The sequence below is a fragment of the Megalopta genalis genome, chromosome 5, assembly GCF_051020955.1.
Source record: "Megalopta genalis isolate 19385.01 chromosome 5, iyMegGena1_principal, whole genome shotgun sequence".
Taxonomy (NCBI): Eukaryota; Metazoa; Arthropoda; class Insecta; order Hymenoptera; family Halictidae; genus Megalopta; species Megalopta genalis.
In genome coordinates, this window is record NC_135017.1 from 16,821,063 (window position 1) to 17,895,881 (window position 1,074,819).

A 1,074,819-nucleotide genomic window follows, 5' to 3' on the forward strand; every position below is an offset into this window, starting at 1 on the left:
TCTCTCCCTTTGTCGCGTTTCTCTATGTTTGTAGTTCTACCAACCCCCTTTCCTCTTCGCGTCCCTCTCTCTCTCTGTCCCTCCGTCGATAACGTCCCCGTTCGCGCTTTTTCGTTCGCTCGTTTCGCTCGCGCGTTCGCAGACGCTTCTGCTACCTGTCCTTTAATCTTCCTCCGGTGCCGTTCTACTCGCAGGTGTTTATCCGGCACCGCCGTTTCCGCGTTCGTTCCTCCGCGTTTGTTTCGGCTCCGAGATTCTGGTTCCGCGATTTCGTCGTCGCAGGCTCGCGCAGAACGTTCGCCCTATATTTCGTTGCAGAAAAAGCCGTCGAATTTCGTTGTCGGACCGATCCGCGAAAACACGGCGCGAAAGAATAGCTCGACGGCGTCGGCTCGGCGCGGTTCGCCTTAATTCCGGCACTCTGGTTTTTCCTTATATTTCCACTCACGAACCGTCATCAGTCTCCCCTATCTTGTCTCTCCCCCGTTCTCACCTCCTCCGATGGCGGCGGGTTCAAAACTTCCCTGGAACGATGGCTCCCCTTCGTCTTCGTGACGCCACGCCATCGCACCGTTGCGTCGAGCCGCGCCGCCTCGTGCTCCTTGTTCCCAGCCTGTCGCCCCGTCGGCGAACCTATTTCTTTGCTAGTTCCCGTCGCTGGTTTTCCTCCGTCCCCCATTCTCCTAATGGGTAACGCCGATCGACCGTGAAACCCACGTTGGCCGGTCGTTTGTCGCGTCGTTTCTTTTCGGACGGCTCTCATTGTCGCTAAGTGGTGGAACAAAGAATCAGCATCGCTATTATATTATTGGCTCGTCTAGAGCACTCGGTCTTTATCTTTCAATTTAGCTCCCGCGCCGTTATCGTGGTCTAGTAACTCTTTGATTGGACCGTTGTTCGCGCTGTCGCGTCGCCTCGCTCGTCGGACGTAGCCGTTTTTTCCATCGGTCCTGCCGCCTTCCTTCGAAAGAATTTAAAGGCAGTTTACCATTCGATACCTCGACCGTCGAATTCTTCGCCGGATCTGCACGTGCTTCCGCGTCTTCGCAACACCATGATCCATCGCGTTCCCCGTTTCTCCCAGGCTTCTCTCGAGATCGATCCTGTCTCGTTCATCGGACAGCTCCGGTCCGTGCCGATAGCAGCTTTTAAAGGATATTTCATGAGAGAGTAAGTCAAAGGAAATCCGGTTCCAGCAACGCGTCCGCGGACGCGCGGGTCTCCCTTAGACCCGTGACTCCTGTTCGCGTCCTTTCCGTGTGCTTAGACTCGCCTCGCTCTTCACTTGAAGTCTACTTCTGTTCCACCCGGGTCTACGGATTCACCCTCGTCAGCCAATAACCTCTTGCTCCGGCTCCGACTGCATCCTTTTTAAATCCCACGACTCGCTCCCTATTGGCACAACACTCCTCCTCTACCAGTCTGCATCCCTAATTCAATTCTTTCCCGCCTCGTTTCTTCTTTCCGCGCTCGAGCAAACTTCCACCGTTTAATATTATTCCGTTGTCCGGCGTATATCGTTCCTAGCACCCCTATCTCGAAACTTTTCCCTTCGCCCCGAGTCCTTGCTCGTCCACGTACGCGTAGGTTTGCTTCGTTTCATCCTGAATTTTTATTTCTTCTTCCCTGGCCGGATCTCGCGCGCATCTTTCTTCTCGTTCTCTCGAAATCCATCCCCTATCGACCATCGAACCTCCTTCTTCTCGTTTCTTCCTTATATTCCCGGTTTAATCAATCTTCGTTCAGGATCTACTGTATCTCGCAACCCGAAACTCGCTGTCTCCTCGCTATCTTCTCCTATCAAACCCACCCCAGACTCGTCTCTTAAACCCGAAAATGTAATTTTCTTCCTTCCTCTTTTCATTTTCCTTTCCCATCTCCCCTACCCCCTTTATGTTCCTAGACTGACCACGCTCCCACTTCGCAACCGAACCCTTCCCATCGCTCCCAAACTCATTTTCCCAAGCCTTACAACCTTTCCTCCGTCTCCTTCCCCGTGTTCTCAAACTCGACCATCCCTCCCTCTCCCCCGCATTCCCAGACTCACCTCTTAATCCATAAAACTCCTCTCTCTCTCTCTTCCTCTGCATCTCTCTTTCTCTCGCTCTGTTTTTCTCCTCGACGCTCCTGGACTGACCTCAGCCTTCATTCAGAATCTCCTCCTCACGCCCGCGCACCCTCTCGCAGTCTCCCTCGTCCGACAACAACCCGACTCCGCGCTCTCTTTCCGAATTCTTCTCTGTCCTTGTTCCCCTAGCCGGGGAACTCTGTTCAAATTTGCGATTAGTCGCCGAACGACTGTTGTCGAAGTCTTCATTGTCGCAGGCCGCTTCGCGTTTACGAAATTATCGGAGTTTAAACGTCGAAACAGGATTCGTCGCACGATTCTAGCACAATGATTTCACGTTCGAAGCCTGTCCGGTGCCACGGCAAATTTTTATTTATAAAAGTTAACAGTTCCGTTCGATCCCGGCTCAAACTCACCCCCTAGAGCTCCCCACCCCGACACTCAGAATTTCTCTCCCTGAAACTTCTCCGCACACATTCCTAATTCCAGCCTCCCTTCGACCTCCCCGCCCCTCTGCTACGCTGTCCCCTCCACCCACTCCTCGTCTCACCCTCTTCATCCCTCTGCCGGCATCGTCGCTCCCGCTCTCACTCTCTCTCTCTCTCTCTCCCTCTCTCTCGTTTCTCTCTCGGGGATCCACTCTGCTCCCCGCCGCCGGAAACAGCTTCCGTCCTCGTCTCTCTCCCTCTGCGACACGACCCCCTGGCAAGGTGGCGGTCCAGCGCGCAGATCGTGTCGGCCGCACGGGATGCTGAGTCCGGCGTAGGATCAGTCGTACGCCTGGCTCCCACCCGTCGACGTCTGCCGGGTTGTTCGTCGAGTGGTCGAGACGTCGACGATTCGTCGATAGCGTCCGCGTGCCGACTCGCAGAATCTCCATCGTCGTCTCCTCGCGTCGCGGTCCTCGTTCGCGGTTGTCGAGGGTGCAGAGGGACGTTCGCGCGCGCCCATCTCGTCTCCGGCGGCCGAAAACATCCCCCCGCGACTCGTCCTCGCGGTTCGCTACGCCGCGGCCGTTTAGCCACGTCCAGAGAAAAACCCGTTCAACCCCGGTTCGACGGTGACTCACTCGGACTCGCAGCGAATCGAACCGCCATGGAGATTCTCGCGTGAGAGGCGTGTTCTTCCGGGGGTAAGTCGCCCATCTCTTCTACCCTACGACTCTCCGTTCTAGAGGAGGCGGAACAGTCTATTCCTGTGTGTTTCGACCCGCTGGATTTCGGGCACTCGGGACACGCAGGACGCGCGACGCTTCGCATCTGTCCGGGGTCTCGCTACGGGGGTGGGAGTGTCGTTACTTTGGCAAAAGGGGCTCTGTGGTGACGCTGGTTTTCGGGAAGATTGTTTTTGGGAAATTTCGTCCGCGGAGAAAGCAGTTTTTAATGATATCGCGAGAGCTCGCGGAGGATCCTAGAGTTTGTAGAACGGGGGCTTGAACGTCGACGAGATGATTCTAGGCGGACTCTTTTCGATCTTTTCTATCGAACGCGTCGAAGGGAGGACGTTCGATATTCGTATCGAGCGTTGCGAGATGTTTGCGACGCATTGGAGGACGAAGAGATCGCAGTGGCCGTCCTAAATGATTTTTGAAAAATCAGGGTGACGAATCTTGCGAAGAACCGTGGCGTTTATGGCGGGGCTTAATGATCCACTCGGGGATGGGGTGAGTTACGACACGGTGGTCGGGGAAGGGATTCGATTTCCTCCGAGGACGCGTTCGTTCGCTCGTTGAAAACTAGGAAAATGTTGGCATCTGGCGAACCGTCGCCTAAAAATGGCAGTGGTAAACCTATGGGGATCCGGTGGTGGTGGTGGTGGTGACAGAGACGACGCGAGGCGCGACCTAGGGTGCTTTCTTTTCATTGGACATAGAACGGTGTATTGTCTCTAGAACTTTATCGCTATATTGCCTTTGTCTCGAATCGAATTCAACGAGCCGAGTTCGCAAAGGGAAGTAGTTTTGTTTACGCTCTGCAGGGGGGAAATATTCCGAGGGGTTCGTCGATGAGCACGAGGATCGATGAAATTTAAATCCAATCGGAAGAGTCGATGTTTTAGTACGGAAGAATCGAAGCACCGTCGGACGCAACACCCGGTTTTCGATAGACTCCGGAATAGGTAACTTCTCGAACGACAAAAGCGTTCGCTCTCTTTCGGGAAAATGGAACCCGAGAGGAATCGAATTCCCCCCGCAAGAGCCCGCGAGAAACTAGCTTGCCCCATGAATAAAACGCGAAAGATACCGCTCCGTTCGCTAAAGAATCAACGAATCGTTGTTCCGGGAGGAAACGGCGCAATGGGCCAACTATGGGCCACAATGGGCCATAAATAATGAAAAGCTTCGGTCGTTCCTTTAAAACAAAACAAAAGCTATCCGCGCGCTCCTGTCGCGAGAAAATGTAAACGGGATTTCTTTTCACCGAGAAGAGTGAGCGAGTCTTTGCGAAAGATCTAATAACGATCTACGAACAGGCGAAGAGGATCTGTTCAACCGAGCACGTCCGCTTCTTTTTCTTCTGAAAAGAAAGCTCGAAATGAAATCTCCGTTACGCTGTTAAATTCTACGCTCGTTGTTCGAACGAACAAAAGTCTCTGTTTCGCGAAAGTTCCACGAAGAGCAAGGAAATGTGGAGAAACCCGTCGAGTACTCGATTCGTAGAGGAAAGCCGCGTCGATTCGAAAAGCAGACGTTCGACAAACAGAATTTGGAAAAGCTCTTGCTCGGAGCCGGATCTCGAAATCCGGCATTCGAGCATCCCGGTCGACTCGCGTGCCCCGTTCGCCATCGATTCGAAAATCCCCTACTCGGCCGGAAAAATCCCTAAACGGAGGAGAATGCCTCCAGCAGAGAATGACCAATCGTCGATCGAGCATTCGGCCCGAGGCACGATGTTCCAAGGGACCCGATTGTTTCTCGCTCGTTTCAATCCCGGCTCGAAGTAACAGAGACAATAACCTCCTCCGCTCTTGCCCCGTCCTCCCGCGACGGTTCCGTCTCCGCCGAGCCAAAAGATCATCCGCGATCGAGGATATCTTTTACCGGTCCCGGAAAAACACCGGAAAGAGAGAGAGAGAGAGAGAGAGAGAGAGAGGAAGGGAGAAAAGCGGAGGAATGTTACGATAATCGAGCAGCCTGGCGAGCAAATTTTCTTCGAAAGGAAACAGACCGTCGGGTCCTTAAACTTATTCCCCGGACGAGTCATTTAACCCTCGACGGCTTCTTCGTCCCTGCCGCAACCACCCCCGCACCGCTCCTTAATCTCTTCAGAGCCGCTCTCGTAGTGTACGGTCTCTGAAACGCTTTTCATCCATTCCAATTCACCCGCGTTTTCTACAAATTTATAACGAGACTCCTACTTCCTCTCTCTCTTTCTCTCTCTCTCGCTCTTTCTGGATCTCGTTCCGGTTCTCTGGCCCGCTCCCTCCACCGGTATTTATTCTCTTGTCTTCGCGGTCGTTTCCGCTCGTTAATTTTTTTCGTTACACTTAATTAGTGAGCGATTTCAGTAACGAACGACCGACCCCCTGTTACCACCGCCCGCTTTGTTCTTGGACAATTGTACCTGAAACGTTTACGCGCGTTACGCAAGTTTTATCGTGTATTCTCCGGTTTCTCTGTATTTCTCGTTGCGGCCGACCGTCGCTGGAATAAATCCGCGCGACAAAAGTCGAGCGAACGAATTCTAGCTAAGGAAACGTTGCAATTCTGATTGCACTTTGCGCAATTCTGGGAGCTCCGTTTGTCGGATCGTCGAGATCTTTCGAGGGGATTGCCGGAGGACGTTTCTATGGTCGAGCAATAAATATCGAATGAAAACGTAGCACCCTCGAGTCCCCTGGGAACGCTGGGAAAGCGAAGAAATTAGCTGGTAGACATTCCCATCGAGATCTTTTGCTCGGTTTCGACGACGCGACGCCTTGGCGACGCTGCGATTCTTGGACTTCGAAGCGAAAACAACGATCTCACCGTTGTAGAAGAGCGAATCACGAAATGAGCTGAGAAGGGCCGTTGGACCGGCGTAGCCGATGGAAGCGTAATTTGAATCGGGGCCGCCTTATCCGTGGCGAAGATGGATCGGCGAGGAATCGATCGTTCGCGCGGGGACCGATCGGCAATTGGCAGCGGCGCGGCGCGGGCACGGGTTAATTTATTGATTGTCGGTTTTCCGTGTTTGGAGAGTTTAATGCGATGCCTCTGATTGGGGCAGAATATGTAAACACCGGTCGTGCTCGTTTTAATTGGTTTGTAAATGAGAACGATGAATCGTCGGCGGATTGGAAGCCCGGTGGAAAAAGGAAATCTTGATGGCTGGCAGATTCGAATGGGATTCGTTTTAACCTTTGCGCCTAGCGCTGCCGCGTGCTGCATACATAATCCTCTAGCATTTCGTTTACAGTCGTTTTAACAGCGACGACCGAATAATACGCCGGCAATCGATTCGCCATTATTACGCCGCGCCGACCGAAACGTTATGCATTTATGACGGCATAGAAATGCTCTTTGGACATTATGAAACACACGGGATTCGATCAAACGCGACGCGATTCGATTTGCTTTTTTATCTACCATTAATATATACCAGAACAATCGCGAGAGAGATCTCGATCCCTTCCGACTCGTTTAGGAAAATGCAACTTCGCGCAGAGTTCTTTCATCGAATGGCTGTGGGTTTGTTGTTTTTATGAAATCCATGTTCGCATCGGGTTCGCCTGGTTTTCGGCCCACAATTTCTATTCAACGTTATTCAAAATGGCGTGCGTCGGCCTCGCTCTCGCGTTTATTTCGACGCTGTACCGTTCGCTCGACGCGCTCGTTTTCCGAATTTACACGCGAAAGGGATCACCGTTCTCCGAGCTTTTCGATAAATAAGGTTTTTTCTTCCGGATCCGACACCGCCGATTACCCCGCAACATTTCCCACGCGAAAAAGGCGCTCGGCGACGTTTCCCCGCGAGTTAGGCGACGCGTCCCGTCGTCGCGAAATCACGAATTTCAAACGTCTCTGATTGCAGAAAGCGCGCACTTTGCCTCGAAGTTACCGAAAACCGAGCTCTCTACCGTCGCCTCGGCTCCCGAAACACGTGTTTCCCGATGCGAAATGTTAACGAGTTCGCTTTGAAATCATCGGCGAAACTGTCGTAAATGGATTTCGAGCTCCACGGTTGCTGTTTCTACGAAACCGTCTAGGAAATCGCCCCGTGCCGAGTTACGCGGTTGAAACGCTGGATAAACGTTCCCCAAGGCTATTTCCGAACTCGACGATCTTTCGTTTAAATTTTACAGATCTAGTTGCTGGCTTCGGATTTTTATGCACGCCTGTACATCGAATTTATTTCGGTTCCTAGAACATTCCTCTGTTCGCAATTGTTTCTGAACAGCTTTGAAAGAAACAGAAAAAAGAACATTATTCGATGCACCGCAGACGGTATTTTATACCGAATCCGATCGAGGAACGATCCGTTTAGCCGGCTATCAAGATTCCTCCCGATGAAAATAGAGCAAAAGCGCTATTGATTTTTATTACCGAACACGTTTCGGTCGCAAATAACCTCCGCCTCGAGTATTAAAAGCGATTAAATAACCGCGGGTCGGTGATAAAACTGTTCGAAAGATATAATAGTTGTTGGATCGACGTAAAAAGAATAGGAAGACGGAAGCTACGCTCGTTTCGACCGTCCAAGGATCCCATAACTTTGCGTTCTAAATCTTTGATACGACATTAAGAGCTTCTCGAGCTTGCCGTGCAAACTTTCATTAAAACCTACATTAAAACGAGACTTCCAGGATGGCTCCCGACCAATCCATCATGGTCGACAGCCTCCTCGGAGGCTCTCGGAATCGTCGTGCTCCGCGATCCATCGAAACAGCCGGCAATTTCAGCCGGACAATCGGCTCTGCGTGGAGATCGAACGGACACCTCTGAAAAAACGCGAAAAAAACGCGAAAAAACGCGGGAAAACGTGGAAAATCCGGGGAAGCGAACAAAAGGAAAAGTTTGGCGGGTCGATTAAATCGAGACGATAGTCGGCGTAGTTTCCCGTCGAATGGGAACAACCCGAGCCTTTCTAATTTCTCGCGTACGGCTTTTTTTTCAGACCCAGCCGACGAGCAAAAAGGAAAAAGCGAGCGGCCCCGATACAGAATTAATAATGCCGAGGGGTAGGAGCGGTGCGGAGGATCGGCTGAATTTTACGTGAGTATAGCAGCCTATCCGGAACCAGAAAACCAGAACCGGAGAGGTCACGACCCGACGACCCGACGACCCAACGTGTCCGATATCTGGGCCACACTTGAATTTTAATCCGCGCTGCAATTGCCGCCGCGGTCGATTAGCTCCTTCACCGTGTGCTCTCTCTCTCTCTCTCTTGCTCTTTCCCTCTCGGCTTCTCTCTCTCTCTCTCTCTCACTCTCTCTGTCGGTTGCTTCAGCTCTCTTTTGCTCGACGAGTTTACCGAGCTTTAACTTTTGCCCCCTTGCTCTCTCGCTCTCTCTCTCTCTCTCTCTCTCTCTCTCTTTCCCTCTAGGTACAGTGTCGCTGACTCTTTTCCCGGTGGCAGCGTGCCGGGACAACACTCGCCTCCAACCTCCAATCTTCTCCTCCTCCTCCTGCTCCGGTGAAAACGATACCCGAAACTCTCCAGCGAATTTTATTGGACACCGCGCGATCAATACTTTCACGCCCGGAGCGATTGTCGCGGGCCAATTGAAAGCAAATTCTTTCAACGGCATTTCGACCGCATGCGTTTCGCGCGGTACAAGGATTCTATTAAAGGACAAATTGTTCGTTAGGGCCGAAGGGTCGAACGAGAAACGATTCGGCGGTACTGTTCGGATTTTCTCTACTGAAAATTATGCGATAGAAAATTGAGAGGGCGAAGCGTCGCGTCGGTTAGCTTTCGCCAGAGGGTAGTTCTCGTTCAGGGAACAGGCGCAGTTCTCGCCGGTGATTCGTCCGCAGTCATTATCCCAGGTACCGATCCGTCGACGCAGTTGATTCACGTGTCCGCCGAGTCATCGAGAACGTCGCTCGCGCGGCACGAGAGGTCCTCGATGGAAGAACACAACCGCGGTATCACGATTGTTCTGTCGATACTGATTACGCCCGCCGGAAAATTAGTGTCGAGCGGATTCCAGCAACTCGAACCACCTCCATCCTCTTCCCCCAATGTCCCTCTGTATCTCTCGCTTTCGTCCTCCTCTTCCATTCCGCCGTGTTCCTCGGGCCACGGGGGTTCCGTCACGGTTCTCCTCGTCCGCGAGACACGCGCGCAATTACAAGCCCGTCCTCGTCGCGTTGTCACCCTGTTAATTAACGATTCTCCTTTGGCGCGAGCATCGACAATGCCTTTAAACTTCCCAAGGAAATTACAATCGCCCCCGGGGGGAATCCCTCGCAGCTACGCGGAAACGTAATCCTATCGCCTCCGCTCTCCGCCGCGGCGACAATGAGAGAGAATCGGCTTGCCGAGGAAATGATAAAGTAACTCTGCAGGTCACACCTTCCAGCGATTCGAGAATTCGTCCGTTCAGCGATTCGGATTCTCTTCGTTGCCAACCGGTCGATCGTGGCAAGCCGATTTTTCTTTCAATTTTTCGCAAGCTGTCGCGTCGACGCGCGACGGCCGCCAGAGGGTTGATAACAGCGCGAACAGGGCAGTTTTCACGCAACGAAACAAGTATTGACCAAGGTCGATACTCGATACAGTAATGTCTCTCTAATCGACGCTCGGATTGTCCACAAAAATGAACAATTTGGGAGGAGGAGACACGATTATTCGTGTTTAATCGTGATTAATCGTATCTCCTCTTCCCAAATTGTCCATTTTTCTGCACAATCCGAGCGTCAGTTAGGATCGTACTCGATTCATTGATCCTATTTTATCCCAGGCGACGTCCACCGACCCTCCGCGGCGATAATTTTAAAATAATCTTACTTCCAGCTTCATTCGTTCGTTTTATTTATGTCGCGGCTAATAGTAACGGAACGATTTTATTTTTATTAATTCTATCTGAACTGTCCGGTCTAAAGATAAAAGGCACGTGGGCGTGACTGCGATAAAATTACGATTCGAGACCCCGGTTGCTATAAAATCAATTGATAAGCTCACGGTTCTGCCGACGCTCGAAACTTTCGCCGTTATTTACGGAAAATTGCTTGGAAGTTTTACAAAATGGCAGAGCCAGCTGTACCGGTCATTATAATTCTTCCGTTTAAAATTTCTAATCGCGTGAAATTCCACAGAGACCGTGGATCGCGGGAGAAACGACTCGGAGTTGCAACAGCCCCGAGCGCGAAGGGTCGATCGCGTCCGCCATCGAGGCGCTATCGCGAATATAATAAATAAATCGAGGTTCCAGGCGTGTACGAGCGGACCATACGTTTCCACGATGCCTCCCTGTTCTACCTGCGAAACAATGGAACGGAAGCGGAGATGCTTACGGTTCGACGCGACAACCCCCGTAGCCGCTCGAAGCGCGGCGTGTTATAATTAGAAAACGGCGTTGCGCGAGTCGGTGTGAAAAGAGAGAGACAAAGATGAAAGAGAGAGAGAGAGAGAGAGGGAGAGAGAGAGAGGAAAAAGAGAGAAAGAGAGGAAGGATAAAGAAAATATGCTCGGCGTAACTAGTGGTGGTGATTACAGTTACAGGGGATCACAGGGTTATCCCAGACGAGGACAAAAGTGAAGCCGCAGCGATGGGGGTGTACGTGATAGGGGTGGTCGGCGTGATCGTGTTTTATCTGGCCGTGCTGGGTGTCGGCATTTGGGCGGCCGCCGTCAAGAGGAAAAAGGCACGAGAAGTCCAGGATGCCATGATGCTGGCGAATCGCGGCCTCGGCCCGCTTCTTGGTATCTTCACCCTAATTGGTGAGTCAAAGAGCAACCCCGTTCCCCGCCCCTCTCGCGCCATCCCTTTGATCTTTTTCTTCGCTCCAGCAGGCCAACAACGCCGGACAGAACCGGGGTACGCGAACAAAATCTGTTTCTGCCGATCGCGCTTCGATCTTTCGTACCACCCCGTAAAGCCTTTTTCCTCCTTCTCTACGCCGTTGCTATTTTTTGTTCTCCTCTTTTTTCGATTGTGACGCACTCGCGGCCGGCCATTGTTCCGCCATTCGAGAAGCCGGTCATTCTGGACGCACAAAGAACGTCGGCCGAGCGTGCAGGCGAGCCCCGTTTGATGAAACTTTCCACGGAGTTCCACGCGAAAATGCTCGTCGCGTTGTTATTTTTTTTTTTTTTAGCGACCCATATTCGTGTTAAGGGGGTGAAACCACCCTGACGCGGGTATTTAAATGCGTGGAGCGAGCCGAGCCGAGCCGAGGGGACGGAACGGAACGGCGAATACAAAAGTTTCGCGGTCTCGCGCGAAGAATAATCGGACGGAAACTGGATTTCAGGGGAGAGACGGGCGTCGTTCTTGGGATTAGTTCCCTACTCGTTCCCGGGGAATATCTGTGCTGCGACAATTTGTATTTGCAAACTCGTTCGTCTCGAAAACCAAAAGTATTCGAAGAATACTCGGCCGGCATCGTGCATCTTGCGTTCGAAATCGTTGTCGAACCCTCTCCGTCGACGTATTCGGGATAACGAAACGATATCTCAAGATCGATTCGAGTAAACAAGATGTTATAGCTGGACGTCGGAGATTGGATCGAACAATCGCGATTAACAGCAAAGCAAAGAGACCGCGGCAGAAAATATTGAAAACCTCGGCGAGGTTATTATTAAAGTAATAAAAAGACCGAAGCGAAGAGTATCGAGGAGAGCGGAGGGTTCCGGGCGGAGGATATTGAAAGGAACGGAAGAGTAAACTACTTAGCAGACCCCATCAGAAATGAATTAAAAATCTCATTAAAGAGACCGAGGCTGCTCGCGTTGCCCGGCGATGGAACAGAATTCAAGAATTCTAGCCTGGTAATCCTTGTCGGGCAAACTCGGATCTAGTTGTTGCTCGTCGGCCGTGGCCAAGTATCCCGAGGGGGAAATTTCCAAATTATGCTCCGATAATCCTCTAAATTGGACGATTCGAGATCGGGCGGGTTTCTCCTTACGTGGATTAGGAAACTCGAGAAGCTCGAGAAAGAACGAGCTCCTGATAATCCTAACTGGCCTCGTCAGACTGCTGGCATTAGACCGAGACCCGAGCCGAGAAGCTTGAATTACTGCGGTCCATTAGAGCCGGCCGACGTTATCGCAACGCTCCTACAGAAATCGATTTGCCGGCTTCTTTATTCGTTCGTTGCTCGTATTTAACCGCGTTCGCCGCTAACGCTAACGCCGCGCGCATCGAGAATTTAGTTCGTTTGGAATGTCTACGAGAAACAAATCCGGGAAGAATAATCGCGAGCGAATAGAAAGGATCGGTGGCGAAAGAAACGCGAGCAGGAATCGAGAGGGCGCGGAAAGAAAAGAATCGACGGTAAATAGAATCGACGAACGCGATCGCTCGTCCATCGGAGAAAACCGAGCCGAAACGAACCGTGAGTCGAACGATTAAGTTAGAGAACCCGGCGACGCGGGGGTCGTTGGGAAAGAGTTCCAGGCTAACGAAGAAAATCCGCGGGAATCAGTTTTTCCGGCGCGTTCCTATTCTCCCATCCGCTCCGAACCGCTCGGCTCGAACGTGCACAGAGCACACGCGAGTTTTATCGGGGACAGGCAGTGGGACACCGGGGAAATCCCGCTTTGTCGCCCCGTCAATTGCATTTCTCGCTCGACCGTTCTTCGCTCCGAGCATTTATTCCTGCTTTCTCGCTTGTTTCTTTCTCTCTCGCTCCCTCTCACTCTCTTTCTCTCTCGCCTTTCTCTCCGACGTTTTTCCTTTTTCGAATTTTTTCCACCCCCTCCCCTCTCGTTCTTCCGTTCCGTTTACCCGTCCCGCTTACAAGCACCGCGTTCCGCTCGACTCGATTCAACTTGCGATTCATCCGCGCTCTATTTCTGCGGTGGAAAATCATTTTTCCGTCCGTCCATTACCTTAATGAACGCCCCGCCGGGGAGGGAAAAAACGCCGCGGCCATAATTATCTTCTCTTCCGACGCCGCGCCGAGCCGCCTCGATGGCCTCGTATGAATGGGAGGACCGATGCGATGGGAGGAACGCGTTTCGAACAAGTTTTCGCTACGCGATTGCCGAGCCACGCTCGGTCACCGCGATCTTGAGAAATATCCGCTCGTGGCTTTGCATCGCCTCTTTCGCATCCTCGTCGGCGGATTCACGGGATCAAGGCGATGCGATGCGGGGGTTGCTTTCCTCTTTCGCGTTCAGCCCCTCGCTTTGTCGCGATCTCGCCGCGACGATCGTTTCGAGCGGAATTTAATAAACGCGACCGACGTTTCTTTCGACACCGTTTCCTTCTCTTACCGCTTTCTCGGCTTCGCTCTCCGACTTTCGAAGAAGCGGATGCTCGAATCGTTCTCGGCGAGACAACTCGCGTTCCTCTTCGAACCGGTTGAAGACGATATAACATTTAGCGATTCCGACACAAAAGATCCAACGTCCGGTAATTCGCGAAGGCTTTCACGGATCACCGGATCACCCGGGTCGGTGTAACATTTTCCCGCGAAAGAGCGATTATCACACGCTCGACCGACGGACTAATTGCGAATACCCGTTTTCTGCTTTCCATGGGAAGCCACGTGGGTCGGCGGCGCCTACGTGAACGGGACCGCGGAAGCCATGTTTACCAGAGGACTGGCCTGGTGTCAAGTGCCCTTCGGCTACAGCCTCAGCCTGCTGTTCGGTATGACCTTTCAAAATATATAACGCCACCTGCTAAAAATGAATACGCCTCTCTCCTATTGTTCCAGCACGTGGCATGTTTAACGTCCGCAGCCTGCGAATACGGTGAAGCCTCCCTAATCGACGCTCGGATTGTACACGAAAATGGACAATTTGGGAAGAGGGGACACGATCGTTCGAGCCTTGCAGTATTAGTTTTTATAGTTACCGATTGTCAACTATTATAAAAGCGAGGCTCGAATAATCGTATCTCCTCTTCGCAAATCGTCCATTTTTCTGCACAATTTGGGCGTCAATTAGGGAAACATTACCGTATTATTTTTGATTATCGTTTTCGATCATCGCCGCGTCGGTCGAATTGTTCGGAGAGAAAATGAACGCAGCTGCCGTATCTCGCTTCGACGGGCGAGCGGACCAGCGATTCCGGATCGCGAATATCGAATATGCGAAATGGCGCGCAGCTCGGGGTGCGTCCTTCGCGCCCAAGGTTTCCGATAACGCGTATCAACGTCGATTGCAACCTTAACCCTTTAACCGACACGCACCAAGGATGAGCATGGCGGCGGAGGAGGCGACGCGCGACGGGGGTGGAAGGGTACAATTAGATCGATGTAGAAACGCGGTCTCGCTGGAAATTGCCAAGGCCGAGGACGTCCGACGTTAGGTAAATTTATCCTTGGCGGACAGCGTGCACGACGCAGCTTTCCGTTTGTCCTAGAGCTTTTATCGGCGACGTCTCCGCGAAGGCTGATCGAAGACCGATCGATTCGAATCCGTGGTCGACGCTCGCGGACGACGTGTCTAGAAACAGCTGACGTAGCGTCTGCGGAACGGAGGGTAGCGAATAATGGGATTCGAGACGGATAGAAGCATCGTGTCAACGATTTTATGAAAAGGCGAAAGACCGGCTTCCCTTATTCTCGCCTTTCTCTATTCGAGCTAACGGGAATCGATCTCGGGCCGCCCACGGACACCATTTTGGGTCGTTAACGCGTTCGTCGTTCGAATCGCGGCGGAAATCGCGCCTTCTTTCGGAAATCTACGGACAATTTCGTAGACCGCCTCGAGTCGGCATTTCGGCTCTCCCGGAGCCGTCCCGTCGGCAAATAATTCGAAATTATTCAAATAATCGGCCGAACCGCGGCGTCCGCTTGTCCGCAGGGCAAACAGAAAGTTCCATGAATCATTCGATTACCGCACTCGGGGTGCGGGGGCGGGAGAGAAAGAGAGAGAGAGAGAGCGGGAGCGGGACGAGTAATTGGCATCGAGCCCTTTTGCCAGCAACTGTCAGCCTCTGCCAAAAGCGAGGAGGATGGATGTCGTCGCGGGACGACACGAGAGGCCGATCGAACTCCAATTAATGAAAGTTCCACGCATTAGCAGCAGAGAGTTTGCGTTCCACTCGAAAATCGAATTAAAAGCGCGATCGAACGATCGAAACGCCGTTGATCCGTCCGCGGTCCGCTCCTCCTCCGCGCCGCAATCTCGCAAAGTGGACGATGTAACGAAGAGACATTGGCATTTTCCATGGGAAAACGATCTTTCGTCGCGGCGACGCGCTTTTTACGGTCTACGCTCGCTGTAAAACAACGCGCACGGAGAATCATTTCAAGAGATAAATCAACGATTCTCTTTCAATCGTCGAGACGTCGTTTGAATCGAAGATAACATCGCGAGGAAGTATCGCGGACTTCCCCTTTGGTTCTTAATTTTTGATTTTCGACGAGCTTTTAGCAAAAGGAGAGAGATTCGGAGACTCGCCTAACCGTGCGCGGATCTTTCTGAGAGTGACCTTGGATCGCAGGCGCGGTGCTGTTCGTGCGACCGATGAGGAAGGCCGAGCACGTGACGATGCTGGATCCTTTTCAAGAGAGATACGGCGCCGGGGTCGGAGGTCTGCTGTTTTTGCCAGCGCTTTGCGGCGATCTGTTCTGGTGCGCCGCGGTCCTCAGAGCCCTCGGCACTTCGTTGGCAGTGGTCGCCGGGGTTGATCCTAACATCAGCGTCTGCGTGTCCGCTGTTTTCGCGGTGACGTGAGTACCGTGTCGTTTTCGAGCGTTTTCGAGCGTTTTCGGAGCGTTTTCGAGCACCGATCGAGAACTTTTTGAACCAATGGCAAGCGATACATACCTGTGTTGGTTGGCGAAGGTACACCATGTTCGGCGGGCTCTACTCGGTCGCGTACACGGACGCCTTGCAATTGGCCTGCATCGTGGTCGGCTTGGGAATAGCTGCGCCCTTCTCCGTTCTCCACCCCGCCGTGTCCTTCGAGAAGAACCTGGCGACCCGCGAATGGCTCGGCGAAATTAGGAACGAAGACTTGGGGGAATGGGTGGACGGAATGCTGTTGCTGATATTCGGCGGGATACCGTGGCAGGTGCGAATCGAGCTAACAGCTTCCAGATATGTTCAATGAGAGACGCGAAACCACCCTCTTCCGCGTCGTTAAGAATCTGCAATCCGTGTCGCGTTTGTTTTCGTTCGTCCACGATTATCCTCTGGCTACCGGAGGATTTATAGTTTTTTCTACGTACCTTGCGATCGAACTTTCTTCCAGGGCTACTTCCAGCGAATCTTGAGCATGAAGAGCACCACGATGGCGATGACGCTGTCGATAGCGTCGATGTCCGGCTGCATGATTCTCGCGTTTCCGTCGGCGTTGATCGGCGTGGTGGCACGTGCCACGGACTGGTCGTTGGTCGACGGATTCAATAAAAGTTGGGCGGCACACGACCCGAACGCTGCGATGCCCATGGTGCTGCGCTATCTGACACCGCAGTGGGTCTCCTTCGTCGGTGAGTGAAGAAGTTCTTCTCGTGCCTCGTTTATCTCGATCGCGTCTGCTAGCTCGGGAACGATTTGTAAACTTTACCGGGAAAAAGGGAGAAAGACGTTTCCCGATGCGACGATGATTTATGTTTGAACGAATCGAAAGAAATTCGACCGGGGTCGAAGAGATTCTACGATTGAATCGAACGAGCCCGTCACTGTAAAAGAATGAATACCGATCGATGGATAGATTCGTCGTCGAATGAATTTAAACGGATCCGAGAGAATCCGACTATTCGTGATATAAATATTTATTCGACGAACTGTGTTCGAATTCGATATCGAACGCGCCAAGCGTCTAAAGAGAAGCGAATAAAAATTTGGTCGAGTCGGTTCAAGCGAAGTCGCGAGTCCAAGAGAACGTAATTAGCTCTCTCGGTGTTCCGACTCGTAGAACACGTTTCAATCAGACCGGAAGATCTCGAAAGAGTAGACGCGGAGCAGCGATCGATAGAGGTAGAACGATTCGATATGCCGCAAAGAAGCGAATGCAACGAGATTTACGAGCACTCGAGATCGCTTTGTTTCCTCGCATTTATACTTGGTAATCGGTCACCAGGGTTGGGAGCGATCTCGGCAGCGGTGATGTCGTCGGCAGATTCCGGCATATTGGCTAGCAGCTCGATGTTCGCCAGAAACGTTTACAGGCTGACTCTCAGACCGAAGGTGAGTACCAAAAAGAAAAGGCTGTCGCGTTCGCCGAAAGTCTGCCGTCGCTGTTTTTCGCAGCGTCCGCATTCTTGGCCAGCACCATCCCCTAAAATTCAAATCCGATCCAATCTCGTACGAACGTATCGCAACGCTGCGGAAAAAGTTCGATGTTTCCATGCTCGTTGTTCCCGCGATTCGCTTCGAAGCCGCGATCCAATTAAATCGTCGGACACTGTGAAAAGAAACGAGACGCGGCGAGACGGGGTAAGATACCGAAGCGAACCGTTTTGCTTGCAGGCATCCGAAAGGGAGCTGAACTGGATACTGAGGATCACGATGGTCGTAATCACGGTACTGTCGACCGCGATCGCCCTCACGGTGGACAGCGTTTATTATCTGTCGTGAGTAGAGCCTTTCGACCGTCCCGGTTCGTTGCTCGGCCACAATTCGAAACGGACCCGGGGGCCGGCGTAATTAACCCGAGGACGTTTCTTTCAAGGTACTTGTGCTCCGATCTCGTCTACGTGATACTGTTCCCGCAATTGCTGGCTGTCGTCCATTGGCCCTCCTTGGTCGACACTTACGGATGCCTGGCGGCCTACTTCGTCGCCGTTGTCTTGCGTCTTTGCGGTAAGCTCGTTCCGTTCGTTTCATAGTCTCGAACATCGTATAGTGTTCGATCGTCGAGTCGCCGTTTGTCCCGCCTTCGAACGATCTTCGCGAACAAGATTACAAAATCGCGAGCGCGCGCGTTCGTCGACCCTCGTGCACCAACGTCGAGAAATTCGGGACCAAGATGATTCTAAGACCGCGTTTTGAAGCTAGGCGATGCCAAGGAACTGTACAGCCATCGAGCAAGCGCCCTTTCATTCTGATACGAGACCGGCCAGTGCTCCACGAGGGTGCGCTCGGCGGTGGCTGATAATAGTTTGAACACGTTGTGTAATCGTTTAGCACTCGACGCACACGATCGTTTACGTTGGCGCTTGCATATTTAGGCGGCGAGAAGGGCCTAGGAGTGCCGGCGCTGATCGAGTACCCGTTCTACGACACGGAAACGCAGACACAGAAGTTTCCGTTCCGCACCGGCGCCATGTTGGCAGCCCTCTTCACTCTGCTCGTCACGAGCTTCTTCACCAGAAATCTCCTCGGGAAGGGCTATTTCCCGCGTTGCTGCGACGTGCTCAGCGTTTACTCGCCCGGAAAATCGAAGGACCAGTCGGGGGTGGTGCAGAGCAGCTCCGGCGCTGCTTTAATGGACACTTCTTCCGTTAATGTGAGTCGCTTTTCAAACAAAACATCCCCGGCCCGTGAGTGGAACGTGCCCGCGATGCATATTCAACGGGAGCCTCTCGAATATGTTGCTCGGCTATCGACGCTCCGATTCGAAGTGTTTGAAATGTTTTCCGCGACCGATTCACATGAATAATTCCCGCGATTCCCTCCGCGGAGGCGGAGGGTCGTCGAGATCCGGCGAGTCTTTGCTGGAAAAATCTAGCTTCCGGTTGGCTTCGTTCCACCGATCGCCGAGCGAGACAGGCTTGCGCTAACTCTCCGTGTTCTGGTGACCAGAAATCGACGTCGGGGATGGACTCCTGCGACGGGATCGGGACCGGAAGCTACGACGACGACAGGACGACCACAAACTCCGTGGAGGACGTGACGGACCGCGACAACAGCACCCTGGGCGGTGACAGCTACGACAAAGGGACCCCGAAGGTGAACAACGTGGTCCAGAAGGCGAACCAGAGCCTCCAGCATCTGCACACCCTGAGGAACTCGATACACCCCAGGCCGATCCCCACGCCGACCCACTACGCGCCGATGCAGGCCACCGACCTCTCCAGAGCTCAGATTTTAGGCGTGAGAAACCTGCGAGGCTCGATCGGCCAGATGCTGCCGGTGATCTCGACGGGAAACACCGTCACCATGGCCGCGATCCCCATGAACTGTACGATGGCCGCGCCCGTCGCCCCCGGGCCACCTTACGCCAGGGTGGCCGACACTGCTATGGGCAACGAGAAGATCAGGGAGAACGAGAGGATCAGCATCGTCGAGAGGAGCAACGCCGAGTTCCAGAACGCTCCCGACAGCATGCTGACCACCATAGGGATCAAGAAGAACGTGAAGGGGGTGAAGCTGGTCGGCATGGAGGGTGGCACCCTTCGGAGACCGTCGTTGCAGGTGAGCGTGCAGGACGTCGCGTCTTCGTAGCCGGCCCCCGATTGTCCTGTTTTCGTTGCGTTTACTTTAAGTTTGTTTCCACCTTGTTACGTTGTTTCGAATCATTTTATTAAACCGCTTGCAACAAGTTTGATTTTCATTTTATTGTTTTTATCGTTGATCGACCGATGGAGACATCCCAGTGATCCCGTCCTTAGAGATTAGGAGGTGCCTTCTCGCAGCAGTTCCCGCTGTTTTTTTTTATCGTTCGTATTATTTTGTTTCGTCGTCGTCGGCGATCGCGAGAAACGGATCGGTTCATGGTCGGCCGTTTTTGGAACGTTGGTTCGATGGATTCGTAGGGCACGTTCTCGCCGACGCCCTCGGTGGAGCTCGTTCACATTTTGGACAGAAGACAAAGCAGCGGCTCGTACGGGCCAGGCTCTCTGTCTCCCGTTCCCATGGGAGTGGAGGCCTGCAAAACCCATGGAACGGCTCCGGAGGGCCAAGGCGGTAACGAGCATTGCAGGATCAAGAGGGGCATCGTCAGGCATCACAGGTATCTATAATAGACGGCTCGTTTTCTTCTTGTAGCGCGTTTTACCGCGGCAGGGACTCGAGAGCCACTTGGAATATCGACGAATTGCTTTCAACTCGGTAATGTTACTACATCGCCGGTGTACGAGTCCGTGCCGCGGCGAAACTAGGGCCCACGGTAGCGATAGAAGCTTGCTCGAACATGGCAAATTAGATCGACCGCTGTTCGCAAAATAATATGCTGCGTTGTTTAAAATTCTTTCGTAGAAGTCGCCTGGCAAACTTAGGAGCTTCGCTTGATCGATTAGTTATTAGTCTAGAGCTTTGCAAGATGATGATGCTGGACGCGCGTTATTACGCGTTCTCCGTAGCCCGTGCTGCCTCTTTGAATGCTCCGAAGCCGAAGCACTTAACGAGACAGAGCAACATCGTTCCTACGACATAGTATTTTGCGATTCGAGGACGAAATTTTCGAGTTCGTCGAGTCAACGGAGAACGATAGCGCGTTTTGCAAATTACCTCCGCATTCCAAGGTCTTCGAACACTCTCTCCGATCATGGTCTCAAACGTTTGCGCAGCTTCAACGACACCGGCGACCGCGCGCTAACCACCTTGGCCAGGCAGCCGACGTATCCTTCGATGCCCTTGCGGCCGGAGGACTGTCGGATGACCTTGGCCAAGAAGGACAGAAGGTCGTCGATCGCCCGACACGGATCCGTCACCACCGAGAAGGAGCTGAGCGGCTGCACCACCGGATTGGTCGTTTGTAGTCCCACCTACAGCATGTACAGCTCGGCCGTCAAGAACTCGAACTACTTCGTCACCGACGACGAAGCGGTCAGCAGGTTTTGAAGAAGCTGCCTAGCATGGCAACCGGGACAACCACAGTGACCTCGTTTCACCCTGATCGATCTTGTACGCGCAAAGGTTCGGCCGGACCTTTCGTTCGCTGCATTTCCCGCGAAGGCTGCCGATTCGACGAACATCTTCGACGTCTTCTCGAACAGCTTGTCTCCGATTACTCGATCGCTCTCCGTTGTACGAAACACCCGCGAACGTCGGCAGCCAAACGTCTCGGGACTTCGAACTTCGCCGACGAGGACCTTTTGTCAACCGCGTGCACGCGTGTTTCCATGTCACACTGTGGTTGTTCCGACAAGGTGCGCGAGCAAGGACCACGAAGAACCAAGATCGTACAATCGACAATCGAATCCCGTCTGATCAGTCGCGCGAGTCCGACCCTTTTCTACCCCCTCCCTCAACTATCGTACAACTCTACCACTGCCCGTTTTACGCGACTTTCGAAAGTTATCCTGGTTTTCTATCGAAGATTTTAAGACGCCGCCTCGAAACGGCCGAGCGACGCGTGTCCACCGGTAGACGATTCTCGGAGAAACATCCGACATTTCGTACTCGTCCGAAATTTCCACTGCAGTACCTTGACCAGAAATAGCGCGTGCTTCCTACGAGTACCACGTTTCTTCGTATTCCAGCCGAATCTCGTCGTCGAACAGCTGCGGTCACCGGTAAATAGAGGCACCGTGTAAATGTAAAGTAAACTTATCGTTAGCGTAAACGCGTTTGATTCGCGAGCAAACGGACGACTTCCTTCGCACTTAATTGTAACGCACTCTCTTATAATCTATCGGGCGAGTGCCCGAATCACCAGATTCGGTCATCGACGACCGGTCGATCGTGTTTTCGCCGGAAAATCTGTGCTCCAAGTCGCGTCGCGGTTCCCGATGCTCGTGTCTTCGGTTGGAAGAGAACCATGCCGCGTCCCTTCGATCTTCGATCATGGCAGAGTCGGCGGCAGAACGACTCGAGGATGGATCGATCGTCCTGGGTCCCATGGTGTCGATCCCGTTTTTCTACCGCGGCTGATCCGCCGAGCGAGTCCGTCGCGAACCGAAGGATCTCTCCCTACTTCGAGTCAAGAAAGTTTATTCTCTAGGAACGGAAATGGATAGCAGGAGGCGAAAGGATTCGTTTTCCGGATCGACGATCGGCGATCCCGAAGGGACTCGGCCCTGGATCGGTACAAGTTCTCGTCCCCGGTCGAGATCCTGTTCAGACTGATTCGCGAACCCGATAAACCCATTCACGTTTCGGACACGGTGATTCATTTTTGTACAAATTACGGAGCGGGCGTCTGTTCGCGCGTGCTCCGTTGTAGATAGAACGATCGATTCGCGGAATAGATCGAGGACCTTTGGCCAGTTTCGTCGTGTACAAGCCAATGATACCTTTTAAGGGACACGATTAAGCACTAGGTAATTATCTACGAGATAGATTAGTCGATTAGGTCGTATAAATCGTTAAGAATGGTGCACGCTGCTACCACTTCTGATGTCCAAAGAGAACGCGAGAGAGAAAGCGAGCGAGCGAGAGAGAGAGAGAGAGAGAGAGAGAGAGAGAGAGAGAGAGAGAAAAGATACGAAATTGATACACGTAGCTGTGAAAGATAGAAGCAGCAGCCTGAGCTTCCATACTCGGCGCCATCTTGTCGGCGTTTCCGGCGGGAAGAAGCATTCCTTCGCTCTAGATGTCCGTTGCAATTTGTAGATCAGTCGTCCAAATTTTGGGGACATAAGAGGTTCGAGATCCAGCGAAACTCTATACCTCGTATCCCCATATACCATGAATCTCCATACCTCGTAGCCTCAGCATCCCCTAATACCCGGATAGATCTTTGAATCTCGAAATCTCCATCCTCGTCTCAACTTTGAATTCCTCGAATTGCTAAACTCGCATCCTCCATGATTCCCAAATGTCTGTAGACGCATCTTAGGATCGACAAATCCTCGAATCTAGGTTTTCGAATCTTTGTTGCCACCGGAAACGCGCTATGGGAAAGAGTCGTGGGTATCCGTTGGTCGAAACAATTTTCGTATGCGTAGGGAAAGGTTAAGCTGCTGGATATAGAACGTCCAATGTATTACGTGCAGATTTATGATATTCCGACAACAAAATACGATATTTTTCCACCGATTATACGTCTAGTCTGTAGGATTACTGTAGCAGTTACGTGTACGGAGGTCTCCGGGTAAATCGATTGTAAAACGATAGGGAGATACACCATATAGTCGCAGATAAAACCTCCGTCGGCTCAAATACCACGTGACAAAGTATAATATAAAAGAAAATGAAATAAAATATCTTAGAGTATCTAGTAGCCCCTCTTGCACGATCTACAGGCGGTTTCCGAAACGAGAAATAACATTTTCCAGAAGTACGTTCCATTCGATCTCCTAACTTTTTTGCTAAATCAGACTTTTTTTTTAAACATCTTGAAACCAAAGTTTCGAACACTCGATCGTTACGTTGGGCAGAATGTGCTCTGAAAGTCAATTTTCTATTATTTTTAGCAGCTCTGATATTCTTTGCAAAAGTCGAGGTCCAATCGTATATTGTAAAATAGTTAGGCAGCTAAAGATTCCTCCTGAATTTTCCGCGTACCGTTTCCGTTGATGTTTCCCACGGTTTCTTTTTACAGAGAAATTGTTAACGAGAAGATCGTAAGCGTGGAATGAACGTCGAAGACCTATATCAGTATTACTAGTACTTAAACGGAGGACAACCTCGTGAAGGACTAACACCCTTCGTAGGGATACTTAATCGATAAGCTAGAATTGTTTCTAGACGATTGTCGGGCTCTGTGTTTGTGGTCCGAATAGCGTCGCTTCTTTAATTTCGTTGCTCACTTTTTCGTTCGAATGTATAAAGCTCTAGTTCGTAACGGTTCAAGATTTGTATATACTTGTTATATCGGCTCCTTGAACTTCCATTTGCAAACTGACTTTATGTCCGAAATCTACCGAAACGATTTTCCGAGCCTAATTAAGACACTGTGTGTGTGTGTGTGTGTGTGTGTGTGTGTGTGTGTGTGTGTGTGTGTGTGTGAATCTCGGTTTTACCGTAAACTATTTGAGATCGACCAATACAGAGTCGCGACCGTAGCAAACTTTAACTCTGAAACTATCGAACGGTCTCCCCGATTCTTCGTTGAAGAAACATCGACGAAAGCTGATTTCGATCGAACAAACCTAGGTAATAACGAATGGACGTTCCATCGACGATCGTGAACGGAAGAATCCGATCGATTCGATAGTTTCAACGTTAACGATTTCGTTTCCTTTACCGCGCTAAATAATTAAATTCCAGTAGCGTGTAGCTTTGTAACATGTATCTTGTACTGCATTAGAACAAGTACAGAAGAACTTTCGTTCGGTTTCGTTCGAGTTCTAACACAATTGAGAAAAATTGTGTTTCCGTGAATCACGTGCCAAATCCTAGGATTAAACTGTATATTAATTAAACAAGCGTATCCCCGCGATATGCGGGCGATTATCTAGGCTTGCCTTAACATAAGGACCGTTCATTACGAGATAAGAATACCCGAATGCAACCCTTTTAGGGTGTAATCAAACTTCCCTGATTCGCGTCAGAGAAAGAGAGTGAATGGGTGTGGGTGTGCGTGTGCGTGAGCGTAAGAATGAGAGAGAGAGAGAGAGAGAGAGCTACCAATAAATTTTTAAAATGTTGTAACACACAAAGCTCGCAAAACTTACCGATTTCAATTTTCTTAGCAAATTACTATTTTCATAGCCTACTTTCTTGAATTGTTTTCCACGATAATAGCTAAATGTTGGCTTATTCCGAACACGTTTCAGAGTTATTTCCAAAATGTCACATTCCGATTCGATGATCGAGTTACGCGAATTATGTACAACCCTGTACCTTCAGTTTAGAGGGTAACTTTGTGTAACAAGCAATTAGTCTTTCGATGATGATCGAACGTCAAACAGATTTCGTCCCTGTCGCGCGATTATCACGAGCAACGACTATAATCGCAAAGAACGACGCTCAATATTAATCGAGACTGTGTCTACACCGTTGCTCGTTACAGTCGCCCCGACTACTTACTATATTTCGCATCGAGTACGGAGATCGAAGGGTCCTTCTGCTCCTATTTCTATCTTATTAAGAAAACTTGTAGGATTAGCGGGAACCGAGCTGTTAGACCGTGGACGTCCGTGCAAATTCTCATGTTCACCGACTATTCACGTCTCATTCTGTTTTGTACATTTCTATACGCCACGAACGCAGAAAATTGACAATGTTCCCAACGTTCGCCTTCAGTTCCACGATTTTACGCGTCTCGATCCTCTGGAGCAGGAAGACCCTCTTAAAACGGCGATCACTGTAAAAACAAAAGCAGTAAAAAAAACGCTCAAAGTGCCGAATAAAGGAGACAAGCATGTAGACAGTGTTTGCTTTACTTTTAATCGCATTCGATCCTTCCACTTACCTCTAAAACTCTAAACGATCGTATAAATCAGTATTCTTCGACGCAAATATTGCAGCTTAAAATATGAATTACTTGCTTATGACTACGTGAGAACGGCAGCAAAGAACACTATAGAATATTTTCATTTTACAAATATATTTTCAGATGTACCTACATATACGCAAGAACTACATACTTCGAAATCTCCAAACGATCAACTTTCTCAGAGATTCTTTTATAAAACTTTTTTTTTCACTTTTTAATGTTGCTCATTAATCGATGCATCAAACTTCTCTCGGTAAATCGTACCACATTGTCGGGTCTATTCATTCATATCCTAAGAATTATTTTCAAAGGAAATTATGCATTCCGAAATGTTGGACAGTAGTACGTAGTTTGACAGCCCCGACAGTGATACGATCAACCGGCGCATATTACACACTAGCGATAGAAGTGTTTAAAAAGGAAGGAGGATTACAAACTTTCTCGACCAAAAATAAATATTTTTAGTCAAAAAATATTTATCGTACAAAACAGATGCTCCTCGATCAAAGAAGGATAGTAACTTGTCAAAGTTTCTATAATACATATAATGGAATTATATAGACAAAACGATGGATCTAATTATAGATGCTACATACGAAATTCATTAAAAATTCTTGGCGAAGAAAACTACGAACACGACATGATTAAATAACTTTTTTCAACGTGTACCTTTTGAGTATAAAAACTTTGAATGTGTATAAAACGAAATATAAATAGACTACATATTTACAATTACTTTGAAATGAAATGTTCTATTAAGAATATGAAGTAATGAGAACCGATAAAGAATGTGAACATACGTCTTGAATCGATACGACGAAACGAAAACCTTATATCTTAATTTTGATGTTACTAAAACCATACTTCGGCATAATACATATATTAAACTGAGGACATTCTAAGCCGACATAGTCCTTGTAGTTTAGCGATAAACTATTCATAAAAAATATCATTAACAATATGTCCTTGGTATTTAAGGTGTCAAAAATAAAATGCGTAAACATTCCGTAACATTTCTCCATACGGATGTGTGTTACACGAAATCTTTCCTAGTAATGTCGTAGTAACAATATTATTAATGTAATGGCAAAACTGTTTGGAAACGCAGCGCCTCTAAACGTTATTCTTAACAATAATCGGTGGAACTAGCGATATACTACTTTTGTTCAGTTCAACACGTGTTTCATGTTATGGACCCTCAAGTCCTCGATACGGTAGAACGACGAAGCGCAAATCTCGCAAACAAAATTATGGTAAACGCTCATATGTCTATCGAATGAGTCTTGACTCACAAACGAAATGGCTAGTGGACAGTAGGCGCAAAAATTGGTTGGTACGGTTTGCATCGACGCATTGCAGCTGGAAACATTTTCATTGACCGGCTCTGTGTACTCATTCGGTGTTGCCTGATAAATCTCATTGGTTCCGGTGTAATCAAGAATTTTCTGCGAATTAAACAGTAACAATGGAATTCATCTCTCAAAAAGCATTCATGGTTTTAGCAGATTTTGAATAACGCAATATACCTGTGACTGCGCTACATAAGGGTCTACCGAAACCACTGGATTGCTATAAACTGGCTGATACATATGTTGTTGGTGTTCTTGTTGCTGTCTCACGTCCACTGCTGGCAAACCTTGCACGGTGGGCGAATTTTGATTGATTACTATCGACATACCACCTGATGTAGGATTCTTACAATAAAAAGAAGGTGGTACGTTTCTCGCTAGTGTGTGATTGGGTACCTGCTGCACCATTTGCTGAGTATGTACGGGCCCCTGAGCATTCCCAGCGTAAGCAGTATTAGAATTGGGATAATAATAATACATCGTTGTGGGAGAATTATTCGTCGTGGCTTGGTTCTGAACGCTGTGCGAGGTCTGGATATAGTTGTGGGCGCCGTTCGTGTAGTTCGCATTGTTGTAGTTCGCATTGTCGTAGTTCGCATTGTTGTTCGCTACAGCACTACCGATGCTATGACTTGCAGCGACTTCGATCTTTCCATTTTCGTCTTGGGAATACGTGTATACAGTCGAGACGGGTGGTGGGGTGGGCTTAGGATAAGTTTTGTAACCTGCTTGTTGATTCAGGTACTTGTTCTTGCTCATAGCAGTAGCTATGTTCGCCCTTACGGGGACATTCATTCTATAAGGTATATACGAATTCGTTTTACCCTGCTGGTTTCCAGTATTAGAATCAACTCTGAGCGCCGTTTGAAGACTCTGCGCATTGGAAGAACCTCTTTCCACTGCCGTGGAAACCTTACCACTCGTTTGGTTACTGGAACGTGGTACAGTTAATTTACGAACAATATTGCAAGCCGGCAGATTCTTATGGTACGCCGTTTTTACGGAAGCCTGTGAAGAAGAAACAGGAGAATTATGCTTGGCAGTTAACAATTTCACGTTGGTCGCTGTTCCCGGATAGAGATTGGACATGACTGGAATCTGGACAGTCCGTGCAGTCACTGTAAGTCTCCCTTCATTCTGCAGAGGCTTTTTCTGTTCGGTGGATATTGCAAGTTGCTGGGAAGCCTCCTCAGAAGATACTTTCGCTTGTTCTTGAACTGCGTGAGTCAAGAGATGTTGCTGAAGTTCTTCAGCAGATCCATAACTATACTTGCACACCTGGCATTCATGCAAGGAGCTTACATCTTCCAGAAGATCTTCTAATTTTTTCACACGTAGAAATCCATGCCTTTTTGAATTGTTTGCCTCCATTGGTCTGTTTGGAGGTGGAGTAGATTGTGAAGCAGGGTTTAACGTACCTACCGTGCCGGTAGTTACAACTTGCTTTTCTTTAGATCTGTCTGTTACTGCTAACTCGTTCTGTAACTCTGTACGATCTGCCAAGTCTATTACCAACTCATTTTCGGAGTCTTCCTCCTCGTTGCCTTCCAATATATTGATTAATCTCTCCTTTTCAATGTCAGCCTTAGACTTTGAACACTGTGTAGTTTGTTCCTGTGTTACTTGATTTCTTGTATCAGTCTTCTCTTTCGTAGCTTGATCTTCTTTGTCGATCTGATCCTCTGACACGTGATCTTCTTTAACAGCCTGATCCTCTGTCGATTGATCACCTTTATCAGCTTCTTCCCCTGTGTCTTTATCTTCCTTAGCAGATACCTTATCTATCAGTTTTTCACATAATCTAGAATTCTCCGGAGTCGTCGCTTCGTTACTATTTCCATTATTTATACTACTTGTGTTATGTATAACATTGTGCTCGTTTAACAATTTCTCTGAGTTGAAACCAATATAGCATGGTTTGCAAAGGTATTTAACTTTGCGATAGTGTACCTTACAAGATATCGTAATTATGTCGTCATTTGGTGTTGTCACATGCTCCTTGATGTGTCTTTTGAAAGTATCCAAGCTCTCGCTAGTTTTCTCACAATATGGACAATCGAAACATGGTTGGCTCACATAGTGATCGAACCAGTGCTCGTTGAACTTATCGATATTTGCACTGATCGCCATACAAACATTGCAAATGAACGTTTTCGCCATATTTGTAAGGGACACACATACAAATTGGGGATCTGTGGCGAATTTATGCGTGTTCTTCATATGTGCATACAACTTTGCTTTGTTTGGAATAGTGCTATCACAGAGACTACAAATAAAATGCAACTTTAGTAGCATCACGTCTGTAGTAACATTGGACTTCGCATTCGGACTTTTTAACACACTAACTGCTTTACAATTCTGTTCGTGTTCCTTTAAGTGGTCTTCTTTATTGAAAGCCATTTTGCAGTTCAAACAAACATGTTCTGCAACATGAATGTAATTGTCTAGCCATTTATAGATAACAAATTCACCTGGATTAGATGCTACACCCAGCTTCTTGGATTTTAAGTTCAACACAGAAATTTTGGGAAATGATTGTTCGCTGGCTACCCAGAATGGATCCTTTGTATGGTTTAACCAATGACGATAAAAGAGAGGTCCGATTCCAATGAACATCACTTTGCAAATGTTGCAACGAAAGTCCATTGTGCAGTCTTTCTTATAACGTACATGTATCTCTAGATGTTGACGCACATCTTGAACCGAGCTAAATATCATTCCGCAGGTAGCACAGAATAAATTTGGAGATCGACCGCTCTCTGGCCGATTCTGATTACAAGCCGAATACTCAGGAAGACGATAATGAGTCTCGAAACACTCCATGCTTCGAAATAATACTCCACAAGTGTGACATAGGAGAACTATCTCAATTTGTAAGCAACTAAAGTTGGTGTCTGCTGTGTTATGGCACTGACATATTGTAAACAATGTTTTATTCGTCCCGCTTTTTTTACTCGTTTTTACTTTAGCTACATTATTTGCCACAGACGAAGTTTGACCATTAGAATTACTTTCTCCATGGGTTAATTTGCATATTTTTGGAATGTCATTTAGTTTTTCATCTATAAATTTAACATCTTTTGGTACGTGTTCCATGCATTTTTGCATAGTTGATGCTTCTAAACTACTACTTGTGTTGCTCTCATTGGAGTTCATTGAAGATTTTTCAACTGAATGAGTAGATTTTGCCACACAATCCTTTGTCTTCTGAGTTTCTGATGCTGCAATCTTAATGTCATTCTTCTGCAAATTTAGTTTTGCAACTTTATATGCTTCTTTCAGTTCAGTTTCCGTGTGCAAGAAAATATGAGCTGCCAAATCTGCTCTTGTTGCAAACTCATGGAAACATACGCTACACTCGTTCGTCAGTTTAGACGGTTTACAAAGTTTGTGCTTCTTTGACAAACTCTGTTTAGATTTCGCGTCCTTTATTTTTTTCTGTGGACTTATGTGCTGCGACTCTTTTTGATCTGCATTGATGCATGGGCTACATGAAGATGCAACTTGAGAAGTGCTATCTTCAATAAGAGACTGTTGTAGGTCTCTTCTTTCTAGTGTGGAAAGTTGAGATTGTGATTTTTCTTTAGCATCAGCATGCTTCTCTGAAACTATAGCCTTTTGCTGACTTTGCATGGTTTGCTTTGTGTGCGTACTTAAATGTTGTTGCAAAACAGAATAATCCTCGAAGAAAAGATCACAAACAATGCATTTATAAGTACTGGAAACTTCCTTGGGTTTGATAGTATCTTTCTTCTCTGCAAGTTTTTTATGTTTTGTTGGGGAAGTTATGGGAACCCATAACAACATGGCTTTCTCTCCATCTGTCTTATGATTGCCAATGCTTATATCTTCCAATTGATCTATGTTTGGAGAACTTGTGTGACCTAAAACATGAAGTTGTTTTGCAACATTAGTTTTTATGTCAATAGTTTCAGAAGTATTAAATTTTGCTTTCTTAACTGTACTTTCTGTGGATTTAAGGAATAATTTACTAGGCTTTTGTGGAGCAGTAGAAGAGAGTGTGTCTAATTCTTTGATAGATTGTTTTGGAAGATGTGAAGATACAATACCATGTCCAATGATGCTGTCGGATATCATTTTGTATATTTTCCCTTTCTTTGAGGTCATGGATTTACTAGAAACATGTTCTCTTTCTACACTTCCTTTCCTCCCTCTTATAATCTTGTGTGAACAAACAGGTTTGTCAAGTTTTGATTTAATAATCATATTCTTTAAACAAGACATGCCTGAAATTAGATCATTTTTAGTCATATGTGTAAAATTACAATTTGGTAAAATATTTATGTTCTTCTCAGTTAGTTTTTCAACTTTCATGTCTGAACATGTATTACCAGATGGTTTTTTGATACGTTGACAATCCACCAATAAAATCTTCGGCTGTTTATACAACTTGTATTTTTGTATTAACTGATTTTCAGATAATAGTGGTTTCAGTATATGTTGCTCCATCTCTGAATTTGTATAAACGAATTCATCTACAGAACATGTACTACATTTTGGAGTATGCTCAAAATGTAGTTCTGAAGATAACAAGCTGGAAACAGAGTCTTCTGTGGGGCTCTCAATACTTTCTTGAATTTCATTCTTTGATACATCCAAATTATACTTTTCATTTTCAGTCTCAACATCAACTTGTTGACTTTGAACACCTGCTTCTTCATTTTCAACATCAACTTCCTCCTGTACTTCAACATCCTTTATGTTCTCAAGATCCATTTCTTCGTTTCTGTTATTTGCTTTTACATTTTGAATGTCTAGATCTCCTTTCTCAACATCTACATCTTCATTTTCAACACCTACACCTTGATTTTGAACATCTGCACCTTTGTTTTTGACATTTATTCCTTCATTTTCAACATTTACACCTTTGCTTTCGACATCTACACCTTCGTTTTCGACATCTACACCTTCATTTTCGACATCTACACCTTCGTTTTCGACATCTACACCTTCGTTTTCGACATCTATACCTTCATTTTCGACATCTACACCTTTGTTTTCAATATCTACACCTTCGTTTTCGACATCTATACCTTCGTTTTCGACATCTATACCTTTGTTGTCGACACCTATACCTTCATTTTCAACATCAATATCTTCATTTTCAACATCCACATGTTCATTTTCATCATTTACTTTTTCCTGCACTTCAACAACTTTTAAGTTCTCAAGATCCATTCCTTCTTTCCTGTTACTTATTTCTGCATTCCGAATATCCAGATCTCCTTCCTCAATATTTACTTCATTATTCTCAACATTTACTTTTCCATTATCAACAAGTGATTTTCCTTTTTCAGTGTCTGCTTCTATATTTTCTTCACTAGGAAGTACATTTAATTTACAAGAAACATTTGATTCTCGAGATGTTCCAGCCTGAAATGTTAAGTCTTTAGATGTTAGATTAAAAGTGTTAATATTTTCTTTCTCTTCAATATATTTATCGGAAGTCGTTGCAGTTTCCTTCTTTGACAAACACAATTTTAATTTTTTCGTTTCATACCATACATCATTATCAGATTCATCACTATTGGAATCATCAAAGATTCTCTTTTTCCTTTTAAATTTGCTTTTAATTTGGGATATGTCATCACTGTCTGTTTCACTAATATTATCAGCAACTTCGTCATTCTGAAGACAATCATTCTCATTGGTGCTTATCAATAAAGGTTCTGACATCAACCCAATTTCCTCAGTTTGAGTCACAGCTATATATTGTTTGACTGCTGGCTGTTCCAATGTATAGCATTGTTTATTCGAAGTTACTCTTGCAAATGATTGTGCTAACTTATTAATTACTTCATCTATTCTATTTAATGCTATAATTGGCTGCTTAATAGTTTTAAATAAATCTTCTTTACGTTGTTCATGGTTGCTAGATTTTTGTACTTTGGAAGTCACTGTATTATTTAACTGACGTTTTTTATATAAACGCTTAGGTCTATTTCGTGCTACTTTTTTCTTAACATTTTTCTGTACATTCTCATCAACACTATTATCTACATTTTTATTAATTTTATTACTCTTTATTCTTTTCTGGATTTGTTTACCGTGTTCTTCTATACTAATAGTATTTTTCCTTTTTTTTGTTTTATATCCATAAAACTTATAAAGTGATCTATCCAACGGAGCCCTTCTAACAGAGGGAATTTTAGATGACACTTTTGTAGTCAGTTTCTTCAAGTCTGAGTCTGTTAATCTTCTGAGTCTCACGGACATTGGTTTACACACTAATTTGCAGAATTCACTTAAATAATTACTTCCATTTGGTAACTGATTCACACTTTCAAGTCCAGAATTCTTTTTTAATTCATATAATTTATATCGTAATCTTCGACGTCTAAGATTTTTAGGATTTTGTATCGCTGATTCTATATCCATTGTATCTTTAGACGAACAATCAAGCGCATTCAAATCTGTGCTCATCAGTTCTTCATTAGTATTCATCATTGCTATTAAATAAAAAAAAATTATTATTATTACCTTTGAAATCCCTGTGTAAGATCTCGCATCTCTTACATTCTTACACTTTTGTAAGAAAAACTATGTAGTTGTAAAATTTGAACCATAAAATTGATTCAATATTCATAAGGATTTCTTACAAATCAATGTTGAACAACTTTTACAGTCTTTGTTATTAAAATTAAGTCATAACGGTATAAGAATATGTATAAAAAATACCAATATTCTAATAATAATAAATGAATAATAAATGAAACTGCCAGTAATACAATTGTTCTCATTTAATAGTATATACAAATAAAACACATATGATTTACATAGTATAACATTTAAATAAGTTCATCAAGTTTTCTTATAATTTACAAATCTAATAATTAAAGAGAGGTAAGAATAATATTGTGTATAAGAAACAAGATTACGTACCTTCGTCGAAATGAGAATAAAGTCTTCGTAACCAGATAAATTATAACGGTATTTCAACAATAACTTATTAGCCTTCGTATTATTTGGAATATTTATACTAATGTGGAGCGTTCCTCATAATAATTAACTTTTATATATTGCGAACACATAAATCACCGTTATTCTTATGCGAAGCGCACGGCGCACGTAACGAAACCCAACGAAACCTGACGCTACGCATTGCATAGCAGCCATTAGCGACATCTCGCAAGCGTGTTCGAGCATGCGCATTGCGTCGCGAAGATGAGTCAGTTTTATGTATGTATTAATATTTGTTTTTCTATATACATATATGCATATGTACGTTTTTATTATTTATATGTTAGAAATATTATTATATCAGCGAGCCTCTTCAGAATTGATCTTATTCTTACCAAGAAAAAAATTAAATATTTAAATAAAGTCTAAGCACAGAATTATGGCGCCTATACGATAAGACTTGAATTTTGCAAGTTAAGATAAGCACGTATTATGAACGTATCACGTTTACAATTTACATTGTTGTAAAATGAAAAGGCCAGTTCATCTAATACATGTGTTTACTGTGACGATAGTCGAATGACTTTCGGTGAATATATTTATACATATTCGCAAAAATAAACTAGTCGTGAATTTGAAAATTCTAAAAAATAATGTGTTTAAGGAGAAGTTGCGAATAAACGTAGTATATAATCGAATAAAAAAATTGAAATCAACAATTCTCACCGGTATTGTACGATGTGGAAACTCCGAATATGTAATCCGAATGGTCCAGATAAATGAAACATCCTGTTTGTACCTTTTATGGTTAACGCGCATTGGACACTTTCACCCAAGCGAGAAGACGCACGCAATTGGATGAGCCTCGTATGGAGCATTCTATCCGCAAATAGTGTGCATAGCATTCCCATTCAAGCGGTGACGTCATATCTTTTGTTACGTCACATGTTTACATGCTTACATATACATATGTATACTCCATGATGCGTATGCGTATACATATGTCGAAGGTTTCTACAGGGCCACCTATTTACATACATATATGAGAGCAAGCCTTCTTGCGTTGCGTGTTGCGTGTATCTGAACACTGTGTGCTGTGGCGTGGCACGAGCCTTCTACGTCTACGGCAGGTTCTCTGCATTAGAAAACAATGTCGAGGATTCTCAGGTGTTCGCCAATATTTCAACTTGAAATTTCCTATACGTATTAAAGAAAAACGCGACAAAATGGGAAGTTACGCGAGTCGAATTGCATCGATGTCAAATAGTGCAGTGCACTCAGTGTACCGTGGTCGTAAACGAAAGTGCATCGAGGAAGATGACTTCGATTCTGAATCAGATTACATTGATCGTACCCTACAAACGCCGAAAAAGTACGTCCACAACAACACTACGCTTATTTTTATTAGCAGCAAGTTTACTTGATGACATTATTAATATTAAACATTGCCAGTCCAAGTACCTCCGTTTTATGTATTACTGACGTAGCAACGTCAACGCGTTTCTCTCTTTATGTTTCTTAGACATTGTTATTAATCATTCGTTTTGTATATTTCTAGGAGAAAATTGCTGACAACAGCACAGTATATATATAAAACTCTATTTCAAGAAGAAAAAGGCAGTGATATAACTGTGCTCATGTTAGGAAAAGCATGGAGATTACATAAAGTTTATATTAGCCAGGTAATGTCATTGGGTCGATGCTTTGTGTGAATATAATGCTCTTGAATCGGTTATATTGTGGTAGAGCTGATGAATACTGAAGAATTTACTTCATTCACAAACAGTATTTCATTCTATTGTATTCATGAATGTACATTCGTGATATTTATACAAATATGTTTCCTTATATTTAATTCATTGAACCTATTTTAACTATCCTTTTATGTAATTTCTTACCTCTATCATGTTGACTATTGCATTTATCACAATCAACATTTTTAAAATATAGACAGTAACACAATTTTTATTTAAACATTTGGTAAGGATAATATTATTAATTGCCCTAGCAACAACAGGTTTCATTTAAAATTATATATAATAATCTTCATAGTATTTATATACAAAATATATATATTTTCCTTTCAGAGCCCATATTTTGCAAGTATGTTTTCTGGATCTTGGAGGGAAGCGAATGAGACAGTTATCAGTGTGGAAATTGCAGATCCCAACATTACATTAGATTGTAAATAGCATTCGTGGAAATATTCATAAACGTTTTTCTGTGATCAAGGATAAATATTTGTATTAATTTGAAATACTTTCAGCTCTTTTGACAGTCTTTGGTTCCTTTTACCAGGATGAAGTCAGTCTGGAACCAAAGGATGTCATATCAATTTTGGCTACCTCCACTTTATTCCAATTGCAAGGGTTGATCGACCAATGCACAGACATCATGGTGGAGACGACAAACATAAAAACTGTTGTCCCTTATTACAATGCTGCTGTATCATATGGTGTACCAATGGTAAAGACAGCAGCCAAACGCTGGCTGGAAGTAAATCTTTTAGGATATGGATGGCTGCATCCAACTTTCTTGAAAGAAATCACACCAGATCTAATGGCTGAGTTAATTGCTAGCCCTGATTTAATTGCTATGCAAACTGAGTTCTGTATATATATGATGCTAAGAGTATGGTAGGCAACAGTATATTTCCATCGAACAACTGTTTCTACATGGCTCTTGTATATTACAACAAATTTTGTTTCAGGCTCTTCGTTCATGTACACAATAAAGAAGAAACATTACAAATCGATGAGTACTTCCGGAATCACAAATGGACAGAGCCTTTTCTTATAACGGAGGAAGGCAGGGAATTCGCGGCGCCTTTCAAAGCACTGAGAATGAAGTACCTTTTATTACATGATCAAGATGTTAAGATTTTATACAGCGACAATCTGATACCACACGAATGGTTGCACAATGCATACAAGGAACAATGGTTACATTTATTAAGAATAGACGCGAATAAAGATCGAGGGTAAGTTAGGAATTTGCATGTTTCTTAAATATATTCCTGATCTATGCTTAGGACAATGGACGTAGTAATGTGCCTCTCGAAAATGTGCCTTCTTTTTTCTTCCCTTCCTTTTTACATCCAGCTTCGAGGACAGAATGTTCACTCTGAAAAACCTACTCTCTTGTTTGTCGATCTACTTTAGGTACCTATGATAACTACTCTACAAGTAACAGAGCGATGGAATGGCAATCGGTGGATGACAATATCGTAATAATATATTTTTTAATGATTTTAGACCAAAACAAATGAGTGAAGAGGAATTCGCACGCGAATGTTTCCGTTGCGGAAGATGTATTGAAAAGGTCGGTGAGCATACTTGGAGATGGACAGCGTTTCACTTTGGATTAAATTTGGTCGTGTGTTTGGATAGCACTACTTTGAGGATTAAGAGAAATCATAGATTAGACACAGATCTTATTAAAGCTAATCACAGCAAGCACAATATAATTTTAAAGTGAGTACAATCACAAACTTGTTCAAGAGCTTATACAGCACCTTACGCTTTCATTGCTAACTCTACATAAACACATGTATCTTCAGGGTAAGTTTAATTTCATTGGATGAACAACGTCAAGAGAAACACATACAGAGTTCCGGTATGCTTAGGTTATTACTCCACAAAAATGAAGAGGTAAGCAAGCAACTATTTAGATTGGTTTTATATATATATACTCAAATTTCATGGAGATAACATATGTGTTTAATTTTATAGAAACTAGTGATGTCTTTGGACAAAGAACTTACTTATCCGTTGTATATATCGGTCAACATGCAAGTTGTGACACCGTTTGTATCCACGGAAGAGGAAAAGTCGGCCGACATAGTCATATTCTCAGATACTTAGCACTTCGAGAGTTCAAACATACCGAGTCCTGACGAATACACGCTTGTTTCATATACTAATCCAAGCGTTCCAATTTCTTAACACTTGATTACGAGTAAGTGTTATAATGATTAACGTTCTTTTTTTTATTTTTTACTTTTACTCAGAACCATTCGAATTGAATCTTTTTAATATGCATTTTGTTATCTGCCCGCATAACGTTTATATTATGGAAATATTGATTTTTTAATTAAACCTTCTACACAAACTAGTGATCTAGTCGACTAAATATAATCGCGGCATTAATACGAGACAAATATAACTTGTTTCGTTAGTACTTTTGGACCAGTGCATATTTAGAAACTTATTTTTTTACAACAAGTAAATTTGAAAAACAAGCTCAGAGAAAAATCATTAATTGACGTTCGGTAAAAAGTAAAAGATCTTCAAGAGAGCTTAATTGTAATTCTGACTCAGCATCAGAATGCAAGTATCATACAAAACGCTACAGTATTAAAGCAGTCGTTTGCTTTCACTGTCGTTGATGCATTTACATATTTATATCGCAACGAGGATATTGATAATCAATTAGCCTATGAATTTGAAGTTGAGAAATTTCATATGTTCACATAAGAGAACACGTAGTAAATGTAAGAGTGAAATTATAGACACGCTGATCGAGTGATTCTGTGTCTTCCGGTCAGCTATCGATATGTCGACTTTCGTGCCTTCTGAATATCGATTACGAAAGAGTATTCTGTACAGAATATTCTATTATGACAAAAATAGCGTCAGCCTTTTATACGGTGTTTTTCATTTTTGAAATATTTACTGCACGATTACATTTTTTCAACCGATCATCGCGCAAAATACTCACGTTCCTTCGATTCCAATCTATTCTACATGGTGCTATCATTCGATAAGTAAACAATTTTTATATATTTCACTTAATAGAGACTATAACATAAGAACTTACTTCAATTAGTGATTAAGTCTTTTCTACATTTAACGAGCGCTCTTAATTCCTAATTAACCTCTTGATAGAGAAATATAATGTGTTCTAACGTAGTACTTGCTGTATTATTCAGTCCTTACCTCTACTTTAGTATTTCGATTGGTAGCTAGATAAGAAATAACATGAAATAAGTGATAGTAAACAAAAATATAGTATAGATTATTTTCGAATGAAATGATACCGATTTAATACATGAAAGAAGATGCACTTTTTTACATTTGGACTACCAATATATGACGCTTTGTTTAAATTTCATGTCATCTCCGAATCATGATTTCTATTTTCTTGTTTTTTTGGTAACCATTCAATACTTTATTGGCAGAATATTCTCTGTACATAGTGATTGACGCGTACAATGTAATATTGATATCATACGATAATAAATATTACGATACAACTGAACAACATTGACGTGGACATTGTCTTGATGCCTTGCAGAGGATATCTGGTGAATTTTGCTAATGAAACGTAACGTGTACATTATATCGTAACGAGATTCATGTCAAACTGATAGTGCAGTCCGAATGGAATTATGTATATGCGATTCCCGATTTTCCTTTCTCTTTCGTTTGCTTTCGCTTTCTATGCTTTCTCTCTCGCGTTCGATATGCTTGAACAGGCGGCAGTGTAGCCAAGTGGCATCATTATGTCGAAGTATGCCTTGTAATCGTGGGTGGACGATATGTATGAAACGAGTTTCGCTAAAAGTTCCCGCGTGCGTTTCGAAATAGGAACCGGAACTAATGGTTTCGTTACATTCCGCTGTTTATGATTCACTACGGACTATAGACACGCGCCAGAAAGGAAATGGAACGTTCAAAAGAAAGGGATGTCATCATCGTTTAGTTTTTATTGGTTAGACGTAACAGTTTTTCTATGGTCATCGTGGATCACGTTACATCGATAGGACAAGAGGTTTTCGCTTATGTTTGCCTTCTATGGACGTATCACGATGCTTCGTACGTTTTCTTGTTATTTTATTGTTTATTTTTTTTTTATTTTTTGGCGGGTCAATTTTACGTTTGCCATGCACGCAAATTCTGTATGCAGTAAAGGGAAAAGATTAGTAAGTACAGTCGGATCCGAGTAATCACTAGAATAAGTGATCTCATCCTACGATTTTAACGAATTGCATTACACGAGTATAATAATCAGATTACCGGCATTTATGCAAATGTAGATTTTTCGTGTAGAACTATACAGATCGTGGAACTTGGAACGGCAGATATAAATTCTTTTGCTTCTAGCATACAGGACTGTATAGGTTACGAGTAAAATAAAAACCACATGATATTTTCTTTACACTTTGTACTATATTGAATTTTAGACGATCGAGTATGCTATAAATGCATAAAGTCCACAGTTTGATAATAATATGTAACGTCGAATGCATCTTTCTCTTTCTTCTTTGTATTTGTATAACTTTTTAAAACTCAATCACTTTTGTTTCCTTTTTACCGTTCTCGTTCGATCTTCCCAACGAGACGACGAAACGACGAAGCCTGACCGGCTAATTATCTTTTGCCCTTACTTATTAGTAAAGTAACTTGAGACGGAGTTCTAATCTTACGAATCGGCTTAAACGTTACATACAGACGAGCAACTAGTAGTTACATTTTTTTCTTTTATGCCACGTTTATCTGACGTTTCAAGCAAAAATAAGAAATTTCAACTCTGAAAGATCACTAGGCATGTTTAGGATATTATTATGTACCTTTTTACCATCTAAAACAGCCAGACGATCAACTAAACTAATTGAGCGGAACATAACGAAATTCTTCCTTTTCGGCTAGTTTTTTTCGTCTTTTATTCCGTCTTTCGTCTGTTCCCTATCCGTTGTTCCAGATTTATGACTTGAACAGGGCAGTGCACAGTGGAGCCCTTCGTTCCACGGATACACATGTCATTCAGGATCTAATTATTTTTCGTTAATTGTACACAGGCATGGGTACGATTAACCGATGTATCGCTCGTTTAGATTACGGGCACATCTGTCATAACAAAGTCACGTGATTAATCCGTTTGAAAAAGGGAACGTCCTGGTTCTGGTACAAGTTTTACTCGATGATTATATCGCTAAGAAATTTTCAGAGAAATTTTCTTCGGAGGTACTAGAATTCTTGTTACTCGAAAGACCAGAAAAAAAAGGTTCTACGCCCAAGTTTTTCGCAAGTAGGTACGTTCCTGCTCTATTCGAACCGGGACAATGAGAGTTCGGTCACGTGACGCAACCAACTGTGTTCAACATTCGTGAGTCGCGGTGAACTTTTAAACTAAACGAGCAATAGTAACATTATCGCAGAAGTCTTCACCTGTGATTTGCGTATCGCATAACCTCTGTTAAACAGGAGTGGAAGGTGAAACCATGAATCATGTGTACATTACAAAACACGTGCGAATTCAGGGAATCCAGTGTATACTCGTGGTCGCAACGGATAGGGAGAAAGAAGTACGATTCGACGTGATTATACGATTACATCTTCCCGCGAACACCACGTTTCTGAAGCAAGCCGCGTAACGCGCGTGCAACTGGGGACTTGTGTATCAAAAAAATGCGAGTCAGTGGTTTCGAGTGGTTTCGAGGATTTCAAACTCCGTGCTTGATCCTATGCTCATCCGCAGTCCAAGGTATAAGGTAATTCGAAATTTTATCGGTAATAAAACGCATCGGTCTCTTTCTGGCATTTTGGGGCTTCTTCTAACGAACACTTACGAATCAGACCAAATGTAAACTTGAAAAAGTAAACACCCATAACATTACGACGTTGTTCTTAAAACGAGAGTAAAATCGAATTTCCATAAATGGCAGCTATTAATTCTTAGAGTTCTCATTCCTCGAGAAATTCATGTTTTTCCATTTAAAACACTAACAATCTGGACTCGCAAGTGGTCGCATGAAAAAATCTCTACGTACAGATATCTCTATTCTGTCTGGCGGGACGTTCGTCCACTGTCCATAGTTGCTCTTCTAACCATTGTTTAACAATCATAACAGTAACGATAAAAAAAGAATAACAATGACAACAGTAACGATGTTGATGGTAACAAGAAGTTGGTAATTCCGACAGTAGTAATATTAGTAATTAGTAATAGCGGTTGTAATAATAGTGTAACAATGGTGGCGAGACGACACGGTGATAACAGCGGCAGCGGCAATTAATTTAGGTACTGCGGTGAGACATGTGTTTTTGATGTTAATGTTGTTGTTGTTGTTGTTGTTGTTATTGTTATTGTTGTTGTCAATAAGCATTCTACGTTATCCTCTACTTTCTCCATCGACAATTCTACATCTTCGTTACGGTTTCGTTACGACTCCTGTGTGTACGTTTTTTTTCGTGTTTTTTTCTTCTGTTCTTAGATATATATATATATATATATACATACATACATATATATGTATATGTATATATATTTTTATTAGTTCGACTATGATCGAAGTAATAGTAACATTTGTTTACTTCTCGAGCAAACTATGTCCGAGTGTTTCTGTCTTCTTTAGCATTCCTTCCGCGCGCGTTTTGCACTCTCATGCGCACACACACACACACACGCGCGCGCGCGCGCGCGCGTGTACCAAGCACTCGCGCATGCGCATGCATTCATAGGAACGGTCATACGTCAGACACACACATGCACACATCAGGTTTTCATTCGCGAGCCTCCGCTACCATCTATCATTTACGTACAGCATTTTATTGCAAAAATCAGCGGAACACAGGTCGTGATCGTAATGGCAGAAACCGTCGTTTTTGTTCTCCTTCTTTCGTTTTCCCTCGTTTGTCCGTCAACGAAATGCAAAATATAGACGTACGCGACGATATGTTTCCCTTTGATCACCGTTCTCTCTATTCGACAAAGCTCGTTACACGACGACCATGCGCATTCACGAAAACGACCCGATGTTACTTTTCTAAAAATAAGCTGTAATATCCTTCTTGCGTGCAATTCCATTTCTGCTTCCTCCCAATAAAATATAATATATATATTTATTTGTTTCTCTCTGTGTTTTCCTCAGCAGTAGCGTACAAACGTGCGAACGTATTCGCGATACCGCTACCATATGCATATATATGTATACATATGTATATATAGATTCTTTTATTTATTATATATATATGTATATACATATATACATATACAAATATCTTGAGGTTTATTTCAATTTATTTACTTTCTACGCTTATGCGAGAGACGCCGGTTGCTTTCACGCGGAGGCCATAGTCGTGTATGTGTGTTTCACTTAGATTTTTTCGTTTTCATTTCAAATCTTCCATTTTTTTGAATTTATCTCGGGGAAGCGTACTATCCGATGTACGATCGATCTCGCGTATCTCTGGCAGTTTGTATCACTGTTTACAACTACGTTTTTTTTTGTAATTCAACTATGAGTATTGTTGTTTCATTTTTTTTTTATTTTTTGTGAATCGTTCGTGCCCCGGATCACGTGTGTTTCGGTGTATTGTGCACTCTTACTCTCTCTCTCTCTCTCTCTCTCTCTCTCTCTCTCTCTCTCTCTCTCTCTCTCTCTCTTATTTTTTCTCTTCTCTATTCCCGACAATGGAAAACATCCCGTTTGGAAAAACAAGAGCGACAATGTTGGCCGTAAACTGTAGCCAACTCGTTGACAATCTCGCGTTACCCTTCTTTACCGGCAATCGGTGCGGGTCCGAATAGAGGAATGAAAGAACTTTTGACTCACGGGAACGACGAAACTGAAACCTCTTTCTCCGCGATTATTCCTGTTTGCTAATTCCTGGATCGCTGATCGATTAAAAATGGAACAGGAGGGGAACGAGTTGGCCCGGGTGCGAACGGTCGCTATTGAATCGTTGACTCGGTTTAGGCGTCGTGTATTGTGTCCGCTAATGGCCGAAAATAATCATTTTAGGCTATGGAGAAGTACGGCGAAGTTAAGACAGATGCTGCGAGCGGGTACGAAAGTAACAGACTCGGCAATGCCAGAACGACCGTGAACAGGGACGTCAACGGCAGTAAGAAGGACGGCGTGCGGCTTTCGGCCGAGTTGCAGAGATCACCGGTGCATGAGCAGTAGTGTGCCTGTACGTCGTGAGTGCCCGATCTCTTCACGCATTCCGCGTTGTCCCTCTCGTCCGTGATGTATCCGCAGCCTCTGACTACCCTGATTTTCCCGTACACTGAAATCACAGAAACATTCGAATCATTCCGTCAGGAGCTCCTCGCTTCGTTTACTAGGTCTGATCACAAGATTTCGCTCGATTGTACTATCCAAAGTATGTAGTTTCTTTAAAGAAGGTAGACGTTGTCTTGCATTGCTTTAAACAATTCGCTCGTTTGTTTCAGCGGGTCGAAGTCGACCTTGAACTTGAACAGTCCAAATATTTTGCTACTTCCCTGTTACGGGACTATTTTCAATGGTTTGCGTACTAATTTCATGCACGAGTGCGCGTATGACCGATGAAACGTTTCCGTCTCCGCCGTCGCGCCGGATCAATTATGCATATCGGTAACGAGTTCGATTGCGAGAATAGAGTGGCGCCGAACCGAGGCGTAAACAGTTACGATACGTCGCAGACGTATCTTGAAAGAATCTCATTCGGATTAATCGGATTCTGAATCGCGGAACGGGAAACGATGGGAACAGAAGATTTCGAAGATGCACAGTTCCGAGTTTAGATCTCGAATTGAATGCGACGGTGGAGCATTCTCAGAACGGATACAGTCGTTAAAGACCACCTGCGCAAATTCCTCAAAGACCTATCCCAACGGATAGGTGGAGGAGATTGCGAGGGGGGATTATGCAAGCACAGTTTGAGGAAATTACACGGCCGCGGCCGGCGCCGTGCATCTCGGTTAATATCGTTGCGAGCTTAAAGGGCACGGATGCACGGTTGCACGGTTGCACGTGCTTTTTCTCGGCACGATGGTTAGGGGTTTTAGGGCTACGAGGACACCGCAATGCAGGCGACCGTGCTAGATGCCGCAGGATTAATCCTTGAATTATTGATGCCATGGTCGTGCAGATACAGAGCAGACTACTTACTATTGTTTCGTGAATCAGAAATAATTCATGTCATATCGATGACAACTAGATCGAGCAGCGTACCTTTTTGGCTGATCTTTCGGCAGATAGTAGGTTCTAAGTGGTTCAGGTGCTCCAGTCGTGGTTGAAAACTGCAGTTCACGGTCCCAAGAGTGTACGGATCGAACGGATCGCCACACCTTGGATCGTATTCGCTGTTGCATTGATAACATATTATTGCTTCACCTGGAAAACGAATTTCGTGTTAATTGTCACGATCGTTCCGACGATACCGAGCGATCAATGGACGAGAATATTTCGGAAGAATCGGCCACGAGGTGAGCAACTCAAATCCTGCTGTCTGAAGACTAAACTACAACCATGATCGCGACACGCGTTAAGCGATGACTTATTCATGTGCACTTGACATACGGTCTAACCGAAACGTTACAATTCCAGCCTAAACTATGATATAACCATAGTCTACGGCCTACGGACTCGGGCCGAACTACTCGGCCGACTCTAATCTAAATCCGACGCTCCGTTTAGTCCCAGATACGTCGACGACGACTTTATAGGTGGAGTATAGATTTTAGTGCGACCCGAAGGGAAGAGAAAACGCGGCTTCGCGAAAGAGGAAGGAACTTTGAAGAAACAGGAACTGGCTTATAGCGACATATCACGAAACGCCAGGCTACTCTATCGATTAGGATAGCTTAGGTCAGGAGTCAGGACTTCGAAGAACAGCTGGATCCATATTATAAACCGCGACTCCTTGTGTTCTCCGCCCTTATCGCATGCCGCAATTCTCTGAAAACTGGGCCACTAATATGCACGTGCTTGTCGCTAACTACGCGTGCAATTAGTCTGTTGCCGTTGGTTATTAATTTGGAGATCCGCGTGGATAGAGACGCTACGGAACAGTCGATGGTATCATCGTGAATTCGCGTTGTCATTATCATTCCCCGGATGGTTAATCGAGCTCCAGGAAATTGTAGCGCCATCGAACGTTCCGCACACGCGATTCAATTATTTTCCATAAATGGCTGCAGGAAGTCTCCGTTAATGGCTCCGAGATACCAAGCATTCGATTTTCGGAAAAATGGACGATCAATTGCGAAGACAGAGGGTTAGTAGTTCATAGTAATAAGAAGTATCGTTGGATCGTTGATAAATCGTTGACAAGTAGAAAATTTCAACATTCCATTCGTTTGTTTCCATTGCAACACGGATTCTATGTATTTATCAGAGAAAAAAAAACGGGAAGGTGAAATTTCAAACGGTTTAGCGATTAAAGTGACAAAATCGTTAGGTCTCTTTGATCCCTTTTTTCCCCCCGTTGATCTCGTTGATCGATAAGAATTGAATTATTTCTTTTTAGGCAGGCGTCCGGCTTATTCGATTGTCGAGAGTTCGTTTCACGGTCCGTCTGGCGGGGTGCCGGCGATTGGCTACGGCCCTGCCGCGTTGTGGCGTCACGACGCAACCCCATTCACCCTCCCAGCGAGTCCGGTTACGGCACCAGCTGATATCGAGCAGAAAGACCTAACCCAGACCAATGCGCGCGATGACCTACTGATACACTCGCGGTAAAATAGAGCTCGTGCATAGGCGAGAACGCCGGATCCGCGGCGAACACATTTTCTAAAACGCCGTCTGCAAATTGTCCGCCAATATTTGCCATTCGCAACTATTCGGCCAAATATCCGGCCGGAACGGACCTATGAATTTACCTCGTAAACGTTCTAGAAAATTCGGCCGCACTCGCGCATCCCCGATTACGTAAGTATGACGACAGTCTGCGTTCTCCAAGGGATGGCCGACGTCTCATTGGTTTCTCGACGAAATGCACGAATCGTTCATTTGTTGCGTGCATTTCGAATCGAGTTTAAAAACAAGTCGAACTTGACGGTGTCGCACAGGGAAATCTTTCGAGTAACTGTTGGAAAATTCAGTCGGGAAAGGCCGATTAAATTGGCAGTCGACCAGGAACGCACAACCTCGAACAAAAGCTGGAATAGAAATGTTTTCGCGGAAAAACATCGAACTCCCAGAACAGCGGATTACCGTTAATTGCATTAGATTCACGAGCGAGGAGATTAGGTTCAATACCGATGTTCGTGTTTAACAGGGGCATTTTTAATAACAAAATTAGCCTACTGTGGTAGAACGGTCGATTTGCAATCTAATGTTGTACAACTTTTTGTTCGATGCTAGATCCCTCCGCGCAGCGAGCACAGCGAATTTTCATGGTTCTAAGCAGAAGATTGTCGGTTGGATAAACGAACAATGGTAAATATTGGCAAGGTTATGCAAAGAAGGGTCGGAACGAAAGTGTTGTTGGCAGGTTATAGTTCGCTTAAAAATTAGCCCGAGTCAACGATGCACCCGTCGTATGCATTTTTAGCTCTCTAAACAAGATAAATGCGCAACGGCAAATGTTAGCGACGTTGTGCAAAGAAGAGAAAGAAGGGAAGCTATTTAACAGGCTCTAATGCGTGTGTTGACGTTGCCAGCAGTGTAATGTTTGGTTTCCTCGCAGAATGCAGCGTAAATTGTATCGACTGACGGGCTTGGTTCCTTCACTGGCTTCCCTTCCTCGGATTCGTTGAAAGCAGCGCCACGAAAATATAGCGGCCGCGGGGGTGGTTTGGCACCCTGACCTTGGACAAGTTCCGCAGGCCGTTCCCGCCCCTCTGTTCCCGTAGCTCTTCCGTATCGTTAAACATTCACGGAGGCACAACTATCGTCGCGGCGGAATAATCAAGAACGCGGCCTAATCGATTCATTGGCGATGACTCGATCGTACGATCATTGCTTTTATCTTCGATGCTCTTTGATATAACCCTGGTAGAAGAATGCAGAACTTCGTTCTCCAGAACACGGTTTATGTAACGATTCGTTTGCACATTCGGTGATTTCTCGTATTCTCGACTCTGTCGGCCGGTTAATTCGTCGTCGATATTTATCGACTTTTTTCCCTTTATTTATTTACGCGCCAGGCCGGGTTATCTCCGGCCAGATGGCCAGAGATATCAGCTTAGGGGTCACGAATGGTTGGTTCGAACGGCATTCGCCCAAATCCCGCGTTTTCGAATAGAACTCGTTCGACTTCCCTGTCCACCATGGAACGTGGCATACTAATGGCATGCTAAAATACCGGACAGATCTCGCAGCAACCACCGAGTCGGCGGGGTTTGAAGAGGACAGATCGAAGCGACGCGACGGCCTGCCCGGTGGTTGTCTTCGTTCGGCGTGAAAACATTCGTCGGGATTGTACGATGCGGGAAAAAGCAGTTCTCAACGACGTTCGGGAACGAGATGTTCGATCAGCGGTAAATAGGGCGACTGGCTGGCAAGGCACACGGGAGCAGAGCTGATCGCAGAACAGAACTAGGAGCAAAAGTTGGTCGCGTCGCGTGAGGAACCGACGAAGGCTGCGTGACATTGCGGATCCTTATGTAATCAACGGGAACTGGAAACGAAAGGGATCGAGCTCGTTCGTTCTCGTTCGTCCTCGTTCGTTCTCGTTGACACGAATATGCCACCGATAAGGTAAGGTAAGGGGAACGGCCTCGAAGACCATTCCATCGCGATTCTTCACCCCCGTTCAATCGAGATACGAATGTTGACCCACTAACGCTGTCTCGATTTTTTCATCTTTAGAAACAGAAGTCGATACGGTGGAATCCGGAATCCGGTTAACATCCGTTAATCCGTTGAAGAAACTAGAGGAATCGACCCCTCTGTCGCGGTCAATTATCGGACATAGCGAATCGACGGAATAAAAAGCTCGAGCATTCCGACGGTGGAGCGTCCCGAGGTTGTACCATAGCTTCTCTTTTAACTCTGGTTTAACGGTAATTGATTCTGCATTAAAACTCCGACGCGTTCCAGCCCGTTATGAGAGAAGACGTTACGAAATAGGGCTCAACTATTGGGATAGTAGAGGGTTAACGCTGTAACTGCCTTCTCGTTTAGCTCTGGTTAACGGTAATTAATTGAGCCCTTAAAGGCCGTTAGCTCGATCGTCGAAACTACAGAACCAACCCCTTTGGTTACCGTCTATTATGAGGCAGGCGTAGCGGGCACGCAGTGATCAGAGCTTACACGGGACAGAGCTTAATTATTACAGTGACAAAGGTTTGCAATGGCTAGTTATCCAGTTTCCGCTTTGGACGAGCGGGGCAGCGCCTTCGAAAAATCGACTCGATCGAGCCACGATCTTGCAAACATTTCAAATGTCACCGGTTATTTCTGGGTTTCTAAAAACCAGCGACATTTAAGTAGATCCCCGGTGGCCAATCTGCCGTTTAACATTATTAGGCCAGGGTTTCATGCCTCGTAGATAGCCGTGTGGTCAAAGGCATTTCCGGACTGCTAACTTTTTGGTGGATCATAGACACGTCGAGTCGCAAAATAGCGTCGGGTGAAAACGAAACGGCCTGGATATTTTTAGCGGGCCGTAACGTAACGAAAAGTCTTGAAAATGTCTCGTTCGATTATCGGTCGGACGGTGCAACGTCGAAGATACGGAAACGCTTCGAAGCCCCGCGCTTTTGTTGTTACTCGGCTTAGCGGACATCTGTCGAGATTTCTCTTCCCGACGAATAAAGCTTCCGGTGTTCTCGACGATGATAGGTGTCATCGCGGCGGAAGGAGCGTTTTCCAATGCATTTGCTCTCGCGCACTTGTCACAGACGAATCGTGCCGATCAAACGTTAAGTGCTTCCGCGGGAGCACGGCCGAAAGTTTAAGCGTATTAACCCTCGAGCGCCGACAATCGATGATAATATTTCAACGTTTTCGCGCCAGCTTCGTAAACATTAATCGTTTTTGCAAGAACGCGCCCATAACGATTCTACCAGGCGGCATAAACGATTCGGTGTCTCTCCCATGGTTCTCGGAAACAATGTACCATCGTTGTAAATAGCTAATTGCAACGCCGAGTCGTAACCAAGTTCGACGAAGTTGCTCGCTGTTTCGTTCGACCGGGAAGGTATACGGTTGCAACGATCGTACGCGTTCGCGTTTCGTAACGAAACGCGTGTCCTTTACGTCGAGCGTGACAAAGAAAATTCAAGGAAACGAGGCGATATTGTATTAACGGTTCGAAGATCTTCGGTCGAAGAAAGCGCGAGCCGGATAATTGCAGCAGATTATTCGCGAGAATTCGATTATTCGTGAAAACAACGTCGTCGAGGAAAACTGAAACGCGTCGTCGAGCCGAGTCGAACGAACGTTGCGAAAGTTTCGTAATAACGTAATTCGCGTGCGGGGGTCACGGTAATCTAGGATTAAATAAATAAGAGGAGATGGTGCGGGACTCGGCGGGACGAGGGACGGGGGCGAGGCGACGCAGATTTTATTAAAAATTCGTCGATAAGGCAAGGTTAACGTCGAGAAACGTCCCCTTGGTCACGGTACCACGCGGTGCAGGGAGAATAGAATTCGGTGAAGGAGAGTACGAGAGAATGCAGCGGGAGGGAGGGGAGAAAGTGGGTCGCTCGATAACCCTGGCGGGGCCAGGTTCTACGATCCAAAAATTCTAAATTTCCAACAAACTGCGCCGATCCCGATCGATCCCAACAAAAATGGCCACGGCCCTGCTCTCCTCCGCGAAAACATTTCTTTCCGCGTTTCGGCCTCCGCTGCGGCAGCCTCGAACCGCACGTCGAGGTCGCGGTCGCAGTCGCGGTCGCGGTCGCGTCGAATCGCAGCCGAATCGCGCTCGAATCGCACCCGGCCGAATTTTAAGGTCACCCGGTAACGATTCGGCCTGCACGCGTCGCTTACGTCACCTCCGGGAAGTTCTACGCTTTCGTTTTCGTTTTCATTTTTGTTCCCGTTGTTCGGCGTTCGATCCACGCGTTCCTCGGCTGCGCGGCCGATAGAAAAGTTCACCGCGGTTGCGTAATCTTCCCGATCGCGATCAATTCATCGAAAAGAATGCAGTTTTTGCGGAACGTCGATACCGTCGCATCGTTTCGTATTGCCGCATTGCTTTAAGCTGCGCGCGAGTGCTCCTTTAATGGTTCGCGCTGTCCTCGAAAGCGTGCCCGTTCCTGCCGTACACACCCTACCGACCGTTTTCCTTTCAAATTAGTCGCACGTTTTTGCATAATTCGTCGCGATTGCTGGGACTATCGGGGTCGAATTCGCGCCGGGACCGGACAAAGCGATCTCGGCGAATCGATCGAGGCAACGAACGATCCAGCAACAGTTCTCGTTCGTTCCGCACGGTTCTGAAATCCCATCATCGAGCATCGTCTCCAGTCTCGAAACGAGAATGTCGGGTAGCAACGGATCTGCTTACGAAAGCTCTCTCGCGAAGTCAGCTTGGAGTCCTCTTCAGCCGTTTCTCTTTCAGCACCTCGGCACCTGGTTTCTGTAAATACCGAGCACAGATCGCTCGAGGAAACTCCTCTCTTCTACCCTCGCCGAGTGTCTCGGCCCGGGAATCCTCTTGGTTTCTTGATTCGTCTTTCCCGCGCCGACAACTTCCGGCCGACCCTATTCCTTTCGGGACGCCGTGCGATTTACTTTTCTAATGAGATTCAATTTAGAAATTGAGTACACTCCGGTTCCGTGCAAGCGCCGCGGAAGTACCACAAGTGCGAGGCGTCGTACGAGTTCCCTGACGAGCATCTGGAACACCGTAATCCTCAACGGGACAGGATCCAACCAGCCCGTCCTGGCTGCGAAGCTAATTGCCCTCGTTCCCGACCATTCGTAATCCAAGTCGCCGTTTCGACCAAACGAAAATTCCTCGAGCCAGGAGCTATCGGATACCGTTGCCAGCGAGCCGAACCTCCGGGGGATTTCGCGGCACGAGCCCCGCCGTCGAGCTGCGGACGCTACTCGTAAAATTCTTCTCTTCGGACAGAGTCCGGTAAACTTTTCTAAATCGTTTCCGACTTCCTGGTAGAATATGGTCTGCTACTTGTGAAAGCAGATCTTTCAATTCTTCCTACGTGGAATCGTATCGATGCGCTTCCAATAAGTACAATCCGGGCGAAGAATCTTCGCGAATCGATAGAAAAAGAGACCAGCACGCGATTCTAATATCTGTTAAAGTATCGTGCCTCGATGTACGTTGACACATTCGATCGTGTCAACGATAAAAGGAGGCGGAAGACGATTCGAGACCGGAAGGAGACCATGGAGGCTCCCGTCGTACTCTTTATGTAACCGAAAATCAATATCGTCTCCGTTTCGACGGGGCCCGCGAAAAAAGCATCCCGTCCGATTTTCCCTGGGCCGATAAGCTCGAGGAATTCGCGAGGAATTCGCGGATGCTCGTCTGCAAAAGCGAATCTCGTTCCGAATCGTTCGTTCTATAGATACGCTCGGTTTTCTCGTCACTACCGCATTGCGCTCCGACCTGCAACGCGCGCGGCTCTTTCGAAAAGTCAATCGTCCCGTCCGATCGTTCTTCCGTTTTCGACGAACAAAGATCGCCGGCCATCTCGTACACCGATCGAAAGGTTCTTCGTTTCTCTCTCTCTCTCTCTCTCCTCTTAGAGACGGGTGCAAAGAATCAGCCATAGGAAAGAATGCCGTTTCTACGTCGATTTGCAGTTGAATTTCATCGAACGGGAAAAATACGTGATACGATTCTTATTTCCGGACACATGCGCGCGCCTCGGTTAGGAAAATCGTGACGAAAACTATACAGCGGGAAGAAGAAGCCTGTAGATCGATTGGTGATTCAGCGTAGATCGGAAACTGGGTCGCTAAAGTAGGACACGTCGTCCCGTTCCGCAGATCGGTCTTCTACCAGATGAAACGATCGTTTACGACGGTGATTGGGACAATCGACTCTAAAGCACCTAGACGCCACCGTCGTTTTTCTTTCTCTCCATCGGCATAGCGCGTCCAAACAAACGTTTACCGACAACATTTTCACGAAACACTCTACGGTTTCCTAGGTTCTCGCATGTGATCTACGCGATTATAGGAGCGTCGCGAACGCGCGATTCGAGGATAAGGGATCTCCACTCACCGTGATCGACGGACGACAGCAGGACCACAAGGACGAGGGTGACGATCGGCGCGAGACGGTTTCCAATCATGTTCACGATTACCGGACCATGTGTTTCAGCCAATCACGTTGCAGTCAGTCACTTCGGACGTGTTGCCTCCACCCTCGCTGCATGGAAATCTGGCACGCAATCGGCGGGCCCGATCGGTCGGACAGTTCCCGTGTCGCAAATCGGCAAAATCGGCAATATCGGCAAAATCGGCAAAATCGAAAAAGTCGGCAAACTTCTTCGGACTCGTCTCGGGAGAAATTGTTCTCGGTGGCAGTGTGCTCGACGATCGGAACGATCTTCCCCGTTTCCCACGTCCGAAATGACTGAACGAACGCAACGGGGCCTTCCTCTTTCTCGCGTGGTGCACCGTGCGTGATCACGGACGCGTCGCGTCTGACGAGCACCCGACGAGTTTCCGTCGGCTATGCGGCAGATCTGCCCCCTCTGGTTTTTCCATGCGCTTTGCGACCACCCACAATACCCCACCGAACCCCTCCCGTACGCCCCCTCGAACCCCGTGCCCCGTGCCCCTTGCCACGCCACGGCCACCGAGCCAATTTTCGTTATCAAAGTATTCTGATTTTCGCTGTTGTTGCTCTTTTGCACACACCGAACCTCTTCCCGTCACAGTCTTCTTCGAAATGGTTAACGCGTCGACCGAAACGGTCGAAATCACGAATTTGTTGGATCCTTCGTTTCGAAATCATCCAAACCGTAATGCTGTAACAACAACGCTTTATCGGACAATTGTCCACTTATCCCGGTCAATGTCTTGAGAAATGCGACTTTGTTGCTTTTCCAACGGAAACGAAAACTAATCGCATTTGGTCGTACCGTTAGTTGCAACGTTAATCGTGCAGCGCGTTAACAATTTCTCTTCCATTCGAGTATTCTGAAATCTATGTTTCTAGGCAATCTCGAGCTACGTCGGATTTTAATTTATAAATTTTCTAATTTGTCAAAATCTCGGCTGTGTGTGTGTGTGTTTTTTCCCGTTAGGACTTGGGAAGACTTTTACAAATTCACCCCGTCATTTCATTTTCTAATTTCTTGCTCTCGCACGCACCCGATCTGTTACCAAGCCAATTTTCATTATCATATTGTCTCCTTGTTATTGCTCTTTTTCTGTCGAGAACATTATTTTTGTTGCCGTTTTATCGATAACTTCGTTCGTTCGAATGACAATTTTGTAATCGATATTTCCGTCACGTGTGACTAACGAACTACACATCGGTCTCTTGTCACACTTTTTGGATTTCTCGAATATCGGTGTGCGTGTTCTCTTCCGACACCGAGTGTTTCGGAAAATCTTTTTGACAATTTTAGAGACGCTTCTCGGTTCGGTTTGGAACGGTTTTTGGACGTCGGCAAGATTTCGATTTTCCTTGGAGAATAAACTCGAAAATTATGTAATAGCTTCAACGATTGCCGATACTAGTCACTGTAATTTTCTGCGCAGTTTCGAATGGAAACGTAACAGATGCTACATTTGCATTCGAAATACGGGATAGATGGAAATCATGCCTGTGTTCTGTCTTCTCACTGAGAATTTCTAGAGCTGTTAGTGGTAACGGTCAGTCATAGTCGCCTCGTATACAGTGGTAGATGATTGCTACGGTCAGACGTAAGGGGAAACAGATTCAAACATGAATCGTGAACTGTAACGCTAGCACGATATTTCGCCTATTGTCGCACGTTAATTTATCAACGGATTCTTTTTTTATCGATTAGAATATAAAAAGCGGAACAAAATTCACTTGTAAATCATAATTTTTCATTTTCCAATTATATGTTATACGTTTAACAGACACTTCGAGCGCCATCTATAATGAACATCGTGAATTGCTTACCAAAACTTCATCTCTATCGTACCACGGACTGAAAAAGCAATTTCTTTTCTGAATAATTGAGAAAATTTGATAACTTCAATGAGATTTCACTTTAACAATACGTTTGGATAAAAAGATTTATTTAATAGGTTTGTTCTCGACATTCAATATTTTATTGTAAATACACTATATATAAAATAAAACAATAATGACAATGTACAGCGTAATTATACATATGCTTGTAATTAGTTACTAGATCTCTATACAAGAATTTAAGGCGGATATCATGAAATTAAAGTATTTTCTTTTTCATTTCAATTTTCTGAATTTCTTCAAAGGAAGAGGAATGTCTGGCAACGTTACTAACAAATAAACATATAACACGTCTAATGCGATTAACTATTTCTTATCGAGATATACACGGTATCTATTAAGATGATCGTCTCTCGTCGGCAATCGTAAATCAATTTAGCTAAAAGATTTGTGTGACACCATGACACGATACTTGTACAGGCACGTTCAGTATAAGTACTAATCCTATTTCCAGTCTCCTATAATAAAAGATATTTATAATTCCTTAACAAGTGTATCTCTCGTTCAACACAAACTATATTTATTTACGAATTACCATATTTGTATATATGTATATATACACGTATATATATAGATATATACTTTCTTTTTTCTTGAAGTAAAACTACAAAACATTGTTTAAGGCCAATTATTTGTTCAGGAACTAGTGTGCCAGATTAAAAAACAATACAGTTCCAGATTATAAAATCGAAAACTGCTGTGTAGGGTCGGATCACTAAATCAGTCTACTTAATGTAATTATTGCCAATATAAATAATAGGAAAACGTTGATAATGTAGTGACAATAGATTCCATTGTGAATTAATCGGTCAATAAGGTTCCGAGATTGTTTGAATTCGTTTCAATTACGAGAAAACTAATAATGACAGAAAGAGACATCACAAGTGGACAGAGTTAGTGGTCTACCCTGTATTCTGATTAATTCTAAAAAAGCAAATGGTGCAATTATTCCTAATATTCAAGATCGTTCCTATATTAAACAAATAATTGCATCGGTTGCTTTAATGAGAATCGTCTTGCGTATCTTGTACATAAACGCGGAAATTGCCTCCGATTCGAAGCGCAGCTTATGATACAAGAATCGTTTGGCATTTTAGAGCTAATAGTAACTCGTGTAACTTAATTCTCATGTTCGTCGGGATGATCCGTTTTAATATGATGCGTGAACATATACTGTGTCGCGAATCGCGTTTTACAATAAGGACACTGGTATGGCATTATCGGATGAGCAGACATCAAGTGTGCAACTGCTAATTCTCGCAAAACGAATGGAGATTGACATACTCCACATCGGTATCTAAAAAACAACAAACGACATGAACATTTTATTAGTTGAACTATCTTTAAAACTGAATATTACAAAATCCTACCCGCCAGTTGTTCTAATGAGAGTTCGTTTAATAGGTGGCGGCGCACTCTCCTCATTAATTTCCACCTTCGGTTCAATAGGCACTGAGTATTCCAATGATATTTCTGGACTTAATTTTGGCATAGGTTCATCTTCTGACTCGAGTTGCACTTCGTCATCTTGGACCTGTGCGACAAAAAGAGAATTCGAATTGTTCAATATATAATTATGTTTAAACGGAACGAAGACAATTTATAAATATTTAAATTTACAAAAATTACCGCTGAATGCGAGCCTTCGGTGTGCACCTTCATATGAGAGTTCTTCGATTGAAAACTGTTGAAGGTTGCATTGCATTTGGAGCATTTGTACTTTTTACCAGTACCCAACGACGTTAAGGATTTTTGTGAGGGCTTCGTGGAGACTCCCGACGTGCAATGATGAGTCAACAGCGTCACTTCTTTGAAAAATATCTTATTACACTTCAAACAGTGATATGTTTTATCGACAATGTGCGTTTTCTGATGTACTCTGTACAAACTCTTGTCGGAGAATGATTTATCGCACACTGAGCACGTGTACGTCATACAAGACTCGTTGCGTTTATGAGACGTCTATAGTTTAAAAAAAAATTAAATAAAGTATAATACAGCAGCAGAAACGAGGAGATGTTACACAGATGATTAACGTGTACCTCGTGTCTCAACAACTGCCATTTCTCCTTGAAAGACTTTTTACATATGTGACAAGCGAAGTTCTTGCAGGTATGGTTCTCCGAGTGCGTTTGTAAATGCGTTAACATTGTAGTATGATCACTGAACCATTGGAAACAGATGCCACATCTCGCCACGTTTTTAAATTCATTGGAGGCCCTTTTTTTTGCAGGTGGTTCTTCGTGATTCGTAGTGTTTTTCCTCTCCGTCTTCTAAAAATTATAGTACTTTAAAATAACTTCCAGTTACTTTGCAAACAATATTCAATGTCTCTAAGCCCACCCGTACTTCCGAATATGTTCTGCTTCTTGCACGAGTTCTAGCTTCCCGTGCTTCTCTTTCAGCATTCAATGCTTCTTCTTGCTCAACACTGGCCATTACTGGAGATATCGAAGGATGCTGACTATGCTCGCTCATTCTATGCGCTGCTAAACGTATGAGAAGTCCGAAACATCGTCCGCATATATCACATTTGTGTTGTTTAGGCTGATGGGTACGCATATGATTCGACAACGCGCTTTGTTGGGTACAAACCTACTCATAGAAAATTTCAATTGGATATGCAAACTGTTTTCATTAGATATTTTCAAAGTTTCCTACCTTTCCACATGTAGGACACGCGAGCGATTTGGTAGCTTCAACAATATGCTCTCTCTTCGCTTCTTTCGGAGGTTCCTCAACATTGATAACTGGAGCTGTTTGTTGATCTGCCAATTGCGACGCTCTAACTGGCATATAATTATTAGTTTCATGTAACTGAGTATGACTTTGATAATCATCTATACTTGGGAAGAATCTAAAAAATATAGGGAATGTTTAAACAGAAAATATGGAGATATGCCGTAATAATCCTAAAACTAGTACCTGTTGCATAATGAGCACCACGTATTGGTCCCGATATCAATCGATTCGCCCAAATGATCGCGTAACCTGTGTTGTTTCAGCATTTCCCAACTCACAAACTGCCTGTCGCATTGATCACAGTCTTGAAGACTTCTGTCAAAATCTAATGTCACTTTTAGATGGCTAGTAGCTTCGTGTTTAGCTAAATCCTCGACTAATTCAAAACATACAGCACATTTTCTGCAAGTGTACTTCCGAGGGCAGTGCAATTGCATGTGCATCATTAAGCTCTCCTTTGTTCTGTAACAAGTCATTAACTATAGAGTTGTTGCAACCAATGTATCGTTTAATCAGTGTTAACTTACTTATAGTAACTGTTACAAGGAGCACACCACCATTTAGAAGACAGTTTTGCCTTTGAATTTAATTCCTTTCTATCGCTCATCGTTAAACTACCCGTTAGTACTTGTTCCAAAATACTTGTCTTTTTTTCTTCCCGCTTCACCTGTATCTCTTTTCCTGAACCATCATTATTCTCTTTCAGCAAACTTTTATTATCATCCGCTATTATATCTGGCTTATACAGTTCATTTTCTACATTGTTTATACCCGAGGATTCATAAATACTAGCCTCAGTTACTAAGATTGGGTCTGCATTCATTTCCTTAATCTCCACTTCACATGGTAATTCGGGCAATGATTCGATACAAGTATTCGTATGGTCTTGACTAATATCTATTGGTGTTGATGGGTTTTCAACTGGCAGTGAGGCTGGCAAAGGTACTAGCGGTGGTGGTGCTCTGGCCTTTTCCCTCCATAATTGAGCCTGAAAATTATGATGTTATTATCTTCATTAGAGCGATCCTAGCCCTATCGTACTTGTTTCATTTCATTTTATAATCACAGATATTCAAACTACCTTCGATACATAGGCTAACCGAGAACAGTTACCTGACAAGGGTCTGGAGAGTTCTTCATCACGTCTAAGTAAATCTGAACAGACTCTGTGTCCTTAAACGACAACAGTTTCACATGCATGCTTTTGTAAACGCTCAGACAGTATTCCCTAAACTCATAAACATCGTCGAGCCTGGCGGCGCAGAACTGACATATTTGCTTTGGCAGTGGATCGGTTTTGTACACTAGTACAGGCAAGCAAGCTCGTAATTTTTGCGCGACTTTACGCTGTACGCCTTCGTTGCCGAAAATCGGCAGCATCTCATTTCTCTCCTCCGAGCACAATCTGCAAACATTCTCCCACTTGTTGGGCACAGCCATTGTAAACAAAGATTCCGTATTTAATTGTCAGACCCAGTAGTTTTTCGCGTCAACTGCTCGATCGTCGTCAGGGAAACGATCTTACAGTATCCGTTTCCTTTCTCGCAGTCGCACCAGATGTACAAAATCGTGTGTACGATCAATCTCGAATGAGGTTAGTCAGCAACTCGCAGCGATCGTCGTGCTGGGTTGCGAATTCTTGGCCGAGCAGCCCGTGCATCTTCGTTCCGGCTGTCGCGATCCGTTCCACCCGTGAACGTGAACCTCAACAAGATATTTTCGATTCCCGGGCACGGCGATTTTCTTTTATCATTCTACTTTCACCTTGCGACGTCTCGTCCTGTTTGAAGCTAGCCTTTCAAGTGTAACGATTCAGTAGAACCGGTTCTCGTAAGCGTAACCGCTTATGTGCATGGATATTGCTTAATACCCTCGTCGTCTATCGTGTTGTGTATGCACATTCGACTGCTTCGACACTGTCTCTGGTCCTGTTGCTGTCGCTCGCATTTTTTCCCTCTCGCCTCGCCTTCGACGATATGTTCTACCTCGCGCGGTATGTTTTGTTTTGATATCTATTCCAGTACCCGAGAACCCGTCCCAGTCATTATCATTATCACCGTCACGGACCCGAACCGATCCGTTGCCACTACGGAAACGATTTCTTATTTGTACGCACCGCGGCAATCGCGACTCATCGTTGTTGTTCCGAAGAGCGCGACGAACCACGTTTTTAAAAAATAGTAAACTGTTGATTTTACGGCGTGGCTCGATATTAATGGCGTGCTCCTCGGGATCATTGATCGCGGTCAGACAGAATCACGGGCAGGTAGCGGTAAACGCGGTCGATTTGAATCCACATTCAAGATATTCACAAAATCATTGTCAAACTATAACATGATATATGTACATAATGTCTGAAGGTCGTCAAATGCAAAAAGATTAGAAATTACGAAAATGATTAATGATTGTTAGGAATCATATGGTACTCGGTTGAACTTTAATTTATTTTATAAATTTACATTATTTCAACATAAGTATATGTATGCATATCATTAATTTGCATCTGCTAAAATTTTCACAATCTCATGTTTTACAAAGTCTTGGATCATTCGAAATTGTAGTAAATCTTTTTTTGCTGATTTAAACAAGAATAAGAAAGAAAAAACCAAATGCGAATACTATCATTATTTGCTTTATATCAAAATGTTTCATTAGATACTACATACGTTCGTTTCATAAATTCATTTGCTAAAACTTCTTAAAATTACACCGGATCTAGTAGAAGGCTTCAACGAGCGATTTCGAATATTTCGTAAGAGACATAGCATAATCCAGCTTGATTATACAATGTTGCTGAAAAAATTGGACCATTACGTTTAAAAGAAATGCAAATGATCTTTTATAGAGCATGTTTTACTTTGTACTCAATGAAACCGTATTAACAATCGAAAATTAAAATATACGCAACTTTTTTAACAAAATCTTAAATTGAAACATCGATCTTTTGGATACACCTCGTAGATATAACAAATGCATATGAACATCCTACTTTACGAATTATTCACATTGCGTATATTAGATAACTGATCGGTACACGAATGCCTCTTAAAAGGAAGTAACAAATGTTGCAATATTTGCGTAACAAGCATTAATTATAAACTCTCATAATACTTGTTTGCATACAATGTTTCTTTCTTATTTAATTTTCTTTATCATCGAATCGGGTATAGTGTACAATTAATTTTTACGTATACGCGTTTAGTTTTAATTTGTTTCACATCTAATGAACGTGAAACAGCAGAGAAGAAGGCGATAGTAATGTATCAGCGATTACATAGCAAATATACATTATATACACGTATTTATGTATATTGTATATATATATATACATATACACATTTATATATACATATACATAGATACACATATAGTTAAAATGAAAATGGCAACGCTAGCAGATAAATATTTCATAAATAAGATTTATAAATCGTTCATAAACTTGCATGTTGAGATTCAGAATCTGTAATGTTTGTATATAGAAAAATAATTTCACAGCAAGTTCTTTTTCCTCGTATTGATTTCCTCTTAATTACGTGGAAGCTAATAAATCACCTGAGTGAGGATTATTGATACCTTTAGTTTGCTGTGTACATCACAGATGAATAATACATACGATGGAAACACAATATTTCTATGTTTTTGTCAAAAAAGTATAACTGTGTAATAAAAGATTTCATGCAAAACTCAATATTCACACAGGTGATAGATATACAAACGGATTTACCGTCACATTCTTTCATATACAACATTAACTTTATGAATAAAATAATGTTATTGTTCCCAAGAACAATTTCTACCAATTCTTGTATTTTCAAAATCATGTTCAAATCACAACATTCAAATTATAAAAAAAGATATAACGAAAATAAGAACCTTTATATAGACACATTCTAATTTGCATCATGTGTATAATAGACTTGTTAAAGTTGTATAGAATATATGCTGTATGGCATCCTTTACGAATTGACATGTGAATTCGAAGGAAATAATTGAAATATTTCTTCACTTCCTTGCATTATCATTGCATCACCAACTCTTTCTTTTTCTCTTTCTGTTATTCCATGACATCAAGTAAGAGGTACATACGCGACAAGCACGGAACAGATAGTTCTCGGAACAGTTGAAAAAATAACAATTTGAATAAAACGTTATGTTACACTGTACAGATATTTTCTAGAGATACAATTCAGCTAGGCCCTGGCCTGGTGTATCATATATTTCGATAACTATTCACAACCGAATGAGGAGACAAGTTACAAGCTTAGCTAATCAAAATCAAATATTTCGTTCGATCGTTATTATACAGTATATACGTTCTATGTTTAATTAATTTGCAATGTACAAGTTTGCGATCAAACTGTACTGGAGTAAGAGAGTATAATCTACTGATCATAGTTTTAAACAAAAAATTCGTCCTTGGCTTTCTCGTACGTGCTTGTTCAGTTGGTGCATTAAAAAAGATATCAAAGAATAAAACATTTTCAGATGCCTCTTCCATCTCTCTTCCTTAGCAAGTGGCTCTTGTCTACATTGTTGAGATATTCCTATTATCTTGACGCTGGCATCTTCTCAAGAAAATCTTGTTCGATCACTGTTTCTAATTGTGTGATATTTAACGGTGTTTGAGTGTCGCTCGATCTACAACTAAGTGTTGTAAAAAAATAATGCAAATCTTGCAATGAACGGATGCTGTTTGAAGTCAGTAGAAGCTCTCCTGGTATTGCTTTTGCAGACCCCGAATCCTGCTTGTACTGTAAAAATACAAATATTAAAGAGTTAGTGGCTTCAAGTTGAGATTTAATTATAATAAAGATATTGATTAACAATAAATGCAACGTTGAAATTCATAAGATGGGGCAGATATCTTTTTCTAACGTTAGTAAAATTTTTTATGTAAAGCAGTCCATAATTTTCATTGTACGTTAAATATAATTCAAGCACTGAACTTTTAGGATACAGGGCTATTGGCACAGATTCAAAAATAAGCTATGTATATATGTTTCGTATGATGCCAAAATAAGTATTTCATCAGTGAAAGCAGTCAAAAGCAGTGCACAAGTTAAAGAAACTGTCTGAAGAACAAAGGAGCGATAGAAATAGAAATTGTACACAGAACCTAGTTTCATCCTTTATAATACCGAGCAAATCGATGTAATACAAACTGCTGTAATCCATGACATGAGCATACACGATAGAATTACCACTTTAATGTAACTTAAAAGAAGCTTAATTGTGTTTAATTAGAGACAGATGTGCAAGTGAAGTTACACAGTGCTAATTAAATACATTTGTATGTAATAATAGTAAAAGAACGTAGACAGTTCATTGTCAGTCAGTTTGACAGTGGCCATGGCAGTGACTGGACTAACAACAGTTGCATATATTATTCTTTACCTTACAGTAGCAATAGATGCTCGTAAGTGTTGCATTCAATTAGTATATTTTTCAATATTACAATTATATATGTACGTGTTTCAAAATATCCACTGAAAAGTATAATACATTTATTTAAATTACACGGACAATATTTTTTATGTCAAGTGTGTATTAAAAAGATACTTGAAATAATTTTCCAGGATATGTAACTGCAGTTTTTATTAATTTTTAAAACGTCTTAAAAATATTAAAACTGTATGTTCTGTTTAACTGATTTATATAAAATACGTCAAGTGTTTATTATCATCTGACAATTAAACATTATTTAATATTCTCAACATTTTTTAAGACATAATATAACATAAATGAGGATGTAGCCAACAGTTGTAACTATACTTCTTTCAATGAGTGATTAAGTGGGCTAACTGGTAGTAATGAAATGGAATTAGATGACATAAATCAGGCACCAACAATTTGTCTTCAGTTTGTTCGCATAATCTTACTAGTAACTATTTACAACAGTCTAATTTTTATGTTTAATATTTTAGAATACTCAGATGACTCTGATTACAAAGATTTCGAATTTTATGAAGAGGTGCCGGTAAGTTACGTTGGGAATTTTGAGAATGATCATTTGAACATTGTTCAAGACGACTACTACATTTTGAATGATTTCGAGGATGCTGTTCCTCGTGGACGCAGATGCGATGTTTGTCCTGAGATGCACGACAATGTCGATTTATCTTTCAAGATCATCGACGAGGTTCCCAAAAAAGAAAGAGCACATGACGTGCAATTAGACTGGTATAAACCACAGAGAATTTATCGGTACACTAAGCATAGAATTCCGGGCTACGATTACGAGGAAATTGATCATGTGTTCGCAAGAAATCCTCAGCAGTGCGATGAAAAATCAATTTGGGCTCATTGCGTCTGTAGGTTCACTTGCACCGAACCGGATGTGGTAGATTGTTATTCACCGTGCAGAAGCGGATGTGAGTGCAAAGAAGAATACGTATTCGATGAGAAAACAAACAGATGCATGTTGCCAGAAGAATGTCCAAAAGACGAAGACTATATTGATGTATAAAAGTATTTATGCTTTTGTCAAGCCATCTACGAATCATCTAATCTTTCTTTTAGTGTAGAAATCACAAAATTCTATAAAATAATGATAAAACAATATGGAAGAAATAAACGTATAAGCATACAGATTTGTCTCGCACGTGAATTGATATATGAAATAACAGGTGCATTGTTTTGAATGCACTTTAAGCGTCTATACTTTGTCAACATTTTGTATAATAATGCAACAGGGTATTGAATTTTCATTTTAATAAAGTAATGAATTCTTACCTTGTTGTCCATCAATTTTCCTATTCTTGTGATGTGTGGTACGAAATCTGAAGACAAGTTGTTATTGTCTATGTTCCCTGCAGCAGAATCTCCCACAAACGCCCACCTATACCTATAGAAACATTAGATTTTTATGGGATCTTCTATGAGCTGCATTCTACGGTAGATGAATTCTAATTTACTTACATTTGGAACTGAGGAAGTCTATGAGCGGGCAAGAGTAATGCCAAATCTAACAATTTAGCAGCTGCAAGCTGCAGTTGCAACCAGTGTGGGTGTCCATGCGCCTGGAGTCCATTGCTAGCATTCACAGCCCATGATGAATCCAAAGCAGAAAGAAGTTTTATGTGTGAACTGTATGAAAGTGAAAGTATAGCTTCAAAAATCGCATTCTAATGGAAAACTATACAGCATTTCTTAAGAAAATAAATTCCAACATCTTGCATTGAAAGCGAAAAACAAAACAAACACAGAACCCTTCGAATCATTGTAACTACTAGTCCTGAATACTACAAATTGTTTTGAACAGACGAAACAGTATCTTTCAAGGTCTTTTCAATTCGAAGTAAGGTACCTAAGAATCTTTTAATTACTGTGTATATCGTATTATGCTCAAACTTGTGGATTTAAACGTCCTAGATACATTATTTCGAGATTTAAATCTTATATGATGACCGTTAATATGCAAGAAGCATTCAATTACCTGCCATGACGACTGATGTCCCAACACCAATCAATTTATGGAGGCATCATAAATTCCACCAAATCGCAGATACCGAAACAGAGCCAAAAACAATATGACATTAGGTACTGTTAATGTTAGTAAGGAGTAAATACAAACAATTTGATTAGAGCATAGCACATTGTATGCTGAGAAAGGGTTAACAGATACGTTAAAGAATAACTAAAGCTAAATGATAATATGTATCTCTTATTGTTCAGACCATAATAGTGCAAGAGAATAAAAAATCTTTGTTGCGTAGCACGTTAGAACTGTCGGTTCTGTTGTATCTAGTTAAACTGATTTATATTTTCCCTCATTGTGAATTATATGATCTTTTGTAACATCATCTTGTCTTTCTTGTTTAACAATTTTTCAATCGAATCAGCTGATATAGATCATGCATAGAAAGCACCAAACTCCCAAAAGCAAAGAGTAGAACCAAATATACTGGAAAGATAGATTGTTACTATACCTAAATTCCTCGCTATCTGTGTTTAATTCTTGTTCAATATACAGGAAGACTTGAACAAGTTCACTGACTATTACCGGCCACAAAGATGTAGCGTGTTGCGGTGATACTCTCAAAAGCAACACCCGGAAACAAAGAAAGACTTGCGCCTGAATAGACGGGATCACTTGTGGCAAACGTAGACTGTCCGCTAAACGTTCTAATTGCAAAAGAGTATAGAAGGTGTAGTTTCATATATTCACTGTAAACATGATACTCGAATTACTCTTGCCATTATCATTAATCTATTAATTGTTTTCTACCTTGAATCTCAGGCATATATTTATGGTACTGGTCCGTTTCACTGCAAAGTATAACATAGGCTAGCCTTTTCAACAATTGAGCCTTCTGTTCGTATTCCTGCTCCTTCGAGGAAAATATACTAATGCTACTACTCTGTGCCATAGAGACGCGATCTACAAGAAAACAATATAATAAATGATTGTTTATATACAAGCCACACGGTAATCAATATTGAAATTATTCTATAGGACAGGTACTCATCAAATCCCGGAAGGTTGTATTGTCATGTGTCATCAAATTATCTATAATAGTTCTCCAATAAGGTAAACATGCTGGCGTCATCTGGAAGAAGGCAGGATCTAGTAGAAGGTCCAGTACATCTTTGCGCCATGCTTTTCTAGTATACTGATAACCAGACAAGGAACTCAGTAACTGAGAACAAGCTGTGAATGAAGCGATATTTTTCGTCCTGAAAAAATTGCAATGAGATACAATCACTACTATATCAAACTGATCCTCTGTTAGTATTTTAAACCATAAAAAGCCTTACGAATGATTTTTTAGATACGGCGTCACGTTGTACATGAGATTAGTTAACAATGTTACGACTCGTTCCTTTTCTTGCGAACCGTAGCTAACGTCTAACAAAGGTGCCAGTATTTCTGCCAATACTGCTTGAGCTTGTACGCTAAACGCAGCGTTAGGCGGTGTTCCGGGTGTAACTGAAACAATAATATTTACATCGATAATTTCTCTATTATCAATCGTACCGTGCCAGCACTGTTCCATTCAGACAATATCGCGCTAATATAAAGAAACTAAACAATGACTAAGAAATTTTTAATAACTGAAATATTCTAAAAGAAAAGCATTACGCACCAGCCCCACTCTTGCCTTCTTTACCTTCCGAAGATCCTTCAGCGACTTCGAAAGCGTCTTCTCTTACAGCCAAGTTCCTTCTCAACCATGTTGTCTGTTCTAAACATGCTCCGGCTATTTGTGAACATACCTCGACCAACTAGAACAACATCTTCTAATTATCCATCTCCTATTCTAAATGATCGTCAAATGTTATTTAGAAATACCTTAGCGGACACATCCTGCAAGTCTCTTATGTCCTTCTTCTCTTGCATGGGAGGACATTTCTGAACATACTCGTTCAAGATTGCTAGCAAAAGGAACTGAGCAGGAGCTGTTAAGGATAGACCGTCCTTCAGCAAGCCGAGCAAAGATGCCCATGATTCTATAACGGACTGCGACGTGTTACTTTGCATGTATACATATAGTAATTCCAACACAGACACCTCCAACGAGAAATCTTGCTTCACACCATGAATAGGAGGTGGAGACTTTACAACTTGATGGACAGTCTGAACCAAAGTGTCAATAGGCATCACGCGAATCGCGCTTACCAAATGAACCATGACTTGCTGATTAGGACAAGCTTCCGGAAGTACCTGAATAAAAATACGATTACTTCTAGTGGGCTGCGACAGAAGCAAATCATTAAACAGCTTACCTTTTTCGAGTTGCCAGACGGCTGTCGCCTTTCGTGCCAAGCAACAGCAATGGCTGCCAGAAAGTTCACTCCGTGATGGAATGATATGGGGGACAGAAGTTCTAAAAGTTGATGCTTTACTATTCTCGGACTACCCACTACGCAACTGGCTTGTTCGCTAAATTTATGTTAAAAGAAAATAAGGTTCGTCAAACGCAACTTTCAAGCGATAAGGAAAACCAATTTGAAATGAAACGAACTTGTCTTTTGTTGCCAACACTGCTTGCCATAGTGTCGATAGGGACGCGATTATCCTTGGCAGATGGCTCAAAGCTGTCCTTCTAGCATGCTGTTGCAATTCATTCGCAATGTTTTTATCCTTCGACGTGTTAAGGTCCTATGGATGCAATCAAATTATATATAGATTGTTACACCGAAGTGGGACATCGAACTAAGCGAATCTATAGCTTACTGGAGTAAGTGGGCTGGGCATAAACACGTGGATAAGGTTATTGAATATCTGGCCTGGATTTGCTCCGGGGATTCCAGTCTGGATTGTACTGCTGAAAGGTTGGTTAAACGAAAAGCCGATCTGTTGGGACGTATCCAATAAGCAGTAGTGAAGTAAGAACGTTAATGCCTCTAGGTGAGTGACAGTATAATCCGCAGGAAGGCAACATTCGACTGTACTTATGTCCTGCAATTTCGTTGCCGTCGATGTTTCTTCGTTAATATAATAAGAAGCTAGGTGCTCGATGTTGCAACATAATTGGTGTATAACCGATGTAACTATTCCAGTCAACGAGGACCCCATGAAAGGAAGACTCGAGGTAACGAGGGTCGTCCAAAATTGGTGTAAGTGTCTCATGTGGTCCTACAACAAATAACATAACATTGTACCGTGTACGAAAAGTTCCACTTTTTACTAGTCATTTTAACCGATATAATCATTTAAATATGTTACATACCAATTGTAAAGCACTGAGTATGCTAGCAAGGAACATTGGTTGTTGAGGAATTGGTGCACCAGGTACATATTTCAAGCTGTTCCCCGTGATATTAGGAACGGTTCGTGTGGGAGTACTTGGCGTCGACGTAGTCGTCGCACAAATATCCTCGCCTTTTTGACTACCGCATTGGTGCTCCAGCATAATTAAAGCTAATAATAACCTAGAGCATCGACAAATATTTTTAATATTATATCTCTCGTTGAAAATGTTTAGCACTCTCTGCTTGATTTATTTACCTGAGCAGCTGTATTTGGAAAGCTTCCGTGTGGTCGCTCGCTCTAAATTTGCACTTGTTCACATCGTTATCAGCTACAGGGTCATTGAACAAAATGATTTCCTCGGTGAACGTGGACACCTCCTCGTTCTCTTTGTGTGCGTTTTTCATGTTCATAACGCTCGATACGAGACAATGCAGCGCAACCTTTTGTACTTTACATTTCGTTAATAAATCGACAATGTAACAACTGAACCCTTTCCCCGAATCACGGACAATAGGAATTAGTTCGGAGAATATTAGCGTTAATAATTCAGTGCTAGCTAATTGCACCTATTCAGAAAGAAATAGTTGTAATACATATAGAAGACAAATGAAAGCATAATAACGAAACAAGTTGAAAAGACTGCTATGCCGTGCTACAATTTCAATTTTAAATCTCAAATTCTCGTTTTACAATCAATCTTTTCAACTCCCATCAACGTTTGCAATAAATTACCTGTCTATTTCCTGATATCTCTTCGTGGGTGAGTCTCATCTGTCCCAGATTGGGATAATAGCTCCTCGCGAAATAAAGGCACACACTAATTAGAACTTCCAGGTACATGCTACTCCTATAAGCAGCTATAAATTCTGTATTAGCTACGTCCCCGTGAAAGTTTCTTCCAAATACACTTTTCCGATGTCTGGCTAATAAATTTAACAATGTTGTGTTTTTCGTGGTGTTGCATACACCGGTGGTCGCAGCACAGCACAAGAACATTCTAGTGTTCGTCAAGAGTTCGTTCCGTAGAGTTCGCAATGCGTACAAAGTTCTGGTCGAGTCGTAGACTCCACAATAAAGTAACATATGGGAATGAAGATTGTGAACACCGACTCCATAATTGCGACCGGTTTTTATATTCTGATCGGCGGATTCATCGGTGTTCTTGTGTATTGTCTCGGTAACGTCACAAATTTGCATTACACGGTCGAGCACTTCGTTCAAGATCTCCTCTACTACGCTAGTACCGCTCGAGTTGCTGAAGTATTCCTCGGCGGTGGTACTGGCCTCAAGGTCACCCTCTTCATCGTCCATCGTCCAACTTGGTATCTCGACGCTTGCTTCGAAACTTCCGACATCGTGATCGTAATTCGTCATGAATTCATTTGTACTGTGGTATTTGCCCTTGATGATGGTACCAGCGACTTCTCTGGAACTGCCCGGCATTATGACCGGTTCCTTTTTCAATTTCGCTTGCTTGTTAGTTATCTCGGGGCTGCTGGAATCAAAGCTGTTAGTTATAGAGTCCAACGAGGAGCCAACCTCCCCATTCAGCTTTTTGAACCCAGCCTTATCTTTCGTCTTGGAGCTGGAATTTGCAGATTCGAAGAGACTTTCGTCCAGGCTGGCAGTGGAGCCTTTGTCAAAGTCTATTTTCTTGAATCTGGTTGCATTTTTTAACAATTCTGTTGTTAAGTTAGCTTTTTTTACGCTGGGCAACGATTCGTCCTCGGTCAGTGAGTCGTTCGAATTTTCGTTGCAGTTCAGTGACAGAGGATTGACGAACACAGAGATTTTCCGGTTGCCGGATATGCTCGGCGGTACCTCGAGTTCCTTCATGAACTGGTTTCTCTCGGTTACGTACTGGTTGCAATTGTCACCAGCGGCCAGCGTTGTCACGGCGAATATCCTTTTCACCTTCACCGGATTTATAGCTTTTTTCTTTTTCTTTCCTTTTCGCCATTTCTTGTCCTCGTCCACGTTATCGCTGACATGGTATATTACGTTCCCGTCCACAGAACTGATGGCATAAATCTTCGCGGCGCCTTCTGTGTCGTCCTGCACCTCGGATTTCTCCTCTATCGGATCATTCTTGGTCAGAACGGTGTTGCTATGCTGTATGCTAACGTGGAGTACGCTCATGCGACATGTAGATGGGTCCAAAAGTATTGTCAGCAGCGGATCCACTATTCGTGAAATATCGCCTCGCATCAAAGAGTGAAGCAACCAAGACTGGGCATGCAGCTTTAGAGGTGAGTTATCTCCGAGTTGTAGATTATCCAATATTTTCAACAACGACCTGGAAGCGTGTTTGAATTAGTGTCGAATTTATTTGAAAATGGTATACAGGATCTATCCTAAGATGTAAAAGCTGTGCAACTCACTGGTCGAACGATTTCATACATCCGCGCAGTCTGGGATTAGTTTCGATCTCTCTACCCAAGTGCCACAGTGTAGCGAATCGGTTGAATGCTTCTATCCTCTTCTCAATATTTTCTGCAGTCAGTGCAGCTCCTATCACATCCTCAACCGCATCGCAAGATTTGTGTAGAGCGTGGTGAAGCTCGTGCAATAACTCAACGCATCGCATTCTATATTTGTGAGCGGGTAATTCGCCAAGATGGTGCCATAGGGAATGTGCCAGTACCTTCAAAAAAGTAGATTTTTTAAGTTCTGACCTCTGAATCTTACGAATATTAATAAGCAGATATTATAACCCTTGAAACACTTCTTGCATAGTAAAAATAAGTAAAATACCTGGAACACATTGGTATATTGCATTAGATATGTTATGTGCCATTGTTTCAGTAAAGGTACCATGATCACAGCAGTAACTCCCTCTCCGCATTTCGTGTAAGTTTCAACATCGTTGTTAGCTTTTAATAACGCTATTAAATCTAACAACGTAGCAATACTGGTTAATTGAAGAGCGGGTTGTTTCCCTAACCAGCAGCTACAAACCACCAACACTTTCAACCAATCCGGTAGAATGATATTTCCCTTTGGTTCTTCTTCTACTAATACTCCATCTCCAGGATGAAAATATTTAGGAAACGTAGACAGTTCGACGAACAAACTGGAAGCTATTCGCACGGCTTCCTCCCATTCGGCTTGCGCTATAAAGTCTACATATAGATTGAGAACATCTAGTCGCTTGGTATCGTCTATCACGGACACATCTTGGCTGAAGAAACCGGAATCCTCCATATTTAATCTGGAGTTTAGCAGAAGCTCCAAATAACGCATCCTTTCGTCGAAACTCTCTCTCGGCATGGGAATTATCAAATTATCATACATATCCTGTACCATTCTTTCTTTGCTCAGTACCCTGTTGCTAATTAGTTTAACGTAAAAAGTCTCATACTGTCTCAAACATTTCTCTAGCATTGTATGCTGCGCTTGAAATGCTGGAGACGGTCCTCTGCCCAAGGATCCTGTAGAACCCATTGCACTGCTTCTGCTTGACTGCTTCAACGTAGTCAACTGATCCTTAGACGGAGAACTAATACTACTTGCTTCTATGCAACCGCTTTTTATGTCGTCCATGCTTTTATTTCTTGGTAAACTTTTCGACTCCTGGCTCACCACCACAGATATGCCGGCGTTGCTAGCGTCTTGCGTGGAATCGGTCAGCTTGGAGGTGCTTTTGCTAGACTTCTTTTTCGATTTCTTGTCCGATCTTTTAGCAGCACCGCCCGAGTTTGCTCTTCTCCTCGGACTGGGACTCTTCTCGGAAAACGAGCCGCTCGACGTATCTGGTTTATTTAATTTACTATCGGATTGACTCTTCTCTAGAGGGATCGCAGCCAAGGAGTTCTCGTTTGGTGCTGCGCTGGTGCTAGCGTTCGTGATAACTTCAAACTTTGTTTCTAATTCGCTCTTGTCCGTGTGAGTGGTCACCACAGTGGGCTGCACTTTGGACAAGATCTTCGCGCATAATCTAAGGCTTCTCGAGATCTCCATAGGAGATAGAAGATCAACGTAACACAAAAGCTTACTGACAATTTCGTGGAATAAGCCAGGTAGGTGCTCGGATGGAGTATCGATAAATGCATCTAGCGACACCGTGTCCAGGAGGAATTCGGTCAGTATACATACTTCCATGAAATTTGGTACGCCGCTACCTACAGGTCTTACGATAACATCTTCTGCCTCGTTTTTACTGTTCGCTCTATCTTGACAAGCCTTCTCAAACAAATGTCCGCAATGGATCCAAACGTAAGACGGTTCTAACGTTGAAAACAATAAGTTCGCTGATTTTACTACCTCGTTAGTTTTTGGTACTCTGTTTGATTGTCCACAAGCGTTGTAAAAAGTCCTGTTGCAAAACAGTTAATGATACTATAACGTTTACGTTAATGATATTTCATTTTTCATTTGGATGTTCGATGTTGCTTACCTAAAAACTTCAAATAAAATATCGTCCAGAATCACTGGCCCGATCTCTGTCTTTTCCAACAACGAGACCAATATTCTATATGGTTTTAGATCTTGTGGATTTTCCTCGCACACATTTTTCAGTAACGCTTTAATCGCCTCTATCAACATCTCTTTCGAATACATATCAAAATAAGTGGGTGTATTTTCTGTGGTTTCGGAAACGGTACTAACCGTTTTTCTCTTTAAAATAGATGTGCTTACTTCTGTACCCAAAAGCCAAGCAAACAAACGCCTACGATCAAACGTAAATTTAATGCGTAAGACAACAAATCAGAGCAGATTTCATTCTATGCGTACTGTTTACTTCTTTTAATTTACCTATTCAAGCTCATGTCTCTTCTTAATATAGTGACAAGAGCGGCTGTGACTAGTGATATCATATGTACGCGCGTTAATTGACTATTATGTACAGGAAAACCAACTAGCAGCAAATCCAAAGCACTTCTTTGTACTAACACTGAATTGTCTTGTACCCCAGCACAAAGGGCTGTAACCTATGCCACAATTTAGATGATTAACGAACAAAAGTCGATTCGTTTTGATTTAAATGCAGAACTCATTTACCATAATATTAGTGTCTGTGCCCATGATGAACCGTTGTTCTTCCATTGGCAGTTTTTTATTGAAATGTGTTAACACAAACGATATAGCAGGCAATCGAATTCCGGAATTTGAAGCTAAGCAATCCCATAGACACGCGTAAAAGTGTTCTGGACCCACTCCTTCGCAAACTTTTTCGAGCAAGGAATTAGTCCTGAAAAAGATTTTTGATTATCAACTTCGCTTCTTTGTTTTACCGATAGAAATATGTAATCAACTAGTACCTATCAAAATGATCGGAACCATCTTCTAAACCAAGAAGAACACCACTTAAAAAACCACTCAATCCAGGCCGTAATCTCTCTCCAAGAGGCACAAAATGAGTTTCGTATACTGTGAGCAAGGATGGTCTCACATTCATAGCGGCATGACCCAACAATGGAAACAAACCTATACAAAAGATCGATAGAAAATTATTCTTGTCGTATTTTTGCTATTCAAAATCTTGCCTGCCGATTTCAACTTACCGGCACTGTATATGAAGAGCTCGTGACTCAGTCGGTTAGTGCCCATACATTTAAAAATTATGTCATAGGTTTCTAGAGCTTTTAAATGAACACCGGATGGCAAAGCAGGATGCATACATTGGGCTAATCTTTTAGATATTTTAATTCTTCTAGGAATAACTGGAAACTTCATATGACTTAGTAATACTTTGTTTAGTTTTCCTAGTGCTGAAATTAAGTCTGCCCATTCGCTGGTGTATTCGAAGCTCTTCAGTGCTTTGTCAACGGCAGACACGTAGCTGTAAGAAATATTCGGTACATTTAATTCTGTCTACATAATTAGCGAAGAAAGTCAAATTATGTGGTAAAACCCTAGATAACTCGAGTCGACTGTTCTAATTGCATAATTATTTATAGATATTATAAACATAGTTCCCATTTATCGAATCTACCGTTTTATAACAATAAATTATAGCTCGGTTTCTATTCTTTACAAGTTGTAGTATGTTCTACTTACACTCTATATTTAGAGTCTTTCATAAGTTCGTACTCTTCCAAGGCGATGGAACCCATTGTTGCTGTTTGGTGTTGCAATTTACAATAAAAATAGACTATTTGTTACACACACACAAGCGCGCGCGCACCGCCTTCCGATTACATTATTCCAAAATTGATGGGCATCACAAAAATGATTCATATGAAACAGGTTCCATCGAAGAAGTCCCTTATCAAACGGCACATCGCCTTTAAACAAGAGCAGGTACCTTTATCTGGAAAAAAAAAAGATTCGGTAACCTATTGTGTCGCACGATCAATTTCGATCATGCGAGTACGTCTGTGTACACGTTCTCGAGTATGTATACACAAAACGTCCAGCGGAATCGTGTTTCACGGATAAAAATACACGTTGGTGTGTACAGATATTGACTTTTTCTTCGACGACTTTGTAGTCATCCAATTGATTCGGTGTTATCTATTCGTACAGAACCGCTAAAAGACGATAGCATTCTCACCATATGATCGGCGGCGGCTATTATTCTCAGAGCTGGGCAAACGTATGCGCTTGAAACGAGCCAAGAATTTTTCCCGTTCGCGGCTATCGAAACACTGAGACCGATTTTTCACAGAGAAATTTTTAACGCGTTCGGACGCAGTGGTTTTTTTCTCCGTCTTTCTTCGTCTTTTTCTCTCCCTCTCCCTTTCTTTGTGTTTATACGTTCACGGTTACCCACATCGAAAGGATGGATCACCGTGTTGTCCTACATCGAAAGCTGTTGTTCGAAAAACTCGATTCCGCGTATCTGACAACGTTTCCGTCATTCGGCGAGGTTAACGATCAAATGCAAATATAAACCAGAAGAACTAACAATTGGGATTAGACTGTAGCGTGATTCTATTTTCTCGTTCACTGGGTATCGAGAGGCAGCTCACCTCCTGATGTTGACATTTCGAATTTGCATATGTTTGTTGTCAAGGGTGAAGGTAAGAAGAATCTGACAGCCACGAGTCTTTTTCTGTTGTGTTCGCAGTGCTCATCGAAAAGGACTGGCTCCTGGAACCTAGTCCTGTACGGATACGGTTCGACGATCTTTGTGTTGTATTTGTGACGAATCGCCACACTGGCTTGCTACCTGTCTAACACGAGTGACACGACACAACACACGATCCTCGTCGTAGTACAGTCCAGTGTCCAGTACAGTCGTCGTTCTCGCTATCTTTTCGATCTTCCTAGTGCGTACTGAAGTTTGCCATTTGCCATGCTCGGACGGAAACCGAGTCAACCGCACATAGCCAAGCTAAAGCTAAAACTAACCGCAGACTTATATAGGGTGTCTATAGGAGAACGCGGGCCGAACAGGAAGGGTATTGTATTCGTTAAGTTAAATAGCTCGAATCCTTCGGAAGAAAGTGTCGAGGGTCCAAGCTTATGACGCGAATTACTGTTTCAAATATAAAATCGAAAGCGTCGGTGTACGTTGACTTCAAACTAGGAGGTATAAAACTTCGTCGACTTGGAAAAGATTTTCTAAAATATTTTCCAAATAATTTTAAATGTATAGAATTCTTTTTACCATTAACTACGTTCTATTCTATGTATGTACATAGAATACGTTTCGTGCCCAACATTGTATGCATGCGTGCATGCAACGACACACGTATGACGTAATTTAAAAGGAGGAAGCTCATTTGTCGGTTTTTGATCGATGGTAGCATAAATACGTTAAGTTGCCGCGCATGTGGAATCTTGTTTCTTTTCAATCGAACTTCAAAGGCACCAAACCTTTCTTTTATTTTGAATTTTGTTTTACCATTTTCCTTTTAATGACGAACTGCTTGCACCGTTCCGTTCTAGGATAAATCGATATTATCGGAAACGAAAAATTTGTATGATCATTTTTGTATAGAATCTCCGCTTCGAGATCAATTCCTGTTCGGTAAAAATTTGTTTCAGCATTCGATAAAAAATTAATGCAACGGTAGAAGATTAAAGAATTCCGAGTATATGCATAATTTTACATTTTAATCTGCTTATTTTTTATATCGTCGACCTTCATACTGAACTCTCGCGTTATCATCACCCAAGGCGATCGATTTTCACCTACTTGTTTGCGAGAGTTACATTTCTGCTATTTTTAAACTCGTATGTCCCTAATTTATTTGGAACAAAATTTAAATATTACTTAAATGGCTCTTCGCGTGTATAAAATTTGTATAAAATAAGAGGGTGGGTTATTTTTCGAACATGTGGTTTTTGTAGGATCCACATACTCGTATGTACTTATCTATCCTCTTGGTCAACATTTGCTAACCGATAGCTAATCGTAGGATAAATAATCTTTATCTGTAAGATAGCCTTTTGTTTCGTTCGACATGAATCAATCTATCGTTCCTTAAAATTTCACTAATTTTTATTATTAGTCTCGCATTTCCGAGAGTCCTTATCACTTGTACTTTTCGCATTTCCATGTGTGTATAACTTTTTTCAATAGTTTAATATTCCTCGCCGGTTATTGTTCATTTATAATTTATGCCCAAACAATTGAATTTGATAGTAAATTGAAGAGCTTACTTACTTTATTGTAGGATGCTTTCATGCTTGGCGTATGCTTGGCGCAGATTTAAATAAGTTTTATAATCGAATTTTTTGTGAAAAATATTTTCATTTACTTATTTGTTTAAGTTTCGAGTATACTTGCGATTTATTCGAAGACTTATAATTATGCTCGATGCGTACAGTATATTTTTAGGTAGGGTGGGAAAAATCGTTATTATGAAATGTAAAAATAGGAGAAATGGCTTCACAAGGAAATTATATTGCCCTATCCTGTACAGCTTTTGCTCGTGCTTATCATTTCCAAGTTGGTCTTATCTGGTTGGAAATACGGTAAAGTCAGTTCGGTCATATACTTTTTATCGACACGCAGTACCGGGTGGTACATACGTCGAAAAATGGCACGGTCATTTATTATCGCTATTCGGTCTAATGACCATCGCCACTTGCATATTTTTATGAGTTAAGGTGAACTTACACGACGTTGCATGTTGAATATGTAAAAAAAATTATACAATTGGTACTATAACATACTTAACACCACGATTTATTTTGTATCACTAGAAACTAAACGAACATAGTTTAAATTTTGGAGCCATGATAAAAATCACCGTCCTTTTATAGCATTAGTTGCCTATTTTCATTGCAATATCAGCTCCCAGTAAAATCATAATATATTTATAGATATAGAAACTGTTTAGATTCTGTTAAAAAATTCAGAGATCGATACATTGTAAAGATTAAAAAATTGTTTTCGATCAAATTAGAATGGAAACAGAGATTCTAAACAGCATTATGTTGGGCTATTTACACGGAATGCTTTTAAATGCGAAGAACATTTCGAAAATAAAAGGCAAATATGTTTTTATCGTTTTACAAAGAATTCATATAAAGACCGCACAAATTGCACACATGAAACCGCCCTTTGCGTTTGCGTTATGTCGTAATACAACATCGTTAAAAGTAAAAATCCATTGCTTCTCACAATGTTAAATACTACTACGAGCTCGTCAATTGAACAGCAAATAATAGTTTAAATGCATCATATGCAGCGTATAATCAACAAACAGATGAGAATACAAATCTCAACGCTTTAAATGAAATATTTCCGCGGTATGTCTGCTCTGCATCATATAGTTGAATAAAATGTACAATAGAACGTAACAGTTACCGATAACGTAAATTATAATACTCTTTGATTTCTTGGCTTTGTACGACGTTCCATGCAACGTCGAAGAATTCTTATGCATGGACGTCGATAGATAAAAATGTATGATCTGTCATAAAAAAATGTTACGGCCGTAATCTTTCTCATCAAGATGTTAGTTTTGCTCCTAATGGCTGTGGTCTGGAATTACGTTCGAGTCTCTTTTGTTGTTGCTCGAACAGTCTCTGTTCTCGTTCCTGCCTCTTCTGTTCTCTCAATGTTTTTATAGGATCTCCAAACTCCTTCGATGTTTCTTCCTCCCAGCCAACGGTATTGTCTTCCCATTCTTCGAGTTCGTTCTATGTAAATATAATCTTATAAAACTTTTTCATTATTAAGTTACGAATGCTTAAAAAGTATTTGAACAGTTCTCGCGGAATATATTAACTTACAGATAATATAGGATCATTAATTATGGCAAACTTCGAAGAATTCCATGAAACAGTTTCTGACTTCTTATCTTTTACTAAAATTTTAGTTTGTCTGGTAATCCTCGGCGTCATGTCCTGAGGAAAACATAAAATATTAGGTCCTTATATGCGTTTGTTAGTCCTTATAAATTAAGCGTGCTGCAAATTACCTCGAAGAAATTCGCTTGTTGCTCTTCTGGCTCGTCGGTCGGCTTAGATGCTTGCTGTCTATATTGCTCGATTTTAGCTTGTATCGTATTCACTGGTTTGTCTGGCACAACAACAACGGGATTTTCCTCCCATTGATCCCACTGCTCTGATTCCTTGAGCAAGCATCTTCAGTGATTACTATTATCGAAGTTAGTGGTACAATAGGGTTTACATGATCTTGAAATCGTGAGATACAATAAACAGAGGATAATGGCAATGTATGAAACTCACTGCTGTGTTGTTTGTAGTACTTGGAACCACACCGACCGCTGACAACGGGATTGAATCGCAGGATGATCTACGTCGACGTCGAAGACAACACATGGCTCGTCTGAATATTCCCAGGAGAAGTACTACAAGAGCTTTTAGTCGATTTATTATAAACTCCATAGCTTTTTTCTGTGGCTTATCGGTATAAACCTAACCCCTTGTTTTAAGGCTAACAAAATATGTTATCTAATACGAGAAACCGAGACAGGGTGGACGTCATCTTGCAGAGAAACATTAAAAATAATGGGATTCCATGCTTATGACACTTTATGCTACGTTTGTAAATAAAATCAAGCCTAAGATTTCACTCCAGTTGTACCTCTAGGCTAACAACAACGATGTTATCGAAAAGTATTGAATCGAATGTGATCTACCTCGTCGATACTCGACTTTCAACAGGTTGCAGAATCGTTGTATTTAATGTTCAATTTTTCCGCGGCAAACTGTTTAAAGGAATAATTTTACATCGGCAATATAAGATTTATAGATTGTTACAGCGTATTGAAACACGAATGCCTTACATCGTTAATCTTTATTTATTGTATACATTTATGTAAGAATAAACTTTTTGTTACATTGTTAAATTCTGATTATTGTATTTATTCAATGTACGAATACATTACTCTCTTCTTGTATTGCAGTTTACATTTTACACCGCTACAGTAAATTTCTGAGAAGCCAATTTGTGTGTGTGTGTGTGTGTGTGTGTGTTATACTATTTCTTCATAAAGTTTCAATTCGAGTTTGCCATCGTAATTATTATCAATCCCTCTTTTTTCCAAATTTAATTAATAGTCAATTCATTATCGATTAATTTTCGGTTCAGACGATTTCTTATAAAATATTCTTTTGTTTTTTGAGATATTATCAACAGTCCATTCTAACCATGACTTAGAAGAATTTATTATATGTACAGAATATACGATAAATTCGTCAATAAGATTGTACAATATAAAATGCGACACGAATCATTTTGGTGTTTTTATAAATTTAAAAATAGCGCCCTTTTCGACGAGTGGCGCCTCTCGCGGCAAGTTTTCGAAGTTGCTTTCGGGGTCCGTACAGCGCCAATTAGTCGGGTGGCAAAACGCTGAAACTACTAGCCAAAATTTTGGCTAACAGTTTGAGCGTTTTGCCACCCGACTAATTGGCGCTGTACGGACCCCGAAAGCAACTTCGAAAACTTGCCGCGAGAGGCGCCACTATCATTCGTATATACAGAATGAAGAGTTTTCGAAAATCATTATTTATGGCAAAATTAGGATACAATTTTTCATATTAAATTAATGTATGCAAAGAGGATATATGCCAACGAACACTATATCTGGAACTGGGTCTTATAAAAACTTCCTTTGAAGTTTTTTTTTATTATTATTACATTTATGTATGTAATTTGGAACTCTACTTTAATAGAATAGATAAACATAGCACTATTTACATTCAAGCTTGAGCAGGACAATGCCGAGAAAACGTTGATCGTGCTTCTTAAAGCGGGCTATGAAATTATTAAATTGTTGAAGAATGCCGAAACGTGCGTGTCCATTTGAAGAAGATTTATCACCACAGTTAAAGATACACGTAGAAGAAAAACATGTCAATAATGGCATTTGCCAAGAGGAACGAATGAAGAGCGTTTACGGTATAGAGGTCTTAACATGAAATAAACAAAACGTTCGTTTTTAAATTTCTTGCTCTGTTATTTCACACAGGTAGAACAATGGATTTATTGAAAGAAGGTGTTAAATCGTTATCTCGTAGACTAAATTCATCTATGGACATGAATTCGATGGATATTCATTCACCGAAAGTACCATCTCCTCGTAAAAATAAACAAGGACATAATTCGAAGCAAATGGTACTAAACAGTAAATTAGAATTATTAGGAACGGATAAAGCTATAAAGGTAAGCTCTTTATTTGCTTCTTCTGTATCTATTCTATAGAATTCAAATGTATTTATTAAAAACTGTCTTATATTTTGTTAAAGAGAAATTTCAAAACTAATCTAATTTTTATTTAAAATATTTTTTTAAAGGATGTTCAACCGAAGTATGACCTTTGCGGATGTACTCGTGTTATAGAACAAAATACACGTAATAAATGTTCTTACTGTGATCAAGTTTTATGTAATTCATGCTTGTTCGAGTGCATCAGTTGTTCAGAACTATTTTGTCAAAATTGTTCTTTGCCAGTGTAAGCTATTTCATGCTAAATATATTTTCATTACGTTAAACATTCTAATATATATTAGAGGCTCATTTTGTTTATTTTATTTTAGGTATGATCATGAAGAGAAGAACAAGTGCCTTAATTGTTATAAATAATTTTTGGAATACTTGTGTATCATCTTTTTGTGGTTCATATTTATATTTCGTGTTGTCATTATTTAAATATATTTTTTTATTACAATCAAATGAAAAGCAAGCTGTATTTGTATGGTTCTGTATAAAAAAAGGAAAAACTATCTTATTATATTTTCCACAAAATAAACAAAATATTTTGTATATGAACTTATCTTTGTTTACAATCCCCTTCTTATTTTTTAATCGCTTAACATCTTTAATCGTTGAGTACTAATTACAATAAATGTGTCCAGTTCGAACCGAACTACAATGGTGTTCGAGAAAAGTTTCCTGTAAGGACAGTAATAAAGAAAACAAAACACTATCGCGTTTAGAATTTCCATCAGTCTTATCGAATCACACACAATAAAACGTTACCATGATTTCGGTGAGTCCACGAGGATCTTAAAAGTCAATATTTTCTTCATTTATATCGAACGCGCTATATCTTTGGATGAGAAAAGGGATAGCACCAATCAGTTAAGAAAATTCACTTTTGAAAAGAGAATACAGCGGCGCAAAAGAAAAGTATTACAGAGAAATTCATTGCTTCTAATTAATTGCAGTTCGAAAAATTGTTAACAGTAAATCACAGTTTCTTTGTTCATACATTTCCATTATGTTTTAATTAACTAAAACATTTCCATGTGAATATTATATTATGCTTGAAAAAATTTGATTTATTATTCAAATACAATATGGTTAAAGGAAAGAAAGAGTTTAAGTCACAGATGCAAGTCAGTGGAAACAATAAACAAGTAGATGCTAGCAGTACCCTGAAAGATGGCAATAACTTGGTAAGATATACAAATATTTGAAAATACTTAAATACTAATACAGAGTTACAGTGATCAGAAAAACGAACTGATTTATTTGCAGATCAAAAGTAAAGTAAAAAATGTAAAAAGTAAAAAACGGAAGATATTGATGCAACGTCACAATGCAGCTTTAGAGAAGAAATCCAAAAATATAGAATATCAGCAAAATTCTAAAAATTCCAATTTATCGTTGAACTACAACAAAGATGAACACGAATGTCAACTTGGATCGTCGAATTTGATGTTACAAGATTTGTCACACTATCCAACACTTACACGAGATGAGTTAAAAATGTTATTTATTAAATATAAGTTGGATGGACATTTTGAAGTAAATGAAAATTTGCCATCGTTTTCGGTTTTTCTAGATAACAAGTTAAAACATAGTTTTGATACACAATATTTACACTATAGTGACAATAAAGATACATATGAAAATTTGTATTGTAATAATGTTAATGAAAATCAACAGAATTTCATAGATAATGTATACAGGCAAGAAGAGAATCATATCGATGCAATGTGTGACATAGGAAATCATTTTCCAAGTAATGTTTCCAATATCAAAAGTTTCCAATATGAAAATAACAATTTTCCATATAATGTTCAACATGAAAATTTTCAAAATATCAGTGAAAATTCACAACAATATAATATACAGCCTATTGATCAGCCATCGAATTCAAATATATATTATGATCTTGACACAAAAGAGTGGAATGGTAACATGTTTTTAACAAATAGAAATGATAATAAAACTAGTAATTCTGAGATTCTTCCGGAACAAAATAATTTGTATACATACAGCCCAAATGTAAATTCATATATTCTGATAAATAATGAAAATTCTGACTATACTGCTACTACTAATCATGACTATCAACAGGAACAAGGATCATTTCTTTCGTCATTCACGAATGTTGTTAAGCATTATATTTAAGACATTTTAATATTATATCTATTATTTGAAGGTTTTGTAAAGGTATAGAAAGTTATTAAATTAATTAAAGTAAATTTATCATAGTATTTGCATGTATAAAATATTTACTATACAAATATACAGTTTTATGGTAAAGATGTGGCACAAAAAATATAAGTATATACATAAGTTTAATATTTTCTGCTAGGAAACTTCAACAATATATTAAATATATGTATATATGTATATTATGCTCTTAAAAAACGAACTAACATGATCATGTAAAAGATACTCTACTTGTTTTTGTTTATAAAAATGCCGATTAAAATTTTTATGAAGAATTATGTTCTGACGGTAAAAATATTTACGAAAAATAAAAAGTACAATCAATCGTGATTATTTGAATAGACTCGTCAGTCTATAATTTTTACTTGGAAATAATCAATAATATAATATATTTAGTAATGTATGTTATGTTGTAATAAACTTCGTGTGTACTTCAAGTCTTGTACATGTATTTGAACCAAAGCATGGTCCCCCATAAACTTTTTACTTTGTATAGCAATCGTTTAAAATACTTTCCTTTGTATTTAAATATAACAAAGTCTTTCAACTTTTATAAAATAATAACTACAGTTTTAGTGTAAATTCCGTTAAGTACAAAAAGTATAGTGAAATCTAGAAAATTATAAGAAATGTCTTTTTCAATAACAAAAGACAAAGTATCACAATACTAGTAATGTCGCAGCTCATATAAAAGTGATGAATCATTTTGCCGTATAAAGGTATCATTCACGATTTTTGTAACACTTTTTGCTTGCAAAAATTACGGTACAGGTTGAATTAACAAGATTTGCTATCGAAAATAACTTTTTTCTCCGTAATGTTAGCAAGGAACGTTTCAAATAAATTATATTACACTTGATGTGACAAAATATAGCATAATTTGTTTAAAATATTTCTTGGTACAATCAGAAGGAGATGAATTATTTTAGGAAACGGTTCTTATTAATTCACTCCGTATATGTAAGAATGTAAGTCCATAAATTATTGCCAAAGAAAATTTGGATATATAAGTTAAATATTTAAAAAACCGTATCTTACGAGTTATAGAGGAGTTATGTTTGTACGATCCTTTGGGTTTTTGCAATAGCCAGAGAAATCCGTTGCTAAATCAATTTCGTCTACATCGTCACCGAGAAGTCGACCCTCTACGTCATCTTTAGATCTTCTGAACAGTCTGTAATGAAAGTGTTATTATAGAAAATAATGGTTACACTTAGTATGGAACGATTAAAGCGCAGGTAGATGAATATTAAATATGTATTACCTTGTTAACCATAAAAGACAGTTTAGTTTAAACATTTAAATATTGTGCAACTATACCATATTTTCTATACGTTTCGTTAAGCTATGCACATGATGTATTTATACACAAAAATGTACTCGGATCATGACATTGGCATAATAAAAAGATATATCTTCACATTGAATACTTGTTACAAATGTTATGAGAGGTAATACATCTCTCATGCATTGCATTAGCTATAAAATTGATAGCTGAATTAGTCACAGCCTATTTTACACACCAATACTACTAGCTGAAAGCAAATTAAAGCGGGCACGCTGTTCAAAATAGTATAAAAATGAAAATCTATACAAGGAAAATTACTCATGAGATTAACTGCGGTTTTCTAAGTAACATCTTCGTCGAACGTTGTAATATTATGAAATATCACAACATTTCAAATCCACGCATACGTGTGTAATGAGAAATAAATGTTGTATAGACATGCAGAATAATATACAAACCAACAACCAAAACGGATGCTTATCTTCAGGATGGGGTCACATGTCTAGCACGTAATGTATCTATTTAAAAAATTATTAGTATTTATTTACAAAATCTCTTTGTACAATAATCAAGATAGACGTACAATACTAATTAAGAGTAATCGTGTCTTTTTTTTTTAACATCACAGTATCTATTTGCATTTAATACAAGTATATACAATTCGTTAAGATTTTAGAAACATTGTTGTACAAGTCTTTTCTCGAAATTACTTATAATTCTTTCAAAATTGTACATTGTTCAAAGCATTACCTCTTTCACGAATAAATTTTTCCATTCGATCTTCTATTAAAATTCTGTTACGTGTTACAGATATCGTTTGGACAGAGGCAGATTTTTTAAGTTCACAGCCAGTTTTATTTGCACCCAAGACATTTTAAATTCCAATAGCAATAGGAAATATGCTATCTCTATTGTTAATTACATTACGATCAAGCTAGTGCTTTTATATACAAATTTGTATTAGCAATATATATCAACGAACGATATTTTAACGGTCTTTGTTAGTATATTGGTACACTGTCGAGAATAAAAATGAAAAAGAAAAACAAGCAAGGAAGATCAAATAAAGCCGCCACCTTATTATTAATTACAATTAAAGGGATAACAACGTTGGTGTTACAATTGTTTCGCTGTAACTCCGTCAAGCAGTGGGATTATTATAATTTCGTACATACTTTGAAAGCATAGTAGTCGTGTTTGCATACCTGGACAATGTCGAGGCAGACCTGTGCATAATTGGCATTACTGAATCATCCAAACCGCGATGAAGGGAAATTGTATCGAGGTCGAGCATTCTCGCAGTGGAATGGGCCCGCATTGCTGTCAAATATTCTGCAGTTTCTAGTGTAGCCTTTGTTGGTTTACGATACCTGGTAAACAAACGTTAAAAAGTCAATCTTCAATCTTTTTTATAGTTTGGAAAACGTTTACTTCGGTCGGCATTCTTACAATTTTAGCAATAAAGAATTTCCAACAACGGACACGGAACTTAAAGCCATGGCTGCCGAAGACATCCACGGTTGTAAAAAGAATCCGATAGAACTGAAAATCCCAGCTGCTATTGGAATCCCCAATAAATTGTAAACACTGGCGAACAAGAAGTTCGATCTTATCCGACAAACCGTTTTCCTCGATAGATCCAAGCATGCGATCACATCCAAAAGATCGTTCTGCAGGAAATTTAATACATTATTTCTCATTAAACACCAATTCTTTTTTTTTTAATTAAAAAATGGCTTACTAAGTGTATACATTACGAGCTTACCCTCATGAGGACCACGTCCGCAGCTTCTACGGCAACATCCGTGCCAGAAGCTATTGCGATGCCAACATCCGATTGTGCAAGAGCTGGACTATCGTTAACACCGTCTCCTACCATTGCAACCCTCCAGCCTTGGTCTTGCAGTCGCTGAATTTTTGCTACCTTATGCGAAGGTAACACCTCTGCGAAGACTCTGGTGATACCAACCTGTACATTTCAAGAGTGCATGCATTTTAATTACTGATTTGTATAACGTCGAAGATTATAATATTCTTTACCTGTCTGGCGATAGAAGCAGCGGTCTTCCTGTTATCGCCGGTCAAAAGTATCACCTCTAAGCCCATTTTCTTCAGCGTGTAAATCGCCAGATGGGCTTCCGGCTTGACCGTGTCGGCCACGCTAATCATGGCCACTAAAACATTATTAACTGCAGCCAAGACTGCCGTGTGACCTAACTCTTCTTCGGTAGTCATCCGCGTTTCTACCTCCTGTGGTATATTCACACCGTTTCGCCGCATCCACTCTCTGTTGCCGATGCAGATCTCGTACAGGTCCTCCTTATCGGCTTGGTCACCGTGCGAATCCGGGCTTAATAATAATTCCAAGTTCAAGTTCCGTCTCTCTTGGGTTGTGCTCGAAATCGACACGACGTCGATCGGCACGCTATTCAAATTGTACGATCCGGAAGACAATTTTTTCGTATGGTTTACATAGTTGACGATTTGCTCGGATTTGATAGCTTCGGACAACGTGTTCGAAATGTGGGATACCTTGCATTTGAGGCCGCAACCGGCAACCGTTTGAAAGTTTGAACACTGTCCAGTCGATTCGGAACCGATCGTATCTTTTACGAAACGGACAATTGCTGGAAAAAGAGCAACAAAAATGTAGCGGAAAATTGGTGTAAACACAAAGAAAGACGTCTACTCGAAGAGAGCTTACCGGATGCGATCGGATGCTCGCTGTTAGTCTCGGCTGTGCAAACGATAACTAGGAATTTCGCCAGCGAACAGTCTTTCTCGTCCACGAACAGACCTATTTTCGTTACCATCGGCATGCCGTGCGTAATTGTGCCGGTTTTATCGAAGACAATACATTTGATTTTGTGCGCGTTCTCCAAAGCCTCGGCACCCTTGATCAGTATGCCGTTGAGAGCTCCGACCCCGGTGCCGACCATAACGGCGGTCGGTGTGGCCAAACCTAACGCACACGGACAGGCGATCGCCAACACGGATAGGGCGCTTCGAAAAGCGTACTGGAATATGATCTCTTCCCTGTTCATGCCGTGCTTGTTGATGTGATCGTTGTGCGATATCGGCAATTTCTCTATATTTACATGTCCTACTATTATCCAAATAATTAGAGTCACTATGGAGACGGCGATAACCATGGGTATGAAGTAGCCCGCAATCTTATCGGCCAAGTGCTGGATAGGCGCTTTATTGGTTTGCGCCTCTTCGACCAGACGGACGATTTGTGCGAGCGTCGTGTGCTCGCCGGTGTGCGTTGCGGTGACCAACAAGGGTCCATTTTGATTGATCGATCCACCGATCACCACCGAGCCCTTCTTCTTCGGCACCGGCATGCTTTCCCCGGTGATCAGACTTTCGTCGCAAGTCGAGTGTCCCGTGAGAACTCGACCGTCGACGGGGACTTTGGCACCTTGAACTACTTTCAACACGTCTCCGCGCTGCACCAGATCTACGCTAATTACACGCTCCGACAGTATTTCGTTGTTCGGACCTATGGTAACCAGCACCGCATCCGTTGCTTTCAAGGACAACAACTTTGACAATGCCTCGGATGTTTTGCCCTGCAACGACAGTATCTTTGTTAGAAATTTGTTCGTTATAACGTGACAGCTATACGTTGCTCGTAAAGTACCTTCGCGACGTGTTCCAACCATCTTCCTAAACTGATGAAGACCAACAACATCGGAGGAGTGTCGAAAAACGTTTGAGGACTAACGTGCTCTTGCATGATCATCGCAGCGGCGAGAACGGCGACCGAATACAGGTAGGATATCGTGGTGGTCATAGAAATTAGAACATCCATGTTCGTCGTACCGTGCTTCAGAACTTTGTAGGCTTGGACGTAGAAGTGCCAGCCTCCGAAAAACTGCAAATATTATTAGTTGACGGATAAAGAATATTTCGCCGTTCTTTCGAAGATTATCGACGATTACCTGGACCGGAGTAGAAAATATAAAAAGAATCAAATTCTCCCACGAAAGACCCGGCACCACGCAGCACATGTCCTCGTGCGTCTTCTCGCCGACAGACATGACCACCATAAAGTACGTCATGGCCAACATGCACGGTATGCCGAATATTAAAGATACCAGGAAAGCAGACCTCCACTTGTTTATCTCTTCTCTGCGTAAAAACATGAAACACGTAGAGAAACATGTGAAATGGAAGCACCGTGCAGGAACGGGTGGTCCCGATCGCGGAGCTCACCTGTGGTTCAAATAGTCTCTGTTCTCTTTATCTCTATTACTAATTACAGTCGCTGTGAAACCTATCTGGTTGATGCATTCGATGATATCCCTGAGACCAGTTTTATCCGCGTCGTACTTGAACTTGCCACGTTGCGTCGACAACGCAACTGCAGCCGAACGAACGCCTGGCAGTTTCTTTACAGTCGATTCTATTTTATTCACGCAAGATGCACAGGTCATGCCTGCAATCTAATCGACGAACGGTACAACACACATTCCATAGAATAGCTCGGTGTCCCATGAAATCAACCAAAAAAACTCACGTTCAATTCGATCTCTCCCTCGCCAGATCCCGGTTCCTCGATCAAGGTTGTAGGGAAGCCCAACTCGGATATGCTGGAGGCAATATCCACCGCCCTTATTTTCTCCGGGTCGAACGCGACCTCTGCCTTGGCAGCCAACAAAGCCACCAAGATGCTGTTTACGCCGTACAATTTTTTACAGTGTTTCTCTATGGCAGCAACACAGGAAGCGCAGGTCATTCCCTTTGGAAAACGAATCGACACACGGCGTCAAGGCAAGCACGCAGATCAACGATGTAACGATAACACCCGTGAATTCGAGGTAACAAAGAGTACTTTTGAGCCCATCCCCGCGCAAACCTCGTCAAAGTCGGCTCGCGTAACCCGGACATGTTCCCATGACATAATACGAATCTGGCGCGTCGAATATTTACCGTTATGTGCAGACAACATTTCGCCAGTTGCGGCTGAACTTTTATGTCTCCGGCACCGTTCATTACCGGCGGAACATCTCCGTTCGCCACGTTATTGTTCTTCGACGTTGCGTCCGTCGCCGTGGCGTGAATCTTGCCGTTCACCTCCTTCACGAATGCGTCGAAGCCCATTTGTTCTATTCTCTCCGCTATTTTCTCCGCTGTTAGATCCTTCCCATTGTAGACCACCTTTGCTTCTTTGTTCTCCAAACTGACGTTCACTTCGCTTATCCCGGGCTGTTCCGACAAGACGCCTAGAAAACGACAAGGGGAACGAATGAAAACACAGGCACGAAGTGTATCGGGTTATGTTAAAGAAAGCATTGTGTTTCAGGAAGCTGCGACTTACTCGTGATGGTCTTCACGCAGGACATACAAGTCATGCCATCGACGTGTATGTTGCACACGTTGACCGAAGGTTCCGGCTCGTTGTCAGCTTTGGACTGGTCCAAAGGGTTGGTCCGATCGTTGCCGAGGGATGCAACGAACCCCATATCCTCTACAGCTTGGACCAGGTCGGCGGCAGTGATCTCGTCGGGCTTGTAATCGATGTACCCGGCCTTCTCCCCCAGCACCACCCTTATTTTCAGGACCTCGGGTCTGCCGCCTACCGTTGCCTCGATGTTCCTCACGCAGCTCTGACATCGCATGCCCTCGATATTAATCCTGACCGTGGCGGTATTCGAGGAATCCGCGGCTCCGTGGGAGCGGGGCACGCGGACCAAATGCGTCGTGCCCTCGAATCCGGCGTCCTCGTCGTCGTCATCCCTGAACAATGAACATCGATAATCGGGTCGGTCGTTTGTAACAAAAAATTATTAAAATCGTTATCGGACGAACGATTAGGTGACCTAGACGGGACGATGCTCGAGAACGAGAGAGAACGATCGAGGAAACGCGTACGCTCGATCTTTCGTCGACTCGAACGTTGGTTTTGCTATAAATTCGCGTTATCTGTTCAAAACTTGAAAATGCGATCGGGCGCGCGCGACCTAGACGGCCAGTTAAACAAACTACCGAGATTATGACCGCGCGTGCAACGCTACTTGTTTCTTCCGCTCCGTTTCCCGTTAGCATAAAAACCATCCGCTCACCCGGCCTTATCGCGCGGGGAAAATGTTTTTGAATTTATCGTGCTTATATAACGTATGCATTCGTTGCCGATGTCGCGATCGTTGTAAAACGGCTTATCGTCGTTTTATGGGTCTATAGAATTTTTCACGATTCGTCGATTCGACGTTAACTACGCGTTATTGCGGCATTAGCTGCCGAGGACAATAATTGTCGAAGCACTGGTACGTTCACGGCGGCGATAGATCCCCCGAGCTCCGAAGTATAGGAAATAAAATCGAAGGTATGCGCGAGGCACGAATTATCCATAGATTATCCTTTGCCTTACGTCTTACACTATGCTGTACTATTTCTATTTTTTCGATATTACGGCGACATTCTGCTATGCGCATTCACGGTGGTTCTATGTATATTTTCGAAGAACATAATAGGAAGATGTTGGATGCACATAAGTAGCTGCAGCGCGTAATACTCGAGGTCAAGTAGGATCGCGCCACGTTCAACGATAAAAAGAAAAGCTGCAAAATGAATCGAGAGAACGAACCGCGTCGAAAAGTTGCATACAAATCCATTGTCACGTACCATTTGTCTATAAAAGGTTGTCTATCGTCGTCGAACATTCTAGAGAAATTCTAGCGAAGCTTCGAAATCCGTAATAGTTCGATCTAGTTATGAAATCGACGGATGAATCACTGTTCCGACGATCATCTAGGCTACGAGCACCACAACCGACTATCCGACACCCTTAAATCGAGTCCCGTTGCCAGGCTTTCGCGCGCCCGCGTCGCGTCGGGAAGACGGCAAGAAGAGGGGTGCCTTCGACGGGGGAGGTATTTCGGACGCGATAGTCGCGCGAAGACTCGCGAGATCGTGGAAACCGTGGATCACGAGAGATCGTACATCGTGGACCACCGCCAGGCGTCTAGGAAGTCGTCGACGATCTTTCTGCTGACGTAATTGATAACGATAACGACGAAGATGACGCGTCGCAGGTCGCAGGGGGCTTGTTAGCCTCGTTATCGGGCACGTAACCAGGTGAAAAAAGCTCCGGCGATGCACGGATACGTAAATGGAGCCGTGACGATCGAAGATATTTCGAAAAGCGAATCGATAGCGGGTCCCGCGATCGGCGAAGAGGGGCGATCGTGACGCGACGCGAACCGTGTGCTCGAATTGATATCGGCGGCAGACTGATAGTTCCTGTAATCGTCTATCGGTTAGCGGCCGGTTCGGCTGCTTTTCTTGCGCACCGATTCGATAGCACACGAAACTCGAACATTTCGTCTGGCGATACGCGAGAACGCTCGCCGGTCTCGCGCACAGCTCTCTTTTTGAATCGATCTAGTCTAATCTGGATTCTCCACGCTCGGGAACACACTTTCGCTACGGAAATATTACGGAATTCCAATCTTTCAATTGGTCGTTCGTGGAACCTCGAGCTATTTCAGCGATCCTACTACAGTCGAGTGCGCGTACGCTCGATCTTGCCCTTGAATCTTCGAGGAAACGGGGACACCTGTCCGTGATACACCGTACGGCGAAAAGAGAAATGAAGATTCAACGAATGGTCACACTTTCTACCCTCGGCACTTTCATTGGAGACGCGTGGTTTTCTTCCGACCGAAGTTCTCGGATCGAAGGTCTTTCTAGACACCTTTTTCGCAGTTTAGGGGATGAACACTAACCCGATCAGTTTTCTGCGGCCCTCGTAATCGATGTTGCTGCGAGTCCGCGGCCAAGAAGAGGCTCCTCCGCGAATATTTAGCAGATTTCGACCCGCGGATCTCGCACGGTGCACGATCGGCAGAACGTAGTTCGTGATCTTAGTTCGATCCATCGTCGGATAAAATTTCACGGGCAGAGTTCTTCGACATCGGCTCGTTATCTCGACGAGATCAATGTCGCGAAGAGAACGGGGGACAGTACCACTGTGCAAACGCGCGACACGCAAACTTCGTGGATCGAGTCCTCCTTATCGGACCTCCGAAACGGAGTCAACTTTCCTGCTGGTGTTTCAATAAACTCGACAGAGGCTGGCTTTGTTTACTCTATTCTTTCGTATCTCTGAGACGCGCGACGTGGCAAATTTTTGTTTCCCATTGTTCTCCCTCGGAAATCGAAGGGTCTATTCGAAAGATGTCTATCACGAATGCCGGTCTTTCTCTGTAAAAGTTCAACAACCTGTTGATTCTCGCGATCTATATATAGCGGTATATCCATGTGAAACCATATTTTTCGGCAATCGACGAACACATCGTTACGAGAAACTGCCGTTAACCGGTATCATGACTCGACGGAATCTCCTCTTCCTCCGTCTTGTGTAAGGCACTATAATTGTTCGAAGGCACGACCATGGAATAATTCGTGGCACAAGGAGACTCGAAAGAGCAAAACGGAACCCGCGACACGTTGAACCAGTGGCAACTGGTCGCGGAAATCGGTCTCCTCGGGACTAGTTACACCGAAGAGAACGCTTTCGAACGGTACGCGTAGACGAGGGAGAAAGGACTGCTCCAGTTAAGCGTGTTACACGTGCATGTATGCATACGTGTACACGTATAGAGCAATAAACGAGACAGGATTTTCGTGGAAACGCTTCGACGGCTCGTCGTCGTGAACAAAAGCTTTTTCGGAAATGAACTTACCCGAAGTTTCGTGTAGGAGTCAGCAGTTTGTACTTCCAAGCGGAGTAGAATTGCTGCATCTTGCGAACCGGTTTCGCGTACATAGTTTTCGGAGATCTGAACGCGCGCTACGTGTTTTCGTTTACAATCGCGAACGTATCTCGGAAAGTGCATCAAAAAGCAACTCGACGCATTTACGACCGGTTAAAATATGTTTTATAGAAAGTCGAAAATATCATCTTGTTCTTCGGTGGAACGTCCGCGATTTACAAACGTCGAGTGATCGACACGGCGAAAATGCCGATGGCATAAACGCGAAAACGAGTGTTTACGCTATCACGAGCAACTGTATTACGACACAAGATAAAAAACGAACAGGATAGAAAATCGCGCGAACCGTGCGCACTGCGCTTCAATAAGAATTTGAGGGAGCACAGTCGCCCGGCACCAACGATCAATAGGAAGGTCGTATTTCGGAAGTCGATCTAGCTCCCATTTGTTTGATTAGTAAATACGGCCGTTGTTTGAAATGCCGATTGATCGACCGATAACGTTCCTCTGTTCTCCACGTTCTTCTCCCGGTGCGACGACGTGTGTCGACGAGCGTGGGCGCACGATTTTCAAAACACGAGAACGAACGAGAATTTCTGTCCTGCATTCGATTCGAATCGAATATATATTTACGCGCTCTTGTTCCGTTCGATTCGAGTGCGATGTCTCCGCTGTTGCACGCAAGTGTTAACGCGACCGTGTTAATTAATAAACACCATTCTTCGGTAGGCAGCTCCGGTTGCGCTTTCGATAACAAATATCCTCGTTTACTAGGCGAAGTCGGAAACGTTCCAACTTACAATATGTAGAAACGGTGAGTTCAAATTCTTCGGAAAAAGCCATCCGACCTTCGCTGTTTTCCGATAGCGCTGTAATTACCGATAAACGATAGCAATACCGGCGATACTTTGTACGCATATGTACATACGGGGTGGCTCGGTTGCTCGAATCATCTAATTACTATACTCCAAATATCTTAATTTGAATATTGTTAAAAAATCGTTAATAATAATAAGAAGAATAATAATGATAATAATGTAAATCTAGATTGCCGTATCCGTGAGATACCCAGTGTATATAAACATTTAAATTTAATACCCGATCGCCTGTCCATTTGCAGATAAAATGATGTATGTAGATACTACCTATTGTTACATTCTTGCCGATTACTGTATGTAATAGATTGCTTAGACCTTGGATTACCTAAGAAGTATAAAGCAAAGCTTTGAAGCCAGTCGTTCAGCTTTGAATTTTTCGATTCTGTTTCAGTGTATAAATGCCAATAGCAGAAAGGCACTCACCTAATTTTTGTCGATAATGCTTCTTCGCTTGCTATGGTTGTCCTGTTTATTTGTCCTGAAACATGAATATTTTTATAGAAATTAAACAGCCTTAAGATCGTGACGTTCGAAGGACATTCGAATACCTGTATTTATTTCACCGAGTTGGTAATTATCTTCTGCCGGTTCCTTTGTGTCGACTGCCTCCATTTTCTCCTGTAAAATAAAAATACAGAATAGATGAGGGTATAAATAAACGTTTTGAAACATGGACGTTTTAACTATTATCGTGTAAAAGTAAGTCCTATTTGTCTATCTATCGTTATCCAACAAATAAGAAAAATACACGAGAATAAACTATTGGATGTTAACAATGGAATCGACAATTGATACTTCTGATTCGCGCTATTGTTCGTTAATATGGAGCACGCGATCATCAGCTAACAACGGTGAAACAAAATTATCACGAGTGCTCGTGTGTCTAAACGTGTTATCGAATCGTGAAAAAACTGTAACAAAGATACATACCAGTTACGGATCGAATGGAGTACTTTCATCAATGCAAACAGAAGTTTTGACTTATTCACTGATTCCCACGAAATATGTGTCATAGAAACAAATGCTTCGATCGTGGGACTTTCTTGTTTGTCGATCGCAATGACAGTTGTCGAGATACACTTTGCTCTGAATTCGCCGAACAAGAACTACACGTACATACAGTCATCGAGAACTGGGGACGAGATTCGGTATAATAAATTAGGTTAAAAAGCTTTCCTCTTGTCTTTATCTTCTGTGTACCTGTCGGGAAACGTTAAACAACCAATTGTAAAGGTGTCATTATGTTACACTTTCTAATTCGGAAATTTTAGGTGTATCGGATGAGGAGTCGAGATCAGGCCACCAGATGGAAACAGATGTGTTATGGTACGGTCAATTACGTTATTGGCGATTGGCGAACCACGTACACAAGCGCACAATCGAGTCCGCGCGACAACCGAATGACTGATCTATCATGTTCCGAATCTGGAGTGATCGAATTGTCAGTATAATGTGTAACCAATACTAAATACCGACTACCAAATTTCAAATTATTTTGTGATTGATTCCCTGAAAATAATTCTAATAAATTTAAATCGATGTTTCTTTTAGCTTGTGCTAAAACTTAAAGAGTAATTTGCTACGTGTAGCCAACCTTTATTTTTCAACTTAATTTATGACGAAAATAAATGATTGCTCTGTCGAAATCAATCACTGACACTTTATCAAAATTAATGTAGCGATGAAGAAAATAATTAAAGATCGTTTGACTTACTGATAGTGAACGCGGGTCGCCAATATGAATATGCGCATCGGAGATTGATCTTTTTCGGAATTTAAAAATAAAAAGGTGGGTTGACATTTACGAAATATTAAGGTGACTGCACAATGGCTATTATGTTATATGTTATTCTATAGATGGCACTTGCGTATTTGCCTAATCTCTTTGCGTGTTTGCCTACCTCATTCATAGAAAATCTATGCCCGAAGCAACCAATCAGATGACAGGAGGTTCAAATTCAAATGAAAATGAAACATCTGTAATGGAACATAATAAAAAATGTATCAGCCACGCAACGCGCGAGCAAACATAATTTATTTTAAAAATTATACAGTGCACTAGTCAATATGTGATAAATAAAATTGGTATAGTTTTTATAGACGTAGTGTATAAAATTATTGTTATTAAAAAATATTTTACTCAGTATATTGCTATGTAATGTACAAAATTATTTCATGTAATTGACGTGAAAGCGTTAAAGTAACTCACGATTCGTTAGGCTTTGCTTTTTTCGTTTTATATTTAGGTGCGAATTTTTTCGGCCTCTTCTCGCCAACTTTTTTCTGAAAGAGATCTACAAGAAAAAGCGAGTTTATTAATAAGCTTGGTTAATTCGATTAATCGAAAGCCACAATGTCAAACAATCACCTTTATCTGGTTCTTCTCCTACTTCATCGCGATAGTACTGAGCATCATCGTCCTCTTCCACCGTGTTCTCTTCAACCGGTTCCTTTGCAAGCTTCTGCAATAATATTTCACTTTCTTTCTTCTTCTGTATTCCTTTTAGCGATTTCTCTTTGTGTTCTTGCTTCTCTTTATCTTTTCGTCTTTTGTTTTGTTCTTGAATCTTTTTCCTCTTGTCTTTCAACTGCTTCCTTTCTTCTCGTTTCTTCTTTATCAGCAATCTTTCTTCTTCCGACTTGTGAACATATTCGTGGAAAAGTACTTCACCATCCAAAAGTCCGTCTTCAATTTTAATTAACTAGAACAATTTTTATCAGTACGAGCGCTAACTGCCAATCGTCGACGAAAATAGATCACCTACCTCTAACGTTAATCTGGGACCTAGCTCGGACAATCTAATTGCACTTGTATTACTCGCGTGATTACCACGGGAAGACAGTGTTTGCGGTAGCGTGACCTGGTCTGCAGGATCGTCTTCACCTTCGCTTTCGGAAACGGTTCCTTTTGTCAAAAACTCAGAAAAATCATTGCATTTGGACAAATTTGGTATCTTAGCTTGTACTATCTTCTTAACACCTTTCGATAGACCAACAGGCACAACTCTGATAGCGTAATGTCTGAGATCGATTGTTTTCGATGTTGGATTATAATTCAAGCACAAACATCTGCGAATTGTACTTAAATTTACCTAAAACATTTGAAAATAGATATTACCTTAATAACGAATTTGGTTCAGATAAATTTCTTAGACTTACCGAAGTTAAATTTATTGTAGGGAACATATTTTGAAACATAGAAGCGATAAGCTTCAATTGCATACCTTCTCCACTAAAATTGTTTAATACTACTAGCGGAGAACTTTTGAAAAGTTCTTCGAAGACCATTTGTTTTTTCAACACAGATACCACATCGCGTGCTAGAGAGAAGCTGTGTACTTTAAACGATAGAGTCGGTCCTCTTGGTAATCTGTAACATAGTTTATCCATTAGCCGTGCTACAGTATTTCGTATAATCGATACAAATAGTGTTTATACCTGCATAGTTTAAAATACATTCCTTGTTCTGCTCTCGTGAAAATACACATGTGCGTAACATGAAGCAGGCTCGAAACAGACAAAAAGTCTTTGATAGTGTTTCGCTTCCTTTCTTTTAACGATGCAGCTGTAAATGGCTCCATAATTTTACGGAAATCCCGAGTGAGCTCCACTATGTTCTCTCCGGGTAAACCGCGATGAATAACAAACGAATGCGGTGCCTTTACCAAATCTGGATTTTCTTCCAGATTAATATGTTTATTTTTTTTTACACATCGACCCTGTGTAATGTTTGTTTATATTCATTAGTCTTAATCCTAGCCATACTTAAAAGATTCGAATTCATTTAAACTTTAGGCGAATACAAACCTTTTTACGGCGACCCATAGTGTAGCTTTAAAAAGTCGAGGTTAGGTTGTATATCACGTGTATACAATAAGCTACCGTGAAGTTGCCGTTATCATGAACGCAGGTTGACCACAATAACGAAGTGAAGATACCTTCAAGAAGATTAAAATTATTACCTAGTTATATTTTTCTCATAATTTGGCAACTTCTGTTAGTAATAATTTTTTAAATTTAAATATATCCAAGATATCGTTTACATAGATGTGATAATGTCCCGTAACAAGAAAGTATACCATATTTTTAATTACTCGATATCGATCATCGAAACGAATGATCACATTCTCTATTTTCTAGCTGATTTTTCAATATTATAAAATTCCTGATATATTACTCGAAGGTAGCACCGAAAAACAAAGGCTTTGAAAAGAAATCGACGAGTCAGAAAGATAAACTATGGTGTACTTGTTGTTCGGAACCCTATGGGAAGGCCCTGCCGTAGATCCCGTAGAATAGAAGATCGCGAAACCATGGGGCTTCCCTTCTCATTATGAATCCTGGAAACGGCTATGGTTATTCACCGCATGGAAGGAACGATTCATTGTCTGGAGGCGCGGGAACTTCGATGCGCGACTTGTTAAGCGAAGAAAAGTCTTCTCACGGTGCAAAGTTCACGGCCAGCGCGTCGATCTCTATCTACTACCCAGCCGTGTCTCGGTTACCCCTCCGAGTCGTTATACGCTGACAAATTACGTAGCCAATGACGGGGATTTAAGGCTCTTCGAGTAATCTCCAACCTTCGGAACATGCCCTTGCCTACTTTGTAACAAGCAAATACAGTTTTGTTATCGATACCAAGAACCAGAAAATAATTACAGAAGTAAAAGAACAATCTGTCCGCAGTCTGCATAGCTGAAGGCCCCACCGAGCGGGAAAGAGCTTGATCAGCAACCCGGTAGGAAGCATTCGGTTTGAAGAAGATCTCGGTCGAAAGGCCGGCAGGACCAGTGTTCGAAGCACACCCTGACCTTTGCCAATCGATTATGTCCCGATGGTTTATCGGTAGACGATACGGCGAGTTCACCGTCTGCTGGCCCGTTCCGCATCCTTGATCCTCGGGCACGCTTCGGCCAGCGAATGGAAGTGCTACGAACGCGTCGCGTTATAAGCCTTTAAGCCAACGTCCTTAACGACAATAAAAGATCGCACGCGCGATTAATTGTGCCGATGCCACATACGATGCAGTTACGTGGAACCGTTCAATGCGCCGGTCTTGGTCCCTAGAGACGAAGCAGCCTCGAACGGGGTAGCCGGGGAGACGACGAAGACAAATTCCTGACGGTAGTTCCGGCTTCGTCCTCCGTCCGTGGCCGTTACGCTTTGAGCACCGTGTGATTCGTTAATGGCGACGCGAATAATAGTCACGCGGTACGGTGCACCGGCTGCGCGTCCCGAGGTAACGTCTGCCATATGCCGAGCTGAAAACCGGCCGTGATTTTTGCCGGAATCTCGCTGCATCGCGCCAGAAGGAAATCGAAATGCAGAAACCTGCCTACGCAGACCCCCCTTCTTGTTACCTTCGTCAGCGGATAGAGTACCCAACGGCGACCATCGTAGAAACTACGAAAGTATTCTGGACCCTACGAAAAATGGTTTATCATTTTCCTAATTCGATCCACCCCTGTTTTGAAAATAGAAAAACACACGGAGCCAACAGCTTGCACGGAACAATGGGAAGGACTGACTATTGTCCTGTGACCCACATAAGAGCTCGTCAAGTTTTCGAGTAATCGTGAACGAGTTTAGTTCTCTTACGGTTTATGGAATCGAAGAACGGTTAGATGCGTGGAAACTTGGCTTTAAGGCGCACCGTTGCACCTGTATTCGCTGAATGCCCTCCGCTCTGGCACTCCTACCTTACTGAGCTTGCCTGCAAAGTACCAATAATGCCTTTGAGCGGCGCAGCACGTGCTCTGCACAGGCAAAGGATGATTTTCGTCTGCCCCATTCGTCTTTCATCGACGAATGATCCGCAGCATTTATTTAAACGAGTCGGTTTCAGGAAAAATCAAAGGAACTGGTTTCGCGAAACTTCGTTTTCGCGCAGAAACGTTGCTCGAAGCCGCGCCAGTTGCTTTACTGCCATTTTGACATTTCTTCGTTTCGCAATGGGAATTTCTGCTAATCAAACGATTTTTAGTAGGTACAAAGTTGTTTTTGTATTAAAATATAATCATGTTCTTTCCAACTATTCTCTCTAAAATAGAAGGACAATTAGATTTTTCATCTCTCGATGGTTTTCGAGACAATACCGCTCGTAGATTCGCTCGTAGTTTCGCTCGAATCGGAAGACGTAGAGCACGAACTGCAAGAAGTGCAGCTGGAGGAAGAGCTCGAGTCGCTCGAAAGGTTGACCTCGCCTATAACGATGTCGGGAAACCGAGTTTTAGCGGGAACAGAGGGTGTCGCGTTCCGACATATGAAGGTACTTGTGCTGCTGTCGCTAAGATTCGTCACCGTAACGTCAGGCGGCATATTCAGTTCGAAAGGGTCGCGATTAATCGTTGTCGTGCCGCACATTCCGGAAACGATTTTCCTTGGTTTCTTTCGGATCCGTTTCACCTGCGATACCCCTCCTTTTCTTTTGGTTCCACGCTTCTCTTTCAACAAATGTTTGCTTCTAATTTTTTGCAAGCGAGGAGCATAATAGTTCTCAACGAGTTCCCTGGATCTGCAACCTTCGGACGAAGAGGTGGAGTACGCGATGCATTTCTCGACGATCGAAGAGTCATCGTTGTTGTCCTCTGCTGTAGGTTGTCGATTGTTTCCCACGATCTCTATCGCATTGTCCGAAGTAGAAAAATTCACTTCGAGGAAATCTAACGTGTTTGTGACATCCTCCAGTGCAGCTTTGGATATTTGAATTTTGTCGCAGTCGTTGCTCGCTACGAAATGATACCCAATTTCATAGAATGCTGATTCATTGGCCAAAAGTGTATCTTGTTCGTTCATGGTATCTGGGACCAAACTGTTTGTACAATTAGTTTGATCGTCGTTGATCCGATCGTGTATATCAACACCGTGATACAGCCAAGCAAAAATCTCTTTCTTCGATTTCCGAAAGTTCGATTTCCCGTCATCTTCGCTTTCCGATGATACGATCATAATAGGTTGGTTGTCTATGTCGTCTGTGACAATCTGATTTTGTAATTTCTGCAGAAATACAGTTCCGTAAGTAATGTACAATGCACGCGTGCATTCAAAATTATTATCGCCTTGCTACAGGCTTAGGACCGAAACATATTAGCGGACAGTTTCAGGCTCGCTGAAATCCTATCGTGTTTCGTGTACATATACACTGTATATACGCTAGTGTGTTTCGGTCCACAAATAATAGAACAAACGAAGCAATACATACCTACTGACATGAGACTATAATACATTGTGTTCACTTTATTATGCTTGGTTTGTGTTTTTTTATTTGACAGACGATCGTCGCCACGAGGTCACGACGACACCACGAGTATAAATACAAAATATTTAGATTAAAAAGTATGTATAGAATGTTTACTTACAACATTGGGAAAACGTTGAAGCTTGATATGACGCGACACCGGTCTCGTCCAAGTGGAACAAAGTGACCTCAAGTTAAAAAAATACGTTCGATTCGGATAACTTCTCGATTCGCATTCTACCCAATTGGTGGTTTCTTGAAATTTGCCGAATGCGTACTTCGAGAAATCTAACGAGTCGCCGACACACTCGGGCCTGCTTGTTTCTTCCGATTCCATCTTACCGCGACAAATCAATGTATAATGACCAGTAAAACACCGATGAATCAATTGCGATCTATCCTGTTTACCGCCACCGTGCAGCATGCGTACCATGTGTGTAGCAGAAACTATGTAACGTGTAGCAAACGATCGTTAAACGAACGGTGTAGCGCCATCCCACAGCTATCGAAGTAAGAAGTCTGAATGAAAGGTGATCGAGACGTATGTGGATCGTCGTTATCGACGCGACGTGCACATATCCATTTTGATCTTACATTTGCATATTCAGTGATCTTGGTTGCGGCAGGAATACCGGCACGACGCACGATCAGGTAAACAAAGACGCCTTGAAATGATTCAATTAGTACGAACACAAAAATGGACGATTTGGGTAGAGGAGATACGGTTATTCGAGCCTCGCGGTTCGTTTTTATAGTTACCGATTGTCACTAATTATAAATACTAGGTGCACGGCTCGAATAATCGTTCTTCTCTTCCCAAATTGTGCATTTTTTTCGAGATGAACCTAATCTCTCAGTTTTCTGTTTACTAGTTTAATTAGGATTAAGAATACGACGCAGTCAAAATTGAAACAATTAAATTCAAAGTTTAAATAGTCAAACCATCGATTCGCTAGATTGTTAATTAGTGGAAATTCGATTTACGACATAACGGACATTGATTTGATTTCGTAAGTTTTTTTTCAGATGGCGATACCGAAGCTGCGCGTACTTCCGGTTCATTTAGTCGGCCGCTGCGTATTTTGAATTACATATTACGCATTACGCGTCGCGAGTGTCCCATCGTTACGTTCAATGTTCTCTATTTGCTCAAAGTTTAGACTGTTGTTGTACGAGTGTAGCGATTAACATACTTCGTTAATTTGTATTGCAAATCCGGTGTCAGTGTCAAACGAACCGCACGGAAGTTCAGCAGGGAGCAGGCGTACAGGTATGTACTATATCTATAGAAGCCCGTAACAATTGTTTGTACTTGATGTTTCCGTTTGATCGTATCAACAAAAGGCGAGCAAGATTCGAATCTTGTTGTTCTCGTTTGCTGGGAGAGCACACGAAATCGAATCAAACTTCGCCTTGCTCAACCGTCGAGCTGATTTAACCTGTAAATTAGAGAAGTCGCAGAAACCTTCGAGGCGACTGTTCGGCTCTTTATTTATTATTATTTAACAATCAGAGATCGATGCAAAGAACATAGCTTATCGTTTAGTTTACAATCTAAACACATAGAACGTCGATACTTTGAAATCTTCGTGTAGCAGTTACGCTGTAAATAGTTCACAGGGTTACGAATGCGCGCCAATTTCGTCGATCCCCAGCCGCCATATTGGCAATCACAATTCAAAGCGTCTTTTACAAATTTCGATCGAATCTCGAAATCTTCAGGCGGAACAATTTCCACTTGCGTTCGAAACATACCAACGACGAATTACCGAAAGTGTTTAAACAAAATGCTGATCGCATTCTGTGTATCGTAAATGTTTCCCGCCAGAAATTGGCGTTTTAAACGGCTAAACGCGTTGTCGTCCGACGGTGGAACGTTGATGAACGATAATTGGTCTGCGGTAATTCCAAATGCCGGTTTATGAAAATTGCGGTAAAGCCCGGCTAGCAGTCGTTGGTTCGCGAACCGATGTGTAACTAACGTGTCGGAAGTGATTATCGTAACGAGGAAATTGTATAATGTTACGCGTTAGCCGACCGAGCGGAGCACGCAATGCGAGCAAGTGTACGCGTATTCGAAATTATTCGAAGTTATTCGAAAATATTCGAACCGCATGGGTACACCCTGCTGCGCGCGCTTTTTGCATTTTCTTCCATTTTTCCTCGCCAAGACCACGGCCTCGGCCGATAAGAGTGCCATAACGCTCGATCCTCGAGGATATCTCTTTCTCCGTTCGATCCACGCGACGTTCGGATAATACGAAAATTCGAAGTGTTCGCACGTAGGCCAACGATGGGCTCGTGAAACGGGCCACGAGGACGGGTCAGCTACGAATAAAACCGCTCCTCGAAACGTTTCTTCTTCGTTTTTCTCTCATTTTCTTGTTCTTTCGAACCTTTTCCCGGAAGGAACGTCGACCGAATGCGTAATGGACACGCATCTCCGTGAACGCGCGCGGTCTTCGCGAGGTGAATTACCTTGGAAAGCCCGTCGCATTTTTTCCCCCCGTTCCTCCGAGAGCCTCTCCGTCGATTCGATATTTATTTTATTTTTATTCATGCAGCTGGACTCTTTTGTACGGAACCAACCGCTTGATCGTCGTCCTTTAATGTCTCTTAACGCGATTCTATAATAAAATATTACGCGCGACGATCGCTTTTTCTCCGCTCGGATTCGCTTCGAAATCGTTTGGATAGCTGCGTTCGCCGCGCTACGCAAACATAGTATACATAAACATTTCGGCTCGCCGTCTCGCCGTGGATCATATCGAGTTCACCGAATGTGCATTCGATGTTGCTAGCGAATTGGATAGAATGGCTCTTTCTTCGGTAGATAAGAAGAGAGAGCGAAAGCGAGAGAGAGAGAGAAAGAGAGAGAGAGAGAGAGCTGGTCAACGAAATTCGATATTTTCCTTGTAGTTCGGCACGACCCGCGTGGCGACCCGCGGGGCTAGATAGTCGATAGCCGGCCCGGGCCTCATTGTAAGGCTAAAAGAAATTGGTGCACCACCCACGGGGCGGGAGTCTCTGCTCCGAATTTCTCTGCGTAAATAATCTGTTCGGAGGTTTCCAAGGATGCTCGTAATTTACAACGACGCGCAAGCAGGCGAGCGAGCGAGCGAGCAACCGGTCTCTGTTTTTCTCCGGCTCGTTTCGTTTTGTACGCGACTTCCGAGGTCCTTTGTGCGCCAAGGCAGAACGAACGGATCCTTGCGCCCCCTCTGGAAAACCGTAACGAACGCTTGTCCTTGGTTTGCGAATGCCTCGTCTTCCAGGCGGCTCGCGGCTCGCGGCGGTCCTTGCGGCGGGCCGCTAACAAGCGATAATAAGCCGATGATCCGTCGCCTCGGCTCGTGTTCGGTTCGTCACGATCTGCGACAATGCCGTAATTGCAGGGCATTCGCCGGCTAGAGAGAAAAGAAACGGGAGAGACGGACGACCGACGATAACGAGCACGATACAGAACGGAGATATCCTGATGAGACAACTTATTAAAGCGTTCAACGGATCGGCCAGACTTGCTAATTACGCTGAGAACGCTTCTCAGCGTATCCTTCCGAGACTATCGGGATTATGAGGCGCGCGCGCGCGTGCAACGCGATATTAATCCGATTAATTGAAGTCGTTGCGCGTCGGTAATACTAATCAATTTGGAAACGCGGGAAAGGATGGCGCGTATATACAGTTACCGTCATTAACATTCGGACACGGCAGCGCCTCCGCGATTCGGGGTGCCGACCGCCCTTCGACGAAACACCCTTGAAAATCGCTACGAAAACGGGATCAACTTTCTACGGAGTCTCGCCTGCAAGATAGGCGAGACGCTATCGAGCAACGGACTCATCGTTTTCTGTTGGCTGGCGACTCGGAGGGCGGTGACAAAGAAGACTATCATTAGGCGCGCCATGGCGGTACGCTAACGAGGGAAAGCTGCGCTGTTAAGCGCTATTAAGGTGAATCCCGGGACCTTGCGTCCGCTCGTATTCTCCTTTTAGAAGATATCCGTGGTCCCGGTCGCGAGGGATTTTCCCCTTCGTTGGACGTACGGTCCCCGGAGGTTGTTTCCGGTAAAAGACCTGTTGGTCGCGTGGTTATCGAACCGGGCTGGCACGGTGCGGCGTAACGTGTTGCAAAACCTCCTAGCAACGAGTTACGAGCTGTGCATTGCACGCACTTGTCCGCCACCGGAGAGAAGAGCAAGATGGTGGAACGAGGGGAACGCCAGAAGAGAGAGAGAGAGGAGACGAAGAGGACGAGGACGGGAAGAGAAGTCTGCCGGAATGTCTCGAGAAGACCCTAAAGATTCTCACCGAGCCGCCTAGGCGCGCCTGGAACACTCGAACACCGTGCCGGGATGCTTTTTTTTGCGGCGCGATAAAAACTATTGTTGGTTTCTTTCGCGCCTAGAAGAGGAACGAGATCGAGCAGCGGGCGCTAATAGTAGCCGACGGAACGGCCGGGTGTCTTGGACCGGCCTCGTAATTCGAGAATTTTTCGAATCTTTTCTATCGCGATCCTCTTTTTGGAGATCCCTGGGATCGTACAGCTGGATCTACGGTTGCGGGATCGAAGCGCGACGCTATCGAGGCAGCGACCCGCGTTCAACGATACGATTATTAATCGCGATTCGCTGTATTAATTGCGACCGAGAGCTCTGGGAGCCCTGGAGGATCCTCGCGCGAAGGATTCTCACGTGCAGGCGGATTGATCGCGGGAGGATGGTGCCGGCTAAAACAGAAATTAATAACGGTATCCGTTTCTTTTGAATGGCAATCGTGTACATCGAAGCTTAACATAATGGAAGATGCATCCGAACGCATCCGGGTAACCTCCGCGAACCGCGTGCACGCTATCGCATGCGGCTGCGGGGTGTAGAGGAGGTATCGCGAACGTCGAACAGATCGGACGATGACGATTGAAATATTTACAACGATGCGTCGTTTTAACGATTCGATCGATGCTTCTGCGATCCGTACGCATCGGAAAGAATTCTTCGTAGAATCTTCTTCGAGACGAACGCTCTGCTAAATTCCCGCTTGCGACTGGACGCGAGGGATCGTCCGGCATACGCGCGAAACCCTCTTCTCCACGTGCCCCTGAACATCCCCCCCCCCCCCCGCCGTGTACATTCAATCAAGAGGATGGCTCGATAGAATCGTGATCGATCAACGTTTGAAACGGGTCGCTGAAAACGCAGAGTCACCGCAAGGTAATCTGTTGCCAGCCGCAAAATAATGAAGACGGATAAGCGAGTGTCCGCGTGACTTACGGATATTCGGAAGCCGAAGTCGAGCCAGCCGGGAACAGATGGCTCGTCGCGGATCGCGTCGGGCTCGAATCGAAGGATTCGCGGAGTCGATTAAAAGCGGATCAAAGTTTTAATGGCCAGGCCCTGATCGAAGAACGTTGAAGGAGCGCGATGCGGTCGTTATCGCCTTCGACATGGATAGGGTTAAATTTCTCGACCGGAGTCGAGCTTGGATACGCGAGTGGCGGAGCAGAGATTTGCGAACCGCGCGATACTAGTTCTACCTACGATATTGCGACGACGTCACGAAGAGGAGGACGGAGAAAAGAAGACGGAACGAGTTGAAAGAGCCGGCGATGGGGAAGGAGAACGTGGTGGAAGAGGAGGAAAAGGAGGAAGAGGAGGAAGAGGAGAATGACGAGGACCATCGAAGTTGATGGCGGCGATGGTGGTGGTGTGGACCGTTAGTTGGCCCCAGCTCCACGGGAGCGTTGTCCGGGCATTCCGCGTTACTATTCTCCGTCTTCCTCCTCCTCTTCTCTCTCTCCCTCTCTCTCTCGCTCTTTCTCTCTCTCTCTGTCTCTCTGTCTTTCTCTCGTTGGTTGCTCGTTTCTTTTTACCAGCTTTGTCCCACTCTTGGCGGTTTCTTCGGGGCCGTTCCACCGGCACCGGCATTCCCGACGGCACCGCCATCGTCGCGTCCGCGTCCGCGTCCGTCTCCTCGACCGGCCACCCACCGACCACCAATCCTGGCGCACCCCCTTTGCATCCCCATTCCCCATGTGCTAACCATCGTTCCAAAGAAACCGACTTGCCGTTTCTACTTTTTCCTTCTGGTTCCTCCTTCCTCTCCTCCCCTCTTCCTTCCTCTTGCTACATTGTTATTCCGGTTATTCCATGACCACGCGAACGGCTTAAAAAATTCTGAAAATATTCGCTCGTCCGTCTCGAAACCTTGCAACTGTGATATTTACTTATTTGTTCGTTCGTTTACCGGAAAAAGTCTATAATACGCAAGGAAAAGCGAAGCAAGAATTAGGTATACGAAAGAAAATATGATCTTTTACGAAGATCAGTGAAATAATTATTATACAATTCGGGATCAGCACGATCGATCATTCTGTTTACACAATTTTAAGATCCATATGTTGCGCGGTGGTTTACAGAATAAAACAGAGTGCGATCCCACGCGCGGTATTACCGGTTCTACACCTGTAACATCGTCATCGGGCTACGCTAAAAATAAACGCCGTAAAATATGTTGTTGGCTTCGAAGTGGAAGTTGATGGTCCCCGACGAGTTGAACGCGTTGAGCGGATGCGTTTGCGAAAGTCTAGCGACGCGACGTTTCGGGGATCGGACTTCGGACGATCGACCTTCGAAAAGCGTGCGATAGATCGCGGATAGAATTCGCCAATTAATTCGACAATTATGACCAACGATTTGCGAAAGCACGACGGTTTTTAGCCGACACTGTCACACCCGTTTTTCGACAACCTTCGTGTTTTTTCGTTCGAGCGATTTCTTCGACCAAGGAAGAACAGTCCCGGAGATCCTCGATCCTTGGCCAGGCGCGCTAATTTTACCGCTAACGACACGGAGCGGTGATTTCGACCGCTCGCGAACAAAACGCGCGCACTATGGTCATCCGACGACGAAACGACGATGCGATCTCGAGATCCTCGAACGTCGGGCTGTCGACTGTCGACGAAACGACATTGTTCAGCGAACTGAAAGCCGGGTCGATCGCTGGGCCACTAGGTCCCCTGATGTGTTCCTCGGCGAGGATAACAGTTCACGGGTGTACCGTTCGCGCTAACGTTATCCTTCGGCGTTTACGTCTCGTCTCGTCTCGTCTCGACTTTGCATCTCGCGGGCGTGATCGCGACCAACGAAAGCGAGAAAGTGAAAGACGCTGCTCGGTCGACGAAAGCGAACGAATCGTTGCTCGTATCTCGTTATCTCGGCGCATCGTTCGCCCGTTCCGTTCGCGTTTCGCGAATCGCCGTTGTCCGAATTTCCATATCCGTCGAACCTCTCGCGGCAACCTCGATCTCGACGGATCCCCCGTGGATCTCGACGACGAGACGACCATTTGCAACGCGCGATCCGTTCTCGATTATTTATTTTTAACCGATCGATTCGTCCGAAGCGTATCGACTGGAGTCGTCTATCGATTATCGGACGGTGAAAATTGAGTCGAATCGTTTCGGGCATCGTTGCGAAGATACTGGTCGCGTGCACGAAGAGCGTTCGATGTTATTAGCTCGTGGGAGGACACGCCGAATGGCGGAAGGCCGTCCGTTAGTCGGCTGATACGGTCCGGCCACGGCAAAAGTGCCGGGAGGCGCTTCTTCTCGCCGACGAAAGTAGGATCACGGTTGATTTTCACTCTCCGTGTTTTCGATTACGTAAGCGGCGCGGTGGCGGCGGTGGCCGAACGAGAAGAGGCAGCTTACGGTTTAATAAAACAGTTACGTTCGCCTACTTGCCGTAATGGATCATTGTGCCGCGCGTGGTCGCGTGGCCGCGTGGTCGCGTTCCGCGACACCGGCGAACGGACGATTTCACCTGCGACACTCGCCCTGTCGAAAACTCGATCCCCGATATCGTTGATCCTCGCCCTCGAATGTCCGTCGAAAGTCGAAACGAAGAGAACTTTGTCGCTGCTTCTTAGACCGCCGGGGTTTGGATCGATCTCGATCTCGATCGATTCTTCTTAGATCAAGATTTTTGTTCGTCGCGATGCCGAATGGAACGAAGAATTTTCTCGGTACCGAATGACCCGAAAGCTGCAATATTTCTCGCAGAAATTAGTTTCGGATTTCTATTAATCGGACCTTGAACAGTTTGCTCGCGGATACGAACCCGTTAGGATGCATCGCGGCGCGCGATGCGAGATTTCGATAGGGTCGACCTGGCCGAGTAGCGCAACCTTCGACTCGGATCGGTCCCCAAGGTGTTCGAACTTTCGCCCACCAGGAACGGTAGATGCTGGTTGTCGGTCAAACGATTACGTCACCGTATGCGTAATGCACGGTACGCCATTATTGTGACCCGTTAGCCCGTTAGGCTGACCCTACTGACTCGATTCGCCATTACGGAGCGCGCGAGACCAGTTTGGCTCGCAGAGAAACGGATCTTTGCGTACGTCGTGCGAGACCACCGCGACGACACAGTCTTTATTCATCGCGAAACAATCTCTTTCGCGGTCCGCTCCCTCCCACGCTCCGTCGCGTTATCGGCCCCCCCCCCCCCCCCGAGGCCCGGACGAAATTTTAGTTTTCAACCGGCCCGAGCTCGATCGCGCGAATCTTCCGCTAGAATTCCGAGGAATAAGGATATTTACGCGAAGTAGAGTATCGGCTCCTAAAATACCGGGAAACGTACGGAAAGGTGATCGAATTGTGATTTTATTGGGAGAACGAGGACGTACATATATTTTCTCTCGATTCTGATATTTATAAAATAAGCCGCGAGCTTGCCTGAAATAAAGACCCGCGGTCGACGAACAAGGCGCGAGTTTCTTCCGTTCGAGTCTGTTGCGAGACAATCAACGAATTCACCGGCGAACGATACGCGTCTCGGAGCGCGGAGAATGTTTCGTTTGCGGACGGTCTTGTGTGCTTACGTCGAGCAAAGTTCCGGGAATCTCCGGACAGGGGAAAACTTTGAGAACGGTCTACTTTCGAGCAAATATTTGCAGGGATCGGTTTCTTCCTAGACGACGGAGCGTCGATCTGTGCTCTCGGTGTTCCTCGCTCGCTGGGAACCTCGCGCGTCGTCGCGCCGCTCGTTTAACCGGCAACCTGTTCGTGAACCGTCTAACGGTTCCCTCCGGCGTCCTCCTCTTCCGTCCCGTTCCCTCCTGTTTGCCTAAAAACGATTCGGCGATTATCTAACGGCGGTTGTGCAACCGCGATTGTGCAACACGAAAACGTAATCCGTAAAAGTGTTACGCCGACGCTGCGGCACGGCGCGGCACGGCACGGGACGGGACGGGACGGGTTGGGACCGGGACTCGGAACGTTGGGACGCGACGGGACGGACGGATGCCTCTTCGTCCTCTCCCCTCCCCCGTCGAGACGTCCCTCGTGTCCCTCCTTCTTCTGTTCTTTCCGCTCTTTCTCCTCCGCGGCCTTCTCTCTCTCTCTCGTTCTCTCGCTTACCTCCTGCTGTCCGCGATACCACTCGGTCGCCGACGCTCTTTCCGAGAGTTCTTTCTCCATCGCGAACGGCTGCCAGACCGGGACCGTGCCAAGACGGATCACACTGGAACTTTCGCCACAACCTTGACCCACTAAACCCGGCAGCATCTCGATCCCGAATCCCGCCGAATCTCGAGACCCGCTTCCTCTAGCCAGCCGGACAGTCGATGCTCGGGACCAGCCCCCGACGACGACCTTCGAAAACGCCGCCGAAGCGTTCGTAGCCGCGTGCTCTCTTATCGGTTGCCGATCCTCCGGCCGCTTCTCGCCCCTGTACAAGGTGGACAATCGACGCTCGGAGCCCGCGATCCACGGTCGAGAGTTCCGAAGACGGAGAAAATCGTATTACCGATATTATCTAACGATGGAAAGTAGCGCAAGGCCGCTTTCTTCTTACTCAACCGACTATTACAGCTGAACGGCGTAACACGTCGCGCCACACCGCGTCGCGCCGCTGCCCGGAGAGGGGCTAACTCTTTCTCTTTTCGTCGTCTCCGTTCGCCTCGCCTCGCCTCGGCTGGCCTCACCTTGCGCCGCGTCACCAATCCACGGAAGCGAGAAATTAATGCGGTCAAAGACGGCGTTCCGATATCACTGATTTCTTTGCCCGAGAGCATTTCGACTCGGAGGAATACTCGACTGTCTGCAAGTTCGACTCGTGCACAATGTGCACAATGTCCGCGAAGGGGCGAGAAATTTTGTTGTCAGGCTCGCGAGATACAAGGCTCGACGCGAGCAGCCTCGTCGATTCGCGCGTATCGAAAGGGGCCACCGGTTCCCAGCGAACAGGCGATTAAACGAGATTATCTAGGATCGCGCGAGATCATCACGACCAGTCGGAGATTACGATATAGTTTACGGGCGAAGCCGGTTTTCGACGCCGATTTCGACCGTGTCGTAAATACGTCGCTTAGCGTTCGATCGACTCGCAAATCCGATCGCTGAATTAATTCGTCGCGATAGTTGACACCGCGACAATGCTGCGCGCAATTAGCGGTGCGATAGTCGAACGGTAACGAAGCACGTTGTTACATCGTCGTTTATTTTATGAACGATGAATGTGAACGATGAGACTCTCTCGAAGAACAACGCTGTCGTTCTCCGTCGTTCTCCGTCGTTGTTCGTTGTGGACGTTTTCGCGGGTTCCACGCAGCGAACAGATAAGAGAAAGAAAACGAAAGAGAGAAAATGTATGAGAACGCCCGTGAAAAATAGAAGGAGCCGCGTTATTTCTTGTTATTACACGTGTCTCTCCTCGGTAACGGGACAGGCAACCAAACCGACCGACCTACTTATGCACGGACATTCACGTTCACGTTCACGTTCACGTTCACGTTCACGTTCACGCACCGCTCCGTCCCGAGAGAGACGCCTTAGGACTGCTGCCTTGCATTCGGCCGACCAAATTGTCTAGAACCTACAGTCAGATTTCACGGTACAGTAATGTCTTCCTAATTGGCGCTCAGAAATGACGCACAAGAATGGACAATTTGGGAAGAGGAGATGCGATTATTCGAAGCTCGCGGCTCGTTTTTACAGTCACCGATAGTCAACGATTATAAAAACAAGGTGCAAAGCCGGAATAATCGTATCTGCTGTTCCCAAATTGTCCATTTTTCTGCCGAACGTCAATTAGAGAGACATTACTGTATATGGAGTAGAATCTCGGCTACCGGAATCGAGCAAGGGTAGACGAGCGTTCGGATGGTAGAACAGTCGCTTACGGTGCTGGATTACGTCTTTAATAGTCTGTACAATGAATCGCGATGTTGCGAAACGTGTTTAGGACGATGTAGAATTCCGATATCGGAGGTTCCTACGGCCGGCATTCGACGGTGCCGCGTTCCGTACCAGAGACAACTCGTTGAGGTCTACGGAGCTTTACGACGTCGCGCGATGCCAGCGTAGAAAATGAAGAAACACCGGTGGATGCGTCCATTTATCCACGGCTGAAGCGGCATGAATAAATACCGGCGAGTAAATAAAAGATTCCGTGTTGCAGCGAGGTTAACGTTGCTCGGCCGGCTCGTCGATTTTGCACGCACAAAGGACCGGTCCTCATGCGTATTCAATCCGCGACTCTTCCTCGTTGGCCAGGGGCCCGCGCGCGGCATTCAGGCATTCGAACATTCAGGCATTCAGGCATTCAGGCACCGAGGCACGTCCGTCAACAAGGAAAATCTAAGGTCAGCACGCCGATAGCCGCTCGAAAATCCGCGATAAGATCCGCGAGCGGCTCCCGCCGAATCGTCGCGACCTCCGCCTCGTTTCTTTCCGATCGAGATTTCGAGCGCTTGGAACGTTGCCTCGAGGGATTAACACATCGCAGCGTCTAATTTATTACAAGTTGCTGTTCGCGGAGAATTCGTCGAGAAGGTTTGGACAGTCGATCGGATTGGAAGCTACGAATCGAGAGAGGCGGAAGGAAACTCGTTGAACACGAGGAGATGTTAAAGTCGATGGTCAGTCGATCGAGACGAATTTCGTTCAGGCACCGCTCGTTTAGCCGAAATGGCTCGATAGGAACGGTCAGTGCACTGGCCTAGTCGTTGAGATTTACGGCCGTGGACTCGCTTGAAATACTTGCGAGAATATCCAGAATGGCCGACAGGTACGCAGAGGAATTTCGCAATTTGTAGAGCCGGCAACGTGGCGGCTAACAAGAGCGGAGTTACCACGCTCGTCGAGCCGAGCCGAGCCGCGTCGAGCCGCGTCGAGCCGCGTCCGCTGGATACCAATTCGCTTCTTCTTCTTGGACCGAGATCCGAGTAAAACAAAACGCTCGATCGTTTTACGTTCGATACTCGAAGAATTTCTATCGCTCCGCGTCGTTTCATCGACGTCGACCCCTTCCTCCGTCATCTTACCGTAACCCCTCGGCGATAAATGAACCCGATAAATGAAATTTTTCAGCCTGTCCGTCGATTTCTAATCGCAGACACGCGCGCGGTTCGTTTTATCCTCGCAGCGTCTCGAGCATCTCCTTCCGTTTGCAAAAATATCGAGGGATACATTCGACCGCTCGAGCCTCGATCGCCGATTCTTCCGGTTTCCGAGTCGAAAGTTCGTCGACTTCTTTACCAAATTTTGGTACCGTGTTTCCGTTTCGTAATCCCGCCACGTGACTCGACAGCGTAGCTCTTCGTGTTCTTTTCGGGACGCTCGCTCACGCACTCGCGCATGCACGCACGCACGCACGCACGCACGAAGGCAGAAGACAGAAGAGACAGAAAACCGAAAACAGAAGACACGACGAGGCGGATACGTGGGCTGGCCGAACGCGTACACGCGCTCCTAGCCCTGTGCTTCCTACCCAGGCGTTCGAATCTCTCGCGATACGTCGCAGGCGGGACCAATTTCGAATCTGTTTCGCCGATTAGCGAATAGAAAATCGTCGGATTCACGGTCCTCTGAAATCGCTCGTGGCCCGCGATACTCGCAACACGTGGCTAAACAAGTGGTATACCCTGTACGGCGACGATAAACACTGGAAACGCATCTTTTCCGCGTGTCCCCTGACTCGTTGCGCGTCGGCTTGAAAGCAGAATCGTGTAATTCCAGCACGCGTCGTTCCTTCGGTTCCGATCTGCGAGCGTGGCCCGTGAAGCCGCTAATTATTTTCCTGGCGAACCTTCCTTCGCTGCGCCAGCAATTGTTCAAAGTACAATATAAAAACGCTTCGCGTCGCGATCGATCGGACTCGCGTGTAAACAATCCGCGAGATTATCGCAAATTCTCGGAATTCGATCGCGAAGCGACTGGAGCGTGTCGATTTAAGTCCGTTCGCGGGATTATTTCCACGATTGGTAAGCGTTAAATATTCGATCGTTCTTCTCGTCGACGAACTCGCGACAAGAATTAATTATTATTATGGAGAACGGTCGCGATCCACTGTTCCGGTACCTATAAGAGATTGTATCGCGTCGGTTGCCGGACGTCGTAAAAAGATGCCGCAGAAACGCGTTTTTCGCGTTGGTAATTATATCGGACAGACCGACACGCCGGACTATAAATAGTTCCCAACAGCGTGGTGACTCTGAGAAAAGCGAGACGATCGGACGGTATCGGCGCTCCTAATGTTACCGCGGTCGGCCCGATGTTATCGTTGTTGTCGGACCTGTTATCTAACTGCGATCACCGGCTATCGATCCGTACAGCAAACGAAAGAGACGTTCCTCCGTTCCTGCGTTCCCGGAACGGCGAGCGCACCTAGTCCTGGAAGAGAGATCCGCGCCTAAGGTGCCTAGCTGCGTCGATCGGGAATCGACCGTAGTCCGCGAACCGACGAAAGACCGACAAAAAACGTTCCCCGATCTCGACGGAACCGGGACAGGCGAGTCCTGGCGATTCTTTGCCGGTCTCGGCGAGTCTCGGTGCCACCGTTGCTGTGACGTGGCTCGACGAGTTACGAGTCACGAGTCTTCAGTCTCGCAAGCCTGCTCGGGACTCGGGACCTTCACCGTGAAGATCTTGAACCGTGGTTGACGCACCGACCGGTACCAAGATGGCGACCGAGGAGGAGCGAGCAAGCGAACCCGACGATTGTGTAATGGCGGCCGCGCGAAGCCGGCTTTTGCTCACGAGTCCATAGAGGAAAGGTGAACGTCCTGCGATGCCACGTTCCCCTGTCCCTCTCCCTCGCTCTCTCTCTCTCTCTCTCTCTCTCTGCTTCTCTTCTTCTTGCATCTCCGGTGTCTCTTTCTTTCTCTGCCTCCTACAATCCCTCTCTCTCTCGCTCTCTCGTCGCGCGGAGTCTCTCCGACTCGGTCGCGCCACCGAATTCCTTCTCCTTCTCCGTTTCCTCGGTTTCTTTCTGTTCTCGCGCCGTTTCTGGCCGAGTCAACCGAGTACACCACACTCTCTGCCTAGTGGCTAGCGCCGAGCTAGCGAAGGCTACAAGTTCCGTTGTCCCGTTGTCCCGAACAAGTTGCTCGCGACTCGCTACTCGCTGCTCGCTACTCGCTACTCGCTGCTCGCTGCTCGCGGCTTCTGCAGCTACGTGGAAGCCTCGTTTCGGACAAGTGTCATCGCCCTCTCCTGTCCTGACTAAACAACGATCGACCGCCCTGCCGTTTCCTCCTCGTTCCTAATTCTCGTTTGCTCGACGCCGACCGAGTCGTACCTGTAACCTTCGCTTTAGATGTTTCTCGCGATTTTAGACAAATTGGAAGAAGTTACTCCTTGGTTGGAAAATAATCGAGGGCTCTGCGACCGATTTCTCGATAGCCACAACACCTCCGAAGACAATTCGCCGTTCGGTCGATCGATCGGGTCGATCGTAATGGGCACATCGACGCGAACTCGTTCTCCTTTCCATGTTAGGCTCCGCTCGGTTCCCGGGCCCTTGTCTAATTCGAAATTTATATTCACCGTGGCGAGACGTCGATTAAGTACCGATTCGAAGGCCGCTCGTTCGATCGGGTTCTCCAGCGTTTTGGCCCTAATCGACGAACGTTATTCTTGCCGGCCGTAAATCGGCGCGAAATAAATCAGGATTACATAAGCGGACGCCCGGTGTTCATCGTGTTCGATTAATCTTCGCGGCGAGAGAGATACAGAAACCTCAGATACGCACGAATGGGATTATAAATATTCAGTTTTTAGGCGAGACGTTAATATGCATGATCCGCGGGGAGCCCGGAGAATATACGCGACAGATTTATTTTTTCATCGATATATGAAAATTCGTACTTCGAGAGGAAGGCTTTGCAAGGGCCGTCGCCGCGATCCACGATCGCGGGTTCGATCGATATTGTTCGCCGGAGAGGTGGGATCGATCGGAAAATGAAAAGCGCGCGGAATTGTGTAATTCGAATCGCGGTGAACGAGTCGGGAAGGCATTCGGGTCGGTGCGGTCTCGGTGGAGAACAGCGTACACCAAGATGGCGGCCAGCGCCTGCCTCGTGGCATGGAATCTGATATTACCTCACCGTAGCCCTGGCAGTGACAGTGGCCCTCTCTCCGTTGCCCCCTCTCGTCTCGCGAGCCGCCGACTCGTCTCGCTTCTCGCCTCTCGCCTCTCGCTTCTAGCTTCTAGTTTCTAGCTTCGTCTTCCCTTCTCTTCCCTTCTTCGAGTTCTCCTTTCCCTCCTTTCCCATCCTTTCCTCCTCCCGGGCCGCCTCGACCGTCGCGTCGCGACTAGGAAACTCCACGACCGCTAATTACACGCGGCCTCTCATTAGATTTTCCATTCCCAACGATGCAGTAACTCTTCCCGTCGAACGGCCGCGCTTGCCCCCTGCCGCGCCTCTCTCTCTCTCTCTCTCTCTCTCTCTCTTCGTCATTTCATATTCTGGATCCTACGATCTTCCGCCGGTTCGATCTTCGAGCCATTCGACGTCTTCCCCATGTAATGTACTCCTTCAGGGACAACACGTCCGTATTAGCTCTGTTAGTCCCGTCGCTCGCGTTTCAAGCGCAGAGTCTCGACGAATAAGCTCCGTCGCGGCCTTTGACTCGGCTCATTCACCGATCATCGAAGTTGTTCCGTCTCGAGCGGTATTCTTGACAGGCTATTGATCCGAGTCCGCCAGGTGCACGTCCACCTTTTCAACGGTAGCGTACGCGCGTTTCGGTACGAATGTTGGAGGCTCTAGGCGTAAAACTCGACCGGCGATGTGGTCAGTTGTTTTCGGATGTTGTGTAGGAGATTGTGACACGAAAAGAATTCGAACGTGCCAGCGCTCGAATGAATGAGTCACAAGTGTGTCGCGCGTGAACCGCACTCCCGATGAAATAATCGCTTCATCCATATTAAAGAGTCATTTTTATTGCGAAAATTGTGTCGAGTCGCCGTCAGCGGCTCCGCCGCGAGCCGCGAGCCGCGAGCCGCGAGACGCGAGACGCCGGGGCAGCTTATCCGATGCATCGAGCACAAATGTTATATATATATTTAATCGCGCGCCGCTTTCTGCGATTACGATCTCGCAGGACTTGTTGCCCGCTTATACGAAGACGCGTGTATGCATGCGCGACGAATGTTGGGCGGAATCGATTCGAAAATACGGTGCAACTTTTCTGCACAGTCGTTCGTAGAAGCCTGGAAGTCGATCGCGTATTCACGCTTCCTTCTCGATGACGAAACACGACGGACCGATTTCCGGTCAAGTTTCGTTTCCGGTCGGAGACCGAATTAGTATGACCGCCGCGGCGCCGCGCGCCGTCGCGGCAGCCGTAATTGTCGGAAGGCGACGACGATTTAAAGCGTTATAGGAGCAACGTACTCGTTCCCGCGTGCTCGACGCACGGCCGTCAGCTTCCTCAAGTTCTGGAGAACGTTCGTTGAACAAGGAAGAAGAATCGTACGAAGTGGTTCTCGATTCGAAAGAACCGAACGCCGACATTCGAGGGGCAATCGAGCCGCGTCGCCGGACATTTGCCACGGTCGCAGGTTATTTCCTGCGAAGACCCAGCCACCGGTCTCCCGTCGCCGAGCATCGCGAAACGAATCTCGTAGTCGGTCTCGGTTCCAGTTCAACGAATCGGAAACACCGCGTTTCTATCGCGTCCGGTTGCGCGGCCAAACTTGCCCTCGCGTTTCGACGGGCCAGGCGACTGCGAATGCCAGAATCGGTCCCATAGCATCATAGTATTCCAATTTTGCGATCGGCGATATTCAATCGACGAAGCGCACTTCTCCGCGATTCGAGTTTTTCTCGAATTTCGCGTGAAAGCGGGAAATTTGCATAAAGATCTATTCTGTCGGTTTTGGTTCGGTCGCTCGAAAAGTTGAACGGAACGACAAGGGCGGCCCTGAATCGAAGCGGAGAGGAGAAAAGGCTCGCGGTCCAGCAAGGACTTTTAAGGGGAAGGAAACGGGATCGGAAGGTCGCAGTCGCAGTCTTAGCCGCACTCGCGGTTGCCCTGTTCTCGGCGTGTACCCGCGTTGGCTCGTTAAGAGCTCCGCAGCCGCTACAACGGCTGTACCTTCGTCGGCTGCCGGTCGCCCGGTACTCTTTCTGCCTCCTTTTGCCCCGTTCTGCCTGTTCTCTCGCTTCACCCTTTCTCTCCTCTCGCAGCTCGCTCTGTTCCTTTTTGATCGGAGCTCGCTCCTCCGCGCGTACAGATACAGATCGTTGGCGAGCCACCGGTGAAGAGGAGGGACCGGAGCCGGGGAGCCGGAGCGGTTCGTTCCTCTTGATTCTCGAGAGTGGTCCGCTCCGGCTCACGGTGTCCGTCCGGTAGGTGGGTGTGTAGGACATAGCGGACTTGTGCAGTCAAGGACACGTTCCGCTTGCTCAGAGAATTGCGCGCGCGAGCGAGCAAGCGAGCCGGCGAGCAAGCAACAGAGCATACGAACCGAGCTCCCTCCGGTCTAGCGATGGGACCGACTCGTGCGCGACGCTTTTATCCTTGAAAAAACTTCGAGATTCGAGCAGATAGATATTCAAGGAACATCGCGTGTAGGAGCGATCGATGGCATAGCACGTTTGCGCGAACCGTCGTCGCTTCGTGTCGGCTCGATCGGAAGAACCGCTTGTCTTGGACGATTCTTGAACTGTTTTTTGGAAAGGGGCGAGCACTTTCGGACGAAATTCCTAAAGGATATAAAAGTTTCGGCTTCCGATCGGCCGTCTCCGGTAATCTAGTAATTGGACGACCACGCGAGCCGAGTCTTGGCTTACGACCGCGATCGCAATTAAGATCCTGAGTTGCCATGGATACCGAGGCGTCCAGGATCGATCGATCGATCGGTCGGCCGCGGGGAGGCGATCGACGGGACGTGACCGACCTGATATAATTCTAATTTCAGCAAGGTGTGGCTGTCGCGCGATTATCTCTCTTCCGACCAGGGCTATCAGCCTGTAGGCTCTTTTTCGTCTCTGTTTCTCCTTCGCATTCTTGCATATTCTTGCATATTCTCGCATTCCTGTTCGGAGACTTGTCGATTTCTCTGCGATCCGAACCGCGGCTGTTCTAGGTGGCTCGGCAACCGAGAACGGCCCTACGGTACGTTTCAGTACCGCAAAGTCGCCACCAAAGATGGCAGTCGCACTCAAGGACACGTTTATCCTTTATCCTGTTAGCGAACAGGAATGCCCGGTTCTCGTTTCAGGGTGCGCGGCGAGTTCTCGCGTCGCTCGAACTTTCCGATCCATCGAGCGAGCCGCGCGAATTCCGAACTTTGCGCGACAGAGGCGGATTTCGAATAGCCGAGAGGTTCGTTAGAATTTCAATTTGGCACAATTTGGTGTGCCGCGATCGACGCAGAGAACGTTCGTTCCGAGGCAATCATTTTTGTTAGCGACCGAAGGCAACCGAGAGGCGGTTCGAGATGACATCGAGAGAAAGAGAAAGAGGAAGAGAAAGAGCGAGAGAGGTGGCCGAAGGGTGGAGAGGGTAGCTGCGGCAGAGGGGCCAGAGGGGAAGAAGGAACGAACGAAAGGAAGAAGAGAAGAACGGAGGGGCCGGAGGAAGCCGAGTGAATTAGCGAAGGTATACGACCGAAAAGGAGGCCACGATCGTCCGAGTAAACAAGTGTCTTGTCCGCGGCTCCGAGACCAGTTCCACCTTCCTCGTCTTGTTCCGACGTTCCGTCGCCATGGCCTTTAACGCGCATAGGTGCCACGCATCGCCTCGAAATTACCTGACGTCACCGGGGAACGCGCACCTCTGTCTCGACTTCGCGATCGCCGTATAATCGTCGCGAAAACTCGAACAAACATCGTCCCGCGTGTTCGTTGGTTTTCTCAAAGGAGAGCACAAACGTTTCTATTCGCTCGTAAACTCCTATCCCGAAGGATCTATTTTGTTTCGGCGTTGGCAAGACAGCGGTGGCGCGTCCGGCATCGGAACACGTGGATCGGATCGCGAGAGATCGGTCTCGCGTGGCTTCGATCATTCGCGTTCAACGTGATCTCCACCGCTTTTCCACTCGTCCGTCGAGCTTTTCCTCCGTCTCTGTCGCTCCCCCCCCCCTCTCTCTCTCCATCCCTGTTCGCCGAGCTATCAAGATCAAGGCCTCGCGCTTCATATCTGCACGATCGTCGAATAAGAAAACAATCTGGGTTAGCGAGCGACGAGCGCGCGTTGCTGCAGTTGCAGGCGCTATTCCGCGTACCTGCGACTACTGCAAATTCTCTATCTTTATTGTTCCGAGCGAATGCCACGCGGGCTCGGTCAACTCTATCGCCGTGGATTCGGATAGATTGATAGGAGACGTTCGTTCGATTTCCAAGAAACGCGCAGAACCGAATTGCGATCTCTTGGACCGAAGTATACGAGACGATCTATGAAAATGAACGGTTAATCTCGTGTTAATTCAATCGGGTCTCCTTGGTTTGGTTTCGCTCATATTGTCCACAAAAGTCGACAATTTGGGAAGAGGAGCCTTGCGAATTCGATCCTTTCAACTCGTTTTTATAGTTACCTGCAAGGCTGCAAGGCTCGAACAATCGTATCTTCTCTTCCGAAATTGTCCATTTTCGTGGACAATCCGAGCGTCGGTTAGGGAGACATTACTGTAGCTATTTATAACGTAACGCAGCAGTCCGATTAAAACGACTGGTTCGATCCAACGCGATACGATACGATACGATACGATGCGACACAATGCGGGATACTATACTATACTGTACGATACGATGCGATTCGAGGTGAGCCAACGCGAGGCGGGGCGTGCATGTGAGTCAGTAAGACGTTCGTTCGGCTTGCCACGCCACACCCCGAAATGCATTTTGCATTCCGCGCGTTGCCGCGGCGGCGGAGCAGCGGTGCAGCAGCGAGCACACGCATTCCACGAGGACCTGCGATCCGCTGGCTTTCGCTGCAAGGTGAAACACTTCCGCCCGATAGGGGGGCTAACGTTGCTCTTGACATCGCGGATACCGTAGCCGAGCCACGGGGAAACTGGTCTTGGATGCCTCCGAGACCTCGTCTTGTTCGTTGTTTCGCAACTGCACTCGACGCAGCTATTCTCCTCTTTTTCTTCCTCTTCTTCTTCTCCTCCTCCTTATTCAACCCTCGCTCGGCGGCGTCCGGGATCGCTTTGCCCCTACATTTCTGTTGCCAGCAAATTATACCGCGTCTCTTACCGTATCTCTTTGCAGTTCGTTAGACAGCGTTCGAACGAGCGAGTTTGTGAAAAGGTATCGGTTTGGTCGTATCGCCGAAGAAAATGGTTTCGGGTAGCCGAGTCGAAAGGTGCCGTGTAGGCTTCTGCAAGTCGTTCGATAAGAATTTGAATAAACGATCGTGCCGGCGATTCAATTTTTACGGTAGAAAAATGTTATGCGCGCCGAACAACGCGTGTACACGTCGCAAAGTTCACGAATAACGAAGTCTCGAACACGGCGTGGACGCCGCGCCGAGCCGAGCCGAGCCGAGCCGAGCCGGTGCGTGCAACCGTGCACCGTGGTGTCACACACGGAGAAAACGGTCAAGGCCATCGTACGTGTGGATGCACCGAGCGCCGCGAGCAGCGAGCGCGCGCGCGTAGCACTCTAGAAAGCAGCTCGCTGCAGTAGTCGCCGCTGCTGCATTTTCCGATCTCCGCGGCTAGACCGGCCTTCGCCACTCGACTATAACCAGGAGAAGGTCAGGACACTCGGATCACTGCTTTCCCCCCTCGGCATAATCGAGCGCTCCGACTCTCTTTCGTAAATATTATTCCCGGTGCAGCGGTCGCAGCTTGTTTTACCGAGCCGCATATTTTACAGCGACCCGATGCATCTTAAATAGACGGATACGAAATTATCTCGATCACGCCGACAGGCCGTTCGCTTCGAGATTCGTTACCGATGTTCACGAAAGCACCTGCAATCTGGCGTTTGTTTGTGCAACCTTTCGGTCCGCGACGTCGAAAACGCTTGTCGCGACCTTACGACTCGGTCAGTTATATCGACATAGAAAAAAGATTTCAGTTTACGCATTCTTGATCGACGTCGAAAAATTGGTTCAACCCTTCGACCTAGTTTCGGCGGTTGGGTCAACGCATGCGTAAACACGCGAGTCAACGACGTAGGCGCAGACCGGTCTAAACAAGGTTCCACGATTCGGAGCATTCGATTCCGACGTGAAATCGAATCGGAGAGCAGCCCGCACGATGACAGAAAGGTGGAATGGCGACGCAACTGGTCGGGGGTGGCCTTAAACGCGCGCAAAAAGCCTCGAATGCTCTCCGAATGGCTAGGTCGGGCGGAATTACGGTAAATCGGCGTGCACTTGTCGCGACAAATTCGACTCGGGGGCCTACGCGACGGGTCTAGGCGTTGCCTCGATCGAGGATCGCCGTAGCGATCGCGAGCGTTATTCGCCGCGCGACGCTGCGCGATCGAGCGTGAAGCGATCTCCCGTGATCCAGCCATTATCGTGGTTTACGATCGTTAGCGACGCGGCTCGTTTTTTCCATAATCTGTTTATCATCGGCACCGCATCGGAATATCGAAGTCTCCCGGCGCGGACTCGCGATGCTTGCGGCACGGAGCACGCGAAGAACGCGTTCTCTGAGCGCGATAAGTCCTAGCACTTTTCGCATTTGCATGGGACAATTGCTCTCCGATGTCGTAAAACGATGACCGTCGCGTCGGAGCGAATCTCGCTGGTCTCTTCGGAGCGTTTTCCGTCGTTTTCGCGGCAGATGCGTCGACAGGAAAATCTGGGTCGCCATAATAACGCTCGTTCACGCCGGGACCGTGGCCGGAGCGGAGACCGGGACCGGGACCGGGACCGGGTTGAAAGGGGTTTCGTTCGAGACATTTCCAGTGGCGAAGAAGGGGGATCGTGAATATTGAATGGGATTCGTTTTCTATGAGCCGTTCGACCGTGTTCTGAATGGGCGCGGCGTGTACGAGAACCAGATCGGTTTCGTGAGAAAGAAAAATCGTCGGTGCCGAGGCACCGGAGATCCGAGCCTTTTGTCCACGCCACTTCGTCCTCCGTTTCAATCCGTTTGCAATCGAATCGTCGCGCGTCATGCGAATAGACGGTCGAAAACGGATGACCAATTTTCGCAAGTTCTCCGATCGCCGACGAATGCAGCTGTTAGTTCGGAAACAGAGGTGGAACAATTACAGCCGAACCGTTCGCATTCGAAGCGATCGGTCGATTTCTTCACTTCCGCTTCGCTTCGGGCACCGAAAGGCCCGCGGCCGCGTAGACCGGAAGAAGTGGAAATCAGGTGGCACGGTATACGGAGACTGTTACACAATATTGCGTCACAGCGATGCATTCGTCTATCCGTGTCTTCGACGATTTCCACGTTGCTCTCGTCGACAAATTGTAGGACGCTAGCGTGGACGCAGGTAACGCGTCGACCCATTGCCATGCAGTCCGACGCAGGTAACGTTTCTCCGTCCTGCAGAAACAAAGTCCGAGGGTAATTCAGAAATTTCTCTACCCAAAAAGTAGGCGGGCCCTCGATTATGACTATGATTTGCTGCAATGGTTTACACCGGCAACGACTGTGGGACGGGGAAAAGGGGCGGAGATGAATTCGAAGGACACGTACACTTAGGCAAAATTGAACGTAATTTTATTGCGGTCCTTTCTGTAGGAAACCATTAGCATACCGTAAACCGAGTTGTAAAATAGTGTCATTATCTTCCGAAGGCCAGGGACATTGTGGCAGGACCCTGTCCTTTAAATCCTCCCAGGAGTTGTAATTAGGACCTCTCTCTTTTCCTACCTAGGTTTACGGCAGTCGCAGTTGATCCGTGATCCAATTATCGACGCGAGGGTTTGGCACGACCACGAAGGGAAAGCCACGAAGGGCTTCCATAAAATAATTTCCATCGTGCAATTCGGCCTGCGCGCTCGCCGCCGAAAAATTCTGCCAACGGACAACCGGTTTGCGGAAATTGCTCGTCGCGTCGCGCAAACGAAACCGTAATGAGCCGGTCGGTCGTTTTAGGATCGGGTCCCGGTATTCCCGACGATTTCTCGCGACAATTGGTTTTTTTATGCGTTTATGGCTCCCGTTCGTAATTGCTATGTAAATTGTGCTGGAGCGCTAAATATTTTAGCAAGGTCTGCCTCGGTTACCTTTCGCGCGAGCAGCTTGCGGAAACGAGTTTTCCATATTGTTTCGCTCTCGGAGAGCAACCGTCGCGAATGTTGTCCTGCGAGTCCGATGCCTCATTGTCGGAAGCGTTCGCACGTGTCGCGAGAGAATCGCCTTCGCGAAGAATGTTGGCTCGAACTCGCGCGGTTCGTGCCTTCGTTGAATCGCCTCGAGCCTCGGGCCTCGGGCCTGTTCAATGGACATTCTGGGCCAGAGAACGGCGACGGTGGCGAGGTTCGCGGGCACGAGTCGGTCTAATGGCTCGCGTCTAAAAGCGCGATTCGCGGCAGAAGAGGCATCGAAGCGGAAATGCGTGTGGCACGAACGAGCGTCGGCCACGACACGACAGTGTACCTGCTGCAAGACCGGCGACTGTTGGGCCTCTTCCCATGACCCGAATGCATTGTGCGTACGTTTTGTCTCCGCTCGCATTCATCTCGGCCGATGCCGTTCGGCCCTCGTCGATGGCCCGCACATGTTATCCCCGAAAATAGGGTGCGTGCACGCGCACCCATACGAATACGATTACGAATAGGAATGCTTCTCGGCCTCTCGTCGACGACGATCCGCGGAAGCGCCTGGAAATTCTCCTCCGAAAATCGAGTTTCCGGTTACGTGGAGCAGATCCGATACGGCGAACCGCCCGACGCGATTAATAAAGTCGTCCCTGGAGATAGCCGGCGCGCGGCTCGGGCTCGGCGCGGCGGGATTGTTTTTTCGAGAGGCGCAGAAACGAACCGAGAGGAGGTAAAACCGCGAAAAGATGAAGGAAACGAGAAAGACCAGGGAGGGAGAGAGAAAGGCTCGTTCTCGAAGGTGGAACGAGCAAAAGCAGAAGAAAGAGATGGAGCGGAAGCAAGGAGGGAGAAGGAGATCGCGAAAGAGGCGTCGGAGCGGCTGTCCTTGGATGCTCGCGGATCGGTGGCCACCGGCAGTCAATGACCTAACAACGCTCTTGTATCCACGTCGGCTGGCTCGCTTCGTTCGCTTCGTCCGCTTCGTTCGTTTCGTTCGCTTCGTTCGCCTCGTCCGCTTCGGCTCGCTTGGCCCTGCGCCACTGCAAGCTCACCTTCGGTTGCCGCTCTCTCTCTTTTCCTTCTACGAGAGACAGGGAACGGGAGAGAGAGCGGGAGAGAGAGCGAGAGAGAAAGAGAGAGAGAGAGAGGGAGAGAGAGAGAGAGGCAGCAGAGGTTTTCTGGCGAGTCTCGAAGGGCTTCGTCTCGCTCGGACACGACTCGCGCGGCTCATTACCGGCTCTTTTTGCCGATATTTCTGATCGATTCAGGCCCTGGCCACGTTAGTCACCGTGCTGTGGGCCCGCCGAGATCTGTCGCACCGTCTGCGAAAACTTTGGGCTCGAGGACCACGCTCTCCAGAGGATGGTGGAGTAGAACGTTGGCCTAATCGATGCTAGCGGTCGAAGATATTTCGATGCCTTCGAAGCGTTACAGATTCCGAAAGGATAGGTGGAAAATGGTTTCGAATGTAGGTTCGTACGAGGAAAAGGGAAAAGATGTTGCGGTCTGTCCGGTTCGCTGGCGCGTCAAGAATGCTGGCCATCGTCGCGGAATATCTACGATTCCTCGTGTCCACGGTGCAGATCGGCCCTCGCTCGTCCGATACCCTCCGCTGCCGATCGAGGAATGCGGAGATGATTTAGCTTTGGCTGGATTCGAGACGGAACGCTGTGCTGCTCGCGGGTCGCATAATCGAATGGGCTTTATGCGACCGTGATCTCGCGGTCCTCTGCTTCGTCGAGAGAGCTGGTTCCTCGGCGAGTTTAGCGTCAGGCCATTGCGCAAATCGGCTCTCGATTTCCCAGATATCGGAGGATCGAATCGATTTCCACTCGACCGTTCAAAGAAATTTCTTCGATTCGGGCCTCGAAACGTTTTCCCTCGGATACGCGACCGCTCGCCGAGCGCGCGTAGCAACTCGGAGCTAGTCGAACGGCATGGTCGTCGCGTCGCTTCGCTTCGGTCGCAGAAGTTACGCGAGCAGGACAACAGTCGCGGCGAAACCTAAAATTACGTGTTAACCGCGGCCGAACCGAGGAAACGGGAACGAAATTGCAGCTATTGCAGCTATTACAGTGGCTAGCGCTTCTTGCGACGGCGGCGCGCCGTGACATTGACCGTGCCGCGATTTTCACGACGTTTCTTACGACGTCGACGTTACCTCCCAGCTTAAGAGAATTCGATCCAGTATCACCTTTGCGAACCCTTTGGACCCACGATCCTCGGGATTTTCAAGAACAATAGAGAATCGATCGTAAATTCAATCGACCGTTTGCGAAAGCGATTTCGTCAAGTTTCCTGCCGATTTCCGGCATTCCGGATGCCGGCTGTCTCGAGACCGATGAAATACGATCGGCACTAGATTAACACGGAGTTAACCGAGCATCCTTGCGGTCGTTGACAATGGCACCGACTGCCACCGAGACTGACTGATTTATTGCCGGAACTTTGTGGCCATAATTTATTTGCTAAATTATTGACCCAGCATGAATCGTCCTCGGACAAGCTCCGAAGACAGAGTCTCAACCCTTTAGCCCCGCTTTATTTCAACGCTGACCAGTAATCCTCTGCGAACGGTCGGTGAAATGCTGCTCGTCGGATTTCGTCGTGCGCTCGTTCCAGGGGATAATTATCCGTTGCTGTCGTAGAAATCGTCGAAACAGCGTCACGCGATTTTGGCTTTCCCTTGACGGCAGAATTCCCCAGAAAATTTGCGTCGCAACACGGCCCGAGAAGGTTCCTTCCAGGTATTCGTAACGGAACTTGATTTCGTCATTCAGGATTCCGCGGTCGTTCGTACGCGCCAGGTTTATTTTTAGAGACGCGGTTACGGTCATCTTCTGGCCGCGACGTCACCTGCACAGGTGATTCCTTCTCGCGCCTACCCTTCCGAGTTCCCTGAAACCGTGGTTACCGAACGGCGGAGACGAGCCGAGCCCTCGATTCTCGACGATTCGTCCGTTCCGCGGGCTGCGATTAATTCGAGGCGAACGAGGCGGCGCGAAGTTCGTCGAAAAATTGCTGAAAAAGGAACGGGCCGAGAACGGATCGACGAGCAGGTTCTCCATAAACGATCCTGCATCGGAGACCGGGCGTTCTCAAAAGCGAGCAACGCGATCGACAGGCTGTAGCCGATGCGAGTAGCCGATCATGCGATGCTCGGATCGATTATCGACCGAATTGTGCGCGAATAAGCTTTCGATTCCGGCGATTCGCCGACAGTTTTTCCTCTCGGTCGAGCTGTCGCGAAACCGTGAAGATGGATTTTCCGGTGAAACCGATTCTCGAGAGTCGAGGCGCGAGGATGTTGGGCGGTTTTGGAAATCGATCGCGCGATCCCTTTTCCCCGAGTCGGTCGAGATAGATCCACGGGGGAAGCTTTCCCACAAGGTGTGTCTATGGGATATGGAACAGAAATATCGAATATACGGTAAGGTGCTACTGAACGGCGCAGGATACCTTCGGTAGGATATCTCGAGCCACCTGTCCCTCACTCCCACGCTCTCCTATGCGATGGACTCGAGCGGCGAATGCACGGACGGATGGATGGATAGCTCCTAATGCCGGGACCTACGGGGATCTCGAATCTCGAGCGAGGGGACCGAAAAATAGATCCAGTCCCCTCCTCTGCCCGCCCCTCTCACCTGCGCCTTTTCTTTTCCATTACTCTAGGACAAAGGTCGAAGCTCTGCGGCAGCAGGAAGGAAGTCGCTTCTTCTCGAAAAGGAATCGATTGAATTTCGATCGGGATACACCTTTCCGAAGCTTCGACGACGCTCGCGAACCGTGTGAATCTCTTCCTCGAATTTTCTACCCGCTATTACCGGATGCATCCATCGAGTTGTCGCATAGTAGACATTTATTCTTTGGTTTCGTCGTTGACAAGCTGCTAACTAAGAATCTCTTAATTCTCTGTCTACTTTGCTCGGTTGCGACGATCTTCGATCATTTTTCATCGGAGACGAGAACAGAACGAAGATGAAAGACCCGAGAGATCATCGCGTTGTCCCGCTGTCCGGGCAACACACAGGGGTCAGCGGGACATCCAACTTGTTCAAGGTGCAAGCTAAAATATCGGATGACTTCTTTGTGCCGGCAAATATTTGTTAGCCGATAGTGCTCCGAGGCCGGAAGCGAACGCCGCCCCGAGAGCCTTTCTTCGTTGGTTAGAACAGATTTCGTTTACCACGGAAACTACCGCGAAACCGGAGAATCGACGAATTATCCCGTAACCTGGGAAAGTCTCGCGCTCGTGGGCATTGTCTCTCGATCCCGGTCCTGGTATCCAAGGTCAACGAAATTCTAAAACGCCCGTCTTCGCTCACGGAACCGTTCGAACGCGAAGCGGGGTCTGCTCGCACTTACAATTTCCCATTATGCTAATCCCTGTCCGACCATTCGCCGGGATTCATCATCGGGGACGTTAATGCTTCTGCGAAACAAAAGTGTACGAATATAGCAGGGATTACTGAAAATTTACTGCAGGTTGTAAAGTCTAGTTAAAGTCTGTTCGTCAGTTTCCGTGGCCAGACATCGGGAACGGAGAGGCGGAACGGACCGCGACGAGGACAATAAAGGCTGTAAATAACGACCGTTCCAATTTTCGGACGTTTCTTTCAGGTAAACGCATACCTGTGTCGTGTCCCCTACAATCTTCGCAGTTGCAATCGCAGTCGCAGTTGCGTATATACTGTGTATTTTTAGTGGGAACCCTGCAACGGGGCGTCCACAGTCAGACTCGAAAGCTAACAACAGCATTTTTAAGCCTTGCCTACTATCCCTAACGGAATCGGCGGTTTTTTTCTGACAGTGTTCCCCGGTCGCCGGGAAATCTTGCCGAAAACCCTTTTTTTTTTGCTGAATTTTACGGCGATTTTTTTACAGCGTTTTTCAATGGCCGGCGTTTATTGCCGCACACCCATGGCTGCTTCCATTCGTTCCAAAGTTTCGCGAATTTACGAAACGGTCTTTCACCTCTCCGATCGCCGTCCTCTGTTCGCGCGTTCAACCGTTTATGGCACTCTTTGAGCCAACGACCGCCGAGTCAATTTTTATAAACATTTTTTATTCGCGCTTCTTTTGCAGTCGTGCGCGCGTTTTTGTTGAAATCACGAGTCAAGGGAGCTCGGCGAGATTCGTATTTGACAGAAGCGTTATTACCGGTTGATGATGGTAACGAGCGTCGATAGGATCTGCACCGCGAAACAGCAGAACGCGAACGATTATTACATAGATCCGAGATTCACGCCCCGTTAATCGTCTTAGCCTAGCCTGTAGCCGAGTCTAGCCCATTAACGACGCGCCGAAATAGGTCTCGTCCTAGCCAGCAATTATTCCCGCCACAGTAGGCAACTCGTTATCGCGAATACAGAATCTATTCCGGTGCTGTAGCTGTTCGTCGATCGGAATGTGTCTAGGAGCTAGGAATATCGGTCGAGCAAACCGCCTCGCTTGTTCCACGCTCGAGACAACGAGCGATCAATTTTCGAGACTTCGACGACCGCGGAGGCGCGATCCTCTCCGCGATAGCGTACCTAGGCGTATACGTAACTAGGCGAAAAAGCGACCAAATTTTTGGCTGCGCTGTCGCCATTAATTCGGCCCATCGACGTCGCGCCGGCCGAACAGGTCGTATACATTCGTCATGTTCCATTAACCTTCACCTTTTTCTTATCGTTCCCTTTTTTTCGCCGAGTGTTTCTATTTCCTCGAAAACCGCAGGACATCTCGCAACGGATGAAACAAAAAAGTGACTTCGATTATCGGATATTTAACTTTTGGTTTCCGCGTCGCGAAAAAACTTGTCCTCGGTAATCCGACATGAATCCGAACGATAGAAAAACCATCGGAAGAAGCATCGACCGCGCGGCGATGCCAGGCTCGAACCACAAGTCGAAAGCAGTCCGGAAGAAAACAAATTTGACTCTGCGCGCTGCACGGAGGATTAGCTCTCGAGGCGGCAATTATGTCTTAGCACAATTTACGACGTGTTTTCGAAGGGTTAAACCGGCGGGTCTCTGAATTACGGTTTCAAATCCGCAACCCTACTTACCATTCGGTCCCATCCCCCACATTTTTTGTCACCGAGCTCGAGGATTAGCTGGAGCCCCGGTGACGGCCAATATTTTCTGTAAACATCTGAAAAACCCTCGGCTCGTTCGCGCCAGCAAGTGCGTTCGTAAATACTTACTCGCAGGACAGACCCGATGCCGATTAGTAGTGTCGAAGACACGGCAGAGGAACATTGTTCCGGCACTTGGCATTCTCGCGCGGTTAAATCGGTTTACTTGTCTTCGATCGGTTTACTCGTCTTCGATCGATCTCTTCGGATAAATTCTCACGTAACCGTATCAACTCCCTCTTTTTTTCGAACCGTGAGGGGAAGAAAGAGTGGGATAAATTTTCGTTTTCGCGCGAGGGTAGGGATTTATGGTGTCTTTGGAAATTCAAATAACCAGACTTTCCGAGTTGCGCCGTCAGTGTCGTGCCGGTAAACGAAGCAAAGGGTAGTGTCGATGATCGCGCCCTTAACGACGGTCGAGTTTGCAGAATGCTGCAAGGGTTATCTCGGGACCATTCCATAGACAACCGAGCGCGCAGAAGAACCGTTTCAACCCGAGCCGCTGAACCCTCCAACCCTTTCGCCGGATTTCAGAAGCCGGCGACATTGTATCGGAGGTGAGTGACCAATTAACTTTATATTACTCGACCCTCGTCCCTCCGTGTTGCGTCGCTTCAACATTTTTACAACTTATATCGAACAGGGTGTCCAAAGTTCTCGGTCGAAAAAGAAAGATCGCGTCGTCGCGGTCGAAAAAGTATAAATCAAAAGATTCGAGATTCGCAGCGAAGCGTTAAATCGCTATCGGAACTCTTCGATTCGACGAGAAAGTATACCATTTACGCGGAATTTATCTATCGCGAGGCGATGCTATTCGCGCATATTCTGTGCTCGAACGAAAACTGGTCGTCGCGTATTTTCGCCGGGATGCAATCAACCGCGAACGCTTATTGCGGATATGAGACGGCCGACGCGACGGCATAATAATTAGCGGTTAATGCACCGTGGATGCCGGCCCGGCCGGCGCTGTCATTTGTCCCATTAGACGGTAAATTGCGACGCGCGTATTTTACTACGAAAACGTAATTACAAGGGCTGCCCCGGAACAGATAGCACAGTTCCATCCCGCTAATGGTCTCGGCAATTTCGAACCGCTACACACCCCCCTCCCCTTGCACCGTCGATCGCACGTGCTCCATCAACGATGTAATCGTAACAACGAGCGAAGCTCTTCTCGATGAAATTCTTTCGATATAGAAAAATTTCGATAAATTCTTTCGATATAACAAAATACTGTCCGAGCGATAACCGAATTCTTGAACGTTAAATCTTTCTGCTGTCCAACATCGAGTCTCGGTGGCAGCGCGTCGGGTTGACGTAACAAGTGGAACCGCAAAATGGAGCGGAGAAAAATCGAGAGAGGACCGACGGCAGGCCTTGAAGAGTGAAAAAGAAAGAGAGAGACATATATGTTGCGATGCCAGCACAGAATGCGTGTATCCTTGATAGTTGCCGCTCGTTGGTCGTCCTGCGGAGGCCGGTTCACTGACACCGCGGGTACCGTCAACGAGTCCCCGACACTGTCAAGGTCCGCCGCTCCGCTCCGCTCGGCTCCGCGCCGGTTCTCCTGAATGGCGTCGCTCTGTCACGCGATTTGCCTACGGTAATCGACACGCCTCGCCGCGAACCACTCGGTCCTCTCCTCTCCTCTCTTCTCTTCTATTCTCCGCGGCACTCGTCTTCTGCCGGTCTCGAGTCGGTTCGTCGCATCGTTCGCGTTCGAAAATTTCGCGGTTGTCTATGGAACCGATCCCAAAGATTTCCAGGGAGGAAGAGATCTTGTTCGGAGGTGGGGCCCGGAGACCGTTCGAGGACTCGGGGACGAAAGTCCGGTTCAGGCGTCGCGTCGTTACGCCGGTGTTAATTATCGAACGCTAATTGCTAGCCGGCCGCGTCACCGACGTGCCCGGAACACACCTCCGTAATCTCACGACCGTCTGTCCGACGGTACGCTCGTCCCCGGTACTCCTCGATCCCCGATATTCATTAGCCGATGACATTTCTCCGGGACTTTGCATACCGGTCGCGCGGCCACGGTCTATTCGACGGGTTTCTATAGATTATGTCCCGTCGACTAATCGTAAAACGCGAGAAAAAATTGCCGCGATACCATTAGATCGAATCGCTGTTATTATCGTTAATTTATTATACGCGAGGGGATCTCGGGGAACGATAGAAAAAAAAAGAAGGATTAGGCAGGAATGCCGACGCGTCGACGTCGAAGGCAATTTTCTTAACTGCCACTGGAAATTTCGAAGCAACAGACGCGAGAGAGGATCCCGTCGTCGGACCGTGAGTTAAAAGGTACGTTCCGAGAGAGCGCGATCGCCCATCTGGACGGAACATATGTCGGCTGGACCATCCGGGAACAGAAAACGGCCAGGCAATTTATAGCCCGGAAATCAAAGGTTTCAAGGCCAGTTTTTTTTTTCTTCGGCCAGGTACTTGGTCGCGGGGTCCCATGGGGTCCGGTCCCGGGTCTGGTCGGATGAATTCTTTCCATTTTTTTCTGGCTTTTCTATCTTCGAGCTCGTCTGCTCCGCTATCTATCTCGTCTAATTAGCCTCGGTCAGCGGGCGAAACGCCTAGCTTCCGAAAGATTCTTCTTGGTTCTTTTCTCAGCGCGCGCGCGCGCGAAGCAACCCTCCGAGATTGAAATTTTTTGTTGCTTTCCCCTGCTATCTTGGGACGCCGGATTGGGTATCCGGCGGGGACCCTGCACGAATTCTTTCGATAAAGGAAAAAGAGAAAAGGCGGAGCTCGCGGAGAATAAAGGCAACGAGGAGAGCGAGCTCGGTCACGTAGACGTAAGAATTGCGTCATCGGGGAAGCGTACGTGGACTGGAAGGGAGATAAGGATCGAAGGAACTCTCGGCACGGCGTAGATCTGCCTCGCAGAAGCGGAGAAAAAGGGAAAAAGGAGATTGCGAGAGAGGGAGAGAAAGACTGAGAGAGAGAGAGAGAGAGAGAGAAGGGGGGAGGGAGAGGGAGAGAGCTGGGACGGAAGGGAAAGACAAGTATCGGTCGGCGAGCATGCATGCTCGTAAGAAGATCGATTCTCGAGCGATCGGCCGAGTGCGTGGGGACCGTTCACTCGTTCACTCGTTGACTCACTGACTCTTGACGGACTTACCGTTAACCAGCAAAAGTGAACCGAGCGAAGTCGTGTCTCTGGAGCTTGCGGTATACGTACACCGATTGTGCGGAGCCGCGCCGTTACGTGTGGGACGATTCGGCCATTGTCGCCGAATCGACACCGAATCGACACCGAAGGGCCCCGAAGAAAGTGCGAGCGACGATTCGACGCAATCCGATCCGTCGTCCGACCGGTCTTTAAAACCGTGACGCGACTTTTACTGATCCCGCAATACCGATCGTGTAATACTTTTCGCGGAAGCATCTTCGCGAGGCCGCCTCGATTCTTCGAAAACGAACGTTTCTGTCCGCTGCGAAAGAAATCGCTGTACGGACCTCGAAGCAATCCGGCACACATTTTTAAGCCTAATTTCTTCGAAATTAATCTTAATATTTATCGCCTTATGACTACTCGGCTGTACCGTCGATCAATTTTTCTATCATTCGCGAACTCGCACCCGTTAATTAATAGCGATAATAATAATAACAGCGATAGTTGGCGATGCTAAAATCAATTTGGGTCTTTGTCGCTCTGATCGAGCAAGCAAGAGAGGCTCGGGATAATAGCAGGAGAGATGAAAAGAAGAGCGAGCGACGCGACCGCCGCAACAAGTCGCCGCGACGCGCGTCGCGTCGACGCGACCGCGAGATAACTGTATTCTGCCTCCACTATATGTTTTGTCCTTTCTCTCGTCCTCCCTTCCTCTTCTTCCTCTCTTCCTTCGTGTCCTTTCGCGCTTCCTCTCTCCACCTCGCATCCTTGCTCTCCTGACAATGAGAAGAGAGGATGCCTCGACTTCTCATGCGGCAACGAGTTCGTCGCTCGTTTTTGCCGTTTTCGTTTTGCTCGTACCGTATCTTAAGCGGAATAATCTCGTTTGACGTCGCTCCGTCGAATCGATCGCGGAATCGCGGCGATGAAAAATCCGAACCGAGAGGAAAGAAAAACAGCGTCGACGTAGGGCATTCGAAATCGAATGCAAGCTCGCGAATGGTCATTTGAAATTGTCTCGTTTTCGAGTAGGTTGTTTACCTCGAACAGGAGAATAGGGAATCGACGCTCGTCTCGTCTCGTCTTGTCGGACGAATAATCGAGGCGTCAGACGCTCGCGTTCCTTACGCAACACCGAAACATTTCGTTCTCCGCTCGCATACTCGATAGCGCGGCTCCTCGCTGCCGCGTAGGGCATATACCACCGAATTGTATATGTGCCAAGGATTATCCCAGGGTTTACTGGCCGATGTTACAATACTCGGGCCACGAATTTATTTGGTATCGGCCCGGTATTGGCCAAGCCGTTTATGAAACATCCGAGCAGCAGATGTAACAAAGAGATCTCGTTCGCTTTCCGAACCGGTTGTGTCACGCGCTACAGGGACTCGCCGATTTTATGGTTTCGTGGCGTTCGCGAACGCGCCCGGCCGTAGGAAACTTTGAAGTTCTCGAAAACTGCACAATTAGTCGCGAAAACGTGCAGATTCCGTAACAGCTCGCAGCGAAGAATAACGTAACCGAAACGATGTTCGCGAGTAACATTAAATAAGATCGCGGTTTCGGTTAGCTCGGGGCGTTCCATTCGCGGAATGTCGTCTCCTGGATTCGTTTTGCACCGACCGCAAGACGAGAACGAGGCGGCGAAACACCGGAGAGCGCGACTCGGTGCGCGCGATGCAAGCCGAATATTTCTTTGGAACAAGAGAGAGAGAGAGAGAGAGAGAGAGAGAGAGAGAGAGAGAGAGAGAGAGAGAGAGAGAGAGGCGTTCGGGATAGCGACGCGACAAGATGCCGCTCGGGGAAACGTAATCGAGCGAACGTGTATCGCGGAATAAATCGGGACCGAGGAGCGAGTAACCGGACACCGTCTGGCCGGCGAGAAATTAACGGCTAGCTACGTAAACGATACGACTCGCAGATGAGAGAGTCCGCCGTTTTCCATTTCACCCGGCCGGCCGCGAACATAGCGAGCATAGGTGAGCCAAAACGAGCAGACCGAGCAGACCAGAATCTCCCTCCGGGTTATTCACTTTTCACCTCGGCCAACGAGCGCGTGTGACCCGCATCGGCTATCCCTGTTATCACCCGCTAGAACCCGCACTCGAGGCTCTTTCGGCGTCGGCGTCGGCGTCGCAGTCGTCGCAATCGCGACTCGTTATAGTCGATGTCGCGTCGATCCCTCGATAAAACGCCGTCGTCCAACCGTGACGGACGTATCGACGAAAATATTTCCCGGTGACGAGAAATTTCCGCCAAGACTGGCTCTTGCCTCTTGTTTCTCGCTCGTCCGAGAGTTCTGGAGCGGCGCGAAACTTCAAGGTCGCGTCCGCAGTTTCGTAAGTAGGCTTCATTCGTTATTCGGGCAGATCGCAATCGGCTCCACGGAATTACAATGTTCGGGCCGGAAGAGCAGATTTCACGGCCCTTGCTCCCTACCCTTTCGTTTTTAAACACGTAATTCGTTCGCGTGACGATCGAAAGGGGCATCATAAGTCGTAGCTGCAATTATCGCGCCTATCCGTGTTCGTTTGGAAAAAGAACGATCTCGAACGATTTAATAAACATTTACCGCGCCCGCTACAAGATCATTGCCGTTAAAGGCCAAGAAAAAGCATTAAATTTCCTTACGGATCGCGGACTTGCACAAGTTCTATCGGGGATACGCAATCCGGTGATTAGAACGGATGGAACGGCGCCGCGTTCTCTCTAATCGTTTCGCGTCTGTCCTGAGTCGATCTCGATTTGCATCCTAAGCCGCGCGCGACGGGAGCAACTAGTTGCTCGCAACAGGATCCGACGGTGAGGTCAGCAAAAGTTGTAGTGGTGCGATTAAAGTCCAACAAACCAAACTCGAACGACCCAATTTCCGGATACTAACCCTTTCCTTCTCTGGGGAGAGAGAGGGGAGAGCGATGACGCAACCTGGCCGAGTCCACCGTGCTTCCTCGGGCCCCGCTTACGGGCCTCGCTTACGGGCCTCGCTTACGGGCCCCGCTTACGGGCCTCGCTCTCGGGCCCCACGAGGATGTCGAGTAGTCCCGAGTCCTCGCCAGGAAGAGTGACTCACGAGGCCATCGAGCACGCAATTTTGTAGAAATCTTTTCCAGCAGTCGATGCTCCTCCAACGGCGAAAACTCGACGAATCTTCGAATAGGTTTTTTAAGTTTACGAGATGCTTCGAGCAACGCGATCCGCGATCCTCCTTTTCGATGTTGCATCGCGATCGGGAAACTTGTGAATAGTCTTCCGGTGGCCGGAGCGTCGAGCAGAATAGTCGTCGAGCAAAATAGTCGTCGAGCAAATAACATCTCGCAAAAAGCTTCGCTTCCGTAGCGTTCCTTCGCGATCGTCGCTTGGTAGGCCGCGTCGACCAATGGAAGCGCACCGCTGTATAACGCAGAATTATATCTCGTCGCATGTCGAAGACGTTTGCCTCGTTGTTGATGTCATTGTCGCTGCTAATTTCGATAGAGGCGTCGACGATTCGTGATCCAGTCTCGAGAGGGTTATTCGGGGGGACATCGACGCTGGCGAGCATCGGCAACGACAACAGCAGGAGGCAGAAGGCTCAAAGGATAGGCGGTAGGAGGCAGCAGAAGGCGCATGAAACGGACACAAGGTAAGAATGCGTGTTGAGCAGGCTACACGGGCCGTGCGAGGCTGAGAGTGGGTTCATCGGACGCCAGCGGCCGCGGATTTACCGTTAGCTCTTCTTGGCGAAACCCAGAGTCCACGCTGCCTCTTGCTTCTTTATTCCCCTTATTCCTCCGCCTTCGCCTGGCCTTCCTCTCTCCTGCCCTCTCTCTTCTCGCTCTCCGAGCCTCTCTCCTTTGCTCGTCTCGCCGCTTCTCTCTCTCTCTCTCTCTCTCTCTCTCTTTCTCGGCTTGCCCTTGTGTTTCTGCCACTGAATTCCAGCAGCCTTCGCGGCGAAGGCAGCGGCGCGCGGCGTTCTCGGCCAGAACCGGAAACGCAAATGTCTCCCGGTCGAAGAGGCAACTTACGAGGTTCGCTGATTTTCCGGGTCACGGAACCAGTCGGGTTCGCCGGGACCGGAGCATTCCGCGAGTTTCTCGACGCGGCTGGAACTTTTCGCCGAGCACGGTGGTGCCTCCGATATCCGTCCGATCGCGAGACCCGTCGCGTTTCTAAGGGTTAAAGGATTAAAGCAGCGAGGAATTTCCGACTGTCGCGTTCGAATCGGAGCGAACAACTTTCTGGGAACGAAACGAAAGACGGGGAAAAAGAGACGAGTCGACTCGGTTTTCTCGGTGAACGGGTTAAAGATCGAGTGAAGCCTCCGACTCGAAAGATTCGAAGGTCTGGGAGATAACGTCGAGGAAAGCCTCGAGTTTTGGGAATCTCGGAGGTCGTTGCCCTTGCGTTTGGTTTTCGCGAACGCGGGATATACCCGTGCCGTTGAATTTCGTCGCGTCGGCGTTGTTTGTCGGTGTCGAGCGAACGTGTCCGTTCGTTGCTGGCCGTTTCTACTTGCCGCGAATTTAGACGCGAACGCGGTCGATTCGGATCGTCGGTTGAGGAATGCACATTGTTTTTTTCGGAAGAAATCGTTCGCGAAAGAAATGAAATTCGATGTCAACTCGTTGGAATGTTATCTATGAAAGCGCTTATTCGCATAAATCGTCTATTTATAACCGATCTGTTCGCTGCGAATCGTTATGCAAATTCGTGTTTTCAAGGACTGCTTCGTAGAAGGTGGAAGTACATAGATAGGAGTCTGTCCTCTCATTCGCTCTCTCTCTTTCTCGTTCGCGTTCATCGAAATCTTTATCTCGCGAGACGTTCTCGAGACTAACCCAATTTATCGATTACCGGACCGATCGAATTCGAATCTCGATCGTCGTTACGCTTTCAGCGAGGAGAACGAGAATTCGAACGACCGTTTTAGGCGATCGAAGATCGGCGCCCCGAACGACCGGATCGAGAGGTTACGTCAGGCTTGGCAAATATTCATTTCGCGCGTGTCGAGAGTCGAGGAAACGTTGCTTCCTGGAACGATGATGAATGTCCACGAGTATCGCGGGGAACGCACGCTCGAGTTCGACGCATCGGATGAAAACGCACGTTTATCCGTCATTGAATCGAATCGCTTTCGAGTTGTTTCATAATGAGTCACGGTACATATTTTTCAATTTTTAACGCGATTCGCCGTTCGTTGCGAAGGAAACGCGAACGCAAGTTCGAAAGATTTTACGGCGATTCATCGTGGACGTAGCAGCCGAGGATGTGGGTGACGAGAGACCGGGCAAGGGTTAGCGAGATAAGACTTCAAAGTAGTTGGCAAGGGGACAGGATCCGTTGCTCGATTACAACCGCGGCAGGCGCATCGGGATTGTTTCTCTCCGGTAAACAAATTCCGTCGCGTGCCATTCGACGGACCTCGAACTCGAACTCGAGCTCGTCGAGGCTCGATGTTTTTCTCGACGCGAGGCAAACGCCAGCTGTGCGCAGGTGGCCCCCCAGCCTTCTACTTTACTTTCTTCGCGGGTTCCGTTAAATACCCGACACCGAACGCGATCGCAAATCCAGGTGCGGAGGTCAACTTGCGTCAGGTTAGGGTTCTGTGCGCGTTTCTCCCGCTACTCCTCGCTTCTCTCTCTCTCTCTCTCTCTCTCTCTCTATCTCTATCTCTCTTTCACTCACTTTTTCTCTCTTTTTCTCGGCGTGTTCCCTTCTGTCACGCACGCTTCATGCACGCTCGCGCTCGTGTACACACGAGGAAAGACGCGCAGGTGTGCGGCTGCTCGGAGTCCGGGTCCGCTCCTCCTCGTCGCTTCTTCTCTTCGACAACTCGAACGAAACGTTTCGCCAGCAGCTCCGGCTTCTGCATCTCTTGTTCCTTGTTCCACGTTGCTCGTTGCCGCGCGGATCGACACCTCGACATCTCGAAGAACCGTTTCTCGCGCGCTCGACACCGCGCGCTCTGCTCGAGAGTGAAACCAGTCGTTCCGATTTCGATCGGACTTTCCTAAGATGTCAGAGCGAGCCTCTGCGCGAGCCTCCTTTCATTTTTATCATCGTTGCTCGCGTTACGGTCCTCTTCCGACGAGAAACCGTCGCCCCCTCGACTCGCGTCGATCCGGAACCGACGTCCACTTGCTTTCGCGACGGTTTAGATTTTTCCTGTTATCTCCGCGTTACCCCGAAGTTCAGAATTCGAGTAGAAAGAATGAAAATGGAAAGGATGGAAGAAGAAAGGTTCGCGGTTCTCTCGGAGCGTGTCGGCGCCGAGGCGCGAGCCCGCATAGTTTCCCGTTCCGCGAAGACGAGGCGCAAATAAAACGCGGCCCGGGAACGCGTTGTAAATCTTGGACGATGGCAGCTGGGGATCGCGGCTCGAAAGACCGACGACGAGGCATCGCGAGAACCGTTGCGAGGGAAGCGGGCTCCGACTGCAAAAAGGCGGCCCGCGAAAAAATGATCGAGGGAAGACGACTTTTACGATCGAGAGCAACGGTAAGGCGGCAAAGGCGGACGATCGCGCGCGCTATCATGCTGGTACCCACTTCTAGGCGACTTCCTAGCCCATCGTTTCATGCTGGCTCCCGAGAGACCCGGATAGGGCCCGATAACTCGATCGATCCTAGGAAACGGGTCACCAGATGCTTCGCTTCCGGTCGACTTTGCATTTCCTACCTACCTTCGGATTTGCTAATCGGCTACCGGGTTGTGCAATAAGGTCGCTGAAGTTACTCTCGAATCGCCGTTTATTTCATAGGCCAAAGGACTCGAACTCGCGATTTCTTGTTCGCTATGGAAGTGTTCGTCGGTAGCGTTAACCAAGTCTGCGCGTTTCTTTTGCTGGGAGGAAGGGAACAGACGGGGGGAAACAGAAGGAACAATGCGAGTCGGCGTAGGAACGGTAATCATTTTTCCGGAGACAGGAAAATCGTTTAGGAGACGGAAAGGAGAAGGTGGAGGCTCACGGTCATGGGAAGAGACCATTAGAGGCACTTCCTCCGTGGAAGCGAGAGGCGAGGCGAGGCGCGAGAGCAGGGGAGAGGAGCGAACCCGGCGTGAAGAGGAGAGGAGAGTGTTGCAACTCGGGGTTCGTGGCAACCGGAGAAGGGTTCTGCTTGCGTGTTCGAGCGGAGGAGAGCAGGTAACAGCGTTCCCGTGTTACCGGTCCGCGGCCACTGTAATTTATTTAATGTAAGCGGCACATCGTCGTATTCTCAGAGGCGCATACCTCGCGCCCGTACCTGTGCACGCACCTCCATTACGCTCGCTACCGGCCCGGTCGCCTCTGTACCCGTCTCCGTCTTTGTCTCCGTCTTCGTCTCCTGCCCGTCCTGCACCCGCTCCGCGTCCTTCTGCCGCGAGCCTGCCCCGTTTCAAAGCCGAGCGCAATCCTTTTGATAAACGCGCTGCGCCGAGCTCGCTTCGAGCCGAATCCATCATTTCGCGCCACCTTGGTCGGCCATTTTATTCGAAACGAACCGGGACGCGGCACGAATCGAATCGCAGATTGCGCACAGCCATTGAATTATTGCGTTTGCCGGCCGCGTCGTCGCCCCAAAATTCCGCAACTACGAAGCAGGTTCAGGAATTATTTCGGACCAAGGATCGTATATCTTGCATCATCGAAAGAAAGCGCCCGATCGAACGGGTTGTCCAGCGTCCAGCTACAGTAATGTCTCTCCAATTGACGCTCGGACGATCCAGAAAAATGGACAATTTGGGAAGAGAAGATACGATTATTCGAGCCTTATAGCTCGTTTTTTATAGTTACGAATTGTCAAGATTATGTCAAGGTAACGCAAGGCTCGAATAATCGTATCTCCTCTTTCCAAATTGTTCATTTTTGTGGACAATCCGAGCGTCGCTTAGAGAGACATTACTGACCGCGACAGAGACCGTAAGTAGAATCAGCCGGCAACGATCGGACGGAGCTAGCTTCCCTTTCGATCGCCGAAGTCGAATTCTTCTGCTACCTCGACGCTTCCGGTTCCCATGGCGTGGCAACGATCGACGAGAGATCCGACAAATAATTTCCAGGAGAAAAGCACGTTCGCGGTTTGCTTGGCTCGGTTGGCTCGGCGCGCGTGACAAATGCCGGACAGCTGGGAACGTTAGCGGAGATTCATTGGCGTCGCGGCGCGAATCATTTCTACCTTTCAAAGCCGCCCCTCGGGAAAGTATCGGGTTCCCAGAAATTTGCATGCGCGGGCGGCCGCTCGTATCCCTGACAAAGTCGCCAGAAAAAGGCGAACCGGAGAAACGTAACCGGCGAGTCCTGCCGCGCGATATGCGCCACTGAATCCTCGGCCCTTCTCCTTTTCCCACTCGGAGCTTTCTCGCTTTATCGCTTCTCTCTCTCTCTCTCTCTCTCTCTCGCTCTCGCTCTCGCTCTCTCACTCCGCCTCTCGCCTTCCTCTCCCTCTTTCTCCGTTCCCGGTGTTTTTTCTGTTTCGCGAGTTGTTGAGGTCAGAGCCGTGATCGTGCCTCACCTTCCTTCCCGTTCTTCGGCGTCGGGCATTCATTGGCCTCGCCTTCGCGGATCTCGAGGTTACGGCGTTCCCCTGCGAAGCCGTAACAAGCGATAACTCCGACCTTCTCCGATAACGCTCCGGTTCTCACTGCAGCGAGTTCGCGCGCTTACACGCTCGCTCGCTCGCTCGGCCCAATCGTTTCCGACGCGTACACGCCCAGTCTCGGGATCGGTCTCGGTCTCGATCTCGTTAACGGGCTCGAGAATATAACCATATTTTCTCTCGACTCGCGGCACAAGAAGCGCTTTGTTGCTTCGGGGGATGGACGGATGACGGTTAAGGGGGGTTGAATCGCTGGTCTTTGGTAACAGAGACGGCGAAAGAGGCTCTGGAACGACGCAAGGTTGACGGATGGTTTTTATCGGAGACCCTCTTATCGGAGCGCAGGACGTGGTCGCGGAATAGTAAGAAGGCAAGAGGACAAGAAGGAAGAGAGAAGAGAGGTAGACACGACACGACCGTCGAAGAGCTCGGCCACGGAAAATTACGTTGTTACGAGGGGCTGGCTTCCGAGCGAGCAGCGGAGCAGAGGAGCATCGCTTACGTTCGCGCTCAAGCGAACGCAACACATCCACCGTGAAGAGGCCTCGACGGAAGAGGCCCTTAATTGGAGAAGCCGGCACGCTACCGCGGCGCGGGAAGTGTACGGGACCCGAAGACGTGTCCCCTCGTCTTTTTCGTCGCGATTGCGTTTGCGTTTGCCTTTGCGTTTACGCTCGCGTTTGCGTTTACGCTCGCGTTCGCGTGTTACCAAGCTGCACGCACAGCCGCGCGCTGTCCTCGGCTACGCTTCGGGCGTGCACGCGTGCACGCGTGCCTCCGTAACCGCGGCTCTTCTTTTTGTCCTGTCCTCATCGTTCCTGAAACGACGAAACTCGAACAGCGCTCGCGCGGCCGGAAATCGCATCGGCGTGGCGCGGCGCGCGTTCGAATCTCGAATCGGATTTCGAAGAAATGCGAACTCCAACCGTCTCGGGAGTTGAGATTCCGCGATATAGATTTATAGCAATTACGATGACATTCGTCCCGGTTGACGAATAACCCAGAGACGCGGGCGAGGCGAGGCAAGGCGAGGCAACCCGCGACGGGGCGACTCGGCCCCCGGTGAACAGGTTCGCCGAGCTCGCCGCCGATGGGATTCGTTTTGTCGTAGCGGAGCGACGAGCGGACAAAAAGCCGCGGATCTAGGGAATTCGAATACGCGAGCTCGAACTCGTGCAACGTTGCTTCGCGAATGTCGTCGGGACGGTTTCCGAGTAGTCTCGTCGCAAGTTGTTATACCGTTAACGTGGCTCGGCTAGAGGCGCAGGATGATCAACCGGAGAGACCGAGACAACCGACTTCGCTTCTTTTGTTCCTGAAACTCTATTCTTCCTCTTTCTGTTCTGTCAGCTCCTTCTTTCTTCGCGGCTGTTTCCTTATTTGTCCCATTGTCGAGAAGAAAAGCACGGAGACGCGGCGCGGCGCGGCGCGGCACGGCGGAGCGTTTCGAGCGAGCAGAAGAATGCTAGGCACGAGATGGTTTCACGGATGTGGAAGACTGCCGATCGCCGTCGCGGGGGTTGTTCCTAGGGGGGAGCTCGCATTATCATCGGTCTCGATGTCCCATCGGTGGTTACCGGTTTGTTGGGTGGCCAGTCAGTCAGGCCTGTCGCTGCTGGCTACCATGATTATCGTGATCATAGCGATCGTTGCACGTATCGCGGGTCGCATGCGATGCCGCTAAAATCCGGTCGGTCGTTAGTCACGGAAAGCAATCTTCTTCGAGTTTTCACGGCGACACGTTCCGCGACGACCGACGACCGACGACCGACGTTCGGCCGCGTATCGTCGTCGTCGTCGTCGTCGTCGTCGTCGTTTCTTTTCAAGTTCAGTGCCTTCGTCTCCTTCTCCGGTCTCGGGCAGCACGACAGTTCCGGTCGTTGCTCGTCGCTCGCGTCCCTTTCGTTCCGACGAACGTCCGCGACGCCTTGTCTTCCTGTATCGTCTCGTATCGTACCGTCGTGGACACGTACCATGACTCGGTCGCGTTGCGTAATCATCGAGATGCGCTTCTTTTCCTTTTTCCTTCGCGCTACCTGTCGCCGTCGCCCCTTTCTCTTAAATACCCGTCGACTATGACAGGTTGTGGGAGCTCCGTCCGCGATTCTCACGCCCCTCCCGTGGCCCCGAAGACTCGGGTATCGTCCTTTGACCTCTCCCGAACTCGCTCGCTCGCGTCGAGAAGCCCGAAACCTGCCACCGAACTCTCAACGAAAACATTCTCAACACAACATTCTCAAACGGACACTCGCCAGTCCGTTTCTGGAAAAGACCGTCGATCGTACAAATTAGTTTCGAGCATAATTGGCCGAACAAAGGATGGCCCAACGAATAATCTCAGTCGCGACAAGAAGGTGCGAACAATGCTCGTTTCCCCGAGCCCAGAAACGACGGCTATTCTAGTCTTCGTCACCGTGAAACCGAAAGAGTTTCAGGCTCGGCTGGATTATTAGCGACTCGCCGATGTAACGCGGCAGCTGGAAAACAATCGCAGGTTAAAATAGACGTGTTTATCTGTTGCCCCGGGGTCCTGCGGCTCCTAGGGGATTTCCTCGAGGCGGCTAACATGCCTCTATCCAATTGTCGGCGTCCGCGGCTGCGGCTGCGGTCGTGCCCGCGTCCGGGGCGTCTCCGTCACTTTCGAGCCTTCGTTCGCATTGTGATCTCTGTTGTCTGTTGTCGAGCCGCCTCGGTCGAACAATGCCTCGAGGCGAGCTGCTTCGCAGCTTTGTTCGTGCACGCAGCATGGTGCCGACCCGCCGACGACCGAAGGATTAAACCTGCCAATAAATTTTCCGAGGATTACGAAAGAGTCGGGGGCGCTGTTAAGTGGTCCGCGTCGCAATTCGAACGATCCCTCATTTCGGGTGCCGTCGCATGTCCCTCTCTGCACACGACGCAGAAATCTCCACAATCCTTCGGTAATCGCGGTCGCTCCCCGTCGGCTTCCTGTTTAAGTTCGTAATGTTGCCGGTCGATGATTTATAACGCGGTTTCCAAATGGTAGTACTTGCTTCGCTCGAATACCAAAGAGCACGAATACCTGCAATTTGGACGATTCCTCCGATTCGTTCAACGTAAAACTGTGCATGTAACGTAGGAGAGTCGACTGTACGACGAGCGGTGCTGTAAGAAGCGTTCGGCAAAGAAAAAGGGGGAGGAAGAAGACGAAGAGGAAGAAGAAGATGGTTTGGTAGCGCGAAGAACGTCGACAGTGCCGTTCCTCGGAACGCGTCTCTCGCGGAGTCAGTTTTCCCGGGAATACGTAACAGTTCTTTCATACCTGTCTCGTCTGGTCGATGCAGCCGGTCACCGGTGCTGCAACGATCCGCCTGGCCGCAGCGCGCCGCACCGCGCCGCACCGCTTTGCACGGCTCGGCAAAGTTGCAGTGGCCCCCACCTCTCTCCGCGAGGAAACGTTTGCGGAGTCCGCGTCCGCGTCCGCGAACAACAGCGAGCGGAGCGGTTGCATAAGGTGTTTCTCTCGCCTCGATCTCGACCTTGACTTTGACTCTTGATTACGACCACGATCACGATCACGATCACGACCACGACCAAGCGGCGTCGCCGAGCCGAAGCAGTCGAGGCGAGGAACGGTTTCGCAAGTCCTGCGTGTGCACCGCTCGCTCGAACGATCGGCCCGCGAGAGAGCAGGAGCATGCCCGTGGGTCTCTTTGCGTTCGTTCGCGTTACGTGTTTCAGGCGTGCAGCAGCGTATCTGCTCCGATTAAATCGCGGCTAGACGCGAGGACGAATCGACGACCGCGTTGCGCTACGATTGCGTAATCGAACGACGCGGGGGGGGAACGGCGACGATTTTTAATTCGAACGAGGATGGACTGGAATGCGATTCGTCGTCGCTCCGGCCAGAACCCCTGCCTTTTATGGCCGCGGCGACCGAGGGGATCGTTTTATCGCGACAAACCCAGTCCCCCGGACCTCCAGTTTCCCGTCGTTTTCGAGCCTCGACCGGGAAACCTGTACGAATCCTCGAAGCCGAGCCGGTCGACGCCGATAACGACCGCGACGAACTGCTCCGAATCGCCGCGATTCGCGCCCTCGCCTGCTTCCAAAGTAATCGAATCGGCGTCGAAACGTTGTTGCGTGCAGCCGAGCTGCCGGGAAATGCAAAAACAGTTTGGACGTAGGATGCCGTCGCGCGACGATCTTGTTAATTCACGGATCGATTACCAACCGAACGGAACGTGTTTCGCGCGTCGCATTTTTCGCGGTTTCATCGCGCAATTACAGCACGTGGAGGCTCGCTTCGGAACATGCAAATCGTCTCGGCTCGCCAACCGGAGGAAACACAAACGGACGAACAAATCTTCTCGGTCGGATGGATTATTAATTCGCGGTTGGCCAAAGAGAGAGAGAGAGAGAGAGAGAGAAAGAGAGAGATGGAGAGCGAGAGAGCACCGCGCGTCGATTTATAACGCCTTTGCGCTTTACATAATTCCTTGGCGGCTGTAAGAGGAAATATGAATCAGTCGTTGGAACGAGGAAGAAGGAGAAGGAGATGCAAAAAGGAAGAACTATTTACGCCGGATAGTTCGACATGGAAAATATAAAAAGAAGCGTTACGCAACATCGTGCAATGCATAATTTTTCTTCTTATTCTCCCGCTTTCCATCCAGCATCGAGTCGCGTCGCGGATGTCGATCTCTCTTCGACCTCTTCTTCGAGTTCATCCTACCCTGCCGGATCTTTCACTCCGCGCTGCCAGAACTTTTCATTTTTCTACAACCGACTCGATTAAATCGATCGAATCGTTATCGCCCCGGACGATGTAGTCCGCAATACCACGGACGACAAGAAAGCGTACCTTTTGGTTTTTGCATGTTTTCGAGTTACGTTACGTGCGTCGTTCGTTCTTCTCTGTTCCCTCTGTTCCATCGGAAAAATCCCGTATAATCATTTCCATTGTGACTCGCAGGTTGGTCGACTCGTGGTCGTCTATCTTCGAATCAGTTTCTCGAGCATTGTTCGAGGATTCTTCCCGAGGCTGTCCCAACATCGGCTACCTGCCTTTTACGTCTCACTTTCATAAGGGCGACCCGCGTGTCACCGCCGCGCCTTCGAACCGCAACCTGTCCCTTCGAGAGATCTCGACACACCGAGTCGAACTTTCTGCCGAATCTGCTCCGCTTGCGTGGCATCGGCATAATTAACGAGTCGAACAAATCCTGGAAACGTGTAGCAAGGAACGGGGCGAGTATCGATTTAAACGGGTTGCTAGGAAATCGCTTATCCCGGTGCGCCGGGAATAATCGAGAAGCGTCCGTGGCTTTTCGTGAACCCTCGTTCGGAGATCGTTAGCCACCTGTTCGAATGTCGACTTCGCGCTTTGAATTATGGGCCTCGCCTCGGATTCACCAGGTATTTCCCAATCTCGCCGGATCTCGTATATGGAGAAACGAGGCGTTTCGAGGAAAATCCACCGTTCACCGAAACGTTACGGCCATCTTCACGGGGGACTCGAGATGGAATCTCGGACGACCCGAGAGGACCCAGCTTCGAAGATTTTCACCCGAGATTTTCTGCAGCACGCCGAAGCGAGTCTCTCTCGAATCCGAAGCGTGCGGACGCTTCGATTCCTCGCGAGATACATGGATATTTCTTTACCTCCATCGGACCCGTTTCTCGTCGAACGTTTCCTGCCGCGACGAAATTCGAGCAAAAAGCCCAGGAAACGTTACAGTTTCCGTGGGAAGCCGCGAGAGCGAACGACTTCGATCGCGGTTCCAGCACGAAACTGGCGTAACCCCTTGACTAGTCGACGACCGCGACAGCGTGTTAGTCTCGTTCTCATTAAATTAGAAGTCACGTCGCCGACTCGAGATTGTCGCATTATGGCGTCGTCGTCTGAATTTCAAAGTCGGAGGCCGAACCAATCTCCGTCGAGCATCTCCGCGTTGCGAAGTAGAGCCGCTTGACCGGCCAGGAAAAGAACTCGTTAGCGTCCACGAAATCCTGCGGCCATAATCGTGAACCTGTTGCGCCGCTAGAATCCTTCCGATCGATCGAGAGACCGCGCTAATTAGCCCTCCGCGCGTCGTCGTGAGAAATGTAAACTTCGACGCCGAGCGCTGTTACAACGGAAGAACAGCGATCGCGAAATAGTAGTAAAACACCGGAAACAATCGCGAGTCCGACATTCGCGGTGCAACTGGACTGCGGGTAGAAGCTATTTCTGTGTTCGCCGCAACAATTTCGCGACACGCGAAGAAACCGGGCACCGCTTGACTCTCCTCGACCCATCGTACGGGACGTCTTTCTCGAGATTTGCTTTCTGCCCGAAAGAAGCGAAAAATCAACGGGCAGCAGCTTCGTCGACGCTCGGTTTCGGTAAAAACCGAGTGGAAAAGAACCATTCCGCCGGCTCGGCGATATATAATCGTTGCGCGCGGACGAATGTTTGCGCGCAATTCTTTCCATCGAATCGCGAAAACAGTCTGCGTGTTATCCGGCATCAAAACACCGCGTTCATTATTCATCGGCCGGGCGTTAATCGATTCTCACCGATCCGCGGAATGGCGTCGCCGTTCGATGCGAATATCTATTCTTGAACAGCCTGTACGCGCGCCGCACAGGCGTAGACACTCTCGTATTCGTGCTCGGAGTTACGTGGCACGATTCGAACTTACGCTACGTGTATATACCGCTTGACAGCATAACCGACATAGTGGTTAGAGACCCAGCGAAACCTAGCCTTAACCGTGAGCCTAAGCACCGAGCACCCATCGTAAACCAGTATGTATCTGGACACGTACCTACGTACACTGTCTAGCAGCGTACATACGTATGTTTACTCGAGAACCGTGCGTGCCGGTGTAATCGCCGAGGATCGCACAGGTGGCGTAGATCCATCGACCAGGGATCTTCCGTGACCCGCGCATGCCCTTTAGATCCGCGATCGAAAACATCGTTCGATCGTAATCGACTTCAAAGGCCCTGGAAAATCGTGGGACGTCGGGCAGCATTTTCGCGTATCGAACGTTCGAAGATTCTCTATACGTGAAAATATGTATAGAGTCCGAACGATTATTGTATTCGAAGATAGAACAGGGCCGATCGTCTACGTTGTTGATATCATTTTCCATGGTTGCTATAGATCTAAACTTGTACCCTCGGAATCCTCTGCGGAGAATGCTTATAGGTAGCGCACTACAGTAATGTCTCTTTAACTGACACTCAGATTGTCCACAAAAATGGACGATTTGGGAAGAGGAGATACGATTATTCGAGCCTTGCGGCTCGTTTTTATAATTATTGACAATTCGTAATTATAAAATCGTATCTCCTCTTCTGAAATTGTCCATTTCTGTGGACAGTCTAGACGTCACTTAGAGAGGCATTACTGTATATCGACACGGAGTCTAGGGGACGTAGATTCGATGGCAAATGGTGCTGATTTGTTGCGAATAGGAGTAGGAGTCGCAGCTCGACGCGCGAAAAACAGGAAAACCGCATGAAAAACACGAGACTGCGTCTCACACGGCCAGCGAACTAGCTACCGGTAAAGACAATTCTCGCCACCGGGAGAAAGAGAATCGGTAAAGCGAACGAGGCGAACACGAACAAGAAGAAGAGAAAGAAGAAGAAGCAGAAGAAGAAGAAGAAAAAGGAGAAGAAGAGGCACTAGGATGAGGAGGAGAAGAAGGAAAAAGACTGAAGTCTCCGTTAAAAAGAGACGCTACGGCGGTGGGAGAGCTCGGGAGCGGAACGGGAACGGATCGGATCGGATCGGATCGGTAGTGGGGGAGAGGAGGGAGGAGAAAGACTCGCACGCTTCAGCACACGTACGATGCTCCGTTAGGCGCATGCGCCGTCCGCTTTCCGTCGAGCGGTTTCCATCTCTAGCTGTTGGTCCGCGGCTCTGCCGGGCTCTGCAGCTCGGCAGCGCGGCGCTGTTAAAGCGACCAAATAATCAGGATGGGGTGTAGCGAGGCCCGGTGGTGGGGGACCGCGGGCCAGTCAGCCGGAGTTCTGGGCTCGGGGCTCGGGGCCAAGGTAAAAGATAGGAGATGGAAGATGGAAGATGGAGAATGGTGGGGGCTGGAGCGGGGCATGCCGCATGCCCGAGAGCGGCGGCGGAGGCGCGGGCGAGGGCGAGGGTGAGGGTAGGGCCGGGGACTAGGGGCCCCGGCCGCCGTCGAGCGAACGGAGCCTCAGTCGTTCACCAGAGCTCGGGCGTTCTCGTGTGCGTTCTCTCGATCCACGACCTCCCAGGATTGTTCAGGATAACTGTAAATCCGAGACAAGAAAAAGAGAGAGAGAGAGAGAGAGAGAGCGAGCGAAGGACCTTGGACCGAGAGATAGAGAGATAGACGGACAGATAGATAGATAGATAGATAGATACGTGCATAGAGAGACAGAGAGAGAGGACAAAGAAGCTTATCGATAGGTTTGCGTCGCACGATCGCCGCGCGATCGCCGGGCGATCGCCCGCGCTTCGATCGTTGACAGTGAGACTATTCGCAGTGCGACCGGTGCGGAATCATCGATTCATCGAATCGGAAATCGATCGGTACGTTGCCGCGCATCGAGTCTCTATGCTCGCGGCGCGGTGGTGCACTTAACCGGGGATGAGAGCCGCCACCTGTCCGCATTGACACTCGAGTGACCGGATCGCGATAATCGCTCGCCACCGCACAGACAGTGGATGATACGACCGGAGCAGACGAGCGTTTCTCATTCGGGGAACTTGGAGAGTGCGAGTTTGTTGATTGTTCTGGTGTTGATGGTTCCGAGGGCCGCGGCTACGCCGGCCGTGGGAATGACCGTGGTGGCGTGAAACTCTCTGTAGGGTGAAGTGTGACACACAGTTAGTAGTTAGACAACTCCCGTCAGGATGCCGAAGATCTTCTTGATTAAAAACCGGCTGCACCAGCAGCAACTCAGGTTGCTCGAGGCTCAACACATCGGGAAGAGTCTGCCACCGTGCAGCGGCAAGGAAAGCCCCCTCGGTACATCGGAGCCGCTCAGCCTGATAGTCAACAAACACCAATGTGAGTATCTGTCGAAGCTCTTTATTCTCTAACACACCTAATCTTTCGTTTACTCGAGCTTCTCGCCTCGGAAGTCGGCTTACGTTCGATATGGTGCGCAGCTCTCGGTAGGAAACGGAATCTGTCATTGGAATTGGTTTCACAGTGGTTTCACGATCGACAAAGGTATACGATAGATTCAGTTACTCGGTACGTTTACCATTAAGCATTCTCCCAGCATCGCTCCAACAATTTTACAGAGCAAGAAGGACCGAATAATATATTTCTTTCGTTTGTGCGAAACATCGATTCGTCGTAGGTTCGTTCTTGAAAATTCTAGAGTAGATCTTCGATATAGCCAAGAAAGCGGTACTCGATTGTCCAGCGCATCGAATACGGTCCGATTCGAACGCGACAAAGATCGAAGTCACGGAGAAATTCTAGTTTGCGAGAAATTGCGAGAAATTTTGACGACGACGTTGGTCGGGATAAGGATCGATGAACCGCGAAGATTGCGAGAGCCGGTTCTTTCGGTGGCTCATTAAAATTCTCGGTCTCCGTCGATTCGGGGAGGATACGCCGTATACTGCACCGCGCGCTCGTTGCACTCGACGGTCTCTGAAAAAGAGTGCGTGCGTGCGAGAGTATTTCGGGGCTGATCCGCAGGTGCAGAGAACCCGAACGGCACAGGTGCCATTGCAATTTAGCAGGCCGCGTTTGCAAATTTCATTGGCAATCCGCTCGTTGTCGGTCGCTTCGCGCAACTCGCGTGACTGCGATGCGCCGAGATAGATCCCTGTGTTCGTCGTCCTCGACGTACACGAATTCGCCGAACGTTTCTTTTTTCTCCTCTACTTTCGAGCATCCCAGAACGCGCCGAACTCCGTTCTTCGTTTCCCGACACGATTCAACCGTGTTCGAGACGCAGTCGTCCCGAAGACCGTTTCCACCGCGATATTTCCGAAAAGATCCGAAGCGACAGTCGGCGAACGGAACGGTCCCCGTAACACCGATTGCATAACACAACCGATTCATTGATGTCGTGGCACTTGTTCTCGGACAACGGTCGATCCTAACGCGACAATCGTCCGCGAGCAACGGTATTGTGCGTATGCGAGCGGCGAGCGATTTTTTAATCGGACGGTGCGCGTGGCGCACGGAAACGCGACTCTGTAAAAATGAATTCGCTCGCGAGCCGGCATACTGATCGAGCACGATCGATCACCAGGTAGAACGGACAGCGATGGATCGGTAAATTAGCAACGTTCTCCGAACATTTCGTCATTCGATCGAGTAAGACGCATCGAGATACGAATCCCTAATGCGGACGTAATATTAGAAATCGTATTGATGCGATGCGGATGCAAATGCGGACTTTTTACGCGGTTAAGAAAAACGACGATTAATAGGATCGGTATGTTTTCCGTTGAAAAAGTTGATAAACCGACTACGGCTCCCGTTTTTTCTTCTTCACGTTACACGTGATCGTCTTCCCTGTGTTCGTTTTTATGCGCGACCGTTCATCCGCGAGTAGAACCGTTGGGAAGATGCACGTGTCCTGTATGATGCGTTTCAATGTTTTCGTTCGTGCGAGTCAAAGCGTAGTTGGAAGGATTTCCGATGGAATGCACCGGCCGAATTCGAATCCGCTGGTCGGATGATAACGGAGCCGATTCTCAGTTACGCAATTCGAATGGATGACACGTTAATTGGGTTTTCAGCTGAACGATAAGCCGGGCACGGCGCGGCGAGGGAGGCAAGGCGAGAGACACGGCAAGGCGACGCGGTTCTTTTACAACGGTATAGTGAGTAGACTGGACCAGGCGAAGGTGCTGGGTCCTAAACTGGTTTAGAAAAATGGACAAGAACCGGTTCCCCTTTCCCGACGTCCCTTCTTCGTCCTCCCCCTTTTTTGTTGTGCTGTCCGTGCTGGCGATCGTTCGTTTCGAGGAGACCGAGAGTCGATGGCCCCGCGAGCGAGCGAGCGAGCGAACGCGCGCGATTAACGCGCTCTCTCGCAGGTGCAAATTTCATTTACCACGGTGCAACACTCGTTAATCGAGGCTGTCCGCGATCGATATCTCAAAATCTTGGCCGATTAGAAAGGAAAGTAGGTGCTCCGCGTCTCGTGAACCTGCATTGTACAGTCATTTTTGTAAAGTTCCAATTAGTTTGCTTTTCATTTTCGTTTTTGCTCGATGAATAATTCATACGATTTGTCCTGTCGGCGCGGCGGTGCAAACCGCGTTTCTTCGTAATTAAAGGATCGCTCGGCTAAAAGACTCGAAACAAACGAATCATCTACTCAATGTATTTGTCCGTAGTTGTATATGTATTGTCAATGTAGTTAGTTTTTTTGCAAAGATAAGACCATTAAGTATTACAGATTCGCGTCGGAGATTGCAACGCGCGTTTCTTTCGTAATGTATTCGAGTGATAAGAACGACGGTAAAGAGCAGCGCTAGCTCTCTCGATCTAAAAGCCTGCGCGCAAGCTGCCGTGGCAAGATGATCCAAGACTCCTCCTGGATGGATCGTCACGCGATAAACGATGACGGTGCACGGGGTGGCAACGTTCCGTCGTTTATTAGCAAATTCGGTGCTGTATCTCCGACGGAATCGAAACGTCTCTATCGCGTAATGGTATGCGCGACCAGGACAATGACTGGCATTAAGCAAACCGACAGGTTCGGCAGGCACGAGGAGCGGCACCTAATATCGTGACTCGAGCACCGAGATCGACCGATAGAAAACACGCGTGCCAGCCAAAATTTCCGATTCAAATACGAGATTAGGATCGCGAATCGAAATTGCCAGTCTGCCGCGCGACGGCTGCACCGCGCCGTTTTTGGCAAAGCGTCGTTTTCGATGGTTCCTCGACGGAGCAACTAAAAAGTCGGCCGTCGTCGTTCCAGCAGAGCCCCCCCGACATACGTTTGCTCGTTCGAAGCGATCTCGTTCGCTTTTGAAATTTCTGCGATAATCGTCTTTCGCTGCATTCGCGATTCCACTTTGTTCGCAAAGGTCTCGTCGCCGACGACGACGCCGCCGAGACGGAAGAAACCATTGAATATTGATAAGCGCGAAGTCGATGCACTTCGCAGATTTATTGCGTTTATCCGTTAGATGCGATTCAACGGGTTATCCCGGCGTTGATCTGCAGAAACGATTGCTCACGATTATAAAAGCGATTGACGCGATCGTTTTTTCTGCGTACCGCATAGCGAAATCCTTGCGCCTTGAAACGCGAATACGATCGATTCTCCGAAAGTGTCCTCGAGCTTGTGAACAAAAAAGAACAATTTGGAAGGAGGGGACACGGATTATTCGAGCCACGCGACTCGTTTTTATAGTTGCCGATTGCTAACAATTATAAAAACAAGCCGCGAGGCTCGAATAACCGTATTCCCTCTTTTCAAATTGTCCATTTATAGTTTAGACGATAACGATAATAATTATACCTCCGAAATATTCGTCGCATTCGATAGCGTTTCGCGCTACGGGTCTTTACTACTCTCGGAGACTTCAACGCGGGATCGGGCCGTACCGGAGACTTCGATGCTGCATAGACGCGATCGCCGGCTCGCGTTTCCACGGATAGTCTCGCCGCTTCGAATCCCTTCGCTGTTCGCGGTAAATCTCTGCTCGTGGCAGATTATAAATAAATTTAGCAACATAGACTCTAGAATCGACGTCGAGCAAAAATCGATTGGCGGGCCGTCGATCGTGATCACGGTGGTTCCAACTGGATCACGCGCTCGTTATGCGATGTTACGCAACGCGTAGCCGTTACCACAACAATTTTCGAGTTTCGCACGATTCTCGATTGCGCGGATTGCGCAATCGGCAGTCCGAGTCCGGTGTTCCGCGATCTATCCGCGTGCCGCGTTCTGATCTCCGCGACGACGGCCAAGGCGAACGCGAGAGGTATTTGAATCCTGTCGTCGAGTCGACTCGCGTCGGCTCGGTGAAAGATGCTGGAAGCAGAAAGACGGAGAGAGATAGAGAGAAAGAGAGAGAGAGAGAGAGAGAGAGAGAGAGAGAGGGAGAGAGAAGCTGGAAGGTCGCGACGGGCTTCGAGTCGTAAATAGAAATGCGCGACCGGGTCTCCAGCCTTCCTCGAATCGGGACTTTCTTGTCGATCGAACCTCTTTAAACGATCGTTCGTACGAAAGGAACGATTAACGTAAATTGCGAGCTGTGCTCGCGATCGGGGAACTCTCGGCCGTTAGTCATCGGTTTTCAAAAGTCTATTAAATAATAATCGATTACCTAAGCGGAGCAAGCCGCTGCGAACGATCGCGCGATTCGTATAATTGCTAGCCGATAAACCAGCGGTGGTCGTAGCTCGAAGAAAGACGTAACTGCTGCGAGCGGTTTTGCAGTGCGATGCACGCGCATTCTACTTAGAAACCGTGGCGAGCCACACCAAAAGAGGTTCGCAGTGTCGCGGTGTGAGCGGAATGCGTTAAATTCGACGCGACGGACAGCGACGAGCAACGACGAGACCGGCATCGCTAAGAATTCGCGCCGCGATACGCAATACGCAAAACCAAGAGGAAACGCGCGCGCGCGCGCGCTTGACACGGAAACCGAGCGTTCGACCGCGAGTTTAGCGCCTGGTATCGCCGTCGTTGACCGTCACCGACAATTTCTACGAATCCTACACGCCATCGGTAATCGATTCCCGGGCACATTCGATCCTTGCAGTCGCGCGCAATCTCTCCGATGCGCGTCTACGTATGCAAATACACGATTTTATGGGCAGCTTTAAGCAAACTGGAAGCTCTAACCTTCGACTCGCCGTTTTAACACCGCCATCGAATATTAGATCGAATCTCCTCGCGCGTTCGATGGAAATTATTTATGGTACTCCCTTCGGAACGATCCAGTCGATTTTTCAAAGACGTCGATCGAAATTCATTCGACGAGGTTCTCTCGAAATGTGTCGCTTTCGAAACTCGAGCCTGCCGCGGGCTAAACGCGAGTCTTATTCCGAGTCCGGGCTCGAACTCGAACTCGAACAACGCTCGACCGTCGTTGACACACAGGTAATCGCGCACCTGTGCCAAAGGCTAGTACACCAGGATGTGCAGCCATTGTGACGAATTACAATGCACCGCTCGCGGTGCTCATCGTGCGTGCATTTCGTTGCGGCGCGGCGACCGCTCGGTCGTTCCTTGCGTACCGCGTGCCCCTGTGCCCGTGTGCCCGTGTGCCCGTGTACCCGTGTACCCGTGTACCCGTGTGTCCATGGCCGTGTGTCTGTCTCTGCGTGTCTCGACTCCCGAGTTCCCGAGCGACTCTGCGAACGTTCGCGCGCATTGGCATGTGGGTATCGGGCGCTACGGGTCTTTACCAGCAACGGGAATGACAGCCTAGGGCTAAGGGTTTCGCGATAGCGACTTAGACGCTTCACCTGCGAACGCGCGATCAGGTGGCGACAACGACAGAAGTTTATTCCGGCGATTACCACCATTCTCGATGCATTCGAACACCGAAGATACAAAGGGAACGATCTTCAAGAGCAGGAGGGTGTATCGTTCCTTCCTGGATCCTATCGTCGCGCGGACGATATTCGACGAGACTTTTCGCTTCGTTTTCCGTTGCGACGGCTAACGGCGAGTGAGCAACGAGTCGGTCTCGTTCGGCAAACGAACGAATAAAAATAGCGCGACCGGGGAGACGTTAGAGGACAGGGTGAAAGCCGTGCTAGGTACGTGGTTTGGCTTTGAAACGACACGCTGGACCTCTGGCAGCGCGAGGAACAGGTTCGGCTCGTCGTCGAAAGCGCCGTAAGCAGGTAGAACGAACGGAGCGAGCAGGCTGCAACGTGGTCGTGAGACACGGGTACGGGCACGGGCACGGGCACGGACTCGCACACGAACAGGTAACACAGGTAACGCGGGCTCGGCTCACCTGTTTGCGGCCAGAGGTAGACACAAACACAGACGCGAACCATGCACGCGCACGACGATCCACGCTGCCAGCACAGAAACAGCCGCATTAGCGACTACCGTGGCGCGCGGAGGCTAATGGCGCAAGAGGGCCGTGACCGAAATTCTTTCCGAGCAAGGGGGCCAAGTGCAGAGAACGACTGCGAGACGAGATAAATTTTCGCGTCGACTGCCAACCACCGCGTGCGAACATACGCGACCCGTTCGTTAATTGTTCGAACCCTTTCGTCGATCGTAATTCACTCTACGCTCCATCTTTCTCCGTATCGCTGGCACACAAACATAGTTGATCCGCGCACCGATGAAAATCGTAAAAACCTCCCGGTGCGGCGGTGCAACAGTTTTCCTTCGCTGGAAAGAAAGAGAACTGGAAAAACCAACAACGCGATAAGCGAATCGCCGATGATTACACTCGGCGGATGCTAATTAGGAAGCCGCGGCGCGTGCACTCGCTCGCGTTGCAACTTGCAGCGCGTCCGATCGGACGGCTTCGTCGATTTCTCGTTCGCCACGAAATCGAAGGCCGTCGTTCGATAACCAAACCGTCTCTTACCGATCGCGTCGACCGCGACGGATGCGCAGGGAACGCACGAAAACGAAACTTTGCGCAAATTCTGGCATCGCGTGCTATCGCAACGGTTGTCGTCGGTTTCCTCGCGACTTTTCACCGGTGCGGCAAGGTCACCGGTGGGGAAAGTCACCTGGCCGGTCACCGAGCACCGCGATCTTCCGTGCCGAGCCGAGCCGAGAAAAAGCTGATCGCCGCGACAACCGATCCATGTATCTGCCTCGCGGTTTATCGCATTGTCGTATTTTTATATCTTCATATTTTCGTTTATGCCGCGAATATGCCTTCACCGGGCGCCAAATCTGCCCTTCTCTGTTGAGACGCCGATGGAACCCGATCCGAGAAAGAATCCTCAGAAGTTTGTCGTAGCAGGCCAACGCAGGGTTAACGGAAGATGAGTCAAGAGAGGAGAGAGAGAGAGAGAGGAGGGACAGTGTGCGCCGCCATTACGCAAGGCCATCGAGTGGCTGCGTGTACGGTGTCACCTTGCTGTTCGCGATGCTTCTGCCCACGCACGATACCGCTATGCAAACGTTTGTCTCCGCACAAGCGCGTTCGCATACGCATACGCATACGCGTTCGCGTTCGAAACGCGGCGGGAATTTGGCGTCTCTGCCAAATTCTCGACGCTCCGTTCATTCCGAAAAATTCACATCGTTCACAATATCCTTTCGGCGCGGTTTCTCCGTGACACGCGACAAGCTCGTTGCCACGTAATCTGTATATCGTCTTCATACGTGCGAGTTTTCTGGAGGCTCGACATCAACGGATTATCGACGTGCTCGACTTTCTCGATAGTCTATGCTTCTTTACGCTTCGTCGCAATTTTTCACAATTTTTTCCTTTCGAATGCCGTTCTTCCGTTTGTCGGTTCGGATCGGAAGACGTTCGCGATCGAGGAAAGACGATCGAATCGAACCGCTTCGAGACATCGGAACGAGTCGTCGGTCGGGTTGCCGTCCGCGATTCTGCATTCTTGCATAGTGCACAGTGCACAAGCAGTCACGCCCTGTCGATGACAGTTGGCGACTTCGTATTGCGTCAGACAGAGACAGTTCCCTTTGCATTTCGCGTGCGTCGACTCGAAAATTCGACGTCGGCTCGTTGCTTCGCCAGAGATTATCTTCCTCCTCTAGTTAGCATTTTTTTTTTTATTGCGGAGAACCAAGGCTCCCCGAAGGTCGTCTCGAAAGAGATCGACGGTACCTGTCCTCGAGAATGTCCCGAATGAACAATTGCCCCTTCGAGTCGGCCGCAGCAAACCCTCCTTCCTCGATTCCCCCCTTTCGACCGCGTTTCACGGTAGAAGGGTTGATGCGCTGGCAGGTTTTCGCGGTCGAACCTGTCGCATTACGAGACAGACCCATTAGAAACCTATTAGGGACGGGTTACGGGCCGTGTATTCCCGTAATTATGGAACGATTACGCGAAAATTCTTTCTCGCGCTAACGAGTCGATCGATTTAAACGAAGCCAAGTTTCTTCGCCTCGTAAAGTTTTCGAGCTTCTTTCTTCCACCGTTCATTTTAATAAATCGAACGACAACTCTCTTCAGTGGTACCTACGGTGCGTTAAACGGTTCGTCTACTCATTGAGAGTAATAGGAATGTTGACGATACGTCTACGGTGGCCGGTCACACCTGCATCGTTTATCGTCCACTCTTGTCCGCTCCGCTCGCTCTGTCCGCTCTTGCCACTCGCCTCGAGCCCAAATCACAAGTGCATTCCTCGAATTCATTCAGACGCTCGGAAACCTGTCCCCCGATCACGAATGGGGCCTCGATCCTCGGTTCCAGCCGTTTATAATTCACAGCCGAGGGTTCGTCGACCCTGCAAATAATAGCCCAGGTTCCTCCGCAGTCTATTGCAATAGTATTCCCATCCCGAAGGCGCGCGAACTCGTTCGCCGGTGTCGAGATTTTCTTAGCGCACTTTTTCTACCGCGTAAGTAATGCGCACGGTTTCTTTTCGCGATGCGGTTGCTCGGTCGAATCTGTAGCTGAGAAAACGTCGAGAGATCGTCGACGATGGTCTATTACGCGATCAACGTAATGGCGAAGGTTCCTGCCGGCTTCGCGTCCGAAACGAATGGAAAGGAAAAACCTGGAGGGGAAAAAGGATCCGTGGGAGTGGTCGGGACCGTAAGTAGGTCGACCGACGCCGAGGCTGGTTCGCGTTCGATCGAACAGCCAGCCGAGAACCCCAAGAGAGGCGAATGGCTGATCGTTGGGTAGCTTCTCCCTCCGTCTCCGTCCTCGTCTTCGTCACCGATCTCGACGTTCGACCAACCGGCTTCGCGAGTCGATGAACCGTAAACGGATAAAACCGAAAACTCGCTATCGAGATCGGGGGACGCTTCGAAGATCGGAAACGGCCCGATCTCGGATACGCGTCGACGGGGGACCAAGATGGCCGCCGCTGGCTACCACCGAGCCGTTCGACTCGGAGCTTTTCCGAAGCGGTACCGACCGCGGAAAGACGCTCGCGAACGCTACGTCACGGTAGTCGTCACGATTCTCCGTTCAGCCCGTTACTTTTTAATGTCGAACCCCGTTCGGACGATCGTTGTTCGTATTCTCGCTCGCCTTGGACCATATCTCCGCGGCGATCGAGTTCGCGGGGCCCCGATTCCAAATGGCACCGTCCACCGAGCGCGCACCAACTTGCACCTTATTATTGCGATCTCTTTGTCTCGTCTCGTCTCGTGGCCCAGTGATTCCGTCGAGCGAGAGAGAGAAAGAGAGAGAGAGGGAGAGAGAGAGAAGAGAGGGAGTCGGGATTTATGGGACGGGATCGAGCGAGTGCGATAGAAATCGAACGGCGAGACTCGGGCTCCGCTGCACAAGCTGCACTTGGCCGTGAGCGCGCAATGCCACGCCATACCATAGCACAGCACAGCATAGCACAGCATAGCATAGCGTGGCATAGCATAGCACACCACGACAGAGTACAGCCCCGCGTCGCGCGGCAATTGCAATTTCGTTCTCCCGGGCCCTCGCATTCCTCCGTTCTCGTGATTCCATCCTCGCCGAACGCTACCAACACCTACGGTTATCTTCGAATCTCCTGCTCGTTAGTCGAAACGGAGGTCTCTCCGCGTTCCTTGACTCTTACTCCCCCTCGGACTTCTCGAAAAGATGCTTTAAAGATACTCGAGGAAATCCTGTGCGGACGCGCAAGAGAAAGGAAACCTTACCCGACGTTTCCTTCGATGCACCAATTAACACCTTGGGGTCGAAGCGGCCCCGCGGGTACCGTAGTCGGCAAATTGCTCTTTTTTCCTTTATTCTCGACTCCATCTATATGTCATACGCAAAGAAACGAGAACCATTCGCCTCGCGGGTTCTTCGTCGACGCCGCACAGGCACCGTGATCCTAGAGTTGCGTAATCGGGCGATCGATTTAAAGCAGAGAGCATCGAAGAAAGAGGAGACCGACCGGTACACCTCCGTGATTATTCCCGTTCTCGAAAATCTGTGGGCGCATCGGAGGTTCCCGAGGTTCCTGATCCCCGGCCGACGATAACGCGGGCCCGAGGTGGCGACCGGTTACAGTTGACCGGTTGAACGGTTGAACGGTTGAACGGCTCGAAACCTCGACTCTTATCCACGGACACGGACACGGACACGAGCACGAACACGAGAGCACGGACACGGACACAGGCGCGAGCCGGGGGGCTTGGAATGGCCGTGGTCTCGAGTCTCGAAGCTCGAATCTCGGCGGGGAGCTGGGAGCCGAGAGCTCGTTCCTGCCGACTCGACTCGAAGTACCGGTTCTTGCTTCTTTTTCTCGCAGTCTTCCTTTCTTCCTCCGCGCCGCACACCGGGACAGAACCGACGCCGATCGAAAATCGATTTTCCTGATTTTTCCAATCCAAGAGATGCGACGATTTTTCCTCTCGAAGAAAGAAAGAGAGAGAAAGAGAGAGAGAGGGCACCGTTACGGTTCGCGAAATCGAATCCAACGTAGAAATAGATGTTCCCTGGAATGAGTTTACTTGCAGGATGTCTTCGATGACTCGCCAGAGTATCGCGAACGATGGCAGAATGCTATATTTTCGATTGGATCCTTTTGTCTCACCGCGCGCTTGCAAAAACGAAAACGCTCGGGAACGGCGGAGCGGAGGGACACGAGGAGAGAAGGACGAGTGTCGAGGGACAGAGAGAGAAAGAGAGAGAGAGAGAGAGAGAGAGAGACTTAGTGCGACCGCGATCCGAGCAAAGAAAGACGAAGAGGGAGATCGGTACGCCGGTCACGAAGCTCCCGCCGGTATTTATAGCGCGGCCCCATGGTCGGACCTGTTCCAGGGATTTCAGAGGAGAATCTCACGTACCGGTCGACTCTTTTCTGGCCGAAGGTTGCTCAACCGCGTGGAACCGCCATTTTGGTTCCTCTCCTCCGCGCTGCTTACCTGGGTTACCTTAGCTCTTCGGCTTGGACGAGGTGACGCAATCGCTTGCGTAAACTGTAAACTGTAAACTGTAAACGCGGCGACGCGTTAGAAGCGTGCCGCTCTCTCGAAACTCGTGGCCACCGATCCCGAATCTGATCGCAGCCGGCGGAGCTCGTCTCCGGCTCGCTTCTTCAGGGTCGAGAGACTTTCGCGAACTTCTCTAGCTGTAGCCGATCTTTCTCGATGCGAGCGCTCGCGAGGCGACACTCGAAGGCGTTGAAAGTCTTACACTTCGAATCGGATACGATGAATGCTCGAACAACGCGCCTCAAAAGTCTCGTCCACCGTTCGAACGAGAAGAGGGAGACGCGGAGGAAGAGATGCGACGTGGAAAGGTGTGGGCAATGTGCGTGCACGTGCTCGCAAAAACGGCGCGCGGCGCGACTCGGCGTGTCCTCGCGCGGCCGGTTTCCTGATTTCCGCTCGAGCGGCTCGCCGCGTTCGCTTGTGTTCGCCGGTCGACACGGTGTCCTCGTGCTCCATTCGCGAACCACCCAGTCTGTGTCAAAGTCAAGAGAACGCCGCTCGGAGAAAATTGCACGCCTTCGGCCGGTTCAGCCGATCCGGCCGATTCGAGAGTACGATGTAATTGCTCGTCCGACTGTCCTTGAGGGGCGTTCTCCTCTCGTCTCGCCGCGCCGCGCCACACCGAGCCGCACCGTGTTTTACCTTGTTCGTACCTGCGACTGCACGCGAATCACGGAGGCCCTTCTTCGCTCCTCGAAGGTCTCGTTTCCGGCGAAAACAGTTTCCTCTGAATCCGATCCACGGTTTTTCAATTTCACTCGTACGATAGAAACCGGCAGGATCTCCTAGCTCGACGATGTCCAGAGAATCCGAAGAATTTCGAAATTCTCGTATACTTGTAGAAACTGCTTCCTTCTCCGTTATCTCGAAACAATTCGAATTTACCGCCTCCGATTAACTTGTCGCGCCTCTCGCGGGAAGATCGAGAAGCTTTTTCGGGGGTCCGTACAGCGCCAATTCGTGCAGTGGCAAAACGCTCAAACTGTTAGTCAAAATCGGCTGTCGGTAATTTGGTTAACGGTTTGAGCGTTTTGCCGTTGCACCGATCGGCGCTGTACGGACCCCTAAACAAGCTTCGCGCTGTCGTCGCGGGTGCATCGATGGCGGTAAATGTCAATTATTTTGAACCAAGCGAACTTCGCCCGATTGTTTTCGCCCCTGCTTCGACGCGCGATAGGAAACGGAGACGGTAAAGCGAGGTAACGAAAGAGGTAGGGAGGATAAAAAAGGCGTAAATAATCGTGCCGGTTCGAATTCGGGGAGATCGAATCGAGCGTCCTTGACCAGCCACGGAAGCAGCCGGTTTGTCGAGGTCGAGACCGAGCTTCGACTGTGGATATCTTCGGCGAACGGAGGACGAATTACGCGGCTATGCGTGTCGCGCGGAGGATGAGCGAAAAGAAACAGCGCACGGTGGCCGGGAACCCTCAAGGTTGCTCGTAAATTCAGAATACCAGCGACTTGTCGCCGGTACGTGTATCCGTATCCATGCGCGTGCGTCCAGACAATCGGCTCCCGAATTCGACTTAGACTTGGACTTATTCTCGATACTTGGTGTTTTCAGCGAAATTACGAGAAGACTAGACACGTTTGAAATCTCGTGTCTCTCCGTCTTCTCCTTTTTTTTCATTTCAATTCCTTTGATCTCGTCATTTCAGCCATGGAGTAAGAAGCACAAAGGATAAGGATTAAAACGTCTGATCTTTTGTGGACATAGATCGCGATAAAACGGAAGATGACCGAGCTACTACACCGGAATCCTTGCGGAGTACAAGTCCGGCCGTGTCGCCACCCCCGCAATGGCAGTCGAACAATACTAATAGCAGCAGCTGCGTAAGCGGAGCCGGTAACGGTAGCAGTAGTGGCAGCGGCTGTGGCAGCGGCAGTGGCAGCGGCAGCGGCAGTGGCAGCGGTATCACCCCGGCCCCGCAATCCAGTAACACACCCCCGCGCAGATTCATCTCGAGCATCCTCGGCGGAGATGTGCCCTATGGCAGCAGAGGTCACGTGCTAACCAGAGCGGAACGGAAAGAGTACAGCAGTCCGCCGATTGCTCCTTCGTCGAGCGATGCTACCCTCTTCATCGGAAAATCGGAGAAGCTGGTCTTGCCGCGGCCTATCACCCCTCCAAAGACGCCTCGAGTCGAACCTCCGACCAGAGTCTCCGTCATCCAGAGGGTCCCCCCACAGAGCCAGTCGACGTCCCGGAGGGAGGATAAGGTGGAGATAGCGCAGACGCAAGAACCGGAGCAGGTAATTTCGCGTTCGACATTCGCATTCTCGGCGATCTTGATGATACGAAAGGATCGGGATTAACCGATTTCTCATTATTCTCGACAGGACCAGCCAATCGATTACGCTGTGCCCAAGAGAAAAGAGGAGGACGAGGAGCGTGGTCGAGAAGGCGCGAAGGTGTCGCGCATGATCGGCAACTCGATCGCGAGACCTTTGCTGGCCATGAGATTGTCCGGTGGTCCACAGGTGGTACACGCAGCAGCCGGTCACGGGAGATCCGGGGGCAACGGTGGCTCTGGCTCTGGGTCCGGTGGCGGCGCAGCCGGCTCCGGGAATTCCACGTCCTCGAACTCGACCGGAAGCGGTGGCTACTGCGGCGGTGGCGGAGCTGTCACGGGTGGTAGTGGGGGCGGTGGGGCCGTGGGCGGAGGTGCCGGTGCCGGGGGCATGAATCCCGGCGGGAACGGCGGCAGAGGTAACTACGGACCCAGCTCGCCACCTACAGGATCGTTGCCGCCGTTCTACGAGTCCCTGAAAGGGGGCAACAATCTGGCCAACTTCGCCAACCAATACAACAGCACGCAAGGTAACCAACCATTTCTTTTCAAGCGAACTCTGACGAGAAGGATCTCGGCAGACTGTAACGTTCCGACGTCGGTTGTTCAGGTAACGGCTACCTGACGCCTTCGCCAACGGTGGGCATGGAGTGCGACACGGGCCAGCAGGACGTGAACTCGCAACATTCGCAGTATAACGCGCAGGAGGGGAAGCAGTATTCCCTTCTGCAGAACGTCTGCGCCACCTACGGCCTAACGCTCAAAGAGGAAGAAGACCTGTCTCCCTACAAGATACAACCTAACGACATGTTGCCGGGACAATACAACACCTATGACATGACCGACGCGGGGATGATGGTGGACATGGTGACCGGCGCCGTGGTCGATCCCCTACAGTTCACCGCAACTCTTACGTTCAGTTCGCCAACAGACCACACGGCGCTCTTGGAAAGCTTAAGCGATGCCGCCGATCTTTTCCTGCCGAGGCTACCGGCCGAGGACGGCGGCAACGATCTTCTCGAAGAATCGCTCCAGTCACCCGCCTCGGCCGGAAGCGGGATAGGCCAAGACGCTTCCGGGCAGATGAATGCGCCCGTCGAGCCCAGCGTCGACCCCTTCCCCGAGCACAGCATGGCTCTTTCGCGGGGTTTCGACACATCGAGGTAAGTGCAACGTCTGCCTTCGCGAGCCTCCAGACTTGCGATAGCGATTAGCGGTTTAACCCTTTTCCCTACAACCACGTCTGAGAGACGCGGTCAGGCCGACCTTCGTTGACGCGTTTCTGGTACACGCTATTGAAACTTAAATCGTCGGACAAAGACGCGGAAAATGGGTTGCCCGAAAGGTGTTGCCATCGACTCGTTCGTCGTGTCTGCGTAATTGCGAATGCGAAATGTCTCTGTTCAGGCACTACACTGGAGCTCCTCATCATTTCAGCACCTCGAAATTAGGACTGAGCTACGGGAATGAGTCGAGTTATCAGACCGTGTCGAAGGAGCGTACCGAGCTCGGACTTCACATCAACCAGAATCACCAGCATCAGTCCGAGCCACAGCTGCAGCAACTCCAGATACAAGTACAGCTGCAGCAACAGCAACAGCAACAGCAGCAACAACAGCAACAGCAACAGGGCACGGCTCCCTCGCCCCATCAGCAGCAACACCAAGGACTGTTAAGTCCGGGATTGAGCTTCGCAGGCAGTGGTTAGTGTTTCCATCGTTTTTTCCCTAGGCCGGAGATCGGACCCGCGACAGGGCAAAGATCCCCGAGACTCGAGTATGCGTTTAAACGATCAACGATATTGATTTCAAGGTCTGGAACTAGATTCAGGTAGCAGCGTTGGCGGAAGTCTACCGAGTCCTGGAGCAGCTAGCTGTTCGTTGGACGCGGCATCGAGCAGCACGTCGCCATCCTGCGCATTGATGGAACACGCGGCCAGCCCAGCTGGAACTGTGTCTGCGGCATCGGTCAACTCTGTGCAACAGCCCGGTCCGGTTGGAGAACCGCCGCTGACGCAACGGGTCGGTGTCCTACAGCAAAGGGTAAGCACCCGAAATTGATCCAGGCAAACGCATATCTTTTGATCTTCGACGGTCGCACGCCGCCGTCCCTCGTTCTCTATGACAATGCTTTCCGATCGTTTTCTTTCGCTCGGATACACTTGTAGACGCAGCATTGTCACACAGACGTTGAAAAATCTATAAATCGTAATGGTTAAATCGTCTAACTATGCAATGCCCAATCAAATTGAGTGCTTCATCCACAAGCAATATCGACGATCTACTCGCAGCCACGTGGCAAGGGGGGTCCGATGGTATTCACGTTGATTTTTCCTGGTTTAGCTTGGCTTGCCGGGTGACTGTCAAATCGAGTTCGTCAACGGTGGCCATGGGATTAAAAATCCACTGGCGATCGAGGGTCAGAGACAGGCGGCGGCTAATCGCGACGAAGAGAGGGCAGCGCGACCTCCACCCGGCAAGGTAAACGTCATTCTGGAACGCCTTTCCTCGCCATACGTCTTTATTTTTATCGTCCCTCGAGGCGTGATCTTTCGCATTCTTTGATTTCGAACTTTTCGATTAGATTAGAATAGAATGTTCCGTTGACGCAACAGCTGCTCCGAGATTACGAATAATTGGTTCGTTTGGTGTTTCAGGACGACGATCCCAACCGCTTCACGTGTCGCGTATGTAGCAAAAACTTCAGCTTGCAACGGCTGCTTAACCGGCATATGAAATGTCACAGCGACGTAAAACGTTACCTGTGCACGTTTTGTGGCAAAGGTTTCAACGACACCTTTGACCTCAAACGTCACACTCGAACGCACACAGGCGTTAGACCGTACAAATGCAATCTTTGCGAGAAAAGCTTCACGCAAAGATGCTCATTGGAGAGTCATTGCCTGAAAGTTCACGGCGTTCAGCACCAATACGCCTACAAAGAACGGCGCACAAAGGTACAAGTAACTTGGAGTTTCCTTCTGCTTATGCCTTTCTGTGTATATCGAGATATTGGTAGCTAATTCGTTCCTGTTTTGCATCGTCGCAGGTATACGTGTGCGAGGAGTGCGGTCATACGACGCAAGAGCCAGAAGTTCATTATCTACACCTGAAGGATAAGCACCCGTACAGTCCGGCGTTGCTCAAGTTCTATGACAAGCGACACTTCAAATTCACCAACAGCAATTTCGCCAATATGCTGCTCCAGGTGCGCACGTAGACTCCATCTAGAGTAACGTTAATTCGGTGACAGCATCGATTTCGCAAACAAACGACGTCCGTCGGTTTTTCAGAAAGAAAAAGAAAGAGAGATAGAGTGAGAGGGGGAGGGGGGGGGGGAGAAAATGAGAGACGCGGTCGTCGCGAGTTAGGGTAGGTCGGGGATGTAACTAGAGAGCAACACGGGGACCCCCACAACAAATAGCTGCTCGCGTCGAGAACGTTAGAGAGTAACGTGAGAAAAAGGGAGAGCGAAACGAGAGAAAAAAGGCAAAAGAAAGACCGAGAGATAAAGTCGAGACGACAACGAACAGAGAGATATGAGACCACGGAATTGTTCTTGGTCATGTAACTCTTCAGGGTGGCCTGTTGCAACGGGACTCGCGGGACACACGGGACATACGGGACACGGAGAGCTGCGTAAAATCTGCCTCGAAGAGTCTCCAACCGCCCAACCAACGAGCACCGACGATGTCGCATTTGGGCCGAGCATCCAGCATCTGATGAACAAACGCCGCCCCCGGCCACGCCGACAGAGAATCGACCAGGGAGGTTCTGCCATTCCATTCGTCGACGGAGTGGCATTCGATCTGGGTGGGTGCACGTCTGCGAGTGAAAGGGCGTTAGGAAACGTCGCGCGAAAAGTACCTGGACGCGGCTGTTCTTGGTGAGGAATCCGGTGATACACGGATTTCTCGATAAACCCTTCATCCGAGGGTCGATTCATCCTCCAACGACGTTTTTCACGGCAGCGTATCTTCGCTTCGGCAGAGGACGACGACAGGTCCTTTCAGAGTTGCTTCTCTTACATTTATTCGTCGGACAAATCGTAGTATCCGCGGAGGTTCGTTTTGCTCGCAATACTCGTTGTCCTCGATCGTGCTTAATTTATTAACGTTTCGTTTCGTTCGTGAGACTGCGAACGCGTTGGAAGGGGGGGGGGGCGATCGCGTAAAGATACATCAATCGGTTAACAGATCGATCGAGTACACGCGATCCTTTCCGCGTTACTTACTATCGATTCTCGATAAACATGTATGTATGTATAGGCACGCGTACGTATGCGTGGAGACTAGGCTAATTTAGATTACTGACGGAAATCGTCTGGCAAGGGGACCGCGCGCGACCATTCGACATTTACCGCGTACCGCGACACTAATTTATCGATCATTTTTCAGCCCACTGACGAGAGAATCACTTCTCGAGTTGGCTAGATGTATGCGGCAGAGCCGACCGGATGTTATTTCGCAATTCTTGCGAATCGCGAACAGAACTCCGGATTGTCCGTTTATTTATTCGATCGGGAAGCAGCTTGTTCGATAACTTTGTTGAAAAAGAAACGAGCGGAGCACCGGAGCTCTGGTCGCGAGCAGAGTCACACGCTTCACACCATCACCCGAAGACTCGGATCGAACGTTTCAGGATGGGCGGTAACGCCTTCTCCTCGCGAGGGAGTTGGAACGCACGAGTTGAGTTCATATTCACGGAACGATGTTTCTCTTCGAGCAATGCACGGCCAGTTACGTTGCTTTCCGACTCGGAGGGTGCAAGAACGACAAAAGCGAATAGAAACGGTCGATGTCTTGGCAAGAACGACATCCATCGTTTCTCGGACCCGCGTTATCGCGAGAGACAATTGATTATATAGTAGGACAATTCGGCGAATCGACATTTTACTATTTCATCGATGGATTTTCAGTTAAATTACTTGGACAAATTGCAAACAAACATCATTTATATTGTCTCTGAATAATCGAGTGCTCTTCCAAGGTAAATGTCCTCGCGATAACCGCGTCTACATCGTCTTTTCCTCCCCACCCACTCCCGTCGATCATTGCGTTCCTCGTTGACTGACGCGTTCGAGGAACACACCGCGTAGATTCTTCTTTTATAATTAATAGACGCCTATCTTGTACGCACCGTGGGAAATCTGTGATATGATAATACACATTCTATTTTTTTTTCTTGTTTGTTTTGTAACTCGCTCCTCCGCGCACGAGATTTCGCTTCTAGCACACGTTGGTTTTTTCACGGGGTCACGCACCGGCTCACGGTGGAGTGAGAGATCACACACGCACACACGTACATATTTTCGTAGGTACAGCGACTCGCGGATTTGTTTAAACGTTGTTGAGGATAAATTTGTGAGCCGCTTTCCGTACGATCACACGCAATCCAACAAATTCCGAATTCTCGACCGACCGAATTTCCGGGTTTACCGTGAAAATTGGCGGTCGGGGGTACACTCGCAAGGCAGATGCAAAACAGAAACACGGACAAAGACATAGGAGGCAGAGACACAGACACAATGGGGTTTCGTGCAATTCTACGGTGATAGGACATTAATTTTAATTGGGTCGACGTGTGGGGAATCGGTTCGCGACGCGATCCAGTCGCCGGATACGAGGAAAATGGAGAAAAAATCGAACGAGACCGATTCTCGTCGGGCGAGCGAAGGATCGCGACCCCATAAGCGAACAAATAAGCAAAAATCGTGTATGTATAGATAACAATAGCGGCGACACGACGCTGGCAAACTGAATTACCGTCCACGAAAGCGGCTAATCGCGTACATACTTTTAAAAGCGTGAAACGATCAAGAATAAAGCTGTATCGCGTTCGCAGCAACGACTCATGGATCCGAACGAATCGCCGTTATCAACGCTTCGACTATTGACACGTGCAGCTATATTCGAATCTCTCTTCGCGTATGAATCGTTTAAACACGTGGGCTATTAGAAAATTCAAATTTAGTGGAGACGTTCGTAAAAGAAAATTCGATTTACAAAACAATTCTTGGCGCTATCGGCGATCGTCGGTAGCTCGAGTATCAACGGCTCCACTCTGCAAATGTATATTTGAAACCGCGAGCGGCTGTATCTCGCGCTAAGCTCTCGCGGTTCTTGTAAATAGTAGTTCTGTTTGTAGTTAGACGTAGATCAATTAGGATAGGCTGAATCGACATCTTGTCGCGAGCTTCCGACACACGGAGCCGAGATAGAGCGCGAGAAATTTGTACATAGAATTGTAACGTTAGTCGGATTGCGCGAGATGAAACACAGTCTTAATTTACTATTCGTAATCGATATCTTCGTATTATTATTCTCCGGTTCCTTTTATTCCCGCGCCAATGATGTGCGCCGAACTTTTGTACAGCGATCGCATAAAAGAAAATAGAACGCTCCGTTGGCAATACTCAAGAACAATGGTACTATTCGTCGCAATCTGTTTAACGTCGATATTATTTTATAGCTAATACTATTATATTATTTTATTATATTATACTATATGATAATATATATATATATATTATAAATATTATATGTATTATTGTCGCGATTTTTATCGTAATCTTATTTAATTTACGTCCAGTATTGTCTGAAACAGTAGCACCTAGATGTTTTTATTATCATGAAGTAATAGAGAATCCCGCATTTATACATGCTATCGTTCCACAATCATTATTCACCCAGACAAAAAGATTTATCTATCCGTGAACTCTATCATCCGCTGGTACTACTGCAATTATTAATATTATATATATATATAATATTTATATATTATATATATATATATAATTATCGATATCGATATCGCTGCTCCATTAATGATTTTGTTTATTGATTAATATATATATATATACATATATGTATTGTACACATAGAAGAGATATGTATATCGTCGTTAATTCCTCGTCAACAGAAACGACCTCCCTTTCCGTCTGTTGCGTGGAAGATGGAGACGGCATCGTGCGTTTCAGTTGAATCGAGTACGACTGTCGCGAGAGTGCCTTTCGCTCGTGCGTATGTTTATTTTTATCTACGTGCATGTGTATACCTGAAAGTGCAACAGAGATGCACAATCGTCTAACACTACGTTTGAATATACTGTGTATATCGTATGTGTTGATTCGGGGGAAAAAAACCTGAAAATTTCGAGTAAAACCATCGTCCTGAGGTCGATCCATTTCTTAACGCGATCATCATGAATCCAATGCTGAACCGCGCGACGAAACGCGGATACGCACCGTCTGTATATGTAGAAGTGGAAAAAGACAATAAATAAAATGAAATATTACACGCATCCGCGCGATCTTGTTCGTTCCAAATTCACTCGAAATATTTCAACTTCTCGCGTTCATTGAGGCAGGATTGGAAAATAGAATCTCAAAGGTTCTGCATAAATACGTTATATTTCCGTGTATCGAATCTCGTGCTTGATAATTGATCGCGAAGTACCGACTTCGCTACCACCGAACAGATTGCATTAATATAATGCAGTCTACGGTGTCACCGGATCCTTAGACGCGAGAGTCTGTAAACGGCGAACCGCAAACCGGGTTTTCTCGACGATCGGCTTCCAACTAGGGCGGAAACGTCGACGGATCCGATCCATCCGTTCGAATCGGCCGGCAAAACGGAAAACGGCGTCGATCGGCGCGCTCGCTCAGCTGCAATTGCAAAATGATAAGAGACAGACAGAGTGTGCTACACACTGCTACGGGTTAAACTACTACTCCAGGATGCGTTTTATCTGCAACAGAGAATGACGCCTTTTTGATGATGCTGATTCCCACGGGACTAAGGCGGGGCACGTGCGAGTTATAGAGGGTGGGGCAACGATCGCAGGGGGATGACTCCTCCGCGACGCCCCAGCTTTTTTCGCTTTCGATCTTTTATTTCGGTTCGTTTATCGGTGATCGTTGATTCGGCTCGCAGCGCCGATGTCGGGCCCACGATTCGAGCGCCTCGTCAACGATATCGCACGTTGTTTGTTTGAATTACTCACTGATCATCACAGAGCTGAACGACATGTATCTGGGTTGAACCGGCGGCGGCGCCGCCTTCGTCGGTGCATCCTTCCGGCCACGCGGCGGCTTCTCGTCGTTAGCGGTAAGAATTTTCACCTGAGAAACGGAGAACCGCGTTTCTAGACACTCTAGAAAAATGGTTTCGGAATCGTCGGTAACCGAAAAGAATCACCTGTTCGTCGATCGCGTTGAACTGCCACTTCCACGCGTGGTTGTAGAGGAACGGTCGGTGATCGAATCTGTTGTCGTCGGGACTATAGGTCTCGGCGTGGCAGGACGGCGTCAGGATGGTCATCTTGTGCCGATTGATGGCGTAACACCTGTAGAAGTGTTTCACCTTGTCCGCAACCTGCAACGAACGCCCGCGTATATCAACCACCGGGTGAACCGTAGAATTCGATACGCGAAGTTGCGATCGTACTTCTTCCGGAGAACACTTGTCCCACATGTGGACCAGCCTGCAGAACATGGAGAAGGGCCCGGCACAGTCCTGCTTTCTCAGGCGACCGAAGGTGCCGAGCTCGTGGTAGGTCATGCCCATGTCCACTTCGTCGAGCTGAGCGAGTTGTCCGCCTTGGAGCGGCTCGAGTTCCGCGGTCGGCAGAGCGTTCAGGATCCCGTCCAGCGCCGATATCGAGTATTTTCTCCTGAAACGGACACGGTTCGATCGTTTTCTTATCGTTACCGTATCGGAACGCGGCGCCGTCTTACCTGAAATAACCGAGGAACGATTTAAGGTCGTTCTTCGCGATTCCGCCGATCGGATTCACGTCCGCGCTGCTGCAGTCGTATTTGGTGAAGTATCCCCGAAGAGCTTCGTCGACGTTGCTGCTGCCGAGCACGAGCAGACCGCCGGGTCGACCTCTCACCCACAGCATCAGCTGAGCGAACAGGTAGGCTATCACCATTCTCAACCGCGCCTTCGGAAACAATTGCGAACGATGAAAAAAAGGAACGATATCGCCCGAGTCTGGCTATTTATCTAACGAATATCGAACTTGTATGTTCTGCAGCGCCAGATTCTCCCTCGGAGATCCTCCCTGAACCTTGAACCTCGGCACCAGCTTGGTCACTTGTTGGAAAATGGTCAGGATAGCCGTGACTGCCACGTCGATCGCTATGCTGTGATGGTACGAGCCGATCTGACTGGCCAACTCCGCCGCTCGTGCCTTGGTCTCCGCCGACGAGTTCTCGGTGCCCATGTAACAGGTCACGAGGATCGTGTTGCAGAGCTGCTTGGGATCCGTCGGCACGTACTCGCAGTCGCCGACGATCTTCCGGATCTCCGAGAGCACCTGGGCATCTTTTCAAAAGTATCCCCGGTGAGAATAAAAAACGTGAATCGCGCGATATCTCGGCATCCCTCGCGACATATACCTCCTCTGTTCACGGAATCGACGATCATGTCGCACATCGAGTAAACCATACACGCCGAGGAAGCAGAATCGACCCCGCCGCTCAACGGCAAGAAGAATCCGCCCTGGCAGGAACGCCTGTCGTCGAACAAGAATTATCCGAGTGACGAATTTTCGAGACTCTCTCGCGAAGGAAAGAAGAAAAGTCGAGGAACCTGAGGTAGTCCCAGAGCCAGCAAGCAGGCGCCATAGATATCTCCTCTTCCGGCGTGTGGTGGACAAGCTTCTCCGTCGGGCGATCGTTCTCGTAAGGGCCCAGGTCGACGTCGATCGGTCGATCCGGCGACCTCGACATCAGATTGTCCGAGGTCAGAGCGAAGTTCGCCTTGATGCGCGGGTAGCTCGGCGATTTCGCGGCAGCGTGGGTACGGGACCTGATGTTGTTTCTGTAACTCCTTGCAACACCGGCGGTCGCGTTTTCAGTGGCTCGCTCGGCCAAAAGGAAGTTACGGTAGCGCCTCGACAGCCGTCGAAGCGTTACCGTACAGTAGCTTTGCGAAACCTTATGTCCTCCAGGTCGAACGTGGCGACCACGACCTCCACGTCGTCCAGGGCGAACTGCTTGCCGCGTTTCAGTATCTGTCCGTTCAAGGAGACGGAGGATCCTCCGTTGAAGTAGAGCCTGCCGCCGTCGCAGCCGCGCAGATTGCTGAACATGTAACAGCCGCCCGACTTGAACGTGGCCGACTTGACCAAGTCCACGGTCACGTGTCCCTTGCGAAGTTCGAAATACGAGCCGCTACCTTCGAACGAGAACGAATCGCGTGAATTCTATGTAGATCGCGTCCGTCGTTGTTGCGAAACCGACGACGCGTATACCGTTCGAAATGATCTCGACGCCGTCCAAGCCCATGGGGATGTGGTTGCTCATAGGGTTCCAGAGCTCCTCGCAGATCTCGAAGCCCACGCAGGTGTCCTTCGTGGAGATCACGGCGTCGCCGAACGGCACCGTCCATTGCCTGGTCACCTGAGAGACGATTCGCGGCAGATAGTACAGCTCCACGGTTCGCTCCTGCGAAGAAAACGAGAGGCGAGATTTCTGGTTGAGAAGCACCCTCCGCGCGCGAACGTGTTACAATATATCGGAACGCGGGCGGAGACCTTGGTCCAAGCGGAGAACCACCTAGATTCCCTGTAATTCCCGTCCTCGCACATCCGCATCTTCGGTCTGATCAGCAGGATGCGCTGGTTCAGGAAGACCACCCTGCAATTGTAGGTGACGTTCTTGTGCATCACCGGCATGCCGACGTCCACCAGGATGTTCTCCGCGACGGGCGACTTGACGATCGTCGCGAGCGCTTCCCAGCTGTGCAGCAGAGTGTCCGGCTCGTAGAAATGGTCCTCGCAACTGTAACCGCTGCCGAACCAGAGGTCTCGTCGGTCAAGCCCGTCGTTTCTATCGAAGACGATCGCGTATAGCGGACCAAGATCCGTCTATCTACCATATTTCGAGTTCCGGGCCGCTCCTGTAAGTAGCGCCGGCTTCCTTAGCCTCCTGGATGCTCTGCAAGATCCTTCTGGAGTTCCCGCTGAAGTCCATCGCCCACTGGTTCAGGGTGCAGGCCGCCACCGTCACCGTCCGGCCCATGGTTCGAGCTTCTCGTCGATCCTCTTCGAGAACTTTGAAGCCCGCGCGCGCGTCCCCTGAACACAAGCATGCGACGAACGCGTCGAGTTTTACGAACCGGAGAAAACGTCTTCGAGTCGCGATCGAAATTCCACGCGGAACGGAGAACCGTCTCGGCCGACTCGCTGATCGATCCCGGGCTTTCAATATCACGGACACATTGATCGACGAACGTAATGACGGTGGAACAGACACCGTTCGCCGGTCCGCTTCGACGAACGTTGATTGATCAATAATTTTCAGAGCCGGGCGAACGAGAGCGAGAAGGACGGACGAAACGGAAATCGCTCGACCGGGTTCGTGCAACCACGCGAAGGAAGGCATGCCTGCGAATCCGCGAACGAAATTCCTAGCGAATTCCTTCGGATTAACGCGATTCTCGCGACAAGCTTTCCGTCGCGGGCCGACTCGAATTCTTTTCGAGTCGCAGCCGTAGGCCTTGGAACAGATTTTCTTGTAGAATCGAGAGGCTGAAATCTTAATCTAAACCCGGCTGCATAAACATCGTCGACCATAATATCGTAATATCGTAATCTCTGCCTCTCGGACCGAGTTACCCTCTCCGCTCCGTGGACGGCGCGTGCCTCGTTTAAAAAAGCAACGCCGAAACAACGAAGGCGGATACGCCCGTCCATCCTCCGCGATCCCCCTTCGCGAGAACTTAATTCCCATTTTTTGCGATCGATTTGCGAAGGGTTACAGGGGGGAGAGAGAGCGTGAAGGGTGAAGCGGGGAGCGAGAGATCGATAAACGAACGCGTCGCGATACCTTAGCTGCGTGCAGAAAGGGACCGGGGGTAAGAGGACGACGAGTCACGGAAAACGAGAGGGCAACAAACAGCCGCGGAGTCGACTGGCTCCGCCCACGCGTCGGCTTCTCCCCGTCGTCGTCGTCGTCGCCGTCGCCGTCGCCGTCGCCGTCGCCGTCGCCGTCGCCGTCGCCGTCGCCGCCGTCTTCGTCGAGTAATCGACGGGTCGGCCTCGGGATCGGGATCGGGAAACGTCTTTGTTCGCTGCTCGCAGTCGCGGGTCGTGGCAGCGTTCGCCGGTGGATCCGTCGAGCCCGAGGGACCGGACGAATCGAAGGGACCGACGCGGGCCCCCGATCGCGGTGATGCGCTGCTGAGCTCGAGGATCGAGACCTCGTAGCATCGTCGACGCGCGAGGATGAGAAGCGCGACAGCGAGCTGCGTTCTCGACGGTGGAATCCTCGAGGACGCGGTCGCCGATGGGACGAGCCGAGACGAGAGTCTCGACGACGACTCGGCGAAGAGGGAAGAAGCTGCAACGGAGGCGAGCAACGACGGAGAGAAGACCAGGCGGGAGGAGACGGAAGTCGAAGAGGACGACAGATAACGAAAGATGACGGAGCTCGTGGCAGCCAGCAGGGTCAAGGAACTTCAGACCATCCTGTTCCCGGTTCAACCGATCCCCGGTGAGATCGCTTGAAGTCTCTTCCCTCTTCCCGACTCGTGGTAGAATCGTTGGCAATCGTTTCGTCGCAGGCGGCGCCCTGGCGAACTTTCAGCGGCTGCAGGAGCTGCGACTGCTGCAGCTGGGACGGTACGAGGTGCAGCGTCGGGAAACGGAGTTTCTGCGAATCTCGGCGCCGTTCGGCCTCAGGAACGATCAGCCGTCGAAGGAGAGCCTTCGAACCGCGCTGGACATCCGATGCGCGATCGACGGAATCACGCAGGAGGCTGCGAGGTGGCCCACCGAGTGCCAGGTAAAGGGTGACGACGGGCGGCTCTCGGGACTCGACGATTCAAAGTTTCCGGGGAAACAGGTGCTGCCGGAAAGAGTGCGACACGTGGAACAGGCCCCGAGCATCCCGGAACCGTTCTACGCGCCGACCGGGAAGGAGCCGCGGCCGAAACCGCTCTCGGACGAGTTCGGAACGGTGGTCTTTCGCTACTATCCGACCAGTATCGCGAACTACGTGAGTCCGACGCCTATTCTAGCGAATTCTCCGCGAGCCCGACGATGTCTACGAACCGTCGCGATAACAGTTCAGCAGGTCCTGCGTGGGTGGTAGCACGGTTCTACCGTTCGCCGCGGAGTTTCCGGCCGATTCGATCGGTTTGCCGAACGATCGGCGGGTCGTCGACACCGACGGCAACCTTTTCCTCGTGAGCCGAAGTGCCGAGGTCGCGGAGAACAGCTCCGACCTTCGGTTCGAGTCGCGTTTCGAGTCCGGGAACCTGTGCAAGGTCGTCAAGATCACCGACACCTACTACCAGCTCTACCTCAGGAAGGATCTCTACACGCAGAGGCACACGCAGTGGTACTACTTCAGGATATCGAACACGAGGAGCAGAACCACGTACAGGTCGGGCTATCGGTTACATCCCGTTTTCGAAAGGTGGCGAGAGCGCGACGACCGTCAGCACTTTAACGATTCCAGATTGTCGATCGTGAACCTGAGCAAAGAGGAGAGCCTGTACAACGAGGGTCTGCGGCCGCTGCTCTACTCGACCGAGGACGCCAAGAAGAGAGCCGTAGGCTGGAGGAGATGCGGCGACAATATCGCTTATTACAGGAACGACTCGTCGTACGTTGGCTGGCTTGCAACTTTATCGTACCCATGATTCTCTATCGGCGACCGGGTTTATTGTACCTCGAATCGATTTCCAGAAGCGACGAGGAAAAGGAAAGGGAAAAGCACACGCTGTCGTTCAACGTTTCCTTCCCTCACGACAGGGACATCGTTTACCTGGCTCATTGTTATCCGTACACGTACTCCGATTTACAGGTGATCGCGTTAGCGGTACGTTTCTCGAACGGTAAGAACGTTTCTTATACACCCGGCGCGAATGTTTCAGGAGTATTTGGCCAAGTTGGTCGCCGATCCTGTGAAAACCAGATTCACGAAATTACGGCTACTGTGTCGGACCCTGGCCGGGAACGGGGTCTATTATTTAACGATTACCGCACCCAATTACGACGAGGAGGTGCGGAGAAAGCGCGGCATCGTGATAACGGCGAGAGTGCATCCCGGCGAGACGCCATCCAGTTGGATGATGAAGGGGATCATCGACTTTTTGACCGGAGAGTCGAACCAAGCCAAGGTAACACACTCGCGGAATGCTAGCGGGGCGTGTTTTTCTCGTTCTTCGGTTTCGAACGATTCGAATTTACCGCCACCGATGGGCCGATGGCGCCTCTCGCGGAGACGATCCGAAGCTCCTTTCGGCGTTCGTTCAGCGCCAATTAGGTCGGTGGCGAAACGCTCAAACTGTTTGCCAAAATCGACCGTCGGTAATTTTGGCTAGTAGTTTCAACGTTTTGCCACCGGACTAATTGGCGCTGTACGGACCTCGGGAAAACTTCTCGATCTTGCCGCGGGAGGCGCTACGAAGCGGAGACGGTAAAATTTGAATCGTTTCGAGCCGATGGGATGGGAAAAGCGGTTTCCAGCGTTTTGCGGAAACTGGAAGCTGAAAACCGAAAGGACGCGGTTCTCGAATGGTTTCGACAGGCGCTTCGCGAGAGATTCGTGTTCAAGTTGGTCCCTATGTTGAATCCGGACGGCGTGATCGTCGGCAACAATCGATGCTCCTTGTCCGGCAAGGACTTGAACAGACAGTACAGAACCGTGATGAGAGAGAGCTACCCTTCGGTCTGGCACACGAAGCTGATGATACGCCGCTTGTTAGAGGAGTGCGGAGTGGCTATATATTGCGATCTACACGGCCACTCGAGGAAACACAACGTGTTCGCTTACGGATGCGAGGGCAAGAGATCCGGTCCGCAGACCAGACTTTCCGAGCAGGTGTTCCCGTTGATGCTTCACAAGAACGCTGCCGACAAGGTGAACCATTTCTCGATTACTCGACGATATCTGACAACACCTGTACGATACCTAATCGATTTTCAGTTTTCGTTCGAAAATTGCAAGTTCCACATGGAGAAGGGAAAGGAGGGGACGGGAAGAGTGGTGGTCTGGTCGATGGGGGTGCAGAACAGTTACACGATGGAGGCGTCCATGGGAGGATCGGTGATCGGATCCAGATCCGGCACCCACTTCTCCACTCAGGACTACGAGCAAATAGGAAAAGTTTTCTGTGAAACGCTGCTCGACTTCTTCGACCAAGACCCCGTCAAGGTAGCTGTCTACAGTAATGTCTTCCTATCTACACAGTAATGTCACAGAAATGGACAATTTGGGAAGAGGGGATACGATTATTCGAGCCTTGCACCTCGTTTTTATAACAAATCGCATCTCCTCTTCCCAAATTGTCCATTTTCGTGGACAATCCGAGCGTCGATTAGAGAGACATTACCGTATCTTGCGCCACGATCTTTCGGTCGTTTAATCGTTCTCCGATAAACCCGTAGGAGAGGCTCCGGAACAAAATCATCGGCAGATTGGTGAAAGAGGGATCGAGCGCCGAAGAACCTACCAACATCGATCTAACCGACTACTCGAGGTATCGATACCCGGGGGGTTTCATCGATTCGATCGCGTGAAATCATACTTCGATCCGATTTTTCAGCGACGAGGGCGACGTTTCGATCGGTTCGGACCAGGACAAAGAAGAACTCGACTCGACGGAAGGCTCGTGGGACTGGGAGGAGGATTCCGTTGGTAACACCCGGTACCTTTGCGCTCCGCCGCCTACCCCCACGTTCGTTGCGTCCCGCAGCTTCGAATCGACCAAACGAAGAAGCAAAAAGGAGACGGCGACGAGCAGACGCTACTTCCAACGCAACAAGAGGCTATTGGTAACGGCTCGGGGATAGTTTCGCCGAGCATAGCCGACGTAAAAGCCTCGTACTCTCCCTTCATAAACCAATTACGATTTGCAGACCAAAAGAGCGGTGATGGATCTGCCCACTACGGATCCAGGCAGCGACCTGTGCGACCCGTCGGACTCCGCGGACGAAGGTCCGCCTTTCCGTTCTTCTCTTGATTTACATTCGCAAACGATGATCGCATTGGTGTTGTAATCGTTGCGCAGGCACTTCGACGAGGCCCGCGTGTCTGTCCGGTCACGCGGCGGCCAGAGATACGGATTCGAGCGCGAAGAAGACGACCCGCGACGATCTTGTCCTGCCGGAAATAGCGAGGCCCTGTAGCGTGTCCTTGGACGAGAGATTCGTCGCGAAGCAGGAGAAACAGGACAAACGGAAAGCGAAGAGGAGATCGCCTTGCCTGCACTTGGTGAGGTAAATTTCGAGAACGTCGATGCGTCGGTGGCGCGATAATTTGATTCGCTGACGATCGACGCAGAGCACCGAGACATCGATCGCCCGTCCCGTTGCGGAATCAGGACATACAGATCAAGCTGAGTTCGCTGAGACAACAAATATGGATGGGAGTCCCGCCCAGTGAAGACCAGGCCACCGGGAAGAGACCGAACCGTTCGTTCGTCGCAGGGCCGCTTAGCTGGGGAGTCTCCAGCATGGCGTTAACGCGGAGTAGAATGGACAGCGACGCGTTGCTCAAGTGCGTTTGGCCGAACGCCGTTCGTTGTTCGCGAGAATTTATCACCTTATATATTTCTCTGCTTTCAGGTCGTGCACCAAGAGATTAGAGTCTCTAGGCTACATGGACGACAATGGCAACGAGCGGAGGCGCAAACACGAGAAGACCGCGCGTCCGAGGGAGGTCGTCCCGGAAGAGGAAGAACAACGGCGCGCCGTCGAGCGGAAGCCGAGGAAGAAGAAGTCGCGGCTCAAGTGGCAGAAGATAGTGAATTTAAGCTCGAGACTGAAGGAAACGTGTTACGGCAAAACGTCGTTCCTGACGATCGACGCGGACTCGTTGAATCTGGTCACGGTCGAGATGCCGTCGAAACCGCAAGCCAGACAGCACAGAGTCGAGTCGAGGAGGATGCATCGGAAGAATGCTTGCGCCACCCTCTCGAACGCGACAACGACGCCTACGATCGCGAAACCGAAGCCATCGAAGCCGTCGAAACCGTCGAAGCCACAGACGTCGCAGTCGCGTCCGCGAATGCAGTTGCAACCGTTGATCGTTCCTCTGTGCGACAGTCTGTCGTCCGACAATGAGTCCATGGACTCTCGTAGACAGAAGGCCTCGAAGAAGAAGCAGAAGAAGAAGAAACCGGCCACGAAAAAGGTCAAGACTACGCTCGTGGCCGGAACTGGCAGGAAGAAATACGCCGGAAGCGCGACCTCTAAAATATTCGTTGGAGGAGGTTCATCCTGAAATCTATGTAACGGTATCCTGCCTAACTCGAACACTTTGCATATTTCACTTGTCGTCGACCATGGGAAAGATCTCGGTCTAACGGAAGACCGATGCGGCGTCTTATAAGATCGCTATCTTTCTACAAGAAATTTTACTGAAAGTATTACTTTGATAAGGTTGCGAGCACGACGAAATATGTATTTGTACGCGTTCGTTCGAACTTTTCTACATTTCTAAACGCAACTTACGCACGTGTACGCGCAGGAAATCGACTCTCGAGAAACGTCCGAGTTTCACCTCTTAGCAAATACCGTGTGGTAAGACCGGAAAACGGTACGATCGACGACACTCCTCCGCGACCACTATCTTTATCCGTCGCTGTGTTATATATAATTTGCAGCAGTTAAAAGCAAATAAGAATTAAAGCGGTCATTATGTAACGGAGTTCTGCGAGATAACGAGGGACAGCGACGAGACGTTCGGCGCATACGAACACAGACACACATACTTACTCGCTTACCGTTCCCCGTTGGTCAGATCCGGAACAAAGTCGAAGGAGGACAGAAGCAGCGAGATGGACGAAGGAAGGAACACAATGAGGAAACGTTCGCGTCCGTTTTTAGACGACCGTATTAGTGGCGCGTTCTTCGAATGACATGCGCGTAAATCGTGTCCACCACGTGCTCGTCACACACGATCGACGAATCTTGATTCCGACTCCAACATAACCTCATAAACCGATTGCAAATTCTTTTTGAACGTGTCGCACTGGTCCCGCAGCAGACTTTATCGGAACAAGCATGCGCGAGTCTTGAGAAATGGACAGCTGTTTCGCGAAAACACTGTCACCAGAGAATCGATCGAACGTATCGCACTTCCGAACTGTTCGAAGGTTCTTCGATTGTCACTCTGATTCTCGACGCAAACACCGTACAACTCTCAATTCGATGTTTCACCTAGCGCAAGCACAGCCAAATACAGCTGTTTATTTCCCTCAGAAATTTTGAATTACAACGGAAAAATTGAATCACGCGTCACGAATCGTTATCGAGACGACAGCTACTGCCTGTTGCCTGTTGCAACTTGCGACATTATCTAAACAGACATTTATTTATATATTATATCGACGCGGATGGCGCCACGAGTTCGCGGTGAGAAGTATCAGTGCTCTACCACTGATAGCGCCACTAGTTCTCGGCGAGAGGTTCCAACGCTCTGCCACAGATGCCGCCACTAGTTCTCGGCGAGAGGTTCCAGCGCTCTGCTACAAATGACGCCACCAGTCCTCGGCGAGCAGTTTCAACGCTCTGCAACAGATGAAGCCACCAGTCCTCGGTGAGCAGTTTCTAGCGCTCTGCCACGGATAGCATCATAAGTTTTCGGTGAGAAGTTCCACCGTCTTGCCATAGATGGCGCCACCAGCTCATCATCCTCCAGTCAGAGCCTTCTGCTTCTTATTTGCCTTGTTCTCCTATTCGCTTCCGGTCTACAATAATTTCTCGACATGAACTGCGTGCGTGCGCGCGTGTGTGTGTGTGTGCGTGTGCGTGTGCGCTTGTGTGCATTTTATCGTTAGCTAAGTAAGTCCTCGTTGTAAGAAAGGGAGTCACACCGAATACCAGCTTCGCTGCTCTGACTCCCTTTCGTTATTATAAAATGATTGTAAAATAGATTAAGAACTGTAATATGTTTAAATAAAAGTACTATAAAACATAATCAAACTGCCTCTTCATTTATTTATTCATTAATCCCTTTCATGTCATCCACTCACACACCCATTCTCATAGTTTTATCTGACTTTCCATTGACTTAAACTACTTGCTAATTGTATCAGGAGAACATGATACTCCTCGAAGAGGTATCTCGAAATTCTTTGTCTGGCTTGTGATTGACTCGTACTACTGAAATTTCGACAAAACGAACTCCTACGTCATGTGCTCCTGATACAAATTTTCGAAATTTTCCGGAAATTTTTCGGGAAAAGTAGTACGAGTCAACGTCAGGCCAGACATTCGAAAGAATACCTCCTCGCACATCATGTGCTCCTGATACAAAATCCGAAATTTTTCGGAAAATTTCCGAAATTCTATGTCTGGCCCGACGTTGACTTGTACTGCTTTTTCCGAAATTTGTATCAGGAGCATATAATATGCGAGGAGGTATTCTTTGGAATGTCTGGCCTGACGTTGACTCGTACTACTTTTTCCGGAAATTTTCCGAAAAATTTCGGATTCTGTATCAGGAGCACATGATGTGCGAGGAGGTATTCTTTCGAATGTCTGGCCTGACGTTGACTCGTACTACTTTTCCCGAAAATTTTCAGAAATTTTCCGGAAAATTTCGAAAATTTCTATCAGGAGCACATGACATAGGAGGAGGTATTTCGTTTTGTCGAAATTTCAGTAGTACGAGTCAATCACAAGCCAGACAAAGAATTTCGAGATACCTCTTCGAGGAGTATCATGTTCTCCTGATACAATTAGCAAGTAGTTTAAGTCAATGGAAAGTCAGATAAAACGGTCGTCGAGATACGTAAAGGATTGCGTCGGGGTAGCGATAGGGATAGGGTTGAAAGGTTTTGAGAAATGTATAAATGAGAAGACGTTTGGATTAAGTTTAAATATATTTTTATTTTCACATATGGTACAATACAAGCATGGTACAATAAAATCATTGCTTTACTACCGCAGCGATGAAGCAACGATGTCGCGAAGTAACGTAGAAGAAGTATGAAGAAAGTCGTCGTGCATCTGTCCTAAACAGAAAGATAGAAATTATTACTTTAAGATATGACAAATTAGATTATGTGTAATATCGGGAACGCATTGACATATTAAAAGCGCCGGAATCGTGACAAAAATGAAAAATCAAGAAAAAACCTGCGGATGGAAGGGGAAATTCGAATGCATTTTAAGCTATGTTTCCGATGGGCTATGATGATGCACATGTGCTTAAATGAAAGCTGGAAGTGTCTAGTTTAGCATCTCCTAAAGTATATCGGATGACAATTGCGAGAACACTTTGAAAAATTAGAAGTCGAAGAATTGTTGCTTCGCTATATTGTCGGCATTCGAACTTCCATACAGCGCCATTCTACGCGGTGGCGAAACGCTCAGACTGTTAGATCCTAAGTCTGCTTACAGGGTTACAGTTGATCGTTTTTACCATAGATGGGAAGATCGTCTGCGGGTTTTACCCTCTGACGATGTTTGCTTACCAGTTTCAGCGGCAGATATACATATATTGGAAATTCTAAGTAAAATTGTTTCTAGAAGTTGCGCGAGACTTTGTACTTGCTTGGAAATTAGTAAACATGTTACGCTATTGCATTTGCAATAATGATAGTGACGTTGATATACATATGTAGATTATATTATATGTATTATAGATAGCAAAGTGGTTAATAAATGACAACGAGAAAGTACGAATGAGAGAGAGAGAGAGAGAGAGAGAGAGAGAATGGATGAGCGAAGGAAGGCGAGAGGATGGAAAAAATAGGATAATTTGTAAGACAATAACGAAAAACTGAAGAATCTAGAACGAGAAGAGGGATGCGCGAATTATAGTTGAAATTCAAAATTCATGGAGACCGATAGACCCGCGTCGAAGTGAAATCGGTTTCGCTGTCGAACTTTGATAACCTGTCGCTCCAAACTGCCTTGTTTCACGTTTCGCAAGAACGTTTTCTTTTCATAGGAAATAACCACTTAGGCGAGTAGCGGCGAGCTCTCGGCTCGAGAGTCGGGCACGGAGTAATTATTACGAGAGTTGCGAGTAATGAATCATCCAAACGGGCTGTTCGAAACCTTTCTTCCTAGAAGAAGTTCGATTCCACGGAATCGTAGAATTCGATGAAACGAAGTTTCATCGTTGTCTCGTTGTCTTATCGTTGCTTCGCATGGATCGAACGCGCGAGTCATCGCGCGAGCGATTTCAGGAGCGACGGCAACGGATCTTGAACTTGGAAGGTTCAAAGATCGCACCCGCGCTTTCCGCGCCGGCGAACCGATCCTGCTCGCCGAGTCCGTTCCCGATAACGGACACCTGTAATCGCGCGCTCGCGATCGCGACGACATTGCAACGACGCGATTGCGTGTGTCGGAAAGTGGGGTCATCGAGCATCGACCTGGATGTCCGGCGATTGTAAGCGTAAAACGCGCGCGTGTGCCCCGTTCTCACGAGCATGTCGGGACACGCCGTTCGCGAAAATGCGGATCGCCTTATGTAAGGAGACATTTCGTGCGCATCACTTCCGGAATTTAACGTGACAAATTGTGTCACAGGTCGCGACACGTTGCACAACGCAACGACCAAGCGATCTCTATTTCGCGCGTATCTCGCGTTTTCGCGCGTACACGCGTGTAATTAATGTTCGCGCGCGTGTCTCTTTCGAGCCGCTTCTGGTTTCGACGCGCGGCTACAGTAATGTCTCTCCAATCGACGCCCGGATTGACCACGAAAATGGACAATTTGGGAAGAGGAGATACGATCGTTCGAGCCTCGCGGTTTATTTTTATAGTTACCGATTGTCGACGACCATTTGAGAAACGAGTTGCGAGCTCGACCGTAGAGCAACGTCTCCCTAATCGACGCTCGGATTGTCTCCCTAACCGACGCGGCGATTGCCCAATAAAAATGGACCGATCGTCCACAATTATAAAAACGAGCCGCGAGGCTCGAACAATCGTAGCTCCTCTTCCGAAATTGTCCAATTTTGTGGACAATCCGAGCGTCGATTGGAGGAGACATTGCTGTATCCATCTTATTAACCGTATTAACCCCGATCCGTAATTTCGACCGATCGGCATCCCGAATTGTCCGAAAATATGGCGATCCGATTCGCAAGAGACAGGAAACGTAACGTTCGCGTTACGTAAAGCGAAAGAGTTACTCAACAAAGACAAACATTTCCTAGGAAGCGGAATGCATCCCGAACCGGGCCGCTCGTTCGATTCGAGCAAGAAGATTGTCTCGTCTTGGTCGAACTCGACGAATTTCACGTCAAGTTTAATTCCCGAAGCCTAGCTTCGCTGGTTCGCGCGAAGCAATTTCATCGGAAATTTTGATAGGCGAACGTCGATAGCCTACGCGATCGCACAACGCATTGTTTGCAAATGACAATACCGGCCGACGAGTAAAACGGCCGACTGGGTCAAGGCGGAAACGCTTCTACGCTTCCGATGACTCGACGCAACCTATGTTGTTCCCAACTTTAGATCCGTGCGCGATCGCATGATCGGGCACCTTTCCACGCGCCGGCTTTTCCAGGCCCTTCGAGACGCGCGATCGCGCCGGTTCGCTTCTTCCCTTCCCGGCGTGGACGAGCCTTGAACCGAGCACGCGGGCCTTTCTAGGATCGACGCGCCGATTTCTTCCACCGTGCATCAACGAACAATGAGATCGTTCCATTGCTCGAAACTCGCGCGCCATATGTTTCTGCAACGAAAGGGCGACTTTTCGCACCACCCTACCCCTCGCTCTCGTAGATCGGACGATTCTCGTAGACGCCGCAGAGCCGAAGCTCTCGGAGAGTTTCGGTCGTCGGTTATTCGAGCGCGACAAATTCTCCCCAATTTTCCTTCGGGGACTGGAGATACGGCAACTGTAAAAATGTGCCTCGAGGCTCGAACGATCGCATCCGCCCTGTCGAAATTGCCCATTTTTATTTGGAAGCCGAAGCTCTCGCGTCGGCGCCCAAAATTTGCAGCCGCGCCCGGGAGATTTCTCGCGGCGTATCCACGGCAAGTTTCGTCGTCGGGCAACGAGAACGCGTACCCCGATGCTGGCTGCCAGAGTCGACGGCGACAACGGGAGCCGATCGTCGGAAAAATAATCCGAATCGATCGTTTCGTCCGCGAAAGGACCGCGACAGGGTCGGCTGTTTCCGGCGCGTTGAACGAACGTTGCGAGAGCCGAACGTTTTCGGGGACGAGACGAACGAAACGACGAACGAAACGACGAACGAAAGAGGGAGAGGGAACGGGGGGCGGTCAGGGTGCGAAGAGTTCGATCGCGCGGTAATTCGATGAATTCTAATAGAAGCGTGTCACGGCTATTAATTAGCGCCGCGGACATTCGAGTAGGGGTGGCCGTAGAAAGGCCTGGTTATAAAAGGGATCGCGGCAAGTTGTTCGATCAGTCTGGTAGTGGTTCATCGTCGAGAAGTCGTCGTGTCAGTGGTGCGAAAGAGCAGATATAGGTGGGTGACCGATCCTCGATTTTCTATTCGTTCGTCGGCGTCGCGGCCCGTGATGGACACGCCGCGACGCCACCTCCGTCGACGATTCTCCGTCCCCGGGACTCCGAAGTGCTTGTGAAACCGTCGAGTGACTCGTCGAAGGACTCGTCGAGTCGTCGAACTCCATGCGACGACGCGATCGAGTTGAGATTTCGCTCGATCGGCCGCGATCGAACGTCTCCGTTTTCAATCGTTTGCCACGCGCCTCGGTCGGGACGCGTCTCCCCGCGGCTTCTGTCCGAATCGCAGGCTCGTGTCGCCGATCGAGAAAACAAGAATCACGATGCGGGATTCTCTCTTTGCTTTCAGAAACGCGCGAAACATGTCTGCTGCTGGGCCGGAAATAGTCGCCGGATCGATGGCGGCCGCCTCGGCCACCGGCTTCTCGGCCACCACCGTCTTTCTTTCCCTTCTGATCCCCGCCGTCGTACTCTACTACATCTACTTCCGCATCTCCAGACGCCACATGATCGAATTGGGCAACAAACTGCCCGGCCCACCCGCATTGCCGATAGTTGGCAACGCTCTCGAAATGCTCGGCAGTCCCGATGGTGAGCGGTGTTCTCGTCTCGAACGCGACGCCTTATCCTGCCGGAAACTTTTCGACTTTCCACCCTTCTCGGCGATCGGGTAGTTCGCTCGCGTTTCATCGAGATAGAAATCGAGATAGAAATAGTTCCGCCGACGATCCCTTATCGACGCACAGATTGCGCACAAAAATGGTCAATTTTGGAAGAGGAGATCCGATCGTTCGCGCCTCGCAGCTCGTTGTTACAGTTCTCGACGCGATTCGTAATTCTAAATACGAACCGCGAGGCGCGAACGATCGCGTCTCGTCTCCCCAAATTGTCCATTTCCGTGCACGATCCGAGCATCGATCGGAGAGACATTGCCGTAACGCGAATCGGAACCGTCTTTAGAAAGTCTAGATTCTGGACGGATCTACGAAATATCCGCGATCCAACGAGGAAAGTGTTTCGGCAAAGAAACGACGTTTAACGCGCTAAAACGCTCGGCGCGAGTTCGCGGTTACGTAAATCGAACGAACAGACGGCCGGACGCGCGGAAGCTACGTATAACCGGTGCCTCCGTTTGTCGCGATCGTTGCAGCGATCTTCCAGAAAGTCTACCAAAGGTCGTACGAGTTCAACGACGTGGTGAGGCTCTGGGTCGGACCGAAGCTGTTGGTCTTCTTGACGGATCCGCGGGACGTCGAGGTGATCCTCTCCAGCAACGTGTACATCGACAAGTCGGCCGAGTACAGATTCTTCAAGCCCTGGCTCGGAAACGGTCTCCTGATCTCCACCGGTAAGCATTATCCCTCGCTCCTTCGAGCTTCCCGTAAAAATCCTTTTTGTCGCGGCGCGGCGACAACTTCCGCTCGGAGGCTCGCGACCGCCCGGCGTTTGCTATCGCTCAACGTTCCAACGATGTTTGCTTCGCAAACCGATTTCACCGCCGCTCCTCGGGAATGCCTTGAAAAAGGAAAACCGGAAAATACTTCGCGTCTCTCCCGGGTCTCGGCTCCCGAGCCCGAACGGCGTTGTTGAGTCCCGCGAATCGCGGGGTGACCCGGCACCGTTCGACTCGGTCTAACGATCGCGCGCGCGTACAACTCGCTATCGTTACTTTCTCGCCGCGTCGAGATATCCTTTTTTCCTACTTAATCGTCCACGTAACAGGGAGCGGCGACACGTAACCGGTCGAATCGGCACGCGTGCATCGATGGGCGCCAAACTTTCATCTCTCGTCCCGACTCTCGCGCGATCTTCGGTTTCCGCTTCTCAGTTTTATCGGTCGTTTTATTTCGGTTTCCGGTCGACCCGACCTGGGAAATCGGTCTCTCTTTTTCTCTGGAAAACCTCGCGAACCAGCCATCGGCCGGTCGCAAAGTCGCAGGCGATCGCTCGATGGACGATCCTTCCCCTCCTTTCGCCTAACCGCGCCGGTTAGGCTTTTTTCTCGTTTTTCTCTCGCGCTGGAAGCGCGTTTTCTCCCGCGTGTCTCCTCGGTCGTTCGAACGACCGCTCGTTACGACTCGCCGCGGCGTTCCCCTTTTCTGCCACCGCTCGGAACCAGCGCGGAACGCGCGCAGAAAATTTCGCGAATACATGGAAAACGGGTGGATCGAGCCGCGAGAGTTACACGCGGCGTGGCCGTGAATTGCAGGTCCGAAATGGCGCGCTCACCGCAAGCTGATCGCCCCGACCTTCCACTTGAACGTCCTGAAGAGCTTCATCGACCTGTTCAACGCGAACTCGCGCGCGGTCGTCGAGAAGATGCGCCAGGAGGGCAACAAGGAGTTCGACTGCCACAATTACATGTCCGAGCTGACGGTCGAGATCCTGTTGGAGACCGCGATGGGCGTCTCGAAGAGCACCCAGGACAAGAGCGGCTTCGAGTACGCGATGGCCGTGATGAAGTAGGTTTCCTGTTTCTCCTATCGTCTCGATTCGCGCGCCTTACGCAAACGCTTTCTTCCATCGGAGAAAGTCGGCTCTCGTTGACGGTGCTCGCGCGTAATATCTCGTACCTCCGCGAGTATATCCGATGCGGTTGCGTAAGGAACTAGAACACGCGGCGGCCGCGTTTCCGCGCGCCTCCGCGAGCAATTTCGCTGCTCGAACGGAACCGATCGATCTGTTCGCAGGATGTGCGACATCCTTCACCTGCGTCACACGAAAATCTGGCTGAGGCCCGACTGGCTGTTCAATCTGACCAAATACGGCAAGGACCAGATCAAGCTGCTCGAGGTCATTCACGGTCTGACCAAGAAGGTGATCCAACGCAAGAAGGACGAGTTCAAGAGCGGCAAGCGCAACCTGATCGACACGAGCGCGCAAAAGGTCGGCCAGCGGACCGTCGTTCCGCTTCGAATTCGCCGCGATCGTCGACGAGATCTGTTTGTCAACGGGGTTCTCTCGTTACAGCCGGAGAAAACGATCGCCGTGGAAGGCGTCTCGTTCGGTCAATCGGCCGGCCTTAAGGACGATTTGGACGTCGAGGACGACATCGGCGAGAAGAAGAGGCAGGCTTTCCTCGACCTCCTGATGGAGGCTGGACAAAGCGGCGTGGTGCTGACCGAGCAGGAAGTCAAGGAACAAGTGGACACCATCATGTTCGAGGTAAGATCGGTTGCTCCTCGATCGCGCGTTCGTCGGCTGGTCGCGTAAACGAGCGCGCGCGCGCGCGCATATCGTTTTTTAGGGACACGACACGACCGCTTCCGGATCCAGCTTCTTCCTCACGATGATGGGCTGCCATCCGGACATCCAGGAGAAAGTGATCCAGGAAATGGACGAGATCTTCGGCGACAGCGACAGGCCGGCCACCTTCCAGGACACCTTGGAGATGAAGTACCTGGAACGTTGCCTCCTGGAGACGCTTCGCATGTACCCGCCCGTGCCAATCATCGCCCGGCAGATGAGCACCGACGTGAAACTGGGTCGGTATCGTTTTCGACTACTCCCGTCGGATCGACGGTTCGAACGACAAGTTTCGCGCTGACTCGAGATCGTTTTATTCGCGATTCCAGCGTCCGGCGATCACGTTGTGCCGGCTGGCGCCACGGTGGTGATCGGCACGATCAAGATGCACCGACAGCCGCACATCTACCCGAACCCCGACGTCTTCAACCCCGACAACTTCCTGCCGGAGAACACGGCGAACCGCCATTACTACGCGTTCGTCCCGTTCTCCGCCGGGCCGCGATCCTGCGTCGGCCGTAAATACGCGATGCTCAAGCTGAAGATCGTCCTCTCGACCATCATGAGGAACTTCCGCGTCAAGTCGAGCGTGAAGGAGTCCGACTTCAGGCTGCAGGCCGACATCATTCTGAAGAGAGCCGAGGGATTCAAGATCAAGCTCGAGCCGAGGAAGACGGTGGCCGCGACCGCTTAAAAGTCTTAGGGAAATTTTTTTAGACGTCGCTGCGTTGATCTTTTAACGTTTATTATTAACTCAGGAGAAAGAATAATATAGAGGGCGACCGCCTTCTATGAGAAAAGAATAATCGAACAGATTTCCTATTTCGCGTCGAAGAAGGTCACTCGGAACGTTTATTATTATTACTATTATTATTATTATTATTATTATTATTATTACTATTATTATTATTATATAATTACTTACGTTGAAATTTATCTCGTACAATAAATTATACGAACTTTCAGCTGCGAAATCTGCATCGCGAAGTTGTCTTATTACCCGCCAATATATCAAATGCTGCCGTTAAAATAGCAAACGTGTGCCACGTATAATTTTGGAGCGGAGAAATGATACGGAAGCGAGAGGAGATAGCGATGCGAAACAAAATTGCGCGATAAATGTAACAAAATGGCTGTTCGAGACCAGCGAGTCGAACGGCACGACGTCGTAGATCTTTTAAAGAACGACGACTACGACGAATGGTCGAGCGATTCGAGCGACAAGGAAATCGAACGCATCGTGTATCCGGCGGATCTGAAGACTCTGCCCCAAGCAGAATGGCACGAGGTCAAGAGGGTTACGATGGAATTGAAGGCCGCGTTGCCGAACTTGAATGCCGCGCGAGTCAGAAGGTCTTTGCCATCGTACCCCTTGAACCCCCTTCGGGGGTGGCCAAAGCGTCGGCCGCGGAACTATTCCTAGTTTAAAAACTTATTTTTGGCTTTAAATCTCTACTTTTCTTACGATCGCTCGACGTATACGATGCTGGTAGACCGCCGCCTATAATTTAAAAAACAGGTAAACAACAGGCTCGTAGCGATCGAACGCTTGGCCACCCCTGACCTAGAGCTACGATCGATCCCACGTACGAACCGATCGAAATTGAAACTGAAAGCGACACTGATCGCGAGCAGACACCGTATACCGTATCACCAAGCGATTCTGCTCGAGCTCGAGGAGAGAAACTTCGAGGACGCGGCTCGTTGGATGAAAGAGCTGTTGAAGATCGACGAAACGATCACCGAGTCTTCGGTGGGTGCTCTGCTATGGAAGAAACCGTCTCTCAAGGATCGGAAGGACTTCTTGGATCGGTTGCAGGAAGGACTGATCTCGTACGAGAAAGCGACGAGGAGGAGTACGTTGTTCTCCGTCGAATTCGGGTTACTTTAACCCGAGACCGTTCCTCGAGACCAACGATTTCGTGTTCTATCGTTGTTTCGACTCCCGTTTGCAGACGATCGCGTGTCTCGAGCAACGGCCTTCTTGGACACCGCGTTGTTCTTCCAGAGGAAAACTTGGGAATGGTGGTGGATAGCCGAACATCTCTACAAGGCAGCCCTCTCGGCCGCGGAGTTGGTCGAGGACGACGATCGTCGGACGATCACCCTGGTCCGATATCTGTACGGGCGATTCCTTTTCCACGAACGTTAGTAGCACGAAACATCGGAGAAACCTTGGACTCACGATTCTTGAAAGCACAGTAATGACTCCCTAACCGACGCTCAGATTCGGCAGAAAAATGGACAATTTGGGAAGAGGAGATACGATTATTCATGGCTTTTATACTCGTTGACAATTCGTAACTATAAAAACGAACCGCAAGGCTCGAATAATCGTATGTCCTTTCCCTAAATTGTCCATTTTTGTGGACAATCCGAGCGTCGATTAGAGAGAAGTTACTGTATAGCGAAAGATTTAGAGACGATTGCGGTAACAGTGCAGAACTCCGGAGAAGCTTTGGTCTATCTGAACGAGGCACGCGAGGCATCCGAAAATAAAACGTGGAACGCTTCGAAAGTGCTCGGAGAGAAGCAGGGCGCGATCTTTCGAGAGTGCAACGTTCTTCTGTACAAAGCTCTGCTGATCCTTGCGCGAAAGGAACGAGCCGACAATCCCGACGCGGCTTTGAGAGCCTGCCTCGAGGCCCTCGAAAGAGCGACAGACGGTAGATCCCGTAGATCGAATCTCGATGTATCCCGAATGTGGTCGAGATCGTTTGAAAATTAATCGAACATCGAACCACAGCCGAAGCCGCGGAATATCTGAACGAGACGCTGCACGAACTCGGCAAGTGTTACATGGCTGTGAACGATGCGAAAAGCGCGTTGAAAACGTTTTCGAAGCTGCTGGCTTTGGCGAAGAGGGTTCCCGATCCTGAAGGTGTTTGCAACGCGCACACGGAACTGGCGTTCGCCTACAAGGTAATAAATCGAAACTTTGGTTCGACGCTATTCGAATCTCCCGCTGCCGATGGACTTTGCAGCGCCTCTAGCGGGGAGACCGCGAAGCTCCTTTCGGGATCCGTACAGCGCCAATTGGTCCGGTGGCGAAACGCTCAAACTGCTGACCAAAATCAGCTATCGGTAATTTTGGCCAGTAGTTTCAGCGTTTTGCCACCGGACGAGTTGGCGCTGTTCGAACGCCGAAAGGAGCTTCGAGATTTCGCCGCAAGAGGCGCCACTGTCGCCCGCATTCGCAGAACGCATGGTCGCCGAAAAATATTAATTAAGGCAAAAATAGGGCATAAAACGATAAACCAAGGGCACGGATTTATAGAGGAGCGTCTGCTGCGTCGATTTCGCGTGAACAAAGCGGCCGACAGCGCCAATTAATCCGGTGGCAAAACGGTGAAACTACTAGCTAAAATTACCGACAGCCGACTTTGACTAACAGTTTGAGCATTTTGCCACCGGACTAATTGGCGCTGTACGAACTCCGAAAGGAGCTTCGAAGTTTCGCCGCGGGCGACGCCACGAGTCGATCGGTGGCGGTGAATTCGAATCGTTTCGAACCGGAGAAAGGAAAAGCGTGCTCTTACATGCGCGTACGCGAACCGGGTCCGGCGGAGGATAAATTTCGCGATCGGATCGAGTTCCTGAAAACGTTTCCTGATTCGAGATTATAAGAATTCCCAAGATTTTCAAAATCCTCGAGACGGTCGCGAGAGCCGCCGCAATCGTTCGAATCGAGGCCGACGCGTTAAGCAGAAACGATTTTTACGTGCGAACAGCAATTGGACGACGATGCTCGCACGGAAAAGCACTTGCGGATGTTACGGGAGACCGCCGAAGAACTGAGTCTCTTCGAGAAGCTCGCCGACGCGCACTATTACACCGGCGAGCACCACCTGAGCAAGGTAAACCGATGAAATGATAACACAACACGTTGCTACGCTAGCTAACTTATTTACGAAAACGTCTACAATGGTACAAAATAGAAGACAAAAACATGGTGAGCTGGGTCGCTACGTGTGAAAATAAAAGTGAAAGAAAAATTAACGAAAATGTTGCGACGATCCGTTGGATCGAGTCGGACGCGCGTCGATACGATAGTACGTATCGACGCGGCTCTTTCCGAGACGAATATACAAAAGAATCGGCATCGAATCGATCGTCGTGTCGACGAATAAGATAAATATAATAATTATTTTATTATACAACATGAAGATTTAACCGCGACGGAAATAATTTGCGACTCGATCCAACGATTCGCGCGCGCGCGCGTTTATGTTCGATCAGGGCAAGCTGGACGTGTCCACCGTTCATTTGGAGGAAGCTCTGAGATTGTACAACGACCTCGACCTGTCCGGTGAAGCCGACCGAGCCAGATGCGTCGCCGGAATCTCGAAGGGTACTGTTCTACAGTTACGAAACTAAAAGGAGAAACCGAACGTGGCTCGACGCTAAAACCACCGGTCCTTTCGCGTGCCGTTCGACGATAGCTCGCCTCTAAAAGCCTCTACGGGAACGTTCGCGACTCTAAAGCTATCGCGTTTACATATATATATATATATATAATTACAATAAATCAATTTATCGTTATTACAAAGCAATCGGCTCGGCTTGCTCGAGATCGCGATCGATACGGCGCTAAGCAAATTCGATCGTTCGCGAAACGACCACGGTGTTTCTATCGTCGTCGTCGACGGGTAGAAGAGCGGGGCTAGCTAGTTTACCAGCTATTCTTTATTCTATGTTACAAATGCACAATTGTATTATAGGTAGATATCGACGCGACGCGAGGAAAACGCGCGCGCGTCCTGCGGTGGGGCTACAGAGCTAGACTTAAAACGTACAAACGGATAGGAATTACGATACGCGACGCTCTATCTTCTCGCCTCGTTTCCCGTACGCGTGTACGTTATCTAGCCGTCTTTCCGGCAAATATCGAAGGACGCGGATGTCGCCAGCCGCGTCCGTGCAAATGAAATCTGTGCCGTCCGCTCGGAGATGTGTCGACGGTTCGATCGCGTTTTGCCGAACTTAACGCGGCTACCGTATGAAATTAAAACCGACCGTCTCACGATCGAGAAGCGCATCTTGCCTCGCGGCTTACAAACTAGAAAAACTAGAAATAATCGAGAAACGAGCGACGAGCGCAGTCGCTGGACCGTGGATTCTTCCGATCGAACGGAAATTTCACGAATTTGATCGCGTTTATGGCATTTACCGGTTCTCCCACCGGAACATTGATCGATCGTCGGCGTTTTCCACGGTCTAGCTTCGACGGCGTGTATCCATTTCGGCGAACGAAACAAAGATATCGTCGAGAACGAAGATGCTAAGAAAGTACAGTTGCAAAAAAGAAAATAGATAAACGCGCGACTACCGCGGTTAGAAAGGAGCGTTAAAAAATTAAACAGGCGTATCGATCGTCGACGAAGGGCGACCGTTCAACGTACGAGCCTGACGCGTTCGCGCGCCTCTGTGTATCCGTAGGACAAGAGAGGATCGAGAAGTACTGGGATCTGCTTCTGCGATGCGGCGCGTACGATCGATCCGCGACCCTGGCGATCTGTCGATGGAAAAGCCTGAGGGAGCCGTTTTGGCACTGGGAGACACGCGGTAATTATGGAAACGACTTTTCGACGATCGCGCGTTTCTCGCGTCGCGTCGAGATCTCGCGAACCGGTTTAACCCTCCGACTTAAAAAAAAAACTGTGCCGATTTAAAAGAAAAAACTCCGCCGTTCTCCCGTCTTGGTCCCGCGACTTCCAATTGTCCTCCGATCGTTTCGGCAGAAGAAATCAAAGCTGAACCGAATTCGAAATTTCGTCTCGAAGCGCTCCCGCTCGAAATTTTGTTCGATCCGAGATTCGAACCGACTCGAAACCGAGATTTCGATGCTCCCCTAGATCGGAAGATCGATATTCCGGGCGAATGGCTCGACGCGATACGGAAGAAACGCGACCGCGCGTCGATACTTTCGATCGGATCTAGTCCCGCGTGATCGTCGTTTCTCTTCGCGGACGCGAATCGCGAAATGCGATTTCAATCTTATGTACACGGCAAACTCGTTTCGCGAACCTCTGTCCCCCGAATGTTTTCTTCGTTTCGTGCGACGTTATATTCTTTATTCTTATAATAATACGTATGCGTGTATACGCGAACGTGCGCTGACTGTGTTGCAAATGGCCACTGCGTTTCCTCCTACAAAACTGACGGATACTCGACGACGATTCCCGTGGGATCGCGAGACGTTACGCGGACGAAACCGACGCGATTATTTTGAGATAAAATTCTTCGAGTCGACGATCCGAACGTGTGAATTGCGGCGCGTACTTGCCCGAACTCTTCTCTTTCGGTTTCAGAAGACGAATCGTATTCGGACACGCGGCACGAAGCTCCGGAAGATACGATCTCGTTTTTATCGTCGTCCTCGCGAAGCTTCGACGACGACGGTCGAGGAGATACGCGCGGCCGCGAATGATCGAAGAGCGTCGTCGCCGGTTTCCGGTTATCGGCTCGACGCCGCAGGTAAGTTCGGGAGAAATTTCCAAGAATCGGAGCTGGATAGAAATGAACGAGAATTCACGAGGACGTAGACGGACAGCGATGGTATGCCGAGCAAACACGATTTTCATACATGTTGCACGATTCTATCGATAAGCAAATCATTTAATTGCTTCAATAACAAAAGACAAGTTTACAATTTGGTAGATCGAAAAGAAACTATTTTGAATATTTTGAATATTTAAAACAATTCTCGCCCTCGAAGGGCTAAAACTTCTTGCATCTCGCATTAAATATCTATAAAATTCGAACGCTATAGACGCGCGTGTTTGCGAACAAGACGAGAAGAGATTGCATGGCTTTGTTGTTCTCGCGGGAATTAGGTATTCTCCTGGCTCCGGACCTGGCCGAACTGGTCGACGATTGATCGTACAATACCCCGATTCGTTTCCCGAAACACTCGAGTCTACTACATTGCACGCAAAAACCTGTACAACTTTCAAATATGTCGTAGGGAACGTATACGTTATACAAGAATATACAAACACGCATATTTATAATGATCATCGATATTCACCGCGGCGCGAATCATTCGTTCGTGTAAAACGTTGTCGAAGAAGAAACGGTGATGTGGGATTCGTTCGAAAATGAACAAGCAACTACTACTGGTTGAAATCAGACTATTATAACGGTCGTACATACGAAACACAAAATGACATCGTTCATAAGAATGATATAAAATTACATGGCGCGAGCTCCGCTGTTTAAACGAGACACAGATCTTTTGGCGCGAACCTCGAAACGAAAAAGTATCGGAGAGAACGAACGGAACAATTTTCGAAGCATTCCCGCGACTTCTTTGAAGTGGACTAACCAACCGTAAATCGTCGTACGAGATGCCAACGATTGTACGTGCTCTATAGTTGGATTCTATTATCCGATGAATTGGGCCAATGGAAATTTAATTGACAGCGATTTATGAAGGATCGATCGTCGAGAAACGAGCGTGCGATTCTCGGGAGTTCGCGTCACCGCCGTTTTGTACTTCTCTTGAAATATTTTCCAACGTCTCCGCGTCGTCGGAGTCGTTTCCATCGGCGACCTCGGTGACGTCTTGTCGCTTCTGGATCTCCGCGCTCGCCAGATCGAGAACTTCCTGCAGAATCTCGGCCGCCACGTCCGCGGAATCGGAAGCTGGCACCGCCGCGATATCTTGGTCACTTTTTTCAGCGCCGCTGCTCGCGCTTCTGTCGGTCTCGTCGGGAGGATTCGTCTCTTCTATGCACTCTACCTCGTCCTTTCGCTCGCATATTTCCACGACGTCGCTCGAATTTTCGTCGTTCGAGTCCAGCACTTCTTCCGTGTCGTTGACACTCGGCCTGTGGTCAGGCTCTTTTTCGGACACCTCCATAACGTCGTCCGAACTACTGTCCTCGTTAATTTCGACAACTACGTCCGCCTCCGCCTCGACGACTTTCTCCCCTTTGCTCTCGTTTACCTCGAGTTTTTTCGAGGAATCTGACCTGTCTTCGGGTTTCTCGGAGGCATCTGGCTCGCTTCCGGGTTTCTCAGCGGAATCTAGCTGGTCCTCGCGTTTTTCAACGGACTCGGACTTTTCCTCGGGTTTCTCAGGGGCCTCTTGCTTATCCTTCCCTTCGGACTTTGTAAAGCTGACCGATTTATTACTCTTTCTCGTGACCTTTTTCTCTTCAGGCTTGCTCGACTCGTCCTTTTCTTCGTATTTCTCGGCAGAATCTTTCTTGTTCTCTTCGGTCGTGGCGGACAAAACAGACTTGCTCCTTCTCGGGCTCTTTCTCTCCGGCGACTTGCCAAGATTATCGGGGGAACCCGCCGCCTTCTCCTTTCCTTCTTCAGATTTCTTATTCTCTTCGATCTTTGAATGCAACACTGTCTTGCTCTTCCTCGTGCTCCTCCGCTCCGGTGAGGAAGTAACCTTGTCCTTTTCCTCGGAACTCTCGGAGTTGTCTCGTTTGTTCTCCTCGAGTTTCCCTAAGCTACTCGATTTACTCCTCCGTGGGCTCGTTCTGCTGGGGGAACCCGTCGCTCCCTGAGATTTCTCGGAAGAATCTAATTTGTTTGTTCCTTCGGCTTTCTCGATCTCGGCTTTTTCGATTTTTCGGCTTTTTCTTCTGACTTTTTCCTCCGCAGGTTTGTCGCTCGATTCCGCCGTTTCCTTCTCGATAACATTCTCTTGGGACTCGTCGGAAGAATCTCGACTTATCTCCACCGACTTATTCTTTTCCTCGATCTTCTCCTCGGGCGTATCGAAACTGTTTAAATCCTCTTTTCCTTCGACTGGATTTTCCTCAGATTTTTCAGACGACTCGACGTCGCTTTTCTCCTTGCTCTCATCTTTCTCGTTGCTCTCGTCTTCATCGGGTTTGTCTTTTTCTTGGTTCGCATTTGCTTCAAGTTTCTCGGAAGAATCCAATTTATCGACATCGTCGTCTTTGTGGACATCTTCTTCAAATTTCTCTTCGCTGATCGTTACTTTCGGTTCCGCTTCGTCGACCGCGTCTACCATCGTATTTTCAGACTCGGCTTCTTTTTCCTTCCCTTCCATTTCTTCTTTCTCAGCGCCTTCGCCGACTTCCTTTTCTTCTTCTTGATCATCTTCAAGGTTGGTTAGCGAAATATCCTCCACGTCTTCCTCTTCAACCTGTTCCGAGACGTTCTCGTCGTTGGTCTTGTCATCGTTGCCGCTCGGACTTCTACTCGCGCGGCCCTGAATACTCTCTTTGTCTTTACCGTCTTTTTCAGTTGGCTGATCGTTATCGGATTCTTTGAAGCGGACTTCTGTATCAACGGTGTCCTTCGGTGCCTCCTCCCCGGGAGAAGCAGCAGTCTCTTCCGCGCGAGAACTTGTCTCAGCGTTGTTCTCCAAGTTATTCGCTTCCAACTCTGTCTCCTCTTCGTCGTCGTCGTCCACGGTGATCCTTATACCTTCCGACTGATCTTCGGATTGTTCGTCTGCTGCTTCGCTCGCGCCCACTGACACCTCCTTCGATTTATTATCGATTTTCAGTTTCTGCAATTCCAACTTCGGTTGCTTGTAATGCGACAATCTATGCGTCAGGAATACGACTTTATTTTCATAATTAACTCCACACTCTTCGCAAGAGTACGTTTCAATCTCTTCTTCGACGGAAGAATCCTTAGACTCGGATTCCGAGGACTCTGTTTTTCCCGACGACTTCTTCGCCAAGGCCGATTTCACGATTTTCTCTCCTTTGTCGGCGGTTCGTCTCGCCACGTTTCTTTTAGGTCTTCCACCTTCGTCGGATGTATTCGTCAGATCGATGATCATAAGTGGATCGTTCGTGAATCTTAGTTTCTTCTTCTTCGACGGACCATCGTCTGTATCTTTCGGAGTATTTTTTTCGGCCAAAATACTTCTCAATCCTTTACGCGCGCATCTGTTCGGTACACGTATCTCGATTTCCGCGTCTGACGCAGAAGATATAACAATTGTCTTGTGCTTGCTTGGAGAACCCTTGTTGGATTCTTTGACGTTGTTGCTGTTCACGAGATAATCGGAATCGGACTTCTGACCAGTACCTTTTCGTTTGCGCGTCTTTCTAGATGATATCCTTACGTCTTGGTCTGAGAGCGATCCCTTCGAGCCACGTTTTTGTCTTTTGCTTGGTATATCGCTGTTGTCAGTATCGTCGATATTCGCTGATTTACTAGAACGTTTCTGACTCAATTTTACGACGCTACTGTCCGAATCCCTGAGTATGTCCCTAAATTCCTTGGGCATCGCTTTTGGTCCTGGTTTTTTCTTGTTTTGATTATCTTTCTCGACTTCGTTCATCTTCTTCCCCTTCTGCGTTGCCGTTTGGCCTAATACATCTTTGAGGAAAACTTTGCAAACTTTTGTTTCGGTCGAGCTCTGATGTACTTCGGTGTCTTTCGCATTGGAACGGTTACTCTCCCAACAGTCGTTACACACGCTCTTCTGACCTGTCCTCTCATTCACACGCGAATCGCTATTAGATTTAACAGGATTATGACATTCTACGCAGAGTTGTTCGTCCGATATTGCAACGGCTTTATTGTTCACTCTATTATCTTGTACTTTAGCTTTAGATCTCGTATATATCTTCATGTTGGAATCGCCGTTTGTATTCACTCTTGATTTCAATGTTGCTTTCTCAGACTCTGTGATGGTAGTTTTGCGACTGATAACAGTTGTTTTGACCTAAAACGATAATAGGGATATTATACTCTGTCGATGGATCGCGATTCGTTATACTTTCTCATCACCTTTGGAAACCTTGAATAATCGATGTCTTTCTCAGTTTTCTTGTCCAATATAGACCCAATTTGATTCGATAAACTTTTTAAATCGAACAACACATCCACCGTGTATCGACAGGACAGACATACAAGAACGATGTCTAATTGAATCTTACCAGCCTATCAGCATTCAATAGTATCAATTTTGAGATTGTATTATTTAATTAATTAGATCGTGTAAAAGCATACAATTATTTCATACCTCAACGTTCACGACTTGTCGTATTTTTTCGATAGACTTAAATTGTAAAGAATCTTCTTTACTAAGATAAAAGATGTATTCATTTTTTGGCATTTGAAAACATAAACTGCAATAGGGTCTCCAATCTTGAGGTTGTTGCTTTAAACTCTTTTTATAGTTTTGTAAAAAGGTACTGCACTGATTTAATTCGTACACACATTTGTGACAAATTTTAGTTTGCGACTTGCTAGATATAGATACCTACAAAAAGTAAACTATGTTTAACACGTGAGTACAAATAATTTTTTAACTATAAGATGCTTAATAATGGCGATAATAACATAAAATTTAATGCGAGCTATATAATGGAAAACTCAGAAAACTCGGTTGTGTGTTTTACATTGTGTGCACGCGTATCGATAAACATATCCATAGAAAACAGAAGATACGGTTGTGCAAAATTAATCTGTTTTATTGTTTATAATTTAGTATATGTACATAAATATTACTTGAGAATATGTGATAGAAACACTGTTTAAATAAGGAGATAACAATAAGAATTTAATTATTGAAGCATAGAACAGTGCTGTGTGTACAAGAAAAAAGTAAACCTGAATACACCTAAAATATTTGGGTGTAAGAGAAAGCAGAGGTTAACGACAACTCTTTCAAAATTTACTAAACCAAAACGTGATGTATTAGTTCTTGAATAAATAATTTAATCAACGGTTGCCTTCGTAGTTTTCTAATAGAAACAAAAGCCGGATGTTGTTGGGCTTCACTCTTAAGAAAAATAATGGAAATACATAAGTAGAAAGTAACGCGTTTCTTTTGTCCAATATCGTAATGATTATATAACGAGGAGATTCAATTATTTCCTTTTTGGTTAAAGAAAATTAGAAAACGTAAAATTCGAATATATCCTGGTGATAGAATATTGTTGTTGCTAATGTGCGTCTTACGCGACGCACGCTCAGATAAATTGAAGCGAATCGAACAAAAAGCGAATGTAGAACCGACTATATGCAAGTATTTGGTAAACTTACCTTAACCAATGAACAAATCTCGAATTGTGTACGAAATTTCTGTATATTTTCAGTGGTAATATCCACGAAAACTCCTTCGTCGCTCGCACAGAGAAAACAATATTGTGTTGGCATACTGGATGTGTATGAGGTAACCAAGAAAAACGTCAATTAACTACGCGTGATGTGCATGAAGCATCCGCAAAAAATTCGGTATTAACTGAACAAAAAAGAAAGCTCGATTTTTCACGGTTTCCCGAATTAAACAACAAATACAATATGACGCATTATATTAACGGTAACGGGCGCGAATTCATGATCATTCATGATGGCGTCGGTTATATATCGATATTATATCGCAACGCAACGTACTTCTCGCATATCTCGTATACATGTATATATACATATACATATACATATATGTATATATCTCGAAACGTTACGTTTGAAAATTACACTGTACTTTTCAAACCGTGCATTCCGTTATTTATACTTTTCTCGACGGGACGGGGTGGTATCGATGATGTATAATTAGTTTACAGTCGTATCGTTATCATTACTTTTTTTTAATCGAAACAATTTCACGATATTGTACATTCAGAATGCACGCGAGTATCAATATAATTGTTGACTTTTGAATCGAATTGTGTGTAGCTTCGAATGCTTGGTATTTGATACACGATTATCGACGGAACGTTAATGCTTCGGCAGTTTTTCATTGATCGTTTCAGTTATTTGCTCCACCTTAGTCCACTTCAGTAGATTCGACAAAGAAAATAAATCAAGGATAGACTGTTGTTGGTTTCGAAATTCTTCGAAACGAGTTTTCAACTCCTGAAGAAGCAACCTACGACAACAAATGCAAACGGCGTTATTTCAAATTCTCGTAAAGACACGCACCATCGTTCAAAAGTATGCGAACACTTTCGAAAATGCAGTGTGTACCTGGAATTAAATTAATGTCTTAATTTACTAAATGTAAAGTTGCTGGAATACAATCAATATATTTATTGTACATGTAATCTATATTTTATGTGTTGCGAATTCTTTAAAAATTGCAATTGTCCACATACTTTAGAGCGGCAGTGTGCATAATAAATATCGAATTGTCGATCCAGAGAAATTATATCGATTGCACACTGATAGATATATCGATCACCTGATAGACTCCATCATGTCTTTGGAGAACTCGAGACAAGTTTCCACATAATTATTGACCTTAAAATCTGCGAAACTTCTTTTAATTAGGGTATCGTGTTGTATAATCTCCTCCTTGATTTCTTTCACTTTTGGTTTCTCCGTAGGGTCTTTGGTTCCAGTCATCATACTGACTTGCTAAATAAAGTAAAATTTTAAGCGCATCGAATTATTCACACACATTTCACAGAAGAATTCGTATTCGTATGAGATTTTTATTCTGCATTTTATCGATAGATTTTGGATCTTTATTATTTAGAAATGCGTAGCGACAGCGATTGACTTAGCAAATAACGAACAGTTATCCTATTGTACGCTTTCAAATAAACCGCGCAAACCAAACGCATGAACACGACGCTAAAATGATTCATGCCGCCCGAATGGTGCATTACTTTTGTATACACATCCTAACGATTGCTGACAATCACTGGATGCATCTAAGCACGTACTCTGAATGTATTGCAAACACCGGTAATATGTTTCAAACATAATTTACATACTAAATTCGACATGGTATACGGTTAGACTAAAAAAATATTTCGACATATACGATACGATGTAGCGCATATATGCGTTGTTGTACACAATGCTTTATGACATAATATGACTCTTTCTCTAGATGATTCTTAAAGTATTTCGATGTGAACAGCAATATAATATTTTTAAATAATTCGTTTAATCTTGGTTTTTCTTTCATCGATCGAACGATAAGGCAAGAGGCGTTTCGATTACAGACATTCACACGAGTCATCATCATCACAGAACTGTCATGTACGAGCACACTGCTAATATACAATCTGATCTTTCTAATCGCATTTGTTGTTGATATATACGCACACGATAAGCGATGCACACGAGAGCCGATGGCATCTCGGTGTTGCTTCGAAGAGGGGATGAATTTTGCATGATCTGGACCACTCGGAGGCCCCGTAAGTCGCCGAGAACTACCACGAAGGCCGAGCAAGGACGCAGCAACGTCACCTGTCGCGGTTCGTGTTGTGCCGCGATTTCTAAATTTAGCGACCGCTTCTCTATAAAATTATTGTTTTCGTCAATCCGGTAGGTCCAACATACGGACTGCGGATCGAACTCCGGATTGTATCGGCTACTGCGCGTACCCAAGCCCTAGCAAAACCATCGACGCGCGCATTTTCGCGCCCAATTCGAAGCCAGCTTGGGAACGCGGGTGAAAGAAGATGAAATACAATTTTATCCGTAGTAATTGGCACACGTAATCGTTTGAGAAAACGAACCACAAAGTGTCCACGGTATATACGAGCAGAAAGATGGGCACGCCGTCGAGGTTATCGAGGATCTTTTCTCAGCCAGTTATTTTCTCTTTGATCTCATTGGCTGTTGTTTCGATACCGACGGAACTTGACGTTCCCTTTTACCTACGCATCACCGAACACGAGAATCGTCCGTTTGCTCGTGCCTATCTGCGGCGCCATCTGCGATAGAACGATCTATGGTGTATTTTAATATTCTTTCCGATTCAATCGTTTCGACAAACCCGATGATGCTCTATGCAAGCTAAACACCGAAGGCTAATACAATATATTACAAAGAATATTTATAAAATGTTTTTTTACCGTAACAGCATAAATAAACGTTAGCTTCAGCGTATCCGGTAGTCACATTGCCGCTGGGTCGCCATCTTGTCGCTTGTTGGAAGAGCTTCCTAGTCCTGGCTCGCGAATCAATTTCTGAAATTGTTTCTCGAACAAATTTCAGCGAACAATTCCGACAAGTCAAACGCTAGACTCGTAAATGACAATTTGTACGATCGGCTTTTTATTCGACTGCGAGTTGTTCGCCGTTGCAGCGATATCACGGAGCACAGCCTCCACCGCTTCCTCCCATTCTTGGTCCTTCGAATCCGTGCGGTTGAAAGAGGCCGACCATTTCAAACGTGGCATCGACACCACGGTCAACACTTTCCTAAAAATTGAATCGATCGATATAAAACCGACACGCGACGACGAAGTCGTTGTTGTTGCGAGACCGTTATTGAAAATTCTATCGATCGTGCCTGAGATCCGAATGGAACGCGGACATGTCGCCGCCAGCTTGCTCTCCCAGTCTTCGAATAGCCTCGGCTAACGGTCCGCTAAGTCTTTGGAGCCTCCTCCACGATTGAGTATATTGGAGCCTGACGAGCTCGATGATGGTGCTGGTCAACGCCAAACCGACCAGAATGTAAAGGGTGCACAGTAGAGTGTACTTCGGCTTCTCTACGTACGATCGACGATACGAAGCGTGGCTATAATAACGTATGAACACGCACCGTACGGACAGAGACACGAACGTGTATCCGTCTGGCCAAGATAGACGTTGCTAGCCCGAGAAAAACGAAACTACAATTGCTAGACGGGCTGTTTTCGTGTTCTCGTTCTGCCAACGAATCCCGGTATCGTATGCCTCGTTAACTTACTCGGGACCAGGTCTCCGAATCCGATGGTGGTCATCGTCACGAAGCAAAAGTAAAATCCATCGAAGAAATCCCAGTCGTCCTCCCACAGCATAAACATTCCCGCGCCGCAGGCAAGGTACAGAAACAGGAGAGCGATCGCTGCTAGAGCTCCTACAAGGATACGCGAGAGAATTTGGTAGCCGTTTTTGTACACGCCAACTAATTAATATTTATTGTTGAACTAAACGATTCTGTTTTCCAAACCCACGTCTCTATACCGTATATCGGTAAAGCTTACCGAGGGATCGCCTCCCCGCCAAATACGCCGGAAGGCAGGACAGCGAACAGCGACACGGAAGCTTCGACTTTACCGCCAATCCGGCCTTAACCACCGCACCGGCGAACAGTTTTCCCCAATCGGCGATCACTATCAACGTGAGCGGTATCCCAACGAAAGCGAAGAAGATGCAAAAGATCTTCCCCCAGCTGGTCGAAGGAACGACGTTCCCGTACCCTAAAATAGAAATATTTAAGGAGGAGCTTAAATTAGATCGATCAACTACTATTCGATAGCCAATGCCTCGGTTCACTTCCTGCTTCGATCGATCGGGTTAGTCGCGAGCGGGAAGGATATTTGCGAGTTTAGACAAAGTACCAATGGTGGTGAGAACGGTACTCGCGAAGAAAACCGCTTGAAGGACGCTCCATCTTTCAGTGACGATTGGCGGTAGATCCGCCGTGCCACGATCGTTTTGATCGATCGTGTCCGCCACGAAGCCGACCGACAGACCCCCCTGTACAGCTTCTTGAACGACATCCTCGTAAGCACGCAATTTCACCCTCACCTGTAACTCGCATATATACCGTCTCGAATAGAATCTTGCGACAGGATATACCCAAAGTTTCGGACTCTTACCAAAGTTTGCAAGTTCGACACGTCCGTGTTGTTCGAGATAGAGTCGACGAACGAACGTCTCTGGTTACGCAGATTCGTGCGCAATCTTTCTAAACGCGCCAATTCCGCCGGAAGCTCGATGTGCCGGAACACCTGTTCTCGTACGTGTAACATGCGCACAGAATAAATTCATATATTACTTTAATACTTTAACGCTTTTTCCGAATTAAAAGTAATCCAGATCTACCGCCGTTGATAGATACGGTGGCGTCTCTTGCGCCAACATCGAGAAGCTTTCTCAGAGGTCGGCATAGCGCCAATTAGTACAGTGGCGAAACGCTCAAACTATTAGCCAAATTACCGATAGTCGATTTTGGCTAACAGTTTGAGCGTTTTGCCACCGGACTAATTGACGCTGTACGAACCTCGAAAGGAGCTTCCAGCTTCTGCCGCAAGAAGCGACACTGTTTGGCTAGCAGTTTGAGCGTTTCGCCACTGGACTAATTGGCGCTGTACGGACCCCGATAAAGCTTCATTTTTTCTCCAAAAGAGGCGCCGCGATCGCTCCCATTTGCGCAATACAAACGCGCGCTTGAAAATATTAATTATGGCAAAATTAGGGCATGAAAATATAAACCAAGGCTACGTAATTGTTCAGGGGAATATACCGCATCGATATTATATTAAAAGAACGAATCGCAACATTGTGAAACATAATTAATTGCTTTTTTAAGTTTGATTCGCTTTCATGTTAATTAATTAGATCTTGTAATTAGATCTTTCACACGGCTTCGATGCGGCAAATTCTCCTGAACACTTCCATACATGTTTATTCTACAATCGTGCGATAATTAATGTTTTTCTGCGACACTGATGACTGATGATAGAAGAAATCTAGTTCGGACGTTGACCGCTATGCGGTGATAGTGTTTCGATTCCCGTGGGCGGGCATTTTTTGAGAAATGAAACGACCACGGAAATTAACGTCTAAAATTTAACGATCTTGGACTGAAACTGTTCGTAACGATCTCGTAACGATTCGTACGGTTCGAGTCGGACTAAGGTCGGGTTAGGCCGGGTCCCGAAAGCGTTTTATTGCTCGCAAGATATTTTTGAAAACACCGCTGGTCCCGAGATGTATTTTCGATCCGACCAGACGCGAAAATTACGGATTCTTGTACACCCGTATGCGTATACTGGTGCAAAAGTCATCTCGGATGGGGTATCGTATTTGCGAACCTCTCGAGTCTCGAATAGCCGGAGTAGTAAAGTATACCCACGTGTTGGTCGACATCGACATTAATCATTCCGCCGTCTACGGTTGAAGTGTAGCGCGTCGTAACGTCGAGATAGGTTTTTCGAATGGAAGAAATTATTTTCGACCGTAAAACACCGAATAGGCACCGGGGAGAATCGTAACGGGTCCTGTGCGATTGGCCCACCGCTAAAAATAAAGATGCCGATTGGAAATCCGGTCTCGCGATGTTATCTCTATAAATATTACACGCTGCATAAAACCCTGTAACTAAACAACTAGACACGTTTCGGTTCGCTCCGGTGTGTACACGGAACAGTGACGGACCCCCGAGAGTTATTATTAACATTTATTTGCAAACGTCTCCCCACGTTTCGTAGATTATCGCTTTAATTTCCATAGAACGAACGAATATCTGTGTGTTAAAAGGATATAATTTCGAATAGAAGCGTCGAAAATCTTTCAAGCTGGATAATTTATTCCGACTTGCCGAGGATAGACTCTCGAGACATAAATCTAAATTACGCTTTGCTTCCGAGAACCCCAGCTTCGGTTCAATATCTTATTGTATGTCTGCCTACAAGTGTAGCTGTGTACGCAGAGCGAGATAGTAAATTCGGCTGAACTGTGACACTATGATCGACGTCTCGAAAGGAAAACGAAAAGGGAAACTGATTTCTAAGGGGGATGATGAACCGTGCGGAACACCGAAGTCAGTCTTACCAAACCGCCGATCGCCGTGTAGAGCATCAGGATGATTAGCAGACCAACGTGACCGGTGGCTGCTTTGATCTTTTGCATAAATATCTGTCTCTTCTTCGCGGATTCGTCGACGTTGTCGCACGGCTGATTAAACTGCACGGTCAGACTCGACTTTTTACTCGTCATTCTAGGACCTCGTTTACTTTCCCCGTCCCCACGTAACCGCTTCCGACACCCGAGCTCGACTGATTGGGTTCGCTCGAATCTTCCACAATATCGCTCCGGTTATTTCCGTATGGAACCGCGATGAGATGGTAGACCGTTCGGAGCTCTTAAAACTCTAACTGGAATTCGATTTCCCGTGTATCGCGACCTTTATACAAAGCATATCTGCTGTTCGAATCGCACACCCTGTTCACGTATCGCTCGTTTCACCGATTTCCATAAATTACCGAATAAATTGCTACGGTAAAAGAAACTTCGTTAATCCTCGCGTCCATTTAATAAACAAACTGGCGGCAAAATATTTCATTCAATGCTTTTTTTTCCATAATCTTAATTATACGTTGATTACGAAGTAGTTTAAATTTGTTCTTAAATACATAAAGATGTAAATGAAGAACGAACCGTACGAAAAGATTCGAATTACGAGCCATTTCAGGGATTACGGGGGTTTTGAGCGATGCGGGTTAATTCAGAACGTGCGGCACGAAATTCCATATGATGTCTGGTCTACTTCGATGCCTTGTCCGTGGTAAAATGTACTTGCACTTTTACCCGCAGCACTGTGTAGGTAATGCAGGCTTGCGGTGAAACGGTAATTGTTAGATTCGAATAAAAGTCAAGATCGAAAAGATAAAAAGTTCAAGCAGGAAACAGTATGGCCGCTAGGTAATAAAAAGAAAATTCGGAAGATCCGCTGCAAATTAATTTGATGATCGTGGTGAACGGATATCCATCGTAAGTATTGTTAGTAAGCAACGATTGACAGGTTAGAGATTGTTTCTTTTGATCTCACAAGTTCAATTGTGAATTAAACGATATAAATAAGGAACATAGAATGCATTGCGCATAGAAAACCTGGTATTCGCTGCATTATATAAAGAATTATTTAAAAAATTCCATGTTAGAAAAGAGAGACTATTATTTGGGTCCACGGTGTTTCTTAATATTCTGTTTTAGGTCATGACAGCGATTAAAGTTCACGGAGGAATCGATATCCTAAGACTTCCTGTTAATCAAGAAGAACACATCTTCCCTCCTTGGCATATCAAATACACAAAGTCGCATATATTGCATTCTAAGTGCTCCAAAAACGAAGACGGCTGCAACGACAAAGACAGTCCCTGCCAATTTTGCGTGTACGTTCTGTGTTTCATGGATCGATACGATACTATGGCATGCTTATACTTTATTACAAACTCTACAGTTTTAGCCGTACCTTGGAACTACCGCATATGCCTGATATGGTATTTCCAAACAATATATTAACTTTAAAACATCAGGATGGAGCATACTTACAATTCAATGCGCTGGATGCATTGAAAACTGTCTCCAATGGAAAAATTCATGTTCAACTTGCTTGCGCGGAAGTGTGGAAGGAATCTAGGCATGTACATTAGATTTTCTGACCGATTCGTTCATTAGGTTTTACATAAATATTGTTTGAAAACAGATCCGAAAACAGTGAATATTTAGAAGAAAAAATAAAACCGTTCGATTGGACTTTTACTACCTCCTACACCGGCACAATGAATAATTTTAAATTCGAAGAAACTCACGAACGAATCGATATGGATAAATTGAAGAGAAGGGATAAAATTTTATTTTATCACGACTTAACGCTATTCGAGGATGAACTGCATGATAATGGAATAGCTGTTTGTTCTGTAAAAATTGTGAGTCGGCAATCTTACGTACGGAGTGTCCCGGTACTTGTGGAACAACCGTGAAGAGGATGTTTTTAAGTCCTTTTTCCGGTTGTATCATCGACGTTAGAGGACACCCGGTATAGCACATATAATTGTTAGCATACAATCGCTGTGCAAAATGTGTAATTGGTTTTCTTTAATTTTAAACAGCGGGTCATGCCTAGCAGCTTTTTCATTTTGTTAAGATATTTCTTAAGAATCGATAACGTAATGATAAGAGTAAACGATACTCGCATTTATCACGAGTTCGGTCAGGACTATTTGTTACGCGAATACACAACAAGAGAAGCTAAGGTGTCGGAATTGCGAGTAAGTAGGGTAATGAAATAACGTTGCATTCTTCGGATCTTAATGAATTCTATATTCTTTTAGGTACCCCCGCACTTGTTCTGCGAACCTAGCGAAATAGCGCCACATTTGCCGTTAACTAGCTGCCATTATCATAAACTAATAATACTATCGAATAAAGCTCCGTCTGGTGCAAGTAACGAGCTAGCTAACGAAGCGGTAGCAGATGATATTGCTGTTAATACTACTGTAAACGAAACAGATAATTCTGTTACCTAAGGATCATATACGTATTTATATCATAATTTATGATAATTAGCGAGCATACTCTATAAAATAAGTATCTGCATAATTTCATGCAACAGAAAGAGTTTCAAAATTGTTTGATAACCCACCAGAATCGCGCGCGATTCGTTTAATTTTGTTACGCAACCGACAGTGGAGAATTCTTGATCTTTATCTTACATGTGACGTTAAACATACGAATAAAAAATATACTAAATGCTTAACTGTTTATTTCTAAATAAAAATTTTTCGATACGTGTTGCGATTTATTCGTCGTCTTCGTCTTCGTCTTGGTCTTCGTCTTCGTTTTTGAGCCAGGACTTATAATCTGGAACGAGTTCCGGTTTATTCGGATCCTCGTCGTATCTGATCCGTACGAATTTGTTGATCCACATAAACAGTTTGGCATTGTACGCATGTTCAGTTATGCAGGATACATTCATTGCAAAAAAGGTTATTTTCGAAAGAGACAAGTCTTTCAAAGTTATTTCATCTGTTGGTTTTTTACGGAACATAAAGTCCATGTTACAATAGCCTACCGCGTGGACATAATCGCGACGGCGTATGTATTTGCCCAACAAACCATTTTTTGTCTCTAACGACCAGTTATGTTCTAAAATCTGTGCAGCAATGAAATAAATTTTTATGCCTATTTTTTCGATATTATAGATTACAATTTACTATATAATCTCATACTTACTGCCTTATTACGGATACTGGTATGTTGAGGATAATTAAAATTTGGACGAGGATCGGGAAAAGATTTTGGAAATTCTTTCCCCTTAAAAGCTTCAAAATTTCCCTGCGACGCATAAGCCATGTATTTTTCGTCGATCGTCTTTCTTTTCATATTATCATTTGCAAACTTTTTCTTATCGTAATAAATAGTAATCGTACCCGTTCCATCGTCAACTGAAAATATTCTTTTACGATTAATATTTTCTTTTGTTACGACTCACGCGTACGGAATAAAACTCGTATCAATTGTATTTCACCTTGATATTTGTGAAATCTAACGTCTTCGGCGACAGCAACGACAAATCCCATTATTTCAATTCTACCTATTATGATACCCGGCATATTCAAAATGTGAAATCTCACATAATTGTTATCCAAGTAAGGTACGAATCTGTTCAATTCCCTGATCAAGAAAGGTTCGGTTACATACATTCTACCTAGAACAATTCGTAAAATATAACGGATACCAACGAACCTCGATAAAAGTAGAAATTCTTTGATCGCGTTCATGTACCTTTGAAGTTTCTTTTATGGACCCATTCTCCCTTCTCAGAAATGTAGTGCGGATAATCGTAGTCCCCGGGGATCGAAACGAAAGTCGAATCGATTGACTCGGGTAAATCCGTCCAATGCTTTATATCCAATGAATTCGAGGCAGACATTTTCAATGCTGCACGTTGTAATACTGGAAAATTCACGAGGAAACTCGAACGATTACCTACGATGAACTAAACAAAGCGGTGATTCCTTGCTTCTCCCGCGTTTTGTTATGATACGATTAGAGGACACTAGACGACGCCGGATTGTTTTTGGACAGCGTTCTAACGGATTTCGACCGTTGACGCCAGGGTGCGTTGTTTCTCGACGAGTTTGAAAATTGCCGCGCAGTTTAAATCGAACGCGCCTATGCTCCGTAGGTAGCGTAGATATTCAAATTGAAAAGAAAAGCATTTCGAAACAGGGCGAGTCGAGATATCGAATAGGGACATCGGAAACATTTAACGATACGTCGATAACAGAACCATTGGTCCAAAAGGTCTCGCGGAGCGAATATAATTAAGTCGATCGGATAACGAAACTGCAGATTCGAAGTAGATTAGAGGAATTTAACTGTCGAACCACATTAGATTCTACAGATTCCAATGAAATTAGGTTCGCGCGAATTTGTAAAATTCTCGAACGATTTTAGAAACGAATTTTCCCGGTCGACGATCGTTGATCGGAGATATTTGCATCCGAATTAGCAACGAATCCCTCGTTCTCGGCCCAGCTGAGAATGGTCGCAGAAACTAACAAAGCGTGGTTCCGTTGAGACACCGTAATTGCTGTTAGCACAGTTGTACTGTATCGCCGCGTACTAACACGGATCGGGTCCCGTGTTCATTGTTCCTTTACACTCCGACTGACCTTGGGAAGGTCACGCCTGTTACACGCACCTTGCATTCCTCGAATCCCCCGCGTTCCATTCTTCGCGACCGCGACTCTTATTGCGATAAGCAATAACGTCTTATTCCCGAGTCGCGGAGCTAGTCGGTTGCAATAAACAAACGAACCGTTCGACGCGCGGCTTTAATCGCGACGCGCGATCAAACTCGACGAGACTCGCGACGAAAAATCGCGTGTCGAAAATGCGACGAAATACGTGGCAGACGAATAAGACGAACAACCGTATCTGGACCAGCGAAATAAAAAGCGGAGCGAAGGGAAGAAGCGAAGCGAATCGATCTATCTTCCGAAGTTGTCTCGGCGAGACTGTGCCGTTGTAGAAGACGTTCGCGCAAAAAACTGTCCGGCACCGTGACACGGCAGGAGAGAAAAAAGCTTCGACGTAGCCAGCGATAGTGTCGAGATCTCCTTCGGTCGATAACATTCAATTAATTCCGCAGCGGAAACACGTCGGATCTGTACATAATCGGTTGCAACTCTCGGATCGCACCTGGCTTGGCAAACATCTAATTATCTACAATGTTTTCTGGGTCTCCCTCTCTTCTCTCGTTGCTATCACACTCATTGCTGAATCCGTAATCAACAACAGCAACAACTTGTCTCCTCTACTCGTTCGGATACGAGATCTAAGAGTTCGCTGGACGTTGTCTTCGCTCCTGTTGCAATCTCTACTTCTCGTCGACTCTGCTTCATTTGTTTACCGAATGAAAGAATGAGATACGGCGGCTCTCGTCGTGTATGCAACGATGCAGAATGCCTTGCAACAATTTCATAGCACGCGAAACGAACAAGGCTCGCGAGAGAATCGTACCCGTCGCTAGCAACGTTCGCCTCGTTACGGTTTACGATTGCCGAAATGAAACGAGGGAGGGAAAAATGATCGATATGCTCGGAAAGTGGGATTTCCGAGGGTGTTCGGAATCGGTCGATCTTTCGGCTATCGATAGTCGATTCGTAATCGTCGACCGACTGTTCGAAGAAGCGTCTTCCTCGTGGCTCGAAGATGGACAACGACTTTGAGACTCCTAGCGAACAAGATGCCCGGATCTTTTTTGCGATCGTATTTTTCCGTTGGACCGGTCGAAGTCCTTCTCGAGCGACTCGCTCGCTTTTTGCTCGGCGATCGAGGTGCGCGAGGTCCGCGAGCGGCTCGTAGCCACCGCTGGGCATCGCTACCTCGCACGCTACCATGATGCGTAGGTGTTTCCGGCCGGCTGAAGCACGGGCATCTGCCCGGTCTCTCTCCGAGCGCGCAACAACCACAAAACAGAGCGAGAGAGAGAGAGCGAGAGAGAGAGAGAGAGAGAATACCGGGGATGTTCGAGAGAAAGGGACGAACAACGAGACGGAGAAACAGAGAGATAGAGAAAGAGAGAGAGAGAGAATACCGAGCGGGACGCGAAGCGGTGGAGAGCGGAGCGACGAGGAGGGGAGAGGAGAGGCGAGGAGAGAGAAACGAGCGAATAAGGGAGCTGGGCGAGCAAAGCGAGAAAAATAGAGTTTGCCTGGCGGGCGAGCGAGTGGAAAAGCAGGATGCGAGAGGAAGGACGGTGGATAAAGAAAGCGCGACTGGATAGACAGGGACGGAGAAAGGGAGAGCGAGAGCGAGAGAAAGAGAGAGAGAAAGAGAGAAGGAGACGGAGAGAGAGAAAGAGAGAGAGAGAGAGGGAACGCTCGGCCGGAAGCAGTTACTCGTGCGATGTAACGAAAATATCAGGCGTCCGTTTCGCAATCGGCCTACCCGTGTTCGTCGAGTTTAATATAGAACGCTCGCACGCCCTGTCGCGAAAACATCACGCTAACGTCGCTACGCGCACGCCGCTATCGCATCCGTCCTCTTATATGTACATATATCGAAAATCGTTGTTCCACCTCGACCTCTTCGATCCGATTCGATCGCCGGCTGTCTTTCCAGACACCGAAACCGCTCGGTCCGCCGGTCCCGACGAACCCTCGATCGGCGACCAAAGGGCCTCCGAGACGCGTCGAACCGTCGTCGTCGACGAACGAAAACTTCGGGGCCGGGCCACTTGTTCTCCAACATGCTCGAAACCCGTCAAAGGGCGGCATGGTTTCCCAACGCGGACAGCACTACCACCCACCGGCGGCCGCTCGGGAAGTTTGGAGGCCGTTCAAAATTTCGATGCTTCGCCGGTTGTCCTCTTTATTTGACTCGTCCTCTTAAAATCCCAGCCACCTTTTCTGTCGTCGACGACGATGGGACGACGTGAACTGAGCGACGAGGACGTCGGCCACATCCCTTCGACTCGAATCTCGCGAATGACGTTCCGTGACCTCGGTCATTCTAATCTCTCCCTCTCCCGCTCCCTTCCTCTCGCAAAGTCTCTCTTGCTCTTTCTCTCTCTCTCTCTCTCTCTCTCTCTCTCTCTCTCTCCCGCGTTAATAAATTTTCGCGCAGCGTATCTGCGTGGAACGTGGCTTAATCTGCCCTGCTAGATCGTAAATCATATTCGTACAGCCGATGGGTCTCTCTCGTCGATCCCTCTCCTTGTGACCTTGCTTCCTCCGCTATCCTGACGCGATAATAAATTCATACGGCGGATCTCCGTAAAATCTCTCTCATTCCCTCTCTCTTTCCGTTTCTCTTTTTCTGCTGACGCGGGCACGAACGCCCCCCTCTCTGCCTCTCTCTCTCTCCCTCTTTTACTCTTTCTCTTTCTCCCGTTCGCTTCTTCTCTCGGTTCTTCTCCCTCGTCACCGGATATTTCGCCGATTTAATTCGCCGTCCGATAAACCTGACCAACCGTAAAACCGTTCGGAGGACGCGGATACCTTCGCAGGTTGCGGATCCTTCGAACCGCACGATTACAACCGTGGCTCTGGACTCGGTTCGCGTCGGCGGATAAGCGCGACCGACGGCCGTACTCTATTCGGTTCGCGCGATACACCCTATTACTCGATTATCGTTCTTCCGTCTTAATTAGCGTTCCTTTCGCTCGCGGCGAATGCTCGATTTCCAACAACGCGCGCTCTCGCAGGCCGCGACTCTCTTCGCCTCTATTCCGGCGCGCACGCAACATTTCTTTCCGTACAATATTCTCTCTGCTCGCTCCTATAAACACGCCCCTTTCTACTCGTCCAACCTTCTCCCGCATCTCGCGTATCCCTAATCTCTCCTCGTTTAACCTTCTGACTCTACTCGCATAAGTTTCGCTCTCTTCTTTCTATTTTCTCCGGCTACTCGCGCAACCTTCTTCTTCCTCCGCTACGGCGAACCAGCTCCCGTCGTCGCCTCTTCGCTCCTCCGACCAGGCCGACGGACACTCTGCTCTTCCCCGTTTCCGTTGCAATCGCTCCGAATAACGAAACAACAGTGTTTCTCTAGTCTGGTTCGCGTGTCATCACCGGTTCCCGCAATACAATCGTTTATCGCGTCGGCTCTACCTCCGGGAGCCTGTCCGCGGTAGCGAGCCGCCAATCGATAATGAGATTAATAAGACGTTCGCGGAACGACACTGGAAATATCCAAGCGGTTCTCGGAATATCGCGGCCGTTCCGGGAACGGTCACCCTATCAATCTCGATTCCTTCCCCGGCCCCGTATTATTCGCCCCGGGATTTTTGCGTTTCCGGAACGATGCGCTCCGCGGATGCCTCGCACGTACAATGACCGTCTCTATTAGGCCGCGCGCATCGTGAACCGTGCACCGTGCATCGTGCATCGTGCATCGCGCGTCGAGCTCCGAAACCTTTTTGTCGATCGACGGGCAAACCGATCGCGAACGACGCGTCGACGCATTCCACGATGCGAAGACCGATTCGAGAACGTGGTCGCTGTTCGAGGATGTTCGACGATAGCCGTCGATAACGTCCGCTCGGATGGAACGCGCTTCCGATTCGGTCGACGGTCGACAAACTATCGTATCGAGCACGATAGGGCCGGATCTAGGCCAGATTCGGGCAGGGTGTCCCGTCGAACAACCGGTCCCTTGTCGTTCCAAAGGCGTCGTCGCGATTCATCGTTCCCGATGTTGTACAGAAAGCCATCGGTCGACGATGCTTTCGTTCGAACGACGACGCGTGACGCGATCGCTGCTTCGAACGGACGGAGCTGCCGTTGCACGGGTTCGCGATAGAAACAGCGATGCTTGGGCGAGGTTCAAATATTCGTAAAGCACTATAAAACTATTCTTGTTCGTGAAAAATCCGGGGAAACGGTGAAACGCTCGCGAACGCTGTCGCTTCGCCACGATTCGCCGGCGTACGTACGATTCGTTCGCCGTACACGATTCCGCTCGCGCTGTCGCGACCGCGACTCGACCGTTTTCGACGCGTGCCGACCGATTCGTTCGTTGTACAGTAGTGTCTCCCTAATCGACGCTCGGATCGTCCAGAAAAATGGACAATTTGGGGAGAGGAGCCTCGCGAATTCGAGCCTCGCGACTTGCTTTTATAGTTACCGATTGTCAACGATTTTAAAAACATGCAGAGCCGGAACAGTCGTATCTCCTGTTCCAAAACTGTCCATTTTTCTGCACAATCCAAGCGTCGGTTAGGGAGACATCGCTGTACAACCGAACCGTCTCCGCGGCTCGTATTGTTCCGCGGCCGCGCCCATTTCTCAGGTTAAATCACGGACTCGGTGTACGCACCCTTTGAGCTCGCCGTTGTCGCCGATTCGCGTTCGTAAGAAAGCAACCGAAAGGAGACAATTATGGCACGGTTATATAGCACGGGTCGAACAGGTAGCAAATGCGAGAGGTGAAAAGTTTGCGCCAGCATCGCGAGGTTAAATTCTAGGCGAATGTACGAGCGCGTCGCGCTTCTCTCGGAGCCGCGAGCTTTCCGAAATCGATCCGCGGCAATCGGATGCCAGATTTCTGTGGGATCGTTAACGAGGCGGGTACGCGAGCGTGTCGCGCGCGGACTAAACGGTGCCCTTATCTTTCGCGCCTTTACGACTGTTCTTTCATTAACGATCGCGTCGTTATCGGAACGTATCGAGCGGAAGGCACGGCACCGGCGAACGATCTCGCCTGCGCTGCGGGGGGATACGACACTTTTTCGTCGGTTTCTCCCTCCCGGTTTCGATCGCATCCGCTCTCTGCTCCGCTCGACGCGCATCCTTCGTCGAAAGCGATACGATAAGTAGCGCGTATCGCGCGGTGTAGCTCGATGCAGTTTGGTGCAGCTCGGTGCAGCTCGGCGCAGCGGCCTGCCGGAGCCGAGAGCCGATTCGCACCGTGAAATTATCCTGTCGCTGCTGCGCGCCTACATTGTATCGGCCTGGAAACTAGTTTCGAGCGGAAAAGGGTTAAAGGACGTCACCGGTAGCGTTGACTTCTTCGAACGTGGTTGAACGAGTCGTTGTGGCGAGGAGAGACGAGACGAGACGAGACGAGACGAGACGAGGCGAGGCGAGGCGAGGCGAGGCGAGGCGAAGCGAAGGCAAAAGCGAGCCAGGCCAATCTTCCCTCGTTGATGCGTTCGTTCGAGCGAAGAGGAAGGGATAAGTAACCGGAGATAGCGATGGCTTCGAGTCGCTGCCGAGCCCGGTCGACTCCGATTTACCCGATCACGGAGTTGTCTAATTCCATTCGATCAACGTTACTCGACAGCTACTTTCTTCCACGATCGAACCGTCGACCAAGCGAACACCGTCGCGAGTCTCGCGCGATCGAGATCGAGCGAACGCGGCTGTTCGCCGAAGCTTTTCCTTTCGGCTAGATATTACCGCGAAACGTTTTAGACAATTTCGAAAGAGCCGCGATACCGTGTATCGGCCACTCGACCCGTCGGATCGATTCGTCTAAAAGTCCTCGTCGATGCTCCGCGATTCGGTCCCATCGCTACGCCTCGCCTCTTTATACAGCTAAATCGCTCGCAAAACTCGCAACAGAGGGAATTGAATGGCCATCGCTAACCGGATGAGGCCGATGGCAAGAGGGGGGCACCGAGGGGGAGGGTGGGGGATCCGTGTACAGGTCTCGGCATCGAAGGTGGAACCGAACGGTGGGGAAGAGGCCACTTCCGGTCACGTGACAACACTGGACCAGCCAGCCTGCCACTTTGCTCTCTTCTTATTTTCGGCTCGGTGATCCCTTTCCCCTTTGCCTCCCTTTGCCTCCCTTTGCCATCCTTTGCCCCCTTTGCCTCCCTTTGCCACTCGGCGAACCTCGCGAAGCCCTCTATGCCCCTTTGCGAGTCCGAGCCGAGCCGAGCCGAGCCGAACCAACGCACCCGAGAACGGAGAGCCGCAGCCGCAGCCGCAGCCGCAACCGCAACCGCTCCTCGGCGTCGGCGTCGCTCTCTTTTTCTTCCTCTTCTTCTTGATTAACGCGAACCGTCACGAATCGGTCACGAACAAGTGAAACAGATGGCCGGCCGTGTTTTCTTTCCTTTCTCCTCCTCTTTCACGTTCGTTCCTCGCGCGTCGCATGGAATGTTCAATTTATGCGCCGACGCGCTAAACTTCCGGTCCGGAAGTCGTCCCAGAGAACGTTCCTTCCCCGCTGTCGTTCCCGCTCCTCGCCCCACGCCCCGCGAAACTCGCGCCGCTGATTCTCCGCCGCCCTCGTTCGATATGGTCGTCGATCCCGAGAGACCGTTTCGCGACGTTCGGCCGATTCGTCGAAACGTATTTTCACGCGGCAAAAGAAAAAACGATCGCGACACCTTCGATCGTCGGATCTCCGGAATACAAATGGGGAATTTCTCCGTCGAATACGTACCCATCGATTATCCGTCGGGCTTTTCGTAGGAGAGCATTCGTTCCTCGACCCTCCGTCTAACCAGCCAGCCCTCCATCCCCCTTCGCCTCTCGTTTTCAGCTACTCCACGTATACGTGTACGTGCACGTGTACGCGTCGACGCGCACGTATATCGCAGTTACGTGGATGTTAACCGCTCTGTGTAATTACGGCTTCCTGAAATTCAGCCGTGCCGAGGAGAGCCGCACGGCAACGTTCCCGATGTCTAACGGAAGGCGCGCGATTCTCCGACGTCGGTGTGCGCGTGTGTTCGCGCCGCGTCGGGAGCCGGGAGAGACTAATTGGAACCCGACGGCGGCGGCGGCGGCGGCTTCTTTCCGCGTTTGCCCGGTAGAGTTTTCGTCAAGGTGATCACGATGATCCCGCGACGCCCGCGATCGAGCCTGGAAAAGCGTGTTCGAAAAAATTCTCGTCGCCTCGAACAGAGAGCTCTACACGATTTCGAAGCGCCTCGGATATCGCCCCAGGGTGCCGACGCGCGTTCCTCACCTACAGCTCGAGAATTATAGTATCGGTCGACTTGGCAGAACGACGATAAGGAACGCGCTGCTCTCGGTGGACGTGACTGCGTGAGGGATACGATACATGTATTCGCAATTTAATCTTTCCTGGTAATCGTGTTATTATTCTTCTTAGCATTATTATAATGATTATCGATATTATTGATATTATTATTATCATTGTTGTTGCTATCATAGTTGTTACCACTATTATGTACAAACGGAAACGACGTAGCAGGCTGACGACACGGTGGAAACGAAACGTAGTGTAAGAACGCGTATTTGGTGCGAATACACGATCAGCCGGAAGCGGGATACAGTAATGTTTTTCCAATCGACGCCCAGATTGCGCACAGAAATGGACAATTTGGGAAGAGGAGATACGATTATTCGAGTCTTGCGGTTTATCGTTGTAGTTATAAATTGCCCACAAGTATGAAAACGAGCCGCGAGGCTCGAACAATCGTGTCTCCTCTTCCCAAATTATCCATTTTAGTGGAGAATCCGAGCGTCGGTAAGAGAGACATTACCGTATCGTAGAGGTATGCTAATCGGAATGCTATCGAAGACGCTGCGAAAAGACGGACGATCGCGGCGCCGACGAGGGAAAGTAACCTTTGTCCGGGTGAATTTCGTGCGAACGTCGCCCACCGCGCTCCGTTCGAGGATCAATGGAACGCCGTGCAAGATTCTCCGCGTCTACAAGGAAATAACATTTTATTTGAAACATTTCTCTGTACAGCATATATAATCCAAGATGTTTGACCAGAATTACTTCTTACCCCGCACCATTCACGGGATATACTATTTACATTCGCCCTATCATCGAGTCGAACGGATTCGCGTTGCGGAAGTAGGAACGCGGCTCGATGCTGCGCGTCCACAGGAAACGCGTCGTGCTCCCGAGAAATGTATAGTTTTCGCCCGCTTCTCCGAGTCTCCCTCGAGGGTAGAGGCCGACGAGCAAAGTCCGAAGGGCGACCCTGCGACGAGCGCCCAGTGGGCGCACACACGGCTTCGAACTCCTCGACTCGCCTCGAATCGATCGTGTTGGATCTCCTTTCCCGAGACGAGTCCGCGAAGATCGGGCGGGGACTACGCGTTAGCGATGCGGCGAGTCTGTGAACAGAGCTTTGGCGTCGTATGGCAGAGAAACATCGTCGAAAGCTAACTTCTATTTAGCTCCAAAGTTCCGCTCACGGTCCCGCAGGGCGCGTCGTCGCGGCGGTTTCGAGCGAACGCGCGGCACCAGAGCTTCGTCGCCGGATTCGGACGGGCCCGTGTCGCGTCGTCTCGGATGTTTCGACGTTCGGATGTGTTAAGGTGTTTCGATGTCCTCGCGGTCCTCTCCTCGTCAGGGTCCCTCTTCTCCGTGTGTCCGCGTTTCTCTCAGTCTTCGACGGCCGTTCGCTCGCGTAACCAACCGCGCGCGTACACACGCAACACCCCCGTGTTCATTCTTGCCGCAGGGAGACGACTCTCATCGACGCTCGTTATCTGGATCTCTCTCTCTCTCTCTCTCTCTCTCTCTCTCTCTTTCGCTCTCCTCCTCAGTCATTCTGTTGCGTCGCGGTGCTACCGATACGCGCGCGGCAGCAGCTCGCGAAAGCGTGTGCACGCGTATTCCGTGGATCGAGACCGGAGGAAAACGCTCGGAAACGCGGACAATGCTTCTTTTCAGAGCATCCTCTTCTCCCCCTCGCCCTCGCCGTAACGACTTCCTCTGCTCGCGTGTTCTATCTTCTCTCTCTCTGTCGCTCTCTCGTCCTCTCGCACTTTCGTTTGTTCCTCTTTCCCCGGTTGTCGATTGACGCGCGCGGGTCTCTGCTATCGGACCGTCAGACAAATCGAATGATTCTTCGAATACTCCTCCCTCGCACTCTTTCTCTCTCTCTCTCTCTCTCTCTCTCTCTCTCTCTCTATCAACCCTCGCATTCATCACCGACCTCTCCTGCTCGCCGTCCTGTTCCTGCTGCTCGATCAAACATCCTCGCCCATACGCTACATGCGAATATTCTATTTTACTCGGCGATGCAGCCATGAATAAATTAACCGTAGAAAAGTTTCCTCTTTATACAAATGTAATATACAATGTACATGTCTATAGATCTACGCGTATACAGGGTGTTCGCGTTGCGGTCGGCATCGCGCACGTTTTTCGACATTGCCGCGCCTTCGGTAAACGGGGGGAGGGGATGTTCCCCGCTTGCCGAACGCGGGCACGTGCTCCAACCATAATCGTTTGCTCGCGATCGCTCGAAGCAAACCGGAAGAGGAAGAAAAGATCTGACGGAAACCCGACGCGAAACGCGAGCGCGCTCTCTCTCTCTCTCTCATTCTCTCTCTCTCTCTCTCTCACAGTGTCTTCATCTCGCGATTCCGACATGTCTTTCTGATCGTGATAAGGCACCTGACGCGCTGCGCAAGCGAATAAATTAATTGGTCGTCGATCGATCTCGAGGAAAGAGAGCCGACGCAACGACGTTCTCGTCGTCGCGTCGCGTCGCGTCGCGTTGGGTTTGCTCTAGAAAATGGCGGAGGTTCTTCCTCTCCTGTTTTCTTCTCGCGGCGCTCATTCACGAGGGACGCGATGGGCGACAATAACGCGGACACGCCGTACGCCACACACATACGCGAACATAGATTCACCCGGCGCATCCACGCACATGCACACACGTAGACGCGTTTACACGTACTGGTACGCGTACGCGTTCGCTCGCTCCGATTTAATATACTTTAGCGTTTCTCCTATTTACCGTTTTCCCCTCTCTGTTACTCGTGTTCTCCCACTCGCTCGCAGACTTGCTAGTTCTCTCCGTGTGTGCGCGTACTATTTATATATTTAATCGTGTACAGACCTATCTATACATAAGTGGTATGTCTCTGCGTAATACGGACGCTCGCGTACCTTTCGTCAACCTCTTTCTCGCCCGCTCTGCTACCCCTCTCTCCAATCTCTCCGGTTCCCTCTGTCGTACCGTCTCTCTCCCATTACCCTCTTTCGACCTGTTTCGCCCCCTATGCTTCGCGGTCTCCCACTCTCGCTCGTCGCTCTATTTCTCTCGGAAACGCATACTCGATCACGCACGCAAGCACGCTCACGTTCACACACGCTCTCTCTCTCTCTCTCTCTCTCATTTTCTCGTTTCCATTCTCATGGAAGAGAATAATAAATAATGAAAACACTCGCGACAGAGCCGGACGCCGGGAAACGCATCCCGTCCGACTTTTGCTCCAACGTGTACATAATATAATCGTTTCTCGACTTAAATGCAACTGCTTGTACTTGATGCGATTCACTTTGCTCCCTTCTCGCGCGCCCCCCTCTCTCTCTCACTCTCTCTTTCTCGCTTCATCTCCCGCTCCCCTTTCTACCTCAACGATCTCCCTCTCTGCCGAGAAAAAGTCAGAGTCCTGACGAGACTAGAAGTCTAGAGAAAAAGTCCTAGAGTTCCGGTGTTACCGGGTCGAGCAACCTCTTCTCCGGGTCCCTCGAGTCCCCGATCTCGTTGGCGATCGGATGATGCCTGCCTTGGCCGGCCGCGTTGTTGCCCATCGTGCTCGGGTTGCACCTGCACCCCTGCGCGGCGTGCCGAGCGTAGCAGAGCTCGCAGAGGGCGACGCAGCCCTTGAACGGCCAGTAGCAGAGCAGACAGGGCATCAGGAGGGTGAGGGCGCCGAGGCAGGCCCACCTGGAAAGCTTCTTGTTGCCGGTGCAGGAGCACGGCTCGTCGGCGCACCCGCCGGCCGCCTCGCCGTCGATTCCGCCCGGGCCGCTGCCGTCCACGCAGTGATAGAACAGTCCCTTCACGCAGCAGAGGCAGGACGCGTAGTCGAGGATAGTGTCCGCGGAACAGAAGCACTTGTTGTCGCACAACCACTTGCTGGGCAACGGGGGCGGCTCGCGGCAGGATTCGCACCGGCACCTGCCGCAGAAATTGCACATGATCGAGAGGCCGGCGGGGTCGTAGGTCCTCGAGGCGAGGCTGTTCGCCGGCTCTTTGGTGAACGAGACCGGCTGCTTGGTCACGGCGTTGATGCCGACCGGGCCCGTGGTCGCGGTGGACGCGCCCGTGGCCGCGTTCGCGCCCGACCCCGCGTTCGATCCGCCGCGAAACGCTTGCAGGTTCCTGATCGACTGCAGCCGATGATGGGTGCCGGCCACCAGGCCGTCGGACCCGGCGAGGCCCTTCTGCCGTTGCTGCCTCCTCTCGATCTTCGGACAGTCCGCGGTGGCCAGCCGTTTCTCGTCGTCGAGCCGACGCCGCTCTTGGTTCAGGCAACAGTGCTTGAACGGCGCCTCGACGTACTCGTTGATGGTCCTCTCGCCGTCCGGTCGCGGCACGGTCAAGCTCACCTCGCCGATCGGACTCCTCGGCGGTGTATCGTTCGCGCTGCTCGACAACAGAGCCCCCGATCTCGGACCGGTGGTTGTCGTCGCCGTGGTCGTCGTCGCCGTCGTCGTCGCCGTCGTCGTCGATATCGTCGCCGCCGCCGCCGTCGTCGTCGTCGTCGTCGCGGTCGGCGTCTCGTTGGACGCATCCGCGTTTCTAGGTCTGTTCCGGAAGGTGCTCGACAACGGACTCAGCGGCGCGGTCACCGCCAGTCTGGGATTCGACGACGGGAGGACGTTCGGCGAGGAAACGTTGCCCGTGGCGGTCGGTGGCAATCGGGGCGGCGGAAACGGCCGATTGTGATCGTGCACGCGAACCGACTGGACGATCTGGTGAACCGTTCGTCCGGAGGACGCGTGCGCGTCCCCGTCGTCGGCATTGTTGTTGGCGGCGGCGTCGGTGGTTGTCGCGTGGTGGCCGTCGAGACCGTTTCCAGGGTTGATCGCGTTCGCTTGCGAGGAGGGTGGCCGCGAGAGCGGCGGTATCGCATTGTTCTGCGACATCGGCCGACCGGATCTCAGCCCAAGATTCTCGGCTTGATAGCAAGCCGCTGCGTCCACGAGACGGTTCCGGTGCTCCTCCTTCTTCTTCGCCTCCAGCTCTTCCTCCTCTTGCCAATGATTCGGAAAATGGACGCCGGCGGCGAGCCCACCCGACGTTCCTTCTCCTCTCCTACCTCCTCCTCCTCCTCGTTCTCCTTCGGCTCTAGCTCCTCCCGATGATGCTGCTGTCGTCGATGCTCCGCCGATTCGACTCGACGACGAGAACACTCTACCGGTCGATCCTGCCCCCGCTCTTCTTGCTGCTGACGAGGATGGTGACGATGGTGACGTGGGACCGCGAACCGACAAAGCCGACGACGACGATGCCCGCTCGCTAGCCCATTGTTCGACGGCTCTCGATGTATCTGGAGTATGCTGCTGCTGCTGCTGCTGTTGACGATGATTCGTTGTTGACTGAGTTGGGGTAGTGAGTGTCGCCTCGTTGATTCGCACTGCCCAGCCCGCGCGAGGTGGTGGCACTCTCGACAAGGGCGTTCCATTAGCGAGGATGGTGTTCGGTAATGCTCCGCGTCCGCTTCCTCTCGCCCTCGCGACACGCGCTTCATCCCCACCTGAAAACGGTAATTCGTCCTTTAATAATCTTTCCTACCGCCTTCCGACAAACATTCGTTAATTATGGCTACGCTTAGATTTCTACGAGCAGGGGGACGGGGGGGGGGAGGCCGTGTTCGGGTCGCGACGTCAGCGGTGCTCCGGGTGTACCATTTCGGAGGAGCTCTCTCTCTTTCTCTCTCTCTCTCTGCGACAACGATATTCGGATCACACCTTCCCGAGCCACGAACGATGCCTAATACGCGGCTGGCTACCTACCTACCTACGTGGCTTCGAGGTAGGTTCGGTCCGAGAGTACGTGGGCGCGAGTGCGAGCGCGAGCTCGAGCGTTCGCGCTAGCGCGACGCGAGTGGGCCGCGCACCGCAGTTTCTTGATTCAGTGGTCACCGGCCCACTCGGAGCGCCCACAGTTCTGGAAGAACCGAGCAGCGTTTTGTTCGACCAATCGCGTCCTCTCCGCCTATCGGCGCTGCCTCGACGGATTCTTTCTCTTTCGAGGTGTCCTTCTAGGAAAAAAGTTCAACCCTCGTCCATCCTTATCGCGAGCAACACACACAATTTTCATTCTCGGCCCAACGATTGGTAAAGTCTATCCGTTCTTCTCTAAGGGCAAAAGGGTGTCTCGGTCCTGACAACCGTTCTTCGTAACCTGGGCCACGTTTCGACAGCAGCGGACAGAGGCGGGGGGAATAGGCGACATCGCGAGCGCGCGCGCCCGGTGACATTAAATCTGCCTGGTAATCCGTTCGACACCGGCACTCTCGACCCACTCTCCGGGTGCCTACGGAACTGGAAGAAACCAACGACAACGCGAAGGACCGATCGCGGCCGTCCTACACGCATCCGCTGTGTAGGTACCAGGATCGTGCGACGATGCCGGAGCCGAGCGGAGCGGCGCCCCGACGCTTGCGAAAACGAATACATTAACTTCCTGTGCTCTGCTATTCGATCTTCCCCCTTTAGGAAGCGAGACCCGCCAATTTACCCGGTTCCGTTTCGAGCCGTGCGAGTAATCTCCGTAGAAACGATCGATGGACAGAGAGCGACGCGCGACATCGGTCGAAAAAGAAAATCGCATCGCGTTCGATCGCGGCGAGCACTCGCGCGCCTCGAGCACGTGCGAGCCGCGAGCCGCGAGCCGCGAGCAGCGAGCACCCAACGCTCGCGTTCGAGAGGAAACGGGCAACAGGCGGCCCATTCAGAGGGGAAGGAATGCGCGGCCTATCGGCGACCGACTGCCATAGGTCAGAGAGCTTTTAGCGGCCGTATACGGCCGAGCGGAGATAAGGGGAACGTTTCGCGAGCTTGGGCAGCCGGTGTACACCATCGCCGAATCTCCTACTCCCCTCCTCGGGGTGCCGATTTCCTCGTTGCTCCGATATACAGAGGCTTTGTACCCGCTCGCGCTAATGGCCCTCTCGAAGAGGATCGCGACGAGTTCGCAAAGAGACGTCCACGGTTTCTCGGCGGGCTCTCTTCGGGACTCGGCCGAGGCTCGCATCCGGAGGACGCGATCTTCGGAAGAGGAGGAAACGAGAGGAACGTATCGGAGGGCGACGAGGCGAGCGAATTTTCATTGAAAACAAGACCGAGGTGAAAGGAAGTTCCTCGCAGGCGCGAACAAATCGTTTTGTCACGGTAGCCAAGGCATTCGTGCAACGGTGCAGCGTTCCGAGAAAAGATCGCGCGCGCATGCTTGGCCTTGCAGCGCGGTTTCGCCTTCGCCTCGGAAAGCCTCTCGGCTAGGAGAGCGAATCGGCCGAACCAGAGGCGCTCCGGGCTCGCAACGCGCCGCCCTAACGGGCCCTTCTTTCTAGTCGCTCGCCTCTCGACGCCCTTGGGGACAGCACCCTGGATTCTTTGCGCACCGTAACGTTGCTCGTTTCTAGACAATTCGTTTCTAGAGGATCGAGAAGACTGGCCAACGTTCAAGGAACAATGCGTTGCCTCAGCTTTTCGACGACAATGCCAGCGGGGTCTGTCGCCAATTCTTCGCGGAGGCCGAATCGTCGACGTCGAAGTCGAAGCGATCGACCGAGTTGCGGATCGGCCTGTGGAAGAGAGCAGCTCGAGGAAATTTGCTGATCGCGTAATTGTGACAGGACGCGATCGGTTCGGCAATGTCCACGCGCCTAGTCACGTCTTCGCGACGCGATGTACCGTCATCGTCCAATATTTCGAGCGCGCGGTCACGTTCCGCGTTCGTTCAGCGTTCCCGATTGTCTCGTCGCGCTTCGAACGATAACGAGGGGAGCGCGCTCGCTTATTGTTTTCCGCGACGGCTCGATCGCGGACACGAAACAATTTATTTCTCATCGATAAGCCGCGATCCGCCGAGTCGCGACGAAACCGCGTTCGCGATTCGAGGGCAGCCGAATCGATCGGCCGAAAAGCGGCGTTCGTATCGACGAGTTCGTCGACCTTTCCGCGGCCGATCCGACTCGACGAATTCTTCGGAATTTTTCAGCAACGTTCCGGTACAGATAGGCTTCTATTCGCGACGGAAATGCTCGCGATAAGACCGGACGTGCTTCCTCGCCGCGACACGTTTCCATCGGATCGCGCGTTGTCCGGCGAACCAGCGATAACACCGTTCACGCTTTCCAGGAACCCGAGATCCTCCAAACTCCGGAGCCGGAGCCTCTGGATCGTCGAGAGGAGATCCGCCGTTTTTCGAGCGTCGAGTCGCTTCGCTTTGGCACGCGGACTTTGCGATTTAAATGCCGAAATCGCAGCGCGCGCGAACGCGTTATCTCGCCGGTCCAGTTCTGCGGAACGAAATCTAACGCAGATACGTCTCGCGAGTAACATCCTCGTTACAATTACAACCGCCTGCTCTCGGACTCGATGCGTAATCTTTCGAAGCTTATCGCCGGCTCGCGAGTCTCGTCTGCGCTCGCAGCGTGTGCTGCGCGTAGGACAGGAAACGATCGAACCTCGTCGCGGACGATTCGTTCCATTCTCTTTCTTTCGGTGCGATTTGTTATACCGTTCGAGGGCTTCGCTAATGAAACAACCGGGCCTGCACCGCCGGCATTCGTCCCGAGAAATGTTCTCGGCGCCGAGATTCGAAAGTCGAGCAGGATGGAACACGAGCGCTGGTTCGTCCGGTGCAGAATTTCTTCTGCTTCCGGCCAACGCGGTCTGCGCGAGCCACCGTCGAATTTCGACGGAGCAAACGTACCGACCGATCTACGGTGAAATAGCTAGTAGAATTTTTCGGAAGGGTGATCGAGGAACGTGAACTTACTGAAAATTCATGGGACCAGCGAAAATCCAGAAAAGAAGACAGGCTCGTCGAGGTCCAAGGTCGGGACCAGAGCCGGAGCCGAGGTTGCCGATCTCGGGGGCGTCTCCGGTGTTTCGGGAGAATCGCGCACCACCGGTACACGTCGACGTACAATTTCGAGAGCCGTCGTCGCGAACGGACGTCTATCCGGGAGCTTCCTCCAGATCCAAAGGGACGGGAGAGCTAGCCAGCGTGGTTCTCATCGGTCGCGTCCTCCCGCTCCCGTGCTCATTTCCCGTCCGCTAATGTTTCCGGAGAATCGGGACAGGACGATATCCTCCCTCTCTCTCTCTCTCTCTTTCTCTCTCTGCTCTCCGGTAAATTCGCACAGGCGTCGACACGACACAGCACGAAACGAAACGAAACGAAACGAGATGAATCGAGCCAAGACGAGGCGAGACGAGACGAAACACAACGAGCCGCAGAGTGCGGGAAGCGTCGCACGCACCGTCAGACGACACCGATGACACAGACGAGTCCGACGGGACGTCCGCTCGAGGCCGTTACACGCATCTCTCGGCGCGTCCGTAACTTCCGGCGGATATCGTGCGTCTCGCTGCCTCCGACAACGGGACTTCCCCTCCAGCGACGCGTTCCAACTTCACCGGTGGGCGGGGAGCGATCTCTGAGAATAGAGTGCCGGTAGTCTCATCGCCCGATCAGCCTCGATTCACGGAGCAACAGAGGGAAAGAGAAACAGAGGAAGCGAGAGAGATAGAAAAAGACAGAGAGAGAGAGAGAGAGAGAGAGAGAGAGAAAGAGAGAGAGAGAGAGATCGACCACGAAGCAAGCCAGTTGACAACGACAGCGACAACGACAATGGCAATGACGTCGAGAACGAGAACGACGACGACGACAACGAAAGAGCAACGGAAGCGTGAGCGTGAGCGCGAGCGCGCGCGCGCGCAACACGCGGCCAACGATGAATGGACGTGTCTCGAGGTTCGGGCCGGGCCGGGTTGACTGATGTCGGCGAGACACGTCAAAGAGACCGAGAGACACGCGACGACTGCTGGCGAACGACTGACAACGAGCTCGCCGTCGCCGTCACCGAGACGAGGTGCGGAATCGTCGGCGAATAGTGGGGCCGACGAGACCGGCGACGATTGGCCGCGAGCGTAACCGGGCCGCGGGGTGGGGGCAGCCATTAATTGCGCGAGGGGGCTGGCGGCCGGGGGCCGAGGGGATCGGGGGGCGCACGCGAGACCGAGGGGACGAAAAGGGAACGACCGAGCGCCGAGAGCCGAGAGCCGAGAACTCGGAGTCGAGCGAGAGTCGAGAGCCGAGAACCCAGAACCGAGAGACGAGAGAGACGAGAGAGACGAAAGAGAGAGGGAGAGAGAGAGAGGAGAGAGACCAGAACCGAGAGCCAGTAGGACGAAACGGTGGGGGAGGGCGGGGAAAGCAGGAAGAGAGAAGGTGGGAAGGAAGCCATGAATGGCGACGGTCGGGCGAGGGGTCGAGAGGAGAAAAACTGGTGTGCGTGCGCGCGTCCGCGCGCTTACGTGGATTTCGATGTGTACGCGACACCGAGAGAGTCGAGTCGAGCTCGAGCTCGAGATCGAGAGAACCGAGAGAGTCGGGAGAACCGCAGAAACCAACGGGGAGGGACGGAGACCGATGGAGAGGGCAGGGAGACGAGAGACGAGAGAGAGAGAGAGAGAGAGAGAGAGAAAAAGAGAGAGAGAGAGAGAGAGGAACCGAGGGCCGGTCGAGTTCGAGTTCCGTGCACGGTATGCCATCTGGCGATATCGTGGCCAACGACTCGTTCGCAACACGAAGCTTTTTATGAATGGGCGGAAGCTATCATTGAAGCTTTAGATTGAATGAAAACATTACCTATGTCGTCACACCGTGTACACCACCGGCGGCGTCGTCGCGGCGACAGTGACGTTCCGAGGACGTCTCGCTGGAGACCTCGCGGTCTCGTTCCCCGTCTTTCTTCTATCCTTTCTGTCTTTTCTATCTTTTCGCGTTTATCTCCATCGTCCTCCCGCCGCCCCCGCCTCCCTCCTTAATCCGCCCATCCGTCTATCTCCGCACGACTAGACCTCTACCGTCGAAAGCCGAACGATCGCACGCCGGCAAGTTCCCGTTCCAAAACCGATCCGCGCGTCGCCGATCGATTTTTCGCGCCGATTCCGCGCTGCCGAGCGGTAAATGCCGAGTCGCCGAGAGACCGCGACCGACGGAAAACTCGGCCGGAAACGAACGCGATCGTTGCGTCCGATCAATGCGACAGCGAGTCCCCGCGGGAAAATAGGTCGGAGATCGATAGGAGCTCGTTTTGCGAGCAACAAAGGCTGTTCTTTGCGGAACTGGCCCGTCGAAAACGGGCCGAAGGAAGCGCTCGAGACTCGTTTCCGCTGGCAGGATCGTTCGCCGCGGCGGACGATAAATAGAAGAATGAACGGGGTAGTACCGTTACCGTTTAATAGCGATATCATTCCGGAGCCTCGGGAATCGTTCGAGAGACTCGTTAATTAATCGGCTCGCGTCGCGCCGGCGATGCGATCATTCGATCGATCGCCGTCGTCCACGCCCACGCGGCGTCGACGCCGATACCGATATCGATACCGAAGCGTGGCCAGTTTCGTTGGTTGGAACGCGTTATTGGGCCGATCGATTAACGCCGCGATTCGAAGGTCGATTCCAGTTTGTCCGGATCGGACACGCTGTCAGTCATTCAACGTTTCTCATTCAACGAAGCGCGCGCCGTTCGCCTTTCACGCTCGACGATTAGGTCGTGCTTCGACCTGAGTCGACTTACTTCGTTCGCGGAGTTCCGTCGGCGATCGAAGCATCGGGGAACAAACGGGTTCGGTTGGCAGAGAAAGCTGCGCGTCGAAACGGCGTACTTTGTCGCGAGTCGACGCGCGATTCGGAGGTCTGTACGAGAATCGTTGCGACGAATCCGAAAGCGGTTCACAGCTGATTTCACTGTTCCGCCGTCGAGTTTCTAGCACGGAAGGAAAATCCGCGAAAGTCGCGCGCGCGCGTTACCGTTTAAAAACACCGAACCGAGCGGAACGAGCGCCTCGACGCGACGTCTCTCCCTTGTTCTCTCGGTCTCGGACTTCCGTTCTCTTGCTCTCTCTATTTTCTCCGCGGTCCGCGAGCTACGTCGCCGATCTCCGGTGAGAACGTTCCGTGGGTCTCGGTAAAAGGCGACTCGCGATTCCGTAATCGCGCGTTCCGTCCGTCGACTTCCTACGCGACGCGATCGCTGCTCGGTCCGGGAAACTCTTGGGATGGCCGATCGCCTCGATTCGATTACGATACGAGAGAAGCGGAGGAATTTCAACGAGACCCGTTGCCGCCCCGTGGTTCCAATAGAGGTTGACAATTTGGGAAGAGGAGATACGATTATTCGTGCAGCTGGTTTTTACGATTACCGATCGTCGACGACTGTAAAAGCGAGTACAGCGAGGCTCGAACAATCGTATCTCCAAATTACCCATTTTTGCGCGAAATCCGGGCGTCGATTGGGGAGAATTCACTGCATTTACGCGCAAGCGTAGACCGTAGTACGACGAGTCCTTTCGTTCCATTTCGTTTGCTACCTACCTACCTACCTACCAACCTACCTAGCCGAGCAGTCGCGTTCGATCGCGAACAGAGTCGGCTAGTCGACTCGACTCGACTCGAGTCGAGTCGTGTCGAGTCTCTTGGCCAGCGACGGACGCAGCAGGGCGAGAGGGAAAGAGAGACGGGGAGAATGAGAGAGAGAGAGAGAGAGAGGAACAGAGAAGAGAGACTGCAGATAGAAAAACGAAACGAAACGAAACGAGAGGAAGGGATGGGCCGTCTCGTTCTGCCGCGTTACACGCTTCTATATTTATCCCACTCATTAATTCTATCCTCGTCGTGCACCGTTCATTCATTCGATCCTCCGTCTCCCCTCTATCTCGTACCTGCCGCGTTCACCGTCGTCGTCGTCGTTGCGTCTCTTTCTCCCTCTGCCGCGTACGTACGTTCATTCAGCTCCTCTCTCTCTGCCCGGCTACTTTCTATCCGTCTCTGTCGGCCTTTGCCGCGTTCTCTCTCTCTCTCTCTCCCTCTTTATCTGTTTCACACGCCAAAAGGAGACATCGCAAGCTCCCCCCCCTCTCTCTCGTTCTCTCTCTCTCTCTCTCTCTCTCTTTAGCCGGTTGCGAGCAACTCGCCGCGACTCGCCTCGCCTCTTTCCCTACGACGACGTCCTTCTCCAACCTACGTTCTGCTCTCTCGCTCTGTTTCCTTCTCGTTCTGGTTCGTTCACTTAGTCGCGCAACTAGCCACGTCGCTCCCACTCGCTCGTGCCACCCTCCTTCCCCCCAACCACCGACACACATACGCCAGGAGCGTAGCAATAGCAACCGCTGGTCTCTCGACGACTCTTCGATTTCGAACCCCTCGCGAAATCGAAATTTGGAACCCGCGAACGCGACGGATCTCTGCTGATTTTTTCAGCGATCTTTTAACGTTGAAATACGTAGGATCGCCGTCGATTCGGCCGGCGAAGGGAACCGGCGGGGCTCTGGCAACGTTATCTGACCGCGTGGCGATTCTCCCGGGGTCGTCGGGCTCGCGGGGTCCCCGCTCGTGTGTCAACGGAGATCCTGATCGCGTAATGCCGCGCTTCCGGAACGCGATGGTCCCGCCAGGCGAAAACTAAACAGCGCGGATAAACGGCGGTATCGCTTCTTTCGAGCATCGAGCCGCGATACGTATCTTCTCCGCCGCGTCGGTGTCCGCGAACATCGTGGAATATTACGACCGCCGTCGTCGACTCGGTCGCTCCCGGTTGCGGCCGAGTCCGACTTCCGGTCTAGAAAACGGTCGTCGAATCACCGTTCGTTCGATCGGAGGTTCGCGAGCTCAGAAATTGGAGCGCGCGTCCTCGCCGCGAGGATCGCGTCCGCCTCGAATCTAATCGCCGAGATACCAACCAGAATCGCTCCCCGTTCGATGTAAATCGGTGTCGACGCGGTGCGCACAGGACGGACGGGGAACAGGGTTCTACGATTCGCAGGATACGCTACTGAAAGCGTGGAAAGACAACCGCGCAGGAACGTTGAGCGAAGCGGGCGAGCGAGAACCGAGAACCGAGAACGGAGAACCGAGAACCGAGAACAGCCAAGTAAACTTTGACGAGGGCTTGGCTCTCCTCCGAGCAAACATCTGTGCGCTAAGAAATTTCTATATAAAATAAATTCCGATCCGCGGCCGAGACGTCGAGCCGTTCTCGCGCCCCTTCGGGCAAGAAGAAGGTGCATTTTTCGATGCGCCGCGCCGTTCCATCTACGTGCATAGGTACATTCGTTATTTATACCTGTTGGTCGGATTCTTCGGAACTTCGCGGAGAGCACGATTCGCGTAGATCGCTTAGATCGCGTCGATCGCCGGTGGGAGAAGAAGCGCGGATCGATCCGGTTGCAGTTCCCTAGCGCGTTAATGGATTCGGGAACGGTTGACACGGTCGCGAGAACGAATGGCGCGTCGAGTCAGCGAACGTCAAAGCGGCCAGTTTATTTCGAGCGTTTCCGATTCCTCGAGTCGAGGAGAGCGAGAGACGGCTGGTGTCGGTGCTCCGGGGCTGCGGCCGCGACTCGCAACGAGACTGCGGCCCCGGCCGGGGGCCGAGGCTCTGGGTGCTGGAACGCGCGCATCCGTCGAAACTCGATCGCGGAATGATCGCGCGATCGAGGAACACCGCCGGTCCGCGATTCGGGCCCGCTTCGCTCGGCCGCGATCCGTTCCGTTTCGCTCGCGGCTTCTCGCGGCTCCTCGCGCTACGTTCCGCGTCGGACCGGAGCGAAACGGTAAAAGTTTACGACCGCGCTGCGCTGCGCCGCGAGAAGTTGACAGCGGTCCAAAATATTTTTCTTTTAGCGTGCCGTGTCTGTCACGAAGCCCGTGCACGCGAGCCCGGTAAAATTAGAGGCCGCGCTCCGTCAAGTTATTTTAATGAGAATTCTGGTTCCCGCTGTGTCAAGATCGCGCGATTCTAAGCCGGTGCAGTGCGGCGCGGCGCGGCGAGGCGTGCCGTGCCACGTCGCGCCGCGACGACGACTACGAGACGACGACGACGACGACGACGGCGACGCGTCTGCTCTATGGTCGCTCGGTGCAACACAAAGCTGTCTCCCCCTCTCCCCCCGTTCGCTGAACACCTATTTGGCGACAAAGTCGGTAAACACCGCGCGAAAAAAATGATTCGACGACGAACTCGACTCGCGAGGCGACCACCGTGGAAGTCGAAGCGTGGAGGAGCTATTGGAAACTGTAAACTGGAAACCCGTTTGTTTTGAAGTTCCGCGACGATTGCGATCGCTCGCTGACAATGGCGACCGGGCAAACACGCTCGCAGAGGCGTGTCGATGCGAGCGCCGGGCATTGTTGAGATCGTTCCCCGTTTCCGCGAACCGAGGATCGCTTTCTCTCGGGTTTTCAAAGGTTTTCACGACGCGGCGAGCATTCCTTCGGGCGAAGTCCCGCGGGTTTCGCAACGAACCGATCGAGACCGGATAAGAACGAGGGGGAGGAGGCGAGGCGAGGCGCCTCCGTGATCGTAATTCGTGAGGGGGAGTCGCGACGCGTTTCCAGGTAATATTCTACCGCGAACGAGAGACCCTTGCCTCGTCCTGCCCTGCCTTTCCTCGCCTTCCCTTGCCCTGCGCCTCGCGGCTCGCCGTGGAAAACGCGACCCTCTCCGCCTCTCCTCGGAAAAAGTACGCGTCCGAACGAAATAGCTTTATTCTCCCTTCCCTCTCCCCGGGGCGACTCTGAAAACGCGGTTCTCCTCGGCTCGGAAAAGGTGCGAACTCTTTCCAGTATTTCGCTCAACCCCGTTCACACAGTATTGTCCCGAGCTGGAAACGCCGAGCGCGTTTCTTTTTTTCTTTCGCGATTCTTTCCTCAACTTTCCGCGCGTTTCCACAGAGAAATGTAAATCGGCCGGAGGTTACTAAACGCGCGATCGCGGTGCACTCGCAATTTCTTCATCGCCGAGGTGTGTCCGAACGCTCGTCGGCGTCTTCGCCATTTTACGATCTCGAACGGGACCGTGCGCGCGCGCGATCGCAGAAACGAGAAGCGGCGAAAACGCGAGCGGAGATATACGATAAGGAAATGAAGAAGCACGCTCGCGCGTAGCCGTTTTCCAGGATGTTGCGTCTTTTTGTCGAGCTCGCGACAGGGAACGACGCGAGCACGCCCCACGCGGCGTAAACGTTGCGACAGATGTGTGCTCTTCCTCGAGTTTGTTCGCCGCTCGAAACGCGGCGACGAAACCGATCGAAACACGCGAGCAGCTTCTCCCGGACGCGCGTCGTTCGGTCGGTTCGCAGAGCGGAGTCGATCGGCGCGTCGAGATGAACGCGAAATCGAATTTCGCAGGTCCGAGAACGATTTATTGGCCGGACGATTGCCTCGCGTTTGGTTACAGACGCCTCGAAATCGATTGCCAAAGGAAACAGCCCGAAAATACGAGGGTCTCGCGCTTCGCCTCGCCATTCCGCGCCGGCTCGCGTCGACGGAAGGCCGGACGGACACGCGCGACGTTTCCGGTTTTCCGTGAAACGCGTTCTCTCTCGAGACTCTCGTTTCCTCCGATTCGTGGAAATGCGTTTCGGGCGCCGCGCCGCTTCGTTTCTCGATTCTTGGAAGGCACGTTCCGTTCGATTCCAGAACCGGATGGGTGCTTCCAGACTGCGCCATGGGAAACGGCCACCGATCGATCGTTTACGAAACCACGGATATATCGGAAACTTTGAAGTCGACGAAAGATTCCAGCATCGGAGAGAGATGCTCGCGATCAGAAAATAATTAGAAAATAATTCCAAAAGAGCACGAAATCTTTGAGCGTACATTTGAAACGTATCGAATCCGAACACGAACACTTTGGGCGCTCGGGCTAGCGTTCTTGGACGACGAGGACCCGTTTGCTACCGTCGCTCGAAGGATTCGAGTCTCGGCAGGCAGCGAACGACTACCGACCATCGACTGTCCGGTGTCGAGTTTCCCCCGAATCGCTGAATGATCCTGGACATCGATCCCCATGAATGAGACAATCGAGTTTTATGAGCGTCGGCGGTCGGCGGTCGGCGGTCGGTCGGCGTCGCGACGGATTTCCTTGAGGAAGAAGAGAGAGAAAGGGAGGAAGAGAGAGAGAGAGAGAGAGAAGAAGAGAGAGAGAGAGAGAGACCGGGAGCGGGCAGTTTACGATGACACGAGGGCTCGCCGTCGGCGACGGGCAACAGCGTAGAAATTTCGGGGAACCCACCGGAACGAGTCATTTCCTGACAAAGGGACTCGCTGGGTGGGAGGGGGAAGACAATGGTAGCCCTGCGAGCCCTAGTCCTCCCCCGCGCCGTTCCCCGCAGGTTTCGCAGCCACCTTGCGTTACCTGTTCCCTCGGGCCTTAGGTCGTCGCGTACCTGCAACACCGGCTCTCCTCGCGCCCATTACCTTTATCCGGCATCGGTTTCAAATTTAAGGCGCAATAAAATCATTCGGGACAGGCATCGGTATCGTTCCAGAAGAAAAGAAGCGCGACCGGCTCCTCCGTGATTTACGGCAGTGATTAACCGGACAGGTACGCTTACAGGCGCGCAAACGCGCACGCACACAGAGGCGCTCTGTCTCTCTCTCCCTCTCTCTCTCTTTCTTTCTCTCGCTCTGTCTCTCGAGAACGCCTACGGAGGACAATCGATCACTTATTTGCTAAACCGGCCTTCTCCGGCCGGCGGAATTTGTACATCGTCCGCTTCGTCTCCTACAATCGCAATTTGCCTACGGTTTTCGCGTGTCCGGCGCTGCTGGAAAGATTCGCATTGGTTCGACTCGTCGAATAAGCTTCGTTCGGCGAACGAATGTGTTCGCGAGTCGGAATACGCGTTGCGCGTATTCTCGAGCGCAGCGCGGCGCACGAGAAATGGAATGTGGACACCATATGGCCGGAATGTTACTCCAACCACCCACTCGTGCCCGTCCGGAGCGCGTTCGCGGTGTCCGTTGGTTCCCCTCGGATGTCGTCGCGAACGTCGCGAACGTCGCGCTTTTACGCTTCACGCTCGCGCCGAGGAAAGTTCGTTAGCGATTTCAGTCGTAATTGCACGGCTCGCGGAATGGAAATTTATAGCCGGTGTTACCACATTCGCGTCACGTGAAATCATTCGCCGGCCAGGAATTCCGATTGTGCGTGCGTGCGAGCATACGGTCGACCGATCCAGCGATCCAACGATCCCGGCGAGCTTATTCACGCGAGTCGCCTAAAAGAGTCCATCTCTCGATCGATCTACAACTTTCCGGGCGATTTCATCGAACTTCGACGCGAAAGAATTTCATATCCGAGGTCAAGATCGCCGACGCGTTCGGCGACGGCGTTTTGGAATCTTCGAGGGGATCGAGGCTCCGAGAGAATAAAAAGAAGGGACTACCGGCAGCAGAGTCGTCCACGGAAAAGGAAGGAGAAGACGAAGAAGCGGTATAGAAGATGGGGGAGGAAGAAGGGTATTACGACTGAAAAGGCGCACGGTTGTTAATAACGGGGCAGAGGAGGAGGGTGTGCAAGCCGTTCCGGAGCTCGTCCGAAAAATACAAGGCGACGCGTTGAATATTTTGCGCTGAAAACGGCTGGCTGATTATCCGAACGTGGGCCCAGAGAAATCCGGATATCAAATGCGCGGTCACGTACGCGAGTTTACGTGTTCTCGCTCGCGCGTACGTATAAATACAAGCCCACGCACGGCCGACCCACACTCCGGCGTCCACCGTGGCTTTTTCGCGGCCGTGTCGTCGAATGCCGACCCGGGGTCTGACCCGACGAACCCTTTACGGACCCATCGGGCAGCCGACGAAAACCGATATATCGCTTCTAGGTCGGCCGATTTTTGACAATTGTCGCTTCGAAACCGGGAACCGGACGACGCGACGCGAGTCGAGCACGGAATTTCGAAAAATTCTTGACGAAAGAAGGAAGAATCGACTATACAGTAATGGTCACCCTAATCGACGCCAAGATTGACATAACCTTGATATAAACTCGTTTTTATAGTTATCCATCGTCGACGATTATAAGAACGAGCCGCAAGACTCGAACAATCGTATCCGCTCTTCCGAAATTGTCCATTCTCGTGACCGATCCGAGCGTCGATTAGGCAGACGTTACTGTACATGCACGGGCGTACAACAGGTAATTGTTGCGACATTATGCGTATGGGAGCAGCCAGCGGAGTCGTCGGCGTCGGGGAGGGGAGAGAAAAAAAGTAGCGTTCGACATCGATCTTGCTGGCGTCGCATTCTGAATGAAACCACGTTCGCTCGGACGGCCGCATGGACGCATGGACGCATGGACGAGCGGACGTACGGGCAGATGGACGGTCGAGAGGGTCAACGTTCCCTTCCCTTCAAGGACGGCCAGGGAAAAGTCAAAGAACAGTCGAGGAGGCGTAGGAGCAGGTCGAGCCGCGGATCGGAACGGAGACACGCCGCGTCTCGCGTCCCTCTTCTCTCTCTCTCTCTCTCTCTCTCGCTCTCTCCTCTTTGCTCGCTACTCTCTCTCGACTCTCGAGTCTCGTCTCTCCTCTCTCTTCTCTCTCTTCCCTCGTCTCGCGTCCCGCATCACCCGCCGCACGGAGAAAGAGGATCCGAGAGCTATTTCGGGACCACGAATTTTCACGGGAGTAATAATAGTAGACGAGGCGGAATAGATAGCTCTAGGTATTCCGTGCGTTTCAGTTTCGACCGCGCCAAGCCTTCCCGCCGTGCCGTGGCGCGAAACGGAGCCGAAACGGAGCCAAGCGTACTCCCGGTCGATCGGAAAAATTCGCCAACGTTTAGCCGACATCGCACGGTCTCGAAATTTATTCGTTTCTCGCGTATCGACGGGTCGTTCCCGCGGAAGAATAAACAAATAAAAACGTCGTGATCGACGGGTATTTCGAACAACGCGAGAACGATCGAGTTCGACTCGGAAACGCGGCGAAACCGTCGCCGGTAACATTCCGAACGATTCCGATTACGAAACGACGCGCTTGCGTCGGGTGTTTACGGAACTTTAAACGGAAAGCAATACTCATCGATCTTATTTGCAATTGTCCACGCAGGCGATATCGGCCGGCGTAATCGCGAGTCGAAGAGCCGGTTTCCGGTGTTGCGACGATAACCAAATTCCCGACTTCCTGGACTCGCGATTAGGATTTACGGCGCGATCTTTTCTTCGGCGCGCGCGAGTTGTTTTCGCGAACGTCTCGATTAAGTACACGTTTCCTGCAACGTCATCGCTTCCCGAAAACAAGTCGAAGAACGGAGAGCGCGGCCGAATATCTTTGATCGCTCGAGAGCGTCGCGACGTTCGCCAAAGTTTGCCAATGAACCCCGCGCGGCACGCGAAACGGGACGAGTTTCGCGGGGCGTGCGAACGATGGCCCACGTGCTCGCTCGCGCACAAGAGACACGGAATAAACAATGAAAAAGAGAGACGGAGGGAGAAAAGAAAAGTAGGCGGAAGAGCAAACGGAAAACCGGAGCGGGTACGCGGCCGCGTGGCTCTCTTTCTCGGCTCGACAGAGGTCGCGCGCCTCGATTCCACGATCCAACGATACAATGATTCAACGATGTATCGCCGTCCCTTTATCGGAGCTATTCGTAAAACCGTCGACGAGATAAGCGGCTCTCGGTGAAACCTAGGCCAAGCATGTGGGTCAGAGAGACTGACCGAGACCGCGCGGACACCGCGGAAAAATTCTTTCGTGCTCCGGAGAGCCGAGACTCGCTTTTAAATGCCTCCGAGAAAGAGACATCGACGGAAACGCATCCGATACACGCTGGACACAATGGCTGTGCCGGCAACGGATGTTACACGCCTATAGCTGAAACGAAGCCACGCCCGACGGCATCGCGCAACGGGAGCAAAACGAACGGCCTCTGCTCGTTTCAAAAACGATCGATCCGACGATCGCGATGATTTTCAGACGGTTCTGGAGAAGAGGGTAGACACCGGGGGAATAAAATGGGCGCGGGCTGTCGCGTAGATCGGTCCGCGGTAGCAGAATAGCAGAAGCCTAGCAGCAGCAGCTTGCCGGCAACAAGACCGAAAAGATTACGAGCTGGTTGTTCTGCTCGCGAGCGAGAGAGGAAAGGACGCGGGGAAGCAGGCGGTGGAGGAGGAGGAGAGGGGAACGAAGAGCGATCGAGCAGACCGGATATGACGCGGCGACAGCACATAACGATGATCGTAGATTGCGTTCGGTGCTTGTGCAAAAGGCAGCAGCCGAGCAGGAGCGAGTTGATGAAACGACAGCGAACAGGGGAGGGTAAGAGAGCACGGGTGGACGGAGAGGAGAGGAGAGGAGAGGAGAGCGGGCCGCGCGATCCGTCCGGGATCGAGCGAGACCGACGGAGAGAACGAGAGAGAGAGAGAGAGATAGAGGACCAGCGAGACACGGGAAAGCGTGAGAGGAGATCAAAGACGGACGGAACGAGAGATAACGGGGTTGGCAAACACCGAGATAGCGTAGCGGCGGTGTTCTTGTATTATGAACAAAGAGAAAGAGAGAGAATCGAAGAGCGAGAGTGTCCGAGGAGAAGAGACAGAGAGAAAGAGTGTGGGAGGTGGCGCGACCCAAGCGTTTCGAACCGATTCGATTCTTCTGCTTCGAGAAGCGCTTCGTTCGATTCCGAAACCCGAAATCCGAAATTCCGAAATCCACGGCCGGATCCATGGGTGCTCGCGGCCTGCGACTTGGCACCCGAGGAGACATCTCCGCGGGACACCCGGATCCAAAAGCACTTGCCACCCGAGCTCCCGTGTACGTTCCCGATCTCGTTGGATTTCAACGGGCGAAGCGCGATCCGAAAGAGAATCGACGGCGCTACGTCGCGCTTCGCCTCTTTTTGGGAATTCAGCGTCCGGCCAGGCTGCTCGAGAGTCCGGTGAAATCAACTCGAGAAGACAATCGAGTCGCGTCCCTTATTAGAGATTCGATCGCGACCTTATTACGCGGCTGGAGCGCATCGGGATAGGTCGACGAGCTCGAGCCGTTCGCGATCGTTACCGTGTTACGAATATATCTGTTAGCCAACTCGAACATAAGTACCGCCGATCCGCAGTCTGCTTTCCGTGTTCTCTCTCTCTCTCTCTCTTTCTCTCTCGCTCTCCGATCTTTACAAGGAAACGCCGGAAGCCGATCGCGTTGCAAAATAGAATGTACGCGACAACCATGTTCCGCGGAAGATTCTCGATGGATCTGTTGAAACGCGAGACAGACGGCGAGATCTCGAACTTGTAAGTTCCGCGAAGTCAATGGAAGAACGCGTTCCGCAATGAAATTCTGTGGAGAGTTGCGAGGATGTGGCCGGGAGAGCGAGGATCGCGGATCGAGGAGGAGAAGGATGCGCGAGCGATGCGCAATCGGAATGCCTGGGCGATGAGCGAAACACCGCGCGCGCTGCACCGTGTGCTGCACCGAGCTGCGCCGCGTTGCGCGTCGGCCACTCCTTTCGCGACTCTGCTCATACTCCTTCGATTCATTATTCCGGGCACATGTCGCTCAAGGACACGGGGTGCTCGCGCGAAGACGATCCGCGTGCATTCGCAACGCGTTACCACACATGGGCGAGGCGAACAGAAGAGCGGCGAAGGGAGAGAGGAGAGGAGAGGAGAGGAGAGGAGAGGAGAGGAGAGGAGAGGAGAGGAGAGGAGAGGAGAGGAGAGCAGAAGCGAGGCGAGACGGGACGAGGCGAGGCATTACATAAGAAACGGGCGAGGAGCCGCTCGAAAACGCGCCTTCGATCCCCCGACGTCCTGGGTTCAAAGATTGTAGAACGTGACCAAACGCGGAGCGGAATTTCACGAACGGTCGAGATCCGAACGTCGCGCGTCGGCGACGGTGCGCGTTGTTCCGAGTGCAGCAAGACGAGGCGCGGCGAGAGCCGTCGATAATCGGATAGCTCTTTGCGCAAGAGAACCAAGAGAGGCCCCCCGTTCGATTCGTGAATGAAATCCGCGCGCTATCGAATTCGCGGCGTCGTTTTCGCGGGTTCCCGTAAATTACGTAAATATCGGCTGTTCGGTCCGTAGAAAGCGTCGCGTCGCGACTTCCATTCTCTTTCTTTCTCTCGCGGAGAGAGTAGTAATCTTCCTCGGGAATGCTCTCGAATATATTTATTCGATAACGCGATATCGTGCGCTTCTTTCCTCCGGCCGCGGCCGGTCTCTGTTTGAAAAACAGAAGCGAAGCCGCGGCACGTTGCGCTCATCGATACACTTCGTCCGCGAGATAAACGCGTCGGTATTATCATCGAGAGAAGAGTTACGCCTACCTAGAAAATTCCCACCGGACGATTTCGACGATGGGAGGCCGCGGATTTTCATTTATCGCTACGATCGATTTTCCGGCGGCCAACGGGGACGCGACCGATCGTTCGAAACGCATTGGCTGCCCGTGATCGCGAGCAATCGATGGTTACTTGCTTCGAGGATCTAATTTATAAAGCACAGGCCGTCTCTCGGTAAGATAATCGGACACGGGGATGCGCCCGAATCCGAGCAATTTTCCATTTCGAAGGAAAATCCGATCGCCGCGGTATCGACGGATCTCGTATCGACGTTTATCGGAGGCCCGTATCGTTATCGAATTCAAAAGCAAAACAGACAGCCTGCTCGGCGTTGTCGGACCTTATCCCCCGACGGGATTCCATAGGGCGTCGCTCGAATCCTGACACGGCACGGAGCGAAGCTAGTTTCTCGTAAAATGTCTCGCCGCGGCGATCGCGGTACTTCTCGGTTCGTACCATCGACGAAATATAATGAATATCGCATTGTCGCGTATCTCGGACGCGGCTCGAATTATTCAGCTCTCCGAGGATATATCGGAAAATCACGTTCCTCGTTGCCTTTTACGTCATCGGCTTCGCTCCCGTCCCTTTGCAGGAAATGACGCGCGCAAACAGAATAACAAAACGGAGCGAACGCTGAACGTTGGCCGCCGATATTGCCTCACACCGTCGTCGAACGTTTCCAGTCACGGAAGCCGTAACATTTGGCCGGACATCGAGACGGAAAAATTGATCGAGGAACAAACGATTTCATCCGGGTTAACAACGATTCGCTTCTACGTGTCGGCTGGAATCGCGAAACGTAGGTCAATTCCCAAGTTCAGATGAAAAGTTGCGTCACGCGGAGTGCGTGGGTGTCGCGGAGCACCGAGGCCGATAAAAGGGAACTTCGGAGAGAACGAGAGAGAGAGAGAGAGAGAGACGAATCGATACGAGCCTCCGACGACGCGCCCAGATCGGTCTCGCGCGTTTGCGAAACCGCTGCGGAGCGCCGAGTACAGTAACGTCTCTCTAATCGACGCACAGATCGTCCAGAAAAATGGACAATTTAGGGAGATCCGGTTCATTTTTATAGTCACGAATCGTCGACAAGTATCCCAAATTGTCCATTTTTCTGCAGAATCCGAGCGTCGGTCAGGGAGACGTTACTGCACACCGAGCTCCGGGTGCGGAGAACCGAGCCAGTCGAACCAACGATTTACGAATACAACAGGTGTGATAACGCTTACCGGTCTTCATTGATAGCCGCGCGAGACCGCTGCACTAGCTGAATGAGAGACTTATCGATCGGCGCTCGATCGAGATGCAATCGGGTCGGACAGCTTTCGGTATCGCTGATTCCAAGGCTCCGTGAACCGTTGATAGCGAAATCGCTATCGCGATTGCTTCAACCATTGAGAAACACCAAAGGGGGAAAAAAGTTCGAGTGTCTAACGGCTCCGTCGGTTTTAATTGTCCGCAACCTACTTAACGATCGTATTAAACTTCCTGCTATACCACCGCAACGATTCGATCCGTCCACTCTCTCTCTCTCTCTCTCTCTCTCTCTTTCGCGCACACTTCTCTTACCGTTCCGTTCAATTTTCCGCCGATTCGCTTATCTCAGCCATGCCCCGACCCGTGGACTCGCAACGATGATAAAGTTAAATCAATTTCCAGTCGCGATCAATCTCGACGCCGCGATTTCTCCGCGCGGAGCACGAAAGCGACGAAGCGATCGGAGGGCGAGCAGTCTGCGCGTTCGATCTTTCCCGATCGACGAGCCGCGCTGCGAGCAACGGAACGTCGACGTTCGACTCACCTACCTATGCGCCATGCGTGGAAATCATGGCTTCATTCATGCCAGACCGACCCTGACTCGCGTGCGTGTATCTGTGTCACGATACGCGAACGCAGACGCGTTCGAGCACTCCTTACTCCGCTTAGAAGAGAATGTCGCGCCGCGTCGGAGGATTCTGCGGCTCGCTTGTGCCAACGAACGAACGAACGAACGGCTCTGTTCGTCTTCTCGATTTCTCGCTGCCACGATTCCTCGACGCTGTTCGAGTCGCGGCAAGGTACGCGTAGGTTTCCGATTCGGTTCGCGTAGCCGCGTCGACCGCGCTCGATATCGGTGACTATCTAATCGGCTATCCAGCTATCCGATCGGATATCCAGGTGACGGGCTGTGGATCTCGATTCTCGGTACTCTGAGTAAGCGATTCCGAGTTTGTCGAGATAGTATCGGCAAAGGTCCCCCGATTCATCGGGATACGCGTCAGCGGGCACGCGCGCGCGCGCGCTTGCGTGCTCATCGGATTTCGTGGAAACAGGCTACTCGGCGAGGTCGCGAGTCACACCGATTATTCTCTCTCTCTCTCTCTCTCTCTCTCTCTCTCTCTTTCTTTCTCGCCGTGTCTCGAGCGTAAATCGAATCGGCCTAGTCCGTACGTACGCGATTCCGAGACCGAGACCGAGACAGAGTCGAGAGCGAGTCGGGAGAGAACGGCGGAGGCAAAGTCTGCAGGTACGCGAGACCCGCGATTGGCATTCATTCCTATTGCCGTCGGAGCGAATGACGCGTTCGTGTTGGTGAGGCATTCGAATGCTCGTGCGAGCGCGCGAGCGCATGCGCCCGTACGCGGCCTGTACTCCGCTCGAAGAGAGAGGAGACCGAGAGACCAGCGATGGGACCGATTCGATCGCCGCCGCGCCGTATGGAAATTTTCGAGCGGCGACACACCGCCTGTCGCGCACCGCGTCGCCGCGATTCGCCAACATTTTTAGATCGTCCGATCGCCGATCACCGATCGCTCGTTACGCGTTGCACGGCGAAACCGCGAACCAGTTTCCGGATCCCTCTGTTACGCGAAATGGGACCCAGGCACTTTTCACGGACGCGGCTCCATTGTTTTGGTTCGCTCCAAGATAAGCAGGCTCCGAAGCGATTATTAGAACTAGAACGACGACTTCGGAGCGATCGGTCGATTAGATTTTCATCGAGATCGACGGGAACGGACGCTTTATTGTGCGGAAGACGAGAGATAAAGAGTAAAAAAAATTGTGAAACAGATAGGAAACAAAAGAGCCGGGTAATAATACGGTGCGAAGAAAGAAGGAACAGATTTCGAACGATAATTGAAAAGACGGAGAGAAGGCCGATCGAAAGTCGATCCAAGATTTACCGCGGACAAGACAAAAGGTAGCTCGAGAGCCGACTTCGATGCGACATCTGGCTTTCGTTGATTTCGAAAACGATCTCGCTTCATTTTCCTCGTTTCCTAGAAACTCTGAATGTCACGAGCGAGCATTATCGCGGCGCGGTGTGTGCGCGCCGCGCGATTTCAACCTCGGCATTACCGGGCTGAGAAACGTGGAAACCGGGATCGCGCGGCGATAGGGAATCGATGATGTTATTCGCGCGAGCAAAACTAGTCGACTCGGCTCGACTCGAGCGGAGCGGAGTGCTCCCTCGGAATACCATTCACACCCAGGCGCATTCATAAGCAGTCGGAACAAGGCGAATACTTTCCGCGAAACTATGGACGGGCCCGCCTACGAGGTCGCCGTTCCCCTCGCCGATTGCGAGCTGCGTTCTGCGTTGCTGCGTTTCTGCGAGAGTGGAGAGAGACGGACGAGAGAGAGAGAGAGAGAGAGAGAGAGAGAGAGAGAAACAGAAGAGAGAGGCCGACCCCGAGGATCCGAGGTGGAAAGAAAACGCGGCTACACGCTCGACGACCACGTCGGCGTTGGCGTCCGCGTCCGCCGTGCCGCGCGCGGCTCGGAGCAGAGCGGAGCGGAGCGGAGCGGGCCGAGCCGTCACGAGCGGAAAGGTGGCGACCGTGTCCGGGGGCGACTTTCTCGCGCGCAACTTTCTACACCGGTAAATTTCATTCACTACTCGTCGGCCCGTGCCAGCTCGCAGCTCTATGAAAGCGTAGTGTGACTCAATCCACGCGACGAGTCACGCTCCGTGGATCCTCGATCGCGTTTCCCTTCCGAGAGGCCCGCGAACGAGTCCGTCCGGCGTCGATTAAACGAGGGTTAAATACGCTTTCCTTTCGGTTAACCGGCCGTTTCCGAAACGAACGCGCGTGCAACGGAGGGAACCGGCCGCAGCCTCCGATGTCCCGTGTCCCATGTCCCGTGTCCCATGGGCACACCACCGTGTACCGTGCAACCCTCGAAGCCGTGAAACCTTTTGTACGCGCCTTGCCCCCGACTGGTCTGCGCGCGTATTAGATTCCAGCCGAGACAATGGGGAGAAACCGGAAGCAGCTATACGCGAGCATCGATTCACGAGAAACTGGAAGACCGGTGGTATAATAGGAAACGGTTGGCTCGCGAGCGGATTTCCTAACGTTCAACGGAATTTTACTCTTTTTCTTTCACCGCGCGCGAAGCGACGATCGAAGAACGCGAGATTTGTCTAACAACGGTTCGACAGATTTTACGCGTTCGCATACGAGAGTTGGAAGAATAATTTGAAACCGTCGAGAAAGATAAGGAGAGTTCGCTCTCGCGGCGGAACGTCCGCCGTCGCGGCGATGCGTCCGTGTATACACAGCTGAACCGGAGGCTTTATGAATGGGATCGAGTCTGCGACGTTCGGACCGATCGCCGGCTGTGTTCGCGCAAGCGAAGTGCCACTTGGCGGTAGTTTCGATAAGAGAGCGAGCAGCGCACGGGTACGCGTATCCGGAAGCGCTTTCCTGCGGATAAGTGGAGCGCCGCCCTTTCGGCGGCTACGGTTCCCCGACTACGCGGCAGGGAAGACGAGGAACCGTCGCGCGGAGAACGCGACTTTGCTCGGTCCTCGGCGAACAATGCTTATAACTCGTTCGAAGGAACAACGAATAAATAAATATGTGTACTCACCGTTTCGACTAGGGGGCCGTGGAGGCGCAGGATACTGGGGCGGCGTCAAGGGTGGCGGCTGCGGCGACACTCGCGCAGACGAGGAGGTCGTTGAGCCTCGGAACGCCGGTCTAAGCGTCGTCGACGTGGTAGTCGTCGTAGCCGCCGTCGCTGTCAGCGAGGACGTGGTGGCGGTGGTGGTTGTGGTGGTGTTGCTGTTGGCGATGCGCTGCTGGCCGCTGTACCTCGAGGCGGTGCTGCTCGAGCTGTTCGACGGCCAGGGCGGGCGCCGCGGGGGCACCACCGGGGGCAGCTCGTAGTCCAAGGTATCCACACTTTCGGCACTTCCGGTTCACCTGTACCCTGCCACAGCGAGCTTCCTCTCTCTCCCTCTCTCTCTCTCTCTCTCTCTATCTCTGTCTCGACCGATTCTCCCTTCTCGACCGCTTGCTGATTTTTCCCGCTCACCTGTAGCTCCGGTATACGGGCGCGCACAAATTCATTCAACGTCTGTTCCGACGGATCAACGAGATTCCTCTCGTTCGCGCCCGCGAAACGAGCTTTCCCCACTGATACGTTTCACTGAAGCGATGGCGAAGATAAATCTCTCTCTCTCTCTCTCTTACTCTCTCTCTCTTTTTATCTCTCTCTCTCTCCCCGTCGCTTTTTCTCACTTGGTTCGCACTGGTCACCGGTCACCGGTCACACAACAACACGTAAACACAACGCTCGAGTTGTCGAAGCGTGGCAAGTTGACGCGCGCTTTAGCGAAACGGAACGAAACGGAACCGGCAACTCGTGTATGAACCGAGGAACAAGAAACTCCCGGTGGTCGATAATAATCCTGATGGCGATGCGGAGCACGGAATTTCACGATCGATTTCCGTGGCCGTGGAACGAAAGGCGGCACCCGGAGCAGACGGTGTGGCTCGACTACCGGCCGTGTACGAGAGCCCGGTCGAGAAAAACACGCGGCACGATGCGAGACGAGACGGGAGGACGCGAGGTTAGACGAGGTGAGGCGATGCGAGGCGAGGCAAAGGCAAGGCAAGGCAAGGCGAGGCAAGACGAGGCGAGGCGAGGCGAGGCGAGGCAAGACGGGACGGGTTGGAACGGGACGAGACGAGACGAGATCGGACGAGACGAGACGAGACGAGACAGAAGGACAAGATCGGTGAACACACACCGCGGCTTCTTCTCGCGCACTGGCCACACACGGGGCTCTCTCTCGTCTCGTGGCAACGTATGCTGCTGCTGCTGCTGCTGCTGCCTTGCTTGCCTGCTTGCTTACTCTGTTCCTACTCTGTATATCTCTCTTTCTCTCTCTCACTCTTCTTCCTTTCTCTCTTGCATCCGCTATGGGATGCGTACGACGAGTCAGAGCGAGAAACACGTAGGCTTACCGACGGAGAGAGAGAGGAAACCGAGGACCGAGCCGCGGCGGGAGACCGAGAGAGAGAGAGAGTGAGAGCGCGAGAGAAAGAGAGCCGTCCGAATCTCGCGTAGGCTGTCTGCCAGTAAACAGGCTCCTTCATTCACTGCTTATTTTATACGGGCGGCCCCCTATATGCTCCACAGAAATAGCCACTTCTCGGTCTGTCCTTGTCGCGCGCACATGCCACGACCGGATATATGCTCCCGCTGCTGGTGCCGCCGTCGTCGTCGTCTCCGTCGTCGTTACCGCTGCCGCTGCTGTTGCCGCTGTCGTTGCCGTTGCTCTCCACCGGCGCACGGATCTCCTTCTTCCTCCTCCTTGCCTATCTCTCGGTCCCTCTCTCTCTGTCCCACCGCCTCCTCCTCGTTCGTGGATCCCCTTTCTCTCGCACTCTCGCATTCGTGTCACGCGGCTCGCACCTCCGACAACAGTACTGCCCTCCGTGCAAAACCGAAGAGTAGGAGGCCCACACCGGCGTTCTCCTTCTGGCGCATCCTTCTCTCTCTCTCTCTTTCTCTCGCTCTCTTTCTCTCTCGGTCTCGCTCTCTCTCTCTCTCTCTCACCCCTCTTGGTCCGTCCGTCTGTCTCTGGTGCGTGAACGCGTTCCTCTTGTTCCTTGTTCCTGTTCCTGTTCCTGTTCCCCTTCTTCGGACGTAAACTTTGCAGAACCGGATGCACACGCCTTCTTTCGCTTCTCTCTCCGTTATTTTTCGGAGCGAGACATCTTGCTCTCCCTCTTTCTCGTGTCACTGTCTGCTGCTGCTGCTGCTGCTGCTGCTGCCGCGGCGACACACGCGCACAGCACCGCGAGGAAACAACAGGTGCGTGATCGATAACCGGTGTTGCTGGCTTGCTGCTACCTTCCGCCGTTCGAGTCACCGCATCGGGAGAACACACGCCGACGGCAACTTTCGTTGCGACGGTCGCGTCACCGTCTTGCGGGAATCGCGTTTTCGAAATGTCCCACGCGGCTGGCGCGTAAATACCTCGGCACACACTGGTGAAACCCGAAGAATAAGGCGCTCGATTGTCGTCGGTCGATCCACGGCACGACGATGTTTCTCGATCGATCGGACGCTCGGCACTCCCGCGAACAACGAACGGATCCGTCGTGCGCCCGTGTTTCCAGTTACGCGCCCCGTAGTGCTCTCACTCGAGTTCACTGGTTTTCTCGAATGGCAAGCCTTCGCTCGTTCTCCCCCACCCCCCCGCCACGATCGCTCCGGCGAACACGGCGCAACTCACGTTCGCGACCCGCGCACAACCAACACGTACACACTGTTTTCGTGCACGCACACCGAACGATCTGGGTATTCGTGGCGCGCACGGTCTCTCCTCTCTCGTGTTAAGCGGAAAGAGAGTTGGAACGAGTTGGCTGGAAGCAAGAAAAAAAGAGACGAAACGACGAGACAGCCAGCTGGGGGATACGCAGGGGGATCAGGAGTCGAGGGAGAGGGGCGGAGAGAACAGAGACGGACGGAAGGTGGAGGGGAAGCGTGAACGACGATAGAGGGCGAGAGAGAGGGAGTGAGAGAGCGAGCGAGCGAGCGAATGAGAGAGAGAGAGAGAGAAAAGAAACAGGAAAGAAAAGAGAGAGAGAGGAAGAAAGACGGATAGAGAGGGTGGGAGCAACGATCGTCGTGCGAGAGAGAGAAAGAGGGAGAGAGAGAGGAAGAGAGACGAAAAAGTTCAGCTGGCCTCGGCGGCCATGCCGGTGTAGATCGTGCGAGAGCAGGCCAGGCGCGTACTATCCGAGCAACGGGGCCACCAGTCAATCGGTACGCGTCTTCTTCTTTTTCTTGTCTTTTCCCTCTTCCTCTCTCTCTCTCTCTCTCCTTTTTCCTGTTAAATTCCCTCGTCTCCGGATCACTTGTCTCTTCCTCGACGTATATACTCCCACGGGAGTCACAATAGTATCACCTACACGACACGATCCTCCTGCCGGCAACGGCGTGCGTCTCTCGATCTTGACCCGACGGCCGACGGATGCGATTCTAACCTCTTTCCGTCTCTTTCCCGCTGGTGCGTGCGCGCCGGGCGCCGGTTCGGTTGTCCGTCGCGTTCACGTCGGTGCGTGTCCCTGCGCTGCCGGTCGACGCTCGGAACAATTACGCATCGTGATGTATATCCACCGGTTATCGGCTGTGTTTCGGTCGGCCCAGCCACCGCACACGACCAAAACTACTCTCTCTCTCTCTCGGAGTCTGAATCGGAATCGGAGTCGGAGGCCACGCGTTCAGTTGGCACGAGCGAGTGTCGCGCACATTCGAGACGCGATCGAATGGACGCGTTTCCTCGCGTCTCGGGATAACTGTCTCTGGAGTCTCGATTCTCTCGGCTCTCGGCAGCGAGTCCTCCTTTTTTTCAATTTTTTTAAGCGGCAGAGAGAGAGGGGGCGGGGGCGAGGGGGTGTCCGGATTCCGGAGGATTCGGCGGGGACGGGGGCGACTCCTCTCGTCCTCTCTCGCGTGCGCGTGCGACGGAACAGAAGGAAACCGAGCAACGACGCGCGCGCACTCGTGCACCTCTTTCCTTCCCTGTGTTGTGTATTCTATTCGGCAACGTGTCCGCAGCCCGGCGCTCGTTCTCCTTCGTTCTTTCTTTGCTACCGCGAATACCCGACTCGTATACCGTTCGTTCGTTGCAGCGGGAACGGTTGTGCGGGTCGTCGTATCTCGTCTCTCGTTTCGAGCCGAGACCGGCTGCGCTCACGCTGCTGTGGCGTTCTAGACTCTCCGCTCACCGCTCGTTGTCGTTACAAACAGCAAACAGCGCAGCACGGAGGAGCAGCGGCCTGTCGTATCCGTGGGTGGGGTGCCTCGAACCGCGCATGCGCCCCTCGATCCCTCGACCGCACTCGCGTGTGCGCGCCTACACTCGCGTGCACGCACACACACGGTCGACACCATCCTGCCGTCGCGTCGCGTCGCATCGTATCGCATCGCGTCGCGTCGCATCGCATCGCGTAGCGTAGCGTAGCGTCGAGCTACGGCAAGCACGTAAGTAAATGCGCGGGTGCGACACGGACGAGCTGCGCGCACGCAAACATACGCGACACACGCAAACGACACAGGCAAACCCACGCCGCAACCTCACCGTCACGAAAGCACCATGACGCCTGCTATCTCTCCGCCCAACCCCACCGCCCCTCGGCCTATCGACCGCCGCTCACCGCCTCTCCCCCTCCACGCCTCGCCCTCGTATACCGTACCCCCGCGAGCCAGACGCGATACTTCATTCATGCTCGTATTGTGCGACCAGGGCTGCTTCTGTTTGCTCCGGCCCCACGCGCTTTCCGCAGACTTTCCACCGCGCGACACGCGACATTTTCTCTCTCCGCGCTCTATCGTTTCCTTGGAAAATCTCTGCATTTCTATCCGGCGAAACATCGAAGAAGATTATCTCGCAAGCGACACGAATTTTCTCGTGCGAAACATCGATTTAACGGATTCGTTACGGATAATAAACACGCGGATGACAGCATCGCGGAGTCGAACGTGAACGTCCGGGTGGTCGCGGGGCGGACTCCGCGGAGAGGATATTACGAAAGCAAAAATTTCTGCAAAGGCGGAACGCGTCTCCGCGACGGCGGACAGTTTTGTTCATTGAAGGATGGCGAACGACGGCGACCGCGTTCGCGTTTATGTTCGCGTTCGAGTTCGCGCTCCCTCTTTGCTCCGCTGTTCACGCGGCGCTTGAAAAATCTTCGTTCAGGTGATCGAACGTCGTAAAACCGATACACCCCTCTCTCTGTGTGTGCAGTACGGGCTCTCCCACATGTCGGAGAGACTCGGTTCTCTTCGTAAAGTCCGCCGACTACATCCTCTTTCGTCCTTGTCTCGCCCGCGATCCATACCGTACCTCTCTCCCGGTCCTTCTCTCTCTCTCTCTCTCTCTCACTCTCCTTTCTTTCTCTTTTCCCCCGTTACCACTTCGCGAGTCTCTCTCTGTGTACACACGTTATTTATGCGGCCGTGTGTGCGTGTTCCTCCTCCCACTCCCTGTCGTGAGCGAGACAGTGAGCATAAACCAGGTTGTCCTCGTCGCTTCCAGTCTTTTCTACCATCTCTCTCTCTCTCTCTCTCTCTCTCTCTCTCTCTCTCTCTCTCTCTCTCTCTTTCTGTTTCACATATTCCCCGACACATACGTGAATCGAATCGAGCCGCACCAGTTCGGCTATTAATCGGACACGCAAGTCCTCGGAATCACGAGCGGGATATTGTCGAGATAAATCGACGAGACTCCTGCAAATAAAATTACCATAAATACGCGGTTGGTTGCATCACGTCGTGCTCTTTCCGCCCAACCGGACCCGAGCTTGCTCTCCCGAGCTCCGACGCGTAGCTGTCCCCGAATCGACCCGACCGCGGTTGTATCGTCGACGGTTTCCCGCTCTCCCGATTCTTTGCTATACACGCTGCACACACCCGGATCATCGCCGATGCTCCTAAACCGCAGCCGATTTACTCGAATTTGGGAGATCGGACCAGGCCGTCGATGCAATATTCATCGCTTCGTTACTCTTTTACGCTTCGCGGATCTACAGTTCTCCTCTCATGCTCGTACATACACACGCGGCTCGCTATTTCTCTTTTTTCTTCGTCGACGCACTCCGAAAGCGTTAATTCCACGTGTTACACGCTCGGAAGAGTCGCCCCCACCTCCCGAGATATCGCACCATGCGAACGGGTAACCTTTCAAATACAAAATGGGAATGCTATCTCTTGCACGCACCGGCGGTATCTGATGGATGCGAGTACAATGTAACGTAATGTTTCATAAAAACTACATAGTTTGCAGCAGGCTTCTTGCGCCACCCGACAAGCCGCGTCGCGCCGCGCCACGCCGGCTCTACGTGCACACGTATACGTACTGTACACGCAAGGGTGGTGGTGGACAGTGCATGACTCGATCACCTTGAAGAAATTCTTCGTTTGTGCGGTGCACGAACAATTGTTGTATGAAAAAGTTGCGCGATCGCGAGAGGGGCGCGTTGCACGTTGCGCGCGCGCTCTCTTTTACGGACGAGATATCCGAGGTTTTCGTCAACGTCCCCGATACGTGGCTGTGGAAGGAACAAACGTTGCCGAAAGATAAGCGAGCGAGAAAGAGGAGCTCGCGAAAAATACGCGACGCTCGTAAGAACGCGGGGCGGCGCGCGGCACACGCATCGCACGCGCGTGCAGCGGACGCATCAGGTGTGCCTATAAACGGCGGCCGCTACGAAATAAACGAATGTTCTACGGAAACCTTGAACGTCTGTTCGGCTGGCCGCGTGTATGCACGCGTAGGGAAGGCGGACGATTCGCGGCACCGACGCGTCGCGCGACGGGCCCCGGGGCCGGTCGGTTTTCTGGATCGCGCGCCACCCGCGCTTATCGTTTACCGGTTTTTCCGATCTCTCGCGATTCGCGGGAATATCGTGGCCGTAACGCGAATTTTTTCGAATAATCCAAACGCGCGGTCCGAGGCGTGACGATGCGAATCGCGTGCACCACTTCCCTCGGAAGGATATCCGGTGTGGAAACGCTTCGTCCTACTACTCACTCTCTCTCTCTCCCTCGGCCGGCTCTTTTCCCTCCTACGTTCGACGATCACCTTTCTCAGCGTAGTATTCTCGTTTCGGCGAGCGTAGACTCGTCCCACGATTTTCGCCAGCGCATGCGGGCCCATTAACGGCTCTCGAGGCTTCCTCTTATGGTCGACGGAAACGAGACTCGCGTTCGAGAAACGTAATCGCGGGGACACGATCGGCGGGCACCGGCGAGCATCGGCAGCTCCAAATTTGCCGGAACGGTCGCTAACGAGAACGTGGAGAGAGAGAGAGAGAGAGAGAGAGAGAGAGAGAGAGAGAGACCCAAGGTGCAAGGGGAAAGGGGGTCGTCGGAGCAACAATGTGGAGCGGAGAAAAGCGGAGCAGGGGTGGGAAGAGCGTTGCGAAAACGAGGGTAACTTTCGCCGTCGTGGTTCCACGAGCACGCCCGTGGCTGCTGGCTGGTCGCTCCTCGCGGCCGCTCGACCGCCTTACTTAATTAGACAATTAACCCTTGCTTGCAGCCATTGAAACCGATGGCGCAGAAAACGGCCGAGGCCGGGACGGACCTGCCGGAGCCGGGCGAAGACCGTTCGGGCCGCTTCTTTCGTCCTCCGGAATAATTGGAATTTCAGGTTGCCGGCCACCTTCCTCTATCTCGGTCGTCGCTCGCGAAGGCAGACGCGCGAGTTCGCCTTCCTCCGGCGCGCAGCGGCAAGGTTCAAGTTCAATCGAGACTAATTCTTGTCCCTAGGAAGTTGGGGACTGGCGGCGGCGGGTGCCTTAACCGCGGTTTTCTTCTCACGGTGTCGTTTACAGTTTACGCGGAGGCACCCCGTGCCGAGAACCGAGAACAGAGGATCCGAGAGTGCCGAGCGAAGAGACGCGAAACCGCGACGCGAACAGTCGTCGGCCGGATCTAAATAGGCCGCGTGAAATCGCCACAGGCTGAGAAACACTGGTTTAGCCTATATTTAAACGCGCGGCACGCCGCGTATCTTAAGCGCGTTCATTAATGCGCTTACGTGTGTGCACGCCCGTTTAACCTTACGCCTGTTTACAGTGCTCTCGGTTGGACGATTTGTAACCTACGACATACTGAGACACATTTCTGCCTCTCGTGGCTGGCCTTGATTAAGCTGTTCCGAGCGCGGTTGCTAGAACCGTTCCGTTCGCGGCGGTTTCGCCGATTCTTACGTCGCGGACCGTCCCGCGGGCCCGTTCCGATCGTCGCTCGCTAGAATCGACGACAGAGAGATCTTCCACGGAATCCCGAGGGTGGACCTTTCGTCCTTCGCGCAGATATCGGTCGCGATTTTCGTTGCGTCGCGGCTGATCGCGAGAAGGCGCGGCTCGGCGAGGCTCGATGGAAAGAACGCTCGGAAACCGGGATAGTAGGTGCCAGCCGGACCCAGTGCGAGCGTGTTCTTCTTTCTCGGTTACTTTGTTATTCGCCGATGCGTAACTAAGCCGATAATACTGTTATTACCATGTATGCGAACGATAACGCGGAACGCTCGTGCGAACGCGCCGATCTTACTCCTCGCGAACGCGCGGATCGCAGCTGCGGATTCGCGGTCTTTGCGATGCCAGGGCCAAGCGGGTGAGCCGAGTGTGTGGACAACGATAAGATTCTCCGTTTTGTCAAATACGACGCGGAACGTTTTATCGAGTCGATCGAGCGAGAATCGAGATCGTTGATTCTTCCGCTGTCACGAAAAGTATGCGAATCGCTGGTCGAAGCATCCGAGTGCTACGGGCGGAAATTGATCTCCGTTCCTCTCTCTCTCTCTCTCTCTCTTTCTCGGTTCCATCGGGCTCGGCCTTGACAACGACGACTCGAGGAACGGAAATCGAGCGAAACGGTAATCACCGTGGACGAACGCGCGGAAGAAGATAGAATCATCGTTATCGGTTAGAATCGATCGGAACACGCGATAACAGAACGCCTCGCTCGTCCGCGTTTCCTTTCGCTGCACCGGCCCCCGAACGACCGCGACTTCCTGAAATTGACACGCGCGATTAAGAGTTTAATATTTCATTTCCTGAAACGAACACGCGGCAGATTAACAGCCTAATAATCTACTTCCTCGAAGCGGCGGATCGCCTTACCGCGACCTATCGCGACGACACCGCCGGACAATAAACGGGCAAAGCGTTTCCTTCCGAGCAACATCGTCGCGTCGACGACCGAACGTTTCGCCGACGGCCGCACCGTAGACCGGAAGTAGCTCGGTATCCGAAGCGGAAACGAGGCCGAGCCGCCGATAAGGATAAACCACGACGCGCCGTCTCTCCGATTTCGCGGAGCTCCCAGTTTTCTCGTATCGATTGAAAGAACGCGCGCGCGCAACTCGACGAACACGCGATCCTTTGGGAAAACAAATTACGCAACGGTTTTCATAGGCGACACGTAATCTAGCCGTAGAAGTAATCGAAGAACGAGTCGTTCGATCGACGCGCTGTTACGTATCGGGTATTTTGTAAGTCGCTCGTCGACTCGCCACGGCTCGACGCGGAATATTACAATCGATAGCACGAAATACAACGAAACCACGCCCTCTCCGGGCGGACTTTAATCTCGGAAAAATGGAAAAATGCGTGTTCCGGCGAGCGAGGAAACGGCGGACGGGAATAATTCGCTGTCGGAGAGCGAGCTCGCGTCGCGCGACGAAACGTCGTCGGTGGAGAACAGAGGAAATTCCAGGTGACCGGCACAGGAAGCAGCACTTTTTCCAAGAAAAGCGAGCGCTACGTGGACGTGGACACGATAGCTACCTCGCTTCGCCTCGCCTTGCCTCGTCGCGTCGGGCGGCGCCGCGCCGAGCCGCTTGCGAGGTCATCATTCCCATCGCTAACGCACACGCAGCCACGTGCGTCGCGTATGGACGCGCGAGGACAACCTGCAGATGCATGAATGACTCGAAATGACGTGTGTTCATTGAGCGCGGCTCGGCGTGCCGACTTGCTGCTCTCGGTTGCTCCCAGCAAGGACACGACATATTTTCTGACTCGCGTAGGAAAAGATTCGAGCCGGCGCGGCGCGGCGCGACGCGGCCCGCCGCAAACCGCAACGAATCGCGAGTAGCTCTCTTCTTTCCACGCTTCCGTTCTTCCGTTTCGCCGACCGACCGTTCCGACACGATGGAAACTCCGGAAACGGATCTTCGTCCGGAAGAAAGCGATCGCCGAACCGACGTCCGGGCAACAATTTGACTCGTCTCGGTTTTCGTAGGATCGGATAGAGACTTCTTTCGGTCTCGGTTCCTCGTCGGAGGGTCGATTTCACAGCGACGGACCGGAAGTTGAGCAATTCGGATCGGATGACGGTCGACGCGCTAAAGTAGAGCTACCTGTGAATTACCGGCCGCCTTCGTAACGGAGTTGTATTACCGTCGAGGAGGAGGAGGAGGAGGAGGAGGAGGAGGAGGAGGAAACCAGCTCGCTCGTGGTCCGAGGAATATCTTTTCTTCGCGACGAAGGAGGCACTCGAGCGTGAAATAGAGAGGCCAGCATCCGAGGCGGACAGCGTCCGGCGGAATAAAATCGCGAGAGATCGATTTGTTCGTGCCGGACGTTCGTTTGAACCCTTTGACGAGTGGAACCGGGAAAGTATCGATGACTCGGGAGGGAGGGGCGCGGTGGTATCGGCGGAAGGGGGCCCGAGGGGGATCGTCGAGCCGAAGAGAGAGGAATCGGAGGAAACGAGCGAGTGCTCGCAGTCGCACTCGCGCAGAGGAGCGTGCGAGCGAATATGCGTGTGCGGCGACGGCGAGCGCATCGGTAAACCGATTAAACGACTTACATAAGCGGCGGGGAGGCTACGAAGACGCGCGTGGATTCGGTGGAAAAGGGGCTCGGCGTCTACAAAAACGGGGAAACGGAGAGAAAGAAAGCGAGAGAGAGAGAGAGAGAGAGGGGGGGGAGAGTAGAGAGAGAGGAGAGACAAGAGAGAGAGAGAGAGAGAGAGTGAGAGAGCGCGCGACGAAGCCGCGGCCAGCCCGGCGAACGAAAGAAAAGGAACGCAGCGAGCGCATCGTGGTCGCCACCGATGCATTTCCTGCGAACTCGAACGCGAACGCTCGTTCGCGAAGCGTCGAGATAGCCTTGTTTCGAGCCACGTCGCTAATTATATTTCAAATTTACCGATCTGCTGCCGAGAGAAGGAAGCGGAACAGTTATACCTACCATTAAAAAGTTAATGAGACATGGTATCTCACCGGGGAATTTTAAGTATTCCGGATTCGGCGGTCGTACTTCGCTTGCCTTCCGGTATTTCATCGCGCGATGCCGAGCCGAGCTCGTTGCCGCGCACGTACACGGTGTCCCGGAAAGCGGGATCGTCGATCGGCTGAGAAAACGCGCGTGTACCGTTTCCTCGAGATACCGATAGCCCCGGATAGGGGCCGATCGTCGATGCCGCGAGGAACGCGATTCGTTTCGATCGCGATCGAGAAGGAAAAGGCTCGATCGCGTCGATCCTCGCGACTTCTCGCGATCGGCGGAAACAAAAACAGGAAGAAGGTTACGCGGATACACTCGAGTGCAAGTGTCCGGCCAGTTCTCGTTTCTTTTCTTCTCTTCTCTTTTCTTTTCTTTTCTTGTGAAACTCTCGTAGTCTTTATTTCGATCGTGATAATTCCCTCGATTATCTTATACAAAGTGGGTACATATACAAAACACATTCGAGGCTCGCGTCTATATATTCGTTCTCTATTTCTCTTTCTGTAACGACGCGATGGAATTCTATTGTACTAATTTTTTAAGTGGACATTTTTCTCTCTTTCTCTCTCTCTCTCTCTCTCTCTCTCTCTCCCTCTCACACTCTCATTTTCTCCTTCTCGCTGATTCATTCGTTATCTTCCTTCTGCTCGAGTATCTACACTTGCGCTTCTCTTTCCCTTCTCGCTCCTTCCCTTCCCCTTTCTCTCCTTCTCCCTCTCCCTTTTTCGTTCGCACGTGGGTTCTCGACGACGACGACGAAACCGGAAACACGTTGGAGACTTTATGCGAGACACGCATCTGCTTCCACGAACCGATCCTGCCCGAGGCCGACACCCGGACGAGTTTATCCGTCCTGGCTCGCCCGGTTCGCCACGCGCGATTCCGTAAAATTCGTCGCGAGCAGCAACCCTTTCGTTCCGTCGGACCCGTCGCCGAAGGCCGTCGTAATCGGCGTCGGATTATCGCGTTCCGAGGCCTCGAAACTTCGTTCCCGCGTTCGGCATTCGGCGAGACCCGAATCGGACTCGGTCCGCTCCGCGGTCGGCTTTCGGAACGAAAGGGTTGCCGACAGATCGATCGATCGTTCGCCGGTGTTCGCGCTTGGCGAAGATCGTTTTTCCCCGATTTTCCGCTCGCCGAGCCGGCCAGCGAGCTCTCTCGCGATCGGTACGACCGAGAGCAGCGGCGCGTCTCGCACAGGAACCGGAGACGACGAGACTCGAGACACCTGCGATCTGGGACACCGATAGCACAGGTGTCGGAGGCTTGTGTCCCGGCTCCCAAGAGTCGAGCCTGCTCGTTACCCACGAGCGACATTCTCCGCGTTTTACGAAAGCTCGTTAGAGAGAGAGGACCGCGCTCCTCCCGGGAGAACTTCCCGAGCCGAAGGCATTGTCGCGCGCTCTCGTCTGTGCGCGCGTTGCATCGAGATCGAAAACGCACCGATCTTAAAAGAATTCGTCCTCGACGAGGTCGCGAGCGCGAAGGGTCGACGAGGAGGTGTCCTGGTCTAGTAATAGCTCGGTTTCGTTTCTTTCCGCCGGAACTTCGCGATCGAACCTTCGATAGCGTAAACTAAAATATCTGTTCGATACTAGTTTCTGTAAATTGGTCCGTAGAAATCTATGCTTGCACCGCGCGCATCCGCGGTGTCCGGTTATCGTGCAGGACTATCGTACGAGGCACGGTTGAACCAATCGCAAGGACACGTGCAACGAAGAAGAAAAGAACGAAGCGTGTTACAACGTGACGAAGATCGTCCACCGCGTACTTTCGTATTACAGTTGAAACGTCCGAAACCGAACGAACGATCGAACGTTGTTCCTCGAAGGGAAATGAAATTGCACCGGTGCGTTTCGACGTGCGCCAAGAGAGACGGATCGTCGCTTCCGTTTCAGCGGTGCAGCGCGACGTCGGCTGTCAGGGCGCGGCGTCGGAAACGGCTCCGGTTCCGACGTCGCGGCCTGCGACGCGCGCAAGGTGTCCGCGAACGATCGATATTCCCATTTCGGAAATAAGAATCGTAAAACCGTGCTTAAAATCGTCCGCCGCCAGTGGGTGGTCGCGAATCGAAACGAGAGCGTCGGCGTGCGACGACGAAACGCTTTCCGGTTCGACGACGATCGAACGACGGCGCTTCCGTTTCGACGCGTCGTCCGTAATCGGATCCGGGTACGGTGGTCGTTCGCGGACACCTTCTACATCGAATCGTTTCGTAGGATGCTAGAAAGTTTCGTAGAAATCAGGATGCTCGGACTCGGAGCCGCGCCGCGAAAGCGCTGCGAACGCGAACGCGAACGCGAAGCTCTGAAAACGCTGCCAACGGAAAGCTGCTCTTCGCTCGCGATCGCGCGATTCCTTTTAAGTCCCGTGCGTAGCGATTAGAAAAAATAATTTGTCGACGAGGCATCGGCGTCGTTGATCGACAAGAAGCAGCGACCCGCGTCGTCGATTCCTTCGTCCGGAATTCCCACGGGGAATTTGTTCGAAGCCCTCCGATCCTAAAATTTTCATCCTAATTCCGATCCTCGAGAGCGGCCTCTGTCTATCGTACATCTTTAAACTATCAATTATTCAACATGCGTAGATCAACTGTCACGGGCGAATTCTTCGCCGACTTGGAGCGCCTCCGATATTGCAAAGGAAAAATTCGTTTTCGGCCCCGTGGTTGTAATTGCAACAAATTGCGCCGGAAGACGATTTCATAAATTGTCGCGCGACCGAGAAAAAGGAGCGCGGCATCGACGCGGGACCGGCGAACCGGTTCTGGTTCTAATCGTGGGCCGCGAGAGCCGCGAGTCGCGAGTCGCTTCGTAAGAATCGGGTTTCCGTGGCGAACGAAACGACGAAAGAACGAACGAAGGAACTCGACGAAGAGGGATGGAACAGAGTCGAACGCCGAACCGCGAACGGTTCTCGCAGAGTCGCGTCGGCGGGTCGTTCGCCGAGGCCGAATACCCGCGGAACAATGATACCGCGACTAATGCGTGTACCAATTAAAATTACCAATCAACGCGCACCTTAATTTACCTCGGTGCGGAGCAGATCCGCAGAACGGATGCGCATCGACTAATTACCGATGATGGAACGAACCGTATTCGTTCCTCCCGGTTCCTTTTCACGGCCTATAGGCGTACTCGGCTTCTGGGTTGCCGTTTAAGGCCGCTCCGACCTTAACGAGAACCGTCTCGAACGAGCAAACCGCGACGCGATCCAGTCGACTAAACTAAAGATTAAGGATACGAAAAACGATTAGTTTTGTGCTGTTCTCGGCCGAACCGACCGGATCTCTGCTCTCTGCGAGCGCGCGTCCGAGGACGATTTAAGAACGAGACCGCTCGCAGATATCGCCGAATATCGGTGACGAAACGGCGCAGAGATCGGAAAGTTCGACGTACGCATATATTACAAATCGGGTTGTCGAACGATCGACGAGCGTGCTCGTCTCGTTCGCGGATCGTGGTCCACCTAGCCGAGGCTCCATCCGTTGGCCGATCGCGATCGCGATCGCGATCGATTCGCCACGCCGCGCCGCTGAATCCTCACGGTACCCACGCGACAACCGATCCTAGAGTATCTGGAAGAGCTTCTTTAGTTCCACCATCAGCTGCCAGTCCGTTTTCACCAGGTCATCCCGGAAGTACTCCTTGCACGCGTCTATGCTCTGTCTGCTGATCTGTAACAGAACAACCATAACCATGGAACAACGCCCCTTTCGATTACCTCCGCGTCTCTTAGCCGAGAGACGCGAGACTTTGGAAGCAACGTAAACGGCCGAGTATCGCGATCGCGAAAGCAACGAGGAATCGTCTTCGGCGGATCCGTCGGTCCGCGAAATTTCGCGGACAGAGGCGAATTGTCAGCGCGCCAGGTCTCGGAGGCGAGAGAGGCTGCCTCTCGTACATCGATCGTCGTCGCCGTCGTCGTCGTCGTCGTCGTCGTGATCGTCGTCGTCCTCGTCTAGGAATAATTTCCTTGAATCGGTTTTTGCGAGGACAGGCACATGCTCGCGCACACGGTCCATTCACTAACGTAACGCTTTACAACTGTTTCCGCCCCCACTCCCGGCCGGAAGTCCCGTTTCATTCATGGATCGGTCACAATGGTGGTTTTACGCGGCTATTGAGGACGCCTGCCTCCCGCCACGCCCCTGCTGCTTCTCTCTCTCTCTCTCTCTCTCTTTCCTTCCTTCTCCTCCTCGTTCCCTTCCTCCCGATCTTTCTCTCTCTCCCGCTCTCCTCTCTGTTACACGTGCACACGCGCACAGAGCGACTTATATTAACGATATATACCGACTTTAAGAAGCCTTTCGACTCTGTCCGCCACGCCATACCAATGGCTAAAATTAGCTGGATATGGAGAATCGCAGGGTGTCTTTTCCTCGTACGATTTCGGGGCTTCGTCTCTAATAGATTTCGTACTATTAAGTTTGTACGATTCGAGTTATAGTAAGTTACTATATTTCTCTCGAACGCTCGTGGTTCTCACCTCGGCTCTCTGCATTTAAATCTTTTCGTTATCGGCGTATCTGCTTTCGTTATCGTCTCTCGTTCCTCTTTACGCCGACGATCGTCAGGGTCGGTGCGGCGTCCGGTAGTTTCAAAGGACCGCTTTTCTCGATCGAGGGCGAGCCGTTCGCTCGACGAACACAGAAGCCTGTTCGCTCGAAAACAGTGGCCGTCGTCTAAAGTTAGGCTAGCGGAAAGCCGCGTCCCAGAATCCAAGAAGGAAGGGAAAGGAAAAGGGAGAGGAAACGGCGAGGCGGGGCGAGGCGGTGAGACGGCTGTTCGCGGGGTACGCGCGAAATCGTCGCTCCACAAATCATCGTGGGAACAAGGTGATTCCGGAGAATCGATTCCACGAAGCAAACGGTAACGACGACTTCCGGTCGCAACGAGCCGAGCCGAGCCGAGCCGAGTCGGCAGTGTCGGCGTCGTCGACGGCGTCGGCACAGAAATCCGCCGTCGCGAACGCGGACCTATCGGTAGCGATGGGATCGAGTTAAACGCGTTCTCGCGAGTCCGTGCCGATCTCGACGATCGAGTCGGTTGCTACAATTTATTGTCGGCGACGTTGGAAAAGGCTTCGCACGTTCGACGAACGAACGAAGATAGAGCCACCGATAACGATCGAAATGAAATCGAACGACGGGCCTCAATTTTTCGCGCGGACGAACGCGTATGGAATCGATCGATTCGCAACCGATATCCGAAGCGAAAGACGGAAAAGAAAGAAACGATGCGAAGGGCAACTCGAGCTACGGCGCGTTGCGGAGCGGCGCGGAACGGGACGGAGCGGGACGGAGCGGGACGGAGCGGGCCGGTGCGGCGAAGAGGAAAGGAAGAGGAGCAAGAGGAGGGGGAGGAGAAGGAGGAGGAGGAGGAGGAGGAGGAGGAGGAGAAGGAGTGGCAAGAAAGGAACGGAGGTTCTGCGAAGAGCGGAAGTCGATGGTGGACGGCTGATCGCTGCCGGATGTGCATCTTCCTTTTTCGACCAGAGTCTCGCATACTAATAAGGATCGTTTCCGTCTCGCTCCCCACTGATTTTGATGAAATTCCAAAGTTATGCGAAAGAATCGAGCGAAAGAAACCGAAAACCGAGGCACACCGAGAGGCTCGCCGTTCTTTGCTGGAATTTCGTCAAAGTCCGCCGGGACCACCTGTCGATCGGATTCCTTCGGCGCAGCTGCTTCTTCCAACGGAACTCTCCGTACCCTGTCGCTCCCCTTCTTCCTTTCCTCCCTCTCCCCTCGGCCCGGCGACCCTCTGGCGCCCTTTTATTTCGCGCTCGAACGGCTTTATCGCGCGCCGAGTCGATTCGAACGTGCCCGATCGCGGGGAGACGGTTTACCTAGAAGTCCGATTCGGTCGCCTCGGGCAGTCGTTCGTTCCACGGCGAGGAAATCACATCGGCGCGTTGCGAACGTTCGTTAACAAGTTCCGGAAAATACGATCTTACCTTGCTGATGACGAAGTCCTTCTCGTCGAAGTGACGGCCGTACATCTTCGGCGCCTCTCCCGGAATCGGCTCGATCTTCACGCAGACCTCCTGACCCTTCCTCGCCGACTCGACGGGCTTGTGATTGTATTCTATGCTCGTGACCATGCCCAATTCGAGGAACTGCAACAACGAAACGACGCGAAATTAGCCAGCGTTCCCGTGGCTTCTCGTTGGCCCGGTCCCAGTTCTCAGGCTGTTCGGTGTACTCGCGTTCGATCCCAGCGGGGATCGACCGCCGCCGAAAGCAGGACAAAATAGGGAGCTTTCGCGATAGAATTCCCATGGGGTAGAATCGGTCTCGCAGCGATCGGAGCGCCTCGTCGCGTGGGCACAGCTCCGCCTATGCATTCCTTTCCGCGACCGGAAGTCGAGAGAAAACCGCGTGCCCGAGCATTGCGCGTCGCCAGACCCCGACGCGGACGCATAGGTGGCATATAATGCGTTTTCGTCGCGAATATCGGTGCGGCGCCGGGAATCGGTGAACCGAGAGTAGGCAGACGCGCGCGACCGCGACCGCGAGCTCCGCGTAGGCCGGTGGATCCTGTGGGCCCCGGAACGTGGGCCTTTTTCTCGATCGCCTCGGAAAGTCGAAGCCGATTCCACGCTTTCGCGTGGAAAAGGGGAAACCTTCGTACCGTCGCAGTCGCGCTGGGACCGAAAGATTCTCGAGAGACCGGCGAGCGTAGCCGGAAGGCGGTCGGCCGCGCAAAAACCGCTCCGGTCCGCTCCGCGGCGATCGATGGACAATGACCGGTCGAATATGCCGGGCCCCTGGCCGAAACCCACGCCGAAAGAGCAATATGCCCACACGCGGCCGATCCTTCTCGCTCCGAGCCCTGTTCCGCTCTCTCGCCCTCCCATCGCGCTTTTCTCGACGCTGGGCCGCCGTTCCGCGCCGCTCCTCGTCGCGAGGCCACGACGATCACCGATTTTCGACGTCGAGCCAATATTTCTCGAGCAAAATGTCCCATCGATCGCCGCGAGCCGCGTTTTCTCTCGCTACCCGGCCGCGTTATCTCCGCTCTCGAGCGAGCATTGTGTGCACGGTGTGTCGCGCGAGCTGATACGCAGCACCGTTAGCGAACTGCGCCGCTGATTAATACCGACGTTTGTCGCCCGATATATCCGGTGATTAGCGGCGCACTTCCCGTCCGGAAGCGATCGCTCCACAGGGCGCAGAAACATATTCGCTTCCTGCGATTTAATTAGTCTGCTCGGGGAATTTTATGAAGGGGACTACTAGCCTGGTCGTGCTGCCCTGTCTACGGTCGCGAAAATGAATTTTCGAGGCGGTAACGAGCCACGAACGCGACCGAGTAGAAGATCGAGCGATCGGAGCGATCGGAGCGATCGAGCAGCAGCCGGTGACGAGAGATGGACCGTGACGAGCCCGTAACGGGGATCTCCGTTCGGTCGAGCTCTCCTCGATGGAGACGGTTTTTACCGCGATCGTCCAGAGGTACGCGGGGAACGGAGCAGAGCCTCGGTCATCGGTGCGATTGTTCGAGAAGCGTGGCGCATCGTTCGCGCGGCACCCCAGCACCCCGGCGACCGGGGCCCGCGTCGGTTTCACCCGAGGGTGGTAGCTGCGACGAGGGAAGGTGGTACGCAGGGTGCGCTCGAATCGGCGAGCCACGCCGACGACACCGACGGTTCGCCGTTAGCCGCTCGGGCTCGTACAAACTATAAAGCTTTCTAAATCGGTGCGCCTCACGAAAATAGACTTCCGGTTCCCGTCTCGCGCGTTTGCTCGCCGCGCCACGCGTCTGCTACCGAGTATGCCAACACCCCGACCCGACCCGGCTCGGCCCGGCCCGACCGACCCTCTCCTTTCCTCCCCCTTTTCACTATTTTTCTTTGTTCGTTCTTCCACGGAAATCCGTCCTGTTCGAACGAGGGACGCGACCAACTCTCCGCTTCGACGTCTTCGTCGGAGACGCGAACGATCGAAAAATCGGAAACGACGATAAATCGCCCGATATCGGGCGATCGCCCCCTCGATCTTCCTAAGATTGGAAGCATCTTGGAACGAGAACCGAAGCAAGCGGTCGCGAATCGGCAATCGACTAAAAAGCGAACGCGCTTCGAACACGAGCGTCCTTCGTTTCGGATCGTTTCTTCCTCGAGGACGTTATCGCTTAATCAACGCGTCGGAAAAACTTTTCGTAAACAAATAACAACAACGATAAATAATAATCGGGAACAACCGGTTTGCCAGCGGACAGACGTTGCGATACCGTCGGCAGTCGGGAGAGCTCGACGCGAACAGGGAAGAGAGAGAGAGAGAGAGGGAGAGCGAGAGAGCAGTAATTGACGAGGCTCGCGTACAACCGAAGGCAATCACAGTTTTTTGTCATCCGCAGCCGATCGGATCAATAAGATCGAGATAACTTGTTTAGCGGTCGCCAACGATCCGCCGGAGATTGTTGCGCGTATCGGACCACGATATCGAGCCACGGCATCGAGGTTAATCGCTAATGGTCGGTCGAGGGCTGTGCACGCCCCGCCGAAGAAACAAAGTCGCACACTGCCAATTAGCTTTCTACTGTTCCGATTCTACGAGTTTCGATATCCACGGAAACACTGATCGATCGAGAAAACGTTCGCGCGTTAGAATTTGTTCTCTCTCTCTCTCTTTATCGTAGTTCCGAATGGAATCCGCGTCGAAGAAAGGGTCGCGGATAAGAGAGCAAAGTGAACGCATTCGAGGGGTGCAACGTGCAATAGGGACGCGAGCGAGAAGAATTTCAGGATTTTGAAATATTCTCGATCCACTGTTCCCGCGAGTCCCGTGTGTCCAGCGGCGTATCCGATTCGTCACGGTTTGATTTCGTGGACCGGAAGCGGAGGAACGCCCCCCGATAAGCATTCCTTCGCCGACGCGTTTAAGCGTTTATCGTCGGCATTCGTTGTTGGCGAAATGAATCGCGAGCCCGGGTAAAGCGATCTACTCGACATTGGAAACTCGACATCCGGTCGGCACGCTTTTCTCTCTCTCTTTCTCCCCCCTCCCCCTCTCTCTCCCACCACCCTTCGACTCTCTCGTACACGTTCTTTCCTCCGGCCTCTTTATCTCTCTTATCCTTCGTTCTCTCTTTCCCAAGCTATTTCTCCTCTTTTTTTCGTTCGTTCGCTACGATAGCAACGTTAACCAGCTGCCTACTTAGAGAAACACCGACGAGGCCGAGAGAGAGAGAGAGAGAGAGGAGAGAGACCGAGTTAGAGGCTGCGGCGGCGCGTCGGGGAGGGGGTTCCAGAGAAATAGAGGAAGAGAGAGAGGAACAGATAGAAGGAGGTGGAAAGGGAGAACGAGAGGGAGAGAGAACACGTTTGCACACCAACACGTGGACGCGGACGCGGACGTCACTTACTCGGCAGTCGCCAACCACATCCCGTCTTTCGGCCTTCCGGCTCGCCTGCAACTTTCGTGGAAACGCCTCTGGCTTCCTTCCGGTCGGTTATCGCTCGTTAGACGCTCGAAACGGAGACACGCGCTGTCTCCCGTATCCTTTCCCACCCCTGCCAACCCTTCGGATACTCTCCCCGCCCCGTCGATACCGCGAATACCGAGTCTCGTCTCGGCGTTATGGCTTCGCGCTCGACGACCTTGCTGCGCGACGATTATCCGCGTATCATCGGGCAAGGATGCCTCGGTGTTGTCTATGCGATCGCGAGGGTGCGAGATCGGGAGCAAAGAAGGAAAAAAGAAGTCGCGCGAACTCGTTTCCTGTTTTTGGACTGGATCCTCTCTCTCTCTCTCACCGGACCGAGGATCGTCCGGCCACTCTCCGGTGCCCTTCCTGCCTCCAGTTTTCGACCTTTTCTCTAATATTAGCCATCCGGTCGGTCGTCGGAAGGTTGTCCCGCCGCCGCGCTTCGGTCTCTCGGAAGTCTCGAAGGCTCGGAAGCTCGAAAGCTCGAAAAATTCGGACGGTTCCGTTCGCTCGCGCGTCTATTCGAGGACACGCGATCGGATTGCGCACGCGTTCTGGCCGCGCCTCCGCCTCCGCCTCTGGCCCAAAAGCCCGAAAACCGGAAAGCCCGGAATTCTCTCGATGAAAAAGTTTCACGGCTCGGCCGTTATCGTGGCCCGATCGCAGTGCGCGAACAGGTATCGCGTTCCGTTCACGTGCTCGTTAATTAGCTTCCCTCGCGGGAGAGCTGCCGCTCGAACCATCCTCCTCCTCCTCCGCCTCCTCGTTCTCCTCGTCCTCTTCATCCTCCTCCCCCTCCGCCACCGCCACCTCCTCCTCCTCCTCCTCTACTCGTCGACGTTTTAATTTTCTGCTCCCGATCGGCAAATTCACGAACAACCTCTGCCTTTCCCCTCGCGATGGTCGAACAAAGAAGGAAAATCGGGCCGGCAAGGGGAGATACAAAGTAGAAGGAAGAAAGAGAACGCGGAGGCGGAGGCGGAGGCGGAGGAGAGGCAGGAGAGGAAGAACGTTACGAGCGGCCTTCCGCCGGAAGAGGACTCATACACACCACGGAGTTTCTAGTTCCTGTCACTCGGGAGCACCGACGATGCGGTGCGGAGCGGAGCGGTGCCGAGCGAAGCGGCGATGTAACTCGTGGCGATTTCGCTCGAAAATCTCTCTCGTTCGCGTTTCCTTGATATAATTATCGCCGTACGTCGAACCGACGCGACGACCGGAAGCCGCGTTTAAATCTGTAACGCCGCCGCGCCGGTTCCGCTAATTATGCTCTCCGCGTTCCCCATTATCGCGTTGAAATAATACGACCAGCTCTCCGTCGATGGATTCGACGACTCCGTCGCGCGAGAATCGTCGCGCGTCCGCGTCCAAAATATTTCGCAGCGGTGCGTGCGCGTGTGTGTATAACGCAGAATATAACGCGGCAAGCCGGAAGCTACAGCGGAAGCTGAATTTCTTATCTCGTTTCCGCGATCGGATGAAATATTTAACAGCGTTCGCTGGCCGTTCGCGTTGCCGAGAGAGCAGCTTGCCAGAAAGCGGAGACCGAGCGGAGAACCCAACGGGGCGTTCCCTCTCCCATCGAGACGTTTGCCAAAGTAATCGACGATTTCTTCGTATCCCCGCGTTACCGGTTAATCGCGTCGATTGTCGCGCGGCCGATGGAAATGGAAGGTGGTGGCACCGATGGGGAATCGAGCGATCTCCTCGAGACCGGTGTCGTTATCGGGCGTGTACGGCTCCGTTGCGCAATGGCCTCGATAGGCGCTTTAACGTCGAGCGGAAATCCGGCGGATTCTTTTAGCCTGCCGTTTTCTTGCCGTTCCACCGTTCGTTCTCTTCGTCTTATCCCTTCGCCTCTTTCTCTACTCGGCTCGGTCTCGGTACAGCTCGGGCTCGGGCTCGGCGCAGTGGCCGGCGCGTTGCCTGCTAACCGCTCGATCATCCAAGAGAGCCTATGCCTCGTTCGAGAAACGCTCGACCGTTTTCCACGGCCGCTCTCGTGCGTCGGATCGATTGTCCAAACACGTCGAACCTGCTCTCTTAATTAACGCTTTCCGCGCGCAGCCTGTCCGGAGCCATCGATCGACCCTGTCGCGGCCGACGATCGGATCGCGCGTTCGAATTAATGCCTCGAGATCGACGCAGAAGCGATACGTTCGACGAAGAGAACGATTCCTCGGGCTTCTCGGCTCGTCGGTCGGGGATCGATTCGCGCTCGCGATAAAGAACGGTCGAGAAGAAAATCGAGCGTCGATTCGCGTCCTCGTTCCTAATCGACGACGCTCGCCGTCCCGATCGCCGAACGAAATTCGCCGGCCGATTGCGGAATCACGTAGAACGCGGCGTAACCCCGGCCTCCCTTTTCCGACCGGGTTCCCGTCGCTCGTCTTTCTTTCGCGAGCGCTCCTATCTCGCGCGGTCTACGCCTGACCTAAGCCAACTAGGTTTCGTGATACGCGACATCCGGTCCGGATCATCGTTTGCCAATAAAAAGGCGCCGTCGCGCGACAACAGATACCGTCGTCGGCTTCGCCATTCAACGACGATCCGATCCGATCCGATTCGACTCGACCCGACCCGATTCTTTCTTGCGTAACACCAGTCGCCCGTATCGCGCGTCGAACGGCTTTCAACGTTACAGATTTCAGAGCATTCGTCGCGCCGCGCTGGTCGTTGAATTTTATCGAGCGATCCAGGCATATCCGGGTGGCCGAAAACTTCGAGAGAATCGACCGCGGACGATTCGTTCCGCGCGACCGTCGATTTATTTCGGAACGACGAGCCGTTCGCGAGGCGATAGCGGCGTGAAAAACGGCTATCCGGCCACTTTCTACCGGCGGAATTTCCGTCGAATTCCAAGAAAGGCCAAAATGCACCGACGAAGCAGGGTAGGGCCGAGAGGAGTGTGTGCACGCGCGGCGCGGCGCGGCGCGGCGCGGAGCGGAGCGAAGCGCGTGGGCCAACAACGTGGTCGGAGCTGCTTTCTACGCGCGGGCGAGAAATCCTCGATCGCGCACGCAGCCGAACACACCGTGGATACACCATGCAACGATCCAATCCGGACCGATTCCAATTTTACACGCGTCGTCTACGATCACCCACATGCGGCTCCGGCATTATTTAATCGCGTTATTTATCGGCGAGCACTCGCCTCTGGACGCGACCGTTCCGACCGAAAACGGCTCCGCCGAGACCGGACGCGTTTCGCGGCCCGTTTTTTCTCCCGCCTTTCCCTTCCTGCTCGCGCGTTGCACCGTGAATTAGTCGGACTCTCGTAACTTTGCTCTCGGTGGTTCGACGCCGAAAACAACCGCGAGCGACGCCCACCGTCGCCTTCGCCGATTCTTCACCGCGCCTCGGTCCCTTTTCTTCCTTTTCCATCGATTTCGTCGGCATCGGAGAGATACGCGCGCAACGGGCCTGCGAAGAACACGTGCGAATTCCTATCCGATCCGCGAAAACGATCCGCGAATGGGCAACAGGTGTGCCGCTCTACCCGTCCGACGAGTCCTTCGATCGGACGCCCACCGTTCCTCGCCCTGTCGCGAAACCACGGAAAGGAAAACGATTGGCCGCGACAGGCAGCCTCCGGTGGACAGAGGCGGATAGACAAACGGCGAACGGACGGATAGGACGGATAGACGAGCGGGGCGCGCGAGTTTGACGATGTAATTGAACGCTGTCGAGCGAAATCGCCGGCCCTCCGACGAGACTTCCCGATAAATCAACCGCGCGTTCCCACGCGCGCTACGAAAATCTTCTTGGATCTTGCGCAAATAACGCGACCATTCGGGGGCGAGCCATTTGCCTGGTAAATCATCTCCGGAGCTGGACTCCGGCGGAGGGAAGAGAAGGAGAGCGCGAGAGGAGAGGAGAAGGCTAGGTCCTCGGCGCGTGGGCGTCTTTCACGAGAGCGTACCCGGATGGAATTTTTGTTTACCGGGGAATTTGCGGGCTGCTAATGGCATCGCGACGCCTACGAATCCCGGGCTAGGCAACCTGTAGCTGTCCGCGTGCTACCGCGTAAGGCGAGGCTGCAAAGAACCGCTCTGCCCACCAGTTTACTCCTACGAGAAAGAGAACGAGAACCGAGAAACGTGCGCCGACGCCACCGACACGCCGCCGTTGCTTCGAATTTTCCAAAGAACGATCGGTTCGACGCGTCCGATTGCACCGCGATTTACAGAGCGATCCGCGAGTTTCCGCGGCGACGCGCTCGCGGTCGGCGTTCGAGACGCGTCGCGAGACGTCGAGGAGCGCGTTCGAAATCGCGAGACGAAAGCGTGTAAAATCGATGCGAAAGATACCGAAAGAGAAAGAGAAAGGGAAAGACGCTGGAAGAAATCGAAGAGCTTGGTCCGAGCGATTTTCTACGCGTTCGTCGGGTCTCTCGGTCGCTCGATCGGGAGGTGATCGATCGCAGGCCAACTGGATCGCCGCTGTTTCCCCGCGAACGAGTTCACCTACGCGTCGACGAGTCGACGGCTGGACCGAGTGGATTACCCGAGGAGAATTCTCCGATCGAAAACTACCCGATCACCGTTCTTTCGATCCGTGGCACGCGAAAGCCACCGTCGCCGCTTTCCAAGCGAAATTTCGGTAGCGATCGAGAAAGCAGCCGAGACCGATTCCGGGGCCAGGGTTCGAAAGATGGGAATCGTGCAGCGATCGCTCGGTACGAGGCGGCACCGCCTACCTCGCCGGATAGGCTGTCGCGAGAAAACGAGAACATTCGAAAATACTCACGTCTTTGCTGGGCACGCAGAGAGGAGTTCCTTCCTTAACGATTCCCGCCTCGACCATCACGCCCATCACGATAGGATCGCGAGAGTTGAAGATGTGCTGAAATCGGGGCCAGTGGTCGTTTAAACGGGTTAAAGAAGAGCGCCGAAGCGGAGTCTCGCGAAGCGGAAACGCTGTCGCTCGATTCCCGCGTTCGAACGATAATCGATTCGGGCGACCGTACCTGCGGCAAGATGCGAAGCTTGCACGGGAACACGGCGATGTGCTTGTGCTCGTCCCGCTTGCGCTGCTTCAGTTCCTCCCTGTACGCGGTGAACTTGTCGAAGAGGTGGTAAATGATGTCCGCCTGGAATATCTTCACCCCGAGGGTGTCCGCCAGCTCCTGGGCGTCTCTCTCGATCTTCACGTCGAACGCGAGGATCGTGGCGTACCTGCGAATCGAGAACGTCTCCTAGGAATACCCTTTTTATAATCGCTGGTTCCTTTTAAGCTGAGCTTTCGCTGCTTTCGAGGAAAGTATCGAAACTTTCGATGCGTGTATGTACTCACTGGCTGTCATGTTCCAGCATGATCGAAGCCTTCATCACGTCTTTCTTGACAACGGGGCCGATACGGATTCCCGCGTACTGTAACAGAGAACGAACGCTCTTCGTTAATTATCCGTTGGAAGGATAAGCGCGCGACGGACACGAATTGCCAGGTTTTTCCGTGATTTTTGACGATCGGCGAGACCGCCTCGATATCGGGCTCGAATCGAACACCCGCGATTAGGCGAGCGTGTCGCGTCGCGTTCGCGTCGCGGCGGTCGGTTGTAGGTGCGTTTATTTCTACGTGTCGCGTCTCGTTGCACCGGGCTGGCCGAATCCGGACAGCATGCGTCACTAGTTATTTTCGCGGCGAAACTGACACACACGCTCGCGCGCATACCGTTCCCCGTGTATTTATGTTACGGTGACAGTGGTTTATGTTTTATCTTAATATTTTGTTTTCCTTCCGACTACGGAACTACGTCGCGCTCGTACGCGAACGCGGTCCCGTTCGAACGCCGCGGCGGCTTCTTTCGCGGCACGCGGCACGCGGCACGCGGACGCGTTCGCGGAGTCGCGCGTCCTCCGTTCGCATTGCCCATTTTTTTTCGAGCTCGCGCTTTCTCGCGAAACACGTTCGGCATAGATATTCGATGATCCATAGATCGAAACCGAAATGGAACGGGCTCTGAAAAATAAACCTTCCTCCGACCGTCTACTCTCCTCGGAGACGACGACGACCGCTGTAAATCGTTAGTTCGATTGCTTTCTTTTTAAATAACCCTGCACTCGCGAAGCGACGAGTGCGAGGCTCGAGGACGCGCACGGGGAATCAAGGAAATTATATAAGGAGACTCGTAAGTTCGTGAAATCCGGGGTTGCGAGAACCGTGGTTTCGACGGGTCGCTGTGAACGTATCTCCGAGACGAATACGAGACCGCCTGGATAAAACGGACGCGAGGCTAATTCCCGAGGCGAAACAGTCGGTGATACAAAAGAGGACGGTGGAGGGAGGGGGGGAAGCGAGTTCCCGAGCATTTTCGGAGATAAAGCTGGTTTTTAAGACTTCCGGTTCGGTCGACTGCCGGCGCATTCGGATATTAGAACAAGATACGAGACCGGTCCGTGGTTTTTTACTCGGACCACCGTAAAACACCCTTCCGACGCGCAACACCGTACACGTGTCCCGCCCTTTTTCTTCTCCCCGACGAAACTTATTAGGATAATCGACCCTTCCCTTCCAGTCCGAAACGTTTTCTCCCTTTCGAACTGCGTTCACAGAAAAGTTCTTGCTCCCGAGCGTTTCTATCGTCTGAAAACGATCGCGAAAGTCGCGCTCGCATCGTTAGGCATCGTTCGTCGTCGTCGGGCGCGAACCCGGTGAAACTCTCCCGCGACCTTTACGTAACGAATGAACGAATGAATGAAGAACCGGTGCGACGCGGCGAGGTACGGCGCGGCGATGAACGGCGGAGGAAAAAGGAAAGAAAAACGGGGGAGCCAATTAGAAGGCACCGGCGCTCGATAAAACGAGCCTACTCACCGAAACACCGACGGAGAGCTAGTCATGTTTCATTGATGAACGGCGAACCGTTCCGCTACCGCGCCGCACCGCACCGCACCGTGCGATACCATTTGCTGGAAAAAGGTAAGAGGACGCCGCGCGCCGGTCGACCGGATCAATGAAAAAGAGAGAACGTAAAAAGGGTGCAGCGTGGGAGGAGACCGGTCAAAGCGAACGAGGGAACGCTGACCGAACCGGCCGAACCGTAGGCACGGCCGGGCGGCGGATCGACGTTCTTCGTCGTCGACTGCGCGCGGTTCGCGTCCCGCGGATCGCCGAAGTCCGATCTTTCGATGAAGCGACAAGAGACCTTGTCGCGGATCGGAAGGAGTCGGTCAAAGTTCGAATCTGCTCGCGAAATGCACGAGGTCGTCCCTGGCAGGCGTCGAAGGGTGGAGGGGGCGGAAAATAGAAAAGAAGAAAAAGCGGCCGGATAAAAGGGCTGCTGCGTGGAAACGGGGAGGAGAAAGCGAAGGGAAAGAGACGGAGATTCCCCGGAGAAAAGACGAACGACAGATGTTGCCAGCGAAAGAAATGCTGGTACAAATGGGAGAGGAAGTCGAGAGAGCAACGGAGAGAGAGAGAGAGAGAGAGAGGCGGAGGGGACCCTCGGAGAGAGAGGGACGCTTCCGGCATTAAAAACCGGCCCGCGGGGCACGGATCCTCTTCGGCCTCTCGTGTCATAAACCGCGGAGCATTTTGTAGAACGATTTTGTAGACCACCCTGTGCATCGAACGCGACGAACAGCGACGCGGATCTCCCACGATTCTTCTTCGGTCGTCGCGTATCGTCGCGTATCGTCGCGAACGCTGTTGACGGATCGCCGAGAGGTAGCAAAAGCGCGTCGGATCGAAGGAGAATTTGGCACGCGGGGATTTCTCGTCCGTCCCCGAAGAGTCGAGGCTCGGTTCTGGTGCATCGTGGCATTCGTGGCTCGTGACGGCCGGACGTACGAACGGGACGGATGGACGGACGGACGGACGGACGGATGGACGGACGGAGGTGCAGCTCGCTCCTCTTCTGCAGCAGGAAAAGATGGCTCGTTTCCTCGCATTGTTTTTAACCGCGGTATATAAGCAGCTATACCGGGACATGGGAGCGGATATGCGGAGCGCGGACACGCGAGTATACGCTCTGTCGGCCCTGTGCTGCCGGCATCCGACGATTCTACGCGAGCGTTTCCACCGACAGCGAGAGAACCCGCTTCTCCGGCTGCGAAGTCGACGCGAATCCTCGTCGATCGGTTCGCCTTCCCCGGTAAATAGGCGCAAAGATGGCCGCGAGCGGAGAATCGTTTCGAAAAAACAGGTCGGATATCGAGTACGTTGCAAAAGCTTTCTCTCTCTCTCTCTCTCTCTCTCTTATTCTGTCCGGCTCCGTGTTCCCCGGCGCCGAACAAGACCGAAACGTTGCTCCGTACGTGGCATTACTACGAAAACGGCCGCGGTTAATTGTTAATCGATACGCGTGGCCCCCGGCTCGTTCCGAGAAGAATAGCGCGTGTCCCGGTTAAACTATTTGTTCCGATCTCGCTCGCCTAAACAGGACGAGGACAGGAAGACGCTCGGCGAGAATCTTCGATTCGCCGACGCCATCATAATCGAGCGAATATGCGCGCGTACGCGGTTCGGAGCCGAAGCGAAGCGAAGCAGCTCGCTTCGCAAATACTAAGCGCGGTCCCCCGCGCTTCCGACGACGATCGGATCCACCGGCCCCGCATAATCACCGAACGCGACCAGGCTGCTCGATCCGCTCGCGATCGAAACGATTTAACCATGGTCGAGAGCGACTGTCGCGAACCTCGGGTCGCCGAGGACCCGCGACGGATTTCGCGAAGGGGCCCGGTCCTTCCGAAAAGAACCGTGCGCTCGTTTCGACCAACGTCGATCTTTTTAGGGACGCGTCGAGCACGGCCCGCGCCTGTCTCGCGCATCCGGTGGATTTCGATTTCGGGTACCGAGGCACGACCGTGAACGGCCAAGCGAAGAAACGGGGACTATCCGAAAAGGAATCGCGAGCAATCGCGTCGGTTGGAACGAGGCCACGAGCCGACGCGCGACGCGTGCTGGTTCGATCGAACGGGACCGAGGTATCGATAGCCGGTCGGCCTCCGCCGCCCACGCTCCGCCGAAAAAAGAGACCGAGAGAGAGAGAGAGAAAGAGAGACAAGTCGATCTTCGACGAGGCATTCCTGCTCGGGAGTCGGGTGCTGGGTGCTCGCGAGCTCGGGAGGCCGGTGCACGGCCGCGCAGCACTCGCAGCACTCGCAGCTCGTCCGCGTGGCGCAATCATGCTCGCACGCCTTATGGACACGAGGACGCGCGCCGAGCCGAGCGGAGCCGAGCTGCTCAGGGCTACGGGATCGCGTCGGATCGGGTACGTCCGCCCGTTCGTCGATCCGTCCGTCCACCCACGCCGCTTTTGCTCCGAGTGTGGGCAGTTTCCTGTACGTTGGTCACGTATTCCTTTTTCCAGCCCACACGCGTCCGTGTGCAAGCGTCGCTCCGTGTCGCCCGCGTTCGCGAATGTCCGCAAACGTTTGCAACCGCGGACGATCGGGCCGCTTCGCCGAGAAGCCGCGAGATTCGCGAGCTACCGAAATCTATCTCGGCGAATCCGGGTCCGCGCGCCGCGCCGCTCTTCTCCGTGACGCTTCCAGACCCACATTTTTCTTCTTTCGCGCGAATCTAGGCCCACGTGGAACACGGTTCTAGGCCCATCGGTCGGATTTGCGAGTCGCGAAGAGGCGGGGGCGAGCACGGGAGCTCGGAGGATCGCGGAGAATCGGCGAGCGAAGATAGGAGAGAAAGAGCGAACGAGAGGAGAGCCACCGTCTCCAGACTTCCCTCGCCTCTCCTGCGAGTTCGCTCTCTTCTCTCCGTGCACTCCCTCCTGTGTGCCGTATGTAAAACGCATAGCCGCGATGCGGTGCGGTGCGGTGCGGTGCGGTGCGGCGCGGTGCGGCGCGGCGATGCGGCGGAGGGACCATACTTACGGCCGACTGCGTGCGTGCGTGCTCGCTTGCTTTTGCTCGGTTGCTTGCATGCGTGCGTGCGTGCGTGCGTGCGTGCGTGTGTCGCGTATGCCAGCGATAAAACCTGACGTCACGAGCCACGTGATCGTACGATACGGTGGGGGCAGCCCATTCATAATCCGAGGAAGGACAGGCTTAAGGCCGTTTCGGACGTTACCTCGAACCGAACGACGTACCACCTTTTTTTCCTCTTTCTTCGCCTTTTTCTTTCCGTTTCTCTTTGTCTCCCTTTTTCACTCGATGGTTCTTCGACCACGGCTGATGCACCACCGACAGCTTCGAACACCGTCGAGCCGTCGAGGCGGGATAATGCTCGTCGTTGCGAACCCGCGCGACCAACCGCGGTCGTCTCTCGGAACTCTCCCGAGAATTGTGCCGAATGCTTCCTTCCCTAAGACCTAAAATTTCGCGCAGGAGTCCCGGTCGTCGTCTCGTCTCTTTCGCTTCCGATCCTCGAACGTCTCCGAAATCTTTCGATTTCGCCGCGGAGAAAGTTCTCCGCGTACGCGCGCATCGAGCAACGCGTCGCGAGAGTGCCTATCGTTGTTACGCGCGTATCGTTCGTTCGTATTACAATAATGTCTCCGTAACCGGCGCTCAGATTATGCACCAAATTGTCCAATTTCATGGAGAATCCGAGCGTCGATTAGAGAGACGTTACCGTGTACCGTGGTATGCCTGCTTCGCGCGAGCGACCGATCGTTCGAAGAATCGAAACCCGTTCCGACCGATGTTTCGCGTTCGGCCAGCTTTCCCCGGAGGAGAGCATCGAAAAAGGGAAAAGCTTGGGCGACCAGAACTTTAATTGTTCGCTGCTCGACGAACGCGCCGCGACTCGCATTTCGCCGAGGCCCTCGAACGTCTCCCGCTCCGCGCGCGGAGGCCACTTATCCGTCCTCTTTGCTTCGCCAATCTTTGCCAAGTGACGAAAGATCGTAGAGGAACTACCATTCATTCGCAAGGCTATCTCTCGTACACAATTTAACGTGGACTATTTTCAACAGACCTCTTTCAAAATTTCATTGTTTACCGTTTCCTCCGGATTTCCTGTTTGGCTCGGCCACCAATGACACACCGCCGTACACGCCGCTCGTTTTCCGTTAACAACGGAACGTAACGCGTAGAACCGGAGAAAATGTTCGCGCGTTTCGTAAATCGTAATCTTTCGTGCTTCCGAATCGTCCGGTGAGTCTGGTTCACCGCGTGATCGAACGCAATGTCATCTGTATGTCGCATTTCTTAAGCTCTTTTACGGATCTACCGATTGTTTCGAGTCGTTTGGACGAGCCGCATCTTTCGGGCCCGATTTCGACGACATCGATGAGAAAGGGTAGACGCGAAATATTTCGGAGAGTTCTACGGCGTCGTGTTCGTTGCGAGGAATCATTTTCGTGGAGAGAAGTTTCCGAGCGTGAAAGATCTCGCGACATGCAAGACACCCTGTGGAAACGTGCAAGACGTGCAAGGCGTGCAAGGCGTGCCCACGGATGCACAACACGACTGATAGCTCGATGGATCACAACCACAAGCACCGTATGCTACCAATGAGTCGTATCCTGCTAAACTGTTAAGAAGGAAGTGGTTCGTTGCTGCCTCTTCTCTCTCGCTCGCCCTCCCGTTCCACACCTCGCCGGTCTCTCTTCGGCGAGGCTCGCCTCCTCTCCTCTCCTCTCCTCTCCTCTCCTCTCCTCTCATCTCCTCTCCTCTCGTCCAGCCTCCCTTTCTCTATCCGCCTCTCCCTTTCTATCTCCTTTGCTGTCTATCTTTCTGCCGATCGTACTATTCGCTCCCGCGGTTACGCTTCGTTCGAGATGCTCCGCGGTGGTCCATCATTGAACGTAAAGATCGCGCGAAAGATCGACGATGGAACCGTCGACGACGGCCGATCGAACGCGTGGCCGCAAGCCTTTTCGAGGACCTGTCCTTCCGTCGTCGATTACCGTGCATCGTTCCCTTTCCGGTTGTCCGAAAGGACAATCGCTCGCCCGATTGTGCGGATAACAATCGTGTCGCAAACATTGCTGGTGTCTACTTTAACTTTCAGTTCGGTATCCATGATACCACGATGAAATGCGAGACTCACCGGTATTTTGCTGCTCTTCAAGAAGTCCAATAACGCCTCCAACGCGCCCAAGGTCGACGCCTGCACGTAGACGCCGCGTTCCGCGAGACGTATATTGCCTAAAGCGCTGCTCAGCTCTTTCGCGATCTCCTCCTTCAATATCTCCACTTCGTCGGGCTTCTGGGCCACTTGAAGATTCAGCCCTGTCCAGAAAATATGAAATCGTACGATTATTGCACCCGTTACATTCCTTACCGTGGAAGGAGGTCGCGACAGAAAGTACTCTTACCTGCGATCGCCTTCTCCAAGTCTTTCGCGGCGATCTTCACTCCCTGAGCCGCTTGAACTTCCCTATGTTCGATGTAAGCGCTCTGCGAATAGCGATAAAAGACCAGTTTTCGTTTACACTTATTCGAATAGAGAGAAAAAGAGAGAGAGAGAGAGAGAGATTTCATAGAAACTATTGCATCGTCTCCGGTCGATTACCTTGACTCTAAGCTCCTTCAACGGCTGCGGCATAAGGAGCGATCGTATTTGAGTGACTATAGGACCGTCGGTACCGGCAACTATCATCGTCTCGCCTTCCCTTAACATTCCATTGACTAGAATACAATCTATCGTAGTACCCAAACCCGGTAGCGCTTTCACTTCCAAAACCGTCGCTTGGAGCTCGTCGCTGTACATGAGTCTCTTAGCTAGCGGACCTTGGCAGGCGTCCACTATCAATGACAACAGGTTACCCATGCCCTCGCCTGGACGAGAAAAGTTCCTTTATTTTTCATTGAGAAAGATGCGACGCGATACCTTGTCGGCCGTCGACGCGTCTAACATATTCGTTTACCTGTGATGGCGCTGGTAGGAACGAGGGAGACGTAACCTCTGGGATCGGGATTCTCGTAGAACAAGGCGGAATTCAGTCCCTGTTCCGCAAATTGCACAATTACTTCCTTCGAACGCTTCTCAAATTCGCGTTGCGTATTGGGAGCTTGACTTTTTACAATATCTTGTATATCCTTCCGGTTCATCGTTTGCCAATCGTACAATCTACGAACATTCTCGATTAGCGATGCTGCCCGACAAAAGTTTCCATTCTAGAAGCGCGATCGCGCATAGATTTACGATACTTTACCTATCTATCTTATTTAAAGCGACGATGAACGGACATTTCTTCAATTTCAGTAGATTTATACTTTCGATAGTCTGTGGCTCTAGTCCGTGCATAATGTCTACTACTAATATCGCTATATCACAAAGAGAAGATCCTCTGTTTCTTAAATTACTAAAAGATTCGTGGCCAGGCGTGTCTATGATCAGGAGTCCGGGAATTTTGAATATTTTATCGGCAAACTGAAAGAAGAATTCGTAATGTCGGTCGTGCGACAGTATACATCGAAGCGATTGAAAAACCGAAACTTACTCCTTTAACGTGTCTCGTTGATTCTTGAATGGCATCGATGGGTACGTTCGTTGCACCGATTTGCTGTGTAATACCTCCTGCTTCGCCGTCCTGTACGTTCGTTCTTCTCAACTTGTCCAAAATCTTGGTTTTACCTGTGTCGACGTGACCCAACACGCAAACTACGGCAGCCCTGAGATTCTCCAGCGACTTCCTTTTCTCCGCTTCTATCCTCCGACATTGTATCCGTACTTTGGCTCGCTCCTTCTTCCTCACCGCGTCCGACACTTTGTCTTCCAATCCGCTGTCATCTTCGCTCTCTTCGGAGTCCGCTTCGCTAGCACTCTCGCTCTCCGATTCGCTTTCCGAAGATTCTTTATTGATTTCCTCGGTTCGTTTCGTCTTTCCAGCTGGGAGAATCGTCTCTGTTGCCTTGTCCGGTGTTTTCGGTACGTCGTCCGACTTATCTAATAAACGATATGCATTTTATTTTTAAAAATTCTAAAAACATTGCTCAAATATTGCTACAACTACGATATACCTTCTTCTTGTTCTTCTTCGCTGCTCTCAGCATCCCACGAATCTTTAACATCCTCGATCTTCTCCTCCGAATCTTTCATCTGTTGATCTACAATTTCTACTTCAACTTTATCCGCATCCGTCATGCTGTCGTCCACTTTATCGTCATCCTTTTCGTCGACACTCGCTTGTTGTTTCAATTTATTCGGCCTTATACGCGTTCCTGAATCAAAATCCTGTTTTAGACGATTTTCGAACTCGACTAGATCCTATATTACGCAGATTATTATCGATTACCTGGCCTAGGCTTCTTTTCTCCTACTTCCGGCAAATCCAAACCTTGAGCTTTAAGCGCGGCGATCATGGCTTGCGCTCTCGCTCTGTCCTGCTTTTGTTTCGTCGTTAAAAGCTTTCCTTCCGCCTTCAGTCTCTCCTTTCTTTGCTTTTCCTTCAGTTTCTTCCTTTCTTTACGTTCCTGTTCGAGTCGTATCTGCTCCAGTCGTTGCTGTTCCCGTAACTCTTCTTGCTTCAGTTTTTCCTCCTGTTCACGCTTCATCCTTTCCTCCTCCTCCTTCACTTTTTTCAATGCTTCCTGCATCGCAGCGATGGTCTTCTTTCCAGGGCCTTTGCCTATTGCACATATCTAATTATACTAAATGTGGACGCAAGTTAATATTGTATCACGACGAATCCATAGCTCGTACTGTATTTACAGTATCGATAGAATTTTACCAAATTATGCGCTACCTTTATCCTTGTCTTTAATCTCCGCATCTTTCGCTCCTTTCTTCTTTTTCTTTTTTCCATCCTCGCCTTCGAGTAGAACGCCATCCGTTTCGGCAGCTTCTGGTATCTTCACCTCCGGTTCTTTGTTCGATTCCTTCTTCGCTTCTTTTTTTGTTTCCTTTTTCGCTTCCATCTTGTTTTCATTGGTCGAAGGTTCCTCGTCGTTCTTTTCATTGTATTCTCCCTTCTTTATTATTTCCTGTTACAATTAAAATTGGATACAATAAATTTCATTTTCTCTTCGATATGTAAAAAAGGCACCAGAAGATGAATTACGTACCGCTTTCTTTTGGGCTAATTTCTTTTGCTTTTCCCTCTCTTTCTTCTCTTTCTTCTTTTGAGCAGCCGTTTTTACGGTGCTAACTTCGATCTCGTCGTCCATATCGTTCTCTTCTAGACCCTCCGAGGTCTTTAGCTCTTCTTTAATATCGATAACTTCAGTCTTTTCCTTTTTCTTACCTTTCTTTTCCTTTTTCTTTTTATCCTCTTCAGCGTCGCTGTGTTGCTCGACTGGTTCGTTCGGTACTTCTTTCTTTTGTCCAGAGTACTCCAATTCCAATTCAGCCAATACTTTGTCGATATCCTCGTCGCTATCATTGCGCTTTCTTCTTGCTGATAGAGAATAAGAAACTCAGAATTTACAGAAAACAATTTACGTTGAAAATGTTTTACTAAGAATGTTTATATAATTATTACGAATACAAGTAGAGAGAATACATACGAGAAGTTACGATATGAAAATAAAAATGTAACATGCAGATTAAATAAAAGCATATTTATTTATAAAATTAAGACATAGGTAGTAATGTCAATTTATTTATTATCGAATAAATTTCATTCTGTTATGTAATAACAATGTTGCAATCATGTGCAAGCAGAAAATTAACACTTGACTCATTGGATTATTTCAATTAAACTGAGTTCCAACGTGACATTAAATTTTATACAAGTTATGAAATCACCCCCTGTCACTCATGGTACATACTTTCACTATCTGGTTCACAACTGGGCAACTTTCACTTTCCACTAGTTTTGACAATGCAACAGTATATAATTGTCAAATGTATATACGTCGTAACGTTAAATGCACGGATTAGAGTGTCAGAAATTTATTTGTATACCATAAAGAAGAATATCTTGTAAATGTCTACTCCGAACACGTACAGTACGTATTCGAAAACCAAAGTACAATTATAGAAATTGTCAAGCTGCAACGGGGAATTTAATGGTGTTCGACATTGTGGAAGAGAGCGAACAATTCGCACTTTCGCTGGACACACTGCGAACGCAATGGGTCAATTAAAAATACATTATTATGTTTTCCGTATGCATCGATGTAGTGGTTAAGTTTAGGTTATGTTAAAGCAGACGACATTTATCGTGTGAGAAAAAATCGTGAAAAGTGTTTCAGAAGTAATAAAGTTAGAACAAATAAATTTGAAATCGGACTGTTTTCTTCTTGTGCTGCGATCCTGAAGATAAAAATGTGACGAAAGTACTGCTGTTTCCTTACCTTTCTTGCCTCTCTTCGGTTGAGCTTCCTGCATCTTGATCCGCTTTTGAGAATTTCCTTTCGTACGTTCAGCTTTTCAGTGATATTGTTACCGTGGCACCAGCAAAATTCTTTTCTCAAAACAATAATTGTGCTTTTCTCTTTAACTGCGGATAGGTTCGAATGTAGTCCACGTAAGTCACATGAAATCTTGAAATTCCTGTCTCTCCCTTTGACCCGGTCTGCACGACTATGTGCACAATTTAACCACATATCCTAATATTTCAAGATGCGCAAAATCATTGCCTCTACTGCGTATTATCCCTAGACAGTTCCTACAGCGACCTCTAACTTCTGTCACGCGGGAAATATGCGAACTAATAAACAGAAATTAGTATATACCAACAAGAATCAGTTCGAATATCAGTTCGATTAAGAATACAATATCTTAATCGAACTGATAATAAAGAAAGAAATGGAGATCTCTCTTCCATGGGCAATATTACCAGCTGATCTTGACTAATTGATGCTCTATAGATCCCTAAACAGAGCTTTGAAGTTTTGCCATATGAAGCGCCATTATCAATCGTCTATGCAAAAATCATTCAAAAATTGGAATACATATGTTAGTTCGTTCGAATACAACCTTACTTTCTCCTTATGATTTTTCAGTGGTTTAGGACTCAAATTAAAGCTGAAAGAATGCATTTACACGTTCGACATACAACGGAGCAAATAATAAATACGAGGACATATATATTGAAAAATTAAGTTTTCCTATTCCTGAACGCATGCGCATCAGAAATTAGATACCAAAAAGCGCTGGAGTTTTGCTTCTGTAAGAATTAAGAATGCCCAGTGGCCTCTGAAAAAATCCTGTGTCCCTGTGTAATTTCTTGCATACACATAGTGAAATCTCAAATCAGGCAATATACATACTTGTAATTCTAGATACTTATTGACCTCAATCATCGTCTTCGGATCGCTTTAAGATCCATTGGTTCAGACTGCGGACTGTCACAATCACGGAAATTCAGGTTGAGAATGACAATGAGACCAAGACCGTGTTCGTCAGGATTCTAAAGCGCGACCGTATGATATTCGAATCCTGCGTTCTGCGCATTGTTTCATTATTTCCGAACGCCGCGGATAATTTCATTTCGAACTTCTCTCGTTTTAATGTCACAAAATTAATGTCTATTTTTCAAATTCCTTTATTTCGATGCTAATCAAATTATCATATACAATATACAGATAATAATTCTAGGAAAGGAAGTGTCATTTAATGTTATGTAATAAGATAGCCGACTCATGTACACGAAAGAAACTTGATATGTGCAGTTCGAATCTACAAATAGTTCGGAATCTACTTCGTTATGCATTAGCCACCATATAGACTCTTTTAAAATGATAATCATGGGAACCGCGTGGAACCATATCGTAGACAAAATATTACGCATCAGATCGAGTATATTGGTCGTCCGATTTATATTATCCGCCTATGACATTGTAATTTGTAAGTAATAATAGAGCCAGCTGACAACGTAGAAAATCTCCTTTCTTACATGCTTTCCCACGAGAGATTGGACGAAGGTCACTTATTACAATTTTGGCGCAATTAAATGTTTCTATAAAATTCTTTTTTATAGCTTCGTTAATGCCGTAATCGCTGCAGTAATTATGTTATCCTATGCATACACCTGCACGATGAACCGCCTAACTATTTTCTTCTCTCTTTCGTCGTATGGTACTTTTGCGATCGTGGAAGGAATGTAACGGAGTTTTACATATGTTTCGTATGATAAATCAAACCGAGTATAGGTGATAAGAGAATTTATATATGGTAATAACTTTGAACATTAATACTGTGCACTGCACGCTTTCCTACACGACAAAACGAATCTAATTCAAGTTCAAGCGTGTCCTTCTAATCAATTTAGTCGTTAAAAAGTGCATCCGATCGTTTAACATTGAAATTATGCGCGAGGAAAAATGTCCATGCAACCAACTCATGCTTTTCGGCTCAACGTTATTAATCTTAGTATATATTCCTCATATAATTCATATGCTTATTCTGGCGAGACTGAAATTAACGCGTTGAGCGCCGCATGTACTATAGTTTGCGAGCGGATACTTTTTGAAATCATCGGAAACTTGTACAGTATAACTAAATATTTTAGTTGAAAAAAGGAAAAAAAGAGACTGAGCGATGCACAAGTGATATACGCGATTGAATTTTGCCGTTACGCTCAACGTGTTAAGGCTCAACGATTCATATACTTTCCTCATTATCTACATTCTATATTTAAGGAGGTTTCAGTGTCACAACTGTTTCTGGCAAAATCATCGCGCCATAGTCAACATTTCAATTTGTAATCGCACCATTATAAATAGTGGCATAAATAACACGGCAAAATTTGAATTAGCATTCAAATTGCACCAGCATTTATAAAATTATAGAGAATACTTTAAAAATCACGTTTGCCCATTCGATTATCAACAATTCGGCTGCTTTTTTCTTGTACAACTATAACGAGACGTGAACGCTGATAATATTATGAGTAAATGAATTTTGCCATGTCCATATTATCATATTATGCCCTTCAATCTTATTGTAGCTTGAAGTCACGCCTACATTCGGTAAAATAAAATATTAATAATTCATACTTCTTGCTCGGATCCGTCGTACACGTTACACGCGATCGATACAGTATGAAATAATTTACAGTTCTGAGTATAGGACAAACAATTGAAGTGGTCCGTATAAAAATTTCATAGGGGACCAAGACTGTTATCGTTCACAAATTTGGATGCGAAGAAACACAATGTATATAGTCTCATATAATATGCGCGATGCTCTTCGATTCATCCAATAATAACTACACACGTGTAAATATAATATACACCTATCTACAACAAAGTTCTATTCAATTATGTAGTGTTGCTATGCTCTTTGCATTTCTTGTACTTTCTTACAGGAGGGTGTATCGTAATTTTTAGCTCTTAGAAATAATTCATCGTCTTCAAAGTTCCTTGCCTTCCATAATAGCGTTTCTCCTAAACATTAAAAGCCATTTATGTGGAATATCTAATGGTATACTATTTTTCAGGAACTATAAATATCATTTTTTTATTTTTGCCTTATGAAAGGTTGAATAATACCGAGTAAAACGTATATACTTACTATAACTTCTCTCTCTATAACAGGCGTGTCGCAAATTATTCAGGTACTCTTCTTCAACAGAAATTTCTAGCCTACGTAAGCTGCCTTGATATTCAGTGTGAAAGTTTTCTTTGACATAGTATGGCACCTTTAATCCTTGAGTTGTTCTCGGTACAGAATATTTTCTGCGCACAAATTAAAATGTGCATATAATCACTCTCGCACAAGTCATTTAATAAATTTAACGTTTAGTATATACCCGGAGGTTACAGCCAAGAAAGTAAAGCACAAGCAGTAAAATTGAAACATTCCATGAAAGTATTAATTAAAACTAATTTATTTGCCATTATACGTCATAAATACTGTGGCGTATGGAGACACTTACGCGTTAGAATGCAAGCTATATACAGGATCTGATATAAAGAAACTGCTCATCATAGTTAATAATATTAATAACAGTACAGGCAACATCTGAAGGAATGTGGTATATCCATTTGCTTGCTGCAAATACAAGGTTTTTTTAAACATTATTAACCGTTGTATATGGTACTTAATGTATTTGATATGTATATGTCATGGTTATGGATTATTATTATACCTGAGAATGAGTGTGTTGAGCTTGCACATCTTGTTGTCTCATCCATCGTCCACCGGAACGTCTCATGTAAAATTCTTGTTGTTGGAACCCACCACCAAAGAACATACTGAACAATTCTTCCGCAGTGATATCGGCTACGAAAATTTATTAAAAAGTTTGGTTAACAAAAAGTTTATTAACAATAATATCCACTAATAGTCTAATGAAAATATCAATTATATATATTATAATATTACTTTCAAATCCTCTTGTATAGTTGTAATGAGCATGATTTTGACGACCTGGTACATTATGGCTTATTTCCTCTTCAGGGCCGTACATATCATATTGTTTCCTCTTTTCAACATCGGTGAGGATAGCAACAGCATTTCCAATAGCTACGAACAACATGTAGTATGCGTTACGTTATAAATTTTTACTTTCAAATACGACTGTAGATGTAGTACAACGATCGATGCTCACCTTTAAAGGCTTCTGCAGCACCTGGAGCTTTATTTTTATCTGGGTGTAACTGAAGTGCTAATTTTTTGTATGATTTTTTTATATCGCTATCAGTAGCATCTTTGGTTACGCCCAAAATTTCATAATAATCCTTGCATTTCTTAATCCTGTAATTAAATACATTAAGATTATCGTAACAATCTCATTTTCCAAAAACAATATACCTGTTCCCTGAAACTTTTCACTCAAAATACATAAAAACATAGAACCTTGTTTACATTTTCTTATCGTAAACTTCTAAAATACATACGTTAAAATGTTTTACATACTTTTATTTACATAATAAATATTTAAAATCATATATAAGATTAGTCCATTGACTTTCATGTAAATAGCTCTAATACTTTGTGGAGCTTGATCGTGTCTTATACCTTTTAACATGTTCGAGTTGATCCTTTGTATACTCGGTGGAGGTTTGAGTGAACGTAGCTTCCTTGGGTGCGGTTTGACGTTTTCTAACAGTAGGTTCGGACTCAGACTTTTGATTTTGTTTTGTAAGCATTGTCACTTTTGCTAACACATCTGTGAATATAAGTTAATTACGTCAAAGTGTTCCACAATTTCACGCGACATCGTGCGATTTCGTTTTTTCTAGATTTTCATACGGATTCATGTTTTTTCGAAAGAAACTCAACAACGTTTGGCGAGAAATTTCAAGTCTATATGCGAATAGAAAGTGTATGTTACTACAAAAAAATGTAATTATGCGTGTCAAAATTATTTCCTCGAAAGTGAACGGCAGACCTGATTAGCTTGAAGTACTACCAATCGTATGCAAAACGACGAATTATATTTAACAGCGATCACAACTTGGAGGATCAACGATCGCGTGTACATGGAACGAGATATAAACGAAAATTGACTAACTAGTCACGCATAGAACACTGACGTGGACTTTCGGTTCGCTTACCTTCTGCCTTCTTCGTTGGATAAAGTTTTTGTGCTTTACGTACAAACTTTTCGGCCTCCTCGTATTTCTTTTCGCGGAGATATCGTTCTACGAGTTCCATGCATCGTTCCGCTTCATCTTTATTGCTGTCCATGGCTTGTTACCGGAGGCCGAACGAAACTTTATCCCAACAGAATGACGGGGCAGAATAGTAAATAAATTCAATCACTCAACTCTTAATTCTCCGCCATAGCAATTTAATAAGTTACGTCATGAACGTACTGCATTGTAGAGCATGCTTCCACGAACGTAGGGTATATGCAAGTTTGTGCATTGTGAACGTAGCAACAAATATAATATGTATGTATTAGCATCTGAACACGTTCATTTTTAATTACACGCACATACAATGTATATATGTACAAAATTAATCAATTCTGATGGATTATTGATTTTATTATTTCTTTCACCGAGCACAGAATTGTTCAGAACAAACTACTACATCGATATCATGTGTAAAAAGCAAGTGACAACATTACAATATGTATATTGTATTGAATTAACATAATAGTTAATTAAACTTCAAAAAGCAATTAATTATGTTTCACAATGTTGATGTTTGTTTTTTTTATATAACATCGATGCAGTGAATTCTGCTGAACAATTCTGTGCTTTCGGTTTTGTTTTTTATGCCCTAATTTTGACATAATTATTGTTTTTCAGCGAACCTGCATTTGACAAATGGGTGTGACAGTGGCGCCTCTTTCGGAAAAAAAGATGAAGCTCCGAACGAGGTCCGTACAGCGCCAATTAGTAAATGGCAAAACGCTCAAACTGCTAGCCAAACAGTGGCGCCATCTGCGGCGAAATCTGGAAGTTTTGTTTTGGCTAGCAGTTTCAGCGTTTTGTGTGTGTGTGCCACCTACTAATTGGCGCTTCACAGATACCGAATGGAGCTTCATTTTTTCTCCACAAGAGGCGCTACTAACGCTCGCATGTGAATAATAACTTTTGTTTACATATATGAACAGTAAAGCATATTACAATAAACAAATTAAATTACGTTTCTACATGCAAAATCAATACATTTGAATTGTTTAATAGTTATATCTGCCAGCTAGTTTTAATCGTGTATTTCTTCGCTACAGTGCACAAATAAGTCGATTTGTGTATTCATTGTGTATTCATCATCTGAAATAACTTAAGTAATTAACAAATTACGTTAAATGAATTATTATTTAATATTTTAGTTATCAATTTAATTTATATTTCTCATAGAAGATGCAGTGTTCAAGACAGGGTATGCAATTGATATCGCATCAGTTTTCTGGTGTAAATATTTCAAATTGTTTATCTGGTATGCTAAAGCCATTAATTGCCATTTCGTCTCGTAATATACATGGATTTTCTCCTATATTATGCGGTATTGGCAAAATACCTGAAGAATTCACAAACTACAATAAAAAAATTTTTCCTCCACAAAAACCAGGTGAAGAAAGAAGACCCGGTGTAAGTTTCCTTTAAGAATGTTATACTTACACAGTAGGATTTCATGTTGACTGCTCCTATGTATGTTTACAGTACGTATGCCACGTGAAAACAAATATAAAATATAGCCCACTGAAAATGTGGTATGCGGCTTGTTTCGTGAGAGGAATGACTATAGACGAAGCTATAAAACAGTGCAGCTTCATACCACAGAAGGGTGGAGCTATTATAAAAGAAACATTACTAGAAGCACAACGTATGGCTGTAGAAGAACATAACATTGAATATAAGTCCAATCTATGGGTTGGTGAGTATATAAACTATTATTAGGATTCGAACAATTATGTTTATCCAAAAGCTTGTCTTCGATACTTTTCTTTTGTAGCTGAGTCTTTTTCATCGAAAAGTATAGTGATTAAAGGCATACGCCGACATGCTAGAGGACGTGCAGGGGAAGTACGTTACAAATATTGTCACTACTTTGTACGATTAGAAGAAGGGAAACCACCGAAAAATTATTACCTGAAGAATCCTCCAAGCGGTGAGGAATTGTTGGAAGAATGGATGACAAAAATGAAACAACGTAAAGTGTATAATTCATTGTAGTGCAATAGTTTTATGAGATAATAAAATATTGAATTTGTGATTTGTTTGAATGAAAAACTCGGTTACATGTGTATCTCGAATTTATTTAAGTTGATTAAAACATGGTAAGAAAATTAAAGCAAACAAATTAGAATTAATTTACAGCTTCAACTTAGTCCTCCTCCAATGGCGTCTCTTAGCATTGTACCTGCAACGGAGAAAACAGATTATTATTTAATGATTTCCCGATTATTATGAAACGATTAAAAAATATCCCATTCGAATAAAAAACACACAGACTTAATATGCAATATATTAATGAATTCACGTAATTAAGATATAAAAACGGTTAAATATTTCGTTACTTACCGAATTGTGTTGCCAGTACGCATTCTAACCCATTGAGGAATTGGTCTGTTCTGCTTCAACTTTTTGGCAAGCTTTCGCTTAATAATAAACGTTTTGTGAGCCGACTGAAACAGATAATAAAATTTGTAAATACTTTAAAACTAATTTTCTGAAGATCACTTTGTTGTAATAGTTAGGATGTCAAAGAATTTGTCAGATTTCGTATTATAACCTAAACATTACCATCTCGCTGGAGTTGCAATCCGCGAAGTGAACGACTAACTCACTAGGTGTTGTTTCCTGTACAAAAATGTCACTAGAATGCGTACCGAAAAAACAATATTACTAAATCTTTGAATTCCCTAATTACTTTACATATGTATTTAACATTTTTTTTTATTAAAAATCACGTCGTGTTAACGATGAAATAATATAATATTATATACCATATTATTATTTTTCTTGTATCAATATTTGTATTCGTATCCTTTAAAAGATGTTTTACACCTTTTATAAAATACTCTTATAATGTAGTATGAATATGTATGCATTTATTTAAAAAAAATAATGCATCACTTTTTATAACATGTGTGTACATACATATTTCATCATATGTAGTATCAATCTATTCCACATCAAATATTACACCTCTATAAAGTAATAAATGGAAGGACTTTGAACTCTTTAGATAAGGATACATTTTATTTCGTTATTTAGGAACTGATTAAGATATAGTCTTCTGAAGTTACAATTTTACAAAATGTTTGCTACGTGTATAAAAACATTGCGTGTTAATAATAAAGTGAGTATCGAATATTTCGATTTTTTTTCTTGATCTTCATCTGTTTTATGTACTAACCAATCTACTTGACATTTACAACCTATTTTAATCGAAATATTTTGACGTATTATATTGTTAACCATATTATTCTGTTAATCATACTAATTCTTATTGATGTGACAAATAAACATTTGTTAAAAAATACTAACATTACATAGAATATATGTTTCTTTTTATTTCTACAAAGAGAGATAGAGAGAGTTGAAAGTAAAGCTTAATTTAATCACAATTACAATTTATAGTTTGGTATTCTAACACGTTATGAATCCACATTGGTCATCGCAGAGCATAACAATGAAGTATTGTCATCTGTTACCTGCAATGCACTAAGTGCTGCAAAAAAGATTGGTGGTGACATAACTGTATTGGTTGCTGGCACAAAATGTGATGCAGTCGTGCAAGCTGTTAGCAAAGCAAATGGTGTTTCCAGGGTTCTGGTTGCAGAAAATGAATCGTTCAAAGGGTTTCTTCCCGAGTCATTGACTCCTCTTATTATTGCAACCCAAAATGAACACAAATTTACTCATATCATGGCTGGGGCTACAGCTTTTGGTAAAGCATTACTGCCAAGAGTAAATACATTTATTTAAATATTTTACGCGAATGTACTTATTGAATTCATATATAATAATAACATTAGATTGTTTTTTGAAGGTTGCAGCTAAGCTAGACGTGTCTCCAATAAGTGATATTATCGGCATCAAATCACCGGATACATTTGTTCGTACTATTTATGCAGGTAATGCGATTCAAACATTAAAAAGCAAAGACAACGTGAAAGTAATATCGATAAGAGGAACATCGTTTGAACTATCATCTTTGGAGGGAGGCAGTGCTAAATGTGATCCTGCACCGACTGGTGACTATAAGACAAGCCTAACAGAGTTCGTTAAACAGGAATTGGTCAAATCTGATAGACCAGAACTAACATCTGCAAAGGTTGTTGTTTCGGGAGGAAGGGGTATGAAGTCTGGAGATAATTTCAAATTATTATACGCGCTGGCTGATAAGCTTAATGCGGCTGTTGGTGCATCTCGAGCCGCGGTCGACGCTGGCTTCGTGCCCAATGACTTGCAAGTTGGACAAACTGGAAAAATTGTTGCACCTGTAAATAAATTTGCTTTCGTATTTCTGCATTTTTCAAATGTTTTACATTGTAATATACATTTTTTAGGATTTGTACATTGCCGTGGGTATATCCGGAGCAATTCAACATCTTGCTGGCATGAAAGACTCAAAAACGATCGTCGCAATTAACAAAGACCCGGAAGCGCCGATCTTCCAAGTAACCGATTATGGTCTTGTTGCTGATCTATTTAAGGCTGTGCCTGAACTTACGGAAAAATTGTAAATCTGAAAAATATTTTTATCATATTTTTGTAAAACTTATACATACATATACATGAAGAGTTTATTGAAAACACAAAATTTTTACATAATTAAACACTGATATTCCATTTATAATCATCATTTGTATAATGATATATGTGTTCATGTAAATTAGTTATATACAGAGTGTCTCATTTGAAGTCCCGCATACAGTTATCTACAGGATTATTCGTTATTAAGAAATACCTATATTTAAAAAATCAAGATCACAAGATAATGTAATAATTTCAGGTATTTTCATTCTGTTTGATTTTTCAATGCGTGTTATACACGCGATACTAGTAATTCGCTTCCTGAATTTGAAAAGGAGGAACCAGTATCATTTATCGCGTCGACTTCAGCGCCATCAAGCACCACGGGACAAACGGTTTATTCAATTGTTTCGAAGCGTACAGTCACTGGCATATATCTCGTACATATACACATGGAATGGCTGCCATCTTTGTTGTTCCTTGGCGTGGTGCATAGCCGGCTAGAATTCGGATTTTTAAGTACATGATCGTATTTATGTGTTTTGTGTCTTTGAGTGTTGAGATTACATAAAAAGTTGAACATGAGCACGGACAGTATTGAGAAGTTATATAAAAATTTTGGTATTCTTGCTGACGCCAAAGATAAAATGGCAGAGGTAATGTACAAACATGGTTATACGCAATAACCACGTTTAGTTCGTTGGAGGCGCGATATATGCTCGCATAGACAAATTAGATGTTTTGTTTATTAAATTTCTGAAATTTCAAATAGTCACAAGTCCGTCGATATGTAGCGCTAGGTTTATATTTTACAATTAATTTAATAGCTTACATGTATAATTACACGGAGAAAGTTATAAATTGTGTACATATGCGTTTGTATACTGATCTAAAGTTTGGTTTTTTTTATTACAGCATGAAAAGGAATACCTGGAAATTCTTACAGCAGTGAAAGGTTCGCCCAAGGAGAAGCGATTAGCCTCACAATTTATAGCAAGGTTCTTTAAATATTTTCCAAAATTGGCCGATCAAGCTATAGATGCTCATTTAGATCTCTGTGAAGATGAAGACATGGCTGTAAGTTTCACTGGTTTGTTTTTGTGCGATGCAATTGTCATAGGTTATTTGTAGAATTTTGTATGATGTATATGGGCAAAACATAGGCATTGTACCCAATGTGCACATACATACAATAATGCAAATATATGTAATTTGTGTATAGATTAGAAAACAAGCTATTAAAGACCTTCCCGCGTTATGCAAGGATAACAAAGAGCATACGGCAAGAATTTCAGACATTTTAGCTCAATTGCTCCAAGCTCAGGATCCATCGGAATTAGCTGTAGTTCATAATAGTGTTATGTCACTTATGAAATCAGATCCAAAAGGTATACAAAAATATTATGTCTTTACTAACTAATATTCGCTATACGCATTCATCGAATTTATATATGTATATACATATACATATACATATAGATAATCAATATTATAATATATTTTTAGGTACGATAAGTGGATTTTTCAATCAAATTATTAATGGTGATGATGGAACACGTGAGCGTTGCATTAAATTTTTAGCAACAAAACTGAAAGCAATAGGTCATGATGTTATTACCAAGGAACCAGAAGACCTATTGATTTCAGAATGCAAGAAAGTATTACAAGTAGGATTGACAGAATTATATGCAATTAGAATAAGGATGTTTCATTGTTTCTTTTTATGTATGAATACTAATTGAATTATTACCTCTGCAGGATGTGACTGCTGACGAGTTCCATAGTATTATGGAAATTCTTGCCTGGACTAGATTAGGTTCGACGGTAAATGGGCAACAGGAATTAGTAGACATTACGGTCGAACAAGCCGAATTATCTGAACCATTTAAACATACTAATGTTGAACAATGGAACAGGCTTGTACAATGTATTAAACATGCACTTCCATTTTTTAGCGTGAGTATCATCGATGCGTATCTTTTAACGGAAAATTCGTTTCTTTTTAGACATATAATGTGCATTTACTTTATTGTTATAGTCTCAAATAGATTCATCGCGTTTCGTCTCCTATATATGTGTACAAGTTCTACCGCATCTCTCTTTGATCACTGCGCCGGATGGTAGAGATGTTCAATTGGAATTATTAAAGCTGCTTGCCGAGCTAGCTGTATTTTGTGGTACAATTGATAAACCGGATGAGAAAGTGCAACAACTTTATAATACACTTATAGTGAGTTACAAATGTTTTTGCAGGTACACGCTTGAACTTCTCTCGTGGCAGATAATAATTATAATTTATTATTTTTAGACGTATATGCCACTTCCACCGGCCACTGAAATAACAGAGGTACCAAAATTGCAATTCAGTCATGTTGAGTGTCTTATGTATGCCTTTCATAAATTATGCAAACAAACGCCCGAATTTTTAATAAAAGATCCGGAACAGCTCAAAGAATTCAGACTAAGGCTACAATACTTTGCACGTGGTATTCAAGGTTACATAAAAAAGTTAAGGGAAGCGATTAGCGGAAAGTCAGAGGAGGAATTGAAATCGGAGGAAAACCAATTGAAAGTTGTCGCGTTGAAAACAACCAATAACATTAATACTTTAATTAAAGATCTATTTCATTCACCACCTAGCTTTAAGAGTGTTATACATCTCTCGTGGAAGACGTCTGTCGCCGATAAAAAGGTATCCACAAATTTCATTTTCAATCTCTTGAGCATACAGTAGTATATACGCAGTATATAGTTTATTAAATTCATCGTATTCTCCCTTTAGAATGAGAAGAACTCATCTGCCCAGAAGAGACATACTCCGATCACATTTGGCAACGACAGTAATTCGAATAAGCGTAGTAAAGAAGACAAAAGTAAGAGAGAAATCTATACTCCACCTAGTGGCAAATACAGTTCAAACATATCATCAAATTATGGTATTTAAAAGGATCAATTAACATTAGATGATACGTTGCTTGGTGTGCCGTCAACGTGATTCTCGTTTTTGTTACAGGTCGAGGTAGATTTAGAGGAAACAGGTCAGGCGGTCGTGGCGGCTACAGGCCTAGAGGTCGCGGTACATGGAGAAAGAACTTTTACTAACCATCCAACTGGCTACGTTGTAAGCACAAAATGGCAAGAGCTGCAATAACAAGAAAGACTGTACCAGGTAAAACCATTGTAAAATGTACATACATACAAATGATGATTGTAAAAGTGATTATTTACAAAGAGTGCTTTTAAGGGAACTGACGAAGAAAGTATACTTTTTTTCGTTCTATAAACGTAACGTAAAGGAAGCGTTCGTCCGTGCCGGTTGACCGTTGTGTAGATTTACTATGGTGTCGCAGGTTTGTTGGTGAAGATAAGGGTTCCATGGATCCATGCTTTTCCTTTAGAGCTGGCCAACGAATGATTAAACAAATGTACCGAATTGTCAAGTGATCTAGTAACTACAGTACGGATTTTCCACGTCTTGGGGTTAGTGGAATACAAAGCATCGTAAAAATAAATATGCGATTTCTTCGTCGTCGAGGCAGTAAGTCTAACATACTGTAGTAGCAGTAACATGGTTTTCTCTGTAGGTTCAGTGTCACCGATTAGAGTATCGTAGTATCGGTAACATGGTTTCTCTAGTCAGAAAGTCACCTCTTAGGGTTTAAATTTGATTATCGTTCTTGATTACTAGCTTACAATTTACATTATATATTTACATAGTATGCAGTCGTGTTGTAGTTTCTTCCTATTATTAAATTGACTCGTTTCCCTAATAAGAGTCGTGCTTCTTGTGTGTCTTGCACATGGCGTTCTTAGTCTTTCATCTTTGATAAAAATTTCTCTTGCTCTCTTTACACAAGATGTGAAAAATATTTCTATAATTTCAGCTGTGCGTTTCCTCCTCTAAAAGAAAAGTTCTTCACAAAGTATTCATTATAATTCCAAGTGATCCCTTGCCGAAGAAACTTCGTCCGAGACAATTGAAACATTATTTTCTTTAATATTATCGTTCCTCAGCATGTGTGAAATGTCTGCAAAAGTTGGATAGGCTGTATGATGAATGAAACCTCTATTCTTACATTATCAGAAAAACTTTCCAACTCTCGATTTAGTATCGTGGATCTGGTAGTTACTATTAAGTAGCAGTAGAATATAATCAAGTAAGAAGAATGGAGAGAACGGGGAGATTAAGGTGATTTTATTTTATCAAAAATTGTGGCACTGTTTGTTGTAACATCTAATGCATCTTTGCACACTTTTGTCTTTGTTATTTTACTTTTTGTCATTAATATATAGTTTACGAAATTCACTGCATTGCATTTGCATCTTATTTCGTTTTTGTTCACTTTCAATAAGTGTGTCCTAATCTTATGTTTTAGTAACGTGTACAACAACTTTTCTTGTAACACCATGTGTGTATTATGTCACACGAACGCTTTCTTCTTCCAGTGTGTAAGTGATCTTCGCTATGTTAGTTGAACAACTGACCTTGTGTATCACATAAAACTTGTACATGTGCTTGAAGCTTTTACAAAAACACTAAAATATAAAGTGCAAGCTGATAAGTAAGCAGTAGTCCAACTTGAATCTTGCGACTTATTGACTAGAGAAACCATGTCTTCGCTTTAAGGGTACTCTAGTCGAGACTATCGAAGCTGCAGTGTAACCGTGTCGCCATCGCTATGGTACACTGGATCCATTACCTCGACTACAGAGAACTGTGTAATTACCGTTACGGTATTCTCTGTTTCACCTATCTCGAGACGTGGAGAAACTATGCGGTAGTCGTTAGGTCATTTGATAATTTAGTGCAATCAGTTGATTGTTCTACGTTCATCTTTTAAAACGAAACATGGAGCCTTCAGGATCCTTTGAACGACATCAAGGAATCCGCGACATCATAGTAAAACGTACGCGACGGTCGATTGGCACGGACGAACGCTAGTGTCCTTTTCCTATCCACCATCAAACAAAAATTTTGTAACAATAATAATTCATAAATATATTATCATTTAACTTAATAAATATCACTATTGCATAATACACGTTGTATTTTTTATGCCCGATAATATGAGAATAATTTTACATGCAAGTCATTTTTCAGTTTGTGAGAACAATCTTATAGTATCTACTAATTCGTACATGTTGCAAGCCGGTATTTAAACACAGATAGTTTGTAACGTTTACTTGTCGATTGTGGAGCGATGTGGAAGCATGCTCGTGTATATTAATGTACTGTAACTTTTGGAAAATAATGTTGTCAATTACTATATCGTTCCAAACATGTAAACATTACTTTATTAGATTCAATACAAATATAGCTAATCGAATAAAGATTATTTATCAGAAATATATTGTGTTTCTTCTGTACGTGTAATATTAATATCTTGAAAATCATAAAAATGATTTTACTTTGTATCGTTTAATAAATAAAACTAGCAATATTTATATAGAACTATTATCATTACAGTGTATCTTACATTTATAATTACAGCGTCTTTTTTTACAAGATAACATAGAAAGTAGATCTCTATCGATACTTTAAAATAGTCCATTCGATGAAATCATATCGTCGATTACTTTACACATAATACGATCGCTCGGACTGCACGGATCCGATGTTTGTTGTTCAGATCCTAAGTTATCGATCGATTCCATAGCATCTGTGTTTATTGCTAGCTTGGAATCCAATTCTGACGTGTCTGGTAACATTTGTAACGCGTGTTGTAAAATTTCTTGAACCTGAAATGGAATTCAAGAATATAATCGTAATTCTTCCACTTCGAATATCTATAGAAGATCGCTAGTACCATACCTTCTCTAAATGCTTCTGAAACCTAAGCGCAGTTTCAATGCGTTGTCTGCGCTGAAGCTCCATCATGACTCGTAATGTTTCTCTAGCTTGGTGAGGTCTGAATTCGTTTAGCAAATGGTGAATATGAATAAAGAGAAGACTAAGATCTTCTACCTACGGATAGTAAGAAAAAAAGGAGAAAACAAACGTTTAGAATTATTCTTACAGACACACGCATGGCAATCAAGTACTCACTTTCTCGGCACGTCTCGGACTTTCAGGACATTGCACAAGAAGATCTATTAGATCCAGGAAATTGACGAGCAACGAGTGATTAAGTTTCTTCAATTCCCGTCGACGATCGAAGTGTTGGGGATACAATCTCTTGATGCCTTGGGCCTCGAGTGGTCGGATAATTGTGTCGTCCGCGTTAAATACGTTTCCAAACATTGAGTAAGTGTCGTGTATCGGCGGCGGCGGCCGTGGTGCTCTCCCTCGACGAACATTTTCGTCCGTGTACACATTAATATACTGTACCGGTGGCAACGGCAACGAACTAACTTGTATCGCCTCGGGAGCAGCCATATCTAATATTCAGAAACACAATTACAGAAACACAGGGAACAATGTCACTCGAGGCGTGATACACTACTGCTACTGGCCGAAGCATGCAGCAGGTTATGTTCGACGTTCGACAACGCTGGCAATGCTGTTGTCGTTGTCAAACTGATCGGAGCGCTGGATTGTACATACTGCGCAGACGCGTACTTTCGCGCTCATCCGTCACTTTTTCTTCTCGTTAGGAATTTACACTCAGCTTATCGGAGAATGCGTACTCGGGTCTAAATCGAATGAGTATTCAAGTACTCGGATACAAATGGTAATTGAAAACATAAACATTTAATATTGCTCTTGCCTGCTATCTGCCGTTTACATTGTTATCTTTTGTTCTCGGTCGATCGTTTTGGACAATCCATTGTTTGCACGCTCGATTCATATATATATGTATATACATACGTATAAACAGTTTAAAGAATTTCGAAATTGGTTAAAAACAGAATGAGAAGATATTGGACTATCTAGAGAACGATCAGAGCATAGCAAGGAGCTTTCCGCTTAGTTTTACCTGCTACTATTTTGGATCTCAAACCTAACCTATTCCAACGTGACCCAACCTTTTCTGTTATCTCAGATATTTACCCACCACTGTGTACATACTTCAGAGTTAGGTTTCGATAGAAATATTTTTGAGTAACAACAAAGTGGCGGGCATAGAACAGGATTAGGTTAGGTTCGAACCATTGTTCCGAAATAGTGGTTGGTAGAGAACAGGATACGTAGAGATAAAGTGGCGAGCAGATAACAGTAAAGACCCCATAAACGCATTGTATTATTAGAACAGTCGTGTTCGTGCGTTTGAACATCGAACCGTGTACGTAATTCCGTCTTGCAACGAGAGCGCCTAGGTTATATCGATTCGATTCTTTCAACGATCACGACACGTCCGTTATTTGTTTACTCGACAATATATGTACTTCGGCCGGTGACGTTCCCTCCGGAATCGTGTAATAGTTATCACTGTGTGTTTAAGAGAAGCAAACGCTGTCCGTGCAAAAGCAAAACAACATGCAAGAGGCAGCCTGCGAGACCGCCATCTTGTTTTTTTAAAATGAGTCAACAGGTATTCCCTGTCGGCCAAGTTAACGCGTTAACGCTGCCAGGACGTCGAACTCCGGCCGGGAATTTTCGTTGTTCGCCGAATAAATCGTGGCCATTGAGACGCCGAAAGTGTCGCTCGATTTTACAGTACGAACCGCTAGAAGGGCGCGCGACGTTTCGGGATAAACGCTCTACTAACGTAGTGAGGTATTTCCTGCTATCTCGTGAGTTTCCAACGTCTTCGTTTGACAGATTGTCGGTGTGTGTATGCGTTCCGTTCCACGTGAATTCTTTGTTTGGGCACCGGTCATGTTTCTGACAAGCATTAAAACTGCGGCGTGGTAGCGGCGAGCTCGTACATGGTGAGTTTCATTCTTTCTTTCGTTTTGCCATCGTGATCCCGTTGTTCTCGCGAGAATCGTCCTTGCACGAACAGAATCGCGCCGACACGAGTGTCAGGATAACCACAAACTAGCCGCGTAATTGTCGGTCTCGTTGTCGCTAGTATTTTTTCTACGATCACGATTTTAATACGTTCGCTGCCCCCGTGACGCATACACCAGTCGTCTAAGTCGCTCTTAAGAATTTCAAAATTTAATCGTTCTTCGCTGCTAGATCGAACGTGCTAACCGAATTTGGTTAGGATCTACGAGCTACCGACAAATCTTAACAACCACGATCAATTTTGAATTCTCGGTTCTCGTTTACGCGTTCAATCGTTCAATAATTCTCTTCGATTTTATGGTATTTTTCTTTCAACACGTTAAGTCAATTCTTGGCGCTTCCTTTTGGTTTTCCCTGGTCACGATTACGCAGAAACTCGCTTAATGCGTTGTTGAAAATGCGATATCTGCTTATTGTTTGCTATTTCAAGGTCAAGACAGTATTGTCAAAAATTGTACGATAATATAAATTAATTACTCACACGTTTTTGTTTTTATACTTTTCAAAAAGCAATGGTACTTAGGTTCATGATATTTTTCCTCCATCATTTTTTTTTTAAATTTCCTGTCAATTAGTAAACGCGTGACAATCGTTTATAAAATCGGTATAAAATGTATAGAGGAGACACGTATCGAATGTCAACATATTTATTATTCTGTTAAGATTTTTTAGAATGTCCATTCCAGCGAAATCAGATGTACGTGTATAGTCTCGAATGTAATATCTTACGTGTTTTATTTCACCGACACATCTTTAGTACGGTTAAGGAAAACTATGTTCAATATATTTTTAACTATCAAGGACAGCTTAGTGCAATTTTATGCATTTTGTTGTATCGGCGCATCGATATCGATGCAAGTGTGAGAAGATGAAAGCGCTTTCTATGGTTTCACGTAGCTTCGGCACGTGTTTTTATCGAGTCACCATAGTTTACCATAGGATATAAAAACCTACAGTTCGTTGTAAAATATTCTAAGCTTCTCAATCGACGCTATACTCGTTTCATGGATCGTTAAATAGTTCAAGTTTCGAAAGAGATTACATGTTCTCGATAACAGATGCATTTAATTACATTTATACGCGGTAGAAACAATGGAATAAACCATTTGATTAGCAACTACGCGCATTTACAATTTGTTCAAATCAATTTCATAATTTTCAATCAAATCATAATTTACTTCTGCTCGCTTATGTTACTGTTCTCGATAGATTGTATCCTAATCATTTTAACAAGCTTATATATATATCTAAATTTATTATCTAGTTTGAACATTTGATTACGCTAATTGCTATGAAAATTGCGACAGTAGGATTGTCTAGAAATATGTAATTGTTTAATATATAAAAATGAAAAACACAATGCGACGAATTCTTATATTCGGTAGATTTATAATTAATTGAGAACGTCTCGAAAGTTTTACGTGGTGAATGGGAACGTTTTATGTTGTTGCCTTCTGTAGTTAAAAGATAGAATTCATTGTCACCGAATGGTTCGAATAAGAACGATTAGTATCGGTAGGTCAAGTGGAAGAGGTTCTCGAGGGCGTGGCCTAAGCGAGTTAGTCATCCTCGATTTTCCATTACCCTTTTCCAACGATCCACCTTTTGCCGATCGCCTATTTTTTAAGCGGTCGACCATTTATACGAGACAATAGTCGTCGGTTCGTTCCTCCGTTAATCGATCCTTTCGCGTATAATTTCTTCGATTCGCAGCTTTCTCAAAAGCTCTTGAACGTTCTTCTCGGAAGAACTTGCGAGGCTACGATGAGCGCGGTCGATCGGTAACGGGGAAGGTGTGCAAAATGTTTTGCGACTCGCTGTACACTTCGACGGGGATTCCCGATACTTCCGGAAGCTGAACCGGAAGGAACGTGGCGCGGGCACGTGACCGTGCACGCAGCTAACGCAATTTTCTCTGTGGTCGCGTGTGCGTATGAGTGGCGCGACCGCATCTGCGTTACATCCGTTCTAGCTTCGAAACCATGATAGAGAGTTAGCTCCGCCGTATTAAACGGTCGCCGCTATTTACTCGATTTATTTACAGCCGTAATTTTACGCCAGATGTTATACACCCTCCCACGCGTTCTCCGCTCCGTCCCGTCCTCGCCAAAATTAGGGGCCGCGAACGAAGCGATCCTCGCGAATTTTTCCGTTGCCGCGGCTCTTTTTATCGTCGAGCTCGCGAAACGTTCGTCGGATACAACGTCGTCGATTATCCCCCAACAAAACCCAATGACGAGTCAAACTTGTAATCTCGTTCAGTGTCTAAGAACAAATCTCATTTAAATCGTTTCATTAACCGCTCAACCGGCGCGATGGTTTTTCCGTCGCATTCTTCTCTCGGAAGCAACGCCGCGAACGTACGATCTCGCGGTGGGTTTATTCAGATATTCTCGACTACGGATTCGCCGCGATAATAAGCTGTTTTTTCTTCGAAGAATCTCGCGAGAATCAGCGGGAGAGGCGGTTCGAACCGATATCCTACCGGGGATTCGATCCGGTAGGATAATTGGAAGTTCATCGGGGAAGTTGCGTAATTGGCTTTTAATAAAGTTTCCGTTCTCGAAGAAAAGCTCGGGCTTGTTCGAAAGAATCCGGAAAGCAAACGATGTCGATCGGTCGGAAACAGTTAATGGAACTCTCCGCTTTGGAAATTGATCGTGGAACGATACGGGACACGACTTTCGGAATTTCTTTCTTCTTTTTTTTTTTCTCGAACGAAACCAAGAAACGGGTCGACTGGAAAGTTTTCGGACAAATCTGCCGTAGTTCGGAGAACGGCGAGAAAATAATTGCACGCGAAAATAAGTAGAATTCCGTGGTCAGCGTCGCGCTCGCGACTCCGTCAGCGTTTTGCTGACGCGCGAGTCTCGCCGATAAGATACGTTACCGATAGGTTTTCGAACGAGACGCGACGATAACGGATTTATTGTTCCAGGGTGGCCCACCGTCGGTGATGGCGGGGAAAGATGGGAAGCTGGAGCCGAAAAGCGGGGACGTGGTGAGGCAGGGGTTCATGGTGAAACGGTCTCAGAACAAGAAACGTTTCACGCCCGTCAACTACAAGCAACGCTGGTTCGTTCTGACCAGGCGCTACCTCGTTTATTACGACGGCGATGGAGAGGTACGTGCTCTTCCCATTGTCTCATTAACGCTTCCGCTACACTCTGCCGCGAATCGACCGCAGCGTTTCGCGATCGAAACGCAACGAATTCCGCTGCGCCTTTCGAGGCGCGACGAAACTTTGATAACAAAAAAATCGTACCTCGAGTTTCACGGGTTCGTCGTAAAGAGCGGACACCGCTGCTCCTCGATGCGACGGCAGTTTCGCTCGCTCGCGAGAACATAGTACCTCCATTTCATACGATTTCTCTCCTTCGACGCGTACCAAATCTAGACGCAAGTTGCACCCCTTGAAACGCGATCCGAAATAACCGATTAGTCAGGGACCAGCGTGGACGAGCGCGATCGAAGTTCCCCTGGCGAACGCTTCGAGTCGTAGGTACGCGTTGCACGGAATGTTCACGATAATCGAACGCGACCATTGGCCATCCGGTTCGGCAAACAGCCCGGCATTCCCGTGAATTAGAAGCCTAAGGATGCTCGCGACCGTAGCCGGTCGGATGGTCGTTAAACGGGCTCGATTACCGTCCGAAGCGTCCCAAGATATAACGTCGACACGGTTCCTCCCCCGAATCCTCCCTCGCGACCTCTCCGCGGACCCTCCATCTTTCTCCGTTGATTCGTAGTCGGATTCGGTGGTAGTCGGCTGCGTAGCTACTACGCGGAGAGCTCGTCGAGCCCCGCGGACCGGCCAGTTTCGGGGTGAGTAGTGGGTGGCAGGCTGCGCTCGCCAGGCTGGACGAGAGGAGAGACGAGGGTGGTGTTTCGGGTGGGACGCGGGGGTGGTGGTCGGGTATAACGTGCTCGTAGACCATGTGTAAAATTGGTAGCGCAGGCGCCCGGGGCCGCCACCGACCGCCACCGACCGCCACCTTCTCTTCATCCTTTCTTCCGCTGGCTCCGTCGCGAGTTCCTGATGCTCCGCGGCTCAGTCGGTGGTGATCGTCGTCGGGGTCGCACTCTCGCCGTGAATCGCGTGCATCGCGTACACTCTCAGCCCACCTTCGATCCCCGCGTACAGCCAGCAACCTTGGCCGCATCTTCGCGAGTGACACCTTCGAGCGAGACCCGTCCGCGAGAAACGAGAGAAATCGAACGCGCGACCGCCTCGATCGCTCCCCAGCACCCAGCTGCCAGCTCCGGCCCTGTCCGGATCGATCGATCCCGATCGCGATCCCGAGCTCGGTCTTCGATCCACCGTGTCTATACGCGATCGTCTCTCCTGCGAGGACCTTCGAAGACTCGTTCTCTCCGGGAGAACTCGCGTCTCGATATAATATTCCGGATCGTTTAGGGAAACGTTCGGGACCGAATGGTTCGGATCGTCTGCCCAGCAAGTTCCGCGGCGCCGAGTCCTTTTAATTAAATCCGCGCCCGCCTCTGTCTATCCGAGCTTGTCGGAACTTGCCGAATCGTTATTCGACGGAAAGTTCGTGACCGCCGAGTCCTTCCGGAGAGTTGCGCCGAGGGATCGCCAAGAATCCATCGGCAAGAATCGCGGTCGGCAGGCCGCAGAGCCTGCTGGTCCCCTGTGCAAGGAAGCATCCTCGCGTCCTCCAAAGCGTTCCTCCACGTGGGGAGGATCCAGTTCACCGTTCTCGGCCCGTCGCAGCCGCAAAACATTTCCTGCTTCCGGCCCCCAACGTGCAACGTGGAGGTAAGACCCGTAGTTTCTCCTCCGAGCACCCGACAAATCGCTTTTCACCCGGCGACCATTCCGCGAATCGTTTCGCGCACTCCAAGGGGCCGAGACGTTGCGACGATCCGGAAAGTAGGTTTATTCTCGGATCGAGCTTCTTCCGGATATTTCTCGCCGATACGTGCCGCGTTCGGCGTACGCTCGATCGAAAAGAATCGGCTTTTTAATCGGTTCAAAATTGGCTCGAGCAATCCGTCGACGTTCTCTTTCCGATGAGCCGCTTCAAATCCTTCTACGATTGTAGTGTCAATTTTCCAAGTCTCCTAACGCGTCTCAACGCTTTATCGACCGGAAGCCCGCTAATCGGCTTTTTGTTGGCAACGTTTATCGACCGGCAGAGCCTAAAGCCGCGTCTTCACCGGCACTCTCCGTTCGCGTTCTTCTCGGTATTTTCGCGTTTGCTGTGGTTTATACACGATAAAAATCCACGAATCGAATTAGCCTCGTAAAATCAATTCCCATCCAGAGGAATTGTTCTGGGAACGCGGAAACGACAAAGGTTGCTCTCGCCCCCCGCGGAGCTCTGCTCCAGCTTCCTCGAAATCGCGAAACAACGAGACCACGCCAATCGGGAAGAATCCGTACAGAGGGAGAACATGAAATAGACGGTTCTCGTCGCTGTTGGTTGCGAATTCGCAACTCCTGGAGCTTTTGTCGGCGGATGACTCGTCGGAGATTAGAAAAAAAAAAAATCTGTTCGACTCGTTATCCGGCTGGAATGTCCCGAATAGGCGTGGTTTTCTCGCTCTCGGCTCTTTGCTCGGGCTCCCGCGAGCTCTCCGACTCGAAATGATCAATCCACAACGGTTTCAATTCCGCGCCCGTAAAGAACAGGCAGCCCCGGGCGTTCTCGTTCAAAGGGTCCACCCCGTAGATCCGGGCTACAATCAATTTCACGCGTACAACGGTTTCAAAGAGTCGGACTACGAGGTTCCAGAGGCAACGGAACACGCTCGAGCGAGATCGAGGCATTCTGTTCTCGCGAATATCCGAGAGTGGCCTCTCTTCGGGCGCAGTGGCCGTTATCGTACCCCTCCGATCGGAAGAGGAACAACGGATCGGGACCGATCCCCTCTCGATCATATTTCCGCTCCGAAAACCACCGTCCGCGGCTTCGATCGGTTCCTCGAGACGGTGGTCGTCCGTCGTCCGTCGACGTCCGAAAAAGAGCGTTCCGGCGAAAAGGGCACGGCATTTAATCAAAGCCAGCCTCATTATTCGTTGTTACCACCCCTCCCTCGCGAGTTGAAAGGAGCCGAGTCGAGCCGACCAGCCGCGAACCGACCGGCCGATTCAACGGGAATTTCAGCACGAAAGCGGATTCAAGTGGCATCCCGAGGAAACCGAGGCAAAAAAACGGTTTTTCCTTTTCTAGATTTTTTCCGACGCTCTCCCGGGATCGTTAGGTCGCTCCGTCGGATATTTTTCTTTTCTCGTTTCTTTTCCGCCCCCTCTTTCGTGTTTTTCCTCTCGCGATTATTATTTGCATCCATCGAGTTGTCGAAACTTCGATTTTCCTTCCTCGCCTATGCTTCTACATTTCGCGAGAACTCTTCGCGCGTAGAACGCGTCTGCTCTATTCCATCGAGAACAGTTCGATTTAAAAATTGCTCGGGGAAATGTACGAGAAACTCCAGAATTAAATAGCCCTTCGATCGGAAGGTTGCCACCTTCGCTTCGAAAGCTTCCTGGCTCCGATGGAATGTGCGGGTTTGAGAAAACGTTCGAGACAGCTTCGAGATCCTCCTTTGATTTCTCCTTCGAAAGTCGAACGTCTCGAGAGCCCTGGGCGCCGAGCAAAACGATGTTCGAATTCGTACTCGTCGCGCACCGGTCCGCGAGAGTATTTCGACGGCGTAATTATTTATCGAGCACGAAACCCGTCGCGACGGTCTTTCGGACGGAGCTTTCGGTACGCGACGCGACAGCCATGCGAAGTGCCGGCAAGAATGACGCCAGTAACGAAGAGAGCAGGCACCGGTAGTCGGCGAATCTAATAAAGACGTCGTCGCACAGGAGACCGCTCGCGAAAGCCTAAATGAAATTTCCTCCGTTGCGGCGGCGTTCTTTCCGCGCGGCCGCTGTTCCGGCACCGGCTCCGGCTCCGGTTCCGGCCAAATAACGAACGCCGGTGCTTCTTTCCTCCGAGCTTATTCCTGCCGGAGGAATCGGGGCCCGGGCTGTCTTCCGATATCGATCGATCCACCGCCCCGCCATCGTTTTCAGCCTCTTTCTCAGCTCGAATCGCGGAAAATTCGACGATACTCGTCCTCGACGGCCGTGTACAACTATAAAACATCTTCGAGATACGGTTCAGACATCTACGGATCTCGGAGTACAGTAATGTCTCTCTAATCGACGCTCCGATTGTCCAGAAAAATGGACAATTTTGGAAGAGGAGATACGATTGTTCGAGCCTTGTGGCTCGTTTTTAATGGTTATCGATTGTCGACAACTGTAAAAACGAGCCGCAAGGCTCGAACAATCGTATCTCCGCTTCCCAAATTGTCCATTTTTCTGCACAATCCGAGCGTCGATTAGGGAGACATTACTGTATTTGTTCGCGGACAATTTCGAAAGCTAGGCTGGCTTGAAATTCGCCGGAAAATTATTCGATATAAATTTGAAGAGGGTCGTAAAGGGGATAAATGCGAACAATTCGCGCGCGGCATTCCCGTCGGGGGATCGCGGAAACGTCTGTACGCGAAAGGAAAAAGCTAGTTCCGAAACGCGGGGAACGCGGATAGGGAAACGAACTGGACAGATGGGGGATAACGGTGTACGTATCGCTCGGAAACTGAAAAATAAAAACAACAACGGAGCCCCTATTAAAGGGATGGGAGCACGGTTCTCGCGCGCCGTCGCGCAAAATTCCCCGGTCGTTCTCTCGTCACTGAATTTATTATTCAACGAAAATATCCGACGCTTTACACCGTTGCCCCTTGTTGTTTTTCGTTTCCGTGCCGGATAATTTCCGTCACCTGTTCCCACGGCACGGCGGCGCTGCAAACGTACTTTTTAATCCCGGCTAATGGCATTAAGGGGGCAACGGTGAAACGCGCGACGCGATTTCGCCGAGCACCGAAGAACGACCGATAACCTGTTGAGAGAGCCACGATATCGGTTGCTACACCGCGTTTTCCTCGCAAACGACACCCAAAAGGCTATTCTTCGTCTCCCGAAACAGCCCGCAACTTGTAATTGCCGCGCGAGAAGGGAAGAAGGGCGAACCACCGCGTCTTACGAAAGAGGTCTTACGAAATCGATGAGGTAGTTTTTAGCAGTTTTAGCAGGGCGCGACGATTACAGTAACGTCTCTCTAATCGACGCTCGGATCGTCCACAGAAATGGACAATTTGGGAAGAGGAATGGTCGCGTCTCTTCTTCCCAAATCGTCCATTTTTGTGCGCAATCTCAGCGTCGATAAGGGAAACATTACTGTACACGGTCGACGATGCTACTGTTTCAAGTGGAATAGCCTCGCGATGGACAGACGCTATCGATAAGTAGAAGATCGCCGAATCGAATCGTATCGAGGAATGATAGGGACCACCGCCGGGATAAACGGTGCTCCGTGTACACCAATATCCTTCCGACGGTCCGAGGAAACTCGATTTGTCTGGCCGGATTTCCGGCATTCGAAAGGAGCCACCCTCGGCCATATCACCGGTTACGCCCGCACACGCCATCGTTTGCGCGCCGAGGCGAGGCAACCCCCATCCAGGTTTTCCAATAACAGCCACGAGGGCTAGACGTTGTTGAATTTGTCGCGCGCGTGGGTGTAGACCGAGCCGTGATTTGTCTCGGCCGTGTCGGCGAGCTGCTCGAGACGCTTGACACACTCCTCTCGAGTATCATGGTGCTTATGGTGGCTACCCTCGGCCACCATCGGCCTGGTCGACGAAAGAAACGGCTGGCTCCTCGGATCTAGACATCCCTTCGTTTCTCACGGTCCTCCCATTGTCGCGGCTCTCTTCGCGCGCTCCAGACTCGAACTCGCGCGAGCCCTTTCGAAGCAGTCTCCTCGTCGTCCCTAAAGAAATAAGCGAAGTTAAACGGCGGCGGAACGATAAAATGTGCCGGGTGTGTTCCGACTCGGAAGTCCGAGTTGGTTTTACCAAATGAAATACGTATCGTAGCTTTCGATTCGATATCCTGGGGACGTCGGATGTTCCCAAGATTCGCCATTCTTATTAGAGAGCGGAGCATGGTCCTTCTCCATCGTATTCCTCCTCTCGAACCCTTTTCTTTTCTCGGAAAGATCTTTTTACTTTTCCGTAAAATCGCGGCCCGCTTCGCCTTCGTTCGTCAGAGCTCGGTCTTTCGTTTCACGGTTTCTCTATTAATTCCCCTCGTCTTCCCTAAGTGCTTTCCTTCGTTCGCTGTCTCTGGTTCCGCGCGCCGCGCAGGCCCTGCCTTCCCTCTTCCGTTTCCATCGATGACAAGAGCCGGAGAAAGGGGATTTGAATCCTTTGACCTCGTTACGTCTTCGCGGCGAACACGGTACACACATCCTTCCCGGGATTTTCGAATTTCATCCTCGTTGATGGCTCGAAACAAGGGTGAATTAACTACTCCGAGGAATCCTCGCCGGACCAACCGTGAACTGGCGAACGCGAGAATCGCGTTGCCGAAGATACGGTCGGACGTCGGCGGTGTTTGTCTAGACGTCCGCGTCTCGAGGAGTAAATTAACACCCTCTCGGTTCTCGTTCGGTTCGGTGAAACCTGGCAATTTCATTCGAATAGAAAAGTCGGGTAAAAGTTCCCCGATCGATCGAAGGGAACGCGTCCACCGTCGCATTCGCTGATTCGAATTTCGCTCGCCCATTCTCGTCGCAAACGCGTCAAATCCGCAGTCCGACGATAACGGTCCGAAAAAATGGCACGCCGCTGCAATAACTTCAGCGTCCGGTTCCGCCGAGCACCTCTAGAGATCGTCCTCGAAAAAGTCGTCGGTCGAGCGCGACGGAGGTGGCGCAAAAACCTGTAAAAAATTACAAATTGCAGCGATATTATATCACTTTAACTGCGACCCGTCACTGTCCCGGATCGGGCCGGCGCGGGCGCGTTTTCGCGTCCTCGAGCTTCGGTCGGCTCGTAAATCATTCGGGGCTCGGTTCGGGCTAGCTTCGGAAAAAGCCCGGGTCCCTCCTGCGAGGCGATATCGCGCCGTTGAAACGCGTTTTTATCGAGGCGGCGGAACCACCGCACTGGCACGGCGACGAAATAATGAAGAACAACTGTAGTCGTAGATTCGACGCGGCCGGTTTATCGCGGCGGGACACGGCGTTTCATGGGACGCTAAATCGCGGCTAAGAGGACACCCGTGTCTCTCGGTTTCCCGCCGGGGAAACTCGTACCCTTTTCCATCCCCGGCATCCACCGCCGAGTGGTTCTCGCCATTACTCTTGCCCTCGGCGTCGTTTTTCTCCTTTAATTCTGTCGGAGAGAGCCCGCCTTCCGTTCCTTCGGGGACATCTGGTCAAACAGACGGGGCTCTGTTCGCCGGTTTCGAAACGGGAGATTCGTCTCTACGCGACGAACAACGTGTTCGCAACGACGTTCGGCTCGTCCAGGTTGTTCGCGGGCTCGGAGAACGCGATTCGCTCGCGCCGCAAATCGTTGTTCAACCGACGCGATTCCTCTTCGATCTTCTCGAGCATCGAGATGGAAAATTTCTGCATCGGTTCTTCGACGACGTCTCTCTTTCTGCAACTATTTGAACGAGCGGACGCTCGTCCAATCGTCCGTTCGAAACGGCAGCAACTCGTTGTTCCGATAAACGCGCATAAAATCCGCGGTCGACCGATGACGAAAACGATGCCCCCGTGTCTCCGCACCAAAGTCAACTTATTTATCTCGAGTACGCCGTAGCGCAAACACCGTTCCTCGAATCGAAATGTTGGGAGTTGTAGTGGAAGCGGGCCGCGACGTCCCACGGCGCATCAGCGAGCCCTTTCTATTTCAAATTTCCGTGAATCCCGACTATCCCAAACACTCTATTATCCAGCGTGTGTTCCTTGGAGCAGATCCCCGTCTCGGCGGGCGCGATCCTGACACGCGCGTCGAGAAAGGTGTATCTCGGGGATCGAGGCAAATATTAGCCGAGAGGGGACGGGGCCGGAAGGGATCCTAAGCACCGGCTGCATTCCGTTTAGCCAAACAATGGGTCCGTGGCTCTCGGGGTTGCCTCGGAATTGGATCCGCCGTGTAATCTTGATCCGCAGTTTCGATAACGCGGACGCAACGTGACGGGAGCCGAGCCACGTTTCTCTCGCAGCCACCCTCTCGCGTCCCGTTTTCCCCGACGTATCGGATGTAGGCGAAAAAAAACAACACAAAAAAAGAGCGAAACGGAAAAGAAATCGAATGGCGCTGTCAATCAGCGCGTCGACGACGCAACGCGGCCGACACGCAAAACCGGCTGACAAGCTTGCGCAAAAGTGTAAATATCCCGCGGGATCGTCGGCCGGACGGCGTCCGCGTGAATTTTCGTCGTCGAACCGACGCCTTTATCGATATTTTATTTTTCCGGCGATACGCGAACGTTATTTTTGTTCTCGCCGATAATTGCGTTAGACTCGTCGACGTTGATTGGCGGCTGTCCCGCCGGTGGTTCATCTCCGGGGCTTGTAATCGCTCTGGCCCGATTTTTATAAAGCTCCGACTTCTCGTTTTAATCGAGAACAATTTCCACGCGACGTTTGACCCGCTCCGCGACTTTGCGCACGCAAAATCGATCTTCCCGGGCTCGCTTTGGAAAGTCGAAGCCTCGATTTTCGCTTCGTCGACTTGCCGTTTTTTTTTTTTTTTTTGGAAAAAACGCATCGACGTCTCGCGTCCTCGCGTAATCGATGGTTCTATCGATGCTCTCTCGATTGTCGCGCGAGGTATCCTCTGCACCGTCCCGTCGGCGGCATTCTCGAGGGCGGAGGGCGCGGAGAGGGCGCCGGAAACCGTTTCAAGAGCCATCGCGCGGTGACTAAAATCGAGTGATAACGCAAAGAGCAAAGTCCCTCCTTTCAGCTTCGACTGAAAAAAGGAAAAGGTGAAACCGGGGAGAGAAATGACGAGAGCGAGAGAGAGAGAGAGAGCGCAGGAAAAAGCGGAAAGAAAGCGCAGGTATAAAACGTATAAACGTTTTCCGGCGGAGACGAAAGGCGGCGCGGAGCGCCGGTCGCGCTTATATCCGGGCCCGCTTTCCGGCCACGTCTCGGCTTCTGGTCCCGTTTTTCATTTCTTTTCACTCTTTTTCTCTCCACTCGTTGGCCGTACACGATAACGAGTCGGGACGCGGTTGTTCTCCATCTTGGCGGCACAACGAACGAGCTGGAATCTCGGTCGATTCCAAACCACCGTGGAATTCAAAGACTTCTTCCTCCCCCCTTTATAACCAGCCCATCAAACTCGGCGCGCGATCTCTCGAAAAGGGGATCTTTCCCACTTGCTCGTTACCTTTCGCGAAGGCGACCCGGATAAAAGACAATTTCGGAGGACGAAAGTGCGGGTTTTCATCCCTTGAACGAGTCCCGGCAGATCGTCGTCCATTATTTTGTCTCGGAAAATTATTTCTCGAGAAAGCTATTCGCGAGTCGAACGCGACGGCCGAAGCGAAGGCAAAAGCGAAGGGGCGAACGCGAACGTCCAAAAGGCGCGGCCATCGCGCCCTTCGAACATCGGAATCGTCTTTCCGTTGTTTCCTCCTCGAGAAAGACGTTCGAAAGCACGCCGACGAGAATTTCTCGGCGCAGAGGGGCTCGAACGAATGGCACTAAACTCGCAATAAAGGATTAATTGGATGGAAGAAGGCCGCGTCTCGGGCCGTGGTCCCGTTTCATTTGTTCCCACTGTGTTTTCTCTGCCTGGCACTCGTTGCCCGGACAGGGGACGTACAAGATAACGAACCGGAGTTTGTTCTCTCTGTCGCAGCGGCGCAAGGAACGAGGTAGAATCGCGGTCGAGAGCGTCCACGTGGTTGAAACGGCGAGCCTCGGGAGCAACGCCGGCGGCGGCGGCGGCGGAGGCGGCGTCGGTGGCGGCGGCGGCGGCGGCGTCGGCAGCGAGATGGCCGGCAGCGAGGCAGGTACCGGCGGAAGCGGAGGCGGCGGAATACCACCTGGGCTACCCTTTCAGGTGGGCTATCGAGAGGCCGGCCAAGAGTACACGCTCTACCTCCTAGCCGCCCGCGAGCAGGACCGCGCCGAGTGGATTCGTGCGATCCGTGCTGGTGAGTTACCCTCTATTCTCTCTCTCAATTATCTTGTCTCCGCGTCCACGGCTCTCGCGACTGCGATTCGTTACCGAACCGTTCGGGAATCGACGAGCTTCAATTTTGCTTCGCTACGCGAAATTCTTCGAATATTCGTTCCGTGCCAAAATTGCCGGCCGCCATTTATTTCCGCGAAACGATAAACGACTCGGATCAGAGCGCTCTCCGAATATTGCGAAGTCGTCGCGCGCGCGTCAGCTGCGAATCAGTGCTCGCTATTTGTCCGATCTGTCTCTGGAGAACGCGCGGAGGGTGTCCGCTCGCAGCCGACGTGGAAATCGCGCTCGGCTCGCTCGCGAAGCGTTAATAAAGACGCGCTGCTCTCTTCCTTTTTCGCGCCGTCGTGAACGCGAGCATTAGTTTTATCCCTCCCGTCCACTATTTTCAGCGTGGCCGATCCCTGAACAAAGATGTCACGGTGAATTTTCGTGCGCGTCGAGTTTCCCCGTGTTCGCTGTTCGGAGCTCTTTTTTTATTCGTGCAACGACGAGGCCAGCCAGCCGGTCGGCTGGCTGGCTGGCTGGCTGGCTGGTCGTTTTCGGGTCTCGCTCTCGCGAAATTTATTTGAACGGAGAGACTACGGCCGCGACGCGGCCGAGTTTCGCGCACACCGGTGCTCGCGTGCCACCCCCCGCCAAAGTGTGCCGGACAATATTAAATATTCGCCGAATCGAAGAGCCGTGCGGGAACTGGGTTAAAACGATATACAAGCCGTGTTTCGCGGTTTCTATTTCGCTGGGACGCGTTGCGCCCGTTTATCGGACGGCTGTCAATCTTTTTTGCAGCCGCAAATATCCTGTAACACTGAAAACGCTAACGCGCGCGCTGTATATTCTGTTTGTCGCGCTTCATGGATACGTAGCCAAATGCGATTCGCCGGCCATTTCACTTTTGTCAACGGAGGAAATTCCGACGATAACGTTTTGGCTGCTCGCGACGGCGTGAAGCGAATCGGACAAGTTCGTCGCGTTTAAGACGACGGAGGAGATCTCGCGCGCCAGCTCTGCTCGTCGCATGAAAATTCGAAGGACGAGCCGGGGATCCTTGTAATCGTCGGATGAGGCGTTAACTTTGTTTCTTAAGTACTCGGCGAAATCGAGGAGGACCACCCGGCCGGCGCGCGTCTTTTCGTCGGCGATTGTTCCGACGGACAAAGTTTTCCCGGCAACGACGTCGTCCGCGTCGCGACGCGAGACGACGCGAGGCGACGCAGGAAATTGCGTCGAGCGAAACTTCGAGAAATTACACTGCGAGAAGCATCGAGTTTCAGAGGCTTTCCCCGGCTGGCTTTTGTCCATGATACGTCTACTGTACGCGCTCGGATACCCTATTCATCAACTTCGAAGTCCCGTCGAACTTGCGATCGTGCTATTCTTACGGCAGGGCTGCTCGCAGGGGCTTCGATCGTCCGGCAATTACCGCGTCTTTGCTTGTCCTCGTTACGCGCGAGGCGTCCCGTGCAATTTTACAACGCGAACAATACCTTTGTGGAAGAAATAATATTACGCGGTCGAACGTTTTATCGAACGTTGTCCTTCGCCGTCTTCGTTCGATCGACATCGACGCCGATTTAATCAAGATTTTCGCCCGAACGATTTTCGTCTGCGGAGCAGCGGAGATTCGCGAAGCTCCGAGCAATTGTTCCGCCAGAAATGCAGCCGCGATCGCGGGATTCGTGGCGAAACTTCTGAGCGTGCTCGCGCTGGTTCCTCGGATTCGCGCTCGGAAATCGCGCGAATCGATCGCCGATATCGCCGACGTATCGCGATCGGTGATGGATTTGTCGTTGCGGAGGGACGCTCGAACTTTTAACGAGTTTCCAAAGAATCTCGTCCTGGGTGATCGGTTATTATTCGCGGCCGCGCGGCACCAGCCGGAAATGGAATCCTCGACTTCTGCCCGCGTCTGCCGCTTCCAGTTTCGCCTTTTATACGCATCCGCGAAACTTGTTCCGTCTCGAGCACTTTTCTTCGCTTTCCTAGACAGTTTTCTCCACCGTTCTGCATCCTCGTTCGATATTTTTTCAACTCGATTCCTGCGGTGTCGAGATTAGTTTATTCGAAACTGCCGACGAGCCGCGTCGGACTTGCTTCCGACAAATTGACACGCCCCTACGGAAGATAACGAATATTTTTACGCGGCTCGAACGAACGCGGATCTCGAGATCGAACTTTCCTCTTTCCAACGAGCTCTCGAACTTCGGTGTATATTTTCCGGACGTTTCGTCGCACTCTGAACGCGAACCGAGCTCATCGGCGGAAGATCGTCCTCGGTTTTTCAGCGCTGTACCAACTTGCAGAAATTCCACCGATAAAAGACGATCTTCGGGGTCGAAAGCGGAGGTGTCGCCGTTTAAAACGAGTCCGGATAGATCGTCGTTCGTCTTTTTTCCGCGAAGTTACCGCTCGCGGGAAGCTCGGCCATGACGTTCGAGAGCGGAACTCGCGCGATCGCCGACCTCGAAGCGCTCCGACGATTCCTTCCTCGGGCTTGGGAAACAATTAGGCGAGAAAATACGAAGCGTGAGAAAGTAATCCTCTCTTGACGTCGCGGTAATCTTTTCGAAAACCGTGCGTTTCATTATTCGAGCCGTCTCTCGTTCGAGCAGACGTGCCCCAGCAGTTTAAACACACCGCCCGCGCCCGCGCAGTCTTTCATTTTCCTGGCCCTTGATCTGTTCTCCAATTTCCCGTCGCGCGTGCCGTCCGCAATTCTTCCAAAGAAATAAATTCTCATTTCCCTAGGACCCGCTGGTTCTCTCTGGAACGGTTTCCCCTAGGAATATCCCACCGTCCGATTACATTATTCCAGCGGAAATTCTCGAAGACCACGATCTTTTTTTCGAAGTTTCCCCCAACTGCTCTTCGTTCTTCCCTGCGGGGCGAAACAACCGCCGAACATTTTGGAAAACCGTGAAATCGCTTCGCGCGAAATCGGAATTCTCTACCGGCCACGAATGAATTTTTTTCGGCGAGAAGTTCGACGCATCGATTCGAGGAACTTGCTCGATCGAAGTCCGCGCGCCCGGTCGACTGTCGGGACAATAGCCGCGACAATAGCCGCAAATTCTTGATGTTCAGCGGAACATCGTTCGTGGGCGGTGCTGTAGAGCCGGTGGCATCGGCTGAAGCCTCTGACCCGTAGACGTGTTCGGGGCTGGAGGGGCGTTTTACATCCGAGCTTGAGAACGAGAAGTGGTTGCTCCTCGGAACACGTGAAAGGCTATTCAAGCTTCTTGCGCGCGGCAATGATCATCTTCGCGAGAACACTGCGGCAACATTTGAAATGTATGCGAGCTTGGCTTCTCTCGCATGAATCGCCTCTCTCGCTCTCTCGCGCTCTCTCTATCTCTCTCGCTCGCACTTCGGTCCCTCTTCTTTTTTTTCCGGCCGCTTCCTCGCGGAATTGACGTCGCTCGTCGTCAAAGAGACGGAATAACCGTGCCTCCCGCGGCCCGCGGAAACAACTCGTGGCGTCTCGCTTCGATAATTGGATCTTCCGGTGACAGTCATCGGCCAGAGAGTTTCCAGAGCCGCTCAACCTAAAGACACACGGAACAGTCCGGGAAATTTGTTGAACGCGTTCTGTTCATCGGTTTCTCTCCGGCTGTTCTCTCTCTCTCGCGACCGTTGCTATCTACCGAACTTTGTCGGACGAAATCGTAATTTCTGGGTCGCGTTTACGGCTTTCCCGACCGACGAAAGGTTCGCGATCGACGCACGGTCTTCGGCTTCGACGACCGCTGTCGACGCGCCGTACCGATTATTGTTCTTTTCCACGATTAACGGAGCGGTATTAACGGGGTGTTTGATCGCGTCTCGAAATTCAGCCCCTACGCGTTATGAATTTCGTAATTGCGTTCATAATGAGCTATGTTAATGAGCGCGCGACGATTTATTCGAAAGTCCATGCTCGCTAATACGCGATCCATCCCCGGGTTCCATCGAACCGCGATTATCTTTAATTATTCGCAGCCATTACCGCTGTACCGGACTTAAAAGCATATTATTGACACATGCTAGGTTAATTAATTTGGAAATTTACGGGAACCTGAGGGAAGGACCCTGGTGAACCGTGCCGGATCCACGTGGAAGCTTTCGAGAAAATACGTTCTTCCTTGGCCTTTGCGTAATCGAGAAACAGTCGAGTGTTTGTCGCAGGTGTTCAAGGGGTCGTTCGCGCGTTTCTACGGGGATCCACGAGTTGTCAAGGGTTAACAGAACCTTGCGGACGATCTTTGTGGCTCTCGAGATTTCAAGGGAAAGGGTTCTCGAGATCCGTCAGGAGTTTGCTTAGAAGTCCTGTCTAAATCAAAGATCCTCGGACGCTTCCCAAAAGGTCTTGGATTGGCCCGAGGTGGTCCCGAGGTTCTTTGAGATCCCAAAGGAAATTCTTCGAAGTCATTGCGAAGGCTCCTCGAGCGGTCGAGGAGCCATCGGCAGGCCATCGAGAGTACGTTGTCTTCCTCGGAGGGACACGATGCCGTTTAGATAATTTCTAAAGAAGCCGAAAGATCTTTCGAGGATCCCGATGGCCCCTCGACTCCGCGGAGGACCCTGGGAAGCTTCTTGAAAAATCAAGAAGTCGTCGGTAGTCGTTAGCGCTCGTCGATAGCGGAAACGCTATTTCGGTCATTTCGGAAGAAGCTTTACCTTCGAGCTAAAACGTCGCCGCCTTCGTCGGAAGTTCCGGCAAGAATTCAACAGGATTTTCGGATGTTTTTTACATAGCGCCAGCTCGTTTCGCTGGAAGTCCTGCAAAGGCTCCCGCGAAGAGAAATTACGAGGGGAAAAAAACTGGCGAGAGGAAGCGTAACTACCGGTCCGTTTACATGATCTTTATTATCCCCGACTTCCGAGCGAAAAGTCTCGAGGCTTCTGCATATGGATTCGCCCGGTAAAAAGTACCAGCACCGGTTTAAAAGGTTCCGCGATCGATACCGGCCCTCGAGCAATTTGTCGGGGAGACAATATCGATGAGACCTATTGTGCATGACGGCTCCCGCGCAACCTCTCCCAAACGAAAGTGCAAAGTAGTCTGGTTCAGCTTATTTCTCTTTATCAGGCCGGTTCTTTAATTATCCGCCTCGTCTCGCCTCGCGCTCCGTCTCTCGCCTCGACTATTTTCGCCTCGTCTTATCTCGTCTCGTCTCGTCGAGCTCGAACAGGGAACAACGCGGTTAATCGTCTCATTATCGTTCGGGGGTCAGTGAATTCCCGTGCCGCAACCCTCGCAGCCCTTGTTCCGCCATTGTCGGAGACCCGTCCTCGCGACTTCCCGTCGATTTTTCGTTGCGGAACACCCACAGCCACCCACAGAAGCCCGCACGAAACGCCTGGAAAACTTGCAAAGTACTTCGATGAAAAGAAATAATGTCTATTTAATATAAACAATATCGAGGCTAATTAAAAAACGCGTCAACTCCATCTTTAAATGTATGCGACCGTCGCCGTAAGGATCTCGTTCTCCATGTATAATGTAATATATACAACAGTATTCATAATTGGACTTGTAACGGAACAATTTGTTTCCCGTCGATCGATCGAATGAAATAAATGAAATGGCGCAGGATACGTACGAACGAAAAATAGATGAATTCGCGATTCGAAGCAAAGATACCGTGGCAGCGATTTAACGGGATAACGAAGAAATTGATCGAATATTAAACGTGCTTTAATTCCGGCGAGATATTCGATCTCGCTGATTTTCCGAGCGACGGCGAAATTTCCATCGCATCCGTCAAATGAAATCCCCGATCATTTTTTCAAGCGATATTTGCCGGGCGCAAGTTGTTGCAACAGGAGGTGCAGACTCGCGTGCTGTATCGGCGCCGTTATATTTGCGCGATATAAATACGTAACAGGAACATGTTTTCTTTACAAACGCGTAAATAACTCGGGGAATGCGGGCAAACGTCCGCCTCGCCGGTGCAGCGCCGGTGCAGCGGTGTATAGGTAATTGATTGCTTGTAACTGCGTTCGCGGGATCGAAATGTCCGTGCCCGAAATTGAATAATTCTCGACACCGGCGAATATATTGTTTCGAGATCGGAAACGAAGCTCGCGTCTTCCTTGTTCGATCGCCGAATAGCTGGTCGAAGGGACCGCGATTAACGCGTCGGTCGGAAACTCTAATTGGCCGAGCCGAGTCGAGCCGAGCCGAGCCGATCCGAAATTAATGGATTTAATTAGGTCCCAACTAGAATCTAATTCGGGACTCGCGTGCTGCGAGTAGATCCGGTTCGAATATAACCGAAACTTGTCTTCGGTTCTATGAATCGCTGGTAGATTTAATTAGAATCCGGTTCTAAACCGGGCGGAACGTAACCCGGATAACATTTAAAACTCCCAAATTGCATCTGATTTAATACCAGGCCAATATTAAGGTACAGACAATATTGACCGTGCGCCAGCGAATCCGAGCGCGGCGCAAAGTTTATTCGAAGCTAGCAACTGCCGAATAACTGATAAGATCCATATTTGATGTTTCGACTCGCGGCGAGAGTAATTTACTTACAATTAAATACGGAGCAGCGAGAATCGATTAAACGCGCGAGCTCTGAGCGACGCGACTCGCGCGCGCGTTCTACTCGCAGCGGCCGACGCGATGCGCGATCGAACTACTTGCAGCGATGCAGTTCGCGCTCGCCGCTCGAGTCCTCGATCCGTTCCAAGCAATATCCCGAAAAGAAGACCAAAATAAATAGCGATTCTGCAGGCTGCACAATTATTGCCTCCTCCCTCGGATCGCATTTTAACGAGCCACTCGGATTAATTAATTTTTAGCCCTCCGCCAAGGGGCTATCGTCCCTCTTGACCCGCTATTTCTTGGACGAAATTGGGCTGGGCTTTCTCCGCGAATCGTTCGTTCACGATCTTGGAATATCGCTGCCAGAATTCGCGGATTTCGTAGGGATCTCGTCCTCCGGTTTGTTAAGACCGCGCGAAATCCACCGTCGGAAAAGGAAACAACGAACCGGTTCGACAAATATCTTAAGAGAGCCTGAAAACTTTTATCGCCTGTATCGAATTTTAGCTTCAGCCGTTTTCTCGTACCGTCGAATATTTTATAGCTCGGTTTCCACTTTATCGAATATTCGGTCTTTTCAAGTTGCAGCCGGGGTGCTTATCGATCGGCCTTTTATTTCGCATTCGGCAAACGATGCTCGAAAGATTGTCCATTTTTTCTTTTTTCTTCTTTTTTCGTGGGCGGTACAATTATTCGAACAATGGGGACGGGGCAGAGCGAATTGTTCGAATTCCGGAAAAATTTCCTTTCCGAGCAACTTGCCGCGAACAAAAGAACCACTTTCGCGATTGTTTTAAAATCAGTGTCTCCCGCCATCCGACGGCAGATCCGACACGATCCTTGAGTTTTAAGCGCCCGGAGGAATCGCGCGTATTTATCCAAGCTGTATTCAGTTTCACGGTTTCCGAGTGAATTCCCGAAGAAATCCGGGGACGTGTCCGGCCTGCGTTTCCCAGAAAAATGGCGAGAAAGATGCGGAAAGCGAGAGAGAAAGAGAGAGAGAGAGAGAGAGAGAGAGAGAGAGAGAGAGAGAGAGAGAAACGCCGGCAAGCGTAGAGAAAAACGCTCGCCGCGGAAACCCAGTTTCTCGCGTCTCCTTAACCGCGTCGCGTGCCGTGGACGCGTTATTTCGCGACACCGATACTTTACGTGCAAGGTCACGAATGAGATGTCTCGCGACGAAATAGCGCGATGCCACTATTGTTGTATCTCGCGACGCAATAGTGCGATACCACGAACGTAGTATCTCGCGACGCAATACTATTCGCGCGGTTAAATCAGTGCCGCGGCGACGAGTAAACACGCGCGCCTGTTTTTGCTCCGTCTCCGTCGCTCAGCTCGCTTCCGCGGCGCGTCAATGGAACCAAACTTTATTTCGTATTATAGCTCTTAATCCGTGAACGTAGTACGTCGTGTTTACGCGTCTGCTAATATAATCGGGGATTTCGTAGATCGACGTCATCGAGGACGTGTACGGGGGTAATTATTGTGGTGGTTTTAATGGTGGGGGCCTGTTTGCCGACAGTGTGCAGCGAGAATCCGGGGCTGAGCGGTCGTTATCACGCCGGACTCTGGAGTGGAAAGCGCTGGTCCTGCTGCCGGTTGTCGACACGCTCCGCGGAGGGCTGCGATACTTGCAGCTCCTGGTCCTCCAAGCCGTTAAATACAACGAACCCGTCCTCCACGTCCACTTCGAGCTTCAACTCCGCCGCCGGGACCACCGTCGCCACCTCCACCACCACCGCCGCCATCACCGATCGACCGCAGACGACAAACTCCGAGGCCAATAACAACCCCATCGTTCACTCCCAGGCTCGCTCGACAATCGGTTCGTACACGGTTTCACATTATTTTATTGCTTTGCTTTTATTTGCTTCGCTTTGCTATACTCTTCTTTGCTTCGCACGTGCCTCCACTCTGCAGCAAACCGGTCGCGCGTCTCGATCTCGCTTTCGGCGAACACTCGCACCGCTGCACTTGTCTTTGCGCGCAGCTGCACCTTCCTTCGATTTTTCTTTCCTTCAATATGTCAGCGAAATATTTTGTGACGGCTGAAACGATCTTTCAGCAGATCCGACGCGAACCAACGACTCGTCGACGGTTATTATTTTGAAGGAGCGGCATTCTTTTTAGCTCGTTAATAGGACGGTCGTTGAGAACTCGGTTAATAAGCTCGCAGTACTTAACGCGTTAATACAACGCAGATATACCGTTGCCGTAGCGTTGCCTCGGCCTTAGTTACTTTCTTTTAAGACGCGGCAGGGGTTGAAAACGGCTCATTACTCGCTGCGCGAGGGTTAATTAATCCCCGAGCGTGCTAGTTGCCGCGAGTTTTACGCTCGATCCGCGTGCCCGTACTTCTCTTACTTCGTCGGCCGGACTTTGCGTCGTATTTCCTGCTTAACAGCTGAATCTCGGAAACCGCCAGCGTAATCTCAAGATGCAGTCTCTTTCTCTCTCTTCCTCTCTATCTGTGTCTTTTACGCGTACACACGTATCTCTGTTTTATAAACGTCGCGGTACATAGCACAGAAGTTCGTCAGGCTTCCGGCAACGGCTTTGAAAGTTCGATCGGTTTCCAATCGGCGAGTCGCACTTGGTCCGAACCGACCGCTTCGGCAGCTGTTGGCGAGTCGCTTCTCGGCCGAGAAAATGTTGGGGCTCTCGCGTCGGCAATCCTTTGCCAACCTGTCGAGGCCGACGACAAAACGATCGAGCACCCTTCGCAGGGACGGCGAGACATCGATTCTCTGTCGCGTCTCTCTTTGAAAATTTGCAACACGCCGAACCCTTCGATCGCCGGTCAAATCTTTCGCGCATTATTTCTCGAGTAAGTTAGCTCCTTGAAAGTTGCTGTGTTCGGTTTCACGAGTTGGTTCTCGGTCGATTCTCGAAAACAAAGAGTAAACGAACGCGTGGTGTCTTAAAAAACGATCACAGTTTCTCTCGAAGCGTCGGTTTAAAATGATTCGCCAGGCTAATGAAAACAACGGCTCGGAAAGCGGTTGCCAAGTGGAAAGTTGCTCGGAACTTTTTAAGGACGATCGAACGGATATTTTGGAGAGAGTAAACCGTGCACACAGTATTGTTACGACTCGATCGGAGCCGAACGCAGTATATTCGCCGGGTAGTTTTCGAGATTCGACAGCGTCGATTCGAAATTCTCGTTTCTCTCTCCGGCACCGGTATAGACACGGACGTAAAGATAAATTGTTGTCGAATTGACGCAGCGTCGTCGATACGGGGGGGCCATGCGCGTTCTAGAGGAACACGATATATTTCCAGAAAAAGAGAACGATATTTGCGAAAAATTCAGCTGTTTTTTTCGCCGTTCATCTAGATCTAGATCTGCGTAGCAAGCGCGGATAATATTTGCGCAGAGTCACGCGGGATTCGTCGACGGCAGATAGACTGCGCGAACGTTTGTTTATGACGCGTCCGCCGGTTCGAAACGGTTCAGGCAAAATCCCTCGACGCTTCAGAGTTCGGATCGCAGAGGCCGATGCGAAAATTGTAAATTTCGAGCGACGAAAATTCCGCGATTTAGCGAACGGTGTGAAACGACGCGACGGATCGATTCGAAGTCTTCCATAGCTGCGATCGGTTAAATCGGTAAAAAGGGAGCGAATTTCGAGTATCGTTTCGAACGACGTTTCTGCAAGAAACTAGGGGGACGCTGCAGGGGGGCCGTTCGCGTGCCAATTCGATAAGGGAGAAGCAATGGGCGCGTTTGGCGAACAGAAGATGATAGGACACGCGGACGGTGCGGCGCGCTGCTCCGCGCTGGTGCCGGCGGGTAATTAACCGACTGTCGTTTTACCTCGTTAAACATATAGCGGTCCGTGATAATGAACCCATCCTCTTCAGAGCCGATCGATATCCTGTTTGCCGTCGCATTTGTCTCTCGCATTGACCGCGAATGGGACCGGCTCTCTCTTTCCTGGAATCTGGTCAACGACGCGATTGTCGCGCGAGCCGGCTAAAATCGATCCCTTAACTCGATAATCCCGCGCCGCGATAACTTCTGGCCGATGCAGACTCCGTCTATGACCGCGGAAAGGATTCGCGTTGCTCCGGAATCGAGATCTCCGTTGCCCTCGTTCCAGAGATCGATCGTTCGTCTTTCTCCCCTTCGACTCGTCGAGCCCGTTCGACGATCGCTAAATTCGTTATCACCGATCGGAAAGCGGTGCATCGAAGTCGATCGGAGGATGCAACACGGATGCGTTCGAGCACGATCGACGCGTTACGCGGACGTCTTCTTAGAATATTCCGGCTATCGATCGTCGAACGGTCTCTCACGGTCCGTCGGCCGCGAGAGAGAGAGACTCTCTCTCTGTCTGTCATTTTCTGGAAAGCGTTTTTCCACGGCGCGTTGTCGGTTCCCAAATAGACAGTCTCGATGGGAAATACGAGGGAGCAGCAACGCGTCGTCGCTCCCGGCTGTTTCCCATCGATTTGCGAACGAGGCTTCGAACGAACGAACGAGCGCGGGATTCTCCTCAGCTTCGCTTCCGGTGGATGTTAATTATTAAACGCGGTCGAAGGAACAAAGCCGGAGAAAAATAAGCCGGCGAGACGCGCGAGCTACGTCGGCAATTCGGTTCGCCCGTTTTCGAGCATTGTTCGCGGGATTTTGCTCCGATGAGCAACCGTGTAATCAGTGCTCGCTAATCGAATTTCCCCTCGCGAAATATTAACGATCCTCTAGCGGCTTTGATCCTGCGTTCGTCTTTGTTCGTCGGCGATATTTTATCGTTGCAACGATCGTAACGCGGAGTTTGACCGCGTCCGGCGCGGATTTCGAAAGCTCCGCTCGCGAAGAAGCGGCGTTCGACTCCGAGCGGATCGAAATATCGCGTGCAAGAGAGCACACCGTGTCTTCCGGCGATATTCGAACACCGGTATTTATTTGGTTAAGCAAGTACGTACTTAGGAGCTCGGGCAACTCGAGTTCAATGTCGGAGGAGTAATTCATTCGATTACTTTCCACAGTTGCCTTCTCAAATAGGCGGTCTATTTGCCCGTAGCGGTTAGGCAGAGTTTCTGCCTCGGAAGTTGGCTAGCTTCCTGCGAGCGACGCTCCGCACGGTCTGGTCTAACCGAATTAACACGGGGTTTAGCGTATTTCAAAACTTTGTCCGCGCGTCGACGTGCACCGCGAAGTATTCGTTCCCGTAACCGAATCAACCTGCTATTCAATTCCCCTATAGTCTCGACGCTTCCGCGACTCGCGTCGATACGGTCGCGAAACGCGAAAATCGGTGGAACCGAGTTGCTTCTTCTCGCCGTCGATCGAGACGCGGCCAGAAATTCTTATCGACGTCGTTCAACGAAACGTTCCAGCATATAGGATAACTATCTTAATTGCGGATCGATTTCTCCTGGTTCCGATGTTCGGACCTCGCGAACGCGTCCGACTTAAATTCTCGGATTTTCGAGTCGTTCGACCGCGGTCCGGCGAATCTCTCGATCGCTCGATTCGGCTTCGCGAATTTCCCACTCGTGTGTCCCGGCTCTCAGGATCTTCTGGCCGGCCAACTCGGATCTCTGTGCCCTCTAATCGTCCGATTCGATTCTCGCGACAGACCGGCTCGGCTCCATCGTGCACCCTAATCTTCCGAATCGATCGATTCTATAAACGTCTAATTTTCGCAAAGACGCGACAGACCAACTTGGCTCCATCGTGCACCCTAATCTTCCGAATCGATCGACTCTACAAACGTCTAATTTTCGCGAAGACGCGACGAGATGCTTGGGGACTCGTCGAACGGACGGACGAGGAGACGGTCGAAAGGGACAGAAGCTCGAAAGTAGCAACGGAAGTTTTCGGTATTATCTATCCGTCGCATCGGCGAGAACTAAATGAAACGCTTCTTCTCGGCCTACTTCTTGCCGGGGGGATCCGAAAGTCTTCGGATCCTCTTTTCGGCGGCGGCGGATGTACGCGGAAACGATCGACAAGCGGTGTTTAAACGAAGAAGTTTCTAACGGGGTTCGAGGAGAACTCTCGATGGCTGCACGATGGAAAAAGTTGAAACGGACGTGCAGCACGCCTCTATTGCGAGCTCCAGTTCTCGAGTATTTGATACACGGTCCCGTCTCTCGTTTCTGCTATTTCTTTCTCGGCCGGGTCCCACCCCGCGCCTCCTCCGCGCGCCCTGGCATCGTCGCTGCCGCGCCGCCATGCCGCCCGGAACTTCCATATTTGCGGATAGAAGCCGGGAAAACCCGGTAGATTTGCCTTTCGAGCGTGTATATTCGTCGGGGCAAATATGGCGGCGCAGCGAGCGCCGTGAAAGTTGTTCAATTTTGTAGGATCCCGGGGCGAAGGGGAGGCCAGCCGTGACCTAGCCTCGAACGCGCTCGAAAACCACCCCCGCGAGATCTCTCGAGAGATCCGCCGCTCTTCTGGCCACGGCCGCTGCGCTTTAATTCTCGTGCCGTGATTGCTGGATCATCGCGATACAATTGCCGCTGTTTCCGCGTTTATCGGACCGGCGAACAAGTTTGATCGCGTTTTTCAAGAATCCTCCGCGAGAGCCTGCGGGCCACCGCTTTCTCGAATCAAAATTTTATCGAATCGCCGCGCCGCGCGTTTCTCGCGCGAGCTTTGCATAGAACGTGTCGAATTTTCCTCGCGACCGCGACAATTTTTTCCTAGTTACTCCCTGCGACGCTTACAGGTTCTACAGATATTTCGTGAATTTTTCTCCAGCCTCTAAATTCGGCGTCGGCGTTCCTCCGAGCGCCGTTCTCCGAAACGGCTGACGAATAGGGCGGCTCTAGATTCCCCGTTGCCGTGAAATTTAAGGGGCGCAGGATTGGAACTGTGACAGGGTAGTTAAGGCTCGCTCGCGCTACGTTTAAATGGTAATCGATTCCCTCGGAACGGGCCGAAGGTTGATTTACAGCGGCGATCCTGCTTCCGTCGCGTCGAGCCGCGCCGCGTGTTCGCTCGCGTCCGTGTGCCTCCGCGCGCGGGTCTCCCGCTTGTCGGTGAGCGTTCGAGTCTTATTCGATTCTCTTGGTACGGGCCGTAGCTTATTCTACAGCGACGATGTGTATTCACGGTACAGTTACGATTCAATAAACCATTCAGCTTTCCCTGAATGGGACAAAGCCTTCCTTACGCCGGAGTTATTACGTCGTTGAAATATAAACGATGGCGAAGCGAATAGAGATTTCGCTCGGACTCCGAAGATCCTCCGTTCTGTTCTTCTCTCTTTTCTCCGCGATCCTGTTCGAGGATAGAGTCCTCTCTCTCTCTCGATTTTTCTATCGGCACAGCTATCGGGCCGGCGATCGTTTCGAGAACGACACGCTTCGACGCGAGACATTTATTTATTTCGCGAAACCACCGAGAGATCGTTCTCCGACTAAATCGCTGTCCCGGGAATTTGGGCACGGATTAGACAAAAAGGGGGGAAAACGTTTCTATTTTTCACAGTACTTTTCGGAGTACTGTACCGGAAACCGTTTGTCTTTTCGGCGACAAAAGTAACGGAAGAATTTTCGCGCGCGGATTACCGAGAGGATAACGAGAGGAAAACGGCGAAACGATTTTCGCAACAATCTTCCCGGAGAAGGTTCCGACGTTAGGAAGCGTTTATCTTCTTATTAGAAGATGTCGACGCCATTATCGACGAAGATTACAGCCAAATTGCCGTCGCAACGTCCGCGTAAATTCCCGATAATTGGTCGGCGGCGTATCGCTCGTAACGACAAGCGATCGCGGCGAGCAAACGACTCGAGTGTTTGTCATTCGGCTTCCTCGACATTGAAATTCCTCGGGATACGACCGACTCGTTCGAGTTTGCTCTCGTCGAGCCTGGCACGGGATCGGGACGGACCGAAAACGAGCTGGCCGCGGCCGATTTTGCCCCGGTGCTCGGACGTTTTATCCGCGCAGATAACGGCGAATCGATATTCGTCGGCCAGTAACTCTTTAACCGACGGCATAAAACGCCGATAAGACTTTATGCAATCTAATAAACCTTGAAAGGGCCGCGATAGATTTTTCGCAGGGGCGGCGGGGAACTTAATGGCGCGACGAGCCGCAGCGAAACCTTTATCGTCCTCCATTCTATTTAATCGCGCGACACTCTATCTACCCTTATCGTTTTCGGTGCAATCTCGTCCGGCCGATATCTCGAATCGTCGCTCGAAGCTATCTTTGGAAATTCGTTTCGAAGGTCTCGACGTATTCGATTAAAAATCGATTACGATTTACTTTGTCGTTGCCGCGTCCAAGATATTGCTAATTGTAATCGCTCGGGAATGGAGGGACTCGAGGGGCTCGCTGTCCTTTCGGCTCGAAAAATCAGCCGTCGAGCAGAGTCGGCTTCCGATCGTCGATATCCCTAACGAAGATGAGTTTGCACGAGCCGTGTTCGATCGACGCTAAACACGCGATGGATGGGAGCGCGAGCGAACAGTGGATGGGCGTCGGGGCTCGGGGTCAGGGTGCGCCGAGAGAGGCGTTCGCGATGTAGAAGTGTCCGTCTAATTGGGTACACGCCGACGGGTCAGCACGCACCATATCACGTTCCCCGATTCGAGCTCAAAGGTATCGAATACGTCGTTGATTGGTCACGAGGATCGATCGAGAGCTCTATCGGCGCGAAAACTGTCGCCGCGCGCGATCCACCGCCTTTCGATGTTTCTACGCAACTTCATCCACTCCGAAAACGCTTTGCCAATTTCCGTCGCTGCCTCTGTAACCTAAAATCGGAAATTTCGATTTTTCAAGGGTACCGTACGCGTCTACGAGTACGATATACAGCAATGTCTCCTAACCGACGCTCGGATTGTCCAGAAAAATGGACAATTTTGGAAGAGGAGACACGATTGTTCGAGCCTCGCAGCTTGTTTTTATAACTGTTGAAAATCGGTGACTATAAAAACGAGTTGCAAGGATCGATTTCGCAAGGCTCCTCTTCCCAAATTGTCCATTTTTCTGGACGATCCGAGCGTCGATTAGGCAGACATTCCATCAAGGGATCGACCGGTGCCTCGACGCATAATGTCACAAGTGCGGCACAGCGAAATCGTCGGTAGAAAAACGGAACGAAACGGGGCGAAAGAAACGTCCTAAATCTCTCTCTCCCCGTATTTATTAGAACGTATGCTCGTATTCGGAGATCGATTCAACCATTTGCCACGAAATGGGTCGTTTCCGACCGGCGCGGTGGAGATTCGGCGTTGAAGGATTAACTCGTGTTTCAGCGAACGTATGGTCGTTGGCGCGGCACAGATGTAGAATTGTCAGGAGGAAGACGGATGATAGGAGAACAAATTCGGAAGAATCCGCGACGGTTGAAAGGGTTCGCCGAGCAATCGCGCCGTAGGCATCAAAGCCGTTACCCGGAACGAATCCGGTCCGTCGGTATCATCCTAATTGCTATCGAGCGCCTCCGTTAATCCATTAGCGGGTGCGCGGATGGCCTAGATCAGGCCACGTTGCTTTGGTTCGTCCCACGGCAACACTTCCTGTTCTTCGGAAATCTTTTCCCGGTCGTATCCGGGCTCGCCGCGCCGCGCCGCGTCGCGAGAACCGAGGCTACCTCCCGGATATCCCGGGGAATTAGAAACGCGAGATCGATCGAATTTCTCTGGGCACGCCGACGTCGTCGGATCACCGATCCGTTAAAAATTCCTAACCGATGCTTCGATATTCAACGGTTTAATCTTGTTCTCGCGATCGTTAATTCGCCCCGGGAATGCAATCTTTTCGGACAGGCCGATGGCGGGATCAGAGCTACGACGTCGTAAATCTCTCTCGATTTTAATATGGGCCAGCCCGCTCTCTCTCTCTCTCTCTCGTTTCTCTCCAATTTTTAACTCGTATCGCCGCGCAGTTCCGTAGGAAAATAATGGCGTTAGCCGTTCTCGGGGACGCGTATTGTTCGCCGAGGGAAATATCGACCCTTCGCGCTCGGAGATCCGTTAACGCCAGCCGGTTCTTCCGATCGAGAATCTTTCCTTACTTCACAATTTTTCTGCTTTTCTACGTTGGCAGCTCATCGAGTACCGATCCGTGTTTGTCGGACCCACGCGTCGATCGCCTGTACTCGACGATCGTAAAAGCTCCGATGCGGTCGAAACGATTTATTCGATAAAACGAAGACTGGGTTGTAAAAAGACCGACTCGCGCACGATTTGCATACGCGGCGAGGGGTTAAGAAAAATTCTTGGCAACAGCCGGGCACTGGGAAAGAAAGCGAGAATCGGTGCGAGATAACAAGGTCTCGGTTGTATCGGAAGACTCTCCGGGTCCGTTCGCGTCGGTTTGCGGGGGCGATCTCTCGCCCTCGCCCTCGTCGCGTCGGTCAAAGGAAAGGAGAGCCGCGCGTGGACAGGTTAATCTTCGCCCCGGGTGATACGGTGTCCTGTCTCACAGTTTGCTTTCACCGCTGGCCGCAATTAGTTGGTCGGCGAGAAGGAGCCGAGGCGAGCCGAAAGACAGCCGGGATAGTCCTTGATCACAGAGAGCTCGTCGACGACAAAGAGAAAAAGACGGGAAGAAATCGGGGAAAGAGAGTCTCGGTCACCTGTAATCGAGCCGCTGTCTCCTCTCTTCCGGTCGCCTCCCATTCGCCGCGATCAAATATTTAAGGAATGCGATTCACCTGTTAATTACGAGCATCGTCTTCCCGGGATTAAAAGCGCGAGCGTTTCGCGCGTTCGCTTCCGAAACGATTGGTCCCCCTTGTTCGCGCCGGGCCCCATTAGCATACGCGTCGATACCTCTCGATGTCGCATCCCACGTGCGGCAACGACGCCGCAGAGTTACCCCATAATTCACCGCAACCCCCGTGGGACGCGGGAATCCGCCGCTAAATAGAATTTACCGGCCGACTCGATGACTGACGCGTTTCACGCGTTTCTTGCGATCCCGCCGTGCCTTGCAGTTTTATCGCGTCGATCTTATCGTTCCGTCGACTGCGATACACTGCGCTGATTATATTATTCGTACGTATCGATCAACGAGCGCGTACCGATTTTCTAGGATCGGCGGTGAACACGTTAAATTCCTCCGACGCGTTCAACGTTTCCCGTTTCATCGGAAAACCGTCGAGTTATTTAATTACGGCACCGAGAAATGATTCTCCTTTGCCAGTCGGCGACTCGCGTACAATCAGCTGTAATAGGAAGCCGCGGCTCGCATTGTCTTCCAACAAACCAGACATGCATTTATGTATGCAATACCCTGGTCGGATCTCGGTGCTTCCGACGCCGCAGACGCGGCCGCGGTCGCTGCCGCGGCCGTTGCCGCAGCCGCTGCCGCAGCCGCAGCATCGCGACGCCCTAATACACCGTTATAATTTATAGCGCAATGCGGCTTCCCCTACGGTTTTAGATACATCATCGGGCCCGGCCCGCGCAATATTGATCACGCCGAAAATGAACGGCGCCGGGGATCGATGCCGCGTTATCCAAGACGCGGCGCGAGAAAAATCCTCGCGCGATCCTTCTTCCGTTATTAAAACCGCTGCTGTAACGCCCTACGGCTTCCGAAATTCAATTATAAACAGAATCGGCCCTTGTACGCGAAGGTCATACATTTTTATAACCCGCGTTTTGCAAGCATAACGCGTTCTCGGGAATTCGGAATAGGAAAAGCCCCGGCGAAACGTTGGTCGAGGAATCAACCCTTCCACAGAGTGCGGTAAAATTACGAATTCTGGTCCAAAAAATGTCTAGTCTTTTCGCGTTTAAAGTAATCTTAGAAAACAGAGGAAGAAAGCGTCGATCATCGAGTGTCTCGATAGGTTCACCGCGGGCCGCGTTGTCTCTCTCGAACTCGAATTTCGCAGCCATTATCCTCGCGTCCTGGAGCTGCTGCTTCATCGAGGATACCACCGTTTGCTCGGGTGCGATCGCGGCCGGATAGTCCGCGAGCCGAGCCCCGAGGGAAATAGACGGCGAAGGAGGAGAGAAGGAGAGTAGAGAGAAGAGAGTTTTTCATCGATGGAATCAAAGTTCCATCTGGCCCTTTTTACCTCGATCCGACGACGGTCTTCGAACAAACTTAGTTTCTAAACACCTCGACATCGAATCCTCCCGGCGACTGTCTTCTCTCGGCTGTTCGAATCCGGGCGGATGAAAAATCCCACCGGTGAATGATCGAGCCGTTCGATTCCTCCTCTCGACTTATAATCGAGCGAAACGGGAGCCGAGAACCAGCAGAAATTCTCTGTTTACGTTTATCTCGAGTGCCTTAATAAATAGTTTAGGGCTCGTCGACAGCGTTAAGAGGAGAGCTTTGCGAAATTCGGGAGCGACTTTTCGCGGAAAATAGCCGCGAATCGGAGCGACTTTTTGCGGAAAATAGCTGCGAATCGGCGCGACTTTTCGCAGAAAATAACGGCGAATCGGAGCGACCGTGCCGAGGCCACAGGGCGCGATTTACAATCAACGCGTCCACCGGGTTTTCACGGCGCCGAGTAAAAATCGGTGCGCAAACAGCAGCTCCCCGTGCAATCCGCGCGTCAGCGAAATGGAGGCCGCGAAAGAGCTCGGCCCTCGGCGAGCACTCGGACACGTGGAACGAGACAACAATCGACGCGGCGGGTCAGCCAGAAATTGCTTTGAATTCCAGCCGGCACTCCCCGGGGGTGGCTGGAGGCCGGCCAGAGGGACGAGGGTGGAAGCGTTTAACGACGAGGCTCGACAAACACCGGCCGCGATTCATCCGGCAAGGACGACGAGGCTCGAGAAAAGGGCGGGCCCGGAGGATGTTGCTCGCCGCGACTCGTTAGAATTCGGCCGCGCGCGCTCGCTCGCTGCCGGCTGTCGCGCTTCGTCGGCGTCGCTCAAACACGCGGACTCGTTAATTGCATCCCACCTCCGTTAATACCGTGCGCAACTGTGTCGGAGAACGATATCGCCCGTCGAGGGCGAAAAGTTAAAGGGACTGCGGAGGAACCGGCAGGTTGGCTGGGCCCCCCTTCGACCCTTCGACCCTTCGACCCTTCGAAATCGTCGAGCTCTAAAATTTCGGAAAAAACTCGAGACTCGAGAATTTATGAATATTAACGAAGGAGGGCGCGATCCGAACGCCCCCGAAGTCTTTCCAGGAAAACCCGCGAGTCGAGAATTTGCTGGAATGTTAACGAAGCGGACTAGGATAGGTGCCAGCGTTCAGAACGATGCTCGCGGCGAGGGAGAAATTGGCGAGGTCGCGAGCCCGTCGTATCTCGCGCGCGACGTTTCACCCTCGAGCAGCCAAATCGAATAAACGTTATTACGATCGCGGAAATAACGATCTTTTCTTTTCCGAGCGTCGTCGCATAGAGCGTCGCGAGACGACGCGAACGCGAGAAAGACAGCGGTCTTTCAAGCCTTTGACGACAGGCAGGATCTGAAAGTTTCATCGGCGTAGCCCGTTTTTCCTCGGCAGACAAGAGGAGGTGAAAATCGCCGGCGCCGTGTTTGCCCGTATCATTTCCAGAGGTCCGTCTCATTTCAGACGTCTTTGAGTAGTTTTCCTTCCAGTCTGGAAACGAGTCTTGAAGAGGTCCTACCGTCACTGTGTAGCGCCTGGGCTCAGAGAGGAAGCAGGTCAGCTTAATAGGCTGCCAGCCGCACGACGGAACCGTTTCCCGCTTCCTGTGTCGCTTATTTGCTTGCGAAATGCAGCGGCGTGCTCGCGATTTCTCGATTTCGCGACATCTCCCGATTTTACGAATTCACACGGTTGCCTCGGCTAGAGATCCTCGACCGTGCGAGCCGCGTCGCCGTTGGAATCTCCCCGCGAGGAAATCGTTCGTAGGTTCGCGGAGACTGGAACGGTTCGTTTATCCGGGAGGGACGGAACGACGGTCGGGGTTGTTAATTAGGCGCGAAGCGTTCGATGGAGCGGCGTTCCACCGAGGCTTCCGCTCGGCGATTTCGATCGGTGAACGCCGAACGCGCCTGGGAGAAGTAGGGTGGTTTCGGTAAATAGCGGTGCCGGATAAAACGTTCCAGAAAAGAGTTGTTCAAAAAGATGTCAAGGTACTTCTGGAACGCGGGAAACTCTGGCGAAATGTCACGCGTCGAACTGGGTCACGGTGCACGCACCAATGTCATAAATAACTCCTAATAACCTGCCTCGCTGAAACTCTACCGGAAGTACAAAAGAAGGCCATCCCGTTCCCTGGCAAACATATTTCGTCTCGTTAAAAAATATTCGAGTTCCGACTTTCGCGAGCAATTCGGCAACGCTTTTTTAACAAGCCTCTCCCCCCGCCGACCGTTTCGATTCGGCAACTTTGCACCGCTCGGACCGCTTCTTCGTCCGCGAGATCGTCGTCGTCGTCGGACGCGACCACCGAAATATCCGTTTCCCGGAAGCCCTGCCCAACCTGATCGCACAGCCCCGGATCTCGTCGGTTTCTCTATGCAGCGATTTCTCGAAAATCTCCCCGTCCTCCGAAGTTTCTCCCGGCTTCTCCGAAAAATTCCGTTCTTCCGAACGGCTTTACCCCTGAAACTCTTTGGAAGTTCTCTCAAAGGAATTTCTCTCTCCGGCCTCCTACGGCAAACTCGAGATTCCCGAATCCCCCGAATCTATAAATTTGCTCCGTCTATCCGGAAAGTCCGATCAGCCGGATTACGAGGCGGCGCAACATCCTTTGTCGAGCCGCCGCCGCCGCAGACATTCGTCGTCGCGCGGAACTCGCAGCCGCGACACCCCGCGGAATTTTAATATCGCGCCGGTGCCGCCGATCAGAATTCACGGGGCGGTTACGCGCGCAGTCTCGGCCGGATATTAATCAGAAATTTCTCAGGCGCTCGAGTCCAGCAATTTGCCGCGGCATTCAACGTCGTCGGCGCAAATTGCTATTGTCTATGGTAGCGCGACCGCCTCGCCGCGTCGCGCCGGTGAATTCACCGCGCCGCCGCCTCGCTGATTCTGGAATAATAAAGAGGCTGGCTTCTAAGCTCTCTCTCTCTCTCTCTCTCTCTCTCTCTCTCTCTTTCTCCGGTTCTCTTTTTCGTCGCGTCCTGCCTTAGATTTTCTCGCATCGCCGTCATAATTCTTCGGATTTGCCCGACGCGGTCGTTTGAAAAGCGGCCGGCGAGAATCCGCGAGCACGTTCCTCCCGGATCCCCCTCGATCCTCCTTGGCCGCCCAAGAAAATCCTTTAAATTGTCGCGATTCACCGGCCACGTTTTATTATTCGTGTCGGGGCTATCTTAATAATCGCGACTGGTCGGGTCTCGGTGTAAGCGTCTCCAACGGCTCCGACGTATCCGTTCCGAGCACTCGAGGAACGAGTCGCATCTTAATCGCCGAGCCAGCCGGAAAATAAACGCGAGGCGGCTGGACGAGGCGCGAGGCAAACGATAAAGAATTATACATTCCCCGGCTTCCGCTCGACGCCGCTCGGAATTAGCCGCCGCGATCGCCGTCGCGATCTCGCGGAATTGAGCCGCCACGATGTCACTCGCTCGACAGATTGCACCTGTTCGCGTCGCGGAATCCGCGGTTCGGCTCGCTGACAGAGCACCTTTCGTTTGGAATTCGACCGCGTCGATCGTCATTTTCTCTCAGAGACTTTTCTCCGATAATCCCGGAACGGTGTCTTTTCTAGACGATATTCGCGAGTCGGTTCTCCCCGATAAATCGTTCAGTTGCACCCAACGTTCGCACGATTGATCCATAAAGATCCAGCCTCGCATCTATTTACAGTCGGAAGCTCTATCCGGGAGGCGGAACGATAACCGAGCATCGAAGGAGGGCCTCTCATCAATTTCTGGCGCAACCATAACCCTTGTACGATTAATCCAAGGTTCGGCGTTTATCGTTCGCCCGGCCTCTGCGGCTCTGCGGCCCCGAAGTTCATCTCCATGCACGTGTGTACGGGACACACGAGCACGCTGGCGCGCTAATATTAAATTACCGGCGAAATTATGCACGGTCCACCGGCTTACACCGTGTTCCTCGACGCAGCGGGCGAGAGCCGCATATCAGCTACCCGAGTTTTTCGTCGAAACTCTGGGTGCCAATCTTGCGTTATTGCATCCTGGGCACCGAGACCGAATGATTTTTCCGCCGACCGAGCAACAACATCCGACGGCTCTATGCTCCACGCTCTATCTATGCCGCGTTCGGCAAACAAACGTGTGCAGGCTCGCAAAGCCACTCGTGCCATCATCCGCGTTTCTCTCTCTCTCTCTCTCTCTCTCGCTCTCCCTTTCTCTCGGTTTTCCCTTCGCTGCGAACAATGCCGAATCGGTTCTCGAACCGCATAGTCGCGAGGAAATTCGAGAATCCCGGGTCGCAGCGATCGATGAAATCTGAAAATGATCCGAATTTGTGGTCCGATCCGATCGGAGAGATCCGCGTCTACACCTGGAGGTGAAAATCGCGCGGAACAGCGGTGTCGCTCGCGGCGATTCCGCGCGGAAACTAAGAACGGAATCGAACAAAAGGGTAACGGGCCTCGGCCCGTGAGGAGTCCAATAGTCGTTTTCGGCGCCCGTTTCATATTGGATGGCTTTCAATTGGCCGCCTTATTGTTGCCGATTCTCATTCCGCCTCTTCGTCCCTCTTTCTCTCTCTCTCTCTATATATATATACTCTCTCGCCGTGTCCCGAAGTCACCGGATAATAAAACCGAAAAAAAGGAACAGCACGGATATAAAGCTCCGAACATAACTTTTCGCGATACCTCTCGCCCATTTTCCGAACCCGTTGCTTTCTTTTATTCGGCCTGGCCCCGGTCGAAAGGTTCGCTGCGCATTCGCGGCCGGAAGTGCCGGATTCTTAATGGAAACGAGAAATACGCGCCGAATCGAGTCGAGTCGACTCGACTCGACTCGAGACGGTCTCGTTCCCGATTACGGGCTCGTTAGCACGCGCGCGGGTCCTCGAGAAAGTTACGTAACTTTTCGGGGCCTCGACTTTGTGCAACATCAATTACGGAAATGAACCGCTCCGGTCCGCCCTCGCCGTCCTACTCCGCGTCCGCTTCCGCTTCCGGTTCCGCCTCGAGATGCTCGAGCGCGAAATCGTCGAGTCGATGCAGCGCGCGTTTCGACATCGTGTTCTCCCTATTTCTTCGCGATTTTATTTTCGGGAAAGCACGGGTCGGTACTTTTCGAAATTTTCCGGATCATTTGTCGCGCGTTCGAGGAGCGCGTGCCAATATTTTGGCGAAGAAACATCCGACGGAAACGGAAATAACGACGTCGACGTTTCGAACGCCGCGGCGGCGGCCACCTGTTCGGTGGTCGAGGACAATCGGGAGCCGCTGTCAGCGTCGCCGTCGGACGGCTTTCAAAGCGGGAAAATTGTCGGAAAATGAGTTCAGGAGATCGGAGGGTTAATTTAGTTTCTAACAGGATTCCGAAACGAAACATCGAAGTAAGCGCGCGAGCAGCCAGTTAGCGGCGTCGGATTTAGCCGACGGGGATAATTATTCGCGCTCCCTCGCGATGAATCTAATCAAACTCCAGCGTCGACTCCGGACCCCGCCGCCTTTCCTCCTAGCCCTGATTCCCATTAAAATTCTTCCCGAACAATGCCCGGGATATCGAACGATCCGATCGACTCTGCGCGATATCCGAATCGTCCCGATGCTCGAACAGAGAAACGTTTGCTCGACGATACAATCCGGCGTGAGTTTGCTCGGATCTCCTTCGGATATCGGTCCTCCGGTAACTTAATCTCGGGGAAATTAGGTTGGCTACGAGCGATTCCGTTCCGGTTGGATCATCCGTCGAGCTCTCGATCCTTGGCAGATAAGTAGGCAAACTCTGGAGTCAATCTCTGCAGGTAATTTCGATGCAACCTAAAACCTGTTGGCGACACGGGTTTAGGATCAATTTTCTTCCGATTTCGAGTCAGGCTCGACTCGATCCGATCCGAACCCGAAGGTCCTGGAGAACGTGGTCGGCAAGATCCGGTCAGCTCCGATCGCGCAGAATTAAATCTACGTTAATATCCGATCTAGGGTCGAACTTATTCTAGAGTCGATGCAGTTCCAGTTAGACTCGACGAATCCCATTTAGATAAAGCTAGACCCTCGTCAAGATCCGACACGGATCTCGCTTAGCGGTGATCCACTGATCTATACTTTCTCTGGAATTCTACTTGCTCCAGACTCGGTCGGACCCGACCCGGACCCGCAATTTCCCCACGGAAATACGCCGGCGCGAAATCGCCCAACTTCTCCCCTTCGTCTCCGAAATAGAGTCGAGTAGAATATACGTTTACGCAAACTTTGTCATCGTTTCCAGTTCCCGAGTCTACCTTCCGATAACCATAATGCCCCATAAGTCATCCGCATCGCGCTATCCTAACAAATTCTGCCGAGTCGATTGCCTCGCGTTGCCCATTCGACAGGGTCCATCGAGTCGAGTTTATTCGCTAAACACCGTTCAAACTTTTCACATCTTGTCTACGGGGAGTTCGACGATGGCGCGATCGATTCGATCTCGGGAATCTTAGGCTCTCTCGTCCCGAACACTGGAAAAGAACGCGCGTAGGTGTGTACGTCCGAGCCGGACCCAATTCCTAATACAGCGATGTCTCTCTCTAATCGACGCTCGGATTGCCCACAAAAATGGACGATTTTGGAAGAGGAGATACGATTGTTCGAGCCTTGTGACTCGTTTTTTATGGTTATCGATCGTCGACAACTATAAAAACGAGCCGCAAAGCTCGAGCAATCGTATCTCCGCTTCCCAAATTGTCCATTTTTCTGCACAATCTGAGCGTCGATTAGGGAGAGACGTTACTGTATCTCCGAGACCGTGCTGGAAGCAAAGTCAGCCGAGAAACCATCGACCAACCCTCTCGGTCTAATAACGACGAGAACGATCCATTCGCGATCTACTCGCGGTCCGAGACTACTAAAAGCGTAAGGGTCCTCGCGATCCCGGTCTCATTACCTCGAGCCGCGACGAGTGTCCTTAATCTCGAGGTTACTGGATCACGTTGCCGGGTTCGATATCCGCCGGAGAACATCCCGTGCGAGGGAAACGCGACGTTGGACGTCGAGGCGACGGGACGACCGTCTCGCGGAACGGCTTTTCTTTGGGACCCTCTTGAACGGCGTTTCGGGGCCGACGACGACGACGTCGAGGAAAAGTTTTTCAGCAAATTGTACGGCGGTAAATCACGGTATAGCGCGCAGTTGCAACGGCCGACTAGCTCGTTGGGAAGATAATGATTCGGGACGAGACGAGTCCCGTTTTATGGCATCGTTATCCACGGAATCGGTCGGAACGGCGAAATCGCGCGGCAATTCTACCCGGCGATGGCTCCTTCGTTCGCCGTTTACTTCCGAAATCCCCCCACGCTCGAATTGACGCATGCCTCTCTTCTTTACGGTCAATTGCAACTACCAACTCCGAACTTCTGCAGGCAATGGCACTTGTTATTTCGGACCGGCCCGGCCCGGCCCGGCCCGGCGATCGCCACTTCGGCTCGAATCGTGCCACTCGGCGGCATTAAGCTTTAACGGGGATCCGAGCGAATTTTTTTTCCATAGAAACGGACGGTTCCTGGCCGAGCATTTTTTTATGGAGCTCGCGGCGACTCTCGGACGCGTCGTCTGGAAAATTCTGGCTCGCGGAAATTAGTACTTTTCGAGCGATCTCGGTTTAGAATAGACGCGCCAGATATCAAATGTTGCGGGAGCATCTTCTCGTTGGTACGAAGCGGAGAAATTTGTAAATCTGCTGTGGGAAAGTTTCGTTGCGAGCACGAGCATTAAAGAGAGCAGGGTTCTTCTGCTCGCATAAAAATCCTGTAATCCCAGCTGCCACATAAACTCAATCTTCACTCCAGTCTTGGCGAATGAAGTTCCGTTCGAAGCACCGTCGATTGCGGGATCTCGAAAAAAATGTCGGTCGAACTTGAAAAATAATGGTTCTTGGAGAAATGACGAGCACAACTCGGTCGATGTTCGGTATTAGCCGCGATCGAGACGGATAAAATAAATACCTAATTCCAGCGGGAAAGTTTCCGCGAAGCTTCGGTCGCCGAGTCTCCCTGGTCCGGCGCGGGTCGGAAAACTTCGCGACGTATCGCGTGTTCCGGGCCGATTTTCCGGTAACGTTGCCGGCGCAAAGCAGCCAATGTATATTTCAGAATATCGGGGCACGGGTGTAGCGAGGAAACTTTCGAGCTTGGGAACTTTTCAGCCCTCGCCTCGCCTCGCCTAGCCTCGCGCATAAGCGCGCGAGATATGCGAGGCTCCTTCGGGCTCTCGCGTCGCTGACCAATCGCGAAATATATTGTCCCGAACTTTGAACGGATATGGAGCCGAGAGAGAGCAGTTCGTTTGAATTTTCTTTAAAGAAGACGCCGGCGTGCCTCCGAACTTTTTAACGGGTTTTCTAATATTTCCGCGTGTCCGATCAATTTCAGTTCGATACCATTTGTATCCGGCGCGTCCGGAGCTAGTTGCAGCAATTCGACAGAAATTACCCGCGGGTCGTCGAGCGGATGCCGCGTATACGCGGCGCTCGGCGCGAAAGGGTTAAGTAGAAAAGCCCGGCGATGGTCCGGCATGCCGCTGTACGCGTTCGCTCCGTACAATCGCTGGTACACGTAATCTGCTAATTTCGGGAAGGTGAAATTTCCCCTGGTAACATCTGTTGCTCGCAATGGATATTCGAACGGTGCAATTTGTCGGTCGAGCTGCTAAAACTGATTCTCGCGAATTAACTAGACAATAGCCGGGCTACCGTGTTACCGTGTAGCCAACAATTGCCGGCAACGGAACCGGGCGCTTCGTAACCGATAAATCAAACGAGACTTAGAAATTGCGAGCGCGGAACGGCTCCTCTAATAAAAGCACAATTTCGAATACTCCCGAACGAGCAAACGGTTCCCGAATTATCCACTTAACCGTCCGATTGCCGGGAACGTTAGAGAATTCATTGTTCCCTCGGAGCCGCGTAAACAGCGGCCGGAAATCCCTCGCATAATGACTTTAAGCAGACTGCATTAAATTACGGCGGCGCAACGGTTAGCCCGGAATCTGGGAAATTTCATTTTGAACGCGGACCCCGCCGGAAAAGTTAATAACGTCTCTCGGTTGGAAAACGCAAAAAGATGTCCGAAAAAAGAACGGGAAAGGGCGGGGCAGAGACAGAGACAGAGACGAAAAGATAGCGAAGAAACGGAAAAGGAGAAAATTGAAACCGCTGGTTGGCGCGAAGTTTAATTCGATGCCGACCGCGCACGCCGTTGACGCCGCAATCCGTGCCGACGGAGGAACGTTCTGCTTGGAATTCCGCTGCGGGAGTATCCCACGCAATCTCTCGGAAGATGAAACGCGTTGCCGAGAGTCCTTGTTCTTCGTTCTTGTCCCGGCATCGTCGCGAGCAGCCAATTTTCCTTTGGATCTCCGCCGACGAGCTCGTTCCCTTATTTGTCTCGCGCGAACCATTAAGGACCGAGAACAGCCGATGTTGCGCTAATGCGACAGTTCCGTCGACGCTCGATTCTCCAAACTCTGTCGTCGATTTGGATATTTCCGCATCGTGCGCGTTCCTGTTGCAATTTTAACGACCAAAATCTCGCGATATTTTCGACGATGCGTACGAACGCAAGCGCGAATCGTGTCACGTCGCACCCTCGTCTCTATTCCGAAGCAAAAGCAAAAGCTCTCTTCGTAGAAACGGCGTTAAGATACTTTGTAATCGGTTCGTCGAATCGTGAGATGCTTGTGCGAAGACGGAGCAAGAAGAATGTCTCGGGTGCGCTCCGTTTCGAGGGTGTCAACCGCGAGAGATGTTCGCGCGGGGTTGGAATACCGCGACGAAAAATATTATTCGCCGGATAATTCAGCGGAAAATAAACCGAAGCGGTTTGAACGCGTCTCGAAGGGGACCGGCACCGCGGCGAATAATTTCGCTCGCGGAACACGCGCGCGATTATTCGCTCGATGGGAACGGGAACACGCGCGCGGCGGGCGCCGCCTCCTCGTCCCGCAAGACTGTTTTACATTTAAATCAAACCGGCTGTCTCGGAATCAATTCGCCGAGATACACCAGATTGGACTGTTTTGCAATTTAAATCGCCGCCCCGAGCAAATAAAAAGAAACACGATCGTAAAGCGACCATTAAGTTCCGAGTTAAGTCGCGCCCCCTTCTCCGCGACGATAAACTTCCCTTGTCCCGATTATCTCGTCCCATTGGCTCTCCGGGCTCGTTTCCGCGTGCAGAACCGTTTTACGCGTGTTTCGATCCATTTTCTACCGTTTCGAGAGACCGTACGTCGACCCAACTTTCGCTCTCGAACGTCGTCGATCGCGATCGATGTTCGCGCGAGATTTCCTTCGAAACGTATTCCTGCGGGAATTTTCGAACCCGATTAGGCTCTCGATTCGGAGCATTCGTCGAACTCGATCGTTCTCGAATCGAAGCCGAAAGGTAGCCGCTTTAAGACGGAAGTATTCCGGAATAAAACGCGAGATCTCCCGTTGACGGATCTCTGGATCCGTAGCTCGGTAAAATCCCGATTGGCTTTTAAGAGGTAATCGAGTAGTTTGGAAAGCCGGCTGCAGGCAGGAGCTCTCTCTCTCTCTCTCTCTCTCTCTCTCTCTCTCTCTCTCTCTCTCTCTCTCTGTTTATTAGCGCACGACTCGACGGTAACTTGGAGTGGTCATAAGTCTCGAGTAGTTGCCCGTTAGCGACATAATGATGGGGTTGGGGCGGAAGGGGGTGGCTGGAGGAACGATGCGCGCACGAGCGGCTTGTCCGTAATTTATTTCTTCTTGTTTCTCAACCCTGTGCTCCGCGTGCAATTTGCGCTCTGTTATTATCCGTGCGCGTTCGATACCGACTATGAATTGTGTGCAAATAGCCATTAAACGAGCCTGCATTATCGAAAAGCACGCAAACGGGACACCGGCTGGGAACCGCGCGAACAGAGATAGAGATAGAGATAGAGAGAGTGCACCACTTACATCACAATTGCACGCTCGTTCGCGTCCGCGATTTCAAATGGCAATTTCAACGGCGCGGAAGGACATTATCTTGCGTGGACAATGATTTTCGAGCTTCGATTCGCAACCGTTACCGTCGCGTCTCCGATACGCCCGATTAACCCCTTGCCAGGTAATATCGACCCTCGCGAACTACCGTACCACTTCTCTACTTACGAATCCCGTTTCAACTCGTTCGAAATCGATACGAACACCAAGACTCTCCTCGAAGCATTTTTGTAGCGACGAAAAATCGTAGGACAAGGGTTTGGAGAATGTCTTAGGATGATATAGCGTCGATATTCCAACCGTGCACGCGTCGCACCCTTGGAACCGTCCAGCAGCACCCAGTGGGCTATAACCATCGGGAAAACCGTGGACGACGAGGGCTCGAGGACCGTTGTCCTTGGCAAGAAACGTCTGAAATTCCGTTTTCGGCGTCTTTGTGTCTGCGAAGTGCCCATCCGGCCGCGTGTCCGAACACTGGGGACCTCGTTAAAACTTGATACCCCGTTCCACGGTCGGCCCTGGCCTCTTCTCGTCCTCCCGACACCCTCTGCCCTCTCGGCCCCTCGCTCCTCCGGCATTATGCCTTTTCGCTTCCGTCGATGTCACGACTCGATGTCGCTTCGCGCCGGTCGCGCGCCTACTGGTAAAAGGTGATAAAAGGAAACTCTCTCGTCTCCTCGCTCTCTTCCGCACTCTTCGGCTCTCCCGGCGACGGACCGACGCGATGCTACGACGAGGATAGATAAACGCGTTTTCAATCCTTCCCACGTCCACGCCCCGGCCCGCCCCTCGGCCGCCTTCGCCGCCCATCGACTCGCCGGTTAAGTACCCGGCCTATTTTGGAACTTTCTTCTCGGCCCTCGTTTCCTCCCCCATCGGGGTCCTTTTCACACGGATTTCGTTCTCGAGTCGCGCGATCGGGATCGGCGCTTCTTTTTTCGGCGACTCTGTTCTCTCCCCTTCTCGGCCTTTTTCTTCTCCCGCGCGGCGCCGCGAAAGTTTGATTGGCTGGTTAATAGTCCGATGGATTCTCCAGCGAGTTCAGGATGCTTCTTGGAGAGTTCGCGAACGAGATGTTAATGCCGAAGATTCTGTTCGACGGTGTCTGTGTGCGCCCGCGAGAATAGCTCACCGATGCTGCAACGTTACAAAAACTGTTCGAAATCGAACCGATATTCGGTTCGCGAGGAATCAACGAGACGAATAGCGTGTAGGAAAGAGAAATTAGCACTTCGCACCGGAGAAGCCAAACCCGAGTTTCGACCCTCTCTTCCCGGCGTCGGCGCCCCTGACAAACGTAAACCGAGTTGAAAAAGGCCTTCTAAAATTCCTTCGTTTCTGTTTCGACGCTGAATGGCCTCGGCGCATAAAAGCTGCACAAATTTCGTAGTCTACTCGGCCAATCCACTGCTAGGCAACGTACGCGCTCGGAACTAAGAACGGCGCCGCGGCGGCTCGCGATTCATTTGATAAAAAGCGTTTGGGTAACGAGCGACGGAAAAGCATTAACGACATTCATTTCTGGACGGAAGATCCTCGTAAAATCCATTACAGTCTCTCGTTCCGGGAGGAAAAAGACCACCACGGCCAGGAAGAGGGGGGACGAACAAAGCCGAAAAAATGAAAACGAGGAAAGAAAAGGAAGAAACATAGACGCGCGCGCGCGCGCGGACCGATGGACAAACGGACGGACGACCGACAGGTGGAGAGGCGAAATATACGAAATGAAAAGCGCGCATTACACGAAATACCGCTCTCTCGCTCTCTCTCTCGCTCTCTCTCTCTCTCTCTCTATTTTAACGAACGGCACACGGAACTTTTTTAATGCGTGCTCGCGGCGCTCGTCGACAAAATCGTCGCGTTGTTAACCCGTCAAACCGTACCCGTCCCCTGTTCCCCGGCTCCCCGTTCGCCATCCGCCATCGCGACATTTATTCTAAACGAAAATCCCATCGGCAAACATGCTGCGCTCCCGTGGACTTTGTTCTTCTTTTTCGCTCTTTTCTCCCTTGCATTGCTTACTCGCGCGCTCTCTCTCTCTTTATCGCTCTCTTTATCGCTCTCTTTCTCGCGGTTCTGGCTCCCGTTTGTTCGGTGCCTCGACAACGAAGGCGCGGTTCGATCGGACAGTCATAAATAAGCTAGAAGAACGCGCGGCAAATTGTTTTTAATAAAATTCGCTGTTTCGAAGCGGCTTGCCGCCGCGGTCCGAGCAAAGCTTCCCTCCTCGGCTTTTCTTCTTGCTTCGCAGTCGCGCATTACCCTGAAAGCTTCAATTTTAATACATTTACATTCGTTTTCTGTTCCAGGTGAGTACCCATCGGGGCAAATCGAGTTACACGGCAACGGGTGAGTGGTTTCCCGAGCTCGTTCCGCTCTTCTGATAAACCCGCGCGCGCGCGCGTCAATTGTTTCGTAGAACCATAGATACGGGCTTTGTTTCTGTTAAGCGGAACGCGATCGTAGAAATTCCGCTCCGAGTCGCCGGAAACTACGAGGAAAAGCGGAGAAGAATTGTTGGCAAACCGATGTCGTTGTAGGCAATCTTACGCGCATCGCGCAAAATATCAGAGATATCCGTCATAAGCCATCGTCGTTCGTTCTACGCGATAAGATACCGAATTCTTGGATAGAAAATTTCGTTTGTTTACGATTCGCCGCCAGAACTTGGAATCGGGAAACGGATATTATTTCCCCGACGGTCCGAGGGAGATCGATTCGACAAATATCAGCGGCGCTAGCTCTAAAAAGTTTAATTAGCATCGTTACGAGCCCCGCGAGCAAATAATTCTCGTTCAGAATTGCTGCTCGCTTCCACCGGGCAACTTTCAAAGCCCGAACCATGCCCGATACTCGTTTCTCTCGTTAAAGGCAGCGGACAGCATTAAAATATGTCGTTGCAGCTTACTCGGCGCTGCGACAGCCGCGAAATCGGACCGCGCGAAAAAACTATAAATTCTCTCGATCCTGGACGAGACGATGCGAGTCCTGTGCAACGCGCGGCGCTCGGAACGATAGATGCCGTTCGCATTTTGCCAAACGGAAAGTTAATCGAGCTCCGGCGCGTTAATGTTCGCGCCGCGGCAAATATTTAGCCGATGGCTGGACGCGCTCTAATTTGAGAAATGTCCTCAAATATTTATCCGAACGGCGCACAGCGATTGCAAGCACGCGGCATCTTCGCGCTCCGTCACCCTCGCCTCGAGTCTCTTCGCTCTCTGCCGAAATCGAGGGAACCGGTTTAACCCCCTCGCCCTCGAGAATCTAATTGTTATCGTCATTGGTTGCGTCGTTGAACCGTCGTCGAACCGTCGTTGGTTCGCAGTTCGTTCGAACGATCGACGAAAGCGCCGGCGGTCGCGAGAAACGTCGAGGAGAGCGATCCGGTTTTTCGAAGATCATTTTTCCTATCGGCGTTTTTCAGCCAACGTATTTTGGATTTTCGCGGAACGATCGAACGCGCGAGGCATTAAACGGGAGTGCCGCGCGACGCTCGACGCTCGAGTGGCGAAGAATTCGGTGATACGGTGATATTGTGCGAGATTCGGTGATTCGCAGCCGGCTCGAGTTATTCGCGTGCAGTGCGACGGCCAAGTGTAATTGGACGCGTGTTGCCGTTGAAGCGGCACTGCGGCAACCAAAGCGGGAACAGCCTCCGCAAACGGTAAGTGTGTTTAGTAATTTTTTAATGGAGTGGACGATGTGTTGGGGCTCTAATTGTGAAGGGAGAACAGCCTCGCCCGGCGGAACCGGGTCGAGAGAAGCTTTTTCATTTATTCAACTTTTTACGCGACTAGCGCGGCGTTTGTTGGATCTTTTGTCGGCGATTTTTCGTTTATTTTCGGCCGCTGCCGGATGAGATTGCGGGGCCGTTCTTTCGAACGGAATTCCGCGAGCTCCGGGAATTCTCGATGTTTCGCCTTTAATCGCGAACATTCGGTTTCCTTTAATTCGCTTCGGCCACCCTTTGTCGCGCGAACGATCGAACCTGTAATTTCCAGAACGCTAAGACCGTAATTCGGGCAATCGAACGGCGATCAAAGCGTAATCGGAACACGATCCACGCTCGAATATTCCGGGAAATTATATACGCGTGCCGGATGCCTAATAATTCCGCGGGGAAGTGCTCGTGTGCCACGGTGATCGTGTTTTTTTTTTCTGTTTTCATCGACGGCAGGTTGCACTCTCGCGGTGCACCGGTGTTTAATATCGGGTCGCGAGGGAGCTCCGCGACCGGGGAACCGCGCGGTGTCTGTAATTCGCTTTGAAATCGGATCGTTAAGCCCGGCAGTATCGAAAAACTGTGCGGAACAAATAATTTCGCCGGCGACGTAAATCCCGCGGATTGTAAATCCGCAGCCGGTGATCGATCCGCGAATAATAGGTCGTCGGATTGCTCGCGACGCTTCTAACCGGATTTTTCGCGAATAATTCTGCTGCCTCGAGAACTCTCGATCGCGCAACGATCGCGGCGATCGCTGCCGCTGCTCCAGCCTGGCACCCTCCGCTAAACCGACGGGTTTAATCGACTTCCGAGATCGATCGGCGAATAGACCGCGCGTTAATAGTTGATTACACGAGGATTATGCGCGCCGAGATCATTTGTTGCGACGTTTACACGGATCGTACGTCCCGAGTCCTGCGCGTTGTGATCTATGGACGGGGCCAGGGGTCTTTGGACGATTAATCCTCGAGTACACACGGATTATGGATCCCCGGACTATTTATCGTCACCTAGAGCCGAGTGCCACGGCTCGGGGGCTGTTTATCATCCGGACGGATCGCGCATCTCGGGGGTCGTTTATCGCACAACCCGCGGACGGATCGCGCATCTCGGGACCCGTTTCCCGTTGAAACGTGGATCACGCGCTCGATCGCGGATCCTTCGTAGCGACCCATTGATTTCGGACGCGATTAACGCGACCCGTACGCGACTCGCAGTTCCCGCGATCGTTTGTCTTCATTTCCGCGTAGATCGACGACTCGGGCGACAGCTGATCGCAATCTACGCGCGTGGGACGTGATCGAAATCTTGCGACGATTTCTCGGATCGCGCCGTGGGAACCGAGACGCCGATACGGCGGAATTTAAACATTAGGCAATTTGAGATCTTCTAGAAGAAGATCTCTCGCGCGGTCTCCGATTATTTGTTCTTCGTCGAATAAGAATCGACCAAGGAACGGATATTCGAAGAGGTTCCTCGGTTTTGCGGACGACCGAGGAAAAAGGGGCGCCGCTTCCGGGCTCGCTCGCAGCCAAGAGACGGCTCCCGGGCGAAATAAATCGCGGCCCGAACGAATTATACCGCGTTGCCGCGCGACACCTTTCCCGCGTCAAATTGCCGCGATTATTTCGGCTTACGGCAATTAATCGGGGACGTAAACGGGTCGCAGGCTGCGGAGGAAGAGGAGGCGGAGGCGGAGCCGGAGCAACGCGGTTTGATGCACGAGTCGCAGCCGATCGTCGCTTCTCTGAAAACGGGCCCGCCTAATGCCGCCGATTAATCACTGCTATCCGGTTCAACCAACTAATTGCTCGGTGCTCGCAGCGTTTCCCTCGATTGTTGGGTACACGAATAGCGGAAGGGAAAGAGAGAAAGAGCAGAAGCGGGAAATAAAGAGAGAGAGAGAGAGAGAGAGAGAGAGAGAGAGAGAGAGAGAGAGAGAGAGAGAGAGAGAGAGAGAGAAAGTCCAACGAGCCGGGCACGATAAAAAAGGGGCGAAAAAAGGGAAGAGAAGTCTGGTCCGCCTGCACCGCGTCGATAAGTCCGATATCAAAGCCGCGTTCATTTACTTCTCCTGATAACTCGATCGGTTACGTTCGTCTGACCCGGAGCGTCGCGTTAATCCGCGCCTGTTGATGCATCGATGGCGTTTGTATCTCTGGCTTTCCACGATTCTCGTTTCGCCGCGTGGGTGGCATCTTTTTGCTCGAACCAGTCGACCCTCGATTCGCGATGTCTCCCGTTGCTCTCCCGACCGACCTCTTCTCTCGACTGAACCAAATAATCGAATAACAATATATTTATACCGTGAGTCCCAATTGGCCCCGCGAGTCCGCGTTTGGCGCCCTCTCGGAGCAATCGTTATGTTCTCCAAGAGTTCCCTCGGTTCTTTAAGACTCCGTTTCATAGTTGGCAGTAGGGTTTTCGACGCGAGAGGATGAAAATGTTTGGAACAGGGTTCGGAGAAGCAAGAATTATTTCAACGTAAAATCGTCGGATGCGAATTCCGGCGACGCGACGCGTCGGTTCCGCTGTAAATCGGCGCGAGAACCGAGAGCTCTCCGCTCTGCTCTGCTTTACATTTCGCGAGCGAGGATTCTTGCCGGTTATTCGGTAATGCACCGGTGACAGCCGAGATCGATATCGTCCGCTCGGTTTGCTCGAGGATTTCGACACAGTTGGCCCCCCGTATTTGTAGGAAAATCGTCGCGCGGCAGCCGCGCCGATTGATTTTATTCATGACCTTCGCCGGGGAGAAAAGTACTTTGGATGCGCGGCGAACGCGCGGGCCCCGCGGAGGAAAAATACCGGAATGTGTTTTCCATTTCAGATGGCGCGCCGATAAAAACCGGCACGTAGAAACGCGACGTGCCTGATCGACGCGTCTTCCCTCCGGGAACCATCAATTTCTTGTCAACCGCTTCTCCCTCTCTCTCTCTCTCTCTCTCTCTCTCTCTCTCTCTCTATCTCTCTCTCTCGTTCGAAATCGTTTACTAGATTCCGTTGAAAGGCTTCGGAAGAGGCGGACGAAGGAGATGCCAGCTCCTTCGCTCCCCGGCGAATTCGGCACTTTCTTAACAAACAGGATCGATGGCGCACAGTTAAGTTAATTGCGCATGCCATGCGCGCAGTTTATTAACGTCCCGGTCGACGAAATTCGAGTTCGCGAAACGACGAAACAGCGGGGCGAGAATTAATTTGCAATGGGTTCGATCGCCGTCGACGTCGAACGCGAATTCCGCTACGGAACGCGAAACGAAGCGGTGTTCGAAATACATCGACGAGAAATTTCTATGCTCGGTGCATTTCACCGATGCTGCACGGCGCGACGAGAGGCGACGGATCGAGGCTGTCCGGGGATGGAATATTTCAGACGTGACGTATCGCATCGCCGTGTACTAAAAATAAAGGGGAACATCCGGCTCTGTATCGCGGATGCGCCGCCGACAAGTACGTCTGGCGAATGCACTTTCGCTGCTTCCATTTTTAAGGAAAATTCGCTCGGCTCCGTGAAAGGGCTTCGCCTAGCAGCACCAGAGACAGAGAAAGAGAGAGAGAGAGAGAGAGAGAGAGAGAGAGAGAGAGAGAGAGAGAGAGCGTTGTCCGCGAATACGCGAATCGCTCCAGCCGAATGTGAAACATGGCGGGCGCACTGCATATGCACGTACATATACACGTACATATGCGCGTATAATTCTCATACTTCTTCGCGTCGCCAGTATTTTCGTGACTCGTTTACCATTTTCAATGGTGAAGCATTTTTATTGTTCGGCTGTTTTTCAACAGACATTCGCGCGCCGAGTGCTCTTCGCTGGAAAGCTTCCAAGATGAAATGCTACGTTCGAAAGTGGCGGGAATACCGTTTGGATTTGTGCGCTTCCAAGATATTTTCGAGTTTGTTTCTTCTGTACCTATCACACGAGAGCGGCGAGTGTCCGATCTTCGGATCGGCGAGCGCAAATTGGCGTTAGCTCGATCGGTTAGCATCGCGTCCGAGGGATTTCGTTCCAAAGCCGGCGTTCCCGGGGATTCGGCGTCGCAAAGATGCACGGTTCTTCTCGAAAGCATGAAACATCTGCGAAGGGTCGACAGCGGCCGAAGAAAGCACCCGAGAAAAGCAAGGGGTCGCAATGCCGCGGAGGCACTTTGGTATGCAGCCCTTGGGGTGTCCAACGGAGTTCGGTCGAGCATCCACCGGCTCGCAGAAATTGATGGCCGGTGGTTCGCCAGGGTGTCGAATCCGTCGCATTTCGAATTCCGGTTGGATCCGAGGTCCGCGCTGGTGGAGGATACCGCGTGTTCGGGGATGCGGTTTAAAAAACGCGGAGGGACGGCACGGCACGTCGCGACACGGCAGACCGGCTGCGGAATTGCAGCGTATCTCGGGGCCGACGCGGTGATCTCGCGGGATCGATGGCGGCACCGAAACTGCGCTCGACGAGGCTGCCCGTCGAGTGCAACTTATTGAAAACGCTCGGATGCACCCGACGCCGTGCGTTTCAGGACTCGGGCTCTGCTAACCCTGATCGCTCCTCGGTTTTCGTCCGGCGCGCGGTCACGTAGCTCGGGCTCGTTCCATGCAGCCGGAAATATCGGCCGGCTACCGATCCGCCATTGTATTTTATGTCCCCGCGGTGTTTCACGGATCCGAGGATCGTTCCTCGCGTGCTCTTTCCTCGGGACTCGTTCGGGCCACCTGCTTCTCATCGATCCGCGTCGCCGATTTCGCGGGTCGAAGCAAACAAGAGGACGGAAACGAGCGCATAAACGGCCGATCCCACGGAATCTCCGGCTCGTCCGACACGCCATTATCAATCGGTGGATTAATCCGCGGTGGGCTCGATTCCTCGTTGTCACGCGATCCTTTTTTTCCTCCGAAGCGACGAGGAGCGATTCCGACGAGCGGGGAACATCGAGCGGGCCGTTGAACGAGCCGTTGAACGGGCCGGCATTAGGGTAACGGCGCACGTCCGCCTGTCTCCGTATTATGCAAATGCTGGGTTAGATTCGCGGCCGGTTACGTTCTACCTCGGCAAATGGTTAATAATACGTCTGCCGGTAATGGGCTGCGCCAGTTCCCGTTGACTTAGTTGGCGGGCGCGCGGTGTCACGGCAGATTAAGACCCCTGGAAGCAGCCGGGGACACGGCTGATAGCTTCGGTTTTCTTCCCCCGGCAACCTCGAGCCGAGGCTCGAGCTCTCCCCGAAGGCCCGGCTAGTCTGTTTGACTATGCATCGGGTCTGATTGCGTTCGTTCTCATCCCTGGAACACTCCCACGCTCGGAATCTCGTATCCCGTACCTGGCAACCGAACGACGGTCCTCCGTAGAATAATTTCCCGCCGACTCGTTCGACTCTCTCGAATTCTGCTTTCCCCCCATCGACCGTGTCTAATAGCTCGATCCCTCGGCTATCCAATTCTCTCGCTAACCAGGTCGGTGCGATCCTTTTTTGTATCCGTGCCAGAAACAATGCCCGCCGTTGCATCGGCGGCGCGGAGTTCGCCCGCGCAAGTGGTCGGATTTCATCGGGAGGCTCGCTTCGATTCGAAATCGGAGAACACACGCTATCGTAGCGAATGAACGCGTCGGTCGGTGCGTCGTTGTTCGTGGAAGGGCACGGAAGAGGATTCGTCGAGCCAACGGGAGAGACGATGGACGGTCCGACGAAATCGCGTGGCTCGCAGAACGAGCGAGCGAGCGAGCGAATCGTCGCCGTTGTTGCAGAAATTCGATAGGAACGATCCCGCCCCGTCCCGCTGCCAATAAACCGTATTGCAGTCGGTATCCAGCGGGCCGAGCCATTAGCCTGTCGAATGGTAATGCCGAGTGGGATTATTAAGATAGCCAGCAGCGGATTTCGAACGTAATGGATCCTCCGCGATGCAGTCGTCCGACTGCCCCGCCGGATTTCTGAATATCGCAACCCTCCTGCGCCTTAGGGATATACGGTTTCCTTTTGTTTGCGTTCACGGTTAATCCTTTTCGTTCCATTATATTCCACGATATATCCTCGGAGAACAATGCGCGCGCGCGCGGATCCCGGATCCTGATCCTCGGATCCGAAAGCAAAGTGAAACTACGGCGCCGGTTAACGAGAAGACTGGAACGGCGACGATCGATCGTTTCGACCGGAACAAACTTGCTATCCCGCGAGCAGATTGGGACCCGAGGTTCGTCGGACTAATAGATCGAGCTCGGAATTTCACTGAGAAAATTGTGTTCCGCGTTCGATTGTAGCCGCGCGTTTATCGAACGCTGAAAGCGCGGCGGAGAAACGACGATCGAGTAGTCCCGGACGCTTTGTGGCGAGATCGTTGTCTTTTGCTTTCGCAGGAAAAGATAAAAAAGATAAAAGACAATTTAGCATTCGTTATTGTTATTATCATCGCTATTAGGCGTTTCGGTATCTTTGATATCGCGCGGAACAGCCGAAAAAGTACGGCGCAACGATTCAACGATTGTTTCGCCAACCGCGTCCGCGCGATGCCTCTGAAATACAAAAAACGGCATTTCCAGGCGACGATGCAACTCTGTTCGGTGTTTGCCCCGGCGAAGACAGTTCCAGCAACGTTTCCGAAGCGATGCATCAATCGCGATCCCGGTCCGTTCGCGCGGGCTCATAATCTGCTTGTTACTCCGGCGGCAATCGATCACGCCTCTTACGCCGACCGCCGTTATCAATCATTCCGGTTCGACAAACGAACCACGCTCCGCTGAAAGGGGCTCGGACGATGCTCCATCTATTTCTCTAATCACCGTAAGTTTCTTGTCCGATCACGGAGATCCCCGATCTACTTACCGCCGCTCCCTCCGTTCATCCATATTCCGCGCGGCTAATCAGCCCCGACTTCCTGTCACCCAATTAAGCCCTCGCGCGTCCTCTCGAGATGCCGTCGCGGCGTTTCGCGAATTAATTACGATATCGAAGAGAAGCCATTCGGCGGACAGCCTCGCGATCCCGCGAGCGGCGCGTCCGCCAGATTCCCTTCGATCGTTGGAAACTAAAACGTTCGATCATCGCGCGTGTTCCGTCCGCGAACGAACGCGGTTGCAATCCTAATTTTCAACGCCGTCGTTCGTTTCTACCGCCGCGAGTTTTTGGGACGTCCGTCTTCGCAACAAAGCCATCCGTCTTGCCGTTCGTTTCGATATCCGTTCGATTCGCTTTCCGCTGGCACGATCGAGACGTCGCTGTCGTTCGGTCTACCAGAGGACGATCCGTTCGGTTCCAGGAACGGAACGAAACGGAACGAAACGGAACGGAACAAAAAGAACGTTGGCCGCGAAGCGTTCCGTTCGACGATTACCGTCCTTTCAACTCGCAACGCTTTTGACGATTATCGCGGTTCCCGCTCGCAACGCTTCTACGTTTATCAGCGCGTCCTTCCCGTAACCCTTTGACGATTATCGCGCTCTCTACTCGCGCCGTTTCTACGCTTATCAACTCGCTCCTTTCCGCGTCTGCTTCTACCTTCGCGTTTCCAACTCTTTCACATTCGTCGCGGTCGCGGTCGCGTCGCCGAGATAATCATCGTCTTCTTCTCGTTCGCAACTTTTCTCCGAAACTCTCTCGCGACGATTCCACGCTGTTCGCGATAATCGCCGGCGAGCGGCGTTCCAGCTTCGCGCGACGAATCCGCAAAGTTTGTTCGGTCTTTCCGGCGATATGTTAACGCGAGGATCTTAAGAGACCCCGCAGAAGCGATTAATCGAGCTGAAACCGGAGGAACGACGGTGCCGCGGCCTTTGAAATATTCCTCGTTATTGTTCCGCGAAGGGTGTACGTTCTTCCTTGCGCGCGGGTTAATCGTCGAACGATTAAACGGTGACGAGAAGAAACGGCGAACGAATCGCGGGCCGCGTCGCAAATTCTGTGGAAACCGATTTGTCCCCTAAAAGGGACGCTCGTTGAACGATCCTCGGAGCGTCTGGCTGCGTAAAGATACGATTCACACTTGGAACGGATGCGGGACCCGCAGGGATTCCATCGTTTTCAGTTCGTTTGCCGTGTTCCCGCCTCGACGGTCGACGAGGCTCGTCGGTGCTCTCGACTCGTCGGTGCTCGGGTCAACGATTTCGGTAAATTAATGCCGACGGTGTCGCCGCGGTCGTGCCGAGCCATTCCGGCGAACGAGCTTCTACCGAAGGACCGTTCTTTGATCGTTCCGCTTCTCGCGATCGGCCAAACATTCGCCACCGAACTTTTCGGACCTCTCGCAACGATCTCGCTGCTCTCTCGGTTATTTCGGACAACCGTGCCGACACCAAACTCCTCTTGTCACCCGCTCGCTTGGGTGACGCTCGTCTCGACGAAACGCGTTTGTCCGAACAAACTTTCTCGCCGATTCGAACGATCTTTTCCTGGCAGAAATCACGATTCGTCTCTTCGGAGAACGTTCTTCGTTCGCTCCGCGTTCCGCTGAAATACGTTTCGTCGATCGAGCAATCCGCCGAACTCGTCGGAGAAATGTGTCTCGATTAGGATTACAGTTCACGCGGACCTCGTGCTACTTCGCCGTTTCCGATCGTTTGGGCAATCTCGAGTCCAGGAGGGACAATTTTTCCAGATGCCAAGATCGCAACAACGGCGGCCAATTAATCAACCATGCCGCGCCGGAATTAGCCGTTTCCTGCGCCGTTCGGAATAATGTTACGATTCGGACAGTTCGCGGTGCCATTGTTGCCGCCTAGCATACAATGTAGCCGTCGGGACAAACGCATGACACAATGGTAACGTCTGTAGATCGATGATTTCGCTTAGCCGGTAATGAGCGGACAATTACCTCCTGCGAACTGCCAACCTATGCACTGCCGAAATTACTCTGGAATTAATATCTTGACGCTGTCTCTATCGTCGCGCGTAGAATTTGATGTTCCTTGCTGGAACGTTGTTCCTTCGATTCGACGTTCCTCGGGGAACGAGAACTCGCGTGCACCGTTCGCTTCCAAGGGCAGCTTCTTTTTCCGACCATATTCTCGACTCGAATATATCTCGCGTCCTTATTCATCGTTGCGATCGGCCACGGTGCTGGATCGAATCTTGATCGATTTACGGCAACGTATCGCGTCGTCGCACGCGGATTGCCGCAGATGGAATCGTGGTTGGCCCGGCAGGTTCGGGGATCGGACATCGGAGACAATTCCGAACGAGTTTTAAGAGCCGACAGGGAGAGGAACGAGCAGCACGGGAATCGTCTCGCGGAAATTTCTGATGCGTCGAGCGGAATCCCCTTTGGATTACCCGGCCTGGTTACAACCCGAACCGGGGGTGGCGGCTGGAGGATGGCATAGGAGGGTTGGCTCGGCGCAGGGAAGGGAGGAAAACGCGGGGCGCTTTCCAGAGGAAATTGTGGTTCCGTGAATGCCGTTTGGATTACGGAAGAGCGTCCAACCGATGGCTGATTTCGGCGCCGAGCATTGCGGAGCGCGGTTCCGAGCGAGTTTCGAGCCAGTTCGAAACGGGTTCGTTCGTTCGCACGCTCTCTCTCTCTCTCTCTCTCTCTCTCTCTCTCTCTCTCTCTTTGGCATTCCGTCTCGTTTGAACGGCCGCTCGGAACGAAGGAGAGACCGCCGCCCTCGAGGCTCGGATGGAACTCTTTAGCGGCGCGGCATGGCGGCGATGGCCCTCTTCGAACTCCGCGATTAATCTCTCTTAACCGGCGCAGCGTTGCCCGTTAGTTGAATATCGGCGAATTAAACGGGGATCGTTCGCGGTCTACCTTGGCTCGCGATACTCCGCGGGATCCGCGGGGAGGACTGCCGGTCGAGTGCCGTGTCCGCGATCGCTGCGCGATTTCTCCGCGGAGCGGATGGATCGGCGTTCGAGTGGCTGGATATTGCGCGAACCGGGATTTTCCCCAGGAATGTTTCGTCGATCCGCCGCCTTATCGGAAATCATTTGTGCCCGATAATCGTTTCCGCGAAACGCCGCGGAGCAGTAATTCTCGCGGCAAGGTGCTCCGTCTCTCCGCCGTGGCTACACTTATATTTGTCCATCGGGTTTCCCGCGGCTCCCGACGCGCGTCGTCCTCGGTGCAATCAAAATCGGAGAATCGCGTCCCCGTGCATGCTTTCATCTTACGAAACCACCCTCTCGGCTGAGACGTTCGTCCGGCTTTGTGCTTGGCAAAACCCAACACGTTCCACTCCGTCTTTCGCTCTAAGACGTTGATCGCGCGCGCTCCCAGCTCGAGCCGCTCGACATTCATCGCGCTCTCGGCTCGCGGCTCCGAGACGTTCGTCGCTCTTTCCGCTCGCTTAAGGATGAAATCAAGGCCCCGGAGAGCCCTCGACGCTCCCCGGAAACCCATCCGAGCCCATCCGAGCCCATCCGCCGAATGCTACCGGGTGTTATCGCGAAATTTCTGATGCACCCGGCGAGAATCCCTCGAGGATTACCCGGCCGGCCTGGTTATGGAAGGCGCGCCTAGAGCAGGCTGCAGTCGAAACGGTCGATAACGGAATAACGATTGACCGGAGGACGGCCGAAAGTTACTCTCCCGTGATGTCGTTCGAAATTTTCATATCGAGACGAACCAGCGAGGAGACGCGAGCGACGAGCGACGTCGAACAACGGAGCAAAGGTATCGCCCGATCGATGCCAGGCACAAGCGATACGCGGGAATCACGATGGAATACTTTTAAGTGACTCTGAAAACGGTGCAGCATCGATTCGAAAGAGATTCGACGAACCGATAAGGATAGCGAGGGGCGCCACGGGGAGCGAAGATTCGTCTGCTCGCCTAATTCTCTGCGGATTCGTCGCGCCGCGTCCCGTCGCGCTTCATCGATTCCGTTTCATCTCGGAAGCATCTCGGATCGTCTGTCAGCCGAATCCGTTTGCAGGATTTTATCTGGTTCCCGTTCAATTTCTTCGTACACGTCCGGGCCACTTTTATCCCGAACGTAACCAACTTTATATTCTCTTTGTCTGTGCCCTCCCCGCTCCGCCCCATCCCCGACCGGGGGTGTCTCCGGATGCGATTCCGAGCCGAGGCACCGCCATATTCCGGTGAAACTGGCGTTGCACCTCCTTCTCTCCCTTTCCTTCTCCTTGTTCCACGTTATCGGCGTCGCGCCGTATCCCTGATCGGGGACGGTAATATCCGCTTGAGGGATCACCGAGGAAATACAGGCTGCTCCTTGTTTCTCGTTCGTCCGCGAAGACGTGTCCGATTCTACTTTCGATCGAATATTCCTTCTACCGCCGTCGTCGTCGCCGCTCTATCGGCCATTTGGCTCCGAAACAGGGTCGAAAGCCCTTCCACCGAAGCGATCCTTGGCCATCGAAACGTTCCCGAACCGAACGTCTCGGTACGTTGGAAAAATTACCGTTCGATTTCTGCATCGAAAGCCTGATCACGGGACATAGAAGCGTCGAGGAAACTTATACAACTCGTTCGGCGATAGCTCTCGGGGGAATACCGATCGTTTCGCGCGATGCTCTTAATCACCGGCTGTTGTTCTTCGGTTAACACGTGACCGAGTCGAATTAAAATGCGCGCGAAGATGTTGCAGAATTCGATCGTCGATTACATTGTGCCGCGATCGAGTCGGTTCGGCCAGGGAATTCCAGGGATTTAACGCGTCAACAAGAGAACGCGACGGAATATCGTAACAGACGCCGTCAAAGGTCAACAGATAGGCGTCATCCGACGCAGAGGATCAGTGGTCCAAAAAGCTCCGCGAAGCGTGCTATCGAAAACTACTCTGCTCGAATGCAATTACACGTGGTCGAACCGGCTCGGGAAAGTTTGCGAAAACATTGCGTAACGTTATCCAGAAGACAATGATATCTGCGTGCCGGCGCCCGCTCGCGATCGACCGGCTGCGAAAGGTCGGCGTTTAATGAAATCTGGAGGAGGAGGTCAAGGGTGAATATAAATGGCAGAAGTGTAACGGATCGCGCTCGTCGCAACCGACGTCCGTAGTTCAGTCTCGAGCGTCTCGATGCGGATCGCGTTCGATGCTTCCGTTGCACGTTCGACGAGTCCGAGATAATTAATCGGCGAGGATCAGCGAGGATCGGAGACCGTTCAACGTCGGATCCGACAGCCGGCAATCGCGAGCGTTCGAACGACGAAACACGCGCGATCGACGACTCGACAAACGATTCGGACAATCGAGGTGACAGAAGAAACCGGAAATGAAGAGCGTCTCGTCGCCGTTCGTCGCTCTCGCGATCACGGCGCATTTCGTTTTCGGGTTCCAAGACGTCGCGGCGTTCGACGAGGAAGACGTAAAGAATTTAGAGTTCGCCAAGGCAAACAATCGGAGCGTCACTCTCGGAGGTGAATATTATTCTTGTTTCGAGAATCGGTCATTTCTCTCGCGCAACGTTCTCGATTAGACTTTGCGTGCAAAGTTTTTCGCGGTGCAAAAGCTCCGAATATCGGCGCGATTAGAACTGTAGGACGCTCTCGGTTGCAGAATGCACGGCCGAAAAAGTCACGCTGAACGGCGGAAACAATTATCACGCCACACAACAGGTATTTTATATTAACGCGAACCCGCAGACGGTATTCCAAGGACCGAGGGGCTATTGCGTGACCACTTTGGACAGGAACGATTATATTCCGAGACCGAGAATAGGGGCCCAGAAGCTTTTCAAGCACAAGGTCGTGTGGAACGAAGCTCGAGAGATCTGCATGGCGGAAGGAGGTAATTGAACGAATCTTTTCCGCTCGCGAGAGCTTCGCGTCTCGCGCCTCGCGTCTCGGAAGCTCGATCGTCGGTGAACTTGCTCGACGGAATCGAGTTTATCGGGAACGGCCGGGTCACCGTTTAACGCCGATATCGAAACAATTAGATAGCCGAATATCGCTTATATTGCGCGAACGCGAAACGTGTTATCGAGCGAAGCCGAAAAAGAGTCGCGAGCCGATTCTTGTTTTCGATCGAAATTGCGAAAGCGGGGGACGAGAGATAAACGAGGACGATCGTCTTGCAGGCCAGTTAGCCGTGATAGACTCGGCGGAGAAAGAGGCGGTGTTTCGAAACTGGATGACCAACGAGACGATCGACGGCATCTGGATAGGCATTCACGATTTCTTCGAGCAAGGGTCGTGGCTCGATCTGGCCGGCGAACGGATCGCCTCGACGAGCTATTATCCGTGGGCCAAGCACCAGCCGAGCAGCGAGGACAATCATCGCTGCGGCATTCTCTGGCGAACGCGAACGACCGCAGGAATCAGCAACGCCCGGTGCGATATCAGGGAGTCGTTCATCTGCGAGATCAGCTTGTGCGATGCTTCGAGGCTCGTCGGTTCGCTCGAAAAATATACGACGCTGTCGTAAGGCGGAACAACGATTACAGCAATGTCTCTCTAATCGACGCACAGATTGTCCAGAAAAATGGACAATTTAGGGAGAAGAGAGACGATTGTTCGATCCTTGCGGTTACATCGCGAATCGTCAACAACTATAAAAACGAGTTGCAAGAATAATGGCATCTCCTCTTGCCGAATCGTCCATTTGTCTGCACAGTCTGAGCGTCGGTTAGGGAGACGTTACTGTACTTTTCGATTATTTATTACAACGGCGTGCTCGCGATCGAGCGTACGCTATAAGATCCTGTAGATTACTCTGTATTTCATGTAGCAAAACCGTTGCGATCCCGTTCGCGTCTCTTTCGTTCGAGCGGGCACCGTTTTCACGAACGTTGTAGCTCTTATGGAGTTTGTAAAACCCGCGCGAGAGTGTTCCGAGTGGGTTGCGCACGTTTTCGCGATGAAAACGAGCACCGACGCGACCCCGTTCGGATCGGGTCGAATCGCTGGTGCATCGGTCGATGCACTTCCGTACTCGAGAAAGTAATAGGTTCGTTGGGCTAGAAAGACCCGAGGAAGAGCGGTGCTCGAGCTCTTCCAGTCTTTTTTCGGGGGGGACTTTGAAGATACAGCGCTTTAAACATTTTTCTTATCTTTCATCGTTCCCTATATCGTTCTCCTTCCGCAATAAAAATTATCTGGGATCGTTCTCCGTCGCAATTACAATCGCTCCCTGTGGCCAGGATTAACGATGCCATTATGCGGATGGTGTTTCCCTTATCTTTTATCGCTCCCTATCGTTTTTCTTCCGTAATCAAAATATTATCCGTTCGCCGTTGCGTTTACGATCGCGCGTTCGAATTAGCCTGCCTCGTTTAACGGCCAGTTTCAGTGGCTCGTTAATTCGGAAGGAAAAACGATATAAGAAGCCGCGCGAGAAATCTAACAGTGCAACAACAGTCGGTGTCGCGATCGACGCGCGTCCGCCGAATTCGATTCAACGGGAACGTTTAACCGAGCCGACGGAAGAATCTCGCGGACTTCGTCTTATCGTCCGCGGAAGATGCAGAAGTTCTCGCTGCCGTTCCTGGCTTTTGCCATCGTCGTCGCGTTCTTCCCGTCCGCCGAGGCCGACGGTTCGGTAAGGGGCGGCGAGTGTTCCAAGAGGAAAGGTGATTACAATGTTACGGTCGTTTCGCGAACGTTGCCGGTCTATCGGGGATTCGGGATACTCACCTTGGTAGCTCTCGATTCTAGTATGTTCGTTGTCGGACGTCAGCTTGGACGACGACGAGCTCGGCAAGCGAATGTACGTGATCTCCACGTCCGTGAAAAACGCCGGCAAAATCTCGTGCGCACCCTCTTTGAAGAGGAACGATTACGTTGTCACGCGAGGCTTGGGCGCCCACAAGCTGCAGAGGGACAAGGTGTCCTGGAACGAAGCGCGAAAGGCTTGCATGATGGAAGGAGGTACGACGCGCCGAGGTCGCGCGCAACGGCATGCGTTTTTTTTCGAATCGGGGAAACGGGGTAAAAAGAACGTTTGCGTTTCCAGCTAACTTGGCCCTGTTAGATTCCGCGGAAAAAGAAGCCCTGTTCAGAGGCTGGATGGACAAAGAGTCGTTGGCGGGTCTCTGGTTAGGCTTCCACGATCTGTACGAGGAAGGCTCCTGGACCACCGTGACCGGCGAGATGGTCGACGGGTTCGCCTATTACCCGTGGGCCAAGGGCGAGCCCGACAATTGGAACAGACAGGAACATTGCGCCATCCTCTGGGCGCCGCGTATCAACGAATTCGGGGCGGACGACTACACGTGCAATCACAAGGCCGCGTTCGTCTGCGAAATCAATTTGTGCGATTCCTTGGGCCCCCTTGGCCTTTCCGCCGCTAATTCGACCCTGCCGTCAAGGCCCGATTCGCATTTAAGCGTGTCTCGCGATCCCACGAGTCCCGATACCAACGATGATAATTCGTTCGGGTAAGAATTTTCGAGTCGCGTCAAGATTTTATGCACTCGGTATCAATTTTCGATAATCATACTTCAGGAATCGATGCTTACTTTGATACTTCAGAGATGGTACATCGATACCTCTGTAATACCTTACGGAGACATCGATGCCCGTTCGATAGCTCTGCGTAAGCATCGATACAGTAATGTCTCCCTAACCGACGCTCGGATTGTGCAGAAAAATGGACAATTTCGGAAGAGGAGATACGATTGTTCGAGCCCCGCGACTCGTTCTTATAAGTCGTTGATATATTTCGTAACTATAAAAACGAACCCCGCAAGGCTCGAACAATCGTATCTCCTCCTCCCGAATTGTCCAGTTCTGCGGACAATCCGAGCGTCGATTAGAGAGACGTTACTGTACCTGTATTTGTGATACCTTACAAAAAGTATCGATACCAGTTTCAGAGACTTTTACGAGAATTTCGATATCCGTTTCGCATCTTTCGAGATGTTCGATACCTATTTGACGTTTCGTTAAAACCATCTATATTTATCTGATATTCAAAGTTATTCAAATAATAACAGCAATAACATTAAACTGATGTAATCGTTTTCATTCTTCGCGTTCGCCGGCCGTGCTCGTAGCATCGCCAGCGATTACCGCAACGATTTCGCACTCTATCCTCTATTTTACAGATTCTCCGTGTAAATGATTCGATATCGTCGTAGATACGACGACTAAAAAGTTATGAGATTGCAATCGGTTGCAACACCGTTTTAAGAGGCGCGCTCGAATACTATCGCGACTCGCGGTACGTTCTTTTCGCGTCGCAGACGGAATCGGAGGCTATGAAAAAATTACGCTACGTCCAAAGACGGTACTCGAATCGAAGAGGCCTCCTATCTTTCCTCGTCGTATCGTTCTCCGATCGAAGCTATCCGCCTTTTTCGTTCGCAATCACGCGGAATCGACGATTACCCGTTTCTATAAATGCGTCGTCGATTCGAGAACAAGAAGTATAAGAGAGCGTCTTCGCCCAGCGGCGATTAGTTCATTTCGAAATCAAGATCCAAATCGATAGGACCACGATCGAACAGATTAGATCGCGGCTCGTCGCATCGCGCGGTCAAAATGCGGAAGCTTTCGCAGTCGTTCCTGGCTTTGGCCGTCGTCGTACTTTTTCTCGGGGAATTCCCGCGCGGCGAGGCGAACGGCGCGGAAATCTTAGGATCGTCCAAGGACGCGAGAACCGAAGGTGAATAATATGCTCGTTTCTAGAATCGCTTTGTTATCGGTCGATTATCCTCGATAGCCGAGACCGACGAGTCCGGAGAACCCAGCGACGGAGCCTGTCGTTGTCCCGCTTCCGAAAAGGACGATTACGTTGTTACGAAGGGCGCGGAAACTTTCGAGTATCGTAAACTTCCGATGCCCGGGGACGAACCGCAAAAGTCTGGCGCGATCGACGAAGGTATGACGTGGCCGTGTTGCTAATCGAGGGAAGAAGGTAAAGGGCGTTCGTCTCGCGGGTCGGGTGGCTGTGTTAAACTCCACGGAGACGGAAGCCCTCTTCGAAAGCTGGTTAACCAGAAAAAAGACCTGTCCGCATCTCGTCACGATCTGTTGGAAAAAATGATGATCGCCAGCCACGACGAACAGAGCACTGTGGAAACCCCTCCGGTGGACCCTCCGAGTGCAGTAGCACGAAATAAATAATAATAATTTCTTTTGTTTCTATTCAAAGTAAAATCGACGATAAATAACAACGATAAAGATATAATTTTTTGGGTGCGTCGTCCGTGAAATCGCGCTCCAATAAATAATATACGGCGCATTATGGATTTTCCGCATTTCGTTCTTCCACGATTAGAATTATTTACGTGATTTCCCCGCGACGCACGGGAGGTCGGCCGCGCGTCAAAGGTCAACGTCGCGACGATTTATAGCGCGTAATTTTTAAGCGGAATTATCAATTCCCGGAGAACGAGAGAGATTCGTGCTCGAAGAGAAACATCGACGGTAGAACTATAAAAACAGCGTGCGACTGCTATCAAACTCGTCAACCGGTTCAGTTCGAGATCCGGCATCGCGGTCGACGCGTCCGTCATCCGAGAAAATTAGTCGACGATCGGCGAGAATCGGGCTAGTCATTCCGAGATAAAGAAGCGTTCGGATTGTCAACATGCAGAAGTTTCCGCTGCTCGCGTTCACCATTGGCGCGTTTTTCGTCGCGCAGTTCCCGAGCGGTCGGAGCGGCGAAAGATTTCTTTTACCAGGTTTATTAGAATTGCCCAAGAACAACAACAACACGGAAAACACAGGTGAATATTACAACTCCGATCGGGAATCGGCGGAACGCGCGAATCGTCGCGAGATTCTTATCGGGAAGCTCCGAATTCCAGACGATCCGCAGTCGTGTCGACTCGCCATGGCCAAGACCAGCTGCGCGACCTCTTTGGATAGGTGCGATTACGCGATCACGCCGGGCATAGGAGCCCACAAGCTCCATAAACGCAAGATGACGTGGAACGAAGCTCGAAAGATCTGCATAATGGAAGGAGGTACGCCGAGATCGCCGCCGGGTTCGCGGATAAGGGAGGAGAATAAGGGACGGTTCGTCTTGCAGGTCACTTGCCCCTGTTAAATTCCGCGAAGAAGGAAGCCCTGTTCAAAAGTTTGATGGCTAAGAACTCGTTGAACGCCGTCTGGATAGGTTTTCACGATCTGTTCGAGGAAGGCTCCTGGACCACCGTGACGGGCGAATTGGTGGACACGATGAGCTATCATCCGTGGGCCAACGACGAGCCAGACAATTGGAACAACGAACAACACTGCGGGATCCTCTGGGAAAAGTTCAAGGACGGCGGGGTCGACGATTACAAATGCAGCAACACGGTCCCGTTTATCTGCGAAATCGATTTGTGTCCTCCTTCGAATAACCTTATTTTTCCCAACGAAGGCGTGGTAGAGCTGCATTAACGAGACGCGTTTAAAGCACGATCGCGTTCGTTTTGTAATAAAGATAGTATTTTTCTAATAAAAATAGGTAGTAATAAAAATATTCAGACGCGATAGCGATGTTTCGTTCGTCTGCGAAATCGACTCGTGCATTCGTTGGAAGAAGTTCCTCCCATACTGTTCCCAATAAAAAGTCGTCGAAACGGCATCGATAAGAAGTCGCCTTTGAAGCACGACTATCGTACTGTACCCAGTATCTTCGCGATACTTCCGATTCCGATTCTTTAACGTGTATTTCGAATAAACGTTCTTCGGCGCGATGATAATAAGAAGCTCGCTGCATTCGCGCAGGAGCATTTCAAGGTTATGTCAACCGAACTGCGCGTATTCTAGCGAAGAGAACGAGTACCAACACGACCGCATTCGCGGCGCTTTTCGATCTCGAGCGCATCGATCGAAGCGCTTTTTTACTTGACGCGATCGCGCGATCGAACGACAAAGAGGCCCGAACGGGGCCGTGTCGGGACTCGTTTTTCTCAGGAGAAGCTTGCGATTCCGTTGGTAATGGTATTGCGGAGCTACGGCCGAGATCGATCAAGAACGATCGAGACGCAATCTCGAGGTCGCGGAGAAGAGATCGGCGATATCGTAGCGCCGGTCGCGCGACTCGGCGAGATTTTCTCGCGTTATCGATCACGCTGATCCCCGACCTCCGATCGACGCCGTTTCGTTGTTCGTCGAACGAACCGCGCGAAGGTTACGCGGTAATCGCCCGGGGAATTTCAGTTTGCGCGGAGCGTCGGTCGAAGGATAACAGGAAAAATTCGCGTCGCGAACGATGCAGAAGAGGTGCCGACGAAATGCAGTGGAGGGGTATGGCGAACGACGGGGACACGGATGCACGGAGGAAGGATGCCGATGGAAAGAGAGGAGCCGGGCGTTCGCTGCGAGCGCTCGGCTCGGCTCCGCTCGGCTCAGTCGGGCCTCGTGTACCACGCGCGTTGCATCCGTCGCGAAAATTAGTCGGCGAGAGAGTCGAAAAAGCCGTCGTACGCGTCGAAGCACACCCCGATGGTGTCGCGAACCGTGGCCAATTGATCCGATTGGCCGATTGAACGTCGACAGCGTAAACGCGACGCGGAAAGACAGCGGTGCGACCACAGGCTTCTTTCGAATTATTCCTTCCCTCGAGATCGAATTGTTCGAAGAGTCGTTCGATCGTCCCGCGCCGCAGAAATGTGCGACTACTCGTCGATCGCCGTGCTCGTTTTCGCGTCCTTCGCGAGCATCCTCGCCGAAGGAGAAACGATCGGCGACGCGACGTTCGAATCGTTGTTGAGATATCCGAGGGCCTTAAACCTGAGCAGCCGGAATCAAGGTGATCGTCGTTCTCGTTCCGAGATCCGAGCGGTTCGTCGAGATGGAGCGCAACAAACGTTCGAATCCGATGACCGAGAATCGGAACGTTCACGACGATAACGGAGGGCACCGATGTCTCATTGGTGAATCGTTTGTCTTCAGGTTCGCCGCAGCTAGTCAATATGAACGGCAATTTCAATTATCAAGCCGCGCAACAGGTGTTTTTTGTAACCGGGGCATCGCTGGCGCGCGATTTGTTGTCGAGCAAAGGGCCGAAGGGCTGCGCGACCTTCCTCGACAGGGACGATTACGTTCTGAAACCGGGCATAGGAGCGTACAAGCTGCACAGGCGCAAGATCCGGTGGAATCACGCTCGGAAGTCTTGCGTCGACGAAGGAGGTAAAACGCGCGAGTTTCTCGAATGCGAGAAGAAACTCTCGCGCGACCGGTTTTTAGCAGCCGCCGGAATAAACGAGGATTGTCCCCTAGGTAATTTGGCGGTGTTGAACAACGCGGAGGAGGAGAAATTCCTCGCGGAGTGGCTGCGGAGAGAGAGCGTCGACCGTGCCTTCTTAGGTGTCCACGATCAGTTCGAGGAGGGCGATTGGGTGACGTACAACGGGGAGTCGCTCGACAGCGTCGGCTTCGAGAAATGGGCCACCGAGCCGTTCCCGAATCAGCCGGACAATTACGGCGGCGAGCAGAACTGCGGGGTCCTCAACAAGGAAGGCGGAATGGACGACGTCCAGTGCTTCCACCTGCATCCCTATTTATGCGAGATCACCTTCTGCTAAACGTCTCCGTTTCGCCGCCGATAAACGATCGTCGAGTCTCGAACGATCGTATCGTTCGTCGTGGAAGATCGCGACACGATTACAGTAATGTCTCTCCAATCGACGCTCGGATCGTCCACGCAACTGGACAATTTGGGAAGAGGAGTTCGAGCCTCGCGACTCGTTTTCGGATAATCGTGTCTCCTGTTCTCAAACTGTCTCTTTTCGTTTCGAAGCCGAGCGTCAATTAGGGAGAATTCATTGTACTTCGAAGTCTTCCATCGTTTCGACCGAAACAAGTTCCTACAGAGAGTCGCCGCGTCGTCGCGCGACGAAACGGGTTCCGCTTTCGTCGAACTTCGTTTTAATCTCGAGAGGATTTCGCGATATTCGCTGACAGCGGAGCGGCGCCAAGATCCAGCGAATCGATGCGCGAGAAAACCGGGTCCCGCGTATCTCGAAACGCGATCCGAAGGTCGCGAAGAAGAGACAGCGGCGCGTCGAAGCGAAGGTCGCGTGAGTCATTCGATTATTCTCGCGCTATCGACGACGATGACTCCGAGCTCCGTCTTTTTTTCTTTCATCTTCTTTTTGCACCGCGCGACGGCGAGAGAGAGAGAGAGAGAGAGAGAGCCCGTTGTCCGTCGAGCGAACCCAATCCACGAAAAATAATCTCGTCGCGGCCAGACAATTCGCAGGCCGTGCCGCGATCGTGCCGGGAATTCCAGTTTGTCCGGAGTTGCTGGCCGACCGGCAAGAGAAAAAAGCGTGCTGCGAGCATCGCGGTTGGCTCGGCGGCTCGCGAGGGGATACGGAGGAAGGACGCCGACGGAAAGAGAGGAGCCACGCGCTCGCGACGAGCGCGCTCAGTTCTGCCTCGTGTACCACGGCCGTAGCGTCCGTCGCGAAAATTAACCTGCGACCGGCAACGATCGGAGACCGTTGTTCTTACGTGTCGGATCTTTTCCGACGGTGTCGCGAGTCGTCGCCGTTCGATCCGCGTTGGTTACCGTCGCGGCCGCGTCCCGGAAAGGGTAGAGTGCGTTTGGACGGAAGGGCTCTCCTCTCCCGAGGAACCCGCCCAGATAGTTGACAAAGGCTTCGGCGAGCTCTGGGTAGATCCGATCGGGCACGAAGAGAAAATCGTTCGCTGCGTCGCACCCATCGTCGCAGAAATGCGCGCCCACTCGTCGATCGCCGTACTCGTTTCCGCGGCCTTTTGCGCCCTGGCCACCCTGGCTCGAGGACAAACGGTCAGCGACGAGACGCTCGAATCGGTGTTCAGGTATCCTAGGCTCAACCGGACCAGCCCCAATCAAGGTGACTATCATTTTCGTTCCGAGATTCGTCGGACCGATAGAGCGCGTTCGCGACGGTGGACAACGGCTGGCCGGTTGAATGCGATTTCATTGACCGGCGGTTCAAAGGTTCACCGTGCCCGCGATAGCGATCGAACGTGAATCTCGAACGACGGTCCGCGTCGTTTCTTTTCCGCGTTTCATACCGTATTCGACGGATCGTTCCCGACGATCCCCGACGACGTGCACCCTTATTGCATTTGAACGATCGACGGAACAACCGGAGATCGCAGCGACGTATTTTATTTGTTACAGTAATATTTTTGTTTATAGTTGGCAAACAATAAACACGCCTCGTTCGTGAAAAACGTGTGTATTTTAATTGCGATGTAATATAACAGCTTTTAGATCGTTGGGTTTCATTGGAGAGCGCGACAGAGAGAGAGAGAGAGAGAGAGAGAGAGAGAGAGAGAGAGAGAGAGAGAGAGAGAGAGAGAGAGAGAGAGAGAGAGAGAACGAAAAAGAAAAGAATGCGTTACACGATGTAAGATCGCTGGGGGGCAAGATAGAGGAATTGTACGCAACGTAAATTTTACGTACGCAAATTTCAAAGATGCAAGGCTGAAATAAACATAAGAACGAGCTTACGTTCTGGCTACGCGACGCGACACGATAGACCCTCCTTCCACGAGTTTCAAACGCCCAGGCGCTGCTTCCTTTTGTTCTATCCGATAGAATTATTCCATCCACGCGCACTAGAGCGATCTACGGAGATCGTCGAATCGCATCGTATCGTTGACCGAACCTTAGATCGAAACGCGACACGGACGCTCGCTCGAGATTCACGTTCGTAAGTTCGGCGATCGCGAGAAAGGCTCGGTCGTCTGATTTGGAAGCGTTTGTCTCCAGGTTCGTCCCAGGCGATCAATATGAACGGTAATTACAATTACCAAGCCGCGCAACAGGTGTTTTTTATAACCGGCGCATCGCTGGGAAGTAATTCGTTGTCGAACAAAGGGCCGAATGGCTGCGTGACATTCCTCGAGAGGGACGATTACGTTCTGAAACCGGGCATAGGAGCGTACAAGCTGCACAGGCGCAAGATCCGGTGGAACCACGCTCGGAAGTCTTGCGTCGACGAAGGAGGTAATCGGAAGTTTCGCATTCCGCGAAAATAAAGAACCGCGAACGGCGGGGGAGGGCGGGGACGGTTTCTGTAAGGAGCTGGAATGAACGAGGATTGTCCCATAGGTAATTTGGCGATTCTGAACAACGCGGAGGAGGAGAGATATCTCGCGGATTGGCTGCGAAAAGAGCGCGTGGACCGTGCCTTCTTAGGTGTCCACGATCAGTTCGAGGAGGGCGATTGGGTGACGTACAACGGGGAGTCGCTCGACAGCGTCGGCTTCGAGAAATGGGCCACCGAGCCGTGGCCGAACCAGCCCGACAATGCCGACGGTGTGCAGAATTGCGGGGTCCTCAACAAGGAAGGCGGAATGGACGACGTCCAGTGCTTCCATCTGCATCCCTATTTATGCGAGATTACTCTCTGCTAATCGTACCCGTATCCTCCCGTCGTTGCCGCTAAACGATCGTCGAGTCGCGAATTTCGTCGAAAAAGGTGGCTCGGTTGTCGCCGCAACCGCGCTATCGTTTCTCAATAAAGATCTCTGCACGCTCATTCTCCGTCTTCCATTATTTGCCGCGTCGGCGCGATACGCGCGAGCGAACGTCGTCGTCGAATTCCGACTGTTCGCGCGACGAGGACGAGCACCCTCGAGAGGTCGTCTCCTTCGGGCCAGTTTTAGCCTCTCGAGCGCATCTCGGGCCCAAAAGCGTTTCCCTACTAGTGCTAACAAATTTGTCCGAACGGTGTCCGCGTTCGGGCACTCGTTTTTCTCGTCGGAGCGTCGTCGTTCGACGTCGCTGGAACAACGGCGTAATTTTTCCTCGCCGACAGAGCGGGGCCCAGACTTTCGAACCACCGGATCCACTTGGAAATTGCTGCGACACGCGTCGCCCGAACGTGTCGAACGCTATCTTATCTTGACGTCCGAAGTCGCGACAACGCGACTTCAAACACGCGCGACAACAAAACTCGTATATTTTCCCGCAGCGACCGGTATTTCCTGTATATTCGCTCGATTCGGCGGCGGAGAAAAACCATGTCGTTGTTCCGCGGTGTCACGATATCGCGACCTCCGCTTATCGCAACCAGGAAAGTCGTCTTTCCGAAGTTTCGCTACGAAGAAATCGTGCGACAACTCTTTCCCAGTACCGAGGAACGATCCAGTGGCAGCGAAGATCGCTAGAGCAGTCTCGGTCTCGACCGCGTTCCGCCAAATTTATCGAAACCGTCGGGAAATTCTCGGAGGAAATTGCGTTCGCCGATTCGGGGAACGGCGAAACAGGGCAGAAATTTCGGGATTCGAGGATCGTCGCGTCCGCGGTCGCGGAGACGGCGATGCTTGGTATCGTCGAACCGGGTTCTTGCAAAAAAACGACGGTTTCCTCCGCGGGAACGCCGCGAGGAGAATACGCGATCGCAATTATCGCTCGATAACACGTGATTTAGCCAGCGTCTGCCGGTGCGGCGACGATGAATGTGGAAACGCGTCGATATCGCGTGCCAAAAAACGCGATCCGACGACGCGTTTCCAAACGAAATTCTCTCGCGGACGACGGCGAAGCGAACGAAACGATCGAGCGCTTTATCGCACGGTCCGCGACCCGTTTCTCGATCCGTTCGATCGAAATCGACTCCGACATCTTCCTTGGTCGTTCGAACGCTCGCTCGACGAGCATCGGCCGGTGGGGCGCGTCGGGTCGTCGGATTCAAGGTCGTCGGTCGTCGGAGAAGGAGTCGAAGGCGGCCGTTGCGGAATGCTGGATTTCCAGTTTGGTGGGATCGTTCCGCGGAAAGAAGCAACAACCGCAGCGGTAGAAGGGCGGTATCGATATTAAGACGAACAGGGGGCGTTGCACAGACGATTCCCCGTCGAGGCGGTCCGCGGTTTGCAGTGCTTCCACGACGGTGCATTCGAGCGAGTCGATCGTTACGGATCGCAGTGATCGCAGCGAACAACGCCGCATCGGCGTTCCCGTCGTCGTTTACCGCACCGCGCACGCACATAGAGGTATCTATCGACGCAGTTGTGTTCTCTAGAATTATTATGCGCGATGAGTCACCGAACCTGGCGGCCTTTTTATCCTTCCTGCGGAAAACCGCGCGATCCGGACGAGTCAGCGATCGAAGACGCGCGGAACGCGCAACGAGAGCCGGTAGAAATCGCGCGATCGTTTCCTTAGCGTCGCGCGTGACTCGAGCCAAGTATCGTCGATCGACGAAATCGATTTCAAGATCAGCCGCGCTGAAAAGTCGTTCGTTCTTCCGAAGGTCGTCGGGTTCTTCTTTCCAGTTCGCGCGGCCGAGCTCGTTTCGGCGCGAGCCGAACGAACGAACGAACGAACGAACTAACTCGATTCTCGAGAACGCTGTTAAATTGTTTTTGTTTTTCTTTCCCTCGACATTTTCCTCGACAGATCGCTGGTGAATGTTTCGTGGCTGAGATGAACAAGGGCGTGCTAATTCTCCTCGCTCTCGCCGGCGTACTGTTTCAGTTGTCAAGTAAGTACCACCCAGTCGTCGAAATGGAGTTTCGAGTTGGTACACGACGCAGCGCGTAAGCGACGCCGCGAAATTTCAGGAGTTTTCCGTGAACTTCGCTGGGAAAACGCGTCGACGGAAAGCACGGGCGCGCGTATTCCAGGCCGAGGGTGCGGGATAGAATTGTTTGTTCGCGTTTCGCCTCTCGGAGATTCGAGTATTCATCTGGAATCTTTGGTAGTCGAGACCGTTTCTCGAGATCTGCCGAGATTAATTTACCGAGATCGATCGACGATCGTTTCGAACGAATCCGAGAAGAAGATCTTTCCTCGCGACGTTGTTTCTCGGCATCTTGTAATTTCGCGGCATTATTTAATCGATCTAGATCGCGCAATCGCTCGACGTTGGAACAGGCACCGACGAATTTTCGTTTGCAGGCGAGGCGCGAGCCGACTCGGCGAAATGTCAGACCAGCTACGACGCTGAGACGCAGTTGTTTTACATAAACGGGCAAAAAATCGAGAACAACAATGCCGCGCGGCTGAAGGAGGGATACGTGGTCACGGCCGGCGTCGGCGCTCACAAGCTGTATCCGAGGAAGATCCCGTGGAACACCGCCCGCAAGGCTTGCATAAAGGACGGAGGTGAATTCAAGATCAATTTTCTCGATCGCGAGCTAATCTCTCGAGCTAATCTCCCTCTCTCGAGCGATTCTCTCGAACGATCGTTACGCTTCGCGTAATTCACCGCGATCGCCGCGGAAACGGTTCGCTCGTGTTCTAACGATCGCTGTCCGACAGGTCACCTGGCCATCGTGAACTCCATCGCCGAGGAAAGGATTCTGGTGAACCTGCTGCAGTCGGCGAACATGGTCGAGGCGTGGGTGGGCATTCACGACCAGTACGAGGAAGGCGATTGGATCACCCTGACCGGCGAGTCGATCGAGAAGGCCGGCTACGACGTGTGGTCGACGTTGTGGCCGAACGAGCCGGACAATTTAGGCGGAAGCCAGAACTGCGGGGTGTTCAGGAAGGAGGGTGCATACGACGACGTGGTGTGCGTCCTGCACCATCCGTACATCTGCGAGATCGACGTCTACTAAGCGATTCGCAGGCGTCGCGCCGAATCGACGATCGATTCGCTCTCTAGCGCTAATATTAATGTTGTATCAATGCGTCGTTCATTAAAGCCTCTGTCGGGACAGCTCGTTGTTTCTTCTCCGAACAGAGCTCCAACGTGTACGGCGATGTCTCTCGGATCGTGCAGAAAAATGGAGAATTTGGGAAGAGGAGATACGATTGTTCGCGCCTCGCGTAACCTTGACGTAATCTTGACGATTCGTGGATATAAAAACGAACCGCGAGTCTCGAACAGTCGTATCTCCTCTTGCAAAAATTGTCCATTTTTGTGGACAATCCGAGCGTCGATTGGAGAGACGTTACTCTATTTCGATATGGAAGTTGTGCGACCAGCAACGAGGAACGAACGATAATATTTTAATCGAAGCGAATAGGACGGAGGGATGCGATTGTATCGGCGCGTCCCAAAAGAGAGAGAACAAATTAATCCGTCGACGATGAATCGCGGAGAACGATCGCGCGTCGGCAGACTTTTCGCCGTTTCGCAACGAGTTCTCTGAATTTCTCGGATCCCGATCCGCGTCTCGGAGAAACGAAACGGACTCGAGAAACGGCGCAAGCCTTGCCTCGAACGGCGAATCGAAGCCGTCGGTAAAATGGGAAAAGAGTTAGGTGCAGGTCGGAGGGAAATTCGGCGTTTCGTCGGACATCGTCGTTCCGCCGTTCTCGATTCCGAGGTTTCCACGGCCGCGCGCGGGGTTCGCACGGTTCAAAGTCAACAGGGACGCTCGATTTTTGAAACGCGCGCATAATGCATGCGGATACGTAGGTGGTTGCCAATTTGCCGAGGGTTTTGCGTTCGGCGTCGCTGTTATCCCATCGGGAGCCGACATCGGCCGTCGTTCCGTAAAAATTGTCCGGTCCCGTGCCGCGGGAAAGCCGCAAAACCGACAGCACGAATTTCACCGAGTTCAGCAGTTCCGGGCCGGGGGACCTCTGAGAACCCCGAACGCTCGTGGATTTCGTGGATTTCGTGGATTCCGTGGATTTCCTGGATTTCGTTCTCGTTGGATTGTGTTCCGGGTCGATTCCTTTTTAAGAGGGCCAGCTTTTTCGTCCCTATTGGCTCCGCCGTACGTTTTTACGCCCCCGATACCCTCCCCGCGTGCCACCCCTCTTCCCCTATTCCCGTTCCGTTTCCCTCGCCACCCTCCGTCGCGCTTTTTCTGTTTCACCGAATCGAACGTCGCGTTGTCCACGTGCTCTCCGCGCGCAGCTCGTACAATTTTTACGAGCACCGCGGCGCTCGATTCGCCGATATTTGTACAGGCATTCGATTATTTTAATGCAGAGGGAACGAGCCGCGCGTTCCGCAGCGGCGCCGGTAAATATTTCAAACGGCTCTTCGCAGATCCGATGGAATTTTTACGCTCGCGAGGGAAATTATTAAACCGTGCCAGGCAGAACTGGCAGAGTCGGCTCGCGGATGAAATTACTGTCGCCGTTGAACAATTTATTCGGAATTACTCGTTGTGTCCGCAACCGTGCGCCGTTCGTCCAGTTTGTAGTAATCTCGTAGGTGAACGATGGAGAAGCGGTGGCTAATCGAACTCGGTACCCAGCTGGTTCGTAAGTAACGCGAATTTCCTCTCGTATTTTTCGAAAGGTGAAACGGCGACGGGTTCTCTCTCGTATTTTCCCAAGTTTTCGTTGCTTATGCCATTGCTCGCGCCGGACGTATTTATAGCGTCCTCTATTTAGCGGAGAAGCGTGGGCCGATGATCGATACTCTGTGTATTACTTTGTACTTTTTTTGTTTTGTTTTTTATATACCACCTAACACACGACCCCGCTGCAAAGCATCGTCGAATCTGTCCTTTTTTCGGCGGAATAGAATGTGGGTCAATGATCGATACCTTTTTTCTTTTTTCCATTCACGGTCCCACGCGTCGCTCCGAAATGTTCATCGTATCTTCGCTTTTCGATGAAACAGAATATGGGACGGTGAATCGATACTTTCCATGATTTTTTCAAATGCATGATTCTTTCCGGCGCTCTCTCTCTCTCTCTCTCTCCATCCCATTTTGCGCGCATCAGCCAATTACGAAGCCGAACGGTACCGGGTGTGCTCGATATTCGCGGAAACAGTCTCCGATCCGGTTACTCGAAAAAACTATAAAATGTTCGCGCGGTCGTCGCACCGTCGACCAATTCGACGAGGAGAACGAAATAGCTGAAACCGCGGAGCGAAAGGGTTTCGGGTGGGACGAACGTTCTAAAAAAGCGCGCTCGATCGAGCGAGACGGATGATGGCTAAGCTAGCCGCGCGACCCTCGCGGCATCGTTTAACCATGGGTTACTCCGAACTTGTCGACTCGTTTGTTAACGCGACGTTTAATTGTGTCAACGAGAGCGAGACTCTCTCTCTCTCGCGCGCGCGAGAAAACGTCGTCGGTTCTCGTCGTCCGAACGATCAATTTTTCCGCCGAGGGTCTCGACCAAGTTCCGCGGCGAGTTTCGTACGAAACCGGCGACGGCCGCCGCGTTCCATTTACTTTCATCTCGAACAACCGCTCCTTCGTCCCGTCGTCGCGGCAAAAAGTTATTTGCGCGGAAGTTGCCGCTTTTTCCCGGGTACCGTCGACGATTCGCAACGACGGAGGGGCAACCGCGTTTCGCCGGGAAACGACCGCTCGGCCGTGCCAGCTAGAAGCGTTAGGGTTTAACCGTTGTTTGCCCGGTTCACTGGATAACGCGCGATTCGTGCCCTCTACGGCTTCGAAGCGACGCGGACGCCGCTTTCCGGCCGCGATATTCGCGACGAAAACCGTGCCAGGCGATCGATCGACCCGCCGTTCGACTAAAATAATTAATTGTTACGCGTCGATGGATCCCCGTCGGAGCAGGATGGCTCGATCGGCGAGATTCTCGCGAGGAGAACGAGCCCGAAGGCGGCTCGCCTCCGACGTTTTCGGCGAGACAACGCGGAGGCGTTCCGAAGGCTGTCCGAGCGATCGAAACTCGTCGGGACCGTTTCGCGCACGAACGATCGAGATCTTCGAATCGCGTCGTCCCGATTCGTCCCGGGAATTCGAAAGTCGACCTACGGCTTCCCCCGGACGGTTCGATATCTCGATTTTTCGAGCGTCGCCGGCGAATACATCGGCCATCCGGCTCTCCGCTTCGGGCTCGGCCCGGCGATAGCGCGGCCCAGGGGATTCGCGACCGCGCGCACCGCAAATGGAAAAGCCCCGTAAAAAGCGGCGCGACCCGGTTCCCCGGTCTCGCGAGCGCGATCGTTCGCGGCCGGGGAATCCATTTTTCTTCCCATTCGCGCGGTCGACCCTTCCGCGCGGCTGTTGTCTTCGCGCGTGTCTCGATCCCGCGGAAGCGATTGAAACGCGCGCGACGAGCCGCGTCGAAACGCGTCGTCCCTCTCCGTCGGCGTCGCGACGGTAAAATACTTTGCTCGACTTCGCTGCGAACGCTTCGCGGAACGAAGTTTGAAATTTTTCCGTTTCTCGTCGCCGGAAGACGGGGCGCGCGATCTCGAAAAGCGGCGAGCAAAAAGAGACCGATTCTCGCGCGCGCTTTTTCCTCTTCCCTCGGCGGTGGAACTTCTTTCCGATTTTAATAGGATCTCCGCCAGATTCGCTTTCGTCGCTGATCCACTCTCGGAGTCCGTTTCTCGACGGTCGAGACCTTTTTACCGCGTCGCGGTGACGGATGATGAATTACGGCGAGGAAAAAAAGCCAGCCCGAACCATTAACGACGCGGCCGGAAATTTTTGCATAAAAAAGCAAGTGCTCCGCATTCGACGGGACAGAGAGGCGAGCGGCCATCCATCGCGAGCACCCGCGTCGTCTCGGGGAAAAGGAGCGCGATTTTCTGGAAATACCGAGATCGTTTACCCGGCGCGTGTCGGAGCTGTTCCACCGGTGGAAACTCCACGGACTCGCCAGCGTCTTCTTTCTCCTTTTCTTTCCACGGGCCAAAGCGTTCGAAACGACGATCGATGCCTCCGCGCGCGGCGTGCAACGTTCGATACGCGTCTTCGGCATTTCCGGCGCGTTCGCGATATCGTCGCGCCTCCAAAATTCGATGCAAGAATTCGGCTTCTACAAGGCGTAGTTTGCTCGGCCGATTAATTACGCTCGAATAGATCGCCGATCGATCGAAAGCTGTGCACGCGGAATATTGACCTTTTAGGCACGACGCGCCGCTATAGTGGCTTTCGCAGACGTCGTCTCTCTGAACGACGCATCGCTATAGCGGCTTACTCTAATAGCTCGCTCGGTCGTCGTTTGAATGAAACAATCGTCTTCGTACGCATCGTTTCACGCTTCTTTCGTCTTCGCATCGATTTACAACAGTCTTAACAATATATAGAATACATATACAGAAAGAAAACATATACATATGCAGAATATACAGACAATCTGTACAGTAGATATCAGACTCTGCCGTCCAGAGAAATAGCCTCACGCAGAATTCAGCCGTACCTAAAAAGGTTAAATCGATGATTCGAGCCGCGCGAATCGCCTTGGCCGGGCGAAACGATTCGGGGATCCCTGTGTCCGTCGGCCGATCCGGGATCCAAAGTTCCGCAGCTGGGCGGCCGTTAAACCGGCGTTAAATGAAGCGGCAGCGTTCAACGCGCCGCTCCGCGGCGGAACAATTCCCGGATAAACGACGGGCCGACGCGTCGCGACGCGTCCATCCCGACTTTGCGAGCTACAATTTCCTCTAATATCGTTCCGGTTGTCGCGCGGCGCGTTCGCCGCGTTGCTTCGTTACACCGTGTCGACGAGCCCCTAACGCGACGACCCCCTTTAACCGTCGTTCGCGAGTCGCGAAATTCGATCGACGGCCGCGGCTGTCGGATTTTTTCCAATCGACGCGTCGCACGCTTCGCTTCGCCGGCGAACGAACGATGCCCGCGTCGAATAGCTTTGCGAGAAAAAAGCGGCGGTTCGAGCCGAAATCCGGCGTACATTTCCTAGGAGGAGCTCGCGTCGGAAGGGTTGGCGCTCTCGAGAAAACGTTTAACAACGCGGAGACGGTCGCAAAGATGGGCGGATACGTTGGACGCGAATCGAACCCCTCGCCGGGGCACGTATCGGGGACGCGACAATAGGCGCGAAGCCCGCTCGACATCGGTAATTAGAGAAAAGAGGGGAAGGAAGGTGAAAAGAAACGGCAAAAGGCTCGGGGCTCGCCGATCCGAACGGTCTCTATTTAATGAACTCTCGAGAAGCGGAGGGGGAGTGGGCCGAAGAAACAGGGTGGAAGAGGGCCGCTGGATGGATAGAGAGACGCGCGCGTTCGGTAACGAGTGCGCTCCGCGAAATCTGGGCCTCTCTCTCTCTCTCTCTCTCTCTCTCTCTCCGCTCCTCTCTGTTCCGGGCCTCGCGTAATGAGGAATTCCTCCTAGGGACATTTGGTCGGGCGCGCATCCTACGCGGCTTTGTGCCGCGCGTGTCGGGGCTCTATCGTCGCTTTGAGCTCGCACGAGCTCGCGCGCGCAACGGTTCCTAATTAGGCCAGGCAACTCGCGCCTCGCCGCGACCAGGTTTACATGCCGCTTTCTTCGACGACACGGTTACGGTTTCCGCGGCGGAGACGGTCTCGACGACGACGGCGGCCGCGTTTCGCGGACTCGGCTCGCCGCGACACGCGCCCGTCTTCCTTCCAGCAAGCTCGCCGAGGGGCGGAGCAAGGAGGGGGTGGACGTTGCTCGCGAATGAAAAGACCGAGGATCGCGTCGAAACGCTCCAGGCGTTTTTCAATTACCGTCTCGTTGCGAGCACGGCCCGAAACCAGCGCTCGTTCTCTGCCGAACGGAGGAACTGGGCGAGCGAGATCGAGTCGAAAATCTGGCCGCCGTCGAAGAAAGTTGCTCCGATCCGTTGGATCGCTCTCGCGTTGGATCGTTGTTTCCGCTCGCGAAGGTCGCGCGACCGTCTTCGGAACCTCTTCGCGACCCGTTGCGACGGAATCGCCGAGACTTCGCGTTTCCCCGCGATGATTTTTGAACGCGGCGCAGGAACGAGGATCCGCGCCTCGACGAATATATTCTGTCCTCGACGCCGGGGGGGATTCTTCCCCCGCGAGACACGGGGGATTGCGGCGGTTCGAAAAATAGGTCGGACGAGATCGGTTAAAAATTTGCTGAGTCGGTGTGCCACCGGAAGGAGGAGGGGGCGTGTGACACCCGGCCGCCGCCGATTCCCGTCAGTGTTATCGGCGCTGGGAGAGGGGCGCGGAGTGGGCTAACTGGGTCACCAGGCCAGAGGTCCGGTATAATGAGGATGACCGTAATTTCAAAGGATAAGCTACCTTTCCACTCCGGCTGGAGCCACCCACTCGGCGATTCTGATTCTACTTTGAGACCGGTTTCTCTCTCGCGCTTTCTCTCTCTCTCTCTCTCTCTCTCTCTCTCTTTCCGGGCGTCCATTAAAATTCTACCGGATAAGGGGAAGCTCGAGCCGATCGGCGATAGCCCGAGCCTCTTCCCGGCGCGGAACGGAGCGGAACGGAGCGGAACGGCGCGCGGAATGGCTTTAATCCAATTTCGATTGCGCGGAACAACGGATGTTTAGCTAAGATCCGCGGAGTCGGCTGCTCTCTCGGGATAAGTAGGTTAAGGGTCCGCCTCGGTTCTCTCTCGGCTGCCCCCGGGTGTCCCCGGAGCCGACCGAGGCGGCGGCAGCAGCTACGCGGACGTCGGAGCCGTCGACGGATCGCGCGTATTGCGACGACACGTACCGGCCTAGAGCTTGCGAGGGCTCGCGAGGGTGCGCGCGGATCCGCGCCCTCTCTTCCCCTTTTTACAGTGGAAACGCGCCATCGGCGGCGTCGATGTCATCTTTTCGCGTCGCCAGCCGTTCCTCGACCTCTGCGGTTCTCTCCGCTGGAAAACGCTTCCTTCTCCGCCGAAACAAAGGCCGCTGTTCGGAGCACGCGGCATCGAATCGTTCAGGACCACCGATTCGCTCAGGACCGATTCGCTTTTCATAATTCTCCGGCGATTCCTCGAGCGTTGTTTCGGCGTCCACGTTTCCGCGGAAACTCGAGGCGCGGGCGTGTTCGAAACGGCAGCGCGGCCGAGAGAGTTGCTCGGCTCGGGATCTTTGCGCAGGTGTTCCGGGCCAGAAATCTCGTCGCAGCGACCCGCTAAATCTCCTGTTAATGGACCCATTAATTCGGAGAGCTCGTTCGCATATTACCAAATCGATCGTTGCAACGTCTGCGGTCGGCCGGTGTCGGCAAACGGAGCGGCTCCCGGCGCGACGGCGAGCTCGCCGGCTAATCGAGCCGAGCCGAGCCGGAAGTTAGGACGCGCGAGTCTCGCTTCCGTCGGCGTTTACGGTAATCCAGCCCTAAATTCGCCGTCGGTTTATGGCGCACCGACGACGACGATCGCGACCGCGACACCGCAACCGCGTCGGACCGCGTCGTTGGCAACGCGTTCAACCCATCGATCGGCGACGCATCTTTCGTTGTCGCGACGACTCGCGTTGCCGACTACCGTACCGTACTGTAAGGGATCGTGCTCCAGTTACGGGATCGATCGAACCCGTGCGCGGCCAGCAGATCGCTGTACGGCTGTCCACCGTCGGACGGATCGCCGTCGACGAGATCTCCGCGGCGTTGATATCCGGGAACGAGATCGCGCTCGAATCGCGGAGGTGGCTGAGAGAAAAAAGCAGCGACGAAAGAAAGAAGAGAGGAAGAGAGAGGGAGAGTCGGCCGCGCTTTAAATTCCTTTCACAAGCGGACACTCTTCCGAGCCGTTTGTCGCGCGGGTTAGAGACAACTTTGCTCGTAGAACGCCTCGGAATATAAAACTCGGATCGTTTCGGAGCCTCCCCGGCGAACTTTCGAACTTTAAACTCACCCGTCGCGGCTGCGTCCTGTTTTTAATTAAGCCATCCCCGCGACGCGGATAATATCTCTTCCGATCCCGTCTCTCCGTTCGACTCGGCTTCGGTGTCGGCTTCGATCCGCTTCCTGTCGCGACGCGCGCGCAAAAATTCCCCGCTTTGTCGAGGGAATTCAATGGGACAACAAATAAAACCGCCTTCGTTAAGGCTTCCTTTCTCGCTTCGATCGGGAAGTTTGATCCGCGATTTCGTTTCCTTTTTCTCTCTTTCTTCCTATTTTTCGGCGAAACTTGCTCGGCGAAGTTCCTTCGGCCGCTGCGCTAATTAAAACGCCGCGCGAAATGACCGTAGCCCGGGCTCTCGTCCTCAGGCTTTCTACGATCCGCTGCAACGATTTAGATCTTCTACAACGAGATCGTTGCGCTTCCTGTTTCGTCGTACTTTCGATCGCGCGACGAATGCTTCGCCCTCGCGGTCGTGTTACGTCGCGATACTCTTCACAAAGTATGAACAACGGTACAACGTCGTAATCGAGATATCTCGCGACGTAATTCCGCTCGCGATATCGTGCCAGGTTCGCGTTATTCCGCGACGCAGTTTCGGTCGCGCCGTGTCGCAGAAACGAGCAAACACGCGCTCCCGTTTCTGCTCCGTTTTTGCGGCCGCTTAGCTCGCTTTCGCGTCGCGTCGATGGAAGCAAACTTCTTTCGAATCGAAGCTCTTATTCCGAGAACGAAGTACGCGCCTTTACTCGTCTGCTGCGACGCAGCGCGAACGGTATCGCGTCGAGACACAACGCGTTCCCGACATCGCGCGAGTAGCATCACGCGGAGCGTCGCTGATAATTCAACACCGTCGCGTTAAATTCGAGTCCCGACGACGACCGAATTTATTGCGAAATCTCTGGTGCTTCCTTCGCCGGGCAATCGGCCGGGTATTTCCGATCGACGTCGTCGAACTCGCGTTTCATCGAAACGCAGGCGTCTCGGAGAGCCGAGCGCGCGAACTCCGCGCGCAGACGAGTCGCTCGCTTCGCAAGCTCGATCGTTTCGGGCGAGCAATTCTGGCGACTGATCGAGCAACCGAGAGAGAGAGAGAGAGAGAGAGAGAGAGAGAGAGAGAGAGAGAGAGAGAGCCGTCCTATAAACCTAACGCGCTCGCAGAAATTGGAACGTTCCGCTAATTTCGTTCCGCCTCCGCGGGCTCTTTTCCCGGCGAAACGACGCGTTCCGCGGGCGGTTTGCATAACTGCATAACCGCGTAAAGAAGCTCCCGGGCCGAAAATAGTTTCGGGACGCGCTCGTGGCGAGTAAACGCGCCTCGTTCGCGCGCGGACTTTTCGCATCGGTCGGCTCTCTTAATAATGAATCGTCGCTCGCGGTCCGGCTGGTTAGAAGCCGCGGGCCAACGGAATCCTATTTTTCGCGCGAAAGTCGCCCGACGCCCGCCGAAGCCGTTCTTCGTCGCCTGGACGTCCTCCGTCGCCCCCCTCTCGTCGCGAATTGTCCATTTTCGTGGACAATCCGAACGTCGATCGGAGAGACGTTACCGTATATTCGAACGATAATGATTTCAGACGACCTATTCTACACGCAGGATCGCTGTAACGCGGTTTTCGCATTTCTTCCGTCGCTTCTTGTTTCGTCAAATTCGTGTTTGTTGAAGCAAGAAGTAATTTCTCGAGTCTTGGAAAGCCTCCACATCCTGAAATGCAGGCTTTCCATATACCCGAGGAGAGTTACACAGGTATAAAAACATGCGTTGTCGGCCCAGGCCTCTGAGGTTCTTCCGTACTCTCATACTTCGCGCTTCTTCACCGCGTATTTCCTTCGCTTCTTTCTTAAATATAGTTATTTACGCGCGTCTCGTTCTACACCTTTTTATTTCAAATAACCCCCTCAACGGTGTTAATCAACGACTTTGTAATTACAAAGCGTCCGCGCGACCAGAGTGCGGTCCTAGTTTCGGTTTCGGTTAAATCGCGCGTGGAACGCGTGTCCGCATCGGCCGCGGCTTTGCGACGCGCTGCTCGCATTGCGCGAGAAAAACGAACGACGGGAGGACGAGAAGAGCAGAGCAGAGAGAGAGAGAAAGAGAGAGAGAGAGAGAGAGAGAGAAAGAGGGAGGGAGGCCGGATAAAAGCGGCCGGGGCAAGGGTCTTTGTCGGGTCTTGGGCATTGTCGCGGGCGCAACTGGCGTCGAGAGGGCAGATAACGAACAGACCGAGCTCTTCCCGGAGCATTGTCGCCGGCGAGCTTGCATCGCGTAAATACGATGCGCCGGGCATCGAATAGAAAATGCAAGACGCGTGGGCGCGGCAGCCCCGCGAGATAGGCTGTTAAACAACGAAGAGGCGTCCGTGCGTCTCGGAGGAGTTTATCGCGGAGAGCTCGGCCCCTCGGCCTCCGTTTGTCGTTCCAGCAACGGACTCCGACCGGTCGCTTCGACTGCTCGCGCCTTCTTTCTCGAGGTGCTGCTCGAACTTCCTCCACGGCTGCCTTCGCCGGGACCTTGTTGTCCCGGTTAATAAATTCGCATTATAAATTCGCGCGCGCGACAAAGGAGTTTCCCGCTCGTCGCGCGTCCGAGTCGGCCGTTGCGATCGTCGATGTTTCGAGCCGATCGCGAGGGAAAGGAGCGATTGCCCGCGTTTGCTATTAACCCTTTCGCTATGTGCGCCGGATATATCCGGCATCCGTCCGACGACCGATATGGACGAGTGCTGTAGGCCCTTTACAGAATGTTTACGGGAAACGTTTAAAGAAAGATTTAGAAACGGATCGAGCACGGTCGTCGCTTAACGCTTAAGAAAATCTTCGTACGAAAGTGGACCGACCCTGCGTTGCGTGCGCATTTTCGGCGCGGCGGCACCCCGTACAGTGGGAGTGTCACGGCGGACAACGCGCTCGTACCGAAAGGGTTGAGTGAACGCGGCGACGTCAAAGGCGAGGCGGCTAGCACCGGCGTGCGTCGAACGGGGCAGATCGAATTAGGCGCACGCTGCGCGTGTCGCAGCGATCGTCGGCAGCGAAGGAATTAATAACGGGGCAAGATTAATTGCAGGTCGCGCGTATAATCGATGACCGATGTCCGAGCGCGTCTTACGCATGTCGCCGATTTAATTAGCGGGGACCGTGTTCTCCCGTGTCCGATTATCGTAACGACGAGGAGTGGCCGCGGTAAATTATCTCGGCGAGGTACCGGCCCGCGCACACCTCCGGCGAATAATTCGACGGGACGCGCCATCGATCGCTGTTTCATTCGTCGAAGCTGGAAATTCTTCGGCGTTCCTCGGACGCATCAAGATTTATAATCGCAGCGGTCTCCGAGGAAGAATAAGCAGCCGCATTCCCGACGTCGCGGCCGAGAGACGAAGTTGGAAAATAATCGTGGACGAAGGACGAGCGGAAATTACGAGACGGCGTGGCGCTGCCGAGGAAAACATGAATATTCCCGGAATAATGTACGCGCGAACGGAGAGAGTTATGAATACAAAATTCTGATGCTCCAATTAACCCTTTAAATGCAAGGAACACGCAGACGCGGCGAATGAATCGTACACCGGGCTCCGCCTTTGTAAGACGAACCGCGTAACCCTGGATCTCATGCATAAATCGCGCGTCCCGTAATCCTTACACGAGGTGTCGTGTAATCCCGCGATTTCATTCGGCCGGTGCCCACTGGTAACGCGATTTTACGTAAGAGCATTCCGATCGATAAATTCGACAATTTCGACGCGTTTTCAGCGGTCTTTGCGAAAGTCGACGGAATCTTCTCGTTCGAAAATTGTCGCCAGATCCCGCAGGGTTTCGAGGGCAGCTTTCCCGAATTACCCGAGGCGCTGACTCGTTCAACGTATGGAGCATTATTGCGTTAGCTTCGCTTGTTCGCGTCTCGTTTTTGGCTCCGGCACAGTATGGTGGTCCTTGCTCGCAGTCTCTTGCTTAAGTCCGAACGCATCTCGATGTTCGGCGAGTCGTTCTCCTGGAAAGGGTCTCCCTTCGCTGTTTTAACCAGTCGGAGCCTTCTCCTCCGATTCCCTTCCGGTCTACGATACTTTCTCGACATGTACCGCGTGCGTGTGTGCGTGTGCGTGTGCGCTTGTGTGCATTTTATCGTTAGCTAAGTAAGTCCTCGTTGTAAGAAAGGGAGTCACACACCGAATACCAGCTTCGCTGCTCTGACTCCCTTTCGTTATTATAAAATGATTGTAAAATAGAATAAGAACTGTAATATGTTTAAATAAAAGTACTATAAAACATAATCAAACTGCCTCTTCATTTATTTATTCATTAAACCCTTTCATGTCACCCACTCACACACCCATTCTCATAGTTTTATCTGACTTTCCATTGACTTAAACTACTTGCTAATTGTATCAGGAGAACATGATACTCCTCGAAGAGGTATCTCGAAATTCTTTCTCTGGCTTGTGATTGACTCGTACTACTGAAATTTCGACAAAACGAAATACCTCCTCCTATGTCATGTGCTCCTGATAGAAATTTTCGAAATTTTCCGGAATATTTCTGAAAATTTTCGGGAAAAGTAGTACGAGTCAACGTCAGGCCAGACATTCGAAAGAATACCTCCTCGCATATTATATGCTCCTGATACAAATTTCGGAAAAAGCAGTACAAGTCAACGTCAGGCCAGACATAGAATTTCGGAAATTTTCTGAAAAATTTCGGATTTTGTATCAGGAGCACATGATGTGCGAGGAGGTATTCTTTCGAATGTCTGGCCCGACGTTGACTCGTACTACTTTTCCCGAAAATTTTCAGAAATTTGTCGGAAAATTTCGAAAATTTGTATCAGGAGCACATGATATAGGAGGAGGTATTTCGTTTTGTCGAAATTTCAGTAGTACAAGTCAATCACAAGCCAGACGAAGAATTTCGAGATACCTCTTCGAGGAGTATCATGTTCTCCTGATACAATTAGCAAGTAGTTTAAGTCAATGGAAAGTCAGATAAAACGGTCGTCGAGATACGTAAAGGATTGCGTCGGGGTAGCGATAGGGATAGGGATAAAAGGTTTTGAGAAATGTATAAATGAGAAGACGTTTGGATTAAGTTTAAATATATTTTTATTTTCACATATGGTACAATACAAGCATGGTACAATAAAATCATTGCTTTACTACCGCAGCGATGAAGAAACGATGTCGTGGAGTAACGTAGAAGAAGTATGAAGAAAGTCGTCGTGCATCTGTCCTAAACAGAAAGATAGAAATTATTACTTTACGATATGGCAAATTAGATTATGTGTAATATCGGGAACGCATGGAAATATTAAAAGCACCGGAATCGTGACAAAAATGAAAAATCGAGAAGAACACTGCGAATGGAAGGGGAAATTCGAATGCATTTTATACTATGTTCCCGATGGGCTATGATGATGCACATGTGCTGAAACGATAGCTGGAAGTGTCTAGTTTAACACGTCCTAAAGTATGTTAGATGACAATCGCGATAACCCTTTGAAAAATTAGGAAAGACTGAACCATGACGAAAATGAAAAAACCTGCGAATGGAAGGGGAAATTCGAATGCACTTTGCGCAATGTTCCCGATGGGCTATGACGATGCATTTGTGCTTAAATGAAAGCTGGAAGTGTCTAATTTGTCATATGGTAGGTTGGTTGGAAGATGAATAGGTAGGTAGATGAAAATATATACACGTAAAAATTAAATATGCATATGATAAATGAATATCATTATAATAGTCCGACGACGATGCAGCGTGGAAATCCATGTTCACCGAAATTCGAATTTTCCTGCTAGGTATCGTCGTTACAACGCACTTAACATCGCATCGAATCGATCGATTGCGGCACCGTGTTCATCCATCGTGTAGACATTTGTCGGGAACAATCGAACGTCTCGTGTCTGATATATGCCGGACCTAATCCTCTGCGGCCAGGATATTCTGTGATCTACCGCTTGGGAAAACGACCGCAAAATTCCCCGAATCGTCTTCCGATAACGCGTCGTAACAACGTTAAAACAGAATTCTCGAAAGCGTAGATTTCATTTCATCGAGAACTTGCAGCAATATTTCCTAATATGATACTATCCGTGTTATGAATTTTTCTGGACTTCGCGATCGCGTTGTATTAATTTTCAAATGTTTCGAAGCTTCTTAGAAAACGATCGATCTTACTATAGTATGCGATCGAAATTGCAGCGTTCAACGATCGATAATCGTTGTCGCAGAACTTGCGATAAAGTACGGTCTAGCCGCGAAGAACATTTATCTCCATTACGAATTCAACGAATAGCTGCACGCGGAGGAGCAGAAAAAGTTGCGCCGCCGTCAACCTCTTGACAAAGCAAGAAAATTAACGTTTCTTACAGGCTTGCTAACCATGTAGACGAAGAAACGCGTGACCATTTATCTTGCCCTGTACGTTTACGAAAAGAAGACGATATATCCTCGCTGCTTTAAGCGGGCATTAGCTCCGAGTCTGTTCTATGGCAGTTCTAATCCCCTGCGTCCGAGATATCATACGGACATTCTACTCGAGAGAACGATTTATGAAGCGATTTACAGCTCGCTCGTTTTCCAACCACGGTCGGTTTTTCGTTGAATTTTTCAACGAACGTGTGTGTTGTCCATCGGCGATTAAATCTCGACCGGTGCATTAAAAATGCGGGACGTTCCGTCTCCGTCCGACCGTGGCCGGTCCGATCTCCTGCGCGCGAGATATTATCGAAAGGCTACGAAATTACGATACGAATCACATTTTGTTGGAATCGAACGAGCGACAGACTCGCTGTGAAAAAAATTGCAACAAGAGAAAAATCCTGCGAATGCAAGGGAAAATTCGAATGCATTTTAAGTTATGTTGCCGAAGGGCTATAATGATGCACATGTGCTTAAATGAAAGCTAGAAGTGTCTACTTTAACATGTCCTAAAGCATATTAAACGACAATCGCAAGAACACTTTGAAAAATTACGAAAGCCTGAACCACGACGAAAGTGAAAAATCGAGAAAAATCCTGCGAATGGAAGGAGAAGTTCGAATGCGCTTTAAACTATGTTCCCGATGGACTATGACGATGCACATGTGCTTAAACGATAGCTGGAAGTCGGACTCGCTGCGAAAAAAAAATTGCAACAACATTCTACGATCGTGGAAAAGTTGCGGAGATAGCGAAAGAGAAGAGTATATCCGGATCGCGACAGCACCGACATTCTACTGTTCGCAGGATCGCGTGCAGCGGGATCCGAGGGAAAAAATTGGAAGTAACATCCGTCGCTTGGTTGTCCAGGAAGTTCCCCGCGAAACGGGGCAAGAATCGTGCAAGACTCTCCGACTTAGTTTCGGCCGAAGGGTCGCAGCTCTTCGCGAGTCGCGGTCGGTATCGGGAAGAGGAACGTTCAATTTCCTTAAAACCATCGAGAAAATTGCGAGCCGGATTGCGAACAAACCATGATAGTGGTGGGCCAAAATAATAAATGAAGCGATTCGTTTGGATCGACGAGCCGGGCGGAGCGATACACTCGATCCAATCATGCTAACGCCGCGCGGAGCCGAGCCGCGCCGCGATCTTTCGCGCGCCGAGGATTGCATCGGTGTGCATCGGGCCTGGGCCGGCGAGCGACCGTCTCTTTAATTCGCAAATGAAACTGGAGGAACTGGGTCAGAGCCGATTCCGTCTCCCTCTTCTCCCCTCCTTGCGACTCCCTTTTCCGCCCCGCGAAATCGCAGGAAGGATCTTCGACGGAGGAGGTAATTTTAATACGATCCCGATCGAAGGGCGCGTTCCCGATCCTCCGCGTCTCCCTCTCTCTATCTCTCGCTTCCTCTCTCTCTCTCTCTCAGTCTCTCCTTTCTCGCCGGCTTTCTATCGGCTCCGAGCTATCGAGACGAATCGTCCGCCCCTGTTCCGACCGGTAATGGATGTCTAGCCGATTCGATTTAATCGAGCCACGGATTGATCGTAATGTCTCCCGATACCGCGCGCGACCCTCGTTAATCTGATTTAATTCGCGATCCCAGATAAGCCTTTTATCGTCCGATTCCCGGTTAATTCGATGACGCGGCTCTGTCCGATCCGAACAAATAGCCTGGTCCGCGTGCGAGGCCGCTTTATAGAGCCGGCCCGATTCGCGATACCGCCGAAAGAATCCCGATCCGCGCAAATTCCACCGAAAATAACGCGGAGAGCTCGGCGATCGTTCGCGGATTTACCGGCCAGAAAAAAAAAATGCGGCAGCGGCGGCGGTTTCCAGCTTCGCGATTATTTTTCAGCGAGAAAACGTTCGATTTCGAAGCGTTTCGATGCCCGGATTTTCAACCGGTCGTTTGATTTTTTTTTTTTTTTTTTTATTAAGAACGTTAACTTCGGAACGCTTAACCCCATTATTTCGGCCGCGACACATACCGGCGCGCTGTGTGTACCGGAGGAGGAGCAATTCTTTGCCGCTGTCTCGCGCCTCCGCCGGCAAGAATTTAATTACCGGAGAGCGAACGGTTGAATAAATTTCAGCGTAAGGCTAGCGCGCCGAGAGACGTTCGTTCGAATTCTCCGCTTTAATGGCGCATCGGGGCGCCCGGAATTTCTGCCCTAATTTTCTTCATCCGCCGCTAGATTTTGGTTTCGAACCGCGCCGAGGACGCTCGCGTTCATTCAACGTTTCGGCAGGCATTTTTGTGACCCGGAAAGCCGGACATTTTCAAAGCTTTTCAGCTTCGCGAGCGCCGGCGCGCGCGGCACCTGTATGAAAAACGTGCGGGCTTTTTTTCGATTACATTCTCGATTCTTCGGAGCACGCGAACGGATACCTCGAACGCGAACGCGCGTTTTCTTTGTGCTGGCACGGTTTAACGAGCGTATCAGACGCGAGTAGAAGACAACGGGAAGAATTTAAACTCGATAAATTGTTTATCGTTCTCGACGAGGTCCCTCGTGCGCGACCACAGTCTTCCGAAAGCTTAGGAAGCGTTCGGAAAATATTCCGAGGATATTCTTCGACCGAAAATAAGAATAACGGCAAACGAAAGTTCGAATGCATTTTAAGCTATGTTCCCGATGAGCTATGACGATGCACACGTGCTTAAATGAAAGCTGGAAGTGTCTACTTTAACATGCCCTAAAGTATATGAGATGGTAATCGCGATAACCCTTTGAAAAGTTAGGAAAGCCTGAACCATGACGAAAATGAAGAATCCTGCGAATGGAAAGGGAAATTCGAATGCGCTTTAAACTATGTTCCCGATGGGCTATGACGATGCATTTGTGCTTAAATGAAAGCTAGAAGTGTCTGGTTTAACACGTCCTAAAGTGGATTAGATGACAATCGCGAGAACACTTTGGAAAATTAGAAGAGCCTGAAGCATGCCGAAAATGAAGAATCAAGAATAATCCTGCGATGGAAGGAGAAGTTCGAATGCGCTTTAAGCTATGTTTTCGATGAGTCATGATGATGCACATGTGCTTAAATGATAACTGGAAGTGTCTACTTTCACATGTCCTAAAGTGTGTTGGATGACAATAGCGAGAACACTTTGAAAAATTAGGAAAGCCTCAACCATGACAAAAATGAAAAATCCTGCGGATTTAAGGGGAAATTCGAATGCGCTTTAAGCTATGTTCTCGATGGGCTATGACGATGCTCATCTTCGGAAAATATTCCGAGGATATTCTTCGACCGAATATAAGAATAATAACAAACAGAAATCGTCTAAATTCGCGATTCGTCGATGCGCCGGATAATTCTCGAAGGTTTCGCGGCGCAGCTCGGGGAGCTGGTCCGTCCCGAATAATTCAAGACGAGAGTTTCCGTCGGTTTGCTTTCCGGTTATCGGACCGAAGGAAATCACGGTGTACCACGATCTCCCTTCCGAGGCAAACCCGAGCCCTGATATCCTCGTGATAGATTCACGAGCATCTGGAATACGCGATCCGGCGGATCGCCGCATCGAAAACAGAGTCGCGATCCCGATCGCGCGCGCTATCCCGGCGGCGATATGCTGGCATCGTCCCATCGACGAGCGTCGGAAAACGCGGTTAATATTTAACGCTCGGGGACACGCGTCGGTCCGATCCTGTTAATAACGTAGTGATACATTCCCGGTATGGTTGCGCGCGATCGTTTCGCCAAGAACCCGTAATCCCGATACGGGCTGCTGCTTCCGATCGCTCGTTCCTCCTTTGTTCGTCGCAGCTCCGATGAAAACCTTCCGTCGCGACGACAGCAACGAACCGTCGTTCGCTTATGCTACTTTCGATCGGTCGTTGAAAATCCGTTGAAACTTAATAGCACGAATCCGGAGACAATTGCTACGGGAAAACCGGCGGCAGCCGCCGCGTCGGGGTCGGCGACGGTGTCCTACTTGCGACGAGAAGCGACGAGAGTAAATTCTGGTGGGACTTTCTTTTCCAAACGAACGGTCCGACCGACTAACGAGAAAATTACGTTTAATTCCGACGTAATGGCGCTCTCCGCGATTCGCGTCCTACACCGAAAATTAATCCTCGCGGCTGAAACGGCTGCGCGAGGAAGACGACTTCGGAGGGCGAAGCGATCGATTTTGCGACCGGACCGATTAACTCTTTCCGGTTGGAAAATGTTTTCGACGCGGCGTCGAAGCGGCCGTCGATAGAAAAGCAGCCAACTGGACGGTCTCGAAGGAGATTAGGAGATTATTGGCCGGTTTCCGGCGACGCGAACGCGAAGATTACAGATACTCGCGCCGCGCGCGTTCGATCGTAGCTCGCGCGCGTCCATATCGGAAGCTGACGTTCCGTTGAAATCGTAAAACGTTCCCGGCGATAAGACCCGGGCTCCGCTGCAGCCGCGGTTTTACGGTTTCCACGGTTTCCAGCGAAACGCGGCTCTAATTTGACCGCGCGTCGCCGTGCAACGCTTTCCGCGACGAATCTTGTAACGCGCGCGCCGTTCTCCCAACGCCCGTGAAATTCTCGGATTTTTCTGCCGGCGCGTCTCGACTGCAATTCCGACGGAAACGCGGCGCGGAGCTGCGAAAAGAGATGGAACGAAGAAAGGTGTCCGCGATGCTTCTCGCCGGCCGGCGGAACTATTTTAAAGAGAAAATTGCGTTTCTAATAGGAAAACGCGGCATTTCGCCGCACGCGGGAGACGAACGTCGTCCTCGAAATTGACCGATATAATTGTTGACTCGTAATCGCGTTCGCGGTTTCGCGAGAAGTTGTTAAAAAATTTCGTTATTTTTCTGTTACAGGTGAGTACAATGCGGCATCGCGGCTCGTCGGACCGGGAACAAGTAAGTCGATCGAGTCCCGAACGGGGTTCGTTCCGATTGGCTCGAAGATAATTTCATTCGTAAACTTGGCCGAGGACCGAGACCGATTACAGTAATGTCTCCCTAATCGACGCTCAGATTCTGCATAAAACGACTCGTTTCTATAGTTACCGATTTCCAACAATTATAGAAACGAGTCGCAAGGCTCGAACAATCGTATCTCCTCTTCTCAAATCGTCCATCTTTATAGACAATCCGAGCGGACAATCTCAGCGTCGATTAGGGAGACATTACTGTAATTCGATTCGCGACCGTCTAGAAGCTCTAAACCCGGAGCGAAACGCGTCGACGAAACGGCCGGGCAAAGAATCGATTAAAAGGCGACCGATGGATCGGCGATTCTCGCGATCACGGCCGCCCAACGATTTCGAGCCCGATGGCTCGAGGCTCGGCAACGGGGAACCGGTCTCCGCACGGTCGTCCCTCGTCTCGCGCCTCTCGTCGCCGCCTGATAAAGACATTATCGATTCCGTCGCGCTCTGTCCACTCCCGTCCATTCTCGTCCGTCGTCGTTAAGAAGTCCGCGCGCATTCTTGATCGGTCCCGTACTCGAGACACGCCGGATTATCGATCGAGAGTCTCGTTTTTCACGCGACGGAATCGCCGTCTCCCGCTTCGCTCGGTCGTCCGAGCGGAGGAACGGAGAAGCCTTCGACCCGGCCCTGAAGAGCTTGTCGTTATTTATTCGATGTTTATTCCGCGGGATAAAGGAATAAGCGAGCTCCTCGTCTCTGCTCGTCGAGGACCCGATCTCCCGATCGAAGGAGAAACATTGTTCGCCGTCCGAGAAACCGGGGACAACCGGAAATCTGTCTACGAGGCGCGTCGGCATTTAACGACGGAGACGCGGTTGAAAAGAACAAGTTGCTGCGTATATGGAGAGCTTTGTAATAGTAGCAAGGAATTATTCGTTTCTCTTCGATATCTCGAACTCGACGTTTCCGGTAGCCTGTGATTGTACGCTGACATTATTCTCGCGCTCCCTGCTCGATCAGGCTCTGCGGCTCTGTTCGAAACGGCCACCCAAATCTCTACTCTAAACAGCCTGTGCTCCAACCAGATTCGCGTCCCTCAGCTTCGACCGCCATCTTCTCTTTCTTTTTTGAGAAGAACCTGCGGTTGCAACGACGGCGCGAGCGAACGTCGATGTTCGACGTTCTTCGAATTTTTGCACGAGGTGCTTCGTCCCTTGTGTCTCGAAGAAAGCCTAAACTTTACGCTCTGAAACACCCTATTTTATACCGGCCCCACGGTCGTAAAAGTTCCAATGGGAGAGAGAGGGAGAGAGAGAGAGAGAGCGGTGCGAAGCATTTTTCATGGGATTCCTTCCGATCGATCTTTGCGCAAACGACGAGCCAATTTACGGTCGCGACCGCGACCTTTGAGCGAAGATGCCGCGTCGTTATCCGAGAATTTGCAAAAGCGTGTAGCTGCGCTCCGAAGACTCGGAAGAAGCAGCTCCGGCTCGAGGCAAGAGATGCGCGCATCGTTGTCGCGCTCTCGGTGCAGGGCGCAGGGTGCGAGGCGCGGAATGCGCACAGAGAGAGGGTGCAGGACTCGCGCACTCGCGCACGCGTGCACACGGCCATCATCGACTCTCACTCGGTCTGGTCTCTCTTCGCGTACGAGCCACACAAATAGCTCATTATGACCGAAGCGTGGTACTCGGACCCGTCGTGCGCACTACGTAATTGGGGTTAATGATCGTGTGTACGTTCGTGCCCGTGCCCCTGCTCTCTCTTGCTCTCGCTCTTGCTCTTGCTCTTGCTCTTGCTAGTTCGCGAAGCAGTAGGTACTCGACAACTTGGCCCGGACCAGGCATGCCACTCTCCGCCCATTAGCGAATGTAATGCCAGTCATGGCAACACCTTGCTTTTCCTCCGGCCATCCCCCGAACTCCCCCGACCACCCACGCCCTCCGCCAACCACCTCCTCCTTTTCCCATTCGTTCCATCCACTGCGCGCTTTGCCGCTCGTCGCTCTCCCGACTACTTTGCCGGCTTAATCCTGCGGGATCGATGCTCTGACCCTGGCACAGGCAACGATGCCCCGGGAGCACCGGCGGGCTCTAAGAACTCTGGAGAAAAGAGCTCGAGTACGCCCGAGTACGGTAATATCTCCCTAATCGTCGCCCAAATTTTGACAGCACTAAAAATAGACAATTTGGGAAGAGGAGGCTCGAACAATCGTATCTCTTCTTCACAAATTGTCCATCTTTGTGGACAATCCGAGTGGACAATTCGAGCGTCGATCAGGGAGACATTACTGTGTATCGTTGAACCGACTCTCGGAAGATCGCGAGGCGTCCTTCGATCGAGAGACGACGCAATTAAAAGAAATCTTTCCTCGAGTCGCGTATCGAGTTTTATGAAATCGAGGACGCTCGATGTCGGAGCAAGTATCGCCGGACTTATTAAGCGGACGTGTCCGCGAGAATGACGTCGAATGGGGGAGCTTCTCGTCTCGACGGGAAATGCCCGAGGGATTTTTCAAAGTTTGCCGCGAGAGGTGGCAGCGGCGATACTTAATCCTGGTCCTAGTTTCATGGATCTGCTTAGCTGTAACGAACTCGAAGAAATTTCTTGCTCGCAAATTGGTGTTCGCGACGCCAAGGTGCGCTCGTCCTTCTCCCGTATCGGTCGATCGTTTAACGGGTGAAGCATACGCGCGGCAAGCTGTACAACGATGTCTCTCTAATCGACGCTCGGATCGCGACGCTCAAAAATGGACAATTTAGAAAGAGTAGATACGATTGTCCGATCCATGCGGTTCATTTTTATAGTCACGAATATTATAATTATATAAAAACGAGCTGCAAGCCTCGAACAATCGATACAACATAAGAGACATTGCTGTAGATCGGCAATTCGACGAGACCCGGGCGCGAAGGGAAATATTCGAGGTCGAGAGCAAAATTCGGGATGAAAAATGTCTCGGCGCGAGGAGAGAAGCACGGGGGAAAAACGTGTTTGCAGTTTTTTGGTAAACCGTTTCTCCGCGTCGCGCTGATCAACCCTTCTGCAAATTCGGTGGATCGACGTTCGTCGCTTTTTTTCCGCGCGCGGATCGGGATTCCTTTGACAGCGACACCGGCGGAAAAAACTGTTCGCGCTAACGAGGCCGTTCGAGATTAGATCACCGAAGCCCGATAGTCGGACGAAATTCGCTATGGGATCGACGTCGTTCGAATAATAAATAAGATTCGATTTGTCGATAATGCAGCCGACGCGCTGCTGCCGCCGCGTTGGAATTCAATGGATGACGTTTTCATTACAGGATTTTAAGCGAAACACTTTCCACTTCAATTTCCTTTGTGACCGTTCTCTCTCTCTCTCTGTCTCTCTCTGCGCTGTAACCGGGCCGGGCTCCCGTTCCGTTTTTCCCGTCGATCTCTATTTCGTTACGCTCTAACCGAGGTAGAAATCGACGAGATCGATTATCAATTTCAGACGTTCGGTCATCGCTTCGCTGCCCGATTTATCTTCTTTGCTACGATTAATTATCTTTATTCGTTTCACGGCTAGAGTACATTATATTAATAATTTCGCTCGGCTCATTAGTCGGCCGCCACACGTTCGTTTCATCTCATTCTGTCCCCCTCCGGTTTTAATTAATTTCTCCGGTGTATTTTTTAACGAACGCGTTCATAGATTAATTAAACGAACGCGCCGCGCGAACCTTCCGTCACGGATTTTTAACTAATTTTTCCGGATTCGAACGCGTCCGCGGTTTCGAAACGAAACGAAACGAAACGAAAAGCTGCGGAATATTTAATTCGAGCTAGCGATTACAGAGAACGCGCGGAAACGACTGCTCGAGCGTAACAAAAAAAACTGTGCGTTGTCCGCTTCAGAAAATTGCCAGATCTCTCGTCGGCCGTCGGCCGTCGACCGACCCGATCGTCGACCGAAACACCGTCTGTGTTTCGCGAAACCGTCGTCGATCATCGAGCAGAATTACGCAACGTTTCGCCACCGGTTGCAAATCGACGCGTTTCCACGTAAAATGTTTCTTCCCTGGTCCGTCCTGTTTCTTTTCGATAACGCAACAATGTTAACGAGCGCGCGCGCGCGCGGCAATAATTAACGACACCTGTATAATTAACGAGGACGCTCGCGCTCGTTAGCCTCAAGTAATTAGTTCCTGATCACGGTGTCGCGTCGTTCGCGGGACCGCCGGAATAATCGTCGTAAAACAATTTCTTTGTAATTCGACTTCGCGCTCGGTTTGTCCGTTCTTTTCGAATTTTTAATTCCGCGCCAGATGAGCTCGCGAACGCTCGCGAGCGCGCGTGCACGAGCGAGACGCCTCGCGAGCAATTACCGTGCCGTTAATTAGCGGGTGATTAACGACAATATAGATCGGCGTGCCCCGCTACCATTATTGCCGGCAACGATCGATTATCGATCGCGGTTCTTACCCGAGGAATTATCCACCGTAAACCGGATTCTTTGATGCGCTTTTTTATCGTCCCTTTTGTTTACTGTTTCGGCGTTATCGGGCAGAAAAAAAAGGGAGCCGGGATCCGTCGTTGACGGACGATAATTAATAATGATAAGCCACCGCATCGGTTCCACGGTTACCGTGTTTTGTTAATGATCGGCCGCTAATTAGCGCCGCCCGCGACGCATCGCTCGTTTCTCTGGCTGTATCCACTGCTCCCCGAGTACAGCGGAAGAGAATTTTCTAATTAAAGAACACTCGAATCATCGATTAATCGACGATCCCGATTCTACGCGTTCGCGGAGCGTTCTTACAGCCGCGCGAGACAAATAATTTATAGGAGCAATTCAATTCGCGATTGCGTTGCTTTCTATAATAGTTTACATCGGCTCGTTGCTGCGATGGACAATTAATTCGTCTTAATATCTAGCGATCGTTCGGCTGCGCTCGATCCTCGCTCCTTTGCGTCCGCTTGCAACGTTCCCTTCCCGAAAGAACGAAGCTCTAAACGAGAAGCGAATCTACGAGTTCCGCGTTGAAGAACGCGAGCGCGAATTTATTTATTAACACGAATGTACGAACGAGACTGGTCCTCTTCCTCAACTATTTCCGAGCAGCAATTCTGGGAGTTTTCTTCTCCGAAAATTGTGCCGAGATTTTGGCAAACGAAAGCAGAGAGAGAGAGAGAGAGACCTCGGCGACGAGAAGACGCCGACGAAAATTAATAGATCTCGATTTACGGAGTCGCGAATTAGCCGCGAACGAGAAAGTGGTTCGAGCGCGGCCGAATAAATAAACTAACGGCCAAACACCGGGGTTCGTTTGCGCGGTCGGACGGGGCGGGGAGGAAGGGTAAAAAGGTGGAAGGGCGGCACGTTAAATCCAAACAAGAACTATCGATTAGACCCGAGGCACGCGGTTATAGCGTTTTCGACGGGCCGCGATTCGATTCGATTCGATTCGATTCGACTCGACAACGGGCTTAATCGTAAATTCCTAAACCCGAGGCTCGGCGATACACGCGGCCTGGATGAAACGAACCTCGGTCTACCTGGACCGACGCTCTCGCCAAGTGCAATCTAATGTTAATCGAACGACGTCTCTGATACGTAAACCGCGTGTGCACCGTTTAGAAGGGTTGCTCGTTTCACGGGGGAACTATCGGTCTTCGGTGCTCGACGAGCTCGGCGACCGCTTTTAGGTTGCTGACGGAGGACGGACGTCGATTGTTCTTGCGGATCCTAAGACTCGGGTGAACTTGCGTCGACGTTGTTGCTTCGTTAGGTGGTCCGAGGATCGACGTCGACGGTCCGTAGATACCAAGAAGTCTTCTCCAGGTTCTTCTGCAAAGTAAACATTTCAGTGCGTTAATTGAAAGAAAAACTTTGTTCTTTCTTCGATCGTTTGAACGGTCTTTCGCGACCGGGAAATCTAATGATCCGCGAGAGTACAGCAATGTCTCTCTAATCGACGCTCGGATTGTCCACAGAAACGGACAATTTGGGAAGAGGAGATGCGATTGTGTCGAGCATTTGCAGCTTGTTTTTATAGTTCTCGACACGATTCGTAATTATAAAAACGAACCGCAAGGCGCGAATAATCGCATCTCCTCTTTCCAAATTCTCCATTTTTGTGCCGAATCTGAGCGTGGGTTAGGGAGACGTTACTGTACCCGGTTCGAGAGCATTTATTCGTTGGTCGCCGTGCTGGGACATCGGCGACTCGGTCGGACGATAGCGCGGAACAATTTCTATTTGGGAAGTTTCTATCGGGCCGGGCTTTCATTCGGTAAGTTTATCGCGTTAGAGCAGACAGCGTTGTGCCGGTGATTAAAATGCCGTTCGACTGCACTCGATTTTGGCGGAACAATCGCGGCGGTCCGCATCGGTCGGGCTTTTCGGAAGTATAAACAATGAGGGGCGGGGTTTCTGCGGCCCGTTACGCCGACCCCGCGCCGTTCGAATATCAGGGAGGACACAGAACGTTGCCTCTCTCGCATTCCGCGGCCGCCAGCTCATTTTCCAGCCGTGTGTCGATATTTCTATCTCGAAAGCGGATTCTCGGTCGCATCTTATCGTGGTTTCGCCGTCGCGCGGTGCCGAGCCGAGCCGAGCCCGAACCGAGGCGAGCGGAGCGGAGCAGAGCAGAGCGAAGCGGAGCGAAGCCGCGGCCGCGATGCTCCGTAATTGAATATCGATTCTCGTCGGGGCTTTCCACCGATCTTCGCCGTGCGATACGATAAATTGTTTGCTAATGATCACCGGGGAACTCGAGGAACAACGTCTCCGAGGCCGAGACGCCTGCTTACAATGCTCCCGCTTTTGCTCTCGCTTTTGGACCCGCTTCTGGCCTCGCTTTTGCCAGCGATGCAGCTGCTCCTGCTGCTTCTGCTGTTACCGTCGCGTTCCGATATGCTTAAGGGCTTCGTTAGTCTCTTCCGTGCGTTACGTGTACTCGCAACAGAGAAGTTACTTCGCGGAGGACGCGTCGCGAAACGTTCGTTCGACGGTACACGCTGCCGCGGCGTTTACTCTGCGAGCCCAACTCGTCGGCGCAGTTGTAAATTCTGGCCAAACTTTCCGGTGAATAGGCCGCGTTATTCTATCTTCTTCTGCTCGCGAATCAAAGTTTCGGACGGACCGCCGGCATTGGTCTAAAAATCCTTGTCGTCGATCGTCCAAGCGAACGGCCGGCTTTCGCTTTGCTCGCGAAAACGTTGTCACCCGGATTCGAAGAATTGGGAGCTCGGGGTGCCGAAGGGAGCTCGGAGAATCGAAAGCGCGAAGCTTCGGAAGCTTCGTTCGTCGACCGGTCCGAGGAGTCGGCAGCTCGCGCTATTGAAAAGTTGAAAAATTCGGTTCTCGACGAATGCGAAGCTTGAAAAATTGCAGGCATCGATAAGCGATCGCCGGATACTTCTTTGCTGCTGCCTCGGGTGCGATTTCCGGCGAAGAAAAAGACCCGTCTTTTCCCGTTCCGCGCGCGTTGTTTCGGGCTACCTAGAAATTCGTCTCCGAACGCCCGGAACACCTGCCGCGGTAATTTATCGAGCCTCTTTAACGCGAGTTTCGCTCGCGAAACTGGAAAATCTCTCTCTTTCTCTCTCTGCGAAAATTGAACCGTGATATGGACGACGCCACGTCGTTCCTGTTCGCAGCCGATTGCCTCGTTTCTCCTGTTCGGCTCCGACCGACGGTCTCCACCGCGCGCGAGGAACAAAGCCAGCGATTTTCTTTTCTTTTCGCTCGCGGGTCAAGGAACAACGCCTACGCGAACGCGGCCGGGCCAAGGTATCGACGCGCTTATCGAACGCGAAGTCAATTTGCGGAGAAACTTCTCCTCGGCGCACTAAAGTCTCCGATGGATGTTGGCCCCGAAAGCTGTCGGAGCTCCGCGTCGACGAGAAGAAACTTAGCAGCTCCGCGGTGTTTACCGTGCGCCGACCGTTTCTTACCGAAAATCTCGACTCTCCTCTTTGGCCGGGCTGTCTCGAGAATTTTCGGAACTCGCGAGGACAGTTTTCTGACACGCGGCCGGATTAAAAGTGCAATTCCGTGCTTCGCAGCTTTCAACTTCTTTTCGCGTTCGAAAAACGAGGAGGAAACCGGGCGTCGCGAAAGTCGAACGTTGCTCCAATCTCTCTTGACCGGCCTTTCTCGAAATGACGCTTCTTACCCCCCCCCCCCCCCCCCGGGGGAAGAGAGCCGGGGCAACGCGATAGAGCGATAGGGCGATTTATAAAACGTCGATATACTCGTGGAATACCTGAAGTTTATTAGCGTGGAAAACGGATCCGCTGATTCGTTTGTTTTTAATAACCCTTCGACCGCCTCGGAGAGACTCTACTCTACTAGACCGAGGTTTCTGCTGGCCAAGCAATTTTTATTAAACGAGCCCCGCGACGTGCGAGCAAGAGAGTACATTGTTTGTCGCGAGGACTACCACTTCGCCCCCCTATCGAGGTAAAGTAGTTCGCGAACCCTAGCTATGAAACCGTCCGCGTCCGCCGCCCCTGGATATCGCAACTGCTGACTAACACCGTGTCGACGAAACTACATTTTTCGCCGCGAACCATTCGTCGAAATTCTTTCAACGACGTTCTGGTGCTTTTTTTCTCCAGAAAATGCAGTCCAGTGGGCTCGAGCCCATAATATATTTATATCTAGTATAAAGATGAAATACGAGCGATAAACAAATTCATGCGCGAAATATCGCGGAAATCGTTGTCCCGTCGCAGCAAAAATCGCTGGCTCTCGAACCGGTGGACACCGAGCGGAGGATCGGGCCGATTAAAGGCGTCCAGATTTGAATAAATCGCGCTAATTCCAAGCGCCGCGATAGCGGCCACCTAGAGCGAGCGCCGTGGAAAAAAGGAAAAGGGTTAGAGGAAAGAAAAAAAAGGGGGGAAACCACCGAGAGCAGCAGACTCGTCGCGGATGTCCTATTTGGCGGTAGAATAGAATAGCGGTGTTCCAAGCCGAAGGGGGTTTTCGGAAGCGTGCGAGCGTGCGAACGAGCGAGCGAGAAAAAGGGCAAACCGCGTGTACCGGGCACGCCGGCCGCTTTTGTTGTCGTTTCTCACGGCGTAATTAAAATTCTACAGAGGCGGCCGGAAGTTTGGACCGGTTCCAAAAATCCTGCGACGGCTCCGACGAATCCAGAGCCAATCCGACGCCGGCGCCGACGCCGACGCCGACATTGTTCGGCCGTTGGAGACGCGGCCAACGAAAGAGCCGTCGAAAATCTCTCCAACGCGTCTCTATGTACTTATCTTTGAGCGACCTGGCAGGGTTCGCTACACCGCGAATCCGAATCGCGTTTAAATTGCGAACTCGACGGAATTTTACGGAACGGTAGAGACGGGACGGAAAATTAGCTGGACTTTCTCGACGTTTCGAAATCGAAACGGATCGAACGCGGATGGACGCTGGATATCTCGAAGCATCGGAAAACACCGGCGTCGAAACGAATTTCCCGGCGCGCCGTTGCAAGGCATTAATTTTCCACCCCCTTGTTTCCTTCGTTGTCGAAGTAATTAATTCCCGTCTGCTCTCTCGGAGCGTTTAAATACATGTCCGACGACTGGATGGCGGAGGATGGAATGCATTCCTGGAAACACAGGATCCGCGAACACGGCGCGCGAAACTCGTCCGGAGAGAGAGAACCGCGGGCAAGCGTCGCCGAAAACTCCGCGGACTATTTCCTGCGGCGCTTCGAATCCTCCGATTCGCCGTGCGAGAGGAAGAAACAGTCGGCAAATTTAATTGGACGTTGACGATGCATTATTCCGCTTCCGCTGCGCCGAGTCGAAACGCGCCGCGCCGGTACGAGCCGAGTCGAGCCGGGCGTTCCATCGGCCACCGCTCCCGCGGAAATATTCCTCGATTTACTCCCCGCGCGCGTCGCCCCCCTTTCCGTCGCTCTCCGCCCTCGATCTCCCTCGATCTCCCTTCGTCACCCTCCGAGAGTGGCATCTTTGAATTTCAATTAAACCGAGTGAAATATTCGCCTGGATCGCTCCGCGATCTGTGATTGCACCCGCGAGCGATATCTCCTTAAGTACATCTTCCGAACTGCCGACAGAATGATCTAATTCAGCCTAATGCACGCGGAGGGACCGGAATTACCGAGTCGCTCGATTCGAGCGGGTTACCTCGATCCGGAAACCCGCACAGCGAGCCGCTGCGACGGATTTCCACGGTTCTTTTTCTTTTCGATCGAGCGCGCGACGCGATCGCGCTGTCAACGGCAGACACAACGGGACGGTCGAATTCGGCTGCAAATTTTCTGCCCACGGTCCGCCGTGCACAAGCGTCGACTCTAATAAACGATAAAGCGGATCGCGTTACAGCGTTGTTAACGCGCGCGCGCGCGCGCCGGTCGACGAATAAAAGATGCGGCGAACGCGATTAATTCCGGCGAATCGAGTTCTCGTTGAACGCGGCCGAACGACGGGAGCGAGAATTTTCGGTCCGCCGATCGCTCGAGCGGAATCGGCGCGTCGTTTCGACTGAAAAAAAATGCGAAGCAAACACCGCGCCGCGCCGGCAAAAAGCACGATACCAGTTCCGCGCGATCCGGAATGCAAAGACCGCGGCCGGAACAAAAAAGTCGATTGACTCCGACAAAGGGTGGAGCGGAGAGAGAGAGGAGAGGAGAGAACAGAGAGAGAGAGAAGAGGATCTGGTCCATTGTTGCGTTTCTCCTGCGCCGCGGAATCGGGCGAACGAATCTCTCCTGATCCGAAATCAATGTCCTTTTGTCCCCTCGAGGAACGCTCTTCCGCCGGAAACGACCGGAAGAAGAGCCGCCGAGGACACGGTCGACCGGATATGTCCTGGAACCAGATTACGGGATCGAGTTAGGCTCCTTCGAAACCCAGTTCTACTTTTTCTTACCGAGAACAACGTCGGACCTTGCGCGAGCTCTCTCCGTTCGTTTCTGTCAAATTGCTGTGGAAAACGTTGATGTTTCTATATTACAGGTCCAACGATAATTAACCCTTTGCAGTCGGAGCTATTTCAATTCGAAATCCAAAAGATGTTTTCTGATCTGCAGTATTTTCGTTTTATATGATTCAGTGCAATTTATGCATCCGAAATTGTGCCTATTGGCAAGTACAATAATTGCAATTTTAACAGTTCTTTAAATACAACAAATCGGGTACTGTTACAATTATTCCATGAAAAATGGTGTAACAATTTTTAGTGGCGCCTCAGACTCGCCGCTCGAGTGCAAAGGGTTAATTTACCGAAATCAGAGCCGACGCTGAAGTTGTCGTAATCGGAATAATCTTCGAGCGCGGAACAAACTTTTGATCTGTTGAATCGAATGAAACCGGCACCCTCGTCTTCAGGGTTCCGTCGATTTCACTCGCGGGAATTGTTCTCGAGAGAAACGAATTTATCCGTCTGTCCGAGGATCGCGGAACGTTTCGCTGGACGGGGATGAATCGGTCGCTCGATTGGCCGTCGACTTAATTCGCGAGACACCGGTATAGCAATTTCCCGAACGAAGACGTTTTCCCGAAGAAGGAAAAGTTCTCGAACGGGAGAGGGAGACGTTCGGCCGAACCTCTCTCGCCTTCGCCGAGGTCGCCGGTCACCGTACGACCTCGGCACGGTTAATTGGACGTTGATGAGAGCGGAGAAGATAGGTGGTGCTCTCAAAGTGCTGAGTTCACGAGACCGTCCTCGATGAGTCGGTCTGAGAAACGTCGCCGGCCATTTTCCCGGCAGCCTTGGAACTTCCATTCGACGCGATCGTCGAGTGTCGATGTCGGTTCCACCGGGAAGGGCCGAGAGACGGGCACCGAGAACTCGAAAGCCATTTTGTCGGATCTTTTCTTCGTCCAAGATATTTCTTACACGGCAAACCTATCGACGGGACTGTCGCGCGCGTTGAAGATAAATTCCGAGGAAAATCTGGCATGTCGCGATTTCAAGCAACTCGTAGAGTTGCGCGAGCGGTGCTCGACTTTCCGCGGCGAGAAAAAGCAACAAAGGAGAGCCCAAAGTATCGATGACTCTCCGCGAAAGCGTCCTACTAATTTCGATATCGGTCGAGTAATCGAATTCGCTGCTTCTCGGCGGCTTCGGCGTCGATCCGAGAAATGCGGCAGCATTTAATATCTTCGATTCCGACGGCTCGAACGAACGCGGGGAACGCGTGGAATTCCGTCGGCTACTGTTCAGAATGCGAAAGAAAAAAACTCGGCGGTGACACGCGTATCTTAAACTCGAACGAAGCGCGGCGAGTGTCGCGTTTAGAGGCGGAAACGCGGACAGACCGGGTCTCATTCGTCGAGGAGATCGAAAAGCGAGGAAACACGGGCCGGGCCGGGCCGGAGACCGTTCGTGCCCCGAGATCATAATCCCCGGACGAAAACGTTACACGAAAGCGTCGCCCCGTCAGCCTCATGAAATTCATGCGGAACCGGAGCTGAGCGGAGAACAGCGAAGCGGCGAGGAGCGGAGCGGAGAGCACGCGAGTATTCATCGGGTTCCGAGCGAGCGACGCGCATCCGTTTTCAAAGGAAATATTCAAGAATCGTATCGATAAGCGCCGAGCAGGATAAAAGCTACCCGGCCATGAGAAAACAAAGAGGGTCTGCCGGAGTTTCCCCGCACAAAGGCAGAAAGATTCGAAGGCGTAGCCAATCTTCCTTGAAAGGCTGTTACCTCGCGCTTAGGTTCGACTCACGGTCCACGATAGTTACCGACTAGAATTCGCGTGGACCTTTGGTCACGGTCTTTTCTCCGATAACGTAAAAATCTACGTAGCTTCTAACGGAAAATCTGCGCGGACTCCGAACACGGTTCTTCGAGTTCGATGACAGAAAATGGACCCCGGACTCTTTGTTTGCCGGCCCTCTGCAAGTCGAAGGCGCTTCCTTGTTATTTTGAAAAGGGAACGCGAATTGATGACGCTCGAAAAGATCGACGATAAAGAAAACGTCGAAAATATATACGTCGCGGAGAGTTCACGGATTTCGAGACAAACCAAGGAAGTTGGAGGATCCGCCGCGGGGACGTCGCGGCCGAACGGTCGCGATAATAGAAAGAATTGCGTGGCCGACGATCGTTAAGGGAGTTTTTATCGCGGGTAATATACGCGGAGGAAGAATTCTCGGGTCTAATCGTTTTCGAAAAGTTTCCCGAACGCTTTTACGAACCGAAGTTCAACGCCCGAGGGCGCCCGTAGCTCATAATTCCATTTGCGCCGCATGCCTCGCTGCCGTATCGCATTATTCCCCACCCACGCCGCTCCCCGGCAACTTCGCCGAGGTCCGCTGTAGTCCTGGAAAATCGGATAATTGGTCCATCGATCTTCCGCTAATTTTTCTTCGCGAAGATCGAATTTACGGCGGAGGCGGCCGTAGAGAAGAACGAACTTCGGAAAGCAAGCGCGCCGAGCTTTCTCGCGAGAGATTTTTCGGCGAATGATATTTTTAATTCGTCGTTCCGTTGGAGAGATCGTCCGTTCGTCGGAATCTCGTTTAATTGAAATCGCTGGCGCACCGAGTCGAAACGTTAGAGTAAGCGATACGAGGGAACGAGACTAGAGTTTACGCGCCGATGGCGAAGTTTCGAGTTGCACGGGAGGGTGTTCTCGTCGCCGTTTAAACTAATTAAACTGGGACGACGCGCGGACGACGAAGAAATCGAAAGCGTTGAACTTCTCGGAGGTGGAAGAATTCCAAAAGATTCGCAGTTTCGCGGCGATCGGGGACCGAGCGAGCGCGTTCGCGATTTATCGAGGGAGAGAACGCGTCCGATTCCGATCGAATCCGGCCAGAATTTTTACGCGGAATGTGTCCGCCGCTGTTCTCGCCCGGCTCGAGCACTATGTTCCACGTGTTCTTTATCGCCGACACGGGGGCACGGACACGACACAGCGCGCACAGTATCGCGGATTACCGAGCAATAAGAGAAATCGAGCGTCGATTCATACGGACGAAGCAATTCGCGTCGGTTCGTGCTCGGAAAACTTGAAAAGACTATTGAATTTTCAAGTGCGACCACTTTGACGGCGCCGCCAATGCGGTTCGAGCCTCGGAGTGGGGACACCGGGGCCGTCCAATCGCGACAGATCTAGGAAAGTTCTAGAGGCAGAGGAACCCTCTCGGTTTGATTAAGCATCGAATAGCTTTCCCGTTTTTGTGGCTTATTCCTAATAACAATATCGAGTTTACGATCGGCGGTAAAAGACGGGAACGATTGCCCGTCCATGCAAAGTACGGTCGATATGTACGTCGTGGGAAAATTTGACGCGTTGCCCGACGGAAGATCGGAGGCGCGGAGACACCCTCGGCCGGTTTTTCCACCGTTGACCTTTTGATAAATATTTTCGGACCACTCGATTTCGGTAAATTAAATCCTGTCGCAGCGGAACCGCGAGTTCGGTCTAGTTTTTAACGCGTCGACCGACGCAGCGATGCCCATAAAAATCGTGGAAAATCGGATCGACACGTTTCGCGATGCGAGAACTCTCGAACCTTTTTGATCGACTCTGATTTATCCAACGGTTTCCAAGAAAAATTGAGTACGAAATTACGTTGTCCCGTCACCGGAGCGGCGATGGAGCTGTTAAAATATTCGTAGAAACGGTAGTTAGCTTATTCGACGAGCAGGTAGGACTCGATCGGCGATTCCCGGTGTCATCGACTTCCGTAATTGGCCGAATTGGCCGTCGCGGAAGGGCCCTGATTGTCGACGAGGTATTCCCGCAGCCTTCGCAGTTGGAAATTTTGGGGATCCGGCCGGTTTACATAATTCGTTTTGGCCCGTGTCAAAGCGGCTCTCTGGCCGAAGGAACAATGTTCCCGGTGCACCGTCGCCGTGGCTACAGCTCCACGTCAAAGTTATTGTTACACCGAGTTGGTAACAGAGGCTGGCCGAGTCCCGGACAACGTTACAAATCCTTGATGAGCCTGATTGGCCCCGACCAGCAAAGTGTTTGCCTTTACGGTCGGCCGGCGTGTGCGTGAAACTTGATTCGACGTACCGTTTGACCGGAGCGTGGCTCGCAGCGGAACAGGTATCTTATTAGGTCGACGACAGGTACACTCTCGGGCCTCTCCGTTGGACGTCGCGCCGCCGCCTATGTGTCCCCGTGGCGATCGACAGCGAGCAATTTACCTGGAAACGGCAAACGGGAAACTCGCGATATAAACTCCGAAATCTTCGAGCCCGTGATCCGGCTCTAACCAATTCCGTCGCGTTTTATTTTCGTCGCAGCTGGGATCGACCGGACGGACTTTCACGGGCTTTCGTCGCTTCCCTGGCAGAAAGAGACACAATTTTCATTTCTCGCGTGTCTAGATTTACTTCCGTTCTTCGATTTTGAGGCAAGAGTCGATTCTTGTTTAACGCGTCGGTCGCGCATTTGATATTTTCTACGGCAATTTTTCACTTTCCGGTTCCCGTTTCGTCGATTCGACGGGCTTCGATATTTCTCGGCACTCGAGGCGTCGAAAGAAACGAATTCTCGCACCCGGTAGAAATAAAAGAAGCGTGGTTGGGATCGAAAGCAATGGCCCGAGCCGATTACGGAATTCGAACGGATCCCGGCGGTGGCTAACCTTATAAGCCGCGCGACGCCTAATTAACGCAAAATTCCAGCGTTACGGTTTCCGTCGCGATTTTCGTCGAGGTTTTTTCTCCACAGCCTCCCCCCTTGCCCGCGCGTACACGCTCGAAAAGGAAATACCCCGTTTTCGTAAGTATCTATCCGGAACTCTTCGCTCGTCTAATTGCGCGCCAAGCAATTAGCCCTGTTAGAGAGGTGGTTCGTCTGGCGTCCCGTGTGCCTCTCGCAGTTTCGCAAAATAATTTCGACGCGTGCACAAGTTTCAGAGCATCCGCGCGACTTTCGACGAAGTCGCGGAACGCGAAATCCCGCGCCCCGAGCTTCCACGAAACTGTTGAAATTCATTTAGAATCTCCGACGCGGTTGAACGATCGCTGCGCGCGGATCGACGGAAATTGAAAATGTCGAAATTTTATTATATTTGCCGCGAGATTTTATTATATTTGCCAGCGAATGACCGAAGCCTGAACGAGAACCCGTTAGGAATTTAACGAGAACGACTCGGGGAAACATATTTGTCTGCCCGATTACGCTGTTTCGAATCACCGATTCTGTTTCCCACGAATAAATTTCGAAAGATGACCTTCGCGTCCGCGTTTCTCTATCTAGAATCAAATTTCTCATCGCCGCGATGGTTCCCGGAAAGCACCGCGGTTCTTCGGATTCGATCTAGGTCGCTGTACGTAGTTGGGCCAGCTCGCCTGGCAGTCCGATGATCGCGAAGCCATAGGCGTAACGCTCCAGGTCATCCCCCTCTAGCGAAGAAATAGAGTGGATCCGTCGGTGTCCGACACCTACACGCTCAGCGTCGTTCAGCTCCGTCCGACTCGGCTCGGTTCGCTCGCTCGCTCGCTCGCACGCGGGAGCCAACACTTCCGTGAAGGTGAAACTCCGAAGAAGGCCGAGGAAGAAGCAGAAGAGGGGCACAAACCTGGCCAACAGGCTGGCCGACCGGTTGCCGACTGCCTTTCGCGATCTACGCGCTGCCAACTACTTAGTCGTGCCTAGACGACAGTCGCGAGCGTTCCGTATCGTTCCGTTCCGTTCCGTTTCGTTTCGTTTCGTTTCGTTTCGTTCAATTCCGTTCTGTTTCGTGCCGCGTCACGACCAACCGGGATCGAAGATCCAGCGGAGAAAATCGCGGATTCCTCGATCCGAACAACACACGCCTCCTCCGTCCGTTGATATTCTCCCGAGGCGAGTTTCCGCGCGCGGCTCGCAGCCGTCGATCAGCTGGCTCCAACGATCGCCTTTCATGGCCACCTCGATCTCTGGACGATCGGTAAATTTCCGGTGATCGTCCGATTTCGGAAGGAGAAGACGCCGAACAATAGCGATTCCGGCTGCCGCCGTCGAGAGGATTGTGGACGCAGTGAATTGTCTTGTGGGGATCTATCTTGCGATACTCTGTGCGTTTCGATTTTCTCTATCGCCGAGATTGTTCGGCGACTGTGGTCAGTGGGATCCGTCGGTCGTATCGTCGGTCTCCGATCGTCGAGCGAATTTCAAAATGTAAGCTGGCCGTGTCGCGACTCGTTCCGAGAGAGCAGATCAGAGTGGCACGTTCGCGACGACGATGTTCGGATAGTTCGGAGACCGCGATCGATGCACTGAACGATCCGTCCAACGTCCTGTGATATCGGTGATTCAATTGTGATAGAAGACATGATGGTGATAAGCGCGCTGAAGCACGTCGCGAACGCTGCGACGAACGCTGTCCATTCGGCGACGAACAGCACCGCTGGACATGGACACGCGAATTCCGGTAGGTTAAATTCTGGCTTATTACGGTGGCTGGGATCGCGGTGTTCGTGCTCGACACCGTGTCCGCGAGCACGCGATTCGAGATAATGCGAGAATTCTTCGACGATCGTTCGCGGCTTGAAAAGCCGAGACGCGACGCGTTCGCGTCGAGAACGCTGCGCGCGGAGTCGGGAGGATGCAACGTTATTATCAACGTTGTCGAGCTCCGTGCAACATACTGGAACGTAACTCGGAGTTCCTCTAATTACGTAGACGCGTTAATTGGACCGTGGCCGATTCGATTTCTTTTCGTAAGAGCGGTCGGACTCGCGACTTCTTCGGTAATTCGTACGAATTCTCCGGAGGATAGAAGGCAGAAATTCTGTTCGCATGCTTCTCCCTCGGCCTCTTCCCCAGTTCGTTTCTATAGAAAGTGCAGCACCGCCTTTCCAAACAATAGTTTACGCGCTCGGACGATGCGCTCGAATGATTCGTGCCGGCCGGAGCGTGCGTTATTTAGCCGGCGCCGGCACGAATCACCGGGAAATCCCTTTTCCCGTGGCACAATCACGAACCGTAATTATCAACGCCGTTTTCCGCCGTCGGGTTGTAAAATACTGGTAATCGTTCTTGAAAATTGTTTAACAACGCGCGCGTATTATTTCCGAACGACGCGGCGGCGGCGGCGGCGGCGCTCATTTTCCGCGAATAATTCCCGTAGCCGGGGAAAATCTCTCTCTACGCGAAAACCGATTGATCGTTGTATCGGAATCGATTCGCCGGTTACCGTTTCGATTCTACTTGAAATATTCGCACGAATTCCTCTATCAAGGAAATCTGCACGCGAGAGCCGACCGGGGAGGGGCAAAAAGTGTTTAAATAGGTCGTGGAACTGGAATCGCGTAATTAAACGATTAAAATGCACCAGATTCTGCCGTATTGATTGGACACTGTGCGATAGTGAGCGGTGATAAAACTGTCCGAGGCAGTCGTGAAAGGTCAGCTTTCTGTCGCTATTAACAGGAAACGTTACCGCCTGAAATCGAATTTCTTTCATCGCGGTAATTGATCCATAATATCGTTTCATTAAGCTCCCCCCGGATATAACTACGAAAGACGGTTCAGAGTTCTTTCTTTTTTTTTTGCCACGCCGCAGCGCGCTAACGTTCTCGTAATTTCCATTTGTTCCAAGAGCCAGCCGAACACGCGCGTTCGAAGATGAAATTTACTATACCACTGCTAACGCTGCGTGGATTAAATTAATGCGAGTGCGACGCAATAAATGACCAAAAATCGCTGTGACTCCGAAATAAATCACGACGCAAGATGCTCGATCTCGGGAGAGTGTTGCACGCTTCCTGTTTTAACGCCGGATACAATAACCAAACCCGGCGAAATGGCGCGATCGCGGATTCTTTATTTTACAATTATCGATGCAGTAAAGAGATGTCTTTTCGGGTAATCGCCGAACGCGGCTGCATCTCGCGATAAGAATCGTTTCCGAAATAGAACACCGGTCGCTGTTCGAGCTAGGCTGTTCTCGAGCTAGGCCGTTCGAGCTCGGCTGTTGCAGCGTTAAGGATCCGAATCGAGTGGAGATAAAATGTCGGAGCGGAGTCGATAAAACTTGGCGATCGAACGCCGAGAAGAAGGTGGAAGAACGGGACCGGAGGTGGAAAGATTCGTTGATTCAGCGGAGGAAAACAATCGGCGCGGCATGGCGCGGCACGGCGCGGCGGTCCCGTGTTTCGCCTTTTTCGGTTTGCAGCCGTGGGGAAAGCATCCACGGACGGCGATTGTATTCATATTGAAATATCGGGTTGCGCAAAATGGAAAAGGTTACAGCGGACCGGCCGGAGCACGATCGAGCCGCGCAGCCGCTCGGCGATTCGTTTCATAAGAAGACGTTGTTCTCTTCCCCCGGACTCTCGTGCACGTACTCCGAACACTCCGTTTTACTCTCTTACTCGTAACGCTCGTAATGTCAGACCGTGGTAATTGGCATCGATCGACGGGACAACACGTACCACGGCGTCGATGATAAACACCGAGACGGTGACACGGACAGGCGTGACTTCCCTCGAGCAATTATCGAAATCGTACTACTGCCGCGTCTAGAGCGCTCTACGTGCGCACCGACCGCGAGTGAATCGAATTGAATCGAATCGAATCGAATCGAATCGAACGGAAGACATTTTCCATCGACGGGGATCGTGATCCTCGAGGATCGGCGAACGCCGTCGTGTCGCAACGCCGCTGCCACGCCTAATGTCAAGATCGCAATTCCATTGTCTGCGATGACTTTTCAGTCGCCTCTGGTCAACGGTTCACCCGCGATCCTACGGGATTGCCGACGAATTTTGCGTCCGTAAAAATTTGCCGAAGCGCACCTTCGATGTACGATATTGTCGCGAATCGCTCCGTTTCTCTCGCGTCGCGGCATTTTATTTGCAATGAGGAATATAAACTATAATACAACTCGATACAATTATATTTCAGACCTTTCAATTTGAAATGTTGCTCGTCCGATCTCGACTCTTCGATCGTCTATTGGTAACATCCCTATCTTCGATTATTTTTTAAGGAGTTGCTCGCAACAGGGCAGTTTCACGTTACAGCGACTTGATTTGGACAAGTCGCCGTAACAATATAAAGACCGCGATTATAACGGAAATATTCCAAAGAAGCTGAAGCACCTCTGCACTTTATGGAACCGATTCGGCGGCGTTGAAGCGAATCGTTCGAGCATTTAAAATTCAAACAACTAATAGAATTATAATGCGCGAAGGTCGATCGAACGGAGAAAAATCTGTCCTGCCAATGTAGGCCATTCTATGTAGATCGACACGCTGTTTCGCGACGAACGTTCGCCGAGCTGAAAATTCTGTCCGGTAACCGAGGAGACGAATACTATTAAAATTGACCGGAGTCTTCCGTTCTCCTGGATAATTTTCGCGAAGCCGCAGACACATAACATCCGCAATCCACCGATAATCATTACGCAATCGATGAACTTGGTAGCGTAGGAGGCTCCGCGAAACAGATGGTAGATTGCGAGCAGGCTGCGAACAGCTCGCGGACTCGCGCCGAGGAATATTCGCGTTGCGCGCGGAGGCATCGATGAACCGAAGATAAAGTTCGATGGAGATTAATCGATGCCAACGAGGAATGAAATGGGTACACCGTAGAACGACACGGTCCTCGTTTCGTCCGCGAACCTCGCGTACGCGCGACTGTTTTCGATCGCGACGAACAACGGCCGATGGATGCGTTTCATTTTCCTAGCGGAAAACGCGTTATCGTTGAACGCGCGATATTCTAAGGGGTCGCGGGGGCACGGTCCCGCGGAAAATGGATTTTAATTGCGAGCCGCGTAACGGGCTGGCGCTGCTCCCTCCGCGATAACTGTTCCGCGCGCGTTATTATGTTCGCCGCGAAAACGCCGACAACAAATCGTACGCGTGTCGCGCCCAACGGCGCAACTTTTCTCATTTTCGAGACGGCCAGCCTCGATTCAGCTCGGTAAAACTGCGCTCGGACTCGCCGCGGAAACGTTCTCCTATGAAAATGATTTTCTCGAAAGTTCCGGGTCCGCTTCCGGACGGAATTGCGCGCGGAATTGCACGGAATCGGGCGCGCCGGATTCGAGAAAGGTCGGCGAACTCGATGCAATTTCGTTTCTACGGATCGAGTTAAAGACACTCCCGAGTCGGTCAAGCGACCCTGGAGAACGTAACAAGCCTGTAAAGAATCTCCCAACGACTTCCGAGCTCCCTGGAGACCTTTAAAAAAAAGCTCAAGGACTCCCGAGCGTCCCCGACATGGCTCCGGAACGCCGTGAAATGTTTAAGGATTTCTCGACGACTTCACGGCCCGCTGGCAAATTCCGGGAGGGCCCCGAGGACCTCCACAGGACCTCTAGAATATTCGAAAACCATCGTAATTGTTCTACTCGGTGAGCCGACACTGCTGTGAACACTGCCTCAACGTTTCTCCGAGATCCTAGGGTCGGCTAAAATTGTCTTGGAAAAATCTGAAGGTTCGGTCCAGAGGACTCCAAGGACCTGGACTGCGAAATCTCTTGGAATCCTCCTACTGTCCTCGGGGATCGACGGGCCCCATTTTTCCTTCGAAAATATTTGACAGGGTCCTGCGACTGCAAATCCATAGGGTTTCCAGAAAGTCCTTTCGAAACGGAAGCTCCGAACATTAGAATTCGTTAAAGAACGGATCGATGTTCGTTTAGATCGAACAGGTACGAAGGTTGATCAACGTTCACGAGCTGGCGGTTGCTACAAAAAGCAAACAGCGATTCTCGCCGAGCTTTTTCGCGAAAGCGTTTAAAGGATTTTCCTCGGCGCAAAGATGAGCGTCTATCGTTTCCTTCGAGCCTAAAGGAAAAAGAACCGGACGTTCGGCTCGCCGTTATAGGATCGTTCCTGCACAAAGCGGATGGCACCGCGAGGAATCATTTCTGCGAGGGACGTTCTATGAAAGAAACCCCATCGTCGGGTCGATATCCTGCGAGCGAGCGAGAAAGAGAGAGAGAGAGTGAGAGAGAGTTTCTTTTCTAAAAAGAAGTGGTTGATCCGCGGAAGATTACTCTCCTAACTGTGTTTTCAGCGGCGAAGGTAGAGGAGATAGAAAATTCCCGGTAAAAAATTAAATGAGCCGCGATAATGCCGTTGCCGAGCGAGGATTTTGAATATTGAAAGGGGCGAGTGTGAAATTCTGATAAAAAGCTTTTGATAACGCGAACGAGGATCCGAAGGAATTAGCCGCCGCCTGGGGAGTCTCTTGCGGAAGAAATTATCCTCCAATTTTGTAGATAGGATCGCTGGTTCGACGCGGACCGCGTCGATGTCCCACGGCCGTAAAAATTCGCGAAAATTCGGGCACAGTTGTGTAATAGAGAAAATTCGGCAAACAGTTGTATAATACGAAACGTAGCCGGCCGAACACCGGGGCCAAATTCACGCGGAAACTCGGCGGCAAGGTCTAGCTACCGGAATAACCGTCGCTATTTCACGACGGGTGCCATTTCCATTGTGGAGTCGTTCAATTTCTGAGCGTGTCGGCGATTTCTTCGGCGCGGTTCTTGCTTCAAAGTCACACTCCAGTGAATAGTTTCGGCACGGTTTCCCGACGCGAGAGACTGCGGCCTCTCCTCCGATACGCCTCGCGTTTCCTCTCGGAGGCCGGTTTTTTCCTCCCGATTCGTTTCTCGCGGAGGAGCTCGAACGGAATTCGAGCAGAATAATCCCGTCGCTTGCTGGTAAACAGCGAAAAAAATCTGCGCGACCGATGATGGGAGCTTCCGCGAACTCGTTCGAGATCGTGCTCGCCGAGGAAAAAAAAGTGAAAGTCCATCATCGACGATCGCGCGAGAAGAAGAGCAGAGAAGACAAGACAGGAGAAGAGGCGAGAAGAGAAGAGGCATTCCGCTCGAGGAGAACGCTCGGCGACGCGTTACGAGTTACGAGCCGATCGCGCGGAATCGCTTCCGCGTGCTCGCTTGCGAAACACGCTCGCTCGGCTTCGACCTACGAGGCTGCCACGCCATGCCACGCCATGGCGTGCCGCACCGCCATAAGAAACCCAACTGCCTCGTGAATGTCAGAGCCAATGATCGCGCGCGCCGCATGCTCGACGAGCACCGATTGTTCCGCGCGATTTTATTCGGCGGTGCCTCGCAGTCGTTTCTCGCTTCTCGCCGGCTCTGGCAACGATTTTCTTTCGATCGGAGAACCTGAAAAAACGGTCCAAAAATTTGGTGAACCCCCAAGGTTGCACGGAGAACGATGAGAACCGATAGAGTTTTCCAGGAAACCCGCGAACTATCGCGATCATGGTCGCCAACGGAATCGCGGAATCCTTCGGAGGCGAATTTCATTTTCCAGCGGTCCCCCCGAGAGGCCAATAGAATTTTCTAACGACGCCTCGGAGTCCGACGTGATTTTATACCAATCCTTATACGCTAAAAGCATTTTCTGGCGAACATTGTGACCCCTCGAAACCGCTCGGTCGCGCGTCTGCAAGGACGTTTAAAGATCCCCGAGAGTGCGAAATAATTTTCCGGCGAACATCGCTGCGCGGAACTACGCGCGAAAAGTTTCTACGCCATCGAATTATTTTCCAATTACGCTGGCATAATCTTCGGACTGCCACCACCTCACCGTCCCCTTGCCACGGACATCGCGTATTGTTTCGAACGATGCAGCTTCTGCATTGTCCAACGTCGGAGTTACAATTGTAAGTGATACGCGCGCCGAGAGCCCGGCGTATTTCGAAACACGCTATAATACCGAAAAGGTATCGAATGGTTAATTACAGGAGGCTCGCTACGGAGAGCTCGCTACGGAGAAACAATAAACTGTTTGCCACGCGATGAACATCTGTCGCTTTTGCAGCCGGATAACAAGCCTCGGTGTGCGCGTCCTCGCATTACAAACGATATTCGCAAGGCCGGCCACGGGCTTATTACGTGCCCTTCCAGCTCGAAAATGCGCCGATCGAACACAGACGAGGACGCTCGTCGCGAATTACCGAATGAATTTTAATCGGGACGCGCGACAAAAAGAACGTGTCTGTCATTTCGTATCAACCGTCGGCCGCCTAAACGGAGCTTATGCCTCTCGGGCACGATCGAAATACCAACGGAATTATTATCGGCGTCTATTCGATGTGCCTAGTAATTTCAGAGTCGCTGGCTAAGCGCTAAAAATATTGCTCGATTAATAGCGTAAATTCCGACACTCTGATTTCACATCAATTCGGAGAATTTACGAAAATGTTAAGATTCTATTTGCGAGAAGAAATGGGATTACTCTCATCTAGATCGAGTTTGCAAACAGAATTTGCGATTTGCCGAGAGATTTTTGTTTTCGTAGAAGGGATAATCCGATGAATTTGGAGAGAGAAAAAGGTGTTGAACAATAGCTTCGTGGCTGCATAGCCAGCGAGTGGGACGCTCGCAGTCGTTCGATGACCTCGCAGGCGAGAGGAGAATCGCTCTTCTCGGGTTTTCACCGATACCTTAGAAAGTTACTCCGGGTGGGAGTGAACCAGGCAGCCTTGAAAATCGTCCGCGGCGCGCTCGAAAAGATGTCACGGACGATATGCCTCGAATTTCGAATGTAAATCGAAAAATATGGCGGGTGTCGTCGAATATCAATCGCTTCGGGTGCCCGCCGCGAACCGAATCGATCGCGTCGAAAAATTCTCCGTCGTGATTTTCAAAGCGCCTCGGAACTCCAAAAACACCATTATAAATTCGCAAATAATTCGCCGTTCGACCTTTAACATCGTTCGGCACTCGTCCCCTTCCGTCGACGGCTGCCGCAAACCTCGAGATCGATCGAATCCGAATTCTTTTCCGTCGATTCCACTTTCGGAAGCACGGCGGGAAACTTCGTTCTAATTAACGGTCGAGACAAAACTCTCGCTGAAAAATCGCGAATACGATTTCCGATCGCGTCGAGCATTGAATTTTACCCCTTTGATTTCGGCCAATCGGATTTCTAACAAACGAATTCCACCCCGCCGCGGCTTTAAGAACCGCGAAATGCAACGAACACGTAACATTCGAAAGCTTTCGACTCGCTGAAGCCTAACGCTCGCTTCGACAGCGACAGTCAAAGACCGTTGGATCCCTTTTTACGGTGGAAATGGGTTAAACGTTCGGTCACAAAGACACGGGAGAAGTTCTGATGTCTTCGACGCGTGAAAGCCATCGAAGAGCCCTGTTTTGTTTTGTTTCTCGTGGCCGCCCGACGTTTCTCCCCGTTTTCAGTCTCGAATATCCTTCGGGAGACGCGTTTCCCGAGCTTTATTTTCAAACAGCTCTTTTTATACCAACGCAGCACTCGCGTCGTCTTTTTAGAATCGTTTCAGCCCTTTCAAAAATTACTCGGCGACGAGGAAATATTCGTCCGAATCGTTCGATCCGCGTTGCAAAATATTCGAAACACCGGCGTTCTGCTCGGAGATCGTTTTTAACAATCGAGTTACAGTAGCTTCGCGTTACGACGTGCAAAACGATGCAATTTTTTTCCGCTTATGTAGATCGAAGGGATTTCTACGAGACGTTCTCGCGTTTCCCGCAATTTGTCCGAGAAATATTGCATAAATGACCGCGGTGTAGGTACAACGCTGGAACGACTTGGAAACCCGACGGAAGAGACCGAGGCGAGGCGAGACGTTATACAGCGAAGATAACGCCGGGTTAGGTCAGACAGGATGATCCCGCCATAGCAACGATCCGCAAACATCCTCAGGGACCGGAAGCAGCTGGTCCCCGAACGAGTTTCCTCCTCGAAAACGCGTTGCTCGTAAAGCAGAGCCCGTCTTTCGCAGCTTATCGAGCGAATCTGGCGTCTTTAATATCGCCGGCAGCCGAGTCGAAATCGATCGCGCCTCTGGAAGGGCCGCAGAGGGCTGCCCAGCAATATTAGAAACCGTCACGCTAAGAAAATATCTCCGGTATCTACGTATGTATCTCGGCGACAACCGGAAATTTATCGGCGATATTTTTCCCCGTCCAGAGAGAGAGAGAGAGAGAGAGAGAGAGAGAGAGAGAGAGAGAGAGAGAGAGAGAGAGTATCGACCCTCGGTTTTCCATTGGGAGACGCGGTGTCTCGCCCATTTCGCAGCCGTTCCTTTCCACCTTCTTCCGCCGGCACCATTCTCCTCCTTTCTCTTCGGTTCCTTTTAATTTTTCTGCCTCTCGTTCCGCGTCCCTCGCCCCTCCTTCCGCCCATTGTGTTCCGGTTTCCTCTCTCTCTCTCTCTCTCTCTCTCTCTCTCTCTCTCTTTCACTCGGAGTTTCCCTAACTCGAACGCGAAAACGATTTATACCGGTCCCCTTTCTTCCCTTTTCGAGGCGGAGAACGGTCACTCGAATAATTAGCCCTGTTTCGGGGTCACTTAATTACCCGGGAACGACGCGGGCCTCCGGAGAACCTGCTAGGAAAATGGGTCGTTCTCGGAAAACGCGGAGAGGGATCGCAAGTTCAGGGTCGTTGCTTGGTACCTCGAGGAGACCGAGTTAGACGGGGCTGGATCTCTCTCTGCAGTTTTCTCGGTGGGGGCAGGGGAGGGTCGTTCCTTCCACGAGTTTGCCCGCGTTTCTTCCGCGCCGAGTCGAGAGGACGTGTCTACGTTCGAAATGGTTCTGCCATTTGTTCGACGCAAAGCCGACGCGACGACCCGCAAATTCATTCTCGGCTCAGGGGAACCTGGCCTAAACGCGTGTTTGCCTTCGATTCGGCGCCGCGTACGCGTAAGTGCAACGCGAATCCACTTATGGTAAAACTGGACGTGCGAAATATAGAACAGCGAAAACAGAAGAATGCCAGAATCTCGTTAGACTACTTTCGGTCGACCGAGTCTACAAGAGAAGTAGGCGCAGCTTTATTCGACGCAGGCGAGCTTTGTTTAGCGCGAAGGTTCGCAGACAGAGCAACGAGGCGCCGATCGCTTTATCTGGCAGCGGCGGAGCGTAATCGGGCCGAAAAGCGCGGAGGAAAGTTCGGAGCCTGTTATTCCGCTCGAGTTTGCGGCCGCGCGGCCACCTCGACGACGTGTCATCTTTTAGCGCGACACCCGATATTTATTACAAGGACTAGCTCTCGAGACGCGTAGACCCGTTTCATATCGGATCGGATCGGTGCGAGAGCGACGGATACGGTGCCGCGCGACGGTGAAAGTGCGGCTTTTAAGCGATTCGCGCCGAGCGGGACGCGTATATCGTTTCAGAAAGCAGATACTTGTGCGAGTCTCTATCCCAGAAGCGGAGTGCTGAGAGACACTCGGAGCTTGATTTACAATTTACAGAGTCTGCTCGAGACGACGGCCACGATCCTGCGCCGCGGCGCCACGGAATATACCGGCCCTCGTCGACGTCGTCGTCGTCGTTGCATTCGAATGGAACCCGCCGACCGTCGGCGACGCGACGCGACGCCCGGCAACGTGACCCGCAAGCCGAGCGGTTTGCGTTAGGGAATTTGAAAAGCGTGAAATTACTCGGAACTTTGTAAATTACAAGCGCACGAACGGCCCCGCCCACGCCGATGCTGATCGCGGATTATTCGTCGCAGAGAGCGTCGTTTGTCAGGCACAAAAATCACTTTAGCGCGTTCGCCGCTTATGCATTGTCCGGCCGCGTTGTCGAAACGTTTCATTAAATGCGAGTTTTGGAAATTGTTGGATTAACTTTATTGGTAAAAAATATTCTGCTTGAATTTAACCTCGAGCCGCGTAGACGCTTTAGCACACGAAGCGGAAAGGTGCGCGCACAGATTGCTTCGCGATACGCGCTGTCTTCGGCGGTTGCAAGCCGAAAAGTAGGCAACCTTGAGCTACGCGTCGTTTTTTATCGAAACCCCATGAAGTCCTAATGCCTGCGCAGATACCGTCTGGTGTTCGTATCGGTCATGTTATTGTTATCAAGATTGATATTCTTGAGCGCCGGGAGTCCCAAGAACGCGTCAGGGTCCACCTGACCGATCCTGTTGTTGGACAGATCGATCTTCTTCAGCTGGGTCAATCCGGCGAGCCAGCCAGCCTCGACGCGAGTCAATTGATTCTTTCTGAGGTCCAGCTCCTCCAGCTGTCCCAGATCGGCGAAAGCGCCGGCTTCGATGCTGGCGATCCGATTCATCTGTAACTTGAGAATCCTGAGAGCGGTCAGACCCTTGAAGTCCTTCGCGGAGACGCTGGTCAGCTGGTTCTCCTCCAGGAAGAGTCCGTCGAGCTGACGGAGGCCCTTGAAAGTGCCGGGCTGGATGGACGTCAGTCGATTGTTCTCCAGATGAAGGCGTTGCAAGTCGGGCGTGTGGCCGAAGCTGCCGGGCTCTATGTTGGCGATTTTGTTGTCGTTCAGCCAGAGGAAGTACAGGGAAGAGGTCAGCCCGGACAGAGAGTCTTTGGCGATCGCTTCGATGTCGTTGTGGCCGAGGTACAGCCACATCAGGTTCCCCAGGCCGGCGAACGAGTCCTTGGGAACGGAATTGATCTTGTTAAAGATCAAGGACAATGACTTGAGCTGCGTCAGCTCGGCGAACAAGTTCGGCGACAAGGACACCACGTTGCTGTCCATGTCCAGCCGCTCCAACTTCTTCAATCCGGCGAACGACTCCCTCTTCAGCACGGAGATCTTGTTCCCCAGGCCGAAGCTGAGGCGCCGGGTTTTCAGGTTCTTGAAGGCGCCTTCCTTCACCGCCAGAAGGTCCAGGTCGTCGATCTCCAGTCGGTCCTCGGACTCCTGCTGAGTCACGTCGACCAAAACCCCTTTGCGGTGGCAAACCGTGTAGCCGCTCGGATGGACGCAAGTGGGATCCTGATCCGTCGCCCACGAGACGCTCGCGATCGCCAGAACGATCAACGACGATCGAACGATTCCGGACATTTCGAGCACGGTTTCGCTTGTTCTTTACAACGGCTGGCTAAAAACTGAACGATCGCCGGACAGAGCACAGTTTTATACGCGCCGCTGTTGCCGCGGACTCCTCGGCAGTTGATTAGATCGGGGTTGCGACCTTTCACCAGATTATCGACTAACGGGAATTCGCGACTCTCGCGATACCGCGGCTCTCAACATTCTGGAAAATAGTAGCTAGTCGAGGCTAGAACCGAGGCATTTGTGGCAGTCGCTTGTTGAAAGGGTGGAAAGACTTTTTCACGACGTTTCCAGCTTATCGGAGTTGCTAAAGGAAGCACGAATTTTCTGCTCGTTCCCGTTTGTTTAACCCTGGAGCCCTGGATCGACTATGTTCACGAAGAATGTCGTCGACGCGTTTCCGAGAATCGTGCGACCAGCCTTTCCTCGTCGATCCATTTTTTTCCTACGACCGCGTATCTTCGCTCGATTAACGCGATATCTGAAAAAGCTCGGACGTTCGGTAAACAAGACGGCTCGACGAATTGAACGTATCGCGATGTCTTAATCGGATCCGATGGCCCGGAGATCGATTCTAGGAAGCGCGTCACGGTCGAACGAGCGTAATAATTCGCGACAAAGCCCTCGATCTATTAATCCCGGTGCTCTTGTTCGAGAATCAGCGCCGAGTGTCTTACACGCGTGTATGTATACCTCCGGAGCGGAGCGTTAACCGGCCGATGCAGATTTGCTTCGTCGAGCACCGTTTCGTGCGATTAAATCCACCGTCGCCTGTATCTTTCTTTCACCGGTTCAGTGTCCTCTGTCGTAATTCCTTACTTAACCCATTCGCTCGCCGCCGGTTCTCCTTTTTATCCGGCCGCCGGCGACGTTACGAAACGACGCGACCGTCGATCGTCGACCGTCGGGGATGATCTTCGCGTCCTCGATCTTTTTCGTTTTTACACGCGACAATTTCGAAAGTTTCCGGATAGTCGCTCGCTTCGCGCGTGTTCCAGAAAAGTTGAATGCTCTTCCAATTACAGCGTTCTTTCTCGCGAATTTCATTGGCCGGCTTTAAGCGCGCCACGATTTTTGCGTCTATTCGAGAGTTCATTGAGAAACTGAACGATCGTAAAAAGCAGGGACAGAACCACGGATATCGGAGTGCGTCAATAGCAGCATGCCGTTTTATTTGTAGTAACTGTTCTCTGTTCGCAACCTGCCGAACAGGTTGAAAACGAGAGAGAGAGAGAGAGAGAGATCGGCCGGTTCGATTGTCGTTCACGGACCGTTGGTTCGATCGTCTGTTTCGGCGAGCAATCGACACAATCGACGGTGACTCATTATTGGCAGCGGTTTTAATAAGAACGGTGTCAACCCGGCTCTCCCCCCGATTTTTCGCTAATCGTCGACAGAGGTAAAATCGAGCCCGGCCAACGGAACACCGCGAACGAGTTTCCGCGCGGAGACCCTGCAACGCGCGCCGCCGCGTCCATTGCCCGAAGTGGAAAGCAATATTTCCAGTAATGAATCATTTTCGAGGGCCGCGAGAGGCGGCACTCGCGCGTTTTTTAATGAATTTAAACGGAAAGAGTTGCACCGCCCGTAGCGGCTCTCGCGGAATCGCCTCTCTCGGAAGCTTATTAAAGTTTAAACCCGCGAATCGCGCGCCGTGCTTTATCCAATTTGATCCAATTGAAATTAAACAAACACCGCTCGGACCCCGCACTTTGTTGCGGGTTCGGGCTCGAATCGAATACGGTGTAATTCACGGCGGAATGCACCGGCGATCGAAAGTTCCAATCGGCGATCCGGTTTCACAAAAGTTTCACGGCGCTCTGGCTCGCGATTTTATCGCTGATCATTGTACTTCTTTATTTTTCCCGCCGCCCCCCCCCCCCTCCCCTTCTTTCATTATTTATCGCTGAATCGCGGTTCGATTGTTCGGCGTCTCTGGCACCTTTGATATCGTCGCGGAGCGTTCGATATATCGAGATCGTATATTAATATTTATAAATATCGAGTTCGAATATATTCGAATATTTTCGCAAACGTTGTTCCGGATTCTCGACGAATTAAATCGATGTTATCGATTCGAGCTCCGTTGATATAAAGCGTTTCCGTGCAGCCTTCGCTGAATCGTCCGCGTTGCATTTCGCCGGAGCGTGCAGTTTATTATTTCGAACAAAGTCAGGCGTCTATTACAAGCGCATCATGATCCACGCTCTCCGTTTTACGAGGAGGAACACGTATCGCGTGCCGCCCACAGTTTTCGCGTGTAATAAACGAAGAAGGAACAGTGGACGATAGAGAACTACCGTAAATCCTTCTCAAAGGTGGCTCCCAACGTATCTTCCAGGTAGTTTAACACCGTTCTAGACAATTACACGCGTCTCGTAAAACTCGTTCTCGCCGCGGCGATACTAATTTCGAGCTGCCATGTTCCGCCACCGGCCATTCTATCCTCTTTCCTCGACGCGATGCGTGCTATTATACCGTCGAGAACGAATCTCATTGCTCTAATTAGGGCCAGGGATCGCTTCTCGCGCGTGTTCCCGTCTTTCAAAGAAAATTACTGGAAGCTCCGTGCTCTCTCCAAGCTCTCGATAAAGCGACACGACAAAATCGTACGCTGAAGTTCGAGGGTTCGTTGTTACGGGAAAACTTCGATCTACGAATCCACGTGGATGCCGGTCGCGAGAAAAATTGTTCAATGCATTTTACAGACGTCTCGATTCGTAATCTTTTTCCAGCGTTACGCGAGAACGTGTTGGAAGAAAATTAACGACGCCTAGAGCAAAAGTAGAAGTTCCGGGATTTAAAATCGGTTCAGGTTTATCGCGATCCTCTGCTTCGTGATACTAGAGCAGCTTAAATATCGACGAGTTGTCGAAAATCGACGATCAGCGACGATAAATCGCATTCGGCGATCCGAGACGCGTTCGATTCCGAAATAAAAGTATATTAAGCACTCTTCGACGATCGAAAAGAGCAAGTCCTGGAGACAAAGAGAAGAAACAGCAGCGAGTCGACTGGCTGTCGACGCGGCAGCCGATAAAACGAGCGAACGTAAATGGTAATAAAGGTGAGCCGAGCAAGAAGCCGCGATTATTCGAGCAGACGGCGGCTGTTTGTCGCGTGTTTAACCAGCGGTTGCTTCGTCCCCTTTTCCCCTCGTCCCCCTCGTCGCCGCCGACCACCCCCCCCCCCCCGGCTACCCCGCACCGCGAGATGAACGCTCGTTCGCGGGACAAAGGGGATCCGAGGACAAAATAAAGGAAGGATCGGCCAAATAAAGGCCGCCCTTTCCTCCCCCCGACCCCCCGTTGCTCTCCCGTGCACCTTTATTTTCTAATTTTCGACGAGCCCCGTCCTCTGCCCGCCTGTCCGTGCCTGTTCCCTTCTTCTTCGTCTTCTTCTTCTGCTTCTTCTACTACCGCTATTCCGTCGTCTCTTACACCCCCGCAGTCGACTTTTCCAGCCGGAAGTTGTTGGCTGCGCCGTGCATCCATCATCGCGCCACGAACCCGTGTTACCTGGATGTATCCGTGGCCGAGATTGCACGGTAATTTTTCAGGTTTTATTGGCCCGTCACGTCGCCCCGCGCTTCCCAAGAAACATTGCGCCCCTGGCCGGACGTCGACAGAAGCCACTCTACAGGGTGGTTTTTCCGTGGAAACGTTCGGACAGACAATCGTCCGGACAGTTTAATAGATAAAACAATGCACAAAGATTCGCGAGGATTTTTAGTAGCGCGATCGTGGACGTAACTATTATAATTTTTCAAGAAATTAGAATTCGATGGCGGTTGAACTTTCGTTGCAGCTTCGTTCCCATTTATTTTCCACCTTGTGCACGACACCGTGTTTTCTCGAGACGGCGTCGAGAAAGATGCCGCGAACGCTTTATTTTCGCGGATCTGATAGTTCGGACAGTAAATAATAATAATGGTGTTATTCATTGCGCCCCACGGAACGGTAATAATGTCTGCGCGAAAAAAAGCCGGATAAAGGATAACAAAAGGAACGTACAACAGCGCGGCCGTAACAACGTTTCGCGAACGAACGAACGAACGAACGAACGAAACGACGACTAGAGCAATCTAATCTAAACTTTTTAAATAACTCTTAAACTTCGTCTACTCCGCGGCGACTCTAATCCTCGTTCACGGAACATTAAATTGAAATGTGCTCAAATTCGAATTAAATTAATCCCGTTCGTTTAATACGTTTCGTTGAATTGAAATTCATGTACATACATTAAGTTAATGTCATTAAACTTTAATAGATTTAAATTCGATCGATTAAAATGCGGATTGGATTAAAACTTACCGAAATTGAGGTTGATGTTTGGGGGGGGGGGCGCGCGCGCCGTTCGCGTAAATCGTTGCACCACCGGGGTCCTTCTCCCGCGTGAAAATTTCCAGAACCTAAAACAAGAGGAAACGATCGATTTATATAACGTTATACGAAGCATGCATAATAGCTGACGTTATTAAATTTTGAACAAAAACGAATTCAAGCAGAAATCGGAATGCCGAAGTTTCGCGAGCTCCCTGTTTTCCCGAAATCTTTTTCACGCGAACGAGAATAATTGTATCGCAACGTCGAGTGCGAAGCGAAACGCGTGCTCCGAAGATAAAAGATTAATAATGAGAAAGGAGAAACAACGATTGCAACGGTTCTGTGCGAACCGCAGGAAGCGACGGGAGTTCTTCGAAGATAATTCACGTGAAAACGGTCGAGCAACTTCAATAATAAAATGGAGTCCGTCCGGTGAAGGAGCCGGAGAGAAAGATTGCAACAGAGTATCCTGGAACCTTTGTCGGGAGATTCTCCGATAGAGAGAGAACGGAGCATTCATTTTCCACGAGACCTTAAGTACCGAAGACGTCCGATCGAATCGAAGCCCTTCGCGATTTTTCCGCCGGCCTGTCCTCCCACCTCTCCCCCTGCTTCTCCGCTCGCTGTCCATGTCTCAGACATTAAAGTCCCCAAGCAAGCGGAAAATTGTTCGCGATTTCTCGCTCGCGCTGAATTCGCGTTGTCGTTCCAACGGAATCGAATATTACCTCGATTTCAGCTTCAGTATTCCCGGGGGGAAAAAAAAAGGAAACACTCGGAGACTGTGCAAACAGAGTCGGGCCGTGCCGATCGATGGAAATAATTGATTCGCGAGAGACGCGAAGAATTTCGAGAACATTAAATCGGAAACGTAGAAATATTCGTGGAGGGCAACGCGAAACGAATGTTTCCAGAGGCCGAGAATGCCGGGTTCGATCCGAGCAAACGATTCGAACTTGAACGTTGAAACGTTGAACGCTGAAACGATTCGTATTCGCATCCGATCTTCCTGTTAATTATAGAAGCGATAAGTCTAGAATCATCAAGAACGACAAACGCAAGACGTAAACAGAGAAGTGTGTCAATGTTCACGCTGCAGTCGTATCGCGAATTCCACCGAGAGATTAGATACGTCTGACTTCTGACACGAGCTGCTGACACGTCTAATTAATTCATAGAAATCGCTGAAAAGTGGTATACCGGACGAGATTCTCGTTCCTAGACTTTGACGTAACGACCGAGGAAAATTCTCCTGCTCTAATACGGACTTAATTTCCTCGGCGTTCGACGTAATTTTTCCGATTGTCGACGAAAGTGAAGCGAACGCGCATGGCTCGGCTCTCTTTCTTTCTCTCTCTCTCTCTCTCTCTCTCTCTCTCTCTCTCTCTCTCTCTCTACGCGAATTTACGGTAAGACGAAGAAAATAAATGAGAACAATTTGTAAAACGTACTTTGCGATATTTGCGCACTCGCGACAGCCCGAGCGCAGCTTCGATCCTTCTCGTTCGTCTGCCCGTCTCCGTTTTCCACGGATCGTACGCATACACATTCAAAATAGGATACTCGAGAAGTAGATCACCGGAGCGGAGAAAGGAATATGTCGATACATTTTGTAAACGAGAACAGACGATCGCGTGATGTAGATCGGTCGCGATATCGGTTTCACTCGTCTATTTATTGCCGCACAGATGAAGTAATTGTCGTAGGAGAGCGAACCGAAAGGTCCCTGGATATCGTTGATCCCGATCCTGCCTTGGCTTCCCGTACAACATATCGTCGGTGCTCGAAACTGTTCCAGCAATCCTGAAAACGAACAAGTCATCGAGTAACTTATCTAAACGGTTACACGATTTATCAAATTAATCTTCGAATTCATCGAACCGCGTTAATATTATCATTATTATCGTCGTATTCTAGCTAGACGGAGATTTATTTTCGAAACGGAATTTTGTCGTTGATCCTCGCGCGATTAAAACTAATCCGAACGGGGCCGCGTTTCGAGGGTTTTTCATTGAAAAAATTTCGCGGACGTGTTTGGCCACGGTTTAGCATCGTATTCAACGAATTCCAAAGGAGGAGATTACCTGTTACGAATAGAGGAAAATGATTTGGTGTACGCGCGGCGAATATTACCGCCTCCGATATTTTCCGGCACGACCGGAAAATTCATAGAGGCACTAACGAGCCGCTGGAGTGGGTGCCGCGTGATTACTTTAATCAGTTCGCCAAACAGCGATTAATGCGTCCACGTGAAATCAGCTCATTTATGGTGGCCTTTATGCGCGCCCAATTTTAGCGGGACGTGTCAAAGCGATGCATGCAGCCCCCGGACCCGACCTATTAGCTTACCAAATGGTTCATGATTGTTTAGAGGCTGTACAGATTAGTGTTGCAGAGAGCGGTCCCCAAGTTTATCGAACGATCGAAGCCGCTTCGAAAGCGAACGCTTATCTTCTACGTTTTCTCGACGACTGTCGTCTTCCGGTCGCGCCTTCGTCCCCGCTAATTATGTCAAGTTTATTTATACGCGAACGTTTAATCTCTATACAGGCTTCCGTTTTTATCTCTATTTTCATATTTATATTATTCGGAACGCCCGGAATATTTTCAGTCTATCGTTCGAGCTAAGTAACCTCGATTCGGAAAGGGCAGAGTCTTCGAAAAAACAGAGTTTCGTAAACTAGCATAATTCGGAACGGTACTGCGCCGGACGTGTCCGGCATCGTTTTCGAATTCCATTTACATCGGAGCCCGAAAGACCGCCGCGCGCCGCGTTCCGTTTAATTGAGCAACAAAACGCGAAATTACTCGTCACCGAATAGACCAATTAACGTGTCCAATTAATCCGACAACGAAAGTTACACGGGCCGCGCGGGCCAGGGCCGTATCCTCGGTAAATCGTTTCGGTAAACCGATACCGGGATCAATTACGGGCCGAGTAAACGCGGGAATGCGACCGGATGCTAGCCCCGAGGAAACCGGAAACTATTTTCCAAGGGAAGGGTCGACTCTCTTCCGATCCGGGAAAGACAAATGACCGGAGCGGAGCCGAGCGGAGCCGAGCCGAGCCGTGCCGAGTCTCGGCCGCGAATAAACCCGAGGAAAATCGCGTTTCCACGCCTTTCTCCCTGCCTCTCCCTGCCATCGACGATCGATCATCCTGATCGACGCGCCTAATACTGCGTCTCGACGGCCGACCGAATATTTCTTTCGCATCCAATTTACAGACACCGTTGTGTCTCCCTCTCCTTCTCCCTCTCCCCCTCGCTCTCTCTCTCTCTCTCTCTCCCTATCTCTCTCTCTCTCTCTCTCGACTGCAATGCAAACGGTGATAGAACGATCTTAATCGAGCAGCCGTGCAACCTTGTTATTTCTTTATGAACCGGTTTGCTATAATGAAAATACAGACAAAAAAGCTTAGGTATCCGCCAAATCTGTCGTGGCAGAAGAATAGACTATGATTAAAAATTGAAGCGATTCTACGAAATATATTTCGAGTTGTCGATACGCGTAATGTTGGAAAAACAAATATCTCGTGTTGCGTAGAAAAATTGACGACGTTATTATCGCCGGAAAGACGACGAAGATATTCCAGATTCTAGTTCAGCGTGAGACAACGGCTTTGGAAAACACAGTGTCGAGAAAGTCTCGCGAAGGAACGAGCTTCGCGTCTCAGGTGCATTATCATTGCACCGGGGATGCAGATTACTCGGAGACGTTCGGCCGAAATGTGCCAATGGGGGCGCAGCTTTTCACCGGCCACAATAGCGCCCGAGGCTAAAAAGAGGAGGGAATGATTCGAAACTCTGCGCTACGGGCTTGGTTGCGTGTTCTCGCGTGTGCCGAATTCGGGCAGCGAAGGAAACAGAGACGGAGAGAAAGAGAGAGAGAGAGAGAGAGAGAGAGAGAGAGAGAGATGGAGCTAGAGGGAGAGAGAAAGAGTATTAGAACGAACGGGTTACGTGTCGCTTGTTTCCTTAAATCCGTTCATTTCCTATTCGCCGTTCCTTAACAAAGGCACGCGCTGAAATTGATTACAGAACCGAATGAAACATCTTCCGTCGTGCATCAACGTTTCGAATTATGAAATTTCGTTTAATTTTCTCGCCGGAACCTCGATCCATGTTCGAAAATTGAAATTAAATTGCTTTCTCGTCGGCCAGGACTTCATAGGATTTTAATTAAACGTTCGATGCCCGCTTTGAATCAATCTGACGCAAACGGGAGATAAACTGAAACCATGATTAAATTAAATACAGTCTTTCGTTACCTTTCACGGCGGCGGCGGCGGCGGCAGCGGCGGCGAGTTAACGAGGCCATCGATTTAAAAATCATTAGATGCTAGACATCCGTGACGAATTCAAGTTTCGCTCGGAACTATTCGAAAAATGAGATAGGAAAAACGAGCTAAAAAGAAAATTCGAGATCCTCGACGCGAGGAGACTGCGAAACGGTCGATTTTCAGCGGAGTTGCACTTCGCGTGGTTAAACGGTAATGAAGATCGAGCGATAATCGAGGAGCAGGGCGACGAAACGAAGCGATCATAGGGACTCGTCGACCGGTCCTCGGGTCGAATCCGCGGGTTAACGGGTGCACCGCGATACCTGCGACTGCGGGGGCAGGCAGGATAGACAGCCTCGCCTCAATTAGCTGGCTTTATTCGTGCCGGAGGGTCACGTGACGGCAGTGGAAGACAAACGGTGCGGGTGGCCGGCGAAAAGATTTAATTGCGGGGAAAGAGAGTAACTGGAGTGCGCTAAAAGGCTTCCGAAGTGCACGTAACCGCGGCAAACAACCGTGGAATATACGCGCGAGTCGAGCAAAGCAGAGCAGAGCAGACCAGATCGGAGCGGAGCGGAGCAGAGTCGTTCGTTTTATTCCGTTCGTAAACGGAAAAAGAGCTTGGCCAACCGAATGTACAGTTCGGCCCGAAACAATGGCCGACCGGAAATGAATGGCCCGCACAACTGACCCGGTCTCTTTGCCTAGAACCTGTTTGTTCGGTTGCCCTGCCTTGGCGACGACCAACCGAATCCTTTCGACACTTACAATTAGTCAGGCTTCTCCTTCGGAACCGCTTTCTCCTGCTTCTTCGACGCAGTCGTTTTTCTTCCGTAGTCCTCCGACGATAGAATCGAACATGGAACCGACTCGCCGTCGTCGTTGCTTGCTCCTCGAGAAAGATTTTGACACTTTGATCTCGATAGTTGAATATCGCGGAGTTGTTCCGAATATGTTCTGCTCGGAGACACGTCGGATGCGATCGCGAGAGAATTCGACGTCGATCATTGAACTGTGATTTCCTACGATTCGCGAGTCCGTCTTTCGCGAAGGTAAACCGGCGAGGATTTAAGGCGCGGTTAACTCTGATTTATTCCGGCAGTTTGTCTTTAATGACGGGGGCATTAAAGGGCCGAGTATCGGAAACAAATCAATTACCTAAATGGCAATCCTTGACGCTACATTCTCCTGTTCTCATTAATTGTGGTAATTAATTAGTCGCGTATAATTACCGGCGTCGGCATTGATGTTTCGCGGCCGTGTTTCTGGCCTCTTTTAGGCAATTTGATCAATCGATCGTTCAATGTCGATAAGATTGCTCCAACGGCTGACGTCACCGAACATAATGGGATTTTCATGGCAATTAGCCTCGCCGATCGAAGTCTTAGCTTGATAGCCGAATTATGGCGGTGCGAGACCTCCGTCGCTATTATCGCGCGAGCATTCCTCTCGAATATATTCCTCTTGAAAAGTGTTGAAACCGTTCCTCTTGTTATTTTAAATCGCTAAAAAAATAACGAGCAGAACCCGCGAAGATCGGAGCATTTTATTTTGCACGCAATTCCGTTCCTCCGCCGCCGCGCCGGTGAAAAATCAGATATAAAATGGAGGCTGAAACGCCTGCGAAATAAAGTAATTCGAATCGCGGCAAAAAGTACCAAATAATCGAGAAAACGAGTTTAATCGGAAAAAAGCACCGGCGTCGCGGCGGAAGCTATTCTGCATGCAATTTTCCGCTGTAATAAATAAAATAGAAAATCGATGATCACCGGTTCTACAGGATAGGATAATTAAAAAATTCCCTGGAGAGAGGAGAAAGATCGGCGACGTGTTCAATTGAAGTTTTCTTCGGCTTGAAAGGGGCCGGAGCAACGTTCCTCTCCGTCTCGACGTCTCGACGTCGCGTCGCCTCGCCTCGACTTCCGGTTTCGCGATTCCTCGGGCATCGAATAGGCCAAAGGGGAGGAGAAACAGGTTCCGCGAGACCTAATTACCTTGCTCGGGCCGATCGCCGATCCCCCGATGCAAGTTCAATGCTCGCTGATAAACTTTCCGTGGAAAAAGCGCTGCCAGCCAGAGACGCTAATTATCGTTCGTCTCGTTAACATCGAGCTACGCGTCCCGGGAAACGGTTCTTTCGGATAATTCTCGTTCGATTTACGGGCAAATTGTGCCGAGCGGACCGTGCCGGCCGTTTAATTAATCGTTAAACACATTCGTCTGTTCGAACTAATTCGTTCGAAATCATTCGATCGGGACTCATGGTTTCGCGGGGATCGGAATTCGAAAGAATTCCGCGGTGTTCCGGCCGCGGAAGAAGCGAACTTTTTAGCAAGACAATTCTCTCGCGAAGCCGAGACTCGCGCGAAAGCTTTTCGAAAAAGGGCCGCCGCCGCCGCCGCGAAAAAGATCGCGAGGTATTCGAATCGCGAAAGGGCGGGAAATTTTAATCTGTTCTAAATCGCGCGAGCCGGAAGCTGAGAAACGAAGGGAGAGGAGTGGAGAGGAGAGCGCGAGAGCCGGTTTTCTCCGTTGAAAAATCAGAGGGTGTTCCATTCGTGCGGCTTAATACCCGAAGAAGTTGGAACCGATCCAGATTAAGGGGTTCCCGGATTATTATTAAACGTCCGCGGCGCAATTTCCTCGACTGTGCGCCGCCATCGATTGTTTCCCCGCGACGGGAAACTTCTCTTGACGGCGCGGCGCGACTCGGCGCCATTCTTCCCGGCTCCTCGAACAATTGCTGCGACTCCGTCAAGTTGAGGCTGACGGGCTGCGGAATCGGCCGACTGCGAACACGGTCTCGTGGTTCTCGAATTAATCCTGAGTGCGTCCCCCGGACCACCCTTTGCCAAACTTTCGGATTACTTGAATCGCCGTTCCTCGTTTATTCGAACGGTGAGCGAACAGGCGTCTCGGTGGAAAAAGCCGCGTCGCGGGCCAGACGGAAGCGACGACGGTCGTTAACGGATCGTTGCGGCCGCTTCCGGTCGACGCTAATTTCCCGTTGGCTATTGTCGAACCGCGTATACTTTTGTTGAGCGATGCACAGTATTGTGGAATAACGACGAGCACACGAGAGAATCGAACCGAGAATAGACTCTAAAATAGATGCAAAAGCCGCTGCGCGACGCGTGCCTCGGTCGTTAAACGCGCTCGAATTTCGCGGGCAAACCGCGCGGGAGTTTCGAAAGAGCCGGGTTTCACGCTTTCCCTTTCTTCGGGGAATCCCTGAGCGTCTCCAATTTCCTCGGCAAGCGGAATTCGTGGGAGGGCCGCGGCGGAGAAACGGCGCTCGGCCGCGCAATTTAATATTCAACGAATCTGGAACTAATCCAGAGAACTCCCGTGGCATTTTTGCAGAACGTGACACTGCAATTTCCTCCGCGGGCACGATGCCCGAGCGAAAGCGGCGAGCGAGAGAACGAGAGAGAGAGAGAGAGAGGGAGAAGCTAGTCGTCTTACCCCAATTCTCACCCCCGACCAATTCTTGCCGCCTCTCCTCGGAAACGATCTCGCGAGGTGTCTCGGGTCACAGGGTCGATCGATGCCAGACGCATACATTATGCGAGTCTAACGAACAAGCTGCCGTTAGGGGCGCGATCAACCCCTTGCTCGACCGATGCGACGTCGCTCTGGACGTTCGCTTACTTTGTTCGCAACTTTGTTGCCGATCGACTTCGAAGGTGAGCCTGTTGTAATCTTTGCTGAATTGTTTCTCGACTCTTCGACTGACCACCAAAGTCGCGCGCAATCTACGCTCAATTTTGTCGCTTCGGTTTCGTTCTTGATTCAATTGTTTCGAATCTGTTGAACTTTTTGGAGGTTGCCGTTCGTCGAGCTGTCTACCGGCAACGCAGTCGAGCATTTCACTCGCCGAGAACGCTTTCGAACGATTTCGTTGAATGCACAGGATAAATTGCAACGTCCTCTAGACAGCGACTGGGAAGCTAAGAGAGAGCGAGCGAGCGAGCGAGCGAGAGAGAGAGAGAGAGAGAGAGAGAGAGAGAGCAGGCGAGGGCGGGGCGAGTGAGCGAAGGAAAAATAAAATCGAGCCAGTCCAGATGCATTGTCCTGCGGATGCAATTGGGAGTGGTAAGATCGATCCGTGTGCCATAATATCAGCTCGATGCATAACAAGGATGCACCGACGCCGACGTTCGACCCTCTTGATCCACTGTTCGAGATGCGACGAGAGGCTAACCCTCGATCGTTTCTCGAACTCGCAGCCGGCGAGAGACCTACTCCCGGCCGTCGCTGCACCTCCTCACTCGTTTTCCCCGATTTTACCCAGTTTTCTTTTAGTTTCTTTTCGCTTACGCTGCCAACTACGAGCTGCTGCTGGCTGCGCGATTTGTCTCGTCCTCCCAGCATTAGTTCGAAAACAGAACGAAATATCGTTTCGTTTCTTGCTACACGATATTGCAATAATTCGGCAGGAACGATAAATTTTATCGACAGCCTAAAATGACACGGCCCCGTGTGGACCGTCGTGTTTAATGAAACGCCATTTAAACGCATCAGTGTCCAGAATAGTCGAATTCCGGTACACGCGTCCGCGATAATTGTCCGTATAAAAATTCGCTACCATGGTAGCGATTCGATCGTGAAATTCCGAATTTTAATGAACACGATTACGGCCGGTTCTATATCGTATAAAACGCGCGAGATTGGATATTACGCGATAATAAACTAATAGCCGTAGCGTAGGATCAAAGAGGAGCACGTAAATTGTTGCACGTAGTTGCACATCGCTCGACAAGGGGGTTGTTTCTCTATTTACGCGACGCACGAATTGCTTGGTCCCTATGCTGCTGCTTGGCCACGCGCGTCCTCTGTTTGTCGGTTATACGAATTGGGTCTGTTTGTTCTTTACATCGATGTGCCTGTGTTATTGGCTGATTAATGTATACAACCGATAGCCTGTGTTTATGTTTGCGATTGGTTACAGTATGTTTGCCCGGCTATGGGCTTGTGTTCGCGCCATTCCACCCTCCTCCTGACCGGTCAAACTCGAAGAAACTCGACTTCGTCCCACCCTAACGCCGTACATACGTTCATCGTCCGCGTTGGCTCGCGACACCAGAAAAATCTCGAAACAGGATCCTCCTGTGTTTCAAAATTTTTTAGAGAATACTCTGGTATTTGATCGTGATGGCAGCAAGTTCGGAACTCGAAGCGAGAAAGCGCTTTGTTGCATCGCAAAGGGTGCACGAGATTTTTGCATCGACCGAATAAATTCGGTGCGTGGACTGGCAGAGCAGGACAGGACAGGACAAGGCAGCAGGAGTTGTCTAGGAGAATCGGAGCAATTAGCGAGCAGGCGAAACCGTACGGAACCCGAGGATCAAGGATAGCGTGCAGCTTTAAAGCCAGTTTAAGGAAGCGACGATTATACGGGGGAAATCGCGGAAAATTCGGGAGCAAGGGAGAAAGCGACGTCGGGCAGCAGCCAGTCGCTCCGTCGAGAAATTAAAGCCGTAGTCGGCGTAATAACGGGTTCATCGGGGATTCAAACTACAGCCGAGATCCCGGCCGATTCTACTCTGATCTCACGGTAATGCCGACAATTTCGAGGATCCCGCCGAATTCTACTTGAGCCCGACCGGCTCAAATATTCCCCGGCGCGAAATTGCGACGGTTACCAGGCTCCGACCGCCCCTAATCACCCACGCACTAATTAACCCTCGCTCCGCCGCCGACGAGTCCGGCCCGACCCGCCCATCGCGCAACACGCGCCCGAAGAATAATCAAAAATATTTCGTCGACTCTTGGCAGAGATGAAAATCCTTTCCGAGGCCTGTGTTTCGTTAATTATTCGAACGGTAATCGCCGGACAAAATCCTCCACAATCGGTATTCTAAAATATTCTACGAAATATTCTCGACGCAAACTGTTATCGACGTTTCGAGATTCAAATATTAAATCCCGACCGCGATGACCGTAGAAAGTTCGAGCTAATTCCTAAAATACATTATCCGGCCGCGTTATTCCACGATAACCGGACTACTCGACGCGTTAAACAAAAGCCGCTAAACAGGCGATCGATTAGGAGAGATCGCTCGAAATTAATACGAAAGAGGCGAGGTGGTTCTCTCCCGAAAAAATTGGCTCAAGGGTGAACCGCGCTCGGCCGATCGCTTTTAATTAGCCGACGATGACGATCCGGCGCGTTTCGCTCGTTCGTGACCCGCTGCAACGATTCACCGGCGATTCGTCAACGATTCATCCCCGAAACTGATCCTCGAATTTTCACAGGCCTCTCGCAGGCAATCGTATAATCGTCGGGGAAAATTCTCGTTTCGAAAATATCGAATGCAGACGTCGCTTCGCGAAACTCTGGGCCACGGTTTATTAATTTAACCGGAGCTTTCTTACGTCGCCGGGTATTTCCGTCGCGCCGATTCGAATTCCCGAAGAGCCTTCGTCAGCCGAAATTGGACCTTTAACTGTTGAACCAGCTTGCTTTCGCGACTCTGGACGCGAACACTGCTTCTTTACGCAGCACACAGGATGATATCGAGTATCAGTTTGTCGCACGGTTCGAAACGAAGAACCGCATCTTTTGGTTTAACCAGAAACTGTGCGAAGTCTCTTCCTGTGGAAGCTGCAGCGTTCGGACGTTCAAGGAGCAGAATTCATTTTCATCGATTTTATGATAGCGATAGCGCAGGAATGCGGTTCGCAAAGGAGCATCGTCGTATGCATTCGGTGTGCCTGTACATCCATCGAGCGACGAGTATCGATTATCGGCGGCGCGCGTACAAACCGGGTTTGCTTCTCGCCACGACGCGACGGGAGGGTGGTTACGATCCCGAATTCCGGATTTCGAGTCTCGATCGGGAACTTGCCGCTCTCTCTCTGTCTCCTCTGTTTGAACCCTCCAAGTTTAGGGGGAGCGAAGTATTTCTGGTTCCGTGAGTCCACAATGGAGACCGACTCGAGCGGGGGTGGATACACTCGGCTGGTTGGACAGATAGGAGCGTCGCACGGTACACTCGAAACCACCGCGGACAGGATCCGTATCGAACCTCGATTCATTCGCCGGATAAGCCATTTGCAAAAACACGCCTGCTTCTTTCTAACAGTAGCTCGCGAAAGCCGAGGTCAAGATGACGAAAAAATTCCTCGTACCCGAGCAGTTTGGTTTCTCCGATCAAATTACTGCCGAGTTCGAGTTTATCGCCACCGTTTGCTTCTTCGACTGTTTCAGATGGTCGAAAAGCGAAGACGAGTCCCCGGATGCGCGTTTTATATTTCGTTTACGCTCGTGAAAAATTCGAAATAAATATCTTGCGAACCAACGAAGATAAAAGTATCGTATCGAATGAATCGTCGATTAGACGATCCATTCGGATATTTCCAAATGGTGCTTCGAATTTGAATAGATCTTGAAGCTGCCAGTTCGAAATCTGGTTCACGGGATTATCGTGAGAACGGTTATACTCGAGAGATATCAAAGAACAAAATTGGAGAAAACGTGGGAACAGCGTTGCAATTCCATAGACCGGGAAAACATTGCGCGGCGAGACATCGCGACAACGCATTTTCCAGCGGTCCTCTCGAGCAGCTCGATCCGAGACGCGATTACTCTTTCACGAGATTGCATTCCGCGTTTCTGGCGCATCCTTCGCGCAGCAGAAATGAAAAAAACGACAGCCAATGATATTTAATTCTGCGAGAGAACGAGAGAGCAGAGGAAGAGAGAGAGAGAAAGAGAGAGAGAGAGAGAGAGAGAGAGAGAGAGAGAGAAGAGGAGTGTTTTGAAGGGTGCGCGCGGCAGAGAAGCCAAGGTAAAACCCGGCCGACGCGACGGATTCTTTTCATACGAACGGATCTCTCCGGCTGTGTTCGTTAAGCTCGAGCGCACGAAAATTACGAGGAGCCATTTATTTTTCAGCCGGCGCACGGCGCCTGTCCACGCTTTTCAATGTTTCCCGGAGCTCTCCGAAATTCAAAAATTCGCGAACAAACGCGTTGAATCGAATGAGAAATTCTTCGCGACGCGATTCTCTTATTCTCCGTTTCAATCGCGAAAATGATTTTCTGCCCTCGCCGCGGCGAAGACGGCGAAAGCTCTTTCTATCTGCGGGTGGTGCGCGGTAAACGGAGAGGTTTATAGATTGTAAAAGGCTCGATCGAAGAGTCATCGATCATTTTTTCATTGAGAGGTGGCCAAGGGAAGCTCGGCGAGGAGCTTACCCCATTGATCCCTCTCCGGGTCCATTATAGTTTCCGCCTTGCCGCGCCTAGCCTCGCCTCACCTTGCCTCGCCGGTGGAAAAGGCGGCATGTGTACCGCTCGATAAAGGCCCGCTTTCGGGTATCTGGGGCACACAAATCAAAGCATAATGATCTGTCGAGTCGGACTTTCGCAGAGGGCGAAAGGCGCGAAGCTTTCCTTAAGGGAGTCGTTACGAGGCTCGGAAAATGACGGCCGAGCCGCGTCTTCCGACATCTTTCCGAGATATATCGCGGGCTCTTCATCCCGCGCGCGCATTGAATATGCATCGACCCGGGACGGTTTTCAAACATTTACAAAGCAAAACGCTTTCGACTGACCTAATGTCCTCCTCGGAGAATTCCGACGGAGGAAACGACGTCGCCGTCAGCCGTTAGCGAGAATTTATGCGAGATCATAGATCGGTTCTCCGGGATATACCGACTTCGGACACACCTATCCGCGATCACAGCTGTCCACGAGACAATTCCGCAAGACGAATTCGTTTCGTGCACGAAGATCGAATATACGCGGGACAGCCAGTTTCGCGGAAATCTCGCCGGTGATGTTTCATTTCATGTTTTCGGGGGTTTCGTAAACATTCGACCGCGATAGCCGCTCGTTTTGTTTCGCTACGCAAATATTTTACGGCAAATTTCAATTTTCCGGGTTTGTTAAAAATCATACGCCAATATTTGGCGATACAAGTTATGCGGTATTTGCGCTCTGGGAACTGGGAATCCGCGAATTCGACACGATTCTCGGCGCGAGTACAGCTTCGATATCGAACGTGTTCGAGCCGGCCAAAAATTATAGGATTTATGGGATTCGTCGTTGCGTCACGGGGGGATACGGCGGTTGCTAAGATTGAAAGTTTATGAGAAAATTTCGAGCGACGGCGTTTCTCTTCCGTGCAAGAAAATAGTTTAGAGAACAGATTGCAGGCGATTTGTACAGCTTCGCGTAAACGCGGCCACCGCCGGAGAGCGAACGCGTTCCGAGCTGGCAGAATATTGCGGTAGAACAGCGTTTTCCATGAAAAGAAAATTGTCGAAAACAAATTGTAGAGAATTCGTATGACGGGCTTCGTATGGAAATCGTCGTCGGCGAGATTGATCGCAGGTGCGTGGTGAAAAATCATGGACGAGCTCGAATTTTTGCGCTTTCCTACCGAAAAGTCCTTTGGAAATATTTCTCAACGCTTGGGTGATCGAGGCACCTTGCTATTAATTTCCTAAGTTATCGACTCGCTCTATTAGAACTCGGTCAGACGAGAGTCGACCGTCCGATCGTCGATTAAAATCGCTTCGAGCCGTCGGACAGTTTCGAGCGAACAGTCTCCGGTTCGAATCCACGCGAAATCATCGAGGAAACGGGCGAAACGATACGACTAAAATTAAAGCAGCTTGTAATGGGTGATTTTCCAGTGCCGGCCTCGCCGGTATGTGAAATCGCGACGGGAGACCGCGGGAATGGGCGGAAAGAAGGCCGGTCGGCGATATGATAGAAACGCTGAAAATATTCGAATTAATCGAGAGTAAAAGGTGGCCAATGTTCGGATCCGCGTATCCGGTCGCATCGGCTGTGGAAATGACGTATTAAACAATTCGGATTGAGAGTAAACGAGCGGGTAATAACCGGTTTACCCGTGTTCGGGGGCAATCGCGAGACGGGTACGCGTTTTGTCGGCGGCTCTCGAAACAGGTCAGCCGTTTTTCGACGCGCGCGCGCGCGCGAGCGTTCGAACCCGCGCCGATAGAGAGGATGAACTTTGCGTTTCTAGCGAATATTTTGCCACCCGGCCGAGCAATTATCTCGACGACTCTATCGGCCGTGTTTAATTCTTTTGTTTGGTTCACGGCCGAGCTGCGCCGAGGAGAAAGCAACCGTCGCGGCGCGGCGCAGCGGGAGGAAACCCGCGCTCCGCTGTCGCTGAATCTTTTCGGCTTGAATCGCGGTTCATCAATTTATCAGACCGATGCACCCGGCTTTCAGACTCTTCTTTTTAGCGCGGTCGTTTCGCGGGGACCGATGTCTGGAGCTGGGACGAGCGCAGAACCGGAAAGCGACAGTGAAACAGAAATGGAGGCGCGAAGCGAGACGAGAGGACGGAACAAGAGAATCAATTTAAAAAACAGCTGGTATCGGAGCAAGAGAAACGCGAAACTTTGATCGTTCCTTTCTTTCTTCGCTCGAAGAAAGCCCCAGCCGAAGAACGCATCTCGCGAGTAAAGCCGCTGTTTGTCTCGAAAGTTCGAGCAAGCGAAGAACAGCGAGGGAAAATACGGGATCTCGCAGAAAATTAGTTAACGGAGAAGATACAGCGGAGGAAGGCTGGAGGAAATATGAAAAACGTTCGAAGGAAGCGAAACAGCGGCGCGAACTCGTGCACGGAACGGTCAGAACTAACGAGATTCTACTATCGGGGATCGTCCATTGATATCGACGTTCTACAGATGGTGCAGCGGCATGCGTTGCGCGATACGAGCCCATTCTACTTTCCATAAATCTAGAGAACAGAAAATGGCGATCGATAATTGCGGAGGTGGCTGCGCCCGTATTTCACCGCGCTGCAACGCGATTTCACCGAAACGTTTCCCGAAACGGCCACTGAAATATTGATATAATTAGCTCTCCCCGTTAAATCCGTAATTTACGAGGGGTTTCTTATTTAATCGGTCGAGAATCGATAACGACCGTGGTAATTGGGATCGTTCGAATCGCGTACCGATCGGTAGGAAAGAAATTGGAAACGCCTACTTCGTTTCGCGGGAAGAGAAAGAAAGAAAAAATGGCTCGGCGTTCGCAAACTCTTTTGTCTCTCCGGTTAAAAAGCAGTCGGAATCGATGGCGAGTTAGTCGGTGGAACTGTCTCTAACAGACTCCGCCGACATAGTCGTCGTTTATGCCCGGTGGAGCAACGGTACGTGTCAACGTAAGAGTTTCGCTCCGGAGAGTTGCTTTAGGGGATGAAAGTCATTACGGGATAGAGGCTGGAGAGAGTAAGAGAGAGAGAGAGAGAGAGAGAGAGAGAGAAAATCTTTGAAAGATTACTTTCAGTGTCGTAGTTTATAGTCTACCGGCGCGGCGTAACGGTGCATCTCCACTGGAGGGTTTAATTTTCGAAAATTGCTTTGTGAACCGGAGAGTCTCGGGGCTGCTTTAGCGCGAAGAGAGCCCAGGCTGCTGCTACAGTGCGAGAGAAAGATCTCTCTAGGAACCTGGCATTTCGTTTCCGAATCGGAAGGGTTTCGAAATTCGTTTCGAAAGCCGTCGAATGAAAGCCGCGACGCGACGCGACGCGTCGGCGTCGGGCAATTTTTTCTCGCCGGACGCGCCGTGTTTATTAGCGCAATATGCCGGGACGTATTTACGCATTCAATTTAAAGCAGAGAGGCGCGAGGGCCAGGAAAAATATGAAAGTTCTCGGTGGATCGTGCTAACGAGGATCTCGGGTCAGGTGGTAACGTGCCGGCGCGGCGCTATGTTTTCCAGACAGCATTTTTAATTAGAGCCGCGCCATTATTTTCCGTACATCTTACCGTTCCGACGGCCTTCGATACAAGATACCTTTCGCTGCTAAGGGTGTCCTCTTCGAGATAATTTCTTCTCAACGTTCGAACAACGTTCATCGATCGTTCTCTGTTTTCCTGTTCTGTCTTTTGCCCGTTTCCCTCGACGAAGTCCTCTCGATCCGAAAAAACTCGGTGCACAACCCCTAATTAAATAAATAATTTTACATCGGTCTGGGACACTTACGGTTGATCGTGCCGTAGAATCGGCGCGGCACCGGAGCAGAACAAGAGGAAGAAAGCTGCGGGTTTCGAGTAAGAAGACGCGTGTATCCATCCTCGGCGAACTTAGCATGCACTCGAGCGCCGGGGACGGTTGCGGGCGGTCGGCGGCGGTCGGGGATGGTCGGGGGTGAAGCAGAGACTGCTTCCGGTAATGAAACTCGACGTCGACCGAGCCGACCGAGCCGAGCCGACCGGCTCGATGGAGAGGGACAGCGCTCGATTTCGGACGAGGAGAGGAGAGAAGAGAGACGCGGAGAAGAGGCGCGACGAGACGAAAGAGAGGAAAAGATAGAGATAGAGGGACGCGCGGCCAGGGCCAGGCACGCACGTGGGGACGTTGAACGGTCTAAGGGATGCTGGAGGGGATGCAGGAGGTTGAGGTCGCATTGATTTTGTCTAGACAGGGTGGAGACTAGCTCTGTGGTATCGTCCTTCGCTCACCGTTGATATTCCGGCAGCCAGTGCGCTCTCGGTGCACGCACCAGCTTGCACCGGCTTGCACCAAGCTTGCATCCGCTCGCGACTGCACTACGCCTCGGCCGCGACCTCGACCGTTGCAACCGTCCTCGCGAAATCTCCACCATTTTTCCCTCGAATTTTCGATTTTTTACTTTTCCTTCTTCTTTCTCTCTCTCTCTCTCTCTCTCTCTCTCTCTCTCTCTCTCTCCCTCTCTTCGTTTCAATTCTGCTTTTACTCGCCGGTTTTCCTCTCGTGTATTTTACGGCGTCGACGCAGCGCGAAAATTCGATCGACCATAATCGCGAGTGAAAGCCGTGCGCGTGCGAAACGATACACCGGTGCGTGCCCGCGAGCACTTTCACTCCGCGTTCCCGATAACATCTTCGGAAAAGTGCAACTGTGAGACGTCCGAGACGTGTGTCCGATGGTTCTTCGAGTTTTCGATTTCTCTCGGAGCTCTCCGATGGGTCGGCCCGACGCGCAACGACTGCGCGACCTGCGTGGCTAGGTCTAAATCGATGGTACGTTCTACTTAATAAACATTGCAAGGGCGGCTTTGTTCGGGCCTGACGTCGTGACATTTGTCGTAACAGAGGGGTGGAGAAAGCGAGAGGGGCGGAAGGGAAATGAGAGAGAGAGAGAGAGAGAGAGACGGAGCGATGGAAAGCCGAAAAAAAGGAGAACGACGTTTATTGCGACGGAGACGGTGAAAGAAAGAAAAAAAGCCGACGAAAAAGCGAACCGCGGAGAAGCGACGTTTATTGTGACATTAAAAGGAAAAGAGAGAGAGGAGAAGAGAAAGATCCCAAATTCGAGAGAGAGAAAAATGGAGGAGCGCGACATTTATCGTGGAACGCTCCGAAATAATTGAACTCGTTCACGAAAATGGAATATCAATGCGCCTATCGTTCTCCGTCGAATAATTCCAAGATTAATACCAGCACGGATGTAGGACTTCGTTGATAATTCATCATTATCGGGATAATATGCGCCGTTGTGATAAAATTGCTCCGCGTATTATTTGTAAACCGAACGAAATACCGCCGCGCGTTTGATTACGTTTTCGGTCAATTAATTCGCGGGTATCTGTAATTACGTGAACATCCTATTAACGAGAGATGGTTCGAGAGAGGAGAGGAGAGGAAAGGAAAGGGGGGAACATTTGACGAGCTTCGGATATAAAGGCAATCGATGTCGAAAAGTTTGCGTGCGCCTCTGCAGAAGCTCGCGGACCGGAGCACAATGGCAGCCTTAAACGCGAGCAGAGCCGGGAAAAGCCGAGAAAACCGAGAAATCCGCTACGAAAAGGGCGAAGGGATAATTAAAACGGGAAATCGGGCTTTCCTCGTGGCGAGATCTCGAAATGAAATGTACTTTATCAACGAATCGGCTGGCTAACGAGCTTCGGCGTTGTTCGCTCGTTACACCGCACCGTCGCGTTAATTGAGAACACAAAGAATCGGATGCTGCTTCGAGTAAATGAAAAAACAAATGCGGCGAGACGGAGAGGCGAGGAGAGAGAGAGAGAGAGAGAGAGAGTGGGGAGGGGGAGTCCTGACGAAACAGGAGAATAATATTTCTAGCTGTGCATTAATGCAAATTGGAATTATGAGAACGTCGGGGAATAAAATGCGACCGGTAATGGTATCGAGGAGAGAATAGAGGTTCGATGTAAGCTGAACCAACTACAGTCCGTCGCAAGATTATCATTTCTCATCCCGCAAGCTTCACTTTTTTCGCGATTTCGTTCGTCTTTCTCGAGTCAAACGAATTCGATGCACGTTCGAGATTACGCGAGCAGCTCCTTGGCTTTCGTTCGCCGAATCGTTCGAATATTCGACAAACCAGGTAGAGACCGTACGCAACGAAACATTATGTTGTAATTCATAGCTTCGGTTCGCCAAATTGTTTTAATATTCGACAAACGAGCTACGCGGCACCGAACGGAACAGTTCGACAATGGAGGGCGGCGGGGGAGGGGGACAGCGAACGCGTTAATATTTCACGACGTAACTTTTTGTTGCCCGAGGTTAATAAAAAGTCTTCCATCATTTACGTCGCGTCGCTGCGAATTAAAAGTTCAAGCATGATCGAGTAGAAAATTAGACGGTGAGATCGTCGAACGAAATTCTGCCGTGCGCGAGTTTCGCCCGAGAGATAAAAAGACGCGAATATTTCCGCGTAAGCGGGAGGAAACGCGGATAGATTCGTTGCTGCGAAATCGCGCGAGCTTTTCGCCGGACGAGGCATCTTTTTGTCGCGGAGTGTAGACGAGATCGAGAACCGAGGGACTCTCGGATTCGATCAGTCTCGCGAGGGACTCATTCGCTCCGTGAATTTCAGAGAAACAGAAGAGAATTACTAGCAGACTGGGAATCGTAATATCTGCAGCGACACTTTGATTCAACCTTTTTTACTCTCTTCCCCGGACCCGCGACAGAGTATGTTCAACAGGAAATCCTCGTGCTCGTTTCGTTCCCCCTGTTTCGCCGCGGAAACGTCTCGAGAAATTCGAACGCGCAGAAATGCCGGGCGGTTTTTAATTATCGCGCGCGCATCGATAAGTAATTTCATCGAAATTTCTCTGTCGCGAATTCGTACGAATATTTCCGGGAATCGTCGTCGAGCCGCGATATGGTTTTCGACGATCGAATCGTTTCGCGATTAATTGCAGCGCCGGGAAGGAAGAATCGCCGACGCGAGAAAAATCCCGAAAATTCTCTGTTCGACGAAAGCCGCTCCGCGATCCGAAAATTAAGGAATTTTTCACTGTCCCCGCTGACTCGTCCGCGGAAGGGTGCAGGGGGAGGAACGGAGGAAAACGAACGTTTCGAGGCACATAATCCCCGATAAAGCTCGATCCCCGCGCGGCAGGCAGTCTCGCTTTAAAATCTCCATTGTCGCGGCGTACTTGACAAGAAATGAAAACGATACGCGGAGTGCTGCCCGTCTAAGGGATACTCGAGCGCAGTCGCCGGAGAATATTCGCACAGCGTTCGTCGCGATGCATTCGTCGGGTTCGGGGGGATGCATTCGTCGGGTTCGGGATCGGGATACCGCCGACGTCAAGGTAAATCGTTCTCTCTAGCGGATAGCAAAATATTCGCTTGATAAATAGTCGCGCTTCGGTTCCGCGATTTTTGCGAGCCGGAGAACACTGCCGAGCGCACCGTGAATATGGGAACGAGAACAATGCGCCGGGTTGATTAATAGATAAACCCCCGAGTATCCTCCGCTTAACGAAAATGCGTTTCTAAAGGAAACGTTCGAGCATGTGCGTTCGAATTTTAAGATCGATTCTTTGCAAGAACGGTCTCCGAAAGAACGTTCTACTTCGGCTCGCTTTAAACGGTAGAACCGGTCTACCCTAAACTGTCCTATTTTCGTGGAAGCTTCCGCTCTGAAAAGCAGACGGCAAAGCGAAGAGCGAAAGACGACGATGTCGTCGGTATCGATTAAAAATGTCCGAAGCTCGAATTCGCCTACGAACACGGAAACGATTCGATAGGCGTCCCGAACCACCGCGGATTTCGAGATTAAAGTCTCCCCTTTGGATCGAGTTAACAGAAATTGATGTACGATCTTTTTGTTGCTGGTCGATTTGTCACGCTTCGTTCGCGGCCGGCAGAGAAAAGCTGGACGACGTGGAAGATTGAAAAATTTCGAGTAAATCAAATATTGTATTATCGTTACGCCATTCCTGCGGTTCTCTTCCGTGTCGAGCGAGATCCTCCTTGCTCGTTGCGGTTGCGCAAGTGCCAAGAAAAAGAACAAGAAAACGTTCGACCGGAGAGCTTCCGACGGTCCACAAATTAATTCATTGTTCCTTTACTTTATTTCTCCTCCCAAGACTGCGGTCCGAGCTCGCGAGGCAAACGGAACGATTACTTTTAATCCTTGTTTAATTACGGGCCGTTGAATGGCGGTGACGGTTAATTGGTACCGCTCGCTGACAAAGTCGGCTTTAATTCCTGACCGGACCACTGTTTCGAACTTGATCGGTACGGTGTCGATAATTCTGTTCGTTAAAACCCGAGATCTTTTCGGCCGCGTGCGCCGACTATCGTAAAAATCATCGCGATCGACTGCGACGATCGGAAACGTCCTCCCCTTCGCTCGCTCTTCCATTGTCCCGATCCTTAAGGGATGCTCGGGTAAAGGTTGAAATCACGAGTGCCGGCTCGGAGAGTCGAAATTGAAGGGGAATTTCATCCGAGTCTGTTTCCTTTGCAACGGCTCCGTAATTTTTCAAATTAGAAACACTCTGCCGGAGCCCGCTTCGTCGCGAACACGACCAATGGACTTCGTCTTAAAAAGCCTTGTCGCCGCGGCCGCGGATTCAATTTCGCGCAAAAATTGCCGGGGTTCGTTAGTATTCATTAAAACATTGTGGGAAGCGTAAGCTCGTTAAAATAGAAGTTACGAGGCTTTTTCCTCGAAGGCGAACTTTCTTCTTCGGCTCGCCGGCGTATTCAATAATTATCGCGATGGAGGAGAAAAAAAATATATATATATATATATATATATAAGAGGCCGTTTCTTTTCAGCGAAAATTCTGATAACCCTTTGGTGTTTCGCAGACACGACGACGGAGAAGAGCGCGGCGCTGCCGTTTAATTCTACGAAAAAATCAACGCGTAACCGGTGCCCGGCCGTGTGCTGTCTTTCTTTCGGTCTTTATTTCTTTCTTTATTTCGTGCTCTTCCTTGGAGCTTTTTTTTTATCTCCCTGGTCGTTTTCACGGACGCGCTCGCTTCGAAAGCACGCCGACTTACAAAGTTATTCACGGACAGCCTGTCGAATTTATTTTAGTAAACCACCTACGGAATCGCGGATTTTAAATTAAAAGCGGGAAATATTCATCGCGGCTGCGAAACATGTCGAGCCGGCTAAAAAAAAAGAAAGTCCTTCTCCCCTTTCCGCTTTCACGGTGCCAAAATGAACGGCAGAGAGAAATAAATACGCTGAAATATAACTGAAACTAGCGTTACAAAGGTGACCGACGTAAAGTTACGAGCGTGCAACGCGCGCGCGTTTTTAGTTCGCTGTAAATAAAAAAATCGGAATAAATAAATAGTAACCGAGTGCGATGGGATCGCGTGTGCCCGTGCACCGTGTACGCGATAAATAAACGTTACGGCGGCTTAACGGCGAGCTTCGATGCCGGAGCTCGAATAAAAAGCGCGATTATAATTAATAAGGCCGGGACTTCTAATCCAACTTAACGAAGGCTTTCATGATTTCTTTTTATTTTTCCAGGAACCCCCTCGACTCCCATAATGCCGGGGGGCACGCCAGGAACTCCGTCTTCTAAAACAAAGGTAAAACAACGATATTCTCTCTCTCTCTCTCTCTCTCTCTCTCTTTCTCTCTCTCTCTCTCTCTCCGGGAATAATACCACGATCCTTCGGGAAATATTTGTTCGCTAGGTTTTTAACAAAGGAAAAAGAATTTAACTTCGAAGGAGAACTAATCGACTAATATATTCGCCGAGTTGCCGTAATCTTTCGCGGCGAGCAAATAATAATTAGAGTTTTAGAAGCACACCTGTGGGAAGAGCACGAGCGTAACACACTCTCTCGCATCGGCTGGAGATTTGAAATCGAGAGCCGCGCGCGGAAACTGGCGGAAAAATGTTATCTCGTTAAAGTTTCCCCGTGTGCAGCTTTCGTTCGTAGCTTTTTGCAGAGACTCCGACCGGCGGGAGCGAGAGAGATTCGTTTAATCCGTTAAAAATATTATGAAGCTCCGCATACATAAAACAATGTTCTCGCTTGAAATTTACGATAGTTTTTACGCCCCTTTTTCTCTCCCATAACCGCGTCAAAGTCCGCGTAGAAATGTTAACGATGGTAATTGTTGAACACGGTGTTTCAGGACAAAATAATGATGAGAACGAAGGTGGTGGTGGCTCTGTACCCTTTTCGAGCGATCGAGGGGGGCGATCTTTCTCTCGAAAAGGTAAGTACTAATTGAATCCGAGGGGTCGAGCCCATTAATAATCGGTCGGTTAACTCGCATGGGGGTCCGTGTGGATCGATCGCGGGGAACGGGGAACGGGGAACCGGGAACACGAGGGTGTTCCGTATGCGATTCGGACGGCGGATGCACAACATAGTTCCGCGATAAAATGCGGCTTTAATTGCATCGCCGGAGGAGATGGAATTGCAGTAATACTTCGCGTTCGAAAACGGGAGAATCTCGATCGTATGAAAGTAAACCGGAATCGATATCCGTTTTTCCCATCGACGCCTCCCACTCGATTGAATTCGGCGCGGCAGCGACATCGAGATCGGCTCGAATCGAAAATCCAAGATCTCTGTGGATATCGCTCGATATTATTCCTTCGCGTTATCTTTCATTCGACGCGATTAGGGATACCATCGAGCAGTGTCGTTCATGCGACGAATACGACGAAGAAAAAAAAGAGGAATCGGAAGAAAATTTCCGTTACTTTCATCGATTCCGCTACTTGCGCGTACCCGTGCGTAATTCGAAGAAATTCTATTCCTCGAAAAGTCGCGCCTAGTATTCCTTGATTAAAAAAGTTCTCGTAAACACCGCGCGAGTCGTGGAACATTTTGGAGCGCGCGCTCGTCGGCGTCACCGAAAACCGTAACGAATTTAAGCGGGAGTTGCTGATCGAGTAACGTCGAAGGAAGCGGTGGGCGGCTCGTCAAGTTTCGAACGCGATTAAAATTATAATCGCGTCGATGATCGACGACTCGCACGGCTGATTCATGCGGCCGGATAACGGACCCGATAATGTTCCGCGTCGATCCCATTATCGGCGAGCCTCGCAGGGTGGAGCATCGTCGGAATTTCGTGGATCCGGTTATCCTCTAATACGCGGAGAAACCATTTCCGGATCCCATTAACACTTGAACATTGCCATTTACGGCGCGGCCGCCGCTTTATCAACCGTTAAATCAACCGCGCGACGTTTTCAAGCTTTTACGCACGCCACCGTACGCGTATGCACCCGCGGAACCAAGCATCGATTCCAACGAGCGAATCGAGCCGAATCTGCAGCGTTATCCCGCGGCACCGGAAAATTTCTAGTCCCGAAGATTTATTCATGAACCGATCGGTGGCGATCGCTTTTCGAAAGCGATCGGTTCCGGCCGCGAGTTTTAATCTCGAACATATTCTTTGCCGATGCATTATCCTAATTATCCTAATCGTTATCCTAACGAACCCTTTCCAACGCTGGAGAACCGAACGCGCTGGATTCGCCCAAACATCGTACGATGTCCACTGGAATGTTTGAAAAATCAGAAACCCCGATCGAAGCGATAAAATCGCTAGGTTTCCCTTGAAATCGGATGATTCGTGAATTTGATGTATAAATAAAATTCAGCATATACGAGAGGAGTGGTCTAGCAGAGAAAAGTGCTAAAAAGCAATTTGGTATCGCGCGTACAGTCGGCACGCGAGCATTCTGACCGGGATTTCCGCGAACAAATCCGCGAGTGGATCGATCGGTCCGCGATATTCTCGCCGGTCGAAGTCCGAGCGATACGCTTCTCCCGTGGCTCGAAGAAATCCGACGGTGTACACAGCCGTTTCCTCCTCTTCAGCGGAAACGTTTCTCGGGTTTTCGCTCAATTTCATCCGAGCTCGATGATACACCGACGCGACGACGCATCGCCGTTCTCCCGATAGGACAGAGACGAAACGGCGAAGAGGAAAAAAAACGGACCGTAGGAGGAGGGAGAGGAGGGGGGGAAAAAAGCAAAAAGAGATAGAAAGAAAGGACGGGAAACTGGGTCGGCCGGGGATACACGGGAAATATAAAAATCTCCGGGAACAAACACGGGCGACGTTGGGAGAACCGGTCCGGGGTATACGGTTTAACAGGGACGACGAAAATCGCGGTTTCCTCCCCCCCGCCGCACCCTTGCTACCGTCATAGTTGCTACCGTCGCCGCACCGGTTGATGTAACGTTATTCGATTTCTCCGGCCGGCCGTAAAAAGCGTTTCGAAAGCTCGTCGGGGATCGCTGAAAGCTTCCGAACCCCGCTGTCTCGTTGCGCCGTGAAACGATCGACTCGTCTACCCGATATCCTACCAAGAAACCTCTATATTTCACGGAGGACTGTACTTTAACGCCGGCCTGAAGAACAGCCCTGCGTGATTTAGAGCGCACGGGCTGTCCCAGGTGGGAAAATGAAGTAATAACCGTAGACATTCTGATCGACGCGTCGGAAATGTTTCGAAGCAATTTGCTGCTTCAACCCTTTGCGCTCCGTGGACACCGCTAAAAATTCTTGTACCACGTTCCAAAATAATTTGTACATCGTCTGTACGTTCTGCGTGTCACTGTTGCAATATATGTACATGAAATGCGGCAAACAAGTCGGACAAAGTGGAAATACCGTTCTTTCTACCGTTTTGTCGGCGGACACAACGTTTTCATTCGCGGCGGCGATTAAACGGCGACTAAATCATACAGTTAATTACGGAAATCGATTTAGCATAAAACAGCGGTACACGCAAGCTTTTCGGTATTATCAACTCTACGAATTAGCGGTCCGAAACAAGATAAACATGCCGGCCACGGCGGCGTAATTAAATTAAATAGTTTAATTAGAGGATCGCGTTGCGAAATTGTAATTCGATGGGAATATTATTGCAAATAACTGTTGAGCTTGGGACTTACCCAGGGCTTGGCGAGTCGGCCGGTTTCGGTCTGCACGCTTATCTGAAACAAAAGATTTTGATTTTTAAGAATCGGATCATTGAATTCTGAACGAGCAAATTTCTACTCGAATAACTGGCATCCTGGGACGCACATCGATGCCGAAACATTAAAAAAAAGAAAAATAGAGGAAGCCTTTGAAAAGGTGGGTCAAGGGATCAGAGCTCTGTCCGAAAGTTAATATTATTCTAAACGAATCCGAGGCTCGCCGATGTTGGTTTTTCCGTTGTAAAAATCTGCCCGTGCAAGCAAGCGTGGGGGTCGTCGTTGCTGGAAAATCAGCGGGTTCGAAGTCTACGGTGCTAATCCATAAACTGTGGGAAAGCTTTTACGGGGACCGCCGCGGAGCTTACGCCCGACCCCTTTATAACGCCCCGGGAGAACACACGGTTCGTCAGAGGTAAATTAACTTGTGTTATTTCAGGGCGCTGAATACGAGGTGCTGGACGATTCTCAGGAGCACTGGTGGAAAGTCAAAGACGAACACGGGTGCGTAAAATCAACGAATACGTATACACGGTGCACGGTGCATGGTGGCATAGTGCAGGGAGATCAACGGAGGCGAGCAGAACGCAGCCGTGCATAAAAATCGCAACGAACCGGGGGAAACAATACGAAGTAATCACGTTGACGCAATTACTCGTGCCCCTCTTTTTTTGCTTTACATAATACAATGAAATAAACTACACGAGCAAATGCGAACGCTGAAGGTCGTTCAACTTTTCTAATTAACGTCGCGGCTCTTCTACGAAGAATTATTCGATTTTATTTCCCCCTCGCGCATTGCTATTTCTGTGCACAGCAATTTCAAGCAAGTTTTCAAACAGTTCGCCCACTCTTTGCCATCGCTCCCATCAAACTGCCGCGAAATATTACGCGCTGCAAAAGTCGACTGACTGCCCAACAACGACTCCCGCAACAACCGATCTCCCTTCTAGAAAGAATCGCCTGTCCCAACACAGTCCACCGACTCGTCCGAGCGCAAACAAAGAACCACGAAGTCAGGCACGTCCCGGTCGAAATCCGAATTAATGCAACCCCATCAGTTATGTAAGCATCGAGATGCAACCCCCGCGGAGACTGGATATTGTTTCCGTTTCAATCCGAAGGGGTATCAAGTCCCCGAGCGCTTTTAAAGGCTTAGTCCGCTGTCGCTTCATATTCCAATAATGACTGCTTAGTATTCCCAAAAGCGGATTATAAGCGGGACGAGCGGGGAGTGGGAAAATCGTGTTGGTAGCGAGCAGAAATGGCCGACGCGCGATGGGAGGACCTTGGCGGGGCACACGCCATATCGCACACCATGCTATACCAGACGCCGTAAGCGTAAGGAAACCGCGGCTCGTGTCAAGGAAACGGTCTCGAGCCAAGGAGAACTGGGACGGGATCCGATGTATTGCTATGCACTTAATCGATGCGCGGACGTGCGTGAAATATTCGAGCCGATCGTTTTCGCGTGTCGAAATTTCGAATAAGAGGGGACCAGCCGACGACACACCGACCGGTGGCTGGCTCGTTATTGGCGACACGTTCGCCCCTCTAACAATGCCGAGTGCCGCGTTCGCTAATTGGTTCTCATTAAAACTTAAGCAACTCGATCTGGAACGGGGATGGGCCCCGGGAACTATACCCGTGGTTGCTACGGAGTCCGACTAATTGATAACTGCGAGTCGAAACGTCTTTCCGCCGAAAGTATCTCGATCACACCTGATTCGAGGCGCACGGTGCTGCACGCGACTTGCCGATAATACATTTTTATTTATCTATAACCGGGTCTCGTTAAAACTCGAGTCGCTCGATCCGAGCCCAATGAGGATGGGCTTCTACGAAGGCTGACCGATTCATATCGGAAGCGAGACGTCCCTTTGACGACTGCCCGAGTGCGAAAGCCTTTATTCCGCGCGTCTCGGCCAAAAGAGACCCTAATTCGATCACGCGACAGGGTCGCGAAAGTATTAAGTCCGAGCGCGAATTGCCTGCTTCTATTCCCTGTCTCTGATTTAACTGATAATTGCACTCGTTCGACCGAGTTAACCGAGGACGATCCTTCGCTCCTCGTAAGCAGGATTTTATTCGGCTGATCTGATCGTAGGCGAGCACGTTCTGCTTATCCAACCATGACTCCTTGTTGCACTCGTCTTTCCGCCGGAGTGAACTTTGACAGAGTTCTACGATAAATCCACGTTTCTTGATACTTTGTTGTAACACATTCAAACGTTCGGTGTCGTCTTTCAGATCCATTGGTTACATCCCCAGCAACTATGTGAAGGAGAAAGAGCTGCTGGGTCTCCAGAAATACGAGTACGTAGTATTCGGAAATGATTTCGAACTGTTCGTCACTGATTCGCGTCCTTCTCGAATTGCAGATGGTACGTGGGCGACATGTCCAGGCAACGCGCGGAATCATTGCTCAAACAGGAAGATAAGGAAGGATGCTTCGTTGTCCGCAATTCTTCTACCAAAGGGCTCTACACGCTTTCCCTCTATACTAAAGTGTGAGTATCTCCTGTACCCGAAACTATTCTATTCCCAGCGTGAAAAAAAGCAATTAACGGAGAGTTTCCTTTGCAGCCCGCATCCTCACGTGAAGCACTATCACATCAAGCAGAACACCAGAGGAGAATTTTATTTGTCCGAGAAACACTGTTGCGGCTCTATACCAGATTTAGTGAACTATCACAAGCACAATAGCGGAGGTTTGGCCAGCAGATTGAAGACCAGCCCTTGCGACCGCCCTGTACCACCTACGGCTGGCCTTAGTCATGGTTCGTAGCCGGAACTTACAACCGGCTTGCGCCTTTACGAATCAGATTTAACTAACAGAATTATCCTGAGATCGGTAAACTACTAATTGTCCCGACTCCGTGCACAGATAAGTGGGAGATCGATCCTGCAGAGCTGCATTTGCTGGAGGAGCTCGGATCCGGACAGTTCGGAGTGGTTCGCAGAGGGAAATGGCGCGGATCCATAGACGTTGCTGTCAAGATGATGAAAGAGGGCACCATGTCCGAAGATGATTTCATCGAGGAAGCTAAAGTGATGACGTGAGTAGCAGCGAACCAGGATCGAACATCTGAAAAAGACGATCGATGAACACATCCGGCGTTTCTTTTTTTTCCAGAAAACTTCAGCATCAGAACTTGGTCCAGCTGTACGGTGTTTGCAGTAAAGACAGGCCGATATACATCGTCACCGAGTACATGCGACACGGATCTCTCCTCAACTACCTCCGTCGCCATGAAGCAACATTAGGAGCGAATGTTGGTCTTCTGTTGGACATGTGCATACAGGTGAACCGATCGTTCGAACTTTAGCAATGGGCACCATTCACAGTTTGCCCGATACCACGATTCTGTTCACAGGTTTGCAAAGGAATGGCTTATTTGGAGAGGCACAACTACATTCACAGAGACCTTGCTGCACGCAACTGTCTGGTTGGCTCCGAAAATGTAGTGAAAGTCGCAGACTTTGGATTGGCAAGGTAAACGCTCGCAACTATCGACAAACATTCGACAGACTATAACGAACGCGTAATTGTGCCAAATTTGTAACTTGTTGATCGATTGATTCTAGGTATGTGTTGGACGATCAGTACACCAGTAGCGGCGGCACCAAGTTCCCAATCAAGTGGGCACCACCGGAAGTCTTGCACTACACTCGCTTCAGTTCAAAATCCGACGTTTGGGCATACGGGGTACTCATGTGGGAAGTATTCACTTGTGGAAAGATGCCTTATGGACGCCTAAAGAACACCGAGGTCGTCGAGAGAGTTCAACGAGGAGTGATCTTGGAGAGACCCAAGGCTTGCTTCAAGGAAGTTTACGAGGTTTGTCTTTTTTGAGAATCGCTAGACCATTTTCAACAACGAGTTATTTCAAATCCTGGACCTAACACCATTGTTCCTAATAGAATTGTTACCGTTGACTCTACACCCACTCTATAGTACTAGAAGGGGATATCGATCGTACGTTGAATAAAAATCGTGTTAAACTTACCACGATGACTCGACGATGGTTGCAGGTGATGCGAAAATGCTGGGCCCATTGCCCCGAGGTGCGACCATCGTTCCGCGTGCTGAAGGAACAGCTGATCAGCGTATCTCAAGGTCTGCTCAATGATTGACTCAACCTTCTACGGTGTATGCGGCTGTCGTCGCCATCGAACCGGTCAATACAGGCGACCAAGTCTCCCTCGTTGGATCGGTCGCCGTCAATACTACCATCCTCGAACTCCTCGTCGTCGTACAATTCGTCGACGCTGCCGTCGTCGCGTAAGAGCCGCGCGCCAGCCTCCCTGCCGCCATCGGTCGATTTTCTACATCTCTCCTCGTCCACGTGTAAATTGAAGAAAGAAGGGTCATCCTCACCGAGTACACCCGGCCACCAACCTAGTCAACCATCCTCAAGCTCGTCGAACGTCTGTGACATTTGCAGTTCCTACGGACACCCGTGGATTGAGATTTGCAAGGCGATACGAGCCACGAAAGGCAAATAAGAATTCTTTTTCTCAAGCGTGCGTCTGTGTGTGTGTATGCATGTATCGAAACATACCTGTGTAAACGCAACTAGAGCTGTTCATTTCTCGAGACACCCGGGTGATGAAGAATTACCCGAACACACGGGCACCTCTCGCGAGTTACCCGACGCATGAAATAGTCGAGGTTTTGCAGGCTGGAAAGGGCGCATCTGAAACGAGAAACAGAAATCTGATAAATGCGTGAAAATTGAATGGAAATGTACATTGTTTTGTATCGTATTGTATAGTGACCTCTCGACTATCTCATGCGTACGGATATCCTGTAGAATACTCGGCTAGCCGAGTAATTTTTACTTGCCCGGATATCCGACGGGTATCCGAGTATCTTGTTAGCTCTAATTGCAATCTTATACGCCGGAAGGATCTTGATGCAACAATTGTTCAGCCTGCAACGCCACGCATCCTCATCCCCTTCTTCCTTCCACGTCCTCGCTCGTCCTTACACGATCTTAGACGTACCAGGTGGCGTGCCTGAAATCGAACAAATCGCATTTCGTATACCGAACCATTTTCTTCCACTTCGAAAAGTTTTCATTTACATAATTTATATGTCTCTGTCGACATTTTTATATTCCCTCTTTTAGCGCTAGCCTCTATCGCCCGCCATCGCGCGATCCTGAAACGGCTTTTTATAGACAGGATGGGGACTGTGCGCGCCACCTGGAATTTTGTTCTCAAACTATTGCGATTTTCCCGCTCGAAAAATAACCCTCCCCCGCTCCCAAATCCCGTATGATTTTCAGTCTCTCGATTCCATACAACGATATGGATGCATTTACGAATAGAACAGTAGTATTTATTGAGTGTCCTCGAACGGATATAACTAGTAAGTTGTGACTCTTCCGTAGGAGCATATACTGGTCTTTTTTGTTATCAACTTTTTAACGGAACACAATAACGTAACTCTACGAACGGAGAACAAACTTTATTTCTGCTTAACGAATGAATTTAATAAATGAATGTTTCACTTCTGTATTATATACTATGACAATTTAATAAAAATAGAATAAAAAAAGGAAGAAAAACACACACGAGGAATCAGCGGAATTATTTATAGGTCTAGAAAACCCAGATAGCGACGCGTACACGTCGACAATTAACGGAATGCTCAAACTGTGACGTCACTAGTCTCGCTCGAAATTTGCTACACCTTCAATAACCGTTTCCTTCGACATTTCGCACAGGAAAATGCCAAGCATTTGTTTGGATCCCTCGGTCGTCGAAAGATACAGGCTGTCCCATTTTAATCTAGTAAACAACACTATAATGCGTTGTCTACCGTGATATCTTGACGATTGTCTGGGCGGTAGTTGACGTGTTAAATTTGTCAAACTTGCCCGATTGAAAGTTATGGAAAAAGTTCAAGATACTACGATTCAATATGGTGGAATAGATTAGTTAGAAATGTGTAGCTAGTAAATTGTATTAAAAATGGCAAATAATTGAACTCTAACCTTTGATTTGAACGCTATTTTCAATTAATAGATTAGAATGCGACAATCCGTATTGAGATAAAAGTATTATGGACTTACTTGTATGGAAAGAAATGGAAACTGCTTCCTCGCAAACGCGTCAGTATTCTTGTTACCACTTATTCACTCGCAAACCTCCGAGATATCGTTGATTATTACGTTAATTAAAACCGCCACTGATGCAACGTGACTCGAATGTTACTTTCGACGTAAGAATTTAAACATAAGACTTTGATTATTTGAACCAGAAAACGTTAATTCTTCACTGCGATATCTACGTCTCAACTCCCGATTCGCGACGCAAGAGGTGCCGACCGTCACTGACAGAGCGCGAATTTTAAACTGCGCATATAAAGTTTCGAGTGGGAGTATCTTATTTCGATGCGCGCGCATCTAGAGGTCATACTGTGTTCGACTCTAGATCGCTTCTAACCTAGTGGACTTCTTTCGAACTCACAAATTTCAAAGCAATTACAATGTATAATTCGAGTATAAGCGTAACTAATAATTTCTATTAACGGTTGTTTTCTCCCTCGAATGAAATGTCATGATAAAATTGATGCGCGGAATTAGTATACGTGTACCATTTTACACTGTTTGATATTTACGAGAGTATTAGGATCTGAAATGTTCATAACTGTAAAGTAAATAAATGATAAGCATGCGATTTGTTATCGGTTTTACTAGTGTCAACCATTGCAGGTAATAATTGTAAAAAGATTACGGTGTATCAAATAAACCATTCAAAGTAAAATCGTTTCGATTTCTACTTATTTACACTACAGGTTCGACTGTCAGTGATCGCTTTATAATACTGATTTTTTTCTTTCTGACAAACATGTGGTTTCAGACTATTCTTTGCAAGACGTCATAGTATCATGGCAAACCCACTGATCGCAGTGTGTCAAATGACATCGACAAATGATAAAGAAATGAATTTGAGAACTGTACGCGAACTTGCTGAGAAAGCTAAAGCTAAATCAGCTTGTGTGAGTATAAAAAGTAAAACTTAACGTTAACCTTTTAATAACTAATCCTATTTTATAGATCGCATTTTTTCCTGAAGCATGCGACTATTTAGCAGACAATAGAAAAGATATAGTAGCTATGGCACAATCATTAGATGGTTCAACAGTTGCATCCTATAAAGAAATTGCAAAGAGTAATAAAATTTGGCTCTCATTAGGTGGAATACACGAAGCGGTAAGACACTTCCCAATGTCTTTAGATATATTTGTTTTTAGCTTAACACTCTATGACAATTGTCCTTATAGTTAAGTAAAGATGAGCAAAGGATAAGTAACTCACACGTTGTTATAAACAGTGATGGTGAAATTGCTGGTACTTATCGAAAAGTTCACTTGTTCGACATGGATAACAAAACTACTGGCGTCAAATTGATGGAGTCAAATTATGTTAAACCAGGAGACAGAATTGAATCGCCTGTGTCCACACCAATTGGTAAATTAGGACTCGGTATTGTATCCTTTGTACAGGCAAACAATGTTCCTGCTCGTATATAAAAAAGTAGAATTGTGAGTACTTAACCAGAAAATTAGTGCTACGATATGCGTTTTCCCGAATTATCCCTAACATTGAGAAACATGGGAGCAGAAATTTTAACATATCCATCAGCATTTACATACCAAACTGGAGCTGCACATTGGGAGATAATATTAAGAGCTCGGGCAATAGAGACACAGTGTTATGTTGTAGCCGCTGCACAAACTGGTACACATAACAAGAAGAGAGTGAGCTGGGGTCATGCTATGGTAAATAATACTGTAAATTTTGAACACATCTGAACAAGTGGTAGATGTATCGTTACGTGTATTAATTAAAAACTTTCTCTAGATTGTAGATCCTTGGGGGACCATAGTTGCCCAGTGCAGTGAGAAAACTGATATAGCAATAGCAGAAATAGATTTGGGTCTTGTTCAACTAGTTCGTGAAAACATGCCGTGCGAAAACCATCGCAGAACGGACTTGTATGCGAAAATGGAATCTTTAAAATGTTAATTCCATAAGCTACAAAATGTGTTGAACGCATTTAATGATTTCATACGAGTAGCTACATAGATATTAAAGGGTTTAAAATGTAGTCATGTTACATTTTTGTAACATACATGTATAAAACAAACATTTATTATAATACATCTTATTGTACATACTGTATAATGATCCATGAATATTAAATATGAATACCTTTGTACCTTAAAAGTGAAGAATAAAGTTAAAATAAGGTGCTCATACAAATAGACATTTTTTGTACATAGTCAATAAAGAATGTAAGAGATTGCCGAAATGTAATCGATACGTTCTAGCAAAACGTGAAACTGTATCTCAGCGGAAATTATACTGTATTATTTGTTGTGCTAATTAAAATAATTTATATTTAATAATTATTTATATATATAAAATTTGAAATATTATTTTTCCAAAATGGCACATGAAATGCATTCTTTTTATTTGCTACCTGTAAAAGATGTATCATAAATATAAAAAAGTCATTGCGATACAAAACCATAATAACATGAGAGAAACATACATACTTTCGCTAGTGTCTGTTCTTTGAGATCCTATAAGATCCGCTTCAACACCCTGCAATGCCCAATTATGTTCGTATATCTCTAGAGCTTCCCACTCAGATTTGAAAGCAGCTTTTGGATCCGGTGGCATGGACATTGCAGCACCAGATACCGCGTCCTGCTGAATTCTAAAAGCATCCGCAGCATTGTTCTCTCCAAGGACAAGTGTGTAAATAGACCGTAATCCAAACACATTAAGGAAGTACCAAGATGCGGACGAAACCCATGCAGCATCAAGGGTAATTAATTCTATTCCACGTTGTAACATTGGTTTGAAACGCAATGTTAATGGAAATGGCACTTTGGCTGAAAGGAAATTATATTTTTAAACCGGCGATCTTGCTGGTGCTCGGATTCAGAATAGTAGGAGAATATTTACTAGTAACAAAACCAGACAGCATCCAATTGATCCAACCTCCTATGAGCACAGTGGGCAACACATTAGTAACATTTCCCTTCAACATGTCTATCATCACATTAGGATCCGTTATTGGATTTTGCGACACAGGAGCACGCTTTTGTGTCTTGAAGTACCCTGTCTCTTCATTATTAAAGAAATGCCTTCTACTGATAAATGCCATCTTTGGAATATATTGACCATTTTCCCTAAGTAATCTGGAGCGTATCATCACTTGACTAGAAGAAATATAATTAACATGTAAGTGACAAGTGAAATGGTACTCGACCGTTCCGAAATGTAAGGCTTCGAACGATTACCTGTCTTGTACTTGATGAAGCTCAACCTTCTTCTGCGAGGCAAGCAGTATCGAAACATAATGACGAATGATACCTACGAGAAAGGTAATTACTACGATAGGCAAGAACACCCAGCCTCGAATGTTTGGATCTAAAAGCAACTCGGCCATGCCACTTGTCGCTGCACCAAAATTTACACGGATCAAAGAAGAAAGGTAAGAAAACCAAACAGACTGAAACACATTTTACGAAGGCAAGGGTACATGCATGTCGATGACGGATGTCGAACACGAAGAGCCCCCTGGAGGAGACAATATAGCAATAATTATTCATATGTACTATGTCGATACTGAAGTTTAATTAAATTTTACGTAAAAATATACCGCTTCGTTCTTTTATTAAAATACATCGATATGCAAGAAACAAAGTGCAAGTTCTTCAAATTACAATGAATATATTTAAACATGTGTACGCGTAGTCAATCTGGGAAACCTATTTTTTGTTTCGTATTTATTTATCAAGCCAAAATATTCATGTAATTAAAGACGAATCTTTTTGCATTTTATGTATATATTACGTTTCAATACTCCGAAATTGAAGTTCAGACTGTTGAGAGATATCGCCATAGACGATGTATCAGAGTAGACTGGACATCGTACACATGTTCTGAAATACCGACATCGTTAAAGATTAGAGATGATTTTGGCAGTCCTCTGCCAAAATGGAATAGTCATTCGGTGAACTCGCCTGTGATATCCCGCCCAAAGGAACGATCACCTACGTTATCGACGATCACCTACGCCTGTCGATACCTTGCTCTATCGAATAGAGTCTATTTATATGCTGTTTAAACAACGGACTCAAGATATATATCAGGGATCTGCGGTTTAACCGTTTAACCGTTGTTAAATCTTTATAAACCTTCTAAAAAAATGTATCATTACATTTAGAACAATTCACAGCATCGTACTAGGCAAGAAACGTTCTTACAGTTCGTACGATTTAAACAGGCCGAATTTTAGAAGTTGAAACCCGGAGTTTTCTGAATGAATTTTCTTAAAAATCTGAAAATAATTATTCAGGACCGCCGGTATTTCAGTCCGCGTAACGGGAAACCCCGTATGAGATAAATCTATGTACACGAAACTCCCATAGGTTTCCCGTGGTGGGGTAGAGGGCCGACGGAGGGCAGTGCGGATCGTTCGCATTTGGCGGCGTACCGTTCGTCGAGCCGAGCAGAGCCGAGACACCTACGTGCAACGACAACGACAACCACATACATAGAACGTACGCGATCGCATAATGCGATTCAGTTTCGCTGGCGCTATTACGGGGTGAGATTCGCGTAGTGTGGTCGAGAAAGCATCTCTTTCTCGGAGAGAAAAGTGCGTCGCACGTTGAGTGCGAGGCGTGATATGAAACAGTGAGTCTCCGGAGCCGTGATTCGAATGGACAGGCGAGGCAATCCGCGCGTCATGGGATTGTGAAAGGAATCGGGAGCGTGCACGACGGTGGCAGGAAGTGGGAAAAAGGGCCAGGGATACAACGCTCACGCCCGGTTGTCACGACGCCATGTTTCCCCGAAGTGGTCGACCGATGTCGAGTATTCGTTTGACGGTGCTCTGCTTTTTCGTACTCGTCGTTGCCGGCCATGACGAACCCGGTAAGTTCCGCTGGTCTCCTACGAAACGTTCCGTCGTTTTTCTTAGGCTGACCACAGCTTCTTCGACTGTCTCGCGTCGAACGCCGCGCTTACGACACCGACCGAACACGAACATTGTGCACGAGCAAGGTAGTTTACTCTCGTACACCACCTACTGTCTGTCATTTCCCCGCCTACGTTCTTCCCCTTTCGTCGAATCGCCCTCGCGATCCGGTCCGTCCCGGACAAATATCGGGGCAGCAGACGAAAATCGAACCGACCGACCCACGGGCCAACAGGCGTGCGTGAAATCCCGTGCCGCCGTGCACCATTGATTATGCTCTGTTTTTCTAAAGGAACTCGAGATACATCAACGGTCGTAATAGACGTCCATCGAATTCCTATAACCCGCATATCGTGCGCCGGAAAAAGAATGGACAGCTATTATGACCGTCGACGAACCTCGGATCTCTGTGATTTCGGAAATCAGAAATCCTGCAACAGAGGACAACGAACGTCGCACCGACGGGTCTCGATCGGCTGAATCATTTATCGTTCGATGCACTCGATTCGTTTGTTCATCCGATTCTTAGGTAATCTTTGTTTATATACGTTTGTATTACGGCGCTTCGGTTAGAGCGAAATACATATATAGTATGCAGTATACAGGATCAATTGGCTCCTTGTGTACATACGTGTATGCAGTGTACATACACCGTACGGTATGTTGCATTTGTTATCCGGTGCACGCGAATAGATATGGCGTAACTTGTTGACAACTTTTTCATGTCCGATCAACGAGATTTTCATTGAGCGAGCCGCGTTTGTAACTAGTTTGCCGGTCAATCGATTTCTGTTTCGTTCGACCGCCTCGCAACGCGTTTACAAACGTTATGGGAGGAAGGGAAAATATTGCATTAACTACCTAAGAAATGAGCTGCGCGGGACAGGAACTTCGACTATGTTTTATTCATTCTGAGATATCCTATTCGGAAGCTGCGGTTTTCATTGTCGAGAATATGTGAGAAATAAAAGATGAAAATAAATGTTCGGAAAATTTGTCTGTACGTTAAAATTGATTTAATTATCAGGGATTTCAGATTTTTCTGCGTGTTTATCGTATTATTTTTTCCATTTTCATTTTATCTATTTGTATCGCCGGTGACGATATATCGAGTGTTTAGATCAACATTGTAGGGTGTAACGAACAAGTCTACTATATGTAATTAAAATGAAAAAAAAAAAACAATCGATCGAGAGACCGTACAAAATGCTGACACGCGAAACTCGCGGGAAATAGTAACGATTGTTATTTGAACGAAGATTACAAGATATTTCGTTTCCGAGTAAATATAATCAGATCACATAACTCTGGACATAATGTAGGGACACTTAATACGAGAAAGTGTCACTGCCCATTGAGTCACCGATGCTATCGCTATAATAAGCGTTATGCTTATTAAATAAAGAATTTATGATACACATGCATCGTTCACATGCCACGTATCATAATGATAAAATGAAATATAGGTATGTTAGTGAATTGTTCACAATGACGATGATTTCAAACGTATTTTTTCTAAATTATCTTACGACAAAATTTTTATAATCCAATTATTAAGCGTATTAATTTTAAATTATTTTCCATTTTTCTCAATCGACCAAGCTTTTAAAAAATAGATGAATAATTAATATATGTATAATACACAAGCATTGCAAGTTTTTATACAACAATCGATTAACACTGTAATTGTCGTGTTTCATTAGATAACGATTTAAAACGTAGGAAAAAAATGTTTTTTTTTCTTTGCGGAATGAATTTATTAAAACATACAGAACTTCCCTACTTGTTTGAAATGGGAAGACAAAACTTGGCCAATTTATGTGGCTTCACTGCCACCATCATAATGAATTAACGAGCCAACTACTTGGTTCATTTACACACTGCTCGACAAAAAGTTCTGCTTGTATTTGACATCTTGCAAGATCAACTAGTAGAGGAAACTTCTATCAACTTTCTTCTGTGAACCTCTACTATATCTCTAATATACCAGTAGTAGCAATAATAGTAGTAGTATAATACATTGTCTTTGTTTTATGTACTTTTTATATAGGTCTAGAGAAAATAGAAGCTACCGAACGTACAAATGAAAATCCCTCAGCCCTAGAAATCACAGCATCTCAAGATTTAGAAGGTATAGAGGCTGGTAGCACACCTTCCTTAATATGTAAACTCAATGTACCGGGTCAAATATGGTGGACCAGCAATGGAAAGAATCTTACAACTATTAAGGACTATGATGCTGGAGGACGTTTGGATATTAAACAAGCTAACAGAAATGACACAGGAGATTACAAATGCATGGCACAAACAATGGATGGAAAACTATTGGAGAAGGGCATTCATATCAGAATCATTGGTAAATCAATAGAGTCATCCTAGTAATTACAAGCGAATACAAATGTTTGTACCATTACATCATTTAACAAATAAATATTTCTATTTCAGAGCCAGGTAGAATAACGCCAGAAGACGATATCAGGGCAAAAGTATCAGAATCTACCAACCTGACTTGCCACATGCACGGTTATCCGTTATCCCAGTTCTCTTGGACAAAGAAAAACGATTCAGAAAGCACAGAATACTTAAAAGACTACATGACTGTAACTCAGATAAACGAAACCTACATCATATTGACTTTAGAGTTCACAAACCTGGATCACAAAGATAACGGGACCTATATTTGCAAAGCACGCGATTACAATAGCGAGATCAGCGCGCAAAGACACCTTTTTGTGATCGATGTGCCGCAAGTCAGCATTGATTTTATGAAAGCCGTTGGTGCTGGAAGTGTATTTCTTAATTGGACCGTGAACGACGGAAACGAGCCGATTAGAGCGTATTTCATCAAACACATGAAAAATGGAACCGATCAGGCTCAATATTACCTTGAACAAATCGGGGGTGACATCTCTAGTTACGTTTTAAAAGGATTCCAAAGCGGGACGGCGTATCAATTTGGAATTGAAGCGGCAAACGCTGTTGGTCAATCACAGAGTGGTCTCGATCCACGATGGATCACTACTCTTAAGAAAGGTAATGCGACGAATAGCAACTCGAATTACAGGATGTCCCTTGCCAGTCCTTTAAATAATTAATTATCAAAATTCGTTACACAGATCCTATATTCGTGCCAAAAGTCTCTGTGAACGGTGTCACGGAGAATTCGATTACGTTACGGTGGACCGTACCGCCGCCAGATTTAAGAGAGCACGTGCATTATTATAATTTAATGGTAACACACGAAGAGCAAAAGAAAGAAGCAGTGTACCCAGCAGAATCGTTCGCCGTGTACGCGTTCGTAGATCTTAATCCTGCCACCACGTATAAATTCAAAATTGCTGCATGCAGCGAGTACACGAAAGAGTGCGGGAACTGGAGTGTCGAAGTGAACGGCACTACTCTAGACGGAGGTAAAATAAACAGCAAGTTTGGTAGCACGATCGCTAACCGTGACAAACAATTTTAAAACGATTAATCTGAATTTCAGTGGCTAGCCCGCCTCAGAATCTAACTGTCAACTGCAAGTTCAATAACATAAGTAGCTCTAGTTTCATCTCCATCACATGGTTTCATCCGCAGAAACCAAACGGAGAGATCACTCGTTACAACATCAAATTGGAGGGTACTGCCAGGTTTAAAAATGAAATGGGTCGATCGGATATCCATAATTGGGGCCCGCAGACTTGGAGCGTTTATATGCGGAACAGTACAGATTACAATCAGATTCCAGCCAACACGAATTACACGGTATACAGACATTTTTTTTTTCAACCTCCCTAATGGATATAGACCGAGTGAACCGAGATGATTTCGAGATCTTTAGCCTTTAATTCTTGGCTGAAACCATAAAAGCTATTATTATTATCGCTCAAAAACCGCTTTCATTAAAAAAATTTCGAAATTTTGTTGCGTGGTTGAATTGTAAAATTAAGAGGAGAGCCTTTGAGATGGGTGAAAATGTTGTATAGTACTATAAAGAATAAATATTTGTAGGTTTACGTGCATGGTGTGACAAGGTCTCGTACGCCGGGAAAGGACGCTGTGGGTAATTGCACGACACCGGTTACCATTCCGGACAAAGATAGCCTGAACATGCGATCTTGGCGAAAGATCGAGAATGAGGGTAAGCAGCTGTTCAAGCTGCACCTCCCGCGCATTAGCGAGAGAAACGGTCCCATATGTTGCTATCGAGTCTATCTAGTTAAATTGGCGCCGCAGAAAAGTGTGTCAGACTTACCGCCCCCCGAGGAAATCGGCGTGTATTCGTACCAGTATGCCCACAGCTCGCCTTCCGGTGGCGCTTACATTGCCGAAACGTTTGACAGCGATCGATTGGTATCCGAGATCTTCCTTGGTGATGGCGAATCGTACAATCGTAGCTCTATGTGCGACAAGTGCATTGGACTGCGGCCAAAAGCTGCTCCACCGGTATTGCAGTTTGTCCCTGAAGATCAGACAACTATATCGTCGGTTAACACAACCCCAGTGGCAACCACAACACCGGTGACAACGACTACGACAGCGTCAACCACTACCACCACAACTTCTACCACAACCACAACTACTACCACTGCTCCTACGACTACTACCACCACCACCACGACCACCTCCACCACAACTACAACCGCCGCTCCGACTACAACTATTGTACCTACAAAAATAGAGACAACTACGCCAACTATAGAGAACAAGAACCGAACAGAAAACATAGCAAGGAGGAAAAGAGACAATGTGGTCACTCAAAGAACAAAGACTGTCGATGGAGCAACTGAAGTACAATTTCTTACTCCACAGGATGGCTTTCTGGACGAGGAGGCTAATTACACCGGATTCGTTGAAGTCATCGGTATGGCTACTACGTCACTGAGATCTGCAACAATTTTATTTGACAGTGTATCTATAAATGCTCGATCTCCGGTATGACCTGATAAATATTTTTGTTATAGTGTTTGGGAATAAGGAGAATCAATTTCTGCCAGCCTACAGCAACTACTTCACTCTTCTTTACGGAGGGCTGGATCCCAGAGCCGCGGATTCATCGGAAGTGAACACTCTCAGCGTGATTCTACAAATCTCTGTCGCGCTCATGCTAATCATCATCATCCTTCTCATCGCGCTTTGTATATTACATAGGTATACGAAGCGGGCGCAACAGAGAGGCGAAGAGATAATCACGCTGAGAAATAGTTTCAGGTAAACAAGCGTTAAACCTCGGAGCGAGAACGTTGAATTTTAGTAAATTAAAAAGAAAACGATTAAACGTCTTCATTCACACACACGCACACACACACACACACACAATTGATGTACATATAAGATCCTGTACGTAATAAGTGCCATCTTTGGCAGGCATCTGTGCAGGAGTCTTAGGGGAAGGCATCAACTCGTCGCTGCAAGTCCACCAGATATGCCACCGATTCCCAAAAGCGAGCTTCTCCAGGCTTACCTCGAGCGACACCGTGATTCCGACTATGATTTTCTCGAAGAATTCCAATTACTACCGGACGAGTTCACCGACCGTACCACCAGGGCTTCCGAGGCTCGCGAGAATCTGTACAAGAATCGTTATCCGGACATTAAATGTTACGATCAGACCAGGGTGCGTCTGGCGCAAGTGGACGGCATCGCTGGGTCCGACTACATTAATGCCAACTTCGTACTCGGCTACAAAGAGCGCAAGAAATTCATCTGTGCTCAGGGTCCGATGGAGAACACTGTCTGCGATTACTGGAGAATGATCTGGGAGCAGCATTTGGAGCTAATACTCATGTTAACGAACTTGGAAGAATATTCGAAAACGAAATGTGCCAAATACTGGCCAGACAAAGGCGAGACCAAGAACTTTGGAGATATCACGGTCGAACACATTAGAGAAAGGGCTTACTCCGATTACGTTGTCAGAGAGTTAAAGATGACGCGACTGGGTGAACGGGATGCTCGCACTATCGTTCAGTATCATTTCTTGGTCTGGAAGGATTTCACGGCTCCGGAACACCCGCATGCGGTGTTGAGGTTCATAAAAAGAGTGAACGAGGCCTACTCTCTGGAAAAGGGACCGATTTTGGTGCACTGCAGTGCTGGTGTAGGACGAACTGGGACACTAGTAGCGCTGGATTCTCTATTACAGCAGCTGGCTGAGGAGGGTCAAGTGTCGATATTCAACACAGTGTGCGACCTTAGACATCAGAGGAATTTCTTAGTGCAATCGCTGAAACAGTATATTTTCATTTACCGTGCATTAATGGAGATGGCTCAATATGGGGACACCGAGATTCCGACTTCGCAGCTGAAGGCTACCATCGCTAAACTACGACAGAGGGACAATGGCAAAGAGAAATGTAGAATGGAGGAGGAGTACGATGTAAGTAAACTGTTTCTGTTCGCGTATCGATTCTTTCAGGATATTTCTTCCAATAGATTGCGAATATTATATTATTATTTGCAGAAAATCAATTCCATGTTGGAGGACAGAAAATCCTTTTCTGTGGGTGGCGGAGAAGAGAACAAGAGCAAGAACAGGAGCGAGCTGATAATACCATACGATAGAAACAGAGTGATTCTGACGCCTGTTCCTGGTAGAGAGCACTCAACGTACATAAACGCCTCGTTCATCGAAGGCTATGACAATTCAGAGTCGTTTGTCATCACTCAGGACCCACTGGAGACCACCATAGCAGACTTCTGGCGTATGATTTCTGAACAGTGCATTTCCACGATAGTTATGCTGTCCGATGTGAGTGTTCCGATAGCTAAACTATTAATTTAATCGAACTTATTAGTTGCTTCCGTTTAAGTGTTGCGTAGTAACGCGCATATGGCACGCAACTCATTAGTATTCGAAATTATTGCTTCCACAAGCTAAAATTGCATGATTTTAATATTAGCAGAATTTTATAGGAAGTCTAATACGTATAATAGTTGGGTGATAAATATCTTTGTGCCTCCGACTATAGGCAACAGTAAGTAAACTCACGAAGACCGCGTACGCAAGGCTCGTTCGAGGTTGAATTTGTTGTTCGTTCTTCCGATGGGATTCTAACAGATCGAACGTGTTTTGCAGTTGAACGAGGGTCCTCGAAAGTGTCCACGATACTGGCCAGACGACGACGCAGTCTACGACCACATAAGAGTCAGATACATCCAGAGCGAGAGCTGTCCCTATTACACTCGTCGCGAGTTCTGCGTTTCTAACACCAAGACCGACGAGAACGTGGTCGTGACACAGTACCAGTACCATGGATGGCCGACAGTCGAGGGAGAAGTACCTGAAGTCACCCGCGGTCTCATAGAATTGGTGAACCAGACTCTGACGAGCGACACAGAGTCGAGCGGATCGTTGGTCGTTCATTGTAGCTTCGGATCCGACAGGAGTTCCATGTTCGTCGCTCTTAGCATATTGGTGCAGCAGCTGCGGACCGAGAAACGCGTGGACATCTTCACGACGACGAAGAAGCTGCGCTCGCAGAGACACGGCATGATCAGCACTTTCGTAAGTGATTTGGTCGTTGTAACAACAACGCAACCAACAAAGAAACAAATACGGTTCGACGAATGAATTTATTGTTTCAGGCACAATACGAGTTTCTCCATCGTGCTATAGTGAACTACTCGGATCTGCACAATCTGGCTGACGACGAGCCAGCGTCTTAATACCGCAAGTCAACGTGAGAGGCCGGAAGACCTGAATCATGATCGGTGAACGTGTGTGCAGAGAAACATTTCGCGTACAATAAGTGTTTTGGGAACGTATAAGAATGCTCAAGGAAACGTATATTGGGCCAACCAAAGAAATCGCTAATGTATTGGTGACTATGATTATAGAACCTCCACCGAGCTAGACTGACCTTGTACACATTCACGCAAGAGACTGCAAAACCTTCGATTTAGGTATGTGTGCCGGAAGAGACACTTTGCGTACGATACGGAATAAGCCGTAAAGAGACCGCACATTATCAAGCTCGTACGATCAAAGCTGACCGCGCAACATGGGTCGACGATGGTCTATGGATTAACCAAGATTTTAATTGGTTGCTCCTATAGTGCGGCGCAGTGATGACTCTCGTGATACCACGGTCGGGACAGCTGTTGTAAAGCTGTTCGAATAACTTGTTTTTATTATGCTGACGGAGAGAGTGTGTTAGGATTTTTGTGACCGGGATGGAACGTTGGAGACAGCACTGGCGCAAGTAGAAAAAGTGCTTCTCCGTTTTAAATTAACGAGTATGAATATTCGGTGCACTAGTGAAACAAATCGAACATATTTGTATGACGTACGAATAATCCGACGTGTGGACCATACAGCTTCGCCGGTTCAATGTCCAGTAGTGTCCTCGTATCGCGTGTACAATACCGAGACTTATACCAATTAAATGAAAAGTCCATTGAGGCTGTAATCCATAAAAGTCGAGAAACTTTTATGAATTGTAATATTGAAACGCGCGCGCGCGCGCGCGCGATCTGTGAACGCGATCAAACACGGAACGGCGAAGCTCGATGTGGGTTTAAGGCTGAACTTGAGCTCCCCTTGTATTCTTCCAAGCTCGACAACAAGGAGAGATCAGACGCTACTACGATCTATCTTATATTACGATATTACACTAACAATATCACGCACCCAATGTGTGTTAGTTTTGTCTGTAAGATACAGTGTCATATACATAGGAAGCGTGTGCACACGCGTTTAGCGGCGGCGCTAACCTTTCTTGTCTAAAAGAGAAGACTGATGTAATCGTATTCAGTTTCGACAAGCACGAAAAAAGTGTTAACGAAGGCCTGGAAAACGGTGTCCGGACTGCTGTGAATCGTAACGCACGGAGAATCATTTTTTTACTTTTACAGAACGCAAGAGAATTTGAAAAGATATGTCTGTACTCTGTGTGTGTGGATGTACAGCACGATTAGGAGATAGGCTCTCGGTTAGGCATTGGTAGACACTGGCAGTTCTTGGTTCTTGTTAATAGCGACCAGAAAACTAATGTATAGTAGTACCGTTTAACCGTTGATTTTCACGTTTCACGAGGACGAAAAAGAACAATTGTCCGCAAATGTATTACTCCTCTTAATCATTTGTATAAGTTATAGGTAACATAGATTCCTAGTAAATTAATAGCTCGTCAATTGCCCGATGAATTTGTATTATTTGAAACTGGAGAGCTGTCCGTCTGTGCCAGTGTTCCGTTTGGCAGTCGACGACGTTGAAACGGAAAAAGAAATGAAACTATGAGATTAATGTGAATAAGGAAAGACACAAAAATTAGAAATTTCGTAAACCCAGCATAGATTGCATTCGGTTCGCACCCTCGTTCATTTCTAGTCAAGCGATGTTAACTCCGGCACGCGCGCTGCTGAGCTATTCACTTATGGCAGGGGACAATCACATTGATGTTCTTTTTTTGGTTTCGTGAACCACGTCGGTCGTCAAATGTGTTACTTTTCTTTTCCGTGTATTGTTCCTTTTCTCTCATCTTTCTTCCGATAAATCAATCTCCATTCCATTCCGTGCTAATTATTAACACACGTTCCCCGCTCGATGTACATGTGTGTATAACAGGGCCCATTACTCGAGAATTAATTAAGTTTGCTAGTTCGCGCTTCGATTACGTTGTAATCGATAGATAAATCTAATAAGAAGATCGCGTTTATTATTCGCCTGTAATTATACCGTTACTACTCGCCTGTCGCCTGTTGCTTACGTATTAACGACATAATCATGACAATATTTTCGTGTTTATACCCATGACACGCTTGTCAGACGTACAAATGTACAAGGTGTTGGACCACCCATAAGTGGTGTGAATTTCCTTTTATGTTTTTGGAGATGATTAAAATTATCTATGAAATTCTTTCCCAATAAATTGCAAGGAAATATTTATCCTCGTTTTCCATAACTTACAGATCGGAGACTAACAATATCGATTATGTTTTCGTATTTTATATCCAAAAAAATAAGAAAGGAAGTCTGCTTTATTTATGGGGCTATCCCGAGGCAAGCCAATTTCTGTTCATTCTGATGCGAGCATCGTCGCAGATAAAAGAGTTCAGAAATGATTTGAATCGGTTACGAATACGCGAAACGGTCAAGAAGTCACTCTACGCAGAAATTTTCATACTCAAATCGATTCCATGCTACATACTTCTGTTTAGATTTTTATATTTGTACATAGATATTTATATGTGTATATTTCACTAGAATTTTGTGATAATACAATGCTTTCTAATATCACGTCATTATTTTGTTTACGGTACATTTTTATGTCGGACACAGCCAATCCTCGCATAACATGATCATCATCTTCCAACACAATTACCGTATTACGCAATACGCTGGAAGTTGCTCCAGAAATTGTCAAATCTGGCGCGTTTGTACCAATTTACAATTTTAGCTTCTTTTTATCGATATAATATTGGAGTAAAAATACGACGCTGTTATTTTGAATTTTACTACGATTTTTATTATCGTTTATAATTATGATAAACTTTTTTACGAATGTACAGATACTCTTATGCAGATTTTTTCGACCGTGTTGTGCGGGAATTATCTGTTCCACAATTGCGACAAGTAATTTTGAAAGATTTTGTACGACTCGACAGAGAGGTTTTGTAAGAGAGAGCTAAAACAATACGCACAACAAACGGATACAAAGGTCTAGCGAATAATTCGATATTGCATATGACGTAGACATATCGTTGAACGCAGAGAAGCCGAGATGTTTTTTTTTTCATTGTACAACTAATCCAAGATTCTCTGGATTTCTTTTTTCTTCTTCTGTAGCCGAAATTGCGTTCGCTCGCAAAATCGAAACCGTCTCTACACCTTTTATTTTCTGTATTGTTACGTTACACTATCAGTGAGAAAACAAGCGATGTTTAAGTACAGAACAATAACTGTGTTATTTATGGAGTCTGCGATTTTATTATTTAATAAGGACTACACGCTCGATGGTGGAACGTACTTTTACGTGCATACACGGCGAGAAATGCATAACACAGAACGATAATTGTGACCGAAAAAAAAAAGAAAAGAAGAACTGTTCTTTAGGTAGAATTAAGAGATTCGTAGCCTCGTAATTTAAGTTACATGTATTGTTCTTGTTATGCATGCTGATTTTATAATAGTATGTGTATAAAGAAAAGCATCGACATTTTTACAGCCAGTGTACGAATTAAAAGGATTAAAAAGCATTGTTGTAAATTGACGCATACGATCTTCATTTTATCATTGTCTTTTTTAAGTCGATCAGGATCGGTACGCGTTTTTCTATGATTTCCAGTCGCGTCGACGATTAGAGCAGAGACTTTGTTATTTTCTAAGGCAACATGTACATTGAACAATGTAAGCATGCTATTGCGAACGTACCATCTTGCATAAGTTGAAGCTAGCGACAGCGTTCAGGTGTCATTTCGAGGTAAATGGCAGGAATACGATAACCAGGAACACAAATATACTGCGAGATTATAATTAAATTGCGGCTGTTTACGCGGAACTATTATTTTTGCAAATTGACTTACAAATTTGAGCAAAAGTTGAAAAGAAGTTTCATTTCGATTCGACCGAGGATAGGAATTTTATTAGAACTTTTATCTAACGTTCTCCGTATCTCGGTCATGCCATAAGTGCATAAACACCTGCAGTCTGATTATAATGGAGCATGTCCTGTGAGAACGTGTGTACGATGTTTGTAAATTGTGGCTACTCGATGAATTACGATACTGCGAATACGAGATTGCGGCGCGACCGAAAAACGATTCCAACGAACGAAAATGAATTTGTTAACGGATGGGAATCGTTATTTTCAAGGAAACATCTGCCGACACGTCTCACCGATTCACCGCGCTCTCGTAAAGGTGTTTCGCAAAGCATAATAGAAAGCTGTCGGAAGCTGATAGCCGATTAATTGCACGGTAATGTGTTCTATTCCGGTCGGATGTCAAAATACTTGTGACAAAGCAGTTTTTACGATTTTTGATACACGAAACGAATTTTGAAACGGCATCGGAGATAAGATATTATCGTCAAGGGCATTCGATATGCTTGGATATCATTTTTCATAGTTCTTTAATCGCTGTTTGTACTTTTCGATTCGTAGACACTTGTTCGGGAAGACGACAACGTGGCACGCCGTTCCGTTGCGGAGACGATGCGATGCATCTGTTTGTCGTTTCACGAAAACTTCGAACAATTTTGATATAAACACATTTTTCATTGTCCCCGCGACTAGACATACGCTAGGTACAATTTTATAAATCGATATTTCGAACAGCTCTTTATTGCGAAGTCCCAGAGATATTGTACTTTTTCTGGTCTGCACTGCGTTGTCTCATTAAAAACGACCGCCGATCGTACTGTTACTCGCGTTTACAGTTCAAACGAAAGAATTGAATCGTTCTTTTTCAATTATTCTGTGTTCGCTTGTCGTGTCGAGTCACAGAATATCGATTCTAAAAAACATTCTCTCGCTTTGTTATAGCAAAATACTCAAAGTATCGCTCTCTATTTTCTCAAAATTGTTGCACCAACTTGAAAGACCTCTCGCGACAAAATAGTTATTAATTTCTTTGGAGTTTTCGTACATCGAACAACAAACAAATTCGCTTCTCTGACCCGGCACGCGAGACTTGAAACACGTACACGAGCACAGATACGTTCTCTTTCTAATATACAGGGTGTCCCCCGTTCGCCGTTATCACCAGTATTTTGGCCGCACGAGATGAAACAAATCGATAGCCGCCTACAGAAAACTATCCGATGACAATATCAAAGCGACGAAACACTGTGTTGTAAAGCGACGATTCGATCGGGACACTTTGCGTATAGAAAACCAGTGGCACTTGCTAACGTTCCTGTGATATTCTATGCGACTGACGCGTTCAAAGTGTGAAGGATCGCATTAATTTTTGTACAACCGGCGATCGATGGTCGCCGGTTTTCTATACGATCGATCTTGTACTTTTGTAACACGTAACTTTTCGTTCGAATTTACGAGATCTCTCGGGAACCGTTTACCAATTTGATACGATTCGATATACTTCGATTTTTAAGGACCTTTTATCAGGATACTCTCTCGCGGGTGTTAGGCGAATGTAGCTGCGCGTTTTGCGAACAATCCTTGCAGAAAATGTTGCCGAAGCAGTTGTTATTAATTAGCGTTCTTCAACGATACGATCAGAAAGAAAGAGGCGAATCACGTTTCCTCCGAGACACCTTGTACACGGATCGCTTCGTTTTCGCGTATCGCACAATATTTGATCGTTACCGTCGAGTCGTCGAACGATCCTAATTTTATTTATCGACGAAACAAAAAAACGATACACCTGTATATCTTCGATATCGATTATACATTTTCCACGATTGTCAGCGATTCTATTGCCACTGATCGGGTAGCTCGATTACGACGAATCGTTAGGACTATGAAAAACGCGTCGTTACGCTTTGTTCGCCAAGATGGAAATCGTTTACTATTCGACCCTAATACTTTCTCAATCGTTTCCAGTAACGTTTCCGGTATAGTTCGGTCGAGAAAAGCGTAGAATGGAAAATGGAACGTTCTGTGTACATTCTGTTCGTTGAGACATGATTTTCTACGACCGAAGGTCTTCTCGCATTTATCGGTTTTTACGAACGAGACTGCTTATCCCGTAGACGTAGCAATAAACTAATTTACATAGCTTACGATTAGATATCTCTGTATAGGCGTTGTTATACCGTAATTTAGATCGCGGCGTGTTTGATCTTCGTTTGACGATGGCCGAGCGATGATTGCACAGGCTGAATCACGACGCGCGCAAAGCGAACTTCAACGTCTCGCTCGTTATCGACGATAGTCAACAGCGTCGACGATACATGTTACAGCGAGCAAGACATATTTCCGGAGATCCCAGAAGGTCGTTGGAACGGTCTACCACACAATGTTCTCCCCCGAGATTTTCTCTCTGCAGGGTGTTCCGTCATTGCGTTAACGCCTGGAAAGCGGCGATTCCTGAGGTCGTTCGAAGTAACTTCTTCCTCGGCGAAAATGCAGTCCGCGGCTTCGTTTACGAGTTATCGATGAAAAACGCTGTCCAATGAGAGGCGAGCTTGACCGGAGCTAGGCGGAACCGGGATTCGACGGCTCGTCGGCTCGACCCGCCTCCCGCCAGCCGAGCTCGCTTCTCATTGGCCACTGTTTTTCGTTAATAACTCGTAAACGAATCCGCGGATTGTATTTTCGCCAAGGAAAAAGTTACTCGAAATCACCTCAGGAATCGTCATTTTTTGGACGTTGACATAATTATGCGACAACCTGTTCTGTCAAGGGCAAGCGAGATATCCGAGGTGATCGAGTCGTTCACCCTGTACAATTTGTTGACGCGAAATAGCGTGCCAGGCGAATGTTACGTTTTTGACGAGCCATCGAGGTGCATCGATGCTTTGTTGTTTAGTTGTAGCCCTCCGCGACGACTAAATTTCTCCTCCATCGAAGACGGTTACCGCGTTCGTTGAACAGTCCTCCGCTTCCGGCCGCGTCTCGAATCTCCCGCTCGTGCCGATTCTCGTCGGATGGAAAAAACGCATTTCGGCCTATTTTTTCACCAAAAATTTCAATAGAAGATCGCCGGAATCTCCAGGCTACGATACCGTCGACCGCGCGTAAATCGGGGACGAATCTCGCGGCGTTTCTGTCTCGGAAGTTCCTTGGAAATTGCCGTTTCGAATCGCGATATATCCTGCGAAAATCGAAGACAAGATAATAGAGAATTTCTCGATGAATTCTACGGTCGTCTCGAAACAAATTATCAGGATTTCCGTAAGGTGGAAAATCCGAAAAAGGATCGAAACGTTGAAAACCGAGCGTCCGGCAATGAAAATATCCTGGGCAACTTTTCCGGTACGGAATTCTCCGCGATATCCATAAATCTCGGAGGGCAGGGATCGCGTTCGCACAGCGGAACGGCGATTAGGTGAACCGTGATCCAATGGTTTCGCACTTGGAGCCTCGAGGTCGAACGGTGCCGAGCGACCGGAAGCGGAAGAATCAGCGACACGCGACCAAGTTCAAATCGATTTGGCGGCGATCCTCGTTCCGTCTCGACCGGAACGACGTATCTCCACGTTTTTTGTACCTTTCGAGGAAAACAGGAAGAAAACCAAGAAAAAAAGGGGAACGAGAACATAGAGAGAGAGAGAGAGAGAAGACGAAGATAAATTAGGGCCTACCACCGCCGTCACCGTGAAACACGATTCGTCGTCTCGCGATTTTTGTAAATTAGGAACCGTACCCGCGTGATACTGCCAAGGATCGACGCGAATTTGAAAACGTCGCCGCGTATCCCCTCGTCGGACTGCGGAAAATCGCGTGCGTTTCGTCGCGTTCGAGTCACCGTAGAGAAAAAAAAACACCGCGAAAAAACGATCGGCTTCTCTTTGATGCGCGCGACTGTTCGCGTGGAAAAAGACCGAGCTAAAATCGACGCGCTAAAATTGTTGAGAATAGCATCGTTGGAAAACGAAATAACGAGGCTACGTTTTACACACTTTTTCGAAGAAAATGCATCGCGTCGAAGGGAGACGCGAATTCGCGTTCTCGGTCTCGAAGGAAAGTATTAAAGAAAAACAGCACCGTACTCTCGCGCGTTTAGGTAAATTTGTATTCCGATAGATTCTACGAGGATGGTCCCGTCTTTCCTGATAATCTGGAGACGATAATCCGTGCTGAACTCTACGAGACCGCGAAACCGTGAAATATAAAGATTGGACGATTCGTTCTCCGACCGTCGATTTTCGCATACTTCGCGAACACGCGAACGTCCGCAGTCCATTGCCGTGAATTTTCGTTGGATTTCGTTCGAATATTTAAACGGAGGAATTAAGGTTAAAATTACGTGTAGCCTTAGATTTTGTATGATACTACTCATCTTCGATGAGAAGGATTAAGACGCTAAAAAGATAAAGAAAATATATTATATATATATATTATATATATATATTGTATCTATGAAATGTACGTGTAACGGATAAAAAAAAGAACAAAATGTTGTCGTTCGTCGATCACAAAGCACGGCGCGTCGTGTCGCGATTGACGAACGTCACAGGGAATGATGTAGCGGCGTCGATCATCGAATCATCCTTTTTGTATGAAATTCGAAAACGGTGGAAAAAAAGAGCGAAACGAAATGAATGAAGAGCGAGAGAGAGAGAGAGAGAGAGGGGACGATGAAGAATTGTAAAGCGATATCGGTAACGGTGCACTCGATGTGAAAGGAAATACACGACACAATAATGAGCCATACACGCGATTTCAGTTTTCCAGTTCCTCCACGTCTCTCCGCCTTTCGATCCCGGCTTACGGTACGCCGATCTAACGTGCCAGTCCTCCCCGCCATTTTCTTAATGTTTTAATCAATTTTCCGCGCCCGCGATTCCATCGAGATCTCTGCTTCTCCTCTTTATCCTCTCTTTTTCTCCGTCTCGCTCGTTGCGGAGGTCGAAAAGTCCGACGATCCCGACGCATAACGTCACGTTTCAACGAGGTGCGAAACCTGGAATTCCAAGGTGCCGACTGCTCGGCCGAATATCGGAGTAAATCGTTTCACCTTCGATAAATTGGTACACTTTCTGCGAAGCCGTCGATTTCGGATGCAACCGCGACGATGAGATTTCCGTTCAAAATTCAATTGATCGCGCATCGCGCCGTATAAGCATCGAGGTATAATAAATTCTCCCTAATTTTCCTGCAGCTTGTAAACCGAAACGGACAATTTGGGGAAGAGGAGAAACGATCGTCGAAGCCTCGCGGCTCATTTCTACAATCGCCGATCGTCGACGATTACGAAAACCGAGTCTCGCGGCGCTCGAATAATCGTACCACCTCCTCCGAAATTCTCCATTTTCGTATGCAATCTCAGGAAAATTAGGGAGAACCGTGTACCGCTCGGAACCGATCGCAGCTACGAATGATAGAGTCGATTTGTTGGCAGTCGGCGTAATGACAAGCATTTCGAGAAGTACCGTCCGATCGAGTGGCGGGTACGCGTGAACATTATTTTCAGTTCGACGATGGAACTAACAATTTTCGAGTGCACGCGGGTCGCTGTACCGTTAACCGTGCGCCGACGATTACGATATTATTAGCGGCATTGTTCCCCGTAACGAGGATGACGATCGGCGGACCCCTTCGACGGAGGAAGAAACCGCCCGAATCTCGAAGACGTTGGTTTTGGGCGGAGGTCCGCGGAACCATCGACGAAACAAAGTAGTCTGCTGCCGTCCGACCGAATGATAATAGCGGGACAATGACGGACGGACGGGTATAATTAAAGAAAATCGTGGGTTGTCGTCTAACGGCTCTCCACCACCGCGGGACCACCGAGCGAGTCGCAGAACCGTGGGTTCGTATCGAACGTTCTGTTTCTTTTTCTTTTCGAACGACTTTATCGCAGAAAATTACGGTATCCCTCGTCCAGCAAAAGACCGAGATTTCCGATAATTATAGGAAACGCGACGATAGACGGGGCGTTACATCTTGTTCGAAGACGCCGCCGTACGTTTCACGGTGTAACTCGATTTCGACGACAGCCACGCGTTTTTCATCGCGGTAACAAGAAATCGCGAACGGACGCGCGTTCGTGCTTCGCTGTACAGTTAAAATAGTTACGCGTAAACGAGCGAAAAAACGATGAATCGACGAAGATATATCGACTTTCTCCGTTTCCGTAGACCGGGAACGAAGGACGATCGCCGGAACGAGATGTCGGCGCGTATTCGGTGTCGACTTTGTCATCGAATTGTTTCTCGAAACGATTCCACCCGTTCCCCCCTCGGGATAATTGGGAGAAGCGCGCGCGGGTCGCGGAACGAATCGAGCAATCGAGAACGAAGGGAATACCGTACATTTAATATCCGAGCGTCCCCGGTGGGGAGCGCGTAATTTCTATTCCCCAATTACTCCGGGCAACGCATTTTTAGTACAGTTACAGGTAACGCCGAAGCCCGGCGAGAATGCAACGCGCCGTGGCTCGTTCGTCGCGCAAGTTTCCTTTTAACGACTGGCAACCGGAACCGAAGAAACCGAGGCGCCTGTCGGAACAACGGAGATCCAGGTTTCTGGCGCAGGCTTCGATTAAACGAAATCAACGGCTGCCCCGCGATCGTATCTTTGTACGTATTTCCGTGATTTTCTTCGAACTTGGAGCAAAAGAGGCTTCTTTTTAGCAAAACTTTTCGACTCGTTTCGCGGACGGGACGATTCTCGACGGGAGAAGATCGCGAAACGACATTCCGGAAAAGCTGACAGAGCGCAAAGACAGCGAAACGGGAGCATCGTTGTCTCGCGGCGACGTTTATCGTTCGCCGCGAAGACGCGCTTTGGTGATTTCGATGACTGGAGAAAGACGCTGTCAACCGACGCTCGTCGGGCTCCTCGGATGTTTCGCACGCGTTGCATCTAGAGCGCGAATTTCCGAGATTTCGCAGATTTCACCAGTCCACGTTGTCGCGGAACGACGGGTCGAGCTGCAGAAAATTGAAAGATCGCGGCCAGTCGAGTACGGGATGCGTTCGGCGACCACAAAAATATCGCTGAAAGAAAGACAAAATTTTAATACAACCGACACGGAAAGAAACCCGTTCGTCTACGGACGGAGCAGGTTCGACGAGGTGTCCGTCGAGAGTATCGAAGCGATTTTTAGCCCGTCCAGTTTCTAAGAGATTTCTGCGAGACGAAGATAATTGAGAAAACCCGCGGTTCGTTCGCGGAATACGGTAATGTCTCTCTAATCGACGCTCGGATTGTTACGGCTCGTTTTTATAGTTCCGAATTGTCAACAACTATAAAAACGAGCCGCAACGCTCGAACAATCGTATCCGCTCTTCCCAAATTGTCCATTTTCGCGTACGATCCGAGCCTCGGTTAGGAAGACGTTACTGTAGCGGGATCCCCGATGCTCGGATAGACGAACGCGGGCGGCTCCTGCAGGTTAATTAACGGAGAATTCGAGGTCCGTTCGATTCCGTTACGGATCAGCTTGCACCTGCAGGGTTGGACGACGGCGAAACGCTCGATTCGCGATTCAAGCGCGTAACGGATGTGCCCAAAACCGCGTCCTCCGCTCTGTACGTGCGTTCGTCGGCCACCGGATAATCAGGTTTTCGTGTACGCGATACTTTGGGGACATCTTAGCCGGGCTAAGAAGCCGGCTCGCTCCTTATTTCGTATTCCGCGTCTGTTCCGACGCGTCCGTTCTTTCCGACGAAGACTTTGTTGCCGGACCAAAGTCCGATTATTATTCTTCGTCGCTGTCCTTGATCTCCGTCAACCCGGTCGACTCGTTTTTCATCGATTAAAATCGAGTTCCGGGTTGATAACGGTGCCGGTCGTTCCTCGGACCCCGTCTGCTCCTGCGTTTTTCCATTATAAATTTTCGGTACATTTAACGTCGACGCTCTCGTTCGATTTCTTTTTCTTCCGCTCTTGCGTCCAGTTGCATCGCGACGTTGCTGTCGCGAAATCTCGTTTCGCTTCGCAGCGAACAACGGTGTTTCTTATATCGGAGAAGTTGCGTATCGATTCGGCGAGCCTCCGCGATTTCGGTACGAGAATCGCGCGAAAATTGTCGGCCGTCCGAAGGCAAAAAAGATCGGACGCCTCGCGCGAACATATGGCGAGTCTCTCGGTGGATGATGTTCTCCTCCACATACGAGCCGGAGAATTCTTCGATGACTTGGTGGGGAACAAACCGACCGAGGATCTTCTTGCAGTTCATCCCCGTTAGTGTAAACGCGAATATGCTCGCCGCGAGTGCTCCACGCGTGCACACGTGACTCCGCGACTTTTTGCCAAGAGGACGAGCGAACGCTTCGCGCCGGAACTTTTACCGGACTTTCGTTGTAAAAATAAACCTTCGATCGTGACGAAAAACGCGCGGTTAATTTCGCGATTCGAACGCGGTGCGCGGTCTCGTTCCAGCGTTCTCGAGACCTTCCGGGAATTAGAAATTCGCGAGCTCGACATAAATAGCAAATGCGCGGGCAATATTAATGGATCCAAGATGGATATCGCGAGGAGAATGAATCTGATTTGTCTCGCTTTGGTGATGTTGAAACTTGTTCGCGCGAGAATGCAGGGAATCGAGTCCAGCGGCGAGTATCTGCAGAAGGCGATGATGCAGCTGCAAGAGTTCAACGTTCCTCCCCCCGTAAATGTTTACGAACGGCTCGCCTCGGGCAACGGCTACAACAATTTGGCCACCGATGAGAAACAGGCTCATCGAGTCCAGAGGATCAACATGCATCCGCGACACAAGTATAAAAACCAGAGCCATCATGTTCTGCTGGCCGAGAGGGCGGACGCGCTTCGTTACGACGCGGAAAGTCTTCCCAGTCGTTATCAGGTGAGCGAACATTTTTAATTGCTCGTTATTCTATCTTAAAGATGCTCCACTTCCCTGAAACAGGAAAAAACGATTCGAGTATTCGCGCCTCGGTCGAACACCGTCGAAGCGAGAGCTAAAATTCTCCCCAATTTTCCTTCGGCTCGTAAACGAAGCTCGTTTTTATCGATAGGTAATTACTAAAATTAACCGCGAGACTCGAGAATAATCGTGTCTCTCCTCTTCCCAAATTGTCCATTTTTGTTTACAAACTGTGCGTCAATTGAAGAGAATTTACCGCACTTGCGATTAGTATTCCGCATAATTTTGCTAAAAATATCTTAAATATTCGTTGCGTACTCGATCACATTGCTCGCTGGTAGGACCATTGGTCGCGTAATTTATTTGTCAATGATCTAAGAAGGAATTCGCTTCAGCTCTTATTATAATCGGCGGCCTCGACGCGGTGCTCCGCTTCCGGTGGACGTTCGAACGGAAAGAGTATAGTTTTTCTATATCTTTGCAGCCCTATAGCTCCGCCATGACCAAAGTACAAGAACCGGAATTGCTGGGGTTCACGCGGGCCGAGCTGGCGTCCATGTACAAAAATGCGTTGGAAAGAGGATCGGCGGTGAATTTGCAATCGTTGACCAACGCGCTTTCCACTGGAGAATTACCTAACGTGCCGCAGACTCCCGTGGAGTTTCCGGTCAAATCTCCTAGTTACCAATATTATTTTTTCCCATTGAAGAGCTTCATGTCCGAATTCAAGAAAGACCACGGCTACAAAACGATAGTAAGTACACGACTGCTCCTCGGCTTCTGTTTCAAACGAAAAAGAAAAAGTAACTGTTCTCGACGGTAAAATTTGGAGAATATTTAAAAATTATAATCCGTCAATTTGAACGAATTTCCAATGTATTGTCTACCGTGGCAATTATCGGTGTCGTCCAGTTTCGAAGATAACTCGACAAGTTCCTCCGACCGAGGAAGCAGCTTTCACGCTGACCGGCCAGTTACGCGTTACAAAAGTGTGACACGCGAATGATCAATTTTAGATACAGCGCGACAGCGAATTCTGGAACGGCGGAAAGGAAAATATTTGAATCTGTTCGCAGCCTCCAGCTGTATTTAATAGTTCTCCGGCTCCATTGTCCACTCAATCGCTGTTAACGTCGAGCCCTCTCTTCGTCGCCATAAGCACCTTCGTTACCATGGCGGTTCTGTTCATGATGAGCGTTTTATTTCTACCGAGACTGCCTGCGATCGAAGCTCTGCTGCAATCACGGGAGATTCAGGACGATTTTCTTCATTTGTCGAGCGCTATTGTGAACGCCATCGATCGGTACAATCTTCTGGAGAGCTTCAAAGGACAGCGCGTCGAGTACATGAGATAGCTCGTTTACAATTACATTCGGTATTTCCTCTCTGCAGCGGTCCCGCTTCCCCACTGCTCGCGAAACAAAAATGAATCTTTAATACAACTTCAGAAAGATCAACCGTAGCTTGTAATTAATTCGTGGACTCCTTCGACCAAGTTTTAATTGGACCGCGGATCTTTACGCGATACGAAATATGAAAATATCGTTCGACCACTCTCTTAACGAGCTTGCGAATGCCATAAACGGATAAAAGCTGCAGTCTATTATTCACGATAAATGCAATTAAGATTAATTCGTCGGTAATTACTTATCGTTGTTTACGATACCGATCGTTGGATCAACGTGTGTAAGGTATAATGATGAAGTCAAACGAGACCTGTATTTGTAAGATATATTTCATTGTAACATTAATTATATAGCTTCTAGTAAAATCTTTACAAAAAACAACGACGAGGTAAACAAAACAATTTTTATTCGATAACATCGTTATATGCTACACTGTACTCTTAAAAAAAAAAAAAAGAAACGTGTAATGTTATTACAAATCTTTTCCTTCTGTTTTGTACATAAATATTAATAAAATCGTGTGAAAGTTAATAACTAGAGATATGCTCGAAATAATACAACACTAAACGGTACTATGAACACCTACAAGTATTGTGCATCTTTGTAACTATATAATATATATTTATAATATGTATAATATATTACGATAGAGAAAAATAGGGATGAGTTATGCATTTGATCTGTCTCGGGAATGTATTTATCCGATAATCGTTTAAATTTGTAATAAAGAAGTTAAGGTACTCTTTAAACATTGCTGTACGTAGGTTTATACTTTGTAAAAGTCTAACTAGATAAATGTGGTCTGTACAAATACGAAGAATATAAAGGAAGGCACACTTTGGGAGTAATACCTGTAAGCTCGTTACATATTACTCGTATTACAAGCTATTTCTTTTTCTTCTAATCAGTCTGTCCGATTAGCAGGAGAAGCAGCTTGTTCCGCTTTGCGTTTCAGCACTTGACGTTGATGCTCGTACTCGAAGTCTTCTTCGGACAGATTCAACTTCCGGATCTGAATGATCGTAGTTGCATGTTAATGATACGCGTTTCACCATGAAAATAATTATCGCTCCTCTGCTTTACCTGATAGACCAGAGCCTCCTCCTCCATAATATGCTGCGGAGGATTTCTTAATACTTCCAGCGTTTCGTAAACCGCCGGACAACGTTTAACTAACGATGCACGTCCCAAGCTGCCTTTTAACAATACTAATCCTACTTTAAATATAACTTTAACTCCCTCGCAGAGAAACATATCCCACACTCGCAAGATACTTTCCCATGGCAGTGTTCGCGTATAAACACACAAGAACCATTCAGTCATGTACATTATCGGCTCCATCTTTTGTTTCTTCTAAATAGACAAATCGAAAGAAGAGTACGAACGTTTTTATAACATTAGTGGAGAATTCGTGTGCATAGAACGAAACCTATATTTACCAGGTGTTTATAGGCAATAGGAGACACTCTCTTCAGAAGAGCAAACAGGATGTCTCCGTCGCGGAGCAACGTCTCCATTCCTTGGCTATAATACCCGACCAGATATTTATCGCATATCGCAACCAGGCACCAGAACGCTTGTACCGTCGGCATGTGCATCAACAGAAATGCGGCGATGGGCGCATGAGCTTGGCAATAGCCGACCGTACTATTTAAAATGGAATACGCCTTTAGTACTTTGAACAATTCTTCCTGGCCAGGAGCTTCGCCGATGAACATCACATGATGCGGAAATTGTCTATGGAGATCCTTCTTAATGTCGTCTATATATTTAGGGTCGCCGGATCGTTCTACCAGTTCTTCGAATAGATTCGGATACGTGTCCATCAACAGCTGACCGCCGCACAGGTTCAACCATGCTCTGAGTCTCACGGACGGCGGTATGCCCTTCCTGCATCGTTCTCTAACTTTACGATAGTTCGTGTTCATGAAGTGCTTCCAATTGTTAAGCATCTGTATCCATTTCCTTTCTCTCCTCAGCATTACCTCCGGAGGTATTCCCTGTTTCGCGAGGCTAATATTTTGTGCCAACAAAAATGTCATAAACAAAGTCAGTGTCTATAAGTAAACGTCAGAATTAAAGAGTCTACCGCGATCGTGGCTGCGAACCCTTCGATTAAAATATTCCTAAAGGTTTCTTCACCTGTCCGTGCTATAGTTGGAGGAATCCCTTCGAAGGAACCCGTGTCGGTCGATCTTCGAGCCCTCGAACTTATTGCTTTCCGTATCAGCATCCCCATTATGCGATCCTGAGGACGCCATGGCATCTTTTCAATCGTCTGGAACAAACAAACGCAATGAATATCGGCCAGATAGGAGGGAAACGATTCGTATAAGATAACAGGTAGTGCTCTTTGATCGTTGTATCGAGTGGGAACGGTGCAAATGAAAGAATGATCGTTTCAATTAACACAATGTTTTACCGATGCCATTCACGAGCGAAGAAACGCCCCGCGCAAAAGACAGCGAGCCAACTATTTCGAAACTAAGGTGTACGCGTCATAGAGTGCCTCTGTCATTCGATGATAAACATCGTAGATCAAACATTGAAAACTCGGCTGCGCGATAGCAACGTTTCCGTATACATAAACAAACGATGACGAACGCGCGAGTCTGCGGGAGGGCGTTTAGCTCACTTACAACATTAATGTCGTTAAAAGAAACGGCGCGGCCGGAGTGCCTACGTTAGATCTCCGATTGACAGTTGACAGTTAACCGCCAACGGGGTCCGGAACATAACACGCTCATAATTGCTTCGATACCGACGGTTCACAGAATCATGCGATAAACCGCTGTCCCGCAACGCCCGTAAAGAATCGTCCAACGAAACACGATCATTTGTACGTGTCGGAGGAGGCCAGAGCACTCTCTCGTCTCCACGCAGATAACTAACATTCGCGCACCGCCTGTGTACGTATTCGGGCAATTATTTACTTTCACATTGTTACATTAACAAACGAGTGGGCGTACCATGAGAAGCAACCGTACCACCTACCATCGATGACACGCAGAACCTTCGTTCGGCAAACTGAAACATGCGATAGCCTCGCCGCGCATCTCCTGGCGCTTAGAATGTTTCCCTACTGTCACGCGAAGCAAAGCCACGCGAAGCGACTAATACTGCGGGCACGTACAGAGACGGAACAGAAGTTAAAATTCATCGGCCTGCTTCGGCACATAACGGAGGTTTTTTTTATTTCCGTATATGCTCGACACACGCACGTATGTACAAGTTAGTTCGCCAAGACCGCGGCGTTAATTGGACGGTTCCGTTCGATCATTGTGTTTGTCCAATGATGACGCGGAGTTAAAAGTAGAACCAAGTACATTCCTTAAACGGCTTAAACGGATGTAATGAACGCGCAGTACATATGTATTTGTTGGCTCGAGGCTCGAAGTCTCGCGAATCCCGACCAGAGGGGAGAGTAATAAATAGAAGAGTATAAGAACAACGATTAACAGATTTTTCAGTAAACTAACGTTTAACGAGTCGCTGAAATAGAGAAAGATTTATTCGTGCTTTTCCCAAAGGTTGACGCAATGGTAAGAAAAAATGATCGCACATCCCGGAACTTTTTATCAAGCGTTAATAATACCGACTGTGAGTTAATAGTTATTTATATCGGATTATTCAACGAGAATTTATCTTCCGCGCGTTAGCTGATAAGGATAGGTTCCGGTGACTAAATCGAAACTAATTGCTAGATAGTAAACGTTCTAATATTTGCCAACCTTCCATTGTAAATATTGCCTGCGTACGTAATCTGTATTATATCGATATGAATTTAATAAAGAATATTGTCCACTATGCGGTGCGTTCTACAATTTAATTGAACCATGCAGTAAACATTAGTACATTTTTAATGTCGCATTTTAATCGCAACGCAGCTCATTACAATGCAATATTATTCATGTTGCATTTAATTACATTCATATTACCGCGCTTTTTTCTCATAGTGCTGCCTCTTGCGGAGAAAAACTGAAGCTCCTTTCGGGGTTCGTACAGCGCCAATTAGTCCGGTGGCAAAACGCTCAAACTGTTAGCCAAACAGTGACGCCACTTGCGGTGAAATTTGGAAGTTCTGTTTTGGCTAACAGTTTGAGCGTTTTGCCACGGGACTAATTGGCGCTGTACGGACCTCGAAAGGAGCTTCCAGCTTCTGCCGCAAGAGGCGCCACTGTTTGGCTAACAGTTTGAGCGTTTTGCCACCCGACTAATTGGCGCTGTACGGAGGCCGTAAAAAAGCGCGGGAATATTTAAATCGTTACATATCGTTTTAAGATATTATTACTAACGCGACGCGAACAATTTAGTACAATTAATTGCAGTATTTAAATGAATTGAATAGAACGCATTGCACGTGTCTTTACTACTTTGTCAAAGAGAATAGCATTTTAAAAGATGAACTAAATGCCTCGACTGTTATTTAGACGTTAGAAAAACGTTTTGATAGCAAAAATTGTATTTGCTTAAAATGGCGTAAACGAATAAAAAGTTTACGTTGTTGAACCTTCTCGTCCGAGCCTCTAATTTAACCAAATACTTACCTCATACTTACGTGTTCCAACGAAAAATCGTCGATTCGAGTTCGATTCGGTCGACGCGACGAATAGCCTGCCTGGGGAAACGGTTCCGCTTCGGTCGATTCACGAACTGGTCGAACATTTTCATTCTCCATACTTACCCGGTCGGTCCGTAATGCGATTCTCGTGTTCGATCAGATATTATACACGCATCCATACATACGTACCTATGGCAGTTTCCCAAGCCCGAATCCGCGCGAAGCCACGTGTTCCCGTTCAACTATTTCCGTCGATTATTATTATTATTATTACCGAAATGTTCGTTGTAATAATAATTATTATTATTACCGAAATGTTCGTTGTAATAATAATTATTATTATTACCGAAATGTTCGTTGTAATAATAATTATTATTATTACCGAAATGTTCGTTGTAATAATAATAATTATTATTACCGAAATGTTCGTTGTAACGCGAAGTCTGTCGAGCATAAATCTTCTCGAGACATCGATACAATTCTTCGATCCGTTTCGCGCCGTACGAAATAGAGATCCTCCCTCTCCGCAGGACAGAGAAGCGGGAGTTTGGTGATCGATCGCTCCAGGGAAAGGAGTCTCGAACGAACAACTTAATTGGCCTCGTAATTAAAGCATTCCGTGCAAAGTCAAAGTCTCGGTTTATTCCATCCATCCACCTTCGCCCGTGATTTCGAGCGAACCGGAACGGTGCTAATGAAAATTTCCTTTTCACAGTATTGTTCTATATAGAAGGGAACAATGGAGAGCGCCGAGCGGCGTTGAATTCGTGTCGCGTCGGGTCCCGTTGATTCTCGTTGCGTCGCGAGTCGCGACAGGTTCGAGTGCCGGCGGTTCAGTTTCACGGGAAACCCGGAACAAACGACTTAAGCCGCGTGCTCCCGCGCCCTTTGTGCAAAGGAACGATAAGAGCCGACAAGGCGAATCGAACGCGCCGCCTCCTCGCACCCCCGCGGCTCTTCGAACCTCTCCGCGCGCTGTCACCGGCGAGACATCCGAGAAACCACGAAAGACTCTTCCCGCCGCATCGGAGTTGGCCGATACCGTGCCAGCGAAAAGACGCACGACCAAATCTAGAGACAGCTTGTTCCGTCGTTCGACTTTCGCGAGCCGGATGCTTTCGGCTATTTTACGATATCCGTGGCTTTCTCGCGCGCTCTTCGATCCATCTTTCCGAGATCGACGCCGATCCTGCCATCGGACTCGATAGAGAAATATTGGGTTGTAATAAGTTGTACTAAGTAATTGCCGATTTCAGTTATAGACGTCTCTCACTCCCATTTTTGTGATATCCGTAAATGTTATATCATAAAATTATTATTATTATTATTATTATTATTATGTTATTTTTTATTATCCGCGAATGTTAGCAACTGGACAAATTGAATGCAGCGGTCAAGGAAAAGCGACCAGAATCCGTCGATCGTAAAGGTGTCATTTTCCAGCAGGACAATGCTAGGCCGCACACGTCTTTGTCCACTCGGCAAAAATTCATGGATATTGGTTGGGAATCGATGTTACACCCACCGTATAGCCCTGATCTCGCGCCATCGGATTACCACTTATTTCGATCCCTGGACAACTCCCTTCGTGGTAAAACTTTTAACGACGACGACGCTGTAAAATCTCACTTAACTCAGTTTTCGGCCGAAAAGGATCAGACTTTCTACGAGCGTGGAATTTTCAAGTTGTCGGAGAGATGGCAAAAGGTCGTCGAACAAAATGGAAAATATATTACAGATTAAACTTCGTTCCAAGTAAAAAAAATTTTTTATTTCATTGAACGAATCGGCGATTACTTCGTTGCCAACCCAATACAATAATGTCTCTCTAATCGACGCTCGGATTGTCCACGAAAAATGGACAATTTAGGGAGAGGAGATACGATTCATCCTTACGGTTCATATTTATAGTCACGAGTAATAATCGCGAATAGTAATCGAATAATAATCGCATCTGCTCTTCCCAAATTGTCCATTTTTGCGCGCGATCCAAGCGTCGATTAGGGAGACATTACCAGGAGCGTCTACGGATTACCGCAGCCTCGAGCCGACGACGTCGAGGACGTCGTCTCCGCGCGCTCGTAAACGGATCGATGCGCAAGGGCTCCAGACGTCCGGGCTCCGGAAGGCATTTTTTCGTTTTCCAGAGAGACCGGGAGACACGGTGGTGCGCGCCCAGTGCCTTTCGATCTTCCAAAACATGTTTTCCTCGGGCGAAAAGTTACGGGAGCGTTTGGGACACCGGACTCCGTTCGCTTCTCTCGAAGTCAGCCGGGACCGATGTTCCATTCGTTGCCGATGTCCATCACGAATTCCCGCGGCGCCTCGCGGTGTCGTGCTTCGCGACGGTCGCGTTCCGCCACGGCGTTTCGCGCGATCGCGAGCGCGAGCGCGAAGTTAACGAGCGTTAAGCGAAAACTTTCCGAGCGATAACGCGACCAAGAAGAGACAGTTCTCCGCGGCAATTTCGTTCCACGCGGCTCGTTCCCGGGAACGACGTTAACGGCTCGCGCGAACAAGTTTCGGCGGGAACACCGTCCTCCTCCTCCTCCTCCTCCTCCGTGCAGATGGCACACGCCGTGAACTTTTCGCTGTCGGAATTCATTCGCGCCGCGGCGGAAAATAAACGTCTTTCGTTATTACCTCAGACACCATTTATCAGACCGGACGGCCGCGCGCCGCGTTCGACCTACGCCGGCAGAGAAAAACAGCGACTCGACGACACCCCCACCCGGGGGTTGGAGGCTCGAAAAAGCCTTGAACCGACTCGACGCAGGGCTATAGACGCGGCTAAAGTCGTTCGATGAAATCGGAACGGGTCGCGACTTCTACGGAACACAATTGCGGTTTCGAGCACGATGTTCGTTCGATCGCCGTTGCTCTCTCTCGGTTAATCTTGCCGGCACGTTTGTCCGACAAGGGAGGCCGTTCGCGAGCAAAGAGAATAAACGGGCGCGGCTGGTTGGCCGACTCCACCCGTCCCGGTGCTTCTCGATAATTAAATGTCAGGATCCCCGTACGACGGCACGAGATGACACGGACGTTTCAGCCGCCGGCCGAAGGACGTTCGCGTCGGGCCTACGATTCTCTTCCTCCGGCTGTTCCCTTGTCGCGCGTGTCTCGTCTCGTTTCATTTCGTTTCGTCCCGTCGCGTCTGATAACGTCGTGTCCGATATCGTCGTGTCTGATATCGTCGTGTCTGATATCGTCGCGTCTGATCTCGACGCATCTGATATCGTCGGGTTTGATCGCATCGCGTCTGATATCGACGCATCTGATATCGTCGCATCCGATATCGACGCATTTGATATCGTCGCGTCTGATCGCGTCGCATCTCGCCGTCGCATCGCGTCGCGTCGCGACGAACGATCGAGCCGCCGGCTTTAGCGATGAAAGCGCTCGTTAAGCGACACAAAGTCGACCGGATAACGAAGCGATTCTGAGGGAACGTGCTCCCGGAAGTCGTCGCAGAAGCGATTGTCGCCGCGTCGCGGACGAGCGTACGTTCGTAAGTCGCGGAGCGTTAATAAGCCGTTCGAGGCGGTCGTAACGAAGCGGCGGAATTACCGTGCGACGAAATAATCGTGAATCGACGGGAACGATATACAACGAAGCTCGGCGTCGGTCGCCGTTCAGAAAGTTGCGGGAACGGTTGGAAAAAGTTCCGGGCGCGTTATCGAGATAGAAAGAGTTTCGATCGTGGGCGAGGGACGCCGCGCGACGCGGATTCTTCGGTAAGCCCGACGAAGTCTCGCAATCTCGTCTTACGTATCGCCGTGGCATTAAATCGGATCGGCATCGCCGATAATTACGCGTCCAGCTGTACGTTTTCTCGGTCGGTCCCCGAGCCCGCCTCTCGGCTAATCGTTTTTACGATTCCCGATGCGCGTTCCAATTTCGCCGGGCCGATATTTCGCCGCGCGAGTTTTCTCGTCCAATAATTCTCCGCCGATGGCTCGAAACTGTTTGTTCGTTACCTGAGGGAATACTCGGTTATCGGCGTAACGCCGCGCCGGGCGACCTCGTGTAAATGAATTGTTCTCGCAATTAGAGTGGCAACGCCCACTGATTTCGAGATCCAGCCGGGAAATTCGATTACGGGGCTCGGGAAGCCGCGGCCTCGGAATATCGGCGACCGGTGCAGCGGCGGCGGCGGCGGCGGCGGCCCGACGGCGGCCCGGTGGGATGGGAAATTCGTGGACAACGGCCAAGGGGACACACGCTCGGAGAGATCCTCGACTACAGGACTTCAAAATATTTATTATTTCGTCGTAATTACATGCGCTTACATTTACGGAGTGCCGGTGGTTACGCGTGCCGATGCGATCGCATAGGTCATTACCGAGTGTTAATTGCATCGCGGCGGAATGTCGGCCGCATAAACCGCGGGGAACGCGCGCAAATACAAAGCGGCTAGATTCCTTCCTCGCTAGATCGATACCCAGCCGTGTTCCATTCCCGGTTTCCCGCGTCTCGTTTCTCGTTCGCCAGCGAACCACCCGGAGAAGCCAGATCGTTCTTTCGTTTCGTCGCTGCGTCCTCGGGATTCGAAGGCGTCGCCGTGCTATCTCTTTCCGCGCGAGCGGAATCTCTCGACGACCGCGCGAACGCGCTTCGCGGCCGTTTCTCCCAAAGTTCAGCGTTCGAAACGCGTTTTTGCGAACGAAATGGACGCGTTCTATAATCTCGAAAGCGATCGCCGTCGTTTCCTCCGCGCGTTTACCGCGCGATCTCGAATAAAACTCGGCCACCGACGCATCTTCCGGAACCGAGACGCGGCGAGACGACGCTTCCGGTCCGACGCGAATAGAAAAATATACCACGAGCCCGTGACGGATGGCAAAAGGCGTCGAAGCGAGCTGGAAATCGGCGGAGAACGAACGAAGATATGTCAGAAACTGCTCTCGCGCGATCGATTCGGATCGCGGATCGCGCGGCGAGATCCGCGATATTTGCGACGATATGTTGCGCCGATCTCGAGTCCCGTGGTCTCGTTACGCTCGTTCCGAACGAACGGCGTCGGTTTTGCGCCGGTATAGGCGCGCAAACGATCCCCCATCGTTTACGTTCCGCGGGTAACCGAGTAAATCACGCGGAGGAAACACCTTCGACCTATGGATCGTATATCGTTTGGTCAAGCAGAATAGATGGTTTCGGGGAGGAGTCCTCGTTTCTCCACCCGTATACATTTCCCCCCTCTTCGTTCCTCCGTCTACACTCGCGTCTTTCTCGCAGCTTTTCCTCGACGCGAGCCAGAGTCCGGTTCGCGGTCGCGTTTCTTCGATCGACGAAGCGCGGTTCGAGCCGGATCGAATCGGGTCGGGTCGGGTCGTATCGGATCGAGCATCGCTGGAACGCGGGAAGCGCCGGAAGTCGATGCTCCGGTATTCCTCCGATCGTCGTGCCTCGTCGCCGGGCTGTCCGTCGAATCGATCGCACCCAGAGCGCCCTTCCCGCGAGTCTCCCAAATCTCCGATCGCGGCGGTCGCCCTGATCGGAAACTCCGTGGGGCCCCTTCGTGAAAAAATAGTCGAACTCCTTGGATATGGTGATTCTCTCGGGCAGCTTCCGTCGATCTAGACCGGGTCCGGGGCGGGGGCCAGCAATTGCAAGCTGCTGCTCGATCGCGCGATCTGGAACAACGATTTTCGCGGTTGAATTCGCGTTGGATTCGAGTCGGAATCGGCGGCCGATAGACCGCGGATCTTCCTTGTTCTCGGAGAGATTTTCCCCTCGCGATGATCTGTCTTTTATAGAATAACCCGCGCGCGCGGCAATTTGCATAAAGATTCGCAGTCTAGCATGGCGGGCCCGCGTTCGATCCTCGGAATGCTCGAGCTTCCTGCGGACGGATGGATCGTTCGCTCGAAATTCGATTGTGATTTGTGCGCGTGTGTGAGCGGATCGGTCCATCGAACGATCGAGCGACGATCGATTCGTACCGCTTCACCCGACCGCGTCGGTTCGCTCGAAGCAAGAAAGACGGCTTCCGAAAAGTAGCGTAAGGTCGGCGGAGACGCTAATCTCCGTCGGGATTTTCCTCCGGTACAAATATCTTCTTCGGCTCCGTGGCAGTCGCGAACTCTCGTCGTACATCGATTTATCCAGGAGAAATCCGGCTCGCGGCGATAAAGTCGAACCCGCGCGCGTGTAGTCAATATTGTCGGAGCGGAGAAATTAAACTATGTAAGTTGCAAGGAATCCGGCTTGCGCGAGGAGTCTATCTCCCTCTCTCTCTCTTTGCTCCCTGTCTTTTCTCAAGGAACAGCAGCGACCGGTATCTCGCGGAGCCGCGTGTATCGACATTTTCCGTAAAATCGCGAGGCGGAGAAAGGGTTCGCTCGGCTAATAAATTTGTCGGGGAAACTGGAGCAGCGCCGGACAGAGATTACAGAGGTAAATTACGGGTTGCGCGACCGGCTACGGGAGGGATTCCTCCTTGGTCCAATCGTGAGACAGATAAAGGAAAATTCCGGAGAGGATTCGATCGGAGACGGTTCGATCGTGCACGCGCCTCCTCCTCGCCGCTTCAAGACAGATTTACCTGCTGCTTCGGCTGCCTGTAAGACTTCCTGGCGTAGACCTTCAGGACCCTGCAGTTGCACGCGACGGACAATGCTACGGCCAGACCCTGTCCCGCGATCGATCGCCGAACAAATGGAGGGAGCCGAGCAAATGGAACAAATGGAACAAACAAGCAAACTTATCACCAAATAATCCCGCAGCTGCGACCTGTGCGATTCCGCTAACGTCGTTATCGACTCCTCTCCGTTCGACGGAGCTGCTGCCGCTTCTTCTTCTTCTTCTTATTTGCCGACTTTTAGCGGCCCGTTCTGCTAATTCGTTTACGGTCCGTTACAAGGTAGATAGAAATCGAATAACCGCCTCCGTGTCTACCGTTGCTTCGCGTGCCGATTATTGCGGTTCCGACAACGATATCGTCGAGTTACACCGAAACAAACGTACAGACTCGATTACGGTTTCCGTTCCGTCGCGAAAGTCCGGTTAGTCTACGAAGCCCTAGACCGTACCCGGGCCGAGGATTCCGCTCCAGAACAGCCGCAAAAGCTTCTCGATCTCGACCGAAGCTTTCGTCGTTGCGCGGGGCTGTTTCGCGAGGGCGTTTTTACCCTCGAGACGAGCGCGCCAGGCTTTTCGAATTTCCGGATCTCGAATTTTCTTGTCCCGACGCGACGTTTCGCGACGTTCCGTGACGTTTCGCGACGCTCGAAGGTATGCGCTTCCGTCCAACTCGCTCCGCTTCGCGAAGACGCTCCAGCACGCGGGCAGTCGCGCTCGCCTCGGGCGTAGCAAACTCTTGATAAGCCGACAAACGCGGCTGCAATTACCGCACGAGGATTAGTAGGTGTTCTCGCGCCGTGGCAAGTATCTTCCCTGTGTTGATTTAACCGAACGCAGAGTCGAGGGCCGCGTACCAGTTCCTATCCTCCGAGAGATATATGCCATCGACGTTAACCGCCCTTCAGAACCTACGCTCCGTTCAACGAAACGAGCGTACAATTGATTCGACAAACTGAACGTAGAAGATCGTCGCGGGTCCTTGCTCGGTTAACGGCGTCCCGACGGTCTCAAAAATCTCGCGAAATTCGAGCACCTTGCTCGATGAAAAATTGAGAAGTTCGATCGGCGCGTCGGTTAATTTCTCGATATTCGTAGGTCTCGCGGATATACCGATCGAGTCGAGAAGACGTCGCGGATCGTCGTAAAAATTCGATCATTTCCAAATCTACGCGAATAATCGTGTCGGATCGTCGACGGCTAAGCGAGGATCGAATCGACGGAGGAAAAGGGCGAGTGTCTCACCTGCAGGGAGTGTCCTGTGCAGAAAACGGCCCAAAGGAAGGGAACCTTCCACACTCTGGACGCGACTCCGCAGCCGGCCACCAGGCCCACGATCATACTGACCTTCAGAAAGAGGATCAACTGGAGCGCTCTCCTCCTCTTCATCTTCTCGCGCTGCTTGATCTCCAGCTGCATGCTGCACGTGTACCTGCGCAGAAATCGCGGAGATATTTCGCGTCGAAAAATGGACCGATTGGAATCGTGGAGGACGGCGAAGCGATCGAAGGAAGGACTTCGGAGCGATCGAAGGACGGGCGCTCCGATCCCGGTTCATTCGATGAAACGTACGATACCTGGACACTATTGCAGCCTTGATCAGATAGTAGCACGCGGACAGCAGCAGCAGCACGACCGGCAACCCGTAAGCGTAAATCGTCGGCTTCGTTCCCAGGAACCTGGAACCGCCGAGAATTTCCCTGTTATGAACGGGAACGGAAACGGGAAGCAGCTGGGGTCCCGGCAACATTTTTCCGGTCACCCTCGCCCCCGTAACCGTCGAATTCCAGCGGGACTTTCCCCGCGTATCTCCGGAATCGTTACGGAACACGAGGAGTTAGGGGGGCGAGGGAGGGCAAGAGAGAGAGAGAAGCCGACAAGCGAAACCAAAAGGGAAATACGATTCGGTATCGGGATGCGCCCCGCGAAATTTGCCAGGACCGGAGATAAAAGGACGAGCCCGGAAATACGGGTTCGGCTGGCTCGAAAATATTGGAGAAAGCGACGCGGCCGCGCGGAGATAAGACTTTCCAGCCGGAGGATCATCTCATCCATATTCCCCGCGTAATACCCTATTCCAGCGTGCCCTTGTTCGGCTAGATATACTTTTATTTTATGTACGAAGCCGGTCGCGCGGACCGTTCCACGGCTTTTATCGTAAACTGGAACGGACGTCCGCGTCGCGTACAGGAAACGATGCTAACGAAAGACGTCGTCGACGAAACATTGCCCGCGATTTTTCGCCGGATTTTCGGAAGCCGCGACGGAAAATGCGCGTCGCTGTCGGCGAGACAAGCTCTTCGCGACGACGTTCGCCGAAGTTCCGAGTGTGCAGTGAATCTCCTCCCCAATCTTCCTACAGCTTAGAGACAGAAATGGACAATCTGGGAACAGAGGAGATACGATTATCCGAGCCTTGCGCCTCGTTTTTATAATCGTTGGCAATCGTCGGCTATAAAAATGGGGCTGGAACAATCGTATCTTCTCTTCTCGAATCGTTCATTTGTGTTCGCAAGCCGAAGGAAAATTCGGGAGAAACGCCGTTAAATCCGAGTTTAATTCGACGGCGTGGCGGAAGCGAGGGAAGAGAAAACGCGCGTTTACCAGCAGTTGTACGGCGTGAGGTCCTTGACGTTCCAGATGTCGGAGGCCTCTCGGATCTGCAGAAAGACGGCGACCCCCAGGTTCAGGAAAGGCGCACCCCAGGCGAACAGGCTGTACTTGAGGTAGGTCGGCGGGTCGTCGCGTCGCGGGATCGACGCGACCGTCGCGTACAGGTGATGGCACATCGCCGCCAGCCAGCAGACCACCGTCATCCGAAGGTACTGCAGGCTCAGCCCCAGGGAAATGCACAGCTCCGAGTCCTGAGTGCAATGCGAACATTTCTCCCGTCATGCGTGCAAAATGTCCCCGCCGCTGCGGCGCATTCTTCGGGCAAAGCCGAATGAAAAGCGAAGTCTCCGGATAGAATTCCAGCAAGGAACGAGACAAAAGAGCACGGCCCGAACAAGCGAGTCGTTTTTAAACGGATCCGGAACGATAACTTTTGCTTCGTCGACGCGGTTCTTTGAACCGTACGCGACCGAGCGCGTCTCGCGAGTGCAAGACGCGCGGTGCAGCGGTTCGCGCGTTCGGCGAGCGGATCTGGCCGAAAGAACGAAGCTTTGTCCCTTCTCGCGGTAACGATCGAGCTCGCGACAAAGGGCTTCCATTGTTCGGAAGCCGGCGGAAGACCGAGGAACGAGGGAACCGGTTCGAGAACGGCCGGAAATCCTTCGAACGCGTGTTCCTTCTATTCCCCGAGGCCCGGCTCCGTTCGATTTGCATTCCGCGTCCCGCGCAGCGTATCATCGTCCATCAGTTTTCAGGGACAACGACTCGGTGGCGAGCTCCCTTCTCGCTCGTCCTTCGTCTTTCTCCTTCTGCTCGTTTTTCCGGCTTTCCTCGCGTAATTTCGGAACAGGCTGCGCGGAAAACTCGCTCGTCAGCGGCGAGCCTAACTGCAAACTCGAGGAGCGCGACGTTCAGGATATTCCGGACTTAACGTTGAAACACGATATCCGCGACCTGTCCTCTCTTCCTCTCTCTCTCTCTCTCTCTCTCGGCTTATCTGCTCCGACTCGCCCGGCTCTGTGCTACAGGACACTTACGCGGAAAAGATTATTTCCAGGATCGACGACCAGCCGAGAGCCGGCAGTTTCTTTCGAGCAGAGACACCGGATAAACGCAAACTCGACGAAGCTTGGCTTACGGCACGTTCATCCGGACGTTGCAGCGAGGATTTTCTATCTCGATTGTGAGAAATGGTACAGAAATTTGTTTAATCGGCCTCGATTCTTCTTGGCCAGGGAAACGGTGGGAATCGATCGTGCGACGCTCGAAATACCTCGAGCAAAGGGTCTCCGTCGAACGTTCTCTCGAGATCGTCGTTGAAAGGAAAATGATTAAGATACACTTTTCGATACGGCGGGATCATCGAGAAGTCTTTTAATTCGACGACCTCTCGAAAGCGATCGGAATCGGGAAAGCGGAGACGTTCGAATCGGTTCGCCGAGTCGCGCGACGATCTTTCAATCGCGCGGAAACGTCCGAGGTTTTCGATCGCGTTCGCGATCGCGCGATTACGAGAGGAACGTTAAATGCTCGGGGACTCGAGGCTGAACGTTAATATAACCTTGACATAACCGTACTCGGACCGAATCGCATCGAGTCGCGCTACTCGGTTTTTGACTCCGTTAACCATTCGTATATACCGCCGCCGGATCATCGATTATTTCTCGCGAATCGTGCGCGGCTAATTCCATTTAATTACAGCGTACTCCGGGATTTGCACGGTCGCCCGGACGCGTAATTCGCGTTGCCAGGAATAATTAGCGTTTTTTTATTCTTCCGTCCGAGTCCCGTCCGAGTCCCGTCCGCTCTGTTCGAGTTCGCTCGCTGATTATTTTATTTACAGCCGATGCCGAGCACTAATTGTCGCTGCGAAACGCGCGGCGCTAATTAAGTCTTTGTAATCGATTTCCATCGGCGGCCCCTTTTTCCGCGCATCGGGGAAAAACGATTCCTATCGAGACAATTAACTCGAGCGTCCATCGACATCGCCTCGACAACCGACGGACACCCGGCAATTCCGAGAGTCTTCGATCTATCGGCGAATCGCGGAGACGGTGGACGTCTCGTGGAACGCTCGCTGTTCGAAAGGATCGAATCGAGAGGGGTCCTCGAACTGGCACAGGGCTGTTCGGTTGTCGCAGCAACCGAAATGGCCGATCGATCGGGAATTCGAGGGAAACCGAAGACGCGAGCTTGACTCGGGATATCGGTAACGCGTCGGCCTCTAATTAAGCCAGCTGCTCTGTCCGTCGACGAATGTCGGAGCCTCCGCTGTTGGTTGCGCTTCGCGGACCAATGCGGCGGGCAGCGACGATCCGTCGGAATCTCGAAAAATTGGAACCAGGCAACGAGGGCGAACGCAATTGCAGGGAAATGCAATCTCGGAACGGGGACGCGAGGGCAGGACGGCGGCGCGCGATATTAGGTATGCGTAGCCGGCGCGATATCGCGAAATTGTACTCGCGCTCGGACGGACTCGTATCGAGCGTCAATGTTCGAGGGTTGTTCGCGCAATATCGCGTCAACGTTTCCGAATCGCGCAGCTGCTCCGTCACGTCGGCCATTAATATTCCTCGAAACCTGACGCCCCGTCACGGTGCCCCGTGTTCCGCGCGTTCTTCCGCGCCCTTCTCCGAAGCGGAAGCCGCATCGACACCCCCGCGTTCGCGCTTCGTCTTCGTCGCGATTCATTATTTTCCCAGTGCGACTCGCGTCACGCTGTCAGATCGTCTCGCTCGCGTGTCTAATATATTTGCCGCGTTTCGAGGAGCGAAGAAAAGAGCGGTGAGTCGACGAGTTCGAGGACGGTCCATTCCGCGCGGCGAACAATAACGAAGAGAGATTACTGGTCCCCTCCCCCCTCCATCCACCTGTTCTAAAGAAGAACGACGAGACTTTTGTTCGACCGAAAGTCGCGCGCGCGCGAAAGTCGGGAAGCCGCCGATGATGTATGCCCTCCTCGCGTCCCGTATATTTTTGCGTAATCGCAGTCGTTAGGGAAACGGATGGCGGTTTCGTGGCGTAAAAACGTCGTCGCGGTCGCGCGTTATCGGAACCGCATCGAATTCGCGACTTCGATTCGAATACGGCGCGGCTCCTCTCGCCGATAGCGAGGACACGGTAATGTTCTCCCTTACCGACGCTCGGATTGTCCACTAATAATGGATAATTTGGGAAGAGGAGATACGATTGTACGAGCCTCGCGGCTCGTTTTTATAATTGTGGACATTTTATGACTATAACAATAAACCGCAAGGCTCGAATAATCGTATCTTCTGTTCCCAAATTGTCCATTTTTCTTGACAATCTGAATGTCGGTAAGGGAGACGTTACTGTAGTCCGATCAGGGTTAACGCGTTCTTACCGTTATTCGGGCGTTTAAAAGATAATCCAGTTCTCGGTGGAAAATGTTCTCGGCGTTTCAACAAATCCTCGTTCGCAAAGGGCTCGTTTGGAGAGCAAGGTAGCACGTCCGCCGCGAAACTTTTTCCTACTGTTCGCGAAGTCCGGCGCTGCTGGAACCGTCGAGAACTTCTAATTCCTTTCTTCCGTTCCGGAACTCGGGGCACCGTGGCCGCGCGAAGTCGACGTTGCGAGACTCGTTCCGCGGATAAATCGAATGAAAACACACGGCTCCGTGTCCGAATCGATGGAGAAGAGCGCTAGGTCTCGAGACGGTCCGCGATAAAACTTTCGAAGCTCGCGTCTCGGGATTTATGGAATGCGCGAGCAACCTACGGGAAACCGAAAAGTCGGCTCTCGGAAACTTCCGCGGGAGTACAGTAATGTCTCCTTAACCGACGCTCAGATTGTGCACAAAAACGAACAATTTAGGGAGGAGAAGAGAGACGATTATTCGATCATTGCGGTTCATTTTTGTAGTCGCGAATTGCGTCAAGAATTAGGGAGACATTACTATATCTCCGAATGGAAGCAGAGCCATGAGATCCCCGCCGATCGAACCGCGACGATCGCGGCTCGATTCGACTCGGAATCGTTGCGGAATACGCGACGCGCATTAGCAGCTGTCTTGGGACAACTCGGATAACGTTATTCCAGAAGCGTGCGACGCTTCGCGAATGCCAACAATAAGGGAGAGAGACCGAATCGCGCGTCTCGAACGGCGGATAACGGTAACCCGTTCGTCGAATAATTATACGAAGAAGTCAAAGGAGCACCGAGACGGGTATCGATTTGAAATTCAAAGCAATTAAGAGAGAAGCAAGAAGGAGCGCGCGGACCGACTGCCGAGCGAATGCGAGTAATTGCGTCTGCCCCGGCCGATCGAACAATCGCGTTTCCCATGCAAATTCGTTGCATTGTAAAACAATTATCCCGGCAGCTCTGCTCTCCGCGTTTTTCCTACGGTCGCCGGACGATTGTTCCGGAACGGCTCGCGGCGAGGCGAGGCGAGGCGAGGCGAGGCGAGGCACGACGCTGGAAACGCGGACCCGCGAATCCTCTAGCTCCAAGAAAGTTCGAGCATAATTTGGGTCACGGGTCCGTCAGGTACAACTTTAATTTTCTTGCAAGCTCGGACGAATCGCCCCGAGCCATAATCGATGCGCTCTCTCTCTCTCGCCTTGCCGCGCCGCGTATTCCCGCGAGCACGAAACATGCTCCGCGTTTCGGAGGGACAACCGTGTAAACTATTCGTCCAACTCTTTCTGCTCGTCGATGTTTCTCCGCGCGGAATCGTTGGCATCGATCAGCGTCAGCGACGAGACGAATGTGCGGCCGATACGGAGCCGCCGCGATCGTTAACCGCGACGTTCGAGAGACGAATTGTGCCAGCGCGAGCAGTCTTTCGTTTCTCGGCGGCCCGGGATCCACGATTTCGCGATCGACGGACGTTTATCTCTGCTGCTTCGTTATCGGGACCGATCGGCGATCAACGGCGAAGCTTCCAGACAAAGGCGATACGGCGAGTTATTACGGAAAAGAATGAAAAGGCGAGAAGTTACGAGACGATCGGCAACGTTCGGGAGTATCGAATGTCGGACGGAAATTGCACGGCGCCGTAGTTCGATTAAGGATACGTCGACGCGGCGGGGGTTAATCATTTTCGCGAAGATCCGGGAAGAGCGGGCGCAAAGTGGGAGAGAAGAGAGATGAGCCGAGATAAAACCCGTGACCCGTTAAAAGCAGCACCGTGTACCGGATCGCGGAGCAACAACGGAGTTTTCTCCGGTCGGTTTTTCCAAGTCCCGCGGAAAGGGCAGCGAGCAAAACCGTTGATTAACGTCGGCTTTGATTGCGTTCCCGTTTCCGCTGCTCGCCGAGCGAAAATACGCCGGTCGGGACGGTGCTCCTCTCCGGCACCGAACGCGCTCCTGGAAATTGTCGATCTTCGGTTCTCCGCGACGAGAGCCACTCGGCGCTTCGCAAATATTTGCGCGCTTCGTTGCGGTCACCGCATGCGGAAACGCGTCGCGAGGAAAGGTCCGGGGTCCGGACCTTTTTCGAGAATATCCGTTCTCGGCGCGTTTGAACGCGTGCCAGAACACGGAGGCTGCCAATTGATCGTGCTCGCTAATCCTCTCGCGAACGCGGATCAAACGGCGATTAGATCGGATAGATCGCCGCTTTGTTCGTTTCGAGCCGGCTCGGTCGTCGTCGTCGTCCGCTCTCTCTCTCGCTACCGAATTCGGTAACACGCGACACATCCGTTCAGCCAAAGCCCTCCGTATCTAGATTGGAACGTCCAAGCGGATTAGTCCATTTGACGGCCGTTGAATAACGTTACGAAGCAGCCGAAATTACGTGCCGCAGCTCCGCGCCGCACCGCACCGCGCCGCGGCAAAGCGGCGCGGTGGCCACTTTTGGCCGTCGTTCCGGTTCCTCTCTATCGCCGAAACTATCGGACGGAGAATCCTCTCGAAGCGGCGATAGAATTAGCGCAACTCGACCGTCCCTCTGCCTTTAATCCCCGTGGAATGTCCAGAGGCGATGCGCTTCTTCCGCCGCGGCACGGCACGGTAAACCGACGGAAAACGCGCGAATAATTAACTCGTGCGACGTCTCTACGTCGCGACGGATTCGACGCGAATTTAGGAGCTCGTCGGTCGATTAAAGGCGATAAAGCGGCGGATGGCGGTCCTTGAAAAGGACGCGCCGATAGAAAGCCTGCTCGAGGGATGATCGGTTTTCGGGCGAGAAAACCATGGAAACGGACGGGGACGAGCTTGCGAACGTAAACGCGAGATTATCGATGCACGCCGATTCGAAAAAGAAGCGGAAACGAGACTGTACAAACTACCGGGAGCTCTTTGGCGCGTATCCGTTGCCGCGAATACGAAATTCGCCGGGTTCCAGCGACGCGAAAAACGAGAAGCGAGATGTACCCGTTGCTTCGACGAATCCCGCTTTTCGAGCGACGCGTTGTCTAAAGCGTGAACCACGTTCTCGACGTTCGAACATAGCTTCGCTATGTTTCTAGCATCCTCGCGGATTAATCTCTCCGGTCAGCTGTCGCGCGCGCGACGATTCGGCCCGGAAGACCGAGACGAGACGCGCGGCTTAACAACTCGAGAACGAAAAACTTGTAATTGCCCAAGTTCGGAGAGATTCGACTGGAGGATCTTAAAGCCGCGCGGCTGCCTCGCTGCCGAAAATGATAGAGCGTTGCGGTTTTTATCGAGTTAGCTCGCGGAGCCCTTCGGCGAACTATCCGAGAGTTTCTCCGAGAACCGGCGCGCCGCGGTAACTTTCAACGACGTTTCCGGAGCTCGGTGCCGGGGTTTCGAAAAGAGCACTCGAGGGCTCGTTTCGCTGATTACACGCACGGCTTTCGGAATTTTTCAGGGACCGGAGAGAGCGAGAGAAGCATCGACGAAAGCGGCGGAGAACGAGACGCGGCTCGCCTCGTAAATAATGCATGCGGCCCGAGCCCAAGTTTTCAGCTCGGACAGCTTCGCGAATTTATGCCGGCGTCGGGAGGCTTCGGTCCGCGAAGCTTTTTAGTTAAGCTCGCCAATGTTGCCGTCCGATGTTTTCCCACTTATCCTTGCGTTTACCTCGAAAGTTCGCCGATCCAACGAGGTCACCTCGCGCGAATTACGCCCGAGTCCGTATTCTCGGCCGGAGATCTCGCGTATCAACTGTCGCGGTTTTTAACGGGGCAATCTCGATAATCCTTTCGAGCGTGGAGGAACAGGGGAGGACGGCCACAAGCCAGAAGAACACGACGAAATGCAAACGGAAAGGCCGGCCGCGGCGTGCACGAAGCAGATTAATGCCGAGTTACGACGGAGGGTTACGAGGCGTACAGGCACTCGCGCACCCCCATTAAAATCTTCCGGCGAGGCGTTTACCGACCCTTATCTTCGTGTTCGGGGTACACTGTATAATAACGTTCGCTCGACGACCTCGTAAAGCCAACTTCCGTTAATGCGCCCGCCGATTTATTACATCCACCGGGTCCACTCGTTCGGATGCAGAGCCGCGACCGAATGCACGCGCGGCCGGATTTCCCTCGCGTTTCGAACACGCTTGCCATGAACAGCCGATCGAAACGTTCTCCTCCTATCCGCTGAACGTTTCTCTTTCGTTCACAATTCGCGCGCTACCTCGAATTTAACCGTGGAACTTTCTAGGACCGAGCTGCCGCCGAAGGATCGCGCGGATCGGGAATCGGATCACGAGTTCCGCCGGCTCTGTTGACGTTTTCATCGGAGCAGGCTCCGCGAGGATCCTTATCCGTGCTCTCTGATTAGTTACCGCATTGAAAGCCGCGCAAAACTTTGGAATTGGTTCCGTGAGGATCCACAGGTTACGGATAGTGGGTCGAAAGAGGCCGAGTCGCGGCACGCCGGGTGAGAGGTGCCCGCGAAGTTCGAGCCGGGACGAGGGCTGTTGCGGGTCTCGGAGTCTTAATTAAAAGAGGGTTTCGGCGTGCTCCGAGGGTCGTGCTTCGAGCGAGCAAACAATGGGCCGAAGCGGCACGGCGGCGGAGAAACGCCGAGCAGAAATGCTATCCGGGATTTCGTTGTTCGATCGCACAGCAAAGGAAGCTCCTTTGCCAAGTTACGGCTCGGTCAGCCGCGGAACAAACGACCCGCGAGTTTCCAAGGCAGGAATCTTCCGACAATTGTTTGCCGTCTCGCTGCGTTCGCCGATTCGATCGCTTGGATCCAGAACGGAACGTGCTTCGAAGCGACGGAGGCGAGGCGAGACGCGTTCTCTTTGCGAGACCGAAACGACCGCGGTCTCGAAGCCGGTTCCCAGCGGCTTCGATTCGAGCAATGGCCACGTTCGAGGGCTCCCGGGGGAAATAGATTTTGAAGTCCGCTCGAAGGAACTCCCCCGGTAATCGAAAATGATTTTTCGGTACAGCATATCCGTCGGTGCTCCTCCGACGAGTTCAACGATTCTCGCGGAAAGATGTTCGCGGGCGAAGCAAACGGCGACGATCGTGTTTGGGAACGGGGAGAAGAGCAGAGGTTGTCGCGCGTTCGAGGAGCGGAAAAGCGGCGGGACCCGCGCGTCGACGTATTTAAGAGCCGCGAGTTCGCGGGAGGAACGCGGTTAGCGGAATCCGGCTGCGAAATAGTTTGTTTGTTACCGGTTGAAAAGACTCCGGAACTCGAAACGGGCATTCGAGCCCGCGTCGTCTCCCTCGGTTCCCGGGGTCGAGTGCCGCGGCCCGAGGGAAAGGGGCGGCGCGAAACGGGAGGAAGAAAGGATTTCTCTCCCTCGGGGGAACCTGTCGAAACTTACCTGAACGCCGCCCACTCCAACGATGAAGAGCAGTTGAACCATGAAGAGGGCTGCCAAGAGATTCATAAGGGTCGTGCCCGCCAGGCTCCTCAGGTCCGAGAACAGGCTGGAACACAACGAGCTCTCTCTTATTCCGACTTTCGACGCCGGTACACGGAAGGAGAAACCGGGTAACGGTGTCGCGAGTTAATTATCTCTGCGGCGCGAGGCGAACGGGGCGCTTTCCGGGCGAAAAGGCGCGAAACGATATTCCGCCTGGCGGAAAGCCCGAGGAGACCCGATCTCTTTCGTCGAATCGCGTCGTCCGCGGGGAATAGGAAAATTTTCAATCGTCCGAGGAAAAGAATGCCGAGGGAAACGCGAAATTCGATTTGCGACAGGATTCGCGGACCGGCTCGCACGCTCGCGCGATCCCTCCGTATCGTCCTCGTCCTGCAAACAGTTCCGCGCAGGGAAACAAAGGTTCTCTCTTTCTCTCTCTCCATCAGTTTTTAAACGTATCCATCCGAAGAACATGTTACCCTCGGCGAAATTGGATTTTGCTCTTTGGGACGACAGGTTGATGCTCTTCGAGGACGATAACATGCTGGTTTTATCGGTATTAGCCGTTCGCGTGACGACGCTAGCGAACGGAAACTTTTAAGGAATTTCTTCGAGTCCTTGCGCGCGTTCCTGCCAGCAATTTTCTTGCCGGATAGACCGAGAACCGTGTCGTATGCTCCGGTGAAAAACGGTTGCTGAAACGGCCAAGCTCCGCCTTTAGAAAAATTCGATGCCGCTTCCGTCGACGTTTTAAGCGGCGGCTAATGATGTTAATTGATCGCGTGTCGCTCGTTTTCCCGGATTATTGGACGAGCCAACTACACGGTCGCGAAACGAGTGTAACGCGCACGATACGGAGTCGACGTCGACGCCGACGCCGACGTTGGGAAAGTAGGGGAAGACTTCGCACGAATGGCTTCGCGAGTAATTCGTCGGGGATGAATAATTCATAAATCAAACAGGATGGTCGGGCTTGGTCAAGGTGAAACTGTACGCAGCCGCCCGCCTCTCCCCTTTTGTTTGCCCGACGAGACCTCGATGAAACCGCTGGGCGCGTTTCACGGAACCCTCCCCCAGCGATTTTATTCTCGTCCCGCGAATATAATACACCGGTCGTCGTCTCGGTTCTTTGTAATTCCGCGCGAGCCGCCGTTCTTTCAAATATTTGAAAGAATCCTCCGGCATAGTAATTCGGAGCGTCTCGATGTAGGTATCGGAGCACCGAATATTAGATTATCGGCAACGCGCTCCGAAAGCCGAGGCGTTAAAGTTACCCCGTCGTCGGACGAGAAGCTGGCTCGCCTCGAATGAAAAGCGAGAAGACCCGCGAACGATTACGAATCGTGACTTTTCGGAGCGACATTTTCGGGAAGCTGTGTTCGCGGCTCGGCAAAAAAATTTAAATACGCCGGCTTAGAATTTCATTTGGAGTTGGTCGCGGTCCGTGAAAGGATTGCGCGATATTCCCGGAGAGATATATACACGAAACCCCGTGATCTCCACGCGAAAAGGGACGGAGACGAGCAACGTTTATGAATATTTGAGGAGCAGTCGAACCCCGAACGCCGGAAGTGGGACGAGGGGGGAACTTCTTTAGAGACAATATTTGTCAACCGGCACGAGATATCTCGGTTCCCTGAAATTTCTATCCAGCTATCGGGATCGTAACCCCTTCAACAATGTTTCGCCTCAAAATTGAAACGAAGGAGAGAAAGCTCGACTCTCTCTCTCTCTCTCTCTCTCTCTCTCTGTCTCTCGCCCTCCCTCTACGCGATTCGTTTGATCCCGGATCATTCAATTAAATCTCCGCCGCGAACGTTCGTCGTACAAGAAAGGGAGAACATTCTGCGGCGCGAAGAGAGAATACATATTTGCAGATTACATATTTGCATTTCTTCCATTGTTTCGGCACTCGAACGCAGCGTGTCCCTCCGAAAAAGCCGTTATTTCTAACGAATTCCGTTTCACTTTACCGTTTCCCATATTTCTCGAATCGCGCGGCATGAATATTTTTCATCGGAAATGGGAGAAAAAAGATCGTCGATCATCGGGAATAGGTTCGGAAAAATCCATCTGTCTCGGGCGTTCGCACTGTTTTTATAAATTGTCATCGGCTCTGCGCGCGGGGGCGGATCGATCTCCGAAAACGAGGAGCTTTTTGCACGGGATTGATCCGTCGCGAACGAAAAGCGAGAGAGCCAAGAGTCTCGGGTGATCGTTCCGAGCGCCCAGGTTGCTCGACGAGTACTCAATTTCGCCGTTCAGGCCCAGAAAAAGAGGAAACGGAAACGGGAGCGGAATAAGGGTGCCGCGCGTGCGGCGGTCCCTCGGCGGCGCGTTTCTCTTCTTTCTTTTTTTTTCCGTCGGTGCGACGCGACGCGACGCGGCGTACGTTATTTCGAACACGGTCTGTTTGCGGAATCCGGCGACGTACGAGGCTCGTAGTCGTCGGGAATATCGACAAGCCCGACGTCGACTCGAATTCCACGCGGATATGGCTTTCGCCTGGAAGGAATTTTAATAAAAAGCCTGCCCGTTACCGGTCGATCCGGCCGATCCGCGGCGCCGCTCGCCGGCCTGGCTCTCCTTCGCGGACCCGCTAGTCGCCCTGGCCCTTTGATCATCGCGTCGGCGTCGACTTCATCGAAATAGGAAATGAGTCGGCGAGGTCCTTTTATTCGATCAGAGATCAAAGGGAAGCAAGCAAGCCTCGAGAAACTCCGCGCCACCGCGCCGCTAACAACCCCGTGACACCGATACCGTTGTCTTCCGACTTTCTTCGACCCTCCCACGCCTCTTGCCAGGCCAACGCGGTCTTTCGTAACGAAACAACGTATCTCCGTGTTCCAAAAAGACTCCGCAGAAACTGTACAGAATTATCTGACGGGGCACTCCTAGAATATACGGATCGGGCAGTCGCAAAAAAGGCGACCACCAATTAGTCGGCTGCTGGCGAACGCGTGGGAGGCAGCCCGCACAAATTTATTCGATACAACGAAAGCTGTTTACGGCGGTGTCGCAAAGACTCGGAGTAACATCGTTGATAAAGCGGGGCTCCCTCGGGTGCAGCGTGCAGCGGAGAGCCGGGGGAAGAGAATTGTTTATAGCCAGACGCACTTTGCGGCGCGTGTTCGCCGAAACTTCCGCGCCGCGTCGCGCTGCGGCTGTTTCTTCGAGAACATATCCGGAGCACGTGCATATAAAGTCGCGCCGGGAAATTTTCACGGAAAGTAACCGGCAATATTTGTAAAAGAATCGAACCGAGGATTTTTCGCGGCGAGCGTATTTCATCGTTCGACACGCTGGGAAATTGGAGCTGCGAGAACGTACGTGGCCGAGAGAGCCGACAGGTCTTTACGACACCGGGAACCTTCACGTTTCTTCCCGGTCCGGGGATCCGATCTTCCGAAAAGTCCATCGACGATTTCTCGTTCGACTCGCGTGAATAATTCATCCGTGCGAAGTTTGAACGTCAGGCAGTCGGCGAGCGGGGATCGGGCACGGCGTCGAGATCCCGAAGAAGGATTACCGGCTCCTCCGGTTGTCCGCGAGCAGACAAATTTCGCTTTCGGCGGAAGCTCGGAAGGGAAACCTGCGAAATTTTCCCACGGGAGACAGCTCCGGATTTAACTTGTTGTTTCACCGCGGCGGTCTTCGTCGCCGCGGCGGAAGGTTCCGTCTTCCCGAAGCCAAAGAGAAATTTCGCTGTCGGTGGAAGCTGCGAGAAATCGAGCTGCGACATTTGTCTAGGATCTCGCAGGATGTTTCACTCGGATGTTCCACGCCGGTTCACGCGGTGAGAAAAGGTTCGATCTTCGAACTGGATCGCCAGATTTCGGCGTGGCCACAGAACGCAATTAGAGGGCCGCGATTGCCGGATAGAGGAAAGTCGTGTAAGTCGATCGATCTTTCGATCAACGTCCCTTTCTACGGGTTCCTTGGGTCCTGACAGGACGATAGATCCGGCCGACAAGCTCCTTAAGCGAGCCAGAAAGGAGCAAGACGAAGATCGATCGATCGGCGAACAGCGCTCGGAATCGCGCGTTCCTCGAGGGTTCTTGTTCCCGCGAACAATCCCGGCCCTCCTCCGGGGCCCTACTTCGGGGTAGTAGTAGCTTGCTGAAAAAAAAGTATGCCAACCCCTTGTCCACCTGGCCGGTTGTTTCATCGTCCAGCTTTCAGCGCCTCTTTAATAGGAAGCTGCCCCGCGCACAATGAAAACTTTGAATAACCCGAGACGAATCAAGCTGAAGCGGTCGTGTCTTTTTTACTGGCGCATAAAAGAATCTCGCGCTGGTGCAGCGTGCATTGCAGACTGAACACTTTGTTGTGTTACGACGCGCGCTCTCGCGATATATTAATATCGTAGGAAGCTGCAGCACCAGCACCAGCACCAGCACCAGCACGAGCATAGCAGCGGTTCACATAGGATGCGACGCTTCGACGCGCCCCAACGAGATATCTGCGAGAGAGAGAGACTAGCTCGATCAATTCAAGCAAACACAAAGAGCGCATAAGTGTTTAATATATTCAATATTCGCATTTACCGAATCGCTGAATGGAGATCGATCGTTCGACCGCGGCGTTTCAGGCGCGTGAAATAATTATCGGTTGAAATTTCGACCGGGCCCCGATGCGAGATTCCTTCGTCGAAATTAGACCGGTCGTTAACAGTTTTTTTCTGCGCGAACGTCGCGAGCAGATTCGGCGCGCCTTCATTAAACCGTGCGCTCTGTAACAACCGGACGAATGCCGCGCGGCTAGCTGGATAGAATCGTACAGAGCTTTCCGGAAAGGATCCAATCGAACGCGTTATTGCTCGCGACGCGTGTAACTCGTTCAACGGGGTTGTTACCACCGGACCCGTGCAATCTGTTTCTCGCAAAGCTGGCGCACGCGGGTGCATTCGCGATCCGTAAAGTCCAGCAAATTGAAACCGTACCCGCCGCCGCATCGAGGCGAATCAAGGGACCCGGGTCGAAATCGCGACGACGAAGATAAACCGGCTAGGTATTACGGCCAGTGAATTTGTTCGTTTCCTCTAATACGTTCGGTTAGGTATGATCCGTTTATAAACAAACGAACAGATGAATTGCGCGATCGCGTTTTTACTGGAAAAACGCACGCGGTGTTTTTCGAACGACCCAACGCGTGCCGCGCGAGTCTCTCGCGGAACAAAGAAAATATTTTGCCTGGCTCGGCGTGCTTCGCACCGCGGTCTATCCGTGTGTAATCTTCGAGAGGAGGAGCGTTTATCGGCGGTCCGTGAATCGAGGTTCGATTCGTCGAGTTCTCGGGCCGCTTATCGTCCGGCGACGAGTCATCGGAATACACCGGAAACTTCGGAGAGCTGCGGCCAGAAATGGAGCGACGAACGTGCCCTCCTCCTCCTCCTGCTCCGGCTTGCTCGCCCGGAATCGAATCGAATCGACTGGAATCGAGTAGAATCGACAGGAATCGACTGGAATCGTGTCGACGCGCCTTTCGAACGACAAAGTTTCGGTATCGCGACACGGCAGAGCCGAATCAAGTTGAACCGAGACCGCAACGAACTTCCACGGATCGCGTGCAATCGATCAAAGTAATTTTCTTCGACCTTCCCCGCCCGAGGGCCATTGTGCGGGACGGACAGAAGGCAATCACGACATCCCGGGATCTACCCCGAAAACTCTAATGAAAATTTCTTCGATCGTCCGGCTATCTTTCCGACGCGCGCGCACAGAGTCTAACCAATTATTAACTGGCCGCGGATCCGACGATCGGATGTATCAGGGTGAATTACGGTCGGTCCATTTATTCGCAGGACTCTCGACGCTGGAGGCTCTGTTCGAATTACAGACTCTTTCGCGCGAGAATTCGGAAATGCGGTAAGAAAAATGGTGAGAATTCGTGCTCCGTATCTTTTTGGAGAAAAGTTGAAAAATCTGACGGACAGCTGGCTTCGTCGAAAGTGCGACAAGGAGACGAGAAACGGCCGGGGTGGTTTCGTCGATCGGAGCGGGCCGGAAAGTTCGCGAAATCTTTTAAACAGTTCCTCCGCAGTTCCCCGCGGGGCGATTTAGATACAAACACGCGATATTCTTGTCGACAAAGGGAGTTTCCAACGATACCGAGTCCCCCGGCATCTCTTTGCGTCCGCCGGTATTCTGGCTCGTTCGCCCGTAAGATAAAACCTCGTTAATTATCGTCCCTTTACGCGTCCCTCGCCAGGTTCGCAGAATTTTCTACGTTGCTCGGGGATTTTATAAACGGAACGCCTCGCTGATAATTCCAGCGGGCGACGTTTTTAATTCTCGGTTCAGCGATCCCGTTGCGAAACGAGAGCGCGAACGCGTTTCCATCGAGGAACGACTTACGGAAACGAGCGACCGACAATTATTGTTTCGCCGACACACGATTCGCGCTGTCCGCGGGATCGAGATAGCGAGAGAACGTTTCGTTTGTTCCCTGGAAATCCTTTGCGCCTCGGGAAACGAGCAGATTATTTTCGGTCGCTCGAAAAGTAATCGGAACCGATCGAAAAAAAAGAATCCTAAACCGAAACGAAATTTCTAGTTTCAAAAAAACGATCTCGTCCCTCGTTCGCAAGCTTTTCACGCGAATCGCCGAGGCGTCTCAGAGTTCCTTTCAAATTCCGACGTGGTTCCTGAACGCGACGGAATAGCAGCCGAAAAGAATGGACGTGCGAGGCGCGCCCCGATCGTCATTGTCGCCTTTCAAAGCTGCATTGATTTTGCTGTCTCGTTAGCGGCTTTCGACCGGGGCTGCGACCGCGTCGGTTCCGAAGCGATAAGCGAGTCTTTTCGTTCCCGGGGCCGAGAGAGAAAAAGAGAGAGAGACAGGTAGAAAGCCGGAAAGAAAACGTGGCTGCCGTCAAGAAAACAAAAATGGCATTATCCGTGAAAGAGCATCCATGGAGGCGGAGGCGACGGGTCGGGGAATGGGGCTGCAATTACGATTTCTTCGAAATCTGGGACAACGCGGTCCTTTATAGGAGAGCGGAGTGCAGTCGGATTCGCATTCGCAGTCGCATTCGCAGTTGCAGTTGCAGTCGCAGTCACGGACGCAGTGACCGGGACAATGGAGCCCGGCTCGATCCCGTTCCACGGCGCGCCCCATTCATCGGGAGTATCTTCCGCGATGATTAACACCGACAAAAATCCTCCCGGCCGGCTTGTCTAATTACTTTTCACGATTGCGCCCGCATAGCAGCTTGCGCGGCACCCGTTCCCCTCGCCGACCGGCTCGCAACAATCCGCCTTCGCGCTCTCCGAGGCGCAGCGTAATTCAGACGCGTCTTTCGTCTCGTCGCGTTACAATAAAATACATTTCCATTGCGTTCATTTCAGCGGCGTCTCGTTCCGGTTTCTTTAGGGTCGCAGAATCGACGGAACGCGCCCGAATTAACGAATGTTCCTCGCGCGGCGCGATATGCCGGCCGGATTATTCGAATCGCGGGAAATATATAATGGCGGATCGGGCTCGCGGGCGCAACAAGTATGCAACAATGCAACGGTAACGCGATAATAGGGGCGCGATACGCGCCGATGCGCTATTGTGCGGGAAATTCGAACGCGCGCTCTATCGCGGCAGCGATCGAGTTTACGAAACGAAATCCGGATATCGCCGCGTAGCTTTATACAGACGCCGCGGGGAAACCATAACCATTTTTGCCCGTAGGTTGTCTCTCAAAGCTCGGTCCGCGGCGCGAAAGCCGTGGGAACCGCAAACAGTTTCGCTATAAGCTATGAATTTGCAATGGAGATCGCGCTATCGGACCGCGAACGCGTCAGTCCGCCGGCTTTTTCATTCGCACGGAGATCATCGAGACAGAGAGTGTACGCACGCGTCCCCTCTTTCTGATAAATAATCCTTCCTCCGCATCGTTCCGCGTCCAAACAACATCTGTAATCTTATCGGTACAGACCGAATTTCACGAAACAGAAAAGACAACGTTATCGTCGCGAGGAACGTGGTTTTCATCTTCGATCGACGCTCTCGTCGCTGCGACATGTGCGAGGCTGCGAGGCACGTTTCGTTCCAATGGTCCCCCATTCGAGAGCTTAACAGGCTCGCTAATGGCCTTTGTGGTTGCAATATTTCATCGAACGCGACTCTCCTCGCGATACGTTCCGGAAATTCGATAAAGCACAGCAGACGTGCCGTACAGCGAAAACGATATTTCGCGCTCGCGGTTCTTCGAACTCTGAAACGAAGACTCGCGGTAATTCCATGAAATCGAGTGCCCGCTAGTTTGTACAACGGTTGTACGTATTAATAATTCTTTGGATAATTTACCAGATACGAACGAATTCAGCGAAGCGAGCACTTTGTCCGAGAAAGGCCTACGCGAGGTTTCAGGGTCCCTCGAACGAAAGGCTGCTTCGAAATCGTCTGTTCGACGAAAAGTCGAGGAAACCGGAAACCGTACGATGTCGTAGGTGTCCGTAATGGAGTGGCCGTCGAGCGTAACAGTCGTCCCTTTGTCCCTTTCGAAAGAGCGATTCGGTAACTCGAGAAGAAGACGGGCTGGGCACTCGGAAGGGAAACCGAAAAGAAGTTAGCTCGGGGTCGGAGGGAGGAATCGAGATTGTCGTCGGACAACGCGGAAAGGCCGAGGCATCTGGCCGGTCGGACGTGACCGACGCCGATAAGAGGATGAACAGTGCAATTAACCGAACGCCGTCGGAATAACGACGGAGCCCGGGAAACACGTCGCGTTGGCTAACGGGGTTACGGTCTGCGAGCTAACGCGCCCCGTGGGAGCATTATGGGAAAGCAACAACGTAATACGCCGCCGCGCCGAAAGAAATAAAAAAGGAGACCGGCCCTCGCGCGCTTACAAAGCGACCGAGCTTGCACGCTCGAATCTCGAACGGTCTCGGCTTCGCGGCCCGTTTTATGGCTCGGAACCCGGCGAAAAGCCGAGGGCAATTTATACTTCTCGCTCCCCGACCTGGCACCCTCGTCGCCTAAACCCTCGATTGGCAAAGCCGGCCCTCGATTCGGTAACCTTCTCGCGGTATCTCCTTTCGTCGATTCTCGTCGACGCCTCGGGAATCGTTGATTCCTATCGACCCTTTGTAATCGCGAGATCGAGTCCCTCGGCCGCAGTTTCTGCTGCGAAGATCGAGCAAGAACATGCTAATACGAAGAGCAGAAGACTCCAGCGGTAAGCTACGCTCTTCTTCTTTTTCTATCCCGGAATCGACTTCGTTGCGCGCACTTTGTGAATTTTCTCGCGCTATCGCATTCGTCGCGAGCCCCGTGGCTTTCTTAGACATCTGGCACAGCGTGTTGCACGGCGTAAAATAATTTGGAAGCAATAATTTGCTACGTCGACGTAGCAGTCGACGAGCCGACGCAATTTTTGGCCGCGGAACGCGGAAGAAAAGGAGTTCGAACGAGGCGCGACATCGCGTTCGAAATCCGGCCGTCCCGTCGCGCCGTCGGTTCGAAAGGAATACACACGAGTTTTTATGGAAATGTCCGTGATACTTTTATGGAAATATTGCTGTTCCCGGTGTGACAGAATGACGTCCCTCTGGCGACGCGTCAGGTTGCGCCAAATGAGATTCGTCCTCTTTCCTCGAGCCTGTTGGTCAGAGCTCGCCGACATCGAGCACATCGAAGGTCGGGGATTAAAGACGAACGCGCCGAATCGTGTGGATTTTAAAGCGCCGAAAGGCGTGGGCGAGCGAGCCGAATAAATTGTGGAGGAACGGGTCGCGTCGCGTCGGTCGTTAAATGTGCGCGACGGGTGAACATTTTCACGGTACATTTTCGCGGGACGTATTAGCGATAAAAGCGAGGGCCTCGGGCGCCATCGGCTTCCGTGGTCGTTGCAATCTTTTTTACTCGAACGGCAACGAATCGCGATATTATATCTTCTCGCGCGGCGCGGAAACAATGCCGACGATCTCGATGAAAAATTAATTTCGCGTCGGCGGCCGCGACAATGCCGCGCGCTGCACGCGGATGTAAGCGGACAGAGAAACAAAGTGCGATGGAAACGAATACGGGTCGTTTCCGTCGACGGAAGTCTTTGCGACGCGACGGTCGACGATAATTGCCTCGATTAATTCGCCTTGCCTTGGACGTTATCGACCTCGACGGAATCGGACCGCCCTTCCCTTCGGTCCCCATCGATTTCTAAGCTCGATAAGATCAATATAATAGTTTGTTCGGAAAGTAATCTTCGCAGAAACGGCTCGTTCGGCATTCTGCCGATAAAGATGAGGAGTTCCGCGAGCCTTCGAGTTCAAAGTTAACAGAAAGATGGCAAAAGGTTATAAGAACGAAGCGCGGTCGGATGCATCGTGCACCCAAAGTGCACCTCGAACCGTCAAAAATCGTCTCCGACGTTCCTTCTTGCAAAAGGAAATTACTTCTCGAACGATCGAACGGATCGCGAGAGTTCCGAAATTTTCAATCTGGCCAGGTCCGTGCCCTGAAATCGTCGAAAGCGTACGCCGCGCGAGGATTAAAAAGTTCGATTGGAAGCGGAGGAAGATAAAACAGCCGCGTCGGGAAACTATAAAACTGCGAAACTATGAACAGCTAGCTATAGCGCGGTCCATCGACGTCGCGGCTCTCTTAAAAAGTCCGATTAAAAATAAAATCGGTAATCTCCTCGGCGCGGCGCCCACGCTGTTATCGCTCGGGCTCAGCACCTCGGAGGCGTGGCAAAGCGAAAAGAAAGATTTCCACGCGGCAGTTCCGCGGAGCGGAGGCGCGCCATATTTCGCAAAGTCGACGGTGCACTTGTCCCGATAATCGCAGGAGCTGTTCACGCGCGCGCGCCCCATGCCACGAAGCTCTCGAACACGGGAGTACCTTGTCCGGTAATTGAATCGCGTGACACGCATCGTTTACGTCCCGGGCCCCGATGAAATTACGGGGTCACCCCCGATCCTATCAAATAATTGGGAAACACTTCTGCCTGTCCGGCCGTCTCTCCCTTCGGATAATGCAGCCGCCTTCCGCCTTCCTTCGTCCGCGCCGTTCCACCCCGTCTTCGTCTCTGGAATCTCCCGATCCCATTACTATCTGCTCGCCCCATTTCTCCCGGCCCTTCTTATCGCCGATTCGAGACAACCGGTGCGTCGAACGGCGCGCAATTTGAATACCGGCCGCGAGGATGGATCGACCGACTCGCCCTTCGCCCGATACGTCCGTCCGACCAACGCGCACTTTAGGATCCTCGAAATCTTCCAACTTCTCGCGAGATCCGCGAACTCCTCAACGGAGAAATTCCCGCAATTAAGAGTCCGACGAGCGAAACCGTGCCGACGGATTCGAGCTGCGACGAAGCACCGTGCACGTCGACGCGCGACGGTTCGTTATCGCCTCGCAGCCGAGACGATTGAACGTTCGAACCGCAGCGCGCCGGGCTGCATTCGTCGCACGTATCTCTTGCGCGCGGACCGATTAACGATTTGCGGTTCCGTCGTGTTCGACGGGTTCCCTCGAAGTATCTCTATCTCGTCGAGCGAAAGAAAACGTTGGGAAACTCGCGATAGCGAGACGGAATTCCCGATTGCGCCGCGGCTGCGAAAACGTTTGAATATTCAACGCTTCTCTCGCTTTGTCGGAATCTCGAGACACGATTCGGCGAACCCCGGACAATCGCTGTTGTTCGGTGAGCATTCAACGAGATTCGAGGCGCTCGTCGCACGAGCTCGTCCCTCTGCCGCATTGTTTCAGGAAGCCACGAGAATTTTCCGGCCACTCGGTCGCGCGCCAATTAATTAACCTGTTGCCCGTCTTATGCTCGCGATCTTATTATCGCGGCAAAATATAAATGTAAATTGAAACGTGTCCGAGCGCTGCCGAGACAACAACGGGAAACCGCTGTTTTGTTTCCCGGTAAACCGAATAGAATCGTGGAGATGCACAGTCGCGTCCGTTCGCGTACAAGTTCTCGTCGAATTTCCGGCCGCGTTTCTTCCGCAAAACGGTTCGCCGTTCGTATGATAATGACGAGAACTCCGGAGGGTGCGATGTTATCGCGTGCTCCTTAAAACTCACCGCCGACGTAATTAATTTCGCTCCGTCGCGTCGCGTCGCGTCGCGCCGGCATCTCGGTTGCCGCAACGCGGAAATTTCACGGCGAACAAGAGAGAACGGGCGCGCTCGGACAAACTACGGTTGTTTATTCTGTCTCATCCGAGGATTGTTATTCTCCCAGGACGTAACGCTTATTACCGTATCCGTTAAATTATAAATGACGCGACGCGGCCCGGTGGAAACGCGGACAATAAGCACGATACGTATTGTCGGTGGACGAGTAAATCGAGTCGCGTGGCATCGAAAGAAACTCCGTCGAAAGCGGTTTACGGTTCGCGCATAAATGCGACGGCGGACGGATGCGGTGTGTGTTCGATGCACTTTCAATTTCAGAGGACGCAGAATCGCGGAGGAGTCGCTTCGATCACTCAACTATTCGACTATTCGACCGCGCGTTCGTGCGACCACTCGGCGGCTCGGCTATTCGAGGAGCCGACAGCAATTTTAATAAAATCGATGCATAGCACAGACCGAGAAAGCTGGACCGATCGTGGCGTTTCCCGAGATCCGTGGCACTCTCCTTCTACTTTCGGGCTAGGCGAGGATTCCTCATTCGCCGGATATTGCGCGTACACGGTTCGCTAACCATCGAGGTTGAAAAGAACCCGGGTGGACAACTTTTTCGAGAAGGCGCGGCTCGGTGTCGCAGACCCTCGGTCGGAAAGCCCAAGTTCAATGAAAGTTCCGCCGGGAGAATTCTGTTCGGGAAACCTTCTCTATCCTTTCCTGAAAAGAGAGACCGAGACCGTCTTCGAGACCGTAGCACGCGAATGGCCAGAGTTTCGAATGTTTCGAACGCGTCGGCGGGACACGAGTAATCCATTAAGCGGAAAAAGGTTTCAAAATCGGCAAACCGTTGCGGCACGTTTTCTAACTGGCCGAAGATAAATTATCGCTTCCCGGTCGCCTCTCGGTGGTTCGCGCGCAATCACCGTCGAAACGGGAGAACGTTTCTTGTAAAACCGTTCCTCCGAACGGAGAGCTTTCATTATTTTCTTAGACCGGCAAATCGATTGGTCGAGGCGGCTGGCATTCTCCTCGACGCGATTGCCGCTGGAGAGATACGAAAAGGCGCGCACGATTCGAAACTTCTCGGATGAGAAGACTTTCGCTCGAACTTTCCCTCCTTCTCCCAAAAATTGTCCGCGGCGCGAGCCCGATTGTTTCCGAGACCGGTCCACTTCTCGAAGAACAAATTGTCCTCGGCAACAAGCTGCTCTCGGAGCAGGGCGGCGAATTTTGTTTGCAGTCCTCGTGCATTTCTCCTAGAATTCTCTGCGTTGGTTCGGCGAGCCGAGTCGTCGAATCGGCGCCGTACGGCTAACGAGTTGTTCGATTCCGCATCGTTCGGCTTGCCGGGTCGCTCGTTAACGGCGTCGATTCCTTCTCGGATGCGAATCGAGGTCGATCCTTGTTTATCCACCGAGAAAAAGCAAACGAGCGCGACGGATAATTCGAGGTAAGTGCGCTCGAAATCGAGACGGATCGTGGCAATTGCGAACCACTCGTGACTTTATCGTCGCCGCTGGGAAATCTTGCGGCTCGTAAATCCACGGAAGCTGTTGCGAATGATATTTTTTTTCTCCCGCGGACGCGGCTCGTCGTTACCGAGCCTTCGATTTATCTCCGCCCTATCCTCGAATCCACGCGGTCGTCGGATTAAAGCGCCCAGCAATTATCGTACCTTTTCACGGTTTTTCGCAAAGCTCGCGAACCGAAACGCTTCGCGTCTTTCCTCCTTTTCCAAGCGTATCCGCGCGATCGCCGACGTTAAACCGATAAACGCGATCTTTACGGATGCTCCGAGATCCGTGGAACCATCCTTCGGTCGCGCACTGACTTTATCAATTTATTCGACGTTTCGTCGGGGCAACGAGCGCGAAACCCGTTTCTCTTTTCCGCCGGAAAATTAGCCCGCGGATATCTCCGTGCATTAATGGCGCGTAGGAATACCGAAAAGCTCGTAAAACTGCGGATTAATTGAGATTCGGTATGCTCTCGTTCCGCGCGCTTCGTCCATCCGGGAACCCGGTTAGCAAAGAGAATAAAATTCTAACACGGTGCTCCGTAAAAATTTGAGTTCGCGCGAGATTCCACGGTAACGATTCCGCCGCGTTCATACACGGCGTCATTGTAATTATAATTAACAGGCGTTCGTGTTCCGTCCGGCGTGCATTTTCACAGGAATATCGCTGTGCACCGAAAGCTTCGCTCCAAGTCAATTTCGAATTTAATCCGCGCTCGAATTCGTTTCCGTTTTCGTTGCCTCGTCGGACGGCTCGAGCACGCTCGAAGGCCCGACCAAATGATTATTGTCATCGAACCGCGTCGCAATTATCGCCGCCCTTCGCGTCGCTCTCCGAGGGACAGAGGTCAGCCATTTCACAGGCTGGGTCGCGCGAAGTGTATTTAAAAACTGCCCGCCCGTTTCGCCTAGCGGCTGTTTTAATTTCCCGGCCGGCGCGGCGCGCCGATGCAAATTGCTTCTCATTTGCCCGGGGTTCGAAATGAAATTACATTTACAGCGCTACCGGAATTCCGCGAATGACTAATAACGAAGGGGAAACCAGAGATCGGGGTGTAACCACCGTAGAATGTTGCTTCGATAACTTCGTTCCGCGCTCCATTCTCTCTCCGAGAACTTTATTCATCGAAATTCTGCTTCTTTTTCTCCCACATCCTCGATCATTCATTCATACCGCCCGCAGAAACTTAGGCTGACCTTAAACCTACGCTGCTGCTGCTGCTGCTCGGAGCTAAGGTCGGAGGAACACGTTCGAGCTTTTTTCGGATGTCTATTTGTAGGTCACAGACGCGCGCAGATAGACACCTTCGAGGCGTCGCGAGTCAGCTATGTAATACTGTTCGAAGCATGGAAGAAATATCGAGACCTAATCGTGGATCGGCCCCCCGAGTGCAAGGTCCGCGATGGATTGCTGGATCTGGGATTAATTAGGTCAGGAGCCAGTCGGTTTAACAATGCGGCCGAACCGGGGCCGGATATCGAGAGCTTTCGAGAGCAAGATCCGAGCCGAAGATCCGGTCGGCCGGGGAGGTATGCGTCGGGAATCGCCTTCAACGGTATCCCCGTGGATGGGGTATCAGGTGCCGTTGTAAGCCACCGAAATCAACTGCGCAAACCCGGTCTGTTTCGAGAACGTTCCCTCGTAACACGAGCACGCGTCGAGTCGACATCGAACCCGATCCCGAACCCGAACCAGCACCCCGGCGAATTTGCCCGAATTCGTCGGAGCCTAACGTCGTCGTCGTCGTCGCCGCCCTGGAACCGACTAACCAGCGCGGAATGGATTCGAAAGAGGCGTCGCGTCGAAATAATTCGGCGATCGGTTTTTCGGGCAAGTTCTCGCGCGCGGCTTTTAGCGCTAAAGCGCATGAGAATTGATACGCGTTTGGTAACTTTGTTCCCGTAGGAGGAGCCCGTAAATTCATTATTAACTGAACCGTAATTAAGCGGGGACCGCGCGTATGGAGCGAAGAGCAATGCAGCCACCGACGCCGTCATCGTCATCGGCTATTAGGGATCACGCGTAAACGCGATTCGCCGGGTTCCGGGGCCAAGGTTCCCTCGGTTTCCCTTTCCCATAGATCTCGCCTACTCTCGAAAGCCCATTAAATCTAGCGTCGCGTTCGTTCCCTCGCGCGTTTATTCTCCGAGATTGATAACACGGCCGCCGATCGATCGACGACATCCGTCGAAAGTTTTCGTGTCCCCGGAGGTTCGCTCGTGTTCTCGCGAGCAACGATCGCTCGTAAAAGTTTAACGCGACACCAGACGGCGATACTCCGTCGACCGTACCTGGCCGCTGTAACGCGGGGAATCGCGAAAAGGCGGAGCGATTCCAGGGCTTTAAACGCGGGCGCGAACGATCGATCGCTCGCGCCTCGGCGACGTTAACGATAATAGACGAAATAATTGTTCGATCGTCTTCCACGCCCCCCGGAAACTATCTCGCAACCGCGGAGGCGTTGGATTCTGTGTTCGAAGCCGCAACGAGAGCACGATCCGGCAAACGAAACCGTTCCTAACGCCGAAAGGATCGACGGAAAGTAAAATTGAACTCGAGCCAGCTTGCAAATCTTCCAAGGCGGAACACCGGTTTCCGTAACGAAGGCTTATCTCGCCCCGGCGAGCTTCGTCGGGGCGAGCACACGAGCTTTAACCGTCGACGCCGGAATAATCATTAACGATGCTGAAATATGCCGGCTTGAAGAGCACCTAAGTCGAGGGCAGACTTTTAACGAGAAAGCCCGGTGAAAAATGAGATCTGTCCTCGCCGGCAGGGAACGCCTCGTAAATATCCTCTTATATGGCCGCACCGGCGATCTTCTTCCGCTCTCATTAATGTGCCCCGGGGAACTCCGGCCGCGATTACGACTTCCAGCGGAACCCCCGGCAATCGTAAAATCGAGCCGCGTTAGGGATAACGCGTCCCCGAAGTTCGAGACTTCTCGCGACTCCGGGACTCTCGGATCGGTTTTCGCCGGGGAAACCGTGCGAGGCCGGGAACTCTGTTCCGTTGTTCCCGATAATCGATGAATTTTTGTTGGCCGGTAGAAGCGATATCGTCGAAATTGCGTCGGGTCGAACGCGGAAGTTCGACGGTGCGAGACGACGGCGACGCGTTAAGCGACGACGATAGAGCGAATCGAGCGAGTGGCCTGCAATTAAGTACGTTCCCCGTAGGCAGAGCGTGTGCCGGCCTCGGCGAGAAGGGGTAAATAGTGAGGGCCGTTTAACTCGATTTTCGCGTTATCCTTAACGAGGTTAAAGTCACTATGACGTCCCATGGACCGGCCAACGTCGTTACGCTCCCGTTACACAACCGATAGATATCGGTCTCGAGCTTACGGAAAATTCGATTTCTTTCCGCGGAGTGTTTATAGCGCGACGCCGAATTCCTGATCGTAAATAACGAGCAATCGGCGTTTGACTAGTTCGATTTCGACGAGAAGAAAATACGCGATTGTCTCGGCCGATGGGGAAAATGGAGAGACCGAGGCTGCTCGATCGGGCGGAAATTGCGAGCGGGAACGCGATCGCGTCGGTCCTGTCACACGCGCGATTTAATTGGCTCGATGATCGATCCCCGGGCCGCGACAATTACAGCGTTGCGTTAATTTCCCTTCTGTTTCCGCGACGCGGCATTCGAATCAGCCGATCTATATTAGTTACGCGATTAATACGGCCGCGGCCCTGGCGAAATGAACGTCCCGTCATCTATCTTGCATTAAGCGACGCGACGCGACGAGATCCCGAGCACAAATATTCCGATCTATCGTGGCGCATCGCGTTCGCCGCGAGATCGATCGTCCCTCTCGATATCGGTTATGGTTGTCCGGCGATGCTCGCCTGCGCGTTCCGCGCGATTAGGCCGACGTTCGTCTTGCCGTTTCCGGAACAGGAGCAGGCGACCCGCTCGCGAGAGTTCCGCCGCGAAAAACGCTCCGCGGAAGTTTTTGTAATTTTTCAACGGGAAACGAGAACCGTCCTGCGAAATACTATCATCGCGCGGCAGAGAACGGAGATTACCGCGGCGATTTTTTCACAAAGTAAGTTCCGGTTTCAAGCGTCTTATTTTGTACTCGCGGCAAAGAGACACGGCGCCGAGTGGAAAAGACGCGGAAGCCGCGCCGTCAAGAGCAAATACACCGACGACCTTTTTGGCCGACGTCGGGGACGCGTTCGCGTTTTAATTGGATCTAATAAGACGAGCCTGGACTTCTCCGCTTTCTGCCACGGACCGCTTAATATCCTCGCGACCATTGTCGGGACCCCGTCGTCCGACCTTGTAATCGCATTTTGCTTCTTAGTCGTCCGATTGCTCGCCGGCCGATTACGCATCCCGTTTCCTTTCGACGGAAACCGTGAAGAATACCTTGGCAATGGGAACATTTCCCAAGGGCTCGCGACCGGCCGACTCTCGTTCTTTTCATCTTCGCTCGCGCCGTTTCCGCGCGCTTCCACCGAGCCATCAACGTCTTCCGAACGAGAGTGCCGACGCTGCTCGCAATTCCGTAGAATCGCATTCTTCCTGCGAGTACAGCACAAATGCTCTTTCTCATTTTCGACGGGCTTTCAGCTTCTTCGGGCATTCAAACTCTTCGACCGGGCCATCCGCGGCGTTTCAACGTTTACGCGGGAAACCGACGTTTTGGAAATCGGACGATCGGCATCGAGCTTACAGGCTTCGCGCGAAGGGTGCCCGCGAACGCGAGGAACGCGACGCTTTCGCAGCGAAAGCGTTCGAACGAGTCGGATTCGCGAAGCTTCGCGCGACCTTTCGCTCCGCGCGATTCGGGCTTTTCCGCTCGTAGATCTTCGGTAACGAGGAGATCGGGCGTCGCGGGGCCCGCGGCGCAGCTGTGCAGTTAATTAAAGAGAAGATTTCATGGGCGGTCTGAAAACGGAGGCAGCGGACGTCCGACGCGATGCGACGCTCCGGTCTTGGGCAATAATAGGGAATTATGGTTATTATATTCGTCCGGGTGTATACATATGTATGCACGCAGGTAGGAAGCGGCTCCGACGAAAATGGTAATTGCTCCCTGTCCGCCGACCCGTAATACATATATTACACGGACAAGCGTTGCCAGGGTCGCTGCCATCCCCTCTGTCATCCCCCGTCGCCCCGCGCCCTCGCCCTCGCAGCCGCCGAGCCCTCTGCGAATTCAATTCGCGCGTTCGTCAAGCATGCAGACGACGTCACGCGGCAACGATAAATTACCGTCGCGCGTCGTGACTTTCATCGCGTCGGTGAGATTAAAATTTCTTCCCCGCGAAAAACCGGCCGACTATTCCGGCCCACCGATGGCGGAGTTATAGTACTCGCGGCACGGGTAAACCGAGCGAACGGTTACCGCGCGCCGGGTAAATCGTTTTCCGATGCCCATCGATCATTCGTCTTTTTCCATTAATTTGTTAGTCGCGGTTCGTTCCCCGACGCGTTCCCGCGAGCATTACGGAATATCGGAGAGCATCGAGTCGGCAAAGGGCCGACTCTTCCGGAACACGGTCCTCGCGAACTCGGTGGTTTCTTGCGGACAGGCGAACTCGTCCCGTTCGAGCAGATTCCCGAAACGGAAAGCTGCGCTCCCTCAGCCAATTATGTCCATTTGGAAATTAGACGTTGCTCGCGCGCAATTAATGGGAGCAGTCCGACGCGACGGTGCGGCAGTTGGACGTCCATGCGACGCGTCGGCTAGGAAATGGACGCGGCGTCGCGATCATTAGACGCCTTTGCGAAACGACGTTTCGGTCTACGAAATAACCGTGCACGGACGTCGGACTCGACTCTCGGACAAGATTTTTGCGAGGCTCGCCGCGTCGACGACTGCCGTTTAGATCCCCTTTTTCGCCGTCTTTTTCCACGTCAAAAGCAGTTAATCGTGACGCGTTAATTGCGCCTCTTTTCGGTAAAAGCCTGTCATCTTTTGCTACCTTCTTTTTTTTTTTTTTAATATGCGCCTCTAACTCCGGAAATCGATACTTCTCCTGTACGCGGCACCTACACCAACAGCTGCATACGTGGACAGCGTGTAGGCGTACGAGCTCCTTCCGATTCGGCCGCGCCAACGGAGATTAAAAATTTCATCGGGTTTCCAGTGGAACGCGGGTCAAAATCGTGACGCGTCGAATCGGCGAGCGTATACGGCGCGCAGGATGCACGACTGCAGGGTGCGCGGCTGCAGGGTTCACGACTGCAGGGTGCACGGCTGCAGGGTGCACTCGGCATCGATAAAATTGGCCGATCGGTGGCCGAATCGTGGCCGCGTTCGTTTACGAGGCGAGGCCACGCGTCGCCGAACGGCCGGAACATTGGCGCCCTTTCAAATTCGCTTGTTCCCCTTTTTCGCGGCATTCGCCGAAGCCCGTATAATCGTCCCGCCGCGGCACTTCGAGATTACAGCCCGGCTCGAAATCAATAATTTCATTCGGTGGGAAGATGGAGCCGCGCGGGACACGTTCCGCGTAATGAGAGCGCGACCGAGCCCGTGAATGCCAACGCATACCGTACACCGTCCCCTCTAATTCCCGGGAATTCCTATTTCGACTTCATTCGAGAAATTCAATACCGCTCTCTGGTCAAGATATTACCGCGGCCGAGGTACACACGTTCGAGTAGACTCGACGTCCGATGTATTATTTTGTCACCGAACCGTTTTGGCACCCTTCGGAAGCCCCGTTACCGTTCCCGTGTCAGCGGTTATCGGTACCGATATTGCACGAATCTAAGCTGCTTAACGAGGAACGAGCATTTCGTATAGATACCTCGATCATATCGCGGCACCGTTTTAGAAGCCGCAAATTTATACGGCGCTTATATTCGAACGACTCTTTTAAATTATGCAGCTAATTAGCAAATTACCCAATGCGGCGGTTTTGGTGTATTATAATCGTTGAACGGCTGGAAATAATGAATTTATCGATAGAATATCTTCGATGCGACGACTCCTCGACACGTTCGTGCTTCAAAGATCGCTCCGTGCGCTCGACTAAATTGATTGTTAATTGCACTTACACGTGGCATCGTTTTGTCCGGTCGAAGGAAGACGAACGTTTAACGCGTGGATCGAGGGTCCGGCGTTGACCAAAGTCGGAAGCGGTTCCGAACAAAGTTCGATGCCATCGACAACGATAGCGACCACCAAGTTGTTGACGTAACGAGCAGTGACAGATGCAATTAGAAACTACAACAGGCGAGGGACGAACGTTACCGCGACCAGAAGTTTGCGTGCGAGCCAATAAACAATTCGGACAGAGAGAGAGAGAGAGAGAGAGAGAGAGAGAGATGTTCGCTGGTAACTGCAGTCTCGCCGTGAATACCGCGTTGTTGTTCCGCGTACGCGGAATCGATTCGAATTGCGCCGTGTCAAAATGAATGATTAAAACGCGCCGACCAATTGCTCGCTGAATTCTTCTCATTCGCGTTAATTGCCGCGACCGGTAATTTCGCAGGAATTTCGGTGAAAGATTAGTTTCGCTCTCGAGCAACGAAGGCGGTCAATTCTCCGACGCGAACGAAGTTATTCGCCTCGTGGAGATCCGTCATACGGTAACGTCTCTCTAATTGGCGCTCGGATTGTCCAGAAAAATGGACAATTCGGGAAGAGAAGATACGATTAATCGAGCCTTGCGGTTCGTTTTCGTAGCTACGAATTATCAAGAACTATAAAAACGAGCTCGAATAATCGTATCTCCTCTTCGCAAATCGTCCATTTTTCTACGCAATCCGAGCGTCAGTTAGGGAGACATTGCCGTATTATGCATAGACATCGAGCCGACGAGTCTCTGTACACATGTCCGCCCGCTCCGACGGTTCTTTCCACTTGTCCGACCGCAACACGTCTTCCTCTACTCGTTCGCCGCGTTCCTAGAGCCGCTGCTGCGTGCGCCCTGGGTGCTTTCGCGTACGCTTTCCGACCGATAAAAACCAGCAAAAGCTTTTAATTCATCGAAAGAAAAACAGTTCTCCTTAATGTCGCATCTGCGGAAGCGAAAACCGGGGCGCAGCCGACGCGTCCGTTCCCTTTGTTTGCGCGGGGTTAGCCGGCCCGTTGTATCGCGGGAGGGTTGCCAAGATGTAAAAATCACACACGGAATTGGCCATCGAAGAGCCCCGTTGAGCCACCGGGTCGATCGATAGGTATCGGAGGTTGGCACGCGCGCTGCGATATCGGATTCGAAACGGTTCGCATCGACGGAGAGAGCGCGCCTAGCCGGTGTGCCTATCGGCGCGGCCGAGCAAAAAGAGTTAGGCTCGGCGTTATGCAAAACGCGGATCAGATCCGGATTACGTTTCAATTAGTTGAACCGTTAGGAGGACAAGAGTGGCGAGAGGACCGGGTCGCGCGCCGACTCGAGCGGAGTCGAGCGAGAGAAGAGGAGCACAGGATGTGGGTCGTGTCAGGTGGATTAGTTTAAAACCCGAAGAAAAACCGTGGCGTCGCGCGACTTGAAAAGCCCAACACCGGAACAAGAAGAGAGCCGAGTCGAGGGCACTTTATCACGCTGCACGCGTCATAGAAATCTGGAACGCGCGGTCGGAACGCGCGCTCGGACGCGCGCTAGCTCGAGCCGGCTCGATCCGAAGGAAAACCGTGGTGAAAAGAAGTTTCGCGATCTTTCTCTGTTGCTCGAGGATCGCCGGCAACCTTTTCTCCTCTCCTCTCGCTTCGTGGACGTGTTCCCTGGTAATCCGGCCGGTCCAAGTTCCGCCTTAACTTCCCGCCGAGTCGCGGATCACCGTGAAAGATATTTTTAATAAGCTCGACGCAGCCCAGCTCCGGTTAATGAAAGCTTCCAGGGGATTATAACGTTGAGCGCGTTAAACGCGGTAACGCCGAGACCTCGTTCGTTTAAAATGAATCGATGGACGGGCTCTGATCTCGTTGGCCGCGCGATCCGAGCCTCCGAGCAGATCGGATCGCGCCGGAGCTTTATCCGACGTCGAAGATCGACGACGGCCAGCCGCGCTGGGGATTCGAGATTAACTGCGAACTCCGTAGAACCGAGGACGAAGCTGCTCGCAAAAATCCAGAGGATCCTGCCGGAGACAGCCTCGAGTGGCCGAGCAGGGCAAGAAAACGCTCGGATCTTCGCGGCGATCTTCGGCTCGAACGCGACGAATCTTCGACTCTGCCGGTTCTATTTGCACCGATCCTTCGAAAACCGACGGCAGAAGATTCTGCCGATCGAAAATCTACCTCCGAGAGCCTACTTTTGTCCCGAAATAGTATCTATGCATAAAACGAGGAAGCCGACCGACGTCGTAACGACAGCTAATTACATAAATCGTTCTCGCGGAGAGAAACTCGCGCTGGTTTACGTTACGAATCATTGTATCCCGTTTATTTGCAAGTATAATGGAGCGCTTCCTACGCCATGAACCGAGGGGAAAAAGCGCGAGAATAAACGAGCAGGGTCGGGGGGGATGAAACCGAATTCGCCGACGCCAACGAGACGCGAAATTTAACGAGTCGAACGACGCGGCATAATTCGGGCCGATTAAAAAGCGAAACCGCGGGTCGGGACTCGCTGTTCGATAATTCTCCGCTCGGTCGATCGACGCGATGTTCCTTGATATTCTACGCGGTCTAACGAGGTCGACGGCCAAGTTGAAAATTATGCGGAATTACGGGGACCGAAGTTCACGGATTTACGAGGACCGCGCTCGCCCCGGGATCGTGCCCTGGATTTTCAAAAGCTTCTCGAGAGGACGCGTCCCCCTCGCCGCCCCGCATCCTCCTTTTCTGGCAGAAGTTCGCGTCGCCTCGCGACGAGACAAGAGAGAGACTTTCGCTTCCGCGATCTTTACCGTGGAAACTTCGACGTTTTCTTCGACGGAAAGTGCCAGCCCTTACTCTTACGTTCCCGCGACACAGATTCATCGATCTCGAGATCGATGGAGAGGAGGCTTCGGTGTTTAACCAGGTTTTATAAAGAACGTTGCTGGGCTTTAGTTAAACTAACGTTTCCTAAATTTAATCTCGCTAGTTTTGGTCTCGTTAATGAAACGACATCAACGTGGGAATTTTTTGCGCCGATATCGGCAAGATTATCCGCGAGGGTTAACGGAAATCGGGAGACTGGTAGGCCAACCGATCGGTGGTTCGACTGTAATCGGCTCTGCAGGACCAGAGCCAGGACGCGGTTTCGATAGAATGGACGGGGCTCTCTCTGTTGTGGAGCGTAGCAGCTGAGCGGGCGATCGAGAGGATTGCAGCCGGCCGCGCGGAATAATGTGGCGGCATGAATTATGCGGCCGGTCGATCGAAAATTTGGCACATTATCAGGCTGGCTCGGCCGATCGCGATTATGCACCGGAGGAGGCGCCGCGCGTAATGGCAACCGAATCGCATCGGACGTAATCAACGTTGCGTTAATATACTTGACGCCGCGACGCATTAATCGAGCACAGTGTTTTCGGAACGAAGGGGCCACGGCAACCATCGTGGGATCCTCCGGCAACAAGTTCGACGTGACACGATCGAGAGAGAGAGAGAGAGAGAGAGAGTGATGGTTCGATCCGTCAAACGTTGGAGCATCGATCGAGATAAGACGCGGACGAAAAGCGATCGGTGCCTGGTTGGAAAGTTAGCTCGACGGTTCGCCGACGATAAGAACTTTCCTGCCGGGTCGTCCCGAAATTCGAGTTGCCCGCCCGATCATACCATTAGTCAATTACATTATTCATGATAGATTACCGCGGCAACGCGGAAACTTGTCGTTCGACGCGTGTCCATAACTCACGCCTGTCGGAATTTCCTTCGACGACCCTGCCGAGCCGATGCCAGCCGTCTCGAAGTTGAAACGAAGCTGAATCTGAAGATTGACTCGAAATCGGTTCCGCGGAAACGCGTGCAGCAAACGGTGCTAATCGACGACAAGCGTCGATTTTTTCCGCGTCGCCGGAAAATTGTTGCAACTTCGGGAACGTTCCTCGCATGAAGCATAAAACGGTCGCGCGGAAATTTCAACGACGCCCACGCCTCGTTCCGTCTCTTTCACGACGGTCGAAACCGTGAAAAACTCTGAAATACGGGCTACGTGCACGGCATAGCCAGTTCTCGAATCAATAATTCAATGTTTCGGGGTTCGCGCATCCCGGATAATAATTCAAACCCGTCTTCGACGACGTACCGGGCTCGCGCAATTTACAGGTCCCCGTCAAACATTCATGAGAGAAGGATGTGCTGCGCCGGATATGGTAAACGTTACGGGCGTTTTTCTGCGCGAAGCACCGGCCGTTTCCCGGGGACTTCTGTCGCGAAACAGGACGTAACCTTCGTAAAGAGGAAACGCGAGAGCGTCGCATCCGTGCGTAAAAACGTGTCGCGATATGCTGCTCGTGTTTGTCGCGTCGCGAACCGTGCCTGTAACCGCGGATTTCGTCTCTTGGAAATTAGTTCGGGAAAAGCGGCGCGAAACGAGTCCATTGTTTGCCGGTGACCGAACTAAATTATCGGTTGTTTATATCGCGCCGCCGGCCCGACGAGACGCGATAACGTTTAACATCGCTAATTACGTTTAATTCGACGCGACGTTGTAACAAACGGGAGGAAAGGAAAACGTCGAACAGGAAAGTTAACGCGATCGACTGGTTTCGATGTTTGTGAAGGGGTCAATTGAACGCGGCGCGGCGCGGCGCGTCGGGGTGCGGCGAGTCGGGGCGCGGTAACGAATAATCGAGGGGAGCTCATTAACTCGCAATTGTTCCGCGCCTTCCCTGCGCCCCGCACCCCTCTCGGTTCTCTCGTCGCTCTCTGTGCTCGCCGCGTTCAACAATATCAACGGCGCGTTTGCTTTCGCCGAGCGTTTTTCTCGTTACGCGAACCTCGCGCGCGCGTCCCACGCGAGCACACAACTGCCGGCGTCAAACGTTCCGCTCGGAATTGTCCGGTAATTGCGATTGATACGCCGCGGAAATGCGAGTCGCGGCACGGCGACCGTTAAATATCGAAACAACGTCGCGGTCAACCGCGAATTCGGGCGCATCGTTCGAACGAAACCACCCTTTGCTCCGTCCGCGGACAAAGCTGTCGTCGACTCGACGCGCGACCGCGCGATTTCCGCGCTCCGTCGACGAAGGATTCGACGGCGAAACGATTCCGCGCGTGGCTCCTGGATTTTTCGACGGATAATAAATAGTTGGGAATGCTTGCAGCTGCTGCTGCTGCTGCTGCTGCTGCTGCACCGTGTTCGCCTAGCCTCCCGACAACGGACACAGCCTTAATATAGCGCCTTGATATTGAGTCGACGAGGTAGGTATTCCAGGCAAAGAATGCGCCTCGTCCTTGGCATTCCGAGGATACCGTCTCGCGCGCGAGCTTCGCAAAAAAACCCGCCGCGGCCCGGCGCGGTTAATAAAAGGCCAAGGGACGACTTTGACGTTGCGCGCCCGCGGCGGGATTTACCTTGCCGTGGGGCACCTGATTTAATTAAAAATCGATTTCGAGGGAAATTCGTGCGGAACTTTTCCGCGTTTATAGTACGCCCCCGCGACAGTTAATATTCTGCGGACGATGTTGCCCGTTCTTGCCCGGAAGATTGCGCAAAGTCTTCGTATTTTTTTTGTCTTCGCCGGGTGCGTATTAAAAGATCTACGGGAAGCTTAAGCGACGTAGCTTCGCGAGACAGTCGCCGTCGTTTTATCCGACGCTGGAAGCTGTTGCGAATCTCGGCGAAAAATAGAGACAGCTTGAGAGACGTAACTTGCGAGACGTAATCGCGGCGAGAAAGGAAACGCGACAGCTCGTTCCCAGCAATTTTCGAAAGATGAGAAACTGCTGCACAGGTTTCGCCCTCCGATGCGCGGACTCGGACTGCCGGATTCCCCTCGATCCTCGGCGAATAAATTCCTCGTCGCGGAACATCGTTGGTAGAAAAAAAGAAGCTAAATTCATTTGCCGCGGCTAACTCGCCGATCGAACGACTTCCTCGAGCGGAAGCAGAGTCGATTCGCGCGAGTCCCGGCTAATCGTTCGGATTATAGACGTTTTCGCGTCTTTCGCGGACATTTTTCGAGAGTTCGCGAAGCTGTTAACGAAACGGAAGCCGCGACGTATCGCTGCGACGACACGTTCGTTTCCGCGAGTTAGGAAAATGAAATTTGCCAGTCGCGCGGCGTGATAGAGCATCTGTCGCGCTTACGATGCTCTAGCCTAACGGGTGTGCAGGCGTACGCTGCAGGGATGGGAGGTCATTATGCAGATTGAACGCGGGACAACCGACAGAGAGAGAGGGAGAGAGAGAGAATCGTGTGCATGCCTATAGGCGTTTCAGGCCCAGACGCGGCTTACATCGTATAGCGCCGAGCGGAACGCGGCAAGCACCGATATCATAGATATCATAATTTCCGGATCTCTGCCCGTTTGCAGTTATCCAAACGGCTTTCACTCGCAAGCTCCTTAACGGAGAGATTGTTCTGGCTGCGGAAGAATTCGATGGGAGACGAAACAACCGGGAACTGAATTTTTAACTCGGTCCAGATCTCTCGGGGGATGAAGCAACAGTTCCCGAAGCGTGGATCGAGATAAGAAGCTCCGAACGTTTTCTCGCGAGAAAGCGAGCCGCGCTTTAAAACAGATTCGAGGCGTCACAACGAAGACGTTCCCGCTTTTTTTTCGGGGAACGGATCTCTATCGGATTCGCGGAGCGGAAACGATGCGGCGTGCAGATTCTCCGAACGGCGGCCACTAATTGGCCGAAGCGGTCGACGAAAACGGACGCGAGCCCGGAGTTTATCCAATAGCGGATGCCAATTATTGATCTTGCCTAACTCTGTGCTCTCGAATGGGCCAATCGCGACGATCCGATATCGCTGGGCCGGTCCTCTCTCCCCCGTTCGAGGTCCTGCCCGTAAAAGTTCTCCGGGTTTGGACACGCGGCCGGTCGACTATTTGCCGGGGCCTGTAATCGATTCGATTTAACCGTTCGCAAATATCGGGTTATGCAAATTCCGCGGGGAAACGCGCGGCGCTGGCTCGTGCCGGAAAAAAACGACGGTAACTCGGGCAACGGGGTCGGGGCAAGACAAACGTTTGCGAGACCATTTTTATTATGTCCACGGAAACCGAGCGACCAAAAAAACGCCGCTCGTGACCGTCGGATTTATGTAAATCGTTTCTGTTTTGTTGGCCGTTTTGCGTCCCCGTTGGAACGGACGTAATAAAGGCGGCAGAGTTCACCGCGACTCGACGTCGACGTCGACGCAACGCGGACCCCTCCGCGAAAGCAATCCCGGTCCGCCTCTTAAAATCGCGCGCAGATGAAAAACGGCGAGCACGCTCCGCGAGCTGCCTGCCGAACGCCAAGCTGGCAAAATCCCATATTCTCGGAATCGCCGTGTATTCCGTCGCTCGACGATCCATTCCGAAAGGTTTAACTTCGGACACACGGTTCTCGACCGCTCTCCGCGACGAGCGCGAAATAAAGCTGCCGTTCCGAATCGACGTGATCTATGCGCGCCCGCGCGCGCGTAGAAATATCGTCGAAACAGCCACGATCGCTTCGATCTCGCTCCGCTTTCGCGGATGCCTCGCGTATATCTTCTGGTCGATGTAAATTAGCCGAAATTGCGCCAATGAATTTCCTGCTCTCGAATTTTCCCGCGCGAACAATGGCCGAATAAAAAAAAAAAATAAAAAAATTGCAACGCGAACGTTGCAACCCCGACTGTCTTTCCTCGGGCCGAAATCTATCGCCTCGAATAAAATCAAGTTCCCGGCGCGGCGTTCGACCGTAAAAGGCCGCGGTACGTATCCACCGCGCCGGTAGACGACTGAAAGAGAGAGCCTGGCGGAAACTATCGAGGTATCTCGGGGCGTTTTGAATGATTCCGTTGGAAAAGGTTACGGTGGAGGGTTGGCGAGAGCGTAATCTTATATGCTATTTCGAATATGCAATGCGGCTTTCGTGCCACACATTTTCGCTCGTATGCAGCATGCGGGTTGCAGCATGCAGCCAATCTTCGCGGTGGAATTCCGAAGCTTATTGCCGGGTAGAAGCACTCGGCCAAAGCCGTATCGCGATAGTTCCTCGCGGCAGAACTACTTCGAAGTGTCGCCGCGAAAATTAGTTTCGAATTGTTACCGGATTTCGCGGAGCCCGAACACGTCGAATTTAACACCGGAACAATAATAGTTTCGGAAAGAGGAATCGGCGACGCTGGCAGCTGTTTGCTCGCCGATTCGGCGCGAAGGGCTGCGGCTAATACGAACAGCCACTTTTCTCCGCGGTAGCGGATCAAGAATTCCGAAAAAGGATCCATTAGACCGGAGAGCGGAGAGCTCGAGAGCTGTTCGAGCGACTCTCGCGGCGTGGTTCTCGTTTCGCGAATCTGGCAGGAAGCTAGCCGAAGCGACCTCGAAGGTCCTTTACAGGAGCCCTCGACGGACGCCGGGGGATCCGCGAAAGGATTCCGCAAAGGACCGCAGGGATCCGCGAAAGGTTCGGCAAATTCGATTACACGGTGAAAGATTCGCCGGTTAATCCGCAGGCGGTCGTTCTCGGCTCCGAGCGAAATGATCTTCGGTCTCGTCGAGCACGAGCAGTGCAATTTGGGACGCGTATCTGCAACACAGATTATCCGATGCGACGACGATACCCTTTTGGAATTTGCCTTTCAGAGTCGGGTTAACTCCGGCCGGCGGGGATACTCTTGCGAAAAGACCGGTGCGGATGTCGGAATCAGAATTCAAGGGGTAACGGGATCCGCGAGGGAGGTGCGCGCGTTCTCGATACCCTCTCGAAAAGTTCCAAGTTCGTTTCGACGTTGTTACGTGTCTCGCGGAAAAGCAGAGCGTTCCCCGGTCCACCCAAAGGGTCCCTGTTCGTCGCCACCGGCGATAAATACGTCCGGAGGACATCCGATACCCGGTGCGCTCGCGTCAGACCAGTCCTTCAAAGAGCCGTCTCCGGCGAGGTCGAGTCTCGAGACATCGATGCGAGAAGCCTAATTCAATCGCGAGACACTTTACGAGCCGTACAAAGTGTTCCCAGGATGCTGCGACATCGTACTACCCCAGTGGTTCTTCCCTTGGCTCGGAAGATCGTTGATCGTCCATTACGGAGGCCGTTCGAGCCGTCCTCGGCCGAATCATGCGTTTGCGAGTGGCAATAGTTTTTCTGGCGATGATTCCTCGAAGGCATGCTGGCCCATTCTTGTACGAGGAGGTCTTTGTTTCGACCTGGGTCCAATCTTGTAACATATTTCCGAACCTGATCGATCGTTCATCCTGCGAGCAATTTGCAACAATGAGCACGAATCGAATCAGCAGGCGATTAAGAACCACTGGTTGGCCGAATCGGAGCGAACGAGCACGCATACAGGGATGGAAGATGGATAAAGGGAGGATCGGGGAGGGCGGAGGATCGGTGGGAAGTGAATCGCGAGCCGGGTTCTCCCGTGGGAAATCAAAATCGCGTGAAGTCTCGAACGATCGCGATCAGGATCGTAACTTCTTGTCGATTCGCTAGATTTCGTAGGTTCGATTGTGAAAGCGTGCCGGGATTCGATCGGGGTTTTATCTCGAGGCCGCTCTCAATCCCTTCTCTCTCGCTGGCTCTCTCTCTCTCTATCTCTCTTCCTCTCTGTCTCTCCCTGTGGGAGCGTCACCGACAGTCACCCCGCGTCCGCCGCGCTTGTTCGATCCATCAGACACTTGACAGCTTATCGACCGACGTCGAAATTCCATTTTTTCCGTTAGCTCCCTCGGCTTTTCCGTTCCAATCGCCGCGGGCCGCAGCTTCGACTCTTAAACCGAGTGCGATTGACGTACGCCCGCGTTTCCAACTGGAGCATCTCCCCGAGAAAACGACCGACCGTTCCCTTCTTCCTTTCGGCGAAATAACGAACCTAGAGAGACCCCTCTCTCTCTCTCTCTCTCTATCTCTCTTTCTCGCTCGTCTGTTTGCGTTACCTCGAGAGTCGATCTAGCCTATTGCTCGCGGGAACAGAAGCCGGCGACGCGCATGGTTAGCACGCGCTCGAGATAAGACCGCCGCGTCGGAGATAAGCATAATTTTACGATCTCGCCGGGGCGAGACTGCGCGGACGAGATTTAGAGTCGGGGGATTCGGCGTATCGCTTACGGCCGCTCGATGTAAAAAAGAATGGACCACCATGCGGAAGGAGAATGGATTCGATCGTAGTCCGCTGCACGGTGGGCGAAACGATGCTCAGGCTCCGGCCTCGCGAACTTCGGCAGCAGCAACAGCAGCGATTACGATCTTCTCGCAATGTTACACGGTTCGACCGCGTTCAAAAATTCAATTCCCCCGTAACAAGTTTTCGTAAACCGGATTCCATTAAGATTAATCGCCGCGATAAATCGGAACGTTTCCGAGCCGCTAATTAAACCGTTTCGACTCTAAGAGATTCTTCGGTGCAGTTATTCGCCGAGCAATGCGCCAACGGAGCGGCTTTCTTCGCCGTCGTTGTCATCATTGTCTCGTCGTCTTTGTCGCGCGATAATCGAACGCAAACGTTGTCACGCGGACGAAGATATTAGCCTCGACGCGAATTAACGAGACTGGTTGGATCGCGCGCGGATGCGAACAACGAAATCCCGTGTTTCATCGGAATTAGGCTTCCTGTCTCGCAGGAAGCAGACTTCTTTCCAGAGTTAAGACAGGCGGTATTAAGCTACCGCTCTGCCGGCACGGCGGCAGCAGCTCGTTCCCGAATCGAGCAGGTCTTAATTACGAAAGAATGAGAGGCGGTCGGTAATAAAGCTGTCGGGCGGGCGTGTTTCGCTCCTGCAATTTCGCCCTGCGATATTAAAACGACGACTAATACCCTGGATGGCTCGATATTAAGGGGATGACGAAGGTGAATCCCGTCGGAAGGCTGAAACACGGTAGAGAAAGGGCGCCTAAGCCGCTTACGTGTACACGGTTCCCGCGAAACGATGAGAAACGGCGCGAAACGAGGCGATTCGATCTCGCGAACCATCCCCCGCGTTCGTTCGACGAACGCGCTAATATCGCGCAAACCCCGCAAAATCATCCTCCGCGATATTAAAAATACCTCGCGAAATTTGGATCGAACGGCGACGCGCTCGCCGACCGATTGCTATCGCGAGGATTACACGGGTTCCCGAGGAACACCGCTTCGATAATGAAGACAAGAGCGATCGCTGGTTCCCAGTTTTCGTCGAACAGTGTCTCGTGTCGTACGGCATAAATTCCGCCAGTTTAGTCGGTGACTTATTCCACTGAACTTTCGAGTCGGCTTACCGGAACGACTTTCCGTCCCATGTATCGCGAGGGACGGCTCGCAGCTTCGAGCAACTCGAGCGCTTCCGATATCTTCCGCGACCGCGACCACCATAACTGGTTGAACCCAGCTGCTTTTCTCGACTCGCGGAGCACTCGAAATTATTAATCTTTCGCGGAATACGATCCGCCTTCTCGTGGCTTCTCCACGAAAATCCTGCGATGTTCAACGGCGCGGAACGCGCCGTGTTCGAGGACCGGCCCGGTTATATCGCGGTTTCCCAATGTTTTCTCGACCCCGTTCCCGGGACTTCCGTTTCCGCGACACGGTTCGGATAAACGTATCTCCGTTCCGCAGCAGCGAATGGAAGTTTTCAAAGACCCGTTTTTCAACGTTCGAGCGCGATATCGCTCGTGTTCGGATAAGCTGGACGCGTCGAGAATTCGAGAGCCGAGCCGATCGCGGCGAAACGCGGTGTCACGGGGACCGTTCAAACATTCCGCGATCAACGACGATGATCGGGATAGCTTGTTCCCTCGATCCCGAAACGTTCGATCCGGGACTTTTCTGTGACGAATCCACGCGTCCATCTCGTCGCGACGCGTCCCGTCGCCCGGCGTCACCGATATCGCGTCGATTCATCGGCCTGGCTCCGAACGAGTGGATCTCGTCTCATCGTGGACGTCGCTCCTCTCTCGTTCGCGCTAATTTCTCGGTTCCTCGTCGAATCGAGAGGACTCTTCCTGTTCGCAACGGGCAAGCTCCCGAGGGAAAACAATGGCAGCCGAAAGACAAAGTGGTTTTTGAGCGAGCCGGCCGGCAGTGCTGGAAATCCATTAGGAGAATGACGGCGAGGGCAAAGTTTGCGGACGGCAAACGAAGAAGAACCGCGGCCGACACGCCGCGTTAACCTTCAACGGGGCTGGCAACACTTTATATCCGGTATAACGGCCGCCCCCGCGATCGTCCCCGGTCGTCCAAATTGCTCGGGGCTCGCCGTCCCGCTCCCCATCGTGCCATTTTTCTCGCGCGTCCCGCCAGATCCACGGACCGTAAACCGTATCTCCGGATTCCAGGCGCGTCGATCCCGCCCCTCGGAAAAAAACAAGCTGCAGCTTCTCCTCCTCGTTAAGGTCGCGTGATTCGCGCGAAGCGATCCGACACGAGGATTCGGAGATTCCGTCGATCCGTTTTCGCACGCTGTGCAATCGCGCGAAGTGGACCAACTTCCTCCTCGTTTCTCCGCGCCCGCGGAACGTAAATTAAACGCTGCGCATTCCGTTTACTCTGCGGTGTTAGTTTATGGACCAAGTTTTAAGACAATATTTGGCTGCATCTCTCACTCGAGTAACATTGATCGAACTTCGTACAAGGTTCCCCCCGAAGGTTTTCTTATTTCATTCGCGAAAGAACCGTGGAATACAATATCGAGACGCGTTTAGTCCCTGCAAGTTTGTCGCAGAAATTCCAATTCCGGCCGTTCGTTGCTGGCGCGTCGCCCAGACGAGGACTTTCGCTCCGCCGTTCTCCGCAAAAAATTCTGCAGCCGACGAAAAACTATCGATCCGTCGAGATCCGAGAAAGAGGAGGAGGAGACCGGTCGCGGTGTCTCGGATTTTTAATGAAACATCGAGAACACGCGCGTGCGGAGCTCGCACGGCTGGAAACTGTTAAGCCGGGACGGGAGCTTATTAGACGAATGGCGAACCGTGCGGCAAACTGCGCGGCCGGCAGCTAACAGTCAGCAAATAAGGAAACTCCTAACGCGTTACTCCCAAGCCGGCAACTAAAGATCCGGATTTTGCGCGAGCCAGCCCGGGATTAGATCCTAGATTTGGCGCGCGCCCGAGTTATTCCAGCCAAGAAACCCGACCGCTAAAGGGTTCCTGTTTGCCCAACGATAACCGTCGGAAACGGCTCGGTCCCCCTGCCTCGCTATTGCCGCGTTCCCTCGGCTATTCTCTGCTTTCAGCTTCGACGTTCGACACGCTTCTTTCACCGGGGCTGCGGTCTCGAAAGCTCTTTTTTTCTCCCCTCTCTCTCCGCGGACCTTGACTTCAACCGCCTCCGCCCCAGGATCCTTTCAGCCCGGCGGAATTTTCCGTTTTAATAACCTCGTATTTCTCCGTGCTCGCGCCGCTTTAGTCTACTTCCATCCGTTTATGGTCGTTGGTGTCTCGATGCGCAGCCTTAGCCGCGTGTCTTGATCCTCGTTCGCGGTTTTATGCGGCCGCGGTTCGTAAACGGTGTGTACTTTTCGCGCGCGCTAAACTTCCCGCTTCGCTCTTTATCGGTCGTCTTTTTTGTACCGGATGATATCGTTATTATTACCGGCTTCTCCGCTCGATATCTCGATATCTTTCAGCTTGGCAGCTCGGATGCATCGACTGCGATTCGTTTCAGCGACGAAGACGACATCATTGTCGCCTCTATAGACCGGTAACTTTTCGGCTGCCGATAGTATAGCTGGGGCAGGGGGTGCTTTCGGGGCTATTGTCCGCCTTCCCCGACGTTAATGGAAACAATTTGATCGGCGAGGGGCGGCCGTATCGAATACGCGCGGAATACGGAACAGAATATTACGCGGACTTACGGTTCAATCTCCGCGGCTTCCGGGGGATCGTTAAGATCACGGCCGTATGATTGAACGGAGCCGAGGATCCTCCCGGTAAGCTTCTTACTTTATTCGGGAACAAAAATCGGCGCGCAACGGGAGCAGATAACGCGGCGAGCCCGTGATCCTTCCCCTTGAGGTTTTTAAAGCCGTTACTTTCTCTCTCCTTTTTCGTCTCGGCTGGAAAAAGCGACGAAAGCGCGCGCGGCATGCGACGCCCGTGCCAGGGGAATTAAAGCTCCGACAACGGGGAAAAGGAGCGAAAGGAGCGGAAATCAAAAGGAAAGTTTCCCCGAACGGATTCGCCGTTACCGTCCCGTCCCGTCCCGTTCCGTCGCAACTTCTCGAACACGAGGATCACCCTCTTTCGCTCGCAACCCCGAGCCATGATAACTCGAATCTAATTCCAGTTTAGTCTCGTTGCGGCCGACGCGTCGTTGCAACCGCGGCTAATTATCTGCCGCCGTTGCGTCGCCGCGGCTATAGAAGCGCAAAGTTCCGCGAAAGTATGCGAAGAACGTTCCCCACGGGTTTGCTAGAACGTCTCGCGAGGCTTTCCGCTCTTGCTGTTGTTTTTTTCACCAGCGGTCATTTCGGAACTCGAAACGTTCCCGCTATCTCGGCGATAGCTGCGACACGCGATACTCTAACACGGATGAGCTTTTAATACACGGCCGGCGTGTTTTGCCGAGCAGCGCCGCCCTTAATCCGCTTGTCCGAGGAAGTACCGACGAATCCTTTATCGCGTAACGAACTAAATGCTAACTACCGCCGAGTATTATTCGCGTTTCCAGCGAATCTGCGGATTCGCCGAACGCCTTTCTATTCGAAGATGGAACATCGTTTACCTGCTCGAGCTAGAGAGAACATCGTTATCGACCGATTCTCCTGCCCTAACCCTTGCATTTCCTAAACACCTCGGAAATGCCGACACTCCTAGGACTAGCTATGATTGCGCGCTTTTCGCAGGCCAAAAAGATGACGACCGGGCCGGCCTAGAAATCAATTGGTCGCGGTGCCAACAAGATCGAGTGGAGAACCATGGTTCGACGTTCGCCGGTTTAGCTGGCTCAGAATCTGGACGGTGGTTTGCGAATTCAGCGACCGCGACGGGACAAAAGATCGATGGGAAATGAGAATAACGTATCCTTGACCTTCGTTCGATTCGGCCATCGCGTGGATGAACGCCAAACGAATCCGGTTGTCACCGTGACATAGTGAGACGCGTCGAAGGGCTTTTCGTTCGGTCGCGCTTCCCGGCGGAAAGCGAAACCCGTCGAGAACGGTTAATTTTCGGCACAGAATTACGAGCTGGATCGCCTCGGATAATCAACGATTCAGAGGTTTTCGTTAAGAAAGACAGGCGCGTTTCCTAGCGTGCGAAAAAAGACGAAGATGCGACGGGGATTGGCGAATCGAGGAACAGCGAGCGAAAGAAGTTTGCTGCAAAAGGGCACGAGCTCCTGGATCCACCGAATCTATTTATCGAATCGATACCGTGTGCCACCGAGCACGCGCCGCGATATTGTTATGCAATATGGCTCGCGGATGCACGAGCTGCAGCATGCCACGTAAATGCAATATTTGGCCCTTCGCTCTCGCGGCCGTCTCGAACGCGGAAGTCGAAAATTCGATTCGAGTGTTTCTTCGAGGAAGTTTACACACAGGTTGCTCGAGAGAAACTCGAGGATCGATCTAATAAAGCCGGAATAATCCCAGCGAAGTAAAATCGTCGAGCGTCGCGGAGATGTTTTCGCAGTCGATGCGATATCGCCGCGTAAATAAACGCGGACGGCGTCGTTCCGGCTCTAAGCCGCGTTAAAAATTGCCCGCGCGTTGCGGAGCAGGGTCGGGAAAGATTCTTTACCGTATTAGGAGGTGTCATCCGAGGAAAATGGAAAGTGCGGCGGCGTGTTCCGGCCGGGAAAGACCGGACACGTCTTCGGGAGAAAATTGATTTTCCCCGAGGAGAAGCGATCGGTGTTATTCCTTCTGGAATTTCTGGAGCTGGCCGTCGAGCGCTTTCACCGACGGAAGTCGAGAGTCGAGAGTCGCGACCGAGGAAAAAGCGGCTTTATTATCGCAGCCGTCGCGCGAGTGGATTCGAAACGAGCTCGTCGCGGCTTGGAAGAGCTTCCTCGAAGGGAACACCTTCTCCTCTTTACTGTTCCCTTACCGGTGACCGCGACAATTACCCGATCACCGGTGAAAATAGCGGCGGCCGCGACAGCGGGGTGCCATCTCGCGATTTCTATTTCACGCGGCGCGGCGCGGCGTCGCGTCGGGGTGTCGGGGTGTCGGGGAATAACGATGACCAATGCGACGAGCAAAGAAGGAAACCGTGCTTTTCCATTTCCTCTCAATTTCCGGCGAAGAGTGCGCCGTTAGAAAGTTTCCAATCGTTCCCCGCCGTTCGTTATTGGGGACTATCGCGCGTACCTCGCACACGGTCGGGGGCATTAAATCGATCGGTAAGTAATAACTTATTGAATTCGGCGACCGTGGCCGAAGGCACGACGTGCCTCGACTTCCAACGGTTTCAACGACCGGGAACAAAGCGCCGTTCAAAAACCGTTTCCGCGCCTCGTCCGACGACGATTCGCGGACGGTCGCGGCTCGCTGGCGAGAATACGCGAGAAACATTATTTTTCTACCTCGAAGGGGATTAGGTAAGCCACGGACAGACGGACGGCTCGTTCTTCTCGGGAACGCGAGCCGGCGAGAACATATTTTTCGGTTGATTTTTTCGAGGATACTCTTCACGCGCGCACGGTTATGCTAGCCGTAGGTCGACCGCAAAGTTGATTTATCCCGATATAAAGTGTAAACGGTGGAAACCGATGAAAATATTGAATATAAACTTTTAACGGTGCTCGCTGACGGCATTGTGCCGATTGGCCGACCGAATTTGATTCATCCGGCCGTAGCGCAGCGAGCAGAATATACGTATAAAAGGATTAAAAGTACCGTCGAGCGGCGAAGCTCCCGCGCATTACCCGCGTGCTTTATACGGCCGACGCGCGATCGCGATCACCGTCGGAATTCGGGTCGATCGAATCGCGATCGTTTCCCAATCGGGAAATGGATCGACCCCGTCGTTGTCCCCGCCACGGCAAACGGAAAAATCGATGCGGCTCGGGTGATCGCGACGAGGCCTCCGCCTCTGTTTTCCTCGGTAACCGAACGTGAAATATTAAATTCCGCGCGATCCGATATATCCGCGGATATCCCTTTGAGGGAATAAGAAATTACCGGACGGATCGCGACCCTTTAGCAATCCGGGGAACGTCGCGCGACGCGTCGCGTCGGCTCGTTCCGAACGGTTTGCCTCGTCGGTTAAACGGCGTTTACAGGTTAGCAGCCGTTTTAATTGGAATATCGCTCCTGAACCGATACTCTTTATTATTACCTGTTAGGAAATACCGATGCCGGCCTGCTGTTCACGGGAACAGGAATTACCGGCGAACGAAATCGATCGGCACCGAAACGAGGCGAGGCGAGGCGAGGAGCCCCGACTATTTAATCCTCGATCCTTAAAACTATTTAAGAGGAAGAGCCATCGGGCCCATCTTCGCGCGCTCATTAGCCGAGCTAATGGACTTGTCTCCACTTACCTGTAGGTAATGAAGGCGAAGACCAGCGCTACGAGGGACAAGCTTCCGCCTAGGACGACGATGAGACTCAAAACGCCGTCCTGATCGAACGAGCTGGCGATTCCCGTGGAAATTCCATTAGCGAGGCCGCCGTTGGATTGGGGATGCCCGTGGATCGCTCCCGTGTATAGCGTCTCCATTCTCTTCGCTACATTCGCATCTGAAATCGGACAATTAACTGGAATCCTTTCTTGCCCGGTGTTTTCGTTCCGTCGTGGAAACGCCCGCGCCCGAGCGGGCAGCGAGGTGGAAAATTAAATGTTGCACCGTTAACTCTCTCTCTCTCTCTCTCTCTCTCTCTCTCGCAAAACGGAATCTACTCGCGAAATTCCGTGCCGCGTGGTTCGGCGATGCTCGATGTTTGCGCAAATTTAATTATGCAACCGTGTATTTTTGTCCGGAATTTTCGGTGGTCGTCGACGCGCAGGTACTATTTATTGTCGAGGCGTGATAGAAACGGTGAATTAGCCGCGATCGGAAAGTAGGCCAAATCAAGAGCAAACAACAAGCTGTACACGCAAAGCGTTCGAATTATAATCGACGCGGTTGCAATTTTCGCGATTCCAATTCGCGGGGGAATTTGCCGTTCGAATGTTTCACTGTTTTAACCCCTCGCGCGCTCGAACGGCGACTCTGAACAGCATCGATCGAATTTACCATGATTTATTCCGAACGATGTTTACTAAATTTTGTTCTCATTTGATGAACAAAATCGCGAAAGAATAGAAATCTTCGAGATCGACAGAAACGTCCGGAGTTCCGGAATGAAAATATCTTCGTGTGCGAAGGATTAATATTTTGGAAGCAATACAATAATGTCTCTCTAATTGACGCTTAGATTGTCCACGAAAATGAGTAATTCGGGGAGAGGAGATGCGATTATCCGAGCTTTGCGGCTCGTTTTTATAATTTTTGACAATTTATAACTATAAAAACAAACCGAAAGGCTCGAATAATCGCATCTCCTCTTCCCAAATTGTCCATTTTTTGTCACCTTTGGTCGACCTTATTCTCCTCGATTCGCGATTTCCAAGGGAAAGAAACCGCGCGACCGGGAAAATCGCGAGGATAAGTTCGAATCGAAACAGACCGGAACGGATTGGAACGGGACGAGACCGATATTTTTTCGCAGCATGACACCTGGGAAATAATTTCATTCGGAGGGTGGCGGCGGCACGGCGGCACGGTGACAGGGTCGCGCGGGAAGAGCAAATTGAAACAGGCCCGGTAATTTCCTGTAAAGAGGCGAATCAAAATGGCGTCCAGGCACCGCCGGCCGCAAATTGCGGCCTCCCCCGGCCGCCCCTAGCCCCGTCGCAAATTCCCAGTAATGCAGTGCATTTGTAGCTGTCGCGTAATCATCATTACGCCAAGCAAATGCTACGGTTAATTGTCGCGTCGAAGAGCGCGCGCCAACGCGAACGCCAACGTTTTAGCGGAACAGTCCGGCTCGTATTCCGCGAATTTTGCTCCAATTGCCCGGTCAACTGTTGCCGCTCGCGAGCCGTCGATCGCGATTTACGAAGCCGAAAGTTACGCGCGAATTTTCCGCGATTTTTTGTGACGCTGGAATTTGCCCGAAGGGTCGGAACGATTTGCCTCGCGTTCTCTCTCTCTCTCTCTCTTTCTTTCGGTAATGCCGATTCATTTGGAACAATATTTAGCAGACTCTGTACGAGACCTTCGTAATAAGATGCCGTCGAGGATATTCGTTGAACGAGCCGATCCAAGCGTTAAATTCAAAATGGGAGACGGCGCGGCGCGTTGTTCGCGAAACGCGGTTACGCGGCGAGTCGAAATTGCTCGGAGAAAAAATGTAATTGCCTCGAAAGTGGCGTCGCGGGACAGCGAGGGGGGACAGAACAAGCTTCGTCGATACGTGTTCGTGTCGCGCGAGAGAAGTATTTTTCCTCGTATTTCCTCCGACTTAGTTACGAGCGAGAAACTTATCGCGGAAACCTGCGCGCGGACCGGTCGTCCGCGAGCGAACGACTTCTTCCCGGCGGGGGCGGGATACGTCGGAAATCGTAATTCGGCCGTAGCGAATCCGATATAGGATCAACTTTTTATTTTCCTCGAGAACAATAGCGTGCTCGATAAAACTTATCGTATTTTTCGGAGTCAGCTCCGTAAAAGAGACGATCGGGGGGAAAGGCTCGAAAACAATTTTACTCGACTTTCTCCCCGTATCTACCCCCTCGCGCGCGCAAACATTATTTCCCGTGTAATTCGCGACGACAGGAAATCGCTCGTTCTATTACAGGGACGACGGCTCGTACGTGTCCGCGCTCATCCCGGTTTTTACCGTTCTGCAAAAAGATGATCGCCGCTGTTACGTCGCAAAGCGCGAATTCGCGCGGCCGTGTGTAAAACTAAAAAGGATCGACAACCCGAGAGCACCTCTTTTTTGCCGCGCCATTATTTTTGCGAGATAGACGACGAGGCTCTCGCGACAGAATCTCGTCGATCGAGCGACGGAACACGGGTTGTTTTCCTTTTTGTAACCATCGGGCTCGCGCGCTCCGAGTGTAAGTCGAACGATCGACAAACATCCCCGCCGCGCCGATCGGTCCTTCACGTGTGTGGTACGTGTGTTTTTCTATCTGGTTTTGCACATGGATTCGGCACTCGTTAAATATAGTGACCTTATCGCTTCGGTTTCCAGCTCGATTCACGAGAACGCTCGCCGCGGCCCATCGGAAATAAACTGCCGGTGCCGGTGTCGGTGCCTGCGCGTCTGTGTCGGTGTCGGTGTCGGTGTCGGTGTCGGTGTCGATGCACCGAGCCATACCGAGAGCCGGTGCACACTCTTTTCTACTCGTTAATGGTTCCGCTAATGCCCGGCCACTTGCCATTTACCTCCATGAACCACACTCTATCCGAGTTACTTTTCGCATCGAATAGCACCCGAAATGCGCGACGATACCCGGGCCCGGATACGCTATGTCGCAATTTCCATCGATCTTCTCGCGAACTGTGACCAGAATCGTTCTTGGGAATCATTGGCGAACTTCGACAAATGCGCGAGAACTTTAGCGGGTTTTTCTTTCTCGCTGAGAAACACCTTCGATCAAGGGCGTCATCGTCGACGCGCGAGTCCGATAATGTCTCTCTAATTGACGCTTGGATCGTCCACGAAAATGGACAATTTGTGGAGAGGAGATACGATTATTCGAGCCTTGCGGTTTATCGTTATTGTCAACGATTATGTCAGGGTTATGCAAGGCTCGAATAATCGTGTCTCCTCTTCCCAAAATTGTCCATTTTTCTGGGAGACATTACTGTAATTCGATCGAATCGTAACGCGCTTTAATTTAACCCTTTGCCATGAAATATCGAGTCGAACTCGGGCCGAAGATGGCAAGAATTTTCTGGATATGAATTATATTACACTGGAACCACTCCAGATGGGTGTAAACGACTGGTTTCAAATTCTTTTCTTTTACTGTTACCGAAATTATTGAAGCACGTGCAATTAATCTGAACGGAGAAGCGTTAATCGTTGTTACCGTAAAGTCTAGGTGCAGTCTAGGTACCGAAGAACAAGAGAACAATAAAAATAGACCGGAGAACGAAGACATCGTCGAAGAAGAAGAAGAATCGGAAAAAAGTATAATATGTAGAATGAGAAATTGGATGGCAGAACGGAAGACTTGAAAAAGGAGTGGCAACGGGTGTCCCGAATACGAGGCGATAAATCCTACGACATCCAAATCTTGATAACATTTTCTCTTTTCCATAGAAATGTTCCGAGATAACCGGCCAACGAAGCGATCATTGGCCGTGGAATAAATATCGAGGCGCTTAGCTACAATGAACCGGTGATTTCGATGGCCGAAATATATAAACCGTCGAAACCGTAAAATTCTCTCGTAATTCTCGCTCAACGTGTGAACAGAATTTGGGAAGCGGGGACACGATTATTCGAACCTCGCGGCTCGTTTTTATAGCAGCTGATAATCCGCGACTATAAAAACGAGTCGCGAGGCCTGAATAATCGTGTCTCTTCTTCCAAAGTTCTGTTCACACATGAGTGACAATTGGAAAGAATTTACTGTACTTATTTACAAGCGAATGCGTTCAGAGAATTTGCTTATCGCGGATATCAATATCGCGCGGCTCCAAATTGAATTTCCCTAGGTGCGAATTATTATAACTTTTATTTTCCGAAGATACCTGTGGCGCACCGATTACTCGACGTTTATAACAAAAATCAGTAGATCAAATACTAAATACTCGAGACATTTAAAGAGTTTAAAAATGCTATCTCGCGTTGTTTTTAATTCATCCGAATGATTCAGAGACGAGATAAATATACGGCTACTATATCTCGCAAATAGTGCAAGCAATTTTTATTGTAAATGGCGACGGTAATGTAAATGGCCACCATATTGTAAATGGTCTCCATGTTGTAAGTGCGCAGTATAAACGGATACCTGGTTGCCTAAGCAAGGGGTAACGCGTAAATACGCTCGTGCTACTGTTTCAAGATTTAAATAAACCGTCTCGTTATCTATTCTAATCTAAAATTCATATAATTCTAATATAAAATTGATATAATAAGCAAATATGTGTATATGAAAAACTAGGCCCCTCTTGGAGGTTAATCCGAATCCCGCGGTACAGTCGTGCATCGAAATATCGCGAAAAGTCACGTTCATCGAACGAGTACGATCTGAAATATAATATAATATACGGATAACACACGCACAGAAATATAATAGCGACTTACCTCAGCGGGCAACGAGACGCTCGAATGGTCGGCGAATATTCGAAGACCGGCCGACGACTTTGCGAAGCATGCCAGGTTCCCTCGAGAGAACCACGTGCCGGCCGGACACGTGCTCGAAGGCGAGAAAACTCGACGATAAGCTGAAGAGGCCCGAGTCGCGAACGAACGCGAAACCGAAATCGGAACCAAAACAAAGGCCCTGAATAGAACTGTCACTGTCGGTCGCGTTGTTCCTCGTTCCTCGCGTGCACTCTACTACACGCCGCCAACGCCAACATCCTCGTCTCGCGACAGCGTGTTCGCCCCCCCTCTCCCGCGCTCCCACAATCGATCTCGCGACCAAAGCTAACGCGATATGCACGATCGCTTTCGTTTTCGATATAGTTTTCCTTTCCGCTTTAATTAACGCGTTCACGTTTTCCTCTCCGTTACAGACGCTGACGCTCCTCCGCGATTAATGCGCGATCGACTACTCGGTCTACTCCCTCGATATTATCGCTCGATCGACCACTCATCGTGTCCTCTCGCGGCTACCGGTCGCGATCGACTGCTCGCTCTACCCGCTTGAAATTATCGTTCGATCGACCATTCATCGTATCGTTTCGAGATTACCGAAGGCGATCGCTATTAATTTGTTCGTGAGATTGTTCCTCGAGAATATTGCTCGATCTACTACGCTGTCAACGATCTTACCGCCGAAGGTTGAAAAATCGTCGATGCAATTCGAAATCTAACCTCCCGTTTCGGCCGGTTTTTCGTATCCTCGACGATGTCCAACCAACGCAACGGTTGAATGACAGTTCGACGAGATCACGCTCGCTGTCGTTCGATCACCAGTGCCATCGTTTCGGTCGATCCTGGATGACGACGACGACGACGACGACGTTCGACGGGCCCCTTCATTTACGCGTCAATTGCAAAGACGTTCTATTTTTGTTGCACATGTAAGATGTATCAACGAAATGTTTGCAAAGAAGGTGCACTTGGTTGGCTAACGGGCAGTCGCGAGAAATTAGACAGCGCGATAGCGCGGATTCTGATTCGTTGGAGAGTGTCGCACGGAAGGGAAACGACACGTACGAACCAGTCGAGCGACGGCGCCAAACTGCGAGCGACGGTTGTTCGCGCTCAAGATCTCCGCGCACTCCGTCCTGCGCATGTACCCAAACAATTGGACGGCGGAGAGAGGACCGCGTCGTTTCTGATTCGTCGAGAGAAGAACGAGGCGTGGAATGTCGTTACTTTGAATGCTACACAAATAAATACATCAAATGCGTATAAAACTCAACCTTTCTTTTCTCCCGGGTGACTTTGATTTTTGTCGGCATGTATCTAAATGGTAATTCTAGGATTTCCATTACGATGCTGTCGTCCGCGTTTCATTCTGCCGTTTGTTCGCATTCGTGCTCGCGTGCGATCTTTATCCTTATCGATTTCTTATTCGTGCACATGCTTTCCCGGTCCAACATCGATCGTCCGAGTGAAATGAATTTTATCCGATAAGTATTCAAAATTAACTTGTTTAGAACTGCTTGGACTGACAAACTCGAATTCTTGTATCTACAGGAGGAAGACAACAAAGACGTCGCTCACCTAAACAATGAACCTAGGACAGGTATTCGTTAATCGAGGATGTAACGTGACGGAGTCGCGAATCGAGGATCCCATTCGTCTATAGAGCATCATCGATACACATTCGAACAATTGAAATTTTGGTAAGTACATACGTATTCCATTGTATCTCGATCCATAATTTTCTATTCTTTTACATAACACAAATAATTTAATTGATTGTTCCCCAACATTTTAATGTACGCGTGTCGGTTCGATATATTAATTGAGACCGATCACGAAGCGCGTTTCAAACTATTTGAGACGATTCCGCGCGCAAAGGGTGATCCGAAATGTCGTAAATATGAACAAGTCCAGGGGATAAAAATAACGAAACAATTTTTTATACATTCAACTGTCTCGGTATAAAATATAACAAGTAACGAATATCGCCGCGAGGCTATTCAATTTTGGTACAGGAAGTGGAGAGAGCGGAGAAAGTTGGACGTTTGTTTAAAAAACAAATCTTTGTTTATTTCACATTTCGTACATGCATAAAGTTAAAATCTGGTTCTTAGCTAGAAAAAATACGTATTCGATGAAATAAAACCGAAGAGTTTATTTATAGAAACAACTTCAGATCTACGAGCGAGTAGAAACGTTTAGTGCGATTCTTCGCACGGTTCAGATACAAAATTAATGGAATTTTCAACGTTCCAATCCTCTTTCCATAATTAATTCTTCTATATCGACATCCAGGGATGTTGAAACGGTTTTCAATAGATCGCAATTCCTTCTGTCAATTTACATTTACTCAATACAATGTAACGGCAATTCTCAAAAATTAGCTATTTCCGTCTTTAAGTTAGTTAATTTACAAAAATTTACAATTACGATTATCACAACAATTGTATTATTCAGCTCCTACTGACCAAGGCTTGCAGGCGTAAGTCGTGTTCTTTTCGATCATTTAAATTGTCTCAACGTTTCGCTAACACCGATATTACACCACCACGATAAGAAAACATTGAGAACACATTTTCGGAAGGACACGATCTACTCTGTTGGGTTTAAAACCTCGACAAGAGAAACTGTACAATGCCATTAACACTTTATTAACCTGTTAACCGGGCGATTGTCTAAAATAAAACTGAATGAGGCACGTAAATGTAATCTAATTTGTACCATCGTAGACGTTTCGATAAAATCGGGTCCCGAAATTCTGTCAAAGAACCAAAAATAAATGAAAATAAAAACGTTGAGTCATGTATGTACTCTCCCGGTCAACAGATTACTGCGCGATAAAAAATCTATAACCAAGGTCGAACAAAGACGATCAGTCTATAGGGCTATAGTCATTCGGAAATTCTATGTTGTTATATGTTTCTGCTATCCATCCGAGCAAGTATTTCATTTTTTCTGTGGCATCGTCCGAGGCTCTGAAATCCGCGATCGCCTCCGTCAAGCATTTCGAAAGATGTTTCAGTACAGGCTGGAAAGAGAAACGTAGATGTTTTTGTACCGGTCAATCGATTGATAGAATAGAAAGAAAAGAGAATATTTACCACAGGCCAGTCCTGCCTAAACAATGCGACACACTGATCACTGAAGCGGTCAATGTCTAGAACACCCTTTACTATTAATTTCTTAATAAACTTCCCGAAAACTGACCACACGTAATCCTTTTGCGGTTGCGCTAACAACATAACGTTCCGAGGGCAAAATATTCTGTATATAGGAGAATCCAGTTCCAAAGACTTCCAACGATTCATCGACCATATCTTGATGAATTTGTCTTGAATCTTTTCGACGAACAAATCGCTCCGATACGCAACTGTGAATAGAGATTATACGGTATAAAGGTATATGTATGCACACACACACAACGAACGGTACTTCCAAGTTAGTAGACTCGTACTTAACAACAAAGCAAAATCCGTGCTGAGAAAGTACAACACTTTCTCTGCGCCTGCTACGAGATCGGCTCTTTCGGTTAAAGTTTGATACAAGTTGTCCAATGTGGTCGACACTGTTGTCATTGTTAAAGAATCTCCACCATTATCCAGTATGTCCCACATAAGCTCCTAGACAAATAAATTAGATTACAAAGAACACCGTTTCCTAATTTTTTATATAATCCGGAAAGTTTTCACCGCGTATACGTACTCTTAAATCATCCGTAGTGGTGGTCGGACAAACAGCATTTGGATTATGTTTAATCTCTTGAATCTCGCGCAACTGTGAATTATTCTTTAACAATCGATTTAACTCTCCCTCCATATCCTTTAAAAATAGCGAGTCCACTATGTAAGATTGTATCCACTGATGTATGCGTTCAGTGGCCAATCTTGTTGCAATTTTCACGCAAATCTCTTTCACCGATGGCAGAGTGTCCTCCGCTAACAGAGATTCTACAGATTTAACGACACGCGCATCGCAGATCGCCGATGTAGACGATTCGCATTTTTCTTTTAGCTCCTTGGACATGCTTGTGGCCAATGCATTCATTTCATCCGCCACAGCCGCCTGTTGATGGTGAACAGTAGTATTATTGATAGACGAAGCAATACATGTATATTGAATACGTAAAAAATTTGCACATCACCTTAAAATTTATAATTTCGGTTAACTTTTTCTCGGTTTGTTTCTTTTTTAAAATCTTCCCAAAAGTACTCATATTTGCTTCTCTGGCGGTCATCAATAAAGTATTGCATATGTGTTTAACGCAAACCGAGGCAACTCTCTCCGATACAAAGTCAATGGTTTTCCACGTAGACGCTGGTTGCCCGTGAAAAAATGCTTTTTCTAGTTGCAACTATTGATACGTTGAAAATATAATATTGTTTCTGAACTGATTCATATAATCGATGTACTCACCTCTAAATGCCTTACACCCGCACCTCTAGTGGACTTCAATAGTTGACTAGAAACGGGAGTAATATGCTTGTTTGAATTGTAATTCTTTGCGTTTGCCTTGGTGCTTGTTATCGTACTTTGCCCAACCGTGGGACAACATATACGCATTGTTCTGTCATTAATAATATCTATTTTATCCAAATTGCATTTGGTAGACGCCACAGGAACTATCGAATCTCCTAACAATGCATTTTTGTGCACATAGTGTTTGTCGAGTTGCTTCAGATTCTTTAATTCCTCGACTTTGTAAGTCTTTTGCCAAGACGAGTAGAATTCCTTCGGAAAATTTGGCAAGTCGAACAACCAACTTAAAGTAGATTTCAGGAGTATCGCCGTTTGTCTAGACATAGCACTATTCGAGACCTTAAAATCAGAATTATTCACAGCTTTGTAAATGTAGTACAGCAACTCCAACACATGCTTATAATATGGTAATCTCAGAGACACGGTATCCAACATAGCCAAGTATTTTGCTATCCAAGGTATAGTTAATGATAGTTTTCCTAGTACTATTGCATTGTGAAGGCAAAGATGTAGATTTATCGTTGGTAACACCTAGACAAAACACATACATATTATTAGTTTTAATTGTTAATAATAGCATGAACATATTATATTGAAAAGATACAGTTTTATGATCAAGACATTGGTTAGACGAGGATTGAACTTGATGTTACATCGAGTACAGATCTTACCTTACTCCTTACTTCTACTTGGGTTATTAAATCTTTACAATTATTCGACTTTGATTTATATGGTATGGACACAACAAGTCCTAACATTTTCGCGAGAAGTCGTAAACTGGATAAGCAGGTAGTAAAATTTTGTTGCGTTTGTTCGTCGACCATTGTTTCTATTACAAATAAATCATATACAGTTATTAAAGGGCATGGTTTATCGGTACATCGATAATTTAAAAACGTGTCATTACCTGAATCTTCTATTTCACTGCCACTAAACTGAGTATCATTCAATTCCATTATTTCATGAATCAAACAATTTTCTAGGTGAACATAAAAAATCGGATTAAAAGCAAACAAAATAAAATCTTTAAAAAATTCTTGAACTCCTGGGAATGATGGCTCCATATTTTGATTGTTCGAAGGCTGCGGAGTTACTAAACGTTTCTGAAGTTGATTTAATTTCTGAGGATTTACAGATGTTAAAGCTTTCAGAAAACTTAAACTTTTGTCGTCTTCTGCCTCTGACTACAAGAAAATAGGATAAAATTAACTGAGAAAATTATCTATATTTTATGAACGATAGAAACATTTATATGTACCTGTAGCATTTTCTGTACACAAGAAATTAAAAGCTGAGATTTGAACAATCTTGCAAAATGATAATAATTTATAGCATCATTATGCATCGTCAGGATACTTCTTATTTTACTTCCCAGAGCTATCTGAAATGTCCATCCTGGCACAGAATGATTTTCCTCCCATATTCTAAATGTATCATAGAATCCATCTCTTTGTTTTTTGAATGATTGAAATGCGATTACAGATGGAAAGTTTTCACGATTATCTGTATCTATTTGAAAACACACATTTAATTCCCCCATCGTTCCTGATAAGCTGGAAAAAAATAAAATATATTTTTTAAACATAAAAGCATATTTATACAAATATTATGATCACATTTTTATTCAATTTTGTTGATACATATCTGTTTCATCCAAAATGATTTCCTTTGAAATTCAAAATTGTGTTCAATAAAAATAGAACATTAGAAACAAGTTTATGATATAAACTGATATTCTCATTAACAAAATAGCCTTTTTTTAAAAGAGAAATAACATTTCGTAATTCATGTAAATATCAACATATTGTGCTCAAATACGTGCATAATATTTGTTAGAGCCACTTTTCTTAACAATTTATTTGATTTGCAAATATATATTCTTTCATTAAAATTATTAACATACTTGTTTTGCTCAAATTGTCAAATACATGACGTTGGTATCGACAGATGTAAAAAATTTGTAGGTTATATTTACAATGGGTAATGTAATTATTTAATAATAAAATAAAACTTGCACGATATTAATAAGGGCAATTACAAATTTTTGACCGGAAATTATTTTAATTGTAGTAAAATGTCGACTGTCTAGTCTTCGTTAAAGAAAAACGTTAATTATTCGAATTTCGATTATCCAAAGAACCGATTATCGGAACAGAACGAGTGACATTATAGGACCATGAATCCTACAGCACTGTGTAACAGTGTTTACATCTGGTAAAATAAAATTTGGATACGGGATCTAACAAATATTACACTAGGAATAATTATAAAAAAATATACTATCAAAATGAGAAAAATTAAATATTCTTGAAACAAAGTAGTTGGAAAGTCTGTCATTATCACAGTTACCACTAACAAATTCAAACTATTTTAATTTTCAAATTCAGTAACCAAACTAATATTTCATGAGGGGATTTAAAAAATAATACACGGAATTCTTTGCTTTAAACAATTTGAATATTTATAATATACATATATTTATTTTCCTTCATCATATAAATGTGAACTTAGATATAATATATCAAAATATAAATTATCTCTAAGGAATAGAAAGTGTAGTTATTTTGAATAACTCTTAGTCCCTGAAATTACTAATTATCCTTGAGAGTCAACGAGAGGATAGCAGGCAGTAGAAGAGATACCACAGTTGTTCATTTTGTTTCTAGCCATTTTGATGTAACCTTTATCACCCCACGTTGTTCCCCAACTGTTCTTTACCAGCCAGTAATCTGTACCGGATTCATCAGTACCATATCCTATCACTAATACTCCATGATCCAAATCTACCGAAGAACACTGTGGTTCATAGTAGATCCCTATATTGAAACAAAACGATTACAGTATAAATTAATAACAAGCACTTTGAAATAATATTCTTACTAATCGGTAAACTGACCTTCGGAATAGAACTGGAAGCTTTCGTGCGAAGCATCGATAGCAACAGAAATCGGTCCTACAGTAGCAACAGCTGCTTTCAATTTATCTTCATCATTTTCGGGAATCTCTACGAAACCAACATCAGAAGCTCCACTGTCTTTTGGATTATATCTAGAATTAATACAGTATTATATAAAAAATAAAAACAAATGAATATTTCATTCAAGATATTTGCATAGTTAACATGTATTATTGTGCATAATGATTACCTGCATTTGTCGTTTTCTTCTTCATACGGGTACGAGTTCTCCGTATCGATACCATGATTATCTTTAACATATTTGAATGCTGCAGTCATCATTCCACCATTGCATCCATTGTTACCGTATTTTCCGCTGCAATCCACTAAATTTTGTTCGCTTAAAGAAACTAAAACTCCTTTAGCTCGGAAATGTTGTGCTTCCAGAGCTCCAGTCTGCAATTAAAATTTATTATAAGAACTAGAAGCAAGCAATACAGCTTGTGTTGCGGCTATTACTGCCACAATTAAAAGTAGTAAAACTTTCATAGTTCTAAATTTTGCGCCTGTAAAAGTACATACACAATATTAATTTCTAACTTTATATAATAATTAGTTTTTTTATAACATTATAAACAAATGCGACCTTCAAATCTTCGACATAGAAAAATAATAAATGAAGTAGGCGTTCGACAAGATCTAAATGATATATCTCATGCATACGAAAATAATATATTCAACTTGAGTGACAAAGTGAACAGTGTCAGTGGTATTATCGAATACGCAATTACAAAAAAAATGGTCAAGATGTTATATTTTCTAAATCATATGTATAACTAAAAATGACGAGAAATATTTTTAATTTTTCCTTACAAAAAGAACAATAATCGACTGTTCCATTCAATTTATTATCAGCAGTAATTAATGTGACTTAACATAATTAAATTATATAATATATGACGAGGATAATTATTCTTCGGTAATATAACTTACTGATGAGAATGCCCAACACGAACCACAGTGACCTTGGTCTTTAACTGGAGTAACAGCCCCATAATTCCTCCAATCTACAGTATCTGGCATTTGTACATTTGCTGGTTCAAGAAACATGGCTCCGGTAAATTTTGGTCGATTTACATCATTTGCAGACCTGTTAAAACCATTTAATACTTGGACAAATTCATGATGAAGCTAAAAACACGATATAAAATATATTAAAAGTATAATGAATGTACATACATAAATTATACAAACATTACTTACCATGTCTCCATACTTGTTCATCTTTAATTTAAAGGATACATTTTTCTTTTCGTAATTACTGTTATGTTTAGCAATTTTATGTTTATTATCCATGTATATCTTCATTCTAAACTTCTCTTCTATTTCAGAGTTGTATGTTTTAGAATGCTCCAACTGCAAATAATTAATACACATCTATATTAAAATACATGTCATTTTTTACATTTAATTTATTCAATTATAAGTAAACAACAACAATTACAAGTAAAATATTTAATTTTTAATTCCAATGAACAACATTTATTTGCTTTACGAAATCGGTTTATGTACGAACATAAAACTTCTAGTGTTTGACACAAGATAAGCATGACAGAACTTTATCATTGTCACATTGTAAATGATTTATGTACCTTAAACGAAGTCCATTCTTCTTTAACAACTTCATAAAAAGATACAGCTTGTGCTGTGGCTATTACTGCCACAATTAAAAGTAGTAAAACTTTCATAGTTCTAAATTTTGCGCCTGTAAAAATACATACACAATATTAATTTCTAACTTTATATAATAATTAGCTTTTTAATAACATTATAAACAAACGCGACCTTCAAATCTTCGACGTAGAAAAATAATAAATGAAGTAGGCGTTCGACAAGATCTAAATGATATATCTCATGCATACGAAAATAATATATTCAACTTGAGTGACAAAGTGAACAGTGCTAGTGGTATTATCGAATACGCAATTACAAAAAAAATGGTCAAGACGTTATATTTTTTAAATTATATGTATAACTAAAAATGATGAGAAATATTTTTAATTTAAGAACAATAATCGACTGTTCCATTCAATTAGAAATATTTAATGCATCTACACAAAAAGGTGATATAACGCAATAGATTACCGAACAAAGAAGTTAATAATGTCTTCAGCTGACGACATTAATCTGTGACTCTACTTGATCGTCGACAAAGTAACGTCAATTGACTTTTGTTTTGATTAAAAAAAAAAAAACATCGAACCGCTTCGTATCTGTTCTTCTACAATGGTAAACATATCTCTACATGTTCTGACGACCTCCAAATGCTTCGTTGAGTGAAAGCAAGAGTGGATTTCCTTCATAAAGAAAAAGATATATTTAAGAAGGAAAAATTTGATGGCTACCGGATATGTATAGCGAAGCAGCAGGATGTTTAGAACGGTGATTGTCAGCTTTGTAGAGTTATGTCAAACAATTTAGAGAACACTGAAGGAATAGAAAACAATTATTTGAAATGTTTCGATGTAATTACCAGCAACAACAACAAAATAATCGTTATTACTTACAAAGACTGGACAGGTTAGTGGATGTCTCTCAAAAATCAAACCAGGCCTATAATGTAAATATTTTGAGCCACTTCAAACGTCGGATTTCTATTAACGACTAACGAGACGTTCTTTCTTCTCTACATATACACATTCTATTCCTACCCCTTCTACATATTCTATTCCCACCCCTTCAGCTGCCTTCAATACTACGTGATTCATCGTCGCGTGCTATTGTATACCACAGACCACAGCGTCTCCCAACTTCAGTTCCTGTCACTAAATTTCAACAAAGAAATTCTCAACGAAAGGAATATAATCATCTGTTATTGCAATAAAGATTTGAGCATTGTTATGATTTTGTACACTTGTAAAAATGCACTTGTATTAATGATCGAATGTTGCACTGACGGAATCTCCTGCACTATGAAGTTACATTCCATTACTAATCGTTATCTATCATCCGATGATCATTTTTCGATTGAAAGAATCAGCTATAATTTTTTGATATTGTGATTAACGCTTAATATTTGAAATCCGCGATTAATGATCTACGTTCAAGATTTATAATTTATATTATATTATTATATATATTTATTTGAAGATTAATAATAAATTGATGAATTGGGAGACACTGGCGTAGTAGTATGTATGTCTCATTCATATCTTTTATCTTCGCATGTGTTTCTGGTATTTTGTTACTCGATTTATATTTGATTATATATTATAGTTGTCATGTGATTTTGATAAACGCTTTAGTAATCGAGGATGTCGTCTTATCTCAACCAGTGTGCATATATATACTTCTAAATTGCGTTCTAATCTTTCGATTTTAAATTCTCCTTGTTCCATATATTTAAGTACATAGGTCATTTCCTGCTTTGATCTCCGAATGATTCGTTTAAATATTATATTTTTGTTCAATCTTAGATTTCTTGATTTTGATATTATTGATAGTGATCGATTTTGATTTATTGATATCTGTAAAAATAATTTCAGTTTTGATGAATTATTCGTTATCACCTGTAATCATTAGAAATGTTTTTTTTTAATGAAACAAACGTTAAAATAAAAAATGTATTATCAAGAAAATTGAATCATTCAGAATTTTTAATTGTATAGACATGCTTTCCAACTGAGATCACGATGCTGATGTTACATTTTTGATATTTGATATTTGGTATCCAATTACTCTGATTTAATCACATGAGGAAAATATTCAACTTTATAGGTTGCGAACTTAATAATGATAATATTTAACAAATTTCAAATGCCAGCCATTTTGGAATGGCTTGAACTTGCTTACAGTTACAGAGACATAATTTCTATTGGAACTCGAAACCTTTGTTATTTGTGCCATTGTGACAGACAGCGTTGATATGAATGATATATGAATGCACGGTAATATTTGAAATATAGTACGGTGTAAAATAAAGGATATTCGACGCGTCTCTTAAATACTCTACAATCTTTTATACAATTCTCTAACAGATCTCCAACAATTATAGAACATCATTTTGAGAATTTGTTGATTGTATTCAGTGAGGTATTCTGTCCCTGAGATATGCAAGTATCTCTTCTGTTGACCTGGCCAAAATTGCTTGTCGCGGTTGTTTAAAACAATTTCCGGATAATGACAAGGTTCTGTAGAAAAGAATATCTGTTTTTATCACTTTTTGGAGATATGACATTTATTTATTGTAACTTACCTTATATTCTTTAAATTACCAAGTTCAGGTGGCACATATCCAATATTATTATTAGCTAAATCTAACACCGTAAGTTTTTGCAACTTTCCTAAAGATGACACGTTAATGTCAATTATTCCATTGTTATTTGCTATAAATATTTCCAATGGCTCAATGTCATAAACGGATTGTGGAATTTCTTTGTACCTATGTTATATATTTTTATATAAATATTTATAAACCATTTACAGTCATTCAAATGTATACTGTACCTGTTAAACGAAATATTAATTTCTCGCAAATATTTTAATAAACCAAGGCTGGAAGGAAGTGATTCCAACAAATTTTTACTTAAATCCAAATTTTGCAAGTACTTATATTTTTCGCAAATCCATTCTGGTATATTTGTTAACTGATTAGATGTTAATTTTAAATCACCAACTCTTGCAATTATAGATAATTGATCAGGTAAAACAGACAACATATTTCTGCTCAGATCCACTGTGCTCACATCGGCTTCACATGCGTTCTCTAAAACATCTTGCGGCAACTCATTGAGGTTTTGTCCAGCCAAGCTAAGCAATTTTGTACTTTGCATAGTATATCTAAGATGTTACAGATAGTTAAAAAATTATTTACTATTAATACTTTAACACTTTACAACAAACATTTCCGTAACACATACTTATCTGGATAAATATTTGCGCTGACATCTCCTACCATATATTCTTTTGTACTTAGATTTGTACTGTCGATACTTTGTCGTATATGCTTTAAAATGCGAGGTGTACCGCATCGTATTATATCCGCTCTTATATTTTGTACATTATTTCCTTCGATCGCAAGTTGTTTTAAATTTGGCAATATACCAACATAATTTGGTACTCTATAAAACAATGATTTCTTTAAAAAGTTCGATTACATATAACGGTAATACACATGCGAAGAAACGTACATAGTTAGCTTATTGTAGGATAAATCTAGAATTTCCAAATTTACCAACTTTATTATTTCTTCTGGCATCGAATCAATATTATTATTCCCTAAAGTTAATGTTCTTAATTTGCCTACACCTTCCAAACACAACATGTCGATTTCCTAAAAATAATAAAAATGAGCATAGCAAACTCTTTATAATAATTATCGATACATACTGTAATGTTATTATTAGCCAAGTGCAGTGTTCTGAGCATTGTACAACCAGATAGATCAGGAAACGTTGTCAACTTGTTTATTTGCAACATCAATGTTTGTAGTTTCCTTAATTCACCCAGAGGTGGTAATGTTTCCAACTCGTTATTACTTGCATCCAATTGTAGTAATGCTAATTTCAAAGGAGCATGTAGTATTTTACAAAAAAAAAAGAACGTTTTAAGAAAGGGAAATCTTACCTCTCATATTTGTTAAATCAGGTGGTAATTCTGTCAATATATTATGACTTATATCCAAACAAGTTAATCTTACTAAATATCCCATTCCCACTGGCAATTCGGATAATCTGTTGCATGACAAATCCTACATACAAAATATTTTTTAGATTTGCTAATTGAATCGATTATTTTTCATGCAAAATCAATATTACAATTTACCAAGTGAGATAACATTATTAAGTCCCCAATTGCAGGATCAAGGTCTATTAAGGAATTGTTCTTTAAGGATAGTTCTTGTACTTCGCTTAATTTATAGAATTCATGAGGCAGTTTTTCTATCTTATTGTTTGATAAATTCAGTATTTTTAATTTATTTAAACATCCAATTTCTGGTGGTAAATCTTCTAACGAGTTGTTGTGTAACTAAAATCATAAGATTTTAGTAGGTAAAAATCTATTGGTATATAGATACTATCTATATTATAATTACATTTAAAACATTTCCAATGCTTACAAGTAATGTTGTCAATTCTGACAAACATTCTATTTTTGAAGAAATTGTAGTTAAGCTGTTATAACTTAAATCCAATGTCTTGAGTGGTTCTTGTTCCCACCATCGTTCATTTTCATGTACATAATCAAATTCAAAATGCAGCTGTTTTACCTCTTCCCTTGTTAACGCATTTATATGCCATACTCTACTAGGTACTGTAACAGATGTTATTAATATTAATATAGTATACACATGAATAATTATGTTTTAAAAAAAAAAAGAGTAAAACTTGTATACAGCAAACATATAAGTTTAACAACTAATAGATGCTTACCTTATGACATGTTTGTGATGATCTTGTATGCTTTGATCATAAACATTGTTTAATCTATAACATTTTCCATAGCTTAACATGCAAAGCAATCTATGCGTCGAATGTAAAAAAAATAATATAATTATGAATTTATTCAACATGAAAAACCAGTTAGATGAGAAAACGAAATAAAATAATTAATATATATTAAGATATGTTCACTAATAATTGTAACTGAAATAAAATATTGCCAAAAAGCATAAAGCAAATAGCATATGACACGATATTTTTCTTTTACCCATGTATCGGTAATTATTATAATATAAGCCAGACATCTGAGGTATAAAATACAATTTTATTTCAATTTAGTAACTACAAAACAGTAAAACACTTATTTATCATACTTAAAATAATATTGTAATTCTTTACGTGTACCATATCATATCATTAGTGCTACTAATAGGTAATTTTTATTTGGTAATATAATTATATCAATTAAAAATCTGTCTTCGTAAGACACGTTGAAACGACATGAAAACAATGGAGATAACAATGTAATATGAACATGCAACATTAGCTCATTTACGAGTGCAACATCGGAGTATGTATGTATGTATCAAGCATTTGGCTGATTACCGTAAGGTGTACATATCTAAATTAACATCTAAACAACATTTATTTCGGTTTCAAATGTAGCAAATACCCGTGTATAGCCCTTTCGACGAGAGATTTAGATTCCCAGTGTTTCTTGCGGAGATAATGTTAACCTCGGACAATTCGGCGTTATCGTCATTTTTTGTGCGTTGCTTGAACACTGCTAGATGATTATGTTTTTTCCTAATACCGCTCATGATGCACTGTTATTGCGCACATTATTTACAGATCGACATCCCCAGTGAAGGATGATTTAATGATGAATATTCCCCCACTCTCTGCATAATAACTGCATCGTGCTCGTACCAACCCGTACTATAAGGTACAAGGACGCAAATTTGTGCATATAGTACATACAATGCACTTATGTGTATGCAGTTGTAGAGTTGGAGCATCTATATACCGTTATCTAAAAAATCAGTACGGTTCAACGATTAATCAATGTCTATGCAATTATATGCAATTAGATATTATGTCTTTTTCAAATGTTTGTTTTTTCTGTATGTAATACATTCGAAATTTCGTAGCGTATGCGATTGAATGTACATGTATATACATACTTGTTTATTTTACATGGTCAGAAAATTCTTTTTGTTTCATAATTTGAAACCGCGTATATGGTATAAATATATCGAAAATTGTTTATTATTAATTTTATATTACATTCGCAAAAATATCACAGACTATGTATAGAGTTGCCTGTGGACTACATATGTACGTATGTATGTATGTATGATCTGCATACATAATCATAATGTACATACCGTGAACCGCGATTTCCTTAAGTAGAAATGTAATACCACGTGGAAAACATAAAAGATCTAGTCTTGCAACACAAATTGTAACAAAAATTTGTCATTTTTCTATCACAGTGGAAAAAATATTCGTATTGTATTTTTTATGCGCACGTGTATATGTCTGTAGTTTAACCTAGTACGGTGCATCATGTAACGAGCAAAGACAGTATGTAGTATGCACGAAGGTATTTTATAAGTGTGTGCGAGTATTATATGATTGTACCTCACCGACGTATACAGAAACAATAACATGATTTAAATGCTTCAAATAATTTTTCAATTTCATTTTTTATTCGTGATTTTTCGACGCCGGCACACGTTGGGCCGTAAGTCCTATAAAATCGAAGTCCTACGAAAATATTCATGCTAGCAACAAATGAAATAAATAAAAATTAATAATTACGAAAGGTGATGATTAGCTATACATCTTGATAGCTTTGTAGAAAGTGTATAATGCATACTTTATGATGCAGGTAATAGGAATGTAGTTTTTTATGGTGCAATCAATTTGTAAAATAAATAATTTATTGGACTGAGACAGTGACAAAATAAAAATGACGGAAGAAAGGAAAATATTACCAACAAATTCATTAACGTGAGTTTTTTTTATTGTTCTCTAGTGTTTAATAGATATTAAGATATTCCAAATAGGTACAGGATAATAAAAATAAAGTGTTCAATACTTGAAAGGTTTGTAAGGATTTATAAAGGTTTACTTAGGTTTATTCTAATAATTTGTATATTACAGAGTGGAAGAACTATTACAAAATAAAGGCATTAAATGCAGTGCCTGGGATGAATACGAAAGGTCTGTCAGAACTCTTCCCAAGACTGGTATGAAGCAATTTGAGCCAGACGACTCTTGGTTGCAAAATATGCAAATTGAGAAGGGTCTTAAATCCCGTAAAAATTTAATAGCTGTAGAAAGAGTAGACCGTATTTCGCAATTAGCTAGCGCCGAATGGTTGCCTGCAATGAAAAGAGCTAGAGTGAAAAAGCATTCTGGTCAGGATTGGGGTAATTTTGGTTTGGAAAAGAATTGTGCCTTATATTTGTTGCCAGAAGAAGCACTGTTTCTACTAGAAACTGTATGTTATCATTATAACAAGACTCAGATTGTTTAACACGGTGTAGGGAAAAGTAAGACACTATTTTGTTTTAGAACTGTTTGGAACTTACTTGGAACGATGTACCATTGTCCATTCAACAGGCTCATGAACTTTTAATTGATAATGTTGAGTGTACGCTAGAGGAATACAGAGTTTACAGTCATTTAGCACGTTACGGTTACCGTATACAGCGATTTATTTATGACCCTGACAAGAATATAAAAAATGATGAAAGTAGCAACGCTAAACGTAAGGTCATTGTTGAACCTGAGAATGGTCTTTGGAAACAGACTAATTCTGATACAGATACAAGAAATGAAAAGCCTATTAATGAGCAGGAGAGTACTCCTGCATCTACTAATAGTTTAATAGAAGTTTGTCAAGATCTAAATGAACCTACAGACATGGATGACATACATAATGTCATGAACGATCTTATCACCGCAGTAGAAAATGTTGAAAGCGAAAAGAGAGATACGGAAAATTGTCTATCGCTAGATAATAACGCGTCTCCAGGAAAAAATAATCAGGATAAAAGGAAACGAAATTCTAAAGTCGAGATAATATCGGAAGAAACGTTACTAGGCAGTATTAAAATTGTTACAGATTCGAAAAATAATTGTACACAAGGAAATAATTCGATGGCGGACTGGCGGTCAGCGCGCATACAGCGGAATGTTAAATTATTGCCCAAAAGAACCGAAGTTAGAAAAGTACTTTTACCTACTCCTGATACTTCTATGCTTGATACTAATACCAAAAGTTTAGAGTGCAGTCTGAGAAAACATAAGTCGTCTTCCCCAACTAGGGAGGAGTCTCCGAACAAAAGGTCAAAGCATGAGGTACACCAATTTAAAATAACGTTCGTACTGTTAATATATCAATGCAAAATTAACTAGTATTTTCGGTAATTTTAGGTCATTGAACTTTCCGACGACGAAGTCGAAGAAGTACCGCAGCCTATGTCGCGGATGGAGTTATTGAATTTAATTCCAAATATTGCATGTCAACAAACTGTTGTAGTGAAAATTTCAAGAGCTTACATACCGCACAGTGTGAAGCCTCAAAATAATGTTTACCAGTATAAAAGCGTCGAGTTAAGAAATTTACAGCAAACAGATAGAAAGTTAAAGCAGTCTAGTAGTAATGCGTCGACAAGCAATAACGTTAGAAGGAACACGCATGTTGCTACGTTGAATCGTAATTTAGCAACGAATGTACACAACGTTTTTATGGAAGATTACTTCTCTATGGAACGTGGACAGTACACAAATTTTAATACCAATTATATGTACAATAACAGAATGCCGTTTGCATACAGTCAAAACTCATTCTGGCAGCATAGGAATACTGTATTTCAAAATATATTTATTGAAAATCATAGCGCAGCGATTCAGAACAGGTTTATGCCAAGAAGAATGTATCACCAAAGGATCGTAGCAAATATGTCGTTTCATTATAGCGTAGCCAAGAACATATCGTTACCTGATCCTCGTCAAAGGTATTGGCCACGTAATTACTATAGAAATACTAATAATCATTCGTACCAAAAAGACGAAGTCAATCAAGCATCGTTTAAAGTGCTACCAGGAGCATCTTCCTGGTCAGAATTAAAAACCAAGTGGCGCGAAGAGAAAACGATCACTATCGATGACGAAGATACACACAAAGACGAAGAGCACGATGAGATACAGGTTGTTGGGCGATTAAGAAATCCGCTATGTGGACCGAAGAATGTAAGCACTCTAGAAGAAGTTTTCAGTAAGCTTAAAATAATCAAGTCCATGCCCGAAAAGACTGTAAGAAGAAAAAAGAACAGATACAAGATATCGTATAATATCTATTCAAACACGCAGAGTTACAGGAAAGCGAATCCTGGTCCACCGCTCTACCGAATAGTCGTAATAAAGTAATTAACAATTTTTCTATGAAAATATTCTATAAATTATATTTCTATCGCATAAATCTTCATTTGTTTTTTATTATATCGTAGACAAGATGATCCCTTCGTACAACCAATCGAGTTGCATCGTTTGGTACAAGATGCAAACAACTCACCAATAATGTTAGCCTGTGTTTCCATGTCAATTTCATACATTCAGCCTGGATTTGTATGTATACCTAATTTAACGTAACTTAAATAAAATTTTTAATTCGGTTTATTTACACTTTATAATTGGTTTGTTTCATTTTATGCTATTGCTCTGATCTTTTATCAAGCTAATATATATTTTTATAATAAGCTAGTATTTAAGAACTATATAGTACGAACAATTAATGTTATTAGTACAATAATTTTTATAAATAAATATTACTACAAATAATTAATACAGGATATAGGAAATGCGGGAACGTACAGTACACAAATAATGTGTGTTTCGAACTTTATTATAAACGTTTCAAGTAACATTTCATGTTGTATGAATTCTTTTCGTTTTCTTTTTCTTATATTTTGGTCTTTTTTGTAGTGTCCGTGGAATTATTTCCGATCTATAACCGGTTCTATTGTTTGTCCACCGCAAATCTGACCCCAACCGATCAAACGCCAATGCTTCTCAATACGGCGTGACAACGCGATCTTCTCTTCAATCTCTGTGCAGACGGGGTTCGTTAAACTGATTTTAGCTAAATCGGCACGTGTGGCTATTACCCGACCTCCGGTACTTAGAGATCCGATATTTACCAACAGCACTTCGTTCCTCGATAATTTAGGTACCTATATTCGATCGTATCATTTTACAGTTCCGATAAAAAGGGAAATGCAGTTCATGCAACGAACAATACTCTTACCCTTGCAGCTTTTTTGTCACCCTCCGTTCGAACTCCTAACAATCGTTTAAGCAGGTAGTACGATATCTCAAGTTCAATAAATATTTTTGGTAAAGCCCCGACAGCTCCCAAAATTTGACCGACTAGACGATCCGCCCGACACAATGTTGGCTCAATTTTTGTTCCAACACCTTGAGATCCATTTAAAAAAGAAAATATTATTTGATAAATAAATGTATAAATATACAATATGACTTACCGATCAGGCCACCTGGAACTGCAAATTGAAGTTCATTTTGTTCAGCGAATAATGATACTATTCGTGAAAATATGGGTCGACAAGTCAGCTTTCCATCACTATCTTTTGATACTAATCCAGGCCGTACTTCAATTTCCATGCCCACCTGCGAAGAAGAATATTTTTACCCGCGCGCGCACGCAGGATGGGAATAAAAATGAACAATCATCATACTTTTAATACTCCTCTTAGAATACTTCCTCCAGCTACGCCTCCTTTTAGGTCATCTACTTCGCATCCAGGCTTATTTACGTCGAACGATCGAATTACGATTAATCTCGGTTCCGAAGTGAAATCTCTTAAAGGTACTGGAATCTTCTTCGTGATGTACTCGCATAACACCTCGATGTTGTATTTTAGCTGCGCGGATATTGGTATTACAGGTGCACCCTCAGCCACGGTTCCTAAGCACAGGATAGAAATAACAAATAGAATTTAAAGGATGATTGCAAAACTTATTACAACGTTGACAGTACCTTGCACAAACTTCAAGATTTGTTCATATTGTTCTTTCGCTTGGGCTTCTTTCACCAGATCTATTTTGTTTTGCAGAATCACAATGTGTTTCAGCTTCATGATTTCAATGGCAGCTAAGTGTTCAGATGTTTGAGGCTGAGGACACGATTCGTTGCCAGCTGTAAACGAATGTTTCCATTCTTATATTTCCATCTATCGATTATAACAAGTAATCCATTATCTTGTAAAAACCTGTATACCAATTAGTAGTAAAGCAGCATCCATAACTGCTGCGCCGTTTAGCATAGTTGCCATAAGAATGTCGTGTCCGGGACAATCGACAAAGGACACATGGCGTACAAGCTCAAATCGGCCAGTGCAGATAGGGCGCAAACAGGGAAATGTATCATCTTTGCTCGATCCTCCGGATATGTAGCACCCTGGTCTTGGACATTTTTCATTGTTGCATTTATAAATCTTGGCATTTGCATAGCCTGCAATGAAACAACCAAAATATTCATCGTGTTATATATATATAAAATTTTATATATATAATATATAATATAATATTTGTCTTTCTGTGTTTTGTTTTACAAAATACTTTCCTTAAATTAAGGAATTGTTCAATCAATCTCCTTAAAATAAAAAATTACATTCCATTCAAAACCTTTATCCCCTTGATATTGTGATTTCAATGTTTAATCGATAAATTATATCGTATCGGAGATAGTTGTAATAAAAAGAATAAAATCAAGTATTCATTTAAAAATTTAATATCGATAATAATAGTAATAATTTACATTTTTGTATGAATACCTTATACGTGTATAAAATTAGAGAAACAGTTTTCTTATAAACATATAAAACGTCCATTCCTTATGTTCAATCAAACCTTATAATATGTAACATATAACTGAATTTTAATTTATTAAAAAAAAAAAAAAAAATAGATGAATTTTATTCTGAATTATACAAATTCTGATTTGGATTATACAAATGAGTATAAACTATTTAAGCTTCACCAAAATACGCTTTGATCGACGATAATTAAATCATACTTAAGGGTTTTGACAATATTAATCAGGTTTTCAGATTGATAAACCATATTTTGTTTAGTTATGCTCTACAACTTGTTAATATAATACATTTTATGACTAAATGAATTAAGAGAATTAAATATTGCTTACAATAAAGTAGCATAGTTTCACAGAAACATTAATAGAAAGGAGATGAATTTTAAAGCAAGTAAATTATGTACATTTTACACAACATATCTCTATAATGTATGTAAAACATAAAAAAAATCTGTTTTACTTAGAAACTACATAAAAACAGTAAAAAGAATATGGCATTTTGCAATTTATAACTAAATCTCAAAAATTGAACATGGTATGATGTATAGTACACAGCGAGTCACACAATCGACTCAATATTTTTGAAATGAAAACATTGGCTTGATTAGGTTTTTACTATTTCAATAAGTTTCTTTCTTATTGAGTAATCATCACGTAACAGTTTTCTTACTCAGAACATGAAACATTGATCTCCTTTACTTAAGCATTATTATAATTTATATGGTTGAACTAAACAATTTGTTCATATCGTCAGACATTCTTTTTGTATCAATGTCTGGCCAATTTGAGTCGCGCGAAGAAATATCTACTGTAATGCTTCGATAACTGTTCACTTAACAAGAAATCTACCTTGTCTCTTGGGTCTTCGAATCCTCAATTACCGAATAAGAACTGTTCTCATTCTCTTTCGATAAGCTTCGCTAATTCTTGAGAAATATGAAAAGACCTGCGACAGTTATGGAAGTATCACTAAAAAGGCAGAATGTCGTACTTAGTTTAAGCGTATTTAACCCTTTCGTTACAGTACTTAAATTAGTATATGACAAATTATAATAGTAAATCCAATCATAGTTCTTATTGAATTCACAATTTTGATGTGACTGTAGTTATTGTTAGTAAAGAAAGGGTTTTAACAATTTGGTAAGTGAATGACTTTACATAGAAGTAAACATACATCTAATAGTGTGAGAAATATTTACTTTTACTATAGATTTGTAAACTTTGTTATGCGTCATTGCGTCACATTGAATTGATTTCTCTTTCGTGTTATTACGATTACATCAGAATTGCCTTTAATAAATAGTCATGTGTACAAATAGTGCGTCTAGCATTAGTCAAGTTAAATATCATATCTTACAAATAAATCTGACCAGTTTTTTGAGGCATTCCTTTGATGTAAAATTATAACTTATACAAATAAGCATTATGTTTTGAAATAATTTTTGGCAGAAAATGGCTGCTTAGAACAATTTTCATATTATTACAATAATTATGTAATACTTCATACAAATGTATCTTCTGTGAGATCAGCTTAGATCATAGAACACCGTTTGTGTTGGCACTTATGTGACTACATTGTGAGATAATTTCTTACTTATACAGTGTATAATCTATTCAAGCAGGAATCATAAACAAAAAATAATGATTTTTGACGACGAGTGACTTATTAGATTTTGTAATTTTATACAATGCTTTGACAATACTACAACTGAGGAATCGAAGTCAATGTGCATACAGTATTATACATATAATGAATTTAAAGAACTAATCAAAACAAGTATCGTCGACAATTCTTGGCTCCGCATTTACACAAAGTTTTGGTATAAGATAAGTCGGACTGCGGGGTGTCTGGCCGAATTTCAAGTTCATTTTGAGAATCCTTAGTAGTACCAGTGTTTAGATTATCTTTGTTCGATATGTCTTGCCTAATAGAAGTCTCGCTGTTTCTAGACGTCTGACACGTGTAGTCAAATGTGATTTCTTCGTTCGTCTTAATGTCTCTGGTGGCAAACAAGGCGAGGTTCGGGAGATTTGGATCAAGGCAGTCGATCCAAACAGCATAGACTGCCAAGTTTGGGTCACAAGAATGGTTGATGAAGTGAGAAACATTACCATATACAGCAGCATCAACAGTATAGGGACATTGACCTTCAGTCTCGTTATAATCTAGATCGAACAGGTATGTTCTGCCAGCAGCATCGTATTCTTCACCGCGTTTCTCAGCTTCTTCGCTCGAAATCACCTCACCTACATACTGTGTCACGAAGGATCCTTTTTTGATTAACTGCAGAGATTTTACACCCCAACCTCTTCCATTGGCAGTCCTAAATATGCAAAGTTTCATCGCTGTCCCACGCTGTACCACGCGATTAATGCAATTAATGTCGCATGCGCATCGCTTATTGCACTCGTATATTGGCGTACCGGGTGGAACTCGGATCTTAAATGAAGAATTATAAGGACAGTATGTACCATATTGACCGAAACAACATTTTGCTTTAGAATTGCAAGTAGTGCATTCGCAGCCAATAGGTGGATCATTGGGTATTATTACTCCAGTGCCAGGTCGGTAAACATCTATGTAATAGAAATTTTGAGGTCCTTCTTCCAAGTCTACGAAGTTCTCCACCTTTATCGTTGGTCTACCTTTAGTAACAGTATTCATTTCCTTCCCCCAAAGCAATAATGATTCCAACTGTTTTTTTCTCAGTTCAAAAACCAACATCCTGAGAATTCCATCTTTTATGAATTCAAATTTTGAATCACTAGTTGCATACTTCAAGCTTTTCAAAGCATTAGACAGAATATCATATCTAACTGACAGGGACATTATTGTCTTTTTCCCATATGTAAGTTTGCGTACAAATTGTTCAATATCCTGTCTGTTAGGATAGAAGTTTACTGTTTTCTGTAAGTGATTCAGCAATTCTAATCTGCGTTTCTCGAACTCCTCCAATATATCCGAGCAATTGATTAAATTAGGTTCTGGCTCCCAAGAATTATATTTGTTACTCCAATTCTTCCATTTAATTAAGTATGCCAACTGGCCATTTAGTTCTTTCTTTCCAAGAATGTTTTCTACTTCCCATACATCATTTTCCGAATGCGTTACATTTATTCCATTTTGTTTATCATATTTGATGTCCTTCAATATCACTCTTAATTCCTTTAGCTTAAAATTGTCTAAGTTGTACTTTAGCTGTAATCTTTCGATACTATTACTATTTTTATCTGTGAAATTAACACTGTTGTTAGTATTAAACTTTTTCAGTCTTGTAGTTTCTATTTTAGTACCATTCTTATTTTCAGAATATCTTATGCTTCCTCTTCTATTATTTTTATTTTTGACAGCTTTATTAATATTTGCGTCACCATTGTTTAAGTAATTGTCTACAGTTTCGCTTGTATCTACATCTGCCGAAGAAAAATTGTATTTCTGTTCATATTTCGCTTGTTTAACACAAGGTTGATTGTTCCCTGGAGATGCAGATCTTTTCTCACGTGTCAAGTACATTTCATTCGTGGTATCTTTTTTATATCCACTGATATTCTCCTCTGCATGAACGTCTGTAATGCCAAACGTTTAATATCATTCTCTTTAGTTATATATTTCTACATATCATTTAACTGATATAATTATGCCTCCCCTTTCTTTTAGCATTAGCATATCATTTTCTATTCAAAGATATTTCTCAATCCTCCTACTTTTGGACAATTTGAAATTATCATTTGTTTAAAAATTACATTATAGATTTTTTAAGTTTGTTGCAAATTATAATTAATAATCACTCAGATATACGAATGCTAAATGACCAAAGCATACCTTAATAATGTTCAATGAATATCCTTCTCTATTCTCAACTATTACAACTTAAAAAACCATAAATTTATTTACTCTTTTAACTAGCATACTTTAGTGACTAATATTATATCAAACAATGAATAATTGGATTACTTTGTAATAGTAATTCAAATGTAAATGTATACAATTTTAGTATTTATTTATCTCATACATTAAATGTAATGCTCGTGCTTTCATTGCATCACAAAAAATGATTTCAATAAATTCATGGTACATAAACATAGATTATATAGTATTAAATTGAAAAATTTTAAACATATATAATTATACTTACCTGCATTTGTGGATCTTATAGCTAAATAAAATTATACTTACATACACTGTTATTTGCTTATAGAACACTTTTTATTTAAGTATATTTAGATAATCCTCAGTACTTGTAAAGATTTTTTTATTAAGGTATGCTTTAATCGATCGTGCATGTAGGTCTTGAGATTTGTATAATCAATTATGTGCAGTGCATGTATTGAAACAGTCAATCATTACGAACACTGAAGAGTAACTGTAAACAATAACGAACGAACATAAACCGTAACTTCGTGAGGATAAATTTTGTCTGATTCGAGGAAAACAAAAATAATCTTCATTACATGTTAAACAATTCACGGAATGCAATATTGTCCCGAACATTTGTTTGTTGCCTTATGACAACTTTCAGAATGTAGAAAGTTAAATAAAAAATAATGGAGAGAAATAACGTGATTATATTGTTGGTCTCACCTTAAATTAAATAACATAAAATGCGGGTTTCAAATAAATTTACACGATGTGCCACTTCCATGGTTCTATAAGAACTTAAAGGAATGGAAAATGATCATTGTTGCGCGCGATCCGGAAATACGGATTTATAAGATGGCGTCAAACAAAAACGACGCCACCTTCAGAATTATTCAGTAAACGCTCTTTACCATCTTGTATGCATTCGCTCGAAGCACGCTTGGAAGTAGAGGAAGCTATTTCTTCTTTGTTCTCATTGGCTGACGACGTATCGAGACGGTGCTGCCTTCAACGAGTGCTAATGCCAAGCGAGTGAAAGGCCACACATTAACACGACATTTAAGTGAATGGACACATCACATAGGTTACGTGAACGTTCCCCGTAGCGTCTTTCACTCCGTTATCCCATTTTGTTTCCCCACACACACTCAAGTTCACTAGAGTCGTTTTTCCAAAGAGAGGGCTCAAAATTCACTGGTGGTCACAATAATCGAACAATACACTTCACCTAATTAGTGGAGTGGGCAGCTATTGTAGCGGTAATAGCGGACTTTGTAATTTAGAACTTTGCTTTCGAAAAATATAACGTAATTTAAATTCGCGCTCCGTAAGATCTTGTTTCGCACATTGTTGTAAAAACGTCGAAATACCTCACAAAAATGCGCAATTCTATAGTAGGGTTTCCATTCATATTATTTGACACGTAGTACATTATTTTTTCAGGTATAAAAAAATAACAACTTGTATGAATTACATTGCAAAAGCAATCCATAAGTTTATATAAAATAGAGATAGATGGTAAACACAACATGGAATAACATTATGACCCCATCTAGGGAAAAGTAGTGTAAAAAAATCACTAGATATTTTCCAAGTATCAATCGATGAAACTATATTTCATCATACCAATTCGTTGAACAAAATGTAGCAGATTTTTATTTATACAGAATAGAATTGATCGATATTTTGTTTATCGATACACATTAAACACGCAGTGCTTAATATAAATTAAGAAGAAAGTTGTTTCATATATAAAAAAATCTTTTACACGACCGATGCTGCATGCAAATTTTAGGAAAACACGTAGATCCAAAATAATATAAATGCCTCGATCTACTTACCAAGTTTGATAGTAATGTTCCTTTCTAATTCATTCTTAAAGCGAACAGTCTGTACTCCTGATATAGCTTTTACAATTGTGGATTTTCCATGAGCTACATGACCAATAGTACCTGCATAAAAGTAACATCATACATTATATATATATATACGTTGTATATATGTATTTAACAATGTGTAATTGCTTAAAAAAAAAAACTTTATAGTTACCAATATTGATCGTAGCTTGTCTACTGATGACCTCAGGTGATAACGCAGTTAATTTACTTACATCCTAGGTAATAAAAGATGTTTTAATTTAAAAAGTATATTCGAAATATGTTTATAAAAGTTTGTTTCTTCGCAGACAGAACGATGCAGAAATAACAAAATCGGGTACACTGACACGACGATATGACAGTAACAATTGATAAAACGTTGTAAATGTAATCGTATCACCGTGGATCAAGTGCAGATGTCATTAACGATTGTCATAATTTAAACGGTGACGACTTAACAGAATTTCTCAACAAAGTGGACACTATCTGAACGCGATTTCACTTTCCTTCGTGTATATCGGCGACAATTTTCATTCAAAATAAATGCGATCGGAAAGCATTACAGTATGCCAGCAGCAACAGAAATTGAGGTTATGCGAAGTATGATGAAAGCTTGTCAGACTACTAGGACACATCGGCTTCAATACTACTCACTAGCTTCGATAGGTCTTGTTTATAAAGATTTGGCTGACCGGTAGTCACTCCTAATCGTTCTTCACCGCCCATAATCACTGAGTCAGTATTTGCAATACGCAAACCACGCGAGGAACACTTCAAAAAAGGCAATAGTTCATTTAAAGTTAGTACAAGCACGGGCGACTCCTGAACTGAAAAGAAGCTGAGAGATTGCGAACAGCGCCAAGTGGAGACACTCTGAATTATTATTATACAATATATTGATAGGTATGTGCATGTGCTACGAATTAATCAACGGGAAAATGCGTGTTTAGTAAATTTGTTATCGAATAGAAATTGATTATTTGCTGGACTTGAAAAATTTGTATTGAAATGTTTCATCGAACTGGGCATTCGGACGCGGATTGGTAGATTTGTCTGTAGGTTTTTCTTTGTTATCATTTTGATTAAAATATGATAACTGTTATTATATGTAAATGTTTTGCATCGGTTTCGAGCCAGAAAGGGTTATTTACGCATGCAACGTTGAACATTTTAAAATGCTATTTACGACAAGTGGCGCCGTCGCGGAGAAATTTCGAAGCTTCGTTCGGCGTTCGTACAGCGTCAATTAGTAAACGGCAAAACGCTCAAACCGCTAGCCAAACAGTGGCGCCTCTTGCGTCGAGATCTGTAAGTTCTGTTTTGGCCAACAGTTTGAGCGTTTCGCCACCGGACTAATTGACGCTGTACGAACGCCGAAAGGAGCTTCAGTTTTTCTCCGCAAGAGGCGCTGTTGTCACCTTCGTTATGCATAATGCAGAGTCGCTGAAAAACATTAATTATGGCACAATTAGGACATGAAACAATGAACAAAGGTCACAGTTCCACTCGCGGGAATCTAACTGCATCGATATCGCGTGAAAAAAGAAAACAGGTAACAACATCACAGAGTACAAGTAACTAACATAAAACAGGAAATCAAACTTCAAAAAGCAGTTGGATAATTTCGATGCGTAAAGTCAGCAGAAGTCCAACTTTTAAACCAATTATCCGTTACATTCGATCGTCCGACATTCTCGGAACCGGGACAGTATCTCTGAGAATTCTACCGTATCCGCGAACAGACGTTTTAAAGTTATTTTTAATCGTTCGAGGTCCAATTCTGCTAAATGCTAAACGTATGCAACAACGATCGCTATAAAATAGCTTAATCGAATTGTCTAGCAGTTCGAATAGAAACAAGACAATGATTCTACGTATTCAAAGTTGCATTGTGCCGACGTTAAAACGATCTTCGGAACTAGGATACCGAACATGGGATATACAGAAATGAATTTTCGTCCGGTGTTCCCGATGTTTTTCATTAAGAGGTATCATTCGCAGGTTCGCTCGTGCCACGATTTAGCACGCAGCCGGCATAAAAGCTGGGTCAGGAAAGCGATGCATATATGTATGCTGACTGCACTATCGGGTGCGTGCACCGCCACATCGCGTTAGCCATTCCTTATATCGTAATCTAAGGAGGTGGCTGGCCGCACGGTCACGGGGGTGAGCTTGCATGCTTTCAAACAGAGTAGGTTAGAAGGTTCGTGAATTTCTCATGAAGGAAAATGCACGGCCCGTCGTTGTCGGCCACCTAGCCAGCAACTTTCCCTTCGACAAAGTGATGACCAGTGTCACCGAGGCGCTACGAGACCCGTCCGAGAGACGGTATATCCTCGCGGAGCGAGAGAAAAAGAAAACAAACAGACAAACAAACCGTTGCCGCCGATACCCGCCAGAATTCTCGCCGGTCCGATTTAATTCCGTCGGGGATCATTTGACAGAGGAAATCCAGCGTTCTCGGTCTTATTTAAAATCGCGAGAAGATAACGTTGTTTGCCGATGAATATTCCAGAGTTTAGACGGAGCCTTCGAAATTGGTTTACCATGTTCTCGTGTTGCGCCAGCTAATGTATCAATATTTTCGTACACGATGTCTTCGTGTCTCGGGCAGAGGTGCTACGGTAAACGTAATCAGAATTCTTGTGTAAAACGATAATGGAAAGATGGAATATTCATGAGCATCGTGGAACATAGTTACCCATTGCAAGCCGGGCATTTAATTCTATCCGGTAGCGCACAGTTACGCGAATCGAAAATAATGTCTTTATTTCAACGTTTTTTTTTTTTTTTCGTACAGTTCGACCACCGGCGGCGCAAGAAGAATTCGCGGGGAGCGAACAACGAGGAAACAACGATCGGCGTGGTATTCGGGACCCGGTTGTCACGGTTCGCATGGCTGCACGCTAGAAGTAGGCGCACGGCAAAACGTCGAAAAGCTTCCGTCGAACGAGCCGGTTCCGTGCGTTTTCGGCGCGATGGTCACCGGGGAAAAAAGTCGAGACCCCCGTGTCCCGAGCTCCTCTCTCGGACGCCGGCCGACTAAATCGGGATTAAATTCGTTCGCATTTGCATCTGTTGAATTTTTACAGGCAACGTAAATAATTGTAACACAGTTAATTTTTATTGAAAAAAAAGGAAAGGAAACACACATAAAGCTAATCGATATTACGGGTGATGGTTCCGTAGGCACAACTACGCACCTCGCTCGTCCGTAGGCAACTAAAGAACAAAATTTTTGGCCGTAGGAGCCTCAAGAAAAAAAGAAGAGCAACGCAGACAGTAGACAGTCGTCGCACTCTCTCGCCAGATGCGACGCAGCTCATCGTACAACAATGTAATACCATAATTTAAAATATTATGTCCGTCGTAGGCACAACCTTCAACAGCATCGAGTAATTCGGAGAGCCTTCGCGAATCTCCGTCGGACGGGGGAGAATGATTTTTCGCTCCGAGGATGGTCCGCGACGGCAGCGGGGCTCCCACGAATGCGAGCTACGTTCCGAAGAACTTAGGAAACTTTGTCCAAGCGGAAGTTGTTCCAAGTAGGTGTACCAGAAGTTATCTTGTTGTCGGTAAAACCGTCTGGATAGTTAGTCGTCCGGTATTCAGGTTGAACAGTCGCCCACGCGCGGCATCGACTAAGAAGAACGGTCGACTATCGAGAAGCTTCGGGAGAAAAAGTCAGGATGTTCCGAGGTTGTACAGCGATACAGTCGTGGCAATCCAATCTTCGAAGGCTCGAAATAGTAGCGAGCGTTCGACGGGGCCGCGGGGGGAACGCGAGACAAGCTGTTTCGTGTTGCATGCGGCCGAGGGTGGCGAGCCACGCGGACTATTACGGTGCGCCGCGTTGCTTTTCTGACCACCGCAGGATACTCGGGAAGTCCTGCAATGGAAGGGAAACGAGGTTCTTGCGTGAACAATACCGTGTATACCGGCGACCGTTCCTCGGGGTCGCACCGTGTCAGGAACAGGAGGAGAGGAATCGTGATTTCGCGTACGAGATCCCGCAACGAGAGCGAGCTGCAACGATGTACAACGCGCGGTGGTAAGGTTTCCGTCGAGTATTAAGATCCGTAGAATAGAAGACAATTTTATTTACTATATTATATGTATATTATAGCGAAGCAGAGGGTTTTGATCGGAGCTCGCCGAGACCGCCGAGCTATTTCTTGGTCTTGGGCCGCTTCTTCTTTTTCTCCTCGGGTCGATACGGTCCCAACTTCCGGCGCACCATGACGCCTCGCCACCAGGCTTCGATCCTGATCGCGCTCCGTTGCTCGTGCTCCTTCCGCTCCTTCTCTCTCCGCAGCGCCTCCTTCTCCGCCAGACACGTGTCTATGAATTCCTGCTTATGGCGATACTGAAACGGTTGTTACGTACGGGCTCCGCTTGAATCTTTCCGGGAACATCGATTCGGTGATTAGTGCCGGAGGCGGTCACGGAAACCGGGAGGAAATAAAAGAAGCGGAAAGGAGGAAACCGGGAAACGGGCAAACAGACGGGCAAGAAACGTGACCGTTGTCTTTCGAGTTTAATCGTATTTTTACGGCCGCTCTATCGCGTTGTTATTTACGTTCTCACCGTCGGTCCGCGCCGTGCCGGCGAAGAAAGAGGGGAGGGGGTGGTTTCGGTGTCTGCCGGAATCGAATGAAACGCGGTTGATTAATGGGAGCCGTGCCAATCGAGCCTGACCGGGCGGTCTCGTGTGTTCGTTAAGGGAAAAATCTTTCTTCGGTATCTCTCCGGCCGATCTAATATAACGACGATAAATAACTTCTGTTTAATATCGCGGACGAGATTGCCGAGATATTTTTAATGCAACGGGATCGGCCGGCTCGCGAGGGGAATTTTTAAGGGTAATGTTTACGATGTGACCGGAAAGGGCGGAGAGAGTTATGGTATCGCATGATGCGGAACTTCTCCTTTTTTTCTCTCCTCTCCTCTTCTGTTCGCACTCGAGAAATTTCACATGATTTAGAGTGGCCAGAAACAGGTTCTTGACACGAGTTATCGATTTTCCCGGCAGAATATCCGCATTGCACGTAGATTCTAAGCCCACAGGAGCAACCTACAGAGCTCGATTTCCGATACAGGCTCGACGACGTTAATGCCGGTTAATCACCCGATTCGCGGCGAATAGTAAATAATGGGCGGTTATCGCGCGCGGTTTGTTCGCTGTCGCAAACTTTCTCGCAATGCATTTTGTAATACTTCTCGTATTTTGTTCCGTTTGCGCGACGCGGAATCTTCGCAGGATTCGTAGTCTACCAATTAGCAGCTGCGAGTATGCCGGGAAACGTAACTTTAAAGAGATTCCGAGGCAGCACCGCGAAGAATGGCCCTCGAACTCGAACGGCACGGTCGGGGTACGTTCGGAGCGAACAACGTCCAACATCTCGGCAACTCGTGGAACAGGGAGATTAACCGCGGGTATCGGGTCTCGTATCAACAGGTTAAACCTTCGTTTTTCAAAGAGTAATATAACTCGGTCGTCGGGATTTTGCTTAATAAGATTCGCTCGAACGACGCCTGAAACGGAAAAGCGGGAAAGCGAGCGAGCCGCCGAGCTGTTTGCGAAGCTGGTCTACCTCTTCCTCGAGTTCCTTCAATTCTTTTTCCCGAGTCGATATCTCGATGCGTAGCTGACGGATCTCCTTCTCGTACGTTTCCTTCTCCCGGACGTATCGTTCCTCCCATTCCTTCGTCTTCTTCTCGAACGCCTGCGAAAAGGGCTCGAAGAGAAGCGAGGTAATCGTTTGCCGCGGGTCCGATGAAAAACCGTTTCGCGTTTCGCGGAACAGATTCTCCGTCGATAATTGTTACTCTCTCACCTCGGTATCCCGTATCAAGAACTTGGTTCGCTCGTTACGAACGCGCTCCTCGTTTTCCTCGCGAACGCGGCACTCGTTTAATAGCTTCTCCAACTTTTCTATTTCCATGGCAGCGCGCAACGCGTTCTGCTCGTATCTCGCCGCTTCCCAGGCGGTAACATAATCCAGTTCCGCGTCCGCAATTAATTTTCGTTTCTCTGTCTCTCGCCGCTGTGTTTCAAACGCGTGGAATTACTACATGCCCGCGAATTAAAAAACGCTCGCCCGCCGCGCCCATCGCGGAGATACGGCGCGGCGCGGCGCGAGTCGCCGGATCGCTCGGCGAATTTCATTTGCAGCGTTAATCGATAATTAAATCTACTCGCCAAGATGCACCGAGTAATTGGTTCTCGATACAACGGAAGCAATTTGATCGGCGAATCTCGCGGACTGGAATACTTTGCCTCGAATATTTCGGTAAATATTCGACAAACGAGACTGCTCGCCCGGAAGTCGCGGCAACTTCGTTCTCGCGATTTAAGCGTAAGAATAGTTTTCAGTTTGTCGATGCACGTGCTACCTGTACCGCGGTCAGCTCGTTCGGTAACCGCTTCTCCTCCAACCCGTTCGCGATCTTCTCCCGGCCGATCGTTTGCCGCAACTCCTCCGCAAGTTTCTCGAGTCTCTCGCTCTCCTCTCGCATCGGCCCCTCCTCCTCCTCCTCTCTCTCCGCTTTCTCCTGGCCGAGCAATTTTTCGACCTCCCGGGTCAATACCTCGAACGTTCCTTTCTCGCGTATCTCCTCCTTCAGGTCCTCCATAATTTTCCTCGCGTATAGACTGCGAGGACGTTATCGGTTTCAATGGAAACTCACTTTTCACGGCGGCGAAAACGCCGTTTACTTTCCCTATACGTTGACTCAGCGTTTCCCCAAACTCTCTGTACACCGATAAGGTAATTTCTCCCAGAGACGTTCGAAGGTCGGAATCGAAACCGCGGCAGATCCGAGCCGCGATTCTTCGGGCCTCGCGGCGGCTCGTTTTTTTACAGGAATTCGGCGTAAAGAGGCAGCTTTTTCGATTTCTAATCTTCTGCCAATTTTCGAAGACGAATAGAGAGACTTCCGGGAATTCGCGCCGCGTGCCGCATCGACGCGGCAATGAATTGCATATGCGTAGGACCAGCACAGGGTAATTCACAGCAACCCGAAATTTGGCCTTTCCGGGAGAAATTACCGTAGTTGTTCGATCGGTAACAATCGGAAGCGGTGCTTCTTTTAGATCTTGAAGACGGGACTAATCGAAGAAGAAATCCAGCGCGATACCGCGAGAAGGCCAACTTTCCGACCGAACAAAAGCATTTCGGAGTTCGCGAAACGCTGCGTCGAGTCGTCGATTCTCTTCGATCCGAGGAAGGTCGAGAATCGTTCCCGGTTAAATCATATCGACATTTTTATCGCGGTCGAATCTATGGAAGCCAGGAAGCCGTTTTCGATCGGGAAATCCACCGGTTAACAGGTTCGCCGGTGGAAACATCGCGTTCCTCGGCATACCGTAACACTAAGTTGGACCCCTTTTGTGTGCAGCGAAAAAGATCTGAACCGAATCGAGCCGAGCCGAGCGGAGTCGAGCCGAATGGAATCGAAAGGAATTCCCCGGGAAATCGAACACAGCACGTTCCCGGACTCGTCGCAGCTGTCTTCGTAAAGTTTCGCAGACGCAGCTTGTTCTTTCAGTTGCTCGATCCTCGCGAAAGCGAGGACGCGACGTCACCGAAACTGAGCTGCATATCCGACGGTTCCGAGTCACTGCCACGCGGACAGGCATGCTGCATACAGAATCTTATTCTTCCCTCGACTTTTCCTTCACCCTTTTTGTTCTCCGTTCTCGCGTCCGTCGCCGCTCGAACAATCTCTCCGTCGACGCCCTGCCGCGCGGCCGAACAGGTGCAACAAATTTTCCTACGCTTCTCGAGGATCGATCGGATACGTCCGTGGAGCGTGAAATTCGCGTGTCTATTAGTTTCGTTCCAAGAAATTCTCGAACGTCCGATTTTAGCAAGACCGAGCGATCTACAGCAATGTCTCCCTAATCGACGCTCGGGTTGTCCACGAAAATGGACAATTTAGGGAGAAGAGAGACGATTATATTATTGTACAGTAGTGTAATAATATTAGTATTGTAGTAATAATATATTACTGTACAGTAACGTCTCCCTAACCGACGCTAAGATTGTGCAGAAAAATGAACAATTTGGGAACAGGAGATACGATTATTCCGGCTTTGCATCATGTTTCTGTAATCGTTGACTATCGGTAACTATAAAAACGAGTCGCAAGGCTCGAATTCGCGAGGCTCCTCTTCTCAAATTGTCCATTTTCGTGCGCAATCTTGGCGTCAGTTAGGGAGACATTACTGTATTCGGCGCGGCGCGGCCGAGAAAAACGACGCTCCGTTACGTCGACGATAGGAGACGGTCTCCCGAGAATATCGAAAGAATCGGTTGCAGAGAGAAAAAGATTTCAGCTAATTCAGCTAGAAATTCAGCTAAAAGATCCAGCTAATTCCGAACGTCTGTTGCAGGGTCGCAGTCCCCGCCCCCTCCTGACGATGCGGCCATCGGTGCAACGTACTCGGTATCGGAGAGAACGCAGTCCGCGACGTCGTTATCATCTTCCGGTGGCTTTCCCAGAACGTTGCGGTAAATGGCCAGAGCGTTCGTGTACTCTTCGAGCGCGGCTAGAATCGTCGAGCGGTCCTGCGGGGACAATTGCGGGACGACGACGTCGCCGCTCGTTTCGATCGCGGCCATTCGGCCACCGACGAACTTTTTCCACGGTTAAATTCTCACGGCTCCTCCCTGCGGGTTCGACCTTTGACTTAAAATCCGATCGGTTCTGATTCGAAATGAATTCAACCTGTTAACCGGGCGAGACCGTGGCCGAGGCAGTTGGCCGTCGCGCGGCTCTCTGCTCGGTCTCATTGATTTTTCATATTTCCTGTTCATTGAATCGGAGACGCCGCAAACCACAACTTATTCGGGCTTCGTACGCCGAGAAATCGATCGGCCAGTAGTTTCTGCGCTCGGTCAACAGGTTCGAATCGATTCGCGATGAAAATTTTTCAATCGTCCACGGACGGTCGCGGAAGTCGTCGTCGACTCTCTGGTTTCTTCGAAAACGCATTAGCGACCGGCCGTGCTCGGACGCGTCTTAAACGCTGATGAGAGGACTTTTCGACCATTTCGATTCCGGAACGGCGACGATCGAGCGACGATCGAGCGACGAGTTAATCCGACAGTTTACGATTTATAACGCGCGCGTTACCGGCATCCTATTTTATTCGTCGCAGCGATATCCGATCGTTCGCCGGGTCGCGGCCGAGCATTTCGAACTTTACAGATCAATCTTGTTCGGCGTGGGTTCGATTCTCGTGCCGCGATACGCAGATGTTCCTCGGGACGCAGCGGCAGGTGTTTCGCCGCGTCGTCGTGCTCCGAATTCATCCGCGTAAACCCCGGAATTACTATTCCGTATTTTCCTACGCTCGGTTCTATTTTCGGAAATTTTACCTCTTCCCTCGTGTCGTCTCGTAAAGCTTGTAACCCTCGCGCGAGCAAGCGTGTTTGACGAACGAAAAGGCTCGAGAAACGATGTATGGTTCAACGGCAGAACCACCGCCGGAACCGAGATGGTCGACGACGACGACGACGACGACGACTGCTAATCGGTTGGCTTTTGGTTCTCACCTAAAAGTGTTGCGGTCCGAGTCGAAGGCGGCGCGACGGACGGCCCGCGTTGTTTCCGTTTCTAAATCGCGATGCCGGTCATGATTGGAGATAAAAACTGATCGTGATACGGCGTGCTTTGGCAGCGACTAAATGCTGCTCGATAAAGGTGGGCTCGCGGAGCTTTAAAACACGTGATGTGATCCGGTTTGATCCATTGGCCCGCGTTGCCCGTGGAAACGAGCGTCGGGACGCCTACCGGCCCGACCGTATATTTATACCCACTCGTTGTTACGAGGGAATTTCACAGTACTTAGCAATTTCTGCTTCTTTCCTGGGGGAACCGCCGTCGATAACGACCTTCCCCCCTGTTCACGGACCAACATTTTTCTAGCATCGATTCGTAGAACCAACCGCGCCGCTCGCACCTTGGCCAGACAGCTTTCCCGGGACGCGTAAACTTGTACCTCGGTGGAACACCTAATTTCTGGGAATGTTCGTTCGATTGGCCGGAGGAACGTCTCTCCGGGGACTTCGAGGAAAGATGGAATCGTTCTGAAAGTCTGAAGTACGATGGAATTGTTGTAAAAAGTCGGAACAGCGGAGACGAAGAGAAGTATGCGATTCTCGTTGTTGATACGGTAATTTCTCCCGGAAATGCCAAATGTCGGGTTGCCGTGAATTTTCCTGCGCTAGTGCACACGCTGCTGGTACAAGGAAATAAAAAAGTTATGTCATCCTTTTTATTCCAGCATTGTTACGCGTTCGTATTAACGCGCACCGGCGTGCTGGCCGCTGCCTTTCATCGCCGACTGCCCCGAGTTTCTATAAAAACGAGCCGCCCTGTCGGTTTCAATTTCGAGCTCCGATCATTTCTGGCAGAAATTACTGTACTTCGAATCGGCGACCATTGTCCGAGATCTTTCCGGAGACGCGAAAGCGCGGAATACTGGAGGGTGCCCGGGTGTTCGGTGACCCGGCAGTTGAAAAGGATTCCCAGCCGCGACAGCCTGTACAATATATAATATAGAAAGTTTCGAAGCGGCCTGTATAATTAGCTGGTTCCATTTGGAGAGAGGCTCGACCGTTCGGCTCTTATTCTTATTATTAATAATCTTAGCCGCTTCGGTTTTCCGGCAGGGTAGAAGTTTCAAGTATCAAAACCGCGGGGGAAGAACAACGACGGAGAAGGTCGAGCAAAGAACTGTCAAGCAGTCAAGTTATAGGAAAGACGGGCTGCGGCCGCCGCGCCGCGTTAAAGCTCGGCCGAACAATTCCTCGTGGAAGGATATCCTTGTGGACACTGTGGGCGCCTTTCTCCTCGTCCGTCCCACGCCTCGTCGTCGGCTCTCTTTCTCGTTCCAATCGGTCAACGAGGGAAGAAAGCCTCACCGGGGCACGTACCGGTCTGATTGGAAAACTTTTTCGTAGCTCACGGACTTTAATCGAATCTGCATTAACGAAGGGCTTCGTCGTAGGTCGATTCGAAATCGGCTCGCCTCGGGTTCGTTTTTGTATCGCTTCGTCGAGCTCCAGCGACGCGAAAACGCCCACGCCTGCGAGCCCGAGGAGGACACGTAACCGAGCATCGGACTTACGAACAATCCATCGTTTACCACGAAATTAGCGTTCCGTACCCGAGGGGATATCGAAGAACCAGTGGACGTTCCACGCGTGCTCGTTCATTCCTCTCGATTCCGTCGCACGGAAACCGCACGAATTCTGTAAGGAAACAGCTATACCGTTAATTTAATATCGACATTAATTATAAAGTAAACAGAGCAATCGTTGCGCACAGAAAGTCGCGCGATAATCTCCTGTTCCGGTTTTTCCAGGGAGACGATTTACCGTCGCTTTCGCGAATGAAACGATTTTCATAAAGCCGGTGCCGGAAGTGCCTCCGACGAGATAACGCGCGGCAAAGACCGAGCCGGTCATCGCTGCGCGCCAACTTCAAATTACACCTAATTTGCATTCCCGTGGTCGCCGGAGCCCGACGAGGCGTCGTTTTTAAAATCTCTCCGAGAGCTAGATTTCATTTGCGATAAGTCGGTCGCTTTCGACGTGTAACTCGGTCTATCCTCGATCGGAACAAAAAGAGTCGCGGCAACGAATTAAAGCGTTCCGCATTCAAACTCGTCGCGCCTCTTCTTAACGCCGGCTCTTTTTATTTTCTTTCTTGAATTTCGAAGCGGCCACGCTCCTCGGCGGAAACCTGCAAAATGCAGAGCGCAAATTCTAAATATTACTCCGCGTAAAGAAAATGTACTCGGTTTCTCGTAAAAAATGTCTCGCGTGTTTACACCCGTGGCTGTTGTTGTTACAGCTGCTACGAAAATTAGTCTCCGACGTATCGTTGGTGCCCGCAAGCGCGGCCGTCAAATTTCTCTGCATTTCTTTTATGTCCGAGTTCGCGATACGCGGGCGAATTCGACGAGGAATTTTTCTAAAACGATTCCTGAAAATAAAAGGAAACCGTTGTATATTACACGAATCTCGGCGAATCTCGCGAAAGATCTGAAAAAAAGAACGGTGCAGTACCGGATATGTGCGCGCGGCGTGTTTATCGGAACGTGGCGCAGCGAATAGGCCTCTAAACCTTCGGAGCACGAAAGAATTCAGTCTCTCCCGAGAGACGGGTAACTCCGTTAGGTTTTCAGAATCGCTTTATTATGTTTTAACGACGCGATACCTTAGGGTTGGAAATATGAATGTTGCAGAGTAGTTCGGGTAAATTCGCCACGGATCCACCGTGTGCGGTCGTTCGTGGTTCCTCGGGGTGAGGCAGCGCGAGGCGAGACGAGGCGAGGCGCGGCGCGGTACGGCGCAGCGTGGCGGAGCGAGGCGAAGCGAGGCACGGATGCGCACGCGCAGAGTCAAGGCGGCGTCGCGCATGCGCGTTGCCGCGGCGAGTGTGGCGAGGCGCGAGGGCGGTGTCGGTGGTGGAAGCAGGGAAACGTTTTCTACCCTTTGCGAGGTGGTCGCTGGTCGTTGTCATCGTGCGGCCGTCTGTCGTTTCGTTTGCTGGTATCCTCGCGTTGGTTAGTGAGTGTCGTTACCGAGTCGTCGAGGCTTCCGCGAGCTTGTCCCTCGTACGGGCCGCCGTGTCCTAGCCTCTGTCGTCGTCGCTGTCGCCGTCGCCGCTGCCGTCGTCGTAGCCTTCGTCGCCGTCGCCGTGCACCGTTCACCTTTAGTCGCGTATGATACCACGACGTGTCGACCAGTCGAGTGGCAGCCTCGATCACGGTGGAATCGAAGGTTACAAACTGTCATCGTCATCGGCGCCGCCGACGTGGTCGTCGTCAGTCCCGATCAGCTGCCCCGCGGGTGAGTAAACGAACGCACAACATATCCTATCTTTCTCTTTCTCTCTCTCTCTCTCTCTCTCTCTCCCTCTCTCTCTCTCTTTCTCTCTCGCGGCTCTTTCCGTCTCCTCGCGCTCGCGTACGTGTGTGCATGTGCGTTCGTGGCGCGGGTCGCGCGTGCATGTGTGCGTGTCAAAGACACCGTTCCGAGAGCGGACGCTCCAGTTAACCTAGTTGCTGCGAGCCGTTCGAACGCCCTCGTGTTTATGCCGCGAAAACTGCGAAACGTTTGAAACGCCGGCAGGGAAGTAAGTAGCTGCGAAAAGCCGCGCGCGATCGCGATCCTATCGACGCCGAACGTCGACGCGGATACCGATGTCGGTCGCGAGAGGTCGATTACGTCGATTACGTCGATTACGTCGCCGCCGCCGCCACCGTCGCGGTACGCGCGACTCGTTGTTTCTCGATCGTCGCGGAACACCGACGGCCGCGAGATTATCGATCTATCGGTTCCTCGGCGGGCAGCACCGCGTCGCTGATTTAGGAATCCCGTCGGGAATTCCGTACGCCATACCTATCAAGATTAACCTATTTACCAATCTCTTCGTACCGCCCGTCCGATTCTTCCCCCCACCCCCGAAAACCAAGAAGTCTGCGAGAAAGCCTGTCACTGGCATTTCCATATCGGACCTTGAGAATCTGCGTGTGCGAGTAGTCCCTACCGAAATTTATCGCGCGCGTCGACGTTCGTCGTCGTCGCAAGGATTATTCCTCGTCGTCCGTTCTCCCGGTTAATCGCTCGATTTCCGTGCAATTTTTCACGCGATCGTTCCACCCTCCTCCTAACGACCGTGTTCGTTAACGGATATCCCCGCGTTCCTGTAACCTATAAATTCTGCGGCTAATCGAATTTCGATGGCGACGATCGCGCGTCGTTAGTCGGCTTCGAGTCCGGCCGATGTTCGTTTATTATTGCCAGCGTTAAAATTTGGCGGGCGATTCGCATAGACCGATTAGCAAAGAAGAAGAAGAAGACGACGAAAGAGTCCTTTGGCGAGCAATCGCGCGTAATCGTAAAAGCGTCGCGTTTTTTTCGCGACGATCAGGAGGGACGAGCGGAAGCGGGGGAAGGGGAGACGCGGTTTTCTAGTAAATTAACATCGAGCATTCGTCGCGGGGGGCTTTCGATTGAAATGAATGAGTAGGGGTGGAAGGAACGGTTCCCTTGCACGACCCAGTAGCGCCGTAGCGGGACGCGCAGCGTCCCGATTTCTGTCGGGGTTAACCCAGTTACGGCATCTTCGGAACGCCCTCGTGTTTACACCGCGAAAAGAACGGATGTTCGAAAGTTTCCCCGAGAAATCTCGCCCCGTGCGTTCGGCACTCGGATCCCGAAGGGTTGCCGGCGTCGCTACGGCTCGCCTCCGTTGTTTCTTGGAAACCGAACGTACCTGCGAGAACTCTAGGACCTCCTAGAATCATCTAGGATCGTCTGAGAATTTCTATGATTTTCGCATCATTGTCTTACCGCGACGAGAAGCTACCCTTACGGGGCGCGATTCGCCGTAAAGAAACGGAGGAGAATGAAAGTTTTAAGAGAATTATGCGAACATGTACGTTTGGTGTGAAAATAATATAATATATATATATAATATAATATATATAATAATATTAAATCGGCGTTATTTTTGGTGAAACACCTTTACAATATTATTATTTATTTACGTGTCTAGTAATCGCCACAGCAACGAGACAAAAGCTAAAACGCATAAATATGCAAAACTAACGTAGCGCAATATATTTATAATTAATTATATTATGATTATACGAACATGCACGTATGGTGTGAAAGCGTCGCTTTATTAAATCGGCGCTACATCTTGTGAAACACCTTTACAATATTATTATTTATTTACGTGTCCAATAATCGCCACAGCAACGAGACAAAAGTTAATACGCATAAATACGAAAAACTATAACGCAGCGCAATAAAAGTACAAAACTGCGTAAAACTACGCGGCCCGTCCTAGGAATTCGGAATAAAAAAAAACCGCGAATTTACGTCACCCGTCCGATAAGCGTTAAGCCTGGATACGTGGGACACGATCGCCGCGTACATTTTACTAATCGTCCTTTTCGTATCGAGCCGGTGTATTTGTATGAATAGGTGGGAGAAAGCGCGTCGATTTCAATGTCTTCCTCGAGGAGAATGTTTACGTCAGCCGACGGTAATCTGTGTACAATTTAAGGATTTAGTGTGATTCGACTTTAGTCGGTCGCGCGTTCTTGCTCGTAGCGTGTCTCCGTCCGTCAGCTGTGCTTCCGCGACGTCGACGCTTCAACCTAATTAACGACATTATTAATTAGCTCGCTAATTGGCGATGCTACTCGACGGAACAAATAGCGAGCGTCGATTCTCCTTTCGAGCGATTACACGCTTTCTTCCCCGCTCGGCGTCGTTCCCCGAATCGAACGGTAAGTACGCATCGTCTGCGATTTTATCATTCGCCCGAGCCATGCTCTCTCTCTCTACGGAGTAAAATGACATTCGCGGTCGGTGGCTCGCTTATCCAGAAATTTTCATCGACCCGTTCGACTTCTTTCATACGTATCACGATGCCGCAGACGCATTTCGCGCGGCATAAAAGGAGATATTCCGCGGCGAAAGGGGATTCAGCCGCGAAACCACGCGGCAGTGGTATAAGCTCGAATTGATCAGACGCCCCGCGGTTTCCCGGATAAATGGAATTTCTCCTCGGGAGGTTTTTCGCGATTTTCGCGCCGGTTTCTCCTCGAGATCTATCCGTCCACCTTCCGGCAGCGAAATCTTTTTCCGTCCCGTCTTCAATTAGAGTGCTAGATCTCCACGGGAACGCTTGTTCCCGCGGCACGATCGCGAAGAACGGTATACGGTAATGTCTCTCTAATCGACGCCCAGATTGACCACAGGAATGGACAATTTGGGAAGAGGAGATACGATTGTTCGAGCCTTGTGGCTCGTTTTTACAATTGTTGACAATCGGTAAATATAAAAACCAACCGCAAGGCTAGAATAATCGTATCTCCTCTTCCCAAACTGTCCACTTTAGCGGACAATCTGAGCGTCAGTAAGGGAGACATTACTGTATTCGCAAGAAGCTCGGACAGTCCGTTGGTTAATAGTTATTGACAATCGGTAATTATAAAAAACGAGCCACAAGGCTCGAATCTTCTCTCAAGGCGTCTCCTCTTCTCGAATTGTCTATTTTAGTGCAGAATTTGGGCGACAATTAGGGAGACATCGCTGTAATTCGCCGGGGACGCGGCGCCGCCCCGCGAAACGTTCGTTAACCTTTTCCATCGAAGTATCGAGCAAACGTTAGAAGGGCATAAACATCCGCGGTGTCCACTAATTAACGACGGTCTCGCGCGGCCGAGTGGTTCGTTTACACGCGCGTCAGGCACGGCCATTGTCGCGTATCAAGCACGCCGTTATTAAACGCGTACCACCAGCGACGACTTAAAAGGATTATTTTACTCGGTTCGAATTACTTTTTATTCTAGCTTGATCCTACCTTCGGCGAGCTACAGTTTCCGATAGACTTTCGCCCGGTCGAACATCGATCCGCGAATTTCGCTCGGATCGCGGCGCGCGTACGTTTTACGGCAAATATTTTTGAGCGACGCGCAATCTAATATCGATGGAGATACCGCGGCGCGATAATGGCGTCGACGCTTATCCTATAACGGATGGTCGAATAATCGGTCGAACGGGGAAACGCGTTATAATTGAACTACCATCTGATTACGGCGCAACAATAAAACGATACGATATCGACAACGCCCGCGAAACGATCTCTCGCGCTCTCTCGCCCCCTCGTCCAGAGACTTACGACTCGCTGCTAACGACTGCTATTAACTCCAGGCCATGCAATCTTATCCGTATAAGTATTCGCACCCACGCGAAACACCCCGAAACCTCCCGCGGCTCTCCTCTCGTTCTCGCCCGCGTTCTCCGAATCCCTGTAATTCGCTCGAAACCGCTCGACGAAACTCGTAACATATTTATACGTCGCCTCTATCGATACGCTTTTCCCTTCTCGTTCGAGCATGGTATCATTTTTAAACTCAACGATTCGTCGTATCGGTTTCTCATTGTCTCATCGTACGCAATGCACTGTCATTCGCGCGCGCGAGTTCTTCCGTCATTTTCTCGCGCCTTTTTCTCCGTCGACCCTGTAAAAATTGCTTTCGACGAAAAAGTCACGATTCCAATGGAAACATGACGCGTCGCGATGGTACGATTCTTCGAAATCGGTCGAAAGCCGCGAATTTTAAACGGTCTCGCAACAATTCGACCGGACAGCGCGCGCGCGCGTTCGCCGAATCGGGGCTCAGCCTGTCCGAGGAATTTCGTAATTACTCGAATCTCGGGCGAACGTTTAGGCTTTCGCGGGGATCGATCCCCTCTGATTGCTTTGTGCGAGAACCCTGAAATCTCGTGGCCACGAAATATTGTACGGTAAAGGGAACTGGGTGTGTCTCTCGGCCGGGCATAAATTCCTTAATTAGCGGCCGTGCGCTGGACGCGTCCATTGCACTTGCATTCGAACGACGGTGCCGTCGTTATACCGTGTGTCGTTTCCTCGCGTTTCTCCCTTCGACCGTGTCTTCGTTAGGGGTCTCTCGCCTAAGTCGATTTTCGTTCGCCGATACCGAACGGCTATCCCGATTTCCGAGCGACGCGACGCTTCGACCGAGCGGTTTCGCCACGAAAATTCGCAGGAACCTTCGAATTTCTATCCGATTCGGGTTCTCGAGGCTCCGTCGTGTTCCCATCGACGACGAAGTTTCGAGGCAACGATTAACCATTGTTCGATAGAGCCGACGAAGCGTAGCCGCCTCGGCCGGCGACGCGACGCGAGCATAAGTTTCTTGATTAGTCGGTTCGGTTCGGTTCGCAGGTTCGCTGGTAAATTTCGCGGGTTGTCCGATTGGTTGGCCGGTCACGTACCGGCAACCGTAATCCTCGATTCCCTAGGCGACGCTCGCGATGATTGGTGAAACGCCGTTGCCGGATTTATGGCCGGAATTACTACCGACTCGCCCCTTCTATAGGGGGCGAGTATCACCTGTACCGCGAGTTCTCAGTTATTTACAGTCGTAGCTCGGCGAGCTAATGGCGCGTCGTTTTCATTCGGTTACGGGACCAGGATTTATCGAGCGGTGTTATTACTTGTTTAAGAAGGTTAATTGGCGGTAATGGCCGGCCAGGCTCGAGGGATATTGCATCGACGCTGGTTCCCGTCTTCGGCGTTGGCGGATCCTCGCCCTTCGCGTCTCGACGCGCGTCTTCGATTTTACAACCCCCGAATGAATCGATCGATCCCCGTTGCCGGCGATCGTTCTCCCGGCTTCTCGATTCTCGGATTTTTCAAAACAGCGATCGCGGTGCGCTTTTTTTGGTTCCGACGTCGCGTTGGTCGAGCGTTAACGCGTTCGCTTTGTCCACGCGAGATAAATCGTCGAGGAGAGAGAATCGCGATCGTTTTAATCCGCGACAAAAATGCGTAAACACGTGTCGATAATTAAGCGGATATTCTAGTTTTCGTTTAACTTGCTGTGGGATTTTTTCTCTTTGCGAAGACACTGCGACGTCTTCCATATTGCGAACGATCGGCCAGCTGTATCTTTAATTTTTAATTTTAACAACTTGGTTGCATCGGGCTTTGTAGACGTATTTTTGAAACTATATTCTTCGAGGAAATGTAAAATAAAATCGGCACGGAGAATAGGGATCTCTCGGACAATTTTCTGATATTTTCGCAAGATTCGAAAGATCGTCGAAGAAAACGTGGAGGCAGATTAAACGTACCTTGCTTCGCGATCGAATTGATAATACAGTTTGCGAATTTGCTCGTGGATCGGTCGAGCTCTCGGCGAGAAAATCTCGATCCAGGCTGATGAGGGAAATTTGATCGACGGGAATCGAGTAACGTGATTCCGCACGCGCGATCGAAGGTCTCGCGGTGCCGTTTCGCTGCGTTTCCGCGGCAACTGGACGGGGTGTCTGGCGTTGTTTCGTTCCCGGGTGTTCACGGGCGACCTAATCTAACCCAGTTCCTTTATCCGTTTCGCGAGGCAATCTCATTTTTTTCGTCGATTCTCTCGGCCCTCCTTTCTCGTTCTTTTCTCGGTTCTCCTTTTCGGTCCTTCTCCTCGTCCTGCTGCCTTCCCGGCGACAACCTATTTAGCGGAAGCCTTTTAATCCCTTTTTCCCTCGCAGACACAATTTGTGTCACGCGCAATTAACTTCTTTGGGCCATCAAGTTCTTTAATGCTCGGCCGTTTCTGCGGGACGACGCGAAATTATTGGTTTTATATACATATACCTGTGTATCTATGTATCTCTCTCTCTCTCTATACACATATATTTTTGCATGACTCTTAGCCCGCTCGTTCGTTCGTTCGTTCGTTCGTTCGTTCGCCGTCGCGGAGCGTGTTTTTAATGAAATTCCGCCCCCGATAAATTTTCCATAAATCTCTGGCGCGCGTGCCGCCATGAAAATCGATCCCCGCCCGGCTCTTAACGTCGTCGATTTTTCCTGCGACAAACTCTTCTCGACGGTGTCTTCGCTGCATACTGCCGGCGAGGCGGCGGTATACTCGGCTTCCTCGATCAGGGCACTTTCGAGGGAAGCTGCTTCGCAAAATCGATGGCAGCTGCTCGCTCGAAAAAATTCGGTCCACGCGGTCCCCGAATGGACGGCTTTAACCGTTCGAGTTCCAAGCAGCGCGATCGCGCTGTTCAGATTTTGTGTCGCTCGTTTGTTCGTCGATCTTAACGAGCGCTATTGCACCGCATGGTTCTCTTCGCAGTCAATTAAGACGAGCGCTATCACGCTTTTCGACCGTGTTTTCCGAATAACCCCTGGGACTCGAGCGGTTAAACGGTGGTCGAATCGCGGCGCAGAGACCACCCTGTGCAGCGATGGGAGAATCATCCGCGGTTCGGTCGAAAGTCTCGAGGGCGCTATCACGATTCCGGGGAAACCTGTTTTTCGGGTGTCTTCGAGGGATGAAAGTCGTCTTCGTAGTCCTGCCGGTTCGTTGCTAGTCCGTTGCCAGCCCGATATTAGCCGGAGCAACCTAAAAGAGAAACCGGAGTGGGAGTCGGTTTGCGGCGCGGCGGGTCGGTCGCGTCCCGTTTCACCCAGACGTCGGACGTTTAAACGCGATAATTAAAGTTTTTTCTTTGAGGCCGCGTGTCGCAGTGGACCCGAGAGACCTGCCAGCCTTCCTGTTCCCTCCGTCGTCCCCCTTCGTTCCCCTATTCACGGCGTCGCGTCGCGTCGGCTCGCAAACCTGCTGCAGCTTTCCGCCGCATATATTTCCGTATTGCGCTAACAGGCTGCTTAACTATTCCGCGAGCGTAGGCGGCGAACAGAGCGCGGCGGGGCCGACGAGATCCCAGACCGTCGTGGAACAGAGAAATCGTCGCCCGCGCCTGAAAAATTTGGCTTCGAAAAGCGAACGCCGCGCCGAGCGGAATCAACGATTGTCGTGCATTCGAGTCCCCGGATTAATGACAAATAAAAAGTCGGCGTTGCTGAAGCTCTTGGCGAGTTACGATCGTCGACGACGGAAGGGAATAACCTTGATTAAAGAGCGAAGACTGTCGCCTTCGACTTGGACGGTGCGTTTCGAGCGGCGCGGATCGCGACCGCGACGCGCCACGATGCAGCACGATGCACCGCGATGCACCGGATGCGTCCGCCAAGACACGATTTACGGGTCTCGGAAGCTGATACACGCCGCGAGATCGGATGCCGCGCGCCACTTTCCTTTCCACCGTAAACTGTAATCGTTTCCTTGTTCGCGGATCCTCCACTCTGTTTGTTTCCGCGTGGATCGGCCCGTTCGAGCGGATTGATCGTCTCTTTTGAACCCGCCCCATCTCTCTCTCTCTCTCTCTCGCTCTCTCCGAGCTCGACGGGAGTACAGTAATCTCCGTTTAATGGACCGATCCTCTCCGCTCCACCCCTCGGTTAATTGACGCGGAGTTATTCCCACCGATTCCCGGAATTGCCGAAACTTTTCTTCCGGCCTCCTCTCGCTTTTGTTTCGTTCGCACTCTCGATGCTTCTTACTTTCGCCCGCGATCGGGCCGAGATCCGACTGGAGATTACCAGAATCGTTCTTGGACACACCTGGCGGTAATACCTGCCCCATTGGCCGGACAGTTTTCTCGTGGCGGGATTAAAAGAGAAGAATTCTATTACGGTGGATCGTCGGTTATCCGAACCGAGATCGGCGCCACCTCCGAACTATCGGCGGTCGGGTAATGGAACGCTTGCTTGCCGATAATAAATGCTTATCGGTTCGCGCAATAGATCGTGCCGCGGACGGATCGACTACTGTATCCCCGGTTCCGTTAAACTGGTAAATTGCCAATAAACGCATAATCGCGTCCGCGGTCGAATTATCGCGGGCAGCTAGCCGTGGAAAAATAGATCCTGTTCCGATTGTTTATCCTTCTCCTCTGGTTCGTTTCTAATTACAGGCAGAAACGAGAGCGACGCGACTCGCCACTCCCCCTCCCCCCGCGCGATCCATTCCCGTGCACGATTGAACGGGGATCCGCTCGACACCGATAACAAATAATTAAAAGTTCCATCGATATTTCCGAATCCCACGACCCACCCGCGGACTCGGCTCGTCGTTCGTCAGCGCATAAAACAACAGCGTTCGAGCACGTTCGGGCAATTTATAATGGGGAAACGATTGCAATTCGGTTGCCTCCTCCGTTATTTTTCTCCTCCTTTTTCCGCGACAAATGGCTCGTTCTTTTTGACCAGGGTGTTCTCGATTGCCGTTCTCGTTACCGGCTTTTTTTGTTCCGGCGAACCCGCGGTGACCTGCGAGCTTGGTCTCGGTCTCGGTCTCGGTCTTGGTCTTGGTCTCGGTCTCGCGTTAGCAAGAAATTCTCTTTCGACTGTGAACTCCTTCGACTTTCTCGCTGGCGCCGCGGCCTCGCAAAGGGAAATTCAATTTCCACGGGAATTAATCTTGACCCGAAAATTCGGGGCTCGCAGTAATGTTTAATCGGTCGTCATTTTTAGCAGCCTCCGCGGAACTTCGGTAATAGGATGAGAAATTGAAACGGCGAGTGATGGCGGGAGTGATTCTTTTAACAAAGCGAAGCGAGACCGTGCTCGACAATGGCGAGCGGCGCGGCGCGAGGCGACGTTCAGACAGCCCGGGGGTAGAACGTCGTGGAAATTGAAAATAAACAATTGAAATTATTTTCTTTCGCCAACGAATTTGTCGAAATGTTTGAACAGGTCGAGGATCCGGTTTCCGTGTCGTTCTCTCCGTTCTCTCTCACCGTGCCTTCGGCACCCGCTAAATTCGAATTTGCAATCGGTCTCTTGCCGCCGCCTGTCCGCTTCTTTCCTCTTCGTTTTTTAGCCGATGGATATAATAGATAACTCGTGGGTTAGGGCGCGAACAAAGGGGGCGGCGAAAGGCTTTTTCGAGATTACGTTTCTCCTCACGGAGAGTGGACATTACGGCGCGCGAGAAACTTGGCAAGAATGTCGGACAATATTCGAGCACAAAGCTCCGCGACAAAAACATTCTCGAAGTCTGTCTCGTGTCGGTTGACAAACACGTGGGTGAAAGCGACGGTGGATGCTTCGATCCGAATCGACGCGGCTCTCGATCTTTTTCTCGCCGAAATTTCGATCGAGGCATTTTTCTAATTCGGGGAATAATATCCAATCGATAATAATAATATCCACGCCGTTAAAAATTTCACGTTCCGCTTCGAGCAGCTCGTTTCTCCTTTTATCGTTCGATCGTTAGATTAAGAAACGCATCATTCGAATCGGAAAATCAGAGCGAGGCGGCTCTGCTCTGCTTTGCTCTACTTTGCTTTGCTCTACTTTGCTCTACTTTGCTTTGCTTTGCTTTATTTTGCTTTGCTCTGCTCTGCTCTGCTTTGCTTTACTTTGCTCTGCTTTGCTCTGATCGGCTCTGCTCTGATCTGCTCTGATCTGCTCTGCTTTGCTCTGCTTTGGCTCGGGCACGTCACGTGAACACCGAAAAAGATTTTTCACGTGTTGCTTATCTCGGTTCTTTTAAGGTCGCCGCAATCGCTTATCGACCGGCGGAATTACCGTCGTTACGGGCCGCACTCCCCTTATGCGGTAATAATACCCATTGAAGGCCCTTCCGATTTCATAGAAACTCGATCGACGTTTCAGAAGAGCCTCCTCGATATCGGTGTCTACGAAACTCTCTGCTCCTCTTTCATTTCGCCGTCTCGTCGCGCCGAGAGAGAAAGAAAGAGAGAAAGAGAGAGACGCGTGCGTGGGTTGTGTCCGACCGCTTCTCTATGTGTGCGTGCACGGAGAAACCATTAATTTTCTCTTCCAGTGTCTGCCTTCGACCATTCGCGTGCGTGTTCTCCGTCCCTTTCTCTTCCCTTCAAAATTTACGATACGCTTTACACGCGTTGGTCCATCGAGGTTTCGTTCTCAAACGGGGATTCGCTCTGTCTTGTCTCTCGCGAGCGCCCCGTCGTTCTCCCTTTCCTCTTGCTCTTTTCTCCGCGCGGCGGGTTCGCAAAGCCACTCGGCGAAATATTCGACCGCTGAAACGACTCCTGCGAAACTTATTAGCTTCTCGCGGAAATATATACGAACCCTACGAATCGAATCGAATCGAATCGAATCGAATCGAATCGTTCCGATCGTCGTCGGGGCTTGTCGCGTCGGCAGGCGAAACAATTCGCGAGAGGGAAACCTCTGGAGGGTTTTCGTCGGGCTGTGAATTGCTTGCAATTTAACGCGGTGAGATCGCGGCCGAGCGAGGAGAGGGTTAAAAAGGTGCTCGGCGCGGCCGGTTAGCCCGTCCGCGCGTGTGCCTACGGAACGCAATTAAGAATGTTGGCCCGAGGAAGAAAGAGAAGCGGTGCGAGGGATACGGGTTTATCGAGTCAAAAAATCCTGACGAACGGTCGAGGACGAGCCGGGGAGAGGCGCGCGAGAGAAGCGCGCGGACGCGAACGGAGCGAACGGGCCTCGCCTGTCGAGGGAGGAGCAATTTTATTGCGCCCTTGTGTCGCTTTATGCAATTACGAGTCGTTGTCGGGCCATCGTGAAAACACGTCGTTCATCTTGTCGTGCTCGCGCATACTCTCGCGAGCCTCCTGCTCGTCGCTCTCTTTTTCTCCTTGCTCTCTCTCTCTCTCTCTCTCTCTCTCTCTCTCTCTCTCTCTCTCTCTCTCTCTCTCTCTCCCCCTTCGATGTCTCGTGTAATCCAAGTAGCTTTTGTATACATTTTATCCGGCAGGGTAAATATATATATTTTTTTCCCGCGAAGCAGCCGAGGGTTGCTCCTCTATTAGGGGTGCTCCTCTTATCTTCCGTTCCCCGCGTTAATTCGTTCGAAGCTGTTGCTCGAGGATACGCTCGCGTAAAACCGTTCTTTATCGGCCCGTTCGCGGACCTCGTCCGGCTCGACCAGAGAAACGTTGGATTCGTTTCGGATTGCGAGACATTGTCGAGGCGGCTAGTCGAGGAAGGAGAAGTTTCTTAACGCGTTCGTCGTCGAGGAGGAAGATAACGAGCGAGCCTATCCTTGCGGAACTCGTCTCGAGGAGAACCACCGCTTAGACGGAGAACCGGCGCACCGGCCGCCTGGCTCGACGGTAACCAAAATTCGCTCGAGCAACGTCGGACGACGGGACGCCCGTCGAGATCCTTGCCCCGTCGACGCGAGTACAAAAAGACGAGAGAGCGAGAGGGAGAGACAGATACGCCGAGCCGCGAGAACCAGCGGAAAGAAAGACGCGAGCGCATCCGCGTGGAGGGTGGCTTAGGAAATAGGTCAGCCAGCACGAAACACGTAAAGTAACGCGTGCTCCTCGAAAAAAGGAAGTCTCCGCGAGCACCGAACGTTCTTTTCTCAGCGCAGCGTTCTTCTCTCAATTTTTTCTTTATTCCTGCTTCGCTCGTTTCCGCGCTTCCTTCGGCGTCCCTTTGCGCGAGTCGCGCGCGCCCGCGCCCGAAAACCTCGAGACCGAGGACACGAGGCGCCAATTTCGCCATTAGCCCGGATAATTTCGTTTCGAGGAAGACTCGCGCCGGTTGCTAGCTAGCGTCCACGGCCGGGAAGAAAATTCGCGAGTGTCGCACAATGGATACCTGAAAAGTTGAAGCGTCGCGTCGCGTCGCGTCGGCGCTCGGCCCCCGAGAGAAGCATTAAGGGAGGCTCGGAGCTTTTCGGGGAGAGTCTAGCGTAACCCTCTCGTCTCTCTCTCGTCAAGTCTTGTCCGTAGTTTGTCTGCTACAAGTGCTCCGAATACACCGACGACTGCGAGCGTTCCGGCGAGCGCTCCGTAACCGCTCCGCAACCGGTCCGCAGCCGGGCCGCACCGCTCGCGAAATCCTCCTGGAGAAGGCAGGCAGCAAGGCGCGAGTGTGAACGCTTCCTAAACGCGCCACAGTTTCCGCGGAACCATCGATCGCACTCGCCTCCCTCCTGCCCCCGCCCTCCTCCCTCCGCCCTCGGTTCCCTTCGCCCCTGGCCTCGCCTCGTCCCGATCCTCCTCGTCCTCCACCACCTATTCCTTCCTCCCGTCTCGTCCCTCCGGGTGGATTTATCGGTGTTTTAACGTGATTCCTTTGCTGCCACCGACGGACGGGTTAGACCATAGCTTCCGACCGCACGTTGCCCTAAAATGCGGCTCTGGCTGGCCGAAAATCAGGAATCAAGCATCTGTAAACATGTTTGTCTCCCGCAGACACCATTTGCTCAACCCTGGGACCGCGTAAATTGCGAAGACCCGCTTATCGAGATTCCAATTGGCTTCCCTCGGCGCGAACGAATTTGCCGCGACTAAAAAGTGCTTCGCTGGTCCGAGGGTGCCTCGTCGATAATTCTCGATGGTCTGGGAACACGATACGAAGCTAGAAAAGATTGGAGAAGTATGGACGGGCCCAGAAATTGCGGGCGAACTCGTTCGATCGCAACGTTAATCGGCGAGCTCTCGAGAGGAAACGCGCGCGGCGTATCGTCGACGATCCCGAGGAGACGTCGCGCCGAGTCTTGTCGAGAAGAAAATCCGGCGGAAAAGAGTTTGCGGCGGCGTAATTGAATGAAACTGTTGTAACTGGGCTGCGAGTCGGCCGACATGCGAGCTCGGAATTCACAATGGTGACCACACGCGACAAGACGCGAGTCCTCCGCGGAGTTCGCAATTATTCCTGTCGCCGGGAAGTCGAGTTCTTTCAACAGTTTGCTCGGCCACGAGAGCGCAAAAGTCGCGATGCCGACCGAGCGAGACGGAGAGCGAGCGAAACCAAGGAGAGAGAGAGAGAGAGGAGAGAATCGTAATTGACGGCCCTCGCGACATTGCAATCGTGTTTCTCAGCCGTCGATCCTCCGCGATTCGGAGCACACGAATTTGGAAGTCGCTCCGAAACAAGAGAACGCCGGGATAAAAAACGCCGACGAGTTGGATCAAAATTTTAGATCGAGCCCGCGGCTCGATGGCTCGGGGGCGAGCCCAATCATTTATTCGCCGACGAACGTCTTTGCGCCGCGTTCGATTGGCCACGATCGCCGATGCAAATGCGATTCAATAGGGGACGGTTAAGCACCGCTCGTGCTCGCGATCGAATATCCGACCGTGACGCCTGTAACCGTTACGACGGATTAAAGGGGAAGGGAGCTTCGTAAAAGTGACTTCATAACTTCGGCCGGCTGTTACGATACATTACGGGCGGCTCTCTCTCGTAAAAAATTCATGAACGCACCGGTCCCAGCCGGTTGCTGTTAATAACCTTCGCCCGAGCCCCCCCCCCCCCAATCGTTTCGCCTTTCTTATTAGCCGACCCTTTTGCACCGTTTTTATTTTTCAACCGGTCAGACATCCTTTCGAATAACTATCCTCGCGGATAACGCTTCGACCCTCGTGCCGCGACCTCGACAATTTCACCCGCGCTATGTTCTGGCATTCGGTAATTTAACAAATAATTTAAACGTCCGCGTTTATCTCCATCGATCGTTCGCTCCTCCACCGAGCTTGCAGTGCCAAGTTAATTCGAATAAATTCAACATCGACGCGTTCGCTGTTTTACACGAATCTAGACAAATGAATCTTGTCGAATGTTATTATTTAAAGTCGTAACGCGTGGCTTTATGTCCATAGGGACCGCGAGCGTGCGACCGCGAGCGCTAAATCGTTCGAACGTATCGCGGCAGAGACGCGCGTTCGCGTTTAACGAATTATTTTAGCGATAAATTTCGTTCGGGCGTCGCGGATCGATCGCGGTAAAAAATTGTTCGCTGTAACAGCCCGCTTCGCGGCGAACGGTTCTCCTAAGAGGGGATATTATCTCGGCAATGCGGCATGGGATTCGGTAGTAGTCTTGACCGATTGCGGTCAGACGTCAGCGGCAGTAGCTTCCGATGGTCACGGCCGGACACGTGATTTTCGTTCGCCTCGCAGCAGACAGCGGTGGAATTTCGCTCGGCTTTCGCCCGAAGAGCCAGAGCGACGATCGTTCGGGGTTCGCGATGGACGAAGATTCGAACGAGAATTTTTCGCGCTGAGAAATCCGTCGTCGCGACGGGCACGTTAATTTCCGATCGATGTTACTATAGTACGACCCGGCACATTAGCCGCAATCGGCTATCCATTATAGGAGAGCACTTACGTGTCACGATGCCGGATTTGAAGCGGGATAACTGCGCGGGGAGACGCGAGAACCGCGTGTTTTCATCTAATGGAGGGAACGAGAACGGTGACGTCACCGTTCGACGAGCCGGTTATTAGCCAGCCCCGAGGAAAACGAATTAATTAATCGTTCGAGAGGAAAATTTGATTCGTGTCGCGCGCGTCGGCATAAACCTTGCCTGGTCGGTATTCGATCAAACGGACGCCGCACCCTCCCCCTCGATTTAATATTATCGATACGCACGGTCTTCGTCGATGCGAACAGCGATCAACGCGTATCCCCTCGTTTGTCGGCACGGACGATGCAATTGTTTCGTTCGATCGAGTTGCTTCGCGCATCGAACTTTTGAGCTCGCCGAACGGTCACAGGGGAACAGAGATCTCTCGACCGCTGTACGGGATCGTTACGGCCGTTCGAGCGACAGCGAACCCGGTCGACGGGACTGTTAAAAAACAAGAAAGAAAAATGCTCGCGGATCGAACTCGCAGCCGTCGAATAGAAAGGCTAAATCATTCACGAGCGATGGCTGCGTCGCGTCGGGCCGAGCGATGCGGGCACGTGTTCCCTGTGCTCTCTCTCTCTCTCTCTCTCTCTCTCTCTCTCTCTCTAGCTCTCTAGCACTCTAGCTCTCTCTCTCTCTCTCTTTAGCTCTCTATAGCACTCTAGCTCTCTCTCCTTTTAGCTTTCTAGCACTCTAGCTCTCTCTCTCTCTAACTCTCTCGCCCTCTAGCTCTCTCTCCCTCTAGCTCTCTCGCCCTCTAGCTCTCTCTCCCTCTAGCTCTCTCTCCCTCTAGCTCTCTCTCCCTCTAACTCTCCGCTCTCCATCTCTGCTCTCCGTTCTCCGCTCTCCGCTCTCCGAGCCCATAGATCTGTTTTCCGAATGCTCCAGTTAGTTTTACTTCGGCGAAACTCGGAACGACAGTTCGGTCGGAACTTTTCGCTATGCAAAGTATCGAATATTTTATTGGGCCATCCGGAGCGCGCGGCGTGGCGTGTTGCCTCCGCGTATTAGGCGCCCGTGTTATTTAATGTCGGCCATAGTTGCCGACTAGCAAGGGGATGAGAGGTTCATGGATCAGACACGGTTCCCGGAATGCGCAGCCGGGCTTCTCCCAGTCGAATGTAACCGACTGCATCGCGTTACCTCGAACAGCCTGGACGTCCCTTGCAATCTTTTTCTCGTGCAACCGGGGGACAATCGAGTTTTCCAAGAAGACGTTGACGGACGTCTACCGGCGCAATAAAACGGTACACTTGTATAACACGACTCGTCTCTTGAAATGAAAGCACATCAGCCTAAAGAATTACCGAGTCCCTTTTCGATGGAAAAATTGTCGATACTCGAATCACCGCTGTAACTTCGCGAGAGTAAATCGCGCAGCGGTCTACTCGGGCTCGTCTTAAAGGGTGAAGCCGCTCCTTTCGCGTCCCGCGACTCAACGTTATCAACGATCTTCTCCGGTCGCAACACCGAGCGAAAAACAGAAGCTATTCGAGCTGTTCCAGCGAAGACAGCGATCCTTTAATTTTATTGGTCCGGCGCGTGTTCCACGAACGAGACGATCCGAGTTTCGGTTCTCGCAAGTCGACGGATGCGTTCGCCGGGCAAAATACGGCAAGCGGAGCAACGATTGCCACGATAGCAGCAGCGGTTCCGTCGTCGGCGAGCATTTAACGGGTCCGCTCGGCAAACAGCGAGCTTTTCGAAGGTTTTTCATCGGCGAGGCTCGGGGTCGGTTCGCCGACAACGGGGCCAAAGCGAACGATGGCTCGGTGTTTCATCTGAAAAACCACCGTTCCGGAAACACGAGCTGCCCCGGCCCAGCGGCGTGTTCGCCTAACCGCGGTTACCGATCGCGCAAACAATGCCGAGACATTTTTTCACGCTCGGAAATGCACAGCCGAACGTGTTGCACGGCGAACGTGTGTTCCCGGGCGCGGCGGTTTCCCCGCGAAAAACGAGCAGCCGCGCTCGAAAAATACAAACGGCGAACGGTTTCAAGATCATCCCCGTTTCGCCGTGATCTCGTTTCGCTGGGCTTTCCGGCGATCTCCCGAACACGGGGATCATTATCGCGAATAACCGCGACGATGCGATGCGATACAATACGGTGCAATGCGATGCGTTGCGTTGCGTTGCGATGAGATGCGATACGACGCGATGCGATGCGATGCGATGCGATGCGATGCGTTGCGATGAGACACGATGCGATGCAACGCGATGCAATGCGATGCGTCGCGGCGCGACGACCACTCGCTGCTCCATTTAACGGCTAGGCGGTCCTACCGTTTGTTTCTCCTCTTTCTTTTTTTTTTCGCGTCGCCGGAACGAGAGCATTTTCATTTCCGCGAAGAGGCCAGCCCCTCCAGCCCCTCCTCGGTTACACCGGCGGTGTTATTTCTGCGACAACCGATTTCCGTCGTCCATCGTTGCTCGCTCGCGACTCGATCAAACGTAATCGAGGCCGCCCGGCGAGAGCGTCTTGAATTCTTAATAAATCGTCGAGAGACGGCCTCGAATTAATGGCCGCGCGCGAAGAAACGCTGTGAAGCAAGAAGAGAGAGATTGCTCGGTATCGCTGGATCGGCGAGATAGAAGATACTGTAGCCGCGACGTGGCTAAAGTAAGTGCCGATAAAGGAAGACGCCGGTGGCGCACGGGCGCGAAGAAGGTGCTCGCGTTATGCGGCAATTACCGGCAGGTATTCATTAACCGTGTCCTCGAGAGGACCTCATCCTAGAAATTCACGAGTCTGTGCAGCAGAATAGAGCTTGAAGAACCTCGCGCGCTCGGCTGTGCCTGGCAAAACGCGGCGGAGTTCGGTCAATAGATAGATCGGAGACGCGAAGTCTCGCGAATAAATATCGCGGAACCCTTTCGCGCGCGCCTCTTTAGCGGTGAGAAGCTAAAGCGCGGCTGCTGTTTCTCTCCCTCTCCCTTCTCCCCCTCTCTCTTACTCTCTCTCTCTCTCTCTCTCTCTCTCTCTCTCTCTCTGTCTCTCTCTGTTCTTCGGTAAATCAATGCCGAGTGTCGCCGACTCGGTGCACTCGACTCGAAGCCTGCATACACGTTGGCTCTCCTCGCCGGCGCGCACCTAGTCGATGTTCTTCCGCTCGGACCATTTAAATATTAATTTTCCCAGTTCCGCGCGTCGAACAGCGATTTAATCCTTTGCGGATTAAGCATTTGTCGCTTCGAGCGGTCGATATCGGCCGCGGACTTCTCCTGTCTCTTCACGTTCTTCTCGGAGGAAACGCGAGTGGCCGTTCGATAAAATTCGACGTTTTCCCGCGCGAGGTCGATTCCTCCCCGAGAAAACCGGGTCCCGGGGTTCCAGATGGAGAAAGTAGTGGCTCCTGGGAATGCGCCGTCTCGATTCACCCGGACAAATTCGACCTCGGCATATTGTCGCTCTAGAGATTAAGGAGACCGCGGGCGTCAAAGCGTATCGACCGCGTTTGCGCGTCGAGTCTCGTCTCGTTTCGTCTCGTCCCGTCTCGTCCCGTCTCTTCCCGTCGCGTCCCGTCGGCTCTGCCAAAGCATCAAAGCGTCCTCAAAGCAAAGTTTCGAAAGAACAGATTCCTTGCCGGCCGAGCGAAGGCCGGTCTCCGTTACCGCGACGGATCGATCGCGGTTCCTTAGCGATCTCGACGGTTTCTCGGATCGGGAGAAAAATTACGCCAGCGAGCACACTTGGAAGGGGCTCGGAGATCTTTCTAGCGGTTGTATCCGTTTCAATCGAGGGATCGATCTCGCTCGTAGGGCGCTGTTCGAGAGACCTATTAATATTTATTGGAGCCGGAGTCGATGAAAACGGGCGCCGATTCGAGACGAATCGAATCGAGTCGAATCGAGCAGAATCGGATCGAATCGGACCGGTCCCGGTGCTCGACGTCGGATCGAGGGACATGCATGCGCAGCTCCTCGGTCTGACACAATGTGCCGGGTGGCGGATAACGCGTCAAGTCGTTCACCGGCGTCGCCGGTCGTCGGTCGCCGTGCCGATCGATATTTTTCATTTTCTTTTATACCTCGCCTTTGAGAGCCCGGGTTTTTCGGTGGGGAAAGCGCTACGACGGATTTTTCTTTCACCCGACGCTTCGAGCGCGAAGGGACGACTGCTCGCTCGATCGTTATCGGCGGACAACGCCGCCGGAAACGGTAGAAATGAAATTTTTGTGTTCGACGACCGGCTCACCGGTTATTTATTTATTTATTTATTTATTCTTTCTTCCACGGGATTAACCCATTGTTCCACGCATAGAGTCGAGATGCGCGCGCGCGCGTCGCGATGAGCGATGGCTACACGCGTTCGCGAGCGATGTCCCTGGAACGACGGGATGAAATATCTCGATGTATTTCTCGGTGTATCGGAAGCAGCGAGCCGGGCTCGTGGAAGATCGGTGAAATAATGGCGACGAGACCGCGTAAGAATGGCCTCTGACCGCGATTTATGTTCTGTTGGGGGAACACGCCGCGTAACGATCATGTTCCGTGTTACGATCGCAATTTCGCCGGCCATTACCCCCGTATGTAACGCGCCCCTCACTCTCTCGCGATACAATGGTTTATCAAGAACGATACGTTTCTTTCGCGGGAATAATCTTCTCTCGCCGCGTTCTCCGTGGGAATTCGTCGTTCTCTTGGCCGTTCGAGCGCGACTTATCGACAGCAAAGCCGACCGAAGCGGTTTACAGTGAATTCTCAGAGAATTCTCAGTGAATTCTCAAATCGACGCGCTCGGATTGTACACAAAAATGGACGATTTGGGAGCAGGCGATACGATTGTTCGAGCCTTGCGCCTGTAATCGTCGACGATTCGCGTCTATAAAAACGAGTCGCGAGGCTCGAACAATCGCATCTCCGCTTCCCAAATTGTCCATTTTCGTTCAGAAGCCGAAGGAGAACTTGGCAGAATTTCCTGTATTCCGGCGGATACGCGGATTTTACGTGATTTTCCAAACAATAAGTTCCTAATGCGATTCCCGAGGCACGGGAGAATCAAGCAGTCTCGCGCGCGGCGCATTAATGCACCGGCCAGACTCGATAAATCCGCGAGAACGCGACCCGCGCGGTTCCGTGGTCCGGTGGTCCCGTGTCGCGATTCATTTTTAATCGCGTCCGCGTCCGACGAACCGTCGAAATAATTCGTAGACGAACGGAAATCGATCGCGCTCTGGCCGCCGGCGAAATTCTTTCCGCGGTTTCGTTCTACAAAATTCACCCGATGTTTTCTGTTTCAGGTGACCGTCCAATAGCAGCGTTCCCAGCGTCAACACGGCCTACGGTGAGTCAATATTTCTTGCTATACCAAATCGTTCGGAAAGCCTTTTTACGCTGCCCGTAAACTCTGCCGCGCGTTTTTAATAGCGGACGAGAAGCGACTCGGCCAGCGACGCGGAGAGCTTTTCGTTTTCCCGGGTGAAAGATAGAGGGAACGTGCGAATCGCTGTCAACGATTATGCAGAGATCTCTTCTATAGAATGTTGTTTGTTTGGAGGCTCGGTTTTCGCCGACCCGACCACTCGAATGCGATCTTTCGCCGCCGATCGGTCCAGCAAAAAGAGTCTTCGGTTCACTGCCGCTATCTTGTCCCTTTCTCTCGCTCTTTTAGCACTTTTTCTTTCGTTACTCCGCGCCTACCTTTTCTCGATCCGACCCGCGTCTTCGGCTCCTTCCGGCGAGGATCATGAACGTTGTTCGCGTTGCCAGATGCCGGCGACCGAACGCACCTGGATCCCGGTAATTGCTCGCGACCGGGAGACGACCGACGCTCCGAGAACGATCGAACAATTGGCCGGACGAATCTTACGCGAACAAAACTGCCGGCAGTCGTCGACGAGGCGCGACGTATCCCCGAATCGTAGAGTCAGGCGGCGGGAAAGAGAGAAAGAGAGTCGGAGAGACGGATGGAGGACGGGTCGATGGAGGAGAGGAAATTGCTCGAACAAATTGAAAAGCGCGGACGCTTCCCATTAGGCCGAACGAGCCGAGGCACGATTTTACGGACCGCCGGAATTATACTTTCAAAGTGCTTCGGAAGGCGCATCCGCGTCGGATGAGCCTGCTTCAGCCTAAAATCTTTTTTCTTCCTCCCGCGCCCCCGCCCCGCCGCCATCCACGGGGATAATACGGGATCCTACCGATGTCTTTCACCTTCCACTTTCCTGGCGCGCACTCTCTTCCCGGTTTTCCTTTTCCTCCTTTTTCGATCGCTCTCTTTGTCTCTCTAGCTCTCTTCCCTTCGACGCGACGGTTTATTCTACAGCTTTCGCTCCCACGGTTAATTACCCGTTAGCGAGAGCTTAGCGTTCAAAGAACTCCAAGACGGTCAGATCGACGCTACTTCGCTTTCGGGTTAGTTCGGGATCGGTTCCATCGACGGGCGAAGCTCGGTCGACGACACTGTTGGCTCGAAGTCGCGCAGATATTCCGTCGGGCGCAGAACACCTGTTTAGAGAGTTAGGGATATTTAAACGTGCCGAGGCGAGCCTAGGTTGCCTTAAGGATCGTCATAAGGAACGAGGGTGGCCTCCGAAGTCGTCCCCGAAGGATCCGTCCACGGAGCGAGGAAGGAAGAGGGTGCTTTTTGGCGAGAGGACCGCGATCCCCTCGATAGAATCGTCGTCATGGGGAATAACTTCTAACAAACCTCCTGCATCTTTGCGACGAATTCGAGGGCGGGGATCCGATTCAGGAAGAAAGATCGTCGAACGAACGAAGGGGAGTCGCTCGATGAGAATATGCTGCGGGAAATACAGTAATGTCTCTCTAATTGACGCTTAGATTGTTCACGAAAATGGACAATTTGTGGAGAGGAGATACGATTGTTCGAGCCTTGCAACTACAACGATTTCGTAGTTACAAACTGTCAGCAGCTATAAAAACGAACCGCAAGGCTCGAATAATCGCATCTCCTCTCCCCAAATTGTTCATTTTTGTGCACAATCTCTGCGTCGGTTAGGGAGACATTACTGTATCGAGGATTTCATTCGCGAGCGTGCGCGTCGGGGAGTCGTCTATTTTAGCGGTTACACGAAGAGAAAGAGAGAAAGAGATAGAGAACCTGGTGACGAGAGAAGGGAAAAACTGGGAGAATGCAGTAAATTACAATTTAGAGGTGCAGTTCGGCGCCGGGAATCCACAATATCCCGGACAAAGACATTCGCCGAGGGAAAATTCGGCGACTCCGCGCAGCGGGAGGAAGCGGCGACTATATTCCCAAGGCGGAGCGTGTTGCAGCCGTTTCGTCGAATCGCGAATATGAAAGGAGCGACGGTGTCGGGCACGCCTCCGTTCTCCGTCGCTCTCTCTTTCCCGTCGTTGCCCTTTCCCGGGCGAAATCAAATTTTTACCGCGGCCCGCGAGGAGCTCGTCGGGAACGGAAACCCCGGCGAACGTGTTGCCGGCCCCGTTGCTCGCGGTTTTTATCGGCGAAGAGGGCCGATCGCACGGATAAACGAACCCGCAGCCGTGTTGCGATCGCTCGGATTCGGCTGTCGAGATAGCACGCGCCGATCGGTCTTCGAGCGTGTGTCGGGGTCGCGGACCCGTTTATCTTCTTTCGCGCATCCGCCGCTTCGGGCGCCATTCGTTAAAACGTTACGCGATGATTAAGTTCGACGGCGGCGAATAAATCGACTCGATGCCGAGTGTAACAAGCCTGACGATCGGGGGGAGAGAAGAAAGAAGAGCGATGCTCGCACCCTGTGTAAGACGCCCGGAGGGATCTCCCGAATTTAGGGTCGCGTTCGTTCGACGGCGGAGTTTGGAAACGGTGAAAAGGAGGGTGGAGATGCGGAAAACCTGTTATCAGAATGTTTTCGGTGAACGTTAGGCTCTCGTCCGCGTTCTTTATCGATCGCGCAGCTTCTCCCTCGGTTAAATTTGCCGGGCGGAACGCGATCCGCGTTCGAGATCGACGTTCGAAGCAATTAAGCGGGCAGAAGGCGTCGCGTGTTCCGCGGATCGTTTCGACTTTAACGTCGCTTTAAATGCCGCGCCGCGACGTTGAAGAGCCTAAGAGGGCGTGCATTCGCGGGCCACGCGTGTCCGCTTATCGTCGGTTAGCCTCGCGGACGGTTAATTAAAGCCGAGAGCTCGCGTTCGCTCTCGGAAATCTGGACCGATGGAGGAACGAGTCGGTCGCTCGCGAGAAATCGAACTTGGGAATTCGTAGGAGACCTCGCGGAATCGCTCGATCGGCTATCGGAAAACAGGACGGGTGTTGGACACTGTAATTATACGCGGTCCGCGTCGAAATGGACAAATCGTTGATCGAGCACGGAAACTCTCTCGACCCTACGTAGAGAGTCCCTCGCTTAATTGGAGCACGGTATTAATTACGCAATTTCCGGCTGAGATTATATTATTATTCCTCGCCCCTGCGCTCTATCTCGTGTAACAACCGCCCCACGAACTTTCCACGTGCTTCTACCGAAATTCTGTCATACCGGAGAGACCGTATTAATTAGGCATCCAGCTGGGAAAGATGGATTAGCTCGTAGTTTCCGATATTCGTCGGCGCGGCGCGTTCCCTTTTCGAGAAGATCGACTAGGAAAATTGCTTCGTTGGTTGCTCGAGTCTCGGTCGAGTAGAAACGGGCGACCGGTGGTCGGACACGCTGTCCTCGTCCGCTCGCGAAGCCACGCGACTCGAGAAAACTCTGCACGGCTTTGGCTCGCTTCTGTTCGCGATGCTCGTCGAAGGAAAGCAGAGCCTGGCGTTTCGTGGAGCCATGGTAAAAATGGAATACCGTTTCTCGGATGGCCGTGCCACTCCCTTGTTCCAAATAATTCGGGACCAGCCGAGGCGAACGTTCGAACAAACGCTCGCGGATCGTGACGGAAATCGGTGACGTACGATCGCCCGCTTCCTCCATCCCGCGTCGTTGCCCGCCGAAATACGAACGTTCGCCGGATGCTGAATTTTTACTGGGAATTCATATTCGAACGATCGGGAAATTCTGCCCCGCCGCCTCCGCCGAGCGAGCAAGCGAACAAGCAGAACACCGAGCCGTTTCATTTTTATTATGCCGACGCCGGTCGACCGTGGACGCCGCCGGCGGATCCACGACGCTCGATAGATGCTCCGTCGATCGCTTGTCGAAACATCTCCGCGAATTGCCAACGATTCCAGCATTTCCCGCGCTTCGTTTCTTATCGAAAGGCGAACAATTCGTCGGTATTCCTCTCGAGCTGCTTTCGTTTCGGAAGCGTGGAAACGGTCGGATCGAGGTCCGTCGTTCCGATTAAATTGGATCGAATCGGACGGTCGAGGCGTTACAACTTTTGGGCAGCCGTTGGAACTTGGGCCCTCGACCCTTCCCCGTTTGGGCAGCGGGGAATTTCGAGGGCACGGTTGGGCCAGACATTGGACGAAGCGTCGAAGGGGCCGATCGCGACTCGGCAGGGTTAGGGTCAGGTTAGGCGGGGCGAGGCAGAGCGCGGACAGCGAATCTCTCTTGAGGCGGAGTCGTTATCCGGATAAAGATCGCGCAAAAGGAGCCAGTTAGCCGGGTAGCGGGCCGGATGAGGGTCGCGCGGTCTCTCTCTCTCTCTCTCTCTCTCTCTTTCTCTCCCTCTCTTCGGGGTTGCTCGGCAGGTAGGGCTCAGGAATCGACGTTCCGCGAAATAGTTCCACAAGGTGGCTACCCCCTGCCGCCCGCTCCTCTCTTCCAGCACCACCTCTTCCTCATTCCCCCGCACAACGGCCTATTTTCCGTATTTTCACTCTCGTCCTCGTCCCGCGCGCAGCTTTTGTTGCTCCCTTTTCACATTGCCCCGGCCCGTGGATTCAGGTCAGCTCCGGTCGTTGCTTTTACAGCGACGGCCCTCCGCCGCGCTCCATCGGGTCACCGGCACACACACACACACACACGCGCATACACACAGAGACAGAGACAGACACACACACGCGTAAGACACATTCGCGCGTAGGACAGGCCCGTTAAAATTGCCGGAAACGCGGAACTTCGCCGGAAATAATTGCCAGATCTGGGTCCGGGGCATCGATGAAAGGTCGATCCCTCGTTTACGCGAAACGGTAATCCCACGGGGGGTGGTTTCAAGGGAGAACGACGCGGCACGGCGCCGCGTCGGGAAAAAGGGTTCCCGGAACAGCTGTGTTTGCCGGTGGACGGCTGTCGAGGTTCACGGTTTGCTGGCGAGTGCCGGTCGATGGGCAAACATCTGCTCGCCCGCGATTAGGACCTAGTTACAGCCTCCTCTTTTTAGAGGTCGTTAGCGTTTGCCGGCGGCTGGTGTTGCCCGCGCGAGTGTTTGCGTTTGTATTGTTACGGAATCAATCGATCCTGGGCCTCGAAGTCGCCGTTTCCGACGGCTGGGCGTCTTGGACCGCGCGGACACTTCCGAAATTTTTGGGATCTCCGGAGGATCTCGGAGCACGAATATCTCTCGAATCGAGATCGAGCGCTTCAGGGATTTCTCTGGCGACTGCGGAAGCTTCGGAGACTTTCGCAGCACCCAGTCTCGAAGTTCGCGAATTCGCGGACTGGGTGCCGAAGAGTCGAAGGTGCTCGATTCCGAGATCCGCGGAAAATCTCGCGCCCGTGTTCTTCGGTTTCGAGCAGATCTTCGCGACAAGGGATTCTGAGACAGCGAGAGACCATTCGGCTCGGATCGAAACTCTGGATCATCGATCGCGCCGATCCGTCTGCCGCGGATTAGACCCTCGGGTAACTCCTCCGTATCGGCTCGCCCATCGCGGCTCTGCCGCTTCCGATTTCAGTCTCTCGATCTCGAGCTCGCTTTGCTCGCTTTGCTCTCGCAGCTCGGTCTCTCGCGTTCATCCAATTTGCTTCGAATTCCTCCGGGTCCTAACGATCTTCCTCGACCTTTCCACCGTTGTTCATCGCCGCGTCTCCATCGTTCTCTCTCGTTCGGCCGCGTCGTTCGACGGTGTTTCCACAACACGACTCGTCCCCGATAATTCCCTCCGATCGATCGGAAGAGAGGCCGCGTCGTTCCAGGTTTGATCGTTGAACCGAGCAACTGTCGATACGCGAGAATCGTTGCCATTTTTTGGCGGACCAGCGCGGAGCGGGGAGCGCCCGTTGCCGAGGAAGATAACGCTTCGGAATTGGAAGGACCCTCCGCGGTCCTCTCTCCGTCACCCTCTTCATCTTTTTTTTTTGCTCTCGCTTCTTTTATTTTTTTCCATCCGAGTTATCGAGAAAGCGGGATCGATAGGAAGCGGCGCGATACACCTTCGTTGTTCGTTCCAGTTTCGTTAACTCTCGGACGGCGGGCGTCGGGTCGATTTCGACCCGGAGTTACGAACATTCTGTCGAAATTCTACTTTCGTGGCCAGCCGTATGCGACTATTAATTGTTGACATCGAAACCGATTAGAAAGAAGAAAAAGACTAACTTCGGTGTCGCGACGGAGAGGTCTTAGTTAATATACAAGTGAAAATTAATCGCAAAGATTTGAACGGATCTAGCTGCCGTAAATGCTGAAAAATGTCCGCGGTTCAAAGTTCGAGCAGAGTCCACGCGCGTCGAGAAGCGAATAGGAAAAGCGAGGAGCCGATGCGAACGGCGTTTCGAAGTCTCGCGTTTAAGGAGGAGCACCGCGCGAGTTTTATGCAAAGATATTGTAATCACCCTGTCACTTGGACCGCGGCCGCGGGGACTCGAATTGCGGAAGGATCGCAATCGAATTGCGCGCGGCGACAAAGGGACAGCGCGATCCTCTGGGAAAACAGAGAAAATTGTATGGGAAAACGGCGCGGCGAGAGGGCGGAAATAGAGAGAAAGAGAGAGGGTTAACTCGTTTTCCCTTTGAGGGGAATTGCCTCCATAGGCGTTAACGTTCGCTGTTCTAACGCGTGTAACGACGTCTGGTCATTACGCCGCGGGGATTCCATTTTCTAACGAAACGGAGACGTCCCCGGGGTCGCGGCTCGATTTAATGGCGAAGACACGAAATACACCGCGGCGGTAAACCCCGCAGCCAGCCGGTTTTAAACGGACCAGCGCTGCTGGAAACGGTGCTCGAGACTTTGTCGAGCGTGTCCACTTCCGGTTAAACGAATTCCGCGGTAAAAGAACGTCGCTCCGGAATAACTGCCGCCTCCGATTCCGCCGCGTCGTCTCTCTCTCTCTCTCTCTCTCCTCTCTTTCGCGGGACACTGTCACCTCGTTTCAAACCCTCTAGCGAAGTCCTGCCGTGGACGTGCTCGAATTAAGTCGCAGACAAAACTGTTCTCGATAACGACCGGCCGAACAACTTGCCCGAAAAATCCGACGAAACTGACGCGGACAGATAAGCTGACCGAGCCGCCGCGAGGACAAGAGGACTGCTGGATAATAGACCGCGGATTAAAATTCGCTCGAAAGTTATGGAAGCTTGCGCTCGCTCCGAAAGAATTCCGCCGGATTCTCGGGATCGATGTCGCGCGAAATTCCGCGCGTCGAGACGTCTGCGAGCGCTCGCGGGGCGCAGCTCGAAAGCAGATTACGAACCCTTAAGCCGCGGAGTCTCCAGAATCTCTAGAATCCTCGCCCGCGTGGATTCGCTCGTCGATTCGCGGAAATAAATTGCGGGCTGTCGCAGACGCGGGGCGATAAGCAGTCGACGAGCTTTCGACGCGAGGTACATAACTGGCGTTTAACAGAAAGATAACTTTGATCGTTCCGGCGGAATGGCAACTTTTACAATTTTCATGAGGCGGGCTGACAGATTCGCCGGGGGGCGAGAGGGTGCGAGAGAGCTCGCCGAGTCTAGGCGAGCCGGTTCGGCGAGGGAGATAAGTTTGACCGTTTCCGCGGAAAGATAACTCGCGCAATTTCCATAGAAAAGTAACGCGTCCCCGCCCGTGCCCTCGCGGTCTCGCGCCCCTGTGTCGCGATAAGAAGGTTCCGGACGCGTCTTCGAAGGAGGAGCCTCGCGCTCGGCCACACGGCTCCCTCCGAGCATTCCTTTTTTCGATCGTAACGCGCGTCTCCGAAAGAAGGGAGAACGATCCGTTCGAAGGAGTTTTCTAATCTCGAAAGAGAACCGTCGTATTCCGACGGCTAAAAGACCCAGTTCGCGGTCGACCGGCTTCTTCGATGCCGCCGAGGGAAATTCAGAGTTGCTAAACCCGTCGCTGATAAACATTTGCGGTCCTTTATCTTTCTCCGAAATTGATTCGGTCTCGGGATCCGCGTAGCGAGATTTAAGCCGGGAATTTTGTTGGACGAAGCGGTGGAGGGAAAAAGGAGGGAAAATAAAGGGACTCCGAGGAGGTAAATTTCATCGTCGATTCGATATCGATCCCCGGGAGGCCGACGGGAAGCGAGGCGCGGCGAGGCGAGGCGAGGCGACGCGCGACGGCTCGCGCGCTTCGCGCCGCGCGGCACGCGATCGAATCAAACGGGGAAATTATTTCCGTTCCCGGGTGTTCGGTTCGCCGGAAACTTGGTGCCTTTTGTCCCGCGGCCCGGCCCAAATTTCCCCGGAGTGAAACGCGTCCCTGTCCCCTCGACGGCCTCGTCGGTCGGATCCAGCTCAGCCCAGACCGTGGCCAATTATTCTCCCGCGAGTCCGCGAAAAAATCGGACTCGCGAGCGGGCTGCGTCTGACAAGCGATTAATCCTGCCTCGGCTCGGACTCCGCTCGGCTCGGCTCCGATCCGCTCGCTTCGCCGCAGCGTGCAAGAACGCTTCGAGAGGATGCTTCGAGGCCGATGAGATCCGAGAAAACGAAGCGGACCGGTCAACTTCGTCGACTCGTCAAACTTTGCAGCCTCGCTACGGATAGATAACGTCGATGCGGGCTGTAACGGCTGAGAAAAGCAAGAAATCCGCGGAGATATAACGAAAAAGGGGAGAAGCTTGCAAGGTGAAAGAGAGGGCGTCTCGAAATCGAGGTAACGGCGAAACTGGAATCGCATTTGAAAGCTCGATGCGTCGCGAACGACGAGCGAGAAAACGCTTGTTACTCGAGAACGAGCGAGGACGGGAGCGCGGAAAAGCGAGCGAGGCAAGAGAGGAAGAGGGTTTCCGCGCTTCTGCGGACGCATCCGATCCGAATGCTCGTTATTGTCCTTATTTACCTAATTCCCGTGAGCTGGCGACGCGGCAGCGTTTCCCGGCAGCTCGCCGATATTGCGTTTTCGAGCACGCAAGAAGCGGCTGCTCTCGAGTGGATGCAATTTGCGTTAACGGCGACCGGCAGATTTTTCCCGACGGAGACGCGCGTTCTCCGAAGACCGCGGGAAACACCGGGTTTACCGAGATCCGTCGACTGGTGGCTGGCTCGATCTTACATTAGCCTGGAACGGTTCGCTCGCCGGGATTGTACCGGCTCCGCTCTTAATACGGACGACCGCGATCGCGTCCTCCTTTCATTAGGATTCATTAAATTTCTGAACGCGATCGCGTGAAAAGCCCGAGCAGCCCGTGTCCCTGCCTCTAAAGCAGGGTCCACACGCGCGCCACCCTCTGTCCACAGCGACGCCAACACTGTTTGCTAATGCCGTCCGCTAACAGTGTTCCCGGAAACGAAAAGTTCGATCGCCTATCTAGAGTATCTAGGCGCCCAGCCCGCGCCCCCGCCGTTCAAAACACCGCCTGTCCACAACTATCCGGTCTAATTATTTTACGGGCCGCGCGGTCGAACGTGGTTTCCGCCTCGGAGAAAAAGCTCGGGACGCGGAACGTTCGTTAATTATGACCGAAGGTCTGCCCGGCAATTGCGGAGCGTCCGATACCTCGTTCTAATTTCGATTTCACTGTTTTTTTACCGTCGCCGCGGCGTCGCGGGGTAGGATGCAGAGAGAGAGAGAGAGAGAGAGAGAGCTAGAGTGCTAGAGAGCTAAAAAGAGAGAGCTAGAGTGCTAGAGAGCTAAAGAGAAAGAGCTAGAGTACTAGAGAGCTAAAGAGAGAGAGAGAGAGAGAGAGAGAGAGAGAGAGAGAGAGAGCTAAAGAGAGAGAGCTAAAGAGAGAGAGCTAGAGGGAGAGAACTCGAGCGCGAATATTCACGGCGGACAGAAAACTTGTTCCTTTTCTCACCCTTAGCGGCGCTTCGTGAAAATCCTGTCGAGCTTAGTCGAGCGGGACACGCCGAGGAGGAAGTTTACAACTCGTCGTCCATCTTTTCCGTCTCGATACAGATCCCGGGGACAATTCGGAGGCCCGCGGGACAAAGGTAAAGGTGTTGCAATTATTTCTTACTTCGTCGAGAAAGATTCCAGCGATCGGTCCCGTCGCGGAAGAGCTTCATAGTTTTCGCGTCGGACGAACATGTTTTCCCGCGGTCGGTATAGTTTCGGCCGAACGGAGGTCCTCGTTTCCGTTCGTGCCGTCGTTAAAACTAATCCCCCTTGAACCGGTACACAGAAGCGTTAATGAGGTGTGTTAATTAGAACACTCGATGGAGCTGGTTGCAATTACCTCCTTAATCCTTGCTCCCTTTTGCGAGGCTCGAGCCCGAACCCTTGCGAGTTCTCTGTCTCTCTCTCTCTGTGTTCTCTCTCTGTTCTCTCTCCTCTCTTCGTCAATGTTGCGCGAACCAATCCTCGTTGCTTGCTCCTTTCCGGCCGCGTTTCCTTTGCAAACACTCTTTTCTCATCGTCGTTTATATTGCAGCAGAGTCGGCTCCTTGGAAGTTTACAAAGTCCTGGTGAAACGAACGTTTTAACACTCGCGCGCGGATCTTCCTCGAGTTCTCGACGAACCCGCGGTGTCCGTTCGCCTCATCTCCGATAACAAGAATAATCCTTGGCGTTCCGGCGACGAGCGTTTCCAGTATCTCCCGTTTGTTATTCGTTTACAACTATCCCGAGACCGACGACGGGTCTTGGACCAGCTTCCGATGCAGCGGAAGCATCGCCGAGGTCGGAAGCGTATGCCCGCGGTCGGGAGCTTAGCCGGTATCGGTTTCCCCCGTTCTTTTTCCACGGTCCATCGTCTTGGCTGCATCTCGATCCCCTAAGTAGATCCTCAGAAACCGATCTCGAGGCAGACGGGGTTAAACGAGGAGCGCGGTAAGCAGGATTATCGGGTCGAACCTTCTGATAACCGGAGGGGCTACGGTTTCCTTCCTTAATGATCTATGTATCACCTAGACTACCTGCGGACTAGTCGAAAGTTCGCCTCGTTATCTCCGGAACAGGAGAACTTATCGCGTCGAGCCGCTGATGACCGACTACCAGGAGCAGATAAGTAGAAGTTCCAGCCTCTCCGAGGAGCAGAAGATACAGCCTCGTAAAACACTCCGGACTCCGTCTTCTGGTTCTGCTCCTGGTTCCGGTTCTGGCGCACCTGGAACTTTTGCTATCCCGCGCGAAATCTTCGACGAAGATTTCGTCGGAGACGCTTCTTGCCAAGAAGAATCGTCGTCCGCGCGTTTCTCGTTCGTTACTCGCCGACTGCTCGATCGTATTCCACTTGGATTACTTGTCGGGAATTGGCGCAATTTGTTTGCCGCTAACAATGGCCCGCAATTGAAACTTACAGTTCGATCGATCGATCGATCGATCGTTCGATCGTTAGCGAGTGTTTCGTTCTCCAATAATTCCCGACGAGTGCGGCTCGTGATTGGCTATTTCGGATAGAAAGCTCGTCGTTCGAGGGAGCAATTTTCCACCCCTCGACAATGATTTCCCGGTCGTTTCGAGGCACGCGCCTATCCCGAAGAAGTGTCGAAATTCGGGGAGAGTTCCGGAGAAATTTTCATTCGTCTTCGGGTCTTCATAAAAGTTCAATTTAGAGCGGTCCATCCCCTAATGCCGCGAAACAGGACAAACCGTGTTCGCCGAAAGTTCTCATCGTCGAGAAGGGAAATTGATTCTCACGCGTGCCGAGGGTCGGTCGTGGGGTTTCCTCGGTCGAGGATAACGGCGGGGTGCAAAGGCGGAGGCCGAAGGGTGCTCGGAATCCTCGAAGGTGCGGGTCAACTGAATTTTTCGAGGGAGAACGGTGTCGCGGGGACGTTTATCTCTCGCCGAGGGATCGAGTTTCTAAGTGTTTCGACGCGACCCTTCCGGGAATCCATCCGGAGGGTTCGAAACGGCTCGAGCCGGCATGCCACCGAACGCTCCAAACTCAATTTGTCGGCGGAGAGTGTCGGCCTCTCTGTGAATTTTCACCGGGAGAACGAGGAAAAGCAACGCCGACCGTTTTCCAGCCATCGATTCTCGAACTGCTTCTTCCTCTCCCAGCGCCGACAAAATGGCGGCTGCTACCTCCCGAGGATCGCGGCGCGCGTATCCCCGTGGAAAACCTGGCCGAAAGTGTTCGTCTTGATCGAATAATTTTTTTCATGCTTCGTTGCACTCACAGGTAGTGCTATATATATATTTAAACGATCGAAGGTTCAGTCGTTACGATATTTTCTTTGGCGAACAGTCGCGGTATTATTTTACGCGGACCTGTGCTCTTGGGAGATCGTTGCACGTCGCTGCAATATGTTTTTAAATCGTTGAAAAATCGCCCAGCATGTTCTCGAATGAACTGAAAGAGCGAAAATACTTTCCTTTGGAAGTCCTCGCGTGGATTTAAGCTTTCCTGCTCGCGAAACCCTGCAGCTCGGGCAACAGATTTCTCGATCGTTCAACATTCTTGCTCCGTCTTAAGAAAAACAAGTATGCGCTAATGTTGCAGTTTAGTATTGCGCGTACGCGTTCGACGACACTTCGACTTTTGGTCAGCTTCTTCGTTCGTTGTATCGCGAAGAACGCGAAAGTTCGAGCGATAGAGCTTACACGGCGGCGGTGTGTCGCTTCGGAAAAGTTTCGCCGTTCGTCGGTTCGGTTCCGGGGAAAAAAGCAGGCTGACAAAGAAACGAGAAGGAATGGAGAATCAGCGAGAAGCCATGAATTTTTTCTCCGGTCGACGGGCTCGTTGGAAATCGCGTTGATCAAGGATTCCGTTTGATTCCCGCTCCCCGGACAAATAAGCGTCGTCGTAGCGGATTCCGGACGCGACACCTGAATCCGAGATCAGAAAATTCAATATCTCGAGGTGGCCCGACACCCGTGTTTGTACACGTACCGCGGTGAATAATCGACGCCGCTTTGAACTTTGCTCTCTTCCGATACTCTTCGGAGATTCGCTCATTCCCGCGAATATCTCTGCTTGCTCGGCTAATTGGATCGAGCGCGCACGCCCCTCTCGTGTTTCAATCGACGTAGCCAGAGATTTCTCTGCGGTCCTCTGTCTCTCTCCCGATGTTAGAATCGCGCCAATCTCGGCCGAGAAAACGGAGGGATATCGGAATAAAATTCGATATAAAATATAAGAACGATAAATTTGGAAATGCAAAAGTATACCGCGGGATATCCCGGTTCGAAGAAAAGCGTGGCCGGCGATTGTCCGGCCGCCGAGATTCGTTTTCATTTCGCGATCGAACGATCGTGCGCGGCGATAACGGGCTCCGGAAGAAAAAGAGCCGGCTTTCGCGGACAAAGCGGCGGAGACCGTCCGCGCGTTCTCGCGGAGCGGAGCGGAGCGGAACGGAACGAAACGGAACGGAACGAGACGAAACGATCCCGGTCCCGATAACGCGGCCGGATCGTTACCGTGTTTTTCGTCGTTTTGCTCGTAAAGCGGCCAAACAATAATTCTCCGCGGGCGTTTCCCGGCAAGGTGCTCGTGGAAACGACTTAAATCGCGTCTCGGGTCCCGCGGGCTGCCTCCGCCGCCCCCCAGGGATACCATTATCGTAAATTAGTCCGCTTCAAAGTTGCTTCGAACACCGGAGTCGGCTTATTGTTGGACCGACCGCTCCCCCGCCCCGCCCCGCCCCGCTCGGCCGGGGACCGTTGTCTTAATTTCGTTCCAGTTTCTTTGTGCGCATGCAGGAACTAATTATCGATACTTGGCCACTTTCCAAACTGGCCACAATGCGCCCTCCCGCCGTTCTACGAATATTCGGGTAGATTTTCCGATGGAGAAAAATCTGCGTAAAAATCTGTGCACGGAACGAAACCGCTAAACCGCACCGTTCTATCGGCGGTCCAGCCGCGAACGCTGCTTCGATGTTACCGTCGCGATAGAGGTAACCGGCTGAAAATCATCGGGATACAAGCATTGTCTTTTCGACGGACGAACGTGCAGCCTCTCCGCGAGGAAAGTGGCTCGGCCTCGTTATCCGCGCGAAGAAAGCCGGCTGCCAGCGAAAAACCGAGCGAACGAGAGGGTTAAAGATCTCGGAATCGCTGGCAGCGATCTTGCAACACCTGCCAGCTGTCCTCTCTCTCCCTCTCTCTCTCTCTCTCTCTCGCTCGTCTAGACACTCGGTTTTCGCAACGAGACGCGATTCGATTCTGCTCCCGGGGAATCCGCATCTCTCGGCGACGCGGTAGATGATCGTGTTATCGAAGCCGCTCGAGCGGGAAACGAGGCGATCGCCGATAATCCCATTGTTTCTCGAGACGCGATCTTTTCCCTTCTTTCGTCTCGCCGATCCGCGGCGGCGACGGCGGTGGCGAAAATGCAAATTAACCGCGAGAACGGGAAAACCTCCGCGGCCCTTATCCGAAACGGGACACTTTATCTTTGTGCCGTCGACTCTGACGGAGGATGAACTGTTAATCCATCGCTGGAACATTTCGTGAATCGTCTGATAAATTGCGAATGCGATTTATTTCTACGAAAATATATATTGAATATATTGGTTGCATCGATATTTATCGCGTCGCGTTATTTCGCTGATTTATATTCAGAAATACAGTACTGTCTCTCTCTAATTGACGCTCGGATTGTCCACGGAAATAGACAATTTTGGAAAAATGGACAATTTGGGAAGCGGAGATACGATTGTTCGAGCCTTGCGGCTCGTTTTTTATGATTATCGATTGCCAACAACTGTAAAAACGAGCCGCAAGGCTCGAATAATCGTATCTCCTCTTCCCAAATCGTCCATTCTTGTGCACAATCTGAGCGTCGATTAGGGAGACATTACTGTACCGCCAGAATTGGTGGTGCACGGTGCATCGTTCGAGGATTAAAAGCCGATGGAAAATATTGATAGCGTGGGTGGTGCTTTTTTTCTACAGCCGAACGTATCCTCTTCGGATGACAAAACGTTCTCGCGATGTGCTCGAAACGTTCGATCGAAGAACACAGAAGGAACCGATTAAAAGGAATGGAGATAGAGGCGTGGAAAGGGAGAGGGAAGGGTGGGAAGGAGCGAGAAAGGGTGAGAGAAAGAGAAAGAGAGAGAAAGAGAGAGAGAAACGAAGGGTTGATCGAACTCACGGTCGAACAACGTGGAATCAACGTTTCCATGGAAAGACCGCCGGAATTACTGGCTAAAAGCCGGGAGGGGAGCTTTCTCAGGAGAAACGGAACAGAAGGGTTTATACGTGGGCGAAAGTTCGACCTGTTCTTTCGCCGGTGTATTGCAAAACGGCCAGAGGGCTCCCTCAATTCCGCCTGCAGCTTACCGATAAGCTTCTCGAACCTGCCGCGATTGCCTCCGATCTCCTCTGTCGCGATAATGACTTTCCACGTTCGCCCACTGGTCTCCCTTCGTCCCATTTCACCCCCGTCTGCCCCCTTCGTTCCCTCGGCATCCCCCTTCTCATTCCCTTCTCAATCTCTTCCTTCTGTTCGTCCTCGCGCACCGTTTGTCGAGCACTCGTGCCGCCGTTCTCCGGCCAAAGATTCGCCTCCTTATTGCCACCGATCCGCGGAAGGTGTTAATCGCCGTTCTTTCGACGGCGTTCCGGAACGCAGGCAGGTGTTCCGCAGTTATTAAACGGCTCGGCTTTTTCATCGTCGTTCGATTCGCGAAAGGCTTCGCCACGATATTCGCATCGATGACCGATGCCGGTCGCGCTGCAGCTATTAATTGCGTTAAATGTCGCGGGTCGGCGAAATTAATGTTCTCGACACGTGCACACCGATCGCCGTGCATTCGTCTACACTTTTTTAAGTCGTCGCGTCGCGCAGGCTGTAAATTCTCGACGCGTTTCAACCGTTGGATCGGCTAATCAACTTTTATCCCCGTACGCGGATAAACGCGAGAGAGATAATCTTGTTACGCGATAACTATGATTCGCTTGGGCGACGGTGGGGAGAAACGGAGAGCCTCGGGCATATACCATGAAATAAAGCATCAAGGTCTACGAGTGCCTCCGTGGCGCAATCGGCTAGCGCGTTCGGCTGTTAACCGAAAGGTTGGTGGTTCGAGCCCACCCGGGGGCGTTTAATTTTTTATGCGATTTTTTTCGCCCCGAAAATCGCCGCAACGACGGACGACGCCCCCGGTAGAAACCTCGCTCGGAATCGGGAGGGGAGGATTTCTTGTCGCATTCCGTTTTACTTTCCTCGCGGGCAATAATTGCGCGCGACGCGAATAAAAATCTCCTGACCGAGCGACGCAGCTTCCGGGAACGCGCGCCGCACGATGCATTATGCATACCGTGCGTACCGATGCAGCTTTATGAAACATTTACGCGATCGGATCCCGCGGAGCTTCTTTCGGAAGCCGCGCGTTGCCTCTGTGCGCGAGCACGTGCGCTCGTAAGTTTTTTAACAGGAGACGTATATACATACACTCGTACACGAAGGTATTCGAACGCTCACGTTTCTAACGTTCAATTAATAAACTATATGTGTTAAACCGAAGCATTTGACATAATATGACACATATAACAAGGGGTGGGTCTTTAGACTGCCGCGTGTCGTCGGATACAGCGTTTTTTTTTTTTTTTAAAGAAACGCGCTCTTTTTTTAAGATTCGCCGCCGTTTGATTTCCCCGATAAATAATCGATCTCTCGAAATTCCCAAAAATTCTTCCACCGATGGAAAATCGTTCGCTCGTCATCGGAACTCGCATACGAGTTGACGATACGAGCGACTTCGATTCGAACGGAATATACGCGCGTATCTCGTGCTAGTTCCCAGAATCACCGGTAGATGTCCGCGACCGAGAGGCTTTTCCCGCAGTTGAAGTTGTGCGAGCAAGCCCATATCTTCTAGGCGAGAGAAGCTCTCGGCAGTCATTCAGTGGGTGTACTACTGATCAGATTTAGCAAGTGATGAAAACCGGAGATGATCCTCGTGATTAAACTCCGCTCCCTGGCATCCATCAATCGCAACGACGGGTGTCAGCGGAATAACTGATGCTAAGTCTTTTTTTTTTAATTATTACAAAATTAAATTTGTTGTTGATAGTTGGTTGGAATTTTTTTTATTATTACATCGAAGTAATCGGTGTTGTTCCAACTTGTTTAACACTCTTTTTTGTTACTTCAAATACATTTTTTTAATTTATTACTTCTTTTTGCTCACAAATTATGTACAACGTACGAATTCTTGAACCAATCGTTATTATTTTTATTATTATTGTTAATAATATTATGCAACAGCATTCTGATAGAATACTTTTACCTCTACTCTGCAATCGTCATCCAGCGACGCGACACAAAGTATTAATAGAGACGTGTTCGACGGTTTTAATACTTTATTGAAACCGCGACATTTAATTTTTTGAGTCGCGAATTAAATCGCAGGAGCGCATCGAATGCAAAGGGAAACGTTTTCCATCGTCCCGGCATCAATTTTTCAGGCTGCTGCTATGTATATAAGGGTAACTTTTTCAAAGCAGAAGAGAAATTAGTAACATCGACGCCGTGTGTAAAGCGTTTCGAGATAGAGCGAGCGAGAGAGAGAGAGAGAGAGAGAGAGAGAGAGAGAGAGAGAGAGAGAGAGCGAGAGAGAGAGCCCACTCTCGGACAGCACAGGAATAGATTGCGATCCGAACTTCTCTGCCGGATACAACTAATCTCGTGAATATTTCATTAATCTTGCTCGGTTCCACTGGCCCTTTTTTCCCCCTGCCAGCCACCCTTCGTCGCTGCGGCCCTCTCTCCCGTGCTTGCTCCCTGTCCAAGATGAAACTTTCGTTAGCCTGCCGTTTCTAATCTTAGTCGGATGAATATTTAAGAGGCCTTTGACGAATATACACGCGGGATGATATTCCGTTCCAAAGCTCATTGAACACTTTCCTGGCCGCGTTATTTGTCGTCGAATTTCGGTAGACCGGTCCGGCAGACTCGAATTTCGCGATCCAAGCGAATCGTAATCGCTAAATCTGGGACAATTCGCATAAATCTAAAATGCAATTACTCGAGCCTCGCGGCTCGTTTTTATTGCCGTTTCACAATCGGCGGCCACGAGAACGAGCCGCGAAGCTCTCGAACAATCGTATCTATCCTCTTTCCAAATTTTCTATTTTTGTTTACAAGCTGTTCCGACAATCGTTCCGACGATTTAAAAGCTTTCGATAGAACGCGAGCAAAACAATAGCAACGATTAAAACCTGCGCCGAAAAAAAAGGAACCTGCATAGATATCGGGAGACAACGAGAAGCTTGGAACGCGTCGCCTCGGTTCCCGATAAAACCGACGGATACGCGTCGAAAGTCGTCGGATTCGGGTTCCACCACGTTTTAGTTTCGCAGGATGGTCGCATAGGGAGAAACCGATCCGACCTGTGGTCTAGCATGCGCCTGCGGAAACAAATTCGACGACAAAACCGCAAGCACCGCCGTGTCAAAGGCGGGCGGTCGGGTCGGGTCGGGTCGGATCGGGTCGGATACGGTTCGATCGGTTCGACGAGACAAACTGCGAGACACGACTGGTAGGTTGATAGATCGTAACGCGTGTGGGCCACTTAAAACGTAAACCTGCCGGGAAAGCGAGATCGAGCGAGACAGCCGATAGGGCGGAGGACAGAGGGTAAAAAGAGCGCGAGAGGGGGGGGGGCGAGTGGAGGAGGATCGGAAAGCAAGGGACGGGTTGTTGCAAGAGAGAAAAGAAATTGGCCAGAAGCAATCTCTTGATGGATTTTCTGATGAAATGTCCCACGCAGCAGAGCACCCGGACTCTCCCGGTTGCATATCCTTTTTTTTCGGTTTCGCGTGTTTGTAGCTCGTCGTTTGTTTTTTCGCCCGGTATAATATTCGATAATTCCGGATTGCCAACCATTTTCTTCGAGTCTCGTGTTGACGATCGCAGCGAGCGCGTCGTGTCCCCGCTTGTTGTCGTCAGTTTCGAGACAGCGAGAAAAGCTCGGATCGCATTTGTCGTTCGGTGTCGCGCCGCGGTCGCTCGACTTGTCTGTCGGCCGACGCTCCGCGTTTCTCTGCCTGTCTGCGAGAACACGTTCGTAGACACAGGAATCTTCTCCTACGATCGAACATGGAGATAAACGGTCAAGAAAATGGCCCGAGTGGCAGTGGCTCGATTCCGTCCTCGAGTTACGCGAGCGTGATACAGACGTGTTTCCCAACGAAAGAGCAAGCGATAGTGCTGGATGCCCTGGAAGATATCTCCGTGAAAGAGTACATCGTTGCGATCGGCAGGATCATCAATCCCGGGAACATCAGATTCGCCTCCAGGATTGCCGACAACAAGATCTGCGTCTATTTGTCGTCCAAATCCGTCGCGGACAAGATCGTGACGGAGAAGCTGAACGTCGAAGTCCGTGGACGTCCGCTGTCGATCAGACCATTGACGGCGAAAGCGAAACACATAGTTCTGTCGAACGTGTGCCCGGTTATACCGCACTTGGAGATAGAATCTGCTTTTAAGAAGATTGGAATCCGATTGTTGTCGCCGATCTCCTTCATCAAGGCTGGTTTCACCGAATCCGGCTTCACTCGGATACTCAGCTTCAGAAGACAGGTGCACATCCATCCGGACGACGAGAACAAGCTGCCCGGGCACCTTCGGGTGAACTTCGAGAACACCGGATACTGGATCTCCGTCTCCGCGAACAAGCAGAAGTGTTCTCTGTGCAAAAACGAGGGCCACACGGCGGAACAATGTCGCAAGCTTTCCAACGACAGAAGCAACTCGAACGATTCCTCTCTGTCTCGAGTGGATCAAACCGTATCGGAGAACCGTTCTCCCGATACTTTGGACGCTCGCGCGGACCACTCGCAAGCTACTCTTCGTAACGCGAGCACGACCGAAGCGAGTAAACCCGTCAAGAGACCTCTTGTCGAAAGCGCGTCGACGGAATCGACTCGCGCCGATTCGGAGGTCGTAACCCCTTCGCGAGCCGAGGTCGTTGCCAAAGCGTCGCCTACCAAGCCGACTCCCGATTCCGATGGACCGGAATCCGCGCAAACCACTGGAACGGAGGAAACAATGACGCCGAGCAAAAAGAAACTACGGAAGATAAACGACAAGAAATGGGTCGTGCTCTGCAACCAATAAAACGAGCACCTGTTCTACGTCCGCGCGCGTACGCTCCGGATTACTTGATCGACCGAGTGAGTTTTTTCTGTCCAAAGGGTTAAATCCAAGGATTATATTCCGATGTTTCGCAACCGGCTCTATTAATCTGTACGTTTCAGCGACGGATCTATGGAAAACAGATTCTCGGGAATACGGAAAAAGCCGGAACGATCGAACACGATACGTACTCCGCTGGCACCGACGATGACTCGGATCCGAATGCATCTTCGGACATGGATCTTCTGCTTTCCTTCGTCGATTTCACTTCTAGCGAGCTTGCTAGGGTAGAATTTGAGAAGCAGCCGTACAAGTAAACCGAATAAGATCGAGACAATAATCGTATTATTTTGCTGTACACGGTTTTCTGGTATTAAATAAAGAAGAAAACCATTTTCTTCCGTCTCCGGCCGTACCGTAACGACAGTCCCTCGCCCTTGGATCTAGCGAGAAATTCCGAATCTCTGAAATATACAGAAATTAAAGATCGACACCGGCGAATTCGTTTTCGATGTTTGCGACGAAGGTAACGCCGTGTATCCACGCCTGTGGTAATTTTGTAAAAACGAAGCGATCCGGTATTGGTTTTGGCGTGGCTCTGCAACTCGGAACGGTGGATCACCGACAATGACAATGTTTTCACTGGTAATCGAACTGCCGATGTTTGTTCGATTCCTTGTTGGCTAAAACATTCGCGCAGAGTGAGAGAGCGAGAGAGAGAGAGAGAGAGAGAGAGAGAGAGAGAGAGATCGTGTGAAACTGAAACTTGACGGAACGCAAACTCCGCCTCGATCTGTTCTTTTAGCGAGCGGAACGAGTTAGCCGGGCAATAAGCGTTCGCAACGAGCCGGTGTTCGGATCGCTCGGTGTTTCTCGGTCGAGTTTCCGTCGCGGAGAAGCTGCAAACGATTAGACGAATTCTCGAACTCGCGTCGAAACCATCCTCTCCGTGAAATCGGAACCGAATCCCGGCCGCGGCGAGTTCTCGGGAAACCAATTCGCTCGGAGTTCCGATCGAAACTCTCGACATCTTCCGACGGTTTGCCGCGCGGCCGCGACACACCCTGTAGATCCCTTGGATGAAATTTGATGGCGAGGTATAAAACGGTATTATTTAATAGGGCATCGTGTTTAGTTAGCCGGCCCGGCCCGGCTCGGCTCGGCGCGGCGCGGCGCGCCGCGAGTTATCGTTCTGAAAAAGTGGAGCTGTCGGCGGAAAAAATTTAGTGCAGCTGTTTTCTGTGTGCCCCCCCGCCCCCTCGCCTGCCCCCCCCGTCGGTGCCTGATAACATTAGGTTTCGTGGCCTGTATTCTGTCGAGCACGCGATCTTTCCCAATCGGGGTCTCCTTATCTCGACGTCAGCATGGCCTTATCGTTAACACCGAGCATTCGACCGAGACGAGAACGAGAAGACGGAAAAAATGGGCAGGAAGGAGGAAAAATACGCGCGCACCTTTTTCCCTCGCCGCCAAGAAATCACCGAAAGTGCGCGGCCGAAGCTGATTCTTATCCGTTGGCCTGCTTCTCGACGATTCAATGTCCCCCCCGATACCTTCGGCCATTTCTAGGCCCTGAGCGCGAGTCGCTCCACCTTCGCGATCCGTCTTGCGAGCTCGCCGCTCCGTCGTTCGATGCAGTCGCGATGCAGTCGCGATGCAGTTCGCGCCGAGATCGCCGATCCTTCGTCAAAGCGGAACGCATTCCTCTCCGTTTTACGGAAATTGATTTCGCGGCTTCGAAGTGCCGCGCACGAAAGTATCTCCGCTACGAGCAGTCCGTAAAATTCGGTGGCCAAACTTTCGTCGCGGCTTTATCGCGCTTCGAAACGAAAAGCGACCATGAATTTCGAGAGCATGTCCGATAGAAGAGACGACGGTCGAGAGCGTCGCCGTCGAGTTCCGCGGGAATTTCTGCGGAACCGTTCGCGGCTCCGGAACGGCGCGCGAAGCTCGGTAATTTTCAGCTTATGAATTTTTATCTCCGGCTGTTGAAGCCGCTTTTTCAGTTTGGTTTTTACTCGAACGCCGCGGAGTGTACAGCCACTCGGCGCGAGAACGAATATTCGCGGAGAACGCGTATAAAACGGTAACTGAAGAGGCGGCACTCTAGCAACGCTCTCGCAACGATTCACGGAATCGAAACGAACCTTTGCGGGGCCCGTTTCTGAAACCTGGGTTTCCACGTTTAACGGTCGATCGGGGAAAAAAGGAAAGAGCCCGACGCGCGGTTAATATCTCGCCGCGGCGCGGAGCGGAATCGCGTTGGCGCGGAAGCGACAATTCCGAGGATTATCGATGCCGAACGTGCGAACAAAAAGAGAGGAGGGAGAAGAGGAAAGAATCGCGCGCGCGTTTGCATTCGGGCCGGGCCGGGCCGAACCAAAGCCGCGTGTTTATAACAGCAGGTTTCACGGTTCGACGCATCGGCGATACGCGACTGATCGATTGTCCGTCAATGAGAGCCCGCCTGGGCGAGCTTTTCGATGTCGACGCTCAAATAATAGGCGGCGCGATGCTTCGGCGTCGTCGTCGTCGGCGTCGGTCTCTTGCCTTCGCATCGGCCTCGGCGTCGGCATCTGCATCGGTGCAACGCTGCTCGATATGCAAAATTGCCGTGCAATCGGCGAACCGTGAGACGAACAAAAAAAACCTTGACGCGTGCCCTCCCCCGCGGAAAAAGGCCAGCCGAGGGACAAAAAGCGCGGGCAGAGAGGCCGAGCCTGGAAAAGCAATACCTTCTGTGTGTGTCCGTGCCCGGTATCGGCTAAACTGCGAGAGCAACTTCTTCGATCGTATATATTATTTACTCGTCCCGCGCTGAATTTTCTACGATTTTTATGCATCTATTTGTTGATTTTGTTATTCATTGTCCGCGACAAAGAGTCGTTTGTTTTCCTTTCGAGGCGACGGCGAACCGGAGAGAAAAAGAGAGAGAGAGATAGAGCGAGAGAGAGAGAGAGAGAGAGAGAGAGAGAGGGGAATAGGGGTCAGCGTATCCGCGGCGAAACGTATTCGAAACGAAACGATTGAACACAAAGCTGCTGCATTCGATTTTCTGCTCGGACGCGACTCGCCCACACGCCTCGATTTCCCGGCCGGGTTTTTCTTCGATATTCACGTCCGACGGGACGGCACGACACGGGACTATATATCGGCAGGATGGGTTTTCATTATCGGAGTCGGGCGCGCCGATCGTCGGTTTCAATCGTCGAAACGATTCCGGCTCCGTCGCGCGGTTCCATTGTAATTTGCGGACTCGTCGAACAAGCCTCGTTTCTCCTAATTTGTTTACATCGACGACTAGTCGTTATTAGACCTGTTACAATTCTGTCGGGAAACCCGATGCGGCTGCCGCAGCTGCTGTTCTCGATCCTTTAAACACGGTTCCGCCATCCGATACACGCGAACTCCGTATCCGGAAAATCATAGGTGGTGCGTCGGAAATTTCGCCGAATGGAATTGTAACACGGCTCTGACGCGATCCTCTTACCTCGGCTCGCCTGCCACGCTTAAATACCGCTAACTTCTTAAACACGTGTCAACGAACGCGCCCCGTCAGTTGTCTGCGGAACTTTGATCTGCTGCGTTCACACAAAACGCACCGAAAGCGACTGGTTTTTCTCTCGCTTTACGTAAAAGTTACAACGTTCTATTTATTCGTCCCTCGTTCAATTATTATTACGCTCGAATAAAGAGATTTAGGCGATCGTGTTCCACGGAAGCGTCTTCGTAATCTCGACGATCCTAAAATAGAAGATTGGAAACCGATCGTTCGACTCGCGATGGCGCGTTTAGCGCTAAACGGCCACTCAACCCTTATTTCCATCGTGAATGAAATGTCGTAACAGCGTCGGGATGCCTTCCATTTCCCCGAGGAAATTCTCCGAGATCTAAATTGTCGTTAACGATGCGCACGATATCGCGAAGCCGTCGAAAGCGGCGCGATCGCGACAGAAATCGCGAGGGAAGATCCTCCGGTCGCGTTTCGACGTCCCAAGGAAGCTCCGTCGTTCGAGTCGCTTCCTCGTCGACCACGTAAATCCTGCGATTAATATCGACGAGGGTGGCAACAGGGTTTCGAAGAAGCTCTTCTTGCGGGAACGCGGTTCGTTTATCGCGCGCGACCCGCTTCTAAGGAACTTAAGACACTTAGAAGCAAATCGTGATCTACGAGCAGCACGGTTGCGAAAGGGGCTCGGCATCGAGGGAGCGGCTAACTTGGAACGCTCGAGAAGACTGGCTCGTTCGAGGCTCGCCGCTAATTAAGAAATACTTCCCCCCCGTTAATGTCTCCTTCTAACGAGCCGGTGACGAGGGCGCGCTGCTCCGTCGCTTCTTTCTTCGAAACGGCCCGCGCTCGGCCGAAGCGTCCTCGTCCGCGAGATCCGACGTCGACGAACCTCCGAAAAAAGTAATCGAAAGGAATCTTCTGCTCGATCTCGCCGCGGTTGCAACGAACGGACCGGCCGCTACATTATTCAGGACCGCCACTTGTTACGTTACATCGACTCTCGGTGCACGGGGTGCATCGAGGCGTGCGGCCAGACCTGATTTCCCCGTTGGCAGCCGGTTCACGGCTAGAATCCGCAGGATTAGCTTTCAGCGTTTCCGATCGGACAGGCTCGACTCGGCTGATCGACGAGCCAAGCGTGCCGGGACATCTCCGACAACAACCGGATCGGCCACGAGCCTCCGCCAAAATTACTAGAAGCTCTCTCTCTCTCTCTCGAGCTCGTCGGATCCTCTTTTTTCCCGAGGCAACTCGATTCCACGGGGCAACGCGTTCTTTCTAGAAAGTGTTACGAAAATTTCGGTCGAACGATAAACCATAGATTCTCGTTCCGATGCCAGACGCGGTATCGCCGCGAAATATCGGCGACGTTTAATTGGACGATATTCGCCGAACGCGTGCGTAATCACCTGTTGCACGCGGGCAGAAGCGCGCGCTAATCATATCCGGGGCAAATAAATCCGAGGAGACGGTTCTCTCCCTTTTTCCCGTTGCCTATGTCCATTCGGCCTTATGGTCGCCCATGAATCAGTTACTTGGCAGTGGCCACGTAATGCGAGTCCAACGTATGGCGACGCGAAGGCGTGGAGTAAATCGCGAAGAACCGCGGCCTCTCTCTCTCTTTCTCTCTCTCTCTCTCTCTCTCTTCTAACTCCGAGGATATCTGGATCAGCGTCCCTCTTCCAGGATATGCGATCGCACCCACGACACCTTTTATCAAAAGTCGCTCTTCAAGATCCGCCCGCACGAAGCATCTGCTCGCAGGAATTTCATCGGCGACCGGTTCCGCGGGCGAACAATGCAGGACGCGGTCGTGTTAACGAGGGGAAAAATTAATGAAAGAAATTCCCCCCGGGGCAAGGGATCGAACTTCGGGAGCGCATAGCGTCGCGCGTCGCGCACCCCGTGTTAATCTCTTCGCGGCGAGGTGTCCCCTGGACACGCGTAATTGATTCGTGCTCGTTTATTGGATCAGCTTTCTGGCGCAGATCGGGACACGGACGACTCGGCTCCGTGTGCGCGCGCGATACGCTCTCACCGAACGGCCTTCGAATTCCAGGGCGGAATCGTGCCGGCGCGGCGGGACACGCAGGGGTGTTTGTAGGCGGATGGGACCTTCGAATACGTTCCCGGTGTCGATGGGCGATGGCCGGATGGCAGAGGAGAGCTGTCCGGGGAACGGCGCGGCGGGGCCGTCGACGACATATTGGGATTTTCAATTGAACAGACACGAACGTCGTGGAATTTATCTGGGTCGAAAGTCGAGGAATGAAGTAATCCTCGCGGAATGAACGACCTTTTCTGCGACGCGGGCCTCGTACCCGTTCTGCGGACGTGTTGTATTATATACGGATCGCGGGGATTTTTCTCGGGATTATTGTCGATCGTACGGAGATTCATTATTTTCACCGTGCGACGGACGACGGGGGTCCGAAACGAAGGCTCGAGAAAAAGACCGTCTTTTCCGGCCGTCGCGGGAAAATGGCGAACGCGCGATTATAATTCGTCAGGACGCGACGCGATCGAGAAGTCGCTGTTAAATCATTCCGCTGAACGGAATAAACGGGGGGCTGAAAACACCGTGAAAATTGCGGGAACGGCGGTACGCGAGCAACAATGTCGCGGAAAAGAGTTAAATAACGCGCGCGCGCGCGCGCGCGGTAAAGGAGACAGTTTTCGAGGAGGACGGAGCTCTAAAAGGATGAGTTTAGTTGTACAGAGGAATTTCTGATTGGACGATGTTTGCCGCGATTGTGGGAGGCCGAGAGACAGGCTTCTGAGAATAAAAAGGAAAGAGAATTTCCTGCGAGAGTATGCATCTCGATGGAAATTGAAGAGCGCGCGTGTGCCTCCGCGGCGCGGCGTAAGAACGCGGAGCGTGTTCTTTGCCGTGTCACCGAGCTTAATATCGTTAAGAGTACATCGTCGCTCAAAGCGACTGGCACAGGCCGCCTAAGAAATCAATTTCGGTTCGCGTTTGCCAGTAGATCGAGCGAATCTTCTGCCGCGAAACTCAAAGGGAGACGCCGCCACCCTCGACATTCTTCGAAATGGAGACCGTAACGTTGGAACAATTTCGCGACTTCGGGAATAAAAATGCGCGCTTTTCTCGCGGCCTCTCCGACGGCTTTGGGAGGGAATATTCGCGGCTTCGGAAGTCGCGGGAACGAGACGCTGAAGCGGAAACGGTCGTCGATGGTACGCCGAGCCTAATCGCGGGGTGCGAGGATCGGCGGCGAGCGTCGAAGGGAAAAGGGGCAACGGGGAGGAAGGTAAGACAGAGGAAACGGTCGGTCTGTCGGTCGGTCGGTTCGCAAGTAGGTCGCATCTCACGGCTCAATATCACCGAATACTCTTTTGTGTCCTCTTCTAAATTGGGTTACGAGGGTGCCGCAACCGTTAGCTGTTGGCTGCGGCTTCTTCTCGCTGCCGAGGCTCCCCTGAATTTCGATAATAGCGATTTTTACACGCCGGTTCGAGGCTTCTGTACACATCTCGAAACTCGCGAGCAACCGGTCGAGTTCTCCGGGACCGATCGAGACTTTCGCGTTGACGCGACGGAATCTCTTTGCGAAAAAACGACGCTCATTTTCTAGCGAATATACCAAGGGTTGCCGCTTCGCGACGCTCGTGTGGCCAGGGAAAGATCGCTTAATTAGAGTTTGCACGTTTATATGAAAGATTCAGAGCGATACGCGCGACGCGACGGAACGGATACTTTTTATTTCTAGAGTGACATTTCGATCGGGCCGCCACTCGTCTCATTAAAATAAGATTCCGTGAGATCGCCTCGGTAGGCCGGGATAGACGCGGGATGATCGGGAGAAGCGGAGAGACGGAGATGGAGAGGAGAGGAGAGCGGCAGGCTGCCGCGAAATTGAATTTGACAGGGCGCGTCATGCCCGCGGAATTTCCGTGAGCTCGAATTAATTGGACGCTCGGAAACGAATCGATTCGACGACCACGGCCCTCTGGCCCCTGGCCCCTGTCCCTGTCCCTGTCCCTATCCCAATCCCTATCCCTATCCCTTCCCCGTCCACTTCCGTCTCCGTATTTGCAAGTTAAAGTTCGCGCTGACGCGCGCGGGCGCGCGCGCGCAAAGCTAATTGTACATCGATCCCTTTGTGCACCTACGAAATCAAGTGTTCCGACGCGCGCGACCGAATCGATTCGACTCGGCCGAAAGTCGATTTCGTCGAACTCGCCGGACCGAGCTCGAAAACAGCCGCTATCCAATCAAATTGCAAATTGTATTTATCGCGGCGCGGCGCGACGCGACGCCGATGAAGGTGCGAGAGCCGCGCGTTTATCGCGAAAGGAACGCCGCGAATCGATCGGCGAGGTGCGCGTTCCGAGAATTTAAAGAGCCGAAATGATTCCGGCTCGGCTGGATCGAACAAATAGCCCGGCGTGGCCGGAGGCGGCGAATTGGTCCGAACCGATCGTACGGCCGAACGCACTCGTACATGTCAATCCTTCCCAACGAATCGAATATTTTTTCCTCCGTTTTCGTCTGTTTTCCTCCACTGTTTTATCGACAGAATTTTGATTGCTGTTTGTTTGCACGTTCCACGCTCGAATTGTGCGGTGTTTCCACGGGGCCTTGACATTCGCTTGTTTATTCACCGAATTGTTCCTGTTGTGTGTGTCGGCTATAGTTACGGAAAGCGGTTTTGTTTGTTCCCGAGCGGTTGTTTTCGCGCGAGAGAAGAAATGCCGCCGCGAGCCCGCGATTCGCGAGCCCGGCGGGGTCTTGTTCGGCCCGAAAATGATTTCTACGACGGAACGATGCTCGAACCGAGCCGAGGTTAATCGTCCGTTCGATCGCGTTCTCCGCCGCGGAAACCTCGGGCGTACTCTTTTTCAAGAAAACCGACGCCGAAACAGGTGGTTGTGTGCGTTCCACGAAGAACACGCTATCGAGCTATACTTTCCTGCTAATAGCACGTTCCCCGTAACCACGAGGCACTGTAACTTCTTTGAAAACGCGCGCGCGGCACTGTGTCTCGTAAAAAGCTCGCTCGCCCGTTCTCTCCTCGGGTCTCCCGCTCTCCCTATCCCGCTTCCTTTTTTTTACCCCGTCGTGATTTGTAAAGCACGTAACGACGCGTTCCCTTTAATTACGCGGCATTAAGTTTCTCGACGGGACACGTAGCAATTTAATGAAAACCACACGGTAATGGATTCCTCGAGTGCTCGTAACGAAGCTTTCTCCGGCCGTCTCGGTTAAAAATCCATCGTCCTTGCGATCCGAACCGCGCATCGGCCTTTACGATATTTTCCGACGAACGCAACGGCGCGTCGCGTTCGTTCCGCGAAAGCGCATTTCGCGGGCCGATGCACTCGCGCGCCATTGGCACGCGAGTCGCGTCGTTTCGCATTTTCCAGCAGCTTTCCCGTTTCCTTGTTCGCGAGCGGGTCGCAGCGAAGGAAACGGGAACATTCGGACAATCGTATTAGCGGAATCTTGCGAAAAGTTTCGCGAACGGACAACACGCCGTTTCCAGAGCAGACGCTGCGCTCTTTCTGGAGGACCGCGTCGCGTTTCCGGAGAAAATACGTGCCAGGCACGTATCAATTTTCGAGGAGCCAACGGCGTGGAAGCGAATGACCGTCGCGGACCGTTTCAGACCGTCGAGAATGATTATGCGCTGTGCGGCGTGAAAAGCGAGCCAAAACGAGCCGGAAAACCGGCAGCTCCGAACGAACGTGAGATTTCTCCAGCTTACTCTTTCTCTCTCTCTCACTCTCTCTGGCTCTCTCCCTTCGTCCCCGAGTTTCTCGACGCGACGGCGAGTTTTCGAAGCGCGGAACAGGAAAAATCGGCGAGCAGCTCCCAACCGAGAGGAAGTTTTCCAGCCGCGAGGCATGCGGCGGAAGAAAAACGAGCTTCCCGGCCGCGTCGACCACTTTCCTCGTATATAACAATAAGAGGAGGCGTTAGGGGCCCTCGAAAACTTGCAACGCTCGACTGCACGAAAATCTGTCGTCGTTTACGCGATCGTGCCGACGTTCGTTCGTCGACCGAGAGGATCCTCGCGCGCGTCCCGTCCGCGGAAATGACGCGAAATGTCGCGTAGAAATCGGTAAATTTTCCCGAACCGCGAGAAATTCGATATCGTCGCTCCATAGAACGGAGAGTCGGTTCGACGAGCCGGTGAAAGACGATCGTTCGACTCGCCGAAAAATTCGTCAGCTCGAAGACGTCGCTGACAAGAGACACACCAGCCGATGAGATATCGCGGACACCCTTGGCCCCGCTGTCTGCGGATCGACGGGATTTCGGAGCGTCTGAACGGCGATGGGAGGGGCCGAGGGGAGCCGGTGGATATCTAATTTTCCACGAGCCCCGAAGCAACCTTTCCGGGGCACGGCAGTCGAATTGATTCGTTGCCTCGGTCTGGCCGGATCGCGGAACCGATGCCAGCATCTCTTCCCACGGAACAACGCTCTCCCGCCTTCTCCCCTCCCGGTCTAGCTCCAGCCGTTCCTTCTTCCGATATTCAATTATCCACGAATAAAGAAGATCCCCGTCGCCGCCGCCTTTTGTCTTCGTTTCGTCCGATTTCTCGCGATTTCTCGCGATTTCCCCCGATGTCTACACGCCCGCGATTTCCCCAGGTCGCGGTGCGACGAGAGGCGCGAGAAGAAGGCCGCCTCGGTCTTCGAAGGGTGTCTGTCGCCGAGCGATCGACCTTTTCACCGGCTCCCCCACAATAGGCGCGACCATTGTACGCCCCCCGGGAGAATTTGATTACCCGATCGAAAGACTATCCTCCAGGGACAAGCTGCTCGTGATTACGCGGCCGCCGGTTAATTAACGCGAGCATTTCATTCGACGGCGCGCGGCGCTCTCTTTTCCATTCTTTCCCGGCGACTCGATCCCGCCGCGCGGAACCGCGCCGGAGAGATATCGAGAATCCGAGCGAGCGTTCGTTCGTTCGTTCGTTCGGTGGATCCTTGCGCGTTCGACGATCGGCATCGGCATCGATCTCGAACGAGCGACCGCCCTTATCTCCGCGTCGCGTTTCATTGTGACAGGTGCACGGATTTACTCGTCGCGTCGGATCTCATTGTGCCCGTTCCTCCGAACGGAGGAAACGTTATTAAGTACGGCGGGAGAGCCGAGCCACGTTCGAAAATGCCGAGAGGAGAACGAACGCGGCGGTGGTGTTCTATACGATGTTCTCGGATCGACGGGGACAGAAACTTCCAGTCGATTCCCGAAGAAATCGGCGATACCGCGCGAGAAATTCGGTCGGATCTCGCGCGGAACGGCGGGTGTGCGCGCCCGTGCGTGGGATGCAAAGGGATGCAAAAGGATCGGTCGACCGCGTCGAACTGCTCTTATCCAATCGCGCAGAAACCTGTTCAACCGTGCAGCACGCGATAACGATAACGGCAACGACGAGTCGACGATACAAGAAGATCATCGCAACGACCCTCCCCCAGTCGACCAAAAGAAATCCACGGCGATCGCTGGAACGACGACGACGCGTTCCGCCGCCGGATATCGGAGGATTTCGAGGCTGTTTGCTGGAAAGTCGAGCTTCTGTTTCCATGCAAACGACAGCCTTTTCTCAATCTCGAGAACGACGACTGGTTTCGGTAGCAGGCTGAAACAATTCGGCGGCAACGATAGCTGTAAAATTGACATATTCGCGAGCAATGTTGTCGATGTTTGCTGAAAAGTCGAGCTTCTGTTTCCGTGCAAATGACAGCCTTTTCTCAGTCTCGAGAACGACAACTGGTTTCGATGGCAGGTTAAAACAATTCGGCAGCAACAATAGCTGTAAGATTGACGTGTTCGTCTTATATTGACATATAATATATACACTGTTTATTCGATTCGTCGATTCTCGGTTGTCGCGGATACGCGCGAATAAATCGGGCGCGATGGCTTATTCCGTCGCGGGATGAATATTTTTTCTAGCGCGAAGCGATCGATCGCTGGGATCGTCGGGGAAAGGATCCCTCGATCTTGGTTTTCGCGAGCGACGATTTACGATTCCCTGGAAATTGAGTTCCGCTGACGGGCAGCGTCGCGATGGAAACGAAAACGCGGATGAAAAATACTCCGGCGCCGGGAACAAACGGACGGTCCTCTTTCACTCTTTCTCTTCCTCCTTCGACAACGGATTATAAGCGACCGCGATTTATCACGCGTGCATCGTAAAATAGGGGCCGAAGAATAGGGACTCGCGTGAAAAATTCGCGACAGTTTTTACGACCGCTTTCCCCGGGGCTGAACCGATAAGAAGGATGAGCTGCGCGACGTCAAGGAAACACGCGAGATTCGTTTCGTCCTTTTTCTCTCTCTTTCTCTCTCTCTCTCTTTCTCCCCCTTTCACTGGGTGGTCCCCCCTTTTCTATACGTCCGCAGCACTCTCCGGAAGCACGGTTCTTCGAATATTTAAGATCGCTCGCCCGAGACGCGGCTCTTGGGCAGCCTTTAACTATTAAACGGCTGGATAGAAATCGAGCATTCGTCCGCGATATTTCCGGAACGGTTTCGAGGAACCCGAAAATTTGTAATTCCGCGAGCTCGTTTTTTAAAGGAGACACACCGTTGAGGTGTCGTCGAGACGGCAAGTCTCGGGCTTCGATCAGTTCGAGATCCGGCTCCCGCGTGGAAACGAATCGCACGCTCGTTTCCTTTTTCGCCGGGCTCGCGATTCGCGGCGCGCGTTGGAATTGCAAAGCGGAGTTATACGGCCGGCAAGCGGCTAAACAAGAATTTAATGTCCGGTTTCGGACGCGCGAATGAGTTACGATACGAGTCGCCGTAAATTCATTTCGTTTGCTCGCGGCGCCGCGGCACTCATTTGCGTAAAAACGTGGTAAAAGCTCGTTCCTTTCATTAGACTTAACGCAGCCGCCGTTAACGACGCGACGCGCGGCGCAACGTTTCTCTGTCCGATTATGGAACCGGTTGTTCGCCCCGTGCACGCGCGGCGGCGTGTGTTTTGCAAGTATTTCCGCCGTCTTGCGAAGCTTCTTCGGAAAATAATCCGTCCCGCGGAGACGTGGCGCGAATAATCGCGATATTTTCGGAGAGTTCGCGGTACCCGCAGCCTCTCGGTGCAGTATAAACATCTCGAATGCGGCCGGAGAAAATTCTCGGGAAGTCGCGACGGTTCGCTGTATATAATATATATATATATATATGTATGTATGTATAATATATATATATATATGTATGTATGTAACCAGCCTGATCTCCAGGGGAGGCACGGCAGGGGGAAACGCCCGGAACACGTACCGCATCCATTTGCCTCATGGAAAATTAATTATTATCCTGGCAACTCGCAGCCGTGCCACTCCGAGCACTCCAGCGAATCCGAAATTTCAACGTGTTTATCTGCTGTCGGATGAGAACTTCCGTTTTCCGGCTCCTTATCGACCTTATCGCTCCTCTTCCTCTCCGTCTTTTTTGCCGTCCTGCCTCGCCTCGCCTCGCCTCGCCTCGCCTCGCCTCGCCTCGCCACGTCGAGAGAGAGCTAAACTCATCCGCTGCATATTCCCGCGCGTTCGGTTGCACTTCGCCTCGAATATTCCCTCTCTCCGTTTGATCCGGGAGAGCGTTCAACCGTGCAATTGAAAATTTCAGGCACTCGCGGGCAGAAGCTCCGCGCGCGAGCGGGCTTTGTATTTTTTAATCGATTCTCCTTTTGTTTCGCGCGGCCCGAGCGAAGGCTACGCGCGGACCGGGATCCATTAAGAGTTTACCGTCTCCCCGTGTCTACGTTCGAGCCGATTTCCGAGCGGAAGTGCCGTGGAACCGAGGCTTTAGCGGTTTTGTCCCGGATTAAGAGGAAAAATCGGAGAACGAAGGCGTCGCGTCGAGGTAATCGTGGGAACACATCGGATGTTCATGGAAATTCATACTTCCGGCCAGCGGTTCCGAGATACAGTAATGTCTCCCTAACTGACGCTCGGATCGTGCAGAAAAATGGACAATTTGGGAACAGGAGATACGATTATTCGAGCCTCTCCGATCCCGGACGCCCGATTAATATTGCATCGTTAAGCCTTCGGCTCTCCGGCTGACCGAGAGACGCGAATCAAGACGGTTAACGACGATATCGGAATTGTGAATAAATCAAAGGACGCTCGGTTCGACGTCCGCGTCCCGTCGATCGTTTCCCGGAGACCGGACTCCGCCGTGTTTCGGAAGGTATTCCGTCGCGGAAACTTCGTCGACGGAAGTTTGTCCCGATGCTCGGAGCCATTAGCCCCGATCGCGAATTCTCGATTGCGTTGTCGGCGACGCGGCAACCGCGATAAATAAGTCGTCGGTTAATTATTCGGTCCCCGGGAACGATGTCATCGGGGGATAAATCTAGTTTCGAGGAATCAAGATCGATCGCCGCGCCGCGTCGCCGTTTCGCTCGCTCTTCGTGAAAAATTCAGACCTCTAACACCGACGGCTACGCGCGGCTTAGAAATAAAAAAGCCCGGCACTCTCCGGAGGCCGTAATCGCGCGACGATCGAGGATCCATCTATCAACGACGCCGTTCTTAATCCAACTCGAACCGTCCGACCCGACTAGCCAACGTGTCGTCGCCGGATTCCCACGGACGAGATAAACATTGTCGCATCAACGTCGCGGCGAAACGATATCCAGTCGTTTCGCCGTCGCGTTTACGCTCGCCCCGCGATAAACTGGGTGCTCGCGACGTTTACATCGGGCACCGTCGAGTGGCGGACCGCTGGCATTTTTACGCGTCCGCGCGGTGCTCGAAAGGATCGTGAAACGCGAGAGAAAACGATTTGCGATAACGTTTGCCGCACGGGCCGCGATCGGAGTACATATCTCGCGGACCGAATAAAGTATCGCGAGAAAACGAAGTTTCCAAGAGCATCCGGCCACGCCCGTGTTCCGCGTCGATCGCGCGATCTCTCTCTCTCTCTCTCTCTCTCTCTCTCCGTATTTTCTCGGCCGACGCGGTTGTTCCCGGCTTAAAGAAAATGGGTATGCCCCCGCGCGCCACGTCGGGTTAAAAAGTACACTCGCCCGGCTGGCAGGTTGTAATCACGACGGCTAAACGGAGTATCGACAAGTTGCGGTCGATAGCCCTTTTTCCTCGGCGCCGGGACACTGATGGATGAAGGTCTTAGGGTTCGGGCAATAAATCATCGGACGGCGCCGATTCATCGGACAATCATCGGATGACGGGTTGATTCGCCGGGCTTCCCTTCGACTCGATTCTACTTACGAATTGGCCGGCAAGAATTTTCGGTGCCTCCGAGGATCGTTCGGCGCCGCCCTCGCTTTCCAAAGCCGCGCCAATTGTTCTCCTCGTCGGTCGTTTACAGCACGAATTTCCAAATGGACCGTCGACCGTCGACGAGAAAGAAACGGAGAAAAACTGTTCTCGAGTTCGCGCGATCGACGCGGCAAAATTTCGGTAAACGATCGCTCGATCGATGAAACATAGAGAAAGAGCTCTTCCGGCGTTGTTCGGCAGTTATACGGCAGCTTTGCCGGCTGCGTACACAGATTTAATTGGGATGGAAGCGGCGGCAGTGTTTCCGAATTGCGATTCGGCGCGCGTGTGTGGCCTCCTTATGGTCCTGGGTTTTCGGCGGAACGTTTTATTATCTTTTTTTTTCCCCCAGCCGCGGTTCCCGGCTCGCTCGGCTGATCGCGATATTTAACCGCACTGCGGCCGTACAATTTCGCCGCATTTAATTGTTCCCGGCGGCGATGCGCCGCTATTATTGAATTCATAAATCTTATTTCGCCGCTGAGTTACGGCACCTGCTGGCATATTTCGAGCGGTCCTCGCGATTTAATGGCGTGACCCGCGTGCAATTTCGAACCGAGACGTGCCCGCGGTGCTCCGCTTGTGTTTCATTATCCTTCCTTCTTCACCGCGCGCCTCCGTTTCCCCTTCGTTCCCTCTTCTTTTCCGTTTACACGCGAGACGCGGAATCTCGAGCGGATTTCGATCGCGACGAAACCGACCGAAGAACAATAATTTCCGATGGAACCTGTAGTTCGTGTAGATAATCGTGTGTCGCGGCTGAGAGGAGAAGGGTTGCGCGACGTTTCTAGAATTTTTCGGCGGCGAATAAAACGCGAACGGCGAGGAGGGACGGTGGCGGAAGTTTCGCCCCGCGAGTCTCGGTCGAACGGGGTTCGCTTTTCAGCCCACGTATTAAAATTAATGAAGCTGCCCGGTGAATTTATACAGCAACAAGTTGCCCGGGATTTCGCCGTCGAAGCGTATTCATCGGCGCGATACAAAGGTGCGCGACGACAGCTTTGAATCGGATCCGTGAGCCGCTAACTACGTGAACGAGTTAATAGCGCGGACGGGGAACGGTTTTCGGTCGATGGAGCGGCTTGGAAACGGGGAATGCCTCGTTCCCCCCTGCTCCAACCCCTCCGTTCGCTCGTTCGCGGCCGGCTTTAAACCCCCCGCAGCGTATTCTTCGCGATCCATTCGTCTTCGCACTGTCTCCGCGAGTCGACTCGCGATTCTGCCCGAGGCTTAAACCCTCCGAGACGAGCGAGACGAGCTCAATTTATAGTCGAATTTATTTCCGATTAGTAAAAACTGTATCTCGCGGCTTGGAAACTGGGAATGCCTCGCCCGCCCCCTGCTCCAACCCTTCCGTTCGCTCGTTCGCGGCCGGCTTTAAACGCCCGCAGCGTATTCTTCGCGATCCATTCGTCTTCGCTCTCGCTTCTCTGTTTCGAATCGGAGAACTCCGCGAGTCGGCTCGCGCGATTTTGCTCGAGGCCTGAACCCTCCGAGACGAGCTCGATTTATTTCCGATTAGTTAAAAGCGTATCTCGCGGCAAAGAGACCGGAGAAAATTCGTCTTGCCAAAGGGGTTCGATCGAAGATCGTCTCGCGAGTGACCGGATGGGAATTTCGGTCGGCGACGCGTCCGGATATAAAGTAGCCATTCGTCTCGGAGGAATGGGGACGAGACGGCCGCGCCTCGTAAAGTTGCTCCTGTTCGGGGAAACGACGGAGGAGAATAAGTCCGAGCTCGGTTCCCGCGAACGCAATTAAACAATTCCAGTTCGACGATCTCGGGCGAGCGCGGCGAAAACTGAAAAACAGTGGAAGAACGAGGGTGGAAGAGACGACCGACGCCCAAGCGCGCGCGGTAACTTCGGTCGAGGAACAACTTGCCGAATTTCCTCCCGGACAATTTATTCTTTTGAAGAAAGCGGTGCGGCAGGGAGACGGAGAATCGAAACCGAGCGGAGCCGGGCGCAGCCGAGCCGATTCCCTCCGCTTTTATTCCCGGCCGGAAGTTATTTCTGCAACGCGGACCAGGATCGATAGCCGGCGAACTCGGCACTCGTCGGCCCTCGAAACCGGCTAATTATCCTCCCGCGTCCTCTTGGATCTTCTTTAATCGCGAGCACGACCGCTTCTCCCGTCGGCGGCGAGTCGAGATCGCGGCGTTCTCTCTCGGGACGCGATCGCGACGGGTGCGTCGATGGATCGATCGATCGATCTATGTACGTCGGATCATAGCCGTTCGGCGAATACGCTCGAGACGCCGAAACAACGGTGGCGGGCAACGACGCGGCAGGACAAAGCCCGGTTCCCTCCTAAATGTTGCAAAAGCGCCGGATACGACCGGATTAAATTGTCCCGGAACGGCGCGGCGATATATCCGATCTGTCGGCGTTTAACGCGCGCGCCCGTTCGATGTCATATTTACACCGACGCCCGTCTCGTTTGTCACTTTATTATCTAATTGGCACGTACGTTCGCGCGACGAGAGCCCCAGCGCCGACGAACGCGCGTCGATTCCCGGATAAAAGTCCGTGGCACCGGTCGAAATCCACAATTGTCACGGTTCCCGGTCCGAATTCTGCTCGATCGCGGTTCGACGAGTCGCGACGCGATTTTCAATCGGTCGACGAACATGGTTTTCGAGGAACCGCTACTTTCGGAGAAGGTGTCGCCGATTTCGTCTCGACCCAATATACATCGAAGTTCGCGAAGTTTTCCGCACAGCCGGAAAATTGGTTTCCCCTCGTCGTTTTTGCGCGAATTCATCGGCGGCGTTGCGTCGAACCGATCGACGGGGATCGGTCAAGTTCCATCGAAGTCTTGTCTCACCGGTTGCGTCGGATCGGCCGAGCCTTTTTCTCTTTCATCGTTCACGCTCCTCGAAGCTGTTTTCGGATCGGTTCTGTTGCATCCAACTTCTTTCCATCGGCCAGGCCAGGTTTCGCTAAAGTTTTTTCATCAGTCACCGTCCATCAAACTTTTATCCTTTCGCCGCTCATTTTCCGCCGAACTTTCTTGCTGTTTTTATTTCCGAGCGAGACCGGGTTCCGTTAACCGATTCTTTCTTCTTTTTTTTCTTCTCGCGGAATCATGTCCCATCGAATCGCGTCCTCATCGGTTACCTTCCGACGAACTTCGCGTTTTCCATCAAACTTCCGTCTCGTCCGCGGAATTGTAGCTTCTCCACGGATTCTGTCGATCTATCGTCGCGCGGTCTTCCAAGAATTCTTTAAACGGACCACCGAAACGCTGAAATCGACCGCCGCGAGAACGATTTTCCACGGCGCGTAAAATTCGTCGTTGTTAGCCCTCGGCCAACAGGAAGAACAAGAAGCACGATATAACGAGGAGACAAATAGTTAAATTTGCGAGCCGTCGCGCTAGTTCGGCGGCGCAGTTATCCGAGCTTTTTAAAGGTTCATTAACGTTCCCTTGTATTTCACGAATTCGCCGCGAACGCGCAAAGATCCCGCACACGGCTGCCTTTCTCGCGACCAGCTGATCGGGAAAACCAGCGGCGAATTTACGGTCGGAGGAAAATTTTGCGAGGCGGCCGAGCGAGGCCGAAACGGGCCGAATCGAGCCGAGCCGTTCCGTTGGATCGGTAATCGGTTGGTTCGATCGGTTTCGAGCGACCGCGATCGGTTCCGAGCCGCGCAGACCGCAGAGCTGCGGCTGCAGTTGCAGTTGCCGTTCGCTGCACTCCCGGCTGCACTCCCGGCTGCACACCCGCAGACCGTTCTACATATACCGCGGACCGGTGCAGCAACGGTGGTTCGCAGCCGTGCAACGATTTGTCACCGAGCGCGCAGCTACAATTTTTTCCAGCTGCTCGCTCGCTCGCTCGCTGCGAGACTGCAGACTGCTCTCGTAATTATCCGAGAAACTTTCCGCCTTTCGATTCGGGGCATACCGAACGCGAAACTTTTCGCCGAACAATTACTCTCTGCTTCCCGATTGTCCGTAGAAAGCCGGAATAGAAAATGCCGTTTCCACCTTCCCGGCTCCCGCGAACTTGTCCCGGGTGGTAAATTTTCCTCGAATCTAATTGCGGGAGAGAAAGAAACTAGCGTGACACACGGTGGGTGCTGGCAACGCCGAGCCGATGATTTACGAGCCGGCGGACGATCGCCCGCGGTGTGTGTTCTACGGGGAAACTATTAACCGAGACTATTTTTGAGCTTACGATACGAACCCGCGACAGATGCTTATCAATGATTAATTAACGGCCGGAGCGAGCACCGGTAACGCTTCTCGCTCGGCGCCCGGATAACGGATTCAATTTTCTTTCACCGAAGGCGGACTCGTTTTCGCGGCCGAGCGACCGCCATCGGATCGGAGTCTCCGCTGAATAAAAACGCGTCCCGATCGGACCGTGTCGCGAGACTTTTAATTAATCCGGAAACGAGCGCGAGCGCACCTGGCAGGTGCGAACGCGTCCGTCTGCTTGTAACCCCGTCGATTTCTATCCGTGGAAATTTAATGCGATTCGATTTCCCAAATACATAGATCTTCGCTCGAATTTTTCAGCCGAGTCACATCAATTTGCTCTCTCGCTGGGACCCGGCCAGGTTTTCCCGCCGAAAAAACACGGCGGATCTCTTGAAATATCGTCGGTTTTACCAACGGGGATACATTTCCGGCTTTAACGCGCCAATGCGTTCCTCGCTGCACGCGGACTCGCGGACTGTCGATCGTTCGCGAACAAAAATCAGCTCCCGGCTCGGATTCGGACGTCGTTCTGCCCGGTCGCGACGAAATCGCGACGAAATCACGACGAAATCGCGACGGCGCCGTCGTCGGTTTCAATCGAGCGTGTACGACGAGGAACGCGTCCATGAATCGCAGGAAAAATACAGAGTTGATACGGCACTGGGCTCCGCGCGTCGCGTTCCCGTTTTTATGAGAATAAATGGCTGTCCCGTTGTATTCCACTCGAAACCGCCACTGAGTGGTTTAATTGGCGCTCGCGATGGATGGACAGCCATTTATCAGGAAAAACGTGCTCGCGCCGGTTCGATTCTAAGTAGTTATTCGCGGCGCATCGGCCGGTCCACTCCATCGAGCAACATTTTCCCTGTTCCAGTGGTGGAACTGTGAAGGATCCGGAGAGCACGGAGGCGAGAAGAAATGAGTTGGACGTGACACAATGACATGATGAAGAGCCTGGTGGGGATCATGTGGATAGTGTTGGTGCTCATATCAGGTGAGTACGATAAATCTATCGGACAACAAGGGCCCGACGTTCGCGGTCGTACACGGCAAATTCGCGGAAATTGTTCTTCAGGTTGGAAACGAAAACGGATCATTCGGATTCGCATAGTTCGCATAGTATCGTCTCTTCCCAAATTGTCCATTTTTTGTTTACCACCTGCAAGAGAATTTACCGTAAACGTCGAGTTAGCCGCAGCTATCTTTTATCATCGAGACAATCGAAATTTCGACGGCTCGAAGCGACGCGACTGCCGCGGCGTCCGCGGACGCTCTCGAATCAGTAGAATGGGCAAAGTTACGATCAGACAAACCGCGCGTACTCGAGGAAGTGGAACGGCACCGGGGTACGTATCTGGTCAGACGGGCACGAGGTCGTTCACTGATAAGTGAAATAGGATAGCGGCCGGCCAGACGGAGGTTATTTTTACGCGAATCGAGTCACCGGACCGAGGAGAACAATCCTCCGCGCGCCGCTCCGATTATTCTCGATCGCGGATCTTTGCCGCGAGAATCGATGCCGCGGCGGTTGTCTCGAATTTTTCGAGCCCGGCAATCACTTAGGGCCGAACTCGCGGAAAATATTCCGGGACAATGGTGGTGGGTGCGCGAGCGCGGGGCGCGGTAGAAAGACCCGCGAAATCTACGTCGTTGGCAACGACAATAGCGTTCCCATTCTGTTCTTAACGCGGCCCGTCCCGAATTCCGCGGTCATTGAGATTCCGGGCACCATTGTCTTCCATTGTCGATCCAGGATTCCCTCTGCTTTTGCAATCCAAATGTCGAGGCGCGGCGCCCTGTAAATTCCATCAGCGGCGCACAATGATCGCCGAATGGAGTCGTAAGACGCGCGGAGACGGTGCGTCGCGAATGCGCGGCGATGCGAGGCGATGCACCGCGCGATGCACCGCGCCACTCCGCGCCGACCGCGGTGCATATGCATCGCGTTTCGCTCGGCTCCCATTCGAATGTAAATGTTTCGCACACACACAATGCCCGGGGCCGCGCTCGTCAACGTCCGGCAATGTTAGTCTTTTTCCACTCGTCGGTCGGCGAACGTGTTTTAGGTGATCTGCCAGGTGAAACGACCGCGCGGAAACGGTTTGCGAAACGAGGAGGGGAGGATGCAGGGTGGCACGAACCGCGAAAAAGGGGGGACAGGGTGCAGCAACCGTAACACGTTCCCAGTCGCGTGCAGGCGAACGTGTCTAACGAACACGTGTTTGCAAAATTTATGCGCAGTCGATTCGAGCCGCAGGATGAACTTTCAGGAACAGACCGAGCGGGCGGCGGGCCTTCTTCGGGCGCCCAGCCCGCGCCAAGCCGGTTATATTATAAATAGAGAGACGGTATCACGGGGAACTGGGACACCGCTATAAACTCTAGAACGACCCCAGACGCGGAAAAAAGTTAAGGGGCGAATTAAACGTTGCCTCGCGTCGCGGGTCGTCGCGGGTCGTCGCGAACCGGAACTTTTTTCCCTGCGAAAAGTAATTTGATTCCGCTCCTCCGCCGGCAGAGTCTCGCTCAATTATTTCCACGAAGAAGTAAAGCTGCCCGAATCAGCGGCCGACCTCTCCGTACACGGTGTCCGTCATAATTTCGTAAGAACTCCGTCGTCGTCGTCGGCGTTTGTTCTCATCGGCGATTTCCGAAACGTCGACGATATACAGAAAATGGACATTACTGTATATCTCGTTCGGTCGATTATTATTTTCGGAGAAGCACGCGCGCCCCTTTGTTCTCCCGAATAGAACAATTTTCCGAATCGAAGGCAATAGTCGGGATGCCGGGATTCGACCTGATCCGATTCCATATCGATATTCGATCCGCAAACCGCGACTCGTCGAGAGCCAACCGGGGCAGGTGATCGAGCTACCTTTCGGAACCGGGACGTCCCCGTCGGTTTTAATCGGCGCGAGTGGGGAATCGAGAAGAAATACTATCGGTGCAATCAGTCGGCGAATCGATGTCCGTGAAATTGTTGCTATGGCGCGACTGGCCCAGCCAATTCGTCAATAAGAACGAGCGCTATGTAACCGAGACGATATTGCATTTCGCGCGCTCTCCTTTTCTCGCTCTCTCCCGCTCTCTCTCTCTCTCTCTCTCTTCTTTCTCGGTCTACCGTTCGCGCCGCGGGATTGCTCGATGAGCCGGACACATCGAGAAATATTGAGTTCCGGCGCGGGAGACGTTTAAAAGACTCTTTATTCGCGGCTCCGGGATCCACTTATCCCGTGTTTATTTCACGGAGAACGCCGGGGAGCTCGTTCGATAGGCCATTCCGGCCTGAAACTTTATATATTATATCACGCTCTCTACCCCTTCCGAATGGAATCGTTTCTGATACGCCGCTTCGTTCGACTTCCGCGCGATTTCAGTCCCAATAAGTGTACACGATCCTCGAAACCGTTCGAATCGTTACTTTTTCGGTGCCTTCAGCTCCTTGCGACAGAACGCGAGATACGCGAGTATTATAATCCTTTGCTCGTTATCATTAATGAATGAAATCAAATACGCGACGATACCGCTGGACAAGTAACTCGGAGAAATTGCAATGCCCCGCGAGGCTGTCGAACCCCCGTGTCTCGATCGCGAAGCCTCCGATTTTCCGGCAAAATAAACTCCCGCTGAAATGTAAAAAAAACACGTCGGATCAGGATTGAAATCGATGTTCGAGATGGGATCGCCTCGAGCGTGTTAAGATAAGCCCGAGAGCTCGCGTTATCGGTGAAACCGGGAGATTAGTTGGAGGGTGTTCGGGGTCCGTAGTGCAAGCAAAACGGGCAAGATACATACGTACGGTGAACTAGAGGGGCTAACTAACCAAGTAGAACACGGCGTATGTGGTCAGACGCGAAAAGTGGGCTCAAGGTAAACACATAAGCAGTGCAAGATCGTGTTTGCACAGGCGAGTAGAATGGGGAGGGCGCTTGAACGGACAAGTAGAAGCGCCGTACATGGTCGACAAGTGTAATGAGTCTGTCTGTCCGGTAAGTAGAATAGGACGTGGCCACTTTATTAAGGAGAGCGGGATCGCATCTGGCCAGACAAACAGTATGTAATTACGTCGCTTTTGAAATGGATGAACACGCGCGTACCGGGTGGCACGGAGAAATCGGACCGCGAGACGCGGCTCGCGAATACCGTTTCTTTAAATTCTTCGTGCCGTTGATCGAATCGTCGTTGCTTCTCGTTCTCGTAAAATGCTTCGTCTCTCTCTCTCTCTCTCTCTCTCTCTCTCTCTCTCTCTCTCTCTCTCGATAAAAATGAATCCCCGGGCGGAACGGGAATCGACGTCGGTAAATAACGGTATATTTGCGCAACGGCTCGCATTTCCATAAAGCCGCGATCACGGCCCGTTTGCGGGCTTGTAATGCCTCGCGTAAAAATCCAAACAGCGCTATTTTTCCAGCGACGCACGCTCCCCGATTAAATCGTCGAATCCGCAGCATCTCGAAAGCCGGTGCTCGTCGGCGACGCGCGAAGGCATTTTTCAATTCTCGCGCATAAAAATTCGGCTCGACGTTCGAAAAATCGTGCGCGATAATCGACTGTCGTTGGACGGCCGAAAAATGGATTATAAAAAAAAAAAATAGAACCGGGACTGTCCGACCGAAAATAACTCTGGAAAATGTTACCCGATGCCCGACGGTGTGTTAATACCGGCTCCGAGGGGAAAAATAGAGAGAGAGGGAGGAATCGAAAAATACTTTGCCGGAGTCTATGAATTTTTAGATAGATCCGTGTAATCGGGTTGCACATGCTCGGCCCGTTTTCCGGCCGACCAATCCCCGCGCTATCGGGACACGGCTGTGCCCACATTTTTACGATTCTTCCGGTCGCTCTCGCGAGAACAAAGTTCCGCTCGTTCGATTCCATTAGCACGCCGCGCGTCGAAAAATCCGCTCGGTCCCCGAACGAATTTCGATTCGACCGCTCGGATGCGCCGGTTAGTCGACAACAAACGCACCTTTGTCCTCGCCTGTTGTCTTGTCGCCGGATATCTCGGAGGCTCTCGATCGAGAATCGGTAACGCGGGGAGAAAGCCAGAAGCTCCTTGATCGGAAAACAGAGCTTAGGAAAATATCGCGGGTTCGAAATCTCGGTCGGCTTTCCGCGCCAGCCAAGTTCCCGCGCGTAATGTTGTCGGAAGTCTGTCTGGTTGTTTCTCGTGTCGCGACGGCGAACGCCGAGTATCTTCCGCGTTGCTCGAACAAGCGTTGACGTGCGCTACTTACCTGATTAGATCGGAGCCGTTCTACCCGTCCGACTCGATACGTCGAACGCCGCCACCTATCTACCTACTTTTCTGACCTGTTACCAGACAATACCACTCGCTTGATTAGATACACGCCGATTGTCTCGCGCGTTCCCGAGTTAACGTCACTTACCATATTGGTCGATTCTTATTCCGTCGGTTTAGGCCGGCCAGGACCGGTCGATACCGCTTAGACCGCCTCGCCTCGCCCTGCCTCGCCTCGCCTCGCCTCGGTCCGAATCTCATCTCCTTGCCCAGGTCCGTGGAGACTGCATCAGCTTGCTCTCGGTGCACCACGGCTACCTTCTCCTAATTGTTATTTATAATGCAGCGCTTCGTGTCTGGCGCATTCAGAGTCGCTCCATCGAACGACCGCTTTCGTTTCCCTCGCGAGGCAAGTAATTCGGGGCAAAGGATCTTCCGCTGGCTTCTGTCTCGACGCTGATCGTGATCGGAGGCGGTCGATTTTTTCTCCGACAGAGATAAACGAATTTCGAAGGAACCCGATGCGTTAAGACGGATCTTAACGAACGCATAGATTTCAACGGATCGGTATACAGGGACCGCGAAGTATATCCGTTTGCTTTATCAACGACTCCGTCGGGTTCCGTATTAAACGAGCACCTCGTTAAACCGTTTCCCATAGTGCTCGAGAATAATGCACGCTATTAGCGCGCAAGATCCTCTATCCGGGTTTCCTGAATTATTTATCGATCGCACCGATCCGTCGATTCCGTTGTTTCGGCTGGGAATTTCTTGGGTACGCGATCGGCGCGGATTTTCGGATCGACCGTCCCTCGGGCCATGTACGTATCGTATTAGGGCGTGTTCGGTGCTTCGGAAAGGATCGACAGGTCGTCGTAGCATCCGCGATCGTCCGAATTCGGCCACGAGGAGGCCCCCGCGATTCGTCCTACTCGGTTCGGAAGAAAACCGCGCTCTGGCACGCTCCCGGCGCACGTAATTTCCGGCTAGTTAACCGATTACTCGCGAGCAGATTGCGATCGAATCGATGACCGTCTGCTCGGCTGCCGGGTTATCATTACGTTTCCGATCCACGGTAATCGCTACCGTCGCGATTCCGCGTTGCCCTTTCCGCACGATCGACCATCGGGCCAAGAGGCCGCGTTTCTCTCGCTTTACAGTAATGTCTCCTTAACTGACGCTAAGGTTGGCCACGAAAATGGACAATTTGGGAAGAGGAGACGCGATTATTCGAGCCTCGTAGCTCGCTTTTCTATAGTCGTTGACAATTCGTGACTATAAAAAGGAACCGCGAGGCTCGAACAATCGTGTCTCCTCTTCCCAAATTGTCCAGTCTTGTGGACAACCAGAGCGTCGATTAGGGAGACAGTTACCGTATTTCGCTGGTCCGCGACGCTTCTCTGCTCGCCGGATCGTTGACAGGATCGCTCGGGGATCCGTAGAGACGAATAAATAAAACTAAATAGGCAAGGTGTATCGCATAGATCCTGGCACCGCTTCAAAATTGAAATCTCCGGCAGCGTTGTCCCGCGCACGTTCAACCGTATTATGAACCATCCTGGTATCGCTCCAGGAAGCTCGTAAAACACCGATAATACAACGTTCGGAAACGATAAATAATAAGCCCGGTGCACCGTGCCAAGCGAAATCTATTACCAGATTAATGAAAAACGCCGTCGAGCGGCGGGGGCGCTCCCCCGCGCGCCCTTCCAGTTCTCTTCGCCCCGGATCGCCTAATCTATCGAACTAATCGTTCGCGCCTTGATTTATCTCCGCGGATCGCGATCCCGCGGCGTGGATACGCCGGTGCAACCGGTGCAGCGTGTCTGTCTGCGCGCCCCGTTTTCCCCGTCGCCGAGGTAACAGAGGGAGGACCGTTTGTCGCTTTATTATTGTTCGAACGAATTCAAAGGATTCCCCTCGCGAAATTACGCAATCCTCTTATCGAAAGACAGCCGTTGCCGCGTCGCGCCGACTCGAGTTTCCGCAGCGAAGATCCTGCGGAAACAATGTACCCTATTTCGGCTAAGGCAACGGAACGTCGCTGGGCCGCGTCGCGCTGTCATTCCCAACTTTCATTCGCATACTTCCCCGACTTGGCCAACTTGTCATTCCAAAACTTTCGTAAACATCCCTGTGACAACCGATGCCTGGATAACCTCCAGCCAGCTCTCGCCAGACATCACCTGACGACAGCTGTGTGCACCTAGCTCCTTCTCTCTCTCTCTCTCTTTAGCTCTCTAGCATTCTAGCTGTCTCTCTCTCTCTTGAGTTCTCTAGCACTCTAGCTCTCTCTCTCTTGAGCTCTCTAGCACTCTAGCTCTCTCTTTTTAGCTCTCTAGAACTCCAACTCTCTTTCTGTCCCTCTCTTTCCTCGTCTCCTGTAAATTTTTCGTCGACGATATCACCGAAACGTTGCATAAACGACCGCGAATTCCGAATTTTTCTGTCCGCCGGAAAATTCGTTTCTCGAAGCGACGCTTTCGAGCACGTCGCGGTTCGATCCGGCCGTTTAATTGATCGAAACTCGGCGAAACGGCTGCGATTGAACGCGACAGGGAACCGTTTAATTAATTGTTGATGTTTGCCCGTTGGTGTTGCAGGATGCTCAGGAAACCCAGACGCCAAGCGACTGTACGACGACCTCCTGTCGAATTACAACAAGCTGGTTCGTCCAGTGGTCAACGTCACAGACGCCCTCACCGTTAAAATCAAGCTCAAACTCTCCCAATTGATCGATGTAGTGAGTGTCGAATCGCGCGCATGAACACGCACATGCACAAGCGCCGCTCGGACACTAAAACGGCTAAGAAATCCTACTAAAAAAATCCTCTTCTCCGCGCGAGAAGAAAACCAGCAATTTCGAAAGCGATTAGACCCCCGTAACCGTTGCGTTTCTTTGCAGAACCTGAAGAATCAAATCATGACGACTAACCTGTGGGTCGAGCAGGTGAGTTCGCTCCGTCGACGAACGCCTTCCTCGCCGCGGTTATCCGTGTTTCATCGATCGCGCGTCTCATCGATCGTCGTCCGAGTTTCTTCTCCGAAGACTGCAATTTTCTCGGACGGAATTCGGGCATAGCTTCTCGACCGAGAAGCAGAACGAAGAAATATTTCTGTCGGTCGAACGCGGGCCTAAAGTGTCCGTCCATCGCTCGCCAGGATCGTTTCCACTTAGGCACCGGAACACGAACGAGAAGGGAAGCTTTTCGGAGTCGACTTACTCGCCGCGAAGTAACGGCAGCTCGCGCGAGCAAAAAAATACGTACCTTCGATTCCAGGCGCTCGGGCTTACTTTCACGCGAGAAATCGGCTCGCTTCCGGTCACGCCACGATCTCGGAAACACACCTCCTCCGTATAAGCTCGCGGCAGTCGGCGGAACGAAAATCGGCCAGAAGCTTCCACTCGAGAGTCGCAAAATAAGTCCGGTGAACCGTGCAACCCACTTTCGGCTGCAGGATTACGTAAGATAGATTCGCGACCGTCCCTCCGCGTTCCACCCATTTCCCTGGTTCGGCCATTCTCTCTCTCTCTCTCTCTCTCTCTCTCTCTCCTCCGTCGCTTTTTTTTCTCCCATCGATATTTCACCGAAACCGTGGAAATCCTCGTGTACCCGAATGAAATTACCGACGCCGCCGGGGCCGTTGAACTCGTTTCGCGACGACAACGGCGGCGGCTGCGGCACCGGTTTCGGATTCGTTGAAACGCGACCATTTCCAGGCAACACCGGTGCCTGGTCCTCGATGCACTCTCTCGAACACTGGAAATATATTCTTCGGGCTAAGAATTCCGGATCGAACGGGATCTCGAACGTTCGGAAGAGACGGGGCGGTCTCCTCTGAACTAAATTCGTCGGGACCGGAGAGGGTAGCTTCTGTTTGCTCTCTTATCCGAGGAAAGTGTGGATCCGTGTGAAATTTCGGGTGTCCGGGGAAACGGGTCTCGGGTTTAGGGCCGCTTTCTTTAATATATGCGGGCGAGGAGGACCACACGGCGTTTCGGACGAAAGGGGCGAACGTTCGATGCGAGGCCGGTCCGGTCGATATGTGCTTATGGTCGTTACCCTGTGACGCCGGCTGATAGATTAATGGTCGGCAAATACCGTCGCGAATCCCCTCGATTGCGTTCGAGTGCGCTTTGTCGGGCCAGGAATAGAATCAATTAAAGGAAATTGACCGGCATGATTGCATTACACACCGTGTTTCTAAACCCGATCGACGCGTCCCCGCCGTCTCGGCAATTTCGCGGGATCATTTTCGATCCTTTTCCCTCGATCCTCCCCGAACGAAACGACCGGCGAACGGCTCGTACGACGAACATCGACGCGCTTCGGCTCGAGACTCTCGAACGATTAGCTACGAACGGAGAGCTCGAGAGCGTTCGAACGACGATCGACGACCGGAAGCTGTGCTCCGAACGCAATAAAAGTAACGACGGTAATACGTATTCCGTAGGTTCCGCTTATAAAACAGCGGGGGAGTAACAATCGCGGGATCGGAACGGATGAAACGAAATGATCTTTTATATGTTCGGTACACGAGCACAGCTTTCGCTGGCGAGTACGCGGGGACCGCTTTCCGTTCGACCAGATCCATCGCGAGTGCAACGCGTTTCATAATAAATAATCCCGGCCGGAGTTGGTAAATAGGAGTTATTGTATCTGCAAGAGAGCACCGGGTTCCCTCTGCGTTACGTTATTATATTCTGTATTATATTACCTCTCGTCCGACTTTTATCGCAGCTGGCTCTCTTCGCTTGCATAATACGCGATAAAAGCGATATTATTATTATTATTATTATTATCATTGTTATTATTAACCCGCGTATTCAACGGTCCGCACGGAACGACAAAATTTCACCGGACCTCGTTAATTCGCTTCGCGTTCGCCGTTCGTTCGAATATGCGGCGTGTTGCGCTCGCGAACGCTTTTTTACAAGAAACGCGAACAGCGGACAATCGTTTTCCCATTGAAATTAGAGTCGAAGCAGACGTCGATACGGTCTTCTCTCGCGATCGTTTCCTTCTCCCGAAGCGAAGATCGATCTCGATCCGTGGAAATCTGGTCGAAACGATCGAAAGCGTCCGCGAATAGCTCGGCGTCTTTTAATTCGCCTGTTATCACGTTCGCTGTTGTTTTTAATTAGCCTCCGAACGACCAACTTTCTGCGGTCGATCGGTAGTATTCCGCCGACATATTCCCGCGATTTCGTTACGATACGTTTAATTAGTCGTTCTCCGCGCCTGGGTTCGCAATTTTCAACGAATTTCTCGGCGGTCCACGAGATGGACGGCGCGTTACGCTCGCGCGAGTGGAACGAGAGTTCGGCAGGCTCCGACGAAAATTGCAGTTTTGACAGCAGCGGTTTTTCGTGCAAGTCCACGGAGAGCCGCGCGGAGATTTAGCGAAGGTAATCGAGCTTTGCTCCTTCTGTTCGCAGTCATGGTACGATTACAAGTTAAAGTGGGATCCGAAAGAATATGGTGGGGTGGAAATGCTGCACGTGCCATCCGATCATATATGGAGGCCCGATATAGTTTTGTACAACAAGTAAGACACCCCGAACACGAGAATCCGAACGGAGAAAATCGTTCGCAATTACGCGCCGCGATTCCGGCGTTATCCGTGCTTCCGATCGAAATCGCGACAATGGCAACCGGCGTTGTCGTTAAAAACTATTTGGCGGGGCGCCATCGACAATCCCCGAATGCGTGTTGCGTTTGCTCCCCGCCGCCCCGAGGAGAACCGAGAGGTGCACACGGCTGTAAAATGGGCTCGACTCGCCCCCGGACCCTGTAAAATTGCGTCCGCTCGTTAACGCTCGCCGGAAATATTAATACGGCCGCGCTTCGCGCCGATTAATGAAATATTTAAACGACCGAATCGGCGCTGAAATTTAAATTTGCTCGTTACGTAATATAATAACCGCGATACGAATCAGCTCGTAAACTCTTGATCGTTCGCCGTGAAATACGATTTCGCTGCCGACACCGAATAATCTCGATGCTCCCCCACACACGGTATCTCTCGAACGATTTATCCATCGAACGGACAGAAACATTGTCGAGCGTGTCGCCGATCGACCGATCGCTGCGGTACGTTCATCAAGTAAAACGAAAGCCGGAGCACGTCGCGTGCTTCGCGATCGAATTTTCTCCGTTCGCGAGCGAATAGAACGCTAGAGCGTATAGAGGGAGAGGAGAAAAGATCCCGAGTGAAACAATCTTTGTGTTTTACCATTTGGACAGTGCCGACGGTAATTTCGAGGTGACGCTGGCCACAAAGGCGACGCTGAATTACACAGGTAGGGTCGAATGGAAGCCACCGGCGATATACAAGTCTTCCTGCGAGATCGACGTCGAATATTTTCCGTTCGACGAGCAAACGTGCGTCATGAAGTTCGGCTCGTGGACTTACGATGGCTTCCAGGTAACGTTTCGCCTTTTTATTTCCGCCGGGAGAAACTTCTTCGAGCCCCGATCCTCCATTCTCCGTGTCCGGGGGGCGCGGTTTATTCCGCTCGAAACTTACGGGGAACGGTAAAGACTGGTAAAAGGCGGCGAAGAAAAAGAGAAGAAACGCCGGCCGATTCGGGTCGAGAAATACGGTAAAGCGGATCTCGCGAGAATCGAGAGAGAGGGTAGGACACGGGGGCCGGATCTTAGACCGCGCATCGAAGCGGCCGGAAGGCTTTGATCCGCTCGTGGGAAAGACGGGCCAGCCGCGGCAGCACCCGATATTTCCATCGATTTCAGCCCATTAAGCCCGAGTTAACGGGATTAGCCTGGTAAACTGCGCCGGAATCCTTGATTACTCCTTCGAGACAACGATCGGAGCCGGGACGGCCGGCTCTCTCGCCGCTTCCTGGACGCGGTAAACCCTCTGCTCCCGATCGAAACGCTTAAACGCTTCGATTTTCGAGACTCTACCGCAGATATCAGAGCTCGCGAAACGAATCGCTTTCCGGCCGGAGCGTCAAATTCCAACGCCGCGACGCGATCGCTTCGGAAAATTACAATGCGACCGTTTCCGGGGCGAGGGTGCGCGACGCGAGGGTTAATCGCGCGCGTCCAGTCTCCGATCGAGTTTCGTCGATGAAATTAATTGGCGGACGTTGCCGCGATACGGCCGCGAAGAATCGCGAACGGTAATCGACGCGGGTCGGTCCCCCGAGGGTCGTCTTAGAGCCCGAAGCAGCCCGAACCGGACCGAGGCAGCGCGCAAGCAAGCGCGAACGTAAATTGCCGTAATTAAACGCGGAGTTAATGTATCGATTAAACGGGCGCGGGGGCGTCGCGAGGATATCTGTTGCCGCGACCGTTTCGTTAGAACGACCGATTTAATTGTATTCTAATTGCGGCCGATAAATTCGAAATAACAACAACCAGTCCCCGCAACGGGAACGGTTCGGTCGCGTTCCCGTCGAACGTCATAAATACCATTAACGAGGCCGCGCGCGCGCGGGCCTCGGCCTGCTATGTCTATGGAATCAACGGGCGCATTCGCACCAGGGCCGTGCGGATCGGTTTCAAGGCCCTGATATCTATTTGATCGGCTAGCGAAACGTAACGCAACGGAAAGCCACGGTGCATCGATGCAACGCCGAACGTTTAACGTCAACGCTATCGCCGGCACGCGTTCGCCTTCGGCTCCCATGAACGAACGCGATTACGCGATATCGTCCGACGGGCGTAACTTCCTAGAATTCGTCGCAATTTTCTAACGCTACATTCGGCAAGTAGGCGCGGGTGTCGCTCGTGACCGGTTATTTGGAATTTCCGGGGAGTCAGCGCATCCATCGAAGGGTTAATCGCGTTATCGTCCGCGTATCGTGTGCGGTGTAAGTTTACACGCGTATTCGGTTGCGTGAAATCCAATCTCCGCATTAGTATCGCGATATCTGTAGTCCATTGAACGCGCATCAATTTAATGGTAGCAACCGTTGCGGATATGTATCTCGTGTCGCGTCGTTTCTCCTCCCAGCGGAAACATCGAAGCCGATCGAAAAATCGGCGTGTCACCGACCCCCGCCCTTCGCGTTGTATACTGCACAGAAGCTAAGCGGTCCTTTAAGTTAAGCGAACGATTTAATCGCTAGCAATAAATAGACAGTGTTGTTGCCGCTGTTCGTTCCGCAGGTCGATCTCAGGCACATCGACGAGATCCGTGGCAGCAATGTCGTCGACATCGGCGTCGATCTGTCGGAGTTTTACACTTCCGTCGAGTGGGACATCCTCGAAGTCCCAGCCGTGAGGTGAGTCTTCAGTTTACGCGACGAACCGACCACTCGATGGAGCTGCTCCTGCCGATCCGATAATCGAGTTAATTGCTAAACGTTGCTCCGAGGATCGTACGCGTCTCCGTCGAAAATCGAAATTCGACTTCGCGGCTGCTCGATCGTTCTCCGGTCGTTTGTTCGCGCGGCTCTTCGACTCGCGTTTCATTTCGCGAAATCGTTCGCGTTGCTCCGATCGGCGCAGCTTCGATTTTCCCTCTCTCTCTCTTTCGTTGTTTCCTCGGCAATTACAGTTACCCGGGGGCGTTATTTATACCTCCGCCGACGAAATATTTGCTCGGCCAAAGAATCCAATGTTTCCTGCCGCGCGCGCACACCACTTTTCTCGTTTCTCCGTTTTGCACGGCGTGCCAGTGTATTTTTCATCCGGTCGAGCCCGCTAACAAACAACAAACAGACGAGAGGAAAAAGAGCGTAATCAAATTAGCGGGACACGGTTCTCGTTCTCCGCGGCCCCGCAGTCCCGACGAGAATTCGCGCGCGCCGGTCCCCCCGCGCGATGAGCCCCATCGGTCTCGCCAGTTTACACACAGGGGCCGCCGCGAAACGGAAAATAGAGCACGAAAAAACACGGAACACGGAACAGAACGGAGCAGGAACGGGAACGGAATTCGTCGGAGCAACGAGAATTCGGATAGGTGGAGGGGACGGTTCAGGAGCGCTGGCCGCGTTTCATTTTCAGAAATGAAAAATTTTACACGTGCTGCGACGAGCCTTACCTCGACATCACGTTCAACATCACCATGAGACGGAAGACTCTATTTTACACCGTCAACCTTATAATACCGTGCATGGGTATCTCGTTTCTCACGGTGTTGGTCTTCTACCTGCCAAGCGACAGTGGCGAGAAGGTGAGTTATCTGAAATTCTACCACTCGTTTGTTATCATTTGCGCGCGAGCGCGTCCACGCTTTTATTTTCCTATTTTTCCGCGAACGGCGCGTCGCGTCCCAAATAAATTCTCTCTCCCTTTTGTTCGTCTGCGACCGTGAACGGAGACACCGCGAAGCCCGGCCCGAAAAAATAAAAAAGGAAACTAGCTTCTTTCTCCCGTAAACATCTCTCTCTCTCTCTCTCTCTCTCTCTCTGTTTTGATTTTTCAGAGGCCCGAACACGCGAAAATCGATACCGGTCCCTCCCCCGCCGGCTATTTTAATCGTTAGGGGTTGTTCCGTCCATTAAACTTTCAGAATTTACAGGTCCGTCGTTGCAGCGGTCTTCGGGGGATGTTTCGTCCCTTCAAAAAAAAAAACGACGAATTCTCCTCTCGACCACGGTCGTCGTATCGATCTTCGGGGAGTCGTATCGTCGTTCACGGAACACGAAGAATTCACGCAGCGCCCTTTGATCTCTCGAAAATTCCGCCCTTAAATCGAGCATCGCGCGGCAACGCGATTATCTCCTCGCTTCCAGGAAATTACCTCTTTCGTTCGAGATTAAACTTGCGCTAACCCGACAATTTTTGACGTGGCGAGACTTCGGAGCGGGCTCGCTTCGGCCTTCCCTTCGAACCCGGGGTCACGCATCACCCACCCTCTCCGAGCAAACTTCGCGCGCGGCGGCCTCGCGTCTCTCATCTCCCCTGAATTTACGATTACGAATCGGCAAACTGTTCGCCTGCTTTTCCGACGGATTACTCCGTCCCCTAAGTTCGAGGCCGCGCGGCGCAACCTCTTGGGTTTCGACGGCGAACTCCTTGGTCCTTGTGCTCGTGATTTAATCATTCGCCGTTCAGGCTTCTCCGGGGATAGTTTACCGAAACTATCGATAACCGTGTCGGAGCAAGTCGCGCGCGGTCCGCTCGAGGCGTTCTCGCGCCGATCTCCGATCGCGCGAGTGACAAAAATGCCTTTGAAAGCGGCGCGACGAAGCGCGGCGGCCGCGAAAAAGTCGCGGAGACTCTTGGACGACGAGGATAAGGGCTGACGAGCCGTCAGAGATCGGCGTGGCCAGGGTTCACACAACCTTGCACAACGAACCGGACACTTTCTGCTCGAAGGAGGCGAAGAATCGGCCGCGGGAACGTCTCGGCGCGACGCGCGAACCAAACGAAGCCTCGGACGGAACGGAACGGAACCGCGGGCGGAGTGAAAATATGCAACGACGAGGAGAGATGATCCGAGTGGGTGGCTGGTTGATTTGCTGGTGGAAGGGGCTGTCGGTATTTCGCGGGAAGCCGATTCGTTCGATCGGGAACGGATTCCAGGTGGAGAGGGTCAAATATCAAAACCCAACGCCGGAATGCAGACCTGTAAATGCCGCTCGGCCTCCATTCCTCGTGGACTCTTGACCTCGAGCCGATACCCACTTGACGCCGCGCCGAGCCGCGCTGCGCCGTGTGCGCGCCTCTATAATTCAGTCGTATTGTTCTCGCTCGAAAAAGCCAAGCGAAAGGTAAAGTGGCCGCGGGGGGAGGAAAGAAAAAACCTGGGGAGAGAAGGTCAGATGTCAGCGTGCCATTCCCAGCCACCTCTTTCTCTCTCTCTATCTCCCTCCCTCCCTCTCTCACTCTCTCTCTCTCTCTCGCTCTCTCTTTCTCACTCGTCCCAACACCTCGATTCGTTCGATCGCAGATCATCGCGCGAGCACAAGGCCTAAGAAGAGGACCGCGGGATCTCGGCAGAACCGCGGACGCAAACGAAGGCTTCTTCTCCCTTCGCTCTGCGCAACGATCTCTCTCTCTCTCTCTCTCGACATCGTAGATCGCGTAGGATTCGTGGTCTTCCGGATTTTGGTGGATCGCGGCGGAAGCGATTCGGAACGGCATTAGAAGAAGCAACGGCGCGACCTTAACACGTTTCGCGCGACGCGATTCTCCGTCACGGCGGTATGAAAGGAACGTTTTGTTCGTCGCACTTATCCTCGAGGGGGCTCCTCTTTGTCTCTTTGTGGCGGACTCGTTTTCCTCGAGCATGCCCTTCAAATTCTAAATCGGATCTGGACATTGCCTTCGATCGTTTCTCCCGGTCCCTGCCCTTTTCCCTCGCGTCTCTTCGCCGGCGCGACGATCGAACGCGAGAATCTTCGCGGGAGATACATACATACAGTAACGTCTCCCTAATTGGCGCTCATGGAGATCCCATTGTTCGAGCATTACAATTCCTTTTTATAATTACCGATTGTGAACAACTATAAGAGCGAGCCGCAAGGCACGAATAATCGTATCTCCTCTTCGCAAATTGTCCATTTTTGTGCGCAAAGAGGGAGACATTACTGCACTGCGTTCCCCGCGTCTCTTTGCTCGGCTTTTTCTTTCGTTCGTTTCCTTCCGGTTCGTTTCGACACCGAGATTATATATGCAAACGCCGACGTTTCTTTTTTTCGGATTGCAGGTCAGCCTATCAATTTCAATTTTACTGTCGCTGACTGTGTTCTTCCTCCTGTTGGCCGAAATCATCCCGCCCACATCGCTCGTGGTACCGCTTCTCGGTAAATTCGTCCTTTTCACCATGATCCTAGACACCTTCAGGTATTATCATCGATACTTGTACGTATATTACGAGAACAGAAAGAGCGTTCGCCGGTCTGTGACGAGGATTCGCCGGTGAACGCTGCGTTCGCCGCAGAACGGACATAATTGACGCCGACGAATGACAATAATCGTTCTCACGATTTCCGAGGCGCGTTCAACCCTTCCGCGATCGATCGATAACAACGGCCTCCCCCATTCGAAGCGCGGAGATTTTGTTCGCTTTGCGATTATGAAATTCCGAATTTGGAAGATCCGCCGATCGAAAGGATTGAACGCGGCACGGCTCCTGCTCGGTCGGAACGCGCGCGGCGCATTCGAGAAGACGCGGTCGCGTCGGCGGCCGGTTCCGTTCGCGAATGCGCCGCGTACGTTTGAACTGTGACACTCGATTGCTCCTTGTTTCTTGTTGTGTTCGACAGCGGCGGATTCGATTTGATGCGTTGACCCGTAACGTTTCAGTATATGCGTAACCGTGGTAGTCCTCAATGTTCACTTCCGGTCGCCACAGACGCACGTGATGGCGCCGTGGGTCCGTCGTGTTTTTATCCATGTTCTGCCAAGACTACTGGCGATGCGCAGGTATAATACGTCTTCGAAGAAATCCGATTACGATTCCAGGCAAGATATCATTCCTACGAGCGTTTCGACAAACCGTTGGGCCTATGCCAACCAGCATTAGAACGTTCATTAGTGGCTTCGGACGTGACGCCTACCGTCACGTCGTCTCTGCAACCATTAGCACACCAACCACCTCTCTCTTTCTCTCTCTATCTCTCATCTCTCTCTCTCTCTCTCTCTCTCTCTCTCTCTCGCTTTCACAAACACACGCACGTATACATATTGAATTCAACTTATTGCTGGACACGGACCATTATACGAAACTTGAACCGGACAAGACACTTGCTCGCGTCGATCGTTAGTCGATTCGAACATTGACCACTCGGCTTCGAGAGCACCGATTCGCCGGGTCCACCGTCGTCCAAAATAATAGTCGATTCGATAACACCGACTATGATTATTTCTCCCAGAAATGTTCGGAGGGCGGAATTGAAAGCGGCAAATCCGAGAATACTAGGACGCGATTCTTCCGGCCTCGCGGCTCGCTTTTACAGAAATTCGGGGCGAAAGGCAAAGAAAGGCAGCGGCCATCATGCCGGTGTACATTAATATGAATAGATAGCAATGCTAGAATGAACACTTAACTTTTGTATTTCTAGGCGAAAGCCTAGCGGTCGAGCGCGATTCGTTAATTAACGCCGGGACCGCGATCTTTCGTAGAACGATCTCTGTCGACTCCCATCGATAAAGTTCCAACGATAACGCGATTGTGTTTTATCGAGAATGCGCGCCGCGATCTCGAGCCGAGTGGTCAATCGGCTCTGAAAGAGGCCGCGCGCTAACGAAGTCGAAGCAATCGCCGGAGAAACCGATAGGCGAAAACGAACGGCGTCGATAAAGAACGATTCGGAGAACACGGAACACAACCGAGAAAGAGAATCGCGCTTTTTCAATTTGTTTTTCAATCGGCAACCTCGATGAATTCTGACGCCGGTTCTATACATAGAAAACACTTTGCACTGCGTTCTCGGCGTTGCACTGGCATCGACACCATGCCCGCGAAATCGTTGCTCGCGTTGGACGTCGATACGCGCATTCTCATAAACGTATGCGCTTGATACCATTTCTGCATCGTGACGAATGAAACGGTACTCGATCGCGCGTAGAACGTAGTCGCGCAAGCTTCGCGCTGGTAACGCGTTGCCGGAAAGCATCGTAGAAACAATGAAACCTTAAAGTTAACGTGTTTGCTCGCCACCCTTCGATCCCGCATATTTTCCCGCCGACGGATTAGACCGCCTTTGCTTGTTCATCCAGTCTCGAGCACTTGCAATGTTGTTGCTCTAACAGTAACGTCCTAACAACGACGGCGCGCGTTTCGTCGCTTTTCGGATCGTTCGTAGGACGTTATCGCTGCCGTAGCTAGACGAGCGTTTGCTAATTGCTGAAGAAGTCGGAGCGGTTTCGTAGCGGCATCTCCTCGCTTTTTCTAGAGTAATGTCGCTGTTGTGTTGTTGGAAAGAATAGTTGTTAATTACCGGGAAACGCGCGTACGGTTATTTCTCTCAGAAATGTTCGGTGGGCGGAATTCAAACCGGCAAATCCGAGAATACTAGGACGCGATTCTTTGGGCCTCGCGGCTCGCTTTTATAGAAATTCTGGGCAAACGGCAAAAAAAGGCAGCGGCCAACATGCTAGAATAAATACGATGATTTAATTTTTTTATTTTTATTCTTTTTCACGATTCGAAGACAATTCGGAGGCCACGTGACACGATTCGGAAGCAATTCAAAGGCAATTCGGAGGCAATTCGAAGGCAATTCGGAGGCCACGTGTCACGATTCGACTCCGCGGCCCTCAGCATCGACGTAGCAATAAATTACAAAAGCGTAGCACAGGGAAATTCACGGCAACCCGAAGCTCCGCATTTTCCGGGAGAAATGACCGTATTCGCCCGTTTTCTATCGCCGCAACTAGGTCTGTCCCGTATCGACGATAACGATTCTTTGTTTCTTGTTGAACAGGCCGCAGTACCAGATAGATAAACGTAGCATGGCCGGCCATCACGGGCAACGCGTGATGGTTAGAACGTGCAACGGTCTCGAATTACGGGATCCATCTTTGTTCGTCGAGACTTCGGCGTCGGAGCTGGTCGAATCCTCCGTTTTATTCCCGAGTCTCGATTCGCAGGACGAATTACACCCTCGGTATCGTAACCAAAGCTATTCCACGATGTAACAATCGGTCGGAAAATCTCGATTCTCGACGCGCGACGATCGCAATTCCAATGCGATTTCGTAGAGCGAACGCGTTGACTGCCGACCGGATCAACGTCGAAACGCTTTACCGAGTTGAACGAAAACCAATGTCCATGTCGAAGTCGAAGACGAGTATTATTATATTATTATATTATTATATTATTATATTATTATATTGTTATATTATTATATTATTATATTATTATATTGTTATATTATTATATTATTATATTATTATATTATTATATTATTATATTATTATATTATTATATTGTTATATTATTATATTATTATATTCACGGAAAAATATGAACGCGACGGCGGTCGGCGCGTCGATAAAACGAAATCGCCGGTGATCGAAGCGTTGCGTCGTTCTTAGAGGACGCGGGAGGATCGAGATTTTGCGGCCAGTTTTTCTAGAGTTAATCGGCGTGGTTGGTTCGTTGATAATGTAAAAGAATTTCACCGAGCAGGGAATTGGAGGCGGTGAATTTGGGAAGCGCGTGCCGCATCCACGGGTCGCCAGCAGCCACGGCCGCACCTCCACCGCAACTCCCGACTGAGGAGAGCGTGGACGCTCTCTGTAACACGCTTCATCATTGGCATCACTGCCCAGAACTGTACAAGGCCATCGAAGGCATTCGTTTTATCGCCGATCATACAAAGAGGGAAGAGGACTCTACTAGAGTACGTTTCGCAGATGGCACTCGCCTCTTACAATTATCAATCACGTGAATAATTTCTAGCACACTCTTCGAACATTGATCCGAGTTTCGAATTTTTACACAGGGTCCTTTCGCTTCTCCGCGACACGCTGATGACGAAGATGTGCTTCGAATTAATCTTGAACTAACACTTTTTTCGAGGTAGCACCCGAACCGGAGAGAATAGAATACTTGGGAATTGCTGGTTGCCAAGGCGACACCTAGCCGCCTGGCACCATAATGCCTAGCCGTCATAATTTATAATCGAATCAGGGATTAAAGTCTGGGACCTTTATCTATTTTAACGCTAAACCTACCGAGCCTTTCTTCGTACAAGCACGTATGATAATAAAAATGAGCGAGAGGTCTAAATAAATGTAATCTTCTCATCGTTGCAAAGCCCAGTGCCGCCGATTGGTCACCGTTTTCCGTTAATAACTCGCAAACGAAGCCGCGGATTGCATTTTCGCCAAATAAAAAGCTCCTTCGAACAATCTCAGAAACCACCCCTTTCCGAGGACAATTCCAATTACGGGACACCCTGTACACATCTTGGCTACTTTAGGACTCGGTAGGTTCAGCGTGAAAGAACAAGGATAACGTTTAGTCAAGGTTCCGGCCACGAAAGGCAGGGATGCCCTCCGATAAGAGGGGGTTGCACCGGCAATGGTTGCATCGTCGAAGCTAGTCGCGTCAGAGTCTAGCGCCGCAACGTCTGGCAAACATATTGGACGAGCACGTTCTGTTTCAGGTGAAAGAGGATTGGAAGTATGTCGCGATGGTCCTCGACAGGCTATTCCTGTGGATTTTTACACTAGCCGTGTTCGTCGGAACGGCGGGCATCATTCTTCAGGCGCCGACGCTGTACGACGACCGCATGCCGATCGACGTGCGACTATCCGAGATCGCCTCCACCACTGCCAAGCCACACATCGTCACGAGCCTCTGAGAGACAATTGTTAATTTTCGTTACATCCACGTACAACGCATGCTCACGTACACACAGTACATACACATATACAGTACATATAAATATATACAATATATATATATACATGAATACATGTACCGCAGAAGCGCGCAAGGAACAAATATAAAATGCGTTCACGTTGACCAGGGACTATTTACCGAACAACAACACCCAGCTGACAAACACACGTTTCTCTTCGGTCGCTCGTCAACAACGCGCGGATTGTACTGTGCAGGGTGGAGAACCGACGAATCGCGAGACGATCCTCTCTTTCGCGCGCGAGCCCGAGAGACTGACGCGTTTTCGATCGCGCGAGCGAGCGAGCGAGCTCGTCCCGATCGCATTATCCTCTCCGGTTAAACTGGATCGCGGATCTTTTGCATTTACGTCGGAAGAGAAGTCGACCGCGGAAAGTCGACGGGAATCTCCATCGAACTGCTGCTGTTGCTGTTGCTGCCGCCGCTGCTTGGAATTGACGCGGAACATTTTGATTTAGCGCGAAGGTCTGCAGTCTGCGAAGCGGGAGACGAACGGTGTTCGCGAGTTCTTCTTTAGGGGTACGATTTTGAAGGAAGAGAGGAACCGATCGCCGGATTCTCGTGTCTCCGCCCTGTAGAAACGCCGCACGGTGCGCAATCCGTGTCGACACGCTCGATTCCCAGGCGTGTTTCGTCGGAACAACTTATCTCGCGAGCGGACAAATCGATGCGCCAAGGCCGCACCGGTCGTTCTCCCGTACCGTATAATCCGTTCGCCTATATATATACGTGTGTCGAAAAGCAATAAAAACGAACCTACGTGCACCGAGCCCTCGCTATTTTTCAAAGAACGAAGCAAAGCGATCCCCTCTCTTCTCCACCGTAGCGGAGAACGAACGCGGCCTTGGCGGACGAGGTTCGTCCGCGTCGCCGCGATCCGTTTATCGACGGGACACACTTTTTTTCGAGAAGCCGCGGATTCAACCAATTTATGAAACAGAGCCAACACGATCGGTCACACGTTGCTTTCGACATTTTCGCAGGAACGCGCGCGCGCGCGATCCGCGAGTTCTTTCCTCCTTTCGACGTCTTTCGGGCACCGTTCGTTCGCGACGCGCGAACAACGCGTAGATCGCGATTCCGTTTTGCGAAATAGGAGATGGAAAACAAAAACAGAGCGTCATCGTTTCTCGTCCCTGGTGTTAACGATTGAAAGACTGAAGCCTCGGCGCGACGAGACGAGTCTTCGATTTTTCGCGCGAACTCGAACGATTCGACGGCCGGCTATTATTTATCGGCGGCAAGGATTCTCGAACGCATACGCGCGCACACGCACACGGACACGGAGCCGGGACGTGGAGATGCGAGACACAGTGTTGACACGGAGGATTTTTCGCTGTTCTCTGGGTGTTCGCGCGAACACGAGCTTCGAAGCAAGAAAATTCGCCGGTCGAGCTACGCGAGCTGCGTCCGGACCCCACCGACGACCTAATAATTTCGTTCGAACGTTTTTCTCCGAAAGAAGAAACAGCTGTCTGCTCGAAGAACGTCCAGAATCATCCTGCGAGGACACCCAGAGAGTCATGCGTGCGAGTCTCTGCGTAGAACGCGCGTCGGAACATTGGCGGAGTAAAGTCAATTCTTCCCTAATCGACGCTCGGATTCTGCACAAAAATTGTGCACAATCCAGGGAGTGGAGACGCGATCATCTCGTAATCCTCGCATCTCGTTTCCATAGCTATCGATTGTTAACGCTAGACTTACGGAGCCCAAAGATCAGCTGTTTTATATCAGCTTACAAAAGTAACAATTTCTTTACTCTGATTTCGAACAAACGTTAACTGCAACATTTGCGGCAACATATAAATTGAATAAATAACTAATAAATGTATCTTTGCGATACGAATAATCGTAAATTAAAGAATAATAATAACCCGTCGTTTTCACGAGTTCCGTAAATGTATTGTTAACAAGTATAAAAACAAGTCGCGAGGCTTGCGAGACGATCGCGTTTCCTCTTCCGAAATTGTCCATTATTGTTGCACAATTCGAAAAGCGTCAATTAGGAAGAATTTACCGTAGACGGCGGGAAAGCACGGAAAATCTTTGAGCGAGCGAAATTGGACAGGATTCTTGTTCTGCTTAGGAGCGCGCGAGCGTCGATGGATTTTCACAACGTTCCTCCTCGTCGCGTCGCGGAATTTTTCCTTTGTCAGTCTTCGACAAGTTTTTCGGATCGAGTGTTTCCGCGAGCTATAAAAAGCCACCGCGACGATTCTCGGCGTCGCGTTCTACGCGGTTCGACAACGTGTTTCTTCCGAAAGAATCGTAAACCCGCCGCAACACGCTCGCAGAATAAGAAACGTGTTCCAACCGGAAGCATTGGACGCGGTCCAGCTCCACGATTTTATTGTTAGTATCGCGGATAAAAAGAGAGATTATAAAGTTTCAAAACAAGGTATTAAAATTCTAAGAGGAAAAGTGGGTGACCGATGCTCGTGTACGACGTGGTGTAGAATTAATACGGAGAGCGATTTAAAGAGAGAGAGAGAGAGAGAGAGAGAGAGAGAGGGTTCAATTTTATGCCAGTCGCATCGCACGCTCGCGAAAGAAACGACCGGCTCGAAACTTCTCTTTTCGTTTCCGCGATCGGCCGATCGTCGGGAAGATGCTTTTGCGGGGGAATTGTTTGCAACGGGTCGCCGATAAAAATCGGTCGTACCATAAATATCGACCGATCGAATAATAATCGACCGTTGGAGAAACCGTTGCCGGGTCGAAATGATTTCAAGAAGAAAGACACAGACGCGATGCGGATGGCACGAGATTGAACGGAAGCCTGTTGCAGACTCAGGAACAGAGACAGACCGAGGATCACCGTTTCCGAAATTTACATCGAGAGCCTGTAACAATGGGGCCATATTTTCACAAAATAAAAGAAACAAAAAAAGGGGGTTGGGGGACAGGGGCGGGGCGGAGGTAGGTCGCGCGTTTGTCTCGCCGGGGGTAACAAATTCTAAATGTCCGCGCAGCCAGCTCTCTTTCGACGCTGGGGACAAAAAAAAAACGCTGAGAAGGGCGTGTGGGACAGACGAAACATTGCGAACAAAAACTGGAATGGAACACGGTTGTGGGCCTAAGAAAGTTTAACCGACTCAACTTTTATTGCTCATATATACGTATATGTTTGTAATAAGGTAACTTTCGTAATCGTAATTCGTTCCAGCACCACCGTGGACGTTCATTAGAAACTTTACATACAGCGCGTGCACGACGAAAAGCAGAGAAATATGAGAGCGAGAGAGAGAGAGAGAGAGAGAGATTGCGCGAGAGAAAGAGCGAGCGAGTGAGAGTGAGAGAACGAAAGAAAGAGAGAAAGAGACGAGAGTGTACGAGCCGTAATCGTTTATTGTACAAGAGATCGCATTCGAATAATTTATCGTCTTCCTCGAGATACGAAATTACGATTTACTTTTCCGACGGGCAGATCAATCATGCGTTTACTCGATTCGCTGCTGCCCTCGCCAAAGAAATTAGAGCAGAGAAACGACGAAGATAAAAAGCAGAAAAAGAACCGAAAAGGAAAAAAAGACAAAAAAAACATAAGAGATAACGAAAAACGATGTAGAGTCTGATCGGTAAACCGCTAGTTAAGTATATGTGAGTAGCCACGAGATACGTCTCTTAAAAAAACAGCGACAAACAACGTCCCGTCATTTTGGGGGGAGGTTTCTTCTTCGACGGCGTTCCTTGATTCGACGATCGTAGAGCCTTTCGATCCATCCTTCGGATCGATACATTGATCGATCGATCGATCGCAGCCTTGGACACGCGTACACACACACAGACAAACACAACACACGCATATACAGAGAAAGAAAGAAATACAGACACTTTGTACACGTACAAGCGCCACGAAATCGTTTCAGCGAATTCAGCGAAGCCACAAGTGTCCACGAAGAAGTATAGAGATTGTTTTCAATTTTGTACACTAGGCCCGCGCGGATGCGTCTAGTCGACGAATCGCTCCATGCCGTACGTTATTAGAGCCTTAATGTTATTAACGTTTGTAATAAAGAGGTTTTACTTGGAACGAGAGAATGCTGAACCGTTATGGAAAGCTCCGTGCGCGAACGGGCCGCGAAACTATTGAAAATTCTGCGAACGAACGCGACCCGATGCTTTGGCCACCGCGAATTGAGAATATGCTCGATAAACATCCCTCCCTCCCCCCGAATACTAATCCCCGGAGAAACCCGTCTGCGAGAGATTTTTTCAAAAAACAAAGAATTTTCAATATTTTCGCGAGAGCCGACGATAGACACAAGCTCGAACACGAATGAACCGTAGAAAAAGAAGAAGGAAAAAAGAAGAAGAAGAAGACGAAGACGACGAAGGAAACGAAAAACACAGAGGCTTGTCGTGCGATCGTTGCGCCGATACGAATTTCGTGCAGATTTTCTTTTCGTTTTCGTTCCTTCTTTCGTTACGATTTCTCGATTGTCGTTTGTGCGAGCGTGAAACCGATCCGCGCGAATCCGTGAGAAAAAAAAAGAAAACAGATCGACGCGAGGGAAATCTGAACGAGCGGAGGAATTAAAGGAAAGAAAAAGCCCGGATTACACGTTATTTACGGAGAGGTAAACGCAGTGATAGTTTGTCAACGTAAGTGAAAACAATTTAAACGATACACATATATTAAATATTAATAAATAACCGTTACACACACACACACACACACGATGAAACAATATGGCAGCGAGATATTTTGCGAGCGGTGTCTGTAAGCTCGATTATAAAAACCTAACGTAAATCGGACAATTGTCTATCGTTCACAGGAGAGACAGAAAGCGAGTGCGTGTGCCTGTATGCGAGCGAGCGAGCGAAAGAGAGAAAAAGCGTGCGTGAAAGAGAGAGCGAGAGAGAGAGAGCGAGGAGAGAAGAGCGAATGGTACAATAGAGGGTGGGATTTTGTAAATGGTGTTGAACTTTTAACGGTCGTCATTCACATGAAATGGCCTTATTCAGCACTCAGATTCACAACGCATTTCAGGGAAAGAAGCGTTTGCTGTATTAAGAAACAAAAAAAAAACAAATAAAATAAAACAACGTAGTTTGTAATCATCGCAGCGAATAACCGGGTTCTGTGTAGCGCACAATCGATCGAACATTATGATTAAACGAGAAACTTTTATCATCGATCCGATTCTGTACCATCACTACTTTTTACACACGATTTTGTTAACACGATCGAGAAACCATACGAAACAATGTACTAGTTTCGACGGACTAACTTTCTCGGGACTGCGACGAGAATGATTTCTAGACGTCAACGTTTAATAATCGTTTAAGTATTATTATAAGTCCACTCTTTGTCTCGACATTACCCGTTCAGCTTCTCGAATGTTACAGATTCTTAAAACGCGCACCGTTTTGCGCGAGTTATTTCGAGACGGGCGTCCGACGTTGTTTATCTATCCGTTTCGTTGGACTTTCGTATTTTAAACAGTACAAAGAACAATTTCGGTATTTCGAACGTTTCGGAGAGAGAGAGAGAGAGAGAGGGAGAGCGAGCATCGACGTATTTACAGAGCATCGTAGAGGCATACAAAGTCGGAGACATTATATATAGGTGGTTCGTGTTTCTTCGATCACAGAACGAGGGAAACACGATCGAATTTTTCACGGGACGCTCGTCTTCGAATAACTCGTCGATATTGTCTCACGGAGAACAAAAAAGAAAAAAAAACAGGATGCGATTGTAACAGCCGTAAAGATTCGCGATAAAGGAATCTCTCTGCGTTCAGACATTGTCGTATAATGGTTAAGATCGCTTCAGTAATTTTAACATTAATTGTTGTGTCTGATCGGGAAACCGCGTTATACATTTGTATAATGCAACGTGTTACGTACGTATAAGTTTCTAAACTGATATTTTAACAATTTTTAGAAATACGGCGATATATTATCGAGGCGTGTACGCTGTCGGCGTATTGAATACAATTTTATTCGAACAACGTTCGTTTATAATATTTTTCATTAAACTGTATAACATCGTGGAACAATTCAGCCTAAATACATGTACTATATTTTATTGACACAGTCCAGAATGATCGGAAATAAAACTTTATATATCTAGGAACACTTGCGTGTCACTTGAATCGTGTACTTGTTCTCTTTTTCGTTTTTCTGTACACAGATGTTCTCGCAGGATACGAACGTTGCGCCCACCGTTCTCGCTGAGAAGCCACTACCATTTGCTTCTTATTATAATAATATTAATATTATATATATATTATATTATATATATAATATTATATATAATATAATAATATGAATTAAATTAATAATATTAACCAGTCCAAAACTCCTTATCCCGCACTTATCGTACAATAAACAATATCCTTTTTTATTCCGATGATTACCTGTTATCGCAGGATCAACGATACGACGAGCATGCAGAAAAGTTTGCATCGCGTTTAAAGCTTAGCCTATATATATATATATATTGTAAAACGTTAAGTAGTTTCAATTCAGCTGTTACCGTGCTCGTAATTAGCAGACGTATTATTTAACAATTATAAAATCTCAGAGTAATCATAACGTGCCGACTGAAATAGCTTCCAATGTGTAACAGCACGCAGGTACCGAGTATTAATTTCGACTCGAGGTCGAAACGAGCAATTCTTGCTATTAAGACATTATTATTTGCCGTTGCGAGTCGGATAGTTATTGCACGTTGACATCAAGGCAGCATCGATATGTAACTACACGCACACTACACGCATGCAAGTTATATGTATTATCACAAAACGTATGGTCGCCTTTCGAGCAACAGTTCGACCAATAAATTCATATAGACGATAAAATAGGTCATTAGACGTTTCGAGTTAAATGACCAAATGCGGCGACAAAACTGCGAAATTAATTCTTTCATTAATCACTTTGATATGAGCACGCGCTAACGTTACTATAGCATACACGTGCTATTTATCTTACAAGCGTACGAATTGTTCAATTTTTTTTTTTCTCTAAACGGGCGTAGATACATTAAATTCTTAAATACTGTTTTTTTTATATATATATATTAAAAGACCGGTACGATTTTAAGCACGTGTCCGTATAATATTTTTCAAATATTTTAATATTTTTCGCCTGATTTTTTAAATCTAACTCGCAAGCGATACGATATCATTAAGTACCTGGCTGTAAAATATCGTGGAGTTATTTAAATTCAAAAGAAAATCTCTGAATTCGATCAACGGTAGTTCGAGTATGTTGCAGGTATTGTACGTAAATAAATTATTAGATTATTTTGTCTTTCTTCTCCCATGTCTGAGAAACTGGAATTTCGTAATACTGATCGTATTAATCATTTTGTACGTTACCGATCTCATCCGTCGACTCTATTTCAGGTGCTTTCGTTTCATCGGAATCGATCGTTAATTCGGGCTCGTTTTGTTTAGCCTGCCGAATCCTTTTCAGTTCCTTTTTAATAGCTACAGCACCTGACAATTTGATCGAACAAATCATTGGTATCGTTGATAACACCGTGTAGACTATGGTGCATACGCATCGTTACACTTACAGAGCATAGTCTGCCACAGTTCTGCCCTCTTCGATCTATGAACAGTTTTTCTCAAAGATTCTCGATGCCTCTTTTGGATTCCTGCGAGTTCGATCGCTTCTCGCGTCGGAGGCGGAAATAAACAAATTTCGAGCCAATGTACAGCTCTTGCGCATCCGATCAGTCGGAACCATACCTAGAATTTCACATATTTATTGAAAACAAAGTTATTTTTTTCATGAAAACGTACATCATCGTTTTATTATTTTTATTATTATTATATTATATTATTATTATATTATTTATTTTCATTATATTACCGAATCTATACATTCTACCGTGAACCACATCCATAAACCAAGTTCCACTCGCGTATACTTGGTCCTCTCTGGCCACAGCATTAGTTTTGGTACAAATAGTACGTACAAGTATATCCTGAGAAATCGTATTCCTTGAATGAATAGGGTCGAAGAGGGATTTAAAAAAATACATTAATAAATCCTTTTCTTATACCAACCAGCCGAGACAGTGAACGAAGAAGAACAATTTAGGTAGCTTCTTTCCACCGGGTTGAGGCAGACATAATAAAATTCTACACACGTTTACGATAATGCTATCGACTGCCTTATAAAACAGGAAAGTGCTCACGATCGTACACCACCTGTAAAATAGATTTTTTTACAAATTTCATTGCAGACAATTAATTTGTGACGTTATAGCGTTTCAATATATTCAGAAATATATACTATAAGCGATCGAGCAAAGCATTAAGAAATATACGACCGAATAAGATAATAGATTTCTGTTAAATACGAAGGTATTTTACTTTTCCTCGTAAGGATTCATGACGAACGAGGCAAACAGCAGATTTGTCCAGCCTTTGATCCAAGCTCCGTTACAGAAAATCTCGATTCCTGCTCGATGAAAGTAAAAGCTTCTGTGTAGAATCACCCCTAATTCTTCGTGTGTTACTTTCCGCTCGTCGGAGAAGATATTTAGAGTTGTGATCGTGGATGATTTTAGATAACACACGCTACCAAAGCAAAATCCACAATTCCACACAGCCTCGATTACTCTACTCCGTTGCATCAATGGTATGCGCATACGGCGTAGTAGTGACTATGTTAATAAATGAAATGAAAAGTATCAAATGTAAGCTTGTTACCCTCTATTCGCGTGCTTTGAAATTATCCCAAAATAAACACACATTCGATAAATACGGTAATGAACACGATAGGGGCAAAGAGCCTGCATATTGACACCATGGAACTTACGTTAAGGCACTTTTCATACATGAGGTACAGGATCACCCACAAAAGAATCAAGTAACCGAGGAGCACGTCGGCTTTTTTCACTTTCGTGTCGGTCATTTGTTGCATACCGAAAGCCTTTTTGTCCCAGAGATTTGGAACCATCGGCTTAAATACGCTGACATCGAAAAGCGAATGCAGCCCGACGGCCCAAATGTTTGCAACCTCTTCCAACATTTTCAACCCCTTTAATGTCTGTTTTCGTTCTGGTCAGGTCTGCTACACTTCTGCTTGTAGGGTGCTGCCGCCTGCGCTCGCCGCCAGATGGATTACTTACCTCGTCAGGGATGTCAAATGTGGAGGTTATCTCCGGTGTTCGCGGCCAGATGGACTCTTCTTTCCTGCAAGCAGCCTAACATCGATTTGTACATACTATACTGGCCTCCGTCCATCCTACCGACGTAACCGTGTCTACGGCAGGGCCCGCTAGAAAGAGTCTTACCAACGAGTCCTGTGGCGAGACCAGGACACTGTAATTTGTAAAAATAAAAATACTATAGAATTCGATTCAACCATCTTCTCATTTATAGATTTTCCAAAACCATTTATCTTTATCCCTATCCCTATAGTCAGTGGCGCTCGAACTAAAACACCCCTACAAAGGTCATTCATTTTGTGACTCCGGAGACACAATGTGTACGCTTTTACAATTGAAAACTCTAGAAGAGACCTCCAGCAACGCATCGATAACAATTTTATGCGCACACGAATTGTAATTAATTAATGATAAGCAATTTTCAGTTTTATGTTCAATCGTTCGATATCGCAGCAAATGATTCGTGCCGCTTCTCTCGTAAGAAGCAATGGAACATTCGGCACGAATTTTCTGCTGCTTTCAAACAGCCTAACAGCGCCAATTTCGTGCAGCGGCAAAACGCTCAAACTGTTCGACAAGCAACAGTTCCCTGCAATTCGCCGCGTGGTAACACTGCGTGCGCGCGACATCTGTCGGTGAGTGTCCCAAGTTTGCGGCGGAAACTTAAATCAATACTCGCCGACAGATGTCGCGCGCATCAGTGTTACCGCGCGGCGAATTGCAGGGAACTGTTGCTTGACGAATAGTTTGAGCGTTTTGCCGCTGCACGAAATTGGCGCTGTTAGGCTGTTTGAAAGCAGCAGAAAATTCGTGCCGGATTTTACTTTATCTCTTATGTACAAAGTGACACGAATCATTTGCTCCGATATTTCATATTGGAACATGAAATGGAAAATTGTTTATAACTAATGGATTACAATACATATATGCAACGAATGGTTACGGATACATTGTTTAGGATCTCTTCTGGAACTTTTACTGGTAGAAATACAAATAATATCGAAATTACATCGAAAAGAAGAATCAGCATTACGATTCATTCCATCCTTGTGCCCTGCAGAACCAGAAAAGAAGTAAAAAGCCACGATCTCGAAGAACCACGACAATGGAAGATTTTAACAATTATATCGGCCCTTTTCAGGGCCACTCAATTTTAACGCAGAATCGAACGATTCAATACCCTTCTCCTCCTCCATAGCATACCTCTACGATTACCTGGTCAGTGTTTGGTGACAATACAATGGAAGTTAACTTCGTGTGTTAGCCATACCTGAGGTACCTCCGCCAGCATCACCTGCACCGACATTGTGACCACTATTTCGAACAGCAAATGCAACAAATTCTAATCTAATTAATGTATACATAATATATATAATCTACATAATAAATATATAATTATAATTCAACTATTGTATTCATTATTTATCACCTGCCACTCCCTTTCACACTTCTTTCCTCATTTGTCCATCGTTTCCACAGTTCTTCCACATCAACGCAATCTCTCTCTCTCTCTCTCTCACACCCATTCTGATAGTTCCATCTGACTTTCCATTGACATAAACTACTTGCTAATTATATCAGGAGAACATGATACTCTTCGAAAAGGTTTCTCGTAATTCTTTGCCTGGCCTATTATTGACTTGTACTACTGAAATTTCGACAAAACTCCCAATTTTCGAAAATTTGTACCAGGAGCACGATGCGCGAGGAGGTATTCTAAACTCGATGTCTGGCCTGACGTTGACTCGTACTACTTATTCCAAAAATTTTTCTTTAAAATTTGTATCAGGAGCACATGACATGCGAGGAGGTATTCTTTCGGATGTCTGGCCTGACGTTGACTCGTACTACTTTTTCCGAAAATTTTCCAAAAAATTTTTCTTTAAAATTTGTATCAGGAGCACATGACATGCGAGGAGGTATTCTTTCGGATTTCTGGCCTGACGTTGACTCGTACTACTTTTTCCGAAAATTTTCCAAAAATTTTTCTTCAAAAATTTGTATCAGGAGCATATGACATGCGAGGAGGTATTCTTTCGGATGTCTGGCCTGACGTTGACTCGTACTACTTTTTCCGAAAAATTTCCAAAAATTTCGAAAATTTGTATCAGGAGCACATGACATGCGAGGAGGTATTCTTTCGGATGTCTGGCCTGACATTGACTCGTACTACTTTTTCCGAAATTTTTCGAAAATTTCCGGGAAAATTTCGAAATTTTGTATCAGGAGCACATGATATGCGAGGAGGTATTCTAAACTCGATGTCAGGCTTGATTTTAACTTGTACTACTTTCAAGGCAATTTTTCGGAAAATTTTGGATTTTGTATCAGGAGCACATGATGTGCGAGGAGGTATTAGAATTTTAGAGGAGAATGAAAAGGAAGAGTGAAAGAGAAGGAAGAGAGAGAGTGAACTAGTGAGAGAGAGAACGAGTGAGAAAATGAAAGAATGGGAGTGTGTGTGTGAGAGAGAGAGAGAGAGAGTGACTGAGTGAGAGAGTGAGAAAGTGAGAGTGCGAGAGTGAGAAAGTGAGAGAGTGAGAGGTAGTGAGGTTGAGAAAGTGAGGGAGTGAGAGAGTGGATGTGTGTGAGGGCGAGAGAGTGAGAGAGTGGGAGAGTGAGAAGAGTGAGTGTGAGAGCAAGAGAGTGAGAGAGTGAGAGGGTGGGAGAGTGAGAAGAGTGAGTGAGAGAGTGAGAGATTGCGTTGATTGTGGAAGAACTGTGGAAACGATGGACAAATAAGGAAAGAAGTGTGAAAGGGGGAGTGGCAGGTTGGGAGAGGAAGGTGATAAATAAAGAATACAATAGTTGAATTATAATTATATATTTATTATGTAGATTATATTATGTATACATTAATTAGATTAGAATTTGTTGCATTTGCTGTTCGAAATAGTGGTCGCGATGTCGGTGCAGGTGATGCTGGCGGAGGTACCTCAGATATGGCTAACACATGAAATTTACTTCCATTGTATTGTCACCAAACACTGACCGGGTAATTACTTGGTTACCTATTAATTAATCGCTGATAATCAAAAATCGTAGAGGTATCCTGTGGAGGGAGGGGAGTGTATTGAATCGTTCGATTATGCGTTAAAATTGAGTGGCCCTGAAAAGGGCCGATATAATTGTTAAAATTTTCCACTGTCGTGGTTCTTCGAGATCGTGGCCTTTTATTTCTTTCCTGGTTCTGCGGGGCATAAGGATGGAATGATATACATCTCAATGGAAAATATTTTTACGATCCTGTAATAAAAGCGATCGGAGTTTAATGATTTTTCGATGTGATTTCGATATTATTTGTATTTCTACCAGTAAAAGTTCCAAAAGAGATCCCTAACAATGTATCCGTAACCATTCGTTGCATATATGTATTGTAATCCATTAGTTATAAACAATTTTCCATTTCATGTTCCAATATGAAATATCGGAGCAAATGATTCGTGCCACTTTGTACATAAAAGATAATGTAAAATCCGGCACGAATTTTCTGCTGCTTTCAAACAGCCTAACAGCGCCAATTTCGTGCAGCGGCAAAACGCTCAAACTGTTCGTCAAGCAACAGTTCCCTGCAATTCGCCGCGCGGTAACTCTGATGCGCGCGACATCTGTCGGCGAGTATTGATTTAAGTTTCCGCCGCACACTTGGGACACTCACCGACAGATGTCGCGCGCACGCAGTGTTACCACGCGGCGAATTGCAGGGAACTGTTGCTTGTCGAACAGTTTGAGCGTTTTGCCGCTGCACGAAATTGGCGCTGTTAGGCTGTTTGAAAGCAGCAGAAAATTCGTGCCGAATGTTCCATTGCTTCTTACGAGAGAAGCGGCACGAATCATTTGCTGCGATATCGAGCGATTGAACATAAAACTGAAAATTGCTTATCACTAATTAATTACAATTCGTGTGCGCATAAAATTGTTATCGATGCGTTGCTAGAGGTCTCTTCTACAGTTTTCAATGGTAAAAGCGCACACATTGTGTCTCCGGAGTCACAAAATGAATGACCTTTATAGGGGTGTTTTAGTTCGAGCGCCACTGATAGATAGTATTTCCATGTCCGAAAATATTCGGAAAAATTTCGAAAAAATTTTAGTTTATAAGAATTATTATATTATTAATCGTTAACATAATATACAAAACAAAGTGATAAAAAGTTACAATTCTCTTACGATGAAATTATTACATTTAACGTTTCTCACGATTACCAAAACTGTCTTGCTCCTTACGAAACTCGAAATAAATATGTACATAATTAAGTAAACGCGTAACACATTACATAACAATACGTCTTAATATAACAAGTACAACAATATACAAAGCCACTAATAATCTTTGCGACCGGTTAAAAGTATCGTATTAATGTCTTTGATGATTATTACACTGAGAGACAGAGACAGAGATAGAAAGAAAGAAAGAGAGAGAGAGAGAGAGAGAGAGAGAGAGAGAGAGAGGGAGAGAGAGAGACAGAGACGCTGGAAATTTGGAATGGTTCATTACCACGCGAAGCTTGGGCAAATACAAGGTGATGCATGAGACGAGATTCGACATTTCTCTTCGCGTTCCGCGTTCGTGGTCGCTTGCACGATTCACACGCGGACGATGAGGATGGTGATAAGTGATAACGATGATGATACGTTACAAAAATGCGGACATCGAATAGAAAATATTTTAGTTCCTAGAGTAAATGATCAACACCTTCGTGGTCGAAACCAAGAGTCTGCCTCGATTTCGCGAGTTAGTTGTCTAAACGATAAGGATTAGCTATCGGTATCAGCTGCGACGCCGTGTTCTTCTATTTGCGTGTATACATGTCGTTGACGTCGGCTACGATAACCGATAATTTTGATTATAAGCAAATTAATCTCTATTAAGCGACATCGTGACCACGCTCGTTTTAACATAGGAAAACTCAAACAGACCACGGCGAAGGTGTCGATCCATATTCGTCGTTCGAAAATAATCTGTCTCATTAGAGACAATCGGACGATCAGAAAAAAGAAAGTCGAACAATCACGGACTGCTCTCGACGGAACCGTTAAATGGAAAATAGCAACGATTCTTACGAAGCAATATCGGTCCAAGTCGTTTCATTATCTATTAACGCTTAAGTGGACTTTCGAAATGAAGTTCAAAGATATATTTAACATTAATTGTCACCGAATTTGTACATCGAAATTATTTTTGTTATACAGCATAAGGAACAAGATTAAATAATTGTCAGTATTTTAAATAAGGTAGTAGCAACCCCAGTAGTCCACCTAAGGATTAATTACATTGTTCAGCGCGTATCTGGACATCTAAGCACGCATTTTTGATAGATTTTTCTAAATTGGAAATCATACAAGTTAAAAGAATATTCAAAATCGTATACTACTTAAAACAGTTCACAGAATAATTTCGTGCAAGATAGAATTATAAAATAATTATTGTGTTCAGGCTGAAGATGTCTGCAAATTTGAAAATTTGCTTTCTCTTTGAAAAAACAAAAAAAAAATATATCAGAGACGCCTGCTTAACGTTAGAGAAGTCCGAGCAAACGTCACAATACGTTGTACCGAGGATATGTTACAAGGTTTATCGATGAGGATGAACGATACGCTAAAGAAAAGAAGCGATGAACACGTCTCTCGCGGACGGAGTACGCGGGAATAACGATCGTTGTAAACCTAGATGGCACGTTTTATACATTACATACAATCCGAAGTAACTCTACGGAGAAGGGGATATATCTGGAAAGTAACTTTGGGGAGGAGGAGAATTCGCATTAAAATCCGTTAATAATAATACGTGTTCGTAATACTTTGATTCCTCGATGCGATTCCTTCCTTCGAAGTGCTCGGCGTCGCCCCTTCGAACCCGGCGCAACGATTCAACGAAAGTGAATACGACGACGCTATGGAACTTTCCTTCGTTTCGCGCGTTTTCCCTTTGTCCTTCGTGTCTATCAACGTTAATCACGGTGTAAAAATATTTGTAATCCCTATGACAAAATATGCGATCGCTATGTAGCACAGCTTCTATGAGAGAAAGAGAGAGAGAAAGAGAGAGAGGGAGAGAGAGAGAGAGAGAGTCGAGCGTCGATTTCGACTTCGAATAATCAATCCGTCCAAGTAAACTGAATTCCCCGGCCACCTATTGTTCGTCGGCATTTATAGTTCAACGGTCAGGAATTCTATAGTAGTCCTACCACGATACACCACTTGTTTCCGCGAAGTAAAATTAGCAAGAGACAATACTCGTTCCGCACATCGAATTGTAAATATAAAATCACACACGTTTGAACCCTACACGCGACACAAACGCACCGCGTATATTCTACGAAGCCTTTCTTTCGATTTCTTCTTTATCTTTTTTCTCTAAACGGTTAGGAATTCTATCTCTTTCGTACTGGCAAGTTTACATCGCGTGCTACTCTCGCTTTTTAATTACAGTTTCGTCGCGTCGACGTGTTTCATTTTTTTTCTTGGTTTTTGTTTGTTATAACGTCGGGGGAAGGAAGGAAGGCTCCTTTTAGACCGTAGGTACAGACAGCCTTTGGTTACACAACAAGAAGACTAATATTATGATATAATATCGCGCAGTAGTCGATAAATATATATATGTATATATGTATGTATATAATGTATTATAATACATATATAATATATATACGTATAATAATATATACTCGGTTTGAAAACTAGTCTAAGAGTCTTTAGTTAATTGGCATTTCACGGCGTATGGCCTCAAGATACGAGTGAGTTTCACGCAGCCGATCTTCCGGTTCGTCGCGTCTCTGGAGACAACTGTCGGATCGCTGCGAACTAGCCTGCCCTGCTCGTCTGTCCTCTCTGCACGAAACTGCTGATAATATACTCGCTAACTTTGGCTACAGACACCGTTCCGGTACACGTACACACAAACATTCGCGACTACCGATCTCAGTTCGGTTCTACAATAATTAGGAGCTCGTCTTTCCAATCTGAATCTCCGCGCAAGGATCCGAGACCCGAAAGCTTTTCGGCGAAATATAACCTTGACATACACGCTCCGACATCCGTACTCTAGCGTTCGGTTTACTCTCGAGCAACGTTTCCTTCTTTTGGAAACTATAGTTCATTTTTGCTTAATATTTTCGGTTGCGCGTAGCTAAAAAAATTCTGATAATTTGTAACTATTTCTTTCGGTAAGGGTTCTTTAAAAAAAGATTCTAGAAGACCAGTGTTACGATCCAGTTCGAAGAGCCTGGAATCAGACCCTAGAAGAAGAAGAGACCCTAGCGGAATCGGTCACCGTCGTCCAAGAGTGAAACCGAACGCGGATCGACTACCGCGACTCTTCGACCCTGTGTTTCCCGCAATTTGTTAACGTTCCTCGACGACAATCATCCTGCATCCTTTCATCCTGCGTGATCGCGAATCGCGTCAGACGTCTGGTAGGAAAACCGAGAGAGAGGAAGGTGGACGAGGGGAGAGCTGAGGATCCTCTGGGAGTAAACGCGAGTAGTTAAGAGACGCAGGCGTGTCAACGGCTGGACGTCCTTCACCCTCGGAGAACGCGCAGATGGACGGATTTTACGTGTGGCTCGACTGCGGTCCCCCCATCCTCTGCTGCATCATGGTCAGCAGCAGCTCGGAGTACTGCTGCATCATGTTGACTACTTTACCCTGGTCCTGGCCAGCGAGCAGCTCTTGGAACGTGGCGGTCGCCTCGTTCACGGCCACGCTCTCGCTGCCCGTCGACGACGACCCGTCGATGCTCGCCTGTCCACCGGCGACCACCAGCCGCAACGTTCGCATCGTCTCGTTCACGGAAGACTGGAGACCTCGCAGCATCGTGTCCCTGTCGATGCTGGCTCCTTCGTCCTCCTTGTCTATCGTTAGACGCTTGTACAGCTGCACCACGTTGTCCGCCGTGCGCGTCAGGTCGTCCGCGATCGTGTTGCACAGCTGCGTCGACACTGCGACGAAAATAAAGAGTTCCTTAATTCTGAGACAAAAGCTTGTTCCACGCTAGAACGCATGGTCGATCGGCAGAGGCTTCTTCCATCGGAAGAAGCCGCTTTCGACGACGCGTTGCAGCCTCTAAACGCGTAGTTTCCCAACGCGGAACGAGCCAGCGTCGCTTTCTTAGAAAACCTTCGAGAAGAACGGTGGGGAAACTACGCTCTAAACGGATGCTGGCACGGTCCGGGGAACGTGGCATCCGGTCCAAGACGGATCGGGGGATCAATGGATGAAGATCGTGCAGCGTGCAGGTTACATCGACTCTAAAATCCGTAACGAGACCATGCTATTGCGATCGTGAGGCCTAGAGACTCGGGTAGCGACCTAACGATGAGGCGACTATTCGCGAGGTCTATGCGATGATCTAAGTTTTTGCGAGCGTCTCTAGGCTTTGTCGAATTCTTTCACCGCATATAGATAGATAGATATATGTATATACAAAATATTTACAAATGAGCCCGGACAAGCGACGGAAAAGTTTTGCTAGATGAACACCACTCCATTCCGAGATGAGAACGTGGAAAGCGGGGAAACGTTCGATGACACTATTCTCGCGGAAAGTCTGCGGTTTTTTTTATGTACAGCGACCTACAGACCAGACGCTAGTCTGTACTAGTCGGTTCGGTTCGTATGGTTGCTTTCGTTTGGTCATAGCATGATCACTTACAAATTTTCTCATACACTCAAAGACTTATTATTTTCACAGGACAGCATTCTCAATAGGCGTCTTTAGTTTACCTAATGATTTATCCGTGCCTACTGCAAGAGTAAAACTTTCATTAGATCACCGTTGCTCGCAAACGTAGATCGTTCGGAACAACAAAGAAAATAAAGTTAATCGGTTGCTCCGTTCAATTTCACCCTGTGCGGAACCAGGGTGTCGTTACACAGTTTGGAAACCGGACACGCGGTCGCAATCTTGCATGCTTACACTTTGATGATCGTGAATCGTGACAACGGAAACGAACGATAGAACGCAGGGTGTGTACGGACGATAGTTACATTCGGCACTGGCTACATCGATGGCACGATCAGTATCTTTGACTGGTAGCTCCTGCGGGCTGGGGTCCAGCTGACTGCGGTTGGCGGTCGACAATCGGCCGGCGCCCTGCCCTATCGAGCTGCTTCCGTTGCGGCCGTTCGCGATCACGGTCGTGGACCCTGATCTCCTCACCGTCGCGCCGGGCAGATTTAAACTGAAAAGCGTGACGCGTTCGCTTATGTAGATTCTTTCGTGCGGGTAGGTAGACGACGATCGAGCTTATCGCGACTCTTACTTCGTGGCAGAATGGTCGATGCTGATGCTGCGAGGTCTGGGCGGCAGCGCCGGCTTGCCTCCGTTCCCGTTCGAGGACGTGTCCTCGGAACTCGAGTCCTCTTGATTGCCCACTTGACTTAGATTCACTGGAACACAAGGTTTCAATCGATCGAAGAGACTGTTCGGAACTTGGTCAGCGACGGACAAGTAATTATTCGTGGAATTACCACTCGAATACGCTCCCTGCATGCCTCTCCTCCTCAGGACCGAAGGCAGATTGCTGCTGGAAGAGGAGCTGGTCTTTATCTGATGGTTGATCTTGTTCTGCGAGCTGATCGTCGGTCTCATCAATCCACTGATCCTGCTATTCGTCGTCTGGTTGTTCCATCCTCTTCCGTTGCCGGCGCCGACGTCCGATTCCGAGTCGCTCTGGAAAAATCACGAACGAACGATTTTAGTGAATCCTCGCAGCAGACGCGACGACGACGACGACGGTTCCTCTCGCGGGAAGATCAAAGGTGTACCTGATTCAAAACGCCGACGCTGCTGCTTCTGGTAATGTGGGAAGAATGATTCTTCGCCGATCCGTGCCGAGACTGGTTTCCGCTATTCGCGTTTCCCAGTCCACTTCGCGCAGAACCGTTCGAGTTCTTATTACCTACTTTTCCTGAAACTATTAACGATCATTAGCGAGAGGTCCAGTCGCCGGAGATCGGTTCGAGATAAAAGTGTACGACTAATTGCGAAATTAATCTCGAAGAAAGAAAAAAAAAAAGAAGACTTCGAACGCGTCGTTCGGTGCACAAAGAAATATAACGAAAACCGTTGCTTGCAACATATAGAATTCGAGAAAATCAAAATAATCGGACAACATTGAACATGTAATACGGTGCTTACGCTAATCCAGGGTCGTTCCAATTTATTTATTTATAGAAAACGCGCTGCTTCAACGCTGGAATTATCCGCGTTGCGATTACAAGCGCTTCGCTACTAAAATGAAAAAAGGTAGAAAATCGCGCGTCCGTGTTTAGGGAGGGAATAATTAACATTGTTCGTACGTTCGAAATGCTCTGAAAACATTTGCGCGGCGCTATGGTAAAGAGAGCGGCCTACATCAGTTTCTCTTCGCCGTTAACAGGTAAAAAGGTCGCAGAGAAATTTTACTCCGGTTTCGTTTTTTATAGACCCGCATATACAATAATGTCTCTGTAATTGACGCTCGGGTTGCCCACGAAAGTGGATAATTTGCGAACAGGAGATACGATTGTTCGAGCCTCGCGGTTCATTTTTATAGTTACGAATTGTCGACAACTATAAAAACGAGCAAAACAAAAGGCTCGAATAATCGTATCCCCTCTTCCCAAATTGTCCACTTTCGTGTACAATCTGAGCGTCAGTTAGAGAGACATTACCGTACATACGACTTTGTCCGAGGCCCGAGCTGTCGGCTCTTTTGTATCGCGCTGTAAAATCGACGGACGATAGTTCGAGCGTTAACCGTTCATCGAACGTTGATCGATCGGCATTGGAAAGACCCTGAAAATCGTGGTACACAAAGAAATGGTACCTTGTATCGGGCCATGCAGTAATCTATTTGGCGGGCTGACGGAAAGATCACTCAGCGAGCAGGCACGTCGCATGCCACCCCCCTCTTCTTCGCTGTCAAAAACTTTTGACGAGATTCGCCCCCCACTACTGCCAACTGTCGACAACAACACGCACACACATGCACTAAGCTAAGGTTCTTTCTCGTATATCGAGTCAAGTGTGTGTCTTTTTTACATGATGTTCCTTTTTATTTGTTTTTTTACATGATACGCTACTGTTTTCTGTTCTATCTGCGAAACTTACCTCGTTCAAAGTTACACGAGAAACGGGCTAAAGCTATCTTGAAATGTATGAACAAAAAAATATCAGAAACAAATGTTATTAGCGCGAGAGCCGCGAGCTTCGGTTCGCCGATTTTGATAGCGCAAAAAACGAAGCCGGGCTTCGTTTAGCTTTCGTGCTAATGCGGAAGCAAAGTGCGCGGAACAACGGAGAGCTCTTCGCGTATTCGATTTCACCGAGTTAACGTCGGATGGAAGTTAACTCCGTGACGAGCTCCGACAGACGATCGAAATCGATTACCGAGTGTATATTATATGTTAAACGCGAGAACATGTGTGTAGAATATGTTCTAGAATAAATAAATCGTTTAGAAAATGGATCGATAAAGAGGGATCGAGATGAAGTGGTCCGGGGAGGAAGCGGGAATCGAACTACATCGTGAGGACAAAACATGCTGCGCCGGTCGCGCCACATTCCAAACGAAAAATTGAACCGAAAAGCATTCAAACTGAAAAGTACAATGATCGCTGCCGTATTGAAATCAAAAATAATGGTACCACAGGTTTTGAAAAGAACGCTAACGTATGTACAACGCTAATTGTCCGACAATCGTACGCATTCCCATATCTCTCGTGAATCGTGCGGCTTGAAAAGCGACGTAGACGTTGCACGATACAGTAATAATGTCTCTCTAATTGACGCTAAGATTGCGCACAAAAATGGACACTTTAGGAAGAGGAGACACGATTATTCGAGCCTTGCGGTTTATTGTTATAGTTATAAATTGTCCACAATTATAAAAACGAGCCGCGAGGCTCGAACAATCGTATCACCTCTTCCCAAATTGTCCACTTTAGTGGACGATCTGAGCGTCAGTAAGGGAGACATTACTGTACTCGCAAGAACCTCGGACAGTCCGTGAACGCTGAAGTGGTGCTCGAGGTAATTCAAGGCCGCGTAAAACTAAATAGCCAACGAATTGGACCGTCCGAGGATGACTCGTGCGAGAAGACGCGTTACACTGTCTTTCGTTGCAGGATCCTCGCACGGTTGGGCACAGTTATAATTGCTCCGCGCGCAAACTAATTCGCAACACCGACCGATTTGCAATGCAAATATCGTTCGTTCGTTCGATTAAATCGCGTTCGTAACGCGTAATGGAATTTATCAATGACGGATTCGGTTCTGCTTCGCAATTCGAAATAATTCGGGGCAACCGTAATTGCGCCCGTAATTGCGCTGCTCCAATCGCAGTTTACGAATCGTGATTTAATCGACCGAGGTATTCGCAATTACAGTACTCATCGAGTACAACAACTATAACGACTATGCGGAACCGCGACGATCGCTGTAACGAAGAGGAACGACAACGTCCGCGTTTCGATCGCGATTCGGGTACCTGTGTACAGATGCTTGGTCGGTATAATAGCCTGATTAATGGTGGGCAAGGTTTTCGTCCATTTCATGTGGCTCTGGCACCGCGAGGCCGGCGGCCACATTCTCTTCGGCGAGTTGGTGCAGCTGGAGGCGGACGTCGAGGAGCCGCTCTCCATCACGGATCTATCGATCGCGGACGTGTCCGCCCAGTCGCTCTCTTCTCCGCCCGAGTGCAGCCTGATGTCGCGCCTGATCGCGAACCTGCCGTCCCGCTCGGCCTCCAGTTTCGCATAGTTCTCGCTGGCCTCGAGGCAATGCGACATCATCAGGCGTTTCTCTTTCATGAAGTACTGTTCCGACCTGACCAGGTTCTCGAACTCTCTGGACAGCAGCTTGACGGTGCCCTCGATCGCCCTGCTGATCCTCAGATCCACGTCCATGTTGTCGAGTCGCTCGTTCGTCCTCGGACTCTGGGTACTCTGGGCAGCTCCAGTAGGCTGCGAGTCGCAGGACACGCCGCCGGGCGGTTCCAGCGAATCGTAGGTCTCCTGCGTGTCCTTCGTCGGGATCTGATTCTCGAAGCAGCAGACGCGCGAGTCCCTCTGGTCGTCCCGCGCGTCGAACCCGTAATTGTCCATCGGGCCGCCGGCCTCGTACGCCATGCCCTTGTCCGAGCGCCGGTTCTGCAGGCTGTAGAACTTGGTCTTCGGGTCCGGTTCGTCGGCGTATTGCATCGAGTAGGCCGGCGACTGCAAGAACTGCTCGATCCTCTTCGCGTTCTCGGAAGCGTTCGCCGAGCCCGCGTCCGGTTTCGCGTCGTTGTCGCATCTCGACGGATGGCCCTCGGCTCTCTGCGAGTTGCCAGCGTAGTCCTCGGTCTCGGACTTCGGACGAGTAGTCGGCGAGTCGACGCTGTACTTGTTCCAGGCTGGGCGAGCCCTGTTCCGCATGCTCTGCGTGCGAGCGGAGTTCCTCTTCGGCTTCGGCGGCTTGTGCGCCACGAAGTCGTTCAGGAACAGCATCGACTGCGGCTCCTTCGGCACCTTCAAGCTGTTGCTCCTCGGCATGGTGTCCGATTTCGTGGTCGCCATTCTCATCTCGACGTTCGCGTCGTTCTTCTCGTTGAAGTTGAACTCGTAGTAGATGCAGGTCGCGGGTTGCGGCGCGTTGTCCTCCGTGTAATTGTTCTCGTTGCCGGCCTTGCTTATCCTCGTGTCCTGGAGGGACTTGGATCTGAAGACCGCTCGGCAAGCGGTCGCGTCGTTCGCGTTGTCCTGGACGGAGCTGGAGGGCTCGACGGCGTTGTTGGGATTGCCGCTGTACGTCTCCGAGTTCTGTCGCTTTCGCTTGTAGTGGGAGTCGAAGAGCATTTCGAGGGGCGCGGACTTGACGAGCGAGTCCGAGTCGTCGGTGAGCACGCTCTCGGTGCTGCGGTGGTCCATGTTCTCGCGCAACGGGAACATTTGGTAGTCGGACTCGTCGGTCAGGATGCTCTCCTGGCTCCGGCCGGCCTGCATCTTGCGCCGGGACAGAAAGAAGCTCGCGCTCGAGTGTCTGTCGTTGTCGTAGTGGCTGTAATCCAGAATCTCGGCGCTTCCCTTCGAGAAGGACTCGACCGACGCGTCCGAGAGGATGCTCTCCTGCGACCCGGTCAGAATCCGCTTCGAGAACGCCTGGTAGTTCGAGTAGCCTCTGTGAGCGTCCTGCTGGCTGTCGACGTGCACGTTGATCTGGTAGTCGCTGACGCATCGTCGCGGCGGATTCTTGAAATCCCCTTCCAAGGAATCGTCGCTAAAGTTCCCGTTCCCGTCGTCCCCGTCGTCCAACGCGTCGTTCAGGGTCTCTATGTTCCGCTCGTTCATCGCCGGCAGGCTCTCGAACGACTTCGCTATGTTCTCCATGTCCTCCTCGTTGTCGTTCAGCCCGATGAAGTAGCTGCAGGACCTTCGCTTTTGCGCGAATCTCGCGAACCGACTGACCACGTTCTTCTTGCACTGCTCCTTGAGGAGCTTCAGCTCCTCGCAAACCGGCGACTCCGGCAACGACTGATTCGGTTTATTCAGCGACAGCTTATACTTTTCAGTTTTTTTCAGGGTCAAGGTTAACGGGCGAGTCAACGACGGTCTCGTCTTGTCGCTTATACACGACGTAGTCTGACTTTTGGACAAGCAGTTCTCGGAGGTTGGGGTATCTAGCTTAGGCAGCGCATTCCCCACACCACCCGACACTTTGTTAATCAGTTGTTGAGGTTTTAACGGGGGCTTTGGGTTCGGTATCGGTTTACAAGGATTAATCGGTTTCGAGTAGTGAGTCTGTTGACCGGATTTGTTGTTACCTGTGCTCAACCTGTTCGAACGATGATGCTTCTCCGGTATATGGCTGCTCAAGTCGGATATGCTTTGGCTGGTCTTTAGCGACGACCTGTAGCCCACCTGGAACCGCGACAGACGCGCTCAACCTCCGCCCACCAACATCTGCTTACAATCGCCGAAGGCGGAAGGGACTTACGCTTTGCAATTTTCTCCGTGTCTCCTCTATTCTCCTCTGCAACTCCTCGCGCTTCTTGGTCACGTCCGCGTCCCCTCTCGCCTGCTTGGTCGCGTTCACCACGGCCTGATTGCGAACCTTGTTGTTGCCGCTGCCGTCGGTGCCACCGCTGAGCCTGCACGGTTTTAATATTTAGATTTTGTCGATTCTTCGAGAACTCGTTTTCTTTCTATAACCCCGCGACCGACATTACCTTCCGTGAAACTGAGAGCTGATGCTAGTTGTTTTCGGACTCCTGTTGGACGGTTCCTCGGCTCCGCTGAGAGATTCGAAAGCGTTCTTGAGGAACTTCTCGCGATGGCTCTGCTTCGCCAGCTGGTCGAAGCCCTCGGAGCTGGCCTCCGACAGCATGGACAGAGGATTCCTCTCGGCGCTGGGAGTCGAGGCTCCGCCCTCGGAATCCGAGTCGTCTTGGCTGCCGGACGCGGTCAGCTCGCTGGTCCGGCCGCTCTCTCCGTTCCTCGGCTTCTTCTGCCGCCTTTGAGATCTACAACGAGAACAGTTTCAGAATGAGGGAAATCTCGACCGTCTGCAATTCCGTCGACGAACGAACCTCCTCAGCTCTTCCACGTCCATCGCGTTCACGGTGAACTGATTCGATATCGTGTCCTCCGGAGCCGGGTAGTACATCAGCCTGTGATGGGACTTCTCGGAGCCGGTGGTCCCGTTCTCACCCTCCGAGTAATCCTCCACGTCGCCGTCGTGCTCCGTGCTCTCGTGGTCCTGGAGGAGCGTACAGGGACGCGGTATTAGATATCACGGACCACCGATATGGGGTTTCGAATCGGTTGGTTATCGAAAGCGTGAGTATCGAGTGTCTGAACGCGCGTTCAGGGTTAGAGTGGCGCGACAAATTGTAAGCAGCGAACAAAAATCAAATTGAGAAGCGGTGGTATAATATGAAACGAGCGTGTACAAGTATCGTGTCTCTGTTCTCCGTGTGTGCGTGTGTATGGCTGTACGAACGACGGCCGCGCTTTATGGTCGGTTTGTGTCCGAGGCGTCGGTCGGAAGTACCTCAAATTTAAAGCTGCCAAGGCTGCTGTCGTCGGTATGGTGACGACTCCTCGACTGACGTGTCAATTCCGTGATATTGCTACCTCTAGTTACCGTCACGTGACCACCGATCACCTACGCCGCATCGGTTCAAAAAATAAAATAGAATCAACCAGAAAAAAAAAAGGAAAAACAAACGAATGAGAGTCGCGCGGACGGATATAAAATTGGGGCGGTGCGAATCAAATGGAGGAGCAACAATTCGAGACAGTTAGAGGGGGCAGGGGGGGGGGGAGATAAAGAGAACGTGTACGTGAGATATAGAGGCTGCGATAAAAAGCTGATCGAACGGGAAACGAACGACAAACAACGAGAGGGAGACGGGTCTCCTCTGTCATCGGATCCCTGGATCTCTCTCGTCGGCGGTTTCCCGTTGGCTCGCAAGCGCACACTAAACACAACACTCGCGGGACACGAACAAAGATTACTGTAGTTACTTGGTCACTGGGAATCGGTTAGTACCTGCTTCGGGTCATCCGCTAGTTCTCTGTAACTATCCGGACAAGGCTGGAACACAGTCTCGTCCTCGTCCTAGAACGAGTTATCGAGGGTTAAATGTTATTCGATCGGACGATTAATGATTCGGCCGCGTTGATTCCTGGATCGTTCGTTAACCGAGTTAACGATTAACCGGTTAGCCGTGTTTCACGTGTAAGAGCGCGCTCTGAAAAGGAGACGCCACAGCTAACCGGTTAATCAACCCCTTGCCGTGCCATTTTCTTCGCGACGATTCGAGCGCGTTTTCGATTGCAAGAATCTCTTGGAAGAAACGGAAAGTTCGTATGCTCGTTCTCGAAATTAAAATTACGTATTCCTCGACGGTTCTTGGCCGAGTGCCGAGAGGTCGAACGCGCTCCGTGACCAGATCCTTCGGAATGCTATTCTTGTTCTTTAAAAGATAGCGGTACAATCTCGGGTCGCTTGTCGTACTTAAAAAAAATACTTTCAATGCTGAATCGTCGCTGAAACGTCGACGAGACCGGAGCACAAGAAGTAACAACGTTAACAGATCTCCGTCGGACTCGTCGAAGCATGGCAAGGAGTTAAAAGCCGCAAGTACAGCAAGCGAACGTGTACCCTCTTGATGATGATGGTTTCCCTCCGGTAGTCGCTGCTGCACTTGGTCTCGGTCCCGCTGTCGATGGAGCTGTCCTTGGACCCACCGCCGCCACCGCCGCCGTCGGAATCGAGGGCCCCGCGAGGCGGAGGGAACGGTATCACCTCGTCGCTGTCGTAGACAGACTTGACGGTGATGCCGTCGCCCTGCTGCACCCTCTGCGCCCACCTGCCCTTCGGCAGATCGACGCCGAGGGACCTCGGGTTCGCGGCCAGGGTCGTCGTTTCGTCGGCGTTCGCGGTGTTTATCTGCTTTTTCGCCCAAAGCGGCAGCTGGCCCACGCTGAACCTATAATCGACGCCCACGTTCTGCGGCGTGGGATTCGCGTTCGGGTCTAGGAATTCGGGCGGCGGCGATCCGAACGTCTCGTTGTCCAATTGGATGTCTATCCCGGTACCGTTCACCTGAGGCGGCCTCCTAAGCGCAGACACGATATCCAGATTAGCCTACTATCGAGTCGGTTAGCCCGTGACACGCGTCGATACGCGTCGCACCGAGTTAGAGAGTTCGTAACGAGTAACGACGATTTACATCAGCTGATTAGATGAATTGAAGGATTAATTAATAGTATTATAATACTCTATAATATAATAGTATTATATACTCTATAATATAATAATATATTATAATACTCTCTTACAATAGTTCGCATAATACTCTCTTCATATAGTTCGCATTCTCCTTCGTCCTATCATATTAAAGCGATTCGCCTAATAATTCGCATAATGCACACGTACGGTAGCGTGCATAATCACAGACTCAAAGTATTACAGTAATCCGCGGCTTCGTTTACGAGTTATTAACAGAAAAAATGGACCAATCGGAGAGCGAGTGCGGTCGACGCTCCGCCCTCGCGACCACTACCGCTGCGTCTTACGACCGACGCGACGCGGCATTGGCCGTGAGGGCGGGGCGTCGGCCGCACTCCCTCTCTCATTGGTCCATGTTTTTCTTTAATAACTCGTAAACGAAGCTGCGGATTGCATTTTCGCTAAGGAGAAAGTTGTAGGAGAAGAAGTATGACTACTTCCCGGAAGTACCATAATTTTGATAAACTTACTTTCCAGCTCGCATCGCCTGCTGGGCGAGGCGGGCCTGCATGGTGACGACCATGTCCCGGGGAACTCGCCAGACGAATATGCAGCCGTCTCCGCTGGCGGACACCAGGTTCCTGCAATCCGGGCTGAATCGCAGCCCGGTCACCAATTCCGAGTGGCCCAACATGGTGGCCATGCATTCGCCGCTGTAGTAATCGTACACGCACAATGTCTTATCTGTACACGAGGTAGCTACGTAAATTCCCGACGCATCTGGAACGCGAAACGCGATGAATTAGCGAGGATGATCCACCGGAGAGCGGGAGCGAAGGGTCGGTATTTCGTACCTAGGACGACTTTGATAAGAGACCCGTCCTCCCCGACGGATCCCTTGAACGTTTTGCTGTGTTTGCCGGTGGCCACGTTGTACACTCTTATGTTCCTATCTTGGCAGGCAGTTAGAACGTGCTTTTGCCCGGAATCGACCTCCATGTCGTAGAGAGTGGTCTTTCCCTGAGCGTTGTGGCCCCTAGCGAACTGCGGCATCCCGCCCGGTGTCTGAAACACAGCGAACGATTCGTTGTCCGAGAGAGCGAGAGAGAGAGAGAGAGAGAGAGAGAGAGAGTTTTGCTCGACGGGGTTGGGGGACTCACCGACTGCAGCTGTCTAAAAATAATACTCTTGTCGGCGCCGCAGGACACCATCTGAATCTGATTGCTCTGGTTGCTCTGATTGAAGAATCTGACGGCAGTAATGGAGGAGCTGTGGTCGTCGAGCGTCTGCGAGAAGTTGTACCCTTGATCGACGCTGAACACGTGGATCAACCTGTCCCTGGAGGCGCTGGCCAGCAGCCTGGGCGACTCGGCGGAGTACTTGGAGAACTTTGAGTACTCGAGGCAGAGCACCTCGGCGTCGTGAGCCTCGATCAGGTAGAGTTCTTCCAGGGAGGAGAGGTCGTGGATCCGGATGTTGCCGGACCGGTCGCCGGAGGCGAGATGCTTGCCGTCGGGGCTGACTCGGATCGAGCGGACGCCGTTGCGGCCGTCGTACGAGGCGTCGCTCTTCTCCGTGGAGCCGGCCGCGGCCAGGTCCAGGTCCTTCAGATAGGTCAGCTCCGGGTCGATGTAGAGGACCTTGAGCAGCTCGTTGCTGTAGATGTTGCGCTTGTAGAGCGTGTCGCTCGGCGACACGTCCTTCTCCAGGTTCCACACGCGGATCGTGTCGTCGCTGGAGCAGGTGATGAAGCTGCCGGCGGGCACCGCGGCCACCGACTCGGACCCCGTCGGGTACATCTCGACGCCCCAGATGCAAGCCGAATGGTAGAGGAACGAGTGCGATTTCCCGACCCGCCTGATGTCCCTCACGTCCCACACGTAGATGCTGTGGTCGTTGTACACGCACGTCAGCTTGTTGTTCCGCTCGTCGAACGCGAGCGCGATCGCGTCCGGGTACCTCGCGTTCGCCGGATGCTGCGACATGTGACTGCGAAACGGATTCTCCTGGTTAACCGAATCGATCCTGGCCGTCTATCTAGGCGAATCGATCCGCGTGGAAAAAGGGTTTCCGGGATAAAGGGCAACGACGCGTACCTGATCGACAAACCCTGCGCAACGTCCACGCCAAGGTAGTGCGTCCTCGGCAACGTGGTGATGAACTGAAGCGTGCTGGGACTGAAACACCTGACTATACCTTCCGCGCACCCGATGAAGATGTACTTGTCTCCCACGGCCATGCAGTTCGCGCTAGTGGTCTGAAAAAGGAAGCCTACTTTCGCAACGATCGCAACGATCGCGACACGGCCGAGATCTCGCCGGCCAACTTGTAATTTTAATCCTCGGACGATCTTCGTAACGGCATAGTGGTTCGATTCGATCGCCGGAAGTCGAGCGGCCGGGCGACCTTTCGAATTCGCCGGGGCACGTAACGACCCGGCGATCGCGGTCCGAGGATTAAACGCGTTCAACGGCTGCCCGGACCGTCGGGATTCCTGACGAATTTATCTACACCGGCCACTTGGCATTTCGACTCGGCCCGAAATTGCTTGTTTCGCTGGCCGACCGTGCGGCGTCCCTCCGCGGATTTGTTTGCGATAACGCGACAGCCGGCGCTGAAACGGCGACGCGACACTGTCGGGAACAGAAAGAGGTACTTACGCGAAGCTCCACCCATTTGTCGAGCAGCCTCCTGTTATTAAACTCGCACAGAAGGCCCGTTTTGGTGATCGCGTACGTGGAATCCGCCATATCCCCGCGGCCGCAAGCCACGTCCACGAAATCGTTGTTTCTCTGCTCTCCTAATATGGCGGACCGACCCATCAAAGGCACAGGTTCCTTATACTGTGCAACAAAATTGCCTCTATCACCACCTTCGCGTTACCGTTACTCGGCTGCGAGTCTTCCTTGCTCTCCCGCGACCCTAGCGATCGCTTTTATTCCCCGCATGCGGGAACCAACGCGATATACAGCAATGTCTCTCCAATCGACGCTCGGATTGTCCACAAAAATGGACAATTTAGAGAGAGGAGAGACGATTATTCGATCCTTGCGGTTCATATTTATAGTTACGAATTGTCAACAACTGTAAAAAACGAGATGCAAGGCTCGAATAATCGTATCTCCTCTTCCCAAATTGTCCACAATCTGGACATTCTGAGTGCACAATCCGAGCGTCAGTAAGGGAGACATTACTGAAACTCCGCGAGCACGACTACTCGCCCGGGAGAAATTCATCGAAGTCTTCGGTCTTTGATTCGATTTAATTGATTTATATTATGCAAAGTAAAAGGTAAAAAGACCATTTTGTATAATACAGAACTAAAAGCTAATATTAATACACAATAGCGAATCCGCGGTTTATTCGAACAGGATTATCGTTGCAGAGGCGAGCAAAAGCAAGAAAAATTGGTTCCCTCGGGCGAGATTAGCGTGGCCCGAGGGCGAGCGAGCGGGATTAATGCAAAATGGCCGAATTAAGAAGGGAATTACCTTGGCGCTGCGCGAGTACTCGAGATACCAGAACTTGACGTGTCTGTTGCCCACGGTAACAAAGTAATTGCCGTTTTCCGCGAAGCAGACGGCCTTCACTTTGCTCGAGACTTTGTTCGACGCCACCTTAACATTGTTCCTCCAGTCCCAGACGTTGACGATCATATCGTGCTGAGAGCCCACGGACACCACGTACTTGTTGCTCGGTGAAAACGCCTTGGGAAGAGAAAAGCGGATCATAAAAAAAGGAGGAAACGAACGGAAAGAAAGAAAGAAAGACAGACGGGCAGACAGAAAGAAAGAAAGAAAGGGGAGAACAGTGGAGCCCGCGTAGAGATATACACCCGGCATTTATCTTGTTAACAAACGCGGCATTCTCTCCTCTCGCGGCACGTTAGCCGCGACGCGGAGAACACCGCGCGTTTCCTGGTTCCGCGGAGGACCGCGCGCGCTCTCGCGTACACGGCCACTCGGCGCGAAATAATGCCGAGCTACTCTGCCGCGAACCACAGTGCGTCTAACGCGGATAACGAGCGAAATAAAAGCGTTCAGAAACGGAAATGAAAACGCGAGGCGACGCGGAGAGCTGCATCGAGCGGCGCGGCGCGGAAGTAACGCGAGGAAACGAGAGAGGATGTCGTATCGATCGAACGCGGAGAGAACGACACGCGAATTCGACGTCGCGGGGACACTGTAACGAGACATTCTGCTCCCCAAACGACAACTGAACCCTCGTCGTTCGGTTCTCCGTCAGCGATCCGTTTCGAAAGCCCTGTCCCCGTTCTACGAATCTTCGTTTCCAAAGAACGGACGTTCCAGCTGGACGGATTTCCAAGTTCGTAGAATTGCTAAGAAAACCCGGTGCCAAAAGTTGTGTAACCGGTGGAAGGTATGGTTGTTTCAGCGAAGACACCAAAGGAAGAATCCTGGTTGAATCGACTCGGAAGAGGAGAGCGCGGGGCGAAGGGACTCGCGCGGCGCTTCGAGGAAAGACCGTCGCACTGTGGAGTCGTCGTCGGAGAGGAACACCGGAGAACAATAAAAGGGATACCGTTGCGGGTTCAGCGTGAAAGATTGTTTCGTATTCACGCGGTTCGGCCTGTCGACGACGCCTTGTAAAACGGAGGCCGCGGCGGCGTGACGAGGCGCGGCGAGGCGAGGGTGCGCGGATAACCGTGAGCCGAATGCCAAAGATCTCCGCGCCGCGACGGGGTTCGGTTTCGTTAGTGGAGCAGAATGTTCGAAAAGGATCGCGGTAAGAGACGGAACGAGGAAAAGACGCCGCGACGGAGGCGTTCTCGCGTGCCGCCCACCCTTTTGTCGCTCGGTTTTCCACGCTGCCGTTGGGCGGAGCGCGAAAGTTGCCCGCGACTCGAGCCGCGTGGGCGCGATTATTGTAAAAAGAGGTTACGATGCCGCGAATCGAACCGCCCGGTGTTCGCAGCTTCGACTTTCGTATTTTCTGCGCGGCGACCCGAAGCGATCGGCCGCTTCTGCGCGTTTCCTCGGCTCCTCCGCGCTCGCCGGCAGCTTCCGCAGCGTTCGTCCTTCGGAGAACCGAGACGTTCGCGGCTGGAAGACGAACGCGGTCTGATAAAATAGGTTTCAAGGGCACGCTTCAAGGACAGGCGACGAAGAGAGCAGACGGAGCGAGGGCATTTCGAAACCGAGGAACGCGAGGAATCGGAATCGGAGAGCGTTCCCGCCGGCGAGGACTTCGCGGTCGCGGAAACGGCTCGCGCGTCGCGACGCTTCGAAGGTGGGCGCGTCGCGAAGGTATAAAATCAGCGGACCTTGATTAAGATGCGAGCGACGGCGCAACCGTAAGCTCGTAAGCGCGTCACGGCCGTGCATCGGCATCGGCATCGGCGTCGGGCGCGGCCCTTTTTCGTCGCGAGCATTCCCGGGAATGGGAATGCGGCTCGAATGGAAGCTCGCGGTGGCGTTTTTGCGATCGCGAAGCGTAGAACTGCCGTGAATTTTTGTTAAGCGAGCATCTATCTGTCTCCCGGAGCGAAATGCCGCGCGCGAGAAGAGGACGCTTAGGGTCAAGAACGCCACGAACGAATCCGCGCGCCGGAAGTTCCGAGAAACAAAAGCTCCGTGTAATTGCGGCCGTCGTCCAAATCGAGTTCGACGGAGAGCTCGGAGGCTTTGCATCCGCCTCCGTGCCGCTCGTTAAACTTCTTCCGCTGAAATTGGAAACTGAAAAGGCGGACGAAAAAGCCGAGCGCGCCGATAAAAGCTCGTTCGAAACCGCGCGCTCGCGAGGCGCGCTGCGAATCAGATTCTCAACCCAGTTGCTTCCCCGTGCGTGCCCTGTCTTTTCAGAGATTGCCGGAGGAGCGGAGCCGAGCCGAGTCGCGTCGCATTCGAGAACGCGCTTTTCGATCGGGTCCCGGTCGCGTTTAATCGATTGCTTGATCGGACTCACCACGCAGTTGATGCCATACTTGTGCCCGGAGAACTCGGCGATCTGCACGGCGTTGTACGGATCCGAGATGTCCCAGACGCGAACGTTCGGCATGTGTCCGCATTCGCCGGTCGCCAGCAGTCTACCGTCGCCGGCCAAAGCCAGAGAGGTCACTGTTTTGCGACAAGCGTTCAACACGTGGGCCTGGGTGTTCTTCCGAGGATTGAACAGCACCACGGTGCAGCTGCAACAGACGACGAACGATTTCACAAAACCCTGAAAAACCAGCCCGGAGTACCGTAGATCCGCCGCGGCCGGCAGCGATCCTCCCTCGGTCCGTTGGTTAGCTTTTTGCGGAGTTTACGTCGGTTATTGTTCCGTTCGGCTAGCTGGAACCGCTTCGAGTCGCTTTTTTTCGAAGCGCTCGATCGCCGGCCTCGAACGCGGAAAGAGCTATCGGCCGCGATCGCAATTACTGAGAGAAGAGAGGAGAGAGAGAGGAGGTCCAGGGACGGCCCGTTTAGCGGATCGGATATTAATTATCGGTAGGAAAGGCGAGCATTCGAGACACGAGAGATTCGAGTTTATTTCGAAGGGGAGGATAACTCGATCTTCGATCCGCCGCTTGCCAACTCGACGAAAGCGACCCGGGAGCTTCTAATTGCGAACGGCCCGCTTCGATCGCAGGATTCCGCCGCGTCCGTTCCGTGATTTCGAATCGGCAGAATTTTGGCAAACGAGTCGCGCCGCTAATCGATGTCCGAATGCCGCGTTACGATAACGCGAATGGTTCGATAACGATCCTAGTTAGGGTAATCGCGTGCCGCGGATACAAGGAGAACCGGTTCGCCGTCGATCGAGCATTAATTGCGTTTAATTAGCGCTGCTGCGCCTCGCGGCCGGCAATAAACCTCGAGACGATAATTACCCGCGGAGTCGCGAGCAAATGTTGTTCGTCTTGTTGTTGTTGGGTTGCGTCACCGCCGATCGGAAGCTGGCTCGAACAACGTTTAGCGGTCGCGACGACGCTCGCGGAAAAGAAACCGAGTTCTCGCCGCGCGATTGTTAGCGTCGCGCGGCAACGACGCTAATAGGAATAAGCGTTTGTTCTCTAACCGGAGCGAGCCAGATAATCGGTCTAATCGCTGCACCGCGTTCGAAAAGAATGGCTCGTGTTTCCGAACGGAAAAAGCGGCTGGATGCTCGACGGAGGCGCAAGGTTACGCGCGTCGCCGTTTATGCAACCGAGTCCCGCGACGGCGGGTTTAATAGCCGGCTGCGGGGCAGGTTCGCCGCGATATTCCGGTGCGTGTAGTTAACGTCGCGACGAATCAATTAACCGGACAATTAAACTGTCCGCTTCCAGGTGAGTACCGCCGAGGCGAGATACAGATTGGAGCCGCGCGCGGCCGGCTGCGGGTCTGCGGTGGCGGGAAACGCGAAACGCGAAACGCGAAATGCGAAACGACGAGTCGCGCGCGGCGATCGGCGAGTCGGCGATCCGCCATCGGATCACGATTCGCCCGTCACCGTCCGCCGAAACCGCAACGTGTCAATAAACCCGGCTCCGGAGATTGGCATTTCTTTCGCGCGGCTACCATTTGTCCCGATATTACGCCAGCAAAACACCGCCGCTACGTAATCCGGCCGCAACGAGGTCGCTCGACTTAGCGCCCGTTAGATAACCGGACTCCTCTCTTCTCCTCTTCTAGCCATCGTGCCGCGCACACGTCTGTACAACGAGAATCGGAGACTCGACTTTCTTGCCGGTGCTGAACAATTCTGGGGATGCTCGTTTCCGTTGCTTCTATTTTTTATTCATTTTCTGTCGTTACAAGTAATAGCGAAATTATGAGAAGAGCACTTTAGTCGAGGATATCGCGAACGTTACACAGTAATGTCTTCCTAACTGACGTTTACATTGTGCAGAAAAGTGGACAATGTGGGAACAGGAGATACGATTATTCCGGCTTTGCACCATGTTTTTATAATCGTTGGCATTTTATAAAAGCAAGTCGCAAGGCTCGAATTCGCAAGGCTCCTCTTCCCAAATTGTCCATTTTTCTGGACAATCAATTAGGGAGACATTACTGTACCTTTGCGCCCTCTCGTTGAACCCACTGAAAATCATTTTAGTCATTGTCCGGTAGACCGGTCCCTTTTTCATCTGGAAATGATCCGAGTCGTCTGGTCCAGCTTCGAAAACGACAGGTGTTTTGGGTGTCCGAATACGTTTGTCCGGTACCGTGTATCTCGCTTCGCATGTGCAATAAGATTGCAGCGCGACGATCGCGACGTAACGAACGCGTGGCGACGGATCAGCAGTGAATTACGGTAAAGAGCAGGAGAGGTCGGAAGATCGGTGTCGTCTAAAAATGTCCGGCGCGAAAGGTCGCCGGAAGGTCTCGCGTCCGACGACGGTTCATGACCGTTCGCGACGGTTTACGACAGTCTCTGGTCTCTCTGCGACAGCGAAGCGTCGTCGAAGCTTACGCGCGCCTCGCGCTGTCATAAAAGCGTCTAGACTCCGACGAGACTCCAACGAGACTCGACTCGACTCGGGCTGAACGAGAGAACAAAAGATGCACACCGGCAGAGTTTCGACGACTGCCACTCGACATTTCTGCTCGATCGAGACGCGACGCGACGACGAAGCGCGCGCGCGCTCGGCTCCGCGCTGGATGCTGCACGCTGGAGAACCGAGAGTTTATTGACACGAGTCGCTCGACCGTGCAAACACGGTCAAACGGAATAAATCTAGACGAGCGACAGACTGCCGGCACACCGTTTCGCGGAACGATTAACGACTCGGGGCCCGTTCGGGCCTCTCTCGCACCGACAGCCCCGCGGAAGACGGCTCGCCGTGCTAACTCTAAACGCAACCCACTTTCCAATCTTGGTCGCGGCGAAATACTTTTGCATACTGTTGCGATTCAACGACTACGTGTGCGCACAGAGAGGTTCTTTCTCCCGAGCACGGAGCAACTCGATGACTCGAAACGACCGAAGCAGCCGCTAAAACGCGTGTCCGTTCGCGCTCGACTCGTTTTTCTCTTCTCTGTTAACGCTAAACCGACCTGTCGAGTTCTGAAAGCGACTAACCAGCGGCGTTTTATAAAAATCACAGGACAAGCTTGTACAAAGGAATTTATTCGATCGTATCTTGAGAGATGGAGCGTTCACGATTTCAACGATTCGAGAATAAAAAGTGTAAGACCGGTCGTTTTGACCGGAATGGTAGGTTTAGCGATAAAGTCGTTTCCCTTATAAAAAATTATATTCGCCTCCGAGGCTTTCCGGAATGGTACAGACGTATCGCGGCGGGATAGGCGAATCGCCATTGCAACGGTCGCTTTTTAACCCTTAGCGCTCCGTTGGCTCCGCTATGGAAACATCCGTCAATTGTTCCGTAAATCCGAAAACGCTTTCACAAGGACGTGTAATCTTTTCCGCTCAAAATAAGACTTCCTTTATCTCAGGCGCTCTGTTCCAAAAATGTGCCGGAGATGCTGGTAGGTGGTACTCGAGAAACGCGTGGAGCGCTAAGGGTTAAATAACGCATCTTTTATTTATCGAAGAATATTATTCCGACGCCGTACTCCAGCCAGCAGCAGCTCTTTGTCCGTGAAAATAGGATTTCGCGGGGTTCAACGAACGGCGCTTGAGCGGCGTACGGTTGCCGGTCTTCAGGATCGTTGGAGAACGGAAAGGAGTGTCCGAGGTTCGCGGTGGACGCCCGACGCGGTCGCCATTGTCGCGGTAATGCCGGTAATTTTCGTCGGAACGGGACACGGGAAAAGAAACTTGTGGACCCCCGACATCGGGGAGATAGTTTCTCTGAGCACGGTGCCGCGGCGCGCCGCATCGAGAAAAGCAAAATGTTTCGACGAGGGAAAGGTCCCTCGTTAGCGCGGCTCGGCTCCGCTCGACTCGGCTCGGCTCGGCACCGTCGTCACGCGCTCGGGCTACTTTTGCGCGTCTCAAAAGTTCGCGTGGGAACGGTTCTTCGAGCACGTCTCGAATTCAATTCTAATCCCGGCGCTCGATATGAAACCGGCACGAGGAGCGACACGCGTGGAAACTGCAGAGAAATCGACGAAAGCGAGCCGCACTCTGCTTTCCCGCTTCCTCCTCGACGCGGAACTCGGAAAAATTCGATTGCTGGATTTCCGAGGTCTTTCTCGTTCGCGTCGTCCTATGGACAAAAGTCAAAGTTTCTCGAACAATTCACCGGCGTCTTCGACTTCCGCGTCTGCCCCGCGGCTCCAAATTCGGAAGCGACGCTTGCGATTCGGCTAGATTCTGCGTCTATGGATGCCTTGGTGCAGTGATTTCTCTCTAATCGACGTCCTTGTTGACAATCGATAATTATAAAAACGATAATCGTATCCCAATCTATCTATATATATCCCAAATTGCCCATTTTTGTGTACAATCTGAGCGCAATTAGCGAGAATTTCCTGTACTTTGCAAGTCTCCGAGGGTTAACGAGAACATGAAGAGAGCGTTACCGGGTCGGCTACTTTCCTGGCATCGATCTCTGAACTTTGCATCGTCGGGAACGAGTATACGAGAACCCTGCGATCGAAACTGTCCCCTCTGGCCACGCGGCGAGGCATCTATGAACGCGGCTTCAGCCTTTTTTCGCGCGAACGCCGCTCTCGCGACCAGAAGAGGCCAGAGACTCGTCGACGCGACGTCGAGGCCGTGCGAAGGAGGCGGACTCACCGTACCTACGACCTACTGAATCTAGCACGCTGTCCACGAGCTAGAATCGAGCTACGAATCGAGCCGAATCCAGTCGGGACACGCGAGCAACCGCGAGCGGCGTGCCTTCCACCGCATCGCATTTGCTTCCAATCAGAAGCAAATCGAGCTAAATAGCTCCGAGGTTCGCCTTCCTGCGATGCTCTATCGTCTATCGATCTCCCAAAGCGGTACGTTTGAACCGCGATCAATTTGGTAGAAACGCGATCGCGCAGCTTTGCAGCGATAACATTCCCGATCCCCGATTTGCCTTTGTAGACCGCGGGTAGACCCTTGAAGAAGTCGATTTGCCTTTGTAGACCTTTGAAGAAGTCGCGAGTGACGGTGGAGCCGGAAGCTCCTCGACGAATCGCGGATTTACAGCGCCGGAGCGGCAGATACAGTAATGTCTCTCTAATTGACGCTCAGATTTACGTATAAAAAAGTGGAGAATTTGGGAAGAGGAGGTACGATTATTCGAGCCTTGCGGTTTATTTTTATAGTTATAGATTGTCCACAATTATATAAAAGGCTCGAATAATCGTATCTCCTCTTCTCAAATAATCCATTTTAGTGGACAATCTGAGCGTCAGTAAGGGAGACATTACTGTATCCGTTGCGGAGAAACGAACGGAGTCCTCGTTCTTCTGGACAGCAGCGCGAGGTCGAATCTCGCACCGTTCCGTTCCGCCGTGCCGGCGTCTTATTAATTCCATCTAAAGTGAGTGGCGAGAATAGAAACTATCGTTTTTGCTCTGCGTCCTAGAACCTGAAGTTCGAGGGCGGTTCTCGAAACACGCCGCCGCGCGGAAGCGGCGACGGTAGCGCGAGCGACGATTAGTCGATCGCTTTCGTGCGGGTTTCTCCTTTTAGCGAGCTGTTCATTTTGTCCAATGACTTTGCCTTTCAGCAGCGACCAGCCAGGGCTCCAGCTTACCAGCTTGTCTTTGTTCAACTTTCTCTGCGAGGCTGTCGAGCCTTCGTCGCGTTCGCTGTCGGATCATCGCCCCGAAGAATCCTACGGAACCGGAGCAGTTCGATCGATGGATCGTCGCGGGGTGCAGGGTGCATCGAATCTCCAGATCACGCGAATACTTGTTATACTTGTTAATTCGGCTTCGAGCGGCTGAGAAAAGGCAGCAGATTTTTATCGGCTTCGGGAAACTTTGTCGTCGGATCGATTCGAGAGTCAATTCCGCGGGAAATAAACGGATGAACGACGGCCCAGCGATTCGGCATCGCGTCAGCACGTCGAACATATCAGTCTCGTTCGCGAGGAAATATTCCGCGGAAAACTTGATGCGATTCGTCGCGCGTTGCACCGGGAAGTTGCACCGAGACCCGATGGGTTTCTAATCGCGAGCGCGGGTTGCGTGCGAAACGAACGCCGAAAGTCGCTGCAGGCGTAAAGGTCACTAGGTCGATTATCGTACATGGAAACCGGTCGGTCGGTCGGTCGGTCGGTCGGTCGATGATTCTAATAAGTTGGCCGACGGTGACGGGGCCGATTTAGAACGTTTCCGCCTCGATCTTTCCTGCCGCGACGACGGAGACCGGTCACGATACCGCTTCCGTGACGAATAACCCTCGTAGGAAAGGAGGATGATCTTGTCCGGCTGATCGATCGAACCGCCTGCGGCTTCGTTCCAAACAGGAACCAACTCCGAAACTCCGACAGCCGACGAATGTGCCCCGCCGCGTTTGCCAGGATGTCGGCAAAACTTTGCAGTCACGGTAGAACACTGATGCGGCGAGCCCGGTTTTGGGAATTATGGCACCTGCCGAATTGATAGCGAGCTTCTAGTGCCGAGCTATGTCTCCCCGTGGAATCGAAGCGCGTGCCAGATCTCCCCTAGATCTAGTGCCTTTTCGCAGCTTCTTTCGCGAGCGTTCTTTCCCGCGCGGACTTTGGAAATGTCCAACGAGAGTGGAACGAAGCGTTGTTCTCGGAGAGAAGAGGACTCTCGTTTTCTTGCTCAGCCCGACCGAGCCGCGTAACACGTTTGTTCGCCGGCCGGAAAAGATTGTCCTGCTGTCTCCGATCCGTCGGATCCGCGTTGAATTCGCGCCCTCTTCGTGCGAGAAAAGTCTTCCGACTGCTACTCTTCCAATTACCGATGCTCTAATTTTTCCGCAAATATTCTCCCGAATTCGGCGCTCAGATTGTGCACAGAAATTGACAATTTGGGAAGAGGAGATACGATTATTCGAGCCGCGCGTCTCCTTTTTCTAGTTACCGATTGCCAACAATAAAAATGATCCGCAAGACTCCTCCCGAATCGTCCATTTTTGTGTACAATCTGAGCGCGAATTAAGGAGAATTTATTGTACTTTCTTCGCGGTAATCGTTCGGAAGAATCGTGAGAGCATCTTCCGGCATTTCCGTGCCGAATTTATACGCGATCGCTCGAGTTGCCCGAGACAAAAGCTGTCGGACGACTCCGGGAAAGGGCCGTGTTACACAGAAGAGACACGAAGGTCACTTTCACCGTTTTAGCGAAACGTACCGCGGATCGTCCGCGTTCAGGCACAATTAGCGGAGCATCCGGTAAATTGTTCTCAACGAAGGCGCGAAGACGGCGGTAGGATTCGTCGAGGAAAACCACGGCCTGGATCTCTTCCGGTGGCCTTGGAGGAAAGTCCAATCTCGATTTTGGGCCGCGCGGATGGGAGAACGCTCGAGCGAGCATCGCGTAATTAGCGTGAAATGAAACGCTCGGAGGTTTTTCGCGTGCGCGCGGACGAGCGAGGGATCGAATCGGTTGCCGATGTGTGCCACTCGACCTCGTCGGCGTTGCAGTGCCGTTCAAATGGAACAACTTGCCCGTGGAAACGCGAGGCTCGCGATGCTTCAACGATGTTTTCGGAGACGGACGGCGTTTTGCTCGGCGAAGCCGGAAAACTCGCTCGCAACAAACTCGCGGACAAAGCGCGACCCGCCCGGATCCGATGAAAGCGGAAACTACGAATGCTTCGACGATGCACCGGTCCGACAATGGCTTCCGAGACCGAAACGCTTCGTTCCCGCTTTTCCCGGAATCGTTTGCGCTTTTCAACCGCGATACGGTGGACGAGAAACTTTGCTGGAAGCTGCCGAATCGAGCGGAACGAGCCAGCGCGATCTCGCGGCGACGAATTTCTTCGGATCCCGTGAGATCGCGGCGACTCGCGGCCGGTTCTTCGGTCACGACTCCCTCAATTTCCATCGGCCTGGTCGGCTCGTTGCATATCGCGAGATTCTAATCTCGCCACCGCAACGCAGGCGGGCTCGCTAAACGGTGTCTCGAGTTCTCGGTCGACGACTCCGTGCCCAGCGGTTGTTTTATCTCCTAAACGGCTCGATACTCGCTCGACCGTGTTGCAACAGGCGCACCTAAACCTGTCGACCTCCGGGTCGGTCCATGCAACTGCAGCGGCATCCATTTGTCTAGACCGTCCTCCTGGTGCCTGCCTTATCGTCGGACCGCGCCGGGTCTTTAAGCAATTTCCAGTCGTCTGTAAATGATTCCGCGCGCGGATCGTCCCGCGAACGACGCGATCGAAAGTGACGAAACCGCGGCGCTCGATTTCCCGTCTGTCCCAGATGCGAAACGTCGGAGACGCGAAGCTAATAGAGCTTCTGCTCGCGACGGTGAAATCGCAAGAGAGCCGCGCGCTTTTGCGATCGCGCTCGTCCGCGCGTTTTCTCCGCCGATTAACGGACGATCGTTTACCGCTCGATCGTCCCCTCTCGATTGTGCCCGGCGCATCCGGAGCCTGTGCAACTGGGAAACAGAGTAGATCGAGAAACCGGGAAAGCGGAACTTTCCTCCGTCGCTCGTAACACGGCGCACACGCAATGTCGAGCACTTTCTATCCTCGGAATCGTGTCGTCGCGTCGCGTCGACGATGTCCTGCGACAAAGGCGATGCCTCTTGAAAACGCGCTTGCTAAATAATATTGAAGCCCTGAACGGCGATCGGAGCCGAGCCGGAACGTTCGACGAGCACGGTGCGACGTCGCGAGCCAGCGATAATTGCTCGGCACGCAATTAGCCGGTCCGTGACAGGGATGATTCGCGCGGCATCGCCAACGACGCCGCGTTCCAGATACTTTCGACGCCTCTGTGCAATCGAAAATCGTCTCCGACGTCGATAATCCGCCTCGTGAATTATAATAGTACATCGCGGCAGAGCGCGGCGGCTAATTAGACGCGAAACGATTCGATCTTCGCGACGAATGCCGTCGTCGGGATCGCGCGAGACGATGAAAATCGGAATTTTTGAAAAGGGTGGCGTAGAGTTTGCACGTTTTCCGTTCCACGAAGCCAAGGGCAGTGCTCCGCGGAGTAAAAGCCGCGCTCTGCCGCGGAGACATCGGATCCAAGATGTAACGAAAGAAGGCGGTTAGAGCGCGGTCCTCTCGAGGAGCGTTCGCAGTTTACGCGGTCGGTTGCATAACGCGCCACGCGAATCCGCTCTGCCTCTCTTTGCCGCTTTGCCGGTTTCCATTGAATGGCAAACCCGGGCTCGGCGTGAATGGTGTCCCGCGGAAACGCGAGCCGGATCGAATGGAAAGCGGACACGGCGCGGTTCGAAAGAATGTTCCTAAAAGCGATGACATAAGAAGACATAAGTCGGCCTGAAGTAACAGAGCCGTAACCGGGCCCCGAGGAAAACCTGAGCGCACGCGACTCTGCCCGGCTACTTTCGAACCCGTTCAGCTTGTTCACGCACGCGTAAACGCGCGTGTACGCGAGCGCACCCCGACCAGAGGCCCGTTCCTTCCACGTTCCATGGAATTATCGGCCGTTGCGCGGGGCTCCGCGATAATTCCGATGCCGTTAAGCTCGCGAGATCCAGAATCTAAGAGGCGAGCGTCGCGGAGGAAACGTGGGGTCGCCGCGATCGATAGGGCCGGATTAATTGTCGTCGATACCTAAGAATCGAGGCGGATCTCCGACACGGAATCTTTTAGTCCATTCACCTTTCTCTTGACCCGATTTCCTGTTCGAGCACCGTGCGCACATAGTTGCTCGCCGTCTACGAAAAACTGGACTGCGCGAAACAACGCCGACAGACCGCGCGTCTACGAGCGTTCGCGTATTTTTACGCTCGTCGTTGTCTCGCTTTTACCGTGACGAATTTTCTGCTTTTCGAGCGCGCCTTCGTTTCCGATCCCTGCGAAACGAGCCGAGAAAATTGGAATCTGCAGAACGGTTCTCCGTTGAAGGACGCCTCCGACGGCAGCTACGGCCGATCTTGCCGTCCAAGCTTCATTGTTCCGCCGCCTCGAATGCTTTGTCCACGGCTTTGTAATTGGCGACGAAGCAAGACGCGACAAGGTGGAAGGGAGAATAACGCGACTCGAACGAAACGGTTCCCTCGGCACGGAGTACGCGATAAACCGGCGCATAATCTCTTGATCGCACTTTCGCCATTCTTCCATTCACGCGGCCGAACGAGAAACGAGCCGCGAGAGGCTCCTTTTGTGCCGTCCGCGTTTATCCGTGACCGAGAGAATCGCGCCGGGCATTTTTCTTCCCTCCTGGCCAGCTCCTCGCGAGCTGCTCGCGCGAGTATTCCGCGCGCGCGCGCGCGCGCTAACGAAGCCGAACTTTCTTTCACGGCCGTCGCGAGCCGCCATCTTGTCGGCGACTCGACGCGCGTCATTATCCGCCTCATAGCGTTCGCTTCGGCGGAAAGTCGGCCAAACGGAATATCGACGAGAAAGAAAATTTGATTCCCGAGAAAATCGGAAAATCGACACGGCGGAATGTTATTTCGCCGAGCAAATTTCCCCCGCGGAAGCATTCTTACGGGCTCGACGACGGCAACACCAGAAGCGGTTCTACAGCTTCTGCTTCTGTTCTACGCGGCGTCTATTATCTTGACGGCATTTTACGATATCGGATGAAGAGACTCGTTCGGCTCTGCGGAGACGTTCGACGAGTGTCGGTGCCGGGTCTCGGTATCGAGGGATCGCGATCGGATCGAGATAAAGTCTCGCTTCCGTGTGCCGCGTTATGCAAAGTCTCGTCTCTCCTCTCCGTTGCTTCGGCCGTTCCCACGAATATCGGCCGGCCTTTAACTCCGGCAGATTTGTAATACGATTCGTGCCGTAACGCCGCCGTTCTCCGTCTCTGTTCTAATTACGATCGAAGCAGCCGTTTCGCGTTTAGCAGCCCGCGGAACCAAAAAAAAATCGCAGCGGCGCCGTTGCAAATAGGACAACACCGAGGAATACTAAAGCTATTCCCTCGGAGATTGAGAGAAGACTCGTCCCTGTCTTCGGCGTAATAGTTCGCCGGCATTTTAATAAGAGCCACTTAAAAGTAGCAAGACGAATGGCCGACGCGCGAGCGAGACGGAGAGAAAGAGCGAGAGAGAAGGATCTTGTGCAACAAACGAGTGGACTATAATCTTTGAAATTTTACTCCGAGCAACTCCGGTAACAAGCTACCGGACAACCTAACGATCCGGCCGACAAGAAGAACTTTCGAGCCTCGTCTTCGCCGTAAACTCGATAAACAAGAATTAGCCTCTCCGAGGAATAAACTTAGCAACTTCTGTTCCCGATTATCGCTGAGTAACGGCTGTCGCGTGTATCGCGCGCCGGCGATACGCGCGATTATCTCGCGCGCGTAACTCCGCCGCGGAAAAATCTGGTCTAACGAGGTTTCTTGTCGAGGGACGCCGACCGGGTAGATGACGCGACGGCTTTTTTTCTCGTCTCGCTGCTACTCGGCAATTACCGCGATCTTCCGATCGATAGGCAGACGTTGTTCGCTGGATGATCTCGCGTTCCGGAGTACGAGGCCGCGAAACCGAGTGAACCGAGGCGATCGCTCCGCGTTTTTAAACACCGGGACGTTTCGCTCGAGTCCGATTTTTTGTTTGGAGGACCCGGTCTCCGATCGGAGCTCGCATCGCCGGCTTTTGCCGCCGTTTCGCGGGTCGAAGCGCGCGCTTCGGGCAAAGGGAAAAGTCGCGAGAAAGTTCGGACCGATAAGGCGTCGGGCGAAGGATCTCGATCCATCGATCTCGGAAAATCGAGAGACCGGTGTTTACAACTCACCCAGCAGGATAGGCGACCAGCTCGCTGGTCGCGTCGCAGTCCAGGGCCGCATTGCTGGAGACGGTAACGCCGAGCACGCGTTCCAACTTGATCTGCAACAAATCGAAAGCGGACCGATCATTAGGAGACGCTCCGAAATCGGAACCGGAGCGAAGGTTCGTTAGAGCGGTCGATCGACGCGCTCCGTGAAACTCCGATTACGTTTTCACGGTGAAACAAGCCGCGCGCGATTTCCAGCGCGGTTTTCACCGTACGATGATTTCACGATAACAAGACAACGGAGACCGGCGTCGACGTCGTTTAATCTCGAACGCCCGCGTCTCCTTCGAACGAGCGGAGTTTCACCGGCGATGCACGGTATCCGCGAAAAGTTTCAACATTATCGTCCTCCAGCGGCCAACTACACGGCACGCTGGCAAATATGTGCACAGTGTCCGATCGTTTCTATAGCGTTCCTCCTGCTTAGCATGCGCTTCGATCCCGACGGCTACCGTCGCCCGCCGCACATGTTAATCGTCCGCGGCCTGGACCTGTTCGACGATCTCGAAATGCTTCGCCGAGGATCGATCGCGAATGTATCGAACGGAGGTAGGCGCGTCGATTGTTCGAGTTTGATGCTGAAAGCTTTCGAAGCGACGAGATTTATTGCCGCATACAGCGTCGCGTCGATTTTTATTCGCCCTTTGCGCTCGATGCTATTCAACGACGCAGAGATTATCTTCCTAATGCATACTTCCATGCTGCGCGCGTCGTCTTTTTCGCTTTGTTTATACGAAATTAAGCGCGCATTCGTGGCACGTTTAACCGTTCGGCGATATATCGAATGCAAACGGATTTAGGAATGCGAACATTCGTGGACTGCGAATGCAACGCCTACAAAACAGATGCTCCAGGTGCGCGGGTTATCGCCGTTCCCTTCGAATAATCAAAGTTCGCGAGATAACGGATATTGGCTCCGGCGAACAATGGTCTCCCGTGTGTTTCTCGTCGGTCACGGTCGCAGGATCCGGATAAAATCGCGAGGAACGTGTGACAATCGGCGATCGACGCGCGGCGAGCGAGAGAGCAACGAAAGCATTTCAAAGCGGTCTCGTGCGAGTTTCTTAATCAGGCTCGCGTGGAAAATCGGCACGCCAGTGGGTCATCGAGGCATCCGATCTGAAATGCATCGGCGGGGCCCGGGCGCTCTGTTAACGCAGCGTGCTTCCGTTTTTTCTTAACCGGCGCGGCGCGTCGGCTGCCAGCCACGGCAGAGAAACTCGCCCGATCGATATCTGCAACGTCCTGCACGCTCCTCTTGGTCCTCCACGAGAGCTTTTCTCCTCGAAGCGGATTCGCGACAAGGTCACCGACGATCCGTGCGACTCGATTGTCCGCTGGACGCCGCGAATATCGCGCGCACGCTTCGGCGAGAAAGCCATTAACTTCCGAAAGGAACACGAGCGCGTTCGACACGAATCGCGAAACGTTCTCGCCCGCCGGATTATCGCTAATGGACACGGAAACACCGACTCGCACGCGTCTCTCGCTAAACGGCGACTTTCTTTCGTGCTGTTTACACAGTCGATGCTCATCGTGTTTCTCGAAAATCCGACGGGAGCGTCTCGGTCCATCGACGTCCTGCTCCCGTTTCGCGTTCGCTCTGGCTAGCGGTAAACTCGCGGTCTTCGGTTCTAATACCGTTTTCTCCCGTCGATTAAACGGACCAATTCTTCTCGTGGTAAAACCAAGTCGACGAGGAGTGCATCGCCGGCGTACCAAAAGCGTAATTATTTCAATTGGTATCGCGGGTAAGTGCCAACGATATCGCGCAACGCACAGCGGGGCGATCGTATTACCGGCTACTATTGCTTTAATCGCCGCCGCGAACGCGAATATCCCAACCTCGAAGATCCGTGTGCCAACGTGCTGCAGAAGTCGATCGTTCCTTTTTTCGCGAGTTAAGAGCTCGTTCCGGTTCGCTTGCTCCAGCTCAACGGCCAATATCGACGAGCAGAGGAGCGCGGACCAGAAGGAGGGTTCGATTCGATAAATTTGAAAGCGGCAGCTCAGCGGGCAAAAAGTTTTATTGCCGGCGTAAAACGTTCGATTACCGCACGCGAGGCTAGAAAGCGGCGACGTCTCGGTGGAAGCCGGAGGATCCACGATTCGTGATCCGTGGTCCATGGTCCGCGATCCGCGTCAGATCGCATCGCGTCGCGTCGCGTCGCATCGCATCGCATTGCATAGCATCACAGCGCATCGCATCGCAACGCATTGCAGCACAGTGCATCGCATCGCATCGCATCGCGTCGCATCGCATCGCGTCGAATCGCGTCGCATCGCATCGAGTAGAATTGCATCGCATCGCATCGCATCGCATTGCATAGCATCACAGCGCAGCGTATCACATCGCATCACATCGCATCGCGACGCGACTTTCCTTCGAGCCGCGACGGATGAAAAGACACTTGCGCTCTCCCTCGAACTTTCATCGATCATTCGTTCCTAATTACGACCCACTGAGCCAATTCCCTGCGAAAGCGATCCATTCTTCCAGGTCTTTGCTCCGACGATCGCGATCTACCGCGCACGCGTTTTGCTCGCCGCGGGTTAGAGCGACGCGTATACGAAAACCTCCTTTCTTCCTGCGCTACGAAACAATCGATACGATCGTAATTATTTGTATTCTCTCGGCGACTGCGACTGCGAAGCGGTCGAGCGTGAAACTCCTCCGCGGAACCGCAACGGTTCTCTCGAAGAATGGCTTGTTAATCGAATAATATCTCGAACGAAAAGTGGGTCGAACGAACGCAGTCCAATTAATCGGAAGCGAGAGTCGCGTCTACTTTGAAAGCCGACGACGTTTTGTAACGGAACGGCAGAATCGAGAAAACCGAGTGGACGCGCGTTGGAAACGAGATCGCGCGTTTATTAAATTACTATTTTTAATATCGGGTCGAGCTACAACAGCCGGATTCTTTCGCGCCGCGACGACAAGACTGGCGCGGAGGTTTCGGGACCGATCGACGAGTCGGAAGAAATCGTGTTGCGTCATGATCGCCGATGACGAATCGAGATCGAGATCGATCGGGTGCCTCGCCTCGAGTGAATCGCCGCGACGGAAGTTACCGGATCGAGATCAGCGTAGGCCGGGACAAGAATTATGCTCGCGTATATCTACCAGCTTCGTTCGACATTGATTCGTTAGGCGGTCGACCGGTTCGGCTCGCGTGGGCGTCTTAAACGATATTATTTGCAGAGAGGCCAGCAGCTGCAAAGCGAAAGATCGCCGACAAAACGGTCGCCTAACGGATCGTCGGTCGCTTACCGCCCGAGGAGAGGCGTTAATTACCTCGTCGAGCCGAGCTTTCGAGATTTCGGGAGCCTCGGTTGCAGGCAGTAGTCGCGCGCGGTAGCGAAATTCGCGAGAACGATCCGAGCAGCTCCTTGAAATTCAGGACGAATCGCGGCTCGGACCCGAGACGAACTCTCCCTCCGTCTCTCGTTACCGACTCGTTAGCTCCCCCGGAAAGACCCCTCGGCTGAAAATCTGATTAATTCGTTCCGGCGAAGTTACCTCTTCCCGATTCGACGCTGCAACGCGGCTAAACTGCACCTGACCATGGCCGCGAGGCAGCAGCGACTGCATCGCGCCAAGTCGAAACGGCACTGTACCGGTGCACCGAATGAATTTCAATTGCTGCGTACAGTTGCAACAAACGATTCTTATCGCGAAATTAAGTCTATTACCTGTGGCCGGGTAAGATAAAACCATGATTCGCCTCAACCTTTCCGAGGCACCGACGCAACGGGACCATACTCTCTCTCTCTTTCTCTTTCTCTCTTCGCACGAGCTTTCGCGAACGTAGCTGCGATCTTCGCTTATCTGCGGTCCCGTACCTTCGGTGATCGTTCTCTCTGCAAAACTCTGCGGGATCTCGCGACTCGCGATTTCCCAGGCAAACTGAATACAACGCCCTGACTCCGCATTTCTTCGAGCATTCGCTTAAATCGCTCGTTAGCGTTCGCTGAGGAAGGAGACGCGTCCTCGGAAGCGGCGGAAGCCGGATCATCGGCCGAGCGTGACCGAACAGTTGCGTATTGGGCTACCGAATCGGTTAATTGGCCGTGATGGAACAGTTGCGACATCCGGCAACAACAACAAAGTATCCGCGGGTTTGGCAATACGCTCGCCGATCGAATAGGAAAAGCATTGCGAAAGAGTGTAGAGTCGAAGCGCCGTCGATTCCGAAATTCCGAGCCACATCGAAGCGTATCAGCGCTCCCGATACGCGTCAACTTTCATCGGGGTTTTTCATCGGTTCTTCGAGCGCGCTTTCCGCGGCGCGCTCGAACGATCCGATCCGATTCGCGGCAGGTAACGACGGCGTTAATGGAACCGACCTACACCTGCCGACGCAACCCGAGATCCTTGTCCAGCGTCCGACAAGCCGCTCCATGGAAATCGTAACAAGCCTGGATGTGGGCACGAGGCTCGCGCACGACCGGTCGCGCGCGTGCCACGGATTTCTGTGTATGTACATCTATGGTCGTTGTACGGTGTATTTCGCAAACGCGCGCCGTTACGGCCGTCGTTTCGCGGAACACGCGTCGTTAAACGCGCGCGCGAGTTTCGTAAGCCGCGCGAGATATCGAGTGCGTTCGGTGCCATAAAATGGCCGCAGACCGTCCGTCGATCTCGCCGTCCGAGAAGAATCGACCGAGATCTCTCTCTCTCTCTCTTTCTCGCTCTCTCTCTCTCTCTCTCTTTTTCTCGATCGATGGAAACTGTGGGAAAAGAACGGGTGCGTGCTCTCGTCTCGATCCCAGGATCGATCGGCCGGCGAGCGGTGGGTGCCGGAGGCGGAATCGGTTTCCCTCGGGGACCGATTCGTCTCGGGGTTTGATGGCCGGAGGATATGAAAAGGACGCGGTGTATCTCTCGTGGCCGATTAACGATCGAATAACTCGTGCCCGAGCACGAGGAACCGGTTGCGACGCTTTTAGCGATGATCCAGCCAACGTCCTTGCGCGCCGCAACCTGCGCCACGCCGCGCCACGCCGCGCCGAGACAAGACAAAACGAGTCGATGCACATTAACCGACTTTTTGCGTGTTTCCTTGTTCCCCGAGCGGACCGGTAGGATATTGCGCGGCGCGATCGCGCGGATTACGCGGGATTTTTCTCGGAGAAGGATGCGAGAGATCGCCCCGCCCCGTTCAGCCACGCGCGATATTTCCGAACGAAAGCGAAACCCCGCGGAGCGGGGCGATTCGCGCCGCTAATTCTTCCACTGCTCCTCACGGGCGAGCTTCTCCTGTCGGAGAACGATTCTCCGGAGCCGCGAGAATTCTCCTTATCGGTGTTCGGACGAGACTTCGTTGGGCGTCGATTGCGCGATCGGCTCGTTGCAAAACGCGGCAACGCGCGCGCCGCGCAAGGACGCCGCATAAATAAGCCGTTCGAAGACTGCGGATGCATATGCGAGCGATCGACACGCTCCTCTCGTAAACTCGACTTTGGCCGGCCTCAAAATGATCCTTGGTCCCCGCGATTTGCAGTTTCGCGACGAACGCGCGTCGGGAACAGCCGCGCTCGAAAAGTCAAACACGTTCGGAATGGCCAATTCAGCGGGATAAAAGATCGCCGGGGTCACGACGATGGAGGTCTAGGTCGTCGTCGTCGTCGAGTATGCTAGCCGTGAAAAACGTCCTCCTTCCGAGGGTTAAAGGTTCCGAGAATATCTGTATACACGGTTCGCCTCTCTCGCGAAGAGTCTCGACGAAACTATCGATCTCTGCTTCGGACACATCCACTTCAAGGGACTCTATACCGCGGGGCAAAACGACCAGATTTGTTACTCGTACCGTCCCGGAATCTTGCTTCGTAAGTACGTACGCGTCTGTATCGCGATACTTGCTCCGGTATCGCGCCATTCGACGGCGAAGATGCATCCGAAACGCGTCTCTTTGTCCGTTTTAACGGTCTCCAGTTTATACGTCCTCCTTTCGCAACGATTCCGTCGATTTTCCCCGTTGCCTCTTTCCACGTTCGTCCATCTTTCGTGTTCAACGAACGCGCAATGCCTTATTTCCTACCGTCGTTTTGCTCCTCGTTATTTCTTGTATCATTGCTCCTCCAGTCTCGCTGTTATTACGACTCGTCTCTTCGTTTCCCACCGCTCCCCAACCCACTTCGCATCCGGTCGCCTTTCTAGACGTTTCAGAGGTAACGGAATCGAACGATTCGAAACATGCGCGACGATGCAGAAGTCCCGAAGCGTCGGTGCACAGGTTTCGCGGATGGGTTCGGGCCGCGGCCGCCAGCTCGCTGATCCGAGAAACGTCTGTTGGCAAGGAAATCGGGTCCCGGTAACCGATAGGCGGACACCGAACATGCGGAAACTGTCGGCGAGGATGCACGAGAGAGATGCTGAGGCGGAGAAACGGGGAACGGGTTGACGGGATCGCGAGCCGCGCGCCGATTTCTGGCAAGCTGGCAATCCGTTTGCGCGCTGACCGAGATAATGACGGGCTCGGGAAAACGTTTTGTCGGTCGATACAATGAAAAGAATGCAGAAATGCACGGTCCGTTGCAACGAGGCGGTCGCGTACCGCTCGTACGTCGCTCGGAGAGGTAGGTGGGCACGAGCCAAATACGGACCTCGAGACTTTCCCGTCCCGTCCTGTCGCCGTCGCGCGATTTCTTTCCCTTCGCGAGATCGCGAGGATCGCGTAATCCCGCGAGATCGCAGATCCGCGAGGTTTTTTGCGGAGCGACGCGAACCAACGGCGAGCAAGCCCGGCAGAAAGATTCCAGCGTGGAAATACGGCAACGTCTCCCTAACCGACGCTCAGATTGCGCAGAAAAATGGACGATTTGCGAAGAGGAGATGCGATTGTTCAAGCCTTTTGGCTCGTTTTTATAGTTACCGATCGCCAATAACAAATAAAAACGAGCCAAAAGACTCGAATAATTGTATCTTCTCTTCCCGAATTGTCCATTTTTCTGGACAATCCGAGCGTCGATTAGAGAGACATTACCGTAGCGCGGAAACGAAGAAAAACGAGGAGAGACGCAATTCGCCGGACTCGCGCGAGCCTCGCGATTCGCGATAGAAGCAGCGCCGGTCGGTGCAGTCGGTTTGCTGCACCGCGATAGAGCCTGGCGATGACGTAACGAACGACCGATGGAAGACAAGGTCTCCTTCGCATAATACACGAGCTCTTACGTAACACCGGTTAGGGTTCGCGTCGTGTCTGAATGAAAAGAGCCGGAGGAACCGATGACACGTTTCAAGGGTACGATGCTGCTCCTTGACACGGGTCGGGGGAAAAAAACGCTTCGAAACGGCACCGTTCATCGATCAAACGTTCTACAGTGTCGCTTCCATCCCCGGGGACTCGGGTTTACTCGTTCCCCGCGGCTGGATCGCGCGTAATGAGAAATTCCTACGGTCGGAAGCATCGAGAGAAGCCAACTTCTGCGGACCGCGCGTCCCGCGAAGATGCAAATTGCATTTGTCCCGCGACTTCGACGAAGTTCGAGCCGGCTTCGAGAACCCTCGTTGTTTCGCGAGCTCTCTCGACTCCTCTTGTCGCTTCTTTTTTTTGTTCACGACGCCAGATTCTCGCTGAAATAATTCTTCTCGGAACTGCGTCCGAACGAGAGCCGCGAGACGCGGAAAAGTCACGCGCGATTTCGCGGCCGCGCGCTATCTCTGCTTCGTCCGCGAACGAATGCCACGTTTTTTCGCTTGTAGTTCGAGAGCGACTAATCGCCGTCGTTGCACCACTCCCGATCCGCTATCGGATCGGCTAAAAAGCCTTTCCGCCTCTCCGCGAGAAAGTTTTAAGGCGAACTTTTCTCTTCTGTTCCTTCCTCGCTTCTGAGAGGAGCTTCCCGAGCTCTTTGCGCTCGTAGATCCTCCGTGTCTCCATTATCAACGTTCCCAACTGCGATTCGCCGCATCCGAACAAGTTCCTCCGAAAGGAAACGAATTTTTTAACAGGCTCGAGTGTTCTCCTCCGCGAGGATCCTCGCGAATGCAGGATGCAGAGGCTGCGAGAACGCGCGTACTCCCTGCGGCAACGGAGAAGAATCGTCGGAGGGACGCGTGCACGATCGATATCAGCCGCAGGCGGGATTTTTCGTCGACGAACGCCGAGCCGATAAATCATCCGAAACTAAGCGATCGACGCGATATCTTGGAATCGACGAGGATCGTTCGGGAAGACGCGATTTCGAGGATGGAACGCGCTCCGCTCGAAGAGATCCCGCGAAGATAAGCTTCGGTTTTCATCGAGCGTGCGGTTAGCAACTTTCTTTAAAAACAGAAATTCTCACGACTCGCCTCAAGAAAATTGACAGGCAGCTCGTCTCTGGTACTTTATCGCTTGCGGTATCGTTGCGCAGGACCTCTATCCTCAGTTTTCCGTCATTTGCAACTCGCAACTTCGTATCCTTGAAATCGCGCGAGTCTCTCCGGGTAAATTTCATAGAAAAATCACAACATTCGGGACGATTTCTGCGAGGCGGCTACATTCCGACAAGTCTTACTCTTACGATCGTTAGCCTGCGGATGTTTAATAATAAAAAGTTGCCTGCGAAATAAAAAGATTACGCGTCCAGTCGTAAGAAACGAGAACAGCGTAAACATTTACTCCAGTCTTGAATAATTGTATTGACTTATAAATAACATAAACGTACCGTTAAATGTCTAAATATTCATTCTAGTTACAAACACGTAAAAACCGCGGTCCAACGATCATAGTTGCAACGTACTTTAACCGTTGCAGCAACGCCGGTGCCTCGACAATGGGAGGCGAAGTCAGGCGATCGGAATGAAACGCGGAGCGAATTGTTGCGCGCGAACAATCTCTCGGGATAAGTTCGTCGGAAAAATCGGCATTTTCCGCGTGTTCCGCGCCGGCTAACTAATGGCGACTTCTCATGCGAGAGAGCTTGGCCCCGTTTAAGGGGCACAGCAAAGGTCGCGAGTGTCGGGAGTCGGGAATCGGGACTCGCGCGGTGCCACGCCGGTCGCGTTCGCGTGCACACACGCGTTGCTATAGCAGATCGATCTAACGGGCTGTTATGAGTTTCGTGCAAGACCGTTTCCGACAGGCGTGGAGTCGCCTCGCGTCGTGTCGTGTCGCGTCTCGACGTGTAAGCCACACCCTGGTACAGTTATACCGCACCGGCGAAGGGAATAAGAATAAGGGAACACGCGCGCTGCTCGCGAGAGGAAGCCAGCCTCGGTGTCTCGGTCTTCGACTCGGCCTCCGCGAAGGATTACCGGTTAAACTAAGATTTACGCGTGCCCGATAACCACCGGTTCCTCGCGTTCTCTCTCTTTCTCCGCGACGACGAACTTCCGCGACCGCTAATCGCCGTCCGAACGAAACGCGGCGCGGCGCAGCGGAGCGCAAGTTTCGGTCAAAGTTGACACACGCTTGTAGCGTCGGGTTTCCAAGAGAACAACGACGCGTAGTTTTTGAGAAAAGAAAAAGTCGTAGCTCGAAGTCTCCGGAGAATCGCGACGTCGTCAGATAAGAGAGATCAAGCTCGATCAACTGTCGGCAGAAATCTGATCGAGCGCGATTCCTGGCCGAGATCGGGCGCCTGCAATTAGCCGGGAAAGTGGCAACTCTTTCGATGAACTTTGCGACGCGGAGGATCGTTTGCACGGTTAGCGGTCGTGAGAATCGTTCGACCGGGTTAATCGCGAGCGGCGTTCGCCCATCTTCGCCGTCGACGAGACCTCTTTCGAATTATTCCTCTTATTACATCCCGCCGGTTTTCGCGATTATTATTAAGAATACCGTTGCGCGCGGGATCGGACTCTCGAAAAGGAAAGACTTTCGCGAGAGACGAAAGAGCCCGCGAAATCGAGCGGAACGCGCCGCCGATGGAAGAGAAAAGGAGAGCACACGGGTTCGGCCGATAATAATAACGGCGAGGTGCCGGTGTAATCGGTCGAATTTCTGCTAAACAGCCATATATACGGGACCCCGAGAGCTAATCTCGACCGAGCGAGAAAACAGCGCGAACGGCCCGCATGGAGTTTTCTATCGAGCGGATTCGTTTCATCCGTCCGACGATTTTACCGTTTACGCTTCCACACACGCGTTGTTGCTGCTGCAACCGCCGCGATCGCTGCAACCGCTGCACCCGTCGCGGAACGCGCGCGTTCATTTATGTTTAACCCGCGAGCTAAATTATCATCCGCCGATTGCCTATTGTTCGCAGCCGAGGTCGGGACAATCGTTTCATCTGGGATCCACAGCATGCGCGCGTGTCCCCGAGCTAGGTTGCAAGGCTGAATCTAACGAGCTTCGAGCTCTCATCGGCTATCGATAATCCTGGTTTGCGAAACCCCTGGTTAATCGCGCGGCACGATCGCCGGACAACCGATATACGAGCGTCGCGACGATCCGGGAGAAAAAACGACGATCCGGGCTGGCTCTCGTTCTCGGTTTTATGCACGTCCGGTGTGTACGTCGTGTGCCACGGCGATCTCGTTCGGAGAGGTTGCCATTAACTTCGCGGCCATACGACGGCTCCGAACGATTCGAAACCGCGCGCGGTCTATTATGTCCGTCTAGCCGGCGCGTTCGAAATTCTAGGCGCCGAGACTGGAAACGAGAACGGGGAAAACTTTTCCGGTGGAAACCCGTTGGCCGCGGCAAGATAACAAAACGCGGAATGCAAATAACGCGATTGTCTGCGGCAACAATGCGCGAATCAGCACGCGGGGGGAGAGGGGGACGCGCAGGCGTGCGCGAGCGCTTCGAAACCGGTACTTTCTTTATCATCCCGGGGGAATAATTAAACCGGCACCGTTTCTTTCCCAGCTTATCGCACGGTCATAACTAATTGGGATCCCATTAAACCAGTTCTTTTTATCCCGCGGGGTCAAGTTCGTATCCGACCAGACGCGGCTGCGCGACGGTTCGCTTCTTTTTTTTCTCTCCCGACCGCTCGTTTCTCCGATCGCGGCGAGCGAACGGAAGCAGCAGAGTCGAATAAGGCTCCCCGGAAGCAGCAATTAGCCCACTAACCGGTCGATTTCTCGTGACCAGATTCGGCCATTATTCCAACTCTTTCGACGAGATATTTGTTCGACGATTGTCCAAGCGATTACGATGATTATCCCACGAACTCGAATAGTAAAAAAATCGACAGAATCGACGAATCGAAGATCTACTATATTTTTATTGAGCCATTTTACTATTCTATCGAGCTATTCGAATTATTAAAGAAAGAAAGTGTATCTTGTTCGGATTCCATTTCTTGCGACCGACGATTTTTATTTCGCACAAAAATCCACGTTCTAGTCGCGGTATCGTACGGCATGTTATTCGGTGTAATTTCGCGCGGTCGACGATAAAACGTGCGCCGCACAATTATTTGTTTATCGCTACGCTCGTTAACGCTGAGCAAAGCTGCAAAAGCGAGCGCGACGCGCGTCGCTTTACAAGAATAACAAGACCGAATTTATTTCGACTCGTCATCGTCTTTAATAGAACGCGAGCATCGACGATTCGAACGTGAAAACAGCAAGACCGGCGATCTTGTCCGGCGCGGAAGGGGGATCGACGTTAATTACGATTGTAGACGGGATCGAAGGAAGTGTATCTCGGTGGCGGACGATCGAGACGAGCGGTCACGCGTTTCCTCTATGCGGAACGGGAACTCTCTCGATCCAAAGCCGGCGATACCGAACGATCGACGCATAAATCGAACGCGATCGAGTTCGAGTCGCTCGGAAGTGCGCGGCGTTTACGTAATCGAAAAACGTTGCGATTAAGACGGACGCGGTTATCTCGATGCGTCGTAAGACGCGGTGCCCGGCGATACGAAACAATGCGAGTTCGTGATCCGAGGATACAGAGTCTTTTTGCGCAACAACAGAATTTTCGTGCGACGTCGTATATTCGCCGGGTGGCACACTTCTCTTCGCGCCGCGGTTTCGAATTATCCTGGCTGAACAGAGACCGGCGTTACCGAGATCGAGGTAAACGATCCGCACAATCATGGGAAGCGCCTATTATTCAACCTCTTCCCGGTTGAATTGAATGCGCCGCTAATTTGCCTCGCATGGAAATACTTTTCACCGGCTAGACTTCCGAATGCCAGTCGGATCCCTCCGTCGAAAGAAGGTCGCGAGAATTCGCAAATCGCGGTGGGTAACAAAAGCGTCGGCCGCAGCTTTTCAAACGGTTATATACGGAAAAATCGAACCGAACGCCTCGAATTTTTTGGAGACGTTCGAAGGACTAGTTCGATATTATTTGAACAAGAAATCGAGTCGTCGCGTTGCCCACTGTGAATACCGATTCTCATGGAATCAAAACAAAAGCATCGGCCGCGGCTTTTCAAACGGTTATATACTGAAAAATCGAACCGAACGCCTCGAATTTTTTAGAGACGTTCGAAGGACTAGTTTGATATTATTTGAACAAGAAATCGAGTCGTCGCGTTGCCCACTGTGAATACCGATTCTCACGGAATCGTTCGGAATCTCCCTGAACTCCAATTCCTCCCCTTTCCCCCTATCGCGAAAGTAAAACATATCGAACGCTCGCACACGATGCTGTAATAAATTGCTAAGCGCCGGTCCGAGGTATGTAATCGTCGGGAGCCACACCCTCGCCAACGTTTCTGTTCTTAATGAACGAAATTAACGAAACGAACGACGCCGATAAAAACCGAGGCGCTGTGTGCAGGGGCTTCAGATGCAGGTGCAGCCGTCGGTGGCCGGTCGGGAGACGACGATCGCGAGATAAATGGCAGGAAACCGAATATGCAATCGCGTACATATGCAAATACGTACATCGTAGGCCGGGATGCTCTCCTTGTCCCGAACGACGGGCGAGCCGTTCCTGGACGCGTTTAGAGCCATGTTCCTGCGATTTTTGCGGAAACTATTGCAGCTTCGCGGTCACGGGACACGTTGCATCTCCCTTCGGTACCCTTCGGCACCCTTTGGTCCCCGTTGCTTCCGTTCGGTTCCCTTCGGAGTCCGGTTCGTTCTCGTTCACTTTCGCTCTCGAATTCGGAGCGGACCGGTCACGAAACGGCGATCGAGACCGCGCGTCTCGGTGCTCCGATGCGACCTGCGGCCGACAGCAGCCTCGGTTCGATCGATGGATTGCGCGATATCATTCTCGAGCGAGGACACGAGCCGGAAGGAACGCGACCGGCACCAGGTCACCACCGCTTCTTCATGGTCCTCCTCGTTGGGGAATCCGCTCTGCGCGTGCACTTCCCGCCGAGAAGAACGCGCTCGGCATCGACGTTGCACCGTCGCAGAATAGTATATGCTGGCGACTGCTGCGATCGGTCCGACTTTCGGGATCTATCGGGATCCAGAAAATTCGCTGACCAGCGCGTTCACTCGCGAATTCACATTTTCTTCCCCGGACAACGCGGCGAGCTGTCCAGATCCGCTCGAGAGCGCCTGCGATTCGCGCTTGAACCGGCTCGGTTGCGTAATCCTCGCGCAGACGATCCGACGGCGAAATCCCGGAGGAAATCGCGGCACGAAGGACTGCGACGTTGGACGTCCGACTCTGAACTGAGGTGTTCCACGTTCCTCGGTCTGCTCGTCCATCCGACTATCGCGGATCTCCCACTCCTACAGCCGCGACTATAGCCCGCTATAGCCGCTATATCCTACCTGCCAACGCGCCGCATGCCGGAGCCCGGCCCCCCTCTAGGGGGGTCCCCGCCACCCTCTTCGATCCCCTTTCTCGATCTTAACCCCTTCTCGATTCCCCTTTTGTCCTTCCGGCGGACGGTTTCGTCCCGGTCCCGGGATCCTCTCATAAGCGTATCGCGTCTATAATGTTCCGTCGAATGCCGAGAAAAAGCGGTCGCCTAGCCTCGTCGCCGACTTCGAGCGTTCTTGGACACCGGCCGACCAATCACCCCTTTATGCTCGAGCATCGATCAATCCGCTGTTTCGTGGCTCAGCCTCTTCAATTCGGCGCCGCGCCGCTGGAAATCGGATTCGACGAGGAAACAATTTTCACGGACGATGTTCCTTAGTAATGTCTCCCTAATTGACGCCGAAATTGTGCACGAAAAGTGGACGATTTTGAAAGAGGAGACACGATTGCTCGGGCCTTGCGGTTTATTGTTACAGTTATACATTGTCCACAATTACAAAAACGAGCCGCAAGGATCGAATAATCGTCTCTCTTCTCCCTAAATTGTCCATTTTAGTGGACAATCCGAGCGTCAATTAGAAAGACATTACTGTAACGGCCAAACCGATCGTTGCTCCAAGGATGTACGTACTTTCCTTTTCTTCTTTTTTGGAATCTTCGATGTCGCATAGCCGTTTTCGTAACGTTTCGCGCGTTTTCCATTCGCGACGATACAATTTCCTCTCGCAGCGTTGAACGCTCTCTCCGCTCGCGTTTGTTTATGCCAGAACGGTAATACGTGGGCTCTCTCCACTTGTCCCCGATCGTTAAGGTCGTCGAATACGAAATCTCCGCCCACGCGTGCGAGGCGCAGCCTTCGCGGCCGGTGCGAGCAATTGTCGAAACGATCTTGGAAGCCTCTTAACCGATTAACCCCTCCGCGCCGCGATCTCTTTTCGCGGTTACGTTGACTCGCGCGCTTCTTCGGCCTCGATCGTTCCTCGTACGACACACGTCTTTCTTTACTCGATCGTCCCTAGAATTTTCGTCACAGACGAATCGAATCTTCCGTGAACGGTTCAACCAAGGCAAGACGGATTTCACGCTCGTGTTCTTGGAAATATCAACGCGCCGAGATTGCGATCTATTCCCCGATGGAAATCGCGTCGGCGGTTATTACGCGACCGGGCTCGTTCCCGCGAAATTCAACGGCGCCGGACCCGGGCGCAGGAAAGTAAAAGGCTCCGAAAGCGAGATCGCGATCCCCGATTGAAACGCTCTAAGCAACCGGCGAAACGCCGCACGCCCGAAACCGCCTGAATATGCATGTCCGAAAAGTCGCCGCGAGCCTACGAAAGCGAATCTGAAATTTCTGCATCCGAACAGCCATTGTAATCGACTAGGAAACGGGCAACCGGCGCGTAAACTCCGCCTCCGCCGCGGAACAAGACCGGCAAACGGTCTTCTCTCCGCTGTTCGAGAAATGAACTTTCCTCCGTGGGGCTTATCGTACGATAATACCGGGATGGGATAACAGCGCGCGAAACGATTCGATCAACATTCTGTTTGTTGTTGGTTTAAGTACGTTTGCGGAGGCTACGAGGAGATCGCCGCGGAATTGGATCGAGATTGTGTACACCGTCGACCAGAAGTACGCGGACGCTTCCTTGATTAACGCTAAAAAGCACTGGAGAGCACTAGAAATGACCGGCGTGAACTGTTTTATAAGAATGATACCGCTGATTTGACTTGGGCACTGTGACATTTTTCTTACGATTTATGCTCGAATTAAGGAATTGTGTACACCGCTGTCTAGAAATATGCGGACGCTTCCTTGATTAACGCTAAACTCACCGAGCACTAAAAATGACCGGCGTGTACTGTTTTGTAAGAATGATACCGCTGATTTGACTTGGGCACTGTAACATTTTTCTTACGATTTAAGCTCGAATTAAGGAATTTATTCGATCAGTTCCAGTGGAAATTTTCGCACTCTATCAATTTTGTCGTGATATCCAAAGAAATGCACCAAGCTTGTAATATATATTCATGGTAATGCGAGAGATAAGGATCTGCTGCTCGAACATTTAATTACTTGACTCGAGCACAGGGTGACTAAATAGTGAGTAAAGGGTTCGATCTGCTCGCAAGCGATCGGTTCGAGATAGCGCGCCTGTTTCCTAATTTCCGGGGTTGATCTTTCGGGAGAACGGAACCGAAAGTAGTCGAAGGGATTGTCGCCGGGATTAAGCCACTCGTTGCGCCTCGATCCCGTCCCGTCGCGCCGTTTCCAGGTCTGTGTACCTTCGCTATCTCGCTGCCATAAAACCGACGTATCGCGCGACTTTCCCCTCGCCGCCGACAATGTTTCGCCAAGCAGATTATTCTGTTTTAACAAGCAGCGGCGGGAGACCCGGCTCCGCTAATCTCCGTTTAAAATGTGGGAGTCGCCGCGCCGATAAAATTTCGGTTCGCTATGCCGCGCACGTCGCCTATCTGCGTTCCTAGATGCTACAATCGACGATGCGGGCGAGATGATGTAATTGAATTGCGTCGGTGGTATCGGCCGGGTCCCGATTTCGTCGGGATTTGCATGGCAAGACGGTGCTCGGCGACGACGAGCAACGAGCATAAATACGCGATTGACGCACTCTTAATCGTTCGTCGGCGTGGCGCGGCCTCGCGCGTCATTGTTCCATCGCGACTGAAAAATAAGGGCACGCGGGACTCGAAAATCCATCGTTCTCGCGGACGATCGGTCATAGTTTCGCCAGAGTTATCGGCCGTCGCGCGGATCGCCCACGCACCGGTGCTCGAACGAGTTGAAAATTGCGAATAAATTAGAAGCCGCGATCGTGGATTCGCTGCGCCGCGTTTCTGCAAACCTTTTAGGCGTTATTGCGTCCGGCCGCGACGGTTAATAAGGGGCGCGCCTTTGCTCGCCGGCGGCCCTTCCGCGACCCTTCCAATCTAACGCGGTTTTAATAGCAATCGGGCCGGGCCGGGCCTGCGCGCATCGCTCGCGAGGCGAGCCTTTTAACAGAATTGCCTCTTGTCACGCGAGACTCCGGCGTTCCCGGCTTTTCGTTTTCCATTCGACGAAAGCGCGATCCCGTGTTTCAGAGACGAACGATTCTCTCCCGAGTACAACTCGCGCACGTCCGTTTAACGGGTTCGATCTCGGAACGGTTTCCAAATTGGTCTGCGAATCCGCCACCCCGTCGGAATACGTAATTAAGAAGCTCCAGCTCCTCGGCGATGAATCTCGCTCGTAGCCAACAATTTCCGATCGCGGAAGCGGAAGACGGACGCGGAGATCGGCGCTCGAATGAATTATTTCGTTCGCGCCGTTTTGGTCGCGCGAGCTCTGCAACCAACGTGATTTTCTTGAACGTTCGCCCTCGTGTCCGAGCTCCGAGAACCGTCCGTATCTCCAAGTCGATTTAGGTTACGCAACACCGTCGCGCGCGGCCGACACGAATTTATCCGCGGATTTTTCCGACGGAAACCGGAGAAACCGACCGAGAGAGGCGAACGAGTTTCGCGTTCGTTTATTAGGAAAGAAAATGATTGGCAGTTAATACCGGCGACGCGCGTTAAAAAAGGCCAACCACCGGGGAGAAACCGTTTCGATCTCGCCGAGTCACGGCACGGCACGGCTTTGGCCCGGGGGCAACACCGGCGATAAAACTCGATGCACTCCGGCATCCGACGTCCGACCCCGCCCAGAGGCTCGCCCCGACGACGCGGCATTAAATTAACGAATCGATTCCGCGGGCAGATCAAAAGATCAGCCGCTGGGAGTGTCGACGAGGAATCATCGCCGTCGTGTCCGTCCGTCGTACCGTTACCGTTAGACAAAACAGGAAGTCGTTGCCACCGACGGTCGTCCGATATTCAGACAGACGGCTCGTTTCCTCTCCGCTCCGCGGATTTCGACAAAAACCGCACGCGATTCTTTATTAGCGAATGACCGATCGGCGTAATTGCTCTACGATCGTAAAAAGATCCGGCGCAAACCGTTCTTCAACCTATTCTCTTTGCTGCCTCTGCCACGCTAATTATGATCCTAACGATTCTTCGGCCTCTACTCGCTGCAGCAATCTCGGTTTATTGCTAATGTAAGTTTTTATATTGTACATATATTACATACCGTGTGGTAGCCTACAATATTTAAACGCTGGGGCAAAAGGTACGAGAGTCCATTAGCGATTGAAATAAAAGGTGTTGTTACGACGTGAAAGAAATCGCAGCGCAAATTGGATGATAAATTGCTAGCAGCATCGATTTCTTTGAGAATGCATTAGGGGGCGCATTTAGGAGGAGTTTCTTCCGATCAGCTGTTCGTAATATCGTCTCGATCCGAGTACGGTAATGTTTCTCTAACTGGCGCTCGGATTGTGCAGAAAAATGGACAATTTTGGAAGATTGTTCGAACCTTGTGGCTCGCTTTTTATGGTTATCGATCGTCGACAATTATAAACACAAGTCGCAACGCTCGAACAATCGTGTCTCCTCCTGCCAAATTGTCCAGTTTTGTGTACAATCTAAGCGTCAATTAGGAAGACATTACTGTACACCGTGATTCGTTAATTGTCCGTAATCACCGCGTTCGACGAAGTTTCCACGCGGATGATTAGGACCGTTGCTCTGTTTCGGCAGCTGCATTCGGTGTTCGACACCGAGAGACTGCGAACGGGAGCAGAAAAGACACGGTCGCCGGCAGCAGCGGCGAACGGCGCCGGCCCTTTCGCGAAAAAGTAAAAGCAGAGAGGGTTGTCTGGCTAAAGTGTGTCGAAGCCGGTCAACGACCCGCGCCACCTGCGACCCGCGCACACCTGTTCTCCGGCGACTCCGTTGCAACTGAATCTCGGCGAGGTCTCGGTCAGCTCCGGGCTCCGAATTCCCGACGAGTTTACAGTTTTCCGGGCAACGTTCTCCGGGGCCTCTCCATGGAAATCGATGCTAACCGAATCGCCGGTTGCCGGGTTCGAGAGCTCCTCGGCTCCGGTGTTTCTTCGACGGATCGGCCCCGGCCCCGGCGGTATTCTCGAGCCGCGGCTAATAATGCAGGAACGTCGCTCAAACTTTCAATTATGCATTGATATCGGAGCCTCCGGCGATTCGCGTCGCCGATATAGACTCGCGCTCGGTTCTTCTGCGGCGTTTGCCCGCGCGATTCGACGCTTGCGGGGCTCGCTTCGGCGAAGAATCGAATTGCAAGAAGAATGAATTTGCAATTTACCCGGCCGGAGAGTTGCAGCTGCATCGTGGAACAGTGCTGCGCTCGCCTAACAGGGAGCGCGCGTTGTCGAGGCTCGCGTTCGAGCGAATGGGCCCGATACCTCGGACGAGGTATAGGAGCGGACCTAGGGCCCGATGCAAATTTTCGTCGCGCAAGAACGCGGCCTCGGGGACCGGTTAGCGTTTCCGTGGCGCTCTTTCTCGCGTCGGTATTTTAGAACACGCGACGCGAGATACCCCATACGAGATGCCCGATTTACTCCGATAGATACCTCGTCCGTGCTAACAACCTCGTGGACTTTCCTAGTCCAAAGTCGACTGCCTTACCGACTTAGAAACACGCGGGACTGATTAGAGCGTCCTCTTCCCATGGACGACAGTCGGCTCGGGAACTATTCGCTGTAGTGGTGTTCGCTCGTTCGGTCCGTCCGTGTCTCTGTGTCCGTGGAAATGAATGGGACTTGCCCCGATCGGGACCTTCGACTCCCCGCGATACACCGTATTTTTGCAGACACCTGTTCTCCCCCGGCTCCACGTCCCTGCCATCTTTTTCTTCCTTCCTCGAGTCGTCCCTAAATTTCATACCCTCCTCCGCATCTTTCCTCGTTCGCCTCCTTGACCCTATTCACCCTGCCTCGCGCATTTCTTTCCACGTTCGTATCGCGTTATCCGCTTCGTTTCAGCCTCTCCTTCTCTTTCCTTTCTACGACACACGCTGTGCGATCCGGAGAAGCGGCTTTTTTAACGACGCTCAAACGTTGTTATTTTCTGTCCGTCGTTTCTGATCGCCTCCGTATCGCGATCGTATCTCCTCTTCCCGAATTGTCCAAAATTGTCTATCTTTGCTTTCAAGCTGAGGGACGATTGGAGAGGATTTACCGTACGTGGCGCGAGCCATCCGTGAGATTTCGAGGATTTCCTGCGAAAACCAAGGGCTCCGTAGATTGCACGGGCTTTCCAAAGATTACCGCCTGGTAAAGGGAAGGCGCCTTAGGGCGACGCGATGCAACGCGACGAAGCGAGCGCAGCAAGTGCAGGAAGCTCGGCGCGAAGCGGTTCGCGGCTAAGTAACCCGATCCGTCGGCGAGAAGCGTCGGCGAGAAGCGTCGGCGAGAGGAGAAGCATCGGCGAGAGGGAAAGTGGTGCGTGGAAGCGGGCAATGAATTTTCCGGAAAGCTTCGAAAGCGTCGCGGAATGCAGTCGGCACGCGGATCTCGGACCGCTTCGCCCACGCCTCGCCCCGGCGCGGCGTTCGTCGCCGCGGAGGGTGCGGAGACCGACCGGACCGAGTCCCCTAAAAAAAGGAGTATCGCGTGACGTCAATCCGAGGCTACGGGCATCGCCTCGTCGACATCGACGGCGACGGGGACGCATAATGCGCATCCGGCGAGAGCCGCGGCCGAGTTGCGGCTATTGTCTTCCGATCCGATCCGCTCCGAAACGCGCCGCGTGCGTCCGCTAATCGCTCTCCGCTCGTCGCTTTCTACTCGCAACACGACCGAATGGACCGTCGATGTCGATGGTACAGATACATACGTATGCGTATCGGCGTTTGCTCGAAAGTTTCCCCGAACGATACGACACGGGAATGCTAATCGCGGTAAACTGCGGTGAGAAATGATTTATGCCGCGATTGTCCGCGTATCTCGCGGCTTCTTCCGGCATCGACTAATCTCCGACACATGCTCCGCGGGAAAAAAAAACGATCCAAGAGAGAGAGAGAAAGAGAGAAACAAGAGCAAGCGGACACGCCACGCTCGGCCGAGAGACCGCTTTTCTCTTTCCGGAGTCCGATCGGGAGCCTTTCGCCGCTATCGGGACGGAGACTCGCCAAAGTCTGTACACTTGTCCGGGAAAAAAACCTGTCGCGACTTTCGTGTGTGATCGATCGTATGCGCGAGCTTTTTCGCTACAAGGTTATCAACCGTTCGAGTCTCAGGGGTTATTCGGAAAACACGGTCGAAAAGTGGCGAACAGCGTGATATAGTAATGTCTCCCTTACCGACGCTCGGGTTGCATCATCAGGTTACAGGGTTATGTCAAGGTTACGTCAAGGCTAAAGTTCGATCGCGACGCAAGATCTGAACAGCGCGATCGCGCTGCTTGGAACTCGAATGGTTAATTGGAACGGAAAGCTCGACGCGAGAAACGTCGCTCGACCGGCCGATCGAAGCGACGACCCCCGAAATTGGTTTACGAAGCCGCGGTGTGACCCCGGCCACCTTCTAAACGGTTCTAATTGAAAGACGAAGAATCGTAAGGCTGATTCGGCCGTTTACTCACCCTGTCCTGGATCCTGACGTTCTCCTGTCCCCTCTTCAGGCTGGGAGCCCGCAGGACCTTGCTCGTGACTGGTGGTTCCATCATGATGATAGACTGCTCTCTCTCGTCAGGATTTCATCCCTGATGGAGACTCGGCTCTCTCACTTCATCTTCTGAAACGAAACGAGCAACAACGCGGTCAAATCGAAGCCGGTGCGCCGTGGGTGAAAGTCGATTAGATCTCGGGTTTAATCGGATCGGTTGAAACGCGGATCGAGCTGGACGCGACCGGGAAGCGGAGATACAGTAAAAATGTCTCCCTAACCGACGCTCCGATTGTACACAAAAATGGACAATTTTGGAAGAGGAGACACGATTATTCGAGCCTTGCGTCTCGTTTTTCACAGTCATTGACATTCGGTAAGTATAAAAACGAGGTGTACAAGCCTCGACTAATCCAAAATTCTCCATTTCTGTGGACAATCCGAGCGTCGATTAGAGAGACAATACTATGTACAGCGCGGTGCCAAAGGTGACCGCGCCGAGACCTTGAATCGGCGAACGAAACCGAGTCGGCCGGACAAAGAGCGGAGAACCGGCCGGCCGGCCGGAGCACCGGGGACAACGACCGTGAAGCAATCTGGATTAAAAAGAAAAGGGAAACGGTGTCACCATCCTCGCGACTCGATTGCCAATAAATAGCAGGTCGTTGGGCGAAAGTAAGAGTAAAGGTGCGCGCGCGTGTGCGAGCGGTCGGCTCTCTCGCTCGCGATCGTGGGAGATCGAGACCTACGCGAATTCCAGCTCCTCGAAGCGGCTCGAAGACCGGCGCACAGCTGGTGGTTGCGAACGCGAGGAATGGATAACGGTATGCACGCGAGTTAACGGAAGATAATGCGCCAACAGGTACAGGTACACAGGCGCAGGTACAAGGAGCTAGCTCGCCGAGAGGATTCCTCGAATGTCGACCCCGCCTCTCTCGATTTCCCTTGCTAACGCCTCCGAGCATTGCAGCAGGGGGACCGATGGGGACCAACGGGAACCAACGGGGACCGAGGGGGGCCGAGGGGACCGGGACGGGAATATCGCGGCTCGAATCGAACCGGTGCAGCCTCCAGGGCTCGTGACATTCTTATCGAGCTTACGTCAACAGCCAACAGCCCTTGCGCCTTTGCATCGCCTTGCTATCCGGACTACCGATTTTCTAAGCCGAGGGGGCTCGGCTATCCGCGTTCCACGATCGAATTCACCGAATCGCCGCGACACCGATATTTCCTGGCACATTCGTCGCTTACGTTTTTTTGCTTGCGCGGTGGAATTCTTCATAATTCGCGCGGGAGAAATGGACAATTTGGGAAGAGAGGAGACACGATTGTTCGAGCCTCGCAGCTCGTTTTTATAATCGTTGACCAATCGGTAATTATATAAACGAGCAGCGAGGCTCGAACAATCGTATCTCCTCCTTCAAAATCGTTCATTTTCATGCGCGAATTACGAAGAATTCACCGTTACAAGCCTGAGGAAAAACGTAAGCGACGAGATGTGCCAGGAAACATCGGTGTGTTGCGGCGATTCGGTGAATTCGAAGCGCAATCTTAGCGCGAATTAGGGAGAATTTACTGCGATTCCTGTTGATTTCGCAGGAACGGTAGAAATCCGACGCAAACATCTACCTAACGAACAGCAGGGAAGTCGCCCACGCATCGAAAACCTCGATCAACTCGTACGTTTCCAACAGTATTCCCAAGCTCCCCCATCGGACATCTTATCCCATTTCAGCTCGAATACTTCCTGGGTTTCATAGAACACCGAGTACAGCCAATTCAATTGTTCGGCTAGAATTTCCAGTACCGTAAATAAATTGTGCCGGTCACCGAGCTTCTTTCCGAGCATCGTCCGAATCGAAACGCAACGTTTCAGCAACTATTACGGAGCCTACGAGATGATGCTACAAAATTTCTGTGTAATTTTCGTAGAACGTGCAACGTCTGTAAAATCGTTCGATACAATGTGTAAATCAATTCCAAAGTCTCCGATTTATTCGTAGACGAACGGACGCTGCGAGATTAAGCATCGACTCGTTGGAAAAAAGAAACGTGAAAGAAGAGCGAACGAAATTGCAATCGCGTTCGGAGATTGTCTTCGATTAACCGCCCCGGAGATGCGTTTTGAAAGCGAGGCGCCTGCACTTGCAACCATTCGTTCTTTTTCCTCGCATCCGTTTCCTCGGAGGAGTTTACTTTCGAGTTCGGTGAACAAGATGGATCGTTCCTCCGATTAATTAAAACGTTGGTACAGCGGGCGGGCCCCGAGGTTCGTAGGAAATCCGGTCGGTCTAACGAGCAGCTAGGAATTTGGAATTTCTAATGGATTTTCGGAAGGCTGTGTTCTCGCAAACTGGCCCGAGAGAGAGAGGGAGAGCTGGTCGGGCGCGACACAATGTCGACCGTGAACCACAAGAAAAGTTTCGCGCTTAGGCGACTGCGAGAAGGGACACGGATACGGCTTCCGCCGGCGGCAGAGAGCAGTTTAGCATGACACGAAATCGATAAAGCAAGATATTAACCTCCCGTTTCTTATAGCCCTGTCAGCAGCTAATGGTCGCCGGGGCCGCCGCGCCGCGCCGTCCAGGAATCGCCGAGATAGAATCGGGGAGAGATCGACCGGACGACAAACTTTGTCCCGCCGAATCTACCGGGTGACGTTCGACTTCTGGCCGAACGGACATACCACGAAAGCTTGTCCGATGCGAATTCCTAGCGAGCAAAGTCGAGACTTCCGGGAGATCCATCGGCAGTTTTTCAACGCCTTCGCATCGATCATCGAATCTCGACTGCAATATTGGACATAGCATAACCTTGAACTATAGTATCGAATTAATATTCATCTGAGATAATTATCCGAAGGAATTCTTTTCAGTCGAATATTCCAATCGAACAACGATTATTCGATGTTCGTCGTACAATATTCCGTCCATTTATTCGCAATGAAATCCGACTCGGAAGAATTGTTATCTAAAATAAATGTATTATATTCGACGACGATATTTTATTCGACGGCACCGAGTACGATATTAATTCGTCCGTCATTATCCGCGATCCGTCATCCGAACGAAACTTCGCCCGGCTCCGGTGCTAACGACTTTTTAATTGCATCGCTCGCGGAATCGTACAACTTTCGGCGATACAGTTCGATTCGAAACGGTTAATTGCGAGCCCGGATCTTTGCTCGGGCGAGGGTAGAAAAAAGTCGACGGATCCGTGAATCGGGTTCCGGTGCCCGGAATTCCGGGCCGCGGGAGCGTTGCGTTCGACGAAATAAGGAAACCCGGCTGCTTCCGTAGCCTAACAAATTTGCGATTTGCAAAGGTCCCGTCGAACCGCGCATCGGATTCCGATAATCGACGGTAGTATCGGCTTCCGTTAACCCATATTTCGCCTAACCGGCCACCGCTTCGACTCTAAATATTTCAACCCGGAGGGATCGCGTGTTCATTGAGAGAAGCGAAGCGACCGGACTCCCCCGATAATGAAATCAGCGTGGATCTTCTTTAGCTGTCCACGAAAATGGGACTCGATGTCCATCGATTATTCGCCGCGACGTACCATGAATTCTTCCAAATTGTGCGTCAGCTTGGAAACGAAAATGTTCTGCGAGAATATACAGCTAAAATCTGCCGAGAATTCTTCTGCTAATTCGCGCACGAAGATGCACAATTCGGGAAGAGAAGATACGATTATTCGAGGCATGCGTCTCGTTTTTCTAGTTACCGATCGTCGACAATATATAAAAACGAGACGCAAGCCTCGAATAATCGTATCTTCTCTTCGCAAATTGTGCATTTTTGTGCGCGATCTGAGCGCGAATTAGCAGAAGAATTCTCGGCAGATTTTAGCAGTATATTCTCCCGGTCCATTTTCGTTCGGAAACTCCCGGCGATGCATGGCGCCTCCTTTTCTCTAAAAACAGAAATTTCTGCCGAGTTCGCGCTCAGATTGCGCACAAAAGTGGACAATTATTCGAGCCTCGCGTCTCGTTTTTATAGTTACCGATCGTCGACAGCTATAAAAACGAGACGCGAGGCTCGAATAATTGTCCACTTTTGTGCGCAATCTGAGCGCGAACTCGGCAGAAATTTCTGTTTTTAGAGAAAAAGAGGCGCCATGCATCGCCGGGAGTTTCCGAAAGCCATAGAGAGCAGATAGCGAGAGAAAAGCGAGCGGAGTAGGAAGATGCCCGAGGCACGTGCGCCGGCATACCGAGCCAATTACCGGTCGCGTTTTAGCGGATGCATTTTAGCGTGCTTGTTGCCGGATTCGTTGTCGCCGGGATTTATGGGCTGCGGAGCTGCAGGGCGACGCGTTTGGCTCGCTGGGTCGTTAAACGCGTCTTTAACAGACCGTTGATGAGGTTTGTCCATTAATACGTATCGGATGTCGCGGCCCCCGATGGGAAGAAGGGCCTGGCCTGCTGCTGCTGCTGCTGCTGCGTCTGGACCTGTCCCGCGGCGCGCCGTCCTGGCAATCCGCCAAACATTCGAAAATCGAGGGGACGAGGCTGCGGTATTTCGACGGGATCGAGTATCGCCGATTCGATGAAAGTTATGCCCCCGTTGGTTCGCTCCTTCTATAGCCGCGAGGATCCTTTCTGGACGCAGGATCGGCTGGAGGATCTCGAGGGTCCTCTTCCTGTTGCCGCAGCAATCTCTCCAGAATTTCTCTCTACAGGGTGTCCCACAATTATTTTAACAGCCGAAAATGAGGGGTAGCTGAGGTCATTTGAAGTAACTTTTTCCTTTGCGAAAATGCAATCCGCGGCTTTGTTTACGAGTTATTAACGAAAAACACTGGCCAATGAGAGGTGACGGTGCGAGAGAGAGGGTCCGCGAGAGAGACCGCAGCACGAGGCTTTGACAGAAGGTCGGGACGGACTCGAGCCGCGTTCGAAGTATTGAACAAGTCACGAAGCGAGAACTTTCCGGATTTTTTTAACTACATAACAGTGATATTTTTAAGAAAAACGCTGTTCACCTTTACTTTAGAACGTCTGAAGAATATTTACTAATTTTTCGGACCCGAAATAATATGAAGTTTAACCGTGACAGCTGTTTTAATTCTCTGGTGTGCATGACACCTCGTGTGTACCATATGAAATTTTTATGCAAGGTGTACAGTGAAGATTAACGAATGATTTGCAAAGCTGATTTAATAATAAATAAGGGACGTAAAGGATTTGTTTATTAGAGAGATATGAAAAATATTATCAGTAAGAAACTCACCCATTTAGTTGAGGATGCATTTGCTGGCTGAAATTCATGATGTCGAAGGGCACTGACCTTGTACAACGTACAGCTGATCTTTCACTGCACTGTCACTAAACACTGATCACTTAATTAATCACTGATAATCCGAATCACTTGTGGATATTTAAGAAAGATCACTGAGACTCGTTCGCGGATAATCGTTTATTCGACGCGTTCGTTCGGAAGTCGACGTTTCACTGCCAAAAAATCGAGGCCTCGATCGTGGGCCCTTGTCGTTCGTCTTTCGGCCGTCCGAGGAAATAACAGCCGATACTATTTTCTTCGAAGCGCAGGGTACCGCCAAATGAAATAAACAAGATATGCCGAGACGTAAACTGTGTCCGACCCGCTGTCACCCTGCGCTCTTAGAACGTAATTAATGGCCGTGCGAAGAAAATGGTATCGAGTGTCATTTCCTCGGACGGCCGAACGAAGAACAACAAGGACCCACAGTCAAGGCCTGAATTTTTCGGCAGTGGAACGTCGACTTCCGAACGAACGCGTCGAATAAACGATTATCCGCGAACGAGTCTCAGTGATCTTTCTTAAATATCCACAAGTGATTCGGATTATCAGTGATTAAATAACTGATCAGTGTTTGGTGACAGTGCAGTGTAAGTGAACTTCGCAAATAACCATACCAGAGGTTCCACCGACAGTATCCCTCGAATGTTGCGGTCATCGACCTGGGATCAGCTGTTCGTTGTACGAGGTCAGTACGTACGAGTCAGCAAATGCATCCTCAACTAAATGGGTGAGTTTCTTATCGATAATATTTTTCATATTTCTCTAAAAAACAAATCCTTTACGTACCTTAACGCGATTATTTATTATTAAATCAGCTTTGCGAATCATTCGTTGAATTCTGTTCGTACACGGAATTATTTAAATTAAAATATCATTTACGAACTTTGTTAATCTTCACTGTACACCTTGCATAAAAATTTCATATGGTATACATAAGGTGTCATGCACACCAGAAAATTAAAACGACTGTCACGGTTAAACTACGTATTATTTCGAGTCCGAAAAATTAGTGAATATTCTTCAGACGTTCTAAAGTAAAGGTGAACGGCGTTTTTCTTAAAAATATCACTGTTATGTAGTTAAAAAAATCCGGAAAGTTCTCGCTTCGTGACTTGTTCAATACTTCGAACGCGGCTCGAGTCCGTCCCGACCTTCTGTCAAAGCCTCGTGCTGCGGTCTCTCTCGCGGACCCTCTCTCTCGCACCGTCACCTCTCATTGGCCAGTGTTTTTCGTTAATAACTCGTAAACAAAGCCGCGGATTGCATTTTCGCAAAGGAAAAAGTTACTTCAAATGACCTCAGCTACCCCTCATTTTCGGCTGTTAAAATAATTGTGGGACACCCTGTATTTCCCCGCGCAACCAGCCCCGAGGCCGGAGGAATCTGCCTCGTATTTTCGGAAACAGCGGTCCGAACGGTTCCGCCGTAGCTGCCGTAGCGAAAGGATTAATCTCCGAATTCGTTCGCGAAGAGGCTGATAAGCTAAGGCAGCTGATAAAAGCCAAAGAAGACGAGAACAGCTCGCGAACGCGAACGCGTATGCCCGTGGCGCGCGCCAGAGCAAAGAGAGCAAAAGGAAAGGTCAAAGAGAGAGAGAGAAGAAAGGTCGCGAAATTTTTCCGCGAGTCGCTCGCGCTCGTTTTCGCCACGGAAAAACGGCTCGGTCGCGGCCGTCCCAAAATAAAGCGTGCCGAGAGAGCTTCTTTCGAGCCGCAGCGAACAAGCTAAAAGAGATTTCGCGCATCGAAGAAAAGAGAATCCCGGATTCGGACAATTAATTAGCGCGGGCGTGTCCGCGGTGTCGGCTCGGCCCGGGGAGGGTGGTGCTCGTTATCGACGCGTGCCCATTATCTAATTAATTATACGACGAACGGATTAACGGCGAACAAATTAATTCCGGCGACGGTCGACGTAATTTATTTCGCATTGTCCCGTAATTGGCCGGGCTGAATGAAAGAGAAAGCTTTCCGTGAATCGCGCGGGCCGACGATTGAAAAAGGGAATGCAAATTCTGGCCTCTCTTCGGTGCCCGTCGTCGCCTTGCACGCGTCACACCCGGCCGGTCAGGCCGCGCGCGTCCCCGTCGAACATTGTCGGCGACGTTAATTAATCGATGCGCCGCGATGCGGTGACCCGTCGATTAATCACGCGCCGGAATAAGAGCAACGGGCGTTAACGGCGGGCCGTTAAAACGTCTCGCCTCGCCTCGTCGCGTCGAAAGGGGATGACGTCGCGCGTGGAAAGTGGACGCGTGGGCGGGCAACGATTCCGCTCGTCTCGTAAATTTCCGCCGCGGTGACACGCTTCGCTCGCGAAATTACGAGTTCAAGGATGGACGCGAAGGCCGCGGTCGACTCTCGCGGAATCCGGGCTATTCGCCGCGTCGATTACAGCGCCGGCAGAGAAACCGAGCGCTCCGGAAACCCGGATCGTTGCGTTAATCGTTCCACCGTCGAACGTTTACGGTGATTTTATCGATTCGTAAGATAAACGGTGTTGCGCACGCTGCCCGTTAAATCGAACCGTTCGCGCGTGAAACGCGTTTAGATCATTGGATCATTAATGGGTAACAGGAACAAATCGGATGCGTCGATGCTCGAGGCTCTAGAACTCGAGGCGGATTCCTCGGATCGTTCGAAGCAGCTTCTTCCTTTATAAAAATTTTCTGCGAGGCACCGTTAACGAGTTATTAACGAAAAACGGTGACCAATGAGAATCGAGTACGTTGGCTGACGCGTGGCGGCCCAGCCAGCCAGCGCACGAAGACCGGTTCCGCTCATTGGCTCGGTCGTCACGCCCCAGCTGAGCTAGCCTCTCATTGGCCACTGTTTTTCGTTGATAACTCGTTAACGATGCCTCGGAGAACATTTCTGTAAAGGAAGAAGTTGCTTCAAACGACCTGAGAAACCCGCCACTTTCGGATTGCGAGACATTTTTGGGACGTCCTGCATAGATTGTAGGATCTTAACGGTCCTGAGCTACGAGAGGACCTCAATTTTTCTATCGGCTCGTTCACAGTCGTCGCTAACAAATCGATCGAACAAAGACCTTCCTCGCGCGATAAAGGCATTTTTACAGCAGAAAGTATCGACGCGCGTTTGCATCGAGAATCCCAATGTCGGAGGTTCGGACGATAGCCGAAAGAATGGCCACGGAATACGGAATCGAGCTGCGGGACAAATATGGCGAACGCCGCGGCGTTTTATCCACGGTGCAACGAGCAGAAGGTAGACGACACACGTTTTATCGTCGGCGCGATAAGGTGACGCCAGACCGCCGTTACGATCGAGAGAATATCCGTGGATCGTTATGTAAAACATCCGTCGGTAGTTTCGAGACGCGGGACCATCTCGCGAAGAAGAAGAAGAAGGAGAAGAAGGAGAAGAAGCGGCAGGATCCGGGAATGCCGGGGGATCCGAGCGGATTTTTCAATTTCCTTCCTTTCCGAGGCAAGCCGACGCGTTCGGGGGGAAACGGTGGTACCCCGGCAGAGAGAAATCGCTTCTTCGCAACTTCGACTCGATACGCGATCAAGGCACGTGATCCAATCTCGTCGCCCGAGCAGAGAGCAGTCCGAGGAGTCCTCCGGATTCGAGGCGCTCGGGGTTCGATCGATTTCCGATCGGTCCTCCCTCGCTTTTTCCTCCTTTTATTCGGTGTTTCGCGAAGCCTTTTCGGGACAGCGGCAAAGACGCCGTGATTGAACATCGGCAAACACTGACCCGTTTCTTTCGTGCTAAACGATCTTCCCCCCCGGACGAGTGCCCGTTCGATTGTGTACCGCGAAGTGGGTTACCAACGAAAAAACACGTCAAAGAGACCGCGTTCTCAGATTTTACGCGTTCGTGGCGAGAAGGCGGCGACTTCGGTTTTAACCGTTCGAGTCCCAAGCAGCGCGATCGCGCTGCTCAGATTTTGTGTCGCGTCGAACTTTAGCGTGTACGTCGCATAGCTGTTTTTCTTTTCGTTTTGTTTGTCAATCGTAACGAGCGCTATCGCGCCGCTTGGTTCTCTTCGCAATCAATTAAGACAAGCTGTTCACGCTGTTCGCCACTTTTAGACCGTGCTTTCTTGGACTTTCTGGGACTCGAACGGTTAAATTATCTGAACGGTTGAAATCGTCTTCAGTGGAAAAAGGTTGATTCAACTTCTCGAATTAGAGCGTACATTATAGGAAAAACATCGACGAGTTTAAACAAATCCAGCCTTGTCGTTCGTACGAAGCAGCACGCGTCTGCCATTTTCTCGCGTTAAGTCATAAAGGAGACAATAGTTGGAGAACGTTCGCACGCTACTTTCAGCTTAAAAGGTTGATTCAACTTCTCGAATCAGAGCGTACATTATAGGAAAAACGTCGACGAGTTTACATAAATTCAATCGTGTCGTTCGTACGAAGCAGCACGCGTCTGCCATTTTTTCGCGTTAAGTCATAAAGGAGACAATAGCTGGAGAACGTTCGCACGCTACTTTCAGCTTACTAGAAATTGAGCTACCGAATGAAACACGCTTCCGAGTACCTCTCGATACGACAGCTCGTTTAATCGACGAACAACGACGACGACAATGGTGTCATCGGATAATGGTCCCCGGAGGTTTCGTCGGGACCAAGGCGAGAGGAGACGGCTAGGTGTCCAAGGCTGGTCTCGCGAACGACGACGATCGGTCGCCAACCATAAATTACACCGTAATGTCTAGTTGGCCTGGCGATCGGAGAACGGATTGCCTCGAATTACGTGAATCGCGTGAGCGATCGCACGCACATAGGTGAAACGATCTCCCCGGCAATTCGTCGCAGCTTTTCCCGGGGACGCTCTGGGTCATTACGATTCTCACGCTCCCTTTACGACATTTAACTGTAGGCCACGGCGCTGACAGACCACGACAGACGCCGTTTCGCTGTTCGCCGTTCACCGTTCACCGTTTTCCAGCTTGTACGCGAATCTACGCGCGGCGCGGCGCGGCGGCTAGCCGCCGGAGCGACGCGATTGTAAATTGCGTGCTCGACGAGATTTACGCTCGTCGAAATCCTCTCTGTGTACTTTGTCCGCCGTTGACTAATGCGATCGCGGCTCGCGGATCTCGTAAATTGGAATCGAAACGCAAACTGGGACACGGGGAATCGTTTCTAAGATCGATCGCCTCGATCCGAGCTTCGGAAGGTGTGCATCGCATTGGTCGTACGTTATATATTTATACAGCTTATTTTAGTTAATTGGTTAGGCTAGAATCTCTAGGACGCGAGGAACTAGATTCAAATCGGAACGATCGAAGAGCGCTCTATCGTTCGTTGCTTGTTAAAGTTCGTCCCGGTTCTCGGTTAATAATCCTTTACCCGCGATCCCCGAATCATTAGCACGTCGGCGATGGGACAGCAGAATCGAGGCTCGAACGCGTCTCGCTCCGAGAAGAACGAGTCCTCCGAAAATTGCGAGCTCGTCGCCGGCTTACCAAGCGGACTCAACAGGTTCGCCGGGGCAGACAAACATCGATCTACCGTAGAATCGCGGAGACCCCGAATTGCGAATTCAGGGTTCGAAGCCGGAGCTCCGTCGTCTGGAAACTCGCCGGCCACGCACGTTTTCCCCGAATCGTCGGGCGCCGCGTCGAAAGCGATCGCGTTTAAGAGAGTTCCAGCGAATTCTGACCATAGACGGAGCTGACCATTGGGTTACCGAAACGGCTGTTGAACCGATAACGGCGATAGCGAGGATGATTCGAGTCGCGTGCGAGGAATCGGGTTAGCCGGCGGCGTCCGGTCTCGGGGAACGAAGGAGGTGAAAGCGAGTGATCTCTCCGTTCAAGTGCAGGATTCCCAGGAAGAGCTGTTCGAAGACCTATTTCGTTTCGTTTTCGCGGCGACTTCTATTCGAAGGATCGTCGCTGGAAACAAACTTTTCGCCGAGCGATTTTGTTGGCGCTTTTCTCGAGCGCCGGTTCCTCGGGAATCTCGCCGATGCGCCGAACGCGGCCGCGATCTGCAAACTCGCCGAACTCCGCGCTCGTGCAAGGAACAATCTGCGGCGGCAATTTCGTGGATTTCCAACGAGGTCGGATCGTTCTCGCACCACCGGTGCTCGTCCACGTGGACGAGCCGAGAGAAGACGAGCGCTCGAGAAAACTGGCGCACCGTTGTCCGAGGCGCGCGGAAGAAAGTGGCTCGGGGCAATTTCGAGGGAAGACGGCGATGGGCGCGATGAATGGGCTTAGCAGCGCGGAAAAACCTATCTCTCGTGCAGGCGGCCACCACCGCGCTTCTTCCCGCGAGCTTATACCGTGGCGCGCTTCTCGCGCGCTTCCCGCACACGCGTCCCGCTCGCACACGTTACGCGGCGTTTAACGAGCGCGAGATCGATGCACTCCGTTTAGCCGGCATTCGAGGCTCGAATATCTTTGCATCGCGATGCGCCTCGAGATCGGTCCGAGCCGCGACTAAATCTGGTCGCCCGTGTTATACCAGAAGCCGGGAGAAATCCGAGAAAGAGAGGGAGGACAGTGACCGATGGCATTGTCGCGTTCCCGTCCGTCACGATGGCGCCTCGAAATCATGCGAACGGCGAGAGACCGCTGCTCTCGCAAGCCCGCCAATGTTTTGCCCATTAATCCTCCGACACGCGTTCCGACAGCCTCCAAAACGTTCGTCCAGGCAACATTGTCCTCCCCCGGCTTAATCCGCGGCGCTCGCGGCCCGGGAACTCTCGTCTCGCGGTGGTCGGATTAGCTCTGCAGCGCGAATGGAGATCTGCCAAAACTCGTGCTAATGCGGGACCGATCCGCGAACTAGGCCGTCGGCCATTATCTTTGGTAATTAAGTCGCCGAGACTACCGTGCACCGTGGCGGGTCGATCCCGAGCGAGCGAGCGAGCGAACGAACGGTCTAACAAACCGATGCGATGATATCGCATCGCTCCACGTTTCGTCCGCGGCGTCCCAACTCATTTCTTGGCATTTCGAACAGCTTGGACAATGTTGCGCAACGATATATCCAGAACCGCGCCGCGGTGCGACGAATGACCGTTCTGGGTCACTGGAAATCCGTGATCGATTGAATTATTATTTCTCGATCTTGGACCTCGGGGCTTTGTATTTGCTGTTTTCGAACGGGAGGCGAGAGAAGTAGAGGGAAGAAGGTCGCTCGGAGATGCCGTTTCTCCGCGTCTCCCATGGTGGCCCCGGCCTCGGGAGACTTTGGAGAACCACGGGGACCCTTGAACGCGGATCCGATGGAAACGCGATCACTCTCTTTGACGTCGACGACGACGACTAGGAGTTCCGGTCCTGGTGAAGCAATCGCGCCCATTTCTCCGCGTCTCCCACGGTGGCCTCGGGAGACTTTGGAGAACCACAGGGACCTTTGGGCGCGGGCCTCCGAGGCGATCGCGAGAACATTTCTCGCCGTTTCGACTGGGTCAGCGGGGCCACGCACTCGTTCGCTATTTTAACGTCGCCCGGTAACAGCCGGACATTTTCGCAGCGGTTCGACTCGGAGCAGCTGCCGCATGATCGGTCATTCGACACGCCGCCGTCCGTTCCGCGAACGGCTTTGCTTCGCGTTGGTAACTCGTGGTAGTCGCGTAACATCCACGTCATCCGAAGAAACCGTCCGATCCGCGCGATTCGCGACAGCTCGATCGAGCGAGGCGAAAAACGGCGGATCGAAAGAGTCCGTTGCGCAATCTGGAGATTCCCGGCAGATAGAATGATTTTAGCGGTGGCGACGAATTTTTTCAGCGCGGAGGACGCGGCTCGATTCGCGTCGGACGAGAAGCTGCGAGCGCCAGCGTCCACTGACTTTATTCGTTTCTTTATCTATTTATATGTAAGAGTGAAGTCCCATTTTTATGATAAAGAAAAAACGAGAAGGAAGAAAAAACGAAGGAAGAAAAGGCCAACGTTAACATCAATACAGAATCAGCGGCGTCGGGGCGAGCCGTTCCCGAAAGGGTGAGAAGAGACTTGGCTATCTCCCGAATCTCGGGAATCATAATGAGCGCGGGCCGCGCTTTATCTTCGCGTTTGGCAGCGGCTCAAAAAATGCTTTCTTGCCGATGGGAGGCCGACCCCCCGACGAGCTTCCGTTACTTTTCGAGGGTCGGGAAGATAACCTTCGTTCTGGCCGCGGTACAGGACCCCCGATCAACCGGAGAGAATGTTGCCGCTTCGCGATATCGCGAAGTCAATAGTCGGGAGAGCTGGTCCTGCGCCATTTCGCTCTGCAAATGTCTCGACGAGACGCGACGGCTCGACGTCGTCGAAGACGAAGTCCTGGAATACCGGTAAGCGATTCCTCTCGACGGTTCCAGCCGACGAAACGGCCGGATGTTCCACGCTCTGGTTGTAAAAAGCTCGCGAGGCGACGTGTCTCTTGGTTCGACGACGAAACGGAGGCAGGACGCGCTGCCGACGTAGGGATCCAAGGGGATCGTCTTCCTGTTTGTCCGTCGTCGGCGAACAATCGATCGGCACGAGGCGCGAGGAGGCGAGTTAACGAGAAACCATCGACCTTCGACTCGAATGTCATCGATGCCTATCGTCACTCGATGCTCGCAACGAGCGCGTCCCTCATCGTAAATGGTGCATCACCGAACCGTCTATTCTTTTGGTTCGAGAGACAGGTCGTCGTACCAGATACGAACCAGCCGAGTATTTACTCGATTCACTAGGCCAAGTAATAGCGGTCTATTAATTTGCGATGCGATGCTACGCGATGGAAGCGCACGCATACGACGAGCCAGATGTCTAGGACTGCTGCATCGATTTCCGGCACCAGGATCCGAGAGCCCCGCATCCGTTTCGCGACCGATCCCTCTTCGGGATCGAGCCTCGATCGCCGTGATCCATACCGATCGCGCCGCGCAATCTCTCGGCATCATTATGCGACACGGCGGAGTAGGTCGTTCCAGGGAGGAGTCGTCGAGGACAGGATATCCTCCATCGACCCATAAACTGCTCCGTCAGGCAACGATACTCGCGTTGATCGACTCCGAAACACCGGGCACAGCACTGTTCGTTCAATTGAATTTCATCGATCTTGCGGCAATTACGTAATACCGGAATGCAACAATGCCGTGCGAGATGTTCTTCGCGCGCGTAACGCCGAGCAAGAGCTTTGTTGTGCATTAAATAGATCGTAGAGGACAAGCGAAGCTTATTTCTGTGCTTAAATATCAATTTATCCCGCGTAAATGATCGTAATTGTTACAAAACAGGGTACGCGTAATGCGATAAACCTCATTTTTATAATTATCGACAATCGGCGACTATAAGATCGAGCCGCGAGGCTCGAACAATCGCGTCTCTTCCTTTCCAAATCGTCCATTTTCGTTCGCAAGCCGAAGGAAAATTCGGGCGAATTTATTGCAAACGAAATAAATAAGTAAAGCGAGGATATATTATCCTCTGAACTTTTCTCGCGATCAAACGACACGCTTCGAACTTGTGCAATAAGATTCGCGGTCCCGATGTCGCCCATACGTCGACGTTCGTCCTCGAAGGATTAAAAAAAAAGTCGATAAAACCGCTGGAAATTTATCTCGTCGGTGTGCACGAGCGGTTTTGCGGGTCACGATACGAAACATTTCGGTTCCGGAGGGATTTCGTAGGATTCCGAGCCAAACCGGACGCGGCTCCGATTCTCGAAGCGGAGAGGAGAACGCTTCCGGAGCGTCGCGATTCGGCTCCGCGGGTTCCGTTCGACCGATGCGACGCGGCGTCGGCCCGGATTAATCGCCGCGAGCGGAGGCAGAAAATTGAATCGCGTCCGCGGAGCGGAGTTAACGAGGCCGTTTAGAAGCCTCGCGAGTTCCGAAGTTTCGTTGCGTCGCGTTGCGTAACGAGCCGGTAAATCGACGGCACCGCGTCCAAGAAACCGCCGCGTCGCGTCGCGTCGCGCCGCGCTTATGAGCAGAGATAGACACGGACAGGCGTACACGACCGCCGATTGTCACTGCCAAGGTCCCATAGGGGAGACCGATTGCCAGTCGAGCGACTAACAGCTTGGTTAGCCGACGCCTTTGATCTGCTCTCTCGACCACGCTGCTTTTGTAGGACAGCCTCCGCCTTCGAGAATAAACCGCCTCGAGCGGATTCGATTTTTCCGCCGAACCTCGGGATGATGCGGTTTAGGTCGACGAGAATCGCAGGAATCGTAGGGAACCTCGCGGCTGTCCGCAAGAGATTCAAAGATTCGAAGGCGTGCTTCGAGGCACATCTTACTCGGCGAGCCGAACTCGTTCTTCCAACATTGTTTCACGAGTACGCGTCGTCTTTCTCGCATCTTCCGAACAGTCGATACGTCTTATCGTTCTTCTAACATCGTCCGAATCGGTCGACATCGTTCCTGCACCGCGCGCATCGCCAGCTGACGCGCAACTTTGAAGCACGCGGATGCGATTGTTACACGCTCGGTGTCAACAGTGTTATCAAAACCTCAAGCATCGGGTAACGTTTCAATTGACCGCATCCGAAGCGACGGATGTGCGAAAGGCTTCGCGCACTCGTCTTTTCCGTCCGCGCGCCTTATTCCGTCTAATCTAATCTAATTTCCGCCTTGCGAAAAAGAGGCGCTGTCGCCAAAGAAACGCTTCTCTTCCTCGTTTCCCGCATTCCGGATAGCGCGATCAACCAGGTGGACACGGGCGATCAAAAATCCCGCTATCTCCGGTGTTTGTCGATCGATAGCATTATCTATAGGAACAGATGTGCAGCCGTGGTTCGTTGACCCCGCGGAAACGAGCGCGTCACCGTCGCACAACGCGGACGCGGAACAAAGAATTCCAGAAGAGAGGATCGAGAGAGACCTGCTCGGCTGACCCGAGTCGAGCCGAGCGGAGCCGGCGATCGCGAACGGTGGTCGCACAGTTTGTCACTGCCAAGGTCCCATAGGATGCACCGACACCGACCATCCGGCGCGGCGGCAGTGATCTACGTCGGCTGGACCGGTGTGTCTTCGTCGAGCAGCCGCATTGTCGGAGACGAGACGAGAAAGCCGAGAGTCGATCCGAGTCGAGGCCGAGGCCAGACCGGACGAGGAACGTGACCTGCGAGCCAACAAGCTGCTGCGCCTCTTCTTCGTCGCCACGACGCGGCGCGACGCGATCCGGAGAGACGAAGGGAATCGGGGAGCTTGCGCGAACGTCGACGATCGCGTGCTTCGAGCTTGCGAAACAACCCCTGCACCCTGTTCATTTTCGTTCCCAAGCTGAGGGACCAATGTGAGAGAAGCGCAGGGTGTCCCATAATTATGTTAACTGGATCATAATCACCCGGAAAGGGGCGATTCCCTTTGGGAAGAGGAGATACTATTGTTCGAACTTCGTGGCTTATTTTTATGCAGGGCGTGCAAAAATTATTGTTACTATATATACAAGCGGGATTGAGGGGTTCCTGAGGTCATTCGAAGTAACTTTTTCCTCGGTGAAAATGCAAATCGCGGCTTTGTTTACGAGTTATTAGCGAAAAACGATGATCGATGAGAGGCGCGCTTTCGAAATAGCGTTCGCAGAGAGTCTTTTTACAAAAGGAGACATCGTCGAGAAAATAATAGCAGTGGCGTTGTTGATTCTTAGCAAATTAGCAGCAGCGTTAGGGTGCGGGGTGTCTGCAGAAGTCGGTGCAACCGCAGTGAACGGCGAATGATGCGACGTAAATCTTGCGATGCAACACGTAAAACGGGACACGGATCGCCTAAGCGCCGGTCCCTCTTCGGTCGAGCACCCTCGCGGGCCACCCCAGAGCGGATTCCATCCCCGTGGAAGGGCGTGGATCGGCAATGGGACAACCCGTACTCGGAAATTTGATTTCTGGTTCATTAGGCGCAGCCTCTCGGGTTTAATTCGCAAGAAGGGCAGCGATCGACGAATCGTTTTCGGCGATCGAAACGGACGAAACGCGCGCGCGTTCTCCAGCCTCGCGTTTCTGCGAAAAGCATCAAGCCGGAAGCGAGAGTGGCGCGTGGCCATCACACTGTTTTAATTATCGCTTTCACCGACTTTTCTATCGCGTTTCCGCGGACGACGATCGAGAGATGACGCGGGATTCCAGCGGATGAGTGTGTTTTCCAACTCGAACACCGAGATATGTCCAAGGTTGTCGGTTAATCTCCACGAATGTGAGAAAGCGCTCTCGTTCCCCCGATTTCCCGTGAAATCATCGACGAGTAATCTCCTCGGTGGAGATTACGCCGCGATTACGCCATCTCATCGACGGTATCTCGTTTGCGCGATCGTTGAGAATCGTTTTGCCGTTACCATTGTTCGTTCTCTAACCCGTGAACAAGTTGTAGAACCAAAAAAAACGAGACCGACGGAAGCACGAACCGATACACGCTCTAACAGCGACGAGATCTCGTCGATTCGTCGCAGCTGTTTCACCCGGCGTCGACACATTGCACCAGTTTGAAACAGTCGTGTTCCGGTATTGCTTCTTCTGTGACAAAAGGGTTTTCCTACCGGTGCACGCGAATAAATCGCTATTAATTTCAGAGCCGCCTCGGTCCATGAAATAAATCCGCGACTGACCGGTCACCATCGTCGGTAGATCTCGGCTGACCCGAGCAGGGCGCGAAGGTTAAACTGCGACGAGCTCGCCCCGAGATCCGTCGAGTGCGCGCGTGCGACTAATTGCCGGTAATTACGATCGGCCGTGTCGCGATGCGATCGAGAGAAACCGAGCGAGACCGGGAGGGAACAATTGACGCGTGTCGCAGCGCCGTGATACGCTCTCCGCTCGCGAATTCTAGAGATCGCGAGCGTTCTCCTTGAACTCTGGAACTCGGCGAGCACCGACGAGGAGATTCTGCTCGTCGAATGTTCGGCAACCTATCGGGCCGATCGATGGACGCGACGATTTCCCGAAATATCGCGTAGCAAAGTTTGATCAACGACGGAGAAACTTCGACGATTCAGAAGCGGCGAACAGAAGCTCGTTATCGCGACGATTGCGCTCGATCGCGATTGTCTCGCGCCGCCTCGCGTTATCCGCCGACGGCCAATTGATTTCTCCGACTCGTATCGAATCGCCGACTCGGACCCGTTGCCACAATTTAACATAGTTTCCAGTGAAAATGCTCTTTTCAGCGGTGTTACGATCATTAGCATACTTCCTGATCCTCGCTGCGTGCCGCGTGCCGCGAGCATCGGTTAACGCTCTGATTAATCGGAAAATCGCCGACAGCTTTTGCTTCGGAGCGGTTCCGAAACGGCCGCGTTCCTTTCGATTCTCGTCGATGAGCCTCTCGTGCGCCGGCTTAATTATCCTTCTTGTGCCGCGAAAAATAATTGGCGGACGATCTTTCGCCGCGCGAGACTTCTGTGTTACGTCGGATCGCCGACGATAGTGTCGCTTCGCGATCTTGATTGCGTTCCTGGTAGAGATAACGCGATATCGCGTTAAATACATCCACGTTCGCGCTTCTAACATCGTTGTTATTACGTTCGATCGAGGGGGCGAACCGTGGTCGATCGGTTTTTCAGCAATCGCGGACACCGTTTCGAAAAGCACAGTTTCGAGAAGATCTTGATCGATGTTTCCCCGCACAGTATACGGTAAATTCTCCCTAATTTCCTGGACAATCTCTCTCTTCTTCTTCCGAAGGAAAATTCGGGAGAATTTACCGTATTCGCGGTACAATCGCTCGGTTCAAGAATCGATATTTCGGCCGATTTTACGAATTCCGTCGAATCTCTGTGCAAACGTGTTTCCAAGTACTCGAACGTCAAGACAATGCAATAGGAACAAAAGCTCGACCTTTTTTTCCCCCACGAACCTAGAGAAGATCGTCTTAAATCGCGAGCACGCCGCGCCGAAAGTCACGTAAAGTTTTCGCAATTTCCTGTTTTACGGTGAAAAAGGCTGAGAGAGCAAGGTTTCCGTGCCGCGATTAAATAAAGAGAGGTTGTAGTTTTCGGTAATGGAATATAAGAAAAGCTGCCCGCTCAGGGAAAAGAGTCACGTAGACCCGGACCCCTCCGGGAACATCCAGTTTCCCGTGCAAAGAGACCCGGAGGGAAGTTACACCATGAAGTTCATGTATCGCGATGCGACTCCGGGAAGCCGCTTCTTCTCACAATTAGAGGAGATAGATAACCGAACCCGAGATAACCGAAACTCCGCGAGAGCATCGCCGCTCGGATCTTGCGACACTCCGCGTGTTCCATCTTCTCGCGTTAACGGACGTTCGCGACGGGCGTCGTGCGGTCCACGACGACTCGACGTTGTTCGACGTCGCTGGCCAGCGCGGAGAAACGACGGGATACGCTCTATTCTGGGTCAAGGTGGACCCAAGACGGAGCGGGGGTGGCTTAATAGAGAGCGCAAAGAGGTGGGAGGAGGCGCGCGCGTGCGAGAAAGTTCATTTTGACGAGGCGCGGGCAAACTTTCCGCCGATGGGAGACCAAACAGAGGGACTCCGAGGTGCAGAGTCCCGAGTCCCGGACTCCCGGGGAACCTTTCAGAGTCCCGAGTTCCCGAAGAAAAAAGCACTGCGAGCAGAGCCGCACCGGTCAGACTCAGCCTCCTTTTCATCGACCTGGTAGAAGAGAGGAGAGAGAGAGATGAGAGATGAGAACGCGATCTCCGTATCTCTCGAAGAAGTGTTTGCTGAGCAAAGATTACGACGAAGCCGAGAGCGGAGGAGCTGAAGCAACGGCCCGGGTAATGTTGACGTTACCTCGTTGCGCCGACCCAACTACCCGACGGGGTTTACCGTCCTCGGGTAACAAGCTAAATGCGATACGACTCGCCTAGGCTCGCACAGTCGGCGATGATAAGTAAATTAGAGGCCGCCGGAACGAAATTCTAGACCGGCGGATAGAGACGCGCCGCGGATCAGCATCGTCTCCGGAATCGCGGGTTCAGCCGCGCTACGATACAATCCGGACTGCGGATATTCGCGGTAACAACATCCGCGATTCTGTAACAGTTTCCTGAAAGGATCCGCTTCTTCCATTTGACTTTACAAAACGTTCGTCGGCGAGAGACACGTCCGATGCACCCTCGCGCTCGTTTAACGGAACGTTATCGGATTTATCTGTGTCGAGTGCCTCGGGCTAGAAATTCGCTTCAAAGCACCGGCGAATATTTTTATATCATTTAACGCGCTGATTACCAGACTCTGATATATGATATATTCGGTGCGCTAAATTGATCTAGAGTCCTGCGAGAAGGTTTAAAGGATGTTCGGTATTAATTTAGCCTCGAGCTTTTAGACTCGCGAAGCTATTTCAGCAGCTCGGATTCACGCTGCTTAGAATTATTTGCTCGAAGTTCCTTCGGCAAACGATGACGGAAAGGGTGAAGTTTTTTCAGTTTTCGTTTCACCGAACGGATCGCCTTTAATTCCATGGAATTGTTCACGGTCGTTAACTCGGCAATCGCGGCCTTAACGATCCATCGGCTACGCTACAGAGACATCGATCATCCGTCGAGCAAGCGATAGGCGAAAGGTTAATGAAACGTTCGAGCTGGAACGTCGAATAAAATGCGAACGGTTGAATTGTTATCCCGGAATCCTTTGACGCGACTATCTTCGAGGTGGGAGAATTTCAAGACCGCGATCTCGCGACGGCGTGGGGTGCGGATTACTCGGCCGCGATTCGAAGAAGGTTGGGAGACACTGGGTTAACAGGTTAGAGAATCTGGCAGCTTCTGTTCTCCCCCGTGCCCACGTGCCCTCGCAATTACTTTTCCGGCTGCTCGTAAATACTGTCGGCCGTATTTCCCGCGCGTGCTGCACGGTCCGCCGCGCGTCTCGTCGCGCCGAGCCGAGCCGGGTACCAAACCGGTCGGTTGCATTATTTTTAATCCGAATCTTCGCAGAATGCGCCGCTTGTAAATTGTCGGGGGGGAGGGGGGGGCCGTCCACTGGAAAAACAGCCGTGATTCCGATATATATCGTGAAAGCTGATACACCGCGCGGCCGACCGCCGCGTCTTCTTCCTCCTCTCGAGGTGAATAACCGTGGACAACTGTGCGCTCGTAAACCTTCGCTCCTGGCTGCGTTTAACGTCACCCTCTTCGCCTTCACCTCCATCGTCGAACGTGCTATTTCCTAGAGCGTGCGCTCGTAAGCTGCGATTAAACGCGCCGAGCTCGGATCATTGTTTCTACCGTACGAGCCGGCTACCGTCGAAGCTGCTGCTCGAAGAAGGAAACGAGGAGAGAAAGAGAGAGAGAGTGAGAGAGGGCGGTTTCCTGCGAGACGAGATCGCGAGGCTCCCGGCGGTCTTTATCGAGCAGAGAGGAAAGTGTTTCCCTGCAGGACCGCGGGATTATTACGCAAGCGCGTAAAGGTGCACCGTAGAGAATTGAGCGGAAGCTCGAAGGGCTGGGTGCCGCGATTCGAAGCCGGAACACACGGGGCTTCTCCCTGCGAAGCGAGAAGCGGCGAAACGCTGGGAATACGTTAGCTGGCTGGCCCACCGAATCCGTTAAAAAAGCTTTCGTATTCCGGCGACGAGCGACGCGCGTGACCACTGGAACACGACTTTACGGAGCCGGTCGAACAATGCTGCTTGCTTCGAGAAACGTGGGAAACCTTCGCCGATGCACTCTGAACGCGGACATTCGAGTGCACTGGTTCCTTATCGCCGAACCTACCGAGCGCCAAAGACGTCCGGCATGTGTGTTATCTTATAAGAATTATGAGAATTACAATTTATTTAGACGCCTCGCCATTTTTATTAAATGCATTCGATCGTTTCCTACGAAAGTGGCTCTATAATACCGGAAAACGTTTGAATAACAAATGTGGAACCGGTCGTTTCGACTGCCATGGTAGACTTAGCGTTTGAACACCGAGGATTGGACCGTCTCGAAGACTCGGAGGATCGATCGCGTTGGAAAACCGGCTGCGAAGCGCTCTCGAATCGATGGAAAATCTTAGAAAACGAGCCGATCGACTGGCTCGGATCTCCCGCGAATCCGAACGAGATCGAATTCCGAGCAAAGGTGGAAACGACGAAGAATTGTTGATGCATCGATCTTTCGAGACGAGACTCGATCGAACCGATGGGAACAGAAGGGCGGCAAGATTGGTCCGCGGAGCCAGAAGCCCGCGATAAAGCTATAAACGGTAACAAGGTGTCTCTCGGCGTGGCGTCGAGCTTGCGAGGCGAAGGAAAAGCACAGGTATCGAACGTGCAACGACGGACAAACGGACGGACGGAGGTTGCGACGGGGTCGAGGGAGAGACGTAGGCATGGCAACCACCATCCATCCATTCCATCCCGTCCCATACCATCCCAACCCATCGTATGCCATCCCATCGGGCCGAGGAGTGATACGCACCACCGAGTTTACACTGTATCAAGCGTACAGGAAATCCGACACGGGCCTAGCTAAAAATAGGGGCCGTTTATACACGGGTGCAACCGTGTATACACACCTAGGCGGTCTCTAACCGCTAACGCGATTCCGCGATTCCTGGTCTTTCCCTGGTCTCTGTCGCCAACGACCACCTAAACCCGAGAGGAACGCGTCAACCGCGAGCGACATGTTTAACGGCGGGACCCAGACGCCGTTTAGAACACGCCGCAACAATTTTCTGGTTCCCCTTGTAAACGGTGCACGAAACGTTTCGTATCGACGACCGCGACGAAAGTCTCGGAACTTTCGCTGATACGGTAATGTCTCTCTAATCGACGCTCAGATCGACCACAAAAATGGACAATTTGCGAAGAGGCTTGCGGTTTATTTTTATAGTTATAAATTGTCCACAATTATAAAAACGAGCAGCGAGGCTCGAATAAATCGTATCTCCTCTTCCCAAATTATCCATTATTAGTGGACAATCCGAGCGTCGGTAAGGGAGACATTATTGTAGCAGGTTCGCTGCCAACGAGAGCTTATTCACTGTGACAATGTTCGAAACGCGTTTCGATCGCGACGCATTCGCGCGGAGCAATTTAATTAGGTTCCACTCGCCATATCGTTACAGTGCGGCCGAGAATAGAAAAATTCTATTCCGTCCTCCGGCGTGCCGCGATAGGTGTGTGTGTTTACTGGACGACACGATCGCGATCTATCGACGAGACAATGGCAGAGTGCGGTTGTCGGACGTGGACGTTATCGATCGGAGGGAAGCGCGTTTACACGCGGCGCGGCGGCGGCGAGGTCAGAGAGACGCGGAAGCGGCGACGGTAATATTCCGCGTGGAAACTCGGATCGCGAAACTCTCGCCGACGGGAGCCTGTTCCGCGGAGGCTGCACGCAACCAGCGTAATCTCTCGCGTTTCTGGATTTATGCAACGCGTAAGACGCAACAACGCCGCTCGGCGCGCGGATCCATGCAAAAATAACTCCGCCGCGGTTAGCGGCGTCGGCGGACGAAAAACTCCGGTCCGCGAGTAATTCGAGTGGCGGCCCTCTCGAGAGAGCTCGATAATTAGGTATAATCGGCCGGAAATAATTGCGGCACGGTCGGCGCAAGTGGCTCGTTGCCGCTGCTTTGCCCGCGGATAAGTATCGATTAATGGTCGCGAGAGGATCCGACGAAGCTCCGATCGAATTTCGACGATCTACCGATGCTCCGCGGCGAGAGGAACTGCAAAGAACGACCACGCGGTCGGTTCGTGAAAACGCGACGCCGATTATGGTCGCGATCGTGCCGCGAATAACAGACTCCCCTAACTGTTCTTCTCTCTCGGTCCTTTCCATCAATTTGCTCGATGCTCCTCGATTTCACGACGTTCCCGTAATAATCGTTGGGAAAACGATCGCGGTCGTTTCTCGCGGAGAAAGACGGAACGAGGAGGCAGGAGAGGTCGAAGAGACGAGGCCCGTGCGAATGGAAAACGGCGCTTTCGCGAAGATAGATCGGACCCCGCTATTTCGAGGTGAGGCTGACGGGCCGACGCGCGTAAAAAACTGCGATGTTAATTAAAGGCTCGACATAAATCGCGCGGCGAACGCCGAAATGCTTTCCCCGGGCGACGCGACGCGACGAGGGGCTCGTTGCATTTCAGTTTCGCGGCAGGTCGACGTGCGATACTACTTTGTTTCACCCTGAGCAACGACGAGCATACCGCCGTGCCGGATGCAACGAGGACAGCCGCGACTGCTTCGATTATCCGCGAAGATTCGCGGCACGGGAAAATGCATTGCGTGCAGCGGCGCGGCGCCTGCAGAAATTTCACGGAGAACGTTGCGTCGCGATGACGAAGCGTTCCCGGAGAACGTTGCGTCGCGATGACGAAGCGTTCCCGAGGAACGAAGAGGACAAAGAATTCGGAAGATCGTCGAGTCGTTCGAGAGGTTTTCGGAGGTTCGCGAAACGGAGAACCTTGGCGTCGCGTCGAGGACAAAGATTCGACGAAGAGATTCTCGTTCCGCGGAGATTTCGAGATTTCGAGAGACTGTCCCCGATCGCTTTGGACAGCCGAGCCGAGGCAACAGCGGCGAGCAGAATACGCTTGTGTAGCGAGCAGACGCCTGTTATTTAACGCTGCAGCTATTTCCAGGTGCGTACGTCGTCGACGGTGTCGAGTGCTACTCGCCGACGAGCTACGACGCCACTCGTGCAGCCTTTACACCACTTAATCTCCTTTCACCCGGTCCGTCGAAACGGCTAATTTTTCAGTGGCACTCCTTTTACTCCCGTCTGTCGGCCTCCGTTCGACGGAGCCGCCCGTTTACGGGATTTTCGGCCGGATCCTCGAGCTCTCCTTTGGTACAGAGCTCGCCGAGATATCGCCCTGCGCGAATTCTGTCCGATTCACACAATTTCTGTCCTTTTCGCGTTAAAACACCGCCGATCGTGATTACCGGACTAACGGATTTTATACAAAATAAAGCCTAAACCGCTGATTCGCAGAATCCGCATCGCATTAATATTAGCTTTCGGTGCTGTATTAACACTTTCACGACCGCGCCGAAAACCTCGAAGATTTCATAAAATTAAAGTATTTCATTCTATTAAATAGAAATTGCGAAGCAAACTTATATGGCATCGATTACTTCTTCAACATTCGTACCCCTTGCGAATCTGAATAAAATGAAGCAATCATTTTTAATTTTTAGAAATTATAATAATACAATTTAGTAATTCTAATTTCCCATTCGGTTGGTTAAGTGTTAAAATCCTGAAATTATTCTGTGTAAAAATTGATTCTTAGCCGCGTACACGTGAATAAATTGAATTATATCATCATAAACACCCGTCTCTCTCTCTCTCTCTCTCTCTCTCTCTCTTTCTTCCACCGTTTCAACGCGTTGAAAGCGATGGAACAGCCGTCGCTGAATTCTTCGAGCCTGTTCACCGTCTTGCGCTCGATCCACTTGCTCTTGTCACGCATGCATAATAATCCGCAGTCTAGCGATTACCCGACATCGGATCTCTATGCAAGATAAAAAGCTCAACACCTCGATCGCTGCGAACAGAGGGCGAATAAAAACGTGTTTCCTCTGTTAATGAATTTCGCAAGCGGAAGATTAATACAACAGCATTCGAAAGAATCTTCCGCTGTTTCCCATTGTTCTGTAATTCAGCGGCCGATCTTTCTCATGAACGCATAGAATCCGCAGTCTAGGCGATTACATAGGTTCACGGAGACGATTTCCTGGGACGTCTTTGTTCGCCGGAAGATCAGCCGGGACTGCGCCCGGCGTGCAACCGATGCACCGAGAGCGCACGGACAAACAGGTGGCACAGTTATGATCTTTATCTCGGCTCGGCTCGGCTCGGCTTGGCGCGGCGCGGCGACGGTAAGAAATCGCGAACGATTTTATTGCACCGGGAATATGACAGAGCCCGTTAAACGACCCGTGCAATCTTTCCGGGCGGATTAGCTGAATCGCGCTCGCTGTTTTCTCGGCTGCCGGCTCCTCGAGCGTCTCAAGCTCTCTCTCGGAACAGTAGCGGACCTTGTTCGCGGCCGACCTAGGATAAATCGTTTCCCGGGGATCTTTATTCGACCGTCTAGCCGTGTAATTGGTCAATTAGTTAATTTTCCTGGCGGCCGATTCGGCTCTGGCCGGGTCCCGTCGTCTCGCGATTAGGAATTGAATCGAAGGCTGACGCTGTTTACGCTCATTAGCCCGCTAATTAATGGGACAATGGCTAAAGAATCACGGTCTCCGCTTCCGATCGCTTCTCGTTAGGACCATGGTCGCGTCTCTTCTGGTTCTGCTTGCCTCGGCAATCGAATCGGGGCCTCGATAATTAGCAATTATTCGGCCCCGCTTCGAGAGAGCACGCATTCGCGCTCGATTCGATCGAACCGAACGAGAATCTACGTTTCCTTTCGATCGGCTCGTATTTCTTAATCGGGAGCGGAAGCCCTTCGCGGACTAAGGATCTTTTTTAAATCGCGTTCAACGTTTTCCTTGGAGAACCGGATTACGCGTCGAACATTTAAATAATGGGCATATCCTGATCGTTCGCATTGACGCACTATGTGCGCCAGAGGTGTTACTTTTCCGAAAAGTTTCTCTTAATTTCGTTATATATATTTGAAGAAATCCTAAAGATCCTCGTTAAATACTCGCTAGCAAAATCTTACTGTCAACTTAGCAAGTATCAAATGTTTCTTAAAGGTCGGATTTTTTCCAAATTCGGCGATTTTTCCCCGTCGAACGCGTGTAAGGCTCGATCCGCGACTCGCAGATAGCGCGTTAAAATTGTCCGAAAAGTTTGTTTCGTTCGACTAGTTCAGAATACGTTTCTCGGCGAACAAATGGCGCGGTTAAACAACTGGAAAATTAAGAAACGACGAGACGTCGACGAGAGCACAATTACACCGTTCGCATACTACTCGATCGAACGATACGGCTACGCAATCGCCGAGACAAGACGCGACGTCGTCGTTATTCCAACGATCGTCCGCAAAGGGTTGAATCGGTAGATCCTGGCGCGATAAATCCGTCGAAGGATTCTCTGGAATCAAGGTCGATCCCATCGCGAACGCATCGCGCCGGCGATGAGCGGGCATAAAACAGGTATAAAACGAGATAATTGAACGTCTCCGATGTCCGTTCGCGTAAGAGGAGGAGCTGTTGCCGCAAGGTTGCTGGAGCTCGGACGCGAATCGATGCGATGCGATGCAACGCGATGATGCGATCGGGACTTCGAGCCAGACGAGCGCAAACACGCGCGTCGAGCCCACGCGTGTTTCGACGCTTTCTAGCGGCGAAGGTTGTTCGCGCGGCGGAAACGCACAACTGGATATTACGCGACAAGTCGACAGTCGACGGCTCATTAGGCCGTGGTTCATTACGCGTTGCGCGGGGAAGAGCGGGGGAGAGGAGCACCTTCGCGCGATTAGGAACGACCTCAAAGCGATACGACGCTCCGAGTTTTCTTATCTCGAGGGACGCGCGTCCACTGTTTACGTTGATAACGACCGACTCGCGCGCACTTACCGTCGCCTATCGCACCTGTTTCTACTTGCGTTTCATCGCGCGCCTATGCATTTGCATTTGTATTTACCAGGCTCGAGGTGTGTGCTACGCGCTAGAAAAGCGACGCGTTCTAGGAAACGGTTGCGCGGTCTACGGAAACGGAGTAATCTCGAAGAAAAAAAAACACTGGGACGATTGGGTGCGAAACGCCGCGACGAGAATGGGTCCGCCGGCAATTAGACGTTAGGCGTGGCTCTCGTTGCTCTCGCTTGCAAGCGATCCGTGTTCCGTTTCGATCGTGGAAGACGGTTTCGCCGGAATCAAAATTCTCATTCTCGTTCGTCCGAATGGATGCGATCGCGTTGGCGTAGCTCGCACAGCGAGAGTAGCAGAACGGAACCGTTCACTGGACAGAAGGTCGACCCAGCGGGCATAGCGTATCTCGTTGAACAAGTACACGCACGTACGAGTCCACGTACACGTACACGTAGGCAGATATTCCCGCGGGGATCCCGACGGATGCGTAGATCATGGGCAACTCTCGCCGGGCAGCTGCATAGGAATGCATTCCCTTATTCGCGCGACTCGAGAGTCGAGACTCGAGCTGTGTGGTATCGTAATTTCCGTTCCTTCTGCTCTCGCGAGATGTCCACGGGGACGCGATCTTTTTCCGTGGAAATTCAAGATTCAAGACCTCGAGAGAGAAAGAGAGAGAGAGGCCTTCGCCGGGAAATTCGTGGCCCGAGGTCGTCCGACCAGGAGAGCATTGTGCCGGAAGAAAAGGGACACCTGCTCCCAAGGTGCTCGCTCCGTGCTCTCCGCAACGTTGACTCGAAACGACCCATTTCGGATCTTTTATTTCCAAATTACCGAATCCCTTTGTCCACGCCCCTATTGTCCCGAAAAAGCAGCACCCCGTCGAATCTCGGCGAGCCAAGTTTCGAAACAAGTTCGTTCGACCGCCGCGGCGCTTCCAATTACGCGAGAGAACGGCCGGAGAGCGGCGAAAATACGGCAACGAAGTTAACTCGTTGATATTTCAGGTATCGAGGCCGGCTGCTGGCTACTCAAAGTAGTTTCCAGCTGCGCCGAATTCGCGAGAGAGGAAGAAGAACTTGCTTCGAAGCCGAAACGTGCCCGAGGATCCAAGGCGAACGGAAATAATACGCCACCGAATACATATATGCTATACGTACCCCTTTGCCGAGATCGGATGCAACGACGGCAACGTAGGCGCACGCCTGCATTCGTAAAAGTTGAACAGGTGGAAAGGTATTGCGCGATGACACAGTTTCTCCTTTTTCTGCGCGGCGATCGGTGGGACTTGCGGCGAAGCAACGGAGCACGTTCGGAACGCGGCCGCTCATACTTATTCGATAAGGATTCCCTTGAATACGCAGAACTCGCGTACACCGTCGTCCTTCCGCGCGAGCTTCCTGCACGAGCGGGAAAACACACGGCACTTGCCATTTTCGCGGATCCGCGCGGCCCAACCTTCCGACGTCGGTGCGAGCAAGGTGAACAGGAAATGCGAGTAAGCGACACGGTTTCATACGCGTTGCGTCGCATAGCGTCGCGAACGAAACGCTTCCCAGACGGTGGCCGTCGAGAGCAACACCGATCCGCGCGACAGGGAACCGCAAAACATCCGATTAACGGGCTACGAGACTGTTCGATGGCTGCTACCAACACTTTACAGAGTAATGTCTCCCTTACTGACGCTCAGGTTTTGCACGAAAATGGACAATTTGGCAAGAGGAGACACGATTATTCGAGCCTCGCGATTTATTTTTATAGTTATGAATTGTCAGCAATTATAAATACGAGCCGCAAGGCTCGGATAATCGTATCTCCTCTTCCCAAATCGTGCATTTTTCGTGGACAATCCGAGCGTCGGTAAGGGAGACATTGCTGTAGTTCGTTCGTGGAACGGCCGTCGGACCAACGTCTCCGTTTCATGCCGCGGCGCGAATCGACGCGAGAGCCCGGTATCTGCATTTCAATCGAACGCGCGTCGGCCGAAAGAAAAATTGATTTATTCTCGGCGTTGAAACAGGCGCAAGGACACGCTGCGTCCCGCAGATTTATCGTCGGCCGTTCAAATGTCGCGTCCACCGACTAACTTTTATGCGAGCCGGAAACGAACGCGGCGGACGCGCGACAAAAAATCGAGCGACGCTAGGAAAGCGTTTCGGAAAAATTGGGGAATTTATCCCCTCGCCGTAAATTGCTCCCGCGAAATACATTTCGCGCTATGGGAGAGCAGGAAAACCGGTGGTCCGTGCGACGATCGGAAAGTAGTTTCCCCATGGACGCAGCTCGGGGTTGGCTGCACGGTGGTTGCCGCTCCGACGGTGCTCGTAACGCGTGGAAAAATGTGTATGTTCCATAGGAGCGACCATTGCGGGGTCTATGGCATTGGGGATATCGAGGGGGAACCGTAAAAGCGACCCACGTTTTGCCGGCGCGGCGCATTCGAGCCGAGTCGAGTCGAGTCGGATTACCGTTCGAAAATATAGAGTCGCGAGACGCGAACGCGTCACGGGGGAACGAAGGAGCGAAGGAACGGCGCGGTTCCCGATATATTATTTAAACGCGGCACGAATTATTTGCTGGATCCTGTCCGAGTGTAAAAGCGTTACGAGCCCGGGGCTAGACAAATAAATTTCCTTAGACCGGACGCGGCCAGAGACTGCAGGGGAATATAAACCTACGGATTATCGACCCGTTTTCCACTCTCTTTCGCCCTTCCACCCTCGCCCGCTACTTTTCCCTCTTTTCCGGCCCCGTAGCTACTCGCGACGCAACGCGTTGCCAGAGTCCCGAAATCAAAATAAATTCGATTCGTGCTCTCGCGCTCCGACGGAATCCTCTCTACGCTTCCTGCGAACCCCGTAAGGCAATTGTCGGAGCAATTAATCCGTTTCGCTCAATTTCAACGATTCTCGCTAGTCCGACACAGCCGTCGTACCTTGAAAAGCAGGGCTGGATTTCAAAGATTTTTCTAATAGTTCGCGTACGATAAATCCTCCCGAATTTTCCTTCGGCTTGTAAACAAATATGGACAATTTGGGAAGAGGAGATACGATTGTTCGAGCCTCGCGTGTAATAATTGTGGACAATTTATAACTATAAAAATAAACGGCGAGGCTCGAACAATCGTATCTCCTCTTCCTCAAATTGTCCATTTTCGTGGTCAATCTGAGCGTCAATTAGAGAGACATTATTGTAATCCGACAACAATGGGAGACTCGCGCGAACGAACCCGGCTTTAACCTTAACCTATCGACGGCGGCCGGCTGCTAAACCCGACGAGAGAAGACAATGCATCCTGCTTCGTTCTTTTTTCATCGCAGAGTCGCTCCTCTCCGTGGATTTCCAATCGGCGAGCGAAGGCGCAACCTCGAATTGGGAAACTACGCCGCCGCGAGTGTTCGCGGAATCGCTCGATCGCAGTCCATTCGCGATCGATCGTTGCGTTCCAAGCTGTCGGAATTTTTGCTAGCAGACACGCTCTGCCGGTATTTCGATCCGCAGGACTCGCGCCGGATTTCTCTTGTTCTTGATCGAGCGACCGTGGAACTCCCGAAGCTCTCCGGCGGCTTCCACGAGCGTGGAGAACACTTTCGCCGTGTTTCGCCGCGCGGAGAACCGGAAGACGGGACACGGAGAAAGGGCGTAATTTAGAAACGAGAGGAGCATTCATCAGCATTCAGCGCCGACCGTAAGTCGCGTCCGTCTTGTCGCGGCCAATTGTTCTTCGCCGCGAACGACGCGCCGAGCCGAGTTTCCGCGCTCGACGCGCGGTCGCGGATCGTCGCCGACGATCCTTTATACTCCATATTGCGTGGGTAAATCGGCGTAAGCGCGGCAACGGCAGACATTGATTTCACACGGGTTTTTTTAGTCTCGAGGACGAACCGCGTTCTGGTCGTTCAACCGAATCGAATCGTCTCCGCATTCGGAGAATTCGTAATCCGGTGGAACGCAAGATCGATCGATTCGAGATCGTCCGTGAATCGTTTATCGAACGGATATTTCGAGAAAATCGGAGCAGCAAACGGCGCGATCTTATGGGAGGAACCCTAAGAAAGGTCGAATCGTTCGGAGCGCATCGACGATTGGAAGACCAAAGGATCGGCGGCCGAAGAAAATGAGAAAAACGGGCGGAAAAAGGGGGCAGAGCGAGGGCCGAAAGAGTTCAATAATATACAGACATGTATAGATAAGGTATATAGTCGACGACGGTCTCGAAATTTCTATCGCGCCACCGCGGTGCACCGGTCAAAGGAACCATGTATGGATGCACCGGAGCTAACGGAGCGAGCCAGCGCGCGGTACAGAAATTTTTGCATGTTCCTTCACGCATCGACGACTCATCGCGCAATAAAAGAATTCTCGTGCTTTCCCGTTTCTTCCGGTCGAACGTCTCTCATTGTTTCAGCCGGTGAAACACGTTTCGCGAAGATCCGTACCCGCCTTTTATTTCTGCTCTCGGCTCTGCTCGGCGCGGCACGGTTCAGCTCGACTCGATTCGACTCGACTCGGCGCGGAGAGTGTTCCATTCGGCCTCTCGATCGCAAACAAAACCTTTCCGCGCCGTAATATCCGGATAGAGAATACTTGTCGCCCGTGTCTGTACAAATATGAAAACGCGATGCGCTCACGGACGCGATGCGCTCACGGACGCGACGCAACACCGACGCGACTCTATTGTCTCTATTCCAGTTCCTCGTCGCGTGAAAAGAGGAACTACACCTAGGAACTGCTCCGCGACTTTTCATCTCCTAATAATCCGCGACACGGTACGTATCCCCTAATCAGTCGAGAAAATCTTCCGGCGAATCCAGCGCGATCTCTGACCGGTCTGCCAGCTGGTCGCGTAAAAAGGTCGCTTAATTAATTGCAACGGCTCTCGTTGCCGGGAGAAACTAAAAAGCGAGCCTCTCCTCTCCCGGACGTGGAGAGGAGAGGATTCTGCTCCATCTGCATCCTAATTGGAAACTTCGACGATTAATTCAACCGGTCTACGAGTCCCGACTCGTCGTCCCCTGGTTTTCTTTCACGGACGACCGACTGCACGGCAAATACAATTTCTCCGCGTTAAAGGAGTTATAAAATCGGAGAAGGAGGATGGGCGGGGGCGAGGTGGGGGGGGGCAGACTTGGCACGAGAAACGAGGAAAATGAAATCGCGAAAGGGATACAACGTCGGCGGAACGACGGAGAAAAAGTCTAAACGAGCAGTCGGTGCCGCCTTCTACGGGAATAAAGCGACTCTCCTCGCGAAATAGCGAGCACCGTCTCTCGAGGCGGCGGTCGATATAAGGAACTCTAGGACGCTTCTCCGTTTTTTTCCTTTGGTTTTTCATTGACGCCCGGAGAGGCCCGTTGACGCATTATCGCGTGCGCCGGGTTCGAGCGCACGTGTGCAACCGAGGAATGCGCCGCGGACTCTAGAAGGACCGGCGCGGGTTTTCTAATTGCAGAAAAGACGATCGGACGAGGTGGACTCGCCGCGAGACCCGAGGGCCCGTGGTTTCTTCTGTCCTAGAATTCGGTTTTGCATGCCGCGCCGCGCCGTTTCGAGATCGGAACTCCGATCGCTCGCAAGAAAATCGTGTCTGCCTCGCGAGGCGAGACGCGAGGCGAGACGCGAGGCGAGACGCGAGGCACTCGAGAGATAGGGACGACACGATCTCGTTATCGGGCCCTGATCGCTAATCGCGGCAGAAAGCGATTGCCTAATTCGGTAAGATGACCGTGCGTTACGTTTAAAGGACCTTCGTTTACGGAATCAGGTGTTCGAACGTCGTTTCCGAGCTTATCGATATGCTTATCGGCTCCAAACGACTCGAGAACTCGTTAATTTTCGCAACGAATGACTGTACCGCCGTTTCACCGGAGAAATGTGAATCATCGTCGTCAAGGTGTCGCAAGTTATCGCTGCCGAGGTCGCGAGACTCTCCTATTGTCCGAGCGTTTTCAGGGGAAAGCGCGCGAGCGCCCGCAAGCTCTCCCTCGAGAAACTCCCGGCTTCCGGACGAATTAATGTAAACGCGACGAACACAGCCTAACCACCGCTGACCCGAGGGAAAGGTTATCGCGAACCTCGAGCTTTCCTGGCGAGAAGAGCGACGGAACTGCGACGCGAAGCAGAGCCGAAGACGAAGGAGTGCCTCGGATAGGAAAGCTCGAGGATTTCCTTGTTTCGAACGCTGAGATCTTTACGACGCTTCCCGGGAGGCGGTTTCTCCGATGCAGATTATCGACGAGGGATCGATAGAATCGATAGCAACGTCGGTCTTATCGAGAGCGAACGGCGCAGAGAGCAGAGTCGTTCTCCGTCGTTCGTTCGTTAAGATAGACAGCCGTCGACGAGTTTACGAATCGACGCGCTCGAAAACGAGCAATCTGCAATGGAAATTCAATGGTTCTCTCTCTCTCTCTCCCTTGAAGGCGGGAGAGTGTGCTATTTGTATCGTACGAGCGACAAGCTGTTCGAGAAAGAATTCGGCGGTTCGTTGAAAAATATGGCCAGGCACGCGATTAACGTCCGATGAAGTCGGCGTTGCGTCACGGCACCGTAAAACGCGTATTATTTATAGAGCCACACAGAATGCAGAATGACTGCCTACATTGAAAACTGCATTCTAACCAACCTGCCCGCCGACGGCGACCCAGTTATGCATCGACGTACTCGAATTTCTACTCGGAGACCTCCGGCTCTCCGCTCGGCCTATCGATCAAATATTAGACCCCGAAACGATCTCTCGCGACTCGCGCGATCCTCCTTCCGATCGATCGTCGTTTCGTAGCCACGGCAGGGCCGTGGGAACAATGGAAACCCGACGAAAGAAACAAAGGAGCGCGCGGAAGCGATTCGAAGAGGCGCGAAGACGCGACGCGGAGAGAATCTCCGAAAGTTGTCGCACGATTTCGAGAAAAAGTTTCGCAAAGGATCGCCAGCCACGGAGAAATCCGAGCAGCCCGACTATGTACTCGAAAATTTCACGAGAACCCGACCGGCTGCTTGGAATTTTATCGGACCCCGACCGTCCGGACGATCGCGAAACAGTTGTCGTCCGCTCATCTGCATATTTTAATGAATTTTATTCGTCATTAGCGCGACCGTTCCGCGCGACGGAGAACTCGGCGACGCGAACCGAAGGAGAGCAACGCGAGAGTTTGGGATTTATCCTAATGGCCTGGGAAGCAGACGCGAGAATCACGCCGAAGCCGAAGTCTGGTGCCTGGATCCGATCGATCCGAGCGTAAACTCCGGGAAAATGGTGTGAGCTATCGCGAGGGGAAGAGCGAGGTGGTTTAACACGCGTGCCAGTGCCAGCCTCTTCGACAAGCCGTGCAACGGGAACTGTCATCGAACAAGACAACTCGAACAAGGGAACTCGGCGGGAGCGGGAGCGGGACACGGTTGTTTCGAAAGTTTAACCACGGGCCGCGTTCAACCGAGTACGCTTTGCCCGTTCCTTCCGATCTAATCGATCTAAACGCGGATCCGGCTGCTGCCGCCGCTGGATCATTTCGCTACGACCAAGCTAAATTTCCAATTTCTCGCAGTCTTTGATCCCACTCGAGCCGCGCTTAATCCTCCGCTATCGAGGCACTTTGGAAATGGTTGTTCGGTAAATGGTTGTGCCACTTTAATCGAGACGTGTTTGAAACAATGACCGGTTTCGCATTCTATATTTTATAATTGCTGAAACTACGAAGACCACCCTTTCATAGGAAACGATCGAATCAATTTTTGGATCCAAATACTCCTTGTAATATGTATTTGGTATATAGGAGTATTTTTTCATACTCCTTGTATATATTTAGGAGACCGCCTATTTGCAAATCGCTACTTTTATTTAAACGATCGTAGAAAGTCTAAATAAATTCGGTCTCGGAGCGACGCGCATTCGTCGCTTTTAATGCTCGATAGATTTCGTGCTCTAACTGGAATCGAATTGTTTCCTATTGAAGCCAGGAGATATCGACTGCCGTTTTATACGAAGCGAGCTGCATTCGCCATAGTCGAATCGACGAATTCCTCGTACATCAACGGGTTACTCGCGCGAGAGAACGAATAAACAAATGTTGCTTGAACATTCTAATCGCCGAGCATTCGAATTTCGAAACGCCACGTTTTCTCTGGGAAATAATTTCGGTGTTATATAGAATCGCAGAAGCGGAAAGGCTCTTTTGCTCGAATATCACGGAGGTGCAATCTGCGCCTCGGTCTAGAAATTACACGAAATGCGCCACCGGCGAAGAAAACTGGATACGGCGAGAGAGAAAAAGAAGGCCGGCAAAAAAGTTGATTAAAACGGCGAAATAAAAAGTGGCCGCGGCGTCGGAAGGTCACGGTTGTGTCAACAGACCGCGCGCAAACGGCCGATTCGCTCTGCATTCGCGCCGGTGCATTCGAGCCGCTGCATCGGGCATTTTAGCGCGGCGGCTGCGAAAGGATTTCTGATTGCGATTGAAAGGTTGCCGGCCGAGCAGCGGAATTTTCGATCACTCTCTCCCTCTCTCTCTCTCTCTTTTACTCTCGTTCCGTGGACACGCGTGTCTATCCCGCTCGCGACCCCGCGCGTCGATGAGCCGGAGAAATTAATTACACCGATGCAGCGTATGCACCGGATGCAGTGAATGCGGCGGCCGCAGCGACGATTAAGCCGCTATCGAGCCGCGCGGGACACGGGGCCGGGCTTTGGTTTTTGCGCTTACCCCTCTCGGCTAACCTAAATAAACATTATTTTCTCATGCCAGCGGCTCGTCACACCGAAATAGTAACGGTGACGGTCTTGATCCGCGAACGTCGATCGCGCCAATCATTGTTCGATGGTATTTAGGAGACCGCCTATTTACAGACCACTATTTTTATTTAAACGACTATCGCGACGTTTGCAAACCTCGCTGCCTTGTGCCGTTTCGCCAGAACAATCGCGGCATCGAGCACGGAACGCGACACGCGTTCGCGATCAGCCCGCGTGCCATTTTCGCGATCGTCGAGCCCGGCGAATTGATCGGAAATATGAGAAAAAGGTGGACAACGGATATCTAAAAAAAAAAAAAGGACAAAATGTGGAACAACGAAGAGCTCGATCTTTCCGAAATTTCTGAACGAAACGATCGAGGCGATCGGTTTCCCCGTTGAGCGAGAGCGCGGTGATTTATTGAAATTTTATTCCATTAGCGAAGCCGAGGCGAGCGAAGGTGAAACGAGAAGATCGATAACGATACCATTAACGTCCGAGAAACTGTCCGCAGCATCTCTCGTTCCGGCTACAGAGACAACGGAGAGACGAGATCACCGGGGCCCCGCGGACGTTGCATCGTTAGCGGCGCGGAACGTGTCGAAATCTCGCCGCGGTATCGTCTATAATTAAGAGCGTTTCAACGGGCGGTGCCATCTCGCAGGGAAACAGAAGTAATTGCCAGTTTGTCCGACGTTTATTTGCCTACGAATTTCACGGCGTTCCGCGGACCCGGCGCGCGAGCAACGGTACAGGTTCCTGCTATTGTTGCGAACGCTGTTCTCTCGCGTCGATTCGACGCGGCCATGTGCCCACGGACGAGCCTATCTGCGTCAGAACGATCGCCGCGGGCCCATAAAAGCGTCCTCGGACCCGCAGCAAAAATCCCGTGGAATTCGATGACGTCCGACGATCGGAAAGGAAACGACGCGGCGTTCGTGCTCGACGCCGAGCAACTCGCGATTCGCGATTCGTTGCGAGGTTCAGCCGAAACGCGTTGGAATCTACGATGAATCCGTAGGGGAAATATCGATGAATTCGTTGAATCAGCTTCCGGATGCTTCTCTGTCCCGAGATTCGTCAAGCGAGGCGCACGCGTCTCTGAAACGACGCGCCGGTTTTGCGTTTCTCGCGCAAACGCGAGCGTTTCGAGGCGTTCAATTAGAGACTCTTCCTACGAACGAGAATTGAATTCCACGTTTGCGACAGAGTTTCACGCGCGACATTGTCTCCGATTATTGTAGATTCGGTCGCGAACGATTTCAAGCCGAGATTCAACGCCTAGGCTTAACCCTTTGCGCCCGAGAGGCGACTCGAGGCACCGCTAACAACTGTTTCGTCGCGTTCCGAGATCGTTCTCAAATCGCCGATATCGTTTATGCGTTTGAAAAGCTGTCGGAAGCGTTGCGCGTGCCGCCAGACTCGATTCCACCCGCATAAAATGCACTTGAGATCCTTGATCTTTGTGCTAGGGTCATTTGCTACCCTAACGCTGTATCTCAAGACTGTATCGATGTGTCATGTATCTCGACTCGCTGTGTCACGAGACTCCATTCCACCCGTATAAAGTGCACTTGAGATCCTTGATCTCTGTACTAGGGTCATTTGCGACCCCGCCGCTGTATCTCTCGCTTGGAGACGAATCAAGAGACGGACACGGATATCGGAGAGAAATCGAATAAAGAGAGCATCGGTGATGAATCACGAGGAAATGATTAGCAAGATATCGAATAGACGATTTCCGTGAATCGTTGCACGGTGATTAACGAAGATTTAAGTGTTCACAGAATGCGTCGGCGAATTGCGCTCTCTGGAACACTATCTACGTTGACCGTGGCATCTTGGAAAGAGATGCGAAACGCGATACAGTAATGTCTCCCTTACTGACGCTCAGATTGTCCACTAAATTGGACAATTTGGGAAGAGGAGATACGATTATTCGAGCCTCGCGGCTCGCTTTTATAATTTATAACTATAAAAATGAACCGCAAGGATCGAACAATCGTATCTTCGTCTTCCCAAATTGTCCATTTTCGTGGACAATTCGAGCGTCAATTAGAGAGACATTACTGTATGTAAATTGACCAAAGTTTGCCATACGTTTTCATTATTATAACGATGAATTTAAACAATGTGTTCCATCAGATGCAAGCACATTTCTGATCGAATTAAAATTTCACTTTGCGCTCTAATGTTCTAAATGTTTGCCGTACAAAGCCGCGAGTCGAGCTCCGGTCTCGGAGCAGGATAACGAGAAATTTAGCGCGGTCTTGCTAACCCAGATCCCGCGGATCCGAATACGCGGAGAAAGGGTTAAAGGCGTCCGTGGACATTCCGGAAGCTTTTCCCATGCACGTGCAACGCACAGGCCGGGGCACGGACAGCTTCTCCGCGTCCGTGCCGTCGGTGCCGTCCGCGTCCCCGTCGCCAGGCTCTTTCGTGATTGCGCAAAAATCATTTGCATGACAATGAGGCACGGTCGCTGCCGGATAGTTTAGCTCGTCGGCCGAAAAGGAAAAAAGGCCGACGACGAGCAACGCCTGAAAAGCCGACGCACGCGCTCGCTCGATGTGGGAAACCGAGCGCGCGAGATGAGACAACGCTTCTATTATTTACACAACAAAAACGATAAACAACCAGCGTCGCTGCTGCTGCGTCGTTCGTATTCTTTCTTTCGTTTTTTTTTCTCGCGACCTGGTATAGTCGCGCTATCTCGGGATTTATAATTGGAACACGTTGTTCATCGCGATCTCGAACAGGTGAGTCATCGGCGATCAATTGTATCGTACATGCATGTAACATATACACGCGCGTCGCGGGACGGAATTCCGATTAATCGGAGAATCCCATTCTCGCGAGTATATTCGTCCGCTTGGGAATCCGCGAATATAGGCAACGGGATGATAAAATATACGCGGCGGTCTCGTTTCGACGACGACAGCTCCAAGAGAGCGGGCGACACAACCTGATCCTTTTCGGCGCTTATCGAGATTCGGAGGGGCAAAGATCGAAGGAGATAAAGCGTTCTGGATTCTTTTCCGAGCATCGGTCGCTCGTTTCGCCGGAACGCCGCGTTATCGTGAATCGAGCGCGAGAATCGAATCGAATCGGTCGACCGATAACGTTCGACGCCGCGGTCTGCGAATTACACTCGTTAAAGCAGCCTGCATTCGGGCAAGAGACAAGGCGTCCTTCGAGCGACACGCGCTGCGAATCTCGCGTTTCAGGAATTTCTGCGAACCCTGAACGATCCCCGGACCCGTTCGCAAGGTTCGAAGTCGTTTATCCCGAGGGTATTTTTCCCCCCATAGACGAGTCCGCCGTAATCGGACGCCGACGACGATGCCGGCTGATGACAGTCTTTCGCGGCGCTTCGACGTTCTCCGGAACTGGTTCGGCGACAGGCAAAATTCAAAAGGAGCTTGCTAACCTTTTCCACGGCCTAGGTTTGCTACCTGTCCGCCAAGGGCTCGTCTTTCCGAACGGCCTCGGAAGCGGATCTAAAAATAGTCGATGGCCGGAGAAGCTGCGAAAGTTCGTCCGCGCGAGAACGCGAATAAAATCGTGATCGGTGTGTGTGTGTGTGCCCGTACGGATCCGCGGTTTACCCTTCGAAACTGCACGGTTTCGCGTTCGCAAAAAAAGAAAGAAAAATGAGGAACAAACGCGCAGCGGCGCGAATTGACTTAACACGGCCGGACGCGTTTAGTCGCGGAATAGGCGCACGGATATAGAGGCCCGAAGATTGAAAACTGCGGTCTAAACTAGAAAAACAGGATCGTTAAACGATCGGCGGGATTCGAGCGTGGTCGCATTGAAAGGAGACGGAATTATCATTATGGCCGCATGATACGCTGCACACGGGAGCTGCTACGAGACGGCGAACGCGCGCAAAAACTTCGGCTGAACGTTTTTCTGCGGTGCTGCTGCTGGCACGCCGATACGCCGGGTGACCATATTCGCGAGACGTATTCCGAACGGACTCGTGCCGAATGCAAATACATCTCGACGAAACGAGTCGGAAACACCTGCTGATCGCTGGAGAAGCACACGAGGATTTCTATCGACCACGGAAATTCTAGCTGAATCTTCGTTTCCTATTTCACGCTAAGCTATGAATTACGCGAAAGCCTCGACGTTTAAATTGTTATAATTAGACAGCATTTACGGCGCAAATCTTAGAAACGCGCGTACGATTCGTTTTCGTTTCACTCTCTTGATCGTTCGTGGACGAGGATTTTTCTTTAAGTATCGAAAATATATTATTATAAATTTACGCTATGCCGTCCGGTGGCACCACGCTGGTGTCATGCAAAAATTATCTGTTGTACGCCGGTGGTACCACTTTGGTGCCATTTTAAATACTGAAGTAACATTTGTACTATATTTCTTGGCTGTTAAAAGGCAGCGAACCAACTATAGCCTTGTGCTTATTTAACTAAGAATTAAGTACGAAAATTCTTGGATGACTTGTCTTGATTTTAGGAACTTATATTACACCGCCGTTTATTTTGAAAGCGGCATAAGTCGCTTTACCGTAATGAAAAGTGGTGATTTTTTAATGTTTATGCGAAATTATTTATACTGATATTATAAGTATTTATAAATTAATATAATAATTAATATAATAAATATATAATTATTTATAAATTATTTATATCAGTATCCTGAGATAACAAATACAAGTAGATCTTCTCGAAAGTTAGCATCCATATTTTTAAACGTGTTAAAACGCAACCCCTTAAATACATCGACTTAAAAACAAAGTGATTTATGCCACTTTCAAAATAAACGGCTCATATTACCGCCATCTCCGACATTTTTTGTTAAATCTAAAATTTGGGTCGTCGCACCCGGAATACAGTAAATACAGTAATATCGAAGGAGGAGACACGATTATTCAAGCTACGCAGCTTGTTTTTCTAGTTACCGATTGTCAACAAAACGAATGACCAATTTTCTTGGAAACGATGCCCGACAATTGTTGTTCCACATTCGAAGCGGCGCGTTAATAATCTAACTGGTTCAAGGTTGTTCTCTGCACCGAACCTAATTTGCCCGATTCAAAGGTCGTCGATTAATCGTTCATTGGAAACGGCGAAAGTGGCGACTGAAAGACTCGTCTCGCAAGGGTAAGACGAGATCTGTCCGGTGGAATTCGAGGTGCGCTAAGGGCGAAGGCGGGCTTCGAAATTCACTTTGGCCCTTCGGGAGTGGGACGAGGGGGTGGCGAAAGAGAAAGGGCAGGTTGAAAACTCGATTCCTTTGGGGATCGTCTGGCAGGTAGTTGCCGCGTTCTTTCTTTTGTGGTCGGCCGGTCGCCGGCCGACGGCTAGAACTTGACAGCGGGGCACGCACGTGAACCAAGAAACGCGTCGTGCTCGAAAGGGAATCGCGTTTCGTAACCGAAAATCCCCCCCAAAAAAAGACCGAAGTCGCCCGCGAGAACGATTTGATAGGATATAGAAATAGGTGCACGAGTTGCCGACGGCTTCCCGCCGGTTCAACTTCCGTTAAATCCCTAGCCGCGGAGTATGTACCGAGAGGGGATCGAGTTCAATATGCACTTACAAAGTCAAGTTCAATATCATATTCCACTGAAAATCGATACGGTGCTCGAACAAGTACCTTTTCCGCCGACATTGTACGGAAGATAAACTCTCGCGGAACTGTCAAGAAATGCTACTTCGTTCCCGCACGTGTGGCAGATTGTAACAAAATTCTGTGGACATTTGCCAAGATACGCTTCTAAGCGTGTTATCGAAATTATTCCAAAGAGGAAGGGTTAAAAACCCGCGGCGTCGCGTCGCGTCGCGTCGGACATTTCGGAAGCCAATTAATCCAACTACGTGTGAACGGTTGAATTAAGTCGTTCGACCAATACTTGTACGCGAACGTAATATGTATTTGAACCACGCAGTAACAGAATATGGACAGAGCCCCCGGATCATTCGTTCGCGTACGGTTCGAATGCACTCGGTCAGGGTTGAATTACACTGGAAAGTATCGCCGCCTTTCCCCTGAAAATTGGAAAGGGTACGAATTCGCGTAAAATCGTTTGCTCTGTTCCATCGGATTCGGCATCGAATCTGCGTGCAATTTAATTGATTCCAGCTCGGACTCGGCGACTAGTCCGTGTACAGTCTCGAATCGAGGAACCGAGCGCTGCTATTGGCCGATATTCAAAAACGGTTGACACTGCCGCCGAGAAACGGTTTCGGCGGAGCCTCGTCCTTGTTTGAACACACGACGACGGTACACGTATACGACGACACCGGCTGGGCTCAATGTTCGTCGAACAATCGGCCAAAATATCGATAACATCGGGACGCGATAAAATCAGAAGGAAGGAGCGAGAACGCGTGTGTATGCGAGAGAGAGAGAGAGAGAGAGAGAAAGAGATAGGGACGGAGAAAGAGAGCGACGGAGAGAGAGATGGAAGGTTCGTTGTACGTGGAAGGACCTCGAGCGCCTTTGGAGGTTACATTTTCCAGCTCGCGACGCACCATTCTCCGCGAACCGTTCCAGGACATTTCGGACGATCGAAGGAAATCGGTTACTCACCGTTTTCCGACGTGGACTCGCGACGATGATTCGCAGCACTCTCGGCGCACTTCCTTTCGGCCTCGGCAAACTCTAGAAACTCGCGCGGCGGAACGAAAAAGGATAACCGAATAAACTGAACACGACGAGGACGAACACAACACACTCACGAGTCACAAAACAGACTGAAGCTCGCGAGCTGGCCGGGCACCTCTCGCCTCGCCTCTCCTTCTCCGCCGCTACACAGACGTTGCTACGAGACCGCCGCGACGCTGCTGCCCTCTGCGGAATTCGCCAGAACCTACACAGCGCTACGCGCGGGCCCGCCAATTTTTAAACGTCGCAAATACGATCGAGTAGCTGTCTTTCGTTCCACCGGTCGATGCAGAGCTGGTATTTTCAGAAATCATCGCGTTAATAACGTGCAACGAAATGTATACCCTTTTCTCTTATAATTATTAAGATGGTAATAATACTTTTGAGATAGTTTACGGCGCGTATTCGTTCGTTCAGCTGTATTTTCTAAGAAGAATTGTGCAATGTCTCGTCAAATCGTTGTTTTTACAGGAAAATACAAACTTGTAAGGTTACGTCAAGTTTAACTTGCAAGTACGAGCATTACGAACATTCGAATCCTGTTTTAATCGATTAAACAATTTATAGGTGCAAATTGTCCGGGCAGGAGGTTTCTCGCAAATTTGAGAACGCAATTATGAACACACGTATATTTCCAATGCTGTAGTTACACTTCGAACAATAGCGTACGCGTCAACGAACATACATAAATATAATTATAAGATCTACAATCTTTGGTTGCGATCGCGCGTATCGATACGATTAAATTATAAGATAAATATATGCTGCGGGTGTTCCGAATGGAGCACTAAGAGACGCTGTTGCTCGGACCCGCGTCCACGACGGTATTATTCTTGCATTGTGCGGCGATTATTTCCGGTCACAACGCGCGTCTTCTGCGAGACGACAAAGCCGCATAATCGAGGTCGGTTGTACCTGTCCGGGGGCGTCGCGCAGGTACGATTCGTTGGGTCCTAGGGCCGCGGGAAACCAAATTTGTCGGGTAGCCGCTGAATGGCCCGGTAACAATAGCGTTCGGTTAACAATGGATACCGACACTGGCGTTCCGCCAGTGTTGCTTGACGCGATTTTGTACGTTTCGTATACTCTGTAAGAACCTCCGAGGGTACGCGTTAATCGGTTACGTTTGCAGTTACGTTTACAAATGAGCGGTGTTCGCGAGGGCTCGATCGCGACGAGGCACGATCGGTCGACGAACGATCGTTGTTACTTCAACGTGTGCCACACGGTCACGAGCTTCCGGGGATTTTGGAGCACGGAGAACCAATGCAGCCTCTCGGTCGGGCCTCTGACCCCTTTCCCAAGAGCCACCTTGCCGATAGGGACGTCCTTGGGCCTGTACGCCGACGAAACGGAGTCTTCGCTGTCGCTCGGGTTGTCCGGGATGCACGCAGGAACCTCGACGGTCACGGACTGCAACGCGTACGCAAATAAATCAGCATGCTTTTCATACTTTAATTACTGTATTATTTGTATCGATAATAATTAATCGTTGCAGCTCTCCTTCTCGATCGTTACCTTGCTGCACAGTATCACCAGAAATTGCACGATGTCCAGCTGATTGTACGTCACGTCGAACGTCAAGGTCTCGTTGAACTCCGGCTGCGAGGTCGCGCAAGCAAACTTCGTCTTCCTCCGTTTCAGCTTCTGGCCCGTCCTTCCGTTCAGCATCAACACTTTGACGTAAGGATCTGAAAACGGTCCGATGAAATGAAAACAGACGTCTAATTAGCCGATAGGGTCGTACACAACGGCGTCTTACTAAATTGAGTTAAACTGGTCACCGACGGCGCGAACTTGACGTCCCGTAGTTTCATTACATTTATAGTCAGTCTCTGCGCGGTTGGTAAGTAAATTATACCTAGCAAAATGTTCCCGAATTCCTGAAAAAAGAAAACGGAAACAGATCATTGAAATCGGTAGGCGAACGGGAATCAGAGGGTTCTCCGGTACCAAGCAACCTACCAAGCTGGACGGTTTCATCCTGAAATTGAACATGTGGATCTCCGGACTCTGCAGAATGTGCCTCACTTCTTTGATGGACACCTTCAGGGAGCACAGTTCCGTATCGTTGGCGTACCTGTCGTGATCGAAGGCCGCGAAATCGAGGATCCAATCCTGCGAAAAGAAGATCCAGTCCAGACGACGGACTCTTATTATATTCCGTTTCCGCGTGGCTGCGAAGCAAGATACGATAGATTCCACTCGTTCGAGCCACCGTTTACTTGGGACAAAACCGAAAGATTTTAATCGAATGGTTCCGGTCCTCTGCACAGAGGCCGAAGGGTTCCAGTCCCGACGTGTCCCAAACAACCAGAATATATCGTAGTTGATTTCCATCTATTAACACGTTAAGCGCGGCGTCAGTCTCTTGGGACTGATAGCTAGCTTTCCGTTTGGGCGGTGTCAGTCCTCTTGGATCGACAGTATACTTTTCGTTTGGGCGGCGTCAGTTCCCAGGGACTGACAACGAATCTATCCTTTGGATGGCGTCGACGCATTGGGCCGGCATCAAAGTTAAAAATTAATGCCGCCTCAACGGAAAGCCCAGCAAAATCGGCTCCGCGCTTGACGCGTTAATTCAGCCTAAACAGTGAACGAACGTTGAATATTATAACGTTAAATATTTAGTCGTGTCATAAATAACATCCGACGCAGCTACGTAGAATCTATTGTTCGTATTTACCCAGTGTGAGTCACCGGGACAAACGAGTTTTCGCTTTTACCGAACAGATAAGAGTTAAAGGTAAATAAAACAATAAACGGAACAAAATAAATAAAAAAGAAAATACAGAATAAATATCCGATAAAAAACGGATGTTATTTACGACTCGACCCGATAGATAGACTTAATCGAGTCGCGGTGCATCGATTTCCCTGTTCGGGATCGAGCCGGCCGATCGGGGAAAGGGAAAAGCGAAGAACGGAAGAAAAGGAAAAGAGACACGTCACTCTGTTTTTCGTAATCGCGTGACGAAAGAGCCGTGCTTGGTTGCGCAAAACGCATTTGCATCGGGCTCCGCGCGGTTATCGTCGCGAGCTCGTCGGGGGAATCGCTTTCCCGATAAGCGGTATCCGACGTTTTCCTTCGAATTCAGGTGTTCGACGATTCGTTCGTCGTTGGAAAAAAAAGAAAAAAAGAGAACAACTGTACGAACAAGGCCCGTTGGCGCAAACCCGAGCCGCGCGCGCAGAGCCATTGTCCGTAGATGCGTTTCGAGTTTGTGGCACAGAGGCGACGTGACGTGTTCCGCAACCTTGAATTAAACGCGCCGCTGAAACGGGACAACGGCGAGATAAAAACGAATCGTATAACACCTTGAGCTCGTGCTGTTTCACGTTCGCGACCACGAACGTTTCCTTAAAAATCGGGCTGGCCGTGTGCCGGACGCCCCGCGTCCGGAAACTGTGCAGCTTCTGGCGCTTCCGATGGCTCCAGGACTGCTTCACGATGGTCAACGCCACGAACGGCTCCAGCGTGCAGTTGTACTGCTTCGGAGGCAGCCCGGACAACGCCTGTATCAATATTCGAATTAGCATAATTGCTGATCGAGGGATACAAGTCGATTGAAAATGTCTCTGCTCTTTCAATAGTAGCGATGCGTTGAAAATAATGAAACGACGCCCTTAAATTCGCCCAATGTTCCTTAAATTAGTACGACAAATCATCTAACAAATTAGTTAGTTAAAAGAGCAAAGACATTTTCTTGTGCAATTTTAACCGAGACATTTTCCATTCTGCGCAACGATTCCGCGGGTCTACTAATTGGCGGCTTCCCGTATCTATTCGATAACTAAATAAATAATTCGTGGCCTCGACGAGGCTCTTTTTCACAGTCGTTTCTATGCGCGACGCAGCTGCGCTAATTATGCGCCGTTTAGAGTCGCGTCGCGATTGCCCGAAAACCAGTCGGAAGTCGAACGAACGCGTGCGTTCCTGCTTTCGCGATTACCGGCTGTCGTCGGAACAACGGAATCCCTTCGCGCGTCGATAAGGATCGCTCGCGGCAACGGAGAAAATTACGGGCGACGAGGGAACGGGCAGGAAGAAAATGTCGAAACGGTCGAACGACATTCCACCTGCGTCGAAACGATACGCGTGTACACCGCCTATATGTAGATACGGCATACGTGTATATATGTACATAATATTCCGCGTAGGATAGAGATCGTTGCGCGAGAGATCGCAAGGGAGCTCGGATCGCCGGAGATTTACGACTCGGTTTCCATTCGAGTCGCGGAGCGGCCGCGGCGACGGAAGAGGAGGCAGATGAAGGGGGACCTTTTAATACCTCGATACCGACGACGAGCTTTCCGGTAACAGCCTCCTCCAACGGCGGCAGGTACTGCAGGCTCATTGTCAATTCCGTCGGGAATTCCCTTTGTTTCTTCTCCGGCTTTTGCTTCTCCTTCTGCACCAGGTTCTGCAATCGATCGCCGTCGCAACGGATTAATACAGAGTCACGTCGAGTCAGCGAGAAGACTCGCTGTCGGACAATTACCAGGGTGGACGAGGCGTTGGTGCCCTCGAACTGGCCGTTGTTCGGGTTCCAGGACGTTCCATCGGCCCCCGTAACATTCTCGGTGGTCGTGCCTGCTCGGATTTCAATGACCAACGGATTAGCTCGGACAAATCGGTCGTCCGGATCGTCGCGACAGTTCTAGCCGCCGGTTTAGTACTCGAAAGATCCGAAGAATTCGCCGGAATCGTTCCTTTTTTCCTGCGCCGCGTGCATCGACGCCGAACCTACGGTCTCCGTTCGTAGCAGACGATACAATTTCTTCATTCGAGTACAGTAAATTCTGCCTAATTTATCCTTAAGACTTGTAAACGAAAGTGGACGATTTGGGAAGAGGAGATACGATTAATTTCGAGTCCTGCGCCTCGTTTTTACAATTACCGATTCTCAACAACTACAAAAACGAGGCGCAAGCTCGAATGATCGTAATTGTCCGTTTTTGTGTACAATTTAAGCGTCGATTAGGGAGACAATACCGCAGTAGGTTCGGCGTCGAACGCGTCGCGAACGGCGTAAACGTGTCCGCGCGGCGAACTAACGCGGCGACCCTACGGTCGCGAGTTGCAATCGCAGTTGTGAATTCTAATGCACTGTTGCAAATTCAAAGGACGGGTGTCGCGGCACGGCGAAGCAGTAGCCGGGTACAGGGGACACGGTACCGTTGCCGCTGTCTTCGTAGAGGCTACCCAATCTCCATGACCTGTAGCTGACATCGTTCAGCTTCACGTTTTCGTTCTGTCTGCTCTTGACACGCATCGGCACGGTTTTTGCGTCTCTCTCTGCAAGGAATTATTCATGGTTCTGATTGCGTAATTTGTAAACAACCGAGACGACGAGGCGAGGCGCTACGCGCGACGGCCGGCCGGCCCCGCTCTAGAAGATCCGTCTCTGGATCGCTAATTGGTTCGCACGACGCGTACGTTAGGAGCCGGTCCTAATTTTCTAAGGCGACGCAATTATTGAACATCTGCGATCGAGAGCTTTTAACGACGGATAATCCGCTGCAACCGCGCGACCACCGCGTCGAGGCTCCGCTCGAGGCTCGTTCATTCTTCGGGAATAGAATGCATTATTCGATGCTTCTTCGACCACGGAGCTTTTCAACTTCATCTTCGACGGCTAAGTGGTTCGCTGGACGGTGAATCTTTTGTACAAAGCGATAATAATTCAATTTGATTCGATTCAATTTAATTCAGTTCAGTTCAATTCAGTTCAATTCAACTCAAGTCAAGTCAATTCAATTCAATTCATCTCACCTCAACTCAACTCAAGTCAAGTCAAGTCAATTCAACTCAAATCAAGTCAAGTCAAGTCAAGTCAAGTCAAGTCAATTCAATTCAATTCAATTCATCTCAACTCAACTCAAGTCAAGTCAATTCAACTCATCTCATCTCAACTCAAATCAATTCAATTCAATTGAATTCAATTCAACTCATCTCAACTCAACTCAACTCAACTCGATTCAATTCAATTTATATATAAATAATATTCTACGCTATTCTATAAATAATATTCTCTCTGCTATTCTCGTCAACAATTTGAAGTGCCCTGTAAAAAGAATCGGTCGCACCGAATCTCGACGAGTATAGAATAATGTTTAAAAGGACAGCGGTCGCGACCGTATCGAACAATCGCTGCTCAGCTTTGGCAATTCAGCGTTGAAAGTTCGCGTCGAGGGACGATGGGCGATTAGAAGCGTTCTCGCTGGTCGGATTCGCAGAGATCCTTTGTGCGGTCAGGATGGGCGTTTCCTTCCGCGGCTCGGCGGTGCTATCGCGGTGCCGTGTGTAGCTTGTTTGCGGGATGACATACCTAATTGCGTAACATCGCGGAGGAAACGAAGAAAACGCGCGGCGCGCGCGCGCGTGTGTCGTATAAATATGAAGCCGCGAACAATGGCGTGATGCGTGGACGCCGTGGCCGCGAGAATATTTATCCTGCCGAGGGGAAAACCGAGAGATGACCGGCCGCTCGATCGCCGGAAGGAGGAAAGCGGAAACGACGGAAAGCCGGGAGCGAACGCAGAGGATTCGCCGCTATTGGGATCACGAGCGTTTTATGCCAGCGGAGGAGGCCTTTCAACGACCCGCGTGCATCGCGATTCTCCCCGAGCTAATCCCAACCGGCTCTTGTCATTTTGTATTTTACGTAAGCTCGTTTCAGGGATCTGGGTTCCGCCGTTTCGCCGTTCCGCCGCGAGTAATCGCCCGGATCCGCCGAGCTCGCCGATATATCGTCGGGCGAGCTCGTCAAAGGACGGCTCCGACGCACGAAACGATCGAACACCGGGAAAAACTGGAAACTCCTTCGGCCTGCGCGCGGAAGCGAATCTCGCGAGCGCGTCGGCACAAGATGAAGTAATCGAGTAAAATAAATGTATAAAATAATCGAATACATAATTGACCAATAATCCGAGCGTCGCTTGGCTCGCCGGCTTCGATGCCGCTTCTCGATTTGCCACGTCGGCGCAGTCCTTTGAAATCTAATCGTCGAGATTTAGCGCGATTTTTCTTGCTCGACGCTTCGATTTCTTGTGTCAAAACATTTAAGACGAGTTTACATAAACTGTTATATACGTATAAAACAACGCGATAAGTTAATATTGATATTAGCTGTTCGTTTTCTTTCTTTACCGTAAAACTGGAGTTTCACCCGTGTATATAATTAAATAATTAAATAAATAAATAAAATACCGCCGCGGCGTGCTAAATGCTTGAATGACGGACGCCTCCGCGCATTAATCCGCACAAAGGACTGAAGTCTAGCTTGCTCAAGCTCCGCGCGGCCATTCGAACGCGTCGCCTCGCCTCGCCTCGCCTCGCGTCGGCGGATTTCCGCGCGCATCCAGAGACGACCGCGATCCTCCGAACAGAAATTACATGCTCGTCGAAATAAACCGCACGAGCCGTGTGATCGCGCGCGTTTACTATACACGCCGTGGGAATTTGATTACGGCACCGGCGGATTAATTAATTGGCCGGCGCGCGAAACACCTCCGACGTCCCATTTATCGCCGGGCATTCTCCATTAGAGGACAACGCCGCGTTCGATCGTCCTCTTCGCGGACGCTCGCCATCTCTGCGTCCGCGCGAAACCAGAACTCTTGAAACGCCGTCGCCGCTCGATCAGCGTTAGGGTTGCAGCTTACTTCGTCTCTCGATGCACTCGTAGCCAAGGCATCCCGGGGCCATGAAGCACGTGATCACCAGCAGTCCTGCGGCCACTGCCAGCGCGACCACCACGACGATGATGATACGGCCCCACGGGCCCAGAAAGTCATCGTACACCATTCACTGGAAGCCCAAGTTACGTTCAAGGTTACTATCGTCGCACTCGCGCACATACTCGCGAACGGCCGGGTGTCGCGAAAATTGTTATTATCATATTGTTGCTATCACTCTCTCTCTCTCGCTCTCGTCGCAACAAAGAATACGTCCCGTCGATATATACAAAGTTCTAACAATTAACAAAGAAAAGAAGAATCGCTCGCGGCGAGCGCGACGCCGATCGATCTCTCTTCTCGACCGTCGCCGTCGCGGCAATTTTCAAACAGCTTCGAAATACGTTCGCGTCGCTCGCAGCGGCCGTGAAAATGACTCGTGTTTCGCGTCGTACATCTGTCACGATGACGGCGCAGCGATAATACGGGCACGGGAAACAAGCCACGTTGATACTTCGCCGAGGAGGCCGGAAAACACTTGTGCTTTTCGCGGCGCGCGTCCCGTTTCTGCGCGCTCCGTGAAAAACGGCAGAAACGGTACGCGCGGCCGCCGACGGAGAACCGAGAGAGAGAGAGAGAGAGAAACGGAACCTTTTGCGCCTTTTTTACCCTGAATGCTTCCGCGCCGCGTCGTCTCTCGACCGCGTCCGGATCGGAGAACACCTGTTACGCCGGACGCGGCAAGTACGATCGCGATACAGCATATGGCCGTTCGAATCGGATCGGATCGGATCGATCGAACGGATCTCGGATCGAATCGCTTGGACGGGCCCGATCGACGGTGTCACCCGGCGGTGTGGCTTCGATCGTTCCCACGATCACCGTCGCGTCGACACGTTTCACTCGCGCGACCGTCGAGCTCCGACGATCATCGAAGCTCGATTCCCGACGGCGATCCTTCGATTTTCACCGGCGATCCTCGCCTGGATCTTTCGCCGCGGTATATCTACTCACTCGGCCAAAACAGTGTCCCATGACCAGTCAGGTGACATTCGCGGGTCCTGGAAAGTCGGCCGACTTCGCGGAAAAATCAAACGGAAGGACGAGATTTCGATCGAACGGCGCGCGTCCTTCGCGGTCGAACGCGGCGCGTTGCGTCTTCGTGCGCGATCGTCAACTCCCGGTGAACGACAAACGCCGCGGACCTGCATAGAACGAGAAACGAGCAACGCGCTATCTAAACTGCCCCTCTCCAGCCTTTGCCAGACGGCGACTCTGCCTATTTGGCCGGTAGCTGGCGGTACGCGACTCGATCGCGACTCGAAAACCGTCGATCGTTCCCGCCGCGCGTTCGAGCATCGAGCGTCTCGCGTCGCGCGTCAGGCGACGAGCAACGTGTACCGCCCGTTTCCGATAAAACGGAACCTCTAGAACGGTTACACGTTTCTCCTAATCATTGCCGGTCCCAGCAATTGCAGTAAATTCTCCAGAATTTGCCTTCAGCTTGCCTTAAAGAGCGAGGCTCGATTAATCGTATCTCCTCTTCCCAAATTGCCCATTTTTGTGCGGAATCTGAGCGCGAATTAGGGAGAAATTATATTGTAATCGTATCTCCCTCTTCTCAAATTGTCCGCTTTTGTTTACAAGCTGAAGGAAAATTCGGGAGAATTTACTGTGTTCCACGCGGAATCGACACCACGGTCGTGGCGTTTGATTTCGCCATTCGTTGACCTGCGAGTCTTCTTCTTGCAAGATTCGAGCTTCTCCGGTCTCGACACCCTCGCTAAGACACGTCCCCGGAGCTCCGAAGCTCCTAATCGGTCCGCTTTGCTACTCGAGGCACGTTCCGTCGACTTTCGTCTCGCGCGAAACTAGGGTCGACGAGGAAGTAGGCGGCGATAACGCGACCGCGATATCAGGACCGTGTCCTCGCTCTGTCAACAGAACTTGTTAGCCCATCGGCGAACAAGTGCTCGACACACACGGTTCTCTCGTCGCGGCGCGCGCGATCGCTCGGTGCACGCGCGTACCCCGGCGATAACGATCTAGAGACGATAAACGACGGTGCAGATTTGTATCGCGGGTGCTAAAAAGGCGCGGCGTAGCCTCGCCGGCTACCGGGTCGGTTCGCGAATCGAGCGGAATCGTGTCGACAAGACGGTTCTCTGCAACGACGACCGGGAGAACGATTCGTGCGATCCTTTGTATCCGGAAAAGGAGAGCCAGCGCGATTCGTTTGCCCGGTCGGAGCTCGAATCTTGCCTCGACTCGAAGCCAGGTCTTGTACACGGGTAACAGAGTACAGTCACGAGCCATTGAAAAATTAATCGCGGTCTTTGAATCGGATAAATTAGCCTCGCTGCACAGAATGCCCTGGAATTAGTTGGATTATAATGCACGGTCTTGACGCGGTGTAACGATTGTCAGCATCGTTCGCAAGAAGAAGAAACCAAATAGAAATCATTTTCCTTCTCCGACAGGGCTGCAGAAAATTCTCCCTAATTTTGGTTCAGAATGTACAGAAAAATGGTGGAGGAGCCTTGCGACCTTTATTCGAGCCTTGCGGCTCGTTTTTATAGATATTCTTCTTTCCAAATTGTCCATTTTTGTGCACAATCAGGGAGAACGTCAATTAGGGAGGATTTAACCGTATCGTCTTTCGATCGGCCGTTCAGGCATCCGGATCGCTGGCTCGAGGAGCTTGCAAGCCGGCAACGGGTTAAACGCCAAGGAAACATTCTGTGTCCCTGCATACGGAACGTTGACTCTTCCGTTCGCGATTTTCGCTAAGCCGAGCTAAGAACTTATGTAAGCGCCGGACAGGATGCTACCTTTTCTCACGCACGCTAACCACTGGTACCAACGCGGTCGTTATCGCGTAGCATTTCTTCTCTCTTCTCGCCGTTCCTCCGGCGAACGTGGTATTTCCAGTTTCTACGAATCGGCGTGCATCGACGAGCCTCGGGTTCACGCTTTCGAAAACGCTCGATCTTCGCCGGAGACCGATCCAAGCGCCGGCAAATTCTGGTTTGTAAATTATGCGATCGTTTAGCCGAGGTTCTTCCGATAATGTTCGCCTCGCGGTCCGGGAAACGGCGCGAATTTCTGCGCCCGCATGCGTGGCCTCCATGGAAAAGACGAGGATATAGGGGACTCGCAGATTCGAAACTGAAACGAAAAGCAAAGGTAAGGAAAGAGAGAAGAATCGAACGAATAAATAAATATAGTTTTATAGAAAAATAGCTTAGTTTGAGTCGATGCAATTTAGCATCGAGTATCAACCCTTTGCACTCGATGCTATTTCAACTGTAAATATAAAATCATTTTTCTCGCTTATAGTACCTTTATTTTATATGTTAAATTGCATTTTATGCATATGCAATTGACTCTTGATACTCGCGCAACAGTTACACGCTTAACAATTTGTTAAATCTAAACTTTGTTAATATAAAAATTATCTTGAAACGCGATGTAACAACTTTGAGCGGTGCCTCGAGTGCAAAGGGTTAAGAACAGTACCGTAATAAAACGAAAGAGTTGTAAACCGAACGGCGTGGTTTCTATCGAATAAATCAAGTAACGAGTAAACGAACGTAGCTTCCCCATCGAGCCCGAGCAAACAATGGTTAAACGGCGGAGACGAGGAAGGAAATTAAAGATTCCTGGCTGCCATTGAAAATCACGCCGATCGCCGACGTGGTTTCACTTTTGTTGCTCGATCGAGCGGACATATAATTTCCGGCCTTTTCCGGGTGAATCTTTGAACGGCCGCTATGAAAGGCGTTCGCGTGACTCATTGTCGGACACGGCTCCGGCTTTATCCAATTACAGTGCGCGCGGAATCAAAATTCAACGGAGCGGCGCGCGCCGCTCCGGTTGAATTTTCTTCGGGAGCCGACGGGATTCTCGCCGGTCGACGATACGCTATAAATTCTCCCTAATTTTTCTCCAGCTTGTAAACGAGAATGGACAATTTGCGAATTTTTATAGCTTATTATATATAATTATTATATAATAATAATATAATTATTATATATAATTATTATATAATTATTATATAATTATTATATATAATTATTATATAATTATTATATATATTATAGCTTATTTATATAGATTGTCAAGCATTATAAAAACGAGCGGCAAGCTTCGAATAATCGCATCATCGATATTTAAGCGTTCGAGTGAATTTAAGGACACGATAAGCATCGATTCTCTTCCCCTTCCAAGAAATTATAGCAATCGAAAAATTTCTAATCGCAGCAACTGCGAAACAAACGGTATATCAAGGGGTTGTCGAGCTGTTTCGCGGAACATTACGCGGCCAGCGTCGCAAAATTCGAAACGTGCTTGCGCAAACTGTTCACCATAGACCGGCGTATTCTAAAAATAGGGTTTTCACCCGCGCGTATAAATTAAATTACATTTTGACGAATCGGTGGAGGAACGCGGCATGGTCAAATTGTGCGAGCGCGTGCGAGCGGGTGCGAGCGGGTAGGAGAAGCCGAAGAGGAAAAGGAGAGAGAGTTCATCCCCGATGGATCGGCTCGGCGGTCGTTCGGACTCGGTGACCTCGATCGCCGAACCACGTCTCCTTTCACTCGAGAACTTCTTTCCGGAGGTCTTTCTCGCACCGGCGCGGCGGCACGCGGTTGCATTCTAGCCTCGGTTCGCCTCAGTTCGCCGGAGTTCGCCGCAGTGGGCCGGTTACCTGCCAGCTCGAGCTTTAGATTTCACTTTCATGTAAGTATAGCGACACATAACGGCTACCGCGAGCCACCTGCTTCGAACCGCGTTGCCCTCGTGCCTCGGTGCGGCCTCCGCGAACGGTTCGCCGGTGAAGCGACCGCGGTTCCTCGGCCGAGGAACCGATCGCGGATCGATCCGAAAACGCGCGTCGACGCCTGTTCGTTTTGTCCATTGGAAAGCGAGGAAAGGCGTCGGCGACACGGCCAGCTCCCGATGGTTTCGAGCAGGTGTACAAATAATTTCCCGTGGACGCGCGTCGAAAGTGAAACGGTACGTCGAACGAAACGATCGCCGATCGACCGAGTATCGTCGAACGGCGGGTCTTATCGAGACGAATTAAAGAAATCGCTTTATTCGTACACCTGGTAATGCGCCATCGGTGAACCGGCGAGGAGAAACGCCGATCTCCAAACGCGAACGCGACGACCGCGGCAGAAAGTCCATCGACTGCTCGCGATTTCTACTCGTATCGACGTCCGTTAGGAATCTCGTAGACGGATATCGCTGTTGGAAGTGATCGGCGAACGGCGCGCGACCGGCGAAAGTGAAACTGACGATCGACGATTTCAATCCTAGAAAACTGCCCGGTTTTCGCGGGATGACAGAACGTCTGCGGACCTGATCGAAAATCGCGCGTGCACGAGAACACGTCTCAGCCGAAGAAGAATGTCTAGGAACGTCCTAGGAACGCTGTGCGTTCTGCTGCTGCTGCTGTACGATCGTAAGTAAATATCTTCGCGCGTCCTTCGCCTACTTGTCGCGAAATCCCTGCGCGACGCGGCTCTCCTCGACCGTAGTCTAAATACAAAAAATCGGCGATGCGTGCCGCATGCATCTTCTTATGCAAACGACGCGGCTGAAAGCAACGTCTTGGCCGGAGTCGCGAAGGTATCGTGACGGAGCTCGTTGAACCGCGACCGATCGAGCGAGGAAAAGAGAGGGAGAGAGAGACGATTGAATCGGAAAGCAAAGAAATCGAAAGTGGAGTCCGACCGATCGACTTCGTCCTGTCTCCTCCTCTGTCCCACGAGCGGAACCGCGTCGCGATTGCTCAAAGAAACGTCCGTCTCGGTTTCAGATACCACGTGCCTGATCGTCCCCGAGGAGCTGCCCACCATACTGTCGCTGATCTACTCGAATATTCCGCCGATTAAGAAAGGTAACGCGCGGTTGCGTCACGTCCACGTGTCACGGTTTTCAGGAACATCGTTTTACTCGCCGTAGTCCGGCTACGCCGGCTCGACGAATCGCGAGCGTCTCGTGCCGAGCCGACACGCGAACCACTTTCACTGCTCGGCGTTTAACACCGTTATAACTTGCGCCGGTCGTTCCAAGCTCTGCTCGATGGACGCGACGACGCCGATCGTTTCGTTCGCCGACGACAAAAGTCTCTTTCGTTTCTCGCAGGCACCGATTCCCGAATCGGCGTGGGCTTCCGGCTCGGCGAGCACGCGGACTTTCAAGTGCTGCTCGAGCTGGGCCCGCAGACCGAGACCGAGCCGATCGGGAAAGCCGATTCGAAGAGGCGTCGAGATGTGAGTAATCAGAGAAAAAAGAAAAGGAAAGAATAACGATTTCTAACGTTGGTCGGTTGAGAATTGATTTTCATGTAATCAGGCCATGTTCGACGCTGCCATGAGAGGAGAGCTTGGGCCGCTGGCGCAGGCGGTCGCGAAATATCAGATGGAACGGAAGTTGCAGAGGGAGCTGGAGAAGTTGAAGAAGTCCGAGGAGAAGCTGGAAACAGCGGCCACCGAGTCTCAAGGGAAGAAGGTAGGTTCGATCGTCCTTCGCCGAGCGGAGCATCGTGTCGCGCTGCCGAATTTCGGTTCTCTGAGATCGTGCTTTCGTTTAGAGCGAGGCCAGCGAATGGTTGACCAAGTGGAGCAAAGGGATGGGGAAGTCCTCCGAGGACGAGGCCTCGGTCGAAGACATTTCCAACGAGAAGAGTCCTCCGAGTCCTGCGAAAAAGAAAACCGTGCAGAGGATAGGCCGACCTTCGTCTAGCTACAATGGCGGGACGGGCTCGATCGCGGACTTAAAGAAATTGTACAAGGAGCAAAGCGACCAGAAAAATTAGTTGTTGCATTGTACATGCCATCGGGGTATTTGCAACGTTGTAGATATTTTGTTGCGCAAGCATATAGGTTGTTGTACAAAAGTATAGATGTTACGGAGGGAGAAGGGCAAAGAACAAAGTCGATTAACGTTACCTCCTTGCCAAAGGATCGCGTGCGCAGCTGGCAACGTCGGAGAAAGCGTGTCAACTGCGCGATGGTCTTTCATCTCTTCGACGGATAGACGAAAGTTAACAAAGCTGAAATATTTTTATACCTGATAAACTTAATAATATATCGACGTCCATGGATTCGTTTTCTAAACGACGGAGTAGGCGATGTTTAGATGATCCTGAGAGGACACGAGATGCTGTGCTATATTAAATTAAAGAAGATTGTATTTAATGAAACACGTGGTTCTCTTCTTATCCTCGACGCGTGCGAGTGTTTCCCATTCACTTGTCAAAGGATTATCGTAATACATTTGAAGAGGATGAAATTGCAACGCGGATATTGTAAAAAAGACAAGCGAATTTTACAATTTTTCGAAATAATCGTGTGACGAAATAGATGACAGCATCAACAAATGCAATTAACGCAATGATGGTCGATTATACTTTAATATGCAATTAATTATGTTTTATAAGGTTGTTATTTGTTTTGTAATATACTATCGATGCTGTACACTCTACTGAACGATTCTGTCCACTTAGATTATTTCGTTTATACCTTAATTTTTTCATAATTACTGCTTTTTAACGATTTTGCATTGGGCAGCAGAGAGCGATTGTGGCGCCTCTTGTGGAGAAAAAACGAAGCTCCTTCCGGGGTTCGTACAGCGCCAATTAGTCCGGTGGCAAAACGCTCAAACTGTTAGCCAAACAGTGGCGCCACTTGCGGCGATATTTGGAAGTTCTGTTTTGGCTAACAGTTTGAGCGTTTTGCCACCGGACTAATTGGCGCTGTACGAACCCCGAAAGGAGCTTCGTCTTTTCTCCACAAGAGGCGCCACCTTCGCTTTCCTTTACAAAATGCAGAGTTGCATAAAAATATTAATTATAGCAGTATTAGGGCCTAATAACGTAAACCAAGTACACAGATCTGTGCAGTAGACTCTGCTGCATCGATTTAATATTAAAAAACAAATGATAAAATTGTAAAACATAATTAACTGTTTTTTTCAAGTTTATCTCACTATTACGTTAATTAATCATGTTTTGGATTAATGATATCAGCTCTTCTCACATGAAATAGATGCAGCAGACTCTCCTGAATAAATCTGTGCCCTTTGTTTATCGTTTTACGCCATAATTTTGCAGTTATTAATGTTTTTAGGCAACCCTGCATTTTGTAAATAAAGCGGAAGTGGCGCCTCTTGCGGAGAAAAACTGAAGCTCCTTTCGGGGTTCGTACAGCGCCAATTAGTCCGGTGGCAAAACGCTCAAACTGTTAGCCAAAACAGAACTTCCAGATTTCGCCGCAAGTGGCGCCACTGTTTGGCTAGCAGTTTGAGCGTTTTGCCACCGGACTAATTGGCGCTGTACGAACCTCGAAAAAAGCTTCATGACTTTGCCACGAGAGGCGCCACAAGTCGATATCCGGCGGTAGATTTGAATTATTTTAAAATAAAAGAAGTTAAACTCTCTGTCCACGTATCTGTGTGCGGATATATCTACATTGCTTTTCATAGGAAATGCGCTATTAAGTTTCCGTGATGTAAAATTTTATTTTTCTGCATTTCATCAAATAAGATACAATAATACAATTAAACTTATACATAAAATATAGGAAATAAGAACACAAATGAATCCTCTAAAGAAATTTTAGTGGAATCGGGTCAGGACTTACGATATAGGAATGGACAAGAGATAGAACAGACCGAGCAACTGATTGTTAACGACTGGGCAAACAATCGGAACTCTACCGTATATACATACATTTATTGAAAAAATTACCAGAAAACAAGGCATCAACAATGTGATTGGATAAATCTAAAAACATTATGAAATTCTTTTTCGCTTACTGATTTCCATAAAAATATAACCGTACTCTATACAATAGGAACACATTCCACTCACTACATATATGGTATATGCATAACATGAAATATAGTTTTCAAAATACAACAACGTCATTCGATCCATGGAACATTTATTTACGTGATAGTTTGATTCGCGGAAGACTGTTGTACGTAATAATTTTGCGTGTCGTGTAAATACTGTTCTACATACTCTCGTTTGTCAAAATGATCGATGCAGGGTGCGGAAACTAACTGAGAATATGAGTGCGGAGTTACTGATAAATTGAATAAAAAAGATATGCGATGAATAGGCTGTTGATTGACTCTTGACGAAGAAAACTGCGTCGATGAGATATTTGGCACTAATATTGCAAAGTCTCCACGCAGTTATCCAGCGTAAAATAATTATTAACCGTACTCTAGTTCACGGATGTCGTACGGCTTTTATCTACCGCCTGTTTGGCGCAGCTCCTCCAGCTACAAATACACATCATGTATGTTTTAAAAAGAAATCGAAACTGTTTAATACCATAAAAAAAACTAACGAAGTCTTTGGTTGCGCACCTCTTTCTCATCGTCGACCTCGTCTTCGTCTTCGTCATCGGATCCGTGAACCGAAGCAGCAGGAGTAGTGTGTCTCGAAGATGAGGGCGATGGTGGTTCGCTGATTGGCCTTGGATAACTGAAACGGCCTACACCGCCTTCCGCGTATTCCGAAGCCAGTTCCGGATAAACGGTTGTTAAAGCCTTTATTCTGGCTTGACGATAGTACTGCAACAAAATGACCACGATTTAGAGCTCGATTTCGTTGCACCCGGGAAAATAACGATCGAATAGTTATGCCTACAATGCCAAGATTCCTCCAATCGAGCAAATCGCTGAGACGTTCGGTTCGGTTTCTTTGAATGATACGTTGTCGGCGACTGAGTCGCGCAAAATCGAACATGTAATGAGCCAATTGTTGAACGCTATTTTCCAAGCCAATGAACCGTCTGTCTACGATGTAGATACCGTAACTCATGGGATCGGCTATATGGTCTTCCATAAAGCAACCGAAACCGGACAGATTCGTGGTGATGCTGGGTATGCCCATGACTGTGCACTCGGCGGGTGTGTAACCCCAAGGTTCATAATAGGACGGAAATACTCCCAAGTGGCATCCTCTGACAAACTCTTCGTAGTCAAGACCGAATAATGGATTCGTAGGTGAAAGGAACTCTGGATGGAATACTATCTGCAATTTGCAACACAGACAATGGCATTGTGTCCGACGCCTAACCGTGAATAGTGGCGTATCAAGTTACCTTTACGCGGTCGTTAACAGTGTTAAACAGATTGCATCTTCGGATCGAACTTAACACCGGATCGTTCCAATCGTCTACAATATTGTGCGTGGTAATCGGCGGTAAACCGTTCCTTTGCAAAGCGTATAAACACCTAGGATGAACAATCGTGTATTTTATATATGATTTTGAACTTGTTAAAACGATTAAAGAAATAATATAATTAGCCAACTAATTTCCGAATACCGTTTGATTTTAATGGTGTCTTCTTTCTGCAAAAGATCCTGAGCATCGGGCATACGTCCTGACAGACATAACTCGTACATGCGTTTGCCGATCTTCTGTTGAATATCGTTGATTGTGTCTCGCAACGCTTTGGTAACCTTCAACGGAAAAAGAACAAATCATTGGTAAACACGCGTGACATTATCTACTCGTTTGAGGTAAAAATCATTTGACTTACGGCATGACCTCGCAACGACTCGACATTGAAGTTATTTGTTCTCGCTGGGAAAATCAGGAAAGCGACTACCGTCGTGTCTGGTTTAGACGTTTTTAAATAGTGATTCAGTCTGGCGAGAGCTTCGATGAATATGTCCGCACCTTTGTTTCCAAATTCGTAGCGTCCAGCAATGAAGAAGTACAATGTTTTATCCAAATCGAAATCGTAGTGGCTAGAAAGATACACACGTACAAGACACGTGATATTTGTAAAAGTCTACCCCAATTAAACCTCATTATTTCTACACACCCGTAAAAATGTCCTCTAACGAACTCGTGTATTTTTTCTTTGCTGACAGCGTGCAAATTTTGGAATTCGTGCAAAGCGGCGAATTTCTTTACATTTAGCCCATTCGGAGTGATTATATCGGGCTTTCTTTTCAGTAAATGTTCCGCTTCGAAACCCGTTATCTCCGAAACAGTTGTGAATACATGAGCTAGATGCGTTGCTGCTCGTTCCATACAATATCTGTGATAAATCTGACGTTTTCCAGCTTCCTCGTCTACACTGAACTATAAAAAGAATATAAAATCAATAGAGGCAAACGACAACCTGATAGAATATCGATCTTCGATCGGGTCGAGTAGGATACCTTATCTAAATTGTTGTAAAAGTCAGTCTTTCCAGCACAGAGATATCTACCAAGAAGCGTGGCGTGCGTAGTGAAAACTGTAGCTACGTCTACGTGTCGGGTTCTCAAAGCGATCAAACCCACCCCCGCTTGCCATTCGTGGCAGTGAACTACTACACGGGGTGGAACGTCGGAATATCCCTCAGCGGCTTTCCTAAAATATAATTTCGATTGAATCGAGGAACATTAGACACAGTACGGCGTGGTGATATCTAATTATCTCTACCTGAATTCTGCAATAAATTGACAGACAAGATACCCAAGGATGACTGCATCGTTTGCCTCAATATCAAGATGAGGAATACCAAGGTTGCAGGTATTCCAGAGTTCTTGCTTGTACTCATCCAACTTCCAGGCTGCACTTCCAATGTCGAATAGGATTATTTGTGGGTTTCCGTCCACTAACCAGGTTCCTGTTACCACCTCGAAAAGAACTCTTATTTTATAATAATATAGGCGGCATTGTATCGAAATATGTTCAAATTTTAGCTACTTTGTAGCAACCCGGGTAAAACAAGGAAGAGCAATGCATTTTATTTTTCGGGGCAACTGCCCTTGGACTAATATTGGTCTCGAACTTGGTCTTTAGCCAAATCTTTATTCTTGGCATGGAATAAACAATTTTATCTCTACCGCTTTGACTTATGTACTTTGAATCTAGTCGGCTCTTTGTCTTTATCATTATTTTCTTGTCTTTCGTTACCCTGATTTTCTGATATATTTAATAAACGATGTTTCTATGCTTTTCGTGCTTACTTTGAATCCCTGATCACGAAGAACTTGAACGGCTATATTCAAGGGACTGTTTCGTGGAAATTCTGCTTCTTCGACTTCTGTTCTAGCAGAACTTTCTTTGTAAGGGCCAATGAGACAATATTGATCGCCCATCTCCTCCGTTGAAACAAATGCCTTGGAACGTATTACCGTATATATACCACCAACTGAAAGTAGCAAGTTTAAAATACAATGGTTACAATACGCTTTGTCTCTGTAACAATAGTATCATAAATTCTTTATACCTTTATTGGCTGCCTCCCATGCGACTTCAAAGTTCCATCGGTTCTCATGTTGGGCAGTGTACCCACGATCCATAAATTCGAACAAATCATTGGTGCTGTCCACACGATAAAATCGTCTCGATGCCCTTTCCCTTGACATTTCACCAGCTTTTCTTTAATCTATGTCTGCGCAAAGTGTACTCAGATTAATAAATACCTATCGCAGTAATAATTATAAGAAATAATGAGAGAGAGAAAACATCCCGTATAAATATATATTTCAAATTCTAAAATAATTGTCTTCCTGTTTAGGTCCACACGGTGGGCTCTTTCTTGAAACTACACAGCACGTTTTATTTCGGATACTTACGGATTCACGATGGAAAATCGGCGTACAAAAATCTGTAAAATTTCAAAGCCAGATCACAAATCCAGCGCGATACGAGAATCTATCACCTTAAAACAATACGGTTCAATATCGAATTCAAGATAAGATCCGATCGATGTAAATAGCACGGTAAATCGCACCTTTAAATTGTACTGGCAGCTGGGACCACACCGTGTCAAGATCAAGATCAAGATCGATGTGATCGGAATTTAGCGCGAGCTACGTATCCGTCGCGAATACGATTCAAGTTCGACGGGGAAATATCGTGCTGCCGAATAGAGCACGTTGCGTCTACGGGTTTATCAGAGGTCAATGACAGGCGCCGAACTATTATGTACCACTTTTATTGGGTATGTTGAACCGTGCGACGCCCGTCGAGAGAGAAAAAAGAAAAAAGAAAAGCCAAAAATAAAGAATAATACTTACTCGAAACGCGAAGAAGATACGCTCGACTTTTTTGGCGGGAAGAAGTTCGTTGAGCAGTCTCGCCTCGAGATAATCGGAAAAATCCAAGAGAGGAGGAGCACAGGCGGGCGGACAGAACGTGCGAGTTCCGCGAGGCCAACCTCTACTGAAGGTCACCACAAACTACGAAAGGTCACAAGGGCTTACGACGGGGCCTGAAGTCGGGTTCCCGTTCCCGGCCTACTTTGTACGGCCGACGGACGAATCTTTGTTGGTTCGCTGATAAACGCATCACACTCGGATTTCTTTCGCAACGACAGATGGCACGAGATATCTCCTCGGGACCGTGTCACCAGTTTTTGGCTCGTGTTCAGCCTCTCCTCGGCTGTTCCTTCCGATCGACACGCGCATCCCACGTTTCGCCTACGTTCTCTGACGCATGGACACTTTATTTTCACGCAACTTTCGTTGCTCTTTTGCTTTCGTAAAACCTGCTATTATTACGACGCGAGTCCGCGTAACGCGGATCACAAATTTAAATTACCGTTTCCGCCCTTGTACAACACGATTGGAAAAGCGTCGACAATTCCATGATCCCAGCGCAGTGCATCTCATTCGAACACGACGACCACTTACAAGACAATTACGGAAGCGTGTATACGAAAGAAATATTTGAAAGAGAAACCATGAAATTCTATTTGAATAAATACGCATGACCTTGGAACTATGTAGAAACGACCTCAAGAACAGATTCTTTCTATTTCTGCTTACGTTCCACGAAACAATATGACTTTGTTCTAAATATTTCGATGATTCCATTTCGCCGAGGCGCTCGAAATACCGGAGCACCGCTTTTCCCTGATCGAGGGTGAAATAACATGGTGGTATAATTAACGAATAATACAGCGAACTCTTGGCATCGAAGCAGGAGAAGCTGCATGAAACATCTATATAATCGAGCTCGTGTCGAAGGGGTTCGTTTCGAGTGGGAATCTCAGTCCGTAATCGCAATAAAATCACGTGTTATTGAGATAGTATGTCTGAAAAGTATTGCCCGGATCGGTAATGTTTTATTTTTAGAAGCGCTCGAGAGCATTACGAAAAATTTGAATTCGAAGTCGCGTGTAATTATTGCATAATATTGCAGCGCGTAGCATGCGGTAGACGTGACAATCGATCGATGAAAAATGGAACGGTTCGCGGCACCGGATTCACATGTTTTATTTGGATACTGTGTTGTATATAACACACGGATATAATTAGAATTCGTCAGAAATTGGGAGATCGGATCGAATCCGTTGCTATGCCAACTAATAATGCAGCCTAGATTAGATTTCCGCTGTTTCAACGATAAATACGTTTTACGGTGGAACAATAGCGTCGCGCGAACATAGAGGACTCTCATCGGAGACCGTTTTGTACCACAAGGTGTACCATCTATCCTTTCACCTTGTCTATGCCGCTACATAACAGGTGATTATGGTGGTCTGAATTGCGTCTATTACAGCGATTCTCTACTAAAAATAATTGATATTGTGAGACATAAACACGCGAAGAACTTGCAGGCATGGCGGTAAATATTGTTTATATAAATTATATCTATCTTTAATGGCTCGAACTGCGTATGTCAATGATATCGAGCACGGCATTGGATAAGCATGCTTTGTCTTCACCGGTTAACCTATACGTTTTAAATATGCATGCTTAGATATCGTAACAATACATTCCAGTTTCGAGTCGGATGATCTATAAAAGCATTGGAATCGAATTTTGGTATAAATGTTGCTCCGATTTCTTTTCTTCTATAACAGAAGTTTTAACGAGTTGCTATGGTAACGTTTGATCAATCGGTTTCACTTATTTCAGGCGGTTGCAGCTGCGAAGGTTCACGAGGTCCGTGAGATCACTAAGATAGAACGGATCGGTGCCCACTCTCACATCAGAGGTTTAGGCTTGGACGATAGCCTAGAACCACGCCATGTAATTATTTCGTTTCTAAATATTTCTTTATGTTCCAAAGCCCAAGGTCATTCGTGTTTACATTACTCTAATTTGATTAAATAGGTGTCTCAGGGTATGGTCGGTCAGTTGATGGCACGCCGGGCAGCCGGCGTTGTCCTGGAAATGATCAAAGATGGAAAAATAGCTGGTCGTGCTATATTGCTAGCCGGCCAGCCAGGCACCGGCAAAACTGCTATTGCCATGGCGATGGCTCAAGCCTTCGGCATGGACACTCCCTTTACTTCTATGGCAGGCTCTGAGATTTATTCCTTGGAAATGAGCAAAACCGAAGCTCTGACGCAAGCTATTAGAAAATCTATCGGGGTCCGGATCAAGGAGGAAACGGAGATCATAGAAGGAGAAGTGGTTGAGATCCAGGTGGACAGACCTGCTACCGGAGTCGGCGCCAAAGTCGGTAAATTAACACTGAAAACGACAGAGATGGAGACAATCTACGACCTGGGGAATAAAATGATCGATAGCTTGATGAAGGAGAAAGTTGGTAGTCCGATGAGCAATCACGCTTGCTTCTACCGTTCGTATTCGAATCTAAATCGTTTCTCGATTCAAGGTGCAAGCTGGCGATGTGATCACGATCGACAAAGCAACGGGGAAGATCAACAGGCTGGGTAGATCGTTCACGAGAGCCCGGGATTACGACGCGACCGGCTCGCAAACCCGATTCGTTCAATGTCCCGAGGGCGAACTACAGAAACGCAAAGAGGTGGTGCACACGGTCTCGTTGCACGAGGTCGATGTGATAAATAGCAGAACGCACGGGTTCTTGGCATTGTTTTCCGGAGACACCGGAGAGATCAAGTCGGAGGTGCGCGATCAAATCAACGGCAAGGTCGTCGAATGGCGGGAGGAGGGAAAAGCGGAAATCGTCCCGGGTGTTCTCTTCATCGACGAAGTCCACATGCTGGACATCGAGTGCTTTTCGTTCCTGAACAGAGCGCTCGAGAACGAAATGGCTCCAGTGGTCATCATGGCCACAAACAGAGGTATATAATTCACTTCCTGTGTTAGGGGATAGCAACGACCTATCTCTGGATTTTCTAGGCATCACAAGGATCAGAGGAACAGACTACAAAAGCCCCCACGGTATTCCCATCGATCTCCTGGACCGCATGATCATCGTCCCAACAAGTCCCTACCAGGAGAAAGAGCTGAAGGAGATCTTGAAGATCAGGTGCGAGGAGGAGGACTGCGAGATGGCCGACGATGCCTTGACGGTGTTGACGAGGATCGCGCTGGAAACGTCGCTCAGATACGCGATTCAATTGATAACCACAGCTTCCATCGTTAGCCGACGAAGGAAGAGCAGCGAGGTAAATAGAAAATTCCGTAATCGAAATTTTCCACGCTGTCGCGGAGAGACGTACGCGGAATTCTAATCGAGAGTTTGCTCGCTAGGTGAACATCGAGGACGTGAAGCGCGTTTACTCGTTGTTCCTCGACGAAAATAGATCTGAACAGTTTCTCAAAGAATACCAAGACGACTTCCTGTTTAACGAAATATGTAAGTAGACTTGCGAACGCGCCAGAAATCTACACGTTCTGATCTTCGATGCATTTGTTGTTCCAGCGGAGGAGGCCATGGAGATAGCTTAACGATAGATAGGTAATAAATTTGATTCCTGATACACAAACGTTCTCAATAAACATTCGAAACTTTTGGTTAATCTACTTTATCTACTTTATCCAGGTTCATGCGAATTTCAGTTACTGCGACTTCGAGAACGATGCTATATATTTCGAATTAAATACAATGAAAACTTAACAGAATCTCGTCCGCATCCCGACGACTACGGCTTGCTAATTTACGATCTACAAACGCTTATCGATTAGTCGTGCTCGCGCGATTAGTCGGCATTGATCGGATAACAGAGAGATATAATATGTAAATCAGTTTTTGGTGTAAAAAGTTGCCGGTAACAAACGCGACTTTCATATCAAAAATTCAACTTACGACTTACGAAATGCTCTCCCTACATTCTCTCTCTCTCTCTCACTCTCACTCTCGTGCATCACACGGCGAAACGTTCATTAATTCACAGCTCGTCGACGACGGATCCTCGGCTCGCTGATGGAAGAGCTATTCGTCCTTTTGATTCGCGCGCGTTTCGTCCTCGACGATCTTACGTTTTCTTCTCCTGGCCCTTTTTATCTGGAAATTAGAAAGTGATTGGGTTCAGAAAAGCGATCGATCGCTCGGCCGGATTCGTTCGCTTACTCGTGATCAGTTTCACGGCACCCTCCGGCTTGAACGAGGATTGGGTCTTCTTGTCCTTCGAGAGTACTCCGAGATTGTACACGACCTTGTAAACGGGAAGAGGTATCACCGTGGACGAAACTGGCACCATCACTGGAACACCGAACATTCGCTCGAATTAAAGGGATCCGCCAACGTTCTTCCGCGAGATTATTATTATTATTCACGGTGAACACGTTCGCCTGAACACACAAGAGATCCGTATTCGTTCCGGCAGCGACGCGTTAAACAAATAAAAGCCCCCGAGAGCGGAGAGGAACGGCGCCGCGGTTTCTCCGGCAGACGATGATCCTCGAAGCCGGCTTACGCTCGGGCAAATTCAAGCATCGTAAAACAATGGACCGTGCACGATGCTCTCCGGCGGACACATGCGCAGAATCACGGTCGTAGTCGCAGTCGGGTCACAGTCTCGCTCCGGTGAACAGGGAGGGTGGATAACGTACGATTCGAAACGAAACGATATCCGCGGTCCATCGAACGTTCACCCGCGCGGCGGAATTAACGGGAAATATTTGCTGATCGCTCTTAATCGAATATCGATTCGTTAAACAGACGGCGTCGACGTCCGCTGGTTGTTTAATTATTGGCTGTCGCGGCCCGTTGCCAGTCGGATGAAAATCGGGTCGCGTACCAGTGGCTCTTCCACCCCTGTTATTTCGAACATCCCGATGTCCCGATGCCACGGTTCGATCGACGAGATTCCACGGATAACGATACGCCGCCGACCGCGACCGCCGCTTTGTAACACGCTGATCCATCGCGAATGCAACAACGATCCCTGAATAAAAGAGGGGGTGGCGGAACGACGTTCGGTCGTTCGTTTCATTCTTTCGAATCGCGTATAGGATCTGTGCAGCGCGTCGGCTCGAGGGTCGATATCGTCGCGCTCGTCAATGAAAGCGTTTCAAAACTTATCAATGTACAGTAATGTCTCCCTTACTGACGCTCAGGTTGTGTACGGAAATGGACAATTTGGGAAGAGGAGATACGATCATCCGAGCCTTGCGGCTCGTTTTTATAACTGTTGACAATTTATAACTATAAAGACGAGCCAAAAGGCTCGAATAGTTGTATCTCCTCTTGCTGAATTGGACATTTCTCAGCACAACCTGAGCGTCAGTAAGGGAGACATTACTGTGTATCTATCCTTGGACAGGAATTCCAAATCTCGCGCGCTTCCGGCCGAAAGCGTTCGATCGCACCGTGCACGTCGACTCGAGAAATATTTCCGTCGAATCGAGTGCAATTATGAAACACGGCGATAAACGCGATCGCGTTTGCTTCGTCGCGACCTTCTCCTAATTGATATTTAATTGGGCTCCGAGTACCAACATCGGCGTCTTTGTCCGACCGGCAGAACTTGTTCGACGTCGTCGTCGTCGGGGAAACGCTCTTTTCCGTGTTTCAAAAGGCATCGCGGACGCGGTTTCCGCGCGACGGGGGAACCGCAACGGAAACAGCACGCGACTCGTCGTTTCACGCGCAGATGCGGTAATCGGAAGCAGCGGATTTCGACGCTTCGATCGGCACGTGGTTGCGTAATGTTGCGTCGCGAAACAAAAGCGACACGGAGATCGGGGGATTAAATACGCGAAGGAATTAAACGCGGCGAGGAATTGTCCGCGGCGCGGCGTTCGGGCAGAAAATCGAAAGGTCGAGGCGCGTGCTTGCACGGCGAGCGTGCACGTTTCCGAGGCGAGCTGACATTCCGTCAACTGGAATGTCACTTCGTACAGCATCGAGAGTTGGTATTTACTCGGATTAATTATCATACCGAGCCGGCAAATCGGGCAACCGAAGCGACGCACCCTGGTATGCACGCTCATGCACCGCTGGCCCAAGAGTTTCCAATCGCTCGCCGATCGCCGTTCGAACCGCAGCTCGCGCGCGGTTTTCTACGAAGATTGGTCGCTCGAATGTTGTTCCAGACAACGACGATTGATCTCGGGTATGTAAATTCAATGGAAACGACAGCGCGATATCCTGGCGCGATCGATACCGGCTAATTGGGAACAAAATAATCGACGATGTCGAAATAATTCTGGAACGTCTCGCTCGCATTCCCGACCGTGCTCTCGTTCATAGCTTCGTTGGATAGGGACTACTTGTCGCTGATTCGAGTAATTCAACCCTTTGCCCTCTCGACTATCTTCTGTTCGGCAACGCGGCGGAATGCGAAGGGTTGATCGATGGAGAAACCCGTTGCTCGGACAGAGAGCCGCTCGAAGCGATCGCCGCGTATCGGCGTCCAATCGCGAGCGGTATTTTGCAAAGCGGAGGAAAGGGTGCTCTAAAGAATTGACGCGAGTGTCAGTCGGGCGTCGTTGCGTTCCCGTGTCGCGGCGAACCGAGCAACACGGACAGCAAATCCTTTCGAATCGCATGCTCGCGTGCACGACCGCACTTTGTGCAACAACGCTTTGCTGCAACCGTTCCCCCGCGCTCCGTGCTCCCCTCTTTGCTGTTCTTTTTTTTTCTATCGGGCCTCCCCATCGCCTAGGAATCGCGAATCACGAATCGCAACGGCAGCCAAGGACGGCTCGGCGGAGGACAGCTTGGAACGTCGTCCTCTCGTATCCTCCGGAGGGGATCGTTGCCGCGTGGGCGTCCACCGACGATTTACGGATTCGTTTTTCCGGATCCCGAGCATCGCGGTCGAACAACAGATTAAAGCGGAACTTATGGGCACGGACAATGTTGCGGAGCCGAGCCGAACGAGTTCGCCAACCTCCGCTCCGGGCCGGCCAAGAGTTACGAACAGATTCCAACGCCAGGAATCGCGCGTGCGGATACCAGTATTGCAACATCGATCGGTTCTAATAATACGGCTAGAGAGAAATTGTCGCGGCGATTTGCCCGAAATCGCGGCCGCGTTCGATGCGGTTAAATTCTCCGATATATCGTCCCCGAGCTTGTAAACCGAAAAAAAGTGGACAATTCCGGAAGGGAAGACGCGATCGTTCGAGCCTCGGGGCTCGTTTTTACGATCGCGTCTGCTCTTCCGTGGAAACCGCACGCTTCCGTTTCCAAGCCGAGGGACAATTTCGGAGCCAATCGGAAGCCAATAAGCCGCTCGCGAGCTTATTTAGTCGGCGATATTTCAAATTATCGCTCGCAGAGTGCACAGCGTCTCGTCTTCGTCGGGACTCGAGCGTCAGGAGCAGCGACGGGCCGATACGAATATCAGCTAATTATGATTAATGGAAATCCCGCTGCACCGCTTGGCGGACGAGATTAATCTACCTTTCGAATTCTTCGCCGGGATTCGAATGCCTCGCGAGCCCGTCTTACCGATAATCGAACTTCTCGATGTTATTAAGAAGCCGATAACTCGGTGCCGCTAATGACCCAGTCGCTCGACGCCACCGGTGACCCGATAACTCGATTTTCTCAACAACCTAATCGTTCTCCGAGGCCTCGCGGCGGCGGACCAAGGCTTTCGCTTCTTCGCATCCCAAGAAGCTACTTTTCCGTCGGTCTATCGTCGCGACGATTCGACCGTTTCGCCGTTGCGATTCCGGCGGGAATCGCATCGGTGTCGCCGATTTCGCGCCGCAGCTCGGAATATTAATAACCGGAAGCTCCGCGAAGATCGATTCGTTGCTGCTAATATTCGTACGAAGATTAGTTGCCGAGCAACCCCGTTTCTACGACGGTGTGTCCAATTTCTGCAGATTGCTCGGCAGAATCGCGACGCGCTTCGTTCGACCGGGATAAGCTTTGCCGAAGTCCAACCACGACTATTTAAACTCTGAAATGAAATTCGTGCACGGAAATTGATAACGGATCCCGCGGAACTTCCTCCCCCCTCCGCCGATGCGTTTTAAAGCAATCTCTGGCTCTGGCCGCTTCGTTCGGGCGAGCCTCGTTAATTCGTTTAACCGGAACTAATCCGACGCGTGGAGCCGCGATCGTCTCGAGCGGAAAACTCGTCGACGCTCGCGGAAAGTTCTGCGAGGACCATTTTCGCAGATTTTCCGATCCCGGGGAGACCGAGGCGGCTCGCGATCGAGGACAGCTAAGTCCGCCGAGTCGAGGCTGCGATATTCGTTCGGAACAGCAGCCTCGCTATAATCGAAGCCCACGCTCTGCGAACTGACGTCATCTTCCCGTTATTCCCACCTGTCAAACGTCGCCTTGAGGAAATTTGGACATCCGGGGATCGCCCTTTATTTGGCGAAGCGTCGCCGCGACGAGATCGCCGCGCGTTGCTCCGACATACGGCGCGAGAAAAAATTGTCGCGGTTCGAAAGACGCGTCGAAACCGCGAATATCGAGGCCGAAAGATCGAAGAACGGTTCGCGATATCTGTCGGAGAAACCGGCCGCGCTTTCATCGATTCTTTTCCCATCGTTTGTTGGCTTCGACATCGGCTGATGCCGCGCCGTGATTTACGCGCCTTGTCCGGCGCGAGCCGCGATTCGTTGGATCTTCTTTCGAAACGCGGTCGTCTTATCTGCGAGGCTAATGGTATTTTCGTGGCGTAATTATTCGTACGGTAATCTATTTATCGGCTTTTCGTTCCTTGTTAGCGACGCCGGTCTGACTAACAGGACAAACAAGAGTGCCTAACTCTCCCGGTGCTCCGCGAGAATTAGTCACCGGCACTTGCTACAACTGTTGTGTCACGAGAGCGCTGAAACTCTGTTTGCCTTCGGCCAAGAAAATCTCGTGCTCTTTATTGGCTTCGTTGTTTGCTCTCAGGAAAATACGTGACCGAAGTCCTTCGAGCGCGTTCCCGTTCGAAAGCCGAGAGCCCCGAGTCCGCAGCGATTCGAACGCGAGCCGGTCTAACGTAATCGTTAATTAATTAACGCCGCGCGATTGTCTCGCAATTACGGGTCAACGATTATTCACGGTTACGCGGATGAACTCGTTATCGAGAGTCGACTAAATTTAACGACCGTCGATAATACGCGATTAAATTATGCAGCCGCTGTTCCGGTCGATCCTCTGCGTGCTCGGATAATTTGACCGACGCGTCGCTGAAATCTGTAACAACGCGGATCGCCGTGGCGAAACGTCTTGGATCCGTCGACGAGCCGTTTCACCGACGTTTTCCCGCGAGGATGAAAAGCCGGCGATCCGCGGTGCCCGTCGCCGCGGCGATCACGGTGAAAGTTTTTCTGCGTGGATCCACGCGCGACCAAGACCTCGATCTCACTTACGGCGAGACCGGAGAAAGAGAAAGAGAAACCGAAACTTTCGATTCTTTCGAAGACGCTGCCGGCCGGCCGGCGCCTGTTATCTCGATCAAAGGTTCACGCGCCAAGTGGCAGAACGCGATTTCGAAAAAACGCGAACGATCGCGAACGATCGCGGACGATGCTGCTCCGAGGATCAACCGAGGCGAACGGACACACCTTTGTGAACAGCGTTGCGTCGACGCTGACCTCCTGATCTAAAAAATGGCCGAAGATCCTCCGCGGATCTTCGCGACCATTTGCTCTCCTCTATTCGTTCCCCGATTACGTCACGGTAGCGCCGATTGCTCGAAAGAGTCGCGCGATCATCTATTAAATAAACATGCGGGATGCTAAATACGGTGGCGTCGACGATATTTATAGGCAATACGTAACAAGAGCAGCAAGACGCGCGCACCGCGGAAGGTGAAAAGGAGCGCGGAAAGACGCGAGCGAATAATATTTTTTACTACGAAGTAAGCGGAGGCGAACGAAGAGAGAGAGGGAGAGAGGGAAGAAGCGGGGAAGAATAGAGAAAACGCCTAGATTAATGCTACAGTGTCTTATAAGCTCCGATTCTGATGCTGGAAGCGGATTCGGAGAATACTCCTGAGAAATTAGCTGCGCGCGACATGCACCGGGTGTCCCGCGAATCACGGTGCTACGAACAACGAAATCTCCGAACGGAAGTAATGAAGCAATATTTCGTTCACAAAGTAATTAGATTCAAAGGAATTCGAGTTCGTTCGCCAGGCATTCGCGATCTTTCGAAGGGAATCGATCGGTACGTCCGTTCCTGGATCGATCGCAGTTTCGATCGCAATTCCGCGTGCATCGGAAAAATCGTCCAACCCGATCGCTCTTGAAAACGGCGAAATATTCGCAACGAATGTTGTCTCGTTTGTCGGTCGCGCGCGTTCGTTACAGGGACACCCTGTATTTTCATTTCGGCGAGAGAGCCTCGAACGAGAGACATTTCGCGTGCCGGCGGAAAAACCAGGGAAAACATTGGAGGAGGCTCGTCCGCGATGCATCCGGCGGGGACCATTGTTTCCCCGAAACGGGCAAATGTAATAAACCGTAAGCGGAATGAAACGCGGACCGTGAATAATTGGCTTCGACGGCCGACGCTGCGGTTTGCGGCCGCGTCGCGGGGAAAACGCAAATGGGCAACGAGGACGTTCAAGATTATGCTAAAAGGCTGCGGCTTCGTAGGGAAAAAAGTTGATGCACGCGTTGACACGATTTCGCGGGAGGCAGGGCACCGGGAACAGGACCTCGCTGCGAAATTAAACAATGTAGACCGCCGGAAAATGGGGGAGAAAAAAAGAGATCTCACGCACGGTTTCAGCGGCGCCAACCACGCGTGGAAATTGCTGCGCGAACGCGAGCGCACGACCGAGTTTTCCCTCGGGACGCGCACTTCAGAGCCCGTGTTCGTTTAATGGACGCGATGCGACGTCGAGAGAAAATAATGAATAGCATTTGTCAGGATTTCCCGCGTGCTGCTAGGACTCTTGCTTTTCACGCGAGATCTGTCGACACCGTGATCGAGTGACACGCCGCGCGCTGGAAGTCCGATTGTAGTGCGAAACGAAAACGAAGCTGCTGTCGTTCGGGATTTTTCGCGGCTTAAATGCATGAAGCGTTGCCAAAGTGTTCTAAGATATTTTTAAATATTTTTTGAGGGCACGACGAAGCTGTGTGGCAAGCTCCTCCGCGAAAAGGAACGCGAGATCGTTGCTTCATCGTTATCGAAAGACGTCGCGCGAGCAGCGCGTTAACGAACGAAGCGAAGCACGCTGTCGGATCCGGCGAGCGGAGAATTGTTCGCGAAAACGCGTAGACTCACCTGGCTCGAACACGTTGTCCTGATTCCGTTTGTAGATGGTGGGCTTCGCGTGCGCGATCGCGACGATCGCGAGAAACAGGAGCAGCAGGATGCTCTTAAAGCGAGACATCGTCGTTTTCATCGGGACACGACCGGTCGGAGATGGATACGTGCTCGCGACGGTGGTTCTCTTGACGATGTTTGGACCGGCACTACGCGCAGCTAAGACCAAAGAGGTGAAAACACTTGCCACGAGTGGGGAAAGCCGTGGATAAACAACGGATTTGCCGCTCTCCGCCGCATTTGCGGCTCTCTCGGACCTTCGAATACCCGCCGCTGATTCGCGAACGATCGAGAACGCGGTTCTCCCAACTGTTTTCCCTCCCGCACCCTCTGGTCCCGCTTCGCCCGCATCAACCCCTTCGCCTCCTAAAAGGCCTTTCTACGAAAACGTTTTAATCTTCTAACACATTTTCTCAAGACGCCTAAGAATTAAAAGTTTCATCGATTAAATAACTTCGATTTCGTGCGAATTTCTCAGCTCGATTTTCGGCATTTAACGCGTCAACGTCGGGTACTCGCTTTCGCGAACGCCTTAGCATCGGTGTTACGGAGTTAGAACGAATCCTCGTCGATTTATGCGACAGATCTTGTTGTCTGTGATAGAGAATTCCGACGCCGGAGGTCTGGATAATTATCGTTCGGCGAATCGGCGCGAACAGCCGAACGTAAATCGAAGTTGGAAAGCGCGGTCGCGGTTGATCCGAGCTCCGAAACGAATTTCCCCGTTGTTTATAGGCCGTCGGGAAGACCACCCCACGCGTTTCACGCGTGCAAACGACGATTTCTTCTCGAGCAGCACCTTGCCCAGTTTTTTCTGGCCGATAAAAGGACTACCGAGAGTAAGGTGAATCATGTGAACGAACACGGAGACACGCCCACGCACACCGACGCGGTTGCGAGGAGAGCGAGAGATGAAGGAGAGCCGCGAGAGAGAGAGAGAGAGACGAAGGAGAGCCGGAGGAGCGACGGACAGGTAGCCTCGCGGAGAGCGAAGGCGTGCTCCGGGAGGAATCGCGAAGGCGCGTCAAGGATTTCTATTAATCATTGCCGGCATTCGTCATTTCGCGATCCGCCTCGCGGATTCTTGGCTAACGACCGCGAAACACGAGCAAAACGCTGCGTCGCGAAATAATACCGGCGAGCGGACCGCTCCGCTCCACGCGGCGTTCCAGCAGCTCCAGCTCGCGGGAAATTCGCTGGAACACCGGCGGTCTAATTGGTGTCCCCCGACAATTTTCCGCGACGAAGGGCCCTAATCGCTGAGTGGCTTTTCACCATAATTTCTATCCTCGGATCGCTGGAAACGCGACGAACGTAGCCCGCGTTTCCAACGGCGTTGGGCAACCGCGCGCGGCATCGAAACGGACGCGCGCGCGCTCCGTCTTCCAGATGTTTCTCGCGCCGGCCGCGTTAATTACTCCCGCAACGTTGATGAAGGATGGCACGGCGAAGGTGGAAATGCCAGGCGACCGCGCCGCGGGGTTCCGCAACAGGCGGAGACTCGTTCCCGCGAGTTCCCGCGAGGAAAACCGCGCGGAAAGAAGGCAACGAGCCGTGAACGGACGGGAAAGCCGGCGATGCAGCGTTGATTACGGGAAGGTTCGGCCGGTTCGGGTGCCGGGGCGGGCCTGTGACAGGAACGGCCGTGCCGGCCGACAGGCTCGACAATGGAAACTAGGTTAAAAAGTGAAAGGATCATGAGATTGGAGGAGGAGCGACGCCGCGGCACCTATTCGGCTCTCTTCTAGCCGGTATTCGCGCGCCGACAGCCGCGGCTCGAGGAACCCGCGGCGATTCCGTCCGCGCCGATATCGACTTGGGATCCGGATCCGTTCCATTCACCATGTCAGAGAGGCTTCTTTAAAAAAAAAATGATCGACGATGAAACGGATCGACCGAGGTTCTACGGCGATTAGAAACCGATAATGCCATTGAATGGTTAGCGGCCGATCGTTTCTACTTTTATGGGCATCGATGCCCGCTCGGCGAATTTTCGAACCGCGTAGCGGCAAGAAAGCGACGTTTTCCTTTCGTTTTCCTTTCGCTTTCCAACGCAACGACGCGCATCGACGTCCGCAGAAGCCGTCGCAGGACTGCCTGTACAAGCTTCGCGACCCGCGGATCGTAACGCGGGTTCCGCTCGCGTCGCCCCTCTCGTTTCTCGCGATCTCGAGCGGTTATTTTGCTTTATTCTCGCGCGACGAACGACTCGATCGAGTCGTTGGCCGAATAGTATCCGGAATGGCGGGGCGAGAGAAGGCCGTTCGATCGATTTGCATAGTCGACGCCGCCGGATCGAGCAGCAAATTCGAGCGGAGCCGCGTCAAGGAGCAAAGCACCGAATCCGACGGCGTTAACCGGCGATAATCCGTCAACGACGGGAAGACGAGCTGTCGGAATTGATACGGGAGAGCTCGAGGAAGATGACGCTGGACGTCGGAAGCTGGCAAACACGCGTCGCCGGTATTTTTTCCGGGCGTCCTCGCTCGCGGCTCGTTCGCATTATTCGCCTCGGGACGCGGCACGGCAGTCCGAGCTACTTTGCGAGTACTTTATTCGAAAGTCAAAGGAGAATAGCACGGAACAATACACGCGCGGAACAATGCCGTCACCGAGCGATGAATATTCCGTATTCTCTCCGCCGCGAACTTCCGCGCAACTTTCGCGCGCGAACCTCCCAATTGGCGGCCGCGTTATTCTTCTTTCGATGCGGGAGTCGCGGGGAGATCCCCGAAATTCCCTTGCCGCGCGGATTTCGCCGAATTTTTCTATCCCGCGACGCTCCGACGCTGCGGAGCGTCCTTTCTACGCGACGCTACGCTCGCACGCTTCGATTTTCCGAGCAGCGTCGACGACGGTAATCCGTTCGTCGCGATCCGTGTCCCGAGGAAAAGCCGTTGCGAAGAAAAGCCGTCGAGGCTGCCGCGACCCGGACGGAACCAGCGACTCGAGCCGTCGCGTCGGATCCACTGGAAATTGCGACGACAATGGCCCGGATAGAGGTCCGAAGCGGAAGCATGCACGACGACACGTCCTGTTCTTGCCACGGATAATCCTGCCGTTTCCTCGTGCCAGCCTCTGCTCTTGTATCGGCCGAAACTCGCGAGTCGGAATTACTCTGTCCAACCCTGCACGCCACCCTAGCCAATGGGGCGAGTCCTGTCAGACAGCCACCGTATCAGCCACCGTGTCAGCGACCGATCGGAACACCCTGCACGATGAGAGCAGCCAAATGGTGATCGATGTCATATTGCACGATGCCATTTTTTCCCAAAGAGTTGGCTAAAGTAAGACTTACGGTTCGACTGCGGTTCTTACAGATTTATAACAAGAATGAGTAGCTGTAATTGCGAAGAGGAGAAAGAGAAAACGAATGGAAGACCTACTGTCATTATTAAAGAAAGAAAGGAAAAGTTCCCGACCCTAGATTCTTGCAACGAATGCAGGCAATTCTTATTTCGCATGAAAATCCGCAGTCTGCTTGCGATATACAGTAATTTCTCCTTAATTATCGTTCAGATTGTGCACAAAAATGGACAATTTGGGAAGAGGAGATACGATCGTTCGAAGCGTGTAGCTCGTTTTTTACCGTTGTCGACACTTCGTAGCTATAAAAGCGAACCGCGAGGCTCGAACAATCGTATCTCCTCTTCCCGAATTGTCCATTTCCGTGGACAATTCGAGCGTCAATTAGAGAGACATTACTGTATTTTTCGCCGCAAGTTTCCCAACGATTCTGTCCGAGCATCTTGGAAAAGTTCCACCCGAATGCTTCAACGGTTCTCTTGAACGCTGAAATAGAGGCAGAAACGAGCTTAATTGTTCCATTCGGGATGGGATTGATCGGCGAGCAGTATCCAGGATGCTCGATTCGCGGCCGTCGGAACAGTCGATATGGTAAACGGATGGCGAGAAGCCGCAGGCAACAAGGGAATCCGTTTCAAAGGGAAACTCGGCCGGTGCTCCCTTTGGTCGCAGGATCTCTGCGCGATCGAGGAAACCGATCTCGTTGCCGTTAGCCGACGCGAACGCCGTGGACTCGGTTAACGGGTTAGTGGAGTAAGAACGGCGGCGGTGTACGATTCCGGGATCGTATAATCCCCCTTTAAGCTTCGCGTCGTGTGCGAGGCGATCGAAACGACGTTTATGGGTCGGGCACCTTTGAAATCCAGCGGTCGCGACGAGAGCACGCCGCATCGATATCTCGTCTCGCGTCGGGATAACGTCGGTTCGATACCGGGGTTCCTCACGGATTTTACACGAATGTGCACTCGGTCGAGCACAATGGACACCCGGCCGGTGACTAAGCCGCGTTTCCGGCGCGAGGGTGAGATCTCCCATCGGCGAGCCGAGCGGAGCCCCTCGGTGCTATCCCACCGACAACCGCGTGATTAATGAACGACTCGCGAGGAAAAATCCTCGGGCCCTAATGCCGCTTCCTTCCGATCCGGAATCACGTCCCCGGCTATCCGGCGAATTTTCAATTCCTCGCTCGAGCTCGTTTACCCTTTCTCTCTCTTTCCTCGACGGCGAGATCGATGCTCTTTCCAGCGCAATTAACGCGTTTGTATTTCCACGCCGACGACGGCGGGGCGTTCCGAAATTCTTACGAAATTTCCGCACCGTTTTCGATTTCACGGCACCCCGCGGTCTTCTCTCTGCCCTTCCACGCGGAAACGCGGAAAATTCAGCGAGTCTACTCTCTCTCCGTGCTCGTCGACGCGCGCGGAATCGGATTAATTAAGAGCAGGCGGCTGTTGAGCGGCTAATCAGGAATTGATAAATGGCGGCGGTGGTTCGTTCGGTAAACAGGTGAGAGACAGCGCGTGTAGTCGAGGGTCTTTCCAGCGGATCATTAAGGAAAACAAGCGAACCCTTAGAAGCGCTAATGCCGAGCGAGGCGAGCGAGCGAGTTTGCGGAGGCGCGGCCCGAGCTCGTAGTCGCTGATAACGCACGTTACGGGTATCTTCCTGCCGGGGCGGCGTTGATAAGACAGCCGAAAGGTTAATACGGGCTTCGTGGAAATTCGGAGGAGGTCCGGGGGAAGCTTCGGCTCGGCGGCGAAGCAATCGCGAGGAAAACGGCCGCGCGTATTTCTCCGCGCGGAAAGCAATCTTCTTCGGGGCCTTGCGTCCAGGTCGGGGCGATCCGCTGCAGAATTTTCCGAATTCCCCGGCGCCGAGACGAAGGAAACGGAGTCCGGGCGGGTCGACGTCGAAGGTTAATTCGAGCAGAAACCGCGACGGCGGCGCGGTCCTCGTAGATTCACCGCACGAGGGTGTAGTTGAAAGTTTCCACGGGCGAAGGATGATTGCGACGATAAAGTTGGCCGCGTCGGAGGCACCGGGTCGCGCTCCTCCGCATCCTGCCCGTAAATAGAAGCCTGAAGCGGGCTGAACACGGGGCTCCTCTCGGTTCGAGCACAAAGGGAGCTCCCGCCGGAACGATTTTCGCGTGTGCATCCACCGGCAACGCGTCGCATCATTTGTACGCTGATGTACTTAATGAATCACTCGTGTTCCGACCGCACCGATCGATTCCTCGTTCCGCTCTCCTTCGTTCCTCGCCGGAGATTCGAGCGGGGGAAACGGAGCCTCCGGCGAGCAAAACGAGACGCGTTCCCGTTGGATATCTCCGTCTCTGGATCACTCGCCCGCACGTCGGCAGGAAAAGATCCGTCGGGAAGCGAGCGACGTTGTTGAATCGAATTGGTCGGACCTGGCTTGGCGGTGCGAGAATTATCTCCGAATTTTTCCTCGGGAATACCGCTGCACCTTGTCGCAACGCGACGTCCTCTTGTTTCAAAAATATTTCCGCTATCCAACGTACGTCCCTCGAGCCCGCAATCGAAGCGAATTCTCGATTCACAGGGTATCGACGAATACACGCGGTCTGTTCGGAGAGCATTCGTCTCGCAGAAGAGCGTCGACATCGCGTCGAGCGGAATTCGAACGCGAGTCCCTTCCGGGAGATTGCTTCGCCCCGAGGCGCGCGGCTCCGCGATCGAACTTTCGGCCGATCGTGGGTGCAATCGTCGCGAGCGAGCGTTGAAAAGTGTTGCGCGGAAGCGATCGTTTCCCTCCGTATGGTGTTCGTTTAAAAAACACCGTCCGGGAAGCGTCGCGCCGAGTAAAAGCGTCGGGGATCGCGTTAAGGGTCGGGGAAGGGCAATTTGATTCGCGGCCAAGAACGACGCGGAACGAAGCTGAACGAGACGGTGTCCGATTTTCCAGAGGTCTCTCGAACTTTTTTCATTTGACCGGCTCGCGGCGAATACCGCGTATCGCGTAAGAGCAGTTGCGGCTGTATTTTATGACTCACGGACCGTCCAAGTTCATGCGAAACTTTCTAAGTGGGGATGGTAATACGTAAAAGGGAGGCGTGAAGTGTTAACACAGGCCAGAACAGCAGCAGACACTTGACGCACCCCTCATCCTATTCTCCGGCAGCCTTCTTTCGCCTCCTTTTTCTCTCCCGCGTTCCCTCTCCTTCCCTCCAGCCCTCCGTCTTCGTCCTCCTCCCGGTTCTCGCCGCCTCCCTGACTTCCCGTTTCGCCCCGAGCAGCCCTCCGCCGCCCCTGGCACTCGCCCCTCCGCCCTCCGCGCCTCCGTTTTCGCCTAGCTGCCGCTTTGACGCTCCTTTTTCATCGGCTTTTTGCTTGTCCATCTATTTCTCCCCGGGCCTCGCTCCCCCCCCCCCCCGCGTTCCTCAAACTGCCGTTACTTTACATTTTCCCTAATATTTCTTTTTCAGGAGCAAACGACGTTTTTGTCAAAGGTTACGCCCGCCCTGCCGCGCCGTCCACGCTTCCCTCGACCTTTCTCTCCTCGCGGAATTTTATCCGCGCGCGAAAGAGGGAGAGAGGATCCGCCACGATGATTTTGCAGCTCTCGGGGGCGGAAAAGGATGCGGCCAAGATTCGTCGATCTTTCGTTCTATAATACTTTGAACGCGCGAGTAATGGAGCCACGCGTTCGTCGGGCAAGGGTTAAATCGGGGACGAGGGTGCAACCGCGAGGCACGGCGACGCGAGAACGCCGGGGCTAAATTGTAATCTTGGCAACGGAAATTCGAATTTCGAGAAAACCGTCCCGAAAGTAATTCCGCGGGGCTTCGTCCCCGTTCCAAGCCGGCTTTTTCTCTTGGCAAGACGCGCGGCCGGCCAGGAGCGCGTAAAACGGTCGGGACAAGGGGGAGAGAAAGACGAAGGGTGGTTTTCCAGACCGGGGCGAGACGGAGGAACGAGGAGAGGAAGAGGAAGAGAGAGGCTGGAAGGGCGGATGCGAGATACCGGAATGTAGAACGTACTAAATTACTTTCATCTCGAGTGCTCGTGTTTTTCTTCCGTGCGTTCGCGGCTTGTTACGCCCGCACGCCTCTAATTATCGGGTTATTACAAAACGAGCGCGAGTTCCGAGCGACTGGGAATTCCGCCGCGCCGACGAAAACGATCGGCGCGTACGCGAGGCCGGGTTTTCGCCGATGCGAAGCCGATCGTGGCCCGCGAGAAAGAACTAATTGTTGCAGGGCGGGGCTCCGGCCCCCCTTTCGTTCGAATGAAAATAAAACGTTGAAACTCGGCGCCGCGCCGCGCCGGGAAAAAACCTTATCTTGCTCCTTACTTTTGAACTTAACGAGCCCACGGAGGGATTAAACGTCGGCGAGTTTCTCGCGCTAATCCGCCGCGCCACGCCTCGCCCCGGCTCTGCTCGTCCTTTGACTCGCCTGCCGTGAAACAAATTGCGATCAAATTTATCTGGAAAAATTACGCGCCGGCCGGCGGGGGAACGTTCAAAGAAACGTGTTTGCCGCTGGCTTGTCGCTGGGCGAAACACGCCCTGCAACGCGGAGTCTTCTTTTATGTTCGAAATCCCGGTAGTTCGATTGTGCTTTCAACTCTCGCGATTGCGGCACAACGGCCAGCTTTTACTGGGCAGCTCCGATTTGAAATAGCGGGAAGATCAAAGAGAATTAAAAAATGTCGACGCCCCTTGCGGATCTTTGATAACCCGCGTCGGCCGAACGAACGTCGGCTCGTCGTCGAGCGGAATCACCGCGATCGACGCTCGCATTTCGTTAAGAATTCGCCGAAACGTTTTCGGGTTGTTCGAGGATTTCTGGCCGAGATTCAATTAGCGTTCAATTAGCATAGATTCGAGCGTCCAAGCGCGTCGATCGTCCGCGATATTCCGCGATATTCGGCGACGCTCTCCGATCATTGTTCCGAACGGAATCACGCCGTCCGTAATTTATCTGTAAACTCGCCGCTGCTGGCGTCGAACTTGCTACTTAAAGGAGCCCGCGTTGTTGTTGCAGCGTGTCCCGTGGGAGTTGCCCGGCAGACCCTCGTGATTTACGGAGCTCCCGGGGTCCATGTACGGAATACACATTTAATAGAGATCGCATTTACAGCTGCATAAATCAGAGCGAGCCCGGCCTCCGTCTCGCCGCGTTTCGCGTTCGAACAGTTAACACCTGGGATACAATTCCGTTCGGGACTTCGCTTCACCGGTTGAGCTGATTAGCGAGCCTTTGAACACCTCCGGTAAGAACGCGAGCGCGAACGTACGAACGCGATTGTGCGATCGAGAGGATGACGAATGATTCCTAGATACAGTAATGTCTCCCTAATTGTGCGCTAAAATAGGCAATTTGGGAAGAAGAGACGCGATTATTCGAGCCTTGTGGCTCGTTTTCTATAATTACCGATCGTTAATAACTATAAAAACGAGCCGCAAGGCTCGAATAATCGTATCTCCTCTTCCCAAATTATCATACATAATTATCTAATTGTCCTATTCTAGTGGACAATCTGAGCGTCGGTAAGGGAGACATTACTGTATACTTGAATCACTCCGTGGATGCGACTACGAAACGGAGGACACTGTTGCGTGTTATTGCTGAATAAATAGTGGATTGCTGTCGTTAAATAAATTTTAGATCGATTACCCTGGAAGGCCTGAAATTTCCCACAGTCCTGCATTAATTTCGATCTCTCCGATTCGAAAACGTTGACGCGAGCAGAGAGCTTCGAGAATCGAATCGGCTGGAACGGCGTCTCGTGGAGCGGGCGACGAGTCGCGTCGGAGAAACGGGAGAGGAGAGGATGCGAGCGTAGGGCGAAGAGAGAAAAAGAGAGAGAGGAAGGGTGGACGAAGAAAGGAGCGGAGGTTCGCGCGCGATAGCCCTAACACGAGCGAGAGACCGGAGACCTCGGGGATATCCTAATATTTTAACCACTGGCGAGGAATGAAAGGACCCGGGTGAGCATGAAAAGGGAAAAAGGGGTGCGCGAATCATCCCTGCGTACCCTTAAACCCTACTAGATGGGGAGGAACCTGCAAGGTGGATGGAACTGTATACCCGTTGCGGTACCCCGAGGGAAGTACTTGCAATTAACGCGGTAAGACTCGGCTCTTGCAAGGGGTAGTGCACCCTCCTTACGCCACCCTACGTTTCTCTTCGTCCGACTCTCCGCGCGGCTCTCTCTTCCTCTCTCTCTCTTTCTCTCTCTTGCTCTCTCAGACCCCCGATCCTCCGTCATCGTTTCCGAGCAGCTCTCTCGGTCCGTCTCTCGTTAGCGGCGCGGTCTCTCTGTCGGATCGTCCCCTCGCGAGCCCTCGGAGCGCTCGTAGGGGACGCCAGAATGGCTGTGTTCGGTTATTTGTCAGGGATACGCGTAATCGCGCGCGCACGCGTGCTGCCACTCTCCCGGCAAATCTGGAAATTCGCATACCAGGGCCGGCATACGACGAGCGCCCTGTCCTCCCCGATCGAAACCCTTCGGCCCTCCGAGCTGCGGAAGCGAGAGCAAGCGGCCCCGACACCGTAATCCGCGAATCTGTCCACCGGAATCTCTCGACTGCCCGCGGCGAAATCCCCGCGCGAACGTCTCCGCCGCGCAGCCAACCGATTCTCACGCGAATTTCTGCGATCCCGAATCCTACGCAAACAATAGACGCCCTCGGAGCGAGGAATCCCTCGACGAGCCGAGGCTCTGCGTCAAGTCTGCGCCGAGTCGCTCCGAGTCGCTTCGACGAAAAGATAGATAAAAGGAGCAGCGATCGCGATTTTTCTTCGCGATCGGCTTGTTCCAACGGTATTACTCGTCGCGTTACGGTTCGTCGAGTCGGGGCAATTGCGCGCGTGTACGCAGCAGTGGGTCGAGGCGGAAGCGGAAACAAGCCAGATGCTCGGCCCGATACGATGGAATTGATTCGGCGTGGCGCAGCGCACAACCTGCCGCGCGCCGCGACGGTTTCACCTTTATCGATGACCAACCCCCCTCGTCGTCGCACAGCTCGTCTATTTCGTCTCAGAACTTGTGGCCGAACTTGTTTCGTTCCTTTTCGCGTGCGAGAGAAAACTGCTTGGAAACGAAACGCTCGCGTTACATGCTACTTTTTTCACGAACGAACCAGCGAGACGGAAGCATCAAACTATAAAACGTCTTCGATTGCATATTTATCGAGAAATTTGTTCCAGCGAGGAAGTGTCCCCCATAATTTCGACGATTTTAAAACGAGAAATCCGAAGGTTCAGCGTTGATTACCGAAACGTTGCGCGTTCGCAGGTCGACGATACTTTTTTCACGAATGAACCAGCGAGACGGAAGTCTTAAGCTATAGAAAGCCTTCGATTGCATATTTATCGAGAAATTTGATTCAGCGAGGAAGTGTCCCCCATAATTTCGACGATTTTAAAACGAGAAATCCGAAGGTTCAGCGTTGATTACCGAAAGGTTTCGCGTTCGCAGGTCGACGACACCGACGTCGGCATCGTGCAACAATACGGGCAACATTTCGGCGTGGAAGCGTTTATCGCGAACGCGAGCAACAGCCGTTGCATAATCGTGGTCGAAAATGAAATTGTTAGTTTCTAGCCGGGTTTCCCGTAGGCGGGATCCTGCGGCGAGATCGCTGCGTTATTACGGGCACGAGCACCGGCGATACCAATCGATATTAGCACGTTTTACGAGTGGAGCAGTCCATTGGGTAACGGAACTAGCACGCTCGATCTGACCGAGATCTGGCAATCGTCGCGTTTTCGTTCGCCGCCCGCGGAATCCGGTTACGGTAAAACGCGCGCGGAAATAAAGACCTCGATCCTGGCCGATGTTTCTCGCCGGTCGAAACAACACGTTTCCCATTCATCGGGGTTCCCGAGTAAATCACGGCTGTCGCGTTCTCCTCCCTTTCATTAATCCGAGAAACGCGAAGAGACGCCGTCGCGGACCGTCGACGTCAGCGTCTTCGGACGTTTACGAATGGAAGCCGTTTGGAATATCAGAGGAGGGGGAGAGGGGGGAATCCGTCGGCGAGATAAACGGCAAGCACGGTGCTCGGATCTTTCCGGCACGCGGCACATCCGATCGGCCTATTCTTCCTCGCTCTCCTCTCTCTCTCTTTCTCTCTCTCTCTCGCAACCATTATTCCGGCGAAACTAACTCCCGAAGTGTCTCTTACATCCGTTAACATCGCCTCGACGGACTCGGACGTCCAGCGAAACTGGTACGTTCCGATAACGCCGCGCCGCGGCACTGTCTTTACCGCTGGAACCACCCCCCATCGACCACCCTCCGAGAAAGAAACGAGCGAGCTATCTATCGGGCACTGTGCTACGTCCGAAACAAGTCGCAGAGGCGGAGCATTCGTCGGCATAAACTTTTACGAGCGTGAATTTCTTCCGTGTTCCTCTTTAGAGCGCAACAACGGCGAGCGCCCGCTTAAAATGCCGTTTTGCCCGCGCGAAATTCGACGTTCTCGTTCTCCAGCGAAAACGATCGCTGTCGTAGACTCTGCGCTCCGATGTGTGCCAAGCGTCGGAGCTCGTTCATAATCGACGCTGTCTGAAACGATATCGAGCGAACGGACGCTTAACGCTAAATCTAACGCGCCGAGATGGTCGGTTCTATATTTTCTCCTCGTAGGAAACGATCGAACGAATCTCTTCGTCTTTCCTTGTAATAAAAATAGCAAGATGTCGAAACGAATTCGGTCCGGTTATTTTTACGTGCGTCGGACATGCTCAACGCTCGGTAAGTTCAGCGTCGAGCTCGAGCAATCGCGTCTCCTCTCCCGAAATTGTCCACTTTGATGCACGATCTGGGCGCCAATTAGAGAGAATTTGCCGTACTTTGATCGCCGGGACGAAAGCACCGTGCAGAGCTTTATCTCGAGCGTGGCCACGAGACCAATTATTAATTCGCTGCATAATCGACAGGCAAAATCCGCGGATCGATGGAGAACCGCAGCACCGCCGCGCGCTCTCCGCTCGTTCCTGACCGTTCCTGGTTCGTGTCCGTTAATTCCACGCGAAAGGACGTGGAACCGGGTGTCCCCGAATATCGACGAATTCCTTGCAATTAGCCGGTCGCCGTGGATATTCGGCGACGGTTCTATATCGCGGCTCGAGCCGGTGTTCCGTGAAACGCGACGTCGATCCGTCCAACTCCGCTCCCTTTTCATCCTCGAAGCGACGGGAGAGCCCTGTCGATGAAATTTGACAGCTCGCTTGGCAGTTGATTTTCGCGAACGTAGCCCGCCCCCGTAGGGTGCTCCTCCTCTCGAATCACGGGGTCGCGCGATCGTTCGACGATCGATGTCTCGAGACCCGATCGGATCGTCCCGTCCTCTTTCTCCAATTTAAGGCCCGCCCTTTTCAGGAAACACGCTTCGGTCTGTCCGCGTATCTTCGGTCGTGGATGAATTCGGCTGCTGTCGCGCGCACCGATTGCTCCGAAAACCGTGTTTTCTGTCCACAAGACTTTCAGTTCGTCGCCGATCTCGCGTCCTCGAGACCGAACGACCGACGACAGGGAAACCGTAGCAAGATTTCTCGACAGCCGAAGCCGGGGATCGTGTTTCGAAACGACGCTATTAGCAGCTCGCGGATCGCGCGGGTTATTAAACTCGCGCAGACTGCGAGCTGCCCGTTCCGCGAAGGGCGAACAATGCGGATCTCGGGACTTGGCATTCCGTGGTACGTTTCAGACTCCGTTCGGTTTCCGGTCTCCGGTCTGCAGTCTCCGGTTCCGGAGGAGAACGCGCCGCGTATTGCACGGTCGCGGGGCTGCGACGACGAGCGGAGAAGCGCGAAACGGTCGAACGGCGAGCGAATAGCGACACGGTGAAAATAATAGGCACAGGCGAAGTGCCAACCTCGAACTTTGTTTACTCGTTGCAGCGCGCAAGTTGCGCCGTGCTCGACAGAGGCGAGTGCAGGCGTCTCTCCCTTCTGGTGCAACACGTTGCGTTCGTTTCCCTCGCGCTCCGGTGCGCGCGCGTGCTCGCTTACGCGGAGAAAATCGGCCGGGAACCGGGAACCCTGCCCCGACTTTCTGGAAAACAAGCAGCGGCGAGCTGACCTCGCGCTGCTGCGCTCTTTTCGAGACAATGTTCCACGGGTTGCGACACAATTAGAGGGTCAGATTCACCGGAACGCTCCGCTATACCGCGCCTCGCCCACTTGTTAGCTCGATCGATAGCCGGCCAAGTCGCGTTCCTTTCGCCGCATCCGCGGCTACGGATGCAATAAAGCGGGATCGTTGTTAAGATTATCTCGTCGACGGAGCACGGAATCGATCCGGTCTCTCGACTTTGCCGCCTGGAACTTCGGTCCGGAAAGTTCAGCTCGCCGGCCGGAGGGTTTGGCGAGGGTCCTTCAAAGGATCGTGAATAGCGAAGAGCGAAAGCTCTGACGCTAACTGGAAAGCCAGCAGCGGCGCGGCGCGGCGCGGAGCGACGAGGATCGACGCGATAATGCGAGATACCCGTCCGCGTTGCACGTTGCGCGGTCTAGGTAGTAGGGTGCACGATATACAGGGCGGCCTACCACGCAGCCAGACACGAATGAATGCCGCGCCGGACAGTGATTTCAATGAGCGAATCTCCCGGAATAATGTAAACACCGGAGCCGAGCCGCGCGGCGCGAGCCGAACACCATTGCACCCAGGAGCAATGGATGCACCTGATCCGGCGTGTAGGGGTTGCGTGCCACGGTCTGTGCAGGGTGCATCGACCTTTAAACCCTGGAGATTTAACGACCGGCGAGCGTTTGCTCACTCGATCGCGGCTTCTCGGCCGAGATTCCCGCGCCGCCGTCGACGTCGACGTCGACGTCGCCGACGGCCTACGCTCCTTTCCATCGCCATTTCGCTATTTTTAAACGCGTCGCCGTCGCGCGAGGTTCAAAGACTGCCCTCCGCAAACTCGCAGGGTTTCGACGGGAATCGAGACGTCCGAGGTTCCTCTACCCCCTGTTACCGCGACTCCACTCCCGTGGAATTTCGGCGGGGAAGTCCCGGGGAGCAGGGGTGGAAAAAATAAAGCTGTCCTCCTTTGATCGATCGGCCGGAGACCGCGACGATATTTCGAGTCTGCGAGGGTGAACGAACTCCTCCTGGCTTCTTGGCTGGCTTGGCTGGCAATGACAAGCGTTTCGGATAGCGCGGGAGAGATCGAGTGGTCGTTCGGGGTTTAAGTTTGAGCTTTGGATTTTAGCGGTTCCGAGGGGCGGATGGGGTTCGCGAGAACCGTCGCGGCGCGTCGGTGGCGGCCGATTCCGAAAAACTTTGCTCGTTGGATTTTTTTTCCTCGGGAGCGGTACACATAATGTTAGTCGGTCGGCGACTTTTTCCGAATTTACGGCGATCCCTTGCTGCGGAAGACAGGGGAGAGAAAGGGAGAAAGAGAGAGAGAGAGAACACGAAGAGCCAATTAATTGGCCGAGGGAAAGTCCCGAGTCCCGCGCCACCCGCGCGTAAATCGGGACACCGACGAATCGCTAAAATACCACCGGATAAGAAAAGGCCGTCGCTAATGCAGTCGATAAAGAACGCCTCCGCAGTCTTCCTCCCCCGAGAGGAGCTCGCGGGAGATCGGAGACGGAACCGATCGGCGATTCGCGTACAATTAACCGGGGCTCGGCGAATCCGCCGATTCCCCGGGCCGGCTCGTGGACGACGATTAATCGCCCTCGCAGGAAAGAATGTTAATGGAGTTCCGGCGCGGCCGATAAACAACCTTTGTCGCCCTCCCGCGATATTTCGTCCGCGGCACGGCGCGGCGGGGTTAATTGACTTTCCCGTTGGATTCGCGGAGAATTCGGAAAGCGTTCTCCCCGGAAAGTCGAGGTCTCTCTTTCTCTCTTTCTCTCTCTTTCCGCTCGGTGATCCGCGAGATCTCCGCGAGATTCCCGCGATGCCAGAGTTACGATGGAACGGCGTCGTAAAATTCTGTTTACGATCGCGCGGCAGAGAGATCGATCGATTGTCGCGGAGCCGGCGAAAATCGGGAAAATTGTAAAATATATCGATGGCGGAGCGCGGCGTTGGGGAAAGAAGAAAAGAAAAAGGTAAAGAGAAGGCGGGTCGATTGTCCGTCGGTCAGAACTAGCTCGTAAGAAGCCATCCCCCGGGAGCTTTCCGGTGTCAGACGCTTCCTGTGTTCCTATCTGCCTCTATATACCTATCGATCCTCGGCCTGCACCCTCCTCTTTGTGCCATCCGACTGTCGTCCCTCTCTTTCCGTCTCCCTTTCGACCTCCTCCTCCTCCTCCTCCTCCTCCTCTTCCATCCAGGCTCGATCTATATTGCATTCGTACCCCTCTATGCGAGGTGTCCTCGCTCGTAGCTCGCGCCATAACGCTCAGGGTAATTTTCCTTGCATATTTATACGCGCGTCTCATCGAGAAAACTGTCTCCGTTAAATGCTTCTCTTCTCTTCTCTCCCTCGCTCACTCTCTCTCTCTCTTCGCTCTCCGCCATACTCCGCCTTCCGCTCGCCGTCTCTCTCGGAGAGAGAGAGAGCTCCGTGTCTCTCTGCTCGGGGTTAATCGCGTTTAATAGATTCACGTTCGGTGGAAGTTTGTTGCTCCACGGCCGCGCTAGCGTCTCGCTTTTTCTCTCGTCGATCGGCACCGACTCGCCGCCAACGAAATCCTCCGACCTCGCCCTTCCGCTCCCCTCGACCCCCGTCGCCCTTCCATCCGATATCGTCCTTCGGGAGGGCACGCTCCGTTCGACTCGGAAAAAGGGACTTTCTGCGATCTCCGATTCCATTCTCTCCGCGAAACGCCTTTCGTCCTTCGGGTTCGATTCGAACACGCTGTCGTTCCAGAGAGAAAAAGAGAGAGAGAGAAGTCGCGCTCGTGGAAATCTTGGCCCTCAGAATTCGCCGACAAAGGCCGATCGCGGCCGCCGGGATGAAAATTAACAAGCTACCGACGCTAAAACGATTACCACGCGATCGAGGGATCGGAATTCATCGAAGGCCGCGCGGCGGCGGCGGAGGAGCAGCGACGCCTGAAATTTTCAGCGGTCCGCGGGCTCGTCCCAGGGACGAGGATGCTCTCTTTCGTTAATAATTAATCCGCTGAATGATTAATCAGCATCCGGACGTCCGAACGTTAACGTCTGACTTAACCTGTCTGATTCCATCGTGAATAATTCATGGCGCCGACGTAACTTCGGAGCGTTCGCCTCCCGATCGCAATATTCGACACCGGGCCCGGCTGCCGCATGCGTGTGCCTCTATGCAGAAGGATTCGCCCAGCCGCCTGTTACCCTTCCGACAAATTTACATGCCAAGATTGGGATCTTCGCCGTTTATTTAAGCGCCGATGCGGAGGGGAACGCGTCGACGATCCGCCGCGCCTAGCCGAGCGGAGGAGCCGCTCGCGCGATTCCTCATCCTGGACAGATTCTTTTCGCGGAACCGTCTACTCCCCGACGGAAAGAGCAACGCGCAGCCCTCCCCTCCCGCTCGTTTTAATCCAATTTACTCTGCCCTCGCAGCCGAAAGGGAGACCGCTTATCTCCGGACCGCGAGTCTATCTCGCGCTACCAGTTTATGTCTCTGCCGGCTGCGTTTCATCCGGTTTCCTACCGACCGGTGCTTCGCCGTCTATCGCGAGCATCCTCTTCCTCTTCCTCTTCTTCTTCTTCTTCTTCGGGCAAACCGTCTTTATTACGGAGAACTCGCGCGACAGAGTTCGACAGGGTGGGACGAGGGAGAGCGCGGTAATTGTCGCGTTCGCAGGTGAGAATGGGTCTTTAACGAACCTTCCCGGCGTCCCAGGTCGGTCGTGAGAAACTTTCGGTTGATTCCCTCGGAAAGAGGTCAACGCGAGCACGCACGGTCTTTCGGGGAGATTCTAGTCACGGCCCAGCGGGAGAAACCGTGGATCCGGAAAAGTTGGCTCGGCGAAGGGGCGCATCTCCGAGGCTGCTGCGTGGTCGCTGGCCTTCCTTCCTCGCGGAGGAAAGTTTCGCGACGAGGAGGATCGCGGGATCGATTCGAAATATTCCGTGGCTCGCGCCGTTTTCCAGACAAGAACCGCGCCAAGCAGCCACCCTGACGGTACCGACGAAAACACACGGCCGAGAGTCAGCCCCTGCCTGCCGCGAGCGACAGGGAACCTAGTCACCCCCGCTCTCTCTCTCTCTCTCTCCCGTGGCTTCGTCAGCGATGGGTTCGATCGATCGATTTCTCTCTCGGGCTCTCCGAGGCGAGGCAGGAGCGAGGGCGAGTGGTTCGCGCGTGGAAAGAGTGTTCTTCGAGAGAAGAAAAAGAAGAGCGGTTCGACGGCCGTGGCAGGCCGAGGGCTGAATCATTCGAGGCGGCGCAGGTTTGTTTGGACGGTCGAAGGGCCGCCTCGAGGCCAACCCTACGCGTGCCGTGCCGGCGTGGCGCGGCGTGGCGCGGCATGGCGCTGGCAAAGGACGAGAGAGCCGAGAGAGCAGAACGAGCAGAGGGTGGCGGCGGGTGTGGATGTGCGCGCGCACCAAAACTACCCCCTCTGTCGACGTCCGTGTAACACGTAATCGAACTGGGAGCGCCGCGGTTCGTCGTCAGCTCCGTGATCCGCGAACGACAGGGCCGAATCTTCGAGGAAAACGAGCGCACGAAAGCACGGGGGGGTCCCGAGCGCCGGATAAGCGGGACCGAGGAACAGGGACGAGAACCCGCGGGCCGCGGTCGCGACCGAGAAACACCCCCGAGAGGATCCTCCTCGGGCCTGTCCGGTGTCGAAAGCAGGAACGTCGCAGCCTCGACTCGTTCCGACTGATATACAGTGACGTATCGGTAGTGGTGGTTGGTGGTGGTGGCGGTGGCGGAGGCGGTGGTGGTCGTGTGCTGGTGGCTCTCGCGAGTTCGTGTGTGCCTGTTGGTGCGCGCTGGTGTTGGCGGTTCTCGCCGTCGGTGTGGTAGTGGTGTCGGTGCACGAGCACGCGAGAGTGCACGAGCGCACGGGTGCACGGGTGCACGAGTAGTGCGCGCGAGGGGGTGGAGGTGCTGCCGGGGCGAAGGGACGGTCGGCGGCGAGCCTCGCGCTCTCTTTCCTCTGCCTCCGTTTTCCTCTCCCTGATGGAACCGAGACGTCGCGGACGCACGCGAGCACAGGATCGAGCCGTGGAACGACAGACTCGGTGAACGAGAGCGACAACTCGGCAACCAGCGAACGAGAAACGAGGGATCTCCCTGGCGAAGGGTCTCGCGGGTGTTACCGACGGGACGAGCGTCGGCCGTGAACGACGGGGTGGACGAGCGCGAGCGACAGAGGGTGCACCGTTGGCAGGAGGGCGAACCGTTCGAAGGCCCTCGCGACGCGCGACGAGTCGCGCGACCGCTCGAAAGTCGCCGAGGGACGATTCCGCGTCGCGATCGGATTCCGCGCGTGACAGTGTTCGGGTTTCGCGTCCGCAATGGCGCCTCGCGCGGCTCCGAGGAGCAGGTCGGCTTCGAGCGGATCCGCCGGCGATCTCCGGACCGCGACATTCACGTGAGCAACCCACCCACCCCCCATGCTACTCGAGGACCCGTTGCCGTCCGCCGCGCCGCCTCTTCCTAGACTCGTCCTCGCGATCCTGCCGACGAAGCGAGCCGCCTCCTCCTCGCGGCCGACACCATGAAAAGGATCCGCAAGAGGCAGCCGCGGAAGATCAAGGACCGGTTGTCGTCGTCGTCGTCGTCGTTGTCGTCGTCGTGTCAGTGACACAGAGTGGTCGCCGTGCAGTGGTCGGTGTGTGCATGCGTGCCGAGAGGGGTGCGCGAGTGTTCGCAGGTGATTCCTCCTCGTCCTTGCCCTCGTCCTTGCCCTCCCGCGTCCCGCGCCCTGCGTCCAGCGTCGTCCTGCGTCCGACGAGGCTCGCGAGAATCGCGCCGGTGATCGACATGCCGCGGCGACCAGCGATTCGCGTCGCGAACCCAACGGCAGGAGACACCGGCGACTTTCCTGAAGCCGGGAGCTGCTAGAAAAACTCCAGCTCTTGATACCAGGTCGAAGAGAAGCCGAGCAGCAGGGAAAGGAGAGCGAGAGCGAGAGAGAGAGAGAGAGAAAGAGAGAGAGAGGGAGAGCGGAAGCGGCAGGAAGCACGGCAGGAGTACAGTCTGCTGGCCTTTGCCGGAAAGAAAGGGGAAAGGGAGGCGTGCCGCACAAGGGGGTGGGGACGGACGGAAGCAGAAGAAGAAGAAGAAGAAGACGGAAGGAAGTCGGTGGAGAGGTTCGTCGCCGGCAAGCCTGTCCTCGTAGGATAATCTAGCAACCTGGCGGACCAGGAGGAAGGTGGCTCGGCGGCGATGCAGGGCAAGGAGAGCCCCGTCGGGTCCAACACCCAGGAGACCCATCAGTATGTCGGCCCTTATCGACTGGAGAAAACCTTGGGCAAAGGGCAGACCGGTGCGTGTGCCAGCAGATTTTCTACGCGGATTAACGATCGCGATCGCGTTCCCATCCGACTCCGCCGCGAAGAAACGCGACGCGTACACTCGCGTTTCCCCCCGCGCCGGACACCTTGAACTACTTCGAACGCGTGACGGAAACCTTCGAATCGACCCGAATATATTGCTTCCAGTCACGAGCTATTGTCGTCCCCGTTATTTATTAATATCGTACACACGGGATGCCCCTTTGTCACGCCGGGGCATGGACAAAAAATAGGTTGACCGAATGCGCTCAAAGACGATCGGCGCGGCGCGGCGCGGCGGCGAGCCGCTGCGCTGGAAAATATCACCGGTATCAAAGGGACAGGGCCGAAGCAGGAGAGAGACCGAGAGAGAAAGAGAGAGAGCGTCGGAATCGGCGCGCGTGCCGAGTCGCCTCTAATTTCTCGTTAAACGACAAGAGACGGAGGAGCCGAGGCTCTCTCGGAAAGCGGAAGGATTAAAGCTCGTCGCTAATCGGCGAAGAAAGAACGAGAGACGGCGGGAGGCGCGCGTCCGACTCCCTCGCGCAATTCCAGGCAATTCCAGGCAATCCGAGCAATTAGTCCGCCCGGGGGCAGAACCCGCTCGAATATTATTCACCGAGAAATACGCGCGCGTCCGAGGAGCGTGTACGCCTGTGTATCCGAAAATCCCGATTCAGAAAAGCTCGACCCGACCCGCTGTCTCGTCGCGTTGTCTCTTAAACACCTTAAATTGGACGAAGGATTTTTCAAGGATATTCGGCCGGTCCGTGATAAGCGGCGTAAAGTTTCCAGCTCCGAGCCGTTTCGAAATTTCCGTCACGCTTTCGCGACGCGACCGGCTCGCGTCGACGGCTCTGTCTGGCGCTTAAGCACCGCTTAAATGCCATTGCTATTCGGAGGATTGCGCGTAATTCGCGTCGCCCCGTCCGCTCGCGAATCCTAACGGCGGATCCGATTGAATCGCTGTGTATCGTTCCGAATCTAATTCCGCCCTATTTGCATGTATAGCTCGCCGCGTAGTCGCGCTCGATCGCATGCCGGCAATACGATTCTATGTCCAGGCCGTAACTTTCGCGGGATCGTGCATTTTCAATTTTTCACGCACGCGTTCCGCCAAGTTTTTCCAAGGTCGAAGCGATTATCGTCGCGGCGCATTGCGTTTGCTCGATAGACCGTCACGATTTCTCGACGATTGCTCTCGCGTTCCCGACGAAAATTCTCGTTTACTCGCCCGGCGAGCAATAAGCCGGCTCTGGAAACGGCACGATCGTTTCTCGATCGTAACGGCGGCCGGTCTACACGTGTAAACGAGCTTTTCCCGCATGCTATCGGTCTCCGCGGCAACAACCTGCCCCGTCGGCTCTTGATAAAGCGAAATACGACGTTTGTCGCATTGCTCGTAATACCAAAGTTCCTCGTAATCGCGTCGCAATTCTCGTGCGCGAAACGTTCTCTCGAACCTCGAGAGTACTCCGCGGGTACGTATTACCTCGCCAGCTCGAGCGTGCACCCTGTGCACGGGTCACAGGGTAGTCGGTGTTTATTTGGACGCGCGCACACCGCGACAGCCGGTGGTTCGAAGCCGCGGAAAACCGAAAATCGAACCTTCGAGGACACTCGTGGCTTCGAGGAGCTCCTATCGCGGGTCAGGGCCAGCCGAGATCCTCGGCTGCTGGTTATTGACGGAACCGCGGATCTCTCCGACAGCGTAGATCCTCGCGATCCGCGTAGATCGCAGCGTAGATCGCCGCGAATGGAATTCGACGTGTTCGCTCTGCATTCGTGGAAACTTTCCGCCGCGAGCAGAATTGAAAAACGCTTGACCGTTAGGGTTAATTCGCGGGCGCTCGACTCATTCGATGAATTCTTCGAGCGACTCGATATCAACGAATATTCGAGTTACTCGAGTATTTATACGTGTACCCTATATACGAGGCTGTCAAGTACTATGCGACGCTTCGAATTAACCCTCTGACCTTCGGTGTCCTGTAAAACACGAATTGGAACGACAGATTTGGATCGTTGACGCGTTCAGCGTCGAGAATCGACCGTCAAAATTCCCACAGAGTTGAAGCGATTTAATGAATTAAATCGAAAATAGTTAAAATTTCCCATAGCGGACGATATTGGAACTCTTTCCGAACTATCCTGGTCGAATTCGGTTCGTTCGAATATGTCAGGATGAAAACGAGTTCTCAAAATTGGTAAAGAATCAGCGCGACCGACGCTGCGCTCGACGCGTTAAACGGCGAGTTTATTCGCGGCTTTTAAATCGAAATCGAGTTCTACTCTTCTATTATCAATATTTGAACAAGGATAGACGAGATCCGCATACGAATTCGCGTCGTTTGATCTTGAACGGTTCCCGGAAAGTGGTCGACGAGCTCGGCCCCGCGGCCGCTGTGCATCGGCTGCGATCGCATTCGAGGGAAAGTGCAACGCGGCCGGTGCACCCTATAGAATTTTGTTAGCCGGAAGGGAAGATGGGGGCCACGAGAGCCGTGTCTCGTCGCGATTCACGAGAGCTCGAGGCTCCCGCTCCGCTCGTTCCCCGGTGGCCCGAAAATGACCCAGGCTCGCCAACAGACCCCGTTGCCCGGAAGAAGACTCGGCCTTTCATCCGTCCCCCGCGCACCTTTTCATCTTCCGAGCTTTAAAGTAACTGCCTAACCGCCGCTGCAACCTGCACCACTTCTCCCTCTCGAGGCTGCTCCTCGAGATGCGAGAGTCGGCTAGCAGGGTGTGACGCGACCAATCGATACGATCGAACGGCCCGCGATTATAGTGCCGCGCGAGATGCTTTTTTTTCTCTCCTAGAAACAGCCACGTACAGTCGTTTCTCCCGCATTGTCCCACGGCTTTGGAAACGAAGGCGGACAAATTGGGAACAGGAGATACGATTGTTCGAGCCTCGCGACTCGCTTTTGTAGCTACCGATAATCGACCTCTTTCCGAGCTGTCCGGTTTCGTTTCCAAGTCGCGGGACAATCCGGGAGAAATTGCTGGTATCTCTGTATCTGGAACATTCTGGCTTCGAAGATACGGGGAACCCCTCGCCTATTTATTTATTCATTTATTTGTTTATTGAGTATATAGGAGAGGATTATATTAATGATCGCATTAGTGATCACGACGTTTAGAGAAAAGGGCATTTTTCTGTCGAAATACCCACGCTGCCTCTCTATCCTTCGACTTCCAAGTTAAATTTGTTCAATCTTCGAAGATTATAGATTATCGGAAAGGGAAAATAACGAAGAACCACTTGTCGAGAAGGCTGTCGCGATCGAAAGCAAGGCGAAGCCGACTAAACTCGCCTCGAACGCAGCCGCTGCTTCTCCGAATTTCCGGGCTTTTCGAAGCCGAAAAAACAAGTACACCTTTTGTTTTTCGATGCGGCGATAGGCGACCGCGCGACGTTTAACGTTATTCCGCGGAAAAACATTCCGCGCGAGAGGCTCGTAAAAAACGTCGCCGGTATTTACCGCGCGTGTTACGCTCGGTCGCGAGGTGTTCTCCCGGAGAGGAGAAATTGGTGTGCCCCGGTGTTCCTGCAATGCGATTACACATTCTTTCGCGGATCCACTTTTAGACGGCGGCCGCTTAATCGGAACGTTTCCCGGGAAAACTTATGAAGAGGCGCGCTGGCTAAAACGGTCGGCAATCCCTTCGATTAAAGCGTCCCGCGCGGCCAAGTTTTTGCAATCTAATGGAACGAACGTGTCCCGCCGGCGGTCCCGGGGTTAAGCAAATACGCCCGTGCTCGCCGATTGTTCGCCGCACCGTTTCCTCGGAAGTTAGAATTCGGACGCGGCTGGAATACGTCGGGGTACGCTTCGCCACGAAATACAGTAATGTCTCCCATACTGACGCTCGGATTGTCCGCTAAAATGGATAATTTTTAATTACTTTTTAATAATTTTTATAATTGTGGACAATTTATAACTATAACAATAAATATATTATATATATTATATTATATTTTATTATATATTATAATTATATAATAAATATATTATATATATTATAATATATATATTATATATTATAATTATATAATAAATATATTATATATATTATAATATATATAATATATATTTATTGTTATAGTTATAAATTGTCCACAATTATAATATATATAACAATAAACCACAAGGCTCGAATAATCGTGTCTCCTCTTCCCAAATTGCCCATTTTTGTGCGCAATCTGGGCGTCAATTGGAGAGACGTTACTGTATTTCTGCTTTCGGAACCGGTGAAATCGCGGTAGGCCGTCCGATTCGAGGAGCCGAAGGCGGAGAATGAAACTGCTGGGTCGGAAATAAAAGTTTCCGGGGGTTAAATATTTGATGCGAGTTCTTCGATCGAGGAGAGGATCGCGTAAACAGACGGCCGTCTCGTCTCGTCTCATCTCGTCTCTCCGGGTTAAACGCACTCGAGCGAACCCGTTGCCTCTGGTTCACGGCGCAGGCTTCCTGTTACGGTTACGATAATCGGAATAAATCCACCGTGGGCAAACGCGGTTCCACGGAAATAAAGCCGGACGACCTCCGAAAAGATTCACGAGGATCCTTTTCCGGTATCCGTTACGGGCGGACCTTCGGCGCGAAAATAGCCTGCACCGAGAAGGTTAATCGGATCGGCGGCTCTTTCAAGCTTCGTTCGACCTCTCGCTCCTCCTCCATTATTCCGAGTCGCGCGAATTTCCATCTTTTCGTCGAATCGTCGACGACTTCTCCGATACTTCGATACGTCCGCCCGAGCTTAGAGTAGCGATCCTTGGCTACAGGGGTTCGATATTTTTTGGGGCAGATTCTTTTGATCTTGCGCGCCCAGTGAAAATATTTAGTTAAATATTGGACTTTAAGAGTGGAGAAAATATTAGGTTGCTTAACAATTCCGTTCGCGTTTTCCTGTAAGAAAATAACAGCGCCGAGCAGTCGTCGACGCGAACAAGTGTATATTATACAATTACATGTTATACAATTTCAGTCTAAACTATCCTATCTTAAAGTAGACACTTCCAGCTTTCATTTAAGCCGAGTTTCGTAGAAATAGCTCAACAGGAACGTATCGTAAAATCCATCTGAACTTTTCCTTTGAAATCTTGTAATCTCCACGATGTCGGAGCTCGGTTCCTTTCAATTTCTCTAAATGATCTCGTTATTCCATTGCAATCTCATCTAGCCTGTCTTAAAGTAGACACTTGCAGCTTTCATTTCAGCCGAGTTTCGTACAAATATCTCAACAGGAACGTATCGTAAAATCCATCTGAACTTTGCCTTTGAAATCTTGTAAACGCCACGACGTCAGAGGTCGATTCCTTTCAATTTTTCTCAACGACCCCGTCGTTCCATTGCAATCTAATCTAGCCCGTTTGAAAGTAGACGCTTCCAGCTTTCATTTCAGCTAAATTCTATAGAAACAGTCCCACGAGAACGCATCTGAAAATTCATCCGAGCCATCGCTTCGAGTTCACGTAATTTCCCTTCGCCTCTCCCAGGTGTCGGAACCGACTTATTAAACGACCTAATAAATAGAAAGTCGAAAAATAGGCGCCACCCTTCGGTTCGCTTAACGAGTCGCGCGACAATTTCGCTCTGCTCGTCGCGCAGCTGCATTATCCATGCACATACGGATATTCTTCGCGAACACGATCGAATATCGACGGGAATCGGCTGCTGGGGGAAGAGAGTAGTTTGTTGACGCAACGTGGAAATTGACGAAGCCGTTGCACCTCCGCCGTCTGGAAATTCTGTTGCTCGGGCCAGCAGCTGGCTTCGCTGACAACCGTGTTCGCCGGGACGCTCGGATGTCGATGCAAATGCGGATGCAAATGCGTTTCGGCGCGGCCGCGTTTCCGGGTAAGCTGCACGGCCGGAATTTTTGCGAACGGACGATCTTGGTCCGCGCGCTGGCGCGGACCGGCATTTCGAGGCTGGCGAGACCGGGACGACTGGAAAGTTCGGACTGGAGTCGTTCTGAAATTCTGCCAGCCAGCCAACTCTGCCCCATGAAGACGCCACAACCTACTTCGGCTGCCAAAAATCCTTGCGAGATCGCAGCCGCGCGGGACAAAGCGAGAAATTGGACGGCGAGCCGCGCCGTTGTCTCGCGTTGGCTTTGATTCTCGCCTGCGTTTTCCGGCTTTTCCGCCTTCCCTCCCCCGAATTCGGTGCCGATAACAGGAAAAGCTGGTCGAACCGTGTCGCGAGCATCGCCACACGCGTACGCTCGCATCGAAACATCGCCGTCCCGGGCCCGAACGGAGCGTCGCACGTTGCCGACGTTATTTCGGTCAGCCGTTTTAACGATCGTGAACCGTCCATGGAAGCGGTTCGCCAGACGTTTCCGCGTCTCTCTGTTCCTCGTAACGATCGCAACAACCGTCGGCAACGGGCACCGCGTATCTCGAACTCGGCAACTTTACGGGTCCGGTGGAGCTCTCGATTTGATATTCCGCTTGCCGAGTTTACGGCGAACTCCGCCGCCGGACCGATAACCGCAGATTTTATGTACGGGGGGATGTTACGTTGACGAGCCGGCGGTGTATACGAGCGACGGGGTGGATCCCCGTGAAATAATAAATCGAGGACATCGTTCGATAGTTCGCTCTTCTCGCGGAATTGCGTTCGGCAACATTCGTTTCGCCGGATTGCTCGAACTCGAGCAATTGTTCGCCGCGCGAAAAGCGCATGTCTGCGCCCATCGATTCCGCGCGGAGTAATTCGAACCTTTTCGAAAAACGACGGCAACGGAGCTCGCAGTTTGGCGATAATTCGGGCGACAAGCGGCGGACAGCGGCGGACAGCGGCGGCCCACGGGGCCAGGCCCCGAATTTCGAGGGAATTCGACGGAGCGCGGAATCCGCGAAATATCGCGATATAATTCGATTCCGGCGGCGAACAGGGCCGCGGCCATGGCCGCATACGAAAAAGGGATTTCCGTAAACGCATTTGCATAGTGACATGCGGATCGTCGACCCGGCGTGGAACGGCGTCTGGGGATTGCTCCGTTATTTTCGCGAAGCAAGACTCGCCTCGTTTCGAATAGAAATTTCCGACTTGCTCGAATTCTTCGAAAAAAGCTATTTTTACTTCATTTCCGATCTTAATCGCGTCTTGGAAGATTATTCTTATTCGCATAATAATTCGTAGTCTTGAATGACGAATCGATGGAACAGCAGATAGATGCCTTCGTATCTCCGGTAAGATCTCTAACAGCGATCTGCGTCAAGCACGAATATTTGCACTAATATTTTTTCCCGAGAAATTCCAGCAATCGGAAAGGTTCCGACCGTTGTAATCGCAGAGATAATGGTAAAGGGGACAACGAGAGTCGCGAGAAGTTGTAACGAAGTCTCTAAGGAGTCCGAGGGAAACTCGGAAGTCGGTGCGGTTCGTTCGGAAATTGTTGCGCGCGGGAGTGGGAGGCGTTGCAAAAACAGAGCCGATTGCATAAGGGAAATATTAAATAAGATATAATCTCTGGCCGCGGTATTGGATTGACCTCGTTCGCTGCCGAATAAATCGAATCGAGTGGTTCCGGTCGCGCGAGGGCGAACTCGAAAGGCGGGAGCGAATTTTCGCGCGGCGTCAAGAGAGAGCAGACGATGCTTTTTTAATTTGGAATTTCGTCGGGACTCGATGGAATTTCGATTTCGAGTCCGCGCTAATTAAGTTGATTGAAGGGTCGACTCGCGTCGGCACGCGCGCGGTCGATCGGTCGATAATCGTCGCCCCGTGCTCGGCGTTCCCTCGCCGACGCGGAAAAATTCAGCGGCGCGATAACGAGCGCGGATGATCGATGGTTTGACACAGATTCGACGGATGTAGGATCACTGGTCGCGGCGCGGCGCGACGCGTCGGGACGTTCGTCGCCGTGATATCAACGGGGCTTCTCCGTTCCATATCGTAGAATCACCGGCTATTAAGCACAAGCGTAACCATTCGACGAAAAGATACGCCCGACTGTACCGACGCGCCTAATTACCGCCGCGGGGAATAAGATAGGAGCCGCGTAATTAGGACTGCTAATCGCGTGTCCGACGCTCCTCTTTTTACCCGGCGACAATCTCTGCGCCAATTACGATGGTTCATCCTGTCTGCCTCGACTCGGAACCGGATTTTCGTTCATTTTTCTATCTTAAACTTTTTCCCGCTTTTACGACGCGAACGCGACGCTCCTTCGGAAGCTTTTCCGATGTCCACGGGGATTTATTTTTCTGTGAAAAGTGTACGCTATAGTCGGGAGTTCACGCTATTCCGTCTTTCACGCCGAACCTACCAAGCTCTAAAAACGATCAACGTGCGTTGATTATTAATAACGTGCGACATTTTTGACAATACTTTTTAATCGTCCGTTCAACGAACGAATTGCAGTAAATTCTCCGCAATTTTCCTTCAGCTTGCGAACAAAAGTGGACAATTTGGGAAGAGGAGATACGATTGATCGAGGCTTGTACCTCGTTTTTTACAGTTGTCAACGATAGACAATTATAAAAACGAGGTAGAAATTTATCTCTGGTACGAGGAAAATTAGCGAGAAGTTATTGCATGTACACGCGTGCTCGTGCCGGGACGCCTGACTCCTATCTCGTGCATTTTCAAGATCGACCGTCGAACCTCCATTTCTATTACGCAATCTGCTTTCTCCCCTTTGCAACAGGAATAACGCGATTAACGAGGCTAACGATATCAACGGAGAGCGAACGATCAAAGTCTGCGCCGGCAAGTGGAAACGGCGCACGATGGTCGGACACGCGAAGAAATCTCGCCGGTTTCCCATCCCCCCGAGGGAACGATTTCTTTCGCTGCTCGCGGGAACGCCTGCAAACGGTTTGCCGATGCTCGAGAATTAGAAGGAACGGTGCCCGTCGATTCCGAAAATTACAAGTCGCGCCGGTAAACGGTGTTACGCGCGAGCGTGCGTAATTTCACCATGGGAAACACGGTGTCGGAGCTGTTGGAAGCCGCGCGTCGTTAGGGTCACCGGCGTAACGGAACGCACGAAATGTAAACTCGCGATAGATTGATTTTCACGAGGGGGGATTGTCTGCCGTCGATGTCGGTAAATCGTGCGTGATGCGAGTCGTTAGGGAAAGTGCACTTTAACGCGTCCCTATGGCGGGGCTAATGTAATTCCCGTTCGTCGATTCGTCGGCCGAGCACAGCGCCGGCCAGTCGGCCACCCGTCGGCCACCGACACTTTCCTCGCCGAAATTCCGAAATACGAATTTCCGATTCCCCTCGCCGGTTCCCACAGCCGTTCTCGATTTCACCGGAAGCCAAGCCGTTTCGCGGAGAATTATTTCAACGCGGGGCATCGCTTCGACTTCCCTGCACGGCGCGCCGTTCGAACCGCGAGCCAAACTGCTGCTTCCAGATGCGTTAAACGTCCCTGTAAAAAACGGTTTTATTCGCTGAAATTCTTCCTCGATTTTTCACGCATACAAATATACTCCCCGCTAAATACGAGGGATCGAGAATCGATCAGTTTTCAGTCGTCGACTTCGTCGCGAAATCCTCCGCAGGATCAAAGGCCGAAGAGAATGATCGGTGGCAGGGGGTGAGGTTTCCGAGGTTCCGTAAAAGTGAAACAATTTAGCGGACAACGGGTCGGCGGGTCTCGTCGAAATCGCCGTCTATTAGCGTCGTCGAATGCCGTCGTAACGAACGCACCGGCGTGTATTTACGGGGGAACAAAGGCGAGCCGTCTCGAGCGTTATGAAATGCTCGATAAATTGGAAGAGGAATAGTAATCACCGGGAAAATCGTGGAAGCGGGCCCGCGGAAAGGGCATTCGATTAATTAATTGTCGAAGGGCGCTCGATTCTTCCGCGCCATCGACGCTGCAACGACCGCCCGGATTCTTTTGTCATCCGCCCACTCCTTCTCCTTCGTTTCTCTATCGTTTTATACTTGGTCATCTGCTCCCAGCAGAGGGGCGACGGGGGGAGCCGGATAAAGGGAAGCGAAGGGCGAGGCCCGCGACGTCTGCTTTTTAAGCGGACCGAATAAAGACGTCGCCGTCGTCTCGACGCGAAGCGACGGCGTTCTCGAGCCGACCGCGGCCCGATTTGCTCCGGTTTAAGCCAATTTAGCCGCCGCTATAAATTCTGCTTTCCTCTCGGCTCTCTGTTCCTTCCGCCCTCGCCGATCTGTTCCGTCATATTTCCTCGTTTTCGCCGGCACGGCGCGTCGTTGCCGACGGCCCCGCGACGCCCCTAAATCTCAACTTTTCAAACGGTCCGAAAACTGCGGACTTCTCTCCCTCTCTCTCTCTCTTGGCTACCGTGGATTTATCGGTGTACGCTTCGCTCGCAAATTAGCGGCCCTCGATTCCCCGGAACTCGGACACGCTCGTCTATTTCTTCGACAGAACTTCGCGCGACCGAGAAAACACGAGTTCGGAATCTTCGAGATGGAGTTCGACGTTTTCGCTGCTTCGTCAGCCGTATGCTGGTTAAATAGTTACGCTAATCTACTGTAAAGTAATCTGTTATAAAGGAAACCATCGTGTAAACAAAGTTCAAGCCGTTCAATTCAGTTCTAGAAAAACGTTATCGCGTCTTGAGAAGTATTTGAACATTAACGGGGTTCGATGTACAGTAATGTCTCTCTAATTGACGCTCAGATTGTCCACTCTTCGTGGACAATCTGGGGAAAAGCAGATACGATTATTCGAGCCTTGCAGCTCGTTTGTTATAGCTGGTAACAATTCGTGACTATAAAAAACGAGGCTCGAACAATCGTATCTCCTTTCCCAAAATCGTCTATTTCAGTGAACAATCCGAGCGTCAGTAAGGGAGACATTACTGTAGCCTCGAAAAAGATGAACGCGCCGCGAAAAGATCACGTCTTCGTACTGCTTCTGCCGTATCCGCCCGTCGACGTGCATCCGGAACAGTCCAAGGACGTTCGAAACCTTATCCCGTCGCGTCCCTCGAGCATGAAAACCGAGACGAACGTGTCGCGTGGGCGGAAAGGAATCTTTCCTCGCGGGTAGAAGTTGATTTCGCAACTGAGCACGACTTTGTGCGCGCAGCGGGGCCGTAACTTTGAAAACCGGTGGGGCTGGAAGGGGGTCGATAGTCACGAAGGCCGAGAGGCGAGGCGAGGCGAGGCGAGAGCCCGAGGATCGACCGAGCCAGTGCTCCGCTCGGCGACAAAGAAAATTGCAAATTCGTCCCTTCGGACTATCCCGGCCACGAAACCGTGGAAAACACTCGTGGACACTTGGAGGTCGTTGAGCGGGAGTGGCGGGCGCAATTTGAGAAAAAAAGGAAAGGAAAAAACGCGGCGCGGGCGACGCGGCCGCGGCACGAGCCACTCGTCGCTCCTAACGAGTATTTAATATCAGTATCTCCAGGGCTGAGAAACTGATTTCACGAACGAGAGCGCGCTCGCGGATTAATTATGCGCCCTGCGGAACAGTTCCCGAGCGACCGGCGACGCCGCGGCCGCGGCCGTTTGATATCTCGAGTGGGTAAATACGCGGAGAAACAGCGGTAATTGAGGGCTCGAAACGTTTCGAACCGGTCCCGACGAGTTTCCGCTTCACTTCGAACGAGAGCGAGTTCACCTGCCCCTTTTTCTATGCGCGCGGCTCCACGCCGAAACTCCGAGCCGGTCCGTTGCCCCCGTCCTCGCACACCGTCGTCCATCGAAACGTGCTCGGAACCCCGAAATACGAGTTTACTCGTTGCTTCGTTTCATCAATCGTTCCCTTAGAACACCTTATTAACGATGTTTTCACCGGTATCACCTGTTATACAACTCCAACCGAATTAACGCCTCGACGACTGGATCGCGGATTTTTATGCGAAATAAAAATCGTCTTCGTCGAGTGCAGGGAATATTAATTAAATAGCATGTTCTCCGTTCTTTTTTCAATAACTTATAATAAAAATATAAAATATATTATAATATATTGATATATTTTTCTAAATTCTCTCGATGTGTCCGTCGAGAGGAGCGATTCCGCAGAGAACATGGAACGCAGGAAATATTTCATTCGATTCTGCGAAACGGACGCTGTTCGCGAAAGCAACGCGTGAATTAGTAAAAAATATCAGACAAAGTCTCGGCGACGATCGTCGGCACCCTTTTGTACAAAGTCCGCGCAAACGCCGGTCGAATAATGTGAAATAAAATAAAACAGATGCCGCGTCAGATGATCGAGACATCCATACACCCACACCGTTCCACGATTTTTGCGGCGCGTCTCGCGGCCTCGCGTTGTCACGGTTTTTCACGCGACAGAGATGCGGCGCACAAATCGAGTCTATCGACACGCACCGGCATTTCAATAGAAATGAGTGGGCGCTGAGAGAGCGAGAGAGAGAGAGAGAGAGAGAGAGAGAGAGAGACGCGACACGTAATTGAACATGCTCGATAAGCGACGCACGTGTGTCCGATGACGCCCATCGGGAAAGAATATTCGAACACGCGTTCGTTTATATTTAGTGTATCGTCGGTCGCTCGGCTCTGAATGCGATTTCACGATCGACGCTTCCTCGGAAATAACTGGTGCCTATTGGCTCGCGCCAGTCCGGTCAATTGGGAACTAGAAACGCTCGACGAACTGCGAATCAAGGCAGAGAAATTTGTCCCGGGCGCTGTTCGTTTCGTCGATCCCTCGCGCTGCAGACGATAATATCGTTAGCACGTGACGAACCGTTCCGAATCGATTGTTTGCAAGGTTGTCGATAGATCGAAGGTTTTTGTCAACACTGAACCTACCGTGGCATTATTTGCACATTCTTTGTTTGAACATTTTTGGTATCGCGGAGCCACTTTCGTCGGGAACGATCGAATAAATTTCTCGATTCGAGCTTGATTCGAGTTACAATAAAAATCGTAAGATGTCCAAGTGAACTCAGGCCTGTAGTTCTTATTAAAAAAACACGTATCGGACGCCTTTAGTATTCGCTAAGTATAACGTTGGTGCTCTTGCACGGCATCGTTGAAAATTGCAATTTAAATAGCCAATGGTCGCTACTTTTTACGCACGACGAGTATACTCGTCGTGACACAGAATACCGCCACTTCTCCCTGACGAGTATACTCGTCATGACACAGAATATACCGCCACTTCTGACGAGTATACTCGCGAAACACAGCTAACCGTTTAAACGAGGAACGAACGATCCGCCGCAACTTTTGATTTCCATCGCACCGTTCGATTCCGAAATGGGTGACCGGGTTGGCCCGTGGTGCCACGAGTTAGGCGAAGCCATCGGCGCGGAACAAGGGCTCCGGGACGTATCAAAGGCCTCGAAAGTCCCTTATCGAGGGTCTCGATGGATCTCGTCGCGGCTGGTCGGCTCGATCGGACCGGATTAGGGACGTTAGGATCGCGACGATCGCCGATCGTCGTCGAGTTTCCGCGACTTAGCAGGAGGCTGGGAGCCGAGAGCAACCCGAGCGAAACCGCTGTGTTTGCCAGGCTGTTTGCCCGTCGTGGCGGCAGAAGTGTGTACACTTTGCCGGCGTGCCCGAAGAGTCACTTAGACCTCGGGGAAGGATCTCCGGCAGCTCAAACATGTCCCGGCTCGTGTAACGCGTCCATTTTCTTGGCCCCCCGTCGTCGGCCCTGCGTCGCGAAACTTTCCTCGTCACGGCGCGAACGTAACAATGGAATTAGCGAAGTTGCGACCGCGAAACTGAGACACGGTCGCCTTTAATACTCGTCGATATCCGACGCGGATCGCGCCGCGATAACAGCTCCATTGAGCGGCGTCGAAGTACGGTAATGTCTCCCTAACCGACGCTCGGATTGTGCAGAAAAATGGACAATTTGGGAAGGGCGGATACGATTATTCGAGCCTTGCGGCTCGTTTTTATAGTTGTTGAGAAATCGTGACCATAAAAATGAGCCGCAAGAATTGAATACGGAATCCGTAACGTCTCTCCATTTGACGCAAGCAATGTCTCTCCAATCGACGCTCAGATTGTCCTCAAAAATGGAGAATTTGGGAAGGGCAGATATGATTATTCGAGAGCCTTACAGTTCGCTTAACAGTACTTAACACCCGGGACTATCGTCGCGAATGAGATTCGAGCGAGTTATTCTTCGCTCGCGAATCTCTCTCGCCGTGAAAAAAGCGAATCGCTTTGCGGCCGCGTATAATCGCGCGATTCGCGGCGCATCGATACGAGAAACGCGGAGAACGATCGGCGCGACAAAGGTCGCTTCGAAGCCAGTTGGAAAACGCGATAAAGCTGCGATCGTAATTGCGAATAAACGGGCATTGTTCTCGTTGGCAGAGAGGAGAAGCACGACGGTGAAAGAAAAGGGAGACGTAGGAGAGCGTTGCGAAATGACCGGGCGTGACTACTTACATAGTTGTTCGACTCGCTCGATTCGGCTGCCAGGTTTGTTAGCCAGATTAGAAAATTTAATGACGGCTGCGCTGATCCAGCTCGAATAGGACGAGATCCTCTCTCTCTCTCTCTCTCTCTGTCTGCACAAGGACTTCCAATTAAGTGGCGCGACCCAATTCGAACGGTGCGCGGCGAGCACGCCGCGTCTACGTGCGTTCGAAACGTTCTCCTGTCTCTCGCGAGGATTGTCCGACTAAAAGCGACTGTGCGCTACTTGGCTCCGCAGTGATTCAATGGTTCTCGTCCGTGCCGCGGGACCTACGAAACACGGCCGACGGGCAAACAGTCGCGGGCGGCTCGTTGTTCGCTTCGATCGAGCCGGGTAAAATTACCTCGTCGGGAGAACAATACCCTCCGCGGAGCCGGAGGAGAACTAAAGTCCGTTCAACGAGAGCCGGCGCAGATAAACAAAACATCGGTTTTCTCTTCCTATTTTAACACCACCCTTAATCTCCGTCGCGATGGCTTCTGTGTCGAGCTCTTAATTCCCTCTGTTCCACCGTCGCGATTTTCAATCTTCGACGCGCTGCCGCATCGATCCGTTTCGCCCCGCAAATAGCGCTCTTTTTATTTAGATTAAAGGGACGTCCGGTTTTTAATAAGCGGCATGCAGCGAACGCTCGCGAACCAGAACCACGGAGCGTGCCTTGTTTAACCGTTCGAGTTCTCAGGGATTATTCGGAAAACACGGTCGAAAAATGCCGAACAGCGTGATGATAGCGCTTGTCTTAATTGATTGCGAAGGGAACCAAGCGGCGCGACAGCGCTCGTCAAGATTGACAAGCGAAACGAAAAGAAAAAAAATGAAAAGAAGCAGCTACGCGATGTACGCGCGTCGCTAAAGTTCGATCGCGACGCAAGATCTGAACAGCGCGATCGCGCTGCTTGGGACTCGAACGGTTAAGGGGAATAGATCGAAGATGTTTTTAAACTTTCGGACTAGCGCGTCTCTCCCTAATTTTAATATAATTATTCTCGCGCGAGATCGATGCTATCTAACTCAACGTCTCAGATTGAATTCGTTTAAGCGAAGCACTTTAACCTTATGAAATTCTCGAGGCTATTAACTTAACTTTGAGGCAGTCGAAGCGTCGCCTCTCGCGCTGGAAAATTGATGGACGCTCGCGACGAATCCTTCTAGAATAATTATTTGCGAGATCATCGTCGAAGATCTTTTGTCAATGATGTGATAAACAGCACGGCGAACAGCGAAATACACGGTTCAATTTTTTCGTATGTCTAACTTGGTTTCACACGATCTGTTTGAATCTTTCCCTAGAAAAGATTCGGTTGCTCTTCTAAAAAACGATCTTTTTCTCTGTCGTTTGCCGCAGGATTGGTCAAGCTTGGGGTACACTGCGTGTTGGGCAAGAAGGTGGCGATCAAGATCATCAACAGGGAGAAGCTGTCGGAGTCGGTGTTGATGAAGGTGGAGCGGGAGATCGCGATCATGAAGTTGATCGACCATCCTCACGTGCTCGGCCTGTCGGACGTGTACGAGAATAAGAAATACCTGTGAGTACAATTTATATTCCCCGGGAAATCATTATGCTCGGCTTATATTCTCTGACCAATGCGCGCTCGTTTACAAAAGATAACGGAAGCGAGGAGCTTTCGGTGCCGGCGAAAACTCCCGGGAAAACACGGACACGCGCCAGCTTTTCGACTGAAGCTGCGCTTTTCTTCCGTTTCAGATACCTTGTTCTGGAACACGTCTCGGGCGGGGAGCTTTTCGACTATTTAGTGAAAAAGGGTAGACTAACGCCGAAGGAAGCGAGGAGATTTTTTCGACAAATCATTTCCGCGTTAGATTTTTGCCATAGTCATAGTATATGGTGAGTACATCTCCCCTAATAATTCACTGTTCCCGCCGAAACGTGTAGACTAAATTTGTCAGCGAGACTTAAAGCTGTGAGACTTGAAGCTATTAGCCCTTTCGCGTCATTCGACGGACAACGCCGTTCCTTTGTGACATTTCCTCTCAATCTTTATCCGCGCGTGATAAACAGCCCGCCGCGATAATTATACAACATCTTGATTATGTCTACAAGAAAGAGCACACTTTACCGTATTCTAATCGCTCGACGTAAGTCAATTCGGTGCTGAACAACGAAGTGGAATCAATTCCGCGCGGGCGCCGCAATCGCGAGTAAGGATGCGAAGGGGTTAAATGCCGCTGAAAAATAGAGCGCGCGAGGAAAGAAAGAGACCTCTCGGTCGCTCGAGCACGGCCGGAACGACTCGGTCGAACGATTCTCGTGCATAAAAGAGGATCGGCTGGCTCTATAATTCATAGGGTCGCGTCGCTCGTTCCTCGGATGGGTTGGCCCGCGAAAAGTTTCGGCCGGCTCCTCGCCGAGATAAACCGCGGAGCGCTTAGGTGCCGTTACGAGGGAACATGATCCATCGAGTTTCCCCGGAGCGTGGCTTGTCGCCGGCTAAATCCATCGGCAAACTTAATCCGCGCGGCGACCTTCGCTATTGGAAACCCCGGAGGCCGGAGCTTAGGCCCCGAAATTCCTTCCGGTTAATTTCGCGAGGCGCTAAACGACTCGATAACGGCCGGCGCGGGGCGAGAGAGATAGAGAAAAACGAGGGGAGACCCGCCCCAATCGAATAAATAGAGAAACGGAGCTAATTTAGCGGCAGGGACACCGTGGAACATTGGCCCGGATCGATCCTTCATTCAAATTAGCCGAGCCCGGAACCCACGGGCCACGCGACCGTTCTGGCCGGCTCGAGTGACCCGAATTAGGGCAATCGCCTTCCCACCCCCGTACCCCTCCCCGAAACTAACCGAGTCTCTGCTTCTTCGTTCACAGTCATAGAGATTTGAAGCCTGAAAATTTGTTATTGGACGAGAAGAATAACATTAAGATCGCGGACTTTGGGATGGCGTCGTTGCAACCGGCCGGCTCCATGCTGGAAACCAGCTGCGGATCTCCTCATTACGCCTGTCCCGAAGTTATTCGAGTAAGATTCGCCTCGAGATCGCTCTGTCCGCGAGCACACCCGTTTCCTCGAACGCCTCCTCCCCGTTCTTCGCCTCGCTTTGCCTCGCTTCGCCTTGCTTCGCCTCGGAGTCCGAGATTACCGTAATCCGCCGCGAGGAAATTGCCTTCTGGTCGATAATCTCGCGGGAATCCGAGGCGTAGCGAGGATCTTCGGCTCCGATACGCCGGCGATCGCTCTTTTCTCTCGCCAACGAGGGAACCCCGGCGACCGGTTCGCGCCAATTTCCAGGAAACTTCGCGCAACTGTCCGACAAATTTGCTCAAGAATTTAGCCGTGTTTCTTTCTATTCGACAAAGAAATCGCTCGACCATTCGGCAAGGGTTAAAAATGGACGGCGGCCGGGCGCCGGGGACGCGAGGAGTCGATGAGCAAAGGCGGCGCTTCAAGGCGAGCGCGGTTCTCGTTCTCGGGACGTATTAAAACCGGGGGAGGAAGAGTTATGGTCTCGCCCGCTGCGAGCCGAATCCCCGGCTCAGGAATTTAATTAAGGTGGAAGGAGTTGAGAAAAATGCGACACGATTGGTTGTTCCCAGGGCGAGAAGTACGACGGCAGGAAGGCGGACGTCTGGTCGTGCGGGGTGATACTGTACGCGCTTCTGGTAGGCGCGTTGCCGTTCGACGACGACAACTTGAGGAAGCTGCTCGAGAAGGTGAAACGAGGCGTGTTCTACATACCGCACTTCGTGCCGCCCGAGTGTCAGAATCTGCTCAAGGGGATGATCGAGGTCGATCCGGACAAAAGGTTGACGGTAAGCGATCGCGATCGGCGCCAAGGACCTCCGCCGAAATCGGAGATACGCGGTGAAACGGGTTTGATCGGTGTCCCTGTTACGGGGCGTAATTTCTCGAGTATCTTTTAACACAGATTTATAGAACCAGTACGTATTATTTTATGGAATCGATACGCAGAATTTCTACGACATCGAAGTCGGTCTGTGCGTTCGTATATTTCATACGCGCGGTTTCGCCGATCCTTTCTCGCGACTGCAGTTACGCTACATTTTATTATACCAAAATAGAACGATATTTTTATATTAGGCTATAGTACTCTGTACGATCGTGAATGTACACGGGGTGGTCGCCTCTTAAAACGATTGTAAAATTGGACCAAACGTGTCGAATTAACGCTCCAAGTTTAGGGAACCCGTCAAAATGGCGGGTCGTTAATTTTTCAATTTCCGGCTGTTCAGATCGTAAAGATACGTTCGCGAGTTATTTGTTCAATGTACACGGCAAATATTAAAACAACACTCGTTAAAAATTAGGAGAAAAGTCTTGTCGTTGCTTTTGCAAACTAATTGAAAACAGAGCTGTTCGCTGCGCTCCGGAAATCTAGTGTTAAAATCCACCTTAGTCTTATAGATATCCATATATAAATCCATATAGTCTCTAGTCTTATAGATATCCACTATCTCGATTTCGGTATTTATACATTTCGGTGTCGAGACCCTGCCGGCTCGAACAGTCCCCGATCAGAACCCGATCGAGATCCGATCGAGGTCCGATCGGAGAGAGCGCAGCCCGACCGATAAATCCTGACCGAATCGACTCCCACAGCTGGCGGAAATAAACAGGCACGTGTGGGTGACAGCGGCGGGCAAGGGCGAGCTGGAGCTCGAGCTGTCCATGATGGACGTGGTGCAGACGCACGTTATTCCGTCCGTGGATGCGATCGATCCCGACGTGTTGCAGGCGATTGCGAGCCTGGGCTGCTTCAAGGAACGGGACAAACTGATCCAGGAACTCCTCAGCCCCAAGTAAGACGTCCTAGGCGACGGAGAACGATCGCTTTCCCTGACGAATTCGGAACTAGAACTACCAAACCAGTCAAAACGACCAGTGTCGTATTTTTCCTTTTGCAATCCCTGATACTGAAAAAACGTTCTAGTCAGAAATTTCCAATAATTCTATCGCTAACCGATTAAGCTACCCCGCTGATCGACGACCGGTTCTCTCGCGCTCCTTCCGAGCCAAAGACCTCGGACAATGCCGACAGCTGCATCACAGAAAACCTAATCTCTCGCGGCCGTGTGGAAACCTCGCAGACTGAACGGACTATGTTCTTTAACGTCGCAATAACGCCTATAAATCGATAAGCCAAGAGTAAATAAGGAATGCGTGTCCGGAGACCCTCGCGATGCTACCTTCGAAACGATTATCCCTTACGAGAGTCCCGAACGAATCGAAGACACGGTCGAGTCCGAGATTCCTCGCGCGCGAAGACAAGGTTTCATCGATCCGTTTATCGAACGATTCGCCCTATTCCGCAGCCACAACACGGAGAAGGTGATCTACTTCCTGCTGCTGGAGCGAAAGCGGAGAAGACCGGCGTGCGAGGACGAGCTTGAGGTGATGCGGGGCGGCGTCAGGGGCTCCGTGAGCCAGCTGGAGGCCGACCCGCCGAGGAAACGGGTGGACACGTGTCGGGTGAACGGCAGCACGGCCCTGAATCTCGGCGAGATCAGCCACGGGTCTCCGCTGACCCCGCGGAGACAGTCCAGGTGAGTTTGAACCGGATCGCGTGCCCGGTGTCCATCGGAGTCGAGTCGAAAGTCGCTCTTCGAGCGAAAGTAAACGAGGAAAAACACGCGAGAAGGAAGGAAGAAATTCTCCGGTCTCGCGAGAGAAATGATCGGAGAAATACGCTAATCACCGCGGCTGCTCCGACGGAGATCGTTCGATGCGTAAAAAGTAATCTAAAAGCGGGCGGGCTTTATCGGTGAAAATCTCGATAATTACGGAATAACCGATAAGCGCCCGAGGCTCTAACAAAAGTCGACCGGTGGGTCCAGCGCGCCAGTCGATAACGGGGGTGTGTTGGTATGTGTGTCGCAGCACGAGGCATCACGCGCGTCGCTCGCCGAGCGCAGGGTGCCACACGCACGCGTCCCACGCGGCCCACGCGCCGCACGCGTCCCACTCGCACGCGTCCACGCCGGGCAGCTCGCCGCTGCACGCCCCGAACGCGGTCGCCGGGCTGCTGAGTCCTCATCGGGCACCTCCGAGCTCGCACATCGGCCAGACCGGAAGTCCTCACAGGCTGTCGGCGGTGAGCAGCGCGGCGGGCAACGGGAACTCGACGCATCCGGCGGTCGCGGCGCCGGTCCCAACTCTGCCCAATGTGGGAATCGAGATCAACGACGTCCAGCAAGGTGAGTCATCCTCGATCCGTCGCGATCGCGACGCTTTTTTAATCCTTCGGGCCCGATAGGCGCGCGGATCCGATGCAACGCGGCGCGGATTGAACGCGACGTTCGTTCCAATTCGCGGGTGAAACCGCGTTGCGCAAGGGGCGCGGTGATAGGCGGCGGGACTCGATTCGACGCGTTCCAAATGGAGAGACGTCGCGTCGGGGCCGTTGAATCGGACCGTCGCTTCCGCGATAATGGAATTTGTCCTCGGCGAGACAATGACTCCGGCGAAAATACGAACTCGGTATCGGGCTCGCCGCGAGCAATACGATCGCGTTTCAATGCCGTCTAGGCTACGACCCCGGTTACCGTGCCTTTCATTCCCATTACCGTGCCCCAAACCCCGTCCCGATGAAAGCTCGCCGATCCTGAAAGAGTCGCGACCCCGCGATCGGTAGCCGGTAATAGGCGAACATTCGAACGGGTTACCGATAAGACGGAGAGCCGGCGAACCTCGTCGAAATCGCATAAACGCGCCGCCGTTGTCGTACCGGACAAAGAGTTAACCCTTTGCACTCGAAGCCAAATTAACGCGTAATTTAACGGAGTTTCTCCGACCCACTGTATCTCCATTTTGTATAACCTAGCGCATTGTATCGATCTTTTCAATAGTCCTTCAAATGTGAACAAATTTGATTGATCAAATTATTTTGAAACGTGACATAGCAATTTTTAATGGCGTCTTGGAGTCGCCATTCGGGTGGAAAGGATGAACTTTCCAATTTCCGAAAGTGTACGCGACGTCGGAGGATTAATTCGTGCGGCCGACAATTCCGACCGGTCCGACGCGAACCCGTTACAGCTCAGATTGTACAGAAGAATGGAAAATCTGGGAAGCGGAGATACGATTGTTCGAGCCTTGCTCGTTTTTATATAGTCGTCGACGATCGATAACCATAAAAAACGCGCCACAAGGCTCGAGCAATCGTATCTGCTCTTCCAAAATTGTCAATTTTTACGGACAATCCGAGCGTCGATTAGAGAGACGTTACTGTAATCGGATGATCCGAGTCTCGCGCGCAGGTGTCCGAAGCGTGTTTAAACGCGCGAGGATGAGAAAAAGAGAAGAAGCTCGTCGCTACGGGCGTATCGGGACCCTCGCCGATGTCTGAGCACCGGCCGTTTCATCTCGTGTCCGAAGGGGCGGCGGCTGTTAGCCGGGGCCGCCTTTAAAAAATGCAAGTGACCTCCGCGCGCGACGGCCTCAAAGCGTAACGAGCACACACTGCGTGCGGAGTGCGAGCCGTCGTTAAAGACACGTGGCCGAACTCTCGCGACGCACCCAACGCTCGCGACAACGCTCCCACTCGCGGCTGCCGCTCCGCGCCCTTCCGACGGGAAAACCTCCGCGTCTCTCTTTTTCTGCCGGAACGGCTCGAGTGCCTCGCGGTACGGAAACAACGGCGGAAACGTTCCCTTTATTCGAGACAATAAGACCCGCGCCTCTATCTTCGCCGCTTTGCTACCCGCGCGGATCTTCGTCCTCGGTGAAAATCCACGAAATCGCGGCCTCTCGAACGCTTCGATCGACGCACCCGTTTCGGTGCGATAAGACGTTTCTTCCGATTTTGAACAAATTGAATATATATAACTCGTATCTTTACGATACGAATAATCGTAAATTAAAAAGTCAGTGACCCGTCATTTTCGCGTTAATCCAGCGATCTGGGTTCTACGCTTCCGGCTAATGAAGCGTTAGTCGAACGCGCTTATCCGTGTACAAAGACATATTATCCGGGCGTGTACACGTTTGTCCTAAATACGTGTTCAGCATCGTGATCTCCGTTCGCAAACGGTTTCGATTATCGAGACGAATCGATCAGCCCGGGATTGGGATGGACGCCGCGAAGATTAACCGGCGCTGTCCGTTTGCCAGCGTAAACGGTCGATCATCGTTGATCGGTTTCAACCAGCTGGAAACCGCAACAATTATCGAGTCACCGCTACAGTCGCAGTCGCAGTCGCAAGCTGCATTCGCTGCTCCGGGGACCAGCGACTGCGACTGTTGTTCCAGTAGCTACGTGTACGATAAAGAGAGCCTCGAATTCGCAGTAGTAGCGGTCGGCGTTACACCGCCGGGATCGCCGCACACCGGAGCCGGTTCCGGCGCCCATCACTGGAGATCGAGACTGACCACCATCAAGAATTCGTTCCTGGGCAGCCCGCGGTTTCATCGGCGCAAATTGCTCACCAGCACCGAGGAGGTACGACAAATATTCTCGGATTTAGATATAATATCGAGATGGGCGACGCATCGACGCAGGGCTCGCCAATTTCTTGTCGAGATCTCGACTCGAAGTTCGATGCGTCGATGCGTTCGATCCGATTCTTATATATTAACCCTTTGCACTCGAGACTATTTTAACGCGAGAACGAAGACGTTTGTTTCTAGCTACAGTATTTCCATTTGGTACGATTGTTTTTATTTGATACATGTGAAATAGAATTTAAATAAACATAGTATTAAGTTATACTATAAGTTATATAATTTACTTATAGTATAACTTACTATAGAGTATAACACAAAAGAATTGCTACACTATTCCCAAAAGAATTTCCACGTTATTAAAATTTTGATAGATTGTCAAATAATAGAAGTAGTAACTTACAGTATAAGTTATATAATTTACTTATACTTTGACAATCTATCCAAATTTTAATAACGTGGAAATACTTTTGGGAATAATGTAGCAATTTTTAACATCGCCTCCTAATCGAGACGAAACCAATAGCTCGCAAAGCGATTTATTTTCGAATCAGAGACCCCGGACGCTAACGAAGCCAACGAAACGAAATTACAATGTTTCACGAATCCGCGAAGCATTCGAAAAGCAAGCGCCCGTTTCCGGTGTTCGCAGGTGCACCTCACCCCGGACTCGTCGCCGGAGCTGACGAAGAAGTCGTGGTTCGGTAGCTTGATGACCACGGAGAAGGACGAGACGTTCACGGTTCTCGTCAAGGGGAAAGTGTTGGCCAGCGTGAAAGCCGACTTGATTCACGCTTTTTTATCGGTGAGTGGACGGAGGGTGGCGCGAAAGCGGCCGCGACGAGAGAGAGAGGGAGAAATCGAGAAAGAAAAACCGGGAGATCGGCTGTTCCAGATATCGGAGCTGTCCCACAGCGTTAGTTCGCCGATGTCGTTCCGAGTCGAGTACAAGAGAGGAGGCACGGCGCCGGCGATGTTCCAGAGACAAGTCCGCTTTCAAGTCGACATCAGTGCCATATCGAAGCAACAGAACGAGCCGCTGTTCGCCATTACCTTCACTCTTCTCAGCGGTGAGTCTCGAAGCCCGCTCGATCTTCGATATCCTCTTTCTTTTCTTTGTCTCATTTCCTGCCGGTTTTACCGGCGATTAAAAACAATTCCACCTCTGGTCGTGCTACCAAGCCATGGAAATCTGACGAATCGTTGATACAGTAATGTCTCTCTAATCGACGCCCAGGTTGTCCCCAGTAATGTCTCCCTTACCGAGGAGATGTCTCCCTTGCTGTCTCCCAATCTGAGCGTCAAGATTATGTGAAGGTTAAATTTAAGGTTGAATAATAATTTAACCTTGACATAACCTTGATATAACCCTTACTGTCTCCCAATCTGAGCGTCAATTAGGGAGACATTGAAGATCCACGAAAAATGGGCAAAGAGCAGATACGATTATTCGAGCCTCGCAGCTCGTTTCTACAGCTGTTCGTGACTATAAAAAATGAGCCACGAGAATCGAATCAATCGTATCGCCTCTTCCCAAATTGTCCATTTGTCGTGGACAATCCGAGCGTCGGTAAGGGGGACATTACTGTGGTCCGTAAATCGAATCGAATTGTTTTCGGGCGAAAGAAGTCGTGGGATCTGTTTTCCTCGCCGCGGAATGCGACCGCGACGAAGGACGGGGGGTCCTCGTGTTCGAACGGGGGGCCGAAGGGGGGCCGGATCGCGAGGTGGTGGCCGGCGCCTGGCACTTGGCAGCCGGCCAAGCGCAACTAGATCGATGTTACCTTGGCGGAAGCGGAGGCTCGCGTCTTGTCCGCATGCACGCGCCGCGTGTTGTATAATTTCGGGCGTGTTTCGCTTTCGCTCCGAGCGGATTTACGGCGCGCGGCCGCTCGCCGACAGGCTTAACGAGCGAATATTTCATCCGGCGTCGCGTCGCGTCGCGTCCGCCTCGGCCGGCATCTGCGAGGCGAGGGAACGCGCCGGCACACCGGCCTCGAACCAATTACACGGGCGACTCTCGGTTCTCTTCTTCTGCTGTTCCAGGTAACATCCGCCGGTTCAGGAGAGTCTGCGAGCACATCCAGTCGCAGGTCTGCTCGAGGAACGTCGGCATCAGCTTAGGGGGCCAGAGCAGAGCCGCGCCGCCGAGTCCAAGGGCCTCGAGGAAGTTCGCCACCGAGATGAGCGAGAGCTCCAGCTGCGGCAGCGACACCAGCGAGCGGCTCTTCCTCAGCCCGCATCCAGCTACCAGACAGGTAGTCTGTTTTAACAAGGTAGCGCATCATCTCCTTCCTCGTAGATCTCATTGCCGACCGTGATCTTCGCGGATGCTGCGTACGGAAAGGTGACGGAATCACTCTCTCTCTCTTTCTCTCTCTCTCTCTCTCTCTTTCTCTCTCTCTCGTTTCATCGTTGTCCCGCGACTCTCTGATCACCTCGCTCCATCATCTTCTCCATCCGCGCACGCATACACGCGGCAAACACGCTCCCTTCATACGTAAAACGCACAGGTAGAAAGCACCCGGATACGCTTCGCGCAACGGCTTTTAGTCATAGAAAGCTCGCGACACGCCGGAAACTATCGTTCAACATGCTCGAATCTAGTCACGATCTAGTCGGCTTCGCGTGGATCGACGAACAGCGACGCAAGGACCTCAAGGGAACGTACTTCCGGAGGATGCGGTCCTCTCGGGGAAAAAACGTCGATTATTTTCTCGCGCGAATTTCTAGATGCAACCGATGAATTCGCGGTGGTTCGTACGCGACGCGCTCTACTCGGCTGCTCTACTATTCTTGGATTCTGTGCGGATTTTATGCGTTTACGGGGGAAACGATTCGATTCGCGACACTGGAGAGATCGAAAGAATTTGAAAACGTTGCTACGTGATTCTATGGTCTACAAACTGGTCCGGACGATGCTCCGAACACATTCGCGGGAACCACGGTCGCCTAAGTATAGGAAATTCTCCGTAATCGACGCTCAGATTGCGCACAAAAGTGGAGAATCTGGGAGGAGAAGATACGATTATATTATGCTCGGTGAAACAATCGTATCACCTCTTCCCAAATTGCCCATTTCTGTGCACAATCCGAGCGTCAATTGGAGAGACGTTACGGATTCGTAACTCTCGAATCCGCTCGGACTCGAACGCTCGTTTCTACGCTGATCGAGCGCTGATCTCGCGACCGAACTTCTCGACTCGAATTTGACCTTTACAAAATCGCTATAAAATCGAGCACGAAACGTGCTCGCGCGCTTGTCTCGTCGCGACGATCGGAACCGATCGATTCCGTTTGAAACAAAAAAAAAGAAAAAGGTGTCGAGATACGGTTCGCGTTTCCGCGGCCGGTTCCGTACGTTCCCGACGGACAGAGGGATGTCGGTTCGAGGCTTGACCCGGTGCTCGGTGATTTGCAGATCGACTCGGACCTCGAGTCGGAGACGTCGGTGTTCGACGTGAAGTCGCCGACCCGTGAGAACGGCCGGCGTAGCTCGACGTCGACGAACAACAACAACCCGCTGCCGGGCGACTCGACGCCGACGCCGGGCAGCCCGACGAAGGCGGTCCGCAGCAACTCGGAGAGCCAGAACACGCCTGAGAAGAAGTGCGTGACCACGATGAGCGGAAACAACATAGCGTGATACTATCAGAACTTTCGTTTCGAGTTTCGATCCAGCCTGAAGAACCTGTGGGACAGCGCCCAGAGGTTCTGGTGAATTTCTCGACCCCGCTCTGCTCCCATCCCCGCCTCTGCCACGCCGGAAACGATGCTAAAAACCCTCTGGTCGGCAGCCAGCCGAGCCAACGACGGCGTCGTCGTCGTCGTCGACGACACCCTTTCGAGGGAGAGAGGCTCGACCGAAGACGCTAACGCGACTCGAACCGGCGATGGAATACGAGAGAAGCGACAAGAACGCAAGCAAGACTGAGAAAATCAAAGAGAAAGAGAGATAGAGAGAGAAAGAGAGAGAGAAAGAGAGAGGTTCGAGATCCGCCATGGCCGAGCAATCGTTCGGTTCACCGCACAAGATGTTCGAATTCGACGGAGAAGCAACGGCGCGGCGGGAGGAGAATCAAGCGTCGCGAGATTCGCGGATTCGTCTCGCTTGCTCGCTACTCGCTGCTCGCTGCTCGCTTCTCGCCTCTCGCGTCCCGTCCGCCAGCGATCGAAGCTCGATCATCCCGCGTCTCCACGCAATAGTGAAGTGCAATAGTGACGTTGTATATCGGTGTACATCGGATCGTGTCGTTGTAAGAGTGTTTTACCTTGGTACGTATTATTAACCCTGTTGTGTATCAACGCGATTAGCCAATTTCGTTCCCGTAGCAAGTATTAAATCGACCGGGGGAAACCACGGAGACGTTGAATGAAAATTGCGCTCGCGTGTGTCCCGGTCCCGGGGCGGGCACGAGACCGCCCCGAGCCCGTTCGTCGACCGACAGAGATTAAGCGCCGGCGGAACGACGCCCCGCGCGCGCGTTCTCGTCGAACCGTCGTCGCGTTTTCGATAAAATCTATATTCATTTCGTCGACCTCTCCGGATTCACGGTTTCCCGCGGCTCGACGAGTCCCGCTTCTCGACGGGCCGGTTCTCCGCTTCACGGAGATCGATCGCGATCGCGATTCATCGCGGACGATTCTCTGCGCGTTTAGTTTCGTTTAGCCCGGACGCGTCTCGGACCTGGGCATAATTATTTGAAATCGTACGTTTCGGACTGTTAGTCGAAAAGGTGGAGACGATACCGATCCATTTGAGACAGCAATTGAGATAGCAATTACAGTAATGTCTCCCTTATCGACGCTCGGATTGTGCACAAAAAGTGGACAATTTGGGAAGAGGAGATACGATTGTTCGAGCCCTGCAGCTCGTTCTTATAGTTGTTGACAATTCGTAACTATAAAAGCGAACCGCGAGGCTCGGACAATCGTATCTCCTCTTCCAAAATCGTCCATTTTTCGTGGACAATCCGAGCGTCAATTGGAGAGACATTACTGTATTCGCGCCGGCGAATAGACGCCGTGGCGACCAGGGAATCGCGTCGATCGTCGAGCAGCCGGACACACGCGTGCCGCATGCCTTAGAATTAATTTAGACGCGCGAGCACACGCCGAACTCCGATTCCCAGCCTTAGAACTCGACGCGAACCGACGCGGCGCGTCGTCGCCGAGCATTCCGAGGCGATTACGGGTCTCGAATCGCGGGGCCAGCATCCCGGTGAGAACGGCGAGAACGGAGAGCCCGGGGCAAAGTATCGGCGACCAATTGATTAAAGTTTCTTCAGCGACGCTATTTTTACACCCTGCCACGCCGCGGCGGCTGGCGCATCAAACTTTCTACAGTCTCCGGCTCTCCGGCTCGGAGAACCGGCGCGCAGCTTTTCCAACGATACCGGCTCGCTCTCCGTTCTCGCCCTCGCGACACCCGGCTCCGCTTCGCCTTCGAGACCTTCGGGTCACAGAGAGACCTTCGGGTCACCGACTCGATCGCGAACGCTCGCGGCAACCGTCCCGCGGTCGGCCTCGCGAAACCACCCCCGTCGTAGATTAGGATGTTCGATACACGCTGGCCTCGAGAGACCATATACCGCGGCGGTTTGAATATTTCATTCGACCGTCGGGCTAACGATGCAACGGTGCAGTTCGGTCTACTTCTTTCGATCAAACGCGTCGGGAACGCTGAATTCGAACGAGGAGATTCGCGAGAAACGAACGTCGGCGAAACGATCGAGGGACGAAGACGTGTCCTGATCGCGACGCGGTTGCGAACGAAAGCGAATCGAATCAGCTCGACTCATCGATCGAATTCGATTTAGTCTGAATTCGATTTAGTTTTAATAACAAGAACGGCGAACGACTTGAACGCGTTCGCGACGTTTCAAAGGTCGGCGATGTTCACCGTTGGACCGCGCGCGCTTCTCTCGCGGCGTCCCCTCGTGCTTTCCAACGAGGCTCGTGACTGAAGTTTCAATCGTGCCTTAAAGTAGATGATTTTTGTTGCGCGTCGAAGTAATGAATTTAACCGAGAATCGTTTCGCCCCGATCAACGAAGATGCAACGAGGTAGAAAGCTGTGCAATAAGCATTGAAACTTCAGACACAAAACGATTCCGGGAACTGTAGAACGTGATACGGAGAGGGGTGGTTCCGCGGGCAGGGCGACGGCGGGGGGTGCGGCGACAACGTCTCGGCCGAATCCGCGAGTCGAGGGACCGTCGGGAGAGATGATTAATCGAATTTTTCCCTGTTAGCGAGGAATCGCGAAACGAGATACGTTCGCGATCGCGACGTTGAATCTTCGAACGGCCGCTTCGGACGAACGACGACTCCGCGAACGAACGAACGAACGAACGAACGACTACGACGAAACTACTGAAAGGAAAATAGAACTGCTTTGCGAATGATTTTCCAGCCGAGGGCGAGCGACTTTAACGGAGCAAGGAGAATGACGAACGAGAAAGAGATGAAAATTCACTCGCGGCGCAACGATCGCGTCGAGAGATTTATTTTTTGCACGCACGAGGATAAACATTTCAAAAGACTAATATATATATATATGAATATAAATGCGAATATAGATATATATATTAAATATATATATATATAAATAAATAATAAATATCCCGAAAGAAAAGATCAACACAGATATATATATACATCGGCGCGTACGTACACGTATAAGTAGGTAGGTTTCAGCGACGAGCGACGCGTTGCGGCGCGTACGGCTTCTTGTCTGCTTCTTGCGCGAAAACTAACATAACACAGGGATAGGAAAGAGCGAAGGGGATGAACGGAGGGTTAATAGGGGGAGGGAGGGATGGGGGGGTGAAGAAGAGACAGCTCGAGCGGTGAAAAGGGGATGGAAAATCTGGCCGTTGGCGGAGAACGATAGGATCTAGGCGTTTCTAGCCGTAGCGTAGAGAAGTTTAAGGGTAACGATATAGTACGCGGAGAGTATAGTTATCATCGTGCTACACGCGTTCTTCTCGCAGCAGACAGACCCACCCGAACAGACATATCGCGGCAATTGTCCCCGGCTTCTTAGTGGAACGACGAATCGCAGGCGCGAATCGTAACCGCATCGTAACCGCTAGCGAACTACCCAGCTAGCACCGTTTTCTAACCGAAGGCTCTCGTTCTAAGACCCTAAACCCGACACTAACCACTAAAGTCGAGGTCCCGTCGATTCCGCGAGAACGCCCGTGATTCCGCTCGCGGAGAGCGGAGCCGTCCGGCGCGACACGCGAGACGACTCTAGCACGTAAAAAACTCCGTAACAGTAGCAGCCGTAGTTGTTCGTATCGTTTTCGTTCGGATACGTTCCCATTCGTCGCCCCGGCGGTTCTCGAATCGGGCCGACGAACATCGTGGAAATCGCGGGAAACCGCGGTTCCTTCTCGCTCGGCGAAACCGAGCAACCGAGCGCCGGAACGCGCTGTCCGCGCGATCGGATCGCGGCGAACGCGGAGACGTTTTTTGGGAACAGCGAGGCGACGAGCGAGCTTCCCGCGATTCGGACAGGGGGTCTCGCGATTCACAGCAATAATCTACGTAGATCTGCGGAGTGCATCGTTTGCAATCGCGCTGGCAGAGTTCGCGCGTTCCTCGGGGAGACAGCGCGCGGTGGCGAAGAAGTTCTCGGCGTCTCGGTTCGCTCGATGTCGGGGATGAGGAAGCCCCCGAGCTGGCTTACAGGGTAACTTGAGACTGCGTTCTCTTCGCCGACGGTTCGGCGAAGGAAAAGATTGGTCGGCCGACGCAGGCCTACGCGCTTCGTTCGACGGGAACTGCCGGAAAATCCGAACAGTCGCGCGCGAGCGACGCGCGATCGGCCCGATCGAATCGCGATTTTCGGCCGCTTCCGCGCGAGAGGGTGCGAGGGCCCTCGACGAGGTTCCTCTAAAATTCGTCCCGGAGCGTCGTCGTGTAACAGCCGCTCGTACAGCCGCGTTTTCCGGCAGTTCTCGTCGAACGTAGCACAGCGACAGTCGCGAGCGGAGGCGCGGTTCCTCGCGAACGAACCGAGCGAGTCGGTTAACTATTTTAGTTAACTGTGATTCGGTTAACTATAATAGTCGGTTAACTATTTTTCGACCCGTTCGTCGCTTCGAAGACGGACGAGGGGAAAGGCGCGGGAAGGGGGAAGAAGCGGCCGTCGGCCGATATTCGGAAAGTTACTCGACTTCGTGTCGCGTTATTTGTACGAAAGCATTCCGTTAAGAAGCTTGCAGCTAGAGAATAAGGTGGAGGTGAAGCGGCACGAGACGTGGTCGCGCATAGAGCTCGTAGGTAAAATAGGGTTAATGCGACAGGGACGAGCAAGAGGCGGAGGTATCGTTTGTTTGTTAATCGCTTAGATTTTAAACCGGTATCGGATAATAGTCGGCGGAGAGATCCGAGCGCGGTCGCGATCGCCGGCGTGCGAGACGCGAGAGAAAAGGGTGAAGGGGGGAGAGCTGAATAGAGATACAGAGGGGGGAAGAAGAAAAAAGGACGGAAATTTGTTGGATAGTCGAGACGAATCTTTGGTACCGTACGCGACGCATGCAAGAGACACGCGCGCGGGGGAAACACATAACTACACGTACACACGCGCGCACAGGCAGAGACAGACAGACAGAAACACACAGAGAGACACGCGCCAAGCAACGCCACACTACCTTATAAAATTCAGATTAGACGTAAGCTTGCGGTTATCTATTTACTAAAATCGCGGATTAATAATAAAACTAACTCGTACGACGTAAGGTAGCAGGACTCGATCGCGAAGGGGAGAAGGGGGAGCTGTGGGAGACGGGGTGCGACGAGAAGAAGGAGGAGGTGGAGGAGGAGGAGGAAGGGAAGAAGGGATCGTGGAAGACGGTGGAGGGACGAGGACGCGAGGGAAACAAATTACCGGCCATACTAAGCTAGGATTTTATATCGTGCGAATTTATTGGACGAGGCAGAGAGATATACTTAGAGTACTTCGCGGCGAATACTCGAGTGAATGGCGAACGGTGTGCCCGACGTGTACCTATATCGGATACCTCGGGACGCACACCGGTTCCTCTTCTGTCTCCTGTTTTTCCGTTCGAATTCTCGCGCGCATACACGGCTAAGCTCTACGGACGATCAACAATACTCGCTAATCCCTCACGTGTCTCCGATTTATTTTTCGACTCGCTTTTGCGTGATCCGCGCGAGTCCCTGGTCGCGGCGTTCGACGCGATGCTCTCCGGAGATGTTCAAGGAGTTCATCGTGAACTCCACGACGATGTTTATGGAGTCGCGAAAGCGATGCGGGGGCAAAGGAGCGGGAGAAAGCGCGACCAGAGACCGCGCGCGTGTGCTTTCCCGGTGAACGGAGACGAGCTTGCGAGCGGAAGCTGCAACGGTGTCCCCTTGACCGGGCATAGAAACCGTAGGACTATACAGATTCCCGACACCGTATCCTTAAGGCATTAAGCTAGGCAGATAGAGGAGATTTTTATACAATTTATAAGGCGATTTGCAATCGATTTATTTATCGCACGTTTACTTGTTGACGTTTTGTTACATAGGCACAGGCACAGGCACAGGCACAAGCACAGATACCCGAGAGCGTGCACAGCGGCGGAGCCTCGCTCGAGGAATCCAATTAGCGGAATTAAAACGTTGCGCAACGCATTCGAATGCCGTTATCGTTTTTTCGACGATCGATCGGCTCGACGAGAAGCAACGATCGGTAAAGACCCCGCGATCCGCGGCGCATCGCATCCAATCGAGAGCGTCGCGGACAACAGAGATCGATCGATCCGATAGAAATTCGCCGAAAAAAAACATAGGCGACCCTGTCCCTTGAACCGCGCTCGCGCGGTGATATCTCCCTTCGACGGCAATCGCTGAAACGGTTGCCGACAACCAAAGTGAAACACGATCGCGGATCGAGAGTGGTTTTTAGATGATCGCGATCAAATTCGAACGCGGAAAGCCTGGAACTGCGATCGATTTCACAACCGATCGAAACGATCGCCGTTTCGATCTTTCAACTGTTACCGATGTCCTTTCGGGGATGATTCGCGACCGACGTCGTTTCAACTCGACGAAGTCCAAGCGACGCTTTTCCGTCGCACGGACGACGCGACCGCGGCTCCGAAAATGCAGCCGAGCCGTGCGGCGATAATACAGCAATGTCTCCCTAATTGACGCTCGGATTGTCCACGAAAGTGGACAATTTGGGAAGAGGAGCCTCGCGACTCGTCTTTATAGTTACCGATCGTCAACGATTAGTAAAAACATGGCGCGAAGCCGGAACAATCGTGTCTCCTGCTCCCAAATTGTCCATATTTCTGCACGATCCAAGCTGTCTCAGTTAGGGAGACGTTACTGTACCAGGCCCGAGTCATAAACAACTTTCGCTTCTTTCTCACACATTTATTTTGTCTTTTGTCTTATGCAATCGTCTTTCATATCCGATGAAAGCAAAGTCTCCTTCGCGACTAGTAGCGAGCAGATGCGAACGATAGATTCTACCTAGCCGCATCGGAAGTTATTTACGACTCGACCTAATATCTCCATTACCCGCGGAAGCCTTATGAACGACCCTCGGGAGGAAAGCTCTTCTCCTGTCGCGAGGAGACGTCTGTCGCTCGAGCTGCATCATCGGTGCATCCCGTATACCCCAACGCACGACTCTCTCGACTCTCTGTTCCGAGAGCCATAAGTCATCTCGCGTCTTCCATTCGACTCGAAAGAACGATCTCGCCGGTTTCCAACGTCCCGGCGAAAGAAATTTACAATTGTGGTGGAACCAGAGTTCTCGAGCGTTCGTCTCGTTCGGGCTATTTTGGGTTTTGTCCAGCTGGAACGCGCTGGTCGGAGCATCGCGTCGTGCGGTGGTCGAGTGTGGTCGGTCGAGGTTCCAAGGGATATCGATCGTTATCGTGTGCTTCTGACGCATTTCGAGAGTCCCTCTGTGCGGGCGCGGTCGCGTCCCGCCCGGAGGATCGCGGTCAGGAACAAAGAGAACGCGAGAGACTCGAAGGTTGCCCGCGTGTCTTGACCGTGTCTCGGTCATTCCATTCCATTCCATTCCATTCCATTCCATTCCGTTCCATTCCGTTCCGTGCAAGAAGCGACGCTCGCTTTGACGCCCGCGACCCGCCAACCACACCTGAACCGTGCTAATTACCGCGTTGGTTAACGTTGTTTCCGCACTTGCAGCGCGTTGGCCAGCCCAGAGTCTCTCTCTCTCTCTCTCTCTCACTCTCTCTCTTCCTCTCTCCGGCAACCTCCGAAGCTCGGCGACCGCTCCAATTAACTGGTCGCCCAAAGCGACGCAAATGGAACGCCCCGTTACCGCAAAGATCACCCTCGATATCACCCTTGAAATTTACTTATCGGCTCGCTTCGCTGAAGCAGAGGCAACCGGTTCCGTCACCGATCCAACGCGACGCTTCGTTTCGCCACGAAACTGGAACAACGTCTCTCGGATCGCCGGTCTCCTTTTGTTTCCTGACGGACTTATCGATCACGACGACGCTCGGTCCGCTTTGTCCACACATTCGGCTGTCCCGCGTTTATTTGCTCCGTTTATTTGGCCGCCGATCGACCGACACAACCCGCACACCGCAGAACCTCGCCGATCCGTAGAATCGGGCAATGCGACCGAAGATCCCGCAGGACTCGCGTGTTCCAGATTTTCGATCGCGTTCTGGCTTTCTGGCTAGAGCTTATCGCGAGGGACGACGCGTCGCCGAGCTTCGACCCGTTCCGCGTTGCCTGTTCCGCCCCTCGCGCTTCGTCTCGGCTAAATGTTCGCCGAACGTTCCGACGCGGAAACGTTCCGGCTCCGGCAAACTATCGATACTCGTAGGCGCTTTCCGAACTGCTTCAACGATCCCGTGACAGACGCGCAAACAGATGTTCGTATATCCCGTGGGAGATTCGCTTGGATAATCGAACCCCGTACACGAGGGATCCGCGAGTCGCGTCTCGCGCGAGCGAGCTTCGATTCCCGCGCGCATCGATTAGGTGTGTTTCGTGTGAAGTATTTCACCGCGAGCACCGTCCAACGATTATTCGGCACGCCGCGGATAGGAAAGTTCGAAAGCACGCGGCTTCCGGGTTCGAGTCGCTTGGAAAATATTCGAAGGGAATTTTCAAAAAAAAAAAGGAATATTCTTCGCGGAGAAAACGGAGCCTCGCGACGCGTCCCGAGCTGATCCTCGAGGATCTCGTCGAGTCCGGATCGATGACCGTGGATCCACGGATTGAGAAACGGTTCGCGGGCTTTTCGAACGGGTTCAGATCGGCGAGGGGGTGGAGGAGAGGGGGAGCGTGGGACCGAACGTTGTTTCGTACACGAGTGTGACGTTGTTGAATCTTTTCAAGTTTTCCAACCGTTTTTTATAGTTGCGCACAGCGATGCGCGAGCCGCTTCGAACCACGATCGCGGATTGAAATTATTCGAAAAAGTTTTGCGGAGGGAAAGGAGAAGAACGACCGTCGCGTGTCGTAGCGCGATCGCGCGAACAATCGTCGGCAACGACGGTCCCGGTCGCGCACGCGTCGGTATTTCCGTGTGAAACAGTTCATATCAAAGATACATAATCAGTATGCCAGTATCGACGCTTTGCGGTCCTTCAGCTTCGGTGCCGCGACGCCATTGTTCGGCTACGTTGGGTGCAAATTTTCGAACGGAATCGAACGGTCAACGCGTCGACCGGTTAGAGATTCATTTTTAATTGCGATACATTCGAACGGACCGAACGTTGCTTAGGACTTTTACCGGAATTCATTGATTCGAGTAAATGTTAACCGTTCGGTCGCGATTTCGTTTCGTTGAACGGCTTCGATATCGCGGGAATTCTCGCGCCAATGTTCCGCGCTTATAACGGTGTTGAACGTCGGTTATTCTTTTCGCGAATGTTTAACACTAAACCTACCAAACAGTAATTCTAACTGGCGTGTACTGCTTCACAAAAGCGAGGAGATCGAATTTATTTAGAATTTGTAAAGTTTTTATTGTAAAACTTGCTCCAATGATATAACTTATTCGAGCGTTTTCCACGAAACTTTGCAGAATTGCAAAATAAGAAAGCGGTAGGTTTAGTGTTAATTATCGATCAAATATGTCGCCGCAACGTTCTAGATAGCGCTACGCTAAAAAAGAGCAATCGCAACCGACCGTTGAAAACTGTCGAAGAGTACCGCGCTTTTCGCGAATGTTTAACACTAAACCTACCAAACAGTAATTCTAACTGGCGTGTACTGCTTCACAAAAATGAAAAGACCGAATTTATTTAGAATTTGTAAAGTTTTTATTGTAAAACTTGCTCCAATGATATAACTTATTCGAGCGTTTTCCACGAAACTTTGCAGAATTGCAAAATAAGAAAGCGGTGGGTTTAGTGTTAATTATCGATCAAATATGTCGCCGCAACGTTTTAGATAGCGCTACGCTAAAAAAAGAGCAATCGCAACCGACCGTTGAAAGCTGTCCAAGAGAAAATTTTGGGAAACCGAATCGGTAGTCGCGTTCGGAACGCCGCCTAAACTCTGATACGATCGCGCTGATAAGTATGCAACGCGATTGCGGTCGAGATGGATCGCAAAGTGTTCGAGGATCCCGGGCGTACAGCGATTCGATTCACCAGTTGCGCGTCGTATGTACCGAGTATTTAGTAACGTCCATGACAACTGACAATAACGGCTGTGAGTCCGATAACGTTTTTGTCCCGAAAAAAAAAAAGTAATTCTTGTTGTAACTTGTCAGACTTGTCCGCGAGTGGAGTCTCTTACGCGATATATCGTCCCAACCTAACCCCTCTGTAAGAAACAAAACAAAAAAGAAAAAAGGCGGGAAGAACTTCTCGACCGATTCGATCTTCGTCGAGCATACGAATTATAAGTGGATGGGGGTGTGGTGAGAAATCGTGTCGAACGACAGACAACATTCGTCTCGTACGAAATTACACCGTGCATTATATACAACGCCGATCAACTACGATAACGAATATCGAACACGCTTCGGACCGATTGTTGCAAACCGTTTCGCTATAAAGTACTCGCCTGTGCAAACCTTAGTTCGATTCGAGAATTGCTTCTGGCTGAAACCGATGCGCCGTGACACGGTGACACGCGCCGGGCGCGTCGCGATTCTACGCGTTTCGCGACAATTACGATTCAATTGGATTTGCTCGAAATTTCTTGATCAGGTGTACGCTCGATCTCGGTGTGTTCGCGTCGCATTGTTTATCATAGAGAAAAATTGAAACCGATAATGTCGTCGAATACGGGACCCGAGACACCGCGGGTTCCGTTCGAGGACACCGGACAGGTTAAAGATTGAGTCACGAAACGTCGTAGTTGCCGGTTATTAGAGAGAATATTTCGACGCGTTAATTAATCGATCCGGCAACGACGGATTTATAATCGGGAACCGTTGTCACCGATCGGTTTCCGCCAGGATCAGAGAAAGACGAAGCGATTTCGCCGGTCGATGTTACCGGTGCATGCATACTACACAACAATGACTTATGTACTTACCGCGTGCAGCCGATCACGACGAAGTTATTGGAATACTTGCCGCTTAATTTGCAAATGAAGATCACAAACCGGTGCGAAAATAGTTACGTCGATTTGGGTGTCGCTAACGTTTCACTCGCGAGAAAAAACAAAGGACATCCGCGGGAGCGCGCGAACCACGGACACTGATCGTCGAACGACTACGTGAAACACTACTCGAGTCATCGCGCGACACTAACCGCTCTCGAGTGGTCGATGAAACGATAGCGTTTATTCTACGTATGTACTTCCTGCACGGTATTTCCTATAAAAGAGAAAAAAAAAGAAAAGAAGACGTGTAATCACACTCGATCGACGTAGCTGTAAATTAGACGAATCCTATCGCTCCGCTTTTTCAAACAAACGAGCGTTCGATCGTGAAGTTGACGGTACCGGAAGTGCCGGGCTAGTTCTAACCCGAGGTCTACAAAAATGGAAAAAAAAAGAAAGGAAGAGATTGCAATTTCAAATAATATTTTTCGTTCGTATTTCAAGCACCAAATAAAATTGATCGCGAATTTTCAGGCGATCGATTCTTCGCTTAGCTAAATTTAATCGATTAAGGATAATCCTAATAATAGTAAAAAATAACGATAACTATAAAACGACGACGCGGACGACGATGGTGATTAACGACGTTGTGTTTACCGCATACAAGATAACACAGAATATAATAGAAAGTAAAACGTGTAAAGAATAGAAACATAAGAATAAGATAAACGTATAAGTACAATACATGCGATAAATAAAAAAGACGAGGAGCGTCATCTGGCGGCCGGAGCCGCGCAACTTCACGATCAATTCGTTCATTTGTATTTGAGAATTTCGGCGGGATTGGCCGTTCGCACTAAATTCGATGCACTTGCGATGAACTATTTTTTTACGAAAGAATAAGACGAAGAAAAGATCCTGCCCTAAAACTCCCTGATTCCGCGTAGCGATAAAGTTAGCCTCCTTTCATTTTAAGCGTAAATCATTTCGATTTCTGGTTACCACGGCAACGGTGTACGCGTATTGTGATTCGAGTCTCGAGGACCCACGAACGAAATCAAGCGATCTTCATTTCCGGAGACTTCGAATGAGATTTTGTTTTAGACGAAAATGAACAAGGAACAGTCGTTACGTCGACAAACATACAACAATTGACACTGGTCGCAATTGTTTCGTTCAATTACGTATTACATTACCGAGTAATTTCAGTGATTCAAATTACTATTTGTATAGGTTACTTGAAGCGAGCTACAAATACAGTGTACAGTTATTGTACTAACGATTACTACTGGTACTTGTCACGCAATGACTATGAATTATTCTGTATTATTATAAAATATATCGTTAGTTTTCAAGGCAAACGAATAAACACGAGAACAGTGGGGAGAGAAAAATTGTAACATATTTGTTGATGGCCAATATCAAATATGTATAAAAGTAATAATAATGCAACATTACTAATAAACAAATATTACTAACTTCCTTGTCAATTTAATCTCGAAACTGCGCATCGAACCTATATGTAGCACCGATTGTCATAATTAGTAGAGTTTACGATATTACAAGTACAGTGTGTGGTATTATTGAGTTTACCAATTTTATTATGTCTTCTATTGTGTCGTTAATTGTTGCCACTTAGTTTATTGCTTCATCCTCTAATTTGATAATAATTAATATTATTCGGCGATCCTGTATTGCGCAAATGAAAACGAAAGTGGTGCCTCTTGTGGAGGAAAAATGAAGCTTCGAACGAGGTCCGTACAGCGCCAATTAGTCCGGTGGCAAAACGCTGAAACTGCTAGCCAAAACAGAACTTTCAGATTTTGCCGCAAGTGGCGCCACTGTTTGGCTAGTAGTTTGAGCGTTTCGCCACCTACTAATTGGCGCTGTACGGACCCTGAACGGAGTTTCGAGATTTCACCGCAAGGAGCGCCGCTGGTGACAAATAATGCTGTTTTTAATTTTTCAAAGAGCTTCGAGATTTGTGGAGGTGAATTTATATTCGATCAAAGATATATTAGAGAAAATTGTAATGTATTTTGTGTCGAGGATAATAACGAATTAATAGCTGCTAATTAAGAATTAAATATTCTTTGTCTTCACAGTAAATCATGTTCAATAAATCAGTAGGTATCAGTAGTTCGAACTAGGGAGCACTGCGGTACTACTCTATTACAGACTTCACTGTTTATAGTTTATGTTATCACGTGTAAAGAAGTAAGGTTACTTCGCGTGCATTAAATAGTAAGTATTTATTACCATTTTCAATAAACCTGTATTTTTAAGTATTCGTATAAATCTTACGACTACCTGAAGTCCTATTCTAGTTTCAATAAATAGTAAGTTTAATTTTATAGGACTTTTTAAAAGGTTAAACGAAAATATTTGTTTGGACGTAATGCAATAACTTTTATGCTAAGATGAAATACTTATACATAATTCATGTTAATGTACCGGTTAAATAATAATTATATATTTATTTTTTTAATAAAAAGTACAAAATTCTGTTCGTCTTTTTTAGAACATGACTCGATATGCAAGAAGTACAGGATCAAAAGCATCGAATGAAAGAACTCCTAATGAAGCCACACCATGGCACATATTGAAACAGCAACTAAATGAGAAATTATCTAAACTAGGTCATACAAAAAAGCCTAAATCAGCAAAAGAGCTGTTGCAAGACAAAGATTTATTTTATTTTGATGTGGGCAATGTTAATAATGATTGGGCAAAATTTGAAGAAAAAACAGTAAAAAGTAAATATCCAGTAACAAAAAAGAGTAACAAATTGAAGGAAACGTCTTTGGACAAAGCTGTTAATTCTAATGAAAATAAAAAGGATGGAGATAAAGGTAATTTTAAAAAAAAGTTATCTAAGAAAAGAAATATTGACGAAATTAATACTTCGACAATAGACGTAAAAATTAAAAAACGCAAAAAAGATTTATTGCCCAAGTTAAATAATAACGTGGAAGAGGAAGATTTTGCTGACAAAAATAACATAAAACAGAATAAAATAATTGAAAAACGCTCTAAATTGAATAAGAAAAAGAAACAGAATAAGCAGAATGATCACAAGTTTTTAGAAACGTCACTGAACTCTAGCAATATTTCACAAACTAATAATACTGAAGGAAATATATCAAATGCTGAGTCTAATTCAAGTGTAACAGAGGGGAAAAAAGGTATGTTATTTAAACATAGTATGAAACAACAGAGGAAAGCTAACGTGCATCCTAGAAATAATAATAGAAAAATGAATAAAAATAATGAAAACAGTTACAAATTTGGTGGACAAAAAACTGATTGGAAAAAGTTTGAAAATAATAAAAAGAATAATAGAAAACCTCCAAAAATTCGAGATGATAAGGAACACAAACGACGAAAAGAAGCTATTGGTTCAACAAAATTAACGATTAATGGTATAGAAATAGAACTTGCGCAATATGATGGTTTTCCAGTTAAAAAAGAAGATGCAGACAGATTACGTGAATTAAAACAAAAAATGATTATGAAAGGTAATTATACTTATATATATATTCAAATTATTGTTATTAATATTGTATTTTATGCATGTTTCAAGGTATTCCCAGAGATGAAGTAAATATTGCAATAAAATTGGAAAGAAGGAGAGCTGAGAAAGCATTAGCAAGAATCAGAAAATGCGTTTGTTTCCATTGTCGCAAAGGAGGACACAATTTATCTGATTGTCCTGAACTTGGATCTGAGCAAGCAAGTACTGGCATTTGTTACAAATGTGGGTCAACAGAACATACATATTTTGAATGCAAAGTGGCTAAACGAACAGAATTCAGATATGCAACATGTTTCATTTGCCGAGAACAAGGACATATTTCTAAACAATGTCCTGATAATCCTAAAGGTATTTACCCTCAGGGTGGAAGTTGCAACTTGTGTGGTGATGTAACACATTTAAAAAAGGATTGTCCAGACTTAATTAAAGAGAAGGAAGAAACTACAATTACATTAAATACAATCGCAGATAATAACATAGAAAATTTAGAAGGAAGTACAAAAAGAGTCCAAACAGTGGAGAATAAAAAACCTAAGAAAGTAGTAAAATTTTAGACTTATATAACGCGTGAAATGTGTCCGATACGTATGAACTGCTTGTTTACAATGTAAACACAAGATTTATTGAAAGGTACATGTATTTAACATGTATATACACATACATTTCCTTCATTAGTACATTTTAATGTTACTAAACCACCATCTCCAAAAATCTGATATCAAACGAGAATTTTATTGTTTATTTACATTTAGCGTAGCTTTATAAATCACTTACAACTTTTTTATATATTAATTGTGAAATTCTAGTACAGGAATAAATTATTTATTTAACTTTGTGATATCAGATTTTTTTTCTATGTACAGAAGACAAATTACAAAGCTATGTTTAGAAACAGTATGAATATTATCTGTACATAGCAGCAGTTTCTTATACATATAAATCGGTAGCTTTTGCAAAATCGTTTAGGAGTCACATAAACTTTATATTTTTCTTGACTAACTTGCCATTCGAATGGCATGCAATAAGCAATTAATATTTCTCCATTGAAAGAATTTTCCTTTTGTATATACGAATTTTAATACAGTACTGCAGAATTACAAATTCTTTCATAATTTTTATCATGTTATTATGTTACGAATTTGTATATACATATATGTAATCTGTACAATTTGTTTACTTAAAATAAACTTTGAAGTACGAATTCTAAGAATATATAACATATATTTATATTTGTACCTCTATATTACATTTGTCTTTATGCTACCTTATTCATAATAGATAAACTCTCTATCCTTTATATTAAATTTCCTACATATAAGTTATAATTTCATCACCCCTAACGGCAGACAAATAGTGTCACTACTGCAGTGATAATTAATTCAGTGCACAATAAAAAAGTATTTATGTCTCTGTACCTATATATTACGAAACAGATATATTTAACAATTATATTGTTGATCTTCTCATTCCCACTGCAATGCCATTCACGTGTATCTTATTAAGAATTGCGTGTGTACAAATATGCATGAAACATTATACAATGAAATTCAGAATAATTCAAACTTTAATGCCGCTCATTCCATCATGAACTAACAAATTAAATTTCCTTGGAATTAGAATCCTTGTGATATTATATATCATAACAAAAATAATAAGGAAACATGTGAAATATGTATAGAAAATCTGAAATTTTCATTTCAAATATCTTTTGTTTTCAAATCGTTATCACATGTTAAATAAATTATAAGTGCAAAGATTTCCCAATTTTTATTTAAAAAAAAATTTACCATCATAAATTCCAAATGAAAAATAAAATTTTAAAGAATACTACACAAAAAATCATAAAAATGCAAGTCATCTACAAATAGTTTCCACAATTTTTGTTCTTATAAACATCGTGAACTTTTTTATATCATCATTTCTCAATTTACTATTTTGATATATTCTTGACTATATATATATAATCACTTTTACTTATGAAATGTAAATAATAAAATGTTTAGTTAAATAAGAAAATAATTAATTTAAGATTAAAGATTCAAAAATTGAAAACAGAAGAAATTAAAAATAGAAAACAATTTGTTGCAAACACAATAATATCTTCTTTCGTATTAATTTGAAATAAAAAAAATTAAGCGTTTACGATATTTAATAATATTACAGATTCATAATTTTCATTATAACGAAATTATTACATTTTGAGAATAACAGAAATAGGTAACTGAAAAATCAAGTACATGCAATACATGGCAAAATAAAAATTTATCTTTGTCGTATGATTTAACAGATGTGTCAAACTATGCTGTTTTACTACGTATGAATGCTTCAAAAATATATGACAAAGGTATAAAAATTTTCTGCATCGCTTTACATTATACACACATTACAAATTTGACTGCCACATTACATTCAACCATGTCATTTCAAATTCCTTCTTTTTTATTAGTCAAACTATTGATTAATATGTAAGCATCTAGAATTTCTATGTCAGATTTTTACTGATACAAAATTAATAAGCTCCGTAAACTGCATTTAATCATAGGTTACATTATAAGAAATAGTATTTGTAATCATTATATATATGTAAATATAAATAGTTCTCTTCAAATTTAATTTAGCAAAGACAATAACCGGTTGAATGTATTATGAACTACTATTTTTACCATTATCTTTGGTATGTAACATTTTAGTGTTTTTAACAATACGTTTGTAAGTTTTATATCAAATTATTAAATTAAGAAGTACCAATAACCAATGTGTCTAAATTTCTTAATTCGGAGTATGTTTCAATCATTTGTAAATTCTTGTTCTTAAATCTTTCACGATATACCTGCTAGGTAGCTTCAGCTTTGTGAGCTGATTCAATGATTTCTTTTAAACATCGACCAAATTCTTCAATTATTAATCTTTGAGATGTTTCATCATCAAACATGTTACGTTCCGCTTCTTCGGCTTGAGCCATTAAACATTGACACGTTATTTCAACTACTTTGTCAGTCAAGAAATTGAATGGTTGTCTGCAAAAGAAATTTATAAACATATACAATTCAAAATAATTTAATACTATTAACTCTATACCTTGCTCCTGTATTAGACATAGCTGGTGGTCTGAAAGCCATTTCAGATAATAGTTTCGCTTTATTTAATGTTAGTTGTGTTGTTCTAACTTCAGCTGCTTCTGCAAGATCCTTCAAAGATTTTTTTTCTAAATTTGGTTCCTCCACATTGCGGCATCCTATACATTTGCAGTTAGCAGAACATGGAATTTTAGCCTAAAAATGTTGTATATATTGTAGTTTAGAAAACTAATAAAAATTCTCATGCATATCAATAGATGTGTATACCTCGTAACATTCACAATAATTTTTTAAACATCCACTACGTTTACAGTTACAACCCTTATTATGTCTACGAATGTCATCACCGGTCTCACGACCTTTTCCAATTTTTGGACGAAAAGCATTTGGATTACGCTCCAAACAAGACTTGATAGCACGTTGCCTTTCCTCTTCATTCCCAAGATTATTGGAACAATTATTGCAGTTGCACATATGACAAAACTCTCCATTTGCAAAGCAATCACAATATCTATCATAAAATATATTCATAATTCATAAATTCAAATCAACAATTCAAGCATAAAAAATGTACTCATTGACGTAATAATTAATTCTTAATTGACATCAAAAACTAATCTATCAATTAAACATGTTTTTAGTTTTATTCCAGGTTAATACTTTTCAATTCATATAACAAGAAAGCAAAGAGTTGATGTTCAATTTTTGACAGATGAATTATATTATAATAATAGTAGATACACATATGTAATGATAGACATTTCAAAATAAAAAATCAGCAGTAATGATTAAACACTCGATTGTAAACTTACAGTTTAAGACATTGTGATTTAGTACAATTACATGGTTTCCTTGGCCTAATTCCATTAGGTTCGACACTTGTATAGGATCTCTGAGATGTTTTACTTTCTATGACAGACCCTACAGATAAATTTCCTGTTGAAGTTTGTAAGCTTTGTGCATTACCCAGTAAACTCGGTGTAGCTTGTTGAGACTTCAATTTTACTTCATCTGACGTCTGTTAAAAATTAATAACTCTATTTAAAAAATTTAGGAAATTATAATATATGTACATCTCTACTAACTTTGATAAATAAAGTTATAATTTGTTCTGATTCAAAATTTCTTGTTCTCTTAATTATGTATAAAATATACTGAACCTGTTGCTGAATATATTGAGCTGGTAGAACTACAATATTTCCCACGTTTGAATTGGTAGAAAGAACAGCTTGCCCAGATGCTAATTGACTTAAAGCCGATGCTGGAATAGCTACCGTATTTTTTGATTGATTACCTACTGTAGCAGTTGCAGGAATTAATAACCTTTGACCACTGCTTGTTAATGTAGCCTTAGGTGCGACTGTTCGTAATGACTGATTACTAGTATTTAATGGAACTACCTATATTAATATATTAGAAACGGTTTTATATTACGAATAACGAAATTTTCTGATAATCATATTTTAATTAGAAATTGGACAGACCTTAACAATCTGTTGCTGACCTCCAATTTTCTGACTAACGCCAACAGTTTGCAAAGTCGTTTGCGACTTCGCTTTACCTACGGTAACAACGTTCGTAGTCCCTGATGACGGAGTACTAACTAATCTTACATATTGCACCTGCAAAAAATTGTTAATACGTTATTCATATTAAATTATAATAGGAATAAATGAAGTGTAATAAAAAGTTGCATACTTGTCTTCCAGGCATTTGTATTTGATGTACTTGATTAGATCCAGTTACAATGTTTTGATTAGCTGGTATCCTAATAACTTGTCCACTTCCAAGCACAGTTCCAGGTTTCAAAGAGCTCTATGAAATATTGTACGTTTAATAGTACATGGTAAAAGTAGTATCAATAGTAACAGATAAATCAACTAACCTGCCGTATAATCACTTTCTGAGGACTTTGCTGCACTGACGATTTATTACTAGTAGAAAATGTAGATTGCTGACTTGAAATAGTCGACGTTTTAACTTGTGAACTCAAAGTTGGAGCAGGTAATATTTTTGTTGGAGATTTTATTGTACTGGTTGGAACTATAGTCATTTTTGAGGGCTGAGCACTCGATGATTGCACTAACTTATTTACAATTATTCCCTTCAAAATATACAAATATGCACTTATTATTTTGAATAAATTGTTATCTTTTAGTTCGTGTATAACATAATTATTACAATCTTTAATTATGAACGTAATAAATTTGTATACTCACTTGTTTCTGTGGTGATGAGGGTAAAATGTGTTGAACTTTATTTGTAGAAAGTAATCCCATTTGTTGTGCTTGTGCCAATGTTATAGTTTTTGTTGGACTTGTGACATCTTGATTGGAAACACTATTATTTAAAAATTTTATTGCCTGTTGGTTTTCACTTTGTGAACTAGTTATAAGGACTTGCCCTGATTGTGTTTGATTTCCAGCTAGTATCATTTTTGTATATACCTAAAATAAAATAAGTAATATGTAGTATGTATATGAAATTTCAATATAAATTATATTTCAGCATTTAATACTTCAAGATACAATAAAGATATTGTATTAATGGCAATTTTACATTTCGATTTTGTGGGGTATTTTGTGCAGTTCGTTTAACAGCAGACTGCACTGTCTGAACATTTCCTAATGTGATGTTTCCTGAATGACTAGTTGCCATTACCGGTTTACTGGACTGTGCTGATCGTAATTGAACTATATTGCCATCAGCAGATTTTGCTATAAGTGTCTGTGCTAATGACTGCAATTGACCAGCTGATGCTGACGACGGGTGAGAAATTTTCAGAATCTGGCTAGTACCTTGACCACCAGCTGGAGAAACTATCATAATGGATTGACTTTGTGTTGCTGAGCCAACATTTGATTTTACCTATCACAGAATTAAAAAGAAAAATTAAAATAAGCAACAGTAATGTTAATTTTACTTATATTTTATTAATATATCATATTATACCTGTACAGTAGATGCAGGAAGCCTCTGTAATGTTGGTTTTGTTTGGAACACAATATTTTGATTAATCTGATTTGCTGTTGTATAAATAATATGTTCTTCTTGAGCTTGTTCAGAAACTTCAGTCATTTCCACATCAGGTACAATTGTTTCAGTCTCAATATTGCGTTCAATTATTATGTGTTCCTCATCCGTTGTCATAACTTCCTCAGCATTCATACATTCTAATTCGGCTTGAATATTTGCAAATGCCTCAAAGTCATTAGTTGAATATTGTTCATTGTTGTGTGATAGGCTTAATGCACTTAAATCTCCATCACCAAGGGTACGTGAGTCAAGAGCTAGTGGTTCAACCAAAGCTCTAGCATTTTGTCCTTTATTTACAGACATGATTATAGTCCTAAACAAAATATATATTATAAAACCTTACAAACATATACTATTATCAATTGTAAAAAATAGTTATAATAACATTAATTTATTATGACTATGACTATGGCTTTGACATATTGTCTATGATTATATAAAATTAAATTATTCATGTATTATAATCTAAAAAATTTTGCTTCGATCATCTCTATGTTTTACTATTTTTTTCTTTAAAAAATCTTTTGTCCTTATGAAATAATTACCAGTGAAATAAGTATTTATTTTGTGTGCAACATACATCCAATTATTAGAATGCCTCTTTAAAGCAACATTACTTTTAAAAATATTTGAGTTTAAATAAAATTTAGAAATCAATTACATAACTAAGCACGAATCTGACACACGATACATAAACTTATAAGCGTGTTACTCCACTCTATTATAAAATATTAAATTATTAACTTGAAGCTAATCTAACATCATTTAATATTTTAATGGCACATGTATTCTATATGTCTATACTATGCTCTAAATGAGTTCATCTATCAAGTTTCTCAGATGACCAAATCTTGCATTATAAACATGTACTTCATACATATACAGGTTAGAAATTTAACTGCCGTAAATTGTCTTTGCATACAGCTTGAAACATTAAAATATCATATATAAAAATAAAGTAATGCATGTCAATACCAAAATGTTAAACAATTCATGAAATGACGTGAAAACGAAATAAATCAGTGAGAATTTAAAAATTCAAAAATTCAAATCTTTAAGAAGGAAAAATTCATTCTTGAAGTACAAGGAGCAACAAGGTTATTTAAGCGTGCATCCAACAATACAAAGATTGAGTAAAATTCGAACTTTTGAAAATTAGAACAACAAAATTTGAATAATGACGAAAAATTCGAAGGATAGTCTACTTAGGAACATTAGCGCCATTTATTACTCGAACGCGCCATTTTCCATGAACTGAACTTCTGTCTGCATTTTAAAGTTTTTAATCAAATCATATCGTTTCGACAATGAAGCACAACGAAAAAGGGATCACTAAACTTGTCAATAAATAATATAAAATAAACTTCGCACCAAGTTCCGTTCTATAATCACACAAAATTGAACTTAACCTATAACTTATCAGTTCATATCAGGTACGTACAGTGCTGGGTGGGGGCGTGCCACGAAGCTTATTTTAAATAAAATATAATTTTTTGAAAAATTGTTAATACGCATTTTATTAATTTAAATTACATCCAAACTGTCTTGCAGATAATATAATGAGATTTCTAACTCTTACCTGGGTGTTCCCTTGATAGCTCCAATTTGTTCAAAATCACGCGCCCACCATTGCTGTCCCACAGTGCACTACGCACCGCTGTGTACAAACAGACCCAAAGGTCGTTTGGTATTAAAATCTCGAGCGGACGTATGAATGATAGACTCTTTAATTCTTACAAAATCAACTACTTTTAGTATACAATTCGTCAAACGTCGGATTTATTGATCAAATGTTACGCCAAGATGGAACAATATTTTCGCGCACTTTGCAAATTTCGATTTCGCCATTTTCGCTCTTCCGCGGCTCAAACACGTCAGCCCTATAGCGCCCTCTTTGGCCAATAAAAAGGCAAGTGTTCCAAAAACTTGAAGATTTTGAATACAACGTATCGGCCAAAAATTTATCCGTGTGAAGCTGGCTTACCATATGAACCAATATTAATGAAACATAACTCAAAAAATTGCTCATTAATTGCCCATAATTTCTCACTAATTAGTTTTAATTGCTCACTTATCCTTTTCGAGAAATGTCCAAAAAACTTTTTGAGACGCCTAGTGACTTTTATGAGAGGCTGGAGATTTTTAATGACACGAAATTTCTTAAATAATGCACAAAACGTGCTGTATGAGCTACGAAAGAATTGTTCTTTTCATCTAACCATAAATAGACAAGTGCTATCTATATATGTGCAAGCTAAGATATAAAAAGAGAAACTTTAATACTAAATAAAATAACGTTAGAAACATAAAATATTCCTTCGTACAGATATAGTAATTGGTAAGGTAGTCTGGAAAATTCAAATATGATTTGAATGATTGATTTGATTTTGCGATGAATAACATTACGATGAGGTAAAATAAAAATATTTACAACAGTTAATAGTGTAAATTAGGTTCGTTAACATTTTGAACTTAAAAGGAGTAACTTTTCTACATATAATAGTCATTTTTACAACTTGTAAAATAATAGCATTCACTACGTGTATAGGTTTAATCAAAGTATTATACACATGCACTTCGTCAACAACAAATTTCAAGGTTTTTAGATAAAGTGCTGTTTTTATTTTATCTAAAAAAGTTAATGCTTAAATGTTAATTCTATGATATTATAATCTTATTTATCTATGTAAACGAATGTGACTTATACAAATTGTATGTAATATTTAAATTTGTTTATATGTACATCTGTTTAAATAAGACTCAATTAATTTTATTTAGAAAGAAATTCATATAAAATTCTAATTCTGATTGTCATCGTATCGACATTTTCGAAATCATTTTCGCTATGTACATGTACGTTCAGTTTTGATACATAGTTCATGATTATAGTATATGCAAAAGTAGTCTTGGGTTATTCATGTAGAAAAGATGGTGGCGACGGCAGCTGCTGTACGTCAACAACTCACGAATTTAGCGTATTCTGGTGGCTCTCATAAAGATCAAGCGGAAAGGTAAAGCTAGAAAATAGGATTAAAGCTATATTTTTCCGAATGTCCGGTATAAACAATGATACTTACAGGTATCGAGCGATTTTGGATTCAATAATATTATCGTCCGGCGAAGAACTAGTTGATGCTTTAAAGATATTTATTGAAGCAAGTATGTTATTCTTCTTTTTAGAAATATTTTTGCTTACAACGAATGTATGCAGATACATTAACCATAGTAGTATAAAGATGCTAATGTACAAAAACTTATATTATATATATCACAAATGTATAAATACTTATTTTACATATACAGTTACGTTTTGAGTATGCAGTGTATATCTGGTAGTATTGTCATAATAAATGTATTTTTCTAGCATAACGTTATTCCTGCAATTTAAATATATATTTTATGCTATGTTATCAATGTGAAAATACATTCTTTTATTTTGCAGTAGTCAACGAATATGTCAGTTTGGTCATTTCAAGACAAATTTTAACAGATGTTAGTAACCGTTTGTTATGTTTACCCGATGAAATATCAAAGGCTGTTTCACATTACACATTGGAAAAAGTAAGATATTTTTTCTGAATATTTAGACTTAATAACATAATTTATAGTACAAACTATAATAAAATATTTTAATTGTTGAGATTCAACCACGCGTCATCTCTTTTGAAGAACAAGTTGCTAGCATAAGACAACACCTAGCAAGTATTTATGAACGCAATCAAAACTGGAGAGAAGCAGCTAATGTTTTAGTTGGAATACCGCTAGAAACAGGGCAAAAGTAAGTACTAATAGCATCAATTTATTAAATTAGTAGCTGGTCAGTTGTATGTTCCCACATGTAATCGTAACAACTGTCTATAGGCAATACACAGTTGACTACAAACTTGAAACTTATCTTAAAATTGCACGACTATATCTGGAGGATGATGATCCGGTACAAGCTGAAGCATTTATAAACAGAGCATCTCTTTTACAAGTATGTACCAACCAGTTAAAGATTCTGATCATTATATTTCATGTCAGTTCTCTAAAAACAATTCATTTTTTGCTTTCTTCAGGCTGAATCCAAAAATGAGCGGTTGCAAATTTACTACAAATTTTGTTATGCTAGAGTATTAGATTACAGAAGAAAGTTTATTGAAGCAGCTCAAAGATATAATGAATTATCATATAGAATTATTATACCTGAAGACGAACGAATGACTGCACTTAGAAATGCATTAATTTGTACAGTACTAGCTTCTGCAGGTAGTTATATTAGTTTGTTATATATATATTTTAAATATAAATGAATAATGAAACATAATTTCGAAATTAGGACAACAAAGAAGCCGTATGTTGGCTACCTTGTTTAAAGATGAACGTTGTCAACAACTTCCTGCTTACTCAATTCTTGAAAAGATGTACTTGGATCGCATCATTCGACGATCTGAATTACAAGAATTTGAAGCCTTATTACAACCTCACCAAAAAGCATGTACAATCGATGGATTAGGATCAACAATACTTGACCGGGCCGTTATAGAACATAACTTATTATCTGCTAGTAAATTATATAATAATATAACATTTGAGGAATTGGGTGCTTTGTTGGAAATCCCACCTACAAAGGCAGAGAAAATTGCTAGCCAAATGATTACAGAAGGACGGATGAATGGATATATTGATCAAATTGATTCTATCGTACATTTTGAGAGTATGTTTAAACGGATATGAAAGTACAAACAAATACTTTAAAAAATAATGATTTTTAGTACTAATTTATTTTTTTATGCAGCACGTGAAACTTTACCAACATGGGATAAACAAATACAGTCTCTTTGCTATCAAGTGAACCAAATAATAGAAAAAATCGCTCAGACTGAACCAGAATGGATAGCGAAAGCGATGGAAGATCAAATGGTACATTAATGTAAATTTTTTTAAATATAAATAAACACTCACACATTGGACATTCACTTGTTAAATATATTACTAAAAAAATTTTGAAGGCAATAAGAATCATTATCACAATACTGTAATGAAGCTTGTACATTATAAACGATCTCAAATTTAACGTGTTCGTCAATTTTTCTATTAATATGCATAAAAATATTTTTATATAGTCGATCAATTTTAATTTTCTTTTCATGACATAGATATTGTCGTGTCGAACGAGTTTATAACTTGAACAATTTTATTTTTTGTTCACTATTAGTAGTTTATTGTTTATCAAAATTGGAGAAATAAGAGAAATATGAACATATATAAAAGAAAGTTTATAAATGCGTATAAGAATACCAATTACTTAATAGTGACCTTAAAAGCATATATAAAAAATATTCTAACTAAGAAAGTATTGTAACTTTTTGTTGTAAATAAAATATTCACACACCACATTGAATCAATTTTTCTTTATTTTAATAACTAGTCAAAGCTTAATTCAGACTGTTCTCAATGTTTAACAATTGTTGATACATAAGAAAAAAAACTTTACCAGTACAAACCTTGTTTGCTGTAATTGCTACATAAAACAGGGCTGTGGAATTATTTGTAACTAAAAGCAATTACGTATTATTTATATTGTGTTGTTTTAAAAATGTGATATACTTAATAAAACACAGACGTATTGGAATATTGTTTTCACAACTAAATACAGATTTTTCTATAGGTTTCAATCCTAAAATAGCCACGTTGGCAGCATTGTTTTATGTCAATTATGTAAGTAGGAATGAATGATTATTTCATTTTGAAAATGAAAGATGTTAATATTATTTAATCCCAAGTCCCTGTAAGTAATTATTTATTTTATACAACATTAAGTGCAAGATTTTTTACAACGAATTCAATCTTAATATTATTCGTGTAGTTATAATAACGAACGTGCAGTATACTGTGCCTTCATTTTGGGATTAATAAAAAAAAATTTACTATTTCTTAATGAAATAGCAAATATTTACTACTGCTTTTCTTAAATATGTTTCCAGCAGAATTTAAATACAATTCTTTTACCTCATTAGTATATACTTTAAGTTTATTAGTATCTGCAATCCATTGCTTGCATATATTTTCTTTCACATGACGTTACATTAATCTTTGATCTGTTAAGACTGAACATTTTTAACAGGAACTGGAAGGCGGCATCATATAGAGTGTAAAAGAATTTCAGAAAATAAATAATGCACTTTTGTTTCACTAAAAGTTGTGAATCATATTGTTCATGACAACAAGATACTGATAGTGGTACTTTTACACTTGTATCTGTGTATATTTTAAACTAATATTTCTTCAACTAAGATAAAAAGATGCATGATATTTTGTGGCATCTATTTTGGGACAAACCTATCTACAAATTATAGGCAATACTTTATTTGAAGCATGTAAAGTGATGCTGTCTTTGTGACACCAAGTCATCAAAGCATTCTGTAGGTCAGGTCCTTTTATATCAGTACTTCACATTTAAGCTTCAAGGTCTAATGCAAAGCCAATCTTATGCCCACCAGAACCGAAGTTCTTTCCATCAATATTTGTAGAGAGGGTCAGTGTTACACCTGAAAAATATATTTCCTTATTTAATAAGATTTCATTGATTCATGTAAAGAACTCAGTATGGAGGTTCTCAAGATTAGTAGAAAAAGCAATATGAAGTTATTACATGATATTGTACATAGTAATACTATATATAAATTATGATGCAGAAATACTAATACATTTATTTACAAAGATAACAGTTTTTATTCATCTTACCATCGCGCAGTTTTTGTTGATATCCCAAACCTACTTGGAGATGTGAATTTATTTTAGCTTTAACACTTGCATCTTTGTCAAGATTGTACTTTGTACCAATTCCAAATTGTGTAACATTATTGCTAGAATTCCAAGCAAGATTGATCGCTCCTTGCAAATCTGATTTCACTTTATGATAAATGGAGCCACTGAACTCACGGCCATTATCTCTATTGAAATAAAAAATCTATGATAACTATGTGTATAAAACGTTTTTACACAATTTTTATAACCATTCTATTCACGTACACTGCTGTGTGAAGAGCAAAATCAGAGGCAGTGAATCCGAGAGCAAAGTTGTTCTTCGTAAGTTTATTTCTTTGTGTATCAAAACTAGCTTGATAACCAGCAAGCCATCCTGTAATAAAATTGGAATACCTTATAATTAAAAATTTAGTCCATTTATTTCTATCGAGTTATACTGTCTTACTTTTTTTTTCTGGTATATCTTGGACATTGGGAATAAAACAAGGGGAATCTCAATTGGAATTATAGGGAATCACATGACAGCATGCTTATGAATAATGTTAAATATCTAGACAATAAAAATATTTTCTTGTTCTCTGTATCAACTTTAATATTGTTAATAAAGGATTACCTTGGTATCCTACAACTGTTGATGCATTGATTAAAGGACCAGCAGAAAGGCTAAGGTCAAAATCAGCATTTGCTGACACATTTTCGTGTTTATAAGATGTCTTCAATTTTCCTGTTTTTGTTCTATAATAATATAAGAATTATACTTTGTATGATCTAACTGATAAGTCACATAAAATTAAGTCAGTACTCAATATGGAAATGTACTGAAAAGAGAAGATCCCAAGCTTGCAGATTAAAAGAATCATGAAATTTTGAGGTACTCTCCTATACAATTTTATAATATATATAAACATATGTATATTGTAGATGTCCCCAATGTTTCATAAGCTTCCGAATTTCTGGCTAGAAATCTTATCTCATAAATTAAATCCAATGAAATTATAGAATGAATGTTTTACCCTGTCTGAGGAGAGAATGTACAGCTATAGCCAAGAGTAAGACCCTTAAGCAATTTATCAGCAAAAGTAACATCGGTAGCAAGTGTGTTGTCAGTGTTCCACTTCTCGCTAAATGTTAATCCAAGATCGCTAACTTTGTATTTGGTCTCCAAGGTACCAAATACTTTTCCAGTATCCTGATTAGATACTCCACCACTAGAGAATTCTACGCCAGAGGTAGTTTTAGTTTTGACATCTAACTTAATTAGACCAAAATGATATCCTTGACCAAATATGTCTCTAGCACTTTTGCCCAAGTCACTGTATGTTGGTGGAGCCATGATCTGAGAGGATATATTAAATAAATCCGTAAATGATTTAAGAATAATAATTTTCTTTAAATGATATACACATATTCATAAAATACATGAATGGCAATAACACACAATTACTTGTAAATGACTTTTCGCAAGAAATCAAATTAATAAATATCAAATTATAATTGTTTTGTCTGTTGCGAACTATATAGACCATAATATGTAATTACATATTCATGTATATGTATAGTTCTATAGAATTCTAAAAATAGTAATCCTTAACCACTAGGTAGTACTCTATTAAATTTAAACTCTATAATATTATATGATACAATTGGTACAATAAATGTAATCAATATAATTGGTATATATTACTTAAATTCTGCTAATAATTTAACAAACAAAATATTGAATTATACAATCAAATAAAATTTATTAGATTGCATAATTACAAATATGTATGTGGTTATTAACTGTAGTACAATAGAAACTAACCCTTGTTATAAGATACAGTGTTTAAAGTGACAATGTAACATAACAAATTTTTATAATACATGCATACACAGATAAAAATCATAGAAGAAATTGATTTATCCGAAGACAATGCTGTTCTGTGTTACAAAGTACTACAGTTTTGACAGTTGTGTACAAATGTAAGTAATCCAGGTAATAGCAATTAGTGCAAATGATACAGAAAGTTATGTCAAATTACTTAGTTAACACTATATTCACCGTTAAGTATGCAAGTAGAGAATAATCACGATTTTAGAGGCATGTTCGGAGAATTGTTTATTATAAAAATCAAATAAAGGTCATATAATAAACCATCAATAATTTTGCAACTCTAATATAGAGCAGAGATGGAGTGGTATTGACCCTTCCTAGGTATTACATAAGGAGTAAATCAGTGACTTTCAATTCCCATAAATCACTTGGATTTCAAACTGTTCTGTACGAGCATATTTTCTTACGATGAAAATCATCGTTCCATGAATGATGAAACAGAAAAGAAACGCTCGAGCACGTTCGAACCGACGAAACTATTGGAAAAGATCGGTTATTGTACCGCAAGGCGACAGACATTACTTTCGTTAACCAATACCGGCTTTGTGAAAATTTAATATGCCACAGAATTTACGCAAGATAAGCGGGCGAACACAGGTTTTAATTGAAATGACGTAATCCATACTAATAATGAAATTTGCAGGTACTTACTGTTTTCTGTTATAATACGCGAATGCAGAAAACTGCGTGACTTTGCCTGAGAATTGCGTACGTGAGACGGTTACACCAATCGAGGAAGAAAGACTAGGACCTGCGCACAGTTTCGGTCACGCATGCGTAGAACGGCAGCTTAAAAAAAATTGCAAATTATTTTTTCGAACGAATATCGATAACATCGATCTAAGAAAATTATACGATATATTAGCGAACATAGTGCCCAGTCATTGGAGACTATAAATTCGATCATTTAATCGATGTGTTGATTCAGTTTTCGGATGTTACGTAACCTCGAGGTACACCCCTCTAAACGTCGATTTTGCATACATCCGGTTCGCGCGATATGTATCATAGATTGAACTTTGAACAAAAGATAAAGATAATGGATATTGGTAAACTACATTCACAAAAATATTTTTAACAAATTCATTTTGTACATTCTTCGCTAGATTCTGTAGCATTCGGTAAATAATTGCCTGGGCTTTCCGAATTATAATTCTTCCTCTTTATCGTCTTCACATATTTTTTTTTTTATTATGTGAAATGAAATGAAACTATTCCAACTTTCTAACAGGCGTTTATTTATATTCAGATGTACATTATTAGGCTCGACAAAATTAGAAACTGTTCACGATTCGAAAATTATCTTTACTATATATTTGCACGTTCGTAATTTATGCCCATCAAGTATTGTAATAGCACAAACTTTCTATAAGATAGAAAGTTTCGTGATAGTTTAATAAAAAAGGCTTTTGCATTGAATGGTTTAAAGTCGACGTATATAGGTTAATGCGTTAGTACCTGAAACAAGGGGAAATGGTAAATCAAGATCAGACATGCCGGATGATTCCTAGCTTCCTAGATCCCCACTTTTCAAAATCAAAATACTTTCAATAGAAAAATTTGATTCCTTTTTTAGTATTGGCTAATCCTAGTAGATTTAAATCTATTTTATTTCTCTAATTATGCTTATTCTTTCAGATAGGTTTCCCAATATAGAAACTCACGATGTTATGAAACAGCGTTTATGGGAATACCAACAAACGTAATTGGAAAAAATCGGATTTTTATATACGGCCGATTGTGTCGGAAAAACAACAAGAGCTACGGATATAACATCATCGCAACGTTACCGAAGTACTCTAGATTCTTCTGAACGTTTCTACCGACGAAAATATCCAGGCTGTTCGATGCAGTGCTATAGAATGTTTACTACGTGGAGACGGCTCGTGAAAGACGGTGGTAGTACCATCTGGATCATACTTTTGGCAATCTCCGCGGATGGTATATTTTTAATAAGACGATTATAAATATCGGTCCGATTTTTAGTCGGTAGCATTCGCATTCGCGCACCGCTACACTCGATTAAGCGTAATAGTCGCGCTGTAAAAGCGCATTGTGGGAATCGGTTGACACCGCTGTTTAATTGTTAATCATGTCGCAACAAACCACGGTACGTTTCGAACACGTTGCGGTAAAACATCGTACTTTTAGTGCACCGATATACGATGATTTTTCGAAATGTGTGCAAGTATTATGTTTTGTAAACAAATTTAAATAAATTAGAGACAGACGTACTTCCGAGTGACTTTTACCGAATTAAACGCAAGTTAGGAACTTTGGTAAAGTGGATAGTGTTGGATAATCTACACATTTATTTTTAGGAGTCATCGAAATTGGGAGGTAAAAGCACCGCAACGTACAAAATACTCGACAATGATAAAGTTGGAAGGTAATTGAAACAGATTCATCGTACTTAACAATTTCGTCGGAAGTATAGTAACCATTCTTTAAATATCGATAATATTTATTATTCGTGTTATTTTTACGAACGATTATCTTCGCAAGCGAAGATAAGTTGTGACAAAAGGTTTTTTTTATAATTTTCGGATCGCTTTGAATTTTGAGATAGTTCTTCATAAATAATTTCATTCCCAGATACATGGTAGCCAACAAAGAGTTAGAGGCAGGCGAGGAAATACTCACGGAGATGCCATTTGTGGTCGGACCAAAGGCGTTCACTTATCCCTTATGCCTTTCGTGTTGCACGCCTTGGCCACCGACGCCGAGTGATAAACCTCTTTGCTCTAAATGCGGGTGGCCCGTTTGTTCTGCAGAATGCGAAAATCTGCCTCGACATAAAGATTACGAATGCCAGGTAGAAATGATTAAAATGAAGAGTAACAAATTCACAGATTTCGAACGTTTGGAATGTAATTCAATTTTCGATATTTTAGTATGCACTTGTGCTATATGAAAGTTTGATTCGTAGATATTTGCACAAGCGAACGAGAAATTCAATGTGGCAGCGGCTTTGGAAGAAACCAACGAGAATGGTGTCCCTCAATTAGAATGTATAACACCGTTGAGGCTGCTGTTGGAATCCGAGAAGAGTCCCGAAAGATGGAATAACGAAGTGAAGGCGATGGAGGCTCATAATAAATTAAGAAAAGAAAAAGCACATTGGGATTCGGACCAGGTGAACGTGGTAGCTTATTTGAGAAACCAGCTTAAACTCGAACGGTAAAACTTTGTTTCAATTGCTCGGAAATTGCGATCTTTCCAAGGCCATCTTACCATAGTTAATGTCACGAACATTATTCGTTACAGATTCTCCGAAGAACAAATCCAAACGGCTTGCGGCATTTTGGAAGTAAACGCGTTCGAGATTCGTACAGCGAATGGATTCAGCGCGAGAGCTCTGTATCCGACCGTAGCATTGATGAATCATTCTTGCGTCTCCAATACATGCCACAGTATTTCAACGACAGATTTTAGGTAAAATTGTTGTACTAATCGGAGCGCTCGGGTGAAAATTATGGCGTGTAACTTCACCTTTTTCTCTCTGTCCGATGAACAATAGATATTCTATGACTGTGACACGCTTTTCAAAAGAAATGAACGAAGACCCTGAACAGGATGCAACAGACAACTTATTCGACGAACTTTGATTATTTAATCGCTTGAAATTCGTTCGTAGAGTACGATTGCGGACGACAACGAAAGTTCCGCCTGCCGGTGAATTGTATGGCAGTTACGTGCACTCGTTGCTACCAACTATGTTGAGAAGAGAACATCTTCTCGAAGGGAAATACTTTGCTTGCGCTTGTCCAAGATGCGCGGATCCCGCCGAGCTGGGGACACACATGTCGTCCTTGAAATGTAACAAATGCGACAATGGCATCGTGATGTCGTTAGACTCCCTGGGTAATCGTCGCGACCACTTAATTATGAGAATAATCGCGAAAGCGCTGCATCTGATCGAACCAAATCGTTTCGCAGATCCCGATAGCAAATGGAAATGCACGCACTGTGAATTCTCAACGAGCGGGGCAGCTGTTCGGAAAGTACTGCATATCATTCAGGCAGAGGTTGACGCTGTAGAAACCATCAGTGGAACCGAGGGAGCCGACGCCATTCAAGAAAGAGAAACAGTTATGAAAAAGTACCACTCTGTGTTGCACCCCTGTCATGCTTTTAACACGATGCTGAGGTAAGCGCAACGTTGATCATCGAAATCGATGGAACATGAACTATTAACACTTCCACGACCGCGCTAGAAAGCTCAAAAATTTTCATAAAATTAAAATATTTCATTCGATTAAGCCAAAATTATAAAGCAAATTTATATGGCATCGATTACTTCTTCAGCACATTCGTGCCTCTTGTAAATCTGAATAAAATTAGGCAATCATTTTTAATTTTTGATCAATCATCCATTCGATCGTCAACCGACTGAATTTAAAACGGGTAAATCTCCCCGTTCGGTTGGCTAAGTGTTAATATTTGTTTTCAGGCACTCGTTAACACAGATGTACGGTCGCGTCGATGAATACCTGTTAGACGATCTGCCAGACGTGGTGTTAGAGCATAAAATAGATTTGTGTCATCTGTTGCTGCAAGTATTGAACGTTACAGAACCAGGTTATTCTCGTATAAGAGGTAAAAATGTCTACTATCGTTTCGATACTTTTTGGTTCAGCTTCTACTTTAACGTCAGACATTAATATTCAGGCATAAATTCTAGAGTACAAAATATCGATCACGTTTTGTTGAAGGAATGACGTTGTACGAGCTCCATGCCCCTTTGCTTATCATCGCTAAAACGCAATGGAACGCAGGCGTGTTAAACGAGAGTGGCCTGAAATCGAAAATGATCGATGCTGTTCAGATCTTGAGAGAATCTGCAACCATCTTGTGCTTGGAACCGCCGGACACCCCCGAGGGACAAATAGGCATCGTCGCGAAGGACTCGTTGGTTCAGCTGGAAGACTCGATCAATAATTTATAAGTATTTCATGTAAATATAATAAAAGTGCATTCGAACATATGTAATATAATAATTAATCGCCTCAGACAATAAAAGATGTATTCTCGGAAAATATTTTCGTACCTTTTAAAAGCGTCATTCTTCGCGAATATTTCGCAACAAGATATCTTACGCGTTATTTATTGTAACGAGCGAGAATCTCACCGGCGGTCAAATATTTTACACATTGTAAATACGTAAAAAACGTAACGCTATCGCGCCTAGACAATCGCTCCAAATCGCTGCGTCTTCTAATTCGATACCCGCGCACGCATCGTTTTGTTTTCGATCGCTCGGCATCCGCGCGCCATGATGGCTTCTAATAATAATGCAAGGCATCAAGAAAGTTCCAAAGAGAACGAGACACGGCCGAGGCACGAACTTCCTGTATATCTGTGTCAGTCAGAAACCGTCGGAAATGCACGATACGTCGCATCTCTCTGGAGCCTTGGTACTTTTCGAGCTTGCGTGAACATTGGTGCACATCGAAGGAGTAATTACTAAAGACAGCGATGTCGAGCATGGCGCTGGTAGAAAGATCGAAAAACTGTACGCCTGTTTCTTCGAAATACAATGTTGCTCGCTCGGAGAAACTCGGCAGGTATCGCTCGTGCGCGCTTAATTGCATTTTAATTAGTTTAATCGTACTTCAAACGAAACGTGGACTATTCAAATTTTTCGTGCGTCTACGATAGAGCAACGTTGACTATTTTATCTCTTTAAACCTAAGCGACATTTTGTTTGAAACAACGATTAAGCTAATATTTTTGCAAACAGTTACCGCAGCACTTAATTGCAACAAACGAATCAACGATAATGTTTCGACTAATATTCGACGGTTTATAGCAAACGAACCAGCGACAATACGATACCTTTTTCAGGTATTTACAATCCGTAAAAGACTTGACCGCCGGTGAGGTAATACTGCGAGAGAGGCCGGTCGCCGTGGGACCAACGATTTCCAGCAGAGATTACGTATGCTTCGGCTGTTTGCGTTTCCTACCAAAAACGAAGAAGCTGTCGCAACACCTGTGCCCCAAGTGCAACGTTGCACTTTTATGCGGCCCTAATTGCGAGGTAACTAACGAACGATCTGCTCGGCATGACTAAATATACTGGAAAGCCGTGCGAAGTATAGTATAGCATACCGAATCCATCGTTTCGCTTTATTTCGAAGCAAACCTAATACCAATTCGATTGCGATTTTTCATCGCCTTCAAGATATTGAATTCTAAAAAAAGCGCAAATTTTCTAAAACGCTGTCTCCGAATTATGTTTTCAGGAAGACTCCGAGTATCATACTAAAGATGAATGCGAGATGTTCAAAAATAACAAGGATTTGTCGCCGGACAACGTCGAAGAGATCATCGGTGTTCTGTTGCCGTTGAGATTGTGGCTTCTGAAACAAAGAGATCCAGCAGCGTGGAGGCAAGTTGAATGCATGGAAGCCCATACGGCCGAAAGAAGAGACACGCCGGTATGGAGAGACAGAGAATCGAACGTTATAAACGTAAGCAGAATCGTCGTATCGCCTGTTCATTTGTTGCCGCTTTCGTTTCTGCTGCAGCAATTCCGCCACGTGTCCGTTCACCGTCGGTGTCTCAGGTCCAAATTTCTATATTCTATATATATATATATATTAATATAATTATAATATAATTATATTATATTATCTATCTATCTATATATATATATATATATATATATATATATATATATATATATATATATATATATATTTCTATAGAATATATATTATATTCTATATATATATAGATAATATAATATAATATAATATAATATATATTATTATATATAGAATATAATATAAATTCTATATCATATTTCTATTTCTATATTCTATATTGTCAAGCTCGACTCGCGCGATTCGGCATAATTTTTCTCCGTGCCTACATTAGTCGGCCTTACAGCGGCTCTCCGATTGCGCAGCGACTTCGTCCGCGTTTTCTTTGCCAGCCTCTCACCAGCTGCTCGATTTCGCACCAAGTTGGTCCGCGTTTTTGCACCAGCTTCCCAGCTGCTCCGCGACTCCGCGTCCGGGTTCGCCCGCGTTTCTCATTTTCGAGGAGCGACTTCTCCGAAGCTCGTTCGAAGGACAATACATTTTGCAACTGTTAAACAGTTCAATGACATTAACAAAAGAAAGAAAAAAAGTTCAATAAGTTAAATATAAATGTAACGAGATTCTCGTTCTCGTCGAAACGTTACGAACGTACTAATCGCCGACAATAAGTCGAAATAATAATGTGACGATTTTTCCAACAATAAAAACCGTATGATAATAGGTCATCAGGGCGCTAAATTTAATTCCTGATCATGACGCGTCTACCTCAGAACTTTTACAACAAGTGTGCGGCATTTTAGACGTAAATGTGTTCGAGCTCCGATCTCCGGGAGGAGTGGACGGCCTCTTTTTACGAGGTTTATATACGGAAGCCTCCTTAATGGCGCACGACTGCAGAGGAAATACCCACCTCACTGTGGATGATAATTTTCACCTGACCGTGTACGCCAGCCTGCCGATACAGCGCGGCGACACCATATTTTTCAATTACACATCGTCCCTTCTGGTTCGTCGAATGCCAACTGATTTCTTTTCCATTTAAAATATAAAAATATAAATATATAATATTATATATATGTTATAATAATATTATATATATATTATAATAATATTATATAAATATAAATATATAAAAATATAAATCGTGAACGAATACTTCACGATTTTATCGATACTATGTATTACGGATAAAGCGTGAATTTTCTCATTTTTAGGGAACGTCGGGCAGAAGGGAACATTTGCGAGGCGGCAAGTATTTTGAGTGCGAGTGCTCGTTGTGCAAAGATCCTTACGAAATGGGGTCGTACATGAGCAGTATCTTGTGCCCAGGTTGTAGACAAGGTTACTTGGGAATCGAAAATCCGCTGGCAGTAAATCCGTACGAGAAAACCATGAGATGGCAATGCGACAAATGCAGAAAAAGCATCGGAGGACGTCTCGTCCGAGCCACTCTAAACGTTAGCAGAACGTTGATCGAAGACACGGATGACAGCGACATCAAAGTACGTTGTGTCCCTTTTCTTGACCTAGAAACGTAAATATAATAATTATAATATTAATTTTAATTATAATATTTTTTATAAATTAAATTATAATTATAATATTATTTCGAAGGGTTTGGAGACGCTGACGAGCAAACTGAACCGATCATTTCACCCGAATCATTTCTTGATGCTGTCCTTGAAGCAGAAATTATTGGCGGCGTACAGGAAAGAGATGGCAACGCCGAATCCGCCCAAGAAATGTATGCAGAGAATGGTGGACACGTGCAAAGAAGTTTGCGACGTGTTGGAGATCGTCGAGCCCGGGATATCTCGGTTAAAGGGTACGCGACCGTTCCATTTTCTGCAGCGTCACGCTCTGCTTCAGAATTTGTTTCCAAATTTTCAGGTATAATGTTGTACGAGATGCATTTGCCGTTGGTGCTGTTGGCTAACCGCGCGTATGCCGCGCGCGAGATCTCTTTGGCAGAGTTATCCTCGCGGCTCGAGGAAGCTGGAAGTCTCTTGAAGAGATCGCTTAGAATGCTTCTTTTAGAACCGATCGAGACACCGGAGGGCAAGCTGGCTAAACGAGCTTTGCAGGAATTGAAAGCGCTGAATCAAAATATAGCAGACGTTAAGACGATCACCACGGTCGAAAACACGTCGTGCGCGAACGCCAAGAGGAAATCATCCAGGAACAAAGCGTCTACGAACAAATGAACGTTCGACGACGGACTGTTTGATGGAAGTCGTAATATGTATAGTATTTTGCGCTTCTTCGAACACAATGATTTCTAAATGTACATTAATATAAGCGATTTCGTCATATATAGTTGTCGAATGTTTGTGAAAAATGAACGAGGTTATTTTTGTGGTCTATTATTTTAAAAATATAACTCTTACAACCATCTTATATATAATATATATTGCAGTTACGGATTATTGTTAAACAAACCTTCTAAGCATCGTAGAAATGGTTGGAAAACTCTCCTGCGTCTGTACAATGCAAAACAATGGATTTATTGTTATTCCGGTCAAAATACATATTTAAAAGTAGCGCCATTTGAGACGAGTGGCGCCGCCCGTGGCAAATTTCTGAAGCTCCTTTCGAGGTTCGTACAGCGCCAATTAGTCCGGTGGCAAAACGCTCAAACTGTTAGCCAAACAGTTTCAGCGTTTTGCCACCGGACTAATTGGCGCTGTGCGGACGTCGGAAAGAGCTTCAGTTTTTTCCCAGAAGAGGCGCCACTTGCATCAAATGGCGCTACTTTTATATATGTATTTAGAAGTGGATAATCCGTGCCGGATTTTACATTGTGTCTTATGAGAACTGCGGCAATTATAATTTATTTTCGATATCTATAACAATAAATAAACTTTTTCGTATGATATAAGTGCAGAAAAGTCTGCCAAACCTTGCTGTACCCTCAAAAGATTTGTTTAACCCCTACATTAACGTTATTTATGATTTATTCTTATTACTTCGAATTCTTGTAAAATATACTTATGTAAATGCTTGTAAAAAGCGATTATTTTACTAAACCATGTAATCTTACAGCTCTGTCAATAATAATACATTAGGCTTTTTCAAGAAATAAATATTTATGATTCTTAACAATTTGCTTATCTTTACTAAGTTATGCGTTTAAAATGAGTATCAGTTACAATTCATGCATTAGTAGAAGTCACTATGTTACTATGTCACAGCTGCAAATATAAACAGAATACTTTAAAAATATGAAGTTAGGATTATTTGATTTTTTTGGTGATAACGATTTACAAATCCATCAGTAGTTAATTATATAATACATATTTCGTGAACACAGGTAGTATTTTAATTGTTCTATAATTCTTTTGTAACATAACCTTTTACAATTTAAAATTATTACGTGGACGTAGAATATAAAAATAAGTGCTATAATGTCTCGAATATTATAATTATTTCATATATTTTAATTTATTGTATATCAAAAAATGCCGATTGAGGTACATAATAATATGTACCTCATACATACATACATAATAGCTGCAAAATGTAGAAAGTCAAAACTATTAAAATAGGATAAAATAATATTTAAATTATTTCTATGCATTTCAGGATATAATCAATATGTTTAAGCCAAATATTATTGGTTTATGTTTTGTCATCTGCCTAGCAATTGTATTTAATACCTCGTTGCATCGTATCGACGAAGGCCATGTTGGCGTATATTTTAGGGTAGGTTTCATATTTTTAAACGTATAATGATGGTTTATAATTCCTATGTACATATAATAACTATCATTTTATAGGGAGGTGCACTATTGCCTCAAGTCAGTTATCCAGGATTTCATATGATGATTCCTTTATTAACCAAATTCCGTTCGGTTCAAGTTACACTGCAAACAGATGAGGTAAAAAATGTACCATGCGGTACTAGTGGCGGCGTGATGATTTATTTTGACCGTATTGAAGTTGTGAACATATTAGATGCAAACAGTGGTAAGAGTTCTATAAAATGTACACTACAAATCACTGAAGCCAATTTATCAAATATTCCATGCATTAATAAACATTTTTATTCGTATAGTTTATAATATTGTGAGGAATTTTACGGCTGATTATGATCAAACATTAATATTTAACAAGATTCATCATGAATTAAACCAATTTTGTTCTGTGCATACGTTACACGAAGTATATATAGATTTATTCGATCAGATAGATGAAAATTTAAAAACTGCGCTGCAGAAAGATTTAAATGATTTAGCACCTGGCTTAAGTATTCATGCTGTTAGAGTTACAAAGCCTAAAATTCCGGAAACCATTAGAAAAAATTATGAATTAATGTAAGTGTAAAAACATAATTTAATAATTGCACTTAAGAATAAGATATTAATTATAATACTGCTTATGCGTGAATTTTTTTAGGGAGGGTGAAAAAACTAAATTACTGATAGCTACCCAACATCAGAAAGTAGTAGAAAAAGATGCAGAAACTGACAGAAAGAAAGCTCTTATTGAAGCTGAAAAGCAGGCCCAAGTTTCCAAAATTCGGTATAATCAAAACATCATGGAAAAAGAATCGCTTCGACGAGTAGTTGAAATTGAAAATGCAATACATCTGGCCAAAGAAAAGAGCCTTACCGATGCGGAACATTATAAAATAAAAATGCAGGCTGAAGCAAATAAGTTTCTTCTCACTTCAGAGTATTTAGATTTAAAGAAATACGAAGCATTAGCACAGAATGCAAAACTTTATTTTGTTCAAGATCCGCCAAAGATGTTTGTCTATGAAAAAGGTTTAAATGATCCAGTAGTTACTTCTAATCTAGATACGACGGAATCGTAATTGTAGAATTAAACGTTTATCTTTATTATTCCTAATGATAAATTATGAAGTCTTGATAACTAAGTCATAACTATTCATTAATGTTAGAAATGCAGTGTTAATCTAATTTCACTAGAAAGATTCAATTTTTATTCATTTTTTCTTGAAGAATCGACTACAATTCATGTACTATTATTTATTTCTACTTTTTCTATTTCAACAAGTTAATGAAAAGTTTCTAATAAAAATATTGTCTAACAATATAATAATAAATAAAAAAAAACTTTCAACACAGTATTTAACGTTTCATGTACTTTGTTTTCTTATAAAATAGATTAAATTAAATAATACTGTAAAAAAAGATAAAAAATGTCGAAATAAATTTAAGTTTGTACATTAGTTTCGTTTATTTCATCAAATATATTTTTTAAAATTATTGATTCGTGATTCATACGAACTTCAAAGGTTTTTAAAGCACGGTGCGTGCGCAGTTTAGACGAACCATATGACAGTCTGACAAAACTGTTGTCTGAAAACTCGAAAGTAACACGTTATTGTTGATGTTTGAGATCTATGAAATACTTATACATTTCTAAGTGGTTACATTAATCTTTTCTACCACTAAAGCTAAAGGATGACAGCGGTAAGTTCTACAATTATATGTACTCAACTTCTTAAATGTTTCGTAGTTTATATATTTTAAGGTTATGTGTATATAATTCAAACAGTTTTTAAAACAATCGTAGTTGTCTTCGTATACGCAAAATTATGCTTCTTATGAAATAAAATAGAAAATCAGTTGTATTATTATTTGTTACTGCAACTGATGTCTTTCTTCATTATTATTCCAGGAACTAAAAAAGTTTCTTTATGGCCTTTTAAGCAGTATAGAAGGACTTCATAGTATATTGATAACAGATAGAGATGGAGTACCCGTTGTATCTGTAGCCGATAAGCAAGCACCTGAAATGGCTATGAGAGCAAGCTTTTTGTCAACGTTTGGGATGGCGACCGATCAAGGGAGTAAATTAGGACTTGGAAAGAATAAAACTATTATATGCATGTATAGTAGTTATCAGGTAATAAAGTTTAGAGTCTCTTGCAAAATTTTATTTTTCTATCTTAATACGAAACTAGGAATAATTTACATGACATGATTTATTTAATTTTCAGGTGGTTCAAATGAACAAGTTACCATTAGTCGTTAGTTTCATTGCTAGTCATAATTGTAACACAGGTCATATATTATCTTTGGAAAATAAAATTGATCCAATTCTAAGTAATTTAAAAAATGCAGTAGTAGAGGCTTGATGGTTACCTGTTGTGCATTATGGGTGATGAATACTAAAAGTTTGCTGTTAAATGTGGTAAACATTTGTGACAAGAACAATGTTGCTATATATCAATTTTCTTATATAAAAAGAAATTTGAATTTCTATTCTTTTCTGAAATTATCTATTTAACCCTTTGCACTCCGAACGATAAACTTATACATTGGTGGTCGATTCCAATGTTGGCAATACATCCGGTCTTAGCGGTGCAAGGGGTTAAAAGAAACAAAATTATTATAAATTTTACATGAGAAGTTAGCGATCGAAGGGGTAGGCATTACAAAATTTTACGATAAATAGAATATAATTTTTACTGTATATCTGTGGCATTTTGATATTTGCAATATGCATATCTTAATTTATATATATATACTACATAGTATACATATATATATACCTAAGAATAAATTCTTCAAATTTTATAATTGTATATACTATGAAATATATGTAAAAATTAATATTAAAATACATCATTGTCATTATATTATTGAAAATTGAACAATAATATTAAATTGCGCAATACATTTTTGTTCTCCAGACGTGAAAAAGAATGCAAGTTACAATTCGTACACCAATGGCTTACCCTCTAATCCATTGAGAATATTTTGTGCCGCAGTAATTGACATATCACGTCGAGTCTTCTTAGTAGCACTGCCCAAATGAGGTATGATCACTGCAATATACATATATATTTATATATATATATTTGTATGTATACATATTTTGCTATACATTTCTATGAATAGTGAATAAATACATAAGTAATATGTAAATCTTTAGAATTGTAAATTATAATTTCTGTCACACAATATAATATTATAATATATTTATAATATTACTTAGAAGGAATTATTTATTTGTGATCTTTGCAGAAGCGTTCTATAAAATCTTTCCATATTGTTTATTGCGTATAGTAATACCAACCAGCATTTGGTAGTTTAAGAAGTTCATGATCAGGAGGCAGTGGTTCAGGATCTGTAACGTCAAGACCAGCCGCGAAGATCGTTTGATTGCGAAGCGCCGCCACTAATGCATCAGTATTTACGACTTTGCCACGTCCAACGTTCACGAATACGGCGGTCTTCTTCATTTTGCCGAAAGTATTGGCATTAAATAATCCTAACGTTTCGTTAGTCAATGGCACGGCGACGACAACGAAGTCACTTTGCTCGAGCAGTTCATCGAGCGACACAAAATGAGCCCCTAGCTCGTCACCTATATAAAATAAGAAACAATATGTTTGTCACGTCGCTTTGTCAAGTGTGATGAACATATCCTTGACAATCTGATAAATACCTGCTTTCTTACGGGAATGACCCGTATAAATGAAACGGCCCACATCAAATCCTTTCAGTCTTTTAACAATAGCTTGTCCGATATTACCCAATCCAACAATACCAACCGTTGATCCTTGTAAATCTTGGCCAAGCAACCATTGAAGATTAGATTTCCCTGCCTCTCCCCTAATTTAATCATCGTTTTCCATACAAATATTCAAGTGACGCGAACTACAGATATTCGATTGTACGCATTCATTGTTAATTACCGTTCGAGCTTTAGGCGGCCCTCGTGGGTACGCCTCGCCGCGTTCAAAAGTAACAATACTGCAATTTCGGCGACCGCGGCAGACAAAACCTCAGGCGTGTTTCCTACTTTGATCCCTCTTCGCTTAATTTCAGGAACGTCCAAATGATCGTAACCAGCAGAGATTGTAGAAACGACTTTCAACGCGGACCCTATTTATCAATTAATTTCTTTTTTTTTCACATTTTTCATAGAAATTCAAAATAATTCTTGAATCAACTTCAATTTTCGAGATTTTACTTTCCTTTTATACATAAACGGTTATTGCTATCATAATCAATAAAGTCTCGTTGAAAAATTACTATTGTTTTCATCTATACCTGCAATATTAAGAAATTCACTGTTCACGTTAAAGTGCTCAGCGATCAGAACCGCATCGTGGCCTGGAAGTGCTTGTAGCACATCTTCGCGCGTGGTATTCGCAGATTGGATTATCGTAACGTCGCATCTAAACAAACAGGAAACGCGCTTAGACGTCTATTAATATTGTTAATTAAAAAATGAAATATCTTCGACGGATTTCAAACAAGAATTACATAATCCGCGCGAACTCACGACGACGAAATAACAAGTATACAATTTCTTTTATATTTATTGCGTTTTCTCAGGCCGAAAATAAAGAGTTATTATTCTATATTCGTTATTTATATCACGAGAGAAAATATAAAAGTTTCATTGTACTATATGAGGTCTCGAGGCCGAAAATAAAGAATTATTATTCTATTAGGTCTACCGGAAAGTTCTGTCTGCAAATGTCATTGCAAATTTCAATAGATATGCACATATTCATTTGAGACATATATTTTTGAAAAATGTTGCTCACAAATTGCCATCACGCTGGCAAGAGGACATAAGTAACGAACGGAAATTATATTGTACAATAAATATTACTAAATTTATGAGAAATCTATTATTTTTCCTTTCATTTCTCAAACGGACAGAACTTTCCGGTAGACCTAATATATTCGTTATTTATATAACCAGAGAAAATTGTAAAAGTTTTATTGTACTATATGACACTGTGCTTACTTTGTGCGAAGCAAGTCAATGCCTTCTGATGGCACAGTGTTACTTGTCACCAGTACATGTGGTTTCATCGCGGCTCTTTTGCACATTACAAAACCTCTCGTAACAGTTAGGTACCTATATATGCGTGAAATTTACCGCATTACATAACAACGATATCAGATATGTGGCGCACGCTTGACTCATTCCGAAGATAATGACACTTGAAAGTTATAAACACGGTGTGGTCACGCCCGACAAAAAAGGTAAATAGAAAAATCCTTGGAATCGAAAATAGTTTCTCAGGAAGGAACAACTTTTTCCCCAGAATCTTCAAAGAAATTAAAGTTTCTTTCCTAAATATCATAAAACAGGATACGTAATATTATTCTCAAAGAATACAATAGTAAAAGATGCTCGCATAATAGCATAGTTCTACCGTACCGATCGACCGAAAAATGATCATCGCGCCTCCGTTGAGCACCACTGTCGCCATCACGCACCTTGCGAAGTCGTTATTTTTTGTATGCTACTTTGAAAAGCAAACGGAATTTGTAAAGTTTACCAATGCCATCCTTAGGTCGGAGCTATGCTCTACAGTGTCGTGTAATTAGTTTTCTTTCCACATGTTTCATTCGTAAAGCAAATTAATAAGTATTTAATGCATCCTTGCAATGCATCTCTGTGCTTGAAATTTCACGTGTGGCATTTATTTTTGTTCTAAAGTTAATAAGAAATATACGAATGTGTGTAAAATATTCACAGTTCTTGCTCTTCTTTCATTCGATATTTGTAAGGTACGTAAATTTTTCGTGATCGATTGCATATACATACATGTATGTATGTACTTTTATGCAAATTATGTGAAAACTGAAACTTCTGATAGCTTCATTTTTGTAACTTTTTCTTACAGAAATTATTTGCAGAATCAACTCTGAATGTCTAATTCATAACTGATAAGCTTGCGTGAAGCTTGTCCATCATTCGTAGAAAATGGCGTCTTTACGGACTAGGGAAACATAATAACTGAGAAAGAGCATAATAGTTTGCAGCAGATCAGTGTAAAAACTACATGTATGTAATGTATTACATATTTGTATTCTCGTTACACATGGTCTTACTTACTATGTATTGTTTTCACGAAAAATTGCAGTACATTTTAACGTTACATCGCATACGATTTTTTAATGTTTATTCGCAAGAAAATTTTATAAATTTATACGAAACGAGAAAATAAGTTCTAAGAACGAGAACGAGAACGTTCAAGATTAAATTGTCAATAACAAGAAAGGTAAAGTATCGAATAATTTTTTTTTTCAACGGTAACCACAATATCCTGTTATATGTATGTAATTGTTGTATATGTAAACCACATTTTCTTATCAAGTGTTACGTTGCAGAAAATAATACTTAATTCTCACGTTCGTGGAAGAAAACATGAAACCCTATTATTAATGTCACATTAAATGAATAAAAGCCAACAAATATTGTTACTTAACTGTTCGTTGTTTTACAATACTAAGTAAAAGTTGAAAATGTAGAAGCTCGGCAGATTTCAAAATTATATTACCGTTGGTATTTTATTCATTTCTTAGCGGTATATGTTGGATAAACTTTTACTTCTAAAATCGATTATTTTATCTACGCAATTCTGAAAAAAAACGCTCACTACTACATGATACTTAATCGGTAGTGTAAACAAAGTCATTTGAATTAGCCGTCATATCCTAACCTTAGCATAGGGGCGTCCCTCGCATCCGCTCTAGCCCCTGGATAGTCGGCAAACTGAAGGGGAGTAATGGTGGGGATTGTCGGTTTCCCCAACTGCGATGCGCTTGCGCCGACACTATGCGCACTAGGGCACCGTAACGAATGATTCTTGCTGCTTTCGCCATATTTACGGCATTCAAGCCAGTGTTTCCATTTGTCCGGCTTCGTAGGGGCATCCCTCGCGTCCCCACGCTCCTCGAAGTCATCACCAAATCACCCACTCCTACTAAAAACGACTACCGAAGTGGAGGGAATGAACCGTGTAACAAAAAGCTGACTTATGCACGATTGCGCCATCTTGCTATGATGCCTAGTGCGCGGTCGTGTCTGCGCAGGCGCATCACAGTTGGGGAAATCGAAGATCGACAATCCCCTCTATCACTCCACTTCAGTTTGTTCACTAGTCAGGGGGAAGTGCGGACACGAGGGATTCTCCCCTATGACACCGGCAAAAGAAAACACTGGCTATGACGTTAGATCTCTTTTAGAGTACTACCAACATAAATAAAGATATGTAATGTCATAGTTTACATTTGTGTTTCGTATATATTATTTGATATTATATGTTATTTAGCTACATTTATGTATTTAATCAATAGTTATCCTTCGCTAGTAATTCCTGTGTATTATGTAAAGTTAGATTGTTCATTTACAACCATATTGTAACAGATTTGCAGTTATACAGTTGGTAAAAATATGGTTTCAAAAGTACAAATTCTGGTCTGGACTTAAATATATATAATATTTGCAAATCGACGGAATATTTATATAAAATTAGTTAGAAACATTCTTAAAAGTTTATTTAAGTTTCTGAAAACGTTTGATCGTGTTTTTCATATGCTACAGTATATATATATATATAACCGGTTTATAGAAGACATTATATGAGGTTATGGAACATTCCAATCATAACAACTCGAAAGCATGTTCTGTGTACATTTAAGTAGAGATTAAAGTGCGTTTGAGTAGGAAGTACAAAATAAATATCTCAATTTAGACATTAATACAGAAAATGAAGTGGTCGTCATCGCATTTCACGCTACCAATTTTACTTGGCATTTCTCTAACAAGTGTTAGCATTGCTGTGATATACTTGTTATACAAAAAGGTATGGTTACAAATTTTTTTCTTTTATGCAAACCAATATTATAATTTCATCATTTATCTGATTGAACAGGACGAGGAAGATTCGGCTGCCAGAAGAAACGATGTAGCTTTTTCAAAAAGAGTAGCAGTGGAATATAAAGTACCTAGAAATGTTGTACCTGCTGTTATTGGAAGAGGTGGATGCGTAATAAAAGAAGTGGAAAAGAAAACAGGAACACGAATATATTTTAAGGAAGATGATCTTGAATCTCCAAATCGTATTTGCCTTATAAGAGGCCTTTATGAAAACACGCAATTGGCTCAAGAAATGATAAAGTCGATAATTGACAATCAACCTATTATTGAAATATATGAAATATTTGTACCAAATAAAGCATGTTCAAAGATAATAGGAAGAAATGGAGAAACTATACAAAAAATTCAAACCATTACGGGTGCAAAAATCATAATTGAAAGCTGTGTTTCTTATCTACAAAGTATGTTACTTTCATGAAGTATCATTTGTTTGTGAGTTTACTTTCGTAAAATGATAATAACTGATACTAGCAACTTTTAGATGCTGAAAGGAGGATTATAATAAAAGGAACTGCTGAACAAATTGCTGCTGCTTTATTACAAATTGAGGAGATAGTTAAAAAATTTAAAGAAGAAAGTAAAGATGAAGAAGTTGCAAAGAAGGAGTTATTTGGAAAATTGGAATCTTCTTCTGCAGTAAAGTTGCCCACTCAAACGATTAAACATTCACAATCCAATGAATCCTTGTCATTACAAGGTTTGTGTTAAAAAAAATTTATAATTAATAACTTTAACATTTGATACCTAACTGTTAATAATATAAAAGGTTCGATTTCAGGTACTGATGGTATAATGGAAGTATATGTATCTGCAATGGAAAGTCCTAACAAATTCTGGGTTCAAATTGTTGGTCGGGGAACTACAGCTTTAGACAAATTAGTGTCTGACATGACTGCTTATTACAATGAAGAACAAAATCGTGAGTTACATAAACTAAAAGATGTAAGTATATACATTCAATCATTAGTTAAAAATAAAAAACAGTATAAATGAAAAATTATATTATTTTGCTTCAGATAACACCCGGACAAGTATGTGTAGCAAAATTCAATTATGATGAAAAATGGTATAGAGCTCACATTATATCAGTTTCACCTGAAGATAATGAGTGTGAAGTATTTTTTATGGATTATGGAGATCTCGATGTGGTTCAGTTTGAATTCATATTAGATATTCGACTAGACTTTCTAAGTTTGGCCTCGCAAGCAATGGAATGCTGTTTGAATAATGTTAAACCGAGGTAAGTTTTAATATTTCATATAATATAATTTTTCTTTAACTATATTTACAGTTGTTTTTATATGCGTTCGTAAAATGAAAGTTGATAAAAGCAATCAAAATTCAAATCATTTATCAAAATATGTATTTTCACAATATATATACTTTTCTTCTAAAAATATAAAATCGTGAAGAATTATTTACAGGTATTTGTAGCATTTATAATGTTAATTGCTTAATTCACTGTCATCCATATTACTTGATCTTGAACTTCCTATACTAGCTTCGCATACTTCATTGAACAGTTCTGGGTTTACATGTTCCATCATTTTCCATGCTAAACTTTTATTAAGTATAGTTATATTTTCTTCACAATATGTTAAGCTTGCTCTTTTAAGGGCACCGCATCGAAATTCATCAGCAACTAGTAGTCTGCTTGCAATGTTTTCTGGATTTATCGATTCAATGAGATTCCTTTCACAGAGTTCTTTCAATCCTGTGAAATATTTACATGTGTAAACTTATAACATATTTAATTATTAATTATATTTTACAACATACCTTGTAGAGAGAAACGCTCTGCTAGAGACAAAAGTTGAGGAGCTAAATTATCTAAGTTATCAACGTGATCAGTATATATATATCGCAATAGTTCTTCTGTAACGTCTTTACACAAATCTAATAGTTCTAGGACAAATTTATATTGCTCCTACAAATATTTATAAAAGTTTTAATATCTCCATAATTTTTGCATATTTGTATGCCCGAAAATAAATCTTAGTAAGAGAATACTCACCCATAAAGTAATAAAATAACAACATTCATAAAAAAAATTACGTAAAATTAGTAATTTTACGTTTATTACGCTAGTTCAACATAAATAAATTACGTTAAGCTATTGAACATCACGTTAATTAATTTTATACAAGCGTGAGTATCTGCAGTTTGAGTGCAACAAATTTATTGAATACATAAACTAATATTGTTTGCTTTATAAGTGTAGCAAAATAAAATGAAATGCATATATTCATATTAATGATTTTATAAACATCACTTGTTATCAATACTATATTATTACTTCATCAGTTAGTTAATTATTTGTCAATAATACTTGTTTAGCATTTACAACATTTTAATTGATTTTTAGTCTGGTCATATTTTTAATCAGTGGACAATCAAAATCAACACTACATATATTCTTTCTCTTGATCACCTTTTCTTCTGTTGGATCTTGTGAATTCAAAATTTTATCTTCCGCTGTATTCAGATTTGAATTCTCCTTTACTTGTGGTTCGCCTAATAATGAAATCATTTCAGCTAAAACACTGCTTCGTGCAGCTATTATGTTACTGTGGACTGGAATTTCTGTGCTGCTCAAACCTCCACAAATTAATTTAGTATCAGCACCATGTGGATGCCTCAATAATCTGGCCATATCCTATAAAATGTAAACATGGGCTTCATATTTGTATTTAATGCGTTAAAATTTACAAGATTCATCTATTGATTATTGAAACGCTACTAAAGTATTTTAAACAGAAACAATTTTGATAGTGTTGTTTTAAAAATATTTATTAGGAACATTTACCTGTGACAGACTGTACTTTTCGCTTTCGCACTGGATTATCTGTATCTTGACCATCACCAGAGCTTCGCCGTTTTTGTTCAAATGTCTATCGACTATAGACAAATCTCTGTATCCCAGAGAAATAATGTCAGTGCACGATTTTAACTCTAGTACAGTTCTGCTGACATGGCAGTACTCCCAATTCTTTAAGTCAGCATTGAAGATTCCAAATTGAAATCGTATCTTCGCTTGTTCTACTTCATTTATACTACAGGTTAGCATATTCAAACATAGGACTACAGGATTCTTTATTCTTTTACCTGTTGTGAAACAGTTTAATTCCTCTGTTTAATTGGTACTGGCAACTTAGTTAGTACAAGCAAATAGTATTAATACCCTTAAGTGTTCCTAGATTTTTATGGTATTTACTTAGAAGCAACACATTATCTTTCAAATATTTGTCTGGCAATTAATTCACATATCGTTTTGTAAAACTATATTGCTAAAATACGAAACGTCGAGAAAAGTATGGAGATCTTTTAATTATTGGATGTGCCTTTAAAATGGTAATATTAAGAATTAACGTAACGTGCACTACAGGTCACACCAGCAGGGTCATCCTTATTGATTTTATATTTATTATTTTAATCTAGGTCACGATGTTTATAAAAATCGTGACTTATTCTCTTTTTCTTTTACCTTATCTCGCTTTAGCGAACTCCAGAATACATTTTTATATATGTTCACATTATAATATTATATTTCTCTTACCGTCCGGATCCTTCCAGAATCTGATGGATAAATTCCAGGAACACTGAATATCATTCACATTTGTGTTAAACGAAGGGCTGTCGATGAAGGTTTTCTTCGAAATAGATTTCTTGTAACGTGGAATTGGCCATGTATACTTAAAGATCACGTCGGACACAGTTGGCACAAGTAGTTCCATTTTATAACAATCTTATATCAACAAATAGACCTATCGTAAACAAGGAAATTCACGTTTAAAACCAGCACGTTCAAACGAATTGTTTTCTAATCCATTACTTAAACAGCTTTCGAGAGTGTTCACTTAATAGAAATTTTGAATGTTTTCGTAGCTTCTTCTAACCATAAGATGACGTTAGAACTTCTCAAGTGACTATTGCAGTTAACATATTTTTTCTGAGGTTTCCTTTCGTTCCGATAATTTCAAAAATAATTTTGATCGTTCAAAGGCTGTTTGGGGTTCGCTTAGGATCGTCATAAATATTGTCGAAGAATCGCATCTCCGCCGCAATGATTCAAATCTCGTAGAAATCAGTGTAACGTCTTGTTCGGCTTGTTCCTTGAGTTTCATAATTCCTACTTTCGATTTTCTGCCAATTTAGCGGTCGCGAAACAAAAGTAACTTCCATGGCGCAGTATAATCGCTGTGTGCAGTCACGATAAAGCTTTGGCGAAAGTGCGCAAAATGTTTCGCCGCTATTAAACTCCCAGACATTAGCATGCACCGTCGTCGGGGGAGCTTTACGAGGTGCAAGTTCAACGGCAAGGAACAGTTCTATGTATGGCGTGATGCCAATCTTCATTCTCAATTTACCTTTATTTAACAAGAATTCTCGGCGTTCCAGAAAATCACATTTCACTTCGCCGCGACTTTTGTCAGCGCGATTAGAATGAATGCGTTAGACCGTGCTAACGATTTCATAAAACGATGGCGGATCCCGTGGAACAATTTGAAATTAACGCGTGGCTTGCACGCGACGATCTTAAACAACGAACGAGAAAAATTCATAAAAATCCCGCAAGAGTAACAACTAGCTGTTGTTATCGATAACACAGTCCTCTGCGACATTATGCTTGTTAAAAACGTATACAGGTGCGACGCTGAACGCATTAAAAATATACTACGCCCGGCAATATAACTGGCTAAGTTATGAATAATGTTCTCAAATTTGAAAATAACTTCAAGGGGGGAATATATCGGCTCGAAGTTTTTTTCTGTAACATGCTAGAACTGTTTTTTACACGAACGGACCGAAGGGGTTGGAGCTCACGTGTGTAACGACTCTCGGAAACGACACCCTCCGGGCAGTTGTTTATTAATTGATACATTTGTTTTAGGTAGACCTCTTTGGTCCGCGTTTCGTAAAAAGTCGCGGCGCAAGTGTGCATAAAATGCAATTACACGGCTTGGCCCTAATAGATTTCTCGGCAGGTAGCAGTCGAATGCGAATATAATCAATCCGACCGAATGCCGGGACTTCTCGCATCGCGTGCCGTGAAACAGCTAATCGCCGGTGCAAGTAATGCACACATGATGGTTTTCGAATTGGAATTACCGCGAAGCCTACTACGGTTGTCGGTTACACGCGACACGGCGGCTTTCGAGGGCATATCCCGAGAAGTACCTCGTTGCCAGAAACCCGCAGACCACTTCAAAACAATATTTCCTTTGTACACATCCCGTTACGCTCGAATCTGCGAATTTCGCGTGCGTGGCTGCTGTTTGACTGCACGCACGTGAAACATTTTAACACGTTTAGTGCCGCGTCGATCGTTTTTCTTTTTCACCGACTTTTGACATCCGTCTTCGTCGCGATATGTTCGAACGAACCGAATGTTGTTAGAATCTTTCGAACGCAAAAGAATTACACTAACAGCCACTATGGCTCAACTATCCGGTTTTGATGTTGTGGGGAATTTTTTATGCGTTTTACACACTCGTTAGACGTTTTATGCATTTGCGATAAAACGAAGGCGTCGAAAGACTTTAATTAATCATATATAATTCCGAATGGGGTTCGCAGCGACGATGAACTAGAAACAGTTGGGCTCCCTAATTGCTTGGGTTTCCTGAATGGTTGCCGCGCGATTATCTCGATTCAATCTACGCTGAATTGCGACCAGTTAATATAATTATTCGATCGATCGGAATTGCGGATCTAAAGGAGCGCGGTACGAAGTTTCATCAGGCATAAATGAATTTATGAAACTTGTTGGCGACGTTAAGATCCGCGTACCGGCAATTTAAAAGAGCGCCGGCAAATTGGGTAATCGCGTTAAACGGCCCTTAATTGGAGACGGCCGACGATCTCGAGAATTATTTCTATTATCGACGCAGGGACCATTAAAAACCTATGAATAATATTAATATTATTAAAACGCAGTTACGACGGCTTCCTTCGTTGTAACAATCTTTTGAAATCGAAAATATATTACGTATAGAAAAATCACTTTAGATTCTGCTAATTTTTCGAAGATATGTACGTACATTTATCTTTTTTATTTCTACAGGAGTAAAAAAATGTTCTTTTAACCCTTTGCAGTCGAAGCTAATTGAATTCGAAATCTAAAACATGATCTCTGATCTACAGTATTTCTATTTTATATAATTTATTGCAATTTATGCATATGAAATTGAGTCTATTGGCAAGTACAATGCAATTCTAATAGCTTTTTTTTTAAATATAAACGAGTCTGATGCTCTTAGAATGATTTTGAAAAATAGTATACCAATATGTATTGGCGTCTCAGAGTCGCCATTCGAGTGCAAAGGGTTAATATCTAGTTCAACGTAATTCCGAAACAGTCGCGAACACATTAAATTGATAATAATCGGTTTCTATGCATAAAATGTTTGATCTCTAGAAAGGAATTTAGATGTCAACAAAACTTTAAGGTGGCTCCAGATTATGACACGAGGCATTTTGTCGCGTGACTGTCTGCCAAGCTACTTGCATACTATTCGAGCGAACTGTTGGACACTTTCCGTTTTCAGAAATCTATGTATACGTACCAGATCGAAGATACTTCCTTCTAATTTCTAACTGTAACCAACATCTCTTGAAAGTGACAGACAACCCGGTGGTTTTTCGCCAAATATATATATATATATTGAGGAAACAAACGCATTCTTGGAAATGGTTCAAAACTACGTAATTTTGCTCGAAGGTGTAAACTTCGGTGTAACTTTGATGTGAATTTCGAGGCTCGCGAAAGAACTTCGCGAACGTAACATTGAATTTTTCATCGTATTGAAACGAACGACATCGAGCTTGGTGCAAAAGCGATCATTTTTCTCGTTCGTTTAAAAACAGTGCACTTTTAGGATTTGAAATATTAAGTAATGTGATAACGCGAACATAATATGAAACTCCAAGTACATACACCTCGTGTTATATAGTTTCGTTGCAAGTAACGCGTGTCCCTTGCGCGCCTTAATGCAAGCTTAAAACCCATTAAACCTATCGTCAGTTTGCCGACCTTATCAATAATCGTTGAGAGACCTAATTTTATTGGACCTAATTGCTCGTTAGATATGCCAATTGCTTAAATATTGGAATACCATCTCGCACACCGTGTCTCAAAGTAAAATGACAATATTCATCCCCGCAGAGAATACTGCCAACGTGGTTTCGACCTTCTGGAAACTTTCCAATAATTCAATCCTTTGAAGACCTCGTTTCTTTTTCTTGTTTTTTAATTAATTCACGCAATCGCGTAACGGTGTACAGGTCAGTGCTTTCTCTTTTGACACCGACAACCCCACTTGACACACAGTTACACGTTCGCGTATCAAACGATTGCCGCGAAATAAATGAGTACTCGGGTACTTACGGAAAAGTATCGCCGACCGAAGAAAGCAAGTGGCTCTTTCGTTAGAGAATTATCGCACGGTGTCACCCGCGTAATAAAATAATCTCGGCACTCTCGTAGCTCTTGCCTTTATACGCGAGTTCCTTTTAATTCCGAATTTAGATCACTTTTTCGTCTCGATAGGTGGATGCGACAATGAACTCGGCTTTCTTCGCTTCGCGTTAAACGAGAGAAACGATACTCTCGTGTCAATGATCGACTCGTAGGACTGGTTACTTCGACAATGTCAATGTTGTTCCCTGCGGGATTTGTCTGTTATATTGTTCGGCACGAGAACTAAGGAACGACTGAGACCGTCGGTTTGCTAAACGAGGGTCTACGGGCATCGCCTGCATCGTCTCCTCGCACGTGTACACTTGTGCTGCACCGTTTATAAATGGAACAAGACGTCCCCAAAGTGCTTACCGGGGTATTTCCATTTGCAAGCATGAATAATTGTTGGCTTTCGTGTTTTAGCGATAGGCGATATCGCAGCTTCTCTGGAATATTCGCGAGGGAGGGGAAAAAAAAAATCATTTCTGCAAAGTGCATCGCGTTATTCGAAGTCGAGCGATCATGATCAACCGCATGCCAGAAATTTTGTTGTCACACTCTTGAACAGCTATAGCGAACCGTGTTGGATCATAATACGCCCCTATTGTTGCCAATTGATGAACAAATTTATTACGCCACGCACCGCCAATTTCGCAGTTTGTTGCTTTATTCCTGCCAACAATGAACCCGAACATTTCCGTGGCATTTTTGATAACGTTTCGCGAAGATTTATGTTTCCGGATTAAAAATATATCGCGCCGGAGATCGTTCATTATTTATTAGCGGCCGTAACTTCGGGAAATTATCTGGATAATTATTTCGTAACTTTCAAAGAACAGATAGTTTTATTAAATTAATCGATATCTCGCAGCGAAGACCATTATTTATAAAGTAACAGAATGACGGTCTTGGACGAATTCCAGCACATTGTGATACATTGCTATGCACATCATGCTAATCCATACATTTTTTGATTCATACGTTTTCCTTAGCTTTTTGTAACCCAAAATCGTTTCTTTACCATGAAAACTCGATCTCTCTTTTATAACGAGAAGCTTTTCTAGTCGAAGGAAATTTCTAATTAGTTCCTCGTATTTTGTTTTGCTTCAGGGAGGTGGGCTGTTGGAGCGTTCAAGCGTGCGAGAGATTCGCTGAACTTACTTCGCTGGCACAGTGGAAAATTCTGACGGCTAAAATTGAAGGGTACAAAGATCGGATTCGCACCTATGGAGAATCTCAGCGTGAAGTGACTGTCTACTGCCTCGATCTTTTCGATAAAGACGACGATAAGGTATGTCGTTGTACAACAACAACAAAACTTAGCGGTCCATACAGCATCGCGACCAATTTACTTGTTGCTCGAACGAAGACGATGTCTCTTGTAATGTTGATAGGATATCAATGTCGCTTTGGAACTGATAAACGAGGGCCTGGCGGAGGCGGTAGAACCTTTATTGTTATCCAGTCGATCCACGTCCCGCCCCTCGTCCGCAGCTTCGGTAGAGAAGCGAGCTTCGACGAAAATCCCAGCAAATTCTTCGCAGAAAATGGATTCGAGCGTCGAGATGCTGTCGTCGACGCTGAACGCGACTGTAGACATCGATAGGTCCTCCTCGATAGAGGAAATAAATACGGCCACGCCAAGGGTAAGCAACCTCTCTCGCGATCTACGAAAACATGCGATACGAATCGATTTTTCAGCGGCTATACCCTCTTAATTTTTTGCTTGCAGAGACCCGTAAATCAGGTCGAGGAAATCGATCTCGTTACACCGGTGAAGATCGAAACGGGCAGCTTCATTGAGAACGAGAGAAAAGACAGCGGCGACCACCTGCGAAACGGAAGCGGCGGAAATCAGTATAATATACCATCTGACACTTCTTTGAACACGAAAATCGTGGTGCGAGTCGCTCCTGCCGGATACGAGAGTGATTTCTCCGACGACTCGAACGACCTAGAACTGGGGTGAATTCACTTTCTTCAAGCATACTATAATTACCGAGGCCCTATCAAAGTAGAGTACACGTTTTTACTGGTGTCTACAAGATTTCTGTCTTATGGATTGTTCCTTAGCTTACATTTACACAGTCTATCTTTACAGTATTTGTTTCCGAATACCTTTCGTGTCTTACAGTCTTCTGCAACTGTTTTATTTTAATATTATAAACGGAATATTCTCTTATCTACTAATGCCATTTGTAAGAAAATACCATGTATATACATACACACCGTACACATTGTTACATTTAAATATTCAATTTTATTTGTTTCTTTTATGATACATATCTCCGGTTAAGCCGTAAATACTGCTTAACAATACGCCACTGTTGAGAAGTATTATAAATCTTCTAGACATCAATGCATAATATAGCAACTGTTTATCAGGGTCTTCCCAATACGTACTTCCAAGTATTTTATGACCTATTTTAGAAAGTGTCTTTCATTTTAGTTCTTGGTATGCTTGCTTCCAATTTAGAAGTATTTCGCTAATTCATTTTTTGTTTTGTTTTTATTTTTAGTAAGTAGTGTTCCAACGGGATAACGTAAACACCCATAACACTGGTGTCACTGTCCGACGAATTCTTCGTCGAATGCTTCGTATGAACAATAATTCCAATATTTGATAGCGCTTGTAAAGACGATAGGACTCGAATATTTATTTATTAAAGACTTTATATAAGCAGAATTCAGCGGTGAAAACCCATGCTTTCGGATATAACTATACAAGGATAAGTTTCTGGTAAAATGGTATACAAAAGTTCTGGGTATATTTTAAACGACCGTACTTCGCGATCACTTAAGTAAATCGCCTTAAATAAAACAATTCATCTTGCCGTGTTCCTTAAGAGCAGAATAAGAACAATCACCGCCCGTGGGCCTCTTTTATGCTATTAGAACAGGTAACCGTTACAGATGTATATTTTTGTAAAATAAACGATGCTATTGTGCTACCCGAATCCGGCAAACGATTTGTTACTTCGCGAACGAGAAAAGCGAGCACAGCTTTCGTAGCTTTTTAGCTGAATAGTACTTCCAGCGATAACGATTACTTTGGCAAACGCTCGTAATTGGTATAGTTGACTGTGACGCAATGTCGCATCTCCTGGTTAGATCGAGAAGAGAAAGCGCGTAATCGAACATTTCTGTAGAAGATCTGATTATTTGTGTATTTCTGGATACTCTGGAGACTCTGCGATATTTACTCGTGGGAATGAAGTTGTTCACTCTCTCGGCTATTGGCCCGCCGGCCTCTAACGGAAACCTAAATCATCATTTCCTTTCACTTGATCCGTCTCTCCTGCTGCTTTCTCGGATTACGGCATCTCGCTACCAGGCGAACGGTTTTTCGGAGCCTCTTGACAACGAGTAAAAGTCGGAACCGTTCGGGCGACCGCAAAAAACCGAGGGCAGAGCCTTCGCAGACGCGGAGGAAGAGGAAGGAACGGTACCGGAAGCTGCTTCGCTGGTACGGTGAGTAGAGATTATTTTGATCATTCGACGAACGATGGATTTCGAATGGGGCATCGATCTTACATTCTCCGAGGAACGTGCTCGCGCAGGACTTTTTTTTATTATTTATAATATCGCCGCGACCATTCTACCGGGCGATTGGGACAGTTTTCTTTAGGAATTAGGTGAGGCAATGGGCAGCAGACAGAAAGTCTGCCGCGCAGGCATAGTTATCGAATGCATTCTCTGGATTCTCAGCAGACTAAATCGAGCTGTGAAATATAGTATGAATATTATAGCATACGATGACAGTGTATAGGAAAATCCTTCGCATTTTTGTCGGTCCGCGAGCCTCTGGAATTTCACGAGGGACTTACTCGAACGACAGAGATTTAGCCGGACTAATGAAACAGTACTCAACCTTGCCTCAAGCAGAGAAATGAATGAGAAGCAACGGCCGACAGTCGTTGCGGTCGCGACGATCCTCGATAAGACAATCGGTCTGGAATAAAGCAATTACTAAGTAGAAAAAAAGTGCCGAGAGTGCTGTCAGTGATTGCCGTCGTTTAGGAGCCAACCGGTGCTCGGTGATCGGAAAAAGACGAGAAAACTATGGCCAAGCGAAACCGTATAAAACGTTGCAAACGCCGTTCACGCTCAACAGTCCGACGAATATCTCGACGAACGACAGCAACAACCGTTCCGATCATGAGTAATTTGGTAAATCGAATCTTTCTGTTTCTTCTTTCGACGTATCACAGTCTGCGATCGCATTATTATCGCCGCTACCAACGACGCGGCGATAAATGATTAAAAATTTCAAAAGCTTTTTTAAAATATATATAATACGCGGCGAAGAATCCATAGAATCGAGTGGAATTTATTTTCTTAGATAATTTAACCATTTTCGAAGGAAATTTAACGTCACTGTTGATATTTCAAATACAATTTACTCGATTGATATCGTGTCAGAAAAGTGAGAGAAGTTCTAGTTTGTTTTTTGTGAGCAGATCGTGTGTCACGCTTCGAAGATTTCATCGAAATAAGTTACAGTTCGTAACATTTACAAAGTATCTTTTCGTTTAAATAAAAGAAAAGACGGTCGTTCTCCGCAAGAAATATAGAATCGCGCGCATATTGAAATGATCATAACCGTTGCGAACAGAACGTTTATCAGTCGTCGTTCCCCGTGATTTTTGACCGCGTAAAAGTGAAACATTCTCCGTTCGGGAGTTAACTTTTACCCATTCGATTGCTCAGTCAAGGGAACGTTCAGCCTTTAAAGTATTCACCATAACAAAATAGTTATTTTTAGAAGATCAACGTGCCGTGAACTGTGCGACCAATGACGCCTCGTTCGAGCACAGCTCTGCGAGAAACTCCTGACAGTCTTTAAAAAGAAAAAAAAGAACGCTTTTCACAATTCCGCGCGACGTCGCGTTCGAGGAGGTATCCATCCGATCACCGAATTTTTATACTTCACGATCGTCAACAATTATAAAAACGAGGCGCCAACAATTATAAAGCCTCGAAGACAGTAATTTCCCCTAATTCGCGCTCGGATCGCGCGCAAATTGTCCATTTTTCTGCGCGATCCGAGCGCGAATTAGGGTGAGAAATTACCGTAATCGTATCTCCACTTGCCAAACAGTCTATTTTAGTCGACAAGCCGAAGGGAAATTAGGGTGAATTTTTCTGTAATTCGTCGTGCGATCGAAGGGGTTAGCATTCAACAGCTTGTCGCATAATTTGCCGAATAAAACGGCGCGGCTCGTGTACGTCAATGAAGCGATTCACGGCGCGCGCGGAAGGGCTTCTCGTTCCCTTGAATGCCTGACTTCCCCGGCAACGATGCGTTAAATCTCGCTGTCACGCTATTTCAGACTGTAACATTGATTCTTTTGTGCGGCGTCTACGGAGCCTCGGCGGGCCGTCGTTACATTGCTATACCTGTGGACGGGATCGATGTGATCGAGCTGAGTCCGGTCGTGGCGAGGATCGCCCGGCATACCGACGGCTACGTACCGGCCCCGGCTCCGAGTAATCATCATCAGGACGATCCGGAGGGCCCGCGTTTCGAAAGGTCCGTTAATCCGATTCTGGATTACGTGGATTTCGGCGGGTACACCGGATCGAACGGAGCTTTCAGCTGGTACGCAGATTATCCGGCGCACCATTGACGGACCAGGCTACCAGAGACGTTCACGTTCATATTCACGTTCACGTTCACGTTCACGTTCGCATTTCCGTTCGAGTACGCCGCGATCGATACAGCTGACAAGGATATTCCGTGAGCGACGAACCCGGACGATGAATATGTCAGCAGGAAAGTAATGGTCGCGGCAGTGATCCCTCTTCCTCCCTGGAGAACCGAACCGGCTATGACAAGATCGTGGAAACTTGTCCCCTGGACTAATCTAGGACCACCGTCGCTCTCTGTTTAATCATGTTTTATTCGTCTGTTTGTATCACATCGAAATAAAATTGTATAATAACGTTTATCGCGCCGTCGTGTTCGTTTTGGATCGTAGATGGTTTTTATGCTCGTCATTTCGGTCCGTGGAAATGATTGAAAAGGGAACGTATTTTCTAATTAATGCTCGGTCGACGCGGCGCGCGAAATTGAATCTAAAGCGTGAAGATGATTCCAAAGAGATCTAACCGAATGCGTGTAACTTAGCAGTCCCCTGAAATATTTACCTTTCTCGCGATGCGCGCCGAACAACGTATGCATTTGTGCGCGCGCGAATGTGCAACGCGCAATTAAATCGTGATTAATTAATTATCTCGGAGATTTTGCTTTCGAAAACACTGATTATGGAAATACGAGTAACAGTGTACAGTAAATACTCCCTGATTTCTCTTCAGCTTGTGCACAAAAGTGGACAATTCGGGAAGAGAAGACGCGATTATTCGAGCCCCGGCGGCTCATTTTTATAGTCGCCGATTGCCAACGATTGCAAAAACGAAAAATTTCTCCCCAATTCGCGCTCGGATTGCGCGCTCTTACCGAATTGTTCACTTTTGTTTACCAGCTGAAAGTAAATTAGAAAGAATTCACTGTATACCGGTTCGCAGTCGTCGGCTATTAGTTCCAAGTGCATCGATAACAATCTCGTCGAGGCGAGCATCATTCCCTATCGGAGTATTAAGTAATTGAAACGAGCCCGTGAATTTCACGGATCACGGAATCTTTAAGCAGTTATATCGTGACCATCTTCGGCGGAGGAACGATAGGGTCGATCGAATGTTCGTTATTATCCTCGGCACGCTCTCCCCATTGATTCATGCACTATTCCCGCTGCGTTCTTTTCGCGCTCGTATGCAATCTTTGCGTACGAAAGATGGATCGTAAACGTTAATTCGTCGCGTTTAACATATCCTTGACGTCTCTCTAGCAATATGAAACACTTGATAGCAGAAACTCTCTGAAAGAAGAGGCGTTCCCTTTAATACAGTTCTATTAATAAAAGAGATCTATTCGGTACTCTAATAAAGTCTTATTTACTAAAGATTCATTTATTCAGTGGACATTCAATGTCGTGACACAATACAGTTGCCGTCGACCAGCTGTCGTGCCGGAAATCGTCGATTTCCGAAGGTAGAAAACAACTGAAAATGCAAGAAAAAATCGCGATAAGATCCGGCTGCTTTCAAACAGTGCTTTGCCGTACTTTTAAATCGCTTTCAGACGAAAACGAGGCGGAAGATTCTGCTCGCGAAAGAATCTTCGTTCGCAAAGAATAAAAATCTTTCAGCGAGATTATTACAATAGCGCGGATTGCAGTCGCGCCGCGTTGAAACGGTAAAACGAATCTTATCGTCCAACGGACTGTAACAGTTTCAGAAATGGATATCTTTATTCATTCGAGGGAAGTCGTATATTGTTTATCGCGGTAGCGGATCTGATGTTCCGCGGGAGACGGCGTGGACGCGGGGTGCCGGCCGTCGGAGCAAACGGAAAAATAGAGTCGTGTGCATTTTATCGTGCGGCGGAATCGGCGATGCAAGGTTGTGCAGAATGTATGTATAATAATATGTTACGCGGTCGCGGACGCGCGTTGTTGTTCTCCTTAAAAGGCATTAAGCACCCGGTCGGAGGCACGTGTGTGTTCCGCCGCGCAAATGGTGCACCCGAGCATATCATTTACGCGCGCGGTTAAATGAAATTCAAATCGCGAGCCGAGCCGAACGAGGCTCGACGCGGAAACGTAAAACGATGATGATGATGATGCTGCTGCTGCTGCTGCTGCTGTTCCCACGGATCGTGTAGCATTTAATATACCGTGTCCCGCGGACCATTGGCGCGTACGCGGGACGACGGAAAATTAGCGGGAACGAGGAACACCTGTTGGCTTCCCGGGGAAAATCGCGAAAATGTGTTGCGCGACGCCGCACGGCGATTGTTTTTTGGGGACCGTTTCGAGATTCGTGCGCGAGATTACGTTGAAAAAGGTCCGACAACTCTCGAAAAATCTCGAAAGTTTTCGCAGAAATCATAATAAGAAATATCGGTTTTTAATGATCGATATATTTCTCTTTTGTTTCTTTTAATCGTTCCAATCGGTCGAGTTGTCGAGTAATTTATTATGCAGGTCTCGGCATCGACTCAGGATTTATGCAGCTATTTCTACGAAATGAATTTTGCAACCGTTCTAGAAAAAGTGGGCGGGCCGATCGAAGCGGAGCGATTAAACTTGTGAATTAATTTGCGATGCAACTTTTAACAGGTGTGTCCCCTCTCGAGCCCTCTGGCGAGGAAAAGAAAAAAACGTTGTCAAAGGAACGCTTCGCAAAGCCGTCTTTCGCAATTAGCGCGGACAACTTTAGTTTCGGCATAAAAATGCATAAGCCGGTAACGAGATCGGATCGTTATACATACATACATACATACATACATACAGGCGACTATACGTGACTGCATGCATTGCAAAGCAGGGTTGCAGTTTATCAACTCGTGCACCGTTTCGCTTGGCGCCGAAGACTTTTGAAAGGTGCATGAACCGGCGCGAACAGAAAATGGCATGCACCTAAGCCATGCCATATGCGAGCCCTATGGCGCACCCCGGCAGCGTAGGAGTAGCGGTTCCAGGCAGCAACACCCGTGCGTATCGATTAGGCGTTGCATCCGAATCGCACGCCTAAAGGTGGCCGTCCGAGGAACAAGTCGTCAGCTGCGAAACCTTTTTCTAAAACAATTCGTGAGAATTAGATGATCTCGTAATGATCTCGGGCGGTTCTAATCTAACATCAATATGGTCCGTGGAGCCCGAAACATGGAAATTAGAACTGGTGGAGAGTCGAACGTTTGGACATTTTATTCGAAACATGGACAGATTTTTGAATAATCCTTTAAATGATGGAACACAGAGAACGCTCGTCGTCATTCTATGCTGTATCTTGTCATTTATTCACGTGTAACGTACAATGGAGTTTTGATTATCCGAATGTTCATCGGGACGTTCCCCGATGATCGAAAAATAGTTTGCGGTGTCGAAGTATGTATGTAGTTGGTTGAAAGGGTTCAAACGAGAACTGTAAAAATATTCGAACAATCAAGGTGCCATCGCACCTTCAATTCCAGCACATTATTTAATTATGTACACACACCCCCGGTCGCCGTCCGCATCGAAACAACACGCTCTTTCAAATACAGCTTCGTATCTGTTTTTTCTGTTTTCTTTTTTTCTTTTTTTTTTAACACAGTCCAGCGACAGATTATTTGGCATTAGCTTCATCGAATCGAATAAAATTGTTTTCAAGCACGACACACACCTCGGATATAATCGTCCACCCTTAAACGCTTACGCTACACGCGCAAATATGGTAACCGTGCGCGAACGAAATGATTTCGACGAACAATCATCTCGAATAAACACTCTCGAGAACGTTTTTCGGTTACAGCAGTATCATTTCGAACCATTTATTGTTGCGACATAGTTACATTCAGTTTAAAATATAGTTTAGTCGTTAATATCAAACATGGCTGTCGTCGGATGTCCCTTCCCCCCCGCCCCCCGCCCCTCCCCCCTCCGACACGAAAAAATACCTCTCGAATTCATTGTTCGAACGTGATCAGAACGAGTCGAGGATATCGTATTGTTTTAGCTCTACGAGTTTAGTCAATAGTGGTCGCCATTAAATATAATCACACTCATTCTATTGTTAACTTAGGGGGTAGAATTTTCGATTAGTTTCAGGTCACATAGTAACTTCGGGTCACACTCCGTATTACATTTTTATCCTCCGATTCTTATGTATTAAATCAGCCGGCGCATCGGACGCGTTCGGTGATCGGAAGCTGTCCGGATGCGATAGTGTGATCGGGGAGAACAGCCCTTCACCGTACCAATATATCGTAACCGGTAGCAATTTACACAAGATTCGCCGCATTCGCACAAATATTCCCCTCGATTTGGCTCGCTGTTATCATCGGATTGTGAAAGTGAAACTCGCGCGCACACCGAATCCTCTGTACACGTTTTGTCCACGCGATCCTCGCGTCGAGAGCAGTTTCAATCCTTCGATTCGCGTGCTGCCGGGATCGTACGCGCGCTAAAATATATGTATATGTACGTAGAATAGAGAAATATCGTTTAAACGTGAACAGCTTTAGGACCATTATCTTCTAAAACCTTCTTCGCCTACGTTCAGAGGTAAAAACATTCCGGCGGTGTACGAGTGTTCCAATTAGCGCGAAACAATCGCGACACGCTCGAACCGTCGCCGTTCCCGAGCGCGACACACCGAAAACGTCTAAAGCGGATCTCGCAACGATGTCTCGCGACAATTCCGCAACGAGAATAATCCTCAACCGTTTCCGCACAAGCGAAGAAACAAACGACAGCGACTCCGTCGCAGCGAGAAGACAGCCTCGCAAATTCGCATCATCGAAACGTAACAATCACAAGCGCGCAAACCAATTCCCGTATTATCTCTCGTATCGTCGAACGCCAGACCCGATCCACCGACCTGTTGAGAGACAAAGAGACACCTACACTGATTTAACCCTAACAGCTAGAACGCGTTTTATAATACCGCGTATTCTTGAACTGCAATTCTGCGTATCTTAAATCATGCTGTTTACATTGTTGCACAGAGAGATATACAAATACGAACACACAGACACGCGTTTAAATATATGTTTTTTGTTTTCTTCACAGCGATTAAAGGATACATATGTACACAGCTCGAATTGTACACAGGTTCTTCTCTATAGCCTCTTAAATGCTTATTTAAACACTGTTCCACGATAAATATACATGCACAATCTCCGGACGCACACGACGATTATCACTTCTTTCTCTCTTTCTCTCTCTCTCTCTCTCTCTCTCTCTCTCTCTCTCTCTCTCTCTTTCTCATCTTTCTTTCTTTCAGTTTTCTTTACATAAAGGAACGCGTCGAACTGTTACGTCGGACTCTCGCCGTCAAAATATATTATGCATCGATCGAACAATAGCAATTATTCTACAGCACCTTCGACAAATTCGAGTCGGCGGTTGAGGAGCAGCTGAAAAGTTGTTCTCGCGTCTACCATGTTATATCTCGATCTTTTTTTTAACATTTTTTTCCGTTTTCCTTTTTTCGTTATTGACTAGACTTGTTGAACGTGTCGCCGCGGCACGCGTGTCCAGCCGGATGTTTATGCAAATCAAAGATCGTTCGTATCGATTGAAAGGGGAAGGAGGTTCTTCGACGAGCTTGCGTCTCTTCCGTTAACGATTCGATTCCGAACTTGTTTTTATCTGTCGGCCACCCGTGTTTCTCCGTTCTTTTAACGAGATGCTCATCCATACGAGATTCGATTACGAGATGCAGTCTGCATCGAGTGAATGTCTCTTCGAATTGTTCTAACGCGAAACGATAGCTTTGGTATAGTTTCCAGGGACGATACAGAGGAACGAAAATATATGATCTCGCGTATCGGCGATTTTTCTCCTACGAATCGCGTATGACAGTGAATTCTCTCCGATTGTCTCTCAGCTGGTAAATAAAAATCGATTTAGGAACAAGAGATACGATTATTATTTAGCCTCGCGGCTCGTTTCCGTGGTCGCCAATTGTCGACAACTGTAAAAACGAGCCGCGAGGACCAAACAATCGTATCCCCTCTTCCTAAATTCTCTATTTAGGTTTACAAGCTGAGGGAGAATTTACTGTATTTTTATCCTATCACGAAGCTGATCGAGAAATAGATTTGGCGCGAACAACCTTGGAATAATCCTGACAATTTAACCCTTTCATAGGCACCGGGAACCATGCTCCCCGCCCACTTTTAGCGCGCATATGGACCACCGGGGCTCGAATATTCCCATCGCCGAAGCTTCTTATCGAGTCGATGTATTCTTGAAAAATCATATTGCGCCCGTGAAAAGGGTTAATACATGCGAACCGTGACACGGACGCGCCGAGCAACGCAACGCGGTTCGCGAAGTATCGCGATGAATGTTTATGAAAGACAAGCGGTTGCAAGGTCCAAGGCAACATCACGATTTTGTACGCGCGCCTGTTGCTGATAATGATCGGGTTACGCAAGGTTATATTGAATTGCGTGAGAACACGGTGATGCGAGGAGGCGCGCAGACGCGTTGTCGGCTTTTAGATTATAGTAGTCTCTGGTACACTGTAATAGAAAAATAGAATGCCTGCATATATATCGTGGTTCGGTTCGCGTTAAAATTCTAAGACGGTGAATGAAACTTTTCCAAAATTACAGTAATGTCTCTCTAATTGACGCCCAGATCGACCACAAAAATGGACAATTTGGGAAGAGGAGATACGATTGTTCGAGCCTCGCGGTTTATTTTGATAGTTGACGATTGCCAACGATTAGAAAAACGAAAAATTTCTCCCCAATTCGCGCTCAGATTCTGCACTCTTACCAAATTGTTCACTTTTGTTTATCAGCCGAAAGTAAATTAGGAAGAATTCACCGTACACCGGTTCCAAGCGCATCGATAACAATCTCGTCGAGGCGAGCAACATTCCCATAAATTGTCCACAATTATAAAAACGAGCCGCGAGGCTCGAACGATCGCGTCTCCTCTTCCCAAATCGTCCATTTTAGTGGACGATCCGAGCGTCAGTAAGGGAGACATTACTGTATACGGCGCGTCCGGTCTACGGAGAGTCGAAGTTCCGCGGCGGTCGATTAGTCTGGCGAACGTATGGCGATTCTCATACGTGTTCGGACGAAGTTACGTTTCCGTTTGATGCGTGAACGCGCGTGGATGAAACCGTGGTTTCTTTCAGAGAAATTCGTAAGGCCACTGTTGGATGAATCTGTCTGCAATCGGTAGGCTGCGGATGATCGCGCGAAATGAAAAATAAATTCGAAGCGCAACGCGACGGGATCCTTGAATTCCTCCGATGTCCTCGTCTCGCTCTGTATTTCGCTCGCCCGTTTTCGCTGTGAACGCATAAAAGTCGCGATATATCGCCAGAAGAATAAAGGAATTTTGCTAGGAACCATCGACAGTGAACATCGATCGATCGAACATCGATCTTACCGAAGGAAATCGATCGTGTTTGCCGGCGAGGGAAATAGGTTCGCGTTTGGTCAGACATCGAAGGAAATATCTTCCTTTTTTTTAAATACTTTTTAATCGTCGAACGTTTAAGATGCTGGAGAGCTCGGTCTTAGAATGCCAACTCTAATCAACGCGTGAAAATTCCGATCTTAAAACCTGTAACTCGGTGAGTAGATGACATCGCCGCAAAGTCACGTGAGCTGTAACAAGAAACCAGCACTTGCGACCACAATGCTCGCTACACTTGCTCGCTTATTATCGTCGAAGCTCTGGTCAAGCTTTCGTCTTTTTCTCGCGGCATTAATAACTGAATTCGAGGTACGATTAATAATTAAATTAGAGACGTTGAGACGTGGAAATGAATCGAAGATGTTCAGACGCAGAAATAAATCGAAGACGCTCGGACGTAGAAACAAATCGGAGATGCAGTTAATAACGTTAATGAATAACTTGCAAATATATAAATAAACGTCGAACAATACTGAATAAGCATCTTGTTATGTCCGTCGGGCAGCCGCAAATGTTTCCGATCACTTTATTCCGCTGCCTCAAATATGCCGACCTCGTTCACGATCGTTATTGCTCGATGGATCTACGAGACAATTATCAGCGTCTACTTCGCCGGTGGATTTCCATCGTACAAGGTCGTTTCCTCGATTTACAATTCCATCGGAGCCGATATCCTGCGCATCTTTGAATGCAATTTTCTCGAAATAACACGTGCTCGATACTTACACTTCGACACTCGTTTCTCGTTTTTAATACCGCTGTTGCGCGATTCAAAAATCGTCACGTGTAATTTCACGAATAATTGCGAATTCCAAACATGCGTCGCGACGAACCCACCTCGAATGTTCCACCATCGGTGGGACATAGGTATCGCAATGGATAGTTGCAGTTCAGCAACCTTGCTCGAGAAAGATCTACGGCCTGAATCGTGGCTATGGAATCAAGTATACCGCGACTATCGCAAAAGATAGTGATAACAGCTGTTCAAATGGCACGTCGACGTTTCGAAAAATCCAATATTCCAGAATAATTATCGTAACGAGAATTAACGAGAATAAAGAAATGGAAAACGGATAATACAGATTTATAAATCTTCTCTCCGTGCAGAGAGAAGAGTAAACAACAAATTTAACAATAATCTAAAAACACAACGATTCTGGCACGATCGGCCACGCGTACGTATACAGATGAAAGAAAAATGAATGATTAATATCGCAGTCGGATTACGATCATCGAATTCCCAATGATAGAATCGATCAAGAATTCACGAAGGATTTGTCGGGAATTTATTGGACGATGTTCGATCGTCGCGCGACAGCGCGAAGGAAAAAGATTGAAGAGAATCTGGGACAATGAATTTCCTGTGTACATAGTACTACAAAGTTACTGCACTTCGATCTCATAAATAGCCGTCGTCTATACGTTCAACTTCCTTGTTGATTTTCTTATGACTCGTGGCAACGTGTAGCGCACCTGTCTCTCACGCGCGCCCGTGGGTGTTTACGCAAACGAGAATCTCGAGAAGCTTCCGAGCGACAAAGTTTACGCATACACGACCAGCTAATAAACGACAGCGGGTGTTTTGCAGGAAAGGATCGACACTTCGCGATCGCTTCTAAGAACTTCGGCTATAGAAATCGTTTGCATATCGCGGACAAACGGTGGCAGCGACGAGGCGCTGTTCACTGCGCGAAATCAATTATTTGATGCCGCTATTAATCGAATTACGCTGCGAAATCCTTGTTCCGATCGCGACAATGGTACATTATTTATCTTGTTGGAGAACGGTGCGGCGAAGACTATTGAAAAATTTCCCGGTAAATAAAATAGAACTGCTATAGGCCCTGTCACGTATCACAGTTCGATAAACACAGTCGAACGCGTGAAATCGTTGGAGAAATTGTTTCCACGCTTTCTCGAGGTTGTCGAATAACCGAATCGTTTCTAACACTGTTAGAAGTATATTTGACCAATCCGACTCGCGATGAAAATTTCAAGAAAATAACTGATCGAGTATAGTTGTTATTCCGTCCTTTGAAACTGGAATAAAATTCGAATCTCTAAATGTAGGCGCACGGCGAGCATCGATTTTCTGTCCCCTCTAAGAAGTGATCGCGATCGAAAGATTTCTAATCGCGTTAACTGCGTCAAGAGGTTAAACATTGAAATGATAATTTAGTGGGAATCATCGACGAGGCACACGGTATAATTACACGCGCGCCGCGGTAACGATACAGGACGACGCGTCGGATTAATGCGCGACATTAAACTTGATTCCATCGCCGCATAGATAGGCAACGTAATTAGTGCTCGCGCGAGTATATACGCCGTCGCGATCCCGATTAGACGCGAGCATGTAGGTACATCGTATATAGTTTTGATTATCGTTGCAGAGGTGTTACCGGGAAGCAAGACTTTCGCGTAGCTCGAGTCGCAACGAGGAATCGATATTGTCGCTTCGGTGCGTCGAAAGTTACGAACTGTGCCCCAAGTTTCCCAGAGAACAGGCTGAATAATTGAACGGAGTCGCGACTAGATCGCGCGAAAAGTATCCCGCGGTGTCCGCTAATTGGCGCCGCTCTTCGAACGTAAACCCCTTCGCTCTTGCCGAACGAAATCCGCGCGACGGATCTTGAACCATTAACGAACGAATAATTAGAATCAACCAAAGGACGGTTATTTAAACTTACGATGACCTGAACTAATTCGCGGTTCAACCGGTTCCTGCTTTGAACGCGTAACACGCGTCACGGAGAATCCGGCTTCTGAACAGCGCGTCTCGTTTTCACCGGCAATTAATCGCATCCGCGCTCGCGATGCGATCTTCGTCCGTTTTCTCGCGTCTTTTAGAAGTCTTGCGACACTGATTTTTGCTACATAGACACCAAAGTATTTAAGTACATTTAAGTACACAGGTCGCGATAAAACATGCATGCGTATTTTCAACCTCGACGTGCTTTCCTCGCCACGTGATTAGGTGAACTCGTTTTCTGTTTCGATGCCAGGGGCTCGCAGAATTTACGGTCGACGTTTGATTCTTGTCGAGTCCTCGAACGGATTCGTTTCTCTACGTTAATCATCGCCTGTATACATTTAAAGGTGCAGAGAGACTACGACTGTACGAATAAAGGTATACGTAAAATATAATAAAAAAAATATATATGTATATACACATATACATATTATATACCATTTTCAGAAATCCTATAAAAATATTTCGAAGGGGCACGGTGTCGATAAAAAGAGTCGTTTGTACGATGTCGATCGGACCTGTATAAAAACTTGCCTGTTGCGTAACGCGTGGAGAAAATAAATATTTCGAAATGTCGTCGTCCCATCGAGAAAAATCGTGCACCGGCAAAAAAACAACTGTTGCGTTTCTCGCGGATCTGTTCGTATTCTGGAAACTGGTTTCGTCGTGAAATAGAAACTGTCGAAATGCGATTTAGCACCATATCGCCGTATCGTCGCGTGTTAAACGAATTCCTTTGTTAATTGAATTCATTTGAGATCTAGCAAACTCTCCGATAACACGGATAACGCGCGTCGTTTCGAGGTACAATATCGAACAACGATGAAACAATCGACTAAATTCTACGATCGATGAAACAATTCGTACGCCTATTGTTTAAGCGCGAACCGAGCGCGGACAGTTCTCGACGAAAATTTCGTTAACAAACGATGTCAACAAGGATCGGATCGTGGCGTAGGCATTCTCAACGAGTCGAATCGATCCATTCGAGTCTAAATCTTGCCGGGAGATCCACTGCAATCGCGATTAAATCGTGGATCTGCGCGCGGAGTAAAAACGATTCGGAGCAGGTTTCCAATAATTTGAAGAAACGGGAGATCGAACGGCGACGTATTGTTCCCCTTGAGAATTTGAACCGTGATAGTTGATCCGATCTAGTAGCCATATGTTCTGATATTCTTCCGTCGCGTCTACTATTTTCCGTTTCGCGTGCGATCCACGATATCACAGAGAGCATCGTCATTGAAATCCTACGTGCGATCTCTACACGAAAAACGCGCGCTACACTCCGGTATATTGTCTCCGAGGAAATCTCGCACTCCGTAAGAGTTACAAAAATAGAATCGTGCGCGTACATATGTCTAACACGTTAACCCGTTCCATCATCCGTTCTCTGCGGAACAAACACAGTCGGTTCGGACACGCGTCGCGACTGTTCTCGACGGTCGAACATGAATATTTACGGAGTAAATACGTACAGAATGATCGTCGACGAGAGCTGGTCGCGAGTTCTAAGTACGATTCGAACAACTCGTGCTCAGAAGTGTTGGTCGTTCGGGGTCCCCACCCGCTGTAACGATAAGTTGATCGACACCTGCTTCGGGCGAATCAATTTAGAAATAGAACGGGATTCGTCCAGGAACCTTTCGCGCAACTTCAAAATCCTTCTGGCTAAATTGGAGAAACTTGTTGCTGTATCCGAGCAACTTAAAGCCGCCGCTTTTCGATCAGAAAACGCGTCCCGCGAAACGCTGGTCCCATGTTAGAGCAGAGCATGCATCGACGAGAATCATGCGCGTTGCACCACGCGCGAGTGCCGACCGAAAAACAATTGGAAAATCAATCTTTAACCCTTTGCACTCGAGGGCTCCGGAGCGGAGCCATTTAAAATTTGTCTTCAAACTCGAGGGCTCCGCTACGGAGACAATGCAAATAATTTTCAGTTTTTAACATAAGAACAAAAACAAATCGTAAAAATTAGTTATAGGATGTTTCGCTGTTGGTGACAAATGACGTTTGTATCCATAAACAATTAAAAAAATAATAACATACAACGATGACTTTTCTTTTAATGCTTATATCATGAACTTACATGTGAATATGATCTTTTCACTAAAATGGCTTCGAGTTGCTGGTAATATGACTCAAAAAAAACTTCGAGTGCAAAGGGTTAATCTTTATCTACGATACAGAATGAAATAACCTTGATTCGTTCGCTTCTCGATTAAATGTAAATGAACAGAACAATCAAGTAAACGAACGTCTTAACACACTTGCGGCGAAGGGTGCGCTGTGCAGCGTACGTAGCAGAACGAAATTTAACAAACCGTTCGTCGCGAAAATAATCGAACACATTCAGCATCGATAAGGAAGCATATAAACAATACTTATGTTTCGCACAGAGATGCCTGGATCCGACCTAGCGAAGCATCGCTGCAATAAATACCGCTCCGTTCCTGGAAACATACGAAGCGGACGGCAAAACCGTGGCAGGGAAAGAGTTAATTGGTAACACAGTAGAGCCTTCACGATCCTCTTACACCAACGATTTCTTCCGCAACTACGCCGATTAGCGCTCCCCTAATCGAACGAGACAACGATTCTCTCTCGTACGGCCCTCCACGTTCGCTCTCGTTCCTGGATCGCGAAAGAATCAAACTTCGCTTCGACTTCGAAGAGAGATCAACAACATTCGTACCGGAATTAGTTTATTCAGGTGTCAGCTCAGGCTCGAATACTCGACGAAAAAACGCTGAAATCTGACGTACACTCTTTGGAAAGATTCCGCGGGGATCGCGGTCCTGAAGCATGAAAAATACATTTGTCCCGCGAAGAGTTCGCGCGGCTTTGGAATGTTTATCACACGTTGCGAAACAGTCGAAAGTAATCGATCGAATGACAATAGCGAGTCCTCCGTTGCCGTTTGCTACGGCGACGTGGGGACACAGTCGTAATCCTCGACTGCAATGTTAATTAACACATCGTCGTGTCGGACGATTCGTCGCGCGTCGGTGTTCGATTTCACCGAGCGAGGATATCCGTCGTCGCCGTTTCGTGCCTTCTGTCCCTAGCCGGACTGAGTTTCGCATAATTAATACTGATTGCCCGTTCCCGAGCGCGGGAGTCGCTCTTACTTAAGAGATCAGCGTCGAAAACCGTGCTTCTCCTCGTAGCCGTGACACATGTACACGCGCGTTCACACGTTCCATCCGCTTGCTCGCTTCCAGCAAAAATAAAGATACGGTCCGCCGCCACCGAGGACAATCGACTCGATAACAACGTAGATTCGTCCGTTCGTCTCGAACGGAGAATCCTAGCCTGCGTGCGATCGATCAACTCAAGGTACAAAAGATTATATCACATGCTTTGTGTTTGATCTGTTCAGGGGGAAACGTGTCGATAGTTGAAGCGACGATAACGGTTCGCGATTGATCGGTGGGGATCGATTTCTAGGCGAACGTCGAAACGAACGTCCACGTTTACTCTCGGAGACTGTCCCAATGGTCTCTGTTCGGGGAACACGGGCGTGTTTAGCACGCGACGATGTCGAACGGATCGCAAATGATCGCGAACGATCGCAAAAGGGGATCGCCGATCATCCAGGTGACCAGCGGAGAAATCGTACATGGATCGCGTTGTATACGCACCCAGCGTTGCTTAGCGTTGTTCACGTTGTTCTCGTCGTCCGCGTCGTTCACATCGTGTACTGAGACAATAGGATCCGGGGAGTCGTCAGGGTGGTAGGCGGCTCGGGTCAAGTGGTGCACCACGCTAGGATCACCTTCTTGAATGGAACGAAGATCGCTCGATCTGGATCACTGGAACACAACCGATACGGATCGCGTCACCGAACGACAAGGCAGAGTTTTATTAACGCTGATTTCATGCAAAAGAAAAACAAGTTGATCGTATTATCCGTAATCCATTAAAATTACGACCCTTGCGCGAAATCAAATCTTGCCGTTGACAATCGGTCGCTGTAAAAACGAGTCGCAAGGCTCGAATAATCGTATCTCCTCTTCCCAAATTGTCCAGTTTTCTGCGTATTTCGATTCTAGAAACGATTCTTTCTATTCGATCAATACTAAACCCACCGCTGACCGTCAAATGACCGGATTCACATTTTTCATTTCATAATTATCGAAGTCGCAGAGCTGCTTCCATTAGAAATTGTCGACTACGAATCGTGAAAAATTTAAATAAACTCGATCTTGCAATAAATCAACACTTGTTAGTCGATCGTAGACTTCGCCAGGCTCAGCGTTGATCTCATTTCTAGAAGGGAACACAAAAGAACGTCGAGAAACAGCAAAAATTGCTTTCGAAATTCGATGAAACGATTGTGTCGGTCGCGTCTATAACGGGCATTCATCGCGCGGACGAGAACAACCTCGGTTTCAATTTCATCTCTCAATTGCACGAAGTGGGCGTGGAAGAAACGGTCGGTCGATTCTTGGAATATTGTCACACACGTTATCAGCGGACGCCTCTGCCATAGCTCGCAGGGAGCGAGCCTTGGTGAATCGTTGGAAGTTTCGCCCGGTCGGAATAATGCTCGCGTGACGAATCGTCGTCCACGAAAGTGTGTTGCACCTCCTCAGATTTTGATCTCGAGAAGGCACCTATGTGCGTTAGCCCCGAGTTCTTCGCGTGTAACTCTAACCGAGCGCGAACTATCGACGCGGTTTCGGGCCGCGCCCCGATGCTTTCAGCTGTTGATGAGGTGTAATTGACCTAGAACCACTACCCTGGAATTCGGTGTATTTTCTCTCTTACGTTCAATTTATCTTCTACTAGAACGTATCGCTTCCGAGACTCGATGCAACGACGAGTGTGCTCGCGCTTTCTAGCGATTACTGTGCGCGGTTCCTTGCGTCATATAAAAACTGTTTGCACCGATAACAAGCGGCGCGAGTTCAATGCAAACATGTTTCTTCTCTTGATGATTTTAGCGCGCTGAAACTAATGATAAAAGACGGTTGAAAGTATCTCCGAACGTTTCTGTTTTATATACATAGTATTTGATCGATCGATTTCTGATTGAAGCTAGAAATGTTTCGATTAGAATAATTTCTTCGAAGAAGAAAATTTGTATTTACTGCGCCCCTGCGTTTCCTCGAATACTTAAACTTGAAGGAACTCTTAATAAAAATCTCCGCTACTAGTTAGACTAGTTAAAGCGCCATTTAATCGCCATACTGTAAATCTTTAGGCAAATCTTCTGTATCTCTCCTTTCACGGGGATTGTCTCCTTTCACGAGGAACTTCAGCAGATCGGCGAGGGGGTTCTGCTCGAGTTCTTTAAATTATTCCATCTGAGACCGCAGCTGCTCGCCTTTATCGCGAATGCATGTAAAGATCCGCGGTCTGGTAATTACTCGTTTGCTGAAACAGGCGACGCTATCGGTTATATTATTCCGAATAAATTATCGAGCGTACTTTACAATGTAAAACAATGGCCGTTGAAAAGTAACACAGGCCTATCGAGCGGAGTTCACGGGTAACTTCGCATTCTTCCACGAAAGCCCCGGCTCCGCGGCGCGGCGCGCCTCCGGTACACACGTGCACCGTCGCGAGTGCATGGAGGTGCATGCAGGTGCATGGGCGAGTTCGAGACGAGAGTTTATCGCGGGGCGAAATTGCTTTTGTCACGCAGCTTGTACCGCGGCCTATTACCTCCAAAACGCGAGGCAATTACGAAATTAAATACGTCGGCCGGATTCGGAAAAGCCACCCCCTTGCCCCGGCCGCTGCCGGTGGCGCCGATTTAATTGAGAACTCTACGGAGATGCCGTGACGCCCGCGGAAGAAACGCTGCCAAGAAAACGCAAACACGAACCCGTGAACGCCCGTGGACGGGTTCGCCAAGTCGGATACGCCGCGTCGTCGGATGCGATTCTTATCGCGATTTCGAAAGAAGCGTGAACCAGATGCGGCCCGCGCAATTATCCGCGGTGCTAATCAGACCTGCCACGTTTACGCGAATTCAAACTTTCCGGAATTACATTGCGGACACCCGATAGGGACAGCTTTAGGGAACAATCGCTGTTCTCCGGGCTTCTCTTATTTTTTCGGTCGAATGAACCGGGTAGTCTGTTAAGGGTGCGCGTTGGCGATAATTAGACTGCGGATCTTCGCGCTGATTCTCGTTTTCTCTTACGTTATTTCACAACGATCGAGATTAAAGAGAAGATTAGTTCGCGGACAAAAAGGTTGCTCGTTGCAAGGGGGGGATGCAAAAATGGCGAAAAAATGTCCACGTTTCGAAATTCGGATTCTGGAGGACCGCCTGGCATGTTGCACTAGGCGGCGAAATGTTCGACGAAGAATACAATAAATTCTCCCCGATTTTCCTTTAGCTGGTGAACAAAAATATGGGAACAGGAGATATGTTATAGTTGCCGATCGTCAACGATCGTCGAAACGTGCTGCAAGACGCGGAAGATTTTTGTTCGCAAGCTGAAGAAAGATTCGGGAGAATTTACTGCAGTTTGGAATTCCTACGATCGTTCTTCGTGTCCGCGTAGCGTGACATTAACTTGTCTTTCACGTGCGTCAAGTCGAAGGCTGCCGTGAATCGAGCTACTCTCTGTTCCGTCACAACAATAACAAGGCCTTTTATCGAACGAGCCGTTGGTCGCGTTTTCGCAGTTAGCAGTCCTCATTAACACAATGCCGTTGTTGCGACTCTGCATTACGACTGCAGTGAAAATAATGGCAGCGCAGTACAGCTATAGGGAGGAACATTGTCCGAACGGATCCCCGAGGAATCGATATCTTTGTCACTTTCTTCGGTCTCCGTTCGAAGGAGAGATTCCGTAAAGTGGAAGGTAAAATAAATCACTTCCGCAAATTATTGCTAATTTCGGAAGGGCCGCCTGCAAGCGCATCTTCGAAGCTGAGATTTTCGAGCTAGGCACAGGTTCGAGCTATCGATTCATTGTAAACTGTTAACTTCCGCAAGAGTTCGCGGAACGCAATATGCAGCAAATAACGACCGCACGATTTCGTAACAGCGCGAGCACGTTAATCGCGCTAGCGTAGTCTAACGACGTTCGATCAGTCTCGAAAATTCGTTTTTAACGCGATATTGTGTATTCGAACGAACTAGTTTCAGCTTCGTTGATCGGATCGGTTTGATTTTGCGCGAGCTTTTGGGCTTGATTTGCGGCGCTTAACGCGTTAATCGCGACTGGCGCGAAGTGTACGAAAGGCTTTGCGGTAACGAAGATAGTCTGCACAGCCGTAAATGTAGCGGAGGGTCATGTATTTACAAGAGTCGACGATGTACATATGTACGAGAAGAAGAAACTAGCCGAGTGCCAGCTCGCGTTATCGACTTGAGAGCTGAAGATGTGCGAGGAGATTTCAAGTGCACAAGGGTCGGTGAGTTCTATTGAAGAATCAATAATCGCCACTGACTTCTGTGCAACGGAGAAGTGGGACAATTGATGAAAAAAATAATTGACTCCTCAGGATTCTCTCAGAGACTTTGACGACCGTGATTATTGACAGTAAAACTACCAATCCAACCAAGACCACGGGTTCCTGATTTTTTTCTTTCACATTTCCTGATATTACAAAGATATTTCTAAGAGATATCCTTGAAACTTCTTTATGTAAATGTATAAAGAACAAATTTTCAAGTTCGAATTGTTAGAGAGTGAGCAAAAATTATTTATATAATGATAAATGGTCGAGCAGGATGCGCTACTGTCCCAGAGGCTGTGAGAAATGTGTGAAACCGACTCAAGGGACGGATGAAAATGAAATATCAATGAGCGAATGGGAGCGAGAGGTACGTCGATAGCGAGAACATTGATCTGCATCTACGAGTGTGTTCGGTATTCAAGTAGGGCTGCAACTACCGCGTGCAAGTAGCGAGAATTGACGTTAACGATGCCGCCGATAGAGTAACTCGTGCGGAAAACTTCGTAAACGGAGCGAATAAGAACAAACGATTGTATTTAGTTCGCGAAAGAACAAGTTAGTATTCTAATGAATCTTTGAAATCGAGTAACATATGTTAAATATAATAAATATGATAAATACACCAAATATATCAAATAAACTAAATAATTTAAAAAAAAAGAGCGACATAGAATTACTATTCCTTTGTTCCCGAAACAAAAGACATTCGAAGCTTCCGTGTAAGTTGAAGACCGATGGTCAATAGATATTAAAAATCGATGAAACACTCGACTCACCAATCGAAGAATCTCCTGCCCTGAAAAGTGCCATCGGACGTGCCGTTCATGTATGGTAACTCGACGCCAACGTGTGCCTCGTCCCGTCCTGGTACAGGTCCCACGTACCTGACACGTCCTTGCAGAACTCTTCCTTCCGGCGATATCACCTTGACCAGATGGTCCAGCTTGAGATCCCTTGGTATCTGAACAAATAATGATCGCGAATAGTGGCATAGAGCGGTCGCCTCGATTTATTATTAACTAACATATGTACATTATCGAAGTCCGAAGGTCGCTCGTGCATCTGAACCGGCAACAACGGGTACGGCCAAGTTTCGTTACCCTAGATGCAAAAGCGTGTTACAATCGGACTTTTTAACGGCCGACCAAGTGTGGGCGCCCGCCTCCTCCTCGTCATTTACGCAGCAGGATCGTACAAGTGTTGATGTCGCGACGTTGCGACAAATATCGATTCCCACGGACGCAGCGGCTGCGGTCGCGTAACTTTTATTTTAACAAGTTATTGGCAAAACAAGTTTGCCATAAACGGCCGACGTGTGTGTGTGTGTATGTGTGTGTGCAGGTATACGGGGGAGGGGGAGGAGAAATCTTTTAAGAGTTACGCAGAAAAGTGTCCTTGATTCCATACGCGAAGGTCAAGGTGGCGTGTATGTACATGCATGCATACATACAAGCAGATTACAATATAATGGTGGTAGTTATCCGCACAATTTACCGGATAATTTTTAATAAAGCACGAGGTGGAGAGAGAGAGAGAGAGGTCACGGTCAAAGTTGCCGTCAATTCGAAAAGCGAATGCCAGAGACAGAAGGGCTGAACGTTGCAAGCTCGTCGTCGTCTCCTAATTAATCGGATTAGGGTAGACACTGATGAAACTTACCTTTGGCAGGTACGGTCTGGCATCCTGAGGCGGATGCCAGTCACGGATGAGATCAGGCTCGGAATAGCGGCGCGCCCGTCTCCGCCTGGCCGTCTGTTTGTTCCAATAATCGGAACAGACGCCGCTGCTGGAAACTGTCAGCATCGAGTCGATGCTTCGTCGCAAATAATCCTCGGCCTCGTCGATCAACGATTCGGTCGAATCGCCGCTGTTATCGCCGCCGACCAAGTCCGAGCGCAAATTCGGCAGGCTGCCTCGCGTCATCGGGCATTCTGCAATCAAACGCGACCACCCTGTTTCATCGCTGAAGCGACCTTGTTTCGAAAACAGACGATTCCTGACGGTAGAAACGACCGTGATATCAAAATCGAGAAACATCGAAACGCGTTTTACAGCCATTACCTTGGAAGGTGACCTTCGATCGCGTTCTCTTCGGAACGTTCTTGGTGATCTTCGAGGACGTTGCCGGAGGGTGCACATGGGTCGGTGACGAGGGCATAGAAGACCAAGTGGGCCTCGGGGTGGAGGTAGCCACCGGGACTCTCCACGTGTCGAAGGACGCCGCCGTTGCTCTCCAGGAGTGTCTTCGCGACGGGCCGCTGACAACCTCTAGACCAGGCGACGGAATGGAGCTCAAGGAGCCGCGATACCGCGACGAGTAGAGGTCGGTGGAGAGGCGACAGTCGCAGGGACTAGGAAGCCCTGTGCTGGGATTGCAGCGAGGCCAGAAACCCGCCGGAGAACCCAATGATTCGCGGCGGTGCACGTCTGGCGTGCGAAGACCGCAGCCGCGCGAGTTGAAGCAGGTCTGAAACAGAAATGTACGCGCTGTCAGGGATGTGCAAGAGGTGTCTATCGGTTGCATCGAGAGACTTTCACGTGAAATATGTAGCATTTTAAAGGACATTTGGCGCGTCTCGATTTCTACAGAGCAATCTACGAGGGCGTTGAATCTGATTCAGGTCCTACCTGTACGTGCGGATCGTGGCAGAGATGATCGGCGCTTCTGGACAGTTCTGGCACCATGCTGGTGAAGCTGATATCCGAGAGCATCACTCGTCTGGCCTCCCGAGTCTTGTCGGAGAGCCGGAGCCTTCCGGGCACGCCGGTCGGCAAGGCGAATTTACTCGGCAACGTGGTGAACGCGTGTGCCACTTTGTGCGCGAGATAACTTTCCGAGCGCCAATGAGCCGGAAGCGCGGAGATGTCGGTTTGAGCGCCGGACTCGCGCCTCGCGCCGCTGATCCTGTCCATAACCGGCCTCAATGGTGCCGCGCTCTTTCGACGACTGCCTGCTAGAGCCTCTCGATGGATGATCGGTCTGGGAATATTGTAATCGACCTCATTTTCATATGGAAACATCTAATCGTGGATATTTCTTTCTATCTCCGGCACTCCTACGCTCCACCGTCTCTCCGCCGATATACATCACAATCGATAGAAACGCAAACCTCGTACGCTCAGATGTTTCTTTATCAATCATCGAAACACCGTCGATGTTGAGCGATGTCCATTGCTACAGCAAATGAGCGGTACGAAGAGCGCGTTATCGAGTGATCTAAAAATAATAATGTTGAACATCGTGAACCTCTATACTATAGACTCTAGAACGAGAGACTTCACCTTCGATGAATGATTCAGAACTGGACAGACTATCAGGAAACTAATGATAGAACGTGCAAGAACAATCGTACACGACTCGTAGGTTTACTCGAAGCGTAAAAGTGTGACACTTGACGAACTTTGGCAGGGGATCGCCGGACAGAGAACAGTCACGAACTTTGAACCGCGCCGAACTTTTTACAGACTTTCTGCGCTGAATTTATAATTATAAACTAGGCAACGAACTTTGTGACTTCTTCAGCGTCATCGCAAATACTTCACCATCGAGAACTCAGAGTGTAAATCGTTGCAAAGTGCTTCGTATAATTTGAACTCCTTATCGCCATCGATCTACAATCTATCTACTATGCGTCTATAATCCGAACCAGCTATGGTCTCTCTTTATTCTTCGGTTTCTGTTGCTTCCCTTTCTTTCACGCCTATCTCTGTCCATATCCTATCAATGCTCCTTCCTGTTTTGCAACGTCCTCTCTATGCTTATATTTATCCTTTCCGTTCCACTGCAGTCTTCCATCGAATGTTTCAAGATTCCTATCTGTTCTTGGCACTTAGGCTTCTTTTCCGCCTCTCCGCTCCGATACCTGTCCGCCTCTTCCATATTCCTACACCTTGCCCTAGCCGTAAAGTCTCCTCATTGGGCTTGGAACATGACCACGAACTTCGCTACTCGATAAGTATTGTATGTGTTATTTTTGTTGTAAAATCTCGAGCGTTAATTGCTTCGAAATAGCGTCAATAGGAACTAGCGCGTGTACAGCGTGCATAAAAGAAAAATCAATACCAAGAGTCTATCGTCTAGCACTAAGAACTGATCGTTACCTGTAAGCAGTGGGAGGCGCGGCCAACGTGTTCCTCCTAACCGCGTGTCTGGTAGGATGTTCCGGCTCCTCGACGACACCGCACTTGCTGATGTCAGTCTCGACCAGCACCGAGCACTGGGACCACATTTTGTTCAATCTGGTGTTGGAGCTTTCGTCGAATCTATCGACGCTCTCCTCGCGGTCGATGCTGGAGCTCTGCGAGGAGACAGCTTCTTCGACGGAGCTGGTTTTCTCGCCGTTACAGACCAACGATTCGCCCTCGGCGGACTTGGTATACTTCAGCAAGACCGGTTGTCCTGTGGCGGCGGGCTGTTGCCAGGACTCCGTCTCCGTGATCGAGACAAGATCCTCTTGCAAACCGAGATCGCGGCAAGTGTCGTCGGTCGTGAATATTAGCTCGATGTCGTCCAGCTCCTCGGACTCGTTCTCCGACTGATCGTTGGCCTTCGGCTGATCGGCTGTCTGGTTCTGTCGCTGATGTTGCTGCGCCATCTGCGTGTCCGGATTGTCGCTGAACACCGAGTTTTCGCCGTCGGAGACCGACTTCAAGCTGAGATCTTCCATATCCTTGTCGGGCACATCCAAACGGTCAGCTTGCGCCTCGGTTGTATCTTGATCCTCGGTGTCCTTGGATTGTTTGTCGGTCGGAGAAGCCTCGGACAGTCGAGTTTGTACTTGATGAACCGTTCCTGCGCTATCCTTTGACATCGCGCACTTCGAGTCCCCGGATACTTCCTGATCCTTGAACGGTCTCCTGATTGCCGACGACGCGGCAGAATCGTCGCCGTTGTTCCCGTCGCTTTTGCCGCTCTGGATGACCCGTCTCGACGGCTCCGGCGGATCCTCCTTGACAACCTTGTCTCTTAACGAGTCCATGGATACGCCCGTTTCCTCTGGCAGGCTAATACCATTTGAAGGATGAGAATGACAGCGAGAATGCAGCCGCGTGTTACACATGCTATGGTTATTAATAGGTGCGTCAGGAACGCTCCTTTTAATTAACGCGACGCTATGCAGCTTTGCCGTGAAACTGTCTGTACATCGCGACGTTTAATGCGAGTAATATTTCATTCGAAGCTGCCGAGCGTACTTCATCGGAACAGGCTGATCTTTCGAAAACCGGGCAAACCTGGATGGCTTCGCAATTGAAAATTTTGCATGCACAGCTTTGCTTTACATTTAAAAAAAGCAGTATTTGCGAACGGTATAGTTAGAGTATCTCGAGGAGGTAAGAAATCTAAAAAAAAAAAATTAACAACTGTAGTGATCAGCTCGAACGGCGCGGCATAAAGAACAAATCGACGAGAGAAGGCGCTCTAATTTCTTGGAGAGTTGTACTTCGAAACTCACTGCTTACTGTCCTCTACTGCGAGTGGTAAAGGACGGGCCTGGGGCGGCGGGCTTGTGGCAGCATCACTAGAAAACTCACTGTTCCTACTTAGGATCTTTCGCCTAAGGACGTGATTCTCAAGAGCCAGCCTCTCAATGACATCGACGTAGCTCTCGCCAGAAAAATCACCGACGCTCTCCTTAAGACGACGCAACTCTTCCCGCGAGGAGTCCAGAGCAGAGCGAAGCGATATCACAGTCTGAAAAAGAACGCGTCAAAACACCGTGATGATGCCGGTCCGATCTTATATAAAACACGCGAGGAGATAATAGAGCGAAAGGATGATATTGACACCTCGGTTATACTCGAGGAATTACGATCGACAAGGTAACTGTAAACAAAAACACGTGATGACTAAACGCTGTCGTAACAGAATCATCTCTCGCAGCTTCCGCCCCCGGTGCTTTCGTGAAACATTCGAGGACGTGTCGCGAAATACGTTCATTATATCTCGGTGTTAACTATTAACTAATTTTCAACAGAAAATATTCATCGATTCGACATGCATTATTTACAAATTTCGGCATCTGTCGCTTTCGTTGTTTTTAAGACGCGCGACTATCGCACACCTATAGCCTATCGTTCGCTTCAGCGAAATTAAATGATTTGAAAGAGAAATATTATTATTTAATAATTATAATTAATTTATATTATTATATATATATTATTTATTAATATATAATTAATTACTACCATACTTGATTGGACTTAAAACTATAGCAAGAATCCGTCGAAAAATATTGAACGGTACAAATTAAAGACATCTACGAGCATACAAATGATTTATAATTGCTGTTAATTGAAGTTAGATCGACTATTAAATTGACAGAAAAATCTGTCCGTGTAACAGCAAAATTTTCTTAAGTAAAAGCGAACAGTAGACGGAGTTAAACGACAATAATTATTACCAATACGTCGCATGCTTTCTGTAGAAAAAGGTTAAGAGTTAGGAAATAAAAATGATATATTTACGATAGATATGCGAATGTCAAACCTGGTGCAAGGCCCTCACGACGTCCAGACCGGGGATTCCCGGGGATGGCAGGGTAAGCTGCAGCCCCTGATGGTGAGACTGCCGACCAGCTTCAGCTTCCATGCCTCCTCCTCCCCGCCCGATGATTCCAACGAGTCCTTATCACCGCCACAGGTCATACCGAAACCTCTTTTTCCCTGGTCCGTTCGGTCGCTCCGGTTACAATGTCGCCGATTTCGAATCGATCAGGCTGTCCTTATTTATCGCGCATACACAACCGCGATCAGTCCGCCGATCAGGTTCAGTCTCTCGATGCAACACAGTCGAACGTCATGGATGATGGACCACTGTCGCATAGAATCTTGGAAGTACTCTCGGCGAACGATCGCCGACGACGACAGGTCTCTTTTCTCTCTGTCACCCTCCTATTATCATCTACCGCACGTGAAACACAATGGGAATGCTTTTGACACCCTTAGCAGCGACGTTATAAATAAACCCGAAAATGTCAGGGATCTAGTAAATGCGCGTGACGTATCGCTTACTGAGAGCATTTTTCGTCGAGAATCATGAAGATGGCGTGACTTCTTGAAATGTCAACTTTAATGGCGCGAAAGAAATATCGGACAGACTTCGACTTTGTCCGTTAACTTCAAGCCGGAGGAAAGTAGCGACATGATTTTTCGTATCGATAATCATTGGTATCGGACAGTCGTGAATTTTCTACACGATATACGCTGATATTCTAATTCGCGATTCTTCGAGAGTAACGAGAAAATTGGAAGAGAACGATGCTTCTTTGGACGAGTTCGACGAATTCGAATATATTGTTAGGAAAATTTGTTAACATTTTATACGTGGACGTATCGGCGAGCACAAAATTAGCGTGGATTGCGTAAGATTTTTGACAACCGGTATAACGTAACAAATAAGTCGTAAGAAGAGAAGAAAATTTTGAAGAACCAGTGACAGAATTATATTTACAGAATAAACAGTAATTTTTAATATGGAACTTACATTCTGCGCGAATCTTAAGATATTCCGAGACTATTGTAACAATAAAAGATGTTAAATTAGTGTTATCGATGGTTTTTCTTTAGAAAGCGACACGATAAGTACTGCGCGTAATACCATACGGATTGATTCACTTTTGCACACGCACTTTAATCGTTTACTGTTTGGAGTGTACTACTGTCGGGTACATTTACGACGGTGTTTGAACAGAAACATCCGGTGAACAATCATTGTTGCAATCCGTAAACGATAATGATCGATTTCAGAAAACTAGTACAGTTTCTGGACACCGCTTAAGCGTGATCGCTATGTATTTAAAATCTATTAAACTCGATGTGGCTATACCTTCCACTCAAACACCGATTATCATTTTGATCCTGAATTTTCTTCTTACGTTTACGATTCACGGAAATCATTCGGTTAGGCTGTTTATGTTACCGAAACCGTTCACTTATGCTTTAGTCTATATTATTATGAAAATTACTTTCCCGTAAGTACGACGCGGCAGCGTAATTTTCATACGAATGTCAACAATATAGCTTGAGCTGTCACTTGCCCTTTAATGCAGACGACGGGATAGAAATACATACCCATTTAGCAGGCCTGCCAACGTCGCGCACCCGTCGACGCCGCAAGGAGCATTTTCACTACGTGATGAACGACGAATTAGTCGCAAATCCAATACATATGTGACTACTTCTTGTTTTTATGGTACGCACATGCATGTGTTGACAACGCGGATAGAACCAAAGGTTAAGTAAAAGCAAGTCGTTTTCGTTATTATAACATTACGCAAAGTATTATTTTCTTTATCGATCGTAATCTTTATGTTTTAACATGAAATTACAACTTCGTGATAATAAATAGCGCTTTTGCCTTATAATTTATTATTCTACTTTAGAAATTCATGTACAGAAAATCTGGATTCAGAATGTATTTGTTGGATGAACGAACGTGAATTATAAATCTGCCTTACAGATTGAAAATCGTACACATATGCAGCGATCGAATACATACTCATAGCGGTGAAATACGTACACTGCATCCATACATGCAACAATCTGTCCGCGCAAAGTTCGCTTTTATCTGATTATACACAAGTACACTATTCATGACGTTGACATTATACGGTGAATAACAAAAGTTGTAAAAGGTCTGTAAAAAAGACGAAGATCACGGAAGAACGTGGTTACATCGTAATGTGTTTATGGATAATAAGTTTGAATTAAAGAAGTGGTCCTACTTACCGAGGATGGAATATATGACTAATTTAAAAAGTATTCTAATTGTGATTTTTATACACTTGTCGGTGCTAAATTGTGCTCAGTCAACAAGAACTTACGTTAAAAATGTGCCCCCTAATAGCGGTGATGTTATACCAAGTATAAGTTGGGTATTTAGCGATCCTGTTGATAGTATCCGTAGGGTTAAGAGAGCAAGTGTGCTCAATTATTTACCTCCTAAATGCCGACAGAACTTAAGTCGGCTATGCAATGATATAAATATAAATAATGATGAATTGACTTTGTTAGAGTGCATTCAAAGATTCAAGGTATGTTTTCTGATCTGTCTTGTATATTATAAATGCTATTTTATAATAAAAAATATATCTCAAAATATTGCAAGATAAGATTATTAATTTTGCTTTTATTTGCTCATAATTTTGTTACTTTTTTAGCCAACCGAAGTGTCTAGTATCGATGATGAATGTCGTCGAGCAATTTGGGAGTATATCTTAAATGTTACTAGTAATTTGAACATAGAACGATTAGCTAAGAAAACCTGTGGCAAGGAATTAGATCATTTGAACTGCCCCACATCCGAGAAGCATGGAACATATTTGTCTTGTTTAATTGATAAAAGAGAGAAAGTCAAGGATGCTGATTGTATTGCATATATTCAAAGATTAGAATGGATTGCATTTAGTGACTTTAGAATTATAACACCGTTTTCTACCGATTGTGGCATTGATATTTTAAAATTTGGTTGTGAGAAAATACAACCCAGAGATATATACCAGGGACAAGTATTAGCTTGCTTGCAAGAACATGTCAATGATCTTGAGGTTCAATGTAAACAACACATACTCCATGTGTCTGAAATACAAGCTGAAAATGTAGAATTAGATCGACAATTATACATTGCTTGTGAACAAGATCGTATCAAATTTTGCCCAAATATTAGATCGGGTAGTGGTCAGGTGTATAAATGTTTGATGCAACATAAAACAGATAGATCTATGACAGGAATGTGTCAAGATCAACTTGCAAGAAGAGGAAAATTGATAGCATCTGATTATCGAATCAGTAAAGGATTAGTCAAAGCGTGTAAAGAAGATATACGAAGTAATCACTGTAGGAGGTCCTCTGAAGATAAAAACATAAGGCTTGCCCAAATTCTACTTTGTTTAGAATCAGTAGTGAAAAATGGTACTAAGATTGATGGCAATTGCCAAGCTGAAATGTTTGATCATAGAAAGCTTTTAATGGAGGACTATAGGTTGTCCCCAGAAATAGTTGATGGATGTGCTTCTGACATTACAACATTCTGTAATGGTGTTGAAGTTGGTGGTGCAACAATTCATTGTTTGATGGAACATACAAGACCCAGAAGAAAGAAGTCAAGGGTGTCTAACAAATGTCAAAAAGCGGTAATGAAGTTTTTTTATACAGATCTTGCTGAAATAATGTATAAATATATGGTAATTTGTTAAATCCTATTATCCACAGTTAGAAGACTTAATTATGGAAGCAGATGCTGGAGAAGATTGGAGAATTGATCCCATCTTACGAGAACAATGTCAACCTGTTGTTAATTTAGCTTGCAGAGATGTAAGGATTCTACACTTAATGTGATACATTTATTGATTATATTGATCAAATTGAAAAAATAATGTTGGCAACCTCGTTTAAATGTAGGTAACTGGAGGTGACGCTAGAGTAATATCTTGCCTCATGGAACAACTTGGTACAAACAGAATGACAGAAGCTTGTGCAACTGCTTTAGTTCAAATACAATATTTCATTGCTCGAGATTTTAAATTAGATCCACAGTTGTACAGAACTTGTAAATTTGATGCATCAAGATTATGTCATGCAAGAAATGCATGGGCTAGTGATGGAAGACAAATGGACCCAGAAAGGGGTCCCCTTATTTTACCATGTTTATACAGACATGCATATCATCCTCAAAAAAATATGACAGTAAGTTATATATACATATATTTAAAAATTTGAATCAGAATATTAACTGCTTACTATCGTAGTTACGAACAGAGTGTCTTGAAGAAATTAGACGTGTAATGAGACAAAGAGCTGTAAATGTTGACTTACAACCAGAGATTGAAGAAGTTTGTCTAAATGAATTAGCAACATTTTGTTATGATAGAACTGCAAAGGGAGAAGAAATATCGTGCCTTCAAGATTATTTAGACAGGTAACAATGTTATACCTACACTACTTATACTTTGCATAAATTATAATAATATTTTTAAACTTTTAATCTGTTATTCTATTTTCAGTTTAAGCAAAAACTGTAAATTGGCAGTTGGCAATTTTACAGAAGAACAAGCTGAACGTGTTGAATTGAATCCAGTAATTTCTGCAGCTTGTCAACATATCATGGAACGCCATTGTGAGGTACAATTTTGATTAAATACTGGATAATAATATGTATGACTTTCTTCTGGGTAATAATCAAATAAAAAATTCATGAACAGGAAGTATTAAAATATGGTAAAGATGAAGGTGATATGATGGAATGTTTGATAGAACATAAAAATGATTTGGATATACGATCTGATAATAAGTGTAAAGCAGCAGTGGAACATTTTCAACTAATATCATTAAAAAATTATCACTTTACATATAAATTTAAAGAAGCCTGTAGACCTTCTGTCAAAAGATGGTGTCCAAAGTAAGCAACATTTTATGTATAATACAGTTTATATAATTTTAAAAATTTAGAATAGGAAGATAGATATATAATATTTTTTCGTATTTTGCTTAGATCTAAAACTAAAGCAGAAGTAATAGAGTGTTTAAGTGTAACAGTACAAGAAGATATAATGAAAGACACACAACATCGCGTACCAAAAGAATGTAGGCAACAATTAAGAGCACAATTGTATCAGCAAAGAGAAAACATTCACTTTGATCCTATTTTGCAAGCACAATGTGCAGATGATGTAAAACAATATTGTTTTAATGTTGAAGCAGGCAATTCGCAGGTAACATAATTATTTACTTAATTTATTGGAATAGTGTATTTAAAATTTCTTATTTTTAGTTTTGGCATTAGTAAATTTATAATCTTTTTAGATTCTTGAGTGTTTAGCAGCGCATAAATCGAAATTGTCCGATGCATGCCACAAGCAAATATTTAAAGTAAGAAAACAAGAATTTCAAGACAGCTCAAGTGATTTTGCTTTATTAAATACCTGCCGTGTTATGGTAAGACAATTTTGTCACGATGTAAGTCGCTCGCAAGCATTGGATTGTTTGAAAAGATACAAAGATGAACCTACTTTTGATGGAAAGTGTAAAAATATTGTCATCCGCCGAATGATTGAACAAAACACCGATTATAGATTTAATACTGCCTTACAAGCATCATGTTCCTCTGATATTAATAAACACTGCAAAGAGGTAAATTTCATGCACAAGTGCTAAACACATTTTGTTTTAAATGTAAATTTATTTTATATGTCCAATAAAATACTTCAGGTTTTACTACATGAACCTACTGATAAGGAACTTGAAGGAAAGGTAATTCGATGTTTAAAAATTAAATTTCGAGAAGCAAAGCTTCAAACGAGATGTGAACATCAAATAACTAACATTCTCAAGGAAGAAGCATTAAATTATCACTTAAATCCGTTACTTGCAACACTTTGTGCACACGAGGTATTATCAACAAAATTCTTAACTGGTACTTTCAAGGTGTACTTTTATATATATTTATATTATAATTTTTCATTTACAATAGATTGAAACGATATGTAGAGCAGATGAAAACGATCCTGGTGCAGTAGAAGAATGTTTAAAAATAGAGTTTAATTCCGGTAATAGAGATATGAAAGAGGAATGTCGCCTTGAAATTGCAGCTTTGATAGAACAAAGAAGGGCGGATATTAATGTAGATCCTTTGTTACAAAAAGCGTGTGCCATTGATGTAAGTAAATACTGCAGCGCTATACCTCAAGGAGGGGGGAAACGTAAGTTGAATAATTAATAAATAATAAAGCTACTGTTAAATCATGAATTAAAAGGATTTATTAAATATATTATATTATATTACCTTTTCTTTTTTAGATATCATGTGTCTTCAAAATGTAATGGATGATAGTAATAAATCTTTACAACCTGATTGTTATAAAATGCTAACCACAAGAATAGAAATGTTTAGAAACGCAGTGAAGGTAAAACAAACTTCAAGTGGTTAAACTAATTAGTTTACAAAATATTAAAGAACTAAACTAGTAACCATTATTTGTTTATTTTCAGTTAATTAGTCCAAATTCGATACAGGAACTATATTCAACCGTAAATCGGTCTCCTGCAAGACGATACTTTATGATTGTGGCATTAACGATGATTGGTTTGATCTTTATAACAGGTTTATTTTGTGGAAGAGTGTCGAGACGAACAATAATAATGAAAAGCAAGCGATAAATTTCTAATTACAATGTCCGTCCTCGAAAAAAATATCGCTTGATGCAGTTAGAACCAATAAAAAAGATACTCTTAAAGTAAATGTTCAGAAAGGAATAAAAAGTGATCGATCTGGTGTCCTCGCCGCAAGATATCAAATTATGCAGGAAATAATATGTAGATCGGAAAATATTAACCTTTTTATATGCTTTTTTTATCATAATTATTGAGGAGTAATATCTAAATGTTATATATACATAAATGCAGTTATGTTCGCGAATTATTTGATCTGTAATTCATAGTATTATCATATATGTAAAAACTGTAAAAGTCGAGTGAATGGAATGTATGATAAGCAAGAAGTGATTCGCAATTGAAGTAGATTTTAATAAAAAAAATTAATTAATAGACAATATATACGGTGTTCAAAGATGTGCAATGGATATTTTAGTGATAATTCAACAAATCAAAAGTGACGTAATTGAGATACTGTCGCTTCGTTTCTAATTATCAATAACTTGAAAACGAAGCCAAAACTGCAATTTCAGCACTTTTGATTTTCGGCTTATTTTAACCACATCCTGAAGTATCTATTTCGCGTAATCAAACACCCTATATATGAGTTTCGGAAGGTTTCGTGGTAATAATAGTTAAAATGCAGCTGGCCAATCTATGAAATTTTGAAGATCATAGATTCGAGTCTCACTCGTTCGAAATCTCTCGTTCTCCATAAAACCCCACAGCTTTTGGACTCACTGTGGGAGGGGGGTATCGTCCACAGGAAGCAAAGACAATTACAAGAACCTGTGCAAATCGCACACAAGAGAGATTGTCAGAGAGAGAGAATATATATTAAAATAAAATGATAAAAATTTATGTCAATACTCTATACATTTGTGATACGTAACAAAGAACAAAAATAAAATAATGTCACGTTTTATTTAAGGTAAAATATTATCTGGGCACAAATTACCTTGGTCTTCCATTTTAGAACATTAATACGCGAATACGTTAGATCCTTCTAGAAATGATTTACGATTAACATCTCGGATGATTATATAACATGCAGATAATGCAGACATATAATAATATTAATTATTAAGCATTCCTTTTAAATATTTATGCTCAATTTATAGTGACTGAACTTACTTAAACTTATCTTTTGAATGCATTATTTAATATCATAATATATGTTAAGGTATAAGAATAAATATTGTGTTATACATACTATATTATGAGTAAAATATGATAGTAAAAACACTCAACTATAGTGATATGGTTGTTAGTTATATATACAATATTAAATTCCTTCTTACCCTTATTTAAAATACAAATGCAATTAAAATGTTATAAATATTACTTCGAATAGAAATCAAAGACACAATTTACATTAAAATTTTCAGTGATTAAGAAAGAGGTAAAACATAATATTTGAACGGCATAACAATTATAACATACATTCGATATCATTGACACATCATTTTAATCAATTTTTCTTAATTCATAAATTTGTTAATTATTATTAATTATATACGAATGAATTACAATTAGTTATTTATACAATTTGCCGTTTGTATTACGACATAATAGCATTAATGTGAAAACAAATATATTTTTGATTAGCATGTAAATAAAAAAATTTCCTTATAATGTCAATAATGTAGTCTGGCTAAAAGTAAAATATCTGCTTTTCCATGACCAGTCTCTCTGTCAATACACTTGATCCGTACCGCAAAAGGAAAAGAGCGAACACTACACATGTTTCGTTCTGCTTTTATGGCTCTAATTTTTTAGTTTGAACGCTGCGCAACGGTCACAATCGCAGTTTGACGAAAGACCGCCAGAGGGCATTCGAATCGCGTAGAGTGCAAAAGCCAGCAGCAGACCCCTGTGCAATAATCAAAAACCTGTCTAACACAGGTACGCGGACGTTGTTTGTGGACAGAATGTAGACAAATTCTAGCTACACCGAGTACATTGTGATAAACGTACAACGTTTGCCAGTCACGTGCGGTCGTATATGCAACCATTCAATTGTTACGAAACAATTTCCGAAATCGTTTACATTATTGGCTCGGGTCCGTAGCAAGTACGCGCATCGGCTCTGTTCAAACAATAATATCGAACCCGATCGTCGAGAGATTTAAAAGTGCGGAACGCGTGAAAGGACATCATTTTCGGATCTCGATGAACAAATAAGAAGCCCCGGAACACGAACGAAGAAACGTCGAACCGTGATATACTGTTTAACGACATAGGTGTGGCGCGCAAAAGAGAGAGCGTGTACGCACGTATAGATCTGTGATACGTAGGTACATGGCAAGTGCTCCCCTGGAATGAAGGCAACAAGGAATTGGATTAACTCTCCTCGATTATATTTCTGTAAAAACGGAACGGATAATTGTAGAAGCAAGGTGTCGAGTGTGGCCCTGACACTGCTAGATTGATGGTGCGTGTAATATGATCGGATTACGCCTCTTCTAAAATCTAAAGATACAATATTTCTTGTGCGAGTTTCTTGTTGAGGTAAATATTATTGGTGTTGGATACGCCTATGCGTCTCCGTTCGCCGAGTTGTGGTGATCTTCGCAGTGGTGACGGCGGCGGAGAAGACAGTGAAGGTGGTGGCGGCGGTGGCAGCAGCGGTGGCGGCAGTAGAGAAAACGGTGGTGGAGGAGGAGGTGGTGGCGGTGGTGGTGGTGGCGGCGGCGGCGGTGGCTGCAGCTGCGACAACGTTGGAGGGAGAGATTTTATACGTCGTGACTGAGTGAGTAGGTGCGTGTGCGTGCTACCGCGCGTATACGCTCTCTCATTCTCGGTATCGTGCGCGCGTGTGTGGTGTATATGTGTATGTGTATTCTGGCGCGCGCGCATTAACGGAATTCACGATCAGACACGCAGGGACTCTCAACAAATGTTTAAATGGACGCATCGTCCATTATCACCCAAGTGTCGCGGGATGACGAGCTAGGCCAGTTTAACAATGAGAAAGGTAGGTGCCCGCCGTAAACACGGCTTGCCGCTTTACAGTTTTTTCCCTTACGTTTTTCTTCCAGATGCTGGATGGAATCTACACCTGTTACGGGAACTGCACCACACTCCTCACCTTACCTCACCCAACTATACCTCTCTCGGCCTCTCTCCCTTCTGGTCGCCTATGCTTCAATTCCGACGTCTCTTTTCCTCTCGTCCTCGTTTTTGCCTGGCCTCGCCTCGCCTCGTTTCGACTTGCCTCGTCAAATCGTGTCTATCCCTCTCCCCCCTCTTTTCTTTCACCTAAGTTTCGGTGTCTAACTTATTTCATTGTGTTCTACCATTACCTTACCGATGCTTTAATTCATTTGCACCTACTTTTTATCGTACGAGAAATAGTCAATATTTTTAAACGTAATGACAAGATAAAAGGATGAATGTTTTCTTTCAGTTATTTGGGACTGTCAACATGTTTTCTTTAATATTTGAATGAAATTATACGACTAGAATATTTCGCCAATGTGAGAGATTATCAAAGATAGTATTATACAAACTTAGCTTATTTTCTTTTGTCTGCATTTTGAATGAAAAAAAAACAAATAGTTCTCTTATAAACATTTGTATGTCTGTTCATACGTATTAATATTATATATTAAAATAAATATATATGTATATATATGCATTTATATATACTCATGGAATGACATTTGTTTTTCCTTCAAATAGCCCAGTTACCGCGAGAGAATGAAGTGGCCAGCAACGGTCCAGCCAGTGGCAAAAAGCCAAGAGGGCGTGGACTTCTACGATCTCTACTTTGTTGCCTCGGTAGAGGACGAGGAAGTAGTTCAAAGAGTTCAAAAACAAGTTCTGTACAATGGGAGGACCATGGTTACTCACCGCCACCAAGGACTGGATCTCAACGGTTTCTTCTCCCACCTGTCAGACATCAGGATATGCACAAGAAGTGCATGGTGATTGATTTGGATGAGACGCTAGTACATAGTTCTTTCAAACCAATCAACAATGCAGATTTTGTTGTTCCTGTAGAAATTGATGGGACAGTGCATCAAGTATATGTTTTAAAGAGGCCTTATGTGGATGAATTCTTGCAAAGAATGGGTGAACTGTACGAATGTGTATTGTTCACAGCAAGTTTAGCTAAGGTATGTTGTACAAGTACTACTATTTATGATGTTATATATACAAGGTAACATTTCTGTATATTAAAAAATTATAATATTTGCAGTATGCTGATCCGGTAGCAGATCTGCTTGACAGATGGGGAGTGTTCAGAGCAAGACTGTTTAGAGAATCTTGTGTTTTTCACAGAGGAAATTATGTTAAAGATTTAAATAAACTAGGACGGGATTTACAACAAATTATTATTGTTGATAACAGCCCTGCCAGTTACATTTTCCATCCAGATAATGCAGTAAGGCTCATAGAATAAAAATTAAATATAAATTTGCGAAAAACTATGCACATTTTAAAATAAATCTATTTTTAGGTACCAGTGGCATCATGGTTCGACGATATGACAGATTCAGAACTATTAGATTTAATTCCATTTTTTGAAAAACTTAGTAATGTGGAGAACATTTATACAGTCTTGTGCAATAGCAATCATCCTTATAATCAAATACCTGTTGTACAGAATAGTCCAAGCCCAGGATCAGGTTCGCTTGGTGCTTCCTAGCCCCACCTAACTTCTGGCCAAACAGCCAGTATTATTGCCGCTCAATGCACTCTAAGGAGAATTTTGACTGGGATAATCCACATTACTTTTCTGTTATGTGGCAGTGGTCAGCCAGGTATGACCACTAATATTGGATATAAAACATGAACATACTTATCAAACGATCATCCGATACAGAAGTGAAAGTCCTAAGTCCTTCTGTAAACCATTTGTTTCAATGCAATATGGATCACAGCTACTTCATTGTTAATTGGAGTTTTCTTTCCTTATAAACTGCAATACACTACGCTGTTAACTGTTGTACGATGAATACAAACTACCGAATATTCTGATCTAATCAGCAATGTACAGGTATTTGAAGAAGTTCAGAAAATAGCTCAATTGGTAATAACAAACAACTCTTTCAATTATCACAAAATGGAATAGACTTTGAATATAATTTATTGGTTCAAGACAAGGATCAATGTGCGTGTTTCCATGTTTGGTGTACTTGAAAAAAGAAGCAGATGACAAGGATAAAAGTGACTGTGAAAAGTGACATACATTTTATATTGGGTAAGTGCATAAACTTGTACTTGCTTGATCTTAATTCGTGCAGAGTACCTCAAGAAATATTCATATAAAAGAACTACTTACATGTAAGAAATTTGGGCATAGCATTAAGCGATGCGAAGAGAAGTAAATACTGGATTTGAGTCGTTTGATGGGCCATTCTACTTCTCTGCCTTTTTGTATTCTAGTTATGTGCTACAATTATTCATTGTTTTATTTTATGCTACGTATAAAATTTCAATGAGCTCTTTCAATATCACTATGAATATTAAGTGGCAGAATAATCAATTTTTGTATAAATTTTGTGAGGCTGTTAATTCCAAATGATAACAGAAATTAGTGCATTTTTAAAGATGTTTTGCAGATTTCAATCGAGCTTTGGTAGAATTTGTTGAAAATATGTAATTAATTTCATTAATTATTCACTCTATGAACAAACAAAAAATACTAAAATTGAATAATCTAAGATAATGCATAAATGAGAAAGATTGTTATTTTTCCATATCTTTTTATTCGTTTTGTACAAATGTGAGACTAGCAGCAACTAGGGCTTGAATTACTGAATCTGATAATATTGCAGTTAAATGTTAGTAAACTATTTAAGTTAGTTACAGTAATAGGATGAAATGAATGATAATGTATTTCTACCTTTTGAAAGTCTTTTAACATTATTCCAAAGAAAATGATTAAAATATTGCAGTGGGAATTGCATAAGATAAAATGAATTTGTACATGTTTAAAAAAATGAGTCGATGCATATCATTCTTTCCCTCCAGGCAATTGCATGAATAATAAATGATTATGTTAATTCAGTAAACATTATAGTATCATTTAGAATCATTATAGAATTAGAATTATATAGATATAATACTTCGAGTATATATAGGTAAGCAAAATGTATGTTTATACATATACATATGTTTACTAACAGTAGTTGACAACTTTATATTTTTAATTTGTGCATTATACTTCTATATCCAATCAAAGTGTCATTATTTACACTTTTTGATTCATTTCTGTATTGTTGCTAACATAATTATAGTCTTTATTAAAGATAGCGTGGTAAATTAAATTTTGTTGTACTAATGTTATTAACAGTTTAATTTCAAATAATATATATACCTGAGAATATTATCTATCTATTATAGAGTGATGTAAGGAAAAAAAAGAAGTTCGTGGAAAAGATCATAATGATATACAGATCAGGCCGTTAAACAGATCAAGTTTCATAATGTCTACAAGGAATTCCTTGTTCATATAACTCACTTGCACCTATTACCCTTGATTCGATTATAGCATTGACGTATTTTCGTTATATCTTTTTTACATAATGTCACATTAAAATCGATAAATTAGATTATAGCGGCCCGTTCCGATATTTCGATAGGTACGCTTTGTTGTGATCCGCTGAAGATAGATTGATTAAGTATAAACGAATTCAGGTAATAATTCTCAACCACATTGAATTATATTAATTTTTTATTTGAAGAGATACATAGTTATATATATACATATATTTCATATGTAATTAGACGGGTGTAATCAATTCTTTTCTATTTTACAAGTGTAATAACAAAACGTAGTTTTCTGTTTAACCATAATTCATTATTACATATAACTTACATATAACAAAAAAAAAAATAAGCACGCAGTGTTGAAAATTTTTATTTTCAAAAATACAAAAGGTCAGAGTACACAAAAACGAAAGAATATATAAGAATAAGTCATATACATATTGCATAATATTAAATGGCTTCCAACTTCATGTTCTATCAAAGTACTTTACTGGATATTATATGATTGTCTTTTAAACGGGCCAATATTGGTGCTACTTTTAAGAAAGCAGCGACACCAATGATATATAATGAATTGAAAATATACGACTAATTATTTCGATAAACAATACAGCCACAAATTAATATTCGAATATATAATTGAATTGATTTTTTTTTTTATAGGATTAGTATTTTATGCTAGTCTACCATTCATGATATACAATTTTGTAAAAAAAAACAAAGATAGAAAATATTGGAGAAAAGCAAGCTAATTGTGAAATTGTATATAAATATTGTTGAATTTGTATTTAGAAGTATAATAATTTTTTATTTAGTATTGCATTTGCTGTGTCGATGTCATTCTATTTATGTTTAAGTATGCATGTTTAAAGAACAGCAACGTGTTATGGAACATTTGTACTTAGTAAATGTACCTCGCTACTATGTTTAAAGAAACTCGAGAACCCGTAGAATATTTGCTTTCACAACATTGTGATGATATTTTACCTTGTACTTTGCCTTCGAATATGATTGTAAAGATTTCAGCAAGTTTGCCAAAAAGAGAGAAAAAGAAAATCAAATGTTAATCGTGAAAAGGAATGTAGCGATTGTCACTGTAATAATGCCCATCGAAACGACTCTACGACAACTACGACGTATCTTCTTCGAGAAAACATGTAACAAATAGGAGATACGGAAAGCTACGTATTCGGAAACTGCAAGCTGATATATATTGGTTCGTTATAGATTCGCAACGTTCGTCTTTGTATAGCTCCGATTGCAACGTTTGAGAAACGAATCATAAATCAGAGATTACAATGTGATATACACACACACAGTCATGTGGCGCAAAGTCCTGAGACCATCTCTTTTTCCACCGTCATTAATTGTATCTTTCTCTCTTTCTAACGCAGAGAGACAATTTATCATTCGTAATCTGCCCGATAACAAATTGAATATGGAAAATATCGTAAAATGCCTTTTCGCAGTCGGAGAATGGGGGGGAAACGCGCGGAATAACATTTAATATTGCATCCGATAAAATTCTTTTAGGGATACAACATTAGTTATTGTGTACCGCGCATCGATCGATCGTGTCGTGCTTCCGTGATTAATTAACATTAACAATCCAGTGTATCGCTTTTATCGAACGCAGTCCGTTGGATGTTTTACAAAAGTATTCAATGGTATTCGTTATATACATAAATATGTAGGTAGGTACACATAGGTAGGTAGATATATATGTATATATGTATATATACAATGTCTACAACATACTTATGTGTTATATACATGTATATGTATACATATAAATCTACATATGCGTTTCTTTTGTCGTGTTTTAATTTTTCCAAGCATTTTGTTTTGTTTTCATTATTTTTAATTACAATTATGTATTATACTTATTATTATTATTATTATCATTATTACTATTACCATTATTATTAATATTATTATTATTATTATTATTATTATTATTATTATACACTCGTATCATGATTGTAGGCGCGCTGTAGAATTTGAAAAGCACTCGGCTATAACGAGTGTAGACTATTATAAAATATGCGCCGAGAAAATTGTTAGCGTGTACTAATCGATCGCGATATGCGTAATTATACAAATCGTTACGCGGATGAATGGTATTCGATCAAGATGTAACAATTTGTACATATACGCACGATGAGCTCTCCGAATCGACAGTCAGTATGATCTGTATTAGCCAACATTTTTAAAGTCTGGTAGCGTTTTTTGTAAACCGTCACACAAAAATTAAATCCAACGTTTTGTTACGTAAAATGTATTTTATTATTATTATTATTATTTAACAGCGCTATATAAATTTTTTACAATTTCATATTTGATTCGAACATTAGCCGATCGATAAGATGTGGTCTTGCTTATAGTTATAGGGTGACAAATAAATCTATCTATTATTTGACGGTACTATATTATACGTATAGTATATACGTGAACGAAATTTTAAAAAATGTTGCACAATCATTGTTGGAAATGAGACAACTTCGTTCATATTTTGCAAAGCTGAATAATTCGACATTTTCATATTTATTAACTCTGTGCCAATACGTAACACTTTAACGCAATCAATATGTGTTTCCACGGTAATTAGAAATGTACAGTGTTTGGTTTACATTTACATGGATTTTACAAGAATTTTAATTTCTCATGTAGCAAACAAGATAATATTGCTATGTAACTAAAAACAAAGGACAGATTATATTTTCTAATGCTTTTAATGTATAACATTCTTATGCGATCTTCGGTTTATAAATAAATATTGGCTGATATATCCTCTGTATACCGTATAGGTCACGAGTGACCCACGCGGTATGGGAACGTGTCGCTATAAGTTACACATACATATATATTTATGTATCGTTCGCGTGTAACACGTGTCGAAATGTCATTGCTCTTATCAGACTTCTAACTTCGAGTCGAATATTATAAGCGCGATTCAATTTTCTCGTACCAGACTTACATGTTCGCGCACTATACTTATCGATCAAACGACAACGTTTAACATTAGAAGAATATTTCCAGCTTCCTTTGATCTTCCGGTTCGTTTTTACGCAGAATGTTTCTGTAGAATTCTTTCTTTTTTTTTTCTTGTAAAGAACAAGTCAACGGAAACAGAGTTACAATGTATGAATGGAAAACGATATTGTTTCTGGCGGATAATATTGCTCTGAACGGATTAATATGATCACTGCCGCAACATGTACACACTCTTATTACACGAAATCGAAGTTACGGTTGCAGACTTTTCACCGAAATTCTGTAGTAAAATTAACCACTTGCGCTGGCAAAAAATTCACCGACACGTGTACCAGAACGGTCCAGTGTAACTTGTTGGGAGGCGTCACAGAAATCGGAAAAAGATTTATATTTTCTAAACTAATTTATTTTCCATTTTAGAATATGGGTTAAATATTGACAATTGTGCGCTATGCTGTGCAATGATAATTTGTGCTCCGGCAAACAATCCCACCCGACGTGCCATGCACGTCGATTGTTTCTGTGACAATCGCATGACGACGCACATACCACGTTGTTGGCGATTCTGTGACAAAAGCATTACGACGTGCGTGGCACGTCTTTCCAACGCAAGTGGTTAACGATACGTTGCTGGAGAAATTGGTGAAAACATTTAAAAAAAAAAGAATGTTACATACTTATCGAACGCGAAGTAACATCGTGCTTACTTACTCCAATGGTGATGATGAAGTTTATTTAAAAAAAGGTGTGTTGACGATGTTTCTCTTCTGAACAAACGGTGTACACACAACGATAGAACTTCTTCATACAGTTTCTTTTTCTTTCTTTTTCTCTTCTTCTTATTTCTCTTTACAACAACTTAGATTATTGTTTAACACGTTCCGTGCCACGTGTACCATCGATGGTACACGCTTGCATGTTTACTTAGTGAACCGAACAAATTGTTTACAAGAAATTTAGAACCGAAGAATCAATTTCCACCGCAAGAATGGGCGTTGATAAGTTTTTGTTACGTTGTTATGTGTACGAGAATTAATAATATCGCACGTAATACATCAAGTTTTAGTGAAATATCAAAGTGTGAAGATTCGAGTAAAAGAAGCTCGGCACGGAACGTGTTAATCGTTCTTTATACAATACGTGTATGTAACTAAACGAACCTATTTTTTCTATTATTATTTTACTTCGAATAAAAAGATCATGTTTTATTTAATTCGATTTCCAGTTAATAACAATATCTTTTACGCGCGCACACGCACTGTTCGCACGAGAGTTTTCTGTAATAGTAACGATGATTCGAGAACGATAATAAGAGACGCAAATTACGAAGCGGTCGTTTAACTTTCGCTCTCGCGCAAATGTCTCTTTGTCTTCTCTAATTCGATTAATTACAAATGATCGTTGTTACCAGCTAGAGAATCGGTTCGAATTGGAGGCTGTCTGGGTGAGATAAAGACCGTGCTGGAACAACAGCAATAAACTAACAGGAGAGGGGCCCCGCTAACATTTTTCTCAGCGCAGAAACGTTATTTCGGATGCAGCTTCGCTGTATATTAAAATACAGTGTATAATGAACCGAGCGAGAGAGAGAGAGAGAGAGAGAGAGTACGCGACGAAAAAGGGAATCCCATACCGTTTTCTCAAGTGGAAGAACGAGGAGAGAAAACAATACAAGAGAATGTATGCATGCATGCACACGTGTATGTGGAGTGATACGAGAGTGCCGTGAGTGTAGTATTTTTAACAAAACGAGAAAAAAAGAAAGCATACGCATCTGTCTCTCTCGATGCGTGTGCTTGTTACATGTGTGAGAACTTCAAAATGGGACGAAAAACAAAAACTGTTCGCTGCGTGACGCTCTGCACATTTGAAATCGAGACTTTTTATATGCAACCAGTTCGACGTAAGAGGGGAAAAAAACGTGAACCGAGGCGGGGGAATACATACGGTAAACTCGAAAAAAAACGCCGGTTGTCGCCTCCGTTGCGCTCTGGCCGATTAAATTATTGTATTATTAACTATACACACGTTGTACAAAAAGTTTGTCACAAAAACAGAAAGGAGAAGAGAATATATAACGCGAACGGATTATTATTGTACGACTTGTATAAATGATCAAGCATGCTTGTCAATCATATTCCGACTTGTACAGTGTTGAATTTCGAAGCACACACTGTTTACAGCGCGCGCATGGTTTCTGTCATATAGGAACACGGTACACATATAGAGAAATATTTAGTACGATACGATAAGTGAACAACAAACTTCTGTTTATTATACTGTTACATCGATCCGTAAGTATCTATGATTTTGAATGATGCAAAATTTTCGAATTAGACTTCGGCAACAAATTACAGACGAGAGAGAAAGTCGAATTTGATGAGATATACTTGTAAGAAAGAAAATCGAGACGATGTAAATAAGAAAAAGAGATATAATTAGCGCGCGAGAAAATTTGTAAAGAAATGAAATTCTATGTATTGTACTAAAATCTGTAAGATCGGGGGAGCAGAGGGAGTAGCGCTATTATATTAAATTTACGTTCGTAGGAAACGAATTAAGGCAGTTGTAAATAGGATACAATTAGAGAAACGATTCGTAATGAAATTAGAGATTCTATCGTGATTTAACTTTGGACGAGAGACAGAAAACGGAAGTTGTAACTCGGAGATATCTGGTGAACGAACAATGGTGAATCGCATGAACGGTGCCATCGGTGTCCATTGATTTTCTATCGAAGCTTGAATGGCTTCCCAAACCTTTGCTTGAAACGTTACATGTAAAAATTCAGGCTCGGTTTATTATCATGTATGATTGAAAAGCATGCTGGACCATCTGTGGACCAGTTTATGGTTCAGAGCATCGTGTTGAATAGTGGAAGAGTGAGAAGAGTTAACCGACACACTTTGAAATGAGAGGGGGGGGGAGAGGGGGAAATATGCGAGTAACAAATTGAACGCGAGTGGCGCAAGTATGTATGTAAAAAGAAATTTTTAAACAACATGATTAACGATATTGCCTTGATTTGTAAATAAAAAAAACTTAATTACTTCCACTGACGGGGAATCTTCTCTGCGGATACCAAACGGGGCCGCCGTATTTGGCCCACGCGGGCTCAACCTCCACGATTTCGTATCTTTTTTACTAAAGCCACGGCTGGACTTTTTAACAGCGAGATATTTTGTACAGTAACGAGAACGTAAAATAATAATATTAATAAATACTGATAAAGAAGGAGAGAAAAAAAAACGGCGGAGGTGAGCCCTGTTGTGTGCGTCGTACCAGAAAATCAGCTATAACAAAAAAAATATGTAACATCTTCCGCCCCTGCAACATGTCCAGTTTGCTCTGTGATTCTGTGTTTAATAAAAAAAAAAGCAAAAACATATATATCATGTATATGTATGTATGTATGTATGTATGTATGTATATGTACATATACGGGTTTGATAAACAAATTTTTCGTAGTTCTTGCATGGACCCGCGACATTAAAGTATTTCCCAAATTTTCTAAATATCGTACGGTAATGATGGAAAGAGAATCGAATGATTCGGTAAAGGATATGGTGCATTGTTATCCCGGGAAACACTTGCTTCTTTGCGAATCCTTTTCCTGTTATTTTTTTTTCCATGCAAATCTCGCAAAACTTCGGTCCCCATACAGACAGTTTTATGTAAAAAGATTTTTACCGAAACTTGGGAAGTACGAACACACTTTCACTTTGTCAGGTGGTGACTAGTTTCGCATATCGTATCTGTTATTAAAATCGCAATCTTATTATATCGCTGAGCGTCAAAATAAATCACAGAAATTAACTTGTGCACCCTCTGGGTTCGAGGAGGTAAAAGGTTTTCGATCGTGTGTCTTCGATTAAATCCTGAGGATGATAATAGCTTTTGGTTCACTTATTCAGGGAGCTATTTTATCTTCGTTTTTATTGACTAGCGACTCAATGTTGCCGTGCTTTAGTCGCGTCACGAGTTGGTAGGAATAAAAAAAAAGCGACGACGCTTTAACGAAGGGAGATTTTATTCGCTCTAACTCGTTGCCTTTAACTCGTAAACTCGTTTTCCATGTCAACGAATTAAAGAAAAATATATTTAAACCGTATGTTTTCTTTTTTTTTTTAACGTTTTCATATTTACTTTTTCTCCTTTGCGATGTTCTTTTCTCTTTCCGGCGCGAACATTTGTCAGAATTGCGACTAACGAAAAAATCGACGGAAAATCGTCCGGTAAATGGTGAATATATAAAAAGATAATAAAATATATAAATAATCCCTATAAATAGTCCCTACGGTATGCATATCTTTGTTGCGGTTTGGATTTACCAAATTTATTTATTTATATATTTTATTAGTTTTTTATATATTGACATACCCTACGGTATACATATCTATATCTATATATATATAATATAATATATTTTATTATTTTTTTATATATTGACATACCCTACGGTATGCATATCTATATATTTATATATATATAATATAATATATTTTATTATTTTTATATATATATACCGTAGGGTTTAACGAATTTTTCCGGACAAACTTGTCTCTCGTTTCGTCGCGAGAAGATTTCATCGTGACGCGTGAGACCGTTGTTGACATCAGAATGAATACTTAGGTTGATAAATGTTCTCTGCACAATATTATATACACGCCTCTATTCTGATCCGAATGACACCACGGTATTTAGGTCGACCTGCTCGATTGCACGTGATTAATCTCGATATTGGATTTCCGTAGGCACCTCGACGTAAAGGAAAATGTCATGACTGCCGTTCCGTGCGTTATTAATTTGTGGCTCTAACCATTCCTTCATAAACTGAGAAAAGAATTCATCACGGAGAACAAGTCCGTCGCAATGAAAGCGCGTACAGTTCGTTTCGTTTGACAACGCGAATCGAAGTTTCATTCAGCGGCTTAAATACTTTCGATTATCTGGACATTATTGTCATAGACCAGATGATCGTATAGTACTCTTGAATAGCGTACGTTTATTAGTGTGTTGCATGAAGGTAATTATTAGGATGAACGAAATTATTTCATCTATTCGATATATGTATTTGAATACGCGGCACTATCTCGGTTCCAGGAACGATGGATAATCGAAATTCCATCGTATTTGAATCGTTACATAAATGTCCAAGATACTTCCCTGCATGTATGTCACGCAATAGGAAGTCTATTTATTGCTGATAATATTGAATAAACAATAATTTCCACCGAGCTGGTCGTACGAAGCGTACGTCTGCGGAAAATACCACGAAATCCGTCGATTCTGAGGACAAACAAATATTTTGAAGGTAAAAAACTATTTAGGAGCATTTTCTGTATCGGATATCGTGCAAAAAGGTTTATTTATTATTGCAAATAAACACGGTAGATGATTCGTACCGCAATTCCGATAAAATACGATGTAAAGTCTGACAGGCATCATTTGTTCTTGAATATATAAAAATAGCGCCATTCGAGACGAGTGGCGCTGCTCGCGGCAGATTTTCGAAGCTCCGTTCGGGGTCCGTACAGCGCCAATTAGTCCGGTGGCAAAACGCTCAAACTGTTAGCCAAACAGTGGCGCCACTTGCGGCGAAATCTGGAAGTTCTGTTTTGGCTAACAGTTTGAGCGTTTTGCCACCGGACTAATTGGCGCTGTACGGACCTCGATCGGAGCTTCGATCTTTTTCCAGTAGAGGCGCCACTCGTCTGAAATGGCGCTACTTTTAAATATATATGCAAAAGCGGAAGATCATGGGAATAGTGGCATATAATTACGTCGCTGATATATGAAGCTTTATTGTTTCAAATTATTACAAATCTTATTTCAAATTTCGTTCGTTTTCTTAATCATATTTAAATGAATTCAGGGAACAACGATTTAAAAACACTAGAGAGAAAATTCTTGAGGCCCAATTAACATTCCACGACTGTCGAATAAAAAAATCATTGTTGAAGACACATTTAGCTGCAACAGCCAATAGCAATATTGAACTACATGCACGTAAGTCATGTACATATATACATGAAAATGTCTTTTCCAAGAATCTTTTATTAAATAAACGTTGGTGTGGTAGATTGTAACAACATGTGTGTTCTGCTATGTACATGCTCATGTTTCTAAAAACGTATTTTATATTAGTATGTAACGCAGTATTTATCGTAAGATCTTTTAAATTATATTAAGCTCATTTCAAAATGAACTAATCGAAATTGCATTTCAGTATACAATTCTTCCATTCAAATCACATGCAATGAAACAAGTAGTTTGTAACCTGAAAATCTTGTATTTATAACCTTGAAACATCTGTCAAACAACATGGATACAAGATGAATTATAGACAGAAAATCTTACAAATTATGGGTATGTTATCGTAACAGCAACATTGATATAATTTGTTTAAATATATTCTTGATTACGTTATGTTTTTTTCTTTTTTAGAAAAATGTATTTAACGAAATAAAATGCAAATGTAAATAAGCATTATATTTTAGTCACTATTATAAATCAATGTGATTAATATTTAGATAGAAACAAGAACATGTGTAATTTAATAGATGCCCATTGGTTTCCTTTAACATCGCAAGGAAACATTTATTCAATGACGAAATTATGTTCCACCAATGGCTCCAACAAAGTATTAGTGGCTTCTTTAAAAAGAAAAATATATTCTTGTGAATATCATTCAATGCCAAATTTATATTTAAGACCGTTGGTTAAGGAATTACTATTTACATACATTCCAAGTTCGTAATTTTAAATATAAATTATTATCTTTTAAATAAGAAATATTCTTCGTACGTAAATGGAACTATATTTCCTTTAGGTGGAGCAGAAATCATGTCAATTGATGCTTATAATAAATCCGATACAGGTGATGGGTTTGTGATAGGAATAACAATAATTAAAGTAAGCACGGATACATCTGTAGAGAGATATTTGAATATATATACAGAAGGTGTTACGGATGGAGAGGGTAACGAATGTAGTTCTATCGAAGCCATAGCACAAAATTGTTTAATGGTAGAATTGGCGTATACGCCTTATCATTTATATCACACTATATTGCCGCAACAAAATTCACATAACGAGGTAAATTTTTTATTTCATAATAATCAATTGTTTATCATTATACAATTGTATCAATTTAAGATAGAATTACAATCTACTTAAGATTTCAGGTTGTTTGGTTATTGTCTGGAAGTGATTACAAGATTCATATGATCAGGGAAGATAAATTAAATCATGGTTACAGCGAATCGTCGATTGAGAAATATTTTCCTGAACTGCATGATATTCAGGCAATTTCATTATGGATTAATATTTACTACTATGATGAATATAACTGGTATAATTTTAAATATTCTTTAATTCATTGAATTCTACCAAATTGTATTAAACTTCATGGATTATGTAAAATTCAAATTCATTTAGGAGACTGACTGTAATTGGTTGTGAATGTGGTTTGGTGAAAGTTGCTATCGTTAATGTTTTAGAACTGAAAGTCCGTCGAAGTTGGAAATTAAGATATGACACTCCCATCTCCAGTGTATATGTATTTCCACAAAAAAATAATATTACAAAACCCAACTTCATCGATTCGAATGGTAAATACATTTATTAAAAAATATTACTATTTAATTATCTGACAGAGCGAATCAATGCTTTCATTACTGTTACAGGTGAAAAACAATCTACAAGTGATAAAGAAACGAAACTAAATGTTCTTATTGTAAATACTTGTAATGCAGTTGTCTTTATGTGAGTATATTCCTTTTCTATCCTATATATTAAGAAATAATGTCCCGTTTGCTCCAATTAGGGACATCCTGAATAATGGGATGGACGAGGATATAACGTTAAACGGTAGTGAAACATCTGATTGTATTTTATGTTCTTGTATCGCTGACATCAATATGGATGGTCAGAATGAAATATTGTTGGGAACATACGGTCAAGAAATACTAATATTTTGTTTCATAAATGACACATGGGAATTAATTGTTAAAAAGTTATTTGATGCACCTGTACATTCTATATGTTACATGGATATAACGAACGATGGAATGAAAGAACTTATTGTACTTACACAACGTGGAGTACATATATTACAGGTTTCATACATTCGTTTAAATTGTTTTAAATCGGTTGGAATAAGCTTTAAAATAATCGAAGTATAAATGTAATTTCAGCATAATGTTGCGGACGTGAAAGATAAATGGAAAAAACGATATCAGAGAATACTAGGAAGAAATGAATTATAAGTTGAATATACAATTTTTTAACTGTTACATAAAAAGAGTTCAAACCAATTTTAGTCTTTAAAAAGTGTTACGATTAAATTTCTGACTGAAGATCAAAGATTAATATAAATCTATATGTATGTATGGATACATATGCATATATGTATATATGTTTAATGCGTAATATCAAAATACGGGAGAATCAAAGTTTTTATCCTTATATTAACACATGTACGTGTGAGAGACTAATAAATTAGCATTATAAAGTGATAATTTTGTATTACTTTAGTTTAAGGTTTAAATCGTCTGAAAAATTTTAATTTAAGTAAAAATAGTTTACTTGTATATTATTATTACACCTGATAAAATTAAATGATTAGCAGTTACAACAGATAACATTTTCCTGAACTATTAATAATTTATACATTAACATCCTGACGAATGCGCAATGGTTTGTTGCAACAACCAACAGATTTCGCGATGCATCGTATCTACATGTTGTTGCATCTATGATATGACAGACAGTTCAAAATAGTCTGGCACGTGCTCGAGGCGGAGGTTGCCGTACGTGTACTTTTACGCCTTGTCTCGGCTCGTAACATCACTGATGATCGATATATTACATTACATCTTGGTGAACATTACGAAAGGACTGAGCAGTGTGTCCCATTCCTCTTCCTACGTGAATTAGAATGACAAGTAAAAAGGCACACGCCCTTCGAATTGAATCAGAAATCGATAAAAACCGTGAAGAGGGAAATTGGAAAAAGGTTATAGAATTAGCAGAACACCTGAAAGTACAATATCCAAGCAATGGTGAATATTTGTCTTCTTATTTTTTTTTCAAACGAAAATTCTACTTCATGACAGTTACATGTTGTATTAATTGATTTTCTATTAAAATCATTAATTAAATTTTATAGGCTTGACATGTCACTTCACGGGTTTCGTAACCTATTCGCGGAAAGAAACTTGTTAAGTCATGTCAAAGATTATAATCTGCTGGTTTAAAGGCCAAATATAATTGCTATAGAATTTGTCGTTCGAAGTTGAATTTTCTATTTTCCTAGTTTGTTTCAATTATAAGATTAAGGCGGGAAAATGCTCTGTCATTAGCGAGCCACTAATAAACATTCCCCAATATTAATGCTAAGAACTTCATTAATTTATGTCAAATTCATGTTTTAGTTTTTTATTTATTAATATATTTAATTTTCAATATTTTTGAATATAAATTGTTGTTATTTGGACTTTCATGAATCATTCAATAATATTTTTCATCTAAACGAGTAAAATCATATATATTTCATTTCAGAATGTTTAGCAAATTTTTTATCTGGCGAAGGGAGACTAGAAAGTTTTTTAGAACAAACTTTGCCTATAGATGCCAATATCGGCAAAGCAAGAAATGGGTTAGTGGAAACTAGACGATATTTGCTGCTTGCAGCAAATGAAAAGGATAAGCAGGTATGTAATGATAATAATGCATAGTTTAAAATTTAATTTAATGTTCGTTGAGCATAATTAGAGTGTCGTACACAGTTTTAATAGAATTTGCATATGCTTTAATTGAACAATATAATAATGATATAATTAATAATAAATTTTAGGCTTTAGTTGTGTTAGATGCACATTTATTATTAGGAAAAGTGCACTATGCAATGGGAATGTATGAAGAGGCCTTGAATCATTATAAGGAAGCTGAACTTGATACGCTCACAGAAAAGCATTTGCCTTGCAGAAGTCTCCGCATTATCGCAGAGTCCTATGCAATTAAAGGTTTGCATCGAACATATTTTTATTTATTTTTATTCTTAAAGTATTCTATTCATCTTAACTTCAGCAGAAATGTTATCTATCGAAGAAAGTCTATTATTGTGATTAATTAAAAAAATGAAAATTTCTATCGTTTTGCGATTGCCTTTTCCTTTTTTCCAATAACATATTAATATTAAGTTCTTTATTAATTTATGGCAGGTCTTTGTCTGGAAAGGTTACCACCAAATTCTAAGTCAAAGTATAAAATAACAGAATGGCAAGAACAGATCATCAAGTGTTACGAAATTGCTGGGGACCTAACATTGGTATATTTACAAGAACAAGACAAATTTGCAATGCAACATCAAAATGGCAATTCTACTATAAATAGTAACAATACAGGTGAAGTAGACTGATTTTCATCTCATTGTTTTCAATCAAACAATGCTAAATGGAAACCTTAGTTTCATAATCCATGTATGCATGAATAACACATTATGATCATCAGCGGTAACTGACAATAAATAATGAAAAGAATGAGAGATTAATGACTAACATTACAGTTCATTCATTTTATAAAAGTATATTGCATTAACTACATACACATAGACCTCTTTCAGGTAATTTGATAAGGTTGTTGGTAAAACGAGTTGAAACATGAAATCGAGATTTTGTAACTAATGTTTCCATATCATTTGTTCAACAGGTACATATTCTTCTCAGTCTACATATGGTTCTACAAAACATATTGGACCAATTTTAGAAACTGCACTGCAAAGGGCGCCTGTATTGTATGTTCAAACTGGAAATATTCAAGCTGCAATAAATCGTTACAGGTAAGTAATTTTTTTCAATCCTTTCTTATGTGAAAAAAATTGAATGATTTACTTATGAGAGTAAATAATTGAAAAGGGAAATTTTGTCTGCTATGGAGTCTACGGCTACTCAAAGTCTTCGTGTAACTTTAACAAGGCAATTAGCGGAGGTGTTAATACGTGGAATAAGCGGGGCTGAATATAAAGCACCGGAAGAACAAAGTGAAACAACAGGTAATCATATTATACATATATGTCTGTAAATTGGTAGATCATCGGTTCATATACAGAATGCTTCCAAGAATAATTTTTGAAAAAATTAAAGAATGGCTACATATGTCATTAAGTACTATGCAGAGTAAGAAAAATTTTTGTAATTTTTTTTTAGAATCGCCATGGAAGCCAAAGAAATACTTAGGCCCAAATATGTTTGTACCAAGAAATGAATACGAGGAAACAATTTTGTTACTATTAATTAGTGAAGCCATGGCAGTCAGAGATGCCGTACTTAGTCAGTCCCCCGAATTTAAAGAAGCAAGAATACACGCATTTGAGAATGCTACTGCGGTGTACGATATTCTTACAGTTGTTGTTATGAGATGGAGTCAAGTGGAGTTACTATATGAGGTTGATTACAATTAAGCTTGTTTATTATATCATTAAAAAGATTTATGATTACGTATTCACAAACTTAACTTATCTTCATATTGCAACAGTCTTTTGAAAGAGCATTGAAGTTTTCTCATGAAGAAGCACATGTGTGGACGCAATGTGCGTTGTGTTTGATTAGTATGGGCAGATATATGCATGCGTATAGAGTCTTGAAAGTGGTAGCAAGGTTATCGCCACAAAAAGTAATGCCTTGCCTTTTAGCAGCAAGATTATGCTACGAACAATTAAACATGGTAACGATTATTCTTGTATTATTTGTATTAAGTAGGCAACACATTGGACAATCTGATATATCACAGATATTTAATTACTCAAAATAATAAATTTTATAGATAAAAGAAGGTATTGAATGGAGTCAGAAAGCACTTAAAAGAGAAACTGCAAGTTCGCAAGGTATGCAATCCAGGTGTCATCTTTATATTGGAATTGGTCATAGCGTTCTCTCTGCAAATACTATAGTAAAATTGGATAAGACTTATCATACGAAAACAGCTTTAGAATGTTTTCAAAAGTATGTAATTTTCATGTGAAATATAAATCAAATTGTTCATAATACATTTTTTCATTGTATACTATTTTTATAGGGCACAACAATGCGATCCGAATGATCATTTAGCTGAGTATTATTTGGCTCATGAGTATGCTATTAATAGGCAAATTAACGATGCAATGATTCATGTAAAAATTGCACTGAATCTTCGAGCAGAACACATTCCATCGTTGCATTTATTGATATTATTATTATCAGCTTACAAGCAATATTCTGAAGCACTTCATTTAATCAACAGTGTATTAGAGGAATATCCGGACAATTTAAACTTTCTTTTTGTAAAAGCGCATCTTGAATTACGAAGTATGGGAGGTGAACAAGCTTTGTTTACCATAAGGCATATGCTTTTACTTTGGAAAAATCTATACGAGGATCAGACTAATGTTAACTGCAATGAACAACATAGTGAAAAACGTAGCGAAACTAGAAGTGTTTTTCAGTTGTACGCTTCTGAAATGTCCGATAAAGATTCCAGTATGTATCGAACAAGTAGTTATCATTTTAATTTTACAAAGTCGAGCAATTTTCATAAATAATATTATTTTAAATAGGTTCACTGCATGCACAGTCATTAGCTGCTTCGAGAGTGGAACAAGCTCTTTCTGAGGTTGCATCTTCACTTAGTTCGTTTACTCCAAAACCTGGACCACAAAGAGCATGGCTGTTGCAATTGCAGGTATGGCTGTTGCTCACCGAGGTGTATTTGGTCTTGGATCAACCGAATGGTGCTGTTCTCTCTTTACAAGAAGCTACTAATATTTTTCCATTGAGCCATCATATTATGTATACGGTAAGTTTCTTCAATATTTTTATACGTAAAAAGTCAACCCGATAAATATCAATGTTTAAACCCATTTTTTTTATTTTAGAGAGGATTGTTGCACGAATATAAATTGGAATATTTGGAGGCAAAACAGTGTTACCAGAATGCAGTTTCGATCAATCCGTCGCATATAAAAAGTCTACAACACTTAGTAATGTATCTCATAATTACTAAATAATAGCTACTTCTATGTTCATATTATTTCATATACGATAGTAAATTAATAGTAGTTTAAAACACTAAAACGGTATTTATATTATCAGGGTTTAATCTACCATTATCTGGGAAGCCAAAGACTGGCAGAAAAAACTCTAAGGGATGCGGCAAAGATCGATCCAAATTCTCATCAAACATGGTAATAGAAATGTTCTAAATATATAATGGTTATGTTTTTCCATTGAAATGTATTGAATAATTTAATTTCGCTTTATTCTCGTAGGTACAATTTAGGGAAGGTATTGGAATCTTTAGGGGAAGTAGAAGCGGCAAGTGATTGTATGGCTACAGCCCTTGAAGTAGAAACTACGAATCCGATATTACCAATTTTGTCTATACCTGTAACTTTCGAATGATTCAAAATGTTAATTACTTGAAAAAAAGATCACAATTTATTCTGCAACATTGGCATTCCTTTGCCCTTGTGGCAATAGTACCTGCTTATCTTTACTGTTGCACTGTTAAAAATACTGTATAAACAAATGGATGCGTTAAGAAATATTATAATTGTACAAATAACTTAAAAAACAATCACTGTAACGAGTTCTAATAAAGAGACCACTGTGAATCCGAGAATGCTTCCGTTGAACGAGCATTTCGAGAACCTTTTAAATCTCGCATATGTGAAATAACAATTAATTAATTAACAATCAAAATCGACCAATAGTGTAAAACTTGCGTGTCTTTGTCTTACGCAAGATACGTCACTGTTCGCGTTTCTCTTACGCATGCTACCACTCGGGGAGACCTTTAATCATTACTAACATAAAAATGAAGCTGAAAACGCATCCCAAATAATTACTCCTGAAATTTTTCCCAACACCCTATACATACAGCTATCATCTTTACAGTTTTCAATTATTCCTACTTTAGCATAAACATATTATACGCCCAGGCATTTACTTGTAGCTGTAAAATTCATATCGACATATTTGACATAAATGTAATACGCGAAAAATACTAAAATAAGTCACGTATAATCGTAATTAATGATACCGTGAATTCAAATAAAATTATTCTTTGGTCAATATTATCGCTTGCTGGTACGTCCCTTCTATAGGATAAGCGAACAAACGTATTGACCCATGTATGTTATATCCGTATACACATCTTTACAATTTATTTTGGTAAAAATATTTTTATATTGGATATTGATTGATTAATGCACGTTCTGTTATAATTCCGCGAACGTTTTAAATTCGATAACGTGTCTTTCAATTTGTTACATTCAAAGTGCAATAAAATTACGTTATTAAAACGCTTTACGGTGTATCTTAACATCAACAATAGATGCGATATTTATCCAATTAAATATTAACTATACTTTCGCGCGCGTGTGTACTCGATGCTCGATTTAAGTAACATTAATTACGTTATTCAACCACGACCAGATTTCTCGATAAAAAAGAAGCAATTAAGAAATAAATATATTTTAAATACCCCTGCGCGAAAAGTGGGAGAAAACGTGCAACACGATATTAAACGTTCGCATAATTCTTAAACAGAAGAGCACCTGCATCATGATCATTTCTCGAATCTCCCTTACTATTTATGCAATGTAATTATCGAAATATGACGCAATACAAAACGGACCTAAAAGATTGTTGCAGCAGATATATTCGTATCAACGTAACCGTATCATATCATTTCGATTCAACCAAGGAAAGCTTGAAAATGTCTCCAAGAAAATGAAATAGTAATCGACGGTTATTCCGCTATTCGTTCCTCGAACAAATCAATTTTCGTCGGGGTGTACCGAAACGTGTACCAGCTGAAAAAAATATTTCTAATAAACTCGTCCGATTAAACTCAGCCTCCCGTATCTCGCGCGAACGTGAACATTAGAAGCAAAAAGGAAAGTAAAACAAAAAGCGAAATTTCCTTTCTTGCCCGATATAACAGACACGCTGTTATTGCACCGCGAGCCAATCTCGAGTTGCATCATTTGGTAAATCGAACGGGGGGGACAGTTTATTCCGCGGCGTATCGCCTGCTAAATTAACACCAATTAGACGCTACATCGATAAACGTAAGGTATAAAATTAACATTCTTTGCCGTGACACCCATTAAATTCCCTTCCTTACCGTTAATCGTGAACGCCGCTGTGCGCTTCTCCATCCCCCGTTCCGTCTCTTTTTAACGAGATTACGAGACGCCCTGTCCTACTCTATCGCGTGTCGCATTGCGCGTACACCGGTGCGCAGGCTCGCTGCAACCTGGCCAGCAGAGACTTTTTCGAAAACCCTGCTTAAAAGCAGGCCGGCCCTTTTCCGTGAGGCTACGTCATGAATCCATACTTTCGACGTCCTATCAGCCTGCAAGAGTATCGATTTTTCCCGGCAAACGGTGCCCAAAAATGGTCTTTTTCGCGCGGTTAGCCCCAGCGGAACGTCGTCGTACCGCGTCACGTTTAGCGCATCACGCATCTGCAGAGCTTACGGCTATGCGTAATACAATCGACCAAGTATTATCGTCCGGACTTCTTTTTCTCCCTTTTCATGCCGCTCGTACCGGAACCTAGGAAACCCACCTACCAGCCTCTGTGCACGGGGCGAGCCCGGTGAAACCGAACAAATTCGCGGACGCGTTTTTTATACGGTGAATTCCGAATTTTTATCGGATTTTCTCAGCATCCCGGGAATCGAGAGTACACGCGAATGAATGCGCGACGACGCTAGCTGCTGCGATCGTGACTCATTTTTTTTCTATCGACGAACGATCTAGACGGTTTGTTCTTACCACGGAAAAACGACACCATGGTTCTAACACACACGCACACTTATCGCTCGGGACGCGTTCCAAACGCTATTGTTCGTACAAACTAATTCAAGCGAACTGGATCTACCTGTTATTATTATCATTGCCGTCGTGCGCGCTGTTGTTTGTTGTTACGACCGTGCTTGTTAATACGTTTCACGAGCGCGTCCGTACCGGCACGAACGATTTTATCCATTATTTTCATCCCTTTACGGAGCGTCTCGTATATGTACTCTCCGTTACGAATGATCGTGTTTCATCGTGAAAACGGTCGGAGTCGACGGAGAGATCCTCTCCGCCCAAGGACCCACGTTTCGTCCACGAGAAATAGAAGTTCTCTCTCTCTCTCTCTCTCTCTCTCGTGGTGGTGGTAGTAGAATATTTAACCGGACGATTCTCTGCGGCAAGAAGCCTACAACACACTTGCCACCGCTCGCATCAACGTGCCCGCCGCCTTTGTGCCTCTAGTTCCCTTTGATAAATTCACGGTGACCTTGGTATACTTTCAAAAAATTGGCGTGCTTGGAACCGTCATTTCCATTTACCTGGCTACGTATGCCTATATGTATGTGTATATACGCGAACGTTCTTTTTTGCCGCACGCATGCTCATCGCTTATTATTGATATCGCGGACACCGGTGCGACGCTGTTACCACATATCGGTCACGGCCACCGGCGAAACTGTTAATTATCTATTAGATGCGAATGTAGTTTACGAATATCGACGCCCTCGCGCCCCCCTCCCCCTCCCTTCTTCCGCCCCTCCCTCGCCCTACGGTCTTCCGTGTGCGGACACCTCTGCGTATTAGAGCGACGAAAAAAAGAAAAAGAAATTGCTCGAATATACCTATAATAATACAATATATATATATATATATATATATATTATATATAATAATACAAAAAATATACATATACCTATAATAATACAATATATGTATTATATATAATATACCTATTTGGATACGATCGACCGCATTAGCTAGCCAGCCAGCAGGTACACGTGTGTATAGGCGATACACGGAGAAGCGCACACCTGGCGGACGCGGGTCCCGGCATTCGCAGTTTTAACGAGGATCCGTAATTTCTTGCTTTATCGCGGTTGTTATATCGGCGTGTCATATCGACGAACAATTAAACCAGAGCGCGGTTCAAAGTGTACGGGTCCACTTTTATCCTTCGGAAATGAGGAATGAACGGGGACCGGAACGGCCGCGGAAACAACCCGCAATCAGAAATCGCGCGCGTACGAAACAACTTATTATCAATCAGCTTTCTTTCACTTTTCATACGGTCCGGCCGGCTTACAATTCCGAAACGAGCATCGTCGCGCTACGGCGTTTCACCGTTCACGGCGCTATTACTTTAAATAGTTCGTTTGGGTTGTGTCTATAATATATTATATTATTATATTATATTATATTAATAATTAATATTATAATATTAACTATTAATATAATAATATTATAATATTAACTATTAATAAAATAATATTATAATATTAACTATTAATATAATAATATTATAATATAATAATATTAATAATTAATATTATATTAATATATTATATTATTATGTCTATGATATATAATTTAGATTAATTTCTTATTCTCGGACGATCAGTTTTATTTATTATTGTCACCGTTTAATGAGGAACGAGGAACGAACAAACGTTTCACGAAACGTTATTGTATTTGATGGAAGATAGCGAGGATAGCGAGATAGTACGAATTTAAATAGAAAAACGCGATTATGTTGAAATTTGTGTGGGTAAAATTTTTGAGTCACGCGTGAATTATTTCTTCGAAACGCCTCCGCTTTTGGAGATATATTTCTACCGTTCACTTTAATGCATGTTCGAGTCAAGAGAATCTTGACTTCTCATCGAGATCATCTCTTTCGATGGTATTTTATCGCCTATCTTATCTGATACCTTGCCGAGAGATATCAGGTAATTACAGATAATGATAATGATCGGATAGATCTGATCCGACGATATCATAATTCCTTGCGTTCTGACACAATCGCGTTTTTTCGTTTTCGACCGTTTCAATCGTGAACTTCGTTGTTTTTCAAATGTGGGCGTCGCGGATGCTTGTAAACTACGAAAGCAATATTTCTTTGTTAAACCGAAGTGCTATGTAATTTTGTTTACATCTGTAAACAAGCTTCCTGTAATTTCCCAGCCATATGACGATGGTTCTCCATAAAGACTGTGATCTAAAGAACGAGCATGGAACAGCTCACCTCTACATATAAGAATGAAATATTCATTCGCGCATTCGTGTGCATTGGTTAATCACTTTGGATGATGTTTAGCGTATGACGTGGACAAAAATGTGAATGACGAATCCGCCGCGACTCTCTGTATACATGTAGGGAAAAGGAAGCGTTTCATATAAACTAATTGTCGGTGTTACGTTTGCATTTGAAGGCGGAATAGAACGAACGAGATCCATTTACATTTTTTTCTTCCAAGCTGCGTCGCTCTCGCGACGCGGAATGTTTTAATAGAATTCGGCAGAATGAGGCTATTTTTTCGTTTCTCCGACATTAAAAAGTCAACAATCGTTTACAGAACAATTTACGTTAATTAACGCTTCTCATTGTAACTTTGTTCGCGACGCGCCAAAGATGATAATTATGTCGACGCGATCTTAAGGGTGAACCGATAAAAGAGAGAAAATCGTGCACATTCACACGCGAAATAATTGCGGCTTTAAGAATTAAGTAACAACGACTGATTGATTTATCTACGATTAATGTTACCGCATTGTTATCTTCGAAATAGTAGTCTGTACTCAAATTATGATCAAATATTGTTAGATAGTCGCGTGTATGTCGGTGTGTTTTACCGTATATTCATATTATTCTATATTATACTATTATACTATATACTATATATATACTATTATACTATATACTATATACTATATATACACTATTATACTATATACTATATATATACTATTATACTATATACTATATACTATATATACACTATTATACTATATACTATATATATACTATTATACTATATACTATATATATACTATTATACTATATACTATATACTATATACTATATTATACTATATTATACTATATTATTATACTATATACTATATACTATATTATACTATATTATTATATTATATAGTATGTTCACCGGAGGCGATATACTATTCGTTAAAACACATCATATTCTATAGTCGTGCGAGCGCGTACGCGCATTATTTTTATTTAAGAAAATATCGACCGATTCGGTGAAAGGACATTGAAACCGCCGCTCTGCTTCTGCGGTAAATGCAAGGGGTGGTTCACACGAAATACAGGCTACCTAAATATTTTCTATCGGGTAAAATCACCGATAATATCCCGATCATTTCATCGAAAAATCATCGACCGACCTTCGATCCGCGAATATCGCCGATTCACCGGCGAAGAGCTTTCGTACGACTCGCAACGTCCGCCGGGTGATCCTTGCTTCGTCAAGCTTGGTTCTTTAAAAACCGGCCATTTTTTCGGCGAACACGATCGAACATTGTTCACGCAAAAAAATAAACATTTATTTGACAGTAACGCCGGCGTCGATTAGGGGTAGCTGCTGCGGCCCTGACAAATCGTGCCAGGCGAATGATGGCGTGCGTGGCGGCAAGACATCGCCGCACATTTCTTTGACGGATATTTTCTTGACCTGCTCGAAATATAATCCGTTCCGACAATTTTTTTCAATGGTCTCTCCACCTGGAACGTCTAAAGAACCCGATATCGTGCAGCGAGACCCGTGCACGGCAAAGAACTTTTCGTCAAATCTGAAAATATTCCGACGAAAATACCATTCGTCGTACAATTTTCAAACATTCACAGACATTCGGTGTAATCGAATAATTGTACATACATATATCGTTGTATTCGGGCAAGTTCCCCGCATCTATCGAGCCAAGGCTGAATTTGGTAACGTTTTTCGTTTTCATGCGATACGTGTTAAAAATTGAGGGTGGCGATGGCGCGCGGTTTCACTTTCGGATTATCCGGTGGACGTTACAGGCCTCTAAATTCGTATTGGTTTATTCCGTGTGGTACAAGGAACTCCGCTGTATTTTACTTGATATTTTATTCTGTCGTTCGGTGGAATTGCATATTGTTTCTATCAAACCTGGAAATATCGCCTCGTTCGATATATTATACATATACCGGCATACTTCACTGATTGACTGAAATTAACATTTCAAAGCAATGCGTTGATCTCGTTTGTGAGTTCGGCATCGAATTATCGTGATTTTACAGAAATTGAGCGATCTCCGAGACTCGTTGTGTGTATTAAATAATTGTAAATTCAGCGAGAAAAAGAGAAACGAAATTTTGTATCCGGAAAAAGCTATGCGTTCGAATGTTACCCGACGCCTAGGCGTTAATCGAAACTATTCCAGATATACTGTGAAAGCGATTTTAAAACGTTTCACATAGTCCGTAAGCATTAGCCCATCGTGACCTAATATCGTCCTCCGGACGAAGTACCAACGTAGAGACTCGAGAAAGAAAGAGAGAGAAGAGTCGCTATCGCATGTCCTGAACGCCCCGGAGTTCCTCTGCCCCCCCCCCCCCCGTCGACCGCTGTCATTTAAGCGAGGATTCCGATCAAGTAAAAAAAAAACTGTCTACAATCGAAAATCTGACAGGAAGGATAACAGTAATCGTTAATGCGCAGGATTTCACCATGAGTTTGTATACAAGTGTGTATTACCCCGAGCAAGAAGCGATCAATCAAATGGACTCGTCTTATCAAACCCGATATAATTATCGTTATTACTGACAGTAACGTCTCTATTACGTTTTCGATTCGGCAACAAGGAAAGAAACGAGAACGAAGCACTTAGACGACCAATACGAATACCTTGATACAATACTTCTTATATGTATAACTCGTATTATAAGAATTATATATATTATACTATATATTAATATTTATAAATTTAAATAATCGTTGTTGGAACGATTATACGATAATTCTTATAATACGAGTTATGTATATATATATATATAACTCGTATTATAAGAATTATATATATTACACTATATAATAATATTTATAAATTTAAATAATCGTTGTTGGAACAGAAATGTGTGGAACAAAATAAAGAGATAAGCGCAATATCGTTTGCGATTCGACAAACAAATTTGTACATTTCTGTACACGTTAGAGCTCCTGAAACACTACCCCTTGCCTCACCCTGTCTTTGTTATCGATCTTTAAGAAACTGTTGAACATAATTTAGTTCACATAACTTGTTGAAATGATGACAGTGACATTCCAATTTTCTTTTGTAATTTATCGATTGTAAAGAAATGGGTGAACATAAGTTAGAAATTTCAATTTTCATTCCTACAATGATTGTGGCCTATTATGATTTTCAAGACTGAAGAAAAATAGTGAAACGTATAATAACTTTTATGTCATAACGTTCATGCGTTCTCGGCTCAAATAATCAATAATGTAACATAAACAAAATCTTCGCATGATCTCTGTCGAGAATATCGAAAAATTCGAAAAATTGTAAAGAAAGTGCTTTTTCAATTATGCTTTTCGAGAACACGTTCGTTCGTGTTTTATTTATTTTTATTTTCACTGATATTTTGACTTTTTTTTCTTGATCACGTTTATCAAGAATGCACAAATTCCGTGGTCTATTAATAACGAAAAAAAGATTCGAATATATCGTTGCTAACATTAGTCGAACAAAAGAGTAAAGAGGAGAGACAGAAGAGAGCGAGCGAGAGAGAGAGAGAGAGAGAGAGAGAGAGAGAGAGAGAGAGAGAGAGAGGATAGTCGGTAACATCACCTTTAGCGTGAAATCATTATTTTCTTTACGTCTAAACCGAGTGTACATAGATGAATACGTGTGACCATTAACCAGACTATTCACCCTCCGTATAGATAGACCGTAATAATATCTTTCTGCTCGTTTATTGGATTGTTCACCATTTTTTTTATTGGCTATTTCAGCTTTCCCCCCTGATCTGTATTATACGAATACGATTGTGCCGAAGTTTGCCACGGTAGAGAAGCTAGAAATCGTAAGGAAACGAAGGGAGATGTAAGAAGACGAGAACCGCGAAGAGAAAGAAAAAGAGATGCGACGCTAGGAGTAGGACGGAGGGGAGACGAACAGAGGAAAGAGAAGCAGAAAAGGTACTAAACGAAGATGGAGAAGGAGAGAGAGTAGCATAGAGACGAAGATAGAATAGAAGATAGAATGAAAGAGAGGGAGACAAGGAATGGAGAGGGAAAATGAGCGAAACGAAGAAAGAGAGGTGTAGGGCTAAACGCGCCCGAAAAACGCGCTCATTGCATTCGAGCCGAGCCATCTCTCGCAGGGAAGCCCGGCTTTGACCCGGTAGCCGGCGGCGGCACAGTCCGCACGGCTGCCTGACGCATTGCAGGTGCGCGTCGGCCAATCACAGGCCCGGTTAGTTCGCCCGGACTTGTCCTGTAAACACGACCGCACCCACTCCGCATGTAAAACGGATTTGCACGGTTGTCCGTGTCGAGCATTCTGTAGATCGGGTGTCGTGTCGTTCCTACTTCTTCCCATTTGTCCAATTAAAAACCAGTCGTTTTTTCAGGGTTTTCACAGAGGGGAAGCCGCACGGGACTATCTGTCGGCCGCGTAGGGAACGACGCGGCGCATCGCCGCGTGAACTCCCCTTAACCCCCGCCTAGGATGCCGACCAATCGGGAGGCGCCGTCGTGTAGCCCGTTAGGGGCGGCGTAGTGATACCTGATCGAGGCAAGTGGCAGAGAGGCTCGTACACCGAGAGAGAACGGTGGACTCCATTGCTGTCCCGAGTACGTTTCTCGTCGGCCGTGTCGTATTGCGTGTCTGTCCGCGCTTTCGTGCACACGAGTTTTCTTTCCCTCCACGTTCGTCCGGGTAATTGTGAACAGTATCCTTTTGTGTCCAGTGCTCAAGCGATATTTCGAATCTCCGTGCTTACCCGAGACGTAAAAACGAGCCAAAATGGTAAGTACGTTTAACTCCGTTTCCTGGTGGTGTCCGCCTGCATGTGCCTTGCGTACGTTAGTCCGTTCCTTCGTTCCGTTTGTACGTGCTGCTTGCGTGTGCCTATGCGAACGGACGTCGTTCGGCGGCCGGCCCCTCGCCCTCGTCCTCGCCTTCGCCCTCGCCCTCATCTTGGCTTTCGTTTGCCGCATTGACGCGCCGAGTGCACGTGCAACAGACTCCGATATACATTTACGGAAATATCATTTTTTACCTTACGGTTACGATTCTGCTTGAAACTTCGGTGCCACGGTCGTACGGTGTTCCTCGTCTTCTACCAAATATGCTTTTTACCTACGCACTATTTTGATATTACATTCGTAATGGCCGGTACATGGAAATGGACCGACTATCGATCCATTCCTCCTCCAATAGCTACGTACATATTTTTCTAATTCCCGAGGATGTCACGAGCCGGGACAAGTCGGCGACAAACGTTTCGAAAATATTCCGCACGATCGATCGGTAATTTCTTTGAGAATAGACACTAGTAACATTTTGTAAGCCAATGGTCTGTCGTCTTGCGGCACATCGTCGTTACATGTACTATACGGCGGCATAATTTATAAGGATTATATTCAAATCGAACGATGTCAAAACCGCTCCCATCGAAAATTAGGAATTGACGAGTTCTGCCGGCTCGAGATATCTTATCTCGAGATTATCGAATCTTACGCGAGATAATTTGCTATCGGCACTTCCCTTACTTCGTTAACTACAATTCGAGCTCCGACAAAGTTACTAACAACCGATTGGTTCGCGAATGATTTATTTTCTTCCTTTCTTCTTTTCTAATATCCGTTTCCATTCGACTGTCGTCTCTCGGAATTCGACTTTGGGCGTGAATTGCTCGCCAAGAACGGTCTGTAAAGTATTCTTCACATGGAAATATGACTTCATGCGAAGCTTAAAGAATACAATATGATAAGTAACAGTACGCGTAACGTCCGGTTTTATAGCACTTTTATGTCTAGAAAATTTTGGTCGGTGTCGCTACAATGGCTATAGTGAAAGCACAAAACATTGCCCTACTTTCGGTTTTATATTTGTCGTCTGATAAAATGTTCTTGGAACCGAAATGACTATGAGAAATCGATGATTCCACGTAATTCTTATCATCGGATTTTCTTTCTCGGATGGTTCGGTACTTTCTCTCATGATGTAGTTGTGTAGCGTTCGACAATCAACCGTTACACGGTATACCTCACTATTGATTTTCGCGGTCTCTCACCATTGCGCCAGTTCCCCGTATTCCTTATACGTTCTTGTACCCAACCTTCGATCAGTTGTCGCAGATATACTACTTTCTTTATGGGATTCGAAACCGAATCAATCTCTGACCGCGTCCCCGTGACTATTCGTGATATAATTATAATATTTACGAAACAAATAGATTTCTTTTTACGATTTAACCGTAATTTTCAGATCCGCATTCTACTTCGTATTAGATCGCTGCTTTCGTGATTAATATTTACGAAATATCGAATTATCACGGTCGAACGTAATACTTCGCAATATTATTTGTCGACATTTTCGCCGCATAACCTAAAATATAACTTCGTCGAACTCGAACGTAGAACATATAGCGATTACCTTCGGCGTATAATTCTATATGTAATTATGAAAATCTATACTGCTCTTTTTTTTCGCCTCTCACTGCCTAATACATATGCGAAGAAGTGCTAACTTCTTTTTTATTTTTATCGATAAGATGCGTATACAAAGTAAATTCGTTCCTACGATACGTATTTACCTTTAATCGATAGACAACTGAAGCATGAATATCGGGTTATTGTTTTATCTACGACATTCGTTTTTAACTTCCATATCTGAGCGCTTAATGGATATTTTTGTGTAAAATATATAGAGAAATACGTGGTGTATATAGGTGACCTATATAGTAAAATGTCTCATTCTAGAGGTTGTAGGCATTGTAAAACCATATTTATGATTCCAACCTTATTCTCTTTCATTTATACTAAATATTAAATTTAATAATTAAATTTCCACGAGTTTTTCAACGATTAGATTATTTTATGTATTTTATATTTTAAACAGACAAAAATGTAACTAACAATCTATTTATATTATTCATAGTCTATCTGTAATAGTATACATAACAGTATACATACACATGTATATATATAAAGTTGGTGATATTAAAATTATAGCACTTGTTAACATATATATTCACCAATATATCGATTGTTTAATTTTACTTAGATGTATCTACATAATTTTTCATAGAATTTTAATTTTATATGCATGCAACGATGTAAAATCAATAGATTAAATATTCATACGCATTTTAACAATAACTTTTTATTTGAAATTTCTATACACAAGCTGAACGATTCTATTCATGAGTAGTTGTAAAATAACCTTTTTTTTTTTGTAAGCGACGTAAGTAGTATCCTAAAACTATATTTGTTTATACAATTGTAAATTTACAATTTCATTTTATTCTTAATAGAATATATTAAAAATAGAATTTATGTCGTCGCAGAAAATATTTCATGCCTGTACGAAATAGGACGATACAATATTCCCAAATGGACACTATAAAATACATTTTTCTGATTTAAGGCTGATCAACTCACAGAAGAACAAATTGCAGAATTCAAGGAAGCATTCTCGCTATTTGACAAAGATGGAGATGGTACCATTACAACCAAAGAGTTGGGTACAGTTATGCGATCGCTAGGTCAAAATCCTACAGAAGCTGAGCTTCAGGATATGATTAATGAAGTGGATGCAGATGGTATTTTACTTTAATTTCATTCCGCTATAATTTTAAAATATTATTTTTCCTTATTCATTATGCAATTTTTGTATTCCCTACATTGCATGCAACATAGGCAATATATTATTTATTTGCATAATGAAAGTAAGAAAGAGAAACATTTTGTGTTGTTATTAATACCCTCTTATTAAAAATATTGGAAAAAATCTGATTTCAGAAAAAATCGAAATTAAAAATACTTGGAATTGTAGGTAATGGCACAATCGATTTTCCGGAGTTCTTAACCATGATGGCTCGCAAAATGAAGGACACTGACAGTGAGGAGGAAATTAGGGAGGCCTTCAGAGTATTTGATAAGGATGGAAATGGTTTCATATCTGCAGCGGAACTCAGACATGTTATGACAAATCTTGGAGAGAAACTAACTGATGAGGAAGTAGATGAAATGATTCGGGAGGCTGACATTGATGGTGATGGCCAAGTTAATTATGAAGGTTGTATAAAAAAATATATTCTCTATAGTTTACTATTGTTTCGTACGAATCTCTTTGCATTATCTTTCGATAGTAAATTCCTAATTTGAAGTAACATTTATAAGTGTTGTCATTTTTGTCTGTGTAGAATTCGTCACAATGATGACATCAAAGTGAATGCAACCTGTGTAATGGAAAAACTTGCAACTCGGAGTGGTGTTGACGTACTAAAATAAATCAAGAAACAAAGAAAAAAATAATGTTAACAAAACGCGAATCGACCAGAAAGTGAAAAAATCTTGTATCTGGACGCAATGATGTCTATAAAAATGCGAAAAGTCTACGTCCAACACGCGTTAATCATCATTAACGATAAGTAACTCGGGCAATTGTTTAATTAAAAAAAAGTTATACCACTAAAAATCATTATCTTTAAATACACAAAATACTTAGTCACACATACACATACAACATGGACATAAAAGTACATAATACACGCGCACATACACGGATACAAAAAAATGAAAATATACAACATACACGTATATACAAGAAAAATTTATTTCCGTATAAAAGAGTATAATTAAAAAATCGTTAGATAGATATATGTGTAAAAACAAAACAGATGCGCGCATATGTTGATGATAAAACTAAAATAAGTATGTTCTCTTACTTTCCTCTCTTTTTGGCCTTTTCCTGTTTCTTCTATACAAGTTCTTACAAAGTTTCTTTAGGGATTCTACGACTTTTCGATGTAGTAAGAAAAAATAAACTTTTTCTCGATGGGCAGGAGAGAGAGGAAAAGTATGCGAAGAAAGAAAGGAACTACAATTACTGTAGCGCATCATGTAAACTTGTTTAATGATTGAAATATTTAAACCCGAAAAATATTAAGTCTTGCTTTGTTTCGATCTTCTAGTATGGAAATGTACTTGATGCTCCATCTTCGATACAGCTTATGTCGTAACAAAAGACTTTATCAGTAACTTCGTGGTTAGCGTTTGTATCGTTTCACCGAAGAAAATTCGGACTGGGCATAGTTTTCCAGCGTTCAAAAAGACAACAGGAACTTCGACCTTTAGCTTTTATCGATGATTCTGTGCACACTGGATTTCTTGTTGCGCCATTAGCGGGATGATCTAATTTGTTCAATAATTAAACAAAAATTATCGCAGAAAAAGTGTATGGGGATAAAAATTAAAAAAAGAAAAAAAACACCGAAAATGAAGAACCTTCGAGAAGTTTGTTGAAGCGTAATTTTACTCTTGGACCTACGTTCCACGAATTGAGCCCTATTGGCGTCTTAACATTCTTAGTAATAAACTTCATTCTCTATGCTTTTTCGACATTACTATATGTCCTATGTATGTATATGTGTATACGTGTGTAATAGGTATGTATATATACGTATATAGAACATATAATACGCATTCTACACACAGAAAAACAAACACTCACACAAAACATACATTTCACCAAGTGCGTTCTGCAACCCAGTTTTCATTCTAATCTCTCGTTTGTATCTTCTCTCCATCAAAAAGCCTTAAAATAACGCGCGCGCGTATACATGCAACGTCGACACCACTTTTGTTGAAATATTTTAAAAAATTGAAACAACGGAGAAATAGGGATGAGGGATTAAAATGGCATTCAAGTCACAATGATCGGTGCATTATATTTTCCTTCGCCCAGGGGTGCGTGCCAGTCGTCTCGTAAGCAGAGAAACTAGAACAAGAGAAACTGGTGTGATTTTGTGCGATTCGTACGATAATGTTACTTAAGAACTAAGAGTAATGAACAGACACCGGACGGTGAAAACACAAGCGTGTGTCGTCGGTGGTTCAGTCATAATATATATGTAATATATATTATATTCATATATTTATATATATATGTATATGTATATTTATATATATGCATATATATGTATATATTTATATAAATATATATAAAACTAATTTACGAAAAAAAGGAAGAAAAGAAAAAAGAAACAATTCCTCCACAGTCCTTTATTATTTAATATTGAAGTGAACAAAATGAGAAGTACTTGTATTTCTGGTGACCTAGATTGCATTGATCATAAAAAGACAAAATAAATGTATCTTCATTTTTAGGTCACAACTACTCAATTCGTTTCCTTCATTCACCAATGGACCTCTCGTTTCAGCCGTTTTTATCTCATCATCATTTTTCAATAGCATATCTAGGAAATTGTTTGCCGAACAGGATGTATGTATGAGTTATTTACTGTCAAAAAAAGATTCGCGTCAACATATCCTTCTCAAAATTTTATTCGATTCGAAGATTCTCGCCAACGATTTAGTGGTATACAAATCACAAGAAAAAATTTGAGAGAGCAATGAGATCTTAAACAATTTTATTTCACTTGCGATCCTTCTGATAGCTGTTTATCGTTGTTGCGAAAAGAAAAATTAAAACTAACGATCCACAGCGAAAGTGTTCTCACTTTGTAAAAAAAAAAAAAAAGAAAAGGAAGAATAATCGCGAAGAAGTTCTTTTGTAAATGGTGATATAGAGTTCATTCGAGCAACATCCCTATATTTAAATGCTTACAGTTATTGCTCGTTTCATCGATCATTGACAGTTAGTGTTTAAGTCTAAGTTATAAAGAATATATTCCAGTATTTAATATTAATTTTATATTCGTGTCGCCAATTATACATACTCTACACTAATTTTTTCGTATTTAAAAAAAGAATAAAGTATAATTTTACGAGAGTCCCTCACTCAAGCGTTAAGAGCCGATATTAAAGTTTAAAAGAAGAGGAATATATGAAAAATCGGTATTGTGTCTCAAGAGTAAACATAGCTTGAGATCAGTTGTAAAAACGATCGCATTCTAGTTTTTACTAAAAATCGTTTCTTGAAATATTCATTCGTTACAAATAAATAGTTGGAAATTCTATTCGAGTCACTTGTTCTCAATCCTTCCTTCACAAATATACATAAAATATATTAAATGCGATATCTATGAAACTACGTCGTGACGCGAATAAGAAATTATTTATTTTTTATGGTTACTCATTCGGTTTAAAGAGGTATTTCTCTCTATACGTTTTTTTTCTCTTGTATCTACAATGTGTATGTTCATTATTTCTATTGTATGTGAGATATTCTCTGCCATATCAAAGGCATATTTCACTTATCGTGCGTGACGAAGCGATACAGTTTGTATAAAGTGTTGATATTAAGTTAATAAATTGTTCCCATATATTAAACAATCGATCGATTCTTGACTATATGCTAACGTAAAGCTCCAAATTTTTTCATTATAATTTTTCATACCAAACATTTTTCTAAAATTTCGTAGGTTCAATACTGTAGTGTGAATTATCAATCACCTAACAAAAAAATATCAATTTTATATAAAATTATTTTACCAGAAATTTTAATTAAAAATATTTATTTATATGTTGATAAATTTAATTTTATGCATTGTACAGTGAACATTATATTTATTGGACATAATACTAAAAAATACGTTTATAAATTTAACAATGTAGCAATAGCGATAACTACCTGCAGTGAGTCCAACAGGCAGTTTAACCAGAATTTGCTAGACGTTATTCAAACCTTAGTATTATTTATTAATCAAATTTTTTTCTTTCTTGTAAATTCCCGTACCACATCTAATAGTTTTTGTCTCTATCATTTCTTATTACCATTACAATATCTGGAATTTTATTATTTCTATTTATAGATCCTTTTTCACAAATCCCTATTTCTAGATTCCTTCCTTTTAATACTGATATAATCTTTAAATTCTAATTTTTAAATATTACTGTTTCCAGTTTTGGCTTTAAAGCGGGGAGTATCTTTTTAACTCCTACGGATGACACGACTGTTCCGAAATCTTGAATTTTGAGATGGCAATGCTGAGAAGAAATTAAAAAAATTAAGTTTAATGTAAAATTATAGTTATTAGCTCGTTTTTGGTTGCACACACTTTACTCTTTTTCGTAATTTCGCGCCCTATGTTCTCGACGAATGTGCTACGGATACGGAGAAACTTGTTATCATATATTTCCTTGGTTGTGGAGAAGTAAGCAGATGAAGGGCCCGTCGTTTTGTCTCCATGTCTTCACATCATTGTCATAATTAAAAATTTAAGTCTAATTATTTAGACTACACTGCGTTGTGCACACGGTCGATAATAGCGCCTCTTTTGGAGAAAAAATGAAGCTTCGTACGGGGTTCGTACAGCGCCAATTAGTAAATAGCAAAACGCTGAAACTTCTAGCCAAACAATGGCGCCTCTTGTGGCAAGAGCTGGAAGCTCCGTTCGAGGTCCGTACAGCGCCAATTAGTCCGGTGACAAAACGCTCAAACTGTTAGCCAAAATCAACCGTTGGTAATTTGGCTAATAGTTTGAGCGTTTTCCCACCAGCCTAATTAGCGCTGTACGAACCCCGTACGGAGCTTCCTTTTTTTACCAAAAGAGGCGTCACCGCCACCCACTATGCAGCCCGTTTATAAACATTAATTATGGTGAAATTAGGCAACCAAAACGTGAATTAAGGCCACAAATCTCTTTAGAAGAATCTGCTGCGTCGACATCGTGTAAGAAAACCAAATAACAACAGAAAATGTAATTAATGAACATATATAATGAACCAAGCTTCAAAGAGCAATTAATTGTTTCGCAAAGTTGTCACTTTATATGATATCGATGCAGTAGATTCTTGTAAACAAATTTGTACCTTTAGTTTATTTTTTGATGCTCTAATTTTGTCATAAATCAGTGGTGTCCACGGGAGACAATCGGAGGTCCGGTTGGAGAATGGATGCTTGGAAAGTTGAACCCGCGCGTGAAGTGAGGAGCCCTTTGTTTTGTCTCCCGTAAAAAATGTGAATTTTCAAATAATGGTTTAGGAAAAAGAATTTTTGATCTTCATTTCAACAAAAAATATATTGGTTTGCATACGCATCTATATTTTCAATATTTTGTATAAAAATTATCATGTTCTTCTTTTCAGAAATTTTCACTATATATTAAATATATGAAAGTTTATGTAAAAAATATTATATGTCATATATATACATATCTGTTAAAAAGATATGTGAATACTCATTGTATTTTTACAATTTACAAGCCTCTGGCAAGACTTTAAGATGTAGGCACACTTCCTGCAGCAAATTTTTTAGTATCCGTGCCTGGTAGTCTGAATTCTAAAAATATGCATATATTAAAATATACTATAGATATATGTTATATAAGGAATGTATGTGTACATGGGTAACTTCTTTTTCTTCGTCTATTTAATCTTAGTTCTCAACAATAACTGTGTGAAATGGTATTTTACATGAAAAACTTTCTAGACTTACCCCATCGATTGTTATGGTTGGTATAAAAGAAACTCTTGGCTTTAAAGAATTTGTTTTCTCTCCATATTTAGCTAAAAGTTCTTTACCTTTCTCCTCAATAAAACATTTCAAAATTGGCTTAATATCTATTTTCATCTTCCGTGCACAAATTTCCATAATATTAATTGGCTCTAAGTTATTTTTAATCATACAAGATATATATTCTAATTGACTGGATGAATTCTTTAGAACATCTATAGAACATGCATGAATAATATTTGCATTGCATTCAATATGTCCATGTTGGCACGTGAATTTGTAACCATGATCCGTTTTTATTGTCTGCACAAGAAAGTTCTCATTTAAGATATTATTTTTTAATTTATACATATTCCCACTATGTATTAAATATAATTTTTAAACATTAAAAATCAATTAGTTTACTATTTTATAAAATAGCTTACCGTAGCTTTCCCATAAGGTATCAATTCCACTTCTAAGTTATCCGGAATCTTGTGATATGTAGGTAATAATTGTTTAATGAAGAAACTACGCGAATCTGGACATAGGGCTTCATAATAGACCTCAATGTGGACCTTTTGTTCCTTGTGCTCATCTTTTTGGCTTAATGTTATCGCTTGGTCGTCTTGAAACTGTGCTATACATAACTTAGCAAATATCCATTAAAATCGAGAAAATTGATAAACTTCGATTGCAATTGTTACTTGACAAAATCATATCAAAAATATTTTAATATCGATCATATACTTTGCTTTTTTGATGTTTATTAAATTGAAAACAGGTTAGATATAGTATTAAACCACATCAGAATTAATGTGTATAGAAAAAAAACAATTTACATTCATAATTTTAATCTCATTTTAAAACAATTTACAAAATAAGACTGTATACAAATTTACGAAAAAGAGATCCATATGTTCAAATCAAGTTACACCTGACTATGTTATATTGATAAATACACATTTTTACCTTCTGTATTGGTTTTCTCCTGAGTGAAACTTCGCCAAACTTTTGACGACTGCCACAGCAGGAAGATTGATATGATAATCAGCGGTATCTTTGACCGAAAACCTAATCCCATTATTGGTGACTAAAAATTTCTACAATGAGACTACACGATGTATGTATGTGTGTTACTTATGATATAACAATTTCGAGTATGTAAGGGAATTCTCAGTCGTAAAACATTGTGATGAACGTGTAAGTAAATCCATTGACATCATTTGAAATGACCTACTCTACTATGTTTTTTTTTTTTTTATTAAATATACGACGAAGATTATTATTGATGTAAACTGATTACTGTTAATGTTTTTTCTCTTTTCGATTTGCAGAACCAGATCGTTATAGAATGTACATAATTTCCTTCATTTCCGGATAAAATCCACAGTACATAACATAGTGCTTCCACGTTTCGACACTCACAAGCACAGCGGACAAATCCCTCTTCAAGTCAGGCTATGTCCATAGCCTTGTTCATAAAAGTGTTCCCATTACAGTATTCCCTCCACAGCGTCGCGCTTGGAAAATCGTTAATTGTTACATTTTCTATCCATTCTCTGTCCATGCTTCCTACCGTCGACCTTAGATATATTCTAAGGTCGATAGATTTTACATGATATACTATTTGTATGTTCATGCGTATTCAGGAGTACAACGTAAGCGAATTCTCATGTGAAATGCAATTTTTCCTCTCCAACGTCGTGCAGTTCAGGAGACAGCGCGACACTAGAAAGGTTATGAAAAGAATGTCTCTATTCTGATTGGTTGATGATTCGGTCCTGACGATTCCGGGTATTTAATATGATCAATATGTACAATAGCTTGATGTGTATGTTAATTACACAATAAAGGTATACACGAAACAAATGCAAGCGTTTCTTAAAAAACATTCTTTCTTTTTTTACAGATGAAATATGTACAGATTTATTGTGTATCAAGTAATAAAGTAACGTGACGAAATACATTCGTTTTAATGTTAGAATGATTATAAGATACAGCGGGTCATACAACAAAACATCTCCCTATGTACACATACGTAACTAAATAATGAAGATCTTAACGGACTCGGTTAAAATATAGTTTTATAATTATATGTAGGAAATAGAAACTGCTAACAACAGCTCTGTGTTTTTTCGTTAATGTAATCTTATTCTTATAATACTAAAAATATCGAAATTGGTGGTGACATAGATTACCCTTATATACATATATATGTAGACCCGCTGACCCCGAAATATGATGAAATACTTAGGTTTCGAATTATCCTACAGAAGAGATGATTAATTCAGCAACATCCGGATCTGAACATAGAACCGTTAATTGCATTGTCACTTGAGTGCCGGATAATGCTAATCTTGCACGTGCAAGAATTTCTTTATCACCTCTGAAATAACCGCCCAATAACAGATTATGCGCAGTGGCGCCCGATTGAATTCGATTCGTCCGGTCTACCTGATCCAGGCCCAAAAATTCAGTGAGAATTTGAACGGCTCCCTCCAAGCTAAACACAGATGGCCCTAAAGCAAACGTTTCCTCCAATTTGGTATATCCCTGCGCGGTGCCTGCTGCCCATGCAGTATTGAAATCTACACTCGTCTCTGACAATCCTCGAATTTGATCAGCTAGTGTCAACTCTACGATGTCCAACTAGAAACAGAAGCGAATACGCTCAAATATTGACTGTTTGTTTTTTCTTTTCTAGTGGAAAGAGTAGAATGGCACACCATATACTCGTCCTTGTATGGTGGAAACTCTCCTGTGATAGGATGAAAGTCTTGAGCCGTAAATCGCAGAGTTGCGGGAAGGGTTGTGATGCTAGCTTGAAGATCTTCTGGATATTTTAATACTGTGTACGTTGCTGCTGGTTCATAGTACTGTAGAGCTGGACACGGAATTTCGCAGACGACCGTATAACTAAAATCAATAGAATATTGTCACGTCGAAAATGTTTTATGTACTTTGTTATTCGAGTAAAGTATACAAAAATGTAATTACCCCTCACGAAATAGATCAAGAGCTACCGTTACATCTTCTAAACACTGATGGCGAAGCGTATTCATACAATCGAATTCTAAAACAACAAGATCCGAGAATGTATGCTTGATGCACTTTACGTGGTATTCTGTCTCCGATTCTGTTAGATCGAATTCAGGCGATGATTTGATCAGTATCGAATTGCAAATCAACACCTCCAACTGTGGTATATCTAGTAACCGATCTATGATACATCGTTCTCGTATTAAACTTCTTCGTTTTTTGTCAACTATCTGATCTACAGTTTTCAATAATTCGTCCACTGTCTGTGTCGAAGGAATCTGTAAACAATCAAAATTTCATCGATTAGATGCTGACGATCATTTGTAAATATTAACGTACGCTGAAATGCTTATATGATTACCTGAGATATATCAAATGGTTCACTCATGGATGTATGCATGTATTTCATTAAGGCTATTTCTAAACCAGGCACGGACAGATGGGGAGGTTGCACCAAGGGTGGTAGAATAGTGGGATCACTTTGCTGTTGGAGTATGGCGCAATAGTAAGCTGCACGATCACGAACCTCGTCGTCAGAGTCTAATTGACAACGTGACAATAAGACTAACACGTTTGGTAACAATGGAGGACACGCAGCAGCGAAACGTGCCAATGCGGTGACTGCAGCTGCTCGAACGCTGGCGCTCTCCAGGATCACGCGATTATAAATGAAACGGATGTATCTGGATGGTTGCTTGGAAGTTGGCCCTTCTTGTCCTAGCAAATGCAAAATGCGAACAGCGAGGGAAATATGTTCGCAGTCTTCGATGAACTCGCAGAGATGTGCCAGACCTGCTTCCTTTGCCTCGGCGTTTCCTTCCATAACAGCAATTATTGTGTCCGCGATTGCTGCCTTGTATTCAAGGCCTCCCTCGTCTCTTAACATAGCAGACAGAAAATTCATAAGAACCACATGCTTGCGGGGGAACTTCTGACATAAAGCCCTAAAACAAAATTCAAATTAAGAATGAAATCGAATGAAATTCATTGTAACTCATTGATAAAAAATAACTCAATTAAAGAGGAACGTGTTCATTGATTACTGACCTTATGGCTTGAACAACTACGACCTTAAATTCATCCGAGATTTCGGATACGAAAGTAGCAATTTGTTTCATTAATCGATCTACCGAACTTTCCGCACCGGTTTTTAAAAGAGTGGTGATTGCTAGCGTAGCAATCGACCTGTTAGAATCTGTGATCAAATTTTCTAAGTCTAGGTTACAAGCTGTAACTTCCGCTGGGTGGATCATTGTGACCTTATTCAGCGTTCTAACTGCTGCAAATCTTAAAGCCGGTTTAGGCGATCCGCAAAACAGTTGAAGAACACTAATGGCTGGAGCTATTTCCCTAGAAACGGCTCCGGTGAGGTTCACCAATCCATGCGCAGCCTCGTACACCACCATTTCCGATTTTTGTCGCAAACAGCATTCGAGGAAACTTACTAATTCTTCGCTTCCATCCAGTATTTTACATGCCATTCTAATTAACATGCAAGCAGCATAGGGACTCTTTGGACTGGTTCTCATAAGTTTTGCGACTAACTTAACTACCGCATGTTTATCAGATTTTCGAGCTTGATATAAAACACCCAGAGCATGATACTGAACCATTACATTGTTGGAGTTTAATGCTTCTTGGGCTTCGTTTGCCCATCTGCGTGCAACATCTTCAGATACATTGGTCAAATGTAACGAAGAAACCAGGGCTGCGCTAGAAACTGCAGGGGAACGATCTACGATAGCCTGCTTCATATATCGTTCAATAGCTGCTAACATTCCAGCGTCCGTGATAGTACATAATGCTCTTATGGCTGCAGCTCTATACAAGTCTTCTTTTCCAGTCATATCTTTCGTTAGACTAGAGGTCACTATGATCACATCTTCTGCCAAAGAACTGAGTTCTTTGATACCTAGATACACCAAACGTCTTAGCACAACGTCCTTGGATTGAAACAATTTGGTCATAGCAAAGAACGCTTCTGTAGCCTCCATTGTCCCTAACTGTTCTCCTTGATTCAACAGGTACAACAGTTTTGTAAGAATGTGCGCGCATTTTATTGGATTAACCGGTGTATTATTAAAGGTACGTGCTTCCTGGAGAACAGTTGTCTTCTCCAAATTTTGGTAAGGATTCCCCCCACCTAAAGAAAAAAAGATTATGTTAAGGAAAACATAATAAAATCGACCATCTGAATGTCACTCGGGTAAGAGATACAGGTGGAAAGATTTCAGTGAAGGAATGCTACTGTTTCTTCGAACTTTTACGAAAAAGCCGTCTCAACCTGTTCGGTAGGAACTGCCACAAGGACGTGGCTGACCCGTTTAGTTTCGATTACAATTTAAAATTTACATTAATATGAGAGGTAAAGCACGTATGTTCATAGTTACCATCTTCCTCCTCCTTTTTATCCCGTTTAAATGTATTCATTTTACAAAACCACAGTCAAGAAACTGAAAAATAGGATACACGTCAGCTTAACTCTTTTATGTCGGAATGGTTGGAACCATTGCGCACCATTGTGTATATTGTACATGAGATGAGAACACTGCTGTGTTCGCGGTGGCAAGATATTGCAACTAAAAACCCAGTATGTACATATATGTACTTTTGGCTCCATTACAATTTCCTACATTACCTAACTTCGATAACACGGTATTTAATTGAAAGTTATCCACTTGCACCGTGAAATTATTACAGAAGGGTTATTACATAGTTAGAACGCTCCAAGCTCCAAACCTGAGACAGTACGTTGCTGACGATCATTTGTAAATATTAACGTACGCTGAAATGCTTATATGATTACCTGGATATTGGATGGATATATTCATGGATGTATGCATGTATTTCATTAAGACTATTTCTAAACCAGGCACGAACAGATGGGGAGGTTGCACCAAGGGTAGGAGAATAGTGGGATCACTTTGCTTGTTGGAGTATGGCGATAAACAAACGAGAAAATTTTCACGCAAACCCGATCTGTCTCAAACGTTGGATTTCCAACATTTTCTGGTTCTCGTCATTATGAGAATAAAAAAATATTGTTTGCAAAATAACACATATTTATTGACTAATATTTTCAAGTTCTTCCAAAAATGTTTTACATTTTCCCTTAAGAATTTTTATACCTTCTGTGAATAATACAGCTGGTGGTAAAGTTCCCACAGATTCGATAGTAACTATAATAAAATAATGTTATTAATAATATGCTGTATATAGATTATATGCAATATATAGAAATATTACTTACAAATCACATGATTTCGTACTCTACTTAAGCGTACACACGATTTAAGGTCATCATGTTGAAATACATTCCTAGAACAACTATCGTAACGGGCGTTTTTTACTCGAGCTTCCCGCGAATCTGGATCACCTGGCTTATGTTCAATTACTTCAATAACACCAACACTAAAGCAATTTTTTAAACGATCTGCCATTTCTCCCCTAACTGGCTTTATTATTCGTATCTCTGGCAGTAATCTATATGATGCTGTAGCTAAATATAAAAAAAATATAAAATAATTACCTGTATATTTAAACACGTCTTGAAAGCGGACGCGAACTGTTGCATTCACCCAACACAACGAACATGTAAGTTAAGAACATATTTTTTGAATGTTTTAACTTACCTACAGGTGAAAATTTAGCATGATCTTTCCCAATTCCTTTCACCGCGTGCATAAAGGCATGGATTTCTTGACCAGGTCGCATTTTGCATACTAAAATGTCGTTCTCTAAAACACCTAATTGCTCTGCTCCTTGAGGATAAAGTTCTGCTTGACGTCCGATTGGGACCCATTTAATCTCTTTACTATAAACTAAAATGAAACGGCTATATTATCTACTGTAATCTTAACAAAACAACGTATTTAATATCAATTTTATACTTTATACAACATCAATATACCGTTACTATTTTTGTAGATATCTGTTGTTCTCCTGGCATCTTTTGGAACTTGAGAGTTCCAAGTACATGCAATTTTAAGTTCGTATCTCAATGTGTCTTGATCACTAACTTCATCTTCATCTTTAGTGGTAGAAGAAGGATATTCGAATAATCTAGGATCCGCTCGAAGTGGTATAAGACCTAATCTTTAAGTTTGTAAAATAAAATGTTTTACATAAAAAGCATACTGTGAAATGTTATGTACATATAAATTTCTATTCATTACCTATGAGCAAGGACTTCGTCTTGAATTAAACTGGTATTATTTACAATATAAACTTTTTCTATAGCCATAGTTGGTACTTCACTTAAAAGAACTCTGCGAAATGCATTAGCAAAACCAACTGGATAACCAATTAAATCAAATTCTAACTCGCGTCCATCTTCAGATTCCCTAATGACCTGTAATTTAAATTCCTGAAAATAATATAATCAAATTATTAGTTGATTGGTAGACTATATAAAATTGTAGACAAAATATATCAAATTTTGTAAATCTCAATTGTATAAGATATTTTGTACATTACTATAAGTATCGAATTTTAACTGAGACTTTACCTTTTTGTAATTTTGTAAATTCCAGTCTTTTTGTGGTATATAATTTGTATAGTCAGATGCCTAAAAAATAATACAAAATATTATCAATCTTTCACACAAACTTCGGTATGTTAAATATGTTTTTTATTCTCACGTTAGGTATGCCATATTCGTCAAGCACAACATGTACTTTTCGACTTTCTTCCATGATTAATATTTGTTATGACTTTCAGGTTACGTTTGTAAACGTCGCAGAAATGCACGTGGTAGTACCACAGACGAGATATAGGAGTAGACTTGACACTGAATGAATTATTTTGCCATCAAAACCAAGGCTTTAGATCGCAACTCGCAGCAACTCAATATATTTCATCAACCGTTGATAATTTTATGGAGCAGTTTGGACACTTTGCCACTACGTTTAATGGCGCTGTGCTGGCGCTTAAAAGCATCGCGGCAAATTTAAAACGTACTATATAAAAACTTATATTTAATAAATGTAAGTTATATCAAGAGAAGTGAATCATTTATAACATGTCTGTATTTCCATGAGAATCTTTTAACTTTTATGAGCTTGAATGAAAGTTAGGGGATTGCACTTTATTATAGGGATATTCAGGAGATCTAATCAATCTAAAACACTGAAACTTGACGGAATTATTTATTTCGCTTGGCAGTTTTCTCCAGAACATTACGAAATACAGTGTTTCTGTGGTGCTTGAATGACTTATTTTTTATACGGATTTATAAATATTAGTGCACCTATACAGTTGAAGTTGTCTTCCTGTACAATAGCACATCCAATCTCAACATAATAGTATTCATTTGATCTACATGCCACAACTATTGTGCATTAATTTTATTAAAAAGTTTTTACAATATTTAATCCAATGCAGCAGCACCAGAAATAATTTCAATTAATTCCCTTGTAATTACAGCTTGTCGAGTGCGATTGAATGTTAAAGTTAATTTATCTATCATTTCGCCTGCATTTTTGCTAGCATTGTCCATAGCTGTCATACGGCTAGACTGTTCACTGCAGGCACCTTCTTTCATGGCATAGAACAACAAAGATGCCAAAGAAAATTCTAAATAGCTTTGAATTACCTCTTCATCGAGGGAATCATACACAGACAACTTGGGTGCTGTGATCACCGAATTTTTATCAAAAAGAGGTAACTGGTCAACAGAATATGACACTACTGACCTAAATCGATTGTAGACAATGCGCCCAGAACCAAAGGTGTACCTTTACATAATAAATCAACATTATTCATTATATATATATGTAATATATATTTTTTTTAATATATATATATATATATATTAAAAAAAGAAATTAAAAAATCATATACTAATAGAATTACTAGTATTATACATACTCGCTATTCATAACTTCAGTTGCTACTTTAGCAGCATCATTAAATGTGGGTGGTTTGCGCCCAACCTCAGATGCGACAAAAAGTATATTACTAGCAAACACACGCGATAAAATTGCCCTCGATTTATCGCCAATGCATACAATTTTCGTATTTTCACGTTCTTTAGGGTCTGCTAATAAAGCATCCCGAATATTACGAGAAACTCCAGTGTGCACAGCACCGCACAAACCACGATCGCTTGTTACTGCTATAACAAGTTTCTTAGGCTCATCTGCAGGTGCCTCGATTCCTGCTTGCTCATAAAAGGCTTTTGTACCAACACCAAGTGGACGAGCTTGTTTCAAATCACGTTCTGCTCTACTGTATTTAGCAGCAGACACCATTTTCATTGATTGTGTAATTTTTTGAATGTTTTTTACAGATTTTAGTCTTATAGAAATAGCTTTGAGAGTAGCCATATTACGCTGTTGTTGCTGCTGTTGTGCAGCAAGTCGCACAACGGTTGCCATATGATTGGAGAACATTTTGATGTTGGTTAGTGTCCCTGTGAATTATTACATAACAAAAATTAATATGTTTTATTCAAATCATATGTTATACATACTTCAATAGTAAAGCTCAATTGTTACATTTAATTTTATTTTAATGTTAAAATCGATATACATTATACGTTAAATAGGTTTATTACTAAGATATTATTTAATATTTATATTAAATAATTGGTATTACAAACACAAAATTATTTAAATAAATATACATGACATTAATTGATATTTTCACTTAACAAAAATTTAAATAACTCAAAGAGGATATAAATTACTGAATATAATAATATTTAAAATACAATTTACAATCTACTCTATTATATAATTATAATTTACTTTTATCAACAGAAAATATATTTTTCTTTGCTACTATCTACTTTATTATTATTATCATTTTAATGTCAATGTTTATCTTACACTATCTTCTAGAATTATGATACATTAATTTAGTAGAGAAATACAATATTTCAAATATAATAAATAGAAGCTGCAGAAATATTAAAATATGAAAACAACATAACATAATAAATTCTATAGGATATAAATGTCCAACAAAATGTGAAAGTATATCTACTTCAACTTACCAATATAGTAATTCATGTTTTGAAAAATGAAAGAATAAGTTATATAAACAGTATACAAATTATATGTTACATATTATGCATAATTTATAAAAATTAAAATAATTTTATTCATATTTAATGTAATGAAAACAGATTGAATATTATAATCTGTTGTAAAGTTTTACTTAAAGAAAGTTAAAATATATTTCTTACAAATTATTAAATTATTTCTACCGTTCGTTAATGTCAAAGAGAACACATGTACATATCCTAGTAGTTTTCTACAATAATTATCATACATTACAAATGTATGAACTGAGAATAAACAAAATAAAATAAAATAGAATTAAAAATAACGATGTTAAAACTATACCGACAAATTAAGTATCACGGAACGTAAGTCATTTTTTAAGTCAGTGCAATATTATCTCATTTATATAATCACAATGGACACCATTTATGCTTACTATAACTCCTTCCTATTCATTGTAATACGTACCACAAAAGTACGAGAATTAATTTATTTTTAACATTTCATATATGTATTATTGTGATGAATCAAACTCACCGCACAACTTAGAACAATAAGAGAAAATTCAAGAAGCCGTATCAAGTGCGAGACAAATGGTTACAGGTACATGTACAGGGCAGGACACGAAGTCCCTCACAAATAAGTGAGATCTTCATAGACTGTGCACCCATGTGTAAGTTCCGTGAGAGGCGATCAATAGGCCATCTATTCGTATAGTAGTACATATTCTTAAATACCAGGGAATTTTCGTATGCTAGTTATTTTAATTTAACACGTTGCAAATGAGAATTTTTTGAAATTTACAAATGTAAATATGTTTTTTTTAACAAAATTCTTTATACTTTATATAAAATTATATATACAGTATACATGCATATATTATCTTACTTTAATTTCTTAATTGATTAAAATTCGAAATACTAATCTTTCTTTTGCTATTACAAACAGTATAAATATTTAATGCGTTTTGTATTTAATAATTGTATTTAAAAGTTTGTACATGTTTTTTTAATAATATAAAAGGAAAGTTTTTGACTTAAAATTTCAATGTTATTGAAATTTTAGTGATATGATATGGTAGTTGATTTATTTTAAACAATGAATTTTCTTTGTACAAGAAAACACTTTAACACATGTCAATAATTCATGTATAATTATGTAATATACATATGTATTGTATAATATTATACTATATATATATATATAATATTATACACTTATTTACATATTAACAATGATGCTTTCATAATTTTCATCTTTCCAAAACCCATGTATATGAATCTTTCTTTATTACAAATAAAAATATGTATGTTCAACAATATTCACAGATATGCTTCAATTTCTATAAATTTTTGTTTCATTAATCAGCTTTTTTAGTTCCCCGTGTCTTCCAAGCTACTAAAAGGTTCCAAGAGAAGTATAAAGAAAATGAATGAACCTGAGAGGCCAACAGTATAAACGCATACCACAATAAACCATATGGTAGATCCTAAAAAATTGAATTTTTATAAATGTTGCAAATATTTTATAAAAACATGTAATGGAATATAACAAATTTAGTACTAATGTTACTTATTTTACATATGCATACCTGCCATAAGTGAATTTCTTCTGATTTACCAACGGTGAGATATTTCCATACATCCTTGAAATAATATACAACTGCATACAAAAGTGGACCATATCCTAGTAAAATGATGCCTATCATATACTGTCGTAATGTTTTAACTCTGTTTCTTTTGACAGCGGATAATGCGAGGAAACTTAACATCAAACTTGAGCACCATATGTACTCCCACCACAGAGGCTATAATAGAAAAGTTTATTATGCATTTGAATTAAAATGCAAAATATTTAAATATTTACCTGAGGTACTTGTAATTCTTCAATCTCTAAAATAAATACATCCAGATGGTCTAAAATATCGGCAGATAACTTGGCAAGCATAACGAAGAAAAGAAGATAGTGAAAAAATATACAATATTTCAGTCTTGATTTATTTGTTGCGCTAAAAGGAAGATACATTTAATCCTAGTTATACGCAAATAACGGACATGTAACGATTTATTTATAATTATTTATTTAATATCTACAAAATAAAAATTTCTATATTTGAAATAGTATCGAACCAATAGAAAATAGATCTGAATGAAAAAAGAAAAAGATTATGTTAGTTTACTTTACATTAATTACCTGACTTGGTAGTGACCAGCAATTTTTTGTCTATGATTGAAATCACTTCCATCTGTGCCCAATGCCTGGGACAGCGTAACTTTTGAAGCCATATTTCGAAATTATCGTGAATGAGACGTCAAAACCACTTCCCTATTTTAGTGGCAAAAAATTCTATACAAGCAATTTTGGAACAGTAATTTTGGATAAATTATTTGGTACTTCATTACCAACTATTTAACTATTTTTAAACTTTCAGAACCCCTGTTAGTGGTCTCATGGGTCACGGCTCCTTGTATATGTGTCAGTTTCGTTAAGTCAAATTTCCATTTGTCAGAAAACGAGATCGAGTCTTACTACCTAACTGTTCATTTTCATTTCAGTTGTTTATGTACATTTGTAATTGTTGTGTGGCCATTTTATTTTTTTTAGAAAAAAGGTATAATTAAATATTTCATTAGAATGAATTTATTTTAAGTTAATTCATTAATAAATTAATCGATACTGTCATGTCGATATAAATTTTGATTACGTTACCCACGGACTTGTTCCTATGTACGTATATACGTAAATACATAATACAACATTTATTAGAATACAATGCAATATATAATTAAAAATTGTATTGATTTAATTTTTTGCTCTTTCATTCTTTATTTTATTTAATATTTATTTATTACACAATTCTAACACAGATTTTTCGCATAATATAACTACATGGAAGTTTAATATGTATCAACATCAAGTGTTTACCGATGACAACCAATGACGATCACTAACCGCGTAACCACGTGTGTTTGAATGCTTTATAACCTACGAATAGGCCAATTTGAAATTTTATTTTATTTATACAAAGCAATATACTAAAGCAGCTATAGAAAAATGTGGATTATTATATATGGTTTATGCTTGTTATTGTAATGAATATTACTCTCTTATACTAAATCGATAATGATATATTCGTAAAACACCAAGTAAAATTAAATTCGGCAGCTATAAGTGTAGTAGCTATAAGTAATACGAAATAAGGTAACAAAAACTGTTTCTTAATATTATATAAAAATAAGAAAAGTATCACACAATGTATCATTTTCTGTTTTAGTAATATGAGTTTTAATAAAATTAAAGACATTATAGAAGAAGGAGATGTAGTAATTTTATACTTGGGACCTGCTAATATGCATTCTCTAGAAATAAGATCTCAAATTCAGAATAAAAAGGGCAATATGGTTGATAATGTCTTTCAAACAACATATGGAGCTCTTAAAGTTATATCACTTGTTGGACAAAAATATGGAACTAAAGTACAACTTTCACGCGGATGGGCGTATGTATTACAACCAACGCCAGAACTTTGGACATTAACAGTCCCCCACAGAACACAAATTTTATATAGCCCCGATATAAGTCTTATTATATATTTAATGAATTTAACACCAGGAAGTATAGTCATTGAAACAGGTTTCAAGCACATAATTATATTATTTAATTCAAGTAAACACTTGTTTGTCTGTATCTTCATATGTTTCTCCTTATTATAGGTACAGGTAGTGGTTCCCTTTCACATGCACTTACACGCTCAATTCGTCCTCATGGTCATCTTTATACATTCGATTTTCATGAACAACGTGTAAATGTTGCAAATGCAGAATTCAATAGACACGGACTCAGTGACTTTGTAACAGTAAGTCATAAAGATGTATGTTTAGAGGGGTTTGGTGAAGAATTAAAAAATAAAGTAGATGCAATATTTTTGGATCTTCCACATCCTTGGCTGGCAATTGATCATACCTTGTCCGTTTTTAAAAAATCAGGTACAAATGAATTTTTTAATTTATTTTGAAAGTATTTCTTGTTACATAGAATTAATATAATTGAAGTAATAACAATAACTGTAATACTGTAATATGAACGAGTGTGTATGATTCTTTGAAAATCTTAAGTAAAACTACAAAATTATTTAATTTTTAGGTGGAAAACTTTGTTCCTTTTCACCTTGTATTGAACAAGTACAGCGTACATGTATAAAATTATCAACAAAGGGATTTATTGAATTAAATACATATGAGTGTCTACAAAGAGAAGTAAATGTGCAGTACAAAAATCTTCCTACACTGGATTTAGAATGTTTGAAACATGAGGTGGGTCAAATAAATATAATGTAACTGTTAGTATAGTTCTAATAGTAGTAAGTAGATGGAATATTTTTTGTTAGAACATTATCTTTTATTATTTAACTTTGTAGAAAAATATTGCAATTATCATGATACTATAAATGGCACGTGCTTTTATCTTTATTTTTAAAAATATTATAACATTAGTTTTGAAATATTAATATCAACTTTTAAACTACATTCCAGCATATAACTGAAGATATGACACAGCAAAGTAAAAATGAAAAGCACAATCAAACAAAACTTCTTACTGTAACACATGCTCACTCTTTACCTGGTCATACAGGATTTATTACAATTGCTACGCTGCCTCCGTCTTATGCACGGAAGTCAGAAATAAGTTTAGAATCTATAGACTGATTAAATTCTAAATTATGGCAAAAAATCACAGATTGCTCATTACTTATGTCAGATCAAAAGTACGATTTCAGGTCAGTATATTCAGCATGAAAATGATTGATAATAAAAAAGCGCTCTGAAAGTAAGGAATTCTTCGCAGATCTTATTCAAATATTTTATGTCTCTACTTTGTTGGGATTCCAAGATAAATAATCGACTCGTGTAGCAGCTTCATATTCTTTCACTAAGTATTCAACGACTTCTCTAGAATTGTCTAACTCATCCAAATTGTCTTCAAACATTTTTTCTTTGCGAAACTGCTCCAAAAATGCTTCTCGTTTTCGTAATTTATCATATTGTTGTAAGGCACGATCAAATAACTGAAACAAAATATTGTTTAATATAATAATGTAAAAAGATCAATTATTTATAATATAACATTTTTATATATGCGAAAATCGAATTACTGTAAATTAAATTCAAATAAAATTAATGAATAACTCGGCAAATATTAAAGTAATTAGATAGCATAATTAAATCAATTTTCTTATTTTTTACGGATAACTTACGGATGATATGTTAGTATGGTTGGCTAACATTAAGCCAGACACTCTATGGGTACTCTGTATGTAAGGAGATTTCCTTGACAAAGCCACTTGTATACTAGCAGGACCCCAAGGTATAAATTGTGCAAGCTTTCGTTCTCTTATTCTTTGTAATGACTTGTGTACTTGTGTTGGATCTACTTCACCCTGTGAAAAATTATGTAATTATAATGACATATTTATTTAAATTATTGCTTTAAATTATTGGTACTTTCCTGGATAATATTTAAGATAGATATATAACAATGAGATGCGTTTCTATCTAACGCTGTGGAAACCATCATATTTTTTGGTTGCAGCAAACGTCTCATAACATCCAACACTGAAGTTTTCCATACTGTAGCTCCCTTTCCATACTGAATTGGTTGACTACTCACTTCTCGATCTGCAGTAAGTGGAGTATAACCAGTCATGAGAAAATGCAATCGTGGTGTTGGGATTAATGGAGCGATTAAGCCCACCAAATCATTGTTCATATATGAAGGATACCTAAATACCCAATATTGATGATATATTATTTAGTTAAAAATAAAATGACCTTTCTAGTTTCCATACTTTTCAATTCAATCAACTTATACTTTACCGAAGTGTAGCAGTGCTAACAGACATTATTGTAGAAACAAGTTGATTTATTTGTGTGAAACTTGGATTTTGAATATGGAGTCTATCTGTTGCTATTCTGTTAAGTGCAGTATTGTCTAAAACAACAACGCAATCAGCACATTGTGTCAATCTCTTCAATGTTAGCAGAGAATTATATGGTTGTACTACCACATCACTAAAAAAATAACAACATAATTCATTTTATAATCTACTTTGTTAATATTTTTCTCTATGAAATATACCTTATTTCATCTTGATTTGGAAATACACTGTAGGTTTCAATCAATTTTTTTGGATATCTGTCTGCAAGAGATTCAAGTATAAACGAACCCATACCTGAACCTGTACCACCTGCTATGGAATGACACAAAACAAATCCCTGCAAAATATATACAATATTACAAAGTTTTCAAATCATATTGCTCTTCTAAATAGGTATTTAAGCATACCTCCAAACTATCACTTCCATCAGCTTCTCTATCTAAAATATCAAAAATTTCTTCCTGAAGTTTCTCTCCTTGATGATAACCCGATGCCCAGTTATTTCCAGCACCACCTCCATGTTTTGATAAATAAATATTCTCTGGATTGTATAGCTTATAAAAAATAACTTTAATGTTAATAAAATATTGCCACATTAAATAGATCACAGGACTTTATTGATATTCAACAAAATATATTCCACGCATGCATTCATGAAATCCTTTTAGAAAAATAAAAATAAAAAATTATAAATATAATATACGTAAAAAAAATGTGGAAATTGATCAAATTTATACTAAATACGATAATACCTTAGAAAATGGAGAATTCATTATTGTATGAATTACTCTAGGTTCTAAATCTAATAATACTGCTCTTGGTATATAATGTTCATCATCTGATTGATAAAAAAATACATCCTTTCTATCAGTTCCTTCTGTCGCATAATCTTCTAAAATACCTTCTGGACTGATGCCATGTTCGGCACATAATTTCTTCCAAAATTCAAATCCAACTGAAAAATGTTAAAAAATCAACTTAATGTTTAATTCATAAAATATGTCATATTGTGTACAATAAATTTCCTATACTAAATAGGAGCTAAGCGATTCTTTAGAGAAATTGCAAAATATGATTATTATAATGAATGATACGAATGAATATTTTTAAGCGGATATTTATACTGCACTGCAACAAAACAAATTTTGGTATAATAAATTTAATACAAAGATTACAGAAATTATTTTATATAATCAACATTTTTATAACCGAAAATGCAATCTCAAAAATACCAATAACAAAATAAAATTGAAACTGATATTTTAAAACAACCGTAGCATAAATTGTGTTACTTACTTTGGTTGCCACATTGGCCTAATTGCAAAGTAATCATTTCACAAGGCATCTTGATTTTATTATTTTATTTTAATTTTACGCGGGATGGACTGTCGATTTGATTAAAATTTCACCTTTTTATAATCTGTTAGGAATAAATATAGTGGATAGTAGAGAGGATACGTAATGTGTAGTGTGTGTCAATATAACAATACTTCTTTAATTAATCGCCAGATGGCTAACAGTAATTAAATCCGCATGCGCATGCCGTCTAGATTTTTGAAATATATAACGTAGAGTTTTACGTGTATACATACGTAACTTATTCAAACGGTTATACAAACTTATCAATTACAGCTGTTATTACAGCTGCTTCAAAGCTTAACAATTAATATTTATGTAGCTTAAAATACATATAACATGTAGTATGTATGTATGTGTGTATGTTTATCGAAGTTACATACATACCTACACTAGATATGGAAACACTACCACGGCATACTCTCCGACCTATGCCTAACTAACATGTCATATTTGCTGGAACCACTGCAACAATGCGTAGCTTGAATCTAACCTATCAAATGTATTCCGTCTAATAAAGATCATAGTAATTTTTTTATTGCTTCTATATGATCTAATATTATATAAAACATAATACAATAAAGTATTAGCTAGATGCTATACGATATCTGTTAGACATGTCAGTTTAAATAATAGTCATAATAATCTCAGTGGTGCATTTGTGTATAACGAAACGTCAAAAAATATAATATTTCGAAGGTATGTCGTCAATGATTATTAATTTGTCATGCTGTGTTTTAATAAATTCGATATTTCTATAATGTAATTGTAAAGAGACCGAAGAAAGTTAATTTGATACTCATGCTCATATCAGAGATATATGTGTGTTCAATTATTGTACCAATAGAAAGCTATTTTCATAACACTCATATTATTCAATTGTTGAAATCCAAATTATAACTTACTTATATTTTTTACAAAATTATTACATTTTACTTACTTTAGCAGTATAATAATAATCTGTATAAAATAAATTTAATTGAATAATGTTTGACAATAATTGATTTTGGAAAATAAACATAACATGCCATTTTGTGTTGTTGAATTTCACACAAGATATTTTATTATATATACTATATTAATTGTGTATTGTCATTCACAGATGTCTGGAAACAAGTGCAGAAACTGTGGGTCTACGGACATTGAAACTGATCCATCCAGAGGAGATGCAGTTTGTACAGAATGTGGTTTTGTATTGGAAGATCAGCTTATTGTCAGTGAAACTGCATTTAAAGAAACACCATCTGGAAATATGATGGTGCTTGGTCAATTTGTTGCAAATGATAGTACTGGTGGAGCTACAGGTTTTGGAGCAGGTATGTAATTTTTGAGAAAATGATAATCTATGAAACAGGAGCACTAAAATTTTTATTTTATTCTATATAGCATATCATGTGAATGGAAAAGAATCAAGAGGAATAACTTTACAAAATGCAAGAAAAGGAATAACTCATTTATGTATGCAGTTGCGGTAAGTAATAATCTTTTTGTAATATAATAAATCAACTTCACTCTTCTACAGTCCTTTTATCAGAAATTTTACACACTTTTTTTTGTTACTAGTTTGAACCAGCATTGCATCGATACATCCATGAATTTTTATAAAATGGCGTTAAATCAACATTTAACTAGAGGAAGAAAACAAGCTCACAATCATGCGGCTTGTGTTTATATTACTTGTCGTACCGAGGGCACTGCACGTATCCTTTAAATTTTTAAAAAACTAACATAGTAAAACATCTTAAAATTTTTGTATTGCAATTTTCGAGTATACTCTCTAATGTAATTTTCTAATCTTTAATTTAACATAATCAACTCAGAAAGTAATATTTCTTCTTGACTAATTAATTAGATATGCTTATTGACATCAGTGATGTGCTTCAAATTTGTGTGTATGAATTGGGACGCACATATCTACGGTTTACTCAAGCTCTGTGCATCAATATACCTTCAGCAGGTGAGCATTCAACATATTTTAAATTTGCATGATATGTAAATAGTTTGATTCTTACTTTTTTTTAATACATATTTTATTATTAACACGCAAATTACACAAAAGATATAACATTTTAAACTAGGTACTGCATCGTTTCGATTCGAATATACTGTAGCACTGTGTTAGCTGATAGCAGCTTAGGAACATATCTGGTCAGCCATAAAAGGAAATTGAATTTTAAAGAATTTCTATTATTTTTCTTGTCCATTAAATGCAAGTTAGGTACCGGTTTCGCTCAGGTTTGTTTATTTTAAATTACTAAAATATTTATAGTTCAAATGTTTCTAAATGATAAATATAGTAGTTATGCTTTTAATTAATTAACTGATAATAATATAAAATAGCATTTTAAAATCTGTTTTGTTGATGCTAATAATTTTTCAATAATTGAAATGTTTTAAGAAGTTTAATTTAATGCATAAAAATTAGTGGTGTACGAAATAATGTTAAATTACTATTCCCATATGAGATTCTTATATTCATTTATTGCTTTTCTGATAACGGTTTTGTATCTTACACATCATGCCGTTAGAAATATTTTACTGTAATATCTATCATTAAATAATTTTTCAACTATTACAATGCAAGGCATAAAACTAAATTTATTGTTTATCTATAGCGACTATGTTAATGTCAGATAAATATAGTTTGATATATATTTAAAATTTTGCTTCGAAGTAATGATGTAAAATTATTTTTCTGTTAGTAGAGTGCCAATCTTGAACCAGTTATAGGGAGGTGCTTTTAAAATTTAATCGTCTTTTTTTTCTGTTCTCACTGGCTGAATATACTAACAGTAGGAAGGCATTCTTTTGTACATTTTATTATTATTGGTATCATAGTTCATTGTACTTTCTAAATGCTATTGGCTATCTTGCAATGTAAACTTTGGTGCCAAATTCTATGGCTTTGCTGAATATAATATGGTTCTCATTATAAAATTAAATTATGAAGAATTTTTAATTCATTAATACATATGTACTTATCCTTTAAATTTTACTAAAGTGTTCGATTTACGTTTATATGAATTGTAATAAACCATGAAATCAGATGATGATTGAAATCTCGTAAAATATTCACATGTAATGTTGTTGTGACATTTTACCTAATATTCTACATTCAAAAGTTAAATGTTATCTTCTTTAATTTATTCTATATTATCATTTGCGATACGCATATATAATTGAAAATTACACGAAATAAAATATTTAAATATTTATACTAAAAATTAAAAAGTTAAAAAAAGTAAAGTATACATATTTTTCTTATAATACTTCTATATTGAAATAGTAAAAAAATGGTAAAGTAACATATTGTACAAAAAACGAATGTTGTTTTGCAGAGGCAGTTTCAATCATGATACATTCCTAAATTGTATTTTACACTTTCTGAAATACATCTTCTCCTATATTAGCAAAATCGATATATTCTACTCAATTAAATGACAATATACACTGTTCACTTAAAACTTTTTAAAATCATAAATTTAACAAATAATGACTGAAAATATTATTAATATTTGGTGATTAAAATTAATTATGTACTTTTTAAGATTACTTAATCTCTACTTACTTCTTCATACTACTATTCAACAATGATACCAAAGACAGTAAATGTTTATTCAAATAACACTCTTAAACTTTTCCCTTCATTTTGTATTAATTCAAAGACCACTTTTATATTTCTGCCTTCTTAAATGTCTAACGGAAGTTCTTATATACTTTATTTATTTTTTATTTACAAATGATTTTCAAGTATAAAAAAAACAATGCTTTATCACATAAAGTTGAACAAAGGAGAAGAGTAGACACACTCTCTCTTTTATAAATGTCAGTTATTTATATGAGTTTAAATTTTATTTCAAATAAATAATCGATACCTCAATATTCTTTTGCTGGTGTTTGTTACTATGACATAGTTTTTCTATTACTATTTAGAGATATGATAGTGTAAAAACCTGTTATCATGTTTTTGCTTTTATACACGTTTATAGCTGTCTTTCGTGAAAATATATTTTTTTCTAAATTATTTTGTAGATATAGTAAAAAATGTTCGTTTCTCATGAGATTCAGATTTAAAAAATAAACTGATAACAAATGGAAAGTGCTCGAGTTGTAATTCAAGAAGGAAATATTTAGTGAAAAAATTATTTGTCTATACAAACTAATCAATGTAAAAAAGATGGCAAATTTTAAATGTAAATATTTTGAAATTTTTAGAGCGCATCTATTACACAATATTTTTGTGAACTTGAAAGTAATCTTTAAAATAATTATTTTATAGAAATCTAAAAAATATCAAGGTATATTTCACAAACCATTAATTAAACCATTATTTCTGTAGTATACTTCCGTCAGTCATCGACTGGAGGTCCATAAAAAATTAACTCAGGTATTTGTCCTCCCTGCACCCCTGTACCATTCGTACTTTCTGAACTGCATTGAAATTGAAAGTTTACATTACCAACTGTTATTTCTGACATGCCTTCCTGACCAAAATAGCTTAACTCTCCTCCATCTAATATTACACTAGCTGTATAAAAGCATTCTGGTTCAATTTGTATTGGATTTTCAAAATATACATGGAACGTATTACTTGAACCATCAGAAAAAAATTTAGTACTATTTTCTGATAAAACACAACCCAATCTTTTTAGTTCGATTCTAATATTGTAATCTGCAGCACCAGATGAGCTTCCATACAGTCCAAAACCAACAACAAAAATCCTTTTATCAACACTAAATTGAATTGAATCACACCGGCCTCTGTAACGCCATTGATTTGATCTGTATGCACATGACTGAAACCTGTGACACACCTGTAAATAGAAAATGAATTATCTTCGTTTTAATTTGCATAAACTAATACAGTCAATTAACTGCTAATAATGTTAGGAAAATATTTTCTTTGTATATTTACTTCCTAAAATTTACCTGAGTCTTTAAACCTTGTCGAGATTTAATGGGAAAACAAAGTTGAGGTTTATTACTAGCAGTGAAATGCAGAAAGACGTCAATTGTTTCTTGTTGCGTTAAGATTCCAGTTTGTGCAGCACTATTGGCAAATTCTTCCAAATTCATGGCAGGAAGTCTAATTAAATATAGAGCAGATCCTAGAATTGGAAATGGAAATAGTCACACTACTTTTATATTTTAAAAATATCTATAACGATATTTACCTAGCAATCGTCTTTGATTTGCTGCTGAGGGTTCAAGTTCTTGCCTAATGCATTCTGCTGTAGCCCATCGCAGAGCAGCATCCCATATATGAATTTCTTTACAGTTTAATGTTTCCCGAGAAAGTACGGATTCAAGAGTATGTATATCAATATCCACAAAACCATCTGATCTTAGTGCCATTTCTGCCTAAATAATATTATGTTTTTTACTTACAATAATCATTTTTAAATTCACATGCATTTTCTAATTTTACAGAAATCTTCAGTTTTACAAAATGATCTTCTATCGTACATCATGTTATGAACAAGAAACATATACAAATTTTTTTTGTATTATTCTAAATTACTTTTTTAACAAAAACAAATGTTTAAAACTCTTTTAATAAATCCAAATTTGAGCAATACATTTTTAAAACTTTATAACAAAATATAATTATGAATTTTTTTGTATATATATTATACATCAAACATATATGAAGTACTACTGTATTCTGTGTTAAAAATGATTCCAAATTATCACATGTAACTACTATGTATGGATCATAAAAAATAAATAATGTAGAACGAAATATAACTGAAATGATTCAATCAAAACTCTCATTAATTTGAACATTATTATATTTTCTACAAAAAATCTTTATTATATTGTACAGATGTCATTTAAAAATAGAAAAATTAAGAAACATATTTTACATGAATATATTAAAACTGTGACTGTGTTGTGTAAAAATTGATTTTAACATTTCTAAATGTATTTGATTTGATTACAATTCATAAATTTCAAAATTGCAAACCAATTATATATCAATAGTAGTATAAAGTGATTGTAATTTTATATATGATTAAATAATATATATAAAAAATGTAGGATACATCTAATTTTCACTATTTATAAAATTGTGTATCTTTCATAATTTAGGGTTTCTTAATTAAAAGAGATTTATATAGATGTAAAGTAGAGGCAGTATAACTAAGTAAAATAGCATGATAAAATATGTAGTGAAAGTTAAATGAAAGTAATTATCGTATACCAATAATTTTTTAATCAATATTTTAATAAATTTGATATATAAATTACTCGAGTAATTCTATTTGCAACATAAAATTAAAAAATATTGTTGTTGTTTAACTTGTCACTGCATTAACATTATGCTGTATTCTTTGAAAATTTTTATAATCAGTTTTACTATGTTCATACTCCTCTGAAAAATTGTCTTCATAAGTTATATTCTGTGTCACTTCAATTTCTAATTTATTATCTACAAAATGAGGTTCGCTTCGAGTTCGAAATAAAGAAAATGACAATCGCTTGTTACTAAATGATGAGAAACAATCATTTTCAGATAAACTGAGGCAATGTGGTACTATGGATGATCTATTATTCTTTATATTTATGTAGCTACTATTATTGTTTTTTACAGTTTTACGAGTAAATTCATGTTGAGATTCTTTTAGTTTTTTGTTCAGACAAATATCTCCGCAAGAGTAGAAACTTACAGTATGGTCAGTATCATCAGAGAATAAACTAGACTTAGTCCTTAATGTCATATCTAAGTGATCATTCAATGTAAAAGACTTTAGCATTTTTTGATTTAAACTTACTTGAGCATCTATTACCTCCCAGCAACGCTGCATGAGATCTGGTTCTTCAAATAAACGAGACTGGCTTAAAAGTAAACATGCATTCTTTGCTGTTAAACTTGTCTCTAAGTAATTAACACATGCCCTGGCTAGATGAGGGACTATGTATTTTTTAGCAACATAAAGTGTTGCTAGCACTGTATCTGCTTCTAATTGTACTTCATCACAATACATATACCTGTTAAAATGGAAAATCAAACAACCGCTTAATTCACATAATTTGTGTAAATCAAATGATAAATTGATAAAAGTGAAGATTATTTACCTTAGTAATGCAAGAAAGGCAGCTGGCTCTACATCTGGTACTTCTATGTCTCTTTTATTCTCTGCTAGCCCACCATAAAACATAGCATAAAATACAGAACTACCAGTAGCTAAAACATACTTGTGTGCTGGTATAGTCTGGGTTTGGCCTATTAATAGTACAAAATATTATTCAATTTTATATGATGATAATATTTTGAAATGAATAGTTATTATTAATTACCTGGACTGCCTACAATAAATATAATATCAGCCATCAAATGATTATTAAACATGGCAGCATTCCGTTCACGTACACTTGATTTTGTTGCTTGCCAATTAGGATCTAATGTACAGTCTTCAGGTGATGATAAATGTAATTGAGTTATGGGGGACGATAAGGAAGACAAAGGTGATGCAGGAGCACTAAGAGGTTGGTTTATTGTTCCCTCACGTTGAAGTACAATGGAAGAAGAAAGTGGGCTTACTGTTGGTGGTGAATCGGATACAGTAATTGGTGACTCCGCTAAAACATAAATAATGTCAAAACATTGTATTTTGTGATGCATTTCTTTTGTGTAGTCATTGCTTTGAAATGATTCGAACTATCAAAAATTGTTTGTGTCATTATGTATTTATAACCATATTCATTGTAGTTCAGAAATTTATAAATATACTTTCGCTTAAAACAAAGTGAAAATTGCTTTAGGAACAAGAAAAAAAACCTTTTTTGCAGTACATTTGTTATTATTATGACTTGCAGTTTATATTGAAAGAGAAACATATGCATACAACATAATAATAATCATAAAAGTAATTAGACAATGTTAGTTACATATTTGAAGTTTATTTTCCACATAAGTGTATTAATCATTTTTTATCCATATGAATTATCAATTATAAAGCAAATAAAATGCTGTATTAACTACATAATTGAGAAAAATAGTATGTTTTTCTCTAGGAGGTTACACGAGCTAATACTTTATTGTTATATAGTTGTTCTAATAAGTGCTGAAAGCTTTTCGTGAATCTTTCTCTTTTTAAAATCATTGAAATTTTTTATTTATTTATTTATATTTTATTTCATGCTCTCGGTTAAATGCGTTGGAAAATTCATTTTCTCTCGATGATTTTCCTAACGCTATGAACGCACATCATCAGATTATTAAGACTTTTACCGTTAGTGTACATTATTCCTTAGTTTTGACAATTGTTTTTGATAGAATCTTTTCGTTCTGTTATGACATAGTAAAAGATCAGTATCACTAAAGCTTCGGTGGCCCCCTCTTATTTTCGATCCTTACAACTACAAATTAAACCTATACACATATGTATGTACGCGCATCTTGCAAAACATTCTCTCATCACAGTAGTAAGACTTCGCAGTGATACTGAGTTCGGTTTGTTCCGCTTTCATTCGTGCAGTTTCGTAGTCGTTCATACACACGTGATGATGCATAGCTAAATAAATACATACATGCAAATTAAAAAATTCTTCATCTACTGATAAAAAATGCCAATTTTTATACTAATATTTATATCTCTATAATATAACAACAGATTGTTATTTTATGAAAATGTAGTGCAAGAATATGATTGATTTGTTATTATGGAAAATTTAACTTCTACTAAAAATACGTAAATATATAAATCATTGTTCTTAAATAATTATTAATTACTTTATTTTCTTCGAATATTAACTTGTAATCAATTTAGACTACACATATATGTATATGTAAGTATTTTCGTGTGACATTATAGCATCATAGTATTTTCGATCGTAAATTGCATTGCAAATAAATATGTAAAATAGGCAGGAGTCAAAGTCAAATTCGTTGAACATAATTTTTGTATATTTATCTAGCAATTCGATATATGACTGCTTTATTAAAACATACAAGGGGTGAATGAAATTTATAATCAAATTAAATGTTATTAAGACCTTCTTCAATATCGAAGAATTTTCAAGAAAACATTTAGTTCACTTTTACATAAGAATGTAAAATTTATAAACATAACAGAAAGTAGTGAGCGAGTAATCTTTTCTATTGTTGTTGAACGTTTTTCACACAAACACAGTGACATTAGAAGTGACCATGTTATATAAATATAGTTAAACAGACTAACAAGAAAGGCTTGCGCCTTCTTCGTTCTGTTCTTTCTCGTTTCATTCAATTTAATAAATACTCGGACAACGTTAAAATGGGCATTACATGTTTATTTATATCAGTAATAAATGTCTCACCTTTTAACCATGGATTAGTCTGCTTGACTGTGACGTTATCCTGGAAGCGTTTCATCGGTTTCGTTGATATTTTTGAGTAAAGATTTGACATCGCCATCGTCACTTTTCAAACTTGTTAAACGGTTTTTTCTGAATCGAAGCACCAAACAATTTTGGATTTCAGTTACATGGGCGCCATGTCAGACGGGCGCTGGTTAGATAGTTCCGCACGTCGGTCGATAGACGACAACTTGGGGCACGCGCGTCCATATATCGGGTGTTCTCTTGAAAAACCATACGCTATCGTCTGCGCATGATTCTTTTCCAGCAAAAAGACTGTTGTACATGTAGGGTGATTCAAGAATGATTCTAACATTTTTCTACATATGAAACGATGCGATCAAATTTGCTTATCGTCGACATCATCTTAGCATCGTACAAAGGCCGCTATTTCTTAAACATTACCTTTTGAATTTTATGGAGGTGTCACCGAAATCGTATCGCACTTTTATCTTCGTCAATCCAGATCCATAGTGCATTCAATGGTACTATTCTTTGTTTCTTTATCTTGCCAGTATGTATTGTTCAGCCTGTTTAATTTCAAAGTAGACTCTAAACTGAACGAGCCAGAGAAAGATAGGTCCGCTCGAATGATTGATCCAATTTAGGTCGATCAGTCTAAATCAAACCAACCGACTTGATATCTTGTCAGTTCAAATATCTGGAATCGAATGCGCAAGGTACGTCCGATTCTTCGTCGTATTGATCCTGACCGGTGCAAGATCATTGTTCCATCACGAATAATAGATTCGTTATTTCCAAATGATATCCTGTCGCTTACACTCTTTACTCGATGACGTATATGTATATGTACCCATGCATTATTAGCCGTTATCGTCCACCTGATGCGGCTGTAGGAAGGTGGCCCCCTTCCCGGGGCTGTGGCAAGATGCGAGTTATATTTATTTATTATATTAACTTTCGATAAAGTTTTTATAAATAAATTCGATTACTAGATAAACATCGCTTATTTATGGAATACAATATTTGAATTATGAGAACAGCATTTAGAGGTATTCATTGTAGATAGCCGGTACCCGGTTGTACCCGATATTCGCGTACCATTAATTTTCATAAAAAGATTTTTTGCAATTTGTGTGCATCGCAATGATTATTTATTACAGATCCGTGTTTATACATCATGAGATTTGCAAATAAACTAGAATTTGGTGATAAAACCCATGAAGTATCCATGACCGCCATACGAGTTGTTCAAAGGATGAAGAGGGATAGCATTCACAGCGGACGGAAACCGTCCGGATTGTGTGGAGCAGGTATAAATATTTATTATAAATAATATTGCGAATTATTCTATTCTATAATTTATTGTATGTGAATATTGTTTATTATGAAATAGCTTTGCTGATGGCTGCCCGGTTACATGAATTCAACAGGTCCCCCACAGATATTATCAAAATCGTAAAAGTACACGAAACTACGTTGCGAAAAAGGTGAAACAACTTTCAATATATGTATTTTTTTCGGCCCATTTGCGACATATTTGTTATTCATTTTTTGCGTTTATATTTAGGCTTATAGAATTCGGCGACACCCCGTCTAGTGCATTGACTCTTGAAGAGTTTATGACCGTCGATTTAGAAGAGGAACAAGATCCACCGGCTTTCAAAGCCGCGCGGAAAAAGGACCGGGAGCGATTGCAAAGGGTATGTACAAAGATTTTTTTATTAATAAATAGACTGTACATTTAATGTTTGAATAATTTAAATAAAATATGGATTCAATTCTCTTTTGCAGTTAGAAAATATAGATACAGAGATAAATGAGTTGCAAGCCGAAATTGATAAACATTTAGAAGATCGTAAAGTAGGACGACCAAAAAAGCGGAAAAATGGTAAGTAATATCAGCTGTATCATTTAGTGTATAGTGATTAAAAAAGAAATTATGAAAATATTTTATATTATTTATTTAAACTACATTTTTAAACAAGTGTAATTAGATGAAATTAAAATTTGTTGCCTTCTTAGCCGAATGTATAGAGAGAGAAGACACGGAACGATTTGTTCAAGAAAGTAATTTAGACGTAATTAAACATTATGTGGAAAATAACGTCGACGATCCCGACAGCGAAAGTCACGACTCTGAGATGAATAGTAGCAGTCGTAATTTAATTACTGGTCTTGGTTTGTAATAAAAGATTTACAATAAGATGCAATTATTGTGTATGATAAAATTTGTAATTTCTGCCATTATTTTAAGGTCCAAATATTGCTTCCATAATATCAACAACTGAGAGAGAACAAGATGGAAAGGATCAATCAAATATAACATTTGATACTGTGAGTACGGAACTCTATATTGTAGTAATGATTCTCGTTAGAGGAAATAGCTTAAGTTTTTCTCAAAATCATTAAAAAAAAAATATATAAGACTACTATTATTTATGAATGTAGCACTTTAGAGTATACTATTTTAGAATTCGGGTGAAATCGACATTGCTGATTTGGATGATGATGAATTAGATACTTACATCATGTCGGAAAAGGAGGCGCAGTTTAAGCATTCATTATGGAATAGAGTGAATTCTGTATACCTAACTCAACAAAAAGAAAAAGAGGAAAGGCGGCAGAAAGAAAAAGAAGAAGGTAAGCCAGAAAAGAAAAGGCGGCGGACCACTAAACGTAACAAAAATCAGGCACCGGCAAATACTGCAGGTAATAATTAATTAATTAACGTACACGTGTAAGTAAGATTAACAAGTATTTGTTTTTATTTAAATAATTATCTATTTTAATAGGAGAAGCAATAGAAAAAATGTTACAAGAAAAGAAGATTTCATCTAAAATTAATTATGACGTGTTAAAGAGTTTAAACGTTACTGTAAACTCGTCAAGCAAGGAGTTACAAAAAACTAGAGAAATTGTTCATGCTAAAGAAGAAACAGATAATGCCTCGAGTTCCAGTAGAACGTTAGTATAACTTATATAATTACAATAGTTGTAATCGTGAAGTAACTTTTCCGTATTATTTTTGATTGACTTCCATATAATTGACAATTAAATAATTTCTTTTATATAATACAGACAGGGGCTTCTTAATTCACTAAAATTGGAAGATAAACCTGTAACATCAACAGGAAGATCTCGATCAGGTAAATCATCGGAAGTAGCAGTGATGAAGAAAGAAAATGTACAAATACCTATTGAATCACAAGCCGAGGTCACAGTGGAGTCTGTGCTTTCAAAAACAGAGATTTGCGATATGGGTAATTTCGTGGTTTTTATACATATATTATGAACTTATATTTTCTACGAACAATGTCGGGTTAACAAAATTATTTGTATGAATTAGATGAAACTGATGATTATATCGATGAGGATGCTGAAGCAGAAGCTGATGCTGATCCTACAGAGATGACTGTTGGACAAATGCTGGAACAGCATGGATCCGAAGAAGAAAATGATTATGGATATGGATATGAAGACGAAGACTATTAAGTATTTATAATTTTATAAGCTATTATTTATTGCGATTTTAGCGCGCTATTAGATCTTAATCAATACACTGCAGATTTTTATGCATTTATGGCAAGTGCAGAGTAGTAAAATGCAAGAAGACGTATATATATTAATAGTCTTTTTATTCTATTTTTACAATAAAAAATCCTTTAAAGGAAACTTTTTTTAATTCCAATTTCTGTAAAATATATGAAAATGAGAATTTGCATAAAGATCCGTCAATGAATTAGACATGACTATATTTTGTCATGTATGTATGTACAAAAGAAAGCATTTAATAAACATCATTCACGATATCGATTCAGCAGATTCTTCTGAATAAGTCTGTGCCCCTGGTTTATTGTTTTAGGTCCTGATTTTACTATAATTAATGTTTTTCGGCGACCCTGTAAACTGCAAGCATTCAAACTGATAGTAAAAATTGGCTGTCGGTAATTTGGCTAATAGTTTGAGCGTTTTGCCACCAACCTAATTGGCGTTGTACGAACTCCAATCTGAGTTTCATTATTTTTCCAAAAGAGGCGACACAGACACCCCGCATCTGCCTAATGCAGGGCACCTTGACATTAATTTTGGCAAAATTAGGACATGCAAAACTAAACTAAATGATATTACCGGTGGCCTATAGCTATTATGGCTGTACAGTGAAAACAAATGTATTGCAGGCAGTGTATGATACATAACCAATTAACCAGAGTTATAATCGGAGTATGATTTTAAAATTTTTTTAATCACCGTATTCTAGAGTTTCTGGTAAGGACATGGGAACACAATTTTCCTATCATTAGTATTTATTGTGCACAGTACTTGACGTCTTGTTATGGCTCCAAAAGTAAAATTATTGTTTAATATCTAATCTGTTGTATTGGTATGGTTTCATATAGTCAAAAATCTTAAATCTGGCAGAAGTTTGTTAACATGGCTAGTACTTCTTCAGAGCAAAATAATATCGCACAAAAAACATGGGAAATGTCAAATAATATTGAGATGATCAGCACTATTGATGAAATTTATAGATATGATCGGAAAGAGCAACAGGACATATTGGCTGCAAAGCCTTGGGAAAAGGAGTATGTTCCTTTCATATATCAATAGAATAATATTATTTACTACTTATTACTTATTAGATTTTTCAATATATATATATATTAATTTTACAGCCCACACTTCTTTAAAGATATAAAAATTTCTGCGTTGGCATTATTAAAAATGGTTATGCATGCTCGTTCTGGTGGCACTTTGGAAGTGATGGGTCTTCTTCTTGGAAAAGTAGCAGCAAATACAATGATTGTTATGGATTCTTTTGCATTACCTGTGGAAGGAACAGAAACAAGAGTTAATGCTCAAGCCCAAGCTTATGAATATATGTCCGCTTATGTAGAAGCTGCTAAGCAGGTGATTTTGATATTTCAGAAAATATTGAAAGTATTATTTTAAAAGAATATCAAATTTGAGAATCCATTCCTTTTGTATACAATATCTGTGCAACATTTGAGGTTCATTGAATCGAATGGTTTTAAAGTTCTATCCGATTTTTATTCTGGCTGTATGGTAAAATTAATGTTTATAATTTGTATCTGCAAGTTATGTTTATATTTTGCTATTGAAAGGTTGGAAGACAAGAGAATGCAATTGGATGGTATCATAGTCATCCTGGATATGGTTGTTGGTTATCAGGTATCGATGTATCTACTCAGATGCTCAATCAAAATTTTCAAGAACCTTTTGTTGCTATTGTTATCGATCCTGTGAGGACAATATCTGCTGGAAAAGTTTGTTTGGGTGCATTTCGAACTTATCCAAAGGTAATATATTTGATATAGACGGATAAAAAAATCTTGTGAAAAGCAATAAGAAATTTAATGAACTATCTGATTCTTTTATAGGGATATAAGCCAGCAAATGAAGAACCATCGGAATATCAAACAATTCCATTAAACAAAATCGAAGATTTTGGAGTTCATTGCAAACAATATTATTCATTAGAAGTGTCTTACTTTAAATCATCATTAGATAGGCGATTATTAGATTCTTTGTGGAATAAATATTGGGTGAACACATTAAGTTCTTCCAGCCTTTTAACAAATGCGGACTACACAACGGGACAAATATTTGATTTATCGGACAAATTAGAACAGTCAGAAGTTGCACTTGGAAGAGGATTTATTTTAGGTGGAACGGATCCCCATGATCGATGTTCGGTAGAAAAACTAATTAAAGCAACAAGAGACAGTTGTAAGACAACAATTGAAATTATCCATGGTTTAATGGCACAAGTAATTAAAGACAGGTTATTCAATCAAGTTGGTTGTAAGAATACTGCTGATGTTCAACAGCAACAATGGTGAATTCCATGTATAAAGTATAAATACTATTAAAAATGTAAAGCTGCAGGTACTATACATGCATAGGTGTACTTATATCATAATTAGTTATTTGAAATTGAATGCTGTAGACTTTTTAATTGGATCAAATGTGTACCTGTTCACAAAATAAGCATATTTTGTTAATTTTAAATGAATGAACCTGCAATCTATTCATTAAATATATCATTCATTTATTAATTTCATAACAAATTATCTCATAAAACTTATAGAAATTGAATGTACCTCAATAATTTTCACAGCTCTCAATTTTAGAAATTTTGCCCCGGTTGCTCATGTAACATTTTCCGTATTTATATATTTTGAAAGAAACTGGACTATATCAGGACATTTTTCTTTTGCTAATTGTTCTACACTTAGCTGATTATTTGTCATTAACGTTAAGTCTGTGTACATTATCAAAAATTTGGAGACAGACACAGAACCCGCCGCAAGGGCTTTATGCAACGCAGTATATCCATCTATATCTTTTAAATTAGCATTTGCACCAAACTTTAATAAAAGTTTAACAATATCGATGTGACCTTGCATAGCTGCTCTATGCAAAGCAGCAGCATGTCCACACGGAGTTTGTGCATTTACTGCTGCACCATTTTCTAATAACATTTTACAAACTTCGTAATGTCCGTTTCGAGCCGCATAATGCAAAGCTGTGTATCCTGCAGAATCTACTACATTTGCTGAAACGCCCTTATTCATCAATGCCTTTACACGATCCAATTCATTATATTGTGCTGAAAATGATAGTTTTTTTTTTAAATAAATGTATATGTAACTAGGTGCAAAAAAATGTGTATAGTCTTAACAAAAATCTTAACAGGTACCTGCATACCAAATACCTCGTTCGAATTCCATTTCAACGAAAGATTGGCGAACATCAATATTTTTATTTGAATTGCAGCATACATTGTGATCACCTAGACCATGACTATGCTCCATTTGTTATGTTCTCTTTTTTTATCACTATAAACATGAATCGTGTTTGTCTATTACTTCACCGAAAACAGAAAATATAATTACGTAAATTAAAATCTTAAAGCTTAAACTAAAAGTGATAATTTGTAAAAATAGAATAAGAACTATGAGTAAATAATAATTTTGTGCAGTAGAGATCGTATATTTTCTTAATTACTATTTCTTGACAATATGCAAAAAGTTTTTTCTTTTTTAAACTATATATGTATGCTCGACTACAACCTGTAAGAATATCGAATTTGTTTATGAAAATAAAGCCGTTGCGCAAAATCGGCCTTTATATAATATTACATATATTTTACAATAAATAGAACATTTTTAAGTAGTTATTATAAATTCTTTTACGTTGACAAAACGTGACACTGCGCTGACAAATACTTTTTCATTAAAAATTAATAAATGCTAAATTCCTTCATCATGTTACGTAATATTAACAATAACTTTGATTCCATACATTGTATACCAATAAGAAGTATTATAAATTTATATTAATACAGTAACAATAATATTACGGAACATAACATATCTATCACAAAAAGCAATTGAATATTAAATGCTTTAATATATTGCAAAAGATTCCCACGAATCATAATTCTGCATTTGTAAGAGTATTTGATATATATATATTTTAAGAATGTATGATTACGACTTTATAGGTTCATACTATCTCCAGCAATTGCTTTTCATGGGACATTATCAACTGGATAACACGATAATTGTAGCAGACGACTTTAAAAATTAAGTATGCAAAGAATTTCAAAAAGACATACCCGTATAGCTAATCATTGCCATATTGTTTGTTAATGATTCCGTGATTCGTATTAAAATGGAATATACTATTCAATAATATTCAATTCGTATCGAAATAGCAACACAGAAATTGTTACAATCGACAACAATTTAAGTATAAAACGGTACAAAAGTTTTGGAATTTACCATTAAATGCTGTGTTTTAGGAATTTACAAAATCGGTAAAAATGTTCAATGTAGGTCTAATTATAGAATATACATATATGTATATTCGCTTGACAGAGGATACAGTCCAACCGATCGAGAATTGAAATCAATAGGAAGTGTTAGTAATAGTCATTCGAAAAAGAAAAGAAGTTTAGAAAAGCTCATTTAAATCGTTAAGTTTCCGAATACATATATAGACCATTTTGTTCGATTAGGTGATTTTTTGCGCACGTGCGTTGTGATTTCGGTTTTGGTCGGTCAGACTGTATCCCGTGTATTTGTAAAGGAAGATAAAAACGTCTTCATCAGAGCTCTGTAATGAAAAAGCGAACATACTGCTTCAAAAGTATGTGTGTCCATTGTATATGAATTTACAGTATTCGCGCGCGAATCATAAACTGTATATGTTGCACTGTCAAATGAAAGAAATTTTAAACAACCATTGGTTTTACAATTCTCTTTGCATCGTCCAGAGCGTATCAGATGTTCCTCCTCCTGTACAACTGATAACTCGATAACCTAACTCTGCCAGAGCGTTTATGATGGAAAAAGGCGCTCCTGAAAAATGTTCGTTTTTAAAATACGTATAAGAGAAGAATATATTGACAAATTAATAAAAAAAAAATACGATGTTCATTCGCGATAAAGATAGCTATAATCACGGCATAATGGCACCCCAATTTATTAATTAATAGAACTTGTGAAAAATTGTTAATTAACCTTTAATTACAACACCATTGCTCACACGCTCGGGATAATCAGAGTTTTTAAAACGCTTGGAAAGAGCCAAAATTTCGCATTCATTCAAGCCAAAAACAACAGAATCCTTCGCAAAAGGGGAGGCTTTTACTCCTATGTAATAGTAATTCTCGTCGTTTATTGCGTTGGCTAACGCTTTTCCGATTACTGCTTGCGCCATTGTCTCAGATTGTGATATTGTTCAGCTAAAAGGATCGCTAGAGTTCGTCGTCTTTTGCTGTTGAAAGGAAAATTCTAAGACTAAAATAGTGTCACACTACAATATCATACAGACTACGTATTATTAATTTCTCATAAAAGAAAAGTACCCGAACTCCTGCACGTTTATCTACCTCTCTAAACATACGCTCGTATTCCCACCATTTTACTGCGCATTCAATTTGCAGTGAATCGGTAGCCAATCAGAGCAAAGCAGTTTTTTGTTCTCATCATGTGTTAACAGCTTATCAAGCTACGGCCCCAAAAACATGCAGGAGTTAGGTATTACTGTATTTCGTAACTATCTTGACTTGAAGAAAAAAAATTAACCAAAAGAGTGTTGTCTTTTTTAAACAAGTTATGATATTTAAATCCGGATTTTGCAACGGAATTCCTTATTAAAAAATACACAACATTGAATAGGTCGAATACGATTTGAATAATTTCTTTCGTCGTGCAGTTATATTACATACTACTTTAGTATGGAATCAAAACGGAATATAATAAATATGTAACCTAAATAATTGTAGAAGTTTAAACCAACTTCATATATAATTAGAGATATGTATTAGCACAGTATCAAATTTGTATGTGTTTCAGAAATGCCCAATAATTTAACAAAAAAATAATTTAGTTAACCAAAAATGATTAAATTTACCGAAATGGTGAAGTTACTGCAAAGCTATTTTCTTATGAATTTAAACTGGACTCTTATTTTAATCTAGTTTTGTTGTAATTTGTGATATGTATGTAGCCAAAAGGAATTAGAAAATGGCGCTTGGACTAGTATAAACAAATTCATATAACCTACACAAAGCATGTAAGAATTTTGTTGACATTCACAGCAAATAATTAATTGTCTATCGTTAAAAAACAAACGTAAACAAAATTTATAAAATTTACATAATTTATGTTACATAAAAAAACGAAATCGATTCAAATTTGATTACCCAAACAAAAATAAATCAATAAATTGGATAATTTGCTTTTTGTAAATTAATTACTAATTTTATATTCGATATATGTAAGTAAATAATATAAGTAATAATAATGTATAATAATTCATACCTGGCTGAATAACAGATTCGGGTTCTGGTTCAGAAAAATCTTTTCTCATAGTCCACATGTATTCATTATAGTCTTGTTTAACACTGGTGCTCGAACATGCAACAACTTTATAACCAAGCACCTCTAAAGCAGTTAATATTACACAAGGATGTTGCAGGTATACTATTGTTGAGTCATCACAGTATCCCCCAGATGCAAACCGAGTCAATTGTTCTATATCTGATGCTATAACATAATTTAATAAGATTATTTATTTTAAACATTCAATCACAATATTCCGAGCTTTGTGTAACTAAGTTTAAAAAGCGTAAAATTTATACAAATGAAGATTGAATCAAATTTTCGAGCGTTCATAACGCATGATGATGCACCTAACTAAAATCCGCAATCTACGTGATAACGTTTATCAATTTATCGCGAAAGAACGTTAGTAAATGTGTACGTCTATGCGATGACATGTATATGAACATTTAATAACGTAATTTAACTCAACTAATAGAAATACTTCATTATATTTTTAAAGATTAATTTTATATAATAAAAAAATATGTAAATTTTAAGAATAATATGTGCAGAAAGCTTGATAATTACATGCATTGTTAGTAAACATTAACGTAAAAAATAAGAACATTGACAGATATATTTTAGTAATTCTAAATTATTATGTATCGTGTATAATTATAAATAAATGTTCTAAAATAAAAAAAATGTTCTAGATGAACAATGCAATAATATTTTGAAGACACATATGCTTAAAATTTATATTGTTATTTATTTTTTGTTATATCTTTTCTCATTTTGAAGAAAACTCAATCAGTCACTCATAAAAATTATCTTGTTATATGTATCAAATATATAATCATAAGTTCATCCATAAGCATATTTAATAATGAGACATAAGATAGACTTACATTACGCATGTTAGCAACATAGAGGCATAAATAATAAAAAAGCTAAAACTTTCAAGAAACCTTATTTCCAAAGAACAATACCTTTAAGACCAGATACTAAAACCCTCCATGGATATCTATGACTATATGATGCAAGATTACCGCGTACCAAAATGTATGGCATCTGTAATAGTGCACTAAAACAGATTTGTTATATATGTATTGGGATATATCACTACACAAATATTTGATGTCAAATTGCGTAACATGAATTTATTGTATTCCATTTAAGTTAATGACGTGTTTCATATTTGTCATTTATTAATATATAAGATTTGAAACTTTCATAAACATAATATTTATTAAGAACCTGTTCAAGATTAATAACTTAGTATAGCAAGGCTGTGTATATAACTTAAATCTTGTTGTATTTAATAATTTTGATATGCTTTAGAATATTAACATTCTTAGTGGAATCTATTCTGAAAGAAAAATGTCTTTAACATTTTATAGAGCTATAAAACTATTATAAATATTATACTCTCTTGTAATACATAACAAATTACATATAACTATGTGTTATACATGTCATGTCTAGAGGTAATTGATGATATTAACCTTAATTCGATTTCTACATTGACTCACCTGTTAATATACACAAAATTCTACTTTCTCGATACAATTCTTAACCAAAAACTATATCAAATTACTAAAAATGATAGATTGAACTATCAGCATCAAACACAGTTAAAAAATCTAAAATTTTGTATGAACTTATACACACAATTATTTCAAAGGTAAAACTGTAGCTTAAAAGTGCAAGAGAACAATGTATAGAAGAATTAGGAAAATAAGCGTACCTCACTTACAATGAGTGTAAATATTTATATATCATAATCATATTTCGACAATTATTATTTTAGCATTATCACTTAGAATGTAATGCATTGTTTAGTTCTTAACTGCATTAAATCTTTCAGTTTTATTGGATAATTTTTTAGGCACGAACATAATTTTCTAATAACCTACAGATTTTTCTACCAGAATTAGTTTATCTTAATTCGAAAATTTATTTACGTTTTATATCTCTTTAGTAATTAATTGTTTGAACGTACAAATTTATCAATGCACAGGCGTACAGAACAGTATTATTGTCTCTTATATGTACTATACACAATTCAGGCCGTAGATTGCGCAGTGCGACGCGCGATAGCCAGCACTATGTACAATGATTTAAAAAATTTTTCGAAAATTGTGCAAACTTATACCACTTGCTAGTTTTCGAAAAATGTTTGTGACTAATACCTCGGCTGTAATAAAACATGCAAGAAATGATTACCAGTCTGAATATTACACGAAGCTAATTCAAATATATTTAGTGGCAGTGCATATACGGGCGATGGTGGCGCCTCTATTGGAGAAAAAATAAAGCTCGATTTGGGGTCCGTACAGCGCCAATTAGTAGGTAGCAAAACGCTCAAACTGTTAGTCAAATTCGACTGTTGGTAATTTGGCTAACAGTTTGAGCGTTTTGCCATCTACTAATTGGCGCTGTACGGAACCCAAATCGAGCTTCATTTTTTCTCCAACAGAGGCGTCACAATCGATTTTTCGCAAAAGAAAAATGCATCTTATAGTTTATTGTAACAATCAATTCCGTTTTTAATCATATTGATGTCTTGCATCTTTTCAAGGGTCTTTTACACAGAACACCACTTGTAGATTATCAGATATATATTTTAATAATTATATTAGATTTTCTTGTAATTTATGTACATGTAAGATTTAATTTTTTAATTATTGAACTATATAAATACTGCAACTAATTCAACGTATATGATGGTCAATATCTAACGTCAGTTTACTGTAATATGTTCTAAGGAAAGAACAATCGGCTATCATAAATCTGAAAATGACATTTATAAATGTATATATATTTGTATATATAATGAATCTTGAAAAACCAGACATACCTGTACATTAAAATGGTAAGAGGGGCAGTGCTAGCATGCCATAAGGAATGAGCATCGAACACCCAAAAAATTGGTGCAAAATCTGCCACTTCTAATATGGTAACTAAAACAGTTAGTATATTAAACCAACCAATTAAATTAATATATGGCAGCTTCCTATGATTCCGATACCACCAAATTATTGTTGAAATAAATGTTAAAATTCCTGGAAATTGTTTAAATGAGATATAGATTTGATGCTTCGTGTAAAACACATTTCTGTAAAGATTTATAAAGCTATAATTATAATGTTAAAAGTACCTATGACAACATTGAATTTCATATTATAGTCATAATTAATATTGCCGGACCATAAATGTAATAAATGAGTATATAAAGTACTAAGGTACCCACATGTGGTTACTGCGAACATTTTATTATTTTTATATGTTATCCTGAAATCAAAAAAGATAAGCTTTAAAACATTTGTTAAACTTGTTTATATTAAAATTGAATGTTATAAATTACCTTAATATCATACAATATAATAATGTGAGAACCATAATAAATGCACTCGAATAATCCATTACTTCTGTAAATGGTATGTCCCTTGCATGAAATACAGAAGACCAAAACCAGCCATGGATACATATCTAAAATTAAATATTTTGCAATACTTATAAGAATAAAATATACTTATTTTCCTTCCATGATAGAAGATTATAGTAATTATTTATAAGAAACAAAAAAATGTATATAGTATTTACCATACTAAAATAAGTCCAAACATAAAACATTGGATCACTAGCCCTTGACTTTTTTTTAAATTTCCAATACATGGAGACATGAGCATATAAATTTAATACAGAAAATATTACAGATGCAGGTTCCTGGCACCCCAGAAAACGAATAAATGGCCACTAAAATAAAAATGAAGAATTACACATATGTAATTAAATTGTACATTTACAATTTATTAATTGGATATAGATACATACTTTCCCATGAAACTGAGGAACTTTTAAGCCATGTGAAGTAAAATAATTAACTGTCTCCCAAGTGCAATCATAACTACAATCTTCTTCACAAGTCCAAAATAACAATCTTAGAGCTAAAGGAGGTTGCACTTTGAAATCATCATCTATAAAATATTAATAAATTATCTAAGATGTAGAATATCACATTGTATTTTGTATAAAATTATCTTAACGAGATATTTTTGCATTATATAATAAAAATCAAAATGTTAATAAATAAATATTTTTAAATAATTGAAGTTCATGCACAAATTGTATGAGACATAGATTATAGTAAATCTTAAAAATATTTAAAAGTGTTAAATGTATAATATGAAATGATGGACTTTAAAGACTTGTTAAAAGTTCGTATTTTATTATTAAATTCACACAAGGTAGCGTTAAAAAAATGCATACTGGGTTTACAGTTAATGTCACGACATTTTTCAAGACATAAACTATAAAATTGAGACCTATCTCCGGTTGAACTAATCGTATTTGTGATAAAAAGTGATTGAAGTACTAAATTGAAAGTCCATTTCAATTTCGTGTTTGACATGCTGCACGTGTGCCACCACGAACACTACTGCATTGCATGCGCACACCTTAAATTAAATGTTACGGTGTTGAGAAACCTTAGTATGTACATTGTAATGAAGTTTTGTTCCAGAACACCCAACAAAAATTCTAATTCTATTGGTTCTAATCTCCAGCCATTAATCGAATTTTAAATATAGTATATGTAATTTTGTTCGAATAATTGTTTAAAGAGGAAACAAGATAAGATCCAATTTAATACATGTGTTATGTTAAATATAGTTTTATGATATCGTATAAATGTTTATTTTTTGTATAATGGTGTGAATATTTTTCTGATATTTCATCCTAATAATAAATAATAAGTAGTAATAATAATGAGTATGCACCATATTTCGCATGAACAATTTATTTAATATTGTATTTTAGTTGTACGTGCATACGTATACATACATACAATCTGCAACATACTTCCACATGATGACTTTTACGTGATACGATGTGTAAGATTTGTATGTCGCGATTTGTCGTAAACATGATTTATGAATATATGTAACATGTAAACAATGTGAAACAAATTTTTGAACATTCAAACGTTTTGAAATGTACACTCTTTTGCATGGGCTGTACAAGTATCTTGTGCAAAAAGATGAATATTTCATATTAATATTAGGACTCGACAATGCTGGAAAAACGGTAAGAGACGATAAAGTATGCAATGTTTAGGTTAAATAATCTGTATAAGTTTACTTTTTTATGATTTCTGCATCGTAGACATATTTAGAGGCGGCAAAAACAAAATTTACAAAAAATTACAAGGGTATGAATCCCAGCAAAATCACAACAACTGTTGGTTTAAATATTGGGAAGATAGATATTGCTGGTGTTCGCTTTAACTTCTGGGACCTTGGTGGACAAGAAGAACTCCGATCATTATGGGATAAAGTAATTGAAAATCATTAGTAACATATCTTTATAAATATTCAAAATATATATATAAAAACATTTTTGTGTTTATAGTATTATGCAGAGTCACACGCAGTAATTTACATAGTCGATTCGTCAGACCGTGAAAAAATACCTGATTCTAAAGAAACATTTGGTAAAATATGAAGAAGATGTTTTCGCTGTTTCATTTTAAAATTATATAAAGAAGTAATATTCAAATATTTTTGTAGATAGAGTTATATCTTCAGAACATCTGATAGGTGTACCTCTCTTAGTATTAGCAAATAAGCAAGATGTGCCTGATTGTATGGGTGTTAGGGAAGTAAAACCAATTTTTAATCAAAATGCACATTTGATTGGTCGAAGAGACTGTATGGTAATGCCTGTATCTGCTTTAAATGGGTATGTAAACCATTAAATTACTTGTATACTTCTGAAAGTAATTTACATACATTAGTTGTTTTTGTTAAGACTTATTTATAACTGTTTAAGTAACCATTTGTATTATATAAAGGGATGGTGTAGATGAAGGAATTCACTGGCTTGTAGACTGTGTGAAGAGAAACAACGATGTTCGACCACCACGAAATCAGAATGATAATTGCTTGTCTTAATATCACATTCCTATTTTATTTTAATATATAGATTAATTTGTGAACAGTATTTTACCATATAAATTGTGTACATTTGTATTAGAAACAATTACCTTTTTACCAATAAATTTTCTTTTCTAATCGATACTAGTTAAGTTGTCCATTACAAATATGTAATTCAATTGAATTATTATTAATATTTTTTACCTTACACTTATTAACAAATACAATTTATTTATAAATAATAATAATTCAGCTTCCTTTCTAATACTCTTATTTTAATTATTATTAATTTACACGTTTTTCATTCATTTTGATTTAGGACAATTTATAAGTTTTCAAATTATTCTAGTAATATAACTCTTGCTTGTACTGCTGCTATCAAGCTAGTAACAGAGATAAGAGATAATGCCAACACCTTGCTTCACATTCTGTTGTGCTTGTGATAAAAAGTCTACAAAACTGGTGGTGCAGGTGTATGTGCTAGATAATATATGGATCATAATTTTAACTAAGTCTTTGTGCAGAGTTGCTTATTTGTTAAGATTTTGTGCACGATGTGGCCTTACTATGAATCAGACGATTGGAGTGTTCTACCACCAGAATTAAACAGAAGGTGATTATCTTAATGATTTCCACTCCCGATTCCTGTTACATAAATGCATGACAAAAGAAAAGGATAAAAAATTAAGTTAACAAATCACATTTGAAATAGTATAAGTACTATTAACATTACATTAACAATGCAATTCAAATTTTATATAGTTTTTCTATGAAAACATCACGAATAGTCTACACATGTTTTTGTTTTAAAAACTTATGTTCATGGTTGTTATTATATATATTATTTATTTTATTTAATTTGCTAAAATCGAAGGAAAAGAAAATAATATAGGCACATATGAACATGTAGTGGAGGATGCATGGTACACTTTTCTTATTTTTAACAACAGTTGTGCAATGACACTCATGTTATAGACATGCATTTTTATATAAATCAGTGTATTGTTTTATTTATAACAACATAATTGTTGCATTATCGAGATATAATACAAACAGTTTGTTATCTTATCGTAGTGGATAACAGACAGTCGAAATCAGTGCCTCCGAAACAATATGAATTTCGCGCTTTATAAATGAGTATCATTATTATCCACTACGTTGAGCAAAAGTATAAATAAGAGACCGGCAAATACAATTACAAGTAAGGGAAATAAATTGAATTTCGTGCGAAAGTAATAATCAATGAATCTATCGATAAACATTTCCAATTGTAAGACACAGACAGCGTAAAAATCGGTCACGACTACATATATCGAAATGTGACAGTATTATCAGGGACAACGTCAGTGACAATGGGTAGCCATCTTGACTTTTGGTGCGCGAATACCGCGGACTATCGAGGAGAGTGTTTGTCGCGCGATAGGCTAAACGACTGTGAACCGTTTAACTATGTCTATGGTTTTTACTGGAATTGATTAGCCCTCGTTGCAATTTGAAGTTTCCTACGGTACGTATTGTTGATCATTGAAATCCAGCTTGGAAGAAAGTACTCAGAATGTGATTTGTATATATGTACAAACCAACACAGACCGATATATCCAGGTGCAGGACAGACTATGCAAAAGCGCAAAAGTGAGTGAGGGCGCACGACTCGCGCCCTGGGAGGCGAGGCATTTCTCGCCGTATTTGTCATACGACTTGCGTGTAAAAGGTGGGCGATTCGACGACGGTATACACCATACAAGACGCGCCTTCGTGCCGTGTTACATATACGTCGTAAACGTCGTAAACGTCGCGCGATTTCCGGATTCGAGTTTCCTGAAAACGACGTCTTTGACTTGGTACTGTTTGACAGCTAGAAAACTAACCCTTGGTTCGATGCCCTTCAGTGCGAACGAATCTTTTATATAACCGGTTTACACATTTTACAATATGCTGCCGACTTGTGCGAGCGTGCGACCGCGGCGCGTTTTTATAACACGTGAATTCGTGGTCGAATGACATTCAAAAACTAGGTAATATCCATTGCATGCACTGCAACACACATTTTCATCGAGTGCTTAGATCTCGTCAGTGGAACCGGTTATTTTGTGTGCCGTGGAATATAATCAAATATAAGGTTCATGCTCTCCGTCTGTCAAAGGAACGCATTACATGCTCGTTGATTTAATGATATATTTACGAGTTTCGATCATATGTCTTTCTAATCACTAATAGATTGATTTATAAATACATTTTATTGTCATATGACACCTTGCAAGTAAGTTTCTTTTTAATCTTAGATTTTTTATAAAGTTGCATTGAGAATATCAAGAAGCTAAAATCGCAATTTGTTGTTAGGCAAAATTTATTGCTTTGAAAACACAACAAATGTATCTATTGTTTATAACGCTTACATTGAATGTAAATACAACATCAATGACAAAGTTGTATAATATTTTAAAACAAATGTTAACACAAAAGTTATATGATCGAATTTATTTAAATTTTGTACAGTTTTTTATTACAATACTTACTCCAGTAATGTAAGTGAAAGCATCTTACAGGGCGGAGAACATTAACATAGTTTTATCTAACTTATGTTATAAAAATAGTTAGTTGTTTAAGATTTTTGAAAATAACTTTATATGAAATTCCATAACATTGCCTGACATTTTTCCAATAGGAAACAAACTGTCGTGTTCCATATTCAGCATCACATCATTAATATTACCGAAGCTCATCATACACATTTGAAAACTACGCTGTGAAACCATGAACGCATCAGAACATGGGTAATAATTCATTCTTAATACTTTAGACATCTTTGATAATATCAATGAAGATTAAACATAATTCTTACTATTTCCCTCATTAATATAATTATAATGGCACAAAAAATTAGTTACTTTAATTCATCTTATATTAAAATAAATTTTTGATAGTATTTTAATTAAAGAAATAGTTTTCTCATTTCACTATGACAAAGAATATACTTTGATTTAAATAGTTTGGGTTGTATTAGGTTATGTATTATTAATTGAAAATGAATCAGAAGTAACAATCGAGATTAGATCACAGGTGTCATTGCACAACAAAGAAAATGGTATGTAAATGTTTTGTGTGTATAAAATAGCATGGGTGTGTACGTTACAGGTTTAACCCAGCCTTTAACATGGCCTCCATAAAACAAGCTTTTAATGAGGCAGTCGAAAGAGGTAAGTGTAATGCTCATAAACTATTGAATATTATATACTATTTCATATTAACTTGAGTAATGTATAATATTCCCTGCTTACTATTTTTTGTTGATACTTACACACGTACACATACATATACATGTGCATATATTTTTGTTGATAAGAAATATAATTATTTTAGTACAATAATATGAAAACATGTAGATTATAATATTTACATAATTGATATTTAAGTAAAAAATATGTTTTTTTAACTCTGTAAAGGAAATAATCAGATCTAAAGTTAATCTTGTTTTTGTTAAAAGAAACTACATATGTATTAATTAATGGCTTTAATGGCTTTCATTTTATATGATTCCTACATGTGATATATTTTTTGGTGCTATATTTTATAACATATAGTTCTTAAAGCTATTACTTTTCTTGCTTCTGCTGTATATAAAAAATTGTGACTGTATTTATACTATTCTTTATTATTATTATGGAACTTAATTTTCAGTATGACTGTCATCCTCAGCTTGAGCATTTAACTCATTAAATCCCACTAACACTAAAATTTATAACATATGTGTAATTTAAAAGTCTCAACAGTTAGAATGCCTGCACCAACACGACTGAGGGATCTCATCAGACAAATAAGAGCTGCTCGCACTGCAGCCGAGGAGAGAACAGTTGTTAATAAAGAATGTGCATATATTCGCTCTACATTTAGAGAAGAGGACAGTGTATGGAGATGCCGCAATATTGCAAAACTCTTATACATTCATATGCTTGGGTTTGTATAGAATTTTGTTAATAAACAATCATATTTAATAGGACATTTTCAATAACATTATTTCTATGAGAATTTAAACTTCCAGGTACCCAGCACATTTTGGCCAATTAGAATGTTTGAAACTTATTGCATCTCCAAGGTTTACGGATAAACGAATTGGTTATTTAGGTGCAATGTTACTGTTAGATGAAAGACAAGATGTTCATCTCCTAATTACAAATTGCTTAAAAAAGTGATGTTTCCATATTATTACTTTGATAATGTTTCTTCTCAAATATTAATGGAAATATTAACAATAAGCATTTTTTACAGTGATTTAAATAGTTCAACACAATTTGTTAATGGTTTAGCATTGTGCACCTTGGGTGCAATTGCATCACCAGAAATGGCAAGGGATTTGGCATCTGAAGTTGAAAGGCTAATGAAATCACCAAATGCATACCTTAGAAAAAAAGCAGCTCTCTGTGCATTTAGAATCATTAGACGTGTACCAGAATTAATGGAAATGTTCTTGCCTGCTACACGCAGTTTAATTACAGAGAAAAACCATGGAGTTTTAATTACGGGTGTAACACTTATCACAGAAATGTGTGAAAATAGCGTTGATACACTAAACCATTTTAAAAAGGTAAGCTTTACGCGTTTTAACGACAGTTAAAAATATTAGCATTGACATAAAGAATAGTAGAATACTTAGATGTCTTGAATATTATAAAAAGATTTGAAGTCATTGCATCAAAGAAGATTATACATTCCTTTCTAACACAATTTATGTTCTTTGATGTTGTCATTTCTAGTCTGTTAGTCTAATAGTTGCAGTTTAGATTGTAGTAGCATTAATATAAATGAGAGCATTAAATCTAGTAGAATTAGTAAAGATTTACACATATCAGATAAATTAATAAAAGGAGAGATTTAAAAAGAAGTGTTTACAGGGTGTTCGACAATATGTGTGAAAAAATACAAAGGACGATTCTTCAGGACAATGAGTAAGAAAATACACCAAGAAATTGCGATTTCGGCTTTGTTCTCAAGTTATTAAATAATTAATTATTATTAGGCAAATTTTTAATTGCTGAGAACTAGGTAACAAAGTAATTTCTTGTTTCTTACTTTTGTCTTACTTTGTTTTGAAGAATTACCCCTTAATCTTTTTCCCACCTGGTGCTACATACCCAGTGTATTAATAACCAATATACATGTATATATAGTTATTCATATTTATAATTTTCAAAAATTTAAACGAAAGTGATGTGATAAAAGTGAAGAATGATGTATTATTTTTCATCAATAGTTCAATATGTTCAATATTATTCTACTAAAAATAAATTTTAATCGTATAATCTATCTTTTGCTCCTGATAATATTCATAATATAAGTATGGTTTTGTCTTCCTTAGGAATGCGGCCATCGAGAGGTAAAATGCATATAAGCATATTTTATATTTTTGCATGTTCGCTTATTACGAACTTCATTCTTTTCTTTTATGTAATTTCTTTATTGGAACTATGTAATTACTCGTGTTAAATACGCCGTTACAATTTCTTAATATTTCATGAAAAATATGAAAATATATGCATGTGTGTTAAAAATATAGTGCTATGGTTATATTTTTAGGAAATATGATTTAATTATTAGTTTTATATTTTTTTACAATTATTTTAATTCTAGACGTTTGAGATTTTATCAGAGCAGATTATATGCTTAGGGCGAAGATTATACTGAAATAATATTTTCTTGTCAAATAATACAAAGTATTTAAATGTAGTAAATTGATATCAAGTATAATGTAAGAACAAGATAGCTGCCTCATGTACTACCGGTAATACATGCTACCCTCCTTCGCTGGCTATCATTAGTTTTCAAATAGATTATTAAATTATCGATTTGGTAACCAGTGGGATATGAGATCTGTTATTTAAAAGGTGAATTCCAACTCCTTTCGTTAAAAGAGTTAAATATCATACGATATCTTACGCTATAATTGCGATACAGTTATATATATATATTGGTAAAATAAATTTTTATATACAGGGCTGGCTATAAATCACAATGCAAACGAAGCAAGACAGATTTTATGGCATAAGATATGTGGCTTGAAATATGGAATAATCTTTGTTTTGTAGCAAAAATATATTATCACTGTTCAGAAAATTAATTAAAATATCAATTGAGTTTAAATACACTTAATTAAGACTTAGCTAAAATTCAAATTCATTTCTCAATTACAAATGCAAGTTACCACAAGAAATTATTGTATAATTTTTACTAATTTCAAGCCATAGAATTTTCTTCACTTCATTTCTATCCTCAGCCATCTTTATATTCATAGTATTGTCTATACATTTACAACTTTGCAAAATATAGTTTGAATGTTGTATTTTTTTACAAATAAGGTGATACTTTACCTTTTTATACTTAGCAGCTTATATCTTTTATCTTCAAAATGGAATTATAATTCCTTTGATCTTTGTGTTTAGTATTAAACATAATGAATATGCAATGCCAAAAGTTTAAACGTTTCTTTTTTTTATCTATATTTTCAGATTTCTCCATTTAACTTTTTTTGTGTAAATTATAATATGTGTAATAAATTTTATTAATTGAAAATGAAATTATTTTTTCAGATTGTGCCAAATCTTGTAAGAATTCTCAAGAACTTGATCTTAGCTGGATATTCACCAGAGCATGACGTGTCAGGAGTATCTGATCCTTTCCTTCAAGTGAAAATATTACGTCTTTTGCGAATTTTGGGACGCAATGATATTGAGGCATCAGAAGCAATGAATGATATACTTGCTCAGGTAGCAACAAATACAGAGACCAGCAAGAATGTGGGCAATACAATATTGTATGAAACTGTATTATCCATAATGGACATAAAATCAGAGAGTGGACTTAGAGTGTTGGCAGTAAATATTTTAGGCCGATTTTTATTAAATAATGATAAGAATATTCGATACGTTGCTTTGAATACATTATTGAAAACAGTTTATGTAGATACAAGTGCAGTGCAAAGACATCGTTCAACCATTCTGGTAATAGACTTATGTTGTTTATGTATTTTCCAATGCATCAGTATTTAAAATAGAATGATACATTTTATATATTCTTTAGGAATGCTTAAAAGATCCGGATGTATCAATCAGAAGACGTGCAATGGAACTTAGTTTTGCACTTGTGAACTCTAACAATATTAGAAATATGATGAAGGAATTATTACTATTCTTGGAACGTGCTGATCCAGAATTCAAAGCTCAATGCAGTAGTAATATAGTGATGTCTGCAGAGAGATTCGCACCCAACAAACGTTGGCATCTTGAAACCTTGTTTAAAGTTCTTGTTGCTGTATGTTTTTACTGCTGTATATATATATATCTTTTGTTGCATCCATACATATAATATTTTTATCGAATTATTATTACTTCTCAGGCTGGTAATTATGTCAGAGATGATGTAGTTGCATGTACTATTCAATTAATTTCGGAAACGCAAGCACAACAAGGCTATGCTGTTAGTGCATTGTGGAAAGCATTGGAGAAAGATACATTCGATAAGCAACCTTTAGCTCAAGTAGCAACGTGGTGTATTGGTGAATATGGTGATTTATTATTGTACGGGCCACCAACGGAAGATGCAGAAGCTCCAGTCAATGTATGTATATATGCATTTAAGTAATTTATTTTGTTATTTTATTCTTCTCAATAAAAAGTATTTTAAAAAGATCATAATTTATAAATTCATGTTATAATTAGTTAACAGAAGACGAAGTTATTGATGTCTATCAGAGGTTACTGTGGAGTCCACAAAATACAGTTGTTACAAAACAATACACCTTATTGTCTCTCACAAAACTTAGTACACGATTTCAGAAAGGAAATGAGTGAGTAATATTTAAAAGTTTAATGAATACTTGTTTGTATTATATCATTTATATATCATTGGTACCAAAATGATTTTCTAATATTGCAGAAAGATACGCCAGATAATTGATACATTTGGAAGCAATTTACATATTGAGTTGCAACAACGAGGTATTGAATTCTCACAGTTGTTCAGAAAATACGATCATTTGCGCCCTGCGTTACTCGAGAGGATGCCTCCAATGGAAACAGCAAAACCTCAAGCTAATGGTATTATTGGTATGGTAAATGGTGAACCAGAACCTGAAGAAGAAAAATCAGTTGTGCTGGAAGCAAGTAGTACGCCACCATCTGATTCAGTAAGTTTATTGCGAGTATGTTGTAATACAAATTACATAATTTATTGTTAAATTTGAACAACGGAAATATAATATGTAACATCTTTTGCATTTTATAGAGTGTACTTTTAGATTTGCTTGGAACCGCTGATATTGGAGTCACTTCTACATTATCAAATAAAAATCCACCTGCTAATAATACAACTTCCACAGTAAACAATAACGATCTGTTGGACTTACTTGGTAGTTTGGATTTGAGTGCTCCTACATCTACATCTACATCTACATCTACAGCTACACTGCCACAAGCACAAACACCAACGCAAGTATTCAGTCCTACAAATGTGAACAACTTTTTAGTGGATGGTTTACTTAATTCATCATCAACTCAAAACGGTTTGTTGGGATTCTTATAAATGTTCTATTGTGTATGTATAATGTTTACTTGTAAGATCTTGCTCTAACTAGTATCATATTTTACAATTTCAGACACTCCTACTATGATTGTCTTGGATAAAGCAGGTCTTAAAATAACATTCAGATTAGAAAGACCACCAGATATTGCAGACCTATTGATCATTAACATGTCAGCTCAGAATTCTGGAAGTGTTATACTAACTGATTTTCTGTTTCAAGCAGCAGTTCCTAAGGTAAACGTTTGCATCTTACAATTTCTTTCTAGTCATCGTTATAATTAATTATTTCCATTTTCAGACATTCCAACTACAAATGTTGTCTCCATCGAGTACTGTAATTCCTCCATCTGGGCAAGTTACACAAGTATTGAAAGTTACAAACGTCAACAAAGTATGTTTTCATGATGGTATATCATGCTAAAATAATTAAACACTAGTTTTTTTAGTTTGTATTTATAATTCATGTATATCTCTTTCAATCAGGTATCTCTAAGAATGAGATTACGCATCTCTTATACTGGATCATCAGGACCGGTCTTGGAACAAACAGAAGTAAATAATTTTCCTCCGTTGGCATTACAGTGACAACATATATCAAGAAAGACAATTGTACATATGCCTGTCTAAATAAGTAATTGAGTTTGAAATAGACTCAACTCAATTTCATTTCTTTATTGGGTAAAAAAGAAACATACTGCTAAAAGGACATGTTTGACGACAAATTTTCCGATTAATTGAATCGATAATGGATCATACATGGTACGAATTTGATAAGATACAGATTTCTAATGAATTTTAATTCTTTTGATTTGATAACATACGTAAAAATATATTTCATCTGCTCACTAGCCATAATTTGAGATTCCAAAAACTGTAGACTTTCTATCATATCTCGTAAAACAATTTTTTGTAAATATGTTACAATGAATAGAATATTTTAATAATTTCATTGTATACAATAGCAAACTACTTTTCAAAGTTTGGCAAAAAACTGCACAATACAAAATTATTTTCTGTATTTTTTTAAACATTTTTCATAAACCATCATACTTACGTCATTTATTATATAAATACATACGTAATTTATACGACGCTTGTTGGGCAGATGGTATGATATTGATTTTGAAGTCTTTCAAAAGTTATAGATTTATTGATAGAGTGATATGATTAAATTTCAAAACAAAGAAAGGAATGTAAAATTTCTCTGTACTATGCTGCATGTATCAGAGAGGTGTAAATATTTTCTCTAATTGAATATAGAAATCTAAAACAATAATACTACATGCAACATTGTTATTTGATCTGTTATTTTCATAATCTTACGGCTTCTGATTTAGCTTATAATTTCTTGTTTAAGATAGTTTTAAAATGAAACTGGTTGCAAAACAGATACACAGCAGAACATAGTAAAATCATTTAAATATTAATAGTAAAAGGTGTTTGTCTGTTAAAATGTTGCTGCCCAATTATCAACGACAAGCACTCGAATCTTGCTGTAATAACTGATCTTTTCTACCTATATTTGTAAGTAATAAATGAACACAAATGCCTTGTAAATACATAAATAATTGCAGTAATATAGGAGTGATTAAATTCTTATTATAAAGAGTGTAAAATGGGGTTCTTTACTCTATATGTATTTATAATATAATTGACATTTCAATAATTAATAGAAAATCTTCTGCTTCTATCACACAAAAATTTTGTTTAAGAGGGGGAATATATGTATAAATGCATGTACATGTAGCGTGTATATTTGTTACACTCCACATTTACGTCTTTTATGTCTGATGTTTGTGATTGGAGGGCTGATTGTCGTATCATTTGTTAAAGGCAGATTCGTTAATTAAATTGTATTAAATATTGACAAATTTCTTTCTCGTAAGAAAAGTGAAATTCTCAGAAACATTAATACATATATAGGCAAAATATTGCTTCAAAAGTATATCACATGTTTATCAAAGTAATCCTGAAAATAAAATTCAACAATTATTACTTCTAGAGTTAAATAAACTTTTTTCATACGTAAATTTTATATTGCAATATAATGCGAATATTATCTGAAAATTATTAAAAATGCTATTTGATTTTAAATGCTACTTTTAAGATTATTGATGAAATGATTTTTTTATTGTTTTCAAATGACGTGATTTTCGTCAGATACAGTCAAAAATTTTTCGTACAGAGTCAAAGTTTAAATAAACATTATGATACAGAAAAGTATTTTTACATTCCTTTTATTATAGAACTTCTTCAAATATTTATACTGAAATGTTAAGTTCGACTAAGCTCACGATTTCCTCTCTTACAATTTAATAAACTTGAAAATTGTACGGGTGAAATGAACTACGTTTGAAAAAATTGATATTTTTTTATACACATTTCACTTCTTCTGGGAAACAAAAAAAGCTCGACGAAAATTGTACGTCTACATCAAATAAAAGTGAGATGCGTAAGAGGTAGCAATAGTGATCTTGCATATATTTTTTTTTCAAGATTTTATGTAAATGAAGTTATAAGATACACAGTTGTACTTAAAATTGTATTTAATTTACTTTAATATAATATTATATGAATATATAGTTTTTTAAGTATCAATAGGTCTAATAATATAAAAAAAGAATCTAGTATTTTGGCTGAACAACTGAAAAAGAATTTCACTATGTTTCAACTGAATTTCTCTTAAGATCGTAAATATCATAACATACCAGTAAGTATATTATCAGTATAATTGTATGCATTTTAGCTCCGTCCCTTATATGTTGTGCGCTATGAATGCAGAAGTGTATAATTCTAGAACAGGTGGGTGTGTTTCTGAGTGGCCTTGTCCTAAGTCTGTGACACAGTGTCAGCCCTTCAGTGGGGTGTGTACTCTGCCTACTTGTTCTCAATATTATATTAGTTTTATAAATATATATATATATAAATATATATATATATTTATCAACTGTGAAGATATTGAATAATGATACAGATACTGTATATATACTTTCTAGAATCAAGGTGTGAAAATAAAATGTATTTTTATTCCATTAATCTTCTAAAATATTATTATTAATATTTCACTTTTGTTGTCATCAATACGGGATAGTTTTTATTAAACTGTATATTACTACGAAGAAAGTAACACTTGTAATAAAAAAGAAATACAAATGAAGCGCTTACGCGTATTTCGTTGTTATTACAAATTTTCCGTACATTAATTACATGTCGCACATATTATTACAATAACTTTTTTTAATGATATTTATACTTTATACATAGAATTCACTGTTGTTGCTGTTGAACATCAGCAGTATTCTTACAACCAACTTGATTGAATAATCTGTCTTTAATTATTTGTGCCATTAAACCATGGATAATTTCAATTGTTGTCTTACAACTGTCTCTTGTTGCTTTAATTAGTTTTTCTACCGAACATCGATCATGGGGATCCGTTCCACCTAAAATAAATCCTCTTCCAAGTGCAACTTCTGACTGTTCTAATTTGTCCGATAAATCAAATATTTGTCCCGTTGTGTAGTCCGCATTTGTTAAAAGGCTGGAAGAACTTAATGTGTTCACCCAATATTTATTCCACAAAGAATCTAATAATCGCCTATCTAATGATGATTTAAAGTAAGACACTTCTAATGAATAATATTGTTTGCAATGAACTCCAAAATCTTCGATTTTGTTTAATGGAATTGTTTGATATTCCGATGGTTCTTCATTTGCTGGCTTATATCCCTATAAAAGAATCAGATAATTCATTAAATTTCTTATTGCTTTTCACAAGATTTTTTTATCCGTCTATATCAAATATATTACCTTTGGATAAGTTCGAAATGCACCCAAACAAACTTTTCCAGCAGATATTGTCCTCACAGGATCGATAACAATAGCAACAAAAGGTTCTTGAAAATTTTGATTGAGCATCTGAGTAGATACATCGATACCTGATAACCAACAACCATATCCAGGATGACTATGATACCATCCAATTGCATTCTCTTGTCTTCCAACCTTTCAATAGCAAAATATAAACATAACTTGCAGATACAAATTATAAACATTAATTTTACCATACAGCCAGAATAAAAATCGGATAGAACTTTAAAACCATTCGATTCAATGAACCTCAAATGTTGCACAGATATTGTATACAAAAGGAATGGATTCTCAAATTTGATATTCTTTTAAAATAATACTTTCAATATTTTCTGAAATATCAAAATCACCTGCTTAGCAGCTTCTACATAAGCGGACATATATTCATAAGCTTGGGCTTGAGCATTAACTCTTGTTTCTGTTCCTTCCACAGGTAATGCAAAAGAATCCATAACAATCATTGTATTTGCTGCTACTTTTCCAAGAAGAAGACCCATCACTTCCAAAGTGCCACCAGAACGAGCATGCATAACCATTTTTAATAATGCCAACGCAGAAATTTTTATATCTTTAAAGAAGTGTGGGCTGTAAAATTAATATATATATATATATATATATTGAAAAATCTAATAAGTAATAAGTAGTAAATAATATTATTCTATTGATATATGAAAGGAACATACTCCTTTTCCCAAGGCTTTGCAGCCAATATGTCCTGTTGCTCTTTCCGATCATATCTATAAATTTCATCAACAGTGCTGATCATTTCAATATTATTTGACATTTCCCATGTTTTTTGTGCGATATTATTTTGCTCTGAAGAGGTACTGGCCATGTTAACAAACTTCTGCCAGATACAAGATTTTTGGCTACATGAAACCGTAGCAATACAACAAATTAGATGTTAAATAAATAATTTTACTTTTGGTGCCATAATAACACATCAAATCAATGACTACAATTACTGTGTAGATAATTTTAAATTATCTAATATTAATGTGTGTGCAATGCAATAAATAGTAATGACAATTAAATTATGTTCGCTTATCCTTACCAAAAAATCTATAATACGGTGTTTAAAAATATTTAAAAATCATACTCCGATTACAACTGTGGTTATGAATAGTGACTGCAACACATTTGTTTTCAGTCCATTCACGCACATCAATGTACATACATATGACAGCCCTGACCACACTAATGTATTTGTACAACAATAGACCTCCACCATAAAGTATATAATGCATAGAGTGTTGTTACAGATTTAAAACAGTATTAAATTCCTACCACTAGATGGTATTAATATGCATTTCTGGCGCTGGCTTTATTAAACAATTCAATGCATGTATGTACATACAAATTTAAAAAGAAACATATACATATATATATATATATATATAAACTTGATTAGTTAATACTAATACCGAATACTCTTACTCCTTTCCTCTTTCATCCTATCTCACTCTCTCTCTCTGAGATCAATTAGTTTATTTATACAAAACCCCGCAAACTCTCTTTTACCATTGAAAACTCTATGAAAACTATGTTTGTACGTCTATGCTCTTGAGAGATTGATATTAGACTATGAGTCTGTACGTCTGTACTCTCGGGAGATTGCTATTAGACTACTTTTTAGAATCTCAACAGACTTGACATAACCTTGACATAACCTTGACATAACCAACGTTTTGCTTAGCAACTGTTAGCAACTGTTAGTAACTAGAATGAAGGTGACGTTGAGTGCCGCTTATACGGGCGTACCCACAGTTACCGCGCGGCGAATTGCAGGGAACTGTTGCTTGGCGAACAGTTTGAGCGTTTTGCCGCTGCTCGAAATTGGTGCTTTTAGGCTGTTTGAAAGCAGCAGAAAATTCGTGCCGAATGTTCCATTGCTTCTTACGAGAGAAGCGGCACGAATCATTTGTCTTCTCTTTGTCGTTGGCTATGAGGGCAGCACTGTTTAACTGCAAATCACCAGCCAATGAGGGCACAGCAATTCGCTGCATTCTCTCAATTCAAGAACCTCGTTACCCCCGGGTATGGTTCTTGAATTGAGAGATTACTGTACATATGTACAAACACGCACGCACATATTATATATACATATATGAATACATACGAATGTACACATGTACGTACGGACTGTATGCATTCAATTTATAAATTATCTTATTAATTGTTAATTCTTCTATACAATACGTATTCTTACATTTCCAAAACGTAACAACAGTATGGTCAATTTTAATCAATTTTAGTAGAGAAACATAATTTGCTAAATTGTACATACAATTTATCATTAATAATCGTGGTGTAAGACAGAATTCGCATTTCTACCGATTCCCAGATTATTAAAATGAGATATATGTATGTATAATGTATTTTATTATTTCTGCACAAGGACAATCTGTATAACTAATACATACAAAATGCATCGTATGTATTTATATAGAGCAAATAGAATGTATGTATAATGATATGCGAAATTCTACACAAATCCGTCTTTGTTATTATATTTGATAAAAGTGTGCTTTTATATAACCAACTATACATCGTAAACATTGCTTGCAACATGTATATTTCGATTAGGAGAACGAAATACAATTGTCCGATATATGTACAATAAATAATTGGTTAGGTTATGGCGCGAATGAAACGAACGTGCATTTAAAGGAACGTATTAACCACAAAATATATAATCATTTTTACAACAAAAAATGAAATGTTAATCAGGATAAAACGCAAGTTTAAAGGTTAATGTATTTCATTTCATTTTAAAGGAACGTGTACTACGATTTTTAAAAATGCAATGTCATACAAAAAGTAGTGAATTTTAAGTCGATCGACGTATATACCTTAAACTGTGTTATGTTATGAGGTACAAGATATAACGGCGAAGCGGAGTTTAGTGCATAATAACATAATTTGAATCCTTTCAAATCAAATGTTTCGAACCTGTGGAGTTTGTGTCAGCGTGCGATGTTGTGTGTATTTGCTCTAGGAAACATACGTTGTAATCTTTGGAAACGCATTTGATGTTTCAAGTTTTTTGTCTAGTTTACTACATTGTACATGCATACATGATACAAAGATTTAAATAGGAAGGGTAACGGTTCGAAAGTTTTCACGCAAAATTAGATACAGAAAGCGCACTCAACCTTCGATCACGTGTTTATCGTGACTCTTGCAACTTTCTCAGGTACCTACAATTTTCCCGAAGAGTGCGGTACGTTGTGTGCAACGTTCTCATATAACGCTTTACTTGTGTTACACTTGATTTATCAGTAGTGCATTTATAGTGTTTCGGGGTTCGGGTTAACAATGAGAATGTCATATACCACGCAAAAAACCCTTAATAACAATCGGACAAAAAGTGTTGACTGTGATCGTGGGTAGCAGCCGGTAAAGAAATGGCATTTCATAATTGGAAGATTTGGGGTAGAAACCTTCGTATGAGCCATCGTACGTTAAATATCGGTTGTCAAATTCTTGATATCAAAGATACGCTTGTTTTCTATTCGTGTGCTCTTTTTATAGGCCGTCCAAACAATGAAGACAGCTGCGTGCAACTTGATCTGTCAAGAGGTTAGTAACTTAACCTGTCGCCTGCAACTTTCTATCCATAATAGTCTGATAAGGCATCTCGCATAGGCAATCTTATTATTACGCATGTGTATTTATCTATCACTAGCATCTTCTAATGGAATAGTCATTTTCGTTGAAAAATAGTAAAATGCATAATTTAAAAATTAAATTTGACCATTCAAGGAGTATTAAAAATCATTTTCTTTCTGTCAATGTTTTTAAGTTTTGCAATAATCAAAATCGTTTTTACATGCGTCCGTATAGTTTATACAAATAGATTTTAATAACGATAAGAAATGAATTTACTTTATAGGACTAAAGGAGAATGTGAAAGAAGTTTTGACCAATCTCTGTCAACGTAACAATATACCAAGCATAAAGAAATTAGCATATCTCAATGCAATTGTTAAACTGATCAGTGAAAATGATTCGCCGGATTATGGATATTCTATCGATGATGTTTTCTGCTGGTAACAAGAGTATTAATTACATATAATATAAGATTGTTATAAACTATTAATATATTGTATATTAATTTTATAGTCTACGCGTGGGTCTTGTCCATGAAGCGACACAAGTTCGTGCTGCCGCATTGCGAGCAGTTCGATATATGCTCAAGAAAGAACAAGATGTTATTGCAATTAACAAATTGCAATATCCATATTTTGTGGCTCGTAGCATGGATGTTAATTTACGAAACGAAATGGAGGGGCTACAGGCTCTTAGACTGGTTAGACGAATTCTAGTATTAGCTCCAAAACATTTTAGTCCTATTTTAGCAAGATCTTTAATCAGCCTGATAAATGGAGGAATTGAAGAGAAAGATGGAGCATTTCGAGCATTCTTGGCAACTCTGTGCGAGTTGGGAGTTTTAAATTCAAATTTATTAATCAGTTGCGGAGGAATCGGTGCTCTTGGAAGAGCTGCCATGACTGGGCAAAGTCCTGCTATAATTGAATCAGTTGTAGGAGTTCTATTAAAATTATTAAATACTCCAGAAACTAGAAACAGCGTTTCTCTTCTATGTTTCGCAGCTCCTTATTGCGAGTTACATTCATTGAGTATAGATGGAACAAAAGAAGAACGAGAAAGATTTGCAGCAAGTAAATTAGCATTATTAAGTATATTAAGATCTTACTCCGGTGTTCTACATTTCTGTCGCCCAGACGATAACTCTGGTCTGAAAGCTATAGCAGATATATTGTACGTCGAACAACTCGAAGTAAGAGGTGCTGTATTAGAACTACTTTATGAATTGTTGGATCTACCATTACCGACATGGACGGACGAACCCGATGTTGCTCTTGCTGCGGTAGATCCCAGCAGAACACGTGATTCGTGGAAATTATCAGAAGGTTTCGTCGCTGCCGAGGGAAAATATATTTTACCACCTTTATCATCACGTTGTCCAAACATAACAGAAATTCATTTAGCCTTATTGGTCTACGCTCTACTGGAATGTGGCTTACATCATGCTCTTGCAGAGACTATTGTCTCCACTGATACATTTATTTCTGTACGTGCTGCTGTTCTTTTAGGTGCGTTATTGCACCTCGCACATTCTTTACTGCCACCCGAAGTATGTGATCTCACGCCGCCGTTACCGAATTTATTAGAACATGCGAGTACTGGAAAGCATCAAGCATTAGCAGCTGTAACTATTTTGGAACGAATGCACACTATGATGCGTCGAAGACCGGCACCAGCTAGTTTGTTTCTTGACAAAATCCTACAAGCTGGTACATGGTTGAGACCAACCTTACCAAGACGTCAACGAACTTCCAGTAGACATTGGCTACGCAGAGAATCACCAACTACGCCTCTTTTAAAGGATGCTCAAGTACTCAGTTCGAAAGATGCTCTTGCATGGAACTGGCCGGTGGTGCGATCTATATTACGTTCACGAGAAGACATAATACGAACTCTTCATGATTCCGATCACAGACTGTTCATGAAGAGACTTGTACGTTACTTTAAACCGTGTTCTAATGGATATAGTAGGATAGAGCTAGCAACAAATGCCAATTTAGCACGAGAAGCAACATTAGCTGGTTGTGATTTATTGAACTGTTTATTAGAGCTACACGAACCGGAAGGTTCGAAATTATTGAGCGAATTAATCGGAGATATAGCCGAGCAAATTGCCTGTTTACGGACAGCTCAATCTGCTCACGAGTGTCTATTTTCACCTCGACATATGTCTACCACTTGTTGTCAGAAGTATTTTTTATTTCTTGGGCAATTAAGTCAATCAGCAAAAGGGACTGTAATTCTAAATGGATTTAATTTATTAGAGAAGTTGCAAGACTTAGCTTTAGCTACTAATCATGACTGTTATGTTAAACTTATAGTTTCAAGTTTAGATTATTCCAGAGACGGACCTAATAGGAAAGTAATGACTAAGATTATTACTGGAGCAACATCAGAAGGTACAAGACTATATGCTACACAGTTCCTTAGATTGATACTCAGAGCCAGAATGTCTGATGCCTATAAGTGGGCAATAACATTACTAACAACTAGATTGTCCGACTCCAGTAAAACTGTAGCATTAACTGCTTTAGAGGCATTACACGAAGCTTGCGAAGAGCCAGAATATTTAGAAGCTCTATTGCAACAAGAAGGTCAATCTCGAGATTGGAGTAAATGGCTTGAAGAGTTAGGTGACAAAGGTTACTTGTTGAAAATTCGTCTTTACTCTCTTCATCATGGCTTCACATCGCTCACCTCGCCCACCGAAGAATTAGAAAAATGGATATGTCCTGGTGGTTTTGCAGAGAGATATGTTGGCTTAATAGAAGGAGAAATACACGACTGTTTAACGCGCCGTCAAAGAGATGAGACCGGAAGTTATCACAGAAGAACGACCAATGTTCCCATGGTGCCTCATGATATTTTCATCCTGCCACACTTAGTAGGACAATTGGCACAACATGATCTAGGCATGCAACTGCTTTTACGACGAAATGTAATACAACGTTTCGTTCGAGTTGTTCAACGATTCCGGATGGAAGTCGGTAGTACAGATTCAGAATCGAACTCAAGATGCACCAAAGCCAATTGTTCCGTCAGCGACGACGTTTGCGTCATGTCTGAAGAATCTAGTACGGATGAGACGGTAGAATCGAATCGATTGGAAACAATAATGGATTCTGAAGTAGCAGAAACGACGGACGTGTGCAGTCCTCAAAAAGTTGATCCTGTGGTGGAAGTGCGTCGTAAAACAAGTTTGGACGATTCGAGGCGTAACGCTACCGAAAGGAGTTGGAGACTGGAAACTAAATCTCGTGACGAGCAAAATGTCAGTTTAAATAAGAAGATTTTGAGAGTGAAGTCTGCGTTGTGGGTGCTCGGTCATGTAGGAACATCAGTTGCAGGTGTGGAACAATTAAATCATTTGGGAACTATAGAATTGATAACATCCATTGCAGAAACCTGTTTATATTATGCGATACGAGCGACAGCTATGTACGCTCTTAGCCTTATCGGAACTACTCGTGCGGGCGCTGATGCTTTGTCCTCCTTTGACTGGCCGTGCGTTCGACACAGACGCGGTGATCACTGGCCTGTTGTGCCTCCTACAAGCAAATATCCAGCCCCGAGTCCTATTCCGATACAGCGGCATCATAGAAGTCTTAGCGATGGCAAACCAGAATTACCTGAACCAGTGGCACGAAGAACTAGGAATCGATCTGAAAGTGCAGCTACAGATCTCGAAGCAAGGCGATTTGCTCTACCGTAAGCTTTGTTTTAGGATACGAGAATTTTCTGTTAACTAGCATGCTAGTTCTACTATTTAACAATATATATATAAAAAAATATATATATATTTTTTTTTTATAGGGAAAGAGGTGAAACGCCAAGTCCTGTTTCCAGTATTCAAAGATTGAGCCAACAAGATGCCGAGGGATACGCAAAACTCCGTAGCATGCAGCGTCATCGTCGACCAAGTTATTCTCAAAGTAGTTTAGAGGCAAGCAATACAATTCATGGAATATATCACATTGAAGGAATAACGTTATATCAATAAGTTACCTGATATCTCTTTTCAGATGTACAGTTTAGATGGTCGTCTTTCGTTGCAAAGTTTATTAGAATTCGATTCGTCTCGCAGCTGGATTGCGGAACACGTGTACACTCCAACTCCTCCACCCCCTGAAGATAATAACGATAATTTATTTTACATGGGTATTGCTCTTCCAAGGAGACTTATAACTATATTTCCGGAACTACCACAGCCGTCGATTTTGTCTATAACCGACGACATACCTAAATCCGATATAGAAACGACTGAGGTAGATGAAGAATCCTGTTCAGAGTACGACGCAGACGCGGACCATTGTCGTATATGTTTGGTATGCTGCCTTGGCAAGAATAACCACAAAGATTCGATTTCGGATCAAGATGCTAAATTGCAAAGGTAGAATTATTTTGTTATACTTATACAAAGTGTAAGTATATCTTCCAAATCTAACATTTATGTGATACAATGGGTAGAGTAAGATTTCAGTGGTGATACGGTCTGTTTTCCGAAAACAGAAATCTAGACTATATTAGCAGTTATAATAAAAAAAAAAAAAAACGTGACAAAAATATGCCAATAAGAAATTTAAGCTGTTGGTTAGGTTATATAGTTCCCAGTAGTACCGTTCTAATTTCTAGAGGGCGCAATCATATCTTTCATGGAATCTTTAGAGAGATAAAATATAAATTCCCTAATAATATATTTATATATCTTGAAGATTTAAACGATACTTAAAGATTAATTTGGATAATATACGACTTTCATCATCTAGGATAATACTTAGACACGCACAGCGGTTAGCGAATCCTCTATGGTACAGACACAGTCAACAGACCCTGCTTAGACTACGGCAACTGCATTCAGAAACATTTCAAGTACGTGTAGAGATTAATATACTGGAACAAATATGAAATCTCATTATACTATATCAGTATTATTAATGTTGTATAGGATACTTGTCTGTTCTCGGACGTAGCAACTCGTTTAGGTAGCGGTACTTACAGAATGCCAGCACGACGATTTTTACAGGAATTGTTTCTAGATACTACATTTGATGCAGTGAGTTTATTAATATTTTATTTTATTTGTACAACGTGATAAAGAAATTTCTATAATAATAATTTTATAATGTAGCTGTACGTAGAACCATCCAATATTCTGAAATTAAAAAACAGTAAAGAGGAAAAATTGTCGGAATCGCCTATTCCTACGGCACCTGAACCGAAGCTCCTTGTGCCTTCAGAAACAAAAATCAATGGAAGACTAACTTTTTCTGAGATCGAAGTAACCCAATTGGATGTTGTTACCGAAGAGGCAGGAGGCGATTCTTGCAAAACACAGCAATGCAATAAAGTGCAAGAAGTTTTGAGGAATTCCGAACGACGTAGCGATGAGAAGCTAATAGCAGAAATCTTAAAACCAGAAGAAAGGTTACGTCTATCAAAAAGTTCTGATAGATTATTAAAGGTAACAGGTACAAACAGTGCCATCAGCCTTGATTAAAAGTCACCGACTCTCAAGCAATTGTAAATATTTTGTATTAAAGTAGTAACGAAGTATGAAATAAATTACACTGCCAAAATTGAATCATAAATAAATAAAACGGTATAAATGTGTAGCGAAGTCTTCTAAATCCTTTTTCTCAACTAATTTTTATTGAAATGACTTATACACAATATTCGTGTAACGAATGTATGAAATATTTTATTATTTGAACCTCGAACGCAGACAAATATCCAAAATTACTTTGGTTATTTTCATATAAATATGTACACAAATACTTCACGTACTTCAGAAGCACGTATTGCAGTTATAATATTTACACCAATTTGATATTCTTTTCTAGTTGGCCTGACGATTTATTTATATAATGTAATGGCAGTAATGTAATTATATTAAGCAATTATACTAAAAAGAACAGTTGATTACTTGGGCGAGAACAGTCGTAAACGAGCATTGAAGTTTGTAGATCTGAGTTTCGGGTAAGTTTTGGATAAATACAATAAGATCAAAACAAGTTCTTTTGCAAAAATATTTTCTTTAAACTTGTACAATAGCTTTACCGGTATTTGTACCCTTTAACATGCCACTAAATGCTTCAAACATATTTTCGAAACCTTTGGTAACAGTTTCGCGAGTTTTAACTTTTCCTTCCTGTATCCATTGAAGATTTTTATATATTCCTTCCATCCAACGATTGGTCCAACGAGTTGCAATGAAGCCTTCTAATTTTAACTGGTTGAATACAAGAGCCGGCTGAAGTACAACCGTTTTAGGCAGAGATGCAGGATCTTCATTGTATGAAGAAATACTTCCGCATACGGAAACACGGCCAAAAGTGTTCATCTGATAAATCACTGTACTGGAAATATCTCCTCCCACCTGATGAGAATCAAATATTTTATGCAGCCAGAATTATATAACAAATTAATTTATTAATTTTTTTAAATATATCCTTTAATCTTACATTGTCAAAGTAACAATCGACTCCTTTTGGTGCTACTTTTTTCAATGCAGTTTTAACATTCTCAGTTTTGTAGTTAATGGCATGGTCAAAGCCAAGCTCATCAACCAACCATTTACATTTTTCATCAGAACCAGCAATGCCAATAACGTTCATCCCAAGAACATTTTTTCCTATTTGACCAACGTGAGAACCAACAGCTCCTGCAGCACCGCTTACAACAAGTGTTTCACCTTTTTTCGGCGCACAGATATCTATAAAGCCAAAATATGCTGTATTTCTGAAACAAGAAGATTAAAATTTCAAGTGCACTGACTATTATTTATAAACGTAGTAAAAGATTATTATAAGTCGTGTGTACCCTGGCATTCCCAAAGCTCCTAAACATAGGGAAGGTGAAAGATTTCCAATATCTGGCAAAAGAAGCGGCTTCTGATTCAGTATGTCTGTGTCACTGAAGTTCTTTGAATTAACAATTGTGTGCGTTCTCCACCCAAAATAACCAACAACTCTTTTTCCCACTGGATACTCTGAATTCTTAGATTCTAATATTTTAGCCACTTGTGTACCAATCATTGTAATCCCAGTTGGATATCTAAGAGTGTATGGTCGCATATAAGGATCCACCGAAAGGAATTCTGCCTGAACCAGGAATTCTAAAGAACATAATTTAACATTAAGAAACATGTTTAGAAATCTCTGTGAAATAAGCAAGGAGAGAACAATGAAAGTTGCATGTTACATTATTCATGCTTTAAACGTTAAACTAACATGGGATTTCGTCTAAATGTAATATGATGGTTTTAATGAAATTTACACGCGAAAATCGAGATTAATGAAAAATTTCAATAAAATCGATGTATTACAAATAGTTAGTGTCATCTGCATATTTTCCCGCAATTTACATTGAAAACTTTAAACATCTTAATTATTTAATTACATCATACTTGAAACATCTTAATTACTTTTTACATAATCGATAGTAGAGATAAGATAACAATAAACATGGTGTCCCTGAAAGATATGTACCAGTGGGCAACAGGTGATTCCTCATAAAAAGAAGATGAACAAAATATAGAATAACATTTTTTTGTTTGGGACCTAGTTTTCGAGAAAACTCTGTTTAAAAATTCTCTTTGTATATACACAATTGCGATTAAGATGTGATTCGTCAAGTGACGTACACGCCTATAGCCGCCAGAGCGTATTTATAAATCCAATTTTCAAACTTGATTTTCTCGAAAACTAAGTCTCAAACCAAAAATCTTATTTCACATTATTTTCATGATTTTTATGAGGAATCATCTGGTGCCCGCTTCTACATACCTTTCAGGGACACCTTGTATGTAATCTTTAATTTTTATAAATGTTGAGTATTACGATATATGTGAAGAATACATTACTTACCCTCATTTTTGATAGGAGGCAGTTCTTCCTCCACTAATTGTAGATCAGTAGGTTTTGGTTCCCCTTGGAAATGTTTCACCAACACATACTTTTTCGCCTTAACCATTGTGCTGAAATGTGCTCCGTAAACTCCGTAAAATGATTTAGCAACAGTTTCAACTGACCGATGAAGTTTTATAGCTCCTAATAATCTGAAAAAATATATTTTATCATTAGTATTTTATTGTGTTGACAAAAAATCCAATCATATTTACATGGACATATGTGTATATTCCTGAAAGAGATAACTTATCGAAGAAGCCGGCCGTGACGATTAAATACAGACATAGATACGTGTAATAAACTAGCTTTTCTTGTAAGTAATTTCCTTTATATATCCTTTTCTCTGTTCCCCACTCCCACTTTTTTACTAATTGTCCATCATTACACGATAATGCAAGTCATTCAAGTGATTTCAGGAAGTGATAATTATGGAGTGACATAAGCAGTCAACAGTTGCCTTTAAAATATTCCACAAGTTAAGATCCTATAAACACAAAGTTAACATTAAATCTTACTTCGTATTTCGCGCCATTTGCGACAAGTGGCGCCTCTTGCGGCAAAAACTGAAAGCTCCTTTCGGGGTCCGTACAGCGCCAATTAATCCGGTGGCAAAACGCTCAAACTGTTAGCCAAAATCAGCTGTCGGTAATTTTGGCTAGTAGTTTCAGCGTTTTGCCACCGCACTAATTGGTGCTGTACGGACCCCGAAAGGAGCTTCCAGTTTTTGCCGCAAGAGGCGCCACTGTTTGGCTAGCAGTTTGAGCGTTTTGCCACCGGACTAATTGGCGCTGTACGGACCTCGAAAGAAGCTTCCAGTTTTTGCCGCAAGAGGCGCCACTGTTTGGCTAGCAGTTTGAGCGTTTTGCCATTTACTAATTAGCGCTGTACGGGCATTGAATGGAGCTTTATATTTTCTCCAAAAGAGGCGCCACCATCGTCGCATATGCATTAAACAAACATTAATTATGACAAAACTAGGGCACACAAAAATAAATCAAGTATACAGAATTGTTCGACAGAATATACACAATGCACAATACAAGCCTAAACCTAAAAATAAAGACATTAATTATGACATATTAAAACAACATAACCTATCAGCGCATGATCATTTACTTGAATTCGTTTAAATGTTTAAAATGTTGAGATAGATTTATGGAAATATGATTCATGAAAATCTGTTATTTCTCTGGTAGGGCACTGACTGAGTAAGATACATGCATAAAGTTTAATGCAACAACAAGGAAAATACATGTATTTTAGCAGTTCATATTATATTAGGAGAAAGAAATATCACGTAGCATATTTTATTCATTGTAGTTCTGTAATTCAGTTTTATTACATTATTGTATATTTATATAGTTTCTTAACATCATTTAGGTGAATTTTATAGTTATGACATATATTTCCTTTTGGATAATTTAGTTTACAGTATACAACATTGTTCAATATGTCTGTATTTTTGTTGTATAATTAAATAAGTTATACTATAGATTGCATTCTTTGTTATTGATTTCAATGATGTTTAAGATTATAAATGTCTAATTAAGCTTTTAAATACATGTGAAAATTATATTCAAATATTATAAGAAGCATGTAATATTAAGCAACTTCAGTTGCCATAAATTCAGTTTAATAACTGGTTACTATCTAATCACGTTACTAATACGTATGAAAAATAATTTATATATTTTATTGCACTAATTGGAATATGATGTGTTTGCACTTCAACATTTCGTTATGTAGTCTCTATTATTTTTCTGTCTCATAATAATCTATTGTTACAAGTATTGTAGAGAGAATAAAAGATAAATAAATAGGCAAATTAATAGTTTAATTTGATGGTTTCTACAAGGTTGTATAAGACTACATTTTTAAATAAATATAAATATAATTGTACAATTTTAGTATACAATTTTTTTTAATATTATATAATACTTCTCTATACAATTTGAAAAAATAATTAAAAATCTAAGAAAATAATCATTTTCTTAATGTAGAAAGATGTAAATGCAACTAATAAAAGAACAGAGCTTAGTAATGTATTTACTAATTTTAGCAATATCGCTCGTTCCTTGTGATTTTAACGTTATTCTAATTTATTGAGTAAAATGTTAATATTCATTAATAAATAAGCACTACACACAAACTAGTTTGATGAAATTTTCGAGATGTAAGTTTCACAACGAAAATATTAGAATTTCTTGCACAATACTCAGTTACATCTGCTCTAAGAATAACACTGATGGAGCTCAACTAATGTATTAACACAATAATCATACATCAATATGTACTTGTCAATATTGTTAGCACTATTCTTAACACATTGTATACCGCACACAAGAATATTTTTTATGCATAATTTTTTTTAGAAATATACTTAGATATAATAAAATTTTTTAAATTAAAATCGGCTAGTATAAAAATTTCTGTTAATTACAGAACAATGGACTATACATTATTACATTTTACTTATTATGTAAATGTAGTAACATATTTATATGTTTTTATATAGTGTCCTTCATATTTCTATAAAAACGAATGAGATAATTATTAAAAATAATTATAAATAATTAATTATACTCTCGATATATCATGAATACTTCAAGAGCTCACTAAAAGTAAATTTCATTGACAGCAACAAGAACATGTATATCTAAACAGGTACACAATGTGTTAAATAAAGTTACAGAAAACTTCAGTTAAAATTTGAAAAATCTGTTTTGAGCTTAATAGATGGTGTGGAGACCTTAATTTGTGGTTTCACTAAATCTACGGGTCGGGTATGCCTTTGTGCTTGTTGATGAGAAGACCTGACAGCATTTTCTAATTTCGTTTTCAGTTCTGTGGATTGCGACATTAGTGTTTTAAATTCCTGAAATAAAAGTATACATTACGAAACTTATTCAACTAATTTCAGCTAAAGGTAATTATTTATATTGTGCAAATATTATACCTGAGGATATTTTGGTCCTATTTTATTCAACCATTGAAAACTCTGTTGATGAAGACTTAACTGATATTTAGATGCTTGTTGAAGTTGATCTCCTTCCAATAAATAATTAATTAGAATTGGCACAAGTAAAGTCAACATCTGTATACCTAATTATTTATAAAAAAAAAGATTACATTAGTTTTTAGTACTATATATGGAGAGTAATTACATGCTGTCAAGATTGAAGCAGATTTTAATGTATCAGTTTCTAAATACGCTACTATTTCTTACACACCTTGTAAAAGGTCTCCTGAATTGCGTGTAAAATAATTTTTATTAGAATTTATCTCAATATCGTTCTTATTCGCATCGAGGTAATAATATGTAAAATTATGAAAAATTAATAAGCACTATGTACGTACGATGGGAAAGATCTGCAAGTCCTATGAGAGCTTCAACGGTGCTGACGCATTCCAAGGTAAAAGATAATTCGATATCGTTTATAACTTGTTTGCTCTTATCACTGTACAGATACTCCACTAATCTAGGAGCTAATGCATGAATATAAGGCGTACTAATTGTACGTTCTGGATGCAAAAATATCGTTCTCAATGTCTGGACACATTTTAGTCTGACCTAGAAACATTTAACAATAAGTATAAATTTGCATCATATAAAAAGTTCGTTTAAAGTATTATATAACTTACCATTGTATTTTCCGATTGGAATGCATGCCTAAAGTGATTGATGCATGGAAACTGCAGGTTCGGTGCACTTACAACTTCTGGTAAAGCGTGAAGAACGAAAACCGCAATACCTAATATCATTGCCACTTCATCCATTTTCATCTCATCATTTCCTATCAACATATTGATTTATAACACGTTTGTAATAGATTACACACATTTGAAACAAATAATTATGAATCTTACATACCTGTTTTAGCGAGATCAATAATTTTAGCCAGAGCACTTTGTAAAAGGCTTGTCCACTGATCTTGGCTTCTATGATCTTTTGCATATTTATTTGTAGTAAGGTTTTTCATGCAGTGCAAAGCTGCATGGACTGGTATGTCCGAGCCTGTTTTATTACACTCATTATCCATACGTACTGCGGTTTCTCTTATTACTCCAGTTGCTAGATATAATAATGTCGGCAAAATTGCTATGGCTCCTGAAAAAATATAACGCAGATAAGTATGAAATTCTTTTGCGCAGTTAAATGTTTAGACTTTCTGTTATTACAAATAGATACCTTGAGGAGAACAAAGTGTAGGGAGAGATTCCATTATATTAAGTGCAGCTGCAATGAGCTTCCCACTTTCTTCGGATGGCATATATCCCCTTTGAGATAAAATTGCAGTTGTACCACCAGGATTAGGATTTAACGCTGGTATTTGACGTACCAAAAGGCACAGACACACTTCGAGAATAGCAAACACAAGCGACTTTCCTGGGATAAGCTCGCCACTTTCTTCACCTTCTCCCAATAGATCTACATCTTGAGTTTCATTACTTTCCTCATGCGAAGGTGCAATTTCTAATTGGAGATTCAAAGACATTTATAAACGTTGAAGACTAAAAAAGCTTTTGCCTATGACTTTCGGACTTATTAGAAAATTGTTTAATTACCTTTCAATTTATTTTTTTTCTTTTCCGTAAGATCTTCTTGCGCAGCTTTCATTACTTGTTTTAAAACCTCCATTACTATCATCTGAATTACGTAACTTTCTCTTGTTAATAACATCCTATAATAAAGAATTTGAACAAATTAAAATATTCTGTTTCGCATGTGTTTGTCTACATCTTAATAAAGATCGTACCTATGAAGTACATTACATAATTCAAGTGGTAATGAGCGATCTGTAATTAACACTTTACGAGCCCACGCAGAGTCTAATAATGTGTACAGGGCGTTCAAGCATGTTTCTATGTTCTGTGTAGATTCTGAAGATCGTGGACTACATAGTGCTTCCATGCATATACCTAAAATATTAAATAAATATGCAATATATATATAGCAGTAATATTATCATTTGAATATTAGTAACATAATCATTTAAATAATAGTTACCAAACAATAAATGAAATCGTTCAATATTAGTGTTAGCTTTATTAGTAGCCACATCATTGTTGTTGTTATTATTATTTGCCACGTTCGAAGTTTGCACTTCACTGGTTGTTTCCTCTATTCCAAAACCTTTTGCATTCAACCACAGTGTCGCAGCGTGAAGGATCGGTGCCCACGATTCTGCGTAATGAGGTCGAGCAGAATCCATTGTATCTGTTGTATAAAAAGCACCGCCATCGTGTGGCAACTGACTAGAAAACTCTAATAATACAGGAAATTTATTATTAATATTATGATGCATATTGTCCACTTAGAATTAAGAAGTAATTATACCTGGTGGTAAAGAAAGCAAAGCATGATCTCTCAGAGCAGCTAGCCAATATTGACTTAAACTCAACAACTCTGGTTGTACTAAACTCAATAAACTTTCAGTCTGGAATTCAAACTTTCCAAAGTCTTCATCATTTCCTTCACCGACATGATTTATATTTTGATTAAATGTGTCTTTACTGTTTAATGCAGCACCGTCACGTATCATAGCAACAACATACACCTAAATAAGATATTAATATAAACATTGTAATCATTGGGTATGTAGTAATATTTAAACAAATTATACTAAAAGCTTATATTATACCTCTGCCCAAGCTTTCAGTATTGCTAATCTTTCCAACGTTAACAGGCTTTCATTATAAAGTTGTGGTCGGGTTTGTCCTTCTCTTAACTTTTCCAAAGAGGACACAAGCAGTTGATGCACTCTGCGAAGATCATTCAGATCTCTTGCCACTCCGCTTCCAATCCATGCACTGCAGGCTTGGCATGCTGCAGCTGTAACATGCGATGCTGTTTCCGCTGAAAATGCAGGTCTCAATGCAGCTCCAACCTACAGCAATTAAATGTCGAACAGAAACGTAAGATACTATAATTAAGTATAAATAATTTATATCCTAGTAAAAGATTCATTACTTGTGCTTGGAACTGTTCAAGTAACAAGTGTCCAGGAAATTCTGGTTCAGGAACTTTTGCAAACTTATCTATAATCTCTTGAAGGGTTTTCAAGCCTTCCAGTCGCAAAGGATCACAATCACTAGTCGCTGCCATGAACGCCATTCGTACCAAGTCGGAGAGATGCAGTACCAAGAAGTCACCTTATTTTGGAGTTAATGTAAGTATAAGAATGTCGCCAAATATGATATAATATTATATTTGCATTTTTAAAAGAGTCATACTTTTTCCTTTAGACAGTTGCATTTCTTTTGCTAAGGCTAGATCAAAGTGTGCTTGTTTATTATTCACACAAGCAGCTACAATTCGTCTAACACATTGCGCTGCAAAAACTCTAGTTGGCCACCTTGGAGTGACAGTTGGTCGCTGTTTTGTGGAGTCATCTGCATGAAATTCAGCTTGATCGTCATCTCCTTCAGCATCTGCATTATCATTATCCGTAGCACTGTCCTCAACATTAATTGTATTGGTTTCTTCATTGCCACATGTTTCTATACGTAAATAAAATATATAAAATTTCTTGATCGTTTAAATAGATATTCACATGAATTCATAGATATACCTGATGCTATAGTAAGAACATCTTTGCATAGAGATAACCATTGCGATAAATTATCCGCAGCCAGTATTTGCAACATGCTGGTTAACGTATCATGGATATCCTTAATTAATTTACTATCGGTTTCTGTGTCTAGCATACTAAACAAAACACCCGGAAGACCAGTTTCTGTTATAACAAGACCTTCGACCATATTAGTGTCCCGACTTTCATTAGCCAATGTCATTGCGTGTTCGCATACTTCTTTTGCTTCACGTTGAGCTAATTGACGAAGACAAGATATAGCGGCTTTGCGTAACAGTAAATGATTACTTGACAAGGTTCGCTAAGAACAAAAAGAAACAATGTTTAATATTGAAATGACCGTTAACCATATTTGTCGTGTTTATGTCACAGAATACGATAATTCTTACACATAGTGTAGGAACGAGAGAAGACAAGTTAACGTGTCTCGGTGCGAACAAATGCAATTGTTGAAGGCATCCAGTAGCTTCCGCTTGTACAAGAGGATCTTGATGATCTTGCATGATAGCACAAGCGCACAAAAATGATGAACGAGCCATACAAATCGTCGACGTATTACCTGAGAATTATTAAAATCGATAAATCAAGGTTCTTTATTATTTTTACCTATTCAACGTCTGATAAAAATGTTCAACTTTAATGGAAAGGCTTCGAACCTTGTAATTCTGGTCCTATTGTTGTAATAAGTGCTGACAATACTTTCCCTATACACTGATGTACATCAATATAAGAATGAGGAACATTGAGAAGAAGAGTTAATGCCAAGGACAATGTGGGTTCCACATAGCCTCGAAACATTGGTCCACCAGAGTCAGCTATCAGTGCAAGAGCGTGCAACGCCCACACCTGAGAAGATTTATGTGTTATTATTATATTATATACACGTAGAAAAATATATTGTAATTATAATCGTAATCTTACTTGTACTACAGGCGATGAGTTATCTTGGGCAAGTGCAAGTAAAATACTGACGCTTGTATTGAGATGCTGGCTAGATCCCATCCCTCCGACATATTTATGGAGGCATCCCAACGCTAAAGAATGACCGGTTCTACTCGCAACATCGCGAGCAGATTTCAAACGATCAAAACTCGTTTGCGCTAATTCCGCTGTAAATTTAGGATCTGATATAACTTGAGCCATTCTTCCAACAGCTTCGCCCGCTGCCCATCTCAGTATTGAATTACTGCTCACTAAAGCACTCTGCAAACGTGAACAGTATTGCTACAGAGTATTTGGGTGCAGTTAATTAATTAAAGTCAATAGACACTAAATGAACTCTTACAATTATAAGATTAGTGGCAGATTTTTTTACATCTTCTTGACCAAATCCAGTTTTCGCTTCATTAAGACCCTTTAATCCACTCAACACAGCCGTAAAAACATTCATCTGTATTGCTTCTTGTCTACCAGACTTTGTGTGTTTTATACACTCGCTGAAGTGATCTAACATCTGTAATCTATGCTTATTCGCCACACGTGGGAAAATTTGCCCAAACAGGGATACAGACAAGTCAATAACAGCAACTCCCAAAGGTAGAGGACCAGGAATTATTTCACCCTGTAGATGATGTTATTAAAATTAAAAATGTTTATAATCGTAATATGTCATAACACAAAACAGATTTCTATATAGTTACCTGTGGTACTGGCCTGTAAAGACAACACGGGTTGTGTTCCAAAGCTCCAGATCCTGCAGCACTATTTGGTTGAAGCTGAAACAAATGTCAAATATAAGACAGCAATATTGTTTGATAAGATAAATTGTACACAATATCATATAATTTGTGAAAAATATAATTATATAATGTAAAAAACATAAATGAAAGACATAATATAATAAGTACATAACACGTTCATATTTGCGTCGTGACTCGTACATTAGAGGTAAAATATGTTCAAGTGGAATTAAGCTACGTGATCATAATAAATATCGACAGTAACGAGGGTTTTAAGAAATTAAGGAAGAAATTGAATTAGCTGATTTCAATATCAATACTCATTTCACTAGTATATTTATAGATCAGCATAAAAATTTTAAAAAATATAAGTGTAAGAGAGAGAGAGAAAGAGAGAGAGCACAGATGAGTGGCAATGCTATTACAGACTAGTGAAAGGCTTCATAGAACATTACTCACATGTTCCAAATCCGCCCTTCTGTTAGGTTCCATCTAGACATGATCATAAATGGCACATATTAATGATAAAAAGCTTAAAATATGTCACGTTGACATTCCCTCTTTGCATTACACCTGCCTTAATTACTTAGTTACACTTTTTTTGTTAAAAAATACCAGTAATGTAAAGTTAGTACATTGATGTTGAATGATTTAAATTAATCAATGGGAAAGCTATTACTCTGAATACACTTTAAAACACCTACTTGATCTTCTATGGTACGGTGATCCGTTTCTTGTAACCATGTGCCAAGGATTACAGAGTCATTAGCATGACAAACAGCACGCAATAATGAAGTTGTTGTATTTCCGGGGTTTTCAGTCAATGTAAATTCTGATACTAACATTCTCAAGAGATGCGTGTAAGAACCTGCTCAATGTATTACATGTTCATAACGTAATGCACGAATAATTAAGACAAATAAATTTTGAATTAATTTTTATGTTTACCTTCGAAAGTTTGTGGTGGTAATAATAACAACGTTTCATATAAACGTAAACGAACCATAGCAGCTGGAGCTTTCAATTGTTGTCCATAATTTTTCAATACAGGTGACAAGCTAAAATTTTTTTTTTTAGTATAAAATCATTTAAATAATATTTGCTATAAATGAATGAAACAGCAGTTGATATACTTTGTTAACATTGCCAAAGCAGATTCAATGGGTGTCAGAAGACGTCTTGTAATATCATCGTTTAAAAGTTCTGGACAATGCAATAGAAAACTGTGCATCGCCGATAGAGCGCCAGCTCTGCCTTCTAGAGTTACTTGCCAAGTAAATGCATCACCTCTAGCTTTTTCACTTTCGAGTTCTTTATTGGAACGAGGAAAGGAGTTCCTCCATAGTAATAGCATTCTAGGCAATAGTCCTTTTACTACTGCTGTACCTGTGCAATGAAAATTATATTTTTATGAATAATAAACCATACTATATTCATATATACATACGTCTGATAAATTGAAATTACTACCAACCAAGAGTCATTATAGCTCCAATTAGAAGCCATCCAGCATGAGTCCTATTTAACGATAGACGACTATTCTGACTTGCACTCCTTAAAAGCTCTTCAGCGGTATTGAAAATTATCTGCATTCGAAATTAAGTACGTTAAATAACAATAAACAATAATATATAATATCATTTTTATCATTAAATGTAATATATTTACTTTTCCTTTTGTATGAGGAACTCCAAGTGGGGATAAACGAACACTACCGAGAACTGCAGCCAGGGCACTGCTGTAACCAGCTATTGCTTCTGGTGAGCTTCGCATATTTTCAATTCCTTCTACACATCGATCAATTAAAGGTGTTATTTGACTCGGAACGGCTACACAAATACAACGCAAACACCAGGAAGCTGCAAGTCTTGCTGCTTGACACGGATGAACCAGGACAGTCATAATTGTGTCAATTAAATCTAAAATATTATATGAAGTATTTAGTACTAAACATTAATCAGATGGTGAAGTATGTGAAATAAAATACATACTCAATGATTGGTCAGACAACAAATTACAAGCTGTTGTGCCCAGGCCCAAGATTAAGTTACCCATTTCTTGTAATGCACAGACTAATAAGTGTTGACTGAACAATGTTTCTTGATTGCAGTCCTTAGCATTCTCTGGACTGAAATCTAAAAATCAGAAAAAAAGGATTAATTCGAGAAGAAAAGATATAATTCGAGAAAATGTAGAAGCACTAGGAGTGATCAATCTTACCAATAGAATTCATTTGCTTCAGAATAATGTGTGCTATTTCCTTGCAAGCAGCAGCTTGAGCTCCTTCACCTAATAATTTTCCAATAGTACCATGTAGTATAAAATTGACACATTTTCTAGAATACACAGCATCAACATGTGAACTAGCGGCTTTTGGATTAGTTACAAGATCAAGTACATGTGCAACTAATGCACCAACATTACGTTCAAGCCATGATCCTCCCAACATTTGCACAAATACCACATATGCCTAATATTTCAGAGAAAAAAAAGACAAATAACTAAGAATATAAATTAACATAATTTTTATATTTATATTCTTTCTTACATGTGTCACTCCAACTCGGACTTCTCTATTAATACTAGAATTTCCTTTAATTATTTCACCAGTGCCTTTTAAAAAACCTACTCCACCCCTTAAAAAGCCAGCCATTAAAATATTCAATACTTCATCGAGGGAAATTTGTTTATAGCTTTTGTTTTGCGTCACTAAACAAACAGAAACGATTACCGTAAATACTTCTTGTTGATATTTAATGAGAAGTTAAAATATATGTTTTTTAAAGATACCTGAAGGATTTTTTCCTTTTGGAGTTGAAAGTTGGGTCATTGCTACCAAACTACCCAACAGTTTAGCCACAGCACACCTCACTTCATAATTTGAGCCTTCAAATGCTCGGAAACAGAGAGTAGCAACACTTTCTATTTCAGTGGTATATAAAAATGGAGCATGATTCAACATTTCCAGTAAACACTGTAAACATTACTTGTATTTTAAATGATTATTATCCATTTAATTATATCTACAAAACTGAAGATGATAAAAATAAAGTACCTTAGCAGCAGCACATCTTACAGCCATTACTCTATCTGTGAGATAATGTCTAGAAACTTTATATATTTCTTTATGAACATTTGTAATTGCGGATCCCATGCCAGCACAAACCTATCAAATTAGTACAAAATGTGAACTTAATGTTGTATTTTATGTAATTAAAATTATTACCTTTTCAAGAGTATGCATGATTTCTATTCGTGTTTGTGATTCTGCAGAACGCAAAGATTTGATAAGAATTTGCACAGTCTCTTCGTATGATCTACCCATCATTCTTCCTAATTTTTCATACATACATCCTACACAACATATAGCAGCTCTGCAAGAAATTGAAAACTCCGTATACCTTGTATTTGAAAAATGCTATTAAACAAAAAGTTAATTGCTTACAATCTTGTTGGGAGAAAACTTGGGGAATCATCCTTATTTCTGAGAATATCATTGCATTTGTTAACAGTATCAAAAAGCAAAAATGTATCGCCAACACTGAATAGTGTGGCAAGACATCTTGCAATGAGTCTACGTGTAGGGGGACCAGGAGCCCCCTGCATATGTTTAGTTAACTGTTCTACTAGTTTCTGCTGACATCCTTTAATGTCACTCTGAAAGTATAAAATTATTGTCATATATATTTAATATATAACAAGTTTCCATTCATCGCTATTCATTTTGGTAAATAAATTTCAACTAGTTCTAAGCAAATCTTAGAAAACAAGACAGATATAGATATATTTATGTCTAGTTAAACAATGGCTCTGTTGAAAAATATAGTAACAAACATGAGCTATAGAAAGTCAATTTGTGTAAAAAAAAATGATCACGTAGAATAACAATACCTTTTGTGCAGCTATTAAAACCTTATCTAAAAAACGCAACCATTCGAATATAAAAACTGGTCGTTTGGCCTCTGGGATTTGATTAAGGGCATCCTCATTGAGGGTTAAACTATGACTCAACTCCATCATGATTTCAATAAATTAAATATTAGACAGTTCGATTCTTTTCACAGCTCCGCTGCAACAAAATTATTACTGTATATTATTTGCAATTTTGTTTCAACATCATCATTTAAGTGTAACTTAATAAAATTAGTCTATGACGTAAAGACGTAGCATAAATTTAAATAGGCAAAATCCATTGACAAGCTCCGACATATTTTCATCGTTTTCATTTGCAAATTAATTAGTTCGAAATAAGCATAAAACAACAAAGAAATTGGAGAAGATAACAAGACTAAATACCAGATTCACGTTACGATCCGCAATATTATGAATATGTGGCAAGCAACATAATTTTTTGTTCTGCATGTAGGATCCATACGAAATCACTTCATTTCACCAAAACTATAGAAATATTTGCACTTATTTACGTTTCCCGTTGCAAAGTTAAACAATACAAAACGAATGACTTTATAAACGGTCTGCCATTCTTTTCTAATAATCTTTAGCGGTTCCGAGTAATTAGAATAACGATCTGCTTTTTCCATATAATTGACAAATCTTATCATTTGAGTTAGGTTAGGGTGCATCGGCAATCATCTGATTCAGATAAGAACCATTGACAAATAATTACACCAAGACCACCTGCTCAATGTGATTTTTACAAAACCCGCCGACATCTTTATTCTATACACTCTGTGGTGGACATCCATTCTTCCGGGATGCGCGCGCGAGTATAACTCGCGCCAAAATTTAAACGAGGCTGAATACTCGCGTACATAAAACATTCACATGACGTATATTTAATGACAATAATCTGCGTCTACTCTAATTTCTCGATCATAAACGAAGTAACTTTTTAGCGTTACATTTATTTATGTATTCCTATTGTAAAAAGTACAAGTTTAGTTACAAAGATAATTACTTACAAGTATTTATTGATTACGTCGAGTGAAAACATTCTTTGTCGATGTTGTGCATCGTAAACCAAGGAGATTACTAATCATATTTATACAATCGTTAGCATCTTAAACATTAGAATAGTGTTGTTTTCAACGTATACATTCTTCTTTTTCAGATCTATGCAAATGCCATTCTTGCAAAAACTCTGTTTTCTATCACAGATTGCCAATTAGAGTCTTGTATTCGACACCACAATGAAATTAACTGAAATCAATCGAGCTTAACTTCGTTCGGGAGATATTTTCGAATTCGTGGTATCTTCCTGGTAAATTCTATTAAATAACGTTTATACGTGGAACAAGTAAATTACAACTATATCGACTCGGTGTTTAGCATACCCAGGAAGTATCCGCGAAGTGTTACGCATCGCATTGTTGCAAAAACCATCAATCCTGGTACAAACAACGTCAGAGAGTTCTTTCAACAGCTCGGAGTCCCCGCTTTAATACGAAACGACAGAAAAAGTTATGTATCCTGACAGTCTGTGACATTTTTTCTTGACTTTTTGATTTCATTATGCCGAGTAATAATTCCGAAGGAGAACTGTACGCTATCGTTCAAGAAAACATTCCCAATGACCACAATATTCGGATCTAATGATTTACATTTTCCTTAAAGTTATTAACCGGAAAGCGTGTGTGCATCGAACTACAGACAATGCACATTCTGCAATTGTTCGGTGCAATCCCAAGAAAAAGTAGAGGTCGATTATCTACTATCATCGTGAGGGGGGGGGGGGGGGGATAAAAAACCACGCAGTTTAATCATCGTTCGATATCCGTAAACAATTGTTTCTATTAGAACGACAGAAGTGTAAACAGAAGATGATTATGCAAGATAGATTTGCGCGCACCATTTACGACGACACCATCGTCAATGAGCTTTATTGATTTCTTTACGGATTACAAGTGAATTTACGACGGCATAATATTTACAATCCTGCGGCTGCATAATATAAAAATTGCGTGTAAAGAAATCATCAACAGAACGTTAAATCTGCTTCATTGATTCGCATCGCTGCATTCTTCGAGCCGATCGAACTGACATATTATAATTAGTTCAGCGTCGAAACAATTATAGACGCGCCGGTGGACTGCAATAATTGCGTATGCATAAGTTTCTTCTAATCTCGTGCGATCCCTGTTATTAAGTAGGGTATATCCTTTTGAAAAATGAATTCCTGATGTCACCTCGCGACGAAAGACGCGCGGCAAAAGACGCCGCGCGATTACCTACGGAACAAAATGACCATACCAAAGATTCCAAGGAATGTGTCATCGGCTTATTAATGACGTTCGATTTCTATTAGAAAATGTTTTGCACCTCCGATGCGCTTTCAGGTTCTTCGGCGTTTTCTTCGGTCACCGCCGTGAAAAGGAAAACCGCTGGTGTGACCGGAGTGCGAATAGAAGTGAATGAAAACATTAAAATAATAAAGGATCTCTCGCGGTGTCAACACGGCTTATTTAATATCATTCGAGAAGCCTAAATAAGAAATCGATGCACCGACGTCGGCGACAGGATGCAGCCGAGTGGCGAACGATTTTGCAGGAACAGAATATGCATACGTATAACTACCGGAAAGGAGATCTTTTAATGCCATTGTGGTTGAACTTCTCTTCCTTCTCGGCTCATTATCTTATCACCAGCGTGCACTACTTGTACGTATGCACGCGCAATGCACGGGATTCGTTTGTTTCCACGTATCGTACGGCAATTTCGCTTGTGAAATCGGTACGGTTTCAACGAATTGACTCGTAACTCCACGAGGGAATCGATCGTAAGTGCTCCGAATCGATAAGAAAAACGAAGGAAAGCGACGAAAAAAAGATAGAAAATGTATCGCCGTGTGAGAAAGAGCTGTTATCGGTCGGCGCGCGCGAAACCGATCGATGAAAATCTAGACACGCTTCGTTCGTCCGTTTCGCGGCACGGATATTAAAATTATAAACGCATCGATTATCCGTTGCATCGTGCAACGTTCGGATGAACAGCCTCCGAACCCATTTTATTTTCGTCCGAATTGATTGGCCGTTCGTGGCGTCGCTTAATAAAACGTTGTTCGGAAACGACGGAGGTCTTCTTTACCGAACAAGTGAGGTATAGCAGGGCTGTTTGATTATCGCGTTGGGAACCTGCTTTTGATGACTGCAGGAATGCTATCCTGTTTCTCTGGCACGGACGATAACCCTCGTTTTACAATAAAAAAAACGAACCACCTAGTACGCGGCTAGCAGGGAGCCTCGCGAACGATCGTCGTGGATCGCTCCTTCCGATACAGAATGGCTTTTGATCATGGAGACCGATTTTATCGGCTGTAAATTTCGAGTGCGATTCATTTCGAGTGCGATTCATTCCGAGTGCGATTCATTCCGAGTGCGGTTCATTTTGAGTGCGATTATCGCAGCTTTACTCCGTCCTCGTAAAATCCTCCAATCATCGCGATATCGTTGGAGAACGATCGATCTCCGCTAGAAATCAGACACCGGCGCGTTCTATTATCGTTGGACCGCGGATCTCCGTGCGAAATAAGAATTGTCCAGCTCGACTGCAACGAACAAAAGTTAAACAGCGTGTGAAAGCGTGGCATAAATTCTCCCCAATGTTCTTTCAGCTTGTAGACAAGAATGGACAATTTAGAAAGAAAAGACACGATTATTCGATCCTCGCGAATCATTTTTATAGTCGCCGATTGTCGACTAGTAGAAAAAAACAGGGTGCAGAAGGCTCGAATAATCGTATCTCCTCTTCCCAAATTGCCCATAATTTCGGTGGCCCGATAGCCTTGCTTTCGTGCGGGTCCTGTATGTGCGAGAGAAACCTGATTTTTCTGTGACGCACGTACCTAACTATCCCTTTCTTTCCGCATAGCACCCAGTTAGGATTCCCCGTGTCCCGAACATCGATTTGAAACGAGAATTTCAGGATAATGGTGGTACCGTTTTTCATTATTTTTTCGTATCTCTGTAACAAAGCGTCGGACGATAATAATGATCGTAGTGATAACAAAGAAACGTCCTTTTCACGAAGATTATCGTCAGACCGCGGATTTTGTGCGGCACCTCGAACAATTTTTTACGAGAAAAATAAGCGGAAGTGGTACAGAACGATAGAAAAATTGAAAGGGGATTTAAGAAGAGAGTCGCGGTATAATTATTGCACTCTCCTTTGTTCAGTCTCGTGAAATCGCTTCCATCGTCGGCACGAATATTCTTCGCCGCGATCCACGAAATCGGCGAATTCCTACGAGAGCACAAACAAACGGGGTTCGTTCGTAATTTGTTGCAGAGATCGAGACAGCGACGACCGTAAACATCGGACAACAAGGAAAAATTGGCGCGCAACTAAAATACGTCCCGTCGATAGGTCAAACGTCCCTCGCCGCGTAGCTTCCTCCGATTTTTTCGTTTTTTATACGACGTTGCTCATCTGCATTATTTACCATCGCTTTTTACGCGAGATCAACGTTTTTCTGACCGACTCACGAACATTTTACGTCGCACATGACGCGCGACCTTTATCCCATCTTCGTCTCTATTGGATCAACGAAGAGACCAGAGAAATATAAAAGACAGACGGCAAACGGATCATCATCCCGTTTCTCAAGGCGAAACAACTGACACGTTATTCGCAGAGTCCGACCGTATGAAAATTAATGAAACACGAACAAGGAACGAGTTCCGATAGAGATCGATGACGTATTCGCTTCATTACTTTCCACAAAATGACGTTACACGTGTTTGTCTACCATTTTATTGTTCCCACAACAGTCCGTAATACACTCCGTTTCGTCCGCGTGTTTTACGGTCGAGACCAACCAGTATCGAAATTAATGCGGATTCTCGTGGAACATGATAATTATCCGCGGTGATCGCAAGATCCCGGAGAGTTACCTCTGTACATTTTTAATTAATTAAAATATGCCAATGATCGTACCGAATGTTCTCCGCAAACAATGTTCGAGCAGATCCATCGTTTCCTACATCTCGTTTGTTCGTCCGCTCAGTGTGCTAGTAGCTCAGAAAACAATTGCAATTGTTCGAGTTAGTCGAAAACTAACAAGTGTCACTTGTGTCGCGTTTTTCACGGATATACGATCTAAGTGTTCTTCGCGTCTTAACGAACGCGCGTTCATTCGCTGGACCCGAAAATCGACGATTTGGCAAAAGGAGATACGATTATTCGTGCCACGCGGCACGTTTTTATAATTGTCGACAATCGGCGACTATGAAAACGAGGTGCAAGGCTCGAATAATCTCAAATTGTCCATCCTTGTGTACAAGCTGAAGGAAAATTAGGGAG

At 47.2% G+C, this 1,074,819-nt stretch overlaps 96 protein-coding genes, 5 long non-coding RNA genes and 1 other non-coding gene across 241 annotated transcripts; 49 read left to right on the forward strand and 53 right to left on the reverse strand.

Moving 5' to 3' along the window:
• Positions 1-895: 895 nt before the first annotated feature.
• On the forward strand, positions 896-25,257 carry LOC117227539 (high-affinity choline transporter 1). Of its 2 annotated transcripts, none has more exons than XM_076521597.1 (14): positions 896-1,170; positions 8,164-8,261; positions 10,711-10,935; positions 13,706-13,813; positions 15,617-15,845; positions 15,961-16,189; positions 16,370-16,607; positions 17,201-17,307; positions 17,590-17,693; positions 17,792-17,922; positions 18,291-18,568; positions 18,865-19,476; positions 19,818-20,014; positions 20,571-25,257. In XM_076521597.1, the coding sequence occupies exons 3-14, from the start codon at positions 10,764-10,766 to the stop codon at positions 20,842-20,844; spliced, it is 2,679 nt and encodes an 892-aa protein (XP_076377712.1). In that variant the 5' UTR covers positions 896-1,170; positions 8,164-8,261; positions 10,711-10,763; the 3' UTR covers positions 20,845-25,257. The 2 variants fall into 2 exon arrangements, with proteins under 2 accessions (XP_076377712.1, XP_033338764.2); XM_033482873.2 differs by lacking the exon at positions 896-1,170 and adding an exon at positions 2,790-3,200.
• Positions 25,258-25,421: 164 nt separating this feature from the next.
• On the reverse strand, positions 25,422-34,467 carry LOC117227538 (uncharacterized). Of its 4 annotated transcripts, none has more exons than XM_033482869.2 (4): positions 33,580-34,313; positions 31,029-33,146; positions 26,854-30,923; positions 25,422-26,772 (listed from the first exon to the last, which is right to left on the reverse strand). In XM_033482869.2, the coding sequence occupies exons 2-4, from the start codon at positions 33,142-33,144 to the stop codon at positions 26,494-26,496; spliced, it is 6,465 nt and encodes a 2,154-aa protein (XP_033338760.2). In that variant the 5' UTR covers positions 33,145-33,146; positions 33,580-34,313; the 3' UTR covers positions 25,422-26,493. The 4 variants fall into 4 exon arrangements, with proteins under 4 accessions (XP_033338760.2, XP_033338761.2, XP_033338759.2 ...); XM_033482870.2 differs by having other exon boundaries at positions 26,854-30,560; positions 30,747-33,146; XM_033482868.2 differs by lacking the exon at positions 33,580-34,313 and adding an exon at positions 34,324-34,467 and having other exon boundaries at positions 26,854-33,146.
• Positions 34,468-34,616: 149 nt separating this feature from the next.
• On the forward strand, positions 34,617-38,507 carry gcl (germ cell-less). 2 transcript variants are annotated; one of them, XM_076521598.1, is made up of 9 exons: positions 34,617-34,969; positions 35,156-35,279; positions 35,685-35,781; positions 35,864-36,233; positions 36,308-36,577; positions 36,699-36,758; positions 36,852-37,070; positions 37,157-37,247; positions 37,329-38,507. In XM_076521598.1, the coding sequence occupies exons 1-9, from the start codon at positions 34,824-34,826 to the stop codon at positions 37,458-37,460; spliced, it is 1,509 nt and encodes a 502-aa protein (XP_076377713.1). In that variant the 5' UTR covers positions 34,617-34,823; the 3' UTR covers positions 37,461-38,507. The 2 variants fall into 2 exon arrangements, with proteins under 2 accessions (XP_076377713.1, XP_033338768.1); XM_033482877.2 differs by lacking the exon at positions 36,699-36,758 and having other exon boundaries at positions 34,622-34,969.
• A 779-nt stretch (positions 38,508-39,286) lies between these two features.
• Positions 39,287-52,597, reverse strand: LOC117227543 (UPAR/Ly6 domain-containing protein crok). Its single transcript, XM_033482878.2, has 3 exons — positions 52,461-52,597; positions 44,540-44,701; positions 39,287-43,610 (listed from the first exon to the last, which is right to left on the reverse strand). Exons 1-3 carry the CDS (start codon positions 52,528-52,530, stop codon positions 43,339-43,341), a joined length of 504 nt encoding a protein of 167 aa, XP_033338769.1. The 5' UTR covers positions 52,531-52,597; the 3' UTR covers positions 39,287-43,338.
• Positions 52,598-54,470: 1,873 nt separating this feature from the next.
• Positions 54,471-58,595, reverse strand: LOC117227541 (uncharacterized). Of its 2 annotated transcripts, none has more exons than XM_033482875.2 (9): positions 58,269-58,595; positions 57,683-58,143; positions 57,339-57,617; positions 57,075-57,270; positions 56,763-57,008; positions 56,456-56,686; positions 56,043-56,375; positions 55,784-55,947; positions 54,471-55,710 (listed from the first exon to the last, which is right to left on the reverse strand). In XM_033482875.2, the coding sequence occupies exons 1-9, from the start codon at positions 58,593-58,595 to the stop codon at positions 55,533-55,535; spliced, it is 2,415 nt and encodes an 804-aa protein (XP_033338766.2). In that variant the 3' UTR covers positions 54,471-55,532. The 2 variants fall into 2 exon arrangements, with proteins under 2 accessions (XP_033338766.2, XP_033338765.2); XM_033482874.2 differs by having other exon boundaries at positions 56,757-57,008.
• A 985-nt stretch (positions 58,596-59,580) lies between these two features.
• On the reverse strand, positions 59,581-75,144 carry LOC117227535 (protein DOP1 homolog). 5 transcript variants are annotated; one of them, XM_033482859.2, is made up of 25 exons: positions 74,766-75,144; positions 73,852-74,104; positions 73,356-73,633; positions 73,113-73,278; positions 72,853-73,042; positions 72,607-72,782; positions 72,248-72,520; positions 70,606-72,166; positions 70,233-70,495; positions 68,584-70,147; positions 68,107-68,417; positions 67,829-68,030; positions 67,333-67,734; positions 67,121-67,257; positions 66,882-67,038; positions 66,448-66,819; positions 66,266-66,380; positions 65,913-66,084; positions 65,620-65,831; positions 65,383-65,535; positions 65,084-65,279; positions 64,591-64,602; positions 64,074-64,241; positions 63,888-63,999; positions 59,581-61,906 (listed from the first exon to the last, which is right to left on the reverse strand). In XM_033482859.2, exons 2-25 carry the CDS (start codon positions 73,905-73,907, stop codon positions 61,703-61,705), a joined length of 7,452 nt encoding a protein of 2,483 aa, XP_033338750.1. In that variant the 5' UTR covers positions 73,908-74,104; positions 74,766-75,144; the 3' UTR covers positions 59,581-61,702. The 5 variants fall into 5 exon arrangements, with proteins under 5 accessions (XP_033338750.1, XP_033338746.1, XP_033338748.1 ...); XM_033482855.2 differs by having other exon boundaries at positions 66,242-66,380; positions 74,766-75,143; XM_033482857.2 differs by having other exon boundaries at positions 66,242-66,380; positions 74,702-75,143.
• Positions 61,891-63,886, forward strand: LOC117227537 (uncharacterized). Of its 5 annotated transcripts, none has more exons than XM_033482864.2 (3): positions 61,891-62,030; positions 62,108-62,571; positions 63,080-63,886. In XM_033482864.2, the coding sequence occupies exons 2-3, from the start codon at positions 62,505-62,507 to the stop codon at positions 63,619-63,621; spliced, it is 609 nt and encodes a 202-aa protein (XP_033338755.1). In that variant the 5' UTR covers positions 61,891-62,030; positions 62,108-62,504; the 3' UTR covers positions 63,622-63,886. The 5 variants fall into 5 exon arrangements, with proteins under 5 accessions (XP_033338755.1, XP_033338756.1, XP_033338757.1 ...); XM_033482865.2 differs by having other exon boundaries at positions 61,902-62,571; positions 63,080-63,132; positions 63,211-63,886; XM_033482866.2 differs by having other exon boundaries at positions 61,902-62,571; positions 63,080-63,132; positions 63,234-63,886.
• Positions 75,145-76,917: 1,773 nt separating the features above from the next.
• LOC117227536 (uncharacterized) lies at positions 76,918-78,603 on the reverse strand. Its single transcript, XM_033482863.2, has 4 exons — positions 78,445-78,603; positions 78,174-78,326; positions 77,986-78,099; positions 76,918-77,892 (listed from the first exon to the last, which is right to left on the reverse strand). Exons 1-4 carry the CDS (start codon positions 78,601-78,603, stop codon positions 77,701-77,703), a joined length of 618 nt encoding a protein of 205 aa, XP_033338754.2. The 3' UTR covers positions 76,918-77,700.
• LOC143259428 (uncharacterized) lies at positions 78,223-79,067 on the forward strand. Its single transcript, XR_013033320.1, has 2 exons — positions 78,223-78,362; positions 78,462-79,067. It is a non-coding gene; the product is annotated as an uncharacterized LOC143259428 (long non-coding RNA).
• A 614-nt stretch (positions 79,068-79,681) lies between these two features.
• LOC117227526 (apoptosis regulatory protein Siva) lies at positions 79,682-80,992 on the forward strand. 3 transcript variants are annotated; one of them, XM_033482831.2, is made up of 5 exons: positions 79,682-79,817; positions 79,929-80,122; positions 80,193-80,386; positions 80,518-80,675; positions 80,761-80,992. In XM_033482831.2, exons 2-5 carry the CDS (start codon positions 80,005-80,007, stop codon positions 80,804-80,806), a joined length of 516 nt encoding a protein of 171 aa, XP_033338722.1. In that variant the 5' UTR covers positions 79,682-79,817; positions 79,929-80,004; the 3' UTR covers positions 80,807-80,992. The 3 variants fall into 3 exon arrangements, with proteins under 3 accessions (XP_033338722.1, XP_033338720.1, XP_033338719.1); XM_033482829.2 differs by having other exon boundaries at positions 79,692-79,867; XM_033482828.2 differs by having other exon boundaries at positions 79,692-80,122.
• Positions 80,993-81,924: 932 nt separating this feature from the next.
• Positions 81,925-94,582, reverse strand: ATP7 (copper-transporting ATPase 1). Of its 7 annotated transcripts, none has more exons than XM_033482833.2 (15): positions 94,447-94,582; positions 94,065-94,134; positions 93,940-93,994; positions 89,242-89,660; positions 88,854-89,146; positions 88,441-88,662; positions 88,137-88,366; positions 87,863-88,052; positions 87,562-87,795; positions 86,620-87,490; positions 85,956-86,542; positions 85,681-85,884; positions 85,365-85,585; positions 85,121-85,285; positions 81,925-83,801 (listed from the first exon to the last, which is right to left on the reverse strand). In XM_033482833.2, the coding sequence occupies exons 2-15, from the start codon at positions 94,126-94,128 to the stop codon at positions 83,669-83,671; spliced, it is 3,888 nt and encodes a 1,295-aa protein (XP_033338724.2). In that variant the 5' UTR covers positions 94,129-94,134; positions 94,447-94,582; the 3' UTR covers positions 81,925-83,668. The 7 variants fall into 7 exon arrangements, 5 of the variants coding, with proteins under 5 accessions (XP_033338724.2, XP_033338727.2, XP_033338723.2 ...); XR_013033467.1 differs by lacking the exons at positions 93,940-93,994; positions 94,065-94,134; positions 94,447-94,582 and adding exons at positions 83,892-84,106; positions 84,374-84,433; positions 91,649-91,951 and having other exon boundaries at positions 83,589-83,801; XR_013033466.1 differs by lacking the exons at positions 93,940-93,994; positions 94,065-94,134; positions 94,447-94,582 and adding exons at positions 83,892-84,162; positions 84,374-84,433; positions 91,649-91,951 and having other exon boundaries at positions 83,589-83,801.
• LOC117227534 (uncharacterized) lies at positions 94,546-95,617 on the forward strand. 2 transcript variants are annotated; one of them, XR_013033469.1, is made up of 4 exons: positions 94,546-94,678; positions 94,788-94,957; positions 95,068-95,305; positions 95,374-95,617. It is a non-coding gene; the product is annotated as an uncharacterized LOC117227534 (long non-coding RNA). The 2 variants fall into 2 exon arrangements; XR_004492099.2 differs by having other exon boundaries at positions 94,788-95,305.
• ppan (Brix domain-containing protein peter pan) lies at positions 95,500-97,454 on the reverse strand. The gene is made up of 6 exons (XM_033482851.2): positions 97,324-97,454; positions 96,955-97,235; positions 96,676-96,886; positions 96,282-96,608; positions 95,885-96,218; positions 95,500-95,810 (listed from the first exon to the last, which is right to left on the reverse strand). Exons 1-6 carry the CDS (start codon positions 97,339-97,341, stop codon positions 95,722-95,724), a joined length of 1,260 nt encoding a protein of 419 aa, XP_033338742.1. The 5' UTR covers positions 97,342-97,454; the 3' UTR covers positions 95,500-95,721.
• Positions 97,455-98,303: 849 nt separating this feature from the next.
• On the reverse strand, positions 98,304-101,847 carry LOC117227532 (uncharacterized). Its single transcript, XM_033482852.2, has 2 exons — positions 100,875-101,847; positions 98,304-100,512 (listed from the first exon to the last, which is right to left on the reverse strand). The coding sequence occupies exons 1-2, from the start codon at positions 101,184-101,186 to the stop codon at positions 99,583-99,585; spliced, it is 1,242 nt and encodes a 413-aa protein (XP_033338743.2). The 5' UTR covers positions 101,187-101,847; the 3' UTR covers positions 98,304-99,582.
• A 155-nt stretch (positions 101,848-102,002) lies between these two features.
• Positions 102,003-171,613, forward strand: LOC117227528 (uncharacterized). Of its 9 annotated transcripts, none has more exons than XR_004492097.2 (12): positions 102,005-102,023; positions 149,457-151,039; positions 163,739-164,274; positions 164,362-164,842; positions 164,923-165,475; positions 165,720-166,015; positions 166,125-166,354; positions 166,655-166,792; positions 166,969-167,268; positions 167,361-167,519; positions 167,891-168,314; positions 168,709-171,613. XR_004492097.2 is itself a non-coding variant. In XM_033482840.2 (11 exons), the coding sequence occupies exons 2-11, from the start codon at positions 150,883-150,885 to the stop codon at positions 168,032-168,034; spliced, it is 2,982 nt and encodes a 993-aa protein (XP_033338731.2). In that variant the 5' UTR covers positions 102,003-102,023; positions 149,457-150,882; the 3' UTR covers positions 168,035-171,613. The 9 variants fall into 9 exon arrangements, 7 of the variants coding, with proteins under 7 accessions (XP_033338731.2, XP_033338733.2, XP_033338730.2 ...); XR_004492098.2 differs by having other exon boundaries at positions 167,891-168,124; XM_033482840.2 differs by having other exon boundaries at positions 102,003-102,023; positions 166,137-166,354; positions 167,891-171,613.
• Positions 171,614-171,703: 90 nt separating this feature from the next.
• Positions 171,704-182,622, reverse strand: Nadsyn (NAD synthetase). 4 transcript variants are annotated; one of them, XM_076522116.1, is made up of 13 exons: positions 182,059-182,622; positions 175,198-175,399; positions 174,857-175,112; positions 174,575-174,767; positions 174,258-174,498; positions 173,911-174,150; positions 173,718-173,833; positions 173,339-173,643; positions 173,052-173,260; positions 172,762-172,987; positions 172,513-172,689; positions 172,319-172,436; positions 171,704-171,980 (listed from the first exon to the last, which is right to left on the reverse strand). In XM_076522116.1, exons 2-13 carry the CDS (start codon positions 175,341-175,343, stop codon positions 171,820-171,822), a joined length of 2,388 nt encoding a protein of 795 aa, XP_076378231.1. In that variant the 5' UTR covers positions 175,344-175,399; positions 182,059-182,622; the 3' UTR covers positions 171,704-171,819. The 4 variants fall into 4 exon arrangements, with proteins under 4 accessions (XP_076378231.1, XP_076378230.1, XP_076378232.1 ...); XM_076522115.1 differs by having other exon boundaries at positions 182,051-182,622; XM_076522117.1 differs by lacking the exon at positions 182,059-182,622 and adding an exon at positions 181,787-181,933.
• LOC117227533 (uncharacterized) lies at positions 176,290-182,539 on the forward strand. Its single transcript, XM_033482854.2, has 15 exons — positions 176,290-176,816; positions 176,887-177,107; positions 177,168-177,320; positions 177,391-177,710; positions 177,786-177,932; positions 178,016-178,133; positions 178,204-178,449; positions 178,860-179,192; positions 179,259-179,486; positions 179,720-179,811; positions 179,878-180,106; positions 180,191-180,269; positions 180,343-180,550; positions 180,615-180,830; positions 180,899-182,539. The coding sequence occupies exons 1-15, from the start codon at positions 176,744-176,746 to the stop codon at positions 181,554-181,556; spliced, it is 3,321 nt and encodes a 1,106-aa protein (XP_033338745.2). The 5' UTR covers positions 176,290-176,743; the 3' UTR covers positions 181,557-182,539.
• A 5,006-nt stretch (positions 182,623-187,628) lies between the features above and the next one.
• On the forward strand, positions 187,629-191,956 carry Cyp4g15 (Cytochrome P450 4g15). 2 transcript variants are annotated; one of them, XM_033483000.2, is made up of 8 exons: positions 187,629-187,737; positions 188,086-188,327; positions 188,887-189,084; positions 189,946-190,198; positions 190,427-190,622; positions 190,707-190,901; positions 190,984-191,221; positions 191,312-191,956. In XM_033483000.2, exons 2-8 carry the CDS (start codon positions 188,099-188,101, stop codon positions 191,674-191,676), a joined length of 1,674 nt encoding a protein of 557 aa, XP_033338891.2. In that variant the 5' UTR covers positions 187,629-187,737; positions 188,086-188,098; the 3' UTR covers positions 191,677-191,956. The 2 variants fall into 2 exon arrangements, with proteins under 2 accessions (XP_033338891.2, XP_033338889.2); XM_033482998.2 differs by having other exon boundaries at positions 190,427-190,901.
• A 137-nt stretch (positions 191,957-192,093) lies between these two features.
• On the forward strand, positions 192,094-196,663 carry LOC117227571 (uncharacterized). The gene is made up of 8 exons (XM_033482941.2): positions 192,094-192,335; positions 192,618-192,838; positions 192,938-193,129; positions 193,421-193,648; positions 193,729-193,904; positions 194,714-194,839; positions 195,222-195,333; positions 196,422-196,663. The coding sequence occupies exons 1-8, from the start codon at positions 192,112-192,114 to the stop codon at positions 196,652-196,654; spliced, it is 1,512 nt and encodes a 503-aa protein (XP_033338832.2). The 5' UTR covers positions 192,094-192,111; the 3' UTR covers positions 196,655-196,663.
• On the reverse strand, positions 195,651-203,322 carry LOC117227602 (uncharacterized). The gene is made up of 4 exons (XM_033482997.2): positions 202,983-203,322; positions 201,958-202,197; positions 201,723-201,875; positions 195,651-201,657 (listed from the first exon to the last, which is right to left on the reverse strand). Exons 1-4 carry the CDS (start codon positions 203,094-203,096, stop codon positions 198,412-198,414), a joined length of 3,753 nt encoding a protein of 1,250 aa, XP_033338888.2. The 5' UTR covers positions 203,097-203,322; the 3' UTR covers positions 195,651-198,411.
• A 186-nt stretch (positions 203,323-203,508) lies between these two features.
• LOC117227605 (TWiK family of potassium channels protein 7) lies at positions 203,509-210,061 on the reverse strand. The gene is made up of 10 exons (XM_076521789.1): positions 209,445-210,061; positions 207,488-207,619; positions 207,227-207,416; positions 206,870-207,085; positions 206,593-206,742; positions 206,191-206,392; positions 205,751-206,099; positions 204,996-205,609; positions 204,121-204,296; positions 203,509-203,808 (listed from the first exon to the last, which is right to left on the reverse strand). The coding sequence occupies exons 1-7, from the start codon at positions 209,607-209,609 to the stop codon at positions 205,910-205,912; spliced, it is 1,245 nt and encodes a 414-aa protein (XP_076377904.1). The 5' UTR covers positions 209,610-210,061; the 3' UTR covers positions 203,509-203,808; positions 204,121-204,296; positions 204,996-205,609; positions 205,751-205,909.
• Positions 210,062-210,223: 162 nt separating this feature from the next.
• On the forward strand, positions 210,224-212,151 carry LOC117227606 (TIP41-like protein). Its single transcript, XM_033483004.2, has 6 exons — positions 210,224-210,383; positions 210,606-210,784; positions 210,853-211,032; positions 211,099-211,321; positions 211,505-211,663; positions 211,727-212,151. The coding sequence occupies exons 2-6, from the start codon at positions 210,609-210,611 to the stop codon at positions 211,919-211,921; spliced, it is 933 nt and encodes a 310-aa protein (XP_033338895.2). The 5' UTR covers positions 210,224-210,383; positions 210,606-210,608; the 3' UTR covers positions 211,922-212,151.
• LOC117227607 (uncharacterized) lies at positions 211,692-216,447 on the reverse strand. The gene is made up of 4 exons (XM_033483005.2): positions 213,180-216,447; positions 212,923-213,102; positions 212,628-212,839; positions 211,692-212,547 (listed from the first exon to the last, which is right to left on the reverse strand). The coding sequence occupies exons 1-4, from the start codon at positions 213,325-213,327 to the stop codon at positions 212,194-212,196; spliced, it is 894 nt and encodes a 297-aa protein (XP_033338896.2). The 5' UTR covers positions 213,328-216,447; the 3' UTR covers positions 211,692-212,193.
• A 5,594-nt stretch (positions 216,448-222,041) lies between these two features.
• Positions 222,042-249,646, reverse strand: sty (sprouty signaling antagonist; the record flags this gene model as incomplete). Its single annotated transcript, XM_033482940.2, has 2 exons — positions 222,042-226,849; positions 249,319-249,646. Coding segments are annotated over 2 exons (2,391 nt in total), but the record flags the coding sequence as incomplete, so codon positions are not given.
• An 11,180-nt stretch (positions 249,647-260,826) lies between these two features.
• eIF5B (eukaryotic translation initiation factor 5B) lies at positions 260,827-287,088 on the reverse strand. Its single transcript, XM_033482795.2, has 16 exons — positions 286,072-287,088; positions 284,839-285,170; positions 284,520-284,757; positions 284,070-284,402; positions 283,795-283,995; positions 283,275-283,720; positions 282,987-283,204; positions 282,699-282,901; positions 282,344-282,609; positions 282,147-282,228; positions 281,879-282,060; positions 275,219-275,295; positions 274,893-275,100; positions 274,673-274,768; positions 266,448-266,609; positions 260,827-264,165 (listed from the first exon to the last, which is right to left on the reverse strand). The coding sequence occupies exons 1-16, from the start codon at positions 286,103-286,105 to the stop codon at positions 264,058-264,060; spliced, it is 3,186 nt and encodes a 1,061-aa protein (XP_033338686.2). The 5' UTR covers positions 286,106-287,088; the 3' UTR covers positions 260,827-264,057.
• A 160-nt stretch (positions 287,089-287,248) lies between these two features.
• LOC117227508 (dnaJ homolog subfamily B member 12) lies at positions 287,249-291,482 on the reverse strand. Its single transcript, XM_033482804.2, has 8 exons — positions 291,223-291,482; positions 290,684-290,834; positions 290,274-290,419; positions 290,048-290,188; positions 289,812-289,945; positions 289,599-289,714; positions 289,235-289,398; positions 287,249-289,107 (listed from the first exon to the last, which is right to left on the reverse strand). The coding sequence occupies exons 1-8, from the start codon at positions 291,353-291,355 to the stop codon at positions 288,995-288,997; spliced, it is 1,098 nt and encodes a 365-aa protein (XP_033338695.2). The 5' UTR covers positions 291,356-291,482; the 3' UTR covers positions 287,249-288,994.
• A 680-nt stretch (positions 291,483-292,162) lies between these two features.
• On the forward strand, positions 292,163-293,352 carry mRpL22 (mitochondrial ribosomal protein L22). The gene is made up of 4 exons (XM_033482819.2): positions 292,163-292,406; positions 292,480-292,710; positions 292,783-292,996; positions 293,075-293,352. The coding sequence occupies exons 2-4, from the start codon at positions 292,483-292,485 to the stop codon at positions 293,293-293,295; spliced, it is 663 nt and encodes a 220-aa protein (XP_033338710.2). The 5' UTR covers positions 292,163-292,406; positions 292,480-292,482; the 3' UTR covers positions 293,296-293,352.
• Positions 293,353-293,357: 5 nt separating this feature from the next.
• RpL39 (ribosomal protein L39) lies at positions 293,358-293,992 on the reverse strand. Its single transcript, XM_033482823.2, has 3 exons — positions 293,866-293,992; positions 293,644-293,747; positions 293,358-293,482 (listed from the first exon to the last, which is right to left on the reverse strand). The coding sequence occupies exons 1-3, from the start codon at positions 293,866-293,868 to the stop codon at positions 293,434-293,436; spliced, it is 156 nt and encodes a 51-aa protein (XP_033338714.1). The 5' UTR covers positions 293,869-293,992; the 3' UTR covers positions 293,358-293,433.
• A 254-nt stretch (positions 293,993-294,246) lies between these two features.
• Positions 294,247-295,927, forward strand: wal (electron transfer flavoprotein subunit alpha wal). Of its 2 annotated transcripts, none has more exons than XM_033482807.2 (4): positions 294,247-294,424; positions 294,706-295,035; positions 295,118-295,570; positions 295,638-295,927. In XM_033482807.2, the coding sequence occupies exons 1-4, from the start codon at positions 294,383-294,385 to the stop codon at positions 295,812-295,814; spliced, it is 1,002 nt and encodes a 333-aa protein (XP_033338698.1). In that variant the 5' UTR covers positions 294,247-294,382; the 3' UTR covers positions 295,815-295,927. The 2 variants fall into 2 exon arrangements, with proteins under 2 accessions (XP_033338698.1, XP_033338699.1); XM_033482808.2 differs by having other exon boundaries at positions 294,274-294,424; positions 294,894-295,035.
• Positions 295,928-296,093: 166 nt separating this feature from the next.
• On the forward strand, positions 296,094-301,171 carry cass (apoptosis inhibitor cassowary). 4 transcript variants are annotated; one of them, XR_004492090.2, is made up of 10 exons: positions 296,094-296,480; positions 296,740-296,901; positions 297,047-297,212; positions 297,331-297,491; positions 297,583-297,780; positions 297,863-298,054; positions 298,133-298,516; positions 298,607-298,760; positions 298,838-298,993; positions 300,926-301,171. XR_004492090.2 is itself a non-coding variant. In XM_033482802.2 (9 exons), exons 1-9 carry the CDS (start codon positions 296,406-296,408, stop codon positions 298,924-298,926), a joined length of 1,581 nt encoding a protein of 526 aa, XP_033338693.2. In that variant the 5' UTR covers positions 296,094-296,405; the 3' UTR covers positions 298,927-300,862. The 4 variants fall into 4 exon arrangements, 2 of the variants coding, with proteins under 2 accessions (XP_033338693.2, XP_076377903.1); XR_013033377.1 differs by lacking the exon at positions 300,926-301,171 and adding an exon at positions 299,069-300,862; XM_033482802.2 differs by lacking the exon at positions 300,926-301,171 and having other exon boundaries at positions 298,838-300,862.
• Positions 301,094-303,287, reverse strand: MED7 (mediator complex subunit 7). Its single transcript, XM_033482818.2, has 4 exons — positions 303,151-303,287; positions 301,871-302,202; positions 301,637-301,789; positions 301,094-301,563 (listed from the first exon to the last, which is right to left on the reverse strand). Exons 2-4 carry the CDS (start codon positions 302,198-302,200, stop codon positions 301,363-301,365), a joined length of 684 nt encoding a protein of 227 aa, XP_033338709.1. The 5' UTR covers positions 302,201-302,202; positions 303,151-303,287; the 3' UTR covers positions 301,094-301,362.
• Btk29A (tyrosine-protein kinase Btk29A) lies at positions 302,367-459,515 on the forward strand. Of its 4 annotated transcripts, none has more exons than XM_033482796.2 (15): positions 302,367-302,495; positions 306,657-306,842; positions 316,472-316,769; positions 324,865-325,167; positions 450,508-450,569; positions 451,126-451,209; positions 454,375-454,439; positions 456,186-456,251; positions 456,317-456,445; positions 456,522-456,715; positions 456,823-456,994; positions 457,072-457,240; positions 457,313-457,431; positions 457,524-457,776; positions 457,971-459,515. In XM_033482796.2, the coding sequence occupies exons 1-15, from the start codon at positions 302,493-302,495 to the stop codon at positions 458,070-458,072; spliced, it is 2,205 nt and encodes a 734-aa protein (XP_033338687.2). In that variant the 5' UTR covers positions 302,367-302,492; the 3' UTR covers positions 458,073-459,515. The 4 variants fall into 4 exon arrangements, with proteins under 4 accessions (XP_033338687.2, XP_033338688.2, XP_033338689.2 ...); XM_033482797.2 differs by lacking the exon at positions 302,367-302,495 and adding an exon at positions 303,527-303,636; XM_033482798.2 differs by lacking the exons at positions 302,367-302,495; positions 324,865-325,167 and adding an exon at positions 303,527-303,636.
• LOC117227514 (hemolymph lipopolysaccharide-binding protein) lies at positions 361,913-363,989 on the forward strand. Its single transcript, XM_033482814.2, has 3 exons — positions 361,913-362,302; positions 362,442-362,672; positions 362,962-363,989. Exons 1-3 carry the CDS (start codon positions 362,158-362,160, stop codon positions 363,306-363,308), a joined length of 723 nt encoding a protein of 240 aa, XP_033338705.2. The 5' UTR covers positions 361,913-362,157; the 3' UTR covers positions 363,309-363,989.
• On the forward strand, positions 364,143-365,830 carry LOC117227513 (C-type lectin lectoxin-Thr1). The gene is made up of 3 exons (XM_033482813.2): positions 364,143-364,452; positions 364,538-364,750; positions 364,836-365,830. The coding sequence occupies exons 1-3, from the start codon at positions 364,344-364,346 to the stop codon at positions 365,261-365,263; spliced, it is 750 nt and encodes a 249-aa protein (XP_033338704.2). The 5' UTR covers positions 364,143-364,343; the 3' UTR covers positions 365,264-365,830.
• LOC117227519 (uncharacterized) lies at positions 367,269-376,431 on the forward strand. Its single transcript, XM_076521658.1, has 7 exons — positions 367,269-367,554; positions 367,636-367,794; positions 367,860-368,197; positions 374,225-374,758; positions 375,165-375,249; positions 375,666-375,872; positions 376,029-376,431. The coding sequence occupies exons 1-7, from the start codon at positions 367,416-367,418 to the stop codon at positions 376,328-376,330; spliced, it is 1,764 nt and encodes a 587-aa protein (XP_076377773.1). The 5' UTR covers positions 367,269-367,415; the 3' UTR covers positions 376,331-376,431.
• Positions 369,185-370,763, forward strand: LOC117227516 (hemolymph lipopolysaccharide-binding protein). The gene is made up of 3 exons (XM_033482816.2): positions 369,185-369,569; positions 369,713-369,949; positions 370,040-370,763. Exons 1-3 carry the CDS (start codon positions 369,428-369,430, stop codon positions 370,342-370,344), a joined length of 684 nt encoding a protein of 227 aa, XP_033338707.2. The 5' UTR covers positions 369,185-369,427; the 3' UTR covers positions 370,345-370,763.
• LOC117227515 (hemolymph lipopolysaccharide-binding protein) lies at positions 370,956-373,302 on the forward strand. Its single transcript, XM_033482815.2, has 3 exons — positions 370,956-371,643; positions 372,531-372,767; positions 372,873-373,302. Exons 1-3 carry the CDS (start codon positions 371,499-371,501, stop codon positions 373,175-373,177), a joined length of 687 nt encoding a protein of 228 aa, XP_033338706.2. The 5' UTR covers positions 370,956-371,498; the 3' UTR covers positions 373,178-373,302.
• Positions 389,266-458,080, reverse strand: LOC117227521 (uncharacterized). Of its 9 annotated transcripts, XR_013033380.1 has the most exons (7): positions 457,946-458,080; positions 453,912-453,953; positions 444,562-444,709; positions 429,941-430,292; positions 428,478-428,575; positions 410,440-410,573; positions 401,136-401,276 (listed from the first exon to the last, which is right to left on the reverse strand). XR_013033380.1 is itself a non-coding variant. In XM_076521794.1 (6 exons), the coding sequence occupies exons 1-5, from the start codon at positions 457,992-457,994 to the stop codon at positions 401,081-401,083; spliced, it is 561 nt and encodes a 186-aa protein (XP_076377909.1). In that variant the 5' UTR covers positions 457,995-458,080; the 3' UTR covers positions 389,266-389,405; positions 401,060-401,080. The 9 variants fall into 9 exon arrangements, 3 of the variants coding, with proteins under 3 accessions (XP_076377909.1, XP_076377908.1, XP_076377907.1); XR_013033379.1 differs by lacking the exons at positions 410,440-410,573; positions 429,941-430,292 and adding an exon at positions 389,266-389,405 and having other exon boundaries at positions 400,975-401,276; positions 444,534-444,709; XR_013033378.1 differs by lacking the exons at positions 410,440-410,573; positions 429,941-430,292 and adding an exon at positions 389,266-389,410 and having other exon boundaries at positions 400,975-401,276; positions 444,534-444,709.
• On the reverse strand, positions 422,958-424,220 carry LOC117227509 (uncharacterized). Its single transcript, XM_033482806.2, has one exon. The coding sequence runs from the start codon at positions 424,171-424,173 to the stop codon at positions 423,160-423,162; it is 1,014 nt and encodes a 337-aa protein (XP_033338697.2). The 5' UTR covers positions 424,174-424,220; the 3' UTR covers positions 422,958-423,159.
• Positions 459,516-460,519: 1,004 nt separating the features above from the next.
• On the forward strand, positions 460,520-462,214 carry NitFhit (ntrilase and fragile histidine triad fusion protein NitFhit). Its single transcript, XM_033482809.2, has 6 exons — positions 460,520-460,660; positions 460,809-460,947; positions 461,006-461,161; positions 461,233-461,439; positions 461,518-461,730; positions 461,813-462,214. The coding sequence occupies exons 1-6, from the start codon at positions 460,611-460,613 to the stop codon at positions 461,975-461,977; spliced, it is 930 nt and encodes a 309-aa protein (XP_033338700.2). The 5' UTR covers positions 460,520-460,610; the 3' UTR covers positions 461,978-462,214.
• On the reverse strand, positions 462,088-464,342 carry EMC3 (ER membrane protein complex subunit 3). Of its 2 annotated transcripts, none has more exons than XM_076521791.1 (4): positions 463,264-464,342; positions 462,926-463,182; positions 462,507-462,852; positions 462,088-462,434 (listed from the first exon to the last, which is right to left on the reverse strand). In XM_076521791.1, the coding sequence occupies exons 1-4, from the start codon at positions 463,410-463,412 to the stop codon at positions 462,431-462,433; spliced, it is 756 nt and encodes a 251-aa protein (XP_076377906.1). In that variant the 5' UTR covers positions 463,413-464,342; the 3' UTR covers positions 462,088-462,430. The 2 variants fall into 2 exon arrangements, with proteins under 2 accessions (XP_076377906.1, XP_033338702.1); XM_033482811.2 differs by having other exon boundaries at positions 462,511-462,852; positions 463,264-463,996.
• A 96-nt stretch (positions 464,343-464,438) lies between these two features.
• On the forward strand, positions 464,439-481,213 carry Ptp69D (Protein tyrosine phosphatase 69D). Of its 2 annotated transcripts, none has more exons than XM_076521786.1 (11): positions 464,439-464,905; positions 466,999-467,304; positions 467,394-467,981; positions 468,065-468,358; positions 468,436-468,695; positions 468,942-469,794; positions 469,895-470,141; positions 470,310-471,309; positions 471,394-471,681; positions 472,009-472,437; positions 472,518-476,143. In XM_076521786.1, exons 1-11 carry the CDS (start codon positions 464,815-464,817, stop codon positions 472,596-472,598), a joined length of 4,437 nt encoding a protein of 1,478 aa, XP_076377901.1. In that variant the 5' UTR covers positions 464,439-464,814; the 3' UTR covers positions 472,599-476,143. The 2 variants fall into 2 exon arrangements, with proteins under 2 accessions (XP_076377901.1, XP_033338390.2); XM_033482499.2 differs by having other exon boundaries at positions 464,440-464,905; positions 470,298-471,309; positions 472,518-481,213.
• Positions 481,214-481,368: 155 nt separating this feature from the next.
• Positions 481,369-487,488, forward strand: LOC117227449 (uncharacterized). The gene is made up of 4 exons (XM_076521790.1): positions 481,369-482,312; positions 482,890-485,312; positions 485,818-486,087; positions 486,410-487,488. Exons 2-4 carry the CDS (start codon positions 484,971-484,973, stop codon positions 486,686-486,688), a joined length of 891 nt encoding a protein of 296 aa, XP_076377905.1. The 5' UTR covers positions 481,369-482,312; positions 482,890-484,970; the 3' UTR covers positions 486,689-487,488.
• On the reverse strand, positions 487,129-489,963 carry wkd (TBC1 domain family member whacked). Of its 6 annotated transcripts, none has more exons than XM_033482704.2 (5): positions 489,727-489,963; positions 488,882-489,017; positions 488,179-488,752; positions 487,823-488,092; positions 487,129-487,751 (listed from the first exon to the last, which is right to left on the reverse strand). In XM_033482704.2, exons 2-5 carry the CDS (start codon positions 488,998-489,000, stop codon positions 487,644-487,646), a joined length of 1,071 nt encoding a protein of 356 aa, XP_033338595.1. In that variant the 5' UTR covers positions 489,001-489,017; positions 489,727-489,963; the 3' UTR covers positions 487,129-487,643. The 6 variants fall into 6 exon arrangements, with proteins under 6 accessions (XP_033338595.1, XP_033338592.1, XP_033338591.1 ...); XM_033482701.2 differs by having other exon boundaries at positions 489,709-489,963; XM_033482700.2 differs by having other exon boundaries at positions 489,734-489,962.
• Positions 489,964-495,540: 5,577 nt separating this feature from the next.
• On the reverse strand, positions 495,541-553,174 carry LOC117228372 (adhesion G protein-coupled receptor E3). Of its 2 annotated transcripts, XM_076521772.1 has the most exons (8): positions 552,060-553,174; positions 547,289-547,487; positions 509,211-509,316; positions 500,484-500,743; positions 499,457-499,558; positions 499,125-499,311; positions 497,845-497,931; positions 496,737-496,933 (listed from the first exon to the last, which is right to left on the reverse strand). In XM_076521772.1, exons 2-8 carry the CDS (start codon positions 547,465-547,467, stop codon positions 496,877-496,879), a joined length of 978 nt encoding a protein of 325 aa, XP_076377887.1. In that variant the 5' UTR covers positions 547,468-547,487; positions 552,060-553,174; the 3' UTR covers positions 496,737-496,876. The 2 variants fall into 2 exon arrangements, with proteins under 2 accessions (XP_076377886.1, XP_076377887.1); XM_076521771.1 differs by lacking the exon at positions 500,484-500,743 and having other exon boundaries at positions 495,541-496,933.
• Positions 553,175-553,440: 266 nt separating this feature from the next.
• Tsen54 (tRNA splicing endonuclease subunit 54) lies at positions 553,441-570,592 on the forward strand. 3 transcript variants are annotated; one of them, XM_033482647.2, is made up of 6 exons: positions 553,441-553,774; positions 567,781-567,902; positions 568,056-568,395; positions 568,470-569,258; positions 569,334-570,325; positions 570,410-570,592. In XM_033482647.2, the coding sequence occupies exons 2-6, from the start codon at positions 567,862-567,864 to the stop codon at positions 570,549-570,551; spliced, it is 2,304 nt and encodes a 767-aa protein (XP_033338538.2). In that variant the 5' UTR covers positions 553,441-553,774; positions 567,781-567,861; the 3' UTR covers positions 570,552-570,592. The 3 variants fall into 3 exon arrangements, with proteins under 3 accessions (XP_033338538.2, XP_033338537.2, XP_076377882.1); XM_033482646.2 differs by lacking the exon at positions 553,441-553,774 and adding an exon at positions 567,577-567,715; XM_076521767.1 differs by lacking the exon at positions 553,441-553,774 and having other exon boundaries at positions 567,614-567,902.
• Positions 554,119-558,758, reverse strand: dlt (codanin-1 like protein dlt). The gene is made up of 10 exons (XM_033482644.2): positions 558,454-558,758; positions 557,809-558,103; positions 557,458-557,734; positions 557,222-557,379; positions 556,488-557,081; positions 556,216-556,425; positions 555,777-556,136; positions 555,529-555,694; positions 555,176-555,444; positions 554,119-555,102 (listed from the first exon to the last, which is right to left on the reverse strand). The coding sequence occupies exons 2-10, from the start codon at positions 558,088-558,090 to the stop codon at positions 554,947-554,949; spliced, it is 2,472 nt and encodes an 823-aa protein (XP_033338535.1). The 5' UTR covers positions 558,091-558,103; positions 558,454-558,758; the 3' UTR covers positions 554,119-554,946.
• Positions 558,986-562,171, reverse strand: CtsL1 (cathepsin L). The gene is made up of 7 exons (XM_033482654.2): positions 562,014-562,171; positions 561,099-561,211; positions 560,710-560,862; positions 560,440-560,637; positions 559,697-559,902; positions 559,447-559,598; positions 558,986-559,366 (listed from the first exon to the last, which is right to left on the reverse strand). The coding sequence occupies exons 2-7, from the start codon at positions 561,192-561,194 to the stop codon at positions 559,146-559,148; spliced, it is 1,026 nt and encodes a 341-aa protein (XP_033338545.2). The 5' UTR covers positions 561,195-561,211; positions 562,014-562,171; the 3' UTR covers positions 558,986-559,145.
• Positions 563,446-567,414, reverse strand: LOC117227426 (uncharacterized). 2 transcript variants are annotated; one of them, XM_033482649.2, is made up of 11 exons: positions 567,275-567,414; positions 566,560-566,919; positions 565,565-565,758; positions 565,270-565,473; positions 565,072-565,195; positions 564,835-565,004; positions 564,636-564,778; positions 564,366-564,566; positions 563,953-564,285; positions 563,702-563,887; positions 563,446-563,636 (listed from the first exon to the last, which is right to left on the reverse strand). In XM_033482649.2, the coding sequence occupies exons 2-11, from the start codon at positions 566,705-566,707 to the stop codon at positions 563,531-563,533; spliced, it is 1,809 nt and encodes a 602-aa protein (XP_033338540.2). In that variant the 5' UTR covers positions 566,708-566,919; positions 567,275-567,414; the 3' UTR covers positions 563,446-563,530. The 2 variants fall into 2 exon arrangements, with proteins under 2 accessions (XP_033338540.2, XP_033338539.2); XM_033482648.2 differs by having other exon boundaries at positions 565,541-565,758.
• A 194-nt stretch (positions 570,593-570,786) lies between the features above and the next one.
• Positions 570,787-579,375, reverse strand: Su(var)3-9 (suppressor of variegation 3-9). Its single transcript, XM_033482652.2, has 9 exons — positions 579,184-579,375; positions 578,702-578,765; positions 578,494-578,604; positions 572,200-572,433; positions 571,960-572,118; positions 571,658-571,887; positions 571,445-571,589; positions 571,207-571,376; positions 570,787-571,132 (listed from the first exon to the last, which is right to left on the reverse strand). Exons 1-9 carry the CDS (start codon positions 579,253-579,255, stop codon positions 570,896-570,898), a joined length of 1,422 nt encoding a protein of 473 aa, XP_033338543.1. The 5' UTR covers positions 579,256-579,375; the 3' UTR covers positions 570,787-570,895.
• Positions 573,974-578,458, reverse strand: LOC117227427 (Suppressor of variegation 3-9). 4 transcript variants are annotated; one of them, XM_076521769.1, is made up of 4 exons: positions 577,376-577,541; positions 576,971-577,157; positions 576,088-576,360; positions 573,974-576,024 (listed from the first exon to the last, which is right to left on the reverse strand). In XM_076521769.1, the coding sequence occupies exons 3-4, from the start codon at positions 576,305-576,307 to the stop codon at positions 574,562-574,564; spliced, it is 1,683 nt and encodes a 560-aa protein (XP_076377884.1). In that variant the 5' UTR covers positions 576,308-576,360; positions 576,971-577,157; positions 577,376-577,541; the 3' UTR covers positions 573,974-574,561. The 4 variants fall into 4 exon arrangements, with proteins under 4 accessions (XP_076377884.1, XP_033338541.2, XP_076377883.1 ...); XM_033482650.2 differs by having other exon boundaries at positions 573,974-576,360; positions 577,376-577,542; XM_076521768.1 differs by lacking the exons at positions 576,971-577,157; positions 577,376-577,541 and adding an exon at positions 577,564-578,458 and having other exon boundaries at positions 573,974-576,360.
• A 3,236-nt stretch (positions 579,376-582,611) lies between the features above and the next one.
• Positions 582,612-588,680, reverse strand: LOC117227569 (uncharacterized). Of its 3 annotated transcripts, none has more exons than XM_076521775.1 (6): positions 588,093-588,680; positions 586,978-587,204; positions 584,926-585,184; positions 584,367-584,576; positions 584,124-584,255; positions 582,612-582,895 (listed from the first exon to the last, which is right to left on the reverse strand). In XM_076521775.1, exons 2-6 carry the CDS (start codon positions 587,154-587,156, stop codon positions 582,698-582,700), a joined length of 978 nt encoding a protein of 325 aa, XP_076377890.1. In that variant the 5' UTR covers positions 587,157-587,204; positions 588,093-588,680; the 3' UTR covers positions 582,612-582,697. The 3 variants fall into 3 exon arrangements, with proteins under 3 accessions (XP_076377890.1, XP_076377889.1, XP_076377891.1); XM_076521774.1 differs by having other exon boundaries at positions 584,124-584,267; XM_076521776.1 differs by having other exon boundaries at positions 582,725-582,930; positions 584,124-584,267.
• Positions 588,681-589,675: 995 nt separating this feature from the next.
• nAChRa3 (nicotinic acetylcholine receptor alpha3 subunit) lies at positions 589,676-671,948 on the forward strand. 5 transcript variants are annotated; one of them, XM_033482637.2, is made up of 14 exons: positions 590,974-591,398; positions 611,350-611,393; positions 651,177-651,296; positions 658,151-658,290; positions 658,453-658,497; positions 660,988-661,097; positions 661,796-661,976; positions 663,686-663,801; positions 664,526-664,694; positions 667,176-667,312; positions 667,775-667,933; positions 669,898-670,080; positions 670,605-670,818; positions 671,587-671,948. In XM_033482637.2, the coding sequence occupies exons 3-14, from the start codon at positions 651,245-651,247 to the stop codon at positions 671,782-671,784; spliced, it is 1,704 nt and encodes a 567-aa protein (XP_033338528.1). In that variant the 5' UTR covers positions 590,974-591,398; positions 611,350-611,393; positions 651,177-651,244; the 3' UTR covers positions 671,785-671,948. The 5 variants fall into 5 exon arrangements, with proteins under 5 accessions (XP_076377885.1, XP_033338528.1, XP_033338533.1 ...); XM_033482642.2 differs by having other exon boundaries at positions 667,775-667,894; XM_033482638.2 differs by lacking the exon at positions 590,974-591,398 and adding an exon at positions 593,649-593,851.
• TRNAN-GUU (transfer RNA asparagine (anticodon GUU)) lies at positions 627,194-627,267 on the forward strand. The gene has a single exon. It is a non-coding gene; the product is annotated as a tRNA-Asn (tRNA).
• Positions 628,662-631,713, forward strand: LOC143259457 (uncharacterized). Its single transcript, XM_076521773.1, has 2 exons — positions 628,662-631,346; positions 631,431-631,713. The coding sequence occupies exon 1, from the start codon at positions 630,268-630,270 to the stop codon at positions 631,288-631,290; it is 1,023 nt and encodes a 340-aa protein (XP_076377888.1). The 5' UTR covers positions 628,662-630,267; the 3' UTR covers positions 631,291-631,346; positions 631,431-631,713.
• Positions 671,949-677,771: 5,823 nt separating the features above from the next.
• Positions 677,772-681,229, reverse strand: LOC117227418 (uncharacterized). The gene is made up of 6 exons (XM_033482616.2): positions 680,625-681,229; positions 680,177-680,469; positions 679,868-680,011; positions 679,671-679,785; positions 679,372-679,546; positions 677,772-679,291 (listed from the first exon to the last, which is right to left on the reverse strand). Exons 1-6 carry the CDS (start codon positions 680,835-680,837, stop codon positions 679,152-679,154), a joined length of 1,080 nt encoding a protein of 359 aa, XP_033338507.1. The 5' UTR covers positions 680,838-681,229; the 3' UTR covers positions 677,772-679,151.
• Positions 681,230-685,064: 3,835 nt separating this feature from the next.
• Wdr62 (WD repeat domain 62) lies at positions 685,065-780,714 on the reverse strand. Of its 6 annotated transcripts, none has more exons than XM_033483015.2 (23): positions 780,516-780,713; positions 737,548-737,699; positions 716,384-716,475; positions 704,603-704,825; positions 702,169-702,384; positions 701,338-701,520; positions 700,774-700,934; positions 699,838-700,666; positions 699,532-699,742; positions 699,208-699,457; positions 698,108-698,564; positions 697,493-697,561; positions 696,992-697,105; positions 696,528-696,697; positions 696,168-696,461; positions 695,936-696,089; positions 693,450-695,859; positions 690,745-690,893; positions 690,448-690,649; positions 690,240-690,366; positions 689,965-690,158; positions 689,701-689,721; positions 685,065-688,916 (listed from the first exon to the last, which is right to left on the reverse strand). In XM_033483015.2, the coding sequence occupies exons 2-23, from the start codon at positions 737,629-737,631 to the stop codon at positions 688,531-688,533; spliced, it is 6,996 nt and encodes a 2,331-aa protein (XP_033338906.2). In that variant the 5' UTR covers positions 737,632-737,699; positions 780,516-780,713; the 3' UTR covers positions 685,065-688,530. The 6 variants fall into 6 exon arrangements, with proteins under 6 accessions (XP_033338906.2, XP_033338909.2, XP_033338908.2 ...); XM_033483020.2 differs by having other exon boundaries at positions 688,797-688,916; positions 689,630-689,721; positions 780,516-780,714; XM_033483018.2 differs by lacking the exon at positions 696,992-697,105.
• Positions 780,715-781,204: 490 nt separating this feature from the next.
• Syt20 (synaptotagmin 20) lies at positions 781,205-789,504 on the reverse strand. 3 transcript variants are annotated; one of them, XM_033482776.2, is made up of 10 exons: positions 789,285-789,504; positions 788,259-788,403; positions 785,770-785,889; positions 785,093-785,184; positions 784,883-785,014; positions 783,909-784,106; positions 782,556-782,708; positions 782,353-782,473; positions 782,109-782,281; positions 781,205-782,003 (listed from the first exon to the last, which is right to left on the reverse strand). In XM_033482776.2, the coding sequence occupies exons 2-10, from the start codon at positions 788,398-788,400 to the stop codon at positions 781,797-781,799; spliced, it is 1,338 nt and encodes a 445-aa protein (XP_033338667.2). In that variant the 5' UTR covers positions 788,401-788,403; positions 789,285-789,504; the 3' UTR covers positions 781,205-781,796. The 3 variants fall into 3 exon arrangements, with proteins under 3 accessions (XP_033338667.2, XP_033338668.2, XP_033338669.2); XM_033482777.2 differs by lacking the exon at positions 789,285-789,504 and adding an exon at positions 788,940-789,278; XM_033482778.2 differs by lacking the exon at positions 789,285-789,504 and adding an exon at positions 788,922-789,278.
• Positions 789,505-792,658: 3,154 nt separating this feature from the next.
• Positions 792,659-795,486, forward strand: snsl (snustorr snarlik). Its single transcript, XM_033482582.2, has 6 exons — positions 792,659-793,013; positions 793,596-793,740; positions 794,098-794,178; positions 794,427-794,554; positions 794,637-794,792; positions 794,875-795,486. Exons 2-6 carry the CDS (start codon positions 793,686-793,688, stop codon positions 795,097-795,099), a joined length of 645 nt encoding a protein of 214 aa, XP_033338473.2. The 5' UTR covers positions 792,659-793,013; positions 793,596-793,685; the 3' UTR covers positions 795,100-795,486.
• A 1,511-nt stretch (positions 795,487-796,997) lies between these two features.
• GlyS (glycogen [starch] synthase) lies at positions 796,998-802,572 on the reverse strand. Of its 3 annotated transcripts, XM_033482553.2 has the most exons (13): positions 801,325-802,161; positions 800,881-800,912; positions 800,532-800,696; positions 800,269-800,453; positions 799,739-799,935; positions 799,474-799,666; positions 799,131-799,393; positions 798,843-799,053; positions 798,626-798,762; positions 798,401-798,533; positions 797,944-798,330; positions 797,661-797,867; positions 796,998-797,573 (listed from the first exon to the last, which is right to left on the reverse strand). In XM_033482553.2, exons 3-13 carry the CDS (start codon positions 800,668-800,670, stop codon positions 797,541-797,543), a joined length of 2,085 nt encoding a protein of 694 aa, XP_033338444.1. In that variant the 5' UTR covers positions 800,671-800,696; positions 800,881-800,912; positions 801,325-802,161; the 3' UTR covers positions 796,998-797,540. The 3 variants fall into 3 exon arrangements, with proteins under 3 accessions (XP_033338444.1, XP_033338442.1, XP_033338445.1); XM_033482551.2 differs by lacking the exon at positions 800,881-800,912 and having other exon boundaries at positions 801,325-802,159; XM_033482554.2 differs by lacking the exons at positions 796,998-797,573; positions 800,881-800,912 and having other exon boundaries at positions 797,637-797,867; positions 801,325-802,572.
• A 161-nt stretch (positions 802,573-802,733) lies between these two features.
• Positions 802,734-821,613, forward strand: rept (RuvB-like helicase 2 rept). 3 transcript variants are annotated; one of them, XM_033482558.2, is made up of 8 exons: positions 802,734-802,876; positions 803,170-803,283; positions 803,368-803,802; positions 803,876-804,308; positions 804,367-804,635; positions 804,721-804,826; positions 804,893-804,928; positions 819,411-821,613. In XM_033482558.2, exons 1-7 carry the CDS (start codon positions 802,871-802,873, stop codon positions 804,916-804,918), a joined length of 1,389 nt encoding a protein of 462 aa, XP_033338449.1. In that variant the 5' UTR covers positions 802,734-802,870; the 3' UTR covers positions 804,919-804,928; positions 819,411-821,613. The 3 variants fall into 3 exon arrangements, with proteins under 3 accessions (XP_033338449.1, XP_033338448.1, XP_033338447.1); XM_033482557.2 differs by lacking the exon at positions 819,411-821,613 and adding an exon at positions 805,013-805,271; XM_033482556.2 differs by lacking the exon at positions 819,411-821,613 and having other exon boundaries at positions 804,893-804,989.
• LOC117227378 (uncharacterized) lies at positions 805,040-812,862 on the reverse strand. The gene is made up of 3 exons (XM_033482559.2): positions 812,615-812,862; positions 805,541-805,672; positions 805,040-805,474 (listed from the first exon to the last, which is right to left on the reverse strand). The coding sequence occupies exons 1-3, from the start codon at positions 812,733-812,735 to the stop codon at positions 805,446-805,448; spliced, it is 282 nt and encodes a 93-aa protein (XP_033338450.1). The 5' UTR covers positions 812,736-812,862; the 3' UTR covers positions 805,040-805,445.
• Positions 821,614-830,251: 8,638 nt separating the features above from the next.
• sff (BRSK family serine/threonine-protein kinase sugar-free frosting) lies at positions 830,252-871,143 on the forward strand. Of its 6 annotated transcripts, none has more exons than XR_013033515.1 (14): positions 830,255-832,337; positions 848,066-848,246; positions 848,426-848,566; positions 849,554-849,704; positions 850,280-850,495; positions 851,304-851,503; positions 852,017-852,247; positions 852,582-852,898; positions 854,990-855,141; positions 855,796-855,948; positions 856,039-856,213; positions 857,190-857,419; positions 858,565-868,241; positions 868,280-871,143. XR_013033515.1 is itself a non-coding variant. In XM_033482588.2 (13 exons), exons 1-13 carry the CDS (start codon positions 832,238-832,240, stop codon positions 858,787-858,789), a joined length of 2,469 nt encoding a protein of 822 aa, XP_033338479.2. In that variant the 5' UTR covers positions 830,252-832,237; the 3' UTR covers positions 858,790-871,143. The 6 variants fall into 6 exon arrangements, 4 of the variants coding, with proteins under 4 accessions (XP_033338479.2, XP_033338477.2, XP_033338480.2 ...); XR_004492066.2 differs by lacking the exon at positions 868,280-871,143 and having other exon boundaries at positions 858,565-859,418; positions 864,688-864,776; XM_033482588.2 differs by having other exon boundaries at positions 830,252-832,337; positions 854,993-855,141; positions 858,565-871,143.
• Positions 870,961-871,383, reverse strand: LOC143259532 (uncharacterized). The gene is made up of 2 exons (XR_013033516.1): positions 871,259-871,383; positions 870,961-871,181 (listed from the first exon to the last, which is right to left on the reverse strand). It is a non-coding gene; the product is annotated as an uncharacterized LOC143259532 (long non-coding RNA).
• Positions 871,384-871,664: 281 nt separating this feature from the next.
• On the forward strand, positions 871,665-874,417 carry LOC117227567 (uncharacterized). 2 transcript variants are annotated; one of them, XM_076522489.1, is made up of 3 exons: positions 871,665-871,909; positions 872,187-873,183; positions 873,249-874,417. In XM_076522489.1, the coding sequence occupies exons 2-3, from the start codon at positions 872,190-872,192 to the stop codon at positions 873,752-873,754; spliced, it is 1,500 nt and encodes a 499-aa protein (XP_076378604.1). In that variant the 5' UTR covers positions 871,665-871,909; positions 872,187-872,189; the 3' UTR covers positions 873,755-874,417. The 2 variants fall into 2 exon arrangements, with proteins under 2 accessions (XP_076378604.1, XP_076378605.1); XM_076522490.1 differs by lacking the exon at positions 871,665-871,909 and adding an exon at positions 871,985-872,004.
• On the reverse strand, positions 874,402-881,194 carry LOC117227493 (protein lin-54 homolog). Of its 4 annotated transcripts, none has more exons than XM_033482773.2 (12): positions 880,893-881,194; positions 879,230-879,626; positions 878,837-879,145; positions 878,497-878,724; positions 878,163-878,381; positions 877,976-878,092; positions 877,762-877,899; positions 877,438-877,677; positions 877,090-877,295; positions 876,545-876,788; positions 876,279-876,472; positions 874,402-876,217 (listed from the first exon to the last, which is right to left on the reverse strand). In XM_033482773.2, exons 2-12 carry the CDS (start codon positions 879,614-879,616, stop codon positions 876,034-876,036), a joined length of 2,466 nt encoding a protein of 821 aa, XP_033338664.2. In that variant the 5' UTR covers positions 879,617-879,626; positions 880,893-881,194; the 3' UTR covers positions 874,402-876,033. The 4 variants fall into 4 exon arrangements, with proteins under 4 accessions (XP_033338664.2, XP_033338663.2, XP_033338665.2 ...); XM_033482772.2 differs by lacking the exon at positions 880,893-881,194 and adding an exon at positions 880,755-880,843; XM_033482774.2 differs by lacking the exon at positions 880,893-881,194 and adding an exon at positions 880,519-880,693.
• Positions 881,195-882,175: 981 nt separating this feature from the next.
• On the forward strand, positions 882,176-884,265 carry CSN4 (COP9 signalosome subunit 4). The gene is made up of 8 exons (XM_033482560.2): positions 882,176-882,324; positions 882,393-882,472; positions 882,756-882,874; positions 882,955-883,091; positions 883,175-883,289; positions 883,372-883,561; positions 883,632-884,009; positions 884,091-884,265. The coding sequence occupies exons 1-8, from the start codon at positions 882,242-882,244 to the stop codon at positions 884,222-884,224; spliced, it is 1,236 nt and encodes a 411-aa protein (XP_033338451.1). The 5' UTR covers positions 882,176-882,241; the 3' UTR covers positions 884,225-884,265.
• An 813-nt stretch (positions 884,266-885,078) lies between these two features.
• Positions 885,079-888,725, reverse strand: LOC117227466 (voltage-dependent anion-selective channel). The gene is made up of 6 exons (XM_033482732.2): positions 888,588-888,725; positions 887,077-887,399; positions 886,677-886,798; positions 886,328-886,436; positions 886,040-886,248; positions 885,079-885,843 (listed from the first exon to the last, which is right to left on the reverse strand). Exons 2-6 carry the CDS (start codon positions 887,394-887,396, stop codon positions 885,752-885,754), a joined length of 852 nt encoding a protein of 283 aa, XP_033338623.1. The 5' UTR covers positions 887,397-887,399; positions 888,588-888,725; the 3' UTR covers positions 885,079-885,751.
• Positions 888,726-889,601: 876 nt separating this feature from the next.
• On the forward strand, positions 889,602-892,975 carry LOC117227465 (SET and MYND domain containing, arthropod-specific, member 3). 3 transcript variants are annotated; one of them, XM_033482730.2, is made up of 9 exons: positions 889,602-889,877; positions 890,258-890,325; positions 890,532-890,751; positions 890,866-891,116; positions 891,204-891,371; positions 891,574-891,800; positions 891,876-892,086; positions 892,390-892,535; positions 892,652-892,975. In XM_033482730.2, the coding sequence occupies exons 1-9, from the start codon at positions 889,875-889,877 to the stop codon at positions 892,882-892,884; spliced, it is 1,527 nt and encodes a 508-aa protein (XP_033338621.2). In that variant the 5' UTR covers positions 889,602-889,874; the 3' UTR covers positions 892,885-892,975. The 3 variants fall into 3 exon arrangements, with proteins under 3 accessions (XP_033338621.2, XP_033338622.2, XP_033338620.2); XM_033482731.2 differs by having other exon boundaries at positions 889,604-889,832; XM_033482729.2 differs by lacking the exon at positions 889,602-889,877 and adding an exon at positions 889,885-890,046.
• Positions 892,976-893,229: 254 nt separating this feature from the next.
• LOC117227464 (SET domain-containing protein SmydA-8) lies at positions 893,230-896,893 on the forward strand. The gene is made up of 7 exons (XM_033482727.2): positions 893,230-893,503; positions 893,784-893,979; positions 894,185-894,412; positions 895,209-895,493; positions 895,702-895,989; positions 896,102-896,312; positions 896,378-896,893. Exons 1-7 carry the CDS (start codon positions 893,415-893,417, stop codon positions 896,689-896,691), a joined length of 1,611 nt encoding a protein of 536 aa, XP_033338618.2. The 5' UTR covers positions 893,230-893,414; the 3' UTR covers positions 896,692-896,893.
• A 727-nt stretch (positions 896,894-897,620) lies between these two features.
• Positions 897,621-899,681, forward strand: LOC117227360 (erlin-1). Its single transcript, XM_033482517.2, has 5 exons — positions 897,621-897,797; positions 898,070-898,189; positions 898,264-898,453; positions 898,542-898,800; positions 898,883-899,681. Exons 2-5 carry the CDS (start codon positions 898,082-898,084, stop codon positions 899,301-899,303), a joined length of 978 nt encoding a protein of 325 aa, XP_033338408.1. The 5' UTR covers positions 897,621-897,797; positions 898,070-898,081; the 3' UTR covers positions 899,304-899,681.
• An 88-nt stretch (positions 899,682-899,769) lies between these two features.
• Lamtor3 (Late endosomal/lysosomal adaptor, MAPK and MTOR activator 3) lies at positions 899,770-901,081 on the forward strand. Its single transcript, XM_033482520.2, has 3 exons — positions 899,770-899,925; positions 900,134-900,361; positions 900,456-901,081. Exons 1-3 carry the CDS (start codon positions 899,917-899,919, stop codon positions 900,591-900,593), a joined length of 375 nt encoding a protein of 124 aa, XP_033338411.1. The 5' UTR covers positions 899,770-899,916; the 3' UTR covers positions 900,594-901,081.
• On the reverse strand, positions 900,378-905,362 carry LOC117227358 (glyoxylate reductase/hydroxypyruvate reductase). 2 transcript variants are annotated; one of them, XM_076522541.1, is made up of 7 exons: positions 904,935-905,362; positions 903,227-903,340; positions 902,518-902,645; positions 902,160-902,349; positions 901,910-902,076; positions 901,538-901,828; positions 900,378-901,286 (listed from the first exon to the last, which is right to left on the reverse strand). In XM_076522541.1, the coding sequence occupies exons 1-7, from the start codon at positions 904,940-904,942 to the stop codon at positions 901,171-901,173; spliced, it is 1,014 nt and encodes a 337-aa protein (XP_076378656.1). In that variant the 5' UTR covers positions 904,943-905,362; the 3' UTR covers positions 900,378-901,170. The 2 variants fall into 2 exon arrangements, with proteins under 2 accessions (XP_076378656.1, XP_076378657.1); XM_076522542.1 differs by lacking the exon at positions 903,227-903,340 and having other exon boundaries at positions 904,935-905,359.
• papi (tudor and KH domain containing protein papi) lies at positions 903,340-919,258 on the forward strand. Of its 7 annotated transcripts, XM_033482509.2 has the most exons (13): positions 903,340-903,999; positions 904,116-904,276; positions 904,356-904,493; positions 905,970-906,080; positions 906,150-906,555; positions 906,636-906,851; positions 906,921-907,096; positions 907,171-907,394; positions 914,724-914,904; positions 915,008-915,259; positions 915,346-915,578; positions 916,948-917,084; positions 918,947-919,258. In XM_033482509.2, exons 4-13 carry the CDS (start codon positions 905,985-905,987, stop codon positions 919,105-919,107), a joined length of 2,082 nt encoding a protein of 693 aa, XP_033338400.2. In that variant the 5' UTR covers positions 903,340-903,999; positions 904,116-904,276; positions 904,356-904,493; positions 905,970-905,984; the 3' UTR covers positions 919,108-919,258. The 7 variants fall into 7 exon arrangements, 6 of the variants coding, with proteins under 6 accessions (XP_033338400.2, XP_076378654.1, XP_033338404.2 ...); XM_076522539.1 differs by having other exon boundaries at positions 904,116-904,493; XM_033482513.2 differs by lacking the exon at positions 905,970-906,080 and having other exon boundaries at positions 903,342-903,999.
• LOC117227357 (protein roadkill) lies at positions 907,501-913,876 on the reverse strand. 2 transcript variants are annotated; one of them, XM_033482515.2, is made up of 6 exons: positions 913,542-913,876; positions 909,711-909,918; positions 908,961-909,259; positions 908,586-908,810; positions 907,934-908,081; positions 907,501-907,868 (listed from the first exon to the last, which is right to left on the reverse strand). In XM_033482515.2, the coding sequence occupies exons 2-6, from the start codon at positions 909,886-909,888 to the stop codon at positions 907,600-907,602; spliced, it is 1,119 nt and encodes a 372-aa protein (XP_033338406.1). In that variant the 5' UTR covers positions 909,889-909,918; positions 913,542-913,876; the 3' UTR covers positions 907,501-907,599. The 2 variants fall into 2 exon arrangements, with proteins under 2 accessions (XP_033338406.1, XP_076378655.1); XM_076522540.1 differs by lacking the exon at positions 913,542-913,876 and adding an exon at positions 910,522-912,694.
• Positions 919,259-921,574: 2,316 nt separating the features above from the next.
• LOC117227355 (uncharacterized) lies at positions 921,575-944,921 on the reverse strand. Of its 6 annotated transcripts, none has more exons than XR_004492059.2 (9): positions 943,273-944,843; positions 942,239-942,477; positions 940,887-941,789; positions 939,414-939,765; positions 938,847-939,252; positions 938,445-938,716; positions 937,562-937,746; positions 933,002-933,172; positions 921,575-922,252 (listed from the first exon to the last, which is right to left on the reverse strand). XR_004492059.2 is itself a non-coding variant. In XM_033482505.2 (9 exons), the coding sequence occupies exons 2-9, from the start codon at positions 943,372-943,374 to the stop codon at positions 933,109-933,111; spliced, it is 2,523 nt and encodes an 840-aa protein (XP_033338396.1). In that variant the 5' UTR covers positions 943,375-943,686; positions 944,856-944,921; the 3' UTR covers positions 922,450-933,108. The 6 variants fall into 6 exon arrangements, 5 of the variants coding, with proteins under 5 accessions (XP_033338396.1, XP_033338397.1, XP_033338394.1 ...); XM_033482505.2 differs by lacking the exon at positions 921,575-922,252 and adding an exon at positions 944,856-944,921 and having other exon boundaries at positions 922,450-933,172; positions 943,273-943,686; XM_033482506.2 differs by lacking the exon at positions 921,575-922,252 and having other exon boundaries at positions 922,450-933,172; positions 943,273-943,686; positions 944,660-944,843.
• Positions 944,922-945,068: 147 nt separating this feature from the next.
• Positions 945,069-950,856, forward strand: Glg1 (Golgi apparatus protein 1). Its single transcript, XM_033482500.2, has 13 exons — positions 945,069-945,817; positions 945,944-946,915; positions 946,995-947,096; positions 947,184-947,468; positions 947,531-947,700; positions 947,786-947,903; positions 947,984-948,180; positions 948,274-948,493; positions 948,585-948,911; positions 948,990-949,169; positions 949,252-949,480; positions 949,578-949,684; positions 949,770-950,856. The coding sequence occupies exons 1-13, from the start codon at positions 945,473-945,475 to the stop codon at positions 949,935-949,937; spliced, it is 3,420 nt and encodes a 1,139-aa protein (XP_033338391.1). The 5' UTR covers positions 945,069-945,472; the 3' UTR covers positions 949,938-950,856.
• A 1,413-nt stretch (positions 950,857-952,269) lies between these two features.
• Positions 952,270-953,164, reverse strand: LOC117227363 (uncharacterized). Its single transcript, XR_004492061.2, has 2 exons — positions 952,960-953,164; positions 952,270-952,640 (listed from the first exon to the last, which is right to left on the reverse strand). It is a non-coding gene; the product is annotated as an uncharacterized LOC117227363 (long non-coding RNA).
• Positions 952,640-962,884, forward strand: hzg (CTD small phosphatase herzog). Of its 3 annotated transcripts, none has more exons than XR_004492060.2 (5): positions 952,640-952,908; positions 953,616-954,052; positions 954,136-954,321; positions 954,397-954,969; positions 955,039-962,884. XR_004492060.2 is itself a non-coding variant. In XM_033482518.2 (4 exons), the coding sequence occupies exons 1-4, from the start codon at positions 952,839-952,841 to the stop codon at positions 954,583-954,585; spliced, it is 882 nt and encodes a 293-aa protein (XP_033338409.1). In that variant the 5' UTR covers positions 952,640-952,838; the 3' UTR covers positions 954,586-962,884. The 3 variants fall into 3 exon arrangements, 1 of the variants encoding a protein (XP_033338409.1); XR_013033583.1 differs by having other exon boundaries at positions 954,397-954,936; XM_033482518.2 differs by having other exon boundaries at positions 954,397-962,884.
• Positions 962,885-965,243: 2,359 nt separating this feature from the next.
• On the forward strand, positions 965,244-967,948 carry LOC117227420 (KICSTOR complex protein kaptin). 2 transcript variants are annotated; one of them, XM_033482621.2, is made up of 9 exons: positions 965,244-965,435; positions 965,656-965,795; positions 965,874-966,178; positions 966,259-966,524; positions 966,614-966,780; positions 966,867-967,039; positions 967,115-967,193; positions 967,255-967,546; positions 967,625-967,948. In XM_033482621.2, exons 3-9 carry the CDS (start codon positions 965,974-965,976, stop codon positions 967,694-967,696), a joined length of 1,254 nt encoding a protein of 417 aa, XP_033338512.1. In that variant the 5' UTR covers positions 965,244-965,435; positions 965,656-965,795; positions 965,874-965,973; the 3' UTR covers positions 967,697-967,948. The 2 variants fall into 2 exon arrangements, with proteins under 2 accessions (XP_033338512.1, XP_033338511.1); XM_033482620.2 differs by having other exon boundaries at positions 965,433-965,572.
• Positions 967,949-968,191: 243 nt separating this feature from the next.
• Ttc7 (tetratricopeptide repeat domain 7) lies at positions 968,192-973,085 on the forward strand. Of its 2 annotated transcripts, XM_033482618.2 has the most exons (15): positions 968,192-968,491; positions 968,991-969,142; positions 969,286-969,454; positions 969,653-969,835; positions 970,140-970,269; positions 970,346-970,482; positions 970,637-970,875; positions 970,965-971,153; positions 971,253-971,431; positions 971,505-971,944; positions 972,022-972,077; positions 972,147-972,260; positions 972,340-972,444; positions 972,557-972,648; positions 972,733-973,085. In XM_033482618.2, the coding sequence occupies exons 1-15, from the start codon at positions 968,368-968,370 to the stop codon at positions 972,863-972,865; spliced, it is 2,442 nt and encodes an 813-aa protein (XP_033338509.1). In that variant the 5' UTR covers positions 968,192-968,367; the 3' UTR covers positions 972,866-973,085. The 2 variants fall into 2 exon arrangements, with proteins under 2 accessions (XP_033338509.1, XP_033338508.1); XM_033482617.2 differs by having other exon boundaries at positions 968,193-968,491; positions 972,022-972,260.
• An 8,971-nt stretch (positions 973,086-982,056) lies between these two features.
• Positions 982,057-988,789, forward strand: LOC117227397 (calmodulin). The gene is made up of 4 exons (XM_033482583.2): positions 982,057-982,292; positions 984,918-985,092; positions 985,326-985,568; positions 985,696-988,789. The coding sequence occupies exons 1-4, from the start codon at positions 982,290-982,292 to the stop codon at positions 985,722-985,724; spliced, it is 450 nt and encodes a 149-aa protein (XP_033338474.1). The 5' UTR covers positions 982,057-982,289; the 3' UTR covers positions 985,725-988,789.
• A 1,690-nt stretch (positions 988,790-990,479) lies between these two features.
• Positions 990,480-992,592, reverse strand: LOC117227390 (gamma-interferon-inducible lysosomal thiol reductase-like protein). The gene is made up of 4 exons (XM_033482575.2): positions 991,863-992,592; positions 991,337-991,530; positions 990,894-991,214; positions 990,480-990,737 (listed from the first exon to the last, which is right to left on the reverse strand). Exons 1-4 carry the CDS (start codon positions 991,972-991,974, stop codon positions 990,648-990,650), a joined length of 717 nt encoding a protein of 238 aa, XP_033338466.2. The 5' UTR covers positions 991,975-992,592; the 3' UTR covers positions 990,480-990,647.
• A 178-nt stretch (positions 992,593-992,770) lies between these two features.
• LOC117227388 (coatomer subunit gamma-2) lies at positions 992,771-996,479 on the reverse strand. Its single transcript, XM_033482573.2, has 6 exons — positions 996,323-996,479; positions 994,980-996,075; positions 994,294-994,876; positions 993,891-994,210; positions 993,620-993,809; positions 992,771-993,542 (listed from the first exon to the last, which is right to left on the reverse strand). The coding sequence occupies exons 1-6, from the start codon at positions 996,360-996,362 to the stop codon at positions 993,156-993,158; spliced, it is 2,616 nt and encodes an 871-aa protein (XP_033338464.2). The 5' UTR covers positions 996,363-996,479; the 3' UTR covers positions 992,771-993,155.
• Positions 996,414-996,994, forward strand: LOC117227393 (uncharacterized). The gene is made up of 2 exons (XR_004492064.2): positions 996,414-996,712; positions 996,805-996,994. It is a non-coding gene; the product is annotated as an uncharacterized LOC117227393 (long non-coding RNA).
• Positions 996,974-998,743, reverse strand: Polr1C (RNA polymerase I and III subunit C). The gene is made up of 7 exons (XM_033482574.2): positions 998,573-998,743; positions 998,440-998,499; positions 998,108-998,298; positions 997,843-998,027; positions 997,565-997,753; positions 997,183-997,431; positions 996,974-997,111 (listed from the first exon to the last, which is right to left on the reverse strand). Exons 1-7 carry the CDS (start codon positions 998,624-998,626, stop codon positions 996,996-996,998), a joined length of 1,044 nt encoding a protein of 347 aa, XP_033338465.1. The 5' UTR covers positions 998,627-998,743; the 3' UTR covers positions 996,974-996,995.
• A 317-nt stretch (positions 998,744-999,060) lies between these two features.
• On the reverse strand, positions 999,061-1,001,632 carry ATPsyngamma (ATP synthase, gamma subunit). Its single transcript, XM_033482572.2, has 3 exons — positions 1,001,477-1,001,632; positions 999,801-1,000,344; positions 999,061-999,667 (listed from the first exon to the last, which is right to left on the reverse strand). The coding sequence occupies exons 2-3, from the start codon at positions 1,000,322-1,000,324 to the stop codon at positions 999,301-999,303; spliced, it is 891 nt and encodes a 296-aa protein (XP_033338463.2). The 5' UTR covers positions 1,000,325-1,000,344; positions 1,001,477-1,001,632; the 3' UTR covers positions 999,061-999,300.
• Positions 1,001,633-1,002,211: 579 nt separating this feature from the next.
• Positions 1,002,212-1,003,456, reverse strand: jagn (jagunal). Its single transcript, XM_033482957.2, has 5 exons — positions 1,003,342-1,003,456; positions 1,003,133-1,003,264; positions 1,002,806-1,002,947; positions 1,002,531-1,002,746; positions 1,002,212-1,002,428 (listed from the first exon to the last, which is right to left on the reverse strand). The coding sequence occupies exons 2-5, from the start codon at positions 1,003,222-1,003,224 to the stop codon at positions 1,002,300-1,002,302; spliced, it is 579 nt and encodes a 192-aa protein (XP_033338848.1). The 5' UTR covers positions 1,003,225-1,003,264; positions 1,003,342-1,003,456; the 3' UTR covers positions 1,002,212-1,002,299.
• Positions 1,003,457-1,003,545: 89 nt separating this feature from the next.
• Positions 1,003,546-1,006,779, forward strand: Trmt61 (tRNA methyltransferase 61). 3 transcript variants are annotated; one of them, XR_004492110.2, is made up of 7 exons: positions 1,003,546-1,003,666; positions 1,003,807-1,004,140; positions 1,004,214-1,004,572; positions 1,004,653-1,004,925; positions 1,005,083-1,005,252; positions 1,005,472-1,005,716; positions 1,006,529-1,006,779. XR_004492110.2 is itself a non-coding variant. In XM_033482953.2 (6 exons), the coding sequence occupies exons 3-6, from the start codon at positions 1,004,218-1,004,220 to the stop codon at positions 1,005,643-1,005,645; spliced, it is 972 nt and encodes a 323-aa protein (XP_033338844.2). In that variant the 5' UTR covers positions 1,003,546-1,003,666; positions 1,003,807-1,004,140; positions 1,004,214-1,004,217; the 3' UTR covers positions 1,005,646-1,006,417. The 3 variants fall into 3 exon arrangements, 1 of the variants encoding a protein (XP_033338844.2); XR_004492108.2 differs by lacking the exon at positions 1,006,529-1,006,779 and adding an exon at positions 1,005,785-1,006,417; XM_033482953.2 differs by lacking the exon at positions 1,006,529-1,006,779 and having other exon boundaries at positions 1,005,472-1,006,417.
• LOC117227580 (tubulin gamma-2 chain) lies at positions 1,004,927-1,008,347 on the reverse strand. The gene is made up of 8 exons (XM_076522103.1): positions 1,008,171-1,008,347; positions 1,007,627-1,007,829; positions 1,007,282-1,007,428; positions 1,007,075-1,007,211; positions 1,006,813-1,007,007; positions 1,006,444-1,006,718; positions 1,006,194-1,006,375; positions 1,004,927-1,006,004 (listed from the first exon to the last, which is right to left on the reverse strand). Exons 1-8 carry the CDS (start codon positions 1,008,217-1,008,219, stop codon positions 1,005,801-1,005,803), a joined length of 1,392 nt encoding a protein of 463 aa, XP_076378218.1. The 5' UTR covers positions 1,008,220-1,008,347; the 3' UTR covers positions 1,004,927-1,005,800.
• Positions 1,008,348-1,008,535: 188 nt separating this feature from the next.
• Brf (Brf RNA polymerase III subunit) lies at positions 1,008,536-1,021,345 on the forward strand. The gene is made up of 15 exons (XM_033482948.2): positions 1,008,536-1,008,929; positions 1,009,333-1,009,546; positions 1,009,617-1,009,701; positions 1,009,794-1,009,930; positions 1,010,083-1,010,187; positions 1,018,697-1,018,846; positions 1,018,930-1,019,023; positions 1,019,104-1,019,236; positions 1,019,328-1,019,424; positions 1,019,559-1,019,714; positions 1,019,791-1,019,870; positions 1,020,008-1,020,245; positions 1,020,329-1,020,500; positions 1,020,615-1,020,796; positions 1,020,883-1,021,345. Exons 2-15 carry the CDS (start codon positions 1,009,333-1,009,335, stop codon positions 1,021,026-1,021,028), a joined length of 1,989 nt encoding a protein of 662 aa, XP_033338839.1. The 5' UTR covers positions 1,008,536-1,008,929; the 3' UTR covers positions 1,021,029-1,021,345.
• lute (BTB/POZ domain containing protein 3 lute) lies at positions 1,010,692-1,018,121 on the reverse strand. Its single transcript, XM_076522102.1, has 7 exons — positions 1,017,534-1,018,121; positions 1,015,533-1,015,814; positions 1,015,311-1,015,458; positions 1,015,007-1,015,223; positions 1,013,405-1,013,591; positions 1,013,160-1,013,338; positions 1,010,692-1,013,044 (listed from the first exon to the last, which is right to left on the reverse strand). The coding sequence occupies exons 1-7, from the start codon at positions 1,017,628-1,017,630 to the stop codon at positions 1,012,580-1,012,582; spliced, it is 1,575 nt and encodes a 524-aa protein (XP_076378217.1). The 5' UTR covers positions 1,017,631-1,018,121; the 3' UTR covers positions 1,010,692-1,012,579.
• Positions 1,021,346-1,021,560: 215 nt separating the features above from the next.
• Positions 1,021,561-1,024,543, forward strand: CSN5 (COP9 signalosome subunit 5). The gene is made up of 5 exons (XM_033482952.2): positions 1,021,561-1,021,802; positions 1,021,934-1,022,119; positions 1,022,210-1,022,444; positions 1,022,660-1,022,854; positions 1,022,936-1,024,543. The coding sequence occupies exons 2-5, from the start codon at positions 1,021,968-1,021,970 to the stop codon at positions 1,023,395-1,023,397; spliced, it is 1,044 nt and encodes a 347-aa protein (XP_033338843.2). The 5' UTR covers positions 1,021,561-1,021,802; positions 1,021,934-1,021,967; the 3' UTR covers positions 1,023,398-1,024,543.
• On the reverse strand, positions 1,022,152-1,024,396 carry LOC117227584 (uncharacterized). Of its 2 annotated transcripts, none has more exons than XM_033482959.2 (3): positions 1,024,258-1,024,396; positions 1,023,659-1,024,167; positions 1,022,152-1,022,361 (listed from the first exon to the last, which is right to left on the reverse strand). In XM_033482959.2, the coding sequence occupies exons 1-2, from the start codon at positions 1,024,370-1,024,372 to the stop codon at positions 1,023,707-1,023,709; spliced, it is 576 nt and encodes a 191-aa protein (XP_033338850.2). In that variant the 5' UTR covers positions 1,024,373-1,024,396; the 3' UTR covers positions 1,022,152-1,022,361; positions 1,023,659-1,023,706. The 2 variants fall into 2 exon arrangements, with proteins under 2 accessions (XP_033338850.2, XP_033338849.2); XM_033482958.2 differs by lacking the exon at positions 1,022,152-1,022,361 and adding an exon at positions 1,023,297-1,023,530.
• Positions 1,024,301-1,029,536, reverse strand: LOC117227585 (uncharacterized). 7 transcript variants are annotated; one of them, XM_033482965.2, is made up of 4 exons: positions 1,029,396-1,029,536; positions 1,028,383-1,028,477; positions 1,027,391-1,027,615; positions 1,024,301-1,024,396 (listed from the first exon to the last, which is right to left on the reverse strand). In XM_033482965.2, the coding sequence occupies exons 2-4, from the start codon at positions 1,028,462-1,028,464 to the stop codon at positions 1,024,362-1,024,364; spliced, it is 342 nt and encodes a 113-aa protein (XP_033338856.1). In that variant the 5' UTR covers positions 1,028,465-1,028,477; positions 1,029,396-1,029,536; the 3' UTR covers positions 1,024,301-1,024,361. The 7 variants fall into 7 exon arrangements, with proteins under 7 accessions (XP_033338856.1, XP_033338857.1, XP_033338851.1 ...); XM_033482966.2 differs by having other exon boundaries at positions 1,029,358-1,029,470; XM_033482960.2 differs by lacking the exon at positions 1,029,396-1,029,536 and adding an exon at positions 1,029,150-1,029,280.
• A 460-nt stretch (positions 1,029,537-1,029,996) lies between these two features.
• On the reverse strand, positions 1,029,997-1,032,369 carry PGAP3 (Per1-like protein PGAP3). Of its 2 annotated transcripts, none has more exons than XM_033482825.2 (7): positions 1,032,239-1,032,369; positions 1,031,231-1,031,373; positions 1,031,000-1,031,152; positions 1,030,761-1,030,885; positions 1,030,554-1,030,687; positions 1,030,254-1,030,458; positions 1,029,997-1,030,186 (listed from the first exon to the last, which is right to left on the reverse strand). In XM_033482825.2, the coding sequence occupies exons 1-7, from the start codon at positions 1,032,252-1,032,254 to the stop codon at positions 1,030,108-1,030,110; spliced, it is 855 nt and encodes a 284-aa protein (XP_033338716.1). In that variant the 5' UTR covers positions 1,032,255-1,032,369; the 3' UTR covers positions 1,029,997-1,030,107. The 2 variants fall into 2 exon arrangements, with proteins under 2 accessions (XP_033338716.1, XP_033338715.1); XM_033482824.2 differs by lacking the exon at positions 1,032,239-1,032,369 and adding an exon at positions 1,031,666-1,031,852.
• Arfrp1 (ADP-ribosylation factor related protein 1) lies at positions 1,032,342-1,033,471 on the forward strand. The gene is made up of 5 exons (XM_033482827.2): positions 1,032,342-1,032,481; positions 1,032,560-1,032,730; positions 1,032,806-1,032,887; positions 1,032,964-1,033,135; positions 1,033,248-1,033,471. The coding sequence occupies exons 1-5, from the start codon at positions 1,032,389-1,032,391 to the stop codon at positions 1,033,345-1,033,347; spliced, it is 618 nt and encodes a 205-aa protein (XP_033338718.1). The 5' UTR covers positions 1,032,342-1,032,388; the 3' UTR covers positions 1,033,348-1,033,471.
• A 312-nt stretch (positions 1,033,472-1,033,783) lies between these two features.
• On the forward strand, positions 1,033,784-1,044,936 carry AP-1gamma (adaptor protein complex 1, gamma subunit). 14 transcript variants are annotated; one of them, XM_076522290.1, is made up of 17 exons: positions 1,034,469-1,034,836; positions 1,034,918-1,035,344; positions 1,035,995-1,036,103; positions 1,036,465-1,036,526; positions 1,037,091-1,037,283; positions 1,037,369-1,037,515; positions 1,037,596-1,037,911; positions 1,038,683-1,038,700; positions 1,039,911-1,040,321; positions 1,040,401-1,040,631; positions 1,040,716-1,040,937; positions 1,041,039-1,041,166; positions 1,041,256-1,041,505; positions 1,041,604-1,041,880; positions 1,041,974-1,042,134; positions 1,042,199-1,042,291; positions 1,042,384-1,044,936. In XM_076522290.1, exons 3-17 carry the CDS (start codon positions 1,036,084-1,036,086, stop codon positions 1,042,483-1,042,485), a joined length of 2,631 nt encoding a protein of 876 aa, XP_076378405.1. In that variant the 5' UTR covers positions 1,034,469-1,034,836; positions 1,034,918-1,035,344; positions 1,035,995-1,036,083; the 3' UTR covers positions 1,042,486-1,044,936. The 14 variants fall into 14 exon arrangements, with proteins under 14 accessions (XP_033338514.1, XP_033338515.1, XP_033338516.1 ...); XM_076522288.1 differs by having other exon boundaries at positions 1,034,932-1,035,344; XM_076522291.1 differs by having other exon boundaries at positions 1,034,932-1,035,344; positions 1,037,100-1,037,283.
• A 117-nt stretch (positions 1,044,937-1,045,053) lies between these two features.
• On the reverse strand, positions 1,045,054-1,047,364 carry LOC117228254 (COP9 signalosome complex subunit 5-like). 2 transcript variants are annotated; one of them, XM_076522294.1, is made up of 5 exons: positions 1,047,195-1,047,364; positions 1,046,454-1,046,639; positions 1,046,121-1,046,355; positions 1,045,711-1,045,905; positions 1,045,054-1,045,629 (listed from the first exon to the last, which is right to left on the reverse strand). In XM_076522294.1, exons 1-5 carry the CDS (start codon positions 1,047,221-1,047,223, stop codon positions 1,045,168-1,045,170), a joined length of 1,107 nt encoding a protein of 368 aa, XP_076378409.1. In that variant the 5' UTR covers positions 1,047,224-1,047,364; the 3' UTR covers positions 1,045,054-1,045,167. The 2 variants fall into 2 exon arrangements, with proteins under 2 accessions (XP_076378409.1, XP_076378410.1); XM_076522295.1 differs by lacking the exon at positions 1,047,195-1,047,364 and adding an exon at positions 1,046,825-1,047,073.
• A 727-nt stretch (positions 1,047,365-1,048,091) lies between these two features.
• On the forward strand, positions 1,048,092-1,055,393 carry rictor (rapamycin-insensitive companion of Tor). 5 transcript variants are annotated; one of them, XM_033482580.2, is made up of 10 exons: positions 1,048,092-1,049,229; positions 1,049,305-1,049,352; positions 1,049,666-1,049,822; positions 1,049,896-1,052,729; positions 1,052,784-1,053,090; positions 1,053,196-1,053,325; positions 1,053,405-1,053,772; positions 1,054,149-1,054,251; positions 1,054,328-1,054,435; positions 1,054,511-1,054,994. In XM_033482580.2, the coding sequence occupies exons 1-10, from the start codon at positions 1,049,178-1,049,180 to the stop codon at positions 1,054,877-1,054,879; spliced, it is 4,476 nt and encodes a 1,491-aa protein (XP_033338471.2). In that variant the 5' UTR covers positions 1,048,092-1,049,177; the 3' UTR covers positions 1,054,880-1,054,994. The 5 variants fall into 5 exon arrangements, with proteins under 5 accessions (XP_033338471.2, XP_033338469.2, XP_033338468.2 ...); XM_033482578.2 differs by adding an exon at positions 1,055,223-1,055,393 and having other exon boundaries at positions 1,048,093-1,049,229; positions 1,049,896-1,053,090; positions 1,054,511-1,054,843; XM_033482577.2 differs by having other exon boundaries at positions 1,048,094-1,048,993; positions 1,049,067-1,049,229; positions 1,049,896-1,053,090.
• A 1-nt stretch (position 1,055,394) lies between these two features.
• LOC117227395 (prostaglandin reductase 1) lies at positions 1,055,395-1,057,661 on the reverse strand. Its single transcript, XM_033482581.2, has 5 exons — positions 1,057,502-1,057,661; positions 1,057,248-1,057,438; positions 1,056,202-1,056,496; positions 1,055,844-1,056,120; positions 1,055,395-1,055,758 (listed from the first exon to the last, which is right to left on the reverse strand). The coding sequence occupies exons 1-5, from the start codon at positions 1,057,507-1,057,509 to the stop codon at positions 1,055,417-1,055,419; spliced, it is 1,113 nt and encodes a 370-aa protein (XP_033338472.2). The 5' UTR covers positions 1,057,510-1,057,661; the 3' UTR covers positions 1,055,395-1,055,416.
• Positions 1,057,662-1,058,580: 919 nt separating this feature from the next.
• Positions 1,058,581-1,070,157, reverse strand: LOC117227608 (HEAT repeat-containing protein 5B). 3 transcript variants are annotated; one of them, XM_033483006.2, is made up of 35 exons: positions 1,069,858-1,070,157; positions 1,069,453-1,069,630; positions 1,069,007-1,069,218; positions 1,068,788-1,068,935; positions 1,068,617-1,068,727; positions 1,068,352-1,068,535; positions 1,068,110-1,068,270; positions 1,067,782-1,068,031; positions 1,067,553-1,067,696; positions 1,067,230-1,067,480; positions 1,067,036-1,067,147; positions 1,066,695-1,066,947; positions 1,066,510-1,066,619; positions 1,066,266-1,066,429; positions 1,066,021-1,066,053; positions 1,065,523-1,065,597; positions 1,065,168-1,065,443; positions 1,064,804-1,065,085; positions 1,064,539-1,064,728; positions 1,064,272-1,064,441; positions 1,063,862-1,064,183; positions 1,063,524-1,063,790; positions 1,063,261-1,063,442; positions 1,062,932-1,063,177; positions 1,062,628-1,062,847; positions 1,062,298-1,062,555; positions 1,062,047-1,062,209; positions 1,061,856-1,061,971; positions 1,061,479-1,061,763; positions 1,061,161-1,061,397; positions 1,060,932-1,061,083; positions 1,060,647-1,060,860; positions 1,060,520-1,060,534; positions 1,060,246-1,060,391; positions 1,058,581-1,060,164 (listed from the first exon to the last, which is right to left on the reverse strand). In XM_033483006.2, exons 2-35 carry the CDS (start codon positions 1,069,579-1,069,581, stop codon positions 1,059,988-1,059,990), a joined length of 6,255 nt encoding a protein of 2,084 aa, XP_033338897.1. In that variant the 5' UTR covers positions 1,069,582-1,069,630; positions 1,069,858-1,070,157; the 3' UTR covers positions 1,058,581-1,059,987. The 3 variants fall into 3 exon arrangements, with proteins under 3 accessions (XP_033338897.1, XP_033338899.1, XP_033338898.1); XM_033483008.2 differs by lacking the exon at positions 1,066,021-1,066,053; XM_033483007.2 differs by lacking the exon at positions 1,060,520-1,060,534.
• Positions 1,070,158-1,074,819: the final 4,662 nt, after the last annotated feature.

Coding starts and splice junctions, on each gene's coding strand:
- LOC117227539 (XM_076521597.1), top strand. CDS start 10,764: ATGGGGGTGTACGTGATAGGGGTGGTCGGCGTGATCGTGTTTTATCTG. Junction 17,694..17,791: donor GACAGCGTTTATTATCTGTC/GTGAGTAGAGCC, acceptor GTTTCTTTCAAG/GTACTTGTGCTCCGATCTCG. Junction 19,477..19,817: donor TTCGGAGACCGTCGTTGCAG/GTGAGCGTGCAG, acceptor ATGGATTCGTAG/GGCACGTTCTCGCCGACGCC.
- LOC117227538 (XM_033482868.2), bottom strand. CDS start 33,144: ATGATGAATACTAATGAAGAACTGATGAGCACAGATTTGAATGCGCTT. Junction 26,773..26,853: donor CTTATGTAGCGCAGTCACAG/GTATATTGCGTT, acceptor TTTAATTCGCAG/AAAATTCTTGATTACACCGG.
- gcl (XM_076521598.1), top strand. CDS start 34,824: ATGGGAAGTTACGCGAGTCGAATTGCATCGATGTCAAATAGTGCAGTG. Junction 34,970..35,155: donor ACCCTACAAACGCCGAAAAA/GTACGTCCACAA, acceptor GTATATTTCTAG/GAGAAAATTGCTGACAACAG. Junction 36,759..36,851: donor TGTTTGTCGATCTACTTTAG/GTACCTATGATA, acceptor TAATGATTTTAG/ACCAAAACAAATGAGTGAAG.
- LOC117227543 (XM_033482878.2), bottom strand. CDS start 52,530: ATGATTGGAAACCGTCTCGCGCCGATCGTCACCCTCGTCCTTGTGGTC. Junction 44,702..52,460: donor GCTGTCGTCCGTCGATCACG/GTGAGTGGAGAT, acceptor TTCGTTTTCCAG/GTGAAGCAATAATATGTTAT. Junction 43,611..44,539: donor CCGAAAGATCAGCCAAAAAG/GTACGCTGCTCG, acceptor CTGTGATTTCAG/TGTACGGGAAAATCAGGGTA.
- LOC117227541 (XM_033482874.2), bottom strand. CDS start 58,595: ATGGCTGTGCCCAACAAGTGGGAGAATGTTTGCAGATTGTGCTCGGAG. Junction 56,376..56,455: donor GGCAGTTGTTGAGACACGAG/GTACACGTTAAT, acceptor TTTAAACTATAG/ACGTCTCATAAACGCAACGA. Junction 55,711..55,783: donor CTCATTAGAACAACTGGCGG/GTAGGATTTTGT, acceptor GTTGTTTTTTAG/ATACCGATGTGGAGTATGTC.
- LOC117227537 (XM_033482864.2), top strand. CDS start 62,505: ATGGCAGTGACTGGACTAACAACAGTTGCATATATTATTCTTTACCTT. Junction 62,572..63,079: donor TACAGTAGCAATAGATGCTC/GTAAGTGTTGCA, acceptor TTAATATTTTAG/AATACTCAGATGACTCTGAT.
- LOC117227535 (XM_033482855.2), bottom strand. CDS start 73,907: ATGGGTTCCATCGCCTTGGAAGAGTACGAACTTATGAAAGACTCTAAA. Junction 72,521..72,606: donor AGAGACATGAGCTTGAATAG/GTAAATTAAAAG, acceptor GTTTGATCGTAG/GCGTTTGTTTGCTTGGCTTT. Junction 65,832..65,912: donor CCGTATCTAAAAAATCATTC/GTAAGGCTTTTT, acceptor CAATTTTTTCAG/GACGAAAAATATCGCTTCAT.
- LOC117227536 (XM_033482863.2), bottom strand. CDS start 78,603: ATGGAGTTTATAATAAATCGACTAAAAGCTCTTGTAGTACTTCTCCTG. Junction 78,327..78,444: donor GTACTACAAACAACACAGCA/GTGAGTTTCATA, acceptor TGCTTGCTCAAG/GAATCAGAGCAGTGGGATCA. Junction 77,893..77,985: donor TTAATGATCCTATATTATCT/GTAAGTTAATAT, acceptor ATATTTACATAG/AACGAACTCGAAGAATGGGA.
- LOC117227526 (XM_033482831.2), top strand. CDS start 80,005: ATGCCGAAACGTGCGTGTCCATTTGAAGAAGATTTATCACCACAGTTA. Junction 80,387..80,517: donor GAACGGATAAAGCTATAAAG/GTAAGCTCTTTA, acceptor ATTTTTTTAAAG/GATGTTCAACCGAAGTATGA. Junction 80,676..80,760: donor CAAAATTGTTCTTTGCCAGT/GTAAGCTATTTC, acceptor ATTTTATTTTAG/GTATGATCATGAAGAGAAGA.
- ATP7 (XM_033482832.2), bottom strand. CDS start 91,800: ATGGATCGAACTAAGATCACGAACTACGTTCTGCCGATCGTGCACCGT. Junction 89,147..89,241: donor CTGCGTGAAGACCATCACGA/GTAAGTCGCAGC, acceptor GTCGTTTTCTAG/GCGTCTTGTCGGAACAGCCC. Junction 87,491..87,561: donor GGTTGGAACACGTCGCGAAG/GTACTTTACGAG, acceptor CTGTCGTTGCAG/GGCAAAACATCCGAGGCATT.
- ppan (XM_033482851.2), bottom strand. Junction 96,609..96,675: donor CTACAATAAATTTAACTTCG/GTAAGTCTAAGA, acceptor CAAATGTTTTAG/GTAAATTTAAGTACAATTCG. Junction 95,811..95,884: donor AGGAGAAGAACCAGATAAAG/GTGATTGTTTGA, acceptor TTTTTCTTGTAG/ATCTCTTTCAGAAAAAAGTT.
- LOC117227532 (XM_033482852.2), bottom strand. CDS start 101,186: ATGGTACGCATGCTGCACGGTGGCGGTAAACAGGATAGATCGCAATTG. Junction 100,513..100,874: donor TTCAACGTTTTCCCAATGTT/GTAAGTAAACAT, acceptor GTATTTCTGCAG/AAATTACAAAATCAGATTGT.
- LOC117227528 (XM_033482839.2), top strand. CDS start 150,883: ATGCCGAAGATCTTCTTGATTAAAAACCGGCTGCACCAGCAGCAACTC. Junction 165,476..165,719: donor CGGGGTTTCGACACATCGAG/GTAAGTGCAACG, acceptor GTCTCTGTTCAG/GCACTACACTGGAGCTCCTC. Junction 167,269..167,360: donor ACAAAGAACGGCGCACAAAG/GTACAAGTAACT, acceptor GCATCGTCGCAG/GTATACGTGTGCGAGGAGTG.
- Nadsyn (XM_076522116.1), bottom strand. CDS start 175,343: ATGGGCCGGACGGTGACGGTGGCGGCCTGCACCCTGAACCAGTGGGCG. Junction 175,113..175,197: donor GGCCCGGAACTCGAAATATG/GTAGATAGACGG, acceptor CTGGTTCGGCAG/CGGTTACAGTTGCGAGGACC. Junction 173,834..173,910: donor TGGCTCTGGGACTACCTCAG/GTTCCTCGACTT, acceptor GTTCGACGACAG/GCGTTCCTGCCAGGGCGGAT.
- LOC117227533 (XM_033482854.2), top strand. CDS start 176,744: ATGACGGAGCTCGTGGCAGCCAGCAGGGTCAAGGAACTTCAGACCATC. Junction 176,817..176,886: donor CCCGGTTCAACCGATCCCCG/GTGAGATCGCTT, acceptor GTTTCGTCGCAG/GCGGCGCCCTGGCGAACTTT. Junction 177,933..178,015: donor TATTACAGGAACGACTCGTC/GTACGTTGGCTG, acceptor ATCGATTTCCAG/AAGCGACGAGGAAAAGGAAA.
- Cyp4g15 (XM_033482998.2), top strand. CDS start 188,099: ATGTCTGCTGCTGGGCCGGAAATAGTCGCCGGATCGATGGCGGCCGCC. Junction 190,902..190,983: donor TGGACACCATCATGTTCGAG/GTAAGATCGGTT, acceptor ATCGTTTTTTAG/GGACACGACACGACCGCTTC. Junction 191,222..191,311: donor GAGCACCGACGTGAAACTGG/GTCGGTATCGTT, acceptor TCGCGATTCCAG/CGTCCGGCGATCACGTTGTG.
- LOC117227571 (XM_033482941.2), top strand. CDS start 192,112: ATGGCTGTTCGAGACCAGCGAGTCGAACGGCACGACGTCGTAGATCTT. Junction 193,130..193,420: donor GCGATTCCTTTTCCACGAAC/GTTAGTAGCACG, acceptor TTGCGGTAACAG/TGCAGAACTCCGGAGAAGCT. Junction 195,334..196,421: donor CGTCGCCGGAATCTCGAAGG/GTACTGTTCTAC, acceptor GTGTATCCGTAG/GACAAGAGAGGATCGAGAAG.
- LOC117227602 (XM_033482997.2), bottom strand. CDS start 203,096: ATGCCAACACAATATTGTTTTCTCTGTGCGAGCGACGAAGGAGTTTTC. Junction 202,198..202,982: donor AGATTTGTTCATTGGTTAAG/GTAAGTTTACCA, acceptor TACTTTTTGTAG/GTATCTATATCTAGCAAGTC. Junction 201,876..201,957: donor GACAAGTCGTGAACGTTGAG/GTATGAAATAAT, acceptor GAATGCTGATAG/GCTGGTAAGATTCAATTAGA.
- LOC117227605 (XM_076521789.1), bottom strand. CDS start 209,609: ATGACGAGTAAAAAGTCGAGTCTGACCGTGCAGTTTAATCAGCCGTGC. Junction 206,743..206,869: donor GGCGGGGAGGCGATCCCTCG/GTAAGCTTTACC, acceptor GTATCCTTGTAG/GAGCTCTAGCAGCGATCGCT. Junction 206,393..206,592: donor ATTCGGAGACCTGGTCCCGA/GTAAGTTAACGA, acceptor GATCGTACGTAG/AGAAGCCGAAGTACACTCTA.
- LOC117227606 (XM_033483004.2), top strand. CDS start 210,609: ATGACAGCGATTAAAGTTCACGGAGGAATCGATATCCTAAGACTTCCT. Junction 211,322..211,504: donor CTGTTTGTTCTGTAAAAATT/GTGAGTCGGCAA, acceptor AATTTTAAACAG/CGGGTCATGCCTAGCAGCTT. Junction 211,664..211,726: donor CTAAGGTGTCGGAATTGCGA/GTAAGTAGGGTA, acceptor ATATTCTTTTAG/GTACCCCCGCACTTGTTCTG.
- LOC117227607 (XM_033483005.2), bottom strand. CDS start 213,327: ATGTCTGCCTCGAATTCATTGGATATAAAGCATTGGACGGATTTACCC. Junction 213,103..213,179: donor CCATAAAAGAAACTTCAAAG/GTACATGAACGC, acceptor GAATTGTTCTAG/GTAGAATGTATGTAACCGAA. Junction 212,840..212,922: donor TAGATTTCACAAATATCAAG/GTGAAATACAAT, acceptor GAATATTTTCAG/TTGACGATGGAACGGGTACG.
- eIF5B (XM_033482795.2), bottom strand. CDS start 286,105: ATGCAGGAAGCTCAACCGAAGAGAGGCAAGAAAG. Junction 274,769..274,892: donor AGCTTCGCATCTTGCCGCAG/GTACGGTCGCCC, acceptor CCCCGATTTCAG/CACATCTTCAACTCTCGCGA. Junction 266,610..274,672: donor TCTGCGTGCCCAGCAAAGAC/GTGAGTATTTTC, acceptor TCGTTGTTGCAG/TTCCTCGAATTGGGCATGGT.
- LOC117227508 (XM_033482804.2), bottom strand. CDS start 291,355: ATGGACAGCAATAAAGATGAAGCGGAACGATGCATGGAACTCGTAGAA. Junction 290,835..291,222: donor TCCAACGAAGAAGGCAGAAG/GTAAGCGAACCG, acceptor TTATATTCACAG/ATGTGTTAGCAAAAGTGACA. Junction 290,189..290,273: donor TGCTGCAGAAGCCTTTAAAG/GTGAGCATCGAT, acceptor TGTTGTTCGTAG/CTATTGGAAATGCTGTTGCT.
- mRpL22 (XM_033482819.2), top strand. CDS start 292,483: ATGCAGTGTTCAAGACAGGGTATGCAATTGATATCGCATCAGTTTTCT. Junction 292,711..292,782: donor GTGAAGAAAGAAGACCCGGT/GTAAGTTTCCTT, acceptor GTATGTTTACAG/TACGTATGCCACGTGAAAAC. Junction 292,997..293,074: donor TAAGTCCAATCTATGGGTTG/GTGAGTATATAA, acceptor TTTCTTTTGTAG/CTGAGTCTTTTTCATCGAAA.
- RpL39 (XM_033482823.2), bottom strand. Junction 293,483..293,643: donor CGTACTGGCAACACAATTCG/GTAAGTAACGAA, acceptor TCTCCGTTGCAG/GTACAATGCTAAGAGACGCC.
- wal (XM_033482807.2), top strand. CDS start 294,383: ATGTTTGCTACGTGTATAAAAACATTGCGTGTTAATAATAAA. Junction 294,425..294,705: donor CATTGCGTGTTAATAATAAA/GTGAGTATCGAA, acceptor TACAATTTATAG/TTTGGTATTCTAACACGTTA. Junction 295,571..295,637: donor CTGGAAAAATTGTTGCACCT/GTAAATAAATTT, acceptor TACATTTTTTAG/GATTTGTACATTGCCGTGGG.
- cass (XM_033482802.2), top strand. CDS start 296,406: ATGAGCACGGACAGTATTGAGAAGTTATATAAAAATTTTGGTATTCTT. Junction 296,902..297,046: donor GTGAAGATGAAGACATGGCT/GTAAGTTTCACT, acceptor ATTTGTGTATAG/ATTAGAAAACAAGCTATTAA. Junction 298,055..298,132: donor AACTTTATAATACACTTATA/GTGAGTTACAAA, acceptor TATTATTTTTAG/ACGTATATGCCACTTCCACC.
- MED7 (XM_033482818.2), bottom strand. CDS start 302,200: ATGGCTGCTCCCGAGGCGATACAAGTTAGTTCGTTGCCGTTGCCACCG. Junction 301,790..301,870: donor GTCCGAGACGTGCCGAGAAA/GTGAGTACTTGA, acceptor TACTATCCGTAG/GTAGAAGATCTTAGTCTTCT. Junction 301,564..301,636: donor TTCAGAAGCATTTAGAGAAG/GTATGGTACTAG, acceptor ATTCCATTTCAG/GTTCAAGAAATTTTACAACA.
- Btk29A (XM_033482796.2), top strand. Junction 450,570..451,125: donor CTCCGTCTTCTAAAACAAAG/GTAAAACAACGA, acceptor ACGGTGTTTCAG/GACAAAATAATGATGAGAAC. Junction 456,716..456,822: donor TACGGCTGGCCTTAGTCATG/GTTCGTAGCCGG, acceptor CTCCGTGCACAG/ATAAGTGGGAGATCGATCCT.
- LOC117227514 (XM_033482814.2), top strand. CDS start 362,158: ATGAAGAGCGTCTCGTCGCCGTTCGTCGCTCTCGCGATCACGGCGCAT. Junction 362,303..362,441: donor TCGGAGCGTCACTCTCGGAG/GTGAATATTATT, acceptor TCTCGGTTGCAG/AATGCACGGCCGAAAAAGTC. Junction 362,673..362,961: donor GATCTGCATGGCGGAAGGAG/GTAATTGAACGA, acceptor ATCGTCTTGCAG/GCCAGTTAGCCGTGATAGAC.
- LOC117227513 (XM_033482813.2), top strand. CDS start 364,344: ATGCAGAAGTTCTCGCTGCCGTTCCTGGCTTTTGCCATCGTCGTCGCG. Junction 364,453..364,537: donor CGAGTGTTCCAAGAGGAAAG/GTGATTACAATG, acceptor TCTCGATTCTAG/TATGTTCGTTGTCGGACGTC. Junction 364,751..364,835: donor GGCTTGCATGATGGAAGGAG/GTACGACGCGCC, acceptor TTGCGTTTCCAG/CTAACTTGGCCCTGTTAGAT.
- LOC117227519 (XM_076521658.1), top strand. CDS start 367,416: ATGCAGAAGTTTCCGCTGCTCGCGTTCACCATTGGCGCGTTTTTCGTC. Junction 367,555..367,635: donor CAACAACACGGAAAACACAG/GTGAATATTACA, acceptor TCCGAATTCCAG/ACGATCCGCAGTCGTGTCGA. Junction 367,795..367,859: donor GATCTGCATAATGGAAGGAG/GTACGCCGAGAT, acceptor TTCGTCTTGCAG/GTCACTTGCCCCTGTTAAAT.
- LOC117227516 (XM_033482816.2), top strand. CDS start 369,428: ATGTGCGACTACTCGTCGATCGCCGTGCTCGTTTTCGCGTCCTTCGCG. Junction 369,570..369,712: donor CCTGAGCAGCCGGAATCAAG/GTGATCGTCGTT, acceptor GTTTGTCTTCAG/GTTCGCCGCAGCTAGTCAAT. Junction 369,950..370,039: donor GTCTTGCGTCGACGAAGGAG/GTAAAACGCGCG, acceptor ATTGTCCCCTAG/GTAATTTGGCGGTGTTGAAC.
- LOC117227515 (XM_033482815.2), top strand. CDS start 371,499: ATGCGCGCCCACTCGTCGATCGCCGTACTCGTTTCCGCGGCCTTTTGC. Junction 371,644..372,530: donor CCGGACCAGCCCCAATCAAG/GTGACTATCATT, acceptor GTTTGTCTCCAG/GTTCGTCCCAGGCGATCAAT. Junction 372,768..372,872: donor GTCTTGCGTCGACGAAGGAG/GTAATCGGAAGT, acceptor ATTGTCCCATAG/GTAATTTGGCGATTCTGAAC.
- LOC117227509 (XM_033482806.2), bottom strand. CDS start 424,173: ATGTCCGGAATCGTTCGATCGTCGTTGATCGTTCTGGCGATCGCGAGC.
- LOC117227521 (XM_076521794.1), bottom strand. CDS start 457,994: ATGGGCCCAGCATTTTCGCATCACCTGCAACCATCGTCGAGTCATCGT. Junction 453,954..457,945: donor ACCATCGTCGAGTCATCGTG/GTAAGTTTAACA, acceptor CTTTTGTTTCAG/ATAAGCGTGCAGACCGAAAC. Junction 428,576..444,533: donor TATCGAAGGCCGTCGGAACG/GTAAGATGTACG, acceptor CTCTTGTTTTAG/GTTCTGGAAATTTTCACGCG.
- NitFhit (XM_033482809.2), top strand. CDS start 460,611: ATGATAAGCATGCGATTTGTTATCGGTTTTACTAGTGTCAACCATTGC. Junction 460,661..460,808: donor ACTAGTGTCAACCATTGCAG/GTAATAATTGTA, acceptor ATGTGGTTTCAG/ACTATTCTTTGCAAGACGTC. Junction 461,162..461,232: donor TAGGTGGAATACACGAAGCG/GTAAGACACTTC, acceptor TTGTCCTTATAG/TTAAGTAAAGATGAGCAAAG.
- EMC3 (XM_033482811.2), bottom strand. CDS start 463,412: ATGGCCGAGTTGCTTTTAGATCCAAACATTCGAGGCTGGGTGTTCTTG. Junction 463,183..463,263: donor CTTCATCAAGTACAAGACAG/GTAATCGTTCGA, acceptor TATTTCTTCTAG/TCAAGTGATGATACGCTCCA. Junction 462,853..462,925: donor GCTGTCTGGTTTTGTTACTA/GTAAATATTCTC, acceptor ATTTCCTTTCAG/CCAAAGTGCCATTTCCATTA.
- Ptp69D (XM_033482499.2), top strand. CDS start 464,815: ATGTTTCCCCGAAGTGGTCGACCGATGTCGAGTATTCGTTTGACGGTG. Junction 468,696..468,941: donor CAGCCAACACGAATTACACG/GTATACAGACAT, acceptor AAATATTTGTAG/GTTTACGTGCATGGTGTGAC. Junction 471,682..472,008: donor CGATAGTTATGCTGTCCGAT/GTGAGTGTTCCG, acceptor CGTGTTTTGCAG/TTGAACGAGGGTCCTCGAAA.
- LOC117227449 (XM_076521790.1), top strand. CDS start 484,971: ATGGATATCGCGAGGAGAATGAATCTGATTTGTCTCGCTTTGGTGATG. Junction 485,313..485,817: donor GTCTTCCCAGTCGTTATCAG/GTGAGCGAACAT, acceptor ATATCTTTGCAG/CCCTATAGCTCCGCCATGAC. Junction 486,088..486,409: donor ACCACGGCTACAAAACGATA/GTAAGTACACGA, acceptor ATCTGTTCGCAG/CCTCCAGCTGTATTTAATAG.
- wkd (XM_033482704.2), bottom strand. CDS start 489,000: ATGGCGTCCTCAGGATCGCATAATGGGGATGCTGATACGGAAAGCAAT. Junction 488,753..488,881: donor TCCAACTATAGCACGGACAG/GTGAAGAAACCT, acceptor ACAAAATATTAG/CCTCGCGAAACAGGGAATAC. Junction 487,752..487,822: donor AGGAGGCTCTGGTCTATCAG/GTAAAGCAGAGG, acceptor ACGATCATTCAG/ATCCGGAAGTTGAATCTGTC.
- LOC117228372 (XM_076521771.1), bottom strand. CDS start 547,467: ATGGAGACGCTATACACGGGAGCGATCCACGGGCATCCCCAATCCAAC. Junction 499,559..509,210: donor TTGGAGTGGGCGGCGTTCAG/GTAAGTTTCGAC, acceptor CGGCGGTTCCAG/GTTCCTGGGAACGAAGCCGA. Junction 499,312..499,456: donor AAGGCTGCAATAGTGTCCAG/GTATCGTACGTT, acceptor ATTTCTGCGCAG/GTACACGTGCAGCATGCAGC.
- dlt (XM_033482644.2), bottom strand. CDS start 558,090: ATGGGGGAATTAAATGTGTGTTTTCAAATAGATACAGATAATCGTGAA. Junction 557,735..557,808: donor GTGTACAGAAAATGCTACAG/GTACATATAAAT, acceptor ATTTTCTTGTAG/TCAGAGGCAGAAGACGACAA. Junction 556,137..556,215: donor CCGAAATTATAAATTTTAAG/GTGATGTGCAAA, acceptor CACCATCAACAG/GCGGCTGTGGCGGATGAAAT.
- CtsL1 (XM_033482654.2), bottom strand. CDS start 561,194: ATGAAAGTTTTACTACTTTTAATTGTGGCAGTAATAGCCACAGCACAA. Junction 560,638..560,709: donor TGAACAAGTATGGAGACATG/GTAAGTAATGTT, acceptor TCGTGTTTTTAG/CTTCATCATGAATTTGTCCA. Junction 559,599..559,696: donor GAAGAAAACGACAAATGCAG/GTAATCATTATG, acceptor TATTAATTCTAG/ATATAATCCAAAAGACAGTG.
- LOC117227426 (XM_033482648.2), bottom strand. CDS start 566,707: ATGAGCGGTATTAGGAAAAAACATAATCATCTAGCAGTGTTCAAGCAA. Junction 565,759..566,559: donor GTCGAAAGGGCTATACACGG/GTATTTGCTACA, acceptor CATCTGTTACAG/TACCTAGTAGAGTATGGCAT. Junction 565,474..565,540: donor GCATTGGAAATGTTTTAAAT/GTAATTATAATA, acceptor TTATGATTTTAG/TTACACAACAACTCGTTAGA.
- Tsen54 (XM_033482647.2), top strand. CDS start 567,862: ATGACGGAAGAAAGGAAAATATTACCAACAAATTCATTAAC. Junction 568,396..568,469: donor CACTGTTTCTACTAGAAACT/GTATGTTATCAT, acceptor ATTTTGTTTTAG/AACTGTTTGGAACTTACTTG. Junction 569,259..569,333: donor ACAAAAGGTCAAAGCATGAG/GTACACCAATTT, acceptor CGGTAATTTTAG/GTCATTGAACTTTCCGACGA.
- LOC117227427 (XM_076521768.1), bottom strand. CDS start 576,307: ATGTACTTGACACGTGAGAAAAGATCTGCATCTCCAGGGAACAATCAA.
- LOC117227569 (XM_076521774.1), bottom strand. CDS start 587,156: ATGGCCGCGATCGAAACGAGCGGCGACGTCGTCGTCCCGCAATTGTCC. Junction 585,185..586,977: donor TGCGTTCTCTCCGATACCGA/GTACGTTGCACC, acceptor ACGTCCTCGCAG/TCTATACGCGAGGAAAATTA. Junction 582,896..584,123: donor TGAAGGAACTCGAGGAAGAG/GTAGACCAGCTT, acceptor CAACCGTTTCAG/TATCGCCATAAGCAGGAATT.
- LOC143259457 (XM_076521773.1), top strand. CDS start 630,268: ATGGAGATAAACGGTCAAGAAAATGGCCCGAGTGGCAGTGGCTCGATT.
- nAChRa3 (XM_033482637.2), top strand. CDS start 651,245: ATGATGAAGAGCCTGGTGGGGATCATGTGGATAGTGTTGGTGCTCATA. Junction 658,291..658,452: donor TCTCCCAATTGATCGATGTA/GTGAGTGTCGAA, acceptor GTTTCTTTGCAG/AACCTGAAGAATCAAATCAT. Junction 670,081..670,604: donor CAGGACGAATTACACCCTCG/GTATCGTAACCA, acceptor TTCACCGAGCAG/GGAATTGGAGGCGGTGAATT.
- LOC117227418 (XM_033482616.2), bottom strand. CDS start 680,837: ATGTTGGAAGAGGTTGCAAACATTTGGGCCGTCGGGCTGCATTCGCTT. Junction 680,012..680,176: donor ATGAATCCTTACGAGGAAAA/GTAAAATACCTT, acceptor TCTATTTTACAG/GTGGTGTACGATCGTGAGCA. Junction 679,547..679,670: donor CGGTAGAATGTATAGATTCG/GTAATATAATGA, acceptor GTGAAATTCTAG/GTATGGTTCCGACTGATCGG.
- Wdr62 (XM_033483015.2), bottom strand. CDS start 737,631: ATGATGGAACCACCAGTCACGAGCAAGGTCCTGCGGGCTCCCAGCCTG. Junction 716,476..737,547: donor ACGTCAGGATCCAGGACAGG/GTGAGTAAACGG, acceptor GATTTGTTGCAG/ATCAAGTTGGAACGCGTGCT. Junction 689,722..689,964: donor CGATGTAGCCAGTGCCGAAT/GTAACTATCGTC, acceptor TTACTCTTGCAG/TAGGCACGGATAAATCATTA.
- Syt20 (XM_033482776.2), bottom strand. CDS start 788,400: ATGGTGTACGATGACTTTCTGGGCCCGTGGGGCCGTATCATCATCGTC. Junction 782,709..783,908: donor TGAAACAGCACGAGCTCAAG/GTGTTATACGAT, acceptor TTCTTTTCGCAG/GATTGGATCCTCGATTTCGC. Junction 782,004..782,108: donor TGGTGATACTGTGCAGCAAG/GTAACGATCGAG, acceptor TACGCGTTGCAG/TCCGTGACCGTCGAGGTTCC.
- snsl (XM_033482582.2), top strand. CDS start 793,686: ATGTCTAGGAACGTCCTAGGAACGCTGTGCGTTCTGCTGCTGCTGCTG. Junction 793,741..794,097: donor GCTGCTGCTGCTGTACGATC/GTAAGTAAATAT, acceptor TCTCGGTTTCAG/ATACCACGTGCCTGATCGTC. Junction 794,179..794,426: donor TATTCCGCCGATTAAGAAAG/GTAACGCGCGGT, acceptor CGTTTCTCGCAG/GCACCGATTCCCGAATCGGC.
- GlyS (XM_033482553.2), bottom strand. CDS start 800,670: ATGTCAAGGGAAAGGGCATCGAGACGATTTTATCGTGTGGACAGCACC. Junction 798,763..798,842: donor AGTCGTTGCGAGGTCATGCC/GTAAGTCAAATG, acceptor TTTCCGTTGAAG/GTTACCAAAGCGTTGCGAGA. Junction 797,868..797,943: donor ATTGGAGGAATCTTGGCATT/GTAGGCATAACT, acceptor ATTTTGTTGCAG/TACTATCGTCAAGCCAGAAT.
- rept (XM_033482558.2), top strand. Junction 804,309..804,366: donor CATCATGGCCACAAACAGAG/GTATATAATTCA, acceptor TGGATTTTCTAG/GCATCACAAGGATCAGAGGA. Junction 804,827..804,892: donor CTTCCTGTTTAACGAAATAT/GTAAGTAGACTT, acceptor TTGTTGTTCCAG/CGGAGGAGGCCATGGAGATA.
- LOC117227378 (XM_033482559.2), bottom strand. CDS start 812,735: ATGAAAACGACGATGTCTCGCTTTAAGAGCATCCTGCTGCTCCTGTTT. Junction 805,673..812,614: donor GGACAACGTGTTCGAGCCAG/GTGAGTCTACGC, acceptor TCGGTGTTCCAG/TGATGGTGCCAGTTTCGTCC. Junction 805,475..805,540: donor TGCCGTGAAACTGATCACGA/GTAAGCGAACGA, acceptor TCTAATTTCCAG/ATAAAAAGGGCCAGGAGAAG.
- sff (XM_033482586.2), top strand. CDS start 832,238: ATGCAGGGCAAGGAGAGCCCCGTCGGGTCCAACACCCAGGAGACCCAT. Junction 848,567..849,553: donor TGCCATAGTCATAGTATATG/GTGAGTACATCT, acceptor CTTCGTTCACAG/TCATAGAGATTTGAAGCCTG. Junction 855,949..856,038: donor TGATTCACGCTTTTTTATCG/GTGAGTGGACGG, acceptor CGGCTGTTCCAG/ATATCGGAGCTGTCCCACAG.
- LOC117227567 (XM_076522489.1), top strand. CDS start 872,190: ATGACTCGATATGCAAGAAGTACAGGATCAAAAGCATCGAATGAAAGA. Junction 873,184..873,248: donor ACAAAAAATGATTATGAAAG/GTAATTATACTT, acceptor GCATGTTTCAAG/GTATTCCCAGAGATGAAGTA.
- LOC117227493 (XM_033482772.2), bottom strand. CDS start 880,828: ATGCGTATTAACAATTTTTCAAAAAATTATATTTTATTTAAAATAAGC. Junction 878,093..878,162: donor AGAAAGTGATTATACGGCAG/GTTAGTTGATTT, acceptor AATATTTCATAG/AGCTCTTTGAAACCTGGAAC. Junction 876,218..876,278: donor ATGTCTAATACAGGAGCAAG/GTATAGAGTTAA, acceptor TTTCTTTTGCAG/ACAACCATTCAATTTCTTGA.
- CSN4 (XM_033482560.2), top strand. CDS start 882,242: ATGGTGGCGACGGCAGCTGCTGTACGTCAACAACTCACGAATTTAGCG. Junction 883,092..883,174: donor CCGCTAGAAACAGGGCAAAA/GTAAGTACTAAT, acceptor AACTGTCTATAG/GCAATACACAGTTGACTACA. Junction 883,562..883,631: donor TACAGTACTAGCTTCTGCAG/GTAGTTATATTA, acceptor TTTCGAAATTAG/GACAACAAAGAAGCCGTATG.
- LOC117227466 (XM_033482732.2), bottom strand. CDS start 887,396: ATGGCTCCACCAACATACAGTGACTTGGGCAAAAGTGCTAGAGACATA. Junction 886,437..886,676: donor AACAGTTGTAGGATACCAAG/GTAATCCTTTAT, acceptor ATTTTATTACAG/GATGGCTTGCTGGTTATCAA. Junction 886,249..886,327: donor TTTGCTCTTCACACAGCAGT/GTACGTGAATAG, acceptor TTATTTCAATAG/AGATAATGGCCGTGAGTTCA.
- LOC117227465 (XM_033482729.2), top strand. Junction 890,326..890,531: donor GACAATGATAAAGTTGGAAG/GTAATTGAAACA, acceptor TTTCATTCCCAG/ATACATGGTAGCCAACAAAG. Junction 891,372..891,573: donor ATTTCAACGACAGATTTTAG/GTAAAATTGTTG, acceptor ATTCGTTCGTAG/AGTACGATTGCGGACGACAA.
- LOC117227464 (XM_033482727.2), top strand. CDS start 893,415: ATGTCGAGCATGGCGCTGGTAGAAAGATCGAAAAACTGTACGCCTGTT. Junction 894,413..895,208: donor GAGAATCGAACGTTATAAAC/GTAAGCAGAATC, acceptor GTATGATAATAG/GTCATCAGGGCGCTAAATTT. Junction 895,990..896,101: donor CGGATGACAGCGACATCAAA/GTACGTTGTGTC, acceptor ATTATTTCGAAG/GGTTTGGAGACGCTGACGAG.
- LOC117227360 (XM_033482517.2), top strand. CDS start 898,082: ATGTTTAAGCCAAATATTATTGGTTTATGTTTTGTCATCTGCCTAGCA. Junction 898,190..898,263: donor ATGTTGGCGTATATTTTAGG/GTAGGTTTCATA, acceptor ATCATTTTATAG/GGAGGTGCACTATTGCCTCA. Junction 898,454..898,541: donor CATATTAGATGCAAACAGTG/GTAAGAGTTCTA, acceptor TTATTCGTATAG/TTTATAATATTGTGAGGAAT.
- Lamtor3 (XM_033482520.2), top strand. Junction 900,362..900,455: donor GCATGTATAGTAGTTATCAG/GTAATAAAGTTT, acceptor TTTAATTTTCAG/GTGGTTCAAATGAACAAGTT.
- LOC117227358 (XM_076522541.1), bottom strand. Junction 902,350..902,517: donor TGAATTTCTTAATATTGCAG/GTATAGATGAAA, acceptor ATTGATAAATAG/GGTCCGCGTTGAAAGTCGTT. Junction 901,287..901,537: donor TCTTAAACTACCAAATGCTG/GTTGGTATTACT, acceptor TGTATATTGCAG/TGATCATACCTCATTTGGGC.
- papi (XM_076522539.1), top strand. CDS start 905,985: ATGAAGTGGTCGTCATCGCATTTCACGCTACCAATTTTACTTGGCATT. Junction 907,395..914,723: donor TTGAATAATGTTAAACCGAG/GTAAGTTTTAAT, acceptor GTTTTGCTTCAG/GGAGGTGGGCTGTTGGAGCG. Junction 914,905..915,007: donor TCGATAAAGACGACGATAAG/GTATGTCGTTGT, acceptor TAATGTTGATAG/GATATCAATGTCGCTTTGGA.
- LOC117227357 (XM_033482515.2), bottom strand. CDS start 909,888: ATGGAACTACTTGTGCCAACTGTGTCCGACGTGATCTTTAAGTATACA. Junction 909,260..909,710: donor ATTCTGGAAGGATCCGGACG/GTAAGAGAAATA, acceptor GTTTCACAACAG/GTAAAAGAATAAAGAATCCT. Junction 908,082..908,585: donor AAGATCCAACAGAAGAAAAG/GTGATCAAGAGA, acceptor AAATATTTGTAG/GAGCAATATAAATTTGTCCT.
- LOC117227355 (XM_033482505.2), bottom strand. CDS start 943,374: ATGGAAGCTGAAGCTGGTCGGCAGTCTCACCATCAGGGGCTGCAGCTT. Junction 942,478..943,272: donor TCGTGAGGGCCTTGCACCAG/GTTTGACATTCG, acceptor GTTCTTTTTCAG/ACTGTGATATCGCTTCGCTC. Junction 941,790..942,238: donor GCAGTAGAGGACAGTAAGCA/GTGAGTTTCGAA, acceptor AAATGGTATTAG/CCTGCCAGAGGAAACGGGCG.
- Glg1 (XM_033482500.2), top strand. CDS start 945,473: ATGGATAATAAGTTTGAATTAAAGAAGTGGTCCTACTTACCGAGGATG. Junction 947,097..947,183: donor TTAATTTAGCTTGCAGAGAT/GTAAGGATTCTA, acceptor GTTTAAATGTAG/GTAACTGGAGGTGACGCTAG. Junction 948,912..948,989: donor TTAATAAACACTGCAAAGAG/GTAAATTTCATG, acceptor AAAATACTTCAG/GTTTTACTACATGAACCTAC.
- hzg (XM_033482518.2), top strand. CDS start 952,839: ATGGACGCATCGTCCATTATCACCCAAGTGTCGCGGGATGACGAGCTA. Junction 954,053..954,135: donor TCACAGCAAGTTTAGCTAAG/GTATGTTGTACA, acceptor TAATATTTGCAG/TATGCTGATCCGGTAGCAGA. Junction 954,322..954,396: donor TTTTCCATCCAGATAATGCA/GTAAGGCTCATA, acceptor ATCTATTTTTAG/GTACCAGTGGCATCATGGTT.
- LOC117227420 (XM_033482621.2), top strand. CDS start 965,974: ATGTGTAATTTAATAGATGCCCATTGGTTTCCTTTAACATCGCAAGGA. Junction 967,040..967,114: donor CAACTTCATCGATTCGAATG/GTAAATACATTT, acceptor TTACTGTTACAG/GTGAAAAACAATCTACAAGT. Junction 967,547..967,624: donor GTGGAGTACATATATTACAG/GTTTCATACATT, acceptor ATGTAATTTCAG/CATAATGTTGCGGACGTGAA.
- Ttc7 (XM_033482617.2), top strand. CDS start 968,368: ATGACAAGTAAAAAGGCACACGCCCTTCGAATTGAATCAGAAATCGAT. Junction 969,143..969,285: donor CAAATGAAAAGGATAAGCAG/GTATGTAATGAT, acceptor AATAAATTTTAG/GCTTTAGTTGTGTTAGATGC. Junction 969,836..970,139: donor TATAAATAGTAACAATACAG/GTGAAGTAGACT, acceptor TTTGTTCAACAG/GTACATATTCTTCTCAGTCT.
- LOC117227397 (XM_033482583.2), top strand. Junction 985,093..985,325: donor TAATGAAGTGGATGCAGATG/GTATTTTACTTT, acceptor TTGGAATTGTAG/GTAATGGCACAATCGATTTT. Junction 985,569..985,695: donor TGGCCAAGTTAATTATGAAG/GTTGTATAAAAA, acceptor TTGTCTGTGTAG/AATTCGTCACAATGATGACA.
- LOC117227390 (XM_033482575.2), bottom strand. CDS start 991,974: ATGGGATTAGGTTTTCGGTCAAAGATACCGCTGATTATCATATCAATC. Junction 991,215..991,336: donor TACCTTATGGGAAAGCTACG/GTAAGCTATTTT, acceptor TTTCTTGTGCAG/ACAATAAAAACGGATCATGG. Junction 990,738..990,893: donor CAACCATAACAATCGATGGG/GTAAGTCTAGAA, acceptor GCATATTTTTAG/AATTCAGACTACCAGGCACG.
- LOC117227388 (XM_033482573.2), bottom strand. CDS start 996,362: ATGAATACATTTAAACGGGATAAAAAGGAGGAGGAAGATG. Junction 996,076..996,322: donor TAAAAAGGAGGAGGAAGATG/GTAACTATGAAC, acceptor TTTTTTCTTTAG/GTGGGGGGAATCCTTACCAA. Junction 994,877..994,979: donor GTAGTTGTTCAAGCCATAAG/GTCAGTAATCAA, acceptor ATTTTGTTTTAG/GGCTTTATGTCAGAAGTTCC.
- Polr1C (XM_033482574.2), bottom strand. CDS start 998,626: ATGGAAGAAAGTCGAAAAGTACATGTTGTGCTTGACGAATATGGCATA. Junction 998,028..998,107: donor GACGAAGTCCTTGCTCATAG/GTAATGAATAGA, acceptor ACAAACTTAAAG/ATTAGGTCTTATACCACTTC. Junction 997,112..997,182: donor AGTACGAAATCATGTGATTT/GTAAGTAATATT, acceptor ATTTTATTATAG/TTACTATCGAATCTGTGGGA.
- ATPsyngamma (XM_033482572.2), bottom strand. CDS start 1,000,324: ATGTTCTCCAATCATATGGCAACCGTTGTGCGACTTGCTGCACAACAG. Junction 999,668..999,800: donor ACTGAAGTTATGAATAGCGA/GTATGTATAATA, acceptor TATTATGTAAAG/GTACACCTTTGGTTCTGGGC.
- jagn (XM_033482957.2), bottom strand. CDS start 1,003,224: ATGGCTTCAAAAGTTACGCTGTCCCAGGCATTGGGCACAGATGGAAGT. Junction 1,002,948..1,003,132: donor GCTGGTCACTACCAAGTCAG/GTAATTAATGTA, acceptor TCTTCCTTTTAG/CGCAACAAATAAATCAAGAC. Junction 1,002,429..1,002,530: donor AAGAAATTCACTTATGGCAG/GTATGCATATGT, acceptor TCAATTTTTTAG/GATCTACCATATGGTTTATT.
- Trmt61 (XM_033482953.2), top strand. CDS start 1,004,218: ATGAGTTTTAATAAAATTAAAGACATTATAGAAGAAGGAGATGTAGTA. Junction 1,004,573..1,004,652: donor AAGTATAGTCATTGAAACAG/GTTTCAAGCACA, acceptor TCCTTATTATAG/GTACAGGTAGTGGTTCCCTT. Junction 1,004,926..1,005,082: donor GTCCGTTTTTAAAAAATCAG/GTACAAATGAAT, acceptor TTTAATTTTTAG/GTGGAAAACTTTGTTCCTTT.
- LOC117227580 (XM_076522103.1), bottom strand. CDS start 1,008,219: ATGCCTTGTGAAATGATTACTTTGCAATTAGGCCAATGTGGCAACCAA. Junction 1,007,429..1,007,626: donor TGAATTCTCCATTTTCTAAG/GTATTATCGTAT, acceptor ATTTTTTATAAG/CTATACAATCCAGAGAATAT. Junction 1,007,008..1,007,074: donor CCAAATCAAGATGAAATAAG/GTATATTTCATA, acceptor TTATTTTTTTAG/TGATGTGGTAGTACAACCAT.
- Brf (XM_033482948.2), top strand. CDS start 1,009,333: ATGTCTGGAAACAAGTGCAGAAACTGTGGGTCTACGGACATTGAAACT. Junction 1,009,547..1,009,616: donor AGCTACAGGTTTTGGAGCAG/GTATGTAATTTT, acceptor TATTCTATATAG/CATATCATGTGAATGGAAAA. Junction 1,018,847..1,018,929: donor GTCCGGATTGTGTGGAGCAG/GTATAAATATTT, acceptor ATTATGAAATAG/CTTTGCTGATGGCTGCCCGG.
- lute (XM_076522102.1), bottom strand. CDS start 1,017,630: ATGGCGATGTCAAATCTTTACTCAAAAATATCAACGAAACCGATGAAA. Junction 1,015,815..1,017,533: donor GACTAATCCATGGTTAAAAG/GTGAGACATTTA, acceptor TTTATGTTTTAG/CGGAGTCACCAATTACTGTA. Junction 1,015,459..1,015,532: donor ATTTATTGTAGGCAGTCCAG/GTAATTAATAAT, acceptor TACTATTAATAG/GCCAAACCCAGACTATACCA.
- CSN5 (XM_033482952.2), top strand. CDS start 1,021,968: ATGGCTAGTACTTCTTCAGAGCAAAATAATATCGCACAAAAAACATGG. Junction 1,022,445..1,022,659: donor ATGTAGAAGCTGCTAAGCAG/GTGATTTTGATA, acceptor TGCTATTGAAAG/GTTGGAAGACAAGAGAATGC. Junction 1,022,855..1,022,935: donor CATTTCGAACTTATCCAAAG/GTAATATATTTG, acceptor ATTCTTTTATAG/GGATATAAGCCAGCAAATGA.
- LOC117227584 (XM_033482959.2), bottom strand. CDS start 1,024,372: ATGGAGCATAGTCATGGTCTAGGTGATCACAATGTATGCTGCAATTCA. Junction 1,024,168..1,024,257: donor ACGAGGTATTTGGTATGCAG/GTACCTGTTAAG, acceptor TATCATTTTCAG/CACAATATAATGAATTGGAT.
- LOC117227585 (XM_033482960.2), bottom strand. CDS start 1,029,181: ATGATTATGATATATAAATATTTACACTCATT. Junction 1,027,616..1,028,382: donor TTTAGTATCTGGTCTTAAAG/GTATTGTTCTTT, acceptor ATTATGTTATAG/CATCAGATATAGAACAATTG. Junction 1,024,397..1,027,390: donor CGAATCTGTTATTCAGCCAG/GTATGAATTATT, acceptor TCATGTTTATAG/TGATAAAAAAAGAGAACATA.
- PGAP3 (XM_033482824.2), bottom strand. CDS start 1,031,807: ATGTCAAACACGAAATTGAAATGGACTTTCAATTTAGTACTTCAATCA. Junction 1,031,153..1,031,230: donor TTCCTCAGTTTCATGGGAAA/GTATGTATCTAT, acceptor TTTTTATTTTAG/TGGCCATTTATTCGTTTTCT. Junction 1,030,886..1,030,999: donor TTTGGACTTATTTTAGTATG/GTAAATACTATA, acceptor ATTTAATTTTAG/ATATGTATCCATGGCTGGTT.
- Arfrp1 (XM_033482827.2), top strand. CDS start 1,032,389: ATGTACACTCTTTTGCATGGGCTGTACAAGTATCTTGTGCAAAAAGAT. Junction 1,032,731..1,032,805: donor TCCGATCATTATGGGATAAA/GTAATTGAAAAT, acceptor TTGTGTTTATAG/TATTATGCAGAGTCACACGC. Junction 1,032,888..1,032,963: donor TGATTCTAAAGAAACATTTG/GTAAAATATGAA, acceptor ATATTTTTGTAG/ATAGAGTTATATCTTCAGAA.
- AP-1gamma (XM_033482623.2), top strand. CDS start 1,033,884: ATGTGGCCTTACTATGAATCAGACGATTGGAGTGTTCTACCACCAGAA. Junction 1,041,167..1,041,255: donor CGATTTCAGAAAGGAAATGA/GTGAGTAATATT, acceptor CTAATATTGCAG/AAAGATACGCCAGATAATTG. Junction 1,042,292..1,042,383: donor AAGTTACAAACGTCAACAAA/GTATGTTTTCAT, acceptor TCTTTCAATCAG/GTATCTCTAAGAATGAGATT.
- LOC117228254 (XM_076522294.1), bottom strand. CDS start 1,047,223: ATGAAAGAGGAAAGGAGTAAGAGTATTCG. Junction 1,046,640..1,047,194: donor GAAAGGAGTAAGAGTATTCG/GTATTAGTATTA, acceptor GGTTTCATGTAG/CCAAAAATCTTGTATCTGGC. Junction 1,046,356..1,046,453: donor GCAAAGCCTTGGGAAAAGGA/GTATGTTCCTTT, acceptor TTAATTTTACAG/CCCACACTTCTTTAAAGATA.
- rictor (XM_076522287.1), top strand. CDS start 1,049,178: ATGGCATTTCATAATTGGAAGATTTGGGGTAGAAACCTTCGTATGAGC. Junction 1,053,326..1,053,404: donor ATTCTCAAAGTAGTTTAGAG/GCAAGCAATACA, acceptor ATCTCTTTTCAG/ATGTACAGTTTAGATGGTCG. Junction 1,054,252..1,054,327: donor TGCATTCAGAAACATTTCAA/GTACGTGTAGAG, acceptor AATGTTGTATAG/GATACTTGTCTGTTCTCGGA.
- LOC117227395 (XM_033482581.2), bottom strand. Junction 1,056,497..1,057,247: donor GCCTCCTATCAAAAATGAGG/GTAAGTAATGTA, acceptor TATGTTCTTTAG/AATTCCTGGTTCAGGCAGAA. Junction 1,055,759..1,055,843: donor TCGATTGTTACTTTGACAAT/GTAAGATTAAAG, acceptor GATTCTCATCAG/GTGGGAGGAGATATTTCCAG.
- LOC117227608 (XM_033483006.2), bottom strand. CDS start 1,069,581: ATGATGGAGTTGAGTCATAGTTTAACCCTCAATGAGGATGCCCTTAAT. Junction 1,068,728..1,068,787: donor TCATGCATACTCTTGAAAAG/GTAATAATTTTA, acceptor CTAATTTGATAG/GTTTGTGCTGGCATGGGATC. Junction 1,064,442..1,064,538: donor AATAGGACCAGAATTACAAG/GTTCGAAGCCTT, acceptor AATAATTCTCAG/GTAATACGTCGACGATTTGT.